General features: G+C 46.5%; 2 protein-coding genes across 6 annotated transcripts; one reads left to right on the top strand and one right to left on the bottom strand.

Annotated features, from left to right (window-relative positions):
- Window positions 1-392: 392 nt before the first annotated feature.
- On the bottom strand, window positions 393-489,361 carry GTF2H1 (general transcription factor IIH subunit 1). Of its 4 annotated transcripts, none has more exons than XM_086956061.1 (15): window positions 489,229-489,361; window positions 466,826-466,994; window positions 444,232-444,424; window positions 417,722-417,887; window positions 408,600-408,693; window positions 397,058-397,207; window positions 380,760-380,839; window positions 336,913-337,040; window positions 240,392-240,479; window positions 239,721-239,809; window positions 195,554-195,671; window positions 151,829-151,919; window positions 129,626-129,741; window positions 125,153-125,245; window positions 393-5,328 (listed from the first exon to the last, which is right to left on the bottom strand). In XM_086956061.1, the coding sequence occupies exons 2-15, from the start codon at window positions 466,977-466,979 to the stop codon at window positions 5,242-5,244; spliced, it is 1,647 nt and encodes a 548-aa protein (XP_086812187.1). In that variant the 5' UTR covers window positions 466,980-466,994; window positions 489,229-489,361; the 3' UTR covers window positions 393-5,241. The 4 variants fall into 4 exon arrangements, with proteins under 4 accessions (XP_086812187.1, XP_086812189.1, XP_086812190.1 ...); XM_086956063.1 differs by having other exon boundaries at window positions 489,299-489,339; XM_086956064.1 differs by having other exon boundaries at window positions 488,818-489,334.
- A 373,767-nt stretch (window positions 489,362-863,128) lies between these two features.
- LOC147731098 (L-lactate dehydrogenase A chain) lies at window positions 863,129-919,374 on the top strand. Of its 2 annotated transcripts, none has more exons than XM_086956060.1 (8): window positions 863,129-863,190; window positions 866,836-866,973; window positions 881,109-881,226; window positions 900,306-900,479; window positions 901,304-901,477; window positions 903,322-903,439; window positions 904,965-905,088; window positions 918,364-919,374. In XM_086956060.1, the coding sequence occupies exons 2-8, from the start codon at window positions 866,845-866,847 to the stop codon at window positions 918,526-918,528; spliced, it is 1,002 nt and encodes a 333-aa protein (XP_086812186.1). In that variant the 5' UTR covers window positions 863,129-863,190; window positions 866,836-866,844; the 3' UTR covers window positions 918,529-919,374. The 2 variants fall into 2 exon arrangements, with proteins under 2 accessions (XP_086812186.1, XP_086812185.1); XM_086956059.1 differs by having other exon boundaries at window positions 866,833-866,973.
- The last annotated feature ends 48,742 nt before the right edge of the window (window positions 919,375-968,116 follow it).

Raw genomic sequence — 968,116 nt, 5'->3', positions numbered from 1 at the left:
AAAGGTGGCCTACAAACCTAGTAGAGTGTTGTGTTCTTCCCACCAAGCCCTGATTTGCGGCACCCAAATTAGGCCGCTCTTTCAGCCACTTAATCGAAATTCATTGGACTTCTCTTTCTCTAGCTATACATCTTAAGAAGGATCTTTTTGTGTTTTGTACATATTTGAAAACTTGGATGTAACCCCTTTAAGGAGCATTTATCTTCAGAGCTTCCTTGTTTGGTTCGAGTGCCGGGATGGCCCCTCTGGGATGATGCGAGAGCTTTATAAATAAAAAATCATATTTAAAATGCCCTATCACAATCATGTCGTATGATCACCTGTGGAAATCCTGCATCTGATTCCTAAAGATAACAATACTCAACAAATTATTCACCAGCCTCCAAACACTATGCAGATTGGGACACGTTTATTCTACAAATATTGGATAACACTAGATAGGATTTAAGCATTTTATTTAAAAATACAAACATTTATAAAGAAGATTTCCTCTTAGTAGAGAAGGTAAAGTAGGAAAGTAAGCCCCAACGTATAAAAATTCAAAGGAACTAATCAATAAAGTAGGTTTCAAGACCGTATTAGTTTAGGGAAATACAAAAAGATGAACATGTTTAGACAGCATCATCAGGATTTCTGACCATGTAAATAAAATGTGCAGTAGCAGCCAAACAAAACAAACCCTAAATGCAAAATACCTTTCTTGATAGCATGGCACTTTAAATCTTAGTTGCAAGTACATATTTAACAGATCACAAATACTTAGCAGCCCAGGTAATGTCAATGACTTCACTGAACACCACGCCAAAATAAGATGTGCTTTTCAAAAGACTAAAAACATAGCAATCATCTTAATAATAAAATATGTATAGGGCAAACTCCTTAAAGTATTTTATTACGCCATGAAGTACTGAACTGTTATCTGAAATTGAATTGTGGTTGATAACGTTGTAACAAGCATACAATTTTTCTCAAATGAGTGGCCTTCATAGAATTATAAAAATACATTTAAAAGCAACACAATTGTTTTTAGGTTATACGTATTTCGTCATAAACTTGAAATTTTGTCGAATTCATGACTCACTGGGACTATTATTTGCTTGATGCCATGCCCATAAAAAGATTGTTCACATAAGACATCTATTTGGAGATTTTCTGTAGACCCCATGAGTTCCCCAGTGGACATGTATTGTTGCGGTTTCTGTTCAAGAGAGACCATTGGATAGATTGGTCCTGAAATACCTTTATTTGCTTGGGCATAGGGAACTAAAAAAGAAAACAAAAATGACTAAAGAACTTTCCAGCATAAGCTAGTGTTTCTTTTTGCACATCTCAGAACCACATCAAGTTTCAGATTGATAGACAGTAAACAATCCAGATATCAGTTAGGGCATTTATCTTAATGGTGTAAGCACTTACAGACAGTGCGGAAGAAGAATATGCTAAGTGTAATGCAGTAAACTTTCCATTGGTTGAAGCAGGGCTAGAACTAAACTCCAAAGTGAAAGACAACAGAGGAATGCCTTCATGAAATGGCTCTCTTAAAATGATGACTTTCAAGACATAATCACAACAGCTTGCTTTGAATCCTATGGAAGAATACTGGAAGTGGTTTCAGTGGTTAAAACCACTATTATAAGCTTGCTTTCAATGGGGCAAGGCCGCGTACAAAGTGCTTTCAAGCCAAAGAAAAATTACCAGATTCTGAAAGAATGTGGAAGAAGTTCCAAATAGGATAAAAGTGCTGAGGGTCATGGAAATTACCTATGTGGCACACACTTCTAGTAAACAAGTACATACATACAATAAATAATGACTGCTTGTGGGTTAAGGTGAAAATGAGTGCACTGAGCAAAGGGCATCACAAAAGTAAGTTATGAATTTATAGATCAGTAAATATATCCTATAGTCATTGGCCTCACATGTGCTAAAAGTCGGAATTTTCAAGATGAAAAATCTTTTCAGGTCCTCGTTATGATTTTAAATGGTTGCAGCAAGCTAGTAATTGTAAGGAAACGATTGCTGAAAACAGACCAGGTGAAATACATTTAGGCAAACAATGTCAATATCTTGAGGAAGGTGTATGCTACCCTAAACGTGTTTTCATATTGACTCAAGCCTATTAATGTGCTCTCATACAGTAGAGGACAATATACATAAGAAGTTGATTCCATGTTCCAACTGACTCCAGCCTGCTGTGCTTTCAAACTAAGCACCTTCTGCGAAAACAAATCCTAAAGCTTGTCCTTTGGCAAAGTCCATTGTGCACTTATTCATCATAGAAGAAGTCTTCACATCAACAGCTTTTTACATGCCTGTAACAGGCTTGGGCCATGATTCTCTGTGACATATATGAAGCGTATGCTTTACAAGGTATGTTTTTGAAATCACACAAGTTAACTGAGCCCTAGCCAATTATGTTTGGATCCAAAAACAGGCTGAAGAGGGATAGGTGCCTTTCATACATCATAAAATGATTTGGAGTAGGAATGGCTAGATGAGTGTGTCGAGTTTAGTTTTCCATGAGTGTACTACTGGTTAAACCAGCGCCGAAAAGGGTGATACCGATTTCTTTTTATTAAAGCATACCATGAGTTTGGAGTATTTGGACCACTGTGTGACTAAAAGTCAGTTAAGGATAAATGTGCGGTCCAACCATAAAAAAAAAGTAATCCAGCAAACAGTTTTGGCGAGGTACAATTTTTGGGGACGGAAATTCTCAAAACCTAGGAAACGCTACAAAGCAGGAATTCTTTATATGACACACAATTTGAAATGATTGGAAACCAGTTACGTGTCTCAGGCATTCAAAAATACCTCACAAGACTAACACGCTGTCTTAACAACACATTTATTGCTATAAAGATCCAAATGCATCTGCTGTAAATTTCCACACTGGTTGATATCACTATTAATAAAGCAGAAATTAAAAGTATAACCTCAAACAAATCCAAGCCCACCTACTGGCAGCAGACAACTGCCACAGGCCAACCATTCTAAAGCTCAAGCATTTGCTATAATGCATTTGCATCTTAGATGATTTATAGAAGACACTATAATGTGTCCGAAAGGAGTACAAGATCGGATGTTCAAAATTCAAGTATCTAACGTGCATGATAATTTACTGGTACTGCTCAAATATATTTACATCAGTCTGTAAGGAAACCATGACACACTGGGACATAGCACTTAAATCTCTATGTTTAAGTTATGAATAATAACACATCAGAATGAATAAGAAAAGAACTGAATAATAATAGCAGCAGGATAAACATGTAAGTGCTTAAATCGGCAAACGGATACATTTGTTAACAGTAACATAACGTACATTTTCGGGTTCGATTACTTTTCAGTCGTTTGAACTAAGGTTACTACATTGGATTGTGTAAGATGCCCAATGTGATTTTTCGGAATAATAATAGCAGCAAAATTAACTATGAACTGGATATGTTCTTATTTTTTTAAGATGGAAAACTGCATTGCTGCTCATGCACCACTGCAGAAGGATGGCTCTTTAAAAAACAAGGCGCAAAGAATTTATGTTACTAAGTCAAAACATTCCTCAGAACAACTACACTCCTCCATATCAAGTAAAGGAAATGTAACTTGAATTGCAGTCCTGCACTTTTATTATACAAAAGAGTTATGGTTTGGAACCTACTAGTTTATCATTTAGAAAATATATATCTGACCATTTTAAAGAGTCACCAATTATAGACATGCCCTGTAATTCACTGTTTACTCTCGTAATAAGGATGGACACTGTGCAAGCCAATGTACAATATTGAGAACTGAAGAGAGATATCTGGACTCCAAAGGCAAACTGCTTATCTTGGTTAATCGGAATGAAAGTGTAAGCACAGAAATGTGGCAATGAGTACTGCCATAATGGGAAAGATGGTGACTGTTTGAAGAGTAGAATGAGAAGTGGTTACTCTTTATATGAATTACAGGGCACTGTAGTAGTTAATTTCTGGGCGATGTTTGGATAATAAAGAACTGTTGGCATTGAACACTGACTTCGAACCACAGACCAAGTTGTGTTAAAGTATGCATAGATTTTGCCAGTGGTTCAATGACTATGATCAGTATTACACCATACATACAAAATATAGAATAAAATAAACTGCCTACAAAAAGGTTTTTCTTCTTTACTGTTTTTAGATTTATTAATTTTTTTAAAAGGCTGTTAGGCTAGCTTAACAGAAAACAGAGCCTATAAAGATCAAAGTACGGCACAAACTCAAAATTTCTGTTTGAATTCATATTCTTTCCCCTGTTTCCTACAATGATTATCGAGTCGCCAAGAATATAACAGTCATAAGGAGAAACCGGAAATACGCAAATGTTATCAGAAGAGAATAGGTTTGTTTACGTAGGCGGGGTGAAGAAGTGTGTTTATTTTTAATGTCCACTTGTAAGACAATAAAAACATTGTAATACACACCCACCGTTTTTAAGAGCTGTTGATGCCTTTTTATGAAAAAAATCATCGACAGCAAGCATACCGCAGAATTTCAATATCTCTTGCATAACCTGCTTTTGCCCATGTCTCTCCAACTCCCCTAGAGAAATACTGAGGGGAAAGTCAACAGGAACAAGTGTTTACTCGATTGCTTGAGACCAAACAAAGAACCTTGACTGGATGCCTATTCCAGTGTAATGTGTTTTGTTTGTGCACATCTTTGGGAAGCATATAGCAGAGGTTTGCCTTTCTACAGATCAGTGAATCAGTAACATTTGTTAAAAATATTTTTAACCTCATCGATACAACTGGTAGAAACAGGATCCAATAAAACAGGAAGATCCGATGAAGGAAATGTTCCATTAATGTGCGTATGTATATATATATGTGTAAATATCTACACACACACACACACACACACGTAAATACACACACCCTGTGTCATATCTATAAAAACGAGACCAGAAACGAAAAATAACACCCAGATCTGAGAACTTTCAAGCTCCAAGTCTTTCCGTGAGCAGCTTTTATGCAAGTTAAAAGCAGTTCCTGAGTAACTGCATTAAACAGTGTCCATTTTTTGCCTCTCGGCCTTTCCATTTTGGTTCTTAAGATATCTGCAGAGTTTTCAAGTTTAACCATCGCCCCTTTAAAAAATATTGTTCTCTCAAGATTCCACGCACGATTCTTAAGTCCTCGATGCAGGTTTCGCGGCAGCGTCGGCACCGTCTGACATTTCTTCCCGCAGCTTAACACGTTTCGTTCTGCCTCACCAAGCTTCACGTTTTTTTCAGCATACGTTTAGACTGCCAAAACTGGAATTTGTTGTAGGCGGTCTGCAGCATTTCTTCTAAATGATTAGTCAGCTGAAAAACACATAAAACATCGAGCAGTCAATAGCTAAAATGAAAACACCAAAATTGTCAATGCCAGCGTCTGACTGACTTGTGAGAACCTCTTTGATTATATAATTGTTTAGTCATCTAAAATGGAGTCTCACAACCTTGTGCTCGTACACCCATTCACCGACTCCTTGCATTCCCCATTTTACACAACCACCATACGGTACGCACAACGAACTCAATATAAACATGATACATTAAAAGAAAAGAAAGTTAAACTTAATTAAAATATCAAATCACCTAAGCATGGCTACGATATGTTTGCATAAACAGATACAATTAAACATAGTAGCACTTGGCCATCTTTCAAAAGCATTGAACATATTGTATCCTTGTTTTAACCCCTTCCATGCTGATTACGAACCCCAGCCGTCATGCTCTATGGTGCGTGCGCGTGTGCTGATGACGGCTGGGGTTCGTCACGGCCCGCCCCTGTTCGTGCTGTTTACAGCATACCAGGGGAATCGCGGCCGCATGGAAAGGGTTAATGTTCTAGGATGACATGGACAATAATGAACTTCTAGGATTATCGACTGAATTGGAAGGTAAGCAAATGACTCATTAGCACTGTATGGACAGCTGTAGTATACCGTAAAATGAAAATAAAAAGAGGAGAAGCAAAGAAATGAAAGGGACCTGTAAAAGAAGATAATGGAAAACTTAAGTATTGGTGCAGCAGTACTAGCGCTGAAGCACACTACTTTTCAGGCAGATGTGCACATGTAAACAAATTCTGTCACTCAAAGGGCAAGAGACAACAGCTAAAGTGGGCTGACCCACTGTTTCATGCAGTCATAGATGAAAGGAGAGTAAATGATGCACATACAAACCAATGGAAAAAGAGGGCTGAACCAAACTATCTATATCTCTATCTATATATCTATATCTACATATACACCTTTGTCGTTCCCAGATAGCCAGAAACAAGGTCGCAAACTCACAGGGGTTCAACTAAAGATAGTTTATTGCCACAAAAGCAAAAACAATCGACAGATGTGTTTTGACACTCGGCCTTTGTCAATGTCAGCGTTGCAAGCTTTGGTTATGCTGGACCGCTCAGCGGCCTTCGATACTGTGCCGCATGCCCTGCTTCTGGATCGCCTTTATGAGATCAGAGTATCCGGGTCCGTGTGGGGTTGGATTAGGTCTTTTTTGGAGGGTCGTTCACAGCAGGTTTGAATCCCACTGTGCACCAAGGATCCCCAAGCAGTGGCCACGGGTGTCCCACAGGGGTCACCCCTTAGCCCCCTTCTTTTTAACATCTATGTTACCCCGCTGGTGTATCTGGCAGAAGCATTAGGGGATAAGGTGATGGCCTACACTGATGACACCCAACTGCTGGTCTCTTGGGGACGAGACGAGGATGCAGTTGTCCCCGCCCAACACTGCCTATCCTAGGTCTTTTACTGGCCCGCTCAGACACAGCTCCAGTGCAAAGAGGAGAAATCGGAGATCCTTTTGTATGGCACATTCCCCGCTGACTTCAGAGAGAAGCTTTGGCCCCCTGGTTTCCCCGTACCTAGCTTTAAAGGTGATTCTGTTAAGAATCTCGGGGTTTGGTTTAATGAGTTTTTCCATCTCCTATCGGCTGACCCATTTGACATCTTGGGATCGCCTGATCAGGTTTATGACAGGTTTTGCAACTGGGTATCCAGGGCCTTGGACATCCTTATTCCCTTGGTAAGCTGTAAAACTGGAACTGGTAAAGCCAGCCCCTGGTACGACGACTCACTGCGGGCACTGAAGGTCTCTTGTAGGCGTGCAGAGCGGGCTTGGCGTAAAGCCTATAACAGCACAAAGAAAGTTCTCTACCTGTCGACTGTGAAAGTGTATCATCGGGCGGTATGTAGAACTCGTGCGGCATTTTATGCTGCACAATTTAGGAGTAGCCCGAACCCGTCCAAGGCTATCTTTAAGGTATTGAAAGACCTTACTGCCAAAAAAGTAACAACGACGCACCAGAGCTCTGTTGAGCACTGTGAAAAGCTGGCAGAGTTTTTCCTGGAAAAGGTAAACGCCATTTATCGGGCCTTTCCTCCGGCCACTCCCTCGGCTAATCCATCTCCTAAGCCATTACCATCTGAGGGATTGCATTCCCTACCTATGTTAACATCGGATAGCCTTGACACATTGGCCCGCCGAGTGAAGTCTGGGTCCCCAGAGGATCCACTTTGCCCAGATGTGTTCAAAGACCTAGCGGTACATGATAGCTCACCGCTATGTTCTTTGATCAACTCGTCGCTAACATCTGGCGAGGTTCCACTGAAGTGGAAGCGAGCCATGGTTCGGCCTATACTTAAGAAACCCAGCCTGGATGGCAGCAAGCCTGAGAGCTACCGGCCGATCTCACTCTTGCCGTGGCCGGCTAAGATTATGGAGGCGCATGTAAATGCCGTCCTCTCGGAACATCTTCGCCGCGCAAACATCCTCGACGCAACGCAGAATGGGTTTAGGGCTGATCATAGCACGGAGACGGCTCTGCTTTATATGGTGGAGCATCTTCGCTCCGTGCTTGATGCGGGACAAACGGCAGCGCTCGTGCTATTAGATCTGAGCGCTGCCTTTGACACCGTCTCGCACCCGATCCTTCTGCTGCGCCTAGAGGAGGCTGGTGTCACCGGTATCGCTCTCCAGTGGTTCCGGTCGTTTTTAACCAACCGGGCCTTTAGCGTGACCGTCCCACCTTACCAGTCCAAATTCCATCCGTTGAACCTGGGGGTCCCCCAAGGCTCCTCGCTGAGTCCTACGCTGTTTAATCTGTACGTAAGGCCGCTAGCTGAGGTTGTCCGGCAATGGGGCATGACGATGGTGTCATACGCCGATGACACCCAGCTAGCGGTCACGATCAGCGGGGATGCCGAAGTCGATGCCCCCAGGTTTCAACAAGGACTGCGGGCGGTCGCCAGCTGGATGACGTCCAACTGTCTCCAGCTGAACGCTAGTAAGACCGAGGTCATGGTTTTTGGCAGACGGCCGGATCTATGGGGAGAGAGATGGTGGCCTGGGGAGTTGGGTCCTGCTCCCATCCCAGGCGCCGAGCTTAAGAACCTCGGGGTTTGGCTGGACCCCTCCCTCACGTTTGCGTGCCATACCAAACGTACGGCAGCATGTGGCTTTGGCATCCTGCGCGGGCTTCGTCCTGTGCTTAAGTTCTTCGATGCCCCCACTAGGCAACTCATGATCCAGGCTACTGTCATCTCCAGGCTGGATTATGCGAGTTCCTTGCTGGCTGGTCTGAATCAGGCAGAGATCGGGCGCTTACAAAGGATTCAGAACGCCGCAGCTAGAGCGGTGGTAGGCCTCCCAAGATTCTGTCCTACCTCTAGTACCCTGCGGTCACTGCATTGGCTCCCGGTGGCCCAACGGATCCAGTCGCCTATAAAATTCTGAAGGGGTCCCCAGCAACGATCCTTATGACCCTCCTTACCAACTACACCCCTGCGCGAGCTTTATTATCTGCGGACCTAGAACTGGCGGTTGTGCCGCGCTTTAAGCGGAGTAGAGCCGGAGGACGCTCGTTCCGAGTCCGTGCGGCGGCCCTGTGGAACTCCCTGCCCCCGGCGATTCGCGCTATGAGAGATTTGCTTTCCTTTCGCCGGGCGGTGAAAACCTTTTTATTCCCTTAGTTTGTGTATATACGTTTGCTTTGTTTTAGTTGTGTTGTGCAGCTACCTTGTTGGGCGCCAGGACGCTCCTTAGCTGGAGCATCTGTGCGCCAAATAAAAACGCATAACATAACATAACATAACATGATCTTCTCATCGCAGGTTAAGAAGTTGGCTGGCACCTGTTTCAGCATCCTTAAGTCTGAGGAAGTTTCTTCCTCTTTTGCCTAATTCTGCTAAGGAAACTGTTGTTTGTGCTTTAATTCTTTCTCGCCTAGATTATGCTAATGCATTCTATGCTGGCATTCCGGGTTAACTTTTGAATACATTGCAGGTGATTCAAAATTCGGCAGCCCAACTCCTACTAGGCCTTTCCAGCAGATTTAGTGTGCGTTCACATGTCCGATCTCAGCATTGGCTTGGATAACATTTAAAATTGTATCCATTGCTCACAAAGCACTCAATGGTCTGGGTCCCATTTATTTGCAGAAGAGGTTTGCTTTCTATACTCCGGCGAGACAGCTGTATTCTTCCACCCAACTTTTGGCACAAATCCCTCGATTTAATCGCCAAAGGCTTGGTGGGAGCTCTTTTGCCCGGTTCGCTGCACAGACATGGAATGCACTGTCACTGGCCTTGCGGGGAGTTAAAGACCCTTTGATTGTTAGGAAAAAGCTGAAAACTCTTCTGTTTTAGCTCTACCCTCCGACTCTTAATCGGACTCTTTTCAGGCTCACGCCGGGAATCTCCTCGGAGTATCTGTGCACGGTATAAGTGCATATAACAACTTAACATTTAAATACTGTAGCATTTCAATGGACAGTATTGTCATATTGGAAAAATCAAGGATGGACATTATTTCCCATAATGCAAATAATAAAAGAAGCATGGCGGCCATGCTACATGCTCTGACAGTGAAAACATTCCACAGTGAATCACAATCTGAAACACATCAGTGAATGCATTGGCCCTATGGCCTCTCTATAGGTGTGCAATCATATTAAAACATTGAAATCATGTTTCGAAGTTCTGTAGTAGACCAAATAAAGAGCGGACATTGCATCACATCTTGCGCTATGCAGCAGTGTGACACAGTGAAAACTTAACACAGTAAATCGCAGTCTATAGTGCATCGGCTAATGCTTAATCCTGTACACAAAACATATAAAGAATATAAAACATTTTGCAATCATATTTTGATGTCCTACTAGAAAAAAAACGTTTGGAATAGCTTTCAAATCTTTAATTTAGGACATTAGCAAAAGTTTGGCTCTATGAACTCCCAGCTTCAACAAGCCTTTGTTCCCTGGAAATGCATTTTGACCATTACCCCTTACCATTTTTAGTCGATCGAGGTAAGAAAAGAGCAAAGACCTCGTAACGCCTCAGCCTAATTGGTCTTCATCTGGGTACAGTGCTAATGTTCATGGTGTGCAGGTGTGGCAATGCAATAACTTTTATTTCATTCTTGCCCTGTTATGAGCGCACAGTGCGTAGTGCCCGTACAGCATAAAGCAAGGTTCCTAATGTGTGATATATGATGATATATATGTTGCTTCACCAAAGCTTGAACATGAGATGTTCTGCCAAATGGGGCAGGGCTCGTGAGCATGTCTCACCTCTGTAAATTGCATCCACATTGCTGCCAATCCACTTGTGTAGGCAGAACAATGAGCCACCCCACCCGGTATGCTTCAAACAGAGTTTGTTTGGCAGAAAAAAACAACACGTTTTGACCACCAACGGGTCTTGCTCACAACCAACAAGTGGCAGCCAATGCATTCATATCGGTTATCACGTAAACAAAAGGAAAAATAGACTTCATTCATTATTGAAAGGTACCCGACTTCAAACATGAGGTGGACATATCCCCGTTGTGGAATGTATAGTCACATAATTCACATCAGAATATCATTTTGTCAACAATTATCATTGTCATTCTTGTTGTAATTTTATAAACATTCGTATTCATGTTTCGAAGGCTCATCGTAGCCTTGCAAATTGAGAAAAAATTTCTATCCATATGAGTTTACGGACAACATTGTATAATCATTTTCATTTATGCTTCATATGCTACTGGTTTGCCAATCAATCAAATCAATATACTTACAAAGTGTCTCCTCACTTCTCATAGGTATATCCATATGGTAAACTGCATATTATAGTGAATGACATTGTATCCGCATTCTCAAACGTGTAATCTATAAAATTGCTTCACAGGCTAAAAGTAGCCAATTAGTCATTCGAAATATCTCGAATACTGTTACACTCACAGCCACTGTTCATTTTCAGTTAAAGACAAGCTCTTGCAGTGGTTGTTAGGAGAAACCAAAAATCAATACATTCTACATACTTGTGTCATAACTACAAAAAAAATCTTAGAACTTTTCTGTCTGCTCCCATTTTCAATTCGATTCATTATAATGGGAGATCTACTTTTTGATTGCACCACAGTCGACCTATAAAATAATATACATAACTCATAAATGATTTTTGAGAGGTACCATACAGAATAAAATAATAAAAATGTTAAAGTAAACAATAAATGTACTACTTTGCAAATCATATTAGTGAACACTAGAACAGATATATGTGGGCTTCCCACCCCCTGTTCCTTAAGTCGCAATTCAGGCCTACGGGTTTGGTCATAACTTTTCATAATAACTAGATCAATCCAATAGAATGACAGAACTTTTCCCAATTAACCAATAAGGCCTCTGTATATATTGATTCCTCAGAACCTCCATTCATTTCTGCTAGATGTTAATCTTCCCCTTTATAGAAGAAATCCTCTTCTTGAGGCTCAGGTGTTAAGGGAAGCTCGATTGCCTCAACCTCTTTTTCACTCTGATCCTCTGGCGTCAAAGTTTTAGGCGGTATCCAAAAACCCTTTAGACTTTTGAAGTCCTTCTTTTTCTGTAGCAGTGCGGCCATCTCGGCTTCTAGACGCCTCTTCTTTTCGTTTTCCGCCGCACTTATTTCGGCATCAAGACTCACTGTCAAAGAGCCTTTTGACGTTCTGCTCGGGACTGGTCTGATTTTGAGGTCAGTGAACCTTTTGGCAAACTTCTTATGAACGTCTTTTCTTTGGAGATATTTCAGCAAGTATCCAGACCCAAGAATAGAAAAAAAAGAATCTGAAGATCGCGACAAATGGTAGAAGCTTCAAGTACGGAGATCCCTTTCATTGATCTGATGATATTCCTGTACAATGGGCACCTGCACACCAGAACATACAAGAAGGACACCGACTGCAACAGCCTCCTCTCTTTCGAGAGTCACCACCCGAAGCCACTAAAAGAGAATCTACCATATGGCCAGTTTTTGAGGATCTGATGCAACTGCAGCTCCATCACTGAGTTTGACTTAAAAGCCACAACTCTTACTTTGAACCTGGGAGAGAGGAACTACCCCGGTGGATGTCATACACAAAGCCAGAAAAAGAGCGAGAAACAGTAACCACCAGGGCCTACTGGAGACCAAGGAGTGCCATGACCAGTGTTACCACCTTTACCCCACTATCTAACCAAGCCAAGAACATCATTCTGCGGAACTGGAGGATTTTAAATTCCGGCTATCTCAGCATAGAACAACCAAGGTTTGCCTTCAAAAGGACCACCTGGTAAATACACAACCACGCCCACGTAAAACACCAATGGAGACCACTCTGTGGAACTTACCTCTTGTTCCCGGGCACTATCCTTGTGGCAACTGTAACGCATATGCCTCCACTGAACACACTAAGGAACTGCAACTGGGGCGCTTCACATGGGCGCAATACCACCATAGGAACTGTAATACCAGGAATTGTGTGCATCGTATCTCATGCCCCTTCGAATTCATCATTGTGGGTAAGACCACCAGACCAATTAAGACCAGGATCACTGAACATAAGAGTACAATCCGCTGTGGACGCACAGCAATGAGAATGTGTAACCACTTCATTGAAAACAAGCATTGGAAATGCAATAGGTCTCGCAGGAAAGTTTGAGCAATTGGTATTGTAAATGACACTTTTTTGATTTATGTGTTGGTTTTGAAAATAGCAAAAGTAATAGCTTTGTCAGTTACAATGTCAATAGTTTTAACTTTCGCAAATGTGACACCTATAGCATTTGTAATGCAATGTGTGTTGTGTTTACGTGACTTAGATGTATTGATATTGGAAATAACAATGGCTTTTAATTTTGTAAATAATTAATACTTAAATAAAATTTATTGTAATTTATAAATGGCAATAGCTTAAACGTTTGTAATTTAATTTTGTGAAGATTATGTTCAGTGTATTTTATTGTGACGAAAATCCAAGAACATTGCATTTGCACCTGGTGGTGTATGTGGTGGTGTATGTGGTGGTGGATGTGGTGGTGGTGGATGCGGTGGAAGTGGTGGTGGATGTGGTGGTGGTGGTGGATGTGGTGGTGGTGGTGGATGTGGTGGTGGTGGTGGATGTGGTGGTGGATGTGGTGGTGGATGCGGTGGAAGTGGTGGTGGATGTGGAAGTGGTGGTGGATGTGGTGGTGGTGGTGGATGTGGTGGTGGTGGTGGATGTGGTGGTGGATGTGGTGGTGGTGGTGGATGTGGTGGTGGTGGTGGATATGCGGAGAAATCTAAGGACTCAAACTTACAAATTGAATAAAATATTCGAGGGCCGATCCGGCCTTGGGGTGAAGAGACCCCTTTGCCTCTCTAATAGAAGATCTCCCCAATCGCGCTCCCCACAAAAATAGAACGAAATGCGGGTCAAAGAGTGTCTTCTTTGTCTCTTTCCGCACATTTTCATTAAACGAAGTCTGTAAATACGGAGAAACATCCCCCGGGGGACCGCGAGCGACGGTGACCGAAGATTGCACCCTGTGCAGCAGGACATGTTTGTGGTGTTAAAACAACATACCACAGTTTAAAATAAATTCCACAATCATGTTATTTTTTTCTGCAAGGGACCACTTCTGGGAAAACGGGAGCACACAAATTAATTTAAAAAAATGCAAAATGTAAAAAACACACCGCAAACCAGCTTGCGCATCTAAAACCACAACGCATCCCCCCCCCCCTAAAAAGAAACCCCTAACTGTTTGGCAAAGATAGATATTGTTATTATTTTGAATTATTCTGAAATCTCCGCCCGAGAAATACATGACCGTTTAAGCAAGGTCTGATGGGTGAGGCGACTCGGTCTCCTGGCCGGCGTGGGGCTTGCCTAATGAGTATTTCTGCCTGAGTGCATGCCTGGGACAGAGGGGTTGTAAGCCTGTGATGTCCTTTCAAGTGAGGGATGTGTATGCGCGAGATGCTCTCCCGTGAGTGAGGAGCATGCGTGAGATTCCCTCTTTTGAGTGAAGGGTGTGGAGTCGGACGAGATGCCCTCCTTAGAGTGAGGTCTGTGGGTGAGTTTGTTGCCCTCCATTGAGTGAGGTGTATGCGTGAGATGCCCTCCCGTGAGTGAGGTATGAGGATCATATGCTCTCCCTTGAGTGAGGTGTATGCGTGGGATGCCCTCCCGTGAGTGAGGTGTGAGGATGATATGCTCTCCCTTGAGTGAGGTGTATGCGTGAGACGCCCTCCCTTGAGTGATGGACGAGGTGTTGGCACGGTGAGGGGCGAGGTGTGTAGCTGGTTCTAGGGCTGCGGATGAAAGATGTGAGCCAGGTGAGGTACGGGGTCTCCATGGCACGACGAGGCGAGTAGCCGTGCCGAGGGCTTCGGGTGAGATGCCTAGGTAAGGTGAGGGATGCGGTGAGGGTCGAGATGCGAGGAGGGTCGCGGGTGAGACGTGTGAGTCAGCCAGGTGAGGTATGAGACGCTGGCACGGCGGGAGCGAGGTGTATAGCCCGATAGAGGGGTGCGGGGGAGAGGTGAGCGCGTGGATGAGGGCAGGAGTGCACGTGGGGTGCCAGCCCTTACCTCCAGAGCTGGCGGAGGCGCCTAGTTCATTGTTCTGCCGTCTCGGGGAGCCCAGCCCGCTCCTCAAGGTGCTGCCTCCTTCCTCCCTCCAAGAGTGGCATCTCAAGCAGAGTACCCGCCGCGGTGCCAGGGCATATGGCTGGCACGTCACTGGCAACAGCTATGACATGAGAGGGCCTGATTGACATGCGCCCGCATTCGTGGAGATTTGCCTCCCCAGGGACCCTAATGAAAAGGAGGGTGAGTCTGTAGGGGTGTTTATGTGTGTGGGGGGGGGGGGGGCTCGTGGAAGGGGTGTGTACATGAAGGAGTGGGCTCTGCATGGAATACACCATGGGGCTTCTAGAAGGGGGCATGGTGGATGGGGGCTGAGCCTTCGGGGAAGAGGGGGGATACACGCGGGGAGAAGCCTCGGAACCTCATGCAAACGGCGGTGGAAAGGGAGCAGTGTCGGCACGAGTGGCATGTGCATGAGTACGCCTTCAGGCTCCTGCAAGGGGGGGCATCTAGAAGAGGTGGTCATTTGATAATAAAGCACTGACAGGGCCCGTAGCCACTTGAGGGGAGAGGTTGGGGCAGATAGCAGGAGGGGCCCGAACCTGGAAAAGAAACAGCTGTAGTGAGTGTTGTGGAGAAATGCGACACGGCGGGCAGGGGAGGGGGCGGAGCGGGTAAAAAAATAAATAAACAAGACGGAGGGAAGAGAGAGAAGGGGAGGGGGGAGGAGAAATGCGACACGGCGGGCAGGGGAGGGGGCGGAGCGGGGAGAGGTGCGACACGGCAGGCAGGGGAGGAGAGTAGGAGGAGGAGGGGGGAGGAGAGTAGGAGGAGGAGGGGGGGAGGAGAGTAGGGGAGGCACGGCCTAGCGGCCGTGCAATCAAGAAGTTAGGGGGCGGAGCTGGGGGAGGCTGTGACACAGAGAGTAGGCAAGGCAGGCGGCTGGGGGCATGTGCACGCGCTTTTAAGCTCAATGCGCATGCGCATTGAGCTTAAATTTCTCGTGCACTGCAAGGAATCGCCACGATTCCTTGCAAGTTGGTTCAAGAGTGGATAAGCCCCCATAGTCTCGCAAGCTCGATGCGCATGCGCATCGACAGGCGAGACCTAAAAACCAATGTGATGACATCAAGTGGACAATCCTTGAAGCCAACCAAGCATGGAACAACATTGCGCTTCTAAGACAACAACAGCGCTGGGTTCACCGCCTTCGGACGAATAGGAGGGGTTTAAATGATAAAATCCCGTGGACAGAACTCTGACTTCCCATCACTGTATGCCCACGTAATGCATGGGTGTCCCCACTCGCCTACATGTGCCCGCATCAAATTCTAATAACGCTTTGGCAGCACCGTCCCACATAAGCACTCTGGGAGCAACCTCAACATCCACCCATGCAGTGCTTCCACACACGTGAGCCTATGGAGCAACCGATTATCTTAGACTAGGTAATAGCCAACACCGCTAGCCATGTTTCTTAATTGGATGACATGTTACATTGCTAAGTCACATTTTGGAAGCGCCTGCACGTACTACGACAATCACGCTAAAACCTTTATGCACTCGCAAAGCTACCACTATTATGAGTATCGTAATAGCATTCTCCGAGCAGGGGTGGTATGCTTATGTTGGGTGTACCTAAGTAAGAGACAGACTGATTCCCTTGGGTTGTGTACAAGAAAAGCTGGAAACTTAGCTATAACACAGTGAAATTATGCTCATCAAATTAAAAATATAAACAACATTAGGGGTACATAACAATTTATTGAAATATTAAAATAGCATACAGTACATTTGTAAAATAGTATGAACACTCAATTAAAAATAAACATATATTTTTGTGACCTGCACAAAAAAATTGGGACAGACAAAACTAAATTGTAAAACATAAAAATTGAAAGTTTACAAGGCGTACATTCACAGAAAACGTTTCGAACAACCCTGGTGTTATAACCTCACAATCTTATGTGCATCAGGGAGGAACAGCATGAATTGTACTTAGACTTGCGTCGACGCGTTTCGGTGGTTTTGCGTGTAATTTGGTGCCACCTTTATCAAGACTGTTTTTTTCTTTGTCTGTCATACAGTTGGGTCCTCATAGGTCTCCTAAGATGGATATACATGAAATTAGATAACTAATTTTCAAAACAGGTTAACTCCATCTACTACAGCAAATTTGAAAATTAGTTATCTAATTTCATGTATATCCATCTTAGGAGACCTATGAGGACCCAACTGTATGACAGACAAAGAAAAAAACAGTCTTGATAAAGGTGGCACCAAATTACACGCAAAACCACCGAAACGCGTCGACGCAAGTCTAAGTACAATTCATGCTGTTCCTCCCTGATGCACATAAGATTGTGAGGTTATAACACCAGGGTTGTTCGAAACGTTTTCTGTGAATGTACGCCTTGTAAACTTTCAATTTTTATGTTTTACAATTTAGTTTTGTCTGTCCCAATTTTTTTGTGCAGGTCACAAAAATATATGTTTATTTTTAATTGAGTGTTCATACTATTTTACAAATGTACTGTATGCTATTTTAATATTTCAATAAATTGTTATGTACCCCTAATGTTGTTTATATTTTTAATTTGATGAGCATAATTTCACTGTGTTATAGCTAAGTTTCCAGCTTTTCTTGTACACAACCCAAGGGAATCAGTCTGTCTCTTACTTAGGTCTAACACCCCAATTCCCTTGCTTGTACCAAGGGGTTCCTCTCTATCTTTACATTATGTTGGGTGTACGCCAACGCCGCATATGTTCTTGCTTCCCTAGTGGTATGACCTATAACCGGTGTACCGCACCCACTATAGCGTGCACTCATGCTGGAGAAGAACCATGATTTTATTTCAGAATGGAGTCATTCTGTAATGCACAAGTTACTTACCTTCGGTAATGATATATCTGTGAGAAACATTAGTTAGTTATAGATTCCTTACCTTAGAATTACCCCCAAACATCAGACTGGATCCAGAGAGTTGTTTATTAGCAGTACCCCTGCGCATCGAAAGGTGGCGTCGGTCGGCTCCGCGTCCGTCGGTGGCGTCGTGGTGGTCGCCAGGATGACGTCGCGGCAGCTACTTAGACACCGCCATCGTGCGCCGACGTCAGTTCTGTACACGATTTTTCGCGCCAGAAACGCGAAGCCATGCAAGACACTGACCATTAGTGTACAAAACTAGGGCCCAGAAAGGATGTCCTTAACCCTAGAAATCAGTTCGCAGAATGGGGAGTAAGGGTGGGGAGGTAAGGAATCTATAACTAACTAATGTTTCTTACAGACATATCGTTACCGAAGGGAAGTAACTCGTGCATGTGATAGAAACACGTTAGTTATAGATTCCTTACCTTAGAATAGATACCCCATCAATACCAACCTTGGTGGTGGGTCTGCACACCAGAAAATCCTGGAGAACAGAACGGCCAAAGAAGCCGTCTCTCTGGACTTGACTGTCCAGGCAGTAGTGTTTGGTGAACGTGCGCAGCGATGCCCACATGGTTGCCTGACAGATGTCATTCAGAGGCACTCCCCTTCCCAAGGCTGTAGTGGCTGCAGTCGCCCTGGTAGAGTGAGCGCTTAGCCCAACTGGAGGTTCCTTTTTAGCCAGAGAGTAAGAAGCCTTAATACAAAAAAGACAACCCATCGAGAAATGGTGCGTTTGTGTACAGCCCTACCCTTCTTTGCACCCACGTAACCAACAAAAAGCTGATCATCCACCCAGAACTGTTTTGTGTGATCCAGATAGAAGGAGAGCGCACGTACTGGGTCCAGACGGTGGAGCCTTTCTTCCTCCTTTGTAAGATGCAGAGGTGGAAAGAAGGTGGGCAAAGAAATGGTCTGCCTGATGTGGAAGGCAGTGACCATCTTAGGAAGGAAAGACGGACGGATCTGGAGAGCCACCTTCTCCGGATGAACAGACAGGAAAGGAGGTATAGAAGAAAGAGCCTGGAGCTCCCTCACTCTTCTAGCCGAAGTGATGACTAACAGGAAAGCAGTTTTATGAGTCTAAAGACGTAAGAGATGCAGCGGCTCAAAGGGAGCACATATTAAATAGCTTAGCACAAGATTCAAGTCCCACTGACGCATAACGAATGGGATTGGAGGGAACAGATGCGTTAAGCCTTTTAGGAAACGGTTAACAACCGGGGACTTGAAAAGAGAAGGCTGATCTTGCAACCGAAGGAAGGCAGAGATAGCTGATAGATAGCCCTTGAAAGTACCCAGAGCAGAGCCCTGCTGGACTAAAAAGAGAGAAGAAACAAGAGTACTTCAGAAAGAGGGGCAGAAAGAGGATACACAGTCTTTGCTGTGCACCATGCCACAAATGTGTTCCACCTGCAGGCATACACCGTCTTTGTGGAGGGACGCCTGGCTGCCTAGATTACATCACAGACTTCGAAAGGCAAGTCGAAAGATGTCAACTGCTGCCGCGCACCCTCCGCGCAAGGAGTTGCAGACTGGACAGGTTCGGGTAGAGGACCGTCCCCTGCTGCTGCGACAGAAGATCCTCCCGAAGAGGCAGTCTGATCGGAGGATCGATGGCCATGTTGAGCAGCTCGGGATACCAGACTCTTCGTGCCCAATCCGGAGCCACAAGAATAACTTGGACCCAGTTGGGCGTGATCTTCTTCAGCACTCTGGGCAGAAGTGTTATAGGTGGAAAGGCGTACAACAGACCGCAACTCCACTCGTGACAAAAAGCGTAGCAGAGCGAGTACCACCTTGGAAATTCCAACGCGCAGAATTGCTGACATTGTAAGTTCTCTTCGGTGGTGAATAGAACTAACCAAGGCTCTCCACACTTTCGAGAGAGTCCTTGCACCTCCTTCGAGTGAAGACGCCATTCGTGATCTATCATGCATCTGAGGCTGAGTTTGTCCGTCCTGTTGTTCAGGGAACCAGGTGTTGAACCACCAGGGATATGCCCTGATGTTCCAGCCATGTCCAGAGGTGGAAGGCCTCTTGACATAGGGCCCACGACCCCACCCCGCCTTGTTTGTTGCAGTACCACATGGCGGTGGTGTTGTCTGAACACCTGCCCTACTCTTCCCTGGAAAGAGGGAAGGAATGCTTACAGTGCAAGACGAATCGTCCGGGGCTCCAGAAGGTTGCTGTTAAGCTCGGACTCCGTCGTAGACCAGAGGCCTCTGATCTCCGCCTCTCCCGCGTGGCCGACCCATCCCAGAAAGGAGGCATGCGTCCCCACAGTGTGGTCTGGTTGGGGAAGGGAGAGGGATCTGCCATTGACCCAATCCTGGTTCATGACCTACCACTGCGGTTGTTGAGCTGTGCCCTCCGAGATCGGGATGCAATCGGACAGATTTACCAGACGATGCACCCACCGGAACTTCAAATCCCACTGCAGAGCCAGCATCTGCCATCTGGCATGATCGACCAGCAGGATGCAGGAAACCATGAGGCCCAGCAGCCTCAGGGTCACTCTGACTGAAACCCGGGATAGAGGCTGAAAGATTGGAATCATATCCCGAATATCCCGGACTCGCTGTTCGGGAGGATAGACCCGAAATCGCGCTGTGTCCAGAACCGCTCCGATGAAGAGGAGCTTCTGAGAGGGAATCAGGTGCGACTTTGGCACATTGATGGAGAACCCCAACAAATGAAGGAGGTCGGCCGTAGTCTGGAGTTGGGAGACAACAGCCTGGCGGGAGCCCGCCGTCAACAGCCAGTCGTCGAGATAGGGGAAGACTGAAACCTCTGATCTGCGCAGATGAGCTGCGACCACCGCCATCACTTTCATGAACACCCGAGGGGCGCTGGTAAACAAAGTGCTCGTGGCGTACCGTGAACCGCAGGTAACGCCGGTGGACCGGCAGGACAGGGATGTGAAAATAAGCATCCTGCAAGTCAAATGCTCGCATCCAGTCTTGCGGGCTGGGGGCAGACAAGACTTGAGCAAGTGTCAACATCTTTAACTTCTCCTTACAGAGGAAGCAATTCACGTCCTGGAGGTCTAAGATAAGGCACAGGCCCTTGTCCTTCTTGGGGCCCAGAAAGTAGTGGGCATAACAACCACAACCTACTTCTGGGAAAGGAACGTCCTCAACTGCTCCCTTGGCCAACAGAGTCGTAACTTCCTGCTGGAGAAGGGCCAGATGATCTTTTGACATGCAGTGGTATTGCGGTGGCATGGCTGGAGGGGTAGTCCAGAAGGGGAGGGAGTAGCCCCTTCGGACTATTTACAAAACCCACCTGTCCGAACGATGGTGCGCCAGTGGGGGTGGGAATGGCGAATATTGCCGCCCACTGGCGTTTGATGGGCTGAAAGGTCGGACTAGGAGGGTTTGGAGGCTGCTGCTAAGTGGGAGGGGGGTGGGGTTTGGTGGACTGGCCCACCCGCTGGTACCCGGACACACATTGGTTGTTTCCACGTCCCCAGCCGCGCGAAGGTTGGGTAACTTGCTGCGCCATGTGGCCCTGGGTGGGACGTAGCGGGGCGCCCCTTCCGTAGCCACGAAAGGGGTGAAAAGCAGACTGCGCCGAACGGGTGGAGAGGCCCAAGGACTTGGCTGTAGCCCATGAGTCCTTGAAGTGCTCTAGGGAGTTGTCTGCTTTGTTGCAAAAAAGTAGACAGCCATCAAAGGGGATGTCCATCAAGGTGTTCTGGACATAAAAGACAGTGGACCTCATCCAGGCGTAGCGACGCAGAGCTACAGACGTTGAAATGGTCCTGCCCAGAGTCTCGGCGGTGTCCAGTCCACAACGGATCGTAAACTTAGCTGTATCCCTCCAGGCGACAACAGCCTGGGAGAGTACTGTTCAGGCCTCCTCCGAACACTGAGGTAGCACTTGCGCCACCGTATCCCACACTGAGTGCGAATATCGGCCCAAGAGACATGCAGTGTTTACGGACTGCAGTCCTAAGCTGACGGAAGAGAACATTTTCTTGCCAAGGTGGTCCAGGTTCTTGGATTCCCTTTTCCGGTGGAGCGGTAGGGAAAGCGCTCTTGGAAGCAGAGGTTTGGACCACCAAAGCCGGGCAGTGGCATCGGTCAATCACCCTGTTCACGGGAGCCCCCATGTTAGGCTTGGACCACATGCCCAAAAGCATATCGGTAAGGGCCTCATTAAATGGCAGCAGGGGCTCTGAAGAGCTCGCAGCCTGTTGAAGCACCTCTGTCAGGAGGTTAGTCCTGACCACCACCATAGCACAACATGAAAAGGTCAGGGGAGGTGTCCAAGTCACTGGCATCCCCTAGTTCCTCTCTCCAGTCCTGTTTACTGTCTAGCTGGTCAGTCAAAGGGTCACCTGACCCCTCCCAGTCTTCCTCCTCATCATCATCTGAGTGTCCTTGCGGTTGAAAAAGGACCCCAGGAGTAAACAGGGGCACAAAAAACCCTCTTGGCACTGGTCCAGCTTGGTGTCCACGTCGGGATGGAGGCTGGGGTCAGCGCCGGCCGGGAAGCCGACCGGTGACAAACGGGGTAGTGGTGCCGTGGGAAGCAGCGCCAGTGGAGGCGTAACAAGGTCAACTGGCACTGATCCGGATCCAGGCCTGGATCCAAGGGGGGCCTGTGCTGCCGAGGCCGCCGGCAGTGAACATCGAGGCCCCCCCATCCGAGTCCGCTTGGTCCGAAGGCGCGCCCAAAGGGTCGGGTCTGCCCAAAGATGGCATGCACAGCTAGTAGAACATACGAAGCTCGGCAGTGGTCGCTCTGGATCCTGGAAAGGAAGGAAAACTCTGAGTCGACCCTTTGGGCTCCGGGTGCGGAGCCGCGGTAAGGGCACCACCCGCGTGCCTCGTAGGATCGGCCGACCGATTAGGAGAAGTCGAAGAGCAACGATGCTTCCTCAACTTCTTTTATACTTCGAATTACCCGACCCAGAGTGCAAAGACTTCAATGATTTAGAACCGGACTCGTGGTGGCTCCGCAACCGGTCCCTCGAACTCCCTCTTGAGGAGATCTTGAACGGCGTGGAGCCAACTGCCGGCGTTCAAGCAGCTTTCGGGACCGCTCCCGCAAAACATTCGGCGCCATCGACTGGCCAGTCGGAGCACGACTTGGGGCCGTGGTCTCACTCCAGGCAAGAGGGGCACACGAGGTGCGGATCCGTTACCGACATCAGGATCCGCAGGCCTTGAAACCGGGCATTCCTCGTGCACCTATTCGGAGTCTCGAAACAAGAAGTCGACAAAAGTCGAGGAAAAGGTAGTCAAAAATTGACTGAGGTACCACTCTTCCCGGATCTGCATTGGCTGGCGCGGAAAAAGAAAGTACTGACGCCAGCGCGTGAGAGAGGCGTCCAAGTAGCTGCCACGATGTCATGCCGGCGATCACGATTAAGATTACTGCTGACGAAAAAACTTTCCAGATCCAGTCTGACGCCTGGGGGTAATTCTAAGGTAAGGAATCTATAAAATGTTTTTCTCGAGGGCGAGGCTTCAAAGGGCCGACTCTAAAGTGAAAAACAGACCAGGCAAGACCCGGATGTGCAACACCAGAAGCCAACGCTGCAGCATGTGGGCATGGTATAACTGAGCGAATGACACGACAGCCATGTTGAACACATTGCATATGTAAATAAAGCGCGTTAGCTCATGAATAAAATATTTTTCTTACACTATGAAGTAAGTAGTTAGGCAAGGTTAGGAAAGCTGTGTCTAAGCGGTAAAAAAAGATAATTAATGTAAATAGGAAGCCAGAAGGATCTACCAGGGGAGAAAGTGGGAGCACCATCTTCGCAGCAGATTGCTTGTCACGATACACAGATTGAGTTCATCAATGTGTTGTTGTTCACACTGTAGAGAATTACATGGCAGATAAAGCCGCAACAGCAAGAGTTTGCACTGCTGCGGTTGCTGTAATCACTAGTTCTAGCAAGAAGACAGACAGAGGCATCATGGTGGCTATTAGCACTGAATGTGACAGAACTCACCTGCCTAAAGGCTTCCCATTCAAGTACTCCTACAAGTTAGATGTACAAAACATACCATATGCTCATATTTCTGGAGTGGGGGATAGATTAAAACCAAACATAGATCACAAAAAAACGGGTTAATACTAGCTGCAAACGAGGGTCAGGCTTCTGCACATGCAGAAATGGCTACTACAATTTCATGATTGCAGCAGCACTATTGGTGGCCTGTTTTTTACAAACAGACCAAGGACTTTATCCTTTAATGCTATATCTGCCAGCAGATGAAGGGTCCACCATAGAACATCCACCTCAGACACCTCTACTGATTTCAAACAAGTCACTGTCTTGTGTCTATTTGGATCACTACAGCCCTCAACAATAAGATGGGGCTTACAAGTACATCTTATTAGCAATGGATTCCTGCTCTCGATTTCTGTGGGTACGGCCACAGCGGTCAGCTGACACCCAACCTGTTATAAAGGATCTGCTAGTTTTTATCAGGACATAAGCAATTGGCACATTATACTCTGACCAGAGTCCAGCCATTAGCTCTCGAGTTTACAAAGAGGCCATGGGAAGTATGGGTGTGACCTTGCATTCTGAGCAAAATTCGGTAGTGGAGAGTAAAAACCGTGACTTAAAGCAGTCCTTAACAGCAATGTAAATGTAAATGTAAATGTATTGGCATTTATATAGCGCACTACTTACCCGTAGGGTCCCAAGGCGCTTTGACCGCTGCGAAACCCTTCCTGGCTTCCCTGAGAGATGGTCCCTTAATGGGTATCTCCAGGGTGAGACCTGGCATCCCCGGCGGTCTGGTGGGGCCGTTAGTGAAGATGAGGCAAGCTAATGCCCAGAGTTGCCGAGTGTGATCGCTGATCAGAGTGGGCACCGAGGCGAGAGAATTATCGAGTCCGCTGACCCTGGTCCAGAAACCTGCCGCGGCGGGAATCGAACCCTGGTCCCGGGCCGTCCTCTGCTCTCGGGTCTGCCGCCTCTAACCAGTGAGCCACACTACTAACTATGCTCAGGTTGCAGTTGGGTCCATGACATATATGGCTCCAGAGAGCACTCAAAAACCTGCAGAGAAAATCCCTGGGTTGTCGGACTCTATCCTGTTTGGGGTAAAGATGTGGGTCCAAGACCTCGAAAATTCCAGCACAGAGGTGGCAGAAACACCATTTTACATGAATCAACGTTTGGCTTTTTTACAAGAACTGAACAAATTCTGTGACGAACAAAGCAGTGTCCAAGTAAAATGCACCGCCACTGGAGAAGTGAAGGCAGAGCCAGTGAGGCCTGGCTTGATCTCAAACGTTGGGAATCTGGTCAGGGAGAAGATAGTGAACAAAAAAGAGTTTTGGCCATTCTACAGAGCGCCTGTACCTGTCCTGGCTGTTGACGGTATGAGGTCTGTACTTCTTCCGACCCGTGCCAATCGAAAAGGCAAAAGATTGGTCTCCATTGATTTGATCAAACCACACTATGTGGCTGATTCTCAACAGTGAGCATGTGGGCTTCTGGGTAGCCATCTCCCTCCTAATGCTAACCTACAGGAAGTTCAAATGGCAGCTTTAATATTTGAAGAAGCATCCTCTCTCCAAAGAGAGATAACAAACAAGAACAATGAAGTATCTCTTCTACGGGTTATAACAACAACTACTGTACAGTTACTGGAATAAAGACAAGAATAAAGTTTACATCAATGCACCACAAAGTGAGTCATCTCCTAGTTCTAAAACACCTGCAGAGCTTCCAAAGATACATCGGACTGCCTCTGGCTACTTCATAGACTTTGAAGACTTGTCTTGCAGCGCTTTGGATCCACCACCACGACTGCTGCCTCTTCCTTTCAGGCTGAAAGTGCGTATTTTCTATCTTTGGCTAAAAAGGACAAATTTTGTTCCTCCTTGGTTACATCTGTGGATTACAATTGAGTTACTTTTCCTGTCCTCTGGATTGGTGACACTTTTTCCTGCTTCCGAATGGACATTATCTTCCAGAATGCTCTGCAGTACAAATGGTGAACTTGGTACTCAAGCCACATGCATCATCACATCGTAAACGAAGAGACCTTTCCCTGGTGAACATTTCAGCGGTTCCAGCTCCCGAGGGGATTGTTTGGGATAGGGTATCGTATGATCTGTATGGTCACACTGAACTTTTGCAAATTTCCTATTTGTTAAAAATGTCTGTGAATGAGGTCATAACCCAAAGTACTCTTTCTGATATTTGGGACATTAATACAGTGCATGAACCTTTAGAAGATCCTGAGCATTCAATTGGTTTTTCCTCTGATAAATTGTATGATGGCACATCTAATTATGATGACATGTTCTGTTTTCAACATAATGTACAATTACACTTGATGGAAATATAGCCCTACACCACCACATGGTAGTTCCAAAAGATTTGCACAGAGGTTTGCTTATTTTTCTGGTTACTGTATAGCGAACCCGGCCTCGTATTTTTATAGGCATGCATCATCAGCTGCAAAGAAACATATGCCGACACCAAGCTGATATATTCTGCCTCTTTTCTTTCCCAGCTGTCTGTACAGAGTTTTGACTTTTGGAGTGACACCAAAAATGTGAAATCTATTTCGGGGAAAAGAGACTGGCAGGTTCAGGGAACTGATACTTTGTTTAGAGCATACCCGATACTACAAAAAATGATGTTCTTGAACAAAACTGTGCAACAAACATGTCTTTGAATACCCAAGATGAAAGATGTGAACATTCTACATATTCCCACATGTGCACGTTTTGAAAATTGGTAAAAACGTACATACTACAGTGAGGATACGTTGGATTACATGCTGCGTAATAGAACATACAAGTCATCTGACTCCAACTGGAAGGGATGGTTACTTTGGCTACTGGACACTAACTGTTATAAGGCACACGATTCCTGGGAAACACGGAGGGTTTCAAGAATAATCGACCCGACGTGTTATGTGCAGCCTGAACACTAGAAGGTGGGGACAATTTACAGAATGGGAAAGCTGCCTCTTGATTGGCTCAAAACCTTAACACTATCTCAGGTGAAACAACACTTGTCCCTTTTGTCCGCTGACCTGGAAATCAGCGGACAACCACGTCAAAAGGGCTTCTTGTATACCATATACAATGAATTATGGAAGGTTTCTCAGCAGGATGCTACTGAAAGACTGTGCAAGATTTACAAGGTTTACTTAGAAAAGGCTTTGGCAGTGTTTGACAACGGTATGACCACCTTATCCCCCAGGATATACTCTTTAGGCAATATGGTGTCATCTGCAATAGACATTATACAACAAGATATGTCCATAGTACAACATGTAAGAATTCAAAAGGGGGATGAGGAGAAATATTTAATGAGGCCCTACACCCACACTCCTCTCAGAATAATGTAACAAAGCATATCAATGGACTAGTTCCTCTTCAGGGACAAACTAATCTCTAATAAGAATTGAATCAACAGCCGGACCAGGAGGATAGCTGGGAGCCGAATGGTAAGATCATAGTGGCCTCAAGGAGATCTTTGATCCGTAGACTTCGTTAGATGAGTGCATGTGAAGGGTCAAAAAATCGCGGGTATCATAGTGCCCTCACACACCTGGTAAGGTTTTATGCTTCTTCAAGGGTCCATTGCCCTATAAATACTCCCCTGGTTATATTAGACTCTTAATTCACTCCCTTCACCACCCTGTTTGTTGACCTCTCACATGCACTCATCCAACGGCGTCTATGGACCAAAAGGTTTCCGCTAAAGAGCCCCCAAGGGCATGCCAAGCATTCCAGCACCAGCTTGACAAGGAGTGCCCTATGAAGAAGCATGACACCCTACCTGGTGTGTGAGGGCACAATGATCAGACCATTCAGATACCTCGCGATTCTCATGGTCGTATTATAACATGGAAGGTCAAAGCTTGGACATTTCAAACATGACGTTTTGGATATGTGCCTTGGAAGATATATCAACGCCACTAGGCTGTTTTCTCAATATGGCCTGACGGAATAGCAGATACTCATGGCACGTAAAAATGTAAAACACACCATGTTACACATTGAAAAGCTAGATAAGTTACCTTTCACCATCGCGGAAACACTGTCTGCATATTGGAAAATCCATGGATATATTACTTTGCCAATTTCGACATTTCATTCCCAATATTGTCTGCAACACCACCAAGTAGGCAGATATGAAGCGTTAGGGGAAGAGTTTGTACACATGTATTGGGAACTGCCTTTCAAGTTTCGATGTAGAAATGGGGAAACTGAAGTCTCTCAGTGGTTCCAACTGTGAGAACACTTTAAGTGGGTCCTTAGTCTACAAGAATATCTCATTGCACAGGGCTTGTTCGTGGCAAACTTGTCCTGTTACCTGAAAAGTTCCCCCGTTAACCTTGATTCGTCCGGCTTTCAGATTGCTCTCTAATGTGATCCATTTGATGCTTAACAATCAAGGCTGATGTGGAATAAAATTCAGCATTGCTCATCTGGTGAGGGTAAACTCCATAGTTAGTTGTTGAACTCAAGTTCTGTTTCCACCGGCCCGCACAGTTAGGGAGGCAACACCGTGGTCTTCAATAAATGTTTCAAACATGCACTTTGAGGCTCTGAGGAAACAAAGCCATGGTTTTTCAAAGAAATGTGGCCTTTACATCATCTAAAGAGACGTTTGATCTCCAGGTTAGGTTGTAAGGTCCTCTTCAAAGACGCCACCCAATCATTTTGAGATCCTAAAGTACTTTTCAATACTTCTTACAGTTATAAACCGCTTAGTGATCGTTGGAAATTATTTTATTTGTATTTAATTTTTTTTAGCAATGTCATAAGTGTATCACACTTCCATATATGAGGGTCCCAGTAAATTTTTTCTTCTGCCAATTTCAGTTTCATACCAGCCAGAAAACACAGGGCAATCCAGAGTACTTGGACATCTACATTATATTTAAGTATGTCAGCAGTTGACAAGGAAAAGTTTACTAGTCTCTGTCGGATGATTTTTGCTTCACTAAATATCTTAAAGGTAAGTTTTTGCAGCAATTTATATTTTCTGTACGGCTCGAAAATTTAACCCACCTTTCTCAGCAAATCAGTAATTCGCTTAATATGATTTAATATAAAACACCCTTTCTTTCAAAGAAGAAAATCTGGATTAAACCGGACCAATGGTGCTAGGAAAACTCTTTCTAGTAGGTAAATAAATATTGTTCTAGCATTGAAGCAAAGTTATTTTTTTGTTTTTTTTGTCGCCATGCCTCTCTAACTCGATAGTATTGGTAGCGTTGGAGCCCAGTTGGTGCGGCCTCTAGTGTGAGTACGTTAGCTAACGGTTTAAGCGTCCCCCCCAAACATGTCGCCAGCCGTTATTATGCCCAAGTCGTTCAGGGCCGAGATTACCCTCTTTTCAGTTCAGGGTGGAAGCCAAGCCATCCATTCAATGGGCATCATAGGGGAGTACAGAAGCACCTCAGCATAATATTGCAAAATCACCTGCCACGCGCGACGAGGCGAGTTCAATGAATCTAGCAAACCCGTACGTCTGTCAACTGTGCCAAATATTATAGCAGGCAGTGGCTTCAGGGCTGCATAAAGCCTCTCAAGCTGTACGAACGGCACATTCTCCCTGTTGTGCATCCAACTGTGAACATGTGCGCTCTGCGCCACTCGAAAATATAGTTCGGAGCGCCCAGCCCTCCTAGGTGGTATGGTAAAGGCAAAACGTTCCACTGCACCATCGCCTGCTTCCCTGCCCACGCCAGCTTTATCATCAAAGAATTAAGACTACTAAAAAACATTTCGGTAAGACCATAGGAATATTAAGGAATAAGTACAGCAATCTAGGCAGAACTATCATTTTCATTATCAAGATCCTACCTACCAACGAAAGAGGGAGACCGACCCAGACATTCACGTTGTCCTTCAATCTCGCTATGGCGGTCCCGTAGTTCTTGCGCATAACAACCTCCAGGTCTGTGTGAGGCTGTATACCTAGATAGCGCACCGAGTCAGTGGTCCACCTCAAGGGATAGTCCATCTCGAACTGCTCAGTAGTCGCAGTCAGGGGGAACGCAATAGATTTGTTCCAATTGACAGTTAACCCCGAGAGGGCCCCGAACCGCACCACCTCTTGCAGGAGCGGCGCCAGGTTTTGTTCCGACTCTCGGACATATAGTAGGGTATCGTCCGCATAGGTTGAGATGACCAAACGGTAATTAGGAAAATTCAGCTCTCGATGACTGTAATATTCCCGCATCGTACAAGCCAGCGGCTCCGTGACAAGTGCGTAGAGCGTGGGCAACAAGGGGCAACCCTGGCGTGTACCCCTCAGGATAGGGATCGGCTCAGTCACACGGTTCCCCAGTCGAATACGCGCCGGCAGATCTGCATACAGAACCGCCAACATCTGTAGGAACCCCTGACCTAGTCCCAGTCTCGATAGTACCGCTCTCATAAAAGGCCACTCCACTGAGAAATATTTACAAAAAGGGGTGGTGAGGGACAGAGTCTCTGAATTAAGCAGAAAGCTCTCACCCAGTTAAGAGATCAGGGCTAGATCCAACACCGTTTTTTAGCTCACTGCACCATCCCAGTTTCAGAACCTGGCTGTATGCAAATTAGTCTGTTCCTGTCCCAGTGCATGATGGGAACAGGGCAAACCAAACTACAAAAGCCAATTCTTACACTGGGAAGGAAACAAGCTCCCGGGGACCAGTTTCTGGCATTACAGCCGTCTTCGGCCCGGTTTGCTTGAATCCTGATGGTGCAATGAGCAAGGGTCTCACATCTGAGAATACCCTTCCACGCTTAGGGTGGACAAAAATATTTACAAAAAGGGGTGGTGAGGGACAGAGTCTCTGAATTAAGCAGAAAGCTCTCACCCAGTCAAGAGATCAGGGCTAGATCCAACACCGTTTTTTAGCTCACTGCACCATCCCAGTTTCAGAACCTGGCTGTATGCAAATTAGTCTGTTCCTGTCCCAGTGCATGATGGGAACAGGGCAAACCAAACTACAAAAGCCAATTCTTACACTGGGAAGGAAACAAGCTCCCGGGGACCGGTTTCTGGCATTACAGCCGTCTTTGGCCCGGTTTGCTTGAATCCTGATGGTGCAATGAGCAAGGGTCTCACATCTGAGAATACCCTTCCACGCTTAGGGTGGACAAAAATATTTACAGAAAGGGGTGGTGAGGGACAGAGTCTCTGAATTAAGCAGAAAGCTCTCACCCAGTGGTCTGCTCAATTCAGACACTCTGTTCATCACCACCCCCTTTTCTGAATCGTTTTTGGCCACTATAGGTGTGGCAGGGTATACTCAGACATGAGTCCCTTTCTCACTGCTCCATCAGGATTCAAGCAAGCCGGGCCGAAGACGGCTGAAATGGTAGAAACCGGTCCCCGGTAGCTTGTCTCCTTTCTGGTGAAGAATTGGCTTGGTAGTTTAGTCTGCCCTGTTCCCATGATGCACTGGGCCAGGGACAGACTGATTTGCATATAGCCAGGTTCTGAGCTGGGATGGGGCAGTGAGATAAATAACGGTGATGGATCAAGCCCTGATCTTTGGACTGGGTAAGAGTGGTCTGCTCAATTCAGACACTCTGTTCATCACCACCCCCTTTTCTGAATCGTTACTCCACTGAGAAAGGCCTTCTCCATATCTAAAAACACTGCAATTGCCTTCCGTTCCTGGGTAGCGTGCTGGAGAGCACCAAACAGTTCTTAGATTGTACGCAACATTCCGACCTGCCACAAAGCCGGCCTGCTCAGGCGCTACCAACTCAGGGGTCAGCAAAGCCAATCGCGTCGCAAGTATTTTCGCATGAATTTTAGCGTCTGTAGCAGCTTCACTCCTCAGGAGGTTTCTCCGGTTTCGGGATGGCCACCATCAATGCCTCCCTCATAGAAGCAGGCATCACACCCGTCGCCCTCATATCAGCAAATAAGGCAGATAGGTGGGGTATCAGTACCTCTAGGAATGTCTTGCAGAAACCCACTTAAGCCCATCCGACCCTGGTGCACTGCCTGGCTTCATCCCGCCTAGGGCTTACCGAATCTCATCATGTTCTATAGGGAGCATTAAGAACTTTCTATGCACGTCCGATAAAAACGGAAGTTTAATGTGTTCCAGATAATCCAGAAGGTCCGCCTCACCACCCGACTCCCAGGAGTCATAAAGTTCTGCATAGTATTCCCTAAATCTTGACACAATCTCCTCCTCTGCTGTGAGCAGGTCCCCCTCCTTCGACCTTATGGCTGTGACCGTTACCTTCCGCCTCTGTTGCCTAACCAGATTTGCCAGCACTGAACCAAGCTTATCTCGCTGACCATACACTCTAGCTGTCGCGTACTTGCCCAGATGTTTAATTTCTGCGTCCGCCTCCGCCTGATACTCCGCCACTAACCCCCTAAGTTCTTCTTGGGTGTCGTCTGTGTCACCACCTAGCAGTCGCCCCTCACAGTCCGCCACCTGCCGCTCTAGATATGCCAAACATTGCCAAATAGAGCGGAGCACCCCCGAGTGTTTACTCAGGGCCACTCCCGTAATATAAACCTTAAATGCTTCCCAAACCATAGTGAAGCTATCTACTGACCCTATATTTCTCTAAAAATAGGTCTCTATCCCTTCGTGTAGTTCCTCTCTGAATTGCGCGTCTTGGAGCGAATAGGGTGGGAATCTCCGCGCCGCGCCGTCTCCTAGGGGCCGGAGGGGCCTCAAGAATGGCACAGGTACACTTCTATGGAGGCACAACACCGCCTTCCAGCCCTGGGTTCCGCCGCACCTCCTCCGCGGCGCCCTCGGCACACCTCAATTACACCGCCAGTTCTTAGCAAGGCCCCGCAGCCAACCGCAGCAGCCCGAAGGTCGTACGGGGCGAGCGGAGAGCAGTCACAATGACAGATACTGCCGCCGTCGCAATGGGAGGGTCGCTCACCCCGCTCCGTGCCTCCGATAATCTCCGCAGTCCCGGGCGCCCCGCCCGGGCCCCGGCCACATGCAGGGCGACGTCGCGGGAAAGGGCAGTCAAATCAAGGCTGGTGCTTGTCAGCCTAGTCGCACTGCTGGACGGCTTCTCCCAAGTCGGACACAGCTGCCCGCACTCCTCTTCTCAGCGCAACCGGAGGGGTCTAGGATCTTTACTCAGCAACTATAGCTGTGAAGGGATGACCCCAGCGTCTCCAGGGCTCAGGATTTTTAAGGATTTTGAGCTGGCATTACGGAGCTCGAGACTCAACAGTCCATCTTGGTCTCGAGCAAGCTCCGCCACCCTAGCATTGAAGCAATGTTCATATGCGGTTTATGAGGGTTCACTAAGCTGTTCTCCTTTGACAAATTGCTGATTAATGATTACCATAATTAAATTACTTCAACAAATCATATTAGTGTATTTCCAGATAATGATTGTGTAAAGAAAACAAAAGGTAATGCAACCTAAAAATAAGTGGTTTCATTATGAAAGCAATGTTGATGGGAATGACTCCCCAATTATTGCAACTGTTGAATATCATGGCGGTCCTGGTATAATTGGAATTCGGCAAATGTAATGAAATATGAAATACCAGCATTTGTAAAGCGCACAGCTACCTCCGGAGAGAGTTCCCAGCACGGGTGGTGGAGTCTGGGGGGGGCCCTCGGGAAGATTAGGCGAGCTATTGCCCAAAGTCACATGGTGCTGGGCTAACCTGGCGCCGGGGATCGAACCGTGAACCCTGAACCCTGTGGTCTGGAATCAGGCACCCTGGCCTCTGCGCCACACCTCTTCCACCACATCAATTATGATAATCAGAATTTACATTGTGCTATACGCCATAGAGTTTCAAGTCTTAAAAAAGAAAATGGCAACGACCAGGAAAAAAATGGCAGGACTTCAGAGCTTTTCGAATTATTAAAGGATGTTCATCCAATAGTAGGTTCCAAAATGCAGAACAGGGGAAAATCATGACCTCCTGCTCCACTATGTTTAATCTTAGGAGGTTCAAGCTAATGGTTATAAGACACGAGGTTTAAGGAAGCTCGTAGATGTGTGAACATTTATTTTCAAATAAACCGGAGTGAGTCCAAACAGGGATTTAGGTAAAAGTGTCAAGGTATTACATTTGACTAGTATTAGTCGGCATTCATGAAAGTCTTGAGTTGAACCACACTCAAAGTCTAACATTTGTTTGAACAAAACCCCACTAGAGTTAATTGCAAAGTATCCATTTCTATATGTGACAGAAGACATTCTTGACCTTAATTGGACTGGACTTTTGATTACAAGCGATACCAGCTGGGTTAGCATTTATTTATTATGAAACAAGACCTAGGATAAACAATGATGTCATGGAGTGGTTTATTGTGGATGATGAATAACACCAGGGATACACAAAAACTCTGTGTAATCTCATAATCAACTTGAATGACTGGGTAGCTGACACACAAAAAGTCTGGCATGATGTTCCTTCCAGAAAAGATTTACACTAATTGCACGCTATTGCTGGCACTCCTACCACCTCTGTCTCTTCAACAAGATCAATATATCTAGAATATTTAAAGACATGGACAGCACTGAAAGACCTGGACGAGTCCAGCAGCATCAACAGGGCCAGAATGTCTGCATTCAAGATGTTGAGGTGTAGTGGCCTGCACATTAATCAAGGCCATTTCTGTACCTCTAATGGGCTAAATTCCGCATTACCAGCTGCAGCCATCAGGTGGAGTTACAATTTAGCAGTTTTAATTCACAGCTTCTAAATAATCTTCAACACAATGGGATGTGATAGTAACTTATAATTTCACGTTAGTAGGGTCCTAGGAGGGGTTTTCCTACAGTTGTCACACCCATGCATGGTATAGGCTGAATTTCTTTCTCAAGAGAGCAAAATCAGTCGCCAAATTTACCAGAACAGGACCAGAGAATACCACATTCCTTAATTAAACTTGAAGGGCACACATCAGAGAAACCAGTGGCATTCATGTTTTGAAAAATGTATAGCAATTCCCTCTTACTGGCATCTTGAAACCTAAAAGAACTAATAGATGGGTCTAGCTTTACATCCCACTTCCATAAGGTTTGTGCCTGCTAGTGGATTATATTTTGTCTCTACCTCGTCGATTATGTCCTGAAAAAAAAATCTGGAGTCGAAAAGACTACTCCGTAAATATATTCTCTAAATGGATTTGTATCGGATTTCAGATATGTTTCATTGCTTTACAGTCTGAGAAAAAGCTCATTCTTTTGTGTACGTTTTCCTTGCTCCCTATCGGAAGCCTCTTAATTTTTTGGTGGGTTCCTATGCATTTTATTGACCATTTTTAAACTGTAGCTTTAGGTTATTTAAGATTGGTACAAAACAGTTTGGAAGCATTTTTCGCACCCCTTATGGGGCTTAAGGGTAACGCTCCCTAAAAATGGAGATCTAAAGGACAATGTGGTAGCTATTGCGTCAAGAAACTAAAAGAGGTGAAGACAGAATTTCAGTTTCTATCTGCTGGAGTTACACTTTATGGTACTCGCTTCCAACATTGCAACTGCAGGAAGAGAATGAAAAGCAATCACCAAGGGCTGCCTCTGCTTTGAGGCACGATAAGGTGCAGAGCATGTTCTTTTTAGGTCGAGGACCTAAAGGCTGCGCTTGCGCAGTCTCAGGTCGGAGATTTAATGATTTGGAGTATGGGGGCTTGAACCTGCCTCTCTCCTCCTCTCTCCTCCATTGGCTGGCTTCCTAAACGGAGGCCAGCCATTGGAGGAGACAGGTGTCACTCCAATAAAACCCCGTCTCTTTCGGATTCGTGCAGACATGAGGTTACTATCCCTTGTTTTTAAAATGTTTGCGTATGCGTAGAAAACAATACAGACATTGGCAAATGGGCGCATCTTTGAAATCTAACTAGAATAGTGAATGTATAGAAATTCGGCTAGGCACATGCACAAATCGCTATATAAATAGCTGGTCTCCGTTACATATAGATGTACAAATTTCCCTCCATCCCCACCTATGTGTGGCCTCTTCAGAGCCGTAAAAAACCCCTGCCTACTGGACAGAGACTTGCTAGCGGGAAGTCAAGCAGAGATGGGCCCGGGAGAGGCGCCATCCATCCGCCCAGTCACGCTGCAGCCCCCGCCGTCTGAGATGATTCCCACACAAAGGAGAATCCCCTCTCTCTCTGGCCGTGTAGTAATTCGCTTTTTCTCCTCAGCCCGTGACATCATAGGCTGCCTCACAGCCTGCAATCCACACCGGGGACCCCCGTCCGCGCCGCCACTACTCTGGGAATAATTAAGAAAAAAACAATTCCACCAAAAAGGTAAGTTAAAATTACTCCCCCTCGCATGTTTACACCCCATCTCTAGCGGGAACCCCGGCCGCCCTCTGCCCCACCCAGCCCCTTCCCTGCTGCTGGAGGAATCCTTGCTGTGCAGGGAGGAGGGGGCGCCTCGTGCTGCAACATACCCCCCCCTCCCCTCGTGCTCTCCGTGCATGTGGCAGCCACACAAGCCTGCCACGGGTGCATGCACATCATAATGTCGGTTTGGATTGAAGCAGGCACGGGCGCCGCATCACATCCCTCCCGTGTCTCTCTGACTTTGCGCGTCTGCGGAGGTCTGGCTGAATGGACAAAGCGCAGCTGACTGCCATCAGATGGGCAGAGGGTGTGCCCAGCCCCCCGGAGAGTAAAGTGCCCAATGATATGCTCTGTTGTTGGCTGCCTGGGGGTCGCCACTGACTGATCTGGACGCGCTGATGATTGCTCTTGTGTGTCTGCTCCCCCCAGGGTGCACAGGATGGAAGCCAGCCGTCTCTCGCAGCCGGACAAGGTGGGATGGATCAGAAAATTCTGTGGCAAGGGGATCTTTCGGGAGATCTGGAAGAACAGCTTTGTGGACCCTGAAGGGCGATCAGCTGTACATATCGGAGAAGGAGGTAAGGCTGCCCGCAGCGTATTATTAGCGGTCCCTGGAGGGGGGTATTGTTGAGCCAAAGTGAGCGCAGGTCTAAAAAGAACTTACAGGGGAGGGGACATGGTCCTTTATCCCAGCAGCTAAGCCTCGCATTGCTTATTTATTTACTAAATCACTGAGGAGTTTTTGTATAGCGCTACACGTCGCCACTTAAGAGCGCTAGAATGGCCTCTTGCTACATTTGATTTCAGATGCTGTGCATCCAGCTTTACTTTGGGAACGAACCCCAAACTTGCTAACATGTTTCTGCCCGAAATCTATCCTGTAGATAGACTTCGTGGCAGAGCCTCTAAAAACTTTACAAAATGTTATGTTGATTAATATAGCGCACTAATCACCTGAGAGGGTATACAGGCGCCTGGGCAGGTGTGTGGTTGTTTGGTCACCTTGGTGCTTATACAAAGAGCCAGGTCTTAAGCTTCTTGTGGAGATCAAGAATTGATGGTGTGTTCAGGGAGGTTATCACCTGTTTTTCATGTGTTTATTGGGAGGCTTGTGACTCGCTCATGACTCAGGCTGACTTACCTTTTTTTCTTTTCTCGCCTACTTTCCAATATCCAGTTGTATGCATTGTGAGAATAAAAGGTACACCTTTTATTGTGAGAATAAAAGATATGCACCTTTTATTCTGATCCACAACCCTGTCATTGCAGCTCTATATGTTTGGGTCATCTTCATCATCAAAATAACATTTTTCGGTCTAAACAAGACCATAAAAGTATAACAATCCAAATGCTATGGCAGTGAGCAGCTTATATCCCATAAAAAGCATAACATTCATTTAATATACAGAGAACTTACTCAATAGGTGAATTGTGTCAATTACAAGAAAAACAATAAACAAAATCTATACATCACAAAGCAATGACAAGTACATATCCACAATCAGCTTCTTCCAGCAAGACTAACGGCATTTACATATCAACACTCCCCTTATCAAAGGGCCTTTTCAGCCGCAGAGACGAGGCGAGAAAGCGAGCTACACAATACGTGGAGCACACAGCCGGGAGTGACTGCAGATATAATAACGCAGGTCTTACTTGTACAAACTGCAAAACTTTCAATAGTGGGATTAAGTACATTCTTCTATGAGTTTCTTAATAACCAGAAAAGAAGACAAAATGCAATAAATCCTGGGGAGAAAAGTTATCTCAAGTGCAGGGGCTTAACTGTGTACTCCACTCCACAGTTTTAGGGAAACCTAATAACATATGAGACATGTCTGGGTCTTTTGTAGTGAACGGCATTAAGCAAGTAAGTGCAGTACCTGTGGAGCACCTGTGCTGGTAATTTAAGGGAGCTGTTCTGGTTCCAGACAGGCGCAAATATCCTTGACCCTTTGGGAACACCTGCTCCGTGTCAAGCTAGATCTGTGATCATAATAATTATGGCAAGCGCCTTGAGCCTTGCAGGGGGTCGGAAAGCTCTATATATGTCCCATTACAGTACAGCCAAACTGCTTGTTTATGTAGAGCTTATTAGTAATTGAATTGTCTGTTTTGGCAGCTGTTAGTGTTGGTATCTGCACCAAACAGCACTTATCTCTCTCGCGAGGATGAATTAGTGCTGTTATCTGCACCCAGCAGCACTTACCTACCTCACACGGATGAAGAGCTGCGCCATTTAAACATGTAACTTGCAGTTTGCATCCAGATTTCTGCAGATGGGCACCACAAACACCACCTCTCAGTAGCCAGGCTGGTCTATCTTTAAAGGTTCTGACCTGCTCATTTCTTCAGAATGTCCAAGTCGGTTGTTGCTGTTGAAATCCGTGTTTAATGGCGGCTGCTGCGGGTTTAAGGAGTCTGGTGGTGGGCTTCTGTCACGAGACTTGATACACTGGTGGCCTCCTGCCTGGGTCTTGCACAGTGTTGTCTCTACAGTATGGCGGTTGCCTTTATGACACATTTATATGCAAGGCACGAGCCTAAGTGCTCTTGACTTGAGTGCGAGCCAGTCTAGGCCTCATGTGGGGACCGTGATGTCTGACCCCTTTACTACTGCATCATACAATTCTACCTTCAATAAGCAGTTCTGAAGCTGGGAAGCCTGACTGCTGAGGGGCCACAGAGGAAGGATTTCACAAAGGCCTTCTTAGGAGTGTATCTTTGTGTGTGTGGCTCTGTGTGGGTGTAAATGCAATAGGTCATGCATTTGCGAGCGATTATGCTATTGGCATTGTAAATGACAATGCCATTTATTTAACGATTAAGCTATTGGCAATATAAATGACAATGCCATTTATTTATGATTTAAAAAAAATGTCATGAGCAATGCCAATAGCTCTTCCTTTAATAATGCCAAGACCATTGCATTGTAAATGCTTGTTTAATAAGGTATCCTTGGAATTCTCCTCCCAATGAATTTTCTCTCGCTGAAAAACTACCCCATTGAGTTGAAGTTTCCTAATGCGCACTGGAAACATCCAACGTAAACTATCAGGCTAATTTCTAGTAGCATAGAAAACATTGCTCCTGAAAAACTGTAAATTCTAATAGTTGCACTAGCTTAAACTGTAAATTAGTAGTAGCTGAGGTAGCATTCAAAGCCAGGCAATAGTAACTACCCAAAGTCCGACAATTCCAAAGCGATTTGAAAGAATGTAAAAGTTTGGGAGACTAATTGCCAATCAATTTTCCTGTATTGGCTTTATTGATGTCACATATTTACCTTCTTATTTTATCTTTGACTTCTCGTGTTGTCCTTCTACGTTGTTATCCGTCTACCTTCATGTTAATATTTATCTATCTGCTCCTGCCAAACCAAATCTCTCTAAATTAGAGAAACAGAAAGGGTACTATGACCCTTATTGGAAGCAATGAAAATATCGCCCTCGCTCCTGAATGGATAGTGAAAAAAAAACAAATGGGGAAAGGATCACTTGACCTGAGTAACCAGGGTTTATACATTTTCGTGTAATATAATCATAAAAAACCCTCATTCACGTACAGAGGTTGGGATGGCGGTATATCTTGATAATCTGCCCAGCTCTTAAAAACCTGACAGCATCATCATAGGGTTAGTTCGTTCTTATGCTTTCTCCACCTGGAGTCGAACCACTGGTTAGTGCAGTAGTGATCAGGGAAAAAAAGGGTTTTCTCGTGCAGTGAATCTCAAAAAGAAAATGTTAAAAATCTTGTATTGCCTAGTTCGTTATTTTAGTAAGTCTGGGTTTGAGATGTTCTAAAATATTGTTTTGTGCATTGGAAGATTAATTAGGAATCTACCGCACTTGGTGTGTCCATAAAAAGGTCGACATGTTTCAGCCCTCAAGGTTGCCCATGTGGGTCAAGTGGGCTTTCTTCAGGACCTAGAAAGAAGAATTAGTGATAGAGACCATGTGTGTCTCTGTGAATGAAGACCGTTTTTTTGCCAGGGTCTTTGTGAATCAAGGTGTATTAACCTGATTCTAATGAGGTCAAACAGTACCTTATGTCCTATTGTCTGGGCATCATCGGGCGACCAGGGAGTTCGTTACCTGCTGTTGAGCGGGTTTAGCATGACTTGGCAGACTCTTCCTCTGGGGGGCCCGGTTACGTAACCAGGCCCCCGGGACCTCATGAATGCCGGGAGGAGCCTTTGCAGCCTGTCATAAGCTGAGGGTGCAGGATTTCCTCCTTCAACTAGCACCGATAAGCACCTTTGCATATCCGCAAGGGCTGCAGGGGCTGTGCCTGGGCCAAGGGTGGACCGGTCCTACGACCCTGAGTAGCAGGAAGAGATATGGCAAGGCCCACCCCCTGGGACCTGTTTTTGGTGATACTGTTTTTTCGAGCCTTTTTCTTAACTATATGGTCAAAGGAAAAAGCACAAGACAATTTCTCAGGATGAGAATAAGCCTAAATCTGTAAGGCGTCATGCAACTCAGGACTGCATGTTACAAGTAATTGAAAAACTGATTGTGGAATCTGAGCACATGATTTGTGGTGGTAGAACTGTCGCTGTTACGCCTGTCCCCAGGGAGGTGAAATCTAAGACCCCCCCCCAGTTATACAAAAGGAAAGATATTGTTCCAACCACTCGCTCCAGGGATAAAGTCATTGCTGTTTCTGGGTCTAACCGTGTGTTAGAGTAAAGTTCGACAGAGGGTGTTTTGCCAATCCCCTTTCCACTGCCCTGGCTCCCCTGCCTACTGAGGCCTGCACTTATGATCCTCAGGCAGTCCCATTAGCTATACCAGCTTATGTTCCTGTAATAGAACTAGTAACACAAGACAGCAGGCTGTAGAGTTAATTCCTACCATAGATGACCATGTTTGTTCAGAGGGGTTTAAGAGCCTGGTTGTATTACTTAGATCTGAACTCCAGTTTATCAGGGACGCAGTTGTTTCCATGGGTTCAAGGGTGTCTGAACTAATTAGCATTAAAAATGGTATACTACCAAAACGTATGGATCCATATATAAAACACACAAGAGCTAATACAGCCCCCTTCACATAATGCCCCCTTCTGATGCTAGCGTGGTTATGATGGGAACCTCTGCAAATGGTGACTGCCCACCTCCTCTCATTCCCCCCATCTGTGCAGTTTCTACAGCCGCTATGGGTCCTGCTTCAACCTGACCTCAATAAGACATGGGGCCCTCCAACCAAGCATAAATCTCAACCCTAAAAATGTACTTACAGGTATTTCCACTGATTCAAATGCCCCTCATTCAGTAACCTCAGGATGTGGTACCGTCAAGGAATCCCACCCAAGTGCTTATTTTGAGGTTCCCTCTGCCCCAGTAATAGGGAATGGCCCTGGGGCTCCCCTTAGTATGAGTGGCTCTTTAGATCTCCCTCTCAATTGTATTCCTTACAAAATAGTCCTAGTGAATGTGCCTCCTATCATTCCTAACACCCAAGAGGGCTTTTTTCAACTTAGAAACAAGGTATCCCTCTGGCTGTCCATGAAGGCAGGAGGCGGACAATGTTTATCATACCCAGATAAACATGGTCCGTAAAGTAGGGTGGGTTGGACGTGGCCTTAAGTTGAGTAGAAGGGACTCAGGGTGGTGAATCTCAACAATAGATGGGCTGCTGCCAGAATCCTGGCCTCTTCCCAGTACTAGGGGCCTCGGGTATTGGGAAGCTTCCGCTAGGGTCCTTTCACAAGCTAGGCCCTGTAAAAAGTCATGCCTTCTATGCCCGGGTGCCAAACACCTTCTCAGCTATGCTCAGAAAGTCCTTCTGGGAGCAACAAGCTTACCATGATTTTTTAGCTTCAGGGGTAAACATCTTCCAATACCCTTAGCCCCACCCCCACACCCCTTTCACATTCTGATGGCCCCTCAGGAGGGATTCTTGCTCACTTCCCCTTCTCCAACAGATTTGAAACCCTGGGCACCCTTGACTACCTAGCCTAGCATGTGGGGTGGAGAAATCGATGGAAATGGAGGTGAGACGCAGACCATCAGATTCTCACATCAGTGATCAGCTGGGATGCCTATAATGCAACATAGCACGGCTAGATGCTAAGATTAGAGACCAAAATTGGCTACACTGTATTAAATAGCAACAAATTAAGTTTTAGCTTTTCAAGAAACATGGTCTCTTAATACCACTCCTTTTTAGGTCGAGTCTGGGCAGTGCATGCAATGCTCTGAGCATACTGTCCTGGAGTATGGAATAGAAGCCCTGCCAACTCTTCGCATATATTTGTCACTGGCTTGTGTCATTGCCCTTCTTAAATGCTGGCTTCTGATTTGTTAAAAGCCTTCTTAGACCCTCCTTGTCTTCATTTGTACCCTCCCATGAGGACTGGCCCTTTTACTTCGGTTATTACACGGTATGTCTTATTTTGTCTGGAAGCGCTATTTTCTTTAACGAGTTTTTCCTACTGCAGGCATGACGTGCTTTCCTTACATTGAGCGCACCATGCACGCTTTCACTTTCCAAGCAGCCAATGCAAGACCAATTGCATAGCAAATGCTTGTAATTCATGGAGCGTTAGCCTGTCCCACCCACAAGCATGTAAAGGTTTATATTTGGGGATGTTTTTATAACGCAATGTATGGAAAGGAGAGGCATTTTTGAGACGTACAATTCCTTATGCAGCAGTCATTGCATTTGTTTCTCACAGGTAGTCTGTTTCTGAGCACTATTTCTGAGAAAATAACAGTGGCACCTACAAAGCTTTAAAGAGATTTGCCCAGGATCACACAGATTAAAGGTGGAAACCAGATTCAAGCACAGATCGCCCAAACTGGCCATGATCTTTGTAGAGGTATAATGTATGAATGTGAATAGTGATCATGTTAGTTAGATTTGTGTTTATTAAGGGGAAAACCACAATCTGAAATGATTTTCAGACTTTCAGCTTTTAAACCAAGTGTACTTAATACCAACCCTGTGCCACAGATTGAGCATGAACAGACGTACGATACGTTACAATGTGCGAGGATTGGCGAGGGCCAAAGGTTTATAGGAAGACCTGGATCCCTCTCAGTTTGCCTCACGGACAACGTGGGCATTCGGGACTGATGAAGGGTGTAGAGTATAAAGTACTGAAGCTTGCAGTGCTGTCACTGCCCACCAATTGGCTTCAAATCTTTTCAGGGGTAAAGGAACTGATGGAGAAGAAGAGAGGGAGCAAGACCACTGTGTTGGCAAGAGAGATGATAGAAGGGCGATTCCCAGGATCCCACAAAACTTTGTCCACATGGTGGAGCTCACCCGAAAAGGAAGAGCGCAGAAGACCTAGGCAAAGAGAACAGGCGTTAGGCCAGTCACACAGCCTACCTCCCTCACTGGAAGGCGCTTGACCTGACAGGTCAAAACAAGTATTTGCAATGCAATAGGTTTCACATTTACGCAAGTTTGAGATATTGGCATTGAAAATGACAATGCCTTTTATTTACGTTTTGGCATTGAAAACAAAAAATTAAAGGCATTGTCATTTACAATACCAATAGCTTAAACTATCACAAATGCGAGACCGATTGCATTGAAAATGCTTGTTTACATAATTGTATTCACTTTTTTTTGGTCACCAATACATTCTCCCTCTGGGTGAGCCAAGGCCGGATTGTGCATTTTAGTCTCTCTAGCATTAACCTGTGAGACAGACTGCCCTTATGCAGGTTGTTATAAAAGAGGGGGTAACCCAATTGGAGTCAAAGGGCCTGGGTAATAAGTGTTATAGACAAAAATTGGTCCTAGACATTGATTCAACATATACAGTGTAAAAATATATTTCAATTATTTTCTTCGATCACCATCCGATTAAATCAGTTATGGTTGATATAAAGCAGAACACAACAAATATATTAGCCCGAAATATAAATTGGTACAAGAAAACAAACTTAGAGGAAAGCAATTGTGTCTCACCAAAGTCCGAGAGACTTGCTTATTTAATATATGTTTAGAAAAATAACAGATATAAAATACAATTATTTACAACTGGGGTTCACTGTCAATTAGCGTGCACAGAAAAAAGTGAAAGTAAGTGCTCGTGTGAGTAAAGTGACCAAGAAGGTTTATAAGAGAATATAGATTCTTAAAAAAGTAAGATTGTTAATGTGAAAACATGGATGAGCCTGCCCTGGATCCTTAGGTCGCAAAAAATGTAACTCTTTCTTGCTGGCACGTGATTGAATAGTCCTCCGTATTCTTTTAGATAGCACAAAAGACAAGGGGGGGAAACTATTGGTACAGGCTCAGGGGGAAAGGAAATTGTCGACGTTTCGACCCAAAACAAGCAAACAGGGTGACTGGTTTCCTCAAGGACGGGTCTTCATCAGGACGGGGGAAGAGGGTGGGGGCTCAATGCACACAAAGACAAAGTAACCCCAAAATCAGTGGGCACCCTTCACTGGTGTGCCATTTATGCGACCTTAATCTGCACCCAAAAGCTGTTCCATTGTGCTGGGTTAGCACCACGAAACGTCCCTTGTGACGAATCCATACAATAGATATGAGATGTAACTCAATTGATTTCAAAAGACCGCGAATCGTCAGCCTGGCTCAGTTTCCACACCGGTGTAACTGAAGCCGTTACGCCCGGCTAACCTGAGTTCTTTGTCGCAAGCCATCATAGTGCAGGTTTTCAAAAAAGCAGACTGGTACCCACATCAGGCCTAAACCTATACTGAGAATCAAGGACAATGTTCTTCTCTTTGGCCCAGTGACCAATGTTTAAATTTATATGACCAATGATTACATTTACACCTCCTGATGCAAAAGTGTACGATGGCCAAAAAGAGTTCACTCTTTTTGGGATTTATGGATCTCATCAGCCTTTGATTGGGTGAACCGATCAAAGTTGTGGTCCTTATATTGGTCTCTTGGGGTGGAGGAGGTCCTGGTTTCTTTCTTGGCAGATATCCATATGATTATGTCTGCCTCGGTTAGATTTAAAGAGGATGGTTCCTGTACAAAAAGATTTGCCATTACCAAAGGTGTGAGACAGGGGAGTATTTTGGCCCCCTTTTTATTCACAATCTATAGCAATGGCCTAGAAGCTGCACTGCTGGAAATACAAGTGGATCCCCCTCTGGCAGGTTCTCTGGTGTTACCTGGTACTGTGATATGCTGAGGATGCCCTCCTTGTGTAACGGACGGTATTCTGTCTTCAGTGACTCAGATGCTTTTGTCAAGTTTATGGAGGATCTGGACCTTTCAGTTAACTTTCATGATGGCAGTGGGCTCCAAGTCCACCAAAAACATTAGTTGTTACTGCAGACAAGCCAAGATCATGCAAGTTCTCTCTTTTAACTATCAGGGTATCCTGTTTGATGAAAGGTCTCCTGGGGCCTTCCATCCATGCAAAAAGGCTTATTTTAGCCAAGCCTGGTAGGCTCCTGGATTTCAGTCTTAAGGTGGGCAGGAAACCTATAAAAGTACTGCTCCTCATCTATAAAGGTAAACGGGTCTCTGCTACCCGTTATGGCAGTGCTATTACGGGGTTTCGTGATTGCAGTCCCCTTCAGCTAGAGGAAAATGCATTTTTTAGGCGACTGCTGGGGGTGCACCAAAGCTCTCCCACATTCGCGGTACATGAGTAACTTGGCCTCAGGTACATTTGAACCTCATTAAACGTAGGCCTATATTGCTCTGACTGATGATACGGTATAAGAATGAGCCAACTCTTAACAGGATGATTATTCGGGACTGTCTTTCTTTAGCCAACTCTAAAGCAATCCCCTGGTTATGTTACATCTAGTGTGCACTGACATCTTTCGGGCCGTCCCAGACTTTTTACGCAGCTAAGGAAAAAGTCAAGGCAGGCTATCTATGGGTTAAACAGCATTTCCTATCTTGGCTTACTGTCCTCAGGAAATGTGTAAGCCAACTATCCGAGCATACTGTTCGATTAAAACTGAACTTCCTAGAACCATACCGGACCTGAGTAAATAACGTTTACCATCGCCACATTTTAACAAGGTTTAGGCTGTACTCTTTTCTCCCATTGATCAGTGTTCCACGGATAGGGCCACTGATGGCTCTTTAGGTCCTTGTGAATGTGAAAGTCTCAGCCCAGTCCATGACACATGTTGTAATGTTCTGTTGCCTATACCCTCTTCCAAGTAAAAAGTTCCTGCTACCCATCTTGAGAGAGGCCCAGTTTTCACATGTCAGGACAGCAATGGTTTTCCTCTCCTTGCTGGGGGAGATGCGTACTTGTATATCCATGGTTCATTTTTACAGTAGGATTGCCAAGATTCATAGAGCCTAGCCTTAGCATGTTTATACTAATAGAATGGATTTTATTGTAGTTGGTATATGCAGTAACAGTGCTCGTTTTCTCTTCTTTTAAATAGCTTACGATCTCTTTATTATGTACTTTATTTGCCATGATGGTTTTATGTGATTTGATCTCTTATACCTTTTATGGTTATTTATGTAACTGAAAAAGATGTTATTACTACCACTGGACCTCTGACACCATAACCTCAGAACACTTCTGAAACGGAGGACATTCTACAAGGAAGAAGTTCTGTTGAGCTGCCTAGAGGGACTGCCACTGTGCTACTTGCTTTGCTGTGTTGGCCTACTGTCTGCTGCTTCTTGCCTGTTACTGAGAGGACTGGACTTGACTCTTTACATCTTTCATCTCTTAAGGTTCTCCAAGTTGAGCTTGCCTCCCGTTTCTGAAGTATCAGGGATATTAAAGATTTCACCTGGATATTGCTACTTTCACCTAGGCTCCTCTGCTGTGAGTTGTACTCTGCCAAATCCAAATTCAGTCTTGGCCCCTGGAAGTGAGTGTTTTGTGGTGCAACCCAAGAAACCAAAGCATCGACACCAACGACTATCGAAACCAGTGCATTCCCCTGCGATATCGCCACGTCTCTGCTGCCTGCACCGAAGCTGTGGACATCTCTCACTGACTGCACAATGTAACAACCTCGACTTACAAAGCAGCCCCAACTTTGCCAATGCAGCGCCCCATATTACTGCTGCAGCAACAGTCACTGATATCACATGGCCAGGGTATGCGATGCACCGTCCCAGACGCATTTACGGCCCTGCGCAGCTTTGCACCAACGCATCGCCCACAGCCCAGCAGTTTGACATCAATGCATTGACTACATGCACAGCACTCTTGAAATCAATGCAGCAATGACGTTGCCCGACTTCGGAAACTACGAATACCTTTGCCAGCAACGTATCCTCTCCCTTGCTCAACGCATCGTCCATGAGCTTCGACGCACGCAAGGCATTGTCAACGAGTCTGCATGACTCATGTATCCTACCCAAGCTCCAATGCGGTTAGACTGAACATTTGGGTAGGCCCCAGTCAAGCGCAGCCAGATAGCCCAGTTCTAAGGACTTCATTTTTTATTTAATCTTGCAAACATACGTATCTTGACCTGTGTATGTTGGATTTTTATAGATTTGGTCTTGTTTTGTTAAATATTGAGTATTTTTCTAAACTGGTGTGGAGTACTTTTATGGTGTTTTCACTGTGTGTGCAGAAATACTTTACACATTGCTTCTTTAGTTTAGCCTGACTCCTCTCTGCCAAGCTACCAGAGGGTGAGCGCAGGTAAACCTTTAGCCTATTCTACATTTACCCTGACTAGGATTGTGGTTCCTGCTTGGACAGGGTGCATAATTCTGACAACCAGAAACCCAATTTCTAACAGAGGGTAGAAAGGCTTTCCATGCCAGATGGATCGCACTGAGCTCCAGCAGGTTGATGTGGAGTCCACATTCTACCAGAGACCTATGATCTTCACCTCCCCTAAATGGCTGCCCCAACTCAGTAGCAATGTATCTGTTAATACTTTGGGATTTGGTTGGGGATGTAACAAGTGGTCTGCCTCTGACCCAATCGTAGTTCGTTAGCTACCACCTCAAATTCTTCGCAGTTCCCTCCGAGATTGTTGCAGTCTGGGGGAGGGGATGGAGGAGAGGGGGAAAAAGTGGTGGGGGACTTAGCTGACTGCTGGACACCTGACACACAAGGTCTGCAGGTACTGCCCCCTTGTCCATGCAGAGGCTGGGGAGCACGCACAGCACAGTGGCGGAAATTGGTGCAGCTTGAATCCCTTTCCGTAGCCTTAAGGTGCATTTGGATAGGCAGGGGGCTTCCACGAGGCCCCAGGACCTGGCTGTAATCAAAGAGTCCTTGAAGCACATGAGCGCTGAACTCCCCAGGTCTCCGTAGAGATGGATGCTATCAAAGGGCATGTCCATAAGAGAAGCTTGGACATCCCCCGAAAAGCCAGTCATCCTTACACAGGTGTGGGAGAACAGCTCAGGCCTCCTCCAGGACCTGTGGCAGCACTTGTGCAACCGTATCCCACAGTGTGTTGAAATAACTGCCCAAAAGGCTTGTGGTGTTCACGGACCACAATACCAGGCTGGTGGAGGAAAACCTCTTCCCAAACGAGTCCAGCCTCTTAGTATCCCTATCTGTAGCTCGACAACTAATGTTGCCCGTTTCTGGGAATGTGGACACGAGTCGGACGCGCGCTTTTTCGGTCTCAGATTTGTCCTTGTGAGTGCGCTTTTGCTGCTGGCTGCTTGCTATGTGGGCGCGCTCTCGGTTAACGCGCTCAATTAGAAATGAAATGCTGTATGGGGACATGCACGTCCAGGCCGGCGCCGTGCACATCCCCTGCCTCAGATTCCCAGCAAGTCAGCACACAGATATAGAATACACAGACTCCTGGTTTATTTTTATAGCCATCTCTTCGTCAAGCGAAAGACCGACCCGCCTTTGTCCCAGGAGCGTCCCTGCCACTGAAAGCTTAAAGAGCTTTCAAGCACGTTTTTGCGACGTGGCCCCTCCTCCCCACCACTGAGGGTAAACAGGAAGTGTAGGAATGCTGGGGGACGTAGTCCCGCCCCAGCAGAAGGCATGTTTATGCCCAGGGAGCTTTAAATGCTTTTAATCACGTTGTTGCGGCATGCCCCCTTTGTGCCTTGTGCCATGGTAACCTTACACAGATTTTAATTGCGTTGTTGAGGCCTATCAGCCACCAAGGGTAAACCGGAAGTGCAGGAAGTATCGAGGGCCACCTCCATCCACCTTCTTGGGCAGCGAGGCGTCCCTTTCAGCAATACATCACTGGGGAGAAGAGGCGGCGCTGAGAGGGAGTGCGGGGACGATTAGTGTCAAAGCATAACTTGTTTCTTTTCTGTCAAACGCTGTCAGAGACTGGACATCCAAGCCTCGATAAGATGCAAACTGAAACAGGCCGAATAGCGGTGATAAAATAAATATGTAATTATTCATAATAAAGTATCCAGCTGGTTTTTACTTGAACACAATCTGCCAAGCCTGGGCTGCAAGTACATGACATTTAAAGTAGTGATTCTAACGGGAAAAAAGCCTAACTCAATTATCTAGGAAAGTTGTTTTTATTGGTATCTACGGCGTGCCTTTTTTCGGTAGACCCAGATGAAATCGGTGTGCTTCTATGCAACTTTTCTAGGTGGAAAATAGTCGTGCTGAGGCTAGCTCTTAGTTGAGAGCTGGTCGAGCAGCGTAAAGAGTTTTACCTAAGGAGCGCCACTGCCTGCAGCACTATGTTGGACTGTAACCTGCGGCTTGCAGTCCACATATCAGCAACACAAATGGAACCCACTAAGCTGTCTCACTGAAGCGTGCAATCTTTGCCCCTCTGCGTAGCGAAGCTGATTGGCTCTCCGGTGTCTGTCAACATTCTAAACAGTCCGGAGCGGCCGCAATCTTGTCTCTCGGTAGGATCGAGAGACAAGAAGAGGAGAAAAAGGAAGGGGGAATTTAATGAAAGGGGGCAAGGTAGACCCTTCTTGACCCCCTAGGAATGATGTTGGGGTTATTAAAGGGTCCCGTGGGGCAAATAAAAAAAATTAGATTTTTTGCGGTAGAAGTGCTTTCCGGTTTGCGAACCGGGTAGCGAACCGGGACGCGAAACGGGAATTCGCCATTTTGTGTTTCGTTTTAATTAAATTACAAGATGGAGGAAAAACAATGTGAGAAATGGGTATAAGGGGGTACGGGAGACGTATCTTGACCCCCTATGTTTTCTGAGGGTGGCTGAGGATGCTCATATATGTTGATACTGGTCTTCCAGCGGGTGAGCGTTTTTTTTTTTTTTTTGCTGCGTGACATCTGTTAACGTTCGATTCGAAGGAAATCAGGAAGTGTTGACCGCCATTTTGACACTGCGAGTAAATATATTGTTAAAAATAATTGTTATAAATTAATCCGTATTGATAAACATTGTCTGCGCCATCTTGCTTTTTTTCCAATGCCACACTTTTGTCGTGCACGGCAGCCATTTTAGATGCCTTGACCAGACCCACTCTGCACGCCCCCGATCCTCAGCATGGCTCCCCACCCTCGCAAGCATCTCCCCCACGCACTGGTCACCCCCGCTCTCTCTCTTATGCATGGGCCATAAACCTCCCCCCATCTGCGCTGCTCTTCCCTGAGAATCACACCCTGTGCCCGCCCGACACCTCCCTTTCACCCTATTCACTACCGCACCCTCTGACACTCCTCTTCCTTTGTGTCTGATTGTCCAGGCCGGTCCCAGGCTATCACCTAGCCCTGTGGATGTAGTTTATGGCCTCAACTGTAAAGAATCACCCCTCTTCAAAGGAGTTACAGTAGATCAAGGCCCCCACGCCATGAGATCCGTCACACCACACGCGTTCCTACTATCTGATAACGATCCTGTATTGTGATTGGGGAGGGGATTCTCACTGTGAGGGTGTGTGGGACCGAGCCTGAAGCGGAAGATTCCAGGGATGCCTTTTTGTACATCAAAGTCTTCACAATTATGTGTCACATAAAAAATATATAGCACTCCAACAAAGTAGTAGGATTATAACACTTTAATAACTTATAAATATATACAACGCACCAAAAACAGTAAACACGTTCCAAAAAAAAAAATTGAAACAAAGTAGGTGGAGGCTCGTCTGCTGTAGCGGGGCGCCCCTTTAGCGTTTCAGTCTCATTCAGCAGTTTTCCGCCCGCTTTTGCTGCACTGTGCCTCATCCGCCATTCAGCTGTTTACCGCCCGCTCTTGCGGCTACAGCGTCTCGCCCACCATCCAGTTGAATTGCGCCCACTCTTGCGGTGCAGCGATAGGCGGCTGCCACAGGACTCTAAAAATGGCGGCTGGCTCTTCGGATTTGGGCCTGGTCCACTAAAATGTCCCTGGGACACATTTGAACTCGGACATTTGCCTGCTAGGGCTTGGGCCCCATTCTCGAAAGCGTCCCTCAGCCTTGAAGATTCTACAAAAGTCATCGGGCCCATGACTCCCGCAGGCTTCCGGTGGGGAGCGGCTGCCATGATTGCTTGCGGAATGGCCACGATGGAGCTACGAGATGGTGGTGCTCTCATGCTGACGCCAGCTTCAGTCTGAAACATCCAGAAACACTATAGACTATCAATTCGATGACTTCCGGTGGAGCCCCAACGTGACCCGGTAGGGAAGAACTTGCCCTCCCTTTTTTTGACTGATGGTTCTTGTTGCCTGTCTCCTCTGTTGTCATGTGACGGAACCTTTCTGGATTGCCGAGTGAGAAAAAAAAAGGTTGGGCTTTCATCGTTTGGGGAAAAAAAAAGGTTTCAATCCAATGAAAAGTGTTATTTTTAGGTCATATGATCGAGCATTTCATCATTAGGAAACCAAAAGCAAAATGAACCAATGAAAAGTTTTATAAACAAGTCACATGACCTGTTATGCGGCTTTGGGCTATAAAAAGCCTACAAAATCCGTTGGCCTGTGAGGCGGCGTCAGTAGGACCGATGTGCGAATAGGCCGAAGGCAGCACAACGCGTCGAGATCCGGATGGCACCGAGGTGGTGTCCAGCAAGTTGCCGCACTGGTGTGGCTATCCTACAATGCTGCGCCGAAAGACGGCGTGGGGTGCCCGGGGGGGGGGGGGGGGGGGGGGGGGGGGGGGGGGAGGCGGCGCAGGTGGAGGCACCTCATCTGCAGTGGGGCGCCCCTTACCGTTTCACTCGCCGTTCAGCAGAGTTGCGCCCGCTCTTGCGGCACAGTGCCTCACCCTCCATCCAGCTGAATTGCGGTTACTCTTGCGGTACAGTGAGTCGAACGCGCCGAGATACGGATGGCACCGAGGTGGTGTCCAGCAAGTTTCCCTGGTGTGGCCATCCTACAATGCTGCGCCGAAAGACGGCGTGGGGTGCCCAGGGGTTAAGGGGGGCTGGGGGGGGAGGCGGCGCAAACGGGCCTCTCTCGCCTCCCCAGGTGGAGGCACCTCATCTGCAGTGGGGCGCCTCTTAGCGTTTCACTCGCCGTCCAGCTGCATTGCGCCCGCTCTTGCGGCACAGTGCCTCACCCCCCATCCAGCTGAGTTCCGCCCGCTCTTGCGGTACAGTGACTCACCCGCCATCTAGCTGAATTGCGGTTACTCTTGTGGTGCAGCGATAGCCGGCTGCAACAGGACTCTCAAAATGGTGGCCAGCTCTTTGGATTTGGGCCTGGTCCACTAAAATGGCCCTGGGACACCTTGGAACTCGGACGCTTGCCTGCTAGGGCATGGGCCTCATTCACGAAAGCGTCCCCTCTTTTGACTGATTGTTCTTGTTGCCTCTTTATTCTGTTGTCATTTAACGGAACCTTTTTGGACTGCCGAAAGGGGTTCTGGTCCGACCGCTGGTTGGTGGAGACATTTTGACCATATCCTGGACCTGGCCGGCCTCGCACAAAATGGCGCCGGTATAAATGGGACTCGCAACTCCTTGTTGTGTACTGGTTGCCCAACCTTGATATCACGAGATACGTATGCAGTTTTGAAGCACATGGCAGGCGGGGACGAGTACTGGTTGAACATTTGGACATCCCTATTGATATTAAGTTCTGATGTGTTATTGATTTCTGTACTATTGAAAGTTCGAATTAACGTCACCCATGGTACTTGCCCGCAAATGTATATCTAGATAACTGTATTGTAACTGGCCCTGTCGTACTTTAATTATAAAATGTACGTCCACCGATTCCGCAACTGTTAGACACCTTAGTTCTTGCAACCTAAGGGCCCGCCCGTTACGTTCTTCTACAGTGTAAATGTCCCCTCATCATATACGATTCCAGTTTGCTCCGTGGCCTGCCCACGTGGTTATAGGCCCGTATTTGTATACTGACATTTTCACAATAAAGGTTTTTAAAACAAAACATGGTAGTAGTACCTTTTTTGGTATAGTTTTGAATAATAGCCACTGTTTTCGAATGAGTAAAAGGCAAGTGAAATAAAGCAGCCCGATTACATGACGGTTAAAAGGTATAATACGCAGGAACGCAGTAAAGATAAATGGTCAAGGGATGTTGTGTTTTCCACTCCTGCAACATAAAGTGATCGATAAGAATCCGATATTCATGCCTATCAGCGACTAAGACAGCAGGCCGAGCCTCTTTTGCTCAACGGCTCCCTCATGGGACGAAGAAACGCCCTTTTTCTCGAAATAGGAATTTTTTACTTGCAGGACAGTTGTAAATTTCCAGGGAAAATACATTAGCCTGGAACATTGTTAGTGATAAACTGTAAATGCATCTGGGTCCTTTGCTTTACAAGTCAGAGCGAGAAAAAAAAAGGTGGGGCTTTCATCATTTGGGCAAAAAAAATGTTCGAAAGCAATGAAAAGTGTTATTTTTAGGTCATATGACCAAGCCTTTCATCATTAGAATAACAAAAGTAAAATGAACCAATGAAAAGTTTTATTAACAAGTCACATGATCTGTTATGCTTACGTTACGCGCTGTGCGCCGCGCTCTGGATCGTTTCCGGGAAGCTGCGCCTCGGAGCACTTCCGGGTGCGCTAACGCAGCGCGTCATATGACGCATTACGCGACAACGCAGGTCCAGAATATAGTCAAAATGTCTCCACCAACCAGCGGTCGGAACACAACCCCTTGCAGCAGTCCAAAAAGTTCTGTTAAATGACAAGAGAAGGGACAGGCAACAAGAACCATCAGTCAAAGAGGGAAGGGCAAGTTCTTCTCTACCGGGTCACGTTGGGGCTCCACCGGAACTGATCGAATTGGTAGTCTACAGTGTTTCTGGATGTTTCAGACTGAAGCTGGCGTCAGCATGAGAGCACCACCATCTCGTGGCTACGTCGTGGCCATTCCGCGAGCAATCATGGCAGTCGCTCCCCACCGGAAGTCTACGGGAGTCGGGGGTCTCGGTGACTGTTGTAGAATCTTCAAGGCTGAGGGGACTCTTTTGGGAATGGGGCCCATGCCCTAGCAGTCAAGCGTCCGAGTTCCACGGTTGCCCAGAGCCATCTTTGCAGGCCAGGCCCAAGTCTGTGGAGCCAACCGCCATTTTGTGAGCTCCGTAGCAGCCGCCTGTCACTGTACCGCAAGATTGGGTGCATTTCCATTGGATGGCGGGTGAGACGTTGTAATAGCAAGAGCAGGCGCAATTCAGCTGGCCGAGCGAGGCACTGTGTCGGAAGAGCGGGCGCAAGTCAGCTGGTCAAGTGAAGCGCTGGGGTGTAGCTGAGAAACCTCCACCTGGGGAGGTTCGTTCGCGCAGCCTCTCCCTTCTACTGCACCCCACGCCGTCTCCTGGCGCAGGTATATGTGATGGTCGGACCAGGGCACCGCAGGACGTGTCTTCAGGTCAAACAAATTGTGGGACAAGGTGTGGAGCAGGCGCAATTATCTCGGGGGCCTCCGTCAAGCGGTTCAGGGAGGCACCGCATCACATTGTTTTCCAATGCAGTCAGGTCCACAAACAGCCCCCACTTACTTTGAGAATAGTGAAGCAGCAGCAGGTGCAAATAAGCTTCAGACAGTGTTACAAGCGCTGCTCGGAACCCTCAACTATGGCACCCAACATCCAGAACTTATGCCATTTGTGCAAGGCAGTGACATCGAAGCATCTCAGGGACCAAGTAACATACTATATCCAGAGTCCTTACCACAACCTCTGCCTTCCTTCTTACCTAGTTATTGTTCTTTCACTCCCACTCCAGGCTTTTAGTCTGTGGATGGAAAACCATGAACCTACACTCACCTATGAAAATCTTACTATTGATGCTTGACTGAGGCAAAGGAGATCAGAGTGCATGAGTCTCATGCTCGATCGATTGAGCTAGCCGGATCAGGCAATAAGAAGGTGGTGGTGGGGGTGGCGGCATCAGCAAGGCATCCTCCCACACAACTTGTCGGACATCACCTCTGGATGTACTGAGGACGAGCCTAGGCGTATGGTGTCGTCCCCGGGCAATTTGCACAACGGTCCTCCACCCCTAGGCCGCCAGCTATGCTACCTCGACAGGAACAGTGATGGATGTTGCATGTAAATAGTTATTTAATAAAACGTTTTACCCTGTTACTTTGCTGGTGTGTTGTATATATTTATAATATTTGCATAGAGTTTGTCGTTGTTTTGGGCGGGGTGGGTGGCGGAGCCGAGCTGTCTTGCAGCCATCATGGCGTCGAGCTCAGTTCCTCTCACTAGTTTCGTATTTCTCATGAGGGGTTGTTCCTAATGTTTCTATTTTAGCGAGGTCAAAAAGAGATCCCGTTAGTGGCCTACTGATTTTGCTTGATTCCTTTTGTTTACTCCTAAAAGAAAAGAGATGGGGGGCGGGGGGCAGCGTTCAAAGCACATCAGCGTGCATAAACACGAAAATGTTTTTACCTACCACGTACTTCACATTTTACAGCTTTTGATATTTGCTATTAAAAAACCATTGATATTCACTGAAAAAACCATAGGTTATAGACCATATATAGTTAGGAATTAGCATTTACAAAACCTTGAAAATTCACTGAAAAAACCTTATTTTACTCGCACAAAACCATTGAAATTCGCATATATAGTTAGTTGCATTATGCAAATGCTACTTACCAGTATGCATCTGTTCTTGGCATGTAGGGCTGCTGACATTCATATCTGTGCATAGATCGCCACCTAGTGTTGGGTCCGGATGATTGCACATTGTTGTCCTGGAAGAGTCTTCGAAGTATCACGAGATAGGTGGCTCCTCCCCTGGACTACAGTGCGCATGGGCATCGCCTCCATCCCCAGATTGTTTTTAGCCATTGGCAGAGATGGAGTGAAGAATGTGAGTGATGACCATGCTATGAGCATATGTGTATATATGAATGAATACTGCAGCTGCTACAGGCGCCGGGGAGGAGGGTGGGCGATATGAATGTCAGCAGCCCTACATGCCAAGAACAGATGCATACTGGTAAGTAGCATTTGCAGTTCGAGGCATGTGGGCTGCTGAATTCATATCTGTGCATAGAATACATAGCAGTCCCTCCATTATTGGCGGCCGCCCGTGCCAGCTGCAGCAGTCTGAAAAAGCGTTTTTAGAACAGCCTGACCAACAGCTGCCTGCTGTTTGGAATGCACGTCTACACAGTAGTGCTTAGTGAAAGTATGTGTGGTAGACCATGTGGCTGCTCTACAGATATCTTCTAAGGGAATGTTACCTAGGAAAGCCATAGAGGCCCCTAACTTCCTGGTGGAGTGGGCCCTCGGTGGGATAGTGAGAGTGCGCTTAGCTTTAGCGTAACAGATCTGAATGCACTTTACTATCCATCTAGCAATCCCCGCTTTGGAGATAGCGTTTCCCTTGTGGTGTGTGGCAAAAGCAACAAAAAGTTGTTTGGTTTTGCGGAAATCTTTCGTCCTGTCTACATAGTACATTAAAGCCCTTTTCACATCAAGGGTGTGGAGCATGCGCTCCGCCAGCGTCTCTGGGTTTTGGAAAAACACCGGCAATTCAATTGTTTGATTTATGTGGAATTGTGATACCACTTTGGGTAGGAATTTAGGGTTAGTGCGGAGCACCACCCTGTTAGCATGTACTTGGAAGAAAGGTTCTTGGATTTATTTATTTTTATTTATTTTCAGAGTTTTATATAGCGCGAACAAGATCTTTGCAGATATCAGAGCGCTTTACATAGATGGGTACATGAGGGAACAAAGTCAAATAGGTAGGTCGATAGTTCACAGAGTACAGAAGGGAACATGAGGGAACAGGGTCAAATAAGTAAATCAGTAGATCATAAAATACAAATAATACAATTGGGTGGCTGCAAAGCAATCAAGTGGGTGATAAGACAGCTCGTACAGATAGATAACGGGTCAAGCAAGTAATGTAGTTCATCGCAGGGTGTTGATAGGGTTCGAGATAGTAGTACAGGTGAATTTAGCCATGAGGATAGCTTTTACTTCTTTTTTGAAGAGTGTAGTGGAAGAGAGAAGCCTTGTGAGCGCCTGCAGTTCGCTAACCCTCCGTAGCGATGTAATTGCTACTAAGAACGCAACCTTCCAAGTTAGAAACTGAAGCTCACAAGAGTGCAGTGGCTCAAAGGGAGGACCCATCAGCCTCGTAAGAACCACATTGAGGTTCCATTCTGGAGCTGGTGGGGTCCTTGGTGGAATGACCCTTTTGAGTCCTTCCAGAAATGCCTTGATAGCAGGGACCTTAAAGAGTGACAGGTGCTGCCTATTCTGGAGGTATGCTGCTATAGCAGACAGGTGAATGCGGATGGAAGAGTACGCTAGATTGCATCGATACAGGTGAAAAAGGTAACAGATGATGTTTTGAATGGAAGCATCTAGTGGGTCAATATCGTGGTTAGCACAGTAGATGACAAACCTCTTCCATTTAGCCGCATAGCAAGCTCTAGTAGTGGGCTTCCTTGCCTCCCGAATGATGTCCATGCAATCGGGAGGAAGATTGAGGTAGCCAAACTCTAGGACTTCAGGAGCCAGATCGCCAGGTTGAGCTGTTGCGGATCTGGGTGCTGAATGTCGCCATGGCTCTGCGTCAGAAGGCTGGGAGTGAGATGAAGCCTTTGATGCGGTACCACGGAGAGTTCCAGAAACGTGGTGTACCATGGTTGGCGAGCCCACGTTGGAGCAACCAGGATGAGCGTCATCGAGTGCTGCCTGAGCTTGCGTGCCACCAGCGGTATCAGAGGTGCTGGGGGAAAAGCGTACGCAAATCTGCCTGACCAGTTCATCCACATCGCATTGCCCTGTGATTGCGGGTGTGGGAACCTGGCGGCGAAGCTTTGGCATTTTGCGTTCTCCTTTGTGGCGAATAGGTCTATCTCTGGATGACCCCACCTTTGGAAGTACGGTTGGAGTACTGATGGATGTATCTCCCACTCGTGCATCTGATGGCTGTGCCTGCTGAGCAGGTCCGCCATTTGATTGTCCTTGCCCGGGAAATGCTCTGCCATGAGGAAGATGTTCCTCTGAATGGCCCACTTCCACATGCTCTGAGCCAGATGAGACAGCTGTGGAGAGTGTGTGCCTCCCTGTTTCAGAATGTAGTACATGGCTGTCATGTTGTCCGTCCGGATCAACACGACTTTGTTGCACAGATGTACTTTGAACGCCTTTAAGGCCATGAAGATTGGCATCAGTTCCAACACATTGATGTGCATCTTCCGTTGCCGTAGTGTCCATCGTCCTTGCACAGTGTAATGGAGTACATGCGCTCCCCATCCCTGGAGAGAGGCGTCCGTTGTCAGGATAATCTGTGGGACAGGCTCTTGGAATGGTCGGCCCTTGCAAAGGTTTTGTGGATTCCACCAATGCAGAGAGTTGTACGCCCGACCGCTCACCAACACTAGGTCCGTCAGTTGCCCATGAGCCTGAGTCCACTGACACGCCAGGCACTCCTGAAGCGGACGCATATGTAGTCTCGCGTGCGGGACAATGGAGATGCAGGAGGCCATCATGCCTATCAACTGCATGAACACCCTCGCTGGAAGCGAGTGTTGGGGTCTGAATCGTTGGATCAGCGCCTGGATACTGGCGATTCTCACTGAATTTGGCTGCGCAGTGGCTGCCAGAGTGTCGATTGTCGCGCCCAGATACTGTCGCACGTGGGCGGGCTGGAGATGGGACTTTGGGTAGTTCAGAGAGAATCCCAGATCGTGCAGGAGATGAATGGTGCGTGACACGTGGTCGACGCACTGCTGTTCTGTCCTTGCTTGAATGAGCCAGTCGTCCAGGTAGGGAAAGACGTGGACGTGCTGGCGACGGAGATGCGCCGCCACGGTCGCCAGGCATTTTGTAAATACCCTTGGTGCCGTGGTGACCCCGAACGGCAGAACCTTGAACTGGTAATGCTGGTCTAAGATCGTGAATCTGAGATACTTCCTGTGGGAAGGATGCAGGGGGATATGAAAATAGGCATCCTTCAGATCCAGCGTAGCCAGGAAGTCCCCCTGTTGAAGCAGGGGAAGCACCTGCTGCAACGTGAGCATATGGAAGTGCTCCGAGAGGATGTACCAGTTCAGGGGCCTGAGGTCCAGGATCGGTCTGAGGGACCCGTCCTTTTTGGGGATCAGAAAATACAGGGAGTAAACCCCTGTTCCCCGCTCTTGCAATGGAACGAGCTCTATCGCCCCTTTTTGCAGCATGACTAGAACTTCTTGCTGCAACAAGGTCAAGTGCTCGCCGGACATAGGACGGCTTCTTGGCGGTATGTCCGGTGGAATGGACATAAGCTCTAGACAGTACCCGTACTGGATAAGAGACCTCACCCACCTGTCCGTGGTGATGGACTCCCACGCTGGCAGGAACTGCTGGAGTCTCCCCCCGACCGGTGTTGTGTGGTCGGGGGGCAGTGACAAGACGTCACTGCTTGTTGGTGGTGGTGGACCTGGAGCCATTGTTTCCACGTCCCCTGCCTTTGATATTATTGCCTCTGTAACCACCTCTACCTTTGTTGTTATACGAGGCTTGGGTGTTACTCTTGTAATATTGTGTGGACTGGGATGCCTGTCCCCTTGAGGTGCCTTTTGAATTTGAGCGGCGAAAGGAGCCACTCCGAAACTGCTGACTTTGTAAAGCCCCCATTGACTTGGCAGTTTCCGTATCTTTTTTCATTTTTTCCAGGGAGGCATCCACCTCAGGGCCAAACAGATGGTCAGGATTTACTGTTTGATTCAATATAGTAGTTTGGATGTCGGGTTTGAACCCCGAAATTCGAAGCCAGGCATGGCGTCTAAGTAACACACTTGTATTGATAGCTCTGGAGGCTGTGTCTGCCACATCCAGTGCACATTTGATGGATGCATTAGTAATGAGTTTACCCTCCTGAATAAGCATCTCTCCTGCCTCCTTGTATTGGTCAGGCAAGTGTTGTAGGATGGCCTCTAATGTGTCATAATGGGCCCTATCATAACGTGCAAGCAGGGCTTGGGTGTTAGATATTCTCCAGATGTTAGCTGCCTGTGCAGCAATCCGTTTGCCTGAGGCTTCAAAGATTTTTGACTCCTTATCTGGGGGAGGAGCGTCACCAGTCGTTTGAGAGTTCGCCCTCTTCCGAGCGTTGGAAACAACCAAGGAGTCCAATGGCAAGTGTCCCTTGATATATGTAGGATCTGTGGGAGCTGCCTTATACTTCCTGTCGATTCGAGGGTTGACCACACGCGCCCGTGTGGGCTCCTTGAAAACCTCTGCGGCATGTTTAAGCACTCCCTTAAGCATCGGCAGCGTCTTGACCGACTTCTCAGCCACCGAGAAGGTGTCGAACAAGAAGTCCACATCCACGGGGTCTGAGTGTAGCTCGACGTCGTGGTTGGCCGCATCTCTCTCTATCAGAGCATTGAAGGCCGCCGAGTCTTCTGTCGGGGACGTTTTGGCGGCGAAAAGTTGAGGGTCCTGACCCGACTGTGGGTCCTCGGTGTCGGCTCCGGTGGCCCAAGGTACATGCTCCTCCTCCGGATCCGAGTACGCCGGATAGTTGTACTCGGCATCTTCCTCGTCCGCATCGGCTGCGACTGAATGCGTCGGCGAGTGCCCCCAGGGCCTGGGGGGACACAGGTTCCACCATAGCCGAAGATCCTGCAGAGTCCTTCTTGTTTTTAAGAGGGATCTTAAAGGGTTCCAACGCCGGCTCCGTTGTGATCTTCCTCTTGAGGAGCGACAGTTTTCCGGTGTTGGCGTCGATGAATACCTCACGACGTTCCTCTACCGCAAGCGGCTGGAGTCGAGGCTTTGGCACCGCCAAGGCAGCTTTCGGCGTTAATGGCTCCTTAGAGGGTCCGCCCAGCTTCGGCGCGAAGGCCTTCGGCGCCGACTTGGGTGGTAGGGTGAAACGGATAGGCGTGTGGCCCGTAGTAGGCTTAGGCGTGAGCTTAGGCGCTACAGTGTCCTGAGCGGGAATCACACTGGCTTTTCGAATCCGCTGCAAGGATTCCGTCACCTTCTGTGTGAAGGCTGGAGAGGGCTGGACCGGCTCGAGCGATTCCTCATCGTCGAGATCCACATCGACTGCGGGCACTTTCTTCGGTGCCGGCCCCCCATGCCTATTTGCGTCGTCGCCCTGACGCTTCTTCGGAGCCGTCTTCGGGTCCACGACCCCTTTCGGCGCCGACACATCCGCGTCGGAGGACTTTGCCTTCGGCGCCGACCCAGAGGCCTTCGGGTCGGCCATTTTGGCGCGACTCTTCAGGTCGGCCATTTTGGTTTTCTTTGAAGTTGACGCCTCCAGAACCTTCTTCACCAGCGCAACTTTCTGTTTCGGTTTCGCATCCGATGGTGCGTGACCAGTTGGCTTCACTTTCGGTTTCTTAAACTTAAGTGATGGATCAGAAATGTCCGTGACCGGGCCCGGAGGCGGGGACGTAGGACTCATAGTTAGATCTTGGGTAAGGCCCGAAGGCGATCCCTCGACCTGGGCCGTATGAAGGGGAATAACCCCTGAGTCTGGTTGGGGATGCTCCTCCTCCGAGCTATCTCCCATTGTGGCACAAGCCTGATCGTCGTCCCCTACCTCGTCGGAGACTTCATCAAAGTCCTCCTCACCAACGTCGTAGGTCTCCTCCTCGCACGCGGGACCAGAGTCCGAGTCTCGCGCGTCGTCTTCTCCCTCGACAGATTCCTGGAAAATGTCATCTGGTGGGGGCGCCGAAGCCGATAATTGAGCTTGGAGCCGATTGGCCCGGCGAATCTTTAAAGTCTTCTTGCTCCGGAATTTCGAACACGCCATGCAGGTGTCCTCGCGGTGATCCGGTGACAAGCAGGTATTGCACACAGGGTGCACGTCGAGGTGTGAATATTTGGAATGACACAGCGGACACTTTTTAAATGGAGTTCGCTCCATAGCAAGAGGTGTAGTGTAGGCCCGTCCGCGCCGAAGGCACGTGGAAGGGCAGCAAGAGATCGGAGCTGAGAGTCAGAAAGAAACCCGTACGCAACTATACCGACGTCCAGCCTAAAGACCTTTTGGTCTCGAGTAGAAGTTGAACAACTGTCGGTTCCAACAGAGGGAACCGAAACACATCCGAACCCAATGGCGGCAAAAAACAATCTGGGGATGGAGGCGATGCCCATGCGCACTGTAGTCCAGGGGAGGAGCCACCTATCTCGTGATACTTCGAAGACTCTTCCAGGACAACAATGTGCAATCATCCGGACCCAACACTAGGTGGCGATCTATGCACAGATATGAATTCAGCAGCCCACATGCCTCGAACACTATATATCGCGCACCCGCAATCCACTGCTGATGATGTCACATATTACATCATTCATGACATGGTCAGTGACATCACTGATGACATCACTATTGACATCTCAAATGACATCACTGATGACATCACTGATAATATCATTCATGTGATAATACGATGAACCTCTTCAGATTCTAATATAACCTTAGATACAATCAGTGTAAACAGACACTCACAGATTGTCACTCATCCATGGAGTTCCTCATACATCTAGTCAGTCATGCAAAGAATCAATCACTCCTCCATTTCCTCAACTGTACAGTTATACACACCTTACTAATTCGAACATATTCTAACACATATTTACTCTCTTATACAATCCCTGATACAAGTTCACAATGATCCATACAGCCACTCACACATTCACTGGCTCTTATGCACAGTTATTTATATATGTCAACTCTCACATGTACTGTGTTTTACATATGTACTTACTTTGACATGTAGCACTGAGGAACAAGTTACTTACCTTCGGTAACGATATATCTGTAAGAAACATTAGTTAGTGTTAGATTCCTTACCTTAGAATATCCCCAGGCGTCAGTCTGGATCCGGAAACTTTTGCGTAGCAGTACCCTTGCGCGTCGGTAGGCGTCGTCTGCAGGCGTCCCCTGCGGCTCCGCGTTCGTCGTTGGCGTCGTGCGCCGTGATGACGTCGCTGGAGTATATAGACGCCGCCTCCGCGCGCTGACGTCAGTTCTTTGTACACAGCTTTTCCGCGCCAGAAGACGCAGAGCCATGAGAGAACCAACACTGGTGCCATTTGAAACTAGGGCCCTGAAAGGGATGACCTTAACCCTAGGTATCAGTTCGCAGAACGGGGAGGATGGGTGGGTTCGGTAAGGAATCTAACACTAACTAATGTTTCTTACAGATATATCGTTACCGAAGGTAAGTAACTTGTTCATCTGAAAGAAACACGTTAGTGTTAGATTCCTTACCTTAGAATAGATACCCCAGCAATACCAACCCCGGTGGTGGGTCTGCGAACCAATACATTCCTACACCAGAAAGTCCTGGAGGACAGAACGGCCAAAGAAGCCATCCCTCCGGACTTGACTGTCCAGGCAGTAGTGCCTCGCAAAGGTGTGCAGCGAGGCCCACGTAGCCGCTTGGCAAATGTCCTGCAAGGGGACTCCCCGGCCCAGGGCAGTAGTAGCCGCCGTGGCCCGAGTGGAATGGGCCCTCAGCCCAACAGGAGGCTCCTTCCGAGCCAAAGAGTAGCACGCTTTGATGCAGAGAACGACCCACCGTGAGATGGTCCGTTTATGTACCGCCCGTCCCTTCTTCGCACCCACGTAGCCAACAAACAGTTGGTCATCCACCCGGAACTGGAGTGTGCGATCCATGTAAAATGAAAGCGCACGTTTTGGGTCCAGACGATGGAGCCGCTCTTCATCCTTTGAAGGATGCGGAGGCGGGAAGAAGGAAGGGAGGGTGATGGACTGCCCGATATGGAAAGCAGAAACTACTTTGGGCAGGAAAGAAGGTCTAGTCCTCAGAACCACCTTGTCAGGATGGATGGACAAGAAAGGAGGTTTGACAGAAAGAGCCTGGAGCTCACTCACCCTCCTGGCAGAGGTGATGGCAACCAGAAAAGCCGTCTTTAAAGTCAGGAGAGGGCAAGAATGAAGGGGCTCAAAGGGAGCACACATTAAAAAGGTTAGAACCAGGTTCAAGTCCCACTGAGGCATCACAAACGGAACAGGTGGATACATGTGTGTGATGCCCTTCAAGAATCTCGTTACAATTGGGGACTTGAACAAAGAAGGCTGATCAGGAAGCCTAAGAAAGGCTGAAAGGGCAGAAAGGTAGCCCTTGATAGTGCCCAGAGCAGAGCCCTGCTGGGCAAGAGAGAGAAGGAACAGAAGAACCTCGGAGAGAGGGGCAGAAAGAGGATCCACAGCCTTTGCTGCGCACCATGCCACAAACTTGTTCCACCGACAGGCGTATACCGATTTCGTGGAGGGACGCCTGGCTGCCAGAATTACATTACAGACTTCAGGAGGCAAGTCAAATGGCCTCAACTGCCGCCGCTCAATCTCCAAGCATGGAGGTGGAGACTGGACAGGTTCGGGTGGAGGACCGTCCCCTGTTGCTGCGACAGAAGGTCCTCCTGAAGGGGCAGGCGGATCGGGGGACCGACTGACATGCTGAGTAGCTCGGGATACCAGTACCTTCGAGCCCAGTCCGGAGCCACAAGAATAATTTGGGCCCGGTCGCGCCTGATCTTCTTCAGCACTCTGGGCAGAAGTGGTATAGGCGGAAAGGCGTATAACAGACCGCAACTCCACTCGCGCCGAAAGGCGTCGCCGTGCGAGTGCCGTCTTGGAAACTCCAACGCGCAGAACTGATGACATTGCGCGTTCTCTTCTGTGGCGAATAGATCTAACCAATGCTCTCCCCATTGCCGAAAGAGGCCTTGCGCCACGTCCGAGTTCAGACGCCATTCGTGATCCATCGAGCACCGACGGCTGAGTTTGTCCGCCCTGGCGTTCAGAGAACCTGCCAGGTGTTGAACCGTCAGAGTCACGCCCTGACGTTCCAGCCACTGCCAGAGGCGCAGAGCCTCCTGGCAAAGGGTCCACGACCCCACCCCGCCTTGTTTGTTGCAGTACCACATGGCGGTGGTGTTGTCCGTGAACACCTGCACTACACTCCCATTGACAAAGGGGAGGAATGCCTTCAGTGCTAGACGAATCGCCCGCAGCTCCAACAGATTTATATGGAGCCGGGACTCCGCCGGAGACCAGATGCCTCTGATCTCCGCCTCTCCCAAGTGGCCTCCCCAGCCCTGGAGGGACGCGTCCGTCACGACAACGTGCTCCGGTTGGGGAAGGGAGAGGGACTTTCCCCTGACCCAATCGCGGTCCGTAAGCCACCACTGCAGTTGTCTCGCAGTGCCCTCCGAGATCAAGACGTGGTCGGACAAGTTGCCCTGATGCTGGGCCCACTGAAACTTCAGGTCCCACTGCAGAGCCCGCATCCGCCACCGGGCGTGATGCACCAGAAGGATGTAGGAAGCCATCAGCCCCAGCAGCCGCAGCGTCAACCTGACCGAAACCCGGGATAGCGGCTGAAAGATGGGAATCAACGCCTGAATATCCCGGATCCGCCGTTCCGGAGGATAAACCCGAAACTGCGCCGAGTCCAGAACCGCTCCGATGAAAAGGAGCTTTTGAGAGGGACACAGGTGTGATTTCGGCACATTGATGGAGAACCCCAGGCCGTGCAAGAGGTCTGCCGTCATCTGGAGGTGGTGGACGACTGTCTGGGGCGAGCCCGCCTTCAACAACCAGTCGTCTAGGTAGGGGAAGACTGAAACCCCTAACCTGCGCAGATGGGCTGCGACCACCGCCAACACCTTTGTGAACACCCGTGGGGCGCTTGTAAGGCCGAAGGGGAGCACGATAAACTGAAAGTGCTCCTGGCCTACCGTGAACCGCAGGTAACGCCGGTGGGCCGGCAGGACGGGGATGTGAAAATACGCATCCTGCAAGTCCAACGCTACCATCCAGTCTTGCGGGTCTAGGGCAGGCAAGACCTGAGCCAAAGTCAACATCTTGAACTTCTCCTTCCGGAGGAAGCCGTTGACGTTCCTTAGATCCAAGATAGGACGTAGGCCCCCTTTGTCCTTCTTGGGTACCAGAAAGTAGTGGGAATAGCAACCACGTCCTACTTCTGGCCCAGGAACGCGCTCGATGGCCCCCTTGGCCAAGAGGGCCGTAACTTCCTCCTGCAGAAGTTGCAAGTGGTCCCCCGAGACACGGTGGTTCTGCGGTGGCATGGCTGGAGGAGTGGTCTCGAAGGGGAGGGAGTAGCCCCTTCGGACGATTTGCAGCACCCACCTGTCCGATGTGATCGCGCGCCAGCGGGCGTGGTGATGGCGAACCCTGCCACCCACTGGCGTCACGTGGGCCTGAAAGCACGGACTAGGAGGATTTTGAGGCAGATGCTGCGGGGGGAGATGTGGCCTGACCCCGCCGTTGACCCAGACTGCCTCCACGGCGGTTTCCACGGCCGCCACCGCGTTGAAGTGATTGCTGCGGTGCGTGGCTGGCAGCACGTGTGGGGGCGCCCCTTCCGTGGCCACGAAAGGAGCGAAACGAACCCGTTTGCTGGCGCTGGGTCGAGAGACCCAAGGACTTTGCAGTGACCCTGGAGTCCTTGAAGCGTTCCAGCGCGTGGTCCGCCTTGTCACCAAACAGATGACAGCCATCGAACGGCATGTCCATCAAAGTATTCTGGACATCTGCCGAGAAGTTGGCGGATCTCAACCAGGCGTGGCGACGAATCGCCACCGTCGTGGACATCGCTCTGCCTAGCGAGTCGGTCGTATCAAGACCACATCGAATAGAATATCTAGCTGCATCTCGGCCCTCAGCTACAGCTTTGCCGAGTTTTGCCCGCACCTCCATGGGGCATTCTGGCAGCAGCTCCGCGACCGTATCCCACACAGAGTGGGTGTAGCGGCCCAAGAGGCAAGCGGTGTTGCAAGACCGCAGTCCTAAGCTCAGGGACGAGAAGACCTTCTTGCCATATTGGTCATACCTCTTGGATTCCCGATCGGGCGGGGCCGACGGGAATGCGGACTGGGAGGTAGAGGCCTGGATCACCAGACTCTCAGGGGTGGGGTGGGTGGACAGGAACTTGGGGTCGTCCGGACAAGGACGGTGGCGTCTGGCCACGTTCCGATCAACAGGCGCACCTGAAGAGGGCCTGGACCACGTGCCCAACAGAACGTCTGATAAGGCTTCGTTAAACGGCAGCAGAGGCTCCTGTGGGCATGACCGCGGTTTGAAGACCTCAGTGAGGATGTTAGGCCTCACGGCCGCGACGGGGAGCTCAAGGTTTAAGGCCTTGGCAGCCCTCATCAACACCACTGAATAGGCAGCTCCCTCCTCCGATGCCACGGAAGGAGGAGAGACAAAACCAGGGTTAGGAGAGTCATCCAAACCACTGGCGTCCCCCAAATCACCTGTCCAGTCCATGTCATACTGACACTCACGTGACAGAGGGTCCTCAGACCCCTCCCAGCCCTCACCGTACTCCACATCATCACCATAGTAGGTGTCAACCATGTAGACCGGCTCCACGGGGTCGACAGGCCCCATCGGCTTCGAGCCCGGCGTCGAGCGACGCCGGTCCGACTCCGCGTCCGGATTCGGTGAGGGTATGGGGACGGCGCCGCCCGGAGCCGGAGCCCCGGTGCCGCCCGAAGCCGGCACCGAGGAACCGGCGTCACGCGGAGGCGGCGTCGGGGGCAACCCCGATGGAATCGGCGCCGGATTGGATGGACGTCCATCCGGCGTCGACCCCGAAGGCCCTAGCGGCGCCGGGATCGGCGCCGGTGTCGGAGCATCCGACGGCGTCGAGGTAGGGTCAGCCGAACCGCTAGGGCCCCCGGACGGGTTCACTGGGCCCGTAGGCGCCGTGGAACCCGCCGGAGGAGATAGGGCCCTCATGGCCACGAGGAACGCCTCTATCTCCTCAGGCGTCGCACCTTGCCCAGGGACCTGAGGGTATGGGGCAGGCCGCGCCGGCGACTCTCGCGGAGCCGCGGGGTTGGGGTCACCCGAACCCCCGGCCGCATCGCGCGAGCGTCGGGGGGAGTCGGGGGTACGATGACGACGCCCCGACTTCTTGTGTTTCTTACCTGATGAACTCGACGAGTGATGTCGACTTCCGGAGCGCCCGGCGCGGCTCCGCGACCGCTCCCTCGAACGCTCCCTGGACCTCCGGCCGGACCGAGACCGTTCTCGACGCGGGGCCGACACCCGGAGCTCGAGTAGCTTGCGGGACCGCTCCCGTCTAGCTTTGTTAGTCAGAGCTCGGCAATCGACGCAGGAGTCGACGTCGTGGTCGGGGCCCAGGCACCGGAGACAGAGTCGGTGATGGTCCGTGACCGACATCGTGCGGTCACAACCGTCACAATTTTTGAAACCGGGCATCCTTACCAGGCACAAAGATAGAAATAACTAGTAATAACTTGGTCAAAAGACCGGGTACCGCTCTTCAGATCTGCGTCCACTGGCGCGGAAAAAAGAAGAACTGACGTCAGCGCGCGGAGGCGGCGTCTATATACTCCAGCGACGTCATCACGGCGCACAACGCCAACGACGGACGCGGAGCCGCAGGGGACGCCTGCAGACGACACCTACCGACGCGCAAGGGTACTGCTACGCAAAAGTTTCCGGATCCAGACTGACGCCTGGGGATATTCTAAGGTAAGGAATCTAACACTAACGTGTTTCTTTCAGATATATCCATTCACTCACCAATACACTCATGCACACAGTCAACCGCCCATACAGCTGTTTCCACATGCACTTTTGAACCCATACATCTAGTGAATCAACTGCTCACACATCTATGCACAGAGTCACACACCTCCCAGCCACCCACACACACACACACACTCAGTCTCCCATACAAATACTTGGGCAACTAATCAATAACCCATATAGTAACCCCTCGCTGCTTTGCACAATTGCACTTTCTCCCACTCGTATTTCTGGGGAAACCATATTTCTACCTGGGGAACTGGCGCTATAGTTTGAGGATTATCACTTTCCTCTTCCCACGATCCGAAGGTGCTCGGCAGGGCTGGTGAAGCCCCGGGTCCCGGATTACGTGGCGGCCATCTTTGGTTGGGCTGTAGTTGCCACTATAAAAGGGGAGGCGGGAGCCTAAACGCGAGAGATCGCTTTACTACACCCCCCGAGACTGAAATCGGGCGGATCGCTTATTTTACCTGTGCTACTTTTAAATATTGTATTCTCCCTTGTGTCCGACCCCTTTTTAGAAACCCCTCGCTGCTTTGCACAATTGCACTTTCTCCCACTCGTATTTCTGGGGAAACCATATTTCTACCTGGGGAACTGGCGCTATAGTTTGAGGATTATCACTTTCCTCTTCCCACGATCCTAAGGTGCTCGGCAGGGCTGGTGAAGCCCCGGGTCCCGGATTACGTGGCGGCCATCTTTGGTTGGGCTGTAGTTGCCACTATAAAAGGGGAGGCGGGAGCCTAAACGCGAGAGATCGCTTTACTACACCCCCGAGACTGAAATCGGGCGGATCGCTTATTTTACCTGTGCTACTTTTAAATATTGTATTCTCCCTTGTGTCCGACCCCTTTTTTAGAAACCCCTCGCTGCTTTGCACAATTGCACTTTCTCCCACTCGTATTTCTGGGGAAACCATATTTCTACCTGGGGAACTGGCGCTATAGTTTGAGGATTATCACTTTCCTCTTCCCACGATCCTAAGGTGCTCGGCAGGGCTGGTGAAGCCCCGGGTCCCGGATTACGTGGCGGCCATCTTTGGTTGGGCTGTAGTTGCCACTATAAAAACAGTCGGCCATGTCTCCGCGCAGCGGACGCGGTCAGCGGACGCGCCGGATCTGTGCCCGTCTGCGCCCGTCCGCGCACGGACGGGCGCAGGGGCAGGGTCCCTCACCAAACGGATTACTTACTCTGGGAAGGAAATCTGTCAACTGAATGGGGGCATAACATCTCTAGACCTGGCTACAATCACTCGTGTGGAGGAACTGTCCATCCAGGCACCGCAGATAGGTAGGTCCCCAGCCCCCCCGCATACTCTAAAGCTGGTTAGCCTAAACACAAGGTCACTATGTTGTCATAGTCTTGAGATTTACACTCTATTGCAAGGCGAAGACATTGACATCCTGACCTTGACCGAGACCTGGATGGGGGACAACTCCCTACCAGACATCATAGCCGCCGTCCCTGTAAACTATGACATCCATTGGCAGAATCGCACAGGGAACACCCGAGGGGGAGGAGTGGCAATAATATTCAAGAGACATCTAGCAGTGACCAAAATACTGGCTGACTCAGTGGATCTGGTCGACTTGCTGGCGATAAAAATCATGCTTGATAATATGTGTGTTACAGTTGTCACAGTATCGCCCTCCCAACGCCACCCCAGGCTTTAATGACTCCTTTATGACCTATGTTTCCGACATGTGTTCCAGATATAGAAATGTCATAGTTACAGGAGACTTTAATTTTCACTGGGACAAAGAAAAGAAACAGCCAGCAGCTAGCTCCCTAGAGACAACCATGTCCTCCCTGGGATTCAGGCAGCTCGTAAACGCCCCTACTCATACAAAAGGCCACACCCTAGATCTGATATGGACTACAGATCCCAGGGTGGTATTAGCTGGAATCCTCCCTTGTATCTGGTCAGACCATCATTTGATCTACTGTGACATCCCCCTGGATACCATACCCTTACGCCCAGCACCTAAACCCAGACTGACCCGCCAGTGGAAAAATGTGGACCAACACACACTGAACACGTCACTCAGGGGAACTGTCCAGCCGATAACACCTAATAAAGATGTAGATCAAGACTGTAAGGACATGGACTATTTGGCAAAAGCCATCGATCAGGTAGCACTCGAGAAACTCCAAACAAAAAATAGTGGAAAAAAGGGAGCACCATGGTTCACACCCGCTTTGAGGGATCAAAGGAAGGCTCTGCGTAATATGGAGAGAAACTGGAGGAAAAATAAGGATACAGACACCTGTGAACAATACAAGATGGCGTTTCGCAGCTATAAAAAATCCACCCGGGAAACTAAAGCTTCATTTTATGAGATCCGAATAAATAGGGCGACCAATGTTCAAAAGGAAACGTTCAAAATCCTGAAGGAACTAACTAAAAGAGCTCAGGATGCAGAAAGCAGCATAAACTGTGATACTTTCCAGAAATACTTTCTGGATAAAGTTGACACCATTATGCTCGAAATAAAAAGTATGGGGTACAGCCCAATCGAGCAGCAGACCACTCTAAACCCAGCTGCCAGCTGCCTATCATCATTTCCCCCTATGGACCCACTAATCCTCGAATCACTGATGAGGAAGACAAAATCTGGTTCCCCAGCAGATCCATGCCACCCAAGTATTTTCTGCTTGGCACGTCCTATTCTAGAGGACCATATCCTAGCCACATTAAATAAATCCCTGAGCACTGGCAGGCTCCCCACTAGCTTTAAAGAAGCTTGTGTAAGACCGCTGCTAAAGAAAGTGGGGGCAGATCCTAACGCCTTAAAAAATTATAGACCCATATCCCAGCTGCCTTTCCTGTCCAAAGTACTCGAGCAACATGTGCTAAAATCTCTGACAAGCTTCCTGGAGTCTAACCATCTACTCTATGAGAGGCAGGCAGGTTTCCGCGCACATCACAGCACCGAGCTTGTCATGCTCTCGGTGCTGGACGAGCTCAGAAGGATGGCTGACAGTAAGAGACCGAGCGCCCTGATTCTGTTAGACCTATCAGCGGCGTTCGATACTGTCAGCCACACCCTTCTGCTGGACAGGCTGGCTGGGGTTGGGATTCAGGGCTTAGCTCTTCGGTGGCTGGAATCATTCCTATCTGGGAGAACCCAGAGAATCCAGATGGGAGACAGCATATCAGGAGTGGGAGGTCTGACTTGTGGTGTCCCCCAGGGCTCAGCACTATCCCCACTCCTGTTTAACCTATATCTGCAGCCCCCGATTAACACACTAGCGGGGATGGGCTGTCGGGTGTTTAACTATGCCGTCGACACACAGCTGTTGTTGGGCATAGATGACACCGTACAAGCCCAGTCACACGCCCAGGACATACTCAGATACACAGTCCACTGGATGGCCACTAACCAGTTAAAAATCAACCCGGAAAAAACAGAGGTGCTGATAGTACCATCCAAGTGCTCCTCCTGGAGTGACATGAACTGGCCCCAGGAGCTGGGCCCAACTCCACAGCCAGCTGCCACAGTCAAAAGTCTTGAAACAGAACAAAGTGGCTGATCAGGAAAGTTAAAGACAAAGTATGTACTACACAGCCAAGAAGTGCCGTGCAGCCCAGGGTTAGAATATTACCCAACAACTTCAGAATTTTTTAGAAAAAGTTTTCTAAAAAATTCTGAAGTTGTTGGGTAATATTCTAACCCTGGGCTGCACGGCACTTCTTGGCTGTGTAGTACATACTTTGTCTTTAACTTTCCTGATCAGCCACTTTGTTCTGTTTCTGGAATTTTGAGGTCCAGGTTGGTCAGCGGTAGGACCCCACACCTCCATTGGTGTACAGTCAAAAGTCTTGGCATTAAGTTAGACAGTGCCCTTTCAATGACCAACCAGGTTTCCACCGTGGTTGGTACCTGCACTGGTCTTTTAAGACAGTTGCGCAAACTAGTTCCTCTCCTCTCCCAGTCGATGCTTCGCACAGTGGTTTCTGCCACCATAGTGTCAAGACTCGACTATGGAAATGCGCTCTACTTAGGCCTGCCAAAAATGCTAATAAACAGACTTCAGGTAGTCCTAAATGACGCCGCCAGACTAATTTTTAATCTCCCGAGGAGAGCGCATGCCTCTCCATTATTAAAGAGTCTACACTGGCTGCCAATCGGGCAGAGGTCCGTCTTTAAAAGCCTCTGTATAGCCCATAAAGCCATCTATGGGAAGGCCCCGGCTTACATCAAGGAACGGATTGAGACATATAGACCGGAAAGAAACCTCAGGTCCTCAGACGCCAAACTCCTTGTATGCCCACGTTTCAAACTGGCCACAATGGGAGGGAGATCTTTCTCGGTCCTACTACCGAACCTTTGGAATGCCCTGCCTGAGACACTCCGTAAGGAGGGTAACCTACTCCGCTTCAGGAAAGCCCTGAAAACCAACCTTTTCAGAACAGCACTCAGCTTAGCTTAAGTCCTGCCCCTTCCCTCCACCCTTTTTCAGTATCCCGGCTGTTATGTTCTGTGGTCAAAAGCGCCCTGAGACCTGCAGGTGATTCGGGCTATATAAACCCGCTATAACAATAACAATAACTCATATAGCTACTGATCAACACATGCAGCAGTTTACAGAACAACAGACATAATGATGCACAAATTAAGATAGTTTAGTCACTAACCCATGCACTCGGAGAGACACATTTAATCACTCACTCATACAGTCAGTCATGCACCTACTAAATCCTTCATCCAGACACTTATACATCCACTCATTCTTCAATATGTAAGACATATTTTAACTTTACAGAAACATACAGTCACTGGATGTTGTCATCAGTGATGTCATCAGTGATGTCATTTGAGATGTCATCAGTGATGTCACTGACCATGTCATGAATGATGTAATATGTGACATCATCAGCAGTGGATTGCGGGTGCGCGATATATAGTTAGTGCAACTAACTATATATACGAATTTCAATGGTTTTGTGCGAGTAAAATAAGGTTTTGTAAATGCTAATCCCTAACTATATATGGTCTATAACCCATGGTTTTTTCAGTGAATATATATATATATATATATATATATACACATATATATACACACACACACACACATATATGTATATATATACACACACGCATATATACACACATATATATACATATATATATATATACATACACACATATATATACACACACATATATATATATATATATATATATATATATACACACATACACACACATATATATACACACACACACATACATATATATATATACACACACACACACACACACACACATATATATATATATATATATACACACATTAACCTCCTCCACAAGAAAAGAGACGTTACCCGGAAGGGAGAATTTCAGGAGCACTTTCTTGCACAAAAGACTCGGGCGGATGCTTTTCGGCAATTTCTGCCTTCCTCAGCGCCCCTCTCCAGCTGCTCCTTGTGCTGCACAACATCGTCCAGTCACGCCGTTTAAAGCGATTGCCATACTCCACCCAAAAGGTATGGTCCGGCCCTCCTGTGTAGTCCCGTGTGGTGGAACTACACTTCCCACAAAGCCTCAGTGTTGTGCCTCGTGGGAGTAGGAAAGTGCTGTGGGGTGATGAAAATTTGGAGCTGGGTTCCGTGACGGGCGCAGTTCTCAAAGTCCATTGGGAGGTGAGGCCAATGTGCAGTTCAGTGCCCCCTCTAGTCCCCCTTCACAAACCGCCGCAACCTCTCCGCCTGGTATCCTTCGCGGGGGTAGGCACAGGAATCCCGGTCACCCAGATAGAGGATGGAATTACCCTCAAACCACTTGTCTCCAAGCGTCCTGGTGGGTGCTTGACTCTATTGCTACCGCAATCAACCAAAGAAGTGCTCTAACGAGCTAGCCAGTTAGTCCAAACCACTTCAGCGGCGGGGGATCACGTACATGCGCTCTGGCTTGGCGCATAATGTCTGCATAAACCTCCTCCACAAGAAAAGAGACGTTACCCGGAAGGGAGAATTTCAGGAGCACTTTATTGCACAAAAGACTCGAATTTATATTGCCATTATAAATGACAATAACTTTTATTTAAGTATTAATTATTTTTAAAAAATCCATTGTTATTTGTAATATCAATACATCTAAGTCACGTAAATACAACACATATTGCATTACTAATGCTATAGGTGTCACATTTGAGAAAGGTAAAACTAATGGCATTGTAAATGACAAAGCTATTAATTTCGCTACTTTCAAAACCAACACATAAATATAAAAAATTGTCATTTACAATACCAATAGCTCAAACTTTCCTGATGCGAGACCTATTGCATTGCAAATGCTTGTTTATTTCCTTTTAGTACTAAGGTGCCTTATTGGGAAGTGCCTGGCTCCTGCATCACAAAAACGGGTGCCATTTCGCAGGTTTCCGCTAACTTCTTAATACCAATTACTTTTATGCTTTATTAGTCTTGCTCGCCGCTTTATTTAGTTTGATATCATTTATCAGTATCTGAACTCCACAAGGGAGCTTGTGGTAGGGCAGAAGGGGTTGCTGGCCCCCAATTCCATTTAGTTCATCCCTCACAGTTTTAACACTGCTGGACACACCCCTGACAAGCTCCCGGATGCTGGGCCTCAAAAGAAGCCAAACAGTGCATCCACGCAGCCCGCACACAAGGTTCAATCAATCAATCAAGGCATTTATAGAGCGCACTACTCACCCGGAGGGTACCAAGGCTCTTGGGGGGGGGGGGGGTGCCGCTACTGCTCAAACAGCCAGGTCTTGAGCTTCTTCCTGAAGGAGAGGTGGTCTTGGGTCAGGCGAAGGTCGGTCGGGAGGGTGTTCCAGGTCTTGGCGGCCAGGTAGGAGAAGGACCTTCCTCCTGTTCTCGCTCTTCGGATGCGGGGGGCGGCGGCGAGGGCGTGGTTAGTCGATCGGAGGTGGCGTTTGGGAGCGTAGTAGTTGAGGCGGTTGTTGAGGTAGCTCGGGCCTTGGTCGTGTAGGGCTTTGTGTGCGTGGGTGAGGAGACGGAAGGTGATTCTCTTGTTGACGGGGAGCCAGTGCAGGTCTCTCAGATGTCCGGAGATGTGGCTGCGTCGGGGGATGTCGAGGATGAGTCTGGCTGAGGCGCTCTGGATTCGCTGGAGTCTCTTCTGGAGCTTGGCGGTGGTTCCGCCGTAGAGGGCGTTGCCGTAGTCCAGTCGGCTGGTGACGAGGGCCTGGGTGACCGTCTTCCTGGTCTCGGTGGGGATCCACCGGAAGATCTTCCGTAGCATGCGCAGGATGTTGAAACAGGACGCGGAGACGGCGTTGACTTGTCTGGTCATGGAGAGGGAGGAGTCCAGGATGAAGCCCAGGTTGCGTGCGTGGTCTGTCGGTTTGGGTGCAGTGCCCAGGGCGGGGGGCCACCAGGAGTCGTCCCAGGCGGAGGGCGAAGAACCCAGGATGAGGACTTCCGTCTTGTCTGAGTTCAGTTTCAGGCGGCTGGTCGTCATCCACTCGGCTACGTCTTTCATCCCTTCGTGGAGGTTGGTTCTGGCGGCGGCGGGGTCGTTGGTCAGGGAGAGGATCAGCTGGGTGTCGTCGGCGTAGGAGATGATGTTGAGGTTGTGTTGGCGTGCGATGGCCGAAAGGGGGCTAATGTAGACGTTGAAGAGGGTGGGGCTGAGCGAGGAGCCCTGAGGAACGCCGCAGATGACTTCCGTGGCTGTAGATCTGAACGGTGGTAGGCGGACTCTCTGTGTCCTTCCGGCGAGGAAGGAGATGATCCACCCCAGTGCCTTCTCCTGGATTCCGATGTTGCTGAGGCGCTGCACTAGGGTGCGGTGGCAGACAGTGTCGTACGCCGCGGAGAGGTCTAGGAGGATGAGGGCCGCTGGTTCACCGTTGTCCAGCAGGGCTCGGATGTCATCGGTGGCAGCGATGAGGGCGGTCTCGGTGCTGTGGTTGGCTCGGAAGCCAGACTGTGAAGGGGTCAAGGGATCCATTTGTCTCGAGGAAGGCGGCCAGCTGCTTGTTGACGGTCTTCTCGATGACTTTGGCTGGGAACGGGAGGAGCGAGATGGGGCGGTAATTCTTGAGTTCAATGGGGTCCGCTGTTGGTTTCTTTAGTAGAGCGCTGAGTTCGGCGTGCTTCCAGCTCTCAGGGAAGGTGGCGGTGTCGAAGGATGATGTCCCGCAGGTGGTGTGCGATGACAGCGTCGGCCTTGTTGAAGACGTGGTGGGGGCAGGGGTCGGTCGGAGATCTGGAGTGGATAGAGTTCATCGTGCAGATGGTGTCTTCTGTGTTAATGTGGGTCCAGGCGCTGAGGGTGGTGGTGGGGGGCGTTGGTGCGGTCGTGGGGAGCATTGTTTGTGGGCTGAAGCTGTTGTGTATGTCAGCGATCTTGTTGTGGAAGTAGGAGGCGAGGGAGTTGCAGAGGTCTTGCGACGGGGTGATGTCGTTGTTTCCGGCGTTGGGGTTGGAGAGCTCTTTCACGATGTTGAAGAGTTCATTGCAGTTGTGTGCGTTGTTGTCCAGCCGGTCCTTGAATGCTGTTTTCTTGGTGGCGCGGATCAGTTGATGGTGCTTCCGTGTGGCGAGCTTGAGGGTGGTCATGTTGTCCGGTGTTGGCTCCCTTCTCCAGGCTTTCTCGAGGGCTCGGCAGTTCTTCTTGGAGTTCTTGAGTTCATCGGTGAACCATCGGGCCTTCTTGCTGCCGGGTCTGCTAGGCGGGGTCCTCAGTGGGGCGAGGTCGTCTGCGCAGTTGCTGATCCACTTCGTGAGGTTGTCGGAGGCCTGGCTGGGGTTCGCTGAGCTGACGGGAGGGTGCTGGCTCAGGGAAGCGGCGAGCTGGTCTGCTGTGATCTTGTTCCAGTTTCTTCGAGCAACCTGTTGCTGGTGGTGGTGGATCGTGGATCTTCTGAAGGTGAAGTGGACGCAGCTGTGGTCCGTCCAGGGGAGTCCGGTGGCGTGGCTGAAGGCGATGTCCTTGCTGGAAGAGAAGACAGCGTCGAGTGTGTGTCCGGCGAGGTGGGTGGGGGTGGTCACCAGCTGCTTGAGTCCGAGGTTGGCGAGGTTGTCAAGCAGGGTGGTGGTGTTGCGGTCGTTGTTCTCCAGGTGGAAGTTGATGTCCCCCAGGAGGATGTAGTCAGCGGAGGGGAGGGCGTGCGGGCTGATGAAGTCGGCGATGTCTTTGCTGAATTGTGTGCGTGGTCCCGGGGGTCCGTAGATGAGGGTGCCTCTGAGGGTGGTCTTGGGGTCCGTGTGGATCTGGAAGTGCAGGTGTTCGGCAGTTGTCAGGGTGTCGTCGGTGTTGGTCGTGATGCGGATGGTGTCCCTGTGGATGATGGCGATGCCTCCTCCAGTCTGGTTGCCGCGGTCTCTTTGGGTGATCTTGTAGCCCTCTGGGATGGCGATGTCGGGTGCTGAGGAGTCGTTCATCCAGGTTTCCGTGAGGAAGGCGACGTCACGAGTTGTGGTGTCGAGGAGGTTCCAGAGTTCGATGGTGTGTCTGTGGACGGAGCGGGTGTTGAGTAGGATGCACTTGAGGTGGTTACTGTTGGTGTTCGGCTTGGCGGGTGCTGGTGCGGGGCAGGTCCGGATGCAGGAGAACTTGCAGGCGTGACAGCTGAAGGGTCCGTGGGTTCGTCTCGGGGTGGCTTGGTAGCATCTCGGGATTCGGCCGGTGTTGAGTGCGCTGAGGGTGGCGGCGTCGTACGTCCGGCGGGCGGGCTGGGGTCTGCGGGGGCCAGGGGTCCTGGCACTGGGCGCGGTCCAGGCGGGGACGGGCGAAGACGGGCTTACCTTTGGCGCTCAATAGGTGCTCCCGCTGCGCGCGTCCGCTGCGCGGTCGCTCTGGGGGCGTCATAAGAGGGGAGCCGGGAGGGAGGGTCCGCTGGGAGGCGGGTAGCGCGGGGACCAATCGGCGGGCGGGGGGCGGGTTCGAGTCTGAGACGACGGGAAAAGCTGGGGGCTCGGCTGGCAGCCCTGCGGCGGCTGGGGGCGCCCCTGCGGCGGCTGGGGCGTAGGCTCGGCTTCTGGCGTCAGGCTACTGGCAGCAGGTAAGGAGGAGCAGGCAGGGGGTGTGGGGGCCACCAGGCCGTGGTGGGCGCAGTGGTCGCTCCTGGACTGTGGTGTGGGTCCCCTTAAGAGGGGAGCCGGGAGGGAGGGTCCGCTGGGAGGCGGGTAGCGCGGGGACCAATCGGTGGGCGGGGGGGGGGGGGGGGCGGGTTCGAGTCTGAGACGGCGGGAAAAGCTGGGGGCTCTGCTGGCGGCCCTGCGGCGGCTGGGGCGTAGGCTCGGCTTCTGGCGTCAGGCTACTGGCAGCAGGTAAGGAGGAGCAGGCAGGGAGCGTGGGGGCGACCAGGCCGTGGTGGGCGCAGTGGTCGCTCTCTCTGTTTTACTTCCTTGTAGCACTTGCGTGCCTTATTGGGAGGTGCTTCGCTCTAGCATCACCAAAAGGGCATTATTTGGTGCATTATTTGGTGTATTATTTGCAAGGCTCCTGCTAACTTTTCAATGCCAATTACTTTCATGCTTTATTAGACTTTTTATAGCTTTATTTAGTTTGATATAAATTACCAGCATCTGCACTCGACAAGGGAGCTTGTGGTAGGGCAGAAGGGATTGCTGGACCCTCATTCCACTTCGTTTCTCCCTCACAGTTTTAACAGCGTGCTGAGTAGGGCTGTTGGACTTGCCACCGGATGCCGGGCCTCATAAGAAGCCAGACAGTTGTCCATGAAGCAAGAGCTCCACTGGCACGCCAAAGGCAAGCCTGTCTGAGCCCGGACAGTGCCCAGCACCAGCCCCCCTATGGTTTTCCATCCTAACCCAACACTTTGCTCATCTACACAAGGTAAAATGTGTTGATTCTTTATTTTTCAGGGAGAACTACCAAAGCTCTATTATTTATCACCTTAAGATTACTGACACCTTGAAGTGCCAAGGCTGTAATCTTACTTTAACTAATCTTAAAACCAGAACAGATAATTTGTTTAAACTATTAACCACCTACATGCCGGTGTCTCAGCAAACAATTTGTTGCAAATTAGTTAATGCCAGATTTCTTGTCAAAAACAAACTTGAATTTTCTGAGTTTCTTCTGTCTCAAAATCTTGACTTCGCATTCATCACTGAAACCAAGGTGGATGCCACCTCAGGTCCTGTTCCGGCCCAGGCTATTCCAGAAGGGTACCCCATCTTTAGGCTGACCAAACAGTAAAGAGGTGGTTGACTCACAATATTTGAACGTGACTATTTAATAGCCACTTTCACAATGGTACCCCCCTTCATTTGAATGCAAGGCACTCTCTTTCATAACTCGAACACAATACCTCCTTCAATGGACTGCATCTATTATCCACCTGGTCCCAGATCATTGTTCATCCAAGCTTTTAGCCACCTACAATATTCTAAAGTTAACTTTGCAGACTTTACAGTCCTCAGAGACTTTAACACACATTTCGAGAATTTTCAGTAGAAAGACTCAAATACTAATTGACAAGATGAACAACCTAGGCCTAGTTCAACTGGTCAAGGCTTCTTCTCACGCGGCTGTTAAATGGAATCTTTTCAGATAACTCCCCTCTTTCTCTTACCTGGTCTGACCATAAAGCAGTTATGTTTGGGTTATAAATTCCAGCCAAAATCACGATGGCCTCGACCTCCTTTTCGAACCAGGAAAAGCAGTCCTTGGCACAAAATTGACTCCACCCTTTTAGACACAGCTCTCACATAGTCTATAACTGTAGTCTTTGAAAATCTTGAATTAGAGGGTCACTCAATCACAACCTTGATTCTCAGAAAAACATAGATGCCTCAAACAACTCTGTTGCAGACTGGAGCGCAGATGGAGGAAGAACTATGATTAAATTTAGAGATTTACCAAAAAGAAAAAATCGAAATCCATGATTTACCATAAAAAAATCTTCCTACTTTATTCATAAGATAGAAACTTCAATAAAATTATACCAAACAACTGTTTACAACAGTAAAAACCAACTTGCTAATATTGCAGATAGTAACAATATCAACACCAATCAGTCCTCTGCAACACCCTAGCCTCTTTATTTCAGGCAAAGGTAGAAGACATCTACAATATCTTTACCGCAAATAGTCACCAGGCCACTTCCCCTCAAATGGAGCTATCTCGATTTAAAATCAGTAGTCTCATTCCAACGTCACTGTGGAAAAAGCACTCTTTATACCAGCACAGCAATACGGTCTTTTCCACCACAGCTGATCAGGTGTTGTAACTACTTAAATCTCTAAGATCCTCTGGATCCCTGTCTCCACCCCTCCACAAGATAATTCAATTAACTCCTGAATTAGTGTCCAGGTACGTGGTGAACATTTTTAACAAAATGTTTAGCCTGGGATATTACCCTAAAGCTTGTAAAAAAGTCTGCAACTTGCCTTTACTGAATACATCCAATCTTAGCCCATTGGATCCCAGTAATTTCCACCCAATATCAAGCCTCTTCCTTCTGGCCAAAATTGTAGAAAAGGCTTTAAATAATGCCCAAGCCTGGCTTCCTAATTCTCAATTTTGGGTCAGGAGAAAACAGCACTGAATCAGCTCTGACCGTTGCAGCTGTAGAGTTGAGTGCTATATTGGACCAAGGAGGTAATGCAGTCTTGACCCTGCTAGATCTTTCAGCTGCATTTGATAACAGTCAATCACTATTTGTTGACTGTCTCCACTCCACTGGTATTAGGGGAGCAGCACTTGACTTCCTGAAATCCTTTATCAGAGAATGAACAATTTGCTGCTGTGGATGGTTTCACTTCCAACTCCTTTTCATTACCTTGTGGGGTGCCTCACGGCTTGTCCCAGAGTTCCACACCCTTTTCAATATGTATGTTACTGCCCTGGCTAGGCTCATTAAAATATTTGGGTGCTATGGAGTGTCCTACGTGGATGATACCCAGATTGTGGTTTCAGTGTGAGAATCTGGAGGACACTGCAGGCAGAATTCACAGCTGCATGTCACACATAGGCAAATGGATGTCCAAGTATTGCCTTAAATTAAACTCTGGGCAATGACACCTTCTTTTGGTATCCAAGCTGGTGGCCACAGGAATTGGGTACACTTCCAATTCCAGAGTCAAAAGTAAGAAATCTAGGGATTCTTTTATATGACAAATTGTCATTTGAATAGCAAATTAATGCTGTGACCTCTTGATCCCACAGGACTTGCAGAACACTGTCATTACCGCTCTTTAGCTTTCCGATCCGGATTATTGTAATGCCCTATTTATCAACAAGCAGCAAAAACTTTTAAAACAAATTGCAAGTTGTGCAGAATACAGCAGATCCTCTACTGCTTGGGATCCGTAAGCAGCAGTCTGCATCACAGGCCTTAATCTTGTTACATTGGCTACAAGTCAGAAAGTGCATAAACTTTTAAGGCTCTGTGTATTGTCTTTAAGGTTCCCCATGACTCAGGTCCAGCCTATCTGAAACGGAATATTGGGGGTCGGGCTGCCTAAATATGAGGCGCGTGGCATCATAGAACTCTTTCAGTTGGTCGGTCTGGCTCAAGGAAAATCAGGAAGGCGTGGAGTCAGCACAGGTTCCAGGGAAAGAGGCCTAGAACACTGATGTTCCCTCGCTACGTCGGCTGGCAGAGGAGGAATCGAACAATGCTTCAACAACTTCTTTCTTGTGCCTCGACTTACCTAAATGTCCCAAGGACTTTGAGAGGGAACATGTAGACTTCGGGCTCCACGACCAATCACAGGAGCTTCCCCTCGACCAGGACCTAGACTTGGTAAGAACCGCATGTCAGGCTGCCAAGGGCTTTAGGGAACGCCCCCTCAAAGTCTTCAGGTGCATGGCCCGGCAATAAGAGCATGACTTTGGGACGTGCTTAAACCACCACAGGCAGACTAGGTGCGGATCCGTCACGGACAGAGGGCCGTGACAGGCATCGCAGGTTTTGAATCCAGTCTTACTCTGTCTACGGCATCCTCGAAAAACATTTGACAAAACATTGAAAAAGTTCAGTCAAAAACTGACTGAGGGGTAGCTCTTCTTTTGGATCAGCACCGGCTGCTGCAAAAAGAAAAGAATGAACGGCAACGCGCCTGAATTGCGCCTATATGGATCACTTCCATTGTGGACGCCGACAACAGACAGTCGTGACGCCTGGAGAAATTCAAAAGGCAAGGAATCTGGGATTAGAAGTCTGTCAGATACAGAGATTCAACTGTTTAATAGAGAAGAAACCATGTACAACCGGAGTCTTTATTTTTGAGGATTATGACATTTCAAAAAGTGAGGATTTCTTAATCAAACTGAATCTACTGTAGGTAGTTCATTGCTGCGGAAGCGCTGTGGGGGCAGGACTGATGTAAGCAATATTGCATTTTTAGGCCCTAGAGAGTTGACGATCCTGGCTGACAGATGCAGTGATCTGAGGTTTAAAAGTTTCCGATCCCAAACTAGGTGTGGTATGAACTGCTACTTAATCAGCAAACATTTATTAGATGGATTTTACAGTTGACTCCTGGGCTCACCGACTGTCATGTAACCTTAGACTTGTAATGAAGGAAGCATTCTTCGTTAAATGGGTGATAGTACCAAAAAATATTATTAAAATAACTATTTCAGAGAAACATATATTCAATCTAAAATTCTGCAATCCAATTCACCTTGAGTTGTGCCTACACTCACTGGGAGGTCCTTCTTGCTTGGCAAATCAATACATTTGCCCAGATAATTAATGTTCCTTTTTCAATAATGCTTGTAAAACTTTCTTTAGGTCAATTGTCAAATACATGGTGCTGGAAAATGCTCCATTTTACTACGTTTTTTAACATACAAGTCTTTGGCGAAGAACCCACAAACCCTGCTTCGGGACATTCTTGCTTGTTTTGTTTGCTCAGGTAAATTGAAGGTTTGGTCTTATGTTTAATAATTTCAAAGTTCGCCATCCGCCACTGAATATAAGAGTAAGGCGAGGGAGGTGAGGAAGAGTAGGGGATGGAAGAGAGAGGAGAGGGAAAGGGAGAGAAAGAAAAGAAAGGAAGATGGGAATGAACGAGCAAGAGAGACAGAGAGAGAGGGGTCATGCAATATGAAAACGAAAGCTGGTTCTAGGTAGGGATCGGCAGGTTACCTGGATCAGGAAATACAGAGTGGCAAGAAGATTATGAGCAGGCACACAGAAAGGAATAAAACATATTAGACAGTGTTGCCGAGCTCGTTTTAAAACCAGGATATACCTAATTTCCAAACTAGATTTCGGTATCCCTGCAGGGTAACTCATAGAATACACTTTTTGGTTTTTCTTTTTCTTATCTTGCACCACTCACTCTTTACTTATTTTTCATAGTTGGCAGATGCTAATGTTGAGAACCTGAGGATGCAGGAGAGTACAAGCTCGTAAACCTCCCTTGGTGTTACTCCTGTGAGGCACTGCCAACTTTCTCTCACCTTTTTTCCTCTCTCCTGTTCACCCCTTCTTTCATATTCGTCTGTATCCTGAAGGGAGGGTTGACCAGCAGCCACAATACAACATTGTTTAATTGAAGCTGTGATCTAAGACACGTTTAGGCAGTTGTGAAAACCAGATCCACTGTGAGGACACTAAGGAGGGTGTCCCTGTTGAGTGATATATGGTGGTTCAATCTCCACACATATAGTAGGAGCAGGTCCAGTGTGGAGTTGTATTAATCAAGTGGGGGGCGACCTGTTCTGATTCGTACCCCGTTGGCTCCTAGTTGTTGTTCGCATCCTTTTTGTCTCGCCCGGTACCAAGTGTTGCGACGTATATCATTATATAATACATGCACAATGCATGCTGCAGGATGAATGCAAAATATTTATCTGTCCGATGTAATATTTTGTATGCACTGGGAAGTAGTCCGTGCTGGCGGAGCTACCGACAGCAGTTGAAGGTTGTTTCTCATGCCTTACATGTAAATTATGTTCATTTGTTAAAAATCTGATCAGCGTCCCAGCTGACGTCAGTCGGGCACTGTTCTGGTCACTTTGCAGAAAACAGGTGAAACCATCTAGGCAGCATCTACTGGGGAGATGCAAACCCTTGGGGTCAGAGAACATGCTCAACTGGCCCGGGGTAGAACATGCAGAAGGTAGTCTAAGACCACTGCCTGTGCCGAGAGCTCACTAAAGAAAGAGCCCTGCCCCAAATAGATACTTTATTTAATGATCAGCGATTGTCCCCTACATAAGGTGTAATAAATAAAAAAAATACAAGTTGGTTCAGCAAGCTGCAGTTGAAGCGATTTTATGGTTAAAATCCAAACGGTAAGCATAATGGAAATTACCCAGTTAATATCTGCTAAACAGCCTTAACTCCTCTCAGTGCTCTGGTGGATGGTCAAATTATGGGCACAAGGTTACTGAAGGCAGACACTGCAGGGAGGTATGCTGTTAAATGCAAGGCACTTGAAGAATATCATATTAAAAAACAAATTCAGTTTAAAAATCTGTTAATTTAGACTGTTTACTACAATCAGTAACTATAACGACAAGCATTTGCAATGCAATAGGTCTCGCATTACTGAAAGTTTGAGCTATTGGCGTTGCATTATTGTTGGCAACAGCAATAGCTCAAACTTTCTTACTTTGATAACTTTATTTCGGTCATAGACCATAAAAGTGCAATAAAATATGTACAAGCACAGTGTTAAAATATAAATACATCAAGTTAAAAAGTAATTAAACAATGGATATCAAAGTAATAGTTATGAGTAGAAGCAGTCGTCCCTTAGTCCTTGTGGATTATTACGGATCTTCTCCTCCACATACCGAGAAGAAACCTGGAAACAGCGAAGACAATGGGGGGGGGGGGGGGGGGGGGGGGGGGGGGGTAGTAAACATAAGACTCTACGGGCGAGAGCACAGTGCCTAAAGCCCAAGTTCTTGCAAAGTGGGATAATCCAGCACTTCCAAATTTCACCATATGCTGGGCAGAAAAAGAGAATGTGTGTAATGTCTTCCCTGTCATGATTGCAGGCAGGGCAGTTAAGTTTCGTCGCTTTTGCCCATCTTGAAGTGAATTCTCCAACTGGTAGGGAGCCATGTCTCAATTGAATGTAAAGCTTTCTTGCCAGTGGAGGTTGCACCAAGTCCAAAAACGCCTCCATCCTGAATTCAACTTTGGTTGTGAGAAACTCATTGGATAGCCTGCCCAGGGAATTAGAGGAATGTAGCATTTTGAGGTTATACGCTTTAACAGCTGCCACCAGGATAGTCCTTTGGGTCCTCAAACAGCTATCCTCCGGTGTATCCCAAAGTTGGGGAAGGCCGATTTGGTAGAAAAGGGACTTAACATGTGTTAGCCATGGTATGTTCTTGGTCTTTAATTGCCCCCAAATGATTTTAAATTCTGCTCTAAATGGTTCCAGCTCCGGGACAGACCAGAGCCTTCTCCAATAGAGCAGAGGTCGGGCTGCCGCCAGCTCAGTAATAGGTTCCAGACCCAGGTCCAAACGTAGTGGGAGCAAAGGTGTACTTTGCGGGAGATCAAACAGATGCTGCATGAAAGAATGTTCCACTTTCATCAGGTTACATGTGTTAGTGTGTCCCCAGAGTTCGGCTGCATATAAGGCTGCAGACCTGACCTGTATTTTATATATCTCTAGGGCAGGGGTAACCGGTTTAAAGGATGAGGCACTGCAAAATCTGCCTATGCCACCCACTATCTGTGCTAATCTCAGGGAGGATTTAGAGACTTGCTGGTCCCATATGAATTGTTCTGTCAGAGTCACTCCCAAGTATATGAAGGTCTTAACTCTCTCAAGAGGGGTTCCGTTCAGTGTGGGGTTGGGGCGGGTGTGCCTCGGGGGGTTGAAGATCATAAACTTGGTTTTCTCCAAGTTGATCTCCAAGCCCTGTGTGGCGCAAAAAGAGACAAACCCATCCAAGACCCGCTGGATGCCCGATGATGTCCGTGAGAGCAACAAGGTGTCGTCCGCGAACATCAGAGCGGGCACCCTACCAGTGACCAGGCGTGGTGCATCATTGTCCTTGACACAATTAAGTCTGTCTATCAGGCCGTTGACATATAAGCTGAAGAGGGTAGGGGCTAGTACGCAGCCCTGACGTTCTCCTCGTGTGACAGGGAAACGATCAGATAATTCCCCGTTCTTCCCACACCTCACCTGGGCATAATTCCCAGTGTGGAGCCGGATTATGGAGTGCAGTAAGTAAGGAGGGAGACCAAGATCCTTCAAGACCATCCAGAGCCTCTCCCTCGGGACCAGATCGAATGCGGCCCGCAGGTCCACAAAGACAAGGTAGAGGCTGCCACCCTCTACTCTTGCAGTTTTCCAGTATAGGACCTGGAGTCGAAAGATCTGGTCCAGGGTCGAGACCCCTGATCTAAAACCGGCTTGGAGGGTGGTCAAGATTTTGTTTTCCTCCATCCAGCCCAATAGCCTCTCCAGCAAAATTCGGCCTATCAACTTCTGTGTGGTATCGAGTAGACTAATTGGTCTATAGTTTGATGGAGCAAGTGGACAACCCTTTTTAAAGATTGGAACACTCTCTGCCCCCAGCCAGGTTTCAGGGACTGGGGATCCCCGTATGACAGCATTAAACAGAACCAACAATTATGGGGCCCAGATCTTTGGCTGGGATCTAAAAAGATCTCCAGGGAGCTTATCCAAGCCCGGGGCCTTGTTCAGGAGCAATTTCTCAATTGCCAGTTCGACTTCCCTGAGTGTGATGTTAATTGGGCAGTAAGCGGGGGCTCCAGTAAGGGCACCTTTTTTTACAGTTGCAGGACAGAGTCCAGGTCCAGGGCCCAAGGCCCCCGGCAGTCTACACTCATGCGGGGGGTCTGGGGCCAATGGGGGCTCGGGAGCTCGATTAGAGCCATGGGTTCTATAAGGGGAAGACCCTGAGCCCGGGGCCCCCTGCAGTCGATACTCGTGCAGGGGGTCCCGTGGTGTGCTGATGCGGGTGTTCGAGGTCCCGGGTCCCAAGGCCCCCGGCAGTCGGCTCTCGGGCGGGGGGTCTGGGGCAACCGAGGTCTCGGAGGCCCGATCAGAGCTAGGGTTCTGGCAAGGGCAAGACCAAGTGACCGGGGCCCCGAGCAATCGACACTCATGCAAGGGGTCCCGAGTCATGCGGGTGCAAAGGACCAAACTCTCGGTCCCCGGGGCCCCCGGCAGTCGACTCTCATGCCCAGGGTCCCGCAGCACAACATCCTGTGTAGCCAAAGCCAGTTCTGAAATCTCTCCCTGGGGCAACTACCCACTATCCTCCATCTCAGGGCTTGTGTAAAGTGACTTAAAGTGAGCCTCCCACACTATAGGGGCAGTATTCGAGAGCCCAGTGTCTCTCTCACCTATCGCTGAAGAGGTGACAATTAGCCAAAAGGTCTTGGAATCTTTTAAAAGCAGTGCCTGTCTCAGCTCCTCCCACCTAGATTCCTCCCACTCGCTCTTTGCTCTACTAAGTGCTTTCTTGTACTGCAGTCTAGTTGTTCTAATTTTAGGGACCTCCTTGTATTTAATAGCCTTAAGTAGATCTTTCTTAAGGTTTTTGCATGTGTGGTTGTGCCAGGGATGTGTTTTATTCTGGTGCGGCTTGGACCCGCAAACCGGATAAAATACCTCCCCTAGACTCTCAACTAACTTTCTGTGGATTTCTATAGTCTGCCCATGGGAGGTAGAATTTCCCATGTCACTTATTAATGGGACAGCTAACTGCTAATTGCTAATTTGTGCAAGTCGGGTAGGAGAGTCTAGGCACGAAGGCCATTTTACTCTTCTCCTATTTTTTGATAAAATATAAGGTGGGGGTGCCAGGGTGGAGTTAGAGGCAGGATTAGTAAACCCGAAAGCACCGGGTTTAAGCGATAATACCAGGGCATTGTGGTCGCTATCATGCCTTGGGACAACTTCAAAATCTTTAAACTTGCCCCAGTCTTTAGCCTCCATCATAAGATAATCGATATTGGACGTTCGATTAATCCTGTTATATGTGGGCAGGACAGTATTTTTATTATTGCCCCTTCCATTGCATGCCCACAGAGACATTGCAAGGGTCAAGGCGTTAATTTGTAAAACTAGCGGGGTCCATGCCTTTACTGGGGTTATTTTTGAGGCGGGAATTTGCCAAAGCAAGTCCACCTCATCCTCCTCACACGACTCAGATCCACCCAGTGGCTCGAACTGGCAGTTCAGATCACCACCTAGGATGATCGAGGTTGCAGGGTCAAGTGATTGAAGGAAGTGGTCGAGCGCTTGAATGGTGCTCGATTCTTTTCCATTCATTATGGGCCTAGAATAGATGTTAATAATAGCTAGTGTGGATCCGCCAACAGATGTTTACAAAACACATAGGATATCAGGCGAGTTTGTGGCCACCTGTACACCCTGCATACCTATGTGCAGACCTACCCATATAGCAAGGCCTCCCGAAGGGCGGCCTTTCCCTCGTTTGACTGCAGGGATGGCATAGGTTGCAAAACCAGGGTTTTCAATCTTCTCAAGGGACCAGGTTTCTTGCATTAGGCAGATATCAAAAGTGGACATGAAGGAGGTCCAGTCCGGTATAGGTAGCTTACTTTTTAGACCTGCGAAATTCCACGAGAGTATTTTTATACTGCACTCCCCGGCCTTTACTTTATCCTTTACTCCCCCTCGTTCATTTGGTGGTACCTGGTTAAGTCTCTGATCAATCTTTGTCTCCTCCCTCATTAAGGCTTGAGGGGGGAGAGTCACAGAGCCATCAGAGGATAGTGGCTTTTCTTGAGTTACAACGCCCATTACTGGGCTGCCTTCTTTGTGTTCTCTTGGGGGTGTGCAAGGCCGCGTGAGTCAATCCACCTCAAGGACGCTAAACCTATTCCAATGGGGTTGTATTGGAAAGAGCGGGGCTTGCGGTGGGAAACCCTCCCCAAAAGGCTGCCAGGAAAAAATCCCGTTTAGATGGAAGACAGGATTCCTAAAGTTCTGTAGTCTCCTATTTTGGGGCTGTTTGTAGCTCGGAATGGGGTAAAAATAGGACAAATGCATAGGAAATATTTGCGACTCTCTAAAGGAAGGGGTTCTGCAAATGTGGTCAACAGCAGAAGGGTCCCTAAAATTGATTGTTATAACATCCCCTGCCACTGTTTTGGGGCCCCTCCCAATCCATCCTACTCTTCTCACTGCCAATATGTGGCCGATATATTAGGGGGTAGGGGTCTGTTCAAGCTTAGCCACTGTATGCACTTATGTAGCTCAGCCTCTTGCTCTCTCTTCCCCTTACTAAGGGGTGGAACTCCCACTAGGGCCACTACAAATGGTTGGGCTTCTGGAGGCAAATCTATTGTTGGCAGAGGTTTGGATGTTACTTTGGATGGGAGAGTTCTTGGTGTTGCTTTTTTTTGTGCTGTGATTTTACCCTCCTTGGGAAGTTGACTGGATCTAGCAGACTGACCCACAGCGGGAGAAGTTTTAGGACCTGATGACTTGGCCACAGGTGTAGGGGGTGGTACAGGGTGTGTGTTTTTAACAGCAGTAGTTGCCGGACCTGGTTTTCTATTTGAGACTGCCGGGGTAGTAGGTTTAGCTATGTCTGGGCAAGGTACCTTTACAGAGACACTATCTGGAGCAGTGGGTAGCGGGTTGGCTTTGGGGATATGAGGTTTAGTTGTTCCCATAGACTTGTTGTTTAACATTGATGCTAGCCTGTCTAGTTTGGAGACTAGGGGTTTAATATGGGATGCAATTATTTGCTCCAAACTATTCTGAAGATCCGTCACCATATTGGTAACCCAGCAAGGTATCCCTGTAGGTGGATGCCGAGGGTGGTCAAATGGGGTTACCAAATTGTGGTTGGACTGTTTCTTCGTGGTTACAGTCTTAGTGGGATTATCCTTTTTAGGGCTCGCCTGCTGATGCGCTTCTGCGCATCGCTGGCGAAGCTCTATTACGGCTTATCCAGTGTTGATCCACCACTGGCGATTTCTTCAAGTGCATGTGCTTTTTAGGTCATTGCGCAAGCGCAAGCCCTAAAAAGCGCGTGCACAATGCCACCAGCCCCCTGCCTGCCTGCCTCGCATTACCAGATCAAAGGCAGCCCAGCCCCCCTCCCACAAGCTTCTCAGCGTGTGCTCTGCCTCAGGCCTGCATTTCTCCTCCCCTCGGGCAAACAGATAGCCGCAATAACACCCTCCCTGCTCAGCTTTTTTTTCTCAATTTCTCCCCGTCTACACTTCCCATTAGGAGCCCTTCCTCCCCCCAGATAATCTATCTCCATAAGAGATAAGCAGCTCTTCCACCATCTCAAACCCGTATTAGTGCTCCTCACTATGCATGTTTTTACTTAGAAAATCAGCACAATGCAGCAGTGTGACATCAAGCCAGGTTCATCGACATCACTGCAAAAGTAAAGTTTTTATTCCCCATTTCCTCTTCAAGAAAGTGACTGCGCATCAGCCTCTACGGATCAGAAAGCGGAGCCCCTCCACTGACCGGGCTGCGAGTCAAATGGCCATGTTTCACAAATTATGGTTTTCGTGGTCTTATTCTGGAGTAGCCCTGTTGGCAAGAGAGGAAAGAGCAAGGCTCTGACAGTCAGTCCTCCTCTGCTTCATAGTATGCCGCGCCACTATAGTAAGTTGAACAAGGGATATTATTTGACAGAAAGAGGCAACCTGCATCTATTCACGGAAATACATTGAGCAGTCTACATTTTTATTTTTTAAAGCTACATACAATGCACCATAACTATTCTAGGTCTACAAATGGAAATACATAACAAGCAATATTTTTATTTATTTTTTAAGAGGTGCATACTTAAAAAAATGATTACAAAAATTAAACATCAACTAGTAATTAAAAAACCTAGCAATTAAGATATGCCACGTCAAATAATAACTTTTGTCGCCAATTAATTATCAGTGTCTGGAATGGATATGGTCACACCCTCACTCACCCTCAACCCCTCACCCTCACTCACCCTCAACCCCTCACCCACACCCTCACTCACCCACCCTCAACACCTCACCCTCACTCACCCTCAACACCTCACCCTCACTCACCCTCAACACCTCACCCTCACTCACCCTCAACCCCTCACTCACCCTCACTCACCCTCAACCCCTCACCCTCAACCCCTCACCCACACTCACCCTCAACACCTCACCCTCAACCCCTCCCTCACGCTCACCCACCCTCACCCTCACTCACCCTCAACACCTCACCCTCAACCCCTCACCCTCACTCACCCTCAACCCCTCACCCTCACTCACCCTCAACCCCTCACCCTCAACCCCTCACCCTCACTCACCCTCAACTCCTCACCCTCAACACCTCACTCACCCCCACGCTCACCCTCACGCTCACCCACCCTCACCCTCAACACCTCACCCTCACTCACCCTCAACCCCTCACTCACCCTCAACCCCTCACTCACCCTCACTCTCACTCATCCTCTATCACCCTCAACCCCTCACCCTCAACCTCTCACCCTCACTCACCCTCACTCACCCTCAGCCCCTCACCCTCAACCCCTCACCCTCACTCACCCTCACCCTCACTCACCCTCAACCCCTCACTCACCCTCACTCACTCACCCACCCTCACTCACCCTCAACACCTCACCCTCACCCTCACTCACCCTCACTCACCCTCAACACCTCACCCTCACTCACCCTCAACCCCTCACCCTCAACCCCTCACCCACACCCTCACTCACCCTCAACACCTCACCCTCAACCCCTCCCTCACGCTCACCCACCCTCACCCTCACTCACCCTCAACACCTCACCCTCACTCACCCTCAACCCCTCACTCACCCTCAACCCCTCACCCTCACTCACCCTCAACCCCTCACTCACCCTCAACCCCTCACTCACCCTCAACACCTCACTCACCCTCACGCTCACCCTCACCCACCCTCACCCTCAACACCTCACCCTCACTCACCCTCAACCCCTCACCCTCAACCCCTCACTCACCCTCACTCTCACTCATCCTCTATCACCCTCAACCCCTCACCCTCACTCACCCTCAACCTCTCACCCTCACTCACCCTCAACCCCTCACCCTCACTCACCCTCAACCCCTCACCCACCCTCACTCACCCTCAACCCCTCACCCTCACTCACCCTCAGCCCCTCACCCTCAACCCCTCACCCTCACCCTCACTCACCCCCTCACCCTCACTCACCCTCAACACCTCACCCTCACTCACCCTCAACCCCTCACCCTCACTCACCCTCAACTCCTCACCCTCAACACCTCACTCACCCCCACGCTCACCCTCACGCTCACCCACCCTCACCCTCAACACCTCACCCTCACTCACCCTCAACCCCTCACCCTCACTCACCCTCAACCCCTCGCCCTCAACCCCTCATTCACCCTCACTCTCACTCATCCTCTATCACCCTCAACCCCTCACCCTCAACCCCTCACCCTCAACCCCTCACCCTCACTCACCCTCAGCCCCTCACCCTCAACCCCTCACCCTCACCCTCACTCACCCTCAACCCCTCACCCTCACTCACCCACCCTCAACACCTCACCCTCACTCACCCTCAACACCTCACCCTCACTCACCCTCAACACCTCACCCTCACTCACCCTCAACCCCTCACTCACCCTCACTCACCCTCAACCCCTCACCCTCAACCCCTCACCCACACTCACCCTCAACACCTCACCCTCAACCCCTCCCTCACGCTCACCCACCCTCACCCTCACTCACCCTCAACACCTCACCCTCACTCACCCTCAACCCCTCACCCTCAACCCCTCACCCTCAACCCCTCACCCTCAACCCCTCACCCTCAACCCCTCACCCTCACCCTCACTCACCCTCAACCCCTCACTCACCCTCAACTCCTCACCCTCAACACCTCACTCACCCTCACGCTCACCCTCACCCACCCTCACCCTCAACACCTCACCCTCAACACCTCACCCTCAACACCTCACCCTCACTCACCCTCAACCCCTCACTCACCCTCAACCCCTCACTCACCCTCAACCCCTCACCCTCAACCCCTCACTCACCCTCACTCTCACTCATCCTCTATCACCCTCAACCCCTCACTCACCCTCAACCTCTCACCCTCACTCACCCTCAACCCCTCACTCACCCTCAACCTCTCACCCTCACTCACCCTCAACCCCTCACTCACCCTCAACCTCTCACCCTCACTCACCCTCAACCCCTCACTCACCCTCAACCTCAGCCCCTCACCCTCAACCCCTCACCCTCTCACCCTCACTCAACCCCTCACCCTCACTCACCCTCACCCACCCTCAACACCTCACCCTCACCCTCACCCACCCTCAACACCTCACCCTCACCCTCACTCACCCTCAACCCCTCACCCACCCTCACTCACCCTCAGCCCCTCACCCTCAACCCCTCACCCTCACTCACCCACCCTCACTCACCCTCACCCTCACTCACCCTCAACCCCTCACCCTCACTCACCCTCACTCACCCACCCTCACTCACCCTCAACACCTCACCCTCACCCTCAACACCTCACCCTCAACACCTCACCCTCACTCACCCTCAACCCCTCACCCTCACTCACTCACCCTCACTCACTCACCCTCACTCACCCTCACTCACTCACCCTCACCCTCACTCACCCTCAACACCTCACCCTCAAACTCAACATACATACATACATACCCTCACTCACCCTCACTCACCCTCAACCCCTCACCCTCACTCACCCTCAACACCTCACCCTCACTCACCCTCACCCTCACTCACCCTCACCCTCACTCACCCTCAACCACTCACCCTCACTCACCCTCAACCCCTCACCCTCACTCACCCTCAACCCCTCACCCTCACTCACCCACCCTCAACACCTCACCCTCACTCACCCTCAACACCTCACCCTCACTCACCCACCCTCAACACCTCACCCTCACTCACCCTCAACACCTCACCCTCACTCACCCTCAACCCCTCACCCACCCTCACTCACCCTCACTCACCCTCAACCCCTCACCCACACTCACCCTCAACACCTCACCCTCAACCCCTCCCTCACGCTCACCCACCCTCACCCTCACTCACCCTCAACACCTCACCCTCACTCACCCTCAACCCCTCACCCTCAACCCCTCACCCTCACCCTCACTCACCCTCAACACCTCACCCTCACCCTCACTCACCCTCAACCCCTCACTCACCCTCAACCCCTCACTCACCCTCACTCTCACTCATCCTCTATCACCCTCAACCCCTCACCCTCACTCACCCTCAACCTCTCACCCTCACTCACCCTCAACCCCTCACCCTCACTCACCCTCAACCCCTCACCCACCCTCACTCACCCTCAACCCCTCACCCTCACTCACCCTCAGCCCCTCACCCTCAACCCCTCACCCTCACCCTCACTCACCCCCTCACCCTCACTCACCCTCAACACCTCACCCTCACCCTCAACACCTCACCCTCAACACCTCACCCTCACTCACCCTCAACCCCTCACCCTCACTCACTCACCCTCACTCACTCACCCTCACTCACCCTCACTCACTCACCCTCACCCTCACTCACCCTCACCCTCAACACCTCACCCTCAAACTCAACATACATACATACATACCCTCACTCACCCTCACTCACCCTCAACCCCTCACCCTCACTCACCCTCAACACCTCACCCTCACTCACCCTCACCCTCACTCACCCTCAACCACTCACCCTCACTCACCCTCAACCCCTCACCCTCACTCACCCTCAACCCCTCACCCTCACTCACCCACCCTCAACACCTCACCCTCACTCACCCTCAACACCTCACCCTCACTCACCCACCCTCAACACCTCACCCTCACTCACCCTCAACACCTCACCCTCACTCACCCTCAACCCCTCACCCACCCTCACTCACCCTCACTCACCCTCAACCCCTCACCCACACTCACCCTCAACACCTCACCCTCAACCCCTCCCTCACGCTCACCCACCCTCACCCTCACTCACCCTCAACACCTCACCCTCACTCACCCTCAACCCCTCACCCTCAACCCCTCACCCTCACCCTCACTCACCCTCAACACCTCACCCTCACCCTCACTCACCCTCAACCCCTCACCCTCACTCACCCTCAACCCCTCACTCACCCTCACTCTCACTCATCCTCTATCACCCTCAACCCCTCACCCTCACTCACCCTCAACCTCTCACCCTCACTCACCCTCAACCCCTCACCCTCACTCACCCTCAACCCCTCACCCACCCTCACTCACCCTCAACCCCTCACCCTCACTCACCCTCAGCCCCTCACCCTCAACCCCTCACCCTCACCCTCACTCACCCCCTCACCCTCACTCACCCTCAACACCTCACCCTCACCCTCACTCACCCTCAACCCCTCACCCTCACTCACCCTCAACTCCTCACCCTCAACACCTCACTCACCCCCACGCTCACCCTCACGCTCACCCACCCTCACCCTCAACACCTCACCCTCACTCACCCTCAACCCCTCACCCTCACTCACCCTCAACCCCTCGCCCTCAACCCCTCATTCACCCTCACTCTCACTCATCCTCTATCACCCTCAACCCCTCACCCTCAACCCCTCACTCACCCTCAACCCCTCACCCTCACTCACCCTCAGCCCCTCACCCTCAACCCCTCACTCACCCTCAACCCCTCACCCTCACTCACCCACCCTCAACACCTCACCCTCACTCACCCTCAACACCTCACCCTCACTCACCCTCAACCCCTCACCCTCACCCACCCTCACTCACCCTCACTCACCCTCAACCCCTCACCCACACTCACCCTCAACACCTCACCCTCAACCCCTCCCTCACGCTCACCCACCCTCACCCTCACTCACCCTCAACACCTCACCCTCACTCACCCTCAACCCCTCACCCTCAACCCCTCAACCCCTCACCCTCAACCCCTCACCCTCACCCTCACTCACCCTCAACCCCTCACCCTCACTCACCCTCAACTCCTCACCCTCAACACCTCACTCACCCTCACGCTCACCCTCACCCACCCTCACCCTCAACACCTCACCCTCAACACCTCACCCTCACTCACCCTCAACCCCTCACTCACCCTCAACCCCTCACTCACCCTCAACCCCTCACCCTCAACCCCTCACTCACCCTCACTCTCACTCATCCTCTATCACCCTCAACCCCTCACTCACCCTCAACCTCTCACCCTCACTCACCCTCAACCCCTCACTCACCCTCAACCTCTCACCCTCACTCACCCTCAACCCCTCACCCTCACTCACCCTCAGCCCCTCACCCTCAACCCCTCACCCTCTCACCCTCACTCAACCCCTCACCCTCACTCACCCTCACCCACCCTCAACACCTCACCCTCACCCTCACCCTCACCCACCCTCAACACCTCACCCTCACTCACCCTCAACCCCTCACCCACCCTCACTCACCCTCAGCCCCTCACCCTCACTCACCCTCAACCCCTCACCCTCACTCACCCACCCTCACTCACCCTCACTCACCCTCACCCCTCACCCTCACTCACCCTCAACACCTCACCCTCAACACCTCACCCTCAACACCTCACCCTCAACACCTCACCCTCAACACCTCACCCTCAACACCTCACCCTCACTCACCCTCAACCCCTCACCCTCACTCACTCACCCTCACTCACTCACCCTCACTCACCCTCACTCACTCACCCTCACTCACCCTCAACACCTCACCCTCACTCACCCTCAAACTCAACATACATACATACATACCCTCACTCACCCTCAACCCCTCACCCTCACTCACCCTCACTCACCCTCAACACCTCACCCTCACTCACCCTCACCCTCACTCACCCTCACCCTCACTCACCCTCAACCACTCACCCTCACTCACCCTCAACCCCTCACCCTCAACCCCTCACTCACCCTCACCCTCACTCACCCTCAACCCCTCACCCTCAACCTCACTCACCCTCAACCCCTCACTCTCACTCTCACTCATCCTCACTCATCCTCACTCACCCTCACTCACCCTCACCCACCCTCAACCCCTCACCCTAACTCACCCTCACCCTCACTCACCCTCAACCCCTCACCCTCACTCACCCTCAACCCCTCACCCTCAACCCCTCACCCTCACTCACCCTCACCCTCAACCTCACTCACCCTCACCCACCCTCAACCCCTCATCCTCACTCACCCTCACCCTCACTCACCCTCAACCCCTCACCCTCACTCACCCTCAACCCCTCACCCTCACTCACCCTCAACACCTCACCCTCACTCACCCTCAAACTCAACATACATACATACATACCCTCACTCACCCTCACTCACCCTCAACCCCTCACCCTCACTCACCCTCAACACCTCACCCTCACTCACCCTCACCCTCACTCACCCTCAACCACTCACCCTCACTCACCCTCAACCCCTCACCCTCACTCACCCTCAACCTCACTCACCCTCACCCTCACTCACCCTCAACCCCTCACCCTCAACCCCTCACCCTCAACCTCACTCACCCTCAACCCCTCACTCTCACTCATCCTCACTCACCCTCACTCACCCTCACCCACCCTCAACCCCTCACCCTAACTCACCCTCACCCTCACTCACCCTCAACCCCTCACCCACTCACCCTCAACCCCTCACCCTCAACCCCTCACCCTCACTCACCCTCACCCTCAACCTCACTCACCCTCACCCACCCTCAACCCCTCATCCTCACTCACCCTCACCCTCACTCACCCTCAACCCCTCACACTCACTCACCCTCACCCACCCTCAACCCCTCACCCTAACTCACCCTCACCCTCACTCACCCTCAACCCCTCACCCTCACTCACCCTCAACCCCTCACCCTCACTCACCCTCAACCACTCATCCTCACCCTCACTCACCCTCACCCTCACCCTCACTCACCCTCACTCACCCTCAACCTCACTCACCCTCAACCTCACTCACCCTCACCCACCTTCAACCCCTCATCTTCACTCACCCTCACTCACCCTCAACCCCTCACCCTCACTCACCCTCAACCCCTCACCCTCACTCACCCTCAACCCCTCATCCTCACCCTCACTCACATTCACCCTCACTCACCCTCACTCACCCTCACTCACCCTCACTCACATTCACACTCACTCACCCTCACCCTCACTCACCCTCACCCTCACTCACCCTCAACCCCTCATCCTCACTCACCCTCATCCTCACTCACCCTCAACCCCTCACCCTCACTCACCCTCAACACCTCACCCTCACTCATCCTCACCCTCACTCACCCTCAACCCCTCACCCTCACTCACCCTCAACCCCTCACCCTCACCATCACTCACCCTCACTCACTCACCCTCACTCACCCTCACTCACTCACCCTCACTCACCCTCAACACCTCACCCTCACTCACCCTCAACCCCTCACCCTCACTCACCCTCACCCTCACTCACCCTCAACCCCTCACCCTCACTCACCCTCAACCCCTCACCCTCACTCTCCCTCAACCCCTCACCCTCACTCTCCCTCACCCTCACTCACCCTCAACCCCTCACCCTCAACCCCTCACCCTCAACCCCTCACCCACACTCACCCTCAACACCTCACCCTCAACCCCTCCCTCACGCTCACCCACCCTCACCCTCACTCACCCTCAACACCTCACCCTCACTCACCCTCAACCCCTCACCCTCAACCCCTCACCCTCAACCCCTCACCCTCACCCTCACTCACCCTCAACCCCTCACCCTCACTCACCCTCAACACCTCACCCTCACTCACCCTCAACACCTCACCCTCAACCCCTCACCCTCACAACACATATTGTGTTACAATAGGTGTCACATTTGCAAAAGATAAAACTATTGGCATTGTAAATAACAAAGCTATTAATTCGCTATTTTCAAAACAAGCACATAAATAAAAAATTTGTCCTTTACAATACCAATAGCTCAAACTTTCCTAATGCAAGACCTATTGCATTGCTGTGCTTCTCTCCCCTGCTGCACTCTCCTGCTCTCTAGAGATGTGGCCTAACGACAAGAGCTGCCATCTAAGTCACGTAAATACAAAATATGTTGCATTCCAAATGCTATAGGTGTCACATTCGCAAAAGTTATAACTATTGGCATTGTAAATGACAAAGCCATCAATTTAGCAATTTTAAAAACCAACAAATAAATAACATATGTCATTTACAATACCAATAACTCCAACTTTTCTAATGCGAGACCTATTGCATTTCCAATGCTTGTTTGACTTAGAAGCCCCTCTGCCGGTTTTTGGTTTCGCCACAGAAGGGGAAGAGGGCAGGATACAGGATTGATCAACTTTGTTGGTGAAAGACTCAACTAGAGCTAGAGATGAGTTATCCACTATTGGAGGCTCAATCGGAACCTGTGCACAGGGGAGCTCGGCGAAGGTAGAAGTTAGGTAAGAATCAAGGATCGTAGGGTCCATAGCAATGGCTGAGCAATCTAAGCCTTGGTCTGTAGGACTTATTGTGGGCGGGAGAGATAATCTTCTTTCGGTATCTTCAATTACATTGGCGACCACCCTTATAGTCTATTGCCGTCAGTGTTGGAAGAGGCTGCAGCATTGTAGCCTGAAGTCTTGTGCTGGGGCGTGAGGTGGATGATTTAGCTTTCTTGCCCTGGATGCTCATAATTACTGTAAATTGCCTCGTTGGTGTAGACTGAAAATATGGAGGGAAATGCCAAGGGAACGATTAGGCCAGCATAGAAGTAGAATATAGCTCCCACAGTAGAGAAGGTCACCCCGCTTAACAACTAACAAGAGGCACAGATGGGGGGGAACGGCTGGTGACAGTACCTTATGAATGGATGCCAAGATCTTCTCAGAAAAATGTCTTTGAGGCAAGGGGGGTGGCCCGTCCCGTCCACAGACGGCCACAGACGGCCCGCCCTCTGCCCGGGCTCAGCCCGGCGTTGCACGCGCGCGTCCCGCGGCGCGGGAGGAAGGGCTTGCTGAAATACGCCTCCCGGCGGAAGCCCCAGTTGGCAGGCGGCGTCCCGCGAAGCGGGGGACGCTGGGGATTGTAGTTTCTCCTGCCCAGCCCCTCTCGGCGGCCGCGAGTGGTTTGCGGCAGCGGGGGCAAGCAGGGAAGGCTGGAGTCCTGGAGATGCAGCAAGGAGATGGTGGTGAGCCCCGAAGGTGGTAAAGATGAACTTTCAGTAATGCAAGACCTATTGCATTGCAAATGCTTGTTTATTTTTGTTCAGACTATGGAATTGGATAAGCCGATTTTTTGGAATACTTGGTTTTATTTTGCAATTTGCTAAACTCTGCGGACCTTACAGCAAGATTATATTTTCGCGTAAGTTAAACATCTAGTTAAAGAATAAGATTTAAAGTAATGTCCGTTAATGGAGGAGTCTGTTATTATATAACTTAACAGCCCCTGGGCCTCTAAACAGTGGGGCATTGCTCAGAATACCTCCCGGAATTCTGATCAAAAATTAAAGAAATAGCTAGGTCTGTAAAATATCCAAAAGTGAGATTTTATTACAAGAATATCTTGCCGACTTTCATGTAAAAAAAATCAACAGTTTTCCGTTTTTTTTTCATATATTGTAAGCTAAAGTGTTTTGTTGTCCTTTTAAGGTATAGTTCAAAATGTTGGAGAGTTGCTACTATACGTACAATTCGGTATTTATTTTTTTAAGACAGGTGTGCTGTATTTTCTTTTCAATTTAAAAAAGAAAAACTGGTTGCTACGTTCGTACGGACATTTGCATTGTTTTTATATGTGGCATTACTGTTGTTCAAGCCTGTTTTTTGTGTCAAGGCTAGTACTTTATGTTTTAATGTTACATACACACAAACACACCTCACTTTTGCTGCTGAGCCCTGCAAAAAAGTCTTGAAACTGGAGTGAGCCTGCCCTAAAAATGAATATGTCCCTCTGTAATGCAACTGGTGCTCGTGTGAAACGAGCTAACACCTTCGGGTCAATTTGGGCTATATAAAAATGCTAAACAAATAATTAGAAGCATCTCCTATGAGCCTCCTACTCAGTGCAGCTGCAGCATTCTCAGCTGTGGCAGGAAGGCACCAGTGAAACGACCCTGGGTAGAAGGTCTCATCCTGTTTGGCAGCTTACCAACAGGTGCGGAGGTAGAAGCGAGAACGCGGCCAAAGACAACCTCTGTTAAAATCACAGCACCTCGCAGTAGCAAATTGCCTCTGGGAGATCTGTTTACCAAGAGTGGATGTCAGTGGGGATTGCACTCAGAAATAGAAATTCCTCTTTGTTTATTGCAAGGAATGTGTGTCTTTTCACTTCTTTGATAATATCGGCTTCTGGACTCCTCGCAGAGCTGGGGGCGGGGGGGGGGGGGGGGGAAGGGGGGAGATGGGGCGGGAGATGCTCGTAGCTCTGCCTGGCACAAGAGAGGCCCCATGCATGCCTGGGAATTATGTTATTTTGAGTAATTTACTTAAAATGTTCACCTAGTGCTGGCCCCAAGTCCATGCAGCAAGGGCCAGGTGGATGACAGGTAAGGGAGTGCGTACCGCCAATGACTACATATGAGCGCTACATGTGACTGTACGCTGTGATGTTATGCCTGTGTTATATATCTGTCAGCCACAGCACATGCTTGCATAGCCCTGTAAGGATCGCTGGAGGACAGAAGAGGCACAGCAGTGCCGGAGGATGGGAGCCCATGACCGGTCTCAATAAGAAGCGGTCTCAGTGGCTCTTGATCTCAGCGCTGCACATATGCATTAGTCATGGGGAATGAGGTAACGCCCTGCACAATCCGGAGAGCCTGCCCTCTGCTCCAAGTGCTGCACGCGCTGCTCTCCGGTGACATCTGGTGCTCATCAATCCAAACCTAATTGCGAAGAACGGAATCTGGAAAGATGGAGCGCCGGAGGCGATCGTGCCATCCGGGAAAAGGCAGAGAGGAGGCTGAGAAGCGGTCAGTGCTAGGACCCGGAGAGTGGCCTGTACAAAGGTGACACAAAAAAAAAGAAAATCGAATAATAAAAAAATTATGATTTGTGGCCACTCGTGCAAGTAAACAAGCACGGAATCAAAATCAGTGGTGTGCGCGCACCACAGAGGAGCGGGAATCGAAACCAGTGGTGCCTGCACACCACAGAGGATCGGCGGCTAAGGAGCGCGGCAGCAAAGCGAATGCTGCTGCGCGTAACAGACACGACTGGGACATGGGAGGTTACATTTACAAAGAAGCTGGGACATGAACACGCCTTCCACCAATGGCGTGCTGGCTTTTGTAAAACAAGCCAATAGCAGCTGACTATCACGAAAGCACACACACAAGCGTGTGGCCAGCTTTCTGAAGCCCGTACAAGCTGTCTCTCGCTGCGCGAGGAGTGGTGCGCACTGCAACGCTAAGCGCGAGACCAAAAAACGTTACGGTTTCCTATTTTCATTGTTTTTTTGAAGAGTGTATTCCAGTTAGATTTGTTTGCATGCAGTTAGATTTTAGATTTGTACATTTATTTTCACTTGCTAATAAATGTATTTCAAACGTTGATATTTTAATTGACCCCTTGATTTAATTCCCAGAAGAAGGTGAATGATAGGTATGGCTTGACAACAAGCGTAATCTTGTTTTCTGGAGTGTTGTGGGCCTAACTGGTGGCGATGTGGTCATAAGGTCTCCCAAGCTGTACAAAGAAAAGAGCCGGTAGTGCTTCTTCAAGATAAATGTGCAATTCTTCATCACAAAAGCCCACTATGCAAGTATTGTCCTATCACATAACTTACACTGCAGCAAAGAAAAGAGAGCCAGGATTTTTAGATTAAAAAAAGAAGGGTTTGAGTGAGGAGGTACAGTCAACAGCATCTCCCTCCTAAATGTTGATGACACAATAAAAGTGTCCATTGGCAAACCACCTGTCAACCTGATGCTCTCATTAAACAAGATGAGAAGGCCCTCATAAAAGCCCAAACCCAATTTACTGGGAAAACTCTGGAGGAAGATGGTTGTCCATTTGGTCTATGCCGAATAAGTATGGAAAGGAAGGTCTACTTAAGCTGCCTTGGTAGGTGCAATGAAACAAACTCAGCATTGTTTTTATCATAATCAAATCAAACAATTTGGTTTGTTCATTGGTTTCAGTGTCTAGACTAGAGGGAGAGGTGGTGGGGGGTAGGGAGAGGTGGTGGGGGGTAGGGAGGGATGGTGGGGGGAGATAAGGAGTGGGTCCTTGATTTGGAAATCATTCTAGAGGGTGCACAAGTTGATTTACCTCTTGAGGAGGCAAAGTGTTTTTTACTTTGCTTTAATATATGAATATCAATCAAACAAGATGATGGGCTGAGTGCTGAAACCTTTCAACCACTCACCTCAAGTCAAGCGATCTGGGTTTAATTAATCTTTATTTTTCTCACTATGCCGCCTAGTTTAGGTCCAGCCTTATGCAAATCAGTCTTGACCCTGGTCAATCCAGCCCAAACTGCTAGGCCAGGTCCTCCCTGAAACAATGGATTTAACCCAGATTGGTGACTGGGAAGAGGAGGGTAAATGTTTGATTTGATCAGCATTCCGTCCATCAGTTGTTCTTTTTGCATATGTACATCAATCATCTGGAAAATGTTACCCTGTAAGCATCTGTTCATAGCATGTTCAGATCTTGATTCACATTCTCATCATCACGCCTGCCATCTAGAATTGGGCTCGACATTACAACTTGTTTTCCTTAAAAAACAGTCAAGGGATGTGCTGTGACTTCCCTCTTGCTCCACCCAAATAGTTTTCCATTCCATTCAGCGAGTGGAAGTTAAAGTAGAGTGCAGAGTAGGACTAATGTGATGTGACATGCGTATTGTAAACAGGTAGAAAAGTTAAGTGTAATATAAGTCATCACGGTCAGTTTTCAGGGAGGAAGGTGGGAACATGTGAACCTACAGCACTACAAGGTGCAAAAATATGCTCTCCATCAACTGTAAAGCAGTTTCCCGCTTAGCAGTGGCTAGTGCACAGATGATATAGGTGTTTTAAGCAATGCTCCTAACACAGTATCGCCAACCATACGATATTAAAAGGTTCGAATGTCCACAGACCACTGCTTTGTAAAGGTTTGTGTTGTTGAGCAAGTAGATGCCTTGTAGAGGTCTACTAACAAAATCATAAAAGTCACTCTAAGACAAATACAATATGATATAAAAGTCATAACATTTCATACAAAAATATTTGGTTAAAAAAAGCATGTCATATAAAATCCCAAGGCTATTAAAACAATGATTAGGTTTAAAAGGGAGAATTCCGGGTCAAAAGCTATTAATACATAATTACACAGGGCTTGGTTACAGTCTTCAATATTGGACTGAATGGCGTGGGGGAAACTGGAGTACACCAATGCATAAGCAGATTGATTACATAATGCCTTGCAGGTTTTTCTTTTTAAGGACCCAAGTCCAGCTCAGAAACTTAGCCATAGCAACAACTATTACTTCAGAAGTTTCCGATTTTAAGACACGCAGGGCCATTTGACAAGATCTAGTTCCAAACTTTGTACAAACCGGCTTGAGCCATTTCAGCCGAGGGCTCTTGTATGCAGGGCACACAAACAGGACATTGCCTCCTTTTCACATTTAGAGTGTGCCCTCATTTGGTTTTTGGCATAGTAAGTTTGGATACACTTGACAATCCACCTGGCAAGGACTGCCTTGGAAATGGGTTGACCTTTGTGGGGTTTAGCAAAAGCTACCAAGAGCGCTTTAGTTTTCCAGAAGGACCTAGTTCTGTCATTATAGTACATGAGCGCCTGCTTGAGGTCCAAGATGTATAATAAAATTTCCTCTACTAAATCGGCTTGTGGAAAGAATATGAGCAGGTCAGTGGTCCGATTAAAGTGACAAAGTGAAACTAACCTGGGCAGTAAGTTAGTCGTAAGTACCACACTGTCCTTGCGTACTTGAATGAATGATGTGTTTGAAGTTCACTGATGGACCCAAGTGAAGTTATGGCTGCTAAAAAAGCCACTTTCCGAGATACAAACTGTAGGATGCAAGAGTGCGTGGACCCATACGTTTTGTGAGAGCTATGTTAAGGTTCCACACTAGGTGTGTCCTTGGGGGTATTACCCTTTAAAGTCCCTCCATGAATACCTTAACTAGAGGGATGAGTGTTCTCTGTTCTGAATGTAGGCAGTGACAGCGGCACAGTAAAGACCTTTAGTGGTACATACAAGACTTGTCTTCTGACGGTGTAAAAGGTAGCAAAAGCAGTCCGGAACCCTGACTTTGAAGGTGTCAAGTTTCTCAGAAATACAGTTGTGCACCAATCTTTTCAACATGGCTACATAACATGCGCTTGCAGAAATAAATATGTGGATTCATCTCTTCCACCTGGCTACATAGATGCCTTATGTGTTAATCTGTAACAAAACTAGTGCTCATATAAAGCACTGATACCCAATGCTTCTGGTCTAGTTCGCTCTATATAAAACTAAAAAAAAAAAAATCCCGAGGGAGGTTTGGGAGGGCAAACTCCCAGAGCCCCATTGTTTGGTTGTGCTGCTTGCGATCCATGCGGCGGATTTACAAGTGTCATTGTGGGCAATGGTCCAGCCTAATCAGTATCTTTTCATGAGGATGGATGAGATCTCACAGAGCATTGAGTGTCAGGGCTGTCAGGCTGAAGTTGGGGCCACTAAATGAGGGTCATGGATATCTGCCTCCTCTCCCACACCATGGTTTGGATGAGTGGAGAGGCAGAAAGGTTGAGGCAAATAACCCTGATCAGTTGACCCATAGGGCATTGCCTAGGGAGTGTGGGTACATGGAGGCGAAGCTTAGCCACTTAGCATTTTCTGGATTGATGGCTTCCTCATCATTGGAACTACCTGTGTAGGACTTATGGATGGAGTTCCCACTCTTGTCATTAATGGATCCTGCTTAATAGGTAAGCATGGTCGTTGTCCACCCCAATAGGTGTTCTACTAACAGGGGGTCTTGTAGAGGATTGCACAGTTCCAGATCGCCTGTGCTAGTGAAGACAGTTATGGAAATGAATAACACCCTGAATATGGATGTAATACATGGCTGCCATGTGGTCTGTATTCATGAGGGCCACGTTGCCATGTGCAAGTTTGAAAAAGACTTAGAGAAATAGGCTGATATCTAATAATTACAGGTAGTGGATGTGTTGACCCAGTTGCTTAGGGGTCCAAGTACCTTGCATAGTCATGTTGCACAACTGCTATGCAGGAAAACTAAATCATACCCAGGAGCTACATTGCACCTCTTACTGGAGGAGGATGAGTGGACTAAAAAAGAGGGAGCAGCTTCTGAAATACCATACCCTCTGCTGGTTGGGTATGCTTTCCCTGCACCATCGTTTAACACAGAGTTATAAAAAGGTTAGATCTGTTTGGGTTGGAGGAGGGATTACTTTGAGTGTATGATGCACCCTAGTCTGTGAAGTATGGTCACAGCTGTTTGAGTGTCTGCTAGGCATTGATGCCTGCTGCTGCCCTGGATCAGTCAGTTGACGAGGTATGGAAAGTCATGAATGCCGAGACTGCTGTGATTTGTGACACCAACTGATGGGCACTACCTCAGTGTTGCTGAGGTGCTTTGTGGATGGGTGGCACAACACACCAAGGCACCCTTAGTTTGTATTGCTGACTAAGCATTTTGAGGTTGCAATTTAGATTCTTAATAATGTCTAAGATTTAGAGAAAAGCTTGGAGTATGTAGTCACATGTGTGCCCACCTAAAGTTAGAAATAATGCACTGTGTTATTGGATGGATGAAGTGTTGTGGTGTGGGTCCCTGTGTTCTTGGGACATGATACATGGTAGTTTGTTGAAACGAGGATAGAGAGTTTGGTAAGGTTTAGCCACAAAACATTATGAGTTATAGGACTGCAAAGATCTGGACAAACGTATGTTCAGCTTAATATGTGTAGGAGCAGTCTTGTTATGTAATTTATAAGCATATGGGAACAGTTCACATGTGTTGTCATGCAATGCTATACACAAGGACTGGAGGAAATTACAGGGCAGCAGGTATATGAACAAACTGTGGAGTACTGAATCTAGTCGGAAGAGTTAAATGAGGTTTACCTATAAAATCAAGTTATGTTAATATTTCTAATTAGGATATTTCTTGCCTTCAGATCAATTAGTTTACCAAGTTGTCAAGTTTGTATGGTGCTTTTCATAGTATCAGTAACTTGCAAATAGACACAGGTATTTGTCATCCTACAGTCTCTGTTGAGATCATGTAGCTGGTCTATTTTGGGTCATCGTAGTCTTGGTAGAGTATCAAGGATATGCCATTTTCTAGTTTTTGCGGATCAGACTAGGTCTCCTTTCCTCTTGTATGCGAGATCCTCACTTTATTTAGACTCTGCTATTCAGGTGGGAAAGAACCAACATTTCAGCTTCCTCTTAAACTCCAGGTGAGTTAGTCATATGGAATTCAGATGAGAGGGAGGTCCCTACTGCGAAAAAGACAGACAGCAGATGTCCTACTACTTTGTCACTGCCACTGTGTTATGGAGCTGTAGTTTTTTTTATTTGCCACATGTTAGAGTGTTTTTCAGCAGTAAATTTGATGATCAAATACTGATCCCATTTGAGGATTATCTGGTTATCGTCTGAGTAGTTGTAGCAAGTAATTTCAAGAAGTTGCAAGTGGTTTGATATTGAACTGAATGGAGGAAGCTGGCTCTGTATATACTATACCAAAGTAAGGTATAGTGTGCACAGAGTCCAGTTGATCCCCAAAGGTAGGGGGAGGCTAAAATAGATAATACCTTTCTCTCTATCTGTGGTAGTGTGGGCGAGCAGTAAGGCTTTATGAGAGGGTAGTGTTAAGCATTTATTGTACACACTCAGGCAAGAAATGAATTCACACACTCGAAGTCTAAACTCTGACCAATTTGTTTTGTGTAAAAATATTATTTAGTTGTATTTTAGTTATAGACCCAAACCAGGTCTGCTACAGGCAAGTGTAATAGTACTTTGCAAGAATAATGCAGTTAAATACAGTTTGAATGCTGTTGAATGCAATTGGAATGGTTACAGGTAACTCACTTGTTCATAAACAGTTGGAATTACTTTTCAGTTATTATTGATATTACTATATACGTTACTTTTCAGATGATTTTTTAAGTTACTTTTACTATTCAGTGTGATATGCTAGATATCACACTGGGACAATTTCCTAGATAAAAGGTGAGTAAATCAGGTTTTGTAGGTCGAATATGCTACTTACCAGTATGCATCTGTTCTTGGCATGTAGGGCTGCTGACATTCATATCTGTGCATAGATCGCCGCCTAGTGTTGGGTCCGGATGATTGCACATTGTTGTCCTGGAAGAGTCTTCGAAGTATCACGAGATAGGTGGCTCCTCCCCTGGACTACAGTGCGCATGGGCATCGACTCCATCCTCAGATTGTTTTTAGCCATTGTGGCCAAGATGGAGTGAAACTAAGTGAATGATGACCATGCTAGAAGTATGTGTGAATTCTGCGGCTGCTACAGGCGCCGGGGAGGAGGGCGGGCGATATGAATGTCAGCAGCCCTACATGCCAAGAACAGATGCATACTGGTAAGTAGCATATTCGGTTCGAGGCATGTGGGCTGCTGAATTCCTATCTGTGCATAGAATACATAGCAGTCCCTCCACTAACGGCGGCCGCCCGTGCCAGCTGCAGCAGTTTGGAAAAGTGTTTTGAGAACAGCCTGCCCTACAGCTGCCTGCTGTTTGGAGTGCACATCAACACAATAATGCTTTGTAAATGTGTGTGTGGTAGACCATGTGGCTGCTCTACATAGGTCTTCCAAAGGAATGTTTCCAAGGAATGCAATAGAGGCCCCCAACTTTCTGGTGGAGTGGGCCCTCGGTGGAATGGTGAGAGTACGCTTGGCTTTTAGATAGCAGATCTGGATACATTTAACGATCCACCTAGCAATACCAGCCTTGGAAATAGGGTTACCTTTGTGGTGTGGTGCAAAGGCAACAAAGAGTTGCTTAGTCTTCCTAAAATCCTTGGTCCTATTGATGTAATACATCAGGGCCCTTTTGACGTCAAGGGTGTGGAGCATTCTCTCCGCCAATGACTCAGGATTTTGGAAAAAAACAGGCAATTCAATAGTTTGGTTGATATGGAATTGTGACACGACCTTAGGAAGGAATTTAGGGTTAGTGTGCAGCACCACCCTGTTAGAATGAATTTGAATAAATGGCTCTTGGATAGTGAGGGCTTGCAGTTCACTAACTCGCCGTAGCGATGTAATCGCTATGAGGAAAGCCACTTTCCACGTCAAGAACTGAATCTCGCAGGAATGCAGTGGTTCAAAAGGAGGACCCATCAGCCGGGTGAGGACCACATCGAGGTTCCACTCCGGAGCTGGTGGAGTCCGCGGAGGAATGACTCGTTTGAGTTCCTCCAGAAAGGCTTTAATGGCAGGCACTCTGAAGAGTGAGAGGTGCTGCCTATTCTGGAGATAAGCGGCCATTGCAGATAGATGTATGCGAATGGAAGCATAGGCCAGATTACATTTGTACAGATGGAAAAGGTAACAAATGATATTCTGAATAGAAGCATCTAGCGGGTTAATGTTGTGGTCTGCACAATAAATGACAAACCGCTTCCATTTCGCCGCATAGCATGCTTTTGTGGTGGGCTTTCTTGCCTCCCGGATGATGTCCATACAGTCAGAAGGCAAATGTAGGTAGCCAAACTAAGACTTCAGGGGCCAGATCGCCAGGTTGAGCTGTTGCGGATCTGGATGCTGAATGTCGCCATGGCTCTGCGTCAGAAGGCTGGGCGTGAGACGTAGCCTCTGATGCGGTACCACGGACAGTTCCAGAAACGTGGTGTACCACGGTTGGCGAGCCCACGTTGGAGCAACCAGGATGAGAGTCATCGAGTGCTGCCTGAGCTTGCATGCCACCAGCGGAATCAGAGGTGCTGGGGGAAAAGCGTACGCAAATTTGCCTGACCAGTTCATCCATATCGCATTGCCCTGTGGGTGTGGGAACCTGGCGGCGAAGCTTTGGCATTTTGCGTTCTCCCTTGTGGCGAACAGGTCTATCTCTGGATGACCCCACCTTCGGAAGTACGGCTGGAGTACTGATGGATGTGACTCCCACTCGTGCATTTGGTGGCTGTTCCTGCTGAGCAGGTCCGCCATCTGATTGTCTTTGCCTGGGAGGTGTTCTGCCATGAGGAAGATGTTCCTCTGAAGGGCCCACTTCCACATGCTCTGAGCCAGATGAGACAGCTGTGGAGAGTGCGTTCCTCCCTGCTTTTGAATGTAGTACATGGCCGTCATGTTGTCCGTCCGGATCAACACGACCTTGTTGCACAGATGTACTTTGAAGGCTTTTAGTGCCATGAAGATTGCCATCAGTTCAAGAACATTGATGTGCATCTTCCGTTGCTGTAGCGTCCATAGTCCCTGCACAGTGTAATGTAGTACATGGGCTCCCCATCCCTGGAGAGAGGCGTCCGTTGTCAGGATGATCTGTGGCACAGGCTCTTGGAACGGTCGGCCCTTGCAAAGGTTTCGTGGATTCCACCAATGCAGAGAGTTGTATGCCCGACCGTTCACCAACACTAGGTCTTTTAACTGCCCATGAGCTTGAGTCCACTGACGTGCTAAGCACTCCTGAAGCGGACGCATATGTAGTCTCGTGTGCGGGACAATGGAGATGCAGGAGGCCATCATGCCTATCAACTGCATGAACACTCTCGCTGGAAGGGAGTGTTGAGGTCTGAATTTTTGTATCAGCGATTGAATGCTGCTGACTCTCACTGAATTCAGCTGCGCTGTGGCCGCCAGAGTGTTTATGGTTGCGCCCAGATACTGCCGTACGTGTGCGGGCTGGAGATGGGATTTGGGTAATTCAGTGAGAATCCCAGATCGTGCAGGAGGTGAATGGTGTGGGACATGTGGGCGGCACACTGCTGGGCTGATTTCGCTTGGATGAGCCAGTCATCCAGATAAGGGTAGACGTGGATATTCCGTCTCCTGAGATGCGCCGCCACTGTCGCCAGGCACTTTGTGAACACCCTGGGTGCCGTGGTGACACCGAAAGGCAAAACCTTTAACTGGTAGTGCTGGTTTTGTATGGTGAAACGGAGGTATTTCCTGTGTGAAGGGTGCAGTGGAATGTAAAAGTACGCATCCTTTAGGTCTAAAGTTGCGAGAAAATCCCCCTGCCTGAGCAATGGGAGCACTTGTTGCAGAGTCAGCATATGGAAGTGCTCTGACAGGATGTAATAATTGAGTGGCCTGAGGTCCAGGATGGGCCTGAGGGACCCGTCCTTTTTTGGTATTAAGAAGTACAGGGAGTAGACCCCTGTGCCTCTTTCCTGCACTGGCACGAGCTCTATTGCCCCTTTCTGCAGCATGACGGTGACCTCCTGCTGCAATAAGTGCAAGTGCTCGTCCGACATAGGACGGTGTCTTGGGGGCATGTTGGGTGGAGTGGACGTTAACTCCAGACAATAACCATATTGGATAAGTTTTCGGACCCACCTGTCCGTGGTGATGGACTTCCAGACGGGCAGGAACTGCTGTAGTCTCCCCCCCGACCGGTGTCGTATGGTCGGGGGGCAGTAACAAGGCGTCACTGTTTGCTGGTGGCAGAGGATCTGGAGCTGTTTCCACGTCCTCTGCCCTTGGCGCTGTTGCCACGATATCCACCTCGACTCTTGTTGGTGTAAGTAGTCTGAGTGTTGCCCTTGTAGTATTGCGTGGACTGGGAGAGCTGGCCCCTGGAGACGCCTCTAGTGCTGGAGCGACGAAAGGACCCACCCCGAAATTGCTGGGACTGTAAGGCACCCATGGATTTTGCAGTGTCAGTGTCCTTTATTTTTTCTAGGGTGGTGTCAACTTCTGGGCCAAACAGGTGATCTGGGTTAACCGTTTGGTTCAGGATGGTGGTTTGGATTTCAGGCTTAAACCCAGAGATTCTCAGCCAGGCATGTCTCTGAAGCATAACACTGGTGTTTATAGCTCTGGCAGCGGTATCAGCTGCGTCCAGAGCGCACTTAATGGAAGCGTTAGAGATGAGCTTCCCTTCCTGAATCAGCATCTCAGCCCCTTCCTTGTATTGATCAGGCAGGTGTTGCAACAGGGTCTCTAGTGTATCATAGTGTGCCCTGTCATAGCGCGCTTGAAGCGCCTGTGTGTTAGAAATGCGCCAGATGTTGGCTGCCTGTGCTGCCACCCTCTTCCCCGAAGCCTCAAAGACCTTGGATTCTTTGTCTGGGGGAGGAGCATCACCCGTAGTCTGAGAATTAGCCCTCTTCCGGGCATTCGAGACAAGGGAGTCCAGAGGCAACTGTCCTTTAATGTATGTTGGATCAGTAGGCGCCGTCTTGTATTTTTTGTCAATCCTAGGGTTTATCACCCTTGCCCTGGTGGGTTCTTTAAAGATCTCAGCAGCATGCTTTAAAACCCCTTTCAGCATAGGCAGAGTTTTAACAGTTTTTTCTGATACTGAAAAAGTGTCAAAGAGGAAATCCACATCCACAGGGTCAGCATGCAGCTGGACGTTGTGATTGTTAGCAGCTCGTTCAATGAGGGCATTGAAAGCAGCAGAGTCTTCTGTAGGTGAAGTCTTTGCAGAAAAAAGTTGAGGGTCTTGACCTGAATGAGGATCCCCAGGGTCACCACCAGCTGCCCAGGGTTCATTTGTATCCTCAGGGTCTGTATAGACTGGATAACTGTATTCATCCTCATCATCTCCCTCACCCGCGTCCACATCTGAGTAAGTGGGCGACACAGTACGAGTCTGTGGGGAAAGGGGTTCCACCAAGATGGGAGAGCAAGCAGAGTCCTTTTTCTAGAGAGGGATCTTGTAAGACTCCATTTGGGGTTCTGGGGTGATTTTCCGCTTCAAAAGGGAAAGCCTGCCCGTCTCGGCGTCGATGAAGTGTTCCTGACGCTCATCCCCCGAAGGTCGTTGAGGTTGCGGGCCGTGAACCACCGATGACGCCTTCGGCGCCGATGAGTTTTTTTGGGCACACCGGCCACTCCCTTAGGAGCGAAAGCCTTCGGCGCCGTCTTAGGCGGCAACGTGAAGAGGATCAGCGTGGACGCCTTAATTGGTTTCTCCACAGGCTTCGCAGGCGGAGGCTCCTTCGGGTCGACCGACGCGGTGCCCTCACGGATGCGCTGCAGGGAGTCCGTCACCTTTTTGGTGAACGCGGCGGATGGGCACGCCGGTTCAATGGAATCCTTCGAGGTCACTTTTGGAGTAGACTCTCGGGGCGCAGCGCCCTTGGCCTTGTCGTGCGGACGCGGGGTAGTGAGGACCTTCGGGTCATCGAGTCGCTTCTTCGGGTCACAGAGAGTCTTCTTCGGCTCGCCGCCAGCCTTCTTCGGGTCGGCAAGGCTTTTGCCAGTGTCGACCGTCTTCGGCGCCGACGCGCCCGTCTCGGCCACCTTCACTTTAGCCTTCGGCGCGGCAGACTTAGTCTCGACGCCCTTGACTTGACTTTTCGGTTCAACAGCCACCTTCGGCTTCTTCGGCGCCGAAGCCTCCGAAGCCTTTGAGCCGACCAAGCCGATGCGCACTTTCGGCTTCGATGCTAGCACCTGCGCAGTATCTGGCGTCGAGACCGTAGGTTTCAGTTTCGGTTTCGTTTTGCCAGGGAGTGGCTTGGCAACAATGTCCGTGGCCGGGCCCGAAGGCGGGCCGTGGGTGGAACCCATAGCGAGATCTTGGGTAAGGCCCGGAGGCGATCCCTCGACCTGGGCCTTAAAAATCGGCACGTAGGCGCGGGCACGAGACAGGGGTGCCCACTCTCGCCACTACTGTTCGCCCTCGTACTAGAACCCCTGGCCACGGTTATTAGAACCACCCACCTGCTGAAAGGCGTAAACTGGGGAGGCGGTTGGGAAGATAGAGTCTCCCTATACGCCGACGACATGCTCGTCTACCTCATGGACCTCACGAACGGCATCCCGGTCCTACTGGCACTGTGCGAAACCCACGGTACAGCCTCAGGGTATAAACTTAACTGGTCCAAGTCCATAATCTTCATGGTGCAGGGCGACCTGCCAGTGTTGCCTGAAGATTGCCAATTGCTCGTAGAACACCTCTCCTTTAAATACCTAGGGATATGGATCACGAAGGACCACTCAACCTTTATTGACCTGAATCTTAAGCCCCAGCTGGACAGGCTAAAGGCGGATGTGCGTCACTGGAAAAATCTCCCCTTAACACTATTAGGTAGAGCAGCGCTCTTCAAGATGATGGCACTGCCACGCTTCCTTTATATCCTAGAAAACACGCCCGCGATGGTCCCCGCATCGCTCTTCCGCCATGTGGCGGCACAATTATCCGGCCTCCTGTGGGGTGACAAACCGGCGAGGGTTGCGCAATTGAAATTAACCAGGGACTGGTACAGTGGGGGAATAGCCCTCCCTAACCTCGAATTGTACTACTGGGCCGCTCACCTCAAGGTGATCAACCAATGGGTCCACGCGGCACATGACGATCCGGCATATGAGGCGGATAGGCACCAGCTGGGCACATCAACCCTTCTGGCACCACTCTACAACAAAGGACTAGTGAGAAAGTTAGTGGGACCTACCAAACACACAGTAGCCATCTGGCACAAGGCGCAAAGACGGCTGGCATGGGAGGGAGTGATCACTAACCTCACGCCACTGTAGGACGCCAAAGCCCTCGGCAACCTGCGCAGTTCAAAAGGGTTTGATCAATGGGATACCATTGGGATCTCTACGGTGGGCGACCTATGGACCAGGGATGGAGTGCTCTCCTTTGCAACCCTGAGGGAGCAATATAACCTAGAAGTGACCGAAACATATAGGTACATACAGATTAGACACGCGCTCTTGTCGGTATTAGAGCCAGGGGTGTCGCTTCCGGAATCAGCCCAGTTAGAGGACCGATTGCTTACGGACTACATGGAGTCCAGTGCAACCTCCCTCACCTACCGCAAACTGATGAACAACCTACCGGATCCCCTTGAAAGGCTGAAGGAATACTGGGAGGATGAGGTAGGAGACCTGGATGAGGCAGAATGGAACGCAGCCCTGGCGTCGCCCAGGGAGGCGGGCATCTCCACCCGCTTCAGGCTGGTCCAACTCAAAGTACTGCATAGGGTCTACTACACCCGCACTACACTATACAAAATACACAGAGCACAACACCCGTATTGCCTGAGGGAATGTGGAGAGGAGGGTACACTGTTCCACACTATATGGAATTGCCCAATCATACAGGACTACTGGAGGCGTGTCACACGCACGATCGGTCAAGCCCTCCAGAACCCGTTCACGCCTGACCCCAGAATTTGTCTCCTGAATGTGTGGGGCCCAACAGATTTAACAATGAATGCAAAGGGGTGGGTGGTCATTGGCGTAATGATGGCGAAGCGAGATATCGCGAAAAATTGGGGGGCACTAGAGGCACCGACACTAGCGCAGTGGTGCAGGAATATGGACGTGCTCATGGTGACAGAGAGGGCAGTATATCAGCAGAGACATAATCCACGTAAATGGAACAGAATTTGGACACCATGGAACACATACAGGGGGGACATTTGTGAACCTTTGCCTGAAGAGGAGGATGGGGATAGCTCAGGGGACGAGGAGGATCTGGAGTAATGAAGGGGGAGGAGGAGGACCCAGATACACAGCATGACCCCGAGACCTGGGGGACAGGCCTAGAAGAGTGAATGGTAGTATCAGAGACTGGCTTTAGGGCTGCTGAACGAATATACACACACCAATGCTGCAATAGCCTACAGTTCAGGATCACTCAATGCAACCCGTGAAGTAGCAAGTTTTATGTTGGGGGGGGAAAAAAACAAAAAGTTGCTCTTTTAATCGTAGGCAGCTGAATGTTGACGCTGCTCTACAGAATGATTGATTGTCAGTGAATAACATGTGATAGCAACAACAAAAATAAAATGTTAAAAAAAATATATAAATCGGCACGTCCCCAGAGTCAGTTTGAGGAAGCTCCTCATCCGAGCTATCCTCCATGGCCCCGAGGGCTCCGTCGTCGTCTCCTACCTCCTCGAGGACTTCTTTGCCCTCGAAGACCTCAGCATCCGCGTCGTAGTCTTCTTCGACGTCTGACGCGGGGTTTGATTCAGAAACGTCCTCGACAGATTCGTCCTCGACATCCCCTGCATCGAAGATGTCCACAGGCGCCGGAGCAGATTGCTGGGCCTCCAGGCGCGCAGCTCGTCGAAGCTTAAGCGTCTTCTTAGACCTGAAGCGGGAACAAGCCATACACTTGTCCTCATCGTGGTCTGGCGACAGACACTTGTTGCACACCGGGTGGACGTCGATGTGGGGGTACTTCGAGTAACAGACCGGACATCTCTTGAATGGACTTCGGTCCATGATGGACGGTCGATAGGTCAGGAGCGTCGACTAGGCCTTCCGCGCCGAGAGCACGCGGAAGTATAGAATCCGGCTCGGAGCCGAGCTAGAAGAAGTAAAGCCGAACGCAAGACAATACCGACGTATAGACTAAAGACCTTTTGGTCTCAAGAAAGGTTTTTTTTTCTTTTTTTAATTGATTCCGACAAGAGGGAATTAAAGACATCCGAACCCAATGGCGGAAAAAAACTATCTGAGGATGGAGTCGATGCCCATGCGCACTGTAGTTCAGGGGAGGAGCCACCTATCTCGTGATACTTCGAAGACTCTTCCAGGACAACAATGTGCAATCATCCGGACCCAACAATAGGCGGCGATCTATGCACAGATATGAATTCAGCAGCCCACATGCCTCGAACATACAGTTTACTGTTTCACACAATTTTCCAAATCCATACTTGGAACATTTTTCACACAAAAGAAGTCAATGCAATCCTATCGGAGGAAATGAAGTTATCGGATTACAGGTAAGTACCTAGTATTGGGAGTTGGTTTTCTGTGGTTAGAACAAGGGTTCTCCCAGGGTAAAGATAGCACTCAAACCACCCTTAGCGGCACTGTGGCGGCCAGGTACAGACTGCTGAGGCCCAGTGTTATCCAATGGGGTATAGGGAGCCTCTGGTTGGTGGCTGTTCACGAGCAGGCCACAGTAGTGGAAGCAAATCTCCTGGACTTAAGCTCGGGGCAAAGGGGGATACGAGTTAACACACAAAGGGCATCCACAGCAGCACAGGAGTGGCTGGGTGCAGGGTGCTGTTTTGGCGTTGGGTGCCCTGTTACATTCAATGGTGATTCTTGGTCTGTTGTGGGATGCTGTGACACCGTTGGTTGGGCCACCAAAGGCTAGAGGGTGTCGGGTAAAGGGGTGTCTTTTGGCGTTGGGTTTTCCTCACAGGCTCCAGTCAAGTTGATCCTCCAGCAAGGGGCTGCAAGTGTCGTTGGGAGACTTGTGACAGGTCAGGGATCACCAGGTCAGGATCGCCGGGGAGATCTTATGTTGTTGGATCACTCGAACTCTGGCAGGAGCAGTGTGGTGCACACTCGCGGATTTGCAGGAGCCAGAGTCTGTTGGTGAGCAAATTCAAGGGTCATAGGAGACAATGTCTGGTTGGGTAAGGCAGGGCAGGTCCGCCAGGTTCTGGGGGGCTGCTGGCAGCAGGACACACTGGAATTTCGCAGGAGGAGGTCGAGGGGGCGGGGGCTGGCCAGTAGGGCTGGGCCAAGTAAGTTGGTGTCCTCCTCGTCTTCTTTCAGCATGGCTCTTTAGTCCTTTTAGGAGGAGGCAAATTTTAGGGTTGCCCCATAATACTTAATTTAGGGGCTTTTCAGGTAGATAAAGGTTGGAACCATTGGGTCACTTCCTCTCCATAGGAGGCGGGTATAAGCCTCACTCTGTTTGGCTAGGTTCCCCCCATCTGCACGATGGTGGGGACTGAGAGCTATGCTTCGCCTCGCCTCGCCTCGCCTCGCCTTCCCCACCAGAAGAGTGGGGTTGGCAAAGGTGGGCCCACCTCTCCTCATCTTGGTTTCCCACCGATTCTCCCTCCCAAAGTGGGGGGTCAGAACAAGTGTGGGCCAGTTGCTGGGATCAGCAAAGGGCTGGGTCAGCCTACAAAAGCGGCAAGCTTTTGAAGCTTCCCCTTAGTGGACCCCGCCCATCCTGGGGGAGGCTTGGCACCTCAACCAAGGATGTGTTTTATTTCAGGACCCAGAGAGTGTCATGCTCTCGACAAAGGGGTCTAGAAACATGTCTGGTGGTGGCAGCTGGCGAGCAGCCACTCAGCCAGGACACTGGAGTCAGGTCGTTTGTTAGGGGGCATCTCTAAGAATCCCCTCTGAGTGCATTTCTCATTAAATCCCACACTGGCATCAGTGTGTGTTTAATGTACTGAGACGTTTGGTATCAAACTTCCCAGTTTTCAGTAAAGCCATTATGGTGCCGAGGAGTTCTTAATGGCAAACTCCCATACCATATACTCTTTAGGCATTACTGTACTTACAATATCTAAGAATGGACTTCAATACTGTAGATGTACAGGGCTCATGCACCAGTACTCTCGGCGAGTGGCATAGTGCACCCAGTTAGAGGGGTGGCTGATCTCTGCAATAGGCAGTGGGTTGTAGGCATGGCACACAGGGATGTATAAAAGAAACACTATGATGGGCGAAATGCAGAACAAATCAAAACATTCACCCCCAGTCAAGAGATATGGGTTAAATCCATCATTCCTTTGCTCACCATGCCACCCCAGCTTAGACCTGGCCATATGCAAATCAGTCTTGACCCTGTGCCTCATGGAAACAGTCCAGCCTGAACTGCCAAGCCAGGTCCTCCCTGGACCGGAAACAAGCATCCTAGGACCGGCTTAAGGGTTTCACCCCTCATCAGCCAGGATAGCTGAATCCAGTGGCACAGTGAGCCTGGGACCCGTGTCTAGGCATACCCGGCATACTTGGGGCAAGAAAGCAAAAGACAATTGATGGATGGAATGCAGAACAAATCAAAACTTTCACCCCCAGTCAAGATATCTGGGTAAAATCCATAATTATTTTGCTCCCCATGCCATACCAGGATGCTCGTTTCCAGTCACAGTAGGACCAGGCCTGGCAGTTTGAGCTGGACTGTTCCCATGGGGAGCAAGGTCAAGACTGATTTGCATATGGCTGGGTATAAACTGGAATGGCATGGGGAGCAAAATAAATATGGATTTAGGCCCAGATCTCTCTACTGGGGTGAATGTTTGACACTGATCAGCATTCTGTCCATCAATTGGTCTTTTTACATAGGGATGTGTGCCATGTCAACTCTTCACTTTGTTCTCCACCAAAACACTCAGCCTGCATTCGCAGTGTGTGTGTGTGTGTAAAGGTACAGGGCATCTAAGGGTGGCACAATAAGTGCTGCCGCCCTTACAGTTCTTTCCTGGTCACAATGCCCTTCGCACTTATGGTACCTTTTAAAAGGGACTTGTATGTGTCCAGAAAGTTGCCAATCTGAGGTTGCAACAGTACATATTTAGGGAAAGAACATAGGCCTGGAGTACCTAGTTGGCAGGAAACCAGGGCACACTTAGTCAAAGAGCATCAACATCAGGCATATTTGTCTCCAACGACCTCCATTTATGGGGTGGTTTATAGGGAATCATTTTTCATTGGGTGGTTATGCAGATATAGTTTTGGCAACAAGGCAATTAGCTATTTGGATGCAGAATCGGACCATGAGGCGTTAACGTTATTGTACATTCTGGATTGTGTAATTCAGCTAGAATCTTGCATAAGTCTTCTGAAAAACATGTGCCCATTGACATCCTGTTTGAGTAATATTTTTTATTTGCTTTTTTGATGCATGATTTGTACATCCTGTTGAGTCTTTTTAGATAATGTGTATTATGTAGGTTGTTGGATTAATACCAGGCCAATGGAAGAGTGTATATTTATGCTTTTATCATTTTATTTAATCATTCATCCAAAAGCTGCTACATTTGCTTAATTGGTAGCTTTACATTCTTGAGGGGGATGATCTGTTCAAAGGTAATATTCATCCAGTTATAAAGCTTTCCACCAGAGTTTATTTGGTCCAGGTTTGAGTTTATTTTTGTAAACAAAGAGTTTGTTCAACTGTGTGTTTTGTTGTATTAAGATAGTATTGACTGAAGGTTTAATTAGATTATTCTGGTTAATTGAAATGAGAAGATGATTATTCCAGGTGATGGGTTGTATCTCTTATACTTAAAAACCTCTGGATTGCAGAAGACAGTACCCAGTTGTTTCTAGCTCTTTGAATCAAAGCGGAGGAGACATGGGCGAGTGAGACCAGGTAGCCCAAAGGTGACACTATTGGGCCGTGGGCATTTTCGTTATTCAAACTAAATGTTAAGGTCTATGAGAACCCACGTTAGTGTAGTTGATGGAAAGGTCAGATATAGTGTCTAGAAAGATATCTGTGAATACTTTATTAGTTAGTGGAGCATAGAAGTAGGAATGTGCATGATAATACTGGGTTAAAATTGAATCTTGACAGTATAAATTCACATTGTGCTATTCTTATATCTTCCAGTATGGTGATACTTTAATATTACTGCAAGCCCACTTTTTTGTTTTGGCGTTCTGGATGAAGCACTGACACCTTGGAATTGCCTGATGGAGTTCTGGAGCCATATCAACTAGCCAGGTTGCAGAAATAATATCTATTTTTTTAGTCGGAAATGAAGTTGTGTTTGGATAACGATCTGCACCGATAAACAAGCAGGTTAAGTGGGAGGCAAGATGTGAGTGATTTGGAGGGGAATTAGTAAGAGCATAATTCATATTTGAATCTGTTGTGATTGGACTGTTCCATGATTTCAATGATATCACTGACCTGATCTAACAGAGTAAGCAATGATGTAAAAGGTGTTCCCTTAATATGGGAGTGCGATGGTTAGTTCTATTGGGACCATTAATTGGGCTACTCTTGTATTGTCTACTAAAGCTGAGGACAAGTTGGCATGACCTTTTGGAGCGAATACAAGAGAGGCAAAAGTGTCAACTGAATGAGATGAATGGTCTATTTGATTAACTCACATGTGCAGGGTGTGTGTCCATATGTGGGGCTAGAGGGTAGGTGGCCACCTTGAGACTTGGGAAACCTACAATAAACAAATGGCCTCCGAGTTTCTGTAAATTGTGGATGCAAGTGTTAGTTTTGGTGTAGTATGCTATTTCATAGGTGAGCTGGATATCAGCCATTGAATGTCTCACTGCCTCCAGACCAGTTAGCACAGCTGCAGACTCTTCGCTTTCAAGTGTGCTGAGGATTCAATTATATATCTTGAGGTAAAGATCACTTCTGAGGTGGAAAGATAGTGGCAATGAATTATGCCCCACTTTAGGGAAGTAAAAAATTAAAAAAAAAAACAATAAAAAAAAAAGACACCCACAAATGGCATATGAAGGGCTTTCCATGCCTCGGCCAGCTGTCCACGATATCATGGAAGATGCTGAGAATGACATGGCAAAACAATCTGGACCCTCAGAAGTAGTTCTCAGGCAGCAAAAGCTCCGCTATGTGGTAGACTGGATAAGAGAAGAGCAATGGCGTTTTCTCAACCATTCGGCAGGAATCCCATCTGGTAAGTTTTATTGTTAGCAAGTGTCACAGGGGCGCAGAGCATATACATGCATGCCCAAGTAATGAGCTAATGCAAAAGCTTGGAACCAGGAATCCAACAAAATGAAGTTGCCCACATTTCTGGTGCAGGATGCTAGGCATTATGTTGGGGAAGGTCAAGGGCTGTGTCGCGGTAGGAGAGCTGTTCGCCCAAGAAGGCACTGGATCTTCTGAGACACTAAAAGCAATCTATTACCTATGTGGAACCAAAAGATATTGGTACTACCAAATTAGACACTGGGTAATGCAGCAGTCTTTCAGGCCTCCGGTGTCCTGACAACTCACTTAATTTGAGAAATGGATATAAAGTATGAACGCTAGGCAGCTTATTAGTGAATGACCAAGGTACCCAGGTAGAGGTATTATTAGATGAAGAATGGACTGTTATATTAAACTAGACCTGTACCACCAATGGATTTGTGGAGGAAAGGAATGGAAAAAAACAACGCTCTATTGGTACAGTTCCCCATCCATACTCCAAAGATGGGATGCCTGCATATCAGGCTTTTTTTGGCGATGTAAGTGAGTATGCTGTTGCACACCTTCTGGCAGTGCCCGAAGGTTCACTCTTTTTGGATCAATGTACTGGATTTTATTCAATATGTGGTCAGGACTACCATTCCTATCCCAATATATGCATTTCTGGGCCGTCCCCAGCAAATAAACATTTTCCCTGTACTCAGTTTGGTGCAAGCATATCTCACTGGCATCGGGTGCAGCAAAACTATCAATAAAGGCTGTGGAAGTTGCTGGGATGGAGAAGATTACAGGGTCAGACTGGATGCCTTTAAAAACAATTATTTTCCGAATTTAAGGAGATCGTGTCCCAATAATTGCAAATTCTTAGAATTAATCCCGACATATGACACATCGTAAGCAAAGAAAGTCTGGAAATTAAAAATGAGTAGGGAAGTGTATTAAAAAGTTGATGGACTAAACAGCTTTATTAACTGATTCCACACAGATGAAAGATAGGCTGAGCTGGAATGTGGGGTGGCACGATTGTTTGATTCATGTGATGAATCTCTAAGGGTGTGTGGCAACCTGAGGTTTTGTGTTGCTTCTTGGTCATGGATATGTGTATTCTGCTAGCTAATGTCCGAATTCAATTAAATAAAAGATAATCATAAATGTGAGCAAGGTGCAATAATTATAAAGCTGGATTTATCAATGAATGAATGTTTTGATGCATTAAATTGGCGGATTCTGAGGTGTGAAGGGGAAATGGAGGTAAATGGCTAAAACACATTAGTGATGGTTACGGTGTTGCAGACTACTGGCAAAAGGGGATGCGAGGAGGGAATATCCTTGGTGGATTTCAACACAATTGTAATGTTAGAAAGTGGGTGTAAGGCGGAGGAGGGTTGCTAATCGATGTAGGGGATGGAATGTGTTGGAATGTGTTAGAAGGGGCTGTAGGAGGATGACAGAAGTGGTCTCTGATTGAAAGGCTATGACTACAGTAGTAGAGGAGACTGGTTGACAAGTTACGAGTAGGATGGCGAAATGGTGAGGGCACCTGAACAAGAGATGACCTGGGTGGAAGTAGGAAAGTGAGAGGAAACTCGTCAATTGGTTATGAGAGTGTGAGCTAGTAGATGAATGGGAGAGAGGAAACCTGGGGCAGAATAAAAAGAGGAGTTTGAGAAAGCAGGAGAGTAAGTACGACAAGCAAAATAGCTTAGAAAGAAATGGGTTTCAGAAGTCAGAAAAGGCAGGTGCAGTCAGTAAGGTGCAAGAAGAAGGATAAAAAGATGGGTGCCTAGAATTGCATGGTGGGATATTGTGGGGTTGAGGGTGTTGTGGTGTATAATATGGGTTTGGGAAATCGGGAGTAGGGCAGAGTCTGAAAATTGAAACATTATGATCTTAAGTGGTCCAAGGGTTGTGCTCAAGAGCCACTATCCCCCAAGCAGGAGATTATGGACAATGTCCAGGGGCAACTGTTTCCTAGAAGGAAGCTGCGGACTATATCAAGCAACAACTTTTCCCAGCAGGCGACTATGGGTTGTACTCAGGAGCACCTATTCCCCTACCGTTACTTCTGTCTAGGCAGTATAGTAGAGAGGCCATTACTGATATAAGTTAAGTGTGTTCAATGAATGGACATCGAGTTTTTTCTGCTCCAAAGGCCTTTCCAAGCCAAAAAAAGGCCCAAAGAGGCACTGCCCTTAACATGTTGCAATTTACCTGGACACCCAGACGGGATCATTCTGCCCCAGTTAGCTCTCTGTGCCACCCAATTCAGGATATGGCCCAGCTGCTGTCCAAGCTTTTGTTTTTGCCAATACTTGTTGAATTTAGTGAAAAGCAATGGCAAAGCTAATAGCATCCTCTGGCCATTGTGAATGATAAAAAAAATCTGAGACAACCACAGAGCGTGCACATGCATAGCAGCCATACTGTAATGTTTATTTCATAAATTTAAAAAAAAAACACTGGAAATGACAATAATTCAGAGCCCAAGTATTAAAGGCAAGAACTGCTGACTTTACCACTGCTTGTTCTCAAGTAGCTATGATTTAATCCAACTAATTAATTGTGAATGCAAAGTACTTTAAAAGTAGCTTGATGCATAACACGCAACAGTACTACTCATCAAGTACTGGAGGTTTTGTTGTCCCGTTCAACTCTTCATTATTTTTTGCTATAAGAAATGCAAATATAAACTGCATGCACATTCTATACTAGCACAAACACAACAACTGTATTGTGCAAAACTTGCAGGTCTGTACACAAGCCCTTAAGACTCGAGCAAAAAAATATAAAGTAGCTCACAGATGCAAATTGCATAGTCTTCATTCAACTCATATGAAAAACAATGCATTAAATGCTAAATTAATCATTTTTCTTACATTTGTGCTTAAATACTGCTTCCGTATTTTTTCTTGGAATGGGCAAAGTTTGGTAATTTGAAATCTTTCCAAGTTGGTTTTCATTTTAATAACCTGAAAAAACAACAAAGATGATAAACTGGGATTAATGCCTGTAGATATTCATCTTTCAGATGAAAACCCGAAGCAATCAAGGACAAAGCTTAATACAGTTCACACTGATTCTCCATTACTGCATCATTAATAGATCCATATGCTTACACCCTCGCTGTCTTGTCAGAAGTAAGATCTCAGAATTCATGTTAACCTTTTTAACTCAAATATTTGGCATACCCAACCTGTTCGATTTCCACGATACTTATACCACTAGCAATCTTCAACTTCTGAAGGAGAAACAGAAGAGATTGGCAATCTATTTATAAAAAGTAGGAAGGGACACCATGGAAAACCCATTTAAGGGGGATCATTGCTGCCACCAAGTAACTTTCTTCATTGTATTGACAGTCATAATTTAAAATTAAATTACATACCAAAGATAGAAAGAAATAATTAAACAGACCTTCAAGGACTGGTTCTGAGTGACTTACGTTTGTATTCAGCAACACATATGAATCTAGACAATAGCTGTTGCTGAAACTAAAGAGACCTCCACAAAGAGGATTGCAAGTAAATTAGCAGCTTGTCTTCCATGGCATGAGCCCTGGGTTTTCCTGTAACACAATGCAGTAAAGAGTCTAACAATCTGGAGAAACATTCTTGGAAACCTACTATTTAAAAGGCCATCCTTATATGTGATCTAAACACCATCAAATTGCCTCCCAACTCCACTACCTTTGGGATTCCATTTTTTTATTGGTTATACAAAACCAAGAAAGGGAGATCCGAATTAGAAGGGGCTGAACACCGTGCACTAAATAGCTATTTATTCATGTCTAGTTTTCAAATATAAACAAATTTGAAGCATTAGGATGATACCTTTTGAAATTCAATATTTGATATTTTGTTTATCCAACACACATTCGAGCAATAAGTTCCCATCCCTTTGTTTCCAAACTACTTGAGACAAGCCACCATGTAAAATGAAATTAGACACCATCCTAACCCTCACCCCATGGGTGATATCAAATGCACTCACAATTGTGGCTTAAAGGGCTTCAAGGGGTGTTGGCACGTTCCAGACCTTTCAGAACGAGATACAATAGCCTGAAGAACGCAGAAACATTACATGCCATCTTGCAATCATTTTCTGATTAGTTTGGTGATTAGGGTATCAACATTTCTTACAATGTTACTATTCTTCCTCAGTTGGCTGATGGTGGACTTCTCGCACACAATCTTACAGGTTAGCAATCAAAGGCAGACTAATTTAAGATTGTAAGATCCCCTGTGGGAGAACACCCATTAGTTTTCAAGTTCAGTAAGGGTATTAGAATGCCTAATTCATCAATGTTAGCATTGTTTTAAGGTTTTTGAAGGATTGACTAACCAATGAGGGCCTGTCAGAATATAAATATTTGTAAAGTTGGCAATGCTACTTTGTTTAATTTCTTTCACAAGTGTGTCAGAAGTATAGACTCTGGATTTAACAGAGTATTTACTCAGTTTGCAGTTTCGATCACTAATGCTAGATAGACTAAAAGTAGTACTAGACGAGTTAAACACCCCATTTTCCCACTAATCCTAAACTTTTTGTGGCGCAGTGTTTGATAGCATTTGAAGGTAGCCTAAAAGAGTGATTCGGTCATAGAGAAGATCAATTGTTTATTTTTCTTCAAAAAGCTTTATAATCCAATCTAAACTGCCAGTTTAGTAAGGGCCAAATGGATTATGGCGGAGGTAGGCATCAACATCTTCAAGTTTTGAGCCATTCCACTTAAGATTCCATGGATTCAAAATATTTCCTTTTACGATCTAGATTAGTAGGCTTCCTAAGAACAGCATAATGGGATTATGAATTTCACTTAACAAGTTCTGACTGCCAGCCTGCGGAATATGTTGCATCTTTGGAATTTAATCAGTTTTAAAGCTGCATAATCCGGACTCTTTTCCTGCCACAGAATGGACAACTTCCAATCTATCGCAAACAGCAAATTTCAGTTCTATTAAAGAAAAAGAGGATGGGAAGATCCAACCCCCAAGTATTATTTACATCTGCTCATCATTTCAAGTCGCTGTTAATGAGAAATGTTTTAAATGTTTATGATTCTGCTCATCTTTTCACTCCACGCCACCAAATGGATTTAACAAGCATTTTTGGATACCTTTGATTAATAACAGGTTTCTGGTGTAGGACATTACCAGAAACAGGTGTAATGCCTTGTGGTCTTCCTAGAGGCAATAAAATAAGCAAGAATAATGAAACACATTGGGATAAAACGCTGAAGGGAATTAAAGTTCAGATTGGGGACTGTGTTGTTAATTGTTTCAGGCTGCTGCTCCTCCTTGCTTTCGAGTCATTAACAAAAGACAAAATGCTCTTTCATGTAGAACATTTATCCTTCTCTGCCTCCTTTGCTGATATAAACAGCTTGATTGTAAGATTAATCATTCTGCTAAGTCTACTCTCCCTTGATGATGCCTTCCACACCCTTGTAGCCTGAAACTTCAGATTCATCCTCCTTGTATCTCTGGTAGTTTAAATGTATCCCCAAGAATAAAGTAGCAGGACAACTTTTCCAGGTCTACAACATGAAATGAAAGGTCTGACGAAATCATCTGAAGGATATTCAAGCTGAGTTTTTGCTACCAAGGTTGATTAGGAAAGCAGTGGCCCTGAGTCAGGAAACCGTGAGGGGTACTCAGGACCCAGACTGATCTGGCAAGCAGCTCTATGGAGAAATAGGATCACAGTGAATTACATGCAAGGAGGTCAGATCCTGTAGCATTCTATTTCTTGCTCTACAGTGCATGGATACACGTGTTGCTTTGTCGGAAAGAAAATACATATTTCTAGGTCTGCACTTTTTTATGCACTACTATGAGCCACTACAACTGGGTCCCTTCTACTAACTAGCACACTTAAGGTCCAGGCTGGTCTAATCAGCACTCCCCTGACTAGGCATCCATGCTTCGTTGTAACATGGACACAACAGGCAAGGAATTTCAACACCATTGCCCATGCTGTAACCCTTCATACCCAATCCCCTTTCCGATCATACGGTATCTTAAGGGCCCCTTCTTCTACCAAAGACTCATTTGGAAGAAGCAATTTTGGATAGTTCATTGTAACAATCAACATATTTTAACCAAGCAGGAGCGCAGGGCACAGTGGTATCTGCTTAGGTCAATCAAATATTAGGAGATTCATAACACTTAATATTCTGGATTTTAATTAATTACTTTGTTAAACAGTGTAGGCCAGAATGCAAACACATATATGCGATATAAGCATTTAATTTTATTTCACATGGACAGCATACTGACCGAACCACCAAGTAAGCAGGTCATGTGCTCTTAAAGCACAGGCTTCCCATGTTGCCTGGCCTTACCCTAACTAAGGGTGTAACAACACACAATTTGTTTGGGAATATATGGGCTGATTTGTGCTAATTCTGTACTCACTAAAATGTGAGAGCAAATGACAGCAGGTGAGCGAAAATGCTTAAACGGTCAATTTCCATGTATCCTCTATTAAATATGCATATGTTTCAGCATAGCTTTTTAATTTGTGATGGTTCTGTGTGCCTGACATGCAGAGTTGAAATGACAAGCATGAAGGGTTCATATTTAATATACGTACTTTTAAAAAAGCATCTTCACAGAAATGTATATAACAAATATTCCACCAACGATGAAATCACTCACCTCAAACATGATATTCCGCACCAACCAATTACATGTGCCCTTTTAATACCAACATCATTTGCTAATCATTAAAAAGTATCTAAAGTTTGCATTACATTGTATCTATCACCTACATGAGAGAACAGATTATGAATGGATAAATTTAACTTTTATTTACTTCAAGCTCTTTTTGCACACCACACAACTAAAAATGGGAATAAGCTTCTCTTCACTATCAACCAGTACACTGTCTCAACAATTGATTATTCAAGTGTGCCACTCCCCTCTAAAACACTAGCCTGTGTTTTTTTCAGCAGAGTAATGTCTGCGTAGGAAACACTCAACTGAATAATGAAACTGTACAGGAGGTCCAAAATTGGCCCCAACCGTTTAAACCTAAACAGACTAAGCGATGAACGGCAGACCGCTGTGTTGTTCTCTTACACTAAATATGAAAAAGTGTGTGATCAAAACTAAACACAAAAAAGTGATTCAATATTTGTGTGTAAATAATACATAATCTCAAGCTATAAAAGTGTTAATACGTTTGCAAAATTCAGAGAAACAACTGAGTGACTCAATAAGTCTTTCAATAAAAAAAAAATAAAAAAAAAACATAGTGGGATCACCTCCAGTACCTTGTTGATTTTTTTATTATTCTCTGGTACGTCAAGTGAATTATAGATTCAAGACTTAACAAAGTCACCTTACCTTTTCTTCTAGGAATGGAGTATTAACTGGAAAGCAGGACCAGAAGTGTCGAAGCAACTCTCCCACTGCTACATACAGATGTTTCAGTTCAGACTGAATGTCATTTGGGACCATTTCTGCAGAAATACAAAAAAAATGGGCCTTTAAACCAATGCACGCCTCACAACCCCATTAAAAAGTACACAGGGAATCCAAAGCAAAGAGCACTTAAAAGGAGACTACTTTACCTGTTAGCTGTATTAGCTTACCTAAAGGCAGCATATTGGGTACTTCGATACCTCGTGGTAGAAACTATGCCACAGTCCAGAAACAAATTAGACTCCAGAGCTAGCTAAACTGACAAATGGAAGAAATGGAATAGGTATTCCAAAGCCTTCTTCTGTGGAAAGTCAACCAAAACATACAGTGGGACAGAAAAGCTAGAGGCGAGTAGACTATATTTGGCAAGTAAAGCAAACTGGAACGAGCATCTTCATTGGTTCTTCTACAGTGCGACTTTTTTAGATTCTCAAACTTGATAGGTGATAAGTTTCAAACAGTAAAGACAGCAGGAAAAGCTGCACACAAGAAAACAAGCTTTAAGAAAAGTCATGGCACAGATGTGTTAGACCATGGTTTATCTCTCACAATTTCACCTCGCAAAATGCCACAAATTATAGATTTCCAATGTGGAGTGTACTGCAATGCCCCCTGGTAATTACTTACAATTAGAAGAATCATTCCAGCGGGCAATGGAGCCTTAAAAAATGGGTACTGGAACAAAAAAACGAACTGACAGAGCAATGCTATTTTACAGGTTCCCTGATCATGGTCCAAACTGAAGCTAAGAACATTCTGCGTTTCAATTAAAGAGGGTGAGGTTTGCAGAGGTTATTTGAGGAGTAGGATTTAGGAACAGAATAAAGAGACACAGTATATTCTCTTTCTACACCTGGTCCCACGCCTCTGACTGAAGGAAAGACTTCAGATGTATTGCAGGTAAACATACACACAGATTCTGACACAGCTCAATTAGCAAGAGGTATGTTAGGCCATTTGGCGTTCTTGAGGACATTAAGATCCCACAAAGATGACAATATAGAATGGTGACTAAACCCATGGTATTTAACTGATCAGAGTGCGGGGAACTAGGCAAAAATTGTCAGGGACGTCTATTTCAAGGAAGACATAGGATCAGTAACATGCCGATCCAAAATATGGGTAGCATATAAACTGGTAAATAGGGAACACCTGATATGGATATTAACAGAGTAGGAGAAATACCTATATAAACAGAAAAGTAGAAGGATTTCCTCCATGTGGAAGGGGTTTAAACTAGGGATTCAGATGAGAAGAGATACACGCAAATATAAACCCAAAGAGAAATATTTAGAAAACAAGTCACCAATGAGGCAAGAGCATACTTTAACACTCAGAGAGGACTATACAGGACCGGGAACAAGTCAGAGAAACTACTAGCATGATGAACCAAAGAAGATAAGAGAATGGAAAATCTGTAAGATGAAGAGACCGGTAAAAACCCAGGTACAGGGAGACCAAGAGTTGGCAGATGTTTCTGTAGATTATTTTAGCGCCATCTATATCAGAACTTCCCTTTAGAATTGAGAAAATAAAAGGATTTGTATTCGACAATGTGGCACCACGACTGACAATAGAACAAAAGACTGAACTGGTGAAAGAGAACCACGGAAGAAGTAGAACAGGCAATAATGAAACTCCAATCAGGCACGGCTCTAGGATCTAACATTCTACATATTGAGTTCTAGCAGAATCAGAAGACCAATTATGGATATGTTTATTGGAACCTGAGAAGAATCTGTGTTAACCAAAGACTTAAGAATAGTAAACATCCACATAAAGGGTAGAGAGAACTCAGTTTGTCCTAACATCCAATCTCCCTGTTGTCAGTCAATTTACTTTATTCGATACTTGTATAATAAAATTATGAAAGTAGAAATGTGTAGAATAAAAGCATCCATCCTAATACAAAATTTTAGGAGATCAATTAAAAACATCCATTAAAACCATACAGTACATTCATGATTACTACGCAATCAGTTTATGTTCCAGTGAAAAGATGAAAATATACAGTATAAAAAAAACAGCCATCCTAGTGCAAGACGTAGAAAAAATAAACAGTTAAGAACAACCATTAAAACAAAGAAAACATACAGTTCATTCTTGGGTATTGTACAATCGGCTGGTCTTCCATGAAAGAGATAGGAAAGAGACAATGGAATAAGAAACAAGAGGACCAGGCAGTGATTGTAAAAAATATATTTGTATGCAGTATTGTGTAAAATTATATTTATGCATGAGAGGCTGTATGAATCTTTTGCGGTGTTTCTCATAAAACGTGCAAACGAAAACATTTAGCAAATTTGATTGAGTGGAAACACCATTACAGGGACAGAACGGGAGATCATGAATAGTGAAAGTTCCCGAAGGATGAGCCAACATACAAGGGATAAAATTCAGTCGAAACCTAAGTAAAAAAAAATCTGTGGCGTGGGTTTGCACTGTAAGTACGTATGGGGGTGTCCTTTCCTGGGCAATCGGTCCTCCTAAACAGGATTTTACGGATGATTTTATACAGTTAGTTTTCAATCTTTTGTTTGCCCTTTGTTTGAGACAATGGGTTTTGATCTCTTGCATTGAAAAGTTAGAGCAATAATTTGGCGAAACAAATAAATGCTCTAAACCAAGGGAGGAAAGACTATTTTTGATGTATCTAATCCATGGAATCCTGTGGACATGTTCCAGAGAGAAAAAAGTCTTCTATTAACTTCTGGGTGAAGTAGACAGATTCTCTTCTCCAGAAAGAATGCCATCAAATGATTGGAGCCAGGCTAATTATATCATGAATGTATGGAACATCCATTTCTGCGTGACAAATACATTTTGAAAAACTTATGGGGTTGGCCTACTTGTTTTTTCCAGAAAGTGTCCGCCATGATCTGGAGAGCTGAGGAGTTAGAAAAACCCCAGATGCCTGCCCCACAAGTTGCTACCGAAATAGATTTGGCCGTGTAAACTTTTTTTAACCATATCCATGAGTTTCGCTCCCAGTTTTGTGTTTTTTTTTTTTATAAAAGAGTATAGGGCAATAATGCTTTTTTCTAGCAATGAGCCCCTTGTGGTAATCATATTGGACCAAGTTAGTTGTCTGTCAAAGGTCACCCCTAGGTAAGAGAAGATGTCAGTTTGAGCTACTTTCTGGCTTTCTACATAAAAACTTGGAACCTTCCTGTCTTACGGTCAGAAGTTAAAATGAAGGACTCATTGGTTTTTAGATCCAAATTGCGCATATAATTTACACTGACCTCTAATAACTTTTGTAGGACTAGCCCTGGCGATTAACACTGCATCATCTGTGTAAAGGAGAATTGGGGAGTGCACATTGTTAATCTTGGGAACATCTGGGGTTGAGTCTGACAGGGGAGCTTCAACCCCATTGGTATAGATGGAAAAAGTAATGGAGCGAATACACAACCCTGTCGGATGCCCCTGTTAATTGGAAACAACCTGGTGCACTCTCTTTGCCTCCCATAGTGGACACAGGCAGAGGCAGAAGAATAAAGTTTCCTTTTAAAGAAGATAATTGCCTCATCGATACCCATTTCTTTCATAATCCTCCATAGATTATGTGCATCGCAGTCAAATGCTGCAAATAAGTCCATAAAAGCCAAGTATAGTTTGCCCTGCTTGACTTGAGTATACTTGATAATTAACAGACTGAGATTGAGGCACTGATCCTGGGTGCCCATCCCCTGTTTAAAATCATATTGGGCCGGGATCAAGACGTCGTTGCCAGAGGCCCATTCTTCTAGTCTGTTCAATAAAACCCGACCTATAATTTTAGCAGTGCTATCCAGGAGTGAAATTGGTCTGTAGTTTTTGGCCTCTGATTTATCTCCTTTCTTGTGGATGGGGATTAAGGAACATTTCGGCCATGAGACTGGAGGACCCACACTAGCGTCTGTATTAAAAACATTTGTCAACACTGGTACCCAAAGATCCAGGTGCTCAGTGAAAAAATCTACCCTAGTACCATCCGGGCCAAGGGCTCTATTGCTGGAGCAAAGCATAAAGGCCTCTCTTATCACATGATGATTAAAAGTGACGAATATGCTACTTATCAGTATGCATCTGTTCTTGGCATGTAGGGCTGCTGACATTCATATCTGTGCATAGATCACCGCCTAGTGTTAGGTCCGGATGATCGAACATTGTTGTCCTGGAAGAGTCTTCGGAGATAGGTGACTCCTCCCCTGGACTACAGTGTGCATGGGCATCGACTCCATCCTCAGATTGTTTTTAGCCATTGTGGCAAAGATGGAGTGAAACTTTGTGAATGATGACCATGCTAGAAGTATTCGTGAGTGCTGCAGCTGCTATAGGCGCCGGGGATGAGGGCGGGCGTTATGAATGTCAGCAGCCCTACATGCCAAGAACAGATGCATACTGGTAAGTAGCATATTCGGTTCGAGGCATGTGGGCTGCTGAATTCATATCTGTGCATAGAATACATAGCAGTCCCTCCATTATCGGCGGCCGCCTGTGCCAGCTGCAGCAGTTTGGAAAAGTGTTTTTAGAACAGCCTGCCCTACAGCTGCCTGCTGTTTGGAGTGCACATCTACGCAGTAGTGTTTTGAAAATGTGTGTGTGGTAGACCATGTGGCTGCTCTACATATGTCTTCTAAAGGGATATTTCCAAGGAAAGCCATGGAGGGCCCCAACTTCCTGGTGGAGTGGGCCCGCGGGGGAATCGCTTGGCTTTCTGATAGCAGATCTGAATACACTTAACGATCCACCTGGCTATACCAGCCTTGGAAATGGGGTTGCCTTTGTGTTGTGGCGAAAAGGCAACAAATAGTTGTTTCGTCTTCCGAAAATCTTAGGTCCTATCAATGTAGTACATCAAGGCTCTTTTGACGTCAAGCGTGTGGAGCATTCTCTCCGCAACTGACTCAGGATTTTGGAAGAACACAGGTAGTTCTATAGTCTGGTTGATATGGAACTGAGAAACCACCTTAGGAAGGAACTTCGGGTTAGTGCGAAGCACCACCCTGTTGGAATGAATCTGTATGAATGGCTCTTGGATAGTTAGTGCCTGGAGTTCACTAACTCGTCGTAGCGACGTAATCGCTATCAGGAAAGCCACTTTCCATGTCAAGAACTGAATCTCGCATGAATGCAGTGGCTCGAAAGGGGGACCCATTAGTCTCGTGAGGACCACATTTAGGTTCCATTCGGGAGCTGGTGGGGTCCGTGGAGGAATGACTCGTTTGAGTCCTTCCAGAAAGGCTTTGATGGCAGGCACCCTGAAAAGGGAGAGGTGCTGCCTGTTTTGGAGATAAGCCGCCATTGCGGATAAATGTATACGAATGGAAGCATAGGCCAGATTACATTTGTATAGATGTAAGAGATAACAAATGATATATTGAATAGATGCGTCTAGCGGGTTGATGTTGTGGTCTGCACAATAAATGACAAACCGCTTCCATTTTGCCGCATAGCATGCTCTGGTGGTGGGCTTCCTTGCCTCCCTGATTATGTCCATACAGTCAGGAGGTAAGTTGAGGTAGCCAAACTCTAAGACCTCATGAGCCAGATCGCCAGGTTGAGCTGTTGCGGATCTGGATGCTGAATGTCGCCATGGCTCTGCGTCAAAAGCCTGGGTGTGAGGCACAGCCTTTGATGCGGTACCACGGACAGTTCCAGAAACGTGGTGTGCCATGGGTGGCAAGCCCACGTCGGAGCAACCAGGATGAGAGTCATCGAGTGCTGCTTCAGCTTGCGTGCCACCAGCGGTATTAGAGGTGCTGGGGGAAAAGCGTACGCAAATTTGCCTGACCAGTTCATCCATATCGCATTGCCTTGCGATTGTGGGTGTGGAAACCTGGCGGTAAAGCTTCTGCATTTTGCGTTCTCCTTTGTGGCGAACAGGTCTATCTCTGGATGACCCCACCTTTGGAAGTACGGGTGGAGTACTGATGGATGTATCTCCCACTCGTGCATTTAGTGGCTGTACCTGCTGAGCAGGTCCGCCATCTGATTGTCCTTGCCCAGGAGGTGTTCGGCCATGAGGAAGATGTTTCTCTGAATGGCCCACTTCCACATGCTCTGAGCCAGATGAGACAGCTGTGGAGAGTGAGTCAGACCTCGCGATTTGCAAAAAAATCGCGAAATCGGCCGATCTCAGGAAATGCTGCGATATTTGGCAAAAAGCCAGTGAAATTTGCCGTTTCCGCCCGTTCGCCGTCTTTCCGCCCGTTTCCGCCTTAAAAGAGAAGGCGCGAGGCACCCATTTTCCCATTCCCCCCAGGATTGACCCAGGATTGATTGCGGCGAGAGAAGAGAAGGAGCCAGGAGGTCGAGGACGGCGGCCGAGCGAGGGAGAAGACCACGGCGGCCGAGAGAGGGAGAAGACCAGCACCACACCAGGAAGAGGGGTAGAGAGCACGAAGCGGCAGCGGCACGAAGACTCTTCCTCAGAGACCGGGGCTCGGAGCAAGAGGAAGGCCGGCCGGCCGGCGAACAGAACACAGGTACGTCCGTCCTTCACGCCTGTGGGGGCCCGCCGCACACATAGGGGAGAGCGCTGCCCGGGTGGGAGGGGGGCAATGGAGATGTGGCCGACCGGCCCCCGGCCTGGGCTGCGTATTTGGGGGAGAGCGCTGCCCAGGTGGGAGGGGGCAGTGGAGATGTGGCTGACCGGCCCCTGGCCTGGGCTGCATGTTTAAGGCCGCGGGTAAAACATCCAGGCTTCTCTCTTGTGCTGCAATACTGTATCACACCCACATTATTAGCAATTTTTATTAGTGAATATACAGGATCATGAAATATAAATCCATACCCACAGAAACTATGTCCCATCAATATAGAAACTGGTGATCGGGTTGCTATAGGTAAATTGCTTTTTAACAAGCAAGCATCAGCACCCCATGTATGATATTTACTGGCTTCACATTTTCTAACGTTTCTGCGCTGTCCTTGGCATTAATCAATTCCCAAGTTTTCCGTCTTTATAAATTATGTATTTTGTGACTCGGCAGTGTTATTTCCATGCTGGCTGTAAGGCTCGGTGCGCTGGGGTTTGTTAGAAGGCCACCTCGAGTTATTTTCCATTGCTTAACCGTTTACACAAGAAGTAAACATGTACTTTGTCTGGCTTTAACTTATTAAGTTAAAGCCAGACAAAGTACATGTTTACTTTTTGTGGAAACGGAGGGAAAATGAATGTTGTGAGTGGACAGGAAAGACAGTAAAACATTAAGTGTCTAAATAACATTTTACATTTATTCTTAGAGTAATTATACAGGATTCTCTGCTCGTCTCCCTGGCCTCTCTTCTTCATCATTATTTCGTAAATCGCTCCCACTTCATCTCCAGTGTGTGTTACCACTCAGAATAATGAATATATTTATATGTGCGCCTCGTTTCACATTACTTGTAGTCTTTGGCCTCATTTTTAGAAAAAAGATATGGCTTTGCTGCTGTTGTAAAGTGCTAGAAAGTCAACTAGTTTCCTTACTTTGTGAATGATTGATAGCAAAGGCAGAGAGACCGGGGGAAGCGAAATTACAGGCAGAAAGGCAGATTTTTTTTAATGTTGTGCATTGTGAAACCTACACCCTCAAACTTTCAATCAAACATAAAACATTAATAAACCTGCTGCCAGTTCCTTACCATTTCTTTTAAAGTTACAATATAATTTCTGAATGCTTATTAAAATATGCAATGATGCAGCGACTGCTTCTGCTGTTTCAGGGACTCTAATTGCTGGGGCACTTGACTTGCGAGTTTTGAAATGAGATTTTTATTGATGTTTTGTAGTTGAATTATACAAAGGATTGATTTATGCTGTTAATGAAATGACCCAAGAACATGTCTGCCTATCCTTCTAAATTCAGCACACATTTCTTTGGAACTCAAAGTATAAAACATTGTGATGTATGTCATTCCATTATAAAAAAAAATGGGTACCTAAAAAATGAAGGCATTTGTTCATGACAAAATAGAATAAACGGGCAGCTCGAGGGGAGCAGCCCGTAAGTCTCTACAGTATACATAAACCCCAGTTCAGAGATCTGGTCCAAAATCCATCGTTTTTTTGCTCACATGCCATTCCAGTTTGAACCCAGCCATATGCAAATCAGTCTTGACCCTGTGCCCCATGGGTACAGTCCAGCCCGAACTGCCAAGCCAAGTCCTCCCTGGATTGGAAACAAGCATCCAAGGACAGGTTTCGGGCTTTCAGCCCTCATCAGCCTGGATAGCTTGATTCCAGTGGCATGGAGAGCACGGAACTCACGTCTGAGCATACCCGTCCCACTCGCTCAGAGACCTGTCACTGCCTCCAGCATGCCTAGTCTGAAACCTGTGGGGGCCTGCGGGCCCCGGGGGGCCATACATCGTTTTGTTTATGCTTTTTGTCACAGGGTTGACCGCAGATGAATGCACTATTATTTTACCTGTGCAGGTTTTATCTGCATTCTCCACCACTTGGAAAGTCTTGTCCTGAATCTTTACCCTTTTTCATGATTTTTTACTTGCACTGTACTGATTTTTTTTGTCCTGAATCTTGACCCTTTGTCATGAATTTTTACTTGCACTGTACTTCAGTTTCAAGAGCCATTTGGCCCAGCTGCCGCAGCGCACTGGTAAGTTTGGTGTCCTGGGCACCCGGTGAGTATCCTAACTCTTTACTTGTGTTCTTTTGCAGAGCATCACTGGGAAGAATCTTCTGTTGCAAGAGACAGAATTCGGTCAGCTGCCGCAGCGCACTGGTAAGTTTGGGGTTGTGGGCACCAGGTGAGTTTCCTAACTCTTTACTTGGTTTCTTTTGCAGAGCATCACTGGGAAGAATCTGCTGTTGCAAGAGACAGAATTGGGTCAGCTGCCGCAGCGCACTAGTAAGTTTGGGGTTGTAGGCACCTCGGGGGAATTTCTTATTTGTTTATTTTGGTTTGGGGCTATTGTTGTTTTCTATGTGGGGAAAGGAACTGCAGTTTCAAGACTCATTGGCCCAGCTGCCGCAGCGCAGTGGTAAGTTTGGGGTTGTGGGTACCTGGTGAGTTTCCTAACTCTTTACTTGGTTTCTTTTGCAGAGCGTCACTGGGAAGAATCTGCTGTTGCAAGAGACAGAATTGGGTCAGCTGCCGCAGCGCACTGGTAAGTTTGGGGTTGTGGGCACCTCTGGGGAATTTCATTGTTGTTTATTTTGGGGCAATTGTTTCACTTTCTTTGCACGTGGCTGACCGGACACGTTTTGGTCCAATTTGCACCACCCATGTAACCGTTGGCATGTTACATTTTTAATTTTCGGGCACTTACTTGGAGCTTTTCAACAATTGCTATGGCTTTTTCCCCCTGCGCTTTTCACACTGTCTGTTTGCTCAACACCGTTCGGGGACTGGCATTTACCATTGCAGTTATGGCCCAACACGTTTGTCACTTTACTTGTGCTTCAGGGTTGCATGCATTTCTTATTGTTGAGCACCGACGGTCCATTCAACAATTGCCTTTCCCCCCTTTGAGGTGCCTTTAGTAATACCAACTATCTTTGTAGGTGAGTTAACTGACTGCGCCACAACAGCGAGATCTTCTGTTTTACAAGGGAGCAACAAGCCACCACAAGAAAAGCAGAATGGAGAAGTTTCTGCAGCCTGCAAAGGGTGTGAAGCACAGATCACATCTGCCCACCCAGATAACCGCAGCAGACTGGGCCAGAGACTACAGCAATGTGATGCACGCTGACGGTGGGGTGCTGTTTTGCAGTGTGTGCAATGTGGCGGTGGACCACATCCGGAAACACACTGTGGATATGCATGTGCGGTCCCAAAAACATTTGAAGCGCTGTTCAGATGATCCTGACCTTCAATCTTTGCCGAAACGTGCACGGCAGATGACAGTGAACTCGCTATTCACCAAGAGTACAGCTGCCGGTGCCGCAAACCATGAAATGATAACTGAGTGGGTTAACGTCTGCACCGCGTTGAACATTCCGCTCAGCAAAACCGACCACCCTGTGTTGCGCAAGTTCCTACACGAGCGAGTACGGAATGGTGGAGCGATACCTGGGAGTCATCAGCTGCAAGAACGGTATCTCCCAGAGAGATATACAAGTGCCAAGTACGAGGTGAAAGAGCTATTGAAAAATAAGCGTTATCTTTGACGAAACACCACATGTCGAAGGGCGGTGTGTTTTGAATGTGCTAGTTGCAGCAGTCTCTCCGCAGGGTGCCCGTCAGATCCATACCTACCTGGTGGACACAGTCTTCCTATCCCAGTGCAACCATGGGACTGTAGCGCAAGCTGTTGTAAAGGTGCTCACAGAGTACCGCATAGACTTCCAGAACGTTGTTTCTTTCAACACTGACAACGCGGCATACATGCTCAAGGCATTCAACACAGTGTTGAGGAATTTGTACCCAAACTCCATCCACAACACCTGCTTGGCACACATAATGAATCTTGTTGGAGAGTCATTTAGGAAGCCTTTTGTCGAGCTAAATGCTTTCCTGCTGTACTTCTCCCGCATCTTTTACATGGCCGGCAGCAGAAAGAGAAGGTACCTGCACCATCTTGCAGAGAACCATGGGATGAAGGCACGGGTGGCACCTGATCCTTGCAGTACCCGCTGGAATTCTTGGTTTGCCGCTGTCCAGTACCACTGCAAGCACTTTGAGGCCTATGCTGGGTTTGTGGAGTCAGAGATGCAACTCAGCAAGTCTCCCCCAGACTCCCTCGAAAATCTACAGAAGATTTTTAACACCGACCAAAGGGAGTGCATAAAAGTCCAACCGGACATTGTGGCAGAAAAATGCCAAAGCATTTTAAACCTGATGGAGTTATTCCAGAGCCAGACACCAGTGACCATGAAGGTATACGATTATTTGGAGGACCTCCACATGAACCTAACCAACAATTCAGTCCTCACTGTGGAGTCACTACAGCCATTTCTACAGACCACTGCAGGGGCAAAATTAAGTCTGGCACAGAAAAAAATAAATAACAGCCCAGCTTAATGAAGCTTTTGAACATTCATTAGAAAAGGTGGCCAAATACATGGGGGAGGCCCAGCCAGGCATAAAATTCTTAAAACAAGTGCGCATTTTTAACTCTGCATCCTGCCTAATGACAAGAGTGCCTATTCAGCCATCCCTGGTTTCAGCGAAGTTCCCGATCAGGAGCTTCGCCTGTACTTTGAAATGTAGGGCCAGAAGCAGTGCAGGCGTCTATTTCTGGACTTATTGACACCGACCTCTTTTGGCGTGGGCTGGCTGACCGCATTCCAGCTCTTTCCCAACTTGCAGCTGTGTACAAAGACTGTGTAACAAGCTCTGCAGATGGTGAAAGGAGCAACAGCATATACAAAATTATTCTCTCTTCCAGACGACGGTCCCTTTCAGAACAATCAATCCGGGCATTATTGTTTTTACATTATAACCAGCAACACAATACTGGTCTAGACTTGGAGTGCTCTGAAGAACTGAACGTATATGACCAAGATTAACATGCCTTTTACCTAAAACAAATGGGCTGAATTGTAAATAAACAAAATGTACATAGCTCCATGTTGTCAAATAACTCAAAGAGTAAGATATCTGTGTTTGGTGTTGCAAAAAACCCAAAATAAAATGCCGCTAAATTTCCATTTTTGTGCCACTAAATTTCCATTTTTGTGCCGCTAAATTTGCCAATCCATGCCGCTATATCCTGGGGGGTCTGGTGAGTACCTCCCTGCTTCTGAATGTCGTACATGGCCGTCATGTTGTCCGTCCGAATCAACACAACCTTGTTGCACAGATGTACTTTGAAGGCTTTTAGTGCCATGAAGATCGCCATCAGTTCTAGAACATTGATGTGCATCTTCCTTTGCTGCGGTGTCCATAGTCCCTGCACAGTGTAATGGAGTACATGAGCCCCCCCATCCCTGGAGAGAAGTGTCCGTCGTCCGGATGATCTGTGGCACAGGCTCTTGGAACGGTCGTCCCTTGCAAAGGTTTTGTGGATTCCACCATTCCAGAGAGTTGTATGCCCGACCGCTCACCAACACTAGGTCCTACAACTGTCCGTGAGCCTGAGTCCACTGACGTGCTAAGCACTCCTGAAGCGGACGCATATGTAGTCTCGTGTGCGGGACTATGGAGATGCAGGAGGCCATCATGCCTATCAACTGCATGAACACTCGTGCTGGAAGCGAGTGCTGAGGTCTGAATCTTAGTATCAGCGATTGAATGCTGCTGACCCTCACTGAATTCGGCTGTGCTGTGGCTGCCAGAGTGTTTGTCGCACCCAGATTCTGCTGTATGTGGGCGGGTTGCAGGTGGGACTTTGGGTAATTCAGTGAGAATCCCAGATCGTGAAGAAGGTAAATGGTGTGGGACATGTGGGTGGCACACTGCTGGGCCGACCTTGCCTGGATGAGCCAGTCGTCCAGATAAGGGTAGACGTGAATGTTTTGTCTCCTTAGGTGTGCTGCCACCGTCGCCAGGCACTTCGTAAGCACCCTGGATAATATGTTGGATAAAGAATGGGCCGGTGGGAGCTCTAACAAGCTGCGTCCACCATCGTCGCCCGCATAGCCACGCCCACAAACATGATGTCTTTGATCAGACTTTTGTACAATATCACTCTGGCTAAAGTAAAGGTTAACTGCACACACGCCAGACTAATCAAAATACAGGGAAGCACTAAACAGGGGTGCCCCCCTATCCTAAACGTTCTCTTTTAAAATAGATCCATTCAATACGTGGATAAGGAATGGATAAGATGCGGAAAATGATGTGAAGCACAGGATGAGCTGTACCACTCTACACACATGATATACTATTATATTTGGCCAATCCATACAACTAGATTCAGAGACTAGACCACATATTAAAGGTTTATGAAAGATACTCCAACCTCAGCATAACCTGAGAGAAGTCCCTGGTGTTCACATTATGTGTATGGTCACCAGCAAGAGATGTAGTAACTATCGACAATACCGAAGCAACACCAATTTTTAGGAACATGGTTATCAATGGAACCCAGTAAGTTCTAATGGGACAATTTCCGTCTCCTACTACACAAACTAAACTCAGAAAACAGTCACTGGAAATGACTGCCTGTTACTGGTGGGAAGGGCACTCATTTTTAATGATCTTCCTCCCAAGGTTCTTGTGAATATTACAGAACTCTGTGGGTAGTGCCAGAGTGCTTATTTAAAAAACTAGACAAGCTTGTTTGATTATTATTATGGAATGGTGGATCACTCAGAATAGATCTGACACCATTACAAAAGATAACCTTCGAAGGTGGCATATTACCAAATGTGAGAAAATATGAAAAGGTCCAGCTAATCTCCTGGTGGTGAATGAATAGGCGACTGTCCCACAGGAGGAACCAGCATCACAAACACTCCAGCAAGCAATAGGTAGAGGGGATAAACTGATGCACTATATGGAGTTGACTGGGGGAGGGAAGAATGCTTACCACAAGACAAGTCATTCAAATTCGAAATGGCTTTACCAGACAGACAAGAGGGAGGTGATCACTAACACCAAGAATAACGCTCTGGACAGGATCTAGATTCCTAAGAGTAAGTACTCTAGAGTACATCCAAAGAATGGACGACAGGGCATATCTACCTTGGGGGTTGGTGGGAGATATGGCAGGGGATGATCATCAAGTAATTTAGCAAATTGAATTTTCCCTCAGCAAGTAAGACATTCAAATACAAACAACTCCAGCAAGCCTAGAGGTCATGTATCAAAAAGTAACAATGAATACTGCGAAGTACGCTAAAAAATAAACTTCTGGAGTTCAAGATGAATAAAAAAAAAAGATATCCTCAATATAAACCAAACTGATGAATAGTATCACAAAGGAACTTATAGGGCTGAAATCCTGATGGTAGGATGACATGGGGCACATGGAGGATGGAGACTTGGACTAGCAGGAGGTCTTAATGCACCTCCCATTGGGGGTGCTGTGAGATCGGGATTCTGCCTAGTCGGACTAAAAATATTATGCAGAATATACATCTCAAAGGGTACAACAAAAACATTGAATTTCATTCTAACCGAGACATTCATGCGGGTATGTGTTTTGACTAGTAAATTCTAACACCAAATATGGGAATGCCCTGCAGTGAAGCAATAAAGGACTCAAGCTGTAAAAACAATTAAGGAATTAGAGAGAAAGAGTCTGGATATACCCATGATCCTAAAAGGGATATGGAAAACCAACATTTTAACCGCTACCAAGAAATATGTACACCCAGGACTAATAGTTGGAAAGCAAGATGACAAAATGATGGGGAAATACAACCCCAAAGCATAAGGATTTGACCTGGAACATGGATTTGTGTATGGCCATCAAAAGAGTGGTCTAAACAGGAAGAGAATGTTCTAAAAAGTTCAAAAAGGTATGAGGAGGTTGGATAACATTGGATGGATTACAATAAAAATGTGTCTGCCTTTCATCTACATCCAACATATACTACGTGGACAGTGAAACATGATCGATGTAACAGAAAAGAGACCACAGAAGGAGTACAATTGCAATGTTCAATCAACACAAAACTCTTCAAAATGTAACCGATTTGTGGGTGGTGTGAAACTTCCATGCATATTTAATACTGATGTTGTTAAACATTTTGAATTGCATGTCACGTCTAATGTAACAAACTCAATAAAAGTTATTTTAAAAAGAATGGATTAGGGGCGTGGCTTAGCTGGAGATGGTGTTGGACGTGTCTCCGGGGAGCTCCGGCGGACCGCCACTACTTTCAGCAATTACAGCGGAGCCGGGGAGTCACGTGCTCACCTTAGTGGTGGACATTGCGGTGGTGACCAGGGCCATCAGCGGAGAGGCTGCGCACTGCCTGGCGGCGGTCTGGTGCTCGGAGGAACGCGGGACCTGGAGGTCCGAGTGAGCGAGCCGCCATCTTGCGAGCCCCTGCTGGAGTCCCTCTCCAGGCGATCCCCTGGGGCCTTCGGGGGTTGGCGAGCCAGCGGCGCGGAGGCGGGAGAGATTAGCGACACCAACCCCTCCTGGCATTGGATGGTGGCAGAGGGGGTCGTGCTGGCGGTGAGGTGCTGGACGAGCTGAGGAGGCCCCTGTGATGAGCGGCACCACAGAGGCCTAGCGTAGACTGACACGCGACCCGCCATTTTGTGGGAGCATTGGCGGGGCCCGGTCTCGGGCCTGGTGGTTGCTAGACACGTTGCCGGGACAGTGCATCCCTGGTGCGACGGTGGAGGAGACTGGTGGCGTTTTGCATCGGCAGCTGGAGACGCCTATGGAGGTCGAACTGGCGTTTCAGCGGCTGCCTCAGGGCGGGCACTGACGGATCGGCCCAGTGAGACCTGCGTTGCTGAACGGGTGTCCCGGTGGGGCTACGTGTAGCCTGAGGTGCGGGGCCATCAGGACTGAGATCAGGTACAATGTCGCTGGGCGGGGGGCCGCGAGTGTACACGGGACGAACTGCGGGCGTCCCCCCTCCTCTTGAGACTCTGCTAAAGGCCAGCTTTGGGAGCACTAGGCGGCTGCTTGGCGCGGCAGGAGCGCTTGTCCTGGCGGCAGATGCACCGCGGCTGGGGGCTGTGACTGTTTGAGACACGGCGGGACGTGTGCGGCCCCCACCATTTTGAGACTCCTTTGCTGTCTAGCCTTGGGGGCGCTGGACTGTCTGCAGTCACACCTGGGTGGCCACTGCAGCATCAGGTCCCTGGAGTGTGAGGGTTCGCATTGACCGGCATCCATAAGTGGCGTCTGAAGTAGGTCGTTGGGCGGCGCCCAGAAGATTGCACTAGAAGGGACTGCGGCGAGGCGGCAGAGAGGCATAGTGAGCAGCGGCCTGGTGGGGTCCAGCCAAAGGGGCTACAAGGTGCGGGACCTGGTGGGAATTCCTGCAACACCCACTGTGCTGCAGGGCTCGTGGGGGCCCACACCATGTGCAGCGCAGCTGGGGTCTGCGAGAGGGCGGCACGATAACAAGAGCGCTCCCCTGCCATTTTGTGTCTCCTTCACCAGGCGGTCCTGGGACATTAGTCATTGTGTATTGCTGTGGCTGGGGGCTCTACGCTCTTCCTGGGGCCACTGCGCTCAGTGGCGCTACTGGTGGGGAGTCCAAGAGACTGAGACCAACAAGCGGGCGCTAAGGAGGCCTGGAATTCCTTCTACACTGTCTGGCTTGCACTCGTTGCGCTGTGGGGCTACAGGGGCCCACGTTCGAAGCAGCGTAGTTGTGGTCTTCAGGAGAGAAACACGGAAAGAGCCTCCCTGTCGCTGGCGAGGCACCTCCGTCGGAGCAAGCACACATGGGCTGCGCGGCCTGGTGGCCAACAGGACATCTCCACCCTGGCGATGACTTGTTCCAAGGGGGGCAAGGCGGATCCGGCTACCGCCTCCAGAGACAATACCGTGGTAGCCATGTGGGACAGGGCGGGAGCATCGGCTCCCAAAGTGGCGGCGTCGCACACTGACGGTGGCTCAGCACCAGTGACCCAGGCGTTCATGACATCCTTCTTGTCTGACCTAAAGTCGGAAATCAGCGCTTTGCGCACGGAGGTCCACTCGTGTGTGCGAGAACTTCGAAAGGAGGTGACAGACTTGGGGCACCGAGTCGATGGGCTGGAGAAAATAGTGGACACTCGCACGGAGGATCAAGAGCAGTTGTGGCAACGCCTTGCAACGCTTGAGGAGCAACATATAGAGCTTCAAGTAAAGCAGGAAGATTTGGAAAAACGGAGCCGCCGGAACAATCTTCGGGTTCGGGGGGTGCCTCTTGGTGCAGAGGGAAACAACATCATGACCTACATGGCGAGATTACTCCATGAGGTGTGGGGGGACGAGGATGCCTCACCGCCGGCTTTGGATCGAGCCCACAGGGTCTCCGGGCCCGCGGGGAGGCCGGGTCTCCTCCCGGACATCCGAACTAGAGTCAATTTCTTCACTGAAAAGGAGGCTATCCTCAAGGCGGCCTGCGCTAAGCCAGATCTATGCTACAATGGGCACAAGATTCAAATCTTCCAGGACCTGGCGCCCAACACCCTGAAGCGGCGTCGTGCCTTTAAACCAGTGACGGAGAAGCTGCAAGACATGGGCATCTCGTACCAATGGGGCACCCATTTGCCCTCATCTTTCAGTGGGAGTCTAAACGCAGAGTGGCGCGAACCTACACTGAGGCAGCCCAACTGCTTCCCATTCCTACATCTCCGCCGACCAGCCCTTCTCGCTCTCTGCGCTAGGAACGCGTGCCTGCCAAATCATCCTACTATCTCCCACCCCCGTTGCTCGCTACGAATAGACGAGCAGTCTACCTCCCAGGCCAAGCAGGATATTATTGCCCACATACGATCCCTCGAGGGAGATAAGGAAGACCTTAGCTCGCACCCCTCAACTCCGTGACGGATTGAGTGCAGGCCTACGTTTGACTGAGAAGCATATCCCCCCTGGCATGTGTACTTCCTTTCCAGTCTGCTGCACTCCACTCAGATCTATTCCCTGGCTCTTTCCTTTTAGGGTGGGGGACGTCGAGGTTCCCCTGTATGACGAACTTGAGACCGGCTGCATCCTTACCCCCGCTGATTCCTGAGGGATTGATATCCTTGGGCTTATCCGAACCCTAGGGTGTAGGATGCTCGGTGACTGGAACAGAGGGACTTGGCCCAGTTGGCCACTGTTTGATTACTGCCCTTCTCCCATGTACCTTTCTTCTCTCTTCCTCTTCCTACTTTCTTTCTCTCTCTCTCCCTTTCTCTGTGTGCGTTGGGCTGGGGGCTATATGGCGGCAGCGCTTAGTGTGGGGGGGGGGGAGGTGGCTGACCTTCCCTGCGGATGTATGCTGCAGCGGAATTGGGATGGGGGGGGGCGCAGATGACTCCTGTTTGGATTTTCCTATGATGGCTAACTTGCCCAGCCCCTTAAAGGTTTTAACTCTTAACGTCAAAGGCCTGAGCTCCCCCAATAAGCGGCGGTAAACATGGCGATACCTTCTGCAGCAGAACCCGGATACCATATTTTTACAGGAAACCCACCTCTTACGGGCAGATATTGGACGCATGACACACCCTAGATACCCTCTCCAATTTTGGGCTGCAGCGGACACCAAGACAGCAGGCGTAGCAATATTGTGTAGGACTGGCATCAGGCGGTGAGAGACCAAACCCTTTAGGAGCGGGGATGGACGCTTTCTTAGGGTGAGTGTAGAGATTGGGCGGTGCATCTTTACTCTTTGTAATGTGTATGCACCCAACCAGATGCAGGATCGGTACCTCAGATCATTTCTGAAAGATCATGTCCCGCAAGGAGACCACTCGCTGATTCTGGGGGGGATTTTATCTTAGTCTGGGTCCCGGAAGCGGATCGTAGTGAGGCCTCGTTTATCGGAGCTGGGGCCATGTCCTCCGCGAATCGTACTCAAATAGCGGAACTGGGGTTGTTCGATGCGTGGCGCTGTCACTCCCCGGGGCTGAGGGACTATTCGTTCTACTCTCATGCCCACCGCTCGTACTCCCGTATAGATTATCTATTCGTCTCCCATGCTCTGCTGCGGGACGTGTTGGGCGCCTCCATTTTTGCTATATCACTATTGGACCATGCGCATGTCGAACTGCTCCTGCAGGATCCGACCGCTTGCCCTGCTCGAGAGGTGAAGTGGTGTCTGCCGCCGGGCATTCTCCGAGATGCAGCTGATGTGGAAAGTATTAGGGCGGCCATTGACTCCTTTTTTGCTAGTAATGACCTTCCCGAGATGCCTTTCCCCGTGGTATGGGATGCCTTCAAGGCAACGATCCGGGGTCACATTACCACTCTCTCGATTGCACGGGCGCGCGCGGCTCGGGACTTGGAGGATAGCTTGGCAAAGGACATACAGCTAGAGGAACGACGCGATCAGGGTGGTACCTCGCTAGCAACCAGGCAGCGGCTTGGCAACCTCAGAGGGCAGCTTCGGCTTTTACGCAATAACGAGGCGGAAAAATCCTTGCTGGCCTTGAAGTAGAAATATTTTGAGGGAGGGGACTGCCAGAGATCACATAGCCAATGTCCAGCTTCCGGACGGGAGTCACCTCGGAGAGAGATAAGAGCGAGGCGTTAAGGGCTTACTATTCTGCACTGTATAGGGAGAAGCCACAGTCTCCGGAGGTAGTGGCGGACGTCCTGAGCAACTACACGGGGACGCCGCTACATCCACACTATGCAAGGACCCTGGAAGACCCCATCACCCAAGAAGAGGTGGCTGCAGCCATGAGGGATCTTCCCCTTGGGAAGACGCCGGGACCAGACGTGCTGCCCCTGTCTTTCTATTGCATGTTTCAGTCACAGCTTTGACCTCATCTGCTGCGCCTGTACAACTCGTTTACTGATACGGAGGGGCCGTCCCGCGATATGGGTATGGGCATTGGTCCTGAAACCGGGGAAGAATCCCATGCTGTGTGCATCCTACCGCCCCATTGCCCTGCTAAACACTGACTTTAAAATCTACACCAAACTCTTGGCGAAGCGTCTGGTCCCCTATATGCCGGGTCTGGTGGACCCGCACCAGGTTGGATTCATTCGCACTCTACAGGGAGCAGATAACGTGCGCAAACTTGCTAGCCTAGTAGGGAATGCGCACCACTGGATAATCCCGGCTTGCCTTCTGTCGCTAGATGCGGAGAAGGCGTTCGACCGGGTGGACTGAAGTTTCCTGCGGGCGGTCCTATGTAAGATCGGGCTAGGTCAGGACATGATCACTCGGATCATGGCGCCATATCTCGCCCCGCAGGCTAAGATTCGGATCAATGGACGGCTCCCTGCACTGTTCACCATACATCGGGGTACCAGGCAGGGGTGTCCCATCTCACCCTTGCTATTTGCCCTGGTGGTGGAGCCGCTGGCTGAGATGATTAGTCAGGTGACCGACATACATAGTATCCCCATGGGTGGCTGTGAGAATAAGGCGGCGTTGTTCGTGGACGATCTCATCCTTACTCTAGCACGCCCCAGGGAGTCCCTCCCGGCACTCCATACAGAGGTGAACCTCTTTGAGCGGGCCTCTGGCCTCAGGATTAATCATAGTAAGTCCTGGGCTCTTAACCTTACCATCATGAAGGAAGAGATTCCCCACCTGGAGAAGCTAGCATCCGCTACTTCGGCCTCTAGGTGACTCCCTCTCTGGACGCATGGTCACAGGTAAATTGGCGGGAATGTCGAAGGTCGGTTCTTGAAGACTTGGGGAAGTGCGAACCCTAGTGCTGTCGTGGCTGGGTAGACTCAACGCCATTAAGATGTCGATCCTCCATAAAATTTTATACCTATTTCAGTGCCTCCCCACGCCCATTCCGCTCAGTTGTATTGAAGCTCTCCAGCGCGACCTCACAAACTTTATTTGGGGCGGGAAACGTCCTCGGTTCTCGCAGAAGCTTCTGATGACATTGAGAGATAGGGGGACTGGCGTGCCCCATCCTAGTGGACTACTATTGGGCCTCGCACCTGCGATTTGTGGAGGAGTGGGGGGTGACGAAGAGTGAGAAGGGATGGCTGCACATGGACCGAGCAGTGACGGGGCGAACCATCTGGGACCTTGCCTGGCGACACGCTCCAAGAGCGCTTATATCGCGGTGCCCACAAGGACGGTACTAGATGTATGGGATAAAGTAGCTGTATGCAGAGGTCTCACGACATTCCCTTCACCGCACACCTCGATAGAGGGGAACCCGTCCTTTCCACCGGCGCATCACTCGCGCGCCTTCGCCAAGTGGACGCAGGGAGACTGCAGGGTGATTACTGATCTGTTTGAGGGGGGTAAGCTTAAATCCTTTGCTCAATGTAGGGAAGAGTTCCATATACCATTGGTGGTGCGGCTGCAATATGTCCAGCTGCAGCACTGGGTGTCGGAAGAGGAAGTGTACCAGGCGGCCACACGCGCCTTCACTCACTTTGAACGGCTAGCCCGCCACCCTGTTGAATCCAAGGGGCTTATTTCCCGGATTTACCAGATCTTGCAACATCCAACAGCGCTGCCTTCCCACCCCCATCAGAGCAGATGGCAAGCAGTATCAGACACGGACATCACCCCTGCACAGTGAAGTAGGGTGTGTCGGGATATCCCCAAAGTGTACCGTAGCATGCCGCAGCGGGAAAACGCCTATAAGCTCATGACCCAGTGGTATTATACGCCTCAACGTCTTCACAAGAAGTTTCCTACATCCTCCCCCCTGTGCTGGAGGTGCCGATCTGCATCGGGTGATCTCATTCATATTTGGTGGGCATGCCCGTCGCTGACTTTATTCTGGTAGGAGGTCCTTAGCCACATTAGGAGGGTGCTGGGGTTCCTTTTGCCTGAGGCCACTAGCACAATCATACTAGGTGTTAAACCTGTTGGCCTGAAGGCCCTTACCAGGAGCGATTGGACCTTGGCGCTCCAAATGTTGGGAGCTGCCAGGCAGCTTATAGCCCTGTATTGGAAAAAAGCTGAAGCTCCTCCAATCGCAGCCTGGTTTGTGCGTTTATGGCATGATGTCACAATTAAGCTTTTTACAGCACTGTTTCAGGCGTGCGACACTCGCTTCAAGGCTGTTTGGCAGCCCCTAATTAAATATCTCTGTGCTGTTGAACATGCGCGCCACTTGCCCACTAAGCTTAGGACGCTGCGCCTATTTGAGGATGCTGTTATCCCCCCTCCCCACAGGGCCAGCTGATATTACATTCTGCAGTATGGAACGCAGCCGGCCCCTAGTGGGTTGTAGGCGCAACGCTGTGTACAATCTACCTTTCTGCATAGACTCTTAGCGAAGTTAACGCACTGTACAATAACGCGGCCGGCCCTGGATAGGTTTGTAGGCTTACCGCTGTGTATCTAATACGCCTGTGATGGGTGTATTTTTGTCAGAAAATAAAAAAAGACTTGAAACAAAAAAATAAAGAATGGATTAGATTCAAACATTCATCTATTTCCCGAGGGCAGGTGATATACGTCCAGAGATAATGAGGATTTCAACAAGGAAGATAAACTGTAAGATAACCAACTACCAATTTGCCTGTACTCTGACCTACAGTCCTGCAGTGCACAGTTATGATCTGCTTTTTTCTTAAAACATGTCAATGGGATAGAAAGAAATACATTTCCAACAGCAAGTACTGAATTACTGAAAAATCTTTTCTTGAAAATTGTATTTAAAGTCGCTTTTTGCATACAGTTAACTGTTGATTGTCTTAACTTACGGTTTATGGCTTGTTGTGTTGTACCCTGCATTAAGGCTCCTCCAGGTGACAGGGCTGATATTGTACTGCTAGCAGCACTACTTGAGAGAACCTGGAAAGCAATTAAAAAGATCTTACAACTCAATCTATTTCAAAACATGTTCAGATATAAAGACACAATTACAATGGACATAAACCGGTATTGAAAGAAAAAATAAAGCTTTTTACAGAGAAAGGAAGAGCATTGAAACACAGACTGCCAAGGGGTCTGCCAAAAGATTTTAGAGTCGATCTATTCCTTCTATGGACAGCAAATTATAAAGTAATTGATAAATAAAGAGATGGGGTGATCTAGACAACTCAATTACATATTCACCTGTAAATCTATCTACCAAGCCCTGGTATATTTCACAGAATGACAAATTTTGCAGAACACTTTACGTTGTAACACTGAGAAATCTATGTGAATTTAGTAATCTATATCAATTTAGGAGACTGAATACTGCTCTCAAGCAATATTAAAGTCACCGTTGGCTAGATTCATATGTGGTGAAATTCAAAATTGACCACAGATTTTCGTACCAGATGCTTGGGCAAAAAATAAAAACTCAAAGAAACCAATAGTTTTGGTATTGGCTTAATAAAAGATTTTTCACAGGTTGCACAAACACACAAAACTGGTACTGTGTAGCCAGTGTCAGTGGTTGACATCACATATAAAGAGCATGTTTAGCAGAGGGAGCACCTTTGAAAGCTTCTTTTGCATGCAGGATACCTAAAGGACATGTAGTAGAACAAACTTGCCTCACAATTCGGACACATCTTCCTTACATAGCAGGAAGGGTGGGGAATTGGGAGTGTCAAATCACCATAGGCATAGACTGCCATACAGATGTGCTATACACAAATTCCTCAAGACACACAAGTAGCCCTTGAATTCTATTTGGAAAGCAGAGTGTCCACATCAAGTATCAACTCATTTCATTCTAAGCCTGGGGTCATTGGCACTAAAAAAGAACTACTTCAAGTTTTAGAAGGATTTTTTCGTCCAGATCAAGAGGACCGCGCAGGGATGTCCTTTCGCCCGAGAAATGGCGGTGCTGTAAATGGCGAGATACGAGGATAAATATGTATACAATAACCATCCATTCTGCAATCATATATAACAATGGTATCGATAAATTGACGGCATGTGGTGCATCTGGAAGGTGAATGAGGGAGATCTTTTAAAGTTCCATAATTGGCTGAATGGCTGAAATCAAGACATTAAATTCAGCTTGACTCCCAGCCAAACAAGTCTCACATTTCTCGATGTAGAGGTCAGACTGTCAAGCATGGGACTAATACCCACTCTATACACAAATCCCACAAACAAGAACACTGCCTTGCACTTCAAAAGTTTACACCCTAAAAGTTTGAAAGACAACTTGCCGTATGGTCAGTTTTTAAGAGTGATTAGGTCCAAGGACAAGAAAGAAGTTATTTTGTCTAGAAACTAAATCAATAGGGAGCAGAGCATGTAGGGCAGCATGTGTAATTTTAATTATAATAAGCAGATTTGAATTACATAGATAAGTTCAGGTGCTCACAGGAGTGACAAGGTGTGTAATGTCAGACAACAAAAAGAAATCCACAAACTATATACAATGGGGGGATTTTCATGGGGGGGGGGTTGGGGCAACAACGTTTCGATCTTTATTGAGTCAAGATCATCAGGACAGGGTGAGCAGTTATTTTAGAGAAGCAGGTGAATGCACAGGGGGAGTGTCCGAAGTCCTCTCAGTTGGTTTCAAGGGTTCAATGTCTCGATGGCCTGGTTATTGCAGCGCTCGAAGTGGGGGAAGATTTGCTAGTTACTTGGGGAAGGGGATCCTCCACATTTTAAGTCTTACGTTCCATGTGCTCTTATGAGCTAGGTTTGGGTATGAGATGAATGGGGTATAAATGGGTTTGGAAAAGGGGTCAGTCGTCTGAGTCGGGTCTTGAGTGTAAATTGAAGTGCGTATACATTAATATGGAACCGGGGTCAGTTGTTTCAGTCGATTCCAGTGAAGTCCTGGACTAGCGCCTCGGGATGAGAATTAATTGTCGTACTCCGCTGCAGCAATGGCCTTCCTGGTCCTCGTTGTGAACTTGCCGAACGCTGTCACTGCGTTCGGCAAGTTCACAACGAGGACCCGTCCAGGACTTCACTGATCTCGGATCTCAACCCGAAGCGCAAGTACAGGACTTCGCTGGAATCAACAGAAGCGACTGACCCTGGTTCCATATTAATGTATACCAGCTTCAATTCACACTCAAGACCCGACTCAGACGACTGACCCCTTTTCTAAACCCATTTATACCCCATTCATCTCATAGCCAAACATAGCTCGTATGAGCACCTGGAACGTAAGACTTAAAATGTGGAGGATCCCCTTCCCTTCCCCAGGAGCCAGCGCTAAATGTGAAATGTGCATGTCTGGCTCCCGGCTGCTTAAACTGAAAGTGAACAGTGTCTGTCAGGCTGACTTTTGTTTGGCCTGACAGACACTGTTTCTACGGGGGAAAAGAGTGGAGGGGTGTGGCCCTTCCGCCCAAATGGACCAATTACACATTGTTTTAACGTTTCAGACACGCCGGACTTGAAAGTACAACGTCCAACAACCGAAATACCCGGACAAACACTAATGCGCAGGCTAGTCTTTTTTCACACTTGGCAATGTTAGGTCAACATACTTTGATACATAACAGCTGAAATAAGGGATGCCTCCAGCTTCACAGTGAAAATTCTCTTACGAAAGTAGTACGCTTATGTGCAATATATAATTAGCTGAAACCCAGATTTGACTTTGTTCCAGAAATTGGCTCAAACACAGATTGAGAAGTTAAACTATGAAACACATTGAACAAATTGAACAAAACCACAGCAGACTTCGCTTATCAATATCCAAGAGTAAGGTACAGCCCCCGTTTTTTTTTTACTTTGAAGTGGATTAAAATAGGGATTAGAGTAAAATTCTAAAACTATGTTTCATGTCACATTTTTCCAGCATTGATCCAGTCCTGGTCATGAGGAGATCCCAAGAAATATTGAAGGGCTCGAAACCTGATGACCCCATTGGTTGGGGGAAGATAACCATTTATTTAAAAAAATCTGAAATTAGGAAATACAGCATAACAGCCTGTTCCTGCAACACCAAACCCCGACTTGCGTACACCGGCAGGATGCATAGTGTGATTGATTGAAAAATATGTAAACAGTCAGGTGTCTTGTTCTTATGTCGAAGGACTAGTCTTTTTCATAATTGTGTTTTTTCTTTCAAATGTCATTGTTCCAGTTTGTGTAATTACTGATGTAAAATGTTTAAAGAAAAAAAGGGTGCCCTTTAAAAAAGACCTGATAAATGTTTGTAATGGTTTTCTAAACAGAAAATTGATTGTGAAATAAATCACGAGGGCAATCATATTGGAAAATGTGGTTCTTACAAGAAAACAGAATTAATTGATTTTAGCAGCTAGACACCGCTACGGTTGATATACAGGTCAGAAACAGAACAGGCACCAGTTGTGCAAGTATGTAATGATCAAATAGGACTAGCTATGTTTACAGGGGGAGGGGGACTCAAAGAAGGACGCTAGCTGGCAAACCTGTTGGTTTGTTCATGAAGCCCTCACCCACCAACCTGGTTGGTGGCATGCTTCATCATCGGGCCCACCACAGTGACACCGAATGTGTCCCGGGTGTGCTTCGACGCCAGATTACTGCGGAGCTGATATATTCGCTGAGTGTGCAGTGTAGTGAGTGAGAAAGTGAAATTAAAAGCTATACAGTAGGTCCCAGTACCGAGGGTAAATACATTTAATAACTGGGCCTCTGTTAGCAATAAAAAAGGCAGTTAGACGCGGTGGAGTACGAATTAAGACCTCCTGCGTCTTGTGCAAGCCCACACATAAGCTAGCATGGTATAGCCGGGCAAGAAATGCAATGCATGCTTCCCCATTGGCACAGGCTGCAGCAAGGCTCCCCACCTAAAAAGTTGAGCTTTTCTAAGAATGTAGGAGATTATATATATATATATATATATATATATATATATATATATATATATATATACACACACACACACACACACACACACACACACACACACACACATAGGTTTCAGGGATGTTATTGTTAGAAATTAGCATTTAAAAAACCTTTTAAATGCACTGAAAAAACCTCAGGTTTCAGGGACGTTCTAGTTAGTTGGACATTTCACTCATACAAAACTAGAGAAATTAGTCTGTTATAGTTAGTTGAGCTAACTATAACTCGCGCCCCGCAGTACACTGCTTATGACATCACATATTACATCATTCATGACATGGTCAGTGACATCACTGATGACATCATTGATGACATCTTGAATGTCGTCACTGAGGACATCATCCAGTGACTGTGTCTGTAAAGTTCAAATATGTTTTATATATGCCACGGTGTATTGAAGAATGAGTGGGTGGATAAGTGTCTGAATGGATGATTTAGTAGGCGTGTGACTGACTGTACAAGTGATTGATTAAACGGGTCTTACTGAATGCATGGGTTAGTGACTAAACTGTGTGATTGTCTGTGTTAGTCTGTCAGTTGGTGTGTACGCGGCTGCATGGTTTGGTGAGTAGCTACACAAGTGTCTATATGGGTCATTGATTGGTTGTCTGAGTATCTGTATGGGTGTCCGAGTGTCTGTTTGGGCGGGTGTGGGGTGTGTGACTGTGCACAGATGTGTGAGTGGGTGATTTACTGGGTGTATGGGTTCAAGAGTGCATCTGTGAAGGGCTGTATGGGCTGGTGAGTGTATGGGTATGTTGGTGAGTGAATGGATGTCTCAGTGGTACATGTGGGAGTAACTACATATGTGAAAGGCAGTATTTGTGAGTGTTAGAGTATATACATGACTATATGCGAGTGAGTGATTGTATAAGAGAGTAAGTATGTGTTAGTATCTGTATGAATACGTGAAGTGGTCTGTGTATAACTGTATAGGTGAGTAAATGGGAGTGTGATTGATTCTTTGCATGACTGACTAGGTGTGAGAGTGACTCTGGATGAGTGGCAGTGTGTCAGTGTCTGTATATGTGTACGAGTGCATATGATAGTTTTATATTGATGAGTGACTGCATGTACGAGTGACTGTATGGGTGAATTAGTGGATGTGTGTGTAGACCTAGGAATCAGTGAGTGGGTATGTAGAACTGGTATTGGTGTGTCTATGGTTTCGAAAATGGTAGTCTGTATTTTGGAGTGGGTGTATCAAAGGTTATATTAGGGTGTGAGGAGGTGCATCAGATTATCACGTGGATTAAGTTATTTGAGATGTCATCAGTGATGTCACTGACCATGTCATGAATGATGTAATATGTGACATCATCAGCAGTGCATTGCGTGGGTGCAGTTTTAGTTAGCTCAACTGTGAGAAGTTGGCCTGATATGTAGTGTTTCCAATTCTGGAACCACTGGGTATCAGTCCAAACAAACCCCAAAGATGTCAGGTTGTAAGTCAACCTTGTTAGACAAGCTATCCTAGTGGTAGCATGGACTAAGCAGCCTTAAAGGCTTAACTTAAGAGGTCGTGTTAAGCGAGCTGTTTTACCACATACAATCCTGTAATCAAATGAAAGGACACCACACAAGTATATATTATAAAAATATATGTATTTATTTCTAAATTACTCCCCAGTACTCTTTATGAGGAAAGGGGCACAAACGTTAAATCAAAAGCACAGTATAACATACAAAGTTGCACAATTTTGGATAAGGGCCGGTGGCCACTCAAACCATATACTATGAAAGTGGTATAAGAGATACCAATCGAACAGTGGTTAGGCCTAGGGCCTAGAGATTCGCTGGGAGCAGTCAGGACTAGCAATGCTGAAGTCGGGAGTAGCCCACAGGAGACGGGTGCAGCACGGAAAGTGCGGCTCGCACCAATGCAATGTCAATGGCGCGTAAAAGTTAGATAAAGTGAATTAAAAGATACTTCTGCTGAACCTAGAGGAACAAAACTTAAGACACAGACCCTAGAGGTGTGTACCAGTGTGGGAACACCGGCGTTGCAATGTTACCTCACCCACAGGCCGTGGGTGCACAGGGTCGAAGTGGCGTCGGGTTTTGACACGCAGGCTCTTGGTGCTTGAAGCTGTTGCAGCTGCAGGCGATGTGAAGCAGAAGTGTCCGGTGCGATCCAAGGGTGGATCGAAGTAGAAAAGTACCTGAAAGCAGAGGGGACAGTGTCTGGGTCACTCAGCAGTGACCAGGGTGGAACCAGGACGGAACCAGGCAATGTCGGGCGCAATCAGGTGGTTGTCGATAGGCTTCTCTCCGCTGTCACGTGGGCTCTGGGGCATCTGCGACGTCCAGGAGCAGGTCACGATCTGTCCCACGTAGGCTCTCGCCGTCAGCACCGTCGGCTTCAAGATTGCAGCAAACAGCACTTGGCAAAAGCAATCCACGCGGAACCGGGAGATTGCTTATCACTCGAACCAGGAGGGTCAGAGTGGGGGCTCCTTTTCACAGGAGCTGGTGCAGATCTGGAGCAACCAGAAAAGCAAGTCGTATTCAAGTTTGTCGGCACAGGGGCCACAAGCCAGCTGGCAAGTGACCGGGCCAACGCGTCGAGCCAACACAAGCAGAAGGGCCCCACGCAGCACTCGTCGAGTGTGGAGGGGTGAGCTTTGGTGCAAGTGGAGCTCGGGGCTGGGGCTTCTCAAACCCCAGTGTACAGCTTCGAGGGTCACTCGTGGGCTGCACGGTCAGCGTCTCGTGGCCTTTTCAAGATGGCGTGCCCCACGCTTCCGGTCGCCTCCACTGGTCTCAGCTCTGCAGGGACTGTGGATCGGGCAGGGAGAAGGCAGGCAAGCTTGATCTCGTCGATCTCTGTCGCTCGAGTTCCGGCGGGAACTGCAACAAAGCAAGGGTCGAGGGCTGGATGGTACCCATTTGCACAGGGTGGTCACTCCTTGACCACAAGGGAGATTCTTCAGTCTTCTAACGTCGTGTAGAAAGTCGAAGGGTCCAGAATTCGTTTCTTATGTTTCTTCAGGATGATCTGAGTTGCATTGGCACTGCTCCCACTCTTATTCGAATCTGGTGGGCTGGACATCCTGCTAGGTCCCCTCCTATGGGTGGGACCCAGGAAGGGGGTGGTTACACCCCTTTCCTTTGATCCAGGCCGCGCTGGGACGGGGGCTGGAAGGCCCCAGAACCGGTTTGGCCGGATTATGCCAGGGGCAGCCTTGTGCTCCCCAGGCAGTGTCTGGTTTCTTTGAAACCTCCCTACTCCAATCCACTATCTCCTGTCTGGGGTGGTTTGACACCGCCCTGCGACAGGAAACCCTTTGTCCAGGCCACCATATGCTGAGTTTCGGTCAGCAGCAGGAGGCCAGACCCGTGTCTGTGGCAGGGGCATCCATTTTGTGGATCTGAGGCTCATTTTAAATCAACCGCGTTTCAGTAAAGTAACATGTCTTATCCCTCTAGAAGGGTGGAATGCTACCCCCGTCGCCAGAACTGGCGAGGGGGTAGTATTCCAATTCGTATGACACCTTACACGACATGTTTTGATAAAGCCAAACCAAAGTTGCTATATAACCGCGAGGATTATAAGGCGCTTAAGAGTATATGGTATGGCATTATCCCGGATCAGCTTAGGGAGTTGTTCCCGACAGCTGCAGACAGGCCCAGCTCATGCCAGAGCTCAATCTCACATAAAACCACGCACTCTGCCTCCAGGATTGATGAGGCCTTCCATAGGAGTGGCTCACAGGCTATATATGTGTCCAGATATAGGTTTAGATATAGGTATACTATATCTAAGCAAGGGGTGATTACACCCACTTGCCCCAGCTGAGTGATCAGCCAGTTGTGTCAATTTTAGATAGCCAGCCAGGGGTGGCAAAAGATATGCTGCAGCCCCTGGTAGGCCTTGGATGCACCTATGCCCTGGGCACCTATAGTGCTCTGTACAGGGGCTGATAAGGTGACCCAAGCCAATCTAGTTATGCACCTAGGGTACATGGAATCCATTTCACAGAGAGAGCAGATAGCCTGGGGCCCTGATTAGCAGGGAACCAGGCCAACTAAGTCGAAAACCAGCTAAACACAAGGCAAAAAATCTGGGGTAACCATAGTCAGGTAGCCACCTTCCTACATAACCCCCCCCCCAAACGAAAGGAGATAAGGCTATCCTTGGCCAGGTAAGCCTATATTGCCTGAGTGGCCATATAAGGAAGTACCTGCACTGGCATGGGTACCCCCTGTCTCATGGTCCACTAAGCAGTCCCTCACCCTAGGGGTATTAGAGGGTCTCCACCATAGGGAATCACTACCTTGGGTGTGTTTATGCAAAGTTAAAGGCTGGTTTGGATATGGAGTTTTGAAGTGAGGCCCCACTAATTTTGGGCTCAACTTCCTCCAATTATCTTCCACCATGTGTGCCTTTCTTTCTTCAACTGAGTTGCACTGAGCTCTCAGGGTCAACCTCTGGCTACCTAAAGCTGGAGGCTGGGTCCCTCTGTGTGGCTTGCTGGAGGGACAGTTCAGGTTTGGGCCCTTTGGGTCCCAGGTTTGGCTGTGCCCAACAGAATCCATCTGTGGGAGGTCCCTAACTGTTTTTAAGGGGGCTCCCTCAGGAGTTTTTAAAGTTTTCACCTTACTAGGCCTACTAGTTTTGGTGCCCCTAATCTGTTGATGGGGGTGCTTTATTTGACAGGGGGCCCTCCGGGTCTCACTGTCCTTCTTGTCCTCTGCAGCCCTGGGCTGACTGAGGCAAGGTAGAGAGGGGCAGGTTACCTGCTCTAGACTGGGTCCCACCTGAGAAGGGTCCACTGCCATCAGAGGCTCTGTCAGGCCAGGCCTAACAACCTCTGGGGCAGTTCCTTCATCAGGGGTAAGATCAGTTCCCTGAGGAGGCTGATCCTGTCCAAATGTCTGGTGAGGGGGAGATTTCTCTTCCTCCTCCATGCTCTCAGTTTGGGTGGAGTGATCCATCATTTCAGGCTTCACAACACACATCTGTTTGAGTTTGGGCTGTGGCCATCACAGCCCCACCAACCTTTTCAGGAGGAGACTCAGTTTGGGTTTCTGCTGTTATCATAACAGCTTTGCTATTCTGTTTTGGAAAAGCTTCTGGTAAAGATGGGGCAGAGAGTTGCTCAGCCCTACCAACCTTTTCAGGAAGGACATCTTGGATTGGGGCTATAGCAAGTACAGCCCCGCTAACCTTTCCATTAGAGTTTACCATTCTAGAATGGATTTCCTGTTCAACCTCAGCCCAGGCTGAGATTTCTAAATCATTGCCCAGTAGGCAGTCTACAGGCAAGTTTGGTGACACTGCCACTCTCTTTGGGCCAGTGACACCTCCCCAGCTGAGACTTACTACTGCCATGGGATGATTTGTTTGGATACCATCAATGTTTGTTACCTGGTATGTGGCACCTGGTAAAAGTTGCTTAGAGGGGACTATACAGTCAGCCACCATGGTGATGCTAGCCCCTGTGTCTCTAAAGGCTTCAACTTTCAAACCATTGATGATGGGTTCTTGTCTATATTTGCTCAAGGTATTTGGGCAAACAGAGAAGTTGGCAAACCCCATGCCAGTCTCATAAACAAGATCATTTGGGGATGGGGACCTGGATAGGCCAGGGTCCTCCTGGGCTCCAAAAGTAAACCCACCCAGATTCCTGGGTGTGCTCCCACTTCCTGGGGGATTACTGCTGACAGTAACAGGAGGTGTTGGAGCTGGCATTGGAGGTATGTTCTCTTTATTGCCATTCTTGGGACAACAGTTGTCTGTTTTGTAATGCCCAACCTGTTTACAGGCATGACAATAAGGCTTTTTCTCTGTTGAAGAAGTGTCTTGGGACCCACCCCCATTCTTGGAGTTTTGGGGCCCTGGGGAAGTGTTTTCTTTACTTTTATCCCCACCCTTATCTTGAGGCTTGGTAGACTCCTTCTTCTGGTTATTGTCCTGATTCTTAGGCCTAATCATGGTTCTGACCCATTTATCTGCCCTCTTTCCCAATTCTTGGGGAGAGGTCAAATCTGAGTCCACCAACTGCTGGTGTAAGAGCTGGTTCTGACAATTACTAAGGATCTGCTCCCTCATAATCAAATTATACAATCCTGTGAAGTCATGTACTTTGCTGCCATTTAGCCAACCCTCCAGAGCCTTAGTTGCACAATCAACAAAATCAGTCCAGTCCTGAGTCTGTGTCTTCTGGGTATCTCTGAACTTTAACCTGTACTGTTCAGTGGTTAAGCCAAACCCATCTATTAGAACACTCTTCAGGACTTTGTAATTGCTGGCATCCTCATGTCTGACAGTGAGGAGCCTATCTCTCCCTTTCTCTGAAAAGGAGTACCATAAGATTGCTGCCCACTGTTCCTCAGGAACCTGCTGTACCATGCAGGCTCTCTCCAGAGCAGTCATCCGTTTGTGGATGTCATCCCCTTCCTTGTAGGGGGGGCACAATCTTTGTCAGGTTTCTACTATCATAGGACCTGGGTTTCTCTTTAGGAATTTTGCTGCCACCAGTGGCATCTAAGCCACACAATTTTCTTTCTCTTGATAAAGCAAGTTTAGCTTGAGCCAAGGCTACCTCTTCCCTCTCTATCTGGAGTTGGACAGCCCTCATTCTGGCCCTATGCTCTTTCCTCTGGGAGGGAGTCATCCCTCTTTGAGATTCTCTTGAGGCACTAGAAACATGAGAGTCCCCTGATGGAGATCTCACCCTCCTGTTGCCTGGGAGAATTAAGTTATGAGATCTGGGGAGGTGCTGGCCCCCTCCATTCTCATGTAGGTCTAGGTTGGCCTGGTTAAGCCTGGCAACCTGTACCTGGGTCACCCTCTGATCCTGATCTTCAGGCTCTTCTACATCTGAGCCTTCCTCTTCCTCTGCTCTTCTTCATCTTCTGGAAGATTCTCATTCTCAGGGGAGTGTATCCCTTCACCTGATTCTAAGGGAGCCTGACTCACCTTATCTAAGTCATCCTTTTCTAGGAGAGCTACTAGGGAAGGAATGGTAGGGCCTCTGCCCTTTTTTAGCCCCCTGGCTGTGCACAAGGCACTCAGGTCTTTGTGGCTAAGGTTGTCATATCTGGATGTTGTCCCTATAGGATCAACTATTACAGGAGCAGAGCCTGAGGCTCTACCTGTATCAGACATGACTGCTAGTGAGGTGTAAGTGATGCACTTACCTACACTAAGTGTTTTCCTACTGTACCTTGCTAGTGAGTTGTAGTCAGGGTGTGCTAATCCCTTTCCTCTACAACTACTAAGTTCAGTAGAACTTAATATGCTAAGCTTTTGATTTATATGTACCTAAGGTACTTGATGTGATCTTTCAATTTGATGTAAAGATTGCAATGGTAAAACAAACAGCAAGCTCAAATCCCACCGCTGCCACCAATGTGAGAAGTTGGCCTGATATGTAGTGTTTCCAATTCTGGAACCACTGGGTATCAGTCCAAACAAACCCCAAAGATGTCAGGTTGTAAGTCAACCTTGTTAGACAAGCTATCCTAGTGGTAGCATGGACTAAGCAGCCTTAAAGGCTTAACTTAAGAGGTCGTGTTAAGCGAGCTATTTTACCACATACAATCCTGTAATCAAATGAAAGGACACCACACAAGTATATATTATAAAAATATATGTATTTATTTCTAAATTACTCCCCAGTACTCTTTATGAGGAAAGGGGCACAAGCGTTAAATCAAAAGCACAGTATAACATACAAAGTTGCACAATTTTGGATAAGGGCCGGTGGCCACTCAAACCATATACTATGAAAGTGGTATAAGAGATACCAATCGAACAGTGGTTAGGCCTAGGGCCTAGAGATTCGCTGGGAGCAGTCAGGACTAGCAATGCTGAAGTCGGGAGTAGCCCACAGGAGACGGGTGCAGCACGGAAAGTGCGGCTCGCACCAATGCAATGTCAATGGTGCGTAAAAGTTAGATAAAGTGAATTAAAAGATACTTCTGCTGAACCTAGAGGAACAAAACTTAAGACACAGACCCTAGAGGTGTGTACCAGTGTGGGAACACCGGCGTTGCAATGTTACCTCACCCACAGGCCGTGGGTGCACAGGGTCGAAGTGGCGTCGGGTTTTGACACGCAGGCTCTTGGTGCTTGAAGCTGTTGCAGCTGCAGGCGATGTGAAGCAGAAGTGTCCGGTGCGATCCAAGGGTGGATCGAAGTAGAAAAGTACCTGAAAGCAGAGGGGACAGAGTCTGGGTCACTCAGCAGTGACCAGGGTGGAACCAGGACGGAACCAGGCAATGTCGGGCGCAATCAGGTGGTTGTCGATAGGCTTCTCTCCGCTGTCACGTGGGCTCTGGGGCATCTGCGACGTCCAGGAGCAGGTCACGATCTGTCCCACGTAGGCTCTCGCCGTCAGCACCGTCGGCTTCAAGATTGCAGCAAACAGCACTTGGCAAAAGCAATCCACGCGGAACCGGGAGATTGCTTATCACTCGAACCAGGAGGGTCAGAGTGGGGGCTCCTTTTCACAGGAGCTGGTGCAGATCTGGAGCAACCAGAAAAGCAAGTCGTATTCAAGTTTTCGTCGGCACAGGGGCCACAAGCCAGCTGGCAAGTGACCGGGCCAACGCGTCGAGCCAACACAAGCAGAAGGGCCCCACGCAGCACTCGTCGAGTGTGGAGGGGTGAGCTTTGGTGCAAGTGGAGCTCGGGGCTGGGGCTTCTCAAACCCCAGTGTACAGCTTCGAGGGTCACTCGTGGGCTGCACGGTCAGCGTCTCGTGGCCTTTTCAAGATGGCATGCCCCACGCTTCCGGTCGCCTCCACTGGTCTCAGCTCTGCAGGGACTGTGGATTGGGCAGGGAGAAGGCAGGCAAGCTTGATCTCGTCGATCTCTGTCGCTCGAGTTCCGGCGGGAACTGCAACAAAGCAAGGGTCGAGGGCTGGATGGTACCTGTTTGCACAGGGTGGTCACTCCTTGACCACAAGGGAGATTCTTCAGTCTTCTAACGTCGTGTAGAAAGTCGAAGGGTCCAGAATTCGTTTCTTATGTTTCTTCAGGATGATCTGAGTTGCATTGGCACTGCTCCCACTCTTATTCGAATCTGGTGGGCTGGACATCCTGCTAGGTCCCCTCCTATGGGTGGGACCCAGGAAGGGGGTGGTTACACCCCTTTCCTTTGATCCAGGCCGCGCTGGGACGGGGGCTGGAAGGCTCCAGAACCGGGTTGGCCGGATTATGCCAGGGGCAGCCTTGTGCTCCCCAGGCAGTGTCTGGTTTCTTTGAAACCTCCCTACTCCAATCCACTATCTCCTGTCTGGGGTGGTTTGACACCGCCCTGCGACAGGAAACCCTTTGTCCAGGCCACCATATGCTGAGTTTCGGTCAGCAGCAGGAGGCCAGACCCGTGTCTGTGGCAGGGGCATCCATTTTGTGGATCTGAGGCTCATTTTAAATCAACCGCGTTTCAGTAAAGTAACGATTAGTTTCTTACCTGTCGGTGTAGTTTTGCAGCTTGATGATCTTTCTGGATTCACTATGCTGTGCATTATTCCGCGGTCTTGTGGTTGGGTCCGGATTCGTAGTCTTTTCTCTCTCTTTTTTTTTTTTTTTTTGTGTCCCAGGTGGGCGTCGGCGTCACCCTTCCTTGGGTGTATTTCCGGTGACGTCGGCATGCTTCCTGCGGAAGCTCCCATCCCTGGGCGCCATCTTCGGATTCTTTTTTCCGTGTTTCCTCCGTTTCCGAAGTGATGGCAATGTTCTATGTAGGTGAATTTTCCTTAACCGCCTTGTATGTAAAATCCATTTTATCTATTCATCTTCTCTTTTTTTTTTTTTTTTTTTACCACCCCTTTTCTCTCCAGCCTCATCTTTCTGGCGGAGGTGGGTGGGTTCGCTAGTGAATCCAGAAAGATCATCAAGCTGCAAAACTACACCGACAGGTAAGAAACTAATCGTTTTGCAGCGTGAATCTTTCTGGATTCACTATGCTGTGCATAGATTTTGTAGCGGTTTCTCATTTCCGTGGCGGCTGGGTGGAAGATGAGTTCTGGTTTCTGAATATGTGCTGGAGCACCTTTTGTCCGACTTGCGCTTCCTTGTTCATCTGCACATCCACGCAGTAGTGTTTTGTGAACGTGTGCACTGAAGCCCATGTTGCCGCCAGGCATATGTCCTGTATGGGCGTGTTAGCCAGGAAGGCTATTGTGGCCCCCTTCTTCCTAGTGGAGTGTGCACGCACTCCCTCGTCTAGTTCCTGTCCTGCCCTGTTGTGGCAGAGCTGAATCGTATGTGCTATCCATCGTGCAATAGTGTTCTTCGTTACTGCTTTGCCCATGTAATTTTTGGCGAATGACACAAAGAACTGTTTCGTTTTCCTGTGCTGCTTTGTCCTTTCAATGTAATGCATGACCGCCCTTCTGGCGTCCAAGGTGTGCAGAGCTCGCTCAGCGCTATTGGTTGGTTTTTGGAAAAAACTCGGTATCTGTATGGACTGGTTCATGTGGAACCTGGAGACCACCTTCGGCATGAAGTGTGGGTCCGTCCTCATCACAACCCTATCACTATGTATTTGTATGTAGGGCTCCTGTAGTGTCAGCGCTTGTAGTTCGCTTACCCTGCGTAATGACGTTATAGCAACTAGGAAGGCTGTTTTCATGGTTAGCATCTTTAAGGAGGCCCTGTGCAGTGGTTCAAAGGGCTCCTTCATGAGTTCCGTGAGAACTATGTTCAAGTTCCATGCTGGTGGTGGCACCCGCTTTGGCGGTGCGATCCTCTTCGCTCCTTCCAGGAACCTCTTGACAACCTGGGATGTGAAGAAGCTTCTGCCCATCTCACCCCTTGTGTAGGCTACTATAGCCGCTAAGTGAACCCTCAAGGAGGATGAACTGAGTTTTTTGTCCAGCAAGTGTGTCAGGTATCGCAGCACTGTGGAGTCTTTCTTCATCTTCTTGTGAAGTTGTTCACGTTTGCACCACATCGTGTATCTTTTCCACTTTGCGATATAGCACCGCCGTGTGCTCGGCCTCCGTGCCTCGCGAAGGACCCTGAGGGTGCTCTCTGGCAGTCTCAAATGTGCAAACTCTATGTCCTCAGGAGCCATGCTACTAGGCTCATGGTCTCTGGCTCTGGGTGCAGCACCTCCCCGTTCTGCATGGAGAGCAGGTCCTTTCTTCTGCCGAATCTGTGGGGTGCACTCTGTGACATCTCCATGATCTGCGAGTACCATGTCTGCCTCGCCCACTGTGGCGCGACCAGTATCAGGGTCATCTTGCTCGCTCTGCACTTGCTCAGTACTCGGTGTATCAGTGGTATCGGGGGGAAAGCGTAGGCAAATCTCCCGGACCAATCTATCCATAGGGCATTCCCAAGGGACCCCTCTTCGGGTAGTCTGGATGCGAAGTACTGGCATTTCGCATTCTGGCGTGTTGCAAACAGGTCCACTGATGGCGTTCCCCACCTGTTGAATAACCACCTCGTTTCCTGAGCATTGAGCTCCCACTCGTGGGATGCCGATGTCTGTCTGCTCAGCCAGTCTGCCTGAATGTTCTCTTTCCCTGGTAGGTGTATGGCTAGCAGGTCTATCTGTAGTGGGATGGCCCATCTCCATATCTCCTGTGCCAGTGTTGAAAGCGTCGTTGACTGTGTTCCACCCTGCTTGTTGATGTAGAACATCGCCGTGGTGTTGTCTGTCTGCAGTAACACCCTTTGTTTGTACAGTCTTGTCTGGAAGGCTTTCAGTGCCAGGAAGATTGTCTTCAATTCTAGGTAATTGATATGCTTTGTCGCATCTGCTGGCGTCCACAGTCCTCTCACTTTGAGCTCCTCCATGTGAGCGCCCCATCCCTTCAGGGATGCGTCCGTGGTGATGGTCACAGTCGGAGTTGGGGGTGTTAGAGGTTTTCCCATTGTTAGGTTTTCCCTGTTCCACCATGTCATCTCCCTTTGCACTGCGTGCGTCACCACCACAAGATCCTCCCAACTGCCTGACGCCTGTGACCACTGTTCCTGGAGCCACTCTTGCATGGGTCTCATGTGTAGCCGCACATTCGGCACCAGGTGGATGCATGATGCCATCATCCCCATGATCTTGCTCGCAGTCCTCGCTGTCCGAGCTTGCCCCTTCCGGTAGAGGCGAGTTTCCTTGACCAGTGCCCTTGCTCTCTTCTCGCTGGGGAACACCTTGGCCTCCACGGTGTTGATCACCGCCCCCAGGAAGGTCTTCACTTGCTCCGGTTCCATTGACGATTTTTCCCAATGGACGGAGAACCCCAGGTTTATGAGCGTGCTCGTCACTGTCTGTGCGTGGTGTTTGCACCTTTGGTACGAACTCGCCTTCACCAACCAGTCGTCTAGATAAGGGTATACGTGTATCCCCTGTCTTCGTAGGTGTGCAGCAACTGCTGCGAGGCACTTCGTGAATACCCTTGGTGCTGATTTGAGTCCGAAGGCCAGCGTTGTGAACTGGTAGTGGCCTCCCCCGATTGTGAACCTGAGCATATGCTTGTGCTTTTTGTTCATCGGTATGTGCAAGTAGGCGTCCTTGAGGTCTATCGTGACCATGAAGTCTCCGACCTGCAGTTGCGGTAGCACCTCCTGCAGGGAGGTCATTTTGAATTTCTGTGTTCTTATGAATTTGTTGAGGAACCTCAGGTCTAGGATGGGTCTCATCTTGTCGTCTACTTTTGGTACCAGGAAGTACGTCGAGTAGACCCCCTTGTTCCTTTCCTTGAATGGGACTCGCTCTATGGCCTGTTTTTGCAGAAGTTCCTTTACCTCTTCCTGAAGCCTCGCCAGCTGGTCTCCTGCTGGTGGTCTTCCCCTTGGTTTCCTGCTTGTTGGCCTTTTCTCCAATTCCAGGCAATACCCGAATTGGATAATGTTTAGGATCCATTTGTCTGATGTGATTTCTCTCCATTCCTGGAGGTAAAATTTCAATCTTCCTCCCACTGGTGACATGTGGTCGTAGGTGTTCTGATTGTCCCGACCCCTTGGTACGTGGTGCCCCCCGGGGTCCTTTACATGGCTGGGCACCCAGAGTTCTGTGGAGTCACTTCGAGGAGGGCTGCTGTCCCCCTCTCCTATTCTGGCCACGTCCGTTTCTCCCTCGAAAGGACTGACCTCTTGGTTGGTACTGCCAGGACTGCTTCTGCTGACCCTGATGTCCCTGTGAGTCTGTCTGTTGCGTTTGCTGGAAAGCCTGGTGTGATGTACCAGGTTGGTTTCCACCTCTCCCGCCGGGCCTCCGTGACGGGGTGCCTCTTCTGTTGCCTCTGAATTGCAACGCCCCCATAGACCTTGCCGTCTCATTATCCTTCTTGAGTTGGCTGAGTTTCTCGTCCACAGTTGCCCCGAAGAGCGTTTCGCCGTTGAACGGTGTGTTGAGGATACTGTGCTGCACCTCGGGTTTGAACCCTGAAATCCTGAGCCAGGCGTGTCTCCTTTCTGTGACACCCATCATCATCAGCCTGCTGGCAGTGTCTGCTCCGTCCAGGGCTGTCTTAAGGCAAGAATTTGCCGCATTTTTCCCCTCTTCGACCAACATCTCGGCCTTCTGCCTGGCCTCCTGGGGTAGGTCCTTCACCAAGTGCCCCAGGCCGTCCAAGATCTGGTACATGTGCCTGTTTATAAGAGCGTTGGAGTTAGCCATGCGCCAGTGGGTCGCAGCATTCCGTTCGATCCTTCTGCCCACCAGATCCATCCTCTTGCTCTCCTTATCCGGTGGTGGGCCCGAGGTAGTGGATACGTTGGCCCTCTTCCTAGCCGTGGCCGTGATAATGGAGTCTGCGGAGACCTCGCCTCGAATGTAGGCCGGGTCCTTCGTGGAGTGTTTGTATTTTTTCTCTGTTCTAGGGGTTACCGCCTTGCATGTTGCGGGCTCCTTGAATGCTTCTTGTCCCTGAGCCAAGACGCTCTCGAGCATTGGGAGGAACTGGCTCCTTGTCTGTGTTGGGAGCAAAGTCTCGAGCAGGAAGTCTGCTTTCTGCTTTTCCTCGTCGAGCTTTAGCTTAAATGCCGCTGCGGCAGACTGTATCGCCGAATTGTATGCCCCGATGTCGTCAGGCGGCGAGGGCCTCGAGGGGTATGTGTCGACCGCCTCCTCCGGGCTCTCGGTGTCGATATCCAGGTAATCCTGTTCGTTGGGGTCAGAGGTGGCCGACTCGGCGTCAAACCTACTGCCCTCCTCCTCGTCATAGCCGTAATCCTCGTAGGGATTCTCCTCATCTCCCTGGTCGTCGACCATCTCGGCGACCGGGCCATGTGTGTCGACGAGTTCTTCTTCCTCTTCTACCAGATCTAGCACAACGTGCTTGGTCTTGTGTGGAATTGTAAAGGCACTCATCTCGGCGTCGAAATCCTTTTTTCGCTGCAAGATGCTCGCCATCTCGGCCTCCAAACGGCGTCTTTTCTTTTCCCTTTCGGCCGCGTTCTCGGCCTCGGAACGCTCGGCCCCTCTCTTCGTCACCTGGCTCGGCGGCGAGACTCCCGGCGTCGAATGTTTGGACGTCGAACCTTGTTTCGGGTCCTTGGATGTCGTCAAAGTTTTCGGGTCTTTCTCCCTCGACGCCGATCGGTCCCCTTCGGAGACGATCTTCTGCGCCTTCTGCTGTTCAACAGCTCGGCCCCTTTCGGAGGCGATCTTCGGAGCCTTCTGCTGTTCAACAGCTCTCGGCGCCAGGGACTCCTTCTCCGAGGATCCGCTGGGCCTGTGTGTGGTCGCGGACTGCAGATGTCGCTGCGTCGGCGCCTTCGGGGTCTGGCCCTCGTTCTTTCGAGACTCAGGGTCTCTCGTGCTCTTGTGGGACGTCGAGTCTCCTACCTTATCAGGCGTCTTCTTTGAATCGGTCTCTACGACCGTGTAGCTGTCGTCTTCGGCGGCAGCGTTGTCCTCTTCCTCTGAGGACATCCCCAGGTCGTACAGCGAAGGCGTCGGGGCTTTTCCTCCGAGGGTGGCGTGTGCTACCCTCTGACTCTTCCTCACACGAAGGGTCTTCGCGGCGAAGACGGAGCAGGCGTTGCAGTCTTCGGTTCTGTGGTCCACCGGTAGGCAAAGGTTGCACACCGGGTGCTGATCTTTCTGCGCGTACTTGTGTCTGCAATTCGGGCAGAACTTGAACGGCGTGTTGTCCATCCTGGAGCGTTTCAGGCCTCCCTGACCGCGTGGACGTCGATGATCGTCGAAGTTCTCGACGTTCTCTCCTTCTTCTCTCTTCGCCAATGGTCTGCGAAGTCTTCCTTGGTCTTCTTCCTTCAATTTCTTCTCGAACTTCTCTCTTTGCAGTACTTTCTCCAAAAATGTCTGGAGCCCAACGGGAACGATCCAGACCCGACCGCGGAAAAAAGAATCTGAAGATGGCGCCCAGGGATGGGAGCTTCCGCAGGAAGCATGCCGACGTCACCGGAAATACACCCAAGGAAGGGTGACGCCGACGCCCACCTGGGACACAAAAAAAAAAAAAAAAAAGAGAGAAAAGACTACGAATCCGGACCCAACCACAAGACCGCGGAATAATGCACAGCATAGTGAATCCAGAAAGATTCACGCTGCAAAACATGTCTTATCCCTCTAGAAGGGTGGAATGCTACCCCCGTCGCCAGAACTGGCGAGGGGGTAGTATTCCAATTCGTATGACACCTTACACGACATGTTTTGATAAAGCCAAACCAAAGTTGCTATATAACCGCGAGGATTATAAGGCGCTTAAGAGTATATGGTATGGCATTATCCCGGATCAGCTTAGGGAGTTGTTCCCGACAGCTGCAGACAGGCCCAGCTCATGCCAGAGCTCCATCTCACATAAAACCACGAACTCTGCCTCCAGGATTGATGAGGCCTTCCATAGGAGTGGCTCACAGGCTATATATGTGTCCAGATATAGGTTTAGATATAGGTATACTATATCTAAGCAAGGGGTGATTACACCCACTTGCCCCAGCTGAGTGATCAGCCAGTTGTGTCAATTTTAGATAGCCAGCCAGGGGTGGCAAAAGATATGCTGCAGCCCCTGGTAGGCCTTGGATGCACCTATGCCCTGGGCACCTATAGTGCTCTGTACAGGGGCTGATAAGGTGACCCAAGCCAATCTAGTTATGCACCTAGGGTACATGGAATCCATTTTACAGAGAGAGCAGATAGCCTGGGGCCCTGATTAGCAGGGAACCAGGCCAACTAAGTCGAAAACCAGCTAAACACAAGGCAAAAAATCTGGGGTAACCATAGTCAGGTAGCCACCTTCCTACATAACCCCCCCCCAAACGAAAGGAGATAAGGCTATCCTTGGCCAGGTAAGCCTATATTGCCTGAGTGGCCATATAAGGAAGTACCTGCACTGGCATGGGTACCCCCTGTCTCATGGTCCACTAAGCAGTCCCTCACCCTAGGGGTATTAGAGGGTCTCCACCATAGGGAATCACTACCTTGGGTGTGTTTATGCAAAGTTAAAGGCTGGTTTGGATATGGAGTATTGAAGTGAGGCCCCACTAATTTTGGGCTCAACTTCCTCCAATTATCTTCCACCATGTGTGCCTTTCTTTCTTCAACTGAGTTGCACTGAGCTCTCAGGGTCAACCTCTGGCTACCTAAAGCTGGAGGCTGGGTCCCTCTGTGTGGCTTGCTGGAGGGACAGTTCAGGTTTGGGCCCTTTGGGTCCCAGGTTTGGCTGTGCCCAGCAGAATCCATCTGTGGGAGGTCCCTAACTGTTTTTAAGGGGGCTCCCTCAGCAGTTTTTAAAGTTTTCACCTTACTAGGCCTACTAGTTTTAGTGCCCCTAATCTGTTGATGGGGGTGCTTTATTTGACAGGGGGCCCTCCGGGTCTCACTGTCCTTCTTGTCCTCTGCAGCCCTGGGCTGACTGAGGCAAGGTAGAGAGGGGCAGGTTACCTGCTCCAGACTGGGTCCCACCTGAGAAGGGTCCACTGCCATCAGAGGCTCTGTCAGGCCAGGCCTAACAACCTCTGGGGCAGTTCCTTCATCAGGGGTAAGATCAGTTCCCTGAGGAGGCTGATCCTGTCCAAATGTCTGGTGAGGGGGAGATTTCTCTTCCTCCTCCATGCTCTCAGTTTGGGTGGAGTGATCCATCATTTCAGGCTTCACAACACACATATCTGTTTGAGTTTGGGCTGTGGCCATCACAGCCCCACCAACCTTTTCAGGGGGAGACTCAGTTTGGGTTTCTGCTGTTATCATAACAGCTTTGCTATTCTGTTTTGGAAAAGCTTCTGGTAAAGATGGGGCAGAGAGTTGCTCAGCCCTACCAACCTTTTCAGGAAGGACATCTTGGATTGGGGCTATAGCAAGTACAGCCCCGCTAACCTTTCCATTAGAGTTTACCATTCTAGAATGGATTTCCTGCTCAACCTCAGCCCAGGCTGAGATTTCTAAATCATTGCCCAGTAGGCAGCCTACAGGCAAGTTTGGTGACACTGCCACTCTCTTTGGGCCAGTGACACCTCCCCAGCTGAGACTTACTACTGCCATGGGATGATTTGTTTGGATACCATCAATGTTTGTTACCTGGTATGTGGCACCTGGTAAAAGTTGCTTAGAGGGGACTATATAGTCAGCCACCATGGTGATGCTAGCCCTTGTGTCTCTAAAGGCTTCAACTTTCAAACCATTGATGATGGGTTCTTGTCTATATTTGCTCAAGGTATTTGGGCAAACAGAGAAGTTGGCAAACCCCATGCCAGTCTCATAAACAAGATCATTTGGGGATGGGGACCTGGATAGGCCAGGGTCCTCCTGGGCTCCAAAAGTAAACCCACCCAGATTCCTGGGTGTGCTCCCACTTCCTGGGGGATTACTGCTGACAGTAACAGGAGGTGTTGGAGCTGGCTTTGGAGGTATGTTCTCTTTATTGCCATTCTTGGGACAACAGTTGTCTGTTTTGTAATGCCCAATCTGTTTACAGGCATGACAATAAGGCTTTTTCTCTGTTGAAGAAGTGTCTTGGGACCCACCCCCATTCTTGGAGTTTTGGGGCCCTGGGGAAGTGTTTTCTTTACTTTTATCCCCACCCTTATCTTGAGGCTTGGTAGACTCCTTCTTCTGGTTATTGTCCTGATTCTTAGGCCTAATCCTGGTTCTGACCCATTTATCTGCCCTCTTTCCCAATTCTTGGGGAGAGGTCAAATCTGAGTCCACCAGGTGCTGGTGTAAGAGCTGGTTCTGACAATTACTAAGGATCCGCTCCCTCATAATCAAATTATACAATCCTGTGAAGTCATGTACTTTGCTGCCATTTAGCCAACCCTCCAGAGCCTTAGTTGCACAATCAACAAAATCAGTCCAGTCCTGAGTCTGTGTCTTCTGGGTATCTCTGAACTTTAACCTGTACTGTTCAGTGGTTAAGCCAAACCCATCTATTAGAACACTCTTCAGGACTTTGTAATTGCTGGCATCCTCATGTCTGACAGTGAGGAGCCTATCACTCCCTTTCTCTGAAAAGGAGTACCATAAGATTGCTGCCCACTGTTCCTCAGGAACCTGCTGTACCATGCAGGCTCTCTCCAGAGCAGTCATCCATTTGTGGATGTCATCCCCTTCCTTGTAGGGGGGCACAATCTTTGTCAGGTTTCTACTATCATAGGACCTGGGTTTCTCTTTAGGAATTTTGCTGCCACCAGTGGCATCTAAGCCACATAATTTTCTTTCTCTTGCTAAAGCAAGTTTAGCTTGAGCCAAGGCTACCTCTTCCCTCTCTATCTGGAGTTGGACAGCCCTCATTCTGGCCCTATGCTCTTTCCTCTGGGAGGGAGTCATCCCTCTTTGAGATTCTCTTGAGGCACTAGAAACATGAGAGTCCCCGGATGGAGATCTCACCCTCCTGTTGCCTGGGAGAATTAAGTTATGAGATCTGGGGAGGTGCTGGCCCCCTCCATTCTCATGTAGGTCTAGGTTGGCCTGGTTAAGCCTGGCAACCTGTACCTGGGTCACCCTCTGATCCTGATCTTCAGGCTCTTCTACATCTGAGCCTTCCTCTTCCTCTCCTCTTCTTCATCTTCTGGAAGATTCTCATTCTCAGGGGAGTGTATCCCTTCACCTGATTCTAAGGGAGCCTGACTCACCTTATCTAAGTCATCCTTTTCTAGGAGAGCTACTAGGGAAGGAATGGTAGGGCCTCTGCCCTTTTTTAGCCCCCTGGCTGTGCACAAGGCACTCAGGTCTTTGTGGCTAAGGTTGTCATATCTGGATGTTGTCCCTATAGGATCAACTATTACAGGAGCAGAGCCTGAGGCTCTACCTGTATCAGACATGACTGCTAGTGAGGTGTAAGTGATGCACTTACCTACACTAAGTGTTTTCCTACTGTACCTTGCTAGTGAGTTGTAGTTAGGGTGTGCTAATCCCTTTCCTCTACAACTACTAAGTTCAGTAGAACTTAATATGCTAAGCTTTTGATTTATATGTACCTAAGGTACTTGATGTGATCTTTCAATTTGATGTAAAGATTGCAATGGTAAAAACAAACAGCAAGCTCAAATCCCACCGCTGCCACCAATGTGAGAAGTTGGCCTGATATGTAGTGTTTCCAATTCTGGAACCACTGGGTATCAGTCCAAACAAACCCCAAAGATGTCAGGTTGTAAGTCAACCTTGTTAGACAAGCTATCCTAGTGGTAGCATGGACTAAGCAGCCTTAAAGGCTTAACTTAAGAGGTCGTGTTAAGCGAGCTGTTTTACCACATACAATCCTGTAATCAAATGAAAGGACACCACACAAGTATATATTATAAAAATATATGTATTTATTTCTAAATTACTCCCCAGTACTCTTTATGAGGAAAGGGGCACAAGCGTTAAATCAAAAGCACAGTATAACATACAAAGTTGCACAATTTTGGATAAGGGCCGGTGGCCACTCAAACCATATAATATGAAAGTGGTATAAGAGATACCAATCGAACAGTGGTTAGGCCTAGGGCCTAGAGATTCGCTGGGAGCAGTCAGGACTAGCAATGCTGAAGTCGGGAGTAGCCCACAGGAGACGGGTGCAGCACGGAAAGTGCGGCTCGCACCAATGCAATGTCAATGGTGCGTAAAAGTCAGATAAAGTGAATTAAAAGATACTTCTGCTGAACCTAGAGGAACAAAACTTAAGACACAGACCCTAGAGGTGTGTACCAGTGTGGGAACACCGGCGTTGCAATGTTACCTCACCCACAGGCCGTGGGTGCACAGGGTCGAAGTGGCGTCGGGTTTTGACACGCAGGCTCTTGGTGCTTGAAGCTGTTGCAGCTGCAGGCGATGTGAAGCAGAAGTGTCCGGTGCGATCCAAGGGTGGATCGAAGTAGAAAGGTACCTGAAAGCAGAGGGGACAGAGTCTGGGTCACTCAGCAGTGACCAGGGTGGAACCAGGACGGAACCAGGCAATGTCGGGCGCAATCAGGTGGTTGTCGATAGGCTTCTCTCCGCTGTCACGTGGGCTCTGGGGCATCTGCGACGTCCAGGAGCAGGTCACGATCTGTCCCACGTAGGCTCTCGCCGTCAGCACCGTCGGCTTCAAGATTGCAGCAAACAGCACTTGGCAAAAGCAATCCACGCGGAACCGGGAGATTGCTTATCACTCGAACCAGGAGGGTCAGAGTGGGGGCTCCTTTTCACAGGAGCTGGTGCAGATCTGGAGCAACCAGAAAAGCAAGTCGTATTCAAGTTTTCGTCGGCACAGGGGCCACAAGCCAGCTGGCAAGTGACCGGGCCAAGGCGTCGAGCCAACACAAGCAGAAGGGCCCCACGCAGCACTCGTCGAGTGTGGAGGGGTGAGCTTTGGTGCAAGTGGAGCTCGGGGCTGGGGCTTCTCAAACCCCAGTGTACAGCTTCGAGGGTCACTCGTGGGCTGCACGGTCAGCGTCTCGTGGCCTTTTCAAGATGGCATGCCCCACGCTTCCGGTCGCCTCCACTGGTCTCAGCTCTGCAGGGACTGTGGATTGGGCAGGGAGAAGGCAGGCAAGCTTGATCTCGTCGATCTCTGTCGCTCGAGTTCCGGCGGGAACTGCAACAAAGCAAGGGTCGAGGGCTGGATGGTACCTGTTTGCACAGGGTGGTCACTCCTTGACCACAAGGGAGATTCTTCAGTCTTCTAACGTCGTGTAGAAAGTCGAAGGGTCCAGAATTCGTTTCTTATGTTTCTTCAGGATGATCTGAGTTGCATTGGCACTGCTCCCACTCTTATTCGAATCTGGTGGGCTGGACATCCTGCTAGGTCCCCTCCTATGGGTGGGACCCAGGAAGGGGGTGGTTACACCCCTTTCCTTTGATCCAGGCCGCGCTGGGACGGGGGCTGGAAGGCCCCAGAACCGGTTTGGCCGGATTATGCCAGGGGCAGCCTTGTGCTCCCCAGGCAGTGTCTGGTTTCTTTGAAACCTCCCTACTCCAATCCACTATCTCCTGTCTGGGGTGGTTTGACACCGCCCTGCGACAGGAAACCCTTTGTCCAGGCCACCATATGCTGAGTTTCGGTCAGCAGCAGGAGGCCAGACCCGTGTCTGTGGCAGGGGCATCCATTTTGTGGATCTGAGGCTCATTTTAAATCAACCGCGTTTCAGTAAAGTAACATGTCTTATCCCTCTAGAAGGGTGGAATGCTACCCCCGTTGCCAGAACTGGCGAGGGGGTAGTATTCCAATTCGTATGACACCTTACACGACATGTTTTGATAAAGCCAAACCAAAGTTGCTATATAACCGCGAGGATTATAAGGCGCTTAAGAGTATATGGTATGGCATTATCCCGGATCAGCTTAGGGAGTTGTTCCCGACAGCTGCAGACAGGCCCAGCTCATGCCAGAGCTCCATCTCACATAAAACCACGCACTCTGCCTCCAGGATTGATGAGGCCTTCCATAGGAGTGGCTCACAGGCTATATATGTGTCCAGATATAGGTTTAGATATAGGTATACTATATCTAAGCAAGGGGTGATTACACCCACTTGCCCCAGCTGAGTGATCAGCCAGTTGTGTCAATTTTAGATAGCCAGCCAGGGGTGGCAAAAGATATGCTGCAGCCCCTGGTAGGCTTTGGATGCACCTATGCCCTGGGCACCTATAGTGCTCTGTACAGGGGCTGATAAGGTGACCCAAGCCAATCTAGTTATGCACCTAGGGTACATGGAATCCATTTTACAGAGAGAGCAGATAGCCTGGGGCCCTGATTAGCAGGGAACCAGGCCAACTAAGTCGAAAACCAGCTAAACACAAGGCAAAAAATCTGGGGTAACCATAGTCAGGTAGCCACCTTCCTACATCAACTAACTATAACGGCTGAATTTCTCTGGTTTTGTACAAGTATTTCAAAGGGTTTTTAAATGCTAATTTCTAACTATAACGTCCCTGAAACCTATGGCTTTTTTCGGTGAATTAATAAGGTTTTTTTAATGCTAATTTCTAAATATGCCTACAGAGGTAGGACATGTGCAGAAAGAGGAAGAAAGGCGCAGAAAAAACAAAAGAAATGCAGAAAGAGGCAACAGTAGTCCAGAAAGAGGACGAAAGGTGCAAAAAGAAGCAAGGGGTATGAAGAAAGAATTAACAGAGCTGCAGAAAGAGGCCTTGTTGCAAAGTCGCCCTGGGCACCCTCAACAATTCGCTGACTGGTAGCAACTGAGTGACTGACCCTGGGCTCTGCCTAACCAGGCCCGGAGCCAGTGCTATGCTGACATACACTAAGGTACACTATGGGTTGGGGTACGACTGTGATTGGCATGACCTTCCCTGTAAGGCCCTAATACATATTAGGGCAGGAGGATTAAAACTATATCTAAGTCCCTAGCATATAATAGGGCATGGAAGTTTAGAGGCCAGCAGCCCTTTTCTGCACTTGCATGTGTGCACCGCCGAGCCTAAGGTCAGTTTAAAAATAGTCCTGTGTGTTCAGAAAGAGACTAGAGAGGTGCAGAAAGAGGCAAGAGAGGTGCAGAAAGAAGCAACAGAGGTGCAGGAAGAGGGTTTCGCAAAGAGGTAAGAAGTGCAGAAAGAAGCAACAGAGGTGCATGAGGCGGCAAGAGGGTACAGAAAGAGGCAACAGAACAAGAACAAGCAAAAGAGAGGCAGAAAGAGGCTAACGGGGTGCACAAAGAGGCAAGAGAGGTTCAGAAAGAGGCAAGTGGGATACAGAAAGAAGCAAGAGAGGTGTAGAAAGATGCAAGAGAAGTACAGAAGGAAACAACAGAGGTGCAGAAAGAAGCAGGAGCAGTGTAGAAAGAACCAACAGTGGAGCAAAAAGAGGCAAGAGGGGTGAAGAAATTTGCAGAAAGGAGCAAGAGCAGTGCAATAAAAACAAGAGGTACAGAAGGAAGCAAGAGGGGTACATAAAGAGGCAAGAGGGTTACAGAAAGAGGCAAGAGGGTTACAGAAAGAGGCAAGAACAGTATAGAAAGAAGCAAAAGAGGTGCAGAAAGAGGCAAGAGAAGTTAAGAAAGAGGCAAGAGAAGTTCAGAAAGAGGCAAGAGAAGTTCAGAAAGAGGCAGCAGAGGTGCACAAACAGGCAGAAGAGGAGGAAACAGGGGTGCAGAAAGAGAGAAGAGGGGTGCCGAAAGAGGCAAGATAAGTGCAGTAAGAAACAACACAGGAAAGAAGGAGGCAAGAGCAGTGCAGAAAGGCAAGAGCAGTGCAGAAAGAGGCACGAGGGGTGCAGAAAGAAGGAAGAGCAGTGCAGAAAGACGCAACAGAGGTGATGAAAGGGACAAAGGGTGCAGAAAGAGGCAACGGTGGTGCAGAAAGAGGGACAAGGGGTACAGAAAGAAGCAAGTGAGGTGCAGACAGGCAAGAGAAGTGCAGAAAGAGGCAAGTGAGGTGCAGAAAGAGGCAAAAGAGGTGCAGCAAGAGGGAAGACGAGTGAAGAAAGACAACAGGGGTGCAAAAAGAATAAAGACAGGTGCAGAAAGAAGCATGGGAAGTGCAGAATGAAGCAACAGATGTGCAGAAGGAGGCAAGAGAACTGCTGAAGGAGGCAAAAGAATTGCAGAAGGAGGCAAGAGAGTTGCAGAAACAGACAAAAGAGGTACAGAAAGAGAGAACGGGGTGCAGAGGCAAGCAGTACAGAAACAGGTAACAGATGCAAAAAGAGGCAATCGAAGAACCAACAGAGGTGCAAAAAGAGGCTAGAGGGGTCCACAAAAGGGTTAGGAGAGGTGCACAAAGAGGCAAGAGGGGTACAGAAAGAGGTAGGAGGCGTTCGGAAAGAAGCAACAGAGGTGCTGAAAGAGCCATGAAGGGTACAGAAAGAGGGAAGAGGTGCATAAATAGGGAAGAGGTGCACAAAGAAGGAAGAGGGGTGCACAAAGAGGCAAAAGGGGTGCAGAAATAAGCAAGTGAGGTGCAAAAGAGGCAAGAGGTGCAGAAAAAGGCAAGAGGTGCAGAAAAAAGGCAAGAGGTGCAGAAAGAGGCAAGAGGTGCAGAAAGAGGCAAGAGGTGCAGAAAGAGGCAAGAGGTGCAGAAAGAGGCAAGAGGTGCAGAAAGAGACAAGAGGTACGGAAAGAGGCAAGAGGTACGGAAAGAGGCAAGAGAGGTATAGAAACAGGGAATAGGAGGGCAGACTTAGTAAAAGAGGTGCAAAAAGAGGATAGAAGGTTAAAGAAAGAGGCAAGAGGGGTGCAGAAAGAAGCAACAGAGCTACAGAAAACAACAAGAGTGCAGAAAGAAGCAAAAGAGGTGTAGAAAGAGGCAAGAGGGTGCAGGAAGGCAGGAGGGGTACAGAAAGAGGCAAGAGGGGTACAGAAACAAGCAGGAGAGGTGCAGAAAGAGGGAACAGGGGTGAAGAAAGAGGCAAAAGTGTACAGGAAGAAGCAAGTGAGGTGCAGATCTTTCTGCACCTCACCAGCAAGTGAGGCGCAGAAAGAGGCAAGTGAGGTGCAGAAAGAGGCAAGTGAGGTGCAGAAAGAGGCAAGAGAGGTGCAGAAAGAGGCAAGAGAGGTGCAGAAAGAGGCAAGAGAGGTGCAGAAAGAGGCAAGAGAGGTGCAGAAAGAGGCAAGAGAGGTGCAGAAAGAGGCGAGAGGTGCAGAAAGAGGCAAGAGAGGTGCAGAAAGGAAAGAGGTACAGAAAGTGGAAGAGATGAGCAGAATGAGACAAAAGGAAGTGCAGAATAAAAATAATGTTGCAGAAAGAAGCAACAGAGATACAGAAAGTGGTAATAGAGGTGCAGAAAGAAGCTAGAGTGAGTTGCACACCACTAGTACCAATTTAACACCCACATTTAGAAATAAGTAACAGGTGACCGTTCTAGGTTTGCAGAAAGCCTTTCACCATGCCGTAACACTTGTTGCAAAAGAGCAAAACAATGGCCAATACTGGATCTGATTCAAGCTAATCTAATAGTGACCTATATGAATGAAGCATAACGGTCAATTTTACGTCACTAGTTACATTTTTATTTTCATCACTAGTTGGGAATTTGCAATTTTAAACCATATCAAAGACAGTGTATGCATGTGCAAACAATTATAAGGTTAGACATATCAAACCGGCAACTTTATACATATTTACAATTTATACACATCCTACAAACAACACTCATACTTCACTCACACAACTATACATAAACACAACAATGAGGCCCTTTGTCAACAAAGGTCTAAATAATGGAGCCTATAGATGGTATTATTTTCCTGGTTCAAACTATTTACAACTATATGTATTGAACACAAAATCCTATTTTGAAGCCAGACTTAGAACTTTTTAAATATTCGTATATATATGTAGTTGACAAAGAGTCCAGTCAAGTCAGTTCAGGTCGACCCGTTTCAAACCCCTGGTGTCGGGGTTCTCATCAGGACCAACATTTTCTACAACAAAGACCAAACAATTGATTAAAAAAATCAGCTCGGACTAATTCAGATTTACGTGTACATGCCTCCAGTCGGCAAAAAACCACCATACCTTGTAAATACGGTCAGTGACCCAGTTCGTTTGTGGTAGACAATCTTCAATTTCAGTAGCAGGTTGGAAAGGGTGATTTTCCCTAATTTGGGGGCATGATTGGGGCATTTGTCGAGTACCCCAGGTACCTGCCCCAAGTTTGATTTTAATCCAGGTTTTCGAGTAAAGTAGTATTAGCACATCTAGGAGGCGTTTCGGTATTCCCTAATTGTCCAGTTTCTGCCAAAGTTTATTGCGGTCCACGTGATCAAATGCCGCAGTGTCGTCGATAAACAATAGGTATAAGGAGGACTTGATTTCTTTTGCTGCTCTCATCAGCAAGGACAGTGCCATGATGTTGGTTATGGTCCCCTGGCCTTTGCAAAAACCCGTTTGGTTGATTGGGATAATAGAGTTTTCAGATGCCCATGATGTTAATTCCTCCAGGATGATTCCTGCGAAATATTTTGCCTCCACGTCTAGCAGGGCGATGAGCCGATAGTTGTTGGGATGCTTCTTACTACCGTGCTTGTATATCGGGCTGATGACTGACCCGTGCCAAGACTCAGGAAGAGTCTGGATGTGTCTTATATTATTAAATACTAGTACCAATGATTAGCACCAAAACTCTGCATCTGATTTATACAGCATAGGTGGTATGCCATTCGGCCCCGGAGCTCCAGTGGGTCTTCCCCTTGTTATTTGCCTTCTGATGTCCGCTGGAAAAATTTTCTTTAGCCCTAGCTCGACAGCCTTCGCAGGGTCTTCTTCCAACTTTGGCTTATCAAGTTTTGATAGGCTCGTGGCCCCATGCTCACACTTATCTTGGGTTTGTGTGCCCGTGTAGTAGTTGGATTTCCGTTTTGTTTTAGACCTTATGGCTTTTGTGCAGGGATTATTTGTAACGGCGTCCTCTGTGGTATCATCATTACTGAAATGCGTCAATTGGTATTTTGTCCATACCTCCTATGATATGTATGAGTTTTGACCTAGGTGATCAGGATTCTGTAATCTTTTGACCATTTGCAAAAACTTAAGAGCTGTTTTTCTGTTTCCCTTCATAAAGAAGTTTTACCCACAGGTCTTCATTTCTTAGCTTCTGTTTTTCCCATTTCAACCGTTTTAGGTATTTATTTGCTTCCCGTAGAACAGCTTGTAGGCTCTCGTTTGTTTGACCCTTTCACATTTGTCTCAATGTTTGGTTTATTAATCGTTTTTGTATTCATATTTCTGGGGTTAATTGTTTTTCATTTGAAGTTCCCTTGACGTAAGTTTTTAGGTATAATTTTTACTATTTTTTCCTGATGGCTTGAATGAAGTTTTGCCAAACATCTGACACCTTGGTTGAGGAACTGGAAATTTCGGTGAGAAGGATTTTCTCTGTGGAGCTTATGGAGTCAATATTGCTGGCATTACACCTTAGCCGTTTTAAGTTTGAACTGACTTGTGTGTCTGGGCCTATGAGTGGCTGTTTCCAGTTGAGAGTTAGATCTCATTTCGGCCTCTAGAGGCAGGTGGTCACTGAAGTCGCTCGTCCCTATTCTGAAAGTTGTTACCCAGCAAAACATGTTTAGGGATATGAACATGTAATCAAGATGAGATGATTGTTTATTAGAATGGAAGGTGGCTACTGGCGGGTCATCATCGACATAGCGATCATTTAGGGCCCTTAAATCAAGTTGCTCCAGATGCCGAAGTGAGTTTTTTGAGTGCTTCGTTGGTTTCTTATTTTTTGTTGGGCCTTGTGTTGGTACGCCCCACGCTGTATTCAAATCTTGGATAAGGTCGGTATCTTGATCTTTATTAATGAGAAGCATATTAAAGTCGCCGGCCAGGATGAATGAGTCGGACTCCCTTGCTTCCATTATTTTTTCCAGCACTTTTGCCAGGTCTTCCGTCCCTTTTTGTTTCTGCTTAGGGTGAATGTATGTGTTAATTATAATTACTCCCTTGATCTGCTTCTTTAACCGGAGTGAGATTTTTACCACCTGTATGGCACTTGGGGGAGGTATATGAAAGCCCATTTTCTCTATTTCGCCTATTGTTGGTATTGAGGCGAAGAACATTAAACCTCCTGATCTTCGTCCAAAGGTGGAGTTTTTATTTGCCGGAATGCAGCAAGAAGTGAACCCTTGAAGCTCAAATGCTTTTTCTTCCCAGGTTTCTTGGAGCAATAGAAGGTCAAATGTACTCAGGAGTTGAAAAAATTCGGGATCATTACTTTTACTAGCTAAACCATTGATATTCCAGGAGCAAATTCTGACTCCCCTGCGCTTAGCTGAATAGATGGTAAATTAATTCCTTTTTTGTCAGTTATCGACAGTCGTTGTGACGATTGTACATTGTATTGACTTCCAATTATGGATGGTTTTCGGCGAAAGATAACTGCCATGATTTTGATTTTGTCCAGGTCGAGGACTTTTTGTTTCTCATGGGTACATCCTGGGCGAGCTGCTCCTTGCTCCCTTTAGTATAGAGTTAGTACTTTTTTGTGCCAAGGGTCTAGTAAGTGGTAAGAAAGGTGTCGGATAGCGAGGTCGCTTTTCAAGTCTCAGTTCTATCCCCCATTGCTGGAACGTTGCTTCTTCTTCCATGATTTTGTGTGCAGTCTCTGATGAGTGCCATGTTGCTTTAGTTATATCTGGACGATGAGGCTCGGCGTTTGGCTGAAACGCTATTTGCATGAGGTCGGTGGAGCGGATGGCTGCTAGATTAATTACTGAGTGTAGGAGTCTTAGTATATTACCCCTATTCAGTATGTCATCCCTACCTCGAGAAATGTGTTCAGGAATGAATAAAATTGATGTTGGGCTATTCAAATGCTGGGGTATTGTTGAGCCCTGTTGAATAGGTTCGGGGGAATGACTTGGGCAGATCGTGTCCAAGTAGTTTGGTTGCTCACTTTGATCGTTGTCTGTTCCCGGATTTTACTATTCAATTTACGTACCGGTTGCTGAGGTAACTCCGCATTGATGGCCATGACGTTTTCTTATCCTGTTATTGGAGCATTTTCAGATGGTGTTGATTCAGCGTTATAAGTGTTATGTGCTGATTGAGTTGGTTTAAATTGTGTGAGTGTTTGATTGGTTCAGATGCTCCGTCCATTACCATCCCCTTTTGTACCGCTTTTGGCCGCCATAAGTGTGGCAGGGTATGCTCAGACGTGAGTCCCTTGCTCACTTTGCCACTGGATTCAAGCAAGCCGGGCTGAAGACCGGTCCTCGGAAGCTTATTTCCGGTCCAGGAAAGGCATGGCTTGGCAGTTCGGGCTGGACTGTTCCCATGAGGCACAGGGTCAGACTGATTTGCATATAGCCATGTCTGAACTGGGGTGGCAGAGTGGGCTAAAGAACGGTGATGGATTAAACCCAGATCTTTTGACTGGGTGTGAGTGTTTGATTGGTTCAGATGCTCCGTCCATTACCACCCCCTTTTGTACGACTCCAGAGGGTGCCACGTTTTTTATTCCACCCCGTGCCTCTTTCGTGCATGCCGGACAGTTCCTGTCTCTATTTCACTCGTGCAGGATCCTCTCAACCCATAGTTTAACCTTCGTAGCAGCGTTCCCGCCTTTCTCTCCATCCTACCTACCCCTTCTGACGTGCTCTCTCCTGCTGCTGGTCAAAGTTCGATGATAAGGAAGCCTGGGTCCCAACAACCTGCAAGCAGCAACCGGCACAAATTAAGCACTGGAAAAGCGGCGGCACCAGTGCAGAGGGAAAGTAGAATGACTGCAGAGTGAGTGAGTGCAGAGTATGAGTTAGTGCAGAGTGCATGCAGAATGAGTGCAGAGTGACAGTGAGTGCAGAGTGAGTGCAAGGTGAGCGATGGTGCACAGTGAGTGAGTGCAAAGTGAGAGCAGGTGCAGAAAGAGTGAGTGCAGAAAGAGTGAGTGCAGGTGCAGAGTCAGTGCACAGTGAGTGCAGACTGAATGTGAGTGCAGAGTGAGTGCAGAGTGCGTGTAGAGTGAGTGCAGGTGCAGAGTGAGTGCAGGTGCAGAGTGAGTGCAGGTGCAGAGTGAGTGCAGGGTGAGTGCAGGGTGAGTGCAAGTGCAGAGTGAGTGCAGGGTGAGTGCAGGTGCAGAATGACTGCAGAGTGAGTGACTGCAGAGTGACTGCAGCGAGTGTGACTGCATAGTGACTGCAGAGTGAGTGTGATTGGAGAGTGAGTGTAGAGTGAGTGCAGGTGCAGATTGATTGCAGAGTTAGTGTTTGCGTGTGACTGCAGCGTGAGTGTGACTGCAGCGTGAGTGTGACTGCAGCGTGAGACTGCAGCGTGAGTGTGACTGCAGCGTGAGTGTGACTGCAGAGTGACAGTGACTGCAGAGTGACAGTGACTGCAGAGTGACAGTGACTGCAGAGTGACAGTGACTGCAGAGTGACAGTGACTGCAGAGTGACAGTGACTGCAGTCTGTGAGTGTGCAAGGTAAACAGTGTGTGAGTATGTGAGTATGCAGGGTGAACAGTGTGTAAGTGTGCAGGGTGCAAAGTGTGTGAGTGCCCAGGATGAACAGTGTGTGACTATGCAGGATGAACAGTGTGGATGTGCAGAGTGAGCAGTGTATGTGTGTAGTGACAATGTGTGAGTGTGCAGAAGACAAACACAAACTAAGTTCACCACACACATACATAGGACCACACGCATAAAACCACACCACACACCACACACATACCACACACACACACACTCACCACCACACACACACACACTCACCACCACACACACACACCACCACCACACACACACCACCAAACACACTCAACACCAAACACACTCACCACACCACAGACTCACCCCTACACACACAACCACACACAAAACCACACACCACCAGCTTTCACCAAGCACAAACACCGCCAGCCATCAATGTACGCTTTCACCAAGCACAAACTACACCATGCGTCAGTGCAGACTTCCACCACGCACACAACACCAAATGTCAGTGCATGCTTTCACCAAACACACACACCACCAGCTGTCAGTGCACACTCACCAGTCACACACAATACCAGCTGTCAGTGCACTCTTTCACTAGGCGCACTTGCCACCAGCTGTCAGTGCACCCTTTCACCAAGCACACACATTACCAACTATCTCTGTACACTTAACAGGCACACACACTACAATCCGTCAGTGCACGCTTCCACCAGGCACACACACCTCCAGCCGGCACTGCATGATTCCACCAAGCACACATACCACTAGCCATCAGTGCACAATTTCTACAGGCACACACACCACCACCCATCAGTGCACACTTCAATTGTTAACGCATCCACAATTAACTATTGTAGCCATCGCACTATGCTGCACTTACTTTTAAACATATTCACCTAAAGCGCAGCATGCACCATTGCTACTAGTCCAATCCAACACATTTCCACTACACACCACATGCATACACTCCATAACACATGGCTACAAGACATTGCCATTTACAATGCCATTACCTCTAACTCAAAAAAACCTGAGACCTATTGCATTTCTAATGCTTGTTTTCTTTCTGCGGGTCCTACTAGAGGCCTGATTATTTGTTAAAGATGGTTCAACTATGGTCGCAGTAGTAATAGTTAACTCTGTTTCCAATAATCTGGGCGATGACGTTTGAACTGAGGGCAGAATGTTAACTGAGCACTGCTCGGCCGGCTTGTCGATTGTTAGGCCTGTTGGTTCCACTGAGAGCTCTGGAGGTAGATCAGAGGTTTGCGGAATCATGGTTTGTAGGACTGTTGATTTTAGGTCACTTATCAAGTCCCCTAACATAGATGGTAAAGATGATAATTTATCTAAAATTGCATCACAAGATAGTGGTTGTGGTTGAATTATTTGGAGCAACAGAAACGGCATCTTGGCCCCTCCTTATGAGGCCGTTTAATTCCGAGATTTTCCAGTCGATTCCGGACATAGAATCGGCCATTGTCTGAAGAACAGAAAGCTGCAAGTCAATTTTTTGTGACTGGAATTCCAGGGCTGTGGCCGAGTGTTGCAAGGTGTTTAAGATGGTTATCCATATAGAGTCGGGGACTTACTTTCCTGGATTGCTACTCCTCTCTGGTCTCGGCGATGCATCGATGGGTGGTTTCCCTTCAGATGGTTTGAGGTTATGAGTAGCAACTAGTACTTCCCACGCCAGTGCTGCTATATAAGACATGTCATCATTTATGGAGTTGTTTATGGATTGGGAATCGTTATACGGTAGTAGGGTGCAGCGTTGAGATGGCGTTTGCGTTGCTAACTTGTTATTTGGTGCTGTTTGTTCGGAAATGCTGCTCAGGTTTAATTGGGGTGTCTTGAATTGAGACAAGGGTGTGTTTGACAGTTGGGGTGGTTGAATTCCACTTCCTTGCTCTTTAGTTACTATGAGTTCTGTTCGTGCGTCTCAGTTTTCCTTCGTTGAATTGGGTGAGCTACTAAGTAATTGAGGAGGAGAAAGATCTTCTCTTCCCTCCTCTTTATGAATCAGTACCTTAACTTCCACTAGCGTGTCTTGATTTCCAAAGTGTGGTAAGCTGAACTTCCTAGGATGAGTCTCACCCTGATTCACTGAATGTGTGTCAGTTGCTGTCTCTAGGGGCTCTGCTTTCTTTGGTAAACTCCAGTCTTTGATGGTAATTTTTCTAGTAGACGCCGTTTCCAGAGTATTGTAATTGGTGGGTTCTTGGTCTACTAGGTAAGTGTGTGCTGCCGCTCTTCTTGATTCAGGCGATGCTGGTATTGATGTGGCAGCGGCAGCCTCGATACTGGATGAGTAGAGGACTTCGGCTGGTCGGGGTGGGTCTGCTTGATTACTATTAATCCGGCTTCAGTCAGATTTGCTTTGTAGAAGCGGTGTATGAAGACCTCTGATGTTTCCGGTCTTGGAATAAATAGCTTTTCCCAGGGTCTTTTAGGAAGGAAAACTTAGTGTAAATCTTTGGTTGGTGGGAACATATCCCTTTCTTTGCTGGCATTCCGTCAATGGTTACTAGTTTATCTGAGACCGTTAGTGATGACTTTGATACTGAAAGTAATAGGGTTTGTGTTAATCTCTGTGGTTGCTGAAGGGCTGTAATTAGACACGGTGATGCGGCAGAGGCCTTGACTTGGACGTTTTTATTTGTTAGTTGAGTTGAGGTTGGATTTTGATTTGTTACTAATGTTGACATTTCCATTACTGCCAAGGTTGGGCCTTCTCTATTTTTGCTGCAGGCGGTTTGGCTTTCTTCCTGCGAGTTATTTGGATGTAATGGAGATGCAGGCTCCAGTTTCCCCAGTTTCCTCTTCCGTGATTTAGGTTAGGAGTTAAATTTTGGTTTAGGTAATTGCCCAAATCTGCCTGATCTCATTGCTCTTTTTTTTCCGTCTCTCACCCTTGTTTTTATCCTTTTTTTTCCGTATCCTTAAGTCCTTATGTCGAATCGCTGATAGTTTCGAAGCCCTCCTGGTGGGGTCTGCTACAGGAGTTCCTGCTTAAGCTTCGGTGTTTTTCCGTTTTTTTTAAAATTCAATTGATGCTCTGGTTTTGATTGTATCTGACAAGTGGCTGGTTACTATCTGCTGGGCGCTGGTGGCCGCTGGTTGCAGGCTGGTGGCCGATGTTTAAGTTTTGGGGGGCACGCAGAGGGTGCAGTGATGGCAAGCAGTGCTCACGGGGAGGACCACGGGTCAGCTGGACCTTGTCGAGCTGGCTTCAAGTCACTCCCCGGGCTCTTACTTTGCAGCCGCCTCTATCGGCAGCCGCGCTCGCTCGCACCCAGCTCAAAACTGCCTGCCTTGCCGGCCTGGCTAGCTGCCTGAAACCTGTGGCCGCTACATCCATAGAGCAGTCTATCACTTCAGAGGCAGTCAGTTCTCCCTCAAGAAGAATTCTCTTAGTTCCTCCTTGTCATCTGGTGGAAGTTAGTCCAAGAATGGTGCCAAGTCCGACCACATGTGCCTATTTTAACAGCCCAGTAGAGCCAGAGAATTCTGGCTCTATTGGGCCAGAGCTGACATTATTGAAAATCGCTTCCTGATGTTGTTAATCTTTCTTCCTTCTTTATCAGGAGCAGCAGTCAGGGAAGCTGAAGGATTTTTAGAGCGTTGCTGCCTGCGAGATCACAGAATATGCTTTTGGGTGACCTATTAAGCAAGCTGGAGCATTATCCAGAGCTTTACATTTTTAGTCCAGTCTCGGCAACACAGGTGGAACAGTTGCTGAATTCTGCATTATGCTCAACCCTTCCTTCCATATGTAATCAATAGGCATATATCTCACTGATTTCCTATAAGGCTCTTTACGTCATACAGAAAACAGTCCTTCTGATGCATAGGCATCGGTTAAGTCAAAAGTGCTTAGCCGCTCTCTCCAGAAGGTTGTGGAAGCCCCCAATATTTTCCGGAGGAGCATCTACTTGTGGGGGAGATGGAGATGCCGGAGTGGGAATGACGTACGAATACCATTCATCCTGTTGAATCTCTCCTGCTCTCTCTACTTCCTCATCAGAGCATTTCAACAGATGGACAAGAGCTACCTGAGTAGGAGGCTGAAACCTAGGAGACAGTTAAAGAGGGGAGCAAACCTGTATTTGTGGATAAACAGGCGGATAAAGGGGAGGAGGCGGAGCCTGTTGGATGCTCGGCTCTGGCAGATATCTCCTCCTTTATTTCGCCAACATAAATTGCAGGTCTGTCATAGGACTTGAAGGGAGGTACATCATCTCCTGTTGGTGATATTGCTGTTGCGGATGGTAATATTGAAGTCCATAACCATCATCTTCATCAGAATCCTGCTGATATTTGACATGAAGGTCCGAGGGGCTCGAGGTTGCCTCAAAGAGACAATTGTTCTCAGACCCCTCGTCCTCATCATCTTCTTGAACCGAGATGGCAAAAGAGCCTGCACCTGACTAGGTGAGGTTACAGCAGGCATTAACTGTGTTTTTGAAACGTTATGTTTTTCCCTCATGGTCGACGGCGTCAACGAGCCTGTTGACGTTTACATCACCTTCACAGACGAAGGTTGCTTTTCATCGATGGTAAGGCCTATGACACTTCCGCAGTCAACGCAGGTCCCCTTGTGGATGCAGTCGTTGACGAGATCGTCGACGGGAGCTGTGTCGTCAACGGATGGGTCATCATCGGAAGTCAACATCTCGAAGACTATGAAGTCTTCGGAGACACAATTCGCTTCATCGACGATAAAGGTACATTACCCATCGACGAGGATATCAATGCCGCAGATACAGTCACGGTGTTGACTGCAGACACCGTTGTTGTTACCAGAATCACCTCAGGTGAGTATTTTCTCATCAACTGTGGTGTCATCGACGAGCTGCTCAATGGGGGAGCTGAAGTAGGTTTTTTGAAGGTATGCTTCAGTTTCATAGGTGGTTTTGGAGGTTTTGAAGCTGTTTTTTGATATTTAAAGCCTTCCTTTCTTCAGTCTGCTTCTGAGTGGACCCAACAGACCTTTTTGATGCTTTTTTAGGTGGCTGTGACTAGAAGCCAGCATGGTCATCCAAAGGTCGTTTTTTCTTTAAACGTTCTTGAGGAAGCTTTAGAAGACGTATCACTCTCCTCTACAGAGAACACAGTGTCCCTGTTTTTAAGCCTCTGAAGCCACAAGAGAAGCCTTTCTTCTCGGTCTTTAAGAGTTTTTGTAGAAAAGGTGTGACATACCTTGCACTCCTCTGTGCAAGTTCCGCAGGCTCTGAACAGACCTTTTTTAGGTGTCTGCGACATGGTGGGTGTCAGTTTGAATCCCCTTAAAAAAACTGCAATGAGTTGTTAGTTAGCTGAAGGGGTAAAAAAAAAAAACCTCCAAATCTTGAAAAATATAAGAAAACTGATCAGAGCTCAGTAGAGACTCTTAGCACGATGTGCGGTAGAACATCTGAGGGACTTGCGCTTTTCTCAGGAAGGTTCTACAGGGTGATCTTTTCTGATTGGTTAAGTTTTAAGCTTGGTCCCTTTTACTAAAGGACAGGGATTTGTTATAAAATATTTAAAGGCCTAGAGTCTTATGTTATGTCTAACTGGACAATTATTTTGATAATACCATGGGCTCCCGTCTAGACGACGGGGAAGGATTCTAGCCTGTGAATCTTGGAAAGTTCCAATACTGGAGTAAAAGGCTTTTGTCATTTTACAGATCACCATGGATGACACTGTGCATACAATATGCTTAAACACTTTGCTGTAGAAATGCCAAAAGACTTTGTCCTTTTCTAGCTCAGCATGGATGGCACTGCGCAAATCCTATACTTTAAAAATTTGCTAGAAAAATAGACATTTGCGGTGAGCAAATTAAGAGTCTCGCTGGTGTTGAAGGGTGCTCTATTCAGTAGCGGCACTCCACCTAAACCTAGGAACTTCCCAGAGCCATCTGCTTCTTTTTTGCATAATTAATGCAGCACTCTATCCTGGAAAGGGTTTGTATTGATGGAGAAAGATATTACCTAGTGGCAGTTGCCACTAGGCAGCTATAGTTAGGGCTGGTTTCCATAGAAAGAAAGTATTTTGGTTTGCAAATACCTTTGGTCCAGTTTAACAAATCTTCACAAAACTCTGCCCCCCAAAAAGTTAATCTACCTATAGCAAAAACTGTGGAATGGAATTTCACCGAATTCAGCAAGATTTTGGTCCGCATTTGGTCCGCAGATTGTGCTTTTTGCGATTTGGATTAAACCGTTCCGCAGTTTTTGCGAAATTAAGGTTGAAAAAGAATTGGATATCTGGATGGTTAGGTCCACGAGAATCTCTAGAGACTTGTGGGAGCGGCAATCTAAACAAAGAGCACTTAGGCCATCTTGATGCCTGCAGGAGTCTGACTCCTGCGGGAAGGAGCTCTTCGATTGGCTGCCAGCAACGAGATTTTGTTTTTGCTGGCAGCCACTACAGGACTCAAGGATTTATTACACTGTCCTGAAATGGAAAAAAATAATAGTATAAGGTAGCAGGGTAAGGATACCCTGACCCGCTAGGCCCAGTGGGCGAGGGGGAGGGGCAGAGGGACCCACGGGACGAAATAAAGAAAAGAGATGGGGGAAAAAACCCCAATAATACAAACAGCAAAAAATGCTGCAATTCCCTGAAACTCTTGCGGGATCCTGAAAAAGAATAAATTAAAAATGGCAGTTGGGCCGCAAGTATTATTTTTATGCCCGGGGAAGACTAATCCTGGGGCTGCATGCCTCCCACCCCCGTAAAAGTCAGCAGAGACGCTGGGGAGCCTACCCCTGTGAGTAAATGTATTTATATGGGTAGGGGGTGCCCCATGGCCCCCTCCCCGATCCTCTAAAGGCTCCGGGGATTCCAACCCGATGCCAAAATTAGATTTGTGAAGGGGCCGTGCAGCACACGTAAAAGAAATTGGGTGGCGGGCCACACTGCACCCCCCCCCCCCCGCTCCCTATGCCATTAAAGGCCCAGGTGAGCTTGCACCCAGGGGCTGATTACTTTAAGGGAGGGGGCAGTGAGGCCAGTACTGGCCATGGGGACCCTATCCCCGGCTCATTAAAAAGGTCTCATATATATGCACACGCAGACACACAATGAAAAAAATCAAAGGTTATAGTAACGTTATGGTTAGGGGAATGTGTCAGGGACAACATTAACGAATTGGCAAAGAAAAAAACAAAGAAATTAATCAGTTATTGTTAGCAGAGCTAACTATAACTTGCACTCCTGCCAGAGGTGAGCAAACAAGTTTCCCTCCCCATGGTATTGACGGCAGGTAAACAAACAACTGTTTACCAAGGTGAGCTCTCTGGAAACAGCAAGTGAGCCGGAATGAGGTCTCAGGGGCCATTGAAGGCTAAGGTAGGAAGGACAGGCGCCCCCTCCTCCCTTTTAATTAAGTAATGTCCCTGTGGGATAAGGTCCCCATGTCCTTTAGAGGCTCAGGAAGGGGGCTCCACGTGGCCGCCTCCCTTTTTTGGATTTTCTTCCCTGGGCTATATTGGCTCTCCCTTTAATTGAACCCCTCTCCCTTTAATTGAAGAATGTGGACCCAGGCAGCCATTTATGTTTTTTTTGCTGCAACTCCATGGGAAACATTTGTATTTTCGCTCGAGGGGGAGAGGGGGAGTGGGGTGGCGGATGAAATGGGGTATGTTCGTAAGGGGGCTGCACATGAGGCCTAGGGGGATCAGGGTATCCTTACCCTGCCCCCTTAAATGTATTTTTTTCTTCAAACTTCAGCACATGGCACTAAGTCTCCAAGACCTGTAACGGCTGCCACCAACATTTATCTCATGTTCCGGGCAGTAAATCAGACTGCTCGCTCCCGCAGGAGTCTGACTCTCGGGGGAACGAGATGGCCCAAGGGGAAAAAAAGCTTCCTGGGTCAATCAGAATGCTCACATTTTAAACGTATGCTCCTGAGAGCCTCTCAAGGACCTAACTCGCAGACATACAATTATTTTTTTAACCTTAATTTCTTCAAAACTACCGAAATGATTTGCACCAAACTGCAAAACCGCAATTTGTGGACAAAGATCTAGCTTCCTGTCAAATTTAGTGTCATTCCGTTCAGTAGTTTTTTCGGTAGCCCAGCCTAAAGAAGTCCATGGAAAATGCATCGGCCCCCCACTTGACAGATCAACACGAAACTTTCAATGCACAAAGTAGTGAGAAAATAGAACTTTTTTGGAATGTTTTGTGGAGTTTCTTCAAACAAGGCCAAAGTGATTAGCAACACCAAAACGCATTTCCTATGGAAGCACAGACTAATATATATATATATATATTATATTTAGCTTACCCATACCCATACTATGTGTGGTAAATGCATAAGTGGCAAAGGCATCTGCGTGGGAAAGACAGTGGCAACGGATATTTCCAAACAAAGCAGAACTGCTATTGCAGGACAGTAGACTTATCACTGAACTACTTATATATATATATATATATATATATATATATATATATATATATATATATATATATATATATATATATATATATATATATATATATATATATATATATATATAGCCATAGGAAGTAGGGTTCCAGGGTTCCTTAACCACATTCACAATGAGTAGCAAGTACAGCACATCGTAACAGTGGAAGCTTAGTTTACAGACTGTACAATATTTCTTGTGAATTGTGATTCGGATTTCCAGTCAGCATGTTTGCCATTATTCTGCAAATATTTGTGTGAATGGGGCTTTCTGTTGATCTAAAATCGAAAGAAGTAATACAGCAACTAACAGGCTGGACCTCTAATCACCACTGTTTCGCAGCTTGGGCACCACAATTTCTCATGTAGGGGAAGAGAGTACATTCGCTCACTATGCAAGGAGAGACATCGGAAGGCCAGGAAGAATGAGTTATACTTGTGACAGTTTGCTAGAGTCAGATCTCTTGTACTACAACTGTTCTGCAAGTGAATTCTTTCCTACAGACGTGGCCTCATAGTTAGGGGGCAAAGAAGAAGAATCTAGCAGAATCACAGAACACGCGTTTGGGCCCAGCAGTAGCACTTTAACATGATTGGCTGTTGGGCCGAGCACATGGTGTGAATGTAATACTTATACCAAAATGCATTGCATCATGATGCAAAGTAAATATCAAACAGCACCAATATAAAAAACAATCCCAAAAGACAATACAAGGCCGTAAAAATTTTAATTCCAAGAACAGAGCATTTGGGTACTATTAGAGGAGTACTAGGGGCAGTCAATAGTAGAAAAATGTTAATGATTGCATGTTTTACTTACAAGATATTTTATTACAGTAATTCCCTAAATTACACATATTTACCCACTATAGAAAAACCGAATCAAGCAAAAGTTTGATCATCTCTAGCACAAGACCAAAAAACCTTTATATGACTTGAAGGTAGACAGCAAAAAGCATGTAAAAGAAATAGGAATTGTTAAAAAAATGTAGAGGTTATGCACTAACAATGAAAATCATATTTCTCACCTGAGTTAATTTAGGCAAATAGTCTTCCATTTCTTGTTTAATACTATTAAAAGAATTAATCATATCCTGACTGGTTGCATATCTCTGAGACTGAATTGGTGTTGGACCATGGAAATACCTAAAATCAGACATGGGGAAAGCAGAGATTTAAAATCCAGAATGTTTCCATGTCAAATTGCAATAATAATTTAGGAATCTTATTATACCACAAAGGACACATTTATACCTCACAGGAACAAATTTAATGCAGTTCAAATAAGTATGGAATGGACGAAATTTGGTCAGCAGATATTATGAGTAATAAACAATTTGCTTGCAAGTAAACTGTCTAATAAACCGGATTAATCTTCTGTGGAGGGGAATCCCAGGACAATAACAAAACGGTGTATCATTACTATGCAACATGAAATATGTAATTCTCCCACCTTCAATCACACTAGTGGGCTCCTTTTAGACCGTTAGAAAATGTTCAATTTGGTTCTGGTTGAAGAACAGTAAGAAAGAAAACCTAAAAATAGGTATAAAGGAGAGAAAGAACTGGAAATATACATACCTTACAAAATTCTAGATCCACAGTTGTCTGAGTTCTACTTTTGATGTAACAAAACAGTGGTGTAGGTAACAACGGAAGCGACAGCAGTGAAAGTAGAAGTAAGTGCTAAAACGAATAAAGATTCTTTCTACCGGTGTTACCCCAAGGGAGCAGACCACCTCAATGTGCTTGTAATCTAACACTCGGAGACAAAAGAGCAAATTAACAACCAGCAGCTCATGAACAAGGCGTTGGGGTGGGGGGGGGAGGAATAGGTGATTTCAACCCTATTGACATTGGCTTGCACACGACTATTGAGGGTATTGAAACCCTCAGAATAGAGACTGAGAGTAGGGGTGTAAAAATTGCTGATACACCAGTTACCTCTTTAAACACACTTTTGAGCACATACAATCAGGGGGTGACAAAATAGACATACACGGTCTTGCTACAGTCTCAGAAGTAAACAATATCTCAAACAGGATCATAACCCCCCAGCAATTAAAGGTATAACCCCGAAGAAGTTCAGCAAAAAGCCCAAGAAGATGCGCCCTATACCTAAGTCCCGAGCAGATAAGGTAAACCCAGACGAGAAGGGAGTCCCGAAAGCAAAAATCACTCCATCTCTGAAAACCTTCTTTAAAGTCCAACACCTCTCTCAACAAGGAACCCATTCATCTATCAGGGCACAGAAAGAACAAACTATACAACAGGGACCGAGTGACACCCTTTTCACCGCACCAAGTGCCCAAGACCCAAACCTAGAGACACAGGACCTCGAGAATTTCCAAATTACAAATATGGAGGAAGCAAGCCAAATCGACCCAGCAGGGATAGGGGAAGCACATCAACCGAGCAGCGAAAAAGATACAACAGAAGAGGAAGATGAAGCTGAAACAACGAGAAATGGCGCTGAGTCTAAGACAAACCACATGGAGAAATTCATGGAGAGAATGCTAAATGAGATGAGACAAATTTGCGATTTCCGACGCTAACCAGGCTAAAATTCAAAATACCTGCGAAGCACTAGACTGCAAATTAAAAGAGCTTGGTGAAAGAGTCACAGCAGTGGAAGAAGAGGTAGGAGGTCTAAGTAAAAAAGTAGATGCTCATCAAAGGGAGCTCAGAACCTTAAGAAAAGAAGGAAAAAATATGAGCGAGAAACTTGAGTCTTTGGAAAATCAGGCCAGAAAAAACAATATAAGGATCCTGAATGTCCTGGAAAATCAAGAAGGATCTGATATCAAAAACTTTGTAATCACACTCCTTACAGATCACTTTCCATGGACCAGTAAAGAAATCCTAGAAGAAGACATACAAAGGGTTCACCGAGATCCATTCGGAAAAGCCAAAGAAAGGAAAAATCCTAGGAAAATCCTCATCAACTTTAAAACATATATGTTGAAGGAGAGAATATTAGGCGAAGCTATTAAAACGGGAGCTTTCAGTAAGGACAATTGGTCCTTCAGGATAAGATCAGAAATGTCCAAAGCATCACAAGACCGGCAGTGGGAGCTGGGACAATTCATGGCAGAACTAAAATCCCTCGGGCCATGGTACAAATCAAGTTCCCTCCATCGCTCAGAATTATGTGGAGAAATAAAATGCGAAATATATACGAGACCCTGAGGAGATCAAAGAATTTCTCGAGATGGCACGAGATAACATCAGGTCTGAAAATCCCACGAACCAATAGAAACACTCAAGAAATTTACCACAGAAAAAGCAGAAAGAGTAGATATAAGCGCAAATTGAAAATAGAAGAGTCAAGGAGCCTGAAAGGGGCAAGAGAATAGCTCTGAAAAAAGAAAAAGAAGGAGGCTTCCCCAGGGAGGGTAAACAAAATGCACATGAAACAAAATCAAAATATATAAAACAGAACACGGGTGGGGAGCAAACTAGGGGAAAAAAAAAAATCCTCAAACCTTCAGAAAATCCGGGAATTAAGGGTTCCAATTAATAAAACCACTATCAAATTCACTATTACTTCCAGTATGCAAAATACAATTCAGTTAAAAGATGGGGTCAATTAACAGAAAACTTAACATACTCTCATGGAATGTAAACGGTCTCAGAGTGAAGAATAGAAGAAATAGAATTTTAGAATATTTAAAGGCAGAAGATAGCGAAGTAATCATATTACAGGAAACATCTTTTGAAAGAAGAATGGAAACAGATAATAAAAAATCTTGGATGGGTAGATACGTACGTATGCACGAATCAACAATGCAACGTAAAGGGGATAGCTATCATTTTCAAAAAAACCCTCAAAGTTAATCTCGATTCTTATGAAATAGACAGTAAAGGTAGGTAGGCAATAGCTAGGGTAAGAATTGGAAATAATTTCTATACAATAGCAGGGTTCTATGGCCCAAACACAGACGACTCAGAGCCATTACAAAAGCTATATACTCACTTGTTGTCAGCCACCTCTCCAATAATATTGGGAGGTGACTTTAACATAATTATAGACCCTAAAGTAGACAGATCACCCCAGGGAAAACATAAAAACCTTCCCAATATGAGAGAGTGGCTGGGAATTTATAAGCGAGACCTAAATTTACTGGATATTTGGAAAACAAAAGGAGACAAAAGACAACTTTTACTCTACACAATAAGAAACTAGGGCATAAATCAAGAATTGACAGAAGCCTTTCAGAAGATGTAATAAAACTAGATCACCTTCCTGCTCACCTATCAGATCACTCTGCAGTCCAGCTTACATTGCAAAGGACGATAATCAATACACAAAATAGAATGACAATTGATTGTTGGACTATATTGCTCGACCAACTATGCATACAAGAGCTCAGGTTAGAAACAGAATTCTTTTTTGAAAACAATAAGGTAGGCACAATGAGACAACACATGGGACACTTACAAGGCAGTTTTAAGAGGGAAATTATTAAGTCAAGGAGCATTCAGACTAAAAACAATAAAACACAAGATAAGAGATCTGGAAAATTCAATTAAACTGCTGGACGCACAATTACTGGTTGAACACAGAACAGACAAAAGAGAGGAAGCGGAGAAGGAAAGAAAGACAAAAAGAATCCCTCGCCGACATTTTAGAAGACAGAGTAAAGTCGAGTGGGAAGCGAGCAAATTAGCAAATCACGAGTATGGCTAAGGGTGTGGGAAACTTTTGGCTTGGAAACTAAAATCGGATATAGCCAGGAATAAAGTAGTAAGCATAAAACAAAATATTCAATCCTCTCCAACATCCGAAGAAATGGTAATCAGGCAGGAATTCACAAAATTCTTTGCTGAGTTATACTCGGAAGATGTAAACCCATCGGAAGAACTAATAGAAGCCTATTTGAACACTCTTCCTACCGTTGCCCTAACAGAGGATGAGAAAACAGTCCTAAATGAAGAATTTTCTAAAGAGGAAGTAGAAGAGATAATAAAGAGTCTCAAAAAAGGAAAGGCTGCGGGCCCAGATGCTCTCCCAAACGAACTATACATGGCGCTCAGAGAAACGCTGTCGCCACATTTCACAGATCGACTCAATCAGGTGTATAAACAACACGAAAAGATCCCAGATTCTTGGAATGATGCCATTATAACTATAATACTAAAACCCGGAAAAAACCCAACACTGTGCGAATCATATCGGCCAATTTCACTGCTTAATTGTGATTATAAGATCTGCACCAAAATTATGGCAAAACGTTTGGGGAAAATGATGAACCAATTGATCCATTCTGACCAGAAGGGCTTCATCAAAGGAAGACAACTTCAAGACCTGACTCACGAGTTATTCGGGGCAATAGACGTAGCTATCTCCGAAAAATCCCCCCTTACAATACTTACATTCGATGCCGCAAAGGCGTGCGACCGGGTGAATTGTTTTTTTTTTTTAATAAAGTTATGAGAAGGAATAATCTGGGAGAGTCTTTTTTACACACAGTGAAGGAGATCTATAGAACCCCGAGATCAAAAATCCTGGTGAACGGATGTTTAACCGATAATATACAAATTGAAAGAGGCACTAGGCAAGGGTGTCCGCTCTCGCCCCTACGGTTTAACTTGTACATTGAGCCTTGGGCAAATTTGTTAAGGAGAAACGAAAAAATAATTCCATTCAAACATCATGAATGGTCCAAAAAAGTGGCCCTTTATGCCGATTTAATGCTCTTCACCGACGATTACGAGTCTTCTATACCTGAAATCAAAACCACCCTCGAGAACTTTGGGAAAGTCTCAGGCTATCTAGTTAATCACTCCAAAACTGAAATTATGGCATGGAACACAAATCTGTCCAACTCAAATACAAAGAAAGAAATTAAATACTTAGGGATCACAATAGTACACGATCTGGAAAAAATACCACAGATAAATCTAAAAAGAGTAGCAGGCGAAACAAGAAAACTTCTAAAGACCTGGAATAGCCTCCCATTAAGTTTCATAGGCAGATCAAATATTATAAAAATGTCTATACTACCTAAATATACATACCTGTTCAACACAATACCCCTAGAATTTAAAAAGAACTCACTGAAAAAATTACAAGGAGAAATTGCGAGCTTCATATGGGCGTCTAAGGGAACTAGAATAACGTGGAAAAAAATCAGAAGAAGAAAAGAACACGGTGGGATAGCTAGCCCTGATCTGTGGGAATACTATAGAGCTTTCTTCTTTAAAAACATGAGACCATTGCTGAGAGTCTATCAGTACTATCCGGAATACCTTCAAGCAATGACTATGAAAGTTGACCACTTCTTATACAAATTCGGCCACCCAAAATAAAAAAAAATAAAGAATTAAAGGTCCTGAAGGACGCGGCCAGAGAATGGACCCAAATTAGAGGGAATCTAAATATTTCATACTACAGCCCTATGGCTCCTAAATGGGATTCCCCAGGTACCCCGGACTGCTTAAAAGATATCTTAGCAAATCCGTTAATAATAGCCAACATCGAACATTGGGGTCAAATATTGAATGGATCATCACTGATCACTTGGGAGAATCTTCAAATCATTAGCAACTCTACCATTTACAAATTCAAATATAAGCTATCCAGCTTGGCAAATACTCTTACATATTAGGAAAAAGACACTGAAGAGCTAGAAAAAGAAATGCTGAAAGTCCTACCCATAAAGAAAGAGATAGCCAGATGGTATTGGGCCCTAATAACATCAGAAGACAAAAATGTTCAGATCGCAGAACTAATCTGGGGGAAGAACCTACAAATTCCAGATCTTGAGGAGCTGTGGCTAAAATCAATCAAGAAATGCTGGGCTACACTAAAATCAGCAGCTCTAAAAAGGAACCATATCTTCACGATTCATAGCGCCTATTGGACTCCTAAAAAACTGTCAAAATTTAAAGGTGCCCAAACTAGAAAATGCCCGAAATGCGGAGAAGAGAAGGCTGACGACATTCATATCTTCAAAGAATGCCCATCTCTCGACGAGTTCTGGTCCAGTGTGGGTAAGACCTTAAGCTCAATCCTTCAGCAGCAACTAAATGCAAGTACCACTCTTGTAATTTTTGGGATTGACGACACAGGACTCAGTAAACTGACAAAAGAGCAAGAAAACCTTGTTTTTGTTTTGATTCTCCTCGCAAGGGAGATATGTATTAAATGGGTCTGTCCAGTACCTCCCACGGTTGGGGAATGGATGAGTTCAGTTTTGAAAATAAACAAACTAGATAGAAGGGGAAAGCATACTAACAGGAATACATTTTGGGAAATATGGGAAAATCATTTAATCCTAACTAGTGGTCGAGATGGAACTATGATCCTATGATTAAGCGATGGTAACTTCTGTTGATGAGTATAATACTTATCGAGTAGTCAATGGTGGCTATCTCCCCCCTAACATCGAAAAAAACAGAAAAGTTACTTATGTGTGGGCTCCAAAGGGGACTCCTATGCAAATTGGATCAAATGGGAAACTCCCCTCGCCCACTCGTATATGTGGGCAGTGCAGGTACTCCAGTTGCAGAGGCTGAAACCCGATATTCCCAAGAAGCATAACATCGCATATGAGGATAAAAAAAACAAAAAACTGTAGATACTCACAAACTCATGAAAATGGAGACCACGTGCAGCCTAATGGTCTAATGTGTAGTGTGCCATAGATTTCAAATTAAATACTTTCTAATGACGGATGAGCTATTGTGTTACTGCTATTCTTTTTTAACTCCCACTCTTTGTCTCAACAGTGCAAAAAGACTTCCTGTTAAGTGTGAAAAGCTGATAAGTTAATAATGCAGATATCTTAGTACAGGCAGACATGCGGCTTCTCTGGCAGAGATGTGACAGGTAAAAGACATATATACTATGAGGTCCAATTTTAATTCAATTTAGCTTTCTTTTCAGGGTCTTTTAAAGGTGGTACAGAATCAGTCTAACTGCATCTTGTGCTGGACTACACCAATGCTGATCAGTAGAGGGTGAGCTTGGGACGAGGAGAAGCCTATGGTAGTAGAGAAATAGCAGAAGATGACAAGCTACCTTTTCAGGTGCCATGCATTGCTTGAGAGGTGAGCGTGATGGAGACTTGTGGATCCATGAAAATTAACTTTGTGAGGGTTTAACTGGGGTTTCTTCCTTCGCCTGGCCCTGAGCTGGACCTAAGCGCAATTGAGGTGCTAACCTGCCTGTGATGAGAAGGGGTTTGCTGGCTCTTGACAACTCCCAAGCCTTTGACTAAAACAATCTGACTCCTGCAAGTAAGAGGTGCTACCTACAGGTACAACAACCATAATAAGCCCATGTGACTATTAATTCAAGATCACTTCAAAAAAGGAAAGGTGGGAGACAAGGAGATTGATGAAGGTCCAGTGCCCTTGCTCCCAAATAATCAATCAAAATGAAGGGTGGGTTCCTGAGAGAAAACAGAGGAAGTCATTTTAGAGAGATAAGAGGCGAAGTCAAGTTGACTTTTACTTGGTGCCCTCACACATCCTAAGGGATGTCATGCTACATCATAGGGCGGTGCTCCTAGTCGGGCCGGTGCTGCAATGCCCTACGGGTCCCCCCGAAGGGTCGCTTTGGCAGAGATCTTTTTGTTTTCAAACAGTATGAGGAATGCAAGGTAGTGCTTGTGAAATGATGACTGAATTAAAAGTGTCTAAAGGGTATCTGTGTCGATTATATTTAATGATAGATATCCCTCTGTCCCGGTACAAAAACAAAAATGAAGTGGCTGCTAGATGGTTATAAGGCCCCAAGTAGCTATGAGATGCTATGCAAGTGTACGAGTGAGGTAGACTGGGTCTGCATGTTTCGCGCTTTTAATGGTCTCAGGAGGAGATCCCTAGTGTTTCTTCGGGACGTATTAGAGATGGCCTCCTCAAATGATTTGGTGCCTTGCAGTGGTCCAATCTAAAACAAGAGAGCGAGGGGAAGGGGAAACAAACAGACAGTGCACAAAATATAGTTAGTCATGTCTCTGGTGCATACGTTTTAATGTACCAAGATGGTCCCTGAAGGGTGGGCCATGTTACTATCTCTGGCCTCAAACTTGTAGACAAGACACAGTCTCGCAGATGACGGAGCAAAGAAATACCAAATGAAGTGTAGAACAAACAATCAAAGCAGGCTCTCTAAAATTCTAAGTCAAGCGTTGTTGGTATATCGCCATTAATGGCAAAACCTTTGTTAAAAGGTGATCTGTGCCAGAGGGAGGGGAGAGTAATGTAATGTAAATGTATTTGACTTTGTAAAGCGCACTGCTACCCATAGGTTTCCTGGCGCTGTATAACGCTGGGGAACCCGTCCTGGCTTTCCCCGTGAGATGGTCCATATTGGGCACCCCCAAGGTGAAGCCAGGCATCCCCGGCGTTGATGGGGCCGTTTGCGGAGATTAAGCAAGCTATTGCCCAGAGTTGCTGAGTGGGACCCATGGTTAGAGTGGCACCGAAGGCGAGATTTATCGACCCCGCTGGCATTGGCCCAACACCCTGCTGCGTCGGGAATTGAACCCTGGTTCCAGGCCGACCTCTGCTTCTGGGTCTGCCGCCTCTAACCAAGGAGCCACGCACTGGGGACAGTGGAGCAGGAGCAGGGAGGAAATGTAGGGACCTCTTTCCTATGGGACACAGAGAATAGTCCCCATGAGTCAAAGGAGAGGGTGCATTCCGTAACGATCTGTATTATAAAATAGCACAGTTACTGGTATGCCCAACGTGCAGCTTGAAGATCTCGCATTGTGAAAGCCAGAAATGCACTCTCGATTGTGGCAAAATGCAAAAGCTGCTGCTCCTACCCGATCTCTCGTATGCTTGTAGATTGATGTTCGAGTGATGCCCTCCCCCCAGCATTTTAGTGCCCAGCAGCAGGAGGGACTGCCAAAGTCACCGGGAGCCAGGCTGCAGTCTTGTGGTGCTTTACCGTAATCTTGGAGCGGTGAAAGACAAGCCTGTGTGTGCTGACAGCGGCCGCCATCTTGGAACTAAATTAACTGCCGGTAAAAAGCATGCAAGTGTATGTAGAAATGAGGCCTATAGAGCCTATGGGAGTTTGTAGGCGGAGTTGTACACAACTCAGACGGTTCGTAGATGGAGTTAATGACAAATTGTGAATAGCGTTCCAAGTTCGGCAAGCTTAGTACGTTTGTAAATACAGTACATGCTCGATGGCGGTTTGTAAATAAAGTTGTACATGACAGTCAAAAAGCAGTTGTGTAGAGCCAGAGGTGTAAAGAACAAAGCTAAAGGATAGTCACCATATGGTAATGGGGAGGATATCCTGGAAAAAGAGGGGAAACCTAGTATATGGCTTCGATTGGACTGCATATTGTTATGGGGTATAGAATCAGGACATGTGGCCCAGATTTGTCATGGGTGTAGGATTAGAAAGGGGCTTTAATATTGCAATGGTAATATCCACAAAGGGGATGAGCTTTCAACCTTGTAGATTTAAGAAGGAAATTTCGCTGTGTAGAATAGAAAGTGATACACAGAGTGGGTAGACGATTACCAATAGTAGGTTGAGAGAGACAGAGTATTGAGATGATATACCTGAATGAAAAGTGCTATTTTAGTTCAATCCAGGTTATACCATCACTCAGGCCATGGCTATGTGTGCGAAAGCGGAATACCAAACGTTCTTTTTGAAATGGGTAGTGGTAATCCAGGTTGGATTGGCCTCCAAAATGGTCCATGTCAAATGGTCAGTGGTATGTTGGAATTCAATGTAGTGGTCGCACATTTTAGTAGCGCTGCAGTGAATATTGCTTTTGTGCTCACTGATCCTGGTTTTGATTGATCTTGTGTTCATGCCTACAGAGTGTAGGTTGCATGGACGTGTAATGAGATTAACGTAGTTTTTCGTATTTCAGTTTGTGCGTTTCTGTATCCATTTCAAATTGCCCATCTCTAAGCTTTTTGTGTGACGTGTGGAAGCACAGGCACTGCAGCTACTGCATTAGTAGTGGACTTTCACTGCTGGTAAGTTCCATAACGTAGTTTATTGTGTTGCCATCTGGAGGAGAGATATTGTATGTATTAGGTGGTCCCTGAGATATTGTGTTCTCTTGAAGGAGAATCTATGGTGTTCCAAGTTCAGCTCCTCTGTGTTGACACTCTACCAATGTTTTAAGATGATGATCTTAATTTTGTTAAAAATCGGGGTAAAAAGTTTACAATAAGGCTTCGCAGTGGCTTTTTGCTTGCTCTCTTATTCACGTTTCTGATTATTTTGGTGGGATAGTGTCGGGCCTTGAGGTTTTTGCTAAAATAGTTAGCTTGTTGGTCGTAGTCAGTCAGGTTACTGCACTTCCTCCTTAAGTGCAAACTTTGTTCATAGGGTAAATTTTCACAAAGCTTTTGGGTGATGGCTATTGAAGGGGAGGAGGCTATTGAAGTCTGTCTTTTTCTTGAAGGTTCTGGTTTTGAGTACTTCATGATCGAAGGAAATAAGGAGGTCAAGGAAAGGGATTCCCTCCTTGGATTTTGAGAGGGGGAAGTTCAGGCATAGATCCATTGAGTTAATCCAGAGGTGAGATTCTTGATATCTTTCTTCTGTATCTCCCCAAAAAACCAGGATGTAATCAGTGTAGCATTTCCATTTGATGTCAGTCTGGTAGGGGTTGGTGGCGGAGAACACATGAGTGAATTCAGAGTGGGACATATAGAGGCATGCCAGGCTGGGCGCAAATGTGCTGCCCATAGAGGTCCCATATATTTGGTGATACAGTTGTTTTTTATACTGGAAAAAAATGTTTTTCAGGGCAATACTTGCACACTCTATGACAGAGGTCTTCAAACTTTTCCAGGTTGAGCCCCCCAGCTGAATTCCCCCAGGTGTTGGGCCCCCCCACCACCTGACAGAAACCTCGGGAATCCGGCACACCACATGATCGACTGCCACGCGCACACCATGGGCCATATCCGGCAAACAATGCTCAACACAACAAGAGTGCCTAGCAAACTGCAGGCCTGTGAGTGGGTGTGACGAAACGACAGAGGCGTACCAGACCGCTCAATACACAATCCTCCAAGACAAAATGTGCGCAAATTCTCCTCACTAGGATGCCCTGCCTTACACAGGACACAGATCAACAACAACACCACCAACATGAATGTGACAGGAGTGCCGGTACCCAGCCACACCTAGACTCTCAATCTGTGGGTGAATCCCTGCCACTGCCATCCTCAGGCTGTGCTCCACATCCAGTTCTAAACGGTACCTAGTCTTCAACACCGCAAGTGCTGAGAACCCAATCTCACAAACTCCCCAACAAATAAACAAATACATTGTAGGATGTAAAGCACCATGCACAAGTGAACCAAAGGGAGGACCGCCGTGATGAACCCACTATAGGGAACACACCATGGGTGCTTCACCAAGTGGAACCCAAAACATGGAACCCGACCTTGTCCATGGGGGCCCGCATTCAAGTAGCAGCTGGACGTCACGCAAAATTTCACACGCATGATGCATAGATCCCACACATGAGCACACATAGAATACAGAACAGTAACACATAGGCAAGGGAGCAGCCAAACAATTCAAATACCTTCCACTCTGAACCACAGCTCTCATGGCACCAAGAAAGCAAAGGCAGTCATCACAACCATCCCCATCCATCATGTACACCTTGTCATCCACCAACTCCCCCACCATTCATTCCGTCCCTCCATCTGAGCCCCATCCACATCCACATCCAAACCCCTTCAACCAATTGCAAACCCATCCACCTTCTATTAATCATCTCACCTCTCCATCCCCCCATCCACCCCCTCACCCATCCATCCATTATCCATCCATCCCTTCACCCAATCTATCCCCTCACCAATCCATCCACTCTTCCATCCATCCACTCTTCCACCCATCCATTCACCCACTCATCCATCCAACCATTCACCCAAGCTATCCTCCCACTCATCCATCCACTCCTCCACTCATCCATCCACTCCTCCACTCATCCATCCACCCCTCCACCCATCCACCCATCCACTCCTCCACCCATCCACTCCTCCACCCATCCACTCCTCCACCCATCCATCCATCCATCCATCCATCCATCCACTCATCCATCCATCCATCCACTCATCCATCCAACCACCTACCCTCTCACTCATCCAGCCAGCCCCCCACCCACTCATCCATCCACCCAGTCACTCATCCGTCCACCCACTCAACCCCCCACTCATCCATCCACCCGCTCTCCACCCCCCCCACTCATGCATGCACTCTCTGACCCATCCATCTCCATGCTCCTCTCCTCACCCATCCATGCACACACCTGCCCATCCACTCTGCCAATCATTCATCCATGTCATCACTCACCCATCCATCCATCCATCCATCCTCCCCCTCTCTCCATTCCCCCCTCACCCAGCCACCCATCCCTCCATCCACCCTTCACCCATCCACCCACTCATCCACCCATCCATTGACCACTCATCCACCCCTTCACTCCTCCATCCATTCCCCCGTCCATCCACCCACCTCAATCACCCATCCATCCATCCCCACATCCACCCCTTCACTCATCCATCCATCCATCCATCCATTCATCCCTTCACCCATCAATACATCAATCCATCCATCCATCACCTCTCTCATCCATCCGCCGAAAAACGACCTAAGCAGAGATACTTGCTTTATAGGAATTTTAAAATGTGTTGAGATTGTTTTTAATATTTGAATGCCCACTTTTAATTTGCAAAATACTTCTGTGTCTTCTGCTGACTGCATATTTGCATCTCAGCTCGCCCTACCTCTTTCCTGCATTTCCTCGCCGAGCCGATCTTAGGGCTGGTGCAAGTCAGGAACGGGCGCCATCTTGGGGGGGAAGGCAGACCGAGCGCTCTAGTTGCTGGCTGCCTCCCGCCCTCCCACACTATTTAGGAGTTTCCTTTTCTCGCGCTCACACTGATTGAATTGTGTGTGTGTGAAGGCACCCTGGGTGGCGAAAACCGGGGCTGTGACTCTGAAATTGAAAAACGACCTAAGCAGAGATACTTGCTTTATAGGAATTTTAAAATGTGTTGAGATTGTTTTTAATATTTGAATGCCCACTTTTAATTTGCAAAATACTTCTGTGTCTTCTGCTGACTGCATATTTGCATCTCAGCTCGCCCTACCTCTTTCCTGCATTTCCTCGCCGAGCCGATCTTAGGGCTGGTGCAAGTCAGGAACGGGCGCCATCTTGGGGGGGGAAGGCAGACCGAGCGCTCTAGTTGCTGGCTGCCTCCCGCCCTCCCACACTATTTAGGAGTTTCCTTTTCTCGCGCTCACACTGATTGAATTGTGTGTGTGTGAAGGCACCCTGGGTGGCGAAAACCGGGGCTGTGACTCTGAAATTGAAAAACGACCTAAGCAGAGATACTTGCTTTATAGGAATTTTAAAATGTGTTGAGATTGTTTTTAATATTTGAATGCCCACTTTTAATTTGCAAAATACTTCTGTGTCTTCTGCTGACTGCATATTTGCATCTCAGCTCGCCCTACCTCTTTCCTGCATTTCCTCGCCGAGCCGATCTTAGGGCTGGTGCAAGTCAGGAACGGGCGCCATCTTGGGGGGGAAGGCAGACCGAGCGCTCTAGTTGCTGGCTGCCTCCCGCCCTCCTCCTCTGGCTATAAATGTGTAACACCTTCCGACGGCGCAGCGGGCGCGCCGGCGGCGCGCCGAAGGCACGCCAAAGGCGAGCCCGTCTGTGCCCGTCCGTGCCCAACCGGGCCAAGGGCCACAGACCTCTGGCCTTTGTACTAAGAAACTTATAACATATTCCTCACTGGCATTGCACGCGCTTCGAAAACAAGAAAATGGGAACTGTACTGTCTCTCAAAACGAACGCCTTAATATTGCTATATGCCCCACATGTTACTATAAACTGGATGCGCCTCAGTTATGTAAACAGACTATGCTTAGCAATGTCAATAAGCAGACTTGGAAGTTTGCAAGTTTAAACTGCCGCTCACTCTGCAAACATAAAATGAATATTCACGACCTTCTCATAGATAACACTCTGGATGCTCTGTTTCTTACAGAGACATGGTTGAATGACAGTTCTGGTCCGGATGTTGCACAAGCACTTCCCCCAAACTATGTTATACTCAGACTTGACAGGCCTAAGCGATCAGGGGGAGGAATAGCTATCATTTATAAAAATTCTTATCAATGCTATCTTGAACCCCTATCCTTGAATGCCTGTGAGATAGCTTGTTTTAAACTCACACTACTTCCTACATTTACATTAACTGGCTTACTGGTATACCGCCCACCCGGTTCAGCAACAACTTGGACATCTCAGTTCTCTGACTTAGTAGGCTCTCTTCTGATTGACACTAGCACCTTCCTGATTATAGGTGACCTAAATATTCATTTAAACGACCCTCAAAATGTGGCTGCCAATAATCTGATCAATGATTTGGCGGCCATGCATATTTTGCTTCATAATCAGGGGGCCACCCATCGAGATGGCCACTTACTTGATCCTATATTTGGCAATCTTCCTCAGATCCAATGCCTTCCTGCCTTACCCCTTCAATGGTCAGATCACTTTCTCACATATTTTACTATCCCTGGTGGAGATACCTCGTCCCCTCCCTACATATCATCCCTCTATGGTCACAGAAACTGGAAGAAACTTAATCTGACTCTACTGAATTCAGCGTTAGACTCTGTCCCTGAGGATCTTCTGAGTGATGAAACTAACATGGAGGCCATAGCTGCTTCAACGGACAGGTGGCTCCTGGGAGCCATTGACATCTGCCTGCCGCTTAATAAAAAGAGAATTAAACCTCATAACACCCCAGCACCTTGGTTTAATGACACACTAAAGGCAGCTAAATCCAAATGTAAACGCTACGAGCGTCTCTGGAGAAAAGACTACTCTCATATTTCTGGGGAAACCTACAAAAAGGAACTCAAGCAATATCATAGGGAGTGTGCTGCAGCTCGTGCAGCCTATGTCACCCAGACTATTTCAGCTGCATCAAACAAATCAAAGACATTATTTAACTTAGTTAAAGAATTGGCAGGATCCAAGTCTACTGCTGAACCTCCCTCTTTGAACAATGTTCAATGTGATGAACTGGCTCAGTTTTTCACAAACAAAATTGAAAGAATCTATGACGATATTTCTAAGCAGCAGTCGGAAGAAACAAATAATAATATTGCCAATAAAAATCAGCAAACACAATCTGAGCAAACACATCTCCCTCTAATTTGCTGGCCTGAAATTACTATTAAAAATCTACAAGAAATTGTTAGGAAACTAAAATCGGGCTCCCCGGTAGATCCTCTCCCTGTGTCAATACTTAAGAAAATTGACACTAGGCATTTGTCTTTAATTTGTAAAATCTTAAACCAGTCCCTCGTCTCTGCCACTGTCCCTATATCATGGAAACATGCTAAGGTCACACCTTTGTTGAAGAAACCTACGGCTGACCCGAAAGTTCTGGGTAACTTTCGCCCGATCTCTTTATTACCTGCATTTTCCAAACTTTTGGAAAAACATGTTCATAACCATCTGGCCCATTACTTAGAGATAAATGACATCTTCCATTCCTCTCAGTCGGGCTTCCGACCCGGTTACTCAACCGAGACTACCTTGCTGGGGGTCACAGAACATCTGCGGAGCCTAGTTGACAAGGGACTCACTGCTGCACTGATATTACTTGATCTCAGTGCAGCATTTGATACCATCTCACACAGTATCCTGCTCGACTCCCTTTTTAATGTTGGCATAAGGGGAACTGCTCTCGAGTGGCTAACCTCTTTTTTAGATCAGCGCTCTTTTCAAATTAACTCCAACATAGGCACCTCTGGTGTCTATCAGTCCCCTTTTGGTGTCCCCCAGGGCTCTGTGTTAAGCCCCCTTCTTTTTAACTTATACGTGGCCCCTCTTGCCCGTATCGCGGAAAATGAAGGCCTAACCATGTTTAGTTACGCTGACGATTCGCAAATAATTTTCTCTCTGTCCAGTACAAACAAAGACTCTCCTTCCCCCCTGAAATCTGGCCTTGTCAAAATCGCTACCTGGATGCGGACCAATCTGTTGAAGCTCAATGGAGAAAAGACAGAGGTTCTAATCTTTGGCCCCAGCCGTGATCTATGGAACGCCTCCCACTGGCCATCCAGCATGGGTCCTCTCCCCATCCCATGTGACCAAGTCCGGAACCTAGGCATAACTATCGACAAAGGACTTACAATGCAGCCTCAAGTCGGGAAACTTACTGCCATGTGTTTTGTAATCCTGAGATGGCTCCGTAAGATTATATGGATGCTCCCGGAAGACACCAAAAAATCTGTAGTCAACGCCCTAATCACCTCTAGGCTTGACTACGGGAATGTCCTTTATCTCGGGGCAACCCAAGCTGTAATGAAACGACTGCAGCGTGTACAATATGCCGCGGCCCGTCTGTTACACAAGTGCCACAGAAGAGAACACATGTCGGAACATCTAAAAAACTTGCATTGGCTTAAAATTGAGAGCAGAGTAAAATTTAAGACTCTCTGCTTCATGCATAAGATAAAATTTGGTTCTGCCCTTAGATACTTAAAATCCCTAGTTCATGTCTATCTTCCCACTCGGCATCTGAGATCTTTTTCTCAGGGCCTTTTTAATGTGCCTAAGGTCCGGCTTTCCAGAATGGGAGGCAGGTCCTTTTCCTACCTAGGTCCTAAGTTATGGAATTCCCTCCCCTTAAAAATGCGCACTGAAACTAATCTTGGTACTTTCCGTAGATCTCTGAAAACCTGGCTGTTCAACCAGTAATCCTGTCCTGGCTATTATCTCCGTCCCCTCCTTTTTCCGCACTCAATCTCTCTACCAGCGCCGGGAAACCCTTTTTGGGTAGCTGTAGCGCTTTACAAATCAAATAAATAAATCCACCCACCGACTCGCCCACCATTCACCCCCCCATCGCTCCATCCACCATTTCACTGATCCATCCACCCCTCCACCCATCCATCTACCCTTCCAATCATACACACATCATCCACTCCCATCCATCCCTCCACTCATGCATCCATCCTCCCTCCCACCATCCATTCACCCCTTCACTCACCATCCATCCCCTCACTCATCCATCCACCCCCCACCCATACATCCACCACTCCACCCTCACACCTTTTATGATTCAAATTCGAATCTGCAGACCAACATCCCTGAACACCGGGTGCCCACACAAAGATCCTCATGAGTTGAGGACCGCAGACCAGAGCCCACTGTCCTGATTCATGGCCCAAACCCAGATTGCAACCTCTCCCTCCCTTCCCAAAATAACTGAAGGACTCCCGCCCCCCCCAACTCCCCCTCACTCCCACCCCCCTTGAAAGGCTGGGGCCCTGGACCAGAGCCCACCCTGCCCGTGCCTCAAAACCTCTGCGAAACATACTCTCCCTTCTGGGAAGAGCTAACTCTCTCAGGAGTGGGTTAATTCACAGAGCTGACAGCTTCAGCTGCAGTGGGAGGCAAGGGGTCTCCTCTGCTAAAACTGAAAGCGTGTCTGTTTGTTTGCTTTCGTTTTTAGCAGAGGAGACCCCTGCCTCGCACCACAGCCGAAGCTGTCGACTCCGTGAATTGGCCCCCTCCTGGGAGAATCACCCAGACAAAGAAACGGGCACAAAGGGAAGATCGAAGTGGAGCCCGCGCCCCCCCTGGGATGGCGCCGCGCCCCCCCCCCCCCCCCTGGGATGGCACCGCACCCCCCCCTGGGATGGCGCCCCACAGATTGAAGAACCCTGCTCTATGATGAAGTACACTTGAGCAGATGAAGGGGTCGTGATGGTCCTGAGGATGGTATCAACGGCCCAACTGTGGCATCTTGGTATAAAGGGCCTCTACATCGAGGATGAAAAGGAAAGTGATCATCTGAGGATTCAACAAGTCGTTGATGAGACAGTGTGTCCTTGGTGTCCTTTAGGAAGGATGGAGTATTCTGTTCCAAGGGTTGTAAATAATGGTCACAGAATTGACTCAGGGGATCAAGAAGAGATCTGATCCTGGATACTATCTGTCTGCCTGGTGGAGGGTGTATGTTCTTGTGGATCTTTGGGAGGATGTAGGAATAAGGAATCCCTGTAGAAGTTGTCACTAAAAAAAATCAGCTTCATTCTTTGAGATCCATCCATTGGTGGCTGCTTCATTGATGCCAGAGATAATAACTTGGTAAAACGTCACTCTTCTGCTGCTTGACTGCCCTTCTGTCTCCTTCTGCTTCTCTCTCGCTTTAAATCTATCCTGCTTCTGCAATTTTTGCTTTTCTATTTTCCAGTTTTTTGCTGTGTCACCCCTCCCACTGTGATCCCCCCCAAAGCCTGCACCTCTCCAGTGACCCTTCCCGGGTTTTCCCGCCTCTCAGCTGACTAGCACCCACAAGCCACAGCACTTCTTAATGGCGGCCAGTGTGAGGTGAAAGTGCAGTCCACTAACCTTTTGGTGGACTTGCTCCTTTCACTGCACAGCTCAGTCTGGTAGCTGCTGCTGACCCTTGGTCAGGAGTTCAAGGCCCTTCTCAACCCACAGGCTCCTGCCTGCACCTCATCCCTAGTGGTCTAGTGGTAGAGCGTCACTGCTCTGCTGCTTGACTGCTATTCTGTCTCCTTCTCCTTCTATTTCTCCTGCTTCTGCCTTTTTTTCTTTTTCCTGTTTTGTTTTGCTCCTTCGTCGCCCCTGCGATCCCCCACAGCCCGGCCCCTCCAGTGATTCGTCCAGTGTTTTCTTGCCTCCCCGCTGTCCATCTACCACCACAGCACCAATCCACGGCGGCCGCTGTGTGGCTGCGCCATTGGCGCATCAAAGGAAAGCCCATCTGCGCCCTCCACAAACAAACCACAGAAATCTGGAACTGCCTCAACACAGTCTCTCCCGAAATAGTCTTCTTCACAGGAACCTAGACCAACCCAAGTTCTGGACCGGACCTCGCCATCCCAGATGGCTACAAAATCACCCGCAATGAATGCGCAGACCGCCCAGGAGGAGGCATCCCTATCGTACACTTGAACATCCTCCAACTGAGCACACACTCAAATGACAATGACAACCATAGAACACCTCCATGTCCAGATCCAGACCAACCCCAAAACCTCCCTCTGCAGCACCCTCGTCTACAGGCCCCCCCCGGCCCCTGCCGCCCATCACAGAGCCATCGCGCCCCAGGATTTCTACTCTGGGACTTAAACTTACACCTGGACAACCCAAGTGACGAGAAAACGGCATCCCCACACAAGAACCTCGCAAACATTGGACTCAAGCAGATAGTAATGGCACCGATCCACACAGCCGGACACGCGTTCGACTCACCACCAGCGTAAACATCACCTACAGCCACACCACCTAACTCCTATGGACCGACCACCACTGCATACATCTCGCCTTCACCATGCCCACTGTACACCACCTGCCTTATTGCTCCCCCGTCGCACCTGGAATAAGGCCACCGAAGAACGGCTAATTGACTTTCACACCAACACTGCAGCTCACACCCTTCACCAATGGATCTATAACTGCGCCGGAACACTGGAACCCCTCAAGAAGACACCAGGCAAGCAACACTTAAAGAAAGCCAGCTGGTTCACTCCTGCCCTCCATGAGTCCAGATGCACCTGCCGACGACTCGAGAAGAGATGGAGAAACAACAAAACCCCGTAAACCCACGCAACCTTCAAACTCGCTGTCAAAGCACACCTCCTCCTCAAAACCACAAAGAAAACAGACCTCCAGGACAGAATAAACACCAACACAAACAGCAAAGATCTCTTCGCCTTCGTCAAGGAGTTCGGCCCAACAGCGAGACCACAGACGTCACAACCACTCAAGACCTCTGCAACAAATTTGGCACCTTCTTACACCACAAGGTTAGGCAGATCTAGGACAGCTTCAACACTCAAGACCTTGCCACTGTGACCACAACCACCACACGCAACAACGTCACACCCAAACAAATCGTGCTCAACTGGACTCCACTTACCACAGACTACACACTCAAGACCATGAAGAGCATCCACTCAGGAGCTCTAACGGATTCTTGTCCGTACCACATCTTGCACACAGCAGCAGCCTCCATCGCCCCCCAGCTTTGCGCACAATCAACTGCTCCATCGAAACCACCACCTTTGCCGAGGACTGGAAACACGCAAAGGGTGGTCGAGAAGACCATCAATTCACAACTCTCAGACTTTATCGAAGTGAACCACACCCTGCACACCTCACAATCCAGTTTCCAAAGCAACCAGAGCACCAAGACTATACTCTTCGCGCCACAGACATCCGCTCCTTCCTCGACTGGGGTGAATCCACAGCCCTCATCCTACTGGAGCTCTCGACCTTTTCAACACGGTCTCCCATTGCACCCTAATCATGAGATTCCACGACACCGCCATACACGGCAAGGCACTGCACTTGATCCACTCCTTCCTGACCGGCCGAACACAGCGAGGCATTCTACCCCCCGTTCCTCTCAGAAGCTACAGAGATCAGCTGCAGAGTGCCCCATGGCTCTTTCATGAGCCGCACACTCGCAGCCATCGTCAGAAGCCACTGACTCAACATGGTCATCTACGCCGACGACACCCAGCTGATTATCTCACTCACCGACGAACCCACAGCCGCAGGAATCAACGATCACAACGGAATGAAGACAGTTGATACCTGGATGAAAAACAGCTGCCTCAAGCTCAACTCAGACAAGACTGAAGTACTCATCCTTGGACCCACCTCCTCAGCCAGGGATGACTCCTGGTGGCCCACCATATTAGGAATTCCTACCACCCCTACGGGCCATGCATGCAACCACGGCATCACAATAGACTCGTCGCTCTCAATGAACCTCCAAATCAAAGCAGTATCCCATCCAGTTTCCCCACACACTGCCTGCTTGGAAAGACATTCAGATGGCTCCCCACAGAATCCAGAAAGGGGGTCACCCACGCACTCATCACCAGTAGACTAGACTACAGCAATGCACTCTATGCAAGCATCATCCAGAAACAGATCAGGAAACGACAGCACATCCACAACGCGGCATCCAGACTGGTCCTAAACATCCCCCGCCGCAGCTACGCCACAACACGTACTACAACTCCACTGGCTCCCCATCAACAAGAAAATCCCCTTCAAGCTCATCACATATGCCTACAAGGCCTTACACAACAGGACGAGATTATCTGAAACACCTCTCTTTCCACACACCCGCCAGACAACTCCATTCTGCCCAACTCGCCTTGGCCTCCATCAAACGGATCCACAAGACCAGAACCGGAGGAAGATCCTTCACATACTTCGCCACCATGACCTGGAACACCCTACCCCTCCACCTCAGGCAACCCCGTAGTTGACCCAGTTAAGGAAGGACCTCAAGACCTGGCTCTTTGACTGAACCTCCACACCCAGACGGATTAGCAACCCCCTTCAGCGCCTTGAGACCCTCACAGGCGAGTAGCCACACTTTATAAAACCCTGATTGATAGATTAGCCGTCGGTTTAAATGTTGAAGACAAGAGGAAAAAATCCCCCTGTCAACTTACCAGTAGCCAAGTATATGGACTTCTTTTTGAAACCTTTCATTGAAGACATCCCTGCCCATCTCAAAGACACCACGGCATTCCTTAATAGAATTGCATCAGTGCAATTTGATGAAACCAAACAACTACTTGTTACACCAGACGTTGTGTCTTTATATACCCAGATCCCCCAAGATCAGGCACTAGAAACATTGTCCTTTTTCTTAGACACCAGAGACCAGCCAATGAGAGTACCAACAGACTTCATTTTGGACCTTGCGAAATTCGCATTACAAAAAAACTATTTCTCATTTGACTCGGAATTCTTCTATCAAATAAGAGGAGTAGCCATGGGATGCCCCTTCGCGCCCGAACTGGCAGTACTTTTTATGGGATTATATGAGAACAAGTTTATTTATAACAATAATCCCTATACTGAACATATCTCCAATTACATGCAATACATCGATGATGTATTTTTAATTTGGACGGGAACTCATGAACTCCTCAATGAATTTGTGGATTGGTTAAACCTGAGAACTAATGACATCAAATTCAGCTGCTCCGCATCGAGTACAACTATCAAATTTTTGGATGTCAAAGTGGTGGCATCGGATGGACAATTGGCTACAACTTTATTCCGAAAGGAGACGGACAGAAATAAAGGCCTTCATTATAGTAGCAATCATCCGCGCAGCCTTAGACAGAATTTACCCTATGGACAATTCCTACGGATTCGTAGAAACTGCTCGAATAAGAAACCTACTTCAGCCATGCCAATCAATTAAAAGATCGTTTACTACAGAGAGGCTATCCTAAAAGCTACTTAAACATTCTATCAAGAGAGCATGGTGGACTCCCCGAGAAACCTTATTGAATTTGAATTTTAAAATATTTATAGAGCGCTCTTATACCAGAATCGGTTTCATGGCGCTAGATGGCGGAGGACCAGTGGGTGCGGAGGAAAGGGCTATACAGCTACAGATCTGGAGAACAAGAAGGTCTTAAGATGTTTGCGAAATTCCAGATAGGAAGATGACGACCTAAGAGTAAATGGGAGTGAGTTCCAGAAGGAAGGGGCCAGCACTGCAAATCTGGCCCCACCGGACTTCTGTTTTCTAAAACGAGGGACTGACAGAAAGGCCAAATGAGTGGAGCGGAGTTCTCGGGGAGGAAGGTAAGGGGAAATGGCTTCACACAGGAAAACGGGAGCGGTCCCTGATCTGGCCTGGTAGGTGATACATCCAAGCTTAAAAAGGGCCCTCTCCCTCACTGGGAGCCAATGGAGAGACTGCAACAGAGGGGTCGTATGGTTGAACCTGGGGAGTCCGTAGATCAGGCGAGCCGCCTGATTCTGAATCTGTTGGAGCCGGCGGAGCAGATAAGCCGGCGCACCATTGTAGATGACGTTCCCATAGTCAAGGCGCGAAAGCACCATGGCCATGAGGATGAGCTTGAGTGCAGCAGTTGAGAAGAAGCGGGCGACCCTTTGGATGATCCGCAAGGAAAAGAAACAAGCAGATACAACTGCATTGATCTGCGTATGAAGGGTAAGCATGGGATTGATGAAAATACCCAAGGTTTTAACCTTGGAAACAGGAAGAGGAGAAGGGCCAAGGGCGGAGGGCCAGAAGGAAGGGGACCATGGACTGCAACCACCCCCCGTCAGGACCAATTCGGTCTTGTCCGGGTTCAGTTTGAGGTGGTTGCAGTTCATCCACCCTTGGATAAAAAGCATAACCTTCTGGAAATTAGAAGCCGAGGAAGGAGAAGAGGAAAGGTTGAAAACAAGTTGGAGGTCGTCGGCGTAATTAAACACCGAGACCTCCATCTGCTGTAAAGCAAAAATGAGGGGTGAAATGTATAAATTGAAAAGCAAGGGGGACAGGGAAGAGCCTTGGGGAACTCCACAAGTCACCCTCCTGAGAGGAGCGGTGAAGTTGGCAAGATGGACAGCCTGTTCCCTGTCCGTCAAAAAAGAACGGAGCCAAGCGTAGGCCGAGCCCCCAATGCCCGCCGCTTCGACACGGGTCAACAAGATGTCATGGTCCACCGTGTCGAACGCGGCGGACAGGTCTAACAGGACTAGAGCCTGTGGCCGGCCAATATCAATACCCTCTCTTAATTGATCCATCACCGACACGACTACCTTCTCGGTAGAGTGCAGCGGGCGAAAGCCCGCTTGGCGGGCGGCCAGGCAGCCTGTGGATTCCACAAAGGAGCTCAGGGACCTGGTGATATGAGCCTCTGAGACCTTTGCGAGGTAAGGGAGGAGAGAGATCGGGCGGTAATTGGCGGGCGCAGAGGGATCGATGCCAGGCTTTTTCAAAATAGGGATGATGACTGCTGATTTGTGGGCAAGAGGGACAATGCCAGAGTTAAGGGAGTGATTGATGAAAGTAAGAGGTGGAGAATAGCAGTTAGAAAAGAGCTCTTTTAGGACAAAAGCAGGACCAATGTCCAGAGGGGAGCCTGATTTGATCCGGGCTAGAAGAGGAAGCAGAGAGTCTCGGGTGAGGGGAGGAAACTGAGTGAAGGAGGGGGGAGGGGGGGGGGGGTGGGGGAACAACAGAAGGTACCGTGGGTGGGGGAGGAATGTTGGCCCTAATGAGGGCAATCTTCTCAAAGAAAAAAGAGTTAAGGGAGTTACAGAGAGTTTGGGACGGGGGGGATTTTAGAGACCGCCCTGTCAGAGGCCGCCAGCTCATGAATAGTATTGAATATCTCCTTCGGTTGGTTTTCTGCTGCCAAGATTCTGCCAGAGAAATACTCCGTTTTGGCTTTTAAAATGTCACGTTTGTAATCTTTTAGGGACAGGCAGTAACTAGCCTTGAGGAGAGGGCAGTAGGTGCGCCGCCAGGCGCGTTCCGCTCTACGGGTCGCAAGTTTTTTTTCCCTGAGGGCGGGAGTAAACCATCCTTATTGGTGAAGAAAAACAAACAGATTCTTAAAAGAGCTGTCTGCGGCACTACGTTTTGTCCAAATGCCCATCAACTTAGGAAACTAATCTTAACGAATTGGCATTTGATTAAAAATTTACATGAGGAGTTTGAATCACCACCACTATTTGCATTTCGGAAAGAAAAAAGCGTGGCAAACCACATTGTCCGCGCGTCACTACCGATAGCACAAACACCAACTTTAAGGAGCATGCTGGGTTTAACACCTGTAATTGGACACCACAAATGTGGTACATGCACTTGCTGCGAACAAACCATTGAAAGTTCAATTTTCACATTTCAGGACATGTATTGGAAGCATGAGGTGTTCACTAATTGGAAGACCAGAAATGTGGTGTACGGAGTCATGTGTCCTTGTCCAAACCTATATATTGGTAAAACGACCCAAGAAATCAGACAGCACATTACACAGCACAAGTCCCGCATACGAAGACGGGTCGAGAATGCTCCACTTGTGCATCACTGGATCACTAAAGATCACAAAAAAACAGACTTGAAATGGACTGTGCTTTCCAAAATTGAAAAAGACCCTCGAGGGGGTGACTTAGAGGCACGACTAAGTCGAAGAGAAGCCCTCTTAATCATGAAGTTTAATACCGCTACTCATGGCCTTAACGAGATTTCTGAATTATTTAAACTCTTGTAAATATTATGGCAGTACGTGCCCCGGACTCTGCGAGCCTGTGGCTAATGCCTGGAAGGGGTGGCATTCTGTGACACTGTTATCCCTCCTCAATTTCGAACCAACTACAATTCCCATACTCCCTTGCGGGAATCACGTGTTTAGTCAGGAAGTAAATGCTCCGGTTTGAGCAGTGCGGTCGCTCGGCAGCCAGAGATTGAATCGCTTGGTAAACTGAATCCTTAACCACCCGGTAAGACCACAGTTCACCGTGCCCCTTAAGTCGCCACAACAGAAGGACATTAGATCACTGACACTCCGTATGCTTTATGCTCCCATTAGGTTACAGACTAACCGCTTGCTATTGAAGTAGCGCACGCTGGCTAAAAATAGAGACCATCGAAACCAGTAACACGGGGTAAGAGATCAACGTTATTTACTATAGAAGCTGTCTCTAATACCCACGAGTTTACAATAAATGGGATTTTCCCCTTTTTCCCATCTTAGGGATTAGGTTGCGACTGCAACCCATGATGCAATATATTTTGAAGGGCTACCATCTTTAGTAAATGGGATGACACAATCAACAGTGTAATTCACGGTAAGACACTTCATTGGAGCGATAATTTGAATGCAGTTATCTATCATTATACATGTTTTGATCTAAGAACTTTCCATTCTCCTTTTTCAGTGTTGTCTATGTGTGAATTATGGATTTTGGCATACGTGGATTGTAATTACGAGCTGGAAAACTGAAGGTAGGGAAGCAACTAGGGGAGCAGACATCAAACCTAAGGCTACAGGTCTTATGCAAGCTTAGTTAGCCTAAAACTTGTTGTTTATTGTCTTTTGTAGATAGCTATTGGTCCTGAGGAGAACCCACTAAACAGCCGGGGTTCGAAACGCGTCGACCAACCCGGTCCCTGATCACACAGAAGTTACTTGTGTATATAGGAAAATATTTCCCTTGCAAATTATTTGATTAATTTAAATTTGTGACACATGATACATTGTTTGTTTAATCATACATGTGTATGTGACAAAGGGACCTTGATGTTTTTTGTTTTTAGGATGAATGTTTGTGTGAATGTGATAGGAATGTGGAATTGGCCAAGTGTATGGTGATGACTATGTTTTAGCGTGCCCTTATCTTTTGTCTAATAATGTGTTCATGTCTTGTTTGTATTGAAATGCACAACTAAATTTGCAGCCCTCTTTAAAATAATTGAAAAAATAAATGAAGGTTAAATAATTTGCGTTGTACTAAGTTGCAATTCTTAAAGCAACATTTCATGCTTTCTTTCATGAAATGACCCCGAGTAAATGTACAGTCAGTCTCAGCATTGGCAACTAGTTTGTTCTATGATGTTAAGTCAGTGTAAAGCAGCTGCAAATAAGCCAAAAAACGTGTGCCAAGGTTAGGTTTCAGCAGAAGAGCAAACCGGTACACCCAGCTCAGGGAATCAAAGGCCCTGTCCATGTCGGCCAGCAGTAGCGCTGCCGGCTCCCCAAGCCGCCCACTGGCCGATACAGCAACGTGCGCGCACCTGATGTTATGACGAGTCGCCCTCTGAGGCATGAACCTGGCCTGGTCTGGTCTGGGTGAACCAGTGTGGTTATATGTGGCCGTAGCCGATTGGCCAATGCTTTGGCCAATACCTTTGCCTCCACATTGAGAAGGGATATGGGGCGATACGATGGATGCTGCTCTGGAGGTCTACCCGGCTTAAGAAACACTACCACCTCTGCGTGCCTCCAGTCCGATGGAAGCGAACCGCACTCCCGCACCTCCTCTACCACCGGCCGATAATGCGGGGCCAACCGTACAAAGTACCGTTTAAAAAACTCACTGGGGAACCCATTCGGACCTGGAGCCTTCCCAGGATTCAACTCCCGAAGGCCAAACCCAACTCGTCGTCTGACAGTGGCCTATCCAGTAGGTCTTCGGGGGAAGTTCATCTATGAACTTCGCAATGACGGCAGCCGTAAGGCATTCCTTGGGCGCATACAAGTCTTCGTAATACACCACAAAGCTTTCTGCAAGAGCTGGGGGCTCAAGAATATGTGCTCCCGCAGAGTCCAAGACTCGCGGCAGGGGCTGGGCATGGAAAGCGCCCCGACAGACGATGGAGCATCTTACTAGATTTGTTCCCCCTTTGATAGACCCTACTACACGTCGCTAGCCAAGCCTGGCAGGCCTCTTCCCTCAGTAGGGCTGCATATTGTTGCTGAGCTAATACCAACTGTCGTCTGGCTGGGCCCCCATCCGCCTCCCGACCCCTACGTTCCAATACCTCCACTTCTGCTTCCCGGCGCACTAAGTCTTTCTGCCGTTCCCTCCGCGCCACCACTCACCAGGAGATATCCACCCCTCGCAGCGTGGGTTTCAATGCCTCCCAAAGTACCGCTGGAGACGTGACCGATCCCACGTTTACCACCAGATAATTATCAATCTCCTTGGTCAAGTGTTCCCTGTACTCCTCTTTCTGCAGCTGCCACCCTATCATTCGCCATCTAAGTGGCTGCCCACCCGGGCCAATCCGGAATGTAAGAGAAACTGGTGAGTGATCCGATAGGTCTTTGGGCATAATATCCGCCGATAACACTCTGTGTACTAGCCCCTTAGGAACAAATAGATAGTCTAACCTTGAGAAGTAGTCATGTGTCATGGAGATGTCGGTGTATTCCCGGCGGAAGGTCATGCGGGTGCCTCCAAACATCCACCCAGTCCAACCCCGCTACCAGGGAGTGTAGTTTGGTGGGGGAACTACCCACCTCAGCAGCGTCCACGCCCCTCCACCTATCCCGGCCCGACTCCATCACATCATTCCAATCCCCCTTCACAAAGGAGTGTGTATCCGACATGTCCCCCCTTAGGTTTAGATGGCGTTCCACTAAAGACCACTGTTGTGGCGGTGGAGAGTAGACGCTACCCAGCTTCAAAGTACCACCCCCAATTTTGCCCTGTATAACGATGTACCTTCCCTGTGTCTGACCAGAGCCTCTCATGTTCATATGGGACCCTACGGTGGATCAGTATAGCCACACCCCTCGAGCCCCGTGTAAAGCCTAAATGAAATATGAGCTGATGCCCGTATCTCTGCAGACAGTGCCTTAGAACCCATCAAGTGTGTTTCTTGTAGCAGAAGCACGTCGGCCCCCGCCTGTTTGGCATAGTGCAGTATTGCCCCTCGCTTTACCTTGTCTAGGGCCCCGCGGACATTCCAGCTAACTATGCACAGGGAAACAGGAGTTATCTGCCGGTCCTTGTGTGTGCCAGACATAGCAAGTAATGCAAGCCCTCGCGGCCTGTGTATGAGCTTAACCCCCCCACCCCATACCTCACGAACATGGAAGTATCTGTCGCGGTCGGATAGGAGCCAAGTCCCCAACCGGGGGACAGGAACCATACCTTCCAAAGGATCACCAAATGGTCACCCATGACCTTCGGGCCTTACCCGTTCCCGCCCACCCCTGTGTGGCCAGGTTTCCAGCCCAGGAACGAATATGCTACTTACCAGTATGCATCTATTCTTGGCATGTAGGGCTGCTGACATTCATATCTGTGCATAGATCGCTGCCTAGTGTTGGGTCCGGGTGATTGCATGTTGTTGTCCTGGAAGAGTCTTCGAAGTATCACGAGATAGGTGGCTCCTCCCCTGGACTACAGTGCGCATGGGCATCGACTCCATCCTCAGATTGTTTTTAGCCATTGTGGCCAAGATGGAGCTAAGCTATGTGAATGATGACCATGCTAGAAGTATGTGTGAATGCTGCAGCCGTTACAGGCGCCGGGGAGGAGGGCGGGCGATATGAATGTCAGCAGACCTACATGCCAAGAACAGATGCATACTGGTAAGTAGCATATTCGGTTTGAGGCATGTGGGTTGCTGAATTCATATCTGTGCATAGAATACATAGCAGTCCCTCTATTAACGGCGGCCGCCTGTGCCAGCTGCAGCAGTTTGGAAAAGTGTTTTTAGAACAGCCTGCCCTACAGCTGCCTGCTGTTTGGAGTGCACATCTACGCAGTAGTGTTTTGAAAATGTGTGTGTGGTAGACCATGTGGCTGCTCTACATAGGTCTTCCAAAGGAGTATTTCCAAGGAAAGCCATGGAGGCCCCCAACTTTCGGGTGGAGTGGGCCCGCTGTGGAATGGTGAGAGTGCGCTTGGCTTTCTGATAGCAGATCTGAATACATTTAACGATCCACCTGGCTATACCAGCCTTGGAAATGGGGTTGCCTTTGTGTTGTGGCGAAAAGGCAACAAACAGTTGTTTAGTCTTCCGAAAATCTTTGGTCCTATCAATGTAGTACATTAGGGCCCTCTTGACGTCAAGTGTGTGGAGCATCCTTTCCGCAACTGACTCTGGATTTTGGAAGAACACAGGTAGTTCTATAGTCTGGTTGATATGGAACTGAGAAACTACCTTAGGAAGGAATTTAGGGTTAGTGCGAAGCACCACCCTGTTGGAATGAATTTGAATAAATGGCTCTTGGATAGTTAGTGCCTGGAGTTCACTAACTCGTCGTAGCGACGTAATCGCTATAAGGAAAGCCACTTTCCATGTTAAGAACTGAATCTCGCAGGAATGCAGTGGTTCGAAAGGGGGACCCATCAGCCTGGTGAGGACCACATTCAGGTTCCACTCGGGAGCTGGTGGCGTCCGCGGAGGAATGACTCGTTTGAGTCCTTCCTGAAAGGCTTTAATGGCAGGCACCCTGAAAAGGGAGAGGTGCTGTCTGTTTTGGAGATAAGCAGCCATTGCGGATAGATGTATACGAATGGAAGCATAGGCCAGATTACATTTGTACAGATGTAAGAGAACAAATGATGTTCTGAATAGATTAATCCAGCGGGTTAATGTTGTGGTCTGCACAATAAATGACAAACCGCTTCCATTTTGCCGCATAGCATGCTCTGGTGGTGGGCTTTCTTACCTCCCGGCTTATGTCCATACAGTCAGGAGGTAAGTTGAGGTAGCCAAACTCTAAGACCTCAGGAGCCAGATCGCCAGGTTGAGCTGTTGCGGATCTGGATGCTGAATGTCGCCATGGCTCTGCGTCAAAAGCCTGGGTGTGAGGCGCAGCCTTTAATGCGGTACCACAGACAGTTCCAGGAACGTGGTGTACCATGGTTGGCGAGCCCACGTCGGAGCAACCAGGATGAGAGTCATCGAGTGCTGCTTCAGCTTGCGTGCCACCAGCGGAATTAGAGGTGCTGGGGGAAAAGCGTACGCAAATTTGCCTAACCAGTTCATCCATATCGCATTGCCCTGCGACTGTTGTTGTGGGAACCTGGCGGCAAAGCTTGGGCATTTGGCGTTTTCCTTTGTGGCGAACAGGTCTATCTCTGGATGACCCCACCTTAGGAAGTTCGGGTGGAGTACTGATGGATGTATCTCCCACTCGTGCATCTGGTGGCTGTACCTGCTGAGCAGGTCCGCCATCTGATTGTCCTTGCCTGGGAGGTGTTCTGCCATGAGGAAGATGTTCCTCTGAAGGGCCCACTTCCACATGCTCTGAGCCAGATGAGACAACTGTGGAGAGTGTGTACCTCCCTGCTTCTGGATGCAGTACATGGCCGTCATGTTGTCCGTACGGATCAACACGACCTTGTTGCACAGATGTACCTTGAATGCTTTCATTGCCATGAAGATAGCCATCAGTTCTAGAACGTTGATGTGCATCCTTTGTTGTGGTGTCCTTAGTCCCTGCACTGTGTAGTGGAGTACATGAGCTCCCCAACCCTGGAGAGAAGCGTCCGTCGTCAGAATGATCTGTGGCACAGGCTCTTGGAACGGTCGTCCCTTGCAAAGGTTTTGTGGATTCCACCAATGCAGAGAGTTGTATGCACGACCGGTCACCAACACTAGGTCTTTCAACTGTCCGTGAGCCTGAGTCCACTGACGTGCTAAGCACTCCTGAAGCGGACGCATATGTAGTCTTGCGTGCGGGACTATGGAGATGCAGGAGGCCATCATGCCTATCAACTGCATGAACCCTCGCGCTGGAAGCGAGTGTTGAGGTCTGAATTTTTGTATCAGCGATTGAATGCTGCTGACCCTCACTGTATTTGGCTGTGCTGTGGCTGCCAGAGTGTTTATCGTCGCACCCAGATACTGCCGTATGTGGGCGGGCTGCAGGTGGGACTTTGGGTAATTCAGTGAGAATCCCAGATCGTGAAGAAGGTGAATGGTGTGGGACATGTGGGCGGCACACTGCTGGGCTGACTTTGCCTGGATGAGCCAGTCGTCCAGATAAGGGGAGACGTGAATGTTTTGTCTCCTTAGGTGTGCCGCCACCGTCGCCAGGCACTTTGTAAACACCCTGGGTGCCGTAGTGACCCCGAAAAGTAGAACCTTGAACTGGTATTGTTGGTTTTGGATGGTAAACCAGAGGTATTTTTTGTGTGACGGGTGCAGCGGAATGTGAAAATACGCATCCTTTAGATCTAAAGTTGCGAGAAAATCCCCCTGACTGAGCAACGGTAGGACTTGCTGCAGGTTCAGCATGTGAAAGTGCTCCGATAGAATGTACTGATTGAGGGGTCTGAGGTCCAGTATGGGTCTGAGGTACCCGTCCTTTTTTGGTATCAAGAAGTACAGTGAGTAAACTCCTGTGCCTCTTTCTTTCACAGGCACGAGCTCGATTGCCCCTTTTTGCAGCAGGACGAGGACCTCCTGCTGCAGTAAGTGCAAATGCTCGGCGGACATAGGACGGTGTCTTGGGGGTATGTTGGGTGGAGTGGATATTAACTCCAGACAATAACCCTACTGTATAAGCTGTGTGACCCACCTGTCTGTGGTGATGAACTTCCACACTGGCAGGAACTGTTGAAGTCTCCCCCCGACAGGTGTTGCGTGGTCGGGGGGCAATGACAAGGCGTCACTGTTTGTTAGTGGCAGAGGATCTGGAGTTGTTGTTTCCACGACCTCTGCCTTTGGCGCTGTTTCCACGATATCCACCTCAACTCTGTTTGGTGTATGTGGTCTGCGTGCCGCCTTTATAGTACTGTGTGGTTTGGGAGAGCTGGCCTCTGGAAACACCTCTAGTGCTTGAGCGACGAAAAGAACCACCCCGGAACTGCTGGGACTGTAGAGCCCCCATGGACTTAGCAGTTTCAGTGTCCTTTTTGATTTTCTCCAAGGTGGTGTCCACCTCTGGGCCAAATAGATGATCAGGGTTTATTGTCTGATTGAGAATGGTGGTTTGTATTTCTGGCTTGAACCCGGAGATTCTGAGCCAGGCATGTCGTCTCAGCATGACACTAGTCTTAATAGCTCTGGCCGCGGTGTCTGCCGCGCCCAGTGCACATTTAATAGAAGTATTTGATATGAGCTTCCCTTCTTGGATGAGCATCTCAGCTGCCTCTTTATATTCATCTGGCAGGTGCTGTAACAGGGTCTCAAGTGTGTCGTAATGCGCCCTGTCATACCTGGCTAGAAGTGCCTGAGTGTTTGAAATGCGCCAGATATTGGCCACTTGAGCGGCCACCCTTTTCCCTGATGCCTCAAACACCTTAGATTCCTTATCTGGGGGAGGAGCATCACCCGTCGTTTGTGAATTAGCCCTCTTCCGGGCATTAGAAACAACAAGAGAGTCCAACGGCAACTGTCCCTTGATGTAAGTAGGGTCTCCAGGTGCCGGTTTGTACTTCTTTTCAATTCTGGGGTTTATCACCCTGGCTCTCGTAGGCTCCTTAAATATTTCCCCAGCATGCTTCAAGACACCCTTCAACATAGGCAGAGTCTTGACAGTCCTCTCTGAGACGGAAAAGGTGTCAAAAAGAAAGTCCACTTCAATGGGGTCAGCATGGAGCTGGACGTCATGATTCTTAGCCGCCCTTTCAATGAGGGCATTAAACGCTGACGAATCCTCAGTAGGCGACGTTTTTACAGCATACATTTGAGTGTCTGGGGTAGAGTGAGGATCGCCTGGGTCAGCAGCAGCTGCCCAGGGTTCATTGGTATCATCTGGGTCAGTGTATACAGGATAGCTGTATTCCTCATCATCACCTTCCCCAGTGTCCACATCTGAATAAGTGGGTGAGACATCATGGCCACGTGGAGATACCGGTTCCACAAGAACAGGTGTCGAAGTAGAAACCTTTTTCTTCTTCAGTGGAATTTTATAGGACTCCATTGGCTGTTCCAGGGCGATTTTCTGCTTATAAAGGGAAAGTCTGCCTGTTTCGGCATCGATAAACTGTTCCTGTTGCTCTTCCAATGAGGATTGTCGATGCTTTAAGGCCGAGACCACTGTTGTCGACTTCGGCACCGAGGACACCTTCTCGGGCACGTTGGTGGCCATTTTAGGGGCGAAAGCCTTCGGCGCCACTTTTGGCGGCAGCGTCAAGTGTTTGGGCGTCGACGTCTTCTGAGGTTTAATCGACAGGCTTCAAAGGTGGAGGATCTTTAGGCCCGACACTTGGGGCCTTGTCCTTGAAGCGCTTTAAAAAGTCTGCCACTTGCATGGGGAATGAGGCGGACGGCTGCGTCGACTCGACGGAATCCTCCGAGGTACCACCAGACGTGGACTCGTGGGTCGGTCCGCTGTTGGCCTGGTCTTGTCGACGCGGAGGCTCGAGAACCTTCAGATCACCGAGCCCTTTGTCGGTGTCGACTGTCTTCGGCGCCGATTTGTTCGGGTCGACTGCCTTGACTTTTGTCTTCGGCGCACTAGACTTCGTCTCGACGCCCTTGAGCTGTTTCTTCGGGTCGATAACGCCCTTCTGCTTAGTCGGTGCCGACAGGTCCGAGGACTTTGAGCCGACCATAGCAATACGCACTTTTGGTTTCAATGGAGGCATCAGTGATTTCACTTGCGTCGAGACCGGTGCTTTTGCTTTCGGTTTAGATTTCGCTGGTTGCAGCTCCTTAGCAATGTCCGAAGCCGAGCCCGAAGGCCTGAGCCTTCTGAAGCGTTTCGGCCCCAATGTCAGTTTGAGTTAGCTCCTCGCTCGAGCTATCTTCCATGGCCCCAAAGGCCCCGTCGTCTTCTCCTACCTCGTAGACTACTTCTTCCGCTTCGAGCATTTCAACATCCGCCTCGTAGTTGGAGTCGACCTCCGACGCGGGATTCGGCAGGTTCTCACGAACCTCCCGGTCAGCTCCTTCATCATCCCCGGCATCGAATATGTCCACATGCGCCGGTGCAGTCTGCTGGGCTTCCTGGTGCGCAGCGCGTCGATGCAGAAGAGTCTTTTTGGATCGAAAACAGGAACAAGCCATGCAGCTGGCTTCATCATAATCCGGGGACAGACACTTGTTGCACACCGGGTGGACGTCGATGTGGGGATACTTGGAGTTGCACACGGGACATCTCTTGAACGGGCCCCGTTCCATGATGGTTCGTCGATAAGGCCTCTGGCGTCGACCGGGCATTCAGCGTCGGAAAGCACGTGGCTCTTCTGGAAATCCGGCTCAGAACTGAGCTGGAAAAAAAAAAAAAAATCGGGCACCGAACGCAAGACTATACCGATGAAAACCTAAAGGCCTTTGGGCCTTAAGAAAACTTTTATATCGATTCTGACTAGAGTGAACCAATATACATCCGAACCCAATGGCGGAAGAAAACAATCTGAGGATGGAGTCGATGCCCATGCGCACTGTAGTCCAGGGGAGGAGCCACCTATCTTGTGATACTTCAAAGACTCTTCCAGGACAACAATGTGCGATCATCCGGACCCAACACTAGGCGGCGATCTATGCACAGATATGAATTCAGCAGCCCACATGCCTCGAACACGTGCCTATCTGACCATCAAAGCGCAATCACTGATCTCCCAGCCCCCGCTAGGCCCCTTAATCAGTCCGCCGAGGCCTGTCTCTCCGGAGTCAATCCCCTCTGCCGGATGGCGGAGCTGGATAGAGAATGACGCCTGGAACACGATATCCTGTTGTTTCTCTGTTGGCCCCCTGGGGCCCCTCCGGGCCACTTCACTCAACGAGTAATCAGAGTCCCTGCCCGGCGGTGTGTGGACTCGCACCCGCACCGTCATCTGTCCATCGAAACACTTCCTCCGGTGAGTCAAAGAAATGCGTACGGGAGCGATAGACAACTCTCCGACGGGCCGGATACAACAGTGCGTAGGTGAGCTTAATGTCCCGGAGGCGAGACTTGGCCGCTAAAAAGGATTGTTGCTGCTGCACCAGGTGCGTGTAGTCCCGGAATATGAGGATGCGTGCATTGTTGCAAGTGAGGGATTCCTTAGCTCTGGTCTGCTTCAAGATAGTGTCCCGGTCCAGATAGTTCAGGAATTTGGCGATGATCGGCCGCGGGCGGGCCCCTTGTAGGGGCATCTGCATAAGGGCCCTGTGAGCCCGCTCCACCACAAAGCAGCGAGAGAGTGCATCCGAGGGGAGCCAGCCCTCCAGCCACTGTGTCAGGAAGCGCTCCAAGTTGTCACCCTCGCAACCCTCTGGAAATCCCACGAAGCGAAGGTTGTTGCGCCGAGCACGCCCTTCGGCGACCTCAACCCGCATCGCCAGCCCTTTTTTAATGTTCTCCATGTCTTTAAGGTTGTGACGTCATCTTCCACCTCCGATATTCGGGTCTCAGTCACCGTGATGCGCTCTGCTACATTGCGCAAGTCCTGCCTCAACAGCATGACATCAGAGCCCAAGAGTGCAGCATTGTCTGGCACCTGGCTCTGAGATCCCTCAGACTCAGCCGCAGCACCCACTCCAGTAAACGTATCAATGGTGCCCTGCTTGGTGTGGCCCCCGCCGCCCTTGTCGCGTGTCATGATTGAGCACTAGGCACTGCTCACAAGAACTCAAGGGTGGTCCTTCAGGGGACGATGCGTCAAGTCAACCCTGCAGCCAGAAAGCTTAGCTCCAGTCCAACTGCCTCTCCGTCCAGGCTACTCAGCCCACGAGATGGTCACAGATACTCCCTCAGCCCCACCACGGTGGGCCTCACTGCTAGGGCCCGATCCGCCCCCCCCTCCATATGTGCCAGCATCTTCGGCAATGCCCAGGGGTCCGCCGTACCCGCAGTCAAAGGTGTGCCTGCTGCGCTGTTCCTGTGCAGCTATGCCCTGGGATTGTGCCGCACCACCTTCCTCCGCGCCTGGGGCACCGCCAGACTGCGCGTCCTGGGATGTCGAGTGTCTTAACGACTTCACTTACTCCAGGCAGCCGCAAGATTTCAGTTATTCTAGTGCGAGGGATCTGGGGGCGCCACTCCTCCCCCACCTCCGCCGCGGCCCGATAAGACCGCCGAATAGAGGAAGCCCAATGGGGGCCGGCAATATTATGATGAAGAGGGGCTACACAGGCGACCCCAGAGCAGACGCCGCACACCCGAATCCGGTAGGCCTCACAAGTCCGTCCCAGGGCTCTAACAAATGGCTGCTTGCTCCCCTCCGATTTCTCCGCCCGGGGATGCCTCCGCTGTGTGCCGCCGGCTCTCACCTCTCTCACCGCTTAGCGCGGGCACCACCAGCCATTTCGCTTGATGTTTCCCGGCGCTGCAGTGCCAGGGGGGTCTGGCGCCAAAGAGGAGATCCGAGTGCCGACCCTCCCGCTGCACGCCCGCCAGCTGCGCCGTCACTCATGTCCCGTACCCGGACCGGACCAATCACGGGAGTCCCCGGCTCCCCACGGGACGTTGCTCCGCCAGGCAGCTCCTGCTCGCGGCACTCCGAGCACCACCTCCGTGCCTCCTCCAGCTCCCCCGCTCATGTCAGAGAACCGCTGGGATGTTGTATGGTTCTCCGGCGCTGGGTACACCCAAACAGCGATCAGATAGCAGGATAATTACCCAGGTATATTGGGGGGTCGGTCGGAGCGCGATTAGACCGTGACCGCCATCTTCGCCAGCCAAGCCATGCCCCCAGCTTGTCAATATTTTGAACATTCTATTAGATCTGGACTTGAAGGGCCAAGCTTACACGTCAGGAAAAGACTAAGTTCCTCAATCACAGAAGCACACAGACAACTAATGGCATTTCAGTTTGAGGGGTAGCTGCCTCTCTAGTCCTTTGGAACCCAGATACTCCAGGCTCTGAGACATTAATAAAGTGTTAAATGAGCTGGTGTCATATAATTAAAAGTTAATTTCTAGCCAGAAAGGAGCTTTAAGGGAAGCTGGTCATGTTGCCATGCTTGGTGTCTTGTAGAAGGGTGTCAGACGTCAGCATTAGACATCCAAGGTCCGACGTTTCTCAAGATGGCATAAATAGACAAACACCAAGATATCATCATACCTAGCTCTAAGAGCTTGTCTAAAATGGTGTGTAGTTCAATGTGTGAATGTATATGGGAGTAAGACAGGAACTTTCTCCTCCCTGGATCCAATAGCTGTTGATATCAGTTAGGGAACCATTTCCCTGCGGTTTTCTCCCTAATCATAGCTCTTTGGGACAGATGGGTGAGGCATGTAGTTCCATTTTCTGGCCACTCACAGCCAGGGGTGCCATGGCGTCCAAAGTATTCTGTTCAGCAATTCCTCTGGAGGACATTATGAATACAGTGGACTAGGTGTCCAATTCCACCTTTACGAGGTTCAACTTTAAGCCAGAGGGTGATGCAGTCGCTTTGGTGGCAAGTAAACTATGACCTAGCATAATCCCAAACTCAGGTCCTGATATAGAATGGCAAACTCCCTAGCTATTGTGAAGGAATGTTTCAATTCTATTAAAGACACATTGGTGATGAGTACCATCACCACCCCAAAATAAATTCTTAAAGAATGTATTTGTTCCAGACCCACTCATGAAGATATTCTGATTCTACTGATGTGCTGATTTCATTAAGAGGAAAATTGTGCGTCTCATAACTTATTTTTGTGTTGCAAAGTATATGAATAGAATCAAGAATGAAAATGGCATGGCATGAAGAAAGATTAAGTGGCAGATGTTGTCAAGGCTTTTTATGGATTTATGATGTTACTGGTTGTTTGGAACAATCATTTCCCCGCAAGCATTGATGGGAAACAGTTTTGGCTTTGGCTTTTTTGAGTTTGTTATTGCTGCGGCGGGAGCCCTAGGCGTAAACAGGCGGTCCATGGCAGCAAGGAATTCTTGCATTTGTGCGGGAGTCGCCGACGGAGGCGGGTAGGCTGCGGAACTCCCAGGCTCCGCATAGGCGGAGCCTGTCACTCTAGTCCGCATCCGAGGACCGACGGGGGACGTCGGAGAGCGACAACGACTTCTTTTTGTGTCATCTCTTCCCCTAATCTGAGGGTGAAGACTTGGATCCCAATGGAGCGGTGATGATGGCTCCGGGTGTGCTCACGGGAACAACCCCTGGACCTCGAACGGCGCGGGAACGAGTGCCAAACTTCAAGCAACTTCCGGCGCCGCTCCCTAAAGGCCTTCTGGGCCATAAACCTACAGTCCAGACAGGACAGGGAGTCATGTTTGCGCTCCAGGCAGTAGAGACAGACGTCATGAGGGTCCGCCACCGACATATTGCGACGGCAGGTACCATAGGACTTAAAACCAGGCATCCCTACTCGCACCAGAGAAAACCAACATGAGACAAAAGTCTCAAAAAGATAGTCAAAAAATTACTGAGGTACGTGCTCTATCCATATCTGCGCTTACTGGCGCGGAAAAAGAAAACTGACGTCAACGCGCATGGGTGGCGCCTAAGTAGTCTAGGTGACCTCATCTGGGCGCATGCAACGCCACCTACTGACTCGCAGGGATACTGCTAGCAAACCTTTCCGGATCCAATCGGACGCCTGGGCTTATTCTAAGGTAAGGAATCTATCACTAACGTGTCTCTTTCAGATACACCTGATCGTAGCATGAATGACCTGAACTCTCAGCTCTGGCAGGAAGGCATGAAACTGTACCATAGCCAGAACAGCTCTGATAAACTGGAGCATCTGCAAAAGTCAGGTGTGACTGTGGCACATTGATAAGGAACTTAAACCATGTTAGGAGGTTCACCATTGTCTGGATGTGGTTGAGTCTCCATCTGCAGCCAGTCGTGTAGGTATGGATGGACTGGTACCCCAACTTATGAAGGTGTGCTGTGACCCCCCACCATCAAATCACTTTTGTAAACACCAGAGGGGCTCTGGTGAGGCCACAAGGGAGTCTCTGAACTTAAAATTCTCATGGCTCACTGTGAACTGCAGATAGAGCCTGTGGCCCTGCAGGGCAGGCATTTGGATATAGGTGTCCTGCAGGTCCAACACCACCATCCCCTCTCCAGCATCTATGGCACACAAGACCTGGTCTAGCAAGAGCATCTTGAATTTGTCATTCCGCAGGAAGGTGTTGAGACCAAATATCAAAAATAGGACAACGGCCTCGGTACTTCTTCAGCACAAGAAAGTAGTAGGAGTAACATCCAGTTCCTACTTCCGAGACCAGAATCCTCTTGAGGTCCCCTTTGGCCAAAAGGGTATGCGCTTCCTGCTGCAAGACAGAAAGGTGGTCCTCTGTCAGCTGCCATGATGGTGGTGGAAGATGCAGCAGGGTGGAAAGAAAAGGGAGGGATTAACCAATAGGTAGACTTCTTGTTTGCAGAGATGTCTTGCCACCCATTGAGGAAATATCACATCCTATCTCTGATAGGGTGGCTGTGCCGGCATGGACACTCTAAAGTGGTTTTGCGCTGCAAAAGGAGGAGGGTGAGGCAACAGCACTGCACATTGTCCCTGCTGCCCAGAGCATTTTCATTGAGAACCAAAGCCTCTAGCACAAAAGGGCTGAAAGGTTTGTGGGCTCCTGAAGTTGTCTAGTGTTTGCAAAACTGAAAACTCGGACTATAGCCACATAGAGGGCAACATTGTTGGTGGAAGTTTCTAGTAGGGCCAGAGAGACCCAAGCAAAGTGCTGTGGCCCGTCTACCTTAAACTGGGCCATGGCTGAATCCGCTGTGTCACCTCAGAAGTGGGGCATGTCCATGAGGGATCCTCTGACATATCTGGAGAAGTCCTAGACCTCATCAAGGTATGGTGCCAAATTGCCATACTTACCAATTGCTCAACAAAAGCAGTTGGTCGTGTCGAAGTCACAGAATATGAATTTCACTGCTTCAAGACCAAACTGAAAAGCTTGAGGGAGGTTGTCTGGAACAGCCGATAAAACGTGTATCACTGTGCCCCATAGGGCAAGGTAGCAGAGGCCCATTCATAGATCTCAGAGCAAGGCTCATAAAATAAACTACTTGCTAAATGTCTCCATTCGATTCCATCAGTAGGGAAGGCTTTGGTACTTAGTTCAGTGGTGGCCGCCTGAACCACCAAACGCTCTGTAGTGTGAAGAAGTCTGGGCCGCCCAGTGCAGGATGATGGTGTCAAGGTCAACCCTAACATGGTCTTCCCCAAGTTAGTATATAGGTTCGGTAGGGGCCTGACCAGGTTCAACTTCCTCAGTGAACACATTAGCCATTAACTCCATCTTTAAGTTCTTCAAACCACTTTCCCTCATCTTACTGTGTGATATAATTATACCTTCTTCGTAACTGTCATTGTTCGAAGACAGTGCAAATTTTGGGCCTACCCAGGTAGTAAGACCAAAGCGTAAAAATTGGAAGGATGTGGACATAACTTTGTGCACGCATCACCTTAGCTCAACAGTTTTTCTCACCAAGACTATATTGAAGTCAGTGTGTAAGTATACCTTTCCTGTCTTCTAGCCCATTGCTTCAGGCATATTTAAATAGTATCAACACAACCAATAAGGATTCTATTACTTCTCCTTTAAGCATCTTTTCGTTCTAGGCATGTAGTGCTGTAGATTCACATGATTTGCATACTCCTGGCCATCTAGTGTTGGGTCTGGATATTTACAAGTTGCTTTCCTTCGAAGAAGTCCTTCTAGTCACATGGTATGGTGACTCCTCCTCTTGTCAATGGTGTGCATGGGAATCAACTCCACTGTTCGACTGTTTTACCACAAGAGGGTGAGAACATAGTATATGTAGGTGTAACTAGAGAGCTGTCCATGCACATGAAATTATAGTTAAGAACTGCAACGACCATTTGATGTCCAGGAAAGAGTGTGGGCGCATGTGAATCTACAGCACTACAGGCCAAGAACAGATGCTTACACGGTAAGTAACATAATCCGTTCGAGGCATGTGTGGTTGTAGATACACATGCTTTGCCTAGACTGTACAGCAGTGCCCTTCAAAAGCAGTGGCTAACCAGTGGACGTTGCAGTTAGAAAACTTTACGTAGCACCGCCTGTCCTACATTAGCTTGCTGGCCTGCAAAACATCCACGCACTAGTGCTTAGTAAGTGTGTGTGGTGTAGACCATGTATCTGTTTTACAAATGTCAGCTATGGGAATGCTGCCTAATAAAGCCATAGATGCCCTATTTTATGAGTGGAGTGTGCTCTAGTAGGGATAGACACATTTATTTTGGCTTTGAGATAGCATGTTTTGATGCATTTAATGATCCATCTAGCAATGCCGGATTTTACAATGGGGTTCCCTTTAGGAGGAGGAGCAAAGAGTTGTTTTATGAAAGTAATTTGTCCTATCAATATAATACATTAAGCTTGTTAGACATCTAGTGTATAAAGAGTCCTTTCTGCCACAGAATAAGGTTGAGGAAAGAAAACAGGTATTTCAACCGACTGGTTAATGTGGAATGGGTAGACCACATTTGGAAGGAATTTTGAACTGGTACGAAGAACCACCTTATTTATCCCTATGATGGTTTTTCCAAAGTTAGTTCCTTGAGCTTACTGACACGCCTTAGTGAGGCAATGGCAATTAAGAAAGTAACCTTCCAGGAAAGAAAATGGAGTTGTGTATGGGTTCAAAGGGTGGATCCATAAGTCTTGTGGGAACATTATCAAGATTCCATACAGGTGCAGGGTGGTCCTTTAAGGCCTTCCATGAAAGCTTTAATAACTAGCAATTTGAACAAGGTTAACGTTTGCGGGTTTTGAAGTAAAGCAGCCACTGCCACAAGATGTAGACGTATGGAAGTGTAAATAAGGTCTTAGAGTTGTATATGCAAGATGTAACAACGTTTTGAACAGATGCAGTGAGTGGATCACTATTTTGGTTATTACAGTAAATAACAAATATTTTCCATTTAGCTGCATAACAAGCTCTAATGGTAGGTTTAAGTGATTCCTTAAGAATGTTCATGCACTCTGTTGGCAAATTTAGGTATTCAAAATCTATGACTTCAGGAATCAAATAGCAACGTTTAGCTCCTATGGGTATGGATGTCTGATTTTGCCATGGTTCTGAGTGAGGATTGGGATTGAGGTGAAACTTCTTGTGTGGAACTACTGACATTTTGAGTAGTGTGCTCAACCATGGTTGACAAGCTCATGTGGGAGCTATTAGAATGAGGGTAGGAGACATTTGTCTGAGCCTTCGAACCAGAAATGGAAGAAGAGGGAGAGGTGAAAAAGCGTAGGCAAATATTTCTGACCAATTCGTCCATAGAAGCAAAGGAACAAATGATGGAAGCAATGCTGAACAATGCAAACATTCACCCCCAGTCACAAAGATCTGGGTGTAATCCAATGTTCTTTTGCTCACCTCACCACCCCAGTTTGGACACAGCTTATGCAAATCAGTATTGACCCTGCTCCTCATGGGAGCAGTCAATCAGGGTTTGTAAAGCACAGCTTCTCACCCGTGAGGGTCTCAAGGCACTGGAATGGGATGGGCTGCTGATCTGTCTGAGGTCAATCAAAGTGTCCGGTCTTTAGGTCCTTCCTGAACTGGGTCAGTGACCGGGATGTCGGATGGGGGTCAGCAGGGTGTTCTAGATCTTGGCAGTGAGGTAGGAGAAGGATCTTCCTCCGGTTCGTGTCTTGTGAATCAAAGGGATGGTGACCAGGGTCAAATGGGCCGAGCAGAGGTGTCTGGTGGGGATGGGGAATGAGAGACGGTGGTTCAGGTATGCTGGTCCTGCGTCATGGAGGGCTTTGTAGGAGCGCGTGAGGAGCTTGAAGGTGATCCCTTTGTGGACTGGGAGCCAGTGGAGTTCCCAGAGGAGTTCGGAGATGTGGCTGCGGCAAGAGACATCAATGTTTTTTGTTCCTTTAGCCAATTCAGCCATGGGATATTGTCAATGAACCGCCGCTCCTTGGGTGGGGCTGTCTAGCAACACTATATCTCATAGTTGACCCTATGACTGAGTCCACTGTTGTGCTAAACCTTCTTGTAGAAGACGCAGGTTGAGCCTTTTAAAAGGCCCTATGGCTATGCATGATGCCATCATTACCAAAAGGTACATGAAAGTTTAGACTTAAGTATGGATTGGCTTGAAACTGTGGTAGCAGTGTTTGAAATTTTTGAATCCTGCCTGTATTTGGGTAGGCTAACCCTAACTAAGTGTTGAGCATAGCCACTAGATATATCTTTGCAGCTTTGAAGATCTAAGTCGGGAGTTCAAGCCTTCGGCCACAGAAGCCTCGAAATCTTACTGTTCTTGTTGGATATCTTCCTGACTGAAGATATCAAGTGTGTGTTTGAGCTCCCTTCACAGGCCTCACAATCTTCTCTGTGCTCAGGGACAAGCACAGGTTGCATACCTCATGAAGGTCAGTTTGCGGGTACTTGCAATGGCACTGGGGGCAGAATCGAAACCGAGTTCGTTCCATCACCAGAGTATCATCAATGGAGTTGAACTGATGTAAAGAAACCAGGAAGGGCGATGCCCGAAAGGCCTGGAGCAAAACTTGCCAACTTGAACAATGAGAGGTATCTGAATTTCGATACACAAAGACTTGAAAACGCATCGGAAATAATACCAACGAGGGTAGAGTGGATTAAGCACCAAAAGGATCCCCAAAACAGTCTTGAACCGAAGCTACGTAATACACGACTGAACCAGATGGCAGAACAAAAACAGTCTAACAATGGAGTTGATGCCTATGCGCATGCGCAGTATTACCAAGAGGAGTCACTGTTACTTTGTGACTCAAAAGACTTCCTTGAAGAAAAACAATTAGCAAACATCAGGATCAAACACTGGATGACAGAAGTATGCAAAGCATGCGTATCTACAGCCACAGATGTCTTGAACCATGTGTTACAAGGGATGATGTGCATAATGCAGTGCAAAATGCTAAAAAAAGAATAGCATGCTTTCTAGGAAATTAAATAAGCATGAAAGGGTACACAGATGGCTACTAATGAAAGGAATTAAGCAATGTTTTCAGCATTAGAAATAATATCACACAGGAACATACCTGTCTGACTTTTTTAAATTCAGTGCAATTGTTCTCGTGTGATTCTTCTGCCCAAGATCTTCATACTCTATGGATTCTTGCAATTTCACCTAAACAATATATTTGAATGTAAGTACATAATACAACTGAAATAAGTGTTTTACAACTGCATTAAAATAAATTACACATTCAACCTGTTCCACATTAAAACAAGTAAGTTTCCTATGAATGTTTGGTAGCCTTCATATCTTTCACAGATCTCCATGCTGGACATACAGGGATGCCACATTGAAAGAGCTCTTTACATGAGGACCAAGAACATTCTAAGTGACTCAGTGGGGGTCCCCAGATTTCATGAATGTTTTAGTGGGGTTCCACATAGGTCAAAAGGTTAAGACCCGCTGTTATATATATATGCGCATGTTATGTATTGCGTATCATGTCATGTACAATTGTGAAGCAAAGCATGTAAGCATCACTTCACATTGCTTTCTTTTTGTAAAGCTCTCCAATACCAAATTCCAATTTTCAGGCAAACATAAAAACAAGTGAGCACGAATCAATGCAAAAGAGTATGCTGTGGCAAATGTCTTTGACTTGGTCAATAATTTTAGTGTCCCACTAATAGGTCTCAGATATAGGGTTGGTTCATAGCACATGTTTGTGCTGTTATCTAGCAATTTTATCCATACCTTCTTCAACGGCGGTTGAAAGAAGTCTGAATCCTTAGAATTGCCATCTGTACTGCTGGTCTCACTGCATTGATCATTTTGAGCATCCCTTGAATAGCAAGAAAAATAAGTGTGAAACGATAAACAAGGTCTTGCCAAACTACTTTGTGAAGTGAACATTATTATAAAACAGTTCAAACTAAGTCTAATACACACTAGCTTATCGTGTTGAAAGAATGCAGCTCAGGGTTCAACTTAAACGAAAGGGCCATTACTTGCTGTGTTGTTCAAAGTCTAAAGCAGCTGTAAATCTTGGCATTTTAAGACTAGGATAAAACAAAAATGGCAATAAAAACAAAAAGGTTTTTTAATGTATACTTTTAGTGATTATACTAACTTCTGATAAAAGCAAGGCTTTTGCAAATCCATTCTAATATTTTGAATGGATTGTTTCTCTATTACTTCATACTGAAGTACCAACTAACACATACCAAAAAAGAATTAAGTACAGCTGGGCACAAAAGCATTTACATCAACAATCTACCGATTTAAAATAAATCAGATCATGGCATGTCACACTGTTGTGGCTTGCAGACGAGAAATAACTCAAGAAAACAACATATCCCATACTGGCCCAGAATCATGAAGTCCATCTCTGATCAAATTACTATCAGCTCGCAACTCCTGATAGCTCAGGTTTATTATGGTAATCTTGCGTCCTCTCCAGTCCTTCATTGCACATATGGCTGCCTCCATACTCCAAACTAGCCTCTTGAGTTTATAACCATAATCAGAAGATAATGTTTCAGAGATTCCCAAATTTGAATATTGATTCTGGGCGAACAAGCTTCTAAATCCTCATTTTTAGCCTTTGCAATTGTCACCACTTAACAAGAACTGTAAACCTTTGCCCTGTGTAGTGGTGGAGTCCTTATAACTCGAAAAACAGTCTCTCATACATGTCAATCCTGGTGGTGTGTTCGTCGATTCATTCTTCAAGTGATGCATTTTAATGGATCGAGTGTCGATCATGGTGACAATTGCTATCAGCTGAAAGTTCCTTTCCATTATAACTGACCGAGAACACCATCTGTGGCAGTTTTTTGCATCAATTTGATATCAGAGGACACCTCTCCATCGCCAAGTCTCATTCTTTCAGAGTTTTTGGTGTCAGATGACCATTTACCCTATCTGCCATCTGCTTTTCCCATATTTCTTTCTTGGTAACATTCGTGCAGTTTACGGTGCTCAAATAAGCCCTCAATCATTGTACACTTGACGTATCTCCAATCAGATTACCCCCATCAGGCCCTGTATGGTCTCCACGGAGTTTCGGCATGCTATGGAAGGAAAAACTTATGTACCTGGAAGGGCAGCTCTAATATAATGACTGCTGTGGCAGTCTGCAGACGGCAGTGCCCACCAGTGCCGGTCAATGGACAAGAGCAGTGCGTTTCACAATGTTGAGGTACAAGATAGCAGCCTAGTTCCATCCAGGTCAGAGCCATGCAAACCTTCAATGAATTAAACATAATAATCCACCTATCCACAGGAGTCTGGTGCTGTAAGCATACTCCAATGTCCCTCAGCATGGCTTAAGGTGTTACCAGACTTAAACCTTAACTGTCCACACTGCCTCGAGGAAATTTAGTCTTAGCAAAGGCCTCTTTGAAGCAGGGAGCAGATGCACCCCTGCCATGTGCAGTAGGTCTCACAATCAGGCTGGAGCCTGCATATCAGGAGCCCGACCCAGCCCTTGGACAGCGGCGGCACGAGCCATCACCCCCAAACCATTTAGTACCATGCAGCAGCCACTTATCATGCATCACATCTATGTAGCTTGCTGCAGCCAGCCACAGCCACCGCACTACTCACTCAAGGTGATGGCGGCCACCTTTCAACTTTGTTCACATAGTGGACGAGGAGGGCCTGGAGACTGCCACTCTCACTTCAACATCAGGAGTTCACACAACCGGCTGACCAACTGACATAACGGCTAGAGCACCACTCAGCTCTTCTATTTGCCAGCAACCAGTCATTGCCAGGCCACCAAGGGACTGCGCCACGGACCTCAGTACCTCCCTGTCTTACTGCTGCCATGGTGCCCAGACACCAGTTTGGTTGTTGCAACCCCCTTCCCCTATCCCCCGCATTAATATCCCTCATCATCAAACGGGACTGTTGGGCGAAGCAAGGACTGCAAATATATTTGACCAAGGGGCCCAGTGCGTGCAGAGTTCTGCTACACCACAGCCATGCTCAGCGGTCACAGGCCACACAGCCCACCACAAACTACATTTTTAAGTGTAAAACCTTTTGTTGGGTCCTCATTCAAGATCCATTGTGCCCTTTGGTAGAATAAAGTTAGAATATACTGCCTATAAAAATGCAAGATGGGCATCCACAACTGTTAAATGTTGGCTCGGGGTAAGAGTGCCCTTTTACTCTGCTACTGAATACACTATAAATCTAACTATATTAACACATTTTTTGTGCACACAGCAATACACCCTAGAAACAAAACACAATCCAAAAAAAACAAGCCAGACACAATACAAGAAATAACGTCAAAATGTTGTGAATTTTCAAGTGGGTTTCCTATAATGGTACATGTTAGCTACATGAACCCCAAATGATTCAATATAATTCTGATTTTGGATAAACGGCAAATGAATAGGTAAGATGAAATGTATAACAGAATGACATTACAACCATATTAGTGCCAACGATGTTTGTTGATTTCGGTTTCTAACATTTAATTAGTATTGTTGCCCAACTTTGTCAAACCCAGTACCTACGTGATTACAACTAACATATCTTCATCTCTCTTTTTCAATAATGAAGAGGAGAGATTGATAATCCTGCAGAGAATCTGTATGGATGTTTTGGAAGGGGTTAGTATGTACGAGAAAATAGAAGGACTTTCGCAATCTACAAAGAGCCACATTAAGGCCATTTCCCAACTTCAGCTATGTTACATAAAAGTACAGGTACAAGCGATATCCAGCCGCCTGCTGTATCAGCTATGGCCACGTAATGCTAAGCGAATGTGTAATATAGTGTTCTCATTCCAACTTTTTGTTAACACCACAAAGACCCAGTAACTGCCACTTTTGTGAACACAAATGTCTTCCCTACGTGAACTGCCTATAACTATTTTGGCTTACATAGCAAGTCCTAGGATCAACGTTTTAGTAACTCTACCATGGTTGCAACTCTACACGTGCCTTCAGCAAATCTTTACAAATCATTTGGGTCTTAAGAGCCAGACCTTGGAAAATAATCTTTAAACTATTTAGTAGCAGCAGTATGCTGATTCCCTGCAGATCACTTGGATTCTTCAATTTCATACTTCTTGTACTGGCTCATTCTGAATCTGAAGTTTGACTTAAGTACAATGTCTTCACCCCCATGAAAACAGTCCATTATAGGTGGGCTTGGCTAGCCAGCCAACAAGGCGGACGTGAGCTCGTAGTACTCCGACCGATATCCCCTGTAATCCGGCATAATTCTCCCCTTAGTGCACCATCCACGCCTGTAGCTTGTGGAATCAGTTGGTTGAGGCGCAGTGGCATTTAGGAGACCCTTTATTGTGCAGTTTCCACGGCTGAAGGCGAGGTTGCAGACAGGAAAGCAGTCGCCGCCTACTAGAGGCGAGGCCGCGTGGTGGAAATCCCTGCTGGCGGAAGCCACTAGCGCTGCTATGACGAATGGCGCTGGGAGCATAGTGCTGGCGCAGCGGAAGGAGTAGTTTCTGTCCTGTAACTCCAGTTCTGTAGTAGGGATATCTCTGTTATAGTCATAATCTAGTGAATAGTCCCGCCCATGTGCGTGGACCCCGGCAATCAAAAATAATCTCTTAAATTGTCAAAATAATGCAGAAACTGCAAAGACACTTAAGAGAGAATTTAAGACAAATAATGCAGCCTATAACCACAGGCTACACTGTCCAGTACTTCAACTAGAAATTCCACCAAAAAAACACCACACATAATACAGCCTGCACAGTTTCTACCATAGAGAAACTTGCCTCCCCCATCAAAAGACTCTGGAATGATAGAGAGGAAGGAAGGGACAGACAAGTCCCATAGGCTGCCATTATGTGGCTTAAATAGGATACTGTGCCTTTAAGAGAACTTTCCAGAACTTCTCCCAGTATCCCAGAATGCATAGCAGGTCCCTCTACTTTCAGTTCTTTTTGAAGGCGAAGCACGCCAGACCTGTCGCATTCCTTACATGATGAAATATCTCCACCGGGGAGGAGGGCGGGCGCTTATGACTATAACAGAGATACCCCTACTACAGAACTGGAGTTACAGGACAGAAACCACTCCTTCTGTAGTAGGGGATCTCTGTGTATAGTCCTAATCTAGTGAATAGAATGGCAAGCCCATCCCCACACCAAAGCGGCGGTGGAGAATAAACATATAACGCCACTACTGTGCGAACAAATTCCGCAGCGAAGCCTGCCCAACCTGAGCGTCTGCTCTGGCGTCAGTGTCCAGGCAGTAATGCTTAGCAAAGGTATGAACCGACTTCCAAGTGACTGCCTTGCAGATTTCAGCAATCGGCACGTTACGGAGCAGAGCCGTCGTGGCAGCTTTGCCCCTGGTGGAATGAGCCTTAGGCTTACCTCCTAAGGTCTTATTAGCCTTTTGGTAACATAATTGTATGCAGGACACAATCCACCTAGAGATGGACTGCTTAAAGGTCGCAAGACCCGTCCTGACCGATCCGTAATTGATGAACAACTGGTCTGACCTACGAATATCCTTGGTTTTATCCAGATAAAATTTCAACACCCTCCTAACATCCAGAGAATGGAGAGACCTCTCCGCTGGGGATAAAGGGTTCTGAAAAAACGTAGGCAAAGTTATGGTCTGGTTGACATGAAAATCAGAAATAACCTTGGGAAGAAATTTAGGGTGAGTACGCATAACAACCTTAGCAGCATGAGAAACAGTATAAGGTTCAGTACAACACAACGCCTGAATTTCACTCACCCTGCGGGCCGATGTAATGGCCACGAGGAACGCCGCCTTCCAGGACAGGTGCTGCAACGAAGCCTTATGAATCGGTTCAAAGGGCTCCTTCATCAACCTGGACAGCACCACATTCAGTTCCCATGAAGGCGAAGGAAGCCTGACAGGAGGGAACACTTTCTTCAAACCTTCCAGAAAATCTTTGATCACAGGGATCTGGAAAAAGGAGGTCTGTGAAGGGCATTTCCTGTAGGCAGTCAATGCGGCGAGATGAACCTTAATGGAATGAACATTAAGTCCAGACTGCGCCAAATGCAGAAGGTAAGGAAGGATGACATCTTCCTTGCACGTCGTCGGGTCATAGTTCTTGGACGCACACCAGATACAAAACCTCTTCCACTTGTAAGCATATGAAGTCCGAGTGGAAGGTCTCTTAGACTCCTTCAGTATGTCCATGCAATCATCGGGCAGATTCAGATGGCCATATCGCACTCTCAGGAGCCATGCCGCCAAACTCCAAGACGAGAGGTTGAGGTGCAACATCTGCCCCCCGAACTTCGTGAGAAGGTCCGGCCTGCACGGCAGCCGAATGTGAGGAAGGAGAGACCGGTGAAGCAGGTCCGTGAACCACCACTGTCTGGGCCACTCCGGGGCAATGAGTATCATCTGAGCGTTGGACCGAGCCAGCTTGATGAGCACCGCCGGAATCAGGGGGATGGGAGGAAAGGCGTACAGAAAGCTGTTTGTCCAGTCGATCCATAACGCATTCCCCAGCGTCCCCTGCTGGTAGTACCTGGAGGCGAAGTCTCTGCACTTGCGAACAAATCTACGTCTGGAGTTCCCCACCTTGCGAAGACTTCTCCGAGTACTTTGTCGTTTATGACCCATTCGTGGTTTTCCTGAACCAGTCTGCTCAGTGCGTCTGCCTGAACATTCTGCACACCTGGTAGATGGGTGGCCGTTATCGTCAGTCCTCTGGCTAGGAGCCAGTGCCAGATCGCCTGCGCCTCCTGTGAGAGTGCGTGATCTCGAGCCCCCCTGCTTGTCGAGGTAATACATCGTGGTGGTATTGTCCGTCTGTACAAGCAGAGAGTTGGTCTGGAAGGACGGCAGAAAGGCCTTCAGTGCCAAGTGAACAGCTCTGAGTTCCAGGAAATTGATGTGATACGTGGCCTCCATCAACGACTACGTTCCTTGAATCTGTAGAGTCCCGGAATGCGCTCCCCATCCTAGGAGAGAAGCATCCGTCACGACAGTCTGCGTGGGAATGTCCTTGTGAAAGTGAACCCCTCTGAGGAGATTCTCCGCCGAACACCACCACTTCAGAGACTGAAGAGCATGCAGCGACAGTCGAATCTTGTCGTCCCAAGATCCTTTCCTCTGATCCCACTGGTCCTCCAAGCACTCCTGCAGCGGTCTCATGTGCAGCCGTGCGTGTGGCGTCAGGAAGATACAAGAGGCCATCGATCCCAGTAGAGAAGACACCGTCCTCACTGTTGTAGATGGAGTTGTCATAAGAGCCTGAGCCTTCCGAAGGAGAGATAATCGTCGCTCTTCCGAAGGAGACACGCTTGCTGACAGCGTATTGATGGAGGCTCCCAAGTACTGTATGCATTGGACCGGAGTCGGGACAGACTTGGCCATGTTGATGTGCAGCCCCAGCTTGTTCAAGAGAACACACGTCTTCTGGAAGTGTGCTCGCGCTTCCGAGAAGGAGGATGCCTTGATCAACCAATCGTCCAGGTACGGGTAAACTAACACCTTCTTCTTCCTTAGGTGTGCTGCTACCACCGCCATGCACTTCGAGAATGTTCTCGGCGCAGACTTCAGTCCGAATGGGAGTACAGTGTATTGATAGTGATTGGTGCCGACTTGGAACCGCAGGAACTTCCGGTGTTTGTGTGCAATGGGCACATGGAAGTAAGCATCCTGTAGGTTTATAGCACATAGCCAGTCTCCCTGTTGCAACTGAGGATAAAGCTGATGCAACAACAGCATGCAAAACCTTTCCCTGCAAATCCATTTGTTTGCCTGCCGCAAGTCCAGAATGGGCCTGAACTCGTTCTTGTCCTTCTTGCGAACCAGAAAGAACCGGGAGTACAGACCTCTTCCTCTCTGAGACAGAGGTACGTCTTCTATCGCCCTTTTCCTCAACAGGATATCCGCTTCCGCCTGAAGCTCGCGCAGCTGAAACTGCGAGCTGACCGGTGGAATAGCTGGAGGAGGGCTGGTGAACTGAAGACTGTATCCATTGCAAACAATATTCAGCACCAACTTGTCCTGAGTAATTTTTCTCCACTCTGCCAGAAAAAATTGAATGCTTCCCCCTACCGGAGTGGGTAACAGATCCGGGGGAAAGTAGGTTCCTAGGGCCTAGACCCAGCCTGGCCCTTGGGCGCCGGAGCCGACTGCTGGCCTCCTCTGCCCTTCTGGCGCTTCTGGAACGGCTTACGGAACTGTGCGATTGTCCCGAAGCCTGGCCTCGTCCTCGGCCTTGCCCACCGAACCGCCGTTGGAAAGGGCGGTACATCTTCTTGGTCTCTTTAGGCTTCTCCAGGCCCACAGCCGTGAGCGTCTCGGCCTCCACCTTCATGCGGGCCATCTCATCGTCCGCATGCTTCCCGAAGAGGGTCTCGCCGGAAAATGGTAGGTTGGCCACCCTCTGCTGTGCGTCCGGTTTCAGGGACGTAAGCCGGAGCCATGCGTGGCGTCGTTGGTTGACTCCATGGCAAAATACGTGAGCAGCCAACAGGGAAGAGTCCGCTGCCGCGCTGATAATCTGGTTCGCCACCAGCATCCCCTCATTCAGCACTTCCAGGAAGTCCTCACGCTTCTCCCGAGGTAAGTGCTCTGCAAATCGCTCGAGGGAGTCCCAGAGGGTGTGGTCGTATCGGTCCAACAGCGCTGTGGCACTCGCAGCTTTCATGGAGGTAGCAGAAGTTCCACAGACTTTCCTCCCCGCCGAATCCATCCACCTGGACTCCTTATCTGGGGGAACCGTGGGTGACGGGGTGGTAGCATGTTGCTTGCGGGCCGCCGTCACAATTACAGAGTCAGGAGGGGGTTCCGTCCTCAGAAAAGCCGGATCCGAATCGGAGCCCGGTACTTTTTCAGCAACCTCGATGGAGCCGCCTTCGTCACCGCAGGGGTGAGAAAAAGGGCCATAGCCGGTTCTTCCAGGCCCGGCACCAGAGGCAGGAGAGGACGAGACAGGTGTTTTTGATGCAATGTCTCAAAAATGACTGAAGTTTTCGGAGTAGGCACCGTTAGGGATATGCCCAACTTCGCAGCGCCCCTTAAAAGGACGTCATGGAACGCCACCAGGTCATCAATCGGGGACACCCTCGTGTCCGGTGACCCCGACAAGGTAGGAGAATAGTCCCTGGTCCCCGAGGACCTCGTGTGTGAGCGAGATTCGCGCCTCCTATGGCGGCGTCTCGACCTCGTGGACGATCTTCGTCGCGATCTCTCCCTTCTCCCAGAGAGAGAGCGAGACCTGCCAGCCCATGGCCGCTCCACCGGTTTCCGTGGCGGGGTCTTCCTTGGCTCCTCACGGGGTTTCGGTTTTGGGGTCCCCTTAGGAGGTACAAGCAAAGACGGCAGCGAAGTGGACCTCGGCGGAGGAACCTTCGGCTGCGGGGCGGGCCCATGCGGAGGGACAGGAGGTGGTGGTGGGTCGCCTGAAGGAAGTGGAGGTTTGGGTGGAGGATCCTCCTTAGGAACAGGGGGAGCAGTTGGAGTCCGAGGCCGGGATGGCGTGTACACCTCCGAGTACACCGAGCCCGGTGACCCCTTAGGCGAAGGGGGCGGAGATCCAGCCCCTTCAGCAGGTGATCGCTTCCTCTTGCGTCCTCCACTAGAAGCAGCGTGACTTCTGGGACTAGAAACCCTCTTGCGCCGTTTTGGAGAGGCTGAATGACTTCCAGACGCCGACCACTTTCTGCTCGACGCAGAGCGTCGCTTTTCTGGCGTCGAACGTCGCTTCCGCGACTCCGGCGTCGAACGCCGCCTCGGCGACGTCGACCTCCTCTTTCTCGACGTCGAACGCCGCCTCCGCGACGTCGACCTCCTCTTTTTCGACGTCGAACGCCGACCCCTCGACGTCGACCTCTTCCTCCGTGACGTCGTACGCCGCCTCCGCGACGTCGAGCGTTCCGTCTTCGACGACGAGCGTCGCCGCCTCCGTCGTGATGCTCTCGACGTCGAGGAGCCCCTCGACGTCGGCCGGTGCCTCGACGGCGATCGATGGTGTCGCCTCGACGGCGAGCGTCGATGCTTGTCACTTCGCCTTCAGCGTCGATGGGAAGACCCTGACGTCGACTAAGACGATGACGTCGACGGTGGCTTCGACGGCGACTTCTCCATGATCTTCGACGTCGAGCCGTCACGCCGTCTCGACCCGTAGCCCCGGGGAGAAGGGGAGCACACCGCCGTCATCCCTCTCGACAGAGACCGGGACCGTTTGCTGGACTTCCTGCCCCTGGGGAGCCCCCCAGAGGCCTCAGCAGAGGCAGAGGGAACCTTCCCAGCCTGCCCAGACCCACCTGCAGCCTGCAGACGCCTCTCCTCAAGGCCAGAAAGCCTGATCTTCATCCTGTCCCTCAGAGTCCGAGCAGTAAACTGCTGGCAGATGACACAGTCCTCAGGGACATGATCCTCAGGGAGGCAGACGATGCAGACATCATGGGGATCACTCTTGGCCTTCTTCCTCCCACATGCTGGGCACTTATCAAAAAGGCCAGGCATTTTAGAGCCCTAAAACGCCTGAAACAGCACACAAAAGAGAAAGAGAACACCAAGAAAGAAAACTGAAACACTTTTAGAACACAAAAGTGCCAAAAAATCCAATAAACCCTTGAAACAAGGGAGAGCTCAATGCCAGGGTCCTGTAAGCAGGAGCCAGAAAAAAGAACTGAAAGTAGAGGGACCTGCTATGCATTCTGGGATACTGGGAGAAGTTCTGGAAAGTTCTCTTAAAGGCACAGTATCCTATTTAAGCTACATACTGGCAGCCTATGGGGCTTGTCTGTCCCTTCCTTCCTCTCTATCATTCCAGAGTCTTTTGATGGGGGAAGCAAGTTTCTCTATGATAGAAACTGGGCAGGCTGTATTATGTGTGGTGTTTGTTTGGTGGAATTTCTAGTTGAAGTACTGGACAGTGTAGCCTGTGATTATAGGCTGCATTATTTGTCTTAAATTCTCTCTTAAGTGTCTTTGCAGTTTCTGCATTATTTTGACAACTTAAGAGATTATTTTTGATTGCCGGGGTCCACGCACATGGGCGGGACTATTCACTAGATGATGACTATACACAGAGATCCCCTACTACAGAAGCTGCTGCAGGCTCCCCGTAGTCCCCTGTCCCGCTTCATGGAGCGGATTTGCCCGCCACACTGCCGCAAGGGGTGAAGCGCCTGGTGGAGCAGCCCATGGACCGGGAGTGCGGGAAGGTGCGGCCTACAGATCGCCGCCACCTGAAAAACGGAGGCCCGGAGCGCTTCAGTAGGTGAGGAGAGCGGGCGGCCCCCGAGTAGTGAGCTGTTCTACCCTTGGTAAAGGCCCAAGTGAGAGCGGGGTGGGTTACCCGCCAGAGAGCCACGCAACCCCACAGGTTCTGCCCAGGCCCGGAAGGGGGGCCCCCAGGGAACGCGGTATCGAGGAGACGCCGGGAACAGGGAGCAACAACCCCAGACACGGCTGAGGGCAACGCACCGGGGAGACTTCCATATACAGACATGCCAGCAGCATTTTATCGGGCACTGCGACTGAGGATGGCCTGTGACGGCGCATGCCGTCATTGAAGGGAACCGGCAGCGGTGCGCAACTGTAACTACACCAAGGGCCATTGTGACAGCTTCGCTAGGCAAGCGGTCGGCCCGCAATGTGGTGACGGTAATTGGGGAGGCTCGCTCTGACAGGCCACGGACATGGATATAAACAGAAGAGCGCAGAGGAGACCCAAGGCCCATGCGCTCTAAAGTGCGCTCGGAGGACAATGCGAATGCCAGCCTATGCAGCAACAATGGGTGAGGCCTACACAGTGTAGATTTCACACGAGGGCCACATCCCTCAAACAGAGTGTTGCATAAGGAAGTGAGAGTGATACTGGGACGAAGCAGAGGAAATCGGGGAAACCCACGTTAGTACATATGTACTCTACATGACTCGAAGGGCTTGACGAAGGGAGGTACAGGAGAAGCGCGCTACTCCTCAAACGTGCTGCAAGATCCGGCTGCGATTGTGCTCGGGGAGGCCGCTGTCACCTGCCGACGACCCGAGGGCGGCGTGCACCTTAGATGGGACTCGCCAATGGGACTTCAAATCTTACCCAGTGAGCTACTAATTTAAAGGTGAGACATACAACGCACACTCCGCCCCCACACTCCGCCCCCAGAGCTGTGATTACACAAACACATTTTGGGCTAGTATTTACCATCCTTCCACCCACCGAACCTCGCCGAGTCCCTGACGGAAACGGGACTCCAACCACAGGGGAACGGATCTCTCCAGTATCCCGGGGGTGGGGGACGCGACGGACATTTTGGCAATGACCACTACCACAAGCAGTCAACAGTTGCTCCTCGTGCAACAAGCGGACCGGGAGCAATAGACAAGGATGTGTTTTTGGAGCTTCCCTCACGGACTCCAGCTGCCACTAAGCCAGTGCACACCCCACAATTAGTGCGACCTGTGACGAACTGCCGCAAAAACTGCCGCAGGACTCCACCCGTAGGGAGACATGGCTATCTGAAACTTCAGGGATGGGGGAGGAGTGGCTGGCATTCCGGCATTGATCATGACAACACGCAGGTGACAGTCCCTCATTGCACAACAAGTTACCTAGGAATAATAGGCAAGGACACGCTTCTGGAGCTGCCATCGCTAACCCAAGCTGTTGCTGCAACAGAGTGTATTCTGCAATCACTGCATCTGGTAGCGGACCGACTCGCAAGAGGACTAGATGCGGGGAGTGGATTTTGGCTGTCACTAATCGGACGTTTAGATTGCAAAACGACCAGGGGACTGATAAAGTAGGGAGCCCACCGGTTGAAGCTGTGATTAATGCTGCCATCAGGCCACATAGCCCCAGTGTCACACGCCTATGTGACAGTTGGTCCCTGAACTGAACCCCTACCGCAATCGCATTGTTAGCTGCGGACCTTGCCAGGCGCCGTCTGGCAAGGTCCATCCTCACAGCAGAGGAGAAAATAGGAGCCTCACCGGATCATACCAGGACGTCCTTGGAAACACGGATCGATAAGGTCACCTCTGACTTCACGCTTCTACATGCGGACCACCGCAAACTAACTGACAAGGTTGTCGCCCAAGATCAAGTGCTCAAGGATCTCCAGACTGTCACTCACAGTCATGCAGCTGCATTGCAAGATATGATGGAGCAGATACATGCCTTTGAGGACAGGGCGGAGGACGCTGAAGGGCTCTTGCGTCGAAACAACATCAGAGTAGTGGGATTACCAGAAGGGGAAGAGGGAAGACACCCTGAACAGTACACAGAACTGGCTGCGGGACCTTCTTCCAAAGGGAACACAATCAAAACAATCTGCTGTAGAGAGCTCATTGAGTGCCTGCCCAGAGGCCTCAGCCGAGAGCCAGGCCGCGCCAGTTCAAACTCCTCATCTACAGAGACAGGGATGCGGTGCTGTTGGAAACCCGGAAACTAGACAACCTGACGGTAGGTGGCAGCTACGCCATGCTTTTCCCCCCCCCCCGACTATACTGCCCTGGTAAAGCGCCGTAGAAACAACTAGATGGTGGTGAAGCAACAAATCAGAGAGCTGGAGTTCCCATACTCCCTGTTGTTCCCTGCCAGGCTGAGAGTGCTCTCGAAGGGTAAAACCCACTTCTTCGACACGCCAGCGGAGACGTGGGACTGGCTAGGGTCTCTTGACAGGAAAGAAGCTGCCGGATCCCAACGACGGCATGGCAACAGGCAAGAGAAGCAGGAGTCGACCAAGGCAAAGGACAGCTAACGGAGCAACATCCAAAACGATGGCCCCAAGCCCGAAGAGAATGAGAATGGAGCGCCAAAATGTACTGGTAGCGGTCACGACACTTAGCACACCGAATGCTCAAGCTTGCCAGGAATCAACGGTTCATCGACACCGTCGAACGAACTCTCTGAAGAACTTTGCATGCCGGTGGTCACTCCGCAGACTGCGGATGGTATCCTAGGATGAGAGCGCTGCTGTCACAAATATTGTAGACTATTGCACACGCAAGTACCATATTGTGGGTTACAATGGTTTGTCTAGGATGTGAGGGGACGGGGGTGGACCAACGGGGTCACTGTACGCGCCTTTTGGTTGGTTGTTGCTTGAGTTTCAATGCACTTACAACTAAAACACCTAGTGAGTCTGTGAGCAGGTAGTCCTCACACGCGCGTAGATAACTCACATTAGCGTTCGAGAGCTGCTGCCTTAGCGAGCTGCACTAATGGGACTCCGAGTGGTGCACCGCATTTGTGGGGCACAGAGGGGACCGTCACGGCAGTTTGATGGCTGCGTGCACAACCCACCAGGTCACACACTGAACTAGTTCCTACCTATGCATGGTCACAAAGTTTGGACGGACAACGACTCAAAGTTCGCCCCACACGTTATGTTCTTTATAGCTAGGCTGTCCGGAATTCGGTTAAAACCGACTCTCAACGACAGTACACCTCCGGATGAAAATCAGGTAACCCGGTTTAAACAGAGTGTCACTGATTTTCATAGCGGACGTCGGGGGAGAGGAGCTGTTGTGGTCTGCCGTCTGTTTAATTGCGGCCGGCCGCACCAGAGTACTTCACGGTCTTTAAAAAGACCATTCACTTAATGAGGATTTGTTGTTCTGTTGCCCCTTCTCAGAGTCCCTGGGGACTCTGTTGAACCTCAGTGTGTGCAGGTGAGAGGAACAGCCGCCTCCAGAGAGAACGCGGTCGGGCGCCCCTCCCCTCGCTGCCCCATATTCTCTTCCATTAATACGAAAGAGCAGTGAAGTCCTGTCCTGTGAAGTTGGCCGAACACCCCGAGGGAGTGGAGACTCCCCTCTGCAGGAGCCGGCGCCTGGGCGGCCGAGGCCCGCAGGGCGTCACTGTGAATGCCAACACCAGCTCTGAGACAGAGAGCAGAGCATCGGAAATCGGAGCGAGGGCACTCTGGCGTCTGTGGAGGAAGAGGTGGAAACCCAGCGTGCACAAGAAAGGTGCAGGCAAAAGAAAACCCAAAGTCCTGAAAAAGCCTGTGGCAGAGTGGAGCCAAGCATGGGCTGACTACTGTGACTTGGAAGGAGACATAAACCCTTTCTCTGCCCACACTTCCTGTGATTCAGAGCTACACACTGCTCCTGGCATAAACAAGTCCACCTATCTGGTGTGTGATGATTCTGATGCCTTCCTGTGCACATGGGCACCCCGATTGATGTCCTTCATGAGTAGGATTAACCCTCTTATGGTGCGAAAAAGTGCCAGTATTAACTGGTGATATGCATAAATATTTGTGTATTAAACGCTCTTCCATTAATAAAAGTCTCACCTGTGCACACCATATGTGTACTTCATGTGGACACCTCTAATTGCTGATCTCCACCTCCAATCTTTAGAATCAGTGGCTCTCAAGCGGTTTTACCATCAAAGTATTGCTCAATGTGAAACGGGTGCAGCTTTAGACATCACTAGCTCTCCCACATTCCAATCTACCCATTCTCTGACTGTTTATCGGCACGGCAGGTCTGTGGCAATCATCTTATCAGATACTCCAATTGTTGAGAAGAAAGCAGGGGTGTCTGTTGAACTTTAGAAGTGGTAGGGCATAGCCTCAGAGTGTGTGCAGGCGAGAGGAACAGCCGCCTCCACAGAAGGAACGCGGGTGCCCCTCCCCTCGCTGCCCCATATTCTCTTCCATTAATAAAAATCTCACCTGCAGTAACGTGCTGTTGCGATGCACGGTAGATTGCAGGGCTCGGCCTCCCCCCATTCCCCCGCCCCCCCCCCCCCCCCCTCCTTTCCGGAGAGTTACTTTGGCAGCTGCACCAGGGAGCTTGATGACCCCTATTGGGCTCAAATGGGATTCAGTCCCCCCTCCTCCAACCTCCTCCCCCCCCCCTCCTAGTGTGTCAGCCCGGGCTGAGCAGCCTCCAGGGCAGACACGTTTTTGATCTGCCAGCCGCACTGGAGTACTTCACAGGTCTTTAAGACCATTGCCTTGTTAATGAGGCTTTGTCTGCAGCCTCCAGTGACTTTCCACAAGAGGTGGCTGGGGGCGTGCCAAAGCCCTCATTCATCAGGATGTGTCAGTGTCCATGCGATTGTGCACTGTGCAGATGTCTCTCGTTTTGAGGTCGGCTCGCATTTCCATCACAGCTCGGAAGGAAGGATGGAAAAGAGAATAGGAGGGGAGGGGGGCTGCAGGAGAGGAAACTGGGGTGAGGGAGATGCAACAGATGTGTCTGTGAGAAAGTGGGTGCATTCTGTGACATCACTCTACACTCGGCACTGTGACTTCATTTATTTCAGTGACTTCATCGCTCACTCTATTTCTCCTTTAAGGTGATTTTTTTTTCTCTTGCATTCATTCATTCTTCCACCTTCTTTATTTCTTTCCCTATTCTTTCCTTCTTTCTATCGCAAGCTTTTGCTCACCCTTGCTTCCTTGCTCTTCTCGTGTTTCCGTTACTCTTTCTCTGTCTCCCTTTGATCTCGCGTTTCTTCCCTACCCCCATCTTAATTCACTTCCCAATATTAGTTGAAAGATAAGCATGTTATGGTAGAACAGGTGCATGATCCGTGTAGCAGTTACAAGAGGCATTATGTAACGCCCTTTTGTGCTCGTCTGTGCATGACACGCATCTCTCACGCTGTGATCGTGTGCAGAGGTTGCACGGTACATACATCTTGGCTGGGGTTGTTAGCGGACCAGCAGTATCTGGAAAGGGGGCTTCGGCACATACTGCCTTAGGATCAAATGCACACTTATTCAGCTGTTTCGGAGCGCCTTGCTTCGCAGCGCACTGCTGTATGGGCTGTCTTGCCGGCGCTTGCACCCAGAGGCGAGTGTAGCTCTATTAGGGATAAAGCGGCTATTCTTGGAAGCAGTGGGTTGTCCCTGCACGGCCGATGTGTGACTGATTCTACCCCATGGTGGCAGGATGCTCCGGAGTCAGTACTGTGAAGGGTCTCCTTGTTTATTCCCTCCTCCCAGAGCTCACTCTCTCACCACATTCTAATGGTAGAAGGATACTCTGGACTGCCATTTATTGCAGTATTGTACTTCTACTTGTATTGTGTACTCTTTTGTAACATGCACACATGTCACTTTTTCCTCCTGTAACGTAGCGTTTGCTACCTCTTGTATTTTGTTTGCTCACAATTGTCACCATTGCCTCATGTAACGTAACATTTGCTTTTGTAACATGCTCACTTGTACTTTTCTCCTCATGTATCACTACTGTTCCTATTGTGAAGCGCTCTGACACCTTCAGGTAAAGTCTGCGCTATATAAAAACGCATAAAATAAAAAATAAAATAAAAATAAAAAAAAGTGTGAGGGGATGTTGGAGGGAGGGGAGGGCAGGAGAGGAGGGAACAACAATGAGCAGTGAAGGATGAAACTAATTCTGCACAGAAATTTGGGGTTCTTAGGTGGGAGGGGGGGGGCAGCCAGGCTGCAACTGTTCATTATACCACAAGTGCAAGTAGTGAAGGGCGCTCCTTCACATTCCTAGCCCCTAAACTCTGAAATGCTTCCCCTCTCTCTCCGAGGGAGCTATAAAACCACCTTAAGGCCATCCAGAGAACGCAGAAATGGTCTCTCTAAGCTAAGGGGGAGCAGAGACCTATAGATGATTGCACTGTGATGTGCATGTTTTTTTAAATTCTGTAGCAAAGATTGTTTTCCACGCTACAGGAGAACACACCAACAAGGGTAACACATGGCTGGTAGCACCATGCTATGGTAGACTCTTCCATAAACCTTGAAAATAACAGCATCAGAGGATGTAGTCTAATGGTTAGGGCGGTGGACCTCAAATCTGGCGAACGGGGTTCGAGTCTCGGCAATGACACTCAACATCCTGTGATTCTGGGCAAATCACGTTCTCTACCCACCCCTAACAAAAACGGATGTGCCCTTGTGTAACGCAACAGGTGCTCATGTGAAGCGCTTCAATACCTTCAGGTCGAGTTAGCACTATATAAATCGGAGGGGGAAAAAATAGCAGTGAAAATCTGCCTAGCTTTACTCATAGCCGTGCCATCATGCTATGTGATTTGTGAGGAGTGCCCAAAACCATGAACATGTCACCAAGCTCTCACTTTCTTCAAATGACAACACACTGATTCTAAATGAGCTATGAGAACTGCCTGCCTTGCCTACAACGCCCAACACCCCCAGAAATCTCTCATTTCCAAAAAGTTCTCTCTGTACCCAGTTCAAGAGGTGTGCCTAGCACAGAGCCTCCTTTTCAGGCAAATTTCTGAAAGTGCTTACTTAACCTTCGACTTGTAAAAATGCATGTGGACCTCATATACACTGTACATAGACTGTCTATATACTATGCATCAATAAAGAATGCAAGCAATAATAAAAGCAAAGCGTTCCATAAACACCGGTAAAACACCGTTTCAGTTGTTTTTTATGGTGCGAAAATGAGTAACCACTGAAATGAACTGTTTTTTTGAGGTATTGAAATCACTGGAAAACACTGAAAAAACACCACCAGAATTTACCAAAAATAGAAACTGAAAACAGGAAAGCCTATTTATAGTACACAAGTTGTTATGGTTACAACAGACCGGTTCACACATGCCCGGACACACCCAGTACTTATAAAGACTCACCCCGCCCCTTGCCTCCCAGCTGACTGCACACCCTAGCAATGGCACAAGTTAACATACTCATGTGAAACATACGCGGAACGCACACACCCTCACGTCGATACTCCATATTCGCTTATCTCCAAAGGCACTCGGTCGGAATCGCCCTATTACAGGAAACACACTTAACACAGCTGGAGCTGGAAAGACTGCGCAGGCGCTGGAGAGGGCAGGTGTATGGTACAGTGTACTCCGCCAATGCTAGGGGCATTCTCATTTGGGTGATAGCGGGCATCCCATTTGTTAGCACAGACGCGGTAGCAGACCCGGAAGGCAAGTACACACTGGTGCGTGGAACGCCCAACGGTCAACACATATTGTTAGCCTCGATCTATGCTCCGAATGTCGATCAAGCGTCATTCCTGATGCAGCTGTCACTGGTGCTTACTCCGTATGCTGGCCACCCCTAGCTGCTGGGCGGCGTTTTAAACTCGGTGCTTGACGTACACCTGGATAGATCCTTTCCCCCTCTCCGTGCAACGTCAGCAAGGTCCAATGCACAGGCGCTCATGGACTGGCTCTTACACTGGAAATTGTTAGATATGTGGTGGGTCCTCCACCCAGCTGATTGTATTTACTCCTACTATTCTGCGACACATGACCTGCATGTCCAGCTAGATAGGGTGGCGGGGGTCCCAGTCTCTGCGGCCGTTAGTCGAGAACTTGGAATATTTAGGTTGGACACACTCCGATCATAACCCCTTGCGGATTCAAATCTGCTGGGAGGCTGATTGGACCACTATTCCCACATGGCACCTCCAGCCCACCGCGCTGGAAGAACCGGAATTCCGCCCATCACTAGGGACAGCTATCCCAACATATTTTGAACTTAATGAAGGCACAGCAAGTAGCGCAATGGTGGAGTGGCGTGCCCTCAAAACAACATTCAGAGGTCACTGCCTAGGAGCCACTTGGAACATACGGAAGCAGATGTCGAAGGCCATCGCCCGCCTCGAGTCCCAACTGCTGCAACACGAACGCGAAGGATAGGGAGGGGGTAGACATTCGAATCGCCTAGAGGATCTTAGGACGCAGCTCACGGAGCTTCTGGAGCGATTACGGTGCCATAACTATGCAGCCCATACAGCCTGCATGCAAGCTACAAGACTATACGTACACGGGACGGAGAATTGGTGTACACGCAAAGAGATTCATAATGTCATGGTGGATCACTATGCACAGCTGTATCAGTCATTAGTTTGCTGTTCGGACCACGGGCTAGAGGGATTCCTCAAGCAGATCCAGTTGCCCACAGCCTCGGACATGCATCAGGAGGCGCTTAATTGCCCCCTCACTCTAGAGGAGATCGGGGAGGCCATTGCATCCATGGCATCTGGGAAAACACCAGGGCCGGACGTATTCTATAAAGCTTATCGGGAGTTCTTGGTGCCACAATTACACGCGCTTTACGCAACAGCGCTGGAGGAAAACACGCTTCCCCCCCTCGATGCGCGAGGCGTACTTGGTGTCCCTGCTAAAGCCAGACAGAAATCCAACAAACTTGGGGTCTTATAGACTGCTGGCGCTTCTTAATGCAGACTATAAAATACTTGCCAAAGTCCTAGCGGAGCGTTTGGCGTCAGTGGTTTCAGCCCTAGTCCACAGCGACCAAAATGGGTTTGTGCCCAAGAGGAGCAAGTCCCTGAACCTGCAGAGGTTTTTTAGAGTGGTGACGGAAAGTGTAAAAGAGTGGCTGTTGCAGCGCTATGAGCTGGGGTTGGAATTTTTACAAATGGTGGGCCTCTTGTATAAGAATCCCACAGTCCAGGTCCATACATATCTGAAGCTGTGCCCATATGCAGGGGCACCAGACAGGGGTGCCCAATGTCGCCACTCCTGTTCGCGTTAGAGATCGAACCTCTAGCGGCAGCTTTGCGCGCATTGATGGGAGACGGTATACCACTGGGAGATGCGGTGCACCAGGTGTTATATGCAGATGACCTGCTGGTGTCTGTGCGAGACATTGAGATTATCCAGGCCCAGTTGGGCCGGATCCTGTGGGATTTTACCGCTGTTTTGGGACTACGGGTAAATGCCAGTAAATCCTGCCTTTATGCGTTCGGGGAGGAGAGACAAGATCCCGGATACACCCTTAATGGAACGAGGGAGGCGTGGAAAGAGGACACCTTCCGATACCTGGGAATACAGATATACCGTCAACCGTTGGACCTCTGACGGAAATCTGGGCAGGGCTTTTACAGCCGTTAAGTCGCAGATGCGTTTCTGGGGCACATTGCCACTGACAGTCTCGAGCAGGGTGGCATTATTAAAAATGGTGATTCTCCCCAGGCTACTGTACTACTTCGCCAACCTACCATTCTATATACCGGAGGCATTTTTTGCCACATTCTCTAAATTGCTCTGGGACTTCATCTGGGGGAGCATTCGGCACAGGCTGTCGCTAGCTAAATTATATCTTCCCACGGATCAGTAGGGCCTGGCAGCGCCTTGCTTAGAACACTACTACCTGGCTGCACAGCTGCAATGGATTGCCTGCTGGTTTGCAGATAAAGACCGGGAAGACACTGCGTCTGTCCTACCTCCAAACTCTCTGGAGCGGCTCCTTACACTCTTCTACCCAGCTGTTAAACCCACAACACCAACACCACTCCTCCTGACAGTGGCGTACAAATGCTATCGCAGAAGCCTATTTCTCAACAGAGCTCTGATTCAATACGCGCAGGTGTTACCACTAGAGGGTTCCCCTGGCGGGATAAGAGAACTCACCTCACTTACATTCACGCCCTGGCGAGATGCTGGCATACAGACCCTAGGAGATTTATATTGGGATGGCACACTTTCCCCATATGACTCGCTAGTAGAAAACGAGGGATTACCACTGGGGCAATTCCTTATGCACCGCTCATTGGTAGCAACCCTGACTGCTAAATGGGGGGACATGTCCACAGAACCCAACCAGCACCTTACCATACAATACCTTCACGTTATGGGGCTAGGCAGGCATCTGGTCTGCTGGTTTGCGGCGTCATTGTGTACCCACACAGGGATTACACTGGAACCTCTCTGACACAAATGGGAAGCGGACCTGGGGAGACCATTAGAAGACAGGGAAAGGGAACGGAATTTGAAGGGTCCAGTGTGCATCCCCAGAAATAGGATGCTCCGACAGATTCAGTTGTTCATTGTACACAGGGCATACCTTACACCTGAGGCGGTAAATGGGTATTTTCACCGTACGGATGCAGTGTGTCCTATATGTACCGAACCTGGGGTGGGTCTGGTTCACATGCTATGGAGCTGCCACAGACTACGCACGTACTGGCATACGATCAGCAAGCCGCTACATGTCAGTACCGGTTGTAACCTGCCCTTTGAATGGACTGTATATCTGTTGCACCAGTTCCGCAGAACCCCAGCCACGAAAGTAACATCCATGTTTTTGGATCTGGGAATAGTGGTCGCCAAGTGATTGCTCACCAAGAGATGGAAGGCACAAGACCCACCTCATGTGCGAACATGGATACACTCGCTCTACGCATGGGCAAGGGCAGAGGGAAACGCCATCAGAAAGGAGAAAAAGTTGGGATTGAGGAAGGAGCCCATAGCTGCTCAGTGGGAAGGTCTGCTTAAGACACTTCAGAGGGTTGAGAAAGAGCACTCAGGGGGACAACTTGAGGGGAGGGACAGAGATCCAGGGCAAGTGCCAGAATCTATAGCCGGGTGCGACTGTGGTGTTCCATGTGTGAGATGATTAGCATTGCCATCAATGGAGAGAGTGATAGATGCCGTTGGAGGGGAGTAACAGCCAATCTGAAATGCTGTAATATGTTGCTGTGGAAGCCAAGATGGGATATATTGGTACGAATGCCGGTCTGTGTTGGGATTGTTGGGTGTTAACTGTTTTTATTCTACTACGTCTCTTTTAAAGTCCACGCTGAAGCAACTGAAAGACTACTCATTGGACTACTGAAACTATGCAGTCACCGAAGTGAGATACATCTCATATGAAATGAGCCGAATGTTGTCCTTACATGTAATCTGGTGCAGCAGACGAGCCATGTATGATTACAAGGCTCAGCCTTTGTGTAATAAAAGCATGCTTCTATTGCTATGGAGGGCCACCATGCATACAGTGCACAGAATGTGATGCCTTTCATGTACCTGTAAAATTCAATAAAAACAGATTTAAACAAAAAAATGAAAACAGTTCGTTATATAAACCAGTTTAAATCGGTTGCTCCAGGCAAGACAAAGATAATGACATTTAAACCTCAAGAAACCTTTCTAATCCAAATAGTTTATTTTCCAGGTGCTAAAAGGGATAGGTCACATTTTAAGAAGGAAGATCAACACTTGCACTATGATCACGTTTCTTTCAATTCCTTTCATTCACAAATTAATCTTGCCCTCCAGACTCATCACCCTACCTCTTCCATTGTCTTCAATCTGAACTGCACAACCAATGTTGTATTGTCAAGAACATCTCATCTTCCTTTAAAGGAAACTTTCAAACTATTAGAGCTACTAAAGACTTTCTTTCACTAGACTGTGCTTAGTATGTCAATGGCAGTACTAACATATCACCTAACCAACGCAATCCTACAAGTGTGACTATTCAGGCCATTTCAGGCCACACAAAGCTATAATAATGGCACAAGAGGCTAGTATTATTCATTTTCAATGTATAGTGACTTTATAAACACAGTTTTTGTGCTAATCTCAAAATGAAAGACAACACCACCATGCGATGGACTGTCATTAGAGCCGGTGCTGACAATTAAGTGCTGGTGCCGAGTACCGGAAACCACTGCCACAAATTAAGCACTGCACTAGCAACCCCCACAGTGCCTTCTTACTCATGTAATAGTGTAAGGTATTAAAAATTAGCACTTATTTTTCCTCCTGAAGCTTGTGCATGAACACAAGGGTATCTCACTCTTGTCAGTGGCTATGCCCAATTAATCACTAGAGTGCAGTAACCTCAATAGTCCAATCATGGACTATGTGTCTGGTTTATATGTGGTCAGTCCATTCGACCTATGCTGATTACTCACCAATGGCTTCCTTTCTTGAGCACCTTGGCCCACCTTTGTCTGCTCATTTTATTGACTGCCTCTCCTAGGTGCATCTGATATGACACCCATCTCCAGTGGCAGTTTGACCAGTACCATACCCAACCTACACAAATTATGCAAAACTAGACTCTAGCTGTCAGGACAAAAATACCACCCTGTTGTCACTTTTAGCATCCACTGCTCAGTAATTCAACACACGGCCTCTGCAGGAGGTTGAAGGATCAATATTTTACACTTTTACAACTCGTTTATCTGTTGCTTAGTCAAAACAAAGGCAAATGTGACCATTGTTGGTAGTGCTTTTACAATAATAGATAAGGTTAACCTTAATATAGGTTCTAAATCGGCACAGTCAAGGAAATCTATAGCTGGGTGAAAATCTTTTAATTCCGTAGTCTGGTCACTAAGCTTCATTTTGTTTTTACTAATGTATTAAAAAAAAATAGCACCATATGTCTGAGCCTCATTAATTCTGAATTTTAATACTGGCCTACAATGTCTCCAAGAAGCTTCACCCCACTACATTTAGCTTTCACTACTGCCTTCAACAGGATGGAATTATTATTTCCAAGAGCACTATTACTGGCTAACACTGCTTCAACAGTTTTAATCTAGAACTTTGACAGCTCCTTACTTACAGAGAACAACAAATGTATGCCCAGACTTAGGTCATATACTTTGCTATGCCTGAGCATTCTAAATAGCATCGCAGATGAAGCTCAAGGGAGAAGACAGTTGGGGTTAGGGAGGGTTTAGGAAAGGGGTTTGACACGAAGGCTCTGCGATAGTTTTTTTGCGGGGCAGGACCAACACCACCATGCACAAACTCATGGCATCTCGCCCAAGGGATCAACCTCCTGATACTAGAACAGGGACAAGGGGCAACAAATGCATTTTGTACTGTGATTGTCCGATTGTTGCAATGTTTTGTCTAAATGAAAATAAAAATAAATTTGATCAAAAAAAGGGCAAACATATTTTGGCTAGAAAACGTTCCAGTGCACAAGGGGTGCAACTGAGCAATTTGGGCTGGAATGATCTTTTTGGAGCAGAGCCAAAACTAGTCAAGTAGGATTATTTCTTTCGTGCAATGGCAAACTAGCAAAAACTGCAATAAGTAACTACCCAGAGAAATTATTAGTGGCTAAGAATGATTGAAGCATTACTATCCATACTTAGTTTTTCTTACAATTCCCAATATTAGACTGTTGAAAAAAAAAACGATTTTCACAATTTCAGTGTACTTCTGTTCCACTCTGGACATTTTCCGCAACTCTAAATATACCTATGTACCTTGTTCCCGGTCTTTACTACAAAATTAACTGCCTTCATGCATCTTTCATCAAGTTCTGCTTCTGTCATTTCTCTCATTCCCACTAACTTATTTTGCCCTCCCTCCAAGCGGAATTTAACCTAGATCTGCTCTCACCACGCTCCTCCCAGTGTACATCATCCCACTTGCACATCTTTTTAACCTTACTTTTCATTTTTCCATTAAAAAATGTAATGGTCAGTTCCTGAATGTCATCAACCACCTCTTTCTTTATTTAATGTCATCCATTCTCTCACTCCAACTTCAATTTCACTAGAAGTATCCTTTTGTTACGGATTTTCACTTTTGCCCATTACTTTTTGTTCTAATATAACACCTTGAGCTCCACTCCTTCTGACATAGCGATCTCTTTGTTTATAAATGCACAGTTCGCCCTGGGGACACCTCGTACGGATCTATTGTTGTTCTGTTATTTTGCTATTTTGTTTTATCACTTAAGTATTCTCACTATTCTTGCAAACCTGTGGAGTGCAGCAGGGCCTTGTGGCAGGTCCTGCGGTTATCATTTCACAAGTACTTCATAACAACTTGAATCTTCTATTAAATCTTAGATGATCTTAGGTTCATGTATCTTAACCCCCCAAAAAGTTGAGATTCTATTCTTTTTTGTCATACCACCCATAATCTGACCCTCCTGTCATTTTCATCTACAGCAGGACTTCCAAGTACCATTTTCTTTTAGTAACTGTACTATTATTTCAAACCCACTACTTTCTTTCTATCTTGACTTCTTCTGAAACTTACTCACATTTGCTCCGTACACTAATTTGTTCTCAACTGGACCACTACACCACTGCTAACCATAGCCCAGCCACTCTCAAATCTTTAACCAAAACCTCCAATCTATTGCACAATCTTCCCTTCGGTCACATCTTTCACCTTTTCTATCTAATGACTACGATTCCTTTTCACGAATTCCGTGATGAAGGTCTTCTATTAGAGCAAAAAAACTGGGAAAGAATCTCTACTTGCCAAAAATAATTTTGTGATCTTCCAAGATTTAAAGTTTTTAAAACCCTACTTAAAGCATGCAACGTTTTCTTTGCTAGCATTTTGCTTCAAAAGTCAAATACTTTCTATGAATTTAATAGCTCTTATTTTTAGATTTAAATCTAGATTATTCAGTCATATAAAGTTAAAGAAACACAGCTCACACAAACAGAGTTCATTTCCCACTAAACTAACTGATGTCCCCTCTTTGCCTTAGCTCAACGACAATCTAACTCCCGATATTTCCTATTGCAGAAACAAATAAGTGATGTATTGAACTTTGGGTGGTGGGGGGTAGGTCGGGGGAGAGAGACAGAAAAGGGAAACTTTTGTCACCTAAGACCTCGTATTGAGACTTTGCCTCAAGAAAGTTCTGTGAGCTTTGTACATGGGTGAACACGAGTTCTCATCATCCTAAAAGTCGAGTTCGAAACCAAAGTGAGGCATCAGTATCAGAAGAATTCCTTGGTTGACAACTTGAAGGTCCAATCTTTTGCTCTGGGTGATTTGGCTTACATACATATGGTTAGTTCACTAATTTGCAATCCCTAAAGGTTGGATTCCTCTGTTTGGAAGCTGTTCGGCTATTAATTCCCTTCTTTTATTGGCATGCCCTGAAACACAAATGCCAGCAACGGTGGATCTTAGATCTGAGCCTATTGTTAGGATGTGCACAATGTGGGGTACTTAGTATCACTTCTCTCAGTAAGTGCAGGAGACAGGCAACAGAATCCTCATCCTCAAATGTGGGCAGACTGCTCAAGATCTGAATCGGCAATGCTCTTGCAATATTTTACAATTAATCTTTTTCAGTTGTGAGGTGCATGACTTTTGCGCGCTTTCTCTGAATGACTCACTTGATCTCTCCCCTGGTTTGTACCAGTCTCTAATGCCCCCAACTCTTTTTTCTAGACTGCGCCTTCTGCATTCAGTTACCACAGTAATCAAAAGAATTTCCTCCAACTGGGTCTTCATTAGATTTCTAAATAGAGCAGAACCCTGTCTCATTTGCGCTTCTCTTCAGTCTACCTTACCGCCAGTTGCACCCACACCCTGGCTTACAGTGCGCTGCCGTGGATGAAAAACACCACTTTGTCTTTCAGACTTTGTGTTTTAGGTGGTATTCTAAGAGGCAAAGCTCATCACAAATGAGTTCAGATTCCTGCACACGGACTTCCAACACTGGCACACAACAAATCCTCTAGTGGCTGTCATGAACTGGTAGCACCAATTCCAGTAGGTCCAACAGACTGGTTCCCTGCTCTCCTGTTCAGAACACTGGGTCTATGTTAAACAAAGTCTCTTTAGGTGCCAGTGCAACACAAGGTCCTTGCACTGGGCAGGCCTGGGGGTCAGCATCTCTTCCTCTGTCTGAGAGGAGGGGGCAAATCCGTCCTGCATCCTCTACAAGTGATAATGTGGGAAAGATATCTAGAAGGTGGGCTACTGCTCATCTGTGGGTTTCTGTCTTGGAAAGCAATGCGGGTGGTAAAAAAATCACTTCAAAACTGCTCACAATGTACCCCACTGCTCACACTGTGCCAGTGCAGGTAACCCAGTCTTCTGTCCGTCGTAAAAGTAAATTTCTCAGTCAGTGGATTATCAAGTGTCATTGGAGCGCAAACTGCTTTCATTGGCATTTTGATTGCCACAACAAACTTGAATTTAACAGTTCTCAGAAACAAAATTCAGAAGACTCAGAATGTTCTCGGGATCAATACAGGTATCCACATCTTCAACTTCTAATCATCGGAGTGCATCCCAATACACCCAGCAACTACATACAAAGTAACACACTAGTGAAACTTTTAGGAGAGTCCAGAGGAGGGGCATGCTCTCTTTGGCAGAGTATGTAACCTTAAAAGACAGCAGTAGAATCATTCTAAGTGTTAGCAGGGAATGTTTCTAAAAGGTCATAAGCCTAAAAATTAAACAAGCAGTACCTACACAAATTCCATTCTTCACACTAGCATATTTTTAAATTTTAAAAAGTTACGTTGAGTTTTCCAACATAATACCCCCCCCCCCGCTATCTTCTATTCTACTAACATATTTTGACCTCTAAAATACTCAGCCATTTACTACAGGCAACCCTCAACTGCCTCTTAACTAAATAAATATCTAGTTATTTATTTATTTATTTATTTTTTAAACTTATAAAGCGCAAACAAATACCACTAATGGTGTCTCGGCGCTAGACTGATAGAGAGGCAGATAACGAGCAACTTCTTTGCATTTATTGACTGAATAACCAGGTCTTCACTTGTTTTCTAAAGATCATCAGTGACGGGCTGCATTTTATTTGATGGGGCAAGGTATTCCAGAGCCTCGAGGCAGCTACCAAGAAGCGTCTGTCTCCCCATGTAACTGTTCTGACTCGTTGAATACAAAGAGAAGCAGATGAGGCAGATCTTAAAGCTCTCTTAGGGACATAAACCAACAGTGATTCCCTAAAGAAGTCAGGTCCTTGGCTGTTCAACGCCTTGTAGATAATACACAATGCCTTAAACTTAGTTCTTTTTCTCACCGGAAGCCAGTGAAGTTGGTAGACAATGTGGGAAATGGGCGCAAACTTAGGAGTTTTGGTCAGGATTCGTGCAGCAGCATTCTGCACCATTTGCAGTTTCTTAAAGACCTGCTCCTGGGCATTCAACAGAAGCCCATTGCAGTAGTCCACCTTGGATAACACCAAGGAGGACATAAGTGTTTTCCCGGCAGACAGGGGAAGAAAAGGTAATAACTTTTTCACTTTTCGTAGCGTGTAAAAGGAGGAGGAGACCACTGCATTAGCATGATTGGTGAAACTCAGTTTGCTGTCAAACAGCACTCCTAAGTTTCTTACCTTCGAAACTGGAGTAGGTGGATTACCCATTTCTGGTGGCCACCAGACCGGGGACCAAGCTGGTTTTAGGTCCCCAAACACCATTACCTCAGTCTTATCGGTGTTCAATTTCAGACAGTTATTGTCCATCCAGTGACTAATAGCTCTCATGCCTATCTGAAAGTTGGCCGCTACCTCACTCCCGTTTTTATGCACTGCTAACACCAACTGAGTGTCGTCGGCGTATGAAGTCACTCCCATTCCATGGATTTTAATGACCCTCGCCAAGTCCGACACATAGATGTTAAAAAGTGTCGGACTTAGCGAGGATCCCTGGGGGACTCCACAAGGCAGCACAAATGTGGGTGAATAATAGTTCCCCATCTTTACTGACTGTTCTCTGTTGGATAGAAAAGAGACCAGGAGCTCCACAGCCTTGCCCTGTATGCCCATAGCTGTGACACGGTCGATCAAGATGTTGTGATCGACCGTGTCAAAAGCCGCCGAGAGATCCAGCAAGATCAGGATTGCCGTGCCACCCTGGTCCACGATCTGTCTGATCTCTTCGGAAGCCTTTATAAGCGCCGTCTCCGTGCCATGGCCTCTCCTAAACCCGAACTGGGTGTTGTCCAGCAGATTGTTGTGATCAATGTAGCTGGCCAGCTGTTTATTTATAACCTTTTCAAGTATTTTGGATGGAAAAGGGAGGGCTGCTATAGGGCGATAACTTTTTAATTCCAAGGTGTTAAGAGTGGGTTTCTTTAGCAAAGGCTTTATTATAGCAGTTTTCCATTTTTGAGGATAGATACCTGCTTCGCAAATGGTACTGCAGATATTCTCCAAAATAGGAGCTACTACCTTGGTTATTGATTTAATGATGACCGGTGGGCAGGGATCCAAAGGAGAACCTGACATAGTTGTTTTAATAAGGTCTTTTATTTCTGAAAGTGATGGGGGGATAAATTCATTCAGAGAAGAGGATATGAGCTGTGCGTTCTTGTGGCTCTCTGATGATTCCCCTTTTATATTATTGTTGAATTTATTATAGATTTCTGTGACCTTGGTTCTGAAAAAATCAGCCATCTGATCACAGAACTCTTGAGTAACGTCTGTAGTATTTGCTGTTGGTGTATTTGTTAGTGTTGCCACTGCCTGATATAATTGTTTACTGGAATTCTGGGCTTTTTCTATCTGTTCGGTAAAATATTTACTTTTTTCCAGTCTTAACAGCTTCCTGTATATTGATAATGCTTGTTTGTACTTCTCTTTGTCGTTGTTATCGTAGTTGATTCGCCAGCACCTTTCTAGATTGCGGCATTTCTGTCTTTCTAGTCTTAGAGTTTCGGAGAACCAAGGGGCTGATGGTGTAGCGCGATTGGGGCGCAATTTCTTAAGAGGCGCTACTTGATTAAAAGAATCTGTAAGCCATTGATTATAGTTATTTGCTGCCAGTTGAGGGTCTGGCGTTCTAGATGGCTTGTTATTTTCCAATTTCTCAGATAGTGTCTTTGTATCTATATTTTTCCAGTCCCTGCACGTTCTAAGTTGTTTTTTGGCCGAGTGTTGATTTTTATGATTTTTAACACGGACGTGAAAGACCACTACTGCATGGTCTGACCATACAATAGGGACAACAGTGGGGGAAGTAATGGCCTGGTTATTTGTAAATAGGCCATCAAGGACATGACCTGCTTTGTGCGTAGCTGTAGTGACTAGCTGGTTTAGGCCGACGGCCTTAAAGTCCTCAGTAAGGCTCAGTGTGTCTTTATCTGCTGTTTCTTCTAAATGAAAATTAAAATCTCCTAGTATAGTATAGTCAGAGGCTTCTGCTACTGGCTCTAATAAGATACTGATAGATTGGAGAAAAGGCATTCTAGTGGCTGGGGGACGATAGAGCAGAACTCCATTAAACATTTGAATAGGAGATAAAGTGATGGAAAAGGCTAATGTTTCTGCCGGAATGTTATCTAGTGTCCATGTTTTCAGTGTTAGTTCTAGCCGTAAAATAATGGCAAGGCCGCCCCCTTTTTTTCCTGTCGGTCTATCTTGTCTAGTGATATAGTAGCCCTCCGGGATGGCTGCTACCAGGTCAGGGTCAGAAGCCAGATCGGCCCATGTCTCTGTTATAAACAGAATATCTAATTTGTGTGCCGAAATTAATTCGGCCACATCGTCTCTATGTTTACACATAGATCTGGCATTCACCAGTGCGCATTTAATGCGTGTAGTCTCGTTACTAGAAGCTCCTGATATCTGTGGTTTTTGGGTGAGGGAACCTGTGACGTTAAAATTACAGTTTGGACAGATTATATGTGAAATGTTAGAACACTCTGCTAAATTAAAATGTGGGCACTCTGTCAAAAACATAGTGTTTTTTATATCTAGCAGGTCAGAAGAGGTATATTTCTGGAACTTACTAAATTTGCGAGGAACATGGCCAGGGGAAGGAGCGCTGGGCGCGGGTCCAGCGCGGAATGGCGCAGACTGGCACCCCTTAGGCGCGGCTTCGGCGCGGAGACGGCGCTCCCGCTGCGCTCTACCGCTGCGCTTCCGGGTGGCCATTTTATATCCTGTGCCCCGCCCCCAGCTGTAACCCTACCTCCGTTGGGATTGGTGAGCCAGCGCTAGGCACAATGGAGCTGACCCTGCCCTCCACACAAACGGCACAGAGCCGCGATAGAACGGGGCTAAGGGTGCAAAGGGAAGAACAATGATAGTGAGGTATTTAAGTTTTAAAAAACATTCACAATATTATGCAAATCGTACTTCAATTGTATCTGGTAAAATGCGTTTGTTAAAATCACGCTGAGTTCAGCAATTCAGCGTTTCAAATCGGCCTCGATAACATGCAGAGGAGGGTCCCCTCGCAATCTGCACAAGCTCTCAGTAAACCACACAGAGAGCTGCCACCACTCTGCTTAGTCAATGCTTTTAGAATGCCACACTTGAATTGGAAGTGTACAAATATGTAGACTCTTGCAAAAATGTTGAACTATACACGATAAAGTCTAAATACAGTTATATAGAGTATAACTTTCATCTAACTATGTATGTTGCATAGGTCTATGTTCTGAATCAACTTGCTTGGTAGGAAGTTCGTAGAATTCTACTGTGTGCATTAAGTTTTCATGCTGTAGCCTAAACAAATATAAAACAAAAAACAGACTTACGTTACAGTCAAGTGATGTAAATGAAACATATTTTATCAACCCAACAAGAGTTGAATATAAAAAAGCAAGAAAAGGCACACATTCAGACATGGAGGGTATCGTGAATCTCTAAGAGGATTTGTTAAAGAAAACTGGCACTTATTTAAAAGTAGATGAAGAATATATTAGTCTTAAAAGTTATATGGAAATAGTGGCGATACTATTGAAATATGTGCAGATAATACACTTTACAGGTGTTCGGGTCTATATTAGGATACCAATACAAAATCACAGACTATTGTATTCTTAAATTAATACTAAAAAAAAAAAAGGAACAGTGTAGTTGTTAGAAGAATCAGTTATCTGCATGATGGCCCCACACTTTGTTTCAGAAAAACAAAGAAATGTCACATTCCTGTATCTACACAGGGATGCTTAGATCAGGATTAGATCCCCACTTACCCGTGACTCACTACGGTGGGCTGTTGCAAAAAGGAGGGCTCTATTGCAACAAAAGCAGTACAAATGCATAGTCTATCCTACCTCGATGAAAGAGAAAAACAGTACCTGTTTACAAACAAATATTATTGTATGGCCAAGAGAAAGATGGAGTAGTTTCTGTCCTGTAACTCCAGTTCTGTAGTAGGGGTATCTCTGTTATAGTCATAATCTAGTGCATAGTCCCGCCCATGTGCGTGGACCCCGGAGCAATCAAAAATAATCTCTTAAATTGTCAAAAAATGCAGAACTGCAAAGACACTTAAGAGAGAATTTAAAGACAGATAATGCAGCCTATATCCACAGGCTACACTGTCCAGTACTTCAACTAGAAATTCCACCAAAATAACCACACAAACAGCACAGCTTGCCCAGTTTCTTCACAGAGAAAACTCGCCTCTACCAGCAAAAGCCTCTGGAATGATAGAGAGGAAGGTATGGACAGACAAGCCCCTTAGGCTGCCATAAAGTGGCTCAAATAGGAGACTGTGCCTTTAAGAAAACTTTAAAAAACACTCAGTATCCCAGAATGCACAGCAGGTCCCTTTTACTTTCAGTTCTTTTTGAAGGCGTAGCACGCCAGACCTGTAGCATTCCTTACATGAATATCTTACTCCACCGGGGAGGAGGGCGGGCGCTTATGACTATAACAGAGATACCCCTACTACAGAACTGGAGTTACAGGACAGAAACTACTCCTTCTGTAGTAAGGGATCTCGGTGTATAGTCATAATCTAGTGAATAGAATGGCAAGCCCATCCCCATACTCAAGCGGCAGTGGAGAAAAAGACATAACACCACTACTGTGCGAACAGATTTCGCAGCGAAGCCTGCCCAACCGGAGTGTCTGTCCTGGCATCAGTGTCCAGACAGTAATGCTTAGCAAAGGTATGGACCGACTTCCAAGTGGCCGCCTTGCAGATTTCTGCAATTGGAACCTTATGTAGCAAAGCAGTCGTGGCGGCTTTGCCACTGGTGGAATGAGCCTTAGGTTTACCCCCTAAGGTCTTATTAGCCTTTTGGTAACACAATTGTATACAGGACACAATCCACATAGAGATGGACTGCTTGGAGGTAGCAAGACCGGTTCTGCCTGATCCATAATTGATTAACAATTGGTCTGACCTACGAATATCTTTGGTTTTATCCAGATAAAATTTCAACACCCTCCTAACATCCAGGGAATGTAAAGACCTTTCCGCTGGAGATGAAGGATTCTGAAAAAACGTAGGCAAAGTTATAGTCTGGTTGACATGAAAATCAGAAATAACCTTGGGAAGAAATTTAGGGTGAGTACGCATAACAACCTTAGCAGCATGAAATACAGTATAAGGTTCTTGGCAACACAACGCCTGAATTTCACTCACCCTGCGGGCCGATGTAATGGCCATGAGGAACGCCCCCTTCCAGGACAGGTGCTGCAAAGAAGCCTTATGAATAGGTTCAAAAGGCTCCTTCCTTAATCTGGACAGCACCACATTTAATTCCCATGAAGGCGAAGGAAGCCGGACAGGAGGGAATACTTTCTTCAAGCCTTCCAAAAAATCTTTGATCACAGGGATCTGGAAAAAGGAAGTCTGATGGGCATTTCCTGTAGGCAGTCATTTCAGCAAGATGAACCTTAATGGAATGAAAATTAAGGCCAGACTGCGCCAAATGTAGAAGATAAGGAAGGATGACATCCTCCTTACACGTCGTAGGGTCATAGTTCTTGGACTTGCACCAGATGCAGAATCTCTTCCACCTGTAAGCATAAGAAGTCCTAGTGGAAGGTCGCTTAGACTCCTTCATTATGTCCATACAATCTTCGGGTAGATTCAAATGGCCATATTGCCCTATCTCAGGAGCCATACCGCCAAACTCAAAGACGAGAGGTTCCGGTGCACCATCTACCCCCCGAACTTCGTGAGAAGGTCTGGCCTGCACGGCAACCATATGCGAGGAAGGAGAGACCGGTGAAGCAGGTCCGTGAACCACCACTGTCTGGGCCATTCCGGGGCGATCAATATCATCCGCGCCCTGGACCGGGACAGCTAGATGAGCACCGCCGGAATCAGGGGAATGGGTGGAAAAGCGTACAGAAAGCTGTTCGACCAGTCGATCCATAAGGCATTTCCCAACGTTCCCTGTTGGTAGTACCTGGAGGCCAACAGATCTACGTCTGGAGTCCCCCACCTTGCGAAGACTTCTCCTAGCACTTCGTCGTTTATGACCCATTCGTGGTTTTCCTGAATCAGTCTGCTCAGTGCGTCCGCCTGAACATTCTGCACACCTGGCAGATGGGTAGCTGTTATCGTCAGTCCTCTGGCCAGAAGCCAGTGCCAGAACGCCTGCGCCTCCTGCAGCAGAGCGCGTGATCTCGAGCCTCCTTGCTTGTTGAGGTAATACATCGTGGTCGTATTGTCCGTCTGTACAAGCAGAGAGTTGGTCTGAAAGGACGGATGAAAGGCCTTCTGTGCCAAGTGAACAGCTCTGAGTTCCAGGATATTGATGTGGTACGTGGACTCCGACGGAGAGCACGTCCCTTGAATCTGTAAGTCTCTGGAGTGCGCTCCCCAGCCGTGGAGAGACGCATCCGTCACGATCGTCTGTGGGGGAATGTCCTTGTGGAAGAGACTGAAGAGCATGCAGAGACAGTCGTATCGTGTCATCCCAAGAACCAGTTCTCTGATCCCACTGATCCTCCAAGCACTCCAGCAGTGGTCTCATGTGCAGCCGTGCGTGGGGCGTGAGGAAGATACAAGAGGCCATCGACCCCAGTAGAGAAGACACCGTCCTCACTGTTGTAGATGGAGCGGTCATAAGATCCTGAGCCTTCCGAAGGAGACACGCTTGCTGACAGCGTATTGATGGAGGCTCCCAAGTACTGTATGCATTGAACCGAGTCGGGACAGACTTGGACATGTTCATGTACAACCCCAGCTTGTTCAATAGAAAGCACGTCTTCTGGAAGTGCTTGAGCTTCCGAGAAGGAGGAGGCCTTGATCAACCAGTTGTCCAGGTACGGATAGACAAACACCTTGTTCTTCCGCAGGTGTGCTGCTACCACTGCCATGCACTTAGAGTACGTCCTGGGAGCAGACTTCAGCCCGAATGGCAGTACTGTGTATTGATAATGACTGGCGCCGACTTGGAATCGCAGGAACTTCGTGTTTCTGTGCAATGGGCACATGGAAGTACGCATCCTGTAGGTCTATAGCACAACGCCAGTCTCCCTGCTGCAGCTGAGGGTAAATCTGCTGCAACAACAGCATGCGAAATCTCTCTGCGAATCCACTTGTTCACTTGCTGCAAGTCCAGAATGGGCCTGAACTCGTTCTTGTCCTTCGTGCGGACAAGAAAGAACCGTGAGTACAGACCTCTTCCCCTTTGAGGACGAGGTGCGTCTTCTATCGCCCTTTTCCTTAATAGGATGTGGCCTCTGCCTTGAGTTCGTGCAGCAGAAACTGCAAGCACACCGGCAGAATAGCTGGAGGCGGGCTGGTGAACCAAAGACTGTATCCATTGCAAACAATATTCAGAACCCACTTGTCCGGAGTAATTTTCTCCACTCTGTCAGAAAAAATTGAACGCTTCCCCCCACCGGAGTGGGTAACGGATGTGGGAGAAGTAAACGCTCAGGGCCTAGACCCTGCCGGGCCTTTGGTCGCTGTTGCGGACTGTTGGCTTCCCTGCCCCTCTGGCGTTTCTGGAAGGGCTTCCGGACTGCTGCTGCTGTTGTTGCTGCTGTCCGGAAGTCTGCCCCCGCCCTCTGCCTGAGTTTCCGAACTGTCTCTGGAACGGACGGAAGTAGTTCTTCTTCTCTAACCCGACAGCAGTCAGGGTTTCGGCTTCTGCTTTCATACGGGCCATTTCATCCTCTGCATGTTTGCCGAACAGGGTTTCCCCCGAGAAAGGCAGGTTGGCCACCCGCTGCTGCGCCTCCGGTTTAAGTGAGGTGAAGCGAAGCCAAGCGTGACTCAATTGATTGATGCCGTGGCAGTATCCGTGTGCCGTCAGAAGAGATACATCAGCAGCCGCACTGATGATCTGATTAGACCCCATCATCCCCTCGTTTAATATCTCCAGAAAGTCTTCTTTCTTGTCATGAGGGAGGAGCTCAGTGTACTGCTGGAGGGACTCCCATAGGGCACAATCATATCGCACTAGCAGAGCCCCGGCACTTGCAGCCTTCATGGTGGTAGATGCCGTCCCACATACCTTTCTGCCCGCCGAATCCAGCCACAGGCTGTCCTTATCAGGCGGCACTGTCAAAGAAGGAGTGGTGGCATGCTGCTTCTTAGCCGCTGTCACAATAACGGAGTCTGGTGTTGGGTCCATTCGAAGGAAAGCCTGGTCAGATTCCGGAGCCCGGTATTTGAGGAGCCTGGAAGGGGCTGCCTTCGTCACCGCCGGAGTGAGGAACAACTCATTGGCGGGCTCCTCCAATCCGGGTACCAACGGCAGTAGCGGTCGAGACAAATGTTTTTTGTGCAGTGTCTCTAAGATCACGGACGTCGTAGGTGTTGGCACCGTCACCGTGATCCCTAGCTTAGTCGCACCCCTCAACAGCACTTCCTGGAAGGAGACTATATCGTTCACAGGCAACACCCTCGTCCCTGGAGACTCCAACAGCGTCGGTTAATAATCCCTGGTGGAAGAGCCTGTGTGGGATCTGGATCTGCGCCTCCTGTGGCGTCATCTAGATCGAGATGACGACCTGCCACGGCTCTGCGATCTTCCTCTCCGGCCGGAGCGAGAGCGCGATCTTCTCAGCCTCAGCCGATCCGCAGGCTTAGCAGGAGCAGGCGATGTCGGCCTGGCCGGGACCCTCGGCCGAGGTGTCCCCTTAGGAGCTGTTGGATAGCGTGGCAACGAGGCAGTCCTGGGTGGAGGCACAGGTGGAGGAACGGAGGGAAGAGGCGGTGGTGGGAGCTGAGGCGGCGGTGACTGACGAGGAGCCGGCCCACGAGGGGGCGGTGGTGGTGGAGGCGGGGTGGGGTTCCGCGGAGGCGGACCCTCCGGCAAAGGAGGAGGGGTAGGCGTCCTAGGATTAGTAGGCGTATACACCACTGAGTATACCGAGCCCGGTGACTGTCTTCTTCCTTGGCGACGATGGCGAACCAATCGGCGACCTCCTAGCGTCAGGACTCCTCCTGCGCTTCCTTGGCGTCAAAGAACGCCTCCTCGACGTCGAGGAACGTCTTCTCGATGTCGACCGGTGGCGCCTCCTCGACGTCGACCGGTGGCGCCTCCTCGATGGCGAGGATCCCCTCGATGCCGATCTTCTCCAGTTCGCCGACGGCAAACGGCGGTGTCGCCTCGACGCCGAGCCTTTTCATGACATGGATGACTCGACGATGACGTCAACAACGATGCTGTCGACAGTGGTCTGTTCAGCTCCCTCGACGCCGCTTCTCTCCGGGGAGATGGGAACAGACTGTTGTCATCCCACTCGACGCCGCAGTCGACGCAATCGACGCTGGTGGAGAATGGGGACGCTTGCTGGACTTCCTGCCCCTGGGGATATCCTTAGAGGCCTCAGCATGGGCAGATGAAGCATGCCCTGACCCACCTTGTGCCTTCTGACGTCTTTCCTCGAGGCCTTGGAGCCTGATCTTCATCCTCTCTCTCAGGGTCCTGGCAGAGAGGGTTTTGCAGATTTCACACTCCTCTGGGATGTGAGAAGAGGGGAGGCAGAGGAACACGCCATGTGGGTCGGATTTGGCCTTTTTTCTATCACATTCTGGGCAATTGTCAAATAAGCCAGGTATTTTGACAATATAGTGAAGACAAGCATTTGCAATGCAATAGGTCTCGCATTAGGAAAGTTTGAGCTATTGGCATTGGAACTGACAAATATTTTATTCATGTGTTGGTTTTGAAAATAGCAAAATTAATACCTTTGTCATTTACAATGCCAATAGTTTTAACTTTCGCAAATGTACACCTATAGCATTTGTAATGCAATATGTGTTGTATTTACGTGACTTAGATGTATTGATATTACAAATAACAATGGCTTTTAATTTTTTTAACAATTAATACTTAAATAAAAGTTATTGTAATGTATAATGGCAATAGCTTTAACTTTTGTAAATAACTTGTCAAGATTATGTTCAGTATATTTTATTTTGACGAACATCCAAGAACAGAAGTAAAATATTAACATGTTTTTGTGACATTTGTAATAAAGCTTGATTGATGCTGTGGTGACGCTGAGTGATGTTGTGGTGGCGACGAGTGATGCTGTAGGGTTCAGTGATGCTGTGGTAGCGCATAGTGATTTTGTGGTGCCCCTGAGTGATGTTGTGGTGCCCCGTAGTGATTCAGTGGTGGTGCTGAGTGATGCTGTGGTGATGCAATAGATAGAGTGAGGGCAATAGATAGATAGAGGGAGGGCGATAGAGTGAGGGTGATAGTTAGACAGATAGAGTGAGGGCGATTGATTGATAGGTAGATAAATAGATAGATAGAGTGATGGCAATAGATAGAGTGAAGGCGATAGACAGACAGATTAATAGAGGGCGATAGATACATACATAGATAGATAGATAGATAAATAGATAGAGTGAGGGCGATAGATAGAGTGAGGGTAATAGATAGAGTGAGGGTAATAGATCGAGTGAGGGTAATAGATTGATAGGAAAGAAAGTTAATGGAGAGAAAACAGTGGAAAACAGGGGTGGTAGGAATAGTGCTTGTAAAAGAAAGAGGAAAGATGGAATTTGTGCACATGTAAAGTGCCACCCAGTGCAGCAATTACACCACGGCACGAGCCAATAGCAAGAGCCCACATGGGCGAGCATTTACCTGAATATTGTATGCATACTGTCCTGTTAGCAACCTTGTAGATATTAAACTATAAATATTATATGCATTTTATGTGTATGTAAGCACTCGCCTGTCCTTTTGGAATTTGTAGGTGCTAAGCTCGGAGTTGAAGGGATACGATAACGTTGAAAGGGGAAAAGAGGGAGGTGCGAGGGGATAGAGAGAGAGTTAGCCGGTGCTAGGGTTTAGTGAAAACGAACAGGCAGCTGTTCCTATGCACAGGGCGTCTGGATTTTCATCTTGATAGAATACAATGGAGTGAGTCAGCCAGTCCCACCACACCGGAGTAGTGTACAATATAATCATGATAAACTCTGTGTCACAAAATTAAGCACCCGGGCTCTTTTTATAATGAGCTGCATTCATACTGTAGCCAGGTGTTTATTATAATTTGCTGTAATGAGGGAAAACACAAAACTATTAGTATTTAATTACCTTATCAGGGGGTATGAAAGTAAATTACGGAGGTGTGCTGCCACAGGCTATTTGAACATGCACACTGCACCAAAGTTCACTTTTACCCAGTGTGTAGCATGCAAAGCACAATAGTAGTAAGAGCCTGGAAGGTCCTAGATTGTGCGATGGCAGGGGGGCAGAAAAGAAGAAAAAAATAAAAGGAAGGGAGGTCCAATGGGTGGGAAAGAGAAACCAGCGAGCATCCTCCCCTTTCGTCTCTGCATTCTCAATTAAGTTTTACTTTGCGTGCATTTGAACCAGCTTTGCATCCATTGTAGAGCAATAAAATAAACATATTTGATAACTGTACCTATTGAATAAGTGCCCAGAGACCCACAAATGGTGTTTTTATCACACAGAACACTTCGTAAAGATTAAATCATGTAAATGAATGTGTTTCTTTGAATAACAATTGTTTTATACAGATTTAAGTTGTGGGAACGTGCATGTCCTTTGAGTGAAGATGAAAGGGGAGAGCGCTCGCTGGTTTAAAGTGCTGTCTGCAGAGAGCGATAGAAAGGAACAGTATAGCATCCGATTCTCCTATAAGTACTCGACCTTTGATCCGCTGTGGAACTGATTAATTTAGAGACGTGTAGATGAGGAATCTTACTAAAGCTTCAGATGGGATTTTTATTCAGATACAATGTATTTTTCTGTAATGTAAAAGCTACCACATGTTAAAAGAAATACACTTTTTGAACTTGGAAGAGACTATCATATTTTACGTGTTTTTTCGTATGATATACATAACACATATTAGGGGCTCAGCTTGTGCGCCGGCTCTAAGATCCAAGCAAGACCCTCGGCTTGGCTCTGGCTCGGCTCTCCCTCTAAATGTGTTGGCTCATGTCTTTTAGCCTAGTTGAATAGCAACACAGTCTCTGCTCAGCAAGGCTTAAAGTCGTGTATAAAAGCTTATGCGCTGTATTCTGAACTTGCATATTTGAAAGCACTTTCATACACGAAAACTAAGAAAAAGGTTTTGGTGAAATGAAATATTTGGGCACGAGCACACTGCACTGTAGTCTGAACTCACATATTTGAAAGCACTTTCATGCGCAATAATGAAGAATAAAGGTTTTCGTGAATGAAATTATTTTGGCAAGCGCAGACAAGGAGCAACTGTTGAAGAAACTGAAACAAAGTGTCCAAGCAGAGGCTGCCTGAGGCCAGCGTCCTTAGCTGCTCCTTGGCCTGGCCATGTCCAGGGCGCATGCCCAGTCCCCAACACCAGGCCTTTTTGTGTGCTTGAGCTGTAGTCTGCTCTGTTGTGACTCACTGTCTTGCAAATGTGTTTAAACGAGAAGGGCATGGCAAGTGAGCTGGGAGAGAGAAAATTAAATGAAAGTTAAAGAAAAAAAAAATAAGCGGACATGTTGGTGTCGCCTGGCTTGATAAATAGGCCTTGTGAAGCGTCATTTAAAAAAATTCTTGCTACATTTCAGGATGTCGGTTTCTATTTCAACTTTGTTTTAAAAATAATGGTACACCATGAGCAAAGTTACACAACGGAACAGAAAGGTCGCGAGGGCTGTTAAAGGAGGTGAATAACAAAGCCGATCTGCGAAGGAAAAGAAGCATCAGGATTGGGCAGGTGGGGGGAGATAAACCAGTGAAAGAAAACACGAGAAAAAAAGCATACGGACAAAGAAAAAGGAAGCTCCTAAAATAGGAGCAGTGGATGGACAGGATGACAATCACATATGCCCTGCAGGTTTCCCATAGATGTCTGCAGCCAGCGCACTAACCCACCGGTCAACCTGATTTAATCGCTGTAAGCGCATTTGAGATTACTTGCCTCGGCAAAGACCTGCAACGGGTCCCCAAGGCTGATCTGGAGCAGGTTTCCCAGGAAGGGCAGCGGGACGGGCCCTGGGGGTCGCCGGTGCGAGGGATACCACAGCCTCCGGAGCTCCAGCACCAGCAGGAGGACGGCTCCGCCCAGCAGCTAGCCAGGCCGGACAGTTCGCCCAGGCGAGAGAGGCCATTTCCAAATCCTGCAAGCGTGCAGCCCGAAATAAAATAAATAAATAAATAAGCTCCATCAGGACGGCACTTGCGGTAGAAACACAAATGGCACAATAAGAAATAGGAATTTCGCAAAGTGTATTCACAAAGTGGGAACATGGGCCCAATAATGGAGTTACCGCAGGCTGGAATAAACAGACGCGCACTGACAACGCTGTTTCTTATCAGCACCCAACAACCAAATTTCCCAGCATAAAGTCCAATATAAGGGCGCGTAAGTATTTAAGTCACGTGTTCTCGAGAGCCAATGATAAACAAAGAGAACTTGACATCACCCTAAACATGCCGCCTAGAACAGGGAGAGCGAGGCCTGACAAGCAAATCGGATTTCCGGCCGGGAGAAAGGAGATCGTGACACGCAGGAACTGTCTGGAAGGGGCGGAGAAACAACGGAGCGGGCTGCGAAGTCTGGACACAGGGAGGAACAGGACAAGAGGAGTATAACAGACCCGGTGAGGGGGGGCGTCGGGGCACATTGACAGTGCCCGCCCCCCCAGTGATGGAAGCCCTGCGTGTGCCTGGTGAGTTGGGTTGGGAGGGTGTGTGTGCGCGTTTGTGTAGGTATGTAAGCCCTGCGTGTAGGGGGGGGCGGGAGTGTGTGCGCGTGGGAATGTGTGTGCGCATGCGTGAGTGTGGCTGTGTGCGCGTGCTGGCGAGAGCCTGTCTTGCTGTGAATCTGAGGCAGGGGTTGGGCGTGCGCGTCCACGATGTTCAATCGGCGCTAGTGCCCAGGTCTATGTCCCTTGAGACCCAACTCGGCAGCAATAGGTCTCGAGCGAGACCTAAAAAAGGGCTTAGTACTTAAAAAGCACTACACACAAGAACAAGCATTTACAATGCAATGGTTTTGCCTTTGTTAAAGTTAGAGCTATTGGCATTGCTCTTGACATTTTTATTTATGTTTTTTTTAACATAAATAAATGACATTGTCATTTACAATGCCACTAGCTTTATCTCTCGCAAATGTGACACACAAACACACAGAGCCCCCCCCACACACACACAGAGCCCCACACACACACAGACAGCTTCCCACATACTATCACTATAAATGCAACACTCGCCGCACACTTTCACAACAAATGCAACACTCTGCAAACAACTACCTCCTCAACCGGGTACTGTCCGAAAATACTCCTCAGCGCCCCACAACTACGTATAAAGGGCTCTATAAATACTTCAAAAGGACTAAATTAATAGCGGTTACTGTGCTACTCGCAAATACAAGCAGGGTGAATATCACCACAAGAACATGGTCGGAGAGTATGGCGAAGCCGAAGCATACTTGCTCTTGCAATGATGCAGTGCTGTTCTACATGACGCCGCGTATTAACACACATTACGTGCAGTAGCAGTGATGGCAAAGTGTTATGTTTGTCAACCAGGACACAGTTTCGTTTCGCCATCATGTTTTTAAAATAGTTTAAAACTGAGAGCGTGTTAGGCTAAAAAGTTGGGGCTGGCTGAAGTTGAACAGCACTACTTAAAAACAAAGTATGGTATCGCTGGCAGGTTTGCTGCAGTGTTTTGCAGGGCCAGTGTGTGCACTGGGTTTGGTTGTGCTGTGAAGTGCGAACCACTGCAATGGTTTTAGTAGAGTTCTGTCAGCCTCCTACCTGTGCCCGGACTTTGGCTCTCCTCCTCGGGCGCTCGTGAGGCTGTACCAGGTCACCCCCACGCCGAGGAGCACGCCCCCCACCACGGGGGCTTTCGGCCACAGAACTCTCCGGCTCCCTGTTCTTCCAAGGGTAGAGCCGAACAAGCGGGCAACCCGGCCCCCACATACTCTCCAGCCTGCAGCTGCCATCTTCACGGAAGTACCGGCGATCTCGCGAGAGAGAAAGCGACAGTTGGTGATACCTCTCAGCTCAGGACAGGGTCGGCCCAGCTCCTCACCCGCCCCAAGCTCTGAACACCGTCGGACTGCACGGACCGGCACAGGACGAGGCGACTGCGACGAAGCACTAGAACCTAGGAAACAGCTACCCCTTTCAGCCTTTCCGTGTTCAAACTGTTTAGGTAATTCTGCTTTAAACTTTCCCGACTTTCAGTGGAAGAGTTCAGAATGCCACACCTACTTAGCGCGCCACACCTCCCAGTGTTTCACCACATGGACCAGCTAAAATCCACAAGCCTAACATTATATCTCCCTATAAATGCAACACTCGCTGCACACTTTCACAACAAATGCAACACTCTGCTAACAACTACCTCCTCAACCGGGTACTGTCCGAAAATACTCCTCAGCGCCCCACAACTACATATAAAGGGCTCTATAAATACTTCAAAAGGACTAAATTAATAGCGGTTACTGTGCTACTCGCAAATACAAGCAGGGTGAATATCACCACAAGAACATGGTCGGAGAGTATGGCGAAGCCGAAGCATACTTGCTCTTGCAATGATGCAGTGCTGTTCTACATGACGCCGCGTATTAACACACATTACGTGCAGTAGCAGTGATGGCAAAGTGTCATGTTTGAGAGCGAGGCAGCAGTGGGGGTGTGGGAACTGGGAGCCGAGGCAGCGGTAGGGGGGCGGGAACGGGGCCGGGGAGACACGGAGAGCGAGGCAGCGGTAGGGGGGCGGGAACTGGAAGCCGAGGCAGCGGTAGGGGGGGCGGGAACGGGGTCCGGAGACACGGAGAGCGGGAGAGGGGGTGGGAACGGGCAACTATGTCAGTCGGCCGAGCTCCGGTGTACTGCCCTCTGTCTTGAAGAGCCACACCCTACACTAACCTTAATCGTACACGCCATAAAGATATTTCTCTCTGGGGTGCCGTGTTTGTACAGCCTTTAAGCTCGCTGGCCTTCCTGTGCGCTCTGGGTCCCCTCCCGCCGGGCTGCAGTCAGCTCCCTAGCTCTACAGATCCCGCCTGTATCTCACCATCTTGACTCTGTTGCAGTGTGTTGCCTCTTCCTGGAATGCAGCGCTTTTCCGGCTGGGCGAGACCTTTCTACGGGTGCCGACGTCACAGTGCTACACCAGGCAACAAAGCAAACGAGAGAAGGCGTGCAGCGGACATCCCCTTCTGCCTAACGCTGCCATCGGGCGCTGCGAGGTGAGGCGGACCTGGTCCCAGGACTCGTGGAGGGGGCGCCGAGTGCCGTCAATGGCGGACCAGATTCGGGGGCGTTCTCGGCTTTTGGCTGACGTAGCGTGACGTCGCCAAAAGCCAAAAATTCTCGGGAACGCCCCCGAATCTGGTCCGAGATTGACGGACAGAGCCCTCTCCCAATGGCTAGCCTCCATTTATGGAGCTAGCCAATGGGAGGAGGGGGCGTATACCCGACTGCACACACAACTCATAAGGTTTTTTGGCGCATGCGCACTATGTGCGCATCGCCAGTCAAAACCTAAAAAGTGAAAAATCACCAAATAAACCCTTGAAAGGGAGAGCTCAATGCTCTAGGGTCCTGCTAGCATGAGCCGGAAAAAAGAACTGAAAGTAAAAGGGACCTGCTGTGCATTCTGGGATACTGAGAGAGTTCTGGAAAGTTTTCTTAAAGGCACAGTATCTTATTTGAGCCACATAATGGCAGCCTATGGGGCTTATCTGTCCATACCTTCCTCTCTATCATTCCAGAGGCTTTTGCTGGTAGAGGCAAGTTTTCTCTGTGAGGAAACTGGGCAAGCTGTGCTGTTTGTGTGGTTATTTTGGTGGAATTTCTAGTTGAAGTACTGGACAGTGTAGCCTGTGGATATGGAATGCGTTACTCACCTGTAACTGCAGTTATCCAGTATTGGTGTCTTTCATAGATTCACAAGCATGAATCATTCCCCGTCGTCGAGACGGGAGTCTCCGGTATATAGAAAAGTAATGTCCTATAGACATATATAGAGAAAAGTCGGCCTAAGGGCTTAACCTTAGTAACCCATCTGTGCCCTTATGTAAAAAGGACCAAACTCCAGAAGAGAGCCAATCAGCTAACACCTCCCTCTAGAACCTTCCTGTCAGGAGCCTCAGTCGCTCAGATTTTCGTATGCACCAAGCTAGGTAGGCGTAATACTGACAGATAGGCGAGTCCTTCCAGGGGAGGCGGGCGGGTTGCATGTGAATCTATGAAAGACACCAATACTGGATAACTGCAGTTACAGGTAAGTAACGCATTCCTTATCCAGTATTATGGGTGTCTTTCATAGATTCACATGCCTGAATCAAAGTAGCAAGCAATACCTTGTGCACATTTCTGGTGGAATATTATATACAAGTCATTAGATAATACATATCATGCAACTATGAATCATCAATACCCAGTAACCAGAAGCAATATAATAAGCATTTACAATGCAATGGTCTCTGCATTGTTAATGTTAGAGCTATTGGCATTGCTCATGACATTTTCATTAATGTTTACAACATAAATACATGGCATTGTCATTTACAATGCCAATAGCTTAATCGCTCGCAAATCTGCAGGGTGCAGGTATTCAATCAATCAATTTTGTTTTATCTTTGCATAGTGCAAAGCCTTGTAGAAAGGGTGACATGGAGACTCTGGCCTTACTGGTGTGGGATTCTAGCACAGGTGCTGAGCAATAGCCACATTAAATATATGTTCGTAGCCACCTGTAAGCACAGCTGCCATGAGCTGCGCGCCATCTGCCCTGCGGCTCCGCCTTCCACCCGTGGACAGACACAGGGGCTGGGGCCTAAGACTGCCCAGCCTCTGCCTCTCCGGGGCGGTCAGGGCCATTTCCTGGATCTGAGAAAGAGTTGCCGAGCTGTTGCTTAGGTTGAGATTTCGACAGCGATCGGAGGTGAGCATGGCTAGTAATGTGTATGGACATTTACCCACACCCGGCCCTATAAAACACAAAATACTTCATATATGAGGGCAGGGCCCTGAAGGTGAATTGCATGCGAATCAAAGCCGTCCCATCTTAAAATCGACCTCCCGCCGGCAAATTGCGATTAAATCCTCCCGCCCCGTTTGTTCAGTAGAGTGAACATTAACGCTACCGCCCAGATCCGCCTACGAAACGGCACCTTTGCCTGATAATAGCAGGAGAAGAGGACGTGTGAAGTACAGGGTAATCAAGTCTAAACGAAATGAGATTTACAAAGATTAGTGGCCCAGTAACATGATCTGGTCATGAACTGTTGAGCAAGCCACGACGCAGCAGCTGGCAAGACTGCCACATATCTGATGGCGGCGAGGCCAAGTAACCTTCAGAGCCAGAGTGTCACGCACGACCGACAAACAAACGTGCAATCATTCTGTACAAGTTACTTGCGTACATAGAACAAGGAAAATTAGTTCCACGATGCAGGTGTGGCTAAAGGTGAGAAAGGTAATTCGCATTGATCCTAGTCATGCTTATTTAGCAATTTTTAAAAAATATTAACTAAACTGCGCCACAATGCGTGCAGCGGTTTTCCATCTCCTCCAGTGAAGCTGGATAGAGGTGGCTGATTTCAACACATGAAAGAAGGCGCCCATGGAATGGCTGTGTGCAGCCCAGCCTGCTCAGGCGCCGCGCGCTGGTATGCAGACTCCCCCTGCATTCCAGAGAGGGAGAGGCGCGCAACGTGATCCGCTCTGCATTGCCAGGCTGTGGAGACAAGACCTGGCCGCGCGCACAACGTTATCCTATGGGAAAACGCTGCGCGCGGCCAGGTCTTGTCTCACTTCGGCGCCTCAGACTGCTGAGACGACGACAATAGTTCTCTGGCGAGAACGCGCTTTTCAAGCGCGTTATAGCCGAGACCTAAAAATTTGCATATCAGCAAAGGATGGAGGGATAGAGGAAGGCTCACCTTACTGAAACAGATGGCCTAACACTGCTTGCCCCACGGCTGCACCCTTTATCAGTTCCGTATCTACTGCCTGGTGAAGGTATGCGGCGACTTCCATGTTGCCGCTGTGCAGAGGTCAAGAACTGGCACCCCTGCAAATAGTGCTGCAGAAGTGGACATGGCTCTTGTAGAGAGTTCTGACTTTTGCCGGCAAAGGACGTCCAGCTCTGTCATGACAAAAGGCAATTGCCGAAGATATCTATTTTGAAATACTTTGTTTGGAAAGCGGCATACCCTTCCGTGGTCTACTGGAGGCTATGAAAAGCTTAGTTGATTTCCTGAAATAACTGGTTTTGTCAATATAGAACGTCAAACACCTGAGGTCCAGGGAGTGCAGAGATCTTTCGGCTGCAGTGCTGGGATTTGGGAAGAATGACCTGAGGATCACTGGCACATTTAAATGAAAATCCGACGGGACTTTAGGAATAAAGGGTTAGTTCTGAGAACCACTCTGTCATCCTTAAACTGCATGAAAGGGTCTTGTATGGAAAGAGCCTCTAATTCACTGACCCTCCTTGCTGAGGTAAGCGCTAGTAGGAGGGCTGTCTTCCATGAAATATATTTGATGTTCGCCCTATGGATGGGTTCCAAAGGGCGTTTCATCAATTGGTGAAGGACCACATTGAGATGCCATGTAGGAGGAATTATTCGTGGTCGAGGAAATGATCTGTAAAGGCCTTTGAGGAACTGTTTTATCATTCTATTAGACCAGAGTGAGGGTCCTTGCAATGTCCTTTTAAATCTTGAGATCGCAGCTAGATGGACCCTAATGGATGCATGGGCCAAGCCCGACTGCGCCATATGCAGCAAGTAAGGTAATATTTGTTCCGGAGAGGTGTGGAAGAAATGTAGACCATTGTCCGCACAACATATACAAAAGCGTTTCCACTTCAGGGAATAGGTCTGGTTAGTGCTGTCCGCTCTTGCCTTGGCTAGGACGTCTTTACACTCTTGCGGAATGTTTAGGTTGCTGAACTCTCGGTACTCAGGAGCCAAGCCGATAACCTGAGAGATTTCAGATCCAGATGTTGAACCTGCTTGCTGTTCATTGTGAGCAGGAATGGATGCTGACATAGATGGATTGGCAGCTGTAATGAGAGGCGATGAAGGTCCGTGAACCAGTGTTCATCTTCCTGAGGACCCTGGGAATCATCGGGAATGGCGGAAATGCGTACGCAAAGACTTTGCGCCATGCGATGGAAAATGCATTTCCGAGAGACCTTGACTGGGGATGCCAGCTTGCGAAGTTTCGGCATCTTGCGTTCTCTCTGGTCCCAAACAGGTCGATCTGCGGTGTTCCCCACATCGAAAAGATGTGAGTTACCACTTCCATGTCTAGCTCCCATTCGTGGGACAGAGACCTCTGCCTGCTCAGCGCATCCGCTATGACATTGTGCTTGCCTGGGACGTTCTCTGCTTTTAACAAGATGTTGTGGAGAACAAGCCAATTCCAGATCCTCTGCAATTCGCGAGATAGTGTGAGCAAACAAGTTCCTCCCTGTTTGTTCAAGTAGTGCATCGTCGTAGTGTTGTCGGTCCTGACTAGCACAGGGGAGTTCTTGATCCGTGGTAGGAAAGACTGCAGGGCTAGGAAAACCGCTCTCAGCTCCAGGAGGTTAATATGAAGCTGCCTTTCCTGGTTCGTCCACTTGCCACTGATATGTAATTCCTGAAGACTGCTCCCCAACCCTCCAGAGAAGCGTCCGTTGTTATTACATGTGGAGCTGCAGGGAGCAGAAACGGCAACCCTTGCAAGCGGTTTCTGAGCGGCATCCATCACTGCAGTGCCTTGGTCATTTGCTTTGTGATCACGATGCGGTCCTCGAAGGACCCCAAGCATTGAGTCCACTGACTGGACAGGGCCTCTTGCAGTGGACGCATCCTGAGGCGACAGTGCGGTATGAGCAGGATGCACGAGGACATCATCCCTAAGAGTGATTTGAAGGTACGGACCTGTAAAGTCTTCTTCGAAGCCACAGATGTGGCCAGAGAGACAAGATTGTGTTTCCTCTCCTGAGATGGGAATGCCTTCGCAGTTGCCGTATCCAATGTCGCCCGAGAAAGGTAATGACACGGTTGGGCTGTAGAGTAAATTTCTCGTAGTTGAGCGTCAGACCCAGATGCCTGAAGAGATTCAGACAGGCGTTGGAGGATACGGCTGCGCCTGCCAGAGATGGTGCCTTTACCAGCCAGTCGTCCAAATATGGGAAGACCTGGTGTCCTTGCTGTCTGAGAAACGCTGCAAATGGGGAGAGGTATTTGGTGTAAATCCGGGGTGCAGACTTGAGGCCAAACGGTAGGACACAGAATTGGTAGTGCTGACCTGCCACTGCAAATCTGAGGAATTTCCTGTGCCGTTTGTGGATAGGGATGTGGAAGTATGCGTCTTGTAGCTCTAAAGACGTCATGAAATCCCCCTCCTCCAAGAGTCCCAAGATCTCCTGGATCGACACCATACGAAACGATTGACTTTTCAAGAAAACGTTGAGCGCCCTAAGTTCTAATATGGGCCTCCATTTCTTCTCCTTCTTTTGGATCAGGAAGAAGCGGGAGTAAAATCCCTTCCCTTTGTGAGCTGGTGGTACTCGCTCTATTGCCCCTTTAACATAGAGGAGATCTCATGAAAAAGCAATCGCATATTCTTGTGTTGCATCGTACGAGGAGGGGTTGTTGGGGGAATAGTTTTGAATTCTATGGAGTGTCCAAATTGTATCAATTGCAGCACCCATCGGTCGGTGGTAATTGTTTTCCAATTGTTGAGGTAGTGGGTCAGGTTTCCTCCAATTTTGAAAGAATGAGATGGTGGAAGGATTGGTTGTTGGAAAAGGTCATTGGCGTCCGCCAGTGGTCTTCCTTTGGGTTTTCCCTCTATAATTGGATTTGCCATAAGAAGTCTGCCGATCTTGCTGCTGCTGTCGCGACTGGAATTGAGACCTGCCTTGATTATTGGAATATGAGGACCTGTTTTGATAATTTCCTCTGTAAGAGGATTGGCCTCTGCCCTTGCTCCCTCGAAAGGACTGATTCCTGAATTGAAGCGTGCCAAGTGCTCTTGCGGTGTCCGTATCCTTTTTTATCGCTTGCAGGGCCTCATCAATCTTTTGTCCAAATAGGTGTTGGCCATCGTAAGGCATGTCGAGGACTTTAGGTTGTACCTCCTGCCGAAAGGAGGTGGCCTTGAGCCAGCCCTGCCTTCGCAATACTGCTGCTCCTGCTAGCTGCCTAAAACCAGTCATTGGTATATCCATAGCACAGGCAATCAGTTCAGAGGCTGATGTTTGGCCCTCCTTAAGAAGGGATTGAACCTCCTCCTTCACGTCCTCTGGAAGCTCGGATAGGTACGGAGCAATGTCAGCCCACAATTGCCTTTTACAACGTCCTAATAGTGCAATTGAGATTGCCACTTTCACAGTCATGGCTGAGGTGGTAGAGAACCGTTTCCCAATGCTGTCCAGCTTCCTGCCCTCCTTGTCTGGTGGCGCTGTCACCTGCGAGGAAGGGTTTCTAGAGTTTTTCTGCACCACCTCAGTGACCACAGAATCCGGTTTGGGGTGACTAGAAAGGCAGCTTAGTGCCGTGGTTGGGGTTTTATATTTCTTGTCAAGCCTTGGCACAACAGCCGATACGGAGGCTGGTGTCTGCATCAATTGTAGACCTTGTTCCCATATGTGGTCGATAATGGGAATAGATCTGGTCTTCTTAATCGGCTCTTTAAAATCATAAAGAAAGCAGTCAGTTTCGTGAGATTCCATAGACATATGGAATCTTTTGGCCGCTCTCTCTACCAGGTTGTGGAACCCTCCTATGTCTGCAGGTGGTGAATCTGAGCTTGCAGGTTCAGGCGAGGCTGGTGAAGAAGCTATATAGTCAACATCTTCCTCGTGATCTGATTGGACCTCACCCTCTTCCTGTTCTACCTCCTCATCGTCAGATGACTGAAGAACTTGTACTGTCTCCCTTTCCTGACGGGGCATTAAGGGCGGTGGTCTAGCACGAGGAGACGCAGTCCCTCTGGCTGTTGATGGAACTGGTCCCGCTGCCAGAGGGGTGGAAGAAGCTGGAAACCGTTGTTTGTAGTCCTGTATCAAAAATCTTAAGTCTGATACTATGGACGCTGGTAGACATACCATTGGTGTGATTTGTGTCTGGACCCGTGTTTGAACTGTATGTTCTTGAGTAATTTCCACCTCATCAACCTCATCGTCAGTGCTTTGGCACTTTACCACCAGGTGAGATGGACTCTTAGCCTGCATGTCCTGTCCCTCATCTGAATCTTCATCCTGAAGTAGGCAAGATGGTGGCAATATCTGCACTCTACTTAGAGACGTTAGAACTGGTGTAAGCGCCTCCTTTACGGTGTTTTCCCTTTGAGAGATTTGTTGCAAGCCATTATCCACTGCCAATGCCTGGGCCGACGACGGCAGGGTCGTAGACGGCATAGTAGCCATAATTCCCGTTGACGGTGGGACCATTTCAGACTGCTTCCACAGTATCGTCGACGATGTAGTCGTCGGCGTTTTTGTTGACGATAACTTCCCAGATGTAATCTTCGTCGACGGCGCCACCATCGACGGTGTCTTCTTAATCGTCAATGCCTTCCTCGATGGCACACCCGTTGACGAGAGAATCCTCGTCGACGGCAAAGGCGTCGACATCCTTGGCTTCGTCGTCGACGCTGATGTAGTCGAAGACGTCGTCGGCGAGGGCTTAAGCGACGACGACTTCTTAATGAGAATAATCGACGACACAGGCTTACCTGCCGTCAACGAAAAAGTGGTTGTCGTCGACTATGAAACCGCCGACGACGCCGTCGTCGTTGACACTGTCGTCGAAGTGGAAACATGGACTGGAGACAACCTTCTTTAGCGCTGACGATAGCGTCAACGATGTCGTCGTCGACGGCGGCGCTAGTTTCCTGAAGGCAGGAACTTCTTGTCAGACGCTATAGATCTAGCCTCTGAAGACTTTTTAGCAGCCTCCTTAGGAGGAGCATCTGTAGAGCTAGGGGAAGCAACCCTTGGCCTCTTCAAGGATAATTTAGAGGAGACAGAAGCAATCTCACCGTCCTCTGAAGACTCCAAGTAGTCTCTGGTCTTAAGTTTACTCAGCCAGAGTAAAAGTCGACCTTCTCTGTCCTTAAGCGTCTTCGTAGAGAATGTTCTACAAATCTTAAATTCCTTTGGCGAATGGTCAGGATATAGACAGTATAGACATGTCTTGTGTTGATCTTCTATATGTAGTCTTTTCTTATTGTAAGAAACACAAGCTCTGAAGAGACCCTTCTTCTGAGGGTCAGCCATAGTCAGATTTGACAAAAGTAATCCAAATTTGTGAAGAAAATAGCTAAAAGCAAGTAAACATGAGGAGAACTCAGGTGGAGACTCCCTAGCACAACAAGCGGTAGAAAATCTGAGAGACTGAGGCTCCTAACAGGAAGGTTCTAGAGGGAGGTGATAGCTGATTGGCTCTCTTCTGGAGTTTGGTCCTTTTTAGGTTTCGCTGGGGAACGGAGCGTAGCTCCGCCTCCAGAGAAATCTGTCGTTTCTAGTATGGGTGCCTTGAATACGCCCCTCTGCTTCATTGGCTAGCTCCATAAATGGAGGCTAGCCATTGGAACAGAGAGGCGTCCGTCATGGCCGGACCAGATTCGGGGGCGTTCCCGAGAATTCTTGGCTTTTGGCTACGTCATGCGACGTCAGCCAAAAGCCGGAACGCCCCCGAATCTGGTCCGGCCGGGCCGTGCTTGCAGCTGTCCTGCCTTCCTCCGTGTCCCTCCTCCTGCCGTCCCCCCTCCCCTCGCTGTCCTGTGCACGTTTCCCGCCTCCCTCCCGCCGGCCGTGTCCTCTCCCGCCCCCCTCGTCCTCTCCCGCCCCCTCCCCCTGTCCTCGTAGGTGCTTGTCCTTTTCCTTGCCTTCCCGCCCCCCTCCCGCTGACCGTGTGCTGTTCCCGCCCCCCCCCTCGCTGTCCTGTGCCCCGTTCCCGCCCCCCCCCGCTGTCCGTTCCGCCCCCCTCCCCGTGTGTCCGTTCCGCCCCCCTCCCCGTGTGTCCGTTCCGCCCCCCTCCCCTTTCACTCTCCATTGCTTGTTTCTTCTTTTTTTCGGGGATTTTGGCTCTTAAGAGAGGGGCTGTTGTGCTGAAGGCCAGACTGGTGTGTCCCCGAAGGCCCGGGGAGTGGACGCAGTGTCTGATTCCCTTTGCCGAGGACTAACTGGATTGCCGGTGTTTGCCGAGTGGATGGCCCCACTGGCTGTCCAAACAGAGCTGTGTTTGCCAACTGTGAGCATATTGCCGCCTCTGTGAGTCACCCCGTCGCGGCGTGAAAGCAGCACTCTCTTGTTTAGAGGCTGATAATAGCAGCACTCTCTTGTTTAGAGGCTGGGATGAACAATGTCACCTAACGGCACCAGGGAGCATCGTCTGATCATCTCGAGGCAGGGGTCCCCTGTACCCTGGGTTAGAGGCTGGCGCTGGGCGTACCCTTGCATAGGTAATTATATAGCGCTTTCCATACCACGAGAGTGACCTAAAGCGCTTATGCAGAAGCAGAGCATTAGTACCAAACTCATTCATAAGCCAGGACTGACTAGGACCCTGTGCTAGTGAGACAGGGCGAGCAGCTCTCGGCTGGGGAGGTGCTGTCTGAGGTGAGCTCCACAGCACAGAGGCACAAGGGAGACCCTCTCAACAGGAGTGTCAAGAAGAGGTCAGCAACGTTGTGAACTAGTCAGCTAGAGCAACAGCGCCCTCAAAGAGGGACAGACACCAGCGACAGCACCCTGAAAGAGGGGCAGACACCAGCGACAGCACCCTGAAAGAGGGGCAGACACCAGCGACAGCACCCTGAAAGAGGGGCAGACACCAGGGACAGCACCCTCAAAGAGGGGCAGGCAGCAGGGACAGCACCCTCAAAGAGGGGCAGGCAGCAGGGACAGCACCCTCAAAGAGGGGCAGGCACCAGGGACAGCAGCCAGACGAAGAGTTGACAACCCTTTTAAACGGGGTCAGAACCGCAGTGGCCCGGAGCAGAGAGACGTATGCGGGGACAGGAAGCGGGAGTAAGCATGAGCACCCACGTGGCCTGGAAGAAGAGGTAAGCAGCACCGAGGACTGGAAGCGAGGGGGGGGCAGCACAATTTGTGACGGAGCAAACAGCGGAGCGTCTCGGTCTCAGAGTCTAAGAAATACACTAGAACCTTAGCTCCCATCCACGCGGGACTTTTTAAGAAATATTATCTAAAGCGAGAAAGAGGGTCGAAAGGTCGAAGGGATTATATGGGATAGTTACAATAAATCTATTTTCAAAAGCTGAACAATGTGCGAGGCCTCGAACAGTGTCAGACATTGATTCCAGCTCGCATTTGTTGGAGCTGTCTTCTTAAGTCGCTTTTTTTTATTTTGTAAATCAATGCACTTTCTGCTTAAAATATTTTATATTGAAAGATTTAAGCAGACACGTTTTACTTTGTACTTTTCCCCTGTTTGAAACGAGTGCCTCCCGGGGCCTCTTCTTGGAGTGTCACGTGTGGGCAAACACCTGTGCCCTCACCTCACGTGCCAGTACGTTTGGGGGCAGAGCTGCTGAGAGAAGCGCCCCGCCATCTCATTTCAATCTGCCTCGGAACGCCACTGCCTGCCTGTTTATTTTTGTCAATCATGTGGCTTTAAATTATGCTTTCCTAAAAGGAAACATATGCCAGCAACAAACACGAGGGGGCACGCGGCCATTCCGGACTTCCAGGGCATAAATAGCGCCCAGATGGGGAGGACGGAGGCCATGTTCAAATCTGGCCCGGACTGTTTATCGTTTAATAATCTGCAGTCGGAGCCATAAAACAGGCGTGTGCCTCGAGCCCTGGCACCGGGCACCTCTAGAATGCCCTTCTGCTCCAATAAGCAGCATTCATGAATACGTAATATCGAGTGAAGTCTGCCGAAGCGCCGCCTCGTATTTTCTGCATAGATTAATTACAATGATATGCAGCTACGAGTTTTGCCCCACAAACTTTACTAGATTTTTCGGCTGAACGCTACAAGTGGTGTATATATATATATATATATATATATATATATATATATATATACATATACACACACTGACAAATATACATATATACACATACGTGTAGCGTTGAGCCGCAAGATCTAGGAAAGTTGTGGGGCAAAGCAATAGACAGATCTGTAGGAGACACACAAGGCTGTTTATTGCAGCACAAGATACGTTTCTGTAAATTATATAGTATTATGACAATTCCGTGGCTGCTGTCAAACCTTCTGCAGGCAGAATACAGAAATGTATTGCGGGATTTTGAAGTTAGTAGGTTGCTGTACGCACATACTGCGAACTTGCGCTCTGGCGAGATTTTGCCTGAATTACGGGGTTGGTGGCCCCGTTTATTTCCCCGTTCACTCCGGGCGTAGCTGAGGAGAGGGGAAAACATTTCCCCTAACGCAGGTGCCAGATTTACTAGTCGTGTTTAGGGAAGTGATTGGAGTGGGCGATGGGAGTGTAGGCTTGGAGTGCAGGCGCGGGGGGGAAGTGAAAGAGAAAGTGGTTCTGCGCAGACAGACACTCACCGGCTGGACTTGGTGATCACCATCTCGGTGCCCCGCTTGTGGAACTGCTCTCAGAGACTTTAGTGGCAACTGGAGTGAAAGACACTGATTTTCTATTACATGTAAAACACAGTAATAGCGAGCTGTTACATAAGTAGAGCACTTCTGCCACTTCAAAGCACTGTAATTTGCAGACACTGGTATTACCCAGATCTAGAAGCACTCAGTTTATCGACTTTGGAAGGATGGAAACTGAGTCACCCTGTGTTTGGGGTGAGTCTGAACCATCCCGTGTGGGCTGTAATTGGCTCTGAGAGTCACAGACACCTTCCTCGCCAGACATAGCAGGGAGATAGTCAGAGGTCCGTTCATCCTAGGGGTGATGGTGAACAGAAAGGAAACAAGCTAGAGAGAAGGGTCATGGTGGTAGAGGTCGGAGCCCCCATGTAGTAGGGTCCCAGTAGGGTCACGCATAAGAACCAATGCACAGTTCTAGAACTGGAGTAGGGTAAACCAGTCCCCATGGGTAATGTATACAAACCAGCCGAGTAATGTAGCAAACAAGCAAGTCAGAGGACTTTCCCTCAGAGGACTTTTCCACCCAAGGTTGTGTATTTTTTTGGAAATTAATTAAATTAATCTACACTATTAATTTTATAAATCGTGCTTCTAAGTATTTTGGGCCGTTGCATAGAGCCCTAATTAATGTGCGTCTATGCAAAAACGGGCGGGCCTTATTTATGTCCTCCTCTGTGATAAGGCACTGCACGTCTTATTTGTCACTGAAACATGACTTTCTGGCACTTCTAAGCCAGTGACTGAAATGGCGATCCCTTTGGGATATAAAATATGTAATCCGGTTTGCCTTAATGAGAGGGGTGGTGGCATCGCAACTGTAAACTAACAGGACTACAATTTACTAACCATCATAAAGGCAACATCATGTACAGTCAGATATTACAAAGGGCTCCAGGAGAACGTTGCCATCTATTTATGAGACCCGCTCAGTAAAGGCAGGCGGATGCAGTGTGAGAAGATTCAGTGCAAATAACACCTTTAATCATGGCAGCTGTAACGTGAAGGATGGTTGTATGCAGCCTGTCAGTTGGACTTTCCTCCCAGGAGCTGGAACCAAGCTCCAGCCTGACCACGTATGCTGGAGATAGGGAGCGCACGTTCTAAGGCTTGTCAACAAGAAGTCTTTGGTTTGATCAGGTGAAGCACCTTCACAAACACCAATGCACTGGAGTTAATTTGAGAAAGAGTAACAGCTCACGCCATAATAACAGTGACAACAAAAGCAACTCTGTTCTCAGGAGTGCCCCTCCTGAAACATTGTAGAGCGGCAAAATAGCTAATTAATCTCTACAGATTTTTCTGAAGTAGTAGTATGGGTAATTAACGTCCTAGAAACTCTGTATAAACTCTGAATAATTATTTGTTGACAAAACCACAAAGCAGGTCTCTTCCTCCTTGTTTCGAATAGTCTATGCACCGAAAGGGTTATTGGTGTGCTTACAGAGCTAAACATCGAAGAAACAAATTTAAAAACAAATAACCATTAATCGGTGTAACAATTTAAAGAACATGATCAAGTGACCTGACATTTTAAATCGAGATCTTCCATCACACCATACTCTCTCATCTAATCTTGGGTTTTCGCCATATGGATGCTCCGAGTGTCAGGTGCATCCGTGAGACCCCCGCTGCATCCCGTCTGTTATTCAGCTCCAGCCCCTGCCGAGCCTCAGCCAGGCTCCCTTCCAACCTTCTCATCCTATCCTTCTCACATCTCCTTCACTTCGTCCCTCCTTCTCTCCACTACCCGGTTTCACTCAGCCATTCTTCCCTCTGCAGCCAGCTTGTCCGGCCCCCTTCCTTCAGCTCTCCTGACGTTTATTCTCTTCATCTCCTCCCTCGTCTCCCCCTTCCATTCCGGCCCCTTCCCTTCGTACCCACTTCCTACGACCCTCCCTATCCCTACACCCAATAACTCTATCACTCCTCGTCCTTGTATACCACGTCCACCATCCGTCCTTGGCGCCCCACCCCCCTCCCTACGACCCCCTCGTCCCTCCTTCACCTCATCTCTTTTTGCCCGCCATCCCCCATTCACAGCATAATCTGAAAAAAGTGTTGGCAGAAGGTGAGGTGGGGAGCAAGAAGGGGGAAGGAAGGGAGAGAATCGGGTGCTAGAAAAGTTTACGCTATATAAAACTGCATTAAGTAAAATAAATACTTGCACCCATTCACAGCATTATCTGAAAAGGTGTGGGCAGAAGGTGAGGTGGGGAGCTAGAAGGGGGAAGGAAGGGAGAGAATCGGGTGCTAGAAAAACTCGAGGAAGATTACTTCATATAATTTTTTACACCTCGTTTTATTTTATTCTAATTGTAACAGATCTTTGTGTAGAGTGCAGAGTAGTGAGTGTGCAGAGTCGTGAGTGTGCAGAGTCGTGAGTGTGCAGAGTCGTGAGTGTGCAGAGTAGTGAGTGCTAGAGAGTGCAGAGTGACTAGGGAGTGCTAGAGAGTGCAGAGTGACTAGGGAGTGCTAGAGAGTGCAGAGTGACTAGGGAGTGCTAGAGAGTGCAGAGTGACTAGGGAGTGCTAGAGAGTGCAGAGTGACTAGGGAGTGCAGAGTGACTAGGGAGTGCAGAGTGACTAGGGAGTGCAGAGTGACTAGGGAGTGCAGAGTGACTAGGGAGTGCAGAGTGACTAGCTAGGGAGTGCAGAGTGACTAGCTAGGGAGTGCAGAGTGACTAGCTAGGGAGTGCAGAGTGACTAGCTAGGGAGTGCAGAGTGACTAGCTAGGGAGTGCAGAGTGACTAGGGAGTGCAGAGGGAGTGCAGAGTGACTAGGAGTGCAGAGGGAGTGCAGAGTGACTAGGAGTGCAGAGGGAGTGCAGAGTGACTAGGGAGTGCAGAGGGAGTGCTAGAAAAACTCGAGGAAGATTACTTCATATAATTTTTTACACCTCGTTTTATTTTATTCTAATTGTAACAGATCTTTGTGTAGAGTGCAGAGTAGTGAGTGTGCAGAGTCGTGAGTGTGCAGAGTCGTGAGTGTGCAGAGTCGTGAGTGTGCAGAGTAGTGAGTGCTAGAGAGTGCAGAGTGACTAGGGAGTGCTAGAGAGTGCAGAGTGACTAGGGAGTGCTAGAGAGTGCAGAGTGACTAGGGAGTGCTAGAGAGTGCAGAGTGACTAGGGAGTGCTAGAGAGTGCAGAGTGACTAGGGAGTGCAGAGTGACTAGGGAGTGCAGAGTGACTAGGGAGTGCAGAGTGACTAGGGAGTGCAGAGTGACTAGCTAGGGCGTGCAGAGTGACTAGCTAGGGAGTGCAGAGTGACTAGCTAGGGAGTGCAGAGTGACTAGCTAGGGAGTGCAGAGTGACTAGCTAGGGAGTGCAGAGTGACTAGGGAGTGCAGAGGGAGTGCAGAGTGACTAGGAGTGCAGAGGGAGTGCAGAGTGACTAGGAGTGCAGAGGGAGTGCAGAGTGACTAGGGAGTGCAGAGGGAGTGCAGAGTGACTAGGGAGTGCAGAGGGAGTGCAGAGTGACTAGGGAGTGCAGAGGGAGTGCAGAGTGACTAGGGAGTGCTAGAGAGTGCAGAGTGACTAGGGAGTGCTAGAGAGTGCAGAGTGACTAGGGAGTGCTAGAGAGTGCAGAGTGACTAGGGAGTGCTAGAGAGTGCAGAGTGACTAGGGAGTGCTAGAGAGTGCAGAGTGACTAGGGAGTGCTAGAGAGTGCAGAGTGACTAGGGAGTGCTAGAGAGTGCAGAGTGACTAGGGAGTGCTAGAGAGTGCAGAGTGACTAGGGAGTGCTAGAGAGTGCAGAGTGACTAGGGAGTGCAGAGTGACTAGGGAGTGCTAGGGAGTGCAGAGTGACTAGGGAGTGCAGAGTGACTAGGGAGTGCAGAGTGACTAGGGAGTGCAGAGTGACTAGGGAGTGCAGAGTGACTAGGGAGTGCAGAGTGACTAGGGAGTGCAGAGTGACTAGGGAGTGCAGAGGGACTAGGGAGTGCAGAGTGACTAGGGAGTGCAGAGTGACTAGGGAGTGCAGAGTGACTAGGGAGTGCAGAGTGACTAGGGAGTGCAGAGTGACTAGGGAGTGTAGAGTGACTAGGGAGTGCAGAGTGACTAGGGAGTGCAGAGGGAGTGCAGAGTGACTAGCTAGGGAGTGCAGAGGGAGTGCAGAGTGACTAGCTAGGGAGTGCAGAGGGAGTGCAGAGTGACTAGGGAGTGCCGAGTGACTAGGGAGTGCAGAGGGAGTGCAGAGTGACTAGGGAGTGCAGAGTGACTAGGGAGTGCAGAGTGACTAGGGAGTGCAGAGGGAGTGCAGAGTGACTAGCTAGGGAGTGCAGAGTGACTAGCTAGGGAGTGCAGAGGGAGTGCAGAGTGACTAGCTAGGGAGTGCAGAGGGAGTGCAGAGTGACTGCCGAGATTAAGCTAATGGCAATGTAAATGACAATGCCATTTATTTATCTGTTTTCAAAACCAACACATAAATACAAATGTTGTCATTTACAATGCCAATAGCTCTAACTTTTCCAAAGGCGAAACCATTGCATTGTAAATGCTTGTTACATAAGGACACAGATAGGTTACTAAGGGGAGGCCCTTAGGCCTACTTTTCTGTATATATGTCTATAGGACATTACTTTTCTATATACCGGAGACTCCGTCTCGACAACGGGGAATGATTCAGGCATGTGAATCTATGAAAGACACCCATAATACTGGATAAAGGCTGCATTATCTGTCTTTAAATTCTCTCTTAGGTGTCTTTGCAGTTCTGCCTTTTTTGACAACTTAAGAGAATATTTTTGATTGCTCCGGGGTCCACGCACATGGGTGGGACTATTCAGTAGATTATGACTATACACAGAGATCCCCTACTACAGAAATTGCCACTCGAGTGAGTTGTTTCCACCTTGCTACAGTATTTATGCAATGCTGAAACCAGTGCCAAAAAAAACCCATAGTAAAAGAACTGTTTACGAAAAATAATTCTGAGACATTTCCCTTACTAGTGTATGAGATAACTTCTACTATGATGTGGGACTAAATAATAGGATAATGTGATAAGTGTATTTCTGTACCTACAATCCTTTGTTCATACAGCTCGGATCCCTCTAATGGTGGAGGGTAGTAGAGGAGAACATGCCGCAACTATCAACATGTGCAAAATCGATCCACATCCAGCCCTGATTTTCTTAAATACCCACCCAGTTTCCACACCTTTTGAAAACAATCAAAGCAGACTGTCTGATGTGGTAATAAATAGATGGGGGCAGTGGTGCTCATAACGCAATGAGTGCCCTCCTTCTGGTTACATATAGAGTTTGAAAACATTGCCTACTTTGTTTTTATTAACTAGGATACAGGGGATGCCTCAATACAGGGTATGATCCAGGGGATGCTCAGAACTACCCCAAAAAAGCACCTGTTCATGTTTAGGTCACATACTTTTTTTTTAAATAAACTGTATTGGCATTTGTGCACATCATAGCACGTTTAACGCATTTCTTTAGGACCATCAACACTGTAGCAGCTCCCATTTCTTCAATAACATATAATGTCTGTCAATGAAACCACATTGTAAATTTAGATATGCTGCAGTCTATGTTATTTATTGCCCATATCACCATCAGTTATTATAAATGCCAAAATTAATAACATAACATCCTCCCTTACCCTCTGAATTCCCACTGTATCCTGTGTCCTCTGGAGATTCAGGGGTGTCTCCGATCCCTATACTAATATGTCACTTTTGCATTCCCCACTCTTCCCCCTGAATGGGGGGTTCAAATCTGTAATCATTGCCGACCAGGCCCTAATATTGTCTTCTAGCTTATCCTCTTTCTGGACCAGCTTCATTATACCCTTCTCAACCATTTCCCATTTGTACATTTCTTTCAACCGCATCTCACACATTGGGGGGTTAGGGCTCATCCACGTTATCGCGATCCGCCTTTTTGGGAATATTAGCCCCAGGAGGACAAACTTCCTGCAAAGTTTCTTATTTTTAGGAGTGGGTATTAGACCTAATAGAACTGTACCCATTTCTTTGGGCACCTCCCAGCCTGTGGCCTCTTGTATTTTCATTAAGATTTCAGTCCAATACAATGTTAAGGATGGACATCTCCACACCATATGCAGGAACGCTGCCGCTGGGTCTTTACATCAGGGACATTCACTGGAACAGCCCAGGTACATCTTGCTTAGCACTTTGGGAGTAAGATTGGTTTGATGTACAAAATTATATTGAATCAATTCAAAACATGTATTTGAGCTCACCGCTTTGACCCCTTCATGAATCCTCACCCATTCCCGATCCGTCCTGGGTTCTCCCACCGACTTGTCACATCTCGACAGGTGACATACTTGTTAAGCGTATTTGCATGGGCATTGAGGGAAGGAAAATGCTACTTACCAGTATGCATTAGTTCTTGGCATGTAGAGCTGCAGAGTCGTACACTTAGCAATAGATCGCCACCTGGTGTTGGGCTCGGATGATTGCAGGTTGTTGTCTTCTTGGAAGAAGTTTTTGTAGTCACGAGATAGGCGACTCCTCCCTTGGACAATAATGCTGCAAATGCTACTTACCAGTATGCATCTGTTCTTGGCATGTAGGGCTGCTGACATTCATATCTGTGCATAGATCGCCGCCTAGTGTTGGGTCCGGATGATTGCACATTGTTGTCCTGGAAGAGTCTTCGAAGTATCACGAGATAGGTGGCTCCTCCCCTGGACTACAGTGCGCATGGGCATCGACTCCATCCCCAAATTGTTTTTAGCCATTGTGGCCAAGATGGAGTGAAACTCAGTGAATAATGACCATGCCATGAAATGATATGTGAACACTGCAGCTGCTACAGGCGCCGGGGAGGAAGGCGGGCGATATGAATGTCAGCAGCCCTACATGCCAAGAACAGATGCATACTGGTAAGTAGCATTTGCAGTTCGAGGCATGTGGGCTGCTGAATTCATATCTGTGCATAGAATACATAGCAGTCCCTCCATTAGCGGCGGCCGCCAGTGCCAGCTGCAGCAATTTGAAAAAGTGTCTTGAGAACAGCCTGCCCTACAGCTGCCTGCTGTTTGGAGTGCACGTCTACACAGTAATGCTTAGTGAATGTATGTGTGGTAGACCATGTGGCTGCTCTACATATGTCCTCTAAGGGAATGTTTCCAAGGAAAGCCATAGAGGCCCCCAACTTTCTGGTGGAGTGGGCTCTTGGTGAAATCGTAAGAGTGCGTTTCGCCTTTGCATAGCAGATTTGAATACATTTCACTATCCACCTAGCAATACCAGCCTTGGAAATAGGGTTACCTTTGTGATGTGGCGCAAAGGCAACAAAAAGCTGCTTAGTCTTTCTAAAATCTTTGGTCCTATCAATGTAATACATTAGGGCCCGTTTAACGTCAAGGGTGTGGAGCATCCGCTCCGCCAGTGACTCTGGATTTTGAAAGAACACCGGCAACTCAATGGTTTGGTTAATGTGGAACTGAGACACAACCTTGGGTAGAAATGTAGGGTTAGTGCGGAGCACTACCCTGTTTGAATGAGCTTGGAAGAAAGGCTCTTGGATTGTGAGGGCCTGCAGTTCACTAACCCTCCGTAGCGATGTAATTGCTACCAGGAAAGCCACTTTCCACGTTAAGAACTGGATCTCGCAGGAATGTAGTGGCTCAAAGGGAGGACCCATCAGTCTTGTAAGAACCACATTGAGGTTCCATTCAGGAGCTGGTGGAGTCCGTGGCGTAATGACTCTTTTGAGGCCTTCCAGAAATGCTTTGATGGCAGGCACCTTGAAAAGTGAAAGGCGCTGTCTATTTTGGAGGTATGCGGCCATCGCAGACAGGTGAATGCGAATGGAAGTATATGCCAGATTACACTTGTATAGATGGAACAGGTAACAGATGATGTTTTGAATGGAAGCATCTAGTGGATCAATGTTGTGGTTTGCGCAATAGATGACAAACCGCTTCCATTTTGACGCATAACATGCTCTAGTAGTGGGCTTTCTAGCCTCCCGAATGATGTCCATGCAATTGGGAGGAAGGTTGAGGTAGCCAAATTCTAGGACTTCAGGAGCCAGATCGTCAGGTTGAGCGGTTGCGGATCTGGGTGCTGAATGTCGCCATGGCTCTGCGTCAGAAGGCTGGGTGTGAGATGAAGCCTTTGATGCGGTACCACGGAAAGTTCCAGAAACGTGGTGTACCATGGTTGGCGAGCCCACGTTGGAGCAACCAGGATGAGAGTCATCGAGTGCTGCCTGAGCTTGCGCACCACCAGCGGTATCAGAGGTGCTGGGGGAAAAGCGTACGCAAATCTGCCTGACCAGTTCATCCATATCGCATTGCCCTGCGATTTCGGGTGTGGGAACCTGGCGGCGAAGCTTTGGCATTTTGCGTTCTCCCTTGTGGCGAACAGGTCGATCTCTGGATGACCCCACCTTTGGAAGTACGGTTGGAGTACTGATGGATGTATCTCCCACTCGTGCATTTGGTGGCTGTGCCTGCTGAGCAGGTCCGCCATCCGATTGTCCTTGCCTGGGAGATGTTCTGCCATGAGGAAAATGTTCCTCTGAATGGCCCACTTCCACATGCTCTGAGCCAGATGAGACAGCTGCGGAGAGTGCGTGCCCCCCTATTTCTGAATGTAGTACATGGCCGTCATGTTGTCCGTCCGGATCAACACGTCCTTGTTGCACAGATGTACTTTGAATGCCTTTAAGGCCATGAAGATCGCCATCAGTTCCAGTACATTGATGTGCATCTTCTTTTGCTGTAGTGTCCATAGTCCCTGCACAGAGTATTGGAGTACATGCGCTCCCCATCCCTGGAGAGAAGCGTCCGTTGTCAGGATAGTTTGCGGCACAGGCTCTTGGAACGGTCGGCCCTTGCAAAGGTTTTGTGGATTCCACCAATGCAGAGAGTTGTATGCCCGACCGCTCACCAACACTAGGTCTTTCAACTGCCCGTGAGCCTGAGTCCACTGACGTGCTAAGCACTCCTGAAGCGGACACATATGTAGTCTCACGTGTGGGACTATGGAGATGCAGGAGGCCATCATGCCAATCAACTGCATGAACACTCTTGCTGGAAGCGAGTATTGAGGTCTGAATCATTGGATCAGCGACTGAATGCTGTTGACTCTCACTGAATTCGGCTGCGCAGTGGCCGCCAGAGTGTTTATGGTCGCACCCAGATACTGCTGTATGTGGGCGGGCTGGAGATGGGACTTTGGGTAATTCAGTGAGAACCCCAGATCATGCAGAAGGTGAATGGTGTGGGACACGTGGTCGGCGCACTGCTGGGCCGACTTTGCTTGAATGAGCCAGTCGTCCAGATAGGGGTAGACGTGGATGTTCTGACGTCTCAGATGCGCCGCCACCGTCGCTAGGCACTTTGTGAAGACCCTGAGCGCTGTGGTGACCCCAAAAGGCAAAACCTTGAACTGGTAGTGCTGGTTTTGAATGGTGAACCTGAGGTACTTTCTGTGTGAAGGGTGCAGTGGAATGTGAAAGTACGCATCCTTGAGGTCCAGAGATGCCAGGAAGTCCCCTTGCTGAAGCAGTGGGAGAACCTGCTGCAGCGTGAGCATATGGAAATGTTCTGACAGAATGTAAAAGTTGAGAGGTCTGAGGTCTAGGATGGGCCTGAGGGATCCGTCCTTCTTTGGAATCAGAAAGTAGAGGGAGTAAACTCCTGTACCTCTTTCCTGCAGGGGCACGAGCTCTATTGCTCCTTTTTGCAGCATGACGTTGACTTCCTGCTGCAACAAGTGCAAGTGCTCGCCGGACATAGGACGGCTCTTTGGGGGTATGTTGGGTGGAGTGGATGTGAGCTCCAGACAATAACCATATTGGATAAGAGATCTGACCCACCTGTCCGTGGTGATGGACTTCCACACGGGCAGGAACTGCTGGAGTCTCCCCCCGACCGGTGTTGCGTGGTCGGGGGGCAGTGACAAGGCGTCACTGTTTGTTGGCGGTGGAGGACCTGGAGCTGTTATTACCACGTCCTCTGCCTTTGACGTTGTTGCCACGGTACCCACCCCGACCCTTGTTGGTATAGGAGGGTTGGGTGTTACTCTTATAGAATTGCGTCGACTGTGACTGTTGACCCCTCGAGGTGCCTCTATTATTGGAGCGACGAAAGGAACCACCCCGAAACTGCTGGGACTGCAAGGCACCCATAGACTTAGCAGTGTCGGTGTCCTTTTTCATTTTCTCGAGGGTGGCATCAACTTCTGGGCCAAACAGGTGGTCTGGGTTGACAGTTTGGTTCAGGATGGTAGTTTGAATGTCTGGTTTGAAACCGGATATTCTGAGCCATGCATGTCTACGCAGTAGAACGCTAGTGTTTATTGCTCTTGAGGCGGTGTCAGCCACATCCAGAGCGCACTTAATTGAAGCATTGGTGATAAGCTTCCCCTCCTGTATCAACATTTCTGCTGCTTCCTTATATTGATCTGGCAAGTGCTGTAGAAGGGTCTCTAGAGTGTCGTAGTGTGCCCTGTCGTAACGCGCAAGTAGCGCCTGTGTGTTGGATATGCGCCATATGTTGGCTGCCTGCGCAGCAACACGTTTCCCCGAAGCCTCAAATACTTTTGAATCCTTGTCTAGGGGAGGAGCATCACCCGTAGTCTGTGAGTTGGCTCTTTTGCGAGCATTGGAGACAACCAAGGAATCCAGAGGCAACTGTCCTTTGATGTATGTTGGATCAGTGGGCGCTGCCTTGTACTTCTTGTCGATACGTGGGTTGACGACTCTTGCTCGGGTGGGCTCCTTGAAGACCTCTGGCGCATGTTTCAACACCCCTTTTAGCATTGGCAAAGTCTTTACAGTTTTTTCAGCGACTGAAAAGGTGTCAAAAAGAAAATCGACGCCTACTGGGTCAGCATGGAGATCGACGTCATGATTGGCTGCCGCCCTTTCAATTAGAGCATTGAAAGCTGCAGAGTCCTCAGTTGGGGAAGTCTTTGCTGAAAAAAGCTGAGGCTCCTGTCCTGAATGCGGGTCCCCAGAGTCGCCACCAGCAGACCAAGGCTCAGTCACATCCTCTGGGTCTGAGTAGACTGAATAGGCATACTCATCCTCGTCGTTACCATCACCCTCCTCAACATTAGAATGAGTGGGTGAAAGTTCATGGCCTTGAGGAGATGCAGGCTCCATAGGGGCAGAGGCACCAGCAGAGTCCATCTTTTTCTTAAGTGGGATTTGGAAATGTTCTAATGCCGGTTCAGGGGTGATCTTCCTTTTAAGGAGAGAGAGCTTGCCTGTGTTGGCGTCGATGATCACTTCTCGACGCTCTTCTTCTGCCAGTGGTTGGTGGCGCGGGATTGGAACCACCAACGATGCCTTCGGCCCAAGGTTTTGCCGCGAAAGCCTTCGGCGCCGTCTTTGGCGGCAACGTGAACAGAATCGGCGTTGTCGTTTTCACCGGCTTTTGGATAGGCTTGGGCGGCACAGTGTCCTTCGGCTCGACTGCTGCGGACCCCTCCCTAATACGCTGAAGGGACTCTGTGACCTTTTTAGTGAACGAGGCTGAGGGACGCACCGGCTCGAGAGAGTCTTCTGAAGCTGGCTTTGGGACGGCGACCAATGACGCAGTCTTCGGAGCCGACGCAGCTGCCCCCTTGGCCTTGTCGAGTGGAAGCGGGGCAGTGAGAGACTTTGGGTCGTCCTGCCGCTTTTTCGTAGCCTTCTTATGGTCGTCGACCTTCTTGGTATCGATGCGACTCTTAAGTGCGTCGACCAACTTCGGCGCCGACGCAGCCGCGTCGGCCGTCTTTACCTTCGGCTTCGACACCGCAGTCTTCGGGTCGGCCATTTTGGCGTGGCTCTTGAGCTCGACGGCCATCTTGGATTTTTTCGGCGCCGAGGCCTCAGAAGTCTTCGACCCGACCAGTGCGACTTGCGCTTTCGGTTTCGATACGTCTGGCGTCGAAACCGATGGTTTCACTTTCGGTTTCTGTACCGTGAGTGGCGCCGTATCAATGTCCGTGGCCGGGCCGGAAGGCGGAGCCGTGGGACGGGAATCAAGGCTTTGGGTAAGGCCCGAAGGAGATCCCTCGGCCTGGGCCTTAGAATGGCGGCCGACCCCGGAGTCAGTGTGAGGAAGCTCCTCATCCGAGCTATCCTCTACGGTGGCAATGGCCCCGTCGTCGTCCCCTACCTCCTCGATGACTTCCTCAAAATCCTCGTCTTTCGCGTCGTAGTCTTCCTCGACCTCCGACGCTGGGTTAGATTCTGTGATATCCTGGATAGTGTCGCCGCCGACATCCTCCGCGTCGAAGATGTCCGTAGGAGGGGGTGCCGATCGCTGGGCCTGCAGTCTTGCAGCTCGGCGGAGCTTGAGTGTCTTTTTCGACCGGAACTTTGAGCAGGCGATACACTTGGCCTCGTCGTGGTCCGGCGACAAACACTTATTGCACACTGGGTGCACGTCGATATGTGGGTACTTCGAGGCACACACCGGGCACCTCTTAAATGGACTTCGTTCCATGATGAAAGTAGTCAGGAGCGTCGTGTAGGCCCGTCCGCGCCGAAAGCGCGCGGAAGGGCAGTGTTGGTTCGGAGTCGATGAAACAAACGAACCCGAACAATAGACAATACCGACGCGAGTCCTAAAGACCTTTTGGTCTCGAGTAAAATAAGTTAAACAACTATCGATTCCGACAGAGGGAACCGAAATACATCCGAACCCAATGGCGGGAAAAAAACAATCTGGGGATGGAGTCGATGCCCATGCGCACTGTAGTCCAGGGGAGGAGCCACCTATCTCGTGATACTTCGAAGACTCTTCCAGGACAACAATGTGCAATCATCCGGACCCAACACTAGGTGGCGATCTATGCACAGATATGAATTCAGCAGCCCACATGCCTCGAACGCATGGCCATCGACTTCATCCTCAGATTGTTTTTCGCCTCGATGGGAAATGGAGTTCGTAGAAGTAAAGAGAAAGGATGTCCATGCATCTGCATCTAAGTAAGATGAGTACTGGAACAGATACAAGTCCCGGGGAGGCGGGCGGGCGTGTACTACTCTGCAGCTCTACATGCCAAGAACAGATGCATACTGGTAAGTAGCATTTTTCGTTTGAGGCATATGAGCTGCAGATCATACACTTCGCATCGATTATGCAGCAGTGTCTCCCCTAGCGGTGGTCGCTTGTATCCGTTGCAGCATACTGAAATAGTGTTCTAAGGACAGCTTGGCCTACTGCAGCTTGCTGCTTGGCTTGCACATCAACACAATAGTGTTCAGTGATGGTGTGTATTGCAGACCATGTTGCTGCCTTGCATATGTCCTCTAGTGGTATATTTCCTAAGAAAGCCATAGAGGCTCCTAGTTTGCGAGTGGAGTGCGCTCTACGAGGTACCGTTACTGTATGTTTAGCTTTTTGATAGCATATTTGTATACATTTTACAATCAATCTGGCAATTCCTCCTTTAGAGAAGGGATTGCCATTGTGTGGGGGAGAGAAAGATACAAATAGTTGTTTTGTCTTTCTGAAGGATTTAGTCCTGTCTGTGTAGTATCACAAAGCTCTTCTAACATCTAAGGTGTGTAAAGCCCTTTCTGCAACAGAGTCCAGTTTTTGAAAAAACACTGGTAGCTCTACTGATTGGTTAAGGTGAAAAGGAGTAATAACTTTTGGCAGGAATTTAAGATTGGGCCTAAGAACCACTGTTAGGATGTATCTGAAAAAATGGTTCTTGAGTTAGTGAAATACAAGCATTCACAATACTTCTGAGAGAGGCGATGGCAACAAGGAAAGCAGTTTTCCATGTTAGGAATTGCAATTCACACTTGTGTAAAGGCTCGAAAGGGGGTCCCATAAGTCTTGTAAGGACCACATTTAGGTTCCATACTGGAGCAGCCGGTAACCTAGGTGGGATTATTCGTTTTAATCCTTCCATAAATGCTTTTATTGCAGGTACTCTATAGAGAGATAGATGTTGCCTATTCTGTAAATAGGCTGCAATTGCTGCCAGATGCAGGCGTATGGAAGAATAAGCCAAATTGGACCTTTGTAGGTGTAGAAGGTAGCAAATAATATTTTGGATGGAAACATCCAGTGGATTAATGTGATTATTGTTACAATATATTGCAAATCTTTTCCACTTAGCTGCATAACATGCTCTGGTAGTGGGTCTCCTAGCTTCTTTAACCCCTTCGACGCTGATGACGAGCTCAGCTCGTCATGAAGTTCACCTCTCGTACGCTCATGACGAGCTGAGCTCGTCATGAACCGCAGGATTTTAAAATCTTAAGTGCACAGCGGGAAAATGCGCAGCACCAATAGTGTTAATTATGTTCATACAGTCTGGTGGTAGGTTTAAGTAACCAAACTCTAATACTTCAGGAGCCAGATCGCCAAATTCAGTTGGCTTGGTTCTGGGTGTCTTATTTCTCCATGGTTCTGTGTTAACAGGGATGGCGTGAGCCGTAATTTCTGATGTGGAACCAGTGAGAGATCTAGTAGTGTGGTGAACCACGGCTGACGTGCCCATGTGGGAGCCACTAGTATTAGTTTGAGAGACTGTTGTCTGAGCTTGTGTACTACTAGAGGAATGAGTGGGAGAGGTGGAAAAGCGTACGCAAATCTGCCTGACCAGTTCATCCATATCGCATTCCCCTCCGACCGTGGGTGTGGAAACCTGGCGGCGAAGGTTGGGCATTTTGCATTTTCGTGGGTGGCAAACAGATCTATCTGTGGATGCCCCACATTTGGAAGAATGGTTGAAGAACTTGTGGGTGTATCTCCCATTCGTGAATCTGTTTTGACTGACGACTCAACAGATCTGCCATCTGATTGTGAATTCTTGGAAGGTGTTCTACTGTCAGGTGTATGTTTTGAGGAATGGCCCATCTCCAAATGTTCTGTGCAAGCTGGGACAATTGCAGAGAGTGTGTCTCCCCCCCTGTTTTTGTACATAATACATAGCTGTCATATTGTCCGTCCGGATTAGGACAGCTTTGTTTCGTACTTGTACCTGAAACGTTTTGAGTGCTAGGAAAATTGCTAGCAGCTCTAGATGGTTGATATGGAACCGTCTCCGTTGGTTGTTCCATTGGCCTTGTGTGGTATAATGCAAGAGATGGGCTCCCCATCCTGTGAGGGATGCATCTGTCGTGAGCACTATCTGTGGAATAGGGTCTAGGAACGGCCGTCCCTTTGTCAAGTTTTTGGTGTTCTACCATGGCAGAGAGCGATATGTACGGATGTCTACCAACACCAGGTCCGTCAGCTGACCTTGAGCCTGATTCCACTGTTGTGCTAGACGAACAAGTTACTTACCTTCGGTAACGATATATCTAAGAAACATTAGTTAGTATTAGATTCCTTACCTTAGAATATCCCCAGGCGTCAGTCTGGAGCCGGACACTTTTGCGTAGCAGTACCCCTGCGCGTCGGCAGGCGTCGTCTGCAGGCGTCCCCTGCGGCTCCGCGTCCGTCGTTGGCGTCGTGCGCCGTGATGACGTCGCTGGAGTATATAGAAGCCGCCTCCGCGCGCTGACGTCAGTTCTTTGCACACAGCTTTTCCGCGCCAGAACACGCAGAGCCATGTGAGAACCAACACTGGTGCCATTTTTGAAACTAGGGCCCTGAAAGGGAGGTCCTTAACCCTAGGTATCAGTTCGCAGACCGGGGAGGATGGGTGGGGCGGTAAGGAATCTAATACTAACTACGGTTTCTTACAGATATATCGTTACCGAAGGTAAGTAACTTGTTCATCTGAAAGAAACAGGTTAGTATTAAATTCCTTACCTTAGAATAGATACCCCAGCAATACCAACCCCGGTGGTGGGTCTGCGAACCAATACAATCTTACACCAGAAAGTCCTGGAGGACAGAACGGCCAAAGAAGCCATCCCTCCGGACTGGACTGTCCAGGCAGTGGTGCCTCGCAAAAGTGTGCAGCGAGGCCCACGTAGCCGCCTAGCAAATGTCCTGCAAGGGGACTCCCCGGCCCAGGGCAGTAGTAGCCGCCGTGGCCCGAGTGGAATGGGCCCTCAGCCCAACAGGAGGCTCCTTCCGAGCCAAAGAGTAGAACACTTTGATGCACAGAACCACCCACCGAGAGATGGTCCGTTTATGTACCGCCCGTCCCTTCTTCGCACCCACGTAGCCAACAAACAGTTGGCCATCCACCCGGAACTGGCGTGTGCGATCCATATAAAATGAAAGCGCACGTTTTGGGTCCAGACAATGGAGCCGCTCTTCATCCTTTGAAGGATGCAGAGGCGGGAAGAAGGAGGGTAAGGTGATGGACTGCCCGATGTGAAAAGCAGAGACTACTTTGGGCAGGAAAGAAGGTCTAGTTCTCAAAACCACCTTGTCTGGATGAATGGACATGAAAGGTGGTTTGACAGAAAGTGCCTGGAGCTCACTCACTCTCCTGGCAGAGGTGATGGCAACCAGGAAGGCCGTCTTTAAAGTCAGGAGACGGAGAGGACAGGAATGAAGTGGCTCAAAGGGAGCACACATCAAGAAGGTTAGAACCAGGTTCAAGTCCCACTGAGGCATCACAAACGGAACAGGTGGATACATGTGTGTGATGCCCTTCAAGAACCTTGTTACAATAGGGGACTTGAACAAAGAAGGTTGATCAGGCAGCCTCAGAAAGGCCGAAAGGGCAGAAAGGTAGCCCTTGATAGTGCCCAGAGCAGAGCCCTGCTGGGCAAGAGAGAGAAGAAAGGAGAACCTCGGAAAGAGGGGCAGAAAGAGGGTCCACAGCCTTTGCTGTGCACCATGCCACAAATTTGTTCCACCGGCAGGCGTATACCGACTTCGTGGAGGATGCCTGGCTGCCAGAATCACATCACAGACTTCAGGAGGTGAGTCAAATGGCCTCAACTGTCGCCGCTCAATCTCAACGCATGGAGGTGGAGGCTGGACAGGTTCGGGTGGAGGACCGTCCCCTGCTGCTGCGACAGAAGGTCATCTTGAAGGGGCAGGCGGATCGGGGGACCGACTGACATGCTGAATAGCTCGGGATACCAGTACCTTCGAGCCCAGTCCGGAGCCACAAGGATGACTTGGGCCCGGTCGCGCCTGATCTTCAGCACTCTGGGCAGAAGTGGTATAGGCGGAAAGGCGTATAACAGACCGCAACTCCACTCGCGCCGAAAGGCGTCGCCTTGCGAGTGCCGTCTTGGAAACTCCAACGCGCAGAACTGATGACATTGCGCGTTCTCTTCTGTGGCGAATAGATCTAACCAAGGCTCTCCCCATCGCAGAAAGAGGCCTTGCACCACGTCCGAGTTCAGACGCCATTCGTGATCCAGAGAGCCTGCCAGGTGTTGAACCACCAGGGTCACATCCTGATGTTCCAGTCACTGCCAGAGGCGCAGAGCCTCTTGGCAAAGGGTCCACGACCCCACCCCGCCCTGTTTGTTGCAGTACCACATGGCAGTGGTGGTGTCCGTGAACACCTGCACTACACTCCTGCTGACAAAGGGGAGGAATGCCTTCAGTGCCAGACGAATCGCCCGTAGCTCCAACAAATTTATATGGAGCCGGGACTCCGCCGGAGACGAGATGCCTCTGATCTCTGCCTCTCCCAAGTGGCCTCCCCAGCCCTGGAGGGACACGTCCGTCACAGCAACGTGCTCCGGTTGGGGAAGGGAGAGGGATCTGCCTCTGACCCAATCGCGGTCCGTAAGCCACCACTGCAGTTGTCTTGCAGTGCCCTCTGAGATCAAGACATGGTCGGACAAGTTGCCCTGATGCTGGGCCCACTGAAACTTCAGGTCCCACTGCAGAGCCCGCATCCGCCACCGGGCGTGATGCACCAGAAGGATGCAGGAAGCCATCAGCCCCAGCAGCTGCAGAGTCAACCTGACCGAAACCCGGGATAACGGCTGGAAGATGGGAATCAAAGCCTGTATATCCTGGACTCGCCGTTCCGGAGGATAAACCCGAAACTGCGCCGAGTCGAGAACCGCTCCGATGAAAAGGAGCTTTTGAGAGGGACACAGGTGTGATTTCAGCACATTGATGGAAAACCCCAGCTCGTGCAGGAGGTCTGCCGTCATCTGAAGGTGGTGGACGACTGTCTGGGGCGAGCTCGACTTCAACAACCAGTCGTCTAGGTAGGGGAAGACTGAAACCCCTAACCTGCGCAGATGGGCTGCGACCACCGCCATCACCTTTGTGAACACCCGTGGGGCGCTGGAAAGGCCAAAGGGGAGCACGATAAACTGAAAGTGCTCTTGGCCTACCGTGAACCGCAGGTAACGCCGGTGGGCCGGCAGGACGGGGATGTGAAAATATGCATCCTGCAAGTCCAACGCTACCATCCAGTCTTGCGAGTCTAGAGCAGCCAAGACCTGAGCCAATGTCAACATCTTGAACTTCTCCTTCCGGAGGAAGCCGTTGACGTTCCTTAGTTCCAAGATAGGACGTAGGCCCCCTTTGTCCTTCTTGGGTACCAGAAAGTAGTGGGAATAGCAACCACGCCCTACTTCTGGCCCAGGAACGCGCTCGATGGCCCCCTTGGCCAAGAGGGCCGTAACTTCCTCCTTCAGAAGTGTCAAGTGGTCCCCCGACACACGGTGGTTCTGCGGTGGCATGGCTGGAGGAGTGGTCTCGAAGGGTAGGGAGTAGCCCCTTCGGACGATCTGCAGCACCCACCTGTCCGAGGTGATGGTGCACCAGTGGGAGTGGTGATGGCGAACCCTGCCACCCACCGGCGTCACATGGGCCTGAAAGCACGGACTAGGAGGATTTTGTGGCGGATGCTGCGGGGGGAGGTGTGGTCTGACCTCGCCATTGTCCCCGACCGCCTCCACGGCTGTTTCCACGGCCGCCACCGCGTTGATAATTTTGTTGCGGCGCATGGCTGGCAGCACGTGTGGGACCGCCCCTTCCCTGGCCACGAAAGGAACGAAACAAACCCGTTTGCTGGCGCTGGGTCGAGAGACCCAAGGACTTGGCCGTGACCCTGGAGTCCTTGAAGCGGCTCCAGCGCGTGGTCCGCTTTGTCGCCAAACAGGCGACTGCCATCAAACGGCATGTCCATCAAAGCATTCTGGACATCTGCCGAAAAGTTGGCGGATCTCAGCCAGGCGTGGCGACGAATCGCCACCGTCGTGGACATCGCTCTGCCCAGCGAGTCGGTCGTATCAAGACCACACCTGATGGAGTATTTCGCTGCGTCTCGGCCTTCAATCATAGCCTTGCCGAGCTTTGCCCGTACCTTTGGTGGGCATTCCGGCAGCAATTCTGCGACCGTATCCCACAGAGAGAGGGTGTAGCGGACCATGACGCATGCGGTGTTGCAAGACCGCAGTCCCAGACTCAAGGATGCGAAGACTTTTTTTCCATACTGGTCGTACCTCTTGGATTCCCTGTCGGGCGAGGCCGACGGGAATGCGGTCTGGGAAGTCGAGGCCTGGATCACCAGACTCTCAGGGGTGGGATGGGTGGACAGGAACTTGGGGTCATCCGTACACTGACGGTGGCGTCTGGCCACGTTCCTATCAACAGGCGAACCTGAAGCGGGCCTGGACCACGTTCCCAAAAGAACGTCAGACAAGGCCTCGTTGAACGGCAGCAGTGGCTCCTGTGGGCATGACTGCGGTTTGCGGACCTCAGTGAGGATGTTAGTCCTCACGGCCGTGACGGGGAGCTCAAGGTTTAAGGCCTTGGCAGCCCTCATCAACACCAATGAATAAGCTGCCCCCTCCTCCGAAGCCATGGTAGGAGGCGAGACAAAGCCGTGACCGGAGTCGGAGAGGGTATGGGGGCGGCGCCCGAGGACCGGCGTCGCGCGGGGTCGGGGGCAGCCCCGATGGAATCGGCGCCGGGGAGGTCGGCTGGCCAGCCTGGCATAGTATGATATTGTTGATTCATATTGTTTGTAATATTGGTGGTTATTATCTGCTGGCAATGATCACCGTCTTCGACTTTAACCAACCTATAAGAGATTATGTTTTGAAATATATTCAGTGAGACCATTGTATAATCAATCCTGGAGCTTACATTTTGGGCTATACATGTATATGCAGGCGGACTATCGTCTTTAAATCGACCATTAAGGACTCGCAAACCCAGCGCTTCCATATCTTTAACGAATGTTGTCCCTATATGATTTTGCCCCTTAATGCTCGGAACGCCATGCTGCTCTTGCTGCGGTATTAACCATTGTTGGTCCTGGGATTGTGATACATCATCCCTTATAGATGGTATTAATAGGTTCAGATTAAAATCCCCAGTCATCACATAGTCTACTAATGGGTTATTTAACATTTGTTCCAACAGTATAGTGTTAATGGTAGCACATGTATCCATTCTGCTCGCTTTTGTTGGTTGGATGTATACATTGATCAGAATTATTGACCTATTATTTTGCTCAGTATTTTTGTATTTCATTTTTACTATGAGAATGTTTTTACTATTAGTTGCAATTTTTTCATGTTCTGCTTGCAAGCTGCAGGAGACAAAGGTTGCTAGCCCCCCACTTGCTCGACCGTATCTGTGATTTTTTCTTGCATTTTCACAGTAACCTACATATCCATTCAGTGCAAACGGGTGGAGTTCCCAAGTTTCTTGTAGAAATAAGATTTGACATGTTGTGGGTATAGTTCTTATTTGCGAGTTAGAAAGTTTGGACCCTACTCCATTTATGTTCCACGAACACATTCTCAACTTAGCTGTTTTTGATTCGGAAATTGGACTTTTAATCCTTCATTGTTCATCCTTATTATGCAGGGCTTGCACAATCCATTTTTCATTTGTTCCTGATGTAATATCTTTCATGGAAGGTGGCGATGCCACTCTTGATGAACTAATGGATCTACCCCGAGCATTCCTAAGTACAGTTCCTTTTTGTTTGGTATTTTGCTCTGTTTGGACCAAGTTTGCCTCTTTGGTGAATGGAATTGGATACACTTTCGGGGCCTGCTTTGTAATAACTATTCCCCAGGCCTTAAATGTTGGAATGTCTTTTAGTATTTGATCTGCTATTATCATCGAATTAACCGTGACCAGTGTAATTTCTTGGGAACTGTTCTTATCAGCAATAAATTCAATGGAGTTAATGTCATCATTCTTGATATTGTTTAATGCTGGGATTGATTTGAATAATCTGAGAATATTCCCTCTATTCAGTGTATCGTATCTGCCTCTGGATTCATATTCAGGGTTAAATATCAGTTGAATTTTCTCCGCTACCACTTGATTATCTTTACGTGGTGAATCCGTTGTTTGGTTTGTTTTATATCTAATTATTTTTTTTTCTCCTTCTCGTTTTTCAATTATTAATTGATCCCAAAACGGAGATTTAATTTTATGCTCTACTATTGTTTCAGAGATCCTTCTAGGTACGTCATTCTTGATTCTCATCAGACATGGCTCTATGTTACCATTGTAAGGCCAGTCTTGTTGGTCGCAGGATTTACCCATTGTTTTTAGTGACTGAGACATTCCATTCGTATGATCCTGTTTAGAGTCATTCACCCGGGCTTCAACTTTCTCCATTCTGTTTTGTTTTTATAACAGGAGGGTTCATTCTAGCCATCTCATTTAATTTTATTTCATTTTGGCTTTTTTTATCCACATTGTGTAATAGTTGTTCCTGTAGTGGCTCTTGTATGAATATTGAGAATACTTTCTTAGGCTCTTTGATGGACAATGGAGGACTTTTTCTTTCCTTACTTGTATCTTCTTGTTTCAGTACTCTATTTTTTATTGTACCATCAGATTTTAATGTTTCTTCATGTTCCTGGTGATTAGACTCTATTGTGTCCTCATTTTTCTGGTGGTTAGACTTGATTTTTTCTTGCCTTGCGTAATTTTTTCCTTTGCCTTTTTGTCATAGTATAACCGTTTGAGTCTTGTCTCTTACAATCATATTCTTCTATTTCTGCTATATTTATATCTTCTTCGTGCATTACATTCCTTTGGTTGATTTCAGATAAAGGGTCACTTACATCATGTGTATCTTCTTTGTCCTCTGACAACCTTACTACTGCTTTTTCTTCTTTGTTCGTTTTAGGGATAATTTTGTCCTCCATATTAACTATATCCCTATCTTTATTTTTCCTTATACCCAGTTCCTGCCCAGTCGCTTTCTTTAGAGTATTTTTTGTGTCCTCTATTATAGTGTGCAGGACTTCAGGTATTGCTGCAAGTTTCTCCAATAGGGGCGAGCAGATACATTCCATGTCTGTTTTTTGTTCATCATTTTGGACTCTGATTATCAGATTATTAAGCTGCGCGAGTTTATTGTCTATCCCTGCAACTGATGTTGCCATCATAGCGAGAAGATCAATCTGAATGTCCATCTTGTTTGATTGATATTTTAATGCCTCTAGGGTTAGCGTTGATGTTTGATAGAATAGATCCCATTTTATTCCAACCGTTTGCATTTTTGTTCCAATTGGGTTGTTTTCCAGTAGAGTTTCATTTATAGGATCTGTTAGAGAAGAAGAATCTGTTTTATGGATGATATTTGCCTTTGGGAGCAACTCCTCTCTTGTGGAGTTATTTTGCCATATTTTCAGCTTTTCTTGATTTCCATAATCATTATTGTGTTCAAGTGGTTTGTTAGGTCCGGTATGACTATCATCCTTGTACGACTGAGGTTTCTTCCTAATTTCTACATTTACTTCCAGTGGTATTACTGTCTGTTTTGACTCCATCATGCTGTTGGCACTTAGTAGATTTTCTTTTTCCAGCATTTCTGGATCGTTTAAGTTAGTTAGGTCGACATTATTTGAATCCTCAGTGATGGTTACATTTAGGATATCATGATCATTAATTTGGAACTCAGTCATTCCTTTGTAGGTCGCAATCTCTTTTTAGGGGGGTGCTTTCAATGATTTGCCTCGTATGTTTTTCAGCTGACATTGGATTTATTGGCGTTTGTAAATTGTCCTTTTCCATATCCTTATGCATGATAATGAGAGCACCAGCTGGGTCTTTCAAGAACTCAAACTTATCCGGTATTTTTCCTGATTTTGCAAACATTCTGGCTATTGGAGAGATTAAGGTTTGATTTGATCTTGGAGTATTGGCTTTCACATTTGGCTGCTGGAGTTTTTTTTATACGTCTGGCAGTTGTCCCGGTTGTTCTCACTTTGCCTGAACGCATTCTTACTTTGTGTTTTATACTATTTAATCCTTAGTGCCCACTGTTTATTCTCCCTTTCCGGGTCCTCAGGTTCAGGGAAAACACAGTTCTCTGCGTGTCTCCACACTCACGCCAAAAGTACAAGAGTACAACAATTGTTCTAGCCCTCAAGCCCACAATTCCTTGTTCTTTTTTTCTCGTCCACTCTCTGGGTGGGCTTTCCTCCTAGTTTGAGAAAATGTCGCAAGGATGAGAGTTGGAGCCGGCTTGTAAGTGAACCTCCTCCTCCCAAATTTTGCCTTGCCTTGCCTTTCCTTGCCTTACCTTGCCTTGCTGCACTTCCGTGCCTCCCCCCCCCCCCCACTCCCTGTGAACGCACCCTCCCAAGCCCGTCTGCCCTATCGATATGGGGCAGCTGCCGTCAGGAAGGGAACAGAATCAAGGGCAGGGAGGTTGGCTGGCGCTGCAACAGTTAAACAATAAAGCAGCAGAGCAAGAGCCCTACCTAGAGACAGATGTCCTTGTGCCTCCTTGTGTGCTATTAGACTTATGGGTCTCGTTCACTCTCACAACCTCTGGCGCCCTCTAGATAGGAGAATGACATCGGCTGTTAATAGCACAGATCCAGGTACATAGATGCACAATGGAAGTATGTACATGTAGACCAAAGATGATATGTACTTATTATTATTATTATTTTTTTCTCTCATCATAATTATTTTACATGTTTATACAAAGTAATACACAAAGATAGGTACATATCTATGTGGGGAAGAGACAAATCTGGAGTAGTTTTCTGAAGATAAGGTGGTTGTCGGTGGACCTCATGTTGGGTGGTAAAGAGTTCCATAGTTTGGTTGCTTTAACAGAGAAGGATGTGCCACCCATGTGTTTTTTCTTGTATGGTGGGATTTTGAGGCGAGATGCTCCTTTAGAGCGGAGGTTCCTTTGTTGAACGTGTGTGGTGATTTTATTCCTGACGAAGAGTGATCCCATTCCATTTATTGCTTTGTGGGTGATACAATGCAGCTTGAACGAGGATCTTCTAGCAACCGGTAACCAATGCAGGGCTTTCAATGCAGGGGAGATGTGGTCTCGCGGTTTAATATGCAAGAGTAGTCTGGCAGCCGAGATCTGTATCCGTTGTAGTCTTTTCATGGTCGTTATAGGTGATCCGTGATAGAGGCTATTGGCGTAATCTAGTGTGGACAGAACAAGGGAGATGGTAGCTTGGACCTTGTGTGAAAATCCCAAATGAGGGAAAATTAGTTGCAGCGTTCTTTTAGTAGCAAAGCTTGATCTTGCTAGTTTATCCACTAGGGTATTCATCGACAGCTTGGAGTCCATGGTCATTCCGAGGTTTCTTACTTCCTTCAATACTTTAGGCAGTGATCCCAGTTCATCAGGACATGTGGCAAGCGGGTTGTAATGTTTCCAATCGCCACATGTGAGAATTTTAGTTTTTGAAGCATTCAATTTGAGTTGCTCCAGGTCATCCACTGATCCACAGCTCTGAGACAGCTGAAAATTGGTGATTTTCCAATGTCTTTGGGGCATTCCAGTGGAAGGAGTATTTTTGTGTCATCTGCATATTTATAGCACGTAAGGTAAAATGTATTGATCAGTACTGGTAATGACTTCATGTAGATGTTGAAAAGCATGGGCGAGATGATAGAACCTTCAGGGACCCCTGCCTTTGTGGAGTACGGTTCGGACGAGAAAGGTGGGGTATGGATGACATTAGTGCAGTTTCGAAGGTAGGACGCGATCCAGTTTAGAGCAGTTCCCTCTATGCCGGCTTCATTGAGCCTTTGTTTCAGAGTGTCATTGTCAACCGTGTCAAAGGCAGCTGAGAGGTCTAAGAGGAGTAGCACAGCAACCCCGTTGAGGTCAACTGTATTCTTTAGGTTATCCCAGATGGCAAGGAGGGCAGATTCAGTGCCTCTTCCCGGACGGAATCCTGTTTGGAAGTCTGACAGTATGTCATTCTCTTCAATGAATTGTGACATCTTGGCAAACGCTGCTCTTTCTATCAGTTTGCCCAGGAACGGTCCATTTGTAATGGGTCTGTAGTTGTCAGGGTTCAGCGTGTACAAGTTTGTTTTCTTCAGTAAAGGGCGTATGTATGACTTTTTGAGTTCTTCTGGAAATATTCCAGTAGTTAAGGAATTGTTGATGATTCTTCTTACTGGAGTGGCAGCAGAGGTTGTTAAAAGAATGGTCTTGAAAGTTTGTGGCGGACAGGGGTCAAAAGGGCTGCCGGCAAGCCCGCTTGCTTTGACCAGTTCCATAAATTCATCGTGTGAGATGTGTTGGAAGGAACGGAGAGGCCTAACTAAAGCATTCTTGGATTGTTTTGTGCAAGGGTTAGTGCTGGTGCTTTGTTTCTGTTTTAAGTATGATTCCAACGTGTCTGCTCTGTCCGTGTAATGATTTGCCACTTTGTCTGTGATATCTTGAGTAACCAGATGAGTTCCATCTAGGCAATTTGGTTTGCGAAATTCATTGAGTATTTTATAGAATTCTTTATTTGCACATTTAGCGTTTTGAATTCTGTCTGAATAGTACCCTTTCTTAGCTTTTTTGATAGCAGACTTGTAGAATCTGTTAATTTTCTGTAGGTGAAGTTTGTCTTGTTTGGAGTTTGTTTTGAGCCAGGTACGTTGCAGCTTTCTAATTTGTTTTTTTGGGTCTCATTTCTATGTTTCTCCAAGGTGCTTTTTTTCTTTTGTTCTGTTGTGTGGTTTTTTAGTATCAGGATGTCAAAAGCTTCCTGTAGCTACTCGTATAGATTTTGAACAGATTGTATGGTTTCCAGATTTGTGCTGGATGTTAGTTGTGTTTCCAAGTGTCCAAATTGATTTTGTTCCACGGCCGATAGGTGGATGGATGTAAGGTAGTTTTAGGTGAGTCGCTTAGCGTTGTTTTATGTTGGAAGGCAAACAAGCGGTGGTCTGACCATGTGACTGGAGTTATAGTTTGAAAGGGAACTAGTTCAGTATTAGGAAAAATGACATCTAGGATATGTCCAGCGGTGTGTGTGAGATTGTGGACAATCTGATGCAGGTTCAATGAGTCTAGGCCCGTTAATATAGTTTTTGGTTGGGTCATACTGGGTTTATCAAACCAAATGTTAAGGTCACCCAGAACGCATAGGTTGGAGTGTATTGTTATCAGGTTTGAAACTGTGTCTAGAAGTACGTCTGGGAATGTTGCCTTGCTAGGTGGAGGTCTGAAAAGGAGCAGGAAGTTACAGGAGGAAGACTGTGTAGGATTGCATCTTGTTAGAAGAGCCTCACAATTCTTTATGGAGATGTTGTCAATTTTAGTGATATGTATTGTTTGCCTGAATACAACAGCTAGACCACCTCCATTTTTGGCTATACGATTTTGGGTGATTATTTGATAGCCTAGAGGAAAGGCTTGGACCCGGGGTCACCTGTCCAACTAGGGTAGCTTGGCACAAAGTGGGATGGCCTAACTCCAAGGCAATCGTGTTGTACTTGCGTCACACTCACCACAGCAACTCAGCGCACCTCCACTTAAAAATGACACCACACCGTCTTTTTAGAAAAAGTGGAAAAGCTTTATCTTTCCTTTGAGTTTAGTTTTCAATTGTATCAACAATAAAGTTTCATCATTTTAAATACTTCACATTAGATTTCCTGTCTCTCGAAACACAAGTTATTGCATCAGTTCATATCATGCTAGTGAACCTTACTCATTTGCATCACTAACAGCAGGTAAAAACGTATATTCATTTCAGGCCAACCCTCATTTGAATTTTAGGAGAAATTAGGAAGGCCTAGAGGCAAATTAACAGGACACCTCATTAATTGTGGTTCACACATTTGGGTAAATCAATTGTCACACCGAGCAGTGCCTAAAAATGGGCAAAGCAGGAATATACATCAAGCTACTCATGCATAAAGTTAATAACGAAAGATATTCATCCTATGTGGTCATGGCATACATTAACTTTAGCAGAGCATGAACAGTCATGTATTCAATCAGGCAAGAGTCTTAGCAAGTAACCCTGCAGCCTATAGTTTAATCGGCAATGCCCTGATTCCTGGACAGCTTTAAGTCACATGGGAAAAGTACACCTCTCCGGTGGTTTAATAATTAACTCCGGAGTCGTGTTTTCCCCCACCTTTCCCCCTTGACTTAACTCCCTGCTTACTTCTGTCAGGGAAGTTCTTGTACACTGTCCAATGGATGGTGGTTGGAAGGGGTTAGGGCTTCCTCACTTGTACTCCCCTTCTAACACTAGAGGCGAGCCCCCGATGACAGAACCCCCACAGGAGGCAGGGCGTGCCTCCACAACAATTCCTCCTCCTTACTCCAGGCCACTCTCTTCTCAACACTAGGAGCAGAGTTCTCACCGGGGATCAGGCGCGCCTCCTCAGCAGCTCCTCTCTCCAGCCAGGGCGCGCCGCCTTCAAGACCGCTCCGCTCCCTCCCTCCTCCTGGGGGGGGGGGGAATCTGTTCCGGCGTCCGCTGCTTGGCAACTGCCTCCTCAATGCCGCGCATACCCTGTCAGCGCTGGGACTCCCCTCGTTCTCTTCAGAAGGGAAGTCAGCGTTCCTCAAAGCCCCGGACTCCTTACTCCCCCCTCCGCCAGACCAGGCGGATCCAGTCGCTTAGAGAGCTGCCGGCTCCGATATACCGGAATCCCGCTACCACCTCAGAAGACCCGCCGGGTCAGCAGCGGTGAGGCCACAAGAGCGTGGGGAAATCAGGTCAGTCCGAGGGCACGAAGTGACAGGCTCAGCAGGGCACAGCTGGACAACTTAGTGACGGGTCAAGCCGGGCGCGGGGTGGCAATTATCACAGGGGCCTATTGTACCAAGGCTCAGCCCCTTTCGGAAGGCAGCCCCACTCACCCTCACCAGGCTGGTCAAGTTCTCTTAGGCCTCAATCTGGTCTTCCACTTGTGGCACTTGTTGTATTGTCGTTTTAAGCGTCAATGTTCTCACTGGGCCAGATCAATGGGCTGGGGGTTGCATCACATAAAAGAGTAGCAGCCTCTGAAGGCAGTCAACCCTTCCACCATGTGCCAGCCTCCTCACTCCACAGCCTGTACTCCCAGTTGACCTCTCTCCATCTACCAGATCTAGCTTCTCAAAATGGCGGCCCAACATTCCATCTTATATAGCCTGGGCCCAGAATGTCCAGAGTGGACCAGAAGGTTCTGGAACCCCTCATGTCACCCTATGGCCCCAAGCTGGGAGGTAAATCTTGACAGTTGGCAGGCCACCATTTTTTAGAGGATCTCCTACTCTTCCTCCATTTTAAAGGAGCATCTGCGCCTCATTATGAATTAGTAACAATGGAGCGCCCAGAGACCTAAGATCAACACCAAAAAAAATGTAGTGGACTCAAAAATTGAAGGCAAAAAGGGAAGAAAAATAAGGAGGCACCACCCAAAGGCTATACGATTTTGGGTGATTATTTGATAGCCTAGAGGAAAGGCTTCATGCAGGACTGGAGCCATATCTTCTCCCAACCATGATTCGGTTATGAATAGCATGTCTGGTTTTGCATCGGTAAGAAGGTCGTAGATGTGATGCTTGTTCTTAGAGAGGAACAGAGCATTTATTAGTAGACAGTTTAGTGAGTGGCCTTTGGTGATAGTGGGACTTTGTTTTGTAGTAGAGCGATCAGTATTGTGTGGGTTTGTAGCAGGTGTGTTTAGTGCTGGTATGAACTGCATTAGGATAGCAATCATGAAGCGGTTCTGTATCGTGTTCCTCATCCAGCATGCTAAGAAGACATTTTGATGGGTCTGCATGTGTATGTGTTGGAGATGGTGTTCGAGTGGGAGTTGGAGTGCTGTATTGCTTTTGTGGTGTAACATTGTTGTGAAAAAGACATGGGGAAGCTTTTATGGTCATCAATTGTTATGAACCGAATAAAGCTTCATGAAATGAAATGAATGACATGGGGAAGCAATGTTGTGAAGTGTGGCATGTTGCTTATATTTTTTGTGTGTGTTTAAGGCGGAAGGTGTATGAGTCAGGGGAGGTGGTGCAGCATGTGGGTCATGTAGTAATGTTCTACATTGTCCAATGGATGAGAGGCGGTTAGAAGAGAGGTGCTGTATTGCTGCATCTGTCTTCCGTGTGGTGGAAGAGTGAAAGCTTGGCATTGGAGTTTGTTCCTTTGTGTGGTCTGAAAGGTGGGTGTATGTTTGTATTTTGTGATGGTAAGTATGATGATGTGTTGCGCTTCAAAAGATCTTGTTGTGCTGGTGTGTGTGATATGTTTTGCTTTTGAGGAGTAGTGAAAAAGGGTGCTGATGTGTACGTTTCATGCAATGGATTTGGTTGTTTAGTATTGTTTGTGAGAGGAGGTTGTGACGTAGATGGGGTAGTGATGTGTTTATGAGTAGAGTGTATTTTGTGTGTAGGAGGGAATAAAGTAGAGGTGAAAGTGTTTATCTTAGGCGTTTATTGGACAACTGATGGAAGAATTAATATTTGTTTGTTAGTGAAAAAAGGTGGTCTGTTAGGTGTAATTACAGCAGGGAGAGTGTGTCTTAATGGGATCTAGCTATGTATGGTGTTGATTGGCGTGTTAGTGATGAGTATTGGTTAGTGGTATAGGATAGAGTTGTGTACTGTTTGTAGGTGATGGTGGATATGTGTGATAGTAGGGTATGTAGATGTGCTTTGGTTGGGTTGGTAGTGCATGCTGGTACATTAATCTGTGCATAGTGTTGTGCGTGGTGTACATTTGGTGCGAGTGTGTTGCACTGTTTGTGGATGGTGTGGGCTAGGTATTGCTAAATGAGAAAAAGAGCAGCATTTCTGGCCCTAGTCCCGAACAGTCTTGAACAGGCTTCAACAGGCAACTGCCCTTGTCCTCTCTGCCCTTAACAGGCAACAGCCCTTGTCCTCTCTGCCCTTAGCCTCGACGCCGGGGCTGAGACGCCCTAAGCCTGACCTTTTTTATAGCCCTAGTAATCAGGTGACCGCTTCAGCCAATGGGAACCCTAGCCCTAAAATCTAGAACCAATAGGAGACCAGGACCTTACAGCCAATCTTTGCCCTAGCCCAAGCACCCAATCAGTTCAAAAACCCTGATCTCTACGTCCAATAAAGGCCTTAGCCCTACCAGTAGTCCCAAAACAAGTCCATGCAACTAATGGCACAGGTAACCCTAGTCCCTACTTCCAATAGAAAGCCTAACCTTACATTAAGTCCCACACCTAGTCCAGCAACAAATCACACCAGAAGCCCTTATCACTACTTCCAATTAAAGGTCTAACCCTAGTCCTAGTCCCACCCTACTCCCAACAACCAATAACATAGGAAGCCGTAGTACCTACTTCCAATAGAAATCGAAACACCAGATACAACCACCAATCAGTGTAGACATGTACGAACCACTAGCAGACCATATAAGGTCCCAGCGACCTCAGACAAGGTTTGCTGGCCTGGGAGTTGGAAGCTGCTTCTCCTGTTAAGAATCTCCTAGGAGACAGACAGGCTCTATCCACACTTTGGACTTCAGCAGGTAAGGGCCTCACTAACTTGAAATCTAACAATACTGTTTGAATAAAACTTTACTCCCTCTGCTGGCCAAAAAACGGAGTGCACAGGCCCTAGTAAATACAGTTTAAACAACTCACAGAAGTACCCTCTGATGTAGAAAATCCCTGTTGCTTGGGTGTGGGGGCGGGGGGGGGGGGGGGACTGGTCTCACTGGCTTGTGAACACAAAATGGTGGCTGAGAGTGCACTGTTTTAACATACAGGTCTTAGCACAGAGCAAAGGAGAAATTTGGAGGGAAAACAGAATTGTCACCAATGAATGAGAGGGACAAACTACAGAGGTTGGACTGCAAATCCCACAATTCAACACACTAAATCGAGGCAATCATGAGCAGGGAAAACTACAAGTATAAAACACAACACAGGTGATCTAATATGCAATTACAGGCAGGCTAAAACTACAATTTTTAACTGTAACAACCACAGGCAAAGACAGTAAAAACCGAAAGTGAAAATCGTTTTTTAAACAACTTTTTGTCTTGGGAAGAGACAGCACCAGTCTGTCTCCTTACCACTTCCTGGACTTTATTCAATGCAATCTGGGGCACAGGTAGGCTACAACTCACAAGATGACGGAGAATGATTTGGGGTGCACCCAGCAAGGCCTTAAGGGACCTTGGCAGGAGTGAGAGGAGGGCTCAGACTTGCCTGGTAGATGAATAGCCAATGGTCTGCTGGCCTGGGGGTGGGGGGTGGGCAGCTGCTTCTCCTTTTCAGAATATCCTAGGAGACAGAAAGGCTCAAACCATACTTTGGACTTCAGCAGGTAAGGACCTCACTAACTTGAAATCTAACAATACTGTTTGAATAAAACTTTACTCCCTTTGCTGGCTAAAAAACAAAGTGCACAGGCCCTAGTAAATACAGTTTAAACCGCTCACATTAGCACCCTCGGATGTAGAAAATCCCTGTTGCTGAGGGGTGAGGGGGGGGGGGGGGGCGGCTGGTCTCACTGGCTTGTGAACACAAAATGGTAGCTGGAAGTGCACTGTTTTAACATACAGGTCTTACCACAGAGCAAAGGAGAATATTGGAGGGAAAACTGAATTGTCACCAAGGAATGAGAGGGACAAACTACAGAGGTTGGACTGCAAATCCCACAATTCAACACGCTAAATGAAGGCAATCATGAGCAAGGAAAACCACAAGTTTAAAACACAACACAGGTGATCAAATATGTCCGTGGCCCAAGTAAGGGTGGGTGGTGTGGTTTTAAGATTGTTTCCTGACAATAGTTTTTTATAGTTTGGGGACAGATCTTGCCACTATCCATTGTAAACAAAATACTTTTTTTTTTAATCTCTGTGACCAGCTTTGTAGGGGTGCGAGCAGGCCATCAATTTAACCTATGTGAGCTATGGAATTATTGCTGTGTAGGGATTCACTTATCACTCCGGGATGCATATATGGATATATATGGATGGATGGTGACAAACCGATAAAACAACTAGATAAATTGATATGCACCAGTCCAAATCGGCAGAGTAATGCACAGCTCTGCTGCCAGTACCCAGCTGGGGCTAGCTTAATCAGCATCTGATTCAGAAGAAGAGGAGTAAGTAACCCTGCTATCAATGACGGAAATGACCAAGAGATTAATAAGTGAGCAAGGCATTGTTCAGCCAAAGGAGGCAAAATAGTTCAGATTTTCTAAGCAAGTGCTTATTCAGGGAACCCATGGCAATTGCATTGCAAGTCTGGATCTGTATTAGCTTTCACTCTAGATGGGGGGGGGGGGGGAGAAATGCCACCAGAACATGGCTGATTGCCCTCAGCTAAAGGAAGGTGATATGGAGAATTTGATATCAGGTCACTAAGCTTGATTCCCCAACCCAACCTGTGACCAATTAACTAAGAACCAAGTCAGGAAAAAGGGTTTCCTTCCAAAAGGTGCTCTACTGCAAACCAAGAATGAGTGCTGGAGGTAAAATTAGTTTCAGGCTACCACACTACTTGTTTCACTGGTCTAGCGCATTTGTGCAGGAGGTCCCAGATAAATACAAGAAGCTAGGAGACCTAGGACTCTGGCTTGGAGCATCAGCACCACTGATTGAATGTGGAAAAGAAAGAATGTTACAAAGTCTGTCCATCAGCAGGACTACCTGGAGGAGTGGTTTTCCATTGCTGCTCCTAAAATCTGATTCAGTTAGGAGGGCATCAAGCAGAATTTCTAAAAGTTTAAAGAAAGTGTATGCAATTAATTAGTTTGAGTCACAAGTTTGTTCTGTAACAACTTTGAGGTTGGAACTATACTGAAGATCTCCAGCCATGAACATGAACAATAGTTACTTACCTGTAATCTGTGGTTCTCCAGTATTGGTGTCTTTCATAGATTCACATGCCTGAATCATTCCCCGTCGTCGGAGTGGGAGCGCACGGTACATAAAAAAGCAGTAGAATATACCATTTGCCTATAACAAATAACAGTATACCCAACCAGGAAGTAAAATAGCCCTAGCTACAGTAAATAAAACTTCCACCTTAGAGACGATCCGGGTCATTATGTATGGACCAAACTGCAGCCAATCAGGTCACAGCTCCCACCAGAATGCTCTCCCCAGAGACCCAGCCTCTCAGATTTTGTAGCACCGGAGTGTACCGGAGTAACTTGCAGATAAAACAGCCTGAGTGAGACTCTGAGGGGAGGTGGGTGGGTGCATGTGAATCTATGAAAGACACCAATACTGGAGAACCACAGATTACAGGTAAGTAACTATTGTTCTTCTCCAGTATTAGGGGTGTCTTTCATAGATTCACATGCCTGAATCAGAGTAGTGAGCAGTAATAGTAGCAATAACATCATACATAGCTCTTGGACGCCAAAGCACATAGCAGCAATGCAAGAACATAATGAAAAGCAATAACATATTAGGCGTCAAAAAGAGCAAAAGGAGGTGGGAGAGAAAAAGCAGAGGCTCGCCTTATTGAAAAAGATTACGCAGGACTGCTCTTCCCACCGAGGGATCGGTATCGCTTGACGAATCCAGACAGTAATGCCTCGTGAATGTGTGCCTGCTGGACCAAGTTGCAGCTCTGCAGATTTGCAGCAGTGGCACACCAGCAAACAAAGCAGTTGAAGAGGAGACTGCTCTCGTAGAATGAGCTCTAGGCAAGGTCTGTAAGGGTTTTCCCACCTGTTGATGGCAGAGCCCTATCGCTGAAGAGACCCACCTGGCGATAGTCTGTTTTGTCACTGCACAGCCTTGTCTTGGTCTGCCATGCGCAACAAATAGCTGATCCGTCTTCCTGATGGCAGCTGTCTTGGAAAGATAGAACTTAAGACACCGTTTGATGTCTAGCGAGTGTAAAGTTCGTTCAGCCGGTGTCTGCGGATTTGGAAAAAACGTCTTAAGTATGACTGGCTCATTCAGATGGAAATCCGATGGTACTTTGAGCATGTACTTCGGGTTGGTGCGCAGCACCACCGAGTCATTCGTGAATTGCAAGAAAGGTGGTTTAGATGTAAACGCCTGCATGTCACTGACCCTTCTGGCTGATGTTAATGCCAGCAGTAATGCAACTTTCCAAGTGATGAACTTCAGATCAACCTTATGAATTGGCTCAAAAGGATGGCGCATGAGTTGAGCTAATACAATATTCAAGTGCCAGGATGGAGGTGTCCGACGTACTGGTGGAAACAGACGAAATAAACCTTTAAAGAATTGCTGGATTATTCTTGAGGAGTATAGTGAATTCGTACCGTCTTGGCGGTATCTGGATATAGCCGCTAAAAACACTTTAAGTGTTGAGTGTGCCAAGCCTGATTTAGCCAGATGTAAAAAGAAAGGTAAAATCTTGTCTGGTTCAGCATGCATAGGATGTAAATCCATAGTTTTGCACTAAGCACAAAAACGCTTCCATTTAAGCCTGTAAGTTCTGTTCGTAGAAGGTGCTCTAGCATTGTTCAGGACTTCTTGACAGTCCTGTGGAATGTTCAAGTGTGCAAACTCATGGTGTTGAGGAGCCAAGCTGATAATTTCAGAGAATGAGGGTCTGGATGATATATTTTGCCGTCCTGAAGTGTCAGAAGATCCGGAATTTGAGGCAGCTGAACTGGTTCGCACTCTGAGAGGAGAAGAAGCTGTGTGAACCAATATTGCCGGGGCCACCGTGGAGCAATTAGAATCATACGACACGGTTGCCTCCTCATTTTCTTGATGACCTTGGGAATTAAAGGAATCGGAGGGAAGGCGTAGATAAAGAGCCGTTCCCAGTTCATTGAGCGAGCGTCCCCGCAAGACTCTCTGTGGGGAATCCAGCTCGCAAAATGAATACATTTCTTGTTGTGGTAGGTCGCGAACAGATGTAGATCGGGGCGATCCCATCTCTGGAAAATTTGATCTAGTGCTGGTTGATGCAGCTCCCACTTGTGAGTGCTGCATTTGGATCTGCTCAGGGAATCTGCTAGTACATTGGCTACTCCTGGGACATGCACTGCTGTTAGGTTGATGTTGTGTGCCAGGGCCCAATTCCAGATTTCCTGAGCTTGCTGGGACAACCGGGCTGATCTTGTGCCCCCCTGTTTGTTCAGGTAATGCATGCTCGTCGTGTTGTCTGTTCGGATCAACACGGACGAGTTTCGCAGAGTCGCTTGAAAGGATTTGAGGGCGAGGAAAATGGCCCTCAATTCCAATAAATTGATGTGCCATGTCTTTTGCTGTATGTTCCATTTGCCACTGATTGTCATCCCTTGAAGGTGAGCGCCCCAACCTTCTAGCGAGGCATCCGTGGTTACGATGAAACTGGGGACCTCTGCGAGAAAGGCGCAGCCTACTTGCAGGTTGTGTTCTTGAGTCCACCACAGGATTGCATTCTTCATCCGAGGTGTTAAGACATCTTCGAAGGAACCGGACATTTGCACCCATTGGTGGCTGAGTTCCTCTTGTAGTGGTCTCATCCTCAGGCGACAGTTTGGGGATAGGAGGATGCACGATGATAACATCCCTAGGAAAGACTTGAATCTCCGAACTGAAACGCACTTTTTTCTGAGGAGCGCAATCGCCATTTCCTGAATCTTTGCTTGTCTTTCGCTTGAAATGAAGACTTGAGCGCGTTTGGAATTCAGAGTTGCTGCCAGGAAAGACGTCCTTTGAGATGGTATCAGGTCCGATTTTTTGAAGTTTATTGAGAAACCTAGACTTTGCAACAGGCAAAGGCATGTCTGGATATGTTTGCTTGCGGTGGCATAGGAATTGGCCTTGATAAGGCAGTCGTCCAGATATGGGTAAATCTGAACACCCTGCAACCGTAAGTGGGCCGCCACTGGTGCCAACATTTTTGTGAATACCCTTGGGGCCGAACGTAGCCCGAAGGGAAGGACCTTGAACTGGAAGTCCCTGCCAGCCACTCTGAACCTTAGGAACTTCCTGTGCCTGGGGAAGATGGGTACGTGGAAGTAAGCATCCTGAAGGTCCAGTGTTGCCATGTGGTCCCCTTCCGTCAGAAACTGGAGGATCTCTTGGAGTGACAACATTCTGAACGTTAACTTCTTGATAAATTTGTTGAGGGCACGCAAATCGAGGATGGGGCGCCATTCCCCCGATTTCTTGCGTATCAAGAAAAAACGAGAGTAAAATCCTTTTCCTCTCTGATGTTGAGGCACTTTCTCGATTGCCCCTTTCCGAATCATTGCATTGATTTGGATGAATAGCTCCCTGAGATGTGCTGGGGGCGGTCCTTTTGGGGGTGAATTTGGAGGGGTCTTTACAAATTCCAATATGTGACCCTTTGAGATTACATCCAAGACCCATCTGTCTGTGGTAATATTTGACCATTGTGAGTAATGCAGGGATATTCTTCCTCCAATTTGTTTCTGGCTGGGGCAAAGTGGTGGCAGGACGCTCTTCTCACTTCTTGTTGGCGTTGTCCCTGCCCCGATAGGTTGTTTTACCTCGGGACTGTGTATAATGACTCCGTCTTTGGCCATAAGGTTGTTGTTTATAAGGCTGGTATCTTTGGTTGCTTTGGTTGTTAGAGTATGGGCGTTGCTGGTAATATCCTCCTCTACTGGAGAAGTTACCCCTTCCTTTAGCACCACGAAAGGAAGATTTACGGTACTGCAGAGTACCTAATGATCGTGCGGTTTCCGTATCCTTCTTAATGGATTGTAAAGCTTCGTCCACATGTGTGCCAAAAAGGAACTCGCCGTCATAAGCCATATTTAAAACCTTGGCTTGTACTTCTTGTCTAAAGGACGTAGATTTTAACCATCCCTCTCTTCTTAGCACTGCAGCTCCTGCTAATTGTCTGAATCTTGTGGCCGCCACGTCCACTGCCGCGTCGATGATTTCAGACGAAGCACATTCGCCTTCTTGCAAAATTTTTGTGGCCTCAGAGCGGTCTGGCTCAGGCAGTTTCTGGATGTATGGCGAGATGTCAGACCACATTTGTCTATCATATCTACCGAGAATTGCTAACGAATTTGCAGCTCTAACTGTGGTGGCCGCAATAGTAGATACCTTTTTTCCAATGGTATCGAGGCGTCTCCCGTCCCTATCCGTAGGAACCGAGATCTGAGTTGAAGGGTTCCTTGCCCTCTTTTGAGCTGCCTGCGCAATAACTGAGTCCGTCTTTGCCTGACCGATGAGACAAGCAGGTGAAGAGGCGGGCGCCCTATATTTTTTGTCTACTCGCGGCAATACCGCAGGAGAAGAGTTTGGCGTGGCCATGATCTTAAGCCCTTCTTTCCAGATAAAGTCTATAATGGGAATAGACCAACTCTGCTTTTGAGATAAAGTCTTAAAGTCGTACAGAAAACATTCATCTTGTTTAGCCTCCATTGAAATAAGAAATCTTTTAGTAGCTTTGTCCATAATCCTATGGAAGTTCGCTATATCCACCGGTGGTGACTCAGCCTTCGGTTGTTCATCAGGGGATGGCGTATCTGCTTGATAATCTTCATACTCGAGTCCGATTTATCCAATTCCCCTTCGTCATGAGTTTCTTCATCAGAATTGTCACCCTCCTGTTGGTGGTAGGAGAGTGGTGTGGAAGATCGGGCATGCTGTGTCTCCTCCGACATACCAGCTCTTGCATTTTGAGTTACTTGAGGCTGTGGGGAGGTGATACGAGAATCGCCCGACTCCGAGGGCGGGAAGCGGCGATAATAATCGCTTGGCATATATTGCAAATTTTCAAAAAGTGCCATTGGCATCTGCATCCCTGGCGCTGGCGTGTTCACTAATGTAGGTGCCTGAATTTGCTGTTCCTCCTCCTCCTGATCCTTAACCTGTATAAGCAAGTCAGAAGGACTTTCAACCGCTTGGAACATGTCATCACCAGATTCTTCCTCAGAATCTAAGAGCCTGTCCGGCATTTGGAGTGGCGACAAAGATGTGGATTGTGTCGAGAGTTTCTGCAACAGAGCTGCAGTTGTGGCTGGAGATGGTAGAGGTATGGCCGTGCTTTTTGCTGACCATACTTGCAGGTCTGTACAAGACGACAGCTTTGGTGTGGGTGGATTGTCTTGTAACAGTGGTAAATCCGAGCCTTGTGACGTCGTCTTCGTCGTTGAAGACAACGGTTCCGTCGACTTCAGAGGCGGTGTTATGTTCGTCGACGTGGTGGATTTCGTCGTCGACGAGGGAACCGTCGACGGAGCTATCTTCATCGTCGACGGGACCGTCGACGAGCCAATCTTCTTCGTCGACGACGCTTTCGTCGACGCGTCCGTCGACGGGGTCTTTTTCGTCGTCGAAGGGTCCGTCAACGGTATCTTCGTCGACGATGACGTCGACAAGGTCTTCTTCGTCGACGGAAAAGCCGTCGACGACGACGAGGGTTTCTTCGACGATGGTTTCAATTTCGTCGACGTCTGATCGTCGACGAGAGGTGTGACAATCTTCGTCGACGAGATGGGACGGATTTGTACATGAACATAAGTTGGAGAGGAGGCTGAGGATATCACTAAAGACGTTTTAGGTGAGGAGAAAGTCATAGTAGAAGTCATAGCAGAGGCAGCCTGACTGGAATTTGGCAGAGCTGTTGGTGCCTTAGTCACAGGTCTCTGAGGAGACACTAAAGACTCTGTCCTTTTTGAGTCTGGAAGCTTCACAGACTTCTCAGAGGATTTCTTACTTTTAGAAGTAGAAGGCTCACCAGCATCCGAAGCGATCTGGGTCTGCTTCGCCACTTTAGCCTTAGGAGTAGGCACAGTACTCTCAGCCTTCCTCTTCTTTGACCCTTTAGTAGATTCTGAGGCAAAACTTCCTACCTCAGAAAGTGTTAGGTTAGGTTAGGTTAATGGCATTTATTAAGCGCTTGGTTGCACAGAGAACAGTGCGTCCCCGCGCTGACAGCCCTACCTAACATCTCTTCAGCTTAGTTCACAGAGGGTGAGCCGGGCCTGCTATACTGAGTTTAACTTGGGGAAAAGGTGGGTTTTCAGCTTCTGTCTGAACCTGGTTTCAGACAGCTCCATCCTTAAATCGATGGGTAGGTTATTCCAGTCACTGCTAGCATGGTGTCTAAAGGAACGTCCTCCCATCCTTGCTCTATGTATCCGAGGTGCCACTAAAAGCATACTGCCCATCGACCTCAGAGGACGTGAGGGGCGATAGACTGGAAGCAGGTCCTGAAGATAAGGAGGTGCTTTTTTGTGAGCTATACGGTGGGTTATACACATGGTTTTAAATTTGATTCGTTCCTTTATTGGGAACCAGTGGAGGGAACATAGTGCATGTTTCCCAGAGGCTCTCCTAGGGAGGTTAAGGACCAGCCTAGCGGCTGCGTTCTGGACGCGTTGTAGCTGTGCTAGGCCTTTTTTGCTAAGTCCGCACAGAAGGGAGTATCTTTATCCTTTATCCGCTGAAGCCACAGCAGCAGGCGACCCTCTCTGTCCCCGAGGGTCTTAGGAGGAAATTTGCGACAGATCCTACACTCCTTAGCCTGATGGTCAGGGTACAAACAGTAGATGCAGCGAGTGTGTGGATCTTCCTTAAACAGCCTCGCTTTTCCGCAAGAGTCACAGGCCCTGAACAAGGACTTTGAAGTAGACATTATAGAAAAGGAAAACTTTACAAGTAGAGAAAGAACTGAGCAGAGCTCAGAGGGACTCCCTATCACACGACGTGCGGTAAAAAATCTGAGAGCCTGGGTCTCTGGGGAGAGCATTCTGGTGGGAGCTGTGACCTGATTGGCTGCAGTTTGGTCCATACATAATGACCTGGATAGTCTCTAAGGTGGAAGTTTTATTTACTGTAGCTAGGGCCATTTTACTTCCTGGTTGGGTATACTGTTATTTGTTATAGGCAAATGGTATATTCTACTGCTTTTTTATGTACCGTGGGCTCCCACTCCGACGACGGGGAATGATTCAGGCATGTGAATCTATGAAAGACACCCCTAATACTGGAGAACAAATATTATCTGGAATAAGGAGCAAATCGTATATCAACAGAGGTGTCCTGGAAACACAAAGTAAAGCAGGAGTCCTGCTCCAGAAGAGAAAACTTGTTGCAGTGCAACTATCTAGATTTTCTGTCCTCCATTTTGTTGAGGAATGTCATGGATAGAAGGGGGGGGGGGAATCTCTCCCCTTTTTGGGATTAAAAATGATGTCTAGTACACTCCAGCCAGACTGCATTAATGTGAGGGGAGGAACAGAAATGCATGTGAAAGCTTTAACAATCATGAGGCTGATATTTTTGAATCTGGAATGGGACTGCAAGTTGATCACAGAGTACTGGAGTAGACTGCTCCTAACCTTAAAAAGGCACTGAGGGCCTGACACTGCAGCCTGAGGCTTTGACATTACACGGTTATCTCAAACTAGTACCCAAGCACAGTAGTAAATATGTTGAACTGGCCCTGCTCTTGGGTAAGAATCGAGTGGCTATGGCGTTAAGAAGGGGAGCATCTCCCACTGTAGATAAATGGCTTATGGACAAGCAGCACAAACTCAAAAGTATACTGGTACACTACCACCTAGTGGGGTCATGTCCTAGAGATATATGGGACTTGTGAACCTATCGTGCTGAAATGGTAAGAAACATGGATGAATGAAGGGACATATGATATCACAGGACAGTTGGGGTCAGTTCATAAGAGGGGTAAACTTACAATCTAGGAGGCTAGCTGGTGATTCAGGGTGAAACAGAGGATGAAACAGAGGATGAAACCGAGGATTTACACATAGATAACTGTGGCTATTTCCTGATTGTTAACCACTTTCTTTCTTACTAAAGCTTGCAAAGTGTATGATACTATATTCTGTTTTTGACATATTACTTATTAGGACTACTACAGCGGACGATATATGGTATTGTACTAATGTGTCAATAAATGAATCTTTTTTTAAAAAACGTTCCAGTTCAATCATGTTTCACTTTTTTCTTATGTGAGATCCGGGGCTATATGTATTCTAACAAATACATTTTAAGAAAGGTTTGTATTTTCACAAGAACCACATAACAATGAACCGGCCAAAGTGCAAATCTGCAAAGCCAGAAATTAATGGGGCAAAAATATTATGCTGCATAGCTGTAGTAATTGACACCACTATAGTGAGACTGCTCTGCTAAGACTTACTCTTTTCTAAGAGCCGTTGAAACGAGACTTACTCTCTTCTAAGACCAGCAGCGAGAACCATGGCACTGTGATGATTAAAGCGTTTAATTATGGCAGCATTGCTGTTCTCCTTTAACGATTTTGTATTCGATGTAGATGGAACAGATGAAAGGCCATAACCCTACAAAGAAAGTATCAAAAGAACCAATGAACGTGACATTCAAGGTATAACCCTACTAACAGCTACTGGTTTGCTTTTAGATAAAACGTTCAGAATACATAATATTATAGTTTGCCTTTGCATTGCAAATAGCTATACAACTAAGATACTAAACTAGATTTTTGCAGTATTTTCCTCCCCTCTTAGCATGTGTTCACTCATTTTTAAATTTCATTAGGTACACAGAGGAAGGTAAAAAACACAAATTAAAGCAACAATTTAGAATACCTCTGCTTTCTCTTTCAAACTTCAGAATTATGAAATCAGAGTGAAACCAACTAGAAGTCAGAAAAATATTAGATACATTTTAGTTTTTCCGTTGTTAGACACAAATGTAACAGTTTTTCAAAATATACCCGCACATTTATAATGATACAAAAGCAAGAACTGTTTAACTTCGGCTCTTTATCAAAGTCAAGTTATCAGGGGAACTCAAGGGATGTGTAATTAATGAGGCGTAGCTATGAGCCCCACTGGAACCTTACGGAAGTATTTTCTCCCCAAATAGTTTGGAACACCATATCTCTTCTCAGCACTAACAAAAAAACCTGGATGAAGCTCCTAAAATTAAGTTGAACTCTAAGAAAAGATAGTCAAACTGATGCAAAACAACTCACAAACGTATGATGTAAAAAAAAGCCAAAGTACGAACGAAATTAAGCCACTGCATAAAACTTCAAAATAAGTCAGCATGTATTCATGAATTACATTTTCAACAAGACAAAAAAGGTTTGACAAAGAAGCAATTATATAAATATGAACTGATACTTTTAAGTGTAAGATTGAAAGAAAAACCTCAGAATAATGTGAAATTTAAAGTCACATCAAATAGGTCTAGGTCACTCAATAACAAACCATCTCATAGATGATAAACATTAACAAAGCTTGTCAATTGGGAGCCGATCCGGGGTGCTGGATCATTGAAATAATCCAACCCCTTTGGCTACAGTGTTCCCAAATGACTGCAAACAAGCAGTTTTTAGGTCGAGCAGACCTAACCCTCAATGCGTGAGCATTGATGGTGTCTGCTTCAGACCTAATGTTATCCGTATTTAGGAATGTGGACAGCAATCAGACACGCGCTTTTACATTGTCAGATTTCACCTCGGGAGCACGCGTCTGAGCTGCGCTTGCGCGGAGTAACACACAGCCCATGCTCACACACAGACACAGGCAGCCCCCACCCCTCTGCATGCACGCACACAGGCGCGCGCATGCACACGGCACACATACAGGCACACGGCACACTATCCCCTGCCTCGCATTCTCTCTCAATCACACACAGTCACGCATGCGCACACACATTCCCTCGCGCACACACGCACACACACACTCCCCACCCCCCTCCCCCACAGGCATACACACAGGCAGGCACGGAGTCCCCTACGGGGGACTCTAACTTCACATCAGCCCTGGGCCCCACTCACCGGCTGCGCTCTTCCGGCGGGGCTCCTCTCGCGCTCCGCTCCTCACGGCGCGTCTCCTCTTCTGGAGCGGGGCTCCCTCAGGTCAGAGGAGCCCCGCAACAGGCGCCACACTCCTTCTCCCCGGCCCCCTCCTGGGGACCCGGGCTACCCAGGACCGGCAGGGCGCTCCATGCGCCGGCAGGCCTTCTTCTCACGGACCTCAGGAGGCGGGACTTCCGGTTGGCCGCGAGCGGATTGGCCGGCCGGCCAAGAGCTTCCGGGTCGCCGCGGGCAGCGCGGCGGCACCCTCCCGATCACTACTATGACAGGAGATGTGCACGCGAGTGGCCGCTGGCGTCTCGCGTCTCTTCCGCCTTGTTTTTTTAAGTCATGGTCGAGCAAGGATTTTTTCAAAATGCCTGTTGAAAGCAATTGGGTTCGTCACGTTTCCTTGTTCGTTTATGGAGCGCCTCTACGCTACGGCTTTGCGTGATTGTTTTCTCTTCTTTAGTCGGTTTCTGCTCTTAATCAGCACTATCAGACGCCTGTCTTCTATGGACACCGTATACGTTTCACGAAGGCAGGAGCGGCGGACTCAGGTGAGGCTTCCTCGGCATACAGATGTGGGATAGGGGGCGCTGTGACCTCTGTCCGCATAGCCAGGTAATGCATGACGTAGTTGGGGGGCTTCCCCAGCTCCGCAGTCTCCAGCTTTAGTAAACTTTCTATTTTCTGCCCGACATGCTCTTTCTTCGTCTCACTCCATCGTGCCTCGCACTCCTACACATTTCTCCGCTCTTTTCTTCTCTTCGTCTCTACGTTCTGTTGTCCATCTTCCTGACTCCTGTTTTCTTTCCTTGCTTCTCCCTCTCTCTCTAAATTGCATCTCTCGCCACCTTCTGTGTACTCTTTCCTTCCACAACTCTCTTCTTTTTAGGTCTACTACTCTCTCCTCTCTGTACTCTTTACTAATCTCCAGATTTTTCTCTACCTCCTTTTTTCTTCTCTCCACCGAGCCCTTCATTTAAAATCTCCCTTTTGCTCCTTATGCATCACCTCCTCTTCTCTCCCAGTTACCCATAGCAACTCTTTCCTCTTCCTCGTTTTACCCCCTCTGTAGCTCCTTTCTGCCCATATGTTCTCTATCGCCACCGTAGCCCCTTTCGCCTGCTCTGTGCATGCATCCACCACCCTTGACTTACATCGGCATTTGTTATCCCGGGAGTAGAGGGTGTGAGTTACAGACAGAGCTGCCGAATTTGCAACTGGGAAAACCAGCTCCAAGTCCCGACGTCGGCGCAGCATCCTTTGATTCTGGGCAAATGACTCAATATCCCTGTGTTGAATGTAACTCGTGCACCTTTAAAGTCCACCAATACGCAATATAAAACTGTGAAAAACAATAAATGTCTGTTCTCGTCTCTCCGTTCTTTTCTTAAGCCGCTCTCCCTTAAGTTTCTTTACTCCTTTCCCGATGTTTCTTGTGTTGTTATGGTTTTTATGTCTTCTTCTGTCTCTGCACCTCTCCTATTTGCTCGCTAATTTTTATTATTTGTTTTACCATTGAAAGCATTCGGTTTTGTTTGTTGTTTTTTTTAGCACGGTGGATCAGTAGTTTAAGCAGTGAGGGCTGACACCTGCTTGTGAACTAAAGGTCAGAAGTTCGAATCTCGATAGGGCCACTTGAGTCTTTTATGCTTCCCAGGTCGACACTTTAGGGACGATTACATTGGGTAATAATCATAGCAGTTTTTCTAGCACATTGAAACGACAAAACCCGTGTTCTGCCCAATGTCTGTAGACGTTTGGTATGGTCATCTGATCTCTGGTTGTCTTGTAACACCCATAGTCTCTGGTAGTGCAGGTTTGTTTTTTCATCTGGCACACATACCCCCCCCCACACACACAACCCCCCTACACACACAATCCCCCCCCACACACACACCACACACACACCTCCCCCCCACACACACACCTCCCCCCCACACACCCACAACACCCTCACACACACCCACAACCCCCCCAACACACACACACCCCCACACAACTCCCCCCACACACACACACAACCCCCACACACACACAGCCCCCCACACACACACAGCCCCCCAACACACAACCATCTATCTATCTTATCTATGGCCCTCACTCTATCCATCTATAGCCCTCACTATCAGTCTTATCTGTCTTGTCTGTGTCTGTATATCTATCTATCTATCGCACTCACTCTATCATCGCCCCCCTCTATCTAGCTATCGCATCACCACAGCATCACTCAGCACCACCACAGCTTCAATCTGTGCAACCATTCAAAAACAACTGGTTCAAATATGCTCTCAATGTTTCAAGCTTTATTACAAATGTCACAAAAAGATGTTAATATTTCACTTCTGTTCTTGGATTTTGGTCACAATAAAATACACTGAACATAATCTTCACAAAAGTAATTTACAAAAGTTTAAGCTATTGCCATTATAAATTACAATAACTTTTATTTAAGTATTAATTAATTATTTAAAAAAATTAAAAGCTATTGTTATTTGTAATATCAATACATCTAAGTCACGTAAATACAACACATATTGCAGTACAAATGCTATAGGTGTCACATTTGCAAAAGTTAAAACTATTGGCATTGTAAATGACAAACTATTAATTTCGCTATTTTCAAAACCAACACATAAATAAAAAAAATTGTCATTTACAATACCAATAGCTCAAACTTTCTTAATGCGAGACCTATTGCATTGCAAATGCTTGTTCCAATACTGTTTATCTTTCGCTGATGAAGAGCAGAAACTGCTCTTGAGTCTGAGCCACTTCTCTTGCTTGATGTACATACAGATTACATATTTTTGAGGTTGTATCACAAGTTGCTGATCACAGCACCAGCTGTACTAGTGAAGTCGTTTGATAACCTGGCCATTGCCCAGTGTATTCTACACTACATAAAGACAAGATGGAGAAATACCAAAGCTACACAAAAGAGAGGGAAACTAGCCAACAACACAATTTTGCAATAAAGAAATTTGAGACCTGGGAAAGTTCGGCAGGCGAACATTTGTAAAAACAAAATCAATAAAAGCAAGGCAAAAAAATTATAGAGCAAGGGTCAGAAATAAGCACAAATAGCAAGGCCCACAGACTCAGATAGAGGCCAGTCTCGGCACCAACGCCGGAAACAATATCTCCTAGTCCGGGTAATAACACCAGGATCCAGAAATGTTTCTTTCCAAAGGACCCAATGGCCGCCATTTATGCACCAACTACAGAGACAGCATGCTTGCCATCTCCCATAGTACCAGCAGAAAGGGCGAACAAAGGTTATGATAATTCAGGAACAGTCGAGCAACAACAAAAGGGTGTACTTATACCCAGTAAAATAAGGCCCCCTTCCATACAGCGACAGCCAAGTACCCCCAACACAAAAAACAACTGCTGACTTACAGAAATCAATCATGGCAGCGCAAGCAAGTAGACGGGGAACAGCAATAGCACAGATACACTGCATTACCACGTCAACAAATCTAACACCAGGGAGAGGCTCAAAGTTGCACAGCAAAGTGCACCGGGAGGAATCAAAAAATAAATCAGATGAGCAGGAAACGCAACTGGATGCCTAGGCAAGCTCATTTTCAAAATCAAATGATGCAAACATGTTGCAAATACTAGAAACTAACACCCTAACCCAGGAATCCCTGAACAAGATAATTGAAGGGAATATCGCATTACCGTGTAAAGAGAAGGGAGCATCGCGAAAAGCAGGAATGTTAGCATCTACTCCATCATACCAGATCCAAAGAAAAGACCCACAAACAAGCGCACAGGAAGAAGGAAGTTTGCTATTGTAAACAAAGCAACTAAACTTGTCATCACCAATTACAATTGCATCAGTCAGCAGGATTAATAAACTGGTGAAAACACAGGAGGAAGGAAGTTTGTCGACGAACTTAAATCAATTAAACTTTTCATCTCCGATAACAATCTCATCTGTAAGCAGGAGTGATCACAAGTCCAAGGATATTGGAAACTCCCTTGAAGAACTGCATACGGCCCCATGGAGTAAATCTCTATTAAATACACTGGAACAAGCAATCAGGGTTCTGAACTTTCAGTCAGATAAAATGGAAGTCCATATTGAACTTATAAATCTAATAGCTGGTCACATTGCAGGTATAAACACCAAGCTGCATTCAATCACTTCCCTGGTAAATCGCGGGGGATCCCTTGAACTACAGCCAAGCAATCGCAAGCATCTGCTCAATTGTGGTTGTGGTAAAATAGATAAATTGGCAAAACTGCCTAAAATATTAAGTGACATCCTAGGGGCCGTACAATTAACAACAAATCTCAATCAAAAAGGAGTAACTCTAAGAGATGGCGAGGGAAAGGACGAGTTCAAAGGAAAGCAAACATCCAAGGGGACACAAGTTACTGACAAAAGAGAAACAGAACAAGTGGAAACATGGGAATCTGAAATAAGGGACCAGCAAATTGAAGTTGCACAGAGCTCTACTGATACCTCAAAAATTACAAAAAACTCACAAAAAGACCACGAAAACGCGCTAGAAAGGGTAGGGCAAAACACAATATTCAATTAACTACAAAATTAGAGAAAAACTTCCCCATTTTCGCAAATCCAAAAACACAAAGGAAAGAAAAAAAAGTATTGATAGTAGGTTTAACGGAAGATCCAGTACCAGATGCACACCAACCAAATCATACAACAGACTGTAACAGACTCAACACAAAGCAAAACGCACTAAGAATTTGGGCCGAAACTGCCAAAGAGAATACTAAGCAGAGGCCGCATATAACATCTAACCAGCGGTCGACTGAAGTACCCGAACCAACACCCAGAAGTTTAGAAAGGCAATTGGACCAGACCCAAAACACAGAAATGGGAGAAGGGGCGGAAAAAACACGGCAGGATCTAACAAGAACCAGACCAAATGAGGAAGGAGGTTCAGAAAATGGAAAACAGGTAGACAGCAGGGAAAACGAGGACAAAACAAGACAACCAAAACAAATCCTAAATATGGAAAAGAGGGAAGGAGTCGAAAATATATCGCAAGCCCTGGCCAGGATTACAACTGAAGACAAGAGAGGCACCAGACCAGAGAATGGATGGCAAACAGCTTGGAGGGAAAAGGGTGCAAAAAAACTAGAACAACCCGGGAAGAAGGGAAATAACACCAGGCATCAAGGCAAACGAGATAACAGGCTTTCTAGTCCACAGTAGCCAAAATTCAATCCAAATCACAATAAATAGAAAAGGTAGATTATGTAAGTGGCCCTCTATCGATAATGACAGCGAGCCAAAAGGGCCAGCAATACATATAGAAGTGGGAAAAGGGGAGCAAGGGTTAAAAGCAGAAAAAAAGCCAGAAACCTTGCAGGAACAGTTCAGCAAAGAACAAAGAAGCCAAGAAAGACAGATTGATAAAGAAATGACGAATACCAAAAATATACAGGCAGGAAAAGCGGAGAGTTCAGGAAGCGTCAGCAGCTCTGAAAATAACCAGAAGGAGGACACTTCCAAGTTGACATTTGTACCGGAATATTGCACAAAAGGAAGTCAAGACACTCCAAACAGAGGGAACATTTTAAAGTTGTTCAAAGAAATTCTTGAACTATATGGAATACAATCGCAAGACCTTTTAGCTGTGGAATTCAAGAATTCCCAGGAAAACCCAGACATTGAAGAGACCTTGCCTACCTGATCCTCAAAAGGATCTAGTGGACAGGATATACACTACCGGAACAACTTTCGAACTCTGGGGAATTATACTGAGAACGCACAAACATCAGAGGTATCCTTACCCCCTCTTAATAAACCAGAGGTTTTAAAAAATTCGGAAGACATCTGTGAAAAGGTAAAAAACATGCTTACACGGAGCACGAGCCACCACGCCATCAGGGATAAGAAATTCAAATGAGGGCAATTTAACAGGGAGGCAGTTAAAATACCTTACAGCTGACAGCACGGACTGGTCTTGGGTGCCAAAAGCACTAAGCAATACACGTACCTAATGAACAATTAAACTCTCCAACAATTGATGAAAGGGGCGGGCAGATTGTTCAGGCTAGAGAGCAGGGCCGTGAGTTAAAGGATGGAAGCCAGAACACGATAAAGATCTGTTCATGGAACGTCCACGGATTCAAAAACATAGGTCAAAACCACGAAACCCTGGCCTTCCTCGAACTACAAGTTATTATACTCCTTCAAGAAACGTGGATAATGGAACCCACTGCAATATCCGGTTACATTGAACATCACATCCTAGCAGTAAAATTCGCAAGATTTGGTCACCCGAGGGGAGGCTTATCAACATACATATCACAAAAACATGGTTGGCACACAGAAGACTTAGCTGCCGGGGCACATTTGCTCCAAATTACAAAAATTACAGGAAAGCGTAACTCAAATAAAAGGGACTGGCAACTAATCGTAGTCAACGTATATGTTCACCCCGAGAAAAAAAAATCAGAAGGAAACATTTACAATACTAATAAATCTGATTATGGCATTGCAAAAGTCACACGAATTCTGCCCTTTGATCATTTCAGGAGATTTCAATCGTAACCTCCTAAAACAAAATAAAATAAAGTGCAGTAGGACTGGGGACATCAAATCATAACGCAAGGGTTAGAAAGGTACAGCCTGTCAATCCCAAAAGGCAACACCCCAAGGGATAGACCTTCAGCAATAACATACTCCAACGGAAAAAGACGATCCACAATAGATTTCACCATCATCAGTTCTAATCTAGTCCCAAGGATAGACTCATTTCAAATTCCCACACGTATTGAAAGTGACCATCACCCGCAAATTACAAAGCTCAATATAAAGCTAGCCGGGGCACAAAAAATAAACATGCTGGGACAACATGTAGAAAAGTTTAACTTGAGGAAACTAAAATGGCAAGGTACAAATATGGCAAATATAATGGATACCCTCAAAGAACATATGACTCAAATAGGGCCGCAGATAGAAGAAAACTGAACAACAACTTGGGAAGAACTATGCCTCTTCCTTACCCGAAGTTTTCCAGCCACCAACAGAAACACAAAAAGAATAGACGCCAGAAAGGATCCATGGTTTAACCTCGCCCTACGAGACGAAAAGAGAAAGATGGCAAAAGAGGCACGAATTCAAGCCATGGCGGTCAAAACGGGTAAGAAAAGAACAAATTAAAGGAGCTACAGAAGAATTACAAGAAAATGCTGAGGGAAGCCAAGATAGAACACAAAAAAAAAAATATGGACACAGCTACTTTGCCAAGCAGCAGAGAATTCTGGGGCATTATATATAACATGACCAAGGGAAGAAATTTACAACAAGAAGCGGGAATTGGGGAAAAAACCTGGATGGAGCACGTACATAACAAGTAAAGCAGTGTGAAGAATGATAAGCACGCAATGGCAAAACCACCTAAGGACCAAAAACTGGAAGTTGCTGAATACACAGGTCAAGCAGAAAGTAATAATGACCAATATCTTCCAATCTACAAAAAACAATTGAGAAGAATAATAAAAAGATTGAAAACAGAGGGGGTGGCAGGTCCGAATGGGCTGCCCAACGAGCTATTCAAGCACGCGCCGGATCTTTGGGCTGACTACCTCATCCCATTATTTAATCTGATCTACAGTGAGAACAACGTCCCCAAATCCTGGAAAGGGAACATTATACACCCAATATTCAAACTGGGAGATCACAATAAACCAGAAAACTAAAGACTAATATCACTGATTGACGTAGAGGCCAAACAATACGGTTCATGCCTACTACTTCACCTGCAGGATTGGATGGACGAGACTAGCATAGTTCCGAAGTTTCAAACTGGTTTTAGACAAGGGATGGGTACTTTGACAAACCTGGCTACATTGGCACTCCTAACCGAAAAGGCAAGAAAAAAGAAAACTTGTTTATTTGCCCGTTTTGTCGATTTGAAAGCCGCATTCGACAAAGAAAGCAGAAATCGCCTCTGGGAAAAATTAAGGGCATGGGGGTGCCGAGCAAATTACTGGATGCAATAATAGCCCTGTACAGCGAAACCTGGGCTAGAGTAAAACTAGGCGACGGACTTAACACCACCAGCAGTATCTGCACAGAGCAAGGGCTAAAACAAGTATGCGTTCTTGTCCTGAGCCTATTTAATCTATTTATGGCAGATATTAGTAAACACATGCAATCAGCCAACTGCCACCCGCCACATCTAGTCAAGGAGCCAATACCCTTCCTACAGTACGCAGACAATATTGTGGTACTGAGCCAAAGCCCTAACGGGCTACAAAGAGCGATTAGCAACTTAGTAACCTATCTAGACAGACAGCTTGGAAATAAATAAAGAAAAAAACAAAGTTGTACGTCTTGCTAACCCAAAAAAAAAAACAAGTTTAAATGGCACATAAAAGGAACTCCAATAGAAGAACAAGTGGCCTACAAATAACTTGGTTTAAAAATAGGGCGAGGCTCAACACACAAAGAACATAAAATGGACTTAAAGGCAAAAGCACAATTGTTAATCTTTGCGTACAGACTCCTGAATAAAAAAAATGGGCTGCCCGAGTTATGCACATCTTCTAAAATTAATGGCAGCACAAATCATACCGACATTGTCATACCCCCTAGTAGTTTGGTGCGGTAAAGAGGCGGAACTGCTAAACGATCTTCAGACCAGGTTTTACATAGCTGTTTTTAATTTGCCAAAGTCTGCCGCTTCAGCTCAGGTCCCGCTGGAGTTCGGCCTTCAGAATCAGAAATTCCAGAGCATGAGCGGCTTCGTGAAACAATGCCACAAATTCCGCGCATCTGAGCCAGGATCATTGAACAACATTTGTTGGAAAAAAAATCCAAATCCAGATGGACCAAGGCATGTCACATTTATGGGGAGCATACCTGAAAAAATCATTAGCGGAATTTGATGTGCAAACAACATGGGATAGCCCGTTAGAGCGGGTAGCTTTTGGTAAACACGCTAACACACCTGCTGTGTGCTTGCCCAGCAGTCACGGACATAGGGAGGGGGCTTTTAAAACCAATTTTAACTAATTGAAAATTGGCACTTGCAGGCAAGCAGTGATACGTTGGCTGGAAGGATCCTCAATTATCTTGGCTTGCCGGGGTGTCAAATACCTAGAAAAAGTAAGGAACCTTTTAATGAAAGTCTATTTAGAGGCCACGAATAAAGCATGATCAAGGCCGGCAGGGGCGTCGCATATATGACACAGACATACTCGACAGGATGATGAGAAAAACATAGAAAAATGGCCAAGTTGGGAATCTAAATTGGACATTATATCTTGAACAGGATCTAGCTGAAAGTAATCCAGGACTTTTTCAGACACTGGGTAAATTCAGAAAGCTTTTCACTATAACCCACACAGATCGTTTTAAAATGTTAGATTACATTTTAGGTGTATTATAATGTAATCTCAGATTTTAAAATGTTGGTAATCATGACACTGAAAAGAAGTATTTAATGGAAGATTAAGTGCAAAAATGTTTTTAAAAAAATGTACATTATAACAATTTTAAGTAATCATATACAATAAACTATTTTGACTGACACAAAAGAGTTTCCATTCAGGAAAAAACTATGCAAATTTGTGTAGTCTTATAAGGGGGACCAACTCGTACACAAATGTTTTAGTAAAATAATTTTATTTACATGGACCTTCGTGACAATTTAGGAAGAGATCAATCCAGAATATTGCCTACAATTTTTCAGGGAAAGGTTGGACTACTTTAAGGTTAATGTCATAAAGGGATATTCAAAGTGAAACATTTAAGCCAATGTGGAACCAGGTAGACATAACTTGGGTTTTAGATTCTTTACTGGTCAACCGAGGTAGACCATTATTTATTATACGGTTCTGATTATATAGTTCAAGGGTGTGGAATTCCTGTAGCCTGACTCCAAGAACATACTGTTTGAGGTCAATTTCAACATGTTTTGATGTTTTTGTCCTTCGGACAAGTAGACACAACCCCCTGCAGCACAAACGCTTTGGCTGCCAGTTTACAGTCCTAAATTATTGATCATGGAAAAGCATTGTTTGCAGTTAAGGTATTATTTGTGCCCATATGTTAATGCTGTTCAAACTTGTATTTATGGTTCATTAATGCAAAGCCCTGATTATTAGGGTGAGCGCTCTAAGGAAATGTAAGCGCAGACTGCACTGCTGACTGACCGCATATAATTTAGCAAAATGTAACAATATGAGGCTAGGTATAATGCTCCAAGGATGCTTTTTGATTAGTTGCACATACTTGCAGAAGCTTAAAAGCAAGATTGATGAGCCTTTGCTTTCAAACTAAATGTTCATTAAAAAAATGCACCTAGGGAAAAAACATTTTGCTAAACTACTGTGAAATTACAGGTACCATTTCTTTGAAGCATCATATACTAAAATGTGTTGATGCATGCTAGTATTCCCACAAATAGTCATAATGGAAAACCAGTGCAGCCAGTTTTAACAACATTATGGGAAACATGAAAAGAAACAATCATTGGAAAATAACAATAGGCCTGACATTGGGGGTCAACCTTTTGGTTTTGTCAATGCTGAGGGACCTGTTAGAGGCGAGTAATGAGAACAAGCATTTACAATGCAATGGTCTCGGCATTATTAAAGGTAGAGCTATTGGCATTGCTCATTACTTTTTTTTTTTTAAATCATAAATAAATGGCATTGTCATTTACAAAGGAGAGCTGCGGGCAGAGGGAGGGGGGGGAGGAGCGGGAAGAAGGAGAGCTGCGGGCGGAGGGAGGGGGGGAGCGGGACGATAGAGAGTGCGGGCGGAGGGAGGGGGGAGCGGGACGAAGGAGAGCTGTGGGCGGAGGGAGCAGGACGAAGGAGAGCTGTGGGCGGAGGGAGCAGGACGAAGGAGAGCTGCGGGCGGAGGGAGCGGGACGAAGGAGAGCTGCGGGCGGAGGGAGCGGGACGAAGGAGAGCTGCGGGCGGAGGGAGAGGGACGAAGGAGAGCTGCGGGCGGAGGGAGAGGGACGAAGTAGAGCTGCGGGCGGAGGGAGAGGAACGAAGTAGAGCTGCGGGCGGAGGGAGAGGAACGAAGTAGAGCTGCGGGCGGAGGGAGCGGGACAAAGGAGAGCTGCGGGCGGGGGGAGCGGGACGAAGGAGAGCTGCGGGCGGAGGGAGGGGGGAGCGGGACGAAGGAGAGCTGCGGGCGGAGGGAGGGGGGAGCGGGACGAAGGAGAGCTGCGGGCGGAGGGAGGGGGGGAGCGGACGAAGGAGAGCTGAGGGCGGAGGGAAGGGGGGGACGAGCAGAGCAGCTCTGGAAACCACCACCGTCTTTCTCCGAGGCAAAGCAGAAATGCCTCGGAAAAAGCATGGTAATTTTCGCATTCGGGGGCGTGTGTTTTTAGGTTTGAGTGACGGATGACGTCACAGGTAGAAAGAACCTAAAAATACACGCCCCCGAATCCGAAAGAGACGGGGCTTGGCAGGAGTGATGCCCTTCTCCTCCAATGGCTGGCCTCCGTTTCGGCTGAAGATGCGCTGAAAAGCACTAACAATAAACGCACAATTCAGTTCCACCCACCGCTTTGGCGCGGTTCCACATGAAGCCGCGCTGATCAGCATGCGGGACACACAATGTCCTGTTTACAAGGTGTAGGAGGCAGGCTAATTTGGGCTTCCCATGAATCTGAATTGTGGCCTGGCAGCACGGCATGGGGGCTTTGACTGACTTCATAGAGTCTGGCGTAAGGAGAGGGCTCGAAAAACAGAGGCTGCTATGTTTCGAAAAGGTACATCTTTTAATCAACCAACCACCCAAAGATCAGCGTCAAGAATGGCAGTCGTTTTATTTGGCAGTAAATGCATGGAAGCAGCAGCCCTGCGCAAACTACAAATACCCGTTACAGCTATAACGGGACAATCTTAGCTTAGATCACCTGTTTGTAGTTTCCTCTCCACTGGTGTTTGTAAATGTTTCAGCACATCATTTTAAGTAGTTGAAAGTAACTAATGTCTTAATTTTTTTTTATTTACTTTGTCCTTTGATTTTTTTATTTTGCCGTTACTCATTCTTTACTTATCTCAACTATTTCCCCAATTATAATTGCCCCGAAACGAGCTAATAGTCACAAGTAGAAGACCATATCAGTTCTCCCATGAAGTTATTTATGGCTGGAATTTACCAGCAGCGTTAGAGCTGATCCATGAGTGATGCACTCTAAAGTGACGCAAGGTAGGCTGACGTGTCCTTCTGCGCATATGGAACACGTGTGATAAATACAATCTGTTGTTTTCCTTATCTGTTTGCTGTGACGCTACTCCCTTCCAACCGGCCCCTCTTACACTAAGGACGTGTTTTCTCTGACTCATAGGGCGCCAATAGAAAGGAGGCACTGCGTAGCTCCTAGATTAGAAGATAACATCTTTCTTGATTGCCAAATAAGAGGGCGTCAAAGCGTTGCTTCACCAAAGGGCAAGGGTGTGAGTGGCAGGTCTGACATCTGTGAGGCTTTCGTGTCCGCCTAACTCTGTTAAGGGGCCAAAAGGAGACCAATTTATTTTACATATTCACAGAGCACAGTATTTTATTGTTAAACACAGATGCCACTGAATTGAAACTAAAATAAACTTTAAAACGTGGCATTCGAAAGCTACTCGAACAGGAAAAAAGAGGGGGTTGGCACACGTAACATAGAATCTGGCTCATAAAGTCAAGTACAATATTTGTAGGTATTTCTAATGGGATGAGCAGAGCATCCTTTTGTCTGACATTTGTTTCAAACTAGGATCGATCATTTTGCATGACTGACAGGTTAGAGCAACATATCTAAAGCCACATTACTTTACTGACCGATCCACAAACTATGGAAACCCGCCAATTCCGTTCTGTGTGCAGAAAGCGCTTAATTGCAGCTAGCGCCCAGCGTGTAGCGCAGTGAAGCCGATTCACGGCGCTACATATTTGCTCTGGTTCAGCATCGATCTTGATTCCAATTGATAACCAGTCATACACAAATTAATGCGATCCGCCCAATGGCATGACCGCTAGCTACTTACAGATTATTTTACTGTACCAAAAAATGGGCCACTTAAAATCGGGATATGTGGAAAGAAATCGAGTCTTGTGCTAAAGTGCGGTGCAGTCTCCTAATTTACATTTTTTTAAATTTCTTCTTTCAAAAACACGTTCTCTCTTGATGACCCTTGACCTGTACATTATTACCGATAGCTCTTGCTCTCCGTGTTCTGTACTGTACCCTTGAAATGGGACACTTATCAGCAGAGGCAGAGCTGCCAGTTTTTGAATGGGCAGTATTAACATGTACTACGGTAGGCAGCATCAGTATAACTCAGAAGAAGTTCTAGATTTGTGGGGCAGTACCAACACTCCTTATCCAAATTGACTTGTTTATTTGGGGGCAATATCCGAGTACACTGCCTAGTTATATATTGCAGCGTTATGCAGCGCCAACTTCGCTCGAGGGCATTGGGGCGCTTTACAAGAGAACCACACCATTTTTAGGTCTCGCCTGTCGATGCGCATGCGCATCGAGCAAGCGAGACTATAGGGGCTCATCGACTCTTTATCTAACTGCAAGGAATCGTGGCGATTCCTTGCAGTGCCCGTGACTTTTAAGGTCAATGCGCATGCGCATTAAGCTTATGCGCATGCGCATTGACCTTAAAAGTCACGGGCGCGTGCACGTCCGTGTTTGTTTACCCTTGCCTACTCTCTCTCTCCCCTCTCCGCCCCCGTTCCGCCCCCTCCCCTCCCGCCGTGTCGCATTTCTCCTCCCCCCTCCCCTCTCTTCCCTCCGGCTTCTTTTTTTTTTGGTTTATTTTACTCGCACCTCTCCCCTCTCCGCCCCCGTTCCGCCCCCTCCCCTTCCCGCCGTGTCGCATTTCTCCTCCCCTCTCCCCTCCGTCTTGTTTATTTTACCCGCTCCGCCCCCTCCCCTTCCCGCCGTGTCGCATTTCTCCTCCCCCCTCCCCTCTTTGCAGTCTCCTTGTGTATCCCACGCTTTGGAGGGGGCCTCTCCGCTGTTGCTCTACCACGCAGTTGTACATCTCCTCTGCAAGTGCAATGGCTGCCAGTCCCAATTAGCCCGGCATCATGCTCATTAGCCAGTGAAGAGGTGAGGAGGGGGGTGTAAGGCTATGGTACTAGCTATGTCACTAGCTATGTCACTCTCCTGCGGTCTCAGTCTCTTCCTCACTAGTACCGAGTGGAAGTGAGCAGCAGTCCGCATGTATGCCTGACGTGCCTCGGGGCTCCTTGTGCCCAATGCAAGATAGTGAATCTCCGCCCCCTGTTTGTTCATCAACGTTCCATGGCCCCAATGCTCGCACCGACCCTCAGATGTTTCGAGGCCTCTCACAGTCCCAGTATGTGCTGCCTTACTCACGGTGGATGTAGTACCTCAATCCGTTGCCCCGATCTATTCCGCAGCCGCGCTTCTCAAAATGGCGCCTTGCAGTCTCAGTCGTCCGACTGCCATGTTGGACCTCGCTGTCTATGCCAGCACCGCTGTCTTGAATATATGGCGTCTCTCGCTGCTGTATTACGTGCACCCCCCCCCCCTTGTGTCACCTTGTGCACATGGGAACTCTCTGCCCTACGCCGATGGTCTCTACGTCAATTCCTCCCTACTGTATTGCTGGTCCACTATTTTCTGGTAGTGGCCGCCATGTCTCACCATGAAGGGCACCCCTCCAGGGAGCCGCGCTGTCTCAGAAACATCCGCTCACACAGTCCGGACAGTCAGCCATACCCAGAGTCCTTCCCAGTCTTTCCTTCCACACGTCGTGTGTTTGGGGCATTCCTTCCGATTCTCCGACCCTTTTCTTTCCCAGCGCTCCTCTCCGCTGCGTGCCTCCGGGGGTCTCCAGCACAGCGCTCGGGCGAAAACCGGTTCAGTTACCGTTTCCACAATTCTTGTGCATTCAGCCCCAGACTTTGACTGAGTGCGCTCTGGGCCGTAAGGTACAACATGGCGAGTCTTTAGTATTCAGCACCTTTAGTTATTAGCAGGATAATTGTAGGATATCTGGTCTGGCCATCAGGAGCCTCCCGTATGTGCAGCCATGCTGTTGTGCGGCCTCTAGCGCCCCCCCTGAAAGGTAAAATCTTTCGTAGGATTTTTAAAGGGCGAAAACAAGAGGCAGTAATGCTATTGACTTGATTTGATGGTGAAAGATTGTCATCTAGGATAATTTCAAGGTTTTTGAGTTTTACCAGCTGAGGGCACAGCCCAGCTGTATCCGGCCACCAAGTAGAATTCCGTAGGGAGATATCTCTTCGAAACGTAACCACTTCCGCATTTCTCCTCCCTCCTCCCCCCTCCCCATGCACCCTCAGTGGTGACACGCTCAGGCACTGCATGTGTTTAAAAAAAAAAACTGATTTCCGAGTTGTACTCGAGCATTTGGCAGCCGAGACGGTTTAGCTTTGCCAGTGATTGTAACGCTCAGGCACTGCATGTGTTTAAAAAAAAAAACTGATTTCCGAGTTGTACTCGAGCATTTGGCAGCCGAGACAGTTTAGCTTTGCCAGTGATTGTCTTGCAGTAGTCCTAGGATTCTTCTACATATCCATCTTTGCCTTCCCTGCCACCGCTTTGCTATGCTCTATTTACACAACCCCCCCTAAACACCTGAATGCACCCTATTTTCGTTACCTTCAGCGTCTGACAGCAGCGCGTTTAACGTGTAGCATACTATTGGCATAGTTCCAGTCAAGCCCTTTACATCCCCGCCATCTCTTTGCTATACCCGATTGCAAAATCCCCCCCCCCCTTTCTGAACACCCGAAAGCAGGCTATTTTATTATTATTACCTACAGCGTCTGCCGATGCCTCGGGCAAACTGTGGCGGAATATTGGTACTAGGCACTCACCCCCTCACCCTCACTCACCCTCACTCACCCTCACTCACCCTCACTCACCCTCAACCCCTCACTCACCCTCACTCACCCTCAACCCCTCACCCTCACCCACCCTCAACCCCTCACCCTAACTCACACTCACCCTCACTCACCCTCACCCTCACTCACCCTCAGCCCCTCACTCACCGTCACCCTCACTCACCCTCAGCCCCTCACTCACCGTCACTCTTACTCACCCTCACTCACCCTCACTCACCCTCAACACCTCACTCACCCTCACTCATCCTCACTCACCCTCAAAGCCTCACCCTCACCCACCCGCAAACCCTCACCCTAACTCACACTCAGCCTCACTCAGCCTCACTCACCTTCACCCTCACTCACACTCACTCACCCTCACTCTCACTCAGCCTCAACCCCTCACTCACCCTCAACCCCTCACTCACCCTCAACCCCTCACTCACCCTCACTCACCCTCATTCACCCTCACACACCCTCACCCTCACTCACCCTCAACTCCTCACCCTCACACAGTGCAATAGGTCTCAGAGCATTGGAGTTAGAGCTTTTAGAATTGTTTATGGCTTTTTTCTTTAGCATTGGCTACAGGGAACAAAAATGCTAAAGATTTACAAAAAAAAACCATAAACAATTCTAAATGCACTAACTCTAATGCTGCGAGACCTATTGCATTTCTAATGCTTGTTACACATTCTCATGGGTAGGGAGGCTAAGTTTTCGTAGCAAGTAGCTGCTTGTGTGTATTTAGGCTCCCGCTGAGCAGGCCAAAGGCAAAGGCAGGCCTGTGATTTTAAGTCCTGCTGGGCCTGCTGAATGGTAGAGCTGCCGTGACTGCTGGGCCCGGCTGGGAAGAGGGGGGTCCCCGGGGCGGCTGAATGGGTTCCTGGGGGGAGAATGGGGCCCGGGACAAAAGGGGATTCCATGTAATGAGAGGGACCCCACAGGCCTGTAATGATTCAAAAGGGAGCGATGATAGCTGCGGGCAGAGGGAGGGGGGAGGGGAGGGGGGAGCGGGACACCCGATACTACCCTAGCTGTCCCCAAGACATGGCGGGAAGTGGATTCTGCCTCCATCATTACACAGCATTAATCACTGCTGCCGGTGGCCGACAGAGCCAAAACTGCTGCCCCCTACGCCAGACCCGGGAACTATGGGCTGCTACAGCGGGCGCCAAGGATCAGGGAAATGGTGAAGGAGGAGCAGCCGAGGCGCTCAAATACACGGAGAGCGGGAAACAGACAGGGGGAAGAAGGCACAAACAGACACGGACAGCGAAAATACACGGAGAGCGGGAGGGGGGCGGGAAACAGACAGGGGGGCGGGAAACAGACAGGGGGCGGGAAACAGACAGGGGGAAGAAGGCAAGGAGGGAAACAGACACGATCTTACCTTCACTGCGAAGGATAGAAAATGGCGGACACAAGCTTCCGGATTTTGAGGATTTGGGGGCGTGGTTTTGCTGTCCTGAGTGGCAGACGACGTCACAGGGCTAAAGAATGCAAAAAATCACGCCCCCAAATCCGAAAAAGACGGGGCTTTTTTGGAGGGATGTCTCTCTCCTCCAATGGCTGGCCTCCGTTTAGGAAGCCAGCCAATGAAGGAAAGACAGGGCAGGGAGGCGGGACCTTCTGCGCTACTGAGAGTCATTAAATCTCCGGCCTAAGACTGCGCAAGCGCAGCCTTTTAGGCCTCCGACCTAAAAACTGGTGCAGATTCTGGCAACTAATTAAGTGGCGTAGTGATAATACCGGCCCGGTACCAGTTAATGTCCCCCCTGAAGCCTGGGTTGCAAACTACCAGGACCAATTTTCTTCCCCTGCTTCTAGTACTGGGCAGCACCAATGTGTAGTCCTGGAGTCAGCTCTAACATTTACTGTAGTGGACATTGAGCGTGCTCTTGATGGGGTAACTGCAGGTAGGGTCCCTGGCCCGGATTGTATCCCGGCTGATTAATTTAAATCTGACCGGGATTATTGGCTAAAATATATTCTTATCTTTGTGAATCATTTGGCCAGAGAGGGTCCCATTCCGGAGTCCTGGTGTGGTGCTGAAATTATCCCCATTTATAAACAAGCATTTACAATGCAATGGTTTTGCCTTTGACAATGTTAGAGCTATTGGCATTGTAAATGTTAACATTTTCATCTATGTTTTTTTTGAGTAAACAGATAAATAAATGGTGTTGTTGTTTAGTAGTAAATAGCTTTATTTTTCGAAATTGTGAGACTTATTGCATTTGCACTTATACACACACAGGTATATGTACACAGAGCTATACATACACAGAGAGAGAGAGAGAGCTAGAGTGAGAACGACAGAGAGAGAGGGAGCTAGAGGGAGTAAGACAGAGAGAGAAGGAGCTAGAGAGAGTAAGACAGAGAGAGAAGGAGACAGAGGGAGCTAGAGGGAGTAAAACAGAGAGAGAGGGAGCTAGACAGAGAGAGGGAGCTAGAGGGAGTAAGAGAGAGAAAGAGCTAGAGGGAGCTAGAGCGAGCAAGACAGAGAGAGGGAGCTAGAGGGAGCAAGGGAGAGAGAGGGAGCTAGAGGGGGCAAGACAGAGAGAGGGAGCTAGAGGGATTAAGACGGAGAGAGAAGGAGCTAGAGGGAGTAAGACAGAGAGAGGGAGCTAGACGGAGCAAGACAGAGAGGGAGCTAGAGGGAGTAAAAGAGGGGGAGCTAGAGGGAGAAAGACAGAGAGAGAGGGAGCCATAGAGAGTAAGACAGAGAAAGGGAGCTAGAGAGAGCAAGACAGAGAGAGGGAGCAAGAGGGAGTAACAAAGAGAGGAAGCTAGAGGGAGTAAGACAGAGAGAGAGAGAGAGCTAGAGTGAAATCTTATCACCCCAGTTGTTTCTGAATCCCTACTTTCACCGACTCTCATTCTAGAGGGGCCAGTTATAATGCCCCTGTTATCTAGAACACTATTTTCCCTTACCACAAATTAGTATCATATTAAGGATAAGTGGAGTCCAGGGTGCACCGACATGGTGTACATGCATGTATAAAAAGTGGAACTGCAGGTCCTGTGTTACAAACAGAGTCTATCTGTGCACTAGGAATTCTGGCAATTAGTCCTCTCCTTGAATGAATCTATATGCTTCAGAGTGAATGAGAACAAAAGTGAGTGAGAGAAGTGTCAGGGAACGCCCTTATAGGAAATCCTTCATCTTTCATCTACCAGCCCCTCAAAGCTATTTTGGTTACCTGTGCATAAATTAACACATAGTTTGAGCAGCCATTACTTATCGAGGCAATTAATAGATGTTCCAAGAAACCCACACTGTAAATGTAAAAGTCAATCATGAAGAATACATTTCCCATTCGAGTCACGGATTCAACAAAATGCAAGAAAAATTGTCGATTTTGTGCTTTCACAATAAAATATATCAAGAAATATGTGTAATTTAAGGAAATCAATATCGTAAAAAAAAAACATGTGCGACAAGTAAAAATCATATTGTCTGTATTCTGACATAACCTTAAAAATGTCTTCTTACTATAGTACAATGAAAACGATAAATCCTTGACATAATGACCAATAAAGGTTCATACTAAATGCAAAAGAGAAAATGGAGGTAGAGTGACATCAAGGTATTTGTAGGTTACTTAATGTGGTCAAGCAGAGATGGTACGACTGTGACCGTACTCCATGTTCCTCAGTTGACAAATTGACGGATTGCATAAATACTCCAGTTTACTTAGTGACATTTTAAAAAGTCATCGCGCAACCGTAAACATGCTCGAGAAATGCACGATAAACACAGTACAATTAGAATCCTGAAATATCAAAAATCTGCTATAATCAGAAATACTCAATAATGAGAGAGCAGCATTCTCAAACGTCTACCATCATCAGAAAGCTGACCTAAGCATACACATTCAATGATTATCTGGGTCTGGTGGCTCAGTGAACTAATGCGTCCACTGCATGGGCCGTGTTCGACCTAATCATCACAGGTTCAAATCCCGGCTGGTCCACTTAGCCTTTCCATCCATCTGAGATTGACAGAATGAGTACCATTGAGTTGGGTAATTATAAAAATCTGTTATTCAGCTCCAAGATACACGTTGTGTTATGATTAAGTATCAGGTGTAAAAAGGCAGTTGCCTTGCATAAACCTGGCCCGCCATTAATAGGCGCCTCTCATCCCATGAACAAGTAGATTTTATAAACTTCCACACCCCTGGCCTTAGCAAACTATACAGCTGCAGCAGCCTTTAATGTAACAACAACCCCTATGCTTTTGTAATCGTTGCAGGGCTTCAGTTGCTGCCAAATCAACCTGCATTCACCTGAAGTTGCCAATCAGCGCTCCAGAAAAGATTTGTGTCTCTTTGGTACTTGCTAAAAGTCATTGATTTCATGTCAGACTGCACACTCCCTGCAGCTCAGGGATATGCAAATACCGCACACTCCCTGCAGCTGAGATAAGCAGATACCCCACACTCCCTGCAGCTGAGGAATAAGCAAATTCCGCACACTCCCTGCAGCTCAGGGATAAGTAAATTCCGCACAGTCCCTGCAGCTCAGAGAAATTCTAACTGTCTCATGTAAATATCGCACACACTCCCTGCAGCTTATGGGCAGTGGAAGACTGCATCCCGTGATACAAATGCCGCACACTGTCTTGTGATGTAAATACAGAAAACCCCTTCAGGTTAGGGACAAGCAGAGCAGTGGAAACTTTCATCTCATAATGTAAACACCGTACTCTTCTTGGGTTAAACAACGAGAGGCAGCCTCCATCTCATGGAGTAAATACCGCACACGATCTGCAGCTTGGAGATAAGGAGCGCTGTAGAATCCGGCGGCATCTCATGGTGTGAATACGCCCCCCCATTCCCCTCCCCAGCTTCTGGACTCCTGGAACGTCAGGCTTTTTACTGTAGCCCCATTCCAGCTCAGTCCTCAGCCAGAGGCGTGCTGGTCTGTCTCCCGGTACCGAAACCCCCTTAACTTCACACTTCCCGTGTAACGCACAACAAAGAGAAGTCCGGAGTGTCAGGATAAAAAACACACTCGGTCACTGGTCTGTAAAGAACGTATGGACAATTACACCACCCCCCCCCCTCTCACTTTCTTTGCAAAGAGCACCACGGGCTCGAAACAACACCCACACCACACGAAATACACATCTCACTCCATGCAGAGAGGAAATACACCTCACACCATGCACGGAGGCCAAATGTACACATCTGCCCACAATCCCGAGCAGGAAGGCGGGTGCCGGCAATGCCAGACCAGATTCGGGGGCGTTGATGAGAACAGGCTTTCGGCTGACGTAGCCAAAAGGGAAAAATTCTCGGGAACGCCCCCGAATCTGGTTCGAGATTGACGGACAGAGCCCTCTCCCAATGGCTAGCTCCATTTATGGAGCTAGCCAATGGGAGGAGGGGTCGGATACCCGACCCCACAGAGAAAAACATAAGGTTTTCCTAGCTGCATGCGTACTTCGTACTTCGTACGCATTTGCTAGGCAAAACCTAAAAAGGGGATCGTGACAGCCCTTCTAATTATTGGCCCATAAGCCTCATAGATACAATGCAAAAGCTGGTGGCTAGATTAGTGCTAAGCAAGGTAAATAGGTGGATTGATGATAATGAAATCCTATCCACCTACCTAGCAGGATTTCGATCCCCTGTTAGCACTATCGAGTAAGTCTTTAGATTCATGTTGATATAATGGAATACAGTGATCTTAAATCTGCATTCGATCTAGTGCCCCGCATCAAGTTGTGGAATAGTCTTAAGTATTTAGGGATGCCCGCTGAGATCCTGTTATTCATTATAAAACTGCATGAATCTACTAATGCCCAAGTCCGATGGTATCAACAGGGTGAGTTAACAGAATTGTTCCCTGTGAACAAGGGAGTTCGGCAGGGGTGTGTTCTCGCCCCATCCTCTTCTCGTTCATAAATAATGTTATTTCATATTACGCTGATTATCCTACAGACGCCCCCACTCTTGCTGGAGCGAGGGTTCCTCTTTTAATGTTTGTAGATGACACTCTAATTTTGTCTAAAACACAAGCTGGTCTGCAAAGATTTAGTCTTTTTTAGGCGTCGCAGCCTCCCAAGGGAGACAGGAGATGGGCACGCGCAGGCTGGACTGGAAATGTAAACGCGCGTGTTCACCACGTACAGCCATGCGATGTGCCCATCTCCTGTCCCCCTTCCGTCCTCGGTTGAACCCCAATCACGGGGGGACTCTACGCTGCTCACCGGGCTCTCTTCATCTCTCCCTGGGAGGAGATAGCACTTTACAATAGATAATTAAATACATTCCCAGCCAGTCAAGAAACAGCTGGACTATTTCCTTTGCATGTTCTTGACCATTTAATTTACACGTCACTCTGACAGTCAGTCTTCTCTTTCCACAGCATTTTCTATGATTGCATATAGCCCCCCTACCGGCTTCCATCCGCAGACTCCAGTCTTCCAGAACCTACCCTTTGCCTTCGGCTCTAGGAGCATCAGAGTCTCAGCCTAGGATCGGAACTGGTAACAGGTTTGCTTACTGTGCTGAGCTACTTAGGGTAGCGCCGGGAGGAGTGGCTGGGGGCGGGTACGTGGTGTCATACGCACTGCCAGTGATAGCCTCATCATGCACTGTCGGTTTTAGGGAGGGTTGAAAGAAGGGAGTAGAGCTGTGTACCCTACGTAAAGTCACAGTGCAAGTTACGGACCAACATGTGTTTACTGCTATAAATCGTGGCGTTTGAAGGAAAAATTAATTTCTTAACATCTTTAGCATAACTGCCTATTTATTATTCAGCAAGATCCTCCCCATTATATCCAACTACTTATTTCCTCCGGTATTATCACAGCTCGCTAAGGATGGTGTTTCACTCTCGAAACTTGCCAGTGGTCGAATAAAATACTCGCTCTTTGTGCCATCTCACTCTCTTGTCTTATGATATTCTTCTATGTATTTCTCTGAAGCTACAAGTCACTGCTAACAAACTACTCTCCTGTGCAAACTCGTTCTTACTGCAATCCAATCATGCCTTTATCTCTATAGCCAAAATCTACTTTCAAAAAACTGCTTCAAAATCTTTCCTTACCTTTCCAACCTTACAGGCCTAGCCATATATTAAGATCTTCGGCTAACTGTGACTTTGTCATTCCAAGATTCAAACTTGCGAAGATGGGGGGGGGGGGGAAGATCTTTCTCCCACCTAGGTCCCAAATCTTGGAATGCGCTACCCACTGCCCTGAAATCCGAAACTAATTTGTTTTGTTTTCGAAAAAAATTAAAAACTTTACTTTTCCAATAGATTTCTGGCCGTCTTAGCTGTCAATAATGCTGTTGTAAATGTCCATTTTCTCCTTCAGTCTATCCCTGGCGCCGGGAAACCCATTGCAGGTAGCTGTTGTGCATTATAAGTTTTAAATAAATAAAATAAATAAATAAATTACGCCCCTCACTTTCTCCAAACTGTGTTAGATTGTGCCATAGGTAATCGTGAATCTACCAAATAAACCTAATCATGCAGTATAATGTTGCACAATTTGTGATCGTATTTCTTCATTCTTTTTGTCATATTTACTCATGGTTACCGCACTGGTACAGCATCAGTTTAACTGGGTGGCATAACCCACGCTTGGAAATTGTCTCCGGCTGTTTTTGACTCTCATCCTCCTTGCACCCAAATCTCCCAGTAAGTGTCAGTGGAGTAGGGCGAGGGGGCTCGTCGGGTGGTGGACTGAGTCCTTTAACTCGAATGGTTTAAAGAATTGAGTCCACAGTCGAGAAATTCCGAGGACTCGAATCAGGACTGCTGAAAACAAGAGCATGCACATTTGTTTACTGTGTTGCTAACACAACCCTGCTCTTAAATAGCAAACACTTGATTTTTCCAGTAGGATTTAATAATTTATTTATTCCAAGTGATTTATATTTACAATGTGTTCCCCCTTAAGCCTTGCAGAAGTCCCCGCTCTGGAGCCCAAGGTCCGGAGGTCTTGTTTAAAACTATAAATGACATTGTGCCTGTCGTACTGTTTGCACACTAGTAACGTGTTTTCTTAAATGGGACATCAAAGAGGCAGACGCCCTCCAACACACACTTCCTAAGTGATAAATGGCACCGCATAACTGGAGCATTTTAGGGTCTGAAGACACTTACCCAGGTTTGGGCTCAAGGAAAGTGGCCCTCATGTGGTCAGACCGCAGTGCTCAGGTATTGTCAGCATTCTTAAAAATATGCAAACCGAAAGTACACTCTGGTCTTGTATATTTGGGATGGTAATCCCTGAATGCCTGGCTTCGCCAATGCTTGTTTTCAGCATTGTGATTGTGTCTTTTTAGGTGGAGCATCCCATGAGGACAGGCCCTTTTACTTCTGTTGTTACACAGTATGTCTTAGTCTTTAAACACTTCTTTCTTTAATGAGTTTCTCCTACTGTAGGCACCACGTGCTTTTCTGCAACATTTAGAGTGCCATGCTCGTTTTCACTTTCTGAGCAGCTGGGCCAATGGAGGCTGCTTCTTTGAATAGGTCTCGCATTTGCAAGAGTTTGAGCTATTGGCATTGTAAGTGCCTTTTATTTAATGGTTAAATAGCAAAGCAGATAAATAAAAGGCATTGTCATTTACAATGCCAATCGCTTAAACTTTTGCAAATGTGAGACCTATTGCTTGTTTGCAATAACCATGGTCTTTTAGTCAATGTTGACAGGACGAAGTTCATGGTCTTACATAAAAACGTGAAAGCCAGAGTGGAAATGAATAACGTGTCCCTGGAGCAAACTGACTCCTTTACATATCTGGGCGTTACAATGGGCAAAAGGATGAACTGGAAGCAACAGATGGATCTGTTAGTTTTAAGGCATAACCAGCTAGCAGGGGCCCTTTTAAGAGAACACCGCCTCTCCCAAACCAAACCAATTGCTCCGGCCCTAACTATTTATAAAGGGAAGGTTAGAGCTTCAATAATTTATGGAGTGGAGCTCTGGGGCTTGGAAAATTTAGCTCCAATAGTCCAAGCTCAGAACAGGTTTCTGAAGGCATTGACCGGCCTTCCTCAATCAACACCGCTCAGACCCTTACTTTTAGATCTTGGCCGTGTTTCCTTTGAGGAGGCCGCAGGTTTTGGACCTCTTGCCTACTGACGTAGACTCTGGACGACCCCCGAGTTAGCTCCCTATGCGCAAGCAGTTAAGTTTATTAGAGAAGTTGATAAATCTAATAATATCCAATGGTTACAAATGATTAAGGCTACTCTATTGGATATGGGCCTCATTCACTTGTGGGAGGACCCAGAAGGGAACTCTTTCCCCTCAAAAACAGATTGTAAAGCCTTATATAGGGATATGGTCTGCCAGAAGTCTCTTTCCATGATGAATGGTGTTTCCCCTAACAGGTCTCTTCTTGGACCACAAAATCGGATACAGGCTGGGGGTCTACTGTGATACCACCACGAGCCCTGGTGACAGGAAACTCTATCATCAATTTAGAGTGGGCACTCTTCCCTTAAAATAATTTACCAAAAAGTGGGGGATTGTTTAAGATAGAAAATGTCATTTTTGCCCATGCGAGCAAGAGACCTTACTGCACGTTCTGTTTGTGTGCCCTGCAAATAAGGGCCCTCGCCATAAATGGCTTAAGCGGGTCTGTGTTTTACTAGGAACAAGATCATGTCAAACGGCTTTGCGTATCTTAAAAACGGATACTAGTGAAGTCATTGTTATCGCTATTGCTAAATTTTGGAGTTGGACGTGGGCCCTTATAAGGAATCGTTTGCATTGGACTGTACCATGATTCAGCTGAGCGCACTGTGCTATTAGCCTTTTCTAATCTTTCTGTTTATAAGAATGAAGTGTCTAGCCATAACTTGTGTATTATGGATATGATTTTATTATTATTTTGGTTATAAGAGAAAAGGATTTTATTTAGGTGTCTAGTATTTTAATAGGATCTTATATGAGATGTTTTTGTATTTTCTTCTTAAGAAGCCTTTAAAAAAAAAACGAATATGAACTTTAAGGAATTTTAACTATCTTGAATTGTTATATGTGTCTTTTATGATTGTTTATGATCGAATAAAGACAAATATGATTTGTAAAAATAGTCATAATGGAAAACCAGTGCAGCCAGTTTTGACAACATTATGGGAAACATGAAAAGAAACAATCATTGGCAAATAACAAAAGGTCTGACATTGGCGGTCAACATTTTGGTTTTGTGAATGCGGGTTTTATTTCGCCATGATTTTTGTAAAACTTGTTGTGGGGGCTGCCAGGCCCTTACCATTATAACAAACATTGGCAAAAAACAATAATTTTTTTGTCTCCTAAAGCATGCACGCCACAGTATTCTTTGGCATTGAAAAAAACTACTTTGTGTGCAGATATGCTCCTTGTGAAACAGCAGAATTCTATCACTCACAGTGATGGCAGTCTATCGAGATGAGCAAGAGACAGAAGGTTGATGAAAACAAAAGGTCTTTGTTTACTCAAGACCCAACTAAGAGCCCAATTCTTAAACAGAGTTACAAAAGTGCACCCATGATATATGCCCTTCCGTTAGTGCAAATTTACAGCTTTCAAGAGTTCAAAATTATTTACAGATGAAGGCCGGGAAATGGTAATCGTAGAAATTGTTTGTGAACGGGCAATTTAGCACGAGCAAATATGCATGTGTAGATTTGCTCATGCTAAAAAAGTTCGAGCATTTACAAGTTCACTTTCCCTCCAACCACTTTATTCCCCAACCGTGAAAGATGCTTTATTTCTGCCCTTGTCAGGAGTAAATTTCCGACCTTTCTCAGTATGGGAAAAGATTAGAGAAGAGCTGGTGAAAACTGAGAAAACATGCAAGCTGGTAGGTTTTCACAGACTACAAAGGACACTCTAGCGCTGGAGCTACAAATAAACATGTGCTGGCTTAAATGAGGCACTTGCAAACTTCCTGCCAACTAGATAACTTTGTATTGCTCTGGTCTAGGACACTGTTGGGAAAACAAGACCCACAAGCAGCAACATACCCTGTTCTACTGTTGCCAGCTCAACTGCTGACTGCCCACAACCGCTCCCTTCAGAGGGCTGCGAAAGGCCTTCTTACCAACCGGTAGCAGTGGAACTGGCAGCTCTGCTTCATCACTAACCACTCATGATCAATAAGCCCTCAAATAACACAGCATGTAGCAGGCCCTGCCTTTTTTCCTGCTCCACCTCTCTTGAAAAAAGTCATTTAAATAAACAACACCTAAACAAATATCCACTTGAAAGAACAACAAAAAAGTAATGTTAAAAACATAACAAAACCAAAAATGTAAATAAGCTTGAAACCAGACACCACATTTTCATTGTAAAATTATCTTTAAATGTAGGTGCTAATCAATTTAATTCTCTTTAAAATGTGTCAAACTGAGGGGCGTGGCCAAGATGGCGGCGTGAGCAGTCGTGCTTTCTTGAGCTCCCGCCGCCGGCCGCTTTAGCACGAGCTATAAGCTTTCTTGAGCCCGCATTAGCCACTTATATCGGGCCGGTTAGGGCCCCTGACTGCCTCTGGAGCGGATTTTGGGAGAAAGGCGGCATTGCGGGCCGGACTGCCGCGATTGTCGACTCGGCCTGCACGAGAGACTACGCTGCGGCTGGAGGAGAGGGCTGTGGGACGGCTCCAGCGGCAGCCTGCACAGAGTCAGGAAGCACCGGAGTCCGGGGAGACGGCTCTCTGGGAGAGGCGGAAGCAGTGGACGACGCTGGATGTGCGGCGAGTCTGGCCCGTGTGGGTGCTGTGCGAGGCTCCGGGGGAGGGAGCTTCCCCAGGGGCTGCTGCGGTCCAAGCTGAACGGAGGGGGCTGGCCCGCGTAGGCCCCACGCGAGGCCTAGACTGAGGGGGGCCTGGAGGAGCAGGTGCAGCGAGGAGGAGTGGCTAAGATCTGATCCCTGCCCCCGAGTTGGCCCCGTAGACACAGGGGTTTTGCAGGACCCTGGTGGGGACTGGGTGAGGCCTAGCCAGAGGAGACCTGGGGGTGCCGGTGCAACGGGAGGAGAGGCCGCAATCCAACCCCCGCCCCCGAGTTGGCCCAGGAGACAAAAGGGTTTTGCGAGACGCCGGTAAGGACTGGGCAAGGCCCGGACTGAGGAGGCTTGGAAGAGCGGAAGTAACGGGTGGAGCAGCCGCGATCCGACCCCCGCCCCTGAATTGGGCCAGGAGACACAGGGGTTTTACGGGACGCCAATGAGGGCTGAGGGCTGGGTGAGGCGCCTGAAAGCAGCGGTGCGAGTCGGCTGATTCCCGATTTGGCAGCCTGCGGGAGAGCCTGCTGGGGGCCGGTGGAGGACCAGAGGAAAGGCAGAAGATCCCTGCGGGGGCATGTGACTGTTAGCCACTTTGTGCCTGGGATGCTAGCCTGGGTGGCCCTCAAGGACCTGGGAGAGTGACGCTAACTTTCCCCAGCATTTGATCGGATCTGGTGGGGCGGCCCCGGCCGGGCCACAAGACTGTGGATTTACCGGGGGTCCCGCGCAGGGAGGAGCTTTGTGGCGGTGGTGAGCACACATTGGACTGAGCTTCTCGGGTCGTCCAATTGAGGGTAGCGCCGGCCTCCCTGGTTCTGGGGCAGAGAGGTCAGACTGGTTGTGCCTGGAAGGTGAACGCAATATTCCTTGTAGCTGGGGATATCAGTTTCGACTTGTATTTCAATGGGACAAGAAGATGTACCCGCTGAGATCCCTGGCGGAAGTTTGCAGGCTTTTGGGGGTTGAAGTGCCGGCGGAGGACAGGGCAGAGACTGACCGGCGAAGGTGGGGGATGATTCCAGGCCACAGTGGCGCCAACGTGCGGAGGAGACTATGGACGAGGCGGCCCCCGGCGGCTGCGATTGAGTAAGGTCGGAGAGAGGCGGTGGAAACAGTGGCGACGGAATTGGCTTCCCCTCAGCATGGCTGACACTGAAGTTAATAATGCCTGTAATGTGGTTTTTCATCTTTTTCTGGCAATGGCCGGCGGTGGGAGGGGAGAGGTTGGGAATCTGAGAGTTCCCCGTATTCCCAAGTCACCACGCATCTTCGGATGATGGATATACTGTTTGGACTTGGTGTTTTTTCTGGTTAATTTTTGGGGTTTGGAGGGGTTGGGAGGGAAGGGTGGGTTGCAATGGTCCTTGGTCCACCAGGAATTTGGGTGGGTTATGGCTAGCCGATTTTGCAATAGCAGGAATCCCTGGACCGGGGAGGGTGGTGTGCTCCACTGCTTAGTAGGCATCCTTTGATATCTCCTCTATTTGTGACTGGATGTCAGTAGAGGATCTGAAAATTCTCACCCTTAATGTGAGAGGTTTAAATAACCCAGTCAAGCGTAGGGCTGTGCTACTTTGTCTAGACCAAACACATGCGGACATCTGCCTCCTTCAGGAAACACATCTTTTACTGTGCGACTGCTGCAGTCTTGGATCCAAGAAGTTTCCCCTTGAATTTTATTCCTCTATCTCCAATAAGAAGGCTGGGGTGGCTATACTTGTGTCACAGAGATTTAAGGGTCAGGTCCAGGACAAGTTAGCAGAGATTAAGGGGAGTTTTCTTTTTTATAGATGTTCACAGGGCTCCACTTTCTTCTCTATTGGCTCGGTGTACGCCCCGAATGAGGGGCAGGAGAGGTTTCTCCAAATGGTGCTTACTGAAGCCACTTTCTCCTCGGACCGCCATATGTTGTTAGGGGGGGACCGTAACCTGGTTTTTGATAATGTTTTAGATAGATCTTGCCAACTTACCACACAAGTAGTGGCATTGTCGGGCGAAGGCCTAGCTAGGCTGTAGGATTTAGGCTTCTTTGGCGTACTCTGCACCCAGGGGAGCTTGAATACTCCTATTTCTCACATGTGCACAAAACATATGCCCGCCTTGATTCTCTGCTCGCGACGCTACCCACACAGGCCATAGCTGCGAAAGTGGAGATGGGGGTTGCCTTCTTATCGGATCATGCTCCGGTAATGGTTAGCTTAGATCTTCCCCCGCTTCGGTGTGCGCAGCGCTCTTGGCGTCTTCGGGAGCCTTTATTGCATCGGAAAGATGTGGTCTCTTGAATCCAGCGAGGCCTCTCAGACTATCTCTCCCATAATAGCAATACGGACACCACTCTGGCGACACAGTGGGCGGCTCTGAAGGCGGTTCTTAGAGGCAAATTTATAGCTATCTCGGCGGCGGACAATGCTGAGCGGCAGTGCAAGCGGGATGACCTTACGCAGCAAGTTAGGGAGCTAGAGCAAATGCATCAGCGTACGGGGGCCTCCAAGATTTGGCGGCAGTTGAAAGCGGTGAGGCAACAACTAGGGGCACTGGATCAGGATAGGGCGGGGTTTGCAGTCCTGCGTTTGCGTCACGCCTTCTACACAGGTGGGGATAGATGTGGGAAACTGTTGGCGCACAAGTTGAGGGAGACCAGACAACGGCAGGCCGTGCGAGAGATAGATAGGGGGGATGGGAGACAGGTCACTGCAGATCACGACATAGCTGAGGTGTTTAGGGATTTTTATGCCGCTCTTTATGCAGGCGAACCTACAGATGATGCGATGGAGGGGGCCTTTTTGGACTCTATTTCCCTACCGACGCTTTCGCTCGAGCAGGCAGACCTCCTAGACAGTGCAATTAGACCAGAAGAGATTATTGTGGCTATTTCCCGCTTGAAAGTGGCCAAAACCCCGGGACCGGATGGGTTATCGGCGAGTTTTTAAAAAACATTCTGTGCGCAGCTTGTGCCCATACTGGTGCCCCTTTTTAATTCTTTTTCGGAGGAGGGTGCGCTTTCCAGTGATCTCCTGGAAGCCTCAGTTGAGGTTATCCCGAAGCCAGGGAAAGATTGGACACGCTGCAAAGCATATAGGCCTATTTACTTTTAAATGTGCATCTTAAATTATACACGGGGGATCCTTGCAGCACGACTTAGAAATCGCATAGAAGGGCTGATTGATCCAAACCAGGCTGGCTTTATTCCCGAACGCCAGACCTCGGGCAACACAAAGAGGGGCCTCCACTTCATTGAGAAGGCCACGCGGACAACCGGGGAATATATGATGCTTGCTATTGATGCAGAGAAGGCGTTTGATAGGGTCCACTGGCCCTATCTAGGGAAGGCATTGAGAAGGCTGGTCTTGGGCCAAGGTTCCGTACGCATGTCTTGAACTGTTATAAGTACCGATTGCAACGGTGCGGGTTAATGGATTTACCTCCCCTAGGTTTGCTATAGAGAGATGTACGAGGCAAGGCTGCCCGTTATCGCCCCTTTTTGCTCTTTATATGGAGCCATTGGCGCAAAAAATACATTGTAATCCGGAGGTCAAGGGGATGAAATTCGGAGGCTATGTACACACAATTAGTCTGTATGCGGACGACGTTTTAATATCACTATCGCAGCCCGCAGTCGCTATGCCGGCTTGGATTGCGGACTTGGACTCATTTGGCCAGATTTCTGGGTTTAAGGTTAACTTGAGCAAATCTGTAGCGCTAGACTTGTCTTTGGAAAAACCCACCCGGGAGATGTTAGCCACGAAGTTCCCCATTCAATGGCCAACCAAGGCGGTTCCCTATTTAGGCATCAAGCTGGCTTCATCCCTGAGGGATACGGTAGATATTAATTTTGCGCAGTTACGGAGCAAAATTAGGAGGGAATTGGGGCAGTGGAGGCACTATCCCTTATCCTGGCTGGGCAGGGTAGAGGCCTTAAAAGGAATATGCTACTTACCAGTATGCATCTGTTCTTGGCATGTAGGGCTGCTGACATTCATATCTGTGCATAGATCGCCGCCTAGTGTTGGGTCTGGATGATTGCACATTGTTGTCCTGGAAGAGTCTTCGAAGTATCACGAGATAGGTGGCTCCTCCCCTGGACTACGGTGCGCATGAGCATCCTCTCCATCCCCAGATTGTTTTTCGCCATTGTGGCAGAGATGGAGTGTAATACTGAAAGTGATGACCATGCCTGAAAATGATTCTGAGTGCTACAGCTGCGACAGGCACCGGGGAGGAGGGCGGGCGATATGAATGTCAGCAGCCCTACATGGCAAGAACAGATGCATACTGGTAAGTAGCATATTCCGTTCGAGGCATGTGGGCTGCTGAATTCATATCTGTGCATAGAATAAATAGCAGTTACCTCCTTAGCAGCGGTTGCCAGTGCCAGCTGCAGCGGTCTGAAAGAGAGTTCTGAGAACAGCCTGTCCTACAGCGGCTTGCTGTTTTGAGTGTACATCTACGCAGTAGTGTTTGGTAAATGTATGTATGGTGGACCATGTGGCTGCTCTACATATATCCTCTAGAGCATGGGTACTCACAAACTTTCTCTCAGGGGCCAAATTTACGGTGTTGTTTGTGGCCGAGGGCTGCAATGGTGGGGGCGGGGTCAGTGAGAGAGGGGGGCGGGGCTAGAGCCCCAAAAAAAACTGTGACCATGAGGTTGAACACAGGCCCCTGCTGCGTGTGTTTTCGTCCGCGGAGCCAACAGACCCAGCATACACACATCTCTCTCTCTGTCTCCCTCCCCCGCTCTGTCTCCCTCCCTATCTCTCTGTCTCCCTCCCTCTCTCTCTATGTCTCCCTCCCTCACTCTGTCTTCCCCCTCTCTCTCTCTCTCTCTCTCTCTCTGTGTCTTCCTCTCTGTCTCCCTCCCTCTGTCTCTCTCCCTCTCACTCTCTCTCTCCCTCTCTGTCACGCTCCCTCTCCGCCTCCCTCCCTCCCTGTCATTCCCTCCCTCTCTCTCGGTCTCCCTCCTTCTCACCCTCTGTCTCCCTCCCTGTCCCCATCCCTCCCTCTGTCTCCCTCCCTCTCTCCCTCCCTCCCTCCCCCGGTCTGTCTCATTCACTCTCTCTGTCTCCCTTCCTCTCTCTCTCTGTCTCCCTCCCAGTCTCCCTCCCTCTCTCCCTCCTCCCGTCTCCCTCCCTCCGTCTCTCACTCCCTCTATCTCCCTGTCTCCCTCCCTCTCTCTCCCTCCCTTGACTCTCTCCCTCCCTCACCCTCCCCTGACTCCCTCCCTCACCCTCCCCTGACTCTCTCCCTCAGTCTCTCCCTCCCTCGCTCTCCCCTGTCTCTCCCTCCCTCCCCTGTCGCTCCCTCCCTCGCTCTCTCCTGTCTCTCCCTCCCTCGAAGAAGAAGTCCACATGGGTCAGCATCAGCAACATTCTTTAGGTGCAGATAAACACAGAAGAGATAGGGGGCTTCAGTCCCTGCTGCATGCGTGTAGGGCGCTGTCTTATAGCGCCCCCGGGAGCTACCGTACACTGGACAGCGCACCACAGCCCTTAATATTCAGACATCCCCTGCTGCTTCACAGCGCTTAGAGAACGGCGGGGACGGACGGGATAGTGCAAGCGTCTGCAGATTTGCGATTAATGACACTCCTTGCTTTAGGGAAGGGTTTCTCGTAACAGTGACTTATTTGCATGAGGTAGGAACCCTGGTTCACTAGAAACTCCGAGTGAGGGGTGGGCTACGGTTGGAATCCTTATTAATTAACTAACCCGAGAAAGAGCTTGCACAGTATGATGCATAGCCGCTACCCCCCCCCCCCCCCCCCCCAACATACACACATTTTGACTGTACCCTTCACCCACCAATAGACTTGTGAAATAAAAGGTTTTTCAAACTGTGTGTTTTTTAAAATGTTATTGCATAGTGGCTCACTTATCCTACTCAGATATGTTTTAATATGTCGTGAGGAAGTTGTCGTAACATGTATGCATTGTATACACCGCATATTTAAAGGCATTGTCCATGTTGCATGATTGGTTAAATGACCTCCGTGTTCACACACCAAGCTTCGCTCTGCTGGGTGCTTCCTGAAGCAGATCGCCCAAGGATGCCTAAAGATGCGCGTCTATCTCCTTCTGTGCAACACTTAAGCTCTGAGTGATGCTCTCAAATTGGAGGGGAGCTTCTCGCCGCTGCATCTGAAGGGATTGGCTTTGTTAGGGAGAAGAGCTGATTCGGAAGTGTGTTTGCACGTGTGCGAGGAGGACAGGAGACTAGTCGAGGTGTTTGACTGCTGGAAATACTGCCAGAGTTTACACAGCGTAACCAGATTGGTGTGGTGTCACCCCATGTGCTGTCCGCACCCCACTAGTGACGCCTCTGAAATATCACGAAAAGCAAGAGCTCTTTGCTGCACACATCGAAACCACCTTCCCCAGCCTTCCAAAAATTAGCAGCATATTAGTAATGACACCCTAATGTAGAGGGTGCACGAGAGCCAGCTTGACCGCTGCAGCAGAGATTAGGTGTAATCCGGAGGGCAGAGATTCCAAGTAAGGCTGGGCTGGCTCAGACTATCATCCCCTCAGTGTTGATAAAACAAATGCTACTCGGGGGAGCATGAGCTTCTACAGAGGAAATATATGTGCCACATACATGCGTGCAATGCCTATCGAGTTCAAATGCCCCCCCCCCCTTCCTCCTCATATGTGGCAGCCCGGGATGAGACAGCTTGCCTGGCGCGCACACAGCCCCGAGCACTTCACAGGTCTTTGAAAGACCATTAACGTGTTAATGAGGCTTTGTTCTGTTTCACCTCTTCTGAGGCCCCTGCAGCTCCACTCTATGGCTGGAATCTCCCGGCCCCCCCTAGAGCAGAGCCTCTCAGAGTACAGGCAGCTGCAACCAGCGATGTTTCCTGACACTCTCGAAAAAAAAATGTTTTAAAACTGGTACGATGTCTGCAAGGTCCGCGGGCCGCCAAGGAAGGCTTGCCGGGCCACTGGCGGCTCGCGGGCCGTACTATGAGTACCCCTGCTCTAGAGGAATGTTACCTAGGAAAGCCATGGATGCCCCTAGCTTGCGTGTGGAATGCGCTCTTGGGGGAACTGTAAAAGTGAGTTTAGCTTTTTGATAACAGATTTGTATGCACTTAACAATCCATCTGGCTATACCTGATTTGGAAATAGGGTTGCCTTTGTGTTGTGGAGAGAAGGCAACAAACAGTTGTTTAGTCTTTCTAAAGTCTTTTGTCCTGATGATGTAATATAGGAGAGCTCTTTTAACATCTAAGGTGTGCAGTGCCCGGTCTGCCACTGAATCTGGGTTTGGAAAGAAAACTGGCAGTTCTATGGTTTGATTAATGTGGAACTGCGAGATCACCTTAGGCTTGAATTTGGGGTTGGTGCGCAGCACTACCCTGTTAGCATGAATTTGTAGGAAGGGCTCTTGAATTGTTAGGGCTTAAAGCTCACTAACTCTGCGTAGCGATGTGATGGCTATCAGAAAAGCCACTTTCCATGTAAGAAACTGTATCTCACAAGAATGAAGAGGCTCAAAGGGTGGCCCCGTGAGCCTGGTGAGAACGATGTTCAGATTCCAGACAGGTGAAGGAGGGTGTCTGGGAGGGATCACTCTTTTGAGTCCTTCTAAGAAGGCTTTAATGGCAGGCACTTTGAAAAGGGAAAGATGCTGCCTGTTTTGAAGATAAGCTGCCATGGTGGCCAAATGTATCCTAGTGGAACTATACGCCAGATTGCATCGATATAGATGCAGCAAATAACATGAGGTTTTGCGTGGACGCATCCAGCGGATTAAAGTCATTATTGGAACAGTAGATGACAAATCGTTTCCATTTGGCTGCATAGCACGCTCTAGTTGTAGGCCGCCTTGCCTCTTTGATGATGTTCAGACAGTCAGGGGGCAAGTTGAGGTAGCCAAACTCTATGACCTCAGGAGCCATATCGCAAGGCTCAACTGTTGCGGATCTGGATGCTGTATGTCTCCATGGCTCTGAGTGAGGAGACTGGGTGTGAGGCGTAGCCGTTGGTGAAGACGCACCACTGAAAGTTCCAGGAACGTGGTGTACCAAGCCTGTCGTGCCCACGTTGGAGCAACCAGCATGAGCGTCATGGAGTGCTGCCGCAGTTTGCGCGCCACTAGCGGTATGAGCGGAGCTGGGGGAAAAGCGTATGCAAATTTCCCTGACCAGTTCATCCATATCGCATTGCCCCGAGACTGCGGGTGTGGGAACCTGGCGGCGAAGTTTTGGCATTTTGCGTTTTCCTTTGTGGCGAAGAGGTCCATCTCTGGATGACCCCACTGCTGGAAATATGGTTGGAGCACTGAGGGGTGAATCACCCACTCGTGCATTTGATGACTGTGCCTGCTGAGCAGGTCCGCCATCTGGTTGTCCTTGCCTGGGAGATGTTCCGCCATGAGTAAGATGTTCCTCTGGATGGCCCACTTCCACATGCTCTGGGCTAGATGAGATAGTTGCAGAGAGTGTGTGCCTCCCTGCTTCTGGATGTAATACATGACAGTCATGTTGTCCGTCCGGATCAACACGACTTTGTTGCACAGGTGCAATTTGAACGCTTTCATCGCCATGAAGATTGCCATCAGCTCCAAAAAATTGATATGCATCTTTTGCTGCTGTGTCTTCCATAGTCCTTGCACAGTATAATGGAGGACATGCGCTCCCCAGCCCTGGAGAGATGCGTCCATCGTCGGCACTACTTGTGGGACAGGCTCTTGGAACGGTCGTCCCCTGCACAGGTTTTGTGTGTTCCACCAATGCAGAGAGTTGTATGCACGACCGGTCACCAACACTAGGTCTTTTAGATGCCCATGAGCCTGGTTCCACTGTCGTGCTAAGCATTCTTGAAGGGGACGCATGTGTAGCCTCGCGTGCGGGACTATGAATATGCAGGAGGCCATCATACCGATCAGCTGCATGAATACTTGCGCTGGGAGCGATTGTTGGGGCCTGAATTTCTGAATTAGCAGCTGCATGCTGTTGACTCTGGCAGAGTTTGGCTGCGCTGTTGCAGTTAGAGTGTTTATTGTTGCCCCTAGGTACTGTTGCACATGAGAGGGCTGAAGGTGCGACTTTTGGTAGTTTAGTGAGAATCCTAGACTGTGTAGGAGGTGAATTGTGCATGACATGTGGCTGGCACACTGCTGGGCTGACTTTGCTTGAACAAGCCAGTCGTCCAGGTAGGGATAGACATGGATGTGCTGCCTCCGAAGGTGCGCAGCTACAGTTGCTAAGCACTTGGTGAACACCCTGGGGGCAGTGGTGACCCCGAAAGGCAGGACCTTGAATTGGTAATGCTGATTGTTGATGGTGAATCTGAGATATTTCCTGTGACTTGGGTGAATGGGAATGTGGAAATATGCATCCTTGAGGTCCAGGGTTGCTAGGAAGTCGCCCTGACTGAGCAATGGTAGGACCTGCTGTAAGGTTAACATATGAAAGTGTTCTGACAGTATGTATTGGTTGAGGGGTCTGAGGTCTGGAATGGGCCGCAGGGAACAGTCCTTTTTTGGGATTAACAAGTACAGAGAGTACACCCCTGTACCTTGCTCTTTTACAGGCACGAGTTCTATTCCACCTTTTTACAGCATGGAGAGTACTTCTTGCTGCAATAAGTGCATGTGGTCTGCAGACATAGGACAGTGCCTTGGGGGTAGGTTGGGAAGAGTGGAGGTTAGTTCTACACAATAGCCGTATTGGATAAGTTGTCTCACCCACCCGTCTGTGGTAATGCCTTCCCAGACCGGCAGGAACTGCTGAAGTCTCCCCCCGACTGATGTTAAATGGTCGGGGCCAGTGACAAGGCGTCACTGTTTGTTGGGAGGGGAGGATCTGGCATTGTTATTTCCACGGCCTTTGGTGCTGTTCCCACGATATCCACCTCTGTTATTTTTTGTATAGGTGGTTTGCGTGCTCCCCTTGTTGTATTGGGCTTGCTGTAAAGCTTGTCCTCTAGAGGCTCCCCTATTACCAGAGTGACGAAAGGAGCTGCCCCGAAACTGCTGTGACTGCAGAGCCCCCATGGATTTTGCCGTCTGTGTCTTTTTTAATTATTCAAGGGTCGTGTCTACATCGGGACCAAAAAAAGTCCGGGTTAACTGGCTGGTTGAGCAAAGTTGTTTGAATCTCTGGTTTAAAGCCAGAGATGCGGAGCCAGGCGTGACGTCTCAACATTACACTAGTGCTAATGGCCCTAGCTGCCGTTTCTGCTGCATCCAGTGCACATTTGATGGATGCATTAGAAATTAACTTTCCCTCCTGTATGATCATTTCTGCTCCCTCTTTGTAAACATCAGGCAGGTGTTGCAACAGCTGTTCTAATGTGTCGTAGTGAGCCCTATCGTATCTAGCCAATAGGGCCTGTGTATTTGAAATCCTCCAAACATTAGCAGCCTGAGCTGCCACCCGTTTTCCTGAAGCCTCCAAGATCTTTGATTCTTTGTCCGGAGGAGGAGCATCACCACTAGTTTGCGAGTTTGCCCTCTTGCGAGCATTAGCCACTACGAGGGAGTCCAATGGGAGCTGGCCCTTGATGTAGGTAGGGTCCACAGGCGCAGGTCTATACTTTTTTTCAATCCTTGGGTTTACAACCCTTGCCCTTGTGGGCTCTTTGAAAATGTCCGTAGCATGTTTGAGGACTCCTTTCATCATAGGCAATGTTTTTGCCAAATTTTTTTGAGGTGGAGAAAGTATCAAATAGGAAATCTTCTTCCACTGGTTCTGCGTGCATTTCCACGTCATGGTTGAGGGCTGCCCTTTCTATTAAAGCGTTAAACGCCGCCGTGTCTTCAGTAGGTGAGGTTTTGACATTATAAGACTGAATGTCTGGTGCAGCTGGTGGATCATCAGGGTCTGCAGCATCAGTCCATTGCTGAGGTTCTTCTTGGTCTGTGTCAGCATGATAAGTGAAGGCCATCTGACTGTAATCATCACCCACGTCTTCCTCGCTGCGTGCTGGAGAATATGCAACTTGTTGTGAATAACTCTCAACATGTTCAAAGAGAACTGGTGAGGTGGTTGAGTCTTTTTTCCTTTTAAGAGGGATTTTGTATGCCTCTAAGAGATGTTCTGGTGCGATTTTCCGTTTATGGATGGTGAGTCTGCCAGATTCCGAGTCGATGAAGAGCTTCGACTGGTTATCATACGAGGGTTCTTGGAACATAAGCCCTTCAGGATTGGACTTTGAAGGACCGGACGCTCTTTTGGATGTGTCAGTGCTTTTGTGCGGCTCAATATGTTTGGGTCGAGCTGTTGGTGGCAGACCGTATTTAATTGGTGGAGGGTGACCTGTGGACGAGCCGACCTTTTTAGAGCTTGCCGTAGTCTTCGACCCGAATTTGCTTCGGTGGCTCACTAGCATGCTTGCCTCCATGCGTCGACTCGAGCTCACGGTGCGTAACGTGTACGGCCTTGGGCGTCGATGCAATCTGCTGTTTCGGGTCGGGTTTGGTCTTCGACTCAAGAGCTGTGCTTAATAGCGGTTTAAACGCTGCAATTGTCGGTTCAACAGTCTTTTTGGCCTGGAGACTCTTGGTCTTGTCGCCATGCTTGGACGTCGACGTCTACGTCGACTGCGTCGAGGTGACGTGCTTGACTGTAGAGACTGGCTTCGGCGCCCCGGTTTTCGAGGCGGCGCCCCCTTGTGACCCCGAAGGGTTAATGACACTCTTCGACTTGATTGGCGTCGATGAGTCTGATGGCGTTGATCCGATGACTACTTTTAGCAGTTTCGGTTTTGGCTCCGTAGGTTTCGGTTTCGATTTTGATGGATCGACCGATGGCTCCTTTGAAGTATTCTTAGCCGGGCCTGGACGCGGGGCTATAGAATTTAGAGTAAGATCTTGGCTAAGGCCTTCCGGCGATGCCTCGACCTGAGCCGTAGGGAGCCTATTGTCATTATTAGGCCCGCTACTGCGGTTGGGCCAGGCTTATCGCTTGAGTGGTCATCGACGGCCCCGATGGCCTCTGCGTCGTCCCCTACCTAGACGACGTCTTCTTCATGGACGTAGTCTTCGCCTTCTTCGTCCACATCGAATGTGAGTCATGCTCCGACGCTGGGTCCGACTGCTGGTCAGGATCTTCGTCGGCGCCTTCCTCGTCACTGGCCTCGAAGATGTTGTCCGGCTCGGGCGCCGAGTTCTGCGCTGACTGTCTTGCTGCGTGTCGAACTCGAAGCGTTTTCTTCGACCAGAACTTTGAGCAGGCCATACAGCTGGCCTCGTCATGGTCCGGGGATAAACATTTATTGCACACTGGGTGCACATCAATGTGAGGGTATTTAGAGTTGCAGACGGGGCATCGTTTGAACGGGCTCCGTTCCATCGTCGTCGTAGTTTGGGCCTTTGGTGTCGAAAGTCAAAAGCGGCCTTCGACGTCCTGTTCGAAGAACTGGAGAAAAATAGGCACCGAACGAGACAATACCGACGCCCCGAAGGCCTTTTGGCCTTAGCAAAGAGTTATTATAAAGATTCCGAACTGGAGTCGAGAAAGTACATCCGAACCCAATGGCGGAAAAAAACAATCTGGGGATGGAGAGGAAGCCCATGCACACTGTAGTCCAGGGGAGGAGCCACCTATCTCGTAATACTTCGAAGACTCTTCCAGGACAACAATGTGCAATTATCCGGACCCAACACTAGGCGGCGATCTATGCACAGATATGAATTCAGCAGCCCACATGCCTCGAACATGACAGTTCCTCCGCAAATCTTGTATTTATTCCGCTCTATTCCCTTACGACCCCCCGCAGGGTGGATAAAACAGATGCAATCTGAATTGGCCCAATTTGTTTGGAATGGGAGGAAACCGCGCCTCAAACTCAGATTAGCAATGATCCAGGCGGAACAGGGTGGGATTGGCCTCCCAGATTTGTTATCATATTTCCAACGGCTCAGCTCAGGTATCTGGTAGAATGGAGTAGATGGGAGTCTGATAAGCACTGGCTTTTTCAAGACCAGGCTGTGGCTGGTAGACCTTTACAGAAGTCCCCTTTCTACGCAAGCATCACAGACCTCCCAATTTGTATGCCTCGCACATCACCAGGGTGCTTCTAGAGGTCTGGGACAAGATTAGCACTACTCATGAACTCACTACCTTTCTTTCCCCGCTTACCCCTATAGTGGGTAACCCGGATTTTACTCCAGGGTTGGACGCGGTGGCTTTTGTGGGCTGGCGCCCAGCTGTCTGCAGGTTCCTATACCACCCATATGCGGCGGACGGTGTACTTCCTTTTTCTCAATTTCATCAGGAGTTTAGGTTGCCGGAGGGGGAAAGACTCCGTTATCTGCAGGCACGACACTGGGCTCTTAGCGAGCAGGTCCGGCCCAAGGCGGACAGGCAGCTTACCCCCTATGAATATCGGCTAATTACGTAAGACAGATAAGAAACTTATTTCGGACCTTTATAAGATGCTACCGAATAAATATACACATGTCTATAGTGCTAGCAGAACGCGGCGGGAGAGGGAATTAGATAGGACTTTTACCCGCAAGGAATGGGAAGGCATTTATTATAGGGCGCGTCATTCCGCTTACCATATGGGACTTACAGACACTAACGAAAATTGTAACCTTTGGTACTACACTCGGGAACGACTTCACGAAATGGACCATACCAGGGATGTGCTTTGCTGGCGGGGGTGTGGGCAAGTGGGACTCTGGTGCATTTGCTCTGGGACTGTACACATCTTCAGGGCAACTAGAAACAGGTTCTTGATGAAGTGGACACACACTTGGACACAGAGATTCCCAGTCTCCCCTCATACATCCTTTTGGGGCTTCCGAACACCCCGATGTATCCGCTACGTTCCCGTAGAGGTCGCTTGATTGCGAATGCGCTAGGCTCAGCATTGCAAAACATTGTGGTACACTGCAGGTCTGCAATTGTTCCCACCTTGCAAGGTTGGCTCCATCGTCTATGGATGGTGCTTGGTTTGGAAAAACTCTCTCTAACAGCGAAGGGAGCTAGATATGCAGAATTGTGGCAGCCCTTTTTGTCCCTATTGTCTTCTGAGTTTTGGGCGGTCACCTGCCCAAGATACCAGAGATTGTTGCTTCTCTCGGAGGCGCCTGATGGCGAATAGAGCTAGCGCGTTAGATGTGGGTTTCATTGGTGGACCAGGACCAGGGGTGAGGGGGGGGGGGGGGTGGGGTTAGGGGGAAGGGTAAGGGGTAAGGGAGGGGGGGTTAGGAGATGAGCTCTTCTTTGGTTAGGTTGTCTTTAGTTTTCCTTGTTACATGTTTCCTTAATGTGGGGGCTGTATACTCGTTGTATGGAGGCGATTATGGTCCTCTATTTAGTTTGGATGCCTTACAGCTGGTGTATTTTATGTTAGCTTCAGCAGTCTTGGAGTCTGTCGCTGATATTTTGTGTATGTTTATTGCATGTCATGCCTTCAATAAAAATTATTTAATACAGAAATGAGTCAAACTTAGAAGTGTATTTACAAAACATTCAAAAGGAAAAGCCTAAATGTTTGCCACCTGAGAAAATTCTAAAATATCACATCTCCCACTGGTAAGAATTCAAATAAAAAAATTAGTACCCACAAATTTTGGTTTAAATCACCAACCCATAGTCAAGACGCAGAGTTAAATCAATTTCAAGACATTTGTCAGAGTAAACATATTTCAACATTTAAAAAAATATTCAGTTAAACACTTACCTCGTCCAATGACTTGTCCTCCAAAGCAGTTAAATCTATCAAAGGATTTTTCACACCTTGAGATACCATGATCTTCAAACCTACATAACAGTAAATTACCTTTGATCATGATTCACAAACAGGCCATTTTTACAATTGTAGTTAAACTCACACAAGTAGAGCCAGGACTGGAAACATTATCCTCTCATTACAAATAGTGTGCAGGGTTTATGTACTTCTTGGATTCTGATGTGCAGATTGTCATGTACCATCCTCTGCTTCCCTGTACAACACCCAACTGTGGTTACTAAAACTGAACTATGCCATATCTCATAATGCAGGAAAACAGCAACAAAAGAAACAAACAGAACACGAACAGTGGTTGCAGCAATTGGTTTCTTTGCACTTTCTGAAATTACACATAATAGCCCACAAAGAAATTACACAAATTTCGCACCTCCCTAAGAAAATCTGAAAAGAAATATTTGCATTACATTTTTTTTTATAAAAGTAGATATCCTGAACACAGATAATGCTAAGTTTTCTAAGGAACATTCAACTTTACCAAAGACTGCACTGACATAAGAGTCAAATGCTGTCAAACAAGTTCTAGAGGGTTCATTTTGAACCAATTCAAAAGAAAATCACACAGACGCAGAGCCATTAGGTTGCTCGCCTTCCCAGAAGCCCAGGAAAAAAATTGGATCTACTTGCTCCAACATTTCCTTTTTTTTTCTTCTAATTACATAAGCGTTTTTTGAAGCTCGTATGAACTCGGAAAACCATGTGAATTATCAAAGTAGAAAGGTTATCTGAGAGCAAGGTAAAAGACTGCAGGCGGAGCAAATAAAACAAGCATTTACAATGCAACTTTCTCGCCTTTGCAAAGGTTAGAGCTATTGGCATTGTAAATGACACAATTTTTATGTATGTGTTTGTTTTGAAAACAGATAAATAAATGGCAGTCATTTACAATGCCAATAGCTTAATCTCTCGCAAATGCGAGACCTATTGCATTTGCACGCACACACAGAGAGCCAGACACACACACACACACACACAGAGCCAGACACACACACAGAGCCAGACACGCACACACAGAGCCAGACACGCACACACAGAGCCAGACACAGAGCCAGACACGCACACACAGAGCCAGACACAGAGCCAGACACGCACACACAGAGCCAGACACAGAGCCAGACACACACACACAGAGCCAGACACAGAGCCAGACACACACACAGACACAGAGCCAGACACACACACAGAGCCAGACACACACACACAAAGCTAGACACACAGACACACACACACAGAGCCAGACACAGACACAGAGCCAGACACACAGACACAGAGTCAGACACACGCACACACAGAGCCAGACACAGAGCCAGACACACGCACACACAGAGCCAGACACACACACAAACAGAGCCAGACACACACAGAGCCAGACACACACAGAGCCAGACACACACACACACACAGAGCCAGACACACACACACACACACACACACACACAGAGCCAGACACACACACACACACACACACACACACAGAGCCAGACACACACACACACACACACAGAGCCAGACACACACACACACACACACACACAGAGCCAGACACACACACACACACAGAGCCAGACACACACACACACAGAGCCAGACACACACACACACACAGAGCCAGACACACACACACAGAGCCAGACACACACACACACACACACACACACACACAGAGCCAGACACACACACAGAGCCAGACACACACACACACACAGAGCCAGACACACACACACACACACACAGAGCCAGACACACACACACAGAGCCAGACACACACACACACACACACAGAGCCAGACACACACACACACACACAGGCGCGCACACACACAGGCACACACACAGGCACACACACACACAGGCACACACAGGCACACACACAGGCACACACACACACACACACAGGCACAGACACACACAGGCATACAGGCACACACACAGGCACACACACGGGCACACAGAGCCAGACACACCCTCAAAAGCAGTAGCTAATGTAGTGTAGTTTGCCGAATGTTTGGTACCGTCCTGCGAATTTGGGCACAATTACCTCTTAAAGTTCCCTGATACTGCGTCCACTGTATTGTATCACTATACAAAAAAAAAGACACTGTGCACAGACACTCTCTCACTTTCCTGACTTTTTTATTGCATTTATTTCGCTATCACAGTGCCCCCACCCCCACAGTTAATAATCATATCCCTATCATAGTTGAAATAATTTTATTTTAGATAAAGGCATCGGTAAACAATAACAAACAAAACCGAAAAATTGTACAATAACTAAACATTATACAAAGAGTAACATGTTTGTCCCCAAATCTATCTTTTTTAACAAGACAGTAGTTAGGGGCATCTGTAGAGTGCATTGTTTGGCGCCTCTACAACGTCAACGTGCTATTTTCTAAATCATCATTGTTCCGTTTCGTCCCAAAATACCAATCTGGCCACAGTGCGCTTTATAAATGCCATAAATACATAATATAATACAAATAGTGACTTTTGGGGTGGCACCAGTCCTACCCGAATTAGAATCTGCTGCAGGTGTGGTTACCAGCTGTGTTTTTTTGTGGGTGGGGGAGGGTTATTTGCAATATACGCCTTTACCCTCATGTGTAATATTTTTAAATGTGTCAGTTTCACAGGGCAGGCCTTTGCCCTCGCAGTGACGTTGGGGCACATGCATCCACGTCTCGGGAGGGCACCTGCTCTTCAGCCTCTGCACGTCACGTTGGAATAAACACGTGTTTGTACCTCTTTCCCCTGGTGGCATCAGAAGTGAGGACAGAGAGTCTTGTCGAATTCTGACTGGCAGCGCTGCCCAGCACGTGTCTGAGGTAAGCTAGGATGCCCAAATTCACGAAGTGTGTAAATAAAACTAACGCCTGCTGTTTATTTCGACCAATCTTACGTAATTGCATCAAAAGTCATAACTAGATTCCCCGTGGCATGTGGCTGGTGGTCAAACCAGTCACATGGGTCTATAGAGATAAGCTTGACTGAGGATTCCTTCGAAATGATCCAGTCAAGGGTGGCCCCTTTTTAGGTCGAGCACGAGACCTCTTGTATATACTTTAGTAAATACTTACTTGAATGTGGACACGAGTCGGACGCACGCTTTTTCAGTGTCAGATTTGTCCTTGTGAGCGCGCTTTTGCTGCTGGCTGTTTGCTGTGAATGTGTGCGAGCGCTTTCGGTTAGGTCCTTTTCCTCACCCGTATCTGTTAAAACACTCTGTCCCTGGTTTTATAAGGCCATTGATATAGCGCTTCATTGTGACCCGTAGTTAGGCGCTTGAGCAACCGATGTTATTGGTATAGGTGGGATCTTGGGGCAGAGGAGGCTTGCTGCCGCGCCTTGCGTCATAGGTTGAGATCAAGAAGAGCGCCTCGTGCGATCTGCGGCGGATTCCTTTGTCTGCCTGAGGCGCTGCGAGAATGCAAGGATTGGGACAGCAGTGTCTAGAACTCCCCTGGGGCACCCTAATAAAGCTTGATCACCCCACCCCTGACCCGCCAGGCCCTCCCTGCACAGCGCCTCCCGCCAGATGAATGCTATTTCTGCAGCGAATGTGCCCCCTCCCGGCTCGCCCGGTTTGGAAATGACAGGCGATTGCAGCATGTTCCCGCTCTGTGTTTTTGTTAATTTTGGGACTGCTACAGTTACCTCCTGGGAAGAACGTTTCCAAAGTGACGTGCTCTTAAAAATGGAATTTTGAAATATTCAGAGGCCCGCGTTGCGTGAAATTATGATTTCTTTCTATTACCTACCATGAATACTGTGTAAACATTGGGCTGGGCTAGTGGAATTGATTCCGCGGCGATTCGAGGTTTATAACACTTTTGCATTTGCCTCAAACACACACTACGCTGCCTCACACACACACACACACACACACACACACACACACACTGCGCTTCCTCACACACACACACACACTACGTAGTCACACACTGCTGTGTCACTCACACTGCCCTATCACAAACACTGCGCGGTTACACACAAACTGCACTGTGAGACACACACTGCACTGCCTCATACACACACACACACATTGCCCTGCCTCTCCCACACACATTGCCCTGCCTCTCCCACACACATTGCCCTGCCTCTCCCACACACATTGCCCTGCCTCCCACACACACACACACACACACTGCCCTGCCACACACACACACACACACACACACACACACACACTGCCCTGCCACACACACACACACACACACTGCCCTGCCACACACACACACACACACACACACACTGCCCTGCCACACACACACACACACTGCCCTGCCTCACACACACACACACACACACACTGCGCTGCCTCTCACACACACACTGCGCTGCCACACACACACACACACACACACTGCGCTGCCACACACACACACTGCGCTGCCACACACACACACACACACTGCGCTGCCACACACACACACACACTGCGCTGCCACACACACACACACACTGCACTGCCACACACACACACACTGCACTGCCACACACACACACACACTGCACTGCCACACACACACACACACACTGCACTGCCACACACACACACACACACTGCACTGCCACACACACACACACTGCGCCGCCCCACACACACACACACACACACACTGCGCCGCCCCACACACACACACACACACTGCGCCGCCCCACACACACACTGCGCCGCCCCACACACACACACTGCGCCGCCCCACACACACACACTGCGCCGCCCCACACACACACACTGCGCCGCCCCACACACACACTGCGCCGCCTCACACACACACTGCGCCGCCTCACACACACACTCCGCCGCCTCACACACACAATCCGCTGCCTCACACACACACTGCGCTGCCTCACACACACACTGCGCTGCCTCACACACACACTGCGCTGCCTCACACACACACTGCGCTGCCTCACACACACACACTGCGCTGCCTCTCACACACACACACTGCCTCACACACACACACTGCGCTGCCTCACACACACACACTGCGCTGCCTCACACACACACACTGCGCTGCCTCACACACACACACTGCGCTGCCTCACACACACACACTGCGCTGCCTCACACACACACACTGCGCTGCCACACACACACTGCGCTGCCTCACACACACACACTGCGCTGCCTCACACACACACACTGCGCTGCCTCACACACACACTGCGCTGCCTCACACACACACTGCGCTGCCTCACACACACACTGCGCTGCCTCTCACACACACACTGCGCTGCCTCACACACACACACACTGCGCTGCCTCACACACACACACACACTGCGCTGCCTCACACACACACACACTGCGCTGCCTCACACACACACACACTGCGCTGCCTCACACACACACACTGCTCTGCCTCACACACACACACACACTGCGCTGCCTCACACACACACACTGCGCTGCCTCACACACACACACTGCGCTGCCTCACACACACACACTGCGCTGCCTCACACACACACACTGCGCTGCCTCACACACACACACACACACACTGCGCTGCCTCACACACACACACACACACACACTCACACACACTGCACTGCCTCACACACTGCACTGCCACATAATTTCACAGCTATCAATGCAACATACACTCCAAATACCACTCAGTGCCACATAGTTATATGCACATAATTACACTACACTCAATGCAACATACACTACAAATACCGCTCAGTGCCACATAACTACACACCACATAATTACACTCTACTGAATGCAACACACACTCCACACAATACCAATCAGTGCCACATAATTGTATGCTACATAATTACACTGCACTCAATGCAACATACACTCCAAACAATACCACTCAGTGCCACAAAATTACACGCCACACAATTACACTCTACTGAATACAACATACACTCCACACAATACCACTCAGTCCCACATAATCACATGCTAAATAATTACACTGCGCTCAATGCAACATACATTCCAAATACTACTCAGTGCCACCTAATTACACGCCGCATAATTACACTGCACTGAATGCAACATACACTCCAAATACCACTCAGTGCCACATAATTACACACCACATATTTACACTGCACTCCATGCAACATACACTCCAAATACCACTGAGTGCCACATAATTACACTGCACTCAATGCAACATTCACTCCAAATCCCACTCAGTGCCACATAATTACACACCATATAATTACTCTAATGAATGTAACACACACTCCACACAATACCACTCAGTTCCACATTATGATATGCTACATAATTACACTGCACTCAATGCAACATACACTCCAAACAATACCACTCAGTGCCATATAATTATATGCTACGTAATTACACTACACTCAATGCAACATACACTCCAAATACCACTCAGTGCTACTTAATTACCCTACTGAATACAACATACACTCCCCATATTACCACTCAGTGCCATATAATTACACACCTCATACTTACACTACTCAATGCAACATAAATACACTATCGCACTCACTCTATTTATCGCATTCACTCTCTGTCCATCTATCTTTTGCCTTCCCTCTATCTATCGCCCTCCCTCTATCTATCTATCCATCTCCCTCACTCTATCTATTGCTTCACCACAGCATCACTCATGGGAAATACAACATCACTAGGTGCTACCACAGCATCACTGAACGCCACAGCATCTCTCGTCGCCACCACAACATCACTCAGCGCCTCCACACTATCAATCTGTGCAACCACTCAACAACTGGTTCAAATATGTTCTCTCAATATTTCAAGCTTTATTACAAATGTCACAAAAAGATGTTAATATTTCACTTCTGTTCTTGGATTTTCGTCATAATAAAATACAATTAACATAATCTTCACAAAAATGATTTACAAAAGTTTAATCTATTGCCATTATAAATTACAATAACTTTTATTTAAGTATTAATTATTAAAAAATGTAAAAACCATTGTTAATAGTAATATCAATACATCTAAATCACGTAAATACAACACATATTGCATTATAAATGCTATAGGTGTCACATTTGCGAAAGTTAAAACTATTGGCATTGTAAATGACAAAGCTATTAAGTTCGCTATTTTCAAAACCAACACAAATAAAAAATGTGTCATTTACAATAATAGCTCAAACTTTCCTAATGCGAGACCTATTGCATTGCAAATGCTTTTTTTTTTAAAAACACATTTCATTGGTAGAGCACATAGAAAGTCGCAGACCCCTGTACCCCAGAGGTATCTGCAGGACACCAGCACACATATACAACAATGTAATCCATCATTACTTTTATAGTCAATGCATCGGGATCAATGTTTATAACTCATCCTCCCCCTTCCCTTCCCCTGTCCCCGCCGTCCCCCCCCCCAAACTCCATCCCACCCGGAACCCCCCCCCACACGGTTCCCGACATGTCCGGTCATACACACACACATACACACACACAGCTCACACTAGAGCGGACTCAAGCCTCCAGATCAGGGTCTGGTTCCACTGGTGGCTCCAGCCAAATACCCCTGTAATCGGCCCAGCTCTTCCAAATCTTGTAGTGTTTGCTGGGGCAGCCCCGAGCCAGAAATATGTGTTTCTCCATCCCCATACAGAAATCTAGGCCCCTTTTCCATGCTATGAGCGATAACCTGCGGGTTCTTCCAGGCCCTCGCAATGTCTCTCTTGGCCACAGTGAGACCCAGTAAAAGCAGCTGCCGCTTATATATGTTGCCTCCCACCCCCTCAAGCACATGCAACAACCCCAACCGCGGCGTGCGCGGGAGCACCCAACCCAGCGCCTCATCCAAACCATTCCAGACGCCACTCCAGAATCTACTTAATCGTTTGCAACTCCATACTGTATGGCAGAAGGTGCCCTCCTCGTGTCCACACCTAGTACAGTCTGGGCAGCACTTAGGCCCGCCCTCCAAAGCCTCTTTCTTGTATAGTACACCCTGTGAAGGTATTTGAATTGTATCAAATCGAAGACGGACCGATATGGCCACTCCTCTAGGACCGCTGCCCCCCCCCCCCCCCCCCCAAAGCCTTGTTCCAGTCCTCCTCCTCCAGTGGCCCTACCTCAGCCTCCCAGGTTTCCTTAAGCGCCTGCAAGTCTGAGGAGCAGTGTATGATCAGGGACTGGTAGATACGTGAGATTTTCTTTGTGTCTATATTCCCCATAAATACTCGGGCCTCCAGCGGGCTAAACTCAGGAAGGGACGTCAAGCCCTCCAGATCCGGGGCCAGGGCATGGCGCAACTGTAGATACCGGAAGAACTGCGTGTGGGGCATGTGGAACTCTGTGCTTAGCTCTTGAAATTACTTAAGCGTCGTTCCCGACATAACATCCCCCAACCGGGAAATACCGATGGCGGCCCAGCCTGTAAAGCCCGAGAGGGCCGCCAGGTCTGGTAGGCGGTCATAGCCCCACAGGGGGGTTTCTTCAGTCAGGGTCCTCCACCACCCCATCCGCCGCAACGCACGTCTCCAGACATCAAAGACAACTTGTGTCACTGGCGGAAGGGCCCTGCGCCCCCTCATCTCATAAAGCCATGTGTGGAGAGTATGAGGTTCCATCAGCAGCCTCTCTAGTGCGTAGGCCGGGTCGCCTCTCTCCTCATACCACCATTCATTTAATACTAACAGATGTGACGCCTGGTAGTAGGAAAGAACATCAGAGGTCGCCAGCCTCCCACAATATGTTGAGCGAAAACACGTGCGCAACGCCACCCTAATAGAGCCGCCCGCCCAGAGGAATTGTCCCAAGGCGGAGTCCACCTGCTTGAACCAAGAGGGCTGGATTGGATACTGATGATTTTGTAGCTGATGCAGCAGTCTGGGTAGGGCCACCATTTTAAAAATAGCTGATCTACCATAGATGGTCAGCGGCATACGGGACCATACTTTAATATCCGCTTGGGTCAGTTCCCAGACCGGTGCTACATTGCGCTCCCATGCGACTGCCGGTATCTCTGTCAGAAATACCCCCAGGTATTTAAGGCCCCCCATTGCCTTCTGCAATTCAGACGCCCAGTCTCCCAGCGTCGGACCACTCCCCAGCACCCAGAACGTAGATTTGCGGGGATTCATGTAGAGGCCCGAGGTTTCGCCAAAGATTTGCAGTATCCGTTAAAAAGAACAGGACGTCATCCGCGTACAACGTGATGCGGTCTGATATGTCCCGCGACCACTCGAATCCTCGCAACTGCGCATCGATCCGGACCCAGGCTGCCAGGGGCTCCATGGCCAGGGCAAATAAGTATGGAGAGAGGGGACAGCCCTGTCGGGTGCCCCTCTGAATGGCAAATCTCGATGACACCGCCCCCGCCACTTTAACAGAAGCCTTCAGCTCGGTATACAGCAACCTCACATACGACACAAAGACCGGCCCTAGGTTCAGACGTGGCAAGAGCGAGAACAGATACGTCCAGCTGAGTGAATCAAATGCCCTGTCCATATCAGCCAGGAAGAGCGCCGCCTGCGCCCCAGAGGACCGAAACGCCGCAACCGCGACATGGGCTCTCCTGATGTTGTGCCGGGTCGCCCGCCGGGGCATGAATCCGGCCTGATCTGGGTGGATAAGTTCGGAAATATATGGTAGCAATCTATTAGCCAGCGCTTTGGCCAAAACCTTGGCCTCCACATTTAGTAAAGAAATCGGACGGTACGATGCGTACTGCTCAGGGGGTCGACCTGGTTTGTGAAACACCACCACCTCGGCGTGCCTCCAGTCTGGGGGCAGACTACCCTGCTCCCTAGCCTCCTCTACTACTGCTCTGTAATGGGCTCCCAGCTGCAGATGGATTTTCTGAAAGAATTTGCTGGGGAAGCCATTAGTGGCCGGAGCCTTCCCAGTGTTCAGTTCCCCAAGAGTAACTCCCAACTCATCCTCTGTCAGATGCCTGTCTAGGCGTTCGCGGGTTTCATCTGTGATCGCTTGTGGCGGCAGATAGTCTATGAATTTGGCGACAAGGTCCGAGTCTATGCTTTCATGTGGAGAGTATAGGTCCGCATAGTACGCCGCAAAGCCCTCCGCTATCAACTTATGGGTCTGTCATCAAGGAGCCTGAATCATCTAGAATCCTCGGGGGAGTCTGAGCATGGAAATGTCCCCGACATAGTCTATGAAGCATCGTTCCTGATTTATCCCCCCATTGATACACTCTGCTGCGGGTATTCAGCCACATCTGCCGGGCCTCGTCCATTAACAATGAGGCATAGGACTGCTGCGCCAACCCCATCCAGTCCACTACATCGCGCCAATTCCCTAATGTCCGCCTCGGCCTGAGTCAGGGTCTCCCTACGCCTCCTCTTAGCCGCCGCGCACCATGCACCTTTGATCTCCTCCCACCTAGCGCCCCCCCACCAACTGGGAGACTGGTACGCTCCCAAAGATCCCGGATTCTGATCGAGCTAGCCCTCCAACAGCTCCCAACACTGATCAACCTAACCTTTATAGCTCGTCCCCTGGCACCTCAGAGTCGCCCCTAGACCGCTGATCACCTCCCCGCCAGCCATCCACCAAAACCGCGAGCTTGGTACGCCTATAAAGACTCTTGAGTCGGCTCAAGCCAACCTCTCTCCCCTTCCACCTATACATGCCACCTGTACTGCTCCTGAACCATTGCCCTCCTACCCTTTAGCGCCCCCAGCTTATATTGATCTCGAAATTCTGCACTCCAGAGCGGCTAAAGTAACCCAGAGCATCCATAGCTCCATTCTGGACCTTATGAACCTCCTTCACCTTGCGGAACTCTCCCTTGCTAACCTCAAGCCACCTCAATGCCCCCCCCCTCCTCCCCCACAGACCATGGATCACAGAGCCTCCCAAGCACCCACTACCGCTACCTTTGAGACATCTTCGCCCGCGCAAGCAACCTTGCCACCTTTCAGAGGAGGAAGCCCAAGCTCTTGCCCTCTCTTACAACTCTACCACTTCCACCTCTAATCCACTAGACTTCACAGAAAACAAAATCCCAGCCATCCTCCAAGACCACAACTGTGTCCAAGCCATCAGCCGTCCACTAGATAAGATTCTTGAATACCCCATCAGCACAGTCACCATCAACCCCAACAGGCCAGCTACCCACCATAACAGAAGTGTAGTTAAAAGTATTCCTGTCCGTCCAGATCCCTGACACTCCCCCAGACCTCCCCCCTATCTGGTCTCAATCAGTTGCTGATCGGCAGTTAAGGATGCCGCTGATATTGCTGACCTCATCCTGAACAAAAATGTGGACCTAGCTATACTAACCAAATCCTGGCTCAATGAATACTCTTCCCCGTGCCAGGACTTATTCGCTATGAATACTGGCTCGCTGGACTCCTGGGGGGTAGTGTGGGACGCCTTTAAAGCCTACATAACGGGGTTTTGTATCGTGAAACACGATTAAGTGTTGCGTGACCCGGGCTACGCTGACCCCTATTGAGCAGCAGCTGACAGACATAGACAGGGAATCTTTGAACCATCCTAGCTCAGAAAAGACAAAACAACGGTCACACTACTAATAGACTTCAGAAACTCTGCAGAGCGAGAATCCCACTTTTTCAGCAAATATGCGACCGCCCGTGGCTATGGAGAAGGAGAGTGGCCTGGTCGTACAATAAGTCTTACAATGTTGTTCTGAGGTCTGGCTCTGGACAGCTCCTCAACAGCACTTCCGAGATTCGCAATGAATTCTTGGACTACTATGCCACCATGTATACATCCAAGGCTGGTCGGGATCCTACTGCACAGGAGGCTTATTTGTTTGTGACAGCACTGGTATGTATGGAGAAATATATACAGAACTTCCTGGCAGAACCCTTCTCGAAGGAGGAAGTCATTAGAGCAATAGAGGCTTTGAATGGCTCTACGGCCTCTGGCATGGATGGCTTTACCAGCGACTTTTATAAGACATAAGGATTTTCTGGCACCTAAGTTGATAAAAGTATATGCCGAATGACTTGAGCGTAATATGCTACCCCCCACGCTCAGAGAAGCAGTAATACTCCTCCCCAAACCGGGCAAGGGTCCCCTGCAGTGCGCGTAATATCGGCCATTAAATTTGGATTATAAGATCCTCGTGAAAATGATTGCCCTTCGCCACGCCCTTTTGTGTCAATTTTTTGATGGACAAGGTCATCTCCCCTGTGGAATCGGGATTTGTTCCCCAAAGATACACTACGCTTAATCTTCATACCATGATTGCGGTCCTGCATAGAATAAGCCCAGTGGTCCCCGCAGCGGCCATTCGACTAGACATGGAGAAGGCCTTCGGTTCTTTAGAGTGGCCCTTTTTTGTGGCAGTAATGCTGAGAATGGATATGCCTAACAGATTTGTGGCCAACACAGCGATGCTGTATAACGGTCCCACAGAGAGATTGAGACTAAACGGTACATTGTCCCGCCCCTTCCAGTTATAGCGAGGCACCAGACAGGGCTGGCCCCCGTCATCGCTTTTATTTATTCTTGCAATGGACCCACGAGAAGCATCTACACAGAGGTCTGCAGTTTAACACTGGACCATTGCTGGTCTCTGGATACGCAGAGGACGTCATTCTTTATGTGCGCAATCCTCAGGAGAATCTAGATCCATTGATATGGGAAATCATACATTTTGGCCAATTCTCAGGTCTGGGTATAAACTGGCAGAAATCGGTAATATTCCCCCTGACATCCAGCACAGTGGAGTGGAAGCGTGAATTCCCGATGGACTAGTGCACGGACTCGACCAAATATTTTAGGCGTTCACAATCATCTAGACAGGGCATAAATGCTTAGGCTCAATTATGGAAAAACGGTTCATAACTTAGAGGTGCAGATAGAAAGATGGTTGCGCCTCCCCCTCTCCATCGTGGGCCATGTGGCCCTGTTCAAAATGATTGTATTGCCAAAAGTTTTATACCTCTTTAACAATATTCTGATCCCTCTACCAAATATTTTTTTTTAACACTATGTTCGTACATGATCAGGCTTACACGGGGGGCAGGGGGGGAGGGGGGGGGGGGGGATGAAAGGGTCCTAGGGTGAGGTGGCAGGTTATGACCTTGCTCTATGACAGGGGAGGATTCAGTGTCCCAGATCTTCAGCTCTACTACCTTCTAGACCAGAGTAGCTATGCGTTCGCCTGGTTCCATCCCGATACTTACAGCCCGAGGTGGATTTGGTTCTCCCTGATGCCTTGCAAGTTATATTACCCAGGGGCTTGGATAGGGACCACAAGGATATCCAAACTGTCTCCACCACTAGTTGGGCCTGGGACAAGCTTAGGAGCATGATGGGGGGCCCCCCTGTTTTACTCGTCCGCTCTGCCTATCCCCAACAGCAGATGGGTACCGAATAAGGGGGGAGAACCTAGTGCAGCGCACATTGGACAAATTTGACATTAAGTTTGGGGACCTGTTCCCAGGCGGGCAGTTTGTCCAATTTGACGGAAGATGAGCGTTTCCATTCAGCCTCCTTTATGGATGGATTTATTATGGAACGCGTTCGCTCAGATCTCAGCGCGACTTTGCCCAGTTTCCCTCTTGAACCGAAGTCATTTATCCCCTCACAATGGTAATAGAGTCAGCTAAGGGTGCGCCCTTAATTTCTAAACTGTATCGCGAATACCTGGCCCTAATCCTTGTAACAGATGATAAACTCAGCAGAGTATGGGAGGAGGACCTGGGGTACCCTATTCTGGACGAACAGTTGGCTAAATGTTGTTCCCTGACGAAAACGGTTTCTCTAAACAGCAGTCATAAGCTACTCCATTTAAAATTTTTACGTAGATTATATGTGACTCCAGAGACAACTCACAGAATAGACTCAACCAGGCCACACACGTTTAAAATACGGTGCCCCGCAGGCAGATTTTGCGCACCTCACTTGGACCTGTAAAAAGAATAGAACTTATTGGGAGGAAGTATATAAGGCACTCGGAGACATGGCTGACCTAGATATGGTTCCAACACCAGAGGTGGCTTTACTGGGCTGTATGGCCAACTTCCCAACAACAGTTCGGAAGTTTGTGTCCCTCAGTTTATTGGTGGTGAAAAAGGAAATCGTCTAGACACTGGGGTCAAAAAAGGGCTCCTACATTTAAGAGTTGGCTGCACAGCTTAGCGTACTGCAACAGAAACAGATTTATATGCTAGTACCTTGCTGCGCTCCTCGCGGCCTAAGAATATCTGTGGGCCACTCAAGGTACACAGGGCAGCAGCACAACAGAACCTTCCCACACCGATAGAGCGGGCCGTGTCTCTTTCCCTGCAGGGGTGGGTTAATGATACTGCTGGGTTGGATGGAGGGTCCTTATGGATTTCTTTGGGACTACATTTGTAAATCGTGGAACTATTCTCATGATGGGTATATTGCCAGCTTTGGTAAAAGAATGGGGAATGGTGGTGATATCTGGATGCTACCTCTGGGGTGGTTTATGAAACTTTTTGTGATTAATGTATATGCCATTATCTGCTAGCTGAACAATCGTAACAGTGAGATTTATGTTTCGGTTTATGATGTCATATGATGCGAACTGGTAAATAAAGTAAACAAAAATAACAACTCAGAAACACAGGTAGTTGAGCAGCACTGACAAAGAAGGATGTAATATTAAGGGTCTGAGAGAACGTAAGTGAACATTGAAATTAGTCGGTCAGACGTCTGCAGAAATCATTAGGTAATGAGAAAAGCCAAGTTATAAAAGGTTTCCAAAATTCTGTTTCACGATCTATAAATCTAAATGAAACAGGGAGTAGATTCCAAATTTTGGAGCCAAGTACAGAGAAAGATTTGGCTCCTTTTGTTTTGCATCTAAAAACAGGAATGGCCAACGGATTTAGGTAAGAAGATCTTAAGGTTCTGGAAGAATTGTAATGTTTAAAATGATCAGAAAGATGTATAGGGTCCAAACAGCAGAAGGCTCTAAAGACCAAGGTCAGAGTCTTAAAATCAGTTTAAGCTAATGCAGCTTCCTAATATCCCTGAGAAGTTTCAGAATTGGCCTGACTCCGGCACTTTGTACCACTTGAAGTTTTTGTAATACATTTTTAGAAATTCCTAACTACAAGCTATTGATGTAGTATGATCGTGAGGTAATATATGCTAGGGCTATGGTTTCCCTTGCTGAGAGGGGAAGATATTCAAACATGTGTGAACCTTACAAAAGGCCAAAATGGCATAAATGATGTTGCCTGTCTGCCAAAATGACATTCAAGTCGGAAGGGCAAACTTTCAAGTCCATAGTCAGGAAGGTTACGATAGTTTCCTGTCCCATGAGGACTTTTCTTTTTTTAAGGAAAGGATACCATGTTACAGAATTAGCTAGCAATGCCAGATAGGATGTAACAAAATGATCTCTAGAAAGGAGTGCAAAAAATATCAACCAACCAATTTTGGTACAGTATTTTTCAGGGTATCTTATTTCCATGCAGACAGGGCCAGCTATAGCATTGCTGGCGCCAGATGCAAGAATAATTTTCGGCGCCCCCACACCCCAAGACCGTCTCCTCGGATTATCTCACTACCACAAGACAGAACGTGCCCCTCAGCTCTCTGAACATAAGTTATTGCTAAACACATTGCCTCTCAGAGTTTGGCGCCCCCTCCACAGGGCAGCACCCAGTGCGGCCGCACCAGTCGCACTGCCCTAAGCCGGCCCTGCCTGCAGACAGTCTTTTTCTTCACATAAGCGCATTCAACCCTTAATACACATGCCCCAAGACACGTAGACCACCTTGTCCCATTTGCAGAGTGTCATCTGTCAGCCATGTCCCATTATCTTTGCACTTTATGAAAAATGACTGTATTAGACTGTATTGGGAAAGAATGATTGATGTGATACTGATGGATAGAAAGGAAAGGAAGGGAGGTTAGAAATGTTTAGTATCTAAACTGCAAACAAAGCCAGACGGACTGGGTTCCAATTCCAGCTTTTCCACTAAACGAGATACAATGATCTTGGGCAAATCATGGGATTCAAAAAACATAAATTCGAAAAACCTGTAAGTGATTGGAATCAGGCTCAGCACTTACAGTTTTATGAGAGAACATTTAAAAGGGACTACATTGAGCAACATGATGGCATGAACGCAACCGGTCTGTACCAAATGTATTTTCAGCTTACTTATTTTGCACAGGGTCAATTTCTAGACTGAAGAGTGCCCATGAAACTAAAAGTTGACTATCTTTGCTTGAATAAGATAAGCACCACACTCCTACTGTTATCATTACGAAAACAAAAACAATGAAAATATATAATAACAAAGTGTAAAGCTTACCATTGTCATCTAGTTTGGCACACTCAGCAAAAAGATCTTTTGAACCCATGTTTAATCGATCCCTGTGGAAATAATGGGATTGGAAGAATCTTGTCCAAAACTCTTTCTCTGTCAAGTTGTGTGGTACATTTTCTGCATATTTCAGTTTCACTGAATGGAAGAAAACAAGGTTTTTGGTAAATCTTCTGCAAACAATGCTCCATTATTTTCTATTTAAAAGGAGCAAATTATTTCACTGTTTCAGACTTACATAATGTTCATGATACAACTAGAAAGGAATGCACATTAACTGCAAAGTTTGCCTTGATGACAGTAAACTTCACAGACATTGAATAAAATGTACCTATTCTAAACTGAGAAATGCTTTTATAAGCTTAGCTCTCAACAGCTCATAGACTGATTACTGTAATGCTTTATAAATGGGTCTTAGCAAAACGCAGCTGGCCATTTAATATTAGTACTCAGGAAAAATCTCATCCGAGCATTTAGAAAATCTCTACACTGCTTTCAATGAAAAAATAATTAAATTTACAACTGGCTGCTTGAATGCAAATACATTAAAATGTTAGCATCTTCTACCTTACACAGTATTGTCAATCTCATATACCAAATCTACTCAACATTTCTTCCACCAACTTCTTTCTAAATGTGGCAGAGATGTCTTTTCAGGATCTTGGACCTCTTGATTCACTAGGCTCAATCATCAAACAATTATCAAAAACATCATGAAGACACTTTATATGTATGAGATGGCTTCAGTTGAGAAAGTCATTGAAAGACCTTGTAGGTAATAAGGTTCTCACAAATACCAAAAGTCAATCTGTCAGTGCCCAGAGTACCCTTAACTATATTGTGAAAATAAGATCAAACTCTACTCACAGGACCTCAAAAATCTGCAGAGCTTTATAAAAAAAAATCAAAATGCTCTAAGAAAGCACACACAAACACAGGTTTCATGGTCATCAATAAAACATTAATAAAGTGATCACTTTTAACACAATGCAGAAAATTGAGAAACTCAGTATTGTTGTAGGCTGGGGTACTCATTTACGTTCCAACGGGACACAAATATATAAAAACACCACTAGGAACCCAGAACAATAATTTACCATAGAGTGGACGAAAAGGAACACATTCCAAATACACCAAAGTCTACTACATGGTTGACCAATGCATCATATTTAGGTAAAGGCTTGATAGCCAAGATGTATCTCTTCTGAGCATTATCTTGGCAAGCCCAAATACCTCTCATGCAAATTGACATTTGTCTCTTTAATGAACAAAGAAGCAACCCAATGAAGATGTGGTGAAAATATAACCAATGTTTTGTTTATCAAACATTATTCTCATATATCATAACGCTTGTCTCAGTTGGATAATTTCTGGTACATGTGCAGAACACAGATGACAATAGATGTGTATGATCAAAATTCAGGTTTGCTAGCACATATCCTCTCGATTTAGATTTTCACAACTTCAGAAACTTCATGTATCTTCTTTAAGCTAAATGAACATGCCATTTATAAACAGCGTGGTGTAAACCTTAGTCCACTATAGCTTCAATGAGAGCTGCACAGTGGAATCTTAACATACCAAAATCTATCTATCTATCTTATATTTTTACATCATAGTAGTAAAGCATTTGACTAATGTGTTCCTATAACAAAGTAATTTAGTTATAATGTGTATCTCTTATGGTTTCTTCAGTTTAAAAGAAGTACTGCACTAGGATCCATGAGTTTTTCTTTGAAGAGTTAAGAAGTTTATTTGTTAGGCCTTCTAAACCAAATGGATCACGCATCCCCCAGCCACCACAATGGTATTCAGGGCACTGCAGGCAGGCCCGCTTAGAACTGGGTAGAGCCATCAAAAGCAGATCAAGCGGGAATATCCGTCTCGCAAGGGCCTCGTGTAAGAGTGCTGTCTCTAGATCTAAACGTGCCTGGGACGAACAGAGATGGCAAGACCTAAAGGAGGCCGGATCTCAGAAAGATTCCCGTAGGTTTATGAACGTTTTCAAATGGGGAAGTGAGGGCAACCCGGATAAACCACAGAATTGGGTCCCCCAAGATGAATGGGTAGCCTATTTCAAACCGCAATATGCAAAGGGCGAGGCTCTGAATCCAATCATGGAGTTACCATTCATACCTTTTTTGGAAGACCCATTCACCCTTGGAGATGTGTATTGTGCCCTTGATCTAGTCATCCCTGGTAGAGCGCCAGGTATTGATGGCATACCAGCAGACCTATTTCTGCAGGACAAGGAATCCTGGGGTACATACATACTCCTTTTGGCTAATGTGTTTGCGAGGGGCGATGCCATTCCTCATTCTTGGAACGGGGCCAAAATTATTCCTGTATTTAAAAAAGGGGATAAATCCTTACGGGTAATTATCGGCCCATCAGCCTAATTGACACCATCCAAAAAGTTTTTGGCAGGCTGCTCAACAACAAAGTATTGAAGTGGGAGCAGGAACAGAACATACTATCCCATTTGCAGGCTGGCTTCAGAATTTCAATCAGCACAGTCGATCAGGTCTTGCATTTTGCTATGCTGTACTGGAAGACTGTGGTGATTGGAAGGGGTAGTCTATATGCTGCCTTTATTGATCTCAGAGCAGCATTTGACCTGGTTCCCAGCTCGACTTTATGGAGCGTTCTTAATGATATGGGCATGCCTGGGCCCCTACTTTCTCTGATCAAAAAACTCCATATGGGGGGGGGGGCATGGCTAGCGGCAGACGATGGCGGCAGCAAACTAGAGAGGCTCCCGGAGTAAGGCGGCATCCCGCATCAATCCGCGTGCCTATCCGCTCAGCAACAAACTCAGACGGGATGCCCCGGGTCCAGTGACCATACGGCACCTAGCATAGAAGTTTCGGAGCAGCGGCGCACCGGGAATTGGTAGAAAAGACGCCACCCGAACAAGGCCTAGCGGCGCACGGAAAGCAGCGGACGCTGGTTGAAGCGGTGCCCGGGTGGAAGTGAGGCCTCAACAGTGTTCACCTACCTGAAGTGCTCGCAGTGAAAAACGACTCGAGCGGAAAACGGCGGCAAAGACTCTGACGTCCCCGTAGACCTTCTGGGGGCAATGTACTTCGTTCCAAGATAACGCGACACTGCGGGCAGCAGAAACACAGACGGATAACGAAGCCCGAAAAAAGTGCGATGCCGCCGCCATTTTGTATAACCTGTGCCATTCCGAGCACGACCTCCTTCGGACAACGGACCAGACAGCCCGCTCCGAGGTCTCAGCAGGCCCGAAAACGGAACTTCCCAGCAACAACGTAACTGAGGTGGAGTTGTAAACCCAACTGTGGAGCTCCAGCCCAAAAAAACCGATTACTAAACTGGGGGAGCGATCTCCTAGCCGAGTCACAATTGGAACTCAAGCAACCCCGTCGACCATTCTCCTCGGGGAAACGCCTAGTAGACTTCCACCACAAGCTGCGCTTGACGGTGAGCAATTTCTTGGTGTGCGGTAATGGCGGGCAGAGGGCCGAAGCATAATTCCACCCAGGCTAAGCTTGACAAATTTGCATATGAGTCTCTCCCCCAGTCGGAACACCACAAGTCAGTGGGTAAAGGGACAGAGGAAGACGGTGCAAAGAAAGCCACGCTGGAAGACGTGCTAAGTGCCCTAGCCCAGGTGCAAGCGACGGTGGGGGCGACAGCAACGGAGGTAACACTCATTCGGGCAGACCTCCAGAAAATTAGTGAAAGGGTGAAGCAAGTGGAGGTGGTAACCAAAATCCCTGGTGGAAGATGTGTCGGACCTGCAGGTGGAAATGGAGAAACTGCAGGCGGATAACAAATTGCTCAAAGAGAAGCTGGACAACCATGAAGGACGCACCCGGAGGAACAACGTTCGTATCCTAGGAGTTCCAGAATCAGAAGCTACGGGTGCTATGGATCTATATGTGGAAGACCTGATCAAGAATCAACTTAATCCCAAGGGCCTCTCAAACTTTTTCTCTGTGGAAAGTGCCCATAGAGTGCCAGGAGGGAAGCCGAAACCGGGGGCCCCGCCGAGGCCGATCTTAGCAAGACTTTAACTTTTGTGATCGCGACACCATTTTGCAGTCGGCCAGAGTGGCACCAGCAATCCAAATTCAAAACTCGAAAATATCTTTCTTCCCGGACTATACGGCTGAGGTCTTGCGACGGAGGAGGACGTTTTTGGAAGTAAAAAAGACACTGTGAGAACCAGAACTGCCCTACTCAATGCTGTTTCCGGCCCGGCTTCGGGTGGTCGCCGACAAAAAGGTCTGGTTCTTTGACTCTCCTGAAGCGGCCAGAGACTGGCTCGAGGGTTGGCGCACCGCAGGACCTCCGCGTAGGTCCAACAGAACAAACCACGGACACAGAGTTGACAGCCGAACTGAGTCACAGTTATCAGGCAGAAGAGACGCGCGAGCAAGTCGCCGACACATGAACTAACTGAGGCTGGCGGAGGGGAATAATACAGAAAGCTCACAAGAACAATGGACGCTGACTCCTTTCATTGACTAGCATTACATAAGATTCATGGTTGGACGCTGGCCTGGGCGACCCTGAAGAGAGCAGGGATGCCGCCTGTCCGGGGAGACGCTCTCCCCCAACGCGCAAGTACTCTGGTTTTGGGATGGGTTAAGCGCTCTGCTCAGTTGGGGAGGCGGGCAGTTGAAGGTCCGTTAAGCAGGGAGGCAGGGAGGGGGAGGGAGAGGGGGGGTTGTTGTTTGTTTGTTAGAAATTCACAAAGACGGTCGAGAAATGGACTTTTACGGATGAATATATATTAGCTGATAAGGTGAAACCGAGGGCCCAGGTCCAACACCTGGATACACTTATACACGTCTACATGATTAGAAATGGTGGATGGTCTGTTACGTAGTGCTGAGGAGGCCGAGTCACGCTCTCGTGGCTCCCCCCTACGAATACTGACATGGAATGTAAGAGGTCTGGTGGACAAGGTGAAACGTGGCCTGGTGTTAACCGCATTGAAGAGGCAAAAGCCTAGCCTAGCACTTTTGCAAGAGACGCATTTAACAGGGGGGGCCTCCAAGGCCTTGGATAGGAGAGGATATAAGATGATAGTTCACTCCGAGTTCTCTTCGGGCTCCAGGGGTACTGGCATTTTGATTAAGAAATCCTCGCAATTCATCCCCTGTGCACAAAGACTGACGGGCAGGGGTGCTTCGCAGCCGTACAGGGACAATGGGAGGGACGACTCCTTAATGTGGTATCGGTGTATGTCCTGCCGTCACTTCACTCAATCACACTTCCAGCGCTCAGTGACTTTTTGCTGACCCTTCCTGAGGGTGATGTAATTCTTGGGGGAGATTTTAACGCCACAATAGACGCACAACTCGATAAATTCCCAGCGACAGGCCCGAGTGGGGGACCTTCCCGGTTTCAACGATTCCTAACAGCAATGGGACTAGTAGACATCTGGTGACATGTCCATCCTCAGGATAAGCAGTACACGTTTCACTCCACGGTTCACAACAGACTATCACGGATTGACTACTTCCTAGCGCTAGGCGACGGCATACAAACATGTAGACACCATTGACATACACCCTAGAGGCATATTGGATCACTCTCCGATCACCCTGACAATCTCTACTCAAGAAAAGTCTCGTAAACGTATTTATCCCATACAGGCAGCATATCTCAAGGTCCCGAAGGTCAGGAAGGCTCTTCAGAGGGTGACGACTCAGTATTTCAAAGAAAATGTCGCCTCCGTGCGTTCTTCGGAGGTTATATGGGAAGCATACAAGACGGTACTGCGGGGGCAAGCCACGAACTCGATCACGGGCCACAAAAGGGAAAAAGCAGCCGAGCTGTCCAGGCTCGAATTGGCTCTTCGTGACATAACTTTACATGAGACAAATCCTACACCAGACACGGCACACACACTTTCACTCCAACAACAACTATACACAGATCACGTCCGGCTTCAGGTGAAGGGTCAAATAGCTGATACACAGAACAGGATATACGACGTGGGGGATAAGGTGGGAAAGATGTTGGCCTGGCTAGATAAGAGAGGGGGTAGCACAAGGGGCATCCAGCAGGTGAGAGATGGCCTAGGTGGGCTTCAAACAAGCCCTGAACAGATAGTGGAAGCACTGGCGGTGCACTTTGAGGGAGTTTACACCCCCGAACGGTGTATCACCACTGACTTGGCCAGGGCAGCATTAGACCGGATAGAAACCCCGACACTGCAACCGGAAGCGTCAGCTGAATTGGATGCGGACATAACTAGGGATGAAATACAACTGGCTATACGAGCGCTGAAGCCCGGCAAAGCGCTCGGACCAAATGGCATTCTAATAGAGTGGTATCAGACCGCATCGGAGAAGCTAAGTGAACACCTACTAGCCATGTATGGAGAATGTTTAGAGAGGGGCGAACTTCCGCTCGACCAGAGAATAGCAACCGTAGTAGCGATTCCCAAGCCTGGAAAGCCGCAGGAGGATTGCTCCTCATACCGCCTTAACTCTCTGCTAAATGCGGAGGTTAAAATTTTGGCCAAACTCCTTGCTACCCGATTGATGGCACATCTGCCCGACCTTATACATCCGGATCAGTCCGGATTTATGCCTCACAGAAACACGGCAATGAAACTTCGCAGAGTGCACGGGGTGTTGTCGAGGGCAGACATGATCCCCGATCAGGCAGTCATACTGGCCATTGATGCAAAAATGGCCTACGACCTAGTAGAATGGAACTATTTGTTTGAGGTCCTCACCTGCTTGGGTTTTGGCTCGAAATTTATATCGTGGGTCAGACTACTATACACGAAGCCGGTCGCTCATGTGGTTGCGAACGGTCATATCTCGCGAACGTTCCCTCTGGGGAGGGGCACCCGTCAGGGCTGTCCCCTCTCACCATTGCTTTTTGCAATCGCCCTAGAACCCCTAGCAAATTTGATACGGCAAACTCCACTACTTAAAGGAATACATTGGAAAGAGGGCTGGGAGGACCGGCTCTCCCTCTATGCTTAGGGGTGCCGGCACTCCTAAGCCTCTGTGACGACCATGGCAAAATATCAGGGTACACGATCAACTGGACCAAATCAGAAATATATGTACTGAAAGGCCCGGTCCCGGCGTTAGGCACAGAATGCCCCTAAAGGGTATCTGGCTCCTCCTTTAGATATTTGGGGATCCACATTACAATGGACCCAACGGAGTTTGCACAAAAGAATTTGGCACCACCCATGGAGCGGCTTAAACAAGATGTCAAGTTTTGGGCGGGATTGCCTTTAACGATGCTGGGTAAAGCGGCGCTTTACAAAATGATGTCCCTACCCCGTTTTTTGTATGTACTGGAGAATACGCCATATCCAGTGGCTCCAGGATACTTCAAGAAGGTGGCAGCCTTGGTATCTGGTTTGCTATGGGGCAACCGCCCGGCGCGTATCGCGCAAGCCAAAATGCATAGGGGATGGTATGATGAAGGAATAGCGCTGCCGAATCTCAAATTGTACTACTGGGCGGCTCAACTAAAGCCCATTAATCAATGGATCCATGTCTCGCAGACCGACCCGGCTTTCCAGGCAGATAGGGAACAATTAGGCACCAATACCATGCTGGCCCCGCTTTATGACCAACGCAGAGTGAGAAAATTATTAGGACCCACGAGACTCACCGTAGCACTGTGGCATACGGCGCTAGCGGCGTTGGGCTGGAAAGGGACAATAACTAAGCTCACCCCGCTCTGGGACTCTCGTGCCTTAGGGAATCTGAGACACAGCAAGGGCTTCTCTCACTGGGACACAACAGGAATATCCACGGTGGGGGACCTATGGGAAAGAGGAGTGGTTATAACATTTGACCGCTTGAGGGAACTGTACGACCTGGGACCACGGGAATCTTACCGTTCCATTCAAATACGTCACGCATTACTCGCTGCCATCCCCCCTGGGGAGGGAATACCAGAATCATCCCCGATTGAGGATCGTCTCCTCACGGATTTTATGGTTGAGCGAGCGACGTCGTTGACTTACCGCAAGCTAATTAACAACTTGCCAGACCCAATGACTCCATTGAAAGAAAAATGGGAGGGGGATGTAACAGAGATGTACGAACACGAATGGAATGAGGAGATTGCGTCCCCAAAGGAGGTGGCCATCTCTGCCAGATTGAGGCTTGTACAACTCAAAGTTCTGCACAGAGTATACTACACAAGAACAACGCTGCACCGCATACACAGAGCCCAGCACCCTTACTGTCTTCGGGGCTGTGGGGAGGAGGGTACCTTTTTTCACACATTATGGGACTGCCCACGCATCCAGGAATATTGGAGGCAAATAATGCGCACTGTATCGCAGACCCTGGAGACCTCTCTCATCCCCGAGCCACGAAAATGTCTATTGAACGTATGGGGACCCAACGACCTGTCCAGATATGGCCAACTCTGGGCTACATTGGGCATGATAGTGGCTAAACTGGATATTGCACAGCCTTGGGGGGTGGCAAAACTACCAACGAAAACACAATGGTGCATGAATATGGATAGGGTGATGGTGACGGAGAGGGCAGTATACTTAGGCCGAGCATGCTCAGGGAAATGGAACAAAATCTGGACCCCATGGAACGTGTATAGAGGGGAAATCTGTGAGTCTCTGCCGGAAGAGGACCCACTGGAGTCAGATGAGGAGGGGGAGGTAGACTGATGAGGCTTGAGAAGGTCATAAGGGGACGGGGACACGGGAGTGGGGTAGGGGACCGGAACCCAGAGGATATGAATTTAGGGAAGACAAGGGTGGGACTCATGAAAAGACACGTACAAGAAAGACTACACATTTCCGACCTCTCATTGTGGGTGTACACAGTGATACATACAAGGGAACACCCTTACAGTCAGCTAAAGTAATGCTATTTGTTCATGGATGACCGCAATGTGATTTCTTTGTTGATTTTCCTTTTATTGTTTTTCTAAAAAATAGAAAACTAAAACATCTATTGATTAGCAACGTATCGCTTTTTATGTGCGTTTCACTTTGCCTTTCAGTTGTTATTCTGTGGAGAAGTGTGGCTCACTGGTTAGAGGAGGCAGACCTGGAAGCAGAGGTCAGCCCGGGACCAGGGTTCAATTCCCGGCTCGGCGGGGTCTTGAGTCCTAAAATGTCCATGGACTCGACAATTCTCGCTCCAGTGTCTACTCGATTCACGGGTTCACACTCTGCGACTCTGGGCAATAGCTTGCTTAATCTCCACAACGACCCCTCGCGGCAGGGAGCCTGGATTTCACCTTGCGGATACCCTGCCGGGGTTATCTCACAGGGGAATACCAGGACGGGTTCCCTAAGCAATCGCTTAGAGACCGGTTGGTGATTTGCGCTATATAAATCCCTGTACATTTACATTTTACATTTATTCTTCTTCAACCATTATGACCAGTTTGAGGCCTTACCCTGATGCAATGTATCCAACAGTACATGATTGCGGCCGGCCCTATGGGTTGTAGGCCAAGGGCTGTGCAATATTGCAAGGTACAATAAAGGTTTAAAAAAAAAAAACTCCATGAGGAGAATTTTGCTTGGATCAAGTGGGGTAGTCCTGGCAATGTCACAACCCAGTTCCCTGTAGAAATCTGAGTGCGCCAAGGCTGTGTTTTGGCGCCTACCCTTTTCTCTATGTACATTAATGACGTGGTCAAACTACTGATTGACTCCAATGTTGATGCGCCCTCCCTTGCAGGAGCCAAAGTCCCCATTTTAATGTTTGCCGACGATTGTCTGATAGTATCCAAAACCCCGAGTGGGTTGCAAAGGGCTTTGGTGATTTTTGAAAAGTTCTGTACCGCTCGAGGTTTGGAAGTAAACGTTTTAAAATCTAAGTTTATGTCTTTTAATGCGTCAAAATCCTTTAAGGGCACTGTAAGAATGAATTACCTCTTGAGAAGGTCCAGGCTTTTAGCTATCTGGGAGTTTGTATCCAGCACGACCTAACGTTGAAACACCAGGTTGAACTGGCTACCTTAAAACATCGCCAGCTCGCAGGAGTCCTGAGCTTGGAACACTCAAGGTTCCTTACAAAGCAGATAGCCCTTCATCAGTTTATAACGGTAAACTAGTCAGTTCTGCTCTCTATGGAGTAGAAATATGGGGGGTCTGAAAACTTAAGGGGGATTACGTCCTCTTAAAATCGTTTAAGGAACTTAATTAAATTACCTCCGAGTACCCCTATGAGCCCTTTATTTTAGGATTTGGGTCTGTGCCCAATAGCCCTTATTGCGTCTTTGCGCCCAGTTTTATACCGGAGGCGGCTTTGGACCACGCCCGAATTGGAAGTATATACCAGGGGTTTGCTGGATGTAATAAAAAGTGACATCTCCCAAAAAATCAAGTGGCTAGGACACATCCGGGGTGCATTAAGGGATCTAGGTCTAGGGAACTGTGGGGTGATCCAGGAAATGTTAGGGTTTCCTTCAAAGAAGGTTCTTAAAGACCTGTACTAGAAGTCTGTGGCTTTGAAAACTTTTAAGAACACAGCTCCCCTTTCCCTGACTGGTACGTTCCTGGATTTTAAAGATGGGTAAAATTTGGAAGCCTTCTGGATGTTATCTCAAAACCCCTAGACAGAAAGCTTTACTTCCAACTAAGAATAGAGAGTTTACCAGTAAGGGCGTTCACTAGCAGGTGGACCAGTGGGGGCATGACTGCTTGCCCTGCCGGTTTGGCCACCATGGAAACTACTAGCCATTTACTGTTTGAGTGCCCTGTGTATCTAGCTCCCAGAAGGATCTGGTTACGCCCAGTGTGTAGGTTGTTGATTAATCCGTACCTGTGTTCACCCGCCTTTATACTTTGCTGTGGCCAAATATTTAGGTTGGGCATGGACAATTCGGAAGAGTCTGCTGGCAGCTTAAATTTTAACATCAGGGCGAAAGATACTTTCTGGTCATGTAATGTGTATAAATTTTACTTCATATTGGCTGTCGTATCAATGTTATTTTCTAATGAAATTGCAAATTTTATTATTATTTATTATATTTCTAAGGATAAACTTTTATATGTATTATATGCTTTTATGACACTCGTCGAATAAAGCTTGCTTGACTTTGAAGTACTGTAACACCAGTACCACCAATCCATTTGTGGCTAGTAACACCACAATAGGCCATCTAAAACTGCTACATCCTCAAAAGAAGGTTACAGAATGATGGGGAAAGATTACCATGATCAAAATCCAAATTCACTGAGTCCAGTATCTTTGTTGACAGCTGCAAGTTCGGTAACCTTACATCATTGACTTTCAGCTAACTGAAAGAACTGCTATAAAGAAAGCTGCTGCAATTGTATCAAAATCTTTTTACAGGAAACTAAAAATGCTAATGCAGGCGTTACTTTAAAAAAAAAAAAAAAAAGTATATTCTTATTTACTAATGGAGAAGATGAACAATACCAAATAGCATAAGATGTCACATTTCGGGTTGAAATCAACATAAGATTTAAAGTTCATATTATGAAAATTTTAAACAAAAAAAAATGCTTGCCCAACCAATGTTAGGGCTTGCATGTGCTATAGTAACATTTATTTTGGCTTACCTGCTGGATACGTTCTGAAAATTGATTCAATTATATCGGATGTCAAGTTATATCGAAGACCATTACATCCATCAGTTTGAGGACGCACATCAGCCTGAAATAACGATAAAAACAACAGTCTCACAATATACAGTTCCTCTCATTGCATGGTATACAATACATAAACATTTTGACCAGTTGCCCATAAGTATGGAAAAGCTTTGTTTGCAAATCTAGATTCAAAATTCAAATGTGACCATCCTAGAACAGTGCATAGCCTATATGATGAATTAAGTACGGTATGGAAACTAGAATGAGGTGGTGGTGTAATGTGCTATTGAATCTAGACATTTAAATGTAAGCAGATGTTGATTGGGAAAGTTAGCAGAGGCAACAATACAGGTTGAGTTTCTGGTTTCAGAAAAGTGATAAGCCAAGTTAATTAACGTGCATAACCTATTGCAGTTATCCTTGATAAGTTATATAAAAAAAAACAACTGTTTACTCCCTTCAAGCCTGCCACAACGGAGTATTGAGATTCACTATATGTACACAACATCTATTTAGTCTAGCCTGAACATTGAGATAGAGGGTAGAGGAGAAGTCCAGAGAGTTGAGATGTGATGAATCTTCCTGCAAAGTCTTCCCTGTTTGGGAATTGTAGGGCATGAAAGTTCTTGGCCAGAATCCTTGACGGTCTATCCATGTTCTTTGCCCCAAATATCTCCTGCTGCACATTACCATTCCCTTAATGCCAAGTATTCTGAAACCGGAAACCAATTGTACTATGAAATTGGTTTCTATCCACAACAAAGCCATGTATATTGGAACAACAAATTATGTAGCCCAGTGGAGTGGTTTTTAACCTTTCAACTTCTGAGCACCCCCCCACCCCCTCCCCTCTTCTGAATAACTACTGGAAGCCAGGGATTACTTTCACATCCTAGAAATCTCCAGGGGAGAGGTGGATCTCAAAACAATACAAACATGTATAGAAACAAGTATACCTAAAGCACATACACAAATTATGGGATTTTTAAATGTAATTCATTCATGAAAAGTGACATTTTGATTGGAAAGTTTGAGTTTGAGTTTTAAAAAAGTAGCTTTTTTTTGCAAAGAGACCAAGTGATATGCTAGACTCTAGGATACCACTTTGTCTTTTCGTCTCTAAATGCATGGTCTCTTTATCGGCACATACCAGTGATGATTCAGTTAACCCACCAATCGTCGATACCAGATTCTACATATTTTACATCTCTGCTCCAACAAATCAAGATAAGTATATCAACTTTAAGTATAAATATTTTATCAATGTGTAATTATTTCATTTTACAAACAGTCCCGGACCTCCAGAGTAAACCACACGGTAAGAACCACTGATCTAGCCTAGAAACAGACCCTTTCCGGCAGCTAGCTTGGACTACAGAGTACGGACACCCTCAGACTTCAATACCCCCACACCTGCCCAAATGAATCCACTTGCAATTGTTTCCAGATTGTCGTTGCAGTGTATGAAATGCTATTCCACCCACTACCAGAACGAATCCCTTCCAAAAAATCTTCAAAAGAGGTTAAACAGGCTACTGTTACAACAGCACTTTGATACTCCTCTAGTCTTTTACTGTAACCATGAATTAGAGTGGGCTACACGGTCTGGAAGAAAGCACTTACTTTAACTTTCAGCAAATCTATGGCCATATCTAAGGACTTTAAATTATTTCCCCCTTTATTAATGTATGCTTCCTTAATGTCCATTCGCCAAGTGCTTCAAATTAGGATTGTTACTTACTCTGTAAGAATCTGTGTCACATGTAGTGGTGTAGATTCACATGCTCTGCCATTTATTGTTGGGTTTGGAAGTTTGTAACTTGCTCTTCTTTGAATAATTATTTCGAGTCACAAGGTATTGGTGACTCTTCCTCTGGTAGTGAACTCACACGGGCACCGACTCCATTGTTAGATTGTTTTTCCGCACAACGGGTGAGAGTGGGTACAAAGTGGTCAGTAGAAAAGCAGAGAAAATCCCTGTTATGTAAATATTACGTCTGAAGATACCCGCAGCAAACACTGGCTTCTAACGAGGTGGTTGCGTAAATCTGTGGCACGACATTCAGCAAACATTCTTTCAGGGCAACATTATCCATTCTTAGCAGGTGTGGCTATAGATACACATGCTCTGCATCCATTGTAAAGCAGTACTTCTCCGAGTGGTGGCTAGCCAGTGGACGGAGCAGAGGGTCTTTAGGACAGCTTGACCAACTTTAGACCGTTACTGCGTAAGAATGTAATGTCCACACACTTGCATTTGTGACGGTAAATGCAGTTAACCAAGTGTCAGCTTCGCAGATGTCAGCTATGGATATTGGTTTTAAGATAAAAGGTTGGGATGTGTTTGATAATCGACCTACCTATACCGGACTCTGATATTAAATTACTTCTATGAGGCTGTGCAAAGGCAACAAAAAGCTGTAGTGTTTTACAGAGGGACCTAGTCCTATCTGTGTAATACATAAGAGCAGGCTTGACATCAAGTGTGTGTGTGTGTGTGTAGTGCTCGTTCTGGTACAGAGTCAGGTTGGGGAAAGAAGGCTGGGAGCTCAGCTATCTGGTTAAGGTGGAAAGGGGAGACCCTGTCATTGTGTACCTGGAAGAAAAGGTTTTTGCAGTATGAGGGCCAATAGCTCACTAATATGCTTAACAGAAGAATAGGCTGATAGAAAAGCAACTTTCCAGGAGAAGAATTGTAAGGGTTAGAGTGTAGTGCCTATAATGTAGTGGTTCAAAGTGAAGGCCCAGAAGTATGGTGAGGACAATGTTCAGGTTCAAGACTAGAGCAGGTGGCACCCTAAGGGGGGACGACCCGTTTAAGGTCCTCCATGAAAGCTTAATGACAGTTATTCTGAACAGTGAGGAGTGTTCCCTATTCTGCATATAAGCAGCGATAGCAGCTAAGTGTAGCTGGATCGCGGTATACAATTCAACTATGTTAAATGTTCCTAATGGAAATCCTATTGATCACTAATACCTCTACTCTAGCAAGAGCATTGTGGGAGTATCATTCTAGCAGACCCAGTTGGAATGATCTAACCCCATACCTTGGTGCAATGCCTCAGGACACTGTGCATCAGTGCATTAATGAATACATGCAGTATCAGTGTAAAAGCTTGCATGCATCTCTGCTTACGCAGCTATCTTCCTTCTTAGGATGAATGTTGGGGCCTGCGGAACAGCATTTCAGTCACAGCTCTAAGCAGCTTCCACAACAATTCCAGTTTGAATTGCCTCTCTTCAAATTCAAAACAAACTACATTTAAATAATAAATCACCGCCTTCTCATTCTGCTAGACACACAGAATAACATCTTTACTGAGTCTGGGAAAAATAGTTGTCTCCTACGAGCACATAATAAAGCAAGGACATCGTGTTCTAGTATATGTATCCCTGAAACTAACAGAGCAGACTACAGCACAACATTGTCAACCAAAAATAAATACCAATGTGGCATTTTCTCAAGTTAGTGAAAAACATGTTCAAACCACCATCTTAAAAAGATGCTAAGCCAAAAAGGAAAGCCAAAATGGAGACTAAATGTAATCCCTGTAACAAAGACTCTGGCGACTCCTGATGGGAAGTTGCAGGAGATGAATGAGGAGCAGGTAAATGCAGTAGAGGTGACCGAGGTGGTAGAGGAAGTGGTGAAGGAGGAAGAGGATTGCTAGCAGCCTTTTACTTCTTCACCCTGGAAGACTCTGGCTGTAAAAGAGTATCTGGTTGTCGAGCATTCGACGGAGAGTCTGCAGTTTTGAAGCAAAGTGTTTCTGGTGTGGTGGCAGGGATCCTGCCTGTGCAAGGGTGGATGAGGATGTTCTGCTGAATTCAGTAAGCTCTTATTGGCACTTCAAGGGTGGACCTCTCCTCTTGAGTCGTCGACTGCCTTGGAGCTGATGAGTCCTAGAAGCCAACACCTATATTGAAGCTGAACGCCCCGTTGAATATGAAAAACACAACTGCAATATGTGCTCTTCCACTCAAATGCCAATGGAGGCTGAGGCTCTTAGATGGTTCACGTCTCTTCTCCGGAAACTTGTCTTGGAGCTGATCGGAGCCAGAGCGGTGGTGGATCTGAGGGAAGTGCAGTGATTTAAGCGCCAGGCTCAATGCCAAACCCCCTAAGGGCGGTGCACTGCTTCGACATGTGGCCACTGTTAGAATTCCCAGGATCCCTGGTTGGCTGAGGTAGATGCAGTAGGCCAAAAAGGGACCCCGTGAGCCCCAACGTTAGGAAAAAGACAGGTTGCCCCTAGAGATAGCCCCCGCTCCAACCCCTTGGTAGCTTGGCATGAGCAGCCAGGCTTATCTTCTAGGTCAATGTGTAAAGTATTTGTAATAGCGCTCACAGCAATCCAATGATGACACCACAAATAGACTCCACACGAGTTTCATAGAAAAACAAGTATATGTTTATAAAAAGATATACGATGCGACCACGATACTAAACCAAAAAAGGCATCAGGGTAATACTCCCCCTGGCCTATTACGATTGAGCTAAACTAAACAATCCTACGTAATCCTAATATCCTAATATCGTAATATGCAGTTCGTTATGCAAAAATCAGGTACTGTACAACACAAGCATTTGCAATGCAATAGGTCTCGCATTTACGAGAGTTTGAGCTATTGACATTGCAAATAACAATGCCTTTTATATTTGTTTTCGTTTTAAAAACATAAATAAAAGGCATTGTCATTTACAATGTTAATAGCTATAACTTGCGTAACTGTGAGACCCATTGCATTGCAAATGCATGTTTTAAAGGTTTGTTTATTAATCTCCGTGAGACATCAGAGCGCGGCTGTGGGAACAACTCGCAAAAGAAGCTTCTATTGGGGAGGGGGGGGGGGGGTCGGAGGGGGGGGGGGGGGGGTTGTCTGGGTGCCCTGTGCCAAGGGGCTGCAGGGTGTGAATGTAAAACGCCAGGGGTGATAATCATGTACCCAAGGACCCCTCCCCTCTTACCCCTGCAGCACTTCTCCCTGGACTCAAGAGGTGAGAGACAAGATAAACAGGTTAGGGGAGGTGGGGGGGGCGGGGGGGGGGGAGAGGAGGAGAGTTAATCAGTCACTTAACTGAACCTACAGCTAGGGCAGTGGCGCTCACAAGTGAGGGGGGCCAGGCAGGAATGGGAGGTAAGAAGAGGCGCCAATCCCAGTAGCCGCTCTGTCCTTATCTATTCGCCCTTCTCTGTGCAGCGTTTAAAGCAATAGGAAGCGGCCCCAGGGCGCTACGTAGTGCTATTAGAGTGTATTTATTAGTTCCTAAAGCACGCAAAAAGTCCCAACGGGCTTCAGGATGTATTAACCAGGCAGTATGAAGAAATAAGTTAACTTTTAAGTGTTTTTAAAAGTAACTTTTTGAAAATGTGTTTTAAAGTCCTGGTAGAATTATTGATGTCAGTGTTGTTGTCGCTTATTCGATTTACACAAAGTTAGGGGCATAAGGGCCACACCTTTAAATCCTGTCGGCCAGACTTATGCTTTCATCTTCACAAAGACACTTCCAGAACTAATTCACGCCCTCTCAAGGAAGTTCTCTCTCTATAGCTAATTCTGTATTCCATACCTATAGAAGTGCCTTCCTAATGTGTTCTCGAGTTTTGAGTGACTGACACTTATTGCAGTATTTTACCCGCTTGTATCTTGTGTGCTGCTATATCATACACTTTTGTGTTTGAGTAACAGCCACTTTTTGCAGCATTATACCTTCTTGTATCATGTATGCTGCTATATTATGCACACTTGTCACTTTGTCGTTTGGCCCCTTCTTGTATTTTTTGGGCTTCTGTTACATGCACACTTGTCACTTTTCCCTCTTGTAACGTAATGTTTGCTCTTGTACTATGCACACGTGTATATTTCTCTTCATGTCACGTTACTGTTCCTATTGTGAACCGCTCTGACACCTTCGGGTAAAGTCCGCGCTATATAAAAATGCATAAATAAATAAACAAATAAACTAAAGACAATGATACGGGCACTATGGAACTGAGTTTTTATTGCACCTAAAACAGAGCGTGTACTATGGGCTATATGAAGTCACTGCTTTTGTGCGACTGACTTTCACCCTTAAAGCGCTTCGTGGACTTTTAGGCGTTTCAATGTAATGAAAAGTAGAGGTCTCAGAGAGGGCTGTTTTTAATAACATACCCCCTCTGTTCGCAATTAAAAACAAGGTTGTCTTTGGACGCTGCAGTAAGTTATGCTTAATTTACATGCAGGTAAAGTGCTGCAGGTCAGGTGTCTTCCACCGCAGGGAGCCCGTGTGGTAAGTGTCTGTTAGTCACTGACAGCCCTGTTCCCTAAGTAGGACAGAGTGCGCCAAGGAAGTCCTCTGTGCAGCGCACATGCCCTAGACGGGGTTTGCAGTGAAGAGACGGCATTAAATCCTGGCTGTCTGGAACACGGGCAGAGGCGCAGTGAGGCTGCCGTGGGACCCTAGTGGAAAAAAAGGAAAGTCTAGGCCCCAACCGGTGTCACTGAACCTGCCAGGACGGGACAATGTTGGCTGTGATGACACAGTCATCAGGAAACCTTTTAATTTGAAAGAGAAACTACGCTTGCAGTGGTGTTTAATTTGGAAACTATACTCAACTTTTCTCGAAAATCATTAGTAAGAAGCTCTAAATGTTCCCAGTTGCATGAGTGATTAACTCATTCAGTGTATGATCTTTCTTTGCACCCTAGAATTTGGTAATTCTGTTTATTTAATTAGCGAACCGCATCTACAAGTTGCAGAATGGAAAGGGAAGTAGGACTGCCTGCGCTCCTCACGCACAAACCCAGGATGTGGGAGCTCTGCAATCACTGGTAGAGAATGTATGCTACATTTCATCGCGAACCCTTCGATGTGACATCTTCTTCACAGGACGAACATATTTTACCATATGACATGTAGCTGCTCACATAACGCTCCGCCGAGTAACGAGTAAAAACGAAACTGAAACATACAAGCCGCGCGACGTGAGCTGTCTACGGTAGCTCACGCGCGCGACCAATTCCCCAAATCCTAAGGCGCTCGTCGGAATCCGACTCTGCCATGCTTCGCAATGCTGAGCGTGGCCATCTCTTGTCTCCACTCGTTGTCGGCTGAGCCGACAGCTATAGTCTCGCGGGGAGAGCGCGCTTTCGCCAGGGCGAGACCTAATAAGAATAATTCAGATCGTAATACGGCTATCTGGCCATTTGTACGGTCACTGTAATGCAATGCGTAAAGAAACAAAGTGGTAAACTGCTATGCCCCCGTAATGCAATGCGTACGGTCCCCTTACAGGTTCTCTATTAGGAAAAAGCAATGCAACGGGTAATATAGTTATCAGGTAGTTTGTTATGCTAAACTAATGCAAGGCGGTACACATATATCCGGCAGTTCGGTATGCAACACTAATGCATTGTGTAATAAGACAATCCGGCAGGTTGTGATGCAGGACTAAGACAAGGCGTAACACATCTATCAGGCAGTTCATTATGCAAACCTAGTGCAATGCGTAACACACTGTAGCGGGGAGAGCATACCCTCGGTAGAAGGGACCCCTGTAGTGGACTGGTGGGTCGCTGACGTAGATTCCCCTTCCTCTTGTTCCCCACACCAGGATAACTCTCAACCCGATTCTTTGATCAGCTTGCAAGACAACCACGTTGCGGAAGGTGAAGGCTCCTTTAACTGGGAGAATGTCCAGGACGAAGCCACACCCCGGACTGACGTCTTCACCACCGGATTGGTAAAAACCCAGGAAGGAGAGAGGATGGCGTGTGACGTCACCGGACCAAGACCGGAGGAGTGCGAACAGATCGGGAAGCAGAGAGACGTACCGGAGGACCGAGAAGAGACTTTCCGCAGAGCGGAGGCGGGAGAAAGAGAGGAGACCCAGCCGGTGACCCGGACAGAGGAAAAGGGAAAGCCAGGAGGCCACCATCAACGCGAGCCGCCCAGACACACTCACCAGGGAGTGTGGCTCCACCAGGTACGGCAGCGCGTTACTGGGTGGTTTGGAAAGCGGGGAGATACCGCATAACACTCGAAGAGCCTGCCTGTTGTGCCGCTTGCCTAGTTTAAATAGTGTCCTCGTCTATGACCTTCACGAAGCACTAGACCGTCTTAGATGCATGAGACACGGTGATCCCTACACACCCCGGGCATCCCCATGGGTATACATTATTAAAGGACCCTCCCTAATGTTAGTCCTCATTTTTATTTTTCAACATGTACTTCGGTGGAGCAACCGAGGAAGCGCTGGACCCTGACAAAGAGGGCAGTAAACCCCACACAAAGCCAGGAGGAGGAGGAGTAAACCCTGCCATACTAGCAAAAGAAAGAACTTCCCAAAGGAGAAAAAAGACCTTTATCAAAATAAAACCTTATATACCACGCTCCAGTCTCCGTGCCCCTCATTTTCCCCCATCACCCCCGCAACACACACCTATCCGGCAGTTCATTAGGCAAACTAATGCAATAGGCAATACAACAAATCAGGCAGTCTGTTATGCAGGAATAAAGCAATGCATTATACAATCATCAGATACTTTGGTATGCAGAAGTAATGCAATGCGCAAGTTACTCCTGCACCATTCACGGTGCCTCCGGCGGTCTCTCCGCCACTCGGGCTGGCTTGCGGTTAGTCTGCGGACACAGTTGCCCCTGACCCCCACTCCCATGGGTAAGACAGAAAATAGTAAATGAAGCTTCACACTCCGGCTGACGCTATAGTAAAAAAGTGACTGCAAGTAAAGTACAAGAAGATCTTTCAACCCACAAAAACTATGCCGCCACCTAAAACTGGTCCAAAAAGTAGAATAAATCAGTTACCCCAGTTTTGCATTAACTTTAGACAAAAAATGTATTCTCCATTTTAGTATGAAAGAAAGATGCTTTGACCTTAAGGAGCGTAAAGACCGCCCCCGCCTCCCCTCCCCACCCACCGTGGCTGTGGGGTACAGTACAGGTATGCAATGCTACAAAGAATGACATGCTGATGAATATGCACATTAAAATACTTTTGCATTTATGTAAAGGTCTTAAAATCGAAATAAGTCTCAAATTAAAAAGACCTTCTATAAAACTTGATGATCAAGAATATCAAACATACCAAAAACGCGGCTGATATGCCAACATCTTGCTTATTGTAAGAGGCAGCCGAGTTATCTAGGGAGTTTAAGGATAAACGATTTGCCCAGAATTCTTCTGCACTGATCACCTGACTCACAACAAGATCTTTATAAAGCTGGAACAAAACTGGATCTTCTTTGAGCATCCTAGAAACAAAGACATAGCAAAGGTCTGTGAATATTTAAAGCTAAAATCTAAAAATTACATTACAGTTAATCTTTTCGAAGTTACAGTTACTGAGGAAGATGGACTTACATTGAAAAAGCACAGTCTTCCCCAGGATTAAAAGTGAAGTAAAGAATATCCCAATGTTTGTGCAGGTAGAGTACATATGCAACTGTGCTGATATATAAAAGGTTGGGATATATGCAGGGCCACTAAAATTATGCCCTGCAGGAGAGGGCCAAATTATGCGGCAGGGTTCAGTAAATTGCGAGGCAATAAAAGGCAAACTATCCTTAGTGATGCAGCACATTTTATAATAGTGTTACTTTCTCCTTTTGTCATTTTTACATGGCTTAACCCATTCTGGGCAATGGTTACACCCTATTAGTGCTATCAGTTTAACAGCCATATATAGTAATAGGCAACAGAAAGGTGACCAGTCAAGCAAAGAGTCTTCACTGCGCGGCAACAAGTGTGGCTGTGCTTTTAGCAACTTTTGAACCGTTTGAGGTACAAACAAAATAATTTGTGGGCTAAAAACAGAACATTATGAAGCAGATTATGGATTATCTGCAAATCTATAATTTTATTTATTTAAAATGTTTTATGCGAAAACGCAGCAGCCGCACAATTGCATAATTCCAGTTGCCCTGGATATATGCTAAAATAGCAAGAGGAAAACCAAATGAATTCCCAATTAATAAAAATGAGGGAATGACCTTAGTCAGGTGGTCATTCTATGAGAAATGACAATGCCTTTGGAGATACCATATAAAACTGGACACACACTACATTCATATTTAGTGAAAAGCTTTCCATATGGGATTAGTGAATTAACAATTGAACTTTACTGGAGAAAATGGAACAGAGGTAGCCGGTGTAATGCTGGTCCCGATGATCAAAGAAAAGGAAATAGAGGACTACAACAGCATTCCCCTTACAAAGCCACATGCACATATATTCCACAGTCTGAAGACAGCAGCCATGCTTTGCACTTCGGGCAAAAGATCTGGGGAGGGTCATTCAGGAGACAAAGCCATTTAAAGGGGTCTGAGAAGCAGAGGGGAGGGGGTGCAGCCCTACGCAAGGGGCGCCATGTTAATTACCCTAAACTCAGGCATCCAAAAGAGGTTCTCATATCAGTCTAAAATACTGAAAAAACAATCTACAGCCAGCATCCACAAGATATAGCAACAGCCTGCACACTGGAGCAAGAAAATACTGGCAACACTAACTAGAAAGTGTACAAGCTGTATCGATAGATCACATTCCACATTCATTACATTTTATTGAAAACAATGAGCACTTGGACCTATCCATGCATGGCTGTGTCTGGATGTGTCTTGTTATGAGTTGGCCCTAGGGATATGAGAGAAACTTAAACGTCCTGCACCTCTCCCAAAAGCTCCGATTGCACTTGAGATGGTAGAGAAGAATAATTTACTTACTCTTAATCCTAGTTCGACATTGCTGGAATATTCACCAAGTCATAAATGCGCGAATAATTCTGTCCTGCGTGCATGGACCCAAGAGCAGTATCCAAATGATGCAGAGCTTTCGTTAGGGTCTTATCAAAGGTGAAACCTTTTCCTGAATTTAATATTGTATTACAGCATCTTAGTTGCACAAGTGGTTGCAAAAGCAGTTGAAAGTGTAGATCATAAAGTAAAAAATGCAGCCTATCGGCCTACACTGATCGCAGTAAAAACAGTAAATATGTTATGTAGTTTCCAGTGTCCAACTCTACCCGGTTTATGGCTTGAATCAAGATTGCTAAGACACAGAACTAGGGCTACAAAGTAAGTAATCTTTTCTTCTAAATCATTTGATCTTCTCTGATAGCTCTAAACACTTGCATAGAATAACAAGCCAATGGAAAATCTAGAAAGTGGTTGTTCGCCAACAGGAAAGACATACGAATATGAGGACATGAGTACAGCTCAACGAAGTAAGACTATAGCTCACTTGAAATATGTTTGAGCATTTCCTGACCCAACCTGGCATCAAACTGCATATCATAGTCTAGAAAATAATGTCTAGTTAACATATGTACTGATCTCCAAATCATGTATACTGATTTCCAATTTCTTGTTTGCAAATGTCACAGCCTGCAACATTTCTAAGACACTATGTTGTAGCTGCTTTAGCCCTTGTGAAAAGTGCTTTAGCCTTGCCTAGTAAATGGCAGCACACAGTAATGCAAACAACTATCCATCTAACAATAGACTATTTTGATTTAGCCACCTCAGTATAATATATGTTCATAATTCACAAAAAGTTGGTTAGATCATCTATGTGCTTTCATCTTGTCGAGTCAGAAGAAAAGTACTCTTCTTATGCCGAATGAGTGAAGGGACAGATCGGCAGAAGTGAAGAGATTTGGGGAAAATGTGGTTCATGTAATGTTTTATTAATATTTAAATAAGAAATTACCTTTATAAGAAAAAAGAACGAGTCATCACTAGCCTGTTATAATAGAATACAGTGAAAAGTTAGATTGCAGAAAGAGCCTGCATCTTGTTCATGCTCTGAGCAGAAGTAATGGCTACTAAAAACTTCTCATGAAAGGTGATTTAATGTAGTCTTGTGAATAGGCTCAAAAGAAGTGCCCATTAAATTTGATGGAGCTAAAATCAGTTTGCATGGAGTGGATGGCCTTCTGAAGACTGAAGGTTTTTTTTAGTCCTTCTAGGAATTCCTTAATTACTGGAATCTTGAAAAATGAGTTGGAGATCTCCTGTAGGCCGTGATAGCTACCAAATGTACTTTAATATATGAAGTGACGCTCAGGTAGTGCCAAGTGTACTAGGTAGTGTAATACAACATCCTCTTGAAATGCAATACGGTTATGACCATAGCTTTGACACCACAAACTGAATTATTTCCACTTCATGGAGTAACAAGATCTTGTTGAGGGGCGTTTAGCTGCTTGTAAAATCTCGATGCAAGCTGGGGGTAGAGTCAGCAGTTAAATGCAGATGTCAGGCTTGCCCTCGAAGTGTGGTTATTGGACTGCGTATTTCTGGCAACATCATATGTGGATTGATGGGCATTTGAAACAGGTCTGGGTACCACCATATTCTAGGCTGGTCTGGAACTATTATAATCATCTTTCCAGGAAACTTTCTTAGTTTTACTATTATAGTGGGAATCAACGGTATCAAAGGAAAGCTGTACAGAAAATCTGAGCAGGTCATCAAAAGTGCATTGTCCCTCAATCCCTACTCTGGTTGCCAGGATGCAAAGTCGTGGCATTTTCTGTTTTGAGCCATTATGAAAAGGTTTAAAAGTGTACTCCCCACTCTATGAAGGGATCTTCTAAAACGACTCGTTTGTGTTTAAAGTCTGCTTGCTGATTCATCACTTCTGGGATGTGAATCGATAATATGGATAGATCCCTGGCTGGGGGCCGATGCCATATCTACTGAGCTTGCATGAATAGTGGTAGGGCCTGGTGCCCCCTTGCTTGTTGATATAATGCATAGTAGTGGTTCTGTCAGAATTAATCCTGTTGTCTTCTTGTGCAGGGACAGGAAGAATGTTTTGAAGGCAAGACAAAGTGCTCTCAGCTTGAGGAGATTTATAGGATATGTGTTTTACCATTCTTCCCACTGTCCCTGAACCGATAAAGGACTCCAGTGAGCAACACATCCTGGGAGAGATGAATCAGTCACTACTGTTTGTAGGCGAGAATCTACTGGAAGAGGGCCCTTTTAAAAAGATTTGATTGTTAAATTGCTATGCTAAAAACTGAACTGAAGTAGTGCCCAGCATCATATGGCCTTCCCAATTGTTCAATTGACACCAATGTTCCTGCAGGTCACATTTGTAGGCATGCCTTTGGAACAATGTAAATAAAAGATACAATAAAGCCATAAGCGATAATATATCTGTTTGACGGTTGGCTCTCAATAGTAGGTGATATTTTTGGCATGGATAGGACACTCTCTCTGATGAAGGAAACCCTTTTCCTTTTTACATTTATAGTTGCCCCTAAGTAGGACAACATCAGTACTGAAGAGGGGATTGATTTCTGAAGACTAATTTAAGCCTTAATTTGCGCAATAGGCTGCATGTTGTCTGGAGGTCTAGTGTCACCTTTTGGGGAGTGTTGGCCAGGAAGGGGAAGATGGAGAGGTTTTTTTTCCCTTTGATGGAAAGCTTTAGTCACAATATATTGTGCATTATAGGAGAAATTGAAAAGATCACATAATAATTTAGGAAGAGGAAATAATGGATGAAAATCTATATGCTAAACAGCCAGAAATTAGCATACGTTGCCATAAGGATACAATCCAAAGAGTTCAGAAAATCTGGAATAGAGTCATGAGCCCCAGGACGCATCCCCGTATGGAGCAGGATAGTGCAAGATCTTAACTGAAGTCTCTCGGGCACTCCATAGGGTGGATGCAGTATAATAAGGTAGTAGAAGAGAAGAACCTCTAGCATGAGAGGGGGGGGGGGGGGGAGGCCGGGGGCATGGTAGTGGAATAGTGGAAGCGAAATGTGTAATGTGAGAGGTGAGAAGGGGAATGAACAGGGGCGAAAATAGGTCACCCAGTAGAAGGAAAGAGCATGGGCAGGGGACACAAGGAGTAAAGGGTGCTGAAGTTGGCACCAACATTGAGCTCTAGGGCCCTCTGTATATTACTACGGGGAGTGGGGGGTGGGCGGGGTTAAAACAGCTCCAGGCTAGAACGCTGGCTTCTGGACTGTACAGTGACCTAGGGAGATGGAGCACAGGGGCCAATGGTCGTTTCCAATCAGATCTTTAAACTGGATTAGCATGGTGTCCCAAGCTCCTGGTATGGGGCATGGGAATCCCCGGCCTTCCTCCCGGAGCAGTGCAGTCCTTTCTGTGTCTCTCAATGGATAAATGCCCTGCATTGGCGGCTGATGGGCTCTCCAGTGTGGTAACAAGACGCTTGGAAATCAAAATAGTGAGCTTGGCAAAGCGAGCCCACACTATGATTTTCTTCCCCCTATGGAAAATGCCTAAAGCTGTGGTCTCCCAGGAATTCGGCACAGTGTAACAGTGACCAGAGTGGAGTGTACTGCATGGCAGTAGCTAGCTATACTGGGGCAGGACCAGAGCATATGTTGGAGGTCAGGTGTTGGAGCCTGGAATCTAGGGTAAGCGAGACCAACCTCTGGGAACAGATGGTTCTGCAAAGAGGGCATGAGGTACGCCCCGAGTAGCACCGTGCATTGGATGTTTTTGAAAAGTGTCTCTTGATAATAACCTTAGTGGACTCTAGGGCTCGGGCGCATTCGGTGTCATGTAAGGGCCATGCCAAATCCTCTTTAAAAACTTGGTGAAGGTGGGTCAGGGGGGCCATGTGTGTTCCCGAAATGCTTTATAGAAACCAGTTCCTAGGTGACAACGTCTCGCCATGGTCTATATGGTATGTGTGATGACGCAGGTAGGGGGTTCTTCGTCCATTGAATGCCTCAGAGACCAGAGCATCGCCAGGAGCTACCAATGCAACAAAAATTAGTTGCGGGGGGTGTTGTCATGGTCCAGTAGTAACTGATCAAACAGGGGCTATCATTGCCATAGTCTTTAAAAAGGTGTGAGGAGCAGATTTCAGGCCTAATGGCAGCACAGTGTATTGGTAGTGATAGCGATCTTCCCCTAACACAAATCTAAAATATTATTTTGGGGAAGTGGGTGGGGGGGGGGGGGGGCAGGATGCAGTACACATGTTCTTTTTGAGAAGTACACATCTTGAGCATAGCATCAAACCTATCATTTTGTCTTGGATGAGGACCGATTTGATGAAGGGCGAACATTTGAAATCTTTCTTTTTTTATGTATTTGTATGTGGACCAAAGGTCTAAAAATCGGTGGTCTGAATTCTCTCAGAGGGCATTTCGCTTGCACTAGAAAATACCTATGCCTTGTCCTCTGTGTGGAACCAAATCTATTGCCACTTTTGAAAGAATGGCACACAGCTCTTACCTCAGAATTTAGATTTAGTTCTTTGATGATGGCTTTTGGAGGTACTAGTGGTGGAATGGCCCTGAAATTTAGAAAGCATCCATGAGACACAATATTTAGCACCGATTAGTCTCTTGTCATTTCAGTCTACTCTTCCTTATGCCAAAAAACTGCTCAAGACCCAATGTAAAGAGAAATGGAGAAGGCGGAGGGATGCACGGTTATTGTTGCCTCCCCCCTGAAGAATGCCACCTTCTATGGGTTGCAGATTTTTTAGGTAGTCTTGAACTTGGATGAATAACTTTGATATTGATGATGTGACTGAAAGGGCCATTGAGGGGATTGAACCCTCCACTGGCAGAATCTGTCATATTTAGCTTTATAAAGATGTCTGAAAAAACGTCTCTCAATCTTACTGCCATGAAGATCTCATTTTTTATTTAAACCATTTTGCCATCTGTATGCTGTTCAAAGAGATACGATTATGAACAGGAAGCCCTACTACAATATACAAAAAGTGGTGGATGAAATGCTTGAATTCATCTCAGCCACTGGTAATTACTCGGGCTGCATTTGAGTCCATCGTTATTTTGCCCTCCATACCACCTCAGTTTGGACCCAGTTGTAGGCAAATCAGTCTTGACCCTTCTCCAATTGCTGTAGCCCAGTCTGAACTGTCAAACCAGGACCTTCCCTGAACTGGAAAACAAACAACCCAAGACCAGTTATAGCTTGGTTCCAATGACACAGTGAGCATAGGGCCTGCATCTGGGCATACCCATTCCACTTAAGGTTATATACAAAAAGTGATTTGTGAAATGCTTGAATTAATTCAGCCACTGGTAATTACTCTGCCCGAATCCCAGCCCATTGTTATTTTGCGCACCATGCCACCTCAGTTTGGACCCAGCTATAATGAGAACAGTCCCACCTGAACAGTAGGATAACATTCTGAACAGAAAGAGGCAATCTTAAATTGATCGTCTGGCTTTAAGGTATCAAGTCTGAGTAAAGAAGACCTTCAGATTGTGATCCCATGGCAGTGGAGGCTAATTCAGATTAATCAACAGCGGCGCTCATCACCCAGTTAACAGAGAACTCTTATTCAGCTTTTCTAGAAAGTCATGTTGCTGATGTTTTGGCAAACTGTCCTTAACCCCTTAACTGATGCCCCCCGCCGTTTTTCTTGTAATCCCTCTGCCTTGATGATCTTAACAAAATGGTTAAAATAAAAAATAACGATATCTGTATGCTGATCAAACAGATGACCCTGAATAAGAAGACATACAAAAGTATACAAAAAGTGATGGATGGAGTGCTTCAATTAATCTCAGCCACTGGTAATTACTCGTGCTGCATCTCAGTCATCGTTATTTTGTCCAGCATACTACCCAAGTTTGGACCCAGCTTTAGGCAAATCAGTCTTGACCGTACTCTAATAGGAACAGTCCAGCCTGAAGTGCCAAGCCATGTACTCCCATAGCTGAAACACAAGCGACCCAGGACCAGATTCGCCCTCGTTATAGGCTCATCAGGCAGGTATAGCTTTGTTCCAGTGACACAGTGTACCAGCTTATTACTCTTTTTTAGAAAGTTTTCTTGCTGTACTAAATAAAAAAATATATTTTTTTTTTACCAAAGTTTTGGGATTTTGTTTTTAAAGTGGTAGCCCAATTTTGTGTGCTCTCAATCAAATTCCAGTTTGTGGTGGAAACCAGTGGGAACCCCATGGGTGATCCGGGAAAGATAGATTGCTGAACAGTAGAATTCAGCAAGAGGTCATATGTGTAGACCCCTCATGGCTTTCTCAAAGAAACAAACTGTTGAAATACAAAAAATGAACAGGAAAAAAACGACCATTTGTGACAAATTGTTCATCTGTAACATTTTGTCATGTCGGACGATTTACAAAATCAATAGACCATTACATCCGCTAGAACCTTCTGGTTAAGGGGATATATAGGGTTTTTAGGATACCAAGAACCCAAGGTAGCCAGAGCCAAGAACTGAGCAGCAGTGTATAATGGTTTGTCATTATAGAGAGTATAGACCAATTCATATGGTTGAAATATGTAAGGTGAAAAGTGGGTATCAAAGAAACCGATGTATTTCTGAAATGGTCACAAGATAGGGAGTTTTAGAGCAGTGGTGGTTTGTACATCTCTGGATTTGTGGGTACCCAGAATAGCATACGACAAAGGGTATTTTTCAAAATGTCTTCTTTCTTTACACACTGGCTTACATTTGGAAGGCGTAAATGGAGCACAAACCAATTGGTAATAACAAATTTACTGTTCTATGCTTCCACATGTTTTCAGATACAAATGGTACCTTACTTGTGTGGTGTGGTTAGAACTAGTGCCTGTGGCAGGAAACAGGCCAAAAAAACAACTTAGATGCATCACATTTTTCCACTAAAAACTGACCTTTTTTTGCAAAGTTGATAGCTGTGGGTTTTGGGCCCTAGCTCCGCCAGCACCTAAGGAAACCTCACAAACCTGCACATTTTTGTAAACTAGACAACCAGGGGAGTTCAGGAGTGCATGATGTGTGGCTCTCACTAGGCAATTTTAACCAGATGTCTTTTCAAATGTCAAACTGCAGTAAAAACACACATGTTCCATACATTTTTGTGATGGGAACGTCCCGAAACCGCAGGAAGCGAAGAAAGCAGTTTGGGGGTTAAAACCCCTGTCCAGGGGGGCATGGCCAAGATGGCGGAGTAGGTAGACGCTTCTACCCGGAGCTCCCGACCCCGTCCAGGCCCTGGGCCTTAAAAATAACCCGTTCTCCCCCCCACTGGCGATAGTGTCGGGAGAGTGACGGTGTCTACCGAGCTGCGCCCAGACCAGAGATCGGCCCTGACTGCACCTGAGAAACAGCGGACCAGGTGCGGTGCGGAACGGCTCCGGGGCCGGAAGCAGCGGCAGCCTACGACCGAGGCGCGGCCTGGAGCAAGACTGGTCCCGGACGCTGGGGGAACCTGCGGCTGCACCGCGTGGAGAAGTGGCGAGGCAGCCTGGGGACAGCGGTGGAGGCTGGGAGTGACCTGCGGGACACCGGTCGGCCATCCGAGGGGCCCTCCCCCTGGAGCCGGTCGCGTCCCAACTCGAGGTCGAGGCGGAGACCTACATCGGAGGGGGTCCGGCGGAGCGACGAGAGGGCGACTCCGGTGACAGAGGCGGGACCGGGGACCGCGGCGACCGGACCCGGAGCAGGTGCTGCCCTGGAAGTCACAACGGATACGTCTCCCCGGGGGCAGCGTTCGGCGAGCCCCGACGTCAGGAGCGGAGGGGGTCCGGGATCGTGAGGAGGCCGGAGGGGGTGTCGACCTCCATTAGCAGCGTCCGGAGAGGTGAGGAGGAACCCATCGGGACACAGAGACATCCCGGGAACCCAGGAGACGCTCTGAGGGCCTGCGGGACACACCAGACAGGGAGTCGGGCGGCCGCCAGAATCGAGGCCGCGGCCTACAGCGGAGAAATCCGGCGGGGGAGTGACGGCTTGCCGGGGGGAGGTTGAAGCACATGGCCTGTGGACAGCAGCTAGACCTCCCCTGAGAACTGCGGCGATGCCGGAGCAGAGTAAGGGCACCCGGACAGCGGAGGGCATTGCTCGGGGCCACGGGGTCCCACAGGTGAGAACTCCATTCGTGGGACCCGGGAGAGGACGCTGTACCAGGGGCCGCATTCACCTGCGTCCCGCGGGGGACAGAGACTGAGTGCTCGCTAGCAGCTCCTCCCAGAGTGGAGACTGGGGGTGATCAGAGAGGCCTGCAAGCGGTGTGGCCGGTTTGTGCTGCCTGGAACAGATAGAGATCCATGCCACGAACTGGTGCACGGGCCCGCGCTGACCATCCTGATGTATAGTTCCAGTGCATCAACGCACTGAAAAGCCCTGGAGACCACGAGCTGGATGGTCCCCTACCGGTTGTAGCAGGAGGACTGAGGATAACAGACAGCCCTTACAACCCCGGGTCCCGCAGCGCAGATAGACGACCGTTCCCGGGACACCGAACCGGCCAGTTAGTTGGTGATCAAGACACTGACTGAGGTGTGCCTGTGGCAGCAGCCTATCTGAACGGAGAATAAATCGGATTGGCACATTCGGGACGAGCCGGCCTCTGCCGGGAAGCGGAATGTAGGGTGGGCGCCAAGCTAAGTGCTTCAGCAAGTGGTACGAGAGTGGAGTGAGGGCCCTGCGGTCGAGATGGCGGGACAAAAGGGCAGCAAGAGGAATGATCGCACGCTCCCAGAGATGCTCGGCAAGACCCCAGCCAGAGGGGACAGAAACCTGCCTTCGCCGAGCTCGGCGGGAGGCTCGCACTCAGCGGGAGGTGGTGAACCTCCAGTCACCAGATCTTTTTTGGAATCCCTATTTGGCACGTTGAGGGCCCGATTTCCAAACGCTGAAATAAGAAGTGGCGGGAGAGGTGCGCGAAGTACGGAGGGAAGTGGACGGCCTGGGAGAGAGAGTGGCCACAGTGGAAAGCTCCACGCAGCGGCAGGACGAGGAAATTGTGCAACTACAGCAAGAAGTGCTGCGCCTCAGAGACCAACAAATGGACCTTTAAGCACACAATGAGGACTTGGAAAATAGGTCTCGACGGAACATAAGGGTTCGAGGAATACCATCAACGGAGGAGGGCACGGATGTGGCGGGATATCTCAGGGAACTCCTCAGGGACATACTGGGGGAATCTGCGGACTTTCCCATACTTATAGACAGAGCGCATAGAGAGGGGCCCCCGAGGCGCGCATCGGCCCCGCCGCCGGACATACTAGCCTTTCTCCAGGACTTTCCGTTGAAGGAACGGATCATGGCTGAGGCCCGAAAGAAGCAATCGCTGACTTTTCACAATCATCCTGTGGCTTTATATGAGAACCTGTCCGCTATCACGCTACAAAAACGTAAGGCATTTAAAATAGCGACGGACTTTCTGAAACAGCACGAAACGACCTACTCGTGGGGCCATCCTTTCCGCCTCATCTTCAAATGGAACAGCGAAATGCATCAGCTGCGGTCCCTACAAGACACGTGTGAAGTACTGGGGATCACCGCGGAGGAGGAAGAATCCGCCACACCGCAACGAAGGCGCACCACTGGTGATGGCTGGCGCAGGGTCTCAAGGCGCGGACCCTCTGCTACAGCTGGGCGGCCAGGATCACCCACCATTAGAGCCGACATGGCGAGCGCCATTCAGGCAGCATCCAGAGACTCAGCTGTTAATGATGGTATCGCTCTGACAGAGTAAGACTGCTCCGGGTGGAGAACGGCATAGAATTGCTGTTGTTGCAGGCTCTGGGACATGAGGGGGCGGAGGGGGGGGAAGTGCGTGGCTGGACGTCCACCTAGGTACCATACCACAGACTTGTCCGTCTGGGACATGACTGGGACAATACGTTCAAAGGTTCTGGCGGGTTGGGAGAAGGGGGGGGGGGGGGGAGGGAGTTGGGAAAGGGAGTTGGGGGAGAGGGGGGGAGGGGTTGAGGAGGTGTGGGGCAGGAGGGTTGGGAGTTGGTTAGGGGGTGGGGGGGGTAGTTCATCCAGTGCTTTTGTCGCACCCACGCTGCCCCGAGGGGGCACATGTGTCCGTTTGGCCCACAGTCTGTCACTTATTGACTCTGATCACTCGCTTCTACCACATTGTTTTTGTCACCCATGGCGACTCTTAAAGTAGTGACCCTTAATGTTAAGGGACTTAACAATCCCATTAAGAGGAGAGCAGTCTTGTCTTTACTGGAGGACACGCAGGCGGATGTCTGTCTCCTACAGGAGACTCACCTGCTAGCGCGTGATTGCCAAAGACTGCGATCACGTAAATTCCCCACACAGTTCTTTTCCTCGAATACTACTAAAACAGCCGGCGTGGCAATCCTGGTGTCCAGATCCTTAAGGGGAGAGATTCTACACAGATTTGCAGAACAAAAAGGGAGGCTTTTGGCGTATAGGCTCAAACTGGGTGCCCCGACGTTCACTATAGGGACTCTATACAGTCCGAACAAGCATCAAGAACGCTTTCTTCACTCTGCACTGGTGGACATTACAGCGTCCCCGGACAGACACATCATACTGGGGTGGGACTTGAACATGGTGTTTGACTCATCTGTAGATGAGTCAACTCAGCGCTACCAACAGACGGGGGAACTGTCACAGGCAGGAAAGGCCCAACTAGCAGACTAGGATCCTTACGATCTTTGGCGCCGACTACACCCCACAGACAGGGATTACTCCTACTACTCACATGCACACAAGACATACGCAAAACTAGACCATCTTCTAGTTACCGGACCGATCCGAGATCTAGCCACGGCGTCTGAGATTGGAGTCCTTTCTCTGTCGGACCATGCGCCGGTCTCAGGGACCTACGCTTTACCGGCGGGTCGTACTCCTCGCGGGGTGAGGCGCCTCAGGGACGCTCTCCTACACAAAAAAACAGCGGTGAAACGCATTATAGAGTCGATTGAGAATACCAGTCACATAATGGCAACGCTGACACCTCACTGGCGACCCAGTGGGCAGCTGTGAGAAGTTGGCCTGATATATGATGTTTCCAATTCTGGAACCACCTTGTATCAGTCCAAACAATCCCTTATGGTGTCTGGTTGTAAGTCAACCTTATTAGACAAGCTATCTTAAGGGTAGCATAGACTAAGCAGCCTTAAAGGCTTAACTCAAGAGGTCGTGTTAAGCGAGCTGTTTTACCACATACAGTCCTGTAATATCAAATGAAAGGACACCACACAAGTATTATATTATAAAAATATATGTGTTTATTTCTAAATTAATCCCCAGTACTCTTTATGAGCAAAGGGGCACAAGCGTTAAATTAAAAGCACAGTATAACATACAAAGTTGCACAATTATGGATGAGGGCGGGTGGCCACTCAAACCATATATTAAAAAAATTGTATAAGAGATACCAATCGAACAGTGGTTAGGCCTAGGGAATCGCTGGGAGCAGTCGGGACAAGCAATGCTGAAGTCGGGAAAAGCCCACGGGATTCGGGTGCAGCACTTAAAGTGCGGCTTGCACCAATGCAAAGTCAATGGTGCGTAAAAGTTATACAAATAGAGTTTAAGGACACTTCCGCTGAACCTAGAGGAACCAAACTTTAGACACAGACCCTAGAGGTGTGTACCAGTGTGGGAACACCGGCGTTGCAATGTTACCTCACCCACAGGAAGCGGGTGCATAGGGTCGAAGTGGCGTCGGGGTTTGACAAGCAGGCTCTTGGTGCTTGGAGCTGAAGATGCTGCAGGCGATGGGAAGGAGAAGTGTCCGGTTATATCCAAGGGTGGATCGGAGTAGAAAAGTACCTGAAAGCAGAGGGGACAGAGTCTGGGTCACTCAGCAGTGACCAGGGTGGAACCAGGACGGAACCAGGAAATGTCGGGCGCAATCAGGTGGTTGTCGAGGAGCTTCTCTCCGCTGTCACGTGGGCTCTGGGGCATCTGCGACGTCCAAGAGCAGGTCACGATCTGTCCCACGCAGGCTCTCACCGTCGGCGCAGGCGGCTTCAAGATTGGAGCAAACACTTGGCAAGTGCAATCCACGCAGAACTAGGGGATTGCTTCTCACTCTGACCAGGAGGGTCAGAGCGGGGGCTCCTTTTCAGAGGAGCTGGTGCAAGTCTGGAGCAACCAGAATCGCAAGTTGGTTTTAGGTTTTCGTCGGCTCAGGGGCCACAAGCCAGCTGGCAAGTGACCGGGCCAACGCGTCGAGCCAAAGTAAGCAGAAGGGCCCCACGCAGCACTCGTCGAATGTAGAAGGGTGAGCTTCGATGCAAGAGTGGCTCAGGGTTGGGGCTTCTCAGACCCTGGTGTACGACTTCGAGGGTCACTCGTGGGCTGCACGGTCAGCGTCTCGTGGCCTTTTCAAGATGGCGTGCCCCACGCTTCCGGTCGCCTCCACAGGTCTCAGCTCTGCAGGGACTGTGGATCGGGCTGTAGGAAGGCAGGCAAGCTTGATCTCGTCGATCTCTGTCGCTCGAGTTCCGGCGGGAACTGCAACAAAGCAAGGGTCGAGGTGCTGGATGGTGCCTGTTTGCACAGGGTGGTCAATCCTTGACCCCAAGGGAGATTCTTCAGTCTTCTACGTTGAGTAGGATGTCGAAGGGTCCAGAGTTTCGTTTCAAATTTTTCATCAGGATAATCTGAGTGCTTTGGCACTGCTCCCATTCTTATACCAATCTGGGGGGCTGGATTACCTGCTAGGTCCCCACCTATGGGTGGGACCCAGGAAGGGGGTGGATACACCCCTTTCTCTTTGATCCAAGCCGCGCTGGGACTGGGGCTGGTGTGCCCCAGAACCGGTTTGGCCGGATTATGCAAGGGGCAGCCTTGTGCTCCCCAGGCAGTGTCTGGTTTCTTTCAAACCTCCCTGCTACAATCCACTATCTCCTGTCTGGGGTGGTGTGACACCTCCCTGCGACAGGAAAGCCTTTGTCCAGGCCTCCTCTGCTGAGTTTCGGTCAGCAGCAGGAGGTAAGACTTGTGTCTCTGGCAGAAGCATCCATTTTGTGGATCTGAGGCTCTTTTAAAAATCAACCGCGTTTCAGTAAAGTAACATGTCTTCTCCCTCTAGAGGGGTGGAATGCTATCCCTGTCGACAGAACTGTCGAGGGTATAGTATTCCAAATCGTATGACACCTTACACGACATGTTTTGATAAAGCCAAACCAAAGTTGCTATATAACCGCGAGGATTATAAGGCACTTAAGAGTATATGGTATGGCATTATCCCGGATCAGCTTAGGGAGTTGTTCCCGACAGCTGCAGACAGGCTCAGCTCATGCCAGAGCTCCATCTCACATTAAACCACACACTCTGCCTCCAGGATTGATAAGGCCTTCCCTAGGAGTGACTCACAGGTTTATATGTGTCCAGATATAGGTATACTATATCTAAAGCAAGGGGTGATTACACCCACTTGCCCCAGCTGAGTGATCAGCCAGTTGTGTCGATTTAAGAACCAGCCAGGGGTGGCAAAAGCTATGCTTCAGCCCCTGGTAGGCCTTGGTGGCACCTATGCCTTGAGCACCTATAGTGCATGGTACAGGGGCTGACAAGGAGTCAATTTCCAATTGTGGTATGTCCGTATAGCACATGTATTACAAATTTAGAGAGAGAACAGCAGGTTGGGGGTCTGATTAGCAGGCCCACAGCCTCAGTAAGTCGAAAACCAGTGAAGCAAAAAGCAAAAATTGGGGTGACCATAGGATAGCAGACCCTACTCTCCTACAGCAGCACTCAAGGCAGTATTAAGGGGAGAATTCATTGCGATCTCCTCAGCAGAGAACAGAGACCAGCGCCAAAAACGAGATGAACTCACGCAACAAGTCCGGGAACTGGAACAGGTGCATCGCCGCACGGGTGCCCCCAGGATCTGGAGGCAGCTGAATGCAGCGAGGAAACTCCTGTCGACCTTAGACATGGACAGGGCAGAATATGCGGCGCGGAGTCTGAAGCATTCGTATTACACAGGAGGTGATAGATGTGGTCGTCTATTAGCAAACAAACTCAGGGTGGCACACCAATGTCACCGGGTGAAGGAGATTGTGACTGATGACGGTCACTGACGATGGCCAGATAGCCGAGGCCTTTCATAGATTCTATGCTGAGCTATACACAGGGGTGCAACCGACGATGCAGGAAACGGAAAACTATCTGAATACAGTTGCCCTATCATCACTAGCGCCGACGCAGGCAGAGTATTTAGAACGAGAGATCCGAGTCGAGGAGGTGATTGCAGCCATTTCCAGACTCAAACATGGGAAAGCCCCGGGCCCGGACGGCTACACCGCACTCTTTTATAGAACATTCAGTGCCACGCTGGCGCCCATCCTTGCCAAACTTTTTAACTCCTTCTCCACTCCGGGGGCTATCCCTCCTGATCTCTTGCAAGCCACGGTGTCGGTCATACCCAAACCGGGGAAAGACCGGACCCAATGCAGTTCGTACCGACCGATCTCACTCCTAAATGTTGACCTCAAACTGTACACCGGGATTCTTGCGGCGAGACTGGCGCTCCATCTGCCGGGACTAGTGGAACCGGACCAGGCGGGCTTTATACCCGGGAGACAGACGGGGGATAACACCAAGAGAGTGGTACATATCTTGGAAAAGGCCTCTCGAGTCCCTAGGGAGAGAATGCTGTTGTCGGTCGATGCTGAGAAAGCGGTCGATCGGGTGCATTGGCCTTATCTAGAACGGGTGATGGAGAAAATGGGCATAGGCGAGAAATTTTGCTCCTTGGTGTTCAACTGCTATAGATTCCCATCGGCGATGGTAAGGGTGAACGGCTGTGGCTCCCAGAGGTTCGCCATTGAGCGAGGCACCAGACAGGGGTGCCCACTGTCCCCCCCTCTTCTTTGCTCTGTGCATGGAGCCATTCGCCCAGAGAACACGCCAGAACCCAGACGCGATTGGAGTAAAGATGGGAGGATATATCCACACAGTCAGCCTTTACGCTGACGATGTGATTCTGACCTTAGAAGACCCGAGTCGTGCTCTTCCCGCGTGCATCGGCGAATTGGAAGCCTTCGAGGGTGGCAGGATTCAGAATGAACATGGGAAAGTCGGTAGCACTGGACATCTCCCTGACGGCCGCCACGAGTCTGGCGTTACAGGAGCGTTTCCCCATGCACTGGTCGTCGCGTCACGTACAGTACTTGGGTATCCTGCTGGCACCCACGCTGCCTGCTATGGTGACCGCTAACTATGCGGCTCTGGGTAAGCAGATCAAGGAGGAATTGGGGAGATGGGGTAAGGGCATGATATCCTGGCTTGGCAGGGTGGTGGCGGTTTAGAGGACAGTCCTGCCCCAGATTCTGTACCTGTTCCGGGCACTGCCGCTCCAACCACCCAAGGGATGGATCCAGCAGACACAGGCGGACTTATCCCGCTTCGTCTGGCAGGGCCGCAAACCCGGATGAAGAAGGCTCTCTCCACGTTGGCTCCTGAGTCGGGAGGACTGGGTATCACGGACCTGCGCAAATATTTTCAAGCAGCGCAGCTGAGGTACCTGGTGGAGTGGAGCAGGTGGGCGTCAGGCAAGCACTGGTTATTCCAGGACCAGGCAGTCGCGGGCCGCCCGTTACAGGAGGTACCCTTTCTGCATAGGGCGCATCGCCCCCCTAATCTTTACGCATCCTTTGTCACGCGGGTTCCGTTGAGGGTGTGGGACGCTACCAACAAGATCTATGACCTCACCACGTTCCCCTCTCCGTTCACACCAATTGTAGATAATCCGGACTTTACACCGGGAAAAGAGCCGGGAGCCTTCGCGCACTGGCGAACAGCCGGATGCAGGGCACTCTTCCAATTATACGAGGCGGACGGGGCCCTTCCCTTTCAGAGACTCAAAGAGGACCATCAGCTGTCCGAAACGGACAGGATGCGCTACTGGCAGGTGAGACACTGGGCTCTACAGCCACAGGTGAGAGAGACGGCGGATAGAAAACTGCTGCCATACGAGAAATGGTTGGTAACACGCACCTCAGATGCGAAACTCATCACGGATCTCTATAAGATGCTACAACCCCCTCCCTATCACTTTCATAACCATGGTAGAGAACGATGGAATAGGGAGCTGGGCAGGACACTAAGCCATAAATAATGGGATCAAATCTCGTATCGCGCACGGCATTCGGCATATCATATAGGACTCACCGAAACACTTACCAAAGTGTCCACGTATTGGTATCACACCGCAGAAAGGCTGCACGGGTTGAACAGACATGTCGAGAACATTTGTTGGTGGGAGTGTGGACAAATAGGTACACTAACACATGTCTTAAGGGACTGCCCGCTGTTACATTCTTACTGGAAAGAGGTGATTGACGAGATTGACGCTCACTTCGAAATAGAGATGTCCCGCCTCCCAGTATACGTCCTGTTAGGTCTCCCTAACGGTATAATGTACCCACTGAAATCTCGCAGAGTGAGGCAAATTGCCATTGCATTGGGCTCGGCGGTCCAAAACATCCTCATACACTGGCGCACGACCACAATCCCCTCCAACACAGGTTGGCTACACAGATTGTGGCACGTATCAGGCATGGAAAAATGATCACTCATGTTGGCCGGGGAGGTGGAACAATTTGAGGAGCTGTGGCAACCATTCCACACACTACTAGCCACGGAATTCAAGGAACTCACCTGTCCAAGGTACCTGAGACTACTGAGAATTACACCACCGATAGATCACACTGCTTAAAGTCCAATTGCCCAGACAGAGTTGGTGAGGGGGGCAGGGATAGTGACACGAGCACTAAGTTGAGCTAGGCACTGGATGGGGAGGGGTGGGAGTGAGGGAAGGGTAGGGTAAACGTGGGAGTTGGGGGGGTAGTTTCACCAAAATAGGAGGGGTACGAAGGGTTTGCTTCCATTTTTAGGTCGAGCTCTCTCGAACTATTGTGATTGAGTTGCTCCTCAAGGGACGTAGAGGGGTGCACGCGCGGCGATTGCACATCGTGGACGCGCATGCCCAGCCCCCCCCCGCCGGAGCCGTGCACATCTCTAGATTGCCAGCCATGCTTCTCAGTCACGCCACACACAAACACACTGCATACACACACGCGCGCACCCCCCCCCAACCTACTCACGCGCACACGCAGGCGCGCACACACACGTGCACACACCCCTCCCAACCTACTCACGGGCTCACGCACGCACAGTCACACATGCGCATACACACACCAAAAGTGCCCATCTCCTGTCTAGCTAGCCTGATGCACCAAAAAACAGTCCCCCTACTCACCGGGCTGACTCAGGACTCTCCCGCTGCTCTCTAGGCCGGTCTTTCCTCCTCAGGTGTGTAGGGTCAGGGCTCAGGTTCGGCAGCAGGCGGGGCTCTCCATGAGCAGGGGAGCCCCGACGTCCGATGTGCACGCTCACGGCACACGGAAACGCGCGCAGCATGACTGAGTGTGCACCCGTACAGCTGAGGTGCATGCTCGCACACTCACGACGTTATCCTTCACTTGTTTAATCGTTTATTTGTTTAAACGGCCTTCGTTTTAACGGTTTTTATTTGTCGTGGGGCACCGTTTCTTACTGCAGAATCCTCTTTATTGGCACAGGTGCGTCACTGAAATACAAATTAATAAACATTTTCATTTTGCCGGACGGCGCGCGCTCCCGCCTGCCACGCCCCCTCCCGCGCTTGAGGCTGCATAAGGAGGAAGCACGTGGGCAGCTGGTGTTAGGAGCTACAAAGGGGCAGGCGAGCCCGTTGGTGAGATTTATGTTCCTTTGTAGGGAGCCCTGGGCTGGGAATGTTGTCTGTGCGGCCGATTCCGAGGTCTTGTTAAATTTGATGGTCTGCCGCACTCTAACTTTGGTGTGTAAAACTGAGAATGGGGAGAGTTCTTGGGGATTGTGTTAGTGTTGAGCACGCAGTGATAACTTTTCTTATCGTTATTAAAGTTCAGACCACCAGAAATACACCTTATGAGACGGCAGCTGGGAGTACATTAAGTAATTAAAGCAAATCACAGCTTCAATGAGCCACTCGGTCATGCTGTTGGCACTTGTTAACAATGTGTTCATTTATTGTAGAAGCGGTAGACATGTATGTATCTGTCATAATGACAGAAGCCATTCATGTTAATAATCTGAGGAAAGGTGAAAATGATAAATTCTTCAGCACATCTACACGAATTGACAGTGGTCTACTACCGTTCCACCACATTCCCTAACTTTAATATATAAGAGCCGCCAATATCCTGTGGTTGGAGAAATATATTGTTTGAGGTTTTGCACGGTTCCTCTTCAGAGTGCTGATTTTGAGATCATTATCACTTATGTTCACGACCACTGCTTGATGAAATGGCGCTTCTGGTAGGTTTTGCCAGCTCAGTCTGTGTGCTGTACTTTCCGCTTTCATTGGTGTAGTTTGGAAGTGGTCTGTTTTCTATTTTGGGATTTTTAAGCGTACTCCGAGTGTTGGTTGTGCACGTGCTAATTACAGGAGCTTGGTCCCTTCGTTTATGCACTCAAATTAGGGCAATAGTCCCCATCTGCCTCACAGGGAAGGGCAGAAAGAAGAATGAGCCCGTTTAAGGGGTGCAGGAATGGATATGCTCATGATCCCAAAACCCTGGTGTGTAGTGGGGGAATCCCTGCTTCAGGATCACTCTCCTATGGACGCATCGGCTAAAAACTACAAGTCCCACGGGACTACAAAGCGAGGGGTGAGCATCCGCTCGCGAGAACTCTTGGCTACTGGGGGCACTCAGATTACGTGTGCTGCTCCCAAGAATTGCTTCGTATTTGGCTAGGACTTAGCTCACTAAGCTCACCTGAGGCGGAAAGCCGGGTGATAGATAGTCCGTATTTAAAAAAAAATTATTTACACTTAGAAATTTCTTTGCGCCTGTTTTATTGTTTTTAATTTCACTGACCATTCCTCTCACTGGCCGCACTATCCCTCCGTGTCGATATACCCGAATCGGGGTCTGTGTCGGGAGATGCCATTTGTTTAATATCCTGCACGGTAACTGGACTTATCGGCTAAAAACTACAAGTCCCAGCGCCTGCCCGCTGCACACGGGACTACAAAGCAAGATGGCCGCTTCTCCACGCAGCGGACGCGCCTCTGTCGCGCCTCTGTCGAGCCTAAGTCCTGCCCGTCTGCGCCCGTCCGGGCCATGGGGCCTCCAACTCTGCTATTGCTGACATCACTTCTGCCCTACCAGGTACTATTTTAACTTATGCGGCCAACGATCTGCTGTCCCATAGACATGTGTTGAATACGCATTGCTCCACTTGCTCTCCCCTCATTCAGGGGTTTCATTGTAAGAATTGCGGTTTCACCTTGGGGAGGATGAGCAGATGTAAAAGGAGGAAATGGCCACCTTCACAGGGCACAATGGCTGCTACTAAAATTCTTTCCACTCCACCTAAACTGCATTTCTGGAGCATTAATTGTCGATCCCTTCCGAAGCATCAAAATCACATTTATGATTTCTTGTGGATGAGAACCCAGATGCCATTTTCCTAACGGAAACATGGCTCCAGGCAAGCTCAGGACCGGATATTGCCTTTGCGATTCCTTCTGGCTATGTCATGGTAAATAGAGATAGAGAAATAGGTAGGGGCGGCGGTATTGCCACAATATTTAAATCAATTCACAACTGCAAATTTGAGGCCTTTCGGCTATAGGGCTGTGAGGCTGCCTTATTCAAATTAGCTATCAGTGCCCAGATGACTATCTGGTTTACTGATATATCGTCCCCCTGGGAATTCTAACCCCTGGGTAACATCCTTCTCAGGAACCATTGCCCCATTGATCTTGAAAGCCGCAAATTTTACTATTCTAGGAGATCTGAATTTACATCTGTAAGACCCCCCTATGCCCAACTAGCAAAACTTTTTTGGCTGACTTAGAAGCGCTTAACATCTTACTATGCAACTCTGGATCCACTCATTCGGCAGGGCACCAGTTGGATCCGGTTTTGTCTAATCTTGCGTATGACTGAATCGGCCGCCCGTCCTTTGGAATGGTCGGATCATATGGCAGTCGAATTTTCTCTCCCATGTACTACGAACAAAACATTTGTTGCTGACTTGGGTGACAAATCACGTTGTTGGGGTAAACTTAATATCATTGAGTTTAATAGGTACCTATCTAACACTGTGACAATTGTTAATTCATCTTTTTTGGTATTGGAAGCAGCAGTCTACTGCTGTGAATAAACTTGTTCCTCTTGCGCCCTTACACGTTTTGTCCCATCGTCATCCTGCAGCTTGGTTTTCTGAGAATTTAAAAACTACGAAATCCAAATGCAAGGTACTTGAGAGACAATGGAGGCGTTCCTATTCGCCCTTCCGTAAGATGGCATACAAGGTAGCGCTTAGAGACTACCACAAACAATGTAAGACCGCAAGAGCTACTTATATCGCCAATACCATCTCACATGCCCAGAATTGTTCGCGCACATTATTTTCTGTGGTGAAAAAACTAACTGGAGCTGATTCCATCCCAGCCCCTCCAGCTTTGGACGAGGAACAGTGTAACTCAGTGGCTGAGTTTTTTATCACCAAGGTAGAACGGATCTACGACTCGTTGGGTATTCATCCTTTGAGCGCAGATTTACCTTCTACTCCTGTGCCAGCCCAAGACTGTCAACTACCTATGACTACTAAACTTTCTGAGTGGCTGCCTTTTGATGATGCCTCCTTCGCCAATTGTCTTAAGAGCATCAAATCTGGCTCTCCCTGTGACCCTCTTCCGGCAAAAATGTTAAACAACTTGATTTAAACTCCCGTCGCGTACTGACGAAACTTCTGAATACCTCATTGACAGAATCATGTGTTCCACAGAAGTGGAAACATGCAATGGTAGTTCCCCTGCTGAAAAAAGCAGGTGCGGAGGTTTCAAACCTATCCAATTATAGGCCCATTTCATTGCTGCCTATTTTTTCCAAAATCTTAGAGAGGCATATTAATTCCCAACTATCCGATCTGGTGGAGAGTTCGGGCTACCTGCATCCATCACAATCTGGTTTCAGGGCCCACCACTCCACTGAAACTACTCTTTTGGGGGTTGCAGAGAATCTGAGACACAGTATCGATCGCGGGGAGATATCGGCGCTTATCCTGTTGGATTTAAGCGCTGCGTTCGATACTGTGTCTCACTCCATTCTTCTCTCATCCCTCCAATCCTTGGGAGTTGGGGGTTCGGCCCTAACTTGGATAGCCTCTTTTATGAGTGGGCGTACCTTCCAGGTTTTTTCAGCCAAAGCATGGTCTAAAATTTGTGCATCGATGTACGGCGTGCCCCATGGGTCTATTCTTAGCCCATTACTTTTTAACATCTACATTAGACCCCTGGCCACCATTGTGGAAGAAGCTGGCTTAACTTTATTTTCGTGCGCCGGTGACACACAAATTATTTTTTCTCTATCTGGAAGGGACGGCAGCAACATCTCGGCTCTTAAATTGGGTTTGTCCCAAGTGGCAAGTTGGATGCAGGTAAACTTCCTTAGGTTAAATGGTGACAAAACCGAGATTGTGATCCTGGGGCAGGACAAAGATCTCTGGGGCCCCAACATTGGCCCGAGAGTATGGGTCCTACCCCGAAGCCCGTGGCCCAGGTTCGAAACCTCAGATTTTTAAATGATGAAAAGCTCACTATGCAACAACAGGCCGTTAAAGGTGGCTGCCATTTGCTTTGCCACCCTAAAATGGCTCCAAAAAATCTTGTGGATGCTTCCGGTTGCCACTCAAAGGACGGTGGTCCAGGCCTAGATAACATCTCACCTGGACTACGGGAATGTACTGTAACTTGGTGCCGATTGGACAACTGTGAGAAAACTTCAGGTTGTTCAAAATGCGGCTGCACGGTTGTTACGTAATGTTCCCCGGAAAGCATCCGCATCCTCAGCCCTTTGCGACTTGCATTGGCTAGAAATTAAGAATAGAATTAAATTTAAGGCTTTATGTTATATCTTTAAGATAAAACATGGCTCTGCCCCCAGGTACCTTCAAAGTCTTATTCATGCCTATACACCTAGCCGTACTCTCAGATCTGCAGGTAAAGGAGATTTTGTCGTTCCTAGATTTAGGCTGGTGAAGATGGGCGGCCGCTCATTTTCGCACCTGGGCACCAAAACTTGGAATGCTTTGCCTGCTAGGCTGAAGTTGGAAACTGATCTTGTCAGGTTTCGCAAGGGATTAAAAACTTGGCTTTTCCAGCAATAATCTTCAGAACAGTCTCTTTCTAGCTGTCCCACTCTTTAAAGCATTGTAGTTCTTTCTTCTCTAGTCTATCCCTTGGCTCCAGGAAACCCATTGCGGGTAGCTGCGCGCCTTATAAGTTTAAATAAATAAATAAATAAATAAATAAATAAATAAATAAATAAATGGTGCACCCCAAGCAGGGATACACTGGGAAGAAATCATTGGAATGGGGGAGATTCTCCCCTTGCCAACAATACCTCTCCTACCCCAATCAGTGCTCAGGGGGGCTGAGATATGCCCCCAGAGCACTGATGGAGTGAAAGTAAAACTAGCCCATTGGCTCGTTTTACTTTCATTTTAATGTAATGCGATAAGCACGCCCAGCATGGTGATCGCAATAACAGTAAAGCAAAACAAAAGGCTCGTAAAAAAGAATTAAGAACTTTCTCTGGTGCAGAGCACCAGATGGGCCTTATATGTCTCCTCACTGTCGACCAATGGCCAACAGATGCACTTAAGAAGCTGAACTACCTCATGCATTCTCTCTGCGCCCAGCCAGGGAGGGCTCTTGGACTGGCATTCCTTAGATGCGTTGCAGCAGTTTAACAGACACTGCTACCAGTAGCATCCAATCTCTTACGGCTTGGTTATATCCGGGGCAACGTGTGTCAGTCTTACTGATGTAACAATAATAGAGTCCAGTTTAGGATAAGACTTTAGGAATTCAGAATTCTGCTGAGGAGACATTTCTTAGGCTACGTGAAGTCACAGTTTTCACCACAGCAGGTGGGAGAATGTTTCCTCCTGCTTTGTGAGAGAGCCCACTACATGCAGAAGTAGAGCTTTAAGAGCCTCCCTTCATTGTAATGTCTTCAAGATAATTAAAATTGTAGGATATGGTGTGTTAAGAGGGATGTCGAGTTACAATGCTACTCTTCACACGATCCCATGAAACATTGAGATGTGGTCTGCAGACCAGACACAAGAAAGAGAAGCTGATGAAGAAGCGTAGGAGGAATATGGAGCTCTAGAACTGGTAGGAGACCTGTATATTCTACTTTTTTCCCAGGAGTGTGTAATATAATTACCTTTGAAGCAGATGGAGGACAAGAGGAAGATGAAAGATGTCTCTTGGTCTGCCCCACTGGAGATGTAGATGTGATTCTGGACACCATCTTTGGAGGGGGGGGCGGGGGAGGGGGAGATCCTCAAATGGAATGATCGGTATCAAGGGACTTACTGGCAGAGGATGAGGATGACTATCTGAACTTACAGCCATCGGGGAGGTCTGATGAGGTCTAGATATGGTTTCTGCTGTTCTTCCCTTCTTTGGTGCTGGAGAAAGAGAAGATGTTGAGAACCCGGGAGTAGGAGTCTGGCCAAGTTACTTAAGCCTCAGTGAATGAAGAGACTCGGATGAAGGAAATGGTAACTGCATGAGACTGGGAGTCTGACACGGAAATTTGTGGGGAGATATCCATGCTGGGTCCGCAACGTCATTAGAGAGGGTGATTTTATTCAACATTGTTTCTTCAACGGCTCTGGTGTCAACTTCCTTGACAGTGAGTGGTGTTTTTTCTTAGACAGCGACAGTGATGATGGTTTGGGATTGCCAAGGCTCATAGTCCTTTTGCAAACAGTAAATTAATGTGTCCAACTCACCTGTGACCGTGAGCAAGTGGAAGCTGAAACCTTTGATGCAGAAAGCGTCAATGGTGATCTTGAATGATGTCAGTAATGTAAGCGTCATTAGTGTTTTCTGTCTTGCCTTTTTGGAACCTTGGACTCCCCTTTAGGGGTTCCTTTGAGGCAATATCATGTTTCCAGATTGTATACGGGAAGAAGTTTCCTTCATCCGCCTTTTCCCCTCTCCTATCCTGGAGCATCCGTCTGAGCCTTATGCCGTCCCGGTCCTTTAATGTCAGTTTTGAAATTTTGTGACAAACCTTCACAGAATGTGAAGCAGGGCGACATACCACAGAAATTGGGTGGGTCTGAGACAGCCTTCTTCCTTCCACATAAAGGTTCCAGAAGACTGGAAAAGGTGTCCACATGCAGGAAAAAAAATCTCTTCACCATGTAAGCTGCATGAAAGTGAAAAATCTGTAAGGATTGTTAATTCTGTCAAAAACACAGGTAGGAAACCTCACATGTGCTCGGAGATCCTATTTACAGACGTCACAAAAAAGAACTAACTCCATGAGGCAACTGTCAGCACAGTGCATCATGATCATGTGCAGTGGAAGCTCCTTGAATCTTAAAGACAGGATACCTTTCAGTGTAGGACTACCAGGCTGCATTTTTTTGTTCATGTCTTTATGGTGCTGGTCACTTCTTTGGGAAGTACCTGGACCCACTGAAAGATGCATGGATAAGAAAGTGTGCGGAAAATGAACAGATTAGCTCGCAATGTCGGGTAGCCCAATGACCTCACTACAATATTCAGGCACAATTTCCCTAGTATGAGCTTGGTGAGAAGAGACATTCAGTATATCAGAAGTATGAACTTCTCAGTCAGTCATCCTTATGGGAAGAAAACAGACCTGCTAAAGGACTTACATTGCACTTTAAGGGATTCTTTCTGCAGGAGAGCATTGTTGTATGGAGGCCTAACTCAATTTGCCATTCAGAAGCCTGAAGAGTGTTTTTCATGCAATAAACTCAACGAACACCATTTAAGATTCCTGGACCCCTACCTGTTTTTTTCTTCAAGCTCTTTGTTAGCCTTCCTCTTGAATTTAGGAAGCAGCTGCTGGAGGAGATCCTTTACTGCATCCCTTTCTTTCATTGCAGTACTCTCATTAGAAAAGTGGAAGTTTGTAGATTCTCCAGCATGCAGAACAAGCTGAAGTTGGATCTTAGCTTTGCCTTCTGGGCTTATTTTCTGACCTAAAATTAACATTAAATCGCAATTATAAGGATTACATCTCAAATATATGAACAATGTGTTACATCTGATCATTTAATTTCATAGAGCTATATAGATATCAAAAGCAAATGAGAAGTATCAGTTCATCAATTTCAATATAGGTTGTAAGCAGAAGCGGATGCTCGCATTGTGGTGATGGGGGTGGGGTGGGTGTTTTGAGAATACAAACAAAACAATGTCACGTCAGACAATACCAAATATATAAAACTGTACTTGCCTGCCGTTCCCATGGTCACCGCCTTGCTTCTCTCTCCCGATCCTCGACTGTGGCATTCCAGGGCTAGTGCGCACTGCACAGGCTCCCAGATGCCAATCCCAGGGCGTCTCCTGATGGGAATACTATTCCCAGGATGAAAGAAGTGCTGTAATTGATCTAAGCGAACAGGTTTGCCGCTCAGACAACGCCTGGGACTGTTCTCCACCAAGGTTGGAGAAAGGCTAAGTGCATATGTCTGTTTCCCTGGCCTAAGACAGCCGTCCCAGGCAAAATGGGCACTTAACAGTGCCCATTAATCCTCCAAAAGCAGAGGACGGCCCCACTCTGACCAGCTGGCTGAGGGAAAAATAAAATGCTAATAAAATTGTTTTATTATCATTTTATTTTTCTCGTTTGCCTCTACTGGCTTTCACCAGGGGTGCGATAATGGATTTGCCCCTGGTTGTAACTCTATGATGATCACTACAGTGCATAAATTTGACTTCCTACTCAATCCAGAAAAAATGCATCTAAGAAGCTCAGCCTTCTCTCCATGTATAATTCCCAACTTTATGGCTCTCCTGTGGAACGTACACAATACATTTTTTTCATTTAGAGATGTAGCTTCTAGAGTCAATCTCCAACGATATATTGAGCAGTGACATCATTTAATGTATTCTTCTGGTTGAATATTTCCCTGTGCATCCCCTGGCTCTACCCGCTGTCCTGTCCTAACAGCTGGAAAATTTGATGTATCTAAAGTAGAAAACAAACATCTTTCTCTTGTGCAACAACCACTGCTTCTATGAGGACGTTGAGAGATCGATAGTTGACATGGTTGCTCAGGGTCTCACTTGAAAGCGGAGAACAAATATTAAAACGATAAAAAGTCAAAGTCAAAATTAACAATAGAAATTAGTCAATCAAAAAAAAATATATAAACAGATAACTAGATAATGAATTTCTCATTTTGCATATGCCAGCACAATAAAAATTAAATCTTGAAAAGGTGTAGGATTGGGCTGTATACCTAACAGAATCATTTCAGATGTTAAAGGTGCATCAATTAACAATTTCAATCTCAGTATCTTCCCTATACTGTCCCAAAACGAAGCTAGCGCAGGGCATAGAACCAACATGTGTTCTAGATCTGCCGCCTGTAGGTGACATTTGGGGCACTTGGTTCGATCGTTATAAACATTATTCGAGGACCATTTGCTTATTTGCAGAGGAGTGTGGTAAAGTTGTACAAACATTGCCAAAAACCCAAATCCAGAATCTTTCAGTTTTCATTTTCTTACAAGAAAATCGCGAATTTGTGTATATTTAAAATAAGTATGCTCTGGTAGTTTATACAATAACCTTAATGTTTCGAACTCCAAAAAACCTGAGGAGCCGTAAAGATCCCCAAGTTTCGATATACCTTGACTCGCCCATATTTTACACCTAGAATCAGAAAAAATGCTAGGTAAACCTGGGTTGTTCCAAAGACTTAAAAGAGGGTGATAAAATGATAGCTTATTCTGATTCATAACTAGCCTCCAGATGTTAATCATGTCCTTTGCGGTCTTGAACCTCACTCTTTTGAAGTAGTTTGGGTCATTACTTCTAGCCAAAAACTGCAAGCAATCTGGCCCCAACATAAATTGATGAAAAAAGTATGGATTGCTGGAATTAAATAAGCTCTGTAACCGCCCCAAAAATGATGCGATATAATACAATCGGAAATCCGGGAAATTAAGCCCTCCTTTTATAAATGGGAGTTTCAGAGAGGAGAGTGCTCTTCGGTTCTTTTTGTAACCCCAAATGAAGCTGCCAATATGCCATCTAGTTTTCTGAAAAAGACTGTTTATTTTCAGCGGTATACATCTGAATAAGTATAAAAATTTTGGCAGGATGTTCATTTTAATAAGGTTGATTCTCCCGATAAGATTTAAAGGTACCGTATGCCATTTTTTAAGGAGGGCCTCAGTTTCTTTTAATAAAGCATCATAGTTCAGAAAAATAATTTCCCTTATATTGGATGTTAGCCTAATGCCTAGGTAAGTAGCAGCATAGCATACTCCCACCACAGGTATTGGCGGTTTATAGTTGGCTATTATTTGTGTTTTGTCTAGGTTTAGCTTATAACCCGAAACTTTTCCAAAGATTTCTGCCTCTTTAACTATACCTAACATGGATTCAGTCACATCGCTTGTATAGATTGCCAAATCATCGGCGTATGCTGTTATTTTAAGAGAGTTTGCCCCAAATGTAAATGGTTTTATCATAATTTGAAGCTGTATGGCGTTGATAAAAGGTTCCATGGAGAGGGCAAATAAAAGGGGTGATAAAGGGCAACCCTGCCGAGTTCCTCTTCTAATGGGAAATTTAGTAGAAAGTAGGCAGTCGTATCCAATTAATGCATTAGGTAAATAGTAAAGTGCTTTTATCTTAGTAATGAACTTGCTTTTAAACCCCATTGCTTTCAAAACTGACCACTGGTAATCCCACCCCACTCGGTCAAATGCTTTTTCAGCGTCAAGTAGTATAATACCGAGTGGGGTGGAGTTGGCTGCGGCCATGTCAAGCACTGTGATGGCCGTATTTGCATGCTGCGTCGTATCTCTACCCGATACAAAACCAAGCTGATGTTTGCTAACCATTCTCGGCATAATGGGGGATAGTCTCAAGGCTAGTAATTTGGCAAAAACCTTGGCATCAGCATTGATCAAAGAGATTGGGCGGTAAGATCCGCATTCCGTGGGAGTTTTATTCTTTTTAAAAAAAATATCATTTTGGCGGTGTTCCAAGATGACGGGGCCCCGTCCTCTGTAACAATCTGATTAATAACCAAACAAAGTATAGGCACGAGCTCTTCCCAGCATAATTTATAAATTTCAATAGGGAGGCTGTCATCTCCGGCAGCCTTTCCAGATGGGAGGGAGAAAATGGCTAATTTTAATTCTTCTTCAGTATAAACTTTTTCTATCTCTTCCATACATATCGAATCATTCTCCGATTGCCAGTTATTTCTGATATAATTCTTCACCAAATCAGTTGAAGGCACATTCTCGAGGGTATACAGCTTAGTGTAGTAATCAGCAAATTGCTGCAGTATCTGATCAGGTGGAGTATAAATAGTACCTTCTGTTCCTTTTATACTCTAAGAGAGGTGGCTCGTTCGTCGGCTATTTTATAAGCAAGTATTTTTCCTATTCTGTCACCGCTCCCATACTGTGTAATTTTATATTTGTGTAATTTAGCAGTAACTTTATCTCTTACGAATTTTTTAGTCTCTCAGCGCAGCGTATTTATTTTAAGTTCAAGTCTGTCTTTGTTTAAATTATTAGGGGCTCCTGCGCTTTCTTTTCTAGCAATCTCGGCCAGGTGTTCTTCTAACCCTCTAATTCCTGAAATTAAGCATTGAGTCTCTGCTTTCGGATTGAAATTCTGCTGAATAATATATTGCAGTGCAAATCCTCTAATATTGGCCTTGCAACAATCCCAAACTAAAGTAATTTTAGTCGAATCAATATTAAACTCTAAAAATTCCTTAATGTGAGCTTTCAGTAAAGGAACGTGTTATCAGATAAGAGGTGTCTGGGTAAAGAAAATAGCCTGGGTTCTTTCTTTGAAGAGAGTACCTTAAAAATTACCATTATAGGGTTATGGTCCGACGTTACCTTTGGGCAGATCTCCATTTTACAGCCGTTGGTAATTTGGCTCGTTGCCCAGGCCATGTCTATACGGGAATACATTTTATGAGGTATAAAATGGGAAGTGTATCCCGCCAATGTAGGGTGTAGCTGTCTCCAGATGTCTTTTAATTTATGTATACGGGCCAGCTCTAAAATGGATGCCCTAGTCTTACACATTCGCTGCGAGGGGGTACTCTTGGTTGTGCTGGCATGTGCAAGGTTAGTTCTGGCTAGAGCTTGGATAGCTGATCAAGCACCTAATGCGAATGAATGGTGGTGCTCGGTTAAAGAGATACATCATATGGAGCTATCTCTAGCCAGAAAAAGAGGAGTGAAAGCAATGATTAAAGTAAAGAGAATATGGGGAGGCATGTTTTATACACCCGATACTAACTAACTTGAACTGAAGCCGTGTCTAACTCTAATTCAGATAAGATTGTATTTATTTGTGTAAATCCTTCCTGTATTGTATTTATTTGCCCGTCTGAGAATTGATTATTATTTACAAGCTTTGGTAAACTGCTTTTTGTAATATTTTTAACGACACTGGAAATTATGTACAACAAAATTTTGATTATTCTGTTTAAATCTGCCTGTGATATCCATTAATAAAAAGGTTTAAAAAAAAAAAAAAAAGAATTTCTCATTTTGATTACTTTTGCATGTCCCAAATGTAGGTATGCAGTTATACTTCACCAAGTGTCCCTACTAGATGACAAGTGCTAGACACTACTACGTAGGACGCAATTTTCAGCTGCATCCTCTCTATGCGGCACATGTCCACTACAAGCACTCTGGGGTGGAAAAAACATGGCTAAAGCACACCCAATGTGGCCAGACAAGGTAAATGGCCAGAGGCAACAGGTGCAAGACGAAACACAGATATCCCACTTACATGGCAGTGCATGTCAGCTTAATGTTTGGGCAAAGTGAGGTACTATTCTGTCTCTAACAATGTGTGACTGTGAATAAATGTGTCTCTTTTTAAATAATTCACTTAAAATTGGACTAGCAGTCTGGGAATTACACTCCTCAAATCAGGAAAAATATACACTGTTCTAGGGTAAGGGAACCTGTAGTCCCATACATAAAGAAATAGATTTAGTCATACCGGTTACATGAGAGAATCAAGAGGTGGCATAGTGGACAAAGGAATGATGGGTTGTAATGACACTCCGAGCAGGAGTTAGACAAATTGCAAGCATTTCTCTCATCTCCTTTTGTGTTTTATATTAGAGATTTACCATGAATATAAGAAGCAAAACTAAAGCTTGTAGGCCACACAGAAATTCAGAACTGCCCGATAGTTTGGATGGATGGTAATGTAGCAATTTCCAATTATAAGGAGTACACCTGTGTCACTTAATCAAAAATTATTCATTAGACAAGTATAATCTTCTGGGATTTGTGTGTTTTAGACATGCATAATTAAAAATCGGGAGATGCTAATTTTGAATCAATAAGAACTTAAGAGTCTCCACTCCATTCTACTTTCAAAACACATTACGTTTCCTCATCCTATATGGAACACTACGGTTGCCTAGTAAGTGACACAATGATGGCCTTCTTCTGAATTATTCACTTTTTATTACTGCTACGGAAATAATACCAGACCAGAATATTTCCCATTTACATATTGCCTCTTGAATCTATACATGGAAAAAAAATGTTCCTCGATTTTCAACATAATTGCATCTGACTCGGTCTACTCTCCTCTACCCTTAGAAAAAATTCACTCCAGTCCTGGGTGAACTGAGTGTTTAGGCATAATGCCAGTGATTGGCTAAATGGTTGATCCAGGTCAGCTTGCTAATGTTTAAACTGTTTGGTCAAGTGCATGCAGGGGATCATTTGTTAATAAAGTTCCAAAATCCTGTTCGGTTTTTGTGCTTGCAGACTGATAATAAGAATATGCACATTTGGTTTTGGCTAGATGTCTTTGCCCTCGGAACTGCTTTTTTCTACTTTAATTTTAGTTCATGATTTTTTTGTTCAATTAAGTTAGGGATTACTGGCTTTTTTTTATTGCTTAATGTATTTGTTCAGTGCCCTTTTTCTAATCCTAGGACTTTGAGAACCATGTATTGACTTGGATTGGATTGCCATGAATAGATTCCCTTTAGCTGTGTGAGGTGCCAAATTCTGCTAGTAAACTGTTGTAAAACTGAACCATTGTAGGAGACGGTTGAAACTGTTCGTGAACAGATTAGGTGCTTCTGAATAGGGGTGGGTGATAAATTCCCCTCCACCAGCAGATTTCTGAGTTTTGCCCACTCGGAGTTCCAGCAAAACTCTGCGCTGGTGTCGAAGAAGCTCCCAGCTACACTTGCAGCTGCCACGGCTTGCTGGTAGTCAGTCCAGTAACCGAGCCCCTTAACTAGCTACTGCATAAAGAGGGTATTCCAGTATACATGCAATAGAAGTCTGCAATGATCCTGCTTTTTAGGTTTCGCCTCGTCGAAAACTGCGCACTACGCAGCTTTTCAGCGCAGGCGAAATCTAATGTTACAACAGTGTGGCCTTCGTTCCGCCTCTCTCTTCCATTGGCTAGCTCCATAAATGGAGGCTAGCCATTGGAAGAGAGAATTGTCTGTCATTTCCAGAGGCGATTCGTGGGCGTTCCGCCGATTCTTTCCCTCTCCGCAACGTCATGAAGACGTGGCCACTGTGGGTGTGTACTTTTTTTTTCCCCCCGATGTTTGTGTTCTTTGTTAGTCTTGTTCCCTGTCCCGCTGGCTGTTTGCTGACCCCCCTCCCGCTGTCCGTGTGCCGGCCCGCCCCCCTCCCGCTGTCAGTGTGCCCGTTAACCCGCCCCCCCTCCCGCTGTCCGTGAGCCCGTTCACCCACCCGCCCCCTCCCACTGTCCGTGAGCCTGTTACCCCGCCCCCCTCCCGCTGTCCGTGTGCCCACCCCCCTCCCGCTGTCCGTCCCCCCCTCCCACTGTCCGTGTGCCCGCATGGAGGTGACTTCACGTGTGTGGAGAGGGATTCGGTGTCGTCGCGGCGCCCGCTCCACGCTTCTGTGACGCATCTGTACACACGAGCGGAGCACAGCACGGCTCTGCGGTGAGAATGTGTGTACAGAGCGGTGGACACACCCTCTGGCCCCAAACAACGGTGCAGATACCCTCAGGCACTGTGCTGGAGTGAATGTGTTTACAGAGCGGTTCACACACTCTCGGGTCCTGCGCTGCCCTGCCCCTCTATGTGTTTATAGAGGGGTGCACACAGCCACTGGCTCTGCCCTAGCATGAATGGGTTTTTAGAGGGGTGCACACAACCAGTGGCTAGCGGCTAGCGTGAATGTGTTTTTAGAGGTGCGCACCAAGCCGTGCTTTTTAGAGGGGTGCACACACACTCTGGCTCTGTGCTGGAGTGAAAGTGTTTTAGAGGGTTGCAGAGAACCACTGGCTCTGCGCTAGGATTAATGTATTTTCAGATGGGAGAACAAAGCCTTGGGCTCTGCCCCAGAGTAAATGTGCTTTTGAGAGGGGTGCACACAACCAGTGGCCATGCGCTAGCCTGAATGTGTTTACAGAGCGGTGCACACACCCTCGGGCTCTGTGCTGGAGTAAATGTTGTATTTAGAGGGTTGCACACAAACAGTGGCAATGCGCTAGCCTGAATGTGTTTACAGAGCTGTACACACCACCAGTGGCCCTGCGCTAAACTAAATGTGTTTACAGAGCGGTGCACACACCCTCGGTCCCAGCGCTGCAGTGAATGTGTTTACAGAGGGGTGCACACATGATCTCCGCGCTAGCGTAAATGCTTTTAGAGAGGGGTGCACACTGCAGCCTCTGGGTATGTGCTCGCGTAAATGTGTTTTGGGAAGATCACGCACAGCCTGGGTCTCTGTGCAGCACACCACTTGTCTCGTTGCTTCTTTTGATGTATCTATGTAGATTGCTGCGCACAAACACTGGCTCTAGCTTCTGTGAGCGGCTCGCAGAGACGCAGCGCAGCCATTCTTGTGACTTAAGGGCTGGAACGGCCGACTCTGAAGCTGGGGATCCGCGTTCGAGTCTTGGCAGCCTCGACATCATGTGTTTCTGGACAAATCACTTTATCTACCCCTGCCTAAAAATGAATGTGTCCGTCTGTAATGCAACTGGTGCTCGCGTACAGCGCACTGATACTTTCGGGTCGAGTTTGCGCTATATAAAACGGCAAAATAATCACAATGTGTACTCGTGTGCATAGTACAACCCTGCTCACCGCTTTTGTGGATGTCCATGATGATATGTCCGGCAGGTTTTCTATGTCTGCATTTTGCTCACACATAGATATGCCTCTTTCGTCTGCACCAGCCTATCATTGATGTGTGGTCATTTCTAGATCACCTCGAACACCACCTTTCCCGAGTGTCATCTACCACGACCCCCTAAGCCCCTTTCACCCATCCCTTCACTCTTCTCGGCTCTATACTTGCCAAACCTTCATTCCAAGATGCCTTCCAGTTACCCCAATCTCTCAGTCCACCTTCCCTTCATTTCCTCCTCCCTGCCTCTCCTGAGTCAGTCTTCTCCTCTGGTGCCCCTTCTTCCCACCATCAGTTCACGACCCTTCGCCTCACCTACCCCTCCATCACTCCACACAGACCCCCGCTGCATCTCGTCTGTTATTCAGCTCCAGCCCCTGCAGAGCCTCAGCCAGGCTCCCTTCCAACCCTCTCATCCTATCCTTCTCACATCTCCTTCACTTCGTCCCTCCTTCTCTCCACTACCCGGTTTCACTCAGCCATGCTTCCCTCTGCAGCCAGCTTGTCCGGCCCCCTTCCTTCAGCTCTCCTGCCGTTTCTTATCTTCATCTCCTCCCTCGTCTCCCACCTTCCATTTCGGCCCTTTCCCTTCGTACCCACTTCCTACAACCCTCCCTATCCCTACACCCAATAACTCTCTCCCTCCCTCGTCCTTGTATACCACGTCCACCATCCGTCCTTGGCGCCCCACCCCCCTCCCTACGACCCCCTAGTCCCTCCTTCACCCATCTCTTTTTGCCCGCCATCCCTCATTCCCTTTGTCCCTCCACCCAGATCCCCTCACAGCTCACCCTGTGCGGCAATATCTTATTGAGTAATTGTAATGCGGTCACATACCTCTGCGAGTATATAATCTATGATACATAACTGTGGTTGTACCGTCCGGTAATCCATTGTGTCGGTGCCTGAAGTTGTCACATGCTTTGGGGAGAATAACGCTGAGGGGCGTACTTACAAGCCCCTTCCACCACCAGTGCGTCACTTTTAAACATGGACAAAAGTGACGTAGGGGCGGCGCAAGGGAGCTTGTAATTAAGACGCCACACAGCAACCACGTTATTAAACCCAGTCTGCAGTGTATTTGCGTCTTCTTAAAACACTGTAAAATGAAATTATGTAATTTACTTGGTTCTATTGTAAAGCGGTCTGACAACTTTGGGTAAAGTTTACGCTATATAAAACTGCATTAAGTAAAATAAATACTTGCACCCATTCACAGCATAATCTGAAAAAGTGTGGGCAGAAGGTGAGGTGGGGAGCTAGAAGGGGGAAGGAAGGGAGAGAATCGGGTGCTAAAAAAACTCGAGGAAGATTACTTCATATAATTTTTTACACATAGTTTTATTTTATTTTAATTGTAACGGATCTTTGTGCAGAGTGAGTGTGTAGAGTGCAGAGTAGTGAGTGCAGAGTAGTGAGTGCAGAGTAGTGAGTGCAGAGTAGTGAGTGCAGAGTAGTGAGTGCAGAGTAGTGAGTGCAGAGCAGTGAGTGCAGAGTGCAGAGCAGTGAGTGCAGAGTGCAGAGCAGTGAGTGCAGAGTGCAGAGCAGTGAGTGCAGAGTGCAGAGCAGTGAGTGCAGAGTGCAGAGCAGTGAGTGCAGAGCAGTGAGTGCAGAGCAGTGAGTGCAGAGCAGTGAGTGCAGAGCAGTGAGTGCAGAGCAGTGAGTGCAGAGTGCAGAGTAGGGAGTGCAGAGTAGGGAGTGCAGAGTAGGGAGTGCAGAGTAGGGAGTGCAGAGTAGGGAGTGCAGAGTAGGGAGTGCAGAGTAGGGAGTGCAGAGTAGGGAGTGCAGAGTAGGGAGTGCAGAGTAGTGAGTGCAGAGTAGTGAGTGCAGAGTAGTGAGTGCAGAGTGCAGAGTAGGGAGTGCAGAGTAGGGAGTGCAGAGTAGGGAGTGCAGAGTAGTGAGTGCAGAGTAGTGAGTGCAGAGTGAGAGTGCAGAGTGAGAGTGCAGAGTGAGAGTGCAGAGTGAGAGTGCAGAGTGAGAGTGCAGAGTGAGAGTGCAGAGTGAGAGTGCAAAGTGAGAGTGCAAAGTGAGAGTGCAAAGTGAGAGTGCAAAGTGAGAGTGCAAAGTGAGAGTGCAAAGTGAGAGTGCAGAGCAGAGGGTGCAGAGCAGAGGGTGCAGAGCAGAGGGTGCAGAGCAGAGGGTGCAGAGCAGAGGGTGCAGAGCAGAGGGTGCAGAGTGACTAGGGAGTGCAGAGTGACTAGGGAGTGCAGAGTGACTAGGGAGTGCAGAGTGACTAGGGAGTGCAGAGTGACTAGGGAGTGCAGAGTGACTAGGGAGTGCAGAGGGACTAGGGAGTGCAGAGGGACTAGGGAGTGCAGAGGGACTAGGGAGTGCAGAGGGACTAGGGAGTGCAGAGGGACTAGGGAGTGCAGAGGGACTAGGGAGTGCAGAGGGACTAGGGAGTGCAGAGGGACTAGGGGGTGCAGAGGGACTAGGGAGTGCAGAGGGACTAGGGAGTGCAGAGGGACTAGGGAGTGCAGAGGGACTAGGGAGTGCAGAGGGACTAGGGAGTGCAGAGGGACTAGGGAGTGCAGAGGGACTAGGGAGTGCAGAGGGACTAGGGAGTGCAGAGGGACTAGGGAGTGCAGAGGGACTAGGGAGTGCAGAGGGACTAGGGAGTGCAGAGGGACTAGGGAGTGCAGAGGGACTAGGGAGTGCAGAGGGACTAGGGAGTGCAGAGGGACTAGGGAGTGCAGAGGGACTAGGGAGTGCAGAGGGACTAGGGAGTGCAGAGGGACTAGGGAGTGCAGAGGGACTAGGGAGTGCAGAGGGACTAGGGAGTGCAGAGGGACTAGGGAGTGCAGAGGGACTAGGGAGTGCAGAGGGACTAGGGAGTGCAGAGGGACTAGGGAGTGCAGAGTGACTAGGGAGTGCAGAGGGACTAGGGAGTGCAGAGTGACTAGGGAGTGCAGAGTGACTAGGGAGTGCAGAGTGACTAGGGAGTGCAGAGTGACTAGGGAGTGCAGAGTGACTAGGGAGTGCAGAGTGACTAGGGAGTACTAGGGAGTGCAGAGTGACTAGGGAGTACTAGGGAGTGCAGAGTGACTAGGGAGTACTAGGGAGTGCAGAGTGACTAGGGAGTACTAGGGAGTGCAGAGTGACTAGGGAGTGCAGAGCGACTAGGGAGTGCAGAGCGACTAGGGAGTGCAGAGCCACTGCAGAGTGCTAGGGAGTGCAGAGTGACTGCAGAGTGCTAGGGAGTGCAGAGTGACTGCAGAGTGCTAGGGAGTGCAGAGTGACTGCAGAGTGCTAGGGAGTGCAGAGTGACTAGGGAGTGCAGAGTGACTAGGGAATGCTAGGGAGTGCAGAGTGCTAGGGAGTGCAGAGTGCTAGGGAGTGCAGAGTGCTAGGGAGTGCAGAGTGACTAGGGAGTGCAGAGTGACTAGGGAGTGCAGAGTGACTAGGGAGTGCAGAGTGACTAGGGAGTGCAGAGTGACTAGGGAGTGCAGAGTGACTAGGGAGTGCAGAGTGACTAGGGAGTGCAGAGTGACTAGGGAGTGCAGAGTGACTAGGGAGTGCAGAGTGACTAGGGAGAGCAGAGTGACTAGGGAGAGCAGAGTGACTAGGGAGAGCAGAGTGACTAGGGAGAGCAGAGTGACTAGGGAGAGCAGAGTGACTAGGGAGAGCAGAGTGACTAGGGAGAGCAGAGTGACTAGGGAGAGCAGAGTGACTAGGGAGAGCAGAGTGACTAGGGAGTGCAGAGTGACTAGGGCGGGCTAGGGACTGCAGAGTGACTAGGGAGTGCTAGGGTGTGCTAGGGAGAGCAGAGTGACTGCAGTGTGCTAGGGAGTGCAGGGTGACTGCAGAGTGCTAGGGAGTGCAGAGTGACTGCAGAGTGCTAGGGTGTGCTAGGGAGAGCAGAGTGACTGCAGAGTGCTAGGGACTGCAGAGTGACTGCTAGGGAGTGCAGAGTGACTCAGAATGCTAGGGAGCGCAGAGTGACTAGGGAGTGCAGAGTGACTGCAGAGATTAAGCTAATGGCAATGTAAATGACAATGCCATTTATTTATCTATTTTCAAAACCAACACATAAATACAAATTTTGTCATTTACAATGCCAATAGCTCCAACTTTTCCAAAGGCGAAACCATTCATTGCATTGTAAATGCTTGTTTTGTTTGTGCAGTTGTTTTCAGCAGCACCGCTGATCGCCCACGCTTCCCATTCAGCACCAGGGATAGCCAGGATAACTCTGCACTGGGCTCCATGGGCCAGGCTAAATTTAACTGACTGTTGTGTCTTGGTTCTGGGACCCGTATCACCTTTACCCTGCAAGGGTACAACAAAATTCAACTGATTGTCACTAGTGATATCTCCTGTTGACCGCAATGTTAAATTTTCACTGTAATATTTTGCACTGATTTTATATTGGTTTAAAAATCTCTAGTTTACATGTATGCTATTCTGTTCAAGTGTCTAAATTAAGATTGAAAATACACTATTTTTAATAAATTGGTGCCAGGTTTGTATTTCTCTTGAGTCAATAACTTATCGTCCATTTTGGTACTGTGCTTAACATACGTTCCTCTAGTAAAGACAGACTGCTCTTTGCCACACTACCAGGACTGAGCTAAGGATTTATTAGTGTGAATTCAAGGACCATCTTTGGGGTACTGTGATATTACATTTTGAGGTCTAACTCCCACACCACACCTTCCTACCCTGCAGCACAGCTATCACTCAACCATAACCCTCATTAAATTTTTTTTTTTTTGCTTGGAGTATTATACAGCGCAAACCCATCCCAAGGGCATTGGAGCGCTTTACACAAGAAGCAGTTACATTACACAAGTTCAGAATAATTTTTAGCCATGTGGAGACTACGTGATTTTCCGGAAATTATAGGATTTTGAGCCGGGACTCGAACATGGTTCCCCTGTTCCAAAGTCAGCAGCTCTGGTCATAATGCCATAACCAAACAAGAAGTCAGGCCATTTCTACCCAGAGGTAAAAAAAAATGTTTTAAAAAACAAAAAACACAAAAACAATCTGCAGGATTTTCTAACTGGTCCATACTTTGTCATGTATTATAGAAGTGGCGTACTGTGTACAATGACGTGATGAGAATGAGGACTGAGAAAGAAAGCAATTACAGAAATAAGTCGCTGGACGGGAAAGTAAAAGCCAGACTAATATGAGGCCAGCGATGAACGCCTCCTGAGGGTGTGATAGCCAGGAGAGGGAGGGCAGTAAGCCTGCAAAAGAAAAAAAAAAAAAACACTGCAAGCCCGAGAAAAGCAGGCGATTGGGGGAGTTTGAGTAATGCGACCCAATCAGAAAGAAGCGTGCAGCAGAAAAAGAGGGTTGAAAGTGCAGGTGCAACACCCTGGGCATAACTTCACCTCTTCATGGTGGATTGTCGTAGTCAGACCGTGTCGCTGGGTAATCGGGCCAGGGATTGAGATGGACCGCCAGCTACAGGGTTGCGAACCATTGTAGAATCCAGCTGTGGTGAGTGGAAGGCAGCGGAAGGAAGCCTCGAGGAGCCTGTGACCTGCACCAGTATCCCAAGGTGGTAAGAACACACCGGTCCCGCCTTACCTGCACCTGCAGCCAGGATGGCAGTGCATAGGAGAAGGCGTCCCGCACCTGGGGACATCGGCGGTAAAGAGCACAATTGTGAAGTTTTCCTGGTATATGCTGTCCACTAATTAAAGTGGGCACATTGCACCAGTCCAAACAACCCTTATGGGGATTCAAGAGGTCAAAGATAACCTTAGAAAGCTATAAGTGGTAGCTGTGGAGAGCAGCCTTCAAGCTTAGTCTTGAAAGAATGTTAAGCAGCTTGTTTTACCAGAATGCAATCTTATAGTATTGGTTAAATTAACGGAGAACTACACAGAAGTTTTAAAAATGTGCATTTATTAATATAACACCATCTAGTACGACACAGTATCTCCTGTACGGAGATAATCACAAAGCACACAATACTTAATCACAGAAATGCACAGTGGGCCTATAGGGGAACCAAACCATATACTAATAAAGTGGTATGAGAACTACGACTCAAGCCAAGACATTGTTGAGGACCCCAAGGAACCACCCAAGGAGTGTGAGAAGATAGGGACCACACGGAGGAAGGGTGCAGTGTGGGAACATGACTGCGTGCTCCGTACAACCCTATGGGAAATTCCCGGTTGAAGTTTTAGAGTTTAAGGACCCTTTCCAATTCACATCAATGAAACCCCATGGAAGACAGAAGGTTGGAGAACCACCTCACCCGTGTATACCGAGGTACCCAAGTTACCTATACCAGGGAAGCCGGGTGCATAGGTCTGAAGTGATTTTCGGAAACCGCAGTTGAACCCAATGGAGGACTTCAAAGAAGAGCCGCTGCTGGAGGGAAGAAAAGTGTACATTGGAATCCAAAAGTGGATTCTTGTGGAAGAGTACCTGAAAGCAGAGGGGACAATGTCTGGGTCACTTCAGAGTGACCAGGGGCTTGGTCGACGAATGCCCACTGATGTCAGGTCCTTCAGGTTGGTTGATAGAGTCCTTGACTCTGCAGCTACAGGGACCAGGAGAGGCAAGTACGACCAGAAGGCGGATGTGAGCTGTTCCACGCAGGATGTTGAGTGCTGAGGGGTCGATGTCCGGCAGGAGCACCAACAGGCTTTAGCAACAGCAACCAAAGCAGAAAGTCAAGGAGGGGAACGTTTCGGACTAGCAAGGCCCAGGAGACTCTCCACACACCGGGGAGTCAACGCAAGTCTGGAGCAACCAGGGGAGCCTAAGAAAAGCAAAGTTGACCCTCAAATGAACCAACAGGTCGGAGGCACAGGAGTCGCGACAGGATGTCGAGCTATTTCAATAAACAACAGCCCACAGAGCACTCAGTGTAGGAAATGGCGCCAGAGGTTGGGGCTACTCGGAACCCAATGCACTTGTTCAGGAATAGCCAACAAGCATATGCACTTGCAAAAGTAAGCTGTGCACAGGGGTTTGGGTATTACAGCCCCCCACAATCGATTCGGACCTCAAACTTGGTGAGAGGGCAGCTCGGGTCTCGAGGAACATAGAAACCCACCTCATGTGTTTGTGGACCCTTCAAAGTCAGTCGGAGATTGGGATCAGGAGACCGGGGTCAGCAGTGTTGAGGTGCCTGCGAATGCAGGGGAGTGACTCCTACACTCCAAGGGAGGTTATCTTCAGTTGCCCATGGTGCTCCACACGTCCTACACGGATCCGTATGGTGCACAGGCACAGAGGATGCTTCAGACTGAAAGGGAGACGAAGTCAGGCCCAAACAAAGTCCAGATTTTTGGTCAAAGTGCAGTGGTTTCTTGCTCAGAATTTTATCAATATTGAATCTAAGTTCCTACAGCCAGGTAAGCCCTTAAGTACCCAAGGAAGAGGGTTGGCTAGATTCAGTGCACCCTCTCAGGGGGAGGGCTGGACAGTGTGGAGTTTACTTCCATGTCCTTTGTCCAGTTTCGTGCCAGAGCGGGAGCCAATGCCTCCCAGGACTGGTTTGAACTGGACTATGCAGACTTTCCATCACTGGCAAGCGCACCCACCCAGTCCTAATGTACTAAATCCTGTCTAGGAGGTGATCTCACCTCCCTCTAACAGGATGCCTATTGTTCTGCCGTCCCCTGCTCAAGCCTGAATCAGCAGCAGGAGGGCAGAAATGTGTCTCTGGTTGGCAGCAACCATTTTGTGTTTTCCTGGACTAGAATACTGGTACCAGGAACACCAGGGACCTCACGAAGTTCGCTTCTGAGGGGTGAATCATACCTCCCACACCGGTGTAGGAGTAGGATGTCAACATGTTTGACACCAAACACAATAGGGCTTGTTTCAATCGTTTTAGAGTTAGTGATCACGTGGTCTCATATGGTCTATTATGGCTGTATCACTGACAACACAGGAGAATGGACTCCGTAGGCTGCAGGGGTGTCCTGCTCAAACAGTATCACCCTCTCACTTAGAACCAAGCACCCTGCCTTCAGGATTGTAAAGGCCTGCTATAGGGGTGACTGATAGGTTTTAAGTGCAGTAACCTTTAGATTTAGTAAATGTATATTTTAATTAAGTGGTGCATGCCACATACACAAGCTGCAATAGCAGGCCTGAAGTTCAATTTTGCCTGTCCTCTCATGGGTGGCATAAAACCTGATTCAGCCCATGTGAGGCCACTGGGGTACCTATGCCCTGGGTACATGGGTACCTTATACTAGGGACTGACAAGGGTACTCCAGTATCCAGTCTGGAGTGTACCTAAATACATAACATAACAGTTTGGGTAGAGAGCAGATAGACTGGGCTTCTGCCAGTCAGACTAATCAAAAACTAACATCAAGCAAAAAGTGGGGGTAACCATAAGAAGCAGATAGTACTTTCCTACAACAATACAGACATAAATGCAGGCTTTCCTGAGGCACCTGGAGTCAACAAAGCAGCACTTGAGTGGGAGCAGCCCAGGCAAGGCACTGGATGATCTGACCTAGAGCGGCTAGCCCTCGCTAAGAGGGCCAACTCTGCCCGGTCTCGCACCACACAGAGGGTCTTTGCAGCCGGTGGTGCCCCAAAGCCTGGGATAACAAAACGGAACAGAGGCATCAGGCAGTTGGGGCGGCGATTTTAAAGGTGAGCACAGGGATAAATCAGGAAGGCTCAGTTTACTAAAAACAGATAGGGTGGCGGTAGGAGCATTATATCCTCTGTTAACTTTGCTCAGGGCGAAGCTTAGTTTATTCTTGGGCCAATATTATGCGAGTGAGCACAAGACTGGCATCTTGTTCATGCTGGGATGAAACAATCGTTTCACTGTTACACTTTACTGCAGCTCAAGGTAGTTACAAGCGGCTCTATGGTGCAAATGGATAGTGTGTAGGCTCTAAGAATTGCTATGAATGCATGTAAAGGTTGTGGGTTTAGATACCACCGTCGTTATAAGATGAAGTACACCAACTGAAGATAAAGTTAATTTAGTAGTTTGAATTTATACAAGTAATTTGCCAAGCAGCCATGCACTGTTTTTTACCTTGGCACTGTTGCCCAGTTAACTAGTGGTGGGAAAGTCAGTGTTTCCTTCCAAAAGAAATATTGTGCTGTAAAGGGAAAGTATTCTTTTCGGCTCCCTATTTTAAGCGTGGCAAAGGTGGCCACTTGGACACGCTGACAGGGTCCCCTTTACGCATACAATGACCCCATTAGAGAACGGAGCTCTATTTCAGTTGCTTCCCTTTCCTCTGATGCTGGAATAGATGTGATTTAAGATGGTTGCTCGCTGTTAAGGCGATGTGAAGGGGTTATCTGGTAACACACCAGTGATGAGTTATTCAGCGCCTAGTAGGGGGAAGTAAGAGCTACATATTTTAAGTGCTAAGGGTTCCCTCAGAATAACTTCTGGTATGGGAAATAAATAATTTTCACCCCTGGCGCTCACTCTGTGGCTGAAAAGGTGAAGCACATATACATCATGTAAGGGGTTTTAACTACGTTTTCGAACTTGTGTGTTACTATAGCTGTATATTTAAAATGCTATTTTCCACATTAGGTTTCAAACAAATATGTTTTCAAGCTTTTGTTTTCAGACTAATAATTTACAAAGATATGCTGTATCACAGCGTGAGGTAACACTGCAACAATGTTTTTAGTTACATTATGGGCCTCAATCAACCTTACTATCTTAGACCTACATGGAAAATATGCAGCCATTTCTGGTTAAATTGTGCGAATAGTTTCCAGATGACTAGTCTTTGATTCCCAAATGGTATTTTATGTGCTGAAATATAATTGCCTCTGCTGCTTTCAGATCACCATGTTCCACATTTCTGCACCACGCCCTAATAAATTTGGGAAACTGACATACTTCAATTAGGCAGGCTTCCCTCAGAGATGCTCCCTTACCCGGCAAAGCCTCCAAAACAAACCGAGCTTCGAAGGACAGATGCCATAGGTGGCAGTTGCTTTGCCAAGGGGCATCTCCCTCTAGAAGAATATGTTTTAATTAAGACAGGACAGTTCCTGAAGCAATTATCCCTCTGTGGAGCAACAGTATATTTTAAGCAGCATATATTCAGAATGGAAAAGGTCACTCCATTGTGTTTCTTTCCTGGCCTCTAAAATGTAGAGTGTTCTAATGAAGTTAGCTGCTTCTAGATTTAATTTTAAGTAAAAAATTAGAGGGAACAGATTTAACAAATTAATAGATTATTGTATGGAATGTAATCTAAGCTATAATATTTTAAATTGCTTAAATAGCGCTTTTTCACTAAGCTACATATCTTGGATATATATTTACTACTGGAGGGCTAAATAAAGGCCAAGTGGCCACTGGCGGATTCGCTAATGGAGTCCATCATTTTTTTACTTAGTCCTCTGTGCAATTCAAAGATGCGGGGGCAACTGCCTGTGTTCGGGGAATCACAGGCATCATAAATGACAACAGAAGAACGGTCTAAAAGGGCTGGTTGAAGTATATTGTACTATCTATACTACTATTATATAGAGAGAACACAAACCTTTGAGCCAGGTAAACTACAAAAGTAATGCACCAATCACTACACCCAATACACCATTTGAAAGGGGAGATGTGGCAGAAGGACATGTACACCATATACATTAAAAAAGCAAAAATGCCAAAAGTGGTAAAGTAGTCCCTTGGGGGCGTGGCCGTGGGAGTCTCAAAACACAAATGTGGGCGTTTACAGGGCCGTGCCAAGTGCAAATAACAAACGTAGGCCAAGCGACTTCACAACAGACTTGCATATGCACACAGAGTGAAAATGCGCTTTCACTGAATTTAGAACGCACAATATGCAGACAGAGCGGAAATGCGCTTTCAATAAATTTAAATTCACACATACATCGCGGTAACACCAATATACAAAAACAGCAGAGGTGCGCGCTATAAGAAATATACACTGTTAGACCTGTCTGGCTTTTTGGCGCAGTCCCTCCTCTTTCTTATTTATTTTGTCCCCTTTTTGCCCCTCGTACCCTTAATCATTTTTGTCTACTGTTTTTTTTTTATAGGTGTTGGCCAGGGGGATAGGTGTTCTTTTGCCCCTCATAGTTTTTTACCTCAGGCCCAGAGGCCTGTTCTGTCAGGAAAACTCCTGTAATCACAAAATGGAGGGCCCTAACTGTTACCAACTGCCACACCTTAGTCAGCCCCATAGGATAACATTAGGCCTTCCAGAACCTTCTGGACCCTACTGGACTCTGTGAGGCTAGTCTATAAAAGGGCAGGGGGCAGGAGGCCATTTTGTGTAGTCCAGTGTGAGAGGAGAGAGGCTGCAGTGTGAGGAGGAGGACGCGCTAGAAGAGGCTAGTTGGTTTCATTAACTGACAGCATCTTTCAGAGGACGTTCCCCCTTGTGCTTCTGACCGAACCCTACCATTGGGCTGAAATCGATCTGGTCCAGTCAAGTAACCAGGGACTTTGGACATCTACCCAGTCGGGCCGTGTCCCACCTTCACCTCTCAGACCCCCCCCTTGGGTTTACTAATTAGCTCCCCGCCTTCCTGCTGAAGCCCTCGCCTACCCGGTTTAGAAGAACGGTGCCTGGGTTGTCTGGATACCTTGGGAGACCGAGGCGTCTGTCTGAAGGGAGCGAGGAATCCGTGAAGGAGTGCAGGCTGCAGGAGAGCGGCGCCGCTCGCTTTCCAAGTTGCGCGGCGGAAGTGGAAGTAAGCCGCTGTTCCCCTGCGCAGGAGCAGGAGCGAGTGACTCCCGGCGAAAGGAGGCGGTGCCGGCTGTGCCGCTAGTCTCCCCGCATCTGCGCAGCAGAGGTCTGCCCCTGAGAGACGCGAGGGATTCTTCAGGAGCGGCGCGCCTCAAGTTACTTCAGCGGACCTGGCCGGGCGGGGGCGAGAGAGAGCGTCTCGCATTTCCCGAGGAGCGGGAACCTTTAGCCACAGCTGATCAATCGGTTGTCAGCCTGCCCAGTGCTCGGTTCAGCGGGTGTAAAGAAAAGCGAAGGGCCACCGCTATTGAACCTCCCCACTCCAGCGCTGTGATCAAGAGGCTGGCTGGGCGGGGATAGGTGGCTGCTACTGCCACTGGTGTTGTTCGGTGGAGCCGGCTGAGAGCCCTACCCCCTGTGGACTGGGGCAGGACAAGTGACCCGAATACAGTAAGGAGAAGTGGGGGGTGAGGAGGAATAGGGCTGAGCCCCTTTCTGGTGTGGTGATTAAACACAAGACCTAACGCCTAACTAGGTGCCCTGATAACCTGACATCTTTAGACTTAAACTGTGCCAGAGAAGGTGTGAGGGAGGTTAACTTCATTACTCCAACCTAATTTTCTACAAGTCTAGAGAAGTAGCTAATAAGCTAAACATCAGAGGGGAACCTAGGCTGTTGTGAGAGAAGTGCACTGACTGTTCTGGATATAGGGGAAACTCCCTCCAGATCCTCATAGCCATTGTTGTGGTGAACAGTAAACGTGTGAAATTCCTGCGTTATACTCCGTGTGTACATTCTAGCCCTGTATTAAGGTGCGGATAAGGGGAGAGGGATCTTAGCCCTGTGGTAAAGGAGTATCCAGTGATTTGGCAGGCTAAAGTGATGAAATATTGATGACATTGTTTATTAATGTAAGGTGACACTGCTTAGTGTAAAACTGTTGGGATACTTTTAATTTCTGAAGTAAGCAATTCTGAATCCTTGACAACTGAATGCTTTGAACTGTAATTTCTCCACAGAAAGAAGAGTGTTATTTACTTCTCTAAATCAAAGGTATAATTGCTATTTCTGAGAGGAACTGAAATGTCTTACACTGTATAATTTGAAACCAAAGAGGATATTATTTTTATAAAGCAGAACGTATTTTCACACATTTTTGGTGTAGTGTTTTCTTTTGAGTGCTATTGCGTGGAATTACTTTTGGGTGGTCTGCAACCTTTACACTGAGCCTCTGATATGCTAGTCTTGCCCTAGGCCAGGCTACCCCAATTTCAACATACAGACATTTGTTGCAGTTACCCAGACAACATTGACGCCTTCGCATTAAAAACAGGGCGGGCCTTCCATCGACGAAGAGTGTCAATTGACGCCACACAGGGGGCAGGATTAATCGCATACTACACCAATCACAACGCACTAAAGAAAACACACACACGACCTTGGCTTACCAAAAAAAGTCATTAGCCATTGACCAACGACGCCACCGGGGGGGGGGGTGGTGTGGGGGTTCTGTAAACACGAACAAAAAAAGCCGACATTTCTTAACGGAGAAACGCAATGGACTGCGCATTCACAAGACTTTCCTCACATCTTGCAGACAAGATAAAACGCTTACAATAAGACATACGAATAACGAAAATAACACAACTGGCCATAATCACTCGAGCACTGCCAGGACTTCACCACACAATTGACAAAACGAAAGGGAAACTTCTTTGAAGGGATACAAAAAACGAACACACGGAAAGAGCCTTCGAAAGAAAAAAAAACATTAAACAGGTGACACGACACTTTCCTCACATCTTGCGGACAACATAAAACGCGAAAAACAATACATATCAATTAAAAAAATAACACAAGTGGGCCAAATCAGTTGAACAGGGCCAGGACTTGCACAGACAACTCTTCTGCGGGGCGGGCGGGGGCCCTGAAGCAGCCTTTTACTCCCAGACAACGTCGGGTCGGGCTGCTAGTCATTTTACTAAAATAAAAGGGTCTTGGCTAACGCCAGACTTAAAAATGAAATCGGATAGTGCATTCAAATATTCTCTGATAAATCATTATTTGCAAGGAATCAAGTTCAAGCATTGAATGACGACATATGTTAAGAAATATCCAGGTACCATGTTTCGTTGATCTTTTTCTGGAGGTTACCAAGTTGTCAAAGGATTTACACGACAAAAATGTGAAGAAAAAAACATATGGCCCGTTTGAGGAAACGGATTTTGGCACTTTTACTATACTACTAAGTGCGCTCAAGAGAATAGAAATTCAGATGATTATTTTATTATGCCCAGACTCAAGAGAAATATTTCTCATAATGTCATGTAACAAAATTGTAGTCACGAAACACACAAAAATTCTGAATTTAAGGCGAGAATAAGGCAATTACACATCATAAATACACAAAGACTTAAGTAACTAAATACATTATGCAAGAAAATAGGATTATGTTGCACAACAGTGCGGTAGAAAAACATGGTGAAATTAGCCTTGCTATATTGCTTTGAAATTGATAAAGGTAGCTTTTTCAGACTTCTGAGGAAGATGTTCATAAATGTCCCCTCGGGGAGAGTTTTTCTACTTACATTTAATGTCTGCATACATATGGCTGACAGTAAACCTATCTTTACCCTCAGGCGCCCAGGCCACTCTTTCTGCCATGAGGTAAAGAGCTCCATCCTGTTTTTTCTGACGAACCTTCTTTACAATTAGTAACACTTCTTCGGATGATGTTGCCATGATGGCAGGACGGTGCTGTAATTCAAAACACAAGAAGAAACAATGTCCTTAAGTCAGTGATCTCTATAGGTATGGAACATGCTTTTAAAAGAAATTCAGAAGGACTAAATTTGTAGGGGTGCTCTAAAGACACTTTAATTAGATTGAAACCTCCAGTGGCTATGTTGTAAATAAGATGGTTATAGATGACAGGATACTTCTTGTTGATTACAGATGATTTATTATAAGACACAGCTGAGTACAATCCCCGCCAGCTGACCAGACCACCAACTGACACTCATGGAACACTCCAGGAAGAAGTCAGAACATACATAGGCATTGTGGTAGACAGGGAACAAGGAAACACAAAGAAAGGACTAAGACAAAAGACAAGCATATAACATGAAGAATCAATGTACAACAGGCTACTTTATGCTGGTAGAATTATTAGGCTTGGAAAAGAGATACAACCTGAAAAGGTACGGCAGGTGCGGTTATTTCTTTCTGTCCTAAAACATTCTGAACTGCTACTTCCCCTTTTGTTTTTTTACTTAATTATAGTATCAAGCGAATATAGTGTGATCTGCAGTCTGGAAGGTCGTCCGTATGATGAAATGGATTCAAGTATTATTCAATAAAAGTATTTAATTTAATATTCCAACATCTGGATTGGTTTACCAAAGCCAAAATACACGTGTATCAATATATTTTTCCACAAGTAAATAAAAAAAATATATAGGACTTCAATCACGACTGTGCATTTTCATGTAATGAAGTATACCATTATGTTGCATTATTTAACGAAATTGCGGGAGGTGAGATTTGTGTAAAGTATGATAATCACGACGGTAAGGGAGTTCTAAAAGAGGTCATTAAGAAGAATATATGCAGAAGGGTTGGCCTCACAATTTCCAATTGGAGGCAGAGAAAATAGAGAATTGTGTGAATGCACCATTCCAGAAGTAACGGACTGGTTTAATGGGTTTTAAACATCAACATTATTGAATGGTTCCTTGCAGGAAGAAGTCTTTAAACAACATGTTGTAGGCAATGTTTACCTCCCCACATGCAATTACTGGCATTGTCCCCATTGTCCTATTGAAGCGGGAAGGGTGGCAAGCAGGTTACTTATTAGGGAATGGTCATTTCAGAAGGTGATCAATTCAAGGAAAATAAGGTGTGTGAAATGTGAGTAAGGCAATGCAGCAATATTATATAGTTGTGAAGAATAGGGGTTATCGACAATGTTCGAGGTGACATGAAAATGAAAAAAATTATGGTTCTTAATGGTTTTTCCAACTTGATAAAGGTGGCAAAAAGAGGATTTTGTTGAATTGGAGGACAGAATAGTATGGAATAAGGGAAAGGTGGCTGTTCCTTGTGAATTTTTTAAAAAAAGAGTGACATGTAGTAAACTGGGTGTGCAATCAAGGTGGCTTAGGATTCTAGTGTGAATACAAACAAATATGATTAGCACTGCAGGTATTCCACCAAGCCTTTAACCCCTTCCATGCGGCCGCGATTCCCCTGGTGTGCTGTAAACAGCACGAACAGGGGCGGGCTGTGACGAACCCCAGCCGTCATCAGCACATGAGCACCGTAGTGCATGGCGGCTGGGGTTCGTCATGAGCATGGAAGGGGTTAAAGAGAGATCAGTTCGAACCTGAAGCTAGAACAATTCTTTGAGGTCCCTAAAGGCCAATCAAGAAGCATTTAGAAACACCATAGATTTGATCTTCATTGTGATTTATCGGTATTTGGTTTTGCAATATGTGGTTGTATATATGTGTGGAAACTGGTGAACAACTCCCCAGACTGTTTGGGCCCTCTACGAGAGGCTTGGGAATTGTACGTAGGCCTATTAGAGGACTACGACAGGGCCCAAGCCCTACAGAGCCCCCAAGAAGTAGCTATAAGGGCACCATTCACGATGATTCTGCTCCGTATTCTCCATAGCTCCTATGCTCCCAAATGGCTCAGGTCCGAATGTGCAACTGTGTGGCTGATGAGTGTGTACGGGGCTGTGTCAAGAAAGAGTCTTTCTCCCACATATTATGGTCCTGCCCCAGGATTCAAACGTATTGGGACCGCATAAACTGAGTGATGATGACGATGGTAGGCGAGTATGTCCCGCTAGAACCAAGGTGGCTCATCCTGGGAGTGACGGGTAAGATGATAGGGCCGCAGTGGGCCAAGACTTGGCTGGCCTTGGCGGGAGGGGTGGACAAGAGGAACATTGCCCGAGCATGGGGGGCAGTGGCAGCCCCCACACTAGCTGCTTGGAAAAAAGATCTGGACTGGTGCTATGGGGCGGAGCAGGTGATATATCAGAGTAGGGGCTGCCCACGTAAAGGTGAAAAGATATGGGGTGCATGGGCTAGGTATAGAGGCCATTGGCAGGCACCGTGAGGAATGTTTCACACTTGCCTGAGAGATTAGAGGTTATTATATACCCCAAGAGAGTGAGAATGACCAATAGCCTGTGATCACGATAAGACTTTTACCATGTATTGCGATTCCTGTGACATGTTTCTCCTGCTACGTCAATTTGAATATGATGCTGATCTGAAGCCTGTATTTATGTTCTATAAAAAGATGTTCCAAAAAATATTGTTATATGAACTTAGGTTTGACTGCTCAATGTATCCACTCAAGGTTTTGTGTAATGCTCTACTTCTATACATAGAGCATGATTTACCGTGCCGCGCTTAACCGCGATTAGTCTGAATAAAATATATTCCACTGCTTCTTCCGTCTGCCCTGGTTGTGAACACCCAGTGGCGACCATACTACACGTTTTGGGTTTACCCATTGGCTTGACACTTCTGGGATAAGATCTGCACCAACATTCAGAGATTCACTGGCAGGTCAAACCCAAACACCACCGAAACCTGCCTACTGGGGTTGCATGACAGCCGCAAGATGAGGGAGGCCACTAAAAGATTTATCGATGAAGCCCTAGTATTGGCTAGAAGATCAATTACTATGCAGTGGAAGGCAGAGTCCCTCCCTGGGGTCCCACAGGCCGTTGAAGTGCAGTGGGCCATGGCAGAGTCACTAGCACTACACAGGGAGGAACTGAGGGGATTGTGCAGGCACCATGGTAGCATTATGGGAGGATATCCTACTTGCTTTACATGGCTACCCCATCGGCAATACACATTCATCGTGAACACAGGCGATAATCCCACACAACCTGTAGCAGATTGTGCATAGAAAATACATGGCTACAGGACTTCATTTGCAGTAGCAACAAATATAATCAAAAATGGCAGCAGAAACCAAGAACGCCACCAATGCGACCCGTTTACAGCACCCATTGTCAGAGGCCAAGCTAGCAGTTAATATAGTTTGATCAATCGTTTGCTTTAAATATTTTCACCTATACCGTGGCAATCAACAAGGTGTACATCACTGTACAATGATGTGGATATTACGACAGGACTCCTATTGATAGAAATAAGTAGGTTTATTAGAAACCTACAACGGCCCTTGATGGTCAGCCAGCTGCTCCCTCGGTCAACTGCTCAGATACAGTTCCAGAACCCCCATACCTCACATGGAGCAAGTTACCAGGGAACAGCCAGCATTCCACAAGGAATGTACACTATGCAATACAGAAGGATGAGTTGATTATACAGATCTAAAATACAATGCATGTTACTAGATACAACAGTGTTCAGATGTTATTCTTGATACAATTTCAGACTGTAAGCTAGAAGCCAAGTTACGTTGATGCATATTGTGAAAAGTTTAATAAACAAATAAAAGACAAATGAATTTGGCACCTGAAGCTTATATCAAACAATTATTAGCACCTGTAAGTGAAGATGGTGAGCCTATTCTTATAAAGCAGTATTTTAAAAAAAAGTAAGTATGGAATAGAAGATATACTTGGCATCTATAAATGCCTAAAACTGATGTCTGAAAGTTTCACATTTTCTTCAGCCCAAGCTGGGCTAACAATATGTTATGTCAGAGTGTGAACTATAAATAGTGAATACACCAACGCCAAGAGACAGAGGCATACTGCCTGCTGTTAATGTTAGGTCTGCAAACATAGGTTGTGTTCTGCAGTATTTTAAAGTGTATGCATATAAAGTTTTATCAATGAAGTGCAGCGTTTTAAAGAAAAAGGTAAGAGAGGGGGTTATCTTCACTTTCCGCTCGAATAAGCCTGTCTCGTTTACCCCACTTATTGCACCTACCACCCTGTTTGATGTATTTTTTAACTGTACTTTAGGCTTAATTCCTACAATAGCTTCGGACTTTATACTGGGTGTGCCAGTGTCATTAACTGATAACTTCTCAGCCCCCTCCTCCCCTCCCGGCACTCCTCAGGGCATATCTAGAAGCCTCAGGGTTCAATCTGCTTTTACTGTGTATACTATAAATCCAACCCTCAGTACCTTCCTTACTTTCGCCGGCGTGTAAACCCGGAGGGTGCTTCTCCCTGGTTTCCTTGCCTGACTCAGTTACCTACCTGTCTCTGCCAGAAACTCCTCCGCCTCGGAACAAAATCCTCGAGGCAGCGCAACGGCCTCTCCAGAGCTCCAACGCTGCTCTGTCCCAGCAGAGCTCCGTCCCCGCTGTTGGCTCCGCCTCCCCCTGACACCGAGAGCTCTCTGCAGTCCGAGCCGCCATACACCGCCAAAATTCACCGGAACCGCTGTAACTGCACTGTCAAGGTAATCCTTTCGCTCACATAAACATTTCTGCCAATAATGCCCCGCGCAGGCCGTTTCCCCCGCTCCGAACCGCCACCGCTCTAGCAGAGACCCGCAACTAGCCGGCCGCCATGTTTTCCCTATCTAGGAATGCCATGTTTCCCATGCGATATGACATATACGTGCATGGGCTAACGGAACGACGAAGATACCATTTTGTTTTACGGGCTGATCTAATATGGCATACTCCACTTAGGTCGATATATATATACAAGCATTTGCAATGCAATAGGTCTCGCATTAGGAAAGTTTGAGTTTTTGGTCTTGTAAATGTCAAATTCAAGTCGCTGCACCAAAGACAGAATGCACTACAGCACATGGGTAGCTGCACAGGAGAGTGCCTGGGTGGTTGCAACAAAGATAGAGTACATGGGTGGCCACACCAGAGTAGATGAAAGCAGTACCAAAGGCAGAGATGGGGGGGGTCTACACCAAAGAAAATAATATATGAAGGGTAGATAGTGTGACAGAAATCAAATGGCCCGTTGGTGCTACATGTACATGGAGTAGAATAGAACAGGGGCGGATGGATAGTGAGAAATGGTGCACTACGGGCACATATGGTACAGAAAATGCTGGCGATTCATGGGACATGCAGCAGTACTAGCTTAGCGTGGGTTAGCCGCAGAGGTACGGGAGTGCATAGGGTCCTAGTGATATGACGATGCAGGTGTACCTGAGTTTTTGGGACCATCGGGTACATCCGTAGTAGAGTGGATGCAGGGTGTCCAGGGTGAGAGGACGTTACATGCACTTTGACAGATGCAGTGATGCATTGGCTCATCGAGAATACACGGAGTAATGCGGACACCAGTGCAAGAATAAATGAAGTGACGAGGATCAGCCGTTCAAGGGGATGCTGTGGTCTCAAGGGGAGGTTGGGTGAAGGGGCTTTCGGAGTACCGCAAGTATCGGGTGAAGGGGACACTCTTGGCCTGGGGATAGATACACGGATTGTAGCATGAAATCGAAGAGTTACATCAGCGGTATGAGGCTACAAGACGTGCGGGAGGAATTGCAGGAGATATAGAACAAGTCTGGACAAAAACAAATCGAAGAGTTACATCGGCTGTAAAGGCAGGGATGTAATTATGTAATTAGGGGGGAGGAGAAGTCGCGCTTGGGTGAAAGGCAGACGCTGGAGAGGGAGGGGGTGGGCTACCCATATGTAGAGGGAGGGCGGTGGGCTGCCTGCTGGGCTGCCTCTGGTGATCTAATGCGAGTCACGGAAGGCAGGCGCTGGAGAGGGAGGGGGTGGGCAACTCGACCCACCATATGGCTGGGAGAAGCTGTGTGAGGGAGGCTGGGCTGACTGGGCTGCCTTTGATAATGGAATGCGAGCTCATTCACGAGAGGCTTGTGGTCACGTGATTTCACGTGACCTTTCGAAAATCCGCTCCTAAAAAGTCAGCTTTTGGGTTGACAACAAAAGGTCCGAGTTTCACTCGACCTAATTAAAAAAAAAGGGGGGGGTACAATTGCAAGTGCATGAAAGCACTTTTTGTACAGCGGCACGCCCAAAGTACATAGCAGCTGCCAGGGCACTCATAAAAACAAAAGTATAAATAACAAGTGCCCAGGAGGGATAGGGTAGCAACAGAGAAACGGGTGGGGGCAGGGAGGGTTAAGATAAAAGTTGATCCAGGTGGGGGAGGGGAAAAGCAGCACGCATAGGAGAGAGCAACAAAGTAGTAGGGCCAGTGGTGAGTTACCCGACATCCTAGAACAGATGTTTGGGCTAAGTAGTGCTGCACAGATGGCACTATTGCTACTAACTAGATGCACACAAAGTGCACGAAGAGCCAGAGTCAACTGAAACTTAAGAAAGACCAGGAGCACACCTCCAAGTGAAGTCCTTCAGTAAAGTACCAGAATTACAATTACGTTTACTTCCAAATTTAATATGAACCCAATGTAAAAGGCACAATGAATTCATAGATACAAGTTGGACGAATGTAAACTGAACGGATTCCTTATTCAACATAAATGTAGTTCTGGTACTTTACCTGTAAGCTTCACCTGGAGGAGCGCTCTGAATCTTTCCTTAGTTTGGGAGGGGGAAGGGTTGTTTGGCGGAGGGAGAAGCACACAAGAGAGAAATCTAGAAAATACATGTACTCAGTACTTTAATGAAATGCTTAACATGAGAAGCACACAAGAAAGAGAGCTGAAAAACAACTGTGCTCTCTTGGACCACCTAAATGTGATCAGTATAAGGATACAAGTCAGCAAACCAAAAAGGATGATAAAGAGGCTGTGTTCTAAGGTAGGGACAACCAAAAGAAGATGAAGGCAAGTCATCAAATAAGAAGCAAGGAAATGAGTGACAATAGAGCCAACCTATGGTAAGCAACAGGTGGGCTCTAAGCCACTGAACGTTTTTGATAAGCCCACAAAAGGTCTTCTGCAATCAGACAGATTGTGTGGTCTGGTAGTCAAGACCTAAAAGGGAACTATGGACTGCCTTCTTTATAAAACAGCTTATTAAGCCATTGTTATACTGTGTGCCATTTTCATATTGTTGTTGATTATTTATGTTTAGTGAAGCAGCCCCAGCCCAGTCTCCCAGGCCCAACTGACACCCAATCTGCCATTTCATAAGGGGGTGGGAGGGTATTGACTGCTGCTTTAGATTCTCACACTCACTCGTATCGATGGGGTCTCCATTATTTCTCCGTAAAGTAAGTGGATTAAAATGTACTGTATAAAGGTTGTACTTTAAGGATTTTTTTTATTACAGCAAACATATGCACATATTTCCACTTAACAGGTCTTCTACTGCCTATAGTTGGATCGGTTTTAAAAATGTAATTAAAGTTATAGATACACTAGTGCACCCCGACCAGTCAGGCTTCAGGGCACATCGCAATACCGCCCTCAATTTACACCGCTTGCATGGTGTTCTGGGCATAGTACCAACTATCCTAGAACCCGCCATATTGGTATCCCTGGATGCCACCATGGCATTCGACATGGTCGAATGGCCATAACTCTTCACTGTGCTGGACAAATTGGGATTTGGTCCAGCCTTTAAAAGCTGGGTCCGGCTGTTATACCCCAGCCTCATGGCTCAAGTTGTTGTGAACAACCGCAAGTCCCCAGCTTTCCAACTGAGCCGAGGCAAGCGCCATGGATGCCACCTATCTCCGCTCATCTTCGCATTAGCCTTGGAGCCATGGAGGCATGGATCAGCAGAGATCAAGTGATTCGTGGGATGCAGTGGTCCCCAGGTTGGGAAGATAAGATATCGCTATACGCAGATGACATTTTGCTATATCTGACCTCCCCAAGAGCCTCCTTGATCGGCCTCCTGGGCATTCTCGTGGTGTTTGGGAGATACTCTGGATTCACCACAAACTGGTGAAAGTCTGTGATCTACCTCCTACAGGGAGAACCACCCACTCTCCTGAAGGGCTGCCAGATACAGATAGCGTTGGACGGCTTCCGTTATCTAGGTATCTTCATCACGCTGAGCTTGGAGCCCCGCTTTGCCCGCAACTTGGTGCCGCCTATACAGAGGCTGAAAAGTGACGTCAAGCACTGGAAGTCTTTACCTCTCTTGTTGTTAGGCAAAGCGGTCCTTTTAAAAATGATGGCACTCCCCCGCTTCCTATACGCTCTCCAGAACTCAATGGACCCAGTTCCCACATCTTACTTCAAAGAAATAGAGAACCTCCAAAAAGATCTCCTATGGGACGTTAAGCCCCAAATCGCCCTGACCAAATTAACCCTTAATTGGTGTGATGGGGGCATCAGCCTTTGGCAGCTATCAATCTGGGGTTTTATGGTCGACTGCATGAACCCAGATATGCCATGGATAGATGGCTACTTCTAGGGGTGGGGGGGGGGGAGGAGTGAGTACGGAAGAGTGTTATATTTTAGGCTCCGCAGGCACCCTCTCACAGGACCGACTGCACATTCGGTCCATATCTGGTATGTAGCTAACAAACAGCTGGGTTGGGATCGTAGACTTACCATGGCAACTCCACTGTGGAACGCTGGAAGGCTGTGGCAGTCCAAGGGCTTTGATAAGTGGGACCTTATTGGAATCTCACAGATCAAAGACATCTGGGGTAAGGAGTCTATTCTTCCCTTCGCTTCCCTCCAACAGCAGTATCGCCTGGAGGACAATGAATATTATCGATATCTTCAAACACGACATGCCTTACTCACACATGTTACCAGTAAATCCACACTTCCGGGGGCCTCCCCCTTCGAGGACAGACTACTAGATGGCCACCTCCCAGAGAAAACCATCTCACTGACGTACAAAAAACTGATTAATAATATGGAAGATCCACTACAATCGTTAGAGGAGAAATGGGTTAGAGACGGCTTAGAACTGGACGAGGAAGACTGGCAGGAGGCAGTCTCCTCCCCGAAAGAAGTAGCAGTCCAGGCAAGGCTACGATTGGTAAAACTCAAAATTCTGCACAGGATTTACATCACAGGGCTGGGCACACATGGGCAGAGCAGATATGGGTGCAGGGAGATCTGCACATTTATACATATCTTATGTTCCTGTGTGCACATAGTCTTATTGGCAAGCCATACATCGCACACTACGGGAGGTACTCAATATTGACCTGCGGTCCGTAGGTTCCCTTCTAAACATTTAGGGGCCTACGGATCTCACCTCTAACACTACACAATGGGCAACTCTGGCACTAATAACTGCGAAAAAGAATATTGCACAGCACTGGGGGGCCCATCAGTCACCTACACCGGGAAACTGGGAGGAGGACCTAGATTGATGTATGTTTAGGGGGAAGTCGGTCTATGTTGCAAGAGGGTGCCCTGGGAAATGGGATAAAGTGTGAGGGCCATGGAATCACTACAGAGGCGATATATGTACTCCTCCGACTCCTTTGCATGACTGAGACTCTTGAGACCCCTTGAATTGTCTTGTACTGTAAAATGCTATTTGTTTTACTGTGTAGCAGATCGAAAATTCGGAATTGTTAATGCCTCTTGCTCGTGAATTACAATGGTGATTTTTGTCGATGTTTAATAAAAAGATTTATAAAAAAAAAAAAGCCATAACAATTTTACAACATCACAGTTACAGTGTAATAAAAACAAGCATTGGAAATGCAATAGGTCTCGCAGCATTAGAGTTAGTGCTTTTAGAATTGTTTATGGGTTTTTTTGTAAATCTTTAGCATTTTTGTTTCCTGTAGCCAATGCTAAAGAATTAAAAAAAAAAGCCATAAACATTTCTAAAAGCTCTAACTCAAATGCTCCGAGACCTATTGCACTGTGTGAGGGTGAGGGGTTGAGGGTGAGTGAGGGTGAGTGAGGGTGAGTGAGGGTGAGTGAGGGTGAGTGAGGGTGAGTGAGGGTGAGTGAGGGTGAGTGAGGGTGAGTGAGGGTGAGTGAGGGTGAGTGAGGGTGAGTGAGGGTGAGTGAGGGTGAGTGAGGGTGGGTGAGGGTGGGTGAGGGTGGGTGAGGGTGGGTGAGGGTGAGTGAGGGTGAGTGAGGGTGAGTGAGGGTGGGTGAGGGTGGGTGAGGGTGGGTGAGGGTGAGTGAGGGGTGGAGGGTGAGTGAGGGTGAGGGGTTGAGGGTGAGTGAGGGTGAGGGGTTGAGGGTGAGTGAGGGTGAGGGGTTGAGGGTGAGGGTGAGTGAGGGTGAGTGAGGGGTTGAGGGTGAGTGAGGGTGAGTGAGGGTGGGTGAGGGTGAGTGAGGGTGAGGGTGGGTGAGGGTGAGTGAGGGTGGGTGAGGGTGAGTGAGGGTGAGGGTGAGTGAGGGTGAGTGAGGGTGAGTGAGGGTGGGTGAGGGTGAGGGTGGGTGAGGGTGGGTGAGGGTGAGTGAGGGTGAGTGAGGGTGAGTGAGGGTGAGTGAGGGTGAGTGAGGGTGAGTGAGGGTGAGTGAGGGTGAGTGAGGGTGAGTGAGGGTGAGGTATTGAGGGTGAGGTATTGAGGGTGAGGTATTGAGGGTGAGGTATTGAGGGTAGAGGGTGAGAGAGGGTGAGGGTGAGTGAGTGTGAGGTGTTGAGGGTGAGTGAGGGTGAGGCGTTTAAAATGTTACTCAACAAGTGATTAAATTGCATCCTAAAGTACGTAACAGCTTTTTACTAACAGAGCCCCTTCTATCACTCAGAGTAAAATATTTATTGAAATGTTGCAATTTGCACTTAGCACAAAAAAGTCTATGTGCACACTTATAATAAAAGGTGCCCCTCTTTTATTATGTGCATTCCGGTGATAAGGTTTTTTTCAAGCACAGCAGTGAACTGAAAGAATTTGCTGCAGTGGTGTGTTTACCAAAACATATGGTAATAGCATGCGAGATAGTTTGTTTAAACGCTCTCTCCAAATATTTGTAGGTGAAAGGTATAAATCCATACAGGGCCTGCCTAGCATTCCATCCTTTTGAAGTAGACAAACAAGAACCACGGCGTTGGCTAACAAGCCAGTATATAAGTAAAAAGCGCTTGTGTTTTTTTGCAGTGCTGTAACAATGGAAACGATTATTCCACATTACATTCGTACAGAATTCCACCCTAACAATTGTCAAGCAAAAGCTTAGATTATGGAGTGGCGTGTGTAAAATCATCTGTAATCAGGCTTATTACAATACGGAAGTTAAGCTCTTTCTTTCGAAAATGTAGCCTACTTTAAAGCTGTTAAAAAATGTAGCTCATGTCATAACAACAAACGTAACTATAGACTGCTTGGGTAAATTAACAAAAGGCACATCGAGTTTTCCCGCGCTCACTTGACACAGTCGATCATCGGACAGAGTATTCTGAAATAGGACAGCAGTTTCTACCTACGATTCTCAGGAAAAAATATTTAGGACTAATAGGTCCTGTACTGGGAAAGGCACTTTATATCAAAAACAGTTGCTGCAATGAAAGCAAAAGGTCTGTATTAAACAATGGGCAAGCGCATAGCTCATAATTCATTACAGAATCACTTCATTATGACCCTAAGAGTACTGTTATGGATATGAGTGAGAATTCTTGCATACAATGACGTCAGTGTGATTCAAATGCCACTCATCTTGGTGTATATGCGCACTGTATAATGTGTCTAAACACCATATCACGTGATGCCCAGAGGAGGTAACCCGTCATACCTCCCTTTTAAAATGGACCCGATTCGTGCTGGAAATATTGTTGCGTGATCATCGTGTGGAGGCGCCATCCGTGTGCTGACGTCATGCGTGTGTAGTGCTCACCTTCGATTGTAAAGTGACGAATGAATGAATACCCTTGAAATAAACACACTGACGTGGATCAGCCGTGTTCCTTCATAGACGGGTGGGGCTCTCGAGTCAGTCGCAGACCCGCTGGAGGTTTGCAAACATTAGAACCAGCATTCGGGGGCAATTGTCTTGTGGGGCCGAGAGATCCAGGCTTTCGCACATAGCGCCACGACCGTAGCCATGCTCCCTACAACAGCTAAAACTAAAGCCGCTTCGTACTTGAGACTGAAAATTGTGCAGAAGTAAAACCGTGAACTCCCTGGAGTTTAATGCAAAGCTTTTGGAGCAGATAGAACAAGCGGCTGCTTTACTCCTGAGCAATACTCTGCAGGGTTTCTGGGAAGGGCAGGAGTACAGCTGGTGTGACGTGTCAGAGGGCGGAGAGGTGCACTTCAGTAAAAGAACGCAGAGGGCCGTAGAGGACAGGAGGTATGGTGAAGCAACAGGTGGGTGTGGGGGAAGCAACACGAGTGGGGGAGCAATCTAATGGACAGAAAGAGCAACGTGCACGTTGAGTGAGACCGAAACTGGAGCAGGCAGAGGAGAGGCACACCAGCATGAGGGTACAACACGTGAGAGCGGAGGAGAATGAGCACACATGGGAGACAGCTGGAAAACACATGCACTAGTGGAGTGCGTAAACAAACCAAACTATAGCAGCGCATGAAAAATGTACAGTGGAAGCATACTAGTATTGTGTCCATGCTGCAGATGAACAGGAAGCAAAGCCACGCAAGTCTTAGAATAAGAAGCAAGCTAATGAGTGGCAATGACGCCAGCCAGTGGTAAGCAATGGGCGGAGTCCAATCTAACAATACGTCTCGTAGTGGACGGTGCAAATGCTGCGTAGCAGGTCAGAGCTAAAAATGAAGATTTGTTTCAGCATTAAAGTACACAATGGAGACACTAATGGGTGAGGGGAAAACCGTGCACGGGGGAGAAGCACAAGGGGGAGAGAACAGCGCAGAGGGGCGGGGGAGAAGCACAAGGGAGAGAGCAGCGCAGAGGGGCGGGGGAGAAGCACAAGGGGGAGAGAGCAGCGCAGAGGGGCGGGGGAGAAGGACATGAGAGAGAGACGCATACCTGTGTGAGACAGCAACAGGGAGCGTTGCGAGTGGCATACAAGACGGAGGGAAGAGAGGGGAGGGGGAGGAGAAATGCGACACGGCGGGAAGGGGAGGGGGCGGAGCGGGTAAAATAAACAAGACGGAGGGAAGAGAGGGGAGGAGAAATGCGACACGGCGGGAAGGGGAGGGGGCGGAGCGGGTAAACAAAGACGGACGTGCACGCGCTTTTAAGCTCAATGCGCATGCGCATTGAGCTTAAAAGTCACGGGCACTGCAAGGAATCGCCACGATTCCTTGCAGTGTGGATAAAGAGTAGATAAGTCCCAATACTCTCGCCTTGCTCGATGCGCATGCGCATCGACAGGCGAGACCTAAAAATCAACATGATGTTTCTTTGAGCCCAATGCATTTCAGGATGGTGATCCCTTCGTCAGGGGAAAAAAGCTATGAGGAAACAAATAATTGAAGATGGAGACAGAATATGCGCAAAGGGGTTACAACGCAGCAGACATTTGGTGTGTTTATAGTGACTATTTGGAATTGTAACAAAGCACAAAGAATTGAAATCATGCACTTTTTAGCGTCTTTTACATGATAACTACTCAAGTTTCACCGACTATGTGGTATTGTGTCCAAAGAATATGTAAAGGTGGCGGAAGGTGACTATAGTCCATGCTTCTTGCTAATCATAACACGTTCATGCATTTCTGAGGTGCAAACTAAAGATAGAAAAGAAACCAGTCACCACAAGAGTAAAATCCAGAATATATTTGTATACCTTAACTGCACCAAATCAAACAGAGAAAATGCTGAATTACTGACCATATGTCTCTATGAACGGTAAGTCTGTGGAAGGAAACAAGGACCTGTATTGAGTTTTGAAGAACCAAAACACCTTAAAAAATTGCAGTGACAACAAGTTCAACTACCAGAACAACGTAGCAATGCAGCATACCCTGGTCGGTGAATCTTGTATTATGACATCCTTCGTTCGTCCGGACTAAAGAAAAAACGACATTACACAAGTTAACCACTGCTCAAAGCAGACTAACAAGTTATAATTCCACTGCCACACATTCAGTATTCGATCCAGAAGCTTACTATGAATATAAGAAAAGCCAATGTAGAATCAATCATCCGTATATATATTCAGGATTTTACACTTTTGGTGACGAGTTTCTTTGCCATCTTTAGTTTGCACCTCAGAAATGCATGAACGCGTTATGGTTTGCAAGAAGGATGGACTATAGTCACCTTCCACCAGCTTTTACATATTCTTTGGACACGATACCACAGTCAATGACACTTGAGTATTTATCATGTACAGGATGCTAAGAAGTGCATGATTTCAATTCTTTGTGCTTTGTTACAATTACAAATATTAAACACACCAACTGTCTGCTGCGTTGTAACCCCTTTGCACATATTTGCTCTCCATCTTCAATTATTTGTTTCCTCACAGGTTTTGCCCTGGACGAAGGGTTCACCACCCTGAAATGCATTGGGCTCAAAGAAACTTCATGTTGATTTATTTTATTACGATGTAACTGATGTTGTAATATTGTTATGATTTGCAAACATTTTTTTCTTCATGTTGATGTTCAAATTAACAATGTAAAATTTATACATTGATATAATTGAAAAGAGTAAAATGAACTAATGAGGAATAAACTCACTCATGTAACAATCTGATGAACTGCAGTCAAGAATTGGGATTGATAGAGACATTTAGTCTCAGATAGCAGTGTACGCTCCAGTCCAAGTCACCGCCATAACTTGGCCCCTCTTGTACACTTTACATACTTATGACTCAGCTGGGTATTTAAGGAATACATAAATATACAATTGTTAGATCAAAATTGCTGTCAGCATGCTTGGACCATTATATATGCAAAATTCCTAGATCATCTTAGCTATTTGCCTATATATTTTGGAAAGGACACAAGACATTTGATAGTATCCTTACACTTAATATCTTGGCTCAAAAAACACAATGAAACAAGGGGAAACCCTCTATGAATATTAGTAGGACTATAGCACGATTTTCAACAGAGGTCTTCTGTGGCATAAACTGAATGCAAGGGGCAACACCCAACCAACAACAATCCAAATGTTACACTTGAAAAAGTGGGTCCATATTAGGACGGATCAAAGAAATTCTCAACCAGCACTGGATTGAAGCAAAGGCGAATTTTAGCCCCTCTTCTGTTCACTTTATTTACTGCTTATGTAGTGGATTTGTTACGAACCCAAAAGGATATTTCCACCAATGTTGCATTTGCTACTTATGTGAAGAATACAATATATGGATAATACTGCAGCTCTGAACACAACACCAATTGAATTCCAGACATCTCTGAAGGTATTCAATAGATGCATTCAATAGCAAATATACTTAAAACTAAAATCATCATTCTGCAACAAAGAAATATTTTATATGGAAAAGGGAGTCACAAACTATAAGCCTGGCAGATCAATGCTGGCTTATAGTATCAATACTTACGAGACTCAAGCCAGTAGGGTAGGGTCTAAAACACACCTTAATTCACTCAAACTAAAAACGGTCTGTTTACAAGATGAATTAAGAAGAGTGTAGTACAAATTGCAGAGTGTCTGTTGTATCATTCCTCACCGTTTTCAGCCAAATTAATTCCATCAGTAATTTGTGAAGTTTTAACCACTGGAAATGTTTTTTTAGAACAAAAGTGTACTTTAATTAATAGAGATAAAATGCCCATTGTGCATCTCCGTCCCTAGATAGATGGTTACCATCTAATCGGAAAAAAGACCAATAAAAAACTTCAACCTCTAGTCCACCAACCTCCGTAAAAAGCTTATAAAAGACTGAATTCATCATGCAGCAAAAATACAATTTCCTGAGAATTGCCCCAGTCCAACAGGGGTGCCAAGATCTGCTTGTCCTTGTGCTTAGCTTTCCTACCTTTACACACACACAGTGTGTTTTCAATATTGAACATGGACATCAAACGCCCTAGCCATTGATATGTGGAGGTGCAACCATGCCGGAGCAATACAAATGCGAGCCACAGCAACAAACACAAATACTGGCCTGATCTAGACTCACTTTCATATTCCCAATTAATTTAGTGGTTTCGCACCCGAGCAGATCTAAGGGTGGGTATGTACTTAACATGTGAACCTAATCTGCTTCATTACTTTGGCAACAGATGCAACAAATACCTACTGAGCAAATAAGGGGGTGGGGGCAGCAACAACCCTCATCTAGTGCTACTCTCTATATGTGGCGGGCTTTAATGTAGTTCACTACTACACATGCTGAAAAGCTGCACATTACAACTGCATGCTACCCCCAGTAGGCAAAAGCTCCAGCACCCCCGATAGGGGTATTAGGCACAATTTAAACGTTGCTGTACATTACAATCTACACAGGACAGAGTTCTTTCTCTTTTAAGCCAAGTGTCACAATGTGCTGTGCCTGCCTTCGAAAGATGGGGTTTGCGACTGGAAAGGACCCTGCCTTGCTCCAATCCAGGGAAGAACTTTCTTTACTCGGATTGCCAAAGATGTGTGTTGCACTTTAATGTTCCACGTTGGTTTACGAGGTCGAGTGGGTTTCACTTTTTAATTAGGAATGACAGCATACCATGTATTTTTGATAATGCCTGCTTGGTAGAATGAGGGGGGCTGCCCAAGGTCGTTAAATCACAGGCAGCATGGCGGGGACAGCACAAGAAGCGCAATAGCCAAAGGTGGGGCAGTTCTAGGTCGTGCCCTGGTGATGCCTAACTGCAAGGGAAGGAAGCAAGCTGTAGGTCAGCTTGGGGTCAGCAGAGGGCAGACAAAGCACTTGCAGACCAGGCACGAGGGCCGCCCACAGCACTTGGCAGCAAGGTGTAAGCTGCAGGAGAAGTGCTAGACCCTAGCTGGAGAGGGGAATTCTCTCAGGGCATTGACACAAAATGCTATTATTCACTACTGAACCTGAGCTACAGACAATTTGGAGAAAGGATGAGGTTCTAGATATCTAAACTTGAGTGTTATGTTGCATGTTTCTTTAATATCTCGAGAATAGAGGCTGAGGACACGACTAGCTTATACCAACTCCCCTATAGCCTAACGGTGGATGAGGAAGAGGTGGTCTTAGCCATCGAAAAAATGACTAGTAACAAAGCTCCCGGGCCGGATGGGGTTCCCGCCGATCTTTTAAAAGTGGATATTTTATTCTGGTCCAAAATTTTAGCTAGAGTTTTCAACAGCATTTTTAAAACAGGTATCCAAGAATCATGGACCCAATCAGTAATTGTCCCTATTTTTAAAAAAGGAGACAGGGGGGAACCCGGAAATTATCGCCCTATATCCCTAATAGATTCTGCGGTTAAGGTCATAGGGAGAGTGGTTCTCAGAAAACTTACTGAATGGTTAGAGGAGACTAACACCCTCTCCCCCCTTCAGTATGGTTTTAGAAAGGGAAGGAGCACCATTGATCAGAGTTTAAATCTACAACTGCTGATAGGAAAATACACTAAAGTAAAGCATGGATCCCTGTACATCGCCTTCATGGATCTGTCCTCTGCTTTTGACCGAGTCAACAGATCCAAGTTGTGGGGCCAGCTCCTTAGTATAGGTATTGACCCAAACATTGTGTATTTCCTAGCAGACCTCCATAAGGACCTTACCGCTACTGTCCGTTACGACAGAAAAGGGAACTGCACAGGGAAAATTAGTATCACCAACGGTGTTAGGCAGGGCTGCATTCTTGCTCCCCTGCTCTTCACACTATATATTAACGATCTGGGTGGAATACTGGGCACAGCATGTAAAGATATACCTAGGGCAGGGAAATATACATTGCCCGCATTACTGTACGCAGACGATGCGGCTCTTATAGCTAGAACTGCAGTGGGTCTGCAAAGTCTGTTGAACTCTTTTTATAATTTTATGATAAAACTGGATTTAAGTATCAATTTTGGCAAATCCCATGTAATGGTGGTAGGCCACCATGCTAAGGCCAAAAAAAATGTCATGACTTTACACTGTAATGGCCACAAATTATCAAGAGTTTCCAGATTCCCTTATCTGGGTGTAGTGTTTGACGACTGTTCTACATGGCTCCCCCAAATGCTGGAGAAAAAAAAGGTTTTGGCACGTTCCATATCTGCAGTCCTCGGTTTCTCACGTAAACTTGGGGTGAAGCCCATAGAGGCTGTCCTAAAAGTGTATGCTGCTAAATGTATAGCTATCGCTATGTATGGCGCAGACCTGTGGGGCTTCAGGCCTGTTAAATTTCTCCAAGTGATCGAAGATAACTTCTTAAAATCCATTCTTTCCTTACCAAAATCCACGGCAAGCTTTATTGTACACCAGGAATGCGGGGTGGATTTTTTGGAAGATCGAGTTTCTATAGCTCCCCTTCTGAAATGGATATCTGTGTGGCTCAATCCAGAGCTTGAAGTTAATCATGAAATCCTGAAGGACTGCCTAAAATTAGATCACTGGAACAAGATCCCCTGGCTGAAATATGTTGAACAATTGTGTGCTAAGCTGGGAAGGCCTAACTGTTCCACAATCCTTCCGCCCTCGTGAAGGCTGATTTGAAGTGGACAAAGAACACTTTTTTGTTGTATAGTGGAATGGACAGAGAAAACAGGGAGCTGATAAAACCCTCTGTTAGGTCTCATCAACTGATTGTCTCTTCAGATCATGAACCGGAACTTTATTTGAAGGTCGTCAACAACCCAAGCCACAGGTACCATCTCACTAAGTTCCGATTGAACAAAGTCCATTTGTTAATTTCCGGCCGCCCTGGCTGGACCAGGGACTCGGAACTGAACATATGTAATTGTGATGGCTACTCAATTATGGACACTGCCCATTACCTGTTCTTTTGTACCCACTTCAAAGCTATTAGGAAAAAATTCATCATTCCCCTGTTAAAGGGGAGAGGGTTCAGGCAGGTTAAACCAGCTTTATTATACCTTCAGATGTTAACTGATATCTGGGAAATTTATAATGTGGCCAATTTTTTTAACCATTGCAGTGAGACTGGGTAAAAAGATCAATTGGATGTAGAATACCCATTACTAACTTTGCCTATTGTATAACTGAATCTAGTTTTTTACTCTGTAATGTTTTTATTAATGCTTGCCTTTTTTTTTATCGTAAAATGTAACTTTTTTTAATGATGTATTGTGATCTCTGGACCATTTTTTATGTGTGTCTTGTACTTTTATGGTTTTGAAAATTGAACCGAATAAAGTATTTCTTGACTTGACTTGAATATAGAGTGTATGGTGTTTGTGGTTCCATGTGGAACACAGGTGTGTATGCTGAGCGGTTGAGAGGAAGACGTCGCTTCCCTGGCTCTCACCTGTTTATTCTCTGTATTTCATGTGAATAAATATATATCTGCAACTCAATCCTGTTGGAGTGCTTCACTACAGATTGGCGACGAGGGAAACTGGAGCTTACTTGAAGATTTCTACTTAGGAATAATTCATTTTCAAGAAAATTTGAAGGAAATCTTATCGTTTAAAAGAAATGTTATTGCAATGAACCCTGATCAAAATTGTGTAGAGGTATTTTCCAATCCCGATGTCAATAGTTTTGATTGGGTAGAGGATCATTTTGAGAATAGTCATCTTCAGTCTCAACTTGGTAATGATTCTGCTTCTGCTTCTTTTGTGTCCAAGCAATCCAGCCCACCTTTGTGTATTGAGGGGGGAGTGGGCGAGGGTTGCAGTTCTAATGTTCAGACAAATGCTTGTGCCAATACACGTTTGGACTCACGTGGTACTCAGAGCAAGGCCGATGTTTTACCTGATAAAAGAACAAGAGTTTTGCCTGGTTGGCTTAAGGACTTTACGGTGTGATATTTTTGTCTTTTCCCTGTTACCTTATTCTTTTTATTTTGCTACCTCTTTTCCTTTATATTTTTATTTTTCCTTTCATTGTATAGGGGGGGGGGGTGTTATGTTGCATGTTTCTTTAATATCTCGAGAATAGAATATAGAGTGTATGGTGTTTGTGGTTCCATGTGGAACACGGGTGTGTATGTTGAGAGGAAGACATCGCTTCCCTGGCTCTCACCTGTTTATTCTCTGTATTTCATGTGAATAAATATATATCTGCAACTCAATCCTGTTGGAGTGCTTCACTACATTGAGCTGTGTGTTTTCTCAAGTCAAGATGTAAATAAACATAAGCTGCGGCCTTTTTGCACCATCAGAGGCTTGGGTCATCTGTGAAAGCAGGGGAAGGTGAGGTACATGTATCAGCCCGGGAGCTCGCCCAGGTCAAACAGGATTACTTTAGAAGCCATCCCAGAGTCATTGGATGATCATCCAACTACCTTAGAAGTCATTTACACGTCATCAGACATCATCAAGCTCTTTAAGTCATCAGCAAGCTGCAGAAGCTCAGCCTAATGATTTGAGGATGACTTGAAAAGGAGTACCTGATGACTTTAGTAGGTGTCATTCGTGATGACTTGAAAATTAATATCTGCTGACTTCAGAAGGTGTCATTATTCCTGATGATGACTTGTAAATGACTCTCCGATAACTTTAAAAGATGACATTGTTCCTGAGGACTTTGGGGTGATTTGAAAATAAGCATTTGAATACTTCAAAGGTACTATTGTGTTTTCAATAAGATGTTTTTGCGTCTGGTGATTTTAACAGGAATTGCTTGTCTATTTAAAGAGCACGTCCACCACTTTGGTTTCATTTTCCAGAAAAATGCAAACTGTTGGCTAATTGCACAATGAATTGCAGATAAACGTCTGACCTCCTGCAGCTGGGAGCCCCAAAACCCAAACACATTATTAACCCTCGCACCCCAAACCCAAACATGCTCTCAACCCTTAAATTACACCTGGCCCCCCCAAAACAAAAACCTACCCTCAACCCTAAAATGACCATGTACGCCCTAAAATCCAAAATCCCTACAAACCCCCAAACTGTTTATGAATGCCGGGAGGCGCTGCTGTGATTGCAAATGATACTTTCTGTACCAGAGGCGCAACTAGAGCCAAATTTCTGGGGGGGGGGGGGGGGGGGCTGAGAAAAAATTTCAGGGGGGCTGAACCTTTAATCAGTAGGCAGAGTGGAGCTGCAGGGCCTCCAACAAGGGGTGAAACAACAGCAAGGCCTAATTAGCATTCAAATGGTCTTTTAAAGACCTGTGAAACGTCCAGGTGTGGCTGTGTTTGTGCCCGGGATCTGTCTCATCCCGGTGAGTCCAATGGGTGTTGCGCGCCTGTTCTGTACCCCAAGGCTGCACTTCCTTCATAGAGTATTTCCATAAACTTCTCCAATCAATGCGGGGAAAAGTGGAGTTATGCCCGTCCTCGGGCGGGAAGCATGTCAGTCTTAATGCCCAAGAATCTTTCTGATGCACCAAGTATAGTCGCCTACACCCAATTCCGGTGGCTCCGCTGTGCAGCCTCTAGGTATGCCCACCAAGCTCCCGTGCCCAGAATACCAGCAAGCACCAACACAGTGCTTCGAGAAGGAGTGTACTGTGCCCAGGGTCTCTGTATCCTCTTCAAAGTGCTATACAGGTTATAACACCTCGTTATCGCTTTCGAGCTGTGCCCGTGCTGCCTCCTACGAAGTTGTTGCTCCAGCCCGACCTTCTGTGGGTGAGGGGGCAGGATGGGGGGGGGGGGGGGGGGGACCCCCAACTGCCTCCTTGCTCGCTTAATGTGTCTCTGCGTTCGCCCCCGAGGAAATGCCGACAGTTTCCCAACAGCGTATGTCTCACTAAGGGGTATGGGCCCGCTCCGAGGGTAGTAGAACGCGCCCGTTTCCGCCTCGGGCCCCCTCTTCACCCGTCACTGTCACAGGGCAGTACTCCCTCCAGATGCCGACTCACCTCCAGGCGCACGATTCATCCAGGTCTTACAGGAGGTCCGGGGCAGTCTCTCTCGGTCCACAATACGGCTGCTCCCCCTGTTCATCAGTGTAGTGGGGCTCCACCGACTCTGCCCTCCGGGATAGCGCGGCACCGCTAACCTGCCGATTCCAAGGTGCCCACAGTTGTCCGGTCAGCTACTCTCCTTCCTAGCAGCGTCTCCGCACCGCCGTTTTTCGCGCTCTAGGTGTCTCTTTCCGCCTTAGACTCCTTAAACAATTGCGGACTGACCTGCTCATGGTCCGAGGAATAGGTCTTGCAAAGGAAAACAAGCTTTGTCGTCATGGTGACTGCCGAATTCACTCCATCACAATACTAAACTACATTTTTAAAAAGCACAGCTGCCTCGAACACAATGCCAAAATCACCTACTGTAAACCATCAGTCTGCCGGCTGGCTGGAACTCGAACCGCAGGTCCTCTATGGAGAGCAGCTCTCTCACCTTTGCATATACCTGAAGTTGGAGAATTCCTCTTGCAAAAGCCTACGCACATCCGGGAGCGCCGGAAGTGACGTAATTGTTCTGCGGCAAGAACGAAGACCGCCGTGAGTGCAATGGCCATAAAAGGGACAGATGGATTGTATCTGCACGCGCACATTCTGGGTCAGAGCCCCCATTCATAGCGCTGGCCTTCTTTAAAAAGAGCAGCATTGATCCGCCGCTCACGGTCCCAGCTTCTCAATTTCCGTCCCAGACCAGCTTCCTCGTTTTTCGGAAATCACGAGTTTTCATAAGGGGCCAAATTCAGACGCAGCTCCCTACATGTGTGTGCTTCGTACGTGTTATACTGAATACCTGCGTTGCAATGTGTGTGCGCATTATGTGTGTTTGATGTTTTTCTGGATCAGCCTGCCTGCTTGTTTAATATGCACCTTTTGTGTTTGAGCATGTGTATGTGTGACGTCCTGCGTGCCTGTGTAAATTGTACCATATCACCTTCGATGAAAGTGTACCCGGCAGGTCCAATGACTAGGCGGATTACTAGGTTAGTTGTGTTGACACGTGTGCAAATGTCTGGAAGCTAGCCTGTCAACTTGTACTGAATGTAAAATACCAGTATGTTCCTGTGTCACACTGAAAAGTCAGGTCTAATTAAGTTGTAGTATGGTTTTACACGTTTTGCGTGATTCAAAATGTAAGTTCTGCCAAAATGTAAAAATCCCAAAATAGATTGTAGTCTCATCAGAGTTGTTGGAGGTTGGAGCAATGCACATTTTTCTAAAAAATGTGTTGCCAGGCTTTTGTCTTCACTTGATAACTTGTATCCCAGAAACAGAACACATCGGTGGGCTATTTTAGATTTTTTTTAATTTGAATTTTTAGTCCAGAGAATCAAATCCCACTATTATGTTATTTACTCTAGCCAAATGTTCCATTACTTCATTGCCCGTCAGATAAATATAATCTACATAGGACGCTGTCTCCTCATCAATACTTTGAAGTAACTCTGTTACGCTGGCTGAAAACAGCCCAGGGCTATCCTTATATCCTTGTGGCAAACAACAAATTTGATGCTGAGACCATAGCGCTCAAAATGTGGTCCAATATCTACATACAGGTGCTGTATTCTGGCAGAAAAAAACATTTGAGATGTCTAGTATTTGGTATTTCTTCCGCACGATGTTATTCAGCGTTGCGGCACTATGTGCATTCTGTACTGCAAATGTACATGTGGATGCATTCAAATGTCTGTAATCTAAGACTTAATTATATGAATTGTCAGGTTTTTTATGGGAAATAAAGGATTATTCATAGATGAGGTGCAATTCTCTATTACACCCTGGTATTCAAGTTGATCTAAGATCTCTCTGACATGTTTCTTTGCTTCATGTTGAATTGGGTATTGTCACTGCGATTGAGGGATCATTTTAAATAGGATCTCGTGATGAGGAGACTCATCATCCAACCCACCTTTATAGCGTTTTAGAGCAGGCGCTAAAGCTGACGCCCACTTCTGTGGGTATATATTTGTAACTGATTCTGCTACCAGGTCGGATAAAGTAGGTAAAATTACTTCTTCCCCCATTGGGCAATCTATTACGAACTCAGGTAGCCAATCTTTTTCAGCCAAAAGAATGTCATAACCATGTGTTAAGTCCTCCCATAAGAGACCCTTCACTTCTGTTTGTATGTGCCCTTCTATTTGAAGCGTTATTCTGTGTAAACAATTTGGGACACTCACATTCGTGTTGGGTATTTCCACTGTGACTACTCACTCAGCGCTCCTACTTCCAGAAAATCCATCATTGCCTGGCGAGCTATTGTGACTTCTGCTGCGCTGTCTGCATTGTCACTCCCTATTCCCCAAACAGAAGCAGAGTCCTCAGCAGCCTGTGTATTTCTGATTTGTAATCCCTGCTACTTTTTTATTTTTAAATTGAGGTTTTGTAGATTTTTGTTTATCTTCTTGTTTGATGATGTAGTCTGAAGTGCGATTTATCTCCTTTTTTAGGTCTCGCTCTCGAGACCTATTGTCGCCCAGTTGACTCTCAAGGGAGACAGAGCTGTGCACGAGCCTACCAGGGTCTGTGGACGCGCTTACGCAGGCCGGCCGAAGGCACGCACACACACACGCGCATACACACACACACGCAGACACACACACACGCAGACACACACACACTCACACACGCGCAGACACACACACGTGCAGACACACACACACGTGCCAAGCCCCACTTACCACATCGGCGGCCTCAGCCGCCACTCCTGACTTCTGCTGCCACCGGTCCTCTGGGCCATCCACTCCGTGGGCGCGGGCTTCTCGCAAAGACGGAAGTCCCGCCCCATTACAGCCGTGAGCGTGCACATCCAGAAACCGGAAGTTTGAGAGTGTGCATGCTCACCGCTTGTTTAAATCAGAATTTATGACCCTCGGAGAGCTTGGGGTCTAGCTTCTGGGATTAAAACTCAGACGTTGAAAAATTAAATATATAAGACGTGTATTTTGTAGCGTCAGGCAGAAATTAAGCGCATATGATTTGCATTGTGTTAAGATATTTTCGAGAAGAACTTATTGTAGCTGTCAAATTGTGGAGGTTGAAATCCCCGTGAGAGACTAAAGTTGATGCTCGCACAAGGTGAGGGTTCCTTTTATTCATTTTTCTGTGCTACAATTTCACAGATTGCAATACCATTTCCACAGCAACTCTGCACCCGATTTGTGTCTTATGATGCCGACGCTATGGAGGTAAAGAATGCATTTTCTACAAACTGTAATGTCCACATTGGACCACTTATGAAAGGCTCCCCACTTATGTCATTACTAGGAAGCATTTCTAACGTGTTTGTGCATTTTTCTCGGTGCTTACTTTTGCATAGCTATTTTATTGCTCAGGAGTAGCAAGCAGAGTTTAATCAGACAGTTCGGCTTGTGGAGTCCAGCAAAGATTACATAGATGATTATTACCTAGTAGGTGAGTGGGTTGCCTCTCTGGTAAAGTAGAAGTACCTAGTTGGGATACTCCCAGAGCCTTATTCGACATGGCAACTGAGCAGCAATTGGCTGTGCTGTGTGGGCCTGCCTGCCCTCGCAAGGGATGCTGCTGGAATATGAATGGATGGTAGGCTCGCATCAGCACCAGCCGCTGTTACCATGGCAGACTTGCTTCCTTGAACAGCTCAATTTGTGCAGCTTCTTAGAAGGCTGATGATTTCTGTTTATTTGATACCGTGCATGCAGTGCCAGAAACAAATCGAGCTTCAAGTTGCTTATGCGGCTAATCCCAGTTCCAGCAGATATGTGCTTTATTATTGTGATTCTTGCATACTTGGAGAGTCATGTCTTCTATAGGGTTTCAGGCCAGATGCTGAAAAGATGCTCCCATCAGACTAAGCGTTGGAAGTATAGCTTCGGAGACCTCGGCTTACCTTTAGAAAAGCTTCATCCAATTGAGCTAACCTGAATGCGTTGAATTTTGGTATGCATAGTCATAACTTTGCTACACGGAGCTCTTTGAACTGCGATACAGCAAGTCTTCGACCCATTCGAAAAACAAGGAACTCTGTGTCCTCTTTGATTTACTAACCCCGTGATTTGGCGTAGATAGACGCACTTGCTCTACCTTCCTTCTTTAGTGAATGGGTCACACCTTCGTTGATAGCAGGTTCTTTGCAAGGAGTCTGTAGCATATCGGCATGTAATAAGTATTACATTAATAATTATATGTTTTGTTATATAGGGTTTTCGCGCCCAGACTTTAATCTTTGAAGCACTATAAATCGTAGCGATTACCATTATCCAAACTCATCATCATCAATGAAACTTTATTCAGCCAATTGTGGACATAAAAGATACAAGCCAATACAGTACACTCAAGAGTGATCATGAAGCAAATGGGAAACAACATAATTGTCCCCTGCATTATTACGTAACATTAAGATATGTTAATCCTTATTTCATACAAGCAAAACATTCTGGCTGTATGTTAACAGCAGCTTATAAATCAAACTATTAGCAGCATACATATAAAGTGCAAAGTGCTTATAAGATAGAAGTACAACATAGTCAAGAACAATAAATGTATAAAACTAGGGTGCTATTATATGAATTAAACAAACATTGTTATCTTTCCATTGTTTTCCTGGCTCGAATTGTAGCTTTAAGAAAAGCACTCACCCTAAACCTGATAATTTTCGTATTCAATGATTGCAACTTGTCTAAGGCCTGTACACATCTACGGTACCCTAAAGTTTTTAATATGGTTCTCAAAAAGTAACCAAAATAATGGCAAAATAACATAAAGCACAGCAGTGATTGCATAGAGACCCCGTCATAAGCACAAGCCCAGGTAGTACCTCCCAAGGCATCAGTTGGCTTTCCGATGCTCATAAGTCGCCACACTGAGCCAGATCTAAATCGAAAAAGGAGAGACATTTCCCATTGTGTTAATTCTAATGAAAGTTAAAAAAAACAGTCTCACAGTCTGAGAATAAATCATCACGGTACTTTCACTAATTCCTTTTACAGCCTTTTTTCAGCAGGAAGGAGGTGTGGTGTAGCGGCCAGGGTGCCTGACTCCGGACCACAGGGTTCGCGGTTTGATCCCCGGCTCCAGCGGCAGGTTAGCCCAGCACCATGTGACTCTGGGCTTGCTTAATCTTACGGACGGCAGCCAGCACAGGGACACCTCTGCGGAGGTAGCTGTGCGCTTTACAAATGCTGGCATTTACACATTTCTAGAAACCTGTGATTTGCCTTCTTTCTTTAAATTCATAAGGGGCAAGAACAGAGAAGACAACCCCAGCTACTGAAGTGATGTAGAGATGTATTTCAGCCAAGAATTGAAACCCCAGTTATCCAAACTACGGCAATCTAAGCTGACATCTCTACATAACTTTGCTTGATGGTTTGTCCATATGTTTGACCCAGAGTAACAAAGGGGCCAGTTGGACAGTATCCTCAGTATAACTCTGGTTTATCTCTGCATGTAAAATAAAACTAGACCTAGCAGGGGGGGAAGCTATGACAACCTTCTGCACATGCAGATTTTCTCAAGCTGAAGAGGGAAACGCATAAAAATCCCCATATCCCTGCCCCATATGTAGCAGCTGGAATGTTTTGAGCGCTGTAAATGTTTAGTAGTGGTAGGATCTTCCTCCCTTATTTAATTAAAATAAGAATGGCTCCTGCTGAGCTTAAGGCATGAGCTGGTCAGTTGGGGATGCCAAGAGCCAGAGGAATTAAGGGATACCAAAATAGCAAAAATCTTTTATGCTTTGCAAAGGCTGACCCTTTATTATAATTCTGTGGGTATCAATTCTACCTGGTCCACATGGGATTTGCCATAGGTAGCCAGGTCTATGCTATCCATGAACTGGACGAAGCGGTTCACCAGTACTCGAAGAGCTTTTGGGGTATGAGCCAGTGGGAACGCATCATCTGCGTATAAAAGTTTAGCCACCTGGGTGTCAAAATCTCTAGGGGTGTTGACCTGAAAAGAGATCACGTGTGGGATGAGGTCATTAAAAGATAAAATAAAAAGTATGGGGGCTAAAATACATCATTGGTGCTCACCATGCTTGAGGCCGAATAACTGGTACATTTCACCATTTGGACGTAAACGTACTTTTGCCACCACGTCAGCGTGCAGGCTATACACAAAAGTCACCAGAGATGCTTCTACACCCATATCCAAGAGCCTCAGCCACAACATGGACCTGTTAACAGAGTCAAACGTTGTTGAAAGGTCCATTAAGTCCATATAAAGAAGGCAACGTTTGACAGAGATATGCTTATCGATTATTGAGCTCAGATTCAAGCACTGTTCAATCGTTCCCAGTCCTGCACAGAACCCAAATTGAATTATAGACAAGATATGCTGCTCCTGAGCCCATGCAGCAAGACAGTTGCAAATAACCCTTGCACTAATTTTAAAAGTACTATCTAATAAAGAGATAGGCCTTTAGCTCTTTAGAAACATCCGATCACTTTTCTTAAAGATCGGTACAATTGTTGCCAGTTTCCATGATTGAGGGATGTGAATATTTAACGAACCGATAAAAACATTAGTGATCACAGGACAACAAGGAGAAACATTACATCTTATTAGATCAATTGGCGTCCCATCTGGGCCTGAAGCCTTACCTCATTTGTACTAATTTTATTTATTTGAATGGATGAAGGGTTGGTTGGACCGGCTTGAATTAGAATCCATGACTTGCTGGATGTGCACACACACATCTAAATAGCAGGCTCTCAACCAAGTGGTCTGTTGTGTTGGCTGATGCTCATAAGAAGAAAACCAAGAGGTAGAAAAGGATCTTTTCTCTGCTGGTGCTCTTTAAGGCAGTGTATCCCAATGCATCCTACACGGGTGTTGAGAGTGCTAATTGCATGCAAATGAAGCTGTGTCTTAGAAGTGACTTATGAGGATTATATTATTTTAAGTAGTATGCTTTGCATGGAATCCGCAGGAGTAGTGTATATAATTACCACCTTGGTGATTGCTTCGCACCCAGATTATGTCACATGCGGTCCTACTGACTATTCATATCTACATTGATATGAGCCACGAACTTTGCTGTGAAAAGCGTGCTGTGAAACTACATGCTGGCAATTGGAAATGGCACCAAGGTTAATATCAATTCAACCTAGACTGTCTTTTTAGTAGTCATTTCATATTTTCAAAGTTGAAAGTGCTGCACTGTTGGACCTTTGTTTTTGCAACCATGCTGAACACAAACATGTGTTCCCTTTTGCACTATAAGACTTAATAAATAAATAAATACATCTTCAGATATCTGGCCAGTGATGCATTACAAAGAATGTCCTTCTGCCTTTATTATAGGAGTTTTAACAACACAACTGCAAAAATAACTGTAATACCTAAGTTATCACAAAAAGAAAAATCCAATGACAACAATGATCTCCTCAAAAGGAGATTGATGCCTGTCATCCCATACAAACTCCTAATTTTTACATAAAAGCTAATCTTACTAGCATGGTTTTATACAAACTTGCTGTAGTGTTCAGAAAGTCCACTGAAAGATAGCGGCTTGCTTTTGACATCCAGAGCAGGAGCTTTCAAAACAGCATCAATCAATTTTTTAATCAAGTTCTTTAGTAGAAATGGAGCAACCAAAGAAAGAATGAATTGAAATAATGCACATTGTTTAATACATAGCACCGGACCTCTCTTAGCTAACCTGTAGCACAATTCCTTCCAGACAACTTTGTGAGATTTAACTTCCTTGGTGAAAGCCGAAGTTTTACCTTGGAAGAGCTTGACATGTCCCTAAATATATACAATTCAAAAATAGAAGAGGACGAAATGAGTCCAAAAGCTTTGTGCTCAAAACATAATTGACCCAGTGGGGTAATAAAGGTGTGTATAACAACTTAGATTCTTGTGTCAATTCAACCTGATATGCTGACCTTAAGTCTAATAAAAAAACAAAAAAACAGCAGTAACGTTGAGCATTGCAATAAGTTAATTCATAATGGGAGGAGGCAGGTTATCAAACAGTATGTTTCTGTTAAGGACTCTTGAATCAATGCACATGAAGTGAGAGACATGCATAGAGAAGTCTCTACTTATTTAATAGTATGCTATTTTAACATTTTATCTAGTAACTTCTGCAATCAGAATCGTTTTGTCCACCATAAGCATGGAAGGGTATGCTCAGACATGAGTCCCTTGCTCACTGCACCATCAGGATTCAAGCAAGCCGGGCTGAAGACGGCTGTAGTGCCAGAAACCGGTCCCCGGAAGCATGTTTCCTTTCCAGTAAAAGAATTGGCTTGGTAGTTTGGTCTGCCCTCTTCCCATGATGCACTGGGCCAGGGACAGACTAATTTGCATGTATCCAGGTTCTGAGCTGGGATGGTGCAGTGAGCTAAAAACCGGTGATGGATCAAGCCCTGATCTGTTGACTGGGTACGAGTGTTCTGCTTAATTCAGATACTCTGTCCATCACCACCCCCTTTTTTGAATCACTCCTACAGAGGCCAGCAGAGGGGTTCAGGTCCAGTCCAGTTTGTATTAGTCAGCTGGAAAGCTTGTTGTATCATTGAAGCTCAAACAGAGGGTCAGCCAGCTGGGAGGCACTTCTGGGGTCCTGGTTCAAGGAAAGCAGGTTCAGTATTCCTTTTTCAAACACTAGGGCAGTCCTTGTTCTGAACCTTCTCCAGTCCAGGAGTGTTCTGATTTCAAGTTCTGGGAAGCCACATTTGTACCCAGTGGCAGACTGTGGGTAGGGAATACCCCTTTGTTCCACCCTAAAACAGTTTTTTGTCCTTTCTTCTCTTCTCTTGGGTTTGGTTCCAGCTTGTCAAGTGAAACAAAGGGCAAGCAGGCCCAGGTATGAGCTTCATCTGACACTACAGGCTTCTTCTGAAGTCAGGAAGGGCTAGGTACAACCCCAGACCACCCTTTAAAGGGTAGGGGCACATCTCCTCTCCAACCATCCTGTCAGAAAGACTCACTCCTCTCCTTACCCATGCCCCTTTTTTCACTGTCTGGTCCTAAAACACGTTTTCCTGTGTGTGAGCCATCACCAGTCCTTAAGCAACTGGCCACTCAGAGAAAGAGTCCAGAAACTTTAGGCAGAGAAATGCCAATTTTCTAGAAGTGGAATTTCCAAAATAGTAGCTGGAAATCCGACTTCTGTAGCTAGTCTCAAACTGAAGTTATGCATTTTAACTTGTTGAAATGTAAAACTGTGCTTCTCTATGGGAGAACCAGCCTTGCCACAGTGAAAAATGCTTTTGGAGATTGGTCACTGTCAGGACTTGTAAAACTGTAAATACACGTTTTACTTTTTAAATACCATGCACCCTGCATTTAGAGCCTACCTTAGGAGTGACGTTTAAGTATTGAAAAGGAATCTTTGGGCCTGGCAAGATGTTTAGTTTGCCAGGTCGATATGGCAGTTTAAACAGCACTACATGCTGCAATGGCAGGCCTGAGATATGTTTTACAGGGCTACTTTAGTGGGTGGCACAATGAGAGGGTAGTACCATATACTAGGGACATATAAGTTAATTAAAAGTACAAATTAAGTGTATGCTAATTTTACCATGTTTGGCCAGTAAAGCACTAGCATTTTACCACTGGTTAGTAGGAGTAAAGTGTGCAGTCTTAAGACCAACAAGAATGGTATCAGCAAAAACTGAGTAGTGAAGGAAATATTTGGGCTAATAGGAAGCAAAAGATGGACATGTCCAACATTCTCTATCAACTAGTATCATGTCCTTAACTGTTTTGCATTCAGTATCGACTTCACTGCTCTCATTAACTTGAGCAACCTGTGATTTGGTATTGAACTTGGAATTCTTAAACATTTTAGCAAAATGGCCTTGCCTGTCATTTGCCTTACATTGTTTTATTACCTTATGACATCTTTAGGTCGAGCCTAGCGTTGTAGCGCATGCACCGCTCACTTTGCGAGGCATACAGTATTCAGTATAGAGTGGAAGCTTTGTGGAAGCTCCCCCCACTCTCCGCCCACCTTTTTCACTGGTTTAGGTCCTAAATGCTGCCTTCTGATTCGTTTTAGGATTGTTAGTCCCTCCTCATGACAGCCATGTCCTAATTTGTATCCTTCCATGCTACTAGCCCCTTTACCTCGAACACTATTTTCTTTCCTTGCTCACCCCGCACCTTCCCGCACTCCATGACTTATCGCCTCCCTGCACCCCTACTCCCGTTCGTACCTTCTTGCCCGCCCACTCTCCCGATTCCAATGCAATAGTTCTCGCGTAAATGCGAGTTCAATTGCATTGCAAATGCTTTTTTCCTTTCATTGTGCCTGTGCTTGGCAATTTCAGCAGCAGACTGTGAACTGCTCGCACCTACCCTCATGTCTTATTCCAGAGCTCCAAGGACATAAGGACGGCGAATGCCTCTTAGTGTGTTTTACATTAAAGGCTGACGGGAGCTCTGACAGACTGCATGCCCGTCTTGTAAATAAACCATTATTCACTCTGCCATCCCTTTAAATAAACTGCACCCGGGGGCATGAACTTTGCCTGGGTCACTAATATAAAACACATCGTTGCTAATCAAGACAACAGCGACTCAACAATGGTACCTTCTTCCTAGCAGCAGGACTATAACCCTATGTATGTGTCTTCCCCTAAAAATTGAATTTAGGGTTGTGTGCACACTGAATGGCACCCACCGCAACAGTGCCTATTCCCTAGGAAATTCAATTTAACATTCACAACAACAAAGGTGCACAACAAAGGTGCACCACAAGAAGTAAAATGCATTATATATTGTACAATGAACCGCGAACGATGGTATTTCTTGAGTTTCAAATCTTTTATTTCAAGGGTATAAATGAAGCACCATACAGCCGACGCGTTTCGTCCCACACCAGGGACTTCTTCAGGGCTTAGAGTCAAGATAATAGCTTCAGGAGTAATTACTGCTCACTGATCTGTAAGTCTCGTTGTAGCAAATAATTGCACGAAGAAGGTATATGTATCTTTAATCCAAATCTGGTCCAATGGTTTCCTGGATTGAATTTGGTACAGGTACAATAACACAAGACCTCAATGTAGATACTTCCAACCAAAAATAGGAATGAGTTACAATGAACCAGATGATCTGTCTCTGGTACTAAAATCCTCAGAGACTCCAAAACTATGTTGAGTCAGGGCAGGGTAGATGAAGAAGGAACAATGCCAGTCTGTGTATATCTATCTCTGGTACTATAATCCTCAGTGACTCCAAGGCTATGTTGAGTCTGGGCAGAAATGATGAGAAAGACAATGCCAGGTCGGTCTTGATGGGACCGTCCTGCAACAATCACCAAAGGGATCCCCCGTTCCGACCGCGATGCGTCCTCCGGTGGTCTTGTGGTGCACCTTTGTTGTTGTGAACATCGTTGCTAATCCATGGCCCGGCAAAGGGCTGGACTGAAGGACATCGCTTTGGAGATGGGCCTGCCTGGTGTCCCGGGCATTCGTAGATAACTTCCTTGAACTATGTGAGTGATTGGTAGCAAACATGTCTGTGTGTGTGGGCATGCGTGTGGCAGAATGGTTTGATCAGAATAACATGTCAATAAATAGCACAAAACAAAAACGTGTGTTTTTCTTAGAATGGATTTTAAATATTCCTATACTAAAAAACAAAAAAGTAAGGCATTTAAGTGCCTGGGATTGCTGATTTCTCCAAAGAGGTATGACCAGTATAAGAATATGCGGATGTAAATATTTCTGAAAATAAAATAGTAGACAGTAGCAGAAGTGCTTGTATATAACATTTTATAATGTATTAGAAGCACCATGAATGGTGATGTTTTCTTTTGCTTTTGTGTAATGGAAAGGCCATATGAGGTTTCATTAACAAGCATCGCAGGCTGAGCATCGACAGCAAGAGTGCAAGTTTTCTCATTACAAAGAATAGATACAGCATGTTTATGAGGATCACTACAACCCCCCATGCACACAAACTCCTTCTCTCTCTCAACACTTGAATAACAAACATTTGCAATGCAATAGGTCTCGCATTTACGCGAGTTTAAGCTATTGGCATTGTAAATTATAATGTGTTTGATGTTTCAAAAACCAAAACATAAATAAAAGGCATTGTCATTTACAATGCCAATAGCTCAAACTCGGGTAAATGCGAGACCTGTTGCATTGCAATTACTTGTTTTTTATATATGCTAGATGGCAATTATTCTTATAACAATAACACAACAAGTTGTTATAATCTTTTTTCATTATTGCCTACCTACTTTTAAGGGTTATTCTGAAATCATTTAAGTTCTTTCTGTCAACCTAATCATCGACTTTAATAACACATATAGATTGTTATATAGCCTTAGCTGCCTTAATCCCTTTGGAATTGGTATGAACCATTGTTTGGTCACTGATCATTTTATCTTTCGGGGGAAACACTGCATGACTTGGCTAAATATTTGAATGCATTTAGAAATGGCTGGTTAAAAAAGTATATCTTTCTAATGTCATACTAGTGTTAGGTTTATACCTTTTCTCTAACTTTTGTCTGGCCTCATCAAACTCAATAATGTCACTCTCACCTTAATTTGGAGCAGGCAGTGATCTATTTTTCCACCTTCAGAACTCAGGCAATGTAATTGTAGAAAATGTCTCTTTTAAAAAATATATATTTTTGTTTAATTTTTTACAGAAAAAGAAAACAGAACAACCCCCACCCCAACTGTAAACGCCATGTGGTCGAGCATACATCCACCAAGATTCGTTTTCTCCACAATAGCGCAGGACTGGATTGCCATCCATGGTGGTTTATTACAGAATGTTTACCTGCCTCGTTGTCCCCCCCAACCTCTATCAAGGGGGTTGCTGCTCGTTAACAATATTACTATCATCTTTCCCTGCACATTCACCTCGTTGTGTCTCATGCATCCCTCCATGGACCCCATAATTTTTCAAATTTACGCAGACGTCACCTCGCATGGTTCTCAAATGTTTCTGCTTCACCATACACCAATCCATGCCTTTGTCCCAATCCTGCATAGTCGGTATTGATCTCGCCACCCAATATTTATTTAGATCTTTACAAGCCACCATCAGGACCAAGGGCCAGATGTACGACCATTTCATTTAGCGCCTCTCAATTTGCGACACACTGTTTGCGATTCCCAATGGGGTCGCAAATTGTGAGGCTCATTAATATAATTAATAGCATGTTTTGCTGGGGAAATGTGTCCCAGTCCGGTGTTATGAAAAGTCTGATCTATTAAAAACCCTGAGCCTCCTACCTGAAGAAGTAGCCCTGGTTCGATCTGGCCAGAATGCCCCTTATCGGGACGCCACTGATTTGTGCCAATTAATACGGATCACTGAATACAATCCAAAGATTTCTAGAATAAACAGGATTCTTGATAGAGCGTGCTGAGGGTTTGCCATATATAACAGGATGTCAGAATATAACCAGATGATGTCCTCCCATCCCAGGTCCCAGTGGAGACATGGATCAGTGCATCTGTGTGGATCCAGGCCACCAGGGGTTCCAGTGGCACTGCAAAAGGCATGGGAGACAGAGGGCACCCCTGCCTGGTGCTCCGGGACTGCCTGAAATCCCTAGAGAGCACTCCAATGACCTGGACCAGGCCATAGGATCCCTGTATAGTAGCCCAATTCATGACGGGTAGTTCGGATCAAAACCCATCTTACCAAGGACGGCCAACATGTAAGGCCATTCCAAGGAATCAAATGCCGTCTTGCGTTTAAGGCCAAGAGGACCCTTGGCTCACCCCAGCCTGACACAGCAAGCTTAAAATCACACCAGCCTCCTCAGGTTGTGCCTTTTGGCCCTATAGGGCATAACGCCGGATTGATTTGGGGCCACCAGAGATTCCAGTACCTGTACCAAACGGTTCACCAGGATTTTTGCTAGCATCTTCATTTCCACATTTATTACAAAATCGGCCTGTATGAGGCACAATCTTCAGGTGCTTTTCCCTCCTTGTGTATCATAACAATTGTCGCTCCCCTGAGGTCTTTTGGCAGCCTGCCCAGTTTTCTGGTCTCAATAAACATTTTAAGCAATGGCCCCACTACTCTGAACTTCACACATTTAAAGAATTCCAGTGGGAACCCATTGGGACCAGGGGTCTTGCCACTATGCAGTTGGGTTATAGCCCCGGCCACCTCCTCTTTTGTAATCTCCCTTTTCAGCAAACCTCTCTTTTCAATCTCAAGTCTGGACGTCCCTGATAAATTCAACTAGGTTGACCCTTCCAGTCACGGTGCAGGCCCTGTAGAGACCTTCTAGATCAGGCGCAATCTCTATGGGTGTCTCCTGCAGACCTGCCATCTCTGTATCGATGCCCTGTAGCCATCTCTGACCTTCCTCCTTTATGACCATCCAGGGTAAGAGCTTTCCCACTTTATTGTCCACCTCTTATAATCTGCCTGTGTCTCACGAAAATGAGCTCTGGCATCTTGGTGTACCAGGGCTGTTCCCTCTTGTCTCATCTCTTCAATTCTATGGGATATTTCTGTGGCGTTAGAGGCAACATTGTCTCTTTCCCATTGCAGAAGCCTCTCCTCAAGCTTCCTGCTCTCTGCATCCCTCTTTTTCTTCTTGCCCGCTGGGTGTGCAATTGCCTGCCCTCCAATCACAGCTTTGTATGCTTCCCATAAGACTACCTCAGAGTAGATAGTCCCAGTATTTTCTGCAAAGTATAATTCTGTCGTAGTGGTAATGATTTGTCTCATATTTTTGTCAAATTCCAAGTGTCTAACTGCCACAACCCCTGCAGTCCCAATATACTGAGCTGAATGACTGTGACCAGAGGCAAGTGATCCAGTATCTGACGAGGGAGAAAGTTTGAGAGGCTGAACATACCCATCTCATGTCTAGGCACCAAGAGATAGTCCACTCTGGACAATGACCTCATAGAGTTGCCGCAAATGAGTTTTGGCGCTGCCCTGGTTGGGTTTCTCGCCAGAGGTCTATCAACTCCAAGATCTCCATGAAAGTAGCCAACTGTCTATCCACTTTCAGTCTCTCTCCAGACCTCATCACTCTATCAGGGTCTCCCTGCAATGTCAGGTTGAGGCCCCCCCAGTGATCATCAACACATCTAGGGCACTTGTTATCCAGGACTCCAAGAGTACTAGTCTCTCAGTCTGTAGGCCTGGAGGAAAATACCAAAATCCCAACACCAGATCTTCACCATATCAACTATTTTGTAATGCCACCAGGCACATGTTCCCAGTGACCCTATGTCTTAGTGACATCCAGTGGGAGGGTCTTGGGGGACAGGAGTCTACCCCTCTGGATTATGCAGAAAATCATGGATGCACCAGAAGTATAAACTTGCCCTGAACCAGGAATCTACAGTTGTTGCCCAAGAGGTGAATTTCCTACAGCAGGACTATATCAGGGTCGTGTTGAAGCAGATATTTCCTCACTACTCCCCTTTTTAGCTTCTTACGGAGGCCATTTATGTTCCAGGATAGGACCTTTAGGGTCTGGTTTCGAGTAGGGCCTAATTGTGCAGTATTCCCTATCTATCCCACTGCATTTTCATTGCCCGAGGTGTCTGTTGCCCAAACAATTCAAACCAACTATGTAAACAACTTGTCTTTTATTGAGGGCAGTAGGCGACTTCTGTTGTGGCCCTTCAATATACCAAGTCTCATGCACCCAATGATCTCTTCATATCCTCATATTTCGCATCCTGATTAGTTCCCTGACTCCGCCATCCCCTTCCTCCCAATATATCTGCTGTCATGGGAGGCACAACCGGGAGATTCCCTTCCTGCCTGTTCTCCAGAGTCTCCGGATTCCTCCCCTGAGCCATCTGAAGTCTGCACCAGTTCTATCCACTGGTTTCTACTGACTAGAGAGTGGTTCCCCTGCAGCTTCACCACCACCTTGGGCCTCTCAGTTTACGTTAGATCTATCAATGGGGCTGCCTTCGTCTGGCGCTGTGACTTGTGCCTCAGCCCAGGTCACTGCCAGTGTCCCTGACCTTGGCCTACTGCCTTGTCTTGATGTGTACAGCAGCCCCTGCCTTCTAGCCATGCACATGGCTTGTCCACTTTAGTGAAAAAGTATGAGCGTCCCTGCTCCACCACTCGGAGCTTAGCCAGGAAATATAGTGCATATTCTAAGTTCAGCTTCCTCAATTGCTGTTTCACTGTCCTGAAAATTTCTTTTTGGTGTTGGATAGCTTGGGTATAATCAGGGTAAATCTTTAGCTCCCTCCCTCAGCTACTTGCCATGTGCCATGTGCATAGGCTCATTGCAGGATATCATCTCTATCCAGAAAGTTCAAGAGTCTGCCCACCACAAATCTAGGCGGTGCCCCAGTCATGGCAGACTACCCAGTACCCTATGGGTTTCTTCCACCATAAACAAAGTGGATGACTTGCCATCCATCACTACCGTTAATAACCAATCCTCCAAGAAAAGTTCCAGTTTCTCAGCCCATTTTGGGAGACTGACCAATCTCACATTGTTTAGAAGAGAGCGGTCTTCCGCATCTTCCACCCTATCTTGTAGCCTTATTGTGGTTTGCTGCATGGACTGGATCTGTTTCAGCATGTTCAGCAGTAGTGTGCTTCAGCTGGGCTATGGCCGATTATGTTACCTCTACTCTTTCCACCAATTTTCTGTGATCTGCATGGAGAAACCCAAGATCCAGGGCCACTGTGTCAATTTTACTTTCCATTGCCACCTTAGTGTCCCCAGTGGCTGCCAAAATTGCTTTGTGTGCGAATCCAGGACTGCGCCCTAAATAAACTGAATGGCGTCCTTAGCAGCCACTCCACCTTATTGCATCTCAGTCGGTGGACTTGCCGTTTTGGTACACAATATTTTGCCTTCTACTGCACAAGCAGGTATCCCCGATACCTCAATGTCTATGCTCAAAAGCACATGTGCTGCCGTACACGAGGGTCTGCCGTAACCCCCCCTTACCCCCCCGGAGATCCAGCCCCACACCCCTGCAGCACTCCACTCCTAGTAGGCTGACTCCCCAGCCATTCAGAAGAAAGGCCTGAGCCACGACGACGCCCAGCCCAGTGAGACAACACAACACTCCTACTGGCATCCATGGCTTACCTCAGTCTTCCTCAGTGTTGGGGGATCGCAACCTCCGCAGCTCCATACCAGTAGCTGGGGCTAATTTAATTGCAGATGTAGCCCCAAATGCCCTCTGAGCAGAATATCCTTGGGTCTCAAGATGCTGCCCACACTCCAAACCTCAGGGCCAGGAACTGCACTCCAATCAAGTTCTTACCGCCATTGCGGCCTGGATGCACCGATGATGGGGTCACCCCCAAATTCCCAGATGCAGGGCATACATTGTGTAAGTCAGGGGGGCCTGGAGAAGCACCACACTACTGCCACTGCACTGTATGCCCAGGCTGCAGACACTCCCACACTGTGGCAACCCAGGCTGCCAATCACCTGTTTCACCTTCATCTCATGGGGTGCTGTCCCTCACTTGCTGTGGACCGCCAGCTCCCATCAGGGACATTGCTACACTTTCTCCAGGGGCTGCTGCCCCTGGCATTTTACTCACCTCCAGTAGCCGGTGCCATTTTGCCTGGTTGTCTCCTCTGCAGTTCCATTCTCAGCCACCTCTGGGGTCTTTGTCAGGACCAGCTGTGCCCATCTGTCGCTCGTAGCCCCTCTCAAGAACTGTCGGCCAGTCCGGGCAGCCGAAGAGACACACCGGGCCCCAGGATCACCACGTCCATGGGAGCCACTGCTGCTGTGCCTTAGCAGCTCATACCCGGTGCCATGATCGGCTGGCCACAACACCTTGAAAATTTCTCTTTTTGCCTGATCACCCCCTCTTTCGTGGAATAAGAAAGCTGTATTTTGAGTCTGTTAACCAAGCCCCAGTGCATGTTTTCTGGTCACTAAATTTTTGTATAATTACATAGTATCTGTCATAAGGCTTTCCCATGGCCTGTAAGGTAAATGTTACTAGTGGACTGCATCACCCATTCCCTTGTGCTACCCACTACAGTGATAGTGCAAACATGACTGCTGGCCTACCAATATAGTCTTCCTATGGCAATTTGATCTGTTAAAATAAAGTCTTTTGACAGGTCAAACCCTTCCTTTTAAATATTAATAAGGAATCCCTTTATAGGCCCTATAAGCCAGACCCCCCAGGATATTGCGGCATAGATTGTCAAATTTAGCGGCACAAAAATGGAAATTTTGCGGCACAAAAGTGGAAATTTAGCGGCATTATTGCGGCACCGTATTGTATTCGTAATCATTCCTTTTCAGCCTTAAATCAATGTAAACTGATTCAGCAGGGTATTCCACTGTGAAACTGGCATGTTTAAAGTGTCTGCGGCTCTACGGAAGCACAGCTTCAATCTGTACCTCTTGAGAGGGGGCCCTGTTTCTCACTGGGGTGTTCTAGCACCCATGTATGTACCTCTGCCAGGGCACCGCTGCCTTCTGAACCCTTCCGTTTTAAAAAACAGTAATTTCTATCACCCTTTTTAACATTGAAAATATATCGATAATACAAATATGGCCCTTAGAGGAAGTCCTGCTTAGCTGCTGGAGCGCTAGATTTACTAGAAAGTAATGCAGCGAATTTGTGAGTGGACAAAGACAAGGATATTCATTTAAAAAACTATCCTCTTTTCTGAAACTCAATGGTCTAATAGAGGCCTTAAAATATCCTCAGCAGTTCTGAAGCACTGCTGCAGGATACATAGCTGCCAAGGGTTCAGATTGCTTATGTGTGACATTTTCATAAATTCACTGTACACATGAGTGACATATGTGTAACATTCAATGACTATGAGTGACAATTTCTCCTGAACAAAATCAAGCAATGAAGTCTAGGGAAACAGATAAATATCAGATATTACCCCAATTTGAGCAAGTAGAAACTCTAAGAATATCTTGCAACTGCAGCAAAGAGATACACACCGGGGTCCTGCTGCTTTCCTCCTTGATGGCTTGAATGACAATTTTATTAAATGGAATATGTTTTGTTACATTTAAAAGCTACACTTATATGTCTAATAATGCTTCCTTCAAAAAAGCATTTTGGTGACCTCCGACCTGAAAGAGGTATGTAGCTGAAGTAGCAGTGGTAAGAAAGCCCTGCAATAAAAAGTCTTCTACGGTTCTCAGACGTGCTATCTCCTGTCTCCATGTATTTGACAAACTCATACCTTTTGACTTGATATATCCATGTTGTTAATTACTGCTTGAAGAAACGCTGAAGGGTGAAAGAGGGGGATCCGAAGACCTAAGGTGTTTAGCATTTTGAAATGAAAGTCTTGTCTAGACTAAAACACTATCCATACTAATTTCTTTAAGGTTCCGAAGGGCATCTGACATTGCAACTACCTACACCAACGTTCAGCTTCGACATTTTTCCTGGCTCACTTTAAAATGTGTTACACTGTGCCGCTCGAAGCTGCGTGGCGAGACTTTGCCAGTTGGAGTGCAGTTTCTGTCCCTGGGAGCCCAAGTACTGTGTGTGGACGGGGGAAGGAAGAGCGGGACTGCGAGTCCCAGGAACGCCAGCAGCTTGGTTGGCTGCCGCACCTGTGTGACTCTTCCCCCTTGACCCCGCCTCCTCATCCCGGCCTACCTTAAGATCCACTGGCTATAACAACACAGAGCGAAACGCGCCTTGCGGGACGCGGGCGGGCGCCGGGCTAAGCCCGTGCAAAGGGCGGGCCGTTTTAGGCCGTTAGAGGATGGAAGAGACCGGACCGGGCCATCCCTCTAACGCCCCATCTCTCGGTTCCCATTTACTGACTAGTTGGCTGCTTTATAGCTGGTCGATACATCATGGCCAGTAGGGAAACAAGAAGCAAGGCTGCCTCTGTAGTCTCGGTACTTTGGACAAATTCCTCACTAAAGTCAACTTGTCGGCCAGTATTAGTCCTCTGGTGCTTGCAACACCCACAGAGGAGGATGTAGGAAATAATGTTTTGTGTTCCTCTTCTAGTTTAGCAACTAATACTAGCACACCGCTATTGCTTTATGCTACCCACCTGTCTCTAATGGATAGTATTGACCAAACCATAGAGTCCGTTCTTCAACAGCTCAGGACACCATCATCCACGCAGAGGGATAGGGACACATCACGGATCATCAGTGATGTGGAGCTTTCCCCTGTCGTGGAGCTGGCACAGACCGGGGCTCAGGGGAAGGGTCCTAATTTACTAGAGCATGCGGGGTGTAGAGCGGATCCTGTACTGAAACTGAAAAGGAAAAGATCCAGAAAGCCCAAAAGTGCTAAAAGGGCTAAAACCGATTCCATACTGCCCGTGCGGGAAGATAATGTGAGTGTTTCTGTGCCATTAGCTATGGGCAATGACGATTTGGAATTGTTGAGTACTCCACCCATCCCCTCTATACCTGTGTCCTCTGAGCCATTCGTCTTTGGCGGGGTTTCCCCTAACAATACAGAACTCCTTATTACCTCGCTCACTGATATTTTAAAGAGCCTTCTAAATCCCCTTGCCCTCAAACTGGATTCAATTGAATCTAGACTGATGGCTCTTGAAAGATCAAGTGCGGGTAATGGTGTTCAGTCTGGGAAGGGAGTTAGTACACGAGCAGTTCAGGGGTCCAGTGCCGGAGCATCCCATACCTCCACAACCACATTGGTCATGGCTCCAACTACACCTACAGTTCTTCCTGGGGAAAATACCAACAATAGCGCAATACCAGTGCGTCAAACAGCACCTGTACCTCCCCCCAGGTTAGTGCCCCCGATTCCAATTCCCAGGAGGTCGAAGCAATTAGCTCCGGCCAGTTTACCCAGTCAGGAGAGAACATCCAATGAGGTGGATAAAGGTTCCATCCGGTTGGATGGCTCTAAAACCAGGCGTAAGGCAGTTAATTTACCCCCCGAGGCGGTGGGTTACACTGTAATTTTGATGGGGGCACCAGAGCTCGCAAGCGGCGTAATGGAGCCTTATGACTCCTTAGGCAACAAGGGAATTAGTTGGCTAAACATCCATAGGCCCCTACCACCGCACCTAAAGAGAGAGGTTCTCATGGTCAGAAGGGTCCCATGGGTTGGGGACACTGCTAAGAAAAGCCTGGGGGACTGCATTATTGTCAGCTATAGGAACCCCCAGGTTGTCACATACATCTGTAATTGGCTTGGTAATACATGCAACACAATTATTGAGCTGGTCCCTCTTTCATACTTCTATCCTAATGTCCCAAACCACGAGGAGGGATGACGGTTGGACACGGGTGGGCTTTGCTGTGGATGGGTCAAGATATCGACCTAGGCACAGCATTTTTCCCGCCCAAGTTAATTACGTACATCCCAACAGATTCACTTGCCTTGATGAAGTGGATTGACTTTGTAGGGGTGCTCCTGTACAATCCAGCGGAAACACTGAAAGTGAATCTGTAGGACAGGGGAGGGAAAATAGTGTGTTGGAGATTCCAACTAGAGACTTGGATCCTTGAAAAGGTAGTATACCAATGTCCCATACCGCTAGGGGGGTTGCAGTCACTACACCCCAGAGCCAAACTGGCAGTATTCTAACACTTCCAGCCCCGTGTGTCCCCAATATTACATCTATTTTGCAGCCCATTTCGGAAGTTCCTGTACATCGTCACGCACTTCGGCCGGCGGACGCTGTAGTAGGAATTGCCTTGGAAACACCCGGAGGGCAGGCTCCAAAACTTCTATTGAAGTTTTGAAGTTCTTGTCATGGAATGTGGCGGTTATTGCAAATAAAATTCACACAGCGGACTGGGATCTCCTAGTGGGAAGGAGCGATATCTGTCTCTTCCAGGAGACGTGGGCGAGGGAACCCCTGAGTAGAACGGGCTATGCAGTTTTTGAAATCCAGGCCAGGTAGAGTGGCAGGGGGAGGCCCTCGGGGGTCTGGCGGTTTGGGTGGCTACTCACACTGGGTGTTCTGCGGAGAGTGTACCTACATTCTCCCAGGACATCCAGTGTGTGCTTCTCAAATGGCCAAATGCTGTAAACTTGGCAATTATTAATGTATATTCCCGCCCTATCAGTGTGGCCATGGAATCTCCTACTCTTGAAGACCTTTCGTCCTTCCTGGGCCAACTGCCAAATTATTGTAAAATCGTGATGGGCGGTGATTTTAATTGTCACTTTGAACCTTTGGAAGGCCTAAAGGAGGGCGCCCTTACCACTGAAGATGATTACTGGGACGTTCCACTGTGTCAATCCCCCCACCCAAAATCCTGGTCCCCACTTGCAGTCCAAATCATGTCTCTTACTTTAAACTATGCGATAAGGGCCTGTAACGGTCGAACTCCTTCCGACAGCCCTTCATTGTGTACCTTTAATAGGAAGGACCATGAATCGAGGTTGGACTACATTTTTGTTGACATTTCCCTATGGTCCAAGGTCCTGGATTTTAGGATAGTGGTCAGAACAGATAGCGACCACAATGCACTCTTATTAGAAATGAAACACCCTGCTCCTGTTGGTCAGTTACCATCTACCAACCTTTGTGGTGATCCTGGGAATTTGGTTCTTACCTCCAACAGACAAAGGGTAAAATGGGGGAAAATAATTAGTGCAGAAGATAATTTAAGTAGAATCTATGAAGTAGCACTCCCTAATCTCCAAGAAATGGATGATCTTATCAATCTGCCCAGACAACCGGATTTTAATGAGCAACTAGGCCAAATTCATGCTAATCTTTTGGGAGCATTAGGTGAGGTTTTTTTACCCTGTGGTAGTTCCACGACGCAAAAAGACCAGAACCTCAACCTGGTATAATTCCTCATGTAAAAAAGTTAAGACAGAGCTTATTGCCTCAATTAAAGCAGGCGCAGACAGGGGTAAGGTTGCCGAACTTAGGCGGGAGTACAAGGCTGCCCTGGCTTTGGCAAGGTCAGAGTGGAATTGGAATCGGTGGCAGGAGCTTTCCCTAGCACTGGAAGCCAGGGATCCCAAAAAATTCTGGTCCCTGGTAAATTCTGGTACAGGAGAACCCAAAGCTGCAGTAGAGCCTAACATTGCATCCTCCGCTTGGGAAGATCACTTTGGCAAATTATATCAAGAGACCAAACAATCTGCCAATAATGAAATCGTCCCAGGTGATCTATCCACCCCTACAGCTGGTTTGGAATTCACCCTTGGTGAGGTGGTGGGTGCAGTGGAGAGATTAGCAATGGGGAAGGCCCCAGGACTGGATAGATTGCCTGGTGATCTTTTCAGGCAGCATCCTGAGATCTGGGGCCCGTACCTCCTAATTCTTTTCAATGCCATCTTGGGAGGCATGGAGATCCCCTGTACTTGGCTGGGGGCAGAGATAGTGCCCATTTTCAAAAAGGGTTCGCCTCTTCTCCCAGCCAATTACAGGCCGATCAGCCTGATAGATGTTCCCCAAAAACTTTTCTCCCGTCTTCTCCTGGACCATCTCATGGACTGGATGGAGGCCAATGAAAGAGTCCACTCCAGGCTGGCTTCAGAAAAAACACGTCCACCATGGATCAGATCTTCCGCCTCGTCCTCCTGTACTGGAAAACGGTGAGGATAGAGGGGGGGAGGCTGTACATGGTGTTCGTGGACCTGAGGTCAGCCTTTGACATGGTCCCACGCAAGAAATTATGGGAGGTCCTAAAGAAGCTAGGTGTCCCAACACAAATATTGCATGCCATAATTAGGCTCCATGATAATAATTACGAGCAGGTCAGGTGTGGGAGGGACGGAGTGTTGTCATCAAGGTTTCCTGTTCTCAGAGGGGTGAGTCAGGGTTGCGTCTTGGCGCCGACCCTGTTTTGCCTCTTTGTTAACAGTGTCATATCCCACCTGACAATGTGAAAGATAATGACGCCCCCCTTCTGGCAGGCAGGAGGGTGCCAGCTATCATGTTTGCTGACGACACCCTCCTGCTTTCCAAATCTCCGATGGGGATACAAAGGATCTTAGATGGATTTGGTCTCTTCTGTACACAACATGGTCTAGAGATCAATACTGAGAAGGATATTGCGGCATAGATTGTCAAATTTAGCGGCACAAAAATGGAAATTTTGCGGCACAAAAGTGGAAATTTAGCGGCATTATTGCGGCACCGTATTGTATTCGTAATCATTCCTTTTCAGCCTTAAATCAATGTAAACTGATTCAGCAGGGTATTCCACTGTGAAACTGGCATGTTTAAAGTGTCTGCGGCTCTACGGAAGCACAGCTTCAATCTGTACCTCTTGAGAGGGGGCCCTGTTTCTCACTGGGGTGTTCTAGCACCCATGTATGTACCTCTGCCAGGGCACCGCTGCCTTCTGAACCCTTCCGTTTTAAAAAACAGTAATTTCTATCACCCTTTTTAACATTGAAAATATATCGATAATACAAATATGGCCCTTAGAGGAAGTCCTGCTTAGCTGCTGGAGCGCTAGATTTACTAGAAAGTAATGCAGCGAATTTGTGAGTGGACAAAGACAAGGATATTCATTTAAAAAACTATCCTCTTTTCTGAAACTCAATGGTCTAATAGGGGCCTTAAAATATCCTCAGCAGTTCTGAAGCACTGCTGCAGGATACATAGCTGCCAAGGGTTCAGATTGCTTATGTGTGACATTTTCATAAATTCACTGTACACATGAGTGACATATGTGTAACATTCAATGACTATGAGTGACAATTTCTCCTGAACAAAATCAAGCAATGAAGTCTAGGGAAACAGATAAATATCAGATATTACCCCAATTTGAGCAAGTAGAAACTCTAAGAATATCTTGCAACTGCAGCAAAGAGATACACACCGGGGTCCTGCTGCTTTCCTCCTTGATGGCTTGAATGACAATTTTATTAAATGGAATATGTTTTGTTACATTTAAAAGCTACACTTATATGTCTAATAATGCTTCCTTCAAAAAAGCATTTTGGTGACCTCCGACCTGAAAGAGGTATGTAGCTGAAGTAGCAGTGGTAAGAAAGCCCTGCAATAAAAAGTCTTCTACGGTTCTCAGACGTGCTATCTCCTGTCTCCGTGTATTTGACAAACTCATACCTTTTGACTTGATATATCCATGTTGTTAATTACTGCTTGAAGAAACGCTGAAGGGTGAAAGAGGGGGATCCGAAGACCTAAGGTGTTTAGCATTTTGAAATGAAAGTCTTGTCTAGACTAAAACACTATCCATACTAATTTCTTTAAGGTTCCGAAGGGCATCTGACATTGCAACTACCTACACCAACGTTCAGCTTCGACATTTTTCCTGGCTCACTTTAAAATGTGTTACACTGTGCCGCTCGAAGCTGCGTGGCGAGACTTTGCCAGTTGGAGTGCAGTTTCTGTCCCTGGGAGCCCAAGTACTGTGTGTGGACGGGGGAAGGAAGAGCGGGACTGCGAGTCCCAGGAACGCCAGCAGCTTGGTTGGCTGCCGCACCTGTGTGACTCTTCCCCCTTGACCCCGCCTCCTCATCCCGGCCTACCTTAAGATCCACTGGCTATAACAACACAGAGCGAAACGCGCCTTGCGGGACGCGGGCGGGCGCCGGGCTAAGCCCGTGCAAAGGGCGGGCCGTTTTAGGCCGTTAGAGGATGGAAGAGACCGGACCGGGCCATCCCTCTAACGCCCCATCTCTCGGTTCCCATTTACTGACTAGTTGGCTGCTTTATAGCTGGTCGATACATCATGGCCAGTAGGGAAACAAGAAGCAAGGCTGCCTCTGTAGTCTCGGTACTTTGGACAAATTCCTCACTAAAGTCAACTTGTCGGCCAGTATTAGTCCTCTGGTGCTTGCAACACCCACAGAGGAGGATGTAGGAAATAATGTTTTGTGTTCCTCTTCTAGTTTAGCAACTAATACTAGCACACCGCTATTGCTTTATGCTACCCACCTGTCTCTAATGGATAGTATTGACCAAACCATAGAGTCCGTTCTTCAACAGCTCAGGACACCATCATCCACGCAGAGGGATAGGGACACATCACGGATCATCAGTGATGTGGAGCTTTCCCCTGTCGTGGAGCTGGCACAGACCGGGGCTCAGGGGAAGGGTCCTAATTTACTAGAGCATGCGGGGTGTAGAGCGGATCCTGTACTGAAACTGAAAAGGAAAAGATCCAGAAAGCCCAAAAGTGCTAAAAGGGCTAAAACCGATTCCATACTGCCCGTGCGGGAAGATAATGTGAGTGTTTCTGTGCCATTAGCTATGGGCAATGACGATTTGGAATTGTTGAGTACTCCACCCATCCCCTCTATACCTGTGTCCTCTGAGCCATTCGTCTTTGGCGGGGTTTCCCCTAACAATACAGAACTCCTTATTACCTCGCTCACTGATATTTTAAAGAGCCTTCTAAATCCCCTTGCCCTCAAACTGGATTCAATTGAATCTAGACTGATGGCTCTTGAAAGATCAAGTGCGGGTAATGGTGTTCAGTCTGGGAAGGGAGTTAGTACACGAGCAGTTCAGGGGTCCAGTGCCGGAGCATCCCATACCTCCACAACCACATTGGTCATGGCTCCAACTACACCTACAGTTTTTCCTGGGGAAAATACCAACAATAGCGCAATACCAGTGCGTCAAACAGCACCTGTACCTCCCCCCAGGTTAGTGCCCCCGATTCCAATTCCCAGGAGGTCGAAGCAATTAGCTCCGGCCAGTTTACCCAGTCAGGAGAGAACATCCAATGAGGTGGATAAAGGTTCCATCCGGTTGGATGGCTCTAAAACCAGGCGTAAGGCAGTTAATTTACCCCCCGAGGCGGTGGGTTACACTGTAATTTTGATGGGGGCACCAGAGCTCGCAAGCGGCGTAATGGAGCCTTATGACTCCTTAGGCAACAAGGGAATTAGTTGGCTAAACATCCATAGGCCCCTACCACCGCACCTAAAGAGAGAGGTTCTCATGGTCAGAAGGGTCCCATGGGTTGGGGACACTGCTAAGAAAAGCCTGGGGGACTGCATTATTGTCAGCTATAGGAACCCCCAGGTTGTCACATACATCTGTAATTGGCTTGGTAATACATGCAACACAATTATTGAGCTGGTCCCTCTTTCATACTTCTATCCTAATGTCCCAAACCACGAGGAGGGATGACGGTTGGACACGGGTGGGCTTTGCTGTGGATGGGTCAAGATATCGACCTAGGCACAGCATTTTTCCCGCCCAAGTTAATTACGTACATCCCAACAGATTCACTTGCCTTGATGAAGTGGATTGACTTTGTAGGGGTGCTCCTGTACAATCCAGCGGAAACACTGAAAGTGAATCTGTAGGACAGGGGAGGGAAAATAGTGTGTTGGAGATTCCAACTAGAGACTTGGATCCTTGAAAAGGTAGTATACCAATGTCCCATACCGCTAGGGGGGTTGCAGTCACTACACCCCAGAGCCAAACTGGCAGTATTCTAACACTTCCAGCCCCGTGTGTCCCCAATATTACATCTATTTTGCAGCCCATTTCGGAAGTTCCTGTACATCGTCACGCACTTCGGCCGGCGGACGCTGTAGTAGGAATTGCCTTGGAAACACCCGGAGGGCAGGCTCCAAAACTTCTATTGAAGTTTTGAAGTTCTTGTCATGGAATGTGGCGGTTATTGCAAATAAAATTCACACAGCGGACTGGGATCTCCTAGTGGGAAGGAGCGATATCTGTCTCTTCCAGGAGACGTGGGCGAGGGAACCCCTGAGTAGAACGGGCTATGCAGTTTTTGAAATCCAGGCCAGGTAGAGTGGCAGGGGGAGGCCCTCGGGGGTCTGGCGGTTTGGGTGGCTACTCACACTGGGTGTTCTGCGGAGAGTGTACCTACATTCTCCCAGGACATCCAGTGTGTGCTTCTCAAATGGCCAAATGCTGTAAACTTGGCAATTATTAATGTATATTCCCGCCCTATCAGTGTGGCCATGGAATCTCCTACTCTTGAAGACCTTTCGTCCTTCCTGGGCCAACTGCCAAATTATTGTAAAATCGTGATGGGCGGTGATTTTAATTGTCACTTTGAACCTTTGGAAGGCCTAAAGGAGGGCGCCCTTACCACTGAAGATGATTACTGGGACGTTCCACTGTGTCAATCCCCCCACCCAAAATCCTGGTCCCCACTTGCAGTCCAAATCATGTCTCTTACTTTAAACTATGCGATAAGGGCCTGTAACGGTCGAACTCCTTCCGACAGCCCTTCATTGTGTACCTTTAATAGGAAGGACCATGAATCGAGGTTGGACTACATTTTTGTTGACATTTCCCTATGGTCCAAGGTCCTGGATTTTAGGATAGTGGTCAGAACAGATAGCGACCACAATGCACTCTTATTAGAAATGAAACACCCTGCTCCTGTTGGTCAGTTACCATCTACCAACCTTTGTGGTGATCCTGGGAATTTGGTTCTTACCTCCAACAGACAAAGGGTAAAATGGGGGAAAATAATTAGTGCAGAAGATAATTTAAGTAGAATCTATGAAGTAGCACTCCCTAATCTCCAAGAAATGGATGATCTTATCAATCTGCCCAGACAACCGGATTTTAATGAGCAACTAGGCCAAATTCATGCTAATCTTTTGGGAGCATTAGGTGAGGTTTTTTTACCCTGTGGTAGTTCCACGACGCAAAAAGACCAGAACCTCAACCTGGTATAATTCCTCATGTAAAAAAGTTAAGACAGAGCTTATTGCCTCAATTAAAGCAGGCGCAGACAGGGGTAAGGTTGCCGAACTTAGGCGGGAGTACAAGGCTGCCCTGGCTTTGGCAAGGTCAGAGTGGAATTGGAATCGGTGGCAGGAGCTTTCCCTAGCACTGGAAGCCAGGGATCCCAAAAAATTCTGGTCCCTGGTAAATTCTGGTACAGGAGAACCCAAAGCTGCAGTAGAGCCTAACATTGCATCCTCCGCTTGGGAAGATCACTTTGGCAAATTATATCAAGAGACCAAACAATCTGCCAATAATGAAATCGTCCCAGGTGATCTATCCACCCCTACAGCTGGTTTGGAATTCACCCTTGGTGAGGTGGTGGGTGCAGTGGAGAGATTAGCAATGGGGAAGGCCCCAGGACTGGATAGATTGCCTGGTGATCTTTTCAGGCAGCATCCTGAGATCTGGGGCCCGTACCTCCTAATTCTTTTCAATGCCATCTTGGGAGGCATGGAGATCCCCTGTACTTGGCTGGGGGCAGAGATAGTGCCCATTTTCAAAAAGGGTTCGCCTCTTCTCCCAGCCAATTACAGGCCGATCAGCCTGATAGATGTTCCCCAAAAACTTTTCTCCCGTCTTCTCCTGGACCATCTCATGGACTGGATGGAGGCCAATGAAAGAGTCCACTCCAGGCTGGCTTCAGAAAAAACACGTCCACCATGGATCAGATCTTCCGCCTCGTCCTCCTGTACTGGAAAACGGTGAGGATAGAGGGGGGGAGGCTGTACATGGTGTTCGTGGACCTGAGGTCAGCCTTTGACATGGTCCCACGCAAGAAATTATGGGAGGTCCTAAAGAAGCTAGGTGTCCCAACACAAATATTGCATGCCATAATTAGGCTCCATGATAATAATTACGAGCAGGTCAGGTGTGGGAGGGACGGAGTGTTGTCATCAAGGTTTCCTGTTCTCAGAGGGGTGAGTCAGGGTTGCGTCTTGGCGCCGACCCTGTTTTGCCTCTTTGTTAACAGTGTCATATCCCACCTGACAATGTGAAAGATAATGACGCCCCCCTTCTGGCAGGCAGGAGGGTGCCAGCTATCATGTTTGCTGACGACACCCTCCTGCTTTCCAAATCTCCGATGGGGATACAAAGGATCTTAGATGGATTTGGTCTCTTCTGTACACAACATGGTCTAGAGATCAATACTGAGAAGACCAAGTTCATGATCTTTAATCCATCCCTAAAGACCAGACCTAACCCCACCTTGGGCGAAGCCAGCTTGGAAAGGGTTACAACCTTTCAATACTTGGGGGTTACATTACATGAGGACTTATCCTGGGACCCCCAAATAGTAAAATCCCGGCTGAAGTTGTGCCAACTTTCAGGTGCTATCCTGAAGGCTGTGAACACTTCAACCTTTAAACTGAGGTAATATGAATTTTTATGGTCAATTGTGTCCCCTAACGTGAACCCCACCGTCTCCATGTACGAGCTTAAAGTGCATGTAACTTCCCTCCTCGACCAGTTATGAAGACGCAAATACATTTGCGTCCAACGTTAACATGTCCTCTTTCAGATCCACCATGAATGAATCGATAATTCAGTTCCTAAGTATGTCTTGCCAACGTCTTTTCATGGTGCACTTTCACGTTTTCCTAGCCCTGCAGAGCTAGGCCCTGATTTCTGCCATCGAGCCCTTTCTGCTCTCTGCCTCCTGAACGCTGCAACGTGGGATACATCCCTGACCTCTGTCCTACTCCCTGCGTGGCGAGCGGTGCCCGGCTCGGCCTGCTTGCCTGCCAAAGACAGTATTTTGCCTTCAAGTTATCAGTATAGCCGAGCTCAGATCCTTGAAAACACATTCCAGTCTAGCAGAATAGATAAACAATTCCCCGGCTGCAGAGCAAAGGGCCCGGCCTCTCTGTCTCCATGCAAGTAATTCATTGCTCCCGTTACCATGATAGGCCCATGGCCCCTCGCATTACACGCAGACACGTAGTCACATATGCACGCATTAATAGTCAGTATAGAGTAGCCTCTGCCCAAGAGACCTTTCCTTCTAGATAATATAGTTCCCCAAACACAAGATTTCAGATATGATTTAGGAACGAGTCGATCTGACATGCCAGACTTCAGTCTCTTTTCTCTAGTGCTAAATGTCAAGTCCCCTGCACCCTCCAGCCTCACGTCAGTCACACGTCATGCTGCTGCGCGCGCATCCTTGCTACCGATTTCTGCTGACATTGCAAGATTCCTCTATGTATCCACCCACTTGTGACACTTTTCATGTGACGTTTCTAGCACACACCTCTGTGTACGGCCTCGTGCACGCCTTCCTGTTACGCACATGTGTTCTTATCTCGTTTCTCTCAGCTGTTACGCCTTCTGTATCCATCACCATTATATGCATTGACTATATATATTGTACTCTGTTAATAAAGTATTGTCTATCCCTTCCTGATCCTTAATGGTGAAAGGAACATGATACCATGGTTCGAACCATTCCATTTTATGGAATAAAACCCTTATAACTCAGACACCACGGATTCTGCCTCTCATTTCCGAGTGAGTTATTTTATTGAACTTTCCTGCATAGAAATTCCGACGGTAAATATTTATTTACCACATTAATTTGGCGCCCGAATAGGCACCCCTCCCCCACCCCACGCGCCGGTAGGTGCGTCGCAGGCTTCGGCCCCTGCCACAGCCGTGACGGACAATTACGCGTACCCGCAGGATTTCCTGTATCTCCCTCAGGCCTACGGAGGTGACGGAGACTGCGATCAGCATCCAGACGAGGCGGTGAGGAGTGCGGAGGATCCCGACCAGAGCCCAGCCGAGAGAGCAAGGTCCGAGGTGTCTAGAGGCCCACCAGTTCCGACGTGCCTGTGACGTCACAAGTCGAGTCGAGTCCAGCCCGGTCCAGTCCAGACGAGTTTTCCGAGGCCTTCCGTTCCGTGCTTCCCGGTGAGTACCGTTGCTGGGGACGCATCTAGACGGGTGCATTACTATGTATCCGGTCAAGACGGGTTTGGGTACACAGACCCGGTCTGCACTGTTTTAGCAGTGTATCTGTACTGTTTAGCAGTATATCAAATAATTCGTGTCTTCAGCGGTTCGATTTTGTTTTCGTTATAGAATTCAAGCATAGTCAATATATGTTCAAAATGTTTCTATGTGATTAATGTCGTGGTATGAGTGACTGTTTGATATACATTATTGTGTTTCTGTGTAAAAATTGTGTTCAAGTTCGAGTAAGTGTCAAGTGCCAAATATCAAGATGCCATTGTTTTCAAAGTTAAGACAGCTAGGAACCAGGAAAGGGATACTAGAGGAAGCGATTCCTGTCCCACCTAGGGACATTCCAGGAAATTTTATGTACCATAAACACGGCTTAGATGCCATATTATATCTAGATTTATGGGTCGATTATACTAAGAACCTAGACGAGAAATATAGATGGCCCGTTACAGGGACATGGGATGCAGACTGCATCATGAGAGTAGAAGAAGCGCTATGGAAAAAGAAAGCCAGACAATCTCAGAAAGACGCCATAGAATTGTGGCGTAAAGAATCGCATAGACGTACAGAGAAAGAATTCAGAAAAGCATAGAGAAGATTCAGATAAAGCCCGAGAAAACGTACTAGTTGAAGAAGGAATACGAGTTAAAGCAGAACAAGTAGACCGACAACTAAACACTCTTGTGAATGGTATGTATCCTCTTTTGGCCGAGGGTTTACCTAAGGCCACTCCGGAAATACCAAAAGATCTGCCCCCTCCATTGGTTCCGACTAAATCACGTCACAAGACCGCAGCAGACATTTTTATTTCTTCCTATTTAGACGATGTAGCTCCTACATATACTACTGCACCTGCCCATGTACCCGTACCACCTGTACCCGCTGACGGCCTCCTACCCCATGATCATCAGCCCCCAGGTCCGCAACAGCAGATCCCTCCAGGTCCGCTACCCGCACCCGCTCCCGTTGTCTCCCCCGGTATTCAACAACTGCATCCATTAAATCCTTTTGGGGCTGGCGTGGTCCAGGACCCAACCCAGCTACAGCAGGTACCGACCCTACAGCCAGGTTATGCTCAAGCCTCCGCTTCAGGAGGTGCTACAGGAGGTTATCAAACACCCCCACAGTTACACCGAGTGACAATGAGAGATCTAGCAAAGGCTCGGACACCGAAAGGCGCACCGGCCGAACAACTTAGAAGAGAACTTACAGACTGCAGATATGACCCAGTGCCTGGTACGTCAGGACCCATGTTATTAGCGTCCATACGTTTGAGACGCGTTACAGATTATTTGATACTACTACCAGAAATGCCAGAACATCTAGACAAATTGTATTATTTTATTAGAACAGGAGAAGGACCGGAGTCTGTTGCTGAAGCCATGTCACGTCAGAAAGTTGAGACTAAAGGTTTAATAATGCGATTTTTGGTTAATTGTTTAATCAGAGAACAAGATCAGGCAGGTTTTCCGCAAAGTGAGATGAATAGACTGATTAGATGGAGCCAGAATATGTCGGAGGGTAAACATGATAAGGAGAACAGTGTACATCATATGGTTAGAAAGATCCGTAAAGAAATAATAGAAATACATGCCCAGCGAGCACCTGAAGAAGAACTTGAACTAGACGATCCAACTTCCTCGCAAGAGGAGGATGATATAGAGGATCTAGCAGAAACCTCGCAACAGTCAGACAAAGACTTGATAGCATATGTAGGTAAGGGAAGATACCTTAAGAAAACAATACATCCAGAAAGCAAAAGACTTTTTCTCTCTGCTATATCAAAACCGAGTTCTCCTGAACATATGTTTCAGGCTACCGATAAAATACTTCAAGATCGAATGGGGTACCATGTTTTTTTATTTTTAGGTTTTTCTAAAGCGCGTAGTCACCCAGAAGGTATCCCAGCGCTGAACCTCTTACTCACAGGGGGAGAAAGTCAGGAGAGATAATGGCTCAGGGAAAGAGTAGGGTTTTGAGAGATTTCCTGAACCTCAGGAGGTTTGGTTCTGTTCTGAGGCTCAGGGGGAGTGCGTTCCATTTTTTTCCTGTGTTGACCGAAAAACGGCGGCCACCTATACGGGCTTTCTTCACCTTGGGGATCGTGATGAAGTTTCCATGTTCGGAACGGAGCGCTCTTGTGGGTCTGTAGGGCTTGATCCAGTTATTTAGGATTGGGGGGCCGGTGTTGTGAAGTACCTTGTGGGCCAGACAAAGGGCCTTGAAAGTTACCCTTTCCCTGATAGGGAGCCAATGCAGCGTCCTCAGTGCGGGTTTGGCAGATGTTCTGGCCGGGGTGTTCGTTAGAAGTCGGGCTGCGGCATTTTGAGCTTTTTGCAGAGTTTGGAGAGTGGATTCTGGGGATCCCAGGTAAATGGCGTTGCTGAAGTCCAGCCTGGATAAAATTAGGCCTTGGATCAGCAGGAGACGTGACTGGAAAGGCAGTAGAGGGATCACCTTCCTGCAAGATCTAAGTAATCCGTAGCATATGCCGGCCGTCTTTCGTGCCTGTGTCCTGTACTCAATTCCATGGATGAACAAGAACTAGCCCGGTCCGCAGTACAATGGGCTAACAATTCTAGTACATATAATGATGATACAGTAGCACAGACGTTTTTGAACCTTTCCCCCGATGAACAAAAACTAGCTGATATATACATGATTCAGCATCTCATTACGTTGTTCAAAAGCCAACACTCTGATCCAGGTCCCTTACCGGATATATTAGTAGAACTACTCTCGAATAGATGGAGAGGCCTAGGTACTGATTTAATTAAAGAAATTCTAAAACATAGACACAAATATAGTGCTTTCCTGAAACCACAGTTTATTTCAGCTCCACCACCCCCAGAAAGAAAAATGTTTTACTTTGACAGACAGAATCCCTTACGGGAAGTACATCCGGTCAGAAAAGACGATAACACACTAGAACGTGTATTTGTATACACACCCATCACTAAAATGGAATTATTGGAAATGAAGAAAATAGTGCCCAGTCATGACAAAGACCCTGCAGGTTTTCACCGAGAGATTAAAGATATGTTACTCATGGGCGATTACACGTATTCAGATATTATGAAAATGTTAAAGGTACTATTGCCTGCTGGCATTTACGAGAAATTAAATTAGAAAGAATGGGAGGTGGTAGACATAAAAATTGATTGGGCTGCATTAGAAGTCGAAGAAAATGGTCGTACCGCAGGGTTAGGCCTTGGGGATAAAGCTAAAGCATTACCAGGTTTATTAGTACAGGTTTTGCCTAGACTGTTAACAACTAAAAAGGAAGACTGGGACGCAATCTCAGCCTGTAAGCAGAAACACGATGAAGACACTAGTGATTTTTATTCTAGATTCGAGAAATGTTTTATTATTAACAGTGGCCTGAAAACAAGTAGCGAGTCATACCCACACCTCTTTGTATCAAAATTAGTCGAGAATTCCCTGCCTCAAGTTAAGAACCGTGTTTTGAAAGTCGAAAGTACATGGCAAGCAAATACGCCGTCCCAAATGTTACAAATGTTACAGTATCACCAGAATAGAATTAGGGAAGAACAAGATCACGAACAGAGACGTATGAAAGATACGAAAATGAAAATGTTAGTTGCTCAGTCAGTTCCAGCTGACGGTCAGAAAAGGGGTATGACACAGTCTAATAATACGGCGGCTCCCGTTAAAGGGACATGCAACTATTGTAAACAGCCAGGTCACTATGTGAACGAATGTACGGTTCTGAAATACAATGTAGCAACAGGAAAAACTAAAGAGAGACCACGTCAGCCTAGACAGGATCAGGTCCAACATCAGGTTCAGCAACATATTCCACAGAACGTACAGCCTATGCCTGCTCCACAACAGACAGTACAGACAGTAGCGGTACCACATCCACAGCCCATTGCCGCGACACAGCAAGTTTCACAGCAGATGTACCAGTACGCACAATCTGATTACCCCGACTATCAGCGATACTCATGAAACAGCCTAGGGAGGGAGGTTGGCTTGCCTCTCATTGAAGTTCCTGTAGATCAAGAGGGTCCTTATGTACATAGTCAAGTATTAGGAAAAGATAGAAAGTTTTTGATTGACACAGGGGCAAGTCGAACCACAATAAGTCACGACGAGGTTCCAGGGGCACCCCTCTCAGGCTCACAGAATGTCTCCCTTGGATTTTCAGGACAGCCTATTGTTAATGAAGTATCGAAACCTGTTCCCCTAGCAGTTGGTCCATTGTCACGTACTACAAGACCTATTGCTCACGAAATCATGTCCAGAAAACTTGTTAGGTATCAAGACGCTAAAGGCTCTAGGAGCAGTGATATGTTGTTCTCCGGAAGGAGTTAGACTGTTTTTGCGTGACTTTAAGGGTCACTATGTATTACGAGATTTTGATGTCAGATTGAAAAATATACCAGAACATTTGTGGGCGCAAGGCCCAACTGATGTAGGTTGTATGCACATTACACCATACCGAGTTACACTCAAGCCAGGAGTTGTACTACCCCGAATCCGACAATACAAGTTACCACCCGATGCTGTAGTGGCTTTACTGGAAATCATTGAAGAGCTCATTGCACAGGGAGTGGTTGTAGAAACCGACTCCAATCTATGTAATTCCCCTATCATTCCGATTCTTAAACGTACTGACCCGAATGCACCTCCAGTTTATCGGTTGGTGATTGATTTACGAGAATTAAATAAATGCATTGTACCACAGTATCCCGTGGTCCCCGACATCTCATCATTATTGACTGCTATTGATTCAGAGGCGACGTTCTTTACTGTAATTGACCTCAAGAACGCCTTCTTCAGTGTCCCCATTGATCCGGAGAGCCAATATCTTTTCGGATTCTGTTTAAATGGCCGTAGCTTCAAATTTGCACGCGCCCCTCAAGGATTCACAGAAAGCCCCAGCATCTACAGCCAAGCATTGAAAAGACAACTTGACAGTATTCACATGCCAGTTAACACTGCCCTACTCCAGTACGTCGATGATCTGTTGATCACCGCCCGTAGCGAACCTGAATGTGAACAAGCATCACTGACGGTTTTGCATTTCTTGGCTGACAAGGGACACAAGGTGTCCCCTTCAAAGTTACAATTCTGTGTTCAGCAAGTGGTGTACCTTGGGCACTTGCTGTCCAAGAGGGGGAGACAGCTAACACCTGACCGCATTCAGTTAATTGCACACTTACCGCAACCCAAGACACAAAAGGAAGTGCGGGCCTTCATTGGCCTCACCTCTTACTGCAGACAATGGATTCCCCAGTACGCATTTCTAGCCAAGCCACTTATACAGTTGACAACACAGGAGGCAGCGACTTCGACTGACCTCCCTTGGACTCAGGAACACACACAGGCTTTTGATGAATTAAAGAAAGCATTATGTCAAGCACCAGTTTTAGCAACACCATGTTACAGCAAACCTTTTACACTTTTCGTTACAGAACGTGATGGCACAGCATTATCTGTCCTCACACAAGACCAAGCAGGTGCACATAAGCCTTGTGCTTATTTTTCGAGTACATTAGACCCAGTAGCCCAGGCCCTGCCTGCGTGCTTAAAATCAGTTGCAGCGACAGCCTTAGCAATCCGACAAAGTGATTCCATAGTGTTAGGACATCCCCTGACAGTGCTAGTTCCACACTCTGTGGAAGTTCTTTTAAACAGAACACAGACTCAACACTTGACTATAGCACGACTGACAGGTTATGAATTGACATTGTTCCAGCCACACATAGAAATCAGACGCTGCAATATGCTCAATCCTGCCACATTGTTACCTTCGAACACAACAGATTCAGTTCCACATGACTGTATAGAGATCATTAATGCAGTAACAAAGCCCCGACGAGACTTGACAGATGTTGCACTGACTAACCCAGACCTGACACTTTACGTGGATGGTTCATGTATGAGAACAAGCACAGGAGAATTAGTGGCCGCATATGCAGTGACCACTGAAACTGAAGTCAAAGAAACACACCGTATTGATACACTGTCTGCTCAAGCTGCAGAGCTCATTGCTCTGACTCGAGCCTGTATAGTAGCCAAGAACAGGAATGTTAACATATACACAGATTCACGTTATGCATTTGGAGTCGTACACGACTTCGGTGTACTCTGGCAGGAAAGAGGTTTCTTGACCTCTCACGGAGCCAAGATCCAGCATGGTCCCCTCATTCAAGCATTGTTAGAAGCAATACATTTGCCATCAGCCATAGCTATCATGAAGTGCAAAGCACATACTAAAGTTACAGATACTATTTCCCAGGGTAACGACCTGGCCGATCGAACCGCGAAACACACAGCTCTGACTCACACACATGCAGCTGATATGACAAAGACAATAGTTCCGACACCGACACATTGCATGACAGTTAAGGATCCCGCACTAGATGTAATTGACATACAGACACATGCTACTCCAGACGAAATAAAGAAATGGACTGAACTAGGAGGGATCCAGACAGACCAGGGATGGATGACGAAGGGAAAAGCCACATGGTTTCTCCCCGACTCTATGGTTCAAGTTATGATTAACACCGCACACAGTCCAGCACACTTAGGAGAAAAAGCCATGTTAGACAGTTTACAGAATCTCTGGTACAATAAACATTTACGAGCAGCAGCAAAACAGAAAGTGCGTACTTGCATGATCTGTTGTCAGTTCAACCCAGGTAAAAGCATTCCTGTAGAGCAAGGTGGATTCAATCCTCCCGATTACCCTTTTGAAGTCCTCCAGATGGATTATATCCAGATGGAACGATGTCGAGGATTCAAATACGTCCTCGTAGTTGTATGTGCACTTTCCCGTTGGACAGAAGCATATCCAGTCCCAGATTACACTGCTCCGACCACTGCCAAACAGTTGGTTCGTGAATTCTTCCCACGGTACAGTTTGCCTCGTGTCGTGTACTCAGATAATGGTCAGCCATTCTCGTCCGAGCTAATGAAGCAGGTATCACTCCTGCTAGGATATCAGTGGAAATTCCACTGCGTCCGACATCCCGAGGCAGCAGGCCTCGTGGAACGCCACAATCAGACACTGAAAACACGTCTTGCTAAGATTTGTGCCGAGAAAGGGGTAGACTGGATAGTCGCCTTGCCAGTTGCATTGTTTTACATGAGAATGGTTGCACACTCTAGAACAGGGCTATCCCCGTACGAGGTGGTCTTTGGTAGGCCACCGAATATGTGGGGGACGCCTCTGCCTCGTAAGATCACAGATGTTGACTGTAATATGCTGACAGATTACCTTGCTTCCTTGATGACTGCACTACAATCATGTCGTTCACAGGTGGCTGCAGCCTTTCCCGACAACACCGAGGTGAAGCCACACGAGATCGTCCCTGGTGATCACGTCTTTATTCGGAATTTCGACAGGAGGAGTCCGCTGGAGCCCCGCTGGCAGGAGCCGAAGCTTGTTTTATTAACTACAAGGACAGCAGTGAAGGTGGAGGGCCGCAAGGGCTGGCTCCACTCGAGTCATATAAAAAAATACTATGGACTGCCGCCAAAGACAGACTCCCAGCCCTGCCCCGTTTCAGAGACTGATACTAAACTCCCCTTGGTAGAGAAAACTCCTCAGCAGGAGTATCGCATGAAATTGAGGTCTAGCAAGTCAGACAGTTTAATTGTTTAAGTCCTCCCCTAGGTGAAGCGGTTAGACAGGTTCCTGACATGTACAAGTTAGACCCCAATAGAGAGAGAGATAGACAGAAACAGCTCAAGAAACGAGAATATTGTAAATCTCTCCGTAGTCACTGCATCGTGACATTATTGATTATGTTTTTTCTGAGTCTTACGATTATTGCTGCAAGTTTATTATTACACATGTACTTTCCCATTTCCATACATGCACATTTTTTTCCCAATAGCACTGTTGAGCATACTTTCAGTGAATTGCCCCCGCACGAGTTATCTTACCGGCTTGCGCTGCGCAACAATACTTTTATCAGTATGTTACATCATTCCCATCAGACCAGCAATGCTACCAATTGTTGGATATGTGGCCGACTCCCTCCCTATCAGAAATACAAGGGAGTCCTGCCCCTCTTCCCGTATCCGTTCACACATAATGGTTCCTGTGGTGCCTGGTTTAGTTTAATAAATTCTTTAGATTCTGATTCCATAGTCTACCAAGGCGATTGGGTATGGGGAAATCTGAACACAGTTATGCATAAAGCATGTTACCCTAACAAGGAGGGTCTTCCACAAAGGACAGGGACCGATCTAGAAAATGAAGTATATGGATTAGGTAATTATACACTTAACCTCATGATTCTGAATGTCCAGTCCGATACAGGACCAGATTTACCCTCTATGTCAGTGTTACCAGTCAAAGGCGAATTATGTGTCAGAAAGAATGGTTCGGTACCCCTAGGTCATAGTAAATGTACTACTGTGATCGAATTCAGTGATAAAGGCAAGTCTACATTCAAAGCTACCCGCCATTCCTATTTCATTTGTGGTCATACAGCCTATATACGTCTGCCACTAGATTGGGATGGGACATGTTACATTGCATTCCTTCTGCCACCTGTTTTTCTAGCTCCACCTGATTATCCTAAGAACTCCCGTCTAGTACCTAATAGACCCAAGAGAGAACTCCCAATTGTCGACTATACTGAAACAGCATGGGAACGATACATAGATTTCAATAAAGGTTTCTTTCCCTATTTAGGAGCTATCTTCAATAGCAAATCAATACGTCACTTGACCAGAACCCTTGAAGCAGTGGTAAATGAAACTACTTCCGCCCTAGGCAACTTAACAGAGGAACAGTCTGCTATGAGACTTGTTGTTCTTCAATATCGTCTTGTTCTTGACGTCATCCTGGCCGATAGGGGCGGAGCCTGTAGAGTCATCGGATCGAGTTGCTGTGTTTTCATTCCAGAAAACGCACCGTCAGTATATAGAGCCATAACCCGTCTCCATAAGATTGCAAGTCAGATACACCAGAACCCAGGCACCTGGACTTGGTCCGGTTGGTTCTGGAGCGTGTTATCAGCCTGGGGATGGAAAGTCCTATCCTTCCTCGGAATAGCCCTTCTCATAGTATTCAGTTGTTGCCTATGTATACAGTGTGGGCCAGCGATTTGCGGCTTGTGCGCCACATCATGTTTTCCTCATCCAAGTCCACGTTCTAAATCCGCCTGAAAAAGGAAGAGCAAATGATGTTATATGAACAAATAGATGGACTAATGAAGATTGATATATCATGAAGGGTCCGTAGGGGACAAGGAGGGAATGAGGTAATATGAATTTTTATGGTCAATTGTGTCCCCTAACGTGAACCCCACCGTCTCCATGTACGAGCTTAAAGTGCATGTAACTTCCCTCCTCGACCAGTTATGAAGACGCAAATACATTTGCGTCCAACGTTAACATGTCCTCTTTCAGATCCACCATGAATGAATCGATAATTCAGTTCCTAAGTATGTCTTGCCAACGTCTTTTCATGGTGCACTTTCACGTTTTCCTAGCCCTGCAGAGCTAGGCCCTGATTTCTGCCATCAAGCCCTTTCTGCTCTCTGCCTCCTGAACGCTGCAACGTGGGATACATCCCTGACCTCTGTCCTACTCCCTGCGTGGCGAGCGGTGCCCGGCTCGGCCTGCTTGCCTGCCAAAGACAGTATTTTGCCTTCAAGTTATCAGTATAGCCGAGCTCAGATCCTCGAAAACACATTCCAGTCTAGCAGAATAGATAAACAATTCCCCGGCTGCAGAGCAAAGGGCCCGGCCTCTCTGTCTCCATGCAAGTAATTCATTGCTCCCGTTACCATGATAGGCCCATGGCCCCTCGCATTACACGCAGACACGTAGTCACATATGCACGCATTAATAGTCAGTATAGAGTAGCCTCTGCCCAAGAGACCTTTCCTTCTAGATAATATAGTTCCCCAAACACAAGATATCAGATATGATTTAGGAACGAGTCGATCTGACATGCCAGACTTCTGTCTCTTTTCTCTAGTGCTAAATGTCAAGTCCCCTGCACCCTCCAGCCTCACGTCAGTCACACGTCATGCTGCTGCGCGTGCATCCTTGCTACCGATTTCTGCTGACATTGCAAGATTCCTCTATGTATCCACCCACTTGTGACACTTTTCATATGACGTTTCTAGCACACACCTCTGTGTACGCCCTCGTGCACGCCTTCCTGTTACGCACATGTGTTCTTATCTCGTTTCTCTCAGCTGTTACGCCTTCTGTATCCATCACCATTATATGCATTGACTATATATATTGTACTCTGTTAATAAAGTATTGTCTATCCCTTCCTGATCCTTAATGGTGAAAGGAACATGATACCATGGTTCGAACCATTCCATTTTATGGAATAAAACCCTTATAACTCAGACACCACGGATTCTGCCTCTCATTTCCGAGTGAGTTATTTTATTGAACTTTCCTGCATAGAAATTCCGACGGTAAATATTTGTTTACCACAAAAGCCATAAGCCCGGCACTAGAACTCTACAAAACTCAAGCTAAAGCGGCTGCATCTTATGGCAGCGAGCTTTGGGGGTTATAAAGCGGGGCATGATTTGGCCAGAGTGGAAAATAATTTTCTCAGACGCCTTCTGGCACTCCCTCGTGGTACACCTCTGCTCCCCCTAAGATTAGATGTGGGCTTACCTTCTATCGCCGTAGAATTGGAGTCAATGCCAATAAGATTCTGGCATAGGCTATGGTCCACCAGCGAGCTCGCACATTACAGGCGCAACCTCTCCCATGTAATGAGTTTGAATAAGCGAGATAGAATCCCTTGGCTGGCTTTTGTCAAGAAAGAATTGTACCGGATGAAACTGCCTGAGCTATGGGAGGACCCTGAGCAGGGATGTCGAACTATTTCCCGCAAAAAGTTGGTCCTAATTTACAAGGAACAATGTTTAGCTCTCCTCCTGTCCGCTCCTACTAACGGCACCCTGACTGACCGCTTTTTGGAATTTAAGAATTCCTATGAATTCGAAGGTTTTATGGACATTATATTCCCCATCCTAGCGAGAAAACTGTATATACAGTGGAGGCTAGGCACTTTGCCCATTAAAACCTTCACCTGTAAATGACTTAAGGGGGGGATAAATCTTGTCCCGGATGCAATGCTCATGACGAGGAGGAAATTCATTTTCTTTTCTTTTGCCCTGCTTACAACAGACCCAGGAAATACTGGTTGGTGCCTCTATGCAGGAACCTGGGATTTAGGTGTCATCTGTTTGCATATAGAATATTAAAAACTAGCACTTTGCCTCACATTGTATTCGCAGTGGCTAAATTCATTATGGCTATGTGGCAGATAAGAAAAAAACTATTACATGCCTAAATGTAGAAAATATGAAATGTTCTTCTTAAATTAGAATTATCCTTTTCAATTCTGAAATTATCCCTCCCAATCATGAAATTGATTTTTCCAATCCCATTTTATCTTTGGTACAATATGGAAACTATGTTTATCTATTCTATTTTAAAAATTTGCCATGTGTTTTTTTAATGTGGATGTATAAATGTATTTTGCAATTAATCTTTTATGGTCTCAAGGACCGAAATAAAGAAGATTGGATTGGATTGTTACACTGTCACTGTGTGAGATTATTGGTGAAGAACTACCTGCTTGGCACAGTCCTTTACCCACAAGAGGCGAGGGGGAAAGTAGGGGGAGTAAGGGGGGACACAATAAACGCCGTAAAAATAGCCAATGTCCAATCCAACTCGGCTGCCACCAGAACCGCTACGGCTGCAGCTCCAGCGCTCCAATGCTGACAGCGGCGGAAAGCAAACACGTATGGTGTCCTAGATTTATTTTACTAATTACAACAATACAATTCATCCCAGAACAAAAGTGCACTCTCGGAGCTTAGAATGCACAATTTGTTGCCTACTACACGTGTTGGTAAAGGCATCAATAACCAGTGCTTTAAATGGGCCGGTTCTCACCGGTACTGAGTACCAGCACTTTCTGAATTTTCAGGCCCTCAGTACCGGCACTTTTTCATTAGCCAGAGAGAGTACCGGTACCCTGTTAAACGGGACTGCAGGCTCCGGTTATGTGTCTCCTATTGCACAGGATAGATGACGCCATGCTTCTCAGGAGGTTGTAAGGGCGCCAAGCCTCTTACTGAGTGATTCCAGCAGCGCCCATGTGAATGGCCTGAGACAGCAGGGGTCTAATAGGGCTTGCCTTGCGTCACGCTGTGATTAACAGTGCAGGGTCTAGACAGACCCTTCCCTGTTGATCACATGCGCAACGATAGTTCAGCTGAAAGTGCTTTAGCCTCATCCCCGCCCCACTCAATCAGGTGTGTAAATGGGTTCAGAAGACAGCCAAAGCCGGTTTTCTTTGCATTTTTTTGTTCAGGACAGGAGCTGCTTCTCTTTGTGAGCCCCTCCAACATTTATCACTGGGTTAATAAAGTAATTTGCATAATCCAAGTGCCTTCTTCCGTGTCCGTGCCCCCCCATGATAATCATCTATAGTTTACATTTTTTTATCCCGTTTGCATATGCATATGATGTCTGGCACGTCCCGTGGATACGTCTTGTTAATAAAGTAATTAGCATAATCCAAGTGCCTTCTTCCTTGTTCGTGCCCCCCATGATAATTATCTATAGTTTAAATTGTTATCCCGTTTCGCCCCGTCCCGTGGATACATCTTGTTAATATGTAATTTGAATAATTCAGTGATGTCATCATGTCGTGCTGTCATCTTCCGCGTTTGTGTATTCCATCTCCCATGGCTAATATTTTAAAATGTGCATCCCATCTCCCATGGCTAATAGTTTTAAATGTGATCCCGGTTATAAAGTAATTGGCATGATTCCGTGACGTCATCATGTCGTGCTGTCATCTTCCGTGTTCGAGCATCCCATCTCCCATGGCTAATATTTTCAAATTTGCATTCTATTTGCATAATCCAAGTGCCTTCTTCCGTGTTCGTGCCCTCCCATGATAATTATCTACAGTTGAAATGTTTATCCCGTTTGGCCCGTCCCGTGGATACGTCTTGTCAATAAAGTAATTTGAATAATTCCATGACGTCATCATGTCGTGCTGTCATCTTCCATGTTTTCGCATCCCATCTCCCATGGCTAATAGTTTTAAATGTGATCCCGGTTATAAAGTAATTGGTATAATTTAGTGACGTCATCATGTCGTGCTGTCATCCACCCATACACACAGATAGATACAGACGGACAGACACACCCACACACACAGACCACACACGCAGACACACACGCACATGCACACCCAGACACACGCACACCCACACACACACCCAGACGCACACAGACACACACACACTGCAGAACAAAATACTGGCCAGATGGCAAACTTAGGGGATGAGTACAGAATGGAGGGGAGAAATGGAGACAAGTAGGGAAATAAACAGTGAGGAAATTGAAGACTTGTGGAGAGAGTAAGCAGAAGGTGGGAAGAAGAGAAGCAGAACTAGGGAGATAAGCTTAGAGGCTGGGTAAAGATGAGAGGCGAATGGAGAGGACATGCCTATGTAAAGGCATATGGAACCAGGAAGAGCCTGGTCATAGGGAAAGGGGCAGTGGCATTGTTTTAAATGTGTGTAGTAGCACGTCTCTACTGCTGAGGAGAGTACCAATACTCATGAAAGGTAGGCTCACTGGCTGCTAGTGCTGGTGAGCACGAGGCTGCCATGGTTGGAACCTATTTGACAGCCACGGCGCTTCTATAGTCCTGAGCAGAACCGCTGTTGAACTATTCAGATTGGGATCATTTGCATGATGTCGCTGTGTTCACCATCACACAGTATTGACAGTGGAGGGCCCATTTAGGCCCTTTGCTGTTAATCACATTCCCACTATTGTGTGCATTTGGGCAAACACAGGTATGGAGGCAGAACATGGACAGCAGCAATTTAGAAAGTCATGGGAGGTAAGGAGTTTAAAATGGCTTTAATCCCACCTGAGACTTTTTATGAGTGTTTGCTTATGTCTGTGTGCTTGCCGACTTGTGTGTGCCTGTTTTTCTGTGAGAGAAAAGTGAGGGAAAGAGGGAGAGATTCAGGACACTCAGGAGATTTTAGAGGGAGTGTGTGTGAGTGTGTGTGAGTGAGTGTGTATGTGTGTGTGTGTGTGTGTGTGCGTGTGTGTGTGTGTGTGTGTGTGTATGTATGCCTGAGAGTAGATAGTATTGTGCCAAACAACAACAACAAAGTAGTATGGCATTAAAAAGCAGCAAATATTACAAAACGAGGAACTGTTCACATATCAACCTGTTTGGATTTAATTTTGTGTAACGAGTTAACCTGTTTCGTTTACATACACATATTTTTCATGTGTTTTTATAGTGGCTGCAGCTGGTACAGAATTCATTATGTATCATCATATGATGCTCTTAGCCCCGCCCCTAGCCCCGCCCACTTTCCACACCTCTAGCTCATATTAATGAGTACCTGCACTTATTTTTTCCCATTTAAAGCACTGACAATAACAGAATGATACTGACTGGCTGAATACATGTAAACAACCAAAATGTACCCATCAGAATTCTGTGCTGGTAAAGTTCTGCTTTTCCATACTGTAGTATTTTTTCAAGCTGAAGCGTCAGCCGGCAGTGTCAGAATAACAGACAAGCAAGGATCTTGGACAGGCGGAAGCAGGGATTCGACGGCTGGACGGCGGCACGTAGTGACGTGTGCGCGCACAGCCTATTATGGGGCATTGTTTGTTTTGCAGACACTTTGGCAAATATCGCAGCGATAATTGGAAATATCGCGGCCATCGCGCTAGTTAGCCGATTTCGCGATTTCTTCGTGAATCGCGAAATCGCGAAATGCTGGAGGGTCTGATAAGCCTAAGGCAGGGTGCATAGTATGTAAAGGTAGGATATATAGAACTTTAGGGTGTCATTACGATGTCGGTCACAAAGGCTCAGAATGACATTCAGATTTTCTTAATGTGTGTCGGAACCTATGTGTTCGACCGACCGACTCGGAAACATTTCCGAACGACTGATGACCATGGAAAGGTAACCATTCGGACTTTCTGACTCGGTTCCGACCAGCATTCAGAGACTCCGAGTCGGTCGAAGCTGAATCGTACAGGTTTATGGACCGTGTTTCCGACCGACCAAATACGATGTCAGATTCCGACAGCTGTTCCGAATTGGTCTTTCTGACACTTAACAGCTGTTGGAAACTGATCCATGCCCCCCTTCACCCAGAGGCCTCTGGTTGGGGCCCATGGGGGTGCCCATGCGAGCCATCTTTACAACCATGCACAGTGTGGTAGGCACCATGGGGTGCTCTCAGACGGTGCAAGGTTTCCGCAAAGATTTTATTTGTCAAAATAGCACATATAACGCAGACCTTTGAACCCCAGAGACAACTGCCACATGTAAGATACAAAAATTGACTTTGACCATTTTACATATGTAAAGACAAAAGAATAGAAAAGGCAATACAAATAAAATCAAACCCTCCAAACAACCAACCTCCCCCTCCCTCCCCACCCCCCGGCACACCGTCTCCTTATTCCGGAACAACATATCACCGACTCGAACAGCCATTGGTCAACACAAGAGCTCACCGTCCCTGATACCATTTCCTGCCTAGGAATTGCGGACCACACACAAAGGAGTATAGGGAACTGGAGAAACTAACAACAAAAGACACAGAGGTCACCCTGAGTCTTGGCTTTGGACCCCCTCGGCGGTTCAAGCTCCAGGCCTCGGTAATCCGCCCAGCGCCTCCAGATCTTATAATGCTTCCGAGGGCACCCTCTGGCTTCAAATATTGTGATCTCTAAGCCCATACAAAAGTCCATACCATTTTCCTAGGCCGATACCGAGGGAGCAACCACCGCCTTCCAGGCTCTAGCTATGTCTCTCTTCGCTAGGGTAAAACCTAGGAGCATGAGATGATGCTATAGATATCGCCCACGATCCTTTCCATCACATTTAGGAGGACAAGCTTTGGTGAATGAGGGAGCTCCCACCCCAGCACTTCAGAATGACAAGCCAGGACCCCCCTCCAGAATTGTGTTAACGCTGCGCAATGCCATATAGTGTGTAGCAGGGTCCCCTCCTCCTGCTCGCAACGGAGACATACCGGGGAAGCCACCAAGCCCGCCCTCGAGAGCCTGACCCAGGTATAATAAAGCAGATGAAGGTACTTAAATTGAATAAGCCACAGCCTCACCGCAATGGCCACCCCACGTGGGGAAGCCATAGCTTCTGTCCAGTCCTCTTCCTTCATCTGACCCACATCTCCCTCCAAGGCCTCCCTTAGACACTGCAGTGAAGGGGAACAGTGCGTAACTAGGGACTGATACATTTTAGAGTTCTTATGATCCTGAAGGTCCCCCATGAATACCTTGGCCTCCACCAAGCTGAACGCCGGCAGTGAGTCTAGACCCTCCAAACTGAGGGAGATAGCATGCCTAAATTGCAGATATTAAAATATTTGGGTCTTCGGCATCTGGAAATCCTTCTGGATGTCTTGGAAGGATTTTAAAATCGTGCCCTGCATATCGTCTCCCAAAGTAGATATCCAAATACTGTCCCGTCGCGGAACCCGGAGAGACTGGCCAATGGCGGAAAGCGGCCATTATGGGGTCTCCCGAGTCAGTCCGTTCCACCCGCCCATCCTCCGCAATGCCTGCCTCCAAATCTGAAAAACAATCCTCTTAGCAGACGGTAGGGAGCACCTCAACGGGGCAGAGTAAAGTAGGACTGGTAGCCCATACAGCGCCACTCCACGGCGTATGCTGGGTCCGCCCTGTCTCCATACCACCACTCATTTAAGACAAGTAGTTGTGATGCAACATAATAAGACCAAATATCAGAGGTTGCCAGCCCCGCAATACGTAGATAGAAAGCACGTCCAGATCGCCACCCTCACCGCCCCACCATCCCAGAGGAACTGACCCAGGGCAGAGTTCACCTGGCGAAACCACAGCTGGGAATCGGATAGGGATGATTCTGTAGTTGATATAGTAGGCGCTGGAGCGATACAATCATAACAATAGCTGACCGGCTGTAAATGGACAAGGGCATGTGGGACCAGGTCTTAAACTCCTCACGCACTCGCTCCCTTACAAGTGCAAGATTTCGCTCCCAAGCCGTGGTGGGAGAATCGGACAAATACACCCCCAGATATTTCAAGCCCCCATACACCACCTGGACCGATGATGCCCAAGAACCGAGCTTGCCCCACCACCTCCCAACTCCCATACGGTGGACTTCCGAGGGGTCCTATATAGACCCCATGTTTCCCCAAAGATCTGCATAATACGGTACAGCCGGGTGCCCGTCCTTTCCAGGTTGGTAAGGAAAAACAATACATTGTCGGCGTAAAGGGCTATGCGATTGGACAGTCCATGGGCCCATTCAAAACCGAACACTTGAGCGTCCATCCGCACCCAAGCGGCCAAGGGCTCCATTTCTAGAGCAAAAAGATAGGGTGATAACGGACACCCTTGCCTGGTGCCCCACCCAATAGAGAATGCTGAAGAGGCGAAGCCCGCAACTCGCACCAACGCCGTCAAGTCTGTATATAACAGGGTTAGATAGGACAGGAAGTGCGCTCCGTGAGTCCCATGCACTCCACACGACTGGATTCAAGCAAGCCGGGCTGAAGACGGCTGGAATGCCAGAAACCGGTCCTCGGAAGCTTCTTTCCGGTCCAGGGAAGGCATGGCTTGGCAGTTCGGGCTGGACTGTTCCCATGAGGCATAGGGTCAGACTGATTTGCATATGGCCATGTCTGAACTGGGGTGGTGTGGAGTGCAAAAAAACGATGGATTTAGGCCCAGATCTCTGTACTGGGGTGAATGTATGACAGTGTTCTGCATTCTGTCCATCACCTGTGGTTTTTGCATTTGTCACCCCGAGTGGGATGGGTATGCTCAGACTTGAGTCCCGTGCACTCCACACCACTGGATTCAAGCTAGCTGGGCTGAAGACGGCTGGAATGCCAGAAACCGGTCCTCGGAAGCTTGTTTCGGGTCCAGGGAAGGCATGGCTTGGCAGTTCGGGCTGGCCTGTTCCCATGAGGCACAGGGGCAGACTGATTTGCATATGGCCATGTCTGAACTGGGGTGGTGTGGAATGCAAAAAAACAATGGATTTATGCCCAGATCTCTGTACTGGGGAGAATGTATGACATTGTTCTGCATTCTGTCCATCAACTGTGGTTTTTGCATTTGTCACCCTGAGTGGGATGGGTATGCTCAGACGAGAGTCCCATGCACTCCACACCACTGGATTCAAGCAAGCCGGGTTGAAGACGGCTGGAATGCCAGAAACCGGTCCTCGGAAGCTTGTTTCCGGTCCAGGGAAGGCATTGCTTGGCAGTTCGGGCTGGACTGTTCCCTTGAGGCACAGGGTCAGACTGATTTGCTTATGGCCATGTCAGAACTGGGGTGGTGTGGAGTGCAAAAAAACGATGGATTTAGGCCCAGATATCTGTACTGGGGTGAATGAATGACATTGTTCTGCATTCTGTCCATCAACAGTGGTTTTTGCATTTGTCACCCCAAGTGGATGGGTATGCTCAGACGTGAGTCCCATGCACACCACACCACTGGGTTCAAGCAAGCCGGGCTGAAGACGGCTGGAATGCCAGAAACCGGTCCTCAGAAGCTTGTTTCCGGTCCAGGGAAGGCATGGCTTGGCAGTTCGGGCTGGACTGTTCCCATGAGGCACAGGGTCAGACTGATTTGCATATGGCCATGTCTGAACTGGGGTGGTGTGGAGTGCAAAAAACGATGGATTTAGGCCCAGATCTCTGTACTGGGGTGAATGTATGACATTGTTCTGCATTCTGTCCATCAACTGTGGTTTTTGCATAGGTACCATTCAAGCACTACCAGTTTACAGTGAACAGTGCAAAACAGTTTTTGGTGCTGGCTTTTTATTTCAACTTTAAAAATTCATATCTCATTTTCCCGTTAGTGGATTTTTGACGTTTTGGTGCCATTTTGTTCGTTAAATCCTTCTGTATTTTATAAAAAGTAAATTTTTGTTGTCTTTTCATCTTTTTGATAGGTTTGGTACGTACAAATGCTTAACACATTTTCTTAAGTTAAACCTCTCTGTTCTGTGCCAGACAAACTTGGAGTTGAGCTCAGTTTTAAATGACTGAAACCTTTACTAGAACTAACAAAAACTGTGACATTATTATTTGTGGTGGACTACCATAAACACCAACTAATAATCCACCATCTCACAGTACTAAAATATATTTTTTTCTGTTTACATTTATTCTGTATGCTTTAAAAGCAGTTAAGGATGTTAAGAATTGCTGCTTCTACATCTTTCAGGGATTAGGAGGATCACATTAGCATTGTTGACATTTTTGGGCATTGGGTAGATTCAAATTGCATTGTGCACAGAATATAGGAAAAAAGTAGTAAAAGAAGAATTGAAATGAAATAAGGTTATACACAGATACAAAAACATAAGTTGAAATGAACTAAAATAACCTGATATGTGCTGGTACAAGTAGAAAGGGTATATACAATTATATACTATTATGCATTATGAAAGTAACATTAATATTAGTAACAAAAAAACATTAGAAGCAGTAAAATATTCAAATCAAATAAATATTGCAATTGTGTGGGCAAAGTCTTACAAAACATACATCAATTGCTGTTAAATGTTGTTATCTAGTACACAATTACACGGTGATGTTCTTTGGTAAAAACTGCTTGTACTAGATTGAAATCTTAGTTTTGGTGCATGCCAGCGCAACAGAATGCAAATTTTGTTTCTGAAAATATATATTCAAGTGCGTGCATGAGTACACACGACCATACAAATGCATTTCCTTGCAGACGTGACAAGATGGCAGCTGAAATTTGCCACTTACACCCGATTGCCATATGTAATTTACTTATAAGTCCTTAATAAAGTGCTACGTCATATAAACAGTGCTGGTAAATTAAATGCTATTAGTGGGTCTACAGCACTTATTATTCCTCTCACGTAAGTAGCCTCTTAAAACATGTCTCAGGTCTGTCTTTGAATCCCGTATGCAGTTTAAAACTGCCAATTCGACTAGGCAAAGCAACTCCTTTGTCAAGCCTAAAACATCTCTTTTAATGCCTATAAGTAATCCGTAGGGTAGTCCCTAAACAGCCAATAGGGCACGGTGCATTGCATTTAAAAGGTTAGGCATGTTCTTTTACTTTTTATATGTCCTGGTAGTAAAAAACTCACAAATTCCTTTTTCACTACTGTAAGGCCTACCTCTCCCATGTGATAAAGTTCGGTTACCTTATTACATTTAATAAAACATAATATTTTGGGGGGGAAAGGTAGGAATGCTGTGTTTAGTGTCTGAAGAAATGAAATTTAAAACCCTCTTTAATGACAAGAGGCAAATTTTAAGTCACTGGTCTGAAAATGCCACTTTTAGAAAGTCAAAAACAACAATTGATGGACAGAATGCAGAACAATGTCATACATTCACTCCAGTACAGAGATCTGGGCCTAAATCCATAGTTTTTTTTGCTCACTATGCCATTCCAGTTTGGACCCAGCCAGATGCAAATCAGCCTTAACCCTGTGCCCAATGGGAACAGTCCAGCCTGAACTGCCAGGCCAGGTCCTCCCTGCACCAGAAACAAGCATCCTAGTACCGGTTTCAGGCTTTCAGCCCTCATCAGCCAGGATAGCTTGACTCCAGTGGCATGGAGAGCATGGGACCCACATCTGGGCATACCCGTCCCACTCGGGGTGACAAGTGCAAAAACAAAAATTGATGGACAAAATGCAGAACAATGTCATACAGTCACCCCAGTTCAAAGATGTGGGCCTAAATCCATCATTTTTTTGCTCACCATGCCATTCCAGTTTGGACCCAGCCACATGCAAATCAGTCTTGACCTTGCGCTCAATGGGAACAGTCCAGCCCCAACTGCCAGGCCAGGTCCTCACTGGACTGGAAACAAGCTTCCTAGCACCGGTATTAGGCTTTCAGCCCTCATCAGCCAGGATAGCTTGACTCCAGTGGCATGGAGAGAATGGGACCCACGTCTGGGCAATACCCATTTGTCATATCCTAGCTATTTAGTGCCTGCATCCTCTTCCCTGTGTCACATGACTAGGTGAGGTTGGCAGTTGACCTCTGTTTCTTCCTCCCAGACAGCTACACAATAGAGGGCCTGGGTGTTGGCCGGATAGGCATCCTGACATGATGAGTAGGGTGAAGCTGTCACTCATCACATTTGCCCTTCAAAGACAATGCCTTAGTTCACACATAAAGTACTTAGTACTAACCTATTGTCCCTGCAGACAGACTGGTACCAGGGCAGGGAGGCAGACAATTCCAGACACTTCCAGAAGTTTCTTCTATGTCAAAGTGGGCACAGGTATAAAGAGGGGTCCCACAGACTCACTCTTTAGTAGACTCCTTGACATGTGTATACTACAGGAGGATGACCCAGATGCCAGAAAACTGCCCTGCTTCCTGCCTTGCTGTCTGAGAAGGCAGAATAGGGCTGCTCCCTTCATTCCAAGTTCCCTGAGTGACTCCAAGTGTCAGCTGACTGACCTTGTGTTCTGAGCTACAGGCATACAACAAGCTCCAGAGGCCTCTCTGCAATTGCCCAGCTGACTTGCTGCACTGGACCGGTCTGAAGCTGCCTGAGCGCTACTGGCCTATCCTGGAGAGAGTTCCTTACTCCACACCGGGACATAAGGTACAATCCTCAGCAGGCTAAACATAGTCCTGTGCCCGGCCTGCGCTCCATTGAACTTGTGACTTTGTCCTGGTCCAGCGTGACCAGATACCCTCAGTTGGAAATTTGTGCTTTATAGAGGCTATATTTAACCTAAATATTTGTAATTCCAGATCTTCGGCTTTACTGATTGGAGTTTTGCCATTTTGGTGTCATATTTATTCAGATTTACTATATTTCTCTAAATTGGTGTGGGATTTTTCTTGTGTTCTGTTTTAACTTCATTACTATTTGAGTGCTGCATAAATACTTTACACATTGCCTCTAAGATGAAACTGACTGCTTTTGTGCCACGCTTCCAGAGGGTTAAGCACTGGTTAATTAAAATGTTTTAACCTTTTGTCGTTCAACCTTACAGGGATTGTGGCTGTTGCTTGAGAAGTGTTCACACTCCCCTCAACCAACAACCCAGTTGCTCACAATAATGTTTATTGACACAGCTCCAGCTCTATCATCCTTCAAAATCCTCACACCATAATCTTAACTGCCATAGAACATTCACAACTACCTCGTTGGTAAGTACAGATAAAGTAAGGAGAGAAATGAGGAGCGGGCCACAATAAAATATAAATAATGCAAAGAATAAACATATAGATATGAATAAACAAACTGATGAGGAAATTACAAAGTGCTAGGTGACAAAATAACATACTCCCCTTGCTTATATTGACTACTTTGATTTGACATGAGTTGATAGGAGATGAGTAAAGGGTACCTAATTCTGCACTGGAACTCATAAAATCTTGTTCAGTGGAGCAACTCAAAATACTTGGAACAAGTGCTTAATTTATTGAAATCTGCTGGGACAGATAACCGAAACCGGGACTGTCTGGCCAAATCCAAGATGCCTGGTCACCCAAAGCTAATACCTAATTTTTCTGTGCCTTGCTTCTAGCGATGTGTTAGAAATGGAGTTTCTGGTTGGCTAGGGTATGCACCTAACCCAGGCAGAACCCACCACTCTAGTCAGTGTAAGGGAGTTACACACCCAAGATAACCACTGCTCACCCCCTTAGTAGTTTGGCAGAGCAGCCTGGCTAGTCCCAGAGGCAATGTGTAAAGCATTTGCACATCACACACACACACCAGTGATACACTTGGCATACCACAAAAGAGACTCCACACAGAAGTATATACACATATACTTTGTATTATACACCAAAACACATCATAGACCACAATCCCATAAATTAATACTGATTTGTCAATCATTTTGTCAATAAATGAGCGATGCCAATTAGGCAAACATATCATCACTTTCAGTTCACTGGAGCCTGTACATGCATTTTGCACATAAATCACTTTGTAAATAAATTAGCATTGTCATTCAAGCAAATAACATCACCTTCACTGCAGTGTATAACCTAGATGCCAATGGTTTGAGCACAAATGGCAGTGGCTGAAAATGCCAAGAGCATCAAGTTGTGTTCAGCACCACAGTGCTAACAATGCCGAGCACACCATTCTGGTGTGCGTGCGCTGAGGGGGGTGATTCAGCTGCCAGCCGTTGTTTCACATCAAATGTGGCTAAAGCGAAAAAAAATCCCCCCAAGGGATATACCCTAGTGCACAGAGAGCTTCTCTCGGGGTCACAGGTGGGAGGCACAGCTCTGGTTAGCGGTACACCGACACTCTGGTCCTAGGTGGTTGGCGCAATGCAGTCATGGCTCCTTTCCTGATGAGCGGGGAACGCCGGACACCATCTTGCACAAGGGACTCCTTCAGTCGCTGTCGGCTGCATCGTTGTGCAGCCGCTGATGGCACCGTGCCTATGTCGGCTCTCCCTGGTGGTTGCTCGGCAACGGCCGGGACTCCAGGTGGCCGGGTTAGTTGCCTGGCAACATTAGAGGGCTTTCTTTGCGTTGGCTCCGCCACGAGTGACTGTGCTGCAAAACAGGAATCTTCTCTGCCCTTGGCCCCGTTCTCCAGGTGGTGGGGACTAAGCCTAGCCTCCGGCACACAGGTTCACTGATGGCAACAATTCCAGACACTTCCCGGGAGTGACGCACTGGTGGTTTCCACGAACGAAAATGCCAGGGAAACTCCCAAACAAGTAAAGCACAGTGGAGCTCCAAAATAGAAGCAAAGCACCGGGGAGCTCAAAATAGAAGTAAAGAACAGGAGAGCTCCAATTAGAAGTAAAGCACAGGGGAGCTCCACATAAATACAAAGCCCAAGGAAGAAAGAGTTTGATGTCCCTGAGTCTTCCAAAAACAGGAGGCCACAACACACAGGCAGTTGGAAATTTCTTCACAAGCTGGATACCACAGCAGGGCAAAAAGAGTCAGTCATTTTCTTCCACCACAGACAGAAGCCTCAACTGCATGCCAACCCACCGCTCACATAGAAAAGACAGCACTCCTCGCACAGTCCTTTCACTCTTCTTCTTGGCAGGGTCCTCTTGTTCGTATAGGTAACCTAACATCCTGTGGTGTTAGGGCTAGTACTTATACCCCATTTTGTTATTGTTCTCTTTGTGGCAAGGGTCTCTGAGCTCAGTCTAAACCAGTTCTATCCTCTCTGGCTCAGCAGGACCACAGGGGGTGGAGACAGCATTGTGCCAAGGAGACACAGCCTATTCAGGTGCAAATTAAACTCCTCCCACCACTCTAAATGCAGGAAAGGCCTATACAGCCCAGATATGAGTCACCCAGGAAATGCAGACACACATCCCTAGCCCCTGTCACTCCAAAACCAGACAGTCAATACACAAACAGAAGAGGCACACAGAATGTAATAAAATGTCTACTTTCTAAAAGTAAGTATAAAGATGGCGAGTGCACACCTTCCCTTGATGCATAGTTTAGTTTTTGCTTTGACTGCCATTTAATGCGTGCAAAACAGCACTGTGACCGTCCCAACACAGTTAATCAATAATGATGATTTACAAGAGGGCGACAATGGCGCCCCCAACTGATGCACTGCTGAAAGGAGGAAACTTTCCTCATAAAGTGAACCACATTTTTTATTATTTAACCAAAGTAATCCGTAGTAATCCTCAAATGTAATAACTGCCATTGTCGCCCTCTTGTAAATCATCATTATTGATTAACTGTGTTGGGACCGTCACAGCGCTGTTTTGCACTATGGCTCTATGAGGTAAAAAAAGAATTTTGCTTTTGGGGAATTTTAGGGAAAGGGGTTGAAGGGAGTATTTTATTTTCACTTAGTGCTCACTTTTTTTGTTTGTATGGTACGGATTCATGTGGTCGGTTAAAGAAGGGGGACAAGAAGAATATGGAAATTATAGTTGTTGTTGACATTAATATTTAAAGGGATTCAGTAAAAAGGGCGGCTTCTTTTCGTTTTCAGGCACTTTTCTCTGTTATAGTGAACATGAGGTGGGGCAAGGAGGGAGGTTACGAGTAAATAGGCGAATGGATTGTTACAGTATCATTATTATTTCCAGGTATCAAGCAGGTTGTTTATGCATTTTTTTCTGATTTATTGCAGTACCCCTGACGAAGAACTAATTAAGTTTGAAGTGCATTGGGTTGTTACACTGTGTTGGCTCGAAGAAAGGTTGACAGCACGTGTCTATGTAGAAGCTTAATGGGCAACATACAGCATTTGAAAATGCGGAATAAAGTATTCCAGTTCAACTCAGCTGTCTCTAGAGTGATTCTATAAAAGGACTACATGGAGTAATTGCAAGTTATTAAATTCGAGGATTACTACGGATTAATTTGGTTAAATAAAAAATGTGGTTCACTTTACGAGGAAAGTTTCCTCATTTCAGCAGTGCAGGAGTTGGGGGCGCCATTGTCGCCCTCTTGTAAATCTTCATTACTTTCTAAAAGTGGCATTTTCAAGCACACAATTTAAAAACCATCTTTACTAAAAGATGTGTTATTAAATACTAAGGTTAAAAGAGCTTAAACTCCATTCCTCTATCTCGTCCCAGTGGAAGGTTATACTTGTACGTTGTTACAAAGCAAACCACATGTTAGCCTATGGGAGATATAGCATTTCAATAGTGAAAAACGAATTTGTCAGTATTTCACTATCAGGACATGTAAAACACACCAGTACATGTCCTACCTTTTACATACACGGCACCCTGCCCATGGGAGTACTTTGGGCCTACCTTAGGTGTGCCTTACATGTAAGAAAAGGAAAGGTTAGGGCCATGCAACTGGGTGCACTTGCTAGGTCAACATGAAAAATAAGCAAAAGCTTTGAGTTACCAATAAAATTCTTGTGAAATTATTGTTCCAGGGTACCTTTGACAAAATAGCAATGGTACCCACACATGAATGGGTGTTTAATAATCTTCAGTATTTGCTTCTTGTTTCGGTTACTCTTGAAATAAAAAATGGAACTAGTATGATCTTCAAGAAAGTACATTTATTTCCTGGTAAAACTAAGTATCTGTACAATCAGATCTGAAAAAGATTTCTACAACATCACTCCAATCGCCACTCTTCTATCCTTCACTCCTCGATATTCTAAATGCAGAAAACTGCAGAAAGCTTAATGTGGAGGACTACAGAACGACAGGGAAGGATCAGATGGTATAAGGTGGCATTGGGGGAAAGGTTACAGTGCTACTATTAACATATAACAAACAACTCCTAAACCTACTTATTTCAAAATCAAACTGACAAATAGTTTGTTTAACTATAAGTTCAACTTAGAGACAAAAGGTGTATATCTATAGCTATCCATATCTTGATGGCCCAAAATTCATGTGAGCATTGCTTTTTGTAGGGAGCTTCAAACATAATTAATTTGTTCTAGAATATATAGATTTCTTTTCACCAGGCGGTTTATCGCATTTGTTAGATAAGCATTTCAAGTTGACTCTCCTTTTCTGAAAACCTCTCCTGTTCTATTTATTTCCAGGCTCCTTAGTCTGCCACCATCACACTCTAGGATGTAATGTAAACTGCAACCAAAAAGTATTCTGACATTATATGCTGTTCTGTTGTCCAACCGCTACTATAATTCTATTGTGAACTTCCAATCAAACACCCAAGTGCCTAAGGGCCTGATTTTGATTTCGGCAGATGGGTTACTCCATCACAAACATGACGAATATCCTGGCTGCTGTATTACAAGTGCACTATACCAAATTACATTTGTAATACGGCATTTGGGACATTCATAAGGTTTGTGAGGGAGTAACCTGTCGGCCCAACGTTTTTTCCTGATGGAATGTAGTTTCTCCTGAGGAAGCCACAGGCCTAAAAGCCATGAGTCAGTCACCAGACGTATAAAATGCATTCCCTGAGCTGCAGAGTAATCAGATTTTTTTAAATCCAGAAGTTTGTAGAGAGCATGGTTTTACTGAAAGGAGGTTGGGACATAAGATAGAGCCTAATCACATAGTCAGGCATATTCCTCATTGGAGAAAGAGTGCTATCAGCATAGGAACTCCGATATCTGAACTGCCAAAATTGACCTCCATATATCAACGTACATTTTTAACAGAATGATAGGTACACTTTCAGGTCGGGTTTCCCATCTCATCTTTGACTGAAATCTCCTCCATTTTGAAAATACAATACACTATCCAGTTTTTGAAGGAACAAAGAAAGACAATGGTACTCTAGGTATGAGGCATCTACTGGATTTATGTATTGCTTAAAGCCCAAGACTCATAAAGCAGAAGTGGGATATTCTAAAAAAGCAACAAACGCTTAGAACTTGAATAATATACTGAATGATAAAAAAACGAATTGAAGGAACTATTCCAAAATATTGTGGAACTGTCCAATGACTAGCTCAAGGACTGCTGTACAAGCTCTACGAAATTATTTATATTAGGTTTCTTGAAAAAAAGCCTCTAAATTTCTAAATAATTTTGCTGCTGGTATTTCATGTTGTGTTTGCATATTCCGCCCTGAGTGCGCTGGGGATCCCCAGACGTGGGTCCCAGGCACTCCACACCACTGGAGTCAAGCTAGCCGGGCTGATGAGAGGTGTTACCTCGAAACCGGTCCGGTCCTCGGATGCTTGATTCCGTTCTGGGAAGGACATGGCTTTTGTAGTTCGGACTGGACTGTTCCCATGGGGCACAGGGTCAGAGCTGATTTGCATATTGCCATTGTCTAACCCAGGGTGGTGTGGAGTGCAAAAAAACGATGGATTTGGGCCCAGATCTTTGGACTGGGGTGAGTGTGTGACATTGATCCACATTCGGTCCATCACCTGTTGTGTTTGCATATTCCGCCCTAAGTGCGCTGGGGATGCCCAGACGTGGGTCCCAGGCACTCCACACCACTGGAGTCAAGCTAGCCGGGCTGATGAGAGGTGTTACCTCGAAACCGGTCCGGTCCTCGGATGCTTGATTCCGTTCTGGGAAGGACATGGCTTTTGTAGTTCGAACTGGACTGTTCCCATGGGGCACAGGGTCAGAGCTGATTTGCATATTGCCATTGTCTAACCCAGGGTGGTGTGGAGTGCAAAAAAACAATGGATTTGGGCTCAGATCTTTGGACTGGGGTGAGTGTGTGACATTGATCCACATTCGGTCCATCACCTGTTGTGTTTGCATATTCCGCCCTCAGTGCGCTGGGGATGCCCAGACGTGGGTCCCAGGCACTCAACACCACTGGAGTCAAGCTAGCTGGGCTGATGAGAGGTGTTACCTCGAAACCGGTCCGGTCCTTGGATGCTTGATTGCGTTCTGGGAAGGACATGGCTTTTGTAGTTCGGACTGGACTGTTCCCATGGGGCAAAGGGTCAGAGCTGATTTGCATATTGCCATTGTCTAACCCAGGGTGGTGTGGAGTGCAAAAAAACGATGGATTTGGGCCCAGATCTTTGGACTGGGGTGAGTGTGTGACATTGATCCACATTCGGTCCATCACCTGTTGTGTTTGCATATTCCGCCCTAAGTGCGCTGGGGATGCCCAGACGTGGGTCCCAGGCACTCCACACCACTGGAGTCAAGCTAGCCGGGCTGATGAGAGGTGTTACCTCGAAACCGGTCCGGTCCTCGGATGCTTGATTCCGTTCTGGGAAGGACATGGCTTTTGTAGTTCGGACTGGACTGTTCCCATGGGGCACAGGGTCAGAGCTGATTTGCATATTGCCATTGTCTAACCCGGGGTGGTGTGGAGTGCAAAAAAACGATGGATTTGGGCCCAGATCTTTGGACTGGGGTGAGTGTGTGACATTGATCCACATTCGGTCCATCACCTGTTGTGCTGGTATTTCATAAGCATGGACACAAGATTTTTAGGTTTTGCCTAGCAAATGCGTACGAAGTACGAAGTACGAAGTACGCATGCGCTAGGAAAACCTTATGTTTTCTCTGTGGGATCGGGTATCCGCCCCTCCTCCCATTGGCTAGCTCCATAAATGGAGGCTAGCCATTGGGAGAGGGCTCTGTCCGTCAATGCCGGACCAGATTCGGGGGCGTTCCCGAGAATTTTTCTCTTTTGGCGACGTCACGCTACGTCAGCCAAAAGCCCTCGAGAACGCCCCCGAATCTGGTCCGGCATTGACGGCACCCGGAAGAAGTTCAGGTGAGTGCTTGCTTTTTTTTTTTTTGCCTGTTCCCACCCGCTCTCCCGCTCTCCGTGTCTCCGGACCCCGATCCCGCCCCCCTACCGCTGCCTCGCTCTCCATGTCTCTGGCCCCGTTCCTGCCCCCCCTACCGCTGCCTCGCTCTCCGTGTCTCTGGCCTCGTTCCCGCCCCCCTACCGCTGCCTCGCTCTCCGTGTCTCTGGCCCCGTTCCCGCCCCCCTCCCGCTGGTGCCAGTGCGGTTTTTTATGCATGTTCGGCTCGTCTTCTGGCCCCGTTCCCGGGGGCATTAATGCAATAGAAATGCAACTTGTTTGTTTAGCCTTGTAAGCTTCCTCTGACCCAATTAAACTAACATACCTAGGGCAAGGATTGTAGGTGAAACGCTCACCAGAGGAAACCGTGTCCATAACGACAAGGAGTAATGTGATTACCCTCTTGGCACAAAGCAAAGGGACTGGCCACAAGCACATGTGCAAAGAGCGTCCATATATTCAGGTTAAGTGAAGAGGTGAAAAAGGTGGCAGGAAGAGAAGGCGAATTGAGAGGCGGCGAAAGGAGGGCAAAGGCATTACATAGATGGACAAGAAGTAAAAAGAGATGATCTCTCATTCGGTCAATGGCCCTGTGAACAAGGTTTCTGCAGCGGAAACGCCATGCCTTACAAAGCTATATGATCCGATTATGAACTGGTTCTGTGAAATCTCAAGGCCCTGCCTCCCCAGCCGTGCGGCCTTCCCCTTTCACCAGATCCTTGCTCATTAGCCACTGAACCGAGCAGGATCCCCTCGAGACAAAACATGAAGTCAAGCAGATGTCAGGGTACAGATGGAACATAAGCTCTTCTTTGGCTCAGCCTGATAAGCTCTATTTTTAGAACGCAAAAACAAAATGTAAAAAAATAAATGAAAAAAGTGTGAGGTGCCGACCTTAAAATATGACTTAAAGAATCTGCCCGTCCTACACTGCACGGGGCAAGGGTTCTGGCAGGAGGAGTTGCACAATTTCAGAGGAAGCAGCAACTTGTGGTCAAACATGGATGAGCAGAAGCTTCAAACACCAATGACGGACGTGTGTGCGACAAGTGAGCAGGAAGGGCTCATGAACAATGTTCTGCACAACATACTCCTTATACAAGACCAACCGCAGAATACACAAACACCACATCTAGCGCCAGACACAACCCTGACGTGGACACTTCTGATCACCATTTGTGAAATAGTAGACCATGGGTACCCAATGCAAGTTTGGGGGGGGCTGCTTCAAGCCACTTTTTTGGAAATAAACAATGACTTAGTACACAAGTCACAACTTGTGTTGTGGCATGTGCAGTGCCTTCAATGGCTGGAATTTGAGACACAAATGAATTAGCTATTAGAACTGTTTGCATGGAATACTCCAATAGAGGCCAAAGATAAGGAACTCTTAAGGTGCACCTACTAAATGCTCTCAGATTTGGAAACATAAATATTAATATTGGAAACTAACCACTACTCTAGCCTCAAAATAAGTATCAGAGCCTGCGACCACGAAACCTTCTGTCTTCAAAGTAGTAAAGTGATAGATCTGAACAGGCTAGAGGCAGCAGCCAGCCAGCCAGCCAGAAGTCCAGAAAAGAACGGTGAGAGGCACTATACCATGCAGACATCTTCCCAGATGCCAAAAGGTTACAGGGATTACTTTAAATATGGTTGATGGTTGTCCCCGTGTATAAAGATGTGGCAAAGGCTAAAGTATAACAAGCATTTACAATGCAACGGTTTTGCCTTTGGAAAAGTTAAAGCTATTAGCATTGTAAATGACAAATTTTTTATTTATGTCTTCGTTTTGAAAACCGATAAATAAATGGCATTGTCATTTACAATGCCAATAGCTTAATCTCTCGCAAATGGTACACACACCCACCCACAGAGAGCCCCCCACACAGAGCCCCCACGCACACACACCCACACAGAGCCCCCCACACACACACCCACAGAACCCCCTCACACACCCACACAGAGCCCCCACACACACACTGCGAGCCCCCCACACACCCACACAGAGCCTCCCCTCAAACTCAGAGCCCCCCCCACACACCCACACAGAGCTCACCCACACAGAGCCCCCCCACACACCCACACAGAGCCCCCCCCACACACCCTCACAGAGCCCCCCACACACCCTCACAGAGCCCCCCACACACCCACACAGAGCCCTCCACATACCCACACAGAGCCCCCCACACAACCACACAGAGCCCCCCACACAACCACACAGAGCCCTCCACACACCCACACAGAGCCCCCCACGCACTCACACAGAGCCCCACCACACACTGCGAGCCCCTCACACACACACACAGAGCCCTCCACACACCCACACAGAGCCCCCCACACACCCACACAGAGCCCCCCACACACCCACACAGAGCCCCCACACACCCACACAGAGCCCCCCACACACTGCGAGCCCCCTGTGCAAGTTATACACTGTTGTTAAAGATGAACCGCATAGGTAACCAACAGGTGTAAAAAGGACTTCAAAGGTGACAGACTGGGGAGAGAGATGATGATGTAGGAGTGAGAGAGAGAGGGATTGTGATTTCCTAACGTATGTATGTTGCTTTTTATTAATGTTAATCGGAGGAACCTGAGTAAGTAATGTAGATGCTGCAGAAATCATTGTGCACCCCAGGATCGAAAGCTGATAATATTTAAATACTCCAATTCTGACATCTCCGCCCAAGATTTGAGAATGATGGCCTTCGGGATGCTTTGAGTGGCATGAAGGAAATGAAGCAAGTGGGGATCCATGTCACCTCGTACTGTGTTCATGCCACTTAGAGCTTGTGAGGGACTAGTTTCAGATACCCAATCTAGTCCCTTTTTATGTATTTAAATATAACGTTCCTTACTTGTGTGGTATATTCAAAATATGTCCCGTGAATTTTCATCCAACTAATTTGTATGTCCAGATGCTCTTCTGTCGCTTCTTTGATCACCTTGTCCCGCCTGCATGCCCTGTCTAAACATCAGATTGCCAAAATTCTACAATAACTTCCACGTCACATTCTGCATTTGTCAATTGAGTGGTCTTCAAGGCGTTCAGAGATTACAGATTTGCTAGTCCACCTCAATCAAATTTGAATCCACTAGTTGACTTTCCATTTTTTTATTTTTTTTTATTTATTTATTGCAAGCAGGTCAGGATAGGTTCGTGCCGACCACCCCTCCAGCCACCTACGAATGCACCGTGAATAATGGTGTTTGTGTATACACTTTTGAGCGTACGAATACATGTGTGTACATACTTATGTGTGTATGTACTATGTGTATGCGCCTGTGTGTTTGTGCGCCTGTCTGTGAGGGTTTCTTCATGTGTGTACGTCTGTCTGTGCATTGTGTGGCTGAGTGAGTGTGCCTGTGCGTGTCAGCCCGTCCGTCTGCATGTCTCTCAGTCTCTGCATATGTGTCTACGTGTTGAGTATCAGTGTGAGAGTGTGTATTGTGTGTGTGTGTCCGCCTGAGTGTGAAAAAATGTGCGTGCAGTGGGGCGGGCACACATCGCACAAGGGCTGTCGTGACGCCGTTGTGCCCTGAGAGGAGTGCACTATCCCAGGACACATTCTGTGTGTGTGGGGCTCGCAGTGTGTGGGGGGGCTCGCAGTGTGTGGGGGGCTCTGTGTGGGTGTGTGGGGGGGGGGCTCTGTGTGGCTGTGTGTGTGGGGGGCTCTGTGTGGGTGTGTCTGTGGAGGGCTCTGTGTGTGTGTGTGGGGGGTTCTCTGTGGGTGTTTGTGTGTGGCATTTGCGAGAGATTAAGCTATTGGCATTGTAAATGATATTGCCATTTATTTCTGTTAAAAAAACATAAATAAAAATAATGTCAAGAGCAATGCCAATAGCTCTAACTTTAACAAAGGCAAAACCATTGCATTGTAAATGCTTGTTTTATTGGGTACTATGAATGTGTCAATTATTTTTATTGATTGGACAAAACGTCTGACTTTGATCCCGGACCACGGATCAAGCTCTTTTCAATCATTGTAGAACTCGTTTTCGCTCATTTCTGACTTCCACTATTAGCTTTCCTCTAAATATTTTGAGTAGTGTTTTGTTCGGGGTGTAAATCCAGGATCATTAAATCATGGGTGGTCACCTATTTTTACTGCTTTGCAACCGAACCGATAACATCGCCTCCACCTAGTCCACCATGACTGCATTGAATGTGAGGGCATTGGGGACTGTCAACCAGCACCAGAGAAAAGTGGATATTGTCAGATTTCCATGCTAGAGAAGAGAGGATGCTGAGGATGCTGAGACATGGAGGAGGAGTACAGGGTGCCCACAAAACGGCAAACACACGTCTCCAATGATCTGAGGCATCAGTAAAAGAGAGCCCCTGGCTGAGAGCAGCACAATAAAAGTACCCCCTAGAGAAAGATAAGACAGGAGAGAGCAGCAAGACACTGGAGTGGAGATGCCAATGCTGCAAAAGTACACACTGGAGAGATCGCAGAAGGATTAAATGTGAATAAGTCAGTCAGGAGAAGCAGAAGGAGGGTCTAGTGCCGTGCAACGTGTTATGGAATCAGAGGCATCCTAGGTGCTAAATAAAAATGCGCCAATGTTCGATGTACTTTCCTTTTTTTTGTTGGGTCTGCTTGCAGCCCCAACGTAAGCACAAAAGGGGAGCTTCCCACTTCCCTGACTTGCTAGCAATGTGACTTTAGTGAAGTGATCCCCGTTCTGTTTAGGAAGTGCAGCCCTTTTCACCTGCACATGGTAGATCGTGAAAGCAGTGCATTTTGTATTTCAATGGGCCTTGAAGTTTCAAGTTAGTGCTGCTCAAAGAACAACACAAGACCTCAATTTCATCACTCAAAGCAGAGAGAAGGCTAGACCAAGTAACCCAGCGAATGACACAAAACAAGCTGGACTAACAGTGCAAGAAGAATTGCAATAATCATCCAGCAGGGTCCTCATCTCCTACATTTTACTCGACAATGGCTGCAAGCAAGAGTAGGACAGACAATACTCTAACAGACATGCTGATTAACAGAAGAGTAAAACTCCCCAGGGAAACCAAGTTCAATTGTGGGTCTTGGCCATGACCCTGCACAGTCTTAACTAGATGGCCCAGAGGCCACGATCACACACACCTTCATGGAGGACCTGTTTAGCAAACTGACAGAGGACATCTCTGCTTTGAGAGAGGAAGTCACAAGAGACAAAAGAGAAATGATGCAATATATGTCTAACCTGGGGTAATGTGTGCCCTCTTTGGAGGACTGTGGAGACGCCTGAGAGGAAGAACTGGAAGAACTTCCATGGGAAGTGAATGAGCTAAAAGAAAGAACAAATGATAGATTTGTCTTGGGCATTACCCTAGAGTTCACCAATCTCTTCTGGGGAGGTGGGTTAATCCCCATTTGATACTGAAGGCAACTTTCTGATGCAGCCCCATTAGTCTCCACAAATCAAAATATAAGTTTGCGTTTAAGAGTCAACTTCCGCATCACTAAGGGCTATGTTTGTGAAAGTCCTTAACAGGCCTGCTGGCCCTAAGCTGTTTTACCTAACTCAATGGCAGTCAAAAAGCTCTGGAGGTCTGGGACATGTCTCTGCTGGCTCTGGTCTCCCAGTGCTGAGGGTTTGTGACCTTTTGTAGTTTTTTCCCCTAAAATGGACCAGTTCACCTTCAGTCTCTGGATGGTCCACATCAACGTCCTCCTTTGCTGGTCCTCTCAATCTGTAAATAGTCCTCAAAGCAGGCTGAGAAAGAAGATTCATGCCAATGACCATGCCTCCACGGTGGCCCCTTTCTGATGCACAGGGTTCTCTGATTTCCTCTATTGAAGGGTGATGGCCCTTACTTCACGGTGGCACTGTCTTGCCATATGGGGGACTCCTATTGGCTCTGCATAAGTGTGACAGCCATACCTCATGGTAGCTCCCACTTGGCATAATTGTGTTTCAAACTTTTTCTGCACATGAGCAAAAACACTCACTTCAGGGTAACCCCCTCATGGCACATAGGGCTGCCGACTTTGCCCGGCAGGAGTACTGACTTGACGGAGCATCTCACATTTTTCTTTCTGGGATTCAGTCATTAGGATCTCCAATGGGCCTCGCTCCTTCAGGGGCTCTCCACCTCACAGGGTACACTGGTCATGGCAGGCAAGCAGAAGTCTGGTCTCCAGGCTCAGAACAAGTCTTGACTGCCTAGATAATAGCCTCTAACCCAGCAGTTAGACTAGTAGTCCTTGGTCCCCAGACCTGGTTCCAGCAGCTAAGAACTGTGGCGATCTACACTCCTGATAACTATCCTCGTCAATAGTTCTGCTGCTAGCCCCACATGAGCCATCATCAACCACTCCTGAGTGACTATCATCATCCCAGCTAAAGTCAAAACTGCTTATGGAAAATCTATCCCAAAATGGGCCCTTCATCCTACAGATCCTTCAAACCATTGACTAATAGTTAATGCCCCTTCTCAGAAGAACCCCTTCAAATCAAATATCTGCACTCATTGAGAAAAATAATATGCGTTTGGGTTATGAAAAATGGATTGTGACCTGGAACCAGTACTGAAGCAGCACAGAGAGCCGCATGGGATGATATGGAAAAAATGGACTCAAGCGAAGCTGTAGTACTCCACCTCCTTGTCCTCTCTTTAGCTTATGTTAAGGTTCATAATTCTGTGTTTCTACAGAGGTTCTAGCACATAGAGGTGTATGAGTAATTATACATTTAAATCTCTTGTTTATACCTCAAGTAAATCCTATATCAAAATAATGCTTCTACATGATGTCTTACGTGAATCTGTCCTTAAAATGTAAAACTCCTATTGCCTTAATATGTTCCAATCTTGGCAATGCCTTGGAGTACTTTGTCAATGATTGAGAGTTGAGGTTTGAGACACCTTCTAAACCTATCAATAGGAACCAATGTAATATCATGTAATGATAATATGTCCTCCGATCCACATGTGCACAGCTCTCCAAATATTACATTGTGTTTTCCTGCTTTCATCTCTGCATGGACATTGCTGAATAATGTAGAGCTCCAACACCTTCCTTGATTTGTCCCTGTAGGAAAAGATCCTAAATTCCCTGCAAAGCCAAAAGCACAGAAGATTATTCATGAGAATATAATTTGAAGTGAATGAAAAACATTGCTAATCTGCACCTTTTGCACAATGACCGTCCGGTCCGTCCCCGCAGTCACTGGAAAGGGAGAAAGTCGAATTTCAGAACATCTAGCAACCAAGACCCACTTGAAGATTGAAGAGCCTCCTAGATTTTGGGGTGCGCTGTGCCTGATGGAAACATGACACGCATTGGCTTGTGCTTTAATGCAGTCTGGCACCGTGTGAACCAGGCAGATGGCCACACTGGGCAGATGTTCCGCAAACGTGCACCAGCAGCCAAGACTCTCCCAAGATCCATGCATAATGCCTTCCTGATGTCTTTCATAACGACACGGAACATATTGCAGCGTTACTCCATTGCGATGTAAAGACTTCCATCACTGTGGATGGAACCGTTGAGATGCACAGAGATCCAGCAATTGCAGTACTTATCACATTTTGTGATGCAGAAAATGGGTGGGGCCACCGTACTATAATGGCTGATCTGGATGCTCTAGAAGCTTGCAATGCAGTTTAAGTTACAGCATTGCTCTCGAACGTGCTTGACAATTTTGGAAAGAACTAGAGTGATGTTGTGTGCATCTACATCGATTCCGCTAGTTACATGAGAAAAAGCTGTGCGAAAATCTATCACGGGGGGGTTGTGATCAAGGGCTTGAGTCAGAGATCCATGCCATTTACTAAATGGTGCTTTAAACGCTACTCTAAAATGTTCAGAACTAATGAAGGAAATGATTGACTTTTTGTGTAAAATTGCATACTTTTTAGAGTTGCACATGAGATCGAGCTAAAAGAATTCTCCTTTTGCAAATTCTATGCATGAGATTAAAAGTGATCCCAATAGTAACCTTCAGTAGGTGTTTTTCAGGTCTTGAGGAAGTGATTGGGATCCTACCCATGTGTCAACCTCTCACAGACGTTTCCTGAGTACTGATGCAATAAGCAAGAATAGTAAAGGCCTAAGAACACGCATTGATACTGACGTGAAAAAAGTAGTCTACTGCACCCGTAGCCTTTTACAAGTGAACATGACTGCAGTAGTTTACATAATGTTAGAATCAGAAACAGTGTATCTACCAAGTGAACAATATAATTGGTGCATTAGTAAAGCTTCTGCTTGAGAAAAACTGGGAGATACCTACAATGACTTTAGTACAACAACATTCTCACTGCTGGAGTGTATGCTACTTGGGAGGCCAAGAACTATCGAAGATAAGTTCTTTACATTTTCTGCAACAATGCACGATATATGGCTAGCGGTGTTGTATTGCAATATCCCCATGAAAATGTAATTCAATGCCACTGAACCATCTTTACCTTATGGTACACAGTGCAGGTTCTTGACCCCTTTTGATAAGGAGAACTTGCTTCAGATTTTTAAGCACATCAGTTCATTGCTCTAATGACCATGATTGAATATGTAGCCTGCTCACTGCCAGTACTGGGAATAGCCAGCTCCATGTACACAAATATTGGTTTGGAAAGTGACAATGGCAATCTGAGCTTGCAGCTTGGGTTTTTAGTATTGTTGCACTGAGGATCTCCATTACCAATGTATGTTGAGAGGTCCTTCTCACAGATCAGGGTGTTCATGGGGAGGAAATAAAGGCCAAAAATGAGCCATGGCCATTTTTTCCCGGCATTTCACACTTTTTTGTGGCATCAAAATGTATCAAGTCAAATAACTACAAATAGTTTGCAATTATGGAAAACACTTGAAAATACCCACAGCAATCCAAAAAACCCACTAAAAACAGGAAACCTTAATCATATCTTAAAACTGTTTGCTTGCTGCCAGATGCACCACCTTCCAAGTAGTGTTCATTGGTAATCAACTAACACATTCGACTGGACTGCTGTTTCATGAAGAAAAACGTCTCACCAATTGCCAAACAAGACCAATATGCTGCAGGCTGACTCCTTTTTTTAACATATCACCCTTCATAAATTTGCAAATTACTAGAACCTTTGACCAGGTAACCACACTATGGAATTAAGTCCCTGCGTATTCTGGATGACTGTAAAAAGTGGTCCATTGCTTCTACATAATCACAGTATGCAGATGACCAACTGTATAACTTGGAAAGTAAGTATGCACAGATGTGTATGTTCTCACATTCTTCACAACACCTCATACTTATACACAGGGACATATCCTGCAACATGTTTTAAGCATGTATTTGAAACTCGCACCCCTCACCTACTATCCCCACCTACATATGATATATTACATCCAACACTTGAATACACGGGGCAGAAACCAAAGAACCCTCTGGACAAAATGTGTTCATGTGGACACAACAGAATGCATAAATCAAAAATGCAAAGAAAATCCACGGTTAAAGCATGATCTTTAAAACTAAATGACCAACCAAGAAACATATAAAATACTTTTAGAAATAATGTCCAGACATTGAAAGCAGTCAAACAACTATCCATCACTCTTTAGAATTCTGCGATAAACCAGCGACACACTACACCACAAAAGCAGACACCTTAGATTCATATTTAGCAACCAAGAGAAACAGCTGTCAACCAGAGATGCCACCTAAGATTAGCCCTCCACAGAAAATGCATGCAGCTCTGTCATCCTTTCCAGAAATAACAATGACAGAAGTTCTGGACTTGGAAAAGCTGCTGGCTCAACTCGCTGCCACTTGGATGAAAGACTACCACAAATATTCAAGAAACTTCTACTTTCAACATTGATGGCTACACCTAGATTGAATATAATCAATAATTCTCTATCCTTAGTAGTGGCGGTTGCCTCTGTACGGGGGTGGTATGGCGTGGGAGGGCATGAAAAAACACAAGAAAAAAACGTATCTTCTTTGCTGCACCTCTTGCCTCTGTCCTCGCTCTCTTTCACCAGAAACAGCAAGTCTTCCTGACTTTCCCAGCCAATCACGACGCTGCAGGAGCAGTGTTGTGATTGGTCTGAGCAGCCTGTTTAGCTGCCCAGGCACTACATGTGAGTCTGGGCAACACAGCCCAACCCAGTGTAGAACATGACAAGTGTGCATTGAATTGCAGATCCCTTAGTAAACATAACATTGAAATCTCGGAGCTGCTCGTAGATGCTAAGCTCGACCTCTTGTTTCTCACGGAGCCCTGGCTGGGGGATAACTCCGATCCAGATATTGTAGAGGCAGTCCCCCACCATAAACAGAATGGATATGGTGTAGAGCAGTAGGTAGAGGTGGAGGGATAGCGGTGATCATTAGATCTCTCCTTGAATACACCATGGAGCCTATCTCAGTAGATAGTGAGGCTGGCTTTTTCACTCTGAAGATCTGCCCTAATCTTTCGGTGACAGGGATCTTGATCTATGGGCCTCCAGGACCCCCTACCCATTTTCGACTGATTCTGCTTGAGGGCGTTGCCCATTTAGCTATAAGATGCGACAAACTCTTGGTCTTAGGTGACCTGAATCTCCATTTTGAGGACCCTATGCACAAGGAGGTAGCTGATCTACGCCAAGATTTGCAGTCACTTCATCTGGACTTGAAATCTTGCTCCCCTACACATCAGCAAGGACACCTACTCGATCCGGTGTTTGCTAGCTGGGATGAAGTAGAGGTGCTGACTCTGCTCCCTGTTCCATGGTTGGACCATTTTTGGCGCCTTTTGTAATAGGGATACCCGCGATTGAAAGTCAGGAGGGGGTAATGAGTAGTCATCCGGGTAGGAAGTGGACAAACTTTGTACAGGACAACTTTAATAGAGAACTGAGTGTGGGTGGCCCTCCGGGAGGCTCTGACAGTGAAACTGCTTGTGAGAATCTAGAGAGGCGTATCTCTAACGCCCTCAATAAGGTGGCACCGCTGCTCCTGAATACAGCTAGGGGCAGAGGGCATAAATCAGCTCCTTGGTTTACCTCCGCCCTACAGCGGGTTAAAGCGAAATGTAAACGTTTGGAGAGGCAGTGGAGAAAAGGATTTCGGACCCAGGACAGACTGTTATATAGGGAGGAACAGAGGAAATATCAAAGCCTGTTAAGACGGGCCAAAGCCACTCACTATAAGGCCAGAATTGGAAGGGCTGAGAATTCTACAAAATAACTTTTTAAAATGTATAAGGAAATATCCTCCCTGGCTGCTGCGACAGTGTCTAGCAGGGGCTCCGTTGAAGAGTGCAATCGAGGTGCAAATGACTTCTCGCAGAAGGTGAAGAAAATTTACTCATCCTTCTCAGGAAATGTAATCAGCAGGGCTGATTTTGAAGAACAGTCGGGAGAAAGCAAGACAGGGCTGAGACTGAACAATTTTACGGTCCCCCCTCCTGAATCCCTAAGGAGTATCTGCCTTAGCGTAAAATCCGGCTCTCCTAGAGACCCTGCCCCACCTAAGGTGATGGGGGAAAGCTTGGATATTCTTGAGCCGTTTATCAGACATGTGTTAGATACCTTGTTTACCCTACACACACTGCCAGCTAACTGGAAACGAGCTATTGTTTTGACAATCATTAAGAAACCGAATGTCAGTCAAGACATACTAGAAAATTTGCGACCCATCTCACTTTTGCCATTTTTGGCTACGGTAGCAGAGAAGGTGGCTAATCACCAACTTATGACTCATTTGGAAGATGCTAGTCTCCTTCAACCCTCACAATCGGGATTCCGGGTAGGCCATTCTACGGAAACTGCCCTACTACGTGCCACAGAAACCAGCAGACAGGGGGCTGATGCGGGGCACTACATGGCACTGATTATTTTAGACCTCAGTGCAGCTTTCGACACTGTGGCTCATTACACCTTGCTACAGTGTCTGAACAAAGGAGGTGTCTCGGGTTCGGCCCTGAGGTGGCTAAAATCTTTCTTAGTAGAGCGCAGTTTCCAGGTCAGACAGGGTGCACATTACTCCGATGATATTAAACTGGCGCAGGGAGTTCCTCAGGGCTCAGCCCTTAGTCCCACCCTGTTTAATCTATACATGTCTCCTTTGGCGGAGATAGTACAGGCCTTTGGAGTAGATGTAGTCTCCTATGCTGATGATACCCAGCTGTTGATCTCCCTGTCCCAGGCACCAAAGGTTGCGGCATCTAATTTCACAGCTTGCATGCAGGAGCTTGCCTCCGGGATGGATAAGAACTGCCTGAAATTGAATGGCAGCAAGACCGAGGTGCTGGTGGTGGGTGGTGACACCTCAAGCTGGACCTCGGAATGGTGGCCTCCGAGTCTGGGCCCTACCCCAACACCTTGTACAGAGGCAAAAAATTTATTTGGGGATCTGGGTTGACGCCACTCTCTCCTATGACGGACATATTCGACGCGTAGTTGGGAAATGTTTTGGAGTCCTAAAAACACTGTGGAAAACGTTGGATCTCCTCCAATTAGGGGCTAGGAAGACGATGATACATGCTCTTATTACATCCCGTCTTAATTATGGGATTATACTTTCTCTGGGAGACACGGCCAAGGGTCTTGGGAGATTACAGGTGCTACAGAATGCTGCCGCACGGCTGGTTCTTATGCAGCCCAGGAGGGCAGCTTAAAAAAAGGCCCTTGACTCATTGCATTGGCTCCCAGAAAAGAAAAGAGTTATGCTCAAGACGCTATTTACCTGTCATCGTATTTCTCAGAATGCTGGCCCGGCGTATCTGAGAGACTTGGTCACTAGGTATGTTCCAAGAAGGTCTCTTAGATCCGGCGGGACTGGCCAGTTGGTAATCCCAAAGGTAAAGGAGGCGAAAATGGGAGGTTGTTCTTTCCGGGTCCTGGCTGCTCAGAACTGGAATAAACTCCCTCTAAAACTAAGGCCAGAAAGCTCGGAAGCTAAATTTAGAAAGCTGCTCAAAACACACCTGTTCTCTGATTAGCATGGTGAGGCCCGCTGCTGGGGTAACTGCCACCTCCCTCTCACTTAGCGCGGGGACACGCCGAGATGGCGTAACCATGCGCTTTATACATTTCTTTATTATTATTATGACTATTTGGCCGGTCCCAGAGGGCCGGCCAAGCTGTCATGCACACTAGGGAGGGAGTACAAACCACTCCTGCTCCCTCTGACGGCGGCGAGCCCAGCCCCGCCCAGTCCGACTTGGTTGGAGTCCGCTAAGAAAAATAAAATGATAATAACTTCTTCTTATTATTTTATTTTTCTTTTGCACTGCTCAGTGAGGATTAGTTCAACACTCCTCTGCCTTAGTGGAGGAGCCGCCACTGATCCATAAGTACCTTTTTACAGACTTAAAGTAAGCACATATATAACCATTAATCAGGAAGAAAAACCTTGATGCAGAAGACCCTAATAACTATAGACCAATTTATAATGGACCCTTCCTAGGAAAACTCTTTGAAATATCAGAATTTCTGCATATCTCTGACATGCTAAAGCACAGCCGTTTACTCTCAGGCTACCACACAGGATTCTGCCTGAGAAGAGGCACAGAATCTTCTCTAATCACCACATAAGATGACTTAAAAACGCTGTTGATAATAAGAGGAGATAACAGCACCCCTTCTCCTATGTCTCTCTACTTTAGTGAACGGTGTTAGCCTGCAACACAAGTCACCAATAAACCATAATTCTCAGACTCAAAGAAATTGCTATTGATAGTATAACTCTTGCTTGGATCTCCTCCTATCTTGATGATAGGCCTAACACGACATATGTGCTCCTTTTTCCTCAACTCCTTACAAAATGAAAAAATGAGTTTTACAAAGGTCTTTAATCTCCCCTCTGCTTATTAGCATACACATGAAACCCATACCAGAGCTAAGCAACAGTTTTGATGTTATCTGCTTTAAAAACTAACAAAAACTGTCTTACTTCAGTAGGTCAGTGGGTGAGGTGGAACTACCTTAACTTGATGATCTAGGTCACTGCCAGAAATGTCAGAAGAAGCCTAAATCCTTGTCATTGTTATGCACTCTAAAGTAAACAAACTAAGTTGCTCTTCTAGCCTATGAAGACATTCCATCTCAGTTTCCCGAATCTTGGATTTCAATAAATGGTTCAAGCAATAACATTGTTCATCCTCTAAAAAGTTGATTATGCAAATGGTTTGTGCTGCGGGATTCCCTATCAGCCAAGAAAGAACTACAGAGAATTCAGAACTCTGTGATAATGTTACTTTTAAATCAATCTAAAGACATGCACTCATCTCCACTCTCGTATAGGCTCTCACTGGGTACCAGCTGTGTTAGATCTGGCATCTTTTGGCGTGGTTTCCCCAGTCTTTTTGCTTCTGACCTGTTTTTGACTGTGTGCTGAACTTTGTTTGTGCTAGTTTTAGGACTCTGAGCACTTTACCACTGCTGTCCAGTGCTAAAGTGCATGTGATCTGTGTCTAGTCCCTAGTACAGTGCACGGTGTGTGCTCAGGGCCTGTAAATCAAATGCTACTAGTGGACCTGCAGCACTGAGTGTGCTACCCACATGTGTAACCCTTCAAACCAGTCTCAGGCCTGCCACTGCAGAAACTGTGTGTGCAGTTCTAAACTGCCATGTCGACCTGGCAAGTTCATCTACTTGCCAGGCCCAGACCTTCCCTTTTATTATATGTAGGGCACCCCTAAGGTAAACCCTAGGTAGCCCCATGGGCATGGTGCAGTGTATTTAAAAGGTAGGATATGCCCTTTCAAGTTTTGTATGTCCTGGAAGTAAAATAATTCTAAGTAGTTTTTTCAGTACAGCAAGGCCTATCTCTTCCATAGGTTAGCATTGGAGCTCTCTTGTAACATTTTACAAGTGTATCTTCCAATTGAGAGCTGATAGAAAATTGTACTTTGGTGTCTCTGTACTCACAACTTAAAACACAGCTTTTAGTGAAGTTGGTTCCTAAATAGCAGGTCTGAAAATGCAATTTTTAGAAAAGTGCCAGTTTCTTCCTTTAACCATTCTGTGCCCAACCTAGTCCTGAACCCTTAGAGGGGATTCTGGTTCTGCAACCAAGAAATTGATGCATCAATTCTAAGCATCACTTCGGAACTGGTGCTTCCCTGCACAATTGACCCATCGCTGCGTCCGCCTGCTCTGAAGCCGTGGTCCCCACTTGCTGAGTGTGTGATGCAGTGACTTACAATGCAAGCCATGACGTTGCCACAACGCCTTCAAACGACTGCCGCTGTGCGAGTCTCAAGCACTGCTTCACCGAAGTCTGTGATGTACTGCTCTGACCCTGACGCAGCGCTTGTGGCCTTGTGGTTCGAGATCTACGCTGTGGAATTGACGCACCATGCTGTGACATTGACCCATCATCGACACTACGTTGCCTTCTGGACCCAATGTTTTTCTACTACAACCAACACATCACCTCCCTTGCTCCCCGTATCATCCCTGGGTGTTAGCGGCTCAACAAACTTGCACCGCGTCCAGAAACCAACGCATCACTTTGCTACAATGGCGCCTCACCTCCTTTAAGCAGCGCACCGTCCCCGAGCATCAACGACCTGCATCGCAGTAAAGAACGAACACATCACCCTCCTTTGTGGCACCTCATCTCCTCTGTGCATTGCGCCGTCTTTGATTTTTTGAAGCATCCAAGGTACTGTACCAGGGCCATATGACTCCTGTAGCCGGCCTGCGCTCCATTGCGGTTGGACTGAACTTGTGGGTTTGTCTCCGTGAAATGCGACCAGATAGACCCAGTTGTAGCTTTTGTTTTCTAAGCCCTATACCTGCATTTAATATTGAAAAATTCATTTCTTGACTTCTGTATGTGGGATTTTTGTTGTTTTGGTGTTGTTTTACTCAGATAAATATTGCCTATTTTTCTAAACAGGAGGAAGTACTTTTGTGGTGTTTTCCCTGTGTTACTATGTCGGTGTATGCATAAATGCTTTACACAGTACCTCTTTAGTTTAGCCTGACTGCTCTGTGCCAGGCTACTCAAGGGTGAGCACAAGTAAAATCTTAGTGTGTACTAGCGTTACCTCGACTGGAGTGGTGGTTCTTGCTTGGACCGAGTACATACTCTGACAACCAGAAACCCCATTTCTAGCAAGCAACTAATCATTTCACCTTTAAAAAAAAAACAGTCAGCAGTCCTACTTTTTATGCTGCCAAACTATGGAATTTTTTTTAAACAACAGTGGTCCCATCCAACACAGGATACATTGCACATAGTAAACAGACTGTATATGGCGCATCTGATAATATCTGTTCACACTGTGATTTAAAAGAACAATTTCGCTTTTTGCCTAGAAGCCCCTTCTGTTCACTTTGAGTGTACTAAAGTGTCAATGTGTAATTGAGGTACAGGCTTGTGCCCCACACCGTGATACTGTTGAAGGATATTCTTTCAAATATTTTGTTATGAAAATTAAATGCTGACCACTGTCCGGCTGGACAAGTCACCTAAATACGGAATCTTTTGTGTCTGTATTTATTTACTTGGTTTATCCTGTGTTGCATGGGACCACTGTTGTTTTCAAAAGATTGTTCCCTGAGGTCCTTTGCTGATTGACTTGGGGTCCCTTGTTGTTTTGAAACAAACAGCCAAACGATGGAAGTCTCTCCGATCAAAAGTAAGAACAACTGACAAACTTCTGCAATTTAGAAGAATAGTTAAGAATTGGCCACTCACAACCTGATCATCATGAATTCCTTGATGCACAATCTACCATAAAACCGGATACACAACAAGAATAAAGCCTGCTCTTTCCACAGTCAGAATCCCTGGCAAACTTGCCGAGATCTCCTGCAAGAACTCAATCAATCCTACCTGACAAATTAACTTGCTCTCACCCAGTCCATATAATTTGTAAATGTCATCAAATATGCAAATACTCAGCTATTCTCTCTTTTCACCTGTTCAATTTTGCATGAAAATCCAATAACCCTCCTGCCTCTGAAGTGCATAAGACAGTCTCGATCCAAAGCCCCTGATCCCTTTACTCTCAATTACTGTTAATCATTTGCCTGCAATCTTCTAAGCTTCCTGTGTGCTGTCTATTTACCCTCCAATCATTCGCACAAAGTAACTTACCGCCAAACCCTCTGCTAGCTTTAACATCTAGTAGGAACTTCTTTTGCATTATCTATTCTCCTCACAAGTCATTCACGTGAACTACCTCATCCCCACCTCCACTGGCTATGACATCTAATTCCCTGATTCCACCACAAGCAAACTGGACCTGTATAGCTCATTTAAAGGCATCTGCAGAGAACACAAGATAACTCATTAATGCCCCCCACCCTCACCAAAAAAACTGCCACTAAATGGACTCTGGAGTAGCATGCCGCTCAAAATAAAGTGCTTCACAATGTCGATGATTGCAATTACAATGCAGTATTCTTCCACCTATCCTATAAAAAGGCGACGATGAAGTAGATGCTAATAGGAGCACTTTACAACGTGATCGTTCATAGATTAATAGAGCGGCATGTCGGATTCTTCAGGTGCAGTGTCACTGCTAAAGAATATAAGATGCCCTCTCCACACATTTCCACTAGAGAGAGATAGAGACCAATAATTGATGCCGGGAGTGTTTATAACACTACGCCAAAGCAGCAAAAACTGCAGCGTTTAAATAGGTATGTACGAAATACCTCACACGTGCCAAGTCTCTACATTTGACTGGCAAAAGTTCTTCAGCGGCATTCGTTTCGTGCTCATCCACAAATAAATAGAGTTTGGGATGGGATGGGATTTGTGGACTATTTACTGACTTCTCAAAGCCCCTAGACCTCAAGTGGCTACTCTTACTTTCGATCTGCAAACATCTGAAATACCCAGGGGCCGATTTACAACCCCATGCGCTGCCAGTACGTCACTTTTTGTCTGTGGCTTAGCAAGGTCAGGTGGTGTAGAGAGCCACCCGGCCTCTCACCAACAATGTATCCAGGCACCTACACGCACGCCTTCACCCTCGGGACGGGCACGCCCCGAGGTATATATTAAAAGCGCGGAAGACCGCTCGGGGTCTTTCCGGCATACCCTCCATACTACGTGTGTGTGTCCATTATTACTGTATTTACTCACCGTGCGAGTCCCAGACCTCGCGCGCTACACTGGCGACGAGGCCGGCTCTGATCCCATGCGTGCCTGGCCGCCTGCTGGAGTTCCGCGCTCCGTTGCCTGCTGTCGACCGCCGGTCGCATCTGCCTGGTGCCCTCGTGGCCGCGGAGCTCGTCCGCCGGCCTGCTGCCTCTGTTTCAGTCGGCTCCCCGCCCACGCGCCTCCGAGGTCGGAGCGTGTTCAGCTGGCGGGAGCCGCCCGGTGAGTGGTTCACCCCGCGCTGTGCGTGCTGTCGCCTGGGGGCCTGCCCTGCTGCGCGCACAGCGCTAGCGCGCTCCCTGCAGTGTGCTGCCCCGAAGGGGGGGGCGAAGAGGGGAGACGCTGCACGTCAGCCCCGGGGCCCCGTACTGCGGTGCCTCACACGCCTGCCCTGCTTTCCGCCCCGGACACTCAGCCTACTCTGGCCCTGGTGCTGCCTTCCGGGAGGGTCACATCAACCACTGGCAAAAGCAATCGATCAGGCACTGGCTGCCTCGAATCCTGCCTATTCCCCACACTGCTGCCACTGCCGCTCAGGCCCCAAAGACACGGGGGGAAGTGTGGTGCTGCACTGGGACGTGTCACTGCAGTGGCACGCAAGCACAAGGCTCTCCAACCTCTGCCTCCCGTGGAAATTACGTGTCTGGAGGCTGGACTGTCACACACTCACTGCCCTGACCCCGTTCCACGCGGCACGACCCGTGCATGAGGGGTGTGACCCAAGGGAGAGATCATCATCATGTCTGTGCAGGACGCCGCCACAGGGGGCACGTCCACAGCACCGGCCGCGCAGGCTGCTACGCCGCGCCCACCTCCACGGCGCGGAGCAGACACCCACGTGGTCAGCCATGCCCACACTGGTGTGGCCCCGCTTCCACCATTCAGCGAGATTACAGACCCAGCTACTGCGGCGCCGCGATGGAAGGCGTGGCTAGGACGTTTGAACCTTTACTTTAGGGGCACCCGGGAAACGGATAACACCGTGAAGAGATCACTCCTGATCCTGTATGGAGGCCCAGAAATCTACGACCTGTTCGAATCTCTCCCGAACACCGGCGAGGACGATGACTACGACGCGGCGGTGACCGCACTGAACACCCACTTTGACCCCCAGGTCAACACTGACTATGAGAAGTTCAAGTTCAAACGGGCGTGGCAAACTGAAGCTGAATCAGTGGACATGTACTATGCGAGGCTGCGCCGGCTGGCCAGCAGCTGCCCGTTTGCAGAACCACGTGAGGAAATCAGAGACCAGATCATCGTGGGATGCAAGTCGAAACTGCTCCGAAAGCTCATCCTCAGACAGCCCGGCATCTCGTTGGACGCCATTCTTGTCCTTGCCCGCTCCCACGAGCTGTCGGATTCCAGAGCAGACGAAATGGAACTGGCGCTCCGGTCCCCCATTGCTCCGCAAGTCACACCTAAAATGGCGCTTGTCAAGGAAGAAACCGTCGACGCGATACAGAGGAGACCGGCGGGTGGAAGACCGCGACAGTGGCAAACTCGGGACACTCAGTGTGCCTACTGTGGGGGAGACCACGCCGCGACCGCCGTGTGCAACGCGAAAGGAAAGACGTGCTCGAAGTGCGGCAGACTCAACCATTTTGCCGCGGTATGCCAAGGAGGACGATATAGGCCCAACGCACAAAGGTCGCGGGGAGGATATGGTTCGCGATCAATGACATCCAGAGTGAGACAACTGTCGCTAGAGCAAGAACATCCTCCGCCAGACACGCTGGCCCAAGGCCGGAAACCGTACTATGAGGATGAAGAGGATGATGAAGTGTATGTAATATCACATGTCAGCAGGGTTGCCACCCGGAAGAGGCCGCCGCCCATGTGCACGATCTCCGTGGAAGGATCAGAAATCAGAGCATTGATCGACACCGGAGCCTCCGTGAATGTCATGGACTCTGACCAATATGAACAGATGTCGCCTAAACCCACACTGGCCCCGACGAATGCTCGGATATACACCTATGGGGGCACCGAGCCCATGCCGCTACGCGGCGTCATCAGCACCACCATTCGAAATGGAGAGTACACAACGGAGGCCCGGTTCCACGTAACTGAAGGGAAGAAGGGCACCCTGCTCAGCTGCAACACCGCGGAGGACCTAGGGCTGGTCTTCTTCGCCAACCAAGTCCACCAGTCGCACGCCGATGCCATGCTAGCCGAATTCCCTGCACTCTTCAGTGGCCTTGGTAAGCTCAAAGGCAAGAAAGTCAAACTGCATATAGACACCTCCATCCGTCCTGTCGCCTTGCGACACAGAAGAGTGCCTTTCAACCTCCGTCCTCAGGTTGAAGAGGAGCTGAAGAAGCTCGAAGCCCTCGACGTAATCGAGAAAGTATCAGGACCGACCCCATGGGTATCCCCACTGGTGGTTGCCCCCAAACCCAAACAGCCTGGGGCCATCAGGCTGTGCGTCGATATGAGACTACCAAATACAGCTGTGAAACGGGAGCGCCACATTACGCCCACCATGGACGACATTGTCGCCGACCTCAATGGGGCGAAGTGGTTCTCTAAACTCGATCTCAACGCGGGATACCACCAGTTGGAGCTTGATCAGAACAGACGGTACATCACGACCTTCTCCACCCATGTTGGGCTCCGGCGATACAAGAGGCTGAGCTTCGGGGTGTCATCAGCGGCCGAAGTGTTTCAGAATGCGATAAAAGAGGTTCTGTCCGGGCTGAGTGGGGTCATCAATTTGAGCGACGACATTCTGATCTACTCAAACACGCTGGAGGAACACCATACACATCTTAGGGCCACCCTACGAAGACTACAGGAACATGGACTAACTCTCCACAGAGATAAATGCTCATTCTACCAAGAAGCAGTGGACTTCTTCGGCTACCGATTCACACGCGAAGGGCTCCGGGTTGACCCGAAGAAGGCGGAAGCCATCCAGAATGCCAGCACGCCCAGAAACCCCACCGAGGTGAGAAGCTTCCTCGGGATGGCCACGTACTGTGGCCGATTCATACCTAACCTGGCCGACCTCGCCGAGCCCCTTCGTACTCTCACTAGACAAGACCATGAGTGGGAATGGACGGGCGCAGCAAACCAAGCATTCCAGGAAATCAAGGCGAGCCTCCTGGACAAGGCCACGATGGCCTACTTCCAGCCACGTAGGAAGACAGAATTGGTCGTGGATGCCAGCCCCGTGGGCCTCGGCGCAGTTTTACTGCAAGAATATGGCCAAAATGACTGGAAACCCGTCGCATATGCAAGCAAGGCCCTCACGGACAGCGAGACACGTTATGCTCAAATCGAGCGAGAGGCGCTGGCCATCAAGTGGGCCTGCCATCATTTCCACTTGTATCTCTGCGGCCAACCCTTCACCATTGTGACCGACCACAAGCCACTCCTGCCCCTGTTCACCGGATCCTCCAGGCTCGCCCCACCGCGGATTGAACGATGGGCCGTCCAGCTACAAGGCTACAACTTCACCCTGGTCTTCCGGCCCGGCGCCCACAACCCAGCGGATTATCTGTCCAGGCACCCCGATGTAACCAGAAAAGCAACCTTGCTGGCGGATGGTCCATTGGTGGAGGAATTCGTCCACATGGTATCCGTGGCGGCCTGCCCGGAGACCCTCACCCTGCAGGAGATCGGAAAAGCCACCACTGAGGACGAGACTCTGACCCGGGTCAAGAACGCCCTGGACACTGGAAGCTGGACGAGGTTTCTGGAAGGAGCACAAGGACTTCGTCCGGAGATAAGCCATGCCAGACAACAGCTATGGCAGAACCGCCACGAACTGAGCGTTGGCGATGAAGGCATTGTACTGCGAGGGCATCTCATTGTGGTACCGGCGAGCCTCCAACAACAGACCCTTGCGATCGCCCACACAGGCCACCAAGAAACAGCCAAGACGAAGGCGAGGCTACGCAACAAGGTATGGTTCCCGGCCATGGATCGCATGGTGGATGAGATGGTGCGCTCCTGTCATGCCTGCACCATCACGGGGTCAGACCCTGCCCCAGCCCCAGTCATCACTGAAGAAGCGGCGACAACACCCTGGACTCAGCTGAGCATAGACTTTGGGAGTTTCCCAGACGGTCGACACACGCTGGTGGTCGTGGACTCTTTCTCGAAATTCCCCGTTGTGGAGCTGCTCTCGTCCACAGCGTTTGGACCAGTCAAGAAGGCGCTGGACCACATCTTTGCCACTATGGGACTCCCAGAGGAGGTGAAATCGGATAACGGGCCCCCTTTTCAAGGGCGAGAGTTCCAAGCATACCTAGACGGCCTGGGGATAAAACACCGCAAGATCACACCGTTGTGGCCGCAAGCAAACGGCGAAGTGGAGAGGCTCATGCGGACTCTCAACAGGGCGCTCCGCATCGCTGTCAACGATGGCCAAGACCCAGAAGCTGCGCTGGACCAATTCCTGAGCGCATACAGGCAGACCCCTCATAGCACCACCCATTGTGCACCGGCGCACATCCTGTTCAAAAGGGCACCCAGAGGCCACATCCCCGTGTCCTCCGCATGGACCCCGGAAGAGAGAGATAGTGATGCCATCCAGGCACGGAGAGCCATCACGAACCAGAAAGCAAGTGAAAGGAGACGTGCAAGGCACCCAGGGTTGCAAGAAGGAGACTTTGTCGTGGTACAAGATCGGCACCCTGGGTGGAAATTTAGAACCCCATTTGAACCTGAGCGATGGATCGTGGAGAAAGTCCGAGGAACTATGGTGACTGCCCGCCTCGGCCAACAGACCGTCACACGAAATGTATCCTGCTTCAAAAGAATAGGAATGTCGGATGGCATTCCCCAGGAGGCTGACGACACCATCGAAGATGGTCCAGATGGTCAGGACGATGGAAGAACGGGGGCCCAAAACTCCGTGCCCCTCCAAAGCCATGACCAGTCAGGAGAAGACGGACGCCACCTTGTCGGGCCCCGAAATGAAGCAACTGGATACACTCCTTCCTCCCGAGACGAAGCAACCGCCCCGGCTGGGGCTGTTGAATCTCCTGTCCGGTCCAACCACCGGTACCACCTGCGGCCCAATCCTGGGCCGAGTCAAAGACTCCGAGACTTTATGTGCACGTCCCCTTAGCCATCGGGTTTGGACAGTTGTACATGTAAACTAAATTGAAGGAGGGATGTAGAGAGCCACCCGGCCTCTCACCAACAATGTATCCAGGCACCTACACGCACGCCTTCACCCTCGGGACGGGCACGCCCGAGGTATATATTAAAAGCGCGGAAGACCGCTCGGGGTCTTTCCGGCATACCCTCCATACTACGTGTGTGTGTCCATTATTACTGTATTTACTCACCGTGCGAGTCCCAGACCTCGCGCGCTACAGGTGGTATCTCGTGCGGAAATTTTTTTGTCACCCCGGGCTTGACAAAATAGCAAGAATATGTGTTTAAAACACATTTTTTTGCCATTTTGTTGCCCCCTCAGTGATGACACCCGGGGTGGCCACACCCACCGCACCCCCTTCCTACGCCTCTGCTTTTTGTGAAGGTGCCCCTTCCTGCACAAACACAATCTCCCCATGAACAAGGCATCCTTTCATCTTGGTGCAAGGGTGCCTGCCCCGGCGAATGGCAGCTGTTTGTGCACCAAAGCTGGTGAGAGAACAGGAATGCGACATATTTTAAGTATGTCACATTCCTGTGCTCTGAAAGTGTTGCAGCCTGGCGCAGCCAAAGGGCTTGCGGTGCCACACTGCGGCACCAGCTTGTAAATCGGCCCCCAGTTTACCAGTTAAGATATATCCAGCTAAGATTGGTCCTCTCTTTGGAGGAGAGTGCGTTCTTCACTTTCCCAGTCTGATCTTCCAGTTCAGTACGGGTGGACTCAATTACCACCAACTGCCAAACTACCATCCTTGACAGTGCTTGATTCCTAGGGGTCATCCTTGTCAAAAGACTCATTATGCCCGGCCCAGTAATTCATATAATATTTATCACACCTGTTGAATATGACAGGTGTGATAAATACCATCTAATTACATCTTTTATGGCAATAAAATAAGAATGTTGGTACTTATTGCATTACAATATGGGGAATCGTTCCCTCATAAAGATTACCAGGTTTGACCTGCCTATATTATTCATTATTAACCATTTATTTTTTTTATACTATGAAAAACTAAAAAAACTTCACAATTGTTTGGTGACATGAGTTAACACACTTATGCTAAGGGCCTCAGTGTACAGTCACAAGTCAACAACAAGGCCCAAAATTCATGCTTTTAAAAGCATCTGCTCTTGAACTGGGACTGCCCGGGAGTGGAGAGGTTTTGCCGCAATGTTTTTGATACCATTGATACCATCACAGGCCTGCAGTTGGAGCAAACTCCTGAGGTTGCGTTGCCAGGCTACATCAAATCTGACTGCACTCCTGTTTTTGCTGGCTAAACAGCGAGTGGCAATGCACTTAGGTCGCCGCCCAGTTCGGGACAAAGGATGACTGGCTCAAGGATGGGCATGTTGCCAGGATAACTTAACTGCTTATTGGGAACTGATTCCACCGAGGTCATGGTTTAAAGATATCTGCTCCCCCCTTGAGCTGTGCTTAGGTATATGAGATGAGGAAAGGGCTGAGAACACCGCTCTTGACCTGCAGGGGGCAGACTAGTAGATGCTCTGCCAGCCACCTGGGGTTCCTCCTGTGCAGCACCACATAGAACAAGCACTTGCAGTGCAATAGGTCTCGCATTTACGCGACTTTCAGCTATTGACATTGCAAATACCAATGCCATGTATTTTTGTTTTCGTTTTTAAAACATAAATAAAAGGCATTGTTATTTACAATGGCAATAGCTTAAACTCTCGTAAATGCGAGACCTATTGCATTGCAAATACTTGTTTTTACTGTAGACGTTCGCTGCTGATGAACTTTGCTGCAGGGCACACATGTGGGCTAGAGTGCGACCGCAACATAGCTCAATGGGATGGAGACTGCTTCTGTAATTTGCACTGGGGTTGGGGTGGCAGGGCTTGAGTGCCGGACCGGGTGGGCTAGTACCTTCCTGTCTTTTTTGGGGGTCGATAAGGTGGCACTATGAAGCAGGCGAATGCTGTGGGCTAATGGCTCGGTTATCACAAACGCATCTACAGGGCAACATCACAATTGCTTGGCATGGATGCACTACAGGTGGTGCAAGCACTGCCCCACCTGGCTCCCTTCCCATCCTCCAACAGGCCTAGTGCCGCCTCCTACTGCTTCACAGCACCGTTCATTCAATCACAGTACAATTCACGAATATACACATACCTGCAAAAGTATACTACGTACACACACATACCATCACCCACACTCCATCTGCAAAAGCAGCTGTACATATATAGGGCATATCTTGATTCGATTTGACACCCCCATCTTCAGTGTCATGTCTAGGTCATATGGAAGAAATCCTCTTCAGTGAGGTTACATCTAGTGCAGTTGGGCTGAGCAAATCCCACTTTATGTATATTTTAAATGATGTGGTAAAAACAGGTCACTCCCACTAGTACCCATCAAGACCTTTATTCAGGAGATTAACGGTAATGTTATGTAACCTAGTTAAATAAACTAGCAGAAACATCTGTCATTTAAATAAAAAAGATACAAATTTATTTAACTAGATCTAAAATACAGTAATAAAAAAATATATATACATATCGTAATAGCTGTGTTTACGTGCGAGACTAAAAGGTCAATAAAGAGTTGTGGTATTTTGACACATGGCAAGCATATTTGCTCATGCATACAACCATCAAACAAAAAAACACGAGGGAATCCAGCCCAGTTAAACACACAAACAAACGTCCCTGCTCACATAATTAACATAGTAACCCCAGGTGATCTGGGCCAGATCTCAAATACTGCATTTAGCTAACTTCTACTGCTACCACGCATGCGTACCCCTTTGATCAAGTATGGTGCTAACGAGTCTGTATCAAAAGTGAAAACGGACTAACACCGATGCCTGACATATTACACAACAGCGTCGTCGCGTTTTGCAGGTATACCACGCGTTAAATTATCTTCAATCTCAAGCAAACAGGCATATGAATGTCGAGAAATGCACTTTATCTGAAACTATTTGCACTGGTCCCTATCCCATGAACTGTCAAATTAACTTCGGTAACCTTGACTCTCCATTTAATCATGTATCATGTAAACTCTTTCCAATATGGCTGCTCGCTTCACCATACCAAAGCGTTTCTTGTGACAGCGCTGAGCTGCTTTGTTTACACCCAATGGAAATAAATCAGTAACGTGCCAGTGTGCCTACCGCGTCGCAGCCGTTCATATTTGCCACACCTTTGTAAACCTCCCTCGGTCACGTCGTACCTGAGACTTTGATGGTTTGAGCTCGGCCTCTCAGCGCTTGCTCCGGACCGTTTGGAAGTTGTGACTTGGAGCTCATGTCTCCCATGCGAGAGGCGACCGTCACCCTGCAGACCCACAGTGCAGCAAGGAGTCGTGGCAGCGGGGTCCCAAACATAGACCGTAGAGTGACCTGGTGGCCTTCTGCTGGCTCACGGCGGCTGGGAAGCAGCTGGCTTTGGCGACGGAAGCAGACGGAGGCACCTCGTTTCTAGAGCGACCGTTAAGAGTATCTGCTCAAGGAGGGTGTGGAAAAGGTCTCCGCCAGTGCTGAGCAAAGGTTACCCAACGCGCGTTACCTAACATGCTGAACCCTTGTTTACTCCACGTTCGCTGCTGAGTAACTCATTTTTCTTTCACCACTGACCAGCCATCACAAAATAGAGAAGTAATACTCAAACTCATGTTAAAACAATACGGATGTTAAACTTTTATAACATTTAAATTAGAAACGTAGCTGTTTAACAGGATCATACCTGATGTGCTATCCAGTCCACATTTTTCCTTTTAAAATATGGGACTTTTAGTCCTGCTTTATAATACAATAAACGGAACTAGAAGTAACAGAATTCAAATGAATAAAAAAAAGCATGGACTGGAGTAGCACCTCTATTTGTATTTTCACATTACAGTATAGGACATGACATATAACACATTTTGCGGCTGGAAAGCCAACAAGCCGTGGGCGTGCACACTTCCGGTTTCGGGAACACTCCCGAACTTCCGGTTTCGGGATGTGAACGCTCACGGCTGTCGTGGGGCGGGACTTATGTCTTTCGGAGAAGCCCGCGCCCACGGAGTGGATGGCCCAGGGGACTGGTGGCAGCAGAAGGAGTGGCGGCTGAGGCCACTGATGCGGTAAGTGTGGCTTGGGGGCTTGGCACGCGTGTGTGTGTGTGTGTGTGTGTGTGTGTGTGTGTGTGCGTGCGTGCGTGTGTGCGTGTGTGCGTATGTGTGTGTGTGTGTGCGCGCGACTGAGAGAGAGGCATGGCTGACTGACTGAGATGTGCACGGCTCCGGGGGGCGGGGCATGCGCGTCAACGCTGTGAAATCGCCGCGCGTGCCCCTGTCTACGTCCCTTGAGAGCCGACTTAATAACAATAGGTCTCGAGCGAGACCTAAAAAGTGGTGGTGCGGGGGAGCGCAGGTGGACGAGAGATTAATAATAATTTTTTTTAAAGCTAAACGTCTCGCCTCCGTGTTGGTTCTTCCTTGTCCTAGCAGACACAGGAACTATGTCACGGACTCCCTGTCCAATACCTGCACTGCAGTGCGGGGATTGGCCTGAGCGGGCTGAAAAGACGCTCTGCTCAGGTCAGTGAGTCTGTGGGGTTTCTCCAGCCTGGGTGTTCAATGCAGCCAGGTTGGAGAAAAGCAATTGTGCAAGTGTGTGTGGCTGGCCTGAGACGGCCGGCCAAACACACATGGGCACTTAGAGAGTGCACATAGCACTCCTCCTCCCCCTCCCCCTCCCCCTCCCCCTCCCATACCCCGGACCTACCCCTTCCCTCCCTGCACACACTTGCTGAGTCAGCTGCTTAAAAAATAAAACAATAATAAATATATCATTGTTTTTTTTAGCTGCTGGCTCTGAGCCAGTGGGGCGACACTCCTCTGCCATTGTGGAGGAGTCGCCCCTGCTCCTGTGGTGGGCGTTGGGCTGCTGCGCTCCGTGCTTTGACCTTGATCCCCGGTGTGTGCGCTAACGACACTCCTATAAGCTAGTTTCTGTTCCAATCCTGCTGAGTGGCTTCTTTCTCCCCTCTCCCTGACCTTCCTCCTCCCCCTTAGTTTCTCCCTGATCGTGATTGGGAGAGGTTCTGGCATTGCGAGTCTAAAGTCTTACAGTTGAAATGATTATACTTGAACCGTGCAGTATGCTGTATCCTGACATGACTTGCAATGCCTCATGTTTGTTTTTTCTGTTTCTGTATTTGAAACATAAATAAAAAGATTTTTTTTTAAATGCATCTGCACTGAAGAATTTGTCACTTTATTCCAGAACAACATTTCGAAACCTTGGTGCGATCACTATTGCTGTCAATAAGTGCTCATCTGAAAGCGGTTCTACAAGCTGCAGCATGTTTTGTCTCGGTGGTCAAATGTAATGACCACATCTAACTGGTGCTTTACATGCTTTACAATCATCCAATTGAAGCTTTCTAGAAAATAACCTGAATCCTTCACAAGGCCTTTCTCTCTTCCCCTCCTTCATGTCTCAAGGGATCTAGAAGCACTGCTTCTATAACCCACAACCTTTAAAATAGACCGATCTGTGACACAATCCTTTTCATGTAGTTCGACTAGAGTCTGGGACTCCTCCCCTCTTAGGCTTAACCCCTACCATGCTGATGACGAGCTCATGCAGTACACTGCTTGTGTGCTCATGACGAGCTGAGCTCGTCATGAACCATGGGAATCAAAGACTCCTCAGCACAGAGGGAGAATTGATACCTCAATGACAATCCTTAAATCGAAACTTACCGCCCGATTCATCATAGGAAATTGCGCTCGCAAAGGGCCGGATTCTGAGAATCCGGCCCTTAGCGAGTGCGATTTTTGCATTTGGGATTCAGCATCCCAAATGCAAAAATCGCTAATTGCAATGTCGTAAATGTGTGAGGTATTACATTTAAGGAATCTCTACTAGAGATTCCTTAAATGCAATTCAACATCCAATTTAAATTTGCGAATTCGCAATTTCTTGCCGCAATTTACCGCGAGGTCAGACCTCGCGGTAAATTGCGAAAACTCAGAAAAATGCATTTAAATGCATTTTTCTGAGTTGCATGTTACACACACACATGTCCTTTGGACACGTGTGTGTGCAACACCTGTGTAAAATTTCATTTGAGGGGTGCTACAGGGTGTCCTGTGGACACCCCTGGCACCCTTCAAATCGCAATCTTATTTGCGATTAGCTAATTGCTAATCGCAAATAAGGAATACTCCCCATTCATTCCTATGGGACTGTTGGCCCATAGGAATGAATGGGGAGTTATTCCTTATTTGCGATTAGCAATTTGCTAATCGCAAATAAGGAATCAGTAGGAATCGCATTTTATTATGCGATTCCTACATGATTACCGTTTTGCGAGTCCTTAATAGCGAATCGCTATGATTCGCTATTAGGGGCTCGCAAAACGGCCCGTTGATGAATCAGGCTGATAAAGCCCTCCAATTTGGAAGGTCTGATTTGTTTAAGCCGTGGCTCTTGCTGCTTGCCTTGGTAGGGACTTACCCTTGCAACTGCTTTAGTAGGGACTCTAGTAAATATTGTAATGGTCAATTCTTGATGACACCAAATCCCTAGTCTGTTTATTGAGGTGTGGCTTGAGGAGTATCAAGATGATCATTTAAATGTGGTGCTTTTCACTACAATCAATCAATCATCGTATTTATATAGCGCACTACTTACCCTGAGGGTCTCAAGGCGCTGGGGGGGGATCTGCTACTGCTCGAACAACCAAGTCTTGAGTTGCTTCCTGAAGGCGAGGTGGTCCTGGGTCAGGCGGAGGTGGGTGGGGAGGGAGTTCCATGTCTTGGCGGCGAGGTAGGAGAAGGACCGTCCCCCTGTGGTGGCTCTACGGATGCGGGGGACGGCGGCGAGGGCTTGGCTGGTCGATCGAAGCTGGCGTTTGGGAGCGTAGAAGTTGAGGCGGCTGTTGAGGTATCCTGGGCCTTGGCTGTGAAGGGCTTTGTGTGCGTGGGTGAGGAGACGGAAGGTGATTCTCTTGTTGACCGGAAGCCAATGCAGATCTCTCAGGTGTCCGGAGATGTGGCTGCGACGGGGGATGTCCAGGATGAGTCGTGCTGAGGCGTTCAGGATCCGCTGGAGTCTCTTCTGGAGTTTGGCGGTGGTTCCGGCATAGAGGGTGTTGCCGTAGTCCAGACGGCTGGTGACGAGGGCCTGGGTGACCGTCTTCCTGGTCTCGGTGGGGATCCACCGGAAGATCTTACGTAGCATGCGCAGGATGTTGAAGCACGACGAGGAGACGGCGTGGACTTGTCTGGTCATGGAGAGGGAGGAGTCCAGGATGAAGCCCAGGTTGCGTGCATGGTCTGTTGGGTGCGCTGCCTAGGGCGGGGGGCCACCAGGAGTCGTCCCAAGCGGCGGGTGAGGATCCCAGGATGAGGACTTCCGTCTTATCTGAGTTCAGTTTCAGGCGGCTGTTCTTCATCCATTCGGCTACCTCTTTCATCCCTTCATGAACGTTGGCTCTGGCGGTGGCAGGGTCGTTGGTAAGGGAGAGGATCAGCTGGGTGTCGTCGGCGTAGGAGATGATGTTGAGGTTGTGCTGGCGTGCGATGTCTGCGAGGGGGCTCATGTAGATGTTGAAGAGGGTTGGACTGAGCGAGGAGCCTTGAGGGACGCCGCAGATGACTTTGGTGGCTTCAGATCTGAACGGGGGAGGCGGACTCTCTGTGTCCTTCCGGCGAGGAAGGAGATGATCCACTCCAGTGCCTTCTCCTGGACTCCGACGTTGCTGAGGCGTTGTACTAGGGTACGATGGCAGACAGTGTCGAAGGCCGCGGAGAGGTCGAGGAGGATGAGGGCCGCTGTTTCTCCGTTGTCGAGTAGCGCTCGGATGTCATCGGTGACTGCGATCAGGGAGGTCTCGGTGCTGTGGTTGGCCCGGAAGCCAGACTGCGAGGGGTCGAGGGATCCGTTCGTCTCGAGGAAGGCGGCCAGCTGCTTGTTGACGGTCTTCTCGATGACTTTTGCAGGAAACGGGAGCAGCGAGATGGGGCGGTAGTTCTTGAGGTCGGTGGGGTCAGCCGATGGCTTCTTGAGTAGAGCGCTGAGTTCGGCGTGCTTCCAGCTCTCCGGGAAGGTAGCGGTGTCGAAGGAGGTGTTGATGATGTCCCGCAGGTGGGGTGCGATGATAGCATCGGGCTTGTTGAAGACGTGGTGAGGGCAGGGGGTCGGTCGGAGATCCGGAGTGGATGGAGTTCATCGTGCGGACGGTGTCTTCGGTGCTGATCAGAGTCCAGGCGTGGAGGGTGGTGGTGGGGGGCGGTGGTTCGGTCGTGGTGTTTGTCGGTTGAGTGCTGAAGCTGTTGTGTATGTCCGCGATCTTGTTGTGGAAGTAGGAGGCGAGGGAGTTGCAGAGGTCTTGCGAAGGGGTGATGTCGTTGTTTCCGGCGTTGGGGTTGGAGAGCTCTTTGACGATGTTGAAGAGTTCTTTGCTGTTGTGTGCGTTGTTGTCCAGTCGTTCCTTGAATGCAGTTTTCTTGGTGGCGTGGATGAGTTGGTGGTGTTTTCGGGTGGCGAGCTTGAGGATAGTCATGTTGTCCGGTGTTGGGTCTCTGCGCCAGGTTTTCTCGAGGGCACGGCAGTTCTTCTTGGAGCTCTTGAGTTCGTCTGTGAACCATGGGGCTTTCTTGCTGCCTGGTCTGCTGGGCGGGGTCCTCAGGGGGGCGAGCTCGTCTGCGCAGTCGCTGATCCACTTCGTGAGGTTGGTGGCCGCCTGGCTAGGATTCGTTGTGCTGGTGGGAGGGTTCATGCTCAGGGAGGACGTGAGCTGGTCGGCTGTGATCTTGTTCCAGTTCCTGCGTGCAGCCTGTTGCTGGTGGTGGTGGATCGTGGTCCTTGCGAAGCTGAAGTGGACGCAGATGTGGTCTGTCCAGTGGAGTCTGGTGGCGTGGCTGAAGGTGATGTCCTTGCTGGATGAGAAGACGGGGTCGAGTGTGTGTCCGGCGTAGTGGGTGGGGGTGGTCACCAGTTGCTTGAGTCCCAGGTTGGCGAGGTTGTCCAGCAGGGTGGTGGTGTTGCGGTTGTTGTTGTTGTCCAGGTGGAAGTTGAGGTCCCCTAGGAGGATGTAGTCAGCGGAGCAGAGGGCTTGTGGGCTGATGAACTCGGCGATGTCTTCGCTGAATTGTGTGCGTTGTCCAGGGGGTCTGTAGATGAGGGTGCCTCTGAGGGTGGTCTTGGGGTTGATGTGGACTTGAAAGTGCAGGTGCTCGGCGGTTGCGAGGGTGTCATCGGTGTTGGTCGTGATGCGGATGGTGTTCCTGTGGACGATGGCGATGCCTCCTCCGGTGTGGTTGATGCGGTCCCTTCGGATGATCTTGTAGCCGTCTGGGATGGCGATGGCGATGTCAGGCGCAGAGGAGGCGTTCATCTAGGTTTCCATGAAGAAGGCGACGTCTGGGGCTGTGGTGTCGAGCAGGTTCCAGATCTCGATGGCGTGCCTGTGGACGGAGCGGGTGTTGAGCAGGATGCATCTCAGGTGGCTGCTGCTGATTTGCTGATCAAAAGAAAGGTCCTCGTCCAATCACTCTTCTAGTCTCTTTACTGAATAAGAAGTTAGGATGACACCAAGTTGGTTTGGAAAGAGGGAGGACATGCTTGTCCTCTTTCTCCCATAGAAACATTGCATCCAATAAATGATAATATAAATTTTCCAGGTCATCAAACTAATAATCGTTCTAACAATGTGTCATGTGTTTTTCATTTGATTTCAGATTGTTTTGCTTCCCTAAATATGTCAGAGTGATCAAACAAAATATAACATTCATATTAAAACATTTTTGAAGTTGACTATATTCTAAGGGCTAGTCATCATTATACAAAAAATTCAACACAAGTTAAGATATCTTTGTCCAACCCACCTGCTGCTTCCATGCGCCCTATCCCGCAAATCCTTGCCCTTTCATTATGGAGCCTGCCTTTCATTCTCCCGTACATTTGACTCACATACGAATGAAATATCAGAATGGTTTTACAGAGTTTGTGAGTATGCAGACAGTTTGCTCAGGTCCCACTATCCCAAAAATTGTATAACTGCCCCTTATTTACTGTGTGTCCTGTGAGGGGCCCTAAAACTGCATTTCAGCACCCTCTGGATGTGGAGAACATGACCACATGGAAAGATTTCATAAATATGAGACCTATTATTGAATCTGCATGGGTACAAGAGGTAGCCCTCTTCAGGAGCCCGGCACTGGTTCTATTCATGTCAGAGTCCATTTCATGCACAGCAAATCTCAATGCAGGGTAAGCTCACTGACAATTTCCTGCTGCTCTTTTCCCTTCACAAGGTTTTGTGCACTGTGAGCTTGGCACAGGCACTAGTTTCTGGCAGGGACTGCTCCTCCATTAGGGTGGAGGAGCATAGCCCCACTGCTTTCTTGCAGTGCGAAAAGCAGAAACATAAAATGGTATTTGAAATACCATTTTATATGTCTGCTTCTCGCGCTGCGAGAAAGCAGAATGGTATGCCTGGTTGGGGGTGGGCAGGAGGACATGCCTGGTTGCGGGCGGGTGGGTTAGGGAGGAGTGGCTTGCCCACTGTTTGGGCCCTGACTGTTTGGTCGGCCCTCTGGGGCTGACCAAACCGGTTATGCGCACTCTACCTTTTCTCTGAAAATGGCCTCCATAAAGATGCGCGGCTTAGTGCCGTCCGCACCAATCACAACGCTGCCATTTGCCCAGAATCACAGGATGTTCTGCGTTATTGCCAGGGCTCGAACCCGGTTCCCTAGATTCATGGTCGATCGCCCTAGCCGCTAGGCCAACTCCTCTCCTTGCCTTGTGGTGCAAAATCCAGTGAGGGCCCTTGGAGGCTGTTCCTGCTGCAAAGATCTACAAAGAACTGAAGAAACCTACAAAATTGGCGCTTCGCTCTTCTTGCAGCTGTATTTTCCAATGCAGCACCGCTATGCGGGAGAAAATCCTGATGCACAGTCCAGTGTGACCGAAGAAAATCGATGCAATGCCTGTCAGCAGCCCGAAGAACCACCATACGCCGAGTTCAGTTCGCCTGTGTCGAAGTCCAAGATCACCACACCGACTTCGACACAGGCTCTGCTGTACGGCTAAAAGAAACAACGCATCCTGGGGACTCAGTGAAGAAATCGACGCAGCGCCTTTTTTGCCACTACTGCATCGACCTCCAGCGAGTCCTGAATTTCTATGTATCGCACCTGTGCGCCATGCATCTCTGACGCAGCACCAGCAGACCAGAACCATGTTGGAATCAACGTCTTACTTCCCTGTACAGTCCGGATTCGATTAATCACTTCACCTGCATGCAGTAGAACTCCCCTAGAATTCATGAACTGATGCATCGCTGTGTATTGCGACACTTCCTTCCTCTGCAGCTGTTTTGCCTTGTGGATTTTGACGAATTTGATGAACTTTGTGTAAAAATAATGCATCCATAGATTTCTATGGATAGAATTGTTTGAAACCTTTTAAAAGTCATATTTTAAGTTGTGTATGTTGAATTATTTTTCGTTTTGGTCTTGTTTGGTTCAGATACAGGTACTTTATTTTTCTAAACTGTTGTGCTGTCAATTTGTAGTGATTTCACTGAGTTGCTGTGTGTGTTTTATACAAATGCTCTACACATTGCCTCTGAGATAGGCCTGACTGCTCGTGCCAAGGGGGTGAGCAGGGGTTATCTTAGGTGTGTAATCCCCTTATCCTAGAAGGAATTGTCCCTGCTAGGACAGGGTGTACACAACTGCCAACTAGAGACCTCAATTTCTAACAGTGCTTCGTCAGGGATAAACATAAAAATGGACTTAAAATTGCTGACTTATGTCCCAGCTGCATAGTATTCAGATATACAGCCCAACATAATGGATGGCTTCTACTGGCATGAATTGGATAATTGAGTCTCAGACAGAAGTGGGGTGCTGTGCATGCTAAGGCTAAATGAACTATCAGTAACTATTCAATAATATATGCAGCACAACTGCAGGCTTGGCATTACAATGTTACATTTACTGTTCCCTGAATACACCAGAGGCCGTATTACAGAAAGTGCCCCAGGGGTGCAATGGGCAAGTGCACCCCCAGGGTACTTTGGTTTACAGAAGGGGCCGCAGACTCTTGGGCAGCCCCTTCTCTAATACTGATATTGCCGGCACCCATGTACAGCCAGTGCTATCTCAAGAGGGCATGCCCTCATTGGTATAGGGCGTGGTTCTATGCAAAGGAGTTAATGTCTTTGCTTCAGCGCCCGAGCCGTATTATGGATTTGGATGCAAAGACAAAGATCTGTCAGGAGGTGCACTGAATATGCCCCACAAAAAAAGTGGTGCACTATTAGTGCGCGCACTTATGGCAGTACTCTGGAGGGTGAGCAGGGGGTCCCACGTACCCCCAGACATTCCCTGGCAGACGGGTGAAGTAATTTACTGCACCTGCCAACAAAAGGATCTCTAATCCTTCCTCAAATTGCAGGCAGGTTGCCGCCTGCACAGTGAAACAAGGTGCAACTTTGAAGCAGCTTCTCTGTATTCCACTTGAATGCGCTGCCTCACAGCACAAATTTACGGCTGTCCTGAAGGCAGCACATTCCATGTAATAGGGTGTACTTCCCTGTTTGTGCACGGTGCACCTATTTAAAGGTGCGCCACGGCTTCAAAAGGAAAAGGGTGCCCTATGTTCACTGAAACTTTAACTATTGTGTGTTTTCTTTCCTTCTCGATATTTGAGTGCACAGTGGGTTAATATAGTGTTACATTCCACTGCTGAGTGATATAACGGTTGTTAAAGGCCCTGAACCTGAGTTATAGACCCAAGATGCAGGAGAGGGCCTATAACCAGGGCGAGGTCGTTCAACAACTCTTATCGTTCAAGGCAGAAGGCTTATATATAGGATAAAGTACCTCCTGCCAAACTTGATAAAGATATTGCAATTCACCAAGGAGTTCCATTCAGAGGAAGAAGGCCTGTATGTAAGGTCAGTCCTGGAATGCTTACTCAACAAGCCAGGTCTTTAGCTCCTTGCGAAAGTCAAGAAGAGAGAAGGAGATTGTGAGAAGGTACTGGCTCCTCCTCTGCTTTTGTGTATGCATGGGGGTGAGGGTTAGTGAGAGACCTGCAGATCAGAGGTATCTGAAAGGTTGGTAGAAATGAATGCAGCTATTCAGGTAGGCAGAGCCTGTGTTGTGGAGTGCTTTGTATGTTTGGGTGAGGAGTTTGAAATGTGTACACTTGTGTATCGGGAACCAGTGGAGTTCCCTAAGGTTTACTGTGATGTGGGCTCGCCGTGGGTGGCTGAGGACTAGTCTAGCTGCTACATTTTGGATGGTCTGCAGTCTTTTTGTGAGCTGGTTGATTATCCCTGTGTATATGCTATTTATTTAGTTTAGTCCGTTGGGGATGAGGGCTTGAGTGATAGTTTTCCTGGTGTTGTCCGGTAGCAGCTTGAAGATTTTTTTCAGCATCCTTAGGGTGTTGAAGCAGGACAGGACCACTGTGTTAACTTGGATGTTCAAACCCAGTGTGTTGCATATGATGATTCTGAGATTACTTGCTTGTATGCAAGGCGTGGGTCTGAGGTCTGTGGGCCACCAGGTGGAGTCCCATGGCAAGGCGTCTTTTCCGAAGAGAACCACTTCGGTATTCTCCGAGTTCAGTTTGAGATAGTTGGATTTCATCCAGATGGCCACTTTGATTGTGAATGTGGGGAACTTGATCCTGGTGTTGAGAGTTTTGTCCGAGAGGGACAGTATCAGTTTTTTGTGGGTGTATGTGGGGATGTTTATCTTGTGAGCCCGTATTACATAGGCCAGAGGAGTCATGTAGATATTGAAGAGTGTCTTGCTGAGCAAGGAGAGCTGTGGGACTCCACAGAATAGTTTACATGCTTCAGAAAAGATGGGTACATTTTGAGGGTTTGGGGTTTTTCGGTGAGGAAGGAGCAGATCCATTCGAAGGTGTGTCCCTGGATGTCAGCTTCATAGTGTTGTCAGGTTAGAATGGGATGGGAGAATGGGTCAATGGCTGCTGAGCTCCGATTTCCTCCGTCGTGGATCATCTGGATGTCATACGTTGCTGCTATGAGGACCGTTTCCATGCTGTGGTTGGCTCTAAATCCTGACTGTGTGGCCTTGAAAAGCTGGTGTTTGGTGAAGTGGTTGGAAAGATGCCTGCTGATGGCTTTTTCCAAGATCTTGGCTGGGTAGGTTAGATGGTCGGCTTAGATGTGCGCTTCTTTAGGAGGGTGTTGATAGCTGCATTTTCCCTTGGTTCTGGAAAGGTGGCTCTACTGGTGGAATGTTGAGATTGGGGGTGAGGGCCTCACTAATAGGGATTGCTCCTTTGTCAAATGAATGATGGGGGCAGGGGTCTGTCAGAGCCCTGGAGTGTATGCTCTTCATGATTGTTGGGGTTTTGTCTCTGCTAATGGTGTCCAATGTAGTGATTATATTGTCTTTGTTCATCACTGAGAGACTTCTGGAGAGAGTCAGGGGGTCTGGTTGCAGGGTGACATTTGCAGTATATGTTTGTGATCTTGCTGCAAAAGAAGTGTTAGAGTTTGTTACACAGATCTTGTGATGGGTTGGTGTTGCAGTTGCAGCTGTGGGTGTGGTGAAGCCAATTCTTTGTTGGAGTTGGTTCTTATTCGTTCGACTAGGGCCTTTCTCGTATTTTCTCAGATTAGATGGTGGTACCTTCTGTGGGCAGCTTTGAAAGTGTCTTTTTCCACTTTTCCTTTGCTAGTTCTCTAATTCCATTCCAGTTGTTTGCAGTGTCGCTTGGTCATTCTGTGGTCTTCTGTATACAAGCTGGCTTGTGTTCTAGTTTATACTGTGTGTTCTTCATTTCTTGGTGGTGCAGTTGGTGATCCCTTTGTTGAAGTTTTCAATGCTGTGTACCAGGAGGCCCATGGGTTCAGGTTTATTTTTATAGAGGGCGATCCTTCAACCCATCTCTGTTAAGTTGTTCCAGTGTCAGAGTGCTACCCCCATGTGGGGGTTATTTTGTGTTGATGGATGTTGATTGTAAAACTGACTATGGCTTGGTCTGTCCATGTGAATGGTCGTGGTGTGTTGAGCCTGATGTTGTTGAAGGATGTGAAGATGGGATCTAGGATGTGCATGGATGGACTCTGTGATATGTTGGATTAGTCCTAGATTTTGAGGATATCAAGAAGGGCGGCTGAGTTTGGGTTGACCCGGTCTTCTAGATGGAAATAGAGGTCCCCTAGGAGAATGAATGCACAGGACTTGAGGACTAGGGTGGAGAAGAAGTCCGCAATGTTGCTTGCGAAGTTGGGTATGGGGCCTGGGGGGGCTGTAGAATAGGGTTCCACCTAGAGTGAAGTTTTCTAGGATTTGCAATTTAAAGTTGAGTTTTTCCATGACATTTGTTCTGGCTTCAGAGGAGGTGGTGCAGATCTCTGTGGTAAGGAGTGTGCTTGATATTGGACGGAGAGTGGCAGGGTAGTGGTTGTTTGGGAGAGGGCCAGGGTTTCTGGCGCTGGGTGCGGTCCAGATGTGGTTGGGGCTGACAGGCTTGCCTTTGACATGCCTTTGGGTCGCCAGAGGTGCATCTGTGCTGCGGCCACCATTAATTAGGTCCTGGGAGGGCCGAGAGTGCAGGTGGCCACAGGGCTGATGCGAAGTGCAGTGGCTGGAAAGGATAGAGGCGCAAGGCACAGGTAAGTAGTGGGGCATGTAGGTAGACAGTGCAGAGAGGGCAGGAAAGGAGCACAGTAGGGGCATGCATAGAAGATGGAGAGAGCACAAAGGTCATAGAAAGAGTGAGAGAGATGGCAAAAGTCAGAAAAGGAACACGGAACAAGAGAGATGACACAAAGTGTGAGAAAAGGCAAAAAGAGCAGGAGAAGTGGCACAAAAATCACAGAATGAGTGAAAGAAAATATATAATGAGCGAGAGGAAGGGCACAAAAAAAGTTGAGGAAAAAGTACAAGAAAAAGCAAAAGGAGCAAGAGAAAACGCACAACAAATTGGATAAATAGTAAAAGAAAAGGCAAATGGGTGAGAGATAAGGCACAAAGAGGGATAGAGGTGACAGGAAAGTCACAAAAAGGGTGAAAGAAAAGTCACAAAGAATCAGAAAAAAGGACCAAAGTCAGAGTGAGAGAGAAAGAGAATAAGGAGAGAGAGAAAAGGAAAGCCTCGATGCAGGTACTGGATCCTGGTCGGAAAGGGCCTTGACCACTCTGATGACTAGTCGCAGATTATGTCGAGGGGGGTTGGTTTATGCACCTGCCTCGATTATTTTTTTCTACTGTTAAATATTGCTCCTGGATAATATGATAGAGAAGGGAGTGTGGGATAATAACATATATTACTTTTTAAACCTGTATGTAAATCGTATGACTTTAAAGACATTGCATTTAAAATTATTCAGTAAAGTGTACACTTTTGCACCGTATTTTCCAAATGTTATTCACAGAATCTAGCTAAATATCCTAGGAGAGGTTCTCGCCTGTTTGCTGTGGTCAATCGCTCGGTGCAATGTGAGCCTGGTATCGACCGTTCGCCCTGGGCCCTCGGACTGTGTGTGTCCAATAGCGCGCATAAGTGTTTCTCGTCCCCGTGTAGCAGTGTTTGTCACTGTGTGTGAGAGTGCATCATTGGGCCAGAGTGTTGTAAAGAATTTGTGTTTGAGTGCGTTTCGGGTTGTCTTGTGGCTATCAGCATGTTTACTGTTCTCAAGAGTGCTTGTCAGTGAGCGGGTGTGTCCTTGGCAGGGTGGGTGCATGTCATTTTGTCTGTTATTCTCCGAGAGTTTTTGTCTTTTCGCACTGTGCCTGATGTTTATCAATGTGTCAAAGTGTCAGTGTGTTTATGTGTGTGTCACAGTATAGAATTGGGACTTGTCTGTGTGTCTGAAAGGTAGGAGTGTTTGTTAGTGCGCGTGTGTGCGTACGCAGATGTGCCTGATGTTTTCTGTCTTAGAGTGCATCATTGTGTTGGAGTGCGTGCTTGTCATGTGTGTGCAGGCGGGCAACTAGAGCCAAATTTCGGAGGGGGTGGGGGGGGGGATCTGGAAAATATTTCGGGTGGGGGGGGGGCAGATTCTTCCACCAAGGTCAGAGTGGCTGTAAGTAGGGGTGAACACACAACAAAAGCCTCATTTACATATAAATGGTCTTTTAAAGACCTGTTAAATACTCGGGTGCAGCTGCAACTTGATGCTTGCCAGCCCACAAAAGCTGTCTCACCCCGGGCTGACATACACGACGGGGGTGGGCGGGGGGGCGGCTAAAGCCCCGTGAGCCCAATGGGTGTTGCACGCCTGTGTATGTGTGTGTTAGTGTGACTGTGTGTGCCCTGCAAAGCCAGTGTCTGTCATGCACCGTCCGGCGTCCGAAGGCGCTTCAGTGCTCTCCTCCCTATGTCCGTGTGTCTGATACTGTCTTGTTCTGTCAGTTTGTCTGTCGTTGTTTGGCCCGGATCCATCTTTTGTTGGAAGGCTCGCACGGGAGACTCATGGACATTACCTTTCGTACATGGCTGAAAGCCCAGCACAGGCCCGTCTTGTTCGCACTGTTATATAATTATATTACTACCTTTAGACCTGTTTTTTAAAACGGGTACTGCAGTATCTCAATATTCTGTAGAAGTGATTATTGGTATTTTTACACCAGAGTTTAAAAGTTTGTCTCGGTCTTGTGCGAGAACAGTATAGTACACTTAATGACGGTGGCATGACTTAACTGCAGTCTACTTTAAAGACTACGGGCTCATTCAAAAGCTGCACTTTATACTTCAAGAATTAGGACTTACTATGCATATGCTTCTGTCTGTCCTGGGACTGAAATGACTGAACTTTGCTTTCTGTATCCTGCTCCCAAGGTTCTCCAAGGGCTTGTGTGGGCTTGCCTATTCTTAAGAATTCTCTGAGCCATCAAAGACTTCACCTACCAGTGCCTGGGCTCTTCTTCTTCTTCTTCTTCTTCTTCTTCTTCTTCTTCTTCTCATTCCTATTCACCAACCTGTGGTGGAAAGATCCCACTCTATAATCTTTTCTGTGGCAGAGCCATCCGCAATTATGTTTTGTAGGAAACGTTGCCGGGAATAAGAGGGGTGTCTTGATAATAGGAAATACTATTAGACAATTGAAAGGATTCAGGGAGGGGTAAGGAGGGGTTTAGTGAGGACATGCTAATACAAACACTCATCCGCAAAGGAGTAAGGGGCATATGTAAGAACCCCTTTACGATTCGCAAAAGCCGGAATTCGCAGAATTCAGCCGTTTGCGAATCGCAATCAACGTTTTGGTACGTATGCAAAGCAAAATAAGGAATCGAAAAAAATTGCGATTCCTTATTTTGCTCAAGCATTTAAGGAATCGCAATTTTGCGATTCTTTAAATGCTATGTAGGGGTGCCTTGCAAATTGCGATTTTGGCTTCAGGAATCGCAAAATACCGCCTACTCCAAGTAGATGGTATTTTGCGATTTCCTGTTAAAATGCATTTTTAAAAAAAAAATCAAAGTGCCATGTGGCGCACAGACATGCCCTTAAGGCATGTATGTGCGGCACATGTACCTACATGCACATTTCAGGGTTGCAACAGGTGTCCTTTGGACACCCTGGCAACCTTGGAATTGCGATTCTCAAATTGCGATTTTCTCATAGAAAATCGCAATTTGAGAAACTATCCCCATCCATTCCTATGGGCCTCTTGGCCCATAGGAATGAATGGGACACTTATTACTTAATTGCGATTTGCAATTTGCTAATCGCAATTAAGGAATTTTAGAGATTCTCAAAAAAATTGCGATTTATTACATACATTCCATTTTGCAATTCTCAAATAGCGATTCCTTAAAAATCTCTATTTGAGAATCGCAAAATGTAAATTACATACATATGCCCTCTAAGCCCTTTGCCGTAGAAAATAACGGAACAGCTTTCATCTTGAGAATTCAACATATCTCATAAACATTAGCATTCTCAGTGTGCAACAATGTGCAAGTAATCATTTAAAATACACAATCTGCCTTTTGACATGGTTTTCTAGCATCTGCACATGCAGTACAATCTGGGGCCACTCACCAGTGCATTGTGTAACCTTTGCTGCAAGAATAAAGGCCAAAAATCACAGACTGAAACTGGATTAAAACATTTTTAAAATATAATTTCCAAGTAGCCCATTACTATGTGTGCTGCTTTCAACCAGTCATAGGGACATATTATCAAGCAGGGCGTTAAAATTATCGCCGTTTTAGCAGCAGAAAACTGCTGCTAAAGCGGCGATAATGGGCTTGATAATATGCACTGGAGAATTCCAATAGAAGCCCATGTTCACACCAGAACATGGGTTTCTATTGGAATTCACAAGGCCATATTATCAAGCCCATTTTCGCTGCTTTAGCAGGAGTTTTCTGTCGCTAAAACGGCGATAATTTTTAACGCTGTCCTTGATAATATGCCCCATAGTTTTTCTGGCGCCATAATGTCACATTCTGGAACCTGTTTGTGTTTTTCTACCTTCCAAGATCCTCGTTACTAGTAGCCCTGTAATGGGAGTTACCAGGCCCATCATAGGTATGAGTTCAGTGGGAACCTCCTGCTGCTTCAAGCATGTGGAACACCAGGGCAAACATGCACGAGCTGGCACTGTGAATCTGAATTTTACATCTTGATCCTCAAAAACCTGCTCCCAGAGTTACCGGGACCGCTGATCATGGTAAATGAAGAATAAGGAAATATTGGGAATGATTATGAAAAATGTGTAATGAGGGTAGGGGTTGAAAATGATAACACTTAACATGTTTATAGCTAAAAAGCCAGGGGCCTCATTTATGGCCTTAACATGGGAAAAAGTGACGCACCGGTGGCGCAAGGCCTTCATAAATAAGGCCCCAGGACTGGCTGAAGGAGTGAAGCACGGCACACGGTGACTTACAAGCTGTGCTTCTCGTTTTTACCAAGCGGTGTAGCCAATTTTGGAAACTGTCACTGCCTGTTTCACAGGCAAATTATAAACTCGTTATAACAGTGACTGCAGCAATGCAAGCATTTCTAAAACAACACAAAGAATATATATGTACAGGTACATCGTAAGGACTTCGGAGGCCATGGGCCAAACTTCATTTGGGGGCCCCTGTTCGGAAAAGCTTTGCATTTATGATCCCATTTCAGCTCTTCCATGGCCTCTCGGGTCAGGTCACTGGCAGTGCACTGGCACTCTGGCCCATAGTACAAATGTGTTTTAATTTGATATTCAAGGACAGTGACGTGTTTTCAATATTAGAATATTCAGCAGCAGCTCACTAAAATGATTTCAAATAATCTTTGCAACCCTCACCCATTTATCTTATGTGAGGTTTCCTGTCTTGATCTAAAAGAATCTTTTTTATGGATGTGGCATAGTGTTCAAAAACAAAAACATTCCTCCGCAAAATGTCTGTAATAGATTCCCACACATCACTGACATTAAAATCGAAGGACAAAGGTGCTTAAAACAATCTGTTTAAAAGAATTATTCAAGGTCATTAGGACAAGACTCTGCAGAACAGAGCTGACTGTATCAGGACCACCCTGAAAGCCTGGGGCCTGGGCCAGTATCCACTTTGCCCATGCCTTAAAACGTCTCTGGTAGCAGCAACAGTGCAAGATTCCATTACACAAAAAGAACCGATACAACACAGTTAGTGCTTTATTCCCTTGTGGAATAGCTACACATGAAGCACAGCAGCTCAAGTTTCCTTTCCATGTAGAACAGGCGCAGTACGGCTGTATTGGCACAAATGTACCTATGAGTCTGCTGTCGCTGCAGTAACACATGCTGCTGTAAGGCTGTGCCAGTCCTGCTGCTCATGAACGATACTTTTATACTCTTTTGAATCATTCGGAATGCTGACACCCCAAAGGCGTGGCTAGAGCGAGCAAACACCAAAATGTGGGGCATATTTACTTGAAAATGTTGGAGAGCGGAGCTGCGCCAAAACTGGCAGCGCTGCGCTCTGGCATTTTTTTAATGCAGCGATGCGCACCCCTGTGTTTTCCCTAGCGCTGGTGCTAAACGCCAACGCAGCCACCCATGCACCCCGCAAGCAGTATTACAGTTACAGTTCTTCTTACACATGCAGAGGGTAGCAGGCAGAAGGGCAGCACAGCAGGGCAGCAGTTCCTTCATAGCAGCTGCTCAGCAGACTGGCAGTCCTTTTAGCAGCACAGCAGTCCTTCTTCGCTGCAGAGTATCCACAGGTCCAGAAGTGTTGGAGTCTGGGGTCCAGTATTTATACACAGTTTTGCCTTTGAAGTGGAGAGAAGCTTCTAGAGGCATGCCTTCAAAGTGCACTGGTGTCCTGTCTTCCTGACCCTGTCTCCAGACTATTTACAGGGTTTATGCAGCCCTTTGTGAGGAGAAAGGACACAGTCAATTCAAGTTTAAGTGGCGCTTGACGCAGCTCCGCCCTCCCATCCTGCCAGTGATGGCCCATTCAGTCACACCTAAGCTACCCATTTTGTGTGCCTATCTAGGAGGAATACCCAACTGTTTACTGCACCCAGTCATGTGAACCAGACACAGGCACCAAATGGCAAAGGCAAGAAAATGGCAACTTTCTAAACATAACACAAACAGATAATGGACAGAATGCTGAACTTTGTCAAACATTCACCCCCAATCGCAGATCTGGTTTTAATCCATCGTTATTTTGCTCACCACGCCATTCCACTTTGGACCCAGCAATATGCAACTCAGGGCACGCAGCCTCAGTTCCTTACTGCGGTGCGGTGTTGATGAAGAACCAGTGCCCAAGGACGATGCGTCAAAAATTCAGATGCGCTGCGTCGATTTGGCTGCGTCGATGTGGCAGCAGTGAGCAGGTGTCGAGTCATTTCCACAGCTGCAAACAGGGGATGCGTCGGACTCGGAGCGGGTGCCATGGACATCGGTAAACTGGAGGTCAGGAGGTGATTTTTTGTCGCACTGCAGGTGCTGCATCGATTCTTAGGCCACACAGCAGCGATGTGGCGACTTTGGGCCATGGTGTATCGATAAAACAACCGCTGGGAGTCAATGTGTAGATTTTCTTCTTAGATCACCGGATTCTACCTCCAAATGCCCAGGAACTGGATTTGGTACTTGTTGTCAAGTCAGGAGTCTCAGCAGAAGAGCCCAGGCACTGGTAGGTGAAGTCTTTGATGGCTCTGAGAATTCTTAAGAATAGGCAAGCCCACACAAGCCCTTGGAGAACCTTGGGAGCTGGATACAGAAAGCAAAGTTCAGTCATTTCACTCCCAGGACAGACAGAAGTAGCAAGCTGCAGGCCAGCACAACAAAAAAAAGCAACAGGCAGAGTGTCAGTCTCTTCTACAGCATACAGCTCTTTTCCTGGTGTTGCCGATACCACTAACCTGTTGTTAGACTCAAGGCTCAATCCACGGGAGCGAAGAGAATTCCCCAACTCTCACAGAAACAGCCCAGGGGTGAGAGATACGATCACCCTCACACCCCTACACAGTTCAAGGGAGATGTGTGGTTTAGAAGTCAGGAAGAAGGAGAGTCTTCTTATCCCCCAGCTAGCTTCCCTCAATTTGGACCAACAACTCAGGAGGGGTTAACCTATAGAGAGAAACAAGATAAACAATAGCTGAGAACCTTTTCCTGCTTCCCCTAATATCTTAAACAACCTAGAGATAGACAGTGCAGGCTCTGCAGAAACACACTTCACTCTTACCAGCTGGACACCTCGTGATGTCTTATAAACAGTCCCAGCAAAGGCCAATCTGCAGGCAAATACCTCTTTGCCGGATTTGAAGCCACACCTCTATATGTATTAGTATTCGAGGCGTCTTAACATAAGGAAAGAATTACTTGGCCAGTCAAACTTCAAGAACAAAAAATGCAGGATTAGGACTGGTTCTGAGAAACAACAAAAAAGGGGTAATATATACCAGGCGAACCTTTGCTAGGTATTACCGTAACTGGTGAGGTAGATAATGCACTGTAGAATGATTGTGTACGATTATTAGATCGTGGGGCAGACAGTGAGGACTCAGTACATGATGAGTCCCCAGAATCAGGAATCAGGATCACACAACAAGGAGGGGGGAAAAATGAGCCACAAAAAAGAACAGGTGAGAGAAGGGAGAAAACTTCTCACCTGGGGCACTTGAACTGTTCACCCGGCTACAATGACCCAATTCCACGGCCGCCACCACAGGAATAAAGAGAGCTGAGGAAGACTCCCGCAGGAATTACCAGAAAGATCGCAGCCATAATTCCTGCTCTGAATGCACGGCAGCTGTGGCAGGAATGAAGGAGTAGCCGACGTCGTGTATCAGCGCATGATAAAAAAACGCTGTCACCGATGCAAAAAACGGTGAAACAGGTAAAAGGAGGCGGGACCGGAGGGAAGGACACGGTTCTGGGAAGAGGGAAGGGAATTGATACGGGAACCGGGAGCAGGGTAATCGGACAGGACAGGAACCGAGCTAGAACAGGCAAAAGTGAGTAACAGGACGCTAGATATCAGGAAGGGGCGTGGTGTAGGACGGAATCCAAAGCCAAGCAACAACGTCTCAGTTGCTTGCGCTTTTAAAGTAAGGGAGAGTCTACAAACTCTGCCTCACTTAGTGTGGTAAGGGACCATTTCAAAAGAGATGTTTCCTACAGAGCCAGCACTAATCCCCTTCCAGACTACAAAAAGATCGTGCAGGACGCTTGGGGTCTAAGACCTGGCAGAATATCCTTTAGTCCAGAAGTGTTCTGAAGTTATGGTGTTACAGCTCCAGTACTTATACCAGTCTCTTCCTTTTAAGTTGGCAAACTTCAATGGAAGGTCTTTGTAGTGCACAAGACCTTACATCAGGATATGCAAGGTACACCTCAGTTCTCTTTGCAGGACTGCACCGGAGCCCAACTGTCACCCTAACCCAGACGTGGATTCTACAGACAGGCAGAGTCACATAATCGATAAGCAAAAAAAGCCCACTTTCTAAAAGTAGCAAACACAACAAGATGATGGCTGGAGTACTGAAACTTTTCAACCACTCACCCCCAGTCAAGAGTTCTGGGTTGAATCCATTGTTCTTTTTCAAATCATGACACCCCAGTTCGGACCCAGCCATATGCAAATCAGTCCTAACCCTGCTCCTCATGGGAACAGCCCAGCCCGAACTTCCAGGTCAGGTCCTGGCATTTTGCATTTTCGCTTTAAGTGAGAAGAGCAAGCCCAGACGTGGGTCACATGCTCACCATGGGACCGGAGTCAAGCTAGCCTGGCTGATGAGGGGTTATACCCCGAACCAGGCCCCAGGATTCTTGTTTCTGGTCAAGGGAGGACCTGGCCTGGCACTTCAGGCTGCACTGTACGCAAGGGGAGCAGGGTTAAGACTGATTTGCATATGGCTTGGATCAAACTGGGATGGCGTGGTGAGTAAAAAAAGATGGATTAAACCCAGATCCGTGACTGGGGTAAATGTTTGATTTGCTCATCATTACGTCCATCATCTGTTCTTTTTGCTTTTGTTGCCCTAAGTGGGAAGGGTATGCCCAGACGTGGGCCCTGTGTTCACTGTGCCACTGGATTCAAGCTAGCTGGGCTGATGATGGGTGATGCCACAAAACCAGTCCCAGGATGCTTGTGTTCAGTCCAGGGAGGACCTGGCCTGGCAGTTCAGGGTGGAATGTTCTTATGAGGTGCAGGGTTAAGACTGATTTGCCTATGCGTGGGTCTAAACTGGGGTGGCATGATGCGCAAAAAATCGATGGATTAAACCCAGATCCGAGGCAAGGCGTGAATGTTTGATTTTTTTCAGCATTCCGTCCTTCATTTGTTCTTTGTACTCTCTAAACGTGCCATTTTTTTAATTGTAATTTAAAATCTGACTGCTCCATAAATTAGGATTTTTCACCTCAAATCCAGAGAACGTAAACATGAACTGGTTACCTGTTCCCATTTGGAAATTATACTCATAAAATGTAATAAGGTAAATTCAATGTTATCGTATAGGAGAGGTAGGCCTTGCAGTAGTGGAAAACAAATATAAGAGTTTTTCACTACCAGGACTGGTAAAACTTTAAAAAGTACATGTCTTACATTTTAAATACAGTGCACCCTGCCCTCTGGGCTGTTCAGGGCTTTCCCTAGGGTTGCCTTGTATGTATTAAAAAGGAAGGTTTGGTTCTGGTAAAGAGTTTACTTTAATGAAAGAGAGAGCGACTAGGATTGCAAAAAAGGTCCAGCATACATGCTCCTGGGATAAATCAATAAACAACGAGTATGCAGGTCTTTTGATATTACAAAAAGGGACGTTCCCTGTTGTAAAGACAGGTCAAAGGAATCTGATTTAACTATCAGATTCCTCCGACTTGTCTTTACAATAGGTAACTTCCATTTTTGTAATGTTATAGGATCTGCATACTCTATTGTTGTTGAAAGGGTTAATTTGCCAGGTCAACATGGCAATTTAGAACTGCACACACACAGGCTGCAGTGGGAGGCCTGAGACATGGTTTAAAGTGCTACTTAAGTCTTGAGTGGGTGGCACAATCAGTGATGCAGGCCCACTAGTAGCATTTAATTTACAGGCCCTGAGCATAGGTAGTATCACTTTACTAGGGACTTACAAGTACATTAAATATGCCTATTGGGTATAAGCCAATCTAACATGTTTTAATTAGAGAGCACCAGCACTTTAGCACTGGTTAGCAGTTGTAACATGTACAGAGTCCCAAGGCCAGCAAAAACAAAGTCAGCATTAACAGGAGAGCAGAAGGCAAAATGTTATGGAGAAAACCATGTCACATCTAGCACTGGGCCCTGGACTCACTAACACAGATGCAAACACACACATATGTGATGTGTGACATGCATGTGTGTAAACAAAGCTGTGTTCCACACAGCAGCCACATTGCCTAGAGGCATCTGTGGAGCAAACCGTATGCACGACCCCGCATGACTATAGACTTAAATCAATGCATTGATGATTTCAAGATGATATAAGACCATTCAGTAGATATTTAGTTGTGAAGAAGAACAAAAATAAAATGTACAAACCATTAAGCAAATTCTACGCTTTATATGGATTCTTTTGTTTCACACACTTTGAAAAGAACTGCTTGGAAAACGTTTTGAACGAAGATGGAAGGTGTGTTAGTGACAGAACTGCTAAGCCACCAGCTCTTCATCAATCCTTTTACATGCCCCACCTCCAGCAATGAAACATGGAATTTTAAAGACCAATTAACTTCCGGCTAAAAACGGACAGAACCAATTACAAAGTGTTACTATCGCGGCGGGGTGTGTGGGTGCACAGTAATACGTCTTGGTTTCCCTTTAGAGATATTTTAGTGAAAGAAGTTTTGGCTTGGAGCAAAGAAAACAGGAGGGCAGGGAGCAGAGACGGAAGTGAGCGTTCAGAGAGGCGGGGAGCAGAGAGGGTAGTGTACGTGCAGCGGGGGTAGGTAAAAAGACTGAATTGTCAACAGTGCATTCAACATCACGCACGAGACTAGAAACTGTTGTAAGCAAATATTTGCTGTTGGCTTTTGGTCGCCGATGTATTTTATCTCCTTGTTGCCGTCATGTCTTGTTTACATTAGCACAAAGTGTGTCTTTTGCTAACCTATCACTCCAGGGAGCTGACGCTATGCTCAAAATGACAGAGTTCTGCGTAAGAAAGCCATGCAACGGTTCCATTGAACATCATAATATTTTCACCTGTGGTGGGGCAAAGTGTATGTTAGTTTACGTGCATTTGTATATCTCTTTTCTACCTCTCTTGTTGAGTTTCCTGTATTTTTGGAGTTTGTGCAAGGATTGGAATTACACTTTTTGCAGGAATTATTATCACATCTCCTGCAGTTTTCCTCAAGTAAATTTCAAGCAGTCAACCCTGCCTAAAAATTTACTGACTGTGGAAAATGCCTTGTAAATACTGGTACAGCGAATATTGATGGGGATCAAATCAAAATCCACATTATGCCCCATTTTAAAGGGTTATACTTGGAATAAGTGACAATTATCTGCCCCCCCACCCGACCACTCGCACTCAAGATCTAAGTGTTCAGTAAATTAATATGCTTATTGCTTACCATTCAAGAGGTACTAGAAATAACTGCTATAGTCTAAAGTGCATGCTGAGGAAAATGTGAACAGTACATTTATTATAACACTCCTTTATGATGCACTGCTTGTATCCTTTCTCATTACATCACTTACATCGTGTGAAATCATATCATTCATAACAACACTTATGACATCTCAAATGACATCGTTTGTTGCAGCACTGTTTGGCAGAGTGGCGCGCTATAGTTAATGTTCTGTGGCTAGAGAGTTGACAACACTGTGTACAGTGGTACATGAGTTACAGTAATTTGAAGGTTGTGCATGACTTATACATATAAGGTAAAACTATAACTTTAGAATTCCTAATGTTTGTGTAGTTTAAGTTAGGTTTGTATAGAAGGAATTAATACAGTTTCCCTAACTATAACTAAGCTTTAACCTTTGTTTTTTTCATTGAATTTGTATGTTTTTGTTATTTTTTATAAAATGTTTTTACCATATCTCAAAGTAAACCCATGTTTTTCTTTTAATATATTGATTCGGAGTGCCATAGATTAGTGGCTTAGAGTAGAAAAGCGTTGAGCCGAGTGGCCTAGAGTAGAGGGAAATAGCGTAGTCGAGTGGCGTAGAGTCATCCAGTAGAGTGGAGTGACGTGATTTAGACTGGCATGTGGTACAGTGTCTTAGAGTGTAGGGGCGTAGAGTGGAGTGACTTAGAGTTAACTGGGATGTCGGTCAGTGTAATGCTATATAGTGGATTGGACTGGTAGAGAGGAGTGGTTTGGAGTGGCATAGAGTGGAGCGGCATGACGTAGAGTAGACTGGAGCAGCATGTGTTAGTAGGGTGGTGTGTTATAGAGTGGAGTGATTTGGCGTAGAGTGGAGTGGCATGCCGTAGAGTGGAGTGAGTTGTCATAGACTGAAGTGGCATGTTGTACAGTGGAGTAGAGTGGAGTGGAGTTTAGTGGAGTTGCGGGTCGTAAAGTGCAGTTTAAACAGACCTAGTGAGAAAATGGCTGAACTAATGTTGATGAAATTTTGCAGAAATATAGATTATGGGGTGGATAGGGTCTTTTTTGGTAGTAGATTCAAATTGGTTCAATAGTGTTAAAGTTATAAGGCACAAAAACGTAGTTAAATATTATGCAGCTGCAACATAACGGTATACTGTGATACATCGTGAGGAGAAAACAGTATATCATTGGATAATAAAAGATTGTATAAAATTAAACTGCAGTCCTATTGTATAGACCACACTCAGGACCTGATTATAAGTAGGGGGTCCTGGAGCGGGCTACCACACAAACGCCTCACTCCAGGACCACCAAACTTGACTGCCGCCAACCGGATTATGGGTAATTTCGTTGTCCGGTGGGAGGGCTGTCCCAGGCGTTGCAGCTTTAAGGCTCATTGTGAGCCTTATAGCTGCACTAGTCCGTGTTAGACCTGGCACCTTGGCGTGAGTTTCCCTTCCACTTTTTGCTGTTGTGCCTCAAGATGTTTTGCTGGTGTCCGCTACTCAGGGCACTGCGCCACGGCCAACCCGTGCCGCAGTGCAAGTGCTCCCTACTGTAAGTTGTACATGTGATTGATGTCCATGATTGGTTCATTGGATTTACTGTTAGTCCCTAGTAAAGTGCACCAGGAGTGCCAGGGCTTGTAAATGCCAATACTGCTAGTGGGCCTGCAGCGCTGGTTGCGCCACCCACAGAAGCAGCCTTAAAATGTGTCTAGGGTCTGCCATTGCAGAACCTGCGTGCAGTCTGGTACTGTCATGCTGGCTGGGCAAGTGCACCCACTTGCCAGCCTCTAAACCTTCCCTTAACTTCATATCAGTCACCCCTATGGTAGGCCTGAGGGCAGGGTGCATTGTAAGTGTAAGGTAGGACATGCCCTGATGTGTGTGGCATGTTCTAATAGTGAACTACTGCCAATTTCGTTTTTCACTATTGTAAGGCTACCTGCTCCCTTTAGGCCAGGATGGGCTGCTGGAATTATTACACTCTATAATCCCAGCAGGCTCAGGGAACATGGTAGAGAGTCATGTTTAGTATGCCTGAACTCAGAATAATAAGATACTTCTTTTAGTAAAGTTTATTTTAGTATCCTGGGTTTGCAAATGCTACTTTTAGAAAGTTAGCATTTGCTTGTCTGACCATTTCAGCCCGCCTCTGCTCTTGTGTGTATCTGACTGTCTGAGTTGTGTGAGTGACAGGGCTGGGTGTGGACAGTGGGTGAATAGCAGGATGACACCTTAGTGGGAGGTGGGAGTTTCCCTGAATGAGGCATCAGGCTGTGCTCTGCCTCCACAATGCTGGCTCCGCCCCCCTGGGGAGCGACTGATGACTCAGCCTGCACCTGGCCCAGGAAGGACCGAAGCTTGTCAACAAAGTGCTCAAGCTGCCCCTGTCTTCACAATGCCGGCTCCGCCCCCCTGGGGAGCGGCTGATGTGCCTGCCCTCACACTGACTGCAGAAGCAGAGTACACCCATCAAGTGCTCAGAGACTGAAAGGAATTATGCAAAGGCCCCCCTGGCCTGTAAGAACAAAAGAAACTGGGTATAAAAGTAGGAGCCCTGCTCCTTGTAAATTAGATCCAGTTTGCGCAAAGAAGAAGCTCTGCCTGAAGAGAAGGACCCTGGAAGCTGCAAGGAGAAGTACTGACTCTGACCCCAAGAGACTGGCCTGTGGTGGGTGCCTTGCTGCAGAAGGAGAGCAGGAGAAGAAAGACTGAAAGACTTTGCTTTTATCCACCTTGTGCCAAACTTTTATCAAGATCTCCAAGGGCTTGCTGTGGAACTTGCCCCCTGACCAGCGCCCCAGGAACAGTGGGCGCTACCCTGTCCCCCTGGAAGAAGGAGCTGCTGTGAGCCAGCAATCCGATCGACGCAGCTGCTGAAGGAAAGAGGAGCGCGCCGTGAAAGAATCCCTGCGCCCCTCCTAAGAGGCCCTTGGCACCCCGTCCCGCCGAGCACCGCATCTGCTAACTGGCCGGCACCAGGTGACACCGTAAGGCCCAGCCTCGCTGGCCTAATCACCGTCCCTACCGCCTGCCTAACTGCGAAGCATCGCAAGAACGGACTTTGCCAAGTAACTGCTGTGACCTGAGAGGCTTGTGTGCGCCTCACGCTGCTACCCGGGGCTCTGCCCCCCTTTTCCAGGACCTGAGGTGTGTCGCCGTCTGCCCGACCCGCGCCGCAACGCCAACCTCCGAGCCAGAGCCGAGCCGCCGCTCGCTCCAACCCCGGGAGGAAGACACCGCGACGTGGACCGCCGAGCCGGCCTGCACCCGACCCCCAAGAAAGACAAAGGTACTGTTTTCCGTCCCGCGGTGCGAGCCCCTGTCCCGCCTCGCTCGCACCGCCCTCTGCCTCAGCCGAGCCCCCGGAGCCGCGCAGTGAGCGCTCCCCGGGCCCCCGCTCTCTCCCCTGACAGCCGCGCAGCGCGCTCGTCAGGCAGACAGTGACTCCCCGGCCGCCGATCTCGCTAGAAGCGTGAGATTGGGCAGACCGGGTCTGATAGTTGGCGCAGAGAGGCCCAGGCTGATCATAAATCTTACCAAAGGAACGTACCAGGACTAGGGAAGAGTCCGCAACCCTTTTCAAAAGCACACGAATAATTCTTGTAACGCTGAATAAGAACTGTGGCCCATCTTCAAGCAAATAACTAGAAAGTACAAAGACTGTATTTACAAGGCACTGCTGGAAGAGTATATATGGTCTATTGAAAGTTGCTGGAACCATTTTCTTAAATTACGCAAAGACTGTATTTACAAGCCTGATCTAAAGATATATATAAAGAAGATATTTTTACAGAATCCAGTCTTGTGTCATTGTGTGGTGGGTTGTTGGTTTATTGTGTGTGATGCTGCAAATGTTTAACCCAATGTACTCCAGAGTTTAGCCTAGACTGCTTGCGCCACACTACCTAAAGGGCAAGTAGGGGTTATTTCTGGGAGTAATCCTTTGCCCTGATTTAGAGGAGAGGGTCCCTGCTTGTCGCAAGTACATACCTGCGCCAACCAGAGACCCCCAATTCTAACATTGGACGCAGCGGTGAGGATCTCGAATTTACATTTGCAGTATCCATACATTGACTAGTGACCATTGCACAGTGATTACAATCCAGTAACTGAGCCACAGATTTCTTTTTAAGTGACTTTGCTCTGCTAGAAGAAGATCCCTTGTTGTCTAAAGCCATGCCTGGCACCAACAGCGTAGAGAAAACCGCGTCTGTGACCTCTGAGGTGTTGGAGATAGAATGGGATGTGTCAAAACTGGACGAATACAAGAGAGATGAGCTAGTCTTCTTTGCCAAGAGATTCAAGGTTCCACGTGCAGGGTGCAAGAACAAGACGGATTACTACAAAGCCCTGAAAGCCTGGATTGAATCTAGGAATGCACCTGAGGATCAGGAGTTACCTGATGATACTGATGTACCTGACAGAGAAGGCAGCATCCATAGCCTTGGCAGAGGCCTGTCGCCAGAGGAGCTGGCAGACAGGAAAGAAACCAGGGATCATGAAATGAAGCTGGCAGAACTAAACTTGAAGGGCCAACTGGAGCTTGAGAGCAAAAGGATGGCTCTGGAAGAGCGAAAACTCCAAATGGAGCATGAAGTGAAAATGAGGGAGATAAATCTAAAAGAGAAAAGCTTGGATCATCCTCCCTCTGGTGGCAGCGCAACGCCGGTGCAGGTAGAGTCTAGAGTGCACATCCCCAAAGATGTAGTTAAGGAGTTCTTTAAGGGGGATGACATAGGACAGTGGTTTAGGGCATATGAGGTAGCCATGTTTTCCCACCGGGTCCCTGAAAAGGATTGGGGAGCGGGGTTGTGGGGAAGGTTCCTTAGCGAAGGGCGGGACACCCTGCTAGATTTGCCCACTGAAGAGCAGAGATCCTATCCCCATATGAAAGAAGCCTTAATGACCAGGTATGGGCTTACCCCTGAAATGTATAGGCAGAAGTTTAGGGGGTGTACTAAGCGTCCTGGGAATACATATGTGGAGTATGTGACTTTTTTTTGCAGAGCACTGGATGGTTGGGTGAAGGGTAACAAAGTGAATGATTTTCAAGGTCTCTTTGATTTAATTGCATGGGAGCACTTGTCTGATCACTGTTTTCCTGAGTTACGCCAGCACCTGATTGATAGCAAGCTGTCCAACCCGAGGAAGCTTGCTGAGGAGGCGGACCGCTGGCTCAGCACCAGGGTCCACAAGGGTCCAGTGGGAGACTCCGCCAAGAGTGGGCAGGGTCCCCAGCAGAAGAGTGGGGGGGACAAGGGAAAACAGAAAGGGTTCCAAAAAGGCCCCCAAAGTAATCCCCAAGGGGACCAGCAGAAAGGTTCTCAGCCTCCCCCACCCCCAAAGCAGAACGGGGCCCCGACAGGTAGACCTGTTCCAAAGGGGCCCTTCAATTGTTTCAAATGTGGTGACCCGGGGCACATCTCCAGTGACCCCAAGTGTCGCCTGTTTGGAAAACCAGCACCCACTGGTGCTCCGCCCCGCCAAGTGACTAGTGTTCACTTAGGAGAAGAAGTAATTGTCCCGGGGGGTGGAGATCCCGTTCAGATGACCCTAGTCTCACTAGGAGACAGTGAGATGGTCCCTACAAATTACCTGCCCTCTAACACTAAAAAATATGGGCAGGTGGTTACCATCAATGGTAAGAAAGCTGAGGCTCTTAGAGACACAGGAGCCAGTGTGACTGCAGTGAGGCATCACCTGGTGTCTCAGGAGCAGGTTGTACCCCATGCCTACTGTAGGGTTGTCAATGCTGACAATTCAGAGAGTCAGTGTCCCATGGCTCAAGTTCCCTTCGAGTGGGGGGGGGTCTCTGGTACTCTGCAGGTCTGTGTGAGAGAAGCCATGCCTGTAGACTGTTTGCTAGGGAATGACTTGGAGCACTCCCCTTGGGAAAAGGTGGAGAAGACGACTCACCTAAGGATGGTGGGTCTGCCTGACTGGGCGTGCGTGACCACCCGGTCGATGGCAGCCAGTAGGGGTGATCAAGAGGTCCTGGGGCCTGAAGGAGAGGCCCAGGAACCGGCCTTAGGGAGAAGGCGCAGGGGGCGCGGGAAACCGGCCCCTGAAGTTCCCACGGCCCAGGAGGAAGCAGACCTTGAGGGGGATGCCCTGGAGCCTACTGGGGAACAGATTGCTGAACTGGGGGACCTGCCTGAGCTGACCCATTGGCAGCAAGAAGGAGGACCTTCCAGGGAGGAATTCTGCAGGGAGCAGAAAGAATGCCCTTCTCTCGTGGGTATGCGGCAGCAGGCTGCAGACCAGGCCAGTGGTGTTCAGGCCAAAACACATTATGTGTACTGGGAGAACGACCTCCTGTATTCAGAGCCTAAGGCTGCTGAACCTGGGTCAGCCCGTGTGCTGGTGGTACCCCAGAAGTTCAGAGCCTTCCTACTGGGTCTGGCTCACGATGTGCCTTTAGCAGGACATTTGGGGATGGACAAGACCTATGACAGGCTTGTCACCCACTTTTACTGGCCCCAAATGCACAAGAGTTCAGATGCTCATTGTAGGACCTGTCCAACTTGCCAGGCAAGTGGGAAGAGCGGAGGGAAGAACAAGGCTCCCCTCCAACCCTTCCCTGTGGTCAGTACGCCATTCCAACGAGTGGGTATTGACATTGTTGGGCCTCTGGACCCCAAGACAGCCATGGGCAACAGGTTCATCCTGGTCTTGGTGGATCATGCCACCCGGTACCCTGAAGCCATCCCTCTGAGGACAGTGACGGCTCCCGTGGTGGGGCGTGCACTGATGGGAATTTTCTCACGAGTAGGATTCCCTCTAGAGGTGGTGAGCGACAGGGGGACCAACTTCATATCCAAGTATATGAAGTCCCTTTGGCAAGAGTGTGGTGTAACCTACAAGTTCACCACACCTTACCATCCCCAAGGAAACGGGTTGGTTGAGAGATTCAACCGAACCCTGAAGGGCATGATCATGGGCCTGGAAGGTCCAATGAGGCGTAAGTGGGACGTCCTCTTGCCATGCCTGCTCTTTGCATACCGCGAGGTACCACAGAAGTCCCTAGGGTTCAGCCCCTTTGAACTGCTGTATGGTCACCCCGTGAGAGGACCACTGAGTTTGGTAAAGGAAGGCTGGGAGCAATCTCCCAGGAAACCTCCCCAGAATGTATATAGCTACATGCTGGCCTTCAGAAACCAAACCAGGCGCTTCAGACAACTTGCCGAGGCAAATCTGGAAGCCAGCCAGGAGGAGATGAAGCGGTGGTACGACCAGAATGCCACTCTGGTCGAGCTTCAGCCTGGACAAGAGGTGTATGTCCTGGCCCCAGTGGAACCCTGCGCCCTTCAGGATAAGTGGACAGGTCCATTTGAGGTTGTGGAGCGCAAGAGCCCAGTGACATACTTGGTGGACATGAAGACGCCCAGGAACCCTTTGAGGGTCCTACATGTCAACCGCCTCAAGCCCCACTTGAGAAGGTCCGAAGTGGGCATGTTGTTGGCCACTGATGATGGAATGGAAGAGGAGTCTGAGCCTCTCCCTGACCTCTTAGTGGCCTGTGAGAAAGATGGGTCAGTGGATGGAGTTAACCTCTCACCCACCCTGACCCCAGAGCAACAGGAAGACTGCCGCCAATTGCTGGGGCAGTTTCCAGATCTGTTCTCCCTGGTTCCTAGTGTCACAGATTGGTGCGTCCATGATGTGGACACAGGAGACAGCCTACCTGTGAAGCATAAAGCTTACAGAGTGACTGACAGGGTCAGGGCCTGCATCAAGGAGGAGGTCTCCAAGATGCTTGCTCTTGGGGTGGTTGAGTCTTCCAGCAGTCCTTGGTCCAGCCCCGTGGTCTTGGTCCCAAAGGCTGCTGCGCCGGGAGCCACACCTGAACTCCGGTTCTGTGTGGACTACAGAGGACTCAATTCAGTCACCAAGACTGACGCGCACCCCATCCCCAGAGCTGATGAGCTCATTGATCGGCTAGGGGCTGCCCGGTTCCTCAGCACGTTTGATTTAACGTCTGGGTACTGGCAGATCGCCTTGACCGATGGGGCAAAGGAGAGGTCAGCATTCTCTACACCAGATGGGCATTTCCAGTTCCGGGTAATGCCATTTGGAATGAAGAATGCCCCTGCCACCTTTCAGAGATTGGTCAACCAGGTGTTGGCTGGGCTGGATGAGTTCAGTGCCGCCTACCTGGATGACATCGCGGTGTTCAGTGGTACCTGGCCAGAACACCTGCGACACCTCTGGGAAGTGTTGATGGCCCTGCGCAAAGCAGGCCTCACAATCAAGGCAAGCAAGTGCCAGATTGGGCAGGGTTCAGTGGTGTACTTGGGACAGTTCAGTGGTGTACTTGGGACACCAAGTGGGGAGTGGCAAGGTGGCACCCTTGCAACCCAAAATTGAGACCATCCTGGCTTGGGAGCCCCCCAAGACCCAGACTGCAGTGAGAGCCTTCCTGGGGCTCACTGGGTATTACAGGAGGTTTGTCAAGGGCTATGGCACTATTGTGACCCCCTTGACAGAGCTGACTTCTAAGAAGCAGCCCAGGAATGTGATTTGGACTGACACCTGTCAGAAGGCTTTTGACACCCTGAAGACTGCCATGTGCACGGCGCCCGTGCTCCTGGCTCCTGATTTCTCCAAGGAATTCATAGTGCAAACAGACGCTTCAGAGCATGGTGTAGGGGCTGTTCTCTCACAGATGACTGAGGAGGGCTGGGACCAACCTGTAGCCTTCATCAGTAGGAGGTTACTTCCACGGGAAAGTAGGTGGAGTGCAATTGAGCGAGAAGCATTTGCTGTGGTCTGGGCACTGAAGAAGCTAAGACCCTACTTGTTTGGGTCTCACTTCCGGGTTCAGACAGACCACAGGCCCCTCAGATGGTTGATGCAAATGAGGGGTGAGAACCCAAAACTGTTGAGGTGGTCCATCTCCCTACAGGGTATGGACTTTACGGTGGAACACCGCCCTGGCACAGATCACGCCAACGCTGATGGTCTGTCCAGATTTTTCCGCCTTAGTGATGTGGAACTCCCTGGGGAAGGGTAGTTCCCCCCACATTTCAGCTGGAGGGGACACGTGTTAGACCTGGCACCTTGGCGTGAGTTTCCCTTCCACTTTTTGCTGTTGTGCCTCAAGATGTTTTGCTGGTGTCCGCTACTCAGGGCACTGCGCCACGGCCAACCCGTGCCGCAGTGCAAGTGCTCCCTACTGTAAGTTGTACATGTGATTGATGTCCATGATTGGTTCATTGGATTTACTGTTAGTCCCTAGTAAAGTGCACCAGGAGTGCCAGGGCTTGTAAATGCCAATACTGCTAGTGGGCCTGCAGCGCTGGTTGCGCCACCCACAGAAGCAGCCTTAAAATGTGTCTAGGGTCTGCCATTGCAGAACCTGCGTGCAGTCTGGTACTGTCATGCTGGCTGGGCAAGTGCACCCACTTGCCAGCCTCTAAACCTTCCCTTAACTTCATATCAGTCACCCCTATGGTAGGCCTGAGGGCAGGGTGCATTGTAAGTGTAAGGTAGGACATGCCCTGATGTGTGTGGCATGTTCTAATAGTGAACTACTGCCAATTTCGTTTTTCACTATTGTAAGGCTACCTGCTCCCTTTAGGCCAGGATGGGCTGCTGGAATTATTACACTCTATAATCCCAGCAGGCTCAGGGAACATGGTAGAGAGTCATGTTTAGTATGCCTGAACTCAGAATAATAAGATACTTCTTTTAGTAAAGTTTATTTTAGTATCCTGGGTTTGCAAATGCTACTTTTAGAAAGTTAGCATTTGCTTGTCTGACCATTTCAGCCCGCCTCTGCTCTTGTGTGTATCTGACTGTCTGAGTTGTGTGAGTGACAGGGCTGGGTGTGGACAGTGGGTGAATAGCAGGATGACACCTTAGTGGGAGGTGGGAGTTTCCCTGAATGAGGCATCAGGCTGTGCTCTGCCTCCACAATGCTGGCTCCGCCCCCCTGGGGAGCGACTGATGACTCAGCCTGCACCTGGCCCAGGAAGGACCGAAGCTTGTCAACAAAGTGCTCAAGCTGCCCCTGTCTTCACAATGCCGGCTCCGCCCCCCTGGGGAGCGGCTGATGTGCCTGCCCTCACACTGACTGCAGAAGCAGAGTACACCCATCAAGTGCTCAGAGACTGAAAGGAATTATGCAAAGGCCCCCCTGGCCTGTAAGAACAAAAGAAACTGGGTATAAAAGTAGGAGCCCTGCTCCTTGTAAATTAGATCCAGTTTGCGCAAAGAAGAAGCTCTGCCTGAAGAGAAGGACCCTGGAAGCTGCAAGGAGAAGTACTGACTCTGACCCCAAGAGACTGGCCTGTGGTGGGTGCCTTGCTGCAGAAGGAGAGCAGGAGAAGAAAGACTGAAAGACTTTGCTTTTATCCACCTTGTGCCAAACTTTTATCAAGATCTCCAAGGGCTTGCTGTGGAACTTGCCCCCTGACCAGCGCCCCAGGAACAGTGGGCGCTACCCTGTCCCCCTGGAAGAAGGAGCTGCTGTGAGCCAGCAATCCGATCGACGCAGCTGCTGAAGGAAAGAGGAGCGCGCCGTGAAAGAATCCCTGCGCCCCTCCTAAGAGGCCCTTGGCACCCCGTCCCGCCGAGCACCGCATCTGCTAACTGGCCGGCACCAGGTGACACCGTAAGGCCCAGCCTCGCTGGCCTAATCACCGTCCCTACCGCCTGCCTAACTGCGAAGCATCGCAAGAACGGACTTTGCCAAGTAACTGCTGTGACCTGAGAGGCTTGTGTGCGCCTCACGCTGCTACCCGGGGCTCTGCCCCCCTTTTCCAGGACCTGAGGTGTGTCGCCGTCTGCCCGACCCGCGCCGCAACGCCAACCTCCGAGCCAGAGCCGAGCCGCCGCTCGCTCCAACCCCGGGAGGAAGACACCGCGACGTGGACCGCCGAGCCGGCCTGCACCCGACCCCCAAGAAAGACAAAGGTACTGTTTTCCGTCCCGCGGTGCGAGCCCCTGTCCCGCCTCGCTCGCACCGCCCTCTGCCTCAGCCGAGCCCCCGGAGCCGCGCAGTGAGCGCTCCCCGGGCCCCCGCTCTCTCCCCTGACAGCCGCGCAGCGCGCTCGTCAGGCAGACAGTGACTCCCCGGCCGCCGATCTCGCTAGAAGCGTGAGATTGGGCAGACCGGGTCTGATAGTTGGCGCAGAGAGGCCCAGGCTGATCATAAATCTTACCAAAGGAACGTACCAGGACTAGGGAAGAGTCCGCAACCCTTTTCAAAAGCACACGAATAATTCTTGTAACGCTGAATAAGAACTGTGGCCCATCTTCAAGCAAATAACTAGAAAGTACAAAGACTGTATTTACAAGGCACTGCTGGAAGAGTATATATGGTCTATTGAAAGTTGCTGGAACCATTTTCTTAAATTACGCAAAGACTGTATTTACAAGCCTGATCTAAAGATATATATAAAGAAGATATTTTTACAGAATCCAGTCTTGTGTCATTGTGTGGTGGGTTGTTGGTTTATTGTGTGTGATGCTGCAAATGTTTAACCCAATGTACTCCAGAGTTTAGCCTAGACTGCTTGCGCCACACTACCTAAAGGGCAAGTAGGGGTTATTTCTGGGAGTAATCCTTTGCCCTGATTTAGAGGAGAGGGTCCCTGCTTGTCGCAAGTACATACCTGCGCCAACCAGAGACCCCCAATTCTAACAGTCCGGAACTGCCAATAGACGTTCCTGTACGGCAGGGGTACTCATAGTACGGCCCGCGGGCCTGGGGCGGCCCGGTAAGCCTTTCCTGGCGGCCCGCGGACCCCCGAGACATCATACCTGTGCTTTACGTTTTTTTTAAGTGTCTGCAGCAGCGCGAGAGACTCTGCTGCTCTGTGGGAGCTGAAGGCCGGGCGATCCTAGCAATGGCCAGAGTAAAGCTGCAGGGGCCTAAGAAGAGGTGAAATACAAAGGCCACAGTAACATGCAAATGATCTTTTAAAGACCTGTTAAGAGCTCGGGTGCGGGTGTGAGTGTGTGTGCGCCCCGGCTGGCACACAGGCAGGGTGAGATGACAGAGGGTGACAGAGGGAGTGGGAGGGAAAGGGAGGGGAAAGGGAGGGGGAGGGGGACGGAGAGGGAGTGAGAGGGAGTGAGAGTGAGAGGGAGTGAGTGGGAGGGAGGGAGTGAGAGGGGGGAGTGAGTGGGGTGGAGTGAGTGGGGGGGAGTGAGTGGGAGTGAGTGAGTGGGAGTGAGGGATGGAGTGGGAGTGAGGGATGGAGTGAGAGAGAGGGATGGAGTGAGAGAGAGGGATGGAGTGAGTGAGAGGGATGGAGTGAGTGGGAGGGATGGAGTGAGTGGGAGGGAGTGAGTGAGTGGGAGGGAGTGAGTGAGAGGGAGTGAGTAGGAGGGAGTGAGTGAGAGGGAGGGAGTGAGAGGGAGGGATTGAGAGGGAGTGAGTGAGAGGGAGTGAGTGAGTGAGAGTGAGGGAGTGAGAGGGAGGGAGTGAGTGAGTGGGAGGGAGTGGGAGGGAGGGAGAGAGTGAGTGGGAGTGGGAGGGAGAGAGGGAGTGAGTGGGAGGGAGTGAGTGGGAGGGAGTGAGTGGGAGGGAGGGAGGGAGTGAGAGGTAGGGAGTGAGAGGGAGGGAGTGAGAGGGAGGGAGTGAGTGAGAGGGAGGGAGTGAGTGGGAGGGAGTGAGTGGGAGGGAGTGAGTGGGAGGGAGTGAGTGAGTGAGAGGGAGGGAGTGAGAGGGAGGGAGGGAGTGAGAGGGAGGGAGTGAGTGAGTGAGAGGGAGTGAGTGAGAGGGAGGGAGGGAGTAAGAGGGAGGGAGTGAGTGAGAAGGAGGGAGTGAGAGGGAGGGAGGGAGGGAGTGAGTGAGTGAGTGAGAGGGAGGGAGAGGGAGGGAGTGAGTGAGTGGGAGGGAGTGGGAGGGAGGAGTGAGTGGGAGGGGATGGGAGGAGGAGTGAGTGAGAGGGAGGGAGGGAGTGAGAGGGAGTGAGTGGGAGGGAGGGAGTGAGTGGGAGGGAGTGAGTGGGAGGGAGGGAGTGAGAGGGAGGGAGTGAGAGGGAGGGAGGGAGGGAGTGAGAGGGAGGGAGTGAGTGAGTGAGAGGGAGTGAGTGAGAGGGAGGGAGTGAGAGGGAGGGAGTGAGAGGGAGGGAGTGAGAGGGAGTGAGTGAGAGGGAGGGAGGGAGTGAGAGGGAGTGAGTGGGAGGGAGGGAGTGAGTGGGAGGGAGTGAGTGAGTGGGAGGGAGTGGGAGGGAGGGAGTGAGTGAGTGGGAGGGAGTGAGTGGGAGGGAGTGAGAGGTAGGGAGTGAGAGGGAGGGAGTGAGTGGGAGTGAGTGAGTGGGAGGGAGGGAGTGAGTGAGTGGGAGGGAGTGAGTGGGAGGGAGGGAGTGAGAGGGAGGGAGTGAGAGGAAGGGAGTGAGAGGGAGGAGTGAGAGGGAGGGAATGAGAGAGACAGAGAGGGAGTGAGACGGACAGGGAGGGAGAGGGAGTGAGGTGGAGATAGAGAGAGAGGGAGGGAAAGGGAGGGAGACGGAGAGGGAGTGAGAGGGAGGAAAGGGAGGGAGACGGAGAGGGAGTGAGAGGGAGGGAAAGGGAGGGAGACTGATAGGCAGTGAGATGGAGGGAAAGGGAGGGAGACTGATGGGGAATGACATGGAGGGAACGGGAGGGAGACTGATGGGGAGTGAGATGGGGAAAGGGAGGGAGACTGATAGGGAGTGAGATGGAGGGAAAGGGAGGGAATGGAGGGAGAGGGAGGGAGGGAAAGGGAGGGAAAGAGAGGGAGGGAGACGGAGTAGGAGTGAGAGGGAGGGAAAGGGAGGGAGACGGAGAGGGAGTGAAGGGGAGGGAGACGGAAAGGGAGGAAGAGGGAGGGAAAGGGAGGGAGATGGAGAGGGAGTGAGAGGGAGGGAGAGGGAGAGTGAGAGGAAGGGAGACGGAGAGGGAGGGAGAGCGAGAGGGAGGGAGAGAGAGAGTGGGAGTGAGAGAGAGGGAGTGAGACCGTCAGAGTGAGACAGAGGAAGACAGGAGAGAGGGAGGGAGAGGGGGAGAGAGAGCTAGAGAGAGGGAGAGAGAGCTATAGAGAGCGAGGGAGACCGAGAGAGAAAGAGAGAGAGAGATGTGTGTATGCCAGGACGGCTCAGTGGACGAAGGCGTCCGCTGCAGGGACCTGTGATCAACCTCATGGTCAGTTTTATGTTGTTGCTCTAGCCCCGCCCCTGCCCCACTGACCCTGCCCCCACCGATGCGGCCCTCAGACACAAACCAAACTGTAAATTTGGCCCCGAGAGAAAGTTTGTGAGTACCCATGCTGTACGACATCAACTGAGCAGTCCGTGCTGTGCAGGAACAGGGGTGCATTCACACAGGGGAGGCATGCCCCCCTGCATGCACCCCCATGCACAGGGACTACAGGAGTCCCTGAAAGGGCCCCCATTGTTTCCCCAACGCCGGCCTTTTCATGGCGGGCTCACCCAATGAGAAGGCTGGCTTTGGGGAAACTTGTAATATGCATGGGGTGCCCCAGCAACAGGGCCATGCATATTGCTTCCCCAGACCACCGTGCCACTGCAAGGGATTGTGGATCCGTGGCGTTTGCGGCAGTCCCAAAACACTGCGACTGCTGTATTTGTAATACAGCAGTCAGAATGCTTGTGCAGCGGTCCCTGATTACCATCGCACCTCCACCACAGGTTTGGCGGAACTCGGAATCATGCCCTTAGTCTGCATTCTGGGTTTTAAGTGGAAACATAGTGTACTACTATATTAGAAGTGCATAGTAAGTAATGAAACAATTTAGGTAAGGATGTAAAGGTGAGGAAAAGTAGTCTTAATATATTTTTAAAACTTTACAAAGTAACACTCTAGTAACTAGAAAGTAACACTGTAGTTACAGAAAACACATTAGAAATGAAAAATACACTGTAGTACAGTATATTTCTGAAATATAATGTATTACAGTGTATTTTTAATATTTGTAATTTTTTTGGGTAAGCATTGTGGTACTTGCTAGGTAGTACTGTGGTACTCTGTAAACTTTGGTTAAAAAAATTAAATGTGTAAAAGTTGAAAATACACTTTAGTACACTATATTTGGAAATACAGTATAGTACAGTGTATTTGAAAAAATTTTTTAAGTACCGCTGTATTTTTTAGGCAATACACTAGTATTCTGTAAACTTTCTTTTAAATATATAAAGTAATAAAAGTTTTGTTCCCTACCTTTACATACTTACCTAAAGTGCCCCATTCCTTCCATGCACTTATAATAGACTATATTTCAACTTCTAGCCCACAATGCAGACTAAGGACCTAATTTAGATTTTGGCTTTACTACCGCCGCCCAGTGGCAGGGGTCCCAAGTACTCCCTCAAGCTGATGGCGGTCTGGCAGCCATATTTAGCTTTAGCAGCAATAGACAGGAGATTGCCGCTGTGGCTGTCCTTTCTGCTGGCTAACAGTACACCCTCATGCTGGCAAGATTGTGCCAAATGGATTTAGATGTTCCGATTGTGCTGGCTGTGTCCTGGGGGAGTGGGGTCTTGGTGGGGTGGAGACAGGTAAAGGCTACTCATTATTATCTTACAACACATATATGTTGTGAATGTGTCATAATGTATATGTTGGTAATGTATTATGTCCCTGTTTAGTACATATTGCATGCCACACAAACAACATACACACACACTATTGAATGTAAATGTAAATTGATACTTGTATAGCGCACTACTCACCCGCAAGGGTCTCAAGGCCCTTATACGAATACCGCTGTGGAACCCATCCTGGCTTTCCCTGTGAGGCATCCACTCCTGGGCACCCCCAAGGTGGAGACCAGGCATCCTTAGCGTGGTGGGGGCCGTTGTGGAGAATAAGCAAGCTATTGCCCAGAGTTGCAGAGTGGGACTCCATGATTGGAATAGGCACTGAGGCGAGAATTATCAGGTCCGTGGAATTTTGAGCCCAAGACCCGCCGAGGCGGGGAATTGACCCTGGTCCGGGGCTAGACCTCTGCATCAGGGTCTGCCGCTCTAATCATTGAGCCACACTTCTCCATGAATGAACACCCACTGGCACCACAAGCACAACGCCCATAAGCACCACAACAACAATATTTTTTTTGTGTCAATACAGATGTGTTCATTTTATCTTGATGAGTAGAAAAATCAACACTACTGCATTACACCTAAGAAAAATGCTGCATGTAAGAGCAATGCAGAAGTACACAAAGCTACGGCAATTGTCAATGTATGATACATAGGACAGTTGTACAAGGAACTTACTTTTTATCTTGGCGACAAGAGAGTCATTTGGAGTCATGGTGGATTCAGTGTAGCAAAGCAGGGACCTGGACGATGGGGTGCCAGACTGAAACGTGACGGGCCTGAAAGGATACGTGCCAAGTTTCCACAGGAGTGAAGATAAATCACCTTAACCTCCAAAAAACAGCGACAAGAATGCAAGATAGCACACACTCCTGAAGTTATGGGGGAAAATTCCAAGGAGTGTCCACCACTCTCCCCATACATAGGGCGGAACAACAGGTAGGAAGCTGGTCTGGCAGGCGGGGAGATGGCTGTAGAGAGAACAGTGTAAGTGGTAACGATTTTATGCACAATTCACTAACACCCCAGTAATTTTACATTGACTGGTGATTAGAACCGTTGTTCACTTACCCCAGTCACGTCCAAGGGCGTCCCTGAAGCCGATTGTCCTCGTGGAAAAGTATAGCCCAGGAATAGTGAGACCAGGCCAAGTAATGGAGGACTCAAGAACTGGACGCATTCATACACCATTCACTCCAAAAGAAACAATAGGGGGAATGGAGTTGAGGTGCAATGACCGGCTCTTCCATGGGAAAAAGAGCAGAGCATTAACACGCTCAAGAGAGGCGAAGCCGGGCCCGGCAAATGTGTACCAAGCGGAGCGACACTCTCTCAAGTGGGACAAAGGAAACCAAAGTATCGTGCAAACTTGCCGGAACGTTCCTGCCAAAGACACCGAAGCCAGGCAGGAGGAGTGACTGTTAGCGAGAACTAAAAGCTCAGAGAGCCTCCCGCTAATACCAGTAACGGGACCCAGCAAATAAAAAGGAGCAGCACAGATGCTGCTCTAGAACGTGGGGAGGCGGGAGTTCGGAGAATTCGTCAGGGCACTGCTGCTAGATGTCGGCACCGAAGCATCGCCTCGGAAAAGTCCCAAGACGTTTTAACAATAGGTAAGGATCTTAGGAGGAAAGGAATCGGGAGCGAAACAGAGACGCCGAGGGAATGGCGTTTCTCTCAACCAGGAAGTAAGGATGGGGGCGTGGTAACTGATAGAAAGCCAAGCATTGGCCTACGGTTAGACGCGTCTCTTTACGTCTGCTAGGGACCGTCTGTAAAGGCACGATCTGTGCAGAAGTCTAGGGGATGAGTGAAAACGGACATTGGTGAACCCTGCCTAACCACATGTCAAGGTCTGTGGCACGGCACATGCCGCGATAACCTAAAAGTACCCCTTCCCAAAGGCCTAGTAAGTGGTCTGGGTTGAGTTGGGTGGAGGGTGTGAAATGCTCTGATTAACCTAGCAGCATGGATGTTTTCTGCTGGTTCCCAAGACCTGTCTTCCGGGGGATAGCCCACCCAATCCACGAGGTACTGGAGTTTACCCTTGAGTCTTCGGGAGTTCAATATTTTCTTTACTTCATATTCCTGTTCTCCCGTAATAATTAGAGGAGGTGGTGGTTTGTCAGGATTCAGATGGGGTATATATTTCTTGATCAAGGAGCAGCGGAAAACAGGGTGTATTTTCATTTGAGGGGGTAGTTGTAATTTTAAGGTAACGGGTGTTATAATTTTCTGTATAGGGAAGGGTCCTACAAACCTGGGATGGAATTTTCTGGATCCATCCAATCTAAGATTTGTGGTGGAAAACCAGACTTTCTATCCTATGGTGTATGTGGGTTCGAGTCTTCTACCCTTATCTGCCTGTATTTTCATGGCTTCTTTAGCTTTACTTAATTCTCCTTTTGCTTCCTCCCATACTCCCATGATCTTTTTATGGTGTTCCTCAAGAGCAGGGACTGTCTCCTTTCTATAGGCCAGAACTAAGGGAAGCATTCTTGGGTGTTTGGCATAGTTAAACAAAAAGGAGAAATACCAGTAGCAGAGTGTTGGGAATTGTTATAAGCAAATTCTGCTAGGGGAAGAGCTTGAACCCAAGTGGAAGAGAGAGTGGTCAATAAACAACGCAGGTACTGTTCAAGAGTTTGATTGGTTCTTTCAGTTTGACCATCTGTTTGGGGATGGTAGGCTGTTGAAAGCCTATGGTCAATATCTAGAACTGAACATAATTCTTGCCAAAACCTAGATACAAATTTAGGGCCTCTGTCTGAAATAATGCCCAAAGCTAACCCATGGAGACGTACAATCTGGTCTAAGAATACTTGAGCCAATTCTTTTGACAAGGGGATCTTCTTTAATGGGACAAAATGGGCCATTTTGGACAACATGTCTATTACCACGTAAATGGTGTTATAACCCTGGCACTTTGGAAGATCAGTAATAAAGTCCATGCTAATCGAATGCCATGGCGATGAAGGGACTGCTATAGTTTTCAATAATCCTGTGGGTGCACAATGTGACGCTTTCTGTCTAGCACAGGTTGAGCATGCTTGAACAAACGCTACGATATCTTTCAACATGTTCTCCCACAAAAACCACCTTTGACAAATATGTATGGTTTTAACACTCCCCGGGTGTCCCGCTAGGGCACTGTCATGGCACCATTCCATGATTTGTTATTATAGGGCAATAGTGGGTATAAACAATTTATCATCATGGTAATACAATCCATCTTTGATAGTATTTGCTGATGTCACTTCCCATTCCTCCTGAGGGATGGCACTATACTGGTCTTTTAGCTCAGTGAAGAAGGTTTTATCCTTGTCTCCTACTCCAATGATTTTATTCCCGGGTATGATAGGGAGGGAGTAATCACTAGCCATCTCTGCTGATTGTCTTAACCGAGATAACGCATCAGCTTTGCCCTGTTGGGGCCCTGGACGATATGTAATGATAAAGTCATATTCGCTAAAAAAGGATACCCATCTCATCTCTCTGGGAGTGAAGGCTCTTGCTGATCTAAAAAACTGGAGATTTTTATGATCAGAATAAATCATAACAGTATGGGCAGAACCCAATAGATGGTGTCTCCATTCTTGAAAGGCTAACTTAATAGCTAACAGTTCTCGTTCTCCAATGGTGTAGTTCTGTTCTGCAGGTAACAGTGTTTTAGAGAAGTAAGCAATGGGATGCATATGCCCTGGGGTTTTATCTCTTTGTGAAAGCACTCCCCCTACGGCATATTGGGAGGCATCGGCCTCTACAAAAAATGGCTGTGTGTTATCTGCATGTTTGATGACAGGAGCTGTGATGAATTTGTTCTTTAATGAGCGAAATGCTTGCTCAGCTTCTTCGGACCATACAAAGGGTACACCTTTCCTTAACAACTTAGTTATGGGGGCTACGGAGTCAGAAAAATGATCAATAAACCTGCGATAAAAATTGGCGAACCCTTAGAAGGACTGGATTTCTTTGACAGACGAAGGACTTAACCATTGAATCAAGGCTTTAATCTTTTGAGGATCCATTACTATGCCCTCCGGCTTGATGATGAAACCTAAGAAGTCAATTTCCTTGGTATGAAAGGTACTTTTGTCCAACTTGGCAAACAAGTGGTTCTCTTGAAGTTTCCTCAATATCTTTTTTACATGTTCAATGTGATCTTGTTCGTCTGGGAATAGATGAGAATATCATCAATGTATACTATTACAAAGATGTCCAAATATTCTCTTAGAGTATCATTGATGAAGTTCTGAAAGGCCACAGGGGCATTACAGAGGCCAAAGGGCATGACACAATATTCATATAGCCCAAATTTTGTTCTAAAGGCCGTCTTCCACTCATCCCCTTGTTTGATTCTGATAAGATGATACGCGCCCCTAAGGTCTACTTTAATGAATATCTTTGCCCCTCTTATTTGGTCAAGAAGAACAGGAATGAGTGGAAGCGGATATTTGTTTTTTATTGTGACTTTGTTTAAGGCTCTGTAATCCAAGCATGCCCTAAGGCCCCCTTCCCTCTTGTCTATAAAAAACAGAGGAGATGATGCTGGGGAGGTAGAGTGTCTTATAAAACCCTTGCTTAGCATGTCATCTAGATATTGTCTCAAATAATCAGTTTTTGAAGGGGTAAGAGCATAAATGCGACTACTGGGTAAGTCTGCTCCAGGAATTAAATCAATGTGGCAGTCATAACTGCGATGAGGTGGTAGTTTGGTGGCTTCTATTTCATTGAATACCCCTTGAAACTCTGCGTATATGTCCGGAACACAAGAGGCCGCCGCAACAGTTTGCAAGGCACAGGATAATGGGTTGATCTCTTCCCTGGCTTCCTGATAGCAATGAAGCAGGCAGTATTGAGATTTTAAGACTACTGTTCTGTTAGTCCAATCTATCAAAGGGTTGTGCACCTGTAGCCAGGAGACTCCTAAGATTGCTTCGAAATTGGGAGCATCAATTAAATCGAAGATAATTTGCTCTGAATGTCCATTACTCAATACAATAACCAGAGTTGGTGTTTGATATGTAATTAACCCAGTTGATAATTCAGAACCATCTACCGCTCTTATGGGCTCAGGGTGATCTTTATGGACAAAAGGGATGCCCATTCTTTTTGCGAGTTACAAATAAAAAAAATTACCAGTGGCTCCTGAGTCAAGCAGTATAGACATGTTTTATCTGCTCTGGGCCGTGTAAATTAGAGTGATATTCAAGGTAAAATGTTTTACCACTTTTTGCACTATGTTCTTGTTAGGAGAGGTCTGTTTTATTTTGTCACTTGAAGAAACGACCTCGTCTTTCTTCAAGTGTGTTAGTTTTTCTGCCCCCGGGTACACTGGCTATATTTTTAGGGGAGATCTTGGGTCGAACTGGACAATCTTTAGCGTAATGTCCCCCTTTTGCGCAATATAAGCAAAGATTGTTTTTTCTTCTTTTATCTTTTTCTTCAACAGTCAATGGCCCTCGTAAACCACCGATCTGCATGGGTTCTGAGGTGTCCTTGGGTTCTTTTTTCTCTGCACGTATCATAACATATTTGGGCCCTACAACAGGAGCCTTCTCTACTTTTCTCTCGTGTAATCTATGGTCCAACTTCACCGTTAATTCAATAAATGAGGGAATAGTGCCTGTGTCTCTGTATTCTGGTGTTTTGTACTGCATGACTTCTGCTTGCAATCTCTGATTCTCCTGACGTAACCTCCCTACTTCTGCTTGAAGGTCTACTAATGCTGCAGCTAGTTCTTCCATAGTAGGGGTTTGTAATGCATGGTGTAAACCCTCTTCTAAAGGAACATCAGCGTTATCAGTATTCATCTTCACTCAGGTAGAAAAATAACGTAAGCAGGGACCTGGAGGATGGGGTGCCAGACAGAAACGTGTCGGGCCTGAAAGGATACGTGCCAAGTTTCCACAGGAGTGAAGATAAATCCCCTTAACCTCCAAAAAACAGCGACAAGAATGCAAGATAGCACACACTCCTGAAGACTGTTTTCTAAAGGTATGGGGGAAAAATCCAAGGAGTGTCCACCACTCTCCCCATACATAGGGCGGAACAACAGGTAGGAAGCTGGTCTGGCAGACGGGGAGAAGGCTGTAGAGAGAACAGTGTAAGTGGTAACGATTTTATGCACAATTCACTAACACCCCAGTAATTTTACATTGACATATGATGGGAACCATTGTTCACTTACCCCAGTCATGTCCAAGGGCGTCCCTGAAGCCAATTGTCCTCGTGGAAAAGTATAGCCCAGGAATAGTGAGGCCAGGCCTAGTAATGGAGGACGCAAGAAAAGGACGCATTCTTACACCATTCACTCCAAAAGACACAATAGGGGGAATGGAGTTGAGGTGCAAAGACCGGCTCTTTCGGGGATCAAGAGCGGAGCATTAACACGCTCAAGAGAGGCGAAGCCCGGCCCGGCAAACGTGTACCAAGTGGAGCGACACTCTCTCAAGTGGGAAAAAGGAAACCAAAGTATCGTGCAAACTTGCCGGAAGGTTCCTGCCAAAGCCATCGAAGCCAGGTAGGAGGAGTGACTGTTAGCGAGAACTAAAAGCTCAGAGAGCCTCCCGCTAATACCAGTAACGGGACTCAGCAAAAAAAAAAGGAGCAGCACAGATGCGGCTCTTAGAACGTGGGGAGGCGGGAGTCTGGAGAATTCGTCAGGGTCGCTGCTAGATGTCGGCACCGAAGCACCGCCTCGGCAAGTCCCAAGACGTTTTAACAAGAGGTAAAGATCTTAGGAGGAAAGGAATCAGGAGCCTAACAGAGACGCAGAGGGAATGGCTATTCTCTCAACCAGGAAGTAAGGATGGGGGCGTGGTAACTGATAGTAAGCCAAGCATTGACCTACAGTTAGACGCGTCTCTTTACGTCTGCTAGAGACCGTCTGTAAAGGACACCATCGGTGCAGAAGTCTAGGGGATGAGTGAAAACGGACACTGGTGAACCCTGCCTAACCACATGTCAAGGTCTGTGGCACGGCACACGCCGCGATAACCTAACAAAACGGAAGCGGGAAGCAGGAAATAAAATTCTATTTTTACCTAATTTCCTTCGATTCGGCCTTCGATATGGCCAAATCGAAGTAGAAGTGATTCCTGCCACAGTTGCTGTGGCGGAAAGGCACATGGTAATCGGGACATTGGGAATCTGGGCTGGAGTCTCGCCGACATCCGCTTCTGCCTATCCCGCCATCAATGCGGTTGAGAATTCCTAGCGGAGTCTTTCTTCTATAAACCCGTCAACATCTAAATATGGCAGGCAGACCGCCAAGTTGGTGGGCAGGAAGACATCCGAAAAACCAATGGTAAGACCTGATCCGCCAAGAATTATATCTGGCCCAAAATGTGGGGTAAACAACATGGCTGCCTTTTCATTTTGTAAGGGCTTTCCTTACCCAATCATATTCTGCCTTGTCATAGACATTTACCACAGTAAACTGCAAATGTTACTGCGGAGTACTGCGGCCCAATATATCACTAAGTTTTATGCCTCATATATTTAAAACTACTTAACAAAATGACAACTATTACCAAAATGGATCATTTATACACCCTGATCTATATTCCTGACAATTTTCATTAAAATTAATTCAGCCATTTTACCGCTATGGGCCAGTACAAAGTCCATGAAAAATGCGTTGATTTAAAAACACATGCTTGGACCCCCTTTTTCCTTTGCCCCCCCCACCACAACTACTCACAGCAGAACTTTGCATCATCTGCCAATATAGAAAAAGCAATAGGTATGCAACGTTTCAGGGAGATATGTCAAATGGTGGCAAAGTTGTTATAAAGCAAAATCGGAGGAATTCCTATAGCTTGGAGTTCTAACTATACCGACAGAGTCACTACCGCACTCCGTAATATATATATATATATATATATATATATATATATATATATATATATATATATATATATATATATATATATATATATATATATATATATATTACCTACTGGCTGTCGCCAGTAGGTATATATAGTTAGGATTATTTCTCTATGGAACTTTTGAAAATTCTATGTCTAATAACTTTGGCGTTTGTGGACGGAATTGGCTGAAATTTTCAGGAAAATGGCACATTTTGTTTCTGAGCAGCCCCTGAAAATTTGGGGGGGGTTGTCAAGGGGGGGCCGAGAAAAAAGGGGGGTCCCAAAACGCGTTTTTCCCATTCATTTTTCCATAGGGCGGTTGGCCTCACTTTTAGCTCGAACGGCTGAATGGATTTGCACGAAACTTGGCAAAATTGTAGGGACTGTTAGCCCGATGTGCCTTTGCTAGGTCTCAATATATGTGCTCCAGTGGATTTTGAGAAATTAACGTTCAAAACAAGATATATATCTGTAACAGCGCTCCGGGCTGCGCTCCGGTCCGCTTACTTTTCGCGAAACGGAACTTTGCGATGCGAAGCTGATTGGCTTTCCGGTGTCTGTCAACATTCTAAACAGTCCGGAGCGGCAGCCATCTTATCTCTCGGTAGGATCGAGAGAGAAGAAGAGGTGAAAAACGAAGGGGGAATTTAATGAAAGGGGGCATGGTATACCCCTCTTGACCCCCTAGGAATGATGTTGGGGTTATTAAAGGGTCCCGTGGGGAAAATAAAAAAAAATTGATTTTTCACGGTAGAAGCGCTTCCCGGGCCGCGAATTGGGCCGCAAACTGGTAGCGAAACGGGAATTCGCCATTTTGTGTTTCGTTTTAATTAAATTACTAGGTATAAGGGGGTGCGGGAGACGTATCCTAATCCCTTATGTTTTCTGAGGGTGGCTGAGGAGGCTCATATATGTTGATATATGTCTTCCAGCGGCTGTGCGTGCGCCATCTTATCTCTCGGTAGGATCGAGAGAGAAGAAGAGGTGAAAAACGAAGGGGGAATTTAATGAAAGGGGGCAAGGTAGACCCCTCTTGACCCCCTAGGAATGATGTTGGGGTTATTAAAGGGTCCCGTGGGAAAAAAAAAAAATGATTTTTCACGGTAGAAGCGCTTCCCGGGCCGCGAACTGGGCCGCAAACTGGTAGCGAAACGGGAATTCGCCATTTTGTGTTTCGTTTTAATTAAATTACTAGGTATAAGGGGGTGCGGGAGACGTATCCTGATCCCTTATGTTTTCTGAGGGTGGCTGAGGAGGCTCATATATGTTGATACATGTCTTCTAGCGGCTGTGCGTGAGCTTTTTTTTTTTTTTTGCTGCGTGACGTCTGTTAACGTTCAATTCGATGGAAATCAGGAAGTGTTGACCGCCAATTTGTCAGTGCGATAAAATATTTTGTTATAAATGAATCCTTATTGATAAACATTGTCTGCGCCATCTTGCCTTTTTTCCAATGCCACAATTTTGTCGTGCACGGCAGCCATTTTAGATGCCTTGACCAGACCCACTCTCTGCACGCCGTCGATTCTCAGCACGGCTCCCCACCCTCGCAAGCATCTCCCCCACGCACTGGTCACCCCCGCTCTCTCTCTCATGCATGGGCCATAAACTTCCCCCCATCTGCGCTGCTCTTCCCTGAGAATCACACCCTGTGCCCGCCCGACACCTCCCTTTCACCCTATTCACTACCGCACCCTCTGACACTCCTCTTCCTCTGTGTCCGATTGTCCAGGCCGGTCCCAGGCTATCACCTAGCCCTGCGGATGTAGTTTATGGCCCCAGCTGTAGAGAATCCAGACATGCCAACCCTCCCGATTCAGGCGTGAGACTACCGATTTCAGTGCTAGTCTCCCGCCTCCCGATTCCTGCAAGCAAAAACCCGATTCCTCTGGGGTTTCAGCTGACAGGGCTTGGTATTGTGTTACGTGCTAATTCTTCCAGGAAACGTCAGAGGGCCGATGCAGGGGCTCTAGAAGGGGTGATAAACCATTTAAGCCTCATTAACAAGCGCATGGTCTTTTAAAGATCTGTGAAGTACTCGGGGCGGCGGTGTGTGTGTGCCCTCTTTCAGGAGCGGGCGGGGGGGGGGGCACTGCCAGCAACTTGCCAGGCCAGGCAGTGTTCAACACTTGCATCACCCTTTCTCTGCCTGCTATTGCGCTCCATGCTTCGGAAAGGTAAGAAAAAAAACGTGCATTTGAGTTTGAAATGTCCGATCCTGTAGCAGTACACTTGCAAAGCCCACACATGACAATAACCCGATTCAAGGCCCCATTCACCCGATTTTTAAAAAATATATAGCACTCCAACAAAGTAGGATTATAAAACTTTATTAACTTATAAATATATCGAACGCAACAAAAACTGTAAATACATTTAAACATTTTTTGGCAAAAAGAAGCAACAATGGTCAGTAGCTGTCTTTTGTGCGAATAGTCCCAAGGCAGCACAACGTGCTGAGTTCTGGACGGCACCCAGGTGATGTCACCTGGGTGCCGCACTGGTTTTTGGTTTCCTACAATGCAGCTCAGAAAAACAGCGTGGGGCGTCCCGGGTGGTGCGGGGGGAGGCCTCGTCAGTAGCGGTCTGTTGTGCGAATAGTCCCAAGGCAGCAGAACGCGCTGAGATGTGGATGGCACCCAGGTGATGTCCAGTAAACTGCCGCACTGGTTTTGGTATCCTACAATGCTGCTCCGAAAAACGGCGTGGGGCGCCCCGGGGGGGGGCGTGGGGGAGGCGGCGTGAACGGGCCTCCCCAGGTGGCGGCCATCCAGCTGAGTTGCGCCCGCTCTTGCGGCTACAGCGTCTCGCTCACCATGTAGTTGAGTTGCGCCCACTCTTGCAGTGCAGCGATAGGCGGCTGCCACAGGACTCTTAAAATGGCAGACGGCTCTTCGGATTTGGGCCTGGTCCACTAAAATGGCGCTGGGACACCTTGGAACTCGGACGCTTGCCTGCTAGGGCTTGGGCTCCATTCTCGAAAGCGTCCCCTCAGCCGTGAAGATTCTACAAAAGTCTTGGGGGCCCTCGACTCCTGCAGGCTTCCGGTGGGGAGCGGCTGCCATGATTGCTCGCGGAATGAACACGACGGAGCCACGAGATGGTGGTGCTCTCATGCTGACGCCAGCTTCAGTCTGAATCATCCAGAAACAAGGTGGGGCTTTCATCGTTTGGGAAAAAAAAAATTTCTAAACCAATGAAAAGTGTTATTTTTAGGTCATATGACCAAGCCTTCCATCATTAGGAAACCAAAAGTAAAATGAACCAATGAAAAGTTTTATAAACAAGTCACATGACCTGTTATGCGGCATAGGGCTACAAAAAGCGTAGAAAATCCGTTGGCACGTGAGGCGGCGTCAGTAGCGGACCGATGTGCGAATAGGCCGAAGGCAGCACAACGCGCCGAGATCCGGATGGCACCGAGTTGGTGTCCAGCAAGTTGCTGCACTGGTGTGGCTATCCTACAATGCTGCGCCGAAAGTCGGCGTGGGGTGCCCCGTTGGCCTGTAAGGTCGCGTCAGTCAGTGGGGGCTGTGCGTCTCCCCCAAGATGGAGGCTCCTCGGCTGCAGTGGGGCGCCCCTTAGCGTTTCACTCGCCGTCCAACTGAGTTGCGTCCGCACTTGCGGCTACAGTAGGCCGAAGGCAGCACAACGCGCCGAGATCCGGATGGCACCGAGGTGGTGTCCAGCAAGTTGCCGCACTGGTGTGGCCATCCTACAATGCTGCGCCGAAAGACGGCGTGTCCAGCTGAGTTGCGGTCACTCTTGCGGTACAGTGACTCGAACGCGCCGAGATCCGGATGGCACCGAGGTGGTGTCCAGCAAATTGCCGCACTGGTGTGGCCATCCTACAATGCTGCGCCGAAAGACGGCGTGTCCAGCTGAGTTCCGGTCACTCTTGCGGTACAGTGACTCGAACGCGCCGAGATCCGGATGGCACCGAGGTGGTGTCCAGCAAGTTGCCGCACTGGTGTGGCCATCCTACAATGCTGTGCCGAAAGTCGGCGTGGGGTGCCCCGTTGGCTTATGAGGTGATGTCAGTAGTGGACCGATGTGTGAATAGGTCGGAACCAGCACAAGGCGCCAAGATCCGGATGGCAAGTCCTGGATGTTGAGTGCCATAGTTGAGAGTTCTGAGCAGTGTTTGTAACACTGTCTGAAGCTTATTTGCACCTGCTGCGGCTTCATTATTGCCCTGGTGTGGCCAAAGATCGCCCATGACATAGGCGGCCGGCTCCCGAGGTCCGGCGGAACTTTTTTCCTTTTCTTTTCTGCATCTTGTCCCATAATCCGTTTGACCTGAAGACACGACCAGGTCCCTGAATGTGTGCAGGGGGACGTTATTGATTGAATCAAAATGGCGGCTTCACACAAAGCTGACTCAAGCGTTGCTGTTGATGCTATACAGACAAAAATTGGTTTTCAGTTTGTACATTCTTCAGGATTTTTTTTTCCATCCAAGGCTGATTGAGAGTTTGTAGAACAATGGCTTCAGATTTTCAACATACTACTCTTCAACATTCTTCCTAAATGTAACAATGTGAGACTCACTAGGAGAACGGCTGTTTATCTTTCCTTTCAAAATGCTGCCAACAATATTTTCTGAATGGAAGACACCATCTTGTAGCATAAAGGGCCGAAAGGGGTTCTGGTCTGGCCGATGGTTGGTGGAGACATTTTGACTATATCTTGCACCTGCCCGGCCTCGCCCAAAATGGCACCGGTATAAATGGGACTCGTAACTCCTTGTTGTGTACTGGTTGAACAACCTTGATATCACGAGATATGAATGCAGTTTTGATACTCATGGCGGGTGGGGATGAGAATTGATTGAATATTTCGACATCCCTATTGATATTAAGTTCTGATGTGTTATTGATTACTGTACTATTGAAAGTTCGAATTAACGTCACCCATGATACTTGCCCGCAAATGTATATCTAGATAATTTTTTTGTAAGTGGCCCTGTCGTATTTTAATTACAAAATGTACGTCCACCTTAGTTCTTGCAACCTAATGGCCCGCTCGTTACGTTCCATTACAGTGTAAATGTCTCCTCATCATATACGATTTCAGTTTGCTCCGTGGCCGGCCCACGTGGTTATAGGCCCGTATTTGTATACTGACATTTTGACAATAAAGGTTTTTAAAACAAAACATGGTAGTAGTATTTACATTGGTAAAGTTTTTACTTTTAGTCACTGTTTTCGAATCAGTAAAAGGCAAGTGAAATAAAGCAGTCCAATTACATGACGGATAAAAGGTATAATACGTAGGAACGCAGTAAAGATAAATGGTCAAGGGCAGTTGTGTTTTCCACTCCTGCAACATAAAGTGATCAATAAGAATCTGATAATCAGGCGTATCGGCGACTAAGACAGCAGGCCGAGCCTCTTTTACTCAACGGCTCCGTCATGGGACGAAGAAACGCCCTTTTTCTCGAAAAAGGAATATATTTTACTTGCAGGACAGTTGTAAATTTTCCGGGAAAGTACATTAGCCTGGAACATTATAACATATATGTTTAAAAAAAAATAATGTTCGAAACCAATAAAAAGCGTAATTTTTAGGTCATATGACCAAGCTTTTCATCATTAAAATAACAAAAGTAAAATGAACCAATGAAAAGTTTTATTAACAAGTCACATGACCTGTTATGCTTACGTTACGCGCTGCGCGCCGCGCCCCGGATCACTTCCGGGTGTCATATAACGCATTACGCGACAACGTAGGTCAAGAATATAGCCCAAATGTCTCCACCAACCAGCGTTCGGAACACAACCCCTTTCAGCAGTCCAAAAAGTTCTGTTAAATGACAATAGAGGGGACAGGCAACAAGAACCATCAGTCAAAGAGGGGAGGGCAAGTTCTTCTCTACCGGGTCATGTTGGGGCGCTACCGGAACTGATCGAATTGGTAGTCTACAGTGTTTCTGGATGTTTCAGACTGAAGCTGGCGTCAGCATGAGAGCACCACCATCTCGTAGCTCCGTCGTGGCCATTCCACGAGCAATCATGGCAGCCGCTCCCCACCAGAAGCCTGCGGGAGTCGGGGGCCCCCAAGACTTTTGTAGAATCTTCACGGCTGAGGGGACGCTTTCGAGAATGGGACTCAAGCCCTATCAGGGAAGCGTCCGAGTTCCAAGGTGTCCCAGGGCCATTTTAGTGGACCACGCCCAAATCTGAAGAGCTGGCCGCCATTTTGAGAGTCCTGTGGCAGTCGCCTATCGTTGCATCGCAAGAGCGGGAGCAACTCAACTACATGGTGAGCGAGACGCTGTAGTCGCAAGAGCGGGCGGTAAACAGCTGAATGGCGGAAGAGGCACAGTGTAGCAAAAGCGGGCGGAATGGCAACTAAAACGGTAAAGGGGCGCCCCACTACAGCGTGTCTTCAGGTCAAACGGATTGTGGGACAAGGTCCAGAATAGAAGAGTCATCAAAAGGCAAAAAGTTCCGCCGGACCCCGGGAGCCGGCCGCCTATGTCAGGGGCGATCTCAGGCTACACCAGTGCTATAAGACTTGGGGAGGGGGTCGGAGCCAAGCGTCTTCTCCGAGTCCGTGCCATCACACCGCCCCTTGGGGGCCTCCGTCAAGCGGTTTAGGGAGGTACCATATCACATTGTTTTCAAATGCAGTCAGGTCCACAAACGACCCTCACTTACTTTGAGAATAGTGAAGCTGCAGTAGGTGCAAATAAGCTTCAGACAGTGTTACAAGCGCTGCTCAGAACTCTGAACTATGACACCCAACATCCAGAACTTATGCCATTTGAGAATGGCAGTGACATCGAAGCAACTCAGGGATCAAAACCATTAACGTACTTTCACGTATGAAAATCTTACTTGGGGAGGGGGCAGGAGCCAAGCGCCCCCTCCCAGTCCGCGCCAACTCACCGTATGTTTAAAATCTGAAGCCATCGTTCTACAAACTCAACCAACCTTGGATGGAAAAATCTAGAAGAATGTACAAACTGAAAACCAGTTTTGGTCTGCATAGCATCAGCAGCAACGCCTGCTATCAGAGTGCATGAGTTTCATGCTCGATCGATTGAGCTAGCCGGATCGGGCAGCAAAAAGTATAAAATAGTTATGTAAATAGTTATATAATAAAATGTTTTACCCTGTTACTTTGCTGGTGTGTTGTATATATTTATAATATTTGCATAGAGTTTATCGTTATTTTGGGCGGGGTGGGTGGCGGAGCCGAGCTGTCTTGCAGCCATCATGGTGTCGAGCTCAGTTCATCTCACTATTTTCGTATTTCTCATGAAGGGTTGTTCCTAATGTTTCTATTTTAGCAAGGTCAAAAAGAGATCCAATTAGTGGCCTACTGATTTTGCTTGATTCCTTTTGTTTTTTTAAACAATTTTTTACTATCTGCAAAAACTAAACAGAGTATTGCGACTCTGTGCTTGTTTGTAAATAGAGAATGAACCAAAGAGAACCAATTCCAAAACAATAAATGCTTGGATAACAATCAATCAAATGTAGAGGGAAGCAGGCACGACGGATTACAACGGGGGCAAAGGCCTGTGTTACCTACTCTTCACTATTTGCAAAGAGAGAATACTCCTAAAAGAAAAGAGGAGGGGGGGGGGCAGCGTTAAAAGCACATCAGCGTGCATAAATACGAAAATGTTTTTACCTACCACGTACTTGACATTTGACAGCTTTTGATATTTGCTATTAAAAAACCAATGAAATTCACTGAAAAAACCATAGGTTATAGACCATATATAGTTAGGAATTTGCATTTAAAAAACCTTATTTTACTCACACAAAACCATTGAAATTCCATATATAGTTAGTTGCACTAACTATATATCGCGCACCCGCAATCCACTGCTGATGATGTCACATATTACATCATTCATGACATGGTCAGTGACATCACTGATGACATCACTGATGACATCATCCAGTGTTTGTATGTTTCTGTAAAGTTAAAATATGTCTTACATATTGAAGAATGAGTGGATGTATAAGTGTCTGGATGAAGGATTTAGTAGGTGCGTGACTGACTGAGTGAGTGAATAAATGTGTCTTACTGAATGCATGGGTTAGTGACTAAACTGTCTGAAAGTGTGCATCAATATGTCTGTTGTTGTGCAAGCTGCTGCATGGTTTGATCAGTAGCTATATGAGTGGCTATATGGGTTATTGATTGGTTGCCCAAGTATTTGTATGGAAGACTGAGTGTGTGTGTGGCTGGCTGGGAGGTGTGTGACTCTGTGCAGATCATTGTGTACTTGTATCAGTAATTGCATAAGAGAGTAAGTATGTGTTAGTATATGTTTGAAAAAATAAGGTGTTCTGTGTTTAACTGTATAGATGAGGAAATCGAAGTGTGATTGATTCTTCACAGGACTGACTAGGTGTATGAGTGCATATGATAGTGTTGTAATAATGAGTGACTGTATGTATGAGTGATTGTATGGGTGAATGAGTGAATGTGTGTGTAGACGTAGAAATCAGTGAGTGCGTATGTAGTAACTGGTATTGGTGTGTCATGATGTCATCAGTGATGTCATTTGAGATGTCATCAGTGATGTCATCAGTAATGTCACTGAAGTATGGTGTTCTGTATTTAACTGTATAGATGAGGAAATGGAAGTGTGATTGATTCTTTACAGGACTGACTAGGTGTGTGAGTAACTCCATGGATGAGTGGCAGTGTGTGAGTGTCTGCATAGGTGTATTAGTGCATATGATAGTGTTGTAATAATGAGTGACTGTATGTATGAGTGATTGTATGGGTGAATGAGTGAATGTGTGTGTAGACGTAGGAATCAGTGAGTGCGTATGTAGTAACTGGTATTGGTGTGTCATGATGTCATCAGTGATGTCATTTGAGATGTCATCAGTGATGTCATCAGTGATGTCATCAGTGATGTCATCAGTGATGTCACTGACCATGTCATGAATGATGTAATATGTGACATCATCAGCAGTGGATTGCGGGTGCGCGATATATAGTTAGTGCAACTAACTATATATGGAATTTCAATGGTTTTGTGTGAGTAAAATAAGGTTTTTTAAATGCAAATTCCTAACTATATATGGTCTATAACCTATGGTTTTTTCAGTGAATATATATATAACTATGATGTATCATCAATCGAGGTTGGAACCATAGCCCACAGCGCTTAACATCAGGCGCATGGGAGTAGTGCAAGCAAGCTGCAGCACTACGACAATCAGTGCCACTCGGCACATTGCACTGCGTGCTGATTGTATGCTTATTTTACATATAATTCTGGCTTTGTTTTCTTTCACTGTATTTTATAGCTTGAACTGTGCATTTAAATTAATTATTGCACTAGCAAAGTTATTTATGAAATTTGTCAGATTATAATGTCATTGAAGTCTGTTTTCCTTAAGTGTTAAGACGTTTATTAACATGCAACCATCAGGGTCCAGTACTGAGGGAGTGCTTGCAGGCACCAAGTGGGTGTTCTGCACTGAAGGGGGTGTGCCAATGTTGCGACCACCCCCCTCCCGAGACTTATGAAGTAGTTAGTGACTACGTCCCATAATACACTCGGTTCCTCTCCAAACAGGAGGGATACCAAATCATATATAATAATTGTTTATATATTTTTAATTTTTCACACTTATAACCCCTAGTTAGGGTGGGCCTTAGCGCGCCCTTACCGCCGAGGTTACACTTCCCGGTCCTGATGAATGGCTGTTTAATTCATAACACATAGGCAGAAACATGTTGACCACTTCCTAGTGGACTTCGCTGAACAATCTATTCAGCCTTAATGTCCCACACTTTGTTTTTAACTATGTCTGATTGTTTTCTAATAAAATGTATTTTTTGACACAATCGTGAAATTTTTAACACTCACTTGTCACTTCTCACTGCACACGAACTGCCAGCTCCGCAGTAATTCTGGCTTTAAAGCACACCAGGGTGGCACTTGGCCTCTCCTGGTGGGGCCCGATGATGAAGCATGTTACCAACTAGATTGGTGAGTGAGGGCTTTTTAAAGAACCTAGGTGGTTCTTCTTCTTTTTCTTTGTGCTCTACCTTTGTTGTATAAATAAAAGGCACACTCTTCTGTTGTAGCAATGTTTATTAACATGCACCTTGTTTCTATGTCCATGAAATAATGGGAAGTGTTTATAAGCTACAAATCCACTTCCCGGTCACTGTATGACTTTTTGACAAAGACTGTGTTGTCGAAACACGTCAAATTCAATAAATACAAACTTTATCCACAAATTGCAGATCCTGAGTGCGACTTTTTCTTGTGCTGAAGCAGCGCGAGGCACTTGCAATATATATATATATATATATATATATATATATATATATATATATATATATATATATATATATATATATATATATATATATATATATCTCCTTATACCAATTTTGCATATTGCTGATCACTTCCACAGAAATGCCCTGGTGCCAGTAGATGGGATATGGCACCTGTGTCAATTTTTGAACTATGAAGAAAAGTAGTCAGAGGCACTTCTAATGGTGATAATAATGAGTTTATTGCGATATGCGAGACAACATGTTTTGACTTTGTAGCCTTTCTCGACCGGAACGTGTTGTCCCTGGCATTGCATTAAACTCGTTATTATAACCATATGGAGTGCCTCCGACTAGTTTTCTTCATAATTCATATATATATTTATATATATATATATATATATTTTCCACAAAAAGGTTCAATCTGTGCGTGCTCTACTGTGGGTGCCAGCGATGGGCTGAACCCTTAGAGCCCAAAAATCATTTTGCACACAAACACGCCGCACTCAGTAAATCCTTCATATTCTTCTTTTAATAATGAACAGCACAACTCCACCAATGCGTTTCGACCTCACAGGGTCTTTTTCACGTGAAAAAGATCCCTGAGGTCGAAACGCGTTGGTGGAGTAGTGCTGTTCATTACTAAAAGAAGAATACGAAGGATCTATTGAGTGAGGTATATTGGAGTGCAAAACAAATAAAAAAAATATATATATATATATTTATATATATATATATATGGATATTACCTACTGGCGGTTGCCAGTAGGTAGTTATAGTTAGGACCTATAATCCATAGGAAAACTGCAACATTCTATTTGGAATAACTTTGGCATCGATTGATGAATCTTCTTGAAATTCTCCAAACTTTGGGCCAGCTCATTTTCAAAGTGCAAACTATGTTTGCTATGGGAGGACGGGAGTCGTGAGAGTCCCGCTCTGTCAAAGAAAACAGCAGTATACCGGGGGTAGGCAATCCGGGATACTGCAGGAGCCAGTCGTAGTAGTTTCCAGGGCCATTGAGGGCACCAGGCAGAGGGACACACAGTCTGCCTCCCGTAATACAAAAAATTCCCGGGGGTGGTGATTCCCGGAGCTTGAGGGGGGTCGTTGAGGCCCACATACTTGTAATTTTGTAGGGGCGGTTGGATGCGAAAGTGGTGCAAGGGGGTTGTAAATCTGGTACACAGTGTTTTGTTTTACTTTGCTTTCCTTTCTGTCATGTAGAGGATCCAGGGTAAATATAACATTTTCTGTACAGCCAGTAACTTTTAACCCTACCCCCAAACGGCTTTCTGCCTGTTACTATAGTAATAGTTCATGGAACACTTACGTGAGCACAGAGGTTAGAAGTTCACCAAACTATGTTGCTAATGGCGTTGTACTTTTTATTCTTTTGAATTGGAACCGTACGTTGTAGCTATACACTCTGGTATAGATCTGGTGAGGAGCTAGCCTCAGAATAATACTTCAAATTATAAATATAATTTCTATTGTGGACTGCTACTAACTTTTATTAAAACAATAAATAACTGGAAATATAACTAAATGATAACAATACAATAAATAACTAGAACCATAACTTTAACAAAACAATGTAACAAACAACATATAATATGGAGTCCAATGGAAGTACTGTAGTTAATCTACAAAACAAAAAAGAAAATTTGTGTTAAAAATTAGATCGATGTGACTAAATGAGGTCACACATTACAAGTCAAAGTAATACTTGACGATATTTTCTATTTTTTTATGTGTGCAGTGTACCTGATAGATTTCGCTTCTCTTATAGGCTTGCATTCAAAAGGTGTCTGTATAGAAGTGCCTACTGCGTCATATTTATATTACAGATGAACAGGTCTTTAAAATGATTCACAGATGAGACAGAATTAGGTGAGAGATGAAGCCACTATGCAGGACAATATTTTAGGGCTTATTTACAAAATTCTTGTGCCACTTTTGTGTTTCTTTTCTCATGTTGAAAGGGACGCAAAAGTGGTGCAAGGGGTTTGTAAATAAGCTCTTTTATTTCTAATGCATTTAATTGGAGGTATTTTATATCTCCACGCCGCTCTGCTTACCTTGTGTAAACACTGTGGCCAACAGAGTTCACAACTTGAACTCCGCTTTGCTTGGTTACTTGCTGGATATGCAAGACTGCTTTCAAGAGGAGACCCCAATAAAGAGTACTGGTGTGGAACTGCAAGTATGCGGAAGGACTTGCAGACTAAGAATCCGGTCAACTTTGGAAGGGAAGAGTTAAGGATATTGAGAGAGGCTCCTTCTGCTTCATGAGAAGGCCCAAGTACTAGTGGAGCAACACCGTCAACCTCTACTGCACAGCCTAATATTCGTCCCCAATTTGGAACCCTTTAAGAGAAAAAGTAAGAAGGTTGGGAGCTTTGTATGCCATCCAAATAATCTATTAGTTATACAGAGATCCACCCTGTATCAGACCCATCCTTACAAGTGTGAATTGGACATTATCTGCCACCAAAAACCCATCAAGTACTTATATCTGTTACTTTTTAACTTCGTCGACTACTCATATTGAGAGTATTTACCTTAACGTCATTAAGAAATTTGTGAATGTGTATGGCTTCAGACAACTAGTTCATGCCATATTTGAGACATCGGTGTTATTAGCTGGAACAGGAGGATATACTTTTTTCAACCTCAGCAATTTGCTGCTGACTTATGTAACATTCTGCAAACTGAAAAAAGAGTTAAAAATGTATATGTTGTACATATGTCCAATATTAATTTTAATGTACATAAAACATTTGTTCTCAATAGGATTGGGGTTAAAAAGCAATCATCGGAGGTTATATTTGGCAAGCAAAATTGGAAATAGCATTGCATTATATAAATGTTAGGCCGAGATTGGTCACTCACTTCATTTACCAAATTCCTGGCCTTGATCTGATAGAACCCTTTTTGGTCTTCCATGATCTAGAAATTGAGAAATAAAGATCAAGGAAAATTGAAAGATGTGTCTTCAAATAAAAAATTCAAAACAACATTTTCACTTTGTTTCTCAAGTGCAGGCTGAAAACGTGTAACATGCATTTAAATGAGAAACAAACGTCTATAAGACTATCACAATGGAGATTTACATTTTATAAAAAATATTTATAGAAGCAAGAAAAATTATAACAAACATTGTTCAATTTCAAATGACATATTTGGCCAATGAAATCGGGAGGACATGTTTGATACCAGAATGCCCACTAATTCTACCAAAACAACACAGTTATCTGTCTGCAAACACATGAAATACACAAATGTTTATCTCAGAATGTTTTTCTATCATGAAATGTTAAAGTCAAACCTCATAACTCCTTTAGGTCCATTGTAATTTTCGGCTGATAGCATATGGAGAGCAGTCAGTGGATCTGGTATGTCGAGTGGTTGACCACCATCTGGTATAGTGCAGGGGCAGAAATAAACAGCCTTTGGCGACAAGTACATGGTTGAGATATCTGTATAATGAGATAGAATAGGGGACAAATCAAGTTTAAGGTTATTAAAAAAGTTGGAGAGCGTGCTAAAACCCAAAATTGGACAATCAATTACATGTGCAGTTCATGGGGAGGAAGCAGCACGGGGTGCAATACTTTAAAAAATAAAAGGTGGCAGAATTAAGTGATTTGCCCAGAAAGATCGTCTACCAATGCAAGATATTGGAGGTATAAGAGCTGGAAATCGTGCTAAAATACACTATTGCCGAAAACATTACTTTTGCAATGCATGGGGCACGTGACGCACTCCTTACACGAGAAAAACGACATCGCATTAACTTGAACAGCACGTAGCACGCTGGTGCGGAACGGCCACGTGGCGCTTGCCAAATTAAAGAAACGTGGCAGGATTAAGTGATTTGCCCAGAAACAAAAGTTACGAAGTGAACTTTAACAATATAAAAAAGCAGGAAAGCGTGCTTAAAAACAACATTGTCAAATCAAACAAAAATTTGCATTTACGTGGTTTTTAAAGATCATTCAGATTAATTAATTTAATTCCTCTTAAAAAATTACCACCTATGAAGACGTGGATACGAACACTATCAATGGCTGTGACTGTGGAATAGGAAAAGTTCAAGAAGGTTGGCAGGTTATAAATGCTTTGCAGAAGGATGATTGGTTGCGCATGATGTCACTGGGTGTGAGAGCTGTGATTGGGCATGTTGTAATTGAGCATGCGCAAATAAAGTGAAATACGTTAGGGGTACATAGCCAGACGGTGGGACGTATTGTGCGCATGCGTAACATTAACATGCATGCGATACCACAAACATGCATGCACAAAGTGAAGGCAACTGCTAGGGGGTCTATACACAGAAGGAGTTCGGACAGGGTTGGTATTGAGATTAAAACTCGGCCCGGGCACGATAAACAAAAGTGGGCCACATTTGCATATTGCCTTTGCAAAACACTGCTTCGGCGAAGTTTTACAAAAACAAAAGGGGGGTTAAGAAAAATGCACGGATTAGCTTGCACTGGTGAAACACACCTGTATACCAGCGAGGCCGCTATTGGTCAGGCTCCCTGTCCCCGCTGAATAAGCATATGTTAATGGGCCAGCCCCAGCGAGAGAAAGGGAATGACACCTCTGCTCATTGATAAAAAAAGAAGTAATTGAGGCTGATCTGCCTCCAGAAAGGCCACTCAGGCACCCACTGAGCCACTGGCGGCATCCGAATAACGCAGAAACTGCCAAATCATCCCAAGGCGGCTCAAAAAAGCAGCCCACAGCTGGAACTGGACATCGGACCCTCGGGCATTGCCCGAGTGTCCGCGTTACCAATCCGACGCTGAGTTCGGATGTCGATAGAACACCGGCTCCCACAGGAGGCGGGGAGCGGGCGGGACAGTGGGGGAATTGAAGACCCTCCTTCGGCCTCAACGGTGACGGCCAAAATAAATAAAAGTAAAGGGCCGTCCTCGGGGAATGGGGCCCCCGGTGCCTTGAAGTGGCTTCAGGAAGGGGGCTATGCAGCCCTCCTCCATAAAATAATAATATATAATTTGCCATGCACCGAGGGCTGGGGATCCCGGTGCCCGGAATTGGCCACGGAAGGGGGGCCACTCGTCCCCCTTCCCATAAAATTTTTTTATACGGATACTCTGCTTATTGTCATCGTACCGTAAGCGCACCCTTCCGAACACGTGCTGAAGGCTAATTGGCTGTCAAGGGGTTGTCAACATTCGAAACTAGAACTGTTGGCAGCCATTTTATGCCTCGGTACAAAGGAGGCTGAAGAAGCGTGTGAAATGTGCGTTTCAAATGTGAAAAGGGGGAGGGTAGACACACCCTGATCCTCTAGGTCTGCTCAGGGGGTCCCAGAAGGACCCCTAATTAATTTTTTTGGGTAAAATTGCGTGGTGCGCATATGATCTGCACATTCTAGCGATATTAAAAAAAAAGAGACGTGGGCTTCCGCGCGTCTTTGGTAATTTGCATTCTTTCAACTGTTTAGAGGAGATGCAGCAGTGCTGGATGCAGGATGCACCATTGAATAAGAAGAGGTAACGATAACACTATTTACCTGCTAAGTGAATTTCCTTTCATAGGCTAACATTGACTGGTTTCACTTGCAAATTCTTCTAAGTGTGGAGTTTTGGAACTTTAAAATATTCACCTGAAATCATCCGAACAACGAATTCACATTTACTCACCTGTTATCAGGAGAGAAATCAGTGCTGCATCTTTTAGCCCAGCACTGACCTTGAAAAGTAGTTCTAAGTATACTTACAAGTAACTTGTATTTTCTTCCATAGGAATCCCCTTCCTATAAAAAAAAATGTAATATATTTAGATTTGCGGATCAGGCTCTAGGGGATGGTGTCCAGTGCCCAAAAAAAAGTAAAAGGAAGGAGGGGCCATACAATGTAATGCAATTTAAAAAATAAAATATCTAAAAATAAATAGTTAAAAAAAATAGTAAATCATTATCAAAAACAGAAATTTAAGAATAAATATATTTCAAAGTTGTCATTTACAAAACCTTTGAAATTCACTAAAACAAACATAGGTTTTAGACATGTTATAGTTAGGAATTATCATTTAAAAAACCTTTAAAATTCACTGAAAAAAACATAGGTTTCAGAGATGTTATAGATAGGAATTAGCATTTAAAAAACCTCAGGAATTCACTGAAAAAACCACAGCAGCCCTCCTCCATAAAATAATAATATATAATTTGCCATGCACCGAGCACTGGGGATCCCGGTGCCCGGAATTGGCCACGAAAGGGGGGCCATGCGTCCCCCTTCCCATAAAAATTTTTTATACGGATACTCTGCTTATTGTCATCGTACCGTAAGCGCACCCTTCCAAACACGCGCTGAAGGCTAATTGGCTGTCAAGTGGTTGTCAACATTCGAAACTAGAACTGTTGGCAGCCATTTTATGCCTCGGTACAAGGGGAGGCTGAAGAAGCGTGTGAAATGTGCGTTTCAAACATGAAAAGGGGGAGGGTAGACACACCCTGATCCTCTAGGTCTGCTCAGGGGGTCCCAGAAGGACCTCTAATTAATTTTTTTGGGTAAAATTGCATGGTGCGCATATGATCTGCGCATTCTAGTGATATTAAAAAAAAGAGACGTGGGCTTCCGCGCGTCTTTGGTAATTTGCATTCTTTCAACTGTTTAGAGGAGATGCAGCAGTGCTGGATGCAGGATGCACCATTGAATAAGAAAAGGTAACGATAACACTATTTACCTGCTAAGTGAATTTCCTTTCATAGGCTAACATTGACTGGTTTCACTTGCAAATTCTTCTAAGTGTGGAGTTTGGAACTTTAAAATATTCACCTGAAATCATCCGAACAACGAATTCACATTTACTCACCTGTTATCAGGAGAGAAATCAGTGCTGCATCTTTTAGCCCAGCGCTGACCCTGAAAAGTAGTTCTAAGTATACTTACAAGTAACTTGTATTTTCTTCCATAGGAATCCCCTTCCTATAAAAAAAAGTAATATATTTAGATTTGCGGATCAGGCTCTAGGGGATGGTGTCCAGTGCCCAAAAAAAAGTAAAAGGAAGGAGGGGCCATACAATGTAATGTAATTTAAAAAATAAAATATCTAAAAATAAATAGTTAAAAAAAAAAATAAATCATTATCAAAAACAGAAATTTAAGAATAAATATATTTAAAAATTGTCATTTACAAAACCTTTGAAATTCACTAAAACAAACATAGGTTTTAGACATGTTATAGTTAGGAATTATCATTTAAAAAACCTTTGAAATTCACTGAAAAAAACATAGGTTTCAGACATGTTATAGATAGGAATTAGCATTTAAAAAACCTCAGGAATTCACTGAAAAAACCACAGCAGCCCTCCTCCATAAAATAATAATATATAATTTGCCATGCACCGAGGGCTGGGGATCCCGGTGCCCGGAATTGGCCACGGAAGGGGGGGCCACGGGTCCCCCTTTCCATAAAAAGTTTTTATACGGATACTCTGCTTATTGTCATCGTACCGTAAGCGCACCCTTCCGAACACGTGCTGAAGGCTAATTGGCTGTCAAGTGGTTGTCAACATTCGAAACTAGAACTGTTGGCAGCCATTTTATGCCTCGGTACAAGGGGAGGCTGAAGAAGCGTGTGAAATGTGCGTTTCAAACGTGAAAAGGGGGAGGGTAGACACACCCTGATCCTCTAGGTCTGCTCAGGGGGTCCCAGAAGGACCCCTAATTAATTTTTTGGGGTAAAATTGCGTGGTGCGCATATGATCTGCGCATTCTAGTGATATTAAAAAAAAAGAGACGTGGGCTTCCGCGCGTCTTTGGTAATTTGCATTCTTTCAACTGTTTAGAGGAGATGCAGCAGTGCTGGATGCAGGATGCACCATTGAATAAGAAAAGGTAACGATAACACTATTTACCTGCTAAGTGGATTTCCTTTCATAGGCTAACATTGACTGGTTTCACTTGCAAATTCTTCTAAGTGTGGAGTTTTGGAACTTTAAAATATTCACCTGAAATCATCCGAACAACGAATTCACATTTACTCACCTGTTATCAGGAGAGAAATCAGTGCTGCATCTTTTAGCCCAGCGCTGACCCTGAAAAGTAGTTCTAAGTATACTTACAAGTAACTTGTATTTTCTTCCATAGGAATCCCCTTCCTATAAAAAAAATTTAATATATTTAGATTTGCGGATCAGGCTCTAGGGGATGGTGTCCAGTGCCCAAAAAAAAGTAAAAGGAAGGAGGGGCCATACAATGTAATGTAATTTAAAAAATAAAATATCTAAAAATAAAAAGTTTAAAAAAAATAGTAAATCATTATCAAAAACAGAAATTTAAGAATAAATATATTTTAAAATTGTCATTTACAAAACCTTTGAAATTCACTAAAACAAACATAGGTTTTAGACATGTTATAGTTAGGAATTATCATTTAAAAAACCTTTGAAATTCACTGAAAAAAACATAGGTTTCAGACATGTTATAGATAGGAATTAGCATTTAAAAAACCTCAGGAATTCACTGAAAAAACCACAGGTTTCAGGGGTGTTACAGTTAGTTGGACATTTCACTCATACAAAACCATTGAAATTCCCCCGTTATAGTTAGTTGTATTAATTATAACTCACACGCCCGCAATACACTACTGATGATGTCACATATTATAGCATTCATGACATGGTCAGTGACATCACTGATGACATCACTGATGACATCTCAAATGACATCACTGATGGCATCACTGATGAGATCATCCACGTGACAATCTTATACATTTTATCATTCAGTAGTTTAACTTTTAAACACTCATTATAAAATATGAAGTATCATACTTTAAAGCATTGATACACTAACACGAGTTTCTAAAAAGCCCCTTAGTGATTCCTGGATCTACATATACATCTAATCACTTACCTATAGATTCACTCATACATGGTAATAAAGATCAATACAACACTATTAAAGATACTTATATACCTGCATCAACATTACACACCAGCTTACATCATATCCAGTTATTCAGTTATGCTACTCATGTATGGAACCAATTGATCATACTTATATTTACTAAGGTACACACTTACAGAAAGATCACTTTATTTATTCATGTAAATAGTAACTCATACTTAGTGTGTTATAAAATCACTATTACAAGTATACAGTTATGCATACAACACTCATACAATCACTGAGTCTTATGTATACTTATTTATATACAACAACTGTCATATACACTGCCTTTTCTATATTTAGTTTGTTGGACAGGTATTATTGAGAAATATATTTACTCATCATCACACCCATGAAGAGATTCACTCACCCAAACAACTGTTTCAACATACAGTCTTAAACTCATATACGTACTAAATCAATTATTTACACATCTTTGGACAGTCACACACCTCCCACCCAACCACACACACATTCATTCACTATTACATACAAATAATCACTTAACTAATTAATAACTAATATACACTTTCACATAGCTAGTAACCAACTTATGTAGTACTTTACACATCAAGAGATAGAGTGATACAGTTATTCACACATTTTAATCAGTATCTCAGATATTTAGTGAAACACTTTAAATTAATTACTTAGATAGTCATTCACTCTGCTACTTAATTCTCCATTCAGACACTTATACATCAATTCAGACTTCAAGGCAGATTGCTATATATATATAATACTTATTTAAATATCGAAGCAAACCACATTCACTGGATGATCTCATCAGTGATGTCATCAGTGATGTCATTTGAGATGTCAACAGTGATGTCACTGACCATGTCATGAATGATGTAATATGTGTCATCATTAGCAGTGGATTGCGGGCGGGTGAGTTATAGTTAGTACAACTAACTATAACAGGGGAATTTCAATGGTTTTTCACCAGTAGCTCGCAATATTCTCCCACTTAGACGCGGAATCACTGGCGTAGACCAACTTATGTGCCAGCATTATTTATTTTCTACATATAATCGAGACGCGTTTCGGCCGTTCAAGCGGCCTTGATCACATGACCATGCGTGATGACAAGCCCCAATTTAAAGTGCCAATGCATCATATTATCAGTAGACATAGAGAAAATACTTTCTGTATAAATACATTTGGTGTGTCTTGCAACAATTATTGATCTGGAATTATTTTTTGAACAATAACAGCTGAAATGCTTACAAAAATTAATAATTCATCACAATTGCTAATTCTAAAAATAGATTAAATTCAAGACAATCTTTTGTGCATAAATGCTTTCAAACATTATTTCAAACATGTCATAACTGATAAGATGCAGTGTATAAATCCTTACTCCTACGGGCTCACCTAAACGTGAAAAGAAAATGTAAACATGTGTATAAAATAATAATACAAATTGTGTATAAAACCAATTTCTGCAGTCATTTTACCACTCTTTCTTCTAGCAGCATATATTCTGTAGTGTCAACTATTTATCACCAATCCTGACAGGGCACGTTTCTTGAGCCTTTAACATAACCACACTTTCATATTCAATGTTCTAAAGAAAAAGACTCAAATATACTCTTCCCTGGGCCTAATACTGTCTATTCAAAACAGTTCTACTAATAGGCTAATCGTTCAATTCATAATTCATTAAAAGTTAAAAAAGTTAAAGTGCCATGGTGCTACAGTATTATGGATTAAAGTGACTAGTGCCAAAGTGCTACAGTACTATGAATGAAAGTGACTGATGCCAATAAAGGTGCAAACATTGAGATAATCATTTGAAGTTCATCAGATTTTATATATGAACATGTGTTATTCGAAGAGAACGAGCAAAATTATCAATCAATCATAGAATCAATATAAATAAGCAATACCCAGAGACAAATGCTAAAAACAACTGATAAAAAGACACATAGATAAAAACTACCCAAATGTCTTAAAACCAATCATTAAAAACATTACCCGAGAACTACTTAAATACAGAGGGTTCATTTCTTACTTGTCCAATTTTTCAGCTACAGATAAATCCCATTTAGTTACTGGGGTTCAACTTATCTATACATAGTGTATTCTACATAGATTATAACTAAATGTACAAAGAAAGCTATAATAGGGCTTTAGCTCAATCATAAAAACGTATGAAGATCCTCTGTCGCATTCAGTCCCCCCGGCCACTTGGAGCCGAACTCCAATATGTAGCTCGTTTCCAGTCGTCTTAGATGGGCCTCTCTACCCCCACCTCTTTTTGTCAGGGGTATAGATTCTATTGCATAGTATCGAAGATATTGGGGGTTACTGTTGTGTACAGTTTGAAAGTGTCTTGGAACAGGATAGTTTTGATCTTTATTTGTGATTATCCTTAGATGTTGTAAAATACGCTTATGTACTGCCAGCTTGGTACTGCTTATGTACATTAGATGACATTCGCATTCCAGGACATAGACGAAGTATTCGGTTTTGCATGTTAGATGTTGCTTAATTTCTCTAGTTGTCCCGGAAAATGCTGTCCTATAGGTCTTGGTGTTACTACCAAGCTGACAGGCCTTGCAAGATATTAGAAAAATATAGGAGCTTAGAGGGTAAAGCTAGTCATAGGTCGCCCTCCACTCAAATTGCAACCAGTACAGAAAAGACCTAGACTCTGTAGGCACTTCTAAGTTTATCCTTCTCGGGTACACCATTTATTGTATTACCATTACAAAAACGTACTCCCCTTCCATTAATTATCGGGGTAGTTGGTGTATCCTGGAATTGTGCCTCATTTAAACAATCGCCTGATTCCCACAAATGTAAAATTCAGTTGCAAGACAACACAAAACACACACTTAAGTGGCAAACTGTGATATACGAACAACTAGAAAAAAGTGTGTGTGAGCAAGATGGCACCTCACGGGCGCACCACCAACAGGAGCCTGGCAGGTACTCACCAGGGTTGCCCTGTTCTCATCATTGGCACCATCGAGCTCAAAGAAAGAAAATGTGTCCAAAAACCACAAAGAAAAGTAGTTTTGTGAAAATATGCAGTGAAAGGGGACCACAAATAACCAATACAGTGTCAAACAACATATAAAACCACACTACAACACAGATATGTAATTTTATTCTGTCTCTTGTGTTGGGTATGGAGGTTAAAAAAGGGGTAGTTATGGTTGCTAACTATCCAACCAACACTACTTTACTTGCCAACATGTTTCATTGCCAACGGAATTTATGGCAATTTCCTCAGGGCGTCATATATATTATGGCCACTGCATATGGACAAATTGGTCTTCACAACCTCAATCGGCCACCAGTACTCGTACCAGCCAAGAGGGTAAAGTTCACATAGAACTGCAACCGCAAAGGTAGGTTGCTTTTCTTTCCCCTTCAATTTTTCGGATGGGTGAAAGGTATCTGGCCGTGTATCAGCCCGTGCAGGATAAACATTTATAAAAACACTTTCTAGACGACAGCCAGGTATCTTTCTTAAAGCTCACCTGACTGTTTCTAGCCAGCATGTTGCCCATACTCATCGATCTACGGAAAGTAATGGCAGGATTCGAGGGCAGTAGGTCACCAATCACAGGATCATCCTGGATAAAGTGCCAGTTGTACATTATAATGCTCCTCAATTCCTTTTCCTGTTTAGAGTATGTCAGGATCAGTCGGACCGGCTCAGCCTCATCCTTTTCAACTCCCTGTTTAGTCTTAACTTTATATTTAAGGAGTTCCTCTCTTGGCTTCATTTGAGATTTTTTCATGGCGGCCTCTACTACTTTACGGCTGTACCCTCTGTCTAAAAATCTGGCGAGACTCTCCATTTGCTTCTCCTTCGCATCTATTGGATCACTGCATATGCGTCGGATACAGAGCATCTCCCCTTACGGTATACTCCCTATTAAGTGTGGGGGATGTGCACTAGTTGCGTGTAATAGCGTGTTTCCCGCCGTAGGTTTTCTAAAAAGGGTAGGTGTTAAAAATGTATTTTCTATTAAAACCTATACATTTAAAAATGTCACTGAGTACTTGCTGATGTTAAAAGTAAAGTTAAGGTTAAGATCATTTCGAATGATTTCCTCCATAGATTTCAACACACTCTCCTCAGTTCCACGCCATACAATGAAAAGGTCATCGATAAAACGCATCCAGGAGACTATATTTGTGGTGCAGATATGTTCATCTTTACGCCCGAGGACCAGTTCCTTCCACCAGCCATAGCTGGGAGAGAAACTGGCTCCCATAGCTACACCCTGCACCAGTTGATAAAATTGGCCATTAAAATGGAAGTGGTTGTTTTCTCGACAAAAGGACAGCATATCAAGCAACATCCTTGTATGTTGAGCATACACCATAGCATACACCATAGGTCTAGTATTCAGAAAATATTCAACAGCCCGTAGCCCATCTCTATGCCTTATACATGTGGAAAAAAATGTGCTAATAAATATAAAGTGCGTGTGCAAAAAATTGTTTTTAAACCATGTTAAAAAATCTATATGTTATTCAATTGCTTTCTATTGTCACTGGGCCCCGTAATCATAATCATGGGTATATCTAATAAGGTCCCAGGTACAAAAACATTTTTTTTAGAGTTTCAATACATATTGTTGTCAAGGCTACTAGGAATAATATATATTTTTGTCTGTGTGTTGAATTAGACATAGTGCTAGGTTGAACGTTAAAAGGTAATTGATTCCCACTATCGTAAAAAATTCGATTAAACCAGTATATCGCTCCCCCACGCTCCCTTGCTCGATTTATTAGCAACACCTACACCGCAGCTGAAGCCCCTTGTACCCGCGACCTCCTGACTGCACCTGGTATTGTAGCCTGTGAGAGAATAATCGCGCTTTGAAGCTCTTGCCTGTGCAGCGCTTTGAAAACTTTATTTCACTTGTTTACATCGCGCTTTGTGCTTAATTCACTTATTTGCATCGCGCTTTGTGCTTCATTCACTGCGAACTAAACCGCGTGTATCCTAGCTTCTATAATTGCACTTTGAAGCTGAATATCGTTTAGCGCTTTGAAACCTAGTTGTACTTATTTGCTTAGCGCTCTGTATTTATCACTTGGACATCATTGCTGTGTTTGATTTCAACTTTGGTTGTTATGTGAATAGCTCTTTTAGCTGTAAATATTGTGTTGGATTTAGGAGCCTTTGATTGCTTGTTGGCGAGCATTGTGCTGTGCCCTCGCTGTTTTCACTTTCATTATTGCCCTCCATTTTGTTGTTGTGCTATCCCCTGGCCCGCCTCCACGATCCCGCCTCCCAGCTGACCCTCCCACACACGAAGAGTAGACTCTCCTCAGCCAGAGCCTAGCTGTGACCGCCTGGATTCCTTCCTGAACGGTCGCTCCCCCACGCTCCCTTGCTCGATTTATTAGCAACACCTACACCGCAGCTGAAGCCCCTTGCACCCGCGACCTCCTGATTGCGCCTGGTATTGTAGCCTGTGAGAGAATAATCGCGCTTTGAAGCTCTTGCCCGTGCAGCGCTTTGAAAACTTTATTTCACTTATTTGCATCGCGCTTTGTGCTTCATTCACTTATTTGCATCGCGCTTTGTGCTTCATTCACTGCGAATTAAACCGCGTGTATCCTAGCTTCTATAATTGCGCTTTGAAGCTGATTATCGTTTAGCGCTTTGAAACCTAGTTGTACTTATTTGCTTAGCGCTCTGTATTTATCACTTGGACATCATTGCTGTGTTTGATTTCAACTTTGGTTGTTATGTGATTAGCGCTTTTAGCTGTAAATATTGTGTTGGATTTAGGAGCCTTTGATTACTTGTTGGCGAGCATTGTGCTGTGCCCTCGCTGTTTTCACTTTCATTTTTGCCCTCCATTTTGTTGTTGTGCTATCCCCTGGCCCGCCTCCACGATCCCGCCTCCCAGCTGACCCTCCCACGCTCCGCCCCCTCCACCATCCATTTAAGTCAGATGGTCCCACGCGCAGCGTCCACGCGCTACGGCCGCGCTGAAGGTGCGCCAAAGGTAAGCCCGTCTTCGCCCGTCCGCGCCAAGCCAGCGCCCAGCGCCAAACCCCCTGGTCCACGCAATGCCCAGCCCTCCCGCATTACATACGACGCCACCACCCTCAAAGCCCTAAACCCCGGCCGCCTCCCCAACTGCGCCCAAGCCGCTCCTGGACTCACACATGGACCCTTCACATGCAACTCCTGCAAGTTCGACGGCACCAAGAACAACTCCTCATCCACGAACACACAACAGATAGCCGATCCCAACCACCTAAAAGGCATCCTGCCCAACACCCGCTCAATCCACAGACACGCCATCGACCTCTGGAATCTGCTTGACACCATCTCTCCCGAAGTCGCCTTCCTAACAGAAACATGGATGAACGCCTCATCAGCCCCAGACATCACCATTGCCATCCCGGAAGGATACAAGATCATTCATAAGGACCGCACCGACCAAACAGGAGGAGGCATCGCTATCGTCCATAAGAACTCCATCCGCATCTCAACCAGCTCAGACGTCAACCTTGCCACCGCCGAACACCTTTACTTCCAGATCCACACCGACTCCAAGACCACACTCAGAGGCACCCTCCTCTACCGACCTCCAGGATCCCGCGCACAATTCAGCGACGACATCACCGACTTTATCACCCCACACGCCCTCCCCGCCGAAGAATACATTCTACTGGGAGACCTTAACTTTCACCTGGAAAAGAGCAATGACAGCAACGCCACCACCCTTCTGGACAATCTCGCCAACCTCGGACTCAAACAACTTGTTAATACCCCCACCCACATCGCAGGTCACACACTCGACCCTATCTTCACCTCCAGCAAACATGTCTCCTTCAGTCAAACCACAGTTCTCCATTGGACGGACCACAGCTGCGTTCACTTTACCTACAATAAGACCACAACTCACAACCATCCTCAACCTACTCTGCGAAGAAACTGGAACAAAATCACCTTCGACCAGATCTCCTCATCGCTGCTTCAAAACCCCCTTGTCCACTCCTCAAACCCCGACCAAGCAGCCATTAACCTCACCCAATGGCTATCCAACAGCGCCGACATCCTAGCACCGTTGAAAAAACGTCAAACCAAACTAGGCAGCAAAAACGCCTCCTGGTTCAACGATGATCTTAAGAAATCGAAGAAACTCTGTCGCTCCCTCGAGAAGGCCTGGAAAAAAGACCCAAACACCAGCACCAGGGACGCCTTCAAAAACGCCACCAGCATACACCACCAAATGATCCGGACTGCAAAGAAAGCCGCATTCAATGACCGACTAGATAACAATGCCCACAACAGCAAGGAATTATTCAACATCGTCAAAGAGTTTACCAACCCCTCAGCCAACTCCAACGACATCACCCCCTCTCAAGACCTCTGCGACTACCTAGCTTCGTTCTTCCACAACAAAATCGCAGACATCCACAACAGCTTCGACAACCAATCCGGAGACCAACCCACCCAACCCTCTGCAGGACCCTCACCCCCCCTGAACACCCTTAATGAATGGAACCCAATCTTCACTGAAGACACCATCCGCCTGATGAACTCCATCCACTCAGGATCCCCCACAGACCCATGCCCTCACCACATCTTCAACAAAGCTGATTCCATCATAGCACCACACCTCCGAGACGTCATAAACTGCTCCCTCAACTCCGCCACCTTCCCGGAAAGCTGGAAACATGCCGAACTCAGCGCCCTTCTGAAAAAACCCACAGCTGACCCCACCGAACTCAAAAACTACCGCCCCATCTCGCTCCTACCATTCCCAGCCAAAGTCATCGAGAAAGCTGTCAACAACCAGCTTGCCGCCTTCCTCGAAACCAACAAATCCCTCAACCCCTCACAGTCCGGCTTCCGAGCCAAACACAGCACGGAGACCGCCCTCATCGCCGCAACAGACGACATTCAAACTCTACTGGACAATGGAGACACAGTCGCCCTCATCCTCCTCGACCTCTCCGCAGCCTTCGACACAGTCTGCCATAGCACCCTTCTACAGCGCCTCAGAAACATCGGAATCCAAGGAAAAGCACTGGAATGGATCACCTCGTTCCTCACCGGAAGAACCCAGAGAGTCCGCCTCCCACCATTCAAGTCAGAGGCCACTGAAGTCATCTGCGGCGTACCACAAGGATCCTCACTCAGCCCCACCCTCTTCAACGTATACATGAGCCCCCTCGCAGCCATCGCACGCCAACACAACCTCAACATCATCTCCTACGCTGATGACACCCAACTAATCCTCTCACTCACCAAAGACCCTAACACCGCCAAAACCAACCTACATGAAGAAATGAAAGAAGTAGCCGAGTGGATGAAGCATAGCCGTCTGAAACTGAACTCCGACAAAACAGAAGTCCTTATCTTAGGAACCTCCCCCTCCGCCTGGGATGACTCCTGGTGGCCAGAGGCCCTTGGAAAAGCACCCATCCCGACGGATCACGCACAGAACCTGGGCGTCATCCTAGACTCCTCACTCTCGATGTCCAGACAGGTCAGCGCCGTCTCATCTTCTTGCTTCAACATTCTTCGCATGCTCAAAAAAACATTTCGCTGGATCCCCACCGAAACCAGAAAAACGGTCACCCACGCCCTGGTTACAAGCCGCCTGGATTACGGAAACACCCTATACGCCGGTACCACCGCAAAACTCCAGAAAAAACTCCAACGCATCCAGAACGCATCAGCCAGACTCATACTAGACATCCCGCGTAAAGACCACATCTCCAGTCACCTGAAAAAACTCCACTGGCTCCCCGTCAATAAGAGGATTACTTTCCGCCTCCTAACCCACGCACACAAAGCACTTCACAAACTTGGACCCGAATGCCTCAACACACGACTCTCCTTCTACACCCCCCCCGCCAGCTACGATCTTCCAACCAAGCCCTTGCTACCGTACCTCGCATCAATAAAACCACCATGGGAGGTAGATCCTTCTCCTACCTGGCAGCTAAAACCTGGAACTCACTCCCCACTCACCTTCGTCTCACTCAGAACCATCTGGCATTCAGAAAGCAACTTAAAACTTGGATATTTGACAAGTAATTCCCCACCCTTCCTCAAGCGCCTTGAGACCCTCTGGGTATGTAGCGCGCTATATAAATCCACTTGACTTGACTTGACTTGAAATACAATTCAATTTCTAAAAGTTCAACATAAAACTATCTAAATAAAATTCCTACAGTATAATAAATCTTATAAAAGATTTATAAAATCCATAATTACATATAAAGAAAAGCATTTCACCTTGCAAAAATTGAAAGGGTAATGCTAGATGGTATCTCAGATTAAGATAGAATAGAGGTTGAGGGGCAAGTTTTGTTCCCCGGAGTGGACTCAATCACCCCTAATCCAGATAAGTGTATACATCTTCCCATGTGTTGAGCCCCCCTGGGTGTTTAGTGTCAAGCTCCAGAATATACCTTGTTTCGAAGCGCCTCAGTTTTAGTTCCCGATTCCCACCTCTTTTCTGGGGCGGAACTGCATCAATGACAAAGTATTGCAAATGTTGTAAACTATTGTCATGATGAGTTTTAAAATGTCTCGCCACGTGATAACTAGGGTCACTATTGTTAATAGCCCTAATATGCTGTAATATGCGCTTGTGGACAGAAAGTTTGGTACTGCCTATAGATAATAAATTGCAGCTACTTTGTAAGACATAAAGAGCATAATCAGTTTGACATGTCAAATGCTGCTTTATGTCCAGAGCCCTGTCACTAAAAGCAGACTGATATGTGGTTGTGTTGGAGCCATAATGGCATGCTTTACAGCTGGAGCATTTAAAGAACCCCTTTCTTGCTACCAGCCATCCTGTTTTCTCTTGTTCTTCCCGCAAGAACAAGGCTTTAGGCTTTTTGACTAAAGCATTGGCCATAGAGGCTGTTCTTTTATATGTTATTGATGGATGTTTCGGGAGCAAAGCCCCAATGACTGGGTCATCATGTACAATTGGCCAATTTTTTCTTATGATGGCTCGCAACTGTTTCTCCTGTCTAGAGTAAGTAAGGATCAGTCTTGTAGGCTAAGTATGTCCATCACTTCTAACCTCATTAGTTTTATGAGGATTTTTTTCGTTTATTTCTGTCCTTAAAATTTCCTTTCTACTGAGTTTTCTGGATTTGACAATAGCTGTTTCAATAGAGAAACTGGTGTAACCTCTCTCTAGAAACATCTGTTTACATTCCCTCTGATTGTCAATCATGTCCTGTTCCTCACTGCAAATCCTGCGAATACGTAGCATCTCCCCATAGGGGATGCTTTGTATTAGGTGCGGAGGGTGGTGGCTAGATGCATGTAATAATGTGTTTCCTCTGTTTCCTTCCAATGTAATGAAATGGTCATTTTGTTGTTAATTATGCTGACCTGTACATCTAAAAAGGCTATACTTGTGTTACTGATACTAAAAGTAAAATGCAGGTTCACATCATTATTGTTCAATTGCGCAACAAAATCTTGGGCTTCATTTTGCGATCCTTGCCGTATGATGAACAAATCATCGATAAATCTTAGCCAACACACAACATTGTTTTTATATGAATGTTCAAATTGTCTCCTGAGGACCAGCTCCTCCCACCAGCCCATGAATAAACACGCGTAGGGCCTGGGGATTCTCCTCAGGACCAATACTCTCTTTTTATCCGAACTACGTTCAATCCTGTCTCAAGTTTTAGTTACGATGAGTACGTTACACGGCTGAATGTTAAACTTCTGTAATGTATATTGACAAATTTCTATTTATGTTCAATGGCACCAGCCAAAATGTTGTTGTAGCCTTGGCTCAGGGCAGTGAAGTCAATCCAGGCCTGGCTGATCCTGGAGGCTCCGAATTCAAAACGACGGGTGAACAATCCCCGATCGCAACGCTGGCTAGTCGCATCACTGCCCTGAGCCAAAGATACAACAAATTTTGGCTGCTGCCATTGAACATAAACAGAAATTCGTCAATATACATTACGGAAGTTCACCATCCCATAATGTGGGAGATTCGAAACGCCTAGGCTACATCTTTGCTTAGGCCAATCTGAACTGATTTATTCCGTCGCTCAGTCCACAGACACGCCACTGAACTCTGGGACCTACTCGACACCACATCGCCGGACGTCGCCTTCCTTACAGAAACCTGGATGAATGCCTCATCAGCGCCCGACATCGCCATAGCCATCCCAGACGCTTACAAGATCATCCGAAAAGACCGCACCAACCAAACAGGAGGAGGCATTGCCATAGTCCATAAGAACACCATCCGAATCACGACAAACTCCGACGTTAACCTCGCAACCGCCGAACACCTTCACTTCCAGATCCACACCGACCCCAGGACCGCACTTAGAGGCACCCTCATCTACAGACCACCAGGAACCCGCACACATTTCAACGAAGACATCACTGACTTCATCAGCCCACATGCCCTCACCTCCGAGAACTATATTCTACTGGGAGACCTCAACATTCACCTGGAAAAGAAAAACTACAGCAACACCGCCACCCTTCTGGACAACATGGCCAATCTCAGGCTCAAACAACTTGTTGACACCCCCACCCACCTTGCCGGACACACGCTCGACCCTATCGTCACCTCCAGCAAACACATCTCATTCGATCACACCACAGCTCTCCATTGGACGGACCACAGCTGCGTTCACTTCAGCTACAAAAAGACCACGACCCACAACCCCCCACAACCTATTCCTCGAAGAAATTGGAACAAAATCACCACCGACCAACTCTTCACATCGCTTAACCAAAACCTCCCTGCCATATCATCGGACCCAAACCATGCTGCCACCAAACTCACACAATGGATCACCCTCAGCGCTGACGAATTAGCACCCTTGAAAAACCACCAGACCAAACAAGGTAACAAAAAGGCCCCCTGGTTCAACGATGACCTTAAGAAATCCAAGAAGTTATGTCGTACTTTTGAGAAAAAAATGGAGAAAAAACCCAATCACTGACAACCTGACCACCTTCAAGGACGCCACCCGCAAACACCACCAACTGATCGGATCCACCAAGAAATCAGCATTCAAGGATCGACTTGACAACAACGCCCACAACAGTAAGGAATTATTCAACATCGTCAAAGAATTTACCAACCCCACCGCCGGCACCAACGACATCACTCCCTCTCAAGACCTCTGCAACTCTTTATCCTCTTTTTTCCACAATAAAATCGTCGACATACATAACAGCTTTGAAAACCAATCCGAAGAACAGTCCACTCCACCCACCTCCGAACCAAATCAGCACTCTCACGAACTTTGCACCTGGAACCCAATTACTACCGAAGACACCATCCGCCCGATGAACTCCATCCACTCAGGATCCCCTACCGACCCATGTCCCCACCACATTTTCAACAAAGCAGACTCCATCATCGCACCCCATCTGCGCGATGTCATCAACTGTTCCTTCAACTCCGCCACCTTCCCGGAAAGCTGGAAACATGCCGAACTCAGCGCACTTCTGAAGAAACCCACAGCAGACCCCACTGAACTTAAGAACTACCGCCCCATCTCACTCCTCCCATTCCCTGCCAAAGTAATTGAGAAAGCCGTCAATAGTCAGCTCGCCGCCTTCCTTGAATCCAACAATTCCCTCGACCCCTCACAATCCGGCTTCCGAGCCAAACACAGCACCGAAACCGCCCTCATCGCAGCTACAGACGACATCAGAACACTACTGGACAACGGAGAGACAGTCGCCCTCATCTTACTCAACCTATTGCCGCCTTCGACACAGTCTGTCATAGCACCCTCATACAACGCCTCAACAACGTCGGAATACAAGGAAATGCCTTGGACTGGATCATCTCGTTCCTCGCCGGGAGAACCCAGAGAGTCCGCCTCCCCCCATTCAAATCAGAGACCACTGAAGTCATCTGCGGCGTACCACAAGGTTCATCACTCAGTCCCACCCTCTTCAACGTTTACATGAGTCCCCTCGCTTCAATCGCACGACAACACAACCTCAACATCATCTCCTACGCAGACGACACCCAGCTGATCCTCTCCCTCACCAAAGACCCAAACACCGCCAAAACCAATCAACACGAAGGAATGAAAGAAGTGGCCGAATGGATGAAAAACAGCCGTTTAAAAATGAACTCAGACAAAATGGATGTTCTCATCCTAGGATCATCCCCCTCATCATGGGACGACTCATGGTGGCCACCGGCCCTGGGCACAGCACCCATACCTACAAGAAAGACAGTCACCCACGCACTGGTTACTAGCCGACTGGACTATGGAATACCCTTTACGCTGGAACCACTACCAAACTACAGAAAAAACTCCAACGCATCCAAAACGCCTCAGCCAGACTCATACTGGACATCCCCCGTCAAGCTCACATTTCCGGCCACCTGAAAGACCTCCCCTGGCTCCCCATCAACAAGAGAATAACGTTCCGTCTCCTCACCCACGCACACAAGGCCCTTTACGACCTAGGGCCTGAATGCCTCAACACAAGACTATCCTTCTACACACCCACCCGCCAACTACGATCATTCAGTAAAGCACTCGCCGCAATTCCGCGCATCCACAGATCCACCATGGGAGGAAGATCCTTCTCCTACTTAGCGGCCAAGACCTGGAATTCTCTCCCCACTCACCTCCGCCTTACACAGAACCACCTCTCCTTCAGAAAGCAGCTAAAACCTGGCTTTTCGATAATTAATTCACCCTCCCTCCCTCAAGCGCCTTGAGACCCTCTGGGTGAGTAGTGCGCTGTATAAATTCCTGAACTTGAACTTGTTTAATTTGGGTGATGGCCTTTGGATTCTAAGTATTGTTTTTGTATTCATGAAATATTAAATTTAGAGTGCTTTACCAGAAAACAGGGTTTTGTGAAGCTACCCCAGGGTGGGCATTCTGTATGTATGACGTGAGAGTGTATGGACGGATGTGAGAACTAGGTGTATAGATGTATGATTCAGACACAGTATGTATGTTGTGTAAAGAGTTTTTATTTTAGAGAGTGAATGTTAAGTTTAATTCCTAAAGGGGCTCCTAAAAAAGAATTGATAGCGATTTTGACTGTTTAGAGTTTCAATTTTGAGCAGTTCTAATAAAGCTTTTTGAAAATATTGAAAAGTGTGATGAAACAGATATAAATAAAGTTTTTTTGATTTAATTCAAACGGTACTAGTGGTTTTGTGAGGGCAGCTGTTTTATTCACTGCTTCTCAAATTAATGGTCAAAAACAGTTCAGTACTGGCATTCAGATTTGTTTAATGACTTCAAAGTTATAGCATTGGAGAGCAGCAACCAATTTCCCACATCTTCATGTCCACTCTAAAAATGAACCAAAAGCTTCAAAAGAACACGACAGGACAAATAGTCACCAAGCTTTTAACAGGCTAAGATTGATTATTCCAATGTCATGCTAGACAAGGTTGTAAAAATGGATGACAGCAGATTTGGAGGATAATTCTAATCATTTACATAAATATAGCCAGACGATAAATTTAAATCAGAGATTTATAACTTCATCAAGAAAGCCAATGCCAAGGCCTTCGATGGATTCTTATGATGATGAGGAGTTTGAGATGTTATTTGAGGAGACATCTTCGCTATTATTTAGAGTCAAATACAATTGTTGACCTACTTGCCTTTCAAAAAATATAAGTAAGCCCATAAGAGACTTGTTAGGAGAAAAAACGCGTTGGGAATTTGGCGGCTTGCCTTGCTATGGAAGAAGCATTAAAGTCAGAATTCTAGACGGTTGTGGCTCCAGTTTATCACAATGCAGAGTTCAGCTGATCTCCATGTAATCGAGGAAAGATCCACTTTCTACAAAGATCTGGCAATGGTGATGACTTTGAAGCTGACAATCATTAAAGATCATCTCCTTATCTGAGGTCAATATTGTAAGAATAATAAACTAACGCAAGAAACCCATACAGGGTTCCCAGTGCTGTGTTAAAGAGGTATTTGATCTGGTGGACAAAGCTATTTTTTCTGCTATTCCCATTTATTGTTCGCCTATATGAGATACCTGTTTCATAGACTGGATAATCCATCTAGCTAATCTTTAAAAAGGGAGATAGAGCTGACCGGTTCGAATTCCAGTTTATAGTTTTGCTTATCATGGACTGGATGCTGAAACACTCTGTCAAGTATCCTTCTTCAAAGCCTGAGGAAACTGACTCCCATTCAGTATCCATTGGGAAACTCTGAATAGAATAGCATATGTGAAAGGTGTCAAGTGTATCCTTGAGAGATTCCCCGTAGGAGGAAAAAGGGTAAAAAAAACAAAATAGCAATCCTATAGCTCTTGATTGGAGATGATGAGTGATGGACTTGGCCCTTTTTGCAGGGTCCTCCCTGAACTTCTTGCCTTCCTCCTGTATTTTGTCTTACCTGATTTTGTTGGTTTTATGACTCTGGGCACTTTACCACTGCTGATCAGTGCTAAAGTGCATATGCTCTCCCTATTGTAAATTGATGTATGGATTAGTGACTCCATGATTGGCCTATTTGATTTACTGTCAGACCGTAGTATAGTGCACTGCGTGTGCCCAGGGATTGTAAACCAAATGCTGCTGGTAAACTTGCAGCACTGGTTGTGCCACCCACAGAAGCAGCCTGTAAAAGTGTGTCTCAGGTCTGCCATTGTAGAGCCTGTGAGCAGTCTGGTACTGCCATGTTGACTGGGCAAGTGCACCCACTTGACACTTCCTAAACCTTCCTTTTTCTTAATATCAGACACCCCTATTATAGGCCCAAGGGCAGGGGGAATTGTAAGTATAAGGTAGGACAAGCCCTGATGTGTGTGGCATGTCCTAATTGTGAATTACAGCCATTTCGGTTTTTCACTATTGCTAGGTTGTGTATTCCTTGCCAGGAGTTTGAGTGACAGGGCTGGGGGATTCCAGGAGACAGGGTGAGTCTGTCCAGTGGTGAATAGCGAGATCTGCATCTAGATGGGAGGGAGGAGTTGCACCTGGGACCTCAATAGGAATGTGCCTGCCCCCACACTCTACCCCCTGTGGTGCTTTTGATGCCTTGCCCTGCACTGTGAAAGGAGAGAAGGAGTCCTATCAACAGAGTGCTCCAGAGCTGTGCCTTCCCTCCACAACGCTGGCTCCACCCCCTGTGGGACGTCTGATGTTTGTGCCCTGCACTGTGAAAGGAAAGAAGGAGTCATGTAAACAAAGTGCTCCACTGGTTTGGACTAGTCAAAGGCCTCTCTGCTCTCAGAGGACAAAGGATTTTGGGGTATAAATATTGAGACCTTGATCTCAAGAAATTAGATCACTTTTGGACAACAAGAAGAAACCTTTGCTGAGGAGTGGAACCAGGGAGACTGTCCCTAAGCTGAAGTGCTGCTTGGGGGATTGGCCTGCAGTGGTTGCCTGACTGCCAAAGGAAGGAGAAAAGAACTTTGTGTACTTTATTTCAACTTGTAAGGATCTCCAAGGGCTTGGAACAGAGCTTGCCTCCTGCTGAAGTCTCAGGAACAGCAGATTTCACCCCCCAGCTCCCCAAGAGTCTTTCTGAAGTGCCTGCAGTTGTGCTGGACTTTTTGAGGACTTGCGTGTTGCAAGGAGTGGGAAGCGCGACTCAAAAACAAGAAGCGTGTCGCCGAACTGCCGCTGCCGCTTCACATCACGAAGCACTCGCATCGCCAGAGAAGAGGATCAATGTCGTAGCAGACGCTACCGCATCACCAGGAAGCGTGTCACATCAAGGAAAAAGCGCCATCTTTATTTCTTTGCACCAGATCTTCAACGCATCACCATCCTTGCCTGTAAGGGACTACTGCATCACCTTTCCTGCAACACTTTCGTTGCCCTGTGTGTCGCATCTCAAGGTACATTGACTGAAAGTGTTGCATTTTAAGATCTAAAGAGAACTAAGCTAATTCTACCATTTTAAGTACAGTATTGTGGATTTTTGTCGTTTGTGGTCTTGTGATAAGTCTATATAAAGAATACTTATTTTTTTACATAAAACCTGTGTGGTGTCCATCTGTAGTGTTGTTACTTGATTACTGTCTATGTTCACAAATGCTTTACACACTGCCTCTGTGAAAAGCCGGTCTGCTCATGCCAAGCTACCAAGGGGGTGAGCAGGGGTTATTTTAGACATGTACCCCATAACCACGAATAGAGGCACTGCACATGATGATTAGCCGATCACCTCCACAGTTCCATCTTGCACCAAAGCATGCACACTGCTTCACTGAGACCTACTCTAACTCCGGTGCCCCGATATCCAGACGCTCTTCACCAACGCCTTCGGCTGCACCACAACACGCTCACTGTGTCCGAGCCTCACTTCTCCTTCGGTGCACTCAATGACCAGGCGCTCTTCACCAATGCCTCCGATGCACCCTGACATGCACCCTGCGCATCTGAGACTCACTCCACTTCCAATGCACACGTTGGTGAGGCGATTCTCACCTACGCCTCCTGTGCACCACGACACACACCGTGCAGGTCTGTGATTCACTCCACCTCCGATGCACATGCCGACCAGGCGTTCTTCACCAGCGCCTGCGGTGCACCCCGACACACACCCAGTGTGTCCGAGTCTCACTTCAGCTTTGGTGCACACGCTGACCAGGCGCTCTTCACTAACGCCTGCAGTGCGCCACGTCACACACTCAGTGCGTCCAAAACTCACTTCACCTCCGATGCCCACGTTGACCAGGCACTTTTCACCTGTGCATCCTGTACACCACGACACACACCTAGCGCGTCCAAGACTCACTCCTCCTTCGTGTGTCCAAGATCACAGGGCACAACGTCCGAGGGTCTCGAGCTGTCACAACACACGTCCACCACTATATTGCTTGAAACTTCTCTGGAAACTTTTATGTTCCTGTGTTTCCAAACAGGGAGCCAGCTCACCTCTGGCCCTTGGGGTTACAAGACACAGCACAAAGCACAGTCTTCATCAAGCAGGGGAACCCAGCGCCATCTCCCCAAATTCTATCCCCACTGCCACAATCACCACCACCACCACCACAGTCAGGCAGGAGGCATGCCGTGGCCAGCCTCCAGCAGATGGAGGAGTCGGAGGAGGAGGGCACAGGGAGCCAACAGTCTCCAGTCGATGAGGATGGCAACATGGTGAGGGCTGAGACACCATCAGAGCGCGCCCACACATCCTCAAGACACCACAAGTGTCTGAACAGGGTGAAAGTGTCTTCGCTGGACTGGAAGGCAACATGCTTTAGGTCCAGCACCTGCAATGGAGAGAGATGCGGTCATTGCATAGAGAGGTGTCTCACATGAACAAGCACATGTACAGAATTGAAAAGGGCATAAGTGCAATGGGCAACAACATGTCTGAGGGCATGAGAGACATTGCGACGTCTGTGAACAAGCTCTGCAGCCAGTTGGAGTAGGACCGTCTTTGTAGGCACAGAGAGAGACAGAGACTTCGTGCCTATACCAAGGCAGTGAACAAGAAGTGAACAGGCTGGCCACTGCTACCTCCCTAATGTGCAGGAGGTCAATAGCCATGCAGGAGGAGATGGCACATTGTAGTAGGGATGTGGCCAGGGGTATGGTGTCAATGACCTCTGCACTGGAACTGCTACAGAATGTGAAGGTGTCCACTATGGAAGCGGGGGGGACAGTGAGGAGGCTACTAGCCGTGGTAGCATTACGCCCTCTCCCACCGAGGGCATGAGGTGCAGCGAACGCCACAGCGCTGCCCAGGAACATACCGCCAGCACAGACAGTGTGGCCAAGGTACGTGGACTTGCAGCACGTGGGCGCAGGAAATAGATCCTACTGGGACTTGTGAGTCATTTGATGGGTGATGTAGCCCATGCCTGTATGGACACTGGTTTAGATCCGGTGGTGTGCTAATTAAACACCATCTCACAAATACAGTAACTGGCTCTATCTCCTTACTTACTTAGAAATAATTGCATGTTACCTCAGCCCGTCTGTGTCTCCCATCCTGTTCTGCTGCCACACCAGCTGCGCATGGCTCTGCCTGGGGATTGTCCTCGCCCTCGTCCTCAGAGTCAGTTAGTTCCACTGCTGTTCCTTTTTTTGTGGCAAGGTTATGTAGCATTGCACAAGTTGCTATTATTTTGCAACATTTGATGGGGCTGTACTGACGTGCACCTACACTTTTGTGGAGGCAACAGAACCTGCTTTTTAGTAGTCCAAAGGTGCGCTCCACCACGTTGCGTGTGCCCTTAAGTGCCACATTGTATCTCCTCTCCCTTGGGGTGGATGGGTTGAGATATGGGGTGCGTAGGAAAGACCGGAGGGCATATCCGCTGTCATCTAAATGTGAAAGAAAGTGCAATAATTTTGTGTCACCAATAGGTTAATCCAAGGTATACATCAGGGTGTGTGACACTGATTTACTTAGTAGGTATCCTTCTCCGAATTCACCAGCAGCCAGACGTGTGTAGATGCCACTGTTCCTGAATATGTATGAGTCGTGGGTACTCCCAGGAATTTTGGCAACAATGTCAGTAATGATGAAGTTTGCATCACATATTACCTGCACGTTCATGGAGTGAGTGTATTTGCGGTTGCAGTAAATGTATTCTGTTGCTGCTGGTGGGCAGATTGGTATGTGGGTCCCATCGATGCAGTCTATTACATGTGGGAACTGAGCCATTTGGTAGAATTCCAGCTTGGTCTTCTGCAGCTCCGCCTGTGTGCTGGGGAAGGTTATGTAATGATGCATTTTGTCCATCATGGCATCCAGGAAGGTGTTGAAAATACGGGATAGGCAGCTCTGTGACACACCACCTACTGTGGCTATCACACCCTGGTAACTTCCTGATGCCAGTAGGTGCAAGCAACAGAGCACCAGTACATGGGGGGGTATTGCGTGCACCCTTGGTGTCTGATGCTCAAGATATGGTTCCAGGTTCCATATCAGGTCAAGGATGGTGTGCTGGTCTAGCCTGTACCTCTCATGGATTTCGAACAGTGTGACACGCAGTCTGTACACACGCTCTTCCTGTCTCTAAATCCTCACTCCTGCTGCTCTCAAACGTAGCCGCCTTGCTATGACGTAGAGGGCCACCATTGTGTTCACACTGTTGCATTTTGGGGCTGTTTTTATGCACCGCACCTGATTACCACCTGCTATGGATCAGTGGTAAATAACGATTCGCTAATAGCGATTGTGGTCAAATTCGGTATTAACAAATTTTGCTACATCGCATTTCTGAATTTTTACCGATTCGTTATTTACCGAATCGGTATGGTTTGTTTCGGTGTTCACCGATCGGTAAATAAAGAATCGGTAAAGGATTTACCGATTCGTTATTACCGATGGCATTCAGTAATACGTACATCGCACTGGGCTAAATACCGGTCGGTAAAGCCAAAATTTACTGAATTTCGGCTTTACCGACTGGTATTTGGCCACCTGCATATGGCCCTTCGTCAGGAAAACAGTCTAGAGGGAAAGCAAAAAATTTTAGGGAACTTTAGCCAAAAAGGCCAAGTCCTATAATGCACTTTTCTTTTACCATAGGGCAGTGCAGCAGGAAGGCCTGCAGTGCTGCCCTACAGCAAAATCCTGTCAATAGGGCCATAGGTATCATTAAATAATGGTTTTCTTTGGGAGCAGCTAGGATGAGCCTGCTTTGTGGACTTCTGTGCTGTATGACAATGCTCACTGGGAGCATTTATGATGCAAGCTGTCTTCGATGAAGGTTTCACCAGTACGTGTAGTTTTAACAGTTTAGTAAAATAACTTCACAGTTTAATATGGACTTGGTGGTCGTACCCTCTTTTCAGCATGGAATGATAGCTGTTCCGGCTTTAGGAGTAGTCCCCTGGCGCAGTGTTTCTTCAATGCCTGATAATATACTACTCTTACACTGTTCAAGAAAAATTCGAGTATATTTATTAATTTAATGCCTTCATAACAAAAGTTCAAAGTATATTGCATGGTATGTTTCAAGTAAGTCTTCAGCTTTTGTTGACGAGAAAGCACAAATTTCAAACTCAAAAATATCAATTTTGCAGGCTAAGCTATGGCGAATGGTTCTTCTGCCGGTTTTAATGTTTTAAGGTTACCTGTAGCCTGGTCATCAGGCTCTAAGATCACCCCCCCCTGGCCCTCTATGTTTCACCAATAACAGTACTGGGTTTGCACTACATTTCTATTGGCTAGAGTGCAAATGTTTGAGAAGGGCATTTGCTCTCCCCAGCAGCACGGTGATTCAGGCGCTCAGTGGTGAACTTGGTCTGCAGTCGTTTAACACTTTTGCAAGAAGGAGAGCAGATTTCTTTTTAGCTGAACCGTGATACAACAACTCAGTTTCAGTCAGGTGACCCTTGCAGTAGTGAACTATGGAACTGCTCGCAGTCGTGGCCTGAGCCATCATGAAAGCAGATTCCCGCTCTGCTTGTCAAATACGAGTTGCAGCCTTGAATTCCGTTCCTTATTGTAGCATTGACATCTGTAGGAAATTACTTCAAGAAACTGTGGGGCAGCCCGATGATGACTCGGATGCCACTAGTGCCGAATTGTTCACCCCTGAGGGGTCTGGATCCGAGGAGGATGCGGTGGGAGGCGAGATGGAGGGCCCTGTTTCGGAGTAATGCCCTGCTGGGCGCGCACTAATGTTCCCTATCATATAACCTTGTGATTTGTCTTGATTCTCAGAGGGTTGCTTATAAATGTGATGTCTGCACCTACCGGGCCTTGAGTGGATAACCTGACTTTTGCACGTACTCTATTACTAATGCCACGTATGGGGGGGTTTGTTTGTTGTTCTGTGTTAGACTGTGTTTCTATTGAAAAATGTATCTATTCAGTGGGATGGGAGTAGGGCTCCGTGGAGGACGTAGGAGAGGAAGTACATGAAAATCGGCGGATACTGGAGATGCACGTGTACTGTATGCAAACGACTATGATTATATTTGTGGAACTTACCGACTTTACGCCGCCGGCCTCCGGGATGTGGGCCACGTGGCTGTGTACTATCCTGAATGTTGCATGTGGTTAATTTCACCTCTCAGTGCTTCAGAGAGGTTATACCTGATCATGTCTTCTATGTTTTCCGCAATAAACATATTTAAAAAAAAAAAAATGAAACTGTGGGGCATATTATCTACAAACTGCGATCATTTATGCAAAACGCTCTTAGCGTGTTTTTCATTATCGCCCTCTATCGCTCAATTACATCGCTGTGTTAGCGGTGTATTAGCAACGCTTTGCAAACAGGCGAAGTGCAATCCAGCGATAGACTGTGATAATCATCATTAGCAAGTGAAATCCTGCGATGATTTCACAGCGCTAATGAAATGCTTGTTAATAGGGGACTGTGTACCTACCCACACAATTCACCTCCCATCGGCAATACTGCTAAGTCAGGTTTTTTTCATGTGTTGGAATCATGCAATAATGGGGGCTTAGCACGCATTTTGTTATTGCTTCGCTGTTCAGGGGCAGCGTTGTTGATACAGCGATGTTGGTTTTGCAAGCATTTCCCATGTTGTCTTGGGAGGGAATGCCTACTTTGCGTCTAATTAGCGATATCTATCGCTGTCATGAGATGAGTTATTTATTTTTATTTATTTATTTATGCAACTTATAGAGCGCGCATATACCCTTAGGTGTCTCGGCGCTGTGGACTGAGCCGGAAGGCAGAACAGGTGACTATTGGTTAAAAAGCCAGGTTTTTATTTGCTTCCTGAATGTAAGTAAGGAAGGACTTCTCTTGATATGGAGCGGGAGACTGTTCCAAAGTTTGGTGGTGGCGAATAGGAAGGATCTGTAGCCCCAGGACCCTTTTTTTGTACGAGGTACAGTCAGGAGGTTTGCTGTGGAGGAGCGTAAGTATCTTGAGGGAGTGTAGGGGCATAGTGATTTTTTTAGAAACTCAGGTCCGGTGGCATGAACTGCTTTAAAGGGCGATACAGAGGGCCTTAAACTTGGCTCTGTTTCTGACGGGCAACCAGTGAAGCTGTCGAACTATGTTAGAGATCGGTTTGAATTTGGGGGTGCCTGTCAGCAGCCTGGCTTCTGCGTTCTGCACCATTTGCGGTTTGTTTAATACTCTTTCCTGGGCATTGATAAAAAGGCTGTTACAGCAGTCCTGGACATGACTAGTGTGCTGATAAGGGTCTTAGCGGCAGTGGTAGGGAGGTATGGTAGGAGTTTTTTAATCATTTTAATGATGAAGAAGGATACAGAGACAACTGCATTTGCATGGTACATATATGACAGCTTGTTGTCGAAGATGACCCCCAGGTTTCTTACCTTTGAGACTGGTAACGGAGGTGATCCCAACTCTGCTGGCCACCAGGTAGGGGACCAGGCAGGGAGGAGATTGCCGAAGATCATGACCTCCGCGTTATGAAATCGGCTGCTAACATGCACTGATGCATGTTATCCCCGCCTTGTTAATAGGGCGATAAGAATATTCCCGATTTAGCGCCAAAAAGTGCTGCTAAAGCGGCGATTCTGCCCTTGATTTATTTTTTTGAATATTTTTATTGAGATATCAACAAAATTAAATGCAATACAGAGGAATAGTTTGAGGAGGGTAAAAGAAAGGTTAGGTGTGCAAGATATATCAATTGAACATGTACAGCTATAACATTATACAGTACGAGCTTCTCATGTCTTTGCTGTTGATATTGAAGAGGAAAAACAATATATAAATCATAGAACAGTTCCTCGTGGTGCTTCATATTGAAGAGTGTTGCTGTCTCCACAGAGCCACGGACCATCCGCTAAAGGGGAGATGGCGTTTAATAACTGAAGTAGTGTCATATGTCATGAGGTGGTGGTTCATCACATGAGGTAGTTGTGTGTCCCACGGGATGTCTTAGGGGCAGGTCATTGCTCGGATTTCTTGGAAATGCAGTGTAGCCCATTTATGTGTGTCGTTGGGGACCCAGCATCATTCACATGTGGGGGCCCGTCTCGTCTCATTCCTTGTCAATTAGGCCCTTAGTGTGAAGCGTCTCCTCATAGAAAGGCATGCGGTCTGTGGACCATTAGAGGAGCTACCGCATTTCTCGTGTCACGGTGTATGGTGACCGGTTGTGTTGTCGCGTCTAGCAAGGAAGTTTTAAGAATATCGCCAACTTGGCTAACTGGGGTGGAGAACATGTTCATGTGTGTCTTCGTATGTAGGTCATTGCTCTCAGATATGGGGGATGTGTCGCCGGTGTGGGTGGCTGTGTCTGCAGCGTGGTCACAGTGGGGCATCGGTTGCCGGTGGCGCGCACGGGGGGTGGGTCAGATTCGCTTGCCGGTGAAGTACGAGCGTTACTCCGTGACATGTGCGCATGGTGTCATCATCCTCCGAGGCTAGGTCACCTCCCTCAGGCGCACTACTGCCTACCACATCCGCTATTACAATGGTGCACTATCTATGTGATGGCTATGTGAGTCCCTGATCAAGGCATGCCTGTCAGAATGATTTGAGTACATCATCACAGGGTGTTGCTATTGGTATGGCTCTCAGTCTCGCTGTCTCCTCTCTGTGTAGGGTTGTGCTCTCCGCTGCCGCCCAGTTATTAAGGGAGGTGCACCAGTATTGGAGTTGCGGCGGGTCTCTACTCTTCCAGCGTTTGGTAATAAGTCGCTTGGCAGTGACTAACCCGAGGTCCCAAAATCTGGTGTGGACTTTGGTCTGTTTTGTTCGTTTAAACAATCCCAGCAGACAAGCCTCCCAAGTGTGTGGCAGTTCTGCGCCGGTCGCCTTCGTCAATAAGGACGTAATGCCTTACCAGTTAGTGTGGAGTCTAGGACAGATCCAGAGCATGTGTAGGATGTCCGCATTCGTCAGTGAGCAGCGTGGGCATGCGGACGTGTCTAACGCGAATTACTGGTTAATTTTGTCTGGGGACAAGTAGGCCCTATGCACGATATAGAATTGTATAATTTTAAAACGCAAGTTGCGTGGGATGTGAGTGGGTCCCTCTAGAATTTTCTCTCATTCCTTGTTTGTCCAGTCTCTGCCCCTATCAGCTGCCCACTTATCTCTCAGCGGCTGGAGGGTACAGGTTGTGTGTGACAATAACGCTTGCGCCAGCCAATGTATCACGTGCGACCCGCTTCCCATGATATGCAAATACTGCACCAGCAAATGCATCTGTGGTTCCTCAGTCATGTCTCCCCAGGCTTTCGTGTACGTACGTATCAGGGAGGCATGTAATAGGAACTGTCCTGCTGGCAGGTCTGTGTCCATCGCTAACCTGTCAAACGGGAGGAGGGTGCCCTCCGCATAGAGATCTGCGATCGTGTCTATCCCGACCTGTCCCCACCGTTCTAGCATGGACTCTGTTACAATCCCTCCATCTCTAGGAGTACCCAACAGTGGAAGTGCAGGGGCATAAGGTGTCACCGCCCGAGTGACTCACAAGCTACGCATGTAACACTTAAATGCTACTGCTAAGTGCAGCTGTGTCGGTCGAGGTGGTTTGGCCAGGGGATGAAACATTGTAAGTGCTTGTGTGTGGGTCAGGGTCGATGCATTGGAAGTCGTGTCCCTCAGGTTATCCCCACCCAGCCATCCAGCCACCCATTGTAACTGCGCTGCCAGGTAGTAGAGTTCTTGATTGGGAACTGCTAGTCGTCCCATTGCCACCGGTGCGTAGAGTTTCGCCAGTCAATGTGAATAACGAGGACCCCCTGTTCAATAACTGAATTTGTAACACAGGGAAATAAGCATTGTGTAAAAATTAGACAATTGATAATACAACCAGGGAAAAAGGCAGTATGAAAAGCACAACAACCAATTAAAAAGTACAAAATTTATTCTTGAGTGTACATCTTCATTGTTAAAAAGCAGTTAATACAAAATTATATGAACCAAATAATTGTAAAAACCAATCAAAAAAATAGACAATGTATTCATAACACAATTACACAAAGAGTATGTAAGTAAGTATAAAAATAGTGGCAAACAATATAAAACTTCGACGCGCGTTTCGGCGTTATCAACAGAACGCCTTCATCAGGAGCCACAATCAATCTAGAGAAAACACGGGATAGGTGTTCTCTGTTTGTTCCTTTTGTCTATTTCAGCACCTATCGTCTGGAGTTATGCCTCACCTGACTGAAGGTATTCATCAAATAATTTTAGACATCAAAGGAATGCGTTGGATAACACGAACAATGAGCCCATATTCACAAGTGCATTAAAAGGTTAAGGTAGTTAACAATATAATCCGGAGGAAGCCGTAGTCACGATGTCTATTGGCAACCCGCAATATTCACCGCGGTACAAAAAGCGGATACAATGTAATATTTGCTGGCGTCCTGGACGCCAGCAAATATTTTACCACTTCCAACGGCTGCGGAACGCCGACCGATGCATTTAACACGGCGCCCGTAGGTTGATGCCATAGCTCGGATTTTATCTTTTCATGCGTCAAGTCCACGCTTCTCTATGGCTGCGAGACGCCAGTGAATATCTTACTATCGTGGTTCTCGTATGGTTGAAGTCACGGCTTACATTGTATCCGCTTTTTGTACCGCGGTGAATATTGCGGGTTGCCAATAGACATCGTGACTACGGCTTCCTCCGGATTATATTGTTAACTACCTTAACCTTTTAATGCACTTGTGAATATGGGCTCATTGTTCGTGTTATCCAACGCATTCCTTTGATGTCTAAAATTATTTGATGAATACCTTCAGTCAGGTGAGGCATAACTCCAGACGATAGGTGCTGGAATAGACACAAGGAACAAACAGAGAACACCTATCCCGTGTTTTCTCTAGATTGATTGTGGCTCCTGATGAAGGCGTTCTGTTGATAACGCCGAAACGCGCGTCGAAGTTTTATATTGTTTGCCACTATTTTTATACTTACTTACATACTCTTTGTGTAATTGTGTTAGGAATACATTGTCTATTTTTTTTATTGGTTTTTACAATTATTTGGTTCATATAATTTTGTATTAACTGCTTTTTAACAATGAAGATGTACACTCAAGAATAAATTTTGTACTTTTTAATTGGTTGTTGTGCTTTTCATACTGCCTTTTTCCCTGGTTGTATTATCAATTGTCTAATTTTTACACAATAGAGTTTCGCCAGTGCCACTCTCGGTCTACCGGTATTCCAAATGAGCGCTCTAATCATGGTTTCCAGTTCTCGGACGATGCGGCTTGGGACGTATACAGGTATATTGGAATAGTAGTACAGTAGCCTAGGCAGTACGATCATTTTTGTGAGGGTCACTCTGCTAGGGACATTGAGGGGGAGCGTCTTCCAGAAGGCTATTTGTGTCCATAGGGAAGAGATGGCTCTTACCAGATTACCCTCCAATACATCTGCAGGGGACCGGTAGATATGCATGCCTAAGTACCGGAATGTGGTAGTGTACCAGGCCAGTTGTTTCCCGCCAAGTTGTTCTTCGCACTCTTGCATGTCTGGACTGAAGGAATATTCCCCGGATTTACCCCAATTAACTCTGAGCCCCGAAAAGGCTGCGAAGGCGTCCAGAGTGTCTGTGAGGATTTGTGGTACTTGCGTGAGGTCCTTAATATACAGAAGTAAGTCATCTGCATATAGCGAGACCGCATGGGTTCCATCTATCAATGGGATGCCCCAGATCTCACTCTGACTTCTTAGCAGTTCCGCCAGCGGTTCCATCACTAGGGAAAAAAGCAGTGGCAACAGAGGGCAGCCCTGCCTCGTGCCCCTCCTAACTCTGATGGCTGCGGACAATAGGGCGCCGGTGCGAACCCGTACTGTGGGCGTTTGGTACAGTAGGCTAACCATTTCTATGAAGGCATCCCCCAGCTCACATTTCTGCATCACCGCCCGAAGGTAGGGCCATTCCACTGAATCAAATGCTTTTTCTAAATCGAGCACTAAGCATCCCGACCGCGGCCATTGCTTCACTGCGTACTCTTGCACAATAATCAACGGATATTCTATGAGATGTTCCTTTTGGGCACGAACCCGTTCTGGTCGGCATGTACCAGTTTGGGTACGAGGGGGCCCAGTCTTTGCGCTAGGGTGGACGCTAGGATTTTATAATCTGTATTTAGGAGTGCAAGGGGTCGGTACGACCCTAGTTGCTTTCCATCTCTGCCAGGTTTTAGGAGGGAGACCAGGGTCGCCTCATTGAGCGTGGGTGGGAGCAAGGAATCCTCTATTGCCCTCTCATACATTCGGATCAGCTCCGGGATCAGCAAGTCCGACTAGGCCTTGTAGAACTCTGCCGGTAAAAAGTCCGGGCCTGAGGACTTGCCATTGGAGAGCGCAGTGATGACCACACGGAGCTCCTCCAGTGTTATGGGGGCTGCCAGGTCTTCGCTTTGGACGTCTCGAAGTGCCGGCAACGGTATGCGTGTCATATAGTCGGTTATGTCTAGAGTGGAAGCTTGTAGGTAGGAGCGGTACAGTGCGTCATAATGAGTGATGAATGCATCATGTATTTCGTTTTGGGTGTATAGCATGTCGCCCTCGCCGTTTTGTATCGCCGTCACTGGTGTCATTCGGTCCTCCCTGCTGATCAGCCAGGCCAATAGTTTGCCAGGCTTATCGCCCTTACTGTGTGTGTTTCGAATGGGCCGCATAGTTGAGGCAGCGCAGCCTTTCCAGCAATCGCTCGTGTTCTGCCCGAGCTTCCAATACGTCCCTTCCACTTCCCGTGTCCGCCGTTTGCTTGCTACGAATGAGGCCTGCCTCAACCCTGACTAGATCTTTTTCTAGTTGCCTCCTTAAGTTCACCTGTGTAACTAGACAGTGGCCCCGTATCATGACCTTAAAAGCGTCCCATTCTATCTGGGGGGTGGACGCCGTGTCAGTGTTGTCTTCAAAGTAGTGAACTATTTGTGCGAATAAGGAATCGCGGAATGGGGCGTCAAGCAACAGATCGGGCTGTAGCCTCCAGGTGGGTACAGGGGGGAGTGTGTGTGCCCATGTGAGGTCTAAAATGTGCGGATTGTGGTCAGAATGCGTGCGACCCATATAGTAAGTGTCAGTCACTTGTGGGAGCAAATCAGCAGACAGCATGTATCTGTCCAGCCGCACATGCAGATCATGCGTGCCCGAGTAGTATGAGTATACCCGGGCATCCGGGTTATGACATCGCCATGCGTCACACAGATTCCATTGCGTGGCCCAGGCAGTGAAGGCTTTCATGGATCCCAGCACAGGTGCGCTCGGTAAGGGCGGGAAGGAGCGATCCAGTGCAGCCTCTAGGACGCAATTGTAATCACCTCCCAATATCCATGGGAGGCCATGCCATGGGGATAAGATAGTAGAGAGGTTCGTGAGGAACCCCTGCTGGTCTGTATTAGGGGCATTTAATGACGCTAGCACTACAAGGCGCCCATCTAGCTGTTATGTTTCTGTGCATAAAGGTATCTGAGTGATTTCAGTTTAGTGTTGTCCTTAGATAGATTATTACTTAACTTTTATTGCAGCCCATCTGTTGACCAGATTCCCCCATTGAAGTACCACGCATCCAGGCTGAAGATCACCATCAAGCACATTTCTTCCCCCCAACTTTCCTTGTTTTGTCACCCTGTTTTCCCCTGGCGTGTCTCCCGTACTCTAGTGTTTGATAGAGTCGGAAGGCCGTAGGGGAAGGCTGTGGAATATCTTTGGATTCCTGACGCTCCTGTGGAACCTACCTGCAATCCTTACAGAACGTGAAGCCCACGTGGTGTGTTCTGCCCGAGCGTCATGGATCTCGAAGCAGTTACTTTGGCAGATCTAGCTGGTATGCTAGGAAATTTGCAGGTTGAAACCCAAACACTGATGACTAGAGTAGACACTATACAAAGACATCAGACTACAGGGGCAGTAGGCGGGGGAACGCCGGTGGTACAAGTAACCACTCCCCCTACCATACCTCTAGCGCCCCCTGAAAGATTTGCAGGAGAGGCAGCGCGATGCGCAGCTTTCCTCAGCCAATGTCAACTGCATTGTTCCTGTAAAGCTGCCTGTTTTCCCTCAGACCAGGCCAAGGTAGCCTTTGTAATATCATACCTTAGTGGGTCTGCGGCTGATTGGGCGATACCATTAGTGGACAGAGATGACCCATTATTACATAGCTACTCATCCTTCAGGCGAGAATTCCGCAAACTGTTTGATAGACATACGTATACTCATTCGTCTGATACGGAATTACTAGATCTTAAACAAGGTACTCAAGATTTAGTGACTTACATAACAAAATTTCGCAGGCTGGTAGTTGAATCTGACTGGCCTGAAGAAAAACGTAGTACCATATTCTACAGGGGTTTGCGGGATGATTTAAAGGATGCCTTATCTCAAATAGTTGATCTACCCACCTCCTGTACAGCGCTGATTGATTTGGTAGTAAAGATAGATCATCGACTTCAAGAAAGGAAGAAAGAGAAAGGGAAGCATGAGTATCGATATGTTGCTACGAAGGAGAAAAAGAGTGCCCCAGAGAAGACCAGTGACGATAGTGAACCTATGCAGATAGGTATAGTCAGAGGACCCCTGACTCCCGAGGAGAGACAGAGGAGAAGAACACTTAGACTCTGCCTATATTGTGGTAAAGCAGGTCACTTTCTGCGAGAATGCCCGGTAAAACCCACACAGTCAAAGTATTCGGGAAACTAGGAAGCCTGGGTTCTTGTGAGACGAGGAACCCAGGTAGGTCTGGTCTTACAGTCTCTTCCTCTGACATTTGCACTACTCCCACTAATCATTTATACGTCTCTGCACATCTCACTCAAGGTGCACTTGGTTTACATGTCTTGGTAATGATTGATTCTGGGGCATCCGGGAACTACATGGACCTAGAGTGGGCAAAAGAGAATATGATAACTTGTACTGAAAAGGAGATAGCCAGTAATGTCACCACCATCGATGGCAGTCCTCTTAATTCTGGTCCTGTAACTCAGAGTACCACCCCATTACACATGACAATAGATCCTGATCATCATGAAGATGTGATATTCGATTTAATTTGTTCTCCACAATTCCCTGTGCTGCTGGGTATTCCGTGGTTGAGGTCTCAAACCCCTAACATCAATTGGGAGACTTCCACCATTACGTTTCATCCTGTTGTACCTCCACCCGTAGCTGGGGCAGCTGTGGATGAATCACTCATAGGCAGCGACAATAGTAAGAATAGTCCTGCTCTACCGCCCTGTTATCAAGACCTACAGGCGGTCTTTGATGCGAAGGAAGCAGAGGTTCTCCCCCCACACAGGGTCTACGACTGCCGTATTGATTTAGAGGCAGGAGCTAGAATTCCGTGCAGCAGAGTTTACGCCCTTACTGAAAAGGAGAATGTTTATTTACGTGACTATCTGGACTCCATGCTTGAAAAAGGGTTTATCCGACAGTCTCGTTCCCCAGCCTCTTCCTCTTTATTTTTTATTCTGAAACGAGAAGGGGGTCTGCGTTGCTGCATTGATTATCGGAAGTTAAATGCTGTTACAATAAAGAACCGTTATCCTCTGCCTCTTATCGCCTCTCTCCTTGACAGAATCCGCAATGCCCAATTTTTCACTAAGTTAGACTTACGTGGGGCCTACCATCTGGTGCGGGTCAAGGAGGGAGACGAGTGGAAAACAGCATTTTGCACCAAATACGGTCTCTTTGAGTACCTTGTGATGCCCTTTGGGCTTTGCAATGCCCCTGCGGCATTTCAATTCTTCATAAATGAAGTGTTAAAGGACATGCTTGAGATTTATGTGATTGCCTACATAGATGCCCTGTTGATTTTTTCCTCTACCTTGACTGAACACCAACAGCATGTCCGCAATGTACTAGAACGATTGCTGGATAACCGCTTATATTGTAAACTGGAAAAGTGTACTTTTCACACCAAGGAGGTACCCTTTTTGGGATATGTTGTTTCCCCTAGAGGTCTTAGTATGGATTCCTCCAAAGTGGAGGCTGTTCTGGCATGGCCTGCTCCTCGTTCAGTAAAAGAAATCCAAAGCTTTCTGGGTCTGGCTAATTTTTATCGACGGTTCATCCGAAACTTCTCAGCCTTGGTATCACCTATTACAGCTCTGTTGAAGAAGGGTGTTCCCTTTGCATGGTCCGGCGAGGCAGATCAGTCCTTTCGTCTCCTGAAAGTGGCTTTCACTAGTGCCCCTGTTTTGCGTTATCCTGATCCTGCATTGCCCTTTGTGGTGGAGGTGGACGCCTCTCAAGTGGCAGTGGGAGGAGTACTATCCCAAGCGGATGCGGTGTCTGGCGAGTGTCATCCAGTAGCCTATTACTCACATAAGTTTACCCCTGCCGAATATAACTATGCCGTGGGGGACAAGGAACTTTTAGCCATCAAAAAAGCCTTTGAAGAGTGGAGACAGTACCTCTTGGGGGCTAGACATCCTACGATAGTATATACAGACCACCGCAACCTCCAATACCTCAAATCAGCCAAAGCACTGTCCATGAGACAATTGCGTTGGTCTCAATTCTTTAGTGAATTTGACTTCACTGTCCAATATAGACCTGGAAGGAAAAACGGCAAAGCAGATGCCCTATCACGATTGGGATTTGAACCCCCTTCAGACCATATAGAGCAGACTTATATCATTCCCAGAGCCAATATCATAGGAAACATACAAACTGAGGATGAACTCCTAACACAGGTTAGAAACAGCCAAGCCTCGGAAGACATGATGCAGGTGGTAGGGTCACATGAAACTTCCATGAGTGGAGGACTTGTGTGGGTACAAGGGGGGATGGTGTTACCGACAAGGGAGTTACAGGAACAAGTCTTGAAGTGGTACCATTCCCATCCGATAGCAGGTCATCCAGGGATCAAAAGATCCACCGAAACGGTGCGTGACCGCTTTTGGTTGCCTAACATGCATAAAGACATTGAACACTTTGTGAAGACATGCTATGTATGCACACAAACCAAGGTATCACGCCTCAATCCCGTGGGCCTTCTCATGCCATTACCCTCTCCTCCTGGCCCTTGGCATACTGTGTCACTTGATTTTATAGTGGAACTACCGCTCACGAAGTTAAAGAATAATACCTTGCTAGTAGTAGTAGACCTATTCACAAAGATGGCTCACTTCGTGCCTTTAAAAGGGTTACCCACAGCAGTGGAACTGGCTTCTATATTCATGCAACAGATATTTCGACTTCATGGTTTTCCCTCTGTACTGGTGTCCGATAGAGGAGCTCAATTTGTGTCAAGATTCTGGAAGAGTTTATGTTCTTTACTCCAGATAGACGTCCATTTGTCCTCAAGTCACCACCCACAGTCAGATGGTCAAACGGAGAGAGTTAGTCAGTGTTTTGAACAAAACATAAGAAATCAGATGTTACAGACCCTAATGGATTGGGATGAGTTAGCTTGGTTAGCTGAAATCTCCTACAACAACAGTACACACTCCTCCATCAACACCACTCCTTTCTTTTGTTCATATGGTTATCACCCTAAGCTGTTACCTTCCGGTACTCCTGCTGAATGTCCAACCCCTGCTACTTCCGACAGGGTAGAGAGACTACATGAAGTACAGAAGAAAGCATTAGAGAGTCTTGAAATGGCAAAAGTGAGATACACAGAAGGAGCAAACCTACACAGGAGATTGGAGCCTATTTACGTACCAGGAGATGAGGTCTGGCTCTCCACAAAATATATAACTCTGGGGGGTCCACGCAAGTTTAACCCCAAATACATAGGTCCCTATAAGGTGGATAAGGTGATCAATCCTGTTGCCATGAAATTAATACTTCCTTCATCCTTTAAGATTCATCCAGTATTCCATGTGTCACTACTCAAACCGGTTGAACCTGGAACTAAAGTACCTGTAAGACCTGCTCCGATAACTCTTCAGGATTCGGAAGAATATGAGGTTGAGGCCATCCTAGATTCCCGTAGAGTGAGGAATACATTGCAATATTTGGTCCATTGGAAGGGTTATGGTGTAGAGGAGCGCACGTGGGAACCCACTTCTAATATCCATGCACCTAGATTGCTACGAGTGTATCATCAAAAACATCCTGACAGGCCCAAACCAGGAGGGGAACATTGTGGAGGGAGTGTACTGTCATGCCTCGAGCCTCCTACGACACTGTCCCTTTAAGAAATGGGCTATTTGAATCACCATGCACCAAGGAGCGACGCTTCACGTTCTAGCGTCAAGCTCCATTCGTTTCCGTATCCGTCTTGCTCCTGTTTGCCTGACTTCCGCCTTGTTTTGGATCTTCCTGTTTGTTGCACCAGAGAGAGCGTCTCCGGCCTCCCGCGTTACTGAGCGGGCTCCGGTTTGCGCTTTGTATCTGTAGCTGTCTGCTATCGTCAGGCGTTTGTTTAGGCGCCTACGTTCCAGATTGCTGCGGGTTCGCGGTGATTTCCGTGAGCCTTTCGTTCCCCCCGCCCTTGAGTCCCGCCCGGCTGGCGGGTTTTACTCCGCCATCCGGCTGGGCTCAGCCTTTTGTTTCTTTGCGGTGCCTTGCTCCGCCTGACAGCCGGGCCTGTTCTCCGCTGTCCGGCCGGGCGTTGTTTTACACCGCCTCCCTGGGGTGCCTTTAACCGGCAGCCGGGCTTGGTCTCCATTGCCTGGTTGGGGTCTTTTCATTTCTCTGTAGATAGCTAGTTAGTTCCTTCTTCCCCATTAATTCTTCCACTTCTATTAGTTTGATCCCCCTTCCTATTGTTTGTACATCCCCTTACTGGATTCTGATCCTGGAATTCAGCACCGTGTATTTGGTGAGATTCTTGCGTCGACCAGAGTGGGTGCAACTTCATCTACACTACAGGGAATCACGGTAACAGCGTTTTGCGCTACTTCTCTATATTATACTTAGAACTTGTCATGCAGAAAACTGATTACATGTTTTTGATTTCATAGAAGGTCATACAATCTGACAGAGAAGTGGCAATAGGGTTATTGCATCATCATTTAGTGGATGTTTCTTCGAGTCTTCTTCACACAACTAAGTAAGAAGTATAGCAAATTGACTATATTATTCCTACTAGTAGTAAGTCAAAAGTTACTCACTAATGCATTGTCATCTTTGCCACAGCTCCAGATGAAGTCCCCTAAATAAGACTCTTCATGTTTATTCAGCGACAAGTTAGAAAGAACCTGGGGTATGTTATGTTTCTGTGCATAAAGGTATCTGAGTGATTTCAGTTTAGTGTTGTCCTTAGATAGATTATTACTTACCTTTTATTGCAGCCCATCTGTTGACCAGATTCCCCCATTGAAGTACCACGCATCCAGGCTGAAGATCACCATCAAGCACATTTCTTCCCCCCAACTTTCCTTGTTTTGTCACCCTGTTTTCCCCTGGCGTGTCTCCCGTACTCTAGTGTTTGATAGAGTCGGAAGGCCGTAGGGGAAGGCTGTGGAATATCTTCGGATTCCTGACGCTCCTGTGGAACCTACCTGCAATCCTTACACTAGCCTTCCCCTCACCACCACCAGTCTTCCTTCCTTGTCAATGTAGAAATGTTCCATCTCGAAGGGGGTTCCCGGTCTTTCCCATATTAGTGCGCCCCTGGCATAGGAGGAGTAACCTGTAGCATATAGCTGACCACGCCATCTGCGACGCAGTGTGTGTACCTCTGTGTCATTCAAGTGCGTCTCTTGTAGGAGTGCAATCTGGACTCGGTGTCTCTTCAGATAAGCGTATATTTGGTATCTACGTGAAGGTGTGTGTATACCACGCACATTCCATGTGCAGAGTTTAATTGTTGCCAGCCCCGCTGCAAAAGCTCCGCTTCCCAAAGGTCCCCACATTCGCATATTGAGAAGACAATCATGATTACCTGCATTGCAGACAGAGGGATACAGTAAAACAATAAACGTTGCAACTAGTGCTGCTAAACTTGAATAACAATCATGGGGAACAATACCAAAAGGTCGACTGCGAAACGCGCAGACGTCCAAACACTCTATCGAGACAGTCAACATTAAGTCTAGGGGGGTCGCTGCCTGCAGAGCAGGGCTAGTGTGTCCTAACCAATAGACAGATATGAGTATGTGCTCTCCCTCCCGGGGGAGTGGATAGTGGGCACATCCGGCCAGTAGTGTGTCAGATGGAGATCGTGGCAGCGTGACGGCCCACGCTGTTCCTGCCCCCGGGATATGTTAGCCGGCTGCAGTGATTTCGCAGTTCTGTAAGGTTCATTATACCTGGGGAGCTGGTCGGCCGGGACCCGCCGACCAACGCAGTCACGTATTCCGGCAGTCCCTTCGTCCGCCAGCAGCCATACAATCTGGGGCAATACTCACTGTGTCTTCTGTTCGGCAACCTGCTGTCCCAGTGGCCCCCTCCATTAGGCGCCCCGGACTGGCATGGAGGAAGAAAGAAGGGGGGAGGAGAGGCAGGTCGGGCACTCAACCAAACAGGTTCGCCGTCTGTGGTGTGACGTCTGGAAGGTCCGATGATATCTGTGAATCCGGTAGCCCATAAATTGCCTCATCATCACTAGGCAGAGCCTGAGGGCTGATTGTGGGAATCGAGTGTGGAGTCGGCGAGGTGCTAATTTCCACGACCATACGTAGGGCATCTTGCTGCTCCTGTTGTATTACATCCTCTGGTGGTCCGGTTCTCGGCTGTGCTCGATCGTCCATGGCCAGCGTTGATCTATTGCGGCGTCTCCGCCTCTGGCCTCTGTTCCTCTTCGTTTGAAAGCTTTCTGCGTTTCTTCTGGGGGCCTTGTCCGTACCGGCGTCCAACCAGTCCTCTACCTCCTCCGGTCTGCTGAAGAAATATGTTTTGTCATGCGTCACCACTCGGAGCTTTGCCGGGAACAGGAGAGAGTATTTGAGGCCATTCTGGCGCAGGCGCTGTTTCACTGCTAGGAAAGAATGTCTTTGGCGCTGCACCTGTATCGTATAGTCAGGAAAAAACATGATTTTTGCATTTTCTATTTGGATGTTGTGGAGTTTGCGCGCTTCCCTCAGGACTGCGTCTCGGACTCTATAGTTCAGTATGCGGAGGAGGAGCGGTCACGGGTTGGAGCCCGTTAGGAGGGGCCTCGTCGGAACCCGGTGTGCCCGTTCCACCACGAAGTGGGGTGACAATGTTCCCTCAGGTAGCAGAGTACGCAGCCAGTCTTCGACATGTGTCGCAGGATCATTCCCTTCCCATTTTTCCGGCACTCTCACTATTCTCACGTTATTTCGTCGCGCCCGCCCTTCCGCATCCTCCGCTCTGTCCTCCAGAAACTCCACTCGGTTGAGGAGGTCTCTCACTAGTTTATCAGATTGGGTGATCCGGGGCTCGAGGTCCGACACCAAGCTCTCCAGGGTGGTGGTGCGCTCTGCGAGTTTTTTGTGGTCCGCTCGTAGATGTGTTAGGTCGATGGCGATTCCAGCGATATGCGTGTGGATTGCACCAATTCTTCCAGCCTCTCCATGGCTGCTAGCACGGTATCAAGTTTGGACGTTATTTGATCAGCCGGTTTAGGGGGTTTGTCCATCTTGCCTCGCGGTTGCACTCCACCGGAGCCCGTGCGTGTCCGAGTGCCTCCAGACATGGGAAGTGTCGCAGTGGTGTGTATTATGTCCGTGGGCAAGGTGGTCCGCAGTGCACCCGGACAGTGCCTCAGTCCTAGCGAGCGTGGTTAGGGGAGCGCTCACAGGCAATGGGGTGTGGGAGCTCTGATGTTGCCTGGAATTAGTGTTGCAGCGCCACGCGTCTTTTTGGGAGCAGCTTAACGTGTCCTGGCGCACGTGGGCAGCCCCGCCACTATCAAGTAGCGTCCGCCAGTTATTTCCTGGCCAGTTCGAGGGCCTGCAATGTTCGCTGGTCACACCGGTCCCCTTCTGCCAAGTCTCTCTATGGTGCTGCGCTGCTCGTCGCTGTGTCACACTTAGCCTCAGGCTGTCGCCTCTTCCTGGTCTCCACGCCTCTGCGCCTCACCAATGCTCCCGGCCTTTTGATCTGGTTCGGCCACTAGGTAGGCTCCAATCGTCGCACAGCGCAGGCCCCTATGTGGGTATTTCCGGTGCGACATCTGGTCCCGGCCTCCAGCCACCCCCCTTCTCAGCCGCGGCCGTCCCTCGCCACAGTTAACTGTCGCACTGCCAGTGGTGGGCCTCCGGGGCGTCTACTCACAGGTCCGGGGTCCGGCGTTGTTATCTCCTGGGCACCGTACGCTGGGGCCGCGATGATAGTGTCCAGTCGGTGGCGAGTGCTTCCAGGGTTTGGTGCGCCACGCCATAAGTACTTCTGTGACACCCTTCTTTTGCTACCCGGCCAGGGAAGAAGTAGGGGGCACACACAGCGACTCACGCACCCCCCAGGAGGCCGTGTGCTGGGGTCCGGGCAGTGCGCTCAGTCACCGCCGCCGCCATCAGTTGTAGGCCTCGCCCCGCGGCCCTGTCCTCTGCCTCAAGGTCGCGTGAGCCGCCGTGCCATGCGGCGTGCAGTCGTGCGGCCAGGGTCCGTCGGGACATCCAGGTGCGGACCGGAAGCACCGAGTGGCACAGTTCTTTGCAGGGTGGCAGTCTGCAGGTCCGAGTCGCGCTTCCCGGAGTATGTGTCAGCTGTGCCCAGTATTTAAAGGAGAAATTGCCCGGTGTAGGGGAGCTCACGCCGGAGCTCTACCCGAGGACCTCCCCCATACTATTCTCATGTTTCAAATGTGATGCAGTTTGCTTGTTTTTACTTAGCTCTTTTCCCATGAACACTCCAGTATTATCACACAGACGTTGGGGCCACTTGTAACTGATCCTTAAAAGCTGTGAGACTGTAAATTGTTGTAAGTTGTAAATTGTTGTATTTACAGGTAGCAGGGCTTCCGCAGGTGGACCCAGCCGACTGGACTACGGCAACGCCCTCTACGCCGGGACCACCGCCAAGCTCCAGAAGAGACTCCAGCGGATCCAAAACGCCTCAGCCAGACTCATCCTCGACATCCCACGATCCAGCCACATCTCCGGACATCTGAGAGGCCTTCACTGGCTCCCCATCAACAAGAGAATCACCTTCCGCCTCCTCACCCACGCACACAAAGCCCTACACGACCAAGGCCCGAGCTACCTCAACAGCCGAGTCAACTTCTACGCTCCCAAACGCCACCTCCGATCAGCTAACCACGCCCTCGCCGCTGTCCCCCGCATCCGAAGAGCGACTACAGGAGGAAGATCCTTCTCCTACCTGGCCGCCAAGACCTGGAACTCCCTCCCGTCCGACCTGCGCCTGACCCAAGACCACCTCTCCTTCAGGAAGAAGCTGAAGACCTGGCTGTTCGAGCAGTAGCGGCACCACCCCTCCCCAGCGCCTTGAGACCCTACGGGTATGTAGCGCGCTCTATAAGTGTCACTGATTGATTGATTGATTGACCCGTAGCCTGCTCTGAGAGCGCAAACCATGGACTCTGTGGCCAGTCGGCCTCAGAAGGGCTGGGTTGCACTGGCAGTCACACCGCCCTATTTATGTCACTGTGACCTTCACTGGATGACCGTGCCTGGGAATGCCGTGCGTGCATGGCACTCTCGGTTAGGAAAATTAAATACACCGACCTGATGCTCAGGGACAAACCTGCCTCTATATTAGTGCCACAGATTTTTATTTATTTCACAAACAAACTTCCACTTTGGGAGTTTGTGCTATATAAAAAAGTAAATGCGGCGCAGGTGAAATAGAGGTGAAATAAACATGCCTGGTCCTCATCCAGATCTGTGTTATGTACAGCCAATGCAGGGAAGGCAGACAGATTCCTGCGACAGAGGCGCGGATCTCTTGATACAACAGGTGGTTCTCCATTAGGCCTCATCTGACCTTGTGGGTTGGCCGCCTGCCAGGATCTAGAGAGGTAACATACCATAATGCTGCCCTCTTAACAATAATACCAAAGCATCAAGCCTATTAGCTGCCTTATGATCGTTGCCCCATGTTTAAGATGAGTTTAACTCGCAGATCCTGGGATTTGGGCAAAGCAACACCACACAAGAGGCTATCTTTGTTCCATATCCCACATGGGCAGTTAAAAACACTCACTACAATAATACACCAAATACCTAAGAAATGAAACAAATCAACTTGGCTCAACTTTATCGTAAATAATACGGGTTGCTTACCAGTTTACCATCTACTGCAGGGTTAGGTGCTGTTTCCACGCTAGAACTTTCTCTCCTCCAGTGATAGATCTTCTCGTATCACATTATGGGAACCAGCCTTTACAACGAAGAATGAACAAAGACGACGTCTTAACAACGAATGTTTTTACAACTATTTTTTTACAAGGAGTATGCCTTTACCACGAATGCCTTAATAATGAATTGCGTTGTAAATGCATTAAAGGTAAAGGCATACTCTTAGCAAAGAAACATGGCATTTAAATGTAAGTGTTTTGGTAAAGTATTCAAGGTAAGTATTACGTATATTACACACACACACAAACACATATATGGTATGGTGACAAGTGTTTTTTCAAGGGTGTAGGGTGAGAATGGGTTTTTGGGTGCAAGGTTAATTTTAAGGAACAGGGTAGGTGTGGGTATTTGTATGGCAAAGGTCTTTTTAGGGTTCAGTCTATGTATGGGATTTGGCGCTGCAAGGGTATTTTTAGGGTTTAGTGTGGGTGTGGGTTTTTGGATAGCAAGGGTCATTTTAGGGTTTTGGGTGGGTATGGGATTTTGGGTGGCAAGGGTAATTTTAGGGTTAAGGATGGGTATGAGTTTATGGGTGGCAAGCATATTTTTTTAGTCTTGGGTGGGTATGGATTTTTAGGTGGAAAGGGTAATTGTAGGATGGGTATGGGTTTTTGAGTGGCATGTGTATTTTTAGGGTTAAGGGTGGGTATGGGTTTTTTGGTGGCAAGGCTAATTTTAGGATGGGCATGGATATATATATAAACCTTTTTAATACTTGCCTAATTGGTCTGGATTCGTTCTCTGAGTATGTGACAACAGCCTTGATTGAACGAATATAATAAATGCTTAACATACCCTGCAGATAAGCCTAGATGCTCTACCACACTACTACAAATAGAGCTGTTAGTGATTATCTAATTTAGCCTTTTTTATACCCCCCTGGACTCTGTGCACACTATAACTTACTTTGGTATAGTATATGCAGAAGAAATTTCCTACAGCAATAAACCAGTCTTTCTAACAGGCATACTTTGAATACTCATCCGCACCAAAGGTAAAGCGTCTGCCTATTTCAGTGATGTGGAAGCACAAATCTTTGCTAGTCTAGAAAAGATAGTCCCTTTAATCTGTTCAACTATATCGGATGCCTCAGGTCGATAGCTGGAATGTAGTGTTTGCTCAATCTTTAAAGCTAAGCAAATCATCTTCAGGGCCTCACTATTGAAGTGGGTCCACATCCGTTTCAAGAGAAACCAGCATGCCATACCTGAGTTATCAATTTTCGTAATAATTTTTCTACAGTGAGACTGCCATTTCTTCTGGTTGGGTAGGCCTCCATTCTCAAGAAGACACATACTAAGTAGAGGACATATCTCAGCCAGTCGCTAACAGGCATTTTGATGAAGTCCATCTGCATTTTGTTGAAAGGACAGTCTGATCTCCCTATGTGACTCAGTGTGACATGTGTTCTTTTCCTTGCATACATCTGTTAACATTTCACACATCTGTGACACAGTTCCTCTGCTAGCATCCTGAAACTGGGGTTAAACCAGTTCTGCTGAAAGAGGTGAGTCGTGGCATCTCTCCCTAAGTGTATACATGAAAGTATCTTGCCATTGGGAATAACAAACTATCAGGTAATCCTGGTCTCCAATCAGCTGACATCCAAATGTCATTTACATTTTTCTCACAACCTGCTTTAATCAAACTTTGTTGCTCTGCTTCTGAAACGTTTTCTTGTACCCTTTTTAACTCATCCCAGGTTTCCGTTACTTTCATCAACATAGAAAATAAAATGTCCTTCTCAGTTTCACATTTGAAAGCTCCATTAAATGTACAGGCCAACAAGGCACAATACTGTGCTACTGAATCAGTATACCTACTTCCCGTGTCAATGCAGCCATTCCCATTTTGATCCATTGCACATTTAACAATTGCAATTTCAACAGGTAATTGGAGAGCATCTAATACGTCTTTCGCCTGTACCCCATTTCTAATCGGGGATCCTGAGGAGGTCATGAAACCTTTTTGTGACAATAATTGTCCAAAACCATTGGACAATGGCAAAGCCATACTGACTATCTGTAAATGTAGTCACTCTCATTTGAGCAGTTAAACTGCATACTTTGGTAATACAATCAATTCTGCAACTTGGGTTGAGGTAAAACTTTAAGCCATGAATCTTCAACAACATAATTTATTGTATTTACAGCATAATCTGCTCTTAGGGTCCCCTACTTATTTCTCAGGCATGAGCCTCATAGAGCATGTACATGATAGGGCTGAATCCGAGGTTCATCCTTAATATCAGGTCCAGGCTTTGTGCATAAATCTGTGACATCTAGGCAATCATGTTTAATTTTATCACAAGTCAAAAACAAGTAATCCCTTGGATTGTACAAAGAACAAATATCAGAAAGGCATAACAAACACCTGAATCATACTTTTAGGTAGGTACGGTGATACTCCCTATGCACTTAACTCCCACAACACATTTAAATCATTTATATTTTGAAATGAATTAAATGAAAAGAGTTTTTCTATAGCACAATGGCTACCCTGAGGTGTCCTAGCGCTAGTAATTGAACAGGTGGGGCTGAGTTTTATTTATCGAATAACAGGGTTTTTAGCTTTTTACAAAAAGGACAGAGGGGCTGAGCTCTGATCGGAGGTGGAGAGGGAATGAGTTCCAAAATCCTGCTGAATTAAAGGAGAACGATCGACCTCCGCTCCTGACTCTCCGAATCTTGGGTACTGTGACGCGGAAGGAGGAGGCAGATCTAAGCTGCCTGTTAGGGTGGTAGGGGGAGATCAGGGAGTGATTAATGATGGCCCCCTTTCTCCAGAAGGCACGGTGTGCAATACACAGGCCCTTAAATTCAATTATTGTCTCACCTTAAACGGTAGGAGGGGAAGGATTTTATGGAGTATACCAAAGCAGGTGGCTGACAGTTTGACTGCTTGGTAGTTGAAGTTCAGCGACTTGTCCAGCCAGATTCCCAAGCTCTTAATTGTATCCTTAGATGTAGGGGCAGGTCCAAGACTGGGCAGCCACATGGAGTCAATAGAATGATGTTACCAAGAACCATCAGCTCGGTCTTGTCTCCATTCAGTTTGAGAGAAGACAATGTCATCCATGAGGTAACTGCTTCTAAGCAGCTCCTCATGTTACTGGGCCCGGGTTGGGGGTGTTTCAGAGCCACCACTAGCTGAGTATTGTCCGCGTAAGAAATGATTTTTAGCCCAAATGGGCGGACAATCTCAGCCAGGGGGCTCATATAAACATTAAAAAGCATAGGGCTCAAGGAAGAGACCTGCGGAACACCGCAGCGGAGCGGTTTGCTGGGGGAGGTGATTTCGCCCTCGAAGACTTGGAAGGAGCGACCCGACAGAAAGGACTCGAAACATGTGATAGCTTTTGTTGATATTCCTAGATTGATAAGTCTGCTCAGCAGGATGTTATGGTTTACAGTGTCGAAGGCGGCACTGAGATCCAGGAGTATAATGGCAGCAGTACCTCCTTGATTCGTAATCTTCCTGGCTTCCTCTGTCATGGCGAGGAGAGCGGTCTCCGTCCCATGCATGGGTCAGAACCCTGTCTGGGAGGGGTCGTGTAGGTGATTGGTTTCGAGGAACTCCGTCAAGGTGTTGTTGACATGTTTCTCAGTGATTTTGCTTAGCCAGGGCAATAGGGAGATGAGTCGGTAATTCCCTGGATTCTTTGGGTCTAAGTTAGTTTTTTTAAGGTGGGCTTTGACCATGGCCCGTTTCCAAAGTGGCGGGACGATGCCTGTGGCTAGAGAGGCATTAAACAGGTCAAGGATGGTGGGGAGAATATGCGTGGAGACAGTCCGCAGGGAGTGCAGGGGTGCTGGATCGTTGGGGGAGCCAGATTTGACTTGAGCCATGATGGATTATAGTGTGATGGGGTCCAGCGGGGGAAGGTTCCAAGGAAGGCTGAGGGTTGGATCCCAGGCTCAGTGTGCTCAGTATGTGAGGAGCGAAGTTGAGCGTGTGGGAAGGAGAAATAAATGGTGTGAATTTTATTATAGAAAAACTCAGCCAGATCGTTGCAGCGTGATTTGGCATTGTGGGGGTTTTGAGGTTTTTCTGGGAGTTTGAGAAGGATTTTAGCAATTTGGTATATTTCCTTGGGCCTGGAGGATGCTGCACTGATTTTATTTTTTTTAAAAGTGCTTTGCGCGCTTCTGATTTCATTTTTGTAGGTTTTTATGGCAAATCGGTATGCGATTTTTCCGGAAGGTGAGTAATCTAAACGCTGTTTTCTTTCCAGTTTTTTACATTGGTGTTTCTTTTCATGTAGATCCTGGGAGTACCAGGGGACCGTCCTGGTGCTGTGTTTGGATTCAATATGCTTTATTGGGAGTATCGAGTCTAATGATTGTGTTATCCATATATTATAGTTTCCATGACTTATAAATAGGGTCTGGGTTGCAGAGTGGTCTAGAGGTTTCGAGGGTTGCTGCCCATTCGGTCCGGGGAGTTTTGACCAATTACCGTCCCTCCGAGAAACTGTAGAGGGAGAAGGGTAGGGGATTAGGGTCACCCAGGAAATAGGGATAAAGAATTGGTCCGTCCAGGGTAGGGGGGAAGGTGTTCCAACTAGGAGGTCCGTACAATTGCTAAAGATGGGATCAAGGAGATGACCTTTGGAGTGGGTGGGTTTAAGCACTAACTGTTGGAATTGTATTGCCTCGAGACTGGTGGTTAATTCTAGGGCCGTGTGGTCCGTGGAGTCGTCAAAATTGATATTAAGATTCCCTAGAAGGGTGAAGTTCGGTAGGCTGCAAGCTCTATTGGCTATAGAGGGGGGCAGACATTTAAGAAATTGGCCAATGGTCCCGGGTGGGTGGTATTTGAGTGTTCCTGAGAAAGTGCTGGTGGGGGAGAGGTCTAGGGAGAAGGAGAGGCTTTCGCAGTTGGATATTGATGTTGGGGAGCTTTGGCAGTCATAGCATTCTTTATGGATGATAGCTAAGCCATCACCTCTTCCTATTGAGCTGTCTTTATGTAAGATTTGGTATCCTCTCGGTAGAGCTTGGATGATGTCAGGATCTGACTCGGAATGGAGCCAGGTTTCTGTTAGAAACAGAGCATTGGGGTGAAGTTCATCTAAGATTAACGAGATCTCTATGGAGAGTTTAGGGAGTGATCTGCAGTTCAAAAGAAACGTGTGTCGCCATGTGGTTATGATTGGGGGGTCAGGGTGAGGCTGGAAACCGCAGTGTAGGCAGGTGTGGCTTTTTTCAACTGGGTTCCATGAGGAGAGGCAAGGGGCTGGGATCTTTCCCCTAAGCCTAAGTTTGAGTAGGGAGCTGGGCTGTAGTTTATAACCTGGGAGGAAGGATGACCAAGGGTCGTGGCCCCTGGCCCAGGCCGGCCGCGGACGGGCTTGCCTTTGGCGTGCCGCTGGCGCGCCTGCTGCGCTCGTCCACTGCGCGTAGTGTCTGACATTAGGTTTTTATAGAATGCAGTAGGTGGAGCAGTAGGCTACGCCCTCCTCAGTGGTGAATGTGCCGCGCCTCCCTCCACAACAATCGGGAATAATTCCAGTTATACTTCCTTCAGTTTGCAGTTTTTAAAAGTTACGACGATTTAAAAAATAAAGTGATGGCAATAGCAGCCAGTACCGTGGTGAAGTCAGCATTCAGTTACAGCACGGGTCCGCTGCGCACAGCGAGTGACATTGGGTTTTTATAGAATGCAGTAGGTGGAGCAGTAGGCTATGCCCTTTTCCCCTCTAGCCCGGAAGTGGTGAATGTGCCGCGCCTCCCTCCACAACAATCGGGAATAATTCCCGTGGTGGACCGGGGAGAATGTAGGAATTTCCAGGTGTCAGAGGGTGCAAGAGTGCGGGTAAGTCCTACTGGTGATAATTTCAATTATACTTCCTTCAGTTTGCAGTTTTTAACAGTTACGACGATTTAAAAAATAAAGTGATGGCAATAGCGGCAGTACCATGGTGAAGTCAGCATTCAGTTACAGCACGCGTCCACTCCAGATTTATCACAAAAACTCATTTTCTTTAAAACACCTGTTTACAGTTATTTCTAAAGAGATATCTCACATCCTAGAAATCACAAAATGCATGCAAAACCATTTGTTCTAAAAGTCCACAATATGCACATAGTACAATAAAATTACAACATGACACAATACAAAATTAGAAAAGGAGAGAGAGAATTATTTGACAATATACTTTGTCATTCATACAACATATCCTATGGGACAATTTAATAACTGGGCCTGGATACGCTGTTTCTTCCACTATCTACAGAACAAAGTATTCCCATGGATTATGTCAGTAATGAGTCGACGCGTTTCGATGGGTTTTATTAATGTTCCATCTTTATCAAGTTCACAGTTTTTTCAAGTCTTTCTGTACACCTTGTAGGATAGCCCCTGTTAAAATCCTCTATAAAACAAATATATACTAAAAATATTGTGTTTAGAGAACACCCTCATGATAAACAAAACCTTTTTATTTCTCATGTTTTGTCTAAAACAATTTGATAGAGACATTTGTATCTTCATTTTTCATGTGTCAAGTACTAGAATATTTTCACAGTATCTTTGTGCTATTTACATTTGTCAATTTGATTTACTTTCACTGAATATAGAGAACCCAGGGGCATATTATCAAGTACGGCGATAAAATTATCGCCGCTTTAGCGGCAGAAAACTGCTGCTAAAGTGGCAAAAATGGGCTTGATAATATGCCCTTAAGAATTCCAATAAAAGCCCTTGTTGACACCAGAACATGAGCATCTATTGGAATTCTCAAGGGCATATTATCAAGGCTATTATCGCCGCTTTAACAGCAGTTTTCTGCCGCTAAAGCAGTGATAATTTTAACCCCCGTCCTTGATAATATGCCCCCCAATTATTATCATGCAGTCCCAACATTATACATGAATCCATCTATCTTTTGCGGCAGACCCAAATGTAACAGATATACCACCTAAACCCACGCTCCTAATCTTATTATATCACTCATTTAAAAAAAACATCTTTCATTACCTTTCTCTTTAAAATGAAAGATTTTTGGGTACATAAGATCCCTCCACCGTCTAGAGGTTCTTTTAGTTTGAATTTCTATTTTTGTATATTTTATCTTTGTGTGTTCTAAAAATAAAACACTATGGCAATCAGCTTATCGATAGCTGCCGCTTTTGCTGAGATTTTGTAAAGTCTATTTTGTGTCTCACCTGATAAGTATATAGATAATATACCCCCACTGTTGTCTCCCGGGATTTGGGGAACACTGCGTCACTCCTCCTTTGAAATATCTAGTTTCTTTTACCTTAAATAGCCTAAAAAAGGAGAATATATTCACTAAGCTTATACCTCCATTAGTACAAAGTATCACGGCGTACTTTTAGTGCATGTCCTACCTCCATTTTAAATATAGGAGAAGTTCTTCATATGGACGCTTCCAACGTCATTAATTCAATGACTGGGGGGCTGTAAATTCTATGCCTCCTCTATCTTATGGCGTTAATCGGCTAATGGAGAAAGGGGAACACAAGTAAAACTTATTACACTGAGGGCATTCTATATGCCATTAAATGTTATCCCTCTTTGCCTCTCCCTTTCTATAAAAACCCTCCGGTATCTCACCTTAAAAGCAGCAGAGTATCGGGCCATGAACTGTCTCCCTTTCTTTTGCAGGTAGCAGTGATTCCTGCAAACTGTTTGGGTTAGAAGCAGAGGGCCGATCTCAGTACCTAGTGTATCTCCCTGGGACATACAAGGCAGATTGCCCCAGGCATACGTGGGACATAAACACCTCCGGCAATAGAAGTGGTAGAGTCAGCACAAGACAAGTGCGAGGCAGGAAACTATTGCAGTAAGGCTATTAAGAAGGTTGATCCTTGATCCAATCAAAACACGTGCACATCCATTTAAATTTGGCATGCTCCGGTGAATCACTGTAAGATCCTGTAAGATCCCATACTTCTGGGTTCACAGTTTCTCTCAAATCAGCGGGCAATTCTTCAACGGCCATTGATAGAAACAAACTGTTTTTTCTTAAGGCATTTTAAATTCCACACCTTCATCATGAGTTTGAAATTCAACACTTTCCGGTGTACAGCAGATTGTACCATTTAATTTACACAATAGATCTTTCCCTAACAAGTTTACAGGACTCGTGTCCGGCAAACAATTTGTGATTTTTCTCAAATTAGCCTATTTTTACAGGGACCTTCTCTGAAACTGGATTAGTAATCTGTTGTTTGAAACTCCTACAACTTGCATCTTTTGCCAGAGAGGTGTAGGTCTAGGATTCCCACAGTTTCAACAGTGGATTTGGTAGCACCATTATCTATAAGAAATGATACGGGTGGCTATTCACATTTCTGTCTACAAATGAGCCACAGTGGACTACCTCAAAGACTGTGCCAATCACGCCAACTTCCTCCCCCCTCAGGCACCGTCATTGACAGGTATGTGTGCCTGAGTCATCAGTGTTGAAAATTGGAAAAAGCTGTAAAGCATTCTGATTTACATTTAAGAAAAGCTCGAATGCATTTTGGAAAGAATTTACATTTGCTTTTGGCATCTGTTTCAAAATGAATCTTGGGTTTCACATCTTCTGTGGGACGATTTGAACCCATGGGACCTGTATCATTGGGACTTGTTTTTGCATGGCAATCTGATTCTGTTGTACTGACATGTCCTGCATCTGTACTCGCTTCTGTATGGGCACATTTCCATTTGTATTATCAAGGTTAAATCTACACTCCCTCTTCCAATGCCAGACCGTATGACAGATGTGACAAGGAGCCATTTTCTTTAATGCTGCAACATCTGTTCCTGAAACTGGGTCATTAGATACACCTCTATCTCTACCTTGTGAACCCCAAAAACCTGGATTCCCCAGGAAACCAGTTGTGAAAAACTATCCTTGATTCTATGTAAAAGAAGAATTCTGAAAATCTTTCTGAGCCAATTTTGTTTGAGCCAAACCAAACTTATTATGCCAGCAAATTAAATTTTGAGTTAAATAAGAACTAATCTCTTGTCCTAAACCTAAAACAAACTGAGATTAAAAAAATCCCCATGCCCTTCTATTCAGGGTATTTTCTTCCCCTGTGCAGCTGAAACACCTGTAACAAACATTCCTAATACTCCTGAGCTGACTCTTTTGCTTCTTATGTTGTTCGAATAATTGTCACCCAATCGAAGTCTTTTGGGGGCACTCTGCCTTTCAGGAAAGTAATCACTGCTTCATGTTTCTCCATAACCACAGGAGATGGTTCATTGCATGCAACTTTCACTGCCTCGTTACATGGCCATTGTACAGTAAGCTTACGCTCAGCCCACAAATCACTTGGTACCACAATATCAAAGAATGTATCCAAATCAGTCCACAACACTCTTGAAATTTTCACAAATTGATCAACTTGTGTATACCACTGCACAGGTTAGTCTCTCAATTTCGGGAAATTGTTCGTAAAAGGAACATGAACATACACTCCTACCGCTATTACCTTTAGTGGATAAGCTGAAGCTCCTTCCTCAACTGGCTCCTTTCTTTCCTTTCCTAATTGTGGCTGTTTCTTTTTCATCTCATGTTTTCTTGCCCATTTGTTCTCTAATTTTTTGAAGTCACGCCAGTTATTAGGGCATTTTATTAATTCAGTAATGTGGAACCTCATTCCTGAAGAACACATTATTTTAATTGCTGCATCATCTAATTGCACCCTGTAAGTTTTCTGATACGGAGAATTTTATAAATGTCAACTTCATATTTCTGTGCCAACTCTGCGAGTTTCTAATGAGTTGTTGCTGCTCATCTTGTACTTTTTTTACACTGGTCAATCAATTCTTTTTTCTTGATAAATACTTAAGTATGCTATATCCAAACATGCCCTAATAATTTCTTCCAGCTCAACATTTAATTTGGGAATATTTAACACCATCGCTGCTGATGGTATTCCCCTCCTGTGCTGGTCACAAATTATTCCCATTGTTCATGACGAGCTCAGCTCGTCATAAGCACAGCTCAACCGTGCCTCATGACGAGCTGAGCTCGTCATGAGCATTGAAGGGGTTAATGGTTCCTCTTTTTAGGATTCTGGGCAATCCACTCGTACCATGCTCTCTGTCTTTTTACTGCATACAAGTTCCTCAAACCATGGTGGAAAAAAATCATCTTCCCACAAGTTAGTTTCTTCCTGGGTTTTTAGTGTCGTAAAGACAATCCTTCCCCCCATCCTTTAGTGCTTGAACCGTTTGAGGAGGTTGCCATACAACAATCTGTGAATTTTGTGAAGTAGGGACAAATCCTGTGATAGGTATATCTCCTACAGCTCCTTGTGTCACTGGAGTCAGATTAATATTTGCTGGGGCATTTGTAACTGGTCTAGGCACTGTCAGTATAGTTGCTATTTGTGGTACTCGCACCCCACCGAGCAATATTGGTAGATTTTCCATGTTTGATGGAGCAATCTGTGGTTGAGCAACTTGTGGTGGGGCAGTCTGTAATATTTGTAGGGGTCTTTCAACTTGCACCACTCTAGATTTAGTCGCTATTGTCTTACAAGTTGTGAACTACTGCCAGAGCTAACAACTGGAGTTGCATAAGGTGGGAGTTATGCAGCCAACATTTATTAATATCTCATCCTCTGAATCATTTTCTGCCTCATTTTCTGCTTTTTTCCTTTTTCTGGCACTTTAGTAGAAATTGCTGGACATAATCAAGTGCCTCCGACTATGTCTTTACTCCATCTACATTGTTCTTCATCCCATCTAGCAGCTGCATAATTGTGCATCACTCTTTTTCTGATATTTCTCTCTTTCCTTGTCTCGTACTGTCCTTTCCCATATGCCTAAAGCCTCAAATTGTGCATGTCTAGGTGGTGGCTTCATCTCACATAACCTTTCCCTTAGCTTGCCAATAATTCTCAGTTTAAAAGTACTATATTTTGGAAATCTCATGGACTTTCTTTCTCAGTAATATTGCACCACTGACAAAGCCATAAACATGTATGTAATACCAATTCAGTTGTTATATAATGTGCAGGCGTACCCTCAGGAGGTGCCTCTTCACCTTCCCATATCAGAACTGTAACATCGCCTCTCATAAAATGTACAAATCCTTAAAGACATCATGTTTTAACAGATCCGTAAAAATAAATGATTCACAGTTTTGATTCTGTTACGTAAACGGCAATTCTCTATTCCAGTCCAGTCACAGTTGTTCTATTGAAATCCTGTTGACCAATCCAAATGCGAAATTCACATAAACACTGACCCATCACAGCGTGGTACCTTGACGTCACTAATCAATAGCTGTTCAAAAGCACACCAACCAACCAATCTCAGCTTGAAACAGTATGACGTAGGGCCTCGCTCCTTGTAGTAGTTCACCCTCCTTTACAATTTCTTTTGCATCAATATTTGACAACTACAACAGATTATTAGTATTTCTATCTTAATTGAGTTGGTGATGGTAACAGAGCCTGAAATCGACATCTCATGTGCTCAGCTCAATCAGCTGATGGCCTTTCCCCTTATTTCATTACATCAAACTAAGAAACTGCTGCTGAGTACTAAATCGGGATCTCAATCTGATCCCTGCGCCCCTAAAATACTTCAACTGGCTCCAGATCCCATTGACGACTTTACACAGAATATGTTCACTCTCATTCTACAGTCAGAAGTCTTGCCTTACACCTCGAAGGAAGTGATTGTTGCCCCGCTATTGAAAAAAACAAATGCGGACCAAGAGGATCTTAAAAACTTCTGTCTTATTTCCTTGTTTCCAGGACCTGCCAAGATTAATGAAAAGAGTGTTCACCAGGAATTTTTCAAATTTATTGAGGCTTCTGACATACTCGACTCCTCGCAGAACGGCTTCAGAAGTGGCCCCATTACAGAATCTACTCTGATTGTGGCCACTGATAGCATTTGCCGCCAGGTTGATCAGGGTGGGGGAGTGCTATTCGTTTGTTGCTTGATTGTTTCCCTGGTACGAACCAATTTCGGAATCCTGTTTGACTATACCCTGAGCTTTGAGTTTCAGGTTAGTTGTACCACGGAGGGCCGGCATGGGCAGTGTGGGCAGGCGCCCAGGGCCCTGCACTCAGCTTAAAAACATGGGGCCCGCTTCAATTTGAAAGGCTGCATTACACAGTCTTCCCACATGCTCTTCTGGTGCTACCTCCCCCAGCCGAACATAGCAATTATGCATTTTGAAAATGAGGCATCTTAACATCGAAGGTCTATAGGTGTGGTGGCATTCCTGGGATGTGGGTATAAGGGGGAGGGAAAGAATGGGTGGGGGACTTGGGACAGCAGTAAGGCCAACAATTGTGTTGACAGAAAAGGTGTAGTGCGGGGCCGCGCCACAGCTAAAAAGGTGCCTTGTAGTCTTGTCTGCCCCTACTATGTTCTGTGTTTACGATGCAATAAATAGCCCCTTTGTTTCCAGGATCATCTGGTCATTAATGGGAGAGGAGAGGTGGATCAGTGGAGGAGGGAGAAGCCATGGCGGTGCAATGTTTATGAGTAAAGTGCCATACTGCTTTATTACGGCGTTACCATCAGGAACGGCAACCACCTTCCAACTTTTTGCCTTCCCTAAGTTGCACCCACGTCCATGCAACCTTAATTCCACCCTTTTTCTGTTGCAGGCCTTTGTGAATTACCCGTATGAAGTGACTGGCCATGTTAGAGTATGAATGAGTTTTGTTTGATATGAGTGCCTGTTGAGCCCCCTGCCTTCACCCCCTGGAGTGAGTGGAACACTGTATATATATTCTTTTATGTATAATCTCTCATTAACTTATCTCCATCCATGAAATGATGAACTGCACTGCTGATTTTATTAACTTTTGTACTCACCTTACTCTGATTATCTTGCTTAGATGACTATTTGCACTGAACCAAATAAAAAAATTTGAAAAAAATATAATTTTTCTATAAAGAATGATTTGATTGTGGTCTAATTGTCCCCTTGGTCTCGGATATTCATTGGACATTGCTCCCTCTTTAACTTGAACTGGATCCCACCTGGGACCACCATTTACCAAGTTTGGCAGGGTGATTTTTTCTATTTGTCCATACTGCTTCTAAGTCCAGGAGAGGTGGTCCACACTTCCTTGGGCCCAGAAGTACGGATCAGGCAGCAAGGCCCAGGTGTGGGACACCATTCTCTGGGACTCTCAGCAATTATGCATGCGGTGAGGCTCAGGGCAGGGGGGCCCCTGCCTTGGGCCTTGCAGTCGCTATTCAATAGTGTGATACCCAGGGTGGCAGGCCCCCTCTCCTGGACTTCACAGCACTACATTATAACTGTGAAGCCCATGGGATGAAACATTTTCCCCTGGGTTTTGCACCCATTGAGCTTATTGGCACTGAGGAACTAGGTTTGAGTCCTGGTCTCTGTTGAACAGCCTGTGATTCTGGGCAAATCACTTAATTTGCCCATGCCCCCAAAAATTAATCTATCCTCTTATAATGTAACTGGTGATCATGTAGAGCTCTCCAATGGCTTAGGGCTATGTTCGGGTGATATAAAACTGCAAATCACAACACGTCCTGGAACTGTTATTCATGCCTCAGTCCATTTAACACAGCAGAGTTTTACATTTGTGGGTGCATTTGCTGCGTGTAGGCAGGCTAGAAGAGTTCCATATGCCCTGGTAGTAGGGGTGAGTGGGGTGCTACAGCACCCCCAAAATAACCCTGCTGTTGTTCAAAAGGTGAAGGAGCAATAAAGATGCTTTTAAATTATTGCTTTTATCTTGTCACATTTGCTGTATGTGTTAACATCTGGTTCTGCAATGAACCCTGGCCTTTTACCCTGGCCTTTCACCCAATTACAAAACAGAAAGTATGGGGGTGAAGCTTGAAAAAAACCTCAAACTTTAAGGAGATAAGTGGATGGGAGAGTGTGGAGCGAAAGTGTGAAGATAAAATAAAGCAGTGGAGGAAAAATTGGAAGACTTCAAACGTGAGACAGCATGAGGTAAGAGGAGAAAGGTGATCAAGAGAAGATGTTGGAGGGAGGCTGAGAGAGGGGATAAGGGCGAATATGGGAAATAGTAGAGCCTGGAGAAATGAGGATGCATAGATAAGGAGGAGGAGAGGAAAAGTGTAAAGAAGTCCACTGGGATGGGACAGAGTATGTGGAAGAGACAAAAAAAAGGAAGGAAAATAAGGTACATGCATAAGAGAGAAATGTTAGGAGACAAAGAAGGCTATGGGTGCTGGAAGTAGGTGTGTTGGGGTAGCTGCAGTACCCCAAAAATTGCAAATACTGAAGTTCAGAAGGTGAATGAGCAATAAAGATGGCTGTAAATGTCATTCAAAGACAGACATCAAATGTGAGGCGATGTTCTCTGATAAGTTGTTGCCTTTTCTTTTAACATGGAGTTTGTTTGCTTTTTTTTTCTCAGAGTGCCAAGAGAGAGGACTTTGCAAATTGAACTATGTGACAAACTTCCTAATCTGAAAGGAAAGGCTATATGATATCACTAAAATTTAAATAAATAAAAATGGGACTGGGGCGATTACATGTTAGCTTGGAGTTTGGTTGGTATAAAGATAGAATATCGACGGGAAAATATCGACTAGCATTAATATCGTGGTAAGAATATCGAATGTTAAAAATATCGTAGTAGTAAATATCATTGTAAAAAATATCGTTTTGTGAGAATGAGAAAAATATCGTCAATAAAAAATATCGATGAACAGAATATCGTTGATCAAAATGTTGTTGTATAAAATATGGACAGAAAAATATAAGGTGTTATAAAATTTATAAAAAAATATGTATTATGTTTTTAAAAAACTTACAAAAGTCCTACTAGTAATAATATGTGTAAAAAAATATTTTCTACAAAAGAAGTGTTAAAATTCTAGTAGCGGGTTATTGGTATTATAGGGGATAAGGGTGGGTAGTAATTTAAAATTTGGTTTTTAAAAAATGTATAAAATATAAACAAATTAGAAATTAATTAAGAAATCGAAATTTTAATTTGAAATTTCGAATTGTTCACAAAATTAAATTTGTAATTATATTTTAAAGTGTCAAATTAAAATTTTAGGAGCGGGTTTTTGGTATTATAGGGGATTAGGGTGGGTAGTAATTGAAAAATGTCGTTTTAAAAATTTGTATAAAATATTAATAAATTTGAAAATTATTATGAACTCGAAAATTTAAATCGAAATTTAGAATTGTTCACGAAATTACAATTATAATTATATTTAAATATTTCAAATTAACATTTTAGGAGCGGGTTTTTGGTATTATAGGGGATTAGGGTGGGTAGTAATTTAAAAATGTAGTGTTAAAAAATTGTATAAAATATTAATAAATTAGAAAATTATCATGAAATCAAAATTTAACATCGAAATTTAAAATTTTACACGAAATTTATTTTTTAATATTAAAATAAAGTTTTTGGTATTATAGGGGAATAGGGTTTAAAAAATAATTAATATTGAAAAATGCATATGGTTTACTATCCTGCACATTCCCTGACTTATGTTGGATTGGAGTTAGAATAGTAATTTATTATGGTTTACTATCCAGCACTTTCCCTGACTTATGTTGGATTGGAGTTAGAATAGTAATTTATTATGGTTTACTATCCAGCACTTTCCCTGAGTTATGTTATGTTTGGAGTTAGAATAGTAATTTATTATGGTTTACTATCCAGCACTTTCCCTGACTTATGTTGGATTGGAGTTAGAATAGTAATTTATTATGGTTTACTATCCTGCACTTTCCCTGACTTATGTTGGATTGGAGTTAGAATATTAATTTATTATGGTTTCCTATCCAGCACTTTCCCTGAGTTATGTTATGTTTGGAGTTAGAATAGTAATTTATTATGGTTTACTATCCAGCACTTTCCCTGACTTATGTTGGATTGGAGTTAGAATAGTAATTTATTATGGTTTACTATCCTGCACTTTCCCTGACTTATGTTGGATTGGAGTTAGAATAGTAATTTATTATGGTTTACTATCCAGCACTTTCCCTGACTTATGTTGGATTGGAGTTAGAATAGTAATTTATTATGGTTTACTATCCAGCACTTTCCCTGACTTATGTTGGATTGGAGTTAGAATAGTAATTTATTATGTTTTACTATCCAACACTTTCCCTGACTTATGTTATGTTTGGAGTTAGAATAGTAATTTATTATTGTTTACTAGCCAGCATTTTCCCTGACTTATGTTGGATTGGAGTTAGAATAGTAATTTATTATGGTTTACTAACCAGCACTTTCCCTGAGTAATGTTATGTTTGGAGTTAGAATAGTAATTTATTATTGTTTACTATCCAGCACTTTCCCTGACTTATGTTATGTTTGGAGTTAGAATAGTAATTTATTATGGTTTACTATCCAGCACTTTCCCTGACTTATGTTGGATTGGAGTTACAATAGTAATTTATTATGGTTTACTATCCAGCACTTTCCCTGAGTTATGTTATGTTTGGAGTTAGAATAGTAATTTATTATTGTTTACTATCCAGCATTTTCCCTGTCTTATGTTGGATTGGAGTTAGAATAGTAATTTATTATGGTTTACTATCCAGCACTTTCCCTGAGTTATGTTATGTTTGGAGTTAGAATAGTTAATTATAATGGTTTACTATCCACCATTTACTCTGACTTATGTTGGATTGGAGTTAGAATAGTTAATTATTATGGTTTATTATCCAGCATTATCTATTTACTATTTTTAATAAGAATAATATATGTCATGTTGTAATATTCATTTCAACAATATAAATTAAAAACATTTTTATAACATTTTTACATACATATGACAAGTTTCTAAATGAATAAACAAAATTAAAAAAAAATATTTTTCTTTATTCATAGTTTAATTTGTTACTGCAAAGATTTTGAACATTTTATAAAACATTTAACATAGTTTTTGGTAACAAATTACATTGCAGTTTTGTACATAAATACAGTTTCAATAATGCATAAATTAGTATATTAAATTTTAATAATTTTTATGAAAATTTAATGTATTACATATTTTTTATGTCATTGTTTTTATCAAGATATGCACATAACATAAATTTATCTTTTTTTAACATTTGAGAAAAATATTTAACAATGAAAAACATTTTTTAATATACAATAAACAATTAAAACATAATTCTATTGAACATATTAATGTTTATTTTACAATATTGATATATTTTTTAACAATAAAAAGTAAATTATTACTAAACTTGGAAAATATTATGCTATTTAATACAATTTATTTTTGATCAAAAGGGTATTTAGTCCTATTTTAGTTTTTATTATGCAGCCATTTTGTTTTTGGAACTTCACTTTTTACTCTATCAACATCGTTGTTTGGGTCATTTTAGAAAACGGAACCTCGCGGTTGGGAGCTGCTTCTTGTTGGTGAAGGTAAGTTTATTTTACATTATTTTTAAAGATATTTAAATTTATTTTAGTGATAGTTGTAGTGTGTACGTGTCGATATGTGTAGTACTTTACTCTTTATGTGTGAATTACGTGTTATTTAGCGTCGTTATGGAGAACGTACTTTGTGAGGTAGTTCGAACACAAGTAACGTTTAGGGTTGTATTAATGGATGAATTCAGATGTTTTCATATGTTTTATATGCTATGTGTAGGCTATGTGTATTTCGTATGTTTTGAGGGTGCGTTTTGTTTAGATTATTTACAGGTGTTCGTTTTGGGGAGCAGATGGATTGTAACGCTTTTTTTTATAGCAGGTACATACTTTTTTACTTTCCCTGCTTTTTCGGGTTTTCTACTTTTTTACTCGTGATTATTTATCACCTTTTTAATGGTTTCAATTTCGAGAGGATTGTGACGTGGGACTATTATCAAACAGTTGTATTTTTTGCATTTTGTTGGGATTTTTATACACTATATGGATAGCGTTTCCTATTATTGCTGTGGAAAGTATCACCGTGGAACATATTCTACAGCAGCAGAACCGTAAGTAAAAGTGATATTTACTTTTGGGTTGCATTGTGTTATAGTGTACTATTTAGTTAAATGTAATGTTATTATGTCTTGTAATAATATATTACTTATATTTTTACATGACATAATGTTACTAAATGTAACTACATAGTATGTTTTGTTATGCTTTGCTTACTTTTTAGGTATTTATATTTAAAGGATGGATTTAGCTATTAGGTCTAAGTATGCTAGACCTTCTATACTTAGGTACATTCTAGTTTTTTGCTGGAGATATTTGTACATATTTAATGTTTGTTTACTTAGTTTAGGGCCAATTTTAGAAAGGGATTGCTCTATTCTGAGTTCTTGGTAGCTTTGTTCTTTTTTAATGCTTTGGATTAGTTTGTGAAGTGTTGGTTGACTTCTTCCTAAAGTGGCTTGGAAGGCATTATGCCATCCTTCAACTGCGTTGTTAGTTTTAGCTTTCTGTGCTATTGTACTAGCATACACATTCCACCATGGAATTTGAAATTTAGGTTGTCTATGGTGGCCTGAACGATGTAATCTTCCAACCCAGGTATCTTCAAAATAGTCCAAGAAGGGAGTTAGTTTTTTCTCATTGGTGCGGTAGAACGGGCTGTCAATTAATAAATTGTAGTAGTTAGCTACTTCTGTTGTTGGTACATATGCCAATGTAATCAACTTTTTTATTTGATAAGCAAAGTGACTGTTTGTAGAATATTCAATGCTTAAAGTAGATTTTTGTAAGTGCCTCCATATACTTTGGTTGTAGTGATAATAACAACCTTGTATTGAGGTATGGGGATATATTTTAAGGATAGCTTGAATCATGGCCATTTCAAAGTCAATTATAATTCTTTGAGGATAGTAATTATCTGTTAATTCTTTGATCGTTGTTAAAAGTTCAACGTAGGTAGTATTTGTTTTGTTTGGCAGCAGAGTATAAATTAGAGGGATATTTGTATCTTGGTATTCATCATGGATGGTGTAAAGTTGATAGAAAGGTTTGGGACAAACTTTAAAAGTCCCGTCCATCATCCATGTTTCATATGATTTAAGTTTTTGCAAATTACTATTAGTAGCAAAAAGTAAAATTCGTTTGACATGACTGTGGTTGTCATACATTAAGAATTTATCCTCATTATGTGTAATGGTATATTCAGGATATAATTTTATATCCTGAAAACTTTCTGGGGTGGAGTTGGATCTGAAGCACGTTTAGTTTTAGCAATTAATCTTTTTAAGTTGGGAATAGAAGGTAGCTGTCCTGTCACATGTTCTTGCACTTTGCTTAAAACATTTTTCAAAATACTAGTGCTTGTTTCTTGTGATCCTGTACTAGCATCTTTCAATGTTTCCAGTGCTTCTCTAACTTCCACTTCTGTTACATTTGGTGGGTGGTTATGCTCACGTACATTTACCACATTGTTATCAACAGTTGTTGCTCTACCATAGCATGCACTTGAGTAATATTTGCTACATTTCCAATGGGTCTTATTCGCTTTTATTCTTTCTTGGGTGTAGGTGGAACCCATGTAGCTCAGCATTAGTTTCCCTTTTTGCGAAGTAATGAAAGTAGCTCCAGTTGCCATGTCTAAGGTAGATCTGTGGAAATATATATATGTATTTTTAAGAACATTGAACACGATTTATAGAGGTGTGTATAAGAGCAGGAAAAAGTGTGAACATATACTTACTATGTGGCTTCACTGGTAATTCTTTTATTCTTATTTCTCTTTCTGAACTTTCTCCTTTTTAAGTTCTGTAGTAGTGTTAAAGAATAATTGAAAGACATGATTTAGTGTAATAGGTGTTTGATTTTACTTTCAGAATTGTTATACATACAGTGACTATACTTACTTGATGTAGTAGAAGATGTTGGTAGTGTAGTTGTAGATAGGCAAATCATTTTGTAGAGTCTGTGGAAAAAATAATCATTGTGTTACTTATAGTATTTGGATGATAGTAGTTGTTAACATATGAAGTAAATTGTACATTTACTTAGCAAGTTTAAATAATTTGTATCAGCTATCTAAGTAGACATGGATAAGGTAGTTTATAAATCTTTTTACATCTAAGTTTCTGGTCGTTGTTGATAAGTTCAACATGTTTTGTTTTCACTCTAAAGAAGAACAGTTTTTAAATTAGGGAGTTTATCTACTTTTTGCTAAGTTCGAATGAAAAAAGCAATGGGATTTTACTTACTTTAAGTGTAGTATGACGTTTTGTAGTTGTAGTCGTAGGTTTGTATTCTCTTCTCTCAGCAAGGTAACCGTTTTTCTCCAAGTTTGGGCCAAAAATGGTAAATTACATTAAGTGTGTAATTGTTTTTACATTAGTGAGTTAATTAATGGTAGCTTTTGATTGGTTCAATTAGTGAAATTTCAAAATCATTGGTTGAGAACGTTATTTTGAATTAGAAAACCGTTATTTTCGTAAGAGTTTGTTGCATCACTATTTGTTTGTTAAATTACATAGTAAAAAGTTTTATATGTGCTTTTTTGTTTTATATGTAAATAGTTTATATGTAGAAAATAATGAAAAGTGTTTTACATTTAGGCCATCGGAGTGTATGATAGTATCAGTAAATGTAAATTTTTTTAACCTACATTATTTATTTTTATATAAATAAGTAATAGGAAAACTAAATAATTATATGTGTGAATAATTTTGTAAAGTAAAATAGTAAAAAAAAGTGAGTAAATAAAAGAATAGTGCATATCGAGTTGGTAATCAAAAGACGATATTTTTTGTATCTTTCTATAAGCAGAGAGGTCGTCGATGTTAGTGTAGTCGATATATATGTCTAAGGTAATGTTATTTAAAATAAAGTCGATAATGTAGTAGTCGATATTTATGTTGTCGATATTAGTGTGAACGATATTAGGGTTGTCGATAAAAAAAATCGATATTTGTGTGAATCCTTGTTTAAGTATAGGATGACGATATTAATGTAAGCGATATTTTAGTGACGATATTTATTTCTGACGATATTTATGTTAACGATATTCCATCATGGAACCGTTTGGTTGATGGCCACTAAGGGGCCAGCCCTGCCAAACATCCCAGGTCCAGGAAAGATTTGCTGCTTCAGCCCAGGTTTTTATTTTGAAGTCTGGGACTTGTAGATGTGTTTATTCCATTATAAAATAGGACTACAAGTCCCAGACATCGAAGAAAAAACCTTAACTGGAACAGCACATCATCCATGGTTTTCTGAGGATCTTAGATTAAAGTGACAAACATGTAGAAGACAAGAACGAAGATGGTAGATGGAGTATTTTGAGGCAGAAAAAGCAAAATGTATATCGGCCATAAGTAAGTACACATCATTAATATTGAAAGAAAAATCTAGCTACTTTACTAACACGATTGAGTTTTCATAAATCTCAACAAAATAACTCTTTGTAGTAGTCTCCAAGCTTTCTGCAGTACCAGGCAACAACCAGATTGATAGCAATCAACGTTTTTGTAACACTCTTGCAAACTTTTTCAACAACTAGTGCTGTGTCCTAGTGGACACAGTCTACTTGTTAAAAGTGTAAGCCTAGACTAAACACCCACCCACCACTGATGTCACGAGGCACGTGACACAGATAATAAAAGTAGCCGAGCGCACGTGCTCGGGGCTCACTAACCCACCATACCTCACTGGGTCTGCATCCAGTCTTTATACCAATGAGGGCCTAGGGCCCCCGACACAACATTTGGCGATGAGGAGTGGCTGAGCCCCGGCGTGCTACAGCCATTGCTGAGGGGGAGAAAATTCTGCCCGTGCGAAGGGCACCCCCTGGGGAGGCGGCGCTGTCTGCCGAGAGGCCCGCGGGGCGTGTGCTGTGCCCCGGGCCTAGTCATCGATGAGGAGGTGACCGGGAGCTCACCCCGCACCTCTCTAGCCCTACCGAGGGCTGCCGTGCTGCAGGAGTGCCCAAGGACGCAAGCGGACCGACTGGAGCCCACCCGTGTCGGCCGCGACTGTGCCCCATAGTGAAGAGCCAACGCTGAGCCCACCCGCGTGGCAGAAGAGGCCCGTAGGCCGGAGGTGAGCCCGGGTGCTGTGAATGGCCCGGGGGTCGCGCATGCCAGAAGCGACCCCCTCTTATGTTGGCACAGAAAGCGGAGCTCACCCGCATAGTGACAGAACCTGGCCAAACTGCAGGAGAGACGACGACAGCATGCTGGACAGCGAGGGAGATTCAAAACGTCTACCGCAAGCAGCAAGATTCAAAGGCAACCGATGGAAGAGCGCAAGTGTACCCCGAACGCGGATGGTACAGGACAGCGCCTGACAGTAAGGAAGCCTCACCTCAAGTACCCAAGTGTTTGAAGAAGCAGAAGTGCAGCACGCACATGGAATAGAGCGAAGACGCCATAGAAGACAAAGAAGAGCAAGGAACAACGCTACACTGAAGATGTACCACGACAGTACAAAGTGAAGCACGAACTTGCAACTGCCATGCACAATGATGTGCAATGAAAGATGACGCAAGATCACCACGCCAAGAAGCAAAAGAGCCTCACCGGCAGCGCACACGAGAAGTGCACCCACCGGAGAAGGTCCAAGGAGCGGTGATGTAACCCTCCGGAAACAGCAGAGCACACGAAGAGAGCAGACGAAAATGCAACAACGCAAAAGCATTGTCGCAGAAGCAAATGGCGATCCCAACGATCACGGTTAGCGAGAAGACTCACGAAGAGGAAGCTGTCCACCCGATTTGGTAGCAAGGAAGATCGCCTAAGAAGAAAAGGATGATCCGACCAGCCAGATGCGCACCCACAGAAAAAGCCGACTAGTCAGATGGTCGCCCGAAAAGGAAAAGAGAAAGCCGACTTGCCAACAGGTCGCCGGAAAGCTGACTCGCCTTAAAGGCGTAGCGAAGGTATTCTGCCAGGAAGTCAGGATGAATATGTCCTGCCCGAAGACGTCCGTGAACTGAGAGATCAGGAGAATGTTCGGAAGAAAACCCGGAGTGACGGACGCAACACCTTCAAGAAGAAAAGAAGTAAATAGGAGTCAAGAGAAAAGATCATAATGACCGGTCCAGTCACAGAAGAGTGGAGAGAAGACAGTGTCCTAAAGCCAGGACAAGACCAGAGGGAAACAGGTGGAGTGCATGCTGCTTGAAGAAGCCTGGTCAGAAAGACTAAGATAGAAAGGTGACCACACCGTGTCGTGAAAAGAAAGAATGAAGAAAGAAATCATGTGGCACGACGCCAAGAACAACATTTGGAAAAGGTGAGGAGAGGTGTGATATGTCTACACACTTACAAGAAGAGGTGACACACACCACAACATCGTGTACAGTGACCCACACGTCCAGGAGAACACTGATGGCACCAGGAACAGAACAGGCACCTATTCACAAGACCCCGACGACCCGTAGATGGTAGGAGAGCACAGGCCGGACCATTGGCAACACCCACCTTTGGGATCGAGCGGAAACCTGAATGCGAAGGGAGCTCAGACGGCCTGAACAAGGAGAACTGACCAATCCACACCAGCCCGTGGAGATCCAAGGGGCAAAGGCCTCAGGGACACCGGTGGCAGAGGGTCCCGACAAGAGAGATGGATCCATCGCCGTCTAACCTGCATGTCCCAGGAAGACGAGGAATTTGTGCGCGAAGGCAGGAGTCAACAACAACCCTTCAGGTGGAGCTACGGACTTTCTGAGGTAGTACCCTCATCGTCTCCTCCATTCACACGCAGACTGTGGTGTTGGAGCAACTCTGTGGAAGAATACCCGCCCCAGTGGAAACCTGATGAAAAGGGCCTCCGGGACATCTCGTGGCAGGAGAACACTCGAGAGAGGGGCGTCCTAGTGAGAAGAATGTCCTTCAAACACTCCATCCTTTGTAATGTAAAGTCAAGCTGCCTACAGTGAAGAAACCGACGGACCAGTAGAAGACAACATCCTTCAAGTCTAACATCTGGCCACCCTGTTTGGGGTCACCCTCAAAAGCAAGATCTCAGTGGACTGACCAACACACTTCCACAGCGCAAGTCCAGAAGAACACGCCCACCGAGAACCAGGGCGTCAAGCGCAGAAGAATTAATATTTCAGCAGCAATTTCCACCGTCGTCATCAAGCAAGCGGCTGAAGAGACTCATTGTAAATTTGTAATTATTGTATATTTATGTACTTCCTCCCACAGGTTCGGACTTTTGTCTTTCCTTAATTTTTATCAAATTTTGGGAGGAATGTTGTGTCCTAGTGGACACAGTCTAGTTATTCTGCAGTGTAATCATACACTTAACACCCACCCACCACTGTGTCACGAGTCACGTGACACAGTCAATAAAAGGAGCCGAGCGCACGTGCTCGGGCTCACTAACCCATCATACCTCACTGTGTCTGCGTCCAGTCTTTATACCAATGAGGGCCTAGGGCCCCTGACACAACAAACTAGTACATTTCATTCACAATAATGAATTGTTAGATGATTCACAATTTGGGATTAAAACTGGGGACAGTACGGAGACGGCTTTAATAAAAACTACAGAAGAAATAAGGATGAAAAAGGTTGATAGGCCGCCTTGATACTTCTTGACCTATTGGACACTTTTGACAGGGTCGACCACATTTTGTTGGTCGACTGTCTCTGTGCCATAGTTGGTATAGGACCAGCACTCGCCCTCTTAAAACTTTTTTTATCGGAACGTACTTAGATAGTAGCCTTAGACCCATTTGTCTCTGACACCTTTTCTCTTCTCTGGGGAGTTCCAGAGGGCTCCTCTATCAGCTTGACACTGTTAAATATTTACATCACCTTGCATGCTTTGATCAGATCATTTGGTTTTGATCTTACAACCTATGCAGATGATACGCAGAACGTAGTATCAGTAACAGCTAGAGAAATGTTCATAGGCAGCGGCAGCCGGCAAAGGTAAACACGGTGGGGTGGTGGGGATAGGACAGGGTGGGAGAGGAGGAAGTTGACTGACGATGGAATAGGTATAGTTAAATAAATAAATAATACCTATTCCTTTGTCTGTCGGCTTACCCCCTGCCGCGGCCTGCCTAGCTCCACCGCGCTTTCCTGTGCTGGCAGCCGCTGGTCATAGGAGAAATATTTCAAAACAGTATATGAGAAATTAGCAATTGGATGAATATAAACTGTCTAAAACTTAATTCAGCCAAGACCAAGAACCAGCCCACTTTTTGGTCCCTGTCTTGGTGGCCAGAGGAACTAGGCTCCCTGTCAAGAAAGCCAAAAACGTAGGATTTAGGATTGACAGTAATCTCACCTTTAAAGAACAGGTTAATTCAGTAGTCTCATCAGCATGTTACACTTTCAGGACTATCAAGAAAATTCTCCTGTACCTACCTGAATAGACCAAGAGGATGGCAGTTACAGCCCTATCCTCAAAAGTTGACTATTGTAATGGCCTTTTTATAAATATGAAAAAAACAACATCTGTATGCATTGCAAGCTTTGCAAAATGCAGCATCCAGATTGCTTACCAGAATTCCTAAATTCAAGTCAGCCACACAGGCCATACGAAATCTCCACAGGCTTCCTCTCAGACAGCGGACCAAATACAAGGCCATCTGTAATCTGTATAGGGCTCATAATGGAGGATGACCTGCAATTGTGAGTCTCATTTAAAAAAAATATGAGCCACCCAGATACTTGCGCTCTGCTGCAGCAAACAACTTGGCTATTACCAGGATTTACAGGTACAACTGGGAAGGTAGAGGTTTTGCACGGGGTACAGCCAAACTCTGGAATGAGTTGCACAACCTTCTATCAGAGCCATGCCTAGCCTACTGGCATTCAGATAGGCACTTAAAACATGGCTGTTTGGCGGTCCTCATCCTGCTGTATTGAGCTAGCACCTTGACACCTCCGGGTATTTGTGCGCTTACTAAATGAATTTACATTACATAGACCTAGAAACTTTGCAGCTATAAGGGCCTGAAAAAGGTTTATGGATATAAGAAGAAAGCATCGTAGGAGCTGTGAGGGTTGTACAAAGGAGTCTTCTGGGTCATAGCCTCATGCCTTTAACTGTTAACTCAGTTTGGAAAATGCTGGTTAGCTGCACTATATGTTTTGCGGGAGGTCTGCTTCACTGCAGGGGTTCTTACGTTTCTTCCATATTTGTATTAATGCTTTCACCTGTAAAGGACTTCAAAACAAAGTGAGAGGCCTTCTTTTAAAGTCAGATTTCAATTAATATGGGGCCTGAGATCTGGAGAGACCTGCTGCACTGAAAGCTTCGCCCCTGAGTGTTTACTATGCTTTAGTACAGTCCTGCCTTTTAATTAACGTTTTCCCTTGGGCCGCACATTCATAATATATTGCTACGAAGCCCAGGCAACGAGTGGGGCCCCCTATATTAGGCCTCATTGCAGACATGATCCATCACTGTGGGGCCCGGTGGGGAAGGACCCTCTCCCTGACCTCATAGTGTTACATGATGACTGCAATGTCCAGGGCAGGTCAAAGCATTCATCAAAAGGCAGCGCTGAACAGAACCAAGGTGAGCTGCATAAACCCAGGGTCAGAGCTTTCAGTGTGGCAGGTCCCTCTGGGTCTCAGGCCTGAAGTAATTAAAATCTGATTTTGAAATACATCTATATTATGATTAGGGCTCCCGGTTTTATGGTATTTATTTTTTTGCCATTTCCGTCTGTATTTATCCATATTTATTTTTTGGGCATTTTTTCTGTATTTATCCACATTTATTTTTGCCACAAGCAAAAGACGACACTACAGCTAGTATTTTTCCACATTTATTTAAATTGACAATTTTATTCGTTTTCTAGTACAATATAGTCTAGTTGCATTTGCATAGCCAATAGGTCTCGCCTTTGGGACCTTATAAGTATTTAGTTATGCAGCACATTATCCTTGGTGCAACAACATCACCTGTTGCATGGATAAACACTTATAAGGTCCCAAAGGCGAGACCTATTGGCTATGCCAATGCTTGTTAAGGTTTATGGTTAGATAATGGTGCCACTTTTATGTTGGTGCCAAGATAGGAAGGAAGAGCACGTGAAAGCAGCTGAAACATGAATAAATGGGACTGTTCCAGCGCTGGCATCAGGCTATCGTGCTGTGCCAGCCCTCGCTATCACTTACTAATTGTAACCGCTCAGTTATTTCAATGTGAATAAGCTAAGCACATACTTGCCTCAACTAATGTGGACCAGCTCATTCATGCCAACAGCATTCGTGCCGACAGACCTGATTCAGGGGGGAGAATCCAAATTTTTCATGCCAAAAATGGCCCTCCTGCAATAGTCCCCAATTCAATACAAGTTAATGGGGAAAATAAATACCCCATATTTCTTTTTAAAACTCTCTCTTCCCAAATGTTGGTATGTATGCAATAGACCCAATTCAGATGGGAGACTCCCAATTTTTTAAGCCCGAAGCTTAGCTTAGCTTAGCTTATTTTAGCTGCCTCCTACCTTAAATTACCTCTGTTTCCATGAAAGTCAGTTTGGGAAATAAATTCTAATAATTTTGTTTTAAAAATCTACCGCTTTGCAGCTACAAAATGTTGGCATGTATGCAACTCTGTCACAGCGCTTGAATCATTTGAGCAATGCACAGCTTTCTTAGTGTGGCACAGCCACACCACAGGGGCCTTTCCCCAGCCTCAGAGTTAATCAGACCTCCCTGGCGGGGAGTACGGAGGTGGTGGTTAGCAGCAGGTCTGCTGGCTCCCCTACCACCACCAGGTTGGCTGGCACACATGAGGTACAGGAGGCTCTGAGCACAGTGACGCATGCTCAAATTTCAACTGTGTCCAAAGTTTTTAATTTCACACCATCCAAAGTGGGGTTTGATCACAAGGCCATCAATCTGTAGTGGCACAAGAAAGTACTACCACTGACGGCCCTGGAATAAAAATATTGGCCTGCGCTACAACCCTCTGCCCTCAGCTTAAAAGTTCCCGTCATGTGCCTCGGGTGCCAGTGATGGAATCCTCTTTTGACCTTGTGGCCTGCGCAGAAAGCCCAGCCAGCCGGCAGCTGCATACATGAATTCAACAGTCACAGTCAATATATTTCCTTTTTTAATGTAATACAGTTAGTTATTCAGACATTGTAAGTTCAACATATTTGTCTTGAATATAAATTAGATGTATTCTTCAAAATGTGTTACATCCTATGACATGTTTAGTGTATGCCCCCCCACCCCCCGCCCCCAGCAAAGAAGGGGGTCATACACTAAACACCAGTGTGCTTCCTGGCAGGGAGCCGCCACCGCAGTCAGCTCCCAGAGGCAGCTATTTACTCTCGTGGGGGTCCCGCAGCATGAGCCAGCAAAGGAGGGGGGCAGACTCTAAACAACAGTGTTCTTCTTGGAAGGAATTTGCCGCCACAGTCAGGGTCAGGATGCGCCTATTTACTCGAGATAACAAAGCTGAAAAGCCTCACCCGAGTACTTAACAGGTCTTTAAAAAGACCATTCACATGTTAACGAGGCTTTGATGTTTATTTCACCCCTTCTTACAGACTGCAGGCAGTGTCTACCCCCTGTGAGAGTTGCCTTTTACACAGGACGGATTACGTGCCCATTTAAAAAAAAAAATTAAACAGGAACATTTGCGGTGCTGTTTGTGAAAGAAAAGAAACACAGCCCTGAGATGCCTGGTCTGAAAGGAAACGGATGGGTGCTGTGAAGCCGGAGGACAGCAATGTAAACAACAACACTCGTCAGGGCGCCTGACTCCTGTATAAAATGTAAATGTGGCAAATGGCTAATGATTAAATGATTGGAGAGGCTGCGTGAGAGTCATTTAGGCTTTAATTGACAGAGTGACATGAATTTTCACAATGCATCGAGCGCAGCGTGTTTCTACTCAGTGCCCTGCTCTCCAAAGCCCTCGCCTTATCTTATCGTGCCTTATCTTCCATTCCAAGTTCCCCGTCGGTAGGAAAATACCGGAGGGCAGCGTGTCAAAATTTACTAGTATTTTCCCGTTTATAAATATAAATACAGACAAAGGAAATATAGATTTCCGTCTGTATTTATATGTATAAATCCGTAAAAGAAGGAGAAGTAGGCACATGAGAATCAATGTATGATCTGGGTCCCATCACTGTGAGGCAGTAAGTCTGCTGCCAGGACCAAGTTAGGAACAGCCGGAGGAGGCATGTACACATACAAGTGCATGGGTCTGATTAAAATGATATGTGACACCCTGCAGATAACTGACTGTGGTTATGATGAAATGAGTTGAACGTCAGTGATCGTAATCTGACTAGTATGACAGGTCCCTTCCACTCAGAGTAGACACACAGTGGTAGTCAGAATAATGCTGAGATCCAGCCATCTGAAAGGGAAATTACATTTCAATTTGCAATCTATACCTTTGCGTAAAATGTGTCCTAATAACAAGTTTGTCTATAAACAAGCCTTACTTGACTACAAACAAGTTAGTGCATAAGGAGAAAGCATCTTACTTTACCAAAGCCATACTTACCGAAAAACATTCATCGCAGGAACTTTTTTCGACAGTGAAAAAGCTAGCCAAATGCCCTGAGGAGACCATTTTACCACTGAACAAAACATTATGCAATCCTTTAGCCACGTTCTTTCAGGACAAAGTGAAAGCGGTCTATAGGGGGTTCTCACAGAGTACTGCCCCCGGGAAGGCATTGCCTTTAGGGTCTCCTGGTGCAGTGGTGACGGTAATAGAAACATCTCCGGTACCCGCCGAGAGGAATGTTCAGAATTAACTTCTCTCCTTTCCCCTATTAACTACAGAGAAGTCATCAGACTCATGATGTCCACCAAATCCGGCCCCCCTTTATCCATGTCCACCTATTATGTTCCAGCTTGTGCCAGAGGTTCTTGCCTCACACCTGACTCGCATTTTCAATCAAATGTTTCTTTACGTAATCTTTCCGACTAACTGGAAATTGGCGTCTGTTCTTCCTCTCCTAAAGAAAGCTAATTTGGATGTAACAGATCCTAACAATTATCGACCAATTTCCAGACTTCCACTGCCAGCTAAGATGGTGGAAAAAGCTATGAATTTGGTACTGTTGGATTATCTGGAAAAGCATGAGTGCCTAAATAATTCTCAGTTTGGATTCAGAAAGCAGCACTGTACGGAACTGGCGCTGATTTCTGCCTCTGAAATGATTAGGCAGACCGTTGATTCCAGAGGCAATGCAGCACTTGTGCTGCTTGACCTTTCTGCAGCATTTGATACGGTTAACCACCAGAAACTATTACAAGTTATGGAGGGAATTGGTATCAGAGGTAAAGCGCTGTTGCTTCTAAAATCTTTCCTGTCAGGGCGGGAACAGTTTGTGGCCCCCGCTAAGCAAAAGTCGCTGCATTTCACGCTGCCATGTGGGGTCTCACAGGGCTCATCGTGAGCCCCACCCTGTTTAACATTTATGTTGCCCCACTGGCTAGATTAATTAGATCAATGGGTTTCTCTGCTATATCATACAGCAGATGATACACAGATGGTTTCAGTGACAGGCTTGCCATACGAAACCCAGTTCTACACATGTCTTCACCAGGTAGGGGACTGCATGTCCACGAATAGTTTGAAGTTAAACGACAGCAAGACTAAAGTCCCACTTTTTGGCAAAAACACCAACTTCTGGGCCCCCGTGTTGTAACCCCCAGAGTTTGGTCCGCTTCCCTGTCCTAAAGAGAAGGTAAAGAACGTGGGGGTGACTTTTGACTCTAGGCTCTCCTTGGAAGGGCATGTCAATCAGGTCACTTCCGTCTCCTTTTATACTTTAAAAATTTTATGAAGGATCCTGCCACTCATTCCAGTTAAACTGAAGAAATTAGTGGTTTCAGCGTTAGTATTATCCAGAGCTGACTACTGCAATGGTCTTTTTATGAATCTTCGCAAACACTGCCTCAAAAGTTGCAGACTGTGCAAAACGCAGCCTCCATGGCACTCAAAAAGTTGCATTGTTTGCCGGTGAACAGACGGATAGAATTCAAAGCACTCTGCATTGCGTTTAAGGCCACTCACAAGGCGGGGCCAGTGTTTTTAAAAAGAACCTGCAGCCGTATGTGCCTGCCTACCAGCTCCGCTCAGCACATTCCTATAACCTGATAGTTCCCAGGTTCAAAAAGTGTGCTTGGGAGGGAAGGAACTTTCTGGTCAGTACAACAAGACTTTGAAAGACACTGCCGGTGCAGATTAAGAAAGAAAATCAATGGCTGTCTTTTAGGAAAGCTCTGAGCTCTCTATTTCGCTATTTTCTGTTTTGTGCTGAGCTAGCGCCATGATACCTTTGGGTGAATGGTGCCCTTCAAGTCTCCTTTTCATTTCATTTCATTTTTATTTCCTATGCAGCAATGAGGAACGGAACCATTGACCAGGACACCCTCCTAGAACTCCTGGAATCCATCAGGACATCATCTCCGGACATGGGGAGGGACAACAGGGGTGTCCAGAACCCCCGCCTACCAGCCAACAGGCACCATTGGACACCCCACCCAGAGCCCTGGACTCAGAGGACCCACAGATTATTTTTCAACGTACTGCAGTAGGAGTCCAGCAGGAAATGGTATAGCAGGTGCAGGTAGGGATGGAGACCGTGGCAGCCACCCTAGAAGGAGTCTGTGGGTAACTCAGTCCGAATAGGGACAACACTGCGGCCATAAGAGGCACCTACTCTCCGTGGCCTCCAGCAGTCCCTGGCTGATATTGCTGGTGTCATGAGGTAGAGCAAAAACAAATGCCCCCTGACAAAGTAGCCCCAGCAAGGTGGCCAACCAGCTGGGGGCAATAAGACCATCTTGGAGTCCATAGAGCGGAAGCGGGACTCCCACATTAGTGCCATGGCTGCCTACCACTGCAACTTTGCTGGTGTTTGGCAAAACCAGCAGATCCTCCTCGTAGCTGTGCTGACTCATGTGTTGGTAGAGATGAATGCTACTGCAGGCATTGGAAGCCACATCTTCCACCTCTGTGTGGGTGCCTCCTTTAGCTGCCGCACCTACAACACCCCCTCACAGTAAACACCGCATACATCAGAGGAGGAAGATGTGGACTGCACCGCTTTCGTAAAAAAAAGTGCCTGGTAGCATTAATTGGTGCCACATACCCAGTTTCTCCTTTGCCCTGTGCTTATGAAAATGCCATCGAAAATCAGCTACCTCTGTCCTCATTTTGCTTTCACCCTGTGCACCTTAACCATTTGTGGAATGTCAATGTGGCCTATCCTCCCTAATGACATTGTGGCCTTCCTCCTCACTGAAGCACTTCTCTCCTCCACATGCCCCATGACTGTTCCTCCATGGACTCTGTCTGGACATCCAGTTTCTCAAAACCTCTTTTAGGGTTGATGTCCTATGAACAGTCCCTGTGTGCCGTATAAGTATTTGCGCATGTAAATACATGCAGTTAGTACTAACTGTGTAATGTCTGTCTATTGGAGTCTGGACCAAGTTGAGCATTGGACATTCTGTGAGGCACAGACAGCAACTCCTTACCAAAGGGACATATGTTGTTTGGAGTCAGGGTCAATGTTATGTTATGTTATGTTATGCAGATTTGACAGACAGAGAGGCGCAGCGGATAGATAATGAAGTGAAAAATATTATTCGGCAGATGAAGTGAAGATCGTCCTAAATGGAGGCGTACAGCCTGGTTTTGATTTTTTGATTTGTTTCCGAAAGAGCCAATGATCTTGTGTGGCGCGTGCTTCAAGCGGGATGGAATTCCATAGGATTGGGGCCATGGACTTAAAGGACCGGCCACCTGATCTGCTCTTGCGTACCCTAATGGTGCGGGCAAGGTGAAAGTCTGCGGAGCGTAGGGCACATGTGGGGACGTAGAAAGAGCAGAGTCCCTGCAGTATTTGTGGATTAGACAAAGGGTTTTAAACTGAATTCTTTGTTTCATGGGGAACCAGTGCAGCCGGCGTAAGATGTGTGAGGTGTGACATCGTTAGGTAAGGCAAAGAGGATGCAGGCAGCTGCATTTTGAGCCCTTTGAAGTCTTTTCGTGGCTGTCAAGTTGGTTCCAAGCATTAGTTCGTTACAATAGTCCAAGTGGGATAGGACCAGGGACTGGACTATTACTTGTCGGGTAGCGTAGGCGGCCGAAGCAGGTGCCAGCCCCCTTTTTTGCATGCGACTCGAAGGACAGTGCTAGTCAATGCTAGACAGTGAGAGTGGAACATATTTGGTTAACCCTATGTGTATGTTGACTAGCAAGTGGTTTCTCAAGGTTGCAAGCAGGTGTCAGGCAGTCAATGTTAATCGTGAATTAAGTCACACCACAAGTGCCAGGTCTACCCATGGATACTAGCACGCAAACAACATTGGGCTGACAAGTAAACGCTGTCAGTGTGAGTGTGTATGGGGCAGCATCAGTGTGTGAGTCTAAAAACTTTCAATTTGGGCAAATGTTTTGACCACAACATCCCTACACAGCATGTTGCATGATGTACTCAGACAGAGAAATCGCTTGTGAATACGTGTTGCACTGTGTTCTATTTCCATCATGATTGCCACATGCAACCACTGAACATGACAACTCTGTTCCCTCAGGAACCATAATGACAGACATCCAACTTTTCACTCAGTTGCTTGTGCTCTCTTTCGCTCAGAGAAATAGACAACAAATACACAGAAGGGTGTTTTCAATAATGATTGAACCGCAGGGATTCTTGCATAGAAATACAAGTATTTACAATGCAACGGTCTCGACATTGCAAAAGTTCGAGCTATTAGCATTGTAAATAAACGCGAGTTTAAGTATTTGACATTGTAAATGACAAGGTCTTTTATTTATGTTTTAAAAAACAAAACATAAATAAAAGTCATTGTCATTTACAATGCCAATAGCTCAAAGTCGCGTAAATGCAAGACCTATTACATTGCAAATGCTTGTTTTCAAATGTTAAAAACACAGTTGATGGACAGAATGCAGAACAATGTCTTACATTCATCCCAGTACAAAGATCTGGGCCTAAATCCATCGTTTTTTTGCACTCCAAACCACCCTTGGTCATACAATGGCTATATGCAAATCAGCCTTGACCCTGTGCCTCATGCGAACAGTCCAGCCCGAACTACCAAGCCATGTGTTTCCTAGACCGGAATCAAGCATCCAAGGACCGGTTTCTGGCTTTCAGCCTTCTTCAGCCTGGATAGCTTGACTCCAGTGATGTGGAGAGCCTGGGACTCACGTCTGAGCATACCCAGCCCACTCGGGGTGAAAATTACAAAAAACACAGTTGATGGACAGAATGCAGAACAATGTCTTACATTCACCCCAGTACAAAGATCTGGGCCTAAATCCATCTTTTTTTTGCACTCCACACCACCCTAGGGCAGACAATGGCTATATTCAAATCAGCCTTGACCCTGTGCCTCATGGGAACAGTCCAGCCCGAACTACCAAGCCATGTCTTTCCTAGACCGGAATCAAGCATCCAAGGACCGGTTTCTGGCTATCAGCCTTCTTCAGCCTGGATAGCTTGACTCCAGTGATGTGGAGAACCTGGAACTCACGTCTGAGCATACCCAGCCCACTCGGGGAATGCAAAAAAACGATGGATTTAGGCCCATATTTCTGTACTGGGGTGAATGTATGACATTGTTCTGCATTCTGTCCATCAACTGTTGTTTTTTGCATTTGTCGCCCCAAGTGGGAAGGGTATGCTCAGACGTGCTCTCCACACCACTGGAATTAAGCTATCCTGGCTGATGACGGCTGATAGCCAGAAACCGGTCCTAGGATGCCTGATTCCAGTCCAGGGAAGACATGGCTTGGCAGTTCGGGCTGGACTGTTCCCATGAGGCAGAGGGTCAAGGCTGATTTGCATATGGCCATGTCTGAACTGGGGTGGTGTGGAGTGCAAAAAACGATGGATTTAGGCCCAGATTTCTGTACTGGGGTGAATGTATGACATTGTTCTGCATTCTGTCCATTAACTGTTGTTTTTTGCATTTGTCGCCCCAAGTGGGAAGGGTATGCTCAGACGTGCTCTCCACACCACTGGAATTAAGCTATCCTGGCTGATGACGGCTGATAGCCAGAAACCGGTCCTAGGATGCTTGATTCCAGTCCAGGGAAGACATGGCTTGGCAGTTCGGGCTGGACTGTTCCCATGAGGCACAGGGTCAAGGCGGATTTGCATATGGCCATGTCTGAACTGGGGTGGTGTGGAGTGCAAAAAAACGATGGATTTAGGCCCAGATTTCTGTACTGGGGTGAATGTATGACATTGTTCTGCATTCTGTCCATCAACTGTTGTTTTTTGCATTTGTCACCCCAAGTGGGAAGGGTATGCTCAGACGTGAGTCCTGTGCTCTCCACACCACTGGAATTAAGCTATCCTGGCTGATGACGGCTGATAGCCAGAAACATGTCCTAGGATGCTTGCTTTCAGTCCAGGGAAGACATGGCTTGGCAGTTCGGGCTGGACTGTTCCCATGAGGCACAGGGTCAAGGCTGATTTGCATATGGCCATGTCTGAACTGGGGTGGTGTGGAGTGCAAAAAAACGATGGATTTAGGCCCAGATTTCTGTACTGGGGTGAATGTATGACATTGTTCTGCATTCTGTCCATCAACTGTTGTTTTTTGCATTTGTCACCCCAATTGGGAAGGGTATGCTCAGACGTGAGTCCTGTGCTCTCCACACCACTGGAATTAAGCTATCCTTGCTGATGACGGCTGATAGCCAGAAACCGGTCCTAGGATGCTTGATTCCAGTCCAGGGAAGACATGGCTTGGCAGTTCGGGCTGGACTGTTCCCATGAGGCACAGGGTCAAGGCTGATTTGCATATGGCCATGTCTGAACTGGGGTAGTGTGGAGTGCAAAAAAACGATGGATTTAGGCCCAGATTTCTGTACCGGGGTGAATGTATGACATTGTTCTGCATTCTGTCCATCAACTGTTGTTTTTTGCATTTGTTTTCAAATGTTGGCAACTACGAATTTAATTAACTGTCGTGGACCATTGCACGCTTGCAGTGTCAGCCATTATGTCAGTTGTGGTTAATCAGTGCTAAAGTGTACATGCGGCGGATTCGGCTCCACTGCCTGAGAGTGGGCAAGTTAGATGTAATATGCAACTAGTCCAGCACAGAATGTTTTGGAAAAGAAGCACATAGTGGCAAAAACGGAAAGAGACAGGTAGTGTAACCGAGGAAAGGAAAAAGTAGACTATACAGGGTTTGAAAGGATAGAGAATGGGAGACAGACAATGCGTGAGTAAAGTGAAAGGTAAGTACAAGAGAAATGGGCGAACGAGCAAGAACCAGAAGAGGGATGTGGTCGGTCTTGTTCACACATCGAAATCTTACATCCAATTGTGCCTGTGGTATTTCTAGAGACCCCTCTGACTTAGTCTTGCCAACCCTGCTTAATTTGAGCCAGTGGTTTCCGGTGCTCCACGTAGCACTTAATTGTCAGCACTGGTTCTTGTGACAGTCTGCCACATGGCAGCGCTGTCTGGCCAATTTAGAGATGACCACAACAACAGTGCATTATTAATTCAAAATATATCAAAAAGTACTTACCGACCAAGCCATTCTTATAGGTTTGGCAACCTGAAATAGTCCAGATTGACACACTTGTAAGGGGTTTGATGTTAGTAGTTGTGTTCTTAAAAGCATTGGCAATGCTGCCAGGGGCAATCTGTATGGCAAACTACAGTAGCCTCCTGACGAATGCCCTTTCACTTAATTTTTTACAAATGAAAGCCCTGGCACTTTTGTTTTTGACAAATTAAGCACGGGTGGTGTCCGTGTCTGCATGGCAGTGGTGGTGTCCGTGTGTGTGCATGGGAGTGGTGGTGTCCGTGTGTGCATGGGAGTGGTGGTGTCCGTGTGTGTATGGCAGTGGTGGTGTCCGTGTGTGTATGGCAGTGGTGGTGTCCGTGTGTGCATGGCAGTGGTGGTGTCAATGTGTGCATGGGAGTGGTGGTGTCCGTGTGTGCACAGCAGTGGTGGTGTCCGTGTGTGTACGGCAGTGGTGGTGTCTGTGTGTGTATGGCAGTTGTGGTATCCATGTGTGTATGGCAGTGGTGGTATCCGTGTGTGCATGGCAGTGGTGGTATCCGTGTGTGTATGGCAGTGGTGGTATCCGTGTGTGTATGGCAGTGGTGGTGTCCGTGTGTGCATGGCAGTGGTGGTGTCCGTGTGTGCATGGGAGTGGTGGTGTCCGTGTGTGCATGGGAGTGGTGGTGTCCGTGTGTGTATGGCAGTGGTGGTGTCCGTGTGTGTATGGCATTGGTGGTGTCCGTGTGTGCATGGCAGTGGTGGTGTCAATGTGTGCATGGGAGTGGTGGTGTCCGTGTGTGCACAGCAGTGGTGGTGTCCGTGTGTGTACGGCAGTGGTGGTGTCTGTGTGTGTATGGCAGTTGTGGTATCCATGTGTGTATGGCAGTGGTGGTATCCGTGTGTGCATGGCAGTGGTGGTATCCGTGTGTGTATGGCAGTGGTGGTATCCGTGTGTGTATGGCAGTGGTGGTGTCCGTGTGTGCATGGCAGTGGTGGTGTCCGTGTGTGCATGGGAGTGGTGGTGTCGGTGTGTGCATGGCCGTGGTGGTGTCCATGTGTGTATGGCAGTGGTGGTGTCTGTGTGTGCATGGCAGTGGTGGTATCCGTGTGTGTATGGCAGTGGTGGTATCCGTGTGTGTATGGCAGTGGTGGTGTCCGTGTGTGCATGGCAGTGGTGGTGTCCGTGTGTGCATGGGAGTGGTGGTATCTGTGTGTGCATGGCCGTGGTGGTGTCCATGTGTGTATGGCAGTGGTGGTGTCTGTGTGTGCATGGCAGTGGTGGTATCCGTGTGTGTATGGCAGTGGTGGTATCCGTGTGTGTATGGTAGTGGTGGTGTCTGTGTGTACACTTGTCTGGTAGTTTTTGGTGCAATCGTTTTTAAATATACGACCCGTGTCCCTCCGTTCAAAGCACATCACCATAAAGAAATGACATGAACTTTTAAAGGTTTTTTAAAGTAAGAGCTTTTCATATTATTGTTGTCCAGGAAGCAAAAAAAGGGAACGATAACAGCAAAAGAAACAAGTGGACAGACCGGCCCGTAGATAGTTAATGCAGAAACAACAGAGATAGGTTTCAGTTCACACACTTCTTTGTGGAAGCAAGGGAACTGGTAACAGTGTGAGCCCACAGGGGGAAACGACTATGGCCTTGTACTGCAGGTGCAAGCCTGTGGGGTGCCGGCTCTTCACCATTCTGACACAAATAATTTTCGAATCCCACCGCTCTAAGCAAAATAACCAAAGGATCTGTGTTTACGAGATCCTGATGCTAGAATTAAATTCACTTTATAAGTCCAGCCGTTTAAGATCTGAAATATGAGATTCACTCCTGTCACTTACGTGGGTGGAGAGTTAAGCGCCTGTCCATCCGCCCACGTGGGTGGGCTTGTTTTTCATAGAGGGCGAGTGAAGATATTACTTGTTCTCTATTCCAAGCCTTCCTAAAGCTCACATATTCCCTTTGTGGATTTGGAAGCCAGGAAACTGTGTGCAACCAGAGGCCCTGGTATTTTTAAGACGGACGTGACTGACGCAGGGTCAGGCTGTGCCCGGAACACTCGTCACATTGTCAGCCAAAGGGGCTTCTACTGAGAAAGACAGAGGGAGGAGAACGAGACAGGGTCTAAAACGAAAGGGAGACTTCGAGGATGAGCGAGAGAGACAGAGAAACAGAGAAGGGCAGAGGGACAGTCACACTAAAAGGGACAGACACACAGAAGGATAGAGAATGTGACTGAGAGACTTTAACAGAGCTACAGCAATGACAGAAGGAGCGAGGGACAGATAGACATAGAGAGTTAGATATGATAGGATCAGCTAGATAGAGGCAAACAGATAGATGGTGGCAGTTAGAAGCAGACTGAGGCAGAAGCAGACAGAAATACAAGCATCGAATTTAATTGCCAAACAAACGTCATCATACATGCCCACCCTAATGAGTCGGCTGCTGCACGACCATGACACGCAACACCAGTGTAACCAACATTTGTGTATTCATGCATTGCATCTAAGCAATATAAAATTAGAGCTTACCCTCGTTGTTTTTTTTAGAAGACTCGTGTTTCTATTATAAAGGATAATTTAAACCAGGGCTTTCAAGTGGGCTGGGTCTGTCCCGGTCTCAGATCCGGTAGTAAATAAAGGTGGACATTGAAACGGGTTGATATAGGGCTCTAATTTTATGCCTTTAACATTAATGGCAAAACAACTGATAGATTTCTGAAACACAAATGTAAAACGCATTAAAATAATCCATGCCAGCAACTTACTTCTTGTTTATAGTGCACGTTTTGCTTAATCTTGCATTATCTAAGTGTGTTAAGTATTTTCAAGGTAACAGCAGAGTACACAGTTCCCCAGGGAGCAGTAAAAAAAAAAAAAAAAAAAAAAAGTATTTTCAAGGTGTTTTTTCTTCTTCCTGTAGCATATAACTCTTGTAAACTGCATGCTTTGAACTGAGTTGCTTCCCCGCGTTTTTAACAACGATGATTAAGAGCACTGGCGTTGAGGTTGAATGCAGTGAGTTTTTCACAGTGCCCATCACAGTGAGAGATAAACGAGTCTTGCCAGCATGCTTTGTAATTTCAATCCAGCCGCATTCCACTCTCAGAGACGGCACGAAAAAAAAAAACCATGGCTGATTATCAGCGCCGCGCGCCTCTCTGCAGACTCCCCCTGCTTTCCAGAGAGGCGCGACGCGATCCGCTCTGCATGCAATGCTGTAGAGACAAGACCTGGCCGCGCGCACAACGGTATCCTATGGGGAAACGCTACGCGCGGCCAGGTCTTGTCTCACTTCGGTGTTCTTAGACTGCTGAGACGCTGAATATAGTTCTCTGGCGAGAATGCGCTTTCACTGCGTTACTAGCCGAGACCTAATAAAGGGCTACGATGATTAATAGACAGAAGCAAACAAAAGGTTACTGAATGTCAGAACGGTGAACAAAATAAATAGTGTGACCATTTAAGTGACACAACTTATATATGCATACATATACAATAGTGCAACTACAACCTACAAAACAAAACCCTTACCTACATATCTCCTCTGATTATGTCAGGAAACAAAAGTATATACATAGAAAATGGTATCCTTTCCTCAGTATGAGATTGTGATTGGCCTGCCATTGCTTGTGTTTCACAGATAGCTGCGTCGGCACATAGACATAATAACAAACACATTTGTGTTATGCACGTGAGGGCCATGTCCCAAATGTCAAGGCAATATGTTAGTGTGCTCACAAAGTGTTCTATGTCAGCAAGGCCAGTATTTCCAAGAAACTAGTCCAAGAGTCACAAACCCAAATGTGTGTCAAAGGTTGATGTGTGCAAAGAGAAAGCAACTTTAGGAAAGGACTGTGTGCATGTAAAAATGACACTAATTCCTAAGGGGCCTACCTTAGGCACAAAGCAACTCAATGTTATGCAAAGGAGAGGAAGGCCTTGCAGTAGTGAAAAGGGAATTTCAGAGTTTTCCTCTACCAGGACATGTAAAAGTTAAAAGTACATATCCAACTTTGTAAATACACTGCACCCTGTACTATGGGCTATTTAGGGCCTACCCTAGGGGTATTAAAAAGTAAGAATTATACCTGGCAATAGGAAGGTCAAAATGGTTGTTTAAAACTCACACTCAGACTGCAATAGCAGGCCTGAAACATTTTTTAAAAGGGTACTGAATTGGGTGACACAATAAGTGTCAAGGCCCCCTAGTATCATTTAATGTACTTGTCCTGGGTACATGTAGTACCAATGTACTAGGGACTTGCAAGTAAATTAAATGTCCCAATTGAGAGTAAGCCAATTTTACCATGATTAGAGGATAGAGCACATGCACTTTAGCACTGATTAGCAATGGTAAAGTGCACTGGATCCTAAGGCTAACAAAAGAGAGATTGGCACACAGCATGAAGGAGTAAGGCAAAAGGTCTGGTGGAAGTCCACCCTAAGACTGACAGGTCTAAAAGATTCATATCAAATCATATATGACAATGTAAAGTAATAGTCATACATTGTAAAAATATACAGCAGGGAGCAATTATAAATATTGTTTATTAAAACATAGGAACAAAAACAATATAATTTGAAAACACAATAAAAATAATAAAGGGAAATAAAACAAATTAATAAATATACAGTTAACTTAAATTTACTTTAAATATCTTAAAAAACAAAATGAAGTAACGTATAGTTCCCTAACACCAATCCAAAAACTACTGAGAAACAATTCAAATACGCCATTACAGCTTGAATCCTAAAATATTAGCGAAAATGTATACATTGTTGTCCGAATATTATTGTTCGGATTTACTATGTTAACCTCAGGCTAATAAACAATGAGGAAGAATCATACATTGTTTACTACAATCTGGGAAACAGTGTAGAACGTGTATACATTGGTGGTGGCATAGGTTGAAGGGATCAGGTTTACTATTCTAACTCCAGTCCAACAAACATTGGGGAACATGCATACATTAGGGTGGGGAAGAGGGTTTAGATTTACTATACTAATTCCAGTCTAATGAACACAGGAGAGAGTCCATCCATTGGGAAGTAAGATTTACTCTTTGAACTCCAGTCAAGAAAACATCAGGGAGATTGCATATATTGCGGACAAGGGGCAAATTCACTATTAGAACTCCAGCCCAACAAACATTGGGGAAAGTGCATACTTTAGGGGTGTTTAGACTTACCATCCTAGCCCCAGCCTAACACACATTGGGGATAGTGCATACATTTGGGCAGTGTGCCAGATTTGCTAGTCTAACGTTAGTATAACACACACTAGGGAAAGTGCATACATTGGGGAGTCTGGTTCACTACACTGAAATAACATAAGTAGACATTTAAAAACTTAGGGGCCCATTAGAATGGCGGGTGGTTCGCCCCCGCCAGGCCGGCGTAGCCACCCCCGGCCTAGCGGGGGCGAACTGCCTGCCATCCGTCCCGGAATGACCCCGCCATATAAGTATGGCTGGGGGTCTGCGGCGGACGATAAAGACCGACCGTCCGCCGCTTTTCCGCCCCGGTAGCCTTGAAACCAGGGCGGAAAAGGGTTTCTATGGTGGCGGTGTCTATCAGACACCGCCAGCGATATTAGGGATGGGTCTTTTTGAATGCCTTTCTGTGGCGCAATGCCACCATTGAAAGGCATTCGGAGTCTGCATTGGGGGCCCGATGCGGGCCCCCATGGACTCCGGGGGGTGGGGGGTGCACATGGGGGGTACCTATGGTACCCCCCAGCAGTTCCATGCACAGCATGGCAGGCACCGCACGGTGCCTGCCATGCTGTGCATGGAAGTGCACTGCATGCCTTCCTGCGATTGTGGCGGGCGGTGCTGAGTGCACCGCCCGCCACAATGGTAAGAATGCAGGATGCGTCCGCCACTGTGGCAGGCGCATCCTAATGTCCCCCTCGGGACCCCTGCCCTTATGGCGGGCGGTCCCTAGTACCGTCAAGATGGCGGGCGGGCAAAGTCCGCCCGCCATCCTAATGGGGGCCTTAAAATAAAAAATAAAAAGTTTTTAAAACTTCTATTTTAATTACCAATCTAAAAATGAAAAAATATATTCATGTTGATACATCAGAATTATTAAAAACTCTTCAGCTATTAGATTAAACATTTTAAAAATATACATAATGTCCCTCAAACTCGAACAGAAAACACACAAACCTAATAAAAAAATTCTTCTTAAAGCAAAAAAATTGTTTACAATGTGCAGTTTGCAATTGTGAAATTTTACATATTTACCGTTTAAATAATTATAATGTAATCATTTTATTTAGAAAACTACACCTGCACATTGCTAAAACATACTCCACAATCGGTAATAAAAATGTAATAAATAATTTTTTATACACGGATGTCTTGCACGTTCCAATTTTCCTTGCCATGCAAGGCTCAGCATTGTTAATGTAAATGGCTATTTGGCTGCACTTTTTGTATTATTATTCCTTCCTGACTGGCTCTCTTCATTCATATCACCTCTAGTGGTATAGTTCATGAATGGTCTGTTGTGAATGTTTCTACCAATGCCTTTGTTGCTCCCCAGTGGAGCTTAACCTTAGTACTGACTTTTCTCAAAGCATCTCCATTAGAACCAATGCACCATTTTTCTGTTCACCTTCTGATGCTCAAATCAGTTTGCCCGATGGCTTTTAGGTTTGACGAGTTGTAGACTCTGTCCATCCTGCAGTAATTACTGCCTTTTATCCATACAAGCTGGTCCTACGTTCTTGTCAATCATTCGTGCCAAAATTAGTGAGTTAGTCTATTGCTCTTCATTCTTTCTATCCTTCATCCTCACCTGTCCCAGGAAGATGAAAGGCTACATAGGCACATGTGCTTCCATAGTGGGGGGGAGGGGGGGGGTCGCACAATGGGAGGGCGCTTGCCCCCCCTAGATTTTTCACTTGCCCTTTAAAAAAAATTCAAGATTGTGCTGCTTGTATTGAGATGATTGCAAAAACAACAGTTGATGGACAGAATGCAGAACAATGCCATACATTCGCCCCAGTACAGAGATCTGGGCCTAAATCCATCGTTTATTTGCACTCCACACCACCCCTGTTGAGACATGGCCATATGCAAATCAGCCTTGACCCTGTGCCTCATGGGAAAAGTCCAGCCCGAACTGCCAAGCCATGTCTTTCTGGGACCGGAATCAAGCATCCTAGGACCGGTTTTGTATTGAGATGATGTTAGCGCGTGCCATGCAGTCAGCGCCAGGTAGGAGCAGTGTCAGGTTAGCTTCACTGTAGAATCATGCTTCATGTGCCTCCGCAGCCTCCCATCTACGCTCAAGAGTATGAGAAAGCCGCCGCCCTTTCTTACCACCCAAAAGGTAGGAAAATGGTGGATCTATATAATGCATCACAAATACATGGGGGAAGAAAAGGCAACAGGTAAAAGAGATGACAGACTGACATGGGGAAGAAAATATATACAATGGGAAAGAGATGACAGGGGTGGGGGACAAATACATACAATGGAATGGAAAAGAGATGGCGGGGTGGAGGAAGAAAAGACATAAAGGGGGAAAATAAACAGCATAGATGAAGGAAATGAGGGTGCAATCTGTTGCTGTGGGTGTTTATCTTGGGCTATGGTGTCGCATCTGTTGCTGTGGAGTTTTGTCTAGTGCTCTGGATCGTTATCTAGTGCCGTGAATTTATGTCATGTGTCATGGGTTTATAGCTGGTGCAGTGGGTTTATAGCTGGTGCCGTGGGTTTATATCTGGTGCTGTGGATTTATATTTGGTGCAGTGGATCTTTATCTGGTGCAGTGGGTGTCAACTCTTACCTGGGTTTCCGCAGCAAAAAATGTGTAAGATGTTGAAGAACAGGTCTCAACTTCACCTGCCTGCCTAATGTGCCCAACTTAGTCAAAACAACACTGGTGAAACTGGGTAAGAGGGGAAACAAAGGAGGAGAAAAGGGGATGTCCCACAGCCAACCCAGCTCAGAAGGTAAGGATCAAAACAATCATAGGTGTTCACTGTTTGTAAAAACATAAAGGATGTTAAGCATGTGGATAAATGAGTTAACAGTAACATATAATGCTAATATAAGTATGCATAGTTTAAAAACCGTACCTCTCTGTTTAACTCCACTATGTCTTAATCATTAGGTACGTCTGTGCCATCTATGGAAGACAAAACGTAGGCAAACTTTGTACATACAAGATGACAGTAATGTCAGAAAAAATGAAATAGAAGTAACAGTAAAACATCCACCTATTTTGGGAATAATAAGAAATTATATTTGGCCAAAAATAAGAGAAATAAAAAGAAACTGGGTAAAACAGTCACCAGAGGATGAGTATAGAGGAGCGAACATTCTGGCTGGTTTAATACACTAAAACAAAAGGTATGCAAAAATATGCGGGCTATATATAATGCCTCCTTAAACTCAAGAGACACTAATGGCTGTAATTTTGATTTACAAGTTATTCAACAGGCACAATCAGGAAATGGCATCTCAACAGCCGTAAAGAAAATAGTTAGATACGTACTAACTATGGACAAATAACTTCTCGTCAGCGCAAAAGCGCTGTTACTGCAAGTCAGTAGTAATGATTCTTCCTCAATTTGTCTGTGTTCCAGGTATTTGAAGATAGTGGCTAAAGTTGCAATGAAGAGACAAACATCAGGAGCCAAGAGGAGAAGCTGCATGCCGCTTGAAACAGAACGCCGAAATCCAAGTGAGCGCGACGAACCGGAAAAAGTCAAGCAGGTAAGCCGGACGTTGAAGCACCTCCCGCAAACAAGAACGCCAAGGGGCCCATTAAGATGGTGGGCGGAGGCACCACCGCGGTGCTGGGGGTGGCAGAAAATGCCATTTTCCGCCAGCGAGCAGCGGTCCTCACGTCTGCCATATTACAATGGGTAAACATAGCCCATTTCCCCTCTGCCGCGGTGCGGCGTGAACCGACATAAAAATGCGCCCGCCACTGCGGTGGTGAAAGCCAATAGAGAGCCGCCGCCTTGTGGAATTACTTCCCGACCGCTGTACAAATCAGGATGCCCCAAACTGCCAGTCACACTGCAGCAGAGAAACCGCCAAACCAGAGACGGTGGAAGCATGACTGCGGAGCGCCAACCCATACCACCAGGTCCGGACCGCAATGGATCAAGCTCTACATGTCTTCCCGCTGCTGTACCTGATACACTACCAGCAGGTTATGCACCGCCGCGGACGATGCCACAGGTGTGAAAAAACACAACTCCGCACACAACCACAACACACAACTCCAGGGCTGATATACTGTTCCTGTCCACACCAGCCACCCTGGTGGGGACAGGAACCCATCCACAAGTGTACCCACCCATGTCCTACCTGCCACTAAATCACCCCTCCACATCCAGGTCCCCCATAAACCGCGATATCAATGCAATGCAATGTCACGGTCATGTCACCACAGCGTTGAAGACTCAAGAAAACATGCACACAATGTAAAAGGCATCGCCAGCGCCAGGCATGGGCAGTCCACAAACGTCATGGGGTCACCCTTCCACCCTCCACAAACCAGGCCCCCCACACACATTAAGGGACATGCTATGTGCCCTTCCTGTGCAACCCCATGCACAATACCCAGCCAGGTGAACCCACACCCTGCACCACCCACCAAACAACCAGGAGACAGTCACACCAGGTGGTGCTGCACAGGAACACACAGCACATAAGCTCAGGGCCAGGGCAGCCCTCACACCACACCCACACTACACTCATGTGAAGCAAACTGAGTTAAATCACATTATCACTCACAATGAATAGGAACAATCACTCAACTAGAAACACCCAACACTGCCACACTGCCTCACACAGACCAGATGTCTGCAGCAATGGAGGACAAGAAATGGGAAAACTAAAGTGAGGTGGACACAAATGGCAGGTCAATGAGCTATCCACTAAGCATGTGTACATCACATGCAAGAGAAGGAACATATAACAACTCCCTTAGCCCATCAAATCACACATGGCTGGCACAGTGAGTGAAATGAAACCACAGTCACTTCTGTGCAACAACTCAGGGAGACAGCAAGACAACCCATGCATAGGCACAGGGATGAAAAGAAGACTCTGAAGTCAGTGTTCAGCCACACATCTGTATTCAACTTCTTGACAGGTGTATGTCAGCAGCACAACACACAGGGCCTGTTGTCACACTCCATGATTATCAACAAGTTGGATCCTTCACACATACCCCCACCAACCTCACGCCTGCAGCATTCAACAGTAGTGTCAAACCCACAGAATGGTGCCAATAATGTCCAGTCAATACACTGACAAACAATCACACTCCCTGGGCGGCATCCAAAAACATCACACACACACTCAGGGATACCTTAGCCAATGCTGACACAAAAACAACAGCCAAACACAAAACTCACTAACAACATACACAGAAGTACAACAAGCACAGACCTGTGCAGTAAAACTGGGGAAAGGCAATGTGCGCCCAGACAGAACAGGAGTACACAACATCGCACTCAGGAAGGGAAGAACTACCTCAGCAAACACATATGCAGCTCACCCATCACCCATAGATGTACAAGTCTGGGACACCCAGGGGAAAACAACATGACCAGAGGCCTGTGTAACACAAACAGTTGAACTGCATACGAGCAACCATGACTGCAAAACAGTACAATAAAATCACATATAACCAATTGGGAAACTGTCCTGAGTGGCACATTGTTCCTGTGCACAGATCAGCACCACAAAGCAAAGTATAACAAATAAAGTGGTGGGGAGGTACACATACTGGCAAAGCAAGGGGCAGCTGACATGAGAGTGAAGTGTTGTGTATGTCAGTAGTGGACATGTCTGGAGTGCTCCATACACAAATAGATGGAGTGCACACTCACAATGGGTAGTCATCAGATGCACAGATAGGGGATAACATAACTCAACATCCCACATGCCATATTGGAGCCAAAAAAGCCTCAAGTGACAGCAATGTCTGAGAAAACGCACCTGCAATCTCACTGTGGCTTAGCAGGTCTGCACAGTGAGTACAAACAGTATCAAGACACATGGCTGATCAACAAAACACAACACTGACTTGCCAGTCACACACTCTGCATAATCACAATTGGCACCAACAAGTAGGTGTTCCCCAGAAGTGCAAGAACACACCACCACACTGCGCAGTGCACAACCTACTCGTGCACACAATCACAAGCACAGGGCTGACTAATCAAACTAACAGGCACTTAACTCCTGAGTGACACTTGTGTCCAGTTGCTATTGCAGGGGCACACACACATCAACACTACTGACAAAGTCACCCCTTTCACGCTGCACACTTCTTGACCACCCAAGTGCACACATTGAAATGTACCCATGTGACTTGGATGACTGCCATCACAAGATGACCATACACCAACACTGTTATTCACACATCAAGAAAGATCACACAGGCATGATGGACCTGCCCAGCTTGTCTGCACTCCTGTGGATAGAATCCCAGTTTGTGCTGGCAGTGCATCCAAACATGACATGTATACAATTTAGCTAACCTGACCAAAGAATGATTATGACAACAGTAGTTCATCACAAACCACCATCATTGCACCCCCAAGCCTCAGAGTCAAGAAGAACTGAAATGCCTGTCACCTCTGAAAAACCCTGAAAAAGTGGAACAAGCAATTGCAATGTTGAAATCGGCATACAGAGCACGTGTCTGCTTTTCTATCAAAGTCTTTAAGAGTAGGATTAGCACAGTGCTATCCACACCGAGATAGACATAGACAACGTTTTTTGCCATTTCTACAGCAAAGCAGCAAATGTGGATTTAATTTACCTATCTGACATTGAGGGGCCCACTGGAGGGCTTTTTTCACTAAGAGACAATCCTGCAAGAATTGAAATGCGGACAGAGAACCCACTGAGGGAAATTAATGTATTCAAGGAACCACAAGTCCCTGCATGCACCTTGAATGAAAAGCAGCACATGCAGCCCACTGGGGGCGTTTTAAAACAGGTGCAAGCAATTGAAATCTCACCCGCATTTCAGCAGTTGCCTGGGAAGAAGAGGCTGAAGCCTCGAAACGCGTCGGCATATTAATAAAAGAATCCTGAGATGCCAGATTGGTTTCCGTGTGTTAATGCCTGCGAAGGTACGTTTGCTGGGAGTGCGACCTTAAAGCTCTTGGGCATTTGGACAAACAAACATTTTCACGGCGCCCTGCCGTGGAGGTTGCACCGTCTCCAAAACAACTAGAAAGAGTGAGAAGCTGCGCAACTCTACACTGGGTTCGTTGCGACCAGCACAGCAAATGTGGATTTAATTTAACCTATCTGACATCGAGGGGCCCACTGGAGGGCTTTTTTCACTAAGAGACAATCCTGCAAGAATTGAAATGCGGACAGAGAACCCACTGAGGGAAATTAATATATTCAAAGGACCACAAGTCCCTGCATGCACAATGAATGAAAAGCAGCACATGCAGCCCACTGGGGGCGTTTTAAAACAGGTGCAAGCAATTGAAATCTCACCCGCATTTCAGCAGTTGCCTGGGAAGAAGAGGCTGAAGCCTCGAAACGCGTCGGCATATTAATAAAAGAATCCTGAGATGCCAGATTGGTTTCCGTGTGTTAATGCCTGCGAAGGTACGTTTGCTGGGAGTGCGACCTTAAAGCTCTTGGGCATTTGGACAAACATATATATATATATATATATATATATATATATATATATATATATATATATATATATATATATATATATATATATATATATACCCCCACACATACACTTTACTTTTTCAAGTTTCTATTACTACACACACACGCACACACACACGCGCACACACACACGCGCACACACACACACACACACAGAGAGGCAGGGCTGTATTCAATAAATAGTGCATTGTTGGTGAGTTATTTGAAGTTCATAAATCTCAACTTAACAATATAACTATGCATTATACAAGGAAAGAGTTGTTTTCCTTGCAGGAGAAATTTAATGGGAGAGTATTTTATGATCCCCATTTATTTTTAGAAATGGACAGCCTCAAATTGTTTTCAAACCAAAAATGGGATAATTTAGAATCTGATAAGAAGGCAAGAAAATAATCTAGATATGGTGAACAGGAGGCAGAACCAAGCACAATCAGTTCTGCAGGTCCAGTTTCATCTCCAATACAATGTAGCTATGTTGATGCTTCTGTAAATTATATTGGATTGTATTTTAATTAATCAAAAAAGCTAACAGATGATTTTAAATGCAATCTACTAATAAAAGACATATATGCCACCAGAAGAGTATGACTTCAAGAAGGATTCAGATAGACCACGCTGTTTTTGTCATGTATGTATTAATCAATATTCGTCATGGCTTAGATACTCTCCACAACCAAAAGGTGTAATTTGCAAGTGTTGCACAGTTTTTCCACAGACAGTTAATTGTGGGATATAAAGAGTATTCAGAACTACGCTTTTTACTAAACATAAAAACTTCCATGAAAGTGCACGCAACCGTGTTTCATCTGCTTGGCATAAAAATGCACAAGTTGATGCAACTCACTTTTTGGCGATCATCGGAAAGAAACCGGAAACAAGTATTGTTTGCCAAATAGACAGCATTGTGAAAAGGGAAGTTGAAGAAAATAGGAAAAAGTTATTTCCAATTTTGTGGCACACATGACATTGAGTTACGTGGGAAAAAAGTATAACCGGAAACGTGAAAAGCCTGTACCAATTTCGCATTGAAGCAGGAGATGTGATCCTAAAGAACCATCTGGAAAATGCACCAGTAAATGCACATTAGACATCAGTTTAAGTTGAAAATGAATTGATTACATTTTGTGAAGACACATTAAGAGAAGATTTATTATCCTTACTCAATATGTCAAATGGATATTCAATCATTGCTGATGAAAGTACTGACATGTTCGGAAAAGAACAGATGTCACTTGGAGTACGTTTTGTAGACATAAGTAGCACCGTTGCTTTCCTCAGAGAAGAATTCCTTGGATTTGCAACCTAAGAACAAAATGAATGCTATCTCAATTGCAAACATGATTATGAATACATGTTATAAATTTGGATTAAGCTTAGAAAAACTCCATGGCCAAGGATATGGTGGATGCTCTACAATGGCAAGAAAGAAACGTGGCGTTCAAGTCCTATAAATAGAAAATATTCTAAAGCTGCTTGTGCTACACATAAACTTAATTTGGTTGTTGATGACTTGAATGCTGTTCCTGATATACGAAATTCTATTGGCACAGTGAAAGCCATCATCACGTTTTTCTCAGAGAGTTTCAAAATAAGATCTCTTCTACCAAATGTGCCATTGCTGAGTGAAACATGATGGACAGCCAAATGCAGGAGCATTATAATTTGTTTGCTCAAATTTTAATAGATTTTGAAGCAATTAAGCTTACTGGTCACGGCAACATCAGGGAAAATACATCAATACATATATCAATTGCAATGATTCTCAAGCACATTGAGGTTTCTCTTTTGCTTGACCATCATTTCAAATTATTCAACAAGATTGGAAGCAAGGCTCTCCGAGCTATTCAGCTTGATATCCTCAAGGAATTTAATCATGACTGTGTTCTGTGATCAGAGACAAAAAGCAGAAGAGCAATTTAAGAAAATATTTTCTAATGTTCCAACTATGGCAGAAAAATTGGACATCAAATTTGTGTTCCCAGATAGTGTGGCTGGCTAATATTTCATTATAATGTTGGTTACTCTTCTGTGGAAGAGTAATATTGCACGTCTATCTATGTGACATACATCGACTTTATCATTGCATCAATAAAAAGCTGGTTTGGCAATAAAAACAAGAAATATTTCAGTCTGTTCTCACTTTATCCAAAACAAATGGCAGAAATGACACTTGAGCAATACAAATACCAGATTGCAAACATCAGAGACCTTAAATGCACTGAAAAACTAGAAGTCGAGGCAGTCACATGGTTTGAGACCATGTCAACGACGGATGAGTAGTTTGACAATGGATTTCTGGATTTGCTAATCCAAACAGATTTATTTCCATCAGTCCAGCAAGCAATTCTCATTGTTCTCACATTACCAGTGACCTCTTGCACAATGGAAAGGTCTTTAAGTACAATGAGAAGGGTGAACTCCTGGTTGAGGTCGAGACCGGCAGATGATTGCTTATCAGGTGTGTACATGATGAGTTTACATCGAGCAAATATTTATGAAATCAAACAGCTGACTGAAAAAGTAATTGATAAATTTGCACAAGACGTTTACAGTATCATTTTTTAAGATCACTAACCAGTGCACAAAAACTGTATAAAACTACTCATTGAAAAATGTGCTTGTTACATTTGAGCAAGAATGTAGATGTTTGCAGTTTCTGACCTACAAAAGTTATTCAGTTAAAGTTTATATGTTTTATTTTCCAATTTGGATGAGAACACTTGTTATTTATATACATATAGTTAGGTTAATATATTTAATGTTATTTATTTTAATATATTTAGTTAATACATTTTCAAAATAAATACATTTGTCATATATTTTAATTGTCATTCATTTGTGCACATTAACACCAAATGTAGATTATCCATATTTTCTTTTTATAATTCAGTTATGGTGCCTTGATCATGTGTGTATGAAATGTGTGGTGCGTTCAATAGTGTTAGCATAAAAACAGATTAGAAACTGCTAATCAGACAATGGCAGCTTGATCCTTCTATTAAGCTTTTGCATCAGGTTTCTCAACCCTTTGCATGCCTGCACGTATGTGATAATGACTATGCCCCTGCCCTTTGACATTGTCAAAAAGGGTTAAAGGATGGATGATGTTAAAATTATGCCCTCCTGAAAAAATGTCTTTGGATGCCAATGCACAGGCTGAACACTAGCCGAGCTGTGTCCAACTATGCTGGCCTTTCAAGTTCAGAAGGGGCAGAGGACCAACTCTTTAAAATTTCCCTTGAGCTCAGAATGGCAAAGTAGTGGCCAGTCTTACTATTTTGTAGTGGTGCGCTCTTTGCATTAAGCTCTGTCATTATTTGCTAAAATATAACGTCCAGCAGGCATTCATACTAGCTCTACTAGGCCCATTGCTGCTTCTGCTGCTCTCACCTGGGCATTCTAGTGGTGGTCATTTTCCAGGGGCCACTTGGATACTTCAAGAGGGAATTTTGCATGATTTCCTTTGTTAAATGTCACCTTCTAGAGAGTGCTGCTATGCGGCTCATCTGTAGGGGGAGGAAGAATGCATCAGAAGAAAAATAATGTACCATAGATAACAATATTTCTAGTGCTTACTATATATTCCTGCAAATTCCTCTCTGCCCACCCTTCCTGCACTTCTAAGGTATTAGCGACATTAAGTGCTGTCGTAATACCCTATTCAGTTCCTCTCTGAAAAGCCTCAGTAAGACACTCAAAAATCTAAGGAATTGTCACTAGGCTGATGATGTACTATTCTGAAATGAAAGAGCCTTGTTGGAGTCGCAGGGGGCACCAGGTGGAATTGGAAGGCTCGTACTGAGTTAGAAAGTTTCCCAGATCCATCTAGCACCTGGGATTATTCATAGGGTGAGGCATTTGTAGGATGATAAAGAATACATGAGAAATAGCATTACTGAAAGTAGGTAACATTTTCACTTGTTTAAGCCCATGCCCGGGTGAACAGGGGCTGCAACTTCATTAGAAAGGCCAGACTTCTGTATTCATTTCCATTAGCATTGAAAAACTGAGGGAATCCTTGTTCGACCAATTTTAGAGAAGGATGGGCATGTCTGCCCTCTCCCACCTCTATTTTCTATTCTGGGGCCAATCGTGAAAACATCCTGCTAAAAGCCGTTTATAGCAGTCCTAGGGAATTGAAAATAGTGCTCTACGCAGATTACATACATCTCATGTTAGGGTTTCCAGACATTTCTGTCCGGGAGCTCTGAGAATCAATGCACAGATTGGGGGCATTACCGGCAGATTGCATTTTTAAGCAGGTGGTGAAAAACCTTGAATACCTCTGCATGAAGACCAGCTGATACCAAGACTTCATGATAAAGGACAAAATGAATCCCTTTCATTACAAACATCCTTGTATAGCAGTGGCTGATGAGGTTGTCACCTTGGACCAGAGTCCTAATGATTAAAAGGACTAAAATGATCATAGTTCCAAGATTCAATTATCTCTTTGGTATGTTGATACTTCAAATACCTCAAAAGCATGTGCATGGCATTGACTCCTATATTAAAATCTACATTAGAGCAAATGGAAGATGGAGACAAAAGACCTTTGGACTGTGAACCTACTGATGGGCTCTGCCTTCATTATATGGATACATATTACAAGGCTAAACAATTAAAAATATTCCCAAAATGTATGCTTTTAGATACATGGCTTAGCTGAAGCAAGTCAATAATGGCTAAATTATATGACAATGGTGCCATGAATCAAGTCCTACAATACATGTTGAAAGTATGGAACAGCGCTATCTCAGCTTAAAATTTGCAGATCGCCTCATGATTTACCACCTCACTCATGCAATTTAACTTATTGCCTAGAAACATGTAACTTGGCTGCAGTGGTCATCTAACAGATACAAAATGTTGGAGGTGTAATAGAAAAAGGCAAGTTGTGGTTCTGTCAGTGTTAACAATTGACTTCCATATCGATTAATCTCAAATATAGAAATAAATCCAACTGAGGCACTGCCTACAGTGAAAATATTATGCTTTTGAGCATCTCAAACCTCTCCGCTCTTCACCATCTACACTCTACTCAATGCCACTCTGCTTACTGCACTCCACTCTCCTTTACTCTACTCCACTCTGCTTTACTCCACTCTGCCTTACTCTACTCCACTCACCCCAATACCATTCAGCTCTACTCCAAGCCACTCTGCTTTATTCCACTCCTCTCCACATAATGAAATGATATATGGGATGTATGCAACACTAAAATTAGAATTATATTCTAAACTTACTGTAATAGCACTTTCTAGAAGATATTTAGTGATTGGTCCAAACTTTTACTAGACTATAACTATTACCCACAAGAAGCCTAGCTGTAATGTAGCTGCTTCAAAGTCTTGCTCAAATGCCATTGGAATCTGTTGCACCTATTTAATGTGGGCCTCCAATTAACCCTGACCTATCGGAGATGTCAAAAATTAAACCGAGAAACCGTGCACACACCAAATTGAAAGGACACTAGAACAGTGTATAAGACTTGGGCGGCAGAATTCAGCTGCTTTGAATTAAAGGGGGAAGTCATGCAGTCCTTGTTGCATTATATAAGAAAATAACCAAGTGGTGAGATGGGTGACTACATCACTGACAGTGGACAAAGTGTGCCCACTAAGTAAATTGAAGACTCATTTGGTTCTAAGATAGAAACACTTGCTGTAAGAAATCATGAGAATGGTTACCTTTTGAAAGAACAGTAAACCCGCTGCAGGACTAGATCCAGGTGTTTGAAAGAAAAAGAGGGCACTTCTGGAAGGCTCACAGTGTATCTCCACCATCTGTAAAACTGGTCTGCCTATTGAAGTCCACAAAGACTTAGAAACATTGATCTGGAAGAAAGATGCACCAAGTTGCAGAGACACCCTACATACATATATTAGAATATATGACGTTACAACGCAAACCATTACAACGCATACTTTTACATTGCAATTTTTTCAATGCCAATACCTTTACAATGTATGTTTTTACAACGCAAGCCATTACAAAGCATGTTCATTGAGATATATTAAAACTACCATTACAACGCATTCCATTACAATGCATACTAATACAACGCATAATATATTTTCAATGTTAATTACTAAAACTTCACAAATTCTACATTTTTGCATCCATCTCCTGGGACGGGATACAAGGGAAACAGGAGTTTTAAGTGGGGGAGAGTATTAATGCCCAGGTATTAATTTTAATAATCTGGTATTTTTATCATACCTAACTATTAAAATACCTGGGTATTAATCAAAAAAATATTACAAATATGTTTGAAAAAACTGTGAAAATAACATATATTTACAGCATTTTTTTATAAAATACACACTACTGTCAGAGGCAGAAAGAGCTTATATATACTATGAACATGAGGCACAAAAACGGCAGTCCTTCAACTATTTTTTATCACAGCCCCTGACCTACCATCTACTCAAAATGGCTGACATTAAAAAATAAACAAACATTGTTACACAAGACAAAATAAATATACAATCTGTCAGGGTGTGAATCACGCGAAAAAACTGTTTCCAAAACATATTTTCATTTAAATTCTTGTTTACCTCCAAAAATGTATAAAAGAAACCGTCCACTATTTTGTGCTCAGTGGTACACTGAAATCCATGGTGACAACACGCAGCAGGAGTAGCTGGATAATTGTTCGGACTTTCCAGTTGCAAACTTCCATCTACAGACAGAAGTGTACATTTATAAGTAAACAGCTACCAAATGATACACCTAATTCTCAAGTACATACAATAGATTTTGTTATTTATTTACAGCATTTACTGCATTTGAAAAACAGCTCCTAGTCTACTGCAAACGTTCCTCAAATTATCTTTTCTTTGAAAGGAAAGTGAATACATCTACAAAATGTATTTAAAAGTTAAAAGACAAAAGCAAAAAAATCTATTATTTAAATTTTCCTTTAGATATTAACAGAGATTGGACATACAGCAAAACCATTACCAACCCTGAACAAACAAACCTTTGCAGAAACACCAGTAAGTTAATTTTAAAAAACTGATCTGAACCCAAACAAAAAAACTAAATTCATTTCACAAACAATATATTTGCAGGCACTTGTCCGTGATATATTTTAAAATTACTATTTTATCACCTCCGTGTGTTTGCCTCAGGGAAAGTGCTGGATGGTGGTTGGGGCAAACTTACTATTCCTACTCCGATCAGTGCTTGCCTCAGGGTAGGGTAAATGTTGGATGGTCATGGGGAAAAATTTACTATTCCTACTCTGACTTGTGCTTGCCTCAGGGAAAGTGCTAGATGGTGGTGGGGGCAAATTTACTATTCCTACTCCAACCTGTGCTTGCCTCAGGGAAAGTGCTGGATGGTGGTGGGGGCAAGTATCTATTCCTACTCCAACTGGTTCTCACCTCAAGGAAAGTGTTGGATGGTGGAGGAGGCAAATGTACTATTCCTTCTCCGACCAGTGCTTGTCTCATGGAAAGTGCTGGATAGTGGTGGGGGCAAATTTATGAATCCTACTCCGACAGGTGCTAGGCTCAGGGAAAGTGCTGGATGGTGATGGGGGCAAAGTTACTCCTCCTACTCCGACCGGTGCTTGCCTCAGGGAAAGTGTTGTATAGTGGTTGCGGCAAATGTACTCTTCCTACTCTGGTCTATGCTGGTCTTAGGGAAAGGGCTGGATAGTGGTGGGGAAACTTACTATTCCTAGTCTGACAGGTGCTAGCCTCAGGAAAAAATACTGGTGGATGGTGGTGGGGAAAAATGCACTGTTTCTACTCCTACTGGTGCTTGCCTCAGAGAAAAGGTTGGATGCAGGTGGGGCAAATTTACTATTCCTACTCCGACTGGTGCTTGCCTCAGGGAAAGTGTTGAATAGTGGTGGGGGCAAATTTACTATTCCTACTGAGAGCAGTGCTTGCCTCAGGGAAAGTGTTGGATAGTAGTGGGGATAATTTACTATTCCTACTCCGACCGGGGCTTGCCTCATGGAAAGTGTTGGATAGAGATGGGGCAAATTTACTATTCTTACTCTGAGCTGTGCTTGCCTAAGGGAAAGTGCTGGATGATGGTGGGGCAAATTTACTATTCCTACTCCGACTGGTGCTTGCCTCAGGGAAAGTGTTGAATAGTGGTGGGGGCAAATTTACTATTCCTACTGAGAGCAGTGCTTGCCTCAGGGAAAGTGTTGGATAGTAGTGGGGATAATTTACTATTCCTACTCCGACCGGGGCTTGCCTCATGGAAAGTGTTGGATAGAGATGGGGCAAATTTACTATTCTTACTCTGAGCTGTGCTTGCCTAAGGGAAAGTGCTGGATGATGGTGGGGCAAATTTACTATTCCTACTCCGACAGGTGCTTGCCACAGGGAAAGTGTTGAATAGAGGTGGGGCCAAATTTACTATTCCTACTCCGACAGGTACTAGCCCCAGGGAAAGTGCTGGATGGTGGTGAGGCAAGTTTTCTATTCCTACGCTGAGCAGTGTTTGCCTCAGGGAAAGAGTTGGATGGAGGTGGGGGCAAATTGAATGTACTTAAATTAAAAATTAATATTTAAACTGTAAATTACACATTTTAATTTCTGTTCTTTGTCAAACATGCAATAAAACATTTTATTTTTTATAATTCTCTAAAGATAAAATCAAATTACCCCACCAGTGTGGAGGAACACATCCTTAACCAGAAATTAAAACCCATCAACATAGAAGAAGTCAAACTATACAAGGTAAACATGATGGAAAACCACAAAGAACTTTTTTTTGCAGGTTTCAAATTAAGGAGTCTATTAGGATGGCGGACCGACGGCTGGGCTGGCGGCGGCCATCCGTCCATGATCGAAACCCGGAAAACCACTGGTCACATTAGCATGGCGGTGATGACCGCAGCATTGTGAAATTCCGCATACCACTTTTCCGCCGGTAGCAGTCCGCACGCTTGCCTGGCGGGTGGAGCTGGACCAATAAAATGGGGCCGGTGCAGGGCCAGGCTCCGCCGGCATGATTATGATGCCTACAGTGGCCAGCCTTTCTGCTGCGGTGGAACCGCCATGGAAAGGCATGCGGAGAACGTCTCCGGGAGCCCATTGCGGGCCGACAATGTGTTGGGGTTGTGTGGGTACACTGGGGGGGGGTACCATAGGGGCACCCATGGTACCCCCCTACATGTCTCTGTACCAGGTGCCAGGCACTGTGCAGTGCCTGCCACGCAGTGCAGGGATATGCAGGACATGCTCCTTTTGACATCACGCAGTGCTGCTGGCAGCAGTAACCACCCCAATGTTAAAGGCTGCGTTTGTACCGCCGCAGTCGGATTACGACTGCGGAGCATACTAATTGGACCAGCGGCTATGCAGCGGTCCTGGCGGGCGGTCTTTTCCCGCTAACATGTGATTTTCCGACCGCCATCCTAATAGACCCCCAAGAAACATTGCATTAAAAATTACATCCACACAAACAAAAACAAAATGACTTTTTTTCCAGTAAATAATGACTAAACTTTTTCTTTGCAGGCTATTTTCAAAACTAAAATTTTGAAATAAAAAGCTAAGAACATTTCTTCACTTTTTTCAGAACAAAAGAAGCTAAAGCACAAAACACCACACAGGGAAGAACTGAAAGAAAAATTCAAAGAAACCCAGCATCTACCGCATGACTTTCCTGCCACACAACAGCAAACAATTCTAAACCAACATTGCCAAGTCAATGCAATTAAATCCTGGTACAATTTTGTTTAAAAAAGCTGTAAAATAATTAATGTACACTAACTTTACCTTTGCAGGCAATTTTGTTTTTAAAAGCAACCATTCACAAAATCATTAAAACAATGTTTTCTCTTTTTCTTCTTTCTACAGAGAATAGCATCAAGAAACCAAGCCAAATATGTGAATACAAACAGGGGAAATAAACTGTTAAGTTACTGTGGCTGCGTTTATTGTAAGAATAGATTAACTGAGCCCAAGTGTCATTGGAGGTGTGTGCATTATTACTCATCCCATTGCACAGGCAGAGCGGTTACTCTTGGTGACACTGTTGAAAGGACCACAGAGCATAACCATTCTGCCACTGCAATGGAGATAGAGGTAAGAGAAAATATAAAATATAAATATAAATGAAATGAAAGACCTTGCATCCACCTCCAATGAACCCTGTGGCTCAGGTTTGAGGGAGGTATCACAAAACATTAATACCTGTGTAGCAAGTTGTATGCCCACTATTATGCAGAATTATACAGAGTGAAAAACAGGCAAGTAACCCCCTACGTGCACCACCCCAAACCTTCTCTGACATTAACATTCCTCCTGAACTTACATTAACTGTTACTAATGAAACCTTTTGTTTTGCAAAAACCCTCTTAAATAATTCTAATCTTTAGCACACCCCATGATTTTGTTAAGTAAGACTAGTGAAATTTGAAGGATTGATGGGACGTTTAAATCCACACCCCACCAATTCACCCAAATATACACTATTCATGCCTACATTAATCATACAGTTGTGCCCTTAGTGTACAGTTTGCTCTCTGATAAACAAACCTCAACATAGCCTGAATTTTTGTCAGTGATACAAGCTAAAACCATGAACAAAAGTCCTAGAAAAAAGATAATTGACTTTGAATTACCTACGATTAACACAGTTACAAAAATGTACAAGGATACCCAAATTGAAGGATGTTCTTTTCTTTTTTCACAGGCTTATTGGTAAAAAATCCAAAAAACATCTTTAGTTGAGGATTACATATCAGACAGAAAACTGATATTTGAATTGAAAAAACTAAGAACACTTTGCTTTGTTCCTCTTAGATGAATACTACACATCGATTACTGAATCTGACTATTTTATTGCAAACAAGGACAAATTGGCACTCCTTCTAAATTTCTTTGAAGACACGTGGATTGCCATCTAAACAGGTCAGGTCGCAGGAGGAAGCCATGTTCCCATGCAAAGTGGTGGAACTGCTTGAAGGGAGTAGCAAAAAAAATAATGCCATAGAGGAATGGCACAAGTCCTTCAACAAATCAATAGGTTAACCACATCCTAACTTCTATAATTTATGGGACATTTTGAAGAAGGAGCAAAGTTTCCAAGAAATCAAAATTGTGCAATCATTGATTGGTAGTCTAGACCCACAAATTTAAAAAAGAACAAAAGAAATGTCTGAGTGACTATTGGGTGCAATTCAACAATTTTCATTGATGGTGGCTTCAGACTACCTAGACAATATCGCACACATCCCACATTTCTAGTCTACACTAACCCCTTAATCACCTTATTAGCCTGTTTTTGAAAATGAATAACCCTAATTCAATTGGCATTTTTCTAAATATTTTTTTAATCATAAATTAAAAGTAGGGTTATTTACCTCCAGTCTTCTTTTTTCAACTCTTGGACTTGCGTACAATCCTACATTTCACCAAGAGTCTTATGCAGTTCATTAATCCATAGTAAATAATCCATAATCCGTGATGCAAACCGTGTCCCGAGTCAAACTAACCAAAATGGACACAGTTTGGCAAAGCCATTTTCTTCAGAACAAATTGTGCTGAAAACTGTGCGGTGCTCACCTACAAAAAACAAAGTAAAAAAAAGAAATAAGAAAATTTGTATGGTACAAATCACAACAAGAAATCCATCGTTGCAATCCTCTCTCAACCAAAATACAGCAAGAAATAAAAGAGAAAAAGAAAAAATGTTTTAAAAAATTTGCTACCAAAAAATCCATTGTTGCAATCCTCTTTCGACCGAAATCCAGCATAAGTTCAAAAACCATAAATTCAAAGTTAAAAATTTTCCCAAAAAGTATTCCTTCGATCCATGAAATCTGGGTCCATGTTCCTGTTGTAAATTAATCTAGGACCCTAGTGTAATTTTCCTGATTCATGCCCTTATATAGGTATAATTTACCTGATCCTTATATAGGCATAGAAATCATTACCATATTGAGACCAAGCCTATGCAGTCCAAATACGGCATGGCTACTTCCACTAAGTTCCGAGAATCAACAACGATTTCTTAGAAAAATCCGCCTTCAGCAGCTAGGGACTTCCCCTTGCCTGAATACTAATTTATTTAGGAAATCATGGAGTTTTTGAAGAACTGAGTCTTAGATGACGTTATTAAGTCCAATCATACGTCAAACTCGGCACCTTCACAGTATAAATATGCCTACATTTGCCCAGACAAAACACACAGTGGTTTGGAGCAGATCGACTATCTACTTGCCCGACACCCTGCAGCAGCAAGTGCCGAAGGAAGCCGACCCTCCAGCGGACGCACTGAGAGGCTCTGTCTTTTCTCCAGCCGAGAAATCCAGCTAAAGTGTTTTCAGGCTACCCTTGCGGGTTGCTGGGAAATCGAGTCCTGAGAGAGAGATACAAGACCTCCTTCATTCTAAACCAAGGTTCGGAGCTGATTAGACCCTTAGAGAATTCTTGGATAGATTCTTGGCAGAGAAATACTAAACTTGAGCGACTCCTCACTTACTTCTTCCCTTGTACTAGACTAGGGTAGGCGTATTTTAGAAGCACCAGTTGAGTACTTTTAGTCATTATTTTATCACTGTATGTATTATATGTATTTTAGGTGTTTTATGGCTTAGAAACCATATCATGCTATTACAGTACTACTTTATAATACTTATCGTATTATATACTCTGTACTTTATAACCAGTATTTCGATTGTAGAAGTACATTTCTTATGCTTGAGAAAGAAGACTGTTCAATAAATACTTTTTATTGAAAACACCCGTCTCTCGATTTTCTCAGTATCTCTGGTGAAACGAAGCATGCACGATTGACTGAGTCAAATAGCTATCTATTGTTTCCGCGTCTCTAGAGATTATTTTTTTATTCTTGGGAAACAAAGTTGTCATGTTTATGCGGTTGTCAGAAACTAATCCCTTCTTGTGAATTCGAGAAAGATTCTAGTGACCTCTAAGCTTGCTGGCACTCACAATTAAGTCTAATACATTTGGTAGAGACCTAGTCGACCTCAGCCCTACGTTTAAACTACAGGATATATTATTCCAATACGCAGAGCCTATTGGGAATATAGGAACTACATTACATTCCTTTGATCTATCCGAAAAACTGCAACAACGCAATACTTTATTTCAAAACTCGTCGCATCAAAATTATTTTTTTTTAAAGTGCTTTCATAACACTATGGTGTAATAGAAAATATAATAAATCTTTGAAAATAATTCTATTAAACCAAAACTGTTACAATAGCAATCAAACCCAAAGTGGGCCTACAACTTCTACCTGCGTAGGATTTCTTTTTTGGCTTATAACATACACAACTATCAAAATACAACTACCCTAATTTTTACTACCTTCCTGCTTACAATAAACTATGCCACCCTTAATCTATTTGTAATAATTTAAATTTGTCTTACCTGTACGCAGCGCTTCCTTGCTTCTGATTCCGACCCCGATGTTCCTCGCACTGAAGAAACTTAAGTACAGGTGGCAACATCATCTCTACTTGTAAAAAGGAAAACAGGACAATTTCTCTCATTCATTCCAATGAGAAACCATAGAAAACCTACAAAAAAATAAAAAGTATATGTTACAATACTGTCAAAATCTAAATTTATTTAAAGAATAATATTACCTTTAATAAACTTGTTTTCAAACATTTGTTGGTTATTTTTAAAAATGCATTTTTTTTAATGTTTTAAAGATTCCTACAATACTATTAATGTGTCCATTTATTGATTTGTCAAATATTACATTGTTAAATATTTATATTAATGCACTTAAACATTTTCAATGTCTATTTATGCAAACTTATGATGCACAAATATTTTTTTTTACTATTTCAATATTGTTTTTAAAGATGATTATTTTTAATACATTAATTTTAAAATTAACATTATTATTTTTTACACTGCTTATATAATTACTCCTGGAAATTATGGCTGCCTGTCTCTTTTATTAATTTTGGTGATATATTTTACAATAAAATCAATTATCATTTAAGTAATAAATACTACTCAAGTATTAAAATCAGTACCTGAGCATTAATACACTGCCCCACCCAAAACCCCTGTTTCCCATGCATCCCGTCCCAGCGGATAGGTGCAAGCCCTTTTAATAAATATTTTATACTTTTTATTTTGTTTATTTTCAACAGTAAAAATAAATATTTATTAATACTCAAGTATTAAAATTGATGCCTGCGCATTAACCCCTTTGAATTGTCAAACGTTCAGCGCCCAGTGCTGAACGTTCGAATAATGGGTGCGGTCCCGTCGGCCAACGGTCGTGCGCAGCACTGGCAAGGTAGTGCACGCGACGACCGTTGGCCGACGGCAGCGCTTAAGGCAGGGATCTCCAAACCGGAGGGCCGGATACATACCAGATTTTTTTGATATCCCCATTGAGATACATGTAGTTATTTTAAAAATCTGGCATGGATCCGGCCCTCCAGGACCGGTTTGGAGACCCCCGGCTTAAGGGGTTAATACACTCTCACACCCACAACTTCTGTTTCCCATTCATCCCATCCCAGGGGATAAGCGCAAAGCAATTTTTACATTTTTTATGTCTATTAAATGTTTGATAAAGATTAGGTTTTTAAAAAAAAATAACTTAACTAAAAGATAAATAACACTCAGGTATTAAAATGAATACACAAGTATCAATGCTCTACACCATCCAAAACCGCAGTGTTCCAAGCATCCTGTCCAAGGGGATGGGTGACAAGCACTTTAAAAAGAATTTAGGAAAAATATAATATTTTTGATATATGTTTTTTTTTATTTTTAAGAAAATAACAACTACATTACATTAAAAAGAATACTTAAGTATTAAAAATAATACCGGAGTATTAATGCACTACCCCACTCAAAGCTCCAGTTTCGCAAGCATCCCGTCCCAGCATTCCGTTAATATATACAATTTTTTTTAAATACATACAGCTAAACTGTTTTTTTAATATATATATATATATAAACATTTTTTAAATATACATACAACTAAACTAAACAATAATTAATGCTCAAATATTAAAATTAATACCGGAGTATTAATACACTCCCCCTTCCAAAACCCCAGTTTCCCAAGCATCCCGTCCCAGAGGATGGATGCCATGCCCTTTTAACTATTTTTTAAAAGTTAATAATTTGTAATTAATATAATTTTAAAACGTATATTGTACCCACATTTAAAAAAAACTTACTACAAATACACACCTTGAAAATTAGCACTTATCTCCATAACTCATCTTACAATGCATTGTAAATGCATGTGTTGTAATGGCACCTGCATTGTAAAGGATGCATTGTAAAGGCATTCCAATGTAACGCCTGCTCTGTAATGGACGTTTCCCATTTAAAAGTAGGAGATGTAGAAATTAAATATTAATATGTCTTGACAGTGACTAGCACAAAAAAAAACTATTTTCACTGTAGAAGGCTGACTGACCCATAACGAAACACTGGGAAACAATATAAATGATTGATTTTGCTGTTTACAGTTAGGGAGCAGTCAAAAATGTGATGCAACAACTCTTTTTAACATTCATTAGAAGTCCAACTCAATGATGGAGGCGGAGTTTTAATGAATATTAAGGAAAAGTAACTTTTAGAAAGTTACCTTTTCCCTGCCTGAAACTCCTGCAGGATCATTTACATGAGCCTTCCAACTGTCGCATCAGATGGGGAATAGCCCTGAATGAGGTATTAAAACTGCTCACAGGAAAGAGACAAAGACCTGTATGGGGAGGTGTTTTTGTTCCTCTGTCAAGATGACATTTGGGCTGTGACCAGGATTTTAATTTACTTCAAAGGGGCCTCCCCTGTCGCAGGCAGATGCCAGTTGACACCTGGACAGACCCCTTCCCAGTAGCGGCTCCTGGAGGGAGTGCCGCCGGACGGTGGAGCGGAGCGGAACGGGGGAGTGGAAGGGTGAGGGGTAGTAAACTCCAGCATAGGGCCAATCGGAGATAAGGAAAAGAAATAAATAAATAAAACAAATTAAATTGCACGCACTGCAAAGCATTTGGATTTACTCCAACATCATAAGTCCAGAGAAATGAAGAATGAAGAACTGAGCAAATGGTCTTCTTTCTTAAATACAGCTGATGGCATACATCACCAGTGAGAGAACTCAAAAGCATAAATGGGAGAAAATCTATCTTTTAAGAGGCAGGAGGAGTAGATGATGTAAATATTGCAACAAAACGTTGCATGTGCCATTACAACGCATAATGGCTTGCGTTCTAAACACATACATTGTACAGGTATTTGCGTGGTAAAAACTGTGATGTAAAAGTATGCATTGTAATGGTTTGCGTTGTAACGTCATATATTCCTTTTAAATAACATTCACCTTGCCTTGTGGGCTACAAGTCCTACTTAAGGGTCACTTTTTTATATTTAATAGCAAGATTTAGACCTGTCAAAAGGGGTTTTACACTGCTCTAGCCAGGCTACATTGGCAGCTAATTCAAAAACCCAAGCAGGCAGAAGCAATGTGCTACTCCCCAACAGAGCAATCAAGAGGTAACGCCACACCGTCAACAATGGATAACGTTATGGGGGACGTAACAGGTGCCCAGTGGTTCTTGAATATTGACCATAATTCGGGTTATCACCAGATGCTTCTCGATGGTTCTAGCTGATACATTACGGCATTCTCAACTCACCTGGGGCTGAGGAGATAGCCCATGAATAACCTTGTCAAACGAGGTGTTCCAGAACATACCCCTTCAAGGGGCCATCCATATCAGCAATGACGTGCTGATCTACTCCAAGTTGAACACTATCGGCATAGTGCAACCCAATAGAGGATTTTGAGTGTGGTCTCACACTGAATAAAGAAAAGTGCAGGTTCTTCAAACAACAATCAAATTTGTTGGGTACATCATCTAGTCGGAAAACATCATCATGGACCCTCACAAGGCTGATGACATTCATGACACCCTCACATCAACATCAGCTATGAAAGTGAGGAGCTCGAATTGGGATGCCTAACTGCTGTGAGCATTTCATTCTGAGCCTCACCACCCTGACTTAACCGCTGAGTGCCCTCACCAGAGCCCATGCAGGCTAAGTGTGGGACATTCCACAACAGACAGCTTTCACGCAATTCAACGTGCCCTACTCTATGATATCGCCATGGCATGCTTAGACACCTGGATAGAACCAGAACTAATTGCTCAGCAAGCCTGGTAGGCCTTGGAGCTATCTTGGTTTAGGGGCAAAGGAAAGGACAGTGAACCCCAGGAGCTTTTGCTATCCGGGATGTGACCAGAGTGGAAATTCACTATGCACATGTAGAGCAGGAGGTTCTGGCCATAAAGGTGGCTGCAACCACTCTCACCTGTACTTGTTTGGAAGTTTAAAGTGGTGACCGATCTTAAACTGCTAGTGAATGCATTCATTTGGGCCTACCAGCACTCTCCACTGATGAGAGAAAAGAGGGTAACACAGCTGCAACAGTACCAACTGGAGGGCATGCATTGGCAGGGTGGTGAAACTCCAGCAAATTTCCTCTCCAGACACCCTCCACATCGTCCAAAGGTAGATGCATGGCAGTTAACAACCACTGGGCAGTATGCGCAGTTCATTACACAAGTGGTATGTCCTCAAGCCCTACTCCTGCAAGGCTTCATCAAAGTCACCAGCCAGGATGAGTGCCTAATGAGAATCGCAGAAGCCATCAGCCATAAGAAATAGGTAAAATTTCTGGCGAAGCTACCACAGCAAGACCAGAGATTGAGGGAACCCTTAGAACAACTCTGGTGAGTAAGTTCTGAACTAAGCACAAGGAGCCATCATATTCTAATACTACGAGGCCGGAGAATTGTTGTCCTAAATAATTCTGGGTGGTAAACTCCAGTGGAGTTACTCCACTTCACCGGAGGAGTGTGCTGAGTTTTTGCTGCTCCCCATGGAACTCGGAGTTCAACAAAACTCCGCCATCCGTCGTCGGGGCGGAGTTTACTGGCGCGCGAACCCCTATTGGGTGTGCTCATAACTGTTTTCACCCACTGGCAGCGCACATGCATAGCCCTCGCTCGCTCCCCGATCACATTCCTATTGGTCGCTTTGGGCACATTCACGCTTGTGATTGGCCAGCTGTGGGGCACCTTGCTTAGTGCTGTTGCTGTGTGCTTCAAATGTGAGCCAGGGCGGAGTCTGTGAGTTGAGGCGGCCTCAGAGGGCGGCAGGAGAAGAGCCAAGCAGCTTGCACCATGGACCCTGCTGCCTCACTGCTGCTCACCCTAGTCCTGGCTTTGGTTTTTAATATGCTCCTGCTACGGTAGAGAGAGCCTGGCTGTAAGGTGGTAAACATACTGAAACCGCTGCATCCCGCTCATACCCTTTAAAGGATGATTATTAGCGCGTTCAGCAACTGCATAATGCCTGCAGTACAATCTGAATCTACCGCCCCTCCCTTGCTCAGCAGACAGTATAGAAAGCACCTGCACAGACCCGGTGTAATTAGGGTGACCAACCATCCATAAATTTCATAGACAATCCGTAATTTGGACCTCACTTCCGTTGTCCGTGATGATCTCTTTTACTGACGCCTTTTGTCCGTAATTTTGGCCATCACAGGGAGCAGCACTGTGAGAGGCCTCACTCCCCCTTGATGGGGCCACCTCGCACTCCTCCTGCAGCACACGAGCAGCCCCACCTGCCCATTGTCATTCTGTATGCCGGGTAATTACCACATACAGAATGGCAATGGGGCAGTCTGAGGTGTAAATGTAATGTAATGATGATACTTGTAAAGCGCACTGTTACCCCATCTCGGGGTGTCCTGGCGCTGAAGACCGCTGGGGAACCCGTCCTGGCTTTCCCTGTGAGATGGTTCCTTCTGGGTATCTCCAAGGTGAAACCAGGCATCCCCGGCGTCTGTGGAGGGCCGTTGTAGAGATGAGGCAAGCTTAATGCCCAGAGTTGCCAAGTGTGATCCCTGGTTTGAGTAGGCACTGAGGCGAGAATTATCGAGTCCGTTGACCCTGGTCCACGAACCTGCCGCGTCGGGAGTTGAACCCTGGTCCCGGGCTGTTCTCTGCTTCCGGGTCTGCCACCTCTAACCAATGAGCCACACCACTCTACTGTGACAGCATGTGGCGGCCTCCTCCTGCCTCAGTGTACAGCAGGGCATTCTGTAAGATAAAAGGAAAATCGCTAATGCTGCAAAGTTGGAAAACATTTTATATAAAGAAGACTGTAAAATCAGTTAAAAAGAAAGGGTTGTCGTTCTTTTACTGTCTCATCATTTTTGAGCTGAAGCATTTTCAATATTATAATCAATAAAGCCATGGTTGCTGCTTTTTTTATTTTGAGCAACTAACAACCATTGACAAAGCCAATAGTCCTGGCTTGTTGGTGTAATGATACTTGCTGTATTATATAACTGGATGCAATGCCATAAACAACATAATACCAGTCGAGCGGAACACTATGCTAAGCGCTGATTTTTAGCCTCAGTGTTTTAAACCACACCCTAATAACATCGAAAACACCCTTTGAAGAGACCCCCACAGTTTTTTTACATCACTTAAAACCCTGGAAACACCATGTCACAGTCACCTCACATGTAGGACTCATGACTGCTGCGTTTTCAGACTGCCAATGTGCCGGGGCATAGTGAACTTTCCCCACCCCACCCCACCCTTTAGGAACTACAGCAAGGTGAAGTTCTTGATGGGCCTCTTCTGTCTGCAACTCTGATGACAAATGCTCAGCTCATAATGTGAAAATGTGAGTAAGCAAATAAGGGAAGGAATGTGTGAATGGCTGGGTGAATTACTGAAAGGATGAATGGATGAATAAAAGGATGAATGGATAAATAAAAGGGTGAATGGATAGATAATAAATGAAAGGATGGATGGATGAGTGAATGAGTGGAAGTATGGATGAGTGAATGAGTGGAAGTATGGATGAGAGAAAAGGTAAATAGATGAATGGATGGGTGGAAGGGTTGATGGATGGGTAAAATGATGGATGGGTGTGTGAAAGGATGGATGGATGAGTGAAAGCTTAGATGATGGGTGAGTGAATGGGTGGATGGATGAGTGAAAGGATGGATGGATTGATTTGATAAGTGAAAGGGTGAATGGATGGATGGATGAGTGAAAGGGGTAGATGGACAAAAGAATGGATAGATGAGTGATGAAGCGAAAGGGTGGATGGATGAGAAAACGAATGGATGCAGGAGTGAAAGGATGGATGAGTAATAGGATCAATGGATGGAATTAATGAATGGATGAGTAGATGGATTGATGGGTTGATGGAAAAGTGAAAGGGGGATGGAGAGATAAAGGGGGGATGAATGACTGAAAGGGTGAATGGGTGGAAGGATAAGTGGACGGATGAGTAAGTGAATAGATAGCTGGATGGGTGAGAGGGTAAATAGCTGGATGGATGAGTGAACAGATATATGGATGGGTGGAAGAGTGGATGGATGACTACGGATGGATGGGGTGAAAGGGTGGGTAGATGAATAATGGATGGATGAGTGAAAGGGTGGATGGAGAGATGGATGAGTGAAATGATGGATGGAAGGATATATGGTGGATAGGTTTGCAAATGGTTGAATATGTGTGGATATAAATGGGCACATAGATGGAAGGACAGTATGAATGGTGAAAGACTGAATGATAGATAAAACAATGATTACACCTTGTAGCACCCATTATCTTAAGTAACATTTCCTATACATTGACTTTCATGTTAATATGAGTCATTGTCTCTATATATGTAGGGCACTCTGACACCCTGCCCTACATAATTGGGATGAGTAACACTATAAGAGAAATTAAATACACATGAGAGACGGTCTAAGTGAAGATGAGGGGCACCATTGAAGGGTGGTAGCAAGGCAGGACTGGCCGGACCAGGCATCAGGTGTTTGCCTGGGAGGCTGGAAAGGGGGGGGGGGGGCGGTTTTGTTACTGGGGGCTGACTGACTGACTGACTGACTGAATGAAATATTTGTAGAGCGCACGAATGCCGCGGCGTCTTGGCGCTGAAAGATACAGAGAAGAGGGGAGGCAGAGGGGTAGATCGGTTTAGGTAAAAAGCCAGGTCTTTAGTTCTTTTCTGAAGCTCGATTTAGATTTTTGGGCACGAAGTGCTGGGTGTAGGGAGTTCCAGATTTTTGCCGCCTGGTAGGAGAAGGAATTTCCCCCCCATCGAACTCTGTTTATTCTGGGTTGGCAGAATAGGTCGTGGGTGGCTGACCTCAGTGTGCGCGGGGCAATGTATCGGGTCAATAGGTTATTGAAGTCGTCGGGTCCCTTGCCGTGAAGAGATCTGTGAACCAGGCAGAGAGCTTTAAATTGAATGCGACGTCTGACCGGGAGCCAATGTAGCTCCCGGATAGCTTTGGACGTGGGGTGGCGTCTGGGGATGTTTAATAAGGCTCTGGCCGCCGCATTTTTGATTGCCTGCAGTTTAGACAGCTGTTTTTCTCCTGCACCCAGGTAGAGGGAGTTACAGTAGTCAATCCAGGACATTACAAGGGCTCCCATCACCGTTTTTCTTAGCGTGTCTGGGATGTAGGGAAGGACTTTCCTGATCAATTTGATATTGTGGAAACAGGCGGAAGTCATCTGGTTCACCTGGGCTTTGCAAGAGAGTTCTTTGTCTAATAAGAAGCCAAGGTTTCTGACCTTATCTAGGGGGAGAGGGCAAGTTCCTGCTTCGGGAGGCCACCATAGGTCATTCCAGATGGAAGGTTTATGACCGAACTCGATGACTTCAGTTTTGTCTGTGTTTAGTCTTAGGAAGTTATTGCTCATCCAGTTCTTAACCTGAGAAAGGCAGTTCCTAAAACGTTCTGCCGTGGCATCAATGGATTGTGAGATGGACACAATAATTTGTGTGTCGTCGGCGTAAGACACCAATTGTAGGCCATGAGATCTGATCAGGGCAGCTAGAGGAGTAACGTATAGATTGAATAAAGTTGGGGACAGTGCCGAGCCTTGTCGGGTAAATTGCTGATCGCCTCCATTCCTTTATTACAGCAATTCAAACCCCCTTTTTGCATTACCAAAAAGCGCCCGCGATGCTGGCAGCACCTGAACTCTACACCTCCAACAAGAGGTATGCTCTGTGCCACGCACTGGTCGCATTGGTTCTCCCTGTTCCATTCCAATAGAGCACGCCGAAAGTCTGATCTTGTAAATATAATGTGCACCTTGTTCACCTCAACACGATACCACAGAGGATTGAGCAAACTTTGTAGTCGCTTTCCTGTACCGACACCCCCAATTCCATACCAGCCCCCACACGCATGAGCCTATCACTGCGATTCCGAGGAATTTGTTTGTAATATATGTAAATCCTGAAACATTGTACTACCACTTTCACCAGCACATATCACACACTGCGATTTTGATTAGTGCAAGTGATGTAAAGGGCTTGAGCTGACCACTCTCCTCAGTCATTTAAATTGACAATCTCTTATTGTTTCTGTCCCCTATTTTTTTCCCCCTAACAGGCCGTTATAACCCAGGCAAAACTATTATTTAAGTCCTGAAGATGATCCCCTTTATTAATTGAGCGAGGGTCCGAAACGTCGACACCTATGAGTGGCCATACATTAAAACAATGTGTATTTGAATTTGTATGAACTACTCCAGGCGATACTTTTAAACTCTTGATTTGAAACAGTACCCTGCCTGCTGTTTTCCTTTGCCTGAAACACCCCTTTCACTCTTTTCTATTTTTCTTTTCCTCCCGGTACGGCACAGGAGTGTGCCTTACTGCAATGTACTATTGTTGTAGAAATGTATTTTGACTGATTAACTTTTATCTTTTGATAAATAAATTCCCTGTCCGGCTGGACAAGGAAGATAAATATATAGCAGCCTATTGTGTTCTATATAATATTTGTTTTTTATTTTCACCACTGCTAAGGACCTTTGTCTCCAAAAACAAAACTTTGAGAGGGCGGCCAGAGCATGTGGATGGCCGGAAGAAAAATGGCCGTTCTTCTTGGCTCCCCTACCCTCAGGTGAAGCGCAGGCCGCGTACCAAGTCGCGAACGCCACCGGGAATACCCCCTATCAATAAATAAAGATAGTAATACTCGATCACCTGGGTATGGACTCAGAAGGAACCGAACCACCCAAACCAAAACCCTATAGAGCAGAGTACCCAGAGATGCGAGGACCACAGTGCTTCGACTGCGGAGAGTGGGCCAACATTGCCCAGATGTGCCCAAGGAAGAAACAAAGCGAAGAGCACATGGAAGTGGGCTATGCTCCTAACGCCATCATGTATACGGCTGAAATAGGCCCCTCATTTTACGTAAGAGTGATGGTTAACCATAGGTGGGTTAGGGCGTTGTTAGATTCAGGATGCCGTCAGTCGGTAATACAAAAATCATTAGTATTACCTCATCAGCTCATACCCAACTCCCAGGTCTTTATCAGGTGTGTCCATGGGGATGTGAAGCCCTATGCTTTACCCGAGGTTTCACTACAACCCGTAAGGAGAAGCCCTTGTGTGGTAAGAGTTGGAGCAGTTGATGCACTTCCTGAAGACTTACTCCTGGGGCTAGACAACCCCGACTTTGTAGCCCTGTGTAGGTCTAAGGCACAGGGACCGGGAGGGAAAATAACAGGTACACCTAACACTCTCATAGCAGCTGAACCCTGGGCATTAGATCGCAATTTCCGCTTTGCCCAGGTAAATGGCGCCTCCCTATATAACGCCTGGGAGGCTGCTCACGCCAGCCAGAACGACGCCAATACCCCATTCCCCAGATTCATCATAGAGAACGACCTACTATACCGGGAGGGGAAAGAAGGTGACCCCAAACAACTGCTAGTGCCCAAGGACTTCCGGGAACAGATCCTATACTATGCGCACGCACACCTAACTGCCGGTCATATTGGCGCAGAAAAAAACCTACAAACCATTCTTAAAAGGTTTTTTGGCCTGGCCTGTATAAGGAAGCTACAGCCTTTTGCAGAACCTGTGAAGTATGTCAGAAGAGGAACCTGCAAAGGCCCCCGGCTGTTCCCTTGCAACCGATGCCGATCATAGAACAATCATTTGAAAGGGTTGGCATGGACATCATCTGGCTCTTGCCACGTTCCTCCAAAGGGAACACATATGCGTTAGTAATCGTAGATTACGCTACTAGATTCCCTGAAGCTTTCGCTCTCAAGTCACCAACATCAAAAAACATAGCGGAGAAGTTCTTAGAACTATTCTCACGAGTGGTGTTCCCCAAAGAGGTCGTAACCGACCAAGGAACCCCCATCGTGTCCAAGCTAATGAAGGAGGTCACTAAGATATTAAGCATTCAACAGATACGCACGTCTACATACCACCCTCAGACGAATGGACTAGTGGAGCGCTATAACCGCTCCCTCAAAACCACCCTGAGGAAAATAATGTCCCCAGAGAACCAGGATTGGGACCGACTACTCCCATTGGCACTATACGTTTTACAAGCCCAAACCCAAAGCACCACAGGCTATTCCGCGTATGAACTGCTCTGTGGGAGACAACCCAGGTCGCTGCTGGAAATAACCCGGGAGGCCTGGGAAAGAGAGGAACAAGAAGAGTCAAGATCGCTCCTGGAGTACACACAGCTCCTACGGAGCAAAATAGGGAAGTTGAGGGATCTTGCTTACTCCAACATTGAACGTAACCAGCAATGCCAAAAGAAGGCTTATGACAAAGGAAAAAGGTGGAGAACCCTACGCTTGGGAGACTGGGCTTTTGTCCTCCTACCCTCTACTGCCCACAAGTTTCATAGAGAGTGTAAAGGCCCATATCGAGTAATTGGAGTGATAGGAAACACTATCTACAGACTCCAAATATCCCCCGCCCGGAAACAGTGTTTCCACATCAACCTGCTGAAGAAGTGGTTAGGACCTACCCCCAAAAATGCCCAGTTCGGTTTACCATCCCCTATAGTGGCCACTACCCTGGGGGCTTTACCAGTAAACAGCGACATAAGTGTCGAAATGAAACAGGAACTAGATGCCAAACTCAATCCCTTCGCAGACTTTTTCTCTGATCAACCGGGTTGTACCACCTTGATCGAACATCGAATAGACACCGAACCAGGAAAGCAGGTGAAAATAAGACCGTATAGGATTCCAGCAGCAAGACGTGAGACCGTAAGAAAAGAGGTACAGGAGATGATGCGGCTAGGGGTTATCAGACCATCTCGCAGCAGCTGGTCATCGCCTATCGTGATGGTACCCAAACCAGACGGGTCCACAATATTCTGTATGGATTTTAGAGCACTGAATTCCATATCATCGTTTGACGCCTACCCCATACCGAGGGTCGACGAACTGATAGAGCGCATAGGGGAAGCCCAATTTATAACCACATTAGACCTCACCAAGGGTTACTGGCAAGTGCCTCTCCGGGAGGAAGAAAGACATAAAACGGCCTTCTCCACAGATGAAGGACTCTTTGAGTTTAACGTGCTGCCGTTTGGGCTACATGGAGCACCGGCCACATTCCAGAGGTTAATGCATGAGATCCCCCTTCCTTTTCGATCCTTTTGCTCTGTGTACCTAGACGACATTGTCATTTTCAGCAGATCATGGCAGGAACACCTAAATCACCTATGGACTATCCTACTGGCTTTAAGGAGAGCAGGGTTACACATAAATGCAAAGAAGTCCAGGGCCGCCTACTCCAAAGTCAAATACCTGGGGTACATGCTGGGAGAAGGAGCCATAGCTCCACAAGAAGAAAAGGTGAAAGCAATAAGGGATACTCCATTCCCGGCTACGAAAAAGGATCTAAGGGCCTTTTTAGGCCTCATAGGTTATTACCGGAGGTTCCTTTCCAACTTTGCAGAGATGGCCAGTCCCCTGACTAATCTTCTCAGGAAGGGAGTGAGTCCAAAGCAGATACAGGATCCCCCAGAGAAGGCCAAACGGGCATTTGAGAGGCTGAAGGAAGCCATTACCACCAGCCCCGTCTTGATAGCCCCTGACTTTGACAAACCCTTTCTAGTGGCCACAGACGCCTCCGACATTGGCATAGGAGCAGTCCTCTCCCAGATAGGGAAAGATGGGCTCGAACATCCCCTCCTTTATATAAGCAGAAAACTACACCCAAGAGAAAGGAAATACCCAACGATCGAAAGGGAATGTTTGACTATACGCTGGGCAGTGGAGAAATTGAAATATTATCTAGAGGGGAAGCCCTTTACACTCTTTACTGACCACGCCCCACTACAGTGGATGTATCGAAAGAAGTCACAAAACCAGAGGGTGTTAAGGAGGGTGTTAAGATGGTTCCTCTATTTGCAACCCTACTCCTTCACCATACAACACAGGAAGGGCAGTGACAACGGTAATGCGGATTACCTCTCTAGGTTATGCATTCTCCCCGATCGGGAGAAACCAAAGGGGAAGGAGTGTAGCAGGGAGGTGGGTCGGGATTCAGACACTACGGCGATCCATGACTGGTGGGTAACTGACGTACCTTCAAACTCCTCTCTCCCACCGCTTCAGGACACTTGGGGAACTGAGTCCGAAGCCTGGTAGACACAACAACCCTTGAAAAACGAGGAGTGTTCCTCTTACGGGGCCGGCTTCGAGGAAGAAGGCTCGCCCCCCTGTGAAGCGCTTATGGGCAGGATGGACGGCTTCGAGGGAGGAGACACGCCCCCCGGTGACGCACTGATACGGGGATTGGACAAAAGGCAGGAAGAGGAAGAATCGGTGTGTTCCGACTCCACGGAGACAAGAAGAGAGCGAGTGGAGAACGTAAAGGACAAAGCAAGAAGGAGAACGGAGTTCGTGGAGGAGAAGGAGACGGGGGAAGCTGTGCCTGGAGGCCAACATCACCGCGCAGTGCCCAGCCACACTCACAGGGGACTGTGGCTCAGCCAGGTACGTCAGCGTATGTCGGGCTGGCTGGGAAGGCGTGGCGACGCAGTGTAGATTTTGTACATAGCGTGAACCACCTACCTCCCCTTCTTTTCCCTTCCCTCCATTTACCTCCTTTCCCCACCTGGAACCCTTCACTTGTACTCCACTGTACCGCTTTGTAAAATACACGTGCACTGGTGTCCTCACTCCCCTGATTCTCCTGGGAGAACGTTAAGCCATAGCATCTTACCAAGAGTTCTCTTCCCTCCGCATGTGGCGCTGGGACGCGACAGGGAAGGAAGAAGGGGTCAGCCTAGAAGCCGGACTAAGACGGACGAGTCCCCGAAGATCCCGTGCCCTACCCGCCACGTTGGACCCTGCCGCTCTAGCAAGAGAAAGACTGACTCATCGAAAGAAAAAGACCGTACTTACCTCGCAGTAGTCTCTGTGCCCCTTCTTCTGAACCGCCACACTGGTATACTTCACCTCTTCCGAAACTGCGGAATTTGTGGAGTTTTTCTGTACCTCCACGTAATTCCACAGAGTGAAACTCTGCGAGCTCCGCCCACTCTTAGTCCTAAAGAACATACAAGACCAAATGATGTTCCAGGGGCACCAGGGACACCATGCGTAACTCTACCGGCATTTATATATTGAGAGATCATGTGGTAACCATTGACTCCATGTTGTTTTAACTGCATTTTGTGAACACAGTTTCATCGTGTGTCTGACTGGCCACGCCTTTCTTCTGTGAATGCAGACAGGCTGGGTTACACAGGAATATTTAAGTTTTCACTTGACCTGCGCGGGAGATAAGGATAGAACATAGTGGGGGCTGCGTAGCCCAAGGAAGAGAAAGTGAAGAACTCTGCTTCAGCTCTCATCAGAGCCTGTCCAGCTCTGGTGAGTGAGAGAGCGCAATTTGAATGAAAAGTATATCTGTACCATATTTACAAGCCAATAGCATAAAGTTAGCACTTGTAGCGTAAAGTTAGCATATGTAACTTAAGTAATAAGAAAATGTATTTGTATTTATTCTAGAATGCATTAGAATTAGGAAAGGCCCGTACATAGTGGTCTAATATAGAAATGTGTGGAAATGCAAGAACAGTAGAACGTGCTAAACAGAGAATGTACGTATGTAATTATCAAACGGAGAAAGCGATGAAATGTAAAGTGAAGAAATGTGCAGACTATATAGCACTGTGTAAGAAACGAGAGTATAACGTTGTATTTTTATGTAAAATGAATTCGTTCATAATCAAATGATTTGCTAATTCGATTATATATATATGTGTGTTAAAAGTCATACCGTGTAGAAGAAGTTTGTAGGAATTTTAGAATAGTGTGTTCATATGTGATTTTAACCTAACGGACCAAGGGTTCGCAAGAGTGTAGTCCGCTGCATGTAATTTAGTGGGCTCACAGGAATAGGGGGATAGCTTTGATCGGTACGTGCGAGCCAAGAGTCAAAGGTCTTGTTAAATTTAAAGTGACAATGCTGGACGAAGTTTATGGCTTAAGTGAGATAAGGGACGCTTGGAATTTGGAGTCTTGTTTCTAAGTGTCTGTTCACAGGACCAAAAGAGGTTACAATCACAACGGTAATGAATAGAGCTCTGTTGAGGTGATAGACTTTGATCTGAAAGTGTCAACTGGAATGTCATGAGGTTACCAGCACGATGACGAAGATGGCGCCTAAGAAGCAAGGTCAACTTAACAGACGACGCGAAGAGACGAAGCTATGGAAAAACCCAGAAGCGGGATCACGTGAAATGTGTACGTGGTGGGCGTCTCAAAGGGGCGTTCCACCCATACTGTGATTTTGTATTTAGGGACAGCACCCCGGGGAGGAGAAGTCAGAGTTAGAGCAGATGGCCTGAAGAGAGTCAGAGCAGAGCAAGGGAACGAGAGCAGTAGGCCGAGGACCCTTAGAGAGCGGATGGGTAGGCAGAGAGGGTACTGTTTCTCGACATAGATTTCCATCAGAGACTAAGAAAGTTTGAACTTCTTTGGAAGTCAAACTGCTGACACCTTTTTAGGTAAAGGACCTGCTAGTAGGGATGTCATCTAGCATAGAGTAGGGACAGATTTAACTTGTTTATTCACTTTCTGTAAATGACGCATCAGATCCACTTTGTGTCTATGCTATTCAATTTGTTGATTCTGGAATTGGTCTTAATCGTTTTCTTTTGTAGACTGAGATTCTTTAGGGAATTTATGTTCTTTTTAGTTCCTGTATACTTGTTGAATCTTATCTTGAGAGGATTGTATATGCAATTGACTTTGATTTTATATTAAACTTTAAACTTTATCAGTCGTAAGTGGTTCTTCAGAGTTGCGTCAGTCTATGGGGTTGATTTAACTTATGTGGGTTTGCCTTTTACTCAATGACAGTCAATAATCGATCCAAAATTGGATGAATGAGATAGGTATCTAGGTGATCAGAAAAGATATCAAAATCTCATTTCCCGCATGAGTGACCTCGATTCAGAGAGTGCAGCCATCACCTACAGTGCAGATGAAAGGGGAGGTCCTAGAAACTGCTCCGTGTTAGTCTATACTACTATTATAAAGAGAGAAGTCTGTCCTTTGAGCCAGGTAAACTCGAAAAGTACACCACTAATCTAAACACCCAAGACATCTATGAAAACCTCAGGGCAAGCAGAAGGACATAGGCGATATAAAAATAAAAAATATACGTTATTTAAAACATTTGCGAATAAACATAAAGTAGTCCCTAGAAAGTAGCGCTGGCCGCGACGTCAGCGTGATGACATCGGGAGCGCGGGGAGGAGCAGCGTTCAGGAGCAACAGGAAGAGCGGAGGACATGAGCGCGGGGAGGAGCTGTGGAGGACAAGCGGAAAGGGGCGGCGAGAAGCGGAGGAGCAGTGGCAGCGTGGGGAGGAGCGGCGGATGAGGTAGCGGACAAGCGGTCAGGAGCGGCGAGAAGCGGAGGAGCAGTGGAGCGGTAAACACAGCAGCGCGGAGAGGAGCGGCGGATGAGGTAAGTCAAGCAGCCGCGGGTGCGCAGTGAGGAATGGGCGGGGGCCATGAACAGAGAGTGATAAAAAAGCATTTTACACAAAGTCGGGACGTCGGGGGAAACAAAGCATGGGCAGAAGCGGCCGCTCTGCTGTGCCTCTCCTGCTGCGATGCTGCCCCAAGCCCCTTTCTGCCCCGAGCAAGGACGGGCCGGGCTGCTACTAAGAGTATAAAGAAGGAGGACTCTTGGCATTTAGACAAGAAATGTTTTCAGGGGTGGATGCGCCACCTGGAACTAGTTTCCTGGTTGAGGGCTCCTGTCAAGACTGTCTTCAAGTTCTTCCAGTCGTGCTGACAGGATGATGCAAACAAACAACTGTGAAACATCCATGTTCTTATTACTTATCCTTGTATGCATACAGTTATCTTTCTATGCATTTATTCTTGTGTATATACATATACAATATGCATTTATTTTACATATGCATTATTGCTATTTGAGATATGGGGACGTGCTGTAATAGATATTTCTTTTACTTGGCAATTGAGTATACAGCTTTATCTACATTTTATCTTGGTATGCTATAGTGTACTATTCCTACTCTGACCAGTTCTTGCCTCAGGGAAAATGTTGGATGGTGGTGGGGAAAATTTACTATTCCTACTCTGACTTGTGCTTGCCTCAGAGAAAGTGCTAGATGGTGGTGGGGCAAATTTACTATTTCTACTCCGACCGGTGCGTGCCTCAGGGAAAGTTTTGGTTAGTGGTGGGGGCACATTTACTATTCCTACTTCGACCTGTGCTTGCCTCAGAGAAAGTGCTGGATGGTGGTGGGGGCAAGTATCTATTCCTATTCCAACTGGTGCTCACCTCAAGGAAAGTGTTGGATACTGGAGGAGGCAAATTTACTATTCCTACTCCGAAAGGTGCTTGCCTCAGGGAAAGTGCTGGATTGTGGTGGGGGCAAATTTACGAATCCTACTCTGACAGGTGCTAGCCTCAGGGAAAGTGCTTGATGGTGATGGGCAAAGTTACTCTTCCTACTCCGACCAATGCTAGCCTCAGGGAAAGTGTTGGATAGTGGTGGGGGCAAGTGTACTCTTCCCACTCTGGTCTGTGCTTGTCTCAGTGAAAGTGCTGGATAGTGGTGGGGGAAATTTACTATTCCTACTCTGACAGGTGCTAGCCTCAGGGAAAAATACTGTTGGATGGTGGTGGGGAAAAATGCACTGTTTCTACTCCTACTGGTGCTTGCCTCAGGGAAAAGGTTGGATGCAGCTGGGGGCACATTTACTATTCCTACTCCAACCGGTGCTTGCCTCAGGGAAAGTGTTGGATAGTGGTGGGGGCAAATTTACTACTCCTAATCAGAGTGTTGCTTGCCTCAGGGAAAGTGTTGGATAGTGGTGGGGTAAATTTACTATTCCCACTCCGACCGGTGCTTGCCTCATGGAAAGTAATGGATAGAGGTGGGGGCAAATTTACAATTCTTACTCTGACCTGTGCTTGCCTAAGGGAAAGTGCTGGATGATGGTGGGGACAAATTTACTATTCCTTCTCCGACAGGTGCTAGCCTCAGGGAAAAATACTGTTGGATGGTGGTGGGGAAAAATGCACTGTTTCTACTCCTACTGGATCTTGCCTCAGGGAAAAGGTTGGATGCAGGTGGGGGCAAATTTACTATTCCTACTCTGACCGGTGCTTGCCTCAGGGAAAGTGTTGGATAGTGGTGGGGGCAAATTTACTATTCCTACTCTGACCGGTGCTTGCCTCAGGGAAAGTGTTGGATAGTGGTGGGGTAAATTTACTATTCCTACTCTGACCAGTGCTTGCCTCATGGAAAGTGCTGGATAGAGGTGGGGGCAAATTTACAATTCTTACTCTGACCTGTGCTTGCCTAAGGGAAAGTGCTGGATGATGGTGGGGACAAATTTACTATTCCTACTCCGACAGGTGCTTGCCACAGGGAAAGTATTGGATACAGGTGGGGCCAAGTTTACTATCCCTACTCGGACAGGTACTAGCCTCAGGGAAAGTGCTGGATGGTGGTGGGGTATGTTTACTATTCCTACTCTGACCAGTGTTTGCCTCAGGGAAAGTGTTGGATGGAGGTGGGGGCAAATTGAATGTACTTAAGTTAAAAATTTATATTTAAACTGTAAATTACACATTTTCATTTCTGTTCTTTGTCAAACATGCAATAAAACAATTTCTTTTTTATAATTCTCTACAGATAAAATCATATTACGACACCAGTGTGGAGGAACACATCCTTAACCAGAATTTAAAACCCATCAACATAGAAGAAGGCAAACTATACAAGGTAAACATGATGGAAAACCACAAAGAACTTTTTTTGCAGGTTTCAATTAAGGGGTCTATTAGGATGGCTGACGAATGGCTGGGCTGGCGGGGGCCATCCGTCCACAATCAAAACCCGGAAAACCGATGGTCACATTAGAATGGCGGTGATGACCGCAGCGGTGAGAAATATTGCCCGCCACTTTTCCGCCGGTAGCATTCCGCACTCTTGCCTGGCGGGTGGAGCTGGACCGATGAAATGGGGCTGGTGCAGGGCCAGGCTCCACCGGAATGATTTTGATGCCTGCGGTAGCCAGCCTTTCTGCTACAGTGGAACCGCCATGGAAAAGCATGCGGAGAATGTCTCCGGGGGCCTGTTGCGGGCCCCCAATGTGTTGGGGGGGTGTGGGTACACTGGGGGGTACCATGGGGGTACTCATGGTACCCCCCTACATGTCCCTGTACCAGGTGGCAGACACTGTGCAGTGCCTGCCACGCAGTGCAGAGATGTGCAGGACATGCCCCTTTTGACATTGCGGCGGTGCTACTGGCAGCAGTAACCGCCGCAATGTTAAAGGCCGCGTTTGTACTGCCACAGTCGGATTACGACTGCGGAGCACACTAATTGGACCAGCAGTTATGCAGCGGTCCTGGCGGGTGGTCTTTTCCCGCTACCATGCGGTTGGGGTGATTTTCCGACAGCCATCCTAATAGACCCCGAAGAAACATTTGTTTAAAAAAATAACATTGCATTAAAAATTACATCCTCACAAACAAAAACCAAATTACTTTTTTCTAGTAAATAATGACTAAACTTTTTCTTTGCAGGCTATTTTCAAAACTAAAACTTTGAAGTAAAAAACCTAAGAACATTTCTTCACTTTTTTCAGAACAAAAGAAGCTGAAGCACAAAACACAACAGAAGGAACAACTGAAAGAAAAATTCAAAGAAACCCAGCATCTACTGCATGTCTTTCCTGCCACACAACAGCACACAATTCCAAACCAACATTGCCAAGTCAATGCAATTAAATCCTGGTACAATTTTGTTAAAAAAAAGCTGCGAATAATAAATGTACACTAACTTTACCTTTGCAGGCAATTTTTTTAAAAAAAAGCAAGCATTCACAAAATCACTAAAACAATGTTTTCTCTTTTTCTTCTTTCTACAGAGAATGGAATCAAGAAACCAAGCCAAATATTTGAAAGCAAACAGGGGAAATAGACTGTTAAATTACTGTGGCTAAGTTTATTGTAAGGACAGATTAACTGAGCCCAAGTGTCATTGGAGGTGTGTGCATTATCACTCATCCGATTGCACAGGCAGAGCGGTTACTCTTGGTTAGACTGTTAAAAGGGCCACCGAGCATAAGCACTCTGCCTCTACAATGGAGATAGAGGTAAGAGAAAATATAAAATATAAATATAAATTAAATGAAAGACCTTGCATCCACCTCCAAAGAACCCTGTGGCTCAGTTCATACCCATGTAGCAAGTTGTATGCTCAGAATTAGACAGAGTGAAAAACAGGCAAGTAACCCCCTTCTGCGGAGACAGGGGAGCACGGCCGCACTGCCACGGCGGGCGTGCGTGTGCGGGATAATGGAAGAGGCGGCCGCGGTGGCAAGGTGGCCGCGCATACAAGGGCGGCAGGGGGGGTGCGGCCGCACAGCACCGGCGGCTGTGCATACATGTGGTACAGGGGGGCACGGCCGCACTCCTAAGGCGGCCGCGAGGAGACGAGGGATGCGGGGTGATAAGCGGGCTGCGTTAGTATTCAAGGCATGGGGGCTCCTACGGCACGGCAGCAGCCAGGTTTCGGCCGGGGCGGCGGGGGGGGGCACTTTCACAGAGGTGGTTGACAATGGAGCTTCCCCCTTGTTGCTAGACAGCGGTGATGAGGAGGACCCTGCGGGGGGTAGGGAAGGCTCTGCCTCATGTGGGCAGCCACTCTCCCACGAGGGACGGACAGAAGGTTGCATACAAGAGTAGGGGTGACCGGTCGCCGGTGCCCCAACCCTGATGGGTCAATATGGCCCAAGGGGTCAAGTCCAGGTTGCTGCGAGTACTTCCAGGGACACAGGCTACCAGTGTGCAGGGTGGCGGAAGGGTAGCATTGATCTAGGGGAGCTACTTCATGCTTGCAGGGAGCGAGCAGGCTTGAGCAGGGTTGAGCCCACGGTGTGCGGCCCATTGCCAAGCCGAGCGGATAGGGAAGGTGCCTGGGTGTCTCGGCTGGAGTCCGAGGTGGACAGCCCTTTGCTACTGGACTATGACGAAGAAAGCGTGGAGGAGGGGGAGATTGTAGGGGAGGAGGAGCAACAGGCAGGTGGGGGGGACGTGACTAATGTTGTGCCTAGTCTCTTGCAGGACGGTTTGGCCGGGCGGCACAAGGTGGACAGCGTGGCAGCCCCCCTTCATGACTGGTTAGATGGCGGGATCTGGTCAGGATGCCAACCTTGATACCAGGTAAGGCACAGGAATACATGCGGGGGCGGGGAGGAGGACGGATGGCAGGGCTGATTGGGAGCCGTCAGGTGCAGGTCTGCAGGCCATGGTGTCGGTAGGTACAGATGCTAGGAGGGGGAGATCTTTTACTGAAGGGAAAGTATGTGAGGGACACAGGCTGGGAGACGGACTCGGCACAGCGTGCAGGGGATGCCGTGGGGTGGCTGCTCCTGGTGCCTTGGAGGGGCAAATGGCGGGGTTAGGAGGGGCGACTGCGGGGGGAGGTAAGGACGATGGTGGGGTGGCAAAGAAGGAGGGTAAGGAGAGTCATGAGGTGCCGGTTAAGGACCTGCCATACATGGGGATAATGAAACCCCTGGGGGCCCACCTTACTTTGGCCACCAAAAAGAATATTTGGAATGAAGAATATGTTGACATGCTACGGCTGCTACATAGGGAACTTACTGTGAAGGAGGGGTCTAAATGAGAGGATATAGAGCTGGCAAGAGGGCCGAGGGTGCCCATGACCATTGAGAATTGGTTGGCGGCTTTTCTAATTTTCGCCAGTGTGTACTACGAAAGTACCCTGAGAGGTCTGTGGCGTTGTTCAAGTACATGGACGTGATCAGGTAGGTGCAGGTTACATATGGAGGGTATGCGTAGTCTCATTATGATAAAGAGTTTCGGGCTCGATTGGCTGGGGATCCAGATGCAAAATGGGGGAGATAGACTCGGACTTGTACCAGCAGACCATGGGGGGGGGCCAAGTTCGGGAGAACCATATATACAGCGAGCGACCTCCCTCTCGCTCCTCACCCCTTTCTGAGCCACACCACCCACGGGGGGTGGGGTCTTAAGGGAACGACACCACCGGCACAATGGGAGCCTGCTGGGATTTTAACAAAGGCACATGCGCCAGGCAATATTGGAAGTTCAGGCACAAATATTCCAGGTGTGCAAAAAAACATCCGGTGGTCCAATGCTGGGGGACAGGGGGTGTAGGACAGGGACAGCTCCCCAACCATGCTGGGCAGCAGACGACAGGGGAACGGGGTGAAAGGGGAGGACAAGGGACTCTTTGCAAAGGCTCATACTCCAATTAAACAAGACCGTTTGGAGGAATTTTTTGCGTCCTATCCACGGATCGAGGATGCTGCATGGTTGCAAAGGGGTTTTCAAGAAGGGTTCCAGCTGGGCTACGAGGGGCCAAGGGTGGCCAGGTGGGCGGAGAATCTGAAGTCTGCTAAGACGCATGGTTCGGTGGTACGGGGAAAATTGTTGAAAGCGGTTCAGGAGGGGCACATGGCGGGCCCTTTCAGGAGTAGCCCCATTCGGGACCTTATCATCTCACCAATTGGAGTGGTGCTGAAGAAAGAACCAGGGCAATACAGGTTGATATAACACCTGTTGTGGCCGGAAGGAGCGTTGGTCAATGATTTCATAGCGACCGAGTTGTCATCTGTATCCTACTTATCTGTAGACGTGGCCCGGCAGCTGGTCACGACGGTAGGGACGGGTGTCCTCATGGCAAAATGCGACATAAAGTTGGCATTTCACTTGCTCCCAGTGCATACTGAGGATTACCAGTTGTTGTGGATCCAGTTTGATGGGTCTATTTTCATAGACAAAGCACAGCCAATGTTCCATATCTTGTGCATTGTTTGAGTCCGTCAGTACATTCTTGCAGTGGGCGTTTTCATGGCGCACGGGCAAGGAGATAGTGACACACTACCTGGACGACTTTTTTCTGGTGGGAGTGTCCGGTTCTGCAGACTAGAAAGAAGCGTTCCCTTTAGCTTGGACTCTACTGCCAGGGGCGGTGGTGTGCAGAAGAATGGCCACCACAATGGAAGAACGGGGAGGAGCATCGTGTTTTTGGAGCTCTTTACGCTGGTGGTGGCAGTGACGTTGTGGGCTCGGGATTTGTCGCACAGGAGGGTGATCTTTAAGGTGGATAATATGTTGGTCATGCAGGTGGTAAACAGGCAATCGGCCAGGGACGCTCAAGTGCTCAAGTTATTGAGGGTTTTTGTGCTGCAATGTTTGGAACATGATATTCTGTTTCAAGCCAGACATGTGCCAGGTGTGGACAATGACATTGCAGATGGGGGGGCGGAGGTAGCCGGCGTCGATGGTGGACGCGTGAGCCTTCGGCTCCTCGCCTTAGCCCCTGCAAAATCCTGTTAACTTATCCTGCACAGTGTCCAGACTCCTACATTTGGCCAAGAAACCGCAGGGTGAATGCTGCGCTTTACAAATGTTTTAAATTCAAATTCAATTCCACCTCCTGAGACCTCTGGTCATTAGAGGGAGGATCGGCGGCCCCGGAAAGCTACGTTCTACGTGTGGAGAGCAGCGTCGCCTCAGCGGCCGCGGACTGGGCCTGAAGCCGCGGACTATCCTGAAGAGCGGGCCGAGCGACGTCATCCGACGTGCGGCTGCGGCTAACCCCAGTGACCGGAGTCTTGGTCCGCTGGGGTGAGACCCGACACTTGAGCGACCGACGCGGGTGCGCCCTCTTCTCCTTTGACGTTGCCCCCCTTCTCGGACTATCGTCCCTACAGAACGCGGCTCCTCGGCAGTGTAGCAGCTGTATTATATGTTACCGAATGGTGGCCTCGCACCGGCGGAGTCAGAGTGAGTGCGCAGCCGGAACAGCGCACACCGACGGACCTGCGGACCTCTCCTCCTTTGCGCTGTGCGTTAAGGGATGGCGCTACCACAGCGGCGAAGACCAATGTGAGTAGAGTCCCCGCTGGAGCTGAGTGAAAACATAGTGATTCTCCTACGGGCGCCATTTTGGGACCCTCGTGACGGTGACCCTGGCCTAGCGGTCCTGGTGGCCGACGGTAGCAGTACGCCTCCCAGAGTTCTTTGACCACTGCCCCAGCCCCCTGGAGAGGAGCGAGGTGCCCACCGCTCTCTTGTCTATCTCGCATAAAAACATAGCTTGACGCCAGACTCCCCGGAAGCGAGCATTCTCAGCCCCTTTGATGAAGTTCATAGGAGCAGCAGGGGGGACTTGTACGCTTCCTTACATCATAAAACGACAGGGAAGTGTGCATTTGCAGGGGTGGACTTTTGTTATGGTTTAAAAAGAATGTGTTTTAATTGGTTCATTTAAGGTTTTCTTCGAGTGGATGCCAAAATCTATCCTTGCACTTAGTAGTTTTGTTTAATCAACTGCTCACTCTGAGGAAACCAGTGCTCTCACAAGATCATTATAAATGCTAGCAGTTTTATAACAACTTGTACTAGCAGAAAAACGAGTCAATATTATTGCAACAAATATGTACTCCTATGCTCCTTTTTATGTCTCGCCTAACGCAGTGCACATGGGCTACTCTAGGAGAGGACCTCTTGTAATCACTGCAGACATTCAGAAAGCTTTCTGAAAGCTTGTTCGGCTGCTTGTCAAATTCTAATGGCCTTTGCGTGTGGCTTTCAAAAATTGGAAGCCCGCAATTGGTCAAAAGCGGGTGCATGTCCCGCCTTCTCACTTACTGTTGATTCCTTTGGCCTAGGGGTCTCGGGAGCGAGCAGCAGGGCGGCCGGGTGCCAGCTGCATACCTTACATTCCTTGCAGTGCGCCTGCTGTTGTCTTCGGTTCCTGTACAACTCAGTAAGGACCACCAAGTGGCGCTGTCGTCCATCAGTTATGTGGGCTTCTTGCTGTCCATCGTCTGCCTGGCAGAAACGCTTGTCAACTTCGCTATTCTGTCATGAGTAATGGTTTACCTATTTTACCCTTTTCTAACAAAGGAGACATTTTGTGCTAAAGGTTGGAAAGATGTATGTTTGTCTGCCCTTGGGAGCAGCTGCCCACGCTGGTGCAGATGCTCAGGATCACAAGCTCTATGAAAGCGCCCAGACTCCTTTCATTGCATTTGTCGGCGGCATCTCCAGGACCTGGCAGCTGCGGACAAAGGAAATGTGTTTATTCGTGAGCAGTGCCGCGTGTCTCTCAGACTACGGGCTTTTTGTTTATCTATTCCTAGCTGAAGGTTTTTTTTAATTTAATTGAATTGATAGATAAACATTTTAATTGTTTCGCCTTGGGGTCCTTCTGGGGCAAAAGTCGGGCACTATGGAGAAAGATAAGTGACCGTTACTTGAGTGTTTTTATGAAGCACTATTTGGGAGTAAATTGGCACAGCAGATCTGAAAACAACTCAGGTGGTTAATATACTTGACAGAGAGATCTTTATGCCATCTCTAATCCTTGGCTTGAATATTAAATAGATTGGAGGGCTGATGCCCCCTTGCAGGGAACTACATGCAATGTATCGGTCATAAATATCTAGCTTATGCAAGATTGCTCAGTGGGCTAATGATTCTGTTGCAGAGATCTTTAACTAGTCTAAGGATCTCTACAGACCTGCATGTTTCTACTTGAGCTATGAATGAACTATGAAACACACCAGTAATATCTATGAATTCTTGAAGCTTTTAATTCAGTCTTTCGTTATTTAAAGTTGATAAAATGGGCTCAGTTGGGCTGAAATATATACTCATTATGTGTTAAAGACATTCACTTGGTGTTGTGTGCTCAATCAATGATTGTTAGTGTAATTACACACAAAGACAGGTGTTCCTGAAATTCATACAAAGCTCCAACCAGGACTGCCATGGGGAAGAACGACACCACGCAGGCCAAACTCTCCTTCGATCGGCGGAGGCCCAAGGGGTCGGAGACGCCGGCAACCGAGGCATCCCCGAAGGGGGCCACAGCGACTGGCCCGGCGGGCACAGAACTGCGTGACATGCTTATGACCATGGAGAAAGGGATACAGGACAGTATCGCGTCTGTTGGCACCAAGATTGACGCATTATCATATCGTATGGACCGCATGGCGGAGCGGATCGACAAACACGCTGAGCGCCTGGACATGGCGGAACGGCGGCTCACTGAGGCGGAGGAGGCACAAACTGAATGGGACAAAGACAGAAAACAACTTGGCAGGCTCCTCCAGGTCATACAGGACAAGTCGGAAGACTTAGAGGCAAGGTCGCTCAGATCTAATATCCGCATCACGAGGGTGGCGGAAACCACCCAGACCGGCAAAATGGAACTCTATGTTGAGAAACTCTTGAAGGTTTTGTTGGGAGAGGAGGCCTTTTCACCTATGTTCATTGTCGAAAGAGCGCACCGCACTCTGGGCCCGCAGCCGAAGCCAGGCGCGCCCCCCGCCCTATCATCGCGAAGCTTCTCAACTACCGAGACAGGGACACGGCGCTGCGCCTGGCGAGGGACAAAGGTAAGTTGCAGCACGAGGGCATGGACATCTCCCTCTACCCGGATTTCACTGCCAAGGTCCAGAAGGAACGGAGACAATTTGCACCGTACAAGAAACAGCTACGTGCCCTTGGCCTAGATTACGCTATGTTATATCCCGCCAAGCTCCGAATCAACAAAGGGGGTCACTCCCACTTCTTCACGGACCCCAGAGACCTTCAGAAGTCCCTGAAGGACTGGACTAGGGAACGCAAGGAAGCCCAGAAGCACAATGATGATGATTCCGGCTCCGCTTCTCACATGGAAGAGCAGGACTGATTGGGAGCCTGTTGGGTACACTATCTTACTTCCTACGGAGTAGGGCTGTCCCTCACTCGGAGACGCTGAACCTCCCCCCAAGGGGGCGGTAAGTGAGGGTTTGAATGAGATTGGCAGGCCCAATTGTGTGGTAAAGGGGACGAGTTCAACGGACGCTCGGTTGCTGCTGGCCGACAGATTTATCTCATGTGGTTGGGCGCTGCCTGGGAAGGGGGGGGGGGGCACTTGCTTACGTTGAGCCGGTACTAGGAGGTCGGTGGGATGGAGGGGCATCTTGGGGCGCTTTGATAATGACACTGAGTTAACAGCTGGGGCAGGCCTGTGGGACGAACTTGATTTGTGCAGCAGAGCAGTTGGAGGTACTGCTCCTAACAGGCGTTCTCTGCCCCGGTGCTTTTGGCTGTTTGGCTCCACTGTGAGTCTGTTTCAGAACAACCTAGATTTTGTTAATTTTGGGTTGATGGGGGGTGGTATTGGGGCCTGTCTGACCTGGTTGGGGGTGGTCGGCTGTGGGTGGGTTGGGAGGCGGGAGGCCGAACTGGGGGGGGGGGGTAGCGGAGGGATGTTCCTGTTTCCTTGTTTGCGGGGAGTTGCATGTTGCATCGAGTGAGGTGCTGTTTGGGGTTGTGCTTGAATTAAAATGCTCTTTTGTAGACGCGGCGACTGGCTGCCTGTGCAATTTAATGATGTGGATCCGACATAAGGTGCTGCCGGTGGTTGTTCCCAGCTCTGGAACCGGCGCTGCCGATGTTGCTGACTGCGCACTTGATAACCTGTTATTGCTATGTCTAATAATGCAGTGAGTAACACTACACATACCCCTCACACTCTGAAAATGATGTCCTGGAATGTGCGGGCCTGAACGACTACCGCAAACTGCGGAAGGTCCTTAGCTACTTACATAGACACCATGTCGATCTGGCCCTCCTGCAGGAAACACACTTGCCCATCAATAGTAGGATGTTGCAATCCCGTGGGCTTGTGGGCAACACAGTGGCAGCAGGATTTACGACACACTCCCGGGGGGTGCTAACCTGGGTCAGCCCAACCTCACAACTAAGATTGGTCCCTGTGGTAGCAGACACAGAAGGCCGGTTTGTCCTTGCTAGGTGTGTGGGTAAGGGGATTGACTTGCTGATTGTCAACGTTTATGGCCCTAACTTCGATAACCCAGACTTCTATGCCACTCTATCGGCACACTGTAGGACACACGCCACCTCCGGGGTGTTATAGGGAGGTGATTTTAACTTTGTTTTTGACCCTGTTCTGGACCGCTCCGCCGGTCCCGCCCGCAGGCCGGTGGCCTCTGCCGACTACATGAAAGCGGAACTGGTCAAACTAGATTTGGTTGATGTGTGGAGAAGTAAGCACCCCACGAAAGGCGGATGTACACATTATTCGGCATATCACAATATCCATACCAGAATCGACTATTGGTTGGCATCACAATCTGTAATGAGCAGTATTCGTGTCTGTGAGGTACTCCCGCGCACCCTATCTGACCACTCTCCCATTTTGCTGCATGTAGCCACTGCTAGGAGGGGTATCCCCCCATTTACCTGGAGATTCCCCCCCTACTCCCTGCTGGACGACGCATTTCGGGGCGAATTGGCTGAAGACATTGACTCGTTCTTCGCTACCAATTTAGGCACGGTAGACAACTTTTCTACACTGTGGGAGGCGTTCAAGGCCTACATAAGAGGCATGGCTATGTCCAAACACTCTAGTGTACTGCGTACTATCAGACGAGAGCTAGCGGCGCTGGAGACGAAACTAGCAGATCTGGAGTACTGGCAGCTGCATGACCCGGGGCCTGACACTCACTCTCGACTCAACCCCCTGCTGTCTGAGTATCAGAAACTGGCAGATAGGGAGATCCTCCACATGGGGAAATATGCGACAGCTCGAGTCTACGGGGAGGGAGAAAGACCGGGCGCCCTTCTAGCCCGAATGGTACGTGGCACTAGGCGACCACTCGTGGTCGACGAGTTGCACACGCCGGAGGGGGAAGTGGTCACTGACGAGGAGCAGATCCTCCGCACTTTCCGGCGCTACTACGCCGAACTCTATAAGTCCAGGTCCCTAGGCGTTGAAGATGAAATGGACGATTACCTCGGCCACATCGCCATGCCCTATCTGCCGAACTCGGATAGGGAATTTTTGATGTCCCCTATACAGGAGGACGAGATCCTGGAAGCCCTCACCGGCATGAGATCGGGCAGTGCACCGGGCTCCGATGGTCTGACTGTGAGCTTTTACAAAGCCTTCAAGGACATACTGGTTCCGCATCTGATCTCCCTCTTCGATGTTATCTGCGAGGACGGAGAGATGCCCCTCACAATGCGGGAGGCTTTGCTGGTCACCATTATGAAACCGGGGAAGCCCCCGGAACACTGCAGCTCATACAGGCCTCTCAGTTTATTGAACGTTGACGCCAAGATCTACGCCAAGGTGTTGGCCATTCGGCTGGCCCTCTTGGTCCCCGAACTAGTAGCGCCTGAACAGTCCGGCTTCGTCCCCAACAGAAACCTAACGTACAATATACGCACTGTGTTGGGAACGATGCAACATGTCCGCCAAGAAAACACTGCGCTAACGGTTTTCCTCGACATGGAAAAAGCCTTTGACTCGGTGGAGTGGCCTTTTATGATCAGGGTGCTCCGGAAACTCAGTCTGGGTGAACCATTCCTGCAAATGATTGGCGCCCTGTACCACCGGCCATCGGCCAGGCTGAAATTGGGGGACAGTGTGTCGGAACCGTTTCACATCAGCAGGGGCACCAGGCAGGGTTGCCCCCTCTCACCCTGTAATGGCTGGATTTTCTGAGTAGGTGGGATCAGCCCCCAGGGGCCCCTCCAACCCAGCCAGAACGTAATCACCTTCCCTCCTCAGGACTCCTCTATCCAGGCACCTGGTACCTACCTGAAGATGGGGAACTCGCAATATACAAGCTCATATTATCAAAAACACCACTAAATCTATAAGGATACTAAGAATACTCACTGATTACTAGGGATATCCATACCCTACACCACACTTATTTACATCAGTTGGTCTCGCGGCCACTCAGACCCAGACCGGTCTACCCTAGGGCAGATATTGCGCACAATCCGGTGCGACTACACATGGGCCTGCAGAACCCAATGCTCCCGTTTCCAAACGCTCAACAATCCTGTCGAACTCCACGTCAGTATCCCCCCTGGCGCTCTCACTTATTCAAGCCACAATCTAGTGGGTATCCACACTGGTTCGACCCCCCAGTGTTCTCACTAACGCCGCATATCAACGACGACCACATTCCTATGAACACCTATACATATATATATAGTGGGAAGTCTCTTCACTAAGGGTCTGCTACTACAATAATATTATGGGATGGTGTACTAACTTAGTCCCTTGGTTGCAAGTCTCCTCTCTCCCTCACTATTACTTACCTGATCAGGGGTAGCATCTGTTCAAACAGCAATACTTACCAGGAAAGATTATCCTTACTGTATGAGGACAAAGATATACACACTATGTGCTAGAGTTGTTCTCTGATTTAAGCGCTCCTACCCCCCTTATCCATCAGTGGCTCAACAGCAACTGGCTTGAAGCCAGGATAACTTTATCATAAAAGAACTCATGCACACTAATTCACTAATTAATGGGGTCATTTATTATTAGTACAATATAAACCTTCACACAGATTTGACAAAGACTATAGGTAGAACACACCACTTGAAAGAGAAGGATTAAACATAACAGGAACACTCCACTGAAAGGGAAAAGATTAGAAAGTGTAAGTGTAACTAATTCAGACTACCTCACCTATTAGAAGGAAGATTTCTCTCTCTGCCTCTGGTGGGATTAGGGCTCTCTCTCTGCCTCTGGTGGGATTAGGGCTCTCTCTGTCTCTCCCTCCTTCACCACATCACCACGCCTCTGGTCCAATTGCTCCAGCTGACAGCCTTCTTTGATGCTTTCTGCACTGCTTTCTCTCTCCTCATCTTCAGCAATCGTCTGCCTTCTTTCTCCATTTAAGAACTGCACTCTATTCTGCAGCTCTAGCAGACATCCTCTCTCTCTCTGCAAGCTGTTCTGTGCTCCAAGCTATTCTGAGCACCACGCTGCACTGCGACTGAACTGAACTGCACACAAGCTGGAATGAACACTCCTCCTCTCCTGTAGCTCGCTAATATGGAAGCTTGTCCTTTCATGGAAAGCTACGGCCAGTAACCTGCCGCCCACCAAATTCTTGTACCTCCCCGTACCAAGGACACGTTCCCAGCTGGCCAGCCTGAAGTTGTGTCTTCGGAGTGGAGAAAAATACATTCTTTCGATAAGGGCCAGCCTGAACCGGTTCTCTCCAAGCGAACAACAGCCTTAACTATAAACTTCGCCTTTGCCCTGAAAAGCCTCCCTGCTTCCATCAAGATGGAGTCTCTCTAGCTTTAGGCCTGTAGGCCTGAAAGGGGTGAAATGCTCCTTAGCTCTGTCAGAATACCTACATAAACCATACCAATATATCTAATATGTCAAAGCCAATAGGCAATAGACAGGTTAAAGTCAAGAATAAAGGCATATTAAGCAGCTATCCTCTTCTAGGTCTGGAAAAAGGGCTTAAAAGGGCCAACACAGGCTAAGAATACCTATACTAGATGCGAGCAAGATTAATGATCTATATCACTTCTAAATAAAGCCAAAACTCTGCCATTACACACCCCTACTGTACGCGCTGGTGGCGAAGCCTCTGGCCTGCGCTATAAGGGAGTACCACAGCCTAGAGGGGATCAGCTTTCCCACCTATAAAATAGGTATCTCTACGTACGCTGACGATACTTTGCTGTATGTCCCTAACCCGGAGTCGAACTTGTCCGCGCTCCTCAGAGAGGTGGTCCGCTTTGGCTCACTCTCTGGGCTTCAGGTGAATTGGAATAAATCCATTGCCTTCCCTCTCACGCCAGTGACGCAACCTTTCGATATGGAATACCCCCTGAAGTGGTCCACAGATTCGGTCAGGTACCTAGGTATACAATTACACACAGACCCGGAGGTCCTGGTCAGGGACAATTATGGTGTGGCTTTCAATATGATTGTTGACGACGTTGAGACTTGGTGTAAACTCCCGCTATCTCTACTAGGCAGGATAGCCATTATGAAAATGATTGTGCTGCCAAGGTTTCTGTTCCTATTTACGAACATCCCGGTGGTTCTGTCAAGGGCCTTCTTTAAACAGCTCACACAAGTCCTAGTCCGATTGGCGTGGGGCGGCAGGCAGCCCAGGATACAATGGGCGACGCTGATTCTCCCCTGTGAGATGGGGGGCCTTGGGGCTCCCGATATGGAACGATATTACCGGATTGCACAGGCATCTCACTTACATTCATGGGTTCACGGTGACGCACGCACGCCACATGTCATCCTAGAGCGGTTGTTTGCGGACCCGCTCCCCCTGCCGGCCACGATTTGCCTTCCAGTGGATCGCTCTGTCGGTCAATTGGACTCCCTCAAGTCGACTAACCACGCCTGGCACGCGCTGGCTCGAGCACGTGACTGTGCTATCTTATATTCCCCCTGATGCAAATCGACTGGGCGCTCTGGCTGGACCCCCTTGGGGAGAAGGGTGTCATTGAGGCGCTCCGTTCCCTGGGGATCATGAGGATGGAGGACTTGTTTGCTGAAGGTACCCTGAAGACTTGGGATCAGCTCCCCCCACTTCATCGGGCCCCTCGTTGCTACAGAGGTTTCAGTTCCATAGACTCCGTTCGGCATTTCGGGAGGCATTGGGCCCGGCCATGGCGGAGCCGGTGGAGGTCCCCGAACTAACTTATGTCATTAAAAATAAGCCACCTGCCAAACTAATTTCGCACATCAACAAGTTGGGGGTGGCACACCAGTAGCTGCTCCACTCTAAAGCCAGGGAAGCCTGGCAGGAAGATATACAGTCGCCCATTGACGACTGCATGTGGCGATACTGCTGTTCCAGTACGCGCAAAATCTCCCTCAATGGCAGGCACAGGTTAGTGCATTTTAAGTTCCTACAGCGGGTTTACTACACCCCCGAAAGGCTTCACCGATATGGCCTGCGGCAATCGGCGGAGTGTGAATGCTACCATACGTCAGTGGCTGACTTTATCCATATGGCATGGCACTGCCCCGGCATACAGGCCTTCTGGATGGAAGTTTTCTCTGAGCTCGACCAGATTCTGGGAGTGGAACTACCTCGCAGTCCGGAATTAGCCCTTATGGGTTACTCTAAGCCGCTCCCTCCCTCTCAGCGTCGTCTAGTCGACATGGCATTGCTGTTAGCCAGGAGAGTGGTGGCGAGTTGCTGGATGAGGGGGCCCCTCCCCACCAAAAAAAGATGGGCGGGGGATTTACTTCACTGCAGTACGCAAACTGAACTATATAGTGAACTGCTCCCTCCCAGGAGTAGACCGAAAAACTTCTGGGGTCTTCACCAGGAATACCTGCAGAAAGGGGAGGAGGAATGTTCGGATACCTCGGAGGTGGTGGACCTTCCAGACCACACGTTGGATTAGGTGCTGGGGCAGCTGCAGAGTATCTCCTGAAGGGGAGGACGGGTGAGGGTGGAGGGGCTTGACAAGGTCAGCACGTTACTCACTGTTCCATTGGGGTTGGGATTAGACAGTCTCCGGGGGCGGGTGGACTTTCCAGGGTTGGGGACTACGTATGGCATTCTTTAGGCACACTACTGTATTCCATCAGAACTTGCACACATGGTAATTTCGCAAGCACACCCGTGGGTGGGTGGGGGGCGTTGGGGCGGGGGGTTTCTATAGTTCTTGACTTTTCCTTGTTCCTAAGACCTTGGTCACAAGTGTTCTGCAGATGATTACAAGTTGTCATGGCGCACCTCACACTGTTTCCGGGCTGTTATTACTGTCTGTATTCTAAGGCTGGTGCAAACCCATCTCGTCGCCGGGCCCCCGGGATGCCGGCTGAAAGGCTGTGTATTTCATCATGTTATTCAGACTCGGCGGTGCGCAGGTACCATAAATATGTGCATGTATGTGATTAAGTGGCAAACTTGGATTCTTGATAATAAAGGTCTTTAAATATAAAAAAACAATGACATTGCAGATGCTATGTCTCGTTCACAGTGGCAGAGGTTCCATGGGCTAGCCACGGAGGCGGATGAGGTCAGGACGCTGGTTCCAGCAGGGATGTGGTCGGTAGGAGACATGGGGTCGTTCAGTTGGTAAGAGGGTCGCTGCGCTGGCCCCATCCACTTGGAAAGCATATGACCAAGCATGGAGGGAAGACCTTGACAGTGGTGTGTCCCGGTGGGGTTAGCACTGGCTGCGGGAGGAGCGGGTAGTCCAATTAATTTTGTCCCTGATCGACAAGGGTCTGTCCAGAGTGACCATAGCGGGCAAATTGTCAGCTATTGCATTCATGGGAAAGCTGAGGTGGGGGAGTTGGGTACTCGGCTGTTGGAAGGTTGGGCGAGGGAAAGCGAGAGCAGGCACAGCGGAGGAGCCCCCTCTCAGTCGGGATCCTGGCTGGATTGATTTGGCTTTTGCCCGTGGTATGCCTCAATACAGAAGAGGTGGTGCTGTTTTCCATGTTAATGTTGTGGATGTACTTCGGGGCCTTTATGGTTTCTGAGCTGTTGGGTGCGAGTGGAGTACGGTGGGGGAGGTTGACTAGCAGGAGGAAGAGGTAGCTGTATGGCTAAAGTGTTCTAAAACGGAGCAGCGAGGTGTGGGGACGTGGGTGGTCATGTGTCCGGCGGTGGACAAGGTGATGTGCCCTGCAGCATGGGGGAGAGATTGGCGGGGGGGTGGGAGCAGGACAGCAGGGCAGTATTTCAATGCACGGGGGTGACAGGGTGTCAGTGTCTCAGCTGCTTTGGGTTTTGAGGCACGCCCTCCGAGAATTAGGGGAGGATCTAGGACAGTATGGAACCCATTCCTTCCGCATCGGTATGGCTACGGATGCATCCAAGAAGGGATGGGGACGGGAGGAACTTAGGCGATTGGGGTGGTGGAAATCAGATTGCTTTAAAACATATATCCGATTGCGGGGCACTGGGGTGAGGGACGCATGATGTTCATTTCCTTCCTCATATATGTGTCTTTGCAGGTGCAGTGGCGGGCCCTGCTGCGGCATCGTAGGACACTCATTTGTTAAAAGGGCTGAACGTTACAATCATGGGAAAGGAAATGGTTTGAATCTGGGATTGGAGTTACAGTTGTTTCGGTGTCATTGGCGGGGAAACGGGGGTATGAGATGGCACGAGTTGTTCCCAGTTTTGAATGGGGTAGTTAGGGGGGGGGGGTTTGCCCAGATGCTTCGCTTATCCACTTGGGGGAAAATGACCTGGTGCAGTGTAAGGGCTTGACCCTGTTGAAACAGATGAAGAGGGACCTTCTAGAGATCAAACAACAGTGGTCAGGTTGTTTCGTGGTTTGGTCGGAGTTTATTTCCAGGAGACAGAGAAGGGGAGCGGAACGGCCAGCCGTGATAGATAAGGCGAGGAGGAAGATCAACCGGTACTTGCGCTTATTTTGTGACGGGGAAGGTACCGGGAGACTGGAGCATCCAGGACTGAGATATGCGGCAATTTACTTTTTTAGAGAGGATGGGCTGCACTTGTCCCGGTACGGAATGGAGTTGTATATTATTCAGATCAAAGAGGTGTTGGATAGGGCATTGGACATCCACAGATATCCGAGGTGTCAGGATCCCTTGTTGGGGGTGATCAGAAAAGTCCAGGAGCCGGATTTTCTGAGTGGCGTTTTTACCCTGGGTAATAGTTGGTAGGTCTGTTTACAGTTACAGTTTATTGGTTGGGGTAGGTCACTCTGGGAGCATGCAGGAGGGGGAAGTAGTATAGGAAGGTTACATAGATAACTAAGTAGGAAAGGTTATGAAGTTGCAAGTTTTGGGTGTTTGTAATGGTTGCAAAGGGCAAACCTTAGGGGTGGGGGGGGTAAGGTAGGCAGAAAATATTTAGTGAGGTTTAGTTTTGTACGGCACAGGCCAAGGAATCTGTTTTGTAAGGTGCACCTGTCTTCAATAAAGGGGGCTTTTTCACACAAACAAGCTGGTCTGTAGTCTGTGCTGCACCCCCCCCCCCAGTCCCCCCCTCCCCCCCCTGTGGGACCAAACTTCTGTTGTTCAACCTATAGCGTTTCACCAAATTACCTTCACATTTTTGGACTTTTATTTTCAAACGTTTTGTCACACTCCCTACCATAATAATTTCTAATATTGCCCTCTAGTTAAATCACGTTATCCTTGCTCTAAGAGATGCATGTTTATATTCCTGGAATTAGGACTACATTAGAGGACGTGCACTCACGGGTAAAGCGGAAGTGCATGTCAGCACTGTAAATGACACTCAATAGAAGAGTGAGTCATCTGATTTCTGGGCTCCTTCAGTGACAGACAGTGTGCTTTTCAAGGTACCTTGATCTCAGGTCACCCCACCCAATGGCCGAAAGAGACAGCTGCAGAAGTCTCCTGTAAACTCCCTTCAAGTGTGTCCGAAGGGTGGGCAGGGTCCCTGTGGACTGTTCAGACTGAGCCTCGGCCCCTGCCACACTTCCATGTATAAGGCACAGGAGCACTCACAGTTACAGTCTTTACACGAAGAAACACACGCATCAGCCCTCGGGTCCAGCTTTAAACCTAGCATTTTTAATCCAAGATCCGTAGCAGAAAGGTTCTCATTTCTGTATTTCCGTTTCTGCATGACGGTTTGAAGAGTGTCACGCTGAGTGGGTGTAGCACAGACTCCAGGGAATTTCTTTCCCCTGGACTTTTTACATTATGTGTCATGTGATGAACATTTACATTTGAAGAAGGAAATCATTTCGATGTGAAGCATGGGACAGAATTTGTTAATCTGTTCAGAGAAATGAAGGCAGCGCATCTCTCACAAACAGGGATGCCGTAAATGTGCCCATCAGAGCCAGACTGGGCGCCTAGCAGATGCCAATCGCTATTGGTGTCCCTGCTCGATCACGCATGAGCGAACTCCCAAAGCAGGGCATTCTGTAGATCAAAGGAGTGCCCTCCAGCCGGCCTCCAAGGTCACGTGCTTCAAAGGCTGCATGAATGTCACACAGAATTAGAAAAGGCCAAGCATACAGCTTGGCCTTCTGCTGAGGTCTAATATATACCAATGTCAATATGCTATAGAAAGAGATAGTGTACTTTGGTAGCCTTTGCGAAATTTGGCATGGTATTGTTGATTTTACAGATTTAGTATTTTTAATACTAAAACAACTCTCGCACCCACACACCCTATTCGGTGTAGCAGATAGTACCCGTATGGGCAAATGCTTCTGCGCCCCTGGGGTAGTAAGCTCTATAGAAATGCTACAATACAATACAATATGTTTCAGCAGACAGTCTAAAGAAAAGTACAACAGGTAGAGAGGCCTTTGCCCAATCCAGTCATGAATATCTATGAGTTTCAAGACACAAAAGGAGTTAATTCAAGGAGGGCTTTAAAGGGAAAAAACACAAAAAGCAGATCTATATCCTCTGGAGGTCTCTTCGGCCAGTTTTGAGTTCGGCAGATGGTGGGTATTCGCCACAGTATATCCACCACAAAATGTTGGCGGTCCAGCTGCACCGTCTGGAGTCAGAACGAGTAGCCTGAAAGAAGCTTGTAGCACAGCCGTTCCCTGGTTGTAGCACACCGACTTGCAGCCCGGTGTATCGTACAGAGACTCTCAACAGACGGAAGTAGGCAGTGGTGCTCACTTCCAGACCACTGGGGTCACAACCAGCTAGATCAGTGGCTAGGCAGCAGGCTTACACACACACTGTGATGGCTGCTGGGGCCTGCACCATGACCAGTGTCTCCTCTATCAGTCTAGCAACATCGCAGGGAGATTCGTTTTGTTGCAGGTCCTGCCTTGTCAGTCATGCTGTGTTTGTGACAGGCAAGGAATAAAAAATGCCAGCAGCAACAAGAGTGGAGTCACTCGATTGTGGCACTTCGGGAGAACGAGAGCAAGGGTGTGAGCTGGTTGCTGGTGGTGTAGGCGGTTGTTTTTGGTGTGAGCTGATTGCTGGTGGTGTGAGCTGGTTCCTTGTGGTGTGAGCTGGGTCCTTGTGGTATGAGCTGGTTGCTGGTGGTGTGAGCTGATTGCTGGTGGTGTGAGCTGGTTGCTGGTGGTGTAAGCTGGTTGCTGGTGGTGTCAGCTGATTGCTGGTGGTGTAAGCTGGTTGCTGGTGGTATGAGCGGTTGTTGTTGGTGTGAGCTGATTGCTGGTGGTGTGAGCTGCTTGCTAGTGGTGTAAGCTGGTTGCTTGTGGTGTGAGCGGTTGTTTGTGGTGTGAGCTGATTGCTGGTGGTGTAAGCTGCTTGCTGGTGGTGTGAGCTGGTTGCTGGTGGTGTGAGCTGATTGCTGGTGGTGTGAGCTGGTTGCTGGTGGTGTGAGCAAAACTGGAGCAGAAAAGAATTGGGCCTGAATTGAGAGGAAGATTACCATACTTATTTCAGGGGGGAGGACTAATGGGTGTGGGTACATTTGTGTGGATTTGTGTAATTATGCATATGTACGCAAATGTTCACATTTATGTACATATGACTGACATATTGCTTTCGGGTGTTCAGCCCTGGCACAATAGTGGCTCTAGTGTAATAGTGAGCTTTAGTGGCATATTATGGGCATTATTGGCATTGTGGTGGCTATCCTTGGCATGAGCGGTAAAATAGGTCAATGTGAGGCATTTGTTCGTGTGAGTACTTAACAGAAATGACAAAAGGATATAAGGAGCCCATGTATGTGCAAAATTAATGTGTTTTTACAACACGTTTTTGTTTGGGAAACTGTGTTTATACAAAATGGAAAATGCGTATTTGATCGAAAAATGTGTATATTCAGAAAGTGATATGCTGATGTTTGAAGAGAGAATGAGTGCCTTTCCCAAACGTTTTGACTGCTCATATTTGAAAGATAATTCATTCGTAGTTGGTGGAAAATGTTGCTGTTCTATCCTTGCTTGATACTGTGGCTATTTCATCTGTCATGAGAAGGCACTAAGTATAGATATGAGCTTTCCTGACTGCTAGTAATCATGCCTGATGCACCGGGCTGATCACTATTGGTGATCCTGCATAGCGTGAGCACAATGTACCCCACTTCTAAGGGTACATTTCCAGAAAGCACATGTGCTGGTGGACATTACACCAGCAGTCACTGACACTGGTCGGTTTTCTGGCACAGTGTTTCTCCACCAGTTTGGTTCATCCAGTCACGGATACATTAGTTTGGTAGAAAACGTCAGCCCCCTAGGTAGGGTACTCTAAATATGTCTTGTTCTCCTGTGCCACCCTGATAAAGGAGAGACATCTGTTGAAACGGTGACGAAAACTGTGCTGCTTCAGGTGTATATTATATCCTCAGCTCTGATCATACTGATATACATGGTCTAGCAGAAGGAGATGTAAAATAGCCAAAAATATGGTTGGCAACACGTTACAGAAGAGTAAGCGTTTGTGTCTCTTATTATGTACAAAATGATACAATTACAATGGCACGAGGTGCCTTAAGAAATAAAGTGTGTAATATTAGTGACAAGAGATTAGGGCAAATGCATTTCGGGGCGACAGCAGAGCTACCAGCAGGGAGAACGATGGAAAGGGACTAAATAAAAGGCAAAAACATAGACCAAACCGGCCTATAGAATGTAAGAGAACCACTTGGACACATTAAGCATTAAAACCAAAAGTTCTAGATCCAGGGTCCAAGTGTATTTGTGCTGCTGTCTTCCACAATACACCTTACTGGGGTGTGTTCAAACTAGTGCGCTGTTTTCTTTTAATTCCGGGTTAATCGCACAGCCCTGGAAAGGAGTAACTGCTATAAATGCATATAAAGTGGAGAGAAGGGACCCCCTTAAGGTACAATGGGAAAGTTCTTTCCGAAAGCATTGCTTGAATATCTTGAACTAAGACCACAATTATTCAGAATTGACTTGAAAAGAATGTATCCACAACCCAAAATGCATTGGTATTGGTAACTTTGTCAAGGAAACCCAGGCAAATATATGCAGCTTAATGATCTACTACTATATTTGATTAAAGAGCTAGTGAGGAGCACCTCAGCTTGCACCAGGACCAATCTTCAGGAGAGTTTATCTCGGAAGGTAATCTCCCACAGTCAGGGAGTAAAAAGTGTATGTTTTTACCCCAGTTATTTTTTACACTTAGTGGTTTTGTTTTCTAAATTTAAAAGCAAAAGTTATACCTCCGAAATTAAGGGATAGTGGACACATCCCAACTCTTCAACATACAGTCAATATGTTTTTTCTGGTAGGTCCTCCACAGAGCCTAAAACTTTCTAATTGAGAATAAAGGTGAGGGTAATTTTTAGGGCGAGCATTCAAGACCTCTTGTATATACTTTTGTATATACTTATATGTGTATGTACTTTGTGGGTTCTGGAGATCAGCCCTAGGACTTGTCTACTTCCCCCTAGGGACTTTTTTTTCTGTTCAACTGCCTCTGTTTAACTTTCTTGATAGAAAACGAGCAGTAGAGGTCAGTAAAATACCAGAACTGCTTTCTGCTGAGGGACTTTTTTTTGGGGTCGAGCCTAGCGTTGTAGCGCATGCGCTGCACGCCTTGCGAGCCATGCAGTATTGACTATGTCGTGGAAGCTCTGTGGAAGCTCCGCCCACTCCTCGCCCATCTTTTTTATTGGCTTAGGTCCTAAATGCTGCCTTCCCATTGGTTTTAGGCTTATTAGTACCTCCTCCTGACGGCCATGTCGTCATTTGTATCATTCCATGGCTACTGTCCCCTTTACTTTCAACACTGTTTTGTTCCCCTGCCTCTTCCCCTCCCCTCCTGCAGTTCGTGACTTCTTGGCCCACCACCACCCCCGCACTTCATGCCTTTTTGCCCGCCTGCACTCCTGTTTCCAATGCAATAGGTCTCACGTAAATGCGAGTACTATTGCATTGCAAATGCTTGTTTATTTTTCTGGCAACTGCCTCTATTTAACTTTCTTGATAGAAAGCGACCAGCAGATGTCAGCAAAATACCAGAATCACTTTAGCATTCTCTAGATTCCAGTCCATAGAAAGTGTCTTCCACGAGCACCCTTAGACAAAATATTGTTTCAAATCTTGTATTTTCAGTGATATGGCCACCGAAAGCCCTGATTTTATATTAAAAACAGAGCTTTGGACTATACCATTTCCTGCTGAAAGGCAATATTTGTATCCTGGCTTGTCATGCAGTTTGGTGCTTACTTTCCCTCAATGTTAAAGAACAGTAGATGTTACAGCACCCAGGCTAAAGTGTTGCACAGCTTTGATTTGCTTGCGAAATGTCATTGGAGCCAATGTCCTGTACTCACACCTTCAGCACTAACTCAACAAAGGGATTAGAGAGAATTCTTCCTTGATCGCTCTTTTTGGCAGGTTAGCATTCCATAAAATACTACATCCTACATACTTTGGGTCAGCCTCTTGCTCATGACTGGATAGCTTTATTGTTTATCTGTCAGGATTTCCTTACCTATAAAACTATGAGCATTTCAGGTGTCCCCGTTCTGGTGCGGATGGAGGGCTGGGTCATGACAGCTGAGACACACCATGTACATGTCACACAGGGAAATGGACCACACAAAGAACCTCACGGTCATTTTAAGTAATGTGCGTGAAAGATTTGGTGTCAGGACCAGTTTGCTCTTTACCAGCATCTGTGCTCCTTCTTTGTGTTTCCCCTGCGGCTCGTTGTTAGGGCCATCAGTGTTAGGAAGTTTGTGGATAATACTTTTCCTGTTTCACCATTACAGAACTCAGACTTCTTCTGTGGAGCTAGGTGGTTGCAGGTGGTTAACAGCCCATCATTTGAAAAAGCTGGTAAGATTTCTAACAGCTAATGTTAATGTATTATATAACTGATGAAACATATGAATTCTAATATAGTCTTATTCTTTCTGTATAGGAGAAAGCTTGTTTGGTGTTTAACCTTCAGCCTACCTATATCTTGCTCCACATGGATCACTGACAGTATATCGGAAACACAAAAATTGTCTGGGCAGAATATCATGGCAAAAATATTGAGGACCAAAATGTTAAGAAGGTAAGTTCAAATAGGTAAGTATAGATTTACTATTCTTAACTTCAAATCTACGTACCTTGAAGATATATATATATAGGGCTAATGGTTTTAGGGTATTTATTTTTATTTCTGTCTGTATTTATCCATATTTATTTTTGGGCCATTTTATCTGCATTTATTTATATTTATTTTATGTTTTGTGTATAAATGAAGTTGTAAATCTGTAAATTTCCCTATTTGTTTAACTGATAGGACACACACTCATACTTTGAGGTCTGTCGTGATTTAGGTATTTAAGCGGAGAAATACTACATAATAAAATATCCACTAATTATTAGCATTATAGCACAAATGTATGCTGACATTTGACATTATTCAAAGAAATTTCATCCTGTTTTTTAATTGTCCCTGCTCAGCTGTTAGGATACAATTCATGAAAGACAGCTTGGAGAGTCACTTAAAAGATACACAATTTTCTGTACTTACTCACATTTTCAAAAATAAATGCAGACAAAAACACATTGTTTTCTGTCTGTATTTATCTGTAAAAATCCCTAAACTGAAAATAGGGAGCCTAATATATATATATATATATCTATATATCATCAAGCTACCTATATTTGGAGTTATCTATTGTAAAACATTGCTTACCTATAGAAACTTACCATCACAATATTTTTGCCCTTGATATTCTTGACATGTTATTTTGTCCACACAATATTTTTTCTCTGATATTTTGTCTGCAAACTGCTCTTATACCTGCACGCCTTTCTCCTCTAATTTCTTCTCTTTCCAAGCTTAACTATGTCAACTGTCTACCGTTGGCCATTACTGCAGTAGTGGAAGTCGGCGATTATACAACAGAGTTCATGTAGTATCCTTTTTGCGAACTTGAAAGACTGCTGTGCCCAAAGAGATAATATGGAGTCTGATGTGAAAACCCTCCGAGCAATCACACAGGCAATCATCTAAAATACAACAGGAACTTGAGGCTGTACGACATGAAAGGGCCTTTTTTTCAACAGAGATTATGGAAATCAGTGTTCTCTCCACTTCAAATGTGGCACAAGAAGAGTCTAATAATAATACAGATAATAATACAGATCCTGTGGGTGTGGGGCATGGGCAGTTTATGCCCCAATCTATGGATATATTCTCCCAACCCTAGTCTCTTATTTTAGCACATCGAGAAACATTTTTGGAGGAACATATTGTGTGTAAAGTTTTTTGTCTCAGTGGTGTTTACTTTTTTTTCCATGACCATTGCAGTTTAAGATAGATCAATCCGAGGTGGCTTTTATATTGCCCTATTTAGTGACAGATATTTTAGTTTGGACAACCCCCTCTCATTAATGGAGTCTGTTAAATAACTATAATAATGATGTGAAATAGTTTGCCGCTACATTTGGGCAGCAGCCGACTATTCAGATGGATCATGCAGATATGTAGTTACTAATACAAGGGTTGTGTTTGGATATTTTTGCTTGAATTGTCCAGACTCATTTTCATTCATCATTTATCATGGCCACGTATGGTGGTCCTAAGAGTGTATTGGATTTTATAGATTCTGGAGAAAGTAGTAGTTTGATGGATCACTCATTTCAGAAATCCTTACAACTTCCAAAACAGAGGAAAGAAAAGACAGGTGATTTGGGGATTTGGCGAATTGATGGTAAACCCTTAGCTTTCGGTAAATAACTTTATAAACACACCCTCAAGGAGAAGAACAAGTAGAAAAAGTTCCTTTTGAAATTTTCAGTGATTTTGGAAGTCTTTGGCTGAGGGCTCATAGCTTGTTTATTGACTGGAAATGTAGCAATTTACTTCGTAGCATTGCACCCAAAAGTGTTTTCCTTCAAGAGAACAGGATTTACAAGGGTCTCTAATATGTTGTGGGAAAAACTTTCAAATAAAAGAGGTAGCAATCCATGAAATTTATCAACAATTTAATGAGGTACTTTGCAGGAAAGGAGCTGAAAAGCTCCCACATCACTGTAATTATGACTTTCAAACTGAATTGAAAATTGGGGTCTCCGAATCTCCACAAAGTGGTTTACTATTTATCAGTATAGCAGGTTGCCGTTTTAAGACAATATTTTAAAAAACTAACTGCAAAAAAGTCCCATATGCCATTCCACTTCATCCCCCGGGGCACCCATTATTTTTGATTTCAAATCCAAATGGAGACTACAGACCTAGTTTGAGCTATAGAGAGATCAATGACATTACCATCGCCAATCCTTAGCCTATGACTTTAATTCCAGTTTCGTTGGATTAGCTAAAGATGGCTAAAGTTTTTTTCTAACTTGGATTTGCAAGGTGCAAACAACCTTGTTCGTATCAAAGATTATGATGATCGGGAAACATCATTTAAAACTTAAAATAACATTTTGAATACCTAATAATGCCTGTGTAGTGTCCCTGCTGCATTTCAGAATGTTATTAATTATGTTTTAGGGACATTTTAGATGCATTTTTGGGCTTCTATTTAGAAGACATTCAGAATTGTTCATATGTGTTGGAGAAACATAAGCAACACATTAAAGAATTCTTAAAGAGACTGCAACACAATTCTCTCAATGTAGAGTTGGAGAAGTCTCCGTTTGACCCTTGGAGTCACTATGGTAGCCTGGGATGTAGGCAAGGAGGTTCAATCTTCCTTCTCACACAGTAAGGCAGTCCTTCAAGCAGCAGAAAGGTTCTTCTTCTGTAAATTCCACATGTCCAGGAGTGTTGTGATGGATGGCTCTGGAAGTTCAATATTTATACCTGGTATCATCCATTGTGTGGAGGGACTCCTTGTCCTACCCATATATCTGGTTCTGTAAAGTTCTTTAACCCCTTCCCTGCGGATGACAAAGCCAGCTCGTCATGGGCGTTACCTGCGCTGCGCGGATGACGAGCTGGCTTTGTCACGTTACGCGGGATTTTTAAAAATGCCGCGCACAGCGGGAAAAGCCGCTGCAGCGATGCGGTTAACTTCCGTTGTCAAGGCCCCATACTGTCCAAAGGGTGACCAAAGGCAGGGCAGGCCTGGTGGCAGATTGCTTTGTGTGTACAGGAGGCAAAGCTCTTTGAAGTGTAAGTGGGGTTGGACACAGCCCCTCGCCCACGCATCCTGTCAGGATTTTCTATCCTGTTTACACCAAAGCCAAGTCCCCTTTGTGTTACTGTCTGAAAACAATGCAAAAGGTGCTAGAATGCACACCTTCTTATGCTTGTCTTCTGTCTCTAGTTGTGTAATGGCGTCCAGACTGAAATCATGAATTGTCCCAAATGTTACGAATGTATAATTAATGGTACAAATGGCACTTACCTTAAGCACCAATCAGTCGCACTTCCTGATGCAAGAATCATTTTCCTCACAATAAACAAATGTTTGTCTTGTACTCCACGTTTAATCCAAATGTTTAATTGTTATTCCAAATGTCATCCATTTATTTACATTCGCTTCGAAGGCAAAGTAATTCCAATTTTTTTTCACATTTTTACAAATGCCAACTGTATGCCCATACGGCCTTGTCGGCGACACGTAGGAATTAACAGATCATCCTGAATAGCCTCATGTTGCTCCACCCAATGCATTTCAGTTTCTGTAGCCCTTCGTCAAGCGTAACTGCAATAACGAAAAGGACATATAAATAGTCTACTCAATAGGAACCACCCATATCACTTGAGTGTGACAAATGCTACACAGAGAGTTATATCCCCTGAGGTTTACCTCTGACGATTCCGCACCTAAAATTTATGTGAACAATCATGCAATCATGGTGATGGTTCCCTCTACCTACTACAAGCAGAAATACCCAACCTAAATTACGTACTGTGAAAGCCAAGCATTCAGAAACATGTGGTAAAACAACCCACCTTGCCTTCCATATACTACAAAATCCATAGTGAATCCAGTGCTGCAAGAACCACCAACAAATTCCATGTTCCCTACCAAATACCTGCTGCTAAAATAAGTATTAAATGCCCAGTAACGTAAACCTATTCAACACTAACTTTAAAGCTGTAGCTGGTGACGAAATCGCCTCCTCTACGCTCCCTTCGGCAACCATCGTTGCATGCCTCTTCGCCTTCACATTTCCATCAAAAATCTGCTCCCATGACCCAGTGCTGGTTCAGTCTGTGAACCTTACTGAGAAATGATATCCAACCCCTTGGCTCGATGGTCAACGCCTTATACGCATATCCAAACAGTAGAGCCGTTCACAGTAATGCGACACAGGACACTGGCAGAAGGCACAAATGGTTGGGACAAAAAACTGCCAACTTTCTTAAAGTTATAATAAGCAACAAGAGCCCCAAATGTCCTGAATATTAGATATATAGAGAACAGTGGTCCACACAGAAGTCATTCAAAAGAAGAAAAGCTGTATAGAACAGCAAAAATCACTGTAAAAGGTATGGTGTGATACATCACATTTCACAGGTTCTTGTCCTCTACAGTAGTTTATTACAACAGAAAACATATTACTCTTTCATAAGTGTGCATACCTGTTGGACGTGGACCTCTCTGCATGGTCACCAACAAAGGTTTTGCCCTCACCCCTCCTGTTTTGCTGAATTCTTTTTTGATGGCTTTAGGACTCTGTGCACCTTACCAATGCTAACCAGTGCTAAAGTGCTTGTACTCTGTCCCTAAAACATTGTACAATTGGTTTACAACTGATTGGCATCTTTAATTTACTTTTAAATCCTTAGTAAAGTGGTACTAATTGTACCCATGGTATGTACGTTAAGTACTACTAGAGGACCTGCAGCACTCATTGTGCCACACACTACATGAGCCTTTTAAAACATGCCTCAGGCCTTCCACTAAGGCATGAGTGTAGTTTTAAACTGCTAATTTGACCTGGCAAAATAAACCTTTTGTCAGGTCTAAACCCTTTATTTTAATAAACTTTGGTTACCCCTAAGGTAGGCCCTAAACAGCCCATAAGGCAGGGTGCATTGTATTTAAAAATATTGGACAAGTACCTTTAAGTTTTACATGTCCTGGTAGTGAAAATCCCTTAAATTCATTTTTCACTAATGCATGCCTTCCGCACCCATTTGATAACATCAGTTTACCATATTACATTTATTAAGGGGTAACTTTTGTTTGCGAAGAGGTCGAAATATCATGGTAGGTCTCTCATGAATTGTAATTTAAAACCCTCTTAATGGTAAAGACAGATTTGAAGTCACAATTCTGAAAATCTCACTTTTAGAAAGTTGGCATGTTCTTCATCTAACCTTTAGGTGCCTGTAGCTTGTAAACTGGGTCACATGACTAGGTGTAGATGTCGGTTGCCCTTTGTGTATTCCTCCCAAACAATATCACAAAGAGGGGACTGAGTGTTGGCAGGATGGGCCATCCTGACCTGTTTGAATGGCTGGAGATGCTACCTACGACACTTGCACTTTAAAGGAGCTGCCTCAGCACACTCACAAAGAAGTTCACACTAGCCTTTTGTGACTCCATACAGGGTGGGCCCATCTGAGCCCGTCAGGGGCCATTAGAGGCCAGGCAGGGCCACCCCACTGACAATTGACTTCCGAAACATCACACCGGTGAGACATTGCTGTGCTTATCCACGTTTTTTTTCCAAAGCGTATTATTAAGTGGTTGGGTTATTAAAGCTGTGAGCTTCAGTGGTCTTGTATTATTATACTTGTGTATAGTTGGGAGTTGTACATCAATGCCAAAAGAAGGTCACTCACAGGGAAGGGGGTGGTGGGAACTTTGGATGCCTTTTTGAACCGGGCAGAGTCAGCTTTAATGCATGAAATAGCGTTAACAGAATGTAGGCTGTCTCTTGAACCTACGGGAGTAGGGCCACATCCGCATATACATGCTCAGGAAGTTAATACGTCTGTCACAACTTCCCTTACGATATCTTCCGCACCTGCATCTCCGCCGCCACTGGTGGTAATTCCCCCACATGAATCTCAGGCAATAAACAAGGAGGGTGCGAGACCTAAAGTTGTCACAAGGGCCCAGAAATCCAAAAACATCCAACCTTCCCGCCTGATACCTCCTGGGAAGAAAAGGAAAAAAATGGCTAATACTAGGCAATCCAACAACAGCCAATCTAGTACCACGGAACCTATGACTAATCCTGTGCCACAAATGACGCTTCCGGAGTTCACTTCCCCTGCAGAGACGGTCAGAGCCGTTCCTGCAGGTGTAGGTATGAGAGAGTTCTGGCAAAAATTAGAGGAAACTCTGGTGGCGGTTGTATCCCCCTTAAAAGCCGCACTCACTAAAATTGATAACAGACTAGAGACTCTGGAAAGTCTTGTTAACCTTAACACTGTATCAACCTAAGGCCCTATTCTATATGCCCCTAGGGTTCATTCAGTGTCTCAGAGGCCTCTGCATGTACATCTTCCCAGATCAGAGCACCCAATCAGTTTTTTCCTCCCCCAGGGGGTCCTACTACCACCAGTCTGCAACTTAATACAGTTTGCCCTGTTTCTGAAGGTGTTCCCTCTCAGCCCCTGGCAGGTCAACTGGTTTCTATTCATTCTAACCGACAAAAGGGCCAGTTGAGCCCTGTAAACTCAACATCTAATTTCTATCAGCAGGAGGTACACAAGGTGACCATGGAACAGGGTTCCCGCATGGACCCAGGACCCCAGAGGGTAGCAGGGGAGGGAGCCATGGGCTCAATGGCACTTAATCTCCCGCCGAAGCCACACCACTTACAGTAGTCCTGGTGAATGTCCCCATGCTCCCTCAAGGGGAGTCTGAACACTGGTCTACTCTGCTTAATAGATCCCTACATTACTTAACTGGGAAAACAGGTTTGACAAGTGAGCTTTTTAGAGATTTTTGAATGGCCCGCAGGATAGGGTGGGTGGGACACTCTGATAAGTCCCTTGAGGGAGACTGTGTGGTCCTTTCCTTTCCATCTCCTGCACTTGTCCGCACTATTTTGAGCTGGGAGGGTTTTTGGCCAGTTAGAAGTCAGGGGGTCAGTATTGTGCCACTGGGTTTCTTTTACCATCCTGCAAAACCCTCTCAAGGTCGTCCAAAGGGCTTTGGTGGCGGTCTACCACATCTCAGCTACCCGATTCCTGTCCGTAATTCCTACGCTTTACTTTATAATCGTGACGAGGTTGGCTGACTGGCAGCCCCTACGCAGCGTAACAAAATAGTAGAGGGGGACCCGGCATCCCTGCGGCCTCTCCTGAGGTTCAGCGTAGTAGAATAGCGAGCCCCAGTATTGGTACTAATTTACTTTCTACTACCACTGTGTACAAATCCATGCGGCCTATTTGCAGTAATTCCCATACACATGATTTGCGTAATGACATTAGTGCTCCATCTACCACAGAAGGGTTTCCCTCGAGTGCAAGTCAACACCTATCTATTTTCCCAGTGAAACGCAGCTCCAAGAAAGTATTGTCTGAAACTAGTATCATCTCTTGGAATATTCTGGGTTGCGTGCAAAGATTTCAAATCCCGTATGGGTTGAGTTTATAGATAGTATCGACATCTTATGCCTATAAGAAACATGAGAGCTGGAGTCAGTCCATATTTCTGGTTATATGACCTTTAATACCCCGGCGGTGAAGGGTCTGGGACGAAGGCCTAAGGGAGGCTTATGTATGTATATATCTAACATGCTAGTGGTGGATAACATTGTTTTTTCAGCGGGGAATTGCTACTACCAGATCATTCAATTGTATGGAAGCCATCTAAGAGAGTGCTTGTGGTACATTTTTTTTTAAACAATCTTTATCCGTCATGTTTCACAAACATTGCAGAACTCCGAAGCCCCGAAGACAGCTACAGACATCTAAATCACAGTAGCCAATGACAATGACTTTTGATATTAAAGAAAATAACAGGAACACCCCCCACCTCCCCCCAGTTGCACCCCCCCCCCCCCCCCCCCGAAACACCTAGCCGGACACTGGAACACATATAAACCACCCCTCCCCCCTACAAGGTCCCATCTTCAGCAAACACATTAGTCCATCAGAGCGCCACCTCGCTCCGCCGGCAGATCCAAGTCTAGTCCCCGGTAATCTGCCCATCGCTTCCATATCTTATAATGTTTATGGGGACACCCCCTGGCAGAAAAGATCGGCAGTTCTAGACCCATGCAGAAATCTAACCACTTGTGGTACATTTTTACAACAATGTACCTGCAGGAGAGTTGGGGATGGAGCTTTTTAGGATTGGCGAGGCCTTGGAAGCTATTTGTACTTCGAGCTCCATGGATACCGTGATTATTCTGCTGGGGTATGTTAACTGTGCACTGTGTAAATCAGCTTACCTGAAAATCCATGGCATTTATACAGAAGAGGGGCTACTCAATTGCCATTTTGCACACACTAAGGCTGTGGATCATCTCAATGATTTAATGTCTCGTTATGATTTGGGATTTGCAAATGAACTTGTTCCCACCCCTGTGACCTTCAATGGTAGAGTCTTTGTCTCCACCACTGATTTTATGCTGGTTTCAAACACCCTTGTCCCTAGTTTGTTGTCCTTTATGATAGGGACTATTGTGTTGAGTGACCACTATCCACTTTGTCTTAAGTTACAACTACAAGCTCAAAACATTGTGAGGAAGAACCATGTGAACCAGGTGATGGGATCCTTAGAACTAAACAAAACAAATGGGTATGCTCTTCGTTGGTCCAAAGTAGACCCTGAGGTATTGACTAAGCAGCTTATCGCATCCTGTAAAACTGCTTTCGACATGTGATTAAAGGAGCTTTCTACTGCAGATGACTTAACTCGTTTTTTCCTTGAGATAACTAAAGAGGTTAGGAAGTTACTGGCTGCTCAATGCCGCACCGGGCCGAAAACCACTGGCTGGTTCAATAGCGCATGCACCAAGGCATACTCCAGCCTGAAGGTAGAGCTCCATAGACAACCTAGATCCCAGGTGGGGATAAGGAGGGCTAAAGCTTCTTATAGGAGGACAATTGCTGCTAGAAAGAGGTCACTGAGGGAGGAAGCCTGGGAGTCGCTACATGCCGCCGCCCACAAAAAGGACTCTGCGGCCTTCTGGAAGATCTTAAGGACCCCACCTCTGTGCGGGGGTGGAGGTCCTTTCATTGAGATTGCAATCCCAGAAAAGGATTGGATAACACACTTTTCTGCATTATATAATGGCCCAGACACCGATGAGCAGCCATCTCAGGGTCCTCTCTGCGTACACAATGGCAACCTTCATGTAACGCTAGATAAAATTGTACTGGCTCTTGCCCGTAGCAAGGGGTCAAGGCTCCGGGCCCTGATGGAGTGCCACTTGACTTGTTCAAGTCAAATGTCCCGCTCTGGGCCCCACTACTAACCCAGATGGTCAATGCCAGTGACTGTACCACCTTCCGGAAGACTTGGACGGAGTCCATCATTGTCCCAATTTTCAAGAAGGGAAATCGCCAAGATCCTGGTTGTTATAGACCAATTTCTCTTCTTGACTCCATGGTGAAGGTGGCAGGCTGAGTTGTCCTGCAGTGATTACAGGACTGGGCAATAGAAAATAATGTTCTGTTTGATCTCCAGTGTGGGTTTCAGGAGGGTTTGAGAACCCTGGAACAGAGTCTAAACCTGGCAATGATTGTCGGGAAATACACGAGAGCCAAAAAAGGGAGACTATACTTAGTCTTCGTTGATTTGACCGCAGCATTTGACACTGTAGTGCATGCGAGGTTATGGGGGATTCTTGCCGACCTTGGTGTGGACCCTAATATTATTGCCTTCCTGCACCGTTTCTATGAGGAAGCTTCAGCAAGTGGAAGATACGGGGTGGACGGTCAGTGTACAGCAGGATTTCCTGTTAGAAGAGGGGTCAGGCAGGGCTGCGTCTTGGCCCCCTTTCTTTTTAACTTATACATCAATGGCCTGGCTGAGGCACTACTTAAGAGTGGGCATGATTTTCCCCAAGTAGGTGGGAGACCTATACCGGCCCTCCTCTACGCAGATGATGCCGTTTTAATGGCGCATAAAGGTAATGGGTTACAAAAGGTCCTGACCAGTTTTAACACCTTTATGCTTGACTTGGGCTTAAAGATTAATCTTTCCAAAACTTTTTCAATGAATTGTGCTACTGGAACCCGGAGTATTACGGGTCGGGACATCTATCTGGATTGTAGTAAGCTCGCAACTACAACTACTTTTTCGTATCTCGGTGTCCTCTTCAGTCATAATGACACATGGACCCGAGCAATTGAGCAGAAAAAAACTGGGTTTTAGTAGATCTACCAGTGCCTTGGCTAGTTTTGCAAAGAGAGTTGGAAGGAAGCCGCCCGTGAACTCTTGCAAATTTACACGGCCCAGTATACCACAGCAGCGATATACGGGGCAGGGGTATGGGGAGTTGCCAATTCCCTTCCCTTACAAACGGTGAAAAACGCTTTCCTCCGGTATATCCTTTCTGTCCCTCCTGGCACGTCCTCTTTCGTGTGCCATGAGGATTTGGGCTTCCCAAATCTAGCAGATCTTATCAAACTTGAGCCAATTCACCTATGGCATAGGATCTGGATTAGTGAGCAGACCCACTTAAATAGAGACATCCTGCTTGACTGTATTAAGTTGGATGAGGCACTGAAGATACCCTGGCTTAAGTTTATTTATAGGTTTATGAATGATCTTGGACATCTAGAGTTTTACTCAAATCCCAGCTCCATGGCTCGAGTATCGAGGAAAACCCTGAAGAAAGAGTGCCTCGAAATGTTGGGTTCTGTTAGAATAGCATCTGAGGCCTCTAAACCTACAGTTACCTAACACCAGCTAAGGCTTAGTTCTCTGGGTATGGAACGGTACTTAAATTGTGTCCCAAGTTGACATGATAGAATGCTGTTGATAAGATTCAGACTGAGTATGATACACAGACTAGTGACTACACCCAAAATGAATGATTGATCAAGAGTGTTACCTCCGTGTTTGTGTGACACTCACTAAGAGCAGTCCATCATCCACCTAGTCTTTTTTTGCAAGTTTTTTTAAAGAACTAAGGAAAGTCTGGTTACTTCCCCTTTTAAGACAGCAGGGCCTTAGGCAATGCCTTCCAGCACTTGTTCGTTTACAACTTTTAGAGAATGAACACGTGACATGTAGGGTATCTACTTTTTTTAAAAAGGCCCTGCGGTTGAGGAAAAGCATTTCATTCGAACTCTGCGAGGCTGCCTTTTAGGAGAATTATTGGGACTTGAATTATGTTTGGATTTTATGTAACCCATATTTTTAATGTAAGGTGTCTTTGCTATTTTATACTTCCTTTTAACTTTGATATTTTAACTAGGAAATGTTATCTTAAATATTTAATGAATGTGATATGTGATTTTATGACTGTAATTTTCATGGTCGAATAAAGCTTAATTGAATTGACTCCTTATATCCTGGGACCAGGGCAGGGAAGGAAAATTTCAAAACCAGACGTGGGGGAAGGCTAGACATTTCTCCTACTTCAATGCTGGGACCATGTATACATCTTTCACCCTCAGACCAACTCTTCAGTACACTCCCGGACCTGTTGATACTACAGAAGGACTTCTTTGCTGCCAGAGGACTGCCCTGCTGTCTGGAGTGTCTGGATGGAGGGCTGAACTTGCTACTTTCATCATACCAGAAGTGACTCCAAGGGTCAGCTGACTGACCTCTTGTTCAGAGCTGAAGGTACAGATTAAACTCTAGAGGCTTCCCTGCAACTGCCTATCCAATAAACTGCACTGGACCTGCAACTGGACTTGCCTGTCCTCTGCTGGAGTGAGTTCCTGATTTCCAAGAGGTGTCTCCCAGGTCCTGGATCCTTGGTGTGGCATCAGTTGAGCTCCTCCTGAAAGAAAAAGAGAAATCCTGAAGTTTGGGCTCTTCGTGACCACAAATGGTCCTGGTTGCACCAAAATCATGCCTCCTGCACTGACTGCCAAAGCAGACCTCCGGTGAGCCTGACTCTTCATGCTAACACCAGAGATGACCGATAGCATGAGATCTAAACTTCACGCAGCAGCATTGACAACCTGTGGTAGCCACCAACACGAAGCCCTAGAAACTACCATCCGCAAAGCCCAACAGGATCTTTGTGCCACATCGACGACTGTCCAAGACTCCTGGCCGGATATTCGAGCAACAGTGACGAGCATCTGCAATGCTCACTCTGCTCCTCATGCACTCCCAAACCACAACTGGACTCTTCGCGCCAGACTTTGAAATTGCATACCTCCTGTTCTAATGATTGTATTTTTGTTATTTTGGTGTCAAATCATTTATTACATTTTACTTATTTTCTAAATTGGTGTGGAATTTTTATTGTGTTGTGTTTCCACTTCATGACTGGTTGTGTGTTGCATAAATACTTTACACATTGCTTCTAAGTTAAGCCTGAGTGCTTTTTGCCAAGTTACCAGAGGGTTAAGCACAGGTTAATTAAGTCACTTTTTTAGTGTTTCACCCTGACAAGAATTGTGGTTGTTACTTGAGTAGGTTTTCACTCCTTGTTCAATAACACAATTTCTCACAATGCAAGTGAAGTGCCCCTCTTCAAATTCTACTTCCAAAAGTTAATGAAAAAGATCCCATACACACACAAGACCTTGTCCTCCTGATCCTAACTCAAACTTGGCTCAATGACACTTCCTCAACCATTCTAGACATTCTTGTGCCTTCCGACTATGAAATCATCAGATTGGATAGATCTGACAGAGCTGGAGAAGGTATAGGATGCATATATCAATCATTGCTTAACCTTACACCTGCCCACACTTCCCAATGCCCTCCTGCAAATACCTAGGCATCAAAATATTTAACAATGACAGGAAGGTATGCCCTTCTGATAACCATCCTTTCATTGAGCAAGTAATGGAGAACATCTCATCTAACACGGACCAACCTCCTAACCAGATCTACCTAGGGGATTTCAATATTCACTGGATTGACCCAAAGGACACACTGAACACCTTAAAGACCTTCCTGGCTGACCTCAACCTTACTCAGCATTGCAAAGGCCCAACCCATAATAGAGACTCCACCCTTTATCTAATCATCTCCAAGGATAATGTCATAAAACTTCAATCCATCTCACCCTGTGACTGGTCAGTTCACAACCAAATCTCCTTCTTCTTGCTGGATACTGTACTAATTAGACACGGTCAACCTTGTCATAAAAAACAACAGTCCAGAGACTTTAGAAAATTCAACATAACAAAACTAACTTACGTTTGCAACAACCTCCTTCCTCCACTCCCAAACATGGCAAATGTAAATAATCTCACAGATCACTGCATGCAATCTATGTCAGATATTTGTGATACAATTGCTCTGATGCAGCTTAAAAGAATACCCAGCAGACACTCTGAGTCCTGGTTCAGTGGAGACCTTAACGAGGTATGGATAAACCATGGCTCGCTGAAAGAGCATGGAGAACCTCTCCTTCCACTAGACTCCTCCAGCACCTGAGTTCCATAAGAAGCTCATATACAGTTCCAAAGTAAATTATTTCAGGACTCAGCTCCACAATGCCAAACAGACATAAAAAGATTTTCAAAATCATCAAACAGCAAGCTAGTGGCAGATCTAACATCTTTCTTAAAGATAATTTGAGATTACGAAGTGGTGATGATTTCTCCGTTCATTTCATTGAAAAAACGATGAAGATGCAATTAGATCTACAATTCACCTCTCAACATCCACTAAAGCAGGCCCAATCTAGTCTCCTCCACATGCCCCCTAGGTTGTGGTCCCCTCTGTCTGATCTCATTATAAAAAAAAATGCTACATGGGTAACTTTCAAACTTCCAGAAGAATCAGAGATACTCACAACAATAATCTCAATAAAACCATCTAACCACTGCAAAGATCCTGTTTCTGCCAAATTAATCAAAGACCTTAGATCCTCCATCCTCCAACGTTGATCTAAGATTCTCTATCCCAGGGAATGATCACTGATTGCCTAAAGATAGGAAAGGTTACTCCAATCCCAAGAAAACCCAAATGCTAACTTATCTGACCTCAACAATTTCCGTTCTATTAATAACACTAAGACACCAGCAAAACTACTTGAGAAATGTGTGTACTTACAACTCTGCAACCACATTGAACAGTTTCAGCTCATTGACCATTGCCAGTCTGCATTCAGAATTGGTCATAACACTGAAGCAGCTATGACATACCTTATAGATGATTCCTTGAGACTACTTGATCAGAACGAGACTTGCCTACTTATACTCCGTGATCTCACCTCTGTATTTGTGTTGAAATTTTTTATTAAAGAGTTTTAGGTGAAAATACAGAAATACGTGCATATGTAAATAGATAATAAAAGAAGATATTGATAAATGAATCATAATACAGGTATGGCAATAATGTAATTATACATAGGATATAATGGACATGGAGAAGTAAAAATGTTAAATATACTGTAAGTTAGAAAGCAAATAAATGAAAGGAAGAGAAAAAAGGAAAAAGAAAAGAAAAGAAAAGAAAAGGGAAACAAAGAATCAAAGAAACAAAGAAACAAAGAAAGAAAGAAAGAAACCCAGAGTAACAAAGGAAAGAAGAAAGAAGATGGGGCTAAGCTATAAGGAAAGAATTAAGGAGCAGAAAAGAAACCACAGGAAAAGTACACAAATAGAAAATGAAAATTAATTAAGGAGGTATAACAGACGTTGGAGAGGGAGGAGTGGAGACAGAGTCCCTATCCACCGTGGCTTCTAGGAATGGGGACCATGTTTAAAGAAAAACAGAAGCCTGATCCTGCAAGTTATAAATTACGCGTTCATAAGAGGCTGTTTGTACCATAGTCACCAGCCATTCTTCCTTAGAAGGAGATAAAGAAGACTTCCAATGACGTAATATACAGATTTTGGCCGTAGCCAAATCAGTATGTAGAATACGTGCCTGTTGTTTAGATAGTGCCGGGAGACCTCGGAAATCATGTAAAATAATATTTGCAGAAGTGAAGGGTAATGGCAATGACATAGTAGATGCCAAAGTCTTTCTTATAAAAAGCCAAAATGATCTAGTACGAGGGCATTTACAGATAATGTGTGTAATATCACAACCAGAGGCAGAACATCTCCAGCATAAAGAGTGTGCTATCAGTTTAGCATGATGTAGTTTAGATGGAGACTAGTGCCATTCGTGGATGATTTTGAAAATGCAAAATTTGAGACGAGCCTCTCGGACACCTTTATGTAAACCTTCCAGAATCTGATCCCATTGAGCAATGGAATATGTAACTGATAAGCGAGATTGCCATTTTAATTGAAGAGCTTTCGAGAGAGGTTGCGAAAAAAGAGGATGTAGGAAGGTTTTATAAAGACCAGAAGTCACACCCTTAAAATTCCCCCACAAATGCAAATACGACAAAATAGGAGACGCGGTCAACAGTTCAGGTGGAGAACCTAAATGTTTTGTGATGGCTTGTTGAAGTTGAGTATATTGACGCGAGTGTGTGGATGGTAATTGGAATTCATCGCTGATTTCAGAGAAAGATTTAAAGTTGTTGTCATGGAACAGTTGTTCCAAAGAGTGAATACCAGGCTCCTGCCATAAAGGCCATGATAACATGCGACCATGAACACGAATAGCCGAGTTGGACCATAAAGGAGCTTTGACATGAAGCCGCGGGTTACATTTAAGTAAACGATGACTTCTTTGCCAAGATTTATACATCGCAGATAAGATAGGATTTTTGGGGTCGGAAGAACTGGAACCCTTACCATATAAAAGGGACAAGCCAAGACTAGAAGATAATAAGTGACGTTCAAGTGGGACCCATTGAGGTATGTCTTTAGATTTGGGCAAAAAGAAAGAAAGTTGTGAGAGATGGAGGGCGAGTGAGTAATGCTCAATAGAGGGAAGACCCAATCCCCCGTGTAATTGGTGAGATTTCAATTTGGCCAAAGTAAGACGTGGTTTGGCCGTACCCCAAATAAAAAGTTTAATTTTGGAGTCAATGGACCGAAGAATAGTCAGGGGGGTGTTTAGAGGAAGCGTACCTAGGACATAAAGAAATCGCGGTAGGGTGACCATCTTAACCGCCTGAACCCGCCCCCAAAGAGATAAGCCGAGGACTTTCCATTTATCGAAATCTCTTTGTATTTGTGCAATCAACTGCGTTAAATTGTCCATAACTATGTTATCCAATCCTCTGTTAATCAACACTCCTAAATATTTAAGGCGAGAAGATTGCCAGTGAAATGGAAAACCAGAAATTGCAGCTTTTGTGGTACCAATGGACATGGGCAGTGCTTCACTCTTATCCCAATTAATCTTATAACCGGAAAAAAAGAGGAAAAATTATTTATGATACTAAGGAGAGCAGGTAGAGAGCGGGGAAGATCTGTAAGTGTGAGAAGAATATCATCCGCGTATAAATACATTTTTGAATGACCAATTGGAAGAGGAACACCAACCACAGCGGATGACTGACGTATTGCAGCAGCTAAAGGTTCCATTGCCAAAAGAAAAAGAAGAGGGGAAAGAGGACAACCTTGACGAGTACCCCGTCTGATTGGAAATGGAGTAGAAAGAAAACCGCAGCAGTTAACTTGAGCTGAAGGACTATCATATAACAGACGCACCTTAGCTACAAATTGGTCGCCCAAACCAAAGCGTTGCATTTTGGTAAAAAGATACTCCCACTCAATACGGTCGAATGCTTTTTCGGCATCCAAAGAAAGGAGTAAGGCATCGTTAGCGAGATTTTTAGCCGACCACAAAGCATGAGAGAGTACGTCAATGATTTCGAGATGAACGACCAGGAACAAAGCCTACCTGTGAATTGTGGATTGAAGAAGGTAAAACCTTACGAAGACGAGATGCGAGAATACTCTCAAGAATCTTAACATCAGAGTTTAAGAGAGATATGGGGCGGTAACTACCACACAGCAGAGGATCCTTACCAGATTTTGGTAAAACAGCTATGATGGACTTGTTGGAAATAGAACCAAGAGAAGATTCCTCTGTGGCTTCTGCAAATGCGGCATGAAGAGTATCAATCATACTCTGACCAGTCCATTTGAAAAATTCAGGAAGGAAACCATCCTCGCCTTGTGCTTTATGGTACGGCAAGGCAGCAATAGCTGAGGAAATTTCCTCCTTCGTAATAGCTCCGTCAAGTAGAGCTCTACCATCATCAGAGAGTCGTGGAAGATGTATTGTATCCAAAAAAGTTGACATCTCTGAAGTGTCTATGTGAGTGCTCAGTATAAAATGAAGCAAATTCATCAACGATTTCTTGCGGTCAAGTAAGCATAATGCCAGAACTTGATTTAATAGCGGGAATTGACATAGCAGCCTCTCTCTGGCGTAGTTGCGCAGCCAGCAGTCGGCCAGCTTTTTCACCCTGCTCATAGTGACGCCCTTTCATCTTTTGTAAGGCATATTCGGCCTTAGAAGTAAAAAGACTATTAAGAGACATGCGTGCTGCTCTAACAATTTACGGTTTTGAAGGGTTGGTTTTGAAATATATAATTGGGAAAGTCAGCTAATATCTTTTTCCAATTCAGTCTGTTTGGTAAAAAATGTTTTGTTATATAGAGCAGCGTCCCACATAAGTTGGCCTCTGATAGTTGCCTTAGCAGCTGCCCATACCGTTCGCTTAGAGGAAATTGAGTCCTCATTATTCAAAAGGTATTCCCGCATGTGTGACTGTAGAAGAAGTTTTTTTGTTGGTATTTTATATTTATTGATGTTCAGACGCCAGGACTTGCGTCCTGGATTGGAGAGGTCCAAATCAAGAGACAAGAAAACAGGGGAGTGATCAGAAATGGCTGCTTCTAGGATTTTCGATTCTGTAACTAACCGGACTGCATGTTGTGAAAGAAGAAAGTATTCAAGACGGGAGAATGTACTGTGGGTAGAAGAAAAGAATGTATATTCTTTATCTTGAGGATGACTGAGCCTCCAATGATCAACAAGACCAGTATCTGAAAGAATGTCATGCAAAATGGCTCTATCGGACGCATTGACGGTATCAAGGCAGCCTGTTCTGTCTAGGGTAGGGTCTGGAGCCAAGTTCCAATCACCTCCAATGAGAAATTGGGTAGCATTTATTTCAGTGAGGTGGCGGTTGAGGCGAAGGAAAAATTGATTCTTGGAACCTAATGGAGCGTAGACAGAGCCAAGACAAATGAAAGAATTCCCAAGTTTCAACTTAACAAATACATATCGACCATCTGGATCAGTCCATGTCTTGATAATCGTAAAAGGAAGTGACTTTCGAAAGAGGATGGCAACTCCACATTTACGAACAGGGTTAAGATTAGTGGGATCTGGTTTAGAAACACTGCTATGAATGACTTTACCAACCCAATCTCTGCTGAGTTTGCTAGATTCGATATCGTCCAAATGAGTTTCCTGCAGTAAGGCAACGTCTATATGTTTAGAATGCAAATAAGAAAGAACCTGCTTTCGTTTAATATAGTGGGTGAGGCCATGAACATTCCAGGAAATCACCGACAACGGATGGATAGAAGACATGACAATAGAATTGAACAAGAAGATGATAAAGAAAAAAGAAAATGAAATAGAGATAAGAGAAGAGGTTTGTTACTCTGGTCAGGGATGAAGAAGGGAGAAGGAAAAGAAGAGGGGAAAGGAGATTATAAAGACAGGATGAAGAGTGGAAGAGACACAGCAAATATGAATTGAGAGAGAAAAAGTATTAAAGGTACAAAGAAGAGAATGAGAAAGAAAGAAAGAAAAGAAAAAGGAAATCTAGACTGTTAACTACGGGTCTGGGTGCACCTACAGCAACACCCAGAGAGATCGGACCCCCTCCAAGCAAGAAAGAATTGGGATTCTGGGAGCAAGTAAGAAAACTGAATCTGTACAAATAACTTCTCCTTTCACTGTTATGGCGCTTTTGTCCCAATGAAGGATGTTGTTAGCTGATTAATTGCTGTGGAGGGCGCTGGTAACATAAAAATGCAGGCAAAGGCGTTAAAAGAGAGAGACCGTGGACTTGGTGAAGCGCCTGAGGGGGCGCGGCCTACAACATGAGGAGGCATGGCCCTTTGTTGTGGAGAACGCCGCCCTCGCTGAGGAGAGGCGCGGCTTCAGAAGCGCGCGAACACCGCAGCGCACATCGCTGGACCAGCCGCCTCACCGTCGCCGCTCCAACTCGGGAACAAAAGCCGCCATCCGAATTATAAAAGCACCGGAGCAATCCCCATGGGCTTCCAAGTGCAATCAGCGGTCCAGAGACGACCCACACGAACAGGTAAGGCTAGGAAGCTCGTCAGGGGTCCGACCCTCGGCAGAGCTCTCCTAGCAGGCGGCCATCTTCCTGCATGGCCAGACCACGCCCCCCTCACCTCTGTATTTGAAACGGTCAAACATGACAAAATGTTTATCTGGGCTTGTCCTAAATTGGTTTTCCTCCTTCCTTCATAATAGAGCTCAATGAATCAAAGTCAGTCAATCCTTGTTGGTCATTACTCCTGTCCCGATGGGAGTTCCTCAAGGAACTACTCTATCTCCTACTTTATTCAACTAGTTCATGGAACCGCTTACCGAAGTTCTTAAATGCTCAAATGCTCAAATATACAGTAACACAGGTACATGGATGACACACAGTTCTACTTGACAATTTCCTCACCTGAAGATATCAAAACTCTTAACTCCGCTCTACTGGAATCCCAACAATGGTTTACTTGTAATCACGTTATGCTCAATACACTCAAACAGGAATTTCTCCTCATACCCCCCTCCAATCTCCCTACTCCCATGGATGAATGGCTCAAACAGCTGACAGCATTTGACTGTGCCCGCATGTTTTTGATTCTACTAGATCTCTAGCCATTATTTTGGACAACTACCTCAATATGCAAGAGCACATTAGTATAACTACCAGAGGAGCTAATTAAGATTTTAACAATCTAAGAATAATCAAACCCTTTTTACCTCCAGATGACCATCAGTTAGCAGTCCAATCCCTAATCATCTCTCGCCTAGACTACGGGAGTTCCTCTCTAGCAGGTCTACCCAAATTCAGCCTGGATCCGTCAAGGGCTACTCAGCAGGTAGGCTGATCACGAGGAAACGTGATCACATAACACTGGACCTGAAATATCTCAAATGGCTCCAGTTTGAATCAAAAATTCAATTTAAGATTGCCTGCATGACCCATAAGGCTCTTCATCACGACACACCCGTCTACCTGGCAAAAGAACTTGACCTATTGGGTGGGAGTCGCTCTCTAAGAAGTTCTAACCCTCTACTGTTGAAGCCACAGAAGTCCAACAAAAAGAAAACGTAAAATCGCTCCTTTTCAGCTCTTGCTCCTAGAATATGGAACATAATTCCTCCTGAAATTGGATCTAATCCTTTGATTGCCTCCTTCAAAAAAGAATTAAAATTGTTGTGGCAAACAGATACCATCAACAGTAGTTCCTTATTTCCTGAAGTTCCTACTACCTTCCCTATATACTTTTCAGTACCTCGAGTATTCGAATTAGCTTGTTTTCGCTATTTATATACTCTGTATCTTACCAGATTCTTTTTTGTTTTTGATATTACAATTTGCTATGTATACAACATACTGCTAACTGCTTTCCTAACTGTTTACTGCCTATGTCTTGACTTATTTTGCTATTTTGTACAGCGCTCTGTTGCCCGGATGGGTCCTGTTTGTACTATATAAAACTCCGAAAATAAATAAATTATTTAACAAATGCAAACCTTAGAGGGTGATGTATTTAATGTACAAACAACTGCAAAAGTATTTTTCAGGCTTTGTAACAGGGCCACAGTTTGTTTGTATCATGTATATGATGTTTTGACTTCACATAGAATCTTGGGGTGACATCAGGACAAAATATTACTAGGGAACACCTGCTCAAGCCCAGGGCAGAATAAGACACATTGAAAAACTGCAAGTACAGGAGATTGGAAGGATATATGGCTGGCCTAGCAATGGAACTGTAAGTAGCCAGGACCATGGGTAGGACCCCTTGTCAATTCTCTCTATCAAGGATTGAAGGAGCAGCACAGTAGGATACAGTCACTGTCAGATAAAACAGGACAGTGACGGTATCCTACTGTTCTGGTCATTGTATCATCATTCCATTTCTACCACAGCCATGTAGACTTCCAATCTCCTGTGTCATCCTGGACAAATATTTATCCATACGCCCAGAACCCAAGAGTATATTCCAAATTACAACAATGAAAAACGACTTTAGGAGTCTTTCACTGCCATAACATGTAAAACTTGTAACATGTAAACCTTTTAAAATACCAGACATCCTGCTCTATGAGCCGTTAGGGCCTACCTAAAAGGTGATATATAACTATTAAAAAATGAATATTTGGCCTGACAAAAAGGTTTATTTTGCCAGATCGACAACAGTTAAAACTGGACTACAGGTTCCAGCGGCAAGCCTGAGTCACGTTTTGAAAGGCTACTTGAGTGGGTGGCACAATGAGTGCTGCTGCCCACTAGCAGTACTTAATTTACATGCACTAGCTACATGTACCATATGCTAGGGACTTAAAAGTAAATTAAACATATGAATCAGGTAGATGCCAACTGTATCATGTTTTAAGGAGAGAGCACAGGCATGTTACCACTAGTTACCAGAGAAAAAGTGCAGAGGGTCTTAATGCCAACACAAACTGGTTCAGAAACAGAAGGTCAAAAGCTTGGGGTAACTCTAAAAAAAAGGGCCAGGTCAGATAGACCCAAAGAAAGTAGCAGGAGTCAGATTGGCCAGCTGCTACTGTACCTTTGCCATCAAGGAGATGGAATGTTTCCTTGGCTTTGAAAAGGTTTATAGGTAGATTATGAACAATTTTCTCAACCTACTCTATCACATGACTTTAGACGAAAGGTAAACATTGTTTGTGGTATGAGCCTGTGAATGTGGCTTTAAATATTTAGAAAAGTGATTTTATATCAGCCTAAGTTTGAAGACATCATATTTGTCTTTTCTGATTAGTTTTTGTTATGTTATGTTATGTTAAAAAGAATTTATATAGGGCGCATGCACTGGGCTGGTTTCATGGCGCTACCCTGAGATACCTGTGCCCTAAGGAGTTACTCATAAGCGTGTCGAAACAGCCAGGTTTTAAGGAGTTTTCTAAAACTTAAGAGGTCGGTGCTAAAGCGAATTTCAGAAGGAAGAGAATTCCAAAGTTTAGGGGCGAAGATAGCAAACTTCGCACCGCCATCATGCTTCAATTTAAATGAAGGAGTGGACAGGAATTGCTTATGGGCCGAGCGCAGATTGCGTGTGAGTTCATGCCTTATAATCAGGCTGTTCAGAAATGTAGGACTTCTTCCATTTAGAGATTTGAAAATGAGGCAACCGACTTTGAAGGCGCAGCGTTGAGTAATCGGGAGCCAGTGTAGTTTTCTCAGAAGCGGAGTGACATGGTAGTTCCTGGGTTGATGGAAAATCAAGCGCGCAGCTTGGTTCACTTGTACTCCTGGTTCACAAAATTCACTTGCTGGTGATCTCTCAAGGCAATACCCGGACATTAATAATTTAGAAGCGAATGAATATACTGTTTTACTAACTCATTGTTTTATGGTTTGACACAGAATTATTCCTTGACCAGATATGCCTCGCCAAGTAGGAACAGCAAGTCTTTGCAGACCCCATGAATGAGGACTGGAACCATGAGGCTTCACAGACCTTGCTCACTTGCTTTGAGCAGCAGGATCCATGAGTCCTAATGTGCCTCCTAGAAACACTGTTAACAAACACAAGCCTTTGATGAAAAGAGGTATACTTATCCGCAGGTGACATTCCTACTTCTTGAGGCCACACTTTTTTGAACAATGGAAAAAGGGAAAGAGGTTTACATCTGGTGTATTTGGAAGGTTTGGGACGCCTATTGGTCAGAGGACAAACCAACATGTTTCTCAGTAACTGTAAATATAATGTTATTGACAGTGTCTTGTATATACATGAGGGTGGTTTCCTGTTCCCTGGGTCACTGGAAGAGGTGTCAGCAGTGATTTTCTATGTAAATGCTAGCAGTCTTATCCTCCATGTGTGTCAACAGTGGAAGATCTTCATTGCTTTCTTCGTTCACTGCACCTCACTCCCTTGTTTCTGCTATCATGCTCTGGTGAGAATTTTTGCGTTAGGATGTTTGCTAGACTTTTCTTCTGAGTTCTAGTCAGAAGTCTTATGTTAGGATTTTGTTTATTTTGTCTAGCCTTACATGTGAACTGAATTATTTAGAGGTTTTTTTCTGGTAAATAATTACTTTTTAGTCTCATAGGCACCTCCTCATTGCCTTTGTCATTTTGCACAAATGTATTGCTGCCTTGCTTGGTGTCTCCTCACCTTCTTCTCACTGAATCTGGAGGATATTGGTGAGACTTTTGAGGGGGTTGACTTTTAAGATCCCTGTTAGACTTGGCACCATTGGTGTGGGTCTCCCTTCCATTTCTTGCTGTTGTCTCCTGTGTTTTTGCTGGTCTAGATGCTTTGTGCACTTAGCCACTGCTGTTCAGAGCCAAAGTGCAAATTCTCCCTTTTGTAAATTGTTGTATAGATCAGTGATTCCATGATTGGTTATTTGATTTACTTGTCAGACGCTAGTACAGTGCACCATGTGTGCCCAGGCTCTGTAAATCAAATGCTGCTGTGGGCTTGCAGAACTGATTGTGCCACCCACAGAAGCATCTTGTAAAATATGGCTCAGGCCTGCAATTGCAGAGCCAGTGTGCATTCTGGGACTGCCATGTAGACTTAGAAAGTGCACACACTTGCCTGTCACAAAACCTTCCCTTTTCTGCATGTTAGCCACCCCTAAGGTAGGCCCAAGGTACCCCTGTGGGCAGGGGTGCATTGTACGTGAAAGGTATGACATGCCCTGATGTGTGTGGCATGTCCTGATAGTGAAAAACTGCCAATTTCGTTTTTCACTATTGCAAGGCTATCTGTTCCCATAGGCCAGAATGGGCAGTTGGCTTATAACATCTTATAAACATAACTGACCCAGGGAACAAGATAGGAAAATAAAGTTTAGTATGCCTGAACTCAGAATGTTAAAGTGCATCTTTTAGTGAGAGTGATTTTTACATTCTGTGTTTGAAAATACCACTTTTAGAAAGTATGTATTTTCTTGCCTAACCATCCCGTGGGCCTCTGCTAGGTTTGTGTTCAGAGTAGGGGGAGGAGATTTCCTTTCACTTACCGGGGCCAGGTCTGCTTTCAAAAATGCTTTATCCACCTCCAGCCAGGAAGCTGCACCAGAGAGGACAGAACTGGTTTTGGCTGGGTACAGACTCTCTCCACCTTCAGAGAACAAAGATTTGTGAGTATTGAAAAGGGGGGCCCAGACCCCAGAACTTTAGATCACTTCTGGGAAATCAAGAGGAACCTTTGCCAAGGAGAAGAACCGGAGAAGCTGAGGAAGATTACTGACCCTGTGCTGTTTGGGGTTGGCCTGCAGTGGTTACTTGTTGCAGAGGAAATGAGAAAAATGACTTTGCTGTTTGCTTTGTCACCTGCTTGAAGGAAAGATCTCCAAGGGCTTGAAACTGAGCTTGCCTCCTGTTCTGAAGTCTCAGGGACACATAGACTTCACCCAGCTTCCCTGAATTTCCTTTCTTGGCATTCCATCCAGCAAAGAGGTGCTGCTGCTGTTTAGGACCTCTAGAGACTGTTTGTTGCTGGGAGTTGGAAGATTGACGCAACGAGAAGAAGCGTGTTTCATCCGCACCGATTCCCGACGCATCGCCTAACCACAGGGAAGAAGCATGCCGCATCCGCACTGGGTTCTGACGCCATGCCGAGCAACCAGGAAGAAGCTCACCACATCCACACCTAGTCTCGACGCATCGCCGAGAAGATCGTCGAAGCACCTGCCGTGCGGCTGCAAAAGTTCACGCATCGTACCGGATCGTCGCATCGCGCCGCCATTTTGTTGCAACGCACCGGATCATTGCCACGCATCCAGGGACCATCTTGTCGCATCGTACCCGGAACGCAGCAAGGAACTGACGCATCACCTTCCCTGCGACCCTTATGTTTGTTTTGCATTACGCATCTAAGGTACTTTGTGGGGAAAGTGTTGCATTTACAACTTGCATTAAACTGAACTATTTCTACCATTTAAGACCCTTATTTTTGATACTGTATTGTGGATTTTTGCCATTTGGTCTTGTTTAGATAAAGATTACTTCTTTTTCTTAACTGGTGTGGTGTCCATTTGTAGTGTTTTCACTGTGTTACTGTACGTGTTCACAAGTGCTTTACACACTGCCTCTGAGATAAGCCTGTCTGCCCATGCCAAGCTACCAAGGGGGTGAGCAGATGTTATATTAGAAGTGTATCCCTTTACCCTGACTAGAAGCAAGGATCCCTACTTGGACAAAGATACATACCTCTGCCAACTAGAGACCTCCAATTCTAACAATCCCTCTCTCAAGAGGAAGGTAAAGGTAGTGTGACCTGTCATGAACAATTACTGAGGCAGATTTCAGCCATGGGCCATCTAAGCCACCATCCACAGAACAATCCCCTCAAAAACACATGGAGTTTACCTACAGAGAGGTATGAAGACAGGGTGCCTGCAGGATCCAGGAGCCCTGACCGGCACTAGATATAGCCAAAGCACCTTATTGTAAAATCTGTGGCCTGTCTGCAGTAATGTTGGTGGGCCATGTGCAAGATGGCACAATACAGTAGTAGCCCCAAGCACCTGAAAATCCCTCTCCAGGTCCAGTGTTCACACCAGAGGAATATTACCCCATGTTCTTCCAGCATACTGAGGAATCCATGTGGCAACCACTGCTATCTAGAAGATCACCATCTTCAGAATGTCTGCTGCTGGCTGGCACGCAGTGGTCTGTCACCCCCAAATGGAATACTGGCCACTATGGCGGGATACCGATCATGCCTCTGAACAGTTCCAGGTTCCCCCTGCAGGCCTGTATTCAGCCTTGAGTGTGTCTCATTTCAAGGTGAATTGACAGGAGCTTAGTTCACCTCACTTCCCGTTCCTTCACTGCCAGCACTGGTGCGATGTGGGGCCTTAATAGTCAGGAACATCTTGGAACCCACGATACCCCCTAGCCCCTTAACTTTCAGGAATATACCCACTCATACGCGGATGTGTTCGAAGCTCGACTAGCGAGCAGCCATTTTGATCATGGCCTAGCTCAGCCACTTCTCATACATCACATATCTGAAAATATGTATCATAAACAGAAAAAAAAACATTCCAGGGATTTACTGTCCACCACAATGAATCATGTGCAACAATTAAAAACAACAGTCATAGAAATAATGAGGATTTCTCATTGGAAACAGTGCACACTTATTATTATATTTATAACCGACAGATTAGATAAAAATGCTATATTGATAGTGTTAGACCTGGGATCCCTGATTGGCTGAGGTAGGTACCTTAGGCCAAATAGGGACCCTCGTTTCCACGTCAGAGAACGGAAGGACACCTTCTGAGATAGCCCCCGCTCACACCCTTGGTAGCTTGGCACGGGCAGCCAGGCTTATCTTCAAGTAAATGATTAAAGTATTTGCAACCACGCTCACAGCAACCCAATGATGACACCACAAATGGACCCCACACAGGTTTTATAAAAAAGAGTATACATTTTATATAAAAAGATATACGATAAGACCACACAATATAAATCAAATATATGAGTAGGAGTAATATTCCTCCTGGCTGGTTGTTAGGCCAGTCAGCCCTTGTAAGTACTACTGATATTAATGAGCACTTCTAAACATTCCACTGTAGTCCTACTACAATGTTATGCAGTTCATAATGCTAGAATCAGGCACTTTACAGTGAAAAAGTAATGAAATGCGTAGAGTAACAATCAAGCACTGTGCAATGTAAAAATAATGCAATGTGTAACACAACAATCAGGCACTTTGCAATGTAGAAATAATGCTATGCATAACACAACAACCAGGTCCTTTGTTATGTAGAAATAATGCAATGCGTAATACACTTAACAGGCAGTTTGTTATGCAGGAATAATGCAATGTGTAATATTCTAATCAGGTAGTTCATTATGCAGAAACAATGCAATGCGTCATACGACAATCAGGTAGTTTGTTATGCAGAAATAATGCCATGCGTAATACACTAATCAGGTAGTTTGTTATGCAGGAATAATGCAATAAGTAATACACTAATCAGGTAGGGCCCGATTCACAGAACTAACTTAAGACAAAATCCTAAAGTTACTACCATTTAGGTATTCACAGAAGGCACTTACTCATTTTGATATTCACAGAAGGCACTTACTTGATGAGTAAGTACCTTCTGTGAATACCAAAATGAGTAAGTGCCTTCTGTGAATACCAAAATGGTAGTAAGTTTAGGATTTTGTCTTAAGTTAGTTCTGTGAATAGGGCCCTTAGTTCTTTATGCAGAAATGATGCAATGTGTAATACGACAATCAAGAACTCTGTAATGCAGAAATAAAGTAATGCGTAATACACTCTAGCACCGATCACGGTGCCTTAGGCGGTCACTCCGCCAATCATGCTGAATCGCGGTTAGCCTCTGTCAACAGTTGCCCCCAACACGGGTATGGTACAACAAAAAGTGCAGCTCCGCACTCCGGCCCCGGTACTGCCACTACTTTGGCCAGTACGGGCCGCAAAACGAGCCGAAGCAGAGGCTTGCGCTGCCGGAATGAGAGAGAGGCTGAGAGGATCTTCCTCTGAGCCCCCACCCCAGGCGTCGACACACGTTACCTTGGGGGTGCGACTTCACTGTCCTCTCATCTTCCAGCGACTTGGGACTCTGATGCAATCTTTGTGAATTGGCAACGGCAGGCTCGGGCCGGCGGCTCAGCTCCTTCGGGGCTGCCGTTCTGGGACACTACTGCTACGAAGATCTCAGGCTGCCACAAGGCACACGCACACAGCCTCGTCGAGACTCACTTGAGCTTCGAGTGCACGATCACCGGCCACTCCTCACAAAGGTCTCAGGCTGCACGAAGAACAAGCACACAGCATCGCTGAGACTCACTTTAACTCCGGGTGCACGATAACAAGGCAATCCTCGCGAAGGTCTCAGGCTGCACCAAGCACACGCCCACGGCGTCGCTGGGACTCACTTGGATTCCGGGTGTGCACGTTAACAAGGCAATCCTCATGCAGGTCTCAGGCTACACGAAGCACACGCACACAGCGTCGCTGAGACTCACTTGGATTCCGGTGCACACGATAACAGGACAATCCTCACGAAGGGTTCAGGCTGCAAAAAGCACACGGACACAGCATCGCTGAGAATTGCTTGGACTCCAGGTGCCCAAGATCACAGGGCACTCCTTATGTGGGTCTCAGGCTGCAAAAAGCACACCCACACAGCGTCACTGAGACTCTCCAGGAAACTTTTGTGTTCCTGTGTTTCCGCAACAGGGAGTCATCTCACCGTGGGCCCCTGGGGATAAGTTACTTCAGGACACAGCAAAGTCCTTTCAAGCAGGGGGACACGGCACACAGCAAAGTCCCTTAGCCTTTCCTTGGTTAAAACAGCAAACTGCAGGCCAGCCCCAGAACACACAGCAAGGGACAGTCCTTTCCTTCAGTCTCTTCAGTTGTTTCTTCCTTGGCAAAGGTTCCTCTTGACCACAAACTAGCTCCAATCTTGTTCAATCTTGATGAAGCCCAATCTTGATCAAGCCATTCTCCAAAGTTCAGGGGATTCAGCTCTCATAGTTTTAACCCTCAATGGCTTTGAAATATTTGTGTTCAGAGGGGCACTGACCCCTGTTCAATCCATTTCTGGGTGCCTACCTGCCAGTGACACCTTCTTCCTTTGATTAGTAGGGTTCTGGATTCTCAATCACTCAGCAGGAGATGGGACAATTGTTTTATGGCAGCTACTCAAGCCTCTTCACATCTAGGGGCTACTCCTCCCCCTACACTCCAGATGCAGGTCAGCCTGTTGCTGCCTCCCCTCCTCCCCTGGGTCAAGACATTCCCCAGATCCTATTGCTTTCAAATCCAGACAGTCAATCCATAACCAGGCAGAGACACACAGAAATGTTAGAGCACAAAAACCCAACCACTTTTAAAAGAGTAGCTTATAAACACATAATGCAAAAACCACCTTCATAGAAAGATGTGTTATTACATTATAAGTTCAGGCATACCTAACTTCACCTCTCCATCTTAAGCCTTTGGGAAGATAGGCTGAAAAACATATTACACAGCCTCCCCATTCTGTCCTATGGGTAAGATGGCCTTTCGACAGTGAAAACGAAATGGAGATTATTTCACTGTCAGGACATGGTACCCCCCTTAGTACATGTCCTACCTTTCACATGCACTGCACCCTGCCCACGGGGCACCTTGAGCCTACCATAGGGGTGTCTGAGGTGCATAGAAAGGAAAGGGTAAAGTCTGGAAAGTGAGTGCACTTGCCAGAACAACATGGTAGTTTTACAAACTGTGTGCAGGCACTACAATGGCAGGCCTGAGTTCCCTATTTAAGGCTACTGGTGTGGGTGGCACAAGTAGTGCTGCAGGCCCACTAGTAGCATTTGTATTACCAGCCCTGGCACACATAGCGCACTTTACTAGGTACTTTACTAGTAAGGCAAATATACCAATCCCAATCATGGACAACCAATTACCATTATACTTTGTACAGGGAGCACTTGCACTTTGACACTGATCAGCAGTGGCAAAGCATCTAAGTTGGTAACACCATGTAAGAAAAAAGGTCTAGGGGGAAAGAAAATAGTTTAGGGAACTTTAGCCAAAAAGGGCCAAGTCCTACAGATAGTACTTGATGAAAATACTTCTTCGTCATCACGAAATACCTAGTGTTATATCCATGTAATTTATCATCCAATATGGAGCCAGAATATTTACTTAAGGTCCGTTCTCAATTACTCGTCAATATTACCCCAGCAAGATACAACTTGTTATAACAACAGAATATGTAAAATTCTATTTCATATCACACCAAGACTTTAATTCATTAATATAAGTTCAACTCTTCCCGAGATAAAGGGCTTTGGTGGCAAATCTTGTAATAAAAATGTACCTTGACTAGGATTCCAAATTAATGATTAATTCCAATAACACTTTCACATCAGAAGATAATGGGAGTGTATGAGATCTGTTGCCATAATGGATGGTGATATTTACAAAATGGTCCATTCAGATGCAGTTCAATAACCAATATGTATTACTAAATCTTTGTTCATATTTAATCATGTTGGATGTTTGCTAATATAGGTCAGAATATATATTCAAATTCTATCTTTCAGAAGAATATTTCTCCGCTGCCACCTTTAATGTCCCTCAAAAACGTGCCAAAGTATTTAAAAAATGATTTGTTCATCAATGTCATTGTTTAAAATTCTTTCATACAACCAGATAAGTCATGTCGATATTCCTTTTTTTACGATAAAAGTAGTGCATACATGCGTGTGAATGCATCCCTGTTTGAGGCACTCCACAGGGTTCAAAAAGACTCCCACTCGATGTAGGTTAATTTTTGCAAAGTTTATGTTTGATTGTCAGTGACATTTGATATTTTCAGCATATCATATGTGCGACGTAATCATAATAGCATTGTTGATCATTTCACTTATTTCATTAACTCCAATGCATTTCGGGCGGGTTAGCCCTTTTTCAAGGAGTACTACAAAAAATGAAGAAGATATAGTAATCAGTGCAAAATGCTACTCGCTGGCTGATTAATGTCATGCAGTGATGTAATTAAGTACATGCAGCCGCGTGAGGTCAATGGTGTGAAAACAACAGAAATGTTAATGTGAAAAGTGAAGAATGAACATTATGTGAGTTGAGGTAAAAAGCGCCGAAGTCTTAGTGTGAGGTAAGGTAGAAAGCACACCGAAGGTCACCAAAGTTACACGAAGTGTCATTGGAAACCACAACCTAGTCCAAAGTGTTCCCGGTAAATCGAAAGGTTAACAGGGTGTACGAAGTGATTGGACTACTCACAGTTATTCGGATATGAAGAGTCGGCACAACTGTGGGGATAAACAACATGACATAAGGTCCTGTACGGGGTGGAGAATAAATCTCATCAAACTACGAAGTAGTGCAAAGTGACTTACTAGAAATGTGGATCTGCGTTTTCGTGCTACGGGTCCATTAGAGGCAGCACAGGGCGTCCTACTTGAACGAGATGGTGTATCGGTATTAGGTTTAAGTGATAGATGGAATTAGTCACGTGGGGTTAGTAAAAATAAATAACAGACTATCGGGGCAGCCATCTTATGTGAGTTACGGAAGTGAGAAGGGGAATGGGAATGAATGGAGTGTGTATTACGAGATAAAGGTGGCTAAATAAAGTTATGTGAAAACACAGTGTACCAGCGCAAATAGTATAAACAATATGAATGATAATTAAACAAATAATGTATATAAACAGAGATAACAAGTAACAATACATAGAATTGATAACGTAGTGAGCAAGCCACAGAAAGTGACAGTATCAGAAAAACCACATAATTATTATTTGAAAACCTCGTGAAACGCGATCTCACAAAAATCAACTTCAAAAGAAAAGTCACCAAAAACATAACACAAAAAGATCAAGACACCTTCAAAAAGATTGCTACAAACAAGGACATAAAATGCCTAAAAGCAGTGAGATCAATAGGGCTTAAGATCGATAGATTCCCGCTCAAACACCAAATCCCATAAGGCACCAGAAGAATCCACAGGTTCCGATTGGTCACGAGCAAATCTCATGGGATATGTATGTTACAACCGGCACTGCCGCGGACACCTACAATCAGAGTGTGCCGTGCTGGAGTGAGATTGACGAGTGGTGCTACCTGCACAGTTCCACGGTAAGCCCCAGACCCAAGACACTGCGACCCCTTTCCACCCTAACAGTTAACAACCAACTGAGTGATCCCTTTTTTCCCTTGTCCCCCCAGAATCACAAAAAGAAATCATTTAAATACCGGAGCCGCGATTTTCCCGCGCCGGCAGAATCGTACACAAGTAAGTCTCCACACCCCGTGTACAAACTAGTTTCACGGGCCAGCGGACTGAGACCAATCCCCAATTTTTGTAAATTTTCTTACAGAGATGTAACCAGGTCAACAAAGAAACAAATTCCCAGGCAACGGCACACTGGCCGCTGGACCAAGAAAAATAAAGGTAATACTCAATCCTTCCCCCGTACACCGCCTTAGGCGAGCAACTTTCGGCTCCCGCTAGAACGGTGCACTTACCCAAATCTCACTCTGTTGCAGTTCATTTTCCACGGCATAGACGAACCCAATAAGCAAGAGCAGCCTTGGGCAAGAACAACACAAGGTATGCCGCATCCAGGGATGCGTACATTTTCAGTAACATTTTGGCTTGAGGACCCTGTTTTCTAAAACAATCCTTTTCCTTTTCAATAAATAGTTCCCATGGACCCGAATCACACTGCCCTGATGAGAATCCTGTAAACCACGTAACGGGATTCGAAACGCGTCGGCATTTCTCCCTCTTAGACATTCAATGCTAATGTTACCGGTGCAGAATTGGACATTTTTTCCTGAACTGCATTGATTCATTCTATCTCAGGTCTTGGGGTTTGATTTTGAAAAATTCCCTTTTGTTCCCAAGTTGTCTATTGATTATTGTGCTTCTCTCATTGTTCATAATTAATTTGTTCATAATGTCCATGATTAATTTGTCCATGTCACAATCACGTACACATTGTTGATGTATATTTATTCACATGTTCACTGTTGTGTTTTCGCACTGTATATATGCACAATCTGTTTTTCAAACTGCATATGGCCAGACATGAAGTTGAAGGCGATCTTTTGTTTGTTTGTGATAAAAGAAAAAATATTTTGATAACTGAGTCATAATCAAAAGACATAAATCAATGTCAGGGTAAACTAATAAAGTTTTGTTTATCCGTAACCATTCAGTGTTTGAATCAAAATTGGAGGCATAGGCAAAAATCCCCTGGTTTATACAATATTGTGGCCCTGCCTACCCTCCTTCCCACTGGGCCCAGCCACCCCTGTTTTTTTAATTTAAAAGCAGACAAAGGCGGCGCCTTAGTCATTGTCAATACTGGAATGTATGCACTACTTTTATCGTATTTGATAGTGTTTAGGACGGACACGCTTCCTGAGAGAGCATCCTATCTTATTGAACTTTTTTTGAACTTTTCCAAACAATTTGTCAAACCTACAGCTGTGCATCTTCCACAAACTGTTTTGGATATCCCTTTTTTGACATTTCAATTTTGTTCCATCTACACAAAGGAAATCGGCTGTTATTCTTTCATGCAAGAAGAACGTGTCTGAATCTCTGTCTATATGTCTATATATATATATATATATATATATATATATATATATATATATATATATATACCAATTTTAGCAGGGGAGCGTGGGCACTGGATAAAATCTTGAGGGTTCATTGGAACCTGCTCACCATGGATCCGATCATAGGAGCCTATGTAGGACAGGGACCCCAAATCACCTATCGCAGAGCAAGATCACTTAGGGACCAATTGGTACACAGTTACCCTGGGGACACATCCTGAGCAAATGGGCCTCCCAGACCTAATGGGTTCACAACCTGTGGAAGCTGCAAAGCTGACTGCAACGGAAAATCCTGTAAGGACTTCCTAAATGGCACAGGACAAAAGAAGCAAATCAGGCAACAAATCAACTGCAACACTGAGTTTGCTGTCTACGTATTGGAGTGCCCTTGTGGCCTCCGATACGTAGGCAGCACCAAACACCCACTGAAGGTGAGGATCCTACAGCACTTGCATGACATCACAAATAGGGACCACAATTATCCGATGGCTCGCCACTACGAAGAAAGACATAACAGCAACAATGGCAGTCTGAGATTCTTTGGCATCGATAAGATCCCCACAAATATACGTGGTGGAGACTACGAAACACAGTTGAGAGTCAAAGAATCCAGATACATTATAGATCTAGACTGTAAGACCCCTAAGGGGCTTAATTGTGGGGAGGAGCTATCCTCACATATAGGCATATAAAGCTGTCAGGGACACGACGAAAGCTACCTCGTTGTATGATGAGTTCTGAAAGAAAGATTTTAAATCACTAGCACTTTTAAGATTTGGCTTACACGCATACCATTAGCCCACTCACACAAAGGTTGAGAATGGTAACCCACAATTGTGGTGTTACCATAGGAACGCTAGCCGTCTCAGGGCCAGAATACTATGACCGGTAAGCCACACGCAAGCCACTTTTGAGTGGAAATATGTTTATTTCCATTTGTTATTTACTTTTCACACGATTACACACTCACACTAAAACGTCACCATTTCCTCACTCCCTATTATGAGCACTTGAACCTAAGGCATACCACCAGATTTAAATACCTAATTCCCCGCACCAACCCTATGTTAGAGGGGATATTCATCACTTCAGACACGGTGTTGAACCCAGGGAGCTCCCAGGGACATAGATATCATTTACGGTGCCCTAGATACAGACACATAGAGTGGAATTCCACCTTAGAGCAGTCTCGAACCCCGCTCGCACCCGGCGGGATACTACATTACCCTACCGCATAGCGATCAGTTGCGAATCATGTGACACTAGGCAGAGACATGTGACATTGAGTGAATTCGCCCAATAGCAGACAAGCTCTCAATAGGCGAACTACATTACCCTGCTGGCCTAGCGACTGCTCACGAGATTAGGCCGATATACTACGGCAATCCCTTAACCGTATTGGCATGAATTGTGAAACTACAGATTTGTTAATTTGTAAATTTCAATATATTATTTGAACATTGTGATTATATGATTTTGTGTCTGAGACGAATTGCAAGTATGTTTTCTATCTCTATGAATTTGTCAAGAAAGACGGACTTAAATATGTTAGAAAACAAAATGGTGGTAACTTGATAAAGGTAAACGCCGAAACGCTTCGTCCTTGTTCTATAAGTGCACAATAAAAGGATTTGTGCTTGATATCCTGGTGTGCCGTTTTCTGTGTCCAGCTATTGGAGGTGGATGGGAAGCAGGTTCAAATATATATATATATATATATATATATATATATATATATATATATATATATATATATATATATATATATATATATATATATATATATTTATATATATATTTATATATATATATATATTTTTTTTTTTATCACCTCAAAAGATCCAAGCTATCCTGTAGCTCGTCATTTCTAACAAATGCATAACAGCAACAGCAGTCTACTGACCTATTTCATACTGGACCAATTAGTCAGAACAGACAGAGGGGGGAACTGGGTAAAAAAATTAAGAACCTTAGAATCTAGGTTCATTATCCAGCTCCAGACCAAGACCCCAGGCGGGATGAACAACGAAGAAGAGATGTGGACACATATCTAAAATGTTGTCATCCTGGACCCTCCGCGAAAACATGCAAACCCTGAGAGAGCAAATAGAGAAAGAAGATGAAAATAAAAATGTTGTCTGCCTAATCCCTGAAAATAAAATACTATATACATATAAAAAATATAGGAACAATTAGAAATGACCTTTGTGTGAGTACACAACATGACCTATATGAAACTAGCCCATTCAGGGCTTGATTGTACTAAACTTGAAACAGATAATTGTTCCATGTATCTCAAAAACGTGAACCATTCGACAAAGCTCTAAATGGGACCGTTGTGGGCTTTGCGAATTAACGGCACTGTCAAAACAGCATCCAAAAAGATGGATGATAACACAACCTACCATCAATACATACACACGAATGACTGAATCAATCAATGGATTGTTATTATTATATGAATTATGTATATGAATTTGTTGAATGCATAATATCATGGTACCAAGTGATATCGAAATGATTGACATAATGCAGTACTGAACCCATTATAAGATGGCCGCCACAAGTAATTATGCAATTACAAGCTTTGTGCCGTTTTTTATGTTTATTCTTTTAGAACACGTGACAGGCTGTCACCATGGTTTTTATTTAAATCACCAAACAAAAAAGTGCGAGTTTACACTGAGGAAGGCGGCAACGCCGAAACGCGTTTGTAACCTTGGCTAATTAACTGCAAGAAGTTTCTGTTATTAAACAACTTGGCGAAACCACGCTATATCGGCTTTGAGTGCTCTTTATTTAAAAAACGAGTCCCGAGGATCGTGGGATTTGGCGTTGGCTATATATATATATATATATCCAATAACAAGAATCCAGTGAAGTACGCTCTCAGGAATCAAAACTCAGTCCAGAAGTATATTGCAACCTTGGTTTTAATCACACAACGCGTTTCGGCGACCTGCCTTGATCACGTGTGACATCACAGTGAAAAAAAGTGTGCTTTTTACAAACAACAAAATCGAGGTAGGACTATGGTTACATCAGCACAAAAAGGTCAGACATATTGGAATGGTCATCATATGTTGACACTGTTGGTAAATACAATCCATCATATAAAATTGTAACTTACAGTTCATATTGAATAGGTGGCATTAAAGTTTATACCACTATTATTCCCTATAGTGGGAGAAATTAATCATGAAACTGGCGCTTTTCAAATATAAAATTATTCGTGGTACTTAAACAAAAGCTAGCAGCCATGTTACTACACCAGATGATGTCCCCCAACGAATGAGAAATTATCATCAAAGCCAGGTATCACAATATCATAGACATCGAGTGGCATGACCAATTCATAGTAAAATAACATATGCGTTCCATTGACATGTAGACTTGATAAATACTGTCCAGACAATTATCCATATCCCAAATGGATTTCAGATGTGCGAGTTGGCAAAGTTACGATAGACTACAATGAAAATAATGCATTCTTGCCACCATACACACGCAGCAAATATGCCAGTGCCCCGGGCAGTGAGTATCCCCGAAAGAGCATTCTGATTGTGCAAAAAAGTGCTTCAGTGCAACATGCAGCGATATCGAGACCACACAAAAGTTCATGGGGGTCTTGATCAAAAGGTCTTTATCCGCGTAGCAAAAATGGGGATCTTAATGACAAGTGTCCATAGGATGAAAAAGTGCCAGTCTAAAGCCAGTCAACATTGGGGTGCTGGAATCACATTAGCTCAGTCCTACAAACGACTTAAAAAAGTGCAAAACAGGTGAGTGAACGATACCTGACCGTGAAAAGGTGTCTAAAAGAAGAAGTGCAAACTGGAAGTGTCATTGACAGTAGTGCCCAAATCTGGAATCCATTCATATCAGGAAACCCTGACTGTACACCTGTAAACAAATACACGAAAAAATAAAAAATCATTAAAATAATGTTCAGGAGAAATACTAGCACACCTCAAACATTTCGGCAAAAAACAGGCAAATTACAATATTCAAGCACATTCTTAAAAAAGTTACCCATTGTTATCCAGTACTAGATTCTCAAATAATCTAGGAGTCAGCCCTCAGGTGTATTTCTAACTCCTCATCCCAGTTGAGCCCACCTGGGTGCTTGCTTTGGAAGTTAATAATATGTTTTGACTCCTGTTGTCTTAGGGCTAACAATCTGTCTCCCCCTCTCGGTTTGGCTGAAACCTGTTCGATGAGCATATAGTTCAGAAGGTTGGCATTAGAAAAATGTTTCTCATTGAAGTGACGTGCCACCGGGTATTTGGGGTCATGGTTGGTTATGGCCCTGCGATGTTCCAATATTCTCTTTTTGGCACAGCATTTCGTGCTCCCTATATACCACAGGTGACACGGACATTCAATCACATATATGACATAACTTGTACTACAGGTAAGGAATTGGGTTATTTTTCTTGTTACACCATTGTAAGAAACTTCATTTTTGTAGACACTGTTGCTACAGGCTTTGCAGTGGCCGCAGGGGTAGAAACCCTGCAGACCATTGACTGTAACGTCCCTGTAAGCTGTAACATCATTCCTAGAGACCAGATCCCTGATATTACGGTTCCTTTTGTATGTGATACTGGGTCTTACATTGACATTATTGCCTATGGTGTTGTCCTGTCTTAAGATATTCCAATGTTTGGCAATAACTTTTTTGACAGAGGCCGACTGAGAATTGTAGGTCAGTATCAGCCTCGTCGTTTCGTCACATTCTTCACTCACTGAATCTGCCTCTGCTAAGGTTTCTCTTCTATCAACCTTGTCCGCCCTTTTGATCACTTGTTTGATAACCCAATTGGGGTATCCTCTTTCCTTGAACCTTACTGATATGATGTCCCGTTCTCTCTGGAATGCTTCAACAGAGTTACAATTCCTCTTGGCCCTCAGTAGTTCGCCATAAGGTATGCTCCATTTGAGCACCTCCGGATGACTACTGAGGGCATGCAGTATGCTGTTGCCAGCTGTGTCTTTACGGAACAGCGACGTGCAGATAGTATTGTCCTTGATCTCTAGTCTCACATCAAGGTATTCCACCATGGTATTATTGATGGTACCTGATAGTTTGATGTGATATCTGTTGGCATTCAATTTGGTGAGGAAGGATTCAGCCTGTTCTTTGTTCCCCATGTAGACAATGAATAAATCGTCAATATATCGTAGCCAAACTCTGACTCTACCAAAGTCTTCCTTAAGGGTAGTACTGCCCTGGATCTCCTGCTCCCAGTGTCCCATAAACAAATTAGCGAAACTGGGAGCAAAGCAAGAACCCATGGCAGTACCATTGGTCTGCCTGTAGAGGGCGCCATCAAATGAAAAAATATTGTTTTTGAGACAAAAGTCAATCATCTTCATTACCATGACATTATGCTCAAAGAATTTGATGGATCTATTGCGTAGATAGAATTCGCATGCCTCAAGACCTTGTTGGTGTTCTATTATGGTGTAGAGTGAGTGAACATCTAACACCATAAAGATCCAATCTTTTTCCCATTTAAGGGTGTCAATTTTACTAAGGAAATCCTTGGTGTCTCTCAGGTAGCTAGGTAGACTGACCACATAGTCTCTTAGGAAGTAGTCCACGTACTTTGAAATATGTTCGCAGATACTTCCAATGGAAGAGACTATGGGCCTGCCCGGAGGTTGGGTCTTGTGCTTATGTAACTTAGGTAAAAGATACAGGATAGGCAGAATGGGATTATCCCTCTTGAGGTAGCAATACTCTTCCCAAGAAAGCAATCCCTGGTCCTTCCACATTGTTAGTTTGTCCCAAATCTCAGTGATGCTATTCCCATATTCAGATCTAGTAATCTGTACATAGAAATTGTCATCACTGAGTTGGCGCATAGCCTCATTGATGTAATCACTTCTATTTAACACAACAATATTACCCCCCTTGTCAGCAGGGCGTATCACGATAGATGAATCCTCTTGTAGTGTTTTGAGAGCCATGCGTTGTTTCAAGGTCAAGTTATTGGGAGATTTGTGTTTATCTCTGTTGCCCACCCCTTGTTTAGATCTCAATTTCACTAGATCTTTCACCACACAGTCATGGAAGGTGTCAATATTATCGTGGGGCATGGTGGGCATGAATGTGGACCGAGTCTTAAAGTTGGTAGCGGCTGCTGATCCAATCTGAAAACCTGCCATACTGAGAATATCTACTGGTGTGATGGAATCAGTCGTGGTATCCCCTGACATATCAAGTTGGGCTATTGCTACCAGATTATCTACATCACCCACATTGAAATTACATTGGTTGTCATCGGTTGGAATATCTGTGTTTGGACCATGTTCTAGTCTTTTAAGTTTATACCACTTTTTCAATTTGATTTTCCTTACAAATTTAAACACATCTATCCTCGTGTCAGCGAAATTAAAATATGCTGTTGGACAAAAAGACTGTCCCAAACATAAAGTGCGTTTTTCTAAGTCACTGAGAGTTCTTTTAGATAAATTAACAACAGTTCGATTTACCATTTTTAGATCCATTATTTGTCCTTGTTGGAGCGGGTAATGCGTTTTCCCATGGCCCCTTTTCCCTTGTCTTGATTCCCAGCGTTGCTGTAATCTTTTTTTGCGGTTTCTTCGTTTCTTCTTTCCTGTTGTTGGTGCGTTGTTTGTCCTCTGCCACGTCCTCGCCCCCTTCCCCTTCCTCTGGTCTTCTGTGGGGTGGCCTCCCTTGTTTTTTGTCTGTCTTTTTGCATCACTCGGAATTCGTTTAAAAAATTCACTTGTTTGGGTAATTTTTCACCTCCCGATGCTTGTTCCAAGGAGGCTTCTGAGTCTGTGTCGCTGATCACTGGAATTTCCATAGAGATATTACTTGCTGCTGCTGCAGTTTGTTCGTTCAGCTCTTCTCTATATAGATGATCATACTTCTTACTAAAGGTCAAGATCCGCCCACTCTCATAGTCAGCATAGTCTCTATTCATTTTATGTTGTTTTCTAAGTTTGATGTCTTCTTCATGTTTGGTGAGTCTGTCTTTCATTTGTTCCATTAGTTTTTTAATTATTGACTCCTCCGATGATGATGTTATTTCTTCTGTTAAGATTTTAATTTGTTTCAGAAGTTCTTCTCTGTCCTCCCAGGCATATTTAATAAGAATTTCCATCATTGTTTTGGAACTTTTTGCTGAATTCTCCGACCAATCTTGCAGCATCTTGGGATTAGGTGACTCATATGTTGGAGTTATAAAAATCCTCAAGCCTCTAGGTACCATAGATTGGTCTACATAGTTCTGTAGAGATATCGCCTCCCACCATTTAGATATCTCAGCACGGCGCAGTTTTTCCAGTTTTTTCATACGCGTTTCCACGGTATTGCAACTCGCTGCTGCGCCCAAATTTCTTTTATCCCCGGTTACTCGGGATCTGCCCCGGGGGGAACAAGCACAGACCAGGCATCTATTTAAACCTTGGTAGCACTATAAGCATGGAGGACGAAACAGGCAGAAGGGCAGCAGCACAGGCCCTATTCAGCAGAAAACCTGGTGGCGTAACCGGGGATAAAAGAAATTTGGGCGCAGCAGCGAGTTGCAATACCGTGGAAACGCGTATGAAAAAACTGGAAAAACTGCGCCGTGCTGAGATATCTAAATGGTGGGAGGCGATATCTCTACAGAACTATGTAGACCAATCTATGGTACCTAGAGGCTTGAGGATTTTTATAACTCCAACATATGAGTCACCTAATCCCAAGATGCTGCAAGATTGGTCGGAGAATTCAGCAAAAAGTTCCAAAACAATGGAAATTCTTATTAAATATGCCTGGGAGGACAGAGAAGAACTTCTGAAACAAATTAAAATCTTAACAGAAGAAATAACATCATCATCGGAGGAGTCCATAATTAAAAAACTAATGGAACAAATGAAAGACAGACTCACCAAACATGAAGAAGACATCAAACTTAGAAAACAACATAAAATGAATAGAGACTATGCTGACTATGAGAGTGGGCGGATCTTGACCTTTAGTAAGAAGTATGATCATCTATATAGAGAAGAGCTGAACGAACAAACTGCAGCAGCAGCAAGTAATATCTCTATGGAAATTCCAGTGATCAGCGACACAGACTCAGAAGCCTCCTTGGAACAAGCATCGGGAGGTGAAAAATTACCCAAACAAGTGAATTTTTTAAACGAATTCCGAGTGATGCAAAAAGACAGACAAAAAACAAGGGAGGCCACCCCACAGAAGACCAGAGGAAGGGGAAGGGGAAGGGGGCGAGGACGTGGCAGAGGACAAACAACGCACCAACAACAGGAAAGAAGAAACGAAGAAACCGCAAAAAAAGATTACAGCAACGCTGGGAATCAAGACAAGGGAAAAGGGGCCATGGGAAAATGCATTACCCGCTCCAACAAGGACAAATAATGGATCTAAAAATGGTAAATCGAACTGTTGTTAATTTATCTAAAAGAACTCTCAGTGACTTAGAAAAACGCACTTTATGTTTGGGACTGTCTTTTTGTCCAACAGCATATTTTAATTTCGCTGACACGAGGATAGATGTGTTTAAATTTGTAAGGAAAATCAAATTGAAAAAGTGGTATAAACTTAAAAGACTAGAACATGGTCCAAACACAGATATTCCAACCGATGACAACCAATGTAATTTCAATGTGGGTGATGTAGATAATCTGGTAGCAATAGCCCAACTTGATATGTCAGGGGATACCACGACTGATTCCATCACACCAGTAGATATTCTCAGTATGGCAGGTTTTCAGATTGGATCAGCAGCCGCTACCAACTTTAAGACTCGGTCCACATTCATGCCCACCATGCCCCACGATAATATTGACACCTTCCATGACTGTGTGGTGAAAGATCTAGTGAAATTGAGATCTAAACAAGGGGTGGGCAACAGAGATAAACACAAATCTCCCAATAACTTGACCTTGAAACAACGCATGGCTCTCAAAACACTACAAGAGGATTCATCTATCGTGATACGCCCTGCTGACAAGGGGGGTAATATTGTTGTGTTAAATAGAAGTGATTACATCAATGAGGCTATGCGCCAACTCAGTGATGACAATTTCTATGTACAGATTACTAGATCTGAATATGGGAATAGCATCACTGAGATTTGGGACAAACTAACAATGTGGAAGGACCAGGGATTGCTTTCTTGGGAAGAGTATTGCTACCTCAAGAGGGATAATCCCATTCTGCCTATCCTGTATCTTTTACCTAAGTTACATAAGCACAAGACCCAACCTCCGGGCAGGCCCATAGTCTCTTCCATTGGAAGTATCTGCGAACATATTTCAAAGTACGTGGACTACTTCCTAAGAGACTATGTGGTCAGTCTACCTAGCTACCTGAGAGACACCAAGGATTTCCTTAGTAAAATTGACACCCTTAAATGGGAAAAAGATTGGATCTTTATGGTGTTAGATGTTCACTCACTCTAAACCATAATAGAACACCAACAAGGTCTTGAGGCATGCAAATTCTATCTACGCAATAGATCCATCAAATTCTTTGAGCATAATGTCATGGTAATGAAGATGATTGACTTTTGTCTCAAAAACAATATTTTTTCATTTGATGGCGCCCTCTACAGGCAGACCAATGGTACTGCCATGGGTTCTTGCTTTGCTCCCAGTTTCGCTAATTTGTTTATGGGACACTGGGAGCAGGAGATCCAGGGCAGTACTACCCTTAAGGAAGACTTTGGTAGAGTCAGAGTTTGGCTACGATATATTGACGATTTATTCATTGTCTACATGGGGAACAAAGAACAGGCTGAATCCTTCCTCACCAAATTGAATGCCAACAGATATCACATCAAACTATCAGGTACCATCAATAATACCATGGTGGAATACCTTGATGTGAGACTAGAGATCAAGGACAATACTATCTGCACGTCGCTGTTCCGTAAAGACACAGCTGGCAACAGCATACTGCATGCCCTCAGTAGTCATCCGGAGGTGCTCAAATGGAGCATACCTTATGGCGAACTACTGAGGGCCAAGAGGAATTGTAACTCTGTTGAAGCATTCCAGAGAGAACGGGACATCATATCAGTAAGGTTCAAGGAAAGAGGATACCCCAATTGGGTTATCAAACAAGCGATCAAAAGGGCGGACAAGGTTGATAGAAGAGAAACCTTAGCAGAGGCAGATTCAGTGAGTGAAGAATGTGACGAAACGACGAGGCTGATACTGACCTACAATTCTCAGTCAGCCTCTGTCAAAAAAGTTATTGCCAAACATTGGAATATCTTAAGACAGGACAACACCATAGGCAATAATGTCAATGTAAGACCCAGTATCACATACAAAAGGAACCGTAATATCAGGGATCTGGTCTCTAGGAATGATGTTACAGCTTACAGGGACGTTACAGTCAATGGTCTGCAGGGTTTCTACCCCTGCGGCCACTGCAAAGCCTGTAGCAACAGTGTCTACAAAAATGAAGTTTCTTACAATGGTGTAACAAGAAAAATAACCCAATTCCTTACCTGTAGTACAAGTTATGTCATATATGTGATTGAATGTCCGTGTCACCTGTGGTATATAGGGAGCACGAAATGCTGTGCCAAAAAGAGAATATTGGAACATCGCAGGGCCATAACCAACCATGACCCTAAATACCCGGTGGCACGTCACTTCAATGAGAAACATTTTTCTAATGCCAACCTTCTGAACTATATGCTCATCGAACAGGTTTCAGCCAAACCGAGAGGGGGAGACAGATTGTTAGCCCTAAGACAACAGGAGTCAAAACATATTATTAACTTCCAAAGCAAGCACCCAGGTGGGCTCAACTGGGATGAGGAGTTAGAAATACACCTGAGGGCTGACTCCTAGATTATATGAGAATCTAGTACTGGATAACAATGGGTAACTTTTTTAAGAATGTGCTTGAATATTGTAATTTGCCTGTTTTTTGCCGAAATGTTTGAGGTGTGCTAGTATTTCTCCTGAACATTATTTTAATGATTTTTTATTTTTTCGTGTATTTGTTTACAGGTGTACAGTCAGGGTTTCCTGATATGAATGGATTCCAGATTTGGGCACTACTGTCAATGACACTTCCAGTTTGCACTTCTTCTTTTAGACACCTTTTCACGGTCAGGTATCGTTCACTCACCTGTTTTGCACTTTTTTAAGTCGTTTGTAGGACTGAGCTAATGTGATTCCAGCACCCCAATGTTGACTGGCTTTAGACTGGCACTTTTTCATCCTATGGACACTTGTCATTAAGATCCCCATTTTTGCTACGCGGATAAAGACCTTTTGATCAAGACCCCCATGAACTTTTGTGTGGTCTCGATATCGCTGCATGTTGCACTGAAGCACTTTTTTGCACAATCAGAATGCTCTTTCGGGGATACTCACTGCCCGGGGCACTGGCATATTTGCTGCGTGTGTATGGTGGCAAGAACGCATTATTTTCATTGTAGTCTATCGTAACTTTGCCAACTCGCACATCTGAAATCCATTTGGGATATGGATAATTGTCTGGACAGTATTTATCAAGTCTACATGATCAATGGAACGCATATGTTATTTTACTATGAATTGGTCATGCCACTCGATGTCTATGATATTGTGATACCTGGCTTTGATGATAATTTCTCATTCGTTGGGGGACATCATCTGGTGTAGTAACATGGCTGCTAGCTTTTGTTTAAGTACCACGAATAATTTTATATTTGAAAAGCGCCAGTTTCACGATTAATTTCTCCCACTATAGGGAATAATAGTGGTATAAACTTTAATGCCACCTATTCAATATGAACTGTAAGTTACAATTTTATATGATGGATTGTATTTACCAACAGTGTCAACATATGATGACCATTCCAATATGTCTAACCTTTTTGTGCTGATGTAACCATAGTCCTACCTCGATTTTGTTGTTTGTAAAAAGCACACTTTTTTTCACTGTGATGTCACACGTGATCAAGGCAGGTCGCCGAAACGCGTTGTGTGATTAAAACCAAGGTTGCAATATACTTCTGGACTGAGTTTTGATTCCTGAGAGCGTACTTCACTGGATTCTTGTTATTGGATAATTAATTTCCGGTTGCTTCGCCGGAGTGTACGCCACTTGTCTATGGGTCACCACGTTGCAGCAGGAGCAGCTTTGTGTGGAATATATATATATATATATATATATATATATATATATATATATATATATATATATTCAGAAAATCGCCATTCGCAAGCGCTTCTTTTCAAAGAGGCTGAATAACGAAGGAGCAGAACCACTGTTTTTGTGCTTTTTCCTCAGTGCTTTATTTGTGCAAAATTATCAGCCCGCAAACCGCCATGACGCGTTTCGCCTCCACCAACGAGGCTTGATCACATGACGTGTCATAGACATAAATGAGGACATTTATAGCTCAGAATGTTATATGAGAGCAGCTGTTACCACTTAGTTCATAGGCAGCAAAGAAATACTACATGTTTATAACGACAATGACAATGTAATAAACGACATAGTGCCCATTTAAATACAAGAAGGTTCTAGATGTAAATTCATGGATAAAACCTTTCCACAATTTCATATATATACACATGTCTCACTAATTCATGAGAAACTATATATTTTCGGTATACCTTTACATATTTACATATGAAAAAATAATAATACATATGTATACTTCTTCTGTACAAACTAATTACAACTATATACAAACATGATTTTTGCATCATAATTTGTCAGACCCATATCAATACATGATGTGTCATATTGAAATAGAATATAGCTCCTTGCTGCCATAATAATTTAACCCCAGTGGGTCATAAAAAACCAGTTAAACATCTGATCGTAACCATATTGATAGTTCATCCCTACAATGCCCTCCTTGGGGTGCTGTAGTAAGTTTGTGTGTTAAATCCAAGTGCAAGTGCTTAACATTTAAAAACAATCCTACATTTCTTAACAGACTGCAGAATTTATTCATGAACCTCTTTTAGGGAAGCTCTATTGCCTCCATATTTACAATGAAGCCCCAACAGGGACCTAATAACTATTACTCCACATGGGCACCTTCTAGATCGATTTGAAAGGATTCTACTCAGAGTTGTTAAAGGCAAGTATACATGTCCTCACTGGCATTCAAACCCCCAGGGTTTGAATGTATATATATATATATATATATATATATATATATATATATATATATATATATATATACATATACATATTCACTGAAAAAAACATAGGTTATAGACCATATATAGTTAGGAATTAGCATTTTCAAAACCTTAATTTACTCGCACAAAACCATAGAAATTTGCATATATAGTTAGTTGCAATACCTATATATCGCGCACCCGCAATCCACTGCTGATGATGTCACATATTACATCATTCATGACATGGTCAGTGACATCACTGATGACATCACTGATGACATCTCAAATGACATCACTGATGACATCTCAAATGACATCACTGATGACAACATCCAGTGACTGTATGTTTCTGTAAAGTTAAAATATGTCTTACATATTGAAGAATGAGTGGATGTATAAGTGTTTGGATGAAGGATTTAGTAGGTGCATAACTGATTGTATGAGGGAATGATTAAATGTGTCTCACTGAGTGCATGGGTTAGTGACTAAACTGTCTTAATTTGTGCATCATTATTTCTGTAGTTCTGTAAACTGCTGCATGTGTTGATCAGTAGCTATATGAGTAACTATATGGGTCATTGATTGGTTGCCCAAATATTTGTATGAGAGAGTGAGTGTGTGTGTGGGGGTGGCTGGGAGGTGTGTGACTCTGTGCATAGATGTGTGAGCAGTTGATTCACTAATGTATGGGTTCAAAAGTGCATGTGGAAACAGCTGTATGGGCGGTTGACTGTCTGCATGAGTGTATTGGTGAGTGATTGGATTTCTCAGTGCTACATGTCAAAGTAAGTACATATGTAAAACACAGTACATGTAAGAGTTGACATATATAAATAACTGTGCATAAGAGCCAGTGAATATGTGAGTGGCTGTATGGATCATTGTGAACTTGTATCAGTGATTGTATAAGAGAGTAAATATGTGTTAGTATATGTTTGATTAAGTAAGGTGTGTATAACTGTATAGTTGAGGAAATGGAGGTGTGATTGATTCTTTGCATGACTGACTAGGTGTGTGAGTAACTCCATGGATGAGTGACAGTCTGTGAGTGTCTGTTTACACTGATTGTATCTAAGGTTATATTAGAGTCTGAAGAGGTTCATCGTATTATCACATGAATGATATCATCAGTGATGTGATCAGTAATGTCAAATGAGATGTTATCAGTGATTTCATCAGTGATGTCATTTGAGATGTTATCAGTGATGTCATCAGTGATGTCATTTGAGATGTCATCAGTGATGTCATTTGAGATGTCATCAGTGATGTCATCAGTGATGTCACTGACCATGTCATGAATGATGTAATATGTGACATCATCAGCAGTGGATTGCGGGTGCGCGATATATAGTTATTGCAACTAACTATATATGCGAATTTCTATGGTTTTGTGCGAGTAAATTAAGGTTTTGAAAATGCTAATTCCTAACTATATATGGTCTATAACCTATGGTTTTTTCAGTGAATTTCAATGTTTTTTTAATAGCAAATATCAAAAGCTGTCAAATGTCAAGTACGTGATAGGTAAAAACATTTTCGTGTTTATGCACGCTGATGTGCTTTGAACACTGCCCCCCCCCCCTCTTTTCTCTTAGGAGTACTCTCTCTTTGCAGATAGTGAAGGGTAGTTAACGCAGGCCTTTGCCCCCGTTGTAATCCGTCGTGCCTGCTTCTCTCTCCATTTGATTGATTGTTATGCAAGCATTTACTGTTTTAGAATTGGTTCTCTTTGGTTCATTCTCTATTTACAAACAAGCACAGAGTCGCAATACTCTGTTTAGTCTTTGCAGATAGTGAAAAAACGTTTAAAAAAACAAAAGGAATCGAGCAAAATCAGTAGGCCACTAATGGGATCTCTTTTTGACCTCGCTAAAATAGAAACATTAAGAACAACCCCTCATGAGAAATACGAAACTAGTGAGAGGAACTGAGCTCCACACGATGATGGCTGCAAGACAGCTCGGCTCCGCCACCCACCCCACCCAAAATAACGACAAACCCTATGCAAATATTATAAATATATACAACACACCAGCAAAGTAACAGGGTAAAACATTTTATTAAATAACTATTTACATAACTATTTTATACTTTTTGTTGCCCGATCCGGCTAGCTCAATCGATCGAGCATGAGACTCATGCACTCTAATCTCCTTGGCCTCAGTCAAGCATCAATAGTAAGATTTTCATACATGAGTGTACGTTCTTGTTTTTGGTCCCTGAGTTGCTTCGATGTCACTGCCTTGCACAAATGGCATAAGTCCTGGATGTTGGGTGTCATAGTTCAGAGTTCTGAGCAGCGCTTGTAACACTGTCTGAAGCTTATTTGCACCTGCTGCAGCTTCACTACTCTCAAAGTAAGTGGGGGCCGTTTGTGGACCTGACTGCATTTGAAAACAATGTGATACGGTGCCTCCCTAAACCGCTTGACGGAGGCCCCTGAGGGGTGATGTGATGGCGCGGACTCGGAGGGGGCGTTTGGCTCCGACCCCCTCCCCAAGTCTTGTTGCCCTGGTGTGGCCTGAGATCGCCCCCGACATAGGCGGCCGGCTCCCGGGGTCAAGCAGAACTTTTTGCCTTTTGGTGACTCTTCCATTCTGAACATTGTCCCACAATCCGTTTGACCTGAAACGATTACACAAATGAAACATTTGTGAGTTTTAAATTTCCGGAGAAGTATAATTCACCAATAGCTTTCTCTGTAGATCTTTTTCCATTAACAATCCCAGTTCCATCACCCGCCCAGGATATCACTACTGTTAGTTGTCATTGTTGCTTCTGTTTTAATAAAAAATGTTTTAAGGTGTTTACTGTTTTTGTTGCGATGTATATATTTATAAGTTATTAAAATGTTATAATCCTACAAATTTTTTATCGATTATTGCTCTTTGAGATATTCCCTGTCTACAAACAGAGAAGAATAGGAATATTCTGTCTCCCTTTGCAGATAGTGAAGGATAGGTAATGCGGACTTTTGTCCCGCGTTGTAATCCGTCATGCCTGTTTTTCTCCCCACTGATTGATTGATTGGCTGGACATTTATTGTTCAAGGAATAGTTCTTTCGAGGTATTCTCTGTTTGCAAATAACGTGGAATAGAAATATTCTGTCTAGTCTTTGCAAGTAGTGAAGGGTGGGTAATGCGGACCTTTGTCCCCCGTTGTAATCTGTGATGCCCATCTACTCCCCACTGATTGATAAACTAGTTCCACCCGGACCATTTATTAGAGGTACATCATCTGGCTCAACCGGAGGGTACCCCTAATAAAGAAGACATATGTAAAATACGAAGTAATCACTGTATCCTATTAAACAGAAACTTTAGCATGAAACACACTTCAAAAGGAAGGGAAAGAAATCGAACATAATCAGTAGGCCACTGATGAGTTTTTGACTTCGCTAGAAATAAGAAACATGAAAGTGGGGAGAGAAGCCAAGCTTAACGTTACGGCAGCCACGAGGTAGCTAGGCTCCGCCACCCCCCCCCCACTGCTCCAAGTATGTCTGTCCCACCGCCCGCCACGCCCAATAACGGTAACATGAAATAGATACAAATCAGCAGATACCTACCCCCATTCCGGAAACTCCCGAAGTGCAACAGGTTCGCGGCTACGCCCATCCGGAAGACGAGGCCTTCGGCACGTGTAGGGCGAGTCCTGCTGGCAGCCGTCGGCCGGGGAGGTCGTCGCGTAAGGTGGGCCAGGAGAGGAGCCGAGGCCGACGGGATCCCTTGTCCCATCCTTTTCTCTTTTCAATAATGGCTGCGACAACGGGGGGGGATGTCTTGCACATGCCACCGACCCCCCCCCCCCCGGGCCAGGAGAGGAGCCGAGGCCGACGGGATCCCTCTTCTTTCTTCAATAATGTCTGCAACAACGGGGAGGATGTCTTGCACATGCCACCGACCCCCCCCCCCCTGGGCCAGGAGAGGAGCCGAGGCCGACGGGATCCCTCTTCTTTCTTCAATAATGTCTGCGACAACGGGGGGGATGTCTTGCACATGCCACCGACCCCTCCCCCCCCCCTCCCTGGGCCAGGAGAGGAGCCGAGGCCGATGGGATCCCTTGTCCCATCCTTTTCTTTTTTCAATAATGGCTGCGACAACAGGGGGGGGGATGTCTTGCACATGCCACCGACCCCCCGCTGGGCCAGGAGAGGAGCCGAGGCCGACGGGATCCCTTGTCCCATCCTTTTCTTTTTTCAATAATGGCTGCGACAACAGGGGGGGGGATGTCTTGCACATGCCACCGACCCCCCCCCCTCCCTGGGCCAGGAGAGGAGCCGAGGCCGACGGAATCCCTCTTCTTTCTTCAATAATTTCTGCGACAACGGGGGGAGGGATGTCTTGCACATGCCACCGACCCCCCCCCCCCCTGGGCCAGGAGAGGAGCCGAGGCCGACGGGATCCCTCTTCTTTCTTCAATAATGTCTGCGACAACGGGGGAGGGATGTCTTGCACATGCCACCGACCCCCCCCCCGCCCCGGGCCAGGAGAGGAGCCGAGGCTGACGGGATCCCTCTTCTTTCTTTAATAATGGCTGCGACAACGGGGGGGATGTCTTGCACATGCCACCGACCCCCCCCCTCCTATCTCCTGGTCTGGCCTCCCCGTTCGGTCCTGAAGCGGCGCCCTGCAGGCCACGGGGGGCATGTCTTGCCTCTGCCTCCGACCCCCCCCCTCTTATCGCCTGGTCCGGACATCACGGATATCAACGCCAGGTGTCGGCATGGGGTGCGCTGGGAGGGAGAGGCGGCGCGAACGAGCCTCTCCCACCCCCCCAGTTGGGGGCCCCTCAACTGCACCCCTAACGCTCCACTCACCCAACAAAAGGTCTCGTCCACTATTGCGAGGCAATGATGCTCCGCTCACCCAGCGGGGGTCTCGTCCACTGTTGCGGTGCAACGACGCTTCTAGTTTCCTGCGTCCAGAAACGTTCTCCTCAACTTTGAAGATTCTATAAGAGCCACGGGGGCCCCCGACCCCCGATGGGGAATGACTGCCATGATCACCCACGGAACGACCACGACGTAGCCGAGGGACGTCGGCGCGCTCATGCCGGCGCCGGCCTCAGTCTTGAAATGATCAAAATCCTGCAAGACTACCAACTTGATCAGTTCCGGTGGGACACCAGTATGACCCGGTAGGAGAGATTGTTGCCTCCCACCCCACTTTGACTGATGGTTCATGTCGCCAGTCCCCTCTGCTACCCTTCAACGAAAACTTTTGGACTGCTGAAAGAGGTCCCGGTCCAACCACGAGTTGGTGGAGACATTTTGACTATACTTGGACCTTCCTGACCTCACCCAAAATGGCGCCGGTACAAATGAAACTCTCAACTCCTTGTTGTGCCCCGATTGCTCAGCCTTGATATCATGAGATATGTATGCAGTTTTTAGCACATGAATTGATATGGGATAAGACTGATTATATGTTCGGACAATGAATTGATCCGGGATGGGTATTGATTATACGTTCGAACAATGAATTGACATGGGACGGGTACTGATTACACGTTCGAACAATGAATTGATATTAAGTTCTAATGCATCATTGATTACTGTATTTATTATTGAAGGTTCGAATTGTCGACACTTTTGGTACTTGCTCACAATGAATTATCAATATGATTTTGTTGCACTTGTCGCACTTTTTCCACAAATAAATACCCCCCCCCCCCCCATTTACAGTTCCAGCCTGCTCCGTGGCCGGCCCACGGGGTTGTAGGCCCGTATTTGGGCACCAACATTTTTATTAAAGGTTTTTGAAAAAGCAAACGTAGTTGTAACGCGTAGATTGGTAAGTTTCGAATAAATGGCCACTGTTTCCGATTTTTTTTTATTTTATTTTTTTAAAGCAGGTGAAATGAAGCAGCTCAATTAGTTAAGGGTTAAAAAGTATAGTACGCAGAAACATTGAAAATATGAATGGTCCAGGTTTGTTGTATGTGTTTTTCATTTTTGTACATCATAAAGCAATCGATAAAGATCCTGGTATTTAGCCTCTACTTTATATGCTACCTGTATGGCCTAAAACCTATGGTTTTTTCTGTGAATTTCAATGGTTTTTTAATAGCAAATATCAAAAGCTGTCAAATGTCAAGTACGTGATAGGTAAAAACTTTTTCGTGTTTATGCACGCTGATGTGCTTTGAACGCTGCCCCCCCCTCCCCTCTTTTCTCTTAGTAGTACTCTCTCTTTGCAGATAGTGAAGAGTAGTTAACGCAGGCCTTTACCCCCGTTGTAATCCGTCGTGCCTGCTTGTCTCTCCATTTGATTGATTGTTATCCAAGCATTTACTGTTTTACAATTGATTCTCTTTGGTTCATTCTCTATTTACAAACAAACACAAAGTCGCAATACTCTGTTTAGTCTTTGCAGATAGTGAAAAATCGTGAAAAATCGTGTAAAAAAATAAAATTAATCGAGCAAAATCAGTAGGCCACTAATTGGATCTCTTTTTGACCTCGCTAAAATAGAAATATTAGGAACAACCCTTCATGAGAAATACGAAAATAGTGAGATGAACTGAGCTCCACACCATGAGGGCTGCAAGACAGCTCGGCTCCGTCACCCACCCCGCCCAAAATAACGACAAACCCTATGCAAATATTAAAAATATATACAACACACCAGCAAAGAAACAGGGTAAAACATTTTATTAAATAACTATTTGCATAACTATTTTATACTTTTTATTGCCCGATCCGGCTAGCTCAATCGAGCGAGCATGAAACTCATGCACTCTGATAGCAAGCGTTGCTACTGATGCTATGCAGACCAAAACTGGTTTTCAGTTTGTACATTTTTCTAGATTTTTCCATCCAAGGTTGGTTGAGTTTGTAGAACGATGGCTTCAGATTTTCAACATACGGTGTGGTGGCGCGGACTGGGAGGGGGCGGTTCGCTCCTGCCCCCTCCCCAAGTAAGATTTTCATACGTGAAAGTACGTTAATGGTTTTGGTCCCTGAGTTGCTTCGATGTCACTGCCATTCTCAAATGGCATAAGTTCTGGATGTTGGGTGCCATAGTTCAGAGTTCTGAGCAGCGCTTGTAACACTGTCTGAAGCTTATTTCCACCTACTGCAGCTTCACTATTCTCAAAGAAAGTGAGAGTCGTTTGTGGACCTGACTGCATTTGAAAACAATGTGATATGGTACCTCCCTAAACCGCTTGACGGAGGCCCCCGAGGGGCGGTGTGATGGCACGGACTCGGAGAAGACGCTTGGCTCCGACCCCCTCCCCAAGTCTTATAGCACCGGTTTAGCCTGAGATCGCCCCCGACATAGGCGGCCGGCTCCCGGGGTCCGGCGGAACTTTTTGCCTTTTGATGACTCTTCTATTCTGGACCTTGTCCCACAATCCGTTTGACCTGAAGACACGCTGTAGTGGGGCGCCCCTTTACCGTTTTAGTTGCCATTCCGCCCGCTTTTGCTACACTGTGCCTCTTCCGCCATTCAGCTGTTTACCACCCGCTCTTGCGACTACAGCGTCTCGCTCACCATGTAGTTGAGTTGCTCCCGCTCTTGCGATGCAACGATAAGCGACTGCCACAGGACTCTCAAAATGGCGGACGGCTCTTCAGATTTGGGCGTGGTCCACTAAAATGGCCCTGGGACACCTTGGAACTCGGACGCTTCCTTGATAGGGCTTGGGTCCCATTCTCGAAAGCGTCCCCTCAGCCGTGAATATTCTACAAAAGTCTTGGGGGCCCCCGACTCCCGCAGGCTTCTGGTGGGGAGCGGCTGCCATGTTTGCTCGTGGAATGGCCACGACGGACCTACGAGATGGTAGTGCTCTCATGCTGACGCCAGCTTTAGTCTGAAACATCCAGAAACACTGTAGACTACCAATTCGATCAGTTCCGGTAGCGCCCCAACATGACCCGGTAGAGAAGAACTTGCCCTCCCCTCTTTGACTGATGGTTCTTGTTGCCTGTCCCCTCTGTTGTCATTTAACAGAACTTTTTGGACTGCTGAAAGGGGTTGTGTTCCGAACGCTGGTTGGTGGAGACATTTTGACTATATTCTTGACCTACGTTGTCGCGTAATGCGTTATATGACACGCCGCGTTAGCGCACCCGGAAGTGATCCGGGGCGCGGCGCGCAGCGCGTAACATAAGCATAACAGGTCATGTGACTTGTTAATAAAACTTTTTATTGGTTCATTTTACTTTTGTTATTTTAATAATGAAAAGCTTGGTCATATGACCTAAAAAATACGCTTTTTATTGATTTCGAACTTTTTTTTAAAAACATATATGTTATAATATTCCAGGCTAATGTACTTTCCCGGAAAATTTACAACTGTCCTGCAAGTAAAATATATTCCTTTTTCGAGAAAAAGGGCGTTTCTTCGTTCCATGACGGAGCCGTTGAGTAAAAGAGACTCGGCCTGCTGTCTTAGTCGCCGATACGCCTGATTATCAGATTCTTATCGATCACTTTATGTTGCAGGAGTGGAAAACACAACTGCCCTTGACCATTTATCTTTACTGCGTTCCTACGTATTATACCTTTTATCCGTCATGTAATTGGACTGCTTTATTTCACTTGCCTTTTACTGATTCGAAAACAGTGACTAAAAGTAAAAACTTTACCAATGTAAATACTACTACCATGTCTGGTTTTAAAAACCTTTATTGTGAAAATGTCAGTATACAAATACGGGCCTATAACCACGTGGGCCGGCCACGGAGCAAACTGAAATCGTATATGATGAGGAGACATTTACATTATAGAGGAACGTAACGAGCGGGCCATTAGGTTGCAAGAACTAAGGTGTCTAACAGTTGCGGAATCGGTGGACGTACATTTTGTAATTAAATTACGACAGGGCCACTTACAAAAAAATCATCTAGATATACATTTGCGGGCAAGTACCATGGGTGACGTTAATTCGAACTTTCAATCCTACAGTAATCAATAACACATCAGAACTTAATATCAATAGGGATGTCAAAATATTCAATCAATTCTCGTCCCCGCCCGCCATGAGCATCAAAACTGCATTCATATCTCGTGATATCAAGGTTGTTCAACCAGTACACAACAAGGAGTTACGAGTCCCATTTATACCGGCGCCATTTTGGGCGAGGCCGGGCAGGTGCAAGATATAGTCAAAATGTCTCCACCAACCATCGGCCAGACCAGAACCCATTTCGGCCCTTTATGCTACAAGATGGTGTCTTCCATTCAGAAAATATTGTTTGCAGCATTTTGAAAGGAAAGATAAACAGCCGTTCTCCTAGTGAGTCTCACATTGTTACATTTAGGAAGAATGTTGAAGAGTAGTATGTGGAAAATCTGAAGCCATTTTTCTACAAACTCTCAATCAGCCTTGGATGGAAAAAAAAATCCTGAAGAATGTACAAACTGAAAACCAATTTTTGTCTGTATAGCATCAACAGCAACGCTTGAGTCAGCTTTGTGTGAAGCCGCCATTTTGATTCAATCAATAACGTCCCCCTGCACACATTCAGGGACCTGGTCGTGTCTTCAGGTGAAACGGATTGTGGGACAAGAAGCAAAAAGGAAAAGGAAAAAAGTTCCGCCGGACCTCGGGAGCCGGCCGCCTATGTCAGGTGCGATCTTTGGCCACACCAGGGCAATAGTGAAGCTGCAGCAGGTGCAAATAAGCTTCAGACAGTCTTACAAGCACTGCTCAGAACTCTCAACTATGGCACTCAACATCCAGGACTTGCCATTCGGATCTTGGCGCCTTGTGCTGGTTCCGACCTATTCACACATCGGTCCACTACTGACATCACCTCATAAGCCAACGGGGCACCCCACGCCGACTTTCGGCGCAGCATTGTAGGATGGCCACACCAGTGCGGCAACTTGCTGGACACCACCTCGGTGCCATCCGGATCTCGGCGCGTTCGAGTCACTGTACCGCAAAAGTGACCGGAACTCAGCTGGACACGCCGTCTTTCGGCGCAGCATTGTAGGATGGCCACACCAGTGCGGCAATTTGCTGGACACCACCTCGGTGCCATCCGGATCTCGGCGCGTTCGAGTCACTGTACCGCAAGAGTGACCGCAACTCAGCTGGACACGCCGTCTTTCGGCGCAGCATTGTAGGATGGCCACACCAGTGCGGCAACTTGCTGGACACCACCTCGGTGCTATCCGGATCTCGGCGCGTTGTGCTGCCTTCGGCCTACTGTAGCCTCAAGTGCAGACGCAACTCAGTTGGACGGCGAGTGAAACGCTAAGGGGCGCCCCACTGCAGCCAAGGAGCCTCCATCTTGGGGGAGACGCACAGCCCCCACTGACTGACGCGACCTCACAGGCCAACGGGGCGCCCCACGCCGACTTTCGGCGCAGCATTGTAGGATAGCCACACCAGTGCAGCAACTTGCTGGACACTAACTCGGTGCCATCCGGATCTCGGCGCGTTGTGCTGCCTTCGGCCTATTCGCACATCGGTCCGCTACTGACGCCGCCTCACGTGCCAACGGATTTTCTACGCTTTTTGTAGCCCTATGCCGCATAACAGGTCATGTGACTTGTTTATAAAACTTTTCATTGGTTCATTTTACTTTTGGTTTCCTAAAGATGGAAGGCTTGGTCATATGACCTAAAAATAACACTTTTCATTGGTTTAGAAATTTTTTTTTTCCCAAACGATGAAAGCCCCACCTTGTTTCTGGATGATTCAGACTGAAGCTGGCGTCAGCATGAGAGCACCACCATCTCGTGGCTCCGTCGTGGTCATTCCGCGAGCAATCATGGCAGCCGCTCCCCACCGGCAGCCTGCAGGAGTCGAGGGCCCCCAAGACTTTTGTAGAATCTTCACGGCTGAGGGGACGCTTTCGAGAATGGAGCCCAAGCCCTAGCAGGCAAGCGTCCGAGTTCCAAGGTGTCCCAGGGCCATTTTAGTGGACCAGGCCCAAAACCGAAGAGCCGTCCGCCATTTTAAGAGTCCTGTGGCAGCCGCCTATCGCTGCACTGCAAGAGTGGGCGGAAGTCAACTACATGGTGAGCGAGACGCTGTAGCCGCAAGAGCGGGCGCAACTCAGCTGGATGGCCGCCACCTGGGGAGGCCCGTTCACGCCGCCTCCCCCACGCCCCCCCCCCCCGGGCCGCCCCACGCCAATTTTCGGAGCAGCATTGTAGGATACCAAAACCAGTGCGGCAGTTTACTGGACATCACCTGGGTGCCATCCACATCTCAGCGCGTTCTGCTGCCTTGGGACTATTCGCACAACAGACCGCTACTGACGAGGCCTCCCCCCGCACCACCCGGGACGCCCCGCGCTGTTTTTCTGAGCTGCATTGTAGGAAACCAAAAACCAGTGCGGCACCCAGGTGACATCACCTGGGTGCCGTCCAGAACTCAGCACGTTGTGCTGCCTTGGGACTATTCGCACAAAAGACAGCTTCTGACCATTGTTGCTTTTTTTTATCAAAAAATGTTTAAATGTATTTACAGTTTTTGTTGCGTTCGTTATATTTAAAAGTTAATAAAGTTTTATAATCCTACTTTGTTGGAGTGCTATATATTTTTAAAAAATCGGGTGAATGGGGCCTTGAATCGGGTTATTGTCATGTGTGGGCTTTGCAAGTGTACTGCTACAGGATCGGACATTTCAAACTCAAATGCATGTTCTTTTTCTTACCTTTCCGAAGCATGGAGCGCAATAGCAGGCAGAGAAAGGGTGATGCAAGTGTTGAACACTGCCTGGCCTGGCAAGTTGCTGGCAGTGCCCCCCCCCCCCCCCCCCCCCCGCCCGCTCCTGAAAGAGGGCACACACACACCGCCGCCCGAGTACTTCACAGATCTTTGAAAGACCATGCGCTTGTTCATGAGGCTTAAATGGTTTATCACCCCTTCTAGAGCCCCTGCATCGACCCTCTGACGTTTCCTGGAAGAATTAGCACGTAACACAATACCAAGCCCTGTCAGCTGAAACCCCCGAGGAATCGTGGGGCATATTATCAAGGGGGTTTATCTCCGCTTTTTTGGCTTTAAAAGCCAAGAAAGCGGAGATAAAATTATCTCCCTATTACCAAGCTGTCGCTAACACCAGTTAGTGACAGCTAAAAGGAGATAGCGACCATCTTGGGCCCCGCTTTGCATGTCAGTGATATTTATCACTAATGACATGCAAAGTGGGCGTGCCAAGATGTTAGCGACTGGAAACAGTCCCTAACATCGCTATCTCCTATTACCAACTTTTGGAGATATTCGCGCTAAGCGCGAATATCTCCAAAAGCTAACACCTGCCCTGAGCAGTTCTTAGCCATGTTATCCAATGGGAGGTGGATAACATGGCTAAGAGCATTTGCTCGATAATGCATGAATATCGCTGACTTTTCTGCGATATTCATGCATTGCGGCCGTTTTTTATCGCATTTGCGATAAACCTTGCTAATAGCAAGGTTTATCTGCGATAAAAATCGCCGATGTGCGGCGATAATTTTTGTCTCTAAACAAGTTAGAGACAAAAATGATCGCTAGTTGTTGGTAATATGCCCCCGGGTTTTTGCTTGCAGAAATCGGGAGGCGGGAGACTAGCACTGAAATCAGTAGTCTCACGCCTGAATCGGGAGGGTTGGCATGTCTGGATTCTCTACAGCTGGGGCCATAAACTACATCCGCAGGGCTAGGTGATAGCCTGGGACCGGCCTGGCATCTAAAATGGCTGCCGTGCACGACAAAATTGTGGCATTGGAAAAAAGGCAAGATGGCGCAGACAATGTTTATCAATAAGGATTAATTTATAACAAAATATTTTATCGCACTGACAAATTGGCGGTCAACACTTCCTGATTTCCATCGAATCGAACGTTAACAGACGTCACGCAGCAAAAAAAAAAAAAAGCTCACGCACAGCCGCTGGAAGACATGTATCAACATATATGAGCCTCCTCAGCCACCCTCAGAAAACATAAGGGTTCAGGATACGTCTCCCGCACCCCTTTATACCTAGTAATTTAATTAAAACGAAACACAAAATGGCGAATTCCCGTTTCGCTACCAGTTTGCGGCTTGGGAAGCGCTTCTACCGTGAAAAATCATTTTTTTTTTCCCCACGGGACCCTTTAATAACCCCAACATCATTCCTAGGGGGTCAAGAGGGGAATACCTTGCCCCCTTTCATTAAATTCCCCCTTCGTTTTTCACCTCTTCTTCTCTCTCGATCCTACCGAGAGACAAGATGGCGCACGCACAGCCGCTGGAAGACATATATCAACATATATGAGCCTCCTCAGCCACCCTCAGAAAACATAAGGGATTAGGATACGTCTCCCGCACCCCCTTATACCTAGTAATTTAATTAAAACGAAGCACAAAATGGCGAATTCCCGTTTCGCTACCAGTTTGCGGCCCAGTTCGCGGCCCGGGAAGCGCTTCTACCGTGAAAAATAATTTTATTTTTATTTTCCCCACGGGACCCTTTAATAACCCCAACAACATTCCTAGGGGGTCAAGAGGGGTATACCTTGCCCCCTTTCATTAAATTCCCCCTTCGTTTTTCACCTCTTCTTCTCTCTCGATCCTACCGAGAGATAAGATGGCGGCCGCTCCGGACTGTTTAGAATGTTGACAGACACCGGAGAGCCAATCAGCTTCGCATCGCAAAGTTCCGTTTCGCGAAAAGTAAGCGGACCGGAGCGCAGCCCGAAGCGCTGTTACAGATATATATCTTGTTTTGAACGTTAATTTCTCAAAATCCACTGGAGCACATATATTGAGACCTAGCAAAGGCACATCGGGCTAACAGTCCCTACAATTTTGCCAAGTTTCGTGCAAATCCATTCAGCCGTTCGAGCTAAAAGGAGGCCAACCGCCCTATGGAAATTAACATGGGGAAAACGCGTTTTGGGACCCCCCTTTTTTCTCGGCCCCCCCTTGAGGAAACCCCCCCAAATTTTCAGGGGCTGCTCAGAAGCAAAATGTGCCATTTTCCTGAAAATTTCAGCCGATTCCGTCCACAAACGCCAAAGTTATTAGACATAGAATTTTCAAAAATCCCATAGGGAAAAAATCCTAACTATATATACCTACTGGCGACACGCCAGTAGGTAATATATATACATACATATATGTGTATATATATATATATATATATATATATATATATATATATATATATATATATATATATAAATGTTAGACTCCTCTCGGCTCTCACAGCGTCTCACAGCGTCCCACAGCAGCACACAAGCGAAAGCATACGCCGGCAAACGAGGGAGACAGACCACCAGGTACAGCAAGATGTTTGTTGCGATCACACAGAGAACAGCTACGCGTTTCAGGCCAGATGGCCCTTGTTCACACTGCCAATATATAAAATCAGTGGCAGACCATAATGTGCAGCTGGGGCGGGGCAAGCACACGTATGCAAACTGTTTTACACAAAAGCACACATGCACACTCACACCAATCCACATGCATACCCAATCATTTACAAGCGCGCATTGCCACCAACTATACACAAGCACACACCAGTTTGCAGCACACATTTGAATATACAGATACATTCATTAGTACATGCACCCAACATTCAATAAGGACTTACATGCTGGGGTGGTGACATCAGGTGGCAGGAGGAAGAAACAGAAGTCTCAATGTTTCCTGAAGGCTTTGGAGAAAGAAAGGACTTCCAGAAGATCCCACAGCCTCATCTCATTGGCTGACCTTGTCATGGGTCAGCCATGAGAGGAGAACCTTCCTTACCTCATGACAGAATAGGATGTGGTCAGTGAGAGTTGCTGACCCCACCCCACTCTGTGACAAGGCGTGGCTGAATAACAATTTGCCCTGGGCACATCAGGGCTTAAAAATGAATTGCTCATGTCTGAGTTTATACTGACGTGACCACTCATCATGAAGGGGAGGGCCTCAAGAAGCTTTTTCAGGCTAAAGAAGACACACCCTCAGGGCTAAGAAATATTCAGGCTGGCAAAGTTTGGCTCAGGTTGCCACTCGCCTGCGCATTTAGCCCATGTACATCACCTTGCAGCTTTACACAACCATGAAGAATGTTTGTAAGACACTATTTATGCTTTGCAAAAGGGTGGAGCCCCTCTGTCCTTAATGACAGTCTGCCGCTGTATAGAATACAGTGAAGCCTGTCCCTAATTTCCTTATCACAGTTGAGCTGTGGCATCTCTAGTTACCGGTAGAAATAAAATGGCATAGCTGCTCAACTGCAATAACTTACAATTACAGTTGAGTTGAGAGCTCATAATACTGCTGCCACCAATTAAGATGGAAGACAGGTCATAGAGCATCTTTACAGCTGCAGTTTACACCATGAAAATAGTTCACTGTCAACAGATTAGTTTAAACATGTATCTATCAGCCAGTAGCGGCTCGTGGAGGGAGTGCCGTAGGGCGGTAGGGCGGGGCGGGGGAGGGGCAGGGTGGGGGCTTGTAAACGCCGGCTCACGGCCGACCAGAGTAATGTAAATAAATAAAACAAATTTGATTGCACATGCTGAAATGCATTTGACGCCCAGCCCTACCGCCCGCGGCACTCCCTCCACGAGCCGCTACTGCTATCAGTACTGGTATTACTGCAGCGACAGACAATCAAAACGCTGAAGGCTGATTTGGGTATTATTATTGATTTTAAAGAGATAGTTTGGGAGGGGCATCGGTCAAAAAAGAAAGCAGTAAAGAGGGATGCAATTAAATAGCCAACAAGAAATCATTGTTACTTTTTAATTTTATTTAAGTTGAGCCGCTTATTTACTAAGCGGCTCAAAACCTGGCCTACGTCAGTTGTTGTACTTGTGATTAGGGCTCTCTTAAATTCAAATTTGTTTGTGAATGAATTCATCCATTTACTGTTACTGTGTCAGAAAGTATTGATGGAAAAAAACATTTTTTTAGGCCTGGTACTTAAGAAGTCATGTATATGCGAAATGAACAGGGCATTTGAATATTTATTCAGCTCAGAAACTCAAACTGTTGTTGATAATAGCAGTTGTTAATGATGGACGTTGGATTTGCATGCAATGTTTTAGTTTTACTTGTATTGTATTTAATGTCGTATAATGTATAAATGTGCTGTAAAGTTTATTTATGCTGACTACTGGTCTAATGAACTTAACTTTAATAATACTCTAATCTATCCTTAAGCTGATATAAGGCGTTAGAATACATCTTAGTCCTCTGAAGGATCACACTTCAATTTATTGACGCGAGCCCTGAAAAAACTTTTGACATGCTAGAATTCTACAAAAGACCAGACTTGGCCAAAATTGTCTTTGTCAGTGTATGTTTTCTTAGCATTCTGGAATGTGCAGTTTTGAATTTATAACTGAATAAGTGTAATCACAAAATTCAAAAGATTTGCAGTTAGTGTAGGCAGCACTGGAATTGGAAAACATTTACTGTGGTAACCTATGAAATGGGGGTTGAGGTTTGGCAGAGGAAAGGGGTAGAGTCACGAGGTTGGAGCTTGAAAAGCAGAGTCTGCCAGTCATCATATGCATGTATTTTTTTTAAAAATCTGCAAAGAAATTAGCAACATGGATATGTGTGACATTGGATCTGTTCTAAATTACTTAATTAGTCAAAAAGAGGCTACATTTTAAAATATCCAACAGGGTTAATACACCTGCTGCAGAGATCTTTGTGTGCCCAGCAATTTTAGCTAGATAATATTATCAGTAAAGTTCTTGCAAACTTGGTGCTGCGTGTGGAGGAGGAGTTGGCTGTTGGACCTCTCATTGTGATTTCCCCCCTTGACTCTGTTTACTGCTCGCCAGGACCCGCTTCGCGGGTCCCGCTTCGGCGTTTTGAGGAGGGTGCTTGTCGGACCTTTGAGTGGAGTGTCAAGGGGAAGGATAGAACTGCAGCAGGGCTGCGAGCTGCGTAGCAGGGACCCCGTATCCCAGGAGTCCCTGCACCGACCACAAACACACCTGGTCCGCTCTCCCTGCTGCCAGGCCCCCCGCCCTCGTGCATTGAAAAGTAGCGGCGTTCACAGCCTCTGTGGGACACTTCTTGCAAACTTGGTGCTGCGTGTGGAGGAGGAGTTGGCTGTTGGACCTCTCATTGTGATTTCCTCCCTTGACTCTGTTTACTGCTCGCCGGACCCGCTTCGCAGGTCCCGCTTCGGCGTTTTGAGGAGGGTGCTTGTCGGACCTTTGAGTGGAGCGTCAAGGGGAAGGACAGAACTGCAGCAGGGCTGCGAGCTGCGTAGCAGGGACTCCATATCCCAGGAGTCCCTGCACCGACCACAAACACACCTGGTCCGCTCTCCCTGCTGCCACGCCCCCCGCCCTCGTGCATTGAAGAGTAGCGGCGTTCACAGCCTCTGTGGGACACTTCTTGCAAACTTGGTGCTGCGTGTGGAGGAGGAGTTGGCTGTTGGACCTCTCATTGTGATTTCCTCCCTTGACTCTGTTTACTGCTCGCCAGACCCGCTTCGCGGGTCCTGCTTCGGCGTTTTGAGGAGGGTGCTTGGCAGACCTTTGAGTGGAGCATCAAGGGGAAGGACAGAGATGCAGCAGGGCTGCGAGCTGCGTAGCAGGGACTCCGTATCCCAGGAGTCCCTGCACCGACCACAAACACACCTGGTCCTCTCTCCCTGCTGCCACGCCCCCGCCCTCGTGATTTGAAGAGTAGCGGCGTTCACAGCCTCTGTGGGACACTTCTTGCAATCTTGGTGCTGCGTGTGGAGGAGGAGTTGGCTGTTGGACCTCTCATTGTGATTTCCTCCCTTGACTCTGTTTACTGCTCGCTGGACCCGCTTCGCGGGTCTCGCTTCGGCGTTTTGAGGAGGGTGCTTGTCGGACCTTTGAGTGGAGCGTCAAGGGGAAGGACAGAACTGCAGCAGGGTTGCGAGCTGTGTAGCAGGGACTCCGTATCCCAGGGGTCCCTGCACCGACCACAAACACACCTGGTCCGCTCTCCCTGCTGCCACGCCCCCCGCCTTCGTGCATTGAAGAGTAGCGGCGTTCACAGCCTCTGTGGGACACTTCTTGCAAACTTGGTGCTGCGTGTGGAGGAGGAGTTGGCTGTTGGACCTCTTATTGTGATTTCCTCCCTTGACTCTGTTTACTGCTCGCCGGACCCGCTTCGCGGGTCCCGCTTCGGCGTTTTGAGGAGGGTGCTTGTCAGACCTTTGAGTGGAGCGTCAAGGGGAAGGACAGAACTGCAGCAGGGCTGCGAGCTGCGTAGCAGGGACTCCGTATCCCAGGAGTCCCTGCACCGACCACAAACACACCTGGTCCGCTCTCCCTGCTGCCACGCCCCCCGCCCTCGTGATTTGAAGAGTAGCGGCGTTCACAGCCTCTGTGGGACACTTCTTGCAAACTTGGTGCTGCGTGTGGAGGAGGAGTTGGCTGTTGGACCTCTCATTGTGATTTCCTCCCTTGACTCTGTTTACTGCTCGCCGGACCCGCTTCGCGGGTCCCGCTTTGGCATTTTGAGGAGGGTGCTTGTCGGACCTTTGAGTGGAGCGTCAAGGGGAAGGACAGAACTGCAGCAGGGACTCCATATCCCAGGAGTCCCTGCACCGACCACAAACACACCTGGTCTGCTCTCCCTGCTGCCACGCCCCTCGCCATCGTGCATTGAAGAGTAGCGGCGTTCACAGCCTCTGTGGGACACTTCTTGCAAACTTGGTGCTGCGTGTGGAGGAGGAGTTGGCTGTTGGACCTCTCATTGTGATTTCCTCCCTTGACTCTGTTTACTGCTCGCCGGACCCGCTTCGCCGGACCCGCTTCGCGGGTCCCGCTTCGGCGTTTTGAGGAGGGTGCTTGTCAGACCTTTGAGTGAAGCGTCAAGGGGAAGGACAGAACTGCAGCAGGGCTGCGAGCTGCGTAGCAGTGACTCCGTATCCCAGGAGTCCCTGCACCGACCACAAACACACCTGGTCCGCTCTCCCTGCTGCCACGCACCCCGCCCTCGTCCTCCCCTTATAACAGGACTAGTACACCACTGCGCTGGAGCGTCCCGGGAGAAGCCCGGGACAAGGGCGGGCAGTCTGTGGCCGTCAGGGGCTGCAGGAGGCTGGGCCCACTCTCTGTCATCTTATATCGCCAAACGGACATCATTGTAACTAGCGAGGCATTTTGCCATCTTGTTTTGCTTAATTTACGGGCCGTAGTTTTAGTTTGCCCCTGTGCCTCGATAGGTCCCGCTCTGGTCTACATTGTTTTTCCCCCCTTTCAAGCGACACTGACTACTAAGTATGTCTTCCCCCCCAATCACCCCTGTACTGAGTCCCCTCCAGCCCATGGTAGGGGTAACAATCTTGGGTCCCCTAGACAAGTATTTTAGCCGGGCAACTCGTGATATTGATAAAGAGATTGCCTTAGCTGAGAGACGCGCCGAGCGTAGGTAATCTATTGAACTCCTCAAACTTCCTTTGGAGAAACGGCCACCCTTGGGTTTTCTGGCACCGGTTCCCTCTTCACCACCTTTAACCTTGCCAGTGTTAGTAGAAAAGTCCCATGCCTCTTCTCAGTCGCCCAGTTTGGTCAGGGTGGAAGGCAAGTTAGGCTCAGACCCCCAGACCAGAAATACCCTTTCGGTCGCTGTCTCGACCATCTTACCTCCCCCTTCGCCTACTATTTCAATTGTTTCTCCTATTGATGAGGAAAATACTGCCCAATCGGGTGTGTTACCCCATGCGGTTTCTAATAACTCTCGCACTAAAAGGAAAAGACACACTATCCTGAGGAAGAGTTGTTTTCCTAAACATCCTAAGAAAATTAGGAAACTTGGAATAGGTTTGGAACTCCTTGTAAGCCTAAAGGGGTTGGTTTAGGTGGGGCTCAAATTGTTAAGGATGGAGTCACCCCGGTTTACTCTGTATCTAACCCTAGTGATTCTCCGGTGACGGGGTCTGCTGAGATTTCATCTTTATATTTACCTTTGCTTATGCAGTTAGAGAAGTTGATGAAGTCATTACTGACCCCCATTGTAGAACGAGTCAAAAGGTTAGCTGACCGATTAGATTGCTTTGAACAGGCTACCTTAGACAACTTCTTTTCAACTAAATCCCTGATTAAAACCCACCTTAGGACGGGGGACAGTAATAATCCCACTAACATAAGTGGGTTGGTAAGTGGTGTACCTGTTCCAGGGCCCCTCCCTCCTGTTGTTATTACTACAAAAATGGGGCCCGTCTTTCAGGGCAAATCCCCAAGATCACTTCCCACCCACCAGATTATTCACGGGTTAACACATCTCAACCCAAAAAGTGCTTAGATACTGTGATCACGGGTACTAATGATAGATCCAAAACTGGGAATCTTGGACTCAAAAATCCCAACGCCTCACCCCAAATCCCAACGACCTGCCCTGCTGCTCTCGCCTCTAGTCTGCCCGACACAATCCCCACTAGAGTGCCCCGCAGGATACCACCCATGAATCTGCCCCCAGACTCCAATCCTTTTGTTGCTATCCTTACCAACGTACCACCGTTGTTGGTTGGGCAGAAAGAATCCTTCCAGATGCTGAAAAACAAAGCAATGCACTGGTTAAGGACTAACAGACCACTGCCCAGGGAAGTGGATGGGCTGATTATTGGTGTTAGAAGGATAGGTTGGGTAGGTAGCACCCCTAAGCGCTTTGAGGGGGATTGTGTAGTTGTTAACTTCAAGGATCCCAGGGTAGCACATCTAATTACGAGGCAGAACTTGGTCACAAGTAGCGCTGGTATTGGTGTAGTCGACCTGACCTCCTTCTACCCGAGACCACCAGGTATTCATTTTGGCATAACCCCAGAAGTAGGTTGCTATCACAACCTCCCCGCTCCCGGACTTGACCTTTTCACTGTACCTTACCAGCAGGGAAACCTTTATAATGTACCAACTTTTAATCGTTTTGAAGTGATGGCAGATCCGGGGTGGGTTGATTGACAAAATGGTAACAATCTTCAGGGATCGGGCCATGAAAAACTCAATCCAGATTATACCATGACTAATCGGGAAAGTATGAATTTAGAGGTAAGGTTTGGGGAGTCTGCATCAATTCCGGGGGTATTAGAAAATGAGGATTTAAATGAAACTACCATTCTTGACATTCAGAATGTTGTGAATAATAACGAGGACAAAAACCTAGATGAGGGGGGGTACGTAGGAATCCTAACTAGTCATCCTGGGGCGCCCCCTGTAGGATTAGCTCCCGTAGATGGTTCCAGTTTAGGTAAAATGGTCTCATGGAATATTGTGGGATTAAGTAGTAAGCTGGCACCCCAAAATTGGATAGACTTCATCAATGGTTTTGATGTATGTCTATTCCAAGAGACATGGGCCTGTGATCCTATATTCCTCCCGGGCTACTTAAACTTCTCAATCCCGGCTAGCAAAGGTGTCAAGGGACGACCCATGGCGGGTCTAACTATATGGATATGCCAAGGTCTACCCGGTACAATCAATATGGTGGAATCGGGTAGCAATGATATCCAATTTTTAAGAATGGTATTAGACCCTAGGGGAGGACTAGACATTTATAATGTCTATGTTAGGGGCAATATAAGAGGGAAGTCACCTATCCTAGAGGCCTTGTCCTCTCTTTTGGAAAAACAGTCCTTGGGCAACAAAGTTATAGTTGCTGATGATCTAAACCGGACTTTTGAACCCCTAGATATCTCTGACGATCCATTGGGGCGGGAGGAGGACACGCAATGGGGCGTCACAATTTTAGATCTGGCCCCGGTTAGGCGGTGGACTAACGACATAATACGATTGAACGCCATTTGCCTGGAACAGGGACTAAGAGCCCTAAATGGGAGAACGAAGAGTGACAGGGGAGGCGCCTGCACATTTGACAATGGTCGTAGCCAAAGTCGGATAGACTATGTCCTTTGTAGCCTGAACCTGTGGCAGCTAGTATGTGACATGGAAGTAAAGGGTAGATTGAAGAGTGACCACAACCCTCTCTGTGTGGCCCACAACTGGTGGTCGGTTACAACAGGGAATTCTCAATCGACCAATGCTCCGCTGCCTGACATGACTAATGACATGTGTAGATAGAATTGGCCGAGTGTATTGGCTAATGTGGAATCCATGGCATTTATAACCTCCGAGGTGGATATTGCAATCACCGCTATGGAGGATGCAGCCTCAGTAACTCCAGGGTCAAGGGAAATAACTGATATTCATGATAAACTCTTTTCCCTCCTAAAACCGCACTTTCTGAGGCCCCGCAAGATAAATAGCAAACAACCACCTAGACTAGCTAAATGGTATAATCACCAGTGTAGGGAAGCTAGGCTAAGCTTGGGCAGAGCAATTCGGAGTAGGGATGGGGTAGTGATTAGTGGTGCCAGAAAGCATTATAAGGCCAGCCTATCCCTAGCTAAAAAACTATGGGATGAACGGCATTGGGCCGAACTAAAGGAGGCCTCGGGGCTAAGGATTCTAGGTTATTCTGGAACATTGTCAAGTGGGGTAGAGGTGGAATTCCAGACAAACCCGGTAACAACGTCCCAGAGGGTGCCTGGGTAGATCACTTTAAACCCCAATATGCTGAGACTGCACAGTATACGGGTGTGGAAGCAATTTTATCTGTATATTCCACTGGGAATTTATTCACTCTTAAAGAAACTGAAGATGCTCTATGCACTGTCCCCGGGGGAAGGGCCCCGGGTTTAGATGGCGTACCAGCTGATGTTTTCATTAATGATATGGCGCAGTGGGCCAGATATATATTCCTTTTGGGAAATGCCATTGCGAAGGGATCGGTCGTCCCGGAATTATGGAGGGGGGCGATCATTATACCCATATACAAACAAGCATTGGAAATGCAATAGGGCTCGCATTAGGAAAGTTTGAGCTATTGGTCTTATAAATGACATTTTTTTTATTTATGTGTCATTTTTTAAAATAGCTAAATTAATAGCTTTGTCATTTACAATGCCAATAGTTAGAACTTTCGCAAATGTGACACCTATAGCTTTTGTAATGCAACATGTTTTGTATTTACGTGACTTAGATGTATTGATATTACAAATAACAATGGCTTTTAATTTTGTAAATAATTAATACTTAAATAAAAGTTATTGTAATTTATAATGGCAATAGCTTAAACGTTTGTAAATAACTTTTGTGAAGATTATGTTCAGTGTATTTTATTGTGACGAAAATCAAAGGACATTGCATTTGCACCTACACACACAGAGCCAGACACACACACTCATATAGATGTGGTGGTGGTGGATCTGTGGGATATGGTGGTGTTGGATGTGGGGGTGGATGTGGTGGTGGTCGTGATGGTGGATGTGGTGGTGATGGTGGTGGATGTGGGGGTGGATGTGGTGGTGGTGGTGGATGTGGTGGTTGTAGAGGTGGTGGATGTGGTGGAGGTGGTGGATGTGGTGGTGGATGTGGTGGTGGTGGATGTGGTGGAGGTGGTGGATGTGATGGTGGTGGATGTGATGGTGGTGGATGTGGTGAAAGTGGTGGTGGATGTGGTGGTGGTGGATGCAGTGGTGGATGTGGTGGTAGTGGATGCGGTGGTGGTGGAATTGGTGGTGGATGTGTTGGATGTGGTGGATGTGGTGGTGGATGTGGTGGTGGATGTGGCGGTGGATGTGGTGGATGGGGTGGATGTGGTGGATGTGGCGGTGGATGTCATGGTGGATGTGGAGGTGATGGTGGATGTGGTGGTGGATGTGGTGGTGATGGTGGATGTGGTGGTGGATGCAGTGGTGGTGGTGGATGCAGTGGTGATGGTGGATGGGGTGGTGGTGGTGGATGGGGTGGTGGTCGTGGATGGGGTGGTGGTGGATGGGGTGATGGATGTAGTGGTGGTGGATGTAGTGGTGGTGGGTGTGGTGGTGGTGGGTGTTGTGGTGGTGGATGTGGCTGTGGATGTGGCGGTGGATGTGGCGGTGGATTTGGAGGTGGTGGTGGTGGTGGACGTGGTGGTGTATGTGGTGGTGGATGTGGTGGTGGATGCGGTGGATGTGGTGGTGGTGGATGCAGTGGATGTGGTGGTGGTGGATGCGGTGGTGGAGGTGGATGCAGTGGTGGTGGTGGATGGGGTGTTGGATGTAGTGGTGGTGGGTGTGGTGGATGTGGTGGGTGTGGTGGATGTGGCGGTGGATGTGGCGGTGGATGTGGCGGTGGATGTGGTGGTGCATGTGGAGGTGGTGGTGGTGATGGATGTGGTGGTGTTGGTGGATGTGGTGTTGGTGGATGTGGTGGTGGATGTGGTGGTGGATGCGGTGGTGGATGCGGTGGTGGATGCGGTGGTGGATGCGGTGGTGGATGCGGTGGTGGTGGATGCAGTGGATGTGGTGGTGGTGGTGGTGGTGGTGGATGCAGTGGTGGTGGTGGATGGGGTGGTGGATGTGGTGGTGGTGGGTGTGGTGGATGTGGATGTGGCTGTGTATGTGGCGGTTGATGTGGCGGTGGATGTGGATGTGGTGGTGGATGTGGTGGTGGATGTGGTGGTGGATGTGGTGTTGCATGTGGTGTTGCATGTGGTGTTGCATGTGGTGGTGCATGTGGAGGTGGATTTGGAGGTGGATTTGGAGGTGATGGTGGATGGATGCACACATGGATGGATGCAAATGTGAATGGGTGGGTGAATGGATGCATGGATACGTTTATAGTTGATACATTATCAGAGCGAGGACGGTCCAGGCAGGGGCAGTCCTCTTTTCGTATATAACGCCTCTAAGATATAGCAACCACGCTTGGATGCTCGCTGACAATTGTTCACGGGCGTTGAACAAGCATGCTCTGTTGTGCATATTCCGCAGCTGTTCCAGCCCCAATCAAACAATAACACAGGGTAAAATGTGAAAAAGCATCCAGCATGGTCTACCCTTCGCTGGAGTTTGTTCCACTCGACGCGCTGTAGCTCTTGCTGACACGGACTTTGTGACAGAAGTGACAGAAGAATTTTTTTCTGCTAAAAATAAATAAATACACACAAAGTAAATAAATAAAAAAAGGTGTCTCACACTTCATTCATCGCAAAGAGCGTGTACAATGCGGTAGTCATCACATATCTAGTGCGGGACTGCGTGCCTGGGCTAGGGATGATTATTACAGAGCTTCTTTTCTCAGACTATGTGTCTTCCCTCCACACTTCCAGCCTACCACCATGGCCCCTACCTCTGAACTAAAGCATAATTATAGCCAAATGCACTGCCCTTCCACATTTTTTCTATTTAGAATTTCAGCAGTGATAGCAAGTAAATGGCCGCTTTTAATCTGACTTTCATTTAAACAATTACAATCTATTTCCTCCTTTATCCCAATGTTCGAACCGGCCCATTTTTGCCACATTTACTTGCAGTCCTGGGGTAATTTCCCATTCTCAAGGGAGGGAAGCGTAGTGACTGGTACTGCCATAATGAACAGGCATTACTACAATGACAGGAAATACCACTAACACTATGGAGCCCAACACATTTTTAATTTATTCAGACAGGGGACAAGAATTTAATTTCCAGGATTTCGAAAAACAAAATATGGTAAAATAGATTTTTTTTAAATATAACATGCCCGAAAATGTTGACTGTGGGAACAGATTCCCATACAAGGACTGGACCAATTCACGACACTGCAACAGTGAAGTGTGAGGAGATGATGGCAAACCTATTCTCATTTAAACAGCAACATAGGGAATGCTAAAAGCTTTAAAGCTCATTCCGCTTTGAAACACGCAACAAACAAGCAGCTGGAAGGGAACGTCTAGTTCTACGCGGTCAGTTTACTTCATTAAGAAGAAGTGGGCCCTAGAAAACAAGTTCAAGCTTTCACACGGCCAGCACATGCTCTCTACAGCCAAAACCGACAGCGAAATCTGGGGCCGATAAGGGTAGAAATACATACACTCGCTACCCTTCAAAGAGTAACATGAATTACATTTGGATTTTTAATAATGAATAAAACATGAATACCTATGCCTTCGCTGCGCCAGGATGTGAGTCACGGCCAAAAGTGAAGTAAATAATTACAAGGGAGGAAGGGTGACGAGGCGCATGGGGAGCAGCAGGCCGTGCAGTGAATAATATGGGGAGGAGAAATGCCGGCCTGAGGCAGAGCACACGCTGAGAAGCTTGTGGGAGGGGGGCTGGGCTGCCTTTGATGTGGTAATACGAGGCAGGCAGGTAGGCGGCTGGTGGCATTGTGCACGCGCTTTTTAGGGCTTGCGCTTGCGCAATGACCTAAAAAGCACATGCACTGCGTGGAATCGCCAGTGGAATCGTGCTTGGGTAAACGCTGTTTAAGCCCCTATAGAGCTTCGCCAGCTGTGCACATGCGCACAGCAGGCGAGCCCTAAAAAGGGGATCGGTCTCTTCCAGTCAACTACAGGCCGATAAGCCTGACTGCCACCGTTCAAAAAGTGGTAGGTAGGATGGGGGTTAACAAATTGATGGTTTGGGTTGACGAGAACAATGCCCTGACCCCTTACCAGGCTGGTTTTCGGCGGGCCACTAGTACAGTTGACCAGGTGTTTCGTTTTGTTCTGCTACAGTGGGGGACTGTGGAGCTAGGCGAAGGCAGCCTGTATGTTGCTTTTGTTGACCTGCGGGCTGCCTTCGACCTGGTCCCAAGGAAAAAGCTCTGGGCAGTTTTGAGTGAAATGGGTCTCCCGGCTGAGCTACTTACCCTGGTAATGAGGTTACATGAGTGCAACTTCGCCAAAATCCAATGGGGCATGCATGGTGAATCCTCTGCTGACTTCCCGGTTGAACGCAGAGTGTGTCAGGGGTGCGCAATGGCTCCCCTGCTTTTCTCATTATTCATAAATGGGATTGTGGCTCGAATGTTGGACGCCAGTGTAGATGCGCCATCGTTGGCGGGCCTCAGGGTTCCGATCCTGATGTTCGCTGACGATACGCTAATTCTATCCAAAACTCCAGGCGGTCTGCAGCGAGCTCTGAACATCTTCGATTCTTTTTGCGGGGAGCATGGCCTGGAAGTCAATGTGGGTAAGACCGAGCTGATGGCCTTTGCACCAAAACGCAGACCCAGGCCAAAAATATTCTTGAACAATTGTTTGCTAGATGTGGTTACTGTATTTACTTATCTAGGGATACAGATAACAAATGACTCAAGATGGTCCCAGCACATAGAAATGGCGGTCTTGAGGCACCAGCAGATCTCGGGGGCACTTCGGGTGGAGCACAAAAAATTCAGGTCAAAACCAATAAAACCCGTTTTGGCAGTTTATGACGCCAAGGCTCTTGGGTCTGCTCTATATGGGGCAGAGCTGTGGGGCTTTGGGAAGCTTCTCCCCTTGCAGACCTCCGAGAACAGGTTTTTTAGGGGAATTACAGGACTCCCGCAGAGCACCCCACTGATTCCCCTTGGTCTCGACCTGGGGAGGAGAGCAGTTAGTGACCTAGTGAGGTTGCGCCCGATTCTTTATTGGAGACGCCTCTGGACTACCCCGGAGATCCTGCATTACGCAGAGGGGTTTTTAGCCATAATAAACGCTGATATCTTTCATAGGATAGATTGGCTAAAAAATCTTAGGTCTTCTTTATGTGATCTTGGTCTCTCAAATTTATGGGATAATCCAACCGGGGAGCTCTTTCCAAGCAAAAAAGCGATTAAAGATCTATATTGAGATCATGTAGCTGCAAGAGTTTGGAGTAAAACTAAATCTGACTCCATGACGGGGCGTTTTGTGGTAGCTAAACTGTATCCAGTCTTGGAACCTTACTGGGATGGCATAACCAACCCTGGGGACAGGAAGCTTTTCTTTCAGTTAAGATCAGGTGCCCTTCCATTGAGATCACTGACAGGTAGGTGGAGGAGTTCCTCCACCCCATATTGTCCAGCTTGTGGTGCATCAAATGAAAGTATAGGCCACTTCTTATTCTCTTGTAAAGCCTATGCCACCCCGAGGAAAGTTTGGTTAGTCCATGCTTGTAAAAATCTATGGACATCCAGGGGTGTAGAGGCCTTACGAATCATTTGTACTTCCACCCATATGCCTGTAGTTCTAGCAACAGCTAAGTATTTGGGTTGGGCATGGTCTATTAGACGGAGGGCTGTTCCCTAGAGTACACTGATTGGGGCATCCTTTCTGGCACCTGTGTAATTATGTATCAAAGTTTTATATTTATTTGCTCTTGATCAATCGTGTATGTCTGTATAATCTTTTTTAAACTACTGCGTTTAACAAGGAAACAATTGTTTAATGATGTATTTTAAATGTATGCTTGTGCTTTTATGAGACTAATCCTCGAATAAAGCCTTTTGAATTTGAATTTGATATTATCAGTAAGATAACTTCGGTGGTTAATGCAGTTCTAGAAGAGTTCTGTGTGTTATCCAATCATAGTTCTCACTCAAAATAGCATGGATGATTAATGTGCCCGCTGCAAGATAAACTGTAAAATGAAGATCAAAGAATTGTATTTTATGTAGATTGGTAAATGGGTTATTGCTTTTGAAGTGAGATCATTTTGTTACTTTCAGTTCATAATGTGTACGCCTTCTAAAATAGCACAGTGATCTGTTTATGTGTATCAAAGAGCTGTATGCCAACTGTAAGACATGGATTTTGTTTTTTTCTGAATCTGGTGTTATTCTTTACTTGCACATAAGGGTGCTTTTGGCAATTAGTAAAGTCTTGTTAGTAGAGACAACCCCAATTACTGCGTTTGTGTTATAGTCAGATTTTGTGTTTCTCTGACTATAAACTCTTAACATATGTCTAAAATTGTGGACGACATGCGATTGCTACACCTTAAAACCATCATTGTCTTATGTAAAATTTTCTGTACATTGAGTTACACACTTGTATGATTTATTGTGTCTGTGTGTGATCAAATTTGCTCTGACACCCCACATTGGGATGAGTAGCGCTATAAAAGAATAACATTAAATTAAAATTCTAGGTGCAACTTAAATCATTGTTTGTATAAATATACATTCTCACAGTGCATGCACATCTCTTACATGGGGGAAGGAGTCTCTTAAGTACGTGTGAAGTACGTGTCAACGCTTTGTTTCCTTTCATTGCTGTTGGTCTCTAGCTGTTTGGCTTGAGATGGCTCCCATCCAGGAAGCTACTTCAACAAAAGAAGGGCTGATGGCCAATTAAATTAGGCATTTGTTTTGGGTTCATCTGGAAGTTAAAATAAGAAAGCCCCTCGCCACCTGCAGTTTGCTATTCCAGAAGATCGGAAAGTAGACAACGTGCAAACGCTGCTAAATTATGTCCTGGTGTCGGAATATTACACTAAAACTAATTTAGCATATTTCCTTGTTCAGACGGATCCCACAAATAGTTGCTGGAACTGGGTTCCCCGCAGGGTCGGACTGGCCTGTAGGACAGTCAGGCATTGCCGGATGGGCTGGTCTGATGGGTCAGTGTTTGGGCTTTTTTGGGCCGCCAGTGGGCCTGTTTTATGGGCTGGGGTGCCGGATTTTAGTGTTAATTTCTCAGATATAAACACAAACTTCTCCTGCACCATGCTCAAATCCATGCAGTCTCCCATATCTTGCAAAAAAAAGGAAACAGACACTTTTTTTTAGCTATATGAATCGCTAATGGGGCCACTTTTATTTTGGTGCCCAGGACTATCTTCTGTCCCAGTTCAACCCTGCTCACCAAGGTTCCCCCTACTTTCCAGCCCTGAGTGTAGGAGTATATTTCAGGATTAGGATTAAAAATAAGGTGAAATGGTAGTGTGAGCTTAAAATCAATTTTCTTTATAGTAGTTGAGTTAAGTTAATGGTAATGAAATGACCCTGAAATATCCACCCCTGGCCCTGAATTCAACCTTGGGACTTCTCAACTACAGTTTTCTGCTAACCCAGCAAATTGTCTCTCTCTTAGATTATTCAATTTTCCTAAAAAGACAACTCTAGGGCGCCCACTCGCGGGGAGAAAGGCACAGCTTCCTTCTAGCCCTTCATGCAGAGAATGAGACAGCTCTACCACGCTTGCAGAAATTAAACTGCTGTCTTCCAGCGCTCTGCTACTCACAAACATCCTGCTGCTGAATGCCGGCACACAAAAAGCTCTAAACGAGATACAAAGACATCTCCCAATCCCTGCCAAAAACAGCTCGTGCGACGAACAGCTTCCGCCCTTATCATAAATTAAATGAGCCTCAGGTGCGAGGGCGGGGGCCGCCCGACAGTCACTTCCCACTCCTAGGTTCTCCCAGCTCGCAGTGAGACATGGCCGCCAGCACGTCCGCTTCGCATGAAAACGAGGCGTGACAGCAGAGCCAGTGACGTAGCTGGGGGTTGCTCCTATGTATACCCACCGAGCCCTGGCCGTGGTGCAGCACTGCAGCAGGACACGGAGGAGCGCCGGTGTTTCTAGGAGGTACAAGCACAGCCCAGGTGAGCAGGCACTTCGAGCTGCTGGCGGAGCGGGCGAATGCCTGCTTGGGGACGGAGAGCTGCCTGGTCTTAGATACTGCTGGCACCGTGACCTCGCAGACATGAGAATGTCGGAGCGGGTGAATGCATGCTTAGGGACGGGGAGGTGTCTGTTTTTTTTTGATACTCTATGGCACCCTCACCTAGCAGACATCATCATGTAGAATGTCAGGCAAGCTGTCAGTAATGACACTATGAAGTCACAATCTTTTACATTTACCTATATGTTCCTTTTTGTTTGTCTCAACCTTACTTGTAACAAAAATGTCCATGCTCTAATAACTGTGCCTTTGTAAAGCTGTAACCTGTAAATTATTGTTTTATATATTGCTATATAAAACATTTCAAATAAATACGTTTTATACAGTCCACCACACCTTCAATTATAGGAGGGTGACTATCTCTGAGGTGCAGATAATGGTGTCACCCCGAGTCGGAGATTGATTCTGTTCCATCGGGCACCATTTTATCGATGGCCGCTGTTGCACGGCCCCCTCTCTGAAATGGATTATATTCTAATGTCTGTCTGTCAGATGGCCGCGGTGCGTCGTTCCATTTTGAGCACGCCCGTTATCCTCTTCCTCCGCCCCGGCCCAGCCGAAGAAAGAATAGGTAAATGACCCAGCAAGGCTTGTCACGCATGCTTCGGCCCACTCTCCCACGGAGAACACGGCCCCCATCTTCTTCCCCAGCCGGAGATGAGTCACGCTGCCCCAGTCCCGGGAGGATGATGCAGCCTTCATCATTTCCGTTTAGTGACCTTCAAGCTCTCCAGGAGGGTGAGCCGTGCGTGCCCGCCCCTGGCCGACCTTCACGGCCCATCAGCAGCAGTGAGCGCCTCCGTCCCATATTAAAGCTGGCATTTGCTCGGATTATTTGAGGGGAGTGCTGTGAATTAAGCGTGGAAGAAAAACACATGCATCAAAAAGTGCTATTTCACAGAGAAAGATACATCGATTGTTTCTAAACATTGCTTTGATATAATGGCTGTACTGCACAGGATTTATACGATTATATTTATCTGTGCTACTAAGGCACATATTTGTTAAAGTCCTTTCTGCTGCAGGTTCACGTTCGAGCCCAATGCAGTTTCTTTGCTCCTGAACGTCCTTTGGGTTGAATTAATTTAATCAGCTGCGGCCCGTGCAGGTGGCGGAGCAGTAGGTGAAGGGGGGATTTCCACGGACGAAGACGAGGAAGAATTAATTTTGTATTTAATTTTCCCTCGCCATCGTCCCCCCCCCCCCCCCCGCACCGCTCTTACCTGCCCGAGCCGCGGCTGCATTTTTTTTTATACGTTTCGGTCCTGCAGTGTTGCATAATTGTGTCTACACCCAAAAATAAACCAATTGTGATATTTGGTACCATTTATATATTTTTCTCACTAATTCCGACGCGCATGTTGCACAGGATGTATGGTAGACACGTCCGTGCAAAATTACCAGTTACAGGTGCACACTGTTACGCTAGGACTCCATGTCACTGGAGTACCACTTTTACACTCGAGAGATTGTTTATGCTATTAATTAATATTACCTATGCTTCTTTCAAGCACTCACACACACACACACACACACACCTCATTGAACTTAAGTTTCTGAGCATAGGGGAGAAGGAGATGAGTCTGGAGTGTTTTTCCCACACCTTAACCCCGGAGAGGAATATGTATGCCGTAAAGTGGTGCTCCCAGTACACCCTTAAGATGAAGGAGTACTTCATGGCCATAAATTATGGGAAATATCTGTCATGTTTTTTCCAAGTTATTGCCAACTTTAATAAAAATGTCTTTTACAGAGGCGCTGACACGCCTCAGCAGCAAATATCTTGAAGGAGACTAAACCGAAATTAAAGCACGGTGGAAGAGCGTGAGCGCCCACTTCTAAATTATAACCTAGAAAGGGCTTTCACTGGGACGGATTACCCTAACATTCATCCCCAGATGCAAAGCTACAGACAATGTAAACAAAGATGGGAATCCTGCCCCAAGGTATTCCTAGATATTAGAAGTTTTAGATGCATATTTCCTATCAAATTGTTTGTTCCTTGTAAAATGCATATGTCAACAGCGTGAATTTTAGAGCTTTGCTAAGATGATGGTGTAAATGTAGAGGTGTACGTAGTGGACTCATCTGAATGAAACATTGCTACACAAATGAGAACACAATGGCCATTTGACTGGCCGGTTTCCAGTCCGTGTTTCCTTTTACAAATCATTCTCTTACAGTCATTACACATTACTGTTAAAGATTAAATGAAAGTAAACCAAGACTACAGCGCTCTAAATGCACGAGGCTCCAAGAATGCATTAGCCGACACCCCATGACCATGTGGAATGAAAGGGCAGCCCTAAAGGAAGGCCACAAAAATTAGGAAAGTCTGGAAGAGAAAATGCAGTCATTTTATGTTGGCGAGTTCATCCAGTGCAGGAAGGGGTAGCAACAAGATAAGAATCCTGAAATCAGAAAGGAGGGATTAAAGCTCACAGTATATAGTTTTCAGCCTCCCCAAATACACCTCCAGTGGTAAGGGAGGGGTGAAGTCTGAATGCTGCTCTAAGTGACCTTCCTGTCACCGATGACCTTTCAGTAAATACCACCGGCTGGATGAGGGGACTGTAGTGCCAGAGTGCAGCTGCCTTTAAATCTCCAAGTCACAGGGGCATTGGAGTGAGAGCAGTCCAACAAGTCAGACCTTTAGCATTTATTTCTTCAACCACTGTTTCACTTGAGCTCTTAGTTAAGAAAAAGTAAAAAAAAAAACTCGAGCAAGGAAATGAAAGAACTCCATAGATTACCCTGTTTTAAAATGATTTCTAGATTTGTATCGTCAGCTTTATTTTTAAGTAGGCCGACAATCTGCTCTTTGACTTTCGATGTCTCACTGAGCACCTTTCTCTATTTCCTTTGCCCTAACTAGAGAACTCTTACAAATCCCAATGCCCGCTCTACCTTTGATTCTATCTGAATTGAAAAAAGTGGATCAGCCTACTACCAAATTTAAGTATTGACTGCCTTATTTTCTGATTTGGAATTCATTTATCCTCTACGGGCTGTTTAACTTTCTAGAATGACTCCAATATTATAGAATGCCATTTTTCACATCTGTACACAAACCGTAAACCCAAGCTTATCCTGGAACAGGGAATTGAATTATTATAGCCGGATAGCGTGGTCTAGGGGACTACCACATGTTCGAAGAAGTAATGTAAAAGAGGAGCAGATTTCTTTGTCTTATCAAAACACTTTCAGCTGTGAGCTGACCGTTTTCAGGCAATGTCATGCAACAATGTGACCAAGTACTCCGCCTGCTTTAAGAGTTATGACACCTAGTCACGCTTTTCTTTAAAAACGATTGAGAAATAATACAGTAAGGGTTGCATCACTGCTGCATGGAACTTGGATCATTACGAAATACCCATTTGCTCTAATAAAAGTAGTTGTGCAATCACTTGCTCTTCTGCTTTAGCAGTGCCTCCTGTTACCCCATAACCCATTAGAACTAGAAATCTTTGATGTGGAAATCAAAATGCTAAACCTGCTTTGTGCTAACGCTTAAATGGTGAGAAACTGTCTGAATTTACCTTTCTTCCCCCCCCCTCAACAGCAGCAGAACAACATGGCATCTGTCAAGGAGCAGCTGGTCCACAATGTGGTGAAGGAAGAACATGATGCCGCTCATAACAAGATCACAGTGGTTGGCGTTGGCGCCGTCGGCATGGCCTGTGCCATCAGCATCCTCATGAAGGTAAGGCGAAGTGTTATAGTAATAATGTAGATCGAATGATCATGCATACAACACATGCCACAAACTGAATCGTTCAGTGGAGCTTCAAAAGCAGATGTGAACTGTTACCTAAATCATTGGTGTACATTCAGTAATCGATGTAGGTCAGAAGCTGGGCTCACCAAGCTGGAAACTGAATAAAGTTACACATAGATCTCTGCAGCAGACACACTACCCACTGAGATACCATACAGGTCACTTTTGCGACACTACTTAATTTTTTTCCGTATCTGCCTGGGCACCACTACTACTGTCAACACCTCGAAGATGTCTCTGATCCCATCCGGTACACAAGGAGGACGTCCGTGGTCCTCGCACAGAATAGCTCAAGGCCAGGAGAGTGACATTTCTTCTTGGTTTATTCGAAAGTCACAGTCTTGAAAGCACATTCTCTTATATTTCTCAGGTTTCCGGGATGTAGCAGACAATATCTGTTCATTTTCTAGAGCCAGTGCCCCTTTAATCAGAAACACATCCGTTTATTACTGTTATACATTTTGATATACATGTATCCTGTTAAAACAACACTGTTGATCTAAACATAAAATAGAGAACGAAAACGTTGCATAGCCATAAAAATTGAAGCTTTAAATCCGTCACGTGACTTATTAGTAACCTATTTAGAAATGAAATGAAAAAAAATAGCATATTTTCAGATCTGCTGGAAGACTGCTTTTCTTAGTGTGGTCCTGTTAAGTCCTTTACGTGGCTTTTTTAGTGTACAGTGCTTTTCTAAATTTAGCACATGGCTTATAATTTTATGTATACTCTTTCAGACTGCTTCATTTGCAGCTAAAAGGAGCTTTGCTGCTGGGTTAACTTGCAGTTGAGTAGGATGATCTCAAGTATTCTTCTATCCAGATTGGATCCACTTGGGAGCTGTGATCAATACTGGTTGTGAGTTACATCTTCACCTTGAGTCCACCTTTAAGACTCTCCATAAGGGAGTCTGGTATCGCCATAGTAAATTGTCGGGATTGGCAGTATGTGGATCCTTTTTCTATAGCCGGCCACTGAACCAAGTTGTAGCTTCTCCTGTAGGAAGAGATTACAAGAGCTAGTCCTAGCCGTGAGGCATGCCTGCCACTTGGATATTCATTTCCGGTACAAACTAAAGCAGTTTGGCTATGCCACAACCTAAATAACCCGGTATCTGTAAAGCGCAAACTAATCACCCGTAAGGGTCTCACGGTGCTGGGGGCCGTCAGGTAGTTTAAGTGAGTTATTGCCCAGAGTCACATGGTGCTGAGCTGATCTGTGTCTGGTGCTGGGGATCGATCCGTGAGCCCGGTACTCTGGAGTCAGCCGCCCTGGCCTGCTGCGCCACACTTCTCCCCTCATACATGCCAGTCTGTGACAAAAAAGCGGTTGGCTTTTTCAGGTGTCTAAATTGGCAGTTATCACAGTGATGATGTCACTGAAATTACATTGTGTGATCTTTGCTTCTTTGACGTTACTACAAAAGCAGGCTCACCCATCTATCTCCTCCTCTACTGCCATTTAAATTCTTCTTCCCTCATCCTCAGATCTAAGCTTCGCATCCTCCTCTCCATTATGATTGTCTTCTGCGTCTACCTTCTCCTCACCCCTAACACACTCCTGCCTCGTTCTCCTCTACAATCATCCCTCCTATTTTCCCATTATCCTCTTCCTGTGTGAATACCCTTCATCTGCCTCTTCCTGTGTGTATACCCTTCATCTGCTCCTCTTGTCCATCGCCCCCCTCTCCTTTCCTTCTCTTCTCTTCCTCTAGGGTTACCCTTGTCTTCCAGTCACTTCTTTTTGCCTATTCTCTACTTTTCCACATCCTTTTCAAGCAGTGTGCGTCTGTGAGTGCACGGAGAGTAGTGTATCTGTGAGTGCAGGTTGAGTAGTGTGTCTGTGTGAATGGAGTTAGTGATGTGCCTCTGAGTCCAGAGAGTTAGAAGTCTTTCAGAGTTCATTTTAGCTTAAAAAAAATGGCAGCAACATTTCTTAAATGTTATGCTGAAAATACATTGCATGCATGCATACATTTTTGAGAGAATTTTTTTGCAGGGAGATGGGGGTAGCTCGCTCACACTTTATATTCAACCCAAAGGTTTCTGCCTCACCACTTTTAAAATGCACCAGCTGCAACTGTGACCGAGGTAAAGCCTGGATCAACAGAAACAGATGGGTCCATTCTGTAAAGAAAATTAAATATGCATTCTTTGCAGCTATCTTCTACAAAAGGAAGACTGCATTTATGTGTTCTGGCACTGGTGACACGTGCCACAACTTAGTAGGCAGGTCTTCTGCTCAAAGAAACTAAACAGCAGGTGCAGCATAGAAACTACACATGCCTGGCAGTCAGCCCCTGCCTCTATGCAGTATTGTGGAAACACAAGACTGAAGAGTCAGCACAGTGGGTTATAGTGGGCTTCCGGAATGCCCCTTCCAGGCCATCAACCAGACACCCTGCCTCCCCATGAACTGGCTCACATGTTTTAAGGTTTGAATGGTGCTTGCCAGATAGTGCTGCCTGTAAATTAAATGCGACTAGTGGGCCTACAGCACTGATTGTGCCATCCACTTAAATAGCTACTTTTAACATGTCTCGGGCCGGCCATTGCAGCCTGTGTGTGCAGTTTTTAAACTGCCATTTCGAACAAGCAAAATAAACCCTTGGCTAGGCCCAAACCTTCCTTTTTAATACATATAACTCAAGGGTAGGCCCTGGACAGCTCATAGGGCAGGGTGCAGTATGTTCAAAAAGTTGGACATGCAATTTTAAGTTTTACGTGTCCTGGTAGAGAAAAAACTGAAATTTGTTTTTCACTACTGCAAGGTTTACCTCTCCCATAGAAAAATATTGGAGTTACCTTATTACATTGAATATGCTGTAATTTCCAAATGGGAACATGTACCCAGTTCATGTTTGGCGTCTTTGTAATTGTAATTGAAAAATCCTCATGGTAAAGTCTGATCTTAAATTACAATTTTTAAACTGCAGCATTTAGAAAGTTCACAATTTCCTGCCCTTGCCATTTAGTGCCTTTAGCTTGTCTCTGGTTCACATAATTGGGTCTAGCTGAAAGCTGGGCTTTGTGTGTTCTTCCTAGACAGCAGCGTACAATGGAGAGCTTAGGTGTGCCTCGATGGTCCATCTCTGACAGGATGGGAGGGCGGAGCTGGCAAAGCCCTACTTGCACTTGAATAGGCTTTATCTGGCTAGCCTCCACACAAAAGGCTGCATACTCCCTATAGTTACTCTGGAACTACAACAGGGAAGGTATGATGCATGGGGACTTCAAATGGAAATCTCCAGAAGGTTCTCCCACTTTAAAGGCAGAGCTGGGTATAAAAATTGGACTTGACACCCAACTCTTCAGTACCGTTCTGGACCTCTTGATACTTTGCCAGGAAGAAAGACTGTTATGAGGCCGAAAGGATTGCCACTGTGCTTGGGCTGTTCTTCTGAAGAACTGCTGCCCTCTTGCCCGGGTGAGAAGGACGGGACCTGCATCTGTTGAACCCAGGATCCCAAGGGCTAGTTGACTGGCCTCAAGACTAGTCTTAGAGGAAGAAGGCGCCAACAACCTTAACCTCATGCGCGCTATTGTTGTTCTGCTCGTATGCTGAGATTTAAAAAAACCCATGTAACATGACGAGCTGGGCTCGTCGTCAGCGTGCGAGGAGGCTACACCATGACGAGCCCAGCTCGTCATGAGCGTGGAAGGGGTTAAACCCAGCACCTGAAATCTGTGAGGCAACTCTGTCAAGTGGTGCCACCCTTGTCCTGGACTCTTGAAAGTAGGCTTAAAGTGTTCTGCCAGCCTCTGTATCTCGTGGAACTGATGCAGTCTCCTCTGCTGTGTGGCGCAACCCAAAGCAGAACCGACACATCACCGCTGCTGTGTGGATCGGTTCCGTCACGAAGATCTGCATCGCAGCTTGTTACCTCATCGGAACCACATTTGCGCAATGCATCGTCGGGCAGACCCTCGCATCCCTCATTGACGCAAGACTCGATAACAAGGATGGACTTTGCATCGCAGCTTTATAGCTCCTCCGAACTGACGTATTGCCCCGTCTGCGCAACACCTCCTTAACACCAGACTTCGCATCACAAGACCTTGTTGATGGCATTCTCGTCAACAATGCAGGACCAGACGTCTCAGCCTCGTTGCATCTTGGAACCGAGGCATCAGTTCGATTAAAAACACATCCGCCTAACTGGGTCCTTTAGCTGCTCTGTACTCTTTCGTGGTCAGCCTGATCTTGTGACTATGTCCCGGTCCTGTGTGACCAGATCTCCACAGTTGTCACTTTGTGCTTGTTGGCACCGTTTTCACTAAAATCTCTGGTTCTACTGATTGGATTTTTGTTGTTTTAGTCTTGTTTTATTTATTAAAATGTATTTTATTGTCATAGGTGTGATTTTTTTTTTTTTCTTGTGTGGTGTTTTCACTTTCTTACTGTTTGAAGTGCTGCATAAATACTTTACACATTTCCTCTAAATTAAGCCTGACTGCTCTCTGATATGCTGCCTTGCTACCAGAGGGTTAAGCACAGGTTAATTTGGGGTTTGCTTGTGCCTCAACCTGACCAGGATTGTGGTTGCTGCTTGAATAGGTCCCCCCCCAACCCCATAACCAATTTTTTTACATGTACTTTCATGAATGTTGTTCAGTGGCCTCTCATTATCTACTGTTTATGTATCTATTTTGTGATCGATTTAATACCAACTTAAAACCCTAATCCACATAACTAAGGTTGAATCACAGTATAAAGGTAGGTCTGAGAAAGGTAAATACATGTACAGTGCTAGGCAGCTGCGGTCCGTGCAGGTAACATCGGTGGGGCTGGGTTGGGGGAATTTCGAGGGACGATGCAGAGGGAAAATTAATTTTTATTTAAATTTCCCTTAGTATCGGCCCTCTATATCCCCTCCCCACAACCTGGCCCCCACCGCTGTGACCTGCACGGACCACAGCTGATGCCAGGTTCTTTCTTGCTTGCCTTGTTGGCACAAGTCATCACACGTTAATCAGTCACATAACTTGGAGATAAAAAAAAGAAAAGCACTTTGTGGTTGGTTTGCCTAGTCTGGATGTTTTTAATAAACCAAGCAAGCACTTTCGATCCTTCAGTCGGCCATAACAAAGAAGCAAAAATATTTTCCTACTGATTGCAGAAATGCTCCATTATTGCTCTTCACCAGTTTAGGATTGGGACACAAAATAGACCGGGCACCACCAATATAAAAGAATATGTGAAAGCTAAAAAAGATGGCCATATTTACAAATGTGGGCAGTTCCGAACTTGTAAAGACACGCTACATAAGTGTTTGACAAGGTATGGGAAACTGCATTAATTTGAGCTTGCTGCAGGCAATGTTTGTTTTAATATCCGTCAAAGCAGCAGTAAAAACCGGGCTGCAGACCATCAAACAGGCCCACAAAAATACGGACAGTGTAGTAGATTACAAAGTGGATGGAGTTACATTAAAAGCATGTATTTCTAATCTTCGTTGTCTCACTGTTGACCTCCTTGAACCCACCAACCGGACCACTCAGTAGTCCCCTAATATAATAATAATAATCAATCTGTAAAGCGCGAACCATCACCCGTTAGGGTCTCTAGGCGTTGGGGGCCGTCTGGAAGATTAAGCAAGCTATTGCCCAGAGTCACATGGTGCTGGGCTAATCTGCCCGGGGATCGAACCATGATCCCCAGATTCCGGAGTCAGTCACCCTGGCCGCGGCGCCACACCGCTCCCCTACATACAGAATTCTATCATGATTCAGCTCCATTATCTTCATTGTCCAACCTATAATGCCTTCCACATGGACCCCACCATTTTTCCCAAACTCGTGTGGGCAACCTTACCTTCTCAGCCTCCATTAGGTGGTCAGTACCATGCATCATCTTACCCTACATGCCACAGCTCCCCATTTTCTTATGATATCTATGTACTTGGGCATTAACCATGGGAACACTAGGCCTATTTAACCCTGGCCAGGTCCACATCATTCAGGATGCCCAAAAGCACAACCTGTGGAGTGAGTAGCAGCCTCACATATATAATTTCAGAGTTCATAGTCCACCTCTTTCAAAGAGAACTTTATGATCCTACAGCCCTGTAAGTTATGTAAAAGGGTATCTTGCACTGCACCGCACACATCTAGCATCTCCCACAAAATCATTTTCAAACCATCTACTTCTCTTACAATAGGCAATATGCAGTCTTCACTAGGACTTGTTGCATTACAGTGCATATTGCTAGCTTTCTGGGGTGCATTAAGGTGGCTTCCTAGTGAGTGTCTTTGAGGGGGGCCTTTGCCTTCTTTCCACTTCATTTAAGCTGTTGCAGTAAATCGGGCATGTTATGGACCAGGCTGGTCTACACAGCCAATACTTTGTTCTTGGAAGACTCCTCCTGTAGTCTCTGTTCTGTGGTAGAGCGGGCCAGTCTTATCAAACATGGTGCTAATGTGAGCTTTAGTTGGAAGTATTTGAAGCTCTAAGGTTTTAATACTATCTGGCCCTTCTACATCTCATACCCTCCATATTCCAAAAAGATCCCAACTTCCAAAATCCTCTGACTCATCTTTTTCTTCATCATGATGCCCCCCCACCACACATAACCAGTGTTTCTTTTATTATTGTGTTTCTCCACCCGGGTTGTGCTGTCCCCCTTCACAATGCTTTTAATGTTCACCCTGAACGAATCCCATCCATAGCGAGTGCGTCCAGTTGTATGGAGGATTCTTTACCTGGGGCATACTCCCAGGCATTTAAAACAAGGATCTGAGAAGCCCAGTAATGCATATGTAATTTGGGAAGACCTATATGTCAATTGTAGGTCGTTCTGTAGGCAGCCGACAGCATAATATGCATCCTACAACAGGAACCGTGGGTTCCGTTTCCGAAAGCAAACCTCCACAGTTAAGAAATAGGATCTATCCTCTCTTACGTGTCCGCGCCTCATCATGAGTGACCCAGATTTCAACCAAATAAGGTTGATTCATACGTGGTAGATCACTCCGAAGCAACTGATAGATATTAAAATAGTTGTCATTTTTCCAAAGGGTAATGCAAGATAGGAAGGTTTATCTTCTCTGTTAATGAATACTGATCAGTAGTTTTTTATGGTGGTTTGTCCTTACCCGAAGCACTGTTTACCATTACATAAACTGTTCTAATGGCATTGAGGGACGATGAAGTAAGACCTAGGAAAGCCTTGCAGCCTTATGCAATATAAGGGTGCACTATAAACTTGCGTTAAATGTAGATTGCAATACTAGTGGGAGAGATAGTGAGCCTTTTAAATCCTGTTCAGAATACCTGGGAAAACATGTAGGAAAGTTAAATATTTGGCGGAGAGTTTAGATGGAAGTAATTCTTTATTTTAATGCCTTTTTTAATCACTATACTTCAATACTTTTTTGTGACATTGACAAATACACACATTTCCGAAGTAAACATCTTCACTTACCTGCAGTGCTTGGAAAACATAGCCCTAACTGGCCATTTCTTCTTTTTATTTTTTAGATTGAGTTGATTGATCAAAGGGTAAATCACCAAACTAGCTTACTATGAAACTTCCAAATGGCACGGCTGCCATAAATTGTGTATAATCTCCTAATTTTGGGACTGTTTTATTGAGGGAACCGTGATAATCACCACTTTAAAACAAGCATCGGCAAAGCCAATAGATCTTGCATTAATAATGTGAATGCTGTGCTGTTGGCTTTACCAATGGTTTATCTGTAAAGATTTGCTAAAAGAATAAAAGTAAATTAGGGAAGGAGGGATGGAGGACATTTCAAAATGCCGGAGGAAAAGCAAACTCATTTTATGGTATCCTAAAACTGTAATAGAAATCAGCGGTTTTAATCCTTTTAAATGGCATAGCTTATTTTTCAAATTTTCGCTTGAGAAATTTTCAACAGAATTAAAAAAGAATAAGGAAATAGCATGTAAAGGGAAACTCTTGTCAAAGCCTAATTTACTTTCCTCAGGGCTCAGCTGTTTGGTCCTCTGAAGAAGCCAAGGAAGCAGATTTATGGCCTCCAAGAGAAGTGTTATGCCAAGTACACCTAACTCCCAACGCCACCTAATGAGTACGGCAGGTGGCTCTTCCTGCACCACCATAAAAGCCTCCGTGTACAAGAGTAATGTGCTTTAATGCAATACGTGGAACGAAGGAGATAAAACAACATCAATAGATAAGATCTCGTTTTCTGCTGTACCTCAGCAAAATATCCTTGTTCCTGTGGTATTACAGACCAGTTGGGAGGCTTAGGGAGTAACACAGCGTTAGAGATGGGGGTATTTGACAGAGGAAGCAGCAAATGAGAGAAAGAGAGAGAGATAAAGAACACATGCACTTTCATCGATCCTGATTGAATTAGAAAAAAACAGTTCCTTAAATATGATCCATGGAGGATACAAGTCAGCCAGTCAGAAGGATCATTAGGAGGATATGCTCCAGGGGACGGACAAACACAAGAAGAAGAAAGCAAGCCTTCAAAAAGAAGCAAGCAAATGAGGGTCCCAATAAATCCAAATCCATAGTAAGCCTTTTTCGGGCTGTGAGCCCACTGTAAGTCCACAATAGGTCTTTCGTAACCAGATAAGCTGTCTGTTTGGTAGGCAAGACCTAGAAAGATTACACTGTCCCTGCATGTTTACTCTGTAAGCGGCAAAAACGGCTGTGAAAGTACAAACGGAAAACACACCCATAAGGTAATCTGCAGTTTCATAGAGCAAGCATGAAACTGATAACACAATCAGTAATCCTGTCCTTAAAAATACTGCAATGTAGTTCACATGATGGAAATTCTATTTTTATGTCTTAGAAATAATCCATTGACCATTGAATTGTGCAGTAGAGACACATTTATTCTGTGATGCAATCCTGTGACTTTAACTTCCAGGTTGCACTGTGTTAGAATGGTTTCAGCGAGGCTTAACACTTGCCACACATACATCTCAGAAAGGCAGAAGCACGTGACGTCTCATAGATAATGTTTTTCTAATAAAAAATACTATCATAATAGTATTTATTTATAAAGTTTTATATATCGCGAACAAGATCCCGAGGGATAACGGAGCGCTTTACAGTATGATGGGAGGAAGGGCAAAAGCAATATCTACAACAATATCCATAAGAAGAAGGGAGAGAAAGAAAATACAGTGCAAAATACAACTAGGAGGGTAATACAATAAACAGGTGTAGGCAGGCAGCAAGGGGGAAGACAGTGTCCAATAAGGGGGAGCTGTATCAAATGTAAGAACAAAGGCAGCAGGATCAATGTCAACCGGCCCTTGAGTCTAACCCAATTAGGGTACGAATTTGTTCATTAGAAATCCTTTGGCTTTCACTTTGAAAGCCGTCTAAGGAGATTCTGCGAATTTCCGGTGGAAGAGTTCCAAATCTATGGGGCAGCTCCGGAGAAGGCTTGGTGACAACTTCTCTTTTTATTAAGGATGAGTGGTTTCAGGAGGAGGGTAGAGGCGCTTCTTGAAGCTCTTACGCCACAGGATAGTTTAAGTTTTTGCGCAAGGTACATAGGAATGTTAAGGTGCAGGGCTTTGTGTGTAAGAACAGCAATCATTAATTGAATTTGTGCTTCGAAGGGCAACCAATTGAGGGATTTTAGGACTGGGGATATATGATCTTTTCGCTTGGTATCTGTAACCAGTCTAGCAGCCGCGTTAAGTGAAGCTCTTTGTAGAGCCAGGGTGTATTTGGGAAGGCCACAGAGGGTAGCACTGCCATAGTCTAACCTAGGCAGGACGAGCACTTGGACCACTTGCTTGAAATCATTTAGAGGAAGGAAAGGTTTGATATTTCTGAGTGATCTTATCAAGTGACAATCTAGAACATAAATAGTTTGCTGAACACCCGGCGGCAGGCAAAATGATTCCCTAGCTTGAATTGAGGTCTTTAGAGTAGTTCTATCAAGCCTTTAATTGAGCTACTGAAGAGCTCCACTTGTTAATAAATCGAAACTTGGTAAAGTGTTTCCTACGGGAATTTTTAATTTTTTTTTTTAATTTTTTTTATTTACTGCTCTCATTTTAGGAATTGGTCAACCTAAACTTTCCTGAGTCTTAAATGGGGATTGTGGTCCCTCATACAGATTTGGTATTTGGAAGGGGAATATTGTAGGTGTCCTTTCCAAATTCCAATTAAGTATGCAGTGCATCAATATTTTGCGACAGAAATCTGGTCACAAGACATTTAAAAGTTAACCATCTCTAGAGTAATATCAATTTGGCTAAAAAGAAAGGATCCCCTTAGGACTCCTTCCCCTTTGAGAATATTAGAAACGTTTTCTGGGAGTGGGCAGTGTTCACTCTCAAACTTAAAAATAAAGTGCATTAAAAAAAAAAAAACAGAGTGGTTTCTTTTAAGGGTAGCCTCCAATTGGAGTAAGTCCTAATTTGCATCCTACTTGATTCATATTTGTGAGGTAGGTCTGATTACGACCCACTCGGAATCAGAATTTTACAAATCATCCTTTCAATACATAGGTCAGTTCGTAAAATTCTTTACTGGTCTCCAATATCAACGAGATTTTTGCGACCAATAAGTATTACAAGTAGCCTTACGAGCTGCAGTAAAGCGTACATCAAAGGAATATGAATTCTACTGCTTAACTTTACAAAACTCAACTTTTCAAATGCAGTCAGGATCAGGAGGGCAGATAGGTGTTTGAGGATCATAAAACCAAAGAGAAATAGTGGTTTGAAGGGATCTTTTATGTGTAGACTGACTATGAGGATGGCCCATGGAGACGGCTAATGACGGAATGGAATATTCCCCTTTGTTAATGTTTGGTAAAGTGAAAAGCAAAATACACAAGATGTGAAGTGAAGCACACTTGAGTATAAAATGTACAACGTCACTTTCTCCTATGCAATTTTTTACACACTTTGGCAAAATGAACATGCGAATGAAGAGTGCATACTTACCTTATCCGAAAGCTGACTACCTCATGCTGAACCTGTGCTTTCAAGCGGGGTGCCCGCATAAGGAGGCAATGGCAAGTGATTCCCTACACTGGCAGATAGGTGCTCAAGACGCTTGTCATTTGTGGCTCTTGCTCAAGCACTGTAAATGTAGAGAGCTGATAGTAGATTATGGGGTGATTAGATTGTGTAAGCAATTTCTGAGTGTAATGGCATTATTTTCTCAATTGGACTTTTGTTTCTGAGATTAGAACTGACTTCACAGTCGCAATGTTATATGTATTTTTTTCTTGTGTAAAGCACAATCTTGTCATTGTAACTGTGTATACACCAACTTTGTCACGTGTGAGATGCACCATCTGCAATATAAACAGAGTTGTTAGAATTCCAATTAAAGGGGAAGGGTTAAGGAAGGTTGAGCAAGATAACATGTCGCCAAACAGTACAGGGAATTCTGTTCCATAATTCCTATATTTGATAGGTTCTTGAACAAAGTCCTCATATGCACGAGATAATAGTATCACCATACTGTTAAAGAAGGAACATCACCAGTTATTTAATGCAAATTGTGAAAATTCTTAGATTGGTCTGAATAAAGAAAGGCATTCACATGCCATACCATGTATTGTTAAATCACTGACGTGCCAATGCCACTGAAGCTCCGCATTCCCATCTAGTAGACGGTTGGCCCTGGTGGACCACCGGTGTTCATACCCTATCATGTTGTCAGTGGCAAAACCTTTCTGTTCATTGGCACTGGGTGACTTTCCATTCAAACTTTTGGAGTGTAGAGTTTCCAAACCTCAGTAATTCTATCAGCCATGCCTATCTTCAATATGCATAGACTTACTTGGTAGTGAGTTCCTCATTTTGGACTGAAGATTTCCACTCTGACAATGGACACATTTGCTTAAACCAGCCCAGAACAAAGCTCTGTATTTTCTTAACAGACCTGAACTAATTTTACAAATATATCCTCGGTGGAAGGCCCTTTGTCTGTTGCGTTCTAATCTAGGACCCTGATCGATACTGTGACCTTATGCCCCTATACGGCTATAAATCCATTTATTCCCTATATTGGCATAACCGTTCAAGTACAATATTCAGAAACTCGTCTCTGGGGCTCACACTAACAGAGCCACATTTCAGAATCGCTTTCTCTGCCACTTCCTTTGCAACCAATTAGTGCAATGACATAACAGAAGTTACTATCTGAGATTCCTAGATTAACACTCCGAGTTCTTCAACAAGATAAAAACTCAGCAACCTGGAAATCCCCGCTTGCTATGTTTTGATTAGTAATAGAACTCTAATGAGCACTGATAGACGATCACTTCCTAGTGACATCTTTATTGACGTCTTATGTCCAACAAACTTACGTCAAACAAGGCACCTTTCAGGTATAAATATTACCAACGTTGCCTTAAGCAAACGCTGTCTCGTTGCTGTTTCGCTGATGCTGCTAGCTATCTCGCTGCTGCTGAAGAAGCTGTCATGCTGATGATACCATAGCTGCTATCGCTACTGCTAACTAGCGAACGATAGTGTGGTGAACTTAGGAGCTGAACAGGCGTCCCCCTGCAAGAGCCCAGCAGATGCAAGCTGCCCGCGGACGCTGCCCCTCCTCCTCGACGCGCTGAGAGAGACGTTGTCTTTCTCCTGCAGAGAAATCCAGCTCCGGCGTTTCTAGTCTACCCTTGCGGGTGACTGGGATATCGACCCCCTGAAGGAGATACCAGACCTCCATCATTCTATTCCAGAGGTATGGTGTTGACTAAACCCTTAGAGAGAATTCTTGAAGCAAACCTTGGCAAAACCAACTTAACTTAATGCGACTTACTTACTCCCCTCCCAAGTATTAGGCTTAGGTCAGGTACACTGGGGTAGGCGTAGTTAGAAGCACCAGTTGAGTATTTTAGCCGAATGTATATATGAATTTATTCATTTTAAACCATTGTATGGCTAAGAAACCATATCAATGCTTTTACAGTATTATTTCGCAATACTTATCTTACTGTACATACTTTTTATAATAACAAGTCTTGCAATTGTGGGAATTCATTTCTCTTGGACGAGAAGAAAGACTGTTCAATAAATGTTACCCTTTATTTACAAACGCCCGTCTCTCTATTCTCTACATATTGTGAAAGTAAACTGCACAACCACTGAGTGAGTAAAATAACTGTCTATTGTTTCACACGACCCTAGAGATTGACTCTTGATCTGAGGAGCAAAGTTGTCATGTTGCACGGTTGTTGGAAAACTGAATCCCTTCTTGGCTGTGCCAGGGAAGCTGATCACTTCCTATTTCAGTCAAGAAAGTTTCCAGTGACCTCTGAGCTAGTTGGTAACAACCCCAATTAAGTTTAGCATAGTCAGTAGAGGCCTTGAAGATCCGCACTTCTACGTCGATACTACTGTTTGTTATTCCAATGCGCAGGGCCTATTGGGAAAATAGGAACTACACTACATGTCCATGCCTGTCGAGGCGGGGTTGAGAGCCGGCTGTAGAACTGTCGATCAAAGCTGAATGCGGCTCACTACTTGGCCATCCATCATGGAGGGGGCAGCAGAGCCCCAACGTGCCAGAGAGTTATATAGACGATTCTGTCGGAAGGCTTGTTTTACCAGAGAACACCAACTAAAGAACCTCCTCCCAGTTCAAATAAAATATTGAACTTTTCCTTTAGTAAATCGGTACGCAGAGCCAAGGGAAGACGCAAGATGGGATGAGAAAAATGGATCATTAACCACTGATGAGCAGTAAAAAAATAAATATTTAGATGACCAACAGATTATTCTTTCCTCTCATCCCTCTCCCCCCTCAAATGCATTAATGAATAATTCGTTCATCACAATGCAGACATAATAAAAACATGTGGTTATGCAGATTTTCACACCGAAGTGGCCATAACAATTAAACACAGTAACTCACGTGCCTTAAGATCATGACCTAATTTAGAGCTTTTGCTTGGAAACAAAAAATTAGGCTTCGAGACGATGCATGTGCACAGTGCAGGAGTAGTTTACAGTTTAAAGATGTGGAGAAGTTGTCTACTTGCCTTTTAACTTAAATGCGTTTCTTCTTAATGTTTCTGCTCCAATACAGAGTTTGCATGGCATGCATCTAAATGTGTTCTCTCTCGTAGGATTTATGCGATGAACTCACCCTTGTTGACGTCATAGAGGACAAGCTGAAAGGCGAGATGATGGACCTGCAGCACGGCAGCCTCTTCCTGCGGACGCCGAAAATAACCTCCAGCAAAGGTCAGTATTTCTACAAGTTCCAGGCCTAGTACAGCGCGCACCAATGAATCTCTTGGATGAACCTTGTAATGAGTGATCAGCTTTGCCCTTCTGTTCGGTACTACATCCCGTTCACTGCAAAACATGCCCTTTGTATCACATGCACACTGCAAAAGAAGTGCTCCACCCGCAGCACTGGTTCTGAAGCTCAGTAACTACAGCTCGAGTCTTAAAAAATATTCTGGTTCTGACAAATGGATGGCAGAAGTATGGGAAGCACGTGTATCTACTGCTAATAAAAAATATACATGTGTATATATATTCTAGGTAATTTGATCTTTTTATGACTATTTTATTGGCTGTATAAACAATAAGAACTTAATTATGGTCCAGGGATAATTAACACCTCATATATTGACATTCAATCAGTTTAAGATGGTATTATCTAAGCGGGGTAGTACATTCAGATGCCTATTAACATTTTCTGTCCTTAACGAGTAGTTGGGCGTATAGATCGAAGTGCCTGGGTTCGTGTCCAATACTTAATGCCTTAGCCCTTAAATGTAACCAGCACTCACAGCCCCCCCCTGCAGTGGGTAAAACCTACATCTATAATCTGCAGTGTTGAAATTGTTGAGTGTGATGTTCTCTGTGCTGGTATGTAGCAGAAAGAAGACAAGCGTCCAAAGCGGATCTTTGCTCTGGATGTCCACTGAAGCATCTCCACCTATATCTTGAGATGTTTATTCTAGTAAACTAGGACAGTTAGCTACGCCTGAGTAGACGGGGGTGCGCCATGCCCCCGACACGCAGCTACTTATCTTTTGTCTAAGGGGGAGGGGGAGTAGGGTATCTTTTCTTACCCCTGCTGGAATATCTTTAGGGTGAAGGCGGACTAGTCTGGTCAGTCATAATAGAGACCGTGGGAATTACTAAGCTAGAAAAACCTGCTCTTTCTGGTTTCCAATCTGATGGTACCCTGGCTGCGGCTGTGCCGAGAACTACCACAGACGGTGAGCTTGTCTGCAAGATAAGTGGGGGGGCTGGTCTTGCTGGCTTTGCTAATGCTGGCTGGCGTGCAGGCACATGTGCTTGTGATTGCAACAGGGACTACATTTCTATTCTCCACCGTGAGGAGTGTGGAAAAGGGGGGTGGGTGAAACCAGACCAGCGGATAAAAGGCTTGGGCGCAGAGCTAGTATAATTGAATATCTTGAGCTTAGAATCCACAGATTTAATTCGGCAGCATGAGAATTTACCACTGTATTCCGGCCTGCTTCTGCGCCCTACATTTATTAGTAATGACTTGAGAGTAAGAAATGAGTGTCCAGTTATTAAGATAGTTAGGTTAAGAAACGTTTACGGTTTTTAGGATTATCTTTTTCATTAGGGCTATGGTACGTGGGAGCTGTACTCTGCACTTTAGCTGTTCTTCAGTTTTGGAAAGGGCCACCTTATAGTTCTCCCAAATAAATACATCAGCATGATGGCATATCCAAGTTCCTTTGTATTTAATCAAAGTCTCACACCAATTCAGCGGGAGACGTCAAAGTTGCATGTCTTGGTGTCGGAGGTAGATTTGAGATTTGCTCCAGTTAATGAAAAGGCTGGAAAGACAACATATCTGTGGAATTCCAAGATGAAAGACTGATTAGAACCTAAATCTTTGATGAATAAAAACATTTTCTGCAGGATTGACCATTGGGTGAAGGTGTGTTCTAAATTGATAGCCTGCACTTAAGTGATGTTGCTGGAGCATACATAGGAGTGGCTCCATTGCAATTTAGCCCTGCAAAAACAGGCAGCCCTGCCGGGTGCTTCTTGTGGTCGCAAAAGGTTGCCGATAGTGCATTATTCACTGATTTGGGTGGTAGACTTCCCAGAGAGAAGCTTGGCCAACTAGTTCAGTTCTCTCCAACATCTTAAGGAAAACTCCATTCTAAGGAGATGAGTGCATTAGTGGCGTCTAGAAATGCTGCTACTTCATTGAGTTGCAACTGCAATGGAAGAGTGAATATGGTGCGTACGTTGTGGATAGTAAACCTGGTTAAGCTACATCCGGATTGGCCAGGAACGATCATACTTTGCTGTAATGAGAGCAACCAATTTGCGGGTATTTTGGTGAGGATTTTCGTATTTGTATTGTTGGGCACTGAGATTTACGGGATCTGGAGGATTATCCGGATTATTTTACAGCGTTATTAGAGCTTCATGTGGTAATGATGGTAGGAAGCCAGTCACACAAATGCCTCCTCATACACGGCCATCTCCAATGGTGCTGAGATGTAAATAAATGCTTTATAAAATTCCCCAGACACAATCTCAAAGTAGATTCTGTGCCCCAAATTTGATCTCTTCAAGTGTGATATGTACAGTTCAGTATGTCCAACTACCACCCAAGCCAGTGTAATTCCATCTATGTATTTAGTAATGCCATGTGTTGCACTGCATTAGGAGACATAAAAATTAGTGAAATACTTGTGAACTTTTGCAGGAGAGTCTGTCATGAAGTAAGGTTCCCTCTGCTGATATTTATATGCAGGATGTCATTCACCGTCCTCTGGTGGACTGAGATGCACTAAACTTTTACCCAGTTGCTCTCCCTCCCCTTACGTTCTCGACTATGCAAATTTTCCTGTGTGTTGGATTCAGCCATTTCTCAGTTTCATCCAGTTTGATCTGTATATCTGTCAGGAGTCTTGGGTCATTTGTGACTGTATGTGGGGTTTATAATGCACAGAGTTCAGGCTTAAGCTCATTTAGGAGCTCATGCAAGACGCCGGATTGCCTTACAAAGTAAATCCCCCCTGATGACCACTTTGAACGCCTCCCACAGGGTGACTATATTAGCTGAAGACACTACGTTTAGCTCAAATTAGTTTTTTATTGCAGTTCTGATCTCCTCCCTGAATGCTGTATTTAGTATGGTCTCGGCTGCTAGTCTCTTCATATCGCTATTCTGTTGAGGACACAAGATGGTCAATTTTTGCCCAACTGGGCAGTGGTCCACCAGTTTTCTCGTTATATAATCATCTGAGGTCATCCAAGAACAGGGGACATACCTCTTATTCATGGTTTTTTACAACTCCTGTTCCTTTGTATTCTTAATATAATCATGTATACATAAAGCATTTGAATACGTTTATGGAATGTAAAATATTTATCACACATCAATCCCCATTGAAGAAAGGAGTCCTCTGATTGTACCTCAGAATTGTCGGTGGTAGCCAGGCCTGATCGCGAAATGCTGTGTCCATTTGGACCAAATTCGCTCATAGTTGGCTGTAGATTTGGTCTGCTTTATATACTGACTCCTCCTCAAGGACGCGCCTGTCCATGCCTCCCCTCCATTCTCCCACATTAATGAGGGGTGTGGTGCTTCGCCAGTGTTTTGCAATGTTGTGTTTTACAATCAAGAAGCCTATACCATCCAAAAGATGAGGGCTATGGCAGAACCTTCCATCATAATCATTAGCAGGTCCACCCTGTGTTCTAAATCGAATTCTAACCTAGTTTGCCCTCAAGCTGGAGTGTATGCTAGCCCAGTATATGGCTGCTTTGGGGCAACTCCATAGGCTGTGTATGAATATGCCTCGGGGGCTATTTAAATACCAGTAATTTGCCAAATGGGTTCTACCAGTCCGCCACAGTCTGGAGGGCTGATAATAAGCACATTTTTGATAGTTTGACTAGAAGTGTCGCAGTCTGGCCGAAATGGCCAGAACTTTCAGCCATTCGAGGTTCAATCTATTCATCATAGTCTATGCCATGGTAACCAGGTCAACCACCCACTTTTCTTTAAGATGCAAGAAGGGTTCGGGGGAATTGACATCCAGGGATCTGTAAGTACATGATATAATGTTCCTCCTGCAATGCTCCATTGTGATCTTTGCCTCTAGGGAGTGAAACTCCGCCACTCCATTGAGCACAGCTCTGTCACTATCTTGGGCGCGCCTGAGCTGTAAGTGGTGGCAAAACTGGCATTGATTTAGTGCAAATTAAGCTGATAGATTTCATGTGGTCCGCTACCCAAACGTCACTCTGAGCTTAGAAATGCCAATGAGGCCAAATATCTGGAATCCTGAAAGGCTAGTAGCTTGTTCAAGAAGTATGCCATGCCACTCTGGGAAATCTGTGGTTACCCTTTCCTGCAGTGACCAGTTTAACTCAGGTCTCCCAATCTTCTAGTGGGTTTTTTGGGATCATGGGTAGTGCACTCAGGAGTTGTGAGCCGTATCTATGAGAATACAAATTGGTTCGAGTAGCTTGAGCCCTACATGCTTTGCTGTGTTAGTCAGTCGTTCAGAGGAATGAGATGAGGCACCCAGTAGTAAAGCTGGAGGTTGGGGATCACCAACCCACCATCGAACGTGGCCTGTATACATTTTTGCCAATTATACTCGTGGATTGACTAGTGTCCAAAGGAATTGTGAGTGCATGCTGTAATGTAAGGAAGAATTCTTGGGGGAGTGGAGATGGGTAGTTTTGAGTGACATGGAGAATGCATAGTGAAAGCATAATTTTTAAAACCGCTCCTCGTCCCATGATATTGATTGGCAGTTAAGCCCATTCTCGATATATGGCTCAACTGGCCGCTGCAGTGGGGCTACTGTCATTTTCGAGATATTGATGTTTTATGGAGGGACGCCCACCAGAGGCATTTATGTTGACTTCCTCCAGTTAACCTTGAGTCGCCATAAACTTGAAGTATGTGGAATATTCTTGAGATTGATAACTTGGGTTGCTCCACAAAGAACAGGGGATAGTTGCATATAAAGCAATCCTGTTCATGACACCTCCAGGCCTCAGGAAGGACAGGGATCTTAGTAGTGAGCTAGCAGTTTTATCCTTGACCAGGCATTGTGTACAGACCGGTATTATCTAGTGACTTGAGAAACCGTGTAGATGTTATGCCACACTTTGACAAGTTTAAATGCATTGATCAGCTGTGTTATTACTGTCACTGCAGCCGACTCAGCCCATCCAGAATAATAAATAGGGCCACATTAAAGTCTGCTCCCCAAAGTTTTGTGCAGAGTAATAGACGCAGGCATCAACTCGTACCTCCCTGAAGAATGAAGGGCTGTCCTTATGTTTATCATAGCAATATTCTTCCCACCTAATATACCCTGAGTATCAATATACCTCTTCTCTGCGTCAATGATCACTGGTAATAGTTGGATCAGAGGACTTTTTCTAACAATAGTAGATATTACCCGACATATAATGAATAGGCGACGAGTTAGCAATATGCACCCCACTTTTTACAGAATGTGGTTTAGGCGAGATGCCTTTCATGGAGTAGGGCTGTTTTGCCTTTTCAGGTAAGCTATGGCGTGGTCTGCTTTAGGTGGATTATTTAGCCCCTTGACATTACAAGATGAGGGATGCAGTTTTAGCTGTCCGTGTGGTACTAATGTAACCATAAGGCAGCGGTATCCCCTAACAGGAGGTTCCCACCAGTGAATTATCAACTCACATCACTATCAACTGATCCGTTGAATTCATTAGGAAGATTGCAGTTCATGGTAGAGAGAGAACATTAATTGGCAACACCCAGAATACTTTCCACATAATCCGATAACCAATCTTAACAACCACAGTTGTTAGCTGCATCGTTCCATTGTATAATTTCAGCCTTATCAATTGCTCATTGAGGCTTGTCGCAGAGCTTTGTAGTTAATCCCAGGAAAGGTTCATTTGAGTCCTTCCCACAGGGTGCCTAATCAACCAGGCAGAGGGTTGCATAAACCTACCTCTGCAAACGGGAATGCAGTATGGGTGTCACTCACATACAGTAGATAACTCATTACTGATGTGTGATGGGGAGGCCTCAGCCTGTCCCGAGTAGAACCCTGCGGCGGATTTTTCTTCATAAATATGCAGCATGCTGCTGATCTTCAAGTATGTATAGTTTAAGCTGTATGGTCACCTACAAGTGGGCAGGGCAGGGTATAGTATAGTATAGTTTATGGTATTCCAGCTTTCTGAAGTTTCCTTTTCACAGACCTAAAACTACACCTCACCTCCTGACCCCTTATGGTAAAGTCTAGGTAAATTAATTTAGAACTTTCCTCTTAGGCTAAGTCCGGTTTCTCTGTGGCTTGCCTACGTACTTCATTGGGGTCTCCATAATTACGGAGGTGTGCAATGATGGGACAGCCAGTTGTTGATCAGCTCACTTGTCCACAAATATTTAGGAAAATAAGGCTATGCCAAAGAATTCAGAGTAATGTCTCCAGTGTTCTCAATTTTTTCGGTTGCTGTTGACCTTGAGATGCCCAGAATGCACATGTTATTTCTGTGCGAACGTACTTCATTTTTTACTGTGCTAAGCTCTAGAATTATTTTCTATTTGTAGTAATTTTTTGTTTTTTTCTGCTTGTCATCTTCTGCGTCAGATGCTTTTTTTTGTAGACCCTATGCGTTTGCCCTGTCTGTCCAGATGCTCTTTCTAAGTCCCATTCAGTGAGCAAGAGTCTGTCTTACTGACTGTAAGCCAAGCTTTTAGCATGCTCAGGAGATGTTTCAAAATGTGCATCTTGTGCCTGCTCCAACACATCTTTGGTGCGTCAATAGCTATTTCAATGAATGAATCCCCCTTCTTCAGGTAATACGTTTTGGATCAAAGGTTAGCTAGGTTTGCTTTTGATTATGTTTCCCTGTTTAGGTCTCGGCTAGAAGCGAGCGAAGCTCGCTCTCGCCAGAGACCTTATTGTTAGCGGCTCAGCTTCCCAGGAGGACAGCACTGGCCGCGCGCGGCGATTTGTTAAGGCCACGCACACGAGAACGCGCTCGTGGCCAGGTGCTGTCCTCCTCGAAAGCTGCCTCCCTTCCCCGTGCAGGTCGGGCCGCCGCGCTGCCTGCGGCGACCCGGAAGCATTGCCGGCCTAACCGGAAGTAGGTGCTGTCCTGCAGAGCACCGCTTTTCAACTCTCTGCGACGAGGAGCTTGAAAAGCCGTCTCCGGCAATGAGGAGCAAAGTGAGTAGCTGTACTACCTTTTTATTATTCATTGTCATGCACTTGCTGAACTATACACGAGAGGGCCATCTTCATCACATATGCCAATCTGCTTCCACACCGACCTCGTCCTCCCTATTCATACTGTCCGACTTGCACACCTTTGTATGTTTTATTCCCTTGTTTTTTTTAGGCACAGAGAGAGAAGTGACTTGCCCATAATCACAGGATGTTCCAGCGGAGAAGCCGTCCTGCTGGTTTCAGAAGAAATCTGTGCTTCGAACCACAGAAGTCTCCGGTTCACAGGCAGTGATGTGGTCTGGGGGAAGAGGCTTTTGTAACCCTGCTTAGGTTGTGACTAGGAATGGTGCACTTTTAAAGCGCTTAGAGTGAGCGTGCAGGCTGCAGGGTTTCCTTTCATGTTTGGGAGGGTGTCGTTCTTGCTGTTACTGCTTTTCATAGTGGCGTACGTAGGCTGCATATATATGTGGTGGGGGAAGGGTGGCTCCTGGAACAACGGGGTGCTGGTCGAGAGTAAGACCCGCACTGCTCAATGATAATGTTAAAACCACGGTCCTATGAGACACTTCTTGCCTCGGGATGGCGGCCTTACAGAAGCACATTAGGCGCCCTCATCAGTAGCCTGTTGAAAGGAGCGAGTGTTTTATTGATCTTGAAGGGATGAGTCACGCCAGTCCCACCGGATTGTGAGCTACAGAGATGGCGGATTGGTTGTACAGAATCCTTGAAGTCAATGCATTTGATGACAAAACATCGTGTTCACATAGCTTAACAGGTGGGAGCGGTGTAAGGGAGATGGATATAAAAATAATATGTTGTCCAAATTAATAACACTGTTGTTATTACTGGACTCAATTGTTGGTCGTAAAAGTGGTGTCATCGTCGTTAAAATTAGCATAACACTTATATTTCTTGCATCTACATCCGAGCTAAAACAACCCCCCATTTGCAAAAATAGACAGCAGAGTGGGGAGACTACTGTACTAGCACATGTTTGCAGTGAGGAACGGCTGGATGGGCGGCCTCCCATTAAAGATATTCTGAGGTGCGGTGGATGTGGAAAGGGATCCTGCAGGGTGTTCTGTTTAGCGAGAACCTGCTAGTGCCAAACATTGCTGGCATGCGAGGATTTCGACCACACAGTTATGCAGAATGCGCAATACCTGTAGCTCCTAGTTCTTTTATAGCAGACCACACAAAGCGAAAGAACAGCAAAAGTAAATGCGCCCCTTTTCTGATTTAGCGCTTAAATCTATTTCCAAGGTCGCCTAGTTTTGTAAGAGAACAAGCGAGGCACTGGGAAACAAAACAACTTGCCTAAGATCGCACGGTGTGAACAGAGAGGAAATATTGGGTTATAATCCATGCCTCGTTTAAAAGTCTACAAATGTATTCTGGTCTGGACTAAATGATGTTCCTGAGAAGGTGGGGGTCAGTCGCAGGGGTCAACAACTCATCAGCGTGATTGGCTTACGCATTGTGTTTGGTACACTGATGCACAGTAGCGCAAGAGAACGGAGATGGTTAGAAGGTGGTGTGCACCAGCATCTAAATTGTCCTCCATGGAACCTGAGGACCAGCTTTCAAATGGAGGCTTTGCCCATTAACCACATTGCTGCTGTGGTTATTTTTGCCCTGTGCTGGATATTCCTATTTTCCTCTATTCATGACGAGCTCAGCTCGTCATCAGCACAGCTCAACTGTGCCTCATGACGAGCTGAGCTCGTCATGAGCATGGAAAGGGTTAAACAACACTGTGATCCTGGTGCAATCGTTTAATATCCCTTTTGCCCGTTTCCTTATATCTCGAAATGTGTAGGTGCCAAAAACAAGAAGCATTGGCAAAGCCCATAGATCTTGCCTATGTGAGATCTATAGGCTTTGCCAAGGTTTCTTAGCTAAGGTGCAACATGGCTGAAAGTAAAGGGAAAAAAGCTGTATGACAGCCAGAATTTAAAAATGTTAAAAACGTTCTGCCATGCTGCACTGAAGCTAGCGCTACTGTACAATATGGCAAAAAAAATACACTGAGAAAGCCAGTAGATCTTGCATGAGCGAGACCAGGGCACGAGTCAGGGGTACACCGGGGGATGGCGTCCAGCCACTATTTTCGCAGACTGAACTCCATCCACCCTGCCAAGAAGTTGAGCCCCACTAAATAATGTGCTGAACATGCCCTGGTGTCATTTCCAAACACCAGGACACTTTCAGCAGCACCTGCACGTTGTCTGCTTTGCATCTGCAACAAGCATCAACGTGCAGGAGGGGACAGGGCTTTCTTATTTTAAACTCCTGCTGGGCCCATAACAAAGACCGAATTTGAGGGGTCATCAGGCCTCCTTTTGTTTGAGTCTCTTGGCTGGGAGCAGTCAGGAGCCTCACACCTAGAAGCAAACGCAGCAGAGGGGAAACAAAGGTTAGCACTTCACACATACTTGAGAGGCAGCTATTTACTTAGTTCAGGCTCTGTTTACTAGATATGCATGCACTGTAAGATCAGATGTGTTGGTCTCCCAGTATTTACACAAAATAAATATAATTTATATAGAGCTTACTACCCCTGAGGAGGCTTTGAAATAATTTAAGTACCACTATTTTTTCTTGCATTGCGCTACTCATCCCAAAGCAGAGTGTCAGAGCGCTTTACATCACACATACATATTAAAGTTGTGGCTTGTGATGCCACTTCCTATGATATAAATTTCTGTGATGCCACATGTGATGTCATTTGCTGTGATGTCACGCATCATGTCACTTGCATACTGCCTAACTAGGTTAGTCCCCCCCACCTCTTTTTTAGGTCGAGGACCTAAAGGCTGCGCTTGCGCAGTCTTTGGTCGGAGATTTAATGTTTTTGAGACGGGGCTTGAACCCGCCTCTCTCCTCCACCTCTCCTCCATTGGCTGGCTTCCTAAACGGAGGCCAGCCATTGAAGGAGAGGGGCATCACTCCAATCAAGCCCTGTCTCTTTCGGATTCGGGGGCGTGTTTTTGGCGTGCTTTCCACCTGTGACGTCATCCGTCACTCAGAACGCCAAAGCACGCCCCCGAATCCGAAAATGCTCGGAGCTTTGCGGCCGCCATTTTCCTGCTCCTTAAGATGAGGTAGGCCGCTGCTGTCCTCGTTCCCCGCCGTGTCTTTTTTCCGCCCCCCTCCCGCTGTCTGTGTCTTTGTTCCCGCCCCCCTCCCGTTGATTAGGTCGGCCGCTGCTGTTCTCTTTCCCCGTCGTGTCTTTTTCCCGCCCCCCCCTCCCGCTGTCCGTATCTTTGTTCCGTTGATTAGGTCAGCCGCTGCTGTAATCTCTTTCCCCGCAGTGTCTTTTTCCCGACCCCTCCCGCAGTCCGTGTCTTTGTTCCCGACCCCCTCCCGTTGATTAGGTCGGCCGCTGCTGTTTTTCGTCCCCGCTGTTCTCCCGCCCCCTGGAGTGAGCAGTTCCTTCGAAGCTTAGCAGGGAGAGTTCGCCTCCGAGGTAAGCTGCCTGCAGTGTCCCCTCCGAGGTCCGGCCGAGGGTCCTAAAATCTGCTCATGATGGCACTGAATGCGTTCCGCGTCTCCATTGGCCCCAAAGAGCTTGTACTTTCTGGGTCCATTAGCACTCGGAGAGCAATGGTAATCTCCGGTCGCTCTGGGGTATTCTTAGTCCCGTCCTGCTAGGGCTGTTGTCATTTTTACCGTAGGTTAACCCTACTACAGGTGTCCTACTGTACTTGATATTGTCCTACTATTCTGTGCACTGTCAACACATTTGCTCTTTTTATAAAGGGGCTGCTATTAGTATCCGCAGGAAAGTGTTACTGTCTGGTTCTTCTTCCGTGCTGTGGCATTCAGAAAACCTGAAGTGGATGTGGGTGCTAAATATTTCAGTTTTTTTTACATATGGTTACAGCCATGAACCATAGTAGTATTTTTGTCTGGTACATGACATACATACGGCGGTCTCTTAGTTCCCTTAGAGTAGCGTTTTTGTTAAATCCTGGGTTTCCAACATTGGTCCACAAAGGCTGAAGCCATGCCAGATTGTCAACATTTGCACACAATCAATTTACATGGAATGAACACAGATGTGAATCATTTACATTATCCGAGGATGTCACATTTTCACTTTCTTACCTTTGTGGACCAACTTTGGAAAATCCTGCTTTCAATTGTTCAAGTGTTGGAGTTGAACCACATACAATGTTTATCTTTCCTTCTCTTGTTGTTGTATTTTGTACAAATAAGAGTAGTGCCTGATTCTGTAAATCTAGCCATTCACTGGAAACAACGTAAACTATATCTAAATGTGTCAAAATGAAGCAGATGTATTCCATATTTAAATGTGTTGGCCACCTAAGGGCACATTACTACCATACATTGGCTTGCTTTCACCTCATGATGAAGTAACTTAGTTCTGGAGACTTTACTTCACAGCACAGTGGTTGAATGGTGAGGGCAATGCTACTGCTATGAGCACTGGTACACAGATGTTCCTCTGTAAATTACCTTAAGCTTAAAACAGTGCATCTCTGAGTATTAATGCTTTCCAATTGCCGCTCTCTGTTGCTGCATACTCAATGTGTCTTCCCAATTCTACTCGCTGTTGTTCATATTAAATATTATTCTACAGTATGTTCATGGTACATTTTTTCCCTCACTCCATCTCACATAGTCACAGCCCCCTCCCTTTAGGATAGACTTTCCTTTCCAAAAATAAAAAGAAAATTAAAGGATCGCTGTAAAGCTGTAGATAAAAACTAACTGGACCCGTTTATCAGTTTTAGAATTAGAGTGTCATTGTCCTTTGCAATTTTAAGAATTACTGGGTAAGATGTGAAATAAAGTGATAGAACTTTGCATGTGGGCCTTAAAGATAGATCTTGCTGAATCCTCGGTTTATAGCACCCAGGCAGTTCTAAGCAGCTGTCAGCATGCCCTCCCTCCGTACACCGAGTGGAATGGACCCTTAGGGAAGCACCCATTGTTGCGAGCCTTTATTATTCAAAACTGTTTCTCTTATTGAGCACACAAATAAAAAACTCATGTTAGATATAAAGGATTTTGGGACTTGTAGTTACATTATGTTGTCCTCAGTTGCATGATGGAACCACGAGTGACTAAACCACTCGTGCCTCTACCATGCAATCTAAACAACAAATGCATCTTAACAAAGCATGCCTTAACCATGTAATTTCGTGGTAAAAGTATGAATGCACATTGTGACATTTTTCTTGCCTTCTGCCACCTGATTGCACTCGTTTTTCTTGCCTCTGCTCCCCTGATTGTGCCATTTTTCTTGCCTCTGCTCCCCTAATTGTGCCATTTTTCTAGCCTCTGGCCCCCTGATTGTGCTAGTTTTTCTTGCCTTCTGCCCCCCTGATTGCACTAGTTTTTCTTGCCTCTGCTCCTCTGATTGTGCCATTTTTATTGCCTCTGCTCCCCTAATTGTGACATTTTTCTTGCCTCTGCCCCCCTGATTGTGCTATTGGCAATGTAAATGACAATGCCATTTATTTATAATTAAAAAATAATAATAATGTGCAATGCCAATAGCTCTACCTTTTAATAATGCCGAGACCATTGCATTGTAAATGCTTGTTTTCAGCAAGTTGGCAACCCTCTCAACCACTGCAGCTCACTCGTACATCACGTATCAGTTGGCAGGTCAACCACACTGTCTCTGCAGATCAGTGTCGCGCTCCTCAGTGTCTGGCTGCTTTGTGTTCACAGGCAATGCCCTGCAAGCTGGGTTGTTCCTGACAGTTTACAAACATCAACTCTACACACAGCATAGCAAGATTTATCGCAATCTCCAAATGTTGGTGCACACAATCAGATTCAGTGCATTACTGTACTGGAATTGAAGCTGCCCAGTCGTCACCCCCACTACCTCAAAGACTGCCTGACAGTACAGGGGGTGTCCCCACAGTCACTGGTATCAATTCACTCCCCGTCCATGTCAGGAAGCCAGTTGTTTTGATCCCACCCTCCACCAGGCATGTACGCTGAGGGGGTACAAGCAGATGGCTCAGGCCCACTTGTTCATATAAACTCAAGAGGGGCACCAGTCTGGCAGATCTTCCAACCTGGGACTCAGATTCAGCCCTTGCAGTGTCCATCTCTCATATCCTACTTCCTGTTGATGCAGCACCACTTGCAGGCTGCATGCACACACTCCAGATGGCCACCCCCCTCCCTAGCTCCGCTGTTTTGCTGGGGGGGCATTGATGCAACAGCTCAGTCCCAATCCTTTGGGACAAGGGTTCTGTGGCTGTTTGAGTTGCTCCCCAAGTGATCCTCTCCGGCTGTACTTGGACATTCCCCTCTGCGCATACTTCCTTTTACTTGAGCCAATCTCCTCTGAGGGGAGGGGGGGAGGGGGGGTCTGCTTTCTTGATCATATAGGATGAAGTATACAAAAATATGATGGATGGAATGCTTGAATAAATCTCCACCCCTGGGAATTACTGCCACTGGAACCGATCTATACCTGATGAGCTCCAATGATAGCAAAGCTGGTCCTGGCATGCTTGTATTTCGGTTACATGGACAACCTGTCCTGGCAGTTTGAGCCGGACTCTTCCCAATGGAGCAATGTGCATATGGCTGGGTCCAAACTGCAGTGGCATGGTGTGCAAAATAATGATGGACTGGGATTCGTGGGCCCGAGTAATTACCGGAGGCAAAAATGTATTCAAACATTCTATCCATCACTTTTTTGTATACTTCAGGATTATGTTGGCTAATTGTCTCGGCTTAAGGATCCTCACTACTGCGCGGCCCTATTGAAAACGGCACTCTGGCTATCTCCAGGTAATTTCATTTTATGTTACTGTAGACATTTTAAAACGTTTTTTGAGAGGTGTTACAAGTGTAAAATAACCCCTTCTGCTGCTTTTTTCCATGTCAAGGTTTAAAATTAAGGAGTAGCTGCATATCTTGAGGGAGAAAGCTGTCCCAGTCTGTGTGTGTTCAAATTGGTTGCCAAAAGAGAACTGTAATCGAGGTTCCATCTTGTACCACTCTCCTGGTAACCACAATCTACTATCGACCGCTTTTAATGAATCATCCAAGGCATTGGAGCTCTTAGGTCGGTGTTGGGTAATTCAGTATTTCCTTTCACGTACTTTCTGAGTATTGTTTTGTGATCCTGTTAATATCATTTTTTGAGTATTTGCACTTGGATAACCAAGTCCTTTGACTGAATGCCAACCAGGGAGCGGGCTTTCCTTTTCATGTCATCAAAAGGACTTATGACCCAGGCCAGATACTTCATAGCAGATTGCTAGGGAGGTTTTCATGTGAGTTTTTCCATAACAATTTAACATGAATGTACTTGGTGCTGGCCAAAATCCCAGCTGTGTACTAGTATTGATTCTTCTGTGTTATCCAATACTTGGTTAGCAAATATTCACGTTGTCGTTTGAGACTTTGCCATGGCTGGCTGCCAACAGGTTACTATGTGAAAGGGCATTATTTACACTCCCTGCTGCCAATGCAAGATTGTGGATCCAAAGTCGGTTGCAAAGTAAATACGGGTATTTACAATCGCCGCCTGTCAACACTGCATGAGGAGAGCAGAATCTTAGTCCATGGATTCATGCTGCACACTGGTAAATGTTGGGATTGTGGTCATTAAAATAGAAATGTACCTCTGTTTTATTACGACCGCTCCAGAAATTGCCTACATTGTAATTAGGCTGGTTTCCTAGTTTACCTACATAAACCTGTGCTTTCCGCCTTCTGTTCAGTGCATCCGTTTATCGGTAACATTGAATGTTTTCTGCAGTGATCTGGAGATCAACCTGAATCTGTTGTAGACTAAAAATAACATCAATAAAAAAAAACAAGGCTTAGACCACCATGTGAGCCCCAGGAATGTTAGGCTTTTCCGGCTGGTATCCCTGCACTTCAATACTGCTATTCCGAATTAATCTTCATGTATGTATTTGTTAGGCGCCTGTATCGCCCGTAGGTCTCACAGCGCCAGCGGGTGTGGAGGGGTTGAATCAGTGACTCACTCCTGCCGGAAGAGCCAGATTTTCAAGAGTTTACAGAAGTTTCTGTGGTTGCGTTCTTCACGTAGCTGAATGGGAATGGAGTTCCATGTGTCAGGACCAAGTTTAAAGAATGCTCTGTTCCTGTTCTGACAGTTCGAACTTTAGGTACAGCTAAAAGTAGTTTGTTGGAAAAGCAGAGGGCTCGGACAGGTGTGGATCTTCTTAGTTTGTTTGCGAGGTACACAGGTCCATTCCTGTTGAGTTTTATGAATTATGCAACAGGTTTTAAAGATCCTTTTTTCCACTGGCAACCAGTGAAGGGCCTTCAGAGAGGGAGCTGAATGAGAGCGGGAAGGAAGATTGAGTACCAATCTGGCTGCCGTTTTCTGCAAAAACCTGGATGTTAGACAGATGTTACTCGTTGCTGCCTGCGAGTAATGAATTGCCGTAATCTAGGCAGCTAATGATGAGGCCTTGGACAAGGGGCATCCGAGAAGAGAGCGGAATCCACTTACAGATTTTTTTTCAGGGTTTTTAGGATGCCAAAGCTGGTGCGCACAGTGGTGCTGATGTGCTCGGCCATGGACAGTTTGTCGTCGATGATAAAGCCTAAATTACTTGCTGATTTTTTAGGAGGAGGACAAGGGCCTAGGACCAGAGGCCGCCATTCATTGCTCCAGACCTTGTGCGCATTACCGAAGAGCAGGATCACGTATTACTGGCATTCAGTAACGGGTGGTTATTAGCCATCCAATTACTGACTGAAGCCATACAGTTGGAGAATCTGACTTTGGTGTCTTCCGGGTCTGTCCTGATCAGGAGTTGCGTGTCATCAGCATATGAGACTGTGTCAAACCCATAGCTAAGGATGATTTTTGCTAATGGGGACACAGAGTTTGAAAAGGGTGGGGCTTAATATCTAGCCTTGAGGGACACCTTTGTCAATGCTCTTGTTTTTTTCTTTTTTTTTTTTGGACATGAAGGGGCCGATTTGGACCTTAGAGGACCTTTTGGACAAGTAGCTCCTGATCCATCCTAAGGCTGAGCCTCCGACACCGATCTCAGATAGGAGCAGCAGAGTGCTATGGGAGATGGTGTCGAAGGCTACGGAGAGATCAAGCCGGATCAGGACTGTGGGCTGCCTAGCATCGAGAGAGAGAGCCTTATGTTGTCCACGATTTCTAGAAGGGCGGTTTCTGTGCTGTGGCATGCCCGGAATCCAGACTGGGATGGGTCAAGTAGTTTATTTTGTTCTAGTTAGTGATAAGGGATTCCATTGTTTTTCCAAACGGAGGGAAATGGGGCGAAAGTTGGAGAGTTGGGTTGGATCTGCAGTGGGTTTTTTAAAAATTGGACGGATTGTGGCTTCTTTCCAGTGTTTAGGAACTGTGGCTAGTGAGAGGGAGAGGTTAAAGATGTTGGTTAGGTGTGGGATCAGGACCGGAGCGATTTTTAAGATGATTTGGGCCGATGCAGGATCATCGGGGGACCCCGATTTTATTTTGTTCAAGGCTAGGCCCACCGCTTCCTCGCTTATTGTGTGAAATTGCATAAAAAGAGGGGAGGATGGTGTGGGGATTGAGCTGCTTTCCGAGAGGAGGCCGGTGGTGAGAGGAAATTGATTATAGATATTGTCTATTTTCTCTTTGAAATAGGATGAAAGTTCATCAACCCACTCTTGGGAAGCTTTGAGGGGAGTTTGGCAAGTAGAGGGGTTGGTGAATTCCTTGATTATTTTGTGAAGTTCCTTGTGTGAGTTGGAAGCTAGATCTATTCTGCTGGCAAGGTTTTTTTTTTTTTTTATTTTTTTATTTTTTTTTTTGCTAAGGCAATGTGACCCATGTAGATTTTGTGCAGTTTTTTTGTATTGTTTATTTTCTTTTTGCGACTTTCGCCATTTTCGATTTTCGTTCTGCCTTCTGTGCTGTATTTTTAACAATTTTTAAATCGGGGGTAAACCAAGGCGAGAGTTTGACTGGACACTTGATGACCTTGACGAGGGCGATGGTGTCCAGAGCATTGCTTATAGCTGGGTCCAGATCTATGGTGGACTTGTCAATATAAGTGGTTTCAGTCGCAAAGGGGATAGAGAAGTGGGTGAAAAAGGACTCCATTTTAATGTTTCTCCATGGTCGACCTAGTTTAGGTATACGTGGTGTGGGAGAGTGACTGAGTGCCTCGAATCTGAAATTTTATTACATGGTGGTCTGACCACAAGACTGAGAAATGCTGGGTCGAGAGGATGTGAATGCATTAGAAAACAAGAAGTCCAGCAGAGTGTGTGGGGCCAGAAACCAGTTAATTTAGTCCAAGCGCATTTAGGGTGGAAATAAGATCTACAGTGTGAGGGTCTGACACAAGATCTGCGTGGTAATTGAAGTCTCCAAGTAAGAAAGTTATTGGAGGCAAGGATATGAGGAGCAATTATTTCTGACAATTTATTAGTAAAGTGGGTTTTAGGACCCGGAGGGCGATAAAGAAGAGCTCCTTTCCAAGATTCCTTTTTGGAGAGCTCGATGGTGAAATTACAGAGCTCTCCCCAGTCTGACTGGTGGGATTCCACAAAGTGGGCCTTCAGTTTGTTATTAAAGGCAATTGCTAGTCCTCCACCTCTTTTATCCTTTCTGTCCTGTTTGATTAAATGGTACTCAGGTGGAAGGGCTGTGGCTATATCGGGCAGAGAGGACTCTTGTAGCCATGTCTCGGTCATGAAGAGGAGTTCCGGTTTTTCTGAGACTAGTAAAGCCCAGATATCCAGAGCGTGCTTGGATAGAGAGCGAGCATTGCAGTATAGACCGATCAGGTTGAACGACCTAGGAGTTTTGTCGGGGTTTAAAGTAGTATTGTCTTCGGCTAGATTTTTACTAATGTTCGGAAGTCTATTCACTTGGTGCGACTGGGGGATTGGTGTGTTTGGTCCAAGGCAAGGATTTCTGACGGCCCTTCTGAGTTCCCAGAGGCACCCTGTTCAGACCATGTAGCTCTCTACTAGTGTATTTGATTGCCATGTTGGAAAGGGGGCGATCAAATGGACAGGGGGGTGAGAGGTCGAGGAAAAAGGGCAGGATTTCTGGCCTCTGGCGTCGGACTGGCACAGACGGGCTTGCCTTTGGCGCGCCGCTGCGTGCGTATGCTCACCTCCTTATGACTGGGAGGTGGGCAGGACCGCTGCGGCGAAGTCAGAGTGCTGGCCTGCCTCTGTCAGCGGGGGGAGCAGGGGGGAGGGGGGGCGGGGCACCTGTTACAGAGCGTGTGGCAAGGTGCTTACCCGTCCGCTGGGGGCACAAAGAGACGGATGAGCTTCCAGTGAGTGCAAATTCAATATTTTAAAACAGTGCAGTTCAATTTTTCTTAAAAATACGGCGCGCTGCTAGAGAACTTACAAGGCTGTTCCTGGCTGGTGGGTCAGAGCTTAACACGCCGCTCATTCATGTAATGGGGAATAACCACGTTGACCCAGATTTTCTGATTAAAATTATGCACAAAATCAACCCAATTCCATATGGGTTCAGGCTCCCTTTTATATCTGCCGGGACAGTGCGGACTGTGGACTGGCAGCAGGGAATGTACTGCGAAGGGAGTCAGGCCAGGGCTCCGCCGCGCTTAGGTTCTCGCTTGATGCGTTTGTGGTAAAACAAGACTTCTATTCCTTCACGAGTGGAGGAAAACCCATGCTGGCTGTAATTGGAAGCAATATCTCACCCTGAATACCCATCTCTTAATCGTGCCCTTAGTATGGCACATACATGGCAGGGCAATGCCTCACCACTTTTAGAGAAGTAAGAGGAGGGTACAGCGAGTGGGGAAATAAGTGGAGATTTGTTTTCAAGCTGCTTCTTCGAGGGTGAGCTGAAGTCCACAGTGCAGTTGGGACCAGGAAGCAGAGCATAATAACCTATTTTACTTGGACAGTGTGCCTATGAGCAACACATCTATTAAGAATGACCATGTGCAAACTCTTATGCATTGAGACAAGAAAATTATGAACGAAACTATAGGTAAAACTCAGTGGTGTAAAGGCAATCTATCTGGAGTTGCCCTGGTGCGTTGTCAGCCTTGTGTTTGGAGTATTGATCATTAATATAGGAGTAAATATTTGTTTAACTTCTGTTCAATTATGCTGCATTATTTTCCATAACAGATTACAGCGTGACCGCAAATTCCAAGCTGGTCGTCATCACCGCTGGCGCCCGCCAACAGGAGGGTGAGAGCCGTCTTAACCTGGTTCAGCGCAACGTGAACATTTTCAAATTCATCATTCCTAACATCGTCAAGTACAGCCCGAACAGCATGCTTCTTGTGGTTTCAAACCCAGGTGAGATGATGCCGTGCATGTTTTAATCAATGCTTTCTCTGTACTTGTGTGGGGAACGCTGGTCGTGGCACAGACTGAGAATATCTTCCACCAAATGGGCTTTGACTTTTTTCCTGTCAACCCATGAATCTTGGCTAACTCTCCCTTGAGAGTCTTGTGGGGGTGTACAGACCAGTACTGACTGCAGAGAGCAGTTTGGTAGGCCTAAGTTTGATCTGGAATTGTACAAAAAGTTTCAGTGGAAAAAATAGATCAGCCACTCCCTTTTCCTTTTGTGCAGTGCTATAAAGAACGGTAGCCAGGTGAGTCCATGAAACCATGGTTCAACTCTTGGGTTTACATTTAAATGCACGTAAAGTGTTGTACCAGATGCCACTATTTTGCACAAGGAAAGAAAACTTGGCATACTGATGCCAGTAAGCTATCTAGTGGGCCTTCTGTAAATGCATATACTCTATACAAACTCATTTTCGTCCTATAACAATCTTGCACATAAAATGTTATTTTTGAGCGCGATGAATGGCTAGTATTTGATCTGCACTTTGGGTACCGTAGTCTGAATTAAAGTCCTCATTGGAGGTCATTGGGTAATCTTGATGGATGGGTTCTTCAGATATGTGAATCCTGTTAAAATCCCTGCTGGTCTGAGAGCAAGATCCATACGAGGTAATTTGCATTTGAAATTAATTCTGCAATAGTTCAAGGTGTCACTGTAGCTAGCAATCTCTGCCCTGCAGCTACACTTTGCACTATGGACTATTACTGTACAAGTGTGATGCATGCCCAAAACATTATTATTATTTTTATATTTTTTTAATCAACAGTGGATGTTTTGACCTATGTGGCCTGGAAGATCAGCGGCTTTCCCAAGCACCGTGTTATTGGCAGCGGTTGCAATTTGGACTCCGCCCGATTCCGCTACCTGATGGGAGAAAAACTGGGCATCCATTCTCAGAGCTGCCATGGCTGGGTCGTTGGAGAGCATGGGGACTCTAGCGGTATGTTTAGTTTCTTCCTTACAAAGTTGCATTTTAAATGATTTTTCACTATTTATTGAGGAAAGACAGTTTGCGTAACAGGCCGGGTGAGGTGGAGAATGTCTCCTAAGCGGCAGTCAATCTTTAAAAACAGGGACAGACTAGACTGACCAGTGACCACACTAGTTTGCTGACTCAAGCATAGAGCAAAGGTTGTGACTGCTGCACTGAAAACATGTCCGCTTTTTAAACGAGAATGCCCTCGTATCAGGCAGCCTGGTACTTTTCAATCTGGCACAGAAGGAATTTTGCACCCTGTTTGAAATTGCTAGATATTTACTTCCAAGATATATTTCCCCATGCGAATGTTGCCAGAAAGAAATATCCAACATTTGTAAGAGGTTTGAGGGAAAGAACGGAACGAAGGAAAAGCAGCGGTAACTAGGTCCACAAACGTTCATTCCACAGGTCCTCTCTAACTGATTTTGTCCCCAGAAATATGTGCTGTGCAGTATATGCCCTGGCTGAAGGTACCTGCTGGTAAATCCAGCCATTTTGGAATGACCTGTATTAAGCAGGATCGGAGCCTGGAGAAAGATTTCAGTTTGTGTGACTGCACGCAGATATTAAGCAGTCTGTACGTGCTGCAGATTCCCATGTTTGCACATTGGGAATACATGCAAATAAAAAGAGGACGTGATTACTGGGGAGAACAAATACATGGCTGTGAAGTTGATCAGCTATATTTATGATGACCTGCATGTTTAAATTCATTTTCAAAGCTTTCATTTTATCTGCCACACCAGGAACAGGGAAGAAAAGCTTGCTTGAACCATGCTGCCACCGCAACATGTAACACTATATGTGTGATCTATATTTGCCTGCGTTGCAAAGGTCAGGCATGTAATCTTAGTAGGAGAGACCTTTGGACTAAACTCTATACAGCAGGTGACCATGAAGTTTGTAGGGTGGGTGCCGAGGAGGCCTTTTCAAGGGTTTTGCAAATATGTAAACTGTACTTTGACCTTATCTTAGGTGTAAGGTTTGACTCAGTTAACCTTGCTGTAAAATGTTACATGGGGGGGTTTGTGTTATAACATATACTGCTCTGGATAGCGATTGTGGCAAATCTATGAACCAAGTATTATGTAGCAGTAAGATCAGCCAAACACTTGATTTCCTATACATCTAAATATTGATACTGCTGTGCTGGAATGTAATAAATGCCAGTCTCACAAGCATAGTACTGTTTGAAACATCGGATGTGAAGGTTGGTAGGTTACCCCTTGGTGTTCACCCAGAGTTTACATTTATAAAGTCACCTTGTGGCCACAGTGATTGAATTACCAAATGGTTGGACAATGAGATTTTTAAGTGGACCTTGCATACATTTGTAAAACTCCTAACTACCCCAAACATGTAACTGCATAGAAGTTAAAAGTTTTTGGTCCCGTGCTGTATCCCCCCCCTTCACCCACCGCAGCTTGTGCAATTTTTAGTGTGCAGAATACGACGTTAGTCCAGGCCCTGTGCAGTGCTACTAAAAGACACACAGTGGAGTAAAAAATCTGTTAAGGTGAATGTGCTTTACCAGATGAAAAGTAAGAACGGTGAAAAAAGTAACCAAACCTCCTTCAGGATTAATATAACATATGCATCTGGTCTAGGTATCTGTGTGTGTGTGTGTGTGTGTGTGTGTGTGTGTGTGTGTGTGTATATATATATATTATATATATATATGTGTGTGTGTGTGTATATAGATATATGTGTGTGTGTATATATATATATGTATATATATATATATATATATATATACATATCTCGAAAATACGAGTCTAAAGTGTTTAAAAAAAATTCTCTTCCAGTCCCTGTCTGGAGTGGGGTTAATGTGGCTGGTGTCTGTTTGAAAACACTGAACCCTGACCTGGGAAGTGATGCAGACAAAGAGAACTGGAAGGAGGTTCACAAGCAGGTAGTGGACAGGTAAGCCTTATTTCGATGTGTGACGAGCTGAAACATATCCGTAGCGTAGTCACCCGTGTTCTTAACAGCAAATTCTTCTCTCTTGGAACATTAGAGCAGTACATAATGTTTAGAATAGGGAGCACCACAGAATGCAATGCCTATGTAACAGGAATAATGTTTAGAATCAGGAGACAAATCATTTACTCCACTTGTTTGGTCTTTTTAAAACTTTTTTTTAAATATATGTATAAATTGAAACTATTGTCACTTGTAATATTATTTGTAAAATTTATATGAAAGCAACTGTATGACTTTTTAATTATGTCAGTGATTTGATTAAATATTCTTTGTATTTTTAATAAATTAATCATGAACAATACCTTTTCTTATTGATAATTTGATGTGCACTACATTAGGTGATCTATTGTTTGGCTACAACAATTCATGTTCCACAGTACCTGCTATTCCTCCAGGACTTATTAGTTGCCTAGGATAAGTTATTTATATAATATTTGTGCCCTGACCTAGGAACCATCTAGCAGTATCAGGGGGTCCCTTTTGTTACATATTACATAGAATCCGGAGTATCACAGAATGCTTCGAACGCAGGGCACCTAAGAATCCTTGAACTAGGAAGCGCTTAGAAATGGTTGGAATATGGAGCACCACACAGTGTTTGAATAAGGTGATGTCACGTACTGAGCTGATAGTGAAAGTAGAACTGGGCTCCCTCCTGCGTCTTGTAATCTGCATTCTTCAGTATAATTCTGCATTCTTCAGTATATTCACCATTATTCACTCACTACCATAAACACAGAATAGAAAGTGGTTACATTTTTGCCTTTACTTTCATAGCTTTGCGCTTCCCAGTTGGACTTGAAAAATGAGGTTCTGAGTTATATTTTGAGAAATGTAATATAGCAGGTTAATCTGTGAGAATCCTCATGTGACTGAGAAAGGCCATGTGGTAAAACTGCTGCTTCTTGCTGTTTGTGATAAAGTAGAGCCCCCACCCACATGGGGTAGGTGGTCCTGGGGAGAGTGATGATCAAGTGTTTCCGAGGCAGCAGGGAAGTGGATTACAACCATAGCCGCTGTCTCTCCCTTGTTTGAAGAATCTAGCTTACTTAGAACAAGGTGGTCTCTGTTGCTCTGAGGGTGGACATTCGCCAAACAGAATGTTAAATTGCAAGTTGAATAACTAGAATCTCACATTTTCCATCTTCATTGATAGGGCTGGAGGATCTTTTTCAAGTACAGGCAGTAGCTGTTTGGCGTAGCCCATGTCTTATCTTTTCAAGAACTGTGGTCATAGTACTGTTGTAGTGGTGCAGTGACTGCCCACTGTGGTATTGCAGCAACTAGTAACGCAGAAAGGCTCAAAGGAAGATCATTCTCTTACTTCACATGACCATGTGCATTATGTCTGCATTTTGCAGCAAAGTCTTTTTGTTTTAGTTTTTAAAATTCAACCAGTATATGCTGGTTTCAGATTATTGGCATACTTATTGCAATTTTATTCATTTTCTTTGTCTCTTTGCAGTGCCTATGAAGTCATCAAACTTAAGGGGTACACATCTTGGGCCATTGGTCTTTCTGTTGCTGACCTAGCAGAAACCATCATGAAGAACCTTCGAAGGGTGCACCCCATTTCCACTATGGTTAAGGTAAACCGCCAGTTCTTGTAGTCGACCAGCTCTAAATAAGCCATTTAGTTTTATAATACTTTCTTGAGTGCCTGCGTAATCCAGCATTTTGTACTGCAATTGATAGAGGTATACACACTTATGTTTTTTGAGGCATGAACTTGGTGTGGATTCCTCCGTTAGTGCTTAGGTCACACGTTCTTTGAGTATTCTTCCTTAAATGTTTTATAGTCCAGACTAATATCGCCTATATCTCCTTTATGACTCAAACACTGCGGTAGCTTTCCCCTAATGCTTGCTGCCATCTTCAAATCTGTTTTTATGTGGACGTGTTCCGTCAAACTTTCACAGAATGGAAGGTTATCAACTACTGCACTAGGGGAAAATGTTACTTTAATTTTTCAAAAATCGACTGGGACAGATTTTTGAGAATGTCCCTTGTGATTTTGACTTTTTCAGCGATTAAAATTACCCAGTTCTGTTCAAAATACAGCTTTAATACTGCAATTGTAATTGAAAATCATGCATGCTTGTTTATACAGTGGAACTTACAAAGTATCAATAAGGAAGATAAGTACAAGCTTTCCAGTAAATTCCAGCCTAGCACAATTCAAGCTGGAAAACCGAGCCACTGGGTCAAGTATGTAGTCTTTGGTAGGTGAGACAGGCTTGGAACGTGCTGGGTGGGATTCCCAGCAAGAAAACCTTTTGAAAGAGGATAATCTAGGCTGCAAAATAAAATTAAAAGCTAAGTTTCATGGGACTCCTAAAATAGAAATTGCCACTTCAAATTGGTTGTTGAAAGAAGTAGCTGAGCGATTCCAGTGAAGACTAGACCCCATTAGAGGAGTCTGTGTCTACACTACACATTGCACAGCTCAGGCAGACACTCGTCCACTGAGAGACCTTATGCACCACACAGAGAATACCCTTGAGGCTCAAAGTACTCTAGGTACAACATACCAACACTGCCATGTCACAAGTGCAAGAAACACTGCATATTTGTATTTTCAGCTCTTACAAAGCACGAAAGTTCTGTTAAAAAAATGCAGTCTTATCCGCCTTTAGCCCAGATGCAAAAAAATGACTTGAGGATAGTCCTTCTCTGAGACCATGCAACCGGTATCGACATACACTCAGTTTTTTAAGCCTCAAACCTGTGAAGTCTTTTATGAGTATTAAATAAATTGGACCTTACCAAAACTAAGGCTCAGAAAAGGAGCCTGGTTTTGAACCTATTATGCAGGATAGTTTTTCTTGTTTTACCAAACACTACAGAAATGTATTCACAGGAGAAATGGGTACAAGGAAGACCATTGAAAATTTCCTATGAATGAAATGTGCAAGATGTTGAACAAGGGAGCCATAAAGGAAGCACCCTTGCCAGAGAGCAACCAAGGATGTTACTGCAGATACTTTGTTCTGTGAAAGAATAATGGGATCCTCAGACAGATGAACAAGTGCATTGTTACAGACTTTTAGCATAGGTACCCTCTAGTACATGGTTCTAAACATGATAGAAAACTTGTTCCTCTGCATAATCAGAATGTATATGTTCGAGGCATATGGGCTGCAGACCACACACTATTGCATTAGATCACCATCTGGTGGTGGGCCCGGATGATTACACTTTGTTGTTGTCTTGGAAGAGTCTTTGTCTGTTGGATGACTCCTCCCTTAGATCATAGTGCGCATGGGCTCGGATGTGTTCATCGTTCTGTCCCGTTACCGATCTCTTTTCGAATCCATAAATCAATCAAAATACAAACGGCACCGTAGCCTACATTGATTCCGGCTACTAGCGTCGAACAGAGGCTTCACTTCTCGATTCCAGCGTTCGTCGGGCCCAACAGCGCCATTGAACCTTTGGCTCATGGAAAGAACACCCTTCAAGAAGTGCCCTTGGTGTGGACACATCCCCTCACACGATCTTCATGAGGTTTGCAATCTCTGCTTATCTCCAGAGCACGAGAGTCGAGACTGTGAGGCCTGTGATTCGTTCCGGTCCAAGAAAATAATCTGGGACCGTCGAGCTCGAAGAGTAATGGCGCAGTCATCTTCGTCGACACCAGACATCATCATAGACGGGGCTCCAATTAAAGTAGACTCCGAAGAACAGCAGCACGAAGACCTCTCTTCTGAAGCAGAGGATTCGGCTTCCGGAGTAGAGGATCAATCCGAAGATTATCTTCCAGCTGGTCAACCGGTCGTGAGTACAGACGTCGACCCTGTTCGCCCCACCATACCGGGACAGGCTTTGGTTCCACCACCTTCGGGTCCAGGTGCACACTGACCAAAACCTTCCGAAGCCCCGCCTTCTTGCTCGGCAGTGAAGACAAAAAAGCCTCCAGTCTACTCTGGCTCGAGTCAGTCTGTCGGTCCTGAAAAGCAGAAGGTCCTTAAGCAAAATAACACCGGCACCAAAGCATCCTGCAGTACTGAAAGTGATCGAACCGAAAGCAAGTTCGGCACCGAAAGCAGTTCCCAAAGCTACCAAACCAAAAACCACCCCGGTTCCGAAAAAAAAAAAGTGGACCTGAAGATGGTTCCGGTACCGAAACCTACTTCGGCTCCGAAGGTAGAGTCTAAACGTACTCCGGGAACAAAAACTCTGGATCAAAGGAGCACAGATCCTAGTAAAAAGTCTTTGGAACCAAAACTAAAACCTACTCCAAAGACAATAGACACTGTTAAACCTAAGCATTTCGGCCCCATACCATGCAAATCGGTGCCGAAGAAAGATTTGCTAGTAGAATAGCTTTTTAAACCTGATGCAAAGCAAACCACTCTTCATATTAATCCAAAGACTGGACATATCACTTCAGTGCCTGAAAAGAGGAAAATGGACTATCCTAAAACGCCGCCAGTTCCTCTAAAAAAAGCATGCTCAAACTTCACCAATGAGGATTACTTCACCAGAAATAGAAGTACCAGTAGATATTTTTCCTGTACATTCACCATCTAGTACACATGGTCTTACACCACAAGATGAGGATGATGGGGATAGTTACTCACAGGACATACAGAATGAACATCATATGGTTGACATTAATGACCCAGATGATATTCTTGGGCCATCAGGTGACCAATGGGAAGATTATAATGCACCAGATCTGCCACAAGATGAGGTCTACCCTTCCAGACCATCTCCTCCAGAATACACTATTGGGTTTACGCAGCTCATTAATAGAGCAGCCACTTTCCATGGGGTAGACCTACACACAGATACAATGGAAGAAGACTTCCTAATGGACACACTGATGTCATCACATAAGACCTCAACCACACTTCCAATACTTAGTGGAGTGGTAAGATATGCATCTGAAATATTTAAAGACCCAGTCAGAGCCAGGGTAATTAACCCCAGGCAAGAAAAGAAGTACAAAGTGGCTCCAACTGATCCAGCATACATTAAAGGACAGTTGCCATTGGACTCAATAGTAGTGTCAAAAGCGAGAAAGTTAACTCACTGAAAACAATGGGATGCTCCACCCCCTGACAGAGTCCAAGCTTTTAGATGCTTCAGGAAAACGCACCATTTCACAAGCAGCCAATGTCTGGAGGATTGCTAGCACAAGCTTTGTTAGCAAGATGTGATAGAGCTCATTATGATGAGTTGGAGTCACTCATGCGACACTTGCCAGAGCAATACAAAACCAGGGCTTGTGACCTAATACAGGAAGGCAACATTATTACGAATACCTCCATAAGATGTGCAGCAGACACAGCTTCTAGAGCAATAAATACAGGGGTATTGTTGCCTAGACATGCATGGTTACGCATCCCTGGGTTTAAACCATAGGTATAAGCCAATATCTTAATCCAACCATTTGACCAACAACATCTTTTTGGTCCATTGATTGATAAAAATTTATATTGCGCAGGACAATAACCCGAAGGTATCAAGGCGCCTATCAATGACATCAAAAAGTCTGAATCAATCATCCTTACACATAGGCCTGTAGGAAGAGGCGGGTTTTTAAAGCGCCGCGAAAGGTCTGCAGGGAGGGCAGGGACCTAAGATCCAAAGGAAGATCATTCCACCACTTAGGAGCTAAAGTGGAGAAGGCCCTACCACCCCATTTAGCCTTTCGCACGCGAGGGGCTGAGAGAAGCAATTTCCCGGAGGAACGCAGATTCCTTCCGGGGATGTAGTGGGAGATGATTGAACCCACTCCAGAGTCACTGTTCCTTGCGATGGCTCTGTATGTCATGCACAGGACCTTAAACCGTACTCGGTACTCCACAGGAAGCCAGTGCAGCGATTTTCTGGCCAAAGTGGCCGAGGAGCGTCTAGGAACATCCAGAACATATCTGGCCGCGGCATTCTGGACAACCTGCAACCTGCAAGTTGATAGTGCACTAGAGAAGATGAAAAATCAAACTGAGAAGCGCAAAGATGAAAAAAGAGACACGGCCAAATCCATGAGAGCTTTACAAACACAAGCCCATAGACCTTCCTTTCGTCTCTTCTTTTAAAGCGCCCAACCAAACCTCGCCTGGTAAAGGATATTATAGAGGAGGTTATAGAGGAAACCACAATAAGGGTAGAGGTAGAGGAAACCACAATCGCAATGCCTCTACTCTCAAACAGTGACTTCCCTTCCATCCCCCCAGACCATTCCACTCCTGTCGGGGGTAGGTTACAACCGTTCCTACCTGTTTGGAATTCCATCGCCACAGTCGGGTGGGTAAGACAAATAATTCAGTTGGGTTATTGCCTGGAGCTCACTTCCACTCCTCCAACAATACCACCCAGACAGCGTCCCATGTCACAGGAACACCTCATACTGCTAACACCAGGTGGAATCTCTACTGCAAAAGAATGCAATAGAACCAGTCCCAAAACAACATCAAAATACAGGAGTTTATTCTCTATACTTTCTCAGATCTAAAATAGGTCTGAGGTACCCGTCCTTTTTGGGTATAAGGTCCCTAAACCTGTACATACAATCAGACCACTTTCATATTTATTTATTTTATTTATATTCTTGTATAGCGCAGGACTCAACCCCCGAAGGGGTATCCCCGCGCTTGCGCTTTGCTACAGGTGTTCAACTGGTTTATAAGCTGAGGTGTCTAGCAGTTAGGAGGTCGAATATAGGTAAGTTTTAAGAAGCTTCCTAAAAGATTGGAAGTCGGAATTTTGTGTTGGGGTAAGTGGAAGTGAGTTCCAGAGAATGGGACCTTTGTAGGAGAGAGCTCGGCCTCCCTGCCTAATCTTAGGCTCATATGGTCACACTACAACAGGTTCTACAGTTGTTAAAGAAGGGAGACTTCCTTGCCACATTTGATCTCAAGGACGCCTACTTCCACCTTCCCATACATCAATCGCACAGAAAGTACCTAAGGTTCATTCTAGAAGGTCAACACTACCAATTCAAGGTACTCCCTTTCGGAGTAACTACAGCACATCGAGTGTTCACAAAGTGTCTAGCAGTAGTAGCAGCACACTTAAGAAGGGACAACATTCATGTCGTCCAATATCTGGACAATTGGTTAATAAAATCCAAGTCCTACAACCAATGTGTACAGCACACGCATCAAACCATATGCCTGCTACACAAACTTGGATTCACAGTAAATCAAAAGAAGTCCCATCTTCAACCATCCCTGTCTCAGCAGTATCAGGGTTCTACAATAGATACCTCCAAGGCAATAGCGTACCGCAACCCAACAAGAATGCAAATTATGCAGGATCTTATCAAAAGATTCCAGCCACAACACTACCAGCTCGAGTGTTCATGCAACTAATAGGAATAATGGCATCTTGCATTTTCATAGTGCCAAATGAAAGACTACAAATGCGCCCCATTCAAGTTCAAGAGTGCTTGGCAAGTCAGTGGAATCGGGCTCAGCAACAAATAACAGATCTGGTGATGGCAGACGACCGGACATATTGCTCTCTGCAATGGTGGAACACCAAGAACCTTTCCAAGGGCCGGCCGTTTATAGAACCTGTTCCACAGATAATACTAACCACAGACCATTCTAACCACAGATGCATCTCACAGGATGGGGAGCGCATTTACTAAATCACACAGTACAGGGTACATGGACCATGCAACAAAAACTACTCCACATAAACCATCTGGAGTTACATGCGGACAATATGACAACAATTTATTACATTAAAAACTAGGAGAAACACACTCCTACAGCTCTCCCAGCTGGCACAGAGCATATGGAGATGGGCCATTCTTCAGCTCATTTCTATGAGCAGAACATCTACCAGGAGTTCACAATCAAATTGCAGATCGAAGTCCTCAAAGACAACAGATACACAAACGGGAACTTCATCAAGTTCTTCAGCCATTTTTTCAAAAGTGGGGTCAACCAGAGATGTGGTTTGTAGCAAAGAGATCCAACTCCAAATGCCCAAGCTTCGCCGCCCGATACCCACACCCATTATCCAAAGGCAATGCGCTATGGATGAACTGGTCAAACAAATTTGCGTACGCTTTTTCACCTCGCCTACTAATTCCATTAGTGGTACGCAAGCTACAGCAACATTCTCACATTGATTCTCATGGCACCAATGTGGGCAAGACAATCCTGGTACACCACGCTACTAGAGATGTCGGTAGTACCACATCACAAACTAAAACTCTCTCCACATCTACTAAAACGGAACCATGGAGAGATTATGCATCCAGACCCAATGCAGCTCAATCTAGCGACTTGGCTCATGAGGTCTTAGAATTTGAATATCTAAATTTACCACCTGATTGTATGAATATCATAAAGGAAGCAAGACGCCCTACCACTAGAGCATGTTATGCAGCAAAGTGGAAAAGGTTTGTTGTATATTGTACAAATAACATCAATCCCTTAGATGTTTCCATACAAAACATTATATGCTATGTTACATCTGCAAAGATCTAACTTAGCTTATTACTCAATCAGGTTACATCTTGTTGCTATAGGAGCATATGTTCAAAACAGACAACATTTGTCATTGTTCAGAGTACCTGCAATCGAAGCATTTATGGAAGGACTTAAAAGAATAATTCCTCCCAGAATACCACCCTCTCTAGTGTGGAACTTAAATGTTGTACTCATGATTTATGGGTCCTCCTTTAAATCTGAAGTGTGAATTACAGTTCCTTACATGGAAAGTTGCTTTTTTTTGTAGCTGTTTCTTCACTTCGAGTAAGTGAGATACGAGCATTAACAATCCAAGAACCATTTATAAAACTTCATCATAATAGTGGTTCTTAAAACAAATCCAAAGTTTCTGCCAAAGGTAATTTCACCTTTCTATCTCAATCAATATATTGAGTATCCAGTATTTTTTTCCCCAACCACAAACAGTGGCAGAAAGAGCTCTACATACATTCGATGTAAAGAGAGCGCTTCTCTACTACAATGTTATAGGACGAAACCTTTTCGTAAAACTAAACAACTGTTTGTGTCTTTTTCTCCTCCACATAAGGGAAATCCAATTTCAAAATCTGGCATTGCAAGATGGATTGTTAAGTTCATTCAAATTTGTTATCAAAAAGCAAAATGTACTCTATCCATTCCACCTAGGGCTCATTCTACCCGTAAATTAGGGGCATCTATGGCATTCCTAGGAAACATACCATTAGATGACATCTGTAAAGCAGCTACATGGTCTACTCCACACACATTTACAAAACACTACTGTGTAGATGTGCAGGCAAAACAACAAGCAAGTGTGGGCCAGGCTGTACTCGAAACAATATTTCAAACTGTTAAAGACGCGGGTGGTCGCCGCTAAGGGAGACCCTGCTGTGCAATCTATGCAATAGTGTGTGGTCTGCAGCCCATATGTCTCTAACAGAAAATGCTACTTGCAAGTATGCATCTGTTCTTGGCATGTAGGGCTGCAGAACCACATATGCCCACCCGCCTCCCCGGCTACCTGTGTCGGTTCCAGTATTATCTTATTTGGATACACAATGCATGGTCATCTCTATGTACTCTTACAACTCCATTTGCCCAATGGCAAAAACAATCTGAAGATGGAGTCGATGCCCATGCGCGCTATGATCTAAGGGAGGAGTCTTCCAGGACAACAACAAAGTGTAATCATCCGGGCTCACCACCAGATGGTGATCTAATGCAATAGTGTGTGGTTCTGCAACCCTACATGCCAAGAACAGATGCATACTGGTAAGTAGCATTTTCCTTTCACATCTTGATGCACCAGAAACAGAAGACGTTCCTCACATCTATGGTAGGTATAATATACTGCCAGTTCAGAGGATTGCCTTTTGAGAAAGTTGGCTCCAAGAATATTAACATGCGTATCTCTAGTGGCACCACATCTCGGGAGGGGGAAACATTTATATAATTAACTAGGTGACCTGATCGTAAAAGGGAAGAAGTATTGTTCTTGGCCACAAAATACTCCTTTTTATATGGTTTTGGATCGGGTCAAAAAATCATATTGACCACAGCCAATCAAAGACATTCTTGAGAATAGTTTTAGACACACTGAAAGTGTTAACCTTCCCTACAGAGGACAACCTTCTCTCTAAAGACAAAGATTCCCCTTTACTCGCTATTACCGTCTCTGCCAGTGAGAAGGCATGATAATATTCGTCACAATGACCTTGAGTGTTTCCTTATTCTCAGCTGCACGCTTGTATGACAACCTTCAAGAAGGATTGCCATAAAAAAATATGGAGTCTGGGATTTGGGTGGGGTCTAGTGGTAGTGATGAAAAACACAAAGATTGTTAAAGAATTGGCATGTAAACAACATGAAGAGAGGAAGGACATTACCAGAACAACAAATCCAAGGTCTCCATCACTACAGATGCCTCTGATAGGTTGGACACCTCACATGGAAAGCTCAGTACTCTAGGATCGTGATCACCTATAAAAACAAACTTGCATATACATACTGATCATAAGCACCTTCAATTGTCCAGTCCTGCATAGTGTGAACGATTTGACATGTTATAAACATTTTATTTTGCTACATGGAAAGCTGCTATCTTTGTTTTTATGACATTCTCTTTTCTTGTAGTGTAATAAGACTTAGTGTCTAGTAGGCAGGCTAAGTCCTGACATTTAGGTAAGATCTTTATTTTATTCTCAAGATTCTTAATGCTGTATAATCGGCTCATGTTTCTTCACAATTCTAGCCAGCAATAAGTGTTAGGTTGTTGGATCAATTTTGCGTAGACTTCATCAGGGTAAATACAAAGTCCTCAAGTGTGGAACACTAGTAAGTATCGAAAGGAGAGTACTGCTCGCATGTCACTTTCACGCATCAGTGAACAGCGCTGAACTCTCACCTGCAGTTCTCAGGGGTGCTTCTTGTTCTCCAATGGACTTTGTTCCCATTGAGGTGTTTTGGTGGCTTTCCCCTCCCTCTTTTGAGCACCCATTTCTTTGAATAATATTTATGCTTATAGTTTTGGTACTTGATTGGGTGTGCCGCTTATAACCCTGCCTCCTTGTTTTCTGTGGTAAGTCCTGGCATTTATTTGCTCTAAAAAATAAATACAAACACAAGTGTAGTGGACCTCAGCCCGTCAAAATAGACAGACAGAAAAGAGGGTGGCGATTCAGACCAACAGCATCACAACAATGTGCTATGTTCTTAAATGGGTCAAAATGTGTTATACCAAGTTATTCATAGAGGATCAAAACATTTGGCGCTGGGCCTTGGAAAGAAGAAACTCATTCACAACAGCCATGATGAGTACAACATGATTTGTAGATTCCCACAAATAGACAATTCAACCTTAAAATATTTAGAATATGGTTCCAACCACACATAGGCGTGTTCACTACAAGAGAAAACAGAAAAATACATTATTATTTACCAGGTTCCCCAAAAGGGCTCCACGAGAAAGCATTATAGTTAATTGGTATAAGGCTTTTGCTTGTGTGTTTCCCTCGGTTCCACTGCTACAGAAGGTGATCATGAAAAACCCCAATAGTCTTGAATGGACAAGGTACTTGTCACTTCCTCGAGGAATTGACAGCACCTCATTAAAATCGAGGTGCATATGAATGGGAGGCAATCACTCACGTGAACTGAACTTTAACTAACAAGACCAGGCTCGGCCCTCCATTATGGTGGAGGAGTGTTTCCCTACTGAAAAATAAATTGATGATAAAATTTTATTTTTCTTACTGGGCCAATTATCAGCCTTGGGGCGGGGCCATCCTGATGGAGCTTACTCAGCTACATGGAGAAGAGGAGCAATGCGCACTGTACATGCGAATGTCACTTTGTCCATCTGTCTTAGACCCCCCCCAAAATTTGTGGCATCCGAGACGGACCACTCCCACCCCGCCCTGGACCACCCCTTGCTACGCCACTGGCGAGAGTAAAATTTTCAAAAACAAATGTACGTATTTTACATTCTACTAGCAGCCCGTCCCGACGCCTGGGTATGAATTGCTGCCGGCCAGTAGTATATTGTTTTGTGGGATTTCGTTTTGATAGCATTTCTTATCTGTGACAGGCCTGTGAAACGCTCCGATTCACAGTGCACTGCTGATGCACTTAAGAGGCGCGTTCAGTAGTGTGTAAACTCTAGTTTCCCTACTTTATTTTTCCTTGCGATATTATATAGCGCGAACTCGACCACATGGCATGAGCACAATTTACATTCCAGAAGAGCACATTCATTTGTGGTAGGCACGGGGAGACAAAGCGATTTGCCTGGAATACAAGGATGTTAAGCTGATGCTGAGATTCGAACGTAACTCCCCAGCCCTAAAGTTCGCAATTCTAGAACTTGTGGCGGGAGGTGTGTCTAAAAGTGTGTGTATGTGCTGGCCATCAATGAGAGAGACCTGTGCATTTTTCAAATGGGTGGTTAAAAAAATGAGTGTTGCTGGAGATGTGGGCCGCCGTGCCACCAATGTACTTACCGGGGTAGGGTAAACACCCATTCCGCAACTTTCTTTCCGCATACCATCACTCCGCATACTTTCATTATGCAAGTACCATGACTCCGCAATGCCATTATAATGCATGGCATTACATTTTATATGCTTTTACCATGCATACATTTACAACGAAATTCGTTGTAAATGCATGAATGGTAAAAGCATGTTTTTGTAATGTTTGGATAAGGTAAGTGTGGGTATAGAGGTATATTTTTGGGGGGTACTAAGGTATATGTTTTGGGGTGTTTGAGTATTTTAAGGGTTCAGATATAGTTTTGGGTTATGGGGTACAGGGGTAGTTTTAGGGTTAGGTTTGGGTTTTGGGGTACAGGGGTATTTTAGGGTTCAGGGGTAGGTTTGGGATTTGGGGTACAGGGGTATTTTTAGGGTTCAGGGCTAGTTTTGGGGTACATGGGTATTTTAGGGCTCAGGGATAGGTTTGGGTTTTGAGGTACAGGGGTATATATAGGGTTCAGGGCTTGGTTTGGGTTTTGGGGTACAGGGTATATTTGTATGGTTAAGATAGTGTTTAAGGGTGTTGGGGTATTTTAAGGAGTAAGGGCGGGTTATGATTATGGGGTGCAGGGGTATTTAAAGGGAGCAGGCTGGGATTAGCACACGATATGAGACATGGCATGAAGGGCCGAACGTACCACGCCCCCAGCGTTTGTCATGCCCCAGCACACGCCCACAGCAAAACGCAGACCCGCCCACAAGGGACTACTTTGCTGGCACGGTTCTTTTACCTTTTAAATGTATATGGTGGGCGTCTGCATAGCCTATGTCCTTTTGCAACTGCCCTTTCCAACGCTGTATTGGGTGTTGTGGTTCCTGAGATTACCCGCCTCAAAGGTTTGGGCTCTTTATTATATTGATATGGATTTCTATAGCACAAACCTGGGCAAGGGGAACCCTGAATACGTACCTAAAGATCCAATATCTTGATGAACTGTTATGCATACAGTGCTCTAGCAGGTAGGTCATAGTGATGTGTCCTTTCAGATCGAGCTTATATCTCTTTGTAATATGTGCAGTAGCACACCATAAAACTGGATCCGATAGTATAAGGACCATATCCCCCAACACAAGAAGTGAAGTGGGATTTTTGTATTTTTATGTTCAAATTTATTACCACCCAAAAACTGATACATTGACCACCATTAACAAAAAAATGCGTTGGCTTTGATTTTATTGCTTTCCTTGACCTATTTTGAGCGTCGCCAGCAACACTAGTTATGAAGATTGGATCTGACTTTGATTGAAGAGCTAGATGGCTGTGCATATAGGGGTTATTTACAAGCCCCTTATGCCGTCGGGGCATCACTTTTTTAGATGCACAGGCGGTGCTATAGGCTTGCCCCTATTAACAAGGCCATGAAAAGTCATCCTGCATGACTTTTCATGGCCTTGTAAATGTGGGCCCCTTTCGTGCAGTACTCTGCGTGAAAGGGGCTTTCCATGGGTGTTGCTGTGGGTTTTCCCACGCAACATCCATAGAACCTGATGCATTCCCAGATTTACAACATTTTGTAAAAGTGGGAATGCTTCAGAATCCTATGCCCCACGGGAGGCGTAGGAATGAGGCAACAATGAGAAATACTTTTATTTTCTTGTTTTTTCGTCATTATGCGTGCTGCATTCTGGCAGCACACATAGAAAGGAAGATGTCATAAATGATTGTTTTTGTGCAAGAAGATGTCCTTTTCTGCACAAAAACGCACACCCTTGCAAGATGACGCATGGGTGCCTGAGCTGGCGCATGGAGGCCAATTGTGTGCCAGGGCAGGGGGAAGCACCTGGATGCGTCATATTGCTGTTAATACGACGCATCCTTGTGCTTTGTAAATGACGCAGCTCAATGGCTTGCTGTGCAGCACCATTTTCTTATGGATAAGGCACCCAGTTTCTAAGGTTGGCTGTTTCATTATCATAAAAAACCAAGGTGTATTAAAATTGGGGGGGGGGGAGAAGAGAGAGAGAGCGAGAGGTGTAGTGTGTTTGGGGAGGGCAAGACCTAGAGGAGTAGGGGGCGGGAAGAACTACTAGATCTTGGGCATTTCTGACAGAAATTAAGCTTGGAGTGAGTGTGGGGTATACCATAGTACAAGGAACATTATGAACTTCAAGACTGTACCAGTTAATCCACCCTGTACAATCACACTGCCAAACTACATACCAGCTTGTATGTCAACCACTTTGATTTACTGTAGTAAAATGGGGAAACTACTGCCTGGGGGTAAGAGAAGGGGTAACTCCAGTAGAGCTGTGATTGTGATGGGTCGTCCTCCAAGACTTTAAAAAAGATGATGCAAGACAGTAGTTTTACTCTATACAGCCTCGGCATTGAGGATGAACGAACAGAGCAGTCCGACTCGACAGCATGTGTAATCCTTCTTTTGGTGTTTCCCCTTAGGGCTTGCATGGCATTCATGAAGATGTCTTCCTCAGTGTACCCTGTATCCTCGGGAACCAGGGGATCACCGATGTGATAAAGATGACCCTCAAGGCCGATGAAGAAGAACGTCTGAGAAAGAGCTCCGATACACTCTGGGGAATCCAAAAGGAACTGCAGTTTTAATCGCCTTCTCGTGCATTTGTATGGTGAAAATAGTGAATTATATGTTGCACTTTTTAGGTCAAATGTAGCCGTTTTAGCTAATGCACTCTAATCCGACATTTTCAGATCTGATCATCGATTCAAGCTGGTATAAAACTGAAGAACAAACACTTATGTTTACGAAAAGAGGCATTGGGCCGCTAGTCTTCCTCATACAGCACTGATCTTGAGGATAAAGAAATCGGAGTTTTCCAAAATATTATTTAACCATACTGTTCAAGTCTCTATTCTCTTGATCTTCTCTGTAGACTTACATTGTAACTCTGCACTCATACATGGTTCGTACAGGCCTTAGTGGATGGGTGTTCACCATGTTTACTGCAGCAAGGCTTTAATGATGTGGAAAGGGGTTTGGTATGAGGACACCACCCACTTGTGGAAGGAATACGGTTATGGCCTTGAGTGCATCTTCACCCTCTGCAATGTATGTCAATGTCTGGACAAAGCATGAGTGGTGTTTTCGAAAATGTCCGTTTAATAGATTTGAACCTTGGCACAGTCTACTTGCACTGATACATTCGAAGAATAGTTTCTCATACCCAAATGTGATCGGGAAATGACTGACCAAAGCAAACTACCACCACCATCATCTCTATCAGCAGAATATCCAGTTGTATGTGCATTTAGTCTGTGATGTCTCTTCAGCTCCTGGCCTGTTATATGTACTGTACACCTGAGCAGTTGTGTATGTCCCAGTGCTTCTCATTCCTTGTGTAGAACATGACCTCAGTATGCAGGGTGACAACAACTTGCTGTCTGGGCTGTGGTGTTGACCTGAACACCCAATAAAAAAAAAGCAATTCATAATTTCAGTCTTTTGTTTCATTTATGCTGACGATATGACCATGTTATCCATAACCGATTCACACAAGTTACCTACTTTAATTAGCCTTTACGTGTCACATCCTGATTTCAAAAGCAAAGTATGTTGGTTTTAGTGTAAGCTAGGATTGTTCCTGCTACCACTCGCTAGCCATAGAGTTCATTATGTTCTGTTTCATTTGAGATGCTGGAAAAAAATGTGTTTCTGTTAGGTACATCTTTTAATGTTTTTGTGTCACTGGGGTTATGTTTTGGGCAAATATGAATCTGGGCCTCCCAACAATTCAGCTCTAGCTTATGCAAGATGTACAAAAAAATCAGATAATCGTTTGCTCTGAGTGGACACAGATATCGTGTCATACCTGTCCTATGCTCTTCACTGGTTGTCAGTATTTAAAATGATTACATTCAAACCGCCTTTCTCATCTGTCAGACTACCGGGGTCAATAAGCCCCTGGTTGGCAGGCCTAGGGGTCAGTGGAGGCCAGGACTTCAGTGCTCCTGGAGGAAGACGACCCGCCTAATTTAGGGATCCCACCTCACATTTAAAGAACCCCAAATCGGCATTCCAGTAGACTCCTCGCTTACAAGTGGAGTGCAGCAGCTTTGTGATCTTTCCTCCAATGGAATGGCTCTGTAGGAGGGCTCCCTTTGTGGTGGGATTGCGCCCTGAAGCCTATACAGCTCTGAGGAGAAGCTCTGCGTACTTCAGATCAATGAACAGAGCTATATTTAGAGATCGGACTCTAGTCCTCACCAATGTCTTATTCAGCCTGTTGTGAGTGAGAGCCCAACCCAATGTCTCCCTCTCAATAAGTGTGCCCTGAGTGCTCTTACTTGATGGAAAGCGGAGCTTCACCCATCTTTAAATAAAGCGAGCCAGCCGTAAGTAAGGCAGGGCAGGATCCCAGCTGATCCTTGTTGGATCCACCAAACTCTAAATAACCTCGTATTTCTCACAGAAAAACGTAAGCCTTACTCTCGAAGCATCTCTCTTCCTTCTGGTAAGGCATGGTTTCTTACAGGCATGTTTCCTTTCCACGTAAAAGAGATGGACGGCTACTAGGAATGGACCTTTTTGTAGCATGGAGCCAGCTTGAAGGCCTCTTCATAGCAGCCTGTGATTTAAAATTGTCCATATTTACTAAACTAATTATGATTGTGACTTGCCCCAAAGAAGCCTGTCGTGCCACATTTCCTTTAGACAGCTGTAATGCTAACCAAGATGGCTACAGTGCCGAACTCCAGATACAGACATTTGTGATCGGTCAGCCATGACTTTTAAACTTGCGTGGCAAACTGTACCGTACTTCTGTGCATAATTGGTACATTGTGCACCATTAAATTGGGCATGCTTGTATCACTTATTTTAAGCAAAAGTGCTGTGTGAAGCACTTTGCTACATCACTATTATACTATTTTATGCTAAGTAACTTCAGAAAAGCACATCAAGCATGGTCTATTCACCTTAACACTAAAAATTTAGTCACAACGTAGTTGTCTTGCTTCTGTGTTTCACATGAGGTGTGGAGAATCTTATGTCTTGTCTGGTCACAGAGTTTCTGAGACCTCGGTTTGTTGTTTTTGTGTGGGTATTCAAGCAGTTTACAATTGGGTAAAAGTGTAAGTTAGATATCTTGGAGATCGATTGATTGTGAATGACTGCTCGTTTACCCTATATGCAAGTGTTTGGTTCTTTGTTTTGTGTCCCTGTTCCCTGGATGTCTGAGCTGCTGTCTGGAATGCTGAGTAAATGATGTAGAATGTTGGTGTATGGTCTGCAGTGGAAGTTCGGAGATGGAGGAAGTTGTAGGGAGGATGGAGCCCTGCCAAGATCTACATGCTGTTGTTGTAAGCTAACGGCCTAACATGATATAAAGAACTTTCCTCCTACCTGAGTGGCTCCAGGCTTTTGTATGAAGACCCTATCCTAGTTGGTGGGCATTTGGCTTTGTGGCTGAGATAGCATCTAAGCGATATGTCATCTCTTCGGCACCGCTAGAAAGTCAGAAATCCACTTAATATTTGCTGCCCAAGATGTACATGAAGTACTCGTATTCCAAAGAGGGGAGACACCATTGGTCTACTGCATCAAACACCCAAAAGGTGATAGTAGGAGTACAATGCAATTTGTCAAATCACCGGCAATCGCTCTGGGTCGCATACTAACCCATCCTTTTTTACCCACCATACCGCCTCAGCTTGGACCCTGCCATATGCAAACCAGCCTTCACCATGCACCTTATGGGAATAGTTCAGTCCTGTCTGCCAGACCAGGTCTTTGGCGAATGGAATATAAGCAACCTCAAACCAATTTCATCCTGAAAAGGGTTTACCAGCCAGGTATAGCTTGGTTCTAGTGGCACAGTGAGCATGGGACACATTTCTGGGCATACCAATGTTACTTAAGGAGGTACATCAGACACACAAGGTGATGGCAGAAATGCTTGCAATTTGCCAAACCATTGGCATACGCTCAGGGTAGCATCCCAACCCATCAAGTGGTTGCCAGACTTATTGCAAGCATCCTCCTATCACCTTTTGTCTGATCTACTCCCACTTTGTTCTGGGGATGGACCCTATTCCCCCCCCCCCCCCCCCCCCCTTATGTGCTTCAACTGAGCTCTGGCTGATAGCAGTGAATTTATAGTGTTTTGGGGTAGCCAGTTGCCCCAGGTATTTTCAAGGAAATTGAAGTTGGAGACTAGATATGACAAGAGCATCTCCGTGTGTATGATTTTCACGGCCAGGTCATGTAAAACTTAAGTACACATGTACCACCTTTTTCAAATACCATGTAGCCTCTACTATGAGCCTTTAGGGCCTACCTTTTGGGGTTACTTATAAGTATTAAAAAGGATGGTTTGGGCGTGGCAAAAGGTTTATTTCGCCTGGTCGAAAAGTCAGTTTAAACGTGCACACACAGGCTACAGCACAAGCCTGAGGCAAGTTTTAAAGTACTAATTAAGTGGGTGCACAATGAGTGCAGCAGGCCTGCTAGTAGCATTTAATGTACAGACCCTGGGTACATGTTGTACCATTTACTAGAGACCTACAAGTGAATTCAGTAAAGGCCAATTTTACAATTTTTGAAGGTGAGAGCACAAGCACTTTACCACTGCTTAGCAGTGGTATAGTGCACAGAGCTCTAAAGCCAGCAAAAATGAATTCATCAAATAGAATGAGTGATGGCCAAAAGTTTGCGGGAATACAAACCCAAAGATGTCGGTATAATATACATATAAATATATACAATATAAACCTAAAAAAAAAAAACAACAACTATGGTTAAAGTGATGTTATAGTTGGGTGTTGGAATACAGTTATAGTTTAGTGAATGATCTAGAACTTGCTCCCCCATCATGCACTGCTTATGGCCTCTCATATTACATGACTCATGACATGTTAAATGACATCATTGACGTCACTAATTATATTTAAATAAAAACGTTGTTAAAATTACAGATGAGATCAACCAATGATTCTGATATTGTGCTGTAGACTTTGTGAACAAGGAGTAAAAGCACAACCTAAACTGATGGTTGCACTCTTCCAAAGATGGAAAAGAAATTGAATATTTCAGAAGGGAAGCACTTTTCATGGATGTCATTGTCTTTTTACTTGTATTCACCCGAACAATGGGTGCAATGGGGTTTGGTAATCTGCAGAGAGCTGAACACCATTAAGCAATGGACTCTTTGGTCATCTTTTTCTGTGAAGGGCTGAAGGCTGAACAAGTAGGGTGATGCTCACCAATGAGTGGATGCAGGGTCTGGACATAGGGCAAAAACACCACCCAACCCTTATTTTATATTGGATGCAGGATCTGGTGCGACACCAGACTTTGTAGACCACCTCTACTGTGCCTGTTCAAAATCTGCATAGTTAGGGTTGGCTGCTTGTGGAGTTTTGTGTGCTGACCCTGGCCAAGGCTAAGCCCTGTGTAAACATATCCTACATATTGGTGAAAATTGTGTGCAGTGGAGGTTTGATGCTTGAGGACTCATTGCCCTACTGGAGCCAATGCAGATTAGATGCAGGGTCTGGCCGAGGCTATGACCGATATGTCCTAATTAATATTATTTAACATGTCATGAGTAATATGAGGTAATAAACAGTGCATGATGAGGTGCAATTTATAGTGAGTTCGCTAAACTTAACTGGTGTAATTCAGTGGTTAACTTTAGTTTGTTTCTTTTTTAACATAAATTAAAGTCCAAGTAGAACGTCATATATATATATATATCCAAACTAGTCTACCTGCTGTAGAGAGAGCGCCCATTACAGGTTAGTCCATTGCCAGCATATTTTATTGCAAAAAAACAACGGGGAGGATGCTCTGCCTCACAAGGAATCAGGTCCAGTATCGCCTGACGTGTTTCGTGTTTTCCACACTTCTTCAGAGGCACCTTATGCAAACATACTGGCACAGCAATTTTCGGCACCATTTTGTATATGTGACGCAGTGTTCTGTCCCGGCTACACCCTCCAATAAAATTGTACGGCAACAGACCTACCTGGTGCGGGCTTTCTCTACAGCAGGCACTCTTTTGTCTTTGATGTTTGTGGCCCCGCCTGAGCCGCAGAGAGCCCCGGTGTGCCAAGGATTACCCCTGCGACTACGCCAAACGCCGCCGCGTCGGGACTAGGTGCCAATAATGTGGGAATTACGTTGTTTACGGGGGCCTGAGCCCTGTTCCGCACGGGATTTATTTCAAACATTTGAGAGGTAAGACACACCAGCTCACTGCAGCTTCATTGAGCACTACGATAACCAGCAGGCCCTGGGTGTGGCAACGCCCACTGGGGTGTGACTATTGAATTGAAAAGGTGCCAGAAAGTGCTGTGTCCCTACCTCTCCAGCTCCTGCCTCTGAAGAAGTGGAAACATGAAACGTGTCAGGCAGTTGACTGAAGTTTACTCCTGTGATGCAGTGTTCTGTCCCCGCTACACCCTCCAATAAAATTGTACGGCAACAGACCTACCTGGTGCGGGTTTTCTCTACAGCAGGCACTCTTTTTTTGTCTTAGATAGATAGATATATATATATATCTCTCTATCAAACTACGAAAATGTTACCATTTTAAAATTGGAGTGATGTTAAGTGCATGAGAAAATGAGTAGGCTGACTACAGGGTATGCTGTACATGTAGAATTCTCTCTAACTAATTTTAGCCCCTTTGAAAATACATAGTGCCTCAAATTACTAAAGCCTCATACCTTCCCACATATTACTAAACCACTGGTTTCATACCTACATTAACATGTAAATGCTTGTTTACTTCAGCCTGATTCTAGGAAAGGCTTTAAATTCAACAGCTCCTAGTCCAACAAAATGGCATTAACCCCTCCCACGCTGGTGACGGAACCGCTCCGTCACCAGCCTCGGGTGGGCTGTGCTGGTGACGGAGTGGTTCCGTGACGGCCCGCTTGCCACACCTGCGCGGTGCGTTCTATTGAGCGGGCGGGCCTGTGACGGAACCGCTCAGTCACAAGCACAGCCCACCTGAGTCTCGTGACGGAGCAGTTCCGTCACCAGCGTGGGAGCGCCGCGCGCCCACCCCGCCCCCTAGCGCTGCTGCGGAATTGCCGCCGCAGCGAAAGGGTTAACCCCTTCGACACTCATGACGAGCTGGGCTCGTCATGGTGTAGCCCGCTCGCACACTGATGACGAGCCCAGCTCGTCACGCAAAGTGCGATTTCGAAAAACCCAGCGCGCTAGCGGAATTCCGCTAGCGCGCATGCGGTTAAGGAGTGCCTCACATTTGTCTTTAATACAAAATGTTAGTGCTCTGGTTGTTCATTAGAACTCTGGTGATGCTGCAGTTGATTAGAGGCGTCAACTGAGAGACTACCTCTAGTTTTGGAGGTTTGCATGTCAGAATGTCATACTTAATAGGAGAGGAAGATATTTTGAGAACCCATGGAGAACGTGTTCTCATTTTACCTTTCTAGAGCACTAACCATCATTTCTATAAGAAAAGGAACCCCATCATTGTGTTCCTTTGGTGCAGTCCTGTAGGAAAAACATTGTTTTACAGACTTGATTCTTTCAAGGTTGCGTTTGGTTGTGCCTCATTTTTGTCATAAATAATTTTAGCTCTCTAGTTAATTAAACCACTATGATGAAGCTACATTGGGAATCAACTGGGAGGCATCTGCTGCTGTTGGAAGTACACGTTTTACTGTGAATATCAAACTGTATTCTCAAATGGCTGATGAATATAGTTTTAACTTGCAGAAAATGTGCTCTCATTTTAGCTTCTGTAACACATTCCATAATGTAACCCCACTAGAGGCTCAGCATTTTTCACAGCGTAAAATCACCTAAGAACTCAACAGAATTCCAAAAACAAGTCTTAATAGTATGAACACATAATTTATATTGTGATAAAAATCTGTTTCCCCCATTAATATTATTTTGAGGTATATAGTGTTATATGGCGCTCGATAGACCCAAATGTATCAGAGTGTTTTACATTTTGTGATAACGTTTACAAGAGGTACATGAGGGGATTCATAAGAGTCATAGTTCAACAATGCAGCATTAAGTGGTTATAAAGCCGTGCAGACAACACAACACCAACAGTGCTCGGCTCTCAATTCATCTGTTTTAATGGCACAGTAAAGACGCTGTCCAGCTTTACTCAATAGTGGAGCTGTGGCAGGCTTCTAACAGAGCTTTGCTCGTTTGCTTTTAATCTGATATTTTTGTTTCTTGGCTCCATGTATCTTTGAAGTGACAGTTTTACATGATGCACAGCTTTGGAATCCAGTTAATGCTCCACAAGAAAAGGACACATTGCCCTAAACCAACAAGCATTCATATGATCATTTTAGAAGATGAAATCTGGTTTCAACTGATATACCTTGGACCAAATAAATAAATAACTTTTTATGTCCCTCAAAACATGGCCTTGATTACACTAAATTGCAATGAGGACCAGGTCTGCAATAGCTGTCACAAAATGTTGTGGCCAGTGAATCACGGGGGAGGGGGCTCTTTGGGGGCCTCCTCATGCCGCTGGGAATCAGGGAGTGCTTGCCCTACCCCCTTACATTTGAGAAATAAAATCAGGATGCAGGGTCCATGTCCCTGAATCCTCTAATGGCTGTCACAACATATTGTGGCAAGCCAATCAGGATATATACACTTTCTTTTGCAGTTTTAAATAGCATGAACTTGACTTGAAGGTACTGGAGCGCTTTATATGAGAACTAGTTAAATTACACAAGGGCACATTCATTTTTCTTATGAATTAGGAGATTAAGTGATTTTTCCCAGAATCACAGGATGGTGAGCTGCTGCCAAGACTCAAACCTGGTCCCCCAGTTCCACAGTAGGGCAGCTCTGGCTTTAGTGGCATATCTTCTCCCAGTCTAGATTAAAAAGTCCTCTTTATATTGGCAAATCAGAGCAAAACTAGAACCAGACAGGCCCGATATGCCTAACCTTTTAACCATGCAGTTCACATATCTCTTCTCAACTTGGAGCTAGTGGTCCTGGGCACATCTCAGGAAGGAGATGAGGCGGATATGAGAATTATTAACAGTGGTGCTGGGCCCTGGGCTAACCTTTGATGTACATATAACTGTACCTGAAATCCAGGGGTGAACCTAGTCACCTCCATAGCTTGTGCTATGGGGCTATCAACTTTGGAGTCACTCCTGCTGTGACAGACTGCTTTTCAAATGAGAGGGAGCGGAAGCATGGAAATTTCAAAAGTAGCAGAATCGGAACATAAAACTTCTAAGACTCGGAACCTCAATCACATATAGTTTCTGGAAATGGACTATAAGCAGGGGAGAATGAGACCACAAACAAATGTCATTTTCCAAGAAACCAGACAGGCTGTGTGAGGAACAGTGGCGGCTGGTGAAATTCAAAAGTAGAGAGACATACACGTTACAGGTGTACATGGAAGGAGCTGGTGAAATAACAATCTGGCTGCATACCTCAACAATCTTAGCTGAAAACTTGTCCCTGATCGATTTAACTTGAACAAAAGAGCTATGTTCCAAAATAGTTCTTTTGGAAATAAATTAGTGTAGGCATATTTGTAGAAAAACATTATTGTAGAATTGTCCTTTCCATACGTGCTGGGATTTCCCATTAAGAACTAAAAAACATGAGGCAGCTGCACTTTAAGATTGATATGTTTCCATAACGACTAGCGTGGTTAAAAAAAACGTCTTATGTTATAATATGTTTAAATTAGTAATGTGTGTTCTCTTTACAGCTGGAAAAAGAATATTTTATGCTACTATGGTGGCTTTGAATTTTTCGTAAGAGTGAAACTACTTTGAAACTAGTTCAGACTCCTTATTTCTTAACTTGCTAATTTACAAGATAAATAAAAAAAAATAGGTTTAATAACTGGCATGAATCAGCCCTTAAGAGAAGATGAAAGGCTGTCACCACCTCTAGAAACACAATTTTAACAAATCATAACCAATGGAATGTTTCAGCCTGGACAAAAATGCATAGCACAAATGAGACATTTTAAAACACACACCCACCCCATTGGGCTAGCCAGGCTGCTCTGAGGGGAGGGGGGAGTGGAATGGTGTAGTTTCAAAATACCTGAACTGTACTGTTCTCGCAAAGCTGGAAAAGGAAAACAAAACAACTGAAAGACGTGCAGAGTTTAAGATAGGCAACTACAACAATGATAACAAATGCATCAACTGGTGGCCTGCTTGTTGCTGCAATCACGGGCAGCTTTCTTTTATTGAACAAGTAGTCCTGGCGAATGAATAAGCAACTGTGTGACAGGGACCCTCTGCCAAGCACCCCAGCATCCCCGACGCAGCCTTTATCAGTTCCCGCTGTTCATCATGGGCCCGGTCTTCAAGCTAACTGCTCTGATACTGCAGGTAAGTGTCTGAGACATGTACTGGCTGGTTTATTTACAGTTTGACGTGGTACGTACCTGTCACGTTTCCACTTCGGTAGACTGCTCCCGATTCAGAGCCGCCCTGCGTTGTGAACATCCTTCAGATGTCTTTGCAAGCATGGGAACAATTGACGAATACGTCTTGCACTGTGCAGGACTCCTCCTCCAGACAGCCCTTTAGCATTAAACAGCAAACCTGACGTTGGTGTAAATGGAGGAGAAGAAGCCCACACCTAGGGAGTTACCACCTGTGACGTCGTGTGGCAGATGCAGGAGACTCAGCTGCGGGGAGCTGACACAGGCACACAGTATACTTTTATGGGCCCAGAAGTCACGAGCGACCTTCGTCCATTTATTTATGCTCTCTGGCAACGCCTGGCCAGAGGGTCCTACAATGTGTGAATGACCTTCCGGGCTAAGGGCCTCGGAACCATGCAGCCGCTAGACCGCTACACCACCCACTCCTTCCTCATCCACCCTGGTCTTGCAGTGGCGGCTCCACCACTAAGGCGTATGAGCAACGCGCTGTTGTGTCCTGCAGATGGGGAGTGAATGCCCTAGGGGTATCAATCTGGGACCTACACTCCGGGGCATCTAATCCTGACTAGGCCTAACACGTGGCCCTGGAATAAACTCAGTCGGACACTAGGAATAACTTCGTTGCTTGGTCTGCGCGCCTCTGAACGTCAGCATGCGTGCAAGACCTCTTTTTATTATCAGGAGTCACATGACCAACGCGCCCCAGGCCCGGGGCGCCAGGGGCGGACCTCCAGGAACATAACATTCCTCCTAAAATAAGGAAAAACAAAACATGAACAAAAATCACACTTTAGACATTCTTACTCCAGTTCCAGATGCCATTAGGACCGATACCTTCAGCGTCCCTTAGGCACAGCGCCATTTACTGGCTGGCCTGCTTAAACTCTATGCATATTCAAAAAGGGAACAGTCTTACGTGAAGTAGTCCTTTAACCAGCCAGAGGGTGTGGGATTATCTCTTAATCGACGTTGCGACCCCCGGTGATTCAGCATTTCCGTCCCCGCCTCCAACTCGTGACTTGGCGCCTCTCGGTCTGCCTCCTCCGGATCTGGGGCCTCTTCGAGGGCCTCCGCGTCACCTCCCACTTCTTCACTGGAGACGTGTGGATCGTTACTTTGTCTGACCTCGTGACTGGGGGTTGATTCAACATTTGGTGAATTAGTTGCGGTTTCAGTTTGGTCACCACCCTGCTGACGCTCTGACTCCGGGGCTGCGGAATGAAACAGTTTGAAGTGAGACACATTGCGAGTCACTCTCCCTCTTCCTCGAATTGCTGTGAGACGTGTTCCTTTCACCCCAATCACTCGCCATGGCTTTTTCTCATAGTTGAGTCTAAACTTGCCACTGTTGATGCGATTGCGAAGAAGCACCACATCTCCTCGTCGGAACTGGGGTGGCACGGCCCGTCGTCTTTGGCTGATTTTTGCAAACGTGGTGTTTCTTCTCCTCGCAACCACCTCCTCATTTACCCCTTCAGGTGACCACTGCGGATGATGAGGGATGGAGTCCGTTATCACTCGCCCTAGGAGAAGATGTGCAGGGGCAACCCCTGTTGTGGAGTGAGGGGTCTGGCGATAGCTTCTAAGAAACGTAAAGATGGCCATTTCCACGGACTGTCGCTTATCGTGAGCAATGCGGATAACTTTGTTCAGTGTCCTCATGAACCTCTCGGCTTCCCCATTGGCTTGAGGCCACCGAGGTGTTATGCGCCTGTGGCGTGTCCCAAGAGATGACAAGTAGTTGGCCAAATCCTGTCCTTGGAATGGCGGTCCGTTGTCCGTTCGGAGCTCCTTCATGGCACCATGAGTGGCAACAATCTTTTCCATTTTGGGTATGACACAGTCTGCACTGGTACTTGCCACGATCTCCACTTCGGGGTACTTTGAATGGTCATCTATCATCACCAGAGTGTGTCTTCCATCCGGGAGGCTACCAAAATCCATACTGACCCGCTCCCAGGGTCCTTGCGGTCGGGGCTCCACAATGATGGGGGCTTCCCGGGATGTATCCCCCGTGACCTGGCAGGCAGTGCACGACCTCACCACGCTCTCCACCATGTCGTCCATTAGGGGAAACCATACTTTGGTTCGCAGCCGGGCCTTGGTCTTGACCATCCCCTGGTGACCTATGTGGGCTAGTTGTATTACTTGTCCCGTGAGAGCCGTTGGTATGACTAGGCGATGTCCTCGCAGTAGGCAGCCTGCCGTGTCTTCATTGAGTTCGGCCCTGACATGGTACAAACTTTCCATGATTTTCTGAGCCTCCGGGGTGAGCGCCTTCCACCCCTCCTTAGCTTTCTGCCAGTTGGTAGTCCGAAGGAGGTCCTTGGCCCTCTGTATGCAGTCGTCTTGAGCCGTGGCGCTCACGACGTCAGCCAGGGATATGGGACGCGGGCATGACCTGGCCACCACCCACTTCACGTACACCTCTGTCTCTTCCGCCTCATCCATCTCTTCTGGGGTCGCAGGCCTGGGATGTCGCGACAAATAATCTGCCGGGTTCTTCGCTCCTGGTTGATATTCAATATTGCAATTGTATTCCTGCAGTTGCAATAGCCATTTTTCTATTCTTGGGGGTGGTTTCGATGAGGTCCCTGAGAACAGAGCCAGCAGCGGCTTATGGTCAGTCACTACCGTGAATGGCTTGCCATAGACGTACAGATGGAAGTGACGACATCCCCAATGAATTGCGATGGCCTCTTTCTCAATCTGCGAGTACCTTTGTTCAGTGTCCGTGAGGGACCTGCTGGCGAAGGCAACAGGTGTCCAGTCTATTTCATCTCTTGGCCTCTGCATCAGTACGGCCCCCAACCCCGCCGGTCCAGCATCTACCGCGATGAGTGTGGAGTGTCGCGGATCGAAGAACGCCAGCGTGGTGTTGCTGGAGAGGGAGCTCTTGATGTCCTGGAACGCCTTCTCCTGTTCCGGTCCCCAGCTCCACGGAGTGGAGTCCTTGGTGAGCACACGCAGTGGGAGGGTCAGGTTGGCCAGGTCCTTGATGAAGCGACCACAGTAGTTCACCATGCCAAGAAAACTCCTGACTTCTGTGACCGTCGTGGGTGGTGGTGCATCCTTGATGTCTTTGACTTTGTCAGGATCGGGGTTAACGCCGTCAGCTGAGAACACATACCCGAAGAACCCCAGTTTGGTCCGTAAGAATTCACACTTGTCTCGGTGTAGCGTGAGTCCCGCACTGCGGAGCCTGCGGAACACTTGCGCCAAGCGATGGTTGTGTTCTGGAATTGTTCGAGCATGCACCATGATGTCATCACTGACATTTATCACTCCAGGTATGCCAGCTATTAGCTCCTGAATGACATTTTGGAATACTTCAGCCGCGCTGGAGATCCCAAAACTAAGTCTGGTGTATCTGCGAAGTCCAATATGGGTGGAGAAGGTTGTGATATTTCTTGACTCTTTGTCTAGTACCAGTTGGTGATACCCCGCACGAAGGTCAAGTTTGGAAAACCAGCAGGCTCCAGCCATCTCTCCGATTAAGTCATCTATCGTGGGGGTGATATGGCGCTCACTCTTGATGGCAGCATTCGGGAGGCGCATATCCACGCAGATCCGGACTGCTCCCGGCTGTTTCGGTTTCCGCGTGACCACGATGGGCGAAACCCAGGGGGTGGGGCCTGATACCTTCTCGATTATTCCGGCCGCTTCCAGCTTTTGTAGTTCTTCTTCCACTAGCGGCCGAAGGTGGAATGCAATGCGACGGTGTCGCAGGGCCACGGGTTGCACAGTGGGGTCCACGTGCAGATGTATTTCACGACCCTTGAGACACCCAATGCCTTCAAATAGATCTGGAAAATCCATGATCAGCTGCTGCACCGACTCTTCATGTACTCCAAAAGCAAACGTGACCACCCCCAGGTCTTTGGCTGTTCTACAGCTCAAGAGCATGCCTTGACCCTCTTCCGACACGAAGATGTTGGCTCTTGTGACTTTGTCCCCATGGCCGACTGCCGCTTTGAACTTCCCCCGGATCCGGAGTGGAATGTCCTGACCATAGGCATACACCGTGATGGGGGTGGGGCTGAGTCTCGGAGGGGTAGACATGTGGCTGTAGAGAGATGCACTCATCAGGTTTATGGATGCGCTGGTGTCTACTACCGCCATGATGTCCTGGTCGGCCACCTGGATGGGGCATTGGGGCAGTGTCCTGGTGCGTCTGGCAGCGGTGCCGATCATGTGCACCTTGTGTACGGACCGCTCCTCCTCGTCATCATCATCCATGTCGCTGTTGCTGGGCTCGCCTTCTGCGACCGTGTGCACCGTCTGGCGTGGCTTGCGGAACCTCTTTGACCGGCATACTTTTTCGAAGTGGTTCATCTTGCCACACCCTGAGCATCTCTTGTCCCGTGCTGGACACTCTGGTGCCGGGTGTCTCTGGCCTCCACAGTACCCGCACGACTGTCCTGATGCCCCACCTTGAGGGGGTGTCGTTCTTTTGGGCCATTTGGAGGGGGTCTGGACCTGTATCTTGTTGACCGGTTCCACTTTCACATTGGCTTGTAATGCAGCCTCCATGTGGGCCGCCCTGGCCTTGGACAGCTCCTTTGTGCGGCCAAGAGTGAGGATGTCGGGTAGAGGCTTCCCTGATTCTTCCAGGATTCTCTCTCGCAGCTTGGCAGAAGCGCACCCTTGAATTATTTGTCCCCTGATTTCCTCAGTTACATCCTGGAATCCACACGTTAGCGCCAGTTTCTTAAGCCTGGTGTGATATGCATCCAGCGACTCTTCCGGCAGTTGTCGGGCTTGTCGGAAGATGAACCTTTCATAGTCCTGGTTCGCCATTGGCTCAAAGTGTGCATTGAGCGCGGTAATCAGGGTGTGATGAGTCTTAGGGGTCGCCTCCGTGAGGGTCCGAGCGATTGAATGAATGTCTTTGCCACCCAGGTGGAGAACCATGGCACGCTTCTGTTCCTTGTGGACCTTGGTGGCCTCGAAGAATATTAGGAGCCTGTCCACCCACTCCTTCCATTTCAGAGCGAGAGTGGAGGGCGCACCCTCCACCACAAACGGTTCAATGGGCGGAATGGTAGCCATCGCCCAGGACGCGCTGGACTAGGTCCGCGGTCGGCCGAGGTGGAGTCCAAGACGGCACTTCGCAGGGGCCGTTGACCACTGGGGTTTGGCGCGGACGTGTCAATGCCCACCGGCAGTGCGGACGATGACCGCTGGGTGTCCCTCAGCGACCGCTGCGGAGCGCGTGCGACCGGCGCTCCGGACTCGGGCAGCAATGCAGCGCTTAGTGACGGGCAAGCACCACGGCCCCTCGAGCAGCTAGGCAGGACCGGGCGCCGTCCAGATCGCCTCGCGAGGCGTGCCGAGGTGCGATTCACGCACGTGCCACCGAGCACAGTGCGGCACCGGACGGGCAGATCCCACGGGGAAATGGCCTCGCGCGACCAGTAGTGCCTCGAAGCGCAGCAGGGTAACGTCGGGCAGCGCCGCTCACCTTCAAAAAGCCAGGGATGGAAGTCGTCAGCCCTCCAAGTGCACCAAGTGGGGGTGTGTGTGGCAGCAAGGCACGAGCACCACGAGCGAATGAGAGCGCTCGCAGCTGCCTCACCCGAGAGTGGGCACACACACACCCGTAGCGAGGGGTCGGCAACCACCCTTGTCGCCAATTGTTGTGTCCTGCAGATGGGGAGTGAATGCCCTAGGGGTATCAATCTGGGACCTACACTCCGGGGCATCTAATCCTGACTAGGCCTAACACGTGGCCCTAGAATAAACTCAGTCGGACACTAGGAATAACTTCGTTGCTTGGTCTGCGCGCCTCTGAACGTCAGCGTGCGTGCAAGACCTCTTTTTATTATCAGGAGTCACATGACCAACGCGCCCCAGGCCCGGGGTGCCAGGGGCGGACCTCCAGGAACATAACACGCGCCTCTGCCATGAAGTAGCAAAAAAAGGAAATTATAACGTAATGTTGTCATTTTTATTTTGTTGTCCTGCTGCGGAAGCGTATGTGAGGGGGTGGGACAGGGTTGCAGGGGAGGAGTGGTACAACCTTCCTAAATGTGAAATGAATGTTTGGTGGGCCCTCTCAGGCTGCCCAAGACTGTCATGAGCACTTTCCCTATTCTCCATGCGAACTGCATTACAGCCTGCATGGAGAACATGCCCACCCCTCCAGCCCCTGGTGGAGCGCCATGTCACTGCGCTCAAACCAATCACAACGCTGCATTGCAGTGTTGTCATTGGCTGCGGGGAACGTGGGAGCCCGGGAGCTTCCTGTTTCTCACAAGAAGCCAAGAAGAGGACGGAACGGGACACAGGAGAGGTGGTGGTGGACAATAAGTGTTTTTTTTATCCGATTTGCGCCCCTCGCCCCCACCCACACCACTGCTGCTTCTAGGTAGCAGCTGCGACTGCTGGTCTGCCCCTGGCCTATCCACTGAATGGAGTTCTACTGATCCCACCCTGGGACAAAGCATAACTGCCCGAATGGAAACGTATTCAGCACTTCTAAACCTTACAATGCCCAGCACTGTGATGTCACTGCAAACGCTTGTTCCTGCAGGCGAGGACTTTCCTCCCTCGACACATGCTCAGGGATCTTGAGTCATACCACTAATCTTGCACGCCCCATGCTGATTTATTTATTACAAGCATATAGTAGCCCTTTAAACTGCTCGAATTTCCTTCTACTCCTCCCCAGTGATGATTGTAGGGCAATGTGTCCCATGCTCTTGAACACTGGCCACCCGTGGTGAGGTGGGGAATCTCTGCAAGACTTCTGCCTGTGACCAGGACAGGGGCCAAGGCATTATAGTCGCCCTGCAGGGTGAGAAGAATTGGTATCTAGAAATGAACAAGAAGAAGAGGAGTTTGAGACCCCAAACATTTTTATTTTCCAAGGAGCCAAACAGGCTGTGTTAGGAGGAGAAGCTGTGCAAGACTTCCGCCTGTGAACATGACTGTGGTTCAAGGCCTGCTAGTCTCCCTGCTGGATGAGGGGACATTACCCATGAAATCCAAGTCTGCCTGCCCTGAGGCCTGGAGCACCAGTGTTAGCCAGCTTGCCAAGACCAATGTGCCCTGTGAGGTAGAGGAGAGCATTGGAGGGGTCAAGATCCAGTGGGGAGCCCAGTGGAGTGGACTCCCTGTGCGAGGTGTGAGTAAACATATGCTGCACCGATCGGGTCGGTGCATATGTGGAGGACAGAATTGGCGAACCCCGCATGCCAGGAGAGGGCTGCTGTGAATTGAGCCATGTGCTGTGCCAATCTGGGCAAAGCCTGTGCGCAGATGCAAGTCTGTGACCCTCGTCTGCCAGGAGCAGCTGTTGAGAAGAAAACGGTCATGCAGTAAGGGCCGTAGACCTGCGCAGTAGTGGGTGGTTACCCAGTATGTCAGAAAGGACTGCCGTGGGAAAGGCTGCCATGCGGCATTGGCTGTGGCCTTGTGCGATAGCAGGTGGCAACCTCATTTGCAAGGAGGGGCTGCCGCAAAGGATTTTACTGTGCCGATCAGGCAAGAGCCTGTGTGCTGTGAAATATAGTGACCCTGTATGCAAGAGGGGGTCACCGGGAGTATCAAAAACTGCAAACTGATCTGCATCTTCTGCCAGAAAAGGGAGGCACTAAGAGAGCATCTGTGTACCATCACCTAGGTGAGGGGCTAAGACAGGAGTGTCGCAACCAGCCCAGTGGGAAAGGAACCGAACACTTACCATGTATAAGGAGCCTCAGAGAATCTCCTGTTGCTTTGGGAGTACGGCCACAAGTGAGAGACTCTGCAACTGCTGAGTGTAGCTGTCTGGGCTGCTTGCAGTCGACTCACCTGAACTCAGCTGCAGCATCTGAGAGCACCTGCAGACAGGTCACACTCAGGTACCCTAGACGCTTCATGCTTGCCAATTTGGGTAAGGCAGATTTTGGCGCTGTCGGCCCCAGGAGAACTTATCACTAAGTTAGCGCTGTAACACTGGAACACTAAGCTCTAAATTAGTCAAAGTCAACTTTTAAGACTTTGGCTGCTAGTGGGCAAACCCTAGATATTACTAATAGTGAATTGGAATAACAACTATCGCTAACACGTGGAGGGAGAGGGGCAGTGATCCCATACGGCAGAAGCAGCCATCATGGAAAAGAATGTCATGCAGTAAAGGCTGTAGCCTTGTGAGGTAGAAGAGGGCCCTGTATGCCAGGATGAGATGCTATGAAGGATTTTGCCATGTAGATTTTGAAGGAGCCTATATGCTGTGACATACGGTGACACTGTATACCAGTGGTAATCACCAGGAGCATCAAGAACTGCAAACTGATTTGCCATCTCCCACCGGAAAAGTGAGGATGCTATCGGAGGATCTGCATACCATCACCTAGGTGAGGGACCCAAGACAGTAGTGTCGCAACCACCACACTGGGAGAGGAACTGGACACTTACCCTGCAGGAGGAGCCGCAGAGAGCCTCCAGCTGCTTTAGGAGCACAACAGACGGAAAGTGAAACTCTGCACCTGCTGAGTGTAGCCACCTCGGCTACAGGGGGCTGTCTCAGCTGAACTCCGCTACAACCTTTGTGAGTGCCTGCGGATAGGTCACACTCAGGAACTCCTGCTGCTTCATGCCTGCCGGTTCAGGTAGGACTGGTTTTGGGCCTGTTAGTTCCAGCAGACTTGTAGACAAATTAGCGCTGAAGTGCTGGAACACCATTAAACTCAGATTTGCAGGATGCAGCTAGTCACCTTCGAGGGTATCCAGGTGATGGGTTCTTGCTGCGATCAGTCAGAAAGCTAGGTCTTGAGTCCCTTTCTGAATTCTGGGAGCGAGGATGCTCCTCGGAGGTGAAGGGGGAGGTTGTTCCATGACTTGGTGGCGAGGTAGGAGAAGGAGTGTCCATCACTGTTGCTTTGGTGAATACGGGGAGTGTGAGCAAGGGTGAGGGAGACAGAGTGCAGGTGTCCAGAGGGTTGGTGGAAATTCAGCTAGTGGTTGATGTCTGGCGGTCCTTGGTCATGGAGGGTTTTGTAGGCGTGTTAGCATCTTGAATTGGTATCTTTCTTGGATGGGGAGCCAGTGGAGGTTTCTGAGGCGGGAGGTGATGTGCCCAATTTAGGGAGGTCTAGGATGAGTCTGACAGCTGAGTTCTGTTTCGTATGGAGTCTCTTTGAGGAGTTGCGTTGGGATTCCAGCATACAGCGCGTTACTATAGTTGAGCCGGCTGGTGACTAGGGCTTGAGTGATGTTTTCCTGGTGTTGACTACGAGCCATCTGAAGAGCTTTCAGAGCATGTGAAGGGTGTGGAAGCAGGTGGAAGCCACAGCGTTGATCTGGTGTTGCACGGTGAGTTTGATTACCAGGCAAATGCAAAGGTTGTGGGCGTGATCTGCCGGTGTGGGTCCCAGTTCGGAAGGTCAGCAGGTTTTGTTCCACTGCATTGACTTTAAATTAGAGTCAGAGTGGACTCTTGAGACACTGACTTCTAGTGGAGCATACCCTGGATGTCACCAATGGTGAATGGGAAATAACCCCTTTCACTAATGTGAGGAGGGAGTGGTGCAGGGAATCACCATTGAAACACTAGAGCGCTGACATCAAGGGGAAAGTGTATTTTTTTGTGAATGTTATATTTTAACTATGCGTGTTATCCGGTAGAAATAAAAAACTTCCTTTTTTTTTTTTTAGAAAGTGGGGTCGAAGGAAAGGCCCATCTCACGGAACTTGAAGGCAGTCACAGACCCAGACCCCAAGGAGGTCTGTGGCAGGCCGTCCTGGGACCTCTCAGCACAGGGGGGAGTACAAACAAGACAAACGGGTCCCTAGTACCTTTTTCATACTAATCTGAAAGAAGGCCACCTGCATTTCTTGTAATCCTTGCACACTGAGTGACAGAGGAGGGGCATTCAAGCAAATGTATTCAACCTCCTGGAGACCTGAATGGGCTTGACGAGTCAATTGAGACCTCATCAGGACTTCCAGGGTAGCCTGGTCAGCCTCAGGGGCCCTGGGCAGGCCTGGCTAGGACTTCACAGCACCCAAGGAGTACTACCAGATGGCAAATAGGTCCTTAGTACCTTGTGTTTACTAATTTGGAAGAAGACCATCAGTCTTTCTTGTAGTCCCTGCACACCTACTGATAGAGAGGGACATTCAAACAAATGTAGCCAACCTGGTGGAGCTATGGATAGGCTCAAGCAGACGAATGAGCTCTCATTAGGGCTTTCATGGCAAACCAGCCATTTGAGCACACTATGCATTCCTATAACACGGGTGACCAGATGGCTGAGCCTGAGGACAGACATCAGATTATATTTTGTCTTATGAAACAGATTCCACTCATCCTTGAAGGGGCCAGATGCTCCCTTGGCTAGGTTCATGGAGGGCTGTCCGAGTTGGTCCTCAGGCATGAGGCTATGGGGTCTTGGGGCTTCAAAAAGTTCTGATCTGGTGCCAGGATGAACCTTTTTACCAGGGCAAAGCAGGGGAGCCCTCCCAGAGCCTGGGGAACACCTTCTCTGGGACTTTGCCAAATAGGCGAGCTGATTGAGAGAGTCAAGGGCCATGGGCATCCACTCCAGGTCAACCCAGTGCTCCTATCTGGGACTCGGTCAGAGTTTTTTCACCCTGCTGAGCAGGGGGCTGAAGACGGGAGCCATGTGTCAGGTGCTTTCATCCCGAAGCTCTAATATGGGGCCTGTCAGAACTGGCCAAGCAGGCGAGCATTCTCACGGCCTGCTGGACTTTTTCTGGGGCTCTAATTGACACAGCAGCTCAGAGAACTGAGCCCCTGGCTACGAGACAGCCAGAGCTCTGACCCAGGGTTCAGTTACAGCTTTTTCACCCAGCCATGCAAGGGAGCCCTACTTGAGCCTGCGGGACCCTGTCCTAAGCACTAACTTGTACAACGGGCTGGAAAAGGGAGCCAGAGGCTTGGGGATGCCAACCCAGTACCAGCAGGAGATCTGACCAAAGGCTCAATCAGAGGTTTTTCCCTGGCCAAGTAGAAGAGCCCTTCTGGGCCTGAGGGACCCCATCCTGGGCTCTAAGTGACATGGGGAGCCAAGAAAGGAAGCCCAAGGCTTCGACCCCCTGGACAGCTGGAGCTCTGACCCAGGGCCCAGTCAGAACTTCCTGACCCGGGGCCTCATTTATGAGAAATGACGCATCGCTGAGTGAAAGCAGCGATGCGTCACTTCTCAGTGCGTACTCCTTGCAACATACCTAATGCGTCTTATTTAATGTATGACGCATCATGTCGCAAGGAGTTACAGATATCTGTAAGCGCAAAAGTGACTCATTGCTGGAGTGTGTCACAAAAGTGACGCAACTCCAGCAATGCGTCCTTTCACATGGGGCAAGCCCCATGTGAAAGGGCCTGCGTCGGTCTTACGCCTGCTGTGAGGCAGGCGCAAGATTTTGACGCAACGGCGTCCTAGAAGTGACGCAGTGAAATCTAATCGATTTCACTGCGTCACTGCCACGAGCTTTTTTGCGAGGGAACGCCCCCCCCCCCTGCATACCTGATGCAGGTATAATGTAGCACAGGGGTTTACAAAGTGACGCACCTGCTTAAATGCATCACTTTGTAAATAGTGTGCAACAGGAGGCATGTTTTACGCCGCCGATGCGTCACAAAAAGTGACGCATCAGAAGCGCAAAACTGACACAGGGCCTCATAAATGAGGCCCCCAGAGAGGCATGGGAGCCCTCCCAGGCCGTTGGAGGCATGGTGGGCCAGAGACGGAAGCCTGGGCTGGGGCCTTCCCGAACCGGGCAAACTGGAGGTCTGACCCGGTGCCCAGTCAGAGCTTCTTAACACTGTCAAGTAAGGGAGCCCTGCAGGTGCCTGCAGACCCCCATCCAAGGCACTTTGGGCTAGATGTAGGTAAATCATTTTTAACGATTCGGTATTTTAGAATCGGTAAATCTGATGTAGGTAATTAATCGGTATTTTTCACCGATTCGGTAATTACCGAATAGTTGGTGGTAAATAAGGAATCCTTAAAGCCCTGTAGCACTGTTTACAGTGCTACCTACATGTCAAAAAACAGATTCGGTATTTTTACCGATTCGGTAAAATTACCGAATCTGTATTTTGACATGCCCTACATCTCAGTATCCAAATACTGGTCGGTAACGGCCGAAAATCTGTATTTTCAGCTGTTACCGACCGGTATTTGGATACCTACATCTGGCCCTTTGCAACATGGCTGGCTGGAGAATGGAGCCCTGCGCTGGAGGTTTCTACCTCGGGACAGTCAGAGCTCTGATTCTAGGTTTGGTCAGAGCTAGAGCCCGACCAACCAGGGGAGCCCTCCCAGTGCTTGCAGGAGACCATGCCAGGGACTTTGCAACATGGCAGGTACGAGAATGTAGCCTAGGATAGAGACTTCTACCCCTGAACCAGCCGGAACTGGGGCCGGGTCAGAGCTTTTCCACTCGGCCAAGCAGAAGAGCCCAGTCCAGACCTGTGGGACCCTGGCTTAGACACTAAGTGACACAGTGAGCTGAAGAACGGAGCCTAGGGCTGGGGGGCTGCCAACCTAGGGCAGGCCAGTGCTTTACCCAGGGCCTGGCTGGAGATTTTTTACCCAGGCCAAGTAGTGGGGCCATACCTGGCCTGGGCTCTATGTTTCATGAGGGGACAGGGAAGGAACTCAAGGGCTGAAGGCCTCCACCCATGGGCCATCTGGAGCTTTGACCTGCCAGCCAAGCCTGGGAGGTCTCCTTGGCCCAGATGGATCCTATCCTGTGCTGTTAGAGACACTGTGAGGCAAAGAATTGCGGTCTGGCCTAGGGACTTCCACATGGGCAAGCTGGGGCCTGGTCAGAGCTTCTTAACCCAGTAAAGCATGGGGAGCCCTCCTGGTGCATGCAGGATGCTCTCCCAGGTACTTTGCAACACAGTGCGCTAGAGAGTGGAGCTCTGGGCTGGGGGTTTCCTCACTTGGGCCAGCCAGAGCTCAGATCCTGGGCCTGGTCAGAACTTCCTAACCCTGCTAACGAGGGGAGGCCTCCTGGTGCTTGCAGGACACTCTCCCTGGCTCTAGGCAACATGGCTGGCTGGAGAATGTATATTAAGATGGGGGTTTCTAACCTTGGGCCAACCGGAGCTCTGACCTGTGGTCCAATCAGAGCTTCTTTCACCCCTCCCCAAATCAGGGGAGCCCTGCCCCTGGCCTATGGCTGCGGGTAACCCCTCTCCTGATCCATCTCATTCTTGTCTCACTGGTCAATGGTGAAAGATCCGCGGATTTCCACTTCCCATTTGCCCTGATATCTAGCTGTGATCTTCCCACGTTACTTGTAATACCTCATATATATTCCAGAGATCAGCTCTTTGTGCTCTGTTATGCTTTGCAGGAGTTTTTGAAACATTGCAAGGGGTTTTATAGCTGCTGCCTTCATGCCAGGTTGTGACATCCAATGTCGTGCCTGTGTGTACCGCTAACCGTCCAGCAGGCTATATTGCTTCTTGATTTGTTCAAAGGTCTTGACCTGTCCTTTGTTAATCATATTGGCCATAGTTGTGCATCTCGCTAATCCCCAGCTCTCTACATGACCTGGTGATAGGGAAAGCAGGTCAACCCTATATTCACTCCTGTTATAGCCACACTCCGCGGGTTGTGCTCTTTACTGGAATATGGTCATGTTTACTGGTCTCTCCTTTGGATGTAGCCAGGGCCCCTCCTGTGAGAGCCTCCCCACTATTTATGCTGTAGGAAGCACCAGTGCTAGTTCATTTTCGCCTTTGACCTTTCTAAGCGGTATCTAAAGGGCACCACCTGATAATAGCATGTCAAGTTTGGGACGCATAGTACACACACCCTTTTGCTGCCTGGAATGCAATGTCTGTCGCTGTTTTTCCCCCCTGCCACAAAATTAGCACACATCTTGTGGCGTTGTTGGAGCAGATGGCGATTCCTGAAATAACAAGCATTTGTAATGCAATAGTTATCGCATTTGCGAGAGCTTAAGCTATTGACATTGTAAATGACAATGCCAATTATTTATCTGTTTTGACACATGAATAAAAAGCATTGTCATGTACAATGCCAATAGCTCAAATTCTTGTAAATGTGAAACCTATGCAAAGAAGCGGCTGCCATTGTACCGGGCTGCTTAGAAAGTAAAAGCGCACATGGCGCACTGAATGTTGCAGGAAAGCATGTTGTGCCTGCAGTAGGAGAAACAACTTAAAGAAAATAGTGCTTATAGACTAAAATAGACTTACATTGTAACAACCGAAGTAACAAGCATTTACAATGCAATGGTCTCGCCTTTGCAAAAGTTAGAGCTATTGGCATTGTAAATGACAAACTTTTTATTTATGTGTTGGTTTTGAAAACAGATAAATAAATGGCATTGTCATTTACAATGCCAATAGCTTAATCTCTCGCAAATGCGAGACCTATTGCATTTGTGCACACACACTGAGAGCCACACACAAACAGAGAGCCACACACACACACACACAGAGACACACACACAGAGCCACACAGCCACACACACAGAGCCACACAGCCACACACACACACAGAGCCTCACACACACACTCTTTTCCCAAAATAGTATACGAATGGGTTTACAATGGACATTTAGCAACACTACTAGTGCCTTAAATGTTTAATCCCCATAGTCCAGTACCCTTGAGTTTATGAAGGAAACAAGCGTCAACAGCCCCTTTCAATCTCACCCCAATTAGGAACAAAAGTTGAGAGCACGACACGAGTCAGAGACCACCCTGCTTCTGTCACTGAGATCACCTTGTTATGCAAGAGAACTTCAAGCCCACACCGCCGCTAGCAACTTACACTCACTGAATCACAGTGGAGGCCATGCAACACGTGCTAATCAAACCTTTAACACTCATTCAATTTGTAACGGCACAGTGTGCGATTTGTGCATACAATTGCTGCCTCAGAGAACTCTGGTTAAAAATTCAAACCACCCTTTACCCTATTTTGTATTAATCTATCCTTGCAGATATGGGAAATGATTCATTTAAATAAACCCACCTAATGTAAAACATCACTCCTGGAATGCACACGTTTTTGTCTTGCCTTTAGAGAACATTACACCATATCAATGTCTTGTTGAATTCACAAAAGTATACCAAAAAGACCTCACTCATGCAACAATGACAACAACATAATATTGCCCAGTAATCATTTAATATGACAGTTCATCTCTGCAAGTCTTAATGCCAGGAACGGTTAAATTATCTAGTTTCACTAATTCCACAGTCAAGTGTGACATCATTGGCAATCACGGTACATAAACTAGTCAAGAATCGAACTCATTCTTTTCTCCGGTTTAACCAGGAACAGAAAAAACAAATCCGGTGCAGCCGCAGACTATAGGCGAGATGGAGCAACCATCACAAACCCACAGATAATATGAATTATATTTCATAACTAAACCTTACAAAACAGTCAAAAGCAAAACAATACACGTGGGCCTATTCAATTGAGAAAATATCCAATCGATCCAGATCCTTAATTAAAATAATGCAGTCCATTAGTAATCAGTCTTATACCACATAATGCAACACCAGCCTCCCAAGCACTATGCACACCCTTTAACAGCCATTCCGTGGATAACGTTTGCCCAATTATAAACTATAATATTGTCTTTTCTTTAGCAGACATGCTCTTTAGTAACTTATTTCTTCACTACACCCACTACTGTTGGTTCACCACCTCTCCTTAAAACCTATTGATGACCAAATTCATTTGAATGACTTTCCAATTTCAAACCAAAATTATCCACATTAGATGCTTGCGTTCTCAAAAATATACCTATCAGCTCGCGATTAGCAGTCTTCAAAAAAGACCTAGTAGTACCTTTACTAAAGAAACCACACTAGGACACCAAGTAATTAATGCCTTCACCAACTTACCAGTTCGACCCAGACTGAAAAAGAAGGTAATAATAAGACAACTTCAAAACTTTATGATCAGTATCACTGGCTTTACCATCTCTCCTATCAGGCTTTAGGCCAACACATGGAAAAGAGATGGTCCATGAAGATTTCTGTGGTGACAAATTGAGATTTATTGATATTGGCTGTGCCACCTTGCTGTTCATTCTTATTCTATTCAGTGTCCAGCCTGGACTCTGCCACAATAAAGTGGTTTGCTTCTTCCTTCACCTGAAGGCCTCACCAAGTCAAATTAAGCTGTACATACTCAACATCACCTTATTGCCTACCAAGTCCATCGGGCATTCCGATTACCTCATACACTTTTCTAAACATACCTACTCCCTAATTTAATATCAATAACCTTAATTCGATTGCCAGAGCGGAGTGGCAAACTCTGATGGTAGTGTATGGCCAAGGGGAAAGTGTGTTCCTGAGGACCTTGGTAAGAGAGCATACATTGGGAGGGGGCAAAAACAGGAAGCCCTTGGGGCACAATAAACATTGAAAATGTTGCAGTGCACGGAGGATTTGGGATGGAGCAAAATGTGCCGTGAGAGTTGGACAAGGCACTTGGGGCAGGTTATTTAAAAGGTCTGGGTAAAACGTTAGTGGCAAAGATGCTACACAGAGTTACTCTGAGTATGGCGGCAACCTAAACAGGAATTTGTTTTGCAGGGATCCAGGGCACAGCATGTAGGGCAAGTGCGGCGCTTACAGTGCAAAGAAAGGTGAACAGTGCTTAGAAAGTACATGCTGGGCTGGGGAGTATGTGTGATGGTCAGTTAGTTGTTGGAGCAGTGTGTGTAGGATATTTGATGGAGTGTGGGTTGGAAGGAGCGTTGTGCTGGGTTGCAGGGCCAGTAAGCCGATGCAGGGGCATGGAATGTGTAAGCAGAGCAAAATCTGAACATGGGGCAAGTTGTTCAGGGCAGTCTTTACGTGGAAGCGACTGTGAGTAGGAGGATCCTGCAAGTTTAGTGGCAGAAAGCACTCTAAGGACGCCGGCAGTTTGAAGAAGGCAGAAATGTGCACACAGAGCCAGGCCCCCGAAGGGCTGTTGAACAGACATTGGTGGGAGCTGCACTGGGGTGGTGTAAAAGACTTGTTTCCAGCTGTGCAGTTGCATACTAACGGTGCGGTTAGTTCATGTAGTTTGGCTTCCGGGCTCTGCTCTTACCTACGCGGTTGACTCCGCATCTGTACCGCCTCCATCCTTTTGAGCGCCCTTTCAGCCGCCGGGGGGCAACAGCACTATTATAGGCCACGGTTCACACGGGACCCAGACCTAGTGCACGCGGGGCCGACGCGGCAGCCTTGATCAGGCCCCCATTGTGGGTGCCCTTGAGGACGCTTCCTCTGTTGCCGGGCACTCCCGGCGTGAGCACCAATCACAGCGCGGCTCCCCTCTGATGTCAGCGGGAAGCCAGCGCAGTGCTCCTGGACCGATCGGAGGTGAGTTTCGTTACCATACGGGGTAGGCACCCGTTTTAATGCAACAGTCCCTGGCAGGGTGGGCACCCCCTAGGGGGCTACTACGGGGTAGGCTCCCACAAAATTAATAATAAAAGCGGCAATTAAGCGGGGTAGGCACCCGCATGAACACGTTGTTTCACATCCACCCAGAGCTAAGCCCCATCCTTTTCAGACTGTGGGGCGTGTTTTTGACTGTTCCAGGCAATTGGAGAAGAGGGTAGAACAAACTGAAAAAACACGCCCCAATCTGAAAAGGACGGGGCTTACAGCGAGAGAATGACGACACTGAGACCTCTTCTCTAATGGCTGGCCGCCGTTTAGGAGGCCAGCCAGTGGAGAAGAGGAGCGTGGTTTACCCTAGCTACTCAGTCATTACGTCTCGCTGGTGAGACTGCGCATGCGCGTGGCCTACGCCAGTCTCGACCTAAAAAGGGCTAGTTCTCATGGGAGGTTACGAATGAAGACAAGGCAGTACTAAGGAGTGACTAACAAGCCTATTAACAAATCAGAAGCCAGCATTTACGAAGGACAATGACACAAGCCAATAACAAATATGGGCAAAGAGTGGACAGGGCTTCTATTCCATACTCCAGTACAGCATGGCTGGCAAAGCAGCATATGCGATGCCCAGGCTCGACCTAAAAAGAATAATCTAGAAGCCTTACCATTTCTAACCACAACAGTGCAAGGTTGTGCCGCTGTTGAACCTCTGCTCACAGTCCTTTAATGAGTGGTGGCAAATTAGTGCCATATATGCTTGCTAACAATGCAGACAGCCAGACCCCTAAGTGTTTAATTAAGGGTGCATTATTTTTAAATGGGGAGTGCATTTTAAGCCAATTCCCTGTGGTTTTCTGGATTTTAAGATCGAAGGTCTCAGTCTACTGACTTAGAACCCTGAGACAATATTGAAGTCTGAAGATCCCTTAAAATGGTGGGAAGGATCTCCCAGGGTTCAACAGAGTGACCAATATATGAAAGCGTAAGCTCCTCCTTCCCCAAATGAATTCCTATATTCACCTCATTGCGTATCTTTGTGCGAGCGGTGTAAGATAATACAAGCAACAGGGGGACATTCAACAACTCTGTCTTGTTGCCTGCCTCATGCCTATTTTAAATGATATACCACAGTTCAGCTCAAAATGTGTTTTTGGGTTCACAGAGCCTGCCAGTGCCATGGCTTTTAATCCTATCAAAATTCTCTCCCCATAAGCACGGCCTCAAGTCAATTCCACCCTGTCAGTCTTTTCATGGTTGTGCGAGGCCAGAGGACTGCCTTCTCCTATGTGTGCAGTATGTCTACGGCTATATTGACTTCCTAGAGTTATTACTAACCTGTCATTTAGATATCAATCAAGCCTGACGGATCAGGGTGTATTAAGTGAGGCATCACCTTTTCCAGTCACGGGCCAGAATTTTTGCAAATACTTTTCCATCGACATTCAACAGTGATACCGTGCGAAACAAGCTACGCTCTGTTGGATCATTGCCTAGCTTCAAGATGACGAGGTTCTTCCTTCTGACATGGAGAAGTTCACCCCGCCTGCCATTGCAAAATCTTTTTACACCCGACTTGACATTTCCACCAGCTCTGGCCAGCGCACCCTATAGAAGGCTGAAGGGAACCCATCCAACCCAGGTGCCTTTCCCAGGCTCATGGCCTTTACGGCATTCATCACTTTCTTTGGTATAATTGACCTGTCTAAACTTCTTGGTGCTCGCCTGATATAGAATCTGGTTTAGATCCCTTCAGCTATTCGGCAATCACCTTCATGTCTACTAATTCCACAGAGTAAAGGCCCTCTCTGATTGAACTTCAAAAAGACCTGTAGGGTATTGGGTTCCTGATTCCGCAGTGTGCCTCTTGGTCATTGTGAGGGTTTGTGCATAATCTCCTTGAGTTGTCTCCCTTTAACCCTATATGCAAGAAGTATACCAGAGTTGTTTCCGCCTTTCTTCACAATACATTTATTTGATCTTGGCCAATTGTATTTGACCTTATGAAGGTTGAGCAGACTCAGGTGGGCCCATATCACAATCCTATTTCACCACAGCTTATACCAGGCTGTCACTTTATGGCAGCTTTAGCTACCTAAGCTGCCTGTGTAACACAGTTCCAATGCTTTCCCTTACACTGCTTAACCTGGCTGCTTCCCTAATACAAGTCTTCTGCACTACATCCTTTCACGCATTCCACAGTGTGTGCGCCTCCCACTCTACCATGTTCGTCATGTAATAAAAATGTCTTGATCTGCCCGCCTGCTTGCCTTGGTCTATCTACTTGGATTATATCTATACTAGAATTGAACTTGTGTGCGGACGATAAGTGAGAAAAATCTGTCTTTCTGGTCAAAATGTCAAGCCTAGTCAACCCTAGTTCCAGCAACCACCAGATCCCTTTGTCAGAAATTGCCCCTGTGGCCCTCACCTAATGCGCTTACCTGTCGTTGATCGCATCCAGAACCATTATTCAATCACCTCACCAAATCAAAAAAGTAGCTTCTATACCATCTGCTTCATGAACACCTCTTGGCCTTCTCTTAGGGTGCATAAGTCTGTTAAAGGCAACTGTGGACCTCCCAGGCGACCATTTACCAGTAGCCACCTGCCATCCCTGTCCGAGAAGGCGACATCTAGAACAAAACTTGCATTCAGGAACAAAGAATACCCTTTAATCGTATCTTAGTTTTAAGCAATAAATAGAACAGTATAGGGAACCATCAGTGCTTAAATCTCCGCATATACATTTACGTTAGTTTCATGGATAAAACCAATATTTACTTTTACTCCTTTCAAGGCTCTAAGAAAGGCCATCTTGTTATTAGGGGCATCATACCCTCCCACATTAAAGATTGTAAAAATAAGACTGCCATTCTTCAAGACTTTCCCTTGAAAGGGTGTGAGCCTGTGCCACTCCCGCATGTGTAGTCATTGGTCATACTCTCATCTTCCCCAAACCAGAAGACTGCCAATGCTGTTATCAAGAGGACACCCCCATTAAATAACTGAACATATCTTTCAGGGACAGTTAATTGTAGCTAAACTTGGTATGTGATTTGTGTCACTATTGTTATAACCCCATGGTGGGATGGGAATGTTCACTGCATGGTGCAGTCCTGACCCCTGCTCAGCATGCCTGACTGCAAATCTCTAGATATCCTGTTTTTCAGATTATGCCTCAAACTGCACGCTGATCTAATGTGTGCGAATGCTTAGGCCTGCCCTTCACCAACAATTGGTCCTGGACCTGGTCTGGACCAAGTGGGATGCACCAAGCTGACCTTCTGTCGTGGCAGGAGGACTAATTTCCCTTTCACTGGTTCACAAGTGTGGTGCAGTGGTGGCAGCATGCCATTTACTGCAATGATTACAGTATGTCAAAGGCTTTTTTTTTACCAGCGTCATGTTAATGGGAGCCTACTGGCACATTAACTTACAATTCCATTGCTGAGATGAGCCTGAAATCCTATTGCCAAGATCCTGTGCACCTGGTTGTGTTCATGCAAGCTAGGAGAGTTTTGCATGCAGTGCATGAGTGTCAGAGTGAATCAGAGTGACACAGGCCTGTGGGGTCAACTGTAGTCGATCTGGAGGAAGAACTGGCTGGCTTTTCCTGGAAACTCAGAGTCCCGCCTGAGTGATAGGGAATGAGCAAGCCAATCCTTCAGGAGGTGCTTACTATTCAAAGAGGCAGACACAATTAACCCTGGTGCAGGGGTGCGACCACCAGGGGCTCGCAGACCACTTCACTGGTGTGATTAAAGTTGAAGACCAGTCCCATAGATTCTTAGAAGAACAGCAGTACTTCCAAATCGTGCCAGAGTGGTCTCCTAAGTCATCCCTGACATTGCTATCTCGTCACTAGACTGGTGTGCCCGATTAGTTGGCTTAAATGAAGCGGGGATTCACATTTGCCCTATGGCCCCTGCAGTATGCCTGTGAGCCTGGAAGCGTGGCCGTGGCAAAAACAGACTTTGTGCAATGTGAATCCGTTTTAACTATTAAATAAATTACCAAATGTTAAATAAATTACCCATAAAATAAGCCTTGAAACCCACAAAGCAGGGTGCCTGGTGTTAAAAGTGGCACATACAAATTTTTTATTTTGGCATGTACATACACTGACTTGCCTACAAATGCTAGTTTCATTATAACGGGCTGTAGCTGACCTATAAGAATAACTAACTTCAGAATAAATTCATAACTCTCCTCTCTCGTGTTTGCAACAATCAACTGAAACACTATATTTTTATGTTTGTTAAGAACCAAATTCAGTGGTGAAGTCGGATTTTTAATACATTTTTAGGAAAGTGTCGAGCCTGCTTCTCTTTCGAGTGCTTGTGTTTGGACTTACATTTTGAATTACTGGATGACTTTGATCTTGAAGTTGACCTAACGTATGGACGTCCTCATGAAGTCCAGCTTCCTGCTGCTCTTTGGCCCGGAACGACTTTAGGGTACACGAAGGCTCATCTTTTGCACAACTTTGAGTCATGTCCTGAGCCCAAGCACCATATACACACCTCATGTGGGTTCATGACACATCTATTTTCTACTATCGTGGCATGGTTTGAACCTACAGTCTCAGGAGGGGGTAGAGTTTCCTAGCACACTGGATTTTTGTTCGATTATCAGGAGCCGTCAACTGGCCTATGATATTGGGAGCAGAGCTCTATATTCACATCAAAAGGCGCTGTAATAAAGGAATTGACATCAGAGCGTTGGGGTGGAGCTATTGTGTGGCTTTGCTCAGTCTCTTCCAGGGCAGTTTTGAGTCCAGACAAAGCTGCACATCACCACCTAGCAACACACTGATGCATTTCTAAAGAAAGGTTTTCCAGATCCTGTTGGCACCTAGGGAGTAGGTGAGGAAACTGCGGTTAGAAGTATCCATCAAAATTACAATGTCAGTAAAGATTTACTACAATACAGAGCCATGTATTGTAATTTTAAGTGTGGCAGACTGATCACCAAACCACTAGGATCGAGTGGAGACCAAGCCATAACTTGCTCTTTGGAGGCACAACTCTGGCAGTGCTTTTTCACCAAAAGCACATTTCAGACAACAAGCATTTACAATGCAACGGTTTCGCCTTTGCAAAAGTTAGAGCTATTGGCATTGTAGATGACAAAATTGTCATTTATGTGTTGGTTTCGAAAACAGATAAATAAATGGCATTGTCATTTACAATGCCAATAGCTTAATCTCTCGCAAATGCCACACACAAACACACAGACCCACACCTACACACACATAGAGCCCCCCCCCCCACACAGAGCCCCCACGCACAGAGCCACACACACTCAGCCACACACACACACATATCAGGGGAAGGACAAACACAGAAGAAGGCAAGCCCAGAAAAGCAAACGAATAAGAAGCAAGCAAATGGGTGACAAAGCCGATGTCAGGTTATAAGCCCACTCTAAGCACACACTGTGCCTCGCAGCTGTTAACAGTCGGTCCTTAGTAGCTTGGTCTGTCTTGTAGGCTAGACCTAAAAATAGGCGGGGATCTCCTTGGGAAGCACCGTGAGTGTGAGCAGAACTCGCTTAGGACTAGTTACCATTCGTCAGCGTTTAGATTTGACTATTTATAGGTATCTTGCAGGACAAATACGACAGAGCCACCACGATTCTCTTTTCACTGCAGGTTACCCATTTGTACAGAAAGGAAGTATTTCCTTTATTCGCGTGAGTGGATTTGGGGGCAGCCACCCCTCCCAGCCACCAAGTAAGTATTACAGTGTTTTTACAATCGGCAAAGCTTTACGTCTTCTGGAACACCGATTTAATACAGAGGTCTCCTCCCAGGGAATTCGTGTTTACCTGTATCAGAAAAGCAACACTTCATATGCTAGGTTAAGAGAGATCCTTTAGAGCTTGGTGCTGGTTCTCCGGTTTCCTTGCCTCCCTTCCCCCCTCCTCCCTGTTCGACAATCAGACTTTTTTCCCGAAGCTACAGAAATAAAGTACACACTGTACTGTAGCAGCAGCAGTTAGGTAAAAATGCCATTAGAACAGGATACAGAATTGACTACGAAGCTGGCACACTTTTGTAGAAGGGAGGTAACAGGTTTTGGAGCAACACAGTGGATGCGTATGCCTTCTTCCAGATTAAATGTACAAATTGATTTCAAGTCGCGCCAAGTACAGTGAAAATGAATTCGCCCGTCTTTAATTTTCGCGAGGCCAGGCAAGTGGTGCCTGGTGACCGTCCGCACTAGACTTCACGCTTACGCACAAAATAATGCAGCACACGGGACGGGCGAAGAACCCTTCCCTTCCCCAACCACCTCCAAGGGATGCTGGCATGCCGGGACGAATGATAGCACAAAGTAGTTCGACCTACTTCAAAGAAGGCACCCTGGCGAGCCGCCGCCGCCGCAAGGCCCTGTATTGTAATGAGCCTAAGACAAAACGCCATCTCACCAGCTTATCTACGCCCGAGCGGGCACAAGCTCTGAAAGCCTCGTAGTAGTGATTTTGGCAAGGCACGAACGACAGACAGTCCCGTCACACTTTACAATAAAGACTTGTGTCTCACAGTTTATTTATTTGTTATCCATTATGCACAGCAATTACTTATTTATAATCCAAACCCCCCCTCCCCACACACACGCGCCCCCAAGTAACAGTCCTTCGAACTCGCGCCATCTCACCAGCTTATCTACGCCCAAGCGGGCACACGCTCTGAAAGCCTCGTAGTAGTGAATTTGGCAAGGCACGACCGACAGACAGTCCCGTCACACTTTACAATAAAGACTTGCGTCGCACAAAATATTGCAGCAAACGGGACGGGCGAAGAACCCTTCCTTTCCCCAACCACCTCCCAGGGACGATGGCATGCCGGGACGAATGATAGCTCGAAGTAGTTCGACCTACTTCAAAGCAGGCACCCTGGCGAGCCGCTGCCGGAATGCCCCGCATTGTAATGAGCCTAAGACAAAACGCCATCTCACCAGCTTACCTACACCCGAGCGGGCACACGCTCTGAAAGCCTTGTGGTAGTGAATTTGGCAAGGCACGACCGACAGACAGTCCCGTCACACTTTACAATAAAGACTCTGCAGCACCAAGGCGTCGCTCTCGGCCGAACTCTGCTTGCCAGACAGCGAGCAGCACTCCTTGGAGACACGGTGGAAATGACCAAAACATGCCGAGAAAAAAAAAACATCCGCCCACCGCCGCATGACGTTCAAAAAGAGACGGGATGAGAAAACATCTACAGAACGCCCACGAATCTGCTCCGAGAATTACGGACAGATCTCTCTTCCAATGACTAGCCTCCATTTATGGAGCTAGCCAATGGAAGAGAGAGGCGGGTGAAAGGCCCTTACTGAAAATCAAAAGATTTCACCTGCGCGAACACTGCTGCGCAGTGGACGCCAGGCGAAACCTAAAAATGTATAATGGGTGGGCTGCCAGTACTTTGCGTCCCACCGCTACTGATTTTGTTTAAAAAAAAAAAACACATAAGGCGTGTGGTTGGTTTGGTAAAACAAAATATCAATGGCCTTAACAGGCTGGGAGGTTTCTCCTATTTGGGGGCACTGGTGGTTGTTTGTACCAGGACCTCCATGACCAGCAACGCGCACGCATGTAGGGTCCTGTGGTGGACTGGCTTCTCGTAGGCCTGTACCATTGGTGGAGTCAGCCAGCTGAGGTTCTGAAATCATAAAACAAAGCATTTGCCCATAGGTCCGTGGGGGAAGCCGAGTGAGGTGGATGAAGGACATTTGGAGGTGAAGGGATATTTAGGCAGCACTCCCACATCTGCCACACTGTACGCAACACTCAATGTCTTGAATGCTAGGTACAAAGTAAAATAAAGATGACTGCATATTTTAACAAACGTATCCAATAAATCATATTCAGTGCCATAGAGATCTAAATAGTGAAATGATTTTCACCTGCTAAATGTCCAGAAACAAGGTAGCTGCACAGGCATCCCTCAATGGTTCTTCAGAAACAGCAGCAAAAATTGGCGATCTTTTACTTCGTCTAGCCACTAAGTGTTCTGCCACCTTGAAAAATGTGTCTTTTAATTTAGTTTCATAAAGGGCTGACAAATTGGCCGTGTGGTAGGTTATCTCTTAGGCCACAATGATGCCTAGTGCTCGGCAAGAAAGATTTTTTTTCCGTCAGATTCCTATACAAGACAGTGATGAAAAATGCCCCTGCACTCTTTTAATTTTAGGTCAAGGGAACAGATAGATTGGCTATTCATGTTAATACAATTTAGATCAGGGTCAAGCTCATTTACGAAAACAACATCTAAATAATGTTTCTATAAATTGATGTTGTGCAAAAGTTGGATTACAGTATAAAAAGTTAGACATAAAAGTGGCTTTTTAACTTTACTGATATAGTAATGAGATTGAATTCTTCAATAGTCCTGTGTAAGTAGTCTAGAGTAGCCCTAGCAGTGGTTAAGAGCCTGTTCTCTAGTGTCACTCTTTCATGACTTTAGCTATTTTCTTGCAAGTTGCTGTAATTGTTCAAGATTGGTGTTATAATTCCAGTGTTGTGAATAGTTGGTCTCTCCTGGAGGTTTCCCTGCCCACTCATCGCCTTTACGGATACTTGGCTGTACTCTCGCGAACTGGGGTTGGGCTTCGTACCCCGGTCTTCACCACGGTAGGGTGGGGCCAAATACTGGTGACATTGCCCTTTTAAGCACACTGCTGTTCCTGCAGCATGGGTCTCTCCCGGCAGTTTCCCTGCAAGCTCATCGCCTTGCCGGTTACTTGCCTCCACTCTCCCAGAATAGTGTGGGACTATGTCCCCAGTCTTCACCATAGTAATGCGGTGTAAAGTACTCCTCTCTATATATATACGACAGGACACAGCTTGATATTTGCAGGGGTTTATTAGTTATGTACATCTATCAAAGAGCGCCGAGCCGATCTCCTCCTTGCTCCGGCACTCGCGCTACTCTCACCGAGATGTGCGCGCATCTTCCAAAATGGCGGGGGCACCTTGCGTCGTCACCCAACGTGCGTCAGCTAGAGCGCTGACATTACATATCTCCCCTTTTTCCACCACTGAACAAACTTGAAACTTATAGTTCATCGCTCATATCATAGTCCTGGAACCTGGATGGTCTCACCATGACTCTCCCCCCTCGGGTACGTCTTACCGGGGTGGCTGTAGCTTCTCTCTCCTGAGTCTCTCCAATACCTTCTCTCTGGCTCGGTTCAGCTGGGCTCCCCATCGATCTCCTTGCACTCTTCTCCATCTCTATTCTGGGGGTACCTCTGCTGCCCTGCTCCTCGCTCGAATCTCCATCTTCTGTATCCACCTCCAAGTTGGAGAGTTCATTTCCTTCATTGGGCTCCGCTGCCCCTTCCTGCTCCTGCTCACCAGAGTCCCACTGTAATATTTTATTGCACCTTGCCATGGGGTCTTGCGACCATACGTTGCCATCGCTCAATAGGGCAGCTCTATCCTACACCTCCTTAACTTGAAGAGGTCTACTATACTTGCTGTCCCCCTTCCTTTGCATTACCGCCAACTTGACTCTCACCCATTCTCCTTCCTCTAATCCAGTGTCTCTCACATTCCTTCGTAGGTTATAATACTTTGCGTAGAGAGCTTGTGCTCTCTCCAAGTTCGCCTGAACCACTGCCGGAAACCATTTGCTGGTCACTGTTTTCTCCTTCGACACTCTGTTGTCCTTCGTGAAAGGGTCTCGGCCCCTCAGTATTTGGAAGGGGCTATACCCTATTCCGGTGGGGGTGATTCGGTACGCCCAGATCATTTGCCATATTTCTTTCTCCCAATCACTCATTATAGCCGCCTGTACCGATCCCATCACCACTCAGTTAAAGCGCTCGACTAGACCATTCCCAGCCGGGTGATATATGGAGGTGTGTTTGGATAGGATGCCATTTCTCTCCATGAATTTTGTCCATTTTTCTGAGGTGAACTGAGGCCCATTGTCGCTCAGTATGGATTTGGGAATGCCTTCTCTCACAAACGTATAATTCAGAAACCTTAGAATTGTCTCTGTGCCCATTACTTCTTCCACCTTCACTTCTGGCCACTTGGAGTATCTGTCTATGAGGACGCATACGTGTTTCTGGGCTCCTTGTCCATCTAAGATAGGGCCCAAGATATCAATAGACAGTTCTTCCCACGGGTTCTTCGGAGAGTCAAACTTTCCCAGCGCAGGTCTTAAAGGCTTAAGCGTTTTGTCCGCACCCTGACACTGGATGCAGTCCCTGACGTATCGTTCAGCTTGCAAGTCCATGCCTGGCCACCAGTATCCTTGTTTGGTCCGTAGTTTCATCTTTCCGATCCCCGGATGTCCTTCATGGAGTATCGCCAGTAGTCTCTGAATTAGTCCTTTTGGGGGGATGACCTTGTCTCCCCTGTATACGAACACTCCCTTATCATCCACTGACAGTTCCTCCCGGACCTCGTAATACTTCCTTAGATTCTCACTGAGGTGTTTCTTTTCTGGCCAACCATTCACTATGCACTCTTTCACCGCCTGTATGTCCTGATCTTCCTTACAGGCGTGGTCCCACTCTTGGTTGCTGATGACCCTCTCCTGGTCATCCATCAAGGCTACCATTTCCTCTCCGGCTTCCTTGTCTTCTTCTTCTGTCTCCATGGCTGCCGCCCTGCTCAAGTAGTCTGCTACTTTGTTCCGACTGCCCAGGATATACTCCACGTCGTATCTGTACTCCAAAAGCTTCAGAGTCATCTTTGAAATTCTGGGTGTGGCACTGGCATGCCCGCTCGAGGTGAGCACTTTCACCAGGGGTTTGTGATAAGTCTTCAACTGGAAACGTGTACCCCATAGAAATTGTCGGAACCTTGTCATTGACCACACCACAGCCAGCATCTCCTTTTCTATAACACTGAACTTTTTCTCTGTGTCACTCAGTGTGCGAGAAGCAAAGCTCAATGTCTCGACTACTCCTTGTCCTCTGTCCTGCATCAACACGGCGCCTAGCCCCTTGTCACTGTCATCTGTCGTGAGCACTGTTCTCCCTTGGGGGTCATAACCTTGCAAAGGTACGGCGCTCACCAGGTCCCTCTTTATGCTTTCGAACTCCCTTTGTGCCTCTTCCGTCCAATTGAAGATTGATTTTTCTCTCGTTAATTGTCTCATGTGGTGAGTTTTCGTCGCAAAATGTTGCACAAATTTACTATAGTATTCTGCCATGCCCAAAAAGGACCTGACGTCCTCCTTGCTGGTGGGGGGTGGCACATTGCAAATCGCTTCCACGTTCTCAGTCTTGGGCGTGATACCTTGTACCCCAATTTTGTGTCCCAAGTAGGTCACTGACTCCATACCTAGGCGGCATTTCTCCCACTCTGCTGTTAGGCCTTTTTCCTCCAGCACCCTCAGTACTTTAGCAAGTTTTGCGTCGTGGTCTATCTTGTCTCGTCCCATCACTAGGATATCATCCTGAAAGTACTGGATGCCGTCCACGTTCTTAAACAATTGGTGCATTAGTTTTTGAAACAACGCTGACGCCAGCCCAAACGGCATACGGCAGAACTGGTAGCATCCGAATGGGGTGATGAATGACGTTAGCCTTCTACTCTCTGGGTGCAGCGCGATCTGGTGGTATGCTGAGGTTAGGTCAATGGTGGAGTACCACTTGATTCCTCTTGTTTTGGCCAACATCTCTTCAATCCGTGGCAAGGGGAACTGTTCCACTACGATGTTCTTGTTTAACTCGCTCAGGTCTACGCATAGCCTGACCTTCCCATTGGGTTTCATCACCACGACCAGTGGTGCCAACCACTCGGCACATGTTATTGGTACGATTATGCCCCTTTTCTCCAACTCCTGCAGTTCTACCTGCACTGCGTCTCTCACAGCAAGGGCCACATTCCTCACCTTATGGAACACTGGTTCCGCTCTTGCTTTGAGTATAATCTTGTGTGCAAACTTCTCTAGTTTTCCCACCTTGCCTCCGAACACCTTAGGGTATTCCCTTTTCCATCTGTCCAGGTCCGGCCATCGTTCTGGCTTGGTGAGCAAAACCTGAACCTCTCCTCCCGGGTCCAGTTTGATGCCCAGGTCACCCTGGTCCATCCACCCCAGCACCAATGGTCCTTTTTACGAGACGTACAGCTTGCAGTTCACGCTACATCCTTTAAATTCAAATTTTAGTAGTCTGTACCCCACCATGGGTATGCAGTCTCCATTGTATGAGACGGGCCTTATGTCCAGCTTCTCTAGCTCTGGGCCGAACTGTGGTCTGAATGTCTCGTTCCATACTGCCCTCTGGACTATCGTGTAGGGTGAGCCCGTATCTGCCACTATGTTTATCGGCACTCCGCCAATCGTCATGTCCAGCACCGGCTTGCTCGATCTCTTGGTATCCACGCATAGCACCTGGTCATAAATGCAGAGTACCGTGTCCTCTTCCTCGTGGTTGCTTTTCTCTGGGTCTTCTTGTCCTTGGTCGATATATTTCACCACACTCCTGGCTGTCTTCCTACGGCACACCTTCTCGTAATTCCCTACAATCTCGCAGAACATACATTTGGCGCGAAACGCTGGACATTTCCTGTCATATGCCTCGTGTGCCATGCTTCCACATCGGTAACAGGCATTCTTGCCGCTTCCCGTGGTTTCCCCGGTGGGCCTGGATTTCCACGCCACCTGTTCGGGCCTTTCTGTGGGGTTCCCTTGTTCCTGTTGTCCCTTCGGGGCTCCTCCTCTTCTATTCTGTACACCATCGGTCTGGCCAACGTCTCTCTCTTCGCCGCCTCCGCGCATCGTCGTGCCAACTCCGCTTTCTGAACTATAGCCATGACTTCCTTCAGCGTGGCATCCCCGCTTGCCCGTAATTTGTCCTGCACAGCCTTACTTGTGGTGTGCATCACTATTTGGTCTTTTATGAACTCTTCTTGGAATGCAGCGTATCTGCACGTGGATGCTAGTTACCTTAATGCCGCCACGTACTCTTCAACCGATTCTCCGGCTTCCTGCTTTCTCTGTTGAAAATTGTATTGGTCAATTGAGACACATACTGCTGCTGAAAATTGTACTGGTCAATTGAGACACATACTGCTGGCCTGTAGTGCTCGTTTAATTCCTCAATTGCGTGGGCGTAGACATCGTCGGCGGTATCGTCACGTTGTTTTGGTACTAGGTTTTTAAATACTCTGAGTCCCTCCGGACCCAGATTGTGTAGCAGTATCCGTTTCTTCCTTTTACTTGTAAATTTCTCTTCGTTCTCATCTTCTAGTACTTCAATAAAGTTGTCTATGTAATCTCTCCAGTCTTCCCACTTCATGAAGGGTTCCCCTGGCTTGGGCAGGAACGGTACGGGTGCCGTCGCAGAATACGCCTGCGCACACATGGTTTCGCGCCTTTCCGGCGATGCGCTCCCACTATGGCCCTTGGGACTGCCTGGTGCGCTATTTTCCTCCTGCTTCTTTGGTTGAAGTTGGGGACTCTCTGTCTCTTCTCCTTCGCTCTTCCCTGAAGTCGCCAGTGCTCCTGCCCCTCGGGTGTGTATTTGCTGTGGGGTTTCCCCTTGCGTTCCTTCACTGCTGCGTGCCCTCTCTGTTCTTCTGTGTGCCCTGTATAGCTCCCTCTGTGGGTGATTGCATAGGGGCTCCCCGTACCTTGTTTCTTATGGTTCCTTCGTGGAGTGGGCTGTCGTAGGCTCTGCTGCGCTCTCTGATGTCCCTGGTGCCCTTTAGCGTGGCTGTGTTGTCTGTCCTGCTTCTGGCCCTCGTTTGTGGCTTGGCTGTGGCTCTCCCCTTCACCTTTTGATGGTCTGAAGGCTGCACCTGCTCTGGGTCCACTGCTCGATTTCTGTTTTTTTTCAATTCGACCTCATCGCCATTGTAAAGTACTCCTCTCTCTATATATATATATACGACAGGACACAGCTTGATATTTGCAGGGGTTTATTAGTTATGTACATCTATCAGAGAGCGCCGAGCCGATCTCCTCATTGCTCCGGCACTCGCGCTACTCTCATTGAGATGCGCGCGCATCTCCCAAAATGGCGGGGGCGCGTTGCGTCGTCACGCAACGCGAGTCAGCTAGAGCGCTGACATTACACGCGGGCCAAGTACTCATGACATCGTGCTCTTAGGAGAACTGCTGTTCCAGCAGTGCATGTCTCTCCTGACGGTTTCCCTATCTGCTCATTTTACTTGCAGAAACTCTCCCGAACTAGAGTGGAACTCGTTCCCACAGTCTTCCCCAAGGCAGGGCGGGGCCAAGTACCAGTGACATTGTGGTCTTAAGCGCACTGCTGTTTCTGCAGCGCAGGCGAATAGGCCAGGCCGGGTCCTATCTTGTTCAGCCGTAATTTCGGATTACCAACTCCGTGGAGTCCTGTAAAATCTATCAAAAACCCTCATAACTGTGAGCTCCGATTGGTTTTATTTCTCCTGTTGCCTTTCTTGTGGACGTTTTATGGACTATTATTGACATAATGGGTACGTGGAAAGCAATTGGAAGTTCGAAATCCCCAAAAGCTAAGAAATAAAACAAAAGAAAAAGCTAGGGAAGCTGCAGGACTCTAGAAGATATCAATCATTTGATTGAAGAAGTTCAATCTATACTTGGCGCGAAGGGTCATCTTCAAGACCAAGACAGACCAAAGTTCCAGATATGTTCAAGAAGAATAGGATTAATACACCAACTTGAAGAGGGCAGCAGAGGAAAGCGAGAGTGTCTTCAAGAAATAAGCTACCTTCCGAAAACGAACGGACCCTTGGACAGTGATGAAACACAAAAGTCAAGCCCCTTCCCTGGAAGACTCTACATCTGTCAGATATCCACTGACCCCAAAAGCTAGTATTTTTCAAAAGTCCCTTGTTCGAATAAATTCGCTCCTCTGGCAACTTTTGAGGAGGCTGATATAATTCACACTGATCCTATGACTGCACTACATATATAGCCTACCTGTTCGGGTCTTTCTGTGGGGTTCTGTAGAGTGAAGTTCAGCGACACTGAAACCATGACTGATGTCTTTGATTACATCTCCCTGCATCAAAAACTGGAGAAAGTTAAAATGTTATTGGTCACTCTGACAGTGCAAATTTCACAGTTGATGGCCAATCCATGTCGCTTTAACTGTAATTGCAATGGGGCATCTAATAGCATATAGTACCATCGTACCACTGGTAGACATACCCCAACCTGTTCGGAAGGACCCTAATGATCGAGGATGCCTGAAATCTAAAACACAAGCACCTTTACACTTGCCTCCAAAGGACCCTCCTTTAACACCACAGATGATGCAGCTCCAGGTTAATCCACACGGTCCTAGAAATCCTTTTCCAAAATCTGTACAGCAATTTGCAGAGGCATCCTATGGGGCGAGCAATTCTCCTGCCCTAAGGTCTCAGTCTATCCAACATCTCTGTAATCCTGGGTTATCCCCCTACCTCCAGTGGAAACTCCAAATAAAAAGAAAATGTACATGATTGATGTGCCTAAGCTATCTCCAGGGTCCTATGAGGCTTTTGATTCATTACTGAATAAAGTTATATATTGATTCATGTCCACAAGAAACCGTTGTTCTATCGTCAGGTTTGATGCTGAATCTGCTAACTGACGCCATACAGGACCGTCTACGATACTATATCTTTGAGGAAAAACTGGTTGACAAAACATATACATTTTGAAATACGCACTAGTCAACTTGCAGAACCTGCCAATACCTTATCAGACTCAATGTATCACCACCTTTTGGTAATTTTAATTTTGGGATGACTACATGTAATTCATGTTCTATGAAACACTGTCTGCCGCAATACCGGAGACCTCAAATCTGAATGCTGTGGACTGACTCATTGACTCATCCATGCAGCCTAGTGAGGATATTTGTTTAGACTCTGTACCTGTGGTCGGGGAGCGGGTCACAGAACCCCAGATCATGACAAAACCTTAGACCAGTCTAGTGGGAAGCCATTTGACAGTGTACCTAATGATGGCTCAACCTTAGCCACCCGCACTCTGGTGACCCACAGTCGAATGGAGCCACTGATTTTCTGCCTACTCTCACCATCATCTCCTGGAACTTGGCTGGTATCAAATTAAAACTACTGGACTCTTATTGGTTACTTTATATTTGGAAATTTGACATGTGCATATTTCATGAGACGTGGCTTACATCTAGCGTGTGCATAAATGGCTACACAACATATAGCGTAGAAGCCAGGTTGACCAGGGATCACAGGCGAGCAAGTGGTGGGTTGCTTATTCTGGTGAAGAATTATTTGAACAGTAGGAATATAGGTATTCCAATTGATGCACAAGATTTGCTAGAGGTTTTGCTCAAGTTCCCGACAGGGTTGAAACTATCGCAGATTAATCTCTATGACAGACCCGTTGCAGTTGCAGCAGGTGTAGAGTCCACTGTTATGACTCATTTAGATGAAATAATGGAAATTTGCCAGCAGAATTCAAAAGTAATAGTCGCAGGCGATTTTAATACTTTTTTTTTTAACCCTCTACCTATATTTACAATCTTATTGAGAATGAATTTTGGAATATTCCCCAAATAGAGGGGAAGGCTAAAGAAATTTTACAACGCTAGCCCAGCAGCTGACTTCCATAGGTGTGGGGTTCAGTATTAGGGCCTGTCATGGTTGGTCTCATTTATACTCTCCAAGGAGGCCAACTTTCAAGCCAGGGTTTCACACAAGCATCATTATGTCTTCTTAGAAGTCAGGTTATGGTCACTGTTGAAAGATATGAAAGTGTATATTCGCTCCGACAGTGACCACACCTCACTGCTGTTATGTCTTTCAGGTGATGTCCTGTCTAATTGTAAGCTGAATTCAGAGATTTAGGATTTGTTGGTTAGCTCTTTTACTGACTTTGCAAATGCCTCCAGTACTGCTATTCCACTTTTGGAGATTCACAAATCCTCCTTTTCCTTGTTGAAATGTATTTTTTCCAAAGAAGTTACTACTAGTAGGTCTACACCCGCCACAGTAGTTAAATGGTTCCATTTGGAATGTAAAATGACCAAAGCTAGGATGAGGGAAGCAGAAAGGAATGAAGTCCAGGAAAAGATAACTCCAACAAGGAGTAATTATAAATCTGCCCTTGTGCACACAAAGGAAAATTGGAGTGACAAAATCTGGCAAGATTTGCTACTTGCCATAAATCTGAAGGATACCACATCAATTTGGCAACTATTAACAGACAGCACCAGCGAAGAGACTAGAGTATTTCATTATCACATTCAACCAGAGTGCCGGTAAACATTTTACTAACCTGTATATTTAGTGGAAGTTGTAGTAGCAGTTAGTAGCTCCCCTGATCCTGAGATGCTGTCACCACTCAGTATAAGAAGGATGACAGAGGTCAGTGAGCCAACTGAACCAGTGCTATTTACCCTAGAAGATACAGCCAATGCGATTTCCCTTCTCAAATCTGCCAAGGCACCAGGGCCTGATAAAATACCAGGTGAGCTCTATAAATCAGAATCCCTAATCTGGACTAGATATGCTAATCTTATTTCCACTGCAATATCTAAAAGGGGAGAGATGCCAGACTCTTGGAGGGGTGCTGAGGTTATCACTGAATACCGTTTAATTATTGACAACTTGCAAAAAAGTTTAGCAGGACAAGTTCTTGACAAACATTTAATCTGGGTCAACAGAAGCAATATTCTGGGCCCTTTTCAAGCAGGTTTCCGACTCAGTGCTAGCACTTCATATCAAGTCTTTAGACTAGCTGTTCTTTACTGTAAATACTTATTACTGCTTAAGCAAAAGCTATATGTGGCATTTGTTGACATTAGGGCAGCGTTTGACCTTGTCCTCGAGAAAATCTCTGGAGAGTTCTAAAAAGAAGTGGGTGCTCCCAAGAACTTGGTCAATTTAATAGCTAAACTGCACAAATCGAATTACGCTCAGGTTAGGTGGGGAAGCAAGGGGGAGGGGGGGGATTTGACGGATCGCATCCAAATCATGTGAAGGGGTACAATAGGGGTGCGTCCTCGCTCTCACTTAATTTACTCTATCCATTAATGAGGTGTTTCAGCTACTTTTGGAGAGCCAGAATGATTCCAGATTCCCATTCTGCTCTTGGAAGACTATTCTCTCTTAACATCCACATCACCGATGGGATTACAGGCCTTATTTAGTAACTTTATGGGATTCTGCAAATCAAGAGGCTTAGAAATAAACACGGCCAAAAGGAAATACATGGTGTGTGGATTGGTGGCAGTTAAAAGTTATACCATGAAAGATGGAAAAGATTTCCTAAAGAGTTAATTATACAGACTACCTAGGTGTCAGGATTTCAGACAAGCTTAAGTGGGATTTTCAGCTGAATGACAGCACACTCCTTATCCAGCATAGATATACGAATACAAAAGGCAACTTTTGCTGTTCAGTTTCCTCTGCTTTACAGACATATTGTTTAAAATCTCAGATTGCTGCATTATTTGGGGCAGGGATCTGGGGGATTACTGATACACGACTACAGGCTGTTGCAGAGAATTGCTTTGCGAGGGTGCTTACTGGCTGTTCTCGCAGTACCCCTTTAATACCACTTTTTTACGATTTGTGTATCAGGAAAATTTCAAGCCCGGCTGCACTAAAACCACTGAGATATTGGGTGCGTCTGTGGGTCACGCCAAACTCCATGAGTATAGGCACTCACTGACCGCATTGGTAAAAAAAAGACCTAACACGCTTCTGGTAACTTTGCTCAAATTTATCTATAACTGGTTTCAGAATTTTGGTTTGCGAAGGTTATGGGATGAACCCACCACAGTCAGTAAGGCTCAAGTTAATGTCTTTAAATCTCACTACTGTACTTTTATTTAGCAACAAGCCATCATCTGTGGAACTAACGGGCGGCTTACCAACCAATTTCTGGAATTCATATATTTGTCCATCATTTGAGCCCTTTCTAGATAGTATCACACCACACCAAAAGCTTATATATAGGCTTCAAATGTGGTTGTTTACCACTGTGAGCTTTTACATCTGGTTGGATGCAAGACTTGTCTACAGCATCTAATTTATGTCCAGCCTGTGAGGTTGATTTTGAGACCGAAGAGCATGCCTTGTTTTTCTGTCCAGTGTACTTGGGCTGCAGATGGAAATGGATTTGTTCCATCTGTCTGACACTCAGAGTAACCAGGTATTGTGATGCTCACAGGAATTTGAAAACCGATACATCAGACCTAATTATATTTGCAGGGAGTCGGTACCTTGTGAGTGTCTAGCGGAAGCGCAATTCAATACCGGTACCTATGGACCCAGAACTATGATCATGTATATAAACTGCGTTCAATCCAGGGAAGGCTGATTGGTTGTATTTCTTACTATTTTCATAGGAACTCAATTATAGGGATTTTACACAGTTTTTATACTAATAAATCATTCCAAAAAATGGGCCATGGGTGAGGTGGGGAAAGAAGCTGATAAATCAGGTGCTCACCGAGTAAGGCAATTGATAGCAATAAAGTCACTTTTCCTGCGACTGAGATCAGATGAAGTCAGCAGAATGATTAGCTGAGAGCACTTTAAGAGGTTTAATTCAAGCATGCTGCAGCTCCTCTAATGAAGGATGAGCCTTGAACAAACCTAATCTAAGTTTCCATTCCCGATATAAAACGTCCTTGTTTCAGCAATAGAAGGTGTTAGGTCGGAGGGGGTGAGTATCATTTCACCTGTCTGATAGAATCTAAATTAAATAACAGGAAATGTTTCAGTTAATTGCCACGTGATATAACAAGTTATAGTCACACACTGATGCTGATATAATGTACTGATTTATGATAGATTTTATTTAACGTGTTTTGGCTTTGTCTTATGATACTATTCGACTCGTTTGTTAAAGAATGAACAGAATTGGGAGAAGCAGCATGGCGGATGATTGACTTTTTGCTTCAAACCATGGGATGGGGATGAAAAGAGGAAATATATTACTGTCTTAATCTGTGATTGGACTATTTTGTATTTTATTCTTAAAGCACAATGAGATTTTGTTTTACAGATGTTCATATTGGTTTTGATAGGTGCTGCTACAAGACTGAAAAGAAAGTTAAACATTTTCCTAGTCTCAGTGTCCTAAACAGAACTAAAAACATTCAGTTGTGAGAGCTAAGACATTTTCCGTTCGTATGTGGAAACACTTGAAGTCTCTTATCTTAGAAGAATTCTAGACACCATACCAAAACGGCCTGAGATTATAAATCCACCGGAACATTGTTAACCACTCAAAGAACTATATATATGAACTAAGTGTCTTGGCGACAGGATTCAGATTCCTCTTCTTAAAAAGCCAAATCCTGAAGAGTAGGACTTGGCTAATCTCAGAATCATTTAAAATATTAATTTTTCCAGCCAAGCTCCCTAGTGAGCAGCATATGACATCTCCGAGCACACATTGAGAGCAACTCCATTCTTGATCTTCTTGACTTTTTTCTATCTGCCTTAGACAAGGACCCATTTATGTCCCAGACTAACATACTGAATGACCATGGACACTAGCTGAACAAACTGATTGTGCAGAACCTTCTTCATAGTCTAGTTCCACCCTTTCAACCTCCAAGTTTGCATGGATAACTTTCTTTACCTGCTGACATCTTTATTAGAGATCCTAAGCAGCCCAACAACTTTACTCAATTACAGGTGGACCAGGATTATGGTTTCCCATTTTTTTCAGTGATCCTTCCCCACCAACCGTGACATTAAATAACATTACACTGCATCTACATCTATCATCTCTACCTACACTCTCTCTGGCAGTTAATGCCCAATCTTCAGGGAACTCTTGGTAATAGTCACAGAACTACAATGACTGATTTGTTATTATGCACAGCTGGGTTGGCGTCTCACTCATGCTCTGGATACTTCTATAAAAATGTATAATTATTAAGGTTCACATTTAAGTCTTGAACCAATCTTAAATATGTACAACAGGTCTACACAAAGTACTTTTGCCACTTGCTGCAAACCATTTCAGTGGGTTCCTTTATCTGTTGCAGGTTTTTATTGAACCCTTAATGATCTAGTTACATCTCCATCTGTAAAAAGTAAATACAATGCTAAATGAATAAATGGCTGCCTCTAGTTCATGTATGAGGATGACCACCAAGTCTACCATCTAAGATAATAACATTTGCCATGGGGAATTCACCCTCTGACTCCAGGCAATACATTTTTCAATAAACACCAATTATTCTAAACTGAACTTCACTAATGAATAAGGCCTATGTCTGTCTCGGATTAACAATCTTTCATGGCTTCCTTTCGGAAGCTCTAGACATATCCCTTTCAAATCAGAATTCTGAGCTTCCTTGTCAACAGTGTGCTCTCAATCACCCCAAAGTCAGTGCCGGAGTGAGCACATTCATTTAGCACTTGCTTCTTCCACCACCAAATATCACATTGCACTTCTCATTTATCCCGGTCTACTTAATATGCCATTATCTTTGTTACTGACACAATGACAATAGCCTTTATCTGGGCATTATAGAAGATAAACCAAAACAAGTCCTGAACATGCTGGTCTTGTGAAGTGAGTTTGTTAAAACAAACCCATTTGACATGCAATGTCCTCTAACCAGTGATTCGTCTTAGCAGCAATGTTTTGGTACTCATTGTTAATAAAGTCCTAATTGGATTTGGGCAGAAACATAATATTTCTGTACTCACAAACTAAACTAACCACCAAAACTCTACAGATGTGACTATGTTTTAAATCCCCAAATCCAGGAAAGTTGCAAATGGAGGTAGAGTTTTTCTGTTCCCATACCTAAATAGCGTATCCCATTTCCATACCACATGATATGAACCAATCAATATCAGGAGGAAAGGAAATCACAAGCACTAACCAATTCCCCAAATGGACCACCTCCCACTGAAATACAGCTGCACAACCTTATTTATTTCGGGCTGGACTGTCCCCATGCGGCACAGGGTCAAGGCTGATTTGCATATGGCCATGTCTGAACTGGGGTGGCGTGGAGTGCAAAAAACGATGGATTTAGGCCCAGATCTCTGTACTGGGTGAATGTATGACATTGTTTTGCATTCTGCCCATCAATTGTTGATTTTGCAACCTTATTTAAGCAATCTGGAGCACTCCCTATTGGATGTATTATCTTACAAATGTGATATAAACAAAAATACACTGCTAAAACTGCTTTCCACCTCTTTTGCCTAAAAACACAAAACAATTTTGAAGACTACTTGAGTAATGATAATCCACAGACAAAGGCAATAGATCATGTGTGTGATTGTGGGGTGAAGGGCTATTGGCTTTACCAATGCTCCCTTCTAGCCCCCACATTGTTATAGAGCGTGCATACGCATGTTGGCCATCTTGTAATGATTTTTAATACATATTTTAAAAAAGGATTTCAAGATGGCTGCCACATGAGAAGACATGCTTGTACACACCCACCAGCCGTCTTGCACAACGTTTTCATTATAAATCTGAAGAGAATGAATTCTTTCC

This window comes from Lissotriton vulgaris, chromosome 2_1, assembly GCF_964263255.1.
Source record: "Lissotriton vulgaris chromosome 2_1, aLisVul1.2, whole genome shotgun sequence".
Lineage (NCBI taxonomy): Eukaryota > Metazoa > Chordata > Amphibia > Caudata > Salamandridae > Lissotriton > Lissotriton vulgaris.
The sequence above is the reverse complement of the archived record's forward strand: the minus strand, read 5'-3'. Positions and strand labels throughout refer to the sequence as shown.

What these genes read in the sequence shown, in the direction of transcription:
- LOC147731098 (XM_086956060.1), top strand. Translation starts at nt 866,845, where the DNA reads ATGGCATCTGTCAAGGAGCAGCTGGTCCACAATGTGGTGAAGGAAGAA. An exon ending in CCATCAGCATCCTCATGAAG is followed by an intron (nt 866,974 to 881,108) that starts GTAAGGCGAAGT and finishes TCTCTCTCGTAG; the next exon opens with GATTTATGCGATGAACTCAC. An exon ending in TCTTGTGGTTTCAAACCCAG is followed by an intron (nt 900,480 to 901,303) that starts GTGAGATGATGC and finishes TTTAATCAACAG; the next exon opens with TGGATGTTTTGACCTATGTG.
- GTF2H1 (XM_086956061.1), bottom strand. Translation starts at nt 466,979, where the DNA reads ATGGCAACATCATCCGAAGAAGTGTTACTAATTGTAAAGAAGGTTCGT. An exon ending in TTTCAGAACGTATCCAGCAG is followed by an intron (nt 397,208 to 408,599) that starts GTAAGCCAAAAT and finishes TCTTCCATTCAG; the next exon opens with TGAAACTGAAATATGCAGAA. An exon ending in TGCCAAACTAGATGACAATG is followed by an intron (nt 380,840 to 397,057) that starts GTAAGCTTTACA and finishes ACTGTTATGTAG; the next exon opens with GTTTGAAGATCATGGTATCT.